Below are 1132148 nucleotides of genomic sequence, written 5' to 3'. Positions count from 1 at the left end.
CCTCGTTCCTCTTTCGACATTTCAAACTTTGTTCATAAAAAGTATTTTCCCAATATTGTTCCAATTGACTTTTATTGGAACATGAGTAGAAATAATTTTTGATCGAAACTCCAATAGAAATTAGCACCTCGAATATCTTATAAATTAAGTGAGTAAAAGAACAATTTTGTAAATGAAAATAAAAATTGTTCTTTTACTCTCGTGGTCCGAAAGATGTTCAAGGTGCCAATTTGCGGAGCTGAAAATACTTTTTACGGGCACAGCTTACTATGAAAAATATAATAGAGTTCAATTTACTCTGAAATACTTACACCCAATTTTAATTAAAATACTCCGAATGCAGGAAGAAGGAAGTAGACAGTCTAGTCATGGAGTGCTTACAAGAGAAACATGATGGAGCGAAGAAGAAGAGGAAGACTGCCAGCGAAGAGTCTGAGGATGGAGAGGAAGAGGAGGAAGGTTCCGAGGAAGAAGAGGAGGAAGAGGAAAAAAAGCCAGCCAAGAGAAGTCCCGCGAAAAAGCCATTGAGCAAGCGCAAGAAGGGATCATCAGATGACGAAGAGAGTGCCAGCGATGACGACGCGAGCGATGAGGAATACAGTCCAAAGAAACCAAAAGCTACGCCCAAGAAGGGTGTGTATGCCAAGATATTGTGAAGAAGCATAATGCTATCTATACATTTTTGTACTATGTTCTCACGATTGATTGTCTGTTACTATGCAGGTAAGCCTGGAAAGAAGGGAAAGAAGAAGGGAAGCGACAGCGACAGTGATGAGGATTGGGGCAAGAACAAAAAAGCCCAAGGTGGTGGTGGTGGTGGAAAGAAAGGTGGTGGCGGTACAGGTAAGGGTGGATACACTCGTGCCATTACACTGTCCCCAGAACTTGCCGCTGTTGTTGGCGCAGAGCAGATGGCACGACACGAGGTCGTCAAGAAGATTTGGAGCATCATCAAGGAAAGAGATCTTTATGTAAGTATCAGTGGAACGAGCCGTTCCATGTTAAATCACACGGAAATCATCATATTCTTGTTATATTGTCTTATTAAAGACCACAACATATCCAAATTTCAAAGTTTTAAAAATATTTCACGTGTAAAATTTTCCGCGACTTGAAAAAATGACTAGATAGATAATTATTGGAGCTGTGTTTGCAGGATCCCAAGAACAAGCAGTTCGCAATCTGCGACGACGAGCTGTTGACGGTAATCGGCGTAAAACGTTTCAGAACTTTCGGTATGATGAAATACCTCAAAAATCACTTTGTAGATTAAATCATCCCTGAGCCACAATCTCCGACAGGTTATAAAACATTGTATAACATATTCCAAGATGCGAATCGCGTCTCTCCATCTTTCTCACACGAAACATACATAAAGTACATATACATACGAACACACAGAACATATTTGCGACTTAAGACTTTAGCCATGTTTACACCGTTTTCCGATGCACTCTGTTTGTCCATGGTTAGTCGCTTCCTCTCACGATACGTTAGCAAACGTAGCATCTTAAGTTATGGGCATTATTTAAAACAAAAAACGAAGAAAAGTAAGAAAAATGAAATTAACGGCGCCGTGTAACACCGTTGGAGGTGACCGAGAACAATCTAATGCAAAATGATGACCCACGGAGTTTCGAGGATTTGGGTGGAATTCGGTTAGAAACGCCGGATGAGAGAGCAGATGGGGGGAAGAGACGGTACCATGGACGGTCGGATGATTTTCGAATTGTGAGGGAAACATCGAAGTGTGGCCGATAGTCAGTAAGCTGGTTTTAAGTCTATATTCAGGATTAAATATTTTATCGTTTGTTTGACGGTTCTCGTGAACCGCCCATTCCCGCCAAGGGTGAAAATACGGTGTGTGCCGATCCGTGGCAGCGAAGTCGAAGCAGTAATTATGCTCCGAATGATTTTAAGGACGGTCGTTTATCAATTTTTATCGCTTGACATTTCGTTTGTGAACGATCGGCGAGCCTACATGCTATTCCGATAAGCGAATATTTTTCCGAAGACTCTTCTATTGTTGCATTTGTGTTTCTCCTCTTCAGAGAAAAAGCTATCCGTTCCCTCGTGTACTGCTGCCGCCAATGAATCACACGATATTTTCATTCGTTTCGTTTTTAAACATTGATTATACATTTCGACAAAAGGATATGTAAACAGAGAGTAAAGAAAGAAAAAAGAAACGGGCGTGTGATTCTGTTGACCAACGAGAGAGAAAGAGAGAGGGGAATGAAATTAGAATGAGAAAAAACGTGCGGTAAAAATAAAGAGAAAACAACACGATGTGAAAAGAGAAATCAATATTCTGTACCTCTTCTGTATAATAGCTACATTATACACTGAAATTATTACTAAGCGAAATTTAATTGTATTATCGTGTAATTACTAATTATTGTCGTAATATAGGTTTCTTGGTGTAAAAAATTGACCTAACTCTTAAGATGTAATGGTAAAAAGCGATGTATTCAGTGGAAGGTACGATAATGTATGCATATTAAAAAACTGAAGATGAAACGTCACACAGTTTGCGCAGCCATTGCGCAGAAACGTTGAAGTGTAGAAAATAAGATAGGCTCATATGGCGCGAGGTACGGAATTGATCCTGGCCGCAGATAAGGAAAAGACACACACCCTGACGCCTCGACGTGTAACTCGAACAAAAAGGGAAGGAAACACCGTGAAAAATTCGTGCGTTGTTTTTGGGAATCGAAATTGACGAGTGCTGGCCTAACTTGACTCTTGAGAAAGCCAAAAAAAAAGTATAAGTCGAGAGGTAAAATCATTGTGAAAACGCTCGACGAATAGATCGAGGGAAAAACTACTACGCGGAGTATGGGTGATAAGTATAACACGCGTATTACACACGGAATGATAAATTCTAATGGCAATTTTCTTTTTTTAAGGAAAAAATGTGCGGTTTGTGCCCTGATATTCCGTGAATGTATTTGAGATCGTCATTAAAAGATATTGCTTTCATTTTTTTTAATATCGTCCTCTGTACATTTATTCCTCGGCGAGATCATCATCCTAAAACGATAGTATTTAAGGAAAATAGATATCGGAGGGTTCAGAGGTGTTCGAGATCGTCTTCGAGGAAAGAGAGAATGTGCTGATTGTCGTCCCGTCTGCCACGTAGCCCGAAGATGTATGTCAGGAGCTTCTTCGTGTTCATGTAGTTGTCTCTTCTCGTCTGCACCTCTTTGTCTCGGGCTGGTGCAGCTTGCACGTACACGCCATATCGGAAGTTCGACTTATCTGTTTGCGTGCTACGTGTGACGCATTGGCTTATGCTCGCCTGGAAGAAAGCAGAGAGATTAGCTATCGTTATTATCCGATGAAGAAAAATCGTCGCTCACCAGACACAACGCTTTCCTCCTCAGCTCCCACACGTTCGACGAATAATCTTTGTCAATGCAATACGGCAGGATGTGCAGGTCCGTTTGAACTGACTGCGATTGCTGCTGCTTCAGCTTGTCCCCTTCACCCGACAGCCTAATCGATTATACTTTTACGATTGGTACATACTCAATAGTTCTTTAAAAACATTGCACAATTTTGCTAGAGCGACAGATTTGATAAGCATGCAGTGAATGACTGTTATGGACTTTGTCAGGTGAAGCATCAGCGTTTAGATTTTATAAAATACATAGATCCTTCCAAAAGCTAGACTTTACGGAGACCTTTACTCACAGCTTCTCTGCTTTTAGAGCCTGAACATCCTCAAGCACCTGGAACAGGTAGATGTACTCGGGATGCCGTCGAACAAAATCGAGAGCGTGGTAGATGCACCTGCGAACGATGAGATTCACCTTAGATTATTTTAATCTACGATTTGATCTACGAGAGAGCTACCAGTCCGGATCTTCCCCGAAGTTTTCAGCGGCCTTCTTCGAGCTGAACACATAGTATTTTCCTTTCCACTTGGCCACTCCATTGTTTGGATTTCCCGGGATCAGTGCTCCTTCCACGAAAACTAACGTCCACGCGCAGAATCCTAGGAACTGAGACACCGAGCGAATTAATTAACCTAGGGGTACACAACTGGTTCAACCCCTTTACTCCCACCACTATCTCTCGCTTTCTTTCTCTCTTCAAACATTGATTTCGCTGTGTCGTATGTTGATCTCACCTCCAGATTTATATTCTCGAAGTCCTTGGTGGTGTCGGGGTAGTAAAGGGTGCACTCGCCGCACTCGGCTGCGAACAGAGATCACCGATGCAGCACGTGCCGGCTTCTAATAGTCACGCGAGCTTATCAGCGGTCTAACGCTGTGCATTTCATTACTTATCAATTCGCCCATTGACTGCTCTAATCTCTCAGCATCCGTTAGAACCGTTGCCTTTGCCAGCATCTCGTCCAGTAACGTGTCGTTGATTACATTCACTGTCTGCAACGCACATTCAATGTTAATATCATCGTGTTAAGCATTCAAGTTGAAGTAGAAGGAGTTTTCCAGAATTTAATTATTATGGTGAATGTCCCAATTTCCATAATGTACAATGGTTGAATTCACTGTAGTCACCAAGAAAATGTCTAGTTACCTTGGTGTTTAGGCTCTGCAATTCCCACAGGAAGCTGTTGGCGCTACTCAGGAGGATCACTTCGTCCTGAAAACCCATCCATATGTCCGCCAGGTCGATGAATTGCGGCTGAATGGGTGAAGACACGATTTCAAGTACCTTCTGTAAAGATAACTCTGAAAAAGAGTATAAAGCGCGAGCTTACGTATACTTGAGCCGTGGGGATGGCGGTCCTGTACCTTACGGTGTCGTGGATCTTGAAGAGTCGACCCTGAAGACGCTCCAGGAGCATTTGCAGCTCCTTGTCACAGCGTTCCACGTCGCTCAACACTTTTCTGCTCAAAGATAAATTTTTTTCAACGGTTATTCAACTGCAATTTAGTTGTTCGACACCACACAGTTTGTAAAATGTAAATTGATTTATAATATACAGAAGATTTCAGAGACAAATTGAGGGAAGTGTGGACATAAGGGTTGAAACTGGCAAAGTTCAGGCCTACCTGACGTAGATCTCCTGCTGCCTACAACCTGCCAAAACTTGAATCAGCCAGTGAACATTTTCCTGATTGAAAACGCCAAATGGCAACACCTCCCAGTAGCAAATTGATCTTTCTAAAGCCGCTGTGATCCTGTAGATCTTCGTCATCAGACGCTCCAGAACATCAAAGACAGAATCGTGGCTCTTCTTCGTAGCCTCTTGCAGTATACCAGGCACTGAAAACGCGTATTTCATGTCACCGATGAGTCACCGTAGATCGCGAAACATACTCACGATCGTCGATGCCCTCGCCCCCGCGCTGGCAGTCCCTGTTGAATAGCCTAATCCCCGCGACTATGCACATCAGCTCCATCAATTGTTCCTCCTTCTCTCGTTTCGACATCTTCACGTAAGCCTCCAGCTCGGAAGGCTGGAATACGCTCTGCAGGGCCACTGAAACTTCCCTAAACGCAGCGAAAACGATCAATGAAACTGCGATTCCAGGTTAAAGATTCATTTAGAAATGATTCTTGGTTTGTGATTTTTACCGTAGTACTGATGGAACTGTAGGATTCCCCAGGCCGCTGAGGACAGTGATCACGACTAGCATCTTCTGGTACAGTCTTTCAGAGTGTTGTTTGTGTGATAGTTTCTCAGTTTCGCAGATTTCAGCAACCATAGGGCCCGTTTTTTGGTGGAGACGGAGCCTGTGCCGCTTCACGGTTTCGTCTGCGAAAGGACAGAGAAACTTTGAAAGCTTATCTTTGGATTTCAATGTTTATTATGCTGCGGTAGATAATCAGTACGGTTTCTTTTTGAGGATGGACGGTTAAGGGTTGATTTCTTACCCCTGTCGCGGTAATGTTTCGCGAAGTATAGTTGGCTTTTTAGGATCGTCAAGCTGGGACATTTTTCGTCGGATATCTTGCTCGCTACTGCTTGGATGAGTTTCTCGTTGTTCTCATCGTTGGTTGTGAAGTCGTATTCGGGGTTTAATAGGAACAGAGTGAGCTGCGAATTAGACTGTGATCATTAGGGTATCAATGATTGGCTGCGTTAAATCGTGATGGAAAGTACCAAAAACGAAGTTAAATCCTTGCTCGCGTGCACTCCCATAGATTTGCACTCGGTCATTATACTTCTGATCACTTGTTTTCGCGTATTATCCATCGTGCACGCTTAAACGTTATTATTCGGACGAGTTTCAACGAGAGAAGTGCGTTTCGTCCTTGCTGTTTGATCGATACGTGGGAAGCTTCCTGGCCATCCACGCAATTATGTAAAACAGAGAGACGTTTCATTGCTGTGCCTGATCAAAGAACCTTCTCGCCAATTAATTCCTACGTGAATCTCATTGAAACCTCGATCGCGACGAACAGTAGACAGAATAATTCAAGAGTCTTATTTATACATTTTCCGTGTACACATTAAAAGAGCACAGATTAAAATAATCATTATTTTTCAACGATTCGTTCCTGTACGTATATATTCTTCCTATACGTATTGTGACCCGATTTTGTACTTTATATTAACCTAACTTGTCAACCTGAGATTCTCCGGTGGTCTTTCACCAATCGATGTCCGGATATTTATCCTGCTAATGAGCAAACATTTGCGCACGCTTTTTCCAGCGAGCGTGAATCATTTTTTCAAAAGCAAACAAATTGCGCACTTGCTGCAAAGAACTCGAATAACGATCCACGTCAAACGTTCGAAAGTTTGTGGAACTCGTATCGAACGGAGTCGATAGATAAAAGAAAATCGAAATTCTATCCTTCGATCCTCAATACACAGTACTTTTTTAATTATTCAACATTACTAACATCATTACTTTGGTAATTCGCATAAAATGATGTCTCATCAAAGGATCGTTGGAAACGGCGAATCTCTGTGCATATCGAGGCTAAGCAGCATCATCAATCCACCTATAAAAGAAACATCTTCGAATCAAAGCGCAAAGGTTTCGTTTCTGCCCCTAATTACGACTTCCTTCTTCGCAAATCAACGTGGGCGTAGTGCCGCGCGAATTCCGGTTCAAACGGCGCAGGTTTTCGCGCGGCGGGCGTTCGGGAAGGTTCGTGTACCGTCGCAAGTCTCGACGGCTCGATACGTCGCGGTAGTGGGGATGGGGGTTCGGTCGCCGAGGGTCGCGTCAGTCTGCACCGGCAAAGGAATCGGGTTGGATGATCAGTATAGTGTGGTGCGCTTCACGAAAGGGTTTAGCGAGGACCCGGGACGCGAGACAGAAAGAAAAGTTTGTGATGACGTTCGCGTGAGGCTCGTGTACACCGTTGTGAATCGCCGTCCGAGAAACATGCCGACTGGTAACCGGTGCTCGGGTCCGCGATGCACCTTCGGTGGTGTAACGGTGCAGTGGAAATTGGTGCTGGTTCTGTTGATGGTCGTTGTCCTGTCTGACGTCTATGCCGATGTCCAAGGTGAGTCTTCCACATACCTATCTCTCTTGACCAAACAAATCACACGAGAACTCGTCGGTTTTTGAGACGATCGTGAACCTTGATGTTTGTTTGTTTGCGTCGTTGGTCACGCTCGCTCTTTCTCTCCCTCTCTTTCTCTGTTTTTGCGACTGTTTCTCTCTTTCGATTGTTTGGTCGCCGCGAGCACGTTTCGCCAGACATTTTTATCGGATTCACCCGCGCAAATGATTAAACGTTTTCATTGTCAATGAGGATTAGTCAGGCTCTACGCTACTCGATCAGGCACATATGTAGTAAGCGTAACCGTGAGAGTACGTCCGTGCAGTTATGCGTAACCAAAGTCACGCTCCGCCGTGATACACATGCAGATTCTGTGGCGCGTTGTTTTTGTTCGGTTTCGAACAGGCCAGTCGGAGATCTATGTTATTGTGGTGGAGAGGTGTTTTCGTTCGGAGAAGCTCCGGTCGATGCTCGTTTAAATGAGATTGATAGGGGATGCTGCACGCGAGCGTGTGCACGTATCGCTGATCGAGCGTGACAGCCTCTCCATTAGCCGAACAATGCGAACCCGCCCGTTAACCTGTTAGCTGACTTTTCTCCACCGAAAGATTCGCAGCAAGATTAAATAGTCTACAGGGGGTGTACGTACTTGGTTTTGAATTAGTCGATACATTCGATCGGTCGACCGATTAAATTAATCACTATCGATTTACACAAGTTAATCAATATTTGCTGATTAAATGCGTCGATCACGATTAACCAGAATTTCGTTCGGTGTCTCGGGAATATCGTCTCGGAGCATTAAGTAAATAAAGGCGGGAATTTTTAAGTTGGTCGTGACTATGAGTAACGCGTAATGACTTCACGGAAGTGTCTCGCTTTTAGTCTAGCATGAATGAAAAAGGGAGAGCGGTGACTCAGAGGCTTGGCGCACGTGCTCGCAATGTAACATTAACAGAGTTCAACGATAACAAAACCCGTCGTCGTCGCTTTCTTGTCACATTTTCGATGGGGCTCCGGAGCAACTTTCTTCGACGTTTAAACTGCGCGCGCAAACTTATCCGATCGCCGAAGTCAAGTGATTCTACGGAAGTTCGAAGCAGCGATTTCTTTATTTGCAATTGTCTGGGAATTTGGATAGTCTTTTGTTTGTTGGTAACGATGTCGGCCGTGATTCCCCCGGTCATTGATTGGATAAACTAATTGTGTACATTTTCTTGAGATTGTAACGTCAATCTTGAATGGTAATTTCAAAGGAGATGATTAGATTAGATCGTTTATACCGATTCATTGGTTTATGATTGAAATTATAACTTGTGATTGAATAACTTAGCTGTGAATCATAGGCTTTGAAAAAGTGGTGAGCAATCATTGATGGTTATTGTATGAAGGTTTACAACCGTTTCAATAGTATTCAACTTTTTTTACCTTCGAACGAGGAATCACACACTCGACTATTCATTGTTTCATTATACAGATATTTTATCAGTGAAAAAATTCAGCAGAGGCAGCAGAGGGGGCAGATAACTAATCTATATGTATAAAGTTACTCGAATTAATATTCGGACGCTTTAAAAAAGACGATAACTTTTTTAATATTGTACTATACGATTTGAACTATTTTGGGAAGCTGGAGCAATTAGTTTACTACAGGATGTGAATTTTTTTTTCACAAATAGAAATTGATCGGAATTGTAGAAAAAATACTAAAAGTTGCATTTTACAACTTTTTTATGTTGGCCTATATTGAAAATTTAAAAAGTACGTTTTGTAGGTCTGCGTCAATTATATGCACTGTGAAAGTTTCATCGAAATCGGTTGATGCAGGAAAAAACGACAGGCATTGAAAGATGTAAGAATTCTTAGATATATGTAGGTCGAAAATCGTGAAAATCTGCCATTTTTACCATCTTTGAACGTTTGTAGCTCATTGCAACATCGACCGATTTTGACGAAATTTTCAGAATATGTTTAATTCACACAGGTTTACACAACGTATTTTTTAAATATTCAATATAGGCCCACATAAAAAAGTTGTACAATGCAACTTTTAGTATTTTTTCTACATTTCCGACGATTGCAATTTTTGAAAAAATTTCTTTTCACATCCTGTAGTAGGGATGCCGATTATTTTCAAAAAGATCGATTTTTTCAAATCGATTATAATCGAAGCTTCAAGAATCGATCCACTAAAAAATCGTTTCCAAAATAATCGATTTTTTAAAGGAATGTCTAAAAATGATAAAAAAAATGCAGATCAAAATTTTGTTGGACTCTTTTATTAAAGAAATAAAGTAATAATAATTATTAGACTGCGGATCTTTATGCATTTATAGCAAAATTGAGTATATGAAAATCGAAGAAGTTGAAAAATTTATTACGTACTCGTTTCGCGCATGTCATTGCGCGTCAGCCAATGGTCGCGTGATCGGCCGAGTACGAGTAGGGAATTAGCCAGTGAACGAGTTCCGTTAGAATCATTATGCGCAGTAGAATTGTCGCGTTTTAGGAACATTTATATAGTTACTTTTGATACTAGTTGGATCTCTTTATACAGTCTCCACAGTAAACACTCCACGGTCTCCACGTACAGTCGTACAATTTGCCATAAAAATCGATTATTTTTACAATTTTAGAATCGATTATTTGTAAAAATATTGAAGAATCGATTCTAAAAATAGATTTATTTTAGGAAAATAATCGATTAAAAATCAACATCCGTATCCTGTAATAAACTAATTGCTCTGCCTTCCGAAAAATGTTCAAACCGTATAGTACAATATTAAAAAAGTCATCTTTTTCAGAGCGTCCGAATATTAATTCGGATAACTGTAAATAAAAATGTAAATGTGTTTGTTCATAATCTTAAATCTGCGAAAGTTCTTCACCGATTGCTTTAAAATTTGGCACAACGTTGCATTAGAATACGCGCCTGTTTTTATATGTATGCAACATACATACCTATACATACAAGACTGAGCCCACAGCAACGCGTGGCCGGGTACAGCTATTATACATATAGAGATACTGGCTGCAAAATACGTCACAGCTGAACCCAAGCGGAGTTCACCTCTAAATAAAATAAAGGACGAACGATTATTGGGGACGGGAGAGAAGAAGGGAGAAGCAAAATAAGTAATTAAAGAATATGCAGGATATTGTATAGATGAGAATCGATGCGCAGTTCTAATAGCGAAATGTCATTGCAGTAGAATCCGCAATTCTATAAAAATAGAAGAGAAACTGGGACAGGGAAGGGGTGACAGAAAAATAATTAAAGTCAGCTGTTTATAACAATTGCGATGTTAATTCAATCGGAGAGCCCTGAAACTGCAAGGGGAGCAATGATCGAGGGGCTGGTTGTAGTCTGTGGTTTTCCGGCGAACACGACGGTCCCGTTTTTCTGCAAACGGGGTTCGTCGCACCCTCGTCATCGTCGCGGTACGGCGTCGCGACAATTTTTTCTTTGGCCGACGGTGATCTCGACGCGGCGTCGTCGGCGACGGCAGCTCGTTTTAACGGGCAGACAATGAAGAAGAATGTAAAGTGGCGGGGGCCGAGGTTCCATTGCCTTTCTAGCAGCCGCATTGTTGTCCCGTCACCAGACGGAGCTCTCCGTTAGGGGGGCCGTTTAAATCGAAAGTCGAGAACGAGAACTCGATCGGTGCGATGATCGAGACACGATATCCCGTTCGATTCGATCGAGGAGCCTTGGCTGCGTTGGAAACGAAAAATCGCACGGAGAATCGTCCGCGAAAGAAACCCGGTACGTTAACGAGCACCGGAGATAAAGAAACGCTCGCTCTCTCCGGTTCGTCGATTTATCGATTCGCGACGCGAGTCGCAATTACGACAAATTAATTGGAGAACCACCGTCGCGATCGACCGACCCGCGCAAACAAACCCGCCGCATTTGCATCCCGGCTATGCGATTCCTGTGATTTATATGTTGCGATCTAACCCTCGATCAAATTCGGCCCCGAGCGAAAATTAATCCAAGTTCCACCCAAACCTTTGTCTAAATATGTGCATTATTCATTCCTCTTGAACTGGTATCAATTTGCACCCCTCTATCATCGATATTTATTCGATGATTCGAAACATTCGTGCTCCATCGTCAGAGAGCAGCTTCAACAGCTTCCTTCAAGATAAAGTATGCAGTTGTTAGGAAAAAGGAATTCTGTCAGCTTGTAAATCGTTGGGAGACGATTACAGAAAATCGTAGTGATTATATAATTGATTGATAGAACCATTATTTGAACAATTTACTTACTGGCGATGTTTTAATGGTCTCTAAAGTCGAAGATCAATAGATGATTCAATGAATTAGAGTTACCAACGATTTCATTCGTAATTGAAGCAATTGTTATACAGCTTCTTGTATTCATTCAACAGGTTACTAGTATGCTACATACAATCGTTACGAGTCCTCTTGTTCTTCTATAAAATTACAAACGACTGGGGAGTTGGGGACTAGACATTAATCGTTGAACTGTGGATGTTTATGCAGAATAGAAATTGCATTAATTTCAAGCTACTGGACTTAAACAGATATTCACTTCCTAATAGATTGGGAGGAAGTTGAAAGTAATACAACAGCATTTTTCATATTCTTTAATCATTTGTACAATTTTGATCCACTCACGAGTCTATCTAGAAGTAAGAGTCACCGCCTGAAATCCTCGGAAAGACGCTGGAAACACTCACGATAGCGTAATCAATAATTGATGAGCTCGGTGTCATCAGGAGATTTGTCACCGGTTTTCAAATTCTTCGTGTCTTCACGTCGTATTCGCTCGTTACGTCAGATCGACGCGACGGACGAGGCGCAAAATCTAGAGAGACCGGTTCATCCCAAAACCACGTGAAAACCCAGTCCCGCGAGAAGGGGTTATCCACCAATCGCGATTTTGATTCCCAACGATCGTTGGCTCCACCATCCGCGAATTCGAGACCCCGTTCGGGTTTCGAGGTAGACCAGTTATGTACAACCAAAGTTGAGCAAAGTCTGATTACACGTTGTTAATTAATTCGATCGAGGTATCCCATTCTCGGGCGGTCGGATCGGCGTTCTACGATTGTAATCGAGGTAATTACGACGCGTTTACGATTACGGGAAACGATCGGTAATCGAATTAAATCCGCGGCGATCCTTGCTCTCTCGTACATTTTCCAGTGAAGCGTTTCGTTTCCGATCGGGGCTATAATTTCAGTTGGGCTTTGATAGATTTTCATCAAAATTTTACCAAAATTACCGTAAATATAATATATCGAGATATGACACATTTGCGAAGGTGCGTTCCAAAGGTGAAAATCGTACCTGCAATCGGTGGAACGGAAGTCGCGACGTCATCGGGTCGCCAATAGCACGGGCTCGAAACGATCGTCAGCTCGTTAAGCGGTGAGTAAGCGGAGCCGTCGTCGTTGTGGCAGAAAGGAAGCATTTAATCGCGTTTACGCAATGGAGAAAGAGCCTTCGGTTTTCGAACATTCGTTGCGACTCGATAATCCCGATCGCTGGTGATGTTGCGCGAATTTTACTCGCGATGACGTGTCCTCGCGATTAATTCTCCACTTCTCGCTTATCGATCACGAAGAGTAATTTATTTGACGAGTTCGAAGCCTTAAAAATACGAGACGGAGGAAATTACATCAGAAATGTATACAACGGTCTAACGATCAATGCTGCGAGGATCGTGCAACAAGTAACGAGAGACCGAAACAGCTCGTTTAGTGAGCAGACATCGCGAACATCTGCGACGTTACGTGACCAGGGCCGAAGTCGTCGGACGATTAAACTCGAAGGAACTCTAGGCTGGTCGAGAGAGAGAGAGAGACCGGAGTCCCCCCATAGGAACCATTGTCTCCCCCACATAATTATCCCCGAGAGCTGAGAGGTGAGATCGTGATAGGGGGACACGGCTGTTGGTCTCTGCTGTCTGCTCGCGAGCCAACGCGCCTCGATTCGTTGGCATATGGTCGACGCTGGCACGCGTCGCATAATTTCGTTCCAATGGGCGCCGGTCTCTCCGTGTACACGTGTGTGTGCACGGAAATCAAATAGAACGGAAATAGCCGGCTTCGACGGGAGTCGGAAGTACAATGAACGAGCGAAAGGGGACTTTGTTTCTGCTGGCTCATTTCGAGACCGCCGAAATTGTTTGGACAATTAGAATTGGCTTCGATTGGGGTGTTGGCGTGGTTGTCAAGCTGCGTAAACAGGATTGCAGCCTTGATATTTGGGATCTTTCGCGCGAGAATGCCTTTTGAATGTCTGAAATTTTATGTACTTTTCTCGTAAACGCACACGCTGTCGGAGAACTGTAGAATCTGGCGAGGAAAACCGTTCTGCAGGGAGAAAATTGTTGCCGGATGCATAAAGAATGGCCGTATCGTGCCAGCAGAAAGGATGGAAGCGTAGGAAGAGGATTATGGGGGTGGGTTACGTGTTTTCTTTCGTATCCGAGGAGCAGGAGGGTTTCTTTCCGCGGGCCGCTTAATTTCCACGGAGTTCTGGGCCGGAAGAAAGAAGACACGGGAGGGTAAACAGGGTAAACCGGTAACAGGAGGGATGATTTCGTAACGGAGAGCTCGCTCGTCTTCGGAGTAGGCACGCTTAAGTAACGCGGTTTATATTTCAAAGGTCTGCGACAGGATTATTCGGAGGGGAAGGTCTCGCGAGCAGGAGAACACGCCGGAGAAAGAAGGGTGAAAGGGTAAACTGATAGCAATTTAGAGCGGGATAGCGAAGCCCATATGCCGCGGCTGGATGCCATTTTTAGCCGAGAGGGTGGACGTTTTATGATTCCCTCGAGATGAACGGAGAGAAAACGAGACTCGGCCAGGGTGATTGGCTACGGGCCTGGTTTCCTTCGCGGCGAAACGAATTCCGACATTGAGGACGTACACCTACGGCGGAATGTAGGTCTGACCATTGACGGGGACTCGAAGGCCGCGTATCGAACGTTCATTACTTGCGAAACCAGGCGCGAACTGAATTTCGAACGCAGTCTCTATGAGATTGTTTGAAGGAATTGTAAAGTCACGCGCTCCATCTTCTCTTTACTTGTCATACGTTGGAATGCAGGACTGAAAAATCAACACCGCGGTGATTCATGCCAGACAATTGATATAAAATTACTTCGTCACTTCGAATCGATTTTAAAATGCTGATATTGAAGCTAAAAGACCGCATTTTATGATAGATCCACTTTAATTTCGAGTAGAATTCGGCATCGGGTCAAACAGTCCAGTCCCGCGGCGGTGATGGTGAAAAAACTTGGTGAAACCAGCGAGCTCTGTAATCGCAATAATCTGCGGATGTCGCGAGCGACGCGTCGGATGGTACGAGATCTCGCCCACAAGCGGAACGGGCACGAATCGTTTAGAAAATTCTGCCCACACGTGGCACGAGCCAGTTCGTCGGGCCGGGCCGGGCCGATTCTCATTGAGCTTAAACGCTCTTGACCCGTCGCTAAGCCCGGCTCCTCTCGGCTTTCCGACGGCGCGTTCCGAGCCGCTTTAAATCCCCGGCTCGTAATTGAGATTTCCTACGATCGTCCTGCGAGCATCCATGATTCGTCGATGATTCGCGCCGACGAGATCGCGCCACGAATTAATTACGACGACACCGACGCGCCGGTTCCGCTCGGAATGACGAATCTGCTCGTGCTACATAAAACGAAGAGCAGAATAGCGACGCGAGTGACGCAAGGATCGAGGCCGCAGACGACTACGATTTTGTGCGGCGACGGACGTCCATAAAGCTAAACGCGTTTCCTGTGTCTCGTTGCAGTTTGTTAGCTGACCGTTCGTCGCATCGCACCGCAATGTCACCTAAACTTGTACCACACTCGGGAAACTCTCCAGCGAGTTTCTTTGTTCGCGGCTTGTTGCGCGGAAACGCGCGACGTTTACTCTTAATTCGCTCGTTTCAGCGGCTCTTTGATCCTCGATTGCCGGCGATACGACGCTCTCTGTGACTCGCAAAAGACGCGACGCGGAGTTACTGGCTCGATAAATGGCTTCCATAAAGATTCGCCGTACGAAGCCATCAAAAACACTGTTCGAGTTTTTTATATTCTTGGATGATTACGACACAATGTATGAAATCGCTGAACAATCGCGTTTTGCTCACAGCTACCGTGTATCGGTGCAACGTTCGACGGCAGCCGAGGACGCTGATTTTTAAGGTGCATGGAAACCCGTTTTACTCGCGCCATCACGGCCACACTGCGCCCCGGCGCAAGCATCGGTTAATTAAATCACCGGCGTAGCGATAATACCGTTCGATACCTGGTCCCCGAGAGATCTCTAACCTCGCAGGTGACAATGCAATTTCCTGTTGGGCAGGTTTCGAACTCGATAGATACGTAATCGGCGCCGGTACACGCCCCCGTTTTCGCGAAATGCACATTGGTCCCTTGATTATAGCGGTCAAATAATTTTTGTGGTCTCGTTTCCCGAAATCCTGGAACTCGGTGAGAATATGATATGCGCCAAAATTGGAATCCTCATCTCATCCTCGATTGTTCGAGAATTGTTTTCGGGTCGCGAAACAAGCACAAGGATGCCCGTAAACCGGATTGCGACAGGTCGCAGCCGCGCGGAAAGAAAACCGTGGAAAAGCGCGGGTCGCGTGTCCGCTTGGCCCTCGTTTGGCCCCGGGAGCATCCGTAGCAGTCTACGGAGCGAGGCTATGGGCGTGTTCTCAAGGACTCGGCGACGAGTGGCTTCACGGGCCGTCGAGCGTTCCGAGAAGGACGAGAAATAACGAACGCGAAGCGAGATCGCGCGCCTCCGTGAATAATTAAGCCGTTGTTGCGGCATTTTTTCTCAGTCTCCGGGCTCTCCATTACCACCGTCACCGTTCCGTACCGTTCAAAACCTCGATTCTACGTCGCGCCGTCTAGGAGAGACCGAAACGCAGAAAACTCCCGAGTTTTCGACTCCTTTTTTCGACGCACTGCTGACCAAGCTCAAAGCTCGTGCACAGGCATCTCCTTCGCTATTACAATGCCTCGGGAAAATTCTGCGTGCACTACACAGTTGCCGCGAGCACTCTGCTGGAGGAGAAGTCTGCGCGACTTCACGTTCCCTCGGAATTATATGTATATGCGGAATAGAGGCGTTTGATGCGAAGTTAACACGTCGACGGATCCGTAATCCCAAAGGCTGCAAAATCAAAAGAATTTAATTAATGGAACCAAAATTGGAGAGACATAATTTATCACACTGGTTGCGTCTTTCACCCTTCTGCATCCTTCATAGCCTAATCCAATTGGATCTGTGAAACTCTCGGTTTACGCTTTCTCGAAATTAAAGCGATTATTCGTTCTAAACTTTCTATGAAGTTTTCGAATTTGAAAGCGTCCGAAGAAAGTTTCGAAAGTGCAGCAAATCCATATGCAACGGGGTCCGTTGTATAAATCAGCGAGGATTTCGTTTACGAGTACATATAACCAAGTAACTCTTTACTGAATAATCATCTTCCAAAAATGCAGAATGTAATTCGCATTACTCGTGGCACGAATGGTTCAGATGAAAGATGTTCTACCGAAACGCGATTCGAATAGAAAAGAACTGCATGACTCACGAAAAATAATACGGACTATGCAAAATCGCAAGAAATACAGCTCCGAAGCCGATTTCCCCAGAAGATAAATTGCACCAGTATTTTTTCGATGTACATATAGACAACAGGCGATGTTCAGCGCCCCTGCAGCGACGCACTCCATGCACCATCCAAAACATCTCAGGGGAAAAAAAGAACATCGTCTCGATGATTCACGCTTACGTTGTACCTTTAGTCACGCGTGACTACCGGAGATCGAATTCCGGGAAGTCCTGATACGTTCATCATTCTTCACCGGAAGCGTGGACAACGCACTTTCCGGAAAGACTAAAATTGTTGGAAAGAAATCTTGCTCCTCGCTGCAGGATGCTGCAGTAATATCCGATTAAGAAGACAGCTTTTTTTAACGTAATTGGTATGAAGAAAAATTCGAGAAACTGAAGAATGTATCAGCTTACCCTACTTTGGGAAAACAAGCAGGCATCGGTCGTCGGTCGGTGCTTTACGAGGGCGATAAAGCCGGAACAAAGATAGAGCCGGGGAGTTAAAAAGGTTTTCCGGGAATCTGTTTGGCTCGTAAAGTTCCCGACGATGGACGCGGAACCTCGTAAAACGCGAAGACCTCTCGCGATCACGAGAACGCCTCGATCGAAGCTCGTATATGCGCACCGTTGCGCTGCGTGGCGTCGAAGCTCGTATGCACCGTTCTAATGGACGGTCCGGGGTCGACGGGAGAGTAATGGAGGAATAAATTCGACGCCGTCCGGGAGCGTGAAAGCGGCTTTCGCGACTCCATTTTCGCGAGCCGTGGGAAGGGGACAGAACGGGGGCTGGGAAAAATCGGTGCCGGGGAACGACGCTACCGTGTTCCCCCGTAATTTTCGCGGTCCCCGTGGAAAGCGCGATCCGACGCTAATGTCGCGCTCGCCGGATGCAATTTAACGGCAACACGACCATTTGCATAATCGGCCGAGATTGGCCGCGTTCCTACTCTCTCTCTCTCTTTCTCCCCCACCCCTCTCTCTCTCTCCGGACACTCGGGATGAACGCGATTCAAAGGTGATCCGAGAGCCCACGCTCTCCGCAACGAAATTGCTGCGAATACACCCCCTCTGGAATTGCTAGTGCGCTGCTTTATGCGATTTGCCGGATTTCGGTGTTATCCCGGAAAAATTGACTGCGCAGAACTGTTCCATCTTTCGACGACGGAAACAATTTTGCAGTGACAATGCAGCTACCGAAAAATCGGAAAATATTCATGAAAATATAAATTGCGAGAAGGCGAAATTTGCATTCTTCTGCATGTTTCGAGGTTTCTGATTCATTACAACCAGGATGTTCAAGTTGAAAATCTAAAAATCGGTAACTACGTGTTCAAACTTTTTAAATTGTTCTACAACTCTAGATTTCATGTATAGAATTCTACTGTGAATGCATGAAGTCCGTAGTCTACTTATATAATAATTTAGGGTATTGTACCTCGTCTCTCATTCGCTGCGCTTCAGTGCACTTTGCTAGAGTACGAACTTCTGATACAGTAGAGAATACTGTCCCGATCTAAGAATAATTGACGAGTAAGTCAATGTACAAGAACCTATTCGAAAATGTTGGAGTAGCTCCCAAGGAGCGATGAATTGTCAGAGCCGAAGGTGTCGGGAGTTTCATTGAACGCTTCGCGTTGAAAGAGCAACCCCGAAGTAAAGGCGACGATAGTCGCGAGCAGCCCCGGGACCCCGTGGAAAAGCGTGTGCAGTGTGCGATGCACTCGCGATCCATCGACCTCCATTCTCGTTCGATGGTCTACTTACTATTCTTACGAGGGAGATCCACGCTGCTCGCCGGTGCCCGCTTATCGAAACCGGACGAAACTGGAGCGAGAGAGCGGTGAACGCGCGTGCAGTCATCGGGAATTCGTCGGGAAAACTTTCGCTGTAATTTTCCTGCGATACGATGCGGCAACGATTGCGCAATTTTCCTAACGTTCGACACGGCTCACCGTTCGTTCGACGGTCTTGCAACCGATCGAAGTTTTGCAAACCTGACGACGCTGCACCCGGGACACCGGCATCGAACATTCTTCAATATGGACGCTCTGGAAACGTTCGTTACCGGAGTCACGCATATTTTCTTGAAACGAAGCGGAACAGTGAGCGGGTTCAAGATGCAGGCGTCGATCTGGCTGGACATTTGAGGGAAATTGTGAGAGGTTCGAGGGTTGAGAGCGGTTCTGCGTGCAGCTGGGCCGAGTGTGAACCACAGCGAGCAGAGACCGCAGGTAAATCGAACGATTTGGAGAGACCAGGTGCGAGCAGCAGCCTGCGGGGATGGTTTCCCCGGAACGCTTTCGAAAACCGAGGAACAAAAATCGGCCGAGTTGGCGTCGGTCCAAGTCTCTCGTAAGTAAAAAGTAAAACGATACACACAGGAACTTCGAAGCGGGGGACGAGAGAAAGAGAGATTGAGTGAGAGAGGATCGTCTCTTCAGCGTTTCACAGGGAGGAGAGGAGGAATCGACTCTCTCGCTGGTTTAATTCGAGCACGCGCCACGGATTCCCGAGACATCTGCCACACGGGGTCCTCTCCCTCTTCTCGATCATCATGGGGGCAGAACAGCGTTTTTCGCTCCGAGGGAAACGAGTCCTGAATTAAAGCTGGATTCTATTAACAAGACCCGCGCGTCTATTCTCGGAGACTGCTCGGAACAGCGTCGAAGAAAAACGAAGAAAGAGGGAGAGAGAAAGATAGAGTACTGCACACGGTTGGCAGAGTTATCGGCCCGCATTTTTCTCTTTCACCAAAGCTGGCTGCTTCTGGCTGTTGGCGATCGTCTATCAAATTCCTCGTTGTTCGAACCACCGGGACTCTCTGGCTCTATGAATCTCGTGAGAAAAACGCTGCGGATGCTCGACGGAGATGGTCCATCCTTCCATTACGGCATCGCACATCGTTCTATGGAGGATGCTGGAATGGGTCGAGGTGGACGTATAAAGTGCTACTATTATCCCGCACCATAAGTCGCGTCCTTTCCCGGCGCTTTAAAAGGAAATTCTAACACTTCTGCTCGCTTCGAACTCTCGCGGACAAGGATTTTTTAAAATATTTTCCTCACGCTTAGTTCGCAGAACTGGAAGACAATATCGTCTGCACTTTATTGTTAGTTTCGAGGAAAGTCTCCAGAACTATAAAACAATGAAGAAAGAGGCTTTCTTCTTCGAATCGATTAAGAGACGCGTTTACCTGTTCGCGACCGACTGTTTTCCGAAAAGAACACTCGGAGAAGTTGGATTTCGCGGTTAATTTCCGAACGAATCGGTCAGCCTTTGTTACAAGTTCGCCACCCCGGCAGAAACTACCCCGGAATCGTTCAGCCGGGCAACTTTTATTCGCCAGATCCGCGGGAACAGATCGAGTTTAATCGAGAAACGGGATTAACGGTCGATCCCGAGCACCATTTTTCTCTTTTCTGGATTTGCTGGATTTTTTTTTGTTCGCGAACGAATACTCGTTTTCCTCTGGCCCGGAAACGGAATAAATTTCGACCGCTCTTCCGTTTCCGCGTTCTCGCACCGGTCGCTATTTTCTATTATTTCAGCCGGTCATGGTTGGAACAGGGATTCCGGAAAAACGAGGAGAACGAGGAAACGGACGTCGGCTTTCCAAGATAACGCGACACGGGCCACGAGAGAGATAACGCGAATCCATTGGGCTTCAACAACAATCTCATACTGAACGTGTTCTGCGCCGGTGAGCCCCTATGGCTCCGCTACGCGGCCGTTTTTAACCTAATCTTCGGTGAAAATGGGCGGTCTCGCGATGCCGGTTGACCCAGTGAATCTGGAAATGTTAGGAAGGTTCTTCTCAATTTTTGTTCCTCTTTCGAAGATTATTCTTTCGTTTCAGTTTGCAATTAACAATTTAATTCAGTTTCGTTTAAACTGCTTGGCCGTCGAAGTGTCTCTTGGGAATTGTCAATGTTCTTAAAAAGTATTGCAGCGAATAAAAATAACAGCATGAAACGTCGTCTACTTCTTCTATGTATAGATTATTCGTTCTTGTTCTTCGGCTTGTAACATGATCGTAAAATGGAGTGAACTTTCCGTTCAATATAAAACGTCTGACATCCCGTGGGAGTTGACAATATTCTGAAAAATACGGCGAACGAGAAGCTAAACGGACAGTGAAACTTCATTTGTCTTAAAAAAAGTTCATCTCCTACAACTTGCGGCTCCATCGCAAAGTGAAATGAATTTCCGATTTTACTGGCACCCTGTCTGCTGACCTATGCAGAAATTGAAAACATCCTAAGAAATACAACGAGGAACGAAACTTTGACTCTCCGCTGCTAAATGGGGCGTCTTTGAGTAATTGCTCTCGCGAATGTTTCTCTCTTCGATATTCTTCGAGGAACAGCATCGTTCGCGGGGAAACGAATCGAAACGAGTACTCGATTACTGTTGCCGTTCGGTTTGATTTGTGCTGCAATGTAAGATAACAGGCTCCGGTTAAACCGCGGCAATCGCAATCAATTCCGCGGGACGCTCGAGGTTCTTCGTTGCTTTTAGGGTCTGGGCGGATTGAAAGATAGTTCACAATTAGAAAGGCGCCGTAAGTCTCGCCGTTTTCTACTCGGAAAAATCGGGTAATTTGTACAGCTTTCGCGGGAACGTGCCGACGAGACCTGGCACGCAACTGCAACAACAATTGCCTCGAATTTCTCTCGTCGCGTGCCTCCTCGCGGAGTACATCGACAAACACGCTCGAGAGGAATCGCTGGGCATATCGGGAACGCTTCTGTAAAAATTAGGCGCCTTCTTAAATCCTACTACACTCCATAATCGTAATGTGAAAGGGGCGTTTCCACCGATTTCATCTAAAATTGTAGCTAGATAATTGTTCCATGGTCTAAAAACGTGTGCTTCACGGATCAGTTCGGATAAACAAGGTTCCACGTTATCGTGGATTACAGGAGCAAATACGATCGGAATCGTATCGCGTTGCGTATCGTTTTAATCGGAAAAGTGTCGCGAATATGTACGTAAGAGCTTGGCAACAGAATAGTTGAAAATTAAAGAGTATTATCAACAAGTAAGTATTATCTTGCCGATGTCGGTGATTTATTCACACTCGCGATTCTCGTCTACGTTCGAAGTTAATAATAGGGGATCGAAAATAATTCGGCGTCAAGATTGGCGTCGCAATACAGGATCAGGCAATGCATTCTGCGCAGCGCGCTGCAGCGTGTAAACGCGTTTTATTGTCTTCTAACGCACGTGTTTACGTTGAAGCAGCTTTTGTCGCGACTCGAACGTATTGTCGCAATCGGAAGACCTGACAGTAAGAATCGTGTGAGGCATGGAGCGCGAGGTAAAACTTGAGTGGTCTGTCGAAGCGGAGCAAAGCGGACGAGGTGCGCCCGATTTAGCGGCCGTCTCGTTAGGTGGGAGACGATGACGACGATGACTCACAGGTTCGTTGGCTTCGCCGACGTTCTATCGACTTTTCATCGTCGGCTGGGCACGCACGCAGCACCGGCCCACCGTTTGTTGTTCCGGCGAAACGACCGGCACGTGTCGCAACCGAACAACCCAAGCAGCTTTTCACATTTTCAATCGGGATTGTTCCGATAGTTTCGAAGAAACGACCACGACATTATCCGTTGCACAATGGGCAGCTGGCCGGTGCATACAGAGTGCAGCTTCCAGTGAAAACACTGTCTCATCGAACTTTACGTTTGCTCACCCCTACATAATCAGGGAACTGAACACAGTGCTGATCTGTTACTGTGTGCATAATTAATATGCGGATTTAATGCATTTGTTACAAAATCGGGTGTTTCAATTTTCCCATTAATTTTCACCTTGCATAAAGACCTTCAGTCAATCCTCGTCATTCGTACACTTCGCATGCTGCAATTTAGAGAAGCGTGCCTAGTAACTAACAAAGTGCACCAGGTAGCTAAATCTTTGCGGACGACAGGACAACAACCGCGCCAAGGTACACTATCCTCAAGGTACACAGAAGGCTGATTAAAAATTTGCGAAGTTTGCGAAGCTGTTTGGGTCAGGTTCGCAGAAAAGTTTGGCCAGCGTCTAGCCAGCCCGATCAACAATTGGTCGAATCCTCTGTACGCTATCGATCCTCCCGGCAACTACGTTTACCAAGGTAGCCGAGAGCCAGTGTGCAAGCGGTCCTGCAAAAAACCAGGATCGCAGGACCGCAGAGTAAAGCTTGCCGAACGGTTACGAGAATGGCAGACACGCTCTCTAGACTCGAACCGTTACGACTGCCGGTAACTTTCCCTAATATCAAAGCGGGATCACGAAGAAAGCGCTGAGGCGTTTTTTCGTCAGAGAATTTCACGTGTAAACCACACGTAGGAGGTTTCGCGCAAGTTTATTGGAGAGGACGGCGGAGGAGGATTCGCGGCTCTAGCCGCGCGACAGGTCGGGTGTCCAATGACCGGTGTAACCGACGTCGTAGATCCCTTTATCGGACGGTCTGACGACGTCGTAAGTCGAAGGGCTTCGTGTTCTTTGGTCGGCTTACGCCCTGCAGACCAGTTTCTCCTTTCTTCTTGACCTGTGCACCCCGAGACCTGCGAGGAGCTCGCGAAGTTGCAGAAATATTCTTCCACGCGATTTCCCAGCAATGAATGGAGCAGGTGTTGCAGTACCTCGAAAACACATTCTTGTCATACCTGTACTTTATGATAGACTAAACCAGTTTTATGATCAATACTTATTCTTGTTAAAAAAAACCATCAATGGTTCGACACGTTGACTGTAAACGATTTTACGGCCCTTTCAAACTATAAACACAGGTCTTTCGGTTTTGTTTCGTCTCTGTCGTGCTTGTGTCGTCGGTACTGGCAGAAAGTAATCTTTTCCCCTGAATTCGTCCTCTGGTAGCATCAGGGGAGCTTTACGGAACGGTCGCCAATTTTGAGTCGGTTTATTTGTAAAACTGACGGGGCCAATTTTCTTCATCTTTTAGCATTAAAGATCAAACCCCTAATTCCAGCCTAATCACCAAAGAAAGGTCGGCGGGTGTTGAGCAGGTGCAGTTCGCGGTCGCGAAGTGCTGGCGAAACGGGCCGACGAAAATTACAAAAGAGATAATCCGTCCGTCGAAGAGGTGTTCTCGCCTGTAATTAACGCGTGCCGTTGGTGGTCGTCGCGACGCGTTATTTGCATGTTAATCGACGGACCCGCGAAGCAAGCGAGAGAACGAACCCGAGGAGCAGCCCGGTTATTTACAACGGGTTTAACTGAACCGCGACGGTGTTTCCAGCGCAGCGGCCGTTAATGACGACGCACCGCGCGTAATTACAGTTCGCGCGCTTTGCTCGAGCTCGGGAAAAATTCCTAATAACGTGACATTTCCATGACAACGAGCACGTAACACTGCATGCACGTCGTACGCTGGCGCACACATTTTGTTCCAGGTCGTGAAATTGTCGAATTAGCCGAGTCCCGGCAAAGTACCGTATACTCTCTCTCTCTCTCTTTCTCCTCTCTCTGTCGGCCTCGTCGATTTCCTGCTTCTCGAAATTCGTTCGACCGTCCGCGGAGACCTAATGCATAATTTATCAGACGATTCATCCTTAAGCGCGCTTCCTGCCGACCACGTGGACGGTTTCAGACATTCAGGATGTTCGTCGAGACTCACGTAGCTGCATAGCTTGTACATACCATTGTTCGTGGCTAGACACGAGACCCGCTAGCACACTGTCAACGTCGCCCGCGAAGTCACCGCAGTCTCCTTTTTAAAAACCAGCCGATTGTCATAACAACTGCATCAATCCTACCTCGATCGAGCACGTCACGCCTGAGCTGACTGCGAAATAAACGTTTTCTGTGCTTGCTGTAACACGCACGAGCCACTTAACAACGTCAGCATGATCAAGTATTTTCATACTTGAAAAATCGAGTTGCTAACAGGTTGAAAAGTCGAAAATAATGTCGGAGTATTTTTAAGTTCGACCGCTTCGAGCGTGGATTAAAGACACGTCTTCGAAGATTTCCGATGCACATCGTGATGGAACGGCGCAGAGAAGCCTCGATGCCTCTGGTTTTTCGAATCCAGAAATAACACCGCGTCTCTCCCGTGCTCCCTCGTTCTCCTCTCTTCCACTTTCTCTCTCTCTCTCTCTCTCCCTCTCTCTCTCTCTCCCTCTCTCTCTCTGCTTTTTTGCTCGACTCTTCTTCCCCGCTTGTCTGTTCCCCCGTTGATTCTCGCTTCCCATCCGCGTCAACGGAAGCGGATTTCTTAATGGAACGAGTGGAGCAGCAACAGAAACAATAATTCAAAAGCGACTCGATCCGAATTCGGATTTCGGCGAGTTTCATTGACGCGTCCGCGATTCGATGCACTCCGAGAGGTTGGGTACAATAATTCCGGCTTACCCCCAGCGAATAGTTGGATCGCGATTAATTGTTAATTGCTCGGATTTTTGACCTCCCCGGATGAATATTCAACATAAACGCTCGGATGTTTGAGCTGCTGGAAACTTTATGCATATTTGCGAAAATAACCGGAGAGAGGTGCACTGGTGCGCTCGATGCATTGCAATCGAGAGGGATTTTGATCGGTTTTGCGATATATATAATCGTTGAAAAAAAGAATCAATTTTTGTAGCTAGAAAAATCAATTTGTACACTCTGATACGGTGATCTCAAATTCCTTCTGATTTTCGTCATAAATGCAGTCCACAGATAAAGAAAAATAATGAGTAGTAAATTAGTGATTGCGTGAAGCTTCGTCGAGATTGTATAGACCCTTTGACAGTCTCGGAGCTCTGCACCTTTCCCCGATTCCGCTCTCAATTTCACCGCGGAATCTTCGAAGACTCTTCCGCGGCAAACCGAGGTCTCCTATGGAATATTCAGTGCACCGATGCACAAAGAACGTGGAAGATCTCGAGCCATAGAATCCCGCAGAATGGTGTGCCAGGAAAAGCGTGGGCCGCCATTATCTTTGCCGCGGTTATCTGCCGCACCTCGGATAAGGTATCGCGGTATTGTTGCATCCGTTCCTGCCTAGTCGAGGTTGAGACTAGACGAGGTCGTTTAATACGATAAAAAAATGGGAATTGGAAATCGGTCGTTGTTTGGTCGGTGAACCAGGTGCGTGGTGCGTGGCGCGTCGACGAATCGCCGTGGGTGATTAATCGGGGCGGTAATTAGACGTCGTTAAGCCGCCTGGGAGACGGATCGACGACGACGACGACGAGGTCGCTCGAGGGCAGCAAAGTTTCGAGGATGCGGCCGACGACCATTAGCGGGATGAGGACCGAGGACGAAGAGAACGAGAAACGCGATCCCTCCGGCCGAGTAATGGATTTTCGATAACGAGACGAGCGCCCGCCTCCTCTGATCCTCCTCGGTTTTCTCGTTCAATTATGTTCGATTCTTGCCCGGTCCCTTGCTTCGTTCCGCTGACTCGCCTACTCGCATACACAGCCACTGTCGCTCGAAACAAACACCCGTTTGCAATACGAATTTTATGTCTCAATTTTTAATCGGAATCACTTGCTAGTAGTTTACCTGTTTCATTTATCCCACCTCGTGATAGTTTCTCAGCACAATGGTCACCATTCCGGATCCAAAACTGCCGTCTCGCATTTCCGCTGATCTCCAGGCTACAATTTGCACAGGTAGATAACCATACAATAAGGAGGATGGTTAAGGGTGGCGATAAGTGAAAATCCAAGGAAGAGAAGCAGTTCGCCGGATCTTCGGAAGGCTCCCATGCGTTCAGGACGCGTAGTAGCTCGAAGAAGCGGGGCGATGACACACGCCCAATATAAAACGCGATGGTGTATACTACACGCACTTTCACGCACAAGACCGTCCTCGTACACACACATCTACGCTTCTCCACGCAGTCGTGATCCCTCTCTCTCTTCTTTCTCTTCGTGGGTTGCCCTCGGTCAGCCCTCGGACCCTCTTTTTCTACGTGGGTGCCTCGGGGTTACCGAATATCGGGGACTGGCCCTAGACGCGGCGCCTCTCCGCCAATTTTCGAGGTATCGATCTCTCGAGGACCGCCCCGAGTTGGCCATCCCTAGAAAACCACCCCCGTCGATTCGCCCTTCGTCCCTCGTTTCGACTCTGTTCTCTTTCTCTTGTTCGTTTCTCTCGTCGTTTTTTTTCGACGTGGAAAAATCGGACGCCCGTAAGACGGCCGGAATTGAAAGCAGAGCTCTCCTCGATCGACGAAAACTGATTCCCTTCGAGTCGAGGACTATGGGAGGACTGTGGGGCACGGAAGAGCTACAGGGGGCGACGATCAACAGTCACGATCAATTACACGAGATGGAAACGATCGCATGCGGGCGCGATAAGCATCCTAAAATGGCTCCACCGTGCGAAAATGTCAATGCTTAGATCTTTGCAGTCCGATACAATAATATTGAGACGTCCTCTGTCGAATCATTGTGAAGGTTCCTGTCTTGATTTATATTCGTACAACAGTATTGCATTTAACAGTAGAAATATCGACGAAGCCAGGTCTACCAAAACCAGTCAAAATGACTGGTCTTTAAAAAATATGTGATAATAGAATATTTTTATATTTATCGATTTATTACTATCTTACAAAAGGAATATGTGACCGATATGTCCTTGAAAATACTATGTAGTGGTAATCTTCCAGCTTTAGGCCCTCCTTTTATTTTTCCCAACTGGATCTTGTATACTTTCATTTTCGTCCTCGGAACTTGAAGGCAAACAAACACGTCTTCTTTTACGTAAATTCAAAATATTTTTTCATGCACTTTCCGTGGACTCCTGAACATTTTCTTTGTCTCTATAATCTCGTTATTACTGTTTAGCCTCCCCTAAACGTAATATTTACCCTATTTATTACTATTATCACTGTAAAGTTCAATTTCATTTTCTTCTGTTTTACTTTTTTCATGCTCGTGCAATTCCCCATCCTCGATGTCAGAGCATTCCATTGGTGTATTGTTCACTTTTTGCAACAATTCAGAGATTTTCAATCGTCTTGCCATTTTTAGGGCTAGTCAAATATTGTTATATAAAAGATAATTAGGTCCTATTCCAACGGCTATCGCGTATACAAAATGACCGTGTGAAACACATTGATGACCATGTTACGTTAAATCGCAGCTGTGTTTATGTTCATGTTGCGGCGCCAAAATAAGACGTTGCGCAAAACATCAATAAATCTATCCAAATATTGAATACTTTTCCACTTAGAGAAGTACCAGTCAAAATGACCGTTATTGATATAAATAGCCATGATACAAAATTATTTTGATTCTGAATAAATTAAACAAAAATAAAATTCATTATATTACTCCTATAGTCATCGCTGTAAACATCATTGCGGGAAACAAATGTAACATGAAGTGGGAATTTTAAAATGTAAAACCAGTCATTTTGACTGGTCTGGTAGTTCTAGTGTTAATACAATTTTTATTTAACATTAAAATCCGCAACCTGGCAATTACATGATGTTGCTTTTCATTAAACATTGCGCGATATTGTCGAGGGTTTTCGAATGTGCCCAAGAACGTTCCGGTTATCTTTATCACGAGAAAGATAAAAGAATAAAATGGATTTTTGTCCGGTCGCCAAGCGAAACGGCCATTGCGCCGCCATTACCACCGTTACTATCGCCATCGGCGATCGCATAGGTGCAAAACCATAGTTGCGAATGGGAACGTACGATCCTGAACGGTCGCCGATTACCCCGGGATATCGAGGAACCGGTTACGAGAAAACGCAAAATGACCCGGCAAGAAACAACGTCGATACCCGAGGAAGTTTCCGACGGTATCGATCCGCGAGGGGTTTCCTCTCTGACTCATGGCGGCAATTCCTTCGAGAATCGCCTCGGTGTCCTCTTACGGTGCCCGTTAATTAAACGACCGGGCTCCCTTTCCGCGAGAAATCTGCGGTCGCCTCGGAAACAACGCGAGTTTGCTTCTTAAACAATTTCTGCTTCCGTTCTCCCGAGAGAGATAAGAAAGAAAGCTGTGCTTCTCTCACAGATTCTAATCAGTTAGAAACGTTTTTGGACGTGTACCTTAATTGGACGTGGAAAAATGAGTCGAGTCTGCTTTTTAGCGAATTTTAAGCAAATCCGGTAAATCCTGATTATGAGAATTGACTAATTCTGATTTCAAGGGAGCAACAATGGAAAAACATGTAGATCTCCAACGAGTACACTTTTACTGGAAATTGGACTGGTAAATTTTTACACGAATCTACTCGAACATCCGTTCGAACATTTAATTATTCTTCAAACAATGGATGCTTGAGGGACCCAGTTTTCCAGATAAATACAAGAGCAGCAGTACTTCCAACACAATTAACAAAAACTATATTAAATCCTCATTAGCTTCCATCTCACCATTCTCCAATATTTTCACTCCGTATTCACGCCCGTTATTTCAATTGTTCCTCTCGAGCACCGAAGAAGCAGTCAAGAGCCTCGACCCTACCTGAAATATAATTATCACTTTCACAACTCCCTAATTTCTTTTCCAGAGCTCATTCATCATTCTTCTCTGGTTTTCTATACTCCTCGCATTGTAGAGTCCACAATGTCGCAGCCCCGTTATCAGTCACCCATTTTTCTCTGTTCTATGAATCCTTTTCCCACAGTCCGATAAACAATAACGGCGATAATGCAAAACCAGCGGTGTCGTGTTTAATTAACACAACTGGTGGAAACGAGAACGAGACAAAAGCCGGCTGCGCAAAGGTTACGGATATCCGACGTAATTTGCTTCCAGCGTACGTGTCGGGCAAACGCGATCGACCCTCGGGATTATTCTATCTGGCCTCCTCTATAAGGGGGCGAGACCTTACGGGAAACACGGGGCCGTTCCTATACAACGCTGGAATTTCTCGCGTACAGAATTTTTTACCGGGAACGGCCGCTACGTGATCCGAAAGCTCGAGAGACCGATATCGGGAACGCAGGGGGCTTGAGAAGAAATCTCTGGCCGCGAAACGGTTCGAAATTTTGCTTGGAATAGGCTAAGAGGAATCGAGAGATTGGTATGTTTGTATGGAACAGAAAAATTGAATCACGGTCGAAAGCTGCGCTCGACATTTGCGAAAAATGGGCCCGGAAGCTGTTGACAAATCAATGTTTGTTCCGAATTATTTTTTTATCAAATTTTCACTGCAATATTCGTGAGATTTTTTCCGATAAATGGGACACGTACAATTCGAAGCATGTTCGCGCAATCCGCGATTTAGTGGAACCTCGATTATCCTACTTACTGATTTAGATAGCTCGATCCATGTGCAACGCAATTTACTGTACAATTTTTTTTTTTATTGAGCCACCGAAACCTATTATAGGTTTACTTCAGCTTTAACAGTTATACAGTAGGCTTACAGTTAGTGTACGGCGCACCCTGTAGTAAGACGTTTCGTGGACCAAGGTAATGGAGTATCAATCGCGTGGTAGAGAATTGAAAAATTGCACTCGGAGATCGCGATAATGGAGCCAGTTTACCGTAAAGGGGCGCCGAACAAAAGAATCATTGAAAAGGGAGCTGGGAGGCAAACACGGTCGTGAAACTATCATCTAGCCGCCGCCGTGCCGGTTCGAGCTGCCAATTAAAAGCAGCTTTGCGCGCAGCTTTATCGGCTCAGCGGATAACGCCGGCTATGATGCCCGAGAATAAGGTTATTGATAATAATTATCGACGTTGTTCGCCGCCGTGGCGAAGAAATAGCCACGTTTTGCGTTTCGCGTAGTCTCTGCCATTTTAGCTGAAGGTATGAGACGTCGTTGAATCACCATTTAATAGTTAATAGCATCCACTGATTCCGGAGATCTCCAGTGCAAGGATGAGGTCTGTCAGATAATTGAACGTCTACAGTTTCAATTTTCTTTCATTTATCTTGATATTCCGCGATGAATTCTTGCATTACCGGGTACAGCAACGATAGTATTATCTATGAAAAACGTAGCCTCTGTATCTTGCATTTAATGCAGTTTTAATTTTGCATGAAAATTATTTCATTTTTAAGTGATTTTTCGACATTCACCGTTCGAATATCTGTCTTACAGAAATTTGGCTATTTCAACGCAAAAATTAATGAAGTAGGGGGTAGAGTAGCTCACATTGTTCTCGAGGGTTCGATCGATTCTCGAGCGAGTCTCTCGATGACCAAGTGGACCCGTTGCTCTTTCTTCCGCGCGGGTTCTCGTCGAAGAGACAGGTCGCCCGAATAAATACCACCTTCGGCGAGAGAAGGGAAGAGTAAGAGAGAGTAGAGAGAACTTGGTCCACCCGCACAACGCGAGGAGCACCGCGGCGCATCCAATTAACTGGGGAGTTCAAGTTCGTCAACGCGGCCCGGGTTAATTGCCGTAAATAGGCGTCAAGTGGTGGTTTCGCGTCTTGGATTAGCGGCGGGCGAACCCCGCTCCCTCCTCTTTCACTCGGTTTCCTTTTCGTCTCTTTTCTTCTTTCGATCTCTCCTCCCCAACGTTGTCCTCGTCATCGTCGTCGTCGACGCAAATAGCGCGTCGTTACTTCCGCTAACGAACGAGTCCTTTCGCGTAATCGACGAATAAAAGATCCTGCGGCCCGAATGAATTCGTCGCAAACGACCGAGCTTCCTCGACTCTTCAAGCCCACCGTCGCTTAAAATTTGGGGACGCAATTATCCATGCAAAAATCCTCCAGCACTTAAAGTCATACAATTGATGGGACACGCTTCTACATCGCAATAACTCTCTCATAACTGGTCATACCATTTTTAATCGTTTGGTCCATTTATGGATAAGTCATTATGATTTAAAGAGCGCACCATTAATTGTGAAACTGTGCATCGTCGGGGAAGGTTTCTGCATATGTAGACTGCAACATCCGTAGCTTTATCTCGCCCACGGAATGACCAAACGAGCATCGACGCGCGACCATCAGAGCTTCGGATTAATCTCGAGCGGATTTACCGCTGAGCAAGCTTTGTTCGCCTAATCGAGCCGACCCTTTTGCGAGCACGCAGTCGCGCTCGAGGCAGCAATTTCGACGGAAGGGTGCCCAGAGATTGCGAGAGAGAGAGAGAGAGAGAGTCCGAAGAGGGTCGGCGAATTTTTCCCGAAATGAATTTCCGAAGGGAACGACCGGAGCCAGAGAAAAAAGAAGTTGAGGATTCTGTTGGGTCAACCCGAGAATTAATGCTTCCATCCTTCTCGCCTTTAAAACAATTTAATAGAAGACACTGATCAAACTTTCGTGATTGATACAATTTTGATTTTGTATAAAGATCCGCAGTCGATAAATCGATTACGAGATTGGCCGCGTACGAAGATCGATCAGAACCAAAGCGGCTGACGGGGCAGTCAAGTAATTTCAATACGTAAAATGGTTGAAATTACTCAAATCGGCATCGCGTGGACGCAGAAGAGAAGCATCGTCCGTCGTGCTCACGGATTTCCGGTACACGGTAAAAAGCCCACAAAGAGGATTACTCGGTTGCTGGTCCGACAAATCCTTTTCCGGATCCGGAACAAAGGGACCGGCGGATTAAAAAAAAAAAAGATAAAGAGGGAGCGTGGATGGTTCGAAACAGAGAGGCGGCTAGGGCCGTTAAAATTCCGCTGGGCGATCGGCACGCGAGCCCGGAAAAGGAAGACGAGTCTTGCACCGGCTCCGAGGGATCGATCGAGGCTAAATCGATTTCACGCTCGAGCGGGAATTAATCCGACGAATAAACGCGGGGGTCCGGGAAAACGGTCGGATCCGCGGGGAAACTCGATGCCGAAGCCGAGCAAAGCGGAGCAGAGCGAAGCAGAGCGATGCGGAGCCGAGCAGAACGAAGCCGATCGCTGATTAGCTCGCTCGGGACTTCGCCTTCGAAACCAGGTGAAAGGAAGACAGAGAGAGAGAGAGGGAGAGGCTTGCTCGAGGTCGGAAGCTTTGCTTTATTTAGAGGCAATCGCCTCAGCTATTCCTTTCTTTTCCGCGAGCCGACAGACAACCGGTGCTCGCGGATTCTTCTACCCGGTTTCGGCTAACGAGCTCCGCCTGGCATTGTGCTACAGGAACAAAGAACTTCGAATCCGCTCTGCTCTGCTCGGCACGCCTCGATAATCAATTTCAATAAATCCGGAAGCCCGCTTTCACCGCGCCGGAACACGCGACATGGATTCTCGCGGGTCTCTTCGGGACGCGCTGGCCCGAAAATCGCTAACAAGATCGAGGAAAATCGATACATTATGCTCCTCAATTGTCTCTTTAATTGGTCGACCGTCGATCTCTACACTTGTATCTCCACCAGTTAACAGTAATTACTAGACTGCGGATTTCTATGCAAAATAAAAATTGTCTGCGTCGATTGCAAGAAATAAAAAACAAATAGAATGTTATTTCCTCCCTTAATAATTTGAATAGATGAGAAATCATATATTGACATCTTCAGTTGTCAAACTTTCCTACAATTTTCAATTTCATCTACTCGATTCTCCTATAAATGCATAAAGATCCGCTGTCTACTAATAACAAATATTAAAAGTGAATTGCTTTCTGAAAACGACAAGATTCAATTTATTCCGATTCCGCGTCATTTTTGATTACCATGAGGGTATCTATATGATTTCAGTAATTGTAAACTAAAAAATCTGAAGTCGGTCATTTGACCGATGCTGCTGTTAAGTGGGCAACGATCTCAAAAACCTTACGCTGTCTATTAACTCAAGTCCTTGGCTAGAAGCTGAGAAGCTAAATTGGGTGTCTGAAGAGCTGCTGAGGAACCAGGTTGTCTCAAGCCCCTAAATTTATTTTCTAGAGTCTTTATTCTGAAGGTTCGGTTAGGGTTCGTTCTGAATGTTCGAACGAGTCGGATGAGATCAATATTCAGGAATGCGTTTAACGACGACGTAACCGCGGTACCAGGTAGCGATAAATGAAAGTAGCAAAACCGCGAGCTCGCGCCGCCACCGCTTCGTCGTTAACATCGTCCAACATCGGCGTACTAAACAGTGTCCAGCTCATCCGTAGCGCAAAGAGTTAACGCGGAAGAGTTCACCGCTCGCGTGCACGTACATTATCGAGCGGTTCGCAACATCCGTCGTGAGTCATCGGTCGTCGGACAAGTCTCTCTCTCTCTCTCTCTCTCGCTCTCTTTATGTCCCTCTCGTTCTCCTGGCTCAGGGAGCCGAACCTCCGAGAGCCAGCTATAATTACGAGGTTTAATTGACTAACGAGCGCGGACGGGGACCTGCGAACCAGTGCAGAAATGGAGCCCTGATTGGTCCATTCACTGTGAGCCCAGGCTCCTCGTTCATTCACGTTGCAATTAATCCGAAAGCGTCTAGGCGAGGGACTCTTCCACGGGCCGGTCTCGGCACATAGTTTCTTGACTCGTCTGCTCAACTTTTCCTCTCGATGGCAAAATCCTCCTCGATCCAGCTTACTCAGAAAATCCGTCGACGTAACATTAGCGCATTCACAGGTGGACGTTACCAGCCAGCCTATTTCTGTATAGTCTAGACTTCCGGATCCCCGAAAACTTTGGCTCCGAACACCTCAGTCACTCCTCAGCCCCTCTACCTTGCCCCGAGAACGTCTCTTCATCTCCCAACATTTTGGCTCTGGACATTTTTTATCAGAAGGTGAGACTGCTGTAACATCGAACTGTCCGTTCTTTCAAACGCATTACACTCGTCTAGGATGCAAATCAGAAAACTAGGAAAAGGTCCCTTGCAAGCAGGCGCGGTTTCCTTGCTCTCGAGTTCGAAGCAACAGCTCCCGGCGCCCCGGAGGGCAATTTGTACTTATTGCGGATCTTTTCGGCCCCGGAGAAAGGCCCACCAAATTTTCTCATGCCCGTCGCGCACCCAAAGGATGCAAAATCCCCGGGACACATGTGAAATCGGGATATACGCGGCCTGGGAACACGAAACGCGCGAGATCCGCCTTCGCATATGCCCGAACACTCTGTACACGGCCGAGAGCGTGTGCGCGGCGCACACCGAATTAACGACGACCTAATTGACCGTCGCTAATTCCCTCGTGCCTCTCCCCCTCCCCGTCGTTAACGCCGACAGCGTTTCTCAAACTTTCCTCGGCGAACAGACTACTCCCTGTCCAAGATCCGCGTTCGACGTCTCTCCCCGGATGATGGAAACCGTCTTCCAATTATCGTTACGTTCATAGGTTTCGGATGCATTTTTTGGAAGCCCTACAATTTTTCGCCCCCTCTAAAATGTTGCCTGCAAGCTCCAGTATGTTTCTATGGACCCTGCTCGCTTCTCGGAATCTCTACAATTTTTTCCCCGGTCGTAAAATGATTTCCATAGATCCCAGGATATTTCTGTGGACTGTTGACCTCTCTCGGAAGCCCGACAATTTTTCTGCAATGTCTACCTGCTTTCCAAAGGCACTAAAATCGTTCCTGGTGCTCCAGCCTCTTTTGTCGCTCTCCGAATGACGGAAACCGTTTCCCAAGATCGCCTCGACGCTTTACGGAATACGATTTTACGAGAAAACCGATCCATCGATCGCCCGACCAGCCCGCAAACCGTTTCTCAGATCTAAACGTGTCGAGGATCAACGTCTCGGTTCGAAGATCGCCGGAGAACATGCTGCGGGTTCGTTACAAGCACTTTCTCGCGTTGACTGTCCGCCGTTAACCCGAATTTCGCTGGGAAGTTGCGCAATACTCGCTGACTGCGGGTATTTTTACACGCCAATAACATAACGCATAATTGCGGAGCTACGAGATCGTCGCGGCCTCATTGGCGAATTGCGTGGAATCGTTCGCCGACGCTTATCTGCAGCATCTGGACCATCAGCAATTTCATAGTCGGTCATTCATTTTTGCGAATTGGATGAAATCGTTCGGGAACATTTCTCCTCGACAACTCGTCCACGGCGAGTTTATTATCTTCGACATCGAAACCAGAGCTTAATTATCAAGCATTGTTGTCGTTCCATTGATCTGAGTCGATCATCGTCTATCATCTCTTCCAAGAATCAGTGCTCAACCTCGCGTGATCTAATTGCTTTCTGCATCGCAGATCGCGTGAGTCGTCGCGATAAGACACAAAAGGTCAGCCTTGCGTGAATCGATATCAAAGACTCCGAGACAATTAATTGAACGAATCGATACGTCCGATGACTCCGAGATCATTATCCCTTTGCACTCGAAGCTGTTCCAACACGAAAACATCTTTTCAAGTAACATGCAAACCGTATATTTACTGGTCCACTCAATAAATGCTCGTAAGGGGGATGTAGAGGGAAATGGAAGGAACACAATTTTTAACTTTGAGACTTTGTTTGGACTAATTAAGAACTAGAACTAGAAGGTCCCCTTTTTCGGTTTTCGCTTATATCTCGGAAACTATGTGACCTAGCGATAAGACCATTCTATACAAAATTGATGCTGGCAAAATATGCCATAAGATTGATTGCATTCAGTTTTTCGCTATCTCGCATAGTTTCCGAGATATTTTTTTTATTAGTTTTTTGCCTTATTTGACTAGCTAACTCTTCAGCACAATTAGTGAACTTTGAGCGTGGACATCTCGCAAACTATGCGACATAGCGAAAAACTGAATCAAATCTATCTTGTGGCACATTTTATCAGCTTTAATTGTGTATCGAGTGGTCTTATCGCTGAGGACGCATAGTTTCCGAGATATAAGCGGAAAACCGAAAAAAGGGGATCCTCTACGTACCCCCCAGCACCCCGCTCACTTCCTAGGAGTGGGGACTTTTAGTATGTTTACCTCCTAACTAGTTCAAACAAAGTCCCAAAGTTAAAAATCGTGTTCCTTCCATTTCCCTGTACAACTTTTCGTTGACTGGACTAAAAGTATTCTGAATAATAATCAATTTTTGAGGGCGCCTTATAGTCGCCACTCTTGTGGTTATTAAAAGAGTCGACGCGTCAGACGGCTCTGAGATAATTAAAAGATCCGATGATGCTTCCGGATGACTCTCCTCGCGTTGCAATAAGGGCAAAAGAGTCGTCTGCAATCAGTAGCCTAGATGATTCATCCGAACGCGATTATCGGCTCGTCAAGGTCCCCGGTCGGTCGCGATTCGAGGAGCGACGTTCGAACGAGGTTTGATTTCCTCTCTGGGCTGGGCGACAGGAAATTAACGACGAATCGAACGCTGTGCCGGTTTAAATCCGTCCGAGGATCGGGAAGCAATTATCGGGGCTGAATTCGGGACCGCTCTCGCGACCCAATTAGATTCGCGGATTGGATTCGGACACGGTTGTTTTCGAGCGGATCCGCTGGCGAAAGGAGCGCGCTCGCGCCCGGTGCAAACCGGTCCGATTCAGACGTAACGAGATCAGTGTCGTTAGCGCACCTATTGAAATCGTTACTGGCCGCAACTATGCGACTTTGCTCGCCGTGTTGCCGGCCGGGACGAGGGCGAACTGTTTTGTTTACCTGTACTCGGTAAACTAGCCTGCAACAGCATTGATTCGATCACGAAACTTTGCTCTCAATTATTTCTTCATGAGACTGTGCAATATTCGTGACATCGCATCGTATCACCTATAAAAGATCGTTTCGCTGCGGAAGGCGATCGCTGAAAAGAAAAGAGCGAACGCATCTCTTGCGTCATTAATCGCATGAGGTTCCGCTCGTTTCGTGGATATACATTTGGTCCGTGGTTTTTGCGACGCCGGTTTCACGGCTTTGCTACCCTGTTGACGTCAATCTCGTTCCCATAAGCGAGGCACATGTGCCCTCGTGTTTCGTCCGATCCGCTCGTGACTCTCCGTCGTGTTCGTTCTGCCGATGATGGACCGCGTTTTAAAAGGCCAATCAAAATTCCACGGTGACCCAGTTCTTCTCGCGATCGATCGCGACCATCAGACGGTTCCAGCCACGGGACACCTCGCTCGGATCGATCGACAGATGGATCCGACCTTCGGCGACCGGCCACGATTGATCCAGAAACCGCCGAGCTGCCATTGAAATCGTGGGAGGCCTACTTGCATTGTTCCGTGAGAACGTGCATTCTGCGGTCCCAACCGGGGAACACAGTTCCGCGACCTTGCGGATCCCTAAAATGTCTTCTGTAGGATATCTGGAATGTATTCTATGACTCTGAGCCTCTTTTGGAAGCCCTACAATTTTTCTATAAATCCTGCAGTATTTTCTACGTGCCGCAGAGTATTTCCTCGAATTCCTGACCATTTTTGGGAGCCCTATAATTTTTCTGCAGACCCTAGTATGTTTCCTAACGCAACTAGAACGTGTCCTCGAAACCCTAAGCCGTTTTTTAGAGCTCTACAGCTTTCCCGCATCGCTCAGAACGTCGGAAGTAAAGCTGCATCTTCGTAGCACCATTCTGCAATTCCAAGCTCGCAGTTCGACCGTTGTCTGTTCGTCTGACGCAAATGACCCGGCTAAATCCTGGACGAACCGGATCGTTCGATAACTTCCGGCCGTCCACGGCGGGAAACTTTGTTTGAAGAAGCTCTCGGGGGCACTCGCGGCGCAAAATTCATCCTCGATCCGCGCCAAGAATAATATTTTTGTCTGCGCCAACGCGAGACCTTTGTTCCGGAGGAAGGAGGCGATGACGACGGTGCGCAGCGTATTCTTTTTATCGTTGAAAGCGTGGAGCAGCGGAGCACGCGAGGAGAGTACCGTTGCCCGACGCGAGGGAGAGACGAGAGGAGAGAGGAGAAGGCGCGAAACGGGCGAGACCGACGAGCAATAATTACAGACCATTTAATACCTACGCTCCAGCGCGGCCTACGCAGAAGCGTGCGCGCGTGTGTGTGTGTGTGTGTGTCGGACAGAGTGACGAATCGTGTGGTCGAGCCTCCTCTTCTCCCGGGTTTTCATGATGCTCCGCGAACAGAGAACGCTCCGATCCATGGAATATCGAGCGGCCAACGCCTGAGATCAAGGCCACCGTCGAACCGACTGGCTCTAATCAATGGAGAATATTTTTAGACTGTGATCCCGCGAGAGCGATTCCTGCTTTGGCCCGATCAGCAGAATCTCCGCTTTGAAGAAGCTTGGGTCAGACCACCGAGAGATACTATCTAGCAGGAAGCGTGGTAATCCTCTATTCGTGATGTACCGTTGCTGGATCCAGACTTTGAGGACCGACGAACCACGAATGCTAGCTTGAACCACCTTCTGTTGGCTTCAGAATTTTTTCCCGGGCTGCATAACGTCCTCTACAGACTCTATGCCTATTCTGGAAGCCCCATAATTTTTCTGCAGGGCCTAAAATGGTTTATACGGGCCCTACAATATTTTCTTGGACTGTGAGCCTCTTTTGGAAGCCCTACAATTTTTTCCCATCGCTCTGAGCCACTTCTGGAAGCCCTACAATTTTTCTGCAGCTCCTAGAATTTTTACCATGACTCTGAGCGTCTTCTGGAAGCCCTACAATTTTTTCGCAGGTCTGAAAGTATATTCTGCAGGTCTTAACAAGTTTCTATGGGCTTTTCAAGTCTTTTCTTCACGTCCTCCGCCTTTTCCAGCTGCTCTATTCATGGTGTAGCGTCGCAGGAGGCCTTGAAGTTTCCGAAATCATGATCGATACCACCAGCCAGAAAAAGCTACGCTAACGGGACGCCCGTGAAAATTGTCTGAGTGGCCCTCCGGGCGTCTCTCTTTCCCTCCCTCGTGTTCTCTCTCATTCTCGACGTTTCCCCCGTTGTTCAGCTCGGTGTCAAGGACTCGGCTCGATGTGATTAGCGTAGAAGGGCGCGCCGGCACTGTAAACCGTCGGACGACGGCGTTCCCGCCCGTCCGCGAATTTCGGGACAAAAGCGTTCCCGCGGGACACTTGCCAGCGACTGAAATACTCCGGGGCAGGGCGACAGTCGAACTCTTTTTCCCTTCGAACACCGTTTCTCGTCGAGTATAGACAAAGGGAGCCCGAGAGAGAACAGTCTATCTAACCGCCAACGATTTTCTGTTTCAGGACCGTCCGCGGATTTCAGCAGGCATACGCTGGTCAGGCCACGGATCTATCACGGGAGAACGAAACGGCAGATCTCGACCACCAAAGAGAACGTGAGTACCATTCTTTTTTAATTAGCGCCTTTAATTGCCTGCTAATCGGTCGGGTCTTCAAGCTCTTCAACCTCGAGCAAGCTTCAACCGCTATACAGTATTTTTTCTGTAGCGTTTGTCTATACATATCCACAAATATGCATAGCATCCGCAGTCTATCCCAGCGATATTTTTCGTCGGTACGCGGTTTTCCATCGTACCAAACCCCAGCGGAGAGGTAGGGAAGAATATATGGAAAGGAGGCGGAATAAAATATTCCTCGAACCGTGGGACGGTGCATTTAATCAAGAAGGCGCGGGGGAAGCTCGAATCTGGAGCGTCGCCGGGCTCCGTCGACGAAGCAAAGCCCGCGACTTGGAATGCGGGTCGCGAGCCGTCGACGGGTGCAACAATTTCGATGCAAATGTCGCGTCGCGCACCGCCGCGCCGCGAATACCAAATCCAAGGATCTGCTCGCTAACTGCGACCTACCTGCCGGCAGAAGTCGAGAGGTCGCCTCGCTGCTGGCGAATTTTCTGCCGAACAACGGTTCCTTCCGTCGTCGCCGTCGAGTCGGGACGTTCGCGCGTTCGGAGTCTTCCTTTACGGTCGATACCTCGAGAAACAGATGTTTCCGAGCCGCGTGTTGCGCGTACCAGCTATTTTTGAACGGGCTGCTGCGGATCCCCTTAAGAGCTGTACGCGTTTCTCAAACAAAACAAACCGAACGCTGTCGTTCAAGACGGTTCAGTAACCCTGGGAGTCGATATTGCAGGCTCCAATTTGTTCAAAGTTGTGTCATAGTTTTTGCAAGCTTCGAAAACAATTTCGCATGGGTTCCAAGCCTTCTGAGGAAGCCCTACAATTTTTTTCAGCGGCATTACCACGATTCCCAGAACTTCTAGAACATTTCTTTCGATTTTTGGCCTCTTTTGGGAGCCCATGATTTTTCCTCAGGTTATACAGTAGTCTCTAAGCATCCTAGAATAGTTCCTTAGATTCTTGACCACTTTTGGGAGATGTTTTCTGAAGGACCTAGAATGTTCAATTGTACTGCAGGCCATTTGTGGAAGCCCTACTATTGTCCCACAATCTCGTCCCTGGAACGTACCACGAATGATCGACAATGTTCCAGATACTCTAGATTCTAGATCGTAGAAACACAGATCGCAGTCCATTGCATGGTCCCATACGCAGCCTCGGTGTCGCGGCGTCGACGGAGCGAAGCAATTGGCCTCGTTTCTCGTTATCACGGGAAGAATGAGCGTTATCAGCGCGTCTGTACGCGACAATGAATCTAATTTCCGGTTACCTAGGGTGGGTCGGCGTCCAACGTAACTCCCGACCGATGGATCTCTAACGATAAAACATCGTTCACGATCTAAAACAGTTGCGAGTTCGATCTGGTATCTCTTCTATAAACAGTTTCATACGAAGCGATGCGATAAGCGGACGTCGAGGACGCGTCAAAACACACTTGTCGCATTTGCACTGTCTGCGATCGGACTTGTCCATGAAGTTTGTTTGAAGAGAGGGGCTAGAGAACATCGCTACGCTAGAAGCCGTCTCGTAATCTCTGAACACGCGACTATGTACGTCCCACGCGAGAGACACTTTATCGGACGTTGCTATCCGAAAACGCCTGCTCAGAGGAAAGCACCGTTTATCTGGTTCCCACAGCGTGGAAATACAAAAAAGAAAACTATATTTTTCAAAGGATTCGTGTTTCACTTTTCTAAACTTGATCGATAAATTCCAGCCGCGAGCTAGTGGTGTCAGATGGAAAACCATGGTCGAGTATTTTCTCAGTGCGTATCATGTGCGATTTACGCCGAGATTCGAAGCGACCGGAGCACTCGTGGGCGACGATACAGCCGCGGTCGGAGTATGTTTCGCGCAAACATCTTCGGCGGGTTTGATTACGCTGGGAGCATCGTCGTCGGGCAAAAAGCCGGGATTCACGGGCCGATGGTCTCCAAGCTTCCATCGATCGCAGCCCCCCCGAGTCCACGGCTCCCTCTCTCTCTATTCTGCTCTCGACGACGACGACGGGAGAAAAAGCTTCTTCCAGGTCATACGTTTCGAGTATTCCGGGCACGCGGCTAGGATGCAGTCGGGATCGACGATAGATGGATCCGCGGAATTCTCCCGGCGCGGATTCTATCATCGTCGTCGGACGGCGACGGTTAGCAATCCATACCTGGCCACTCGCCAACGGCCGGGAAACGTTTCTCGATATTCCAGTTACCGTTCCGCCGTGACCCGCGCTCATTCCGCGTCGATATCGGGAAACAAATGTACCCGATGGGTCAGGGTTTCTCATCGACCTCCCCCCCCCCGGCTAACGAATCGCCGGCCTCCAGCAATTTCTAATGGGCCTGGAACATTTCCTTGGATTTCTGACCCTGTCTGAAACCCCCACAATTTTTGCACACGCTCCAAAATAGATTCTGCGAGTCCTGCAATGTTTTCATGATCTCTGGGCCCGCTCTGCGAGTGTTTTCTACAAACTCTACAATGTTCCATGAGCTTTCAGCCTTTTATGGAAGCTCCACAATTTTTTCGCTAGCCTCAAAATAATTTCCAAAGAGCCTAGAATATCTCCTTGCATTTTTAGCCTTACTTGGAAGCCCTACAATTCTTCTGCACTCACCATAATATTTTCTGCAGGGTCTCGAATATTTCCATGGGTTATAGGCCCTTTCTGGAAGCCCTACAATTTTTCCACAGCTCGTCAATTGTTGTCTGTGTAGTTCGGAATTTTTTCTATGTCTGCGGTCTACAATGTTTAAGCCTGCAGGAAGGACTATTAATCTCTCGAGATCCTGACACCGTGCTGACTGTGCAGAATCATAATGCATCGCGGTGCACGGGTTAACGAGAATTTCGTTTCCTCGTCGATCAAATCGCGCTAAACAATTAGCGAACCGCTAATCCGCATTACTTTCGTTAACGTCGGCGTGCGTCGGTTCTGGCGCGACCGTGTCGACCGCAGATAGATCGTCCGCGGTGATCGCGAGCGCTACCGACCAGATGTTTATTTTGAAATTAACGCAATAAATCCGTCGGTTATGGCGTAATGCCGTATTATTGCGGTACGTCGCGGCTCCTATTACCGGTGCATTGGAATCGATGGTGTGCTAGTTTTACGCGCACGCCGATTTCGGCGTTGTGTTTCGGTAGCCGAGCCGACAACAGAAAGTCTGATAAAACCGGGCGAGATAACGGGACGCGAGATCCGTGTTTGCGTTCGATCGAGCACGGCAAATACGCTTGTCGTCCGTTCGGGACGACGATTGATCGACGGGACCTGCTGCCCGGCCAATCAAATTCGCCGCGCGACCCGGGCAATCAAACGGGTCGCGCTGCAATTAAAACCGTCAGGCTCCGCGGGTCATTAGCGTATTTAAATAAGCCGGGTGCTGACGCCGCTCGATTTCATTTCTGTCCTTCGGACGGCTTCTGTTTGGCCCCTCGATCCCGCTCCCTCCGAGCGATCCATAGCCGCGCGGTTGCTCGGGGAACGCCTATTGCCACCTGAAGCATTGCTCTAGCTCCGGCGAGAGCTGCAAAGCCACGCCCATTCTGCGCAATCTACGTATGTATATGGAGCAGTGTCGTCAGATGAGGTAGAAACCGGCTTCATTTCCTTTTCCCCTTCCACTATCCTCCAACGTCCCTCACTAAGACCGTAGACTACGGTGCCCGTGCCGTGGACTGGTCTGGTCATCAGAGAGGGGGTACATCATCTCACCGTGATTCCCCTCATCTGGCGATACTGATATGGAGGCGTAAGTTTGGGAGCATAATGCCCTCTGGGGCTGTGCTCTTACTCCCCGAAAGCAACGAAACCACGCCCATTGTGTTGGCAAACGATTTCTTGACTCATCGATGCAATAATCGAATCTATCTTTTCACAATCTTCAGTATTTTGTAGCAAGATTAACCAGTTCTCAGTAAACAAGGTTATTGCACTATCGAACAATTTCTTGATTCATCGATACCGTATCTGACCGTCTCATGGAATTGTTATGCTACTAGGTCAGTAATCGAATCTATCTTTTCACAATCTTCATTATTTTGTAGCAAGATTAACAAGTTCTCAGTAACAGTCGTCGATCACTTTGTAGATGTAGTTATCGCCGTACTATCGCTTTTTTCGAATAATCGATCCATTGTGGCGATATCGTGATTATGACGGTCCTTATTAATTGTTCAAGCTTCGTGGAAATTGGTGCTGTTAACGAGTGCGCAGCAGAGCGGAGGGCACAATGTACGGCGACGTACAGAGGAGCTCTTTGTAGGTAGCGTAGGATGAAAGGCATCTTTTAATCTCGGCTAGGCCGGCCTCCAGAACCAAGAAGGAAGGAAACGACGCTGCGCGTTTCCGCGTCCTAGGTGCCCCGATACCGCCAAAGAAACCACCGACATCGTTGAACGTCACTTTTCTGGACGATTAACGCAATCTACGGGGAAATTTCCATTGTGTCAGACCAGCCTCTTTGTTTACAACGAGGGAACGCGTCCGGTCTTTATCAGCGTTTTGAACTTCCTGCAACCTCGGCCGTGCTCTTCACGATTGTCGCCCGCGTTATCGATCCGGCGACGTCGTTGATCCAACCGAAGATGAAACTTCGTATTTTTGATTAATTTTTAATCACCGATTATAATCGATCACTGATATTAATTCATGATTGATTACATTTTTAAGGAACACTTTAACAAATACATTCCTACAGACAGATGTTACGCTAAAATCCGATAAAAGGATCTGATTGGTCGCACTTTGCTTTGATAAAACGAGATAGTCGGCGGTTCGAAGGTACGAGGAATTTGGTTGCTCGAGGAAAACCTTTCGGCCGTGTAAAGTATAGAGGATCGCGATAGAGGAGCCACTCCATTTCCCTTTGTGGCCGGAAACAGCGAGCAGGATAAAGGAATGCACTCGCGAGCAGCGAGATCCCTTTGCGCCCGTACCCCCCGGCTTCCTTTTCCTCGGTTTTCTTTCCGGCGCGTTACACCGCCGTCGCAAACTATCGCGCAGCGATTCGAGTGCAGGATAAACCGTCAAACAGCGTCGAAAGTTTATCGGGCCGCAGCTTTCGGCCCCGACTTATCCGCTTCCGGACGCGGTTTATTCTCTGGTCGGATCCTCGACTCGCGTGACTAGTTTTCCTCTCCCGAAACTCGGTTCTATTAAATCCTGAGTGGCTGCAACACTTTACAACGCTGTGCAATCAAGGTCATCGTTGCACTCTCAACGGCGGGAGACGAGCCTTATTTGTTCTTACGCTTCCTCAGCGAGAGTACCTCGAGAGGATCCCTCTCGACCAGGAGAGTCGATCTCTCGCCTCCGAAGTGCATCGACTCCGCACCCTTGCGGCATCTCCGCTCGTTATCTACGATCACTATGACACTCACTATGACGCTGCCCACTGGAGGGATCCTCCTCACAGCTTTTTCTTGGAGGAGAGCGTCGATTGAACGATTAGATTCGAGAGGACCTTCTCGAGGCAAGCTTTGCTGGATAGTAATTGTTTTGGGGGATGGAAGATTCATTTTTGAATTTAAATTTGATTACGTGAACATACGTCGACTCTGACGATCTAGATCTCTTCTAACAATTCAACCCTGCAGTTCCGTCAACGTCAAAGTCGCATAAAGACGCACACATTACCCGAACAATTTATAGTCGAGTGCATTCAACGCCAGCGATCTGTCGCTCCAAACTCCCAGCGGGACAGAACGACGCGTTAAAGAGGCGTCGCGACGGCGGCCTCGCATTCGGCCGAGATCCTCGGGAGACCCGTTGGTCCTGTTAAAGATCTTTCTCCGGCTGGCAGAGCGGCGTATACAGGTACAAGGTTCGAGGAGAACTCGCGTATGCACATTCACGATATTTCCTGTCGCGGGTGGAAGTGGGCCGTCGGGGTTTGTCCCCTATGAATTAAACATAGAAACGAGAGAGAGAGAGGGCGCAAACGAGAACCGTGAATTCATTTGGACCACGGTCCGGCACGCGCCCGCCCATCGAAAAACTCAATCCCCGAGCCCGAAAGCGTTTAAATGCTCTACTATCCGGCCGCGTGGTCAAAGCTCCCTGGAAAATTAGGACGCCAATGTCCATTGTTTCGATCTGCTCGTATCTTCGAGATGGCCGTTTATTCGGGAGTTCTTCTTTGCGTGTCTTTTCGAGAGCAAATCTGGACATTTTTAACCGACTGCGAAGAAGGAGGAGGTTACTCAATTCGATCCGTATGTGCCTCTTTTTACCACGTTTTTATTTTTGTTTTTTTTCACGCTTTTTTCGCTTTTTTCTATGTATGTTCACCGATTACGAAACCTTTTGCATCTCGTAGATGCAAAATTTGCATTTTCTTATTCCTTACGATTTTATTCGCGAAAACTGAAATATTTCATGTATGTTCACCGATTACTCCGAGATGGATGGACCAATCGGAACGAAACCTTCTGCATTTTGTAGGATATGTGTCCCGATTGGTCCCTTGAAAACTGCATTTTTCCATTCTTTGCGGTTTTTATTGCAAATAACCAATAACACCGATAAACCATCCTACGGTGTTCTACAAATTCTGATCGTTCCACCAAAAAAAAGTGTGAAATGAAAAAAAATTTTATAAAAAAAAATTAAACCAACTTCGAAAAAACGCACTAAAAAATGCACTGGGAAGTATGAAATAAAACCAAAAACGCACCAAAAAGTATGAAATACTTTTCATTTAATTTATATAAGAACACAGACCAACTGGTAATATAAAACAAAAAAATGCACAAGAAAAACAAAAATAAGTATGAAATAATTTCCTTTTGATTTGTATGAATACACACCAACTGTGTTAATAAAATTGATTAAAATAAAATATTAAATACAATACAATCTTTTCGGAGGCGGCGCAAAATTGAAAATTTTCCAAATGACATTTCATTAGAATATAATGGACTTTGAAATCAGTAGGTGGGAAGAGAAGATACATTAATATGTGAAGGCGTGTATAAGAATTTAAAGGTTCATCGTAATTTATTTTTATTCTCGGATAATGCACAGAGAACTCTGTCAGTTTGTGCACTGCCCGACAACCCTGATTAATGGACTGCGTATATTCATGCAAAATAAAAGTCGTAGGCAACAGGAGCCAAATGAGATCGCCGTTCTATCTTTAATAACTTCAACGAGGATATACTACGTTATACATAACGATTCACCGAGATCTTTAATCCTGGAAGAGAAAGCACAGTCCAAGCCGATTCACCGAGCTAATTGCTCAGCTCCAGTGATTACAGGTTGCGCGGAGAATCAATTTCCGCGACGATCGTGGCGCGTCTCTTCTTTTATCTTGCTCCTCGGCGCATCGTCGCGTCGTTGCCGCGCGCGTCGAATGCAACAGGTGCATAATGTCGAGCTCCGAAACGATTACAACGCGTTCGAACGCCGATTCGGAATTTTATCTCGTGGTTCAGCCGAGGGAAACCGGGACACCTGGGGTTCCGATAAGAACGCGTGCAACGCTCGATAAGCTCTCCGTTATCTTTGGAAAACCAGTCGTACAGTTGGAGACAAGGCGGCTAATTGCTCGACCGATTTCTGCTTCCAGGACATCGACCATGCGGATGTGCTGACCGTGGGCTTCGAATTGGACGGGGTCAAGCGGGTGCTCGACCTGAGACTCAACACCGATCTCATACCGGTCGGATACCAGCAGAGACATCAGCACCAGGGATCGTATAAGGTCCATGTCCCGTCGAAAGTCGTGAGTAGAATTTTATTTCGTGCTGTCTTCTGATAGATCTGCCTTTGAGGACGTCGACGATGAACGCAGTTGACCGTCCCCAATCCTGAATTCCATGGTCCGTTCCATTCGTGATCCATTTTGCTGGTTTCGCCCGTCGGGAGTCTTAAAGATCGGCATCCCGTCGAGAAGTGCAGGTAGAATTTTGTTTGCGAAGCCCCTCCTGCTATTCTAGCCCTCCGAAGACCCGAAATGCTACTGACCCGTCGAAAATTGCGCATAGAAATTTATTGCGAGGTCCCTTCTGCTATCGGATCACATTGAAAATGTCCCATTGAAAATTGCAAGTAAAATTCTGTTCCATGGTCCCTTCCTCTGGCTAATCCTCCAAAGATCACGAGTTTAGCAGATCACCAAAGATCTAGGTTCCGTCCACGCCTCAAAGCCCTTAGATGAATCTCGCAGGGTTGTCCCTTCAGCTACCTCGGGCTTTGAGGTTTGTAAATGTAGGCTCTTTGTCTCCGTCCGATTGCCAGTTCGAGACGGAACCATCGGACAGAGGTATACAGGTGCAAAGAACACCGGAATCGATAACGGTGACTCACGGGCCAGGCAGGGTCGGTCGTACGTTTCCAGGACAAGAATGGGTATAGAGCACGTATAGATTGTAGACGGACAGCACCAGGGACGTTTCGAGGGTATCGATCACTCTTAAATAACGTTGACGAACATCGTGTGCACGATCGACCTGGTCGGACTCGATGCTCTTCCGGTTTTTGTTCGACTATTCCATGCTTGTCGAGAGTTAAACTCGAGCATCAATTATGTATGTATGTATCTCGAAAAAAAAACAACACGTTATTGACTGCTCTGAGAGATGGACAAATAGTTGTCCCCGTTGGACAGAGACTGAAGCATCCGGCATCGATAGAAACAATTGCTTTGTTCAACTATTCCTTGTTATTTTTCCGGTTTACCGAGTGACAGGCTCATCTTTCGAGACACTTCAACTATCCCGAAAAAACAACGCTCTGTTTACTGATTTTCGACGTTGTTTAACTATTCCCTGTTAGTTTTCCGATTTACTCGCAGTCGAACCCATCTTTGGAAAAGCTTCGACTATCTCTAAAAAAAGCACCGCTTTATTGACTGTTCCGGGTGATAGAAAAATTGTTGCTCCACTTTGTTCAGAGATTAGAGCGCCAGGCGTTGATACCAACAAATATCGTCGACGTTGTTCCACTATTCCCGATTATTTTTCCAATTGATGACTTGAAATGAAATCCGGGGTAAGTGCCGAAATCATAGTTTCGAGTTATCCCTTTTTGAAAACTCCTATATAGAAAAGCATGTTAAGCGCCAAAGAATAATACGTGTAAAGTGTGTGTGCATTTCAGGTTACTGGCGATGGGACTTAGAACGGTTTTAATTGAAAAAATATCTTTTTGTATTTTTGGCACTTATCCCGGTTTCCATTTCAAGTCTTCAATTTACCTATATCTACGAAAAGCAACGCGTTATTCACTGCTCGGTGAATTATTTTCCCACGTTGTCCAGACATCGAAGCATCGACAGAAACAATTGCCATCGACATTGTTCAACTGTTCCCTGTCATTTTTTCCCGAGAGCCAGACTTTTCCGAAAAGCTCGTGCTATTTCGAAAAAAGCACCGCGATATTGACTGTCCGGAGAGATGGAAAAATAGTTCTGCCATGTTGTCCGGAGATTGAAGCACACCCGGCGTCGATGGACATTTTTGTCAACGACGTTATTCACGGTTAATGGACACGCATAAAGCATCGCGCCGCGCCGGCATGGCAGGCGGATGGTCGGCCGTGTTTCATCGAGCGAGTTCGTTGCGCTCCGTTGTCGTCGGTTCCACATTTTACGCAATTGAATAAATGAATTGGCACGTCCAGTTGCCGTCCGTCGCCCGCTCGCTCTTTCTCTCTCTCTTTCTCTCTCTCTCTCGGCTGCGAATTATTTGTGCTCGTCGTTCCAAGACAAGCGGACGAGCTAATTTCGGCCGTTTAAATGGGGGAAATTCCATGAATCCAACTCGTTATGCTGCGAGCGGTCTCGCGCCCGAAATGGACTAATCGTTGCCTTTTGTACTTCCTTTCCTCCCTCAATTTTGCCACGAAAAGAACCATGATCGTACAGGTCTGCCATTCGCAAAATCGCTAATCCGAATCCAGACGCGTACAACTATTAAATCGTCCGAAAAGTTGCAACGTTCAAGATTTTTTCTAAACAAATTGGAAACTGGCGAGATGATGGCTTAAGCCCCCCTTAATCAATTTCATCAGGTTCAGGCGAAAATTGCTAATGAAGAGTGACTGTGAACCTCCGTAGAGCTTCTCTCACCCCAGCGCACAGTGGGCCAGAAACCGATCTTTTTGGAAAAAAATCTGCCGACAACTCAGTTTTACATCGATTCAATTGGAATTTTTTTTTAAATGTTCGTGAACGACTATACTTTGATGACGTGCAATCAAGAATCCTTATCTACAAAGCCCAATCACAATAACTCCGATACTTCATCCGCTCATACCATAAATTTGCATGTCCCAGGTGAGTTGCCGACACTTCTTAACCCCAAACCCTAAACCGCAAAATTTTAAACTGTAAAAAAAAATAAAGAAATAAATTATTATTAAAATTTATCCATGATATAAACTACCTCTACGTATGAACTGGCAATTGGTGGTTTGCATTCAGAAGAGCCACAAGAGGCAAATAATAAAGTCTTCAGGATATCACGAGCTGAAAACTCCCGAATATGTTGCCGCAAAAAGACAAATATAGATATTATACGACATATGTTATTATCATCCGATCCACTTATAAGCTCTCTAAGAATAAAGGATGGCAAGCACAACACCGACATGCAAAAGTGGTATGTGCGGATGAAGTATCAGAGTTATTGGGCTTTGTAGATAAGGATTCTTGATTGTGACAGTTAACGATTTTCGCGCAGCACGTCATCAAAGTAAAGTCCTTCACGAACATTTAAAAAAAAATCCCAATTGAATCGATGAAAAACTGAGTTGTCGGCAGATTTTTATCGAAAAAAGATCGATTTCTGGCCCACTGTGCAGCGCTCGAATCTATTTCGCGCGCCGAGGAACACCCGTACCTAATCCCATGCATGTCAACTGGAGCAGCGTCTTGAACCGCTGTTCTGCGTTTCGTTTGTGTTTCGATAGCGCGACCGCCGTGCGAAGGAGCAAAAGGAGGAAAGGATGACTGGCCCGGCAGAATGTGGGCCAACTATATTTGTAGCGGACGGATGGGCGCGAAACACGAGATACTCCGGTGAATATGCAGTCTCGAGTTTCGTCGGTACCATCGCGCGCCGAGAATCCTTTACCGCATCTCCCTGTCTCTCTTTCTCTCCCTCTCTCGGTCTAATTATCCTCCGCGCGTTTGCTCTCCTTGCCGTTTCGCTCCCTCTCGGATTAACCAAAGGAATGTTTCCTTGAAATTCGCAGGAGCTTTGCCACTACCAAGGCAGCGTGCGAGACGTGCCCGAATCCTGGGTGGCGTTGTCTACTTGCAGAGGATTACGAGGAGTCATCTTCGACGGCGAGAACCTTCATCACATTCATCCGGAAACGGAATCCTTGGACTCGAGGCATTATGTCTACAGGCAGAAGGATCTCGTCGCCAATCACACCTGCGGTAAACAGAATCATTTCCCGCCCTGTGAAAATCTGCACGGTGGCGAAACACGTCGAAATCCTAGCTTGAGAATCAAGTTAATTATTTGCCGATAATGTGACTGCGGATCTTTGCGGATTTGCGGAGCGAAAATAGAAATGTCAATCTTAATGATGTAAGGTTAATCAGTGCACTGGCTCAGTTTCGTCATAAATGCAGAAGATCCGCAGTCTAAAGACGAGGTCATAAGTTCATTTTGGCCGGAGTTTCGACGATTTTGGCTACCGTCTATCGTCCTAAACCTTGAAACGATTGCCACCGATCGCGGCCAGACTCGTTCCCAACGATATCGTAGGAAAACGCCGACGGAATCGGCCGTGTTCCGGATCTATTACCCTTGCCCGGTTCGGGGCGCTTGTGCTCCTTTACAGGACTGGAAGACCTGTCCCGGACTGGTCTCTCCTTAACGGTCTTAACGAATGTGGGAGCGAGATTCTGCCGGCTACTCGGCCTCTCTTTGTCCAGTGTAACTCTACCGAGAACTCGACCGATGATCTTGGGTTTTTGTTTCGCGCAGGTTACGAGGGAACGCCGCACCATGTTCTTGGCAGCGAGCACCGCGGGATTGTCAACAGAGCCGCCAGGGTACGCAGTCGTTGCCTTCACAATGGCAGAGAAACCGACAGACCATTGTCTTTGGACACTCTAGACCCCTCGGGAACGGTTCCCATGCTTGTTTAAACAATTTACACCTTTCGGTACCTTTCGTGGTTTCACGCGTTGAATCATCAGTTGCGATTGGATGATGGAATACCAGATTATTCAAAATAATCTGCGCGTAAAAGTCTAGTGATCACAGATTAATTGAAAATTTAGAGCATGCAAATATGCGTTGAAACTATCGAGTAAGAAAAATTTGTTTATCGAGATAAGTTAAACATAAAGGTGTTTCCTTGCAGCACAAGAGATCGGCTGAGCTGATCCGAGGACCCTACAACGCGAACAGGCATTCTAGATACGTGGAGCTAGTGCTGGTGATCGACAAGAAGGAGTACACGGCGCTTGACGAGAACTTTGACAAAGTGTACCACCATTGCAAGGACATCGCCAACATCATCAACGCGGTTGGTACCACTTCGAGAGTATTTTCAGTGTAGTAATCCAGAGAACTTGAAGAGCCTGCGTTCTTTTCTAGCTATACATGCCGTTGAACATATTCATCGCCCTGGTCGGCGTAGAGGTCTGGTCGGACTCGGACGAAATAGCGCTGTCAACGAACGGGGACAACACTCTCTCGAACTTCCTCCGCTATCGAAGGGAGAAGCTGGTCCAGGACATGCCGAATGACAACGCCCAGCTGTTAACGTGAGTTCTCGCTCGAATCCGTGGAAAGGCGCCGTTGTAACGCATACATTCGGTAAACTGTGAAACTGTTTCGAAACTTGCAGGCGAATCACTTTCGAGGGAGGCGTGGTTGGAAAAGCGCTTAAGGGGCCGATATGCACGTACGAGTTCTCCGGCGGTGTCTCCATGGATCACTCCAACGTCGTCGGACTGGTGGCTGCGACGGTCGCCCACGAAATGGGCCACAATTTCGGCATGGAGCACGATTCCAGCGACTGCGAGTGTCCCGAAGAGAAGTAACTGTCTTCCCTTGAAAAATCTGTCGAGAAAAGGGTACAAAAAGAAACCTTGAACGATGGTCCTGCTTTTTCCTGCGAAAGAAAAATTGGTTCAGATACTTCGATGGTGTAGTGAAAAAAAATTCATAAAGATTTATCATTCCTCAGGATCATCAACTTTCAATAGACTCCTTAGAATATCTTAGTTGCATATTTAAGAAGCTACTTTTTGTATACTTTATTTGAAAACACTACCATCTTCCTTGTTTGTAGGTGCATAATGGCGTCGTCGAGCGGCTCGTCGGGGCCAACGCACTGGTCGACCTGCTCCCTGGAGCATCTGGCTCTGGCGTTCGAGCACGGCATGGACTACTGTCTTCGCAACAAGCCGCAGAAACTGTTCGACAGCCCGTTCTGTGGAAACGGGTTCGTCGAGCCCGGCGAACAATGCGACTGCGGATTGAAAGAGAATTGCGACAATCCTTGTTGCAACAGCACCACCTGCATGCTGTACGCCAACGCGAGCTGCGCCACCGGCGTGTGTTGCGACCTGAAGACCTGCAAGCCAAAGACAGCGGGTACAGAGTGCAGAAGCGCGGAACACGAGTGCGATTTGCCCGAGTATTGCACCGGACAAAGCGAGTACTGTCCGCCGGATATCTTCAAGATGGACGGAGAGTCCTGTAACGTGGGCAAGGCTTTCTGTTACCAAGGCTCCTGCAGGACACATAACGATCAGTGCAAGCTGCTTTGGGGACCCACTGGTATATCGTCGGACGCGCAGTGCTACGATATGAACAACAAGGGCACCAGGCATGGGAACTGCGGCTACAATCGCGTCGAGACCAGCTACGTCAAGTGCACCGATCAGTAAGACGATTTTCGCGATCCTTTCGAACCCAGACCTACCTGCGCTTTTGCGAATTATTCTTAATAAGAGACTCCGATCGCTTTCAGAGACCTTCTCTGCGGGATGTTGCATTGCAAGCACTTGAACGAGAGGCTGGAGTTCGGTATGGAGTCCGTGGCGATTCTCAGTCACTCGTTCATCAACAACGGAGGGAAGATCATTCCTTGTAGATCGGCGATTGTTGATCTAGGCTTGAACCAGGTGGACCCTGGTCTCGCTCCTGATGGCGCTAAGTGCGCACCTGGCAAGGTAACCTGAAAAGCATTCACCTTGAAACGCCCTATCAGAAAATAAATAAAGACCTACAACATTGCATTTAAGAAAAACAAGGTCAACCTTCATATCTCCTGTGCGAATGCACCGTGGCAGTGCATTCTTTTCTATAGCAATGGAGATATTCAGGTGACCTGTTTGAAATGCACTCGGTGCATGCGATTACTATAAACGTTTGGAACCGATTTAGATGTGCGTGAACCAGAAGTGCATGTCGGTAGCCGATATGCGTGCCGCGACGGTCACCCACGGGGATATGTGTCCGAACAATTGCGGTGGGAACGGCGTGTGCAACAGTTTGGGCCACTGCCACTGCAATCGGGGCTTCCGGCCGCCGGATTGCACTCAGCCTGGCGTGGGTGGATCCCAGGACAGCGGCCCGGCGCAGGATCCAAACGGTGAATCGATCTTGTTCAATTATCCCGCGACCATTACCGGTCCACAACGATCCAACATCTCTATATAATCGAGAAGCTCGACTGTTCTAATCTTGGTTTGTTTTATCCGCGGTTACAGCGAGGAACGACTTCGTGTTGGCCATGTTCATAATCTTCCTGGGCATCGTGCCGATGATCGCGCTGTCATTGATCGGGATCTGGTGCACGAAAAACAAGACCTTCAGCACGAAGTACGTATGTTGCCTGGTACCGGTGATAGAGCCGCGGAGACAGTCGAAGTTCGCGGCGAACGGTCCGAATTCGGGTCACACGATCGGTAAAAACGTGTACGAGAGGGTGGTCACGTTCTTCTCGCCTCGTACCGATAACAGACGATCAAACGGGGATCGCGTGTCCACGATCAGCGATAATCTGCCGTCGAAAGAGAAGCTGCAGATCACTAAGACCGGCCTGATCTCGACCACTAACCCGGACGCGATCAGCTGCAGCAACAGCATCGAGAGCCGGAAGTCGATGCTGCTCGCCGCTAGCCAGACTAATATCAAAAAGACCCCGAACCAAACCGACGACAGAAAATCGATCGAACCCGATCGGTCCGCCACCGTCGCTGCAACCTCTTCCTCTGTAGAGTCTCGACCACGAAAAAACTCGCTGCGAACGGAGTTGGGCGCCAAGATATCCGAGCGCATCCAACAGATGCAGAAGAAGACGGTTAAAAACGTTAAGGGGCTCACGGTCAGAACTGACATGAAGCCTGAGCACTCGAACAACCTTCCCAGCCCTTTGCCGAAGACCGGAGAGCCCTTGCTGCCCACCGCGCTTCCCTGTGTCAAAATCCAGGCTCCCTTTTACAATAAAAAACCTCCACCTCCGCCAGCACCTGACCAAAGCCTCAAGCCAAAGATCAGATCGGTCAACAAGTCCTAGTAATGTTCTTCTGTGTCCTGCTAGCAACATTAACGCGTTGTCTACCGACTCGGTTGGTTAAAACAACTCTATAGTCAATTAACTAATCAGGGTTGGAGAACCCCTTACTATTTAGCTCTGAATTAAACATTAATGTATATAAATACTCTGCTTCCTTCTATGAAATGATTAAAGGCAGAGAAGTTGGGATCATTGTACAATTATGCAGAATTGTATGGCAAGGGGTTCAGCCGATTAACTCTTAATCGATAAGGTGGTTCACGGTGCATTTTAATATCGTTCTTCACATCATAACATCTCGACATTTCAAGTAAAGCGAAAACTAAAATTGCTTGACACTAGAACTACTGGAGCTACTAGAAACACTAGAATACTTGTGCCTACTACACGATACTTCTAGTGTTAACGGTAGATAAAGCGTTAATACCCCGAATAGTTTCCTTTTAGTGCCGAGTTCATGGCGACTCATGTTCTCAATCTCGACCATGATCTTCGCGCTAGGACGAAAGCAAGGTTGACAGCAACGGTGGCGGCACTAATCGACTCATTTTGCCAAACGATAGAGTACGGCTGCACTGTGATTTTTATACTTGTAACAATGGAACTAACGACTATATATGTATATACATATATATAGCACGGGACTCTGCCTCTCTAGATAAAATCAACGACTAAAACGGAGTCCCGTTATAGAATTTTTATATCCTATCGTGACACGATCGTGTTCGACACGAGCATGCCGAACACAGGAAATGCGTAGAGTCTTTCTGTACTTACCACGTAGAAATATTAGAAGGATCGCGCGCGCGCTCACCGTATAGTTTATTTATCCTTATTTCGTCGTTGTTTCGTGCTCAAGTGACGCGACACAATCGCGCATCGTGCAATTCGAGAATATTATTATTATGTTAGATTTTTAGTGTGTGCACGTCGTGTAAAAGTAATAAGCAAGTGGGTGATAATATAATAGAACTATCGTCGCTTTGTCGCACAGTGCAATACTTAGGAATTTCGCTGCAAACAATTGTAAAATGAATTGTGCATTAATTATAAGAAAAAGTAGTTACATAATTATTGATTTCTTCTCTTAATAATTTTCATAGATAGTGAATTATGTATCAGTAGTATTCGCAGTCTAAAAATTATTAAGTAGAACGAACACTATTATTAATCTACAGTTTATTTTTTAGAATGATTCCTGCAGTTAAGAAAATCGAGTATCCTATTATTAATGGATGTAGTCAAAAGCTATCGCTTATCGCACTGTGCGCAAAGGCGACCTAATCTATAATACTCTATTTAGCTAGAAGTAGCTCGAACAAAAAGCACAGGTTTCCAACCCGTGGACTTTGAGCATGCCTAAAACTTGCGACACGAGCATGAGCATGTGTGGAGCTGTTTTTTTTTATTTTTCTCGATTACTATTGCATCTAGAGGTTCGCCGAACTCGGCTCCTCCCGAGTCGATTCGGTGTTCTGGGGCCACGTGTTAACGACCACGTAATACTTTTTTTTTGAAAATAATCTTTTTAACAAAAGAAGGTACGAAGAACGAGGAACAACAATACAGTCTGTCTCTCTCTCGAAGGGAATCTCGGAAAACTGCACAGAGTCGCTCGCACTTAAGCAGAATGGATTTGTACATGATTTTATTCTCAATAAACGTAATGATTTTACACGGACCAGTGTACCGAATTTTCTTCAGTCTGCCGATCTGACGAAAGCAGAACAGATATATATTTTTACGAACTTCCTTCTTCCAAAGAGCTTGCGACTAACACTTTAATCTCTCACTAACTACATCTTCCTGCAAGTTTCTGTGAAGCGTGTGTGTGCTGCATGCGTGTTTCCCTACGAATCGCTCCCGAAAATACTTTCAGAATGGTGCATATGAAATGTGAAATATGTGATAGATGTACAAGGTGTCCATTCAAGCTTGCTGTGGTCACTTGAATACACTTTTGACAATGGGTTTCAATCCCTGAATCACAGTTGGCGTTTCTAAAATGTGTACAGACTGGCGTGTGGTATTTTCCATCGTTTTCTGTCATCTTAAAAACAGTTTCTCCGACGTGTGGTTTCCAGTACCATTTTTATTAAATGTTCTCGTTCGAGGAGTCTCCTTTTTCATAAGAAATGTTGAATATTTTTAAAGATATGACTGTATTTTATCATTGCATACTCCTCAAACACTTCGTCCATGTCGCGGATGGTTTCTACAAGATCGTTCATATCTAAATTATTCACTTGTGAATCTGTTAACAGACTGCCAATCTATTGAATCCTTATATTTCTTGCAAAATTCTGAAACCGTTCTACGAAATAGTTGAGTGCAATGTCCTTCTGTCAACAGACATTCGGCCTCGACTAAAAACTTCGAAGAACAGATTCTAAAAACGATGTAGAAAATTTTCCGAGCACTACGGCAGCTCCGTTAACAACCATTCAACGTGCGCATTTGTTTACATAAGAGATAATAACAGGCGCGCGAGCAATCAAGCCATCTCATATGCACCAGCCGAACACCTTCTCGCACGCGTGTGCCTGTGTGTGATCGCGCGTTGCACGCGACTTATTCGATCTACATATAAAAAGTGCATGCAACCGTTCGAAGTAGAGTGTTCGAAAAAGTGCACTCGCTATTGTTCGTTGTTTGTGCTTGAAATTTTCAGGAGTGATCGGGGCCACAACGGTATCGATCGTCCGAGCCCGTTGCCCCGAACGATCGAGACGATCGATTCGAGCCTGAGCCAGGACCCGGCGTGCGCGAGCTTATTACCGAAGCCGGAAGCCGACGAGCGTTACAACAATAATCTGTTCGGCCAGTTCAAAGGGTTCTCGATCACGCCGATCAAGAGCCAGCCGAAGAGCAACGAGCCGACGAAACCAGCGCCACCTCCACCGACAATCCCCACAGTGGCGATCAAAACGAACATCAGAACGCTGCCGAAGAGTAACGCGTCGCGAAACTCCATCCTAAACTCGTCTATGAACTACAACAACGAGGCTCCATCGGCCCCAGCTTTACCACCATTGAATTCAGGTCGTCCTTCGATCAGCAGTCCAGTTTTAGCAGCGACAACTTGCACTTCAGTCGAAGTGGTAGCCACCAAGCCACCCGTTAGACCATCTCTGGACGCTCCAACTAGACCAGCACCAGCTCCGCCGGTTTGTTCAGAGCTCCAACGTCTCCAAAGACCAAACAGTACTCCGTTAACCAACGTCCTAGAACCTGAGAAGAGACATGACAAAGGCGGTACCCTAAACAGGATAGCTTCTATCCTGCGTCCCAGCTCCGGGATCATGAAGGCGGGTCTGCAGATGACCCAGAAGGAGGAGAAGAACACGAATTCGCTGCCCCGACTGCAACACCAGAAGGCCAATAAGTTAGTGAACAAGGAGATCCTGAGGAACTTGGAGATATCGAACCCGATCCCCCAGAAGGAGATAGAGATCCCAACCCCGGCGATACCTGTGGTCGCTGACGCGGAGAAGAAGAACGTGGTGCTGAGGGCTCAGTCGATGAGAGACAGCAAGGTCACGCCGAGGCCGAACATTCAGACCTTTGGCTCCATGAGGCAAACCACGCCGGCGAAGAGACCTACCAGCATCCCTGCCAGCACTAGGCCCACAGCTCCTCCACCTGGGCCTCCAACTGTCCCCAATCCTGAGAAGATGAACGAAACCGGAAAGATCCCAGGATTGCCTGGTTATCAGACACCGCAGGTGAAAAGTTCGAAAATCGTCGACGACGCGTACGACGACTGCATGAACCTGGTCCCTGAGTCCTCCCTGACGAAGATTACAGAGGAGTCGCCTACCAGTGACAATATCTACGCGGTCATTGAGGAGACGATCCCGGAAAAAGCGAGGAAGACCCTGCCAGAGCGAGTGGACAACGAGTACAAGCTACCAAAGCCGGTTGAACCGTCTGCGAACACTGCCAACGTCGAATCGATGGGTCTCCTGTCCGAGATCGTCTCGGAGATATCGAACCGCAACTTCGACTCCATCTACTCGACAGCCACTCTCTCCAGAAAGTCGAAGAACAAAGAGGAAGCGGACAAAACCCCAGAAGAGCTGGGCTCGAACAGTTCTCTGGGAGCCTACGTGAACTCCGCTCACTATAAATCGCCCGGTAGCATCTATTCCAACTCTGCATCTGGGAAGTTCAACTCTTCTAGCTCCACGACTAGCTCGGGCTACCTGAATCCTTCGGTGTTGAACGTCCCACGACAGGAGCCCGAAAAAGTCGAGTCGAAACCGGTTGATAAGACCAAGCTGATGGCCTTGAACTCGTCGAACCCTAACTTGAACGATGACATATCGAAGGAGTTGGGTATGAAGCCGAGTAGCAAAGCTGATCCCTCTAAGCCGGCGATTTCGTTGAAGACCAGGCCGCTTCAGAGAGTTGCAACGAACGCAAAGACTGGAGAGGATGTTGTGGATGGGAAGGAGCAGGTGAAGCCTGTTCTTGGCCGCACGAAGACGCCTCCTGGTATCGTGAAGGGGTCGAAGGATGCCAGACAGGGTCCCGAGAACGCGTCGAAGACTAAACAGTCTTCCGATGCGAGTTCGAAAGGATCGACGGACTCCTCTAATAGATTATCTTCGAAAACTGTGCCTTGTAGCCCTAAGGATAGCGGGGGTAAGTTCAATAGCCCAGACGTGGTGTCGAGCTGTTCGACCTCGAATCAAATCAGTACAAAGTCGCCGGACGTGCTCAGCAGCAGCGGGAAGTTCAGCTTCCAGCCGAAGAACGTGCAACAGAAGGTGCCAACGCTGCCCAGAGCGGCGAAGAGTCCTACGACGAAAGAAGGACCTGGACCGAAACCGCTCGCCATCGCCAAGACGACTTCTGCCCCTGCGGAGAGGAAGAAGTCGCCGACGACCAGCGGGAACGCGAACCTAGGCAAAGCTCTGACCCCAAAGGAGCCAGTCTCCAAGGTCTCCCAGGCCAAGATAGCCTCGAAGGCCGAGGCGAAGACCGAGACCAAGGCCAACGCGGTCCAAAGAGCTGCCACTGGGAAGTCGAACGTTGCCTCGCTTCAGCAGAAGTTCGAGGCTAATAAAAACGTGAACGCGACCAGGACGATGGTCGCCGGCGTGCACAAAAGGACACTCGCGAAGGTCGCCGATGCGAAAAAGTAGATCCCCCAGGATCGGATCTAAGCGAAATGAATCTAGTCTGTCGGCGACTCGCTTGTCGTGGACGCGAGGAGCTGAGAACTGTGTTTCTAGGACGAGATTGGTTGAGGATCTTCAGGTGCTCGTGCATACTGTGCGATGACGTGAAAGAGGACGTGTAGATTATATTATGACGGACTTCTTGTGAGGCGGGGCCCATCGGTTTTCATGAGCTGCTGATTCAGCGTTGATAGTCTGCGAGCCCCTGATGATGTACTACGATTCATTTAATTCATCAAGTTTGGAACTTGCTCCAAATGGCTACTAGATTATTAAGCGTACAAATTAATTCTTGGCTCTCGCAGTGAATCAATTGTGACCTTATTTTGTATTTAAATCTTTCAACCAGCGTATTGGAGATGAACTATTGTACTTGTAAGATAAAGTAAATGCATAGAAAGTGGAGACTATTTTGGAGTATAGAATGCATTCTAATTGTTTGTAAATAATCAATGAATTCACGAATATGGAGGCCACGAATTAATTTATGTACGTAACAATGAAACTTCGATTATTCATGTCTTCAAAGCTATCAAATAATTGCAGCTAGTATTCCATAAGCATCATTAAGGGCTTATATTTGAACATTGTACAAAGGCTCATCGAAATCGATGTATAGGTTAGGGTCCTCGCCAGTTTAGAGTAGCCGGATCGAGGTGTTCGGTCTCGTTCCGACAGCAGCTCGTAAAGGCAGCGTGCAAAATGTGGCCGGAATACTTCTCGAGAAAATCGTATTCCGGAACATTTTGTATCTACTACCGGTGTACATAGTAGCTACTTAAAAATTCTAATATTTTTTGTAGACATATCACCTGTAACCACGTGCAACACTAACGACCGATGAACACGTTTGTTCGTGAGAGAATTTTTTAAGGAACGAGATGACTAAATAAGCAACGATTTATTTTCAAAAGAAATCCCGCGAGAGAAATTCTTCAACTCTGTGATATACGTGTAACGAAGGAAAAATAGCACAGAAACATTGCACCCTGCGTGGGTGATGACTGATGACACGTTGACTGCCAAATCGTGGTCTCGAACAATTCCGTAAAGAGTCAAAGTAATTTTCAAATTGATCACGGTGATTGCTCATTTCGCCATTCCCTAGGAATGCTGATCAAAATGCTGTTCGAACATACAATAAAAATGAACCCTCGTGATCCCACAATTACCATTTCGAGCGAATACCGTGTTCTGCTAATTGTTCAGTTAATTACTAACTCAGATTCTCATTTGCATAGAAGAAATTCACGAAATTAACCCCTCGCCTTATATGGCCTTAAACGAAGTCTTTCTGAACCTGATGGGAACAGAAACGATGTGGCAGTCAACCTGTCGAAAGAAATAAAAATGAGAAGATAGCAGATTAGAGACGCTCGACCAAAATTTATCGTTTTATAAAGATAGAGTTTTCAAGAGCGGATTAGTTTCGAGACAAAAATCATATCGAAGAGAGCTCTGCACCTTTCCAAAGACTAAGCGTTAGATTCCCCAGTCTCCGAGAACAGGAAATCACTTCTTCGACAACCTGTGAGAGTTCTGAAGATTCGTTAGAGCAACCGCGAGGTCTCTTTTGCTTTTCGAGTTCCATTGAGTTTGGAGGTTCGACGAAGCAATGCATAACGACTCGGAAAGAACAGGACAGAGTGCCTAATAAAACTGCGAACACGGCGTCCCGTGTTTGTTTGTCCGGCGACGATTAATGCATTTATTTTAGGTGCCGCAAGATCCGCTGCAAGTTCCGACGAGCTCCAAAGAAAGCGCCATTGGATTCAACAAAAATGGAAAGACTCTACAAGAAACAAACGAACCTTTGAGGAGATATTTATTTGACTGAGCAACCTGTATATATGTGCATATTGTAACATAGACGTAAGTCGTATTTTATACAACGTACCTTCGTGCTCACAAAAGTTCACTTTCGCGGTAAACTCCTGTAGCGGAGCGCGTGCGAGATGCGACTTTTCTCAGCATTTAGCTTTTTAACGGTGTCAAGTTCGATTTGTTGTTAAGCGCGTGAGACTCGCCTGTACCAAAAAAAGAATATGAGAAAAGCCGAGAGGGAAGAAAAAAAAACAAAGAGGCAAGAAGAAAGAACACGCGACAGACCAAAAAAGAAAGAGAGTAAAAGGTTTTATTGAACGGTTGCAACCTGTTTTGTGCATTCGCCGGTTCGAGCAGAGCGATCTCTCGCGATCCACGATCCACCTGTATACGATTGTTCGCTTTTTCATTTATCACAGTTCCTATGTACAGTACGTCTGGATGCGTTGAAAAAATTCTTCTGAGTAGCCGCGCGACTTCGGGTTCAATAAAGCTTTTCAACAATGTTAAAAGGAAAAAACGGCGTCCGCGTGTCATTTTTGCAATCGCTTCTTGTTCCGCTGTAAAGACAATCAGACCATTTTTCGAGCAGAGCCTTGGCCTGTTTTTCTTTTTCGAAATTGATTTTTCTAATCGATTGACCTCTCGACCGGAGAATAAAATAGTTGAAACAACGATCGGGGACGAATACTATTGTTTGTGAAATTCGACCGAAATTCTAAAGGAACAGGTCAACGAGAAATAAACGAATCGGATATATATATATGTATATATATAATCGTTTGTTGCCCGTCAACTTTGCAGCCTACCACAAACAGTCAACAAACAAACAACATCATTCCATATTATATTGCAGTTATGTTCGGTACCAAAGACGAACCGCGTTTTCCGCGTGTTCGAAAGGCCAAGATGTAGACTACTTAAATCGTAAACGTTGTGTTAAAACTTGTACATTTTCCAGTCTATGGTAACGTTACAATAAATTCTTTATTCCACGCATGCGATCGTCTGACTCATTTTAGCCGGTTACGTTCGAAGGTAGGTGCACGCGCAGCTGTTGCAGGAAGCAGATGGAAATGCATTGATCAACGAGAACGTCAAAGAAAATCTTATGATCTTTGCTTATTATTTATTTAATATATTTTCTATGCATTACAAACATCACGGTGTAGTTCTCCTTGCAAACGATACCACGAAAAACAGTCTAGACGGAGTTGGGCATAAATCAGTACTAATTTTTCATTCGATAAGAAGAGGTTATCACTATATAATTGCTCAGAACAATTGTTGTATTTACTTCATTCTTATACAGGAACTATGCGAAACGGCGTAGAGGTCGCTAACAAAATCATTTCTCATTTCTCAATGAAGACAATTTCAATGGCTACGAATCAATTCACGATTCAATAACTCATTCACTCATCGATCCAGCCTATAATTGAATGCCCATTTCCATTAACTGTGATTACACGCCAGTTACATCGAGAACTAGTGAATTGCAGCTGATAATCGAATATTCGAAACCGAAATTCTATTAAAAATTACCTTCCTGTGTTCACTAAAAACAATCAAATATTCCTCACTAAATTTATTTGCCAACCCAATATATTACACTAAAATTATATCCCCATTGTCGAAATGAAAGAAAAAAGAATATATAAATATCAAAGAAGCTAATCGAAGAGAGTTGACGAAGTGGGAGAAACCTCCCCTTACCACATTTTCCCGCCAATGAGGTTCGTTCGCTAGACTGTCCGCACGTCTATAAAGAATGAATTCGCTGTTACGTTTCCGCATTATAGCACTGTAAACAGTATCTGAGAGAAGTGAAAACGCACTTCCCCCGAGTGGAAACGTACGTCCCTGTCAATCAGCAATGTTTTCCTTAAAAATGTAGAAGAGAGCCCGGATCATCGACCAAACCGTCAATGTTTCACGAAGTACCTATGCGTTGCGACGATGGATCTTGGTTCACGACGAACATAAATTTACGAGCCAGTAAGTGTCAGTCGAATTAATAGACTTATCGATTATCGTCGGTGACAATATCACGAAGGATCTGTGAGCGTTTTCGTTGACAAAATGTCCCGAATCGTCTCCGGACGTTGAACAATGTACGATTCGTACAGTACGAACGTTGGTTTGTCAGTGACCAATAACCTAACAATTCTCTCGTAAGTGGGGAATAGTTTTCAACGATGTCTCCCAAAATCGTCGGAATTTTTATCAGCTTGCACGAAGTGCTTTGCCTTGCTGTTTTCAAGGAAATTGTGCCAAAACGTCGTGTTACTTTGCGACAGTGTCGGCAAACCGTTGCACGATCGTGAAGCTTTACTTCGATGTTGCAGGGTGTAAACAGATTTCCGTTTTCGTGCTGCGAAAATGGCACAAACGACGCTGCCGAATCTTGCCTCAAAACCGTTGACTACGTCTGCCATGTGTCCCACCGATTTCTCTGCGTCGACCTCCCTGTCCGACGTGAGTTTGGCATTTGCAATATACATAAAATAGTATAAAATTGTGGAACAAGGGGTAATTGCGAAGCAATAATGGATTTGTAGCTGCTGTGATACAACATAGGGACAGAGCAATTATCAAAGATAATCGGTAACAGTGTTTGTAATCCCAGAAGTAATAATCCCACGATAGACAATCCAGGGCAGAATTCATCGTTCTACAAAGTTCACTGCGTCGCTGTGTCCATTACTGTTCCCTTAGTGCTCCATATTTTTGTCACAATTTCTTAAAAGAGCTTGGAACAAAGTCTTAGTTTATTCTAATACCACTCGTTTGCAGGTATTGAAGTCGGAGCCGGTGAAAAGACTACTGAACCAACCAAATATCATTTTTAAAGCGATCCCTCTGAACGCTACTCCAGTTAACCACAACAAGGTTACCAATAAGATGAACAACATTCATTTAGATGTAAAGGAATCAAAGACCAAATTGAACACAACAATTCTACCTGATGAAGAATGGAACGAGGAAGATAAGAATCTTCTACCTTCTAAGAAGAAGGGTAAATCAGAGATTATGCTAGTGCCTATAAAATCCGAGATGAAGCCTTGTGGACACTACGAACCATGCGAGAATATAGTATGCGACGTGGCTGTGCAACAGTATGTGGACAGAGAAGGATCGTCGCCTCTGATATCGACCAACATAGAAGAGGATGAGATAACCGCTCCAGTGGCGAAACACTGTAAGAACGAGAAATGCGATGCTTTAAGCATCGACCATGACCGCTGCCGTAGAGCAGTGGTGAGATTGTACAGGTGCAATCGGTCGAAAGCGTGCGACATTTGCGGCACGGAGTTGCAGACGCGACGATGTCGCATACACCATAAGAACTGCACGAGAAAGAACGAGTACAGGCATAACGAGTCGAATGGCGCTGAAATATTGAAAGTACGAATGCGGGAAAGAGAGATTCAGATGATGGAGGCTTCCAAACTGAGTAGGAAAGACTACTCGGACCCTGCCGCGGTGATGCAGACCTTGACGAAGAACGAGGAGCTGATTGTTATCTCGAAATCAGTTCCTGTACAGCAGTCGCAGCCACAACCGCAGCCTCAACTGCAGCCACAATCGCAGCCGCAAACGAACACTATAAATAGCATTTTTGGAAGACTTTTACCCAACCTACCTAACCTAGTGTTATCATCGGAAAATGTGGTTCTTGGTAAATCGCAGTGTTCGAACAAAAACGGCATAACTGCTCCGATACAAGTAGCCACGCCGGACGCTATAAACTCACGGTTTATCGCGGCAACCAATTCTGTTCCTTTAGCTCATAATCAATATGTTACATTCACAACGCAACACGGTACGCAACCTCTCACGTTGAACGACATACTTTTCACGCAATCTCACGTTATGAGCACACCAATCCAGCCAAAACCGATGCTCACACCCATCCGCGTCGTACCTATAACTAATTTGATAACGCAACCGTCGCTATTACATCAGACGCAGGGTGTACCCAGGTATTGCATCATGGCAGACCCGTCTATATCCATGCCATTGTCCTTAGGGAACCCGCAGGCTATGCAACTAGGATCAATGAGCTTGACCGTAACAAATCAGCAGTCGATTCAGCAAAAAACGGTACCGTTGACTCTGGCGAATGCGCTGCAGATTCAACCGTCGGTGGTACCACAACCGTCGACGGTATCACAGTCATCGACGGTACTGCAGCCGTCGACGGTACCACAGCCGTCGGTGGTACCACAGTCGTCGGCGGTACCACAGCAATCGATAACGGTACCAAAGCCAAGTCTGATTCCGCGGAAGATATCGAAGATCGAGATTCCACGCTACTATAGCCGGCGCAAGAAGCGGACCAGCAGCCCAAGGATGAAACCCAGACTTAAAAAGAAAGAGTTCAAATGCGAGTATTGCCTTAAGCGTTTCAGCACCGATTGGTATTTCAAGTTGCATGTCGCTAAGCACAATGGCGAGTCGCCGTACTTTTGCAAGATATGCAAAGAATCGTTCCCCAATTATGTCGAGCTGAGGACGCACAGGGTACTCAATCATAAGAAGGTGATGTCGCCTCAGGATCAGTCTTTCTTGAAGAGGAAACAGATAATGCAACAGTCCTTCCAGTGCTTGGATTGCCCCGCGAATTGCCCTACCATGAAGGACTTGAAGTACCACAGGCAACTGAGACACGGCAAGGTAGCGTGCACCCTGTGCCACGCTGAAGTGAGGCAGGAAGAATTGGTCAAACACTTCGCGACAGTGCATAATCGGACTGAGAAAACTGTAAATAAAATAGATACTAGCATTGAAAATGGTAACGTATCCGCCGAGACTTTCGACGTGGAGGACGTTACAGAAATTGGTACGAACAGCTCGCAAGAAAAGGTGAAGACAAAGAACAAGGGTAAAATGAATGGACACAATTCTAATTTCGATGAGATTACTATTGACAATATAAAAATGGAATTGGATTATGATGATGATGATGGTGATAATAATGATGACGATCACGATCATGATGATAATGATTATGAAGAGGAGGAGGATGGCGAGGATGATGATAAGAATGATGAGACATAAAACATTCCAATGTATCCGTTCGCTGAACAGAAAGGGAAAATAGTTATTCAGATTGAAAGTATATTTGTTATGAGCCTCGAGTAAGAGATTGTTGGCAGAATATGCATAAGTACTACGGTTAATCGATTGTTACTTTTCCATGGTTGAATTTCGTTCGAGTTTCTTCACCTAATCAAACTTATGTTACGTAGCAAACCTTGCGCATGGAAAAAGATATTTTAAAATTAATTTTTTTTAATTTTTCAAATGAATCAAACGAATTGTCTACATAGGGACAGCGAGTATATTGTTCAGATGATGATTTAACAAATCGTATTTTTAAAGAGAGCAACACACTCGAAAGAAAAGAACACTGCTAAAGATCAAACGAGAAATTATACTTAAAAGTAAGCGAAAGAATTTTCGAACTGTGATACGTGACCATCTTTCCACTGTAACAGTTTTGTCATCTCACGTAAAAATTTACCACTATTGCAACTGTGCAAGCAAAGAAAGATATAATCACACATATATCTTAACACGCACAGCCCCGGTAACTTCGATGAGAAACAATGAATCTTTTCATCTTATTCTGGTAAAAAGTATTTTTAGCATGGAAAGAGAGATTTAGACGCCATTTCTTATGCTGCATTGTGTTCCTTTTACATTTAGTTGATTAGTTATTTAAAAAGTATTCACTCATTCATTCAGTCATTCATTCATTTACATAGGCGTAAGTTTAGAGTACTCCTTCAAGGTCACATACTTTGTCGACAGGGAAAAAGGGTAACATAACACTTTAAGTATCAGGCCGAAATCTTTCAGTAGAATTGTTTGAAAATGATGTTCGTGTTATCCGCAGAAGGTGTCGGCCTTCGTTTTACTTTTCACGATGAAAATGTATTGCTGCATGTAGAATACTATGATATCTGTGAATCTATTCTTAGATACGTTCAACTTCGTGAAACAACATTGAACACACGGTACTTTCATATCGTAAAAGATATATGAGAACTGCTATCGGATATACTAAAATTTGAGGCAGTATCGTTGTTGTACACAATGTAAAATAATAAGAAAGAACGTCTTGTCAGGGTGAATCACCCTTATCTTGTTATAGAAAGTGCTTTAAACTTCGAAATCAATACCCAGATTTTACTAAACGTTAACCAGGAAAAGGGAAAGTGAACGAATAGATACATCACAGAATGCTTAGATAAAAAGGTAATTTGCGTGTCACCTGAACATGTTCCTCGATAAAGGAAATAAATAAAATATCACGTGCCTTCTAAATTTTAATGTTCCTTATATACACACCAGAATATAATATTGGTTCCGTTGGTTGTTTTTACCGATTCTCGATCGACAATAACATTTATGCGACTTTTCATTCATGAAGCTGCAATCATATTACGATCTAGTAATTTAATAGATTTTAAAGACTTAAACATCATTATTTACCGGTAGATCGCATGAGGATTTCCCCAACTATGGATGTCTAAACAAATTATTTTTTCAATTAGTGTAACGTCAGAAATACTATGCGAAATTATAATGCGTCCTAAGTGTAACTTGTGACAGATACTGTTCATTGATGTATTTATAGACAAAACTTTTTGTAATAAACAAATATTTAATATCGCAGCATTTATTTAAAATAACAAGTTTTATTTCTCGCCGTGAATCGCTACGTTATTATACATGTTTTTATTTAGGGAAGGATTCAGTGTTAACTCGATGAATTATATAAAAAATCCTTTACTTAGTCTCTTAAGAATACAAATTATATTTTTATATAATTTCCATGTTCGCCGATCTCATATTCTATCTAGAGCTTCTAACATTATAACGCTGTTCCCACGTATTACCTGGAAAAATAAAATATACATTAAATCATGATTGGAAATCGTACGATTGTTGAATTCTGTACAGTATAACTCACCACCATGCCGATATTGTTTTTTGTACCATCTCTGCATTCTTCTATGCTTTCATCAATCACCATATTCATGAATGGATCAAATCCACGTAAAATACCAACAACATGTCGTCCACCATTTAATTTAACTGCAAAAAATTATAAATAAAACCTGGAGTAAATAAAATGCCAATGTTCATAACCTATAAATACAATCATCTTCGTTGTTCGACAAACGTGCTTTACCAATTGTTGCTAAAATCCACTTTACTTACGTGATAATTTCTTATCCATGTATCTAGAATAAAACAGAGTTATTCCATAATTTTTCATTAGATTTACGAAGAGCATGGGTACGTAACATTACGAAACAAATTATTTAACAGACTTACTTTTTCAGTTCGGGAGGATGTGCTTTACTCATTTTCAAGCTTCTGTTATCTGAATTAGATAGTTATGCAATCAATCTTTTAATTACATAAAAAATTGTGTATATTTATTGTTTATCCCGGCTTTCAAATACCGCACACCGTTCAGTGTCAACCAGTGTCAACTTACACTGCGTCAATGGCAGTCAATGGTCAAACCGCATTCAAATGTAATCGGATGATATATTTGGATTGCTGGAAAAACATAAAAAAGTGCAATTGGACTGTTTGCAAAAGCGGTAAATTATTCGTGGAGTTTCCAAAAATTATCGGATTTCAGTAATTATCATTGCTACCGTGTTTTTTAAATAAATAATTAACAAGAAGTCCCTCGAGACGGCAAAGGGGGTCCTCGCTCGCAGCCAATGGTTGTAATGGGGTTACGTGGCCCCTGTAAAGTGGGCCGCAAAAATACATTGGATGATAGGTCTATCGCTATACCTAGTCGGTGCCGAAATATTGTAAGTAGATGGCGCTGAAACGATGCTTCTTCTGTCATGCGTCATCGTCGTATCTTCCCGTGCATACTTCGTGGTGAAAACTATACCGAGTGTTGCTTGTTTGTCGCTGTTTAAAGTATCGTGTGACTATTTAACATAAAAACTAAGAATTTATATTTACAAACTGTGGTAGAGCTAAACCAAAGAGAAACTTTTGAAACGCTTCATATCCTGGTAAGTTTTTATCGTACACGATTCACTTTATGTGATTATTTTCAGAAAAAACGGAATGATGCCGCCGGAACGGTGTTATGGTTAGTCTTCGTGCGGCCTCCATTATTTTATATCGTATTACCAGTTTTAGGCTATTCATTTACCTATCGCTTAGTTCAATAGTTTTTAAACAACACAAGTCTTACTTACATCTTACATCTTACATCTTCCAAATAAATTCCTTCCTTCTTTTTATCATAGGCAACATAAGATAATATCCTTTATTAGCAGAATAAATGTATAAAACGTAATTAATATAGTCTGCTATGCGCAAAAAATGACCTATAACATTGATTCGCTATGTTGTTGTTTTCGTTTAGCCATTGAAGGATCAAGTAACTTTTAAAGCTTTGTTTTCACAGATCCATACAACATGGTGCGTGGTGGGCGTGGTGGAATGATCAGGGGAGGACGAGGAGGCATGGGACGTGGAATGGGATTTCCAAGGAAACAGTTTCTGCCGCGTCTTCCATTCGACTATACCCTTTGCGAAGCTGCTTTTCCAAGGGTAAAACCTGCGCCGGATGAGAATGAGTTCGTACTAGCCCTCCTAAAGAAGAATGGAGACATGTATCCTACAGCGAAGGAGCAAACATCTATTTTAAATCTAGTGACTAAACTACAAAGTGTATTGGATAATTTAATCGTTGCTCCGGGCAGCTTTGAAGCTTGCGTAGGTGTCCTGCAATTATATTATATATATAAACATTGTTAATAAATCTCTATTTAACCATTGATTTGTTTTTACAGCAACTAGAGGAAGTAAGACAAGTAGGAAGCTTTAAGAAGGGAACGATGATCAAGGGTCACAATGTAGCCGACATTGTAGTGATTCTGAAGACGTTGCCCACCAAAACAGCGGTAGAGGCACTTGGTACAAAAGTCAACAATGATCTGAAGGTTGTTAATCCAAAGGAAATGTTCAGACTGACTACCACAGAGCGCGGTTTCGACATTGCTAATAATGAAGCGACTGTGCGAGTGTTGATCACCACGTTACATCAGAATCTACGAAAATTGGAGTCCGATCAGCACTTAGATGTTAAGATATGCCAGGGCCACCTCGCTGCAATAAGACATTCCCGTTGGTTCGAAGAAAACGCTCACCATTCCACTATCAAAGTTCTCATCAGACTGCTCAGAGACTTGAGAAGTAGATTCGAGGGTCTGGAGCCACTGTCCCCTTGGATGCTGGATTTATTGGCGCACAATGCGATCATGAATAATCCTAGCAGACAAGCGTTGCCAATAAATCAGGCGTACAAGAGAGTACTTCAGCTGCTCGCCTCTGGACTCTTTCTCCCGGGATCCGCTGGTGAGATTTCTCGATGTTTATCGTTAGAATGCAGATTTTATGCTTTTATTATAGATTTTATATTTTATACTTTTATTATGATCCACCTAAGTGTGTAGCCACCTAAATATCTCCTTTTGTTTTGATCACATAACAAATATTTTTAATGCAATGTAAATGCTATCGCAGGTGAATACTTTGCAGATGTTGTTTTTTTTAGGGTCTTTTTTCTGTATTCTAGTTGACAATAAAACGCATTTATAGGCATATTGATAACGTGACAAAGCATTCACCTTGCGATAGCATTTACACTGCATCCAAAACATTTGTTATGTGGTCAAAAATAAAGGAGATATTTAGGTGGCTACATTTAGGTGGACCATCCTGTATTCTGGGTGAGTTACTCAACTGTACCACTAATGCTCACTTTGATTTAGGCATCTCCGATCCATGCGAGGGCGGCAATATTCGCGTGCACACGGCGATGACTTTGGAGCAACAAGATCTCGTGTGTCTCACGGCTCAAACACTGTTGCGTGTGCTGGCCCATGGTGGTTACCGGCCCCTTCTCGAGGGTACCAACAAACTAGCCGTGGAAATGAGCGTGTGGGCAGGTGGCGTGGTCGCCAGTCCCCTGGACAAGGCATACGAGCCTCCCACGGAGCAAGAACAACAAGAGGACATGGACGAGAGTAACGAAGAGATGATAACAGAGAGTGCTTAACTTATAATTTCACATAGTCGTATGAATTCTCTCGAACAGCTTTGCCGCGACAAAGATAAGGACTCAAACACTACGATCAATTTTCTACAATGACGATTTATTCATTAACTCCTTATTCGATACAAAAGATAATTGTATTTCAGTATTGCGTACGAATTTTACTGATTCACGAACTTTCTATCAACAGTAAACGTAACTAGTGCAGATGCGTTGACTTCATTGTAATTGTGTGTGGTATTGTACGTGACTCTTAGAGGCCTGTGTGTGTGGGGCAGTCTTTAACCGACTTTATATCTCTGTAATAAAACCCAAATTACGTCTACGTAGTATTCTTACAGAGTATACGCCTCTCAGAGTATTTCCCGACTGTTCAAATCCATCCATGTACAGAGTGTCACAAAATGTATTAATCGATGCAATAGAAAGAAAGGGTCAAGGATCCATTTTTTAAACAGATCAACACCGATCCAGAGCTACGTGACATATCATTTTGATACACCCTGTAACAGTAACTGATTAAAGTTTCCTTTAATCTCTCAACGTCTCATCGTTGTCCAAGAGTAACAAAGTATCAAGCAGCGCGTGTACAGTGTACATGCTTGTCGGCAGTGCTGGACACGACGAATAATCGAAACGTTACATCGTTACAGCCTTTCCTCGATCCTATCGCGAGCAAGGATCGTTCTCCGGAGTTCTACTGACGCGAGCACAGCTCACGGACCTGCTGCTGCCGCCAGACCGAACTGGAACCTTGAACAGCTTCCCTTGAGGCATGCAGATGCAGACTTTGTACTGTTCGTGGCCAGGATTCTGCAAGAACAACGGCGCGACGGGAATATTGTCCACATCGATAGAAATACCATCGGTAGCGTCCAGGACGATGCTGCCGTTGATGCTCTTCAAGAAAATGTCTGTGTCCGCGCTCCAAACGATATCCTTGCTCTCCATGGTCGTTCCTTCGGCGCCTTGCATGTCAATCTGCTCGTCAGAATTCACCGTTAAGCTCTCGTTCACCGGCGACGTGATTCTATGGGTTTCCGCGATCTTCACATCGATTTTTTCAACGCCCGCCGGCAAGCTGAAGTTAGGGAAGTCAGTGGTGAAATAGATAGCGCCGGTCCTAGGGTCCTTGATCTCGAATGACTCCACCTGAGACCAGGCGGTGCCGTTCGATAGGATTGTCACTTTGGAACTAGGCTCGTCGTTGGCTCGACGACCGTGAACCTTGATTTGTACACCGCCCTCGTCGCCGGAAACCTCCATCGGCTCGTCCCCGTAGCCCTGGCAAACCTCCGACTGCAGACACACCTGCAAACCAACACAATGTTACCATATTTATTTATGGTTTATCGCTTGCTGCGACCTGTTGACCTTGTGATCATTTTTATTTATTTCATTTTAGTTAAGGGGGCAGACTCGTTTCCTCTCAATTCTCGATAATGCAAAAATGGGGGTTTTCAGTAGTCAAAAGCGCTAGATAAGAGATCAAACTAGGCCGCGATTGCCCTCAAAAGTCCTATTATAGAAGCATAAAGCTGCGCATGTAGCTATTTTATGAAATAATAATGCAAATTACGCCTCGTACACGTAAAAATAGGACTTTTGGGGGGAATTGCGGCCTAGATTGATCTTTTATCTAGCGCTTTTGACTACTGAAAACCCTATCTTTGCATTATCGAGAATTGAGAAGGCGCATCTCGCACCCTTGTAATCTTAGAAACGAGTCTACTCCCTTAGCCGCGTAAGTCGAGGACCTACTGTATCAAGATATTAGGTCAGTGCAAAAGTTCTTGCTTGATTTCGCATTAAAATTCAACAATTCACTCTGCATTCGAAAAATTGTCAACAGGTCGACGTGTAGTCTTTTTCCAACTTTTAACTGACACTGTCCAAGTCGGTCTTCCCGTAAAACTTGACGAGATTCTCGTCAGGTATCACTTCCATTGCCTCCATTCCCTGGGTGATTCGTAGCACGGCTATCACAGTGATGTTGAGGAAGAGATTACAGAGGCCGATTATCGCCAGGACGAGGGTCAACGTCCACAGGCAGTAACGTCGTCTCGTTGGCTTCTCATTGGAAGCGGACATTCCAGGGGAAGATCCGGTCATCGTCTGGTTCACGTTCTCGCAACTGAAACCCCACGATATTAACTATTGTCGTAAACTTTAGCCTGCAACGGGAAACCCTTAGAATTTCTGTAACTTTCAGCTGTATGGGATCGTCACCTCGCCCTGACACTGTTGCAATTGTTCTGCTGCATGTAGCCCTTGATCAGAGGTCCATCGCTGTTCGACAAGTTGTCCTCGGCCTTCGATATCGAGCCAGTGTCATTGCCACATGCGTCGAGGAGGGCGGACATTGAATGACCGTGCTGCGTGCACAGAGAAAATTGATACACAAGTTTTTCAGAAAATTCTACAAGACACTCTGCATAAACGATTACGTGTAGACAGCGGAGTTTATGCATTTATGACCAAAAACGGATAGCTGCAATTTGAAACAGTAGAAACATTGAACGAATTGAAGAGTATCATTGCTTTTGTCCTGTTGACCGTGTTAAAGGAAGAAACACAAATTTTTAGTTGGTTCCAGTACCTTGTAGTTGATGAAGAGAATTTTTATTTTGCATAAAGATCCGCAGTCTAATTACGTGTGCCGAGTGTTCCCACGGGCCTGTGGATATAAATGGTAAATAATCTTCTGTTAGTTTCTTTAATTTGCGAGGAGTGTAATAGTAAATGATGTTATGAATTGTGCAGGGTGTTCGAGTATCCTTGTAGCAGGCTCCGTTTCGTTAAGGAAGCTTTCTGGAACGTGCGGATGACGTTCGTTCGCGGATTCATGGCAGAAATTCTTACCCCGCTGAGAATCGCTGCCGTAATGCGGGATGAAAACGAAAATAGAGCGGCGATAGTTCGCTTTCGGGCGAACACACGAGCAGTGTGGCAGGACCAAGACTTGTCTCCCACTCTAACTCGTCCCTTCTACAACGCCATACCCCCATTCTCCGGTGGCGAGCATCCCCATGTCCTGGTCACGTGACGCGTTTCGTCTCTGTCATACATGTGCCGCGATGTCACGTGATTAGTTCGGTTATGAGAGAGAGAGGGTAACCGTATTCCCCTCAATTTCCCCGGTCTGACGACACTGCACATGAGCCATGTAACGTAACGAAAACTAGGTGAAATCCGCCGGCCGGCGCTTGCGCGTCCAAGGATCGATGCTTGGGATTTCGGGTGGGTTTATTCGAATTTTTATAGATGCTCCCTTTATACACGGATGTTTCCTCATTTTTAGTGAAAATTGCGAAACCGGAAGTGTACAAGGCGCGAATTGTGGGCGCCTGTACTTGACGCGAAACTATAAAAAGGCAGTGCAATATATATGTTAGTAATAATAATTGCAAGGCTCGCGCTTCCCTCGCGTATAATCAGCGTACTAATTGCATAATATATTTGCTCGTCATACTGTTAGATTGTCCAAAAAGTTTTTTTCGGAATGTGTTGTTTGAAACTTTAATATTGCTAAATAAATATTAGGTTGTCCCTGTTACGTCCCGGAGTCTGACTTTCGCGAAAACTATCGTTCCGCGACCCATTCCCCTTACTGGACGTTCTCAAATGCGATACAACCTTTTGTCCACGCGGCACGTTACGTCCGACGTCTGACTGGGAACCACGACTTTCGCGAACATGCGTATTCTACTTAACGCTTACAGTAGATTCGCCCCAAAGCGGCGGACGAGAACAGAGATAACTGAGACGGCGCGAATCTTCGCAGGGAAATATCTAGCAACTTATCGGACAGTTGAGTATAGCGATCGGTGAAGACAGGCAGGCTTCCTTTATGCGAACTGCTTCCGTTGCTCGCTGACGGCTGCAGTCGAATCAGGCTGGATCGTCGTAGGAAGGACGATGATCCTCACTCGTCCTGGGAAGATCACGTCGTCGGTGATCCTCGGTTGGCGGGAGATACCCCGCTGTTGTCCTCCGTCCCGCGTTCGTTGACGCGCACGAGCTTTCGTAATTGATAGCGACGAATGCGAATTGAATAGGAAAGTATCGCCAGCACGAGGATGTAGGGAGAAGAACTAAGCGAGACTCACTTATTAAATTAATAACTGGGAATATATTTGTAACGTATGAAATGAAATTATAATGAACTAGAAGCGCGTGTTATAGCAGGACCGCTCAAAGGCGGATGAGAGCGAGGACTCGTCGGAGTCTGGACCGGGACATCCAGGAGGCGGCGAGCCTCGCTGGAGTCTTGAACGAACGTGTCAGACTGGTTGTCCGAATTGAACTGAATTAACTGAACTCTTTTTAGGATCATGAGGTCGAATACATAGGTGTCTTATCTTCTACCGGATGTCTCGTTAGACATAACGCTATGGATGTTATGAGAAGCGCGCGATTAATGATTACTATATATGATTATTATACAAGGGTTAAGATAAGAATGGGTATATGGTATGAGGTGAGAATCGGATCTGATGAACGGAGCGAAGTATGACTACTTATAACTAATCAATATTCTTAATAATTACGGTTACAATATCCTACTCTTATTGGCTATGCTTATAACCTATGGCAACACGTCGGCAGACGTGACAGTCCCAGAAGTTGGATTTCGATTCACGCATATAATGCAAATTCATGTTAGAAAGTACTAAAACATTAACATAAAGATTATCGCATTGTTTGTATTTATTTAGCAACATTAAAGGTACACATTCCCGAAGAAACTTTTGGGGCAACTTGAGGGTCAAAGGTTCCATTACATTCGAATCGAAATGACACGTCGGCGCAGTAAAAATAATAAAAAATCTTTTATTGTGCCAATGCTATAGCGCGGTAGCATAGTCGAGTCAATTTTCCCACTGACTAGCCCAGTGCAAGATAAAAAGTATTTCACAGAGTATTATAAATAATCGTCGCTGGAATCTCGTTTTCATTCTTGCGTCACAGTAATTCCGGCCAAACGGTCTTTGTTATCCAGGGTATGTAGTTGGATACGCGGGAGTATACTCCAGGAATGACGCTGCCGCAATATCCGCCGAAGCTTGTTATGCCGACGATGCTGTACATGCAGTTGTAATTTTTATTCAGGATGAGCAGGGGTCCGCCACTGTCACCCTGCACACAGAAGGTCAGTGAAATTAAATGTTGTAATTTTAATCTGCCAAGGATAAAAATCATTACGTTCTGAAAAATGCATTACATTGCAAGTATCTTTTCCGGGTTGGCCGGCGCAGATCTGCCAATCGTCGATGATGCCACGCGGTGCTATCCTGTCGTCGCGGATGCTCTGGTTGCATCGTGTGTTGTCTACGAACTTGATAGTGACTTTCAACATGTCGCTGGAGCCGACATCGTCATCTGAAAGATAAGAAGGAGATAAATAGCTGCGGGAAGATGATCTTCAGATTTTTATTAATCCTCAGGAATTACCCCAGTCGACCTTGCCCCAACCGGTCGCTGTTGCTACATCCTCGTTGTCAGTATCCGGTACAGAATATGGTAAACAGATGGGTCTCACCCACGCATCGAATGTTACATCCGATTCTAATTTTAGGAGTCCTACGTCGTGGTACTGAGAGGGTCTTTGGTAGTCAGGGTGCATGATTCTCTCGATTACCCTAACTTCCTGAGGTTTCGCTCTGTCGTCGGTCCTCACGAGGTTCAGGTCGCCCACCCGCGCCCATGCAGCTGGTCCCCTGTTGTGGAGTTGTATTTATGAATAAACGATGACACGTGCTCTTACGCAAAACTGATTTGATGTAAACATCGGATCGTACCATTCTACACTGAAGAAACAATGTGCTGCGGTCAGCACAAATCTCTCTGATATCAGACTGCCTCCGCAGCTGAAAACAACACCGTTAGCACTGTTGTATCCCACAGCTGCCATATGCGGGAATTCCTTAGGATCGGCCTTTTTGCCACCGACGATAAGCTTCCTCGATTTAATTGCGCAAACCGAGATATTTACAGGTTGCTGGTTGAACGTCAACGTTTGAGGTATCACCATCTGGTACACGGCTCTCGAGTACTCTTCGCATTCTGAACAGAATCAATATGTTCATTAGACTGTGGATTTTATATACACATTGTATTATAATAGTTAGATGGTTGTTGGTAATGTTGGAATGTTGGAGATAGGTATTATTATTTGAGGTCGCTCACTTGCTCTTGCTACAGCCGCTCCGGTATTGCCACTGAGTGGTCCAGGACCTGAAGGTTTCCCTGGCGTTGTTGTTTTCTCGGTCGTCGACTTGGTAGGTTCAGTATTTGATGGACAGCACACCAATTGTTGGTAACCCACGTATCCGCATACTGCGGCCGGAGGATTTCCTTTAAGCAGTTCTTCATAGACCGATGCACATTGCAGAACGGTCAAGCAAGTTCCAGGTCCATTGTTCACGACACACCGGTCACCTAAATGAGATATTGCCAAGTGTTGTATAATGCCCAAAAAGTGTTAATATCTAATCAATCACAAACTAAATCTGTGAAAAATTTCCGGAGGCCCATCCTGTTTTCGCCGGTTGTAATCATTATAAATCAATTCGTAAAGGAAAATAATTAAACATTTATTGCACCCTTTCCCAATTCTTTCACATCATCTCGTTAATGTAATACATATACTGGATGGGGAAATAACTATGTCCACTTTGAATAGTGCCGTTATTTGTAATAATATGAAAAAATGTTATATACAAAACTTACACGGTATAGAGGAGGGCACATTGTGACACAAACATTTTCTGCGTAAGTGGAGGCATAGAGGAGATTTCAAGGTCACCTTGAATTTTTAAACACAATGTCCTTTTTTATACCGTAGATCGATAGAGCATCGAATTCTGAGTATAAAAGTGTTGACCTTCATATGTGAAAAACCTAATAGTTAACGAGATATTATCCAAAGAAGAAAGAAAATTGTTTCGATAACATACATATATCTCGTTAACTATTAGATTTAGGACATACATACAGAGGTCAATACATGTTTACTCAGAATTCGATAGTCTATCGATTCATGATATAGAAAGTAGGTCTTTCCATTGAAAAAAATCAAGGTGACCTTGAAATCTCCTCTATACCACCACCCATGCAGAAAATGTTTGTCACAATATGCCTATCTCTATGTATACCGTGTACATTTTGTATATCACATTTTTCTTCATATTATTACAAATAACGACAACATTCAAAGTGGATAATGTTAAAAGATTTATTTTAACTTTTTATGTAGATTTATAAATTTTGATTACTACGATTAAATATGATTATCTCATCAAGAAAAATTTGTTTTTTTATGAAATATAAATTAGATTGGAGAAAGAAATCCTCAGGGATTGAAGTCAATCGCATATTTATCCCGCGGGATTGAAAATGGCGCGGATTGCAAACTCTAATCTCAAGATTCCGAAGATTCTTCTTCTCTGCCCTTGCTCATCATGTTCTCCTAATATATATCAGGGAATCCGAAGTGCCGCAGAAAAGGAGGTGGCGCGACACGTCGCGTTCTCCGTCTTTGTCTTCTGTCTTACACACGAGGAAAACAAGAAATATTAGTTCGCGTACTCACCTCCGTAGACGGCGCCACTGTACCGCTCGTGTGGCGTAACATTTAAATAATAAAAACTTGAGGAAAACGAGAAGATGCTAATCTGCAAATAGTTCAGACACTTTGGTACAGATAGAGTATTCAATTTTCTACTGATCCAATTATTTAAATACTTAAAAAGTCAATTAAAAATGTTCCTAATCAGAGCAGCTGTTAATACTATCCCATACATATTTCTGTTCATAAGACACGGAACACATTTTCAAATGCGTTCTGTTGAAACAAATGTCTTACGACCGAAGCAGTAAATAAATTTATAATTTTGTTATTATCATCACGATCTACAGGATTCTTATAACGACAGAAAAATCAGGGAAATCTAAGTCTAATGAATGAAAAACTATAAAAGTACTAAAGAAAATTGATGATTAAGGAAAGCTGAAGAAAATGAAAGAATTCAAGGACAAGGTGCATTGGCCTACGCTGGAGGTAAAAGCCGAAGCCTTCCCTCAGACTACGCTATAACTCCTTATTTCACTTATTTCCTTATATCACTAAAATTCCTCAAATAATTATTAACAAACCTAACTAAACCGTCCACAAGTAGAGAAAGTCAAATTCGTTTTACCTTCGAAGTTCTGGCCTTGAGTCGGAGAAACCGTTACAAGCAATGAAAGGAGCAGAGATGAGAGTACTACCGGCAACAATGACAGCGCGAACATCATCCTCGCGTACTACGATTCGATATCCGTAATCTTCCTTCGCCGCGATGACACTGCTCCGCGTCTCCTTCGCTGCGAAGCTTTTGTATGCCCCACCATAATTTTCCTGCTGCGAATTCACGCTCAGAAGGGGAAAGAGGAAACCGTGGATGCAGGGAAGAACCCGCTGTTTCTTGTGTGATCGTACGACGAACAGGTTTTACAGGTAAACTATAAAAAAAAATACTCCTCGATATTGATTTCTCAAAATAGCAAATATTTGCCTGTTCGTCGCATTTTCCTCCAAGACTTCTGAAACACTGCGATGTAGATCCTCAAGCTCCTTTTCATCTGAAACAGTCTCTTACACTTGAAACTTTTGCAAATGGTTCTTATTTTGTATATAAATTCCTGGCTGCAGTTTTTATACTTCTTAATAATTTTTTATTTATTTTGTTTAAGTCTTTGTGTCCTATATATATAACAATGACAATATTTTACTCCAAGAACCTCTTCTGAGATTTTAACCTTCTCTCTGTGTACTGCTATTCTAATGTTAACCGTATACAGGGTGGTAGTTGGACACCATACATTTTTTAAACAAAACGAAAGAAAAAATTCTTCTGCAGAAGTATTTGTGAAATTTTTTCGTTTTTAAAAAAGCATATGGTATACAATACTTGAATAATTTAAAACATATCACAGATTGTGTGTGTGTGCATCCTCAGATCCAATTTTTGGAAACTTTCCATTCGTCAAATTTTTATTTCCGTTCTTGTTAGGTTAACCCTCATCCTTTGACACAGTTGAAAACCCAAGATGTAAATGTTGACTCAAAAATTTGAATAAAAAAACATCGAAAAGTAATTGTTCTCCTTGTTATTTCATTGATCAGTTCGTAAAATGAGGGACGGATTGAGAGTTGACCCTTAGCACTTGAATGGTGACTCTGAGAGTCTGAGAGACGCCACTATAAATTGCTGTACCATTATTCAAAACATTGTTTACATTATTCAATGTGTCTATAATCAATTACTAGACATTCAGGTATTGTATGAGGTATTATATTAATTTCATATCCATAAAATTTGAAAAATCATTGGGACTGGATTTATTCAAGGTCTGAAGAAATGTTTAATTTTCGAGTTAAAATATCTCCGAGTGCAATGGGTTAAACAAGACCGTTAAGTCCAGTTGTAACATTTATCGAAGAGGCTAACTATGAAAATTGTTCAGTAGCATTTGCTAGTTAATTATACCTTTGGATCCTCCATCCTGCATCCAAGGATCAAGGATTGTTATTGTGAAATGGATCGCAGAATCATTAATCGGAAACGATTCGCCGAAGCACGCCGCCCTCAATGATTGATTGAAATACATTTGCGACATGTGAATTAGTTAAGAAATAAGGAAAATGAACTTTCCGATGTACGATTGGACAACCGCAGGTGAGTCGTACGAATGATTCTGTTATTAGATGATTAATATCGTGAGTGGGCGTGTTTCCGTCGTATCCTTCCTTCGAGTTCAGCGTCTGGGAGATGCAACCGTTCTAACACCGCACAGTGGTCCGGATCGAAGAAGTTGGTGCCATTTAGCTAAAAAGTCAACTTTCTCATATCGATTTCTAACAAATTTGTATTGCTTCCTAAATGTCTATCAACCTTGAAAATGAAAAAATTAATTCGGTTTACCAAGAATTGTAATTAGGACGAATACTTAAAACGTAGACATTTAGAGACAGTACTTTTCACTAAGAAAATTGCTTCTCTTCTTCGAGGTGCCCTGTTCACATCACTTAATATTTCTTTTTTTTTTTTTTTGTTTACAATGAAGAGCACTCTTTTGTGATACAAAATTAACATCGACACTAAAAGTTATTGTTCACAATATGTTAAAAGTTAATACTCAATGAAATAAAAAAATTGGCCACATTTTTTACATTTGACAAGGAATATCTACAGGGTCATAAAAAGTCACGGTTTATAACAAATTGGATCATTTTCAGTATTCTTTCCCGTATATAATCGTGCAAAAATCTTGTCCTACCTCGTCCTACCTTGCAAGTTATCAACGTTCAAAGCTGTCAATGTTACTTCGCGACGCGTTTCGCTTGCGTAAAACAGGCTCGTATGACTGATCAAATGTTCCAAATATGAACGTTTCTGCAATAACACATTATAAGAGATAAATAGAGTATATATATACCTTTATATGACCTTTACGCGTCCACTCACGAAAAAACTCATAACATCAAAATATGCTCCACTCGATACCGTTCGAGCCTCTGCTGAAACATTTTTTGCTACGAGTAACAATAACGAGAAAATCAAGATGTCGAAATCGGGTGGGACACCCTGTATAAATTGACTTCGACAGTCACTTCTATTTAGATTGAAATTATTGTTAACATCTGACCCGTACATGTCACAATTAAGAATAACATGTAAAAGAAATCCTAAAATACTGAATCCTGAGGCAGTAGAATTAATTAACTAATTCAATCGATCATCATACATCATCACGAAAGACAAATTATGGTATGTTTATTTTATTAGCTTACTTTTTTATTTGTGGTAATATTGACTGAATGTAATGTTAGTACTATTTTAGTCGCAATATGTATTTAAAATATTTCTTTTTTTTACACAGGAAAGCATTCTTTTATGTGTTCAAGATTAAGACCAACACTAAAAATTATTGTTCATAACAAGTAAAAAAAGGTTGAAAAACTATATTTGAACAATTCATTTTTTAATAAAAAATATCAATGAAAAGTTATTAAAAATTATTGTTTAACAAATGCAAAAAATATTTAATTATCTCTAGGTAAGAATTACTATTTTTTAAATATTTTTGGTGAAAATTTCATTACGATATCTCTAATAGTTCAAAAGTTATAACAAAATGACACCAACTTCTTCGATCCGGACCACTGTGCGCCGCACACGTAACTCACTATCAGGGGAGTAAAATTTGGCAGTCGGATTTCGCCTTGAATTAATTTCGAAATTATCCTGATTAATTATTGATGCACCGAGGCGTAATCCGAACTTCATATGTAATAGTATCAACGAGCTCTTGGCGAAATTGATAGCGTTCGCTTTTGACCTTTCGAAAGATAAAGCCGTATATCTGGAAGATTTATGTCAGCGTGACAGCGCCGCTCAATGGTCGCATACTCGAACGTGTAATTTATTAATTTGTTTTTAATCATCTCCATTCTTGACTTCGGTCTATTTAAAGTGCCTGAAGTCGCAACCGCGCTTAAAAGATTCGACCTCGAGGAGATCGATTATGGTACAACTGCTCTGAATTCAATGATAAATTGATTATTCGAGTATCAGTGATCATGAGAGGCCGGGGTAAAGGATAAAAGAAACGGTACACGCGAGATTAACACATCCCACCTAAAAATATTTTATTGCTAATTAGTCTGTTCATAACATGTTTGTATATTTACAAATTCATTACCCGAGTATGTATACGTATATGAGCATCTTACGTTAGACTGATAGAAATGTAGACGCGCGTTCCGCTTTGTACAACAATCAATACCCGCAGTCGTAATTAATAATTCTTTTAAAAGAAAGGACATAGAGAGGGAGAGCGTGAGAGACAGAGAGAAAGAGAAAGGGAAAATAATAAAATATAATAACGTAACAGCAATTGATAATCGATCGATATCGATAAAAAAAAATATATGATATAGTAACAAATATAAACACGCGGCACTTAGGCTAATGTCGGGCATCGAGCGCTAGGAATTAAAAAGAGCATTCTCTACCTAAGAATACTACCGGATAAAATATACAAATTAAAAAACATCGTTCACGGGACCGAAGAAAACAAATAAAAACAGGAGGGGGCGGGGACACGGTCTTGCAAAGCCTAAAAACGTACTTTCACGAGTATACTCAACGCTATAGTTGCCGCGGAGGAGAAGAGAGAGAGAGAGAGAGAGAGAGTGAGTTTCGTGTAAAACCGACCGCTTAGCGATACACGATAAATAAAACTAGACGAGGAAGACGGGCCGCAGTTTCAAGACCGAAAAACAAACACGATAGTCTTAACGAAACTCTCAATCCCACAACTTATAATGATACTATATACAGTAGTCCGTGTGTACCTGCGTTAAGTTATCAGTCTTGCGGCTCTCAAGAAAAATTGTATAACCGAGGGTGAACGGTACAGCTAGCCACAGTGAATCCGAGCCCGTGAATGGACTGCTGGGTCCGCGACGATTAGGCTACTTGAGCCGGGACTCTGCGGGTCTTGAGTATTTTTCATTATTAGGCCATTCTATCAGTCGTGTCGTTTCTTATTGCGCCGAACTACAAATTTGTTCTTTTGTGTCTTTTTGTATACGTTCGTCTACGTCTTCGTCGCATTTATCGTCTATACGTAGCGTTTAAAGCAACATTTTCTACCTAAATCGAAAAACGTGTTAAAAAAATGCTTCCAGCGCAAGAAAGGAATTTTCGTTGAACCAACAATATCTGATAACTCAGGATTAAAAGCTCCGAGTATCTCGAAGTCGAAAACGATCAGTAACGCGTCAACGATACAGATTAAACGTAGCCATTGAAGTATTACATACTTGAAGCGTTAAAAAAAACGACACGATTTAAAGAACGATGCTGTAAAAAGTGGTATAATAGTTGAAGTCTGCGATTAGATCACTTCGAACACAAGTTGGCATCGTTGTCACACTCCGAACGTGTCATGACATCGTTTGTCGATCGTCGGACCCGAATCATCGGTCCTCAAGATTCACAATGATCGCTGTACCGTCGCAATGCGCGTGTCTCTGTTTTGTTAGTACACTGATCGAGGCGATAGGGAAGCTAACTCGAGGTTTTAACTAAATTACGGACACCCGGGCTTCTTCCATTCGCTGACGCACCTAATTCCGTGTCGATTAGCTCTGCGACGACCGGTGGAACGGATCTAGGAACTTTCGAGCGCGCTCGATCGAAGGATAAACGATCGACGATGTTAACCCTTCAGAGACGACGTCTATACTATACACCGTACTGACTCCGGGGAGCATGTTAACGTTATAAATAAACTGCGGATCTTTATGCGAAATAAAAATTGTCTGCAATCATTGCTAGATACATCGGTCACTTAAAAATGTCTTTCTTCCCTTAATAATTTGACGGGGTTGGAAATAGTGTATTGATACTCAATACTTTTTGATAAAAAATTATTGAGACCGGTCATTGGTCACTGGTAGGCTTAGCGTTATTGTCACAAATGCATAAAGTCCGCAGTTTAATTCTATCGAGAAGTCTAAACGATCTATGGATTACGATAAACGTTGAGCATGGTTCCTGACAGGGTTAACGTGGGTCTTATTGTACCGGTTCCACCGATCGGGTCAGCGTCGTGTTCCGTTTACAGTATAGCATAGTTGGATGATTCGGTGACGAGTCATCCGCGCGTTTTAAATGGTTAAGCCGTGTTCCCACTTCGAGACGTTTGTTCATCGGCTCTGTCGACAGCGCGCAGCGTTCGCAGAGCCCCTCCCGTATTGCTACGACACGCATCTTTCGCATACACAAGGAACATCGAGCGACGTCTCTCTCTTGCAGATTCATACAGACGCAGTTCACGAAAAAACGCAGCACACTACACATATATAATAGACACAATCGACCGCGAATAAATAACTTACAACGGAGCGCGTAAAAATACACCTGCAGCCTCCACGCCAAGCAAAAAGGCTGGCGAGGAGAGACCCTTTCAGAAAATGACTATGCCTCTCTGAACAAATCAGAATCATAAATATAAATTACACGGTTAAAAAATAGGAATATTAACAAGGCTCTGTTTGACTTCGCGCGTTCCCGGGCTTACACAACAGTTTTTTCTCTATGTACACAGTCGACGACGGTTTTTCTTACTTCTTTACAGGATTTATTGAGAGGCACTTTGGCAACGTCGCTCTCGAGTGGGAACAAAGCTTAATATTCTTGGTGTCGTAGAAACAGGGTTCTCTGCCACCTTTTCTCTCCATCCGACGGGCTTGCTCCAAACGATTTAACGAGCTTTGTTTACTGTCTGTAGAATACTAGCTAGCATTTACTAATACGTCCGCGCGAAAAGGTGGCAGCCCTGCACGAGGACCTTCTCCAGCCAGGCCGACGCTCACCTCTCGGAGGACTCGTTCTTCGCTTTGTCTGTTACTGCTTTTTTTAATATATATACATTATTCTATATGTATTATATCGCGTTCGTTCGATATTGGGTGTCCTCGAATTCAATCTCACGTTCGATATATTATTCTTTCTCAACTAGATATCACTCCGTTCGTTAGTCGGACCTCACATGCACACATACAGAGACATTCTATTGTTTTATACGTGGGAGGATCGTTTGATTAGATCGTCGAACCATTAGGATTGTTGGACGACCGGTTAGGCGATTGGACGACCGAGGATCTTTATTCTCAATTTTTTTGTGGATCATTGAAAAATCAGAGTGCATTTTATCGTTCAGATAATCCCTTGTAGTGAAATAAGAACGCGTTGACTGCTAGGAAGCTCTCACAAAATCAAAATTGTAAGATTGTACTCTTCTTGTTATAAAAATAATCTTTATCACAGCATTAGAAAGATATTCAATGTTCACTGTTCATTGAATATGGAAATTGATTGAATTAACAGGGACACTACTTTTGATTCGACCTGTATAAAAATTAACAGAGACCTCTGCCACCCACATTTCAAAAACATGGCAGTCAACGTGTTATCAAAAAGTCAAACTCGATAAAACCTAAGTCCATGGAGTACGGACAACCGTCGAAATCGTGTCGTTCGTTCCGTTTTCGCGAAGTTGAGTCGTTCGAGACGTTCTTCCGTGGTTTGAACCGATCGATCACGTGTGTGGACACGCGAATGGAATGATCGAGTGCAAGATGCGTCGCCGAGAAGAGCCGACATCTCGGGAACCCGTAGATCAAAGAAGAAATCAAATCTCATAGTCTCATCGGTCGCCGTAAATCAGCGAGGCTAAAAGATTCGAGAGAGATACCGTTTGCGTAAAAAAAGAATGAAACAAATAAAGACAGAACATTGTCGAGAATTTAAAAAGACAATTTTCATCATACTCGATATACACTGGCAGCTAGTTCGCTGGAGATCTGTTTGCAAAAAGTAGAGAGAGAGAGAGAGAGAAAAATGTACATACTACATACACATGAGTATGCGATCGTGTATATTAAGTACAAACGAGTCCGAAGGTCGGCAAAGTTCTTAACACTTTGGAAGCACTGCACGATTGCGTCACAAGAGAGTCCAAAGACGTCCATAATAAAAGAAACAACTGGAAATTCCAGAGAAAGGGTCGCCTAACTCTGGAGGAACCGTCGCTTCGGAGCTCGATATATCGGAATACCGTTTGCAAAATAAATCTGTTTCTCTGGATCAGGTGGCTTAAGTACGAGTACAAGAATACGTCGTGAAGCGATCGGCTCCCGGACAGCAAGATGACCTCGAAGTACAACGACGAGGAGGATCACAATGACATCTAGAGTCGAGGATGATCACAAAGACGAGAACGAGAATTCTGTTGAAACGAGCTTGGACAGTTTAAAAAATAATATAAAACTCCTAGACGTTGACACGCGGATTCAAGACTCTCTCTGCTCCTCTCTAGAAAGTGTCTAGGCCAAGATAGACAGCTAATCGCAGTCGACGATTCAAAGAACTGCTTGATTTGACGAACCGGGACAGGATGGAGGTTGAGAATTCCCTAGATGATCGTGGATGATTGTGGACGACGGAGTCCTGTTCGGCCAACAGTCGAGGGTCCAAGCTCGAATTCCAAGAAGGTCAGTGATCTCAGAAAGCGAACGAAACCGTTTTTCTAAGCCGCATCTTTGCGGCTAGGGCTCAACAGTTGATTCCTGTCTTTCATTCTACGTCCGGGGAAACGTCCCTGCAAAGAAAATCTCGTTCTCTGAGTATTTGTGTCCACGTTGCTGTGTACATTTCGAATTTTATGATCTTCACAGAATGTTTCCAACTATTTATACAGTCGTTTTTAATTTGCCAGCTTGAGCCCTCTTGAACATTCTTCCACTTACTGTTAATAGCTCGAGGGTGCATTACACTATTGCGAATGATATCAAAGTAATCTCCTTTCGACTCTAACGCTAGAGTATGTTTGAATGCTTGATTCTTGGTAACTTGTTCTAACTTGATAAAATTCACGTCGGAGGAAACCCGAGTAAAAAAAGGTTTCGTTTCCTATGCGCATAGTGCACCCTCGAGGAAAACGATTGAAAGACCCCAAGCTGGTAAACGAAGAACGAATCTATTTTGACCCAGAACATGAGTTGTATTAATGGTCCTCTGTTCAAGGGTTAAACAAGTTGGAAACATTCGGGACAACTTCCGAGTTTGTTTACAGTCCCAGTCCGTTCTCGTACGATCCAGTCGTACAGCGTACCCATACGTGCCGAGCATGCATTCCGTCATGCGATAATAACAGCGGTGGCTCTCGCTTGTTGCGGTTCTTCTCGGAAACAATAGCGAAGAAAGCAAAAGAGAGTAGACTGAATTTCGTTGTCGTCGTCAGGCGTCTTGTTACCGCGTACACGCACCATACACACATACTTGTTCTTACGTATATACATACATACATTCTTTACACACACACACACACATACACATATGGCGAAACAGATTCGTTCCGAATAAGCGTACAGGTTGGCTCAAATATGGTGTCCGGAAAGTGGACAGCTTTTCAGGCAGCCTGTATATTGAACGGCGCTTACTCTGGCCCGAACGAATCCTTTCTTAAATTTTTAGTGCACTTGGACCAGAAAAGAACGGTCACGCGCGATAAACGTTTACAGCCCTCTGTGACGGGCGGTCGCGTTCAATCGAGTAAAAAAATATACGTCCGTCATTCTCGCGGCATCGTGACCCTAGGACGAGCGATTCTGCTCTTCAGGTTGAATTTTATCGTGTCACCGGCACAGAACAATTGTCGGTAGACTGCGGATTTTATACAAAAACAGAGTTCTTTTGATTTTATTGTCAATGTATTCGGACCATTAAAGAAAGAAAGAAATTTTGTCTCAGACAATTTTCAATACAGATCCGCAGTCTAAACATTCGACACAGAAGCTTCACTCGACACACTCAGCATATCTCTCTCTCTCTCTCCCTCCCTCCCTCTCTCTCGTAGCGAGCTATTTGGCTCAATCGTTTGTATAATCTCATTCGTCGCATTCGTGTAAAAACGAGAACAGACCTAGCGCTGACAAAATTGCACTCTCGCAATGAAACTTCCGCGTGTTAATTGTTCTGCAGCTTATCAGCGAATGACAACCCCTTTACCCACCCTACCCAAGAGAAACCCATTTTGAGAGGAAAGAAAAATATATAAGAAATACTCAAGCAATATCCAACTTCGTACGACATTGACAATCAAGGAAAGAAGCAGACAAGTGGAGAGAGTGAAAGAGATGAATTGAAGAGGGAGAAGAAGAGAGGGGCGAGGACAGAGAGTTTGTTCAGAGAGGAACGGACGAGATCAGCGAGATTTGGTCAGCTCGAAGGTGGAGAGTTTGGCGGACGTCCTCGGCTTCGGAAGGCCAAGTTCCAGGAAAGGGGAAGAAGAGGTGGAGGAACAAGACGACGATCGAAAAAGAAGTCGCATTGCGGTCTCCGTGTCGGCAGTTAAGGGAAGCTTCGATGACGGGAACCGTCGTCCGATGATCGTTGATGATGCGCTCTGCGCGTCAAGAGGCCGCAGAATGCACTCGACGGAGTCGGATTTCTGCGCGTTGCTGTCTGAAACAAACAAAAAGCGAATCAATAACTCCTTCATCGTTTCCATTTCAATGTGACCTTTCAAAGGAAGGTTTCACCTTGACGATGAACCCTCGAAAATTGTTCTGCGATTTTTCGTCACGATTTTGTAGCACTTCAAACGAAAATTGTGCCGCTCTATAGGAATATTCATCTTTTCGAAACTTTCTTTTCATAATCGCATTATCGACCGCGCCGAGTTTATTTCTGCAACTGTTCGCGTTCTGTTCCTCAGCGATTTATTGTTTTTTTAACCGTACGAACAGCGTGAAGGTCGGCAATCGTCTCGGCGCTTAAGTCGTTTGACCTCACTCAGAATCGTTTCTCCTTGACACTTATTCTCTGCTAATTTCGTTCGTCCGAATATTATGTCAATAGAGACACGTGTTTCCTGAATAGAATCACGTCGGATGTTTCGCTTCATTCACTGCTGATACATATTACGTCTACGTGACAAAATATTCGTGCTTATCAATGACTCAATTAGACGATACTATCGTGAGCGTGAACTCGTGTTTTTTTTTTATCGCGCGACGATGTAATTCGTTCCTATCGGAGTCTCTTGATTATACATAATAGATGAGCATCGAGACAAGCACAATTTGTCGTGATTCAATTAGAAAACAACCAATTAAAATTCCACGGAGCTATGGACGAATGGAATTTCGAAGTGGCATTTCTCGGTGAGTGTTTCGAGCATAAACGAGAGAACATGCGGTTTCGTTCGCATGGGTTCCAGTTCCAGGCTGTTCCGTGGCGAGATTACTCGGTCAGCCCACACGTCTAGACGCCTTAAAGTTTTTGCAATGTTCCCGAGGCGTGGTATGTCACGACTGTAACGCGGCGAGATGCGATATATACGATCCTGCAACACCACTTTTCACAACCACGCCTCGACCGGTATGCGCGAACTGTACACCGTCGATTCTACCCTATATGCATCGCGGCACGGCCACTTCCGAGTCGGGATCCATAGATCCTTCGACGCACTTCGGTATTCAGCAAATCCGACTATGTACTCGGCTTGCGAGAAACAATTTCAATTGCCAGCTGTTTAATTCGATCAAACGAGGAGGAAAAAGTGTCTTCGAAAATATGTTGATGAGAGAATTGTTCCTACTGTGCCTGCTTTTTGAACAATAATTTTTTAATCTCTGTAATCTCTACAATCTCTTTGTAATCTCTGTAATTGCGTACGACGCAATATCGCTGCTCCGGAAGTATAATGACGCAAGTGTAAAATGTTTTCCTTACTCTTGTTACGACAGAAGTGTAGAATTTCTGATGCATTTTCAGAAGAACAATGACGTATTTACATGGTACTGGTTACTGTGAGAGGCTGGTATTTATTGTTTTATAAATTGAAATAACTTAAAAGTTGCAATAATAACCCACAATGTCTATAAACTGCTCTCACAGAAGAATTAAACCGAATCTATAGGCCATTCTATTAAGACAAATTGGAATTATTTTTCTTTTGCTCGTCCTGTAAAATTTCAATTTTTGCAGTTGTGTCAATATACTTCCGGAGCAGCGATATAATCTCGATGAAGATTGAGATCGCTCAAGTAAAATAGAAATGAATGAATCGAACGAGCAGCGAGAGCATCACGACAGCGCCGCGTCCGTGGAAGTTAATCAAAGACGACGCGACGGTGACACAACACCAATCCCCGAGTCACCTGTTGCAGCTTTTAAGCAGGTGCAAGCATTGGCGCCACCGAGTAAGCCGATTTAACAATATCTCGAAGTGGGTTAATGCGTGCGGACAGGGTCGTTTCGTAAGCTTTTTCCTTTTTATTTCCCGGACGGACATCGGAGCCAAGTGGGACCGTGGATCCGGCTCTGTTTTGTTTAGACAAAGTCCGCGATGTCGGTTCGTACACGTGGTTACGTAGCATGAATCGACGAGGTATTTTCAATGCTCGGTCCAGATCGTGCGAATACACACGCGTGCCGGGAAAAGCGTTTCGCGTTCATGTCTGTCGGGTTTTCTGGCAGTCGGCCAAGGATGGCCGCACAGTTCATTCTTTCGACCATGAATTCGCCTATGAAGCGATCTGTAAAGCGCTCAAGGCACTTGGAAATCATCGTCCCTGTCAAAACGATCGAGCGATCGTGCGAACGGGCACCGTGCCACTTCCGCCACGCGCGATCTTTAACGATTGCTCGAGGGGTCCCGATGATGACCATTTAAACATCCCATTTTGCAATTATTTATTTGCCTCCTGGTACGGTACATTCATTTTTAGATCGCCGGTGCTTTTTGTTTATTTAGATCTGAATTTTTAACCCTTAGCACTCGTGTGGTGTGGCCGAGAAAGTCACCGCTAAAAATTACTGTACCATCATTCAATTACTGCACATTTAAGTATTTTATATAAAATGAATCATTAAAACAAATTAGGAATATGACTTTAATTCGTTGAAAGAAGTCTTATTATCAATTCTTGGCATTGCCAATCATTGTACATTGAAGGGGCCAATAACTATAGGATAATAAGGTGCCAATCATTGCAATGGACATCAGAGAGTCAATCGTTGTACTATTTATTTACCTACTTGTGCAAATCACTCATATTTTTGTATGCAACGAGAATTTCGTAGTCATTACTTGAAGCTGTTAGCATTTTTAATTTGTTTTATCTGTTTGTGTATTTAGAAAAGGCTGCAGTAGAAAGAAAGAAGCCAAAGATCGTATTCGAAATTATTGTTCCACCATGTACATCATATAAAGATCTTCTCTTAAATAAACAAAAATAAATTATTTCGAATTTACACAAGAGTAAGATTCACCACAAAAGGAAGAATTGAATCGGATGACTCATGTGAACCTTAAAATATTTTGCTGTTTTTCTTTGAGCATTATCTTCGTCTCTCAAGTTATTTCTACATATTAAGCTGATGATATTAGTTCAGACGTAAATTATACGTCATGCAGAATTTAAACCTACATGCAGTACAAACTATTTCCATTATTTATCTTTTTTTAGGTAATAATTTCTATTCAGTTCTTCAGTGCCAATAACTGATACATGTTGTGCCAATAACTATACCAAGTGTGCCAATTACTGTACAAAATGTGCCAATGACTGTACCAAATGTGCCAATGACTGTACTATTTGTCTTACGATTGTTATTCAATGAATATATTTTATAATAAAAGATTTACGACTCCAAAAACTGTTTGATTTTGTAGAAAAATATATATCAGCTTATAATAATAGCAAGTTATAATAATAAGCTCGTTTAAACATTACAAAAAAAGATAAAAAGATTTTTACGGTGCCAATCATTGTACAGTTTACCCTATGTACAATGGAATTATTCTATGTCGGAAGAAATGTTTAATTTCCGCGGGACTGTGCATCTTTACGTGACGAATTTTTTAGTTGGAAAAGTTAGTGACTCGAATAGACGTAGAACAGAAATAGTGTACCCTTGCCATTACTCGAATATGCTTCGAACTCTATTAATACTGATACACGTATAAAGCGAGAATTATTTTGGCGATGCTTTCAACAATGATTGTGTAACATCGACACTACTTGAAGATCGTTAACGTGCTTCAGTAGAAGATTATTTAATGAAGTGATTCACTTACGTGCACAGCGGAACAAAAGCCAATTGGAATTCCAATGTTACTTCTAGTGTTACATCGAAGACGTGCATTGAAATGCGAAATATTTTTTATCCAACGAGTACGTGAAAAATTAGAAGAAACTGGTTCGCCGTTCTACCTCCTCGAGAAACGGTATATGAAACTGCGAGCTTAGGAAGATCGCCGAGCCTCCAGGAATTGGTAATTGAATAGCAGAAAATTGATGGCCGTTTGAAACACTGGACGGAGCAATAAATTTGTCAAACTGTTTCAAAGCGAACAGTGGAAAGTTCCTCGATAGTAATACATCTCCGATCGAGTCCACGTGACCTGAAAGAAGTTCGTTCGCACCCGTCGGAGACTGGCGTCTCGTTGGTACGAATTTATAACGTAAAGGTGATCTCACAGTTGCTTGGCCACTTCCTACTTGAACCGAAATCCCAATGATCATTATTCATCAAGGCTAGTTGATAAAATCACACAGCCAGCGTCGAGCAAGCTGTGACCTGACAACTATCGAGACGATTATTATCGAAGAACGTCGGAGCATCTAAACTATTGTTATAAAATTAGCAAAGGGTGAATCACAGTCTGCCTCGAGCAAGTTGTCACTCGAGACAAATCGAGGAATGCTAGGTATCTAAAATTCTCTATTACAAAATACCGTCGCGATTCCACTGATCCCTTAATCCGAGTATTTGCATTAAACCTATTCGGCCAACTGTCCGTATGGACGGATTTGAAAACAAACGATAACGATCCCACTTATCTGATAATCTAAGCGCTGTGTAATTAACGCTGTCGCCGCGGCCATAACCGCGCGTTTCGGATCGGCAGGAATAGGACAGGGAGTTGTTCAATCTGTTTAATTTAGACTATATAATATTCTAAATTAAATCCAGGATTAAACCAGCTCCATTTTTCAGGATCAACAAGTAGCTCAATTTTGACGACGTGGATTTATTCGTCAAAGCTGACGACCTGTATCTCGGCAACCGACTTGACATAATCAAAAAATCCAAGCACCATTCGATGCAGTGGTTTATACACAACGAATCAGCCCCAGTGGTAGAAGGCTGACTATTTTTTTTTCGAGCATTCGAGCCAGTTCTTCCAGAAACGGTACCACGTGGCGAGGGAGCAGGAACGAAAGGGGAGAGAATGAGTTTATCTTGTCACGCGTGGTAACAACCTTTAGTTAAGGCGATTAGAGTCAGACGACTCGTCGGTCGCGGCTGTTATCGTGGTGCCACGGCAGATTGTTATTTATAGAGAGAAAGTACAGGCCGCCTTGCTCCGAGACTCGCATCAAGAAAAGGTACCCGTCCGAGGCGCCGCCGTCGCCGATTCCTCCCGAGATTTCGTCGCGATTTTGGCTTTCTAGCCGTCAAGAAAGCGAACGAGAGGAAAAACCGCGACGCGACCGGAATCGCGAAATCGGATTTAGCAACCTCGAGGTTCGCCGAGGCCTCCACACGGCCTCCCTTGCTCTCTCGTCCTTCGTCCCACCATCGAGAGAACCGAGGACGTCGTCGCGAAAAGGATCGTATCTCGCATCTAAATTTCTTCGAGGCGAATTCTGCGTTGGGCAATCGCCGTGGCCGAAATTTTGCTAGCAATTCGATCAGTGCGAAAGTGTACCGACAGATCATCTTCCGAAAAATTGTATAACAACTGCAAGCACAAGCGCATAAAAAAATTTTGCGGTTTTTCTTGGCAGTCTACTCATTATTTCATAACTATTCATCTCCCGATATTTTTGACTAGCTGTCTCGAATGGCGTGATGCCAAGGATAGATTGTTATCAAAATTATGATCTGTATGGAACGGAAATAAGGTAAAGGACACACCACATGTCGATCACCTGGAATAACTAGCGAGCCTTCGGTCTCAGGATCCCTATTTGGCCAGGTGAAAGACTAGTAACGTGAGCGTTCGTTAACCCGGTAACGCAATTCTAATAAAATTGCAATACGACATTTCTGCTTCTGTAAGAATCCGAAAATAAGCCGATTTCACGAAGAAATTTTATGAATATTGAGAGACGATGGCTTTCTACAAACTGATGCAACCTCTCTGATCGAGCAGAGCAAACAAGAAGACCGCGAAGTTGAACACGCACGACGAATTAACTCGTCGCTACCAGTTGCTGTTCTAGAAAGCAGCGACAGGAAGGTACACGGCACGGGAAAATAGGTTCGACGACGATGGAGCGTTTGAAGATCGAAAAAGCGACGCAAACCGGTACGTGGAATGCGTGAAGTTTCGCTACAGCGAACAGACTAGCTGGAGAAAATTTGCATCTCCGGTTGTCGTGCGTTATAATGTTGCACGCAGAACAATTTTAGGGGGCTTTGCTACTCTATATTTATTATTCTATGGTGAGAAACTACCCTTGCAGGGGCTTTCTTATTCTAAAAAATTGAAATTTTGATGTCGTCTAACAAATATTTATGCTAGACGACAGATTGAACATCAACAATTTTTGGACAAAATCTGGAACACGTGGAATGAATAATCTTTCGGGCGCGAATGGTCTCGCAGGTATTTTCCCGAGATGGCCCATCGCGCAACAACGTAAAACATCGTTCTGGCTATAGTATGTCTGCGGTATGTCGAGCAAGATCAACTTACCATAGAAGTAACGCGACCAGTGCCTCCTCTCCGATCCGCGCCGCGCCTTCGAGCTTCGATCGCGTCTCTTTTCCATGATCCGCGTGCGCGAGAGCGTCTCTTCTTGGCTTCTTCTTGTCCGTGTGTATAAAGAACCGAACGGTATATGTACGTGTGTTCCAATGTATGTGTGTATGTGTGTGCAATAAAGTCCCTCTAATTTCAGCTCGGCAGTCTAGTCCGTATCGCTTCTTCCGTTCCCTCGTCGACACTCTCCTCTCCTCTCCTCTGTTCCCGGCGGCGGTTCCCGACGACACACGTTTCATACGACGACCACCGTGTCCCGCGTGTGCCGCAAGGCGTCGCGACGCCTCGTCCCGCGTGATCTACGCCTCGACAATTAACCAAGTAAATTGGAAGAATTCGTACGACTTCGTACATCGTTTCACGGGGACTCCTCGCGGTTCACCAGTACGGCGCGTCGTTCGCCAGGTGGTGCCACGACGCGAACTCGCTCCACGTACGAACGTTCGCCCTGGTCGCGTCCGTGATACGGGGTATGCTGTTCTCGCGCATACCGTTGCTCGGGAAACCGTCGCACTTCGTCGTTAGGATATCGTATCGCTTCGGCGGGGCTCGAGGCTGCAACAGAAACCACAATCGAACCTTAAGAACACTTCCGACAAGCGCACCAAGGCGCCGGTGCACGGTCGGCCGAACGGCCAATCTGGCTGGAAGCAAAATCCTACTCAGATACAGAGTTTTACAGGGTCATTGTGAAGGCTTCGATCTTTCAATTTCTGCGGATTTTAATCTCGCGAAAAAACCATTTTTAGATTTCTGTGTCTACGATACCCGTGTTAAAACAGTTTCATAGGCAAATGACGTTTTGTTTGGATACTTATAGGCATTTAGGAATGTAAACAAATTTTCCAGCTAGATTCGCCATTTGACCCACTGTGCGACGCCCTCGTTATTCGATACTCGAGTTACTCGAGATGTCCGGATTTTAGACATTAGGTTGTACAATAATGCTTCAATACTGAAACGTCACGAACACGTTGCTAGATGTCAGACATTGAAGTCGGACATTACTGTACACGGATAACGAGGGCGCGCGGCTGGGTGGTTTAAAGCAGCCATCGCATAGTTCCCCAACCTTTTGTACCCTTTCTGCGAGAAACATTTCCCAGAGCATTCGTGAGTACAACTTATGGGTTTCGTAGTATACAACTATCTTTTAAGACGTATTCAGGGCTGGGAAGCTACGGTGGCGAACGCTCGCAGAAGCTGGGCAACTAACTGTTTCGGAACATCGACCATCCAACTAACTTTATCGAAGTCCTCAGACGCCTAGTGAAGCTAGCCTTCTGGGCAACTGGGGACCATTGAGAACCTTTCCAAAAAGTCTGAGGGTTGGTACGTCGATAAGACGGTTCTCCTCGTTGTCGTTACACACCTCCAGTTTCTTGCGAACGATAAAGTTCTTCCCCTCGTTGTTGTCCCAGAACTCTTTGCCGTCGGTGCGGTACCTCACGCAGAACTCGACGACGTTCGATTTCAGCGGTAGCGTGAGTCGAAACCGGAAGGTGTCGTAGAGGATCAGTGCTGGCGAACCTGGTTGCTCGACGTAGGTGCAGTAGACGTCCTCGTGCGTCTTCCAGGAGTCGTTGCTCGCCCTGACAACGACCTCCTTGTCGTAGGCCAAGTTCCTCACTTTGACAGTGCCCACCAGACGCTGCTCCGACTCTCTGACGATCACGTTCTCCAGACTGACGTTCCCTTGGTCCAGTTTCCGCCGGAACGCGAGGTAGTCGCTGGCTGGTTGAGGGAATGTCACCTGCCATGGTGATGCTATCTCCGGCTGCTCCTCGCTGTCTATCTTCGAGTGCAGCAGCCTACCTGTCAGGCCGGCTAGGTACGCCGTGCTCCATAATGGCGGCACGTTACTTGGCTCCGACATCACGCGGACCTAAACCAGAGACCGGCGATTTACATACAAGGATTGGCGAGAATTGAGAAGACTACACATGATAGCGAGTTTAAAGAACCTTTATGCGAAATGAAAATTGTGTACTTTTTCTGTGTTATAACTGTTAAAGAATAAGGGAAAGGGTTACCGTTTCTTGCAGTTGACGCCAACAATTTTTATTTTGCATAAATAAGTCCAGCATTGAACTTGGATGAATTTGGAAGATCGTCAAGATGCTGTGACAATGATTGGTAGGTGATTGAATGACTGTGCGAGTTGTACCTGAGTAAGAGGACGACCACGGTCGTCAGCGAACACCACCCTCTTCTTCTGTTTGTTGTGGCCATCGTTGCTGCTGCGGAGATTGTTTATCGCTAGGGAACCAGATGATAGACAGGGTCTTATCCTAGGTGGCACCGACCTGCTGGTAATCGACGGTGCCGTTACTACTAAAGGGCTGTACAGCAGCGAACTGTACACTGGCGGACTATGCCCCAGAAGCAGCTCGGCGGGCATCGCTATGGAACACATTTAGATCTGGAACACACAAGATAATTGCCTTGGTAATTAGATTTCTTCTACATTACATCCGAAACAAAACTGTTCGCTGAAAGGTTTTTTATCAAAGTTTCAGATCATCGCCGGTTGGTGATGTACTAAAAGCACTGGCACGTTTATTATCAACTTAGGCGTAATACCCGAGACGAAAATAACACATACGACAGAGAACGGCGTTGTTCTTTCACACTTGTACAGATCGCACAGGTAATTTATTGATCATCAGGACTCGAACCACGGTTCCGAACAGACTTAAAGCACCGAGGAAACTGGAATTGGCGCCAGTCGAACGGTTCGCCGCCGCGACCACTTAATAACTATGAATACCAGGAGTCCGCGTAGTTGCCAAAAATTTCGTCGACGGAAACGTGGGAACAGGGCCGACCACGTGAGACGCACTGACTAACTCGAACGCGTCGACTGACACGTCGGCTCGCAAATATTTACGGGTCGAAGAAAGAGTATGACGTGCAAAGGTTTACGTGCGTAAAGAGAACTAAGTCCGTCTTATAGATTTCAATGAAATTTTATCTGCCGGTTGCAGAATGGGCTGACTCAGTCTGTTGACCGACTTGTTTGCTAGCGTAGATAGTCCAGGTATATTTCTCCGAGTAAATAGAACTAGATATACCTGTCTGGCCGACGCGACGCTACGGTGCAACGACATCACGTGCACACGTCGTTGCACGATTCGACAGAAGCGAAACAACCACCGAAATAAACATCAAAGTTGCCGGCTGTTCGGAGCAAATGGCACGTGTGGCATTATGAGAATGACAAGATCAAATTCTTCGATACTTTTATACGTGCTCGAATTAATCTATCAATTCGATTCGTGTCGATTCGAAATCGATGAAGTCCGGAGGTCATAGCAAACTCTGGTAACCGACGGGAAAGGCTTCAGGCTTCAAAATGAAGGTAATCACCGATAGTAAATACTAATTGACGAACAATCGTCAAAAGAAGGGTCTTCAAGAGTTAGCGTGGGGTCACTAGAGTATAGTAAACTTGTTAAGACCCTTGTCGGCTACCGGTGACCGAAGGGTTCCAGCGAAACTCGGAATTTACGGCGCAATAAAACTACACAGCCAATGAAGATGAATTGCCGGAATGAGATGCAAATTGATGTAAAACGACGCGAAGAAGGGGCTCCTAAAATCACTGTGGGGTCAAGAGACGACAATCAACTGTCCGCGAACACCGCGTCGGTCGCCGGTGACCGACGGCAACGAATTCGCAGGAGGACTCGCAATTTCCGGCGGCGTTGGAAGCGAATCGTACGAAGAAAATTGTTTTGTCGTTTAAGGTGTTAACTGCTCGACGGATAACCTACAACGGAGAAGTTGGACACGCTGTTCTATCACGGTGGCAGTCTTCTACGTGTCGGAATAGGTCCCAACTGTAGTCATGTTACGGCCGGAGTAGAATTACTGACTCTTAACTATGGCGATGGTCTCTTCTCCCGTCCCGCGAGACTCGTTCGCAAAACTAGACACGGCACATGTACCAGACCGGAACCGACTGCGAACACACCTTTAAGTACGCGGCTATCCGGTGTATGTCATGCAGTATACACTTGTATGCATACATACACGTATACGTGTACACAGTTATTGTACACAGGCATGAATCGACCGACTGGTATGTATCGCGAATTCGATGTGTTTCGGGTTTCATGCGACTTGAATGTGTTTGACCGGTCATTTCTATTCCACGGTCCCCACTACCTGGATCGATGGGACGTCAACACAAAACAGTGAAAAAGCCATCGGGTTATCGCGAAAGTGAAATAGATAGTCGCTGCATTTTCGTAAACAGGATTGTTGTCACTATTTGTCGGCGCTAGTTTTATCGGAAAATTGCTCTGTCCCCTCTGACCAATGCAATTTTAACCTCTTGCCGTGACATTTATAAATAGAATTATTTCAATCAAAACGAATGCGTAACATTTGTATTTGTCAGACTTCGTTTAAAGTCTTCATCACGAGTGTAACGAGTTAAAATACGGCAAGCGATCCCTTTTGGGGACGTATGTCGACAGCTTGACGACTTCAGAATTGTACATCCAATGTCTGAAGCTGCCAATTTATAATTTCGTCATGTACATTAGAAAAGACCAGTACACATTGCTACACTCTGCAGCGACGAAGATGAATTCGCGACATCACCGCGAATTAGGTATTCGCTACGTTCGAGGTTATCCTCGAGGTACGCCGCTCGTAAATCAGTTCTTTTCGCACGAGCCTCAGGAAAAGTTTTTATTCAGGGAATCGTGTAGTCGCCACTATAAATAACTTATCAATTGTTCGCACTGAGACACGCTTTAAGCGCCGGAAGAAAAGTGGATTTGTTTCTTCATTCGCATCGCTCGCATAAGAACCTCGCTGCGCAAACAATTTACCACATAATTAGAACCCACCGAGATTACTTCGACTTATAAAAATATATATGTTGAACAGGGTCAACGGGGCATCTTGGACAGCAAAAAAAAAAAGGAAATTGTGGACTTCAAGCTCGTGCCAAGTACGATTTTGCTGCGTGATTGGACTTTAGTGCAGAATATTTTTGTGCAGAAGAGAAAATGTCTGGTTCAATTGTAATCGAACAGGAGCCAAATAAAATTGTCTTTTTATCTTCGATCATTTTAACAAGATGAAAAAATAATATATATTTTTAAATTCTTATAATCTTTAAATGAATCAATTCTGGAATAATAAATTAAATGCATAAAGCACCCCCGCGATGGAAAAATATGGCGATCTCGAGATAGTCTGTGACTCGGCCGATGTGAAACATCGTGTAGGGTTAGAGGTCGTGCATAAAACGCTTATGCATAGTTGTTCATTACGTGAACGAGGCGCCAAGGTCGCGACGATCCGCTGAAACGATCAAAAAAGGAAAAGAATCGATTTATCGTAATTTTCTGCAATATTTTTACTCGCGATTTTTTCCCGCGCATCCCTCGGTTTATCTGCGCGACAATTTTGTCCCGTTAACCTCTGAACCTGTCGGAGCTAATAACATCAATAATACTGTTAACAACAATAACAACAACGCGCAAGCTTCGTCTCGATGAATTTTCCGTGATTCAAAACTCCTTCTCGCGGAATCTTGTGCAATAATTGTTTTTCAGCTGATAACCGACCAATTAAAGAAAAAAAAGATGGCGGTTGCATCCTCGCGGTACTGCACTCTGCACGTGAATCGGTATCACGATGTAACGGAATCGAAATTGACCTTTACACGGTGCCGCCGGTCTCGATCGAGGTTACGTGACATCGAAAATCGCTTGCTAACCCTTTCGATCTTCGTATCGAACGTACTCGTCGCGAAAATTCCGTATCTTTCCGTTTAACGACGCGATTGCTTGAGTACGATTCGGGGAAACGAAAATGCGTGTTCGCGGTTTTTCAAATGATTCACTGTAGGGAGTACGAATCAATTCGTTCACCTAATAATTTCAATTAACGATTGTACCAATTTCTTCCAATTTTTCAGTGGATCAGAGTCGTGCAGAATTACAATTGAATTACTCTAGGAATTATAATTACAAAGTAATTGAATTACATTGTACTTCAATCATATTGTAATTTATGATTCAGATCTTCATACAAGGAAATTACAATGTAATTCGTAATTGCAATGGAGTATAATTATAAAATACATTGTAATTAAATTACATTAGTTATTACGTACATTAACGTTGTACAATTACAATGTAATTCGTAATTGCAATGGAGTATAATTATAAAATACATTCTAATTAAATTACATTAGTTATTACGTACATTAACAAAACGTTAATTCGTACATTAATTACGAATTACGATGTAATTAAATTAAAATTGAAAATTGAAGAATAATAAAGTAATAGGTAAGAAGAGGTTGAGAAATCCATGTGAACGTTTCAAACAAGGAATTTATTATTTATAAATTTATAATATCTGAACAGAAATAACTTCTGCGTTACACATTTTTTAAATTTCAAACATAAACATGAAAAGCAGAATAAGGAAACATGTCTCTACTTGACCTAGGTTACCTAATCTAATGAGACTCATTAAACAAACATTTTATATGTAACATAGAAACATATAATATGTATGTGTAAGTAAAATGAAATACATTATCTAATAACAAAAAACTGTAAAAAAGGAACGATTCTAGCTTACCATTAACTAATAATAGGATCACTTTGACTGATTATAGGTGTATTTTAATTATCAGTCAGCTTTAAAATAGTTTTTATGAATACGCTATTTTCAAACATCTTGTCACTAAGGTTGCTTGATTTTGGAACTTCTTCAAAGTTCTGGGCTATAATTTAGAGAGCTGTATTTTAATGATACTGTATTTTAATTATATTGTATCTCAATTATATTGTGTTTCAATTACACATCTGATTAAAATACTTAGTATGTAATTGAATTAATTGAAAGGTTCGAATGATGTAATTCTATTACGACGTAGTTGAATTACTATACAATTGAAATACAATTTAGTTCAATTGCGTAATTGAATTACAATATAATTGAATTAGTACAACTCTGCAGTGAATGCATTCCACTTCTGACTAGTAGACTTGTGAATATTCGGATATAATTTTTAAAAATTCAATGAAATACCGAAAGGGTCAAAGGCTACGATACCAATGTTTGCTATTATGATACATTTCGAGTAATTCTGCGTGTGCCACGGTTATCAATGGTAACACCTGTTGCCATCAAGCTACGTGATACTCGTTTCGCGTGTTTCCTGAACAAGTACCGATAGTAATAAGTCGCAGAAATCCATATCCGGTGATATATCGTGTCTCATCGTATCCTCGATGCGTGTTCCAGTTTCGAAAACGAACAAATAGAAGAACGGATTCCTACGTATTTACAAGCAGACCGTACCAGCTCGTATGAACATAAATATATTCGCATAAGCATTAGTTAGCCCGTAGAAAAATGCACTGGATGCTCGACGACACGCTGCGTCGAGGAATGCGAACGCTGTTGCATATTCACGGGGTGCAATGTTCACACAAAAAGATAGTCGATAATCAATTTCATACAATTTTTGTTCCTCGTAATTATCTCGGCGTGATTAATGGACTGTGGAATTTTATGCGACTATAAATACGTCTCTATTAGGAATTTTATTATGCTTTAGATAAGCATCTTTAAATATGCTATTTTTTATTTTTTTTATTTAAAAATATGCTATTTAATTCTGAAAGTATTTGAACTTGAAATGGCTGGTATATAAATCTGTACAATTTGTGGAAAATAAAAATTGTCTGCATCGATTACAAGAAAACGTAGCTCTATAAAAATTGATTTCTTCAGGTTGTGAATAAAGTATCAGCAACACCAAATTCAATCTGATATGTTGTCATGAACGCATAATTACTTCAGATGAGATTCTAAAATCAAAAATTTCGATGGAAGACAATGAAAAATAGAAATTGTCATTGTCAATTTCAAGGAACCGCAAAGAAATGCCTTTCTTTCTGAGGTTCTTGAGCCGGGTCAGGTATCTAAAGTGCTTCACCGGTCGATATCACGATTTATCGATAGTCAAATAACAAGCCTAGACAGAGCCGTGTAGGAAAACAACGGAACAGTGTTTCGTCTGGTTTCAGGGTTTCAGAGACGGTTCAGTTGTTATCTCGTGTCCCATTCACCGTGATTCACGATTAGTTCGAACACGTATTCATCACGGGGTATAATCCGACCGCGCGCGCGGCGGGTTACGAAACGATCGAAAGATATACAGAGCATATTACCGCGAACGTGATTGCTAATTATCTGGAATACCCAGTGCCGTGGTTATTCTTTATCATCCTGTCTCCCGAATTGCGGAGGGTTTTTTCGTCATCGGTTCCGCTTTCTTTCTGCGTACTTTTCCTCTACGACACGACGTAAATAGCTGCAAAGTTATTTTACGCGGCCGTTACATCATACGACGCGTTTCTCACGCAACGATCTTTTTTTTTTTGTAGACATAATCTCGACACATGATAATTCTTGTATTGGTCAGATTCCGAATTTATATAGGAACGTGCTCCCAACGTTGTATATCTTAGACTACGTCATTTTAGACCGAAATTAGCGTCGGGCGTAACATTGGAAAAGTTTGTGTTTTCTTTAATCGATTATGCACAATGATCTGCAATTATTCGACTGCGGATTTTAAGAAAATAAATGTTCTGCAACTTACAATCAGAGTTGTGCAGAATTACAATTGAATTACCCCAGGAATTATAATTACGGAGTAATTGAATTATGTACATTGTAATTCAGTCGTATTGTAATTTATAATTCAGATCTTCATTCAATTCAATTACAATGTAATTCGCAATTGCAATTGGAGTACAATTATAAAATACTTTCTAATTAAATTGCAATGTAATTCGTAATTGCAATTCGAGTACAATTATAAAATACTTTCTAATTAAATTGCAATGTAATTCGTAATTGCAATTGGAGTATAATTATAAAATACATTGTAATTAAATTACAATGTAATTCGTAATTGCAATTGGAGTACATTTATAAAGTAGCGTTACGTACTATGAAGGAGGACGAGGAATAGAAACTACGGCGCATAGACAGCAAACAAGTATATGAATGAAAAACATAAAAATATATCGCACTTCTTCAAAGTTCTGGGCTATAATTTGGAGAGCTGTATTTTGATTATATTGTATTTCAATTAATTGAAATTAATTGAAAGGTTTGAATTATGTAATTCAATGTGATTGAATTAGCACAACTCTGTTTACAATTAATGTAGATTATTATTCAGAATTATTATTCGTTATAGTCGATAATAAAATATACCAGAAAATGAAGTGTACAATTTTCAGCGAGTTTCATTAACTATTCATATCTGTCCGAGCTATTTATAGCCAACTACAATGGAGGCAACGTCCAAATACTCGTCTCTGTCGAAAGTATGCAGAGAAACGTTGGAAAATGGCAATTCCACGGCCCGGAAAAATGAAGAAAAAAGATTAGGTGTGAACTGATGCTCTCAGATTGCAAATACCTTGTTATGGTGTTGTGCGACTTTCCCGTGGCGAGTTGACTGAATAGCGGGTGCGCGAGTCGGAAAGATTTCCATTGGTATACAAAGCGAGCAATTTGGCGCGACAAGTCGATATCAAAAGTAGATTACAAATGGTCGCGACCCTCGCTAAGTCATGGGAGAAGCATGTTCGCGTTTCGTGACTTGGACGAGAAAATTGCGCAGCCGTCATGCTATTTCGACTGTACTCGCGGTTAAAATTAGCGAGGCGCATCTCTTCTAAACGCTACATACACCGGGACACGTTACGCCCTTGGAACAGATCCAATCGTCTGCCTTCCAAGGGACACGAATGGCCCGACTTTCAAGTGGAAAATCAAAGGACTGGTCACGCGACATTTTTCAACCGGAAAAGCCACTTTGTTTCTTCGGTTGAGGGTGTATCGACCTCGACACTCCAACTTGCAATTTGGAAAATGATTGAATCGCATAAAGAACACGAAACGTCGAATTTCATTTCATCGTTCGAATTAGCCCTTTTCCACAACTAACAAAGTGATCTACCGAGCTCGTCAAAATGACGGATTTCAAATATTTATATATATTTATACACTTTATTCAAGCATCTAACTGAATAAATTCAATCCAATTATATCACTATTAAGGACTATGCATACACCAATCTCGTTTAGGGCTAGGTAGTTCTAGTATTAAGACCATTCACAGCTATTTCCATTAATTTTCTAAACATATTCTTGAACATACTTTTATTATTAAGAGTATTCTTAAAAATATTAAAATAATTCTCTGATTGACGGTGATAAACGAATCCTTCTAATTTCTCATTGAAAAAAGACTTTGATCGTTTGGTCCAGTTTCAGAAAATTGATTACGTCTTAAAAGCTTCGGGATTATTTATGGTCATCGCTAGTGATTAATTTAAAGAGCTAGTAACAAGCGTGCTCGAATGTAATGAACGATGTAGCCGAACGTTCACAGCTGCGAGCTCTAGATTAGGTTAACGACAGCACTTGTTGAACCTCGTTGGAGCATAAACACAATAACGCACTGAGCGTTTTGTGTCAGTCCATTCAGTTACCTAATACGTGATTTTTGTCGGGCTTCGTATCCGATTGTGCGTTGACTTTAATGACAGAATTTTTCAAGGTGAATTATGAATATTGTCTGATAAAAAAAAAGGCATCGTTATTATTCTGATAATTATTATCTGGGCAGGAGACACGGCTTCAACACACGCGGTACAAATCGAAGCTAGCCTGTGGCGTCTAGCTAAACGAACTGCTTAAAATAGCTGTCTGGTGGATCTACGGGAAACTCGATCCACGTTTATCTTTTTCTCCGTGTTTGTCTAGCGTCGCGTTTGGTCTTGGAAATTCGAATAATCCCCACACGGCATGTTCACCGAGAGTTTATATTTTCGGAATATAATTTTCACAGGTGGCCACCCGAACGATATTACGAGTTAGGATTGCGCGTTGATCCAAGGGTGGAGGATGCTGCGAGAGTCCTCGGTTTCATTGAAACAAATGGAAACGAACGCGAAGAACGGACACGTTCGACGAGTATATCGATGATAAAATATTATTTTTAATCCGTGCCAGCGATTACAGTGAATTTATATTGAACGGTCTCTCCCTTATCTAACGAGCGTCGCGACGAAAAACTGGCATATTTCAGCCCGAGCGTTTCAATTATAATGAAATTCTCTTCTATTGTTAATTACTGTCAATCGCGGGGCAACGATAACCAGGGGTCGAACCACGGGTTATTGCAAGTCACGTGCGGAATTAGACTACGACTAATCCGCGAGATAATGAGAAGCCGGCGAAGTGTACACCGAGAGTCCTTGACTTATCATAGACGACAGAAATTTCGTAAAATTCACTAGCCGGAAACGTTCCGTGCCGATAACGCGAGACCAATGATAAATCACCCCGCGTCGCATCGGCTAATTAATTAACAGTTAATTAACGGAATCGGCCGAGAAACAGAGAAGAATCGACAGCGAGAGAGTGAGGGAGGCTCGAAAAACACATACACACGCGTTTCGATAGTGGGCATACTTATAACGGGACGTGACACGTGAGTTCGATATTGTCGGGTGATACACACAACCGAAAATATTATTATCATTATTGTTACTTTTTTCAATCACCGGAACGAAATGCTCTCTTGCTTATAAAATAACAGATAAACACGGCGAACGCCGCCCACATCGCAAAAACGAAGAAACGTTTGTCGCATATCGAAAACAGCAATTTTTACAAAAATTCCATTCATGCTCGAGAAGATGATAATTTATTCCTATCTTCGTAGCATGATTGTAAGAAGGCCTCATTTCTCGTAGAATTGTATAAAACCATTGGGACAACAAATTTTTATTAGGACACCTGCTAAATAAACGGAAAGCAATGGAAACATTTTTTTTAATACTATTAATTATTGTACCTCTCCGTATTTGAAAAGATCGCAGCGATGTATGTCTTGCAGAGAAGGATAATAATCCTTCTATCTGTTCGTAAATGAAAACGTAGCCGACATAACAAATGCATAAAGAAGTCTATTAACGCCGACGGCGAGGTTTATAAATAAATAATGAAATGTTCGCCGTTTGCAGGCGGGTCTCATAGATACTGCCGCGAAAGCTGAGCATTTTCGTCCGAAAATATAACGTGATTGTATTTTATCGAGTGTAGTTGGTAATGCTCACGGATGAATAACATCATCGTCTTAATTCCTGCAGATTTCGATGCACTTCTCGTGACAGCGGCTAATTAAGCGGTCATGCGAGTTTATCGCGTTCTTGCGAATTATGTTCGCGCGCCGGCAGACGCATAGTGGGAGGAAAAGATGTCCAACTAATTCCCGCGTAACGTTTCCAATTAATTTCTTCTTTCTCCGTAAATTTACTAATCAAGTTCGAACAATCAAAACATATTCTACTTTCGACAATATAATCTTCAGTTTCTATTCATTCGCTTCGTCTCACAAACGATAAATAAATATGGAGAATAAATTATTCGTATTGAAAATAAAGTTACAATTAAATGACCAATTTATTTGTACACGTAATAGTACATATTTGCACAGTACCGTCGTAGATCGTTGATGGCACTCTACATTCTTCGGGTCTTTATAATATCGATACGAGTTATGTAAACCGAATTATGTAATCGATCGATAACGGGCAATACGTAAAAAGCACACGTAACGAGAGAGATACACCAGATTAGGGTGGGGGTGCGGGCAGTCACATATTATTCATTTATACATACACGCTGTTATATACATATGTATAAACTACGTGTACGTCTGTATTCGGAGACCTTTTAATGAACCGAGTATCTCGCTCGGAACCTTTGAGCATGCCTGACCTACGATAACGACGGGCTTACAACGCTCTTTTTTCGTAGGATCGATGCAATTAGAAATGATTATGATTGAATAATATATTATTAACTCGTGTAATCGCGTCGTTATCAAAATATTTTGCGAACGAGGACATCGTATCGACACGATTGAACTTTTTCGTTCATATCGAGCAACTTGTATGAGGTTATGCTGGTTTTTCAAAAAATCGATCATTCTTTGTTTTGCCTTCTCGCGTGAGTTAACATTTTTTAAATTAAAGGCCGAAAAACATTAAAAGATCGGTTACGTGACTTCAAGGTGCCGTCTCTATCAGAAAATACAATGAGAACAATGTACGCAGTTGAAATATCTATAAACGTATCTGCAAAATCCGAATGCAAGAGGTTCGGTAGTTTCTCCGAAAAAGTTCTTACAAAACCGCGCGACAGCGGCCTCGAAAAATCAGAATACAAACGATCGGCAAATTACCAGAGGACTGCTTCCTCGGAAAGGCGATGTGCCCGGCGGTAAAGCAAACTTGTGAACGGTAGGAAATATTCCACTATTGACAAAATCCCTAGAGAACCGGTTCCCGTTTACCCGAAAGAAGGATATACACACAAGTGCTGCCGCTAGACGAACCGGTTCGCGAAATTTCAATGTTTTCTCGAGCGAGCAGTTTCTATGATGACGATGACCCTGTCGTTTCGTAGGCAGCCTTGGCACCACAGTTATGTGTGTTAATCCTTCGTCCTTCGTCGATGATTTTTAAAAGACACGCACACAATCGATGCATGACCCTGTGTCGCCAATCCGGAAAGTCCGATAAACGAGGTAATCAAACGATAACCGCAATAAAAACAATAGAAGAAAAAAGTCTCTAACCTTAAGGGTAAACTCTTGTGAAAGAAACAAACAAAAGCACACGCGCGCGCGTTGACACCGGAATAAAAAGACCATATCGAGGCCAGGCCAAAGCTAAAAATACGCGCGCGTGCACGAATCCTTTGACTGGCGAAAAAACTCACCGAACCGCTAAAACACGTAGACGCTCGTAAACTTTCTCTCGGCTGACATGTGCGTCGCGTGTGCGTAGACCACGAGCCGGACGCGTGTACGCAACAGGAACATTCTGAAAAATGTTATCTGATAGACAAGACCCGCGCTATTTGCCTTGTGGAAGATTAGTCGACATCTGTTCATCCCGTTTGTTCTAGTTTTTAACTTTCCGTGCGCCAGTTTGTATAAATTCGGTCCATTTTATGCAAAAATTCGTATCCGAGTCGGGGTGCTTCTTTTCTACTTCAAGAACACTCGTGCAATTGAATTTTTCAATTGGATCTCTCTAGGGTTCCCTTGACTTGTCCTAATTCCTCATTATCTCAGCAAATATCTAATCGATTTTCCAGCAGACAGCAGAAACATTTAAAAACGTTGTTGTATTAGTTCCAACTGATTAAAATTGTCAAGAAACGAATAACTGTCTTGAAAAATACAGATTTTATTTTTCATAAAAATTGACTGCAGAGATTCGAAACTACGAAATTTTACGCGATTGTATTTTGTCTTTGTCTCTCGACAATGGTCGAAGTCTATACCCTCTCCATGTAGAAAATGGAACCGGAGTTGGTTTCCGGTGGAAAGGTGTAGGGTTATAGGGCCGCCTAGACTGGTCCAGCGAATTTGTAAATGGCGAGGCACGCGAGGAGGCGTAACACAGTTCTCAGACCGGTATTTTTCAGCGATCAAAGGCGCCACTGAGGTCGGATCCTCAGCTCTGTTATCTCGTCGCGTTTCTGGTTCGAAGCAGCCCGATAACCGACATATCCTTGCCGACAGCCGTACACCCTCCAGCGCGGAATCTTACCGGACAAAGTTTAATCGCCGAAACCATAAAGAAGACGCAACACGTCGCGTAGATCGCGCGAGATGCTTCTGTGTACCCGATAAAGGGAAAACCGTCTCGCGATAAAACTATTCCGCCACAGCGAGCGTGCCCGAGATCTCCGAGCGCTTGTCTAGGGACATAGAATCTTGCGCCGCAGCGTCTAGTTACTTTTTCTCTCTGTCTATTTCTCGATGCGAATTTCACTCGAACCGTTTCCAAGTGAATCCCACAATTTCTGATAGCGTTTTGGAAACTACGCAACAGATCATTATCGATATAATCGTAACAAGAATACTTGCGGTGCTTTATGATCGACCTGGAGTTGTTAACGATCGTGATCTATTCGATCTCCCGTGGAGATAAAGCGAATATTTGACCGCGATAAATTCCTCGCGATTCTCAGAATGTCAGGCGACGAGTGTTTTAACGTTTTATAGCCGTCTCGAGCATCTTGATCGATCGATAATGGTGAAAACACGATGGCGGAGATAGCCACGGTTAATCTCGTCGGGCATAGGAGGCTCTATAACACTATATTTACACGGTCGATAAAGATAGATTGCGTGTTTAGAATATAATTATTCCGAGATACTCTGGAATCTTTGCATGGGCACCGATAGCCTCTTGACTTTCGCTGATTTGTATGTGGAACAATAAGCTATGAGACGCGCTGATACGCAGATAGCCAATGTTAGATAAATCAGGCAACGTGACCGTGCAAGTAAATATGCATTGTGGTAAATAATTTCAACGGATCTTGACCGCGATCATTTTTATCGCGACCACTTTGCTCTCCAATCACAAAGTACCTAAACAGATGCCGTACTTTCCCTTGTGACAAATTTCGGGATACATATCTATTTTCACATTTGAATCGCGGTAAATCTTGACATTTTCTACAGAATTTCGAACGATTTCTCTGTCGGTAGATTTTCTGTATAAAGAGCAGAGCAATTCACTGAACCGGTTGCGGCCCAGTTTCTCATAAGCGGAGCCCTGAGGAGATCTAGGGAGATCCATGTTTACATTTGAATTCCTGGTGACTTTGCTTTAAGAAAGATCGTCGAATACGAGGAGCTCTGCGAAGGGAGCAGTGGGCCAGAAAAGGTTAAGTAATGATGGGCTAAAATAGATTCCGAAGGGCATCACTGATCTACCCCATTCGGACTGGCATTGCGTAATTCCCAGGCTGCTGGGACCGGCGCGGCGCGGCGCGGCGTATTCAAAAGCCGTGACATAACAGCCATTAGTGAGTCACGTGTCGGCGTGGCTGCCGAAACTAAACAGTTCACAACACACGCTTTTTCAAACGGCCCGATGTTATGTAAGCCGACGACGGGGCAACAAACTATCGTTCGGTACGTTCACCGGGACAAATCGCCCGACAATCCTCCGAGTGCACTTGTTCGATGCGGCAGAAATGCATTTCCGGAACATGGTGGATACCATTCCTTATTTGTTCGAATCGGGCAGGAAAACTGACGAACATTCCGACACCTTGCTATTACTAGACTGCGGATTTTATGCACTTATGCAATAGGTGCAGTCTATTACTTAAGCTGGAAATAATACGTTATATTTAGCATTTAGTATTGAATAATCCATTTATTCTTATTATAAATGCATATAATCCGCAGTCTCGTCGTGAATTGCAAATTAATTTCTACATTCTCCTATGTTAATTATTTTTGCGCGACGAGTGCGACAGCGTGAATGAATTTGTACGTTGGACTGTGAATGGGCAAAGACGGAATCGAGAAAAGCGGCTTTTCGCGAAGCTTTCTCCGGAAGTTGCACGCGCAGTCTGTTACGCGTGGGAATTGCACGTGCAAACAATTCGTCGAGTGTGTCGACCAGGTCGAGTAGGCGTCCGCGAAAGACGAGTGACCGGAAAACGCGTACTTGTGCGGAGGCCGGAGAACAAGCGGGCACGCGCACTTAAAAACGAGCAAAATGTATTTTAAGAGAGCAGTCAAGCCGGTTATGAGAAGAAATCTGCCAGGAACAGGCCTCGGACACGACTCATTGGAGACATTACCAGCGTTACTTTGCATGTTACCCTCTGTGCTCGAATGCGCTCCAAAATAAAAGATCGACAAAAATCCTCGACACAGGCTGTTTTCAAGTGGTCGTAACTTATAATCCCCTGCACTCTCGCCATTGTTATCTGCTGCTAGGGTCCCTACATCGATCGCGATAAACCAGCCCAGCGGAAAAAATATATTCCCAAAATCATTTTTTTCAAATTCCTGCTTTTACTGCTTCTTGCTCCATCTGTCAGTTTTTGCGAAACTTTAAAAAATTCGCAGTCTACGATCTACGACCGGTATGCAGAGAATGGATTAGCATGTCTGGTGCATGGAATAATTTACGATATTTTTAGAGTTTTTGTTGAAACGCAAAAAAAAAATACGCAGCTTACGATCTACGATCGATACGAGGTGAAGAAATAATTGATCGCTATTTCTGGAGCATTGAATAATTTATAGCAATATTTTTAGAGGCAGCGTGAAAAAGATCAAGGCGCGCCAAGTCGTCGACGACATTGTAAGTTGGCAATACGTTCGAACTATAAAGATAAACTACTACGCTAATCAACCAGTGAACCGTATACTGGATGTCAGAGCGTTAGAAGGAATCAGTTTTATTACGGTCCGCCGTTAAAAATAACTAGCATCGCCCGTTGGAAGAGCTGGGACACGATCGAGTTGCTAGCAATATTTATTTATTGTTCCCGGTGGTGTGTCGTGAGGTCAGGAGCCCGTTAATCGGTCCGCCGTTCGCATCATTCAAAAGCCACCGAGAGATTAAACAATAACGCTACTAATAACACTCTTCCCGCCCATAAGCATCTAATCGGACGACCGGGAGTCGGTGTTTTCTTTTTCTTTATTCCACGATAAAACGAGCGCTTCGCTGAAACACGTAGATAACCGTGCAAAGCATTGTTGGAATTTTCGTTTCATCCCTTCCGTTCCCCATTTGCATATTTCTTTCGTTCGCGCTGACAGCGCGCGAAAATTCCTCGACGAACTATTCATTCGATCGGAGGTACTTCTCTTCCCCCACTCCTGGCACGTGCTCAATGAAAATTATTACGAATAAATTACCCCTGTTCCGTATTTTCTAACTGGACATTCTCTTCTCTAGGAAATTATACACCAAGAAGTAAGTGCATGGGGTTCAATTGAATTTCTGCTCCGACTCTCCATTGCATTACTTACTACATTAGAATTGATTAAAAACTTTCTTTGCCTCGAAATTATGCACTACACTGTTTGGAAACTAGATGGAAATTATTATATGTAAATAGTTTAAACTTGCACGAGGAGGCGCTGCAGTACTCGAGGGTTGATATACTCATTTCGGTAAAGAAGTCGGTTACAGTTGGTGAAATGATTTCAATGACGGTTATTACTACATATATGCCAGGGCCTTTTTGTCAGGGGTAGCATACGTAGCACGGCATTCGCGACATTCTGTGTGAACGTTATCGCGCGCAGTTTGTTTGTAAACAAAGGGGTCTGCTTCGCGCAGATGATAATACCAGCGTCGGGACTATAAATGAACTTTATCGCGAGTTATAGCTGCATAGTGCTGCAACTAATTGTGTAACCCGTCTCGGTTACATAAGAAATTGTTGCAGATGCGCGACGAATGCGTTCCCTGGGTCGCGTGCACAGATTCCAATGCAGATCGATCGAGGGTTAACATGCGGACGGGGCTAGTGAGTTTTCGAGCTATTTACAAGGAGGTTGCCTGTCATGAATTGCTAGTTTTATCCATTGTTAATCTGCTCTGTAGATGACCGGCTTGCCAACAATTGATCCCGAATGAACATAACAATTAACGAATCGAATCACCAGGATTCAAACGAGGAAATGCAATCTTTCAAATTTTACCATTGGAGTGACAAGCCCGAACAAACATACGATATAAAACATGTAACAATTCTTGAATGAAGTCGGCAGGATTCAAACAAGGAAATTCATTCGATTAATTTGAATATTGGAGTGGCATGAATGAAAAATGTCTGGATTACGAACATATATCAGCAACAATACATCGAATAAAATATAACCCGAACAAAGTCGTTAGAATTCAAACAGGAACATGCGAAAGACCTTTTACATTCGAAGACTGCAATGGCATGAATGAAAAAAGTTCGGCAACAATAAAATTATTCTATTATCTGTCCGATTGCTTTTGTTCTATACTTGGCATAAAAAATCTCGAGCGCCAGCGGTAAGTGAACTTGAAATACTCGTGGACCGTTAAGGGCTAACATTGCAGTGGCATGAATGAAAAAGGTCTGCAGATGGCAAGCACGTATCGGCAACACTGAGCCCAATAAAAATACAACGATATTGCCGAACGAACTCGCCACAATACAAGTCGATATCGAGGAGATAGAAACGACTGATCATGTAGATATTGGCAGTTGTGGTGACGACGAATAAAGCTTTGGTTACTCACGTATTTGTTTGACTCCGGTGAATGGGAAGATGCAATCTCGTGTCACGTTGCTCCGAACGGCACAAACGCTGCCTTACACGGGATGAACTTTGAGATCACCAGTGATTAAGAGAGTCTTCGATCTTCGGGATTTGAGCACTAGAGAATTCCGTGTCGGGGGGTGGTATCGAGCGCGTGCGAAATCATGAAACCGGCGTGCGAGCGTAAAGGATGGACGGGTCTCCTTATTTCGCTCGCGTGGCGGATGAAACGGTTCAGTATATGTATCGCCGACGAGGTTCATCGGCTGTTCATTCTGTCGTCGGTTACGGACACTTACGGACTAGTTTACCGTCGAGTTAGACGCAAGAAGGTTTTAACGAAGTACCCTCTTGGCTAGTCGCCGGCGCGAATCGCCCGATCTGACCTCCTCGTCCGTCCGACTGCGTCTGAGACAGTCTGAGTCTGAGAACACCGGCGCAAGTGTCATCCGACCATACGTCGCCGACAAGCCGGCGCGCGTCCCTCGGCGCATGCGCCGACCGCAGCCTCGTGTGCTTCACGTGATTCCCGGCCGTCGACCAATCGGCGGTCGCCGGGGCCCACGTGGACGCATTCTTAACATGGTGCTGGCGACAAACTCGATTCGCGGGCCAGAAGTTAATAGGAATCGAGAAAAGGGAACGATCGGCCGGTTTTTACCTGAATTTTTAATTACCGATTTCTTCCGTACAACTATCGACACGCGCTGATCACAATGTATGAACGGAGCCGCGCGAAAGTGGCCGCCTTTTCAGCGGTCACTTCCCCGACGCATGCTTTCATGCGAATAATAAAATAAACACGTCATTAGGCATTGTCATCTTGATAAAAATTATATGATAATTCTGAGTTACGAGGGACAACGGGTGTTCCAGTTTTCTTCCAAACTTCGCGTCCCATAAATAGAAGCATGTTGTGTAAACATTGGATCTCGGATGCCTGAACCAACCCCTTGCTATTTTAATTCCTTCGCGGCAATTATGATTGGGTCTTCTTTATCTTTGGTAGATTTGTAATAGAAAAGAAATAGCGGAGACGAGTGACATTCGTGTCGTTGGTAAATTCCGTTTGAAATCGCGAGTCTACTCATCGTTATTGTAGTGTAATATGTTGGGGATATCTGCGGACTCTAATGCGATAGATTCTATTTTCTGTAGACGGTCAGTTCTGCATTTATAATTGCGGATAACATTTAGAATTGTATGATAAACCGACGGTCTATTCTTGCGTGGTACCGAATAAGAAAATAATCCACAATCGCTCCCTATGTTCGGCACGACTTATTTTTAATACAGTATTTGATAGTCTGTATTTGTATATTTCTCTTTATTCTTATAGTGTACGCTAAAAACTGGGACACCCTGTATGAACGGCGACAATCTTCGAAGATTTTAAGCCACGATCGGATCGATCATTTCTGTCGTTTGTAGAATTACGGGTGCGTAACAGCTTTACTCAAGGATAATGAAAGAACAGTACAAGATGTCATTCAAGTACAGTGTACTGTTTATTTGCAAGTATCCCGAGTAAATCGACTGATTCGAAGTAAAGGAAGACCTGGATTGAAAATCACAACAGGGATGCGTCAACACAAGTAATTATTAATCACATTAACGACAGGACCAAGCCCCCAGGATTTTGCTCTTTCGATAGCCCTGTACACAAGCAACCGTAAATCATGGAACGAAGTGGAACGTTAAAGAAACAGACGGGCTAATTTATAATGTTTGTCGCCGAATCCGAAAATTACGTTTATCGGTGGTTTATATATGAACCGGTTGCGCCATAAAAGTAACGTTTGGCTGATAAGAATTTGTAAACAGTACGAGTTGCTCTACGATCGTCGGTCATTCAAAGAAATTCGGTTTACTCTTTGTAGCTTATTGCTGGTGCGGAGGTGCGGGCGGGATAGAAACACAGGTACAAACGAGTACTCGCCAGGTAACACGAGACGCCGCCATGTTCCCTCAAGGCGAAGATGTCTATTATATTCTAGCGTGCTCCGTTAAGTCCATTGTCACACGAAAGATTACAAATACCTAAAACTTGATACCCTCCCATTCGTCGAGGGGGAGGAGAACGTGAAGGCATCGTCGCATGAAGGACAATGTCCACTCAATTAAATTTTTTAGCCTGTTGTGTATCGTTCGAACAAACAAACTTGTACCGGACCGTTCTGCCGCGCGTATCCGTATCGTTATCGCACAATTTATTGGAACAACGATTTTTACGAGAGAAATTAATCGCAAGGCGAGGAGACGACAAAATAAAGTTTAAAGATCGGACGTAACGATAAAAAGAATTTCTTTTTTCCTCTCTTCTTATTCTTCTTTCAATCAGTCAATTTTTTTTTCGTCTTCTTACAGTTAAATCATAATGATTGAACACGCTCGATTGACTGTCTCGGCTTTAAATGCAACCAACGCCAGGACAGATCTTTTTTGTGTTCTCGTCTGTGTTAGTTCATTTTGGTTCGCTTTTTCTTTTCTCTCTATCTTCAGTGTGTGTATGTGTGTGTGTGTGTGTGTATTTTCGTGTGTGACGGAATTGAACGAATGTCGGATTTTTGTTGCATCATCTTGAGCACTCGCTTAACGAACACATACTTGATATATACACCCATAAATAAAACCGCCACCTAAATAATTATGGGAGTGCGCCGAGATAATATTTGAAAACCATTCGTTTCCCTCGGACACTCGTACAATTATGTAGTCGCATACTCTTCTTTCTATTCGTTTCTTTTTTTTCTCTTGTTGATTGAGTTATTAGTGGCTTCATTGCCCGATGTATACGCATATAAACAATAAAACGCCGCGAATCGTTCGAAGCAATATTACTTCTGTTATATTTTTTTTCTTTTTTCGAAACATCGCGCTTCAGCTAAAGCAATAAATAAGGAGAATGATTTTCTATTCGTAGAGCATCATCGCGATGACCGTGATTGCTTCGCGTAACGGAATACTTTCGATTATGATGAAATTGCTTTGCATGATCTATACATTAAACCCACTTTCTTATCGTTAATTAGTGGTACGTTGAAAAAAAAAGAAATGACTTCGTTGTCTATTTTAAAAGATGAAAGTATGCTTGCGATTAGACTGTATGACCTGAGAGAAACCAAATCACAACTCGCATGAAAGTATATATAATTGGCTAATGATAACCAATCAGCGTGTTTCGTTGAAAAAGAAAAATATACGTACAATAAAATGTATAGTTAATATGTACAGTATTCAAAAATTACTACGAGCTTATAGGAACCCTGTTGATAATATCGTCAACATGAATGAATTATATTCTATGCCTGATCTCTATATCAACCGAATATATATAAAATACTCGCGTACGTATATACATGTTAGAGGTAAAGTCCAACAAGTCGAATTCAAATGAAAATTCGTAATCTCCGTGACGTGTGATGATAGAAGCTCCGCAAGAACGATATAAATACTAAATATAATACCATTCGTTGTGTGAATCAATTTTCATTTTGGTTCATCGGACAGTTATTTAAAAATTAAATATTTCCCCCACAGACTTTACCTGTAACGCATATGATTAGAGCAGTTACTTCTAACCAGCATAATTATTTAATTCAAAATTGACACTGACGTAGAAATATTCATGTCTTCCGTCCAAAAAGATGTCCTTCCATCGAAATACACACCATAACACACTGTGCGTAATCCGATGACAATTTAGGCATAATAACTAGCAGTTATTATAATTACTTCTGCATACATAATATGTGTGCAACGATGACAACAGTATTGTTAATCTCGGTCATAATGACCATTAATCCTATCATAAATCCTACATACGTATCATGATTCTCCGCGAATAGAGATAAACATTTATCGATTCACATAAAAAATCATGCTGGTCTTTGATATTCTAATTCATGCTGATATAATATATACACCGTAGTTAATATACATCAATAATCAGTCGTGTATGATTGCGTGGTCGAATCGGACCATTACGTTATCACAAATAAATGCTAAAAATTAAATGTCCTATCAATTGTCTTCTTTGAACTTTAAATGAACAGACCCAACAGATACAGCTAATTGCTTATCGCTGCGTAATAGATTCATTAAAGTGACCTTCATGCTTCGGTGCAAAACAATTAAAAAGAAAAGCAAATGGAAGAATCGATTGGAAAATCGAAATCAAATTAGAATCGTTTCACTCTGCGGTCACGTGTCTCGGTCAGTCCCGGCTAAAAACAGTTTCCCTAAAAAATTTCTAATCGTTACAGGAATCATTAAAGGAAGAGTACCCTATCTGAATGTTTTTTGCGACGAACGAATATTTTTGATGATCGACACCCCTGTAGTGAATGTAATACACGTGTGTCGTTGTACGATTAAGACAGTGTGTTACATGTTCGAGGTCTCTGGCAGCAGCAGAGACTTCGCAATCTTGCCGCAGGGCTGGACTCTTCCGATCACCGTTCCTCGACACTTTCGCTTCCTCCGCTCTCCGGCTGAGGCCTCGCGATCTGATAGGTGATCAGGTATTCCGGATATGCTTGTTCACCTCTGTAGACCACGTACTCCGGGAAAACCAAGCCACCTTGCGACGGCCTGCCCATCACACTGTGATGACCGGGCGGCGCGTGAGCCATCTTCATCGCGGAGAATTGCAAAAATGATTTGCCCAGCGTGACGCGACAGAGTAACAGGTGTCTACAACCGGTGAACATTGCAAAGTAGAGCATCATTCGCATATTTTAAGTTTTTGGATGCAGTACGACTCTGTAAAGCTCCTTACTGAGTCCCACTGCGCCAATGTCGTTGTGTACTCACCTGTGGCAAATGTAACAACTCCTGTCCTTATGAGCTGGACATCCAGTGCCCCCGCATATTCCGTAAACGTATTGATTACTTTTACTGCTGTGCTCGGCAAAATAAATTCCAGCGCCGAACATGCCGCCGATGTAAGCGTGTCGCTCGTCGAATCCTTTCTGAACAATGGCATTGATAAATGGACTGCCATGGAACAGCATCCTTTCGTTCGCCTGGGGCAAGGTCGAGCCAGGAGTGGTCCTGGAAGTGGTGCCAGGAGAAGAGGGTGCCGCAGCGCCGACTTCCTCCGCCACTTCCTGTCTCCTGTGCGCGTAACGCTCCCACAGTTTGCGATTTTGCACTTTTTGTATCTATTTTACAGAAAAATTTATCCTCAACCTACGTCCAACACATGTATCTCTCAATTGACCGACGCGAACATACCCTAACTATGTTGTATCTCGAAAATATGCCACCGGAGTGACCATTGTCTCTATGTTGTCTAATAGTACTTTGCATCTCTTCTTCGACCGCTAAAAATTCCTTGTCCTCCGCCAGCAAATCCACCAAAAGCGTTCCAGGTGTCAAAGTCGGCTGCCAAGGAGTGCCAGCAGTGGTGTTTAGAAGTTTCTCCATTCCCTTGATCAGCTTATGCCTGTATCCGTACGCGGAGACGCCGACTTGCTTTAGATCCTCGTGTCCCATCTCTGCCAGAATGTCCAGCGTGATCTGTTCCCGTTCGAACAATTCTAACAAGTGCTCTAAACCGAGGCTCTGAAGGAAACCAGCCACGGTGGTAATGTTCGTATTGTCTTTCGGATCTTTAGAGTCCCTGTCGGAGCACGTTTCGGATGGTGGCATCGGGCTCAAGCAAGAAGATGGTCTAGCAAGAGGTACACAGAGAGTCATTGCCGTTCCCGAAGGCATGATGACGGTTTCTTGGGTGAGCGGCGGTGGCGGCGTAACTGGAACTGAATAAAGATCAATCAGTGAAGAGATGAGCTCACCAAGCAGTGGATATTGCATTTAAAAATCTGTTTACCTGCAACGATACTAGGCGGCCTACTGTTAATAGTGTTATTACCATTACCACTCAAGTTAATGGCTACTCCCACGCCTCCGTTGCCCGATGGCACCGAAGGTACAACTTGTTGCGTAGCCATAGCATCTTGCAACAAGCATCTCACGTCATCGGCGCTAGCTAGATCCACAGGCGTCTGTCCCTCTTGGTTTTTCAAGAAAGGATCCGCGCCGTGGGCTAGTAAAAGAGCACACAGTTGCGTCCTTCCCTTCTGCGCTGCCTCGTGAAGCGGTGTGAATCCCCATTTATCAGTCGCGTTCACCACAGTGTTATACTTAATCAGTAACGCAGCGATGTCCAAGTGACCGTAACTCGAAGCATTGTGCAATGGTATCAATCCCCCCTTGTCCTGAGCGTTCACGTCGGCTCCACGTTCTAGCAAAAATTCTGCTACTTCCAAGTTATTGTATCCCGCTGCATTAAAATATGGTCAATTAGAATGCATGATTATTACAAGTGTGCGAGAGTCCGACTCGTCTCGACCATCGGGTACCCAACATTCTCGGATTCTTGCACACCTCTAATGATTATAGCGAGAGTTAAGCGCGATGCAACTCACCGGCTAAGTGTAACGGAGTACTGTTGCGACCCTGTGCGTCCCTGCAATTGATATTATCTTGGGTAACTAGTCGTTGCACTCTGGCCAGATTGCCTTTCTTCGCAGCATCTAGAAGAGCACTGTTGCCTCGCAACAAGTCCGCCACGTCTTGGTCACCGTCTCTGACTAAATCCAACGGGGTCGCGCCGTCTCTGTTCTTTTTGGTGGCGTCCGCACCGTGTCTCAATAACAATCGAACTATCTCGTACTTTCCTTTGGCAGCAGCCTCGTGGAGCGGAGTGAACTTCCACAGGTCGGCAACGTTCACCGATGCACCATGTTTTACTAACAATTCCGTTACCTCGTAATGACCGTAAGAGCAGGCATTGTGTAAGGGAACCAGTCCACTGAAAGCATAAAATGTTGGTGTTATTAAATATTGCATTGATTTAAACTAATTCTCACTAATTGATCTAAATACATAGTATAGAGAAGTGTTTTGTGAATATTTACCCTTTATCTTTGGCGTGTACGTCTGCTCCATGTGCCAATAAATATTCGACTACAGGCACTCTGTTAAATCCCGCTGCAAAGTGCAGCGGCGTGGAGTGCCTACCATCCAAGTCGCGGCAATTAACGGCATGCGGGTTTGTTTGCAAAATTCGTTCGACCGCCGCTAAATCGCCGGATTTGCTTGCCTCCAAGAGCTGGGCCTCGGCGTCGTCCGTCGAGCTCGGTGGATCTAGAAAACAAAAATGAGAACGGGAACATTCTTTGGTTACAAAAATACTTTCTGCATTGAGACAAGTTAGAAGTCGAACCTTGTAGTATTTTAAGGACATTTTCTGCAGCTACTTGTGCCGCAGTATAGCCCTGAAGCGATACTATAGATGGATCAACATTGTACGATAACAATATTCTGCAAGCTTGCACATTGTCTTCTCTAACGCACCTGTTTGTACAACAAGATTTTTTTAATATGAAAAAAAATATGTATATATATGAATCAAGCGGCTCTTTAGAGAGAGAATAAATAATGTATAACTGAACAACATTTGCGCAACGATTTTATACGGTTGAAACGGTACCTGTGTAGTGCAGTTTGCCCTAATCCATCTAAAGCATTGACTTTAGCATTATGTCTAAGTAGCACATCCATTGCATCGTAATGAGAGTGATCAGTGGCCACGTGAAGTGGCGTTAGAAAGTCTTTATTTTTCTCATTTAAGGCAGCGTTTTTCCTAATCAATGATTCTATTACTTGTTTTCTCTTGGGATAGGGAGATGCAACGGCACAGTGCAGTGGTGTGTCCCCAGTATATGGGTGTTTAAAGTTTACAACTTCTTGGGACAGGTACTTTTTTAACTTAGTAAGATCTGCCTGCCTGCAGGCATCCAAGAGGCAGTGTCCCTTGTACTCGTCTACAATTAAAGTGTATCTAACAAAGTCATGTTCCGTCTGTATACTATTTTCGTTCGTTTGTTTGTTTTAAATTCAACAAACACAAGAAAGGAAAAAAAGGTGATCAACGTACATGCTAATCGTTCTTGCAGTTCCAATGTCGGGGCCACGTCAATGGCGCTTTTACTGTGGCAGTTTAATTGAGTTGGATCCGCACCCTCGCTCAAAAGCAGCGAGCACACCTCAGCTCTGGATTTACTAGCAGCTTCGTGCAGCGGAGTGAACGCCCACAAGTCGCTCGCATTTACAGCTGCACCGTGCTTAAGAAGCGCCTCGGTCACTTCAAAGTGACCGTAAGAACAGGCATTGTGGAGTGGAACAAGACCCCTGTAACACACACAAATAGCGTTAAACATTACAACCTGTTGAATTCCACAAGATGAATGCTTTAAAAATAATTACCCTTTATCTTTAGCATGAACATCCGCACCATTCTGCAGCAGAATTTGCACCACCCTGGACCTATTATACCCAGCAGCTAAATGCAACGGCGTCGATCTCCTGCCATCGCTCGCGTGGCAGTTTACATTTAATGGATTCAGAAGCTGCAAGAGACGTTCCTCGTTCCCTGACCTTGCTGCCTCCAACAATTCATCTTTCTTATATTCTCCTGTTAATACTGGTTTAGTCGCAGGATCTGCTAACTCTAAAGCTGTCTTCCCTTCTGTGTTCCTTATATTCGCATCTGCCCCATGTTGCAGCAGAGCTATACAAACGTCTATTTTACCCTGTAAAAAGGATCGAAACATGAACTGCAAACTGTGAAGTGTATTAAAAAATTAAAGGAGACATAGTTGGTAGCAGAAATACCTTAATGGCAGCTTCGTGCAAAGGAGTGTAGTTCCAATTGTCCCTAGTATTCGGATTAGCCCCTGCTTCCAGGAGAAGTCTTACCACATCGGAGTGTCCAAAAGAACAGGCATTATGCAAGGGATGCAAACCACCATCGTCACGTGCTTGAATGGATGCTCCAGCAGAGAGCAGGAATTCTACTACGTCCCTCCTACCGTAGCCTGTGTTTTAATCATAAAAAATCAATTAATCACAAAAATATTTTTTCAGCAATAGAAATGCGATTAAAGACAAAGGATCTTTATGGAAAACAAAAATGTTTTTCATCGATTGCGAAAGACAGGAGCCAGATTCGTACTTTTTTAAATAGTTTTAATAATTCTTAAATTCTAGTGTTTTAAATTGTGTCTGCTCATTTCTGCTACGAATCCGAAGAATCTGCAGTCTGGGGATTGAAAAGTTCGAGTGCATCGGAGTAATTATTTACAACTATAGAATGACAACATTCGAAAGTCAGTGTTCGCAGTACTCGACGTTTGCGACACGGCGTTGGGACATCGTGTCTCGACCGTGAGGGACTTGCAAGGGAGAATTGCAGTTCCCGAATTCGATTCCTTTGGAGAAGTAAGATTGAAAAAAGAACTCATGGAACGACGAGCTTACCAGCTGCAAAATGCAGGGGGGTGGACTTGCGTCCGGCAGTGTCTCGAGCATTGACCGTCTTCGATGTAACCAACGCCTTTACCCTCGGGAGGTCTCCGGTTTTGCAGGCCTCGAACAGCTCTCTCAACGGGTCACCGTTCCCCGATCCCGACAGGGAATCAGCATTTGTCAACGTTGATCTACGTCCTGCCATTTTTACACCGCCATTTTCACGCCACTGTCCCGACGGATACACTTCACTGGCTCATAGTGTTGAAAGCTTTCACGACGACACCGAGATGAGTTGCTATGGCACAACCCAGTGGCGCCGCCTTCCACCCAGAAACACTCGTTTTTTAAAACTCCTACGCCCCACCGCACCGCGCTCTTGTAGACGCCAAACTACGGCGCTTTTCCAGGACCTGTTCCCACTGCGCATACGCAGCATACGTTCGCAAGTAAATCCATCATGGACCCGACCATGAAAACCGGCGCGGCGCGTATATTTGAAAAATTAAAATTGCCTCAGAACGAATTTCGAATTAGGCTTCGCAAATGACCTTAGACTTTAGACCCGGCATAGGTATAGTATGTGTATAGGAAAGCCGAAAATTCAAACTCGTTTTAAATGTATAAGAATCTCCAATTGTACATGTGACACGTTGAATCTGACAAGTTTCAAATTTGGCGCGCTCATTTTTCTCCTTTAACCTGTGGTCCAAAGAAGAAGATGGGAATGTCAACCACTGATCTGGTCAATGGTGTCCACTTATATATATAGAGAAGTATATATACATACATACATATATATATATGTATGTGGATATGTGGATCGTCAAGGTCATCCATTTTAAATATATGAAAAAATTAAAGATCCTATATATGTTTTATGGTTTTATGGTTGTATGAAGCAATACTGCGACAGGATGCGAAAGAACACCAATATATATATATAAAGAACTCTTATTATGAATGCCTTTATTTGATTTCGATTTCACATCATCTTTATATAGTATGGAACAGAACCTACATCATTTTTAGCAGGAAACAGAACTTACAGAACTGAACGCAGAACCCACTTTGCTTTGCTTCGATTGTGGACACCTTTTCTCGCGCATGCGCGGCGATTTCAGCCTCAGTAACGTAAGCTTCTCGATAAAATGGGGTTCCTTGAGCACCCCGCAGAATTTAAAAAAATTTATATGATTTGATTCTGAAAAATGAATGTATAACAAGTGTATTTGTGTATATTTTGTAACTCGTAGGACACGTCCTGGAGTCTTTTTGTCCGGTAAGATTATTTCGGTACATTCCCGCCAATATAGCAGCCTCAGGGCTCTGGCCGCTCTGCAACCCAATAGTGGATACGTTACTGTTTTCTCGCGCATGCACGAGAAAAGGTGTCCACAATCGAACTGCCACTTTATTTAGTTTAGTGCAGTTTAGTGTTATCACAGTTATCCAGTATTGTCAGAGATATACTCTCTGGTACATGAAGAAATTTAAATATGGTTTGTTCGTTTATATATTAGCCGAAGTTTTACGGTAATTTAAGATAAAATAAGAACAAAGATAAAAATGTCGATCGATGCTTCCTTTTATAAAAATGTATTTCTCCTCATGCAAGCTATACCACCATCATTTGAATGCACAAAACATTTCAAACAGGTATTTTGTGTTGATTACAATAGCAAGCTTCTAAAATATTTGATTACCAATTGCGATTAACGATTAATTTTGTGTTTAATTTAATAAAATTGTAGGGGATGTTTGATAAATCCAACCCTGCAGGTTTCATTCATATTTCACATTATTTGTTATCAATATACGATCCGAAAAAGTTTCAAAAAATTGTTCCATGGCCAATCTTGAATAAAAGGGACGAAACACAGTATCGTTTAAAGGTGAAAGAATATTTAGATGTTATAGCAGCAGAAAATGCAGATATGAATTTTCCATCAATACTTATGATCCATATAATGCGGGCAGCAGGGACGAGGTTCCTAAACATCATGTGGAAGTTATCACAAATTAGTCTCAGATCTTACATTGCAAGACACTGTAAATAATTGTACTACAAATTCTAATTTAGCATATGCAGTTTATTCATGTGTTTATGTAACGAACTTTTTTTTTATGTAGATGATAGTACATTGTTGCAAGCTCCTGATACAGGAGCTACTAGCAACATTAGCAGAAAACACATTACTAATATAAATTTGGAAAGAGACTCTACTATCTCTAAGCTCTTTGAAGAAACCAAATTAGCTATAAATAGCTTTAAACACTACAAGCAGTAAAGTTTAATTTCACTTTACACATTCCATTATTTTATAAATTGTACAAAATTCTATCTTTTTTTAGGTATTATTGTAGTATCTTAAAAAATTTACAGACTGCTGTGTTTGTAACAACAGAGATTATAAGAAAATGTATAGAGGTGGCTCCAGTTAATCGAAACATTACAAAACGATTAGCAGATTCTAAGGATACGGAAATTATAGATTGTATAGTATTGAATACAGATTGATTTGAAATGAATAATAGCTATGGATCTATAGAAATTTAAATTTTTAGTGTGGAAGGCAAATATCGATGCGAACATTGCGAGTCTTTATTACACAAATTCTTACTTACGTAATTTGAAAAATCTCAGTAGCAAGATAGTTAATACAGTTTCTAGTCTGTTCACCGATCCAGAAGTTTTAAATGCAAATAATTTTCCAGAGATAGATGCTCAGGTGATTCAACAGGTTTTTAATAATAATACAAAGGTAATTAAGTAATACAAAATATATATAATCAGCAAACTAATGAACAGTTCATTCTATATTTTATTTAAAGCATCTGGGCAGTGGATTGTATGTAAATGGCTGCCTAGGATTTTATTCTTTATTACTAGTGCTCAATGAAATACTGAAACAAACAGAATGCTGTCAACAAATAGATAGCTTATCTGATTTGTCAAACTGTGCAGCACTAATTACCGAGCAGAATAAACTAATCAAATCCATGGAAGAAAAATTTCAGAACTTTATATTAGCAGTTGCTGATGCCTCGCGTGAGCTACAAAGCAGCTTACCAGATAAGACATTTCACTTAACCATACAAAATGATGATTTCTATTCTATGTGTCAAAAAATATTGCGTGAGGCACCCAAGCTTGAATTTTGTTTTAATGAATCTATAAACGATGAAAAGCTCGCAATAAATAAATTACTTTTGTCCCCAGAGAAAGGTAATATTCAGTTCTTGACGTAATGTGTGAAATACTAATATCATAGAAAATGAATTTTCAGGAAAGTACAAACACTTGTTTGTGAGATACAAGAAAGACAAATCTTCTAGTCTTAAAAGATCGTTATCAACCTCTTTGTTTACTAATTGCACACAAAGTAAACCAACTGATTGGATGACACCCAAAAGACTTACTTTAAGTTCTAAAACGAGCTCTCCTAGCAATAATAAAACCGTCTCTCCGCGATACTCTAAATTATTTTCACCCCGAAGTTTAACTAAACATTACACAGGTTCGTAATACAGAATTTACAATAGATCATCAATCCGGAAATTCGGAAAATTTTTTATTTTAAATATACTTTTCAGGCAATCGTGGTACATCTAGTCCAATACGGCATGTGGAAAAATCGCCAAAGTCTAACAATCAAATAATAGACTCTAAAGTAGATTTAGACACGGAAATAAAAAATATTTATGTACTTTCTAGCAAAATTATGGAAATCGCAACTTCTATATCAAAGTCTTTAAAAAATTAGCTGTAAGGTCCAGAAATATACAATGTGTACACGATAAGTTAAATAAAGAGTTCATAAATATATTTTAACAAGAACACTTATGTATGCGTCTTATTTATATACATTTTTATGAAGATATATGTTTATAACTGATTGTAAATGTACGTGTCGGAATTGCGGCAAGGTTGCATCGCGTGGAGAATTTATATTGCGGTTTTCCGTTTCCGAACAAATTCGTGCAACTTTGATCCGAATTATGTTTTTGTGACATTATCGGCTGCAATATGCAAGAACAAAGAAGGATAACCAATCGACGAGACGGAGCGGCGAGAGAAAATCGCGATTGGTGAGAAATTCGCTGGTGTGCAGTGTGCAGCAGTGCAGCCACTTGCATCGGACGGCGTGATTGCGTGTTTACAGTAGTTTTTTGCCGTTGTTTGTAAATTTCAGCTGATTTCAGCGGTGAGTTATAAGAATTGCATAGAAAGGGACAAAAGTACTTGTACACTGTCGGTTCGATTACATTGTAAATAAATAAACATCACTCGTTTCAGGCAATGCAAAAATTTAATTTTTTACAGTAGCATGAACATTAGTAAATCATTCTCGACTTGTTCGATGCACCAGATTCGTCTCGTCCACTGAAAATACGAGACAACGTTGCATAAAAACGTTTTTCTTCCATTCTACCTCGTGTTCTGCACGAAAACCTCAGATTTTAGGTTATGGTTCGTCTGCCCGTTCTATTTTCCCGACATTATCGCATGCATTATCGTTGAATTTTATGAGGGAACAGGTTAATTTGAAAGGAAATTGTGGTGAATATAATGTTGATTTGTGTGGCGCGTGGTTGTCTTTCGAATCAGGATACGAGAATCGATGGAAACGATATTTCGTTGTTCCCTTTTCCCGACGACCTCGCGTGAGTATTTGTTATTCACGTAAATCATACTTAGTAGTAACATTATTTCATTTTTCAGTCAAAGAAATCAATGGTTGAAGAATTGTCAATTAAATGATATTCTAGAGAAAGACAAGCCGCTCTACCTCTGCAAGTTGCATTTTGAGAAGACAAGCTTCACGAATTCAATGCAGCTGAAACCCGATGCTGTGCCTACTATTTTTGATAAAGTAGAAGGTAAATAGCTGCGACTACATCTTATCCGAACGCTAACCCGAATAATTTTATAGAAGGACAAAGGAAACGTAAGGCAGACAACGAGCTTGAGCAAGAGCCAACCACATCCCCACCAGTGAAGCATAAAAAGCTGGATAACGATTCGCACAGTTTAGTGACACCGCCGCAAAGTCCTTGCACTCAGTTAATAAAAAATGTAAATGATTCTACTACTTTGTTGACGCATTATCTACAGGCTATTATGTAATATTAAGTGTCAATAAGTAATTAAAAAAATATTTATTATACTTATGAAATATGGTTTTACAGGCAAAGGAGATGCATGGGAAGGACAAGATGGGTATAGAGAATGAAGTTTCGATGAACGGGTCTGCTCTTTTAAATTCAGAATGCCAAACTGTAAAAAGGGGAAAGAAGCAGTACCGACTAAGTATACAGATAGACAAAATACATGGTAAACCATGTCCTAGATCGAAAAAACTCATGACACTAGCAGAATTAAAGAAGGAGAAGCAAGAGCTATCTAAGACTATGAACGATATAGACCAAAATGATCAGTTTTCGCCGAAAAGTACTAGAAAGGCAGTCTGCGCGAAGGGTGGTTGTAAATTAAAGAAGTCTATTTATGATTCGAAGCCAGCTTTCCAGTGTGAACACTGCGATAAGTACTATGTGATAAAGAAATCGGAGAATCTAGGAGAGAAGAACACCTGTACCATATGTAAAAAAGCCTTCTCATCGTCACAGTCCCTGAACAACCACACCAAGACCCATTTTATATGTGATATGTGTCAAACGGAATGTAGCTCGCAAATAGCCTACGAGAAACACATGAAGCTGCATTCTAGCTCGGATCCGGTTAATCGTTATAAATGCCACCAGTGTACAGAAACCTTCAAATTGGTGGAGGATGTAAGGAAGCACTGTTTAATAGTTCACCCGGCGATTAAACTGCAAAACACGATTTTACAAGTCACTGCGCCGCCTTTAACGCAACAAGTACCTCAACAGCAAGACTACCGTTGTGTCAGCTGCAACATAACCTTTAGAAACGAGCAAGCTTATAGGTAGTTTTCAAAAAAGAAAATAATTGAATTAATGTCTGAAAGAAAGGTGTATATTACAAATTTTCTGAAATGGACTTTTCCATACAACGAGGGCAACGTGTTGTTTCTATGTCTTCTTGTTTTACAATATGTAAAATACGCCCTTTTACTAGACATTCCATATTTGCGAATTCTTTGCGACTGATAGATATTTTTTCAGGAACCACATAAACTCTCACAAGAAGAAAGAAGACTTAAGGTGCAGCATTACCGACACCAACAAAATATTCCCAGTTCCAAATCCTTTAACTGGTAGTCAGATAGGCATCCTACGAGCCGTGAAATTCAGTTGCAGAGTCTGTTCCATGGAATTCGACAACGTAGGCGAGGTTGATAGGCACACGAGAACGCATCTAGAAGAAGACAACGAAGAAGAGAAGAAGTGCAATACGTGCCAGAAGCACTTCGTAACGAATGCACACCTCAGCGAACACTTGAAGTCTCATGAGCCGCGTACACACCCCTGTCCCATTTGCTCAAAAACATTCATCAACCGTACAACACTGAAAATACATTCAAAGACTCACGGTGAAACGTAGATCCCGGTAGCCGGTATCGGCGAGTTTTAACACTAACTCAATTTTTCTTTTAAAATTGAGCACGTCATCGTCTAAACATTTTTTTTTTATTTATCGACGATGGTGCACTGGATCGGGGCACCAACAGCTTACAACGTTGTACAACGTTCAAATCACTTTGGCGCAGCCAATGGAGAGCGAAATGAAGCTTGTGTATAGACTGCGGATTTATGCATTTACGATGAAAATAGACAAGCACAATTTGAAGCAATGGACATATAAAAAAGATTTAAATACATCAGCGTATTGGTTTAGGCGTAATCAGATAATTAAAAGAAGAAAGAAATTTTTGTTCCGCTTCTGTGTCTTGCAATCAATGCAAACATTTTTTATTTTGCATAAAGATCCGCAGTCTACTTATGTATGTTTACGGAAAATGATTAAATTCTTCAGTAATCAACTCAATTGTATTCTTTATTATTTTAAGTAAGCCGACTTATTTACTGTTCGGTGGTTGATGAAAATTAGAGACCGCTATTTATCTTTTACTAAAATAACATTTTATACAGATTGAAATAGTCCTCATCCTTATTTCAAGGCAAACGGCGGTCTCTTATTCTTCTCAGCGACTGTACGAGGTTGTTTTTGTGCGAATTTTTAGGAAAAAAAGAAAAATCGATTTTTCGGAAATGAAAAATCAGGATACCCTTATACTCGGCGTTGGCTATTTTCTCTATCCCACAGAAGTAAGCTCGAGCAACCCTTCCCAAAGTCTATCACAATCTTTTGAAAAAAAACATCCCCACATTTTTTTAGAAAGCATGTTCGACAGGCTCGCATAAAGTCGTCTTCGGCAACAAGTGTCGAAGACTATGGCATCGAGGAGTTCCGCGGCAGTCACCGCAAGGACTTGGGGCCGAAGAATGAAGATAATAGTGAGCGGGCTCCTTTGAGGTGAGCTCGTTCCTTTTGCTGATGGAACGCGCGTAGAATGATCCTGATTTTCCCGACAGGAGTCACACACCGACTATGAGAGGGGATGAAAAAGGAGAGTCGGAAACGAGGGCAAACGACCCTCTGTAAAAGGGAAGCCGCCAGCCAGCGGCGGAACAATCGCGGCCGATGTTCACGGTCCTGTCAACGGGGACCACTTCAAACGTCGCCGGCACTCAATGTGTTTATTTGGCCAACGTCAAATTTACTCGTGGCAAAAGGAGAGCTCGCAGATACCCCATCGGCAACACCTTGCCGCCTTCCTCAATCCCCCTTGGCCCCATTGCGAAGCCGCTGTTTTCCCCGGGCCGAGGAAAATCGGATCGTTTTGTCGATCATCGGCACTTGGGCGTGGCTCGTGTCGCCTATTGTCGAGATGCTGACTTTTCTCTGGTCAAGTACTTTCTGTATTTCCTAGGAACGCTGCATTACATCCCCATGTAAAGCCTTGACGCTCTCTTCTGAGATTATCTGCTGAGACCCAAGTGCTTAGGGCTGAGAAGGTCACTGAAATTGGGATTATCAATAGGCTATCAAAAATTGTGGAGATGTGGCAGGAGGACCATTCTGTATGACTTTTATTAACCACTGTGCTAGCAATGCAGTTTAATATCAATCACGATGCTGTTCATGTAAAAATTTAGATGAAATTGTTCTCCTACTGTAGCTTAATAATAATAATTTTATTTTGGGTGAAAGGGGAGGAATTTCGCAACCCCTCAGCAGTGAATATTCGTCGGCTGTCTTCGTGTGGTTAGGGCGGAGAAGATTAAATTGTACTTGATGGTGCGTTTCCCAATACAATAATCCTCAAGGGGAGGTTCACGGAAAATCGCGCGATTTGCTACGCGACAGCCCACCCGTTTCCCTTAATTTCCACGGGGCAACCTCGGATAGAGGTACCCCGACCGCTTAGCCATCGTGAAAAACCATGGCGAATTTATGGAGTGGCTCGCCTTAGCACCGTAATACCTGGCCGACTGTTGTCCCCGCATTTTCGTGCTGACACACCGTTACTAAATACGCGGGGACACGTTTTTCGTTACCTTGACGTGGATTAAAGGACGACCGACGTGTAAACTGTTATAAATAGCTTTATGACGCGTCTTCGGAGACGATGGTTGGATTTAGGGTCTCGGACGAACGGTATTACGATTTTGCGTGTCAGAATTGCCGACTTGTCGATGCGAAGAAGACAAAAAATTCATTATACAAGGTGATTCTGGGAACTGGGACAAGTTACTGCTCTTTTTTTAAGTAAAAATAGAAAAATAATAGAAAATAGAAAAAGTTAGGACATATTATGACATGATTTTTTCCTCTATCATTTTTTTATAGGAGTAACTTGTCCCAGTTCCCAGAATCACCCTATATGTATAGTAGACAATATCGTTTAGAATTATGGTTTTACAATAGGAGAAGGCAGAACATATTTGACAATGTTTTCCGCAGGTTTCCCGGTAATTTCTCGCCACTTTCGACCAAGAATTCGCGATTCCAGCGTGACGATTGATTCGCCACACGTTTGCAGAATTTTCCACGCGGCACCATTTTGCGCGTAGGCGTCCGAGCGTGACATAGGAGACGACGAAACGATTTCTGGCTGAAAAGGGACGTCCCGCAGTTGAATTTGCATGGTGCACTTGGCCGAAAGGGTTGTCAGGACATGCTAATTCACGATAGTGACCGGCATTCGCAGTCGGGAAGCTGTTTCCCGATTGTGTGGGACCGTTTATTCGGCGTCAAAGCGCCGACGACGAGATGCAGCTGCATCCTTGCATCGTTTCGGCAAAGCACTACAATGCTATTTTCGCACTATGAGCCGCTGATGGTTGCACATTGGTACTTTCTGTGATAGAATGATGGATTTTATGCATTTATGACAAAAATGACATATAGAAACCAAATCGAGAAACATGTAAAAAGACAAAGCCGATTGTGTTATGAAAAATAGCATGGGCCAGTCTCGGTGAAACTTTCGGTAAAAAGATGAATAAATCCTACTTTTGGGAAAGGAGATTTCTGTCTAAGAGCCCGTGTCCAAAGAGAGCCATTGTGAAACCGCAGACCGCGCGTGCACGCCGTAGGTTTACGCGTCGGAAAAATCGGGGAAGACGTCGCGTCGCGGTGTTCTAACACTGCGGAACGGAGAAGGGAAAAGGTAAAATTTCAGAAGAATAATGGGAAGAGAGACGGGGAGACGCGCCTCTCTTCTTGCTGTGGGCACGGGCCATCTGGCAGAGCGATCTTTTATAGGATCTATCTATCCCCGTGTCCTCTGCTCAATGAAGAAGCCACTCGCGTGGAAGTTGCTGGCCCTTTTGATTAATGGCCGGTGATATAAACCGTTTCTGATGCTCGATAGCGTCGCTGATCGACACGGAGAATCGCTAGAGATCCTCAAAGTGGCTCATTGCAGTCTCGACTGCAGTTTAGGCTGCAATTGCAACGCGGCGAATATTGGACAGTCTGGCGCAAAGATTAGGCGGTGGTAATTGTTGAAAAACATTTTGTGGTAAATGTTGGACGATTAGTTCGTTGAACACGATTCAGTAACTAAGTTATCCACCCCCGCAGAAGTCATCGAGATCGTCGAGATTCTCACCATCATCCCCCGAGGAGCAAACCGCACGCACGCAGATGAGGATCGCGCGTTTCCGTCGTCGTACGATGACAAAGACAACTTGTCCGGGTGGTAGCGGGGCAAAGGGGGTGAAAAAATAGCATAAATCATTGACGGGTACCGGACCGATGAATCCCGTTGGGTTCATTCGCGTGGAAGGGGCATAATCAAATTTTGGGCCGCCATGCGAGGGGCGGTGACTCTTGCGGTCGTGCACACTTTCCAGAGCTTTTCTGCTTACCGGAGGGTGGGATTCGGTCGAGGGCTATTATGGGGCTTGCCATGGCTTACCCCTCGACTACCACGGTGCAACCAGGGGGTTTCGACAACCGTCCAACCGTGTACCGAGGATTGCACACGACGTCGCGACGCTTGTATCCGACGCACCGTGTGAAACTCGCAGACATCGCGGAAATACAGTTGCAAATGATATAACAGTAAATATGATGGTGAAGGTTCCAGTAATTTTTCAGGAAAATAATGTTTCTGGACGTAATACTCTTCCGAAAAAGGCGCGATAGATAAATATAGTTTCTCATATTAAAAGTATATTCATAAAAGACATTTACTATTATTTACGCGGAGAATTTTTCTTAACTGGTCATCTTTTGATCCTTTCACCCAAAATTATTCCGATGTTTCTTCCGTTTTTACTTTAATAGTTTATAATACATGGCCAAACTGTAACAGCTTATAATTAGACTGCGGATCTTTATGCAAAATAAAAATGTTCCGCATTTATTGTGGGAAGCAGGAATAGAATAAAAATTGATTTCACCTCTTAATGACTTCGTTACATTAAAAATAACATTGCAGTATTCTTAAATAATTTGTCTAATCTTTTACTGTTTTATATTTCACCCACAAAACCAATTTCTTCATAAATGCATAAAGATCCGCAGTCTACTTATAATCTATTGGCTGTTGCCAAGATATTCAAAACAAGGCATGTTAACAAACAGAAATAAATGGTAATAAACAACTTTTATAAAAAGCTCTGCACTATTTAGTTTTATCATAAACGCTTGAGATCCGCAGTTTAATTATTATTAATTGTATTACTACGGGCGGGATATTAGAAGCATACAATAGCAAAATAAGAGGCGTAATACGTCATATTCATTGCTTCCTTTCACCCGTGATGGATCACGCGAGTCGCGATCAGAAATTTGTTTCCCCATTGTTCAACAAACACTCGAACGTGTGATCCTTCAATTTTAATCGTCCACGTGCTAGCCTGTCCATCGTTTTCCCAAAGAAAAATATGGTTTTTGTGGAATCGGGGCAAAATGCTAGAAAAACCGTCGATTCGTCATTCGACATTGACAGAAGCACAAGACGATCTGACGAGGCATCGTTGTTCGGTTTTTTTTAATAAGTCGATGAAGCGTTCGGTCAAGTCTAGGACATAGAAAAAAAATGCTTTTTACGTTGACATTGCTGACCACAATTACATCTTTTGTTATTTGTCCGGTATCTGAAAGTCAACGACGCGACGCGGCACGACGATTCGAAACGTCTAGAAAGTGCTAGGAAAGAAAGACTATATTATTTTACATCTATTTATTCATTTATATAACTTCCAATCTTACTACATTCCCGTCTATAAATCACCTGACACTTTCTCAAATTTGGAGATGCAGGATTTTTTGTTATAAAGCACCTACACATATTATGACATCAAAATGGTACTTACTAATGTTTTCTAATGTAGAGAACATGTAAATCAAATCTGGCTAAAATATTAAATAAAGTTATAAAAAAATTTTTCGATAATTAGTCTGTGACGATTAATCCTTCGTTATAATACGGCCATAAAGGATCACTCCGAAATAGGCGAATTCGCTCGGCCGCAGCATACATAATTGCTCCAGATTTACCTGTGGGAAACACCGAGCCTCGAAAATTTCGCGTCGAGCGAGCATTCCCGGTTTATCTGAAAGGCCATTGTTTCGCCAAGTTTGTCCCAATTCCTTCAAGACAGTATACATGTATACCTAGTCCGCATTTACAATTTCTTGATATGTATTAGTGCTACTGGCAGAGTTGGGCAAAAATTTAATCAACGATTGACGAATTTTCTACTTCAATCGTTAATCGCAGTTAACAATTAATCTCCTAGTGTAGTCGTTAATTACGGCTTAACGATGAAATACTTATTAATCGTTAATTGCGGTTAACGATTAAATATTTATTAATCGTTAAAATTGCGGTTAACGGTTAAATACTTATTAATCGTTAATTGGGAATAACGGTTAAATTTCTACTTTAGTCGTTAATTGTGATTAACGATTACATTCCATTCAATTGTAATCGTCAATCGGATAATTGATTAATGATTAATTGCTGAAATTTCGAAACGAAATACGGAATCAAAACTATGTGAATACTGAAAACAATGTAAACTTAGTTGATGTATGTTGTTGGTCTATAATACAAACTATGTTTATGTGCTTTTATGTTTTTTTCTATGATTTCTCTTTTTACTCAACGATTGACGATTAACTTTATCAATCGATTGAATCAGTCTCCGATTTTTCGATGATTTCTTTTTTAATCAACGATCAATCGTTATTTCGATTAACTTCATCAATCGATTGAAACAATCGTCGATTTTTCTATGATTACCTTTTTTAATCGTACACATTAATCAATCAATCTTGATTAAAATTTTAATCGATTAATGCCCAACTCTGACTACTGGTTATACAAGATTTCATCTTTTACAATTCGTGAAGTTATAGAAATATTTTCTTGAGAAATTATACTTCGTTATTCGATTAAAATTCTATGGAATTCGAATAAATTCAATCCCGTTTTTGTAAAGGAATATACGTGCGGACCGGTGCGTGTATATCACAGTTTTGACAACAAGACGTTCCAATGTTATCGCTTATTATGCTCGCAGGCCGACAATTCGCACGTTGCGAACAGATACGAAACGGTATTCTACAATAGTTCAAATGCAAAATTATACATATACAGCAAAGAGGAAGAACAAGCTGTTCTGTTGCTATTTATGTTTTCCTTCTTCATTCTACTTTTATTTAAGGATAATGGTTGGCTGATTGCAGATTGGATTGTTGCATAAAAAAATTAATAGAAGCATGGAATTATATTTAATTTACTTCTCCTTTAAATATCTCAAAACAAGAAATGTATGACTTGGACCACGTTCACAATGATGGGTACATTTATTAAAGTTTCCTATTGAAATTTTGCCAGTTCCGGGCTCTGGAGATTGCCGAAATTTGTTTAAAAGATTTTTTGCGGTCCTCCTTGCGTCAAACGGTTTCTAATTCTAAGAGACGAACGGAAGCGAATAGAACAAATTTCTACACAAAACCAGGCCCTCGGTGGCTAAAACTCGTTGTTATGACGTCTAAAATGAAAAGTAAGACGGATCGAGGGATCCACGACGGTAAACTTTCGGTAGATCAACCCATCCATCAAAATTTAGCGACAGAACGGTTGCGTTTTCTGCTCGCCATGTTGAAAGGATTCTTGTTTCTTCTGATCGAGCTTCCTGCGTTCTCTCTCTCTCTCTGAACGAATTTCGAGAGAAATACTGGAAACGACTAATTCTTTCTGTGGATTCCGAGGATTTGCGCGGATAGCGTTTGAAATCTATTGTACGGGGGAAATAGAAAGAATCTCTGCGATTTTTAGACTTGGTTGAACTCAGAATTTCTCTGGATCTAGTAAAAATAACAGGGATAAAAGAAATGCAAATTTAGAAGCAGAGTGGTTGATAAAAGTAGTTCTGCTATTTTGTAACTTCGAGGAAAATAATTTCGGACGATTGATAGACTGTTTTGTAAAACCTAGAATTCTTTTAGACCTAGTAAAAATGTGATTATAAATTAAATGATGCATTCGTCTGATAAACGTAAATGTATGTATTGTTATAGTTCGAAGTATATTTGCAATGCTTTATTTCTAACGACAAAGCGACGTTCAAAACGAAAGTCAAATAAGAAAAGTAAATTGTCGCAGTTCGCAAGGATACTCTCGCTTGTGCTCGTCTGTACAAATATTTACACGATCGTGGACAAGGTCTTGCTCAAATAACGCGTTCAAATATTCTATACAAATTCATAAACTGTTGTTACAGTAACCTACAGAAAGCAAATTATGTCTTTTCCGCAAAATATTTTATCTGTATAGGAAAACCTACGGAGCTGTGAACGGAAATGATTATTTAATTATTGTAACAGGATCATTCCACGCGAAATCAGACACTTCTTTTGGAGTAATGTTTTGGATTTTGTTCAAATTGACTATGTTGTAGTCTTTAATAATCTATGAACGAATCTCAAAGGATTTTTCGATAATCTAAAAATTGTTGATTTTACAGACGTGTCACCCTTTTTCTAAGACTAAAACTGACAAACCGATGAAAGTTTTCAGTGATTATCGATATAGTTTTATTTGGTTATAAAATTCTCTGTGTTTCTTAACATTCATTCTTCATATTACGAACATTTGGTGACATTTTACTATAACTCTTGAACCATAAGAGATATCGGGATGAAATTTGCACTAAAATTCATTAAAAAATTATTCCCATCTACTGATAATTATCGTAATACATATATATATTTGTCGTAATCATTTTTTAATTTACTGTTTAAATTCTATTATCCTAAAATAAAATTTAAAATTGTTTACTTGTTACTTATTTAGTACTTTTCCAGATAATATCAATCACCGATGTCTTCGGTTGTAAATTTCTTCGTATTTCTTGAAATATTCATAATATGAAGAATAAATGTCAAGACATACAGAGAATTTTATAACCAAAGACATCGGCGATTCAAATTATCTGGAAAAGTACTAAATAAGTAAGAAGTAAACAATTTTTAATTTTATACGATATTTAAGCCGTTTATTTTGAAAGTGGCCTAAGTACATTTACGAGAATAATCAAGCTAGCAATTTTAATATTTACATTTCTACGTTATCTTTTCATTCTGAATCACACTAATTTTGTAAAAAGGAAATTAGCTGGTTAATAGAATTATACAAATTTTTATATTGTAAGTGGCCTAAGTCCATTTGTCAGTTGTTTGATAGACCATAAATTCTTAGTATCAGGGCGTTCGTTTTCACCGAATGACAGAGATTTTGGCGTCGTAGAAATGTCATTAAAGAAAAATAATTTACTGTTTGTCCTCCAAAATTATAATAATGTTATCAAGAAGTGCCGGGAAGGTAATAACTTTATTTTAAATGAAATGAAACAAGAGGATTTCATATCGACAAGATTTTTGGAGGATGCAATTTTTAAAAGGGTAAAGAATTCTAACGGAGAAATAATAAATTGGTTAGAAATATGCTGGATGCGTTTCTTGAGAAATGAACCATATAAAATTGTCTGTAAGATATCAATGGATGAGGATGCAGAGTTTAAAATTCTGAATTTATTTCCACGTCGGGGTAGACCAAGAAAATTCGAAAATATTGTAATGAAACCACTTTATAAAAATATTAGACAAATTACAACAGCGAAATACAAGGATACGATGGACTTTCTACGATATGTATCACCGGAGCACCATGACTTCTTCAAATCCCTCCCGCATACACAAAACGTAAATGAAGAGTAAATTGTTATGTAATTTATATAGTTACAAGATTTCCTGAATTAAACTTGAACATTGTTTTTTCAATTTGAAGCATTTTAAATTATATCGAATGGACTTGGGCTGTTTAAAATTTTATGACAAAACTAGTTGTTAATTTTGAAAATGGCCTAAGTCCTGTCTTGGTAAGAAGACACATTAATAATTGCTATTATTTTAATACGAATTGTAAATTTAACTCTCTTAGATACACTTAAGGAGTGTGATACATTGGTATCCTATACGTATATTTTTAATTTCATTGAAACGCGCAAACTTTTAAATACCTCAATTTAAACTTAAATGGACTTAGGCCACTTTAGGAATAAACGGCTCATTTATCGTATTTATTTAACGTATGTTTTTGACGGTAATTATCAGTATATAGGAATAATTTTTTTCAATCAATTTTAGTGCAAATTTCATCCCGAATTTCTTATGGTTCAAGAGTTATAGTAAAATGTTACCTTTCTCGATCCAGCCCACTGTGTTCGGCCGTCCGAGGCTGTATATCGCTGTACAGCGTTTACTTCAAGTAATTTTAATTTCGCCAATCTTAAAATGTCCATCTTTTAAATTACAGGTTCATGAAGGAGACACTTGGGACTATATCGCCATTTTTTCAATTTTTTAAAAAGCGCTCCACTATGAAAGCACTGCATTTGTTTAAAACAATTGTAAAATAAATGGTGAGGAAAACATTCTTTTCAAACGCTACATCTTTAGTAGATACTTTCACAGATCAGTTTCACCCTTCTGCAAAATTAATTTCACCCTTTTGCAAATCAAATTCAATCTTTTACAAATAAAGAAGTTTTAAGTAAGTTTTTGTAAATAAAATCAGATCAACTGTAAATCAATTGTTAGAAATTGCAAAGATTTACATCAAATACTTGTTTAAAAGTAATTACCAATTCATTAACTTTGTAATGTGCGAAATCTGTTGTAGATAGATATGCATATTTCATTGTAGTCATTTTCTGATTAATAAATTTTAGAAATGGAAGTACACATTTATTGGAGCGTATTGAGTAATATAGAATTAATAAAAAATAATATATATATATAATTAATACATAATTTAATCGAAATAAATAAATAATTAATTTGAAATATTCTTAATGGATGAATTTGATTTGCAGAAGGGTGAAATTGATCTGCAGAAAGGTGAAATTGATTTGCAAAAGGTAGAATTTGGAATGGAAACCTATAAATTGTCATGAACAGTTAATTTTAAAGTTTTTCGGGGCGGCAAATTCCTTGTCGACGAGCCGCGTGTTTGACATGCCCGTTCTAGTCTCATGATTTAATGTGAAAAAAGGGTGGCACTTTCTTTTACACATCTGTAAAATCAACAATTTTTAAGATTCTTCAAAATTCTTTGAGATTCGATTATAGGCCATTAAAGATAACAACAAATTCAAATTTCAACAAAATTCGAAATATTACTCCAAAAATTGTCCGACTTCGCCTGGAATGACCCAACATTGTTTTTGGGTTATTATAAGTCTGTGATTCTTCGCTGCTATTTTAGAGAGCTGACCTACAAAAAGACAAACAATTTTTTCTCCGCAAGATGGAAAAACGCACGACTTTTTCTCCGCAAGATGGAAAAAACGGGCGACTACCTGATTCGCGGATTCCCTATCCCACCATAAAAATATCAAAAATCACGGATCGACGCGACGGATCGGCTTCTTCGCAGAGTTCTGTTCGCAATCGTCCTTTCTGGTGTGCGCGTGCAAGTAGATTGTGAAGTTTTGTAAACGTCGTTGAGACGGGACGATCCGTGGCAAACCGGCCGCCGAAAGTTGGCGATGATCGCGGCGAGGGCTAGCAAAGGGGCGCGCGGGAGAGAAAAAGATAGAAATAATACGAAACAGAAAGAAATAGAAATAGAAATAGAGAGGAGGCATCAATGGCCCCGAGCCGGTTTTGTATCAGGATCGTTTTGACAGAAGGGCACCGTTTTCGGGGTGCGAGAAAGAAAGGAATAGAGGCTAAGAAAGAAAAAGAGAGAAATATCTGCTACCGGGGGTTGAAACGGAATAGGTGGTGTAACGGAGGGTCGCCTCCTAACTTGAAGTGTTACAATAAATCAACGAGACGCGCTTCCACCGAACTCCACCCTCGTAACTTCTGCAGAATGTATATACCCCATAGAGAACGCGAGGACACCCGTTGCACCGGCGACGGTCCGTTTCATTGTGTTAAAAGTGCTTCCCGCTTGAATCCGTCGCGTATCAAGCGTATAAACAATTTACTATTACTTACTCTAACGCAACCGATATCATTCGCTCGTATGTTCGATAATAATTCTCTATGGGAAGGGTTTTCATTGACTATGACAATTTTCTTACTTGCCCTTTTTATTCTGCAAGTAATCATTACATGAAAGTCCGAATCGTTGTCTTAATTATGTGATTAATAACATGTGCAGAGACCATTCATTACTCGCAAGTCCGCACAATTTAGAAGATATGTGTGAAAGTGAAGAGAATATACATTCGTCACTCTTTTGAAATAATTAAAGACGATGACGCTAGTAGTGACATAGGTGTTGGTACAATAGTAAACGTGTACTTGCATAGGCGCAAATAATTATTGTAAAGGCTGAATATAATTATCATAATTATTATATATGATATTATAATATATATGTATATAATATATGTATAATATATGAAATATAACATATATATATAATATTATTATAATAATTATATAGTATATATTATATTATAATATAATAATTATAATTATTATATTCAGCCTTTATAATTTCGAGGCCAACACATTTGCGACGATGGCGGTGACATAGGTGTTGGTACAATAGTAAACGCGCTTTGGTGCTGGCGCGCAATAATATAATAATCGGCCTTTACAAGCTTGAAGTTAAAAAGTTCGCGACGAATTCCGTGACATAGATGTGAAAAGATTGCTTGCCACGGCGCAGATAATTGTTATTCAGCCTTTACAGGTTTGGGGATGTGATATATGCGGCGATGGCACAGACGCTGGTAATGGAACGATCACAAAGTACATATAAATAATTTGTGTACAGTCCTGCTTTTCACACGCATGTAACAATTTCAACAATTTCCGTCGCTATTGAACTGAAGCCGAATATTATTATACACCGACTGCCAATAAGATCGAGATAATGACATTAATTCTTCACTCTATACAAAATCAAACGATTTAAATGGTTCGGACTGTTTTTAACGCGGGCGTGACGATATCACATTTGTACAATTGTCAAGAGTGGACCACAGGTTCGTATGAGACGATCAAGAAATTAACTGTGAGGAACGGTATATATAAAAGATAGAACAACATCATATTTGGTAAAGAAAGTTACTACAGAATAAAAGTACTTTTGATGTCACCACTGTTTCCCCCAGCATCGATACAACAGAGCCTTATGTTGCTCCAATGTGTATCTGTGGTCCACTCAAAAGATTAAAATGATTAACGGAAAATTATTCCGACGTCCGCTGCAATTACCAAAGGAATATTAAAATTTGTACAAATGTGATACGAATTTGGCACTCTGGCCATTTCAAACTGTATTAAAATTATATACGGAAAATACTCCGTCGTCGCGCGATACAAATGCGTCGATTGCCGCTGATAGATATTCTGCGACAACGACAAAGTTCTACCAATAATAATGAAAATTATGTATCGAAAATATTCCGACGTCAAGCGCGGGGCGGAACTTGTGATCGGTGGTGAATACGTAACAATAAGAGAGATGGACTTTAGTACGAAAGAAACAATTGGTATCACAATTATAGATTTACCCCACAGTTTTTAATGTGCTCCCGCGACTACTTTGCATTCGCTATAAATAAATATAACGAGACGCAGACCCAGTCGTGGCGATTAATTCCACACAAAAGGGCTACGTATCGCGCGGTGAGCCCTCGATAGGCCCTTCTAAAACCCACCTTTGCCCTTCCTGAAGGGGCGACTTTACCCACTCTCCTGTGTCCCTCAATTCACCAACCGATCCAATCCCGTCCAGAGGGTGGGTCAACATCGCTGGTATATAACGTGGGGTAAATCTTTACTGGGCAGCAAAGGTATTGCAGCCTTCGCATAGGAGCAGCCCGAGTGCTCCAAGATCCTGTAGCTCCGCAGACACTGCCAAATGGAGTAGTTCATGGGATCGCGACTGTAAAGACAGTACGCAATCGCTGAACCCGAGTCGATAACACATCGCCAAGTCTGCTGTTATCATTTTCTGGTACTCCATCAATTGGTTGACAATGCCGAACATCTCGGATAACGAATTCTTCAGGCCTTGGAGTAGCAGAGGATCAGGGGAATCTGCAACAAAGAAAAATACGAGCGACGGTAATCGAAGTGGACTTCACTTGACCGGGTTAGCCGAGCGCGGTATTAACGGTGGACATCTGTCATCGGCCTCGTGTGACAAGGAGAACGGGACGAACATGAAACGGCACGCTAACACTAATTGCGTACTGTCGGTTTCGAACAATGACAAAAATCTCGCGATCACTGGGACTATTAAAAACCTTACCAGAATGCAGTCCGGAGAATGTACGTCAGCAGATGGAGCTCTGAGATCGTCCTCCATGTTACCTCCCGAAGATTGTTCGAGGACGTTACCGGAGAAGGCGACGGGCTGCGCAGCATCGGTCAAGGCTTCTTCACTGGATCTATTAGTTGGCAATGTGGAGAGTGACAGCACGTCGTGGCCAGCGGACTATCTTCACCAAACAGGACTCTACCACACGTTGTCCTATCCTTCGCTGAGCGTTAGTTCAGTTATTTGGCCAATGGAGATAGTGCCGGTTTTGCCACCGCCTGTGATCCAACAATTTCGGCAGCCGTTCTATCACGCGCATCCTGGTGATGCGACGTCGGATGCAAAATATCCGTTGAGTATTGAACACGCTGTCGGAATGATCCAGAGCCAAGAAGAAGCGGCGAAGCAATTGAAGAAGCTTAGACCGAAGCGGTTTCGATGCGAACACTGCGACGTCGCGTTCAGTAATAACGGCCAGCTCAAGGGACACATCAGAATACATACCGGTAAGTTTCACCTTCGTATCATAAAGTTTTTCAATCTGATTATGTTGAATGTTGTGATGCCAGTGATCGTTAACCCTAACTGTGATTTACGCCGACGTTCGAATTCGAACGATCAACTGCCGTCGGCGAGATTCTAGAAGCCGTTGCATTTTCGTATTTCGGTGCTCGTTGCTATGAATTCTAAAGCCGTCTCTTTCACTTTTCTGCGCGATCAGGAGGGAAATGATTGATCGTATTTCTTGAAGAATGCAATTTTTATAAATATGTATTTGGAAACAGACAACGAGACTAAGACATTTTTGTTTTCCCGATTACAGGAGAGAGACCATTCAAATGCGACGTGGAGGGTTGCGAGAAAGCATTCACCAGAAACGAGGAATTAACGAGACACAAAAGGATCCACTCAGGACTTCGTCCACACGCCTGTCCGATCTGCGGGAAATGCTTCGGCAGAAAGGACCATCTAAAGAAGCACACCAGAACACACGAAAATCGGGATCTATTCGCAACGTCCGCAGCAGCTTTGTACGCCCTAGGACACGCTGCACCTCCGTTTCCTCCATATGTGTTCCATATTTGACGATCTCAGCGATTCAGTCGCGGTTATTTTTGTAAGATAGCAATTTGCATTTATATATTTCTGTAAGATAGCAAAATTTGTATATATATACATATATGTGTATATTTTCATAAGATATATTTTCATTATATATTTTTGTAAGATAGCAATTTGTATATATATACATATGTATGTATATTTTTATCAGATCACAATTTGCATTTATATATTTTTGTAAGATAGCAATTTGTATATATATATACATATGTATGTATATTTTTATAAGATAGCAATATGCATTTATATATTTTTGTAAGATAGCAATGCAGATTTTTGTGAGATAGCAATGCAGATTTTTGTAATACAGCGACGAAGATTTTTACAAAGCGTGTACATTGACCAGAGATATTTTTATATGTATTTACCGTGCATAGCAGAGATTTATATTCTTTATATGTATTGTGGGTGAGCAAGAAAGTAATCTCTCGGTATTTTAAGGTGAAACAGAGCTCAATTTTTTAATTTCTTATTCGAAAGAATAAGAAATCATTAAATGAATCAAGATATGTTCTCTTTTGTTCGGTGATCTTTTGCCAAATAGAATAAATAAGAAAATATTTGATTGATTATAGTAGTTCATCGCGCTTGAATGAAGAAATTCGGTTTCTAATTCACCTTAAAATACCGAAATTACTTTCTTGCACAACCCAATATATACCGTTTATATTTAAGTAATTTAATGATAACGTGGTTGCCTTGATCAAATAATTTATGAAACGTTTGGAGAGACATTATATTTTTTACAGAGTTTTATCTGTACGTTCGACGATAGGCATCCATATTGATACTAGTCGGAAAACTGCGCGCACGCGATGTACATATTTTCGAATTTGACGAATGTGTACACGAGAACTTCGCGGGAAGATGATATTATAAATAACGAATAAATTGTTATCTCTTTTTACACTAATTCTTGTCTATTCTCATTCTTTGAACGTCCTCCTTCATTCTATGCATTCTATGAATTTTTGAAACACGTGTATCTACTACTATACAAATTTTCTTGAGCATTTTTCACAAAACATTGTAGACTCTAGTAGATCTCTTCAATAATATTGGGTTGGAAAGAAAGTTCGTAGCGTTCTCAAATTAAGAATCGAAGATAAAGTTAAGGTATTTATTCATATGTTTATTCAATAACACGAGAAGTTACCTCGAAAGTGGTAAAAAGTAGTAGAACAGTATGGAAAATATGTTATTGAATAAATCTATGAATAAACATCTGAATTTTAGCTTTCAATTTCAATTTACAAATTCTGCGAACTTTCGTTCCAACCCAGTACACAATATTTGATTCTTATATGTATAATTAAATCTATTGAAAATTTAAATCAATTTCGGTTATATGTGCCCATAATCATGAAAGTGGTTTAAGTCGAAATTAAAAAGAAAATGAGTTTGTCAGTTATTTCACATCACATTATTTTAAACTAAATTAACCCTTAGCACTCGTATGGCGACTCGGAGGCGCCACTAAAAATTGCTGTACCATCATGGAAAATATTGTTTACATTATTAAATGTGTAGGTATCTAATCAATTACTAAACATTTAGGTATTATACAAATTTCATGTCCATAAAATTTTAACAATCGTGGGGAATGGATATATTCTTGGTCGGAAGAAATGTTTAATTTTTGAGCTAAAATATCTCCGAGTGCAAAGGGTTAATTAATGTAATTGTTATGACATTGTCAGAAATGAACCGTTAGATAGTGCTTGTTATTTCAACTTTATATGGAATTCATTTAGTAAAACTAGAAATATGTATATGACTTAGACCACTTTCATAATTACGGGCACATATCTGGTGCTAGACAACAGTTTGCTCTGAAAAATTCATAGAGAATATTGAATATTGTTGTTTTTCGTAAGGGTCGCGTCGCAGGGCCACCATTTTCCTTCAATTAAATGCAAGATGGCGTCGCTAGAAGCATGTGCAACCCCCGTAGGATGAATGGGGAGTCCCCTCCCTATGGTACAGGACCATTGTCGCAGAAGGGCTGGTTTGGGGGAACGAGGGTTGCGCCCTTTAGCAACCCCCGGAAAGGGACGGTTACCGCGTGCAAGCCTATCTCAGCCCTTCTCCTAGTTTTTTGCGCTTTCGATCACACAATACGTTCTTGCGGTCGCATACATAAATGTTTCGGTTGATCATGGGGTGGGAAAAGCGCCCTCAGGGGCGGTGTCCAGATTGCGGCCAGGAAAAAACTCAGATTCAATTAATTCCCCCTACACGACCGTCTTGCTTCTAAATTACTTTGGTGATTAATCCCAGTACCATTCTGGCGAGCATTCTAAATTTATTTTTGCAATGTCTTCATCTATTTTAATCAACTACGAGCAGAAGACTAGCTTCTAAAATATTTTTCTAAGCGTTCGAGCTGTACGTTTGCGAAGTCTGCAGTCAAGTGATTAGTTAATCCATCAGGGGTAAGAATATTCTGTACGCAGATTAATTTTCGTGTCTGTCAAAATAACGTGAAAATTTTCCTCGCAGGTTCTTGCCGCTTGTGCATCGTGCACCTTCGGTAAAACCCGACGGACTAAGTGCGTCCGATTCTCACATTTGGACACGCAGATTTTCGGTAATGGGGAGAAGCAACCCCGCTGAGACATTCGTTCGAGCTCGTTGACACCCCCCTACCGATTCGCAGATATATGACAGCGTGGCCTCCCTTCTACCCATCCTCAGCCTCCCTTATGCCTCTTTGGCTCTTGCGCAGACTGGCGATATAACAGTACGTACGTATAAAATTAATTGATTATATGCTATTCGTAGATGTATCTTTAGACTGCTTGATTGTCCGAAGCAAGAGTTAAACAATTCTTGGAATTTGGATTTACCCGGATCCTGCAGCAAGGCTTCCAATTTCTGTTGAATCGATTTTAACGTAATTTGTTTCGCCTTTCGCAGGGGGCCCACGTCTATGTTTTCCTACCAGCTCTGGCGGACAAAGAGGGTGGCTGTGACTCCACATACCGAGGTTAAACGATCGCACAAACGCGCCCAGGATTACAGGGATCCTCAGGCCCCTTAATCTCGGATTACACAGGTAAGCTTTGACGTACTAATACCGGGATTTGAGGAGGCGCGCACTAACCCCTCCCGATATTTGCACTGGACCGCAATACAATGAGTTACCCGACACTTTACAACCCTTGCTGCGTGACTTCCCCAGATTAGAATACACCAAAATTAACTTGAAATACTTCTCAAACACAGAAACTGGCCGAGAATCCCTCGAAAATCGACGCAATTTAGAATTGTTGAAAAATGACCAATTTGAATGGTCTAGATGCTTTCGTAATGTGTTCTGAAACGATAAATCATTTTCCAGGTCGCAGAAGCGAAGCAGTTCGCGCAGCTATTACTCGACAACATCGGGAACCTTCTCCAAAGAACGTATTCTCCTTTCGACACCCCGTGGACGTTCTTATAACTTGTGACTATTAAAAGGAACGCGAGAACTCGGGGGCGCAGGAAGAACACCCGGCGGGAGGACACCGTTACTTTTATTTCGCGTGGTTCAACGCGTTGCGCGTCGGCCGACAACTTGCGAACAAAATCTTCACGTGAGGCAATTCCTCTTCTTTCATTTCTTGCTCTTGTATAAAGTACATTTCCACGAATGCCATTTATGCTAAACTTCTTTTCTCACATCTTTAAATGAAGTCCTAATCGGAATATCATTTCCAGACTCTTCGGGACTCTGCAGACTCTGAACACGTTTAATAGATTCTCGAGAATCGGGGATCAATGATGGAGGATTTCTCGATAAATAAATCAACAAATTTTTAGTTAACTGATTTCTCTAAACAAGGTTGAATCGACGCAGGCATACAAATCAGCTATGAAAAGCAAGTTTCGTAATAACGATCGCAGTCCGTCGGCATTCAGGGGGTTGCACAGGGTAGCCAGCATGGTGCCCCGTAACTCTGGTTCCTCCGTTTACAAAATGTTTAGCCCCTAATACGCCTCGTCCAGCGACGGAACGGGTCCCGATAGCCGCTATTGAATCGATCCAGGGGACAATTCGACGTTCGCGCGATCGACGGTGATCCATATATCAGGAAGTCAACGCGCCCCAGGTGTGCCAAATGTCCCGGTGAGCGCGAGGATGGTCCGTCGACGGACACCTGAATCTTCGTTTTCCTAGACGGGGACGGCTATTAGAGGCTAAACGGTTTTTAAACGAGGCAGGGATCGAGTGCCCGAGACGCAACAATGACGTGGGCAAACATTCCGATATACAGGACCACCCGGGGAGGATCCAGTCGCTCCTGGAGACGCGATACAACCATAAATGCAAGTAACGATGGGATACTGGACGGCGAACAGTCACGGGAAATCGCGGGACACAAGAAAATCCACTGAACGATCGAAAATGTGTCTTCTAAAGAGGATTGTAGTCTCTAAACTTTGTTAGACATTTTTCTTCTTGTTACGAGCCAGGGCCGCGAACAGCACGAGTGGCCGGCGAAGGGTTGTTACCCTAGGAATATGGTCTCAATTTGTTAGTTAAGGTACGCGGACGAACTTAATGCGAAATTTGGGAGCCGCTGGGAATATAGACAGCGAGAACGAACCTGACGCGAAGTCAGGGAGGAACGACGCGCAGACGAACCCGATACGAAACCGGGAGCTGCTAGGAGGTTGTAGAACAGCGCGGACGAATTCAATGCGTAATTGGGGCTAGGAGGTTCGATAAAAGCACAGATGAACTTGATGCGAAATTAGGGAGCTGTTAGGATGCGGACGAACCTGATGCGTAATCAGGGAGCCGCTAGATTGGTATAGTTTTCGTGGACGAACCCAATGTATAACTGGGGACCCACTAGGTAGGAAATATCTCTATTTGGACAATTGGAAAGTTGCGGACGAACCTGATGCGTAATCAGGGAGTCGCTAGGATAGTTAGTAGGCCTCGTAACTTATATAATCTAATTGATACAACCCGAGCAGTAAGGTTGTATCATGTGGGAACGTTCAATTACTAGATTAGGATATTGGGCGATAATTATGGGTTTAATAAATTTGCTCTAATTACCAAAGAACACATATATATCCTAACTATAAGAATCTGTGGTACAATTGTGTAATTGTCGCGAATGAAATGAATGTAGAAGGTAGAAAGAAGAATTTGACGCACTGGCAATGCGGGGGACTCGAGAACAACTTTAACACTGCTTAATAGATTTTACACAGAACTTGCGGAATCGATATGGTTAACTCTGATACGAAAGGTACTCTAGCACGATCTCGCTAAAAGTTGACTTTCCGAAATACAGCACGACGTGACGCGACACGTGTCTACCGAAGTACTAGCCCCCGAGAGTAAGAATCTAAGGGTTTATATACCCCTACAATGAATGGAATGCTCTGTTCATAATCTAATCTGACTTAGGGCTTAGGGCCAGACTCTCGTTTTTGTCACTTCTAATGAAATCGGAGCCAGAGCTCGGTCCTAAATTAAAGGGTTCAACTATGATATGAAAGGTTATCTAGGACGCTTCCTGCCAGAGACGATCTGGAAGAGATTACTGTGAGAAAACGAACGGAATATATTCTCTATCCGTAACATTCTTGTTCGTTTTACCTGTAGATGTGCTGTAAAGAAATGTTTAGACGATAGCAAAATTCGTCCTAAGACCATGTAGATTTGGCTCGGCTAGAATTGTTGCGATACGATTCCGACATTAATTCCAATCCAGAAAGCAAGAGTATCATCGCAGCAACCCGTGTCACTCAACAATGGAGACCCGACGACGATGCTCGTCCACCGAATTACAGTTTTCCCATTCTAGGATTATGATTATCGGGCCCCCCAAAACACCCCCGGAATCCGACGTCACACGCCCCGCAAGAAATATCGTTCCTTCACGATCCTTTTTTCTTCCAGCTTCGTTTTCCTCTTAATTCCCCGACACGAAAAAATGGGGCCCCGGTGGGCGGATGGCCAGTTCACCGATGGTCGATGCAACAGTGAATGGATATCCATTCAACCACGCACCTGACTCCTCGCTCCTCGGTCGTGAGAATCGCTCCAGAGACTTTTCAAGATCTCTTTCTTCGGGGTCGTTCATTCATCGCGAGGGAAAAACCAGTCACGGAAGATTCTCGACGTTTTTCACAGCGAAGTGTTGCGAGTATGGGAGAATAGTGGTCACCGGGGTTGCCTAATTGTGCCGATCCTGGGATCATTTTCGGAGGAGGAGGCCCTCGAGCTCTGGATTCTTCCACTTCAATCATATCTGGGGCTGGAGTCATCTTATATCGCGATACTTCTATCGTTTCATGCTTTTGTTGATTTGCTGGCGTAATTTTCTTTTCCTAATATAAACATTCAATGGACGCAGTGGTTTCTGATACATTTTATATTACTACCATCTTCGCTAATAACACTGTCAATACAGTAAAGTCGCGTTTACGACATTATTTTTTTATGACTGCGACTGCGTTCAAAAGAAAGCTGAACATAGAAAAGAGCAGCATGACAGTGGAGTGGGTAGGCACTGGACAGTGATCGCGTAGTCGATCGCGGACAGTAAACGCGACTTTACTGTATCTCTGCTCTTTGAAATTCGACAGTCCTGAAATGATTATCACATGAGAAAAATGGTTGGCGATATATTCCTCGCTACCTGTTTTAGTCATTTAGCTGGAACAAGTCGGGAAAACACAGGTCATAGGATTGTGGCACCGTAAAATTGGTGGCACGAGTTCCGTGGAGCGGCCCCCAATAAAACGAGTCACTTCGTTAGCGGCGGAGGTCGTAAATTGCAGGTAATTATGCAACCAGTCGAGACACTCGAGGAACGGTTGGTTTACGACCGTTACAGTGGTTCTCGAGATCTATTCACCCCCGAAAAGGATCAATAGGAGAGCATTAAGGTATTTACGCCCAGAAAGGGGCGCGTTGGGCACCTGTCGCGTCGATCAACAGGGAGTTAAATCCCATAGATCCTCGGGGTTCTACCTGGTCCGAGGCAAATTGCTTGAATGGCCCTCGGGACACCCACAGAATCTTTACGGAAGTTGGTGTTGTCAGGAATTAATAATAATTGACTCGAAAATCAGAGAAACTACCGTTTCTTCTGATTTCTTGTAACATCGAAGAAACATTTTTTTAAAAAATCAATTCAGCCGAATAAAAAATCTGAAACATAATTATATCTTAGGAAGTGAATTAAGTATGACCAGAGTACTGTTTATTATGTCCAGGATATTGTACAACAACGGAATATCAACAATTGCCCGACTTCCTCTTTTTAATCTGTCCGCAAGGCGGTTTAGCCAGGATCTCCCCGCACTCGTCCTTCTTCTTTCTGCTTCTAGACCTTCTCCTCCTCTTCTTCTTCATCTTCTTCTCTTGAATGACTTCATCTTTATCCTCCTTCGTTTCGCATTCCTGGGACTTGATCGCCTCGAGCAGAGCTTGCTCATGCTTCGCCATCATTTCCGCCGACCAAGGACGCGGAGTTCGGAACTCGAAATCAATATTTTGCCCATTCTTCGATGTCTTCTTCACTCTCAGGCGAAATATATTAGGATTCTCTTCCAAAGATCTTGTAGGAGGCCGTGGTTCCTCAACTGTTCGCTGTTTAGTTCCATTTTCCTCCCCAACTTTAGAATCTCGAGGGAACAGCGTCAAAGTTCGATTGTCGGAAATCTGTGACTGTTCCTTTCCTTCTCTGATGACCTTCGATCTAGGATCCTCAGTGCAGTCACAGGGGGGATCGAATTCCTCTGTCGGAGGCTCCTTCTGAGTCCTTAACACCAGTTTATTGTCGTTGATTATGGCCTCCAGCTCTTTGTAAGGCAATCCACGCGCTGCAATTTCAGAATGTATCTTACGGACCTGGATCTTTTCTGGTTCTGGAGGTTTTATCGGACAGCAGCTTGACTCTTGGATTTTTGGACGAGACAGAATTGATTTTAGATTCTTCGAGGAAGAACATCCAATCTCCGGTTTGCTCTTCTCTCTCTGATTAGGCACGCAACAAGGAGAACATGGCGGATCTTGTTTCTTTGGAGGACATCCACATTGGTTGGTCGCGACGATCATCTTCTCTTGGTGTTATTCGTTTCTTGAGGGGAATTGAGGGTTTGGGTACAACATTGTGGAGGGTTTTTCTTAGTTAGGTTAGTGGAATCGATGCCATGGTGGTCGGTTTCGTCTGACGTCTGAACTTGCTCGCAATCGATTCTTCAAACAACCCCTCGGCTAACCTTTCGGCACAATGGACCCAAGAATTGTCCTCTAAATTCCTGCTCTTTTAACTGTAACTGAGGACACTGCAGCGAGAAGGGTGCAGCTCCATTTTTACCAACCTCGAGTAAATGAAATAAAATTAATAAAAAGTACTTACTGAAAGACTGTTCATAAAATGATCACTCCCCGACTTGACGTTAAAATGGGAACACTGACAAAATAGATATTTTTACACAGAATAAGTAGTAGTCGAGAAGTTTTTATTTCTATTTTTGGCAAGTTCCTCAAATCCGGAGCTGCACCCGACCTGCACCAAAGTGTGCAAGGGATGGTTGCTTTTTGTCAACTGTGCAAAATAAAGAACACAATTCATTGATTTATTGTTTCTTTATTCATACAATTCGGTAGAGATATGTTGAAATCTTTTGTAGACGCCGACAAATATTTTTTGCTAGATTCATAATCATAGAAGATGTACTCCTGTCCGCCGATGCCCCCACCACCCTGTCCACCTGATTGTTCACCCCCGAAGTGCTCGGAGGATGCGGAATCAAAGTATTTTAGGGAAATCGGCACGGAAATGGTGGGCAATCAGCTGATCATTCGCATGGAGAGGGAGAAAGGTAAATCTAAGAAGCTCGGAGATTGGATTCCACCGTGCGATTGTGATATGGTGGAAATACAGAGGCCCACTAGCAAAGAGGGGCCCAAGATACTGAAGGGGCCCACCAACAATCAGATTCTCTTCCGAATCCAGTCGAAGACCCAGCTGGGAAAGAAGGAGGACCCCAATTCCAAGCCCCAGGGCATCTATTACGAAGTACAGCACTGTTGTTCTGAAAATTAAATTACGTAGACCAATACGTATTTATTCGAATTCTGGAACCTCCACCCCAATTTTCCCACAAAGAATGCTTAACTAATTGAAATTGAATTTTACAGGAAAAGTGTTTATTTGATCTTATGCATTCTGAATATTCTTCCCAAGGTTGGCCAATGCAAGGAGGGTAGGAGCAGGGACGACAAGTGCAGGACGTTCACCATATATCCTGTTTTGGATGGTCCTTGCTGCCAGGAAGTGCATACTGATCGAGTCACGGAAGGAAACGAGAATGTGTTCATGTTGAGAGTGAAGAAAAAGCCGGGACCTGTCGAGGAGCCGAAAAAACATATCGAACTAGAGCTCAGAACACCTCAACCACCTCCTCCACCTCCTCCACCTGTGGAACCGAAACCGGAAGTGCCGAGGGCTACTGAGAGACGGTGCGACGGGATGGAGAAACTGAAGAAGATTTCGAAAGACGAACCGAAGAAGAAACGGTGCAAGAAGAAAACTAGAAAATGATTCAATAAAAATGGTCTACCGTGAACAATTGCCCGAAATACAATCCTTATTATTTTTCTTAGGATTTTTCAAAATAATTGTTCCACAGACTTTCGTTAAAAGATTATGGTAAAATTTATTCGTGACTAGATCAAGTTTGTGGCAAAGTTGTGTAAATAGGCATAATTCTCGGCTCGAAGTTGGAGTTCTGTATCTTCCTCTCGGGATTATGTCTAGCATTGAAGTCTCTGATGGCCATCTTCGTGGCGTTTAGGTCAGAATTGTCGTCAAGAATCTGCACGATCTTCTGCACAGTCGAATACTCCATCACCACCGCAGATTTAGCTTCGTTACCAGTCTGCGAGGCTTCCGACATCCTCGTGGTGTCTTCCGACATCCTCGCAGTATCCTCCGACATCCTGCCATTGTCCTCAACGTCCCAGCTTCCCAACGTCTCTGATCTAAACGATGAAATCGTCAAAATCATGCTCTAGAATAATCCTAATCATCTAAATTGTTGTTCTCACAAGGAGGCCGTTGCATCACCGCTAAGGGATCTGTTCCTGAACCAGTTCTTCGAGTTCGATTTCGCCTTCATCTTCTTTTTGCTTTTACCATCACGGTGCACCGTAGTGTTCGATTTCTCGCGATTAATACCATTTTTGTTCCCGTTTCCGTTTAGAGGACCATTGTCGCTAGAATTTTCTGGCTTTGCTTTCTCCGAAAGATTCTTCTTCGAGACCTTCGCGTAGGCGGATTTCAGCTTTGATAGTGTGTGCTTGGCAGCCTGACTAGCGGGGTCTCTTCTGAAACAGCAACGGTGAGTGCGATACTGCCACCTGGAACATAGTTGCCGGATAAGTGGAATCTATTCAAAGATATCGACAACTTCGATCTTTAGACGGTTAGAGATACAGATCGTTGCGTTTACCACAGCGCACAAGTCGTCACCGTCGAGCTGAACATGAAGAAACAGTTCAAGACTGTCAGGACGATCAGAGGTTCCAACATGATCGCGAGCACACGTCTTCTCCCCCAACACGACTTCCCCTAAATGGTTAAGATGGGCTCTGGAAATTTGGATATGTCAGATGATGGAGAAGAATACTGTCCTGCGCGATCGATTGCGAAATTTGTGACAGGCGATGGTCGGCACAATTCAATATACAGGGACACCAAAAAATGTGCGACCGAAAATATACAGTGCAGAGAGGAAATCGCGTTTGTATTGACAAAATCAGCTCGATATTGATTCAGAAAACTAAACCCAACAAAAACATCCTGTAAACAGGAGCCACGTTCCTATGGCCGTAAAAAGTTGTGAGATCAAACAAAATACGGCCAAGTTCGTTAGCTTAGCAATACCTCTTGCAATACTGAAAAAAGCGTTTGTAAAAATTAGTGTAAAAGAACGCTAATTTATTTTTAAAGAGTTACATGGAGGGCTAAATTATTCAAACTTGGCCGCTACCTAACACCTTTCATGGCCATTGGTTTAAAAAGTAACGGCCAAATTTGAATAATTCAGCCCTCGTTCTTTTAAATTAATTTTTACAAACGCTTTTTTCAGTATTGCAAGAGGTATTTCTAAGCTAACGAACTCAGACGTATTTTGTTTGATCTCACAACTTTTTACGGCCGTAGGAACTTGGCTCCTGTTTACAGGATGTTTTTGTTGGGATTTCATCAATTTTTGTTGAAATTTCATGAATTATCAGTAGGTATCAGAAAAAAATATCCTTTTCTAATCTGCAAGACAAAATCCAAATTCCATGTATCGAAGATTAACGCTCTGCCGGCGACGCGACGCTCGGATCCGTTTGCCCCCCGCCGCTATAGACGATGCTCGGTGCAGTTTCTTTTGTTTACGTTAGAGCGATTGTTTTTTTCATCAGTATTTGTTGCGACTTCGAAGCTAATAAAACGTACTTATACTTATGTATGTTATGCTGCTATGTTCTATCCTACGTACCTATTTCGTAATGTTTTTTTTCAATACAACCCCTTTAAGGTGTAAAATTTCAAACTTTGATAATTATCCCTTTGAGTGTTTGTTATGGTGAACCTATGTATCAAATTTCAAGCTTGTAGGTCAATGCGATGTACCCAAAAGGTTTTGATGATCTGTCAGTCAGTCAGTGACAAAAGCGATTTTTGAGGTTCTATATCTCGGAACCTACTAATGTTGGAAGATTAATGTTTTGTCAATATTGAGACATGATAGCATTTAACAAGTGTACGAAATTACATCTCGGCATCTGCCTCCAGTGCCGAGTTATAAGCCTCTAAAAAACGGCTAAGTTGTTTCGTGTAAAAGGAGGTAGTGCGAGAAATGGCTGGTGCACTACCGAGCACCTAGATATTGTAGATATCCCCTCAGCTCACCGACTCCCCGGACGCCGACTGCCCGGACCATCAATTTGTCCCAGATTCGCACTAAGAACGTTTCCCCCGTCAATATGCGTAACTCGCAGGTAACGCATCAAGAAGGGAAACGTGAGACAGGGTGAAACGGTGCAGGAAACGTGTTCAGATCACGGTAGCTGTCGACAGGGGCCGACAAACCCCGCAGAGACGCATACCTTCCCTCGACGGGGGTCCTTCTGGCAGCTCTTTAGAGGAGAGACAACCGCAAAGTGGCACAAAGCCACCGTAACCGCAATATTATATCAGAATCTCGATATCCCTAGCGTGGCGCATCTGTATGATTATAATGATGATATTACCATGGATGGTGTCACTCGGCTGCGGTTGCACCCTGCAACAAAGCAACTGCGGCTGGACCACCCCTAGAGATCGCACCACCTGCCGAGCGACCTAACGTTTCGATTCATTTATTCTCCTGTCGGCGATTAACGTTATTAACGAGCCGCGGACGTGCAAATTCTCAGACACCGACCGTTTCAACCGGAAGTCGTTGAAAGAAGGGTCTTCGGGCTCTCAATTTGTTTGAGAGATGTTGCATGCATCGAAATTTAGAGAAGAACGATCTAAATGTGCATCATTTCTCCCGAACTTAGTATCCTATCATCAGTGCTGTAACGAGGGCATGAAGCGACTGTGGCAAGTGTCTAACTCGCGCCTCCCCGTAACCCAATAATCAAAAAGTTAACAAGTTAAATTTTACTAAAAATGCAATATATTAAATACTATTAACCTCATCAAAATGAGTTGCCTGTATATGCAATAATGTATTTGTCAAGGTATTTGTATGAAGAAAATAATCTATAACCTAAATAAGAACAAATTTTTATTCATATTCAATGACGACAAAATAAAGGAAATACAAAACATAGGTATATGTTAAAATAATATAATAAAACCATAAAGCAGTTCAGCATATTTTATAAAGTAATTTCTCTCGTTTTTTCATTTGCAAATATATCTATTATATCATCGTAATTTAATGTTTTGGCAACATCTTTTTCAATTGATATTATAGACGTGTTTGTTAATCGCTCTTGTCCAATAGTAGAACGATTTTACAATTTTTAATTTGCTAAACAAACGTTTGCAGGAAGCTGTTGTTACAGGCATTGTTATGAAAATCCTTAATCCTATGTCTAGATTTGGATACGTGTTTCGTAATGAGAGTTCGTAATTTTTTTGCAAGATTTGAAAAGTGTCCAGGCGACCCTCAACCGGATCGGTATTCTTTGTTTTGCGCCCCCGTTACGGCACTGCCATATATCACCTTGAAACATTATAATCGTGCAAGGATCGATCTAATGACGACAATAAAGTCACGACACTCCTCACGCTGAAGAATCCGAAAGGAAGAAGGATTGCCGAAGGAACCGTGCGAAAATCCCGGGTATCCGAAGCATCCTGATGAATTATCGCTGGTTCTTTCAATCTCGAAGACGGTCCACCCCGCGCGCGCGTCAAGATCCTCCCTTTCATCCCCATGAACGAGAGAGATCCCACGTATAATATCGCGGTCACTTGTCCTCCCATTCAGTCTGCGACCGCAGAACTTTTCTTTACGACCGGGCTCCGGAAAAATCGTCGTGAGATGTCCACCTACCGCCGCGATCATACGTGTCACGCTATTTCCCGTACACAGAGACTGATCATGTCCTTTCTCTGGCTACCACCGAATTTATTGGCCGCAGAACCATTGTCCGACTGGCCCGACCACACAGCTAGGAACGACACCTTTATGAACTCCCACGACAACCGCGATTATGTACCCTCTTGGTTCCACTTGCCTCCTCTCTTTTAGCTTCTGACGTCTTTACTTTGTCCCTGCGCCATTTAATCGGGGGTGAGTTATGCTCTTCGAGAGAAAAGGACTCTTGAACTCTCCAGATAATACAATAGATTATGATCGTTTAGCTATAGTTCCTAGTTTCAATGCATTCGCTTAGGCCTCGAATCAGTAAATTAATCTACGCTTACCTAAGACGGCAGATATCTATAGAAGTCTCGCTATTTATTATTTATACGAACTGGGAACAGGTACCTAAGTGTACCTACTTCGTGGACATCTTTCTGTGATCTTAGGCGTCCTCCGGAGGTGTCCTTCGGCATCATTACAAGGCGCAGTGACAATAGAAAGGGAAGGAGTTAGGGGCAATTACAAGGTAGGTTTGAGAGGCGACAATGCGGTCTCGGGAGAGCCGTCGCCGTCATCAATCCTCAGCGACGGTCACTGAAGATCAGCAGGGTCGCGGCCGATCGCCGTTCGAAAGGAACGAGGATCGAGGACCGCTCATCTGGCCGTAACGAAGCAATTTTCCACGGCTGGTCCGCCGGATGAATGAACGAGTAGCATTGCTGACTCGTGCACTTTCACGCGTTGTCGCTGAGAAACCTGCACAAGCCTTGCGAACTTCATTGAAAATTCTTCATTCAGGAGAGGTCCTCCGGAGGACTGTGAATGGGCACCGTGGACATCATTACGCTTCTGGACACCTCGCGATGACTCGAGGATGTCATCCCCATTGATAAGCTAGACGTTGTATAGCTCTTTCATTGACGCCATATTGTTTGGAAGCATTCCACCTCCGACCTTGAACGTGGTCTAACGTTCTATTCGATGGAATCTATTTTATAGAATTAATGGAGTAGTCAACACACAGGTCAGCACAGTTTTATTTGAGTACCATTTGGCGGATAGAATTAGAATTTAATATTCGGCCATCTTGTTTCGAAACCTGTCGTCTCACGTCCGTAGCGTTCAACATTCCATTAAAATATATTTAATACACTTCAATTATCCTGTCCATTATCTTAATCTTATTTCACATTGTTTCCTTCGACGGCGGTCTAGGTATAGTTATCCTCCGGCAATCAGGGTCCGTCAGGTCATCAGGATTAGAGGGAACCTTGCCATTCACCGCGTCTAACCTGTATTCCAAAAGACTGTAAATTTTGGCGTCGTTTTCCGAGACACCCGCATCTTTCCTGGAACTGCTTCCCAAAGCACCGATTATCTTCGGATAACTGTGAACGTATTTAATTAGTTAATATCTAGCGCAACGCTGATGGGATTGATCCTCACCACGTGGAGAGCAGCATGCACCAGATGCAGGTGACGCAAACGTTGTTGCACGCGGCCAGACAGTCGAACATTTCGCAAGCTGTGTGTGGCGATTCAACCAATTTTCTGTCGCTCTAACATTTCTGATAATTTTTACAATTCAACTAACCGCGAGGTCTGTCGCGTGTTAGCGAGCTGTCAGTCGAGCGTTGCCAACTTCCGTTCGCCTAGCTATCATTTTCTAATCGTTGAAGCCAACGATAATAATCGACCAGACTTCCACTGCTTGAAATTATGCTCTCTCATTTTACTGAATGCATCAAATCCGCTATTTTAATTATTACAGTCTCTACTTGTTTAGAAGAAGGTCAGTTATTTCAAAATGGCAGATCTCTGCAGAATTATTTCTGTTGGGAAAGTTTTCTACAGGTTCCCACGAGGTTCTCCGTTTCATTACGACCACCGTGGAAGTGCCAAAGCCGAAATCAGCTCACGTACACGATAATGCGACGATTAGGTACATCGAGCATGCTCCAGGACATGTTCGAAACCAGAGAAAATAACGTATTCGGTCATTTTCCTCGGCCCACCTTGTGCGCGATGTTGAATGGTGGGGAGTACGGAGTGTCTCGTGTTCTCCGGAAGAGTGGAATCGTGCTGGCAAGATTGAAATGCCGATCGAACACGCGGTGCAGTTTGGAGACGTTCGCCTTAGACTGCGCACACGATCCTCCTTTTCCAAACACTACAATTTTGTGACAATTGGGCCGAGTTAGTCCTACAATTAGTATACCGACGATTCTTCTATTTTCCGGTAAGTGAAACTCCTCAACAATCTTGAAAATGTATTTTGGAAAAAATTAAAAATTGTTCTGTGCTTAAGTAAGTTTATTTGAAAGCGTCGATGGAATTTTTATTTTTTAATTTGAGAGTATAAAATGCATCCTCGATACTCTTCGTTTAATTTTGATATTACGTCTTCGTTGTTCACGCGGTACTCCAATCAATTTCGCTCACGTACACCATCGTTTCGCCCACAACATCTGATTTCTCAATCCGGAGTCGCATACTTTCTATGGCAAAGCCGACAGGCGTCTATTTTCTCGTGAGAATGCACTCTACATTTGGCAGTGATGCACCGGGCATCGAATTCTGGTCAGGTGCGAAGTCCTTCACTTCCTTCAACCATAATTCTTGCATCGCTGTTTCACTTTCCAGCATTTACAATTTACAGAAATTTTACTAGAAACGCAGTCACAGACAAATCATACACTTCCAACCGTTCACAAATTTCCCGAAGCTCCTACAAGTCTTCAGACACCTGGAAAAATTTGCCGAGGTCCCCGAAGGCTTGTAAGAACCTACAAAATTCTCGAAAACTCCGAAAGATCGCGGATCATACCTAAAATAATTCTCTACAGCATAATCATGTTAATCACGGGAGGAAATACTGCGATCTCCATCATGTTTGCGGGCGTGCTTCACTTTGCTAGCCATTTGGTGATTAAAAGGTTGTCAAACAAACGTGTGTTGACTAATTACGATCCTCGGGATACTATGAGCGTATTAGCATAATAAGTTTCGCAACGCGAGAACGTAATCGACAATTTCTTAAAAATATCTCAAAGCTAAGCAAACGTGAAATTAAAGGAACCTCGAGGAGGTTCTCCACTCGGTTGGCAAACACGTTCGCTGATGCTGCGCGACCAATGTCAATATTGAACGGGCTGTGATAGCAATCTCTTCCGTTCGAGAATCGGTCCGTCACCTGATAGTATGCTGTGGACATTAGAACTTTCGCGGAAGACAGTGCGAGGCTGACAAACGGATACATTCATCTGAGGATCTTCAGCAGTTTTAACATTCTAATTTTTAATGGAGTTTGTCTAAAGTTGGAAATGCAAAATTTCGTCGAACCGGAATGAAGAATAAATAATCGACGAGTCAAAAGTAAACAGTAAATGCACTTTGCAGTCCGAGATGACGCTGTTGCCGCCAACCGTCGCGCAACAAAAGCGCATCGACGAAGAAGTTCAGATGGACCCGGAAATGATAAAGAAGGACATAACTGCGCTCAGAGAATGGCTGTCGAAGCAGCCCCATCTGCCTGCTCACATGGGTCTGATAGCTTATTTTACTACAAAACTATTAGCTGTTAGATCCTTCTATTACCTAATATTCGATCCAACTAATTCTAGTAACTACCTTTAACTACTTCTAATCGTAAACAGAGATAAATAATTGTGATGACACGATCGTCGCTCGTAAACTGCAATTACATAGACGATTTATAGAGTGATTTGAAACGATTGATTACAGATGATGCAAGACTCGAGAGATTTCTGTTCGGCTGCAAGAACAGCATCGAGAGGTGCAAAGTCATTTTGGAGCGATACTTTAGTGTACGCACCGCCTTACCCGAGTTCTTCTCGCTGCGGGATCCGCTGTCGAAGGACGTTCAAGGATGCTGTGATTCCATGTAATCCATTCTCAGCTTCTCTCTAATTCCCTTGGTTCCATAATCCTAATTAAATGAATAAAATATTAGGACGAAGCTTAGAAAATTTATGCTCGCGAATTTCATTATCAATTGGCGTTCTTCTACTACCAGATACTACTTCGTCCTGCCATCGCTGACAGAGGAGGGGCACCGTGTAACTGTTCTCCGACTTAGGGATACATCGATAGATAATTTCTCGATCCAGGACATCACCAAGAGGATCCTGATGGTCCTGGACATGCGATTGATGGAGGAACGCTGTCTGTCGAACGTGATGGTCATCGATCTCGAGGTACCATTTTCCTCCACACGTTCTAATCTCAGCAAAAATTAAAGTGTTACTGTAAAGTGAGCTAATGTTCTCCGAATTACTTTTAGGGGTTCAGCTTAGTGCATTTTTCAAAGTGCAGCCCAACACAAAGCATCATTCGGAAGTCGATGCTTGCGGTGCAAGACAGTATGCCATTAAGGCTTCACAGGGTCCATTTTCTTCATGCTCCTGTGTTCGTTGAGAATGTCCTCCACATATTCTACCCTCTGCTGAAAGAGAAACTCGTTCAAAAAGTGAGATTAATATTGAGAATAACTGTTTTGTTTGATTGGAAGCTTTTTTAAGGGAGACTGTCTTATCTTTTGGCAATTGTAGTTTCGTGTTCACACTGGCGGCGGAGAAGAGCTGCATCCTTATATGGACAAGGATATATTGCCTAACGCATGGGGCGGCAAAGCTGGAACTCTAGAAGAGTTAAACGGTTCGACAGATTCGTTTCAAATTAATATACTGAGAATTAAATTTCATTTTTATTGATTGTTAATTTCGCAGATTCGTGGAGGAAGAAGATAGAGAGGAACAGGGATTGGTTTCTGCGCGAGGAGAAGCTCAGTCGAACAGACGAGAGTGCTCGATTGCCAGGATCCAAGTCGAGATTGATCACAGAATTCGATGGGATACAAGGTTCCTTCAGGCAGCTGAACATCGATTAAACGAACCAATTAAATCAATTTTCTCCATAGCTCTTACATTGCCCTTTTTAATCCTTTATAACGCTATTTTAATTAATAGAGACTAAAAGAATACAGAAGAACTAAAATTGCCTAGCAAATTACATTTTTCTGTGATCTCTATTCTATTCACCCTTGTGTAGGCAACCAGTCGTACGGCGCAGACCTATCGCTAAAAGTTTGCAAAATCAGCCGCAAGATGGCGGTGGACGCTGTTTCTCGAATTTCAATCGGCGGGAAACTAAAATTCATTAATCCATCGATTCAACTATGAAATTGACACAACAGAGACTATTAATTGAACTCAACAATGTTAGGAATGATGATTAATCGGAGCTTATAACAAATGAAACAAAGCACAAGACCTCGAGAAGTCGCCATTCGTGTCAAACGCAGGTGTGACCCGCATCGAACATTGTTGCATCGTCGTTGCAAGGCTTCCCGAAGCAGATCTCAACTCTGCCGGGCGAGAGGAAGCCAATGTAATTCGCAGCAAGCGTTGTACGAGATAGGAAAACATCGCAAAGAATCTAAACGGCAATCGATAGTCCGCGCAACAAATACGAAAACGTCTGAGCGAGATTGTAGTTCGAATTAGCCATTACTTATACTACCATTTAAACATATCTAAAATTGGCAAAACAATATATTGGGCCAGTCTTTCGAATTTTCGACATTTACTGATATCAAGCCCAATTATTACGGAAATATTTGTTAAATTGAAAGAGCTAAGCCTCGATCAAGGGATTCGACAGGGAAATCTCGAAAAATTCAGAAGATGGTTAATCGCAGTAAACGGCTCAGTTAGCAATTGCAAGTCACGACCACCTCCAGACACTTAAGAGGCTCGTTCGGCGTGTCTGTCCTCTTTCGTGGCCGTTTAACCGACTTGATAAGCTAATGGTGGTCCGAGTCCGGCCACGGAACAACAGCATTGCCCGGAATCCCTTTCGACTGGCCGTGGCATACGCGATTTCGCGATTCTTGTTGCCGTTGCTTCGTGTACTAGCTGGAAACTGCCGTGCGCGTATCCGTTCCCATCTGTTCAGTCATTCAACAATATTTGATCGGCCATCACGCGTCCATACCTGTTGGAAAACAAGCGTTATCAATTATCATGCGAAGGTGCAGACGAGAAGACACGCGCCGTATTTTCCTCTTTTCATTAGTGGAACGACGTCGTGCGAGCGAGGAGACCGATTGCGCTGCCTGCTACAATCGGTAAGCCATTCTTTCTCTATTTCCTCGACTAATCATAAGTGCAGAAAACGCAGTTTTGTCATAAATGCAGAGAATTCACAGTGAAAATGTCAGTTTATGAACGACGAAGAAGTTTTAATCGTCGTAGATGTAAAGAATACGGCAGAGCAATGGGTTAATCGAGCGACTCAAATCTTCCAGTTTGATCAGCCCGAGTTGTGATCTACTTGCTCACTTTTCATTCGCTGATAGTTTAAATACCTCGTTGTTGCTCGAGATTCTATGAAAGACCGAGGAACTCGAGAAATTAGAGCAATTGCATTAATTGGTAGCCCGTATTTTCCTTCGCAGTCCGAGTCGCAGAGAGATAATCTTGGAACGTTTCAACTGAACGAACTTGAACAATTCATTGCTCGTCCCGGAGTTAATAAGAAATTGATTACCCGCGTGAACGAGTCTACCAGATGAGAAGCGAGATCAGTAACTCGATAAAATAACGCAAAAACTCGTCCATAAATCTGTGCAAATAATTTTCAGTGTTTAACTCGAGATGAGTTTCACTTTGTGATTGTAATAGAAAAGTTAGCATTCAATTAAGCGCTGAAATCCAAGCGCGCAACTTCGATAGGAAACGTCAGCGAACATTTCCGCGCTACGCAAAGAGTGCGTCGCAGTTTCGGTACAGAGGAAATCTCCCGCGATACAAACAAGGTCGATAAAATTGCAGCACGAGTTTCTCGAGCTCGCTAAGCTCGCCTAAGCTTTGGACACCGTCGCCGGGTACGTAGTACGTGCATATAAACAAACGATCGTCGCCGGGTGTTCCTCCCAGACCTCTCATTACGTAAGAATTATGCCAATTACACGGGTGTGTGCGTTCTTCACGACTCAGAGTCGAATTAATAATTGCTTAAACACTACTCGTCGAAGGGATTGCGTAACGATCGTTTCGATTCGTTCGACTCCGAATTCGACTTCTGATCGTTTCTCGTCTTTCCTTCATTTCTTCTCGACTCTTTAGGCTCTTGTCAAAGGAAAAGTTTGTCAAAGATTATGGTCTTCTAATCTATGAAATCTCTATTTGACACAGCAGCCTGCAAAATAGTTTGCGACGATCCGAAATTCTGTAAACATCCTGATCAGATAAATATGAATTCTTCCTATTCGTTTTCTATCCTCGAAGAAACAAAACGGCTGAGTTAATTTGACACAAGTTTGTGAGAATGAATAAATGTCTAACTGGCTTCCAGAAATCTATGATTCACTCATGATTCAATAAGTAATTTAAGCATTCTTTTTTTGGGACTGTTAAATAAAAGAAGATGTTGGAGCTCCTCTATTATTAATAGCTCTCCGGCAGGCAAAGAGTTAAAATGGTGGAATTTTAAACAGTTAAACGAACGATCGCGGGGCAATCAATTAGTCCGAGAGAATTCGTCGGTCTGCTAGCTACAAGACGGCCCTCCTGCCGCACTGTACAGTACGATGAGCAGGGTGGATTGATTTTTCGCCTCCTGACGTCACGCGAGACCAGCATGCGCGTGGTGGTTCGCACGTAGAGCGTCGCGAAGCGCCCCGATGCTTTTTATTTCCTATCTTGGCCCTACACATTTTCATATAATAATCAGTCTTGCATGTACCGAAGTTCTACGTCTCAGACGAACGCGCTGTTGCTCGGGGTTTGACACCATAAGTCTTCTAATCTGGCTGACAAAACTTGTCATCATTCCTAGAGCCTTCTACCATGTATCAAGCCTAGATGTTGGTAACTTGGACTTTGTAATATTTTTCATTGCTCCAACGATCTTGGAGCATTCGTCAGGGACAATAGAGTGTCTAGAGGTCGTCCCTGAAGGGTTAATTGAAACCCCCGACCACAGGCTGGTAGTAAATAAATTTCGCAGCCGGGTAAATTCAGCTCTATCGAACCCATTCAATAAAACAGTTTCATCAGAAAAAGCGGGGCAATAAATTCCGCGTTGAAGTCAGTGGGGAACGTCTTGGACAGGAGTCCTCTGCAGACCAGAGAGAGAGAGAGGAAGTCGAGTGGGTGGTGATAGACGAGTGGTTGTGGCTCCGTGCCACAGGACGCGGGGTCAGCGACGAGTTCATTCAGTGTCGCTTCTCCGATGTTCGCGAGCTCTTCGAACCGCGCCCCCTTCCCGAATAATCTGCTCCTCCAGCCACGTGACCGTCGGAGGGAGGGGTCGACGATGGTGATCGTCGATGAGCCATCCCGTGGTCATCGACTAGCTCTATACCTCTAGAACTCCCCTACCCTGGTCGTCGGGGAAACGAAGACGCTAAGCATTCCCCACCATCGTCCGCCGTGTCGCCTAGATCGCGAGCTATAGTCCAAGTTCTTGATGCCAGCTGCGTTCGTTAGCAGTCTTCTGCCACCTTTTCGTTAGCAGACGATTCTTTGTCAGTGGCGAGTGGGGGAAGTGGCCCCTCCCGTGGTCCTAGGACATCAGGCGCGTTCACGAGCGCAGCAGAGAGCCGGAGCTGGAGCAAAGTGGGGAGCAGGGGGGCCATTTTCGCTCACGAATCACCCCACCACGCTACCCAGGCTCTGGCGACCGGGCTGCTAGCTCTGTGGCCCGTACGGGCATCGACTTGGACGTGCCTGGCCGCTTAGAGCGCACACATTCGTCGTAATTGCATCAAGCTTCCTAACAACCAGCTTGTGCGGATTTCCCGATGATCTCTGACAAATGCCACGTTACTTCACTTTCGTTCCGCCACGTGAGTATTGAGAGGAAATTGTGACACGTTCATGGAAAGGGAAATATGCTGGAAATTATTGGTATAGTTCTATTCTTAATTGTGATATATCCAATTTCTATCATACTCTCCATGAAACGTGTTTTTCGACTACTCAATGCGGTCTGCTTTCATTGATGATCATCCAACGGACCTCTATCCGCGTCTTCTAACACGACGCTCCGGTTGCTAGCCTTCCAGGGGCCAGTCACTACTGTGAAGACTGCACATTCGCTCGTCGAACCGGGTGCCTGCAGCGAGGGGCTCATTGACGTCTAAAAAGAAGGTTTAGGGAAAATCGAACGGGAGGTTTCTAGAAGAGTAACAACGTCAACACTTCACCAGCTGTTACGATCGAATTCGCCAGGCAACGTGTAACAGGAAAATCGAAGAGACGTTTTCCGAGCAGCTTACACCTGGAATGAACGAAGAAGATCAAGTTTTAGACACTATCAATCCAAGATTGATGAACTGGAAACGTCTTACCAAGGCGAAATAGACTATCAGGTGTGAAAATAGCAGTCTGAAGGTAGTTGAACAGCGACAACAGGCTTGTGAGTTTATCCTGAAGAGCCTACACCTGGAATAACCGAAGAAAATTCGGTTGCAGACCGCAAGGTCCGGGACTAGGGAACTAGAAACGTCTCACCAAGGCGAAACAGAGTATCAGAGGAGAGTGTGGTGGTTCGAGTGTGGCGAGGTAGCGGCGGCAGGCTCGTCGTGCAGCGTACTGGCTCGGTGGTGCGATCTAAATCCGCGATCGAGCCCCGTGGCCCGTGGTGGCGCGCCCCCTCCCCACTTCTTCGATTCGCCAGGACGTCAGCTGGAACTTGCGTGGTGCGTCCTGGGTGTGCAGCGTGCCGCTGCAGCTTCTAGTACATTGTCGCGATCCGAGAGGCGACCTGGCTGAGCGAGAAAGAGAGTGAGCGAGCGAGTGAGAACCTCGGATACAGAGCGCAGAATAGGAACAGAGTAAGAGAGAAAGAAAGTTGACGAGGGAGAAGAAGAGTGACAGAAGCCAACGGTGAAATCTCCGATCGGACTGTGCGTCGTCGCTCGACGTCGATCCCTAAACAGGCTGTCAAATTGACAGTGTCAAATCGGTTGTGTCTCCCTCCGGACGACGACGACGACGGATCGTCGGGTGCGTGTTCCAGGAAACGTGTGATTCCGTTTCGAGCCAGTGGACGGTTCCGTTGCGGATGTTCCGCGGCGTTTCGAGGCTGACGCGTGTCCCCGCGCCGCGACACCGGCCTCAGAGTTCTCTCAGCAGAGCTGAGACCGCGACGGTCAAGTGAAACGGTTCTGATTTCGTGAGCGGAGGCGCTGCGCTGTCAAATTTCGGGGAGGACAGCCTGCGACGAGCTGACAGTTCTATCCTCGGTGAGTCTCTGAAACACGATCGTTGACTCGTCCGCTTGAGCACTCTTCGCTACTTGGTCGTTCTACGGTTACAGGCTTCGTTCTACGTTGCGATGATTAATTTGTTTTTGCGAATACGTTTCGCGCGATTGTAGACGCCGTACTGGCTAGAACGTCACACAGAGCAAACTGCTCGCGGTTAGACGCTGTCTCGGTTCCTCCGACGCAGCTCCGACTCTGTCCCTCCGATCAGACTTATGTAAGCGTCCCTGGCGCAGTACTCTGTGCTGATTCTTTGTTGCACGTGGATTCTACGGGTTCCTCGTGCTCGTTATCCTACGATCGATCGGGTCTCGGTAGATTAATCGGGATACTAGAGATTGTATGATGAACAGTTTCGAGGACGGTACCTGGTGCAGCTGACCTCGAACTTGCTGCGAACGCAGCTGTCGACCTAGAACCTGCACACCGTGTTTACAAATTCATTGTTGCGTCCAGTGCCCATTCTGCAGACTTTAAAAGTTCTATGAAATCGCAGTTATTCATTGAATAATTCATTGACAAGTTGAAGAATGACTATAAGAATACTCTGTTGCCTTTCTGAAATTTTGCTCCTCCCTCTTGCGGCTCGTCGAACTCGTCATCTTCTGATCAGTCTAAAAGGTAGATTAATCGCGGTTCTACCGGATGCGTCCTTAATTATTCAGGGAATCGTTGGTCCCTGGTGCAGGGTGACCTTAAACTCGATGCAACCACTGACGACCTAAACCCCCCACTGTTTATACATTCATCGCTTCAATCTTCTCCAGTCAAGTCTTTCGATCAATCTGAATTTAGCTGTATTAATTACGGCTTTAACGGTTCCACCCTCGGTTATTCTGGAAATCATCGGTTCTGGGTGCAAGCGTCCTTAAGCGATGTAACTGCCCTCAACCTGCCTTGGAACTTGGAACCTCTACTATTTACGAATCCATTAACATAATCCTTTTCAGTTGAATCTCTAGTTGGAACGATTCAAGTCCACTTACGTTCTTCACGATATGTACTACGAACTGCATTCTCAATCGTTCGAGAGATGGTCCTCAATCCTGCTGCAACCACAGACTCTCTACAATATACAATTTCACTGTTACAATCCCTTTGATCTGAATCTTCAGTTGAAACGATTCAAGTTTAGCTAAATTGATAATGACACTACAAGACTGCATCCTCAATCATTCGAGAAATTATGCGAGCGTCTCAAACCTGCTGCAACCACTGGATCCTTTACAATTTACAAATTCACCATTACAGATCTTCTCGTCTGAATCATCAGTTGAAACGATTCAAGTCCAGTTAGATTGATTACCATACTATACAGTGCATCCGCAATCATTCGAGAAATGGTACACAAACCTGCTGCAATCACAGTGGACCTAGACCCTGCACCATCTACGAATCCTCCGGTCTCTGAATCTCGTCTTGGAATCGAGATTTCCGTTCCCCACGAAATTATCCAGCGTTCTCCAATTCCTCCGGCTAATTGTCTCTCGGGAAGAGCTCCTGGTTCGTCTAGACCTCGTCCGGGTTTGTCACGAGATTCCCCCGGTTAGATGTTCTGGTGCAACAGCCAGCCAACCGAATCTCGATAGAGTCAGCACGTGCTGCGTCAACAGCTGATTAACGACGCCGACGTCCCCATCGATTAATCTCTAAACATTGGTAGCAAAAGTAATAAATTTCATTTTAACGTTAGCTTTACTGAGCACTAAAAGTTAGAAGAAATTAATAGCACCGTTGAGACAGATTTCTCTTTTATGGTGATGCTAGGGACAGATCTGGTAGCGAAGGGATTAATGTACATAATTAAGCGTCAAGGATGGTTCCCGATGGAAAAGCGACGTCGTAGGTTGACCGGTTATTCGACGAGAACCCGCTGGCTCGTGTTTCACGCTCGCCGAGCGACCGTAATCGCGAGATTTCGCGATTAGCTGCTGAAAGAGGTCGCCAATAGAGCCACCGTTTACTTAATTAATGCGGCCGACGAGGAACGGCTCGTTGACCCCACCGATTCTTGGACTTGGATCGCCCTTCGGATGGAATTGATTCGCTAGCGGGTACGGCCCGCTCTACCCAAAGCTCTTCTACAGACGCTAACCTCCTTCCCTATTTTTTTTATTCGCTCTGTTCTTCTCGCCTGACCTGACCGCCGCTTGTTCTGCAATGCGTCAGACGACGACAGCACGCAACGCGAAATCGTTGACAGAAAACCACGCGCGCCTGACATCCAACTTTTTTTTATCGTCGAACACGAATTGACGGGTCTGCATCTCTGGCCAATTATTGTGCATTAATTAGCCGCGATACCTTTGCTGGATGACCGTACAAGCTACTCTTGAATTCTTTTAATCTACAGTCTAAGGATAACTTGTAACTGCATCATGCGTTTTATATTATCTTTACGAAGCTTGTGGTAGCTATAAGTGCTTCTAGATCTACAGTCCGCATCCGAGTGTCGGGGGATTGGCGATTCCGGAGATTAGACTCTGCCAAATCCGTTTAAAGTCCTTCCAGAATTGAATCAGCATTCCTCGAGCGATGCCGTCGGTATTTTTCGAAATTAAAGCGACCAAAAGCTGAAATAAGAAAATTGTTAACTCGGCGAAATCCTTTTAGAATCTCTTCAGAATCGAATCAGCGTTTACCGAATAATCCCATCAGCATCTTCCAAAGTTAAGGCGACAAATGGATTAGCTGAAATCAGAGAACTATTAGCTTAGTTTCTCGATGAATATCGTGATTCAGTTTGAAGGTGGATTAGACAGCGTACTGTTCGGACTAAAGTTCGCAGCCGAATAAGTTTCAAAGTGGTCGTCAACAAGTAGGAAATAAATCGCACAACGGTATGGAATCCTTGGTGTCGTCTGTAACAACGGATCAAGGACGTTCAAATCTTGAGTTCTCTCGATCTCCGCCCGCATCTCGTGTCCCGAAAAACGACGTAATACAGAAGAAGCAGCAGCAACAACGGCAAAGATTAATTCCCGCGGCGATACAAAATATTGATCACCTCCGTGGTCTCTTTCTCGTGTCAAAGGGACACTCGAACGAGTGGCTCGTTTATTTCCCTCGTAACTGTATTCTACGCGCGTTTATTCAGCAGAACCCAATTAACGTGGGTCCATGCCCATTCAAATCGTTAATTCGATTTAATTTTCCTTTGCCGCGAGTCCTGGTGCACTCGCGCCAGTTACATTTCGCCCGACAATTATATTATTTAATAAACTGCTCCACCGGTACACGGTGGCCTTTGACAAAGACCACAGAAAAATTGTGGAACACGCGACGCGTCGACTTAATCGGAGAAAATGGAGAACGAATTGAAACGTCGAGCTGTTGTTCGCACGACCGCAATTACGTTGAAGAACGAAGCGAAGTATGGTGTTCCACTTGTATAATGCAATACACCGATCAGTCTACGATAGATTTAAAGCCCACAGAAAAATTGTAGCACCCGCAGGACACTGAATTAATAAAAGCAATGGAGAGCAAACGGAAACATCGAGTTGTTGTCGCTAGTTCAACGAACAAGTTGAAGAACGAAGGGAAATATTGGATTCCTCTTGCATAATCCAATGCACGACGGAACTCGTTCGCGTCTAAATAATAAACCGGCGACGTGCCAAACGGCCAACCACAGTTTGCGTTTTTCTGCCTTCTCCCTTATTCCTCTCTCGCTAAAAATCTAAAATGGCACATACAACAGCCAGAAATAGTGGAAAAGACTTTTTCTCTCGATTCCTGGCGGCAGCGTCCAACCAGGGTCCATTAAATGGTTACTAGCGTACTTTCCGCCCTGAGATTAGGTAGTTTTCGAGCGGCGACCCAGTTCGCGGAGTTCCATTCAAGCCGAACGCGTAATAACTCGGAGTGTACTCGCGGTGAATGAATCGCGGGTGGGAATTAATGCTTATTGTCCTAGAAACTGCGATTCAATTTGCATTTCGGATGGTAAACGCGAAAGAAACGGGACGGAACCATCGATCGGAGTCGGTTCGACCTTGGCGGAACGTGGAACTCGAGGATTTCAACGCAAAGTGGGCCGTCCTTACAAAATAGGTGGAATTAATTCCAAAATTTCCTTGTCATCAAATAGATTCAAACTAGGAATGGTCCACCTTTCTGCGATTCATGCACACGGTGCGTCGTAGATTCCCCGAACGTATTCTCGGCGGGACACGAGCCCGAATATTCTCGAGAATAGCCGTCGTTTTCAGGCGGAACGGCGGACCAAGTGTGTTTGTTTAAGTTCCTCGGCGGTTCGAAGATGTATGCTGTTTCTGTGCGACCATTTCTGGGTCACGCTCGCCATTGATGCCGGCCGCTTAACGATCGCGCGATAAGTTCAAGCGCACCGTCATCGGGCATCTATTTTCCTGAATCGTTGATCGCCAGTAATTCACCGTAACAGCCCCTTGCACCACGTAGCCGTGAAATGCACGGAATCAATAAGACCTTGCCAGAAGTTAACGACAACTTCCGAGGAGTTGCGACGTGACGCGCGACTAATGGACGACACATAAATAATTATTGCTCCGTTTTGCCGGATCGACGAACGAACGACTTGTTATTCCTCGGTACTCGTCCCGCAAATTGACGGCAGTGTCTCTTCATCATCTTCAATTCAACAATCCTCGCTAGACCTTTGAAAACATAGAAACAATAGGAATTAATTAGCACCGTGTTTGATAATTAAGACTTGGTGTCATTTAAAATAACACACAAATGAAAAGAATCTAAGGACGCTTACTAACGACAGACTATTAATAATCCAGTTTAGTAGTTGAAATAAACTCGAAGAGTGTGAGGTAAAAATCCCACGACCGGTGAAGGCTTGAATTATTTTACTCCGGCAGTTCTATGCTTCACACTCCACCCGCCGCAGTCTTATCGCTCCTAAACGAGAGATTCGATCATAAGAAACTAGTTCAGCCAACTATTTTCTCCTTCCCCAGTTCTGTGGACGTAAAACGGTAGACGTACATCTATAGTCGGAAAGGAGGTAGACCTCCTGAAACAGAAATGCAGACACTTATTGGATTCATGTAGATTTAAGTGGCGCGAATGGATGGATTGTAGAAGTCTAGATACTCCGAAGTAAAGCAATAATTTAAAATTGACTAGAGTACGGCTTCCACGAACTTACAAGGCTGCTACTGGATTGTCAAATATACCTATCATTATCATCCTGCTTATAGTTGACTAAACGTCTCTATGACGCGGATACATTCTCAAATGATACGTAAACATACGATATTCCTCTATCAGTCTTAAGTAACGAGGAAAATTATATATTTGCAACATTAGGAATTAGATGTAGTTAATACACCGGTGTTCGTACTCGAAAGGCTAAAAAATGGACTGTAAGCATTTCTGTGCCAAAAAGAGGACGAGTCTACGAAATGACGTTAAAGGCTGCCGGAAGGTGGAAGTTTGGCAAGCGAAATGGCCGAGAAATTATTTCGATGATCGCCTGGCCACCGAGCAATCGATTCCGCGAAGATGTGGCCGCGCTGATTGATAGGGGCGGGTGTTCTTGCCGTTGGAATGGTTTCATTCACAGACCAGTTCGGAGAAGGTAGGCTCTGTATCGAGCGGCTGGACTTCGATTTTCTCGTCGCGACATCCACCGACTGTTCTGCATAGACTCGTATAGACGACGACGCTGTCACCGGCACTATCGACGCGTCTCTTCGCAGCATTCACAGTAATAATACGGTACAGAGATAACGATAACGATAACGTCACGCGACCGTCTCCGACATTCCAGGCTTCCATCCACCACCGGGGGTGATAGTTAAAACCGCGGGTGTGGCTCTTATCAGCTCCTAAATGAAAAGTTCGAGTCGGTACAATTAGAGAATTGAAACTGAACAGTGCATTGCAATCGAACGGCTTCGTAGATCATCTTTTCTAGTAGGTCGCGGATTTTTATGCAAAATCAAAATTGTCCATTGATTGCCCGATACAGGAGCTACGCTATAGTCATTTGTTTCTTTTCTTGATAATCTTATAAAGCTGAGAACAATGCCTGAGGACATTTCCATCGGTGCGGTGTGGACCGAGATTTCCGTAAGGAACTCACGTCTCATCTAAAAGCGTGACTCGCCGTCCCGTTGTCCGATGTCTACGCGTTGGTTCAGGGTTAAGGTGATATCGAGGTTGAGGCTGAAGTTACGAAGGTTCGATACTAAATATAGAGGAGACGCTTACGGGGTCAAATCAATAGGCATCCTGCGTGCATGTATATGTATATGCACGGTGCCCGAACGTCTGAACGGTGCACAGGAGTTTGAAATACTCACGCCTACGCGATCACCGTGAATGATCCCGTCTGAGACCGTACCCTCCGCCCTACCATCGAACCCTGACGTACTTCGAATTCCACCTGGCTGTCTTCATTAACTCCCCGACGCCTCGACCTTCCTTTTTCCTAGAGGATCGTTCTTTTACCATCCTTAAGCTAATGCACGTCGCTCCAAGATGTACCACAGTTGTGCAGAATGCCGGGAAACCTAGAAGCAGTCTATATCTTAACGAATCGATCAGGCTCTGGTACCTCAACCCCTAAAGAATCCATCAAAGTGGCGTACCCATTATTTCGCCGCTTGTCTCCTAAACTGTAGACTACAGCAAAGTGTCCTGCAGCTTGGGGTTACAGCATTCCCGCAGCGTCACCTGTAAATCGTGGGAAGGCAAGACTGTAGAGACGATTTGGTCAGATCTCGTGTACAGATTAGCGAGAACTCACCTCGAGCGGAAGAGTATACTTGTCACCGGGCAGTTTCGGCGCGTGTGTTATACAATTTCCGTGGTAATCGCTCACGCGATTCACACCGGTGCGGTCGACTTACGCGAGTGCTCACGTGAGAACGGCAACTCCTTTCCAAAGCGTCTGTGCTGTTTCTTTTTTCCTCTGTTTTTTTTTGCTAGGCTTAGCTTAGCCGCACGATAATCCGCAACGATTAAGTCGTTCCGTGAATTCGTAGCCAAGGGCATCCACATCGCGTGCCCGCGTCTACTTTACTGGGATTTCGGTCAGTTCCAGGATCGTAGAGCAGAACGGTAGCGGGACCCGTGTCTGATCCTCGGCAAGGATCGGATGTGGTGGACGTGCTCAGCCGAGGGAAGGACAGCGGTTTCACCGACGGCGGAGGTAGCTGAACGTTTCACGGACGAGCTGGCACCTGGACGGCCGCGTTGGATGACCAGGGGTGATCGTCGGTGATGGACAATGAACAACCGCATCAGGAGCTGGTCAAGTGCGTGGTCGTCGGCGACACAGCGGTCGGAAAGACCAGACTGATCTGCGCCAGGGCCTGCAACAAGCACGTGTCCCTGTCGCAACTGTTGACGACTCACGTACCCACCGTATGGGCCATTGACCAGTACAGGATTTACAAGGACGTGAGTCTCGACACGCGCTCGCGATCCTCTGAAAATCGAAAGATTAAAGGGATCTAACCTCTCGTGTTCCTTCTTTGAGAAAAATTGAACAGGCGAACCTTGTATTATTTCGCAGGTGCTAGAGCGGTCTTGGGAGGTGGTGGACAATGTGAACGTATCGCTACGACTGTGGGACACGTTCGGCGACCACGAGAAAGACCGTCGTTTCGCATACGGCAGGTAAAACTGTAGTATCAACTGCAATCTTGATATCGAATTTGAAATATTCGTCTCGTTATACAGATCGGACGTGGTGCTGCTATGCTTCTCGATTACGAACCCAGTGTCCTTGCGGAACTGCAAGGCCATGTGGTACCCGGAGATCCGCAGGTTCTGCCCTCAGACGCCGGTGTTGCTGGTGGGGTGCAAGAACGACCTGCGATACATGTACCGAGATGAGACTTATCTGAGCTACTTCCGGGACCGCAGTCCTTTCGTCAGGTAAATATCATGCTTAACCAAGGTGTTGATACCTCGACTCTCGACATCGACGGTGTCTTATGTAAAGTCGAGTCCCGTTTAGGCGACGACGCTGGAATGAGATTAAGAGAGCCTTGACATATGTAGAATGGCTCTCCGGGGAATCTTCTCAAAGTTCACCGTGACTTTCAGTTTGTTCCCCGTCTCTTGGGAGTGTCCTAGATCTGTTCCCGATGTTAATGATGTTACTGATTTTGCGTCTTTGAAACAGGGCGACAAGGAAGAGCGACCTGGTGATGCCTGATCAGGCTAGAGCCGTCGCCAGGGAGCTGGGCGTTTGTTATTACGAGACTAGCGTGTTCACGTACTACGGCGTGAACGAGGTCTTCGAGAACTCGATACGCGCTGCGCTAATCGCGCGTAGGCAGCAGCGGTTCTGGATGACGAACCTGAAGAGGGTGCAGAGGCCTCTGCTTCAGGTGAGACAACTGCACCTATTTTACAAAATAGAACCAGGCTTCGGCATCGGAGGGTTAATACTCTTTTTGAATGATGCTTATTATGCAGGCCCCCTTTTGCCCGCCGAAACCAGCGCCCCCAGAAGTCTGTCTAGCGGCTAGCACGTACGAGGAGAACATGAAGGCACTGTGGACGAAGCCGGTCCACACGGACGTGACCTTGATCGCCGGAAACTGCACGTTCTCGGCCCACAGGTGTCTCCTGGCCGCTGCATCCCCTGCGTTCCATCGGCTGTTCACGATGGAACTCGTCCATGAACAGACTCCCAGGAGCTCTAGCGAATCCAGCATGGTACGTCTTCTAATATTTTTCTCATAGATGAGGAAGATGATTATCGTACATTCTCTATGTTCTTCTTAAGGTGAGCACGTTCGGCGAAGCAACTGTCGGCGACTTCAACGACGACACCGAGTGTTTGATTCGCATCGACCAGTCAAAATCCTCGAAGTGAGTCTAATATGTATCATGCAAATAGGTCGCTAACTTTCTACTGCATTGTTCGATGAAACAATGTGTAAGTTTTAATAGACTATCAATTCAAGTTCTGAACCCTGTGGCAGGATCTGGGAACAGCTTAAGCGGCGTTCGAGCTTCCAAGTGCTGCCCACGATGGACAACCAGAGGAAGTCTGCCGGAGCGACGAGGGAATTGAACCATCCTGCCTTCCAGAATATCCGTGTGTGCCTGGTGAGGGCCCAGTGTTATCTATAAAACAATGCAGTGGTTACCATCGCATCCTTGACTCAATAAATTGGATTGCAGACTGAAAGCACGAACGGAATCCAACAACCAACCACCGTGGTGACGCTGTCGAAGTTAATCTCGCCGCAGGCTATGCAACAGTGTTTGCAGTTCATTTACATGGGCAGCTTGGATAAACGGTATCACGATCTGCAAGTACGTTGCACCGGTAGCATTCTCTAAGGGTTGGGCCAGACCACTGTCAGCAGTTCCTGCGCCTGACATAAGCAACACTCTCTGCACCGGAGTCTGTCAATTACCTCGTATGAAAGTGGGATACCTATCAAATCTTTTTATATATTCCCAAAAGAAATAAATTTCTTTTCGCGAATCTCAATAATTAAAAATATTAGAAAATGGCATGTTGACTTTACGCCTATATCAGGTGCAGGGTATGCTTAACCGCGACTGAGGAAAGTATTACTTGGCCGGGAATATAGCAGGGGTGTACAAATATCTCACCCTCCCTAGATGTTCGTTGCTTATGATGTCTTTAAGACCAACGCCATCACGGTACATGGCAATTAACGCGGCTCTATTCTTTCAGACAGCTCCTATCGGGCTTCTACTGGTTAGTACAATGTGAAATAAGTTCGCTGAATACCGGCACACCCACGCACACGCACGTAGTAGTGTCTCGCATAGTTGTCAGGGTGTCGATTCCAGAGAATTTGTGTTAGGTCATCACCATAGTTGTCGTCATCCCGGCATGATCTACTTTTGTACCCTCGTTTCTGAGAAAGGTGATATAGACCATGTGATGATCACGGATGCATGGGAAACGCTTCCAGTCCCTTACATTTGATGGTTAACGATCCACCTGGGTGTCTCAACTTTAGAAAGGATCTCCATACCCCATACTCCTGATAGTTTCACAGTGCAATAGCGCGTTGATTCATTGCAGGGTTTTTTTATCGCAGGAGATCAGACAAGCCGCAGAGTTCCTGGAGCTGCCCCAGTTGTTAATGGTACTAGGGACATTGCAGTCAAGAGAGTTCAATAATGAACTGAATAACAGGTACAAGCAAGTTGTGAGGCAACGGCTAGAGGACATCTGTCTGGAACAAGGTAGGCTCGCTAAGTTACCAGTCGTACTGTACTTAAGGGGGTATCCTGGTTGTCCCGCTGATCTTGCAACGTGACTGTCCTAGGACTGTTCGCTGACGTGGTGTTCGACTTGGACGATGGAAGCGTGCCAGCTCACAAAGCAATTCTCACTGCCCGCTGCGACGTAATGAAAGCTATGTTCTCCGGCGATTTCCGTGAAAGTAGCGCGAAAGTAGTGAGTATCCCTTCTTGGTATATCCATCCGGTTCTACCAGGATGAAATTAAACCAATCTACGTCTTCAAAAACAGATAGTGTTTCCTGGAGTACGCGAGTACACATTCCACAAACTGCTCTGCTACCTCTATACGGACGAGGTGCCAGCAATTTCTTCCGGCAGGTGTCTGAACCTTTTAGAACTGGCCAATCGGCTGTGTCTACAGCGACTGGTCAACTTGGTCGAGAGCAGGGTGATCGAAGATCTGGAGAGGTTGTCCCAGAACGAGGGAAACGAAGCGGTGGAGAACTGCCTGAGACTGCTGGAGCCCTGCAAGGTTAGCTCTTCCATCCTGATCTGGAAAAAATTCTTCGAGCAGTCTACTGTTTCTCTAATTACAGTTGCACAACGCTGACCAGTTGGCCGACTGGTGTATGAACCACCTGTGCGTAAACTACAATAAGCTCTGCAAGATGTCCCCCAGGAGCGTCCGCCTTCTTCATCCGGAGAACCAAGAGTACCTAAACGAGCATCGATGGCCTCCAGTATGGTAGGCAAACTCGTCCGCTTGTAACCTCTGTAAAATTGAAACATTAAGATTTTCTTAATGACCTAATATGTCTCGTTTACCAGGTACCTGAAGGACTATGACTACTATCAAAAGTGTTTGGCGGAGCGGGACCGCGAGAGCAAGCCCACTCTAAAGAGAAACCGCAACCAATCCGGCTGCCTGTGCTTCTCGGGCTCCAGTAAAACGAGAAGAGAGAGCACCGGTAACGGTGGCACATCGTCCTCGGCGTCGAACGATCCTCAAGCAGAGCGTCCTCTCTTCGACTCGTCGATCGAATCCGGCGAACAGGTTGTATGACAACAGCCTAGCGGCATAAGCCGCTCCGTCAGATTCATTCTGATCCTACCCGTGCTCATGGTCTTCATATGCACCATTTTTACTATTTTGATACTGCTACAGATTTATACTTAAGGGACATTTAACGCAAAAAAAAGAAAAATAAATACCGACGAAACGATCTATGCACACGATACCCCCGATAAATCAAGAGGTCGCCCGACCCTGAGATCCGACCCGGGCCCAGCGTTGCCAGAAAAAGTCTTTGACAGTTCCCTCTCCACCACCAGATTTTTCTCATGCGACTCTCTACGCGAGGAGAATATGTGACAGTGGTTGGCTAGCAGGTACTAGCAGTTGTAGTGGGCATATTGTGATGTCATGTATCTCTTCGTGTACAGTGTCGCTAGATGAGAATCGAGCCACATTTAGTGGTAGAGGGGAAAGCATTTAGAGGGGAATACAGATCGTCTGGAAACGCTGCTCGGGGCTCTCTCCTCCTCTATGAAATATTTGTCGCACGTGACCGGATATCCTTTAGCTGGCGCGCACGGTTCTTTACCTCGGAGAAGTCGGGCGATAGATTTTCTACGAGTCAAAGACGCGACGACTTGTTCCCGGGGAACTGGTGTATTTTTTCTATTGTGAGCATTCTACGCGCTGTCTCGCTGGGATGATGATGCAAGCGGCGCTATTGTCTTTCGACGGGACTTCTCACACACGGGCGTCCATCGTTTTTCTAAAACGAACAAAAACAAGCTGGTGCCTTTTGTTGACGACAAGTCTTTGCCACTAAAACGAGATCCCATTACAAACGTGCACCGTTTGCCACCTGAAAGGAAAAGAAAATCAGGTATCACTTGTTTGATCGGTTGAGTCGTTCGGACGCGGAGTCCTCGGAGTGACTTGCATTCGTCGACTTGAATCGTACCGGAGAGAATTTTTATACTTTCGATGCTGGTCCTCCTCGAGGCTTCTTCTCTGGTCTGGTTTCTCGCGGTCGATAACGCTGGGGACTTTGAATCGTGCGCAGTCGTCCTTTCAGAGAGGCTTTTAACATTTCCAGTCCATCCTGAAATCAACCCGATGCACTACGATTTATTTCACGGTTACAGGGGTATCTATCGCATGCCTATATGTTCTCCAATAACTATATATTGACAAAAAACTAAATAGAATTTTATTTTGGTTTAAGGGAAATTAATAACATACATATCTAATAGATTCTGTTCGAAAGCCTCATCACGAGTTTGACTCGATGTTATAGTAATACAGTGCAAGGGGTTCAAATTCGAGTCGTCGTTCGTGAGATTACAGCCGCAACGTATGCAACCTGCCTTGTATGCACGCACGACCGGTTGCCTGTTGCACGAGTTGCCACCATAGGCGTGGGAACGGCAAGCTGCGGTGAATAATTGAATTGTCGCCTCACCTTTCCTGAAAGACGAAACAATTCAAATCTCAAGTGTTATTGACTTGTTCAGCGGGTATAGACGTTGCCACGATTTCGATTAATTTCACGGAGAAACGTGCGAGGAACACGGCGAAAATGAATCTCGATTCGGGGCGTCCGATTACCATCAGACGACGAACGATTCATCGTACTTTTATCGATGCGTATTAGACTGAAGAAAACGAGCAATAGTCTTAGCCGATAGTAGCGCGTAAACATTACGCCTGTAAACGATACTGGGAAAACGCAGTACCGTTTTTGTTAGTCGTGTAAGGAAAACATCAGACGTTGTAACGTTTTTATTGTCATTTGCACGGTATTCGATGTCGGGCCCTGCTTCAACCATTCTGTTCTCCCTATCACACGTGCGAGGTTACCATTCCTTCGAGTGCTAGGAGACTTCTCGTATTTGTACCATTTTGTAACGATCTACGGAATCACTATCGTCGATTACCTTTAAGTAGGGATGCCTGCAGTTCGATCGAGCGCGCAAACAAGACACAGGAACATTATAGAACTCGTATTCTTCCACATCCTTATTTTTCCATTGGATAGTTAACTCGTCCCTCAACAATTACGACAAACTATTCCTCACTTGTCTGAGAACTTACCAGAACTTACGGACCACAGTTTGAAAATTACGTATCTTCGACCACGGAAACTCGTTGTATAGATGGTAGTCCTGTATCTCGTTTGCGAATAAAATAAGGAGATTGTCTGATAACTGCAACATATCGATCACGGTAAACGGTTACTGCTAGAATTACTGATTCTGGTAATATGTAATAGTTATTTATCTAGGTTATGAGAGGAAAAGAGAGAAAGAGAGAGAGAGATTTGTCATGAGTGTACGTGCATAAGATTTAGCGCGGAGCTTTGTCTCCATGTAAAGGCGACTCCATACGTACCGTGTCGCACATTTTCCTGGCGAATTCTATTTTTTAAGTGCACAAATTGGTACCCGCACCACTGAAGAAACGTAACCTCGCGTCATAAAGGGCCAGTCGTGACGAAGTTCTCGAAGGAACAGGGAACGACCTGTTAGCGATGTTTGTTGATCATTCGATATTCGTTAGTTCATTCGTTCGACGCAGCTGTGCGCGCACTCGTGAGTTCGGTCAAGATGGCGTTCTCACTACGTATTCGAACTTGAATTCGCGTACTCGAGAAATTTGAATTTCATTCGAGTGAGTGAGTGCAGTGTATTCAAGTTCGGATCATCGATACATTCATCCTTGAGAAATGTGAGAGTGCCTGAGTGAAAGAGAGAATGAGAGAGAGCGAAGGAGAAGAGAAATGTGTATGAATCACTTTTAACGCGACACGCGGAGAATTTTAAAGACATGTGTAACTGTTATGCTGCCGTAACTAATTTTACACTGTGTAATCCGTGTATAAGCGAGCGAGTAGTGATGGGTACGATACACCCGCGAGTTGTCGAATACCCCGAAGAATTGTGACAACACCTTTCCTGTTATCTGCTCGACACTATGTCATTATTGAAAAGTACCCTGGTAAACAGTGACGGGCAGAGAATACTGAAGACGGAGAAATTGTGTCTCGCTTATTTGATCGTGTTGGATCACCTCTCGAGCCCATCGCTACATTTCCGAAAGGAACAAAACACGTACTGTCGTAAGATGCGTTACTGCCTGAAATTCTCCAACGGAGACGACGTATGCAGCATGTCCGTTTCGGCGAGGGTGAGAATAACGTCCCACTTGTACGCTACGTCAATTTCGATGTCAATGTTGTCCTTCGTCGCTCGTGAATGTATATTTTGTACTGACATTGGTAACCGTAGAATTTAAGGGTACGAAGACGATGATGTTTCAATTTCGTGTGCATTTTAGTCGCGATCGCGGGAGAGACGTTGAGGAAAGCCCGATCATCATCATTGTGCGAGTGTTGCGAGAGAGGCGTTTGCGGGCGATTGAGAGTTCCCTTTTTCATGAGATATATCGTAAGATAGAGAGAGAGAGATTATGGTCGTGTATGCCGACACAATTTGCCGCGAAAAAAATACCAAGAATCTTGCCGCCTCTTCAAAGTACTTAGGTGCGTTCTCATGATTTTCTCGTTTGAAATTCTCCAGCGTTCCCGCGCTCGCAAGCCCTCCAATCCTAGCTCGTCGCGTTCACGACATTTGTTCTCGAATCGTGCAAACTGATCGATCCGTAGAAAGTACTTGCGATGTGTTGCCAGCTCGGTCGGTAATAAGTCGTATCTAAATCTAAAATCCATTCCACTTTGATCTTTCCGCTCGCTTCAGGAAAGAAGGTACAAAGCTGGGACTGAAAGCTATTCAATAAACTAATGTTTCACTTCAATATCTACGATAACATTCGCATCGGTCTCCGGTTCCTCTTCCACAATGCTGGAAATATTTATTGCACTTTGAAATTTCCATTAATATTCATAAGATCGATAAAACAATTCGGCTCCAATTTATTTGAACCTATCGAGCCACAGTGACTCGCTTATATTTTTTGTATGAAAATTACAAGCTTGATTTATCGAAAATATTTTCACAGAAGCTCTTCTACAGCATCAACAATTCGAAAACAGGAAATTCTACTGTTGAACGAGACGGTAAGCTACACGCAATATATAATTTGTGGAGTAGACAGGTCGAACAATTTTTTCGAAACTCCTTTTTTCAAAGCCTGTCTCAAAAATTCATACCGAAAGTCCAAGCGAGCTAAATGTTTGATCATCCTCCTGTTCTGTCGCGAGATGATACAATGAAATTGTTTCTTACATTGTTCGCGCAATTTAGATTAGCCCGGTTGTTCAAATGTTTCTATATCTGAATTCGAAGAATTCAGTTTGAACCTAATTGTAAGTTCGAGTTGTACACCGGTGGCTCGTAAGTACGAAATGACATCGTTGCAACTGCCGAGTGTTTCTTACCCAGTCACTTGAAACGGCAAGCAATAAATGGCTGCATTCTTGTAACGCGCGATTCAATTTCTGAAATCAGCTTCTGGAGGAACATTTACAACAATGGACGTATCTACTTTTTAAATCTCCGGCCGCTTCTATCGTGACCCGTTTTTCGAAAGAGGAGATCCGAGGTTCAATGACGGTCATAATACCTGTCCACTCTACTTCGGGCTCATTATGTGTCGATTCTACATAGGAATTCGGTGGATATGTAGACTGATTAACGCGGGTAACATTTATATTTCGCGCGTTCGATTATTCCGTTGCTTCGATTACAACTGCGAAACACGTTGTCTTTTCGAATACCATTTCTTAAATTTGAATCCTACGCTGATTGCGATCGATAACACAATTGGTACATAATCTTTCTGATAACTCTCGATTTTACAAGTTAGAAGCCACGCTCAGAAACAAAATTCTCAATGAAACCACAAGCAATCGTTCGGAAGTCTCGACTGACAATCCAAAACGATTTTCAATCTTGATCGAGATCGAGATCAAACGACGATGTCTATTTCAAATATAATTTTACCCGCTTGAAATAAAAGCAAAGCTGTATATACGTATGTATGCATGCCGCTTCGAGAAATATGATTTTTATCATAAGCTAACTTTTAATATTCTATTTTCAAATGCACAAGTGATAAATAAAACTAATTTTTAATTAAACTTCAAAGAAGCAGGAACAGTCTCTATCTTCCCTTTTTAACTCTGTATAAAGAATGGTCGTCCTCTCGTTTTATACATTTTTTATTCTTTTACTTACATTAATCTTATGATTGTAGCGAATTGTATAAAAAATGTATCGTTTCGGGTAATCTGTGAACTGATTTTTGATAATACTTGTTGCTCACGATGCTGAGAAAATATTGGTTTACTGATGAATACATCTAATGTATTTACAGAGTGGTTCAAGACGCACGATTATAACGGAGTAGACAATGTGGTCATTGCAGCTTTGATTTCTTCGTACAAGTCTTTGTACTCCGGGTGTTCTTTAATTAGTACCATTAGACTGCCCCTTTTCACACCCATCGCATTACCAATGTCTTGTCTGGAAGGGGTGTAACAATATGGAATGCTTTTGTTCTCGCACACAACAGGTAAGTGGCACATAATTTCTATGGGAAAAACATCACCCGCAAACACGACTAACCTATCAAACAAAATATTCCTTGTCAAAGTATGGTTCTAAATGATACAATTTTTACTTTATTACAAAGAAAACAAGTTACCCGTGTTCTCCTTTACGAAGATGTTTCTGGACATCTTTCAAGCCATTTCGGAGATAGGTTTTCTGCTTTGAAGCTGAAATGTTTAAATGAAAAGTTACAAACGTTGCAGACTAATTATTAACGCTGTACACGTACGGAAATGTACTGTGGACAGGCATTTTCGTTTTACCGGTACATACCTTTCTTTATACATTTATAAATCTTTTTTGTCAGCTTTTTCGGTGCCATGGGGTTAGCTATGGCATTCACGTACTGCAATTTCTCTTCGTAACTAAGTTCCGTACCTTCCGGAGCATCAGTTTCTTTCATACTGTCGTCGACTTCCATTTTCACTTGCGAATCGTCCATTTTACAAGGAAGAAATAATTATTTTATCGGTTAGTACAGTCAGAAGTTTATTTTGCTTTCTCCACGTGCTTCCATGTATCGTACATCCCACTCCGGAAACTGACGACTGAAATGAGGCAATCTTTCATAGAAAAATCATGCATATTTAGAATAAATTATTTCTCTGTCGGCATTAGATAATTCAGAAAATTCTCCTGACTAGATATTATATGCTAGTAATTAGTAATAAAAACGTTTATAATTAATATTTTTCGATTTAACACATAACCCCATATCATGGAAACGAATCATTGCGCCATCTACAATGGAATACTCAAGCTGGTATCTCTTTTTATTGTAGATGGCGCCAGATGGTTCAAGATGATACGCGGGCGATCTGCAATATCGACAACACAGACAGAAACCACCGACAAATTGTTCGCCGGTTGAAGTTAGTGTGCCGACACTGCAGGAAGTGCATCGGTGCATCGAACTGCTTGGTCCGATTCGCAGAGATGCCGCTTGAATGCGGGCGGGTGCTACAAATTCCGTGTTTTAGAATCCACTGTGTCAGGACAGACTTATGGCGGCGTTATTATTGCTATTTGGTTGTACCATGACCTCCTTTTACGTGGCGCATATGAAGGCGTACTAACCGAATGTGAAAACATCGTCTCGAGAGCTAAATGGCAACGATTTATCCACGGATAGATCGATCGGCTTCGTTTAATCTCTGCCGATCGATCGACACTGCCGGCCACTCTCATTTTTAACTATCGTTCAACATTCTCCATGTCTCCTCATGTATTCCCGTGGGATTTTTCGAACTTCCGACATCGCCAATTGAACCAATGAGATCGTACTTTACAATGCGATCATTTTGGTCTAATTGAAAATTCGGAATCACGTCGTTAAATTAATAAGTTCCGGTCGATGCCTCGAAGAAAAATGGTAGGATTTTAAGGGGTGACTCTGGACATATTTTGGAATGTGTTCTCGTAGGAGTTTTCGCACTTTTGAGGCGAAGATCGTGGAAGATCGTACTTTTTGACGGGATAATTTAAAATCGTGTGACAAAATCGATGGAAAGTACAAGAAAATTTATATGTTGATTGTGTGAAAGAGAAATAGAGCATTATATTTTAGTCGGGCAGAAATAATTTATGTACATTGCACATGTTCGGTAGACTCTGTTTCGAAATCTTCGTGATCCGATATCGCCGAGCAATGGATGAAACAAGAGAAATTTGAAATGGGTCATTCGGGGTTTCGGTCCTGTGAAATCAGTATAGCAAGGGCACGCTCGCGGGTGTCGCTGGCCGGGATCGCGACTCTTGAGATTGTCGTTCGATTCGGTGGCGCGAACGAAATATGCGTCCCGTTGTAAGCGTGATCAGCGTGAAACGCCGATTTTCGCCGAAATGTCTCCAATTACCCTGACTCGGGCCGGTTGCGGCGTTGTTTTCTCGTGGAAACGCGTACACAACAGGAACAGAACCGAACAGAGCCGAACAGAACAGAACGCGGTGCCTCGTCGCCGGCCTCTAACACTCGATACGCGTGTCTCGAATGCTGTCGAGCGATACGAAACACGGCAGCCACCGTACACGTACACGCGAGCGTGAATTTTCGATGGCTCGGCGATTGTGTGGGTGGAGGAACACGTCTACACACCGTGGCCCGCCGGTGAATCGACAGGCATCGGAGTGATTTCTCGTGTCACGTGTGTGAGCCTCGCGTATTTGGTGTGTGTGCCACCCCCACGTGGCTCTGCACGCAAACCACACACCTGCACACACAACGGGTCTCCATGCATGTTGCAGCCTGTGTGCTACCAACACGAATATGATCGTTTAAATGTCCCCATCTGTGTTTCTCTCTCTCCCTCTGTCTTTTCCTCGCAGCACGTTTATATACGAACGTCTAGCGGCTCGTCACGTGTTCGTGTCAAAATCAATATTTGGCGTTACTAGGTTATGATAACAGTGCACCGTGTCGACGATGCTGGTGTGTCTTACGTACATAGCGACGCGGGTGGCCCATTCGTTTAGGCCCGCGCAGACGAACATGTTTCATCGGGCGTTGTCGGCGCTGCTACGCGAGAAACGATTGGCAAACGCGTGTTGCAGATACTAACGAAACATGGACTGTTTGACGGTCTTGTTAGACCTAGTCGATTCTCCCAAAGTGCTTAAAAAACTGTACTTTGACGAGGTAGAACAGAGTTTGTCTTCCTCGAGTACTTCAACCCCCTCGACTCTAACAAGATGAGCACTCCGGTTCAACATAATCATTTCTATAGAAGACTAATTTACCGTAGAAAAATACTTCTGTATCAATTTTTTAATTGTCTCCTTAAAATCGAAGATCAACGGTTCAGGATTTCCCAAAATGTTTTGGAAACAATATAATGTATCAACGTCTTCTGAAATTATACCTTCTCTTGCTCAGTCATTTCTTTTACAGTCTACGACATCTTCGAACTTCTTATTTCTACCTTCAATCTATTGGCTGAATGTTGACAGTAGAATTTTATTTCGAGTCGGAGGAAATCAATTGCATTCGTTGCGCTTCCTATCCGAACTCTCCGCCACCAGTCTGATTCGTTATTAAAAGACGAGGGATTAAAAATGTCGCGAATTTTACGTGCTTATCTGGTCACGCGGCGAGGCAGAAATCTCTAATTTAATCGCGCATTTATTGTTATCCACTGATCAATTTTCCAATCAGTGATGATTCATTAGCGTCCCGTCACACCTCTTATCAGAATTTATTAAAACGTTATCTGTTGGAGGCCTATTCATAGATTTTCCCGCGATTGCGCTGTATCGAAAAAGAGCTTAAAAAGAGCTTAGATTGCGTTATACCGGGTTAAAATTGCCGGTGGTGTCACAATCTGAACTAAGAATTGCACACTCATAGATGAATGCATTCGTAAAAATTAAATGTTTGTCGAATGTATTAATATTGCACCGACCGACGACGAGCAAAATAGAACGCCATTTTCTCAGCAAATTATGGATACTCGAAAGGTATTCTGAGCTTCGTGCAAAATGGAGCAGATCGTTCTCAAGAACGCAGACAGTCTTTGTTCGACGACGCGTCTTAAATCGGGAACACTATCGAATTTACAGGTCTTCTAGTGAGACAGTGTTTGAACCAAGTGAACGAAACTCGCTCGAGTTGCACTGTTGGACTTGAACGTTGCGAAATGTGGAGGATGAACGAACACCAGTTTAGTCTAAACGCGCGCCACCATGTTGGCGAGGTAGCACGTTGTTAGAGGGGCGTCGTCGTCGGTTGGACGCGGTTGAAGCAGCGCGGAAAAACAAACGGATCCGTGGGGAGCTCGCGTAAATTGCAGAAAACGTAGCCTGACAAGCAATGAATTTTAATACGCGTAATTATCGTCGTAATTTGATGCTACCCTGGAAGTTTCCAGCCGAATCGGTCTCGTTCTATCCCAGCTACTTGGCATTCCGCGTTTCCGCCGCGCTTTCGTTACCCCAAGAAGCGCGGCAGGAATGTTGTGCTTACTTAGCTCGTCGAGTGGATCCCCGTCCTCGGAGGAATACAGGCACAACAGGTGTACAGCGCACTACATAATGCATAGACTGGATTTTCAGGCGCGAGCCCAGAACGGTGTACGGCGAGAGTAGAGCGTCGCGACGCCGCACTTTGCCCTAGACGCCACATCTCGCCGAAAGATCTAGGCCAAAAGTCGATTTGTTTCACACCAACCCCTGCGATTGATCAAACGCCCTCTGACGCTTTGACTGGAAACTCGGCGACCACAAAGATTCGATAAAATCAAAGCGAATTATTTATTAACACAAAATCTGAGAAGTCCTGATTCATGGGCTAATTATGGTTAATTCATCTGGCGCTGAAAGTGTTAAGTCTGATGGCTGCAGCTTACTATTGCTTCTGAGAATGAAAATTGGTGGGATTATGGAGTGACTGAGGGGGTCCGTCCACCGAATATCTTGGCAGGTTTTCAAAGGTCGCGATCCGCCCCCGGGGCGTCGTCGCGACGCCGAGCGTTCCTCGAGTTTCGGTGTGCACGGTCTCTGTCGCGGGCAGAGCCGAGCCCGCGAGACGACGCGACAGAATTGTACTTTTCAGTTATTTCTCGAATAACACGCCGAAATAACGTTTGTCCAACGTCTCGTTGGGTCGTTTGTGCTCCGGCTCTACGGCTTAATTACCATTTTAGCGAAACAAAGCCAGCGTTTTTCTATCAACGGCGCAGCAGGACTTCGTACGGTTTGCGTTTAATCCCGACGGACGAGCGCTTTTAATTACCCGATGAGGGGGGAGAAAAAAAACCGAGAACGAAAACGGATTTATCGTCCTTAATATACTAGTTTTATTCGTTTATCCTTGCGTGCTTTCAGCGAGTACACGTCAGTCTGTTTGTCGTGTTCGTTGCTTGTTTCTCTTCTGCTTTCTCTCTCTCCTCTCCGCGCGCACCACCGTCCCTCTTTTCCATTCCCCTCTGACTATACGCTCTCTGCCAGGCCTCTCTGCTCTCCTACGCTCTCCCGGACGAGTTCAGAGAGAGAGAAAGAGAGAGAGAAGGAGAGAGAGAGAGAGAGACAATACCATTCGGACAATTTTCTACGCATGGGCTGCCACGGTTTTTTTCACGGCGTCCACGCCTATTTTCCGGCGAGCGATTCGGTGGAGAGAGCACGACGCGTGTCGCTCGGAAAATTAACTATCGGCACCGAACGACAACCGAATAAAATCATAGTTGAATCTAGCCTCAAACTTTCGATCCTTCAGAAGGGCCCCGGTAATGGTGAAAAACAGAGCTTATGCTATTGGCTTATATTATTAATAAGCTTTTAGATTATTTCCGTCCATCTTACGAACTGTTGGTTTCAGCCTGTTTCCCTGCATTATTTTGTTAGACACGCGAATACACACACTCTACAATACTTGTACACCTCGTAATAAACGTGCGTTTCATTTCTGCATGGCGAACGAGCAGCAATAAAAAAAATGGATTTTGTCAGCTCTCCTTCGGAGAATAGCCTCTCAGCGACGACGGTAGCAATAGTTTCCGAAGGGAAATAAACCGCGACCAATATGAAAATACGAGGGGGTGGTGTGGGGTGGTGGACGTGTATCGAAGAAATAGGATCGAGGAAAGGGGGAATGGATGAGGGAGGGGTGAAAGAAGAGTAACGTGTGACGGGGAAAACGCGTAACGCCGCGTAATCCATTTTTACGCGTCTCGAGCCCGTTAGGTATACGATTTAATTAAACGAAAAGTGTTGCGGTGCTCGCGCGCGCGCTTCGACACCGCTCGATTTTATGCGTCGCGAAAAACGACGCGAAAATAGCGAGGCACACACCCACTCCCCTCGACACAGAACACCGCCACCTCCTCCGCCCCCCCACCCCCCTTCACCGAAACCATCGTCCAGATCCACCCCCGTAAATCGTGGTCTATTTAATTAGCTCTTCCAGCGGCGAGCTCGCCGGTAAATATTTTGCTTTATCGTCGTGCCCACATGCGCCCATATACTTCGATTATAACGCGGAACGGACGTAACGAACGGTGTTTTGACAGTAACACGAATATCGTGGAAACGAACCGTGCCGGTTGGCGAGAGCCGTTTCGAGCGTAACGCCGATTCCCATTCTCTCTTTCTCTGTCGTCCTCTCTTCTCTCTCTTTCTCTCTCTCTCTCTCTTGTTCGCCGTTTTCAATCCTTGAAAAACGCACGAGAGCACGGCACACCGCGGTGTGCGAGGAAAACCACCTCCGCGGATTGTTCCAGGTGACGAGAATCCTCGTGGAAATAAATCATTAATCGTAGGTGCGACTTTATACACTTTGTAGAACCGTCAATATTTGGTTTCGCTCTACAACCACCGGAGGAACACCATTATTCCACGGCGTCGCGGGAAATAACAAATAGCCCGCGCATTAACATTTATTCTCGCTCGGCGAATCTACCCTATTCGGCCGCGCAACCTGTGCGATTTTTGCGGACTACCCTAACACGCAGCGAACTAGCCGTTCAGGCATTGTGAAAGTGGCGCGTGTCGAAACAATTAATTGGGGCAGTTAATTGGATAACGAGGAATTAGGTAAAACTTCTATGAAACACTGTCGAAGGATGTTACGCGTGCCTTATGCAAGCCACGATTATGTTACTGTTGTTTCGTTTAATGATGGTTGATCCCTGTAATGTCGAACCAAACAGACAAATATTGACCTACACCACTTTTGCATTGGACGGGTCGTATTAATTAGTAATCATAAAAGCATCGTAAATTGATAGTATTCTTCCGAATGAAAATTCCATTATTTTCAATCTCGACTGGAAATTACAGCTTGATTCGTCTGTGGTCTCCCTTTCCACATCCACCCCTTCAGTTACAACTCGCGTAATTGTCCTAAACTGTCCCAATTCCTCGGATACAAATCATTTCCAACCCTGTCCTAAATTGGCCCAATTTCTTGGAATTCAATTATTTGCAAGCTTCGCAGGAGATTACAAGTAGCTGGCGCATTTAGATTAGATCCACTCGCCAAATCTACTCCTTCGCTGTTTCAATTTGCGCAATCTTTATAAATTGCTCTGACTTGATGGAAGCACATTGTAGATCGTAGATATGGGACTTCGCGGGGCTGTTGGTACCTGTCTTATTTCGATGTTCACGGGACGGAACGTTCGAGTTGGCGAGTACAGGAGAACGAATTCCATCAGGAGGCCTGGGGTGTTCTTTCAGCGACGTTCGAAGATAAAAAACGCAGCGTCCTGGAAGAAACCCGGTCCGAGATTTGGAATATGCGTCGGATCGGTGACGTTGCCAGGTGTCTCGATGTGTTCTCGATCGCAGGGTTGCGCGCGGGGGTGTGTGGGTGTTTTGTCTCGGGGGTGGAGGCGGCGCGAGCATAAGTGGCTCGATCGACTGTGACGGGGGCGATAACGAGAAGAGAGCGTCCCGGAATCTGAAAGTAACGGTACGCGCAATCGATAAAAAGGAACGCGAAACATCCGTCTGTCTCGTCCCTGCTCTCGCAGGCACAGACCCCGTGTTTTCCACCCCTCGGCTACGCCGGCGAAGGGTCAATGTCCGATCACGTGGTAAAAAGGGCGAAAACCGTTTCCCGAAGAGAAAGGATTCGACGGAGAGAGAGAGAGAGAGAGGAGACCGACGACGTAGACGAGAGGAGAGGAAATAAGAGAGAGAAAGAGCGGGAACGAGAGGGAGAGAGAGGAGCACAGGATCTACAGGAAGGACAAGACCGAAAACGTGGCAGCATCGCCCGGGCCGCTCGCCGCGTTGCAACAGGCATCTGTTGCGATTCAGGATGCGATAGATACCGCCCGCTAACATCCACAAACGCGGATTCCCTCTCTAACACGAGCCAGAGACCCGACACCGGCACACCTACGCTCTCACCCACGCGATTACCTCCGCTATCTAGAATTTCCCTTCGCGAATTCGCCGTCGCTCTTCACTGAGACTCGCACCTCTTCTCTGTCCTCTGTATTTCTCCCTCTCTCTCTCGCTTCTTCTTCTTCCTACGATAGAAGACTTCTTCTTCCTCTTTTTATTGAAATTTTAACGCCACCTCGACATCGCGTGGGCGGTTATTAGCGACGATCCGCGCCCCGATGAAACGCACTGCCGGAGAATTAGATTTTGTTACAAAGCTTTGCTCACTCCGAGAGGAGACTCCAGGTACTGCTGTTCACCGGCCAGCCCCGAGTCGATTTTAACCCTAAAATAGCATTCTATTTCCTCAAACAATGACACCGCACGATCTTTCTGAAAACCCTGGAAAAAATTCACAAGCGACGCTGAGCCGAAAATCAGTGTTCAGGAAATCTTGCTACACCTACGAGAGACCCCAGGGCGCCATTGTTTCACTAATCAATTCGAGTAAAATGTCAGTTTCACATCCGTAAAGAAAAGAAGATCGTTTAGATAGGTCGGAAATAAAGGTTTGATCTTGGAGTTAAAATAACTCCAAGGGTTAGTACGATGTTCCTAAGGGTATGCTATGTTCTTTTACCATTTCCAACAGTGTCTCAGTACGTGAATACATATAATTGTATTAAAAATACCTTGGCAGTGTTAGCGGTCAGTCTTTCAGCTTTCACCACGCGGTGGAACGCCAGTTATTTGCTTGTCAATGGAATCGTTACTGATATTCTTGAATGCTCATGGTAAACTTTCGGAACGGTCGATTCTGCTGGTTTGCTGGCGCGTTCGCGTTCGAACGGTTATTTTCGGAGCCATTTGAAGCCCCGCAGGAAACGGATCGGGGATTGCGAGGATCGAAGACGCGTCGAATCGACGGGGAGCTGCGTAAACCGGCGATCGATCGCGTTCGGCCGGAATAATCGCGACCGACGGAAATCGCGCCTCCTTCCAACCTGTCGTTCCGTTGTCAACGAACGACCCAATTTCGAGGGAGAGACGTCGCTCCGAATTATTCCGCTTGGAGCGCGGTCGCGCTACTTACACCCTCCTTCTCCACCCCATAGCCTCGGATTTACCCTCCGAAGGAGGGCCGATGGCTGGGTGGAGGAGGGTGTCTAATAAATTCGGTGGGCTTCGAGTCGCCGCGTCGATACTGCTCGATGGCGAGCTCCAAGACGAAACTCCCTGTAGCCGCCATGGGGTTGATAGTCGATAGTTGATCGACCGTGAGTCAGTGTCGGCAATGGAGTATTGTTGAGATGGAAGGCAGTCGCGCGTTCCAAATTGTTCCAATCGTTCCCAAAAATTCAATCCTGAGGTACTCGAGCCTGCCATCGACGGTATCGATACTGGTCCACCAATAGCCAGAGCCGAGGCAGCGAGAGAAAAGAGTAACTCGTCCCTCTCGCGTAATTAAGGACCAAGAGGATCGCGTAGGGAGGAGACAGAGATGAAGAAGGACAGAGAGCAGGCCCCCTGGGATGAGGGACACGAAGATCGATCGGGTTCGTCGCGTATAAACGTACAGCCAGCGGTCGGTCGGTCGGCGTGTCCTGTGCAACGCATGTTTCACCGTGAACGTGTCGTTGTCGCAGGATGGAAGGACGCACGTGGCCGGTCTTGGCGGGATAACGAAAGAGAGAGAACACTATGGCGACACGAAGGCCACGGAGGAAACGGAGAAAACGGAGCTGGAGAGCGAGACAGTGGAGGGAGCGAGGGTTGCACGCCGAAACAGGCACGAGGGGTGAAGACTCGGCTGGGTCCCGAACCTACCCTAAATCGAAGAAGCATAGGGACACACCCTGAATACAATAGCGGATCGGCTGGCTGGCCATTTTGTTCGTTGGTTTCTTCTTTTCGTCACTTGTTTACTGAGTCACCTATGTCTGTAGAGGTTCTAGGAAGACGATAAGCTACAAATGAATAGCTACAAGTGTCCTCCGTCCCAAGAACACACTCGATACTTAGCAGCAGTATTTTAGAACAACCAACACATGAATGACGTTCGAACTCGTAAGAATATGATGTCATTGGCTCTCGATTATAACGAGGCCAGGACAGTTGCCCTACTGTGCAACTTCTAGTTCTGTTCGCCAAAAAAATTTACCCAACGATCCAGGACAGATGTGGGCTAAAGAGCTGAACTTCTTTAAATCTCGTCAAAGTCTTCAAGATTGTCTAGATGTATTCTCCGTAGGCGTTGCCCCTGAATTCTTGACAGCCAGGCCAGTGCCCCACAGGGCAGTCTGTGCGGGTGTCTAGCCTAGGCCCTGGCAGACGCGTCGACGAGGGCTGACGCTGGAAGATGAGCTACGGAGACTAGGTAGGGTGCAAGGGAAAGGGCCCTGTCCGTTGTAAGGGCGCGGGACGAGGGCGGTGAACGAGGAGACCGGTTGAATGCAAAGAGAAAGGTACGTGGCGAGGTGGAAGCTTGGAGAAAGCGGAGGAAGCGGACGATGAGGACGAGAAGAAAGGGAGAAAGACAGAAGAAAGGAGAGCGCGCGCGCGTGCGGATAAGACTGAGACGGTTTGCGAGAAGCAGAGAGTACAGAATCAGAGAGAGAAAGGAAGAGTGAAAGAGGTGTGCGGGAGGGAAAAAGAGAGAGAGAGAGAGAGCCGGTCCGACAAGGGTAGAGACCGGAGAAGGGTGGGCGCGCGAGAAGGAGAACGAACGAGACAGTGAGAGGCGGCAACGCCCATTTTTTGATAAGCTAGTTACTCGCCGGCAGGCTAGCTCTCGCGAAGGGCGAGAGAGGGTGGCTCTCGCTCGGCAGAAGGCGGCAAGAGGTGCGACGGCAGGAGGTTCAGGCCGAGGAGGTGGTGTAGGAGGAGGTGGAGAAAGAAGGGTGGGCACAGGCGGCGGGTGTCGGGTTCTACGGAGATCAATAACTGCATAAAAATAAAGTGAGGCTCTGGCCCGCTACCTTTAACCCACCGCCCCTTCCGAGTTCTCCACCTTCACCTTTTCCTCCGTCGCACCGCTCCGCACTCTGCTCCGCTCCGCACCGCTCTGCTCTGCTCTGCTCCGCTCTGCTCCGCTCCGCTCCGCGCCTAGACGCCGACACGGGGGGCTTCGTGTTCTCCTTCCTTCGCTGCCCTATCCAACCCTCCGCAGCCCCCCTCGCATTTCCTCTCTTCTCGCCCCGTTTCGTTTCCTCCCTGCCCCCCCTCTCTCTCTCTCTCTCTCTCTCTCATACACACACCCTCTGGCCCGTTCCTAGCCGTCTCCGCGCCGTCCTGCTCCCGCAACCTTCCGATCTTCTACGCAGTAACGTCTTTGCCGTGCCCGAGAACCCACCCTCTCTCCGTCCACCCCCAAACCCTGCCACCCATTTCCTTGTCCCATCCACCTTTACCTCCTCCCTCGTCCTCATCCTCATCCTCCTTCTCATCCTGTCCCTCCTCTCTCCCGCGTCCTCTCACCGAAGCCGAGCGCCACACCGATGAGGATCCGGAGGTTATTGCCTGTATTTTCTTAAGGGATGAATTTTCCGCGAGGACCGCCACGGCTACGCTCGTTGCTATAGCCGCCAACGACTGCCCCCGGACCATCTCCTCCGTCCTCTGCTTTTTTCCCTCCTCTCTTCTCTGTCTCTCTCTCTCTCCTTGCTTCTTCTTTTTTCTTTCGGCCCTCTCTCCGTCCCCCAACGTCCTTCCACCCGCGCGTGTCCTGCAGCAACCGGAGAGAGAGAGCGAGAGAGAGACAGGAAGGGATGGGGGTAAGGGCTCGCTTCCGGTATATGCGATACGCCAAGTTTCCGGGGCTGTTCCTCTGGGGATCCGCGCGGCGGGGGCAAAGGGAGCTGATCAATTTTGCGACGGGGATGCATCTAGGCGGTTGGTTGTTCGCGAGGGCGCAGATACTCCGGACGCGTCGACCGTCGCCGCGCCGTGAGGAACGACCCGGAAAAAACTAAAAAAGACAACCACGCGAGGAGAAAAGCTGGACACCGAGCCAGCGGAATCTCGGTTCCGCGGGGTGTCTTCAGGGTGCGCAAGGGCCGTGAGGTCCTTCCGTGGACTAATAATGCCACGCCTACTTAGCACGTTTCAGAAGCACCGAGAATCGTCGGATCTAGATTGAAGGACTCGATTATAAGATACGTATGTCTTGCGCGAAGGGAATTGATACAGTCCGAGGTCGGTCCGCAAATGTTAGCTCTAACGCAAGTTCCGTCGACGTGTTTGACTGGGGCGAAGTATTGAAAAAATGCAGTCGGTCGTGGGCGGATCAATCGACGAAAGAGATCGAGGATCGTGGGCGCGTGTCTGTGTGTCGGTGGAACGAGATTTCTGGAATCGAGCCGCGCGAGAGGGACGGTAGAGAGCGACGAGAGAGGGAATTACGATTCCTCGTATTTCGAGAGCAACAAGTACTTACAGACCCTTTGTGGCGCACGCCACAGCTGGAGAGACATCGAAGGGAGCGCGGAACAAAGTTGCAACGAGCAAGCGAACGAGAGAGCGCGCGCGCGCGCACACACCGCGTTCAACTCCGGCAATTCGCGATCGCGTATTATATAATTCACGAGGGACGGTCGTTTGGACTCTCTCTCCCCGGGATCCGTTTGGACGAAATCGCTCCTTTCTCTCTTCGCTGCGTGGTTGGGTATTTTTTTTTTGTTTCCCGTCGTCCGACAATTCGAAAGCAAAAACACTGTGTACAATCTACGCCCGGTGTGCTATTCGAACAAACTTATGAGCGCGACGCCGCCGTCGACGAGCGCCGTCGTCGTAGCCGGTAACCCATTCCCCGAAGCGAATTTCGCTAATGAGTTTTGTTAAGGGACTTTTAATGAGGGCCGACGTTCCTGTGACGCTCAAAAATGTATCTTGCTTCACGGGCCGCTGGAAAAATTCGCTGATCCCAAGTAATTCCGTGAAGCGCGCGCGTGCTGCGACGCGACGCGTCCGTCGCGCGACCGAACATTCGAGGATAATTAAAAGCGGCGAACGATTCCGCGTTCGACCCGCTTGCTTCTGCTGTCGTCCGCCCTCGTAACGACGCAATCATGGTTCGACGCGAACGATACCCGAATCCCACGCCAAACGGATCGGAACCTCGCTGATTGCCCCCGGGGAGTATTGACTCTGCCGAAATTAGGAGCCATTTAGCCACGCCTACGCCGCGCCGTATTCTGCACGTTTAGGGATCGGCGATCTCCAATTAGTTAAGTTATCAAGTGTTGAACTTTCTGGGAGCTCTGAGATCTAGATCGGGAAATATAGAAAATTCCGTTGCAGGGCACTGGATACACTTTCGATTAAATTAGGAGCTATTTAGCCACGCCTACTCTATATACAGACACACCCATTTGTCAGGAGTCTACCGAAATTTAAAGGGTTCTATCTACCTTCAGGTGGTTCAAGCTTCCACATAAGCACATATTGCCCTACCGAGGCCTGTCCTGGTTCCTTTAGGACAAAGAGCATCGACGCCACGCCTCCTCCAGGCCTTCTACATAAACATACACTTTTCTTCGAAATCTAAGTAGATTTAAGGATGTTCTGGAGGTACAATGGGAGACAAAAGTACAAGAAATTCTAAATCCATCAATATATTGGCAATGAAAGCCATTCATGAGTATATTTTTGTTTTTGAGTGTATTTTTTTTTGGAGTTTCTAGTTGCGTTTATTAAGGTTTAAATAGGGTTTGAAGTGGAATTTTATGAATTCTCCATAAGAAGACGTGTTAAAATGTGCAAACTTTAAGTTGCTATGATTCTTAAACGGTGCAGCGAATCGAACCCAAACTTTGGTAATTGCATTAATTTAGCAAGAATTATATCTTGTCAAATTTTCAAAAATTTTGTTGCATTTTTATATACCTCCAGAACATCCTTAAAAAACTTCACCTCCACTTGGCTTTGTCCTGTCACCACGAGGTTAAAGAGCACCCAAGATACGCCTTCTAGGTCCCACCCTACCAGAAGCTGTAGTAAGGAAGCTTCGTGTCCTGTCATCGGCTCCTCCATCTCCGGCCTCGTTTTTCAACTCGGTGCGTGAGCGAACGCGTACGTAGCAGTGCGTAGCAGCGGATAGCAGCCCGTGTGCAGACGCATGCGACCTTCCCCTTTTTCGGGCCGGTATCGACCGTAAGGGGCGGGTGGCTACGGTTTTCTTTTACGTACGAAAGCAATTTCGCAGGCCGCTGCCAGTAATTTAGGGGCGCGAGGGCGCGGGATGCTCCTCACGGTAGAAGGAGGCAGAGATATATCCGCGCGTCGCGACGTCGACGACGAAGCGCACGCATCCTCCCATCCGTAGATCAACGGGGCAAGGAACACGGTCATACCACCGCCATATCGGGACGGGCAAGGTGTGCCCGAGACCCTCCTTCTGTCCTTCGCTGTGTCCTGTAACTGATAAAACAAAAGCAGAACAACAGAACAATTGATGTTAGGCATTTTAGTTGGAGGACCTTGAGCCAGACAAAACAAAGAAATCCAGTTCGGTCTCTATCATCTGGTGTCGCTGACCTTTTCGTACATTTCGCAACAGCAACAGAGTGTTCTTGGCTCCGAGAGATCGCGATACATACACAGCTTCCTCTCTCGATCGCGGCGGGTTTTTTCAGCCGGAACGGCCGAACGTGTGTAGAGCTGTTCGCGTTCGAGGGGGATTCGATTTAGTTGATGTTGAGGAGAGAACTCCGCCGAAGGGGGCGTCATGAAGGAGAGGAGGGGGGAATTGATTACCTGGGACAATTGTGCGGCAGGATATCGCGTGCGCTGCTAGTTGAAATTTCGAGTAGATCGATCGATCCGCGAGCCACCGTGTTCGGGTGCGGGAGGGAGGAACGCTATCTACGCGGCGAAACCCCAAGAAACCGGAAGATGCTTCTCTCTCTATCCCTATCTACACAGGAAGGAGAGAAAGGTCGTCAGACGGCCGATAGATTTCGGGTCGAACGGGGAAGGCCGCTTGCGCCCAAGGACTCGTAAAAGTAATTTAAATTGGCTACTTTAAAGCGACCGCTCGCCCGCGTTCTTAATTAACTTCCGCGGAATTAAGTGGACCTAGCGGGAAAGTTAAGAGAAGGAGATTTTAGATCACCAGGGATTGCTCGGCCAGTGTCGGTAATTATACCGAAACTCTCGGGGTTGGGGGAAAAGCGGGGGTTGCGAGCGCGCGCGACGAGACTCGACTGGCAACTTTATGCGATCTCGAGACTCGAAGCGACGCGAACCGTCTCGGCGTCTCGTTTTCCCTTCCGAAATTTGCGAATTACTCCCGCGACACGTGCGTTTCTATTTCGTAAACCCAGTCGTCGTCGCACGGTGGGCTATTCGGCCCGGAAAACCTGAAGAAACTATTCTAGCATTATTTGTTGGTTCAAAGTCATTATGTGACGTTGAATTTGTCTTAACGTTAGTTGCACCGTATTCCAACGAAATCGTAATCAGCAACATTTGTCATTTGGAAAATTGATTTTGGAAATTATTTCATACTTTTTGGTGCATTTCTTTAGTGCGTTTCGAAGTCGGTTCAATTGTTTTTTATAAAATCTTTTTGCGCAAAACATTTTTTTGTTAGGGCCTGAGTTGAATTTCGTGAAACTTCTGAAAATGGACTTTCTTCTGGTTCTTCAGGTCGAATATCCCACTGTGCACGGTCGCCGCATCGTTTTCGGAAAACAGTAGAGCGGAGGAGAGAAGGGAAGGAAACACCGCGAGGAAAATTTGTGCGCCCGAAAAAAATGTGTGTCGTCGCGACGCGCGTGTAATCGCGGCAGGAATTTTTCAACCCTCTCCCCGGCGGGACAAGTGGTTCTCGAAAGGGCTAAGAAGGAAAGAGGGGTCTCGACGCCCCTGCGTCTACGTACGCCGCTCGTACATAAATCACGTAGTAGGGGTAGGTCAGTGCGGGTTATCCTCCGAGGGTTGAAAGTTCCAGGGGAGAGAGGGACGCGGCCCGCACACCGCTCGAGACACGCAAATTTAGGGTGGGTCGTCCCTACCCGAGTCGCACATGTTTCGCGTGAATTTCTCCGACCTGCACGCTCCTCCCGTCTTTCGGCTGCCCGAGCCCACCAGACTGAGGAGCATAACCTCGCAAAGTATCACGCGAAACATCCCCCTGCCCCTCCGCTCGAAAACGATACCATTCCCTGGAAAAACGCCACCCTTATCTGAAAATTGTTTTCGCCCAACAAGAAACGTGAGCTGTCGCTTCAAACATAAATATTGTAACCGCCTGCAGAGTCTAATCTCCACAGACGGTGTGAAGGAATAAATAAAAAAATTACCTAGCACACGAACATTTAAGAAGTGGCAGCAAGTAGGGTAGGTGTACCTTTAGTCAGCCATCTTAACTTAAGATTCTTAGGAGTGTTATTATGAATCTGCTATTGGCTAAAGGCTGATCATTGTCCTCATTCAAGAGTCCAAGACCCCGATTAGGATCGTCAGAAAAATTCCATCAGCTTCTTAATCCGAAGTCCGACTTCTTTTTAACTTTGTCTTGACTACGCAGCGACGTCAGGGGAACGGGTCAGGTATTTCGCTGGGCGAAATTCCTTTCGCATTTTGTTCAGTGAAATTTCTTCGGGTTGTGCGGGAGCGTCGCGACGTCCGCACACGAGGGACGGGTCAACGACCTACCACGACGCACCGTTCGAAAGACTTTTTCGCAGCCCCTTGCTCGATATCGGCGCGCGTAGTCCCAATACGCGTCGCATGATTCACCCGTATAGCCTCGCAGGCTTCGAAGGCTCGTGCTTTCGAGCTTCGGTGAAAACGCGTGATCGAAGCCGAGGACGTCCTGTGTGCGCTGCCCCGTCCGAGACGCATTACCTCGTCCCTCGGGCGATACGTACACCACGTATACGTATATCCTCGATCGCATCTGTGCACCCTCGGCCCCGCAGTTTTTCCCCGGAAAAAAGGGGAAAGTTCGATTTTCGAGATCGTAATCAATTTTTAACCACCGGTTGTACCCGTCACGCAGAAGCCTTCTGATTCATGCTGTCGATGAACATTAGCGACAACGGCGGCCACCATTGGCGCCCCGAGGAGGGTGCATTCGAAATCGAATAACTTCCTTCCGGCGAAACGAAACGAAAACGTTTCGGTGGTAGATCGCGATCGAGACCCGTGCCTGCGAGGATCGACGGAAAGTTAGGGGCGCGGAATTATTCGGGCGTGGGTGTCGGCGCACGTCGGGTGGCATACGCTAACCACCCCTTCGGCTTAGCGACAATGTATTTTCTGGGAGTTTAGAAAGAATCTGTTTGTTCGAAGTTTTCAGATTTTAACCCTACGGTGTCCAGACGTAGATCCGGATCTATTGTGATCCAGAGTATCGAAATCGTCAATTAGTTATTCACTGTGCCAAATTGAACAAATAGCTATTCTACTGGAAAAAAATATATAAAAAAATTTTTTAAAAACCACGCTTATATTAAACTGCACTAAAAAGGAGAAAATAATTTTTTTAGACATTCATGACTATAAATGAAAGCGTGCAGCGCTAAACTATATTGACGTGATCTTCGTGGGCGCTCCACGCTTTTATTTATAGTCACTAATGTCTAAAAAAATTATTTTCTCCTTTTTAGTGCATTTTAATATATTATTTTATTTTCTACTTTTTAGTCTTTTTTCAATGGAACGCAAGATATAGTAATACTGCAATGTCGTGTAATATCGAAATACGTGAGATAGTATGAGAGGATGACTCCGAGAGACGACGTCTCTTGACTGAGCTCCTTCGGTGCGAAATGGGTCAGTGAAGTGGGGATGAGTCGGAGTGGGAACGCGTAGTGGAGTAGGGAGCGCTGGCGCACGGAGTGGGGATCGCCGAACGCGATGACGTACTACCGACGGTTAATATTAAAATTTTTTTTCTCCTGAACGCACAGTTTTTTTAAAAAATTTGTTTTTAATATTGCATTGCCATCCAGTTCTGAGCTACGTTTACAGTTTCAAGTCTCTAGCTCATCAAGAAGTGGTTTAAGAGTTCGATTACAAGATTTAACGCATACAACAACAACAACAACAACTCGGCGAGCTAATATAAGCGTGGTAAAAATGCTACTAGGACGAGGCAGGCTCCGATTTAAAAAAATCTGCAGCCGGTCCGCGATCTGGAAGTGATCGGCCGACTCGCTGCGGATGAGTTCTTGATTGTCGACGAAGAAAAAGACCGACGGTACCCGCACTCTGCGCGTCGACGCCGCGGAGGAAAAAAAAAGGTGTACCTATACAGGTCGTTGAACAACACCCTGCAGAGCCCTAACCCGGAAGCAAAAGCGCCGCGTACGCATCCGCACGGTTGGATAACAAATCGGCCATGGCTCTAGACAATAAAACTTTTCCTCGACGAACTTTTCTGGTACGCCATTGATAATCCTCTCGCTCGTCGCGGATCGGAGCGGAGCGGATCGGCGCGAGTCGATCCGAGCTCTTTGTCCGCGACGCCGACGCCGACGCCTCCCACTCGTCAAAACGATCGTCGACGATCGCCGCCGGGGGTCCTCTCAGAAGCCTCCAACGAGCTGTTCCTCTTCGTGGAAGAATATCGGTTTCCAGGATCAAGCATCAACGAATCTAATACGACGAGGACCACTAGGGACGATATTGTTTCAGCGATTATTAGGCTCTTTCCTATGCCACGGCTCTGTAAGACTGAGACAAATTCAATTTCACATGAGGATCTTATTGTACAATGAATAAAATACAGGGGTTGAATGAACCGCCGTGCGAAAGTAGAGGAAGCTAACCCCAGTAGGGTTCAAGGAGCTGCCCCGAGAGACTCGGGATCCTCGGAGGGTTCAGTTTCGCCTAGTTTTCGGAGCAAGTTCCCGAAGCCGCGAATTAAAAGGTACCGAAAGAAAGAGAGTTAGAGAAAGAGAGAGATTCAGAGAGAGGAGCATCGAAAATAGAGAGGGGGGGAGGTGGTCGGGCGGGAAAGAGAGGAAGGGATAGTATAGCGTCGACGAACGTATCGGTGTAAATTTTCATTTTTCAAGGCTCCCGTCGAGTGGCAGTGGTAGTCCCCCTTTTTTTCAATACGCTTTGCCCCCGATGATGGTCATTGAATCGCCGCGTTTCACTTTATTACGCGACGTAAATGCACGCGCATCGACGAGCAACATTTTTTTCCTCCCTTTCCGGCACGACGTAACGACGCTTCGCTCGTGAATTTTCGTAACGGCACCCTTTGATATCGTTCATTCAACTTTTCCCGATCTCCCAATAAAAAATCCCGGGGGCGTGCTGCTCTCGCTTGGAAGCGGGCTGAAGCGGGCAGAAGCGTAGCGGAGAGTCGTTTGTAGCCGCCGACATAAACTGTTGCGTTAATGGAGACTAGCGGGCCTCTCTCCCGCGACAACTCCGCGGCTCGGCGCCGATAAATACCTCGGGATCCCCCGGCTTCGATCTCAAACAAAGATTCAGTTCGTAGGGGGGACTGGCGCCCGGGTCCGAGCACTTGCCTGCATTCTCTCTTCCCCTCTCCCACTATCTCTCTTTCGAGGCAGATTCCTCTATCCAACGTTAATTAAACGGAATTCGAGACACGATACACGCCACCGAAAACTTTCTCGACCGGGCTTCGCTGGATCTCTCGGTTCCTGGAGAATGAAACCCGGAGAACGAAACTCGAAGGACGCCGCAATTGCCGGTTTTGTCTTTCCGGATCGATCTGACAAGCATGTGATTGCGAGCCGCATTAAGATCCATGGATCGAAATCCTATAGGCTGCGGAATCTACTGTTATACATAGACTCATTAGGACAGGAGGTACGATCGGAAGTACGTTCGATTTGGTTGACACTGTGGTGGCATGGACGACTTTGCTCGATCAACTTAGTCGTTCGACCGAAAGTTGCCGAATGTTAACGGGGTTTAAGGAACAGAGGCTTAGTTAGCAAGCCTAGCGGAGGCACGGTTTCGAAATTCGTCGAAACGATGAAGGATGAACGGAACGGGTCTCGGGTTTGCCTAAAGTCGTTCCCCCGAGTCGACTCGTTATCCTGGGACACGAAGCCCATGTACGGGGGTGGTCCGTTGAAAAAAGCCCGAGGACGAGGAAACGATGCGCGAGAAAGAGGGCAACGGAGGTCCTGGAGGGCGAGAACGGAGAAGAGGGTTGAAGGGGGTTGGTGGGTGGTAGAAAAAGCGAGGAAGACAGAGAGACAGAGAGAGAGAGAGAGAAAGAGAGTGAGAGAAAGAGAAGAGAAGACGCTGGGGTGGAGGAGGCAAGGACAGAGGAAGAGACGAAAAGAAATAGGGAGAAGAAGGGCCGCGACGGTGACGGGGGCAGGAGGAGTTGGAGAAGGTAGAGAAGGCGGGGGTGGCAGAGAGAAGGAGGAGGTGGAGGAGGCAGAGGGTAGATGGTGGCAACGCCGGTAGAGAGAGAGAGAGAGCGAGGAGACAGAGGGACGGTTCTGAAAGGGGGTTGCAATGCGAGTGCAATACTTTTCCGTGAGACGGCACCAGTGTCGTCGGCCCTGAGGGGTGGGTTCGGGCTGGACTGGGGGTGTGCGTGGGGTCAACGACCGCAGTTGGGGTGGCTTCCCCCTACCTGCCACCCCCGTACACCAACTCCCTCCATCCTCGGGAGCGTTCCTCTTCCTCCAACCCCACCTTTTCTACGCTCTCTCTCCCCTACGCGCTCTGCCTGCCTGCCTGCCTGCCTGCCTGCCTGCCTGCCTGCCAGCATGCCTGCCTGTGCTATGCTGTGTGCTGTGCCTGTACGGCAGGCCACGTTGCGGTAGGCGGAGGTTGGGGCAGGTTAGGCTTAGCTTAGGGTTCAATATCGGGGAAAACACGGGCTTTTATTTGATCGCTGGATACGTTCTCTGCCCTCTTTGCCTTGCGTCGGACGGAAAAAGACGCTCGAGAGACGCCGGTGCCCGTGGCCTCCCGCGCGTGCGACAGAGATCGCAGCGCGGATCAAGGGAGATACGTTTATCCAAAGTGAGAGAAACAACAGCCACGGCGAGGGAAAGCGAAAGAGAGAGAAAGGGAGAGAGAGAGAGAGAGAGAGGGACTGTGCGTGGGTGCCCGCGTGCACGGGTGCATGCGTGCGTGCACGCATTGCTTTCGTACTCCTATGATCTTCTGAATACACCCTGGACAGAAGGGGCTGCTTTCGCGTCGGCTGCGCGCGGCGAGGGGAGAAGGCTACCATAAATTCATTGGAAAATTTCGAATTCGGTTTTATTGCTTACCTATCTCTCTCTCTCTCTCTCTCTCTCTCGCCCTGTGTGTGCGTACCTCTCTCATTCTCTGTTTCTTCCTCTCTGTTCGGAGCGCGTGCGTAAAGCACACCCTTTCCCTTCGTTCCTTTACCGGCAGCGCCCTGCATTTTTCTCCTTCGAGTGCCATCTCTGCCGTCTAAGGGGTAAATAAGTTGAAACGCGCGTACCGCGGCGTTCGCCGAGCGCGCTGCCGAACCGAAACTTTCGAATCGCGGCACGACACGGTGCTCGTTAGCCGACACACTTAGCCGACTACAAATCATTAGTTTAGAGAGAGAGAGAGAGAGAGGAATAGAGGATGGCATCATTTTCAATATAATATTTATCAATTCCAGTAACCAAGTTTCGTTTCGCCGGTTTCGATCACTCGAAAAATCCAAAACAGTTTCAATCGTTCTACGTGATCATTTCATACATCGGTTTCGAACTCTAGAATGAGTACCTGTGGGTCGAAAATTTACTTGAATCTCTTATTAGTACATACACTTTATTCCTCGTTCGCTAAGAAGATGGGACAAACTCCTTGGAGAGGTACTTCGAAGTACAAAGAATTCGAACCTATCTCGTCTAGAAGGCTTCAATCTACTTAAAAGTATTGCTTCTTCGAGGTTCTTACGAAACATTCGAACCTACTTGTAATGTACAGTGAGCCTTGCTACAACCCGGTTAATTCGTGTCGCGGTATAAGAAACTCGGAATTAGTTCACTGTACACATTCCGCCTCTAGCTAGAGCTCGGAGGCTGAGGAGGCCGCGGTTTTCGGTAAATGTGGAACGCGTTATCGTCCGGCCGCGACTTCTATCGGCCCCCGGCAAAGGTCAAGCCCGTCTCGTCTCGATGAGACGAGACTTTCACGGACTGCTACCCGCTGCAACGTTAATTACTTCCTCGAAGCAGCCCAGCGACGACGACGGCGGCGACGACGACGACGACGACGTTGCTCGCTCCCTCTTTCTTTCGAATTGCCGTAATGAAACGCTTAACGGACCTCGTTTCCACCGGGCAACGTCGAGTCGATCGTCGGCCCGGCCCCGTAATGAACATTGATCGACCGTCGGCTGAATTATTTATTAAATTAGCGAACTCGAGAATGTCGTCGTCGTACCGAGGACCGTAGGCCCCGAGATCTTCGGGCTGCTGTGCTCTCCGCGATGATGAGAATGGGAACCGCGGGGTGGCCGTTATCTTTAATTGACAGGCCGAGGTAATGAATGATGCCGCTCCGCACAATACGTTGTTCCGCGGAAAAATCCGTCTCCGGGAGTCGTGTGCGTATGCAAACGATCACAGAGCACAGTGGGCCGGAATAGCGGAAACCTGGAGGAAAATTCGTGTCTGTTAATTGTAACGATAATTTTTGTAATATTCTCATACTTCGCGGACACTAATAAAATTTGGTTTACTTAACACGCGGTAGTAAAAATTGTTTTTCCAGGTTAGTAAATAAATTGTGTCGGTCATATATAGGACCGACCTGTGAACACTCAAAACTGACCACTACTTCGACAAATCAGATCAGGAAGAAGTCTGCGTCCGTTGCATTCTATCTCGATCAAGTTCGCGACATGAAAATCTTTTAATGAATTCCACCTATTTTATAGAATCGGCCACCTGCGCGCAGGAGGCACAGAGGGGGGGATAGGGAGGTTGTGTTATCGGCTCCCGGGATTCGTTTGATTCGAGAGTATCGATACTGACCGGCCTCGAGTCGACTCGGGGGTTGGGACGAGCCCTCGAGCGTAAGATTTCCGCGGGGGCGCGCGCCAGGATGCGCCTGCTTGGAAACCGAGCGAATTAATCGATGTCGAATGATGGGTTCCGCCGGCTACGGCCAGAACCACGGGGCGAAAGAGATAGAGAGAGATAGAGAGAGAGAGGGGCGGAGAGAGAAAGAGAGAGAGAGAGAGAGAGAGACAGGAGGAGGAGGTCAAACGAAGAAAAAAGCCGCGAAAGCCGGAACAGAGACGAGAAGGAGAACCGAGGGCGAGAGAGGTGACGGCCAGACACGGGGTGGGGGACGCGAAATGGGGTAGACGGATTTCTGGAACCAGAGGGGGTGAGAAGCCGCCGTTGCGAGGGCTGCAAGAACGCCGAGCTGCCAATCAGTCATTAATTAGAAACTACTCGGGAATTACGCACCCCCCGGCGCGCCGGGCCTTTTCCGTAATTCAGGTGCTGCTCCGAAAATTTTTATGAAATTAGTCAAAATTCACGGGGGTAACTTTATATTCGATAAAGGTACGCTGGACAAAGCCAGGTATCCAATGTTATTTGTATCGGGATTTATTGGAATTCATCAGGGGTGAAATCAATTTCTGTTCACCCTCACTCTTTCAATCACTTTTTTCATCTTTCTGCTATTTGAAATTGCACTCACCCATTTATGATCATAAAATCCGCAGTGCAGTGATTAATAATTTACAATGAACAGCGCCATGAATTTTCACCGATTTTTATCACAACGAAACTGTGTACCGCGGAAAGAAGGGAAAGTTTGGGGATGGATCCAGGGCTGCGGAGGTCTGTTTCGCGGCGATTTTCTGAAAATTCATGGGATTGCTGTTGAAGGGTGCCGACGAGAACCCCGTTGTTTCTATGTATATCGGCTCGCTCTCCCGTTACCAGGGGATGTTTATCGTTGTCCGCGCTACTTTGCCTCGACCGAATGCAGATCGTTTTCATAACCGGGTTACGCAATTCCGCGCTGGGCGACGGGGTTGCGTAACGCCGACTCGTCGAACGTTGTCAATTGTAAAACGTTAATAAGGGAGGAAACGCGCGAACGCGTTTCGTGCCGCGTCAAACGCGGAACATGTCCACGGTGAGAAGCCTCCGATTGTGTTTCCAGGGATCATCTTTATTCGACTCTGGAATCTTTCTGCCGTCTATGTGCCACGAAAGCGAACAAGATTTCTGTGTGAAAACTCCGGCGAGGTCTAAATATGTCTAAAAAGAGTAAATACTACGTAAATCCTATACTCTATAAACCCAATTTTTTTGAAATTGTGACGTTTTTCCTTACAACCACAGAAATTGCCCTGAGGAGAACGGTGGGAAGTCCGGAGCAAGAAAACCACGCCCCTTCGAGACTCTCAGGACTAACTATAATCGAAGCCTGTTTGAAGGAGTGGACACAGTGATCGAAGAGCCCGAAAAATTGTAAACGATCTGCCGGAAGAATTTCTCGGCGATGGAAAGAGTCGCAACAGGGGGAGCTGGTAACGGAGAGGTTTTGGAGAGCATAGTTCGCGAGCGGTAGGGGAGGGGTGGCAAGGGAGGGAAACGCGACGCGAAGTGGCGCGGAGCGCATCGAACTCTGATTGGTCGGAACAGGTCTTCGAAACGGGACGGTGGTTCCTCGATCGCTTTGAAAGGCAATAAACGTCGAGCAATTAAGCGTCGTCGCTAAGGAAAGCAACGAGGGTGGAAAAAGGGGCATGAAAAAAAGTACGGGCAAACGGTTACAAGTATTCCGTTGAAGAACGTCGGTGCATCCCCTTGCGAGCGAGCAGGTATACTAATTATTGGGTCGATGGCGGAGAGGAGGGTGGAGAGAGAGAAAGAGAGAGAGAGAGAGTGAAAGAGAGAAAGAAGGGTGGAATAGGCAGTCGATGGGGCGGAATCGGCGGGGCCGAAGCTGAAATTTTAAACGGCCAGCGTCGTTGCATCGTGTGCCCTTTTTTTCGAAGACTCCGAGCCGACCGCAATCGTTACTAATGGATGCAGTTATCGATTCCACCAGAGAGGATTCGACGGCGGCTCGCCTCCTTTCCGCGCTACCGCTGGTCATTTCGAAGGAACGCTCCACCGGATGCCGATGAAAAAGCTGTTGTTGCCGACCGCGACTTCGCTCTGCGGAAAATCGGGGGGGGGGGGGGGAGAAAACGCGTCGATTGTTCGAAACTGGGGGTACTTTGGCGTGAAGCATTTGCGAGGGCTTCGACTACACTCGCCGCGGTCTACGTCAGTTCATCATCTTCATCTGGCAAGCAGGACAACTTCTATTAACCCCTTGCTCTACGATTAATTTCACTATATGTCCCCCAATGGCTACATACGAACAACAAAATAAAAATACATTCCCGTTGAAAGAATTTCATTTTTCAAGGGATTAGTTTTTCTATCTACATAATGCATCATATCTACAACTGCATTCTGTAAATTTTAGGAGAACCTCCCCTGCTCCCGGTGGTACGTTTCTCTACAACTATACAAATTAATTCTCCCGATTCCGTGCACAGTCGTAATTATTTTTTCCACGCACCAAAAGGCGCGGCTCGACGCTCTTTTCCACCCCCGCCCATTATCTTGTCGAGTCGCGCTGCAATCAGCTGATTGACCTCCCGAAAACCGTGTGTAGAAGCTGCGTAATGGACGGGGTGTTCGATTGGGCGTACGCATCGTTTTCAGGGTGGAACAACGGGCCCGCGAAAAATCCGGCGCGTTCGGGAAAAAGCCGCGTGCCCGTTCGTATCGGGGCTAGACCGAAGAAACTAGCTCGCGAGAGGCTTTTTGTCGAGTCGCTCTGCTCCGCGTGCCGCTCCGAGCTGTTCGAGCTCGCGTGGCTGGGCTCGCGCCGCTTTTGTGTCCGACTGCTATCCGAATCAGACCGAAACAGTCGGTTCGGCCAACTTGAAACTCCGCCGGAAAAACGGAAATCGCGGAAAAGAATCGACTGGTAATTTATCTCATCTTGTGGCAACCTGTGGCGCACATCGGTCAAAATCGTCAATCCACACGAGATTGACAGATCACGTAATTGAGTTTCTTGATCCGGGACGTACGGGAGCGATACTTTGCCGGAAGATTTCGGTGGCATCCCGACCGGTTAATTGCTCGGCGTAGGAGGAGACGGTAACGAGCGGGACAGGAGCATCGGTCAGATTGATCAAGGGTCGGTAGAATACGGAGGGTTGCGTTCGTAGAACCATGTCAGTTCGATTCATGGAGTTTCTCCTGAACTCTCACCCCTTCTGCAACGAGCGGCGAGGTCATCGCACCGCACCGATCCGAACCGACTCACGTTGCTCGGCACTTTTTAGCCTTTCGCTAATTACCTGAACCTTACCAACAGCTCGCGATCCCCTGTTCCGCTGCTCTGCCCGCCGCCGGAGCAAGCGAGCCAACGCGCGACGCATCGGGGGAAAAAGGAGAATGCTTTCGTCTCTCGGGCGTCTCGAAAAGACGAGGCGCGCGTGAACGAGTAGTCATCTCTCGCGGCGAAAAACGCGGTTAGGCGAGCAACCGCCGCCGCCGTCGTCGTCGTCGAGGTGCGAGGAAAAGTTCCGCACGACCCCGAATCTTTCTCCCACAGCCACCCTATCCTGAACGCTTTCTCTTTCTGGAACGAACGCCACGGTAGCCCCTTCATTTCTCCACCCTTGCCTCTCTCGCATCGTTCCTTCGATTATTAAACCGCCGGTTGGTTTTTCTCTCTCGCAATCTCTTTACTTCCGGTCGCTTTCCCGGTCGTCGAGGCAAACTGTCGGAGAGAAAAAATAGAAGAGCAACGGGAACTAGAGAGAGGGAGAAAGAGGAGATGTAGGAGGAGGAGGTGGCGGTGACGACGACGACGGGAAAGCAAGAAAGAAAAGTCTAATCGAGGCACCTTTTGAGTGTCGACACCTCGACGGAAAGCCGCGCGGCGCGGCGGTGCGGCGGGTGGCGCCGTGCGGGCGATGAGAAAACTGCCACGGGAACGGGAAACGGGAACGGGAACAGGAACGGGAACACGGGAACCGGGATTGCCACTCGAGAAACGGGGTGCCGTTGGCGGCAATTATTATCGCTGGCTGACAGGTAAGAGGCGTCGTCTTGGTGTGCCGCTCGCTCGGGAAGGCTAATTGCCGGTAGCAACGGAGAGACGGCTCTCGCACCTACGAAAAGCCGATGCCAGCCAGCGAGAGCACCAGGAGCCGAAGCCTGAAACGCGCGGAGCAGAGCAGAGCCGAACAGAGCGGAGTGCAGAGCGGAGCAGAACCAGCTCCGGATCCCGGCCGAGCTTTGACGAGTCTAATCGCTCGTGTAACGAACTGGACCGTACGATCGCAAATTGCCCGTTTGCTCTTCGAGCTTGTTTGTATTCCGAGGAGACACTCGAACGTTATTCCCGATACCGTGGCGCATAAAGAGTCCACTTCTCTGCTCGACATCGCGGAAATAAAATCTTCTACTCTGTTCCCCGGGCTGTTCGACGACGCGGGCCCTCCCTCTCTCCAGCAGCTTCCGGAAAAACCGTACACCTTCTAGAGAACGTCCGGCTCGAATCTCTGTACACGCGATTATTAAATGTTTTACATGAAGCTGCATCTAGCTGGACGCGACTTTTGTTACCAGCAATGGTCCGCGGGAGTCCTACGAAGGAAAAGTCAATCATTCTGATTAAGCATGCAGATACTTGTCGAATAAGGCGATGATGACTACAAAATCCTGTTTTTTTTTTTGGATTGTCAATGCTTAGAAACATGGTCGCGTGGGTGTATTCGAATTGGACACATCATTTACGCGTCGGTGAGCAGGTGGAGAGTATCAGGGCGGTTTTCGACGTCGAAACGACGGTTCTCGGGTCTCGCAAACGAGATACCCGGTTGCGTGGCCTCGCGGAAATCTTCCCGCAAGAAACTCCAACGTTATTCTATTTCCTGTTTCGAGTCTCTGCCTACACTCGAGGGGGATTTTCCTCCCCCGCGTCTCTTTTTCCCGGTGCCCCTCACCCCCCCCCTACGTCACCCCGTTTTTCTCACGCTCTCTCTCTCGTTCTGTCTCTCGGCGAGGTCTCTCGCGGGCGCAGCCTGCTGTGAAATTGAAAAATTTTCGCGCGTTTTGCGGGCCTCCTGCAGACGAGTCACCCGGTGTGCACGCAGACTGGCTGGATTACCGGCTAGGCTTTGAGACCCACCAAACAGACCGGAAAATATGCAGGCTGCATAATTCAGCACGCTCGTACACGTGCATGTGCGTAGACGAGATACTCGGCCTCACTCGCTCTCCCAGCGTTCCCTCTCCCTCTCATTCTGCCTCTCTCCCTCTTTCTCTCGGTCGTCGCTGCGACCACCGTAAAAATTTTACCCGATATCGCTCGAACGCGATATCCGTCTCCTTCTTTCGCTGTTTCGGCCGACTCTGCGTCACTGCTTTCGGACTGTTCCCTCTTGGAAAATTCGCGGCTTTTATTTCCGCGACGATGGAGCCGCTGGAAACCAAGTATCGAGGTCGGCTGATCAACTTTGGTTACGTTGATTTTGTATTGTCAACCAAATTGTGACCGTCATTGTTCAATCGCTACGTCAACGACCGTTCCACATGGTTCAATTTACAGTTAGGAGCAAAACTGATCACACACTAAATCAGAATAACTTTTTAATTAATGGACCAAACGACTTCAATCTCTCTGTAAGGCCAGAAGAATTAGTTTAGTAAATGACGTCTGAAAAATATGTTGAGAAAATGCGTTTGATAGGAATTGTGAAAAGCGATAGTAAAAATTGATTTTTACAACTTTTCTCAAGTCAACTAAGTCTACTCGTGTAAATTATATACATTCTGAAAATTTCATTGAAATTGGTTAATTGGTTTGCGAGTTATAAACGATCAAAAGTGGTAAAAAGGCCGAAAATTTAGAAAAACCGCAATTTTTACCACTTTTGATCGTTTATAACTCGTAAACCAATTAACCAATTTCAACGAAATTTTCGGAGCGTATATAGATTATACAAGTTGACCAATATCAACATTGCAAATGAATTTTTACTATTGTTGTTCACAATTTCGACCAAACGCATTTTCTCAACATATTTTTTTCTGAAACTAATTCTTCTGGCCTTACAGAGAAATTGAACTCGTTTAGTCCATTCATAAAAAAGTTATCCTGATTTGAAGATCAGTTTTGCGCCTAACTGTATATATATAGAGGCCCGAGTAGGCGTGGTTTTGTGGCCCTCGATTTCTACGGAGCCAAAGCAGTGTCCCTAATCCATCGTACAGCATTAACTCAATTTTTCGATGTTTCTACCAACTCGGAGCTAGCGGTATTTGTTTTCTGCGACGCTAGAGCAATTGAACGCAAAATATCGAGGTCAGTTGGCACTCCTTACATTCGGTACCATCTCTACCATGACCCCGAGTAATCTTTTCGTGAAAAATCATGTGGATCGATGCTGGAATCGTCCGCCAATTTCTACCTTACAGCAGACGCTTGTCTGTCGATTTTCGCAAAAGTTTGCGTCGGTCTAAACAGAGACGGGTATCGGTGAAACGGCGTGCGCAGCTTCGGCTCTCCCTTTTATAATTTAAAATGGACAAAGTTAGCGGCCGGTACAGCTGTCGCTGACCGCAACCAAGCGAGCCGTGGGGAAAGAGGGTAAACAAATTGCAGGCTGCCCTTCGGTAGGGACAGTCTTGTCCTTGAGGATCGCGCACGAAACGAACAGTCTCTTTCCAAAAGAGAGGAAGAGAGAGAGATGGGGAAAGATAGAGTTCGCCATTCTCCCGTTGAATCTCGTCGAATCGGTTTTCGCGGTCTCCGTGGCCCAGAGATCGATCCGGAGCAACAAGTATCTCGACGCTCCTTCCGGGCGAAAATCGAAGAAAACGCGGCCAGCAACACTGTACCGCCTCGGGAAAACTCTCGGAAACGCTTCGGTTCCCGTCGTCCTCTCGCGTTAGGTCTCGATCCGATGGCGAATCGAAACGGGTCGCGATTTCCCGGACACCCTGTAGGCGAGAGAGCGGTCATTGAAACGGGAATTGGCCTCGTTAAGACCTACGCCGAATTTCATCGGCGTCGGCTCCTCGTTGGGAAGGGTCAGGGCCCGCGTCGGGCCGCCTACTCGCCTCTCTGCTCGCGCGATATTTTCAGCGCGGGCAGTAGCCGGCACAAATGTTTGGCGTTGTCGTTCGCCGAGACGCGGTTACGGGTCACTCACCGAATATCAACGTAGAGACCGTGCCGAATAGCATGAGCCGCGTAAAATCCTAAAGTTTTCGCCGACCGATGGTTTCTAGGATGTTTAGCGTCAAGATGGAGGAACGTTTGAACCAATGGGTACCTATACAGATATTTCGAGGAATCCCGTGTGCGAAAATCGACTTGGCTATTCAACGAACGCGATCGAGCTGGGAGATATACCGATCGATTTTTTGGCAGAATCGGGAAAGAAAAGGTTTTCTAAGCCGCGGGAGCACCGGAAGCGTCACCCGCTCGATTCCGACACAGGATACGAGAACACGAGGAGTAGTAGTAGGAGAAGGAGGAGCAGAGGAGGAGGAGTAACAGAAGAGAGGAGAGAAGAGGAGAGAGAGAGAGAGAGGCGGAGGACTGAAAAAAAACGGGATCCGACCGCGTGCAAACCACTCATCGCCGACCATACTTAACGATAAAAGTGTACCGCGTCAATGACCTTGCGTACACACATGCGTGCGGGCTAAAAGTGCAGCCGGCGAATAAATCGCGTTTCCGTGGCGCGTAGAGCGTCCAATTTCAACGTGGCTACGGTTCCTCGATCGCCGTAAGCTCTGCTCGAGGCACACGAACGCGTACATGTAGAGTCGCCTCGCTCGTTCGCCGAATTCGCGATATATTCCAGCCAAGACTTTTCGCGCGGCTGGAGTAAGACAGGAGAAAGAGGGACGGCGCTCGAACGCCGCTCACTAGGCTTCCCTTCGTGTTTTTCGAGCATTCTCGTTTCGGTTCGAGCCGGTCGGCCATTAATAAGACACGAGGCTTCTCCGTTTACAGCGTCCGGGTCGGGTTAATCGGATTTGCGACGAGGCCAGCGGCGAGAGCTCGACTCTCCGTCGAAAAACAGCCTGCGAGCCGCTGGCCAATCGATCGGACGCTCGCGAATCGGCCGAAGAAGCGATGCCGATTCCGGTGAATCGTTACCGGCATCCGATTACGTCCGTCACGGTGTCCGACAACGTGTTCCTGCGATCGAACCACGGTTCCACTTCCGAAACCGCTGAATCCAGTCCCAAACTCGTAGAACATATTTTCACAGCACGCTCGAAAATGTCGATCTCGATAGACGCTTCTCCGACTCGTCAAAACAATCAGCAACTATCTAAAACCACGACGATTCGAACGACGAACGTTGGCTTCCTAAAAATATGAAGAGTCGCTACACCTGCCACGGTTCAGTGACCACTGGTTCTTTGTTTCACAAGCATTTAAATTCCAGAACTTTCAGTATTTTCATTGCGATTCTTACCAATTTCAATTGTCTCGAAAAATATTCTTTTTCATCTAACGTGGCACACCAATTGTTCTAGCTTCTGAAGAAACTTCAAGTCGTATGGTCCAATGCTAAAAACGTTATCGTCTTTATAAGAGTGTCTGAATATTAATGGGACTCGATTGTATGCATTTATAAGAAAAATGAGTAGCTGTAATTTCAAACATTGAAAACGTTAGACGAATTTAAACATTCTTTTATATTATTTTCAACCTATTGAAGATATTAAGAGAGAAAATAAATTTCTATGTCACTGCGGTTTGTTGCGATTCTGGTGCAACATTTTTATTTTGCATAAAGATGTCTACGAATGACTAATCGCGAGGGTCGGGAATCAATTTGCACAGCTAATAGGACGTCTTTTATCATTCACATTCGTCGCTTTCGTTTGGCAAGTATTGTGGAAACGCGTCTCGGTTTCGGAGCCGAAACGTGCGAAGGGTTGCGTCGAAAAACGGGGGTTCCGGCGAAAAAATACTTTCGCGATGGACTGTACGCGAAACGGCGGGACATTTGTTTCGCTGCTCGGCGAACGCAACGAGGTCCCCCGTGCGGAAGGTTAGGGCCGGATGTCGGCTGGGAAACTGTTGACCGGCTGCACCAGGCTGCAACAGCGACAGCAGCAGCAGCACCACTGCCAGTATACCAGTGGCAGGCCGCCGAAAGGCCTAACGGGCGATTTGGGGTAGGTCCTGGTCTCACCACTCCGACGCACCACGGTCCCGTCGTGCCACCAGACCCGGCAAAAAGAGGGTGGCTTAGGGATCGAAGGGAGCCGCCGCGGGACTCGCCTGGAAAGTTTTGTCGAGCCCACGAGGCCAGCCCCGTCCTCCCATCGCCCAAGAATTTACTGTTAACGAGCGCCTATATGTTCGAAATTTCTGCTCCCGACCGACGTCGATGTGTGCCAAATATGTCAGCGTTGGCGTAACCGTGCGCTAACCAATCTGCGGTAAAAGGGAGGTTCCCTGAGATCTCGAATTAGGAAACGCTTTGGTGCAATGCGATTTTTTCGAAGGAAAAAGATTTGCAAGTTATTGTGTCCTTGAGGATAAGGATCTTTGGGGGCTTAGCCAGGCTTAAGCTACGAACTTTAATTGTTTGAGCAACCTTTGTAATATTATTTTGAAGTCCTGTAGAAAATTGTAGAAGGGGACGTGGTGGAAATGTTATTACACTGTCTAGATTCTAAGCGCTGTCTTGTGAGAGGCACTTCCGCCTTCGCCACAGTACGGCCAGGGTCCTCTAACGATGTCGTTATCTCCGAGGTAATGTCGGGTCGCTCGCCATTGCCAATTTTCGCTCATCGCTCTCTCATAGATAGCTTGACGAGCCAATGAGCCACCATCTTCTCTGTTTCTGTTTAATCTTAGGCAGGGTGAGTTTCTTGGCAAATGTGGAGAACCCACAGAGGCTCCACATTGTTCTAATTAACGATTCGTCGATGAGGGAATCAACTTAATGATGCTTCACAGTATTGAGCAGAACCTTGAGAAAGTATAGGGATTGAATTCGACTGGGTTTGGTGACTCTATCAAAAGAATCACCCTGTATAAGTGGCGGCCGTCTTGATCGGTTCTCGTAATTGGGGCACGAAGCAGCTGCGCGCGGGAAAATCGACGTTGCGCGTTTCCGATGCGGAACAGGCTCGACGCGACACACGCGAGCGGAACGCGACCAACTCGTTTCGCCTCGTTCCTCTCTGCCGTTTTCCCCGAGCTCCCCTTGCTGTAACGTTCCGTCGAAAAACCCGGGAAATCTTCCGGATGCGTCTTCGTTTCGCTCCGGCCGCGTAGTTCGTTTCCGGAGGTCAGAAACGGTGTGGCGAAAACGAGGGAGTTTAGGGTGGTTCTTTGGGAAACGAGTCGAATCGGCTTGGTACGGCGCGGTGTGGCTACGGGGGCTATCGATTTTTATGGTTTGTGTAATTTACGTGAGTCATTCGCGTTCGCCAACCCACACGGCTCGATGCGCCTTCATAGTTCGAACAGGAAGAGGAACGTACGGGCCGGATCGGGCCGTCCATGGGCAAGGGGATCGGCATTCAATCCCGCCTCTAAAGGGATTAAAGTTTGCCCCGGTGTTTTAATTACGCGCTCGGGACTCTGGCTAGGACTCGGGCCAGGATTCAAATAAGAAACGTGTTCGGATTCCTTCCGAGGTCACCAGGAATTACTGAAATTGTACGAGTTAATTTGTTAAAGTGGCGCGAGGGCAGGCGTCGATCGCGCGACGCGACGCCCCGGCAGAGAGAGAGAGTAAAACACAGTGCCGAAGGGAGAGGAGAGGAGAGGAGGCGGAAAAGAGGGCCGGGCCGGCGCCGGGCAACGCCGCGATCCGTTTCCGGGTCGTCGAAAAGCGACGCGGCGCGCTGGAAAAAGAAATTTCTTTCTTCGGCCGATCGATAGCGTGTCCGAGTCGCGGCGGTCTGGCCTACCCTCTCGCTCGTTCCGCCCGTAAACGGCGAAACCTCGAGGAGAATAGTTGGCGAGTTTGTTGCCGCGAAACTTTCCCGGCGCGGCGAGCGCGCCCGCGCGCCTACTTCTCGCGCTCCGACGCTCCACGAGAAAGAATGGAAATTCTGCCAACGACTCCTCCCCGGCTAGGGCCAACAACGGGACAAGGCAAACCCGCCGACGACACCCCCAGCCTTTAACTAGAGGAATATACGTTTTCTTACCCCGGGACTGAATCAAGCAACCCCTACACGATCTTCGTCGTCGAAGGCCATCGATACCCACTATCATAACTTTGCAAGGAAAACGCATATCGAGGAATGAAAAATGCTGTTCATATCCTGAAATGTCGATAAAAATGTAGGGAAAGAGTTTCAGGCGGTTCTATCAATAATCTAATCCAGAATAAAATCAAACACCCCTACGCTGCGCGACGAACCTCGTCAACAACGCGAAGGCCATCAGTACAAATTGTAATAACTTTGTAAATGATGGGATATTAAGCAAAGAAAAATGTTTTTCATATTTTGATATGGGAACGAGAATGTAAAACAATTTCCGGTAGAATCATCGAGTCATCGTTTGGAGAAAGATTCTCACAAAATTACGTTATTTTTGCGTTGAATAGATACGATTCATACTGAAATGTGTTTCTAGGATCAAGAATGGCTTGAACAGGTTTGTGTATCGATCTATAATATGCTAAATAAACAGCTTTGCAGTTTGAATGGTCATCGAGATGATTCATCGGGAAACGTCGCGTTCGTTCTCTTGTGTTCTTCACCTTTCATATTTGCCGCGGATGAATCATCCACGATTTTTCACATTTAGAAAGAAACAGATACGTTGTAATAGAATTGATTATAAGTCGAACGTATAAGCATTCGTTCTTACTCGTACTGATTTCCGTACAGTAATCGGTGTACATTCTACTCGAATCGTCGGATTGCACGATCGTTTTGCGATTCGCGCATGTGGCGTTCACGTGACACTGTTTCGGTGCGTTCCCGTGGATCGATGCGATCGAAGTTGAGCAGGTCGACCAAGCGAATCGGTTTGGTGTGTTGGTGTCGTCCGAAGAAGCGGAGGATCGAAACACCTCTGGAATTTCGCGGGTTCGCGTTCGACGAATGCTTATCGCGCGGTGACATTCGGTCGCATGCTTACACTTGAGCCTCCGACAGGCTGAACGGGTGTGTCCATGGACACAATGGGCGCACACGTTTGCACGCGAAATACGGCCAGCGGTGGGAGGGTGGCGGGGGGAACAGGGGGAGAGAGAGAGAGAGAGAAAGAGAAAGATAGAAATAGAGGAAGAGGAAGAAAGAAAGAGTGTGCTGGGCGCACACGTAGCGGTGTGCCGGTCGTTACACACGGCCGTAATGCATACGGTATCGATCGGTGTTTTTGCGCCGTATGACAACTCGTTACGGAACGCTGATCGAAGCGCGAGCACAAAGTACACAATTACGGTATGTTCGCGGTGAGCGCGCATCGTGCTCTGAAAGGAAGAAAATTGGCGGAGAGTTTCGCCTTTTCGCCGCGCTTAATTCTCCTTTCCCGTCCTTTCTTCTTCCCTCGATCCTTCCCCCCCGGTCCTGTGATCCTCGGCCGAACCCCCTACGCTATCTTTATCTTTGCCGTTCTTCCCTCGCCTCGCACCCCGCCTCACCACGCCTTGTCGCCGAAACAAGAGCAAAAGGGAATCACCACCACGGGCAGAAGCTTCTACCTTCGACGTCCCTACGCTCCTTTCGCTCCGTTTCGCTCCCTCGCAGGCCGGAGCCACCATAGTCATCCTTCTCTTCCTCTTTTCCTATGGCGCACCGGCTCGTCGTCGTCGTCGCAAGGAAATATTAGCCCGGCGTTTTCCTGCTGATTTCACTTTAATATCGGCCACGGAGACGCGACGCATCCGTTGTTGCATCCTGCATATCCGACGGGCGCGATATTACCGCGAGGCCGAGGACCTCGATATTAACCCCTCGCCCTGCTATTCAATTTTGATTTTTCGAGCCGGAACCCACTTCGAACCTACCTCCTATATCGGTATTCTAACGCGTTACCCATTAAGTGTTAATATCCTTCATAAGTCAAAAATCGTAGGACAATACTGAATGTGTTCAAGTGTCCTTACACTTTATTATTTCATCTTTTCATTTTTTATCGACGCGTTAAGTAATCGCTCGACATACTATTATTATAGCCGTCACAAAAACGGATTCGTAGAAGCCGATTTTAGGGCAAGGGGTTAAGGGACGAAGGAGTGGTTTCAAGGGCGCGAGGTCCGTCCTCCGTTTCCGGGCAACAGAAGTAAGAGAATCAGTGGGTCGGTGACGCGTGGCACGCTTGCTATCGATTCGGTTTCCTTGAAGCAGGATGACAAGCAAGCAAGCAAGCAAGCAAGCAGACCGGGGGCAACCCTGCCACGCTTAATCGCCGCTGTATAGGGGTAGGTCCGTGGCGCGGGGCAGGTTATGGTGAATCGGAATGCGGGATTAGTCACGAGCAAGCTCGCAGGCTCTGGGTAACGACAGCTGCTACCGCCATGCACCGTCGCCGTCATCAACGGCGACTATCGACGCCCATTAACCGACGGATATACCCCCGGCACCGATGGTTAGTGTCATCCACATTCTACACCGAGATTCGCCCAAGTAACGCCACCGGCCCGCTGTGAATACAAGGGCTTCGTTCCTCTCTCTCTCTCTCTCTCTCTCATCATCTCTGTCTATCTGGCTCGATATATCACTCGCTCTAGCAGAATCTGTCTCTCTCTCTCTCTCTCTCTCTCTCTCTCTCTAGCTGAATGTATCTCTGTCTAGCTGAATGTATCTCTCGCGCGACGACGTTGCGGGGTTTCCGACCCTTTCCGATGAATCTTCGAGAACCGGGTGAATGGCGTTCGACGATATCGAGCGCTCCCACTCTCGAAATTCTTGCCGGGATTTATCGCTTGTAAAGCGGATTACGAGCGCGTGCTGTCCACTATGTCCACCGTCGTTACACCGAGCCACGATTTCCGCCGAGGAACCTCGCGAATTCGAAATTCCCGCCACACGCAGAATATTGTTTTTCTCCAACAGCCTCTTCCGACAGATACACCGCCGCCGCCGCCGGCTTCAACGCGTAAAGAGAGCTCTTTACCATTTTTTTCTCCATCCCCGGAGATCCTTCTCCGGTTTCCCTGCGAGCAGCCGCCGGCAACTCTTCTTCGGTTTCGAGACTGTAATTTAGAGCCGTTTCGACGTCGTGCCGAAGAACACGGAAAGTGGCCTCGTAACACCCTCGGCGCAGCCGGCAGGATCGCAAGGGATGCCGGCCGCTACCAAATTAGCGCCGCGGAGTTATGGTCGCTGGCCGAGGCTAATCGCCTGGTCTAGGCGGCTCCGATCCGCGAGATTCCTTATTAGAATCCAGTTATGCAGCGAGAAGAGAAGAATCTCGAACGGAGCCCGCGATCTTCGGTTCTGGTAGACTAGGTTCACTAGGTTAAAGTCCGATCTCACCTTGGAACTGTTCAATGGACGTTGGACACCTATTTCGCGGATCGAGCAGATTGAAATTCGGATGGAATGGGATGAAATCGGACTGGAGGGTCCTTGTTGCTTTTGATGTTAGATCTTTTGATTAGCTGGGCTAGTTGTGTGGGACTTCGATGGTAGCTTTTCGGGAAGTCCTTGGCGAAGATGGATATCTGACTATAAAGAGACGGGTTCAGATTTTTGGGGACATTGTGCAGATTTTTTAAGGATTCGGCCAAATCTGGCCGTCCATGTGACTAACTGGTGTCCCGAAATTCGAGTGAGGACGTCAGCTGACCTCGATCAGCATCGATCGCGGAAAGTTTGAAGAAGTTGCTGGGGCAACAGCGACGTCGTCGGCCAAGATCGTGTGGCGTTTGGCTGGATCAAAGGGACGGGGAACGTTGTTCGGATGGCCGTGGAAAGGGATAACGGAAGAGGGCGCCAGATGGATGATCTCCTCCGAAGACGGTTCGGAGGAGGTTGCCGGTCGAGAGGACCGAAGAAAGGGCAGCTCTCCAGGCCGGCCTCGGTGAGAGGGACCGGTCTGGACCGGACCGGACCCCAGCCCGGCCGCTGCTAGATGACCGAACAGGGGATCCGAAGAGGCAAAACGAGGGACGAGCGAGGAGGGACGTGAGGCAGAAGGGCAGGTTGGCCCAAAAAGTCGAGCAAGAGTCGAAGAACTCCGGGACGGACCAAGGACCGACGGCGGTTTTCTTGCCCCTCCCTAAACCACTCGTTGCCTCTTCCTACCATCCTTTTTCTACTCCGGTTGGCCCTTTCGTTCTAGCCACCCGGACTCTTTTCTCTTTCTCACTCTCCCACTCTCTCTTTCTCGCTTGCTCCTTCCTCGATTCCTCGGCCGAGCTTCTTCGTTTCTCCACAGTTTTAGTGTCTCGGTTTAACCGAAGCAGTCCGCGCAGGTGCGACGAAGAGGATCACCGGCGCTGGTCCTGGCAGGGCCTGGCGGGGGCAGACGAGGAAGACGGCACTGACCTAAAGCAACATGGTCGGCGAAGCCAGATCCCAAAGCGACAAGGAGAGAAAGAATGCGTTGGGCTGAAAAGAGAGCAGAGCGAATCGCCTCGCCTCGCCTCGCCTTGCCTCGCCGCAGCTCGACGCTCCTCGCCGAGGGGAAAATTAATGGCGACGAGACCGAGCGATTTTTTCGTAAGCCCCGATCTGGGACTTGTCGCCAGCCTCTCGAAAATATCGCTCGAAACTACTCGGATACGCATTCCACACCGATCGAAGAATATAACATGTTCATAGAACGTGTATCCGATCCCGTGATGCGATCGGAAATCATTCAATCAATCGTTGAATCATCCTCGAGTCGATTCCGTTTGTTCCTCGAGGAAAGTGAACCTGAAGATTCGTCAAGCATTGCCCGCATAGAGAAGGTAGTTGAAGTGTGGGCCTGATTGGTTATTACGTCCACATAATTGGATGCACTACACATAAACATACATTGCGCATAATTTGCGAGGGCCTTCTCCCGCCTCTGTGTTGCTCTGCATGTCTTCTTTTCAGCCACGGACAGAGCGCGATGCATTGAATAGTAATCGGCTAGCGCGTCTGGCCATGACCTGCCGATTCTACTTCTTCCATATTCCTACTAGCGCGTGAGAACCTTCGTGAGAATTTTCGAATGCGATGTCTTTGTGCAGAATCATTCCCATTCTACTTTCACTATTGATCGGAACTGTTTATACGTGGGATCACGAGTTCCGACGAAATTGTGGGGTTAATGATATTTATACAACTTACGCGATGACCTAAACGGTGGCAATTATGCGACCGGTGGCTCATGGAATTGCACTTTGACGCTTTTCTCCGGAAAGCTACTCAGGAGCGATTCCTTTGGAGCTGGTCGGCACAGTCGGAGAAGCTTGTCGAGGAGAGGCTCGCGAGAGGGTGAAGCTTCTTTTCGGAGAGAGAGACCAGTCCCCGGTGGGAACGGAAGAGAACGTATTGTTCCGGCGTGGCAGATGGCGCCACCTGCGCGGACTCGCGACGAAAAGGGCCGCGTGTATCGTCATCGGTTCGCTCCGCACCGCTCGGTGCAAATAGAATTTCAAGAGTCGCGCATTAAACGCTTTATGTCGCCGGCGCGCAACCTTTTACGACCTCGCGGACCGTCTCTATGGTAATACGGCCGAGGTCCTTTTGAAAGCCGCTGCGAGAGTAACGCTATATACCCTCGCGAAACTTCTGCCTCCGGATAAATAAAGAATGTTTACGGATTTTTCTTTTACGCCTGCCGGCCGGCGAAGAGCCATTGAACTTAATAAAAACGGCGTCGTCGCCTCGTGGCCCTGTGCGGGCGTTTCCACGATTCGAGAGGGCTCGTCGAAGAACCTTTCTCTCTCTCTCTTTTTCTCTCTATGCCGCGAGAACACCTCGTACTTTCCGCGTGAAAAACTTCCTTTAGCTTTCCAGGGGAGGGGACGCGTTTCGACCGTTTATTCGCAGGCTCCGCGGGATGTGAAGAGCAGGATACGAGAAAGAGTTCGCGGTTGACTCTTCGAGGACCACACGGGCCTTTGCGAAATGCTCCGGCCAGTGCTGCACGACTTCTCTGATCGACTATAAAAATGTTATATTATACATTTGCATCTTCAGGAATTAGAATTATAATCTGTGAGGTCGCGTCCACGTGTCAAAGCGATAACACAGCTTCCACAAAAAGTAAGAATAGCGACGATAAAATCGCTCAATGGAATCAATTCGACTCTATGGGAGTGTTAATCTTTCGCGCAACAGCCGGAGCGAAATCAATTCTTTCGGGTTTGGCGCGTGAAAAACATGGGACCGCCGTTTAGACCAGTCTCTCTGAAAGCGGTTAAACGGCGTTCGGCGCGAAATCGAATAAAAAGGAGCAAACCGCGTCCGGAGCGTATTCGGGAGGAAAAAGACGGGGGAAGCGTCGATATTTCGCGGCAGTGAAATCCAGGCGTGTCAGCAGTTTGGAACCGTGCCCGAGTACGCCGTTCCACGTCGCGTTCCGATGACCCAGTTCGCGAGGGAATCGCACGCGCGTTCAAGGGTGCCGCCACGCCAGAGCCACGCCGCGCCGGTCGAGGGAAGAGGATTCCCGCGGCTCGGTGAACCAGAAACGGGACGGTCGTCTCTCGTCCCGTCTCGACGGTCGTCCGAAACCGACGGAGCTCCACGGACCGGCTAATTACCGCGCGAGAATACGCACCGCGCGTCAGGTGGTTGCGGTTGATCCTATCGCGAAATGCGATTAACCTAAAGCGCCACGCCGCGCCGCCTCCCATCCGCCGGCCCCGGAACTCGCGAAATTTCGATTTCGACGCGAAAGTCACCGTCCGCGGAACCTGTCCCGCTTTTCTCCCTCTCTCTCTCTCTCTCTCTCTTCTCCAAATCTCTAAATCCCACGCTGTCTCTCCGGGAAAACTTTCTCTTTTCTCCGAGTGCCCCGCGAATTCATGCCAATGAAATTGCGATTGCAAGATGTGTATCTTGGATCCGAGGTCTCGAGGTCTGTTCCAAGCACATTTTGCCTAGTGCAGTTGTCGATTCAAGATGGACGAACGTGTTAAGTAACAATTTCGTACATTTGTTAGTACATTTTTTCCTTGTATTTTAATACGAAATCGAAACTTTTTCACTAACCTAATGTAGACATTACAGTCATCCATCTATATTCATCACCAACGTCGCATACCGCCGAACTTTGCATGTCCCTCGATCGTACGCGTTTCCAGGTGTGCTCGCGACAGGACGAGGTCCAGTTTTGCGTGGAATCGCCACGAAATAGAGCAAGAGGAAGAACGACGTGCAGGAAACCCAATAGCTCTCGGTCTAGCGATGGGATTGATCCTTAATCGACGAGCAATCCGATCGAAATCGATTCCTCGCTCAAGGTCGGGAGCAAACTACCGTTTCAGCTTTCTTCTGAGAAACTGCGCGAGCCTGGCCTTTTTACTCGGAGGTTCACAGACGTTCAATGGTGTAAACAGTCTGGTTCGGTACTCTTCGATTATCCGTGGATAACCAATCCTGCTGTTGGTAAGCATTCGTGCAAATGACCGCGGCAATTCAACACAGGAATGCGATTCGATTCTTGTCATCCCGAAAGAACAAGATTGTACCCAGTGAACCAGCAGAATGAATTAAAATGTTTAGCGTCAAGTGGATCGAAGGATTCAAGTATTTCCTGCTCATTATTTATACAAAAGATTAGTCGTCTAGGTTTAAAGAAAGTGGTCACGGATGATTCCTCTTGTAAAAATAGATGGGGAAGGTATAGACTACAATTTTTTGAATCATCGGTTGGCGCGTCTGTGCATGGTTGACCGATTCTACTTATTCTAAACATCCTTACTTTTTACCGAGACATTATATGTATTTCAGTAATTTGTGTGCATTGATTATACGCCGCGGAAAAAATAGTGTATAAATATGCACGCTCAGAATAGACCTTTCATTCATAATTCAAACTGTCTCGAACAACAAAGTCCACCAGTTTCTTTTGGAATTGCGGAGCAGAAGAAAATGATGACGCCGTGATTCGATAAAAACGCGGAACGGACGAGGGTTAATGATTCCGTAATCAGTTCAATTTCCATGTTTCTGTAGTCTGTCGTGAAGATAGACATTATGAGTGCACGCGAGTGATCGGAAAGCGGTGTTCCGGGGGCTAAACGGTGCGACTGCGAGTTCTCCCGGAAGATTGTTCCCATCGCTAGGCTCTCGCCCGTCGATCTATGTCCACGGGAGTCGGATAAATTACGCGCATCCTCCGCGGTGGCGAACTCGGTCCGGGAAAGAAGAAGAGCAGAGTTGTTGCACCGGCGGCGGCGGCAACGGCGATCGAAAGAAAGAAGAAGAAGGAGCCACCACCGCGAGAGAGAATCGGCACACCGCTTGGCGTGTACACGAACGAACCGGCGAACTACTTTTTGCCGATCTTCTCTCCTCTGCGTACGTCTTGGCCAGTCGCGGACCATGGTGGTGTTCGCGCTCCTCCGAACCTCCTCCCTCGTCCCCTTTCTCGCTCTTTCCTGCTCTATCATCTTTCCACGGCGCTGTTCTTCTCCTCTTCCTGCAGTCATTGCACTTCTCTGGGCTGGCGGAGCCTCTGCGCCGATCCTGCCCGCCGCGCCGCCCGGCTTTGGTCTCCACTCTTCTATTTCTCTAGATTTCAAAGCGCTCAAACAGGTTTCAAAATCCTGCCCGCGGAAAAATCGCGCTCCTCCCTGCGCGTCGTTCGCCTCTCTCCTCTCTCCTCTCTCCAATCCCTTCCTTCCTCTTCTTCTTCTTCTACTTCGTCATCGTTGTCGTGGGGCTCGAACGATTCCAGCGACTCAGCTCTCGAGCCCATAAATCCTCGATTCGCGACGTGGCATCGGCTGAATTTTCGTCACCCTCTCGCCTCACCCTTTTCCTTCACAAAGACTACCCGCGGATCCAACCAGTCGCTAGATTCGCCGGAGGAAAAACGCCTAACTTAATAGTAATTAGCCTTACGCGGTCCGTGAGTTCTCACAGGTTAGCTCTTCTCCGAGCAGCTCGTATTTCTCCAACAGGTTTGTTCTTGTATATTCACTTGTTCGAGCCAGCAGCAGCGCGAGACAGATTGCTAACTCAATACGTACAGTGTGTTGAACCACATATTGCAAACAAGAAAGGTACTCATTGATACGCGGTCAATTGTAAGCATAAAGCTGCGTCCATACTGTTGCAGCGAGCTCCATTCGAGCAACGTTCTTCTCCTTTTTCCATCGAGTAAGCGAAAGAGAAAAGTTGCTCGCTGAAATTAAATAGTCATGTGAGCGGACTGGTCTCATCGGATCTGGTACGATTATGTCTTCCTCTCGTACTAAATTATTAATCGACGAAGGACCAACATAGCTGTTTAGCAGTCCCTAGTCTCTCTCGTTTAAATAAAATTCGGGCACCGAGCTCGGCTTCCAGCTCCGTGGTCTCTTATTGCCTAAATCACCGACAACTAAAACTGCTAGCTGGACTAATCCAGCGGCTCCAATTATTTGTCAACGCTACAGGAAGCACCAGCTACAAAATCTGCGACGCGCCGACTTAATTCCCGAAGCGCGACGCTGCCAAGATTGCCAGGACGGCGTCAAAATCCGTGGAGGAGGGCGAGCGAGGCGGGAAGCGGAGGAAGGCCGCGGCGAAGTGAGGAAACAACGCCAATTTAAGCCACATGCATCGCTCTGGCTTCGTATTTAGGTGGATAATCGGCTTACCGAGGCGGTCTGCCGGCCAGCCCACTTTCAGCGCTCCGGCTCCGCGTTATTTGAACGTCCGCATGGACTTTTCGCATAGCCGACTTGCTATTTACTATTTTCCGAGCGACGAACGCGACTGCCGCCGCAATCCTGACAGTCGATTAGGCTTGCGATCCTCCGGCAAGTTTTGACATTGATAGCGTGGCTCATCTTGAGGGATTAATGGATTGGGGATGATATCAGAAGCTGTAATCCTGGGCTGCAGAAATAGAAGATGAAATGTTTGAGGGACCGCAAATCGAGCCGAATCTTGGTCTGTGTGAGGATTCTGAGGATACTTTTTATTGACGTTGCTACTTTATGAAAATAATGAAAGAGTATATCGATCGTTTTTAGCCATCCTATTCTGATAGTACATCTAGCCAAAGAAATAACTTAGTCTCAACCTCAATAAACATAAATTAAAAATATTATATCCCGTAGTGTTGACGGGTCTTAACGATATTTTCTGTTTTATGCTCAAGTCGAGCCCGAGCTTCGGAAACCAGCTGCTCGAAATGTCAAGCGAGTATCAAGACACCGAAAGCAATGCATATCAATCCGAAGTCGAACAGGAGCTTCGGTAACGACCTACTAAAAATGTGAAGCCGGTATCAGGACATCAAAAGCAATGCATATCAATCGGAAGTCGAATCTTCGAGCCTAATTTACGACCATCCTTATCACCGAGCTCGGCTCCAGCTGTCGCCGGTATCCCCAGAGTGAAAACCGTCGAGTTCGGTCGATTTCAGTGCTCGATTCTGTGCGGACTCGGCTGTAACGGTTTTCGGGGGCTGTGTTCGCGAGCACGACAATTAATTTCCTCGATAATACGGATTCGCGGTGAACGAACGACGATCGATACGATTTACTCGGTTCTATTATTTACCCGGCGTCTATTTGTTAGCGATACTATTACCATTATTATTAAACAATTAAGCGGCTTATTCGACGCATGTAACTACAAACAGGACCAGGTTACGCGATCCGCTCGAACGAGCCCGCTGCACCGTTGCGATAGCATTAGAATTTCCAACGATTAGGGGGGAGAGGGAAGCAGCGAATAATTCGAACCGATTTATATATCCCTCTCTCCCCCTTTATTTTCCGGCCGTCTGAATTTCCCTAGATACCGCACGGGGGAAAGACGTTCCGAAGCGGCACACGGTTCTGCGGAAAGTTTCGAGAGGTATCTGCGACTATTCTAGAGGACGATTGTATCCGAAGGGAGAGAGTATCGGGGACGATTCCCGAATGCAAATATCGACGTGCATTTTTATGCTCCACGCCGGCCGGTCGCGCCGGTTGCGGTTAAGCTTTTGAGCCCGACGACGTTGACTTGCAGATCGCGGTCCGAATTTGAAATGTTAAAGCGGCCATCTTGCCCCCGCGCGATTCTTTCGACGGGGAAATTAGCGGTGCGACGTCTCGCGATCGGGATCCGAGCCTCCGTCACAGACGACTGCATCTACTCTCTTCACAGAGAGAGAGAGAGAGAGAGAGAGAGAGAGAGAGAGAGAGAGGGAGAGAGGGAGAGGGAAAAGTTCACGACGGTTAATTCCGCGAGATGGGTCGAGGGCCATCGAAGGAATCGAGAGCGCTCCCAGGAGCGATGTTCCCCGCGGGGGGGGGGGGGCGGGGCTAAGGACGCGCGACCGACAACCGGCCGCGAAATAATTTCGTGTCCGCTTGTGATCGGCCCGATCGCTCCAATTAGCGCGAGAGTATTTGCGCTAAAATTACAGGCGGCCGACGCCGGGGCGAAACCTACGCCCAACCGATGGGTAATCGATACAAAAGTCCACAAGGGCTGGGCCGCCTTAGTGGCCCCGCTTTCTCTCTCTCTCTCTCTCTCTCTCTCTCTTCGCTCGTGTTCCACCCCCTGACTCTCTTTCTCTCTCTCTCTCCCTCTCTCGTTTCGCAAGCGTTTCTCCTCGTTTCTCTTCTGGTCGGCGTTACCGAAGAGAGAGGCTTGCACACAAACCGGCGCGGTCGAACGCGTTCCCCGGCAGCGGACTCGCGATCGTCGCGCGGACAAAAAAAATAACTACGAAAAGGGAAACCGTACGCGGAGAGTAGCGCGAGGCAACGCGAAGCGGCCGTGTTCTCACCGCCTCGCGTTTTTACGCCTCGCCTGGCTATCGCTAGAGAAATTGAACCCTTTATCGTGTCACGCACCGATTGCGGCGTATCGGCCGCCATCGGATTCTTCGCCGCTCCTCAAAGAGCCGCACGCCTCGAGGGCGATGTTAAATATCGACGTGGTGATTTGTTTTTTCACGCGAGACGTGTTTCTCGATTAAAGGGTTACCATCGTTGCGAGCCGAGCGGCTCGCTTTTCGCTCAGTTCCACTTCCTTCCCTATTTCAGTGGCTAAAAAGAAAACAGCCGGCGACTGAGGGATAGGGAGGGACTGCTACAGAGACGCGCACACAGAGGCGAGCAGAGAGAGCACAGGTGAAAAATATAGGAGCGACGCTGTTCTCTTGCATCCTCCCTGTTTCAGCGTCTGTTAAGATTGCAGTAGTGCTCGGTTAAATTCACGCCAGTCAGCCCCAGTCTTCCTCCCCCCAAGCATTTCTTAGCGGCTTGAACGAAAAGAAAGGATACGGGAAAGTTGTCCCGTTCGTGAGGATTTAACTGCTCTCGAACTGATGTAAAATTAACTGTCCACTGCTGCATCGTCCTTGAGGGCCTGGGCCCCGGTACCCCAGACGGAGTGGTCTGGGAACTGAACATTATTAGCCCACAACAGTTCGCACCAGTTTGCGTCACAAACCACCGAATGTTGCCAACAGGAGAAATTTCCCATTCTTTCTTTATTATAAATTTCACTGGACGAGATTCTAAAGAGTGAGAGCGTAAATAAGGATATATAAATAAATTTTTTTTAAAAACCACGCTTATATTAAAATGCACTAAAAAGAAAAAAATAATCTTTTTAGAGCGCTAAACTATATTGACGTAATCTTCGTGGGCTCTCCACGCTTTTGTTTATAGTCACTAATGTCATGATTTCATGTAAATTTATATTAAATTTTTCCATCTATTCCGACACTAATTTCATAACAGAAGAAATTTTGAACTAATTCCTTAAAATTTTTGGGAAAAATATTGTTAATCATTTAACTGGATTCGGTATTTTATGGAGAACCAGGAAAAAAATGATTTTCTCCTTTTCAGTCCTTCACTCCTTTTTAATTTTCTTTTCTCCTAGACGCACAGTTTTTTTTAAAATTTGTTTTTTAATATTGCATTGTCATCCAGTTCTGAGCTATGTTTAAAGTGTCAAGTCTCTAGCTCATCGGGAAATGGTTTAGAATTCGATTACAAGATTTGACGCATACAATAACAACAACTCGGCAAGCTAATATAATATAAGCGTGGTAATAATGTCGCATTCATGTTCCACAACATCTTCCGTCCCCACTTCAGCGTCTAAAAGGAAACCGCGGAGCAAGCGAGAGAGAGGACGCGTAAGAGATGCAAGAGGGGAGGATAGGTGAAAATATAGGAGCGAGTAGAGCCGATCCGACGCATCACCGCGCTCATTAATAATATTTTTACGCATATTACTACGTGCTTCCGGCCAAGAGGTTCTCTCGAACGGGCTCTGCAATTGGGCGCACGAGCGGCAATACGTTGTCGGTGACGTGCGTGCGTGGACTCGTGCTTTCCGGCCATCTAACGGGTGTCCGATTGCTTTCCAACGACCACCATTAATTCTAGAGCGATCGTTCGATGGTGACGCGTGTGCCACGCGTGCTCTAAATCCACCGCGGTCTCGTCATAATTGCCGAGCAACGTGCCCATTTGCATACAATAGACATATGTAATGATACCGAGCCACCGACTCTACGCTCTACTCTCCGGCGAAATTTTATTTGACTCGATGGATCGAGGAAGGGAACGTTCCTCGTGTGATAACACATTTATAATACCTTGGCAGCGTGACTTGCTCCACTCGATCGCTGCTCGAAAAATCTTGAGGAATGTAAACCGAGTTCTACGTAAAACACGAGATATACCCAGCTAATGAGTGAGTCACCGGACACCTCCGGAGAAAATATTAATTACGGGTCTAATTGTGAGGGAACCTGTCTTCCGGGCGATTGCTCTTTGATGTAACCCTCGTCGAGTGCGACAGAAAAGGTCAGGAGTTCCAGCGAATGTAGCCTATCGGAAAGTGTACGAGAAAAGTTTTAATTGAGACATAGTACGAAACTGTTGTTTTCACACTGGCGGAAGCGGAGTAAGAAATCGTTCGAGCAAACACAAAAAGACGTTTTCAGCGACGAATCGGGTATTGTATAAATAACAGACCGATCAAACGGCTCAACCAATTACGACTCTTTCGTCTTGAGACGTCTCGAACACTTTGACGGATCGACGTTCCCGGAACGACACAAAGAATATTAATTGACGAATGTAGCAATTTAGGAAACGGAAAGAGATCGTTCCGTGGACCGATCCCGACTGTTCAATGACTTACAGACTCATTCTTCATTGCTTTGGCAATTTCTTGCCGTGCTCTGCGAGGTACGCAAAGGCATCGTGGAGTTTGCAGGCAGCACAATAAGAAAAAGAGCACCGTGGGTCCGTTCGGACCCCGTTCGAGGGTGAGCTGGGAACTTTCAGCCATTGGCTCGGCGTGAAAGAGAGTAGAAAAAAATTTGTGGAAACGGGCGGAACGGTCTGGGGGGGGGGGATGGTATTCAAGGTACTCGACGCGAGACAATCGAGTCTCCTGTCCTTAATGAGCAGCCATTTAAGATTTCAGATTTAAGATCCCGCGAGCGGGAGCGAAATAGGGGAATCCGAGAAGGGAGGAACAGAATAGAGAAAGAAGAAGAAGAAGAAGAAGAAGCTCTGAGGAAAGAGAGAGAGAGAGAGGGCGAGATAGAACGGAAAGAAAACGAGAGAAAGAAAGAGAGGATAGAGGGACGTCGGGGGAGAAGAGCGAGAGAAGGGGGTTGGGAGGAGAGAGAGGAGTCGTCGATCTCGGGAAATGGAAGAGCGGCGAAATAAAGGCGTCCTTTTAATGGGCAATACTAATCAATGAAATACGAAGCCACGGGGAGCTGGAGATATGCGTGCGGAGAGAATCGGAGAAAAGAAGAGGAGAGAGAGAGAGAGAGAGAGAAAAAAGACGGAGAGTTGCGGGGGAGGCAAGCGCGGAGAGAAAGAGAAAGAGAGGAGGAGAACGGTTTGAACGTGGACGTGCAAACAAAGGGGGTATGCGGCCGCGTTCTCCGTCTCTCTTACGGCGGTTGGGTTAGGCTCTCTCGGTCTTTCCCTCTGTTTTTCTCTGTGGACGGAACCCTCGCGGCTCTCTCGGCTCTGTTCCTCCCTGTCTACCCCGACGGTGCTCGCTCTCTTTCCCTCTTTTTCCGTTGCCGGTCGCCGCGTGTACGTAGGTACGTACGGGTACGCGGTGCATATGCGTGGCGCGCACACACAGTGCGGTGTCTGTGCAGTGTGCACGGTTCTGCACGATGTGTACGGCGTCGTATACGCGTTGCACGCGTGTAGCCGGGTCTTCGTCGGTCGGTGGCCGCGCGACGCAGAGAGCAGGATATTTTTCAGGATGGGATATTTAACGCGTTGGCCAGGTCAGTAACCTCGGGGAGCCGGGGCCCCGCGATTGGCCGGCCTGCTCGCCGTTCTGCCACGAATTCCCGGCCCCTCATTGGACGAGCGGGGCCCTGGACCTACACCAACACCCTGCGTGCCACGCACGTCCTACGTACCTACGTTTCTCTCCTACGTTCCGTTGCCGTTCCCCGTGCCTATGCACGCACGCACGCACGCACGCATCCCATAGCGTCTCCCGTACACGCACCACACGCATCAAGTCTCTTCTCCGTCTTCTGCATACTTCACGGTATATGTATGTGTGCATGTCTGTATGAATGTATGCGTGTAGACTGCGCCGCACTGCCACTGCCGATCGCCGGCTACACAGAACGGGCCACCACGCGGACCAGCACAATCCGATTGCCACTTCCTTCCACCAGGAATTTAGACCGGAAGCCTGACGCGATCGCTATAGTCCAGCTCCAACTTCTTCGACGGTGGACCCATCTTCTGCAAGACACATCAAGGTTTTCGGTTAGCCCGTGGTTGTACCTCACGTGGTTGTTTCTCAGCGAATTCTTCTCCTAGTGGAACCGTATGCCGACGAATGTACACAATGTTCAAATAAAAGCGATCGAATTGCAGATGGTTTGGAATCTATTTTCTCAACACTTCCGACCTAATAGATGGACGTTGAGTAAATTAAATCGTATACGGTATAGCAGCCCTTTGACAGCGTGCAGCGCCTATACGCAAGATGCTCATTCGCTATGAACAAAGTAATTTTAAGACGTTTACTGTGAAGTAGTAATCGCCACACTTGTTCATCGACGTTCTCCAGGCGTTTCTGCACAAAGAATATTGATAGGACAGGAATAAGTGTTAGTCGCGAGAGGTCTGCAGACTATAACATATATGTAGACGCGTGTTAGAACTACCTATCCAACGTGCTTTACCTTTTTATAAGTTGCTAAAGCAACACAAGCTTGCACACCGCGAATGAAGTACGGCTCTCGTCGGAATACTTGAACGAAGTCTGAACATTTTTAAGTGGATTTCAATGTAAATGTAGTTACTCGATTCCTTATCTCTAATTACAATTGCAGATGAACGCTCTAAATGTGGTTCATTTAGTGCTGTTCTTTCACTCGGAGAACCTTTTTATGAGTCCGTTAAATTAATTGGGAAAACAAGCTGTATCTATGTCGGTTTCCACTTGCTCTTTCACCAGCTCGTTAATTTCGATTTCTACCACGAAGAGCAGCTGCAAAGCCGATCGTACAGTGATCACGTGTCCACCAAATATTGTGTGATTTGTTAGGATAGATTTTTAAACGTATTTTTCGACTGCGTTACGGGAGACGGACGTTGCTCGATTCTCGGATCGGAGATATTTCTGAGAAAACTAAATTTGAAACAGTCGAGATATTAAAACAGTCGAGGAGCTTTAATATCATTAGAAGAAGGAAATTCCTGAGTGGCTCCTGTTTCTCGCAGCGAACTTTTATTTTCCGCGAAGATGCGCAGCTTATTTTATAAAAAATCGCAACGAGCGAACATTCCTCGGGGGCGAAACCGGAGTAAAAATATAATCCCCGTTTTCTTTCGCAAAACGAACGCGGCGAACGCATAAAGATCCTGGCTGGTGCTGGTGCTCGCAGCTTCAATTTTCGCCCAGCGAGATCTCGGGACCGCATAATCCCGGGTTTCGGATCGCTATTATTTCGGCTAGTAGTAGCTTCGGTCTCAAGATCCGGGAGCCAAGGTTTCAACGAGCAATGTATTCGCCGTAGAGAACACGGGTTCACGCGGGACAGACCACGAGCGGCGGTTCGGGTCGGGTCGGGCCACGTCGCGTCGGGTCGTTTCATGACTTTCGCGGGCGGTTTCCAGTGTGCCCGTATCTGGAATTACATCGCGCTGGATTGGAATATCGTGCCGTTATGGATCCGTGCGTAATTCGCGTGCCGCTGCATTACCGAAATTACAACGGATGATAATATTACGGGCGCATTTCAATCGCGAAATCCCCGGACACTTTTGCAAGTGAAATCCCGCTGATATTAAATTCGCATCGGGCCTGCGGCCGTCTGTGTTTGCGCATCGTCGTGCCCGCATTAAATTGCAAGGAGAGACTCTCCCCATTCTCTCTCTCTCTCTCTCTTTCCACTCTACGTTCACGAGAGTACCCAAACGATTCGCCGAATTTTCGCCGAGTACGAAAGCGAAGGGATCACACACGGCCGAAGGAAAAAGAAACGGCCGCCTCGACTCTCGACGTTTACGCGTACAATTACGCGATATCGATTCAAACGAAACCAGGCAGAGAAACGAAGAGAGAGAGAGAGGGGGGGGGGAAGGGCGGAAAGAGGTACCTGCTCTGCTCGGGACTGTACTGTTTCCAGCAATGCTTTCATGAATAATTGAGCGGGAGACGCGAACGCGACGCGATATAGCCAGGTCCGCTGGAATTGGTTAATATTTATTACATCTCCTTGATTTCCTTTTTCTCCCATCGATCCGGTCAAGATTCGATTCCCTCGCCACGGTCGACCAAACGAGCCGACGACCGATCTCCGCCCTCCGAGCGACTCTAAAATGACCTACGACCTCTCCATAGTTATACGAGCGGTCCTCGAGAGATCAGGACTCTAGCCAGCCCTACAGAATCCTCAGACGTCACTGGACGTCAAGCGAAATCCCCTGTCGACAGGTATTTAAATAACTTCAAAAAAAAAAAAGAAGACATTCTCTGTTCTCTAAACGAATATTGGTGCCTTTTATGGAAACAAATCTGTGAATTCTCTCGAAGCGAGAATTCTTTTAGCAACGGAAGCGACATCTCAGCGACATGGTTTGCGGAGAAGCTACGCGGTTTCCGGCGGATTTCGGCGTGAGTTTGTCGGGGTGTACCTGCGACAGGCCGATAAGGTCGTGGAGCAGTCGGTGCCGGTCGTTTAACGAAACCCGTAGCGCCGGTTAAGGCAGGGTTAAGGCGGGCAAAGGTATGGTTAAGGGCCGTTAACGTCGGCGTAACGGGCAAACAGCAGAGAAAGAGAGATAGAGAGAGAGAAACGCAACTCGGCGCTCGCGAGTCTGCATGCACATGGAGGCCGGGGCGAGGAAAGCAAAGCTTCAGGACAGCTCGGGAGGGAACGAGATAACCGCGTTTGGATGTAGGCTACCAGAGTCACGACCTTCTTCCTCTTCCTCGCACGATCGCTGGCTCTCCTCCTCCTTCTGCTCGTCCTCCTCCTCCTCCACTACCGTTCCTTCTTCTCCGTCCGTCGCTTTCTCGTCTCTTACTTCCTTTTCTTCGTTTTCCCAGCCATTCCCTTTCCTCCGGTTTCCTCGGCAGGCTGCTTCCCCGGAAGTCGACGTCGGACGCGCGGACGTGACCGTTTACTGGATACGACTCGGTTACAGGCGCAACCGATTACGCTCGCTGACCGGTTGCCAGCCTTGCCTCGCCTCGCCTCGTATCTCCGCGCGCGAGCCTAATTATCGCCGCACGCCGTCATTCGGATTTACGATTGTCTCGCAGCTTGTCGCTACTCTCGCGGTTCCTCGATCGCTGCTCATCGCCGCCGCATCGCTCGTAAAACCTGGAATCGCACGCGTGCGTGCCAGATGCGAGTCTTGGCTTGCATCTTTAGCCAGAAAAATGTCCGATACCGGAAGGCGCTACCGCGGTAACTCTACAGTGTCGAACGATTCAAAACATTTTCGAGGATGCCGCTGACGCTGTTCGTTTGGTCGTTTCTGGTACTTGCAATGATTTCACGATTGTTACAGAAATTAGAGGGAATTTGAAGTAATTTATACCAATACCACGAACACTGGTAGGGTTTTAATTTATTCGCGAAGGAAGATCTCTATCAAATCCATAACTGTAAAACATTCGAGCGGAGGTGGTAGATTTAGCATTGAATTACGTTCGGATTTAACACGTTCGCTGCCACCGGTCACAGTTTACTTAAAGATAATCAGAGTGATTTAATACACTCCGCTGGTAAGCTCGTAGTACACAGCGTGATATTATTCAGAGATCCACGACGTTCTTCTGCTCTATTGTTTGAATGTTTCGTGAAGGCGTTGTATCTCACAAAACATTTTAACCCCTTGGAAATTATTATTAATTTCCTTTAAACTGGAATAAAATTCGATTTTGTTGTTGTCCGTGTCTTTGGAGAATGCAATGTATAAAAAAAACAGGAAAGTGTTAGCAACTCTCCAGGATCTTGAGGTCCTGGAGCCAGGATACTAGATGAACAGCTGACTTTCAGCATTGCAGGGTTCCGATACTGTTTTCAGGGTTCGATCAGTCTTCGTAATAGTTGAAAAGTCTCACGAGATCGAGCTGCCGTTGGTCGATCGTAGCGTAGACGCCGCGGTTGTAACCCGATTTCCCCCTACCGTTCCCCGTGAACGCGATATCCCACTCGGCAGCGAGTGGCTGTGGGCTCCAGCTTCATAGAGCAAGTCCAAGTGCAGCGATCGTTGTGCCCGTTGCACGGTCTAACGTACTCGGGAAACGAATCCGTTCTCGGTCAAAGGCGCCGCTCTCGCTTTACCCTTGCAGCAGCGGTACACTCGCTGCCAGCGACTCTTACTCTCGATCTCGCCTGGCAACTCGCTGCTTTTCCCGGCGAGACACGCTGGAAGAAGGGAAGGGTCCCGCGAAATTTTCACGGGACGAGTACGCGTCGTTTATCGTGGAACGCGATAACGATGGTCGAAAACGTGGCCAAAGAGCCTCGTCTTTGTTGCGAAAACCGACCAACTTTGTTCCTTCTCCCTCTCAATCCCGTTTTCTCGTTCTCTTACTCGGTTCTCGCGCGTCAGGTTGAACCAGCACAGCCTTTTGAAGGTTGGCAACGTGCTCGGCCCCGCTATCTATGGGTATACCCGTTCACGCTTTTCGTCCAGCCGTGGTCTCTCTGGCAGAGCCGCCTCTCCTCTCGAGTGGCACTCTGCCCCGAAATTCAGTTTATTCGAGCACCGCCGCTTTAAGCTCGTCAGCTTGTAATTACGCGCGGGAATCTGCCTCAAAGGGCCTTTCGCTGACTTCGCGGCCACGGAGAATGGACCCGCCGCAATTACGGGATCGAAGTTGACCTATCGATGAGGCTAATTCGCGGCCGGCACGGAGAGCACCGCGACTACGATTTTAACAATCCACCCCTTTCGACGCCCTACCCACGCTCAAAGGGATCTCTTTCGATCGCTTTTATACGCCGGCGAATATCCAATCCCGTAAAACGCCAGGCCTCCTTACCGCGAGAAAAATGCCTGCCTTCACTTACCGTTCGGAGATATTAACACGTTCGCGCTACCACCGTCGCAAACACGTGCGACGGCCACGGTCTCGTTTACGTGATACCAATCAAACGAATTTTATGCATGCTGTTATTCAACCGTTACTCAGAGTCACCATTAAATCTTGCTGTACCATTATTCACGATATTGTTTACATTATTAGATATGTTGGTATCTAATCAATTATTAAACGTTTAAGTATTGTCTGAGGTATTATATCAATTTCGTATCCACCAAATTTACAAAATCATTGCGAATGGAAACATTCTAGGTCCGAAGAAATGCTTAGTAGTATTTATGGTTGGAATTTTGTTGGGGTATTGGTTGGGCAACCGTTAAAAATGTCGCTTTTTATGCAGTTGGGCCAACGATCTTACACAAACAAGAACCAATGTTACTATAAGACAAACGGCCATAAGGACCCAGTAACATATTATTCTGATTTTCTCATTTATAGTTATTTTTATGGTATATCATAAATAATATATATATATATATATTTCCACAGTAAAAATTGGGAAAAAAGGAAAAAACTTAATACCCACGTCGGACTTGAATTTCGCGTACGTAGATGCAATGATTTGGGCTACTAGATACGTTAAGAAATTTAAATCAAAGGAAGGCCCATTTTGAAGAAACCCGAAAGGGTTTTCTTATACTACATGAACACTACCCTTTGCCATTCCCTTAGAAAATGGAAAAATTCCAAGGCTGCTTACAATAAAACTTTGGTGGATCAACCATCGCGCAAAAATTACAAATTGCAAGTATATTTAGAAATACGAAAAAAAATCAATTTGGAATATAACATATTTTTGGTTGCGGCAACATTTATGGCGTTTGTTAAACGATATATTTAAATGTTGGCAGATTTTCGTTCGGCCAATGTAGTACTATCGTCGTAAACTCGTTAGTTAACCGACTACAGTTAGGAGCAAATTGATCACACACACTTTAAATCAGAATAACTTTTTTATGAATGGATCGAACGACTTCAATTTCTCTGTAAGTCTAGAAGTCTAGAAATTAGTTTAGTAAGTGACGTCTAAAAAATATGGTTAAAAAATGCATTTGGTTAGAATTGTGAAAAACAATAGTAAAAATTGATTTTCACGGCTTTTTTAGCTGGGCCAATAACGAACATTTAGAAGGTGTGTTTGATCAACTTGTATAAATTATATACGCTCCGAAAATTTCATTGAAATTGGTTTACGAGTTGTAAACGATTAAAAGTGGCAAAAAGTCGGAAAATCTTGAAAAATTGCAATTTTTACCACTTTTGATCGTTTATAACTCGTAAACCAATTAACGAATTTCAATGAAGTTTTCGGAGCGTATATAATTTATACAAGTTCACCAAACACACCTAAATTTTCGTTATTGGCCCAGCTAAAAAAGCCGTAAACATCAATTTTAACTATTGTTTTTCACAATTCCGATCAAATGCGTTTTTTCAATATATTTTTTAAACGTCATTTGCTAAACTAATTCATCTAGCCTTACAGAGAAATTAAAGTCGTTTGGCCCATTCATGAAAAAGTGATTCCGATTTAAAGTGTGTGTGATCAGTTTAGTTCGTTGGCAAATTAACATAATTTTTCGTCGTAGACACTATGTTGGGGATTTGTAGGGGGGCAACACCATTAACCATATCCCAACTAATTCCCAACCGTTCACCATCGTTGACCAACCATAAATGCTACTAGGGTAGCCCGATTGCAAAGGGTTAATATATCATAGAGTGACTAAATCGTTTCAATGTTAAACAACAAACATTTCCACGAGATTACACATGCATTCTGCAATAATCGAAGCGACACTGTGCAGTCCTTGAAGAAATCCTGTCTGCGACAGTGAAGACAGCGAATGTTGCAGAAGCCTACGAAAAATGAGATTGACTTACTGAAGATTCTCGGAAGGTGGTTGGCATCCTCGGAGGACAGAACGGCGCGGCGTCAGTGTTGAATGGGTTAGCAGGTTGAGAGGCGTCGTCTAGAGCAAGGTGCAAAGACCGAACGCGTGGGTGGCGTTCGGTGTCGGGTATAGGAAGACGAGTCCGGAGGATCGCGGAGCGTTTCGCGACGACTGCTCTTCGATCTTAATTAGAGCGTGTGCCGCGTCAGCGCGTTTCGGCCGTCGAGATTTCATACGTGGAACAAAATTTCCCGTCTCGATCTCGTCTGGTCGAGGGAGCAGCACGACTCCACACGCCGAGTTCCCGAGATATCCCTGGGTTCCCGGCCCCGGTTCCTTCCGAAGCAGGCGGGCGTATATGCCCACGTACGGCCTGAATTCTTTCTCGTCGACGGGAGCGCGAGTGCGCACATTCTCCCGTCTCGAGAGGTCCTAGAGCCGAGCCGGCGATGGCTAGGGAAGAAGGTAGGTTGGTGGCTTGTTATCGCACCTTCCCTTACTCGGAGGGAGGATTAAGCAGCAAGGGAGACGGAGCCAACGCTCGCAGACGGGTTCAGACGAAACCCATTACGATACACCCGCGTGTACGTGCTACTTCTCTCTCTCTCTCTCTTTCACCCTCTCTCCCTCTATAACTTCGTTCTCTCTCGCTCTTTACTCTGCTATCGGGAATTACCCCGACATCGATAATGAGACAATAGCACGTTTGACCGTGCGCGTATGCTAATAACGTACCACTTGCCCGACTCCAAGAAGCTTGTCCTGACCGCATTCCGCTTGCTCTCACAACGGAAATGCGGGCCCGATCATGACCAGCTACTGCCATCCTGCGTGCATCTCCGAACAGTCGAATCACAGGGTATTTATTTTTATCGACGTTACCTGTCGACATGACTAGAGATTAACTAGAACATCATTTCAGCGAGCTAGCAGTGCAGAATGTTCAGAGACTCCACGACTTTCTTCTGTCAAATTGGCTTTCACTGTTTCATGAAGGGGGTGCATTGAATTTGATAAAATATTTAAACAGTCAAGGTGGGCAGCGTATATAATTAATCTATTTTAACAGTAGAACTAAACGCGACTGACACGTATTGCTTTATAATAATAACAAGATTGAATTTGTTGAGATGTCTTGCGATTCTTATTATGAACATGTACTCGATCAAAGAATTCAGAAGTTTATGAAAAATAGTCTCAAGAAGACATATTTAAAATTTCAACAATAGTACAAGAAAAAATGAGAAACAAGTGATTTTGGCCCATTCGAACGTTTCCAGGAAAAAATTCGGGTCACGCTAAATCAAGAATCCTGCGATCGGAGAACAGGAGGAGCGAGCACGTGTCTCCGAAGAGCTTCCTTCTTCGCAGAGTCACGGGTCGGCCCAGTGTCAGAGATAAGCGGAGTCGTTTAAAACTCGGGGATAATCGCGGGGAATTCTAATCGCGGGTAATCAGCATATTCGAGGGTAGTTAACGATCGCGGCTCTCGTAAAATCAAACGAGCTGGAACGGAACGACATCGATGAATCCGGAACCCGAGGCGGATGAGCCGGACAAAGTCGCGAACTTCGGTGGAAGCGACTCGCTTAACACTCGAACTTCCGAGTTCTAGTTCTTTTATGGTCGATTCGAGCCGACTCGCGAATAAGAGGGTGCACGGCGAGGTTGACGACGACGACGACGACGACGTTACAGAGTCCTAGTCTCTGTGGCCCTTCGCCCAATAAATTCGCGTTAGTTTCTCGTTTCGCGCAGGTCCTCTCTGCAGTTTCGACCTCGCATCTGCCACTTTTTCAGCTCGCGGAGCCCATCGAGGAGGGTCTCCTCTCGCGCGACCGCGACGACGGAAAATCGTTGTTGACGAACTCGAGTGCGCGTGGGGAACGTCGAGAGAACGGGAACGAGTGTCGCGCGAGAACGAGGCGAACAAGCGCAGGGAAACGCCGGCAGGGCTCGCGAAATTCCACCGATATTCCTCTCGTTCTTCTGTCCGGAGCTGTTCTTCCTTCGGGTCCGAGTGGGCCCGCCGAAAATCTACAGACTTTCCTTTCGATCGGAGGGCCTCTTGCTGGCGGTCAGCGGAAAATGGCCGGTTTAATATTCGCGTGCCTGTGCCCAACATTTCACGCAAAAATACGCGGTCCCTCCGACGCTTCGAGTCCATAAATAATCGCGCTATCTGACGTCGTTATCTAGAGAGGGGCTACGCGTGTACGCACGGTTCAACGTTCCTCTAAACGCCCGGCCAGCCCCGCGCCATTTAATTGATCGATTCTTTGTTCGATCGGTAGTGAAAGGAAGGAAGGAGAGCTGGTGAATCTTGTGGGATGGGTTTGATAAGCAAATTTTTATTTTGTTATTATTTAATTGCAGGAAGAAAGAGAGTGACCAAAGGATCGTTCAGCTAATCTTCTAGAATGTTCAGGTCCCAAGAGGTGTCCACAATTAGCCTGCGAGGTGAAAAGAATGCGCGATTAAGGGACCGACACCTACGCGAGAACGTCATCGTGTTTCGCGACGCCTAGAAGGCTGTTCTGCATGGCGGCGTCGCGACGCTAGAGGGGCCGAGATCAATTGCCCCTCGTCTCGAGCGGACCGGTGGCTGAATCTTCGGGAGCCCTCTTTCCGGGTGGTTTACAGCGCGGTTCCCATGGCTGCCTGCGATCCGAAAACAATTGAGAGAGCGGAACGGGGACGTAGGAAATCTCGGCAAGGGTGCGACCGAACAGGTAAAAAGGTAAGGGAACGGAACAGCCGGAGATCGAGCGAGATGGAGAGCTCGTCACCGAGAGGAGAGAGCCCACGGTTAACAGAGGAGAGCGAGGCTGTTCTGGTTTTACGACTCGAAACCCGAAGCCCGTAGCCCATAGCCCGTTTCAGTCTCCCTTTTCCCTCTCTCTCTCTCTCTCTCTCTCTCTCTTTACTCTCGCTTCGCTCCGCTGCTCGAAAACAGGCCTTGAAAACGTTCCGAAAATCACTGCTCGGAACTGGATGAAATCTCTGATTAAAACAACAATCGGCTCTGAAATGGTTTAGAGCAGAGAAGTAGAATTTTCTTTTCAGTTTATCAGAAATGTGAACGACGTATTTAGAAGATTTTATGTGAAACTCTCATCGCGACTCGATAATATAGAAAACTAGGAAGTGAAACTGCTTTTCATTGACTTTCCAACATCAACGCTGAAGCTTAGATTGTGCAAATGCGAGAAATATGCAACCGGCACGAGGATCGCTTCGTACACCATTTCGGACCCGCCGTATAAACCAATAATAAAGAAATCATGACCAATACAGACAGTACCTAATTGATAATATCGCCCATAATATGTACTCGTACAAAATGAAATAAGTTTTCACATTCATTTGCTTACATGCCCCAATCTTACTTTCCGACTGGACTGTACGGTGCTGAAAGTGTTAAGACAGTTATTCGGAATAACTTCGTGACGTTTCCGAGAGAAGCGAAATCGATACTACAGCGATTTTGAAGTCTGTCTCGAAGCCACGACCACCGTGAGCGTACAATACCCAACTGGAATACGTAGTTGATCGCGATTTTTGCGATCGGATGACGAGCGGTGCGTGAGTCGGAGCCAAAACAAACCAAGCGAAACCGAACGCTTCGACGAGGGAACGTGACGCTGCGATCGAAAGATCGTTTCCTCTTCAACAACCGGTTTCCGGCTCGCGATTTGAGGCGGGACGACGCGACACGACGGTCTTGTCCCCGATCCGAAAGAACGGGCGCCGATATAACGCGACCAAAGAGATTGCGAGGATAAAGGGTCGATTTATCGGCGATCGGGGGAGCAGCCGAGGTTTAAAAGGAGGATCCTTTTTTGACGTAACGATGAAAAAGAACCAATAACGGTCTCGGACGAGCGTCGCCGCACGCGGAGCGTCCGCGCGCGCCTACCGCCGCTCAGCCCCGGCTATTATCGGCTGTTCTATTTATTAGACCGGAAGGAGATGGGTTTAATTTCATGTAAACTAATAAAAATACTTGGCGCGCGGTGCGCGAGAAAAAGTTACGGCAAGACCGATATCCGCGCGAAGGCCTCGCTCGCCGAGAGAAAGAGAGAAAGAGAGAGAGACCGCTAAAGAGAAAGAGAGAAGCCGACCTGGCTGGTCTAATCCTGAAACACCGTGTCACGCCTCTTCTAATCGGAAGTAAATTACCGTTCGATCGACAAAAACCGGAGCGCTCCGGTTGCGCGGCGAATCGGGCGAAAAACCAGCGTCGATCCAACGAGTAAGAAGCCGGTTACACAGTTTTTCCGGGCGAGATTCGATCCCCCCCCCCCGTGAAAAATCCGAGAGAGAGTCCGAGCGATTTTTCCGGCGCGAACCTCGCGAGCTACGTGCGAAAAACGCGAACGATCAACGTTGTTTCCCCGCCGATGAGCTACCCTAATAATCGGCGAACCACCGAACCCGGTCACCATTCGTACGAAATGCACGCGACATTCGCAAATCGTGGTCGAACAACACGGTGTTCTCGCGACGAGCATTTACGAGCTCTTATAACCCGACCGGCGAGTTCTTATCGCTTCGAGATTACGCGTACGTCATGGTCGCACGCACCTCGTTGCGTCGTCTCTCTCTCTCTCTCTCTCTCTCTCTCTCTCTCTCTCTCTCTCTCTCTGTCGTTAAAGCCTGATGAATTGATAATCGGAGCGAGGTTTCACAGCTTGAGAAAATGGACATGTTATCGGAGCATCGGAACGTTTCAGCTGTAATTAGAATATCTGAGAGATTAGGAAAAGCGGAAGCTATGAATCCTCGAGTGTTAGCCAAGCACCTGCCGATGTGATGCACATTCTAAACTCTATCGTGAAAATTTTTGCAATTTTCGTGTTTACCCGAGTCCTGTCCTAATAATGTTCACAGTTTTTAGAATAATGGCAGCGTTCCTGAGGAGAAATGCAAGGAGGATGTCGGAGAATTCTTGTTCCAGGATAATGGCGGAAGTAAAGGATGCCGGGTTCCCGAAGGAAAATCTAAGGAGAACGTCAGAGCATTTTCACACTACCGGTTTTGGCAAACGAATGCCTGTCTAATGCATTTAGGACTTCGTTACAATTTTTTGCTATGCAACTTTCGACTCTCATTAAATAAGTAGCCGTCCTTATTCATGAATTCTTGTTCCAGGATAATGGCGGAAGTAAAGGATGCTGGGTTCCCGAAAGAACATGCAAGGAGAACGTCGAGGAGTATGGATTGCCGGAAAAATCGTGGTAATTGGTCGGATGGCGTTTCGTAGCGCTGCTCGCGAACCCCGGTCGCGTTCGCCTGCTCGGTTGGCCCGTTGTCGCCGAGACGCGCACGCACCCACGCCCGACGGCATACGGAATCGATCCTGAGAATCGAACTTCCGCTGGCAAGTTCTTCCGGTAGGATGCCTATTCGAGGGTAGTCGGCCGCGTCGACGAGACACACTGACTTCGTAATTCCTAGTCCGCCGTCTACTCCCGACGTTTTCCACGGTTACCTGGCCGCGCGCGACGCTGATTACAGAACGCAGCGACGCAAACTTTCCACGAACACCGCGTCTGTGTCTCGTCTCGTCTCCTCTCGTCTCGACTCGTCTCGTCGAGAGCGAGAGACCAGACCAGACACGATGCGACGCGATGTCCGACGTCGGTTCTTTGAAACGTCCCGCGCGCAAGCCATTCAGACCGAGAGACCGTCCCCGTTCCGTGGAAAACCAGCGTGATGATTCCGGCGATCGACCGATCGATTACGCGATCTTCTTTCCTGAACCCTCGTTAGGCTACCCGTTCATTAAACCTCGTTTCTCCGGGTATCAATTCGACACAAAATTCATTGCGACACAAAATTATGCTAAACACGAATAAATGTCCTTCGACATTTCTTCCGATTCCGAATATGGTACCTCCTGCAATAATATTAAATGTTTCGCAATTTCTTCGGAAAAGATTCCTAAAATGTCCATGGTACTCGAGACGGTGAGGAACCCGCCGAGTTTGAGGAAGGCTGTTCTAGACAGCGGTCCCAGCCAATAGAGCGACTTAGTGGGAGGAGTTCTATCACTGAAAAATGGTGGGCCCGAGAGATGGCCCGCTGTAAGGGGCTGGGTCCTAAAATAGTTTCGCTGTGACAGGTCTTTCAGAGGAGCGATTTAGAAAATGTTTCGTAGTGACGATGGCCCGAGGAATGGTTCGGTTGAGAAAAAGTTACTGAGGGAAGACGGACGGTGTAAATCGGATCTGAAGAGCCGCGAGGAGGGGTTTAGAAAACGGTTCGAAAATCGGCCGGTTTCCCGACGACGGTGGCCAGGTCGAGGCCAAGACTGGTTTAAGAAGAAGGTTCTAAGGGAAGACGAACGGCGCAAATCGGATCGCCTAAAGAGCCACGAGGAGCGGTTGGACGACACGGGAGACGGAAGACCGGTGCGGAGCGGAGCGGATCGGACAGGGGCCTGAACGCGAGCACGCCAAAGTGGACGACGACGAAGAAGAAGAAGAAGTAGAAGAAGAAGAGGTCGAACGCGAAGGAAGAAAGAGAAAGGAGGAGACGAAGCAAGGGGAAGAGGGCGAGGAAAGAAGAGGAGGGGGAGGACAGATCTTCCCGCGGGTTCGGTCCGTAGCTTCCTTCATCCTTCGTGCCCAAGCTTCGGCTGTTTTCATGGCCGTCATTTAGTAGGTTCGTTCACCCCTGGGCGCAGGGCCGCGCGAGAGGAGTGGCGAGGGCGGAGGAGGGAGAAATCGGCGGCGGGAAGAAGAGGAAGAGGGAGAGAACGTGGTGGAGGAGGTGGAGGTGGAGGTGGCGTTGAAGGAAGAAGGGAGAAACGCGAGCCGTAGGGAGCGAGATAGAGCCCGAAGAGCCGGAACGAGAGAGCGAGACAAAGAAAGCGGGACAAAGAGTGAGAGGGAGAGAGAACAGAATGAGAGAGTAAGCGAAGAGGGTAGCGGGGCACGGGGAAAAGGGGCCAGACGGCACGTACGGCTTGGCTCGGCGTGCAAGCAACGACTGAGTCTCTGAGCGAGCAACGAGGAGACCGCGTCGACACGACGGAGAAGGAACCCCGCGCGGAAGGGGGACGAACGGAGCGCGCGAAGGGTCGAGAAGGTGGATGAAGAGAGAGAAAGGTGGTGGCTGCGATGATGGTGGTGGCGTTACCGATGAAGGTGGCGGTGCTGGTGCTGGTGCCGGTGCCGATGGTGGTGGCGTTGGTGGTGGTGGTGGTGACGACGTCGGTGGTGACGGTGGTGGAAGCAGGCAGCCAGCCAGGGGCAGGCATGCAGGCGAGCAGGCGGTCGGGCTGCGTGGCGAGAACCGAGAGCGGTAAGGGAGGAGGGTAAAGAAGGGACCAAGGGAAAAAGAGTTCAGGCAGGTCTGGGATCGGACGAGGGTGAATGCGTGACGGTGTGTGTCGTAGGTACTCTTCAGCCCGGGGAACGCTGGCTCTCCTGCTTGCCTGCCTGCCTGCCTGCCTGCCTACCTTGTCCTACCTCTCTCTCCTCGCCTCGCCGAGTTTCGCATCGTCTTGCCTTACCTTCCTTGTAAACCTGCCAGCCGGTCGGACGGTCGGACAACCGGACAGCCGGCCACCGCGCGTACCTACGCGTCTCTTTCGTTCGTCCCTCGCCCTTCTCCTCCCTCGGGAAGAACGGAGGGAAACGAGACTGGGACGGAGAGAAGCTTCGAGGCCTAAATTTAGGCGTCCGCCGGAAGCGCGCGTTCCGAAGGAGGTTCCGTGCACCGGGCCCGATCGCGGGGAAAGATAAAGTATACGCGGGGATATCCGAGCCACCGGTGGTGGGAGCCTCTCTCTCTCCTTCTCCTTCGCCCCCTCTCTCCCTCTACGACGCTCTCTCCTCTTCTCTCCTCTCCTCTCGGCACGGCCGACTACTCTGCCGTGAATGGTAGCGCGTGTTCTTTCAACTCGGCAGTCGTGACATTGAATTCCCTTATGCGGGTAGACGTTACGTAATTCCAGCAACTTTGTGTGCCACTTTCCCCGCGACGCGACGCGACCCGCCGCTCTGCCGAAACCGTGTCGCGTCCAGGGAATCCTCGAATAGATCCCCAACGTGGGCCCTTTAGGATCCCAACAACAAAGAAATTCGAATCACTGTAATCATTAAATTAGACGAGGAAATTCGTAAATTAGAGTAGAAAAATCGGCATATTATTTACGGATGGCCATCCACAAAATGTTAATGGAGCACGACGTGTCGCGAGGAGAAGATTCCTATCTCGAGGCAGGACGTCGTATCTTTCCAACCCCCCGGATCTTCTACAGGAATCGCAGCTCCCGCAGGAAGGTGGTGGATAAACGAGCCGCAAGTTTAGCCAGCTACTTGTTGAAAGTTGGAGCAAAGCAAGAATTACTTGACCGGGCGGGAGCGAAAGAGAAAGAGAGTCGCCGAAAGGGAAAGTCCCGATTCCCAGCTGGGGCGGTCTCGCACGCTAAAATCGGGACAGTATTTTCGCGATCGATCCTCGGCCAGACACAGCCGCCGAGGTCCAGAAAACTTCGAAACGGTCGAATTATTTATACGATCCTCGGTCGGGGAGCGTTCGATTAGCTCGCACGCGTTCTACCCTTAACTCGGAACTTACGAGCCGTTGCCGCGCGCCGACCACCGATCCCATTATGCTAATAGTTCGACTCGAATCTCCTCTACTCGGAGAGAGATAGAGGGAGGGAGATAGAGAGAGTACGTTTCGCTTGGCTATTCACCGTCGCGTCAAGTAGGGGAATCGGAGAGAAAGCGATTACGCTACTGGTCGTCGGGTTTATCGCGCGGACCGGCTCGCGTCTGTTGACTTTGTTCGTTAGCGCGGCAGATTAGAGGGCAGCGTGACTCGTCGGTCGCGATAAACTCGGTCATAGACGGCTCTCTGCCGGTCGTAACCGCGAGCATTGTCGCACGCGTTGCCAGACGCAGCCTTCGAGAGGTGTCGGGATCTGGGTCGCTGCTACTGGAAACCAGAGTTTGCAGTCTAAGTGCCCCAGAACAAGGAACAAAATGAGAAACGAACCACGACTTAACATTAATTATCTTGTTAATCCTGTGTCAACCCTCTCCTCCTTGTCAGAGAAATACCTGTCCGTCTTTGAATCCTAAAAAATTGCTCACGTATTATCTACTCCCAACAAAAACATCCTGTAAACAGGAGCCAAGTTCCTATGGCCGTAAAAGGTTGTGAGATCAAACAAAATACGGCCATTTTCTTTAGCTTAGAAATACCTCTTGCGATACTGAAAAAAGCGTTTGTAAAAATTACTGTAAAAGAACGCTATTTAATTTTTAAAGAGTTACATGGAGGGCTAAATTATTCAAACTTGGCCGCTACCTAACACCTTTTATGGCCATTGGTTTAAAAAGTAATGGTGGACCTATGTACCAAATTGCAAGCTTGTAGGTCAATGGGAAGTACCCAAAAGGTTTTGATGATCTGTCAGTCAGTCGGTGACAAATTTAGCGATTTTTTGAGGTCCTATATCTCGGAACCTACTAATGTTGGAAGATTAATGTTTTGTCAATATTGAGACATGATAGCATTTAACAAGTGTACGAAATTACATCTCTCCATCTGCCTCCAGTGCCGAGTTATAAGCCTCTCAAAAACGGCCAAGTTGTTTCGCGTAAAAGGAGGTAGTGCGAGAACTTGGCTGGTGCACTACCGTACACCTAGATATTCCGTCCCACGGGACAGTGGAGCTCCAGGACCCTTCACCTAATTATATCATAATTCTTGAAGGCCTAAGAATTTTTTAATATACCTTCCAGCAGACCTCAGTGTGATAAAAAAAATTTTTCAGCTGAGAAGCCTATTGATAGACTACCGGTACTTAAAGTGTTAAAGTAGAAATTGACCGGCACTTTCACAAGGACCAGATTGCCGCGCGAAGACGCGGAAAGGCGTCTTAGGGCATCGCGGCGCAGCGCGTCCACCCCCGGGCAGCGGCGCTGTGTGCATCGGACATAAAACCGGATAGAGAAGAGCGTTTCGCGTGGCAGCTGCCACTCGAACGAACGCGCGCCGCGCCGGCTCGTCCCATTTATGGAAAAATACTCGGAGATGTAGCCGGAAAACTTCGGCCTCTCCCTCTCGAAAGAAACGCCTTCGACATTCAATTATCCGGCTCTTCTCTCTCTCGAGTGCCGGGCGCGCCAAGTGTCGCGAACGGGGTAGCACGTTTGAACCCCCGTAGCAAACTTCGCTCAACGGAAATTCTGCTTGCTCCCGGATCCGAGATAATCGTTCGCTGCCTTCGCCGTTCTACCTGTTAGAAATTTTCCGTTGGCTAAACTTCGTCCTCCTACGGTTCTGGGGCAAGTGCGATCACAGAGAAAAGACAACCCTGCCCCATACCGTGGCCTCCGGAACAAAGTCCCAATTCTTTTCAACAATGCTTCCCCTCGCTATTAACTAGTGGATCTTCATGTAGAAATTAAAAATATCTTTTCACTCTTAACCTTTTGCCTTACGATATCGTGTCTGACACGTAATGAAGATTCTGATCACATTCTGATAAAAATGTACGTTAATAATTCCCTTTAAACCGAAATAAAATTTTATTTTTGTTTTGTTAATAATACAGCTATAGGCATACAATTTATATCAGTATTTTCCTTTTTTAGTCACTGAAACCGTATAATAAATCGTGAGGCAAGGGGTTAACGATTAAGCAGAAAATAATGTATTAGTCCAGTCAATGAATGCTCATAAGGGGGATGTAGAGGGAAATGGAAGAAACACAATTTTTAACTTTGGGACTACTTTTGGACTACTCAGGAGGTAAACATACTAAAAGTTCTTACTCCTAGGAGGTGAGCGTGGTGCAGAGGGGCACGTGGGAGGTCCCCTTTTTCGGTTTTCCGCTTATATCTCGGAAACTATGTGTTCTAGCGATAAGACCATTCTATACAAAATTAAAGCTGACAAAATGTGCCATAAGATTGATTGGATTCAGTTTTTCGCTATCTCGCATAGTTTCCGAGATATCCGCGCTCAAAGTTCACTAATTGTGAGAAAGAAATTTTTGCCTTAGTTGACTGGCTAACTCTTCAGCACAATTAGTGAACTTTGAGCGCGGATATCTCGAAAACTATGCGAGATAGCGAAATAATGAATCCAATCAATCTTGTGGCACATTTTGTCAGCGTTAATGTCGTATAGAATGGTCTTATCGTTAGGGCGCATAATTTCCGAGATATAAGCGGAAAACCGAAAAAGGGGACCTTCTACTACGAGCGAGGACTTTTGGTATGTTTACCTCCTAACTAGTCCAAACAAAGACCCAAAGTTAAAAATTGTGTTCCTTCCATTTCCCTCTACAACTTTTCGTTGACTGGATTATATTCACACGTTTCATTATTTTGGAATAGTTTCATCATCAATGCGTAAAATCCGTGGTCTACTCGTCACTCCCAAGAACACTCCCGGTTGATCTGGATGACCCAGAGCGCTCATCCGCCACCGCCCGACGACAGTTCCGCTTCGTCTCGAGCATCCTTATAAGAAAACTTCCTCCTGTCACACGTCCTTCGAATCGTAAGAATCTCCTCGGCAATCAGCCCTTGATTTTACTTAGAGCACAGTGGTGTTCTTCTACCGGTGCCTCGAAGACAAGGGGTGCTGCTGTGTTTCGGGTGGAGGTTGGAGGAAGAGCAGTAAAAAAAGAAGCGCGGAATCCAGCGGAGGATCAGAAAAGAAAACGGCGGTTGTAACGCGGCCGGGCGGAGGGTGGGAACTAAAAAGGAACGAGGGGTGGGTTGGAAGGCGGAGGACGATAAGGCGGAATCAGGGATTCGTAAAACGACGTAGCCGAGCACCGGAATGGGTCGTAATGCGCGGCGAACACATAACCTTAAAAACAAGCAAGGGGCGAGCGGCGGTCGAGAGAGAGACGGGGGGCTGTGGGGGTGGAGATGGGTGGAAAGGGGCGAGAGATGGGGGTTGGGGTGGCCGAGAAGGGCGCGCGGAGAGAATGCGGAGGAGGAAACGGGGCAAGTCTCTGCCCGGTTTCTCGGTTAGCTTGCACGGGTTCGCGAGACCGCGGGGTTCGCGGGGGCCGGGCGAAACGGGGCATATATCCCGCTCGCGGAGGGGTGAGCGAGTGTGCGGCGCGCTGCCGAGGGGTGCGGCGTGCAGAGAGAGCATCAGAGGAGAAAGGAGAGGAGACAGAGAGAGAGAGACACGAGGGAGAGGCGAGGCGAGGCGTGGGTGGTGTGCTCGGGCGAAGAGAAGGTGGATGTGCCGCACCGTAAACGAAACGATGCCGTTGACGACATTTGGAACAGATAATGGCGCGAATGTGCCGCGGGGGTGAACGAACCGAGGGTCGGACTGGGTTCAGTTGGGTCGGCTCGACGCTCTGGGTTGGGTTGGCTTGGCTTGGCTTGGTATCACATCAGCTATCGATCTTATAACGCCGCGTGGCCCCCGTTGTCTCTTCGCTCGCTCTCTTTCTTCCTTCTCCGGGTCGGCTCTCCGTTTTTCCGTCTCGCTGTTCCGTTCCTTCGCTTCGTCCGCGCCCGCTCGCGACCCTTCCATCGACTTTGCCCCTTCTTCATCATCCCCTTCCCCCCTTCTCGTCTTTCGGTATCGGCTGCCGGAAAAACCAGTTCACGGTCCCGTGAAACTAATTATGCGCTCGCCTAAGAAAACCGCGCTTTCGGATGAACCGCGAGACCGCCGATCCAAACGAAAGGGAACTTTGAGGATTTTGAAGGTGTACCGCGTGAAGCGTTCAAAGTGATCTTCCCCTTTTTCCTCGGCACGATGTTCCGCGAGTCTTCTTTTCCCGGTCTTCTCTCGCTTTCTCTATCTATCTCTCTCTCTCCCTCTCCAACAGTTTCCAGTCGCCGGTGAATCTCCGGTCTCGCGCCGACTTCGCTTCGCTCTTACTTTCGATCCGCGACCCGTTCCTTCGCGCTTCCGTGCACTCATTTGCGCCATGTTAATCGTCTCCGGCGCTCCTCGCGCTTCTTCTTGCTTCGACTGTTCTCTCGTCGGTTCGGTCGCGTCGCTCGACGCAATCCACCCCCGCCTCTACTTATCTTCCGGTTGCACCGTACGCGTACCGGCCGCGGGGACGCGAGTTTACGCGCGTCGCTCGCCTCCACGGGCCCGGAGACGTTAATTTTCCGGGAAATTATTTCCCTGAGAAAACCAGCCCCAACGGCTGCCTGCGCCCACCCCTTTGCCACCGCTAAAGGGCGAGTCGCTCGTTTAAACTCGCACGTCGATCGAGCCCTTTCCACGTTTCGATACCGTAGAAATTTCAGATAACAAGTCAGAAGATAAATTACATTTACGAATGGTATTAACTTGCGAGGTCTGCAGTTCACATATCTCCGAGTACAACGGATCAATAATTTCCATTTTTATACACGGTGATTCTGCAGGCAGGAAGAAGTCGAAAAGAAAGAATAGAGTTTTTCCGTTTGAGGCTTCGTTATCGAGAGAAAAAGTTTTGAAAATCCATCGGGATCGCGTGTCTAGTATCTACAAGTAGAATCAGTGGGTCATGATCAGACATGTCAGCCCACTTTCGGCGCTCAGATAAAGATGCGTCAAATGCGAAGCGTTGTTCACGATTTTCGATTGATACTCGCACGTACCATTGATCCGTTCATGCCACGATTTCGAAGACATGCCCGTTATAGTCGGGAGAAGTTGGCTCTCCGGATACCCAGTTTTGAAGCAAGCGGACGTACAGCACGGCACGGCACGGTGGGTTGAAAAGCGAGTGCAGGCGGCGGCTGTGGCGTTCCGAAAACGAGACGCGATCCACAGGTACTCGCGAGGACTTCATTGAACGTGGAAACTCGAGTCTCGAACAAAACCGATCGGTGTCGGAGAGCGTGGGAAGGAGAAGAGGAAAAACAGAGAAAGAGGCGTTCGTCGGGGTTGGATAGAACGCGGTGGTGGCGGCGGCTCGTGGAAAAGCCGGAAGTCGGTTTCTCGGTGGACAGCTTCGACTCCGCTTGAAACGGGAGCTGAGGGAGCCGCGGCGGTCGGCGCGGGCAGACGCGGGGAATCGCGCGGCGGAGACGCGCCGATCAGAGCTGTCAGGTTATTGTCTCGGCTTTTAATGGAACATCACGCGCCGCGAAATACACCGCGGCGCTGAACTGAATTAAATGTCGGCGCGGTTTGAATCGAGGACCTCGGCAGCCACACCGTCGTCGTGATCGTCGTCGTGGTTGCCGTCGTCGGCGTCGGCCGGCATCCTCGTCGTCGCCGTCGTAGTCGAGGCCGATGCATAATGGAGGTAGGCCATTGGGTAGGTGGTACTTCAATTCTGGGAGCAGAGCAGTTGACGGAGAAAGAGAGAAACGGATGGGAACAGGCCAGACGAGGAGAGAGAGAGAAAGAGAGAGAAAGAGGCATTCGGTGGAAAACGCGAAACGGGGACAAGAAAGTCGTGGGAAGAGCGAGAAAGAGAGGTGCGCGGCGCGAGGGTGGAAGGAGAAACGGCGGTGAATAATTGAGGAGCGAGCAATTTAGGGATGGCGAGGCTCCCTATTAGCGTCAACCCTAGCCAAACGGACTATCCTCCCTCCTCCGGCGCGGCCCTGTCACCGAAAACGGGCGGGATTTCCGCGGCGACGAGGTGCCAGGAATAATTAAAACCCGTTACACCGTTAATCGCGTTAAGAGAGCCTTTGCTTAATTAACTCGTCTCTCGTCTATTCGGCCGGCGCACCAGGAAACGGGGGAAGAGTGGTTGACTGGCTCCCGCCTCGGTTCATCCAGCCTCGACTCTACGGCCGAACAAAGTGTAGTTACGCACGGATGCCAGATCTCCGGCCGAGATCTTTCATCGCGACGTTCCGTCGCGTCCTCCTCGCGTCCTCCTCGTCGCACGACGAGACGCGACGGGTTGGTTCGTTTTTTAATCTGTGCCAGGCCGGGGCGAGAGCCACCCTCCTCGTCGACCTCGTTGCGCCCAGCCGAGAGAGTCGCGAGCTCCTATCGCGCGAAACATCAAGCGGAACGGAATTGCCGCCGCTGGAAAAACGCCTAGTCCCTCCTCGAGAGAGCCAGACGAGAGAGAGAGAGAGAGAGAACGCGACGTGGAGAGTCAAAGAGAGAGAAAGAGAAAGGATCGTCGTTCCAAGATATCCATCGATACGTCGTCGTCGGTTCGAACCGCGATCGGTATCCGTGCCCCGCGACGACATGAGATGCGACGAGAAGCGAAATCACGTTACGGGCTTCCATATTCCATTGAAAGGGAAGCGCAAATTCCATTTGCCGGTTCTCCACCGCGGAATAAAGACGCGCGAGCCGGTGAATATCGGTTCTTCGCGCGCGCGCTCCTTCGAGATATTTACAAGCGAGCGAACCCGCCTCCCGGAGTCGTCTGCTTTTCCGTGTCTGCCCGCCGAAGGGACAACCGAGCGGAAAAAGGTCCAGGGACGTCGGCCGCAACGCCAAGGGTAAGGTCGGAAGGAAATTATACCGGCGCGAGCGATCGCCTCTTCTTCGTCGTCGCGCGATCTTTTCGCTGTGCTCCCTCTCGCATTTCTAGCTCGCCTCTGTAGACGAAGACGGTTTCCAGTCTAATTGACGCGATTCTTGTCACGATGTCTTTATTCCTTCCGGAATTTCTTCGGATTCGAAGTGTACATATACACATGTTAAACCACTATTGTATATCTGTCATTTCCATAGATTCTACTGGTTCAAACTCGGCTACTCTCCCTTATATTTCTTACAAGCTAATACAACACAGTAGTATCAGTTGTGCAGCGATGGTGTCCAAGATAAATTGTACAAAAATGAAGCGAGATTTTTACTCAACCCTATAAACACTCTGTGCGTCATTGATCATTTTCTAATTTTACGGACACGATCCAGGGACCTCCCTCTCGTCGCGTGCTCCATCTTCAAATGCTCCAATCCGATATACATGCCTCGTCTGCTGATTGCTGTGGAGTGTCCGAATACTTTTGGCAAAGTGGAACCAGAGGGTGAAAAAGGAAGAGAGAGGGATATTTTTTCGAGAAGCGCCACTGGAGATAGACGCATCTCGATCGTGGAAGCGTGCTGCATGCCGGCCACCGGAAGTTGTCGCGCTGTCCATCGCTTGCCACCGGAGCTACGATCGAGAGAGGAACAGAGTAGAGAGAGAGAGAGAGAGAGAGAGGGTTGCCGATGAAGACGCGCTGGATGACTGACACATGTGCGAACGGCGCTCGTTGGAAAGAAGGGGATGAACGCCGGTGTAAAAATGGAGAGGGAGAGGAGAGGAAGAGGAGAGAAAGAAGAGAGAGAGAGAGAATCATGCGGCGCTTTTAAATATAGACGCGCGCGCGGGCTCTGGAGCGGTAGCGGGAGCGCATCTCGCACACACAGTGATCGTGCGGAGTGCACGCGCGATCAACACAGAGGAACCGCGGAGCGTGTGCAGCGTGTACGCACGCAACATCGTGTTATCAAAGGATTGGAAGGCAGCCGAAGCGGCTCTGCATGAAATTTTGCGTGCATTATAAATGCTCGCAGCCTTGCCGCTGCGTGCGAGCGAGCTAGCAAGAGAAAGAGGCCCCGTCGCTCCAACGAAGACAACGGGGATCGACGGCGTGGCAAAGAGAGAGAGAGAGAATGAGAAAGATCGGGAGACAGGTGAGCGACGACGACGAGAAAGAAGGAGGAGAGAGAGAAAGAGAGACGCGCGTACGGAGCCCTGACCAAGCCGACCGGGTTAGGTTGGGCCTGAAACGTTGGTTGGACGCGACTCTAACCTACCGTAACGCTATAAAAATAACGGCTAACTGCGTCCTTGTTCCGCGCAACGCGATTCTCTCTCTCTTTCCTTCCTGCTGGATTATTCTGCTTCCTTGTCGCACGGCCGACGATCTTCTATCGGCGGCGTTACTCTCTGTTACGTACGGTGTGTGCGCGGCAGGGACGATGATCATCGAACGGGGGACACTGATGGGGGACAGCGGGGTGGGGGGGGCACGCGGACACCATGGAACGAACGAGAGACCGGCAACAAATCCTCAGGAGAAAGGAAGAGAAGAGGAAGAGAACCACGCACGGACCGAAAGAAAAAGAGGGGGCCCCGACGAGCCGAGTCGAGCCGATTCGATCGAATCCAGCCGAGGAATAAGAAAGAAGAGGAGACCGAACGAGAAGGTGATACGCGTATGACGCGCGCGTACACCGGCGACGTATGCGTGCGGCGTGCGGAGCATGTGTTACGCGAATGGCCCGCTCTCTCGATCTCTTTCTCTCTCTCTCGTTCTCTCGATCCGCGCACAGCGCGCAGCCCGTGCAAAAATTACGCCCGCCGAGAGACCCGCCGCTTGGCCGACGAGCCCGGCATTCAATTCTCTTCGTTTCGGGTTTTCGAGGCAACCGGAAGCTCCGTCGGTCCCTCTCCAGGCGCACGCTTCGCGAATTTCGACCGGGAACAGCCGCCATTAAAACAATTCCCTCAACGTTGTCGATCTGCTCCGTCGTTAGCCGCAAGATCTTTGGCGAGGGGTGAGAGACAATTTAAGGGATGATTCTTCAAGATGATGCTTCCAGAATTGTAATACTTTACCCAACGGGCATCCCCTCGGTCTTGTAGAATGCTCTTCTAAAAGTTAATCATCCGCGGCTGAATTAAGAGAAATACTCATTTAATCTAGTACAATTTTCAGTAATCGATTAAGCACGAAGATATTTAGAATTCTTTTGAATTATGGTCTAGTAATTTTCAGCGATGCCTACGAGAGACTGTGCAAACCGTTAATGCTCGACGCTGTGTTGTCTACCTGTGTGCGAGATTTGAAGACGATCGAGCAGCTGTTGCATCTAGAACTAAAGCGACGGACTATAACGTCTCACTTTGAACCCTCGTCACTCTATTAGTCAGTAGTGCTGTCAACTGTGAGCTAGTGTTCTGCTTCCACCTGTAACATCGCCGAACCATTGGCGTTTCAGTAAACGAAAACTGCGTACGTTCTAAATCTCGCAATTTACTTGAAAATAGTCGAATTAACGCTTTGCACTCGGAGCTACTTTAACTGGAAGAAATTAAACATTTCTGCCGATCTGGAATATTTCCACTCCCTATGATTTCTGAAGTTTTATGGATAGGAAATAGGTGTACTACCTCATACAATACCTAAATGTTTCGTAATTGATTAGATACCGGTATACATATTTAATAATGGAAACAATATTTTGAATAATGGTACAGCAATTTTTAGTGGTGCTTCAGAGGGGACAACCGATTGTAAAGGGTTAATCGCATACACGTACTCGTCGCTCCCAAAGCGAGTTTAATATGTTCGCTATCTGCATTTATTATATTTCGTTGCTAAATTTCATTGCTAATGTTTCAATAAATGCAACGTGTCTCCTCTGTGAAGTAATAAAAGAATTTGCTAGCCGAATTAATCTCACATACTTGTAAATGCTCTTTAACCGACTTCGAAAAAGGAGGAGGTTACTCAATTCGATCTATATGTGCCTCTTTTTTTCTTTTTTCGCTTCTGTTTCATCTTTTGCATCTTGTAGAGAATTTTACATTTTTTCATTCCTTGTGCAGTTTTTATTGCAAATAACCAATAAGACTGAAAAACCATGCCGCGGTGTTCTACAAATTCTGCTCGTACCACTAAAAAGTGTGAAATAAAAAAATTTTATAAAAAAAATTAAACCGACTCCGAAAAAACGCACTAAAAAGTATGAAACAATTTCCATTTAATTTATGTGAATACAATCTTGTCGGAGGCGATGCAAAATTGAAAATTTTCCGAATGACAGATGTTGCCGATTATGATTTCATTGGAATATGGTGAACTTGGAAATTAGTAGGTGGGAAGAGAAGATGAATTAATATGTGTGAACACATGTAGAAGAATTTAAGGATTTTCGTAATTTCCAGTGTTGAAAATTTTCAATTTTGCGCCGCCTCCAAAAAGATGGTATTGTATTTAAGTTCGCGTGTACCCACATAAATTAAATGGAAATTATTTCATACTTTTTAGTGTGTTTTTTCGAAGACAGTTTTTGATACTTCGCAGAGGAGATACGTGAAATTATTGAAACATATGAACAACGAAAATGAGCAGCGAAATATAATAAATGCAGATAGCGAACTTGTTAACCCCTTGCCATAACAGTTTCCTTACAGCGACAGTGATTAAAACGTCCATGCATATGTATTCCCAAAAATGTCGCAAAAGAAAAAAAGAGAATTTATATGTTTTGTTTACGAATGAGTCAAATTTTACATCATGTACAAAGAAAGGCGTAACATCCACACTTGTTAGACTTTGTTAAAATCTTCATCACACGAGTCTGACTCGTTAAAATACGGTAAGGGGTTCGGCACGCTTCGAGAGCGACGAGTATGGAGCAGGATGATTAACTGAAGGTCCTTGGCAAAGAGAATAGGTCTCCACCTAAATCGGGAAGGAGAATGGAGGTTCTAGTTTGCAGAGCGATCAACAGGCTATTTAGAAATTAGCGTAATTACAGAGAAACGTCCAGCCACCGGACAGCCACTTCATAATTGAATCATAGCTGTCTACAGAGCAGCTTTTTCCGTCGGAGGTTCGTCGAGAGGGTTCGAGAAACGAGAGCGTAAATCGAACAGCGTAGGAACGATTTCGTCGTGGCACGACGATCGAGGCTGCAGTATCGACGGAGCGAGAAGCTTTCTCGAACCGGTTGGCACCTGTTCCACGGTGTCTCAGTCGGCCACGGCCTTTCGTTCATAATGGAGAAGAAGAAACCGATCGAGGAGAGCGCGGATCGGCAGTTGGTCCGGGACGAGAGGAGAGAGAGAAGCAGGAGGGAGAGAGAGCTCGACCGAAGCGAGTCGTGGGCCGTGGGGAAGCAAGACGACAGGAAACGCGGCAAAGAAAACGTCCAGCAAAACGTCCTGCTCGACACTTGCGGTATCCCGTGAAGGTCGATCTCTCGAACGAGAAGAGTCGATCGGGATACTTATCGGGCCTCGATAAGCCAACGTTCGTTAACCCCTACGATCTTTTTCACAGCTGCGATCATTACATCTTCTTTATCCTTAGCCCCTGACTGTCTGGGCGAATCCTTACGAACCCGTTTCTTTTCTTCGAACAGAGAGATCTCCGCGATCTTCCAGTCTAGCATTTGACACTAAACCTACACTGAATGAAACGGCTCACCTTGAAAAAGTCTCAAAACTTATATCATTTACAGTGGCCCACGAAAGCGTTCGTACGCCCTTTAAAACAGAATAACTTTTTACCACGTTTGTATTAGCTCGCTTTCTTGTCTACCTGTTTGTCTGTCTGTTCGGTACAAATTTTGCAGTTGATTTTAAACTAACTTCCCGATGAGCTGGAGACTTGAAATTTGAAACGTAGCTCAGAACTGGATGACAATGCAATATTTTTAGCAAAAAATGTTAAAAACGACCTGATGTTTTGTAAGCAGTTAGAAGCATTGGTTTACCAGATGATGCGCAAAAGAAATTTTTCCAAAAATTATAATTTACAAGGTTACATGCAAAAATAGAAACGAAATTTTTTAAAAACTATTTTATTTGGGCCCCTTTAATGAAAATTTAAAATATATGTTTTGTAGATCTATGTTACTTATACACATACTGAAAATTTCATCGAAATCGGTTGACGCAGGAAAAAACGACACGCATCGAAAAATCTACGATTCTGTGGATTTTAAGTGGAAACTGATCAAAAGTCGTGTAAAACTACGATTTTTGTGTATCTCAGTCGATTTCGATGAAATTTTCAGTACGTGTATAACTGACATAGATCTACAAAACGAATATTTTAAATTTTCATTAAGGGCCCAAATAAAAAAAGTTTTAAAAAATGCCTCTTTCATTTTTGCATGTAACCTCGTAAATTGTAATTTTTGGAAAACTTCGTTCTGCACGTCATTTAATAAAACAATGCTTCTGATTGCTTACAAAATTGCTCGTTCGGTACAATTATAAAAAAGTTATTCTGTTTTAAAGGGCGTACGAACACTTTTGTGGGCCACTGTAGATTTCGTTCTCCGGTACAATCTCTGCTCGAATGATCAAAATCGAATCATCCCCCTCGCAAGCGTCTTTGTAGTTTCAATAATTGTGAACGAAACAACATGAGTCACGTCACGGTGGTAACGAACGTGCTAGAAAACATGTAGGCATCGATAGATATAATTATTTTCCCAGAGCAATGTGAAGGTCAGACAAGATCTGTGATAAATACTTAGGACTAACTGCGATCAGTTTCACAACAGTGACGGTTGTCGTTGAATCCAGTACTCTGGAGAAACAGTTCTTCTGTGGCTCTCTTCGTTGGCCACATGAATCTCAAATCAACAATCAATTCTCCAAGGAAGCCAGGACCTGTCGTCGATCGCGTTCCCAAATTGGTCGTCGAAGATGGATGCCAGGAAGAGGGTTGCGCGATGATCGGCGAGAGCGAGCCTGGTCCAAGAGGAGTATCCGCGAAGATGATCCTCGAAGTTGGTTCGCCGCGCCGGCGATCTCCTTCCAGGCCGGTGCACGCGGCGCGGCGGCCGATTGCATTTCCACCCTCGGCATCGAAATATTCTCTCCCCCCGGCCCCTCTCGCAACGAAACGAAACGAAACGAAACGGAAGCGCAGCCCCGACCCCCTCCAGCCGGTGTCCATGAAAACGTGCACGTGCTCGGTAGCTGGCAGCTAGGACTGGCAGACCTGCTCGCAGCCAGGCCTGCCACAGCAAGGGCACGTACACGCCCCCTACGCGTCGTCTGCATCTGGGGATGGCTGGCAGCCTAAAGGGTAGGTATACGCACTGGGAGTTACGTTGGGGTAGGCCTAGAGTTGGCTTGCGTGGGCGTGGGTGGCTCCACCCCGTCCAGGCTCATCCTTCTGGGGGATGAAAAAATAGAGAGAGAGAGAGAGAGAGAGAGAGATCGTGGAGAGAGGTGGCGAGCTCGTAGCGAGAACGAGTAACCGGGTTAGAAAACAGGGAGGCAGGCGTAGAGAACGAGAGAACACGAGAGAGAAAGAGTGAGAGAGGCGCGCGCGCGCGAGAGAAAGAGATGAGGTTCGAGAGAGCCACGAGCGAGAAAGAGGGCCGCGCAGAGAGACAGAGGGGGCTGCGGAGGGAGTTAACCAGAGAAATAACCCTACCTATACTATCGCCGATCGCGCGTACATACGCATATGCGTGCGGTTTGCTTCTCCGTTTTACCCTCGGCTCAGCCGAGGTAGCCGGCTAACGCGCTTACACACACCGGCGTGGGCCACCCTCGGCCGAACCGCCCCCTCACCTTTTCTGGAATTTTTCCTTCGCAACGACGACGCCAGTCATCAACCCTGGCACACCGGCGAGCCGCGGTCATCCACCCAGCGTTGCCTCGAAACTCGAGACCCGCAGCCGCCGGCCTCGTTCTTTTAATGATGGCCTCTGCCAAGGGGAGAGGGCGAGAGAGGCGAGAGCCAGCCGAGCCAAGCAGCCGAGGCGATCCTCGTTGTTGGCAATTAACGGCGCAAAGAGCCTGGAAGGAAGACAGCCTCGTCCCCGGAACACCGGAAGCCAATTCAACCTGGCCAGGTGTCCACGAAAAAAAAACCCTCTCGATCGAAATTCGAACCCGCTCCCAAGAAAATGAGGCGTCGCGACAACGGTGCGCCCGTTTCTGCTTCTCCTCAGATCACGTCTCGCGTCCTCTCTATTCTCTGCTTCTCTTCCTCTTCTCTTCGGGGATTTAAACGCCCGACGGGATTCTAGAATTTTTCCGGCCAGGCTCACTTCTCCTCTCTCCTCTCCTCTTCTCTCCTCTCCGGGCGTTTCGCTTCTGCGAGCCTCCGCCGGTTCCTCGAACCAACGACTGTGCAATTAAGGATAATTTGGTTCGGGTTCTTGGTCACGAGCCTCGGCATTGGCCTTGGTCGCGTCGCTGCTTTTCGGACGACGACGACGACGACGCCTCTGTGCAGCCAGACTCGAAAATTCGAGTCTCGGAAACAGCCATCCAGCTCCTGTCACCTTGGATTGCGGAAGGAGACGACGAAACGCTCCAGGGACCATAAACGGAGACCTCTTCCGTACCGCGCGAGGTGTTGGATGACTACTTGTTTGTAGTCTTGGGAATACACCGGCGACCAAGCTGAATCGTCTTCGCGCGACCTTTCGCAACTCTGTTGACCACCGGAGCTTTAATTCTACATAATGTTGTACGAACAACTATTTACTTTATGATAAATAGTGACTAAGATAGATGTTTTCTACAGTGAACCTCGACTGGTCCCTTTAAGGGACTTTTATTTAAGTTCGCGCGAAATACTGAACCAGGCTTTTTTTAGTAGAAACCTCGGCGCAGCTAAGATCTCGCTCTTTCGAATTTCTGTTTATCCCGAGTTGTTTATAGTTGAGTTTTATTAATAAACTAGTGTTTTGTTATCATAAGCCTACAACGCGTTCATTAACCCTCATCCGGAATACAACAATAATTGAACTGTGGAAATAACGAGCGCCAAATGAAAAGCACGAATATCATTGAACATCTTTTATTTAGTGGCAACGCGTCTGCGAGAAACGGTCAGCTTAGACAGCCGTTTAAAGACTTCAGCGCGACATTCTTAAGTAAAGTAATGTGGCAGCGTGAATTTATACGGGTACGTTTATATGTAGTAACTGGGATAGAAGTTATAAGAGCGGCGGCGACAAAAGCCGGTCATTAGCTGGTCATCCAGTAAGCGTGGCTGTGCTCGCTACTTCAATGTATGTAAACAGTTCCATTATGAAACAACAGAATGTGTGTATACATATCTGTGCGCTCGTCGTCACCGTGATCGTTTATCGCACAGTCCCGACATGTGTAAGCGTGCCCTAAGTCATTTCATTTCGCTATTTATGTCCTTTATTCTTACACCTGCTCGGGGAAAAAAGTAGCAGGCTGTCCGAGGGAAGAGTGGAAGGAGGAGATCCGACTGGATAAAGTAGTAGAAGAAGAAGAAAAGATGGGGAGCGAGTAAATTCACCGTGGCGTGGGCCGGGCCTCTTGGATCGGCCTTGTCGGTACCCTTGGATTTCGGTCGGTGTCCTTGGCACTGATGGCGGCCACTCGGGCTGCGGTGTATACCACTTTATTCTCTCTCCATCTCCATCTCCATCTCCACCCGTGGCGCATTCTCCTTCTCCGGTTATCCTTCTTCCGCCCAGCTCCTCTTCGCCTCCGTCCGTCTCGCTTCGACTACGAGCGCGGGCCCCTTTCTCTCCTTCCCTCTTTCACCGTGGCTCCTTTTATTTATTTATTCTTTTGGGCCGGCGGCGGCCGCTCTTTGTCCCTCGGCGCGCCGGCTGGTTGGTTGGCTGTTCGCTCGGTTGGACGTTGAACGTTGCTCCTTCGAATACTTCTGCCCAGGGTATACTGACCTACCACGAGAGACTGCTGCGGGAGAGTACCCGGCCGGGTTGGTACACACCTCACTTCGGCGGGCCCGCAAACTTCGGGTACAGTCACCGCCAGAGCACTCGACGCTCCGCTCGCTGGAATTCGAACGGACGCGCGCCGACGACCCTTCTTCCTCCAGCTAGCTCCACTGTTGTTTCAGCATTTTTTCTTCCAGCTCAATAATCTCAATCGTGACGATTTCTAAGCTCCTTTTTCACAAAAGACTGAAAGTATGATCCGTGATGCTTCGATGAAAGATACTCGCCAAATCCTGCCGTCGATTCTCCGACGAATCGTGCAGATTCTAAGCGAAGGGATGGATTGCTCCATGGGGCACTGTTCTCGCTGGAGAGCCACAAAGCGACGCCCACCGAGGGCGGTTCTTTTTCGCGCACGCCCTAATTCAGCCACGCGCAGTCGCAAAATCGTTGTCGCCGACTAAAAGTGCTTTAGTTTCGCCAGTATGAAAATGTACATTCTTCCACCATGAAATTTCTCTAGAAGCGCGAGCCCTAGATCGAATTCAAGATCACGGGACCTCGAAGAACCCGAGAAACCTACACGAGGAAGCAGGCCGCGACGGATTACAGGTTGATCAGGATCGCTGTTGCGTAACTTGTGAGGGAGACGACGGAAACGATACTCGCCCTCGGGTTAGCTCTTCGGGCAATTAAATCGTTGAGGAATCGCGAAACGGTCCGCGAATCTCGTCGGTTGCGCCGATTCGCTGCCGGTATCTGGACTATCGGCCGTTCCGAGCGGGTACTTTACGACCGAAAGCGCGAGAGAAGTGAGAGTGTGAACGCGCTCGTTCGAGAAAAGAGGCAGACGAAGAGGACTCGCCTCTCTCTCTCTCTCCGGGCGTAAGGAGCAAGGAGAAAGAAAGAGGATCGAGAAAACCGAGAGCGGAGAGAGCGACGGCTGCTGGAGAAGCGGTAGCAACACACCACACACCAGCAGCAGCAGGCGGCAGCTGCGCTCGCAGAGCCAATAACCTTGTTTCGAATCATCTTACTCGCGTAACGCGACGGCGGACCGAGTTACGCTACAGGAGGATTCAGAGACGCGTATCATCGGAATCTTCCTACAATAGGATCCGGAAGGCTTATCTCTGCTTTCGAACACGCTGTCCCGCGTTCTCTTTCGATTCCCTCTTGTCTATTTGCAGGCACAAGTCTCTCTTTGCCAAAGGGAACGGAGCTTGATGGAGAGACAACTTTGAAGTAGAACGTTAGAAGGGAAGCGAATGCGTTGATCGTGATTGCCTCTACCTTAAACGATCCCCGATACTTGCGACGCGAGTATTAGGTTGCTGCACAGGAAACGTCCGCTTCTAAATAAATTTATGCATCAGAGACAGCATAATTCTAATCGACAAATTCTGCGAATTGAATTTTTTAGATCGTTCTTTATTTTCGAGGTTGTCGACATTCTGCAGTGTTCTTCATCGATGAGGAACAGGTCGTCGATTGATCGACACATTCTGATAAAACATCGCACTATAATTTTTCCACTCATATAAAAAGAATACTCGAGAAAATATCTGGGTAAATAAAAATTGAAGATACGACCAATGTGATCAGTTTTGTACCTTAAAATTATGTGTAATAGACCTTTAAATCGACAAATTCTGTGAATTCTTTTTCAGATCGTTCTTCATTTTCGAGGTTGTCGACATTCTGCAGTGTTCTTCATCGATGAGGAACAGGTCGTCGATTGATCGACACATTCTGATAAAACATCGCACTATAATTTTTCCACTCATATAAAAAGAATACTCGAGAAAATATCTGGGTAAATAAAAATTGAAGATACGACCAATGTGATCAGTTTTGTACCTTAAAATTATGTGTAATAGACCTTTAAATCGACAAATTCTGTGAATTCTTTTTCAGATCGTTCTTCATTTTCGAGGTTGTCGACATTCTGCAGTGTTCTTCATCGATGAGGAACAGGTCGTCGATTGATCGACACATTCTGATAAAACATCGCACTATAATTTTTCCACTCATATAAAAAGAATACTCGAGAAAATATCTGGGTAAATAAAAATTGAAGATACGACCAATGTGATCAGTTTTGTACCTTAAAATTATGTGTAATAGACCTTTAAATCGACAAATTCTGTGAATTCTCTTTCAGATCGTTCTTCATTTTCGAGGTTGTCGACATTCTGCAGTGTTCTTCATCGATGAGGAACAGGGCGTCGATTGATCGACACATTCTGATAAAACATCGCATTATAATTTTTCCACTCATATCAAAAGAATACTCGACAAAATATATGGGTAAATAAAAATTGAAGATACGACCAATGTGATCAGTTTTGTACCTTAAAATGATGTGTAATAGACCTTTAAATCGACAAATTCTGTGAATTCTTTTTCAGATCGTTCTTCATTTTCGAGGTTGTCGACATTCTGCAGTCTTCTTCATCGATGAGGAACAGGGCGTCGATTGATCGACACATTCTGATAAAACATCGCATTATAATGTTTCCACTCATATCAAAAGAATACTCGACAAAATATCTGGGTAAATAAAAATTGAAGATACGACCAATGTGATCAGTTTTGTACCTTCAAATGATGTGTAATAGACCTGTAACTCGAGAAATTCTGTGAATTCTTTTACAGATCGTGCTTCATTTCCAAGATTGTCGACATTCTGCAGTGTTCTTCATCGATGAGGAACAGGGCGTCGATTAAAACATCGCAAATTTTTCCACTCATCTAAAAAGAATACTCGACAAAATATCTGGGTAAATAAAAATTGAAGATACGACCATGAGATCAGTTTTATACCTTAAAATGATGTGTAACAGACCTGTAGATTGCAGTATCATTTCTGGATGAGAACGCTTCATGACATCTGCACTCTAAAATCGGACATATGCAACAGTACACGTGTAAATCGAACTCCATTAGCATTTGCATCAGGATTTTCTGAAGTAATGTTTGAACGAACGACTTGCTACTTGAACAGGAGCCAGCTTATTAAACCTCGAATAAGTCGACTGTCGAGATTTTCCAATTTTATGAAGCTTATCGTTCGATGGCATTGTCGTAACAGCCGGCAGATCATCGACGGCTCCCGTGCTGCCAGTGACGAGAGTTTGACGACCTGCAGGATAGCGAGCGCGCGTCGAAGTTAGCCAAACGATGTAGACCAAGGGAGTTCCGCGGAGCTGTTCTCTCTCTCGAGAGAGGCCCCGAAAAAAGAGGCTGCGCCGCCGTCGAGAAAAGAGAACTCGTTTCTCGGAGGAAACCGCGTCGGAAAGCCACGCCGAAGGGCGGATAGGCGCGGCCCGTTGTGGATCATCGTGTAGCCGGCAACGTTATCCGTCGTCGGAGAAGTTCGCGGCGATCCCGACACGCGAGAGAACACGCGTACTGGTTGCGGGATGCGCGTAACGCGATCCCAAAACTGTATCCGCAAGCCCGTGGTCGGTGTCGACGCGCGAAATCCGACGGGAGAGCGAGAGAGAACGGGAGAGGGGACGAGAGAGCACAGAGAACAGAGAGCGTCTGGTTGGGGCAAACGTGTGTTGTCGCCCACCAAAGCGTCGCTCGGCGTTTGCGTTAATTTCGACGTCGGTTAACACGTCGTACTGTTACAAAGATCGCAGCGATTCTATCAACATTCGATTCCACCAAAATTTCATTTCATTCGAATAATAAAAGTTACGTTTCTGGTCGAGATGGTTGAAAGTGTTCTTTCCGATGGGGATAGTAAAGAGGGACTTGGTGCGGCGTTTGGGCTGCTTCGGGCCCACAGTTTGTTGAGTACTGGCGGCCGGTGTCTGCGTGCGTCGTCGTTCGAAATATGATTAAGCCGGAGCGGATAACAGGGCAGGTGCGGATACGAAGCTCCGGGTGTAACAACCAAAACACACGCGAAAGCTCTGGCGCGTGACGAGACATCGCGCACGGCTGTCGAACTGTGTTGAATCGAGAGGCCGCCTGAATCCAAGACAAAACACGACCACGCAGGACCTAGTTGTTCCTCTCGCGGAAGAGGAGTCCGGCGAACAGGATTTCTAGACCGGAACGCGTTCCCGAACCTGTCCTCGAAGGATAGAGGAGTCCTCGAGCACAGAGATGAACAGGAACCCGTTCAGTGCGTCTCAATCGAGTGGAAGTGTTACGAATCGACCGAAATTTTTAGTGATTTCGTGGCGCGAGGATTTTTCGTGATTATTTCCAGTAGTTTTACTGCGATGGCCCGGCAGCGAGGTTAAGGGAACCGCTTGCATAGTGGAGGCCCTCACCAGAGCTATGGCTGCGCACCAGCATTTTCGCTTGTCCCGTCGTCCCCCTGGTCTCTCGGCGGGCATGGTCCCTCGCGAATCGCGCGACGATGCAACGACCACAAGAAAACGAGAGAGAGAAGGAAAGAAGGAGACGGAGCTGGACTGGCAGTCGAGTTAGGACTCTCGGAGGGAGCGGGAGAGAGAGAAGGAGAAGAAGAAGAAAGAAAACGAGGGAATGAGAGGGAGAGAGTAGGAGGAAACAGAAAGGAAGGGCAGGAGGTGCGACGGGTCGTCGTGGAAGGATGGAGGAAACGAGGATCTGGGCGAAGGGAGAACGCGGTGGCGGCGGATGACGATGCTGGAGGTTCGGAGGACGCGAGGGGCCAGGGGAGTACAGGAGGGGTACGCAGGGTGGAGCGGGGGGCACGGGAGGGGCAACGCAAAACCGCGTGCGGCAGGTTCGGGTTCGGCAAGTCGGCTTTCGTTGGCAATCGCGCTCGTTCGGCGCGCGAAGGTCGGGATCAATGGCCGTAGGACCCTCCTGGCTACGGCCGCCGAGAGATCGGTGGGGGCCGGGGGGACCGGGGGGCCCAACGAGGGCCGGGGGGAGCAGGGAGGACTCGGCATGCTCGATCCTCGGGGCCCCGAGGCCCGTATAGTGGGGGAACCCCGCCACCCGGAGCCACAAGTTGGGTACCAAAAGAGGAGAAATTGAGTTGGCGCACCGGTGCACCCCTCCCTGCTCTCCTCTCCTTGCCTCGCCGCTCCTCTCCGCTCCTTTCGTAGCCTCATGCTGGTTCGGCCCGACCCTCCTCAACCTTCTTCCTCGGTGTCGAGGAACCGGCCCGAGAATCCGATGGAAATGCCCAACGCTCGAGACCGAGTATCTCGATTCTTTCGACGCTCTCGCCGTTGCTACGGCTGCTTCGAATTCGATCCTCGCGAACTGCACGATATCTATCTATCCATCTTCTGGTTTCGTTGCCCCCCTCCTCTGTTCCGCGCGAGGAAAATTCAAGTCGCTGCTCTCCCCCGTTCTTGGACGGTTGTGTTCTCTGTTCGCTCGCTCGCTCGCCGGTTCTCGAAGCGAAGAAGCGGAGGAGCGGGCCACCGGAAAAGGGGCCACCGTGAGAAATCCGGGGAAGAGGGAGTCCGGTGGCCGAAGGTCTTCGACCGTCGGTCTCTCCTCGGTTCCGTGGTTCGACGGAAACGTCGTTGATAACGATTATGGTGTTCGCGTCGAGCCGGTCGGCCCGCTGAAAAGGAAACGCTCCGGAGGGGCGCGTTCGCGTTCGCATTCGCGTTTTGCGGCCACGATTCTCTCCAGCCGCACTCTCTCTCTCTCCCTCTGCCGTTTCAATTTTCAGATTGAAATCGCTCCTGTCGGGGCAATTGACCGTTGTTAATTAGAGAGATACCGTTGACGATAAAATTTATTTTCCACTCGGTTACGTTCGTGTTCAATTTGGCCCCGTGCGTCTGCACCGAACAGATTTTTATAAACACGCATCCGGAAAAATAATAATAACATCGTTAAATCCCGTATTTTTTCCACCGTGTTTGTTTAGGGCTCGCAATCAATCCCCGATATTGTGTGCGCGTCATTGCGACGAATTTCCGTGAGTAAAATCATTTCCATTATTATACACAGTACGTATAATATCTCTACCGTCGCTGTCCTTTTGCCTGTCGATGCTGTGATTGGGCCCAAATGTTAGCCCTATTCCTTATAACATCAGGTAAACGCTCTTGTTGAAGATTTACGATCTTATTTTCGAATCAAATTTTATTTGGCTCCTTACAATCGTTACGCGAGCCTTTCATTTTACACAAAGATGCATAGTGTCGTGAGTTTCTAAGGACGGAGCGTTTGGGACAGCTACCTCCATATTTGTGTACCGCCTCTGTGCCAACTGCCGAGCTCCCACCGATGGGGAGTCCATTTTAGAGAGGAACCGGTATGGCGAGATTAGGTGGGCGTGAGCCACGAGTCCCAATAGAGCTTAGAGGCTGTCCCAAATTCTCCGTCGCGTCGGGCCATTCTTTCCTCCGAAAATGGGCCACACCCATGTTCTACCTGGTGGCCCCCATTGGTCCGCCGATCGTGTCTGGCCGTCGTTTCTGTTTCTACTTCCATTACTGTCATTCTTCTGCTCGTAACCGAGGCATCTATATTTCACGGCTGGTTGCCCGTGCTTCCGCGGCGTTGAAAGAGTCATCGCCGTTCAACGCGACCAGCAAAACCAGAAGCAAATCGAACAGCGCCCAACCGAAAGAGTCGTCTCTCTCTCGGTCGATCTTTCGACAACGAAAACTTCCTATTAAGAATAGTCACGTCTTGTGCTTGTAATTATTCGTAATTGATTCGATGTTGTTCTGTTTTTATACGAAGCTAACACTATCCACGACGTCCAAACAATGCCATCTCTACCGTAAGACCGTAGATCTCTGCACTATTATACATATGTATAAAGTCTGGCAGAATACAGGTTTAAACGCAGATTTAGTGGTTTTCTTTCAGCGATAAAAACGCTTGTAAAACATCGAGCTTGTAATTAATTCACGTTCCACCTAACTAGTCTTTAAGAACCAGAATCTGCATAAAGATCAGCCGCCTAATTATCATACTAGCTTGTAAGCACGGGCATTAATCTCCTTTTTGTTTACGCATTCATCATTCTGTAACGACGAGCGCAGTAAAGACAAATCGTTACTGTTATTGCCAATCTGTTCGCGATTTCGCGCGAACGGCTTCAGCCACAACAAAAATGATCTTACCTTGGACTGCCGGTGTTCATGCGCAACAATAATTGTCCGCGGTATCGAACTAGTTGAGAGCGATGAAAAACAAAACTGTTTGAAAAACTATACAGTCTTTTTAAACAATTTTTTTTTGCACGTTTGCTGTATACATTTAGCGCCGCATAAAATATAGGATCTGTCACAATGAAGGAATGAATCTTTTTAACGCTTTACGAACGCGTGCCACCTTTATGCCGGTAACAAAATGATTATTCTACTACGATATCCAACAGGTTTTTGTGGAACGCATTTTTTCCTTGTACGTCGACGTCCTCAAATCAAAAACACTTTGGAGTCGAAGCAATTTTAATTCCAAAATAAAGACATTTCTTTCAACCATTTTATTGGTTTTTACATTGTGCACAACGAATTGAACCTGTTTCCTCATACTAGTTTTCCTTCATACCTGCTTTCTTCATACAACAGTTGAGCTTCTTCCAATTTGTACATGTAGAATTTATTATGTAGAATTCAGACGAATTTAATGATATCAGATGATTGCATAAATTCGTGCCCGATTGTCATAGATGCTGCAGACTGCACTGCACGGCGGAGTGTAAACAAAATTATACAGCCATCTTTCTTTTCTAATTGTACAAAAGAATGGTGACTATACTGTATAACTGATTAATAAAGCTGTATTCCTCCAAACTTAACCATAGAATTTCATTTTCAAATCGCGCACGAACTTATGCCATCATTTAATATTAAAGCTAGGGCGAGCTAGGCTTAAATAATTATACCATTTACCCCGTTGCGACCGATCTAGACAAAAAAAGCTTATAAGCGTAACTCCTTACGCAGTAGTAGCATTATCACTATCATTTCAAATGTTGAACACTTATTTGTTGAAGTCACATCAGTCAATCCTCCCCTTATAATTGGTGTTGCATATTTACCTCCGGTAAGCAATGAGCCTTATACATAATAGTGCGCACTGCTCTGCCCTCTCCGATGTTTTGGACAAAAACTTGAACTGTAATTACATTATCTGTGGCGATTATAACCTTCCTCGTGTCACTTGGTCTGGCTAAAACAGATTTCCAGCAAATTCAAATGTATCCACAAACGAATTTGCATCTGCTGGAATTCTCTCCACAACTTATCTCCACAACTCTACATATCGATTAAACTCCAAAACATAATAAATACTCACAGCATATACTTCATACTCCTATTATAAGATCAAACATGGTGATTACAAGAGTATAATCGACTACTTAAATCATATTGAATGTATTTGTTTAGTTTCGAGCTTGTCCCTTTTCATGTAAATTTCAGGTTAAGAATTTTTTTTGTTTTTATCAGTTCTGCTAAACAACGGTAAACATTTGTACAAAAGGACCTCGGTCTGTATATAATAATAGTAATATTAATAATATAAAGAACTGTTTCAAATAATAGTATGGCAATTTTTACTGGCGGCTCGGAGTCACTATTTATTTACAGTTTATTTTTACCGTGGTCCAAAGTTTACAGTTTTCGTTATACATGCACAAAATCCGAGGTCTACTAATAATTTTAGACGAAGGTTGAACACGGTGGTAGACATTTGCGGCGAGAAATATGATAGAAACTCGGAAATATGTTCGATGGTGAAGAACGAGCAGATTCGACGGCAGAGGCGCGCCGAACCGGTGTGTCTCAGGGTCGGATGGAATTTAGGACGGCGCAGCAGGAAGGGCAACGTGGGCGAGAGACGATCGAGAGGACGTTGTGAAAGAGCGTGAGAGGAGAGGAGAGGAGAGGAGAGGAAGAGAAGCATGAGCGCGAGCAGAGAGCGATGGTTGCGGTCGAGGATCGGTGGGAGTTTGGGTGGCGCGGCGACCTACCCCAAATTCCAACCGGTTCCCGGCTCCCACTCGGTCTCCCCCCAGGATTTCGAGAGGCAACCCTTTCGACGCTCGTCTCGTAGGCCTACTTCTGCTCTCGCGACCAGAGAGTTGGTTTATTCTGCGGAGCACGCATTGTGCTCGGGCCCCTCGCCTCTCCCGTTGCCCCTGTTCTTTCGTTACGCGAAATCCCGCACTCGCCGACGGATCCGTTTCGCTCGTTTCGCCTCGTTCCCGCTCCGCCCGCCCCCTTGCACTCTTTTACTCACTCTCTCTCTCTCCCACAGCCCTCTCTCTCTCTCTCACTCTATGTGTGTATCATGGTCTCTGTCGAGCCTTTTATCCCCCTCGCGTTGCATCGTGCCAGCGCACCAGGCACCAGGTAGCTGCTGCCGTTGGCGTACGCACCGCGCGGCCAACGTACACTCTGGTTCTTTCAGCGTCGGAAAAAGTGGTTTCGATTCGATGAGTACGCGCCGGGTTCGACCAGTTTCGCGGGGCGAACGCCCGACGGAACAGCCATCGGCCGGAATAAGGACACCGGAGCGGAGCGGAGCAGAGCGAGGCATAGCTAGGCAGAGCGGAGCAGAGGAATTGCGAGAATATCTCTCCGCGATTATTCGGGAGCGAGGACCGACCGGTTTCGTAATTGCCGCGGGAAACGCGCGCGGAACGCTATGTCGCGATCACGGGTTGCTCACGCTCGCTCTTCGGGTCGTTGGTCGTTTTTATCGATGGTCGCGGGGGGGCGCGCGCGATGAAGATCCTCTGCCGCGAACCGGCTGATTACGGTATCGTATTATTTTAATGCGAACATTTTAATATCGCGTAAAATATCGCGTTACCGAGCCTGATTACAGCGCAGCGACCGGCTACGATATTAATAACGCTTCATTTGTATAACGTAATATTCCTACGGGGAAACGAGAAAATCTGACGGGGCCGGACTTTGTAAATAGGCTTTGAATAAATATCATTAAATTTCACGTTCGATCATTTTCGATGGTTAATTACGGTCTCTCTCTCTCTCTCTCTCTCTCTCTCTCTTTCTCTTCGTTCGTGTCCGCCGCGCGGAGACGAGTTCGTTCCGTGTCGAGCTGAATTTTTGTCGAGAGTTTATACCGTATTCTCGTCGCGTTTATGGGTTCTGATCGTTCACGGTCCGAGGAGCGTCGCGCGGATTTCGCGTCGAATCCGCGCCGACCGCAAGGAAACCGGCTTCGAGAATATTTATTTCTATTTCGCCGGTGGCCGAACACGGCCGGCAGGGAAATCGCGAAAAAAGGGCGAATCGATCGTCCGAGGCGCGTCCATTACGCTTTATTATTCGCTCGAGCCCTCTGCGCGATCCTCTTGGTGGTTTGCAGTCGATCGCGAACCCTTCTCTTCTACCCCCCTCTCTCTCTCCCTCTCTCTCTCTTTTTTTTCGCTCGTTTATTCGCTCGCTCGACCGCCCTCCGTGTCGTTTCTATTCCGATGACAGAAGAGAAATGGAAAGCGAGCGTGAGACAGAGAGGCCGGGAATCGGGTGATCGCGAAAAAAGCCAACGAATTATTTCTATCGATTCCGCGGCCTAACGCACGCACGTACGCGCCGTAGGTTCATCCACCTTCTTATCTTGGATTGCAACCCATCGAATTGCTGGCAAACTCGAAAAATCAACGAGCACTCGGACGACGATCTCTCATCGTAATTAGCCAGGCAATGAAACGCGTTGTCGCGCGACTCGACTCGTATTTCACCCTCGACCGGTCGGATGGGGTGTCTCTCGCACCCCATGAATCTTTTTAAACGACCACAATATGCTGTATTTATTGCGAATTAAATTCTGGTGGCTCGACTCGTTCCGGTGGTCGCGCTGAACCAGCTCCGAACGTTTCTGAAATCGAGAGAAAGAAACTGGGGTGCGTCGCGAGCCACTTAGGGGCGGTTCTGATCGATTAGGGGCAGGATCTGCGGATGCAATAAACGTCGAGAGAGAGAGAAACAGCCTGGTTTTCAAGGGGCGAGGACACCGTTGTTTAAACGAAGTCTTGATTATTGATACCTGGCTCACCGGGGGTGCGCAAAGAAGCGTTTGGGGTAATTGCGCATTCGGCCAATGAACCTATTAGCGAATCTGTCGGTAATACTGGATCTTTGCATGAATCTCCTGGCAATACCTATCTGAGAATTCCTGTCGGCCCTTCTCGTTGTCAGTGGAGGCAGCGGATAACTAATAGACATTTTCATTGACACTGGATGATTCATATGTCCCTCTCTAGATTTTCTTTTAAATTCAATCAACAAATGAATCGTTCACTTGAGATCCATAATAAAAATGGTTCTCGCTTCTCATCAACTTCTCACCACATATGTCACGATTAGACTGCAGACTTTCATGCAAAATAAAAGTTGTGGGTACTAATTCCAAGATACAGGAGCTATGTAGACATTTATGTCTTGTCTGTTTTGCATTGGATCTACTTAATTCGATCATAAATGCATAAAATCCGCAGTCTCCGGTCATGATGGATATAAAAAAAGAGAATATATTTATTTCGCTCATAACACTTCTCGTATTGGAAGGAACAAGCAGCGAGCCAACGCCAAGGAGTTAACTTTAGGAGAGGCTCATATTTGTCCAAGATCCTACGCACAGTTTGACGAACTGCCACGGTACTATAAATGTTCAGCGTGAAATCACCAGGCATTGGAATTCAAGGGAAGTATAAGCCATTCCTACGATTGGATCTGAGCTACCGATGGAGTATGACGAATCGCGGAACGTTGCGATTTTTGAGTATGGCGTGTGGTTTTCTGCGCGGAGCCACCGTGTATAAGCGCGGCGCGGCGCCGTGAACGCGTATGCGTGCACGTCTCTACTTTACGTTTCACCGCGGCACCCCTAACCGTGGCTTATGGTCGTCAAAGGGATGCACGCGTAGCCTATGTGCATAATACCGTGCATCGATATACACGGCGCGGAGTTGTGTGCGTCGCGGGAACGGTTGTATGCACGTGCAGGCGTCCGCGCGCGCGTTCCACCGAGAGCCGGGCTCCGGTGTGTCCGTGTGCCTGTGCGTGCGTACATACGTGTGTCGTACCGACTGCCTTCGACGCTGCGTCGAGGACGGTGCAACGACCCGCGTCGCGGATCGAAATTGCGAGGTCGAAGCGATGATCGAGCCTCGGTCCTCCAACACATTGTATACCGCGACCGGCGCGACCGACGCGACGGACGTTAAAATAGTTGCCTCGGCCGGACGTCGACGCCACTCGACTCGACGCCGCTCGAATAAAAATCCCTGCCGCTCACTCCTGCACGAGTCCCGACGTTTCGGTTAATCGGCCGACGCCGTCGCCGCGATCTTTTGTCGCGGCAAATAAGCAATCCGGGCCCTCAGCATCTCCTGCGGGCATCGGTTGCCCTCCGCGGCCACTGCTCCGACTCCGTTCGGAGCGGGAGCCGCCAGGCCACGCCTACTTGAGACGCTCTAGGTCAGCGTTCGAATTTACTTACTCGCGACGGCCGAGTTTCGAAGACTACGCCCCCTCGACCCGGCCGCGCGTCTCGCTCCCCGAGGCGGTCCTAGTTAGGAGCTCCTAAAGCGCGTTCCATACTCGCTATTCGTGGCGCCTAGGAAAACTATAGCCGTCACGGGGAGCGAGACTCGGCCGTCGCGAGTAAGTAAATCTGAGCGCTGCTCTAGGCAAAGAAAACGCAACCGGAGCCAGGAAGCCACGCCTACTAGAAAACGCCTACAAAAATAGATAGCATTATAATAGAGCTTCAGCTTCTCTTGGACTACTCTGAATCTGCTCAAAATTAGCTCAGAATAGATCGAGAGCCACGCAGCCACGCCTACTCAGGACTTACCACAGAGATAATCGTACTGCTTGCGAATTCTCGCGACGGTAGCTTGATTCCTGAACAACCACAGGTGAATTCGACGCCTGGTTCGGTTCGAGGGGTCTAGCTCCGCTCGATGAGACGTCGATCGTCCATAGTTTGCAAACGTCTAGAGACCGGAGAACGAGCGTACCTCGTACGATGCAATTACATTGTGCCGTAGTTTTTTTTCTTTCCCTACGCATCATTTTCTACGCAGCGAGTCTACCGGAAGCGGGGAGGCGCGGGGCCAGTATCATTTCCCTCACCAATTACCTGCTCTAATCTCATAAATAAGGAACTACCGGCGCACAACGCTGTCCGTTCGTTTCTCCAGGCTCCCTAAAATTCTACGTTTGCGATTAACGCTCCGTCTCGGGTCTGTAATCGAACGGGAATCTCTTCAATTATCTGCTTGTCCTGGCCGTTCCGTAGCAGAAACTGGAAACACGACGAAGAAGAGAGAAACGAAAGAGCAACGGGAGAAAAAGAGTTTCGAAGAAAGAATGGATGATTCGAGGGAAGAGGGTTGCTGGGGTTTGACCATGACGCCTCGCGACAGCTGTCCGGTTCCCTCGTCGGCGGTAGGGTATCGGGGAACACCTCGATCAGTGAAATACAGTCCGGAGGCCGGCTTCGGCATCGACACCGGCCGTTCTATTCCATAACACTTCGAGACCGCGATCGATAGCATCTTAAATGCAATTCGCTCGGTCTCGTAACAGCTAATTTTAAGCAGCCTATTTATGCTCCTGTTTATTCATTCATGCCGATACCACGGCCCCGAGGGCTATAGTTGCTCGTTTCGTGCAGCTTTTCCATTCGTCCTGCGGCCTGGCCTGCCGAGCTCGGCCTAGCTGCCCCCTTTTTCGAAGCCCCACCGACAGAGGGTCGCCGTTTGCCAGCCGCGCACGCACTACACGCGAGCGTGCACGCCGCACATGCTCCGCACGCCAGAAAAGTCGAAACCGTTCGCGAATTTTCGGCAACCCCCTTACCCCGCAACTACGTCGACAGAACTACCCTCCGACCATCAAGACGTCTCTCTGCTCGGAATGTTTTCCGTTTGAACAATTTAAACAGTGGGTCACGAAATTCTCAGGAGCAAATAAGATGATAAGGTTTAGTTCCACCAGAGACAATAAATTAGGAGAAACGAGACTAGCTTAGAGTCTCCCCTTTGTCCACGACCTGCAGGATTTCAGAGCAGAAGGACCATGGCTGGAGCGTCCGGGGTCCCCACACGAGGCGAACGTATCGAACAGGTGACCACGTGAGCGTTTATCGCGGGTGGACATCGTTCGATAGCCGTAACCGGCTGTAATCGAGTCGTAATCGATGATAGAGGAGCGCGATAACGGGCGAGGAATGGAAGAGGTTCGTCCTTAGCGAGCGAGCCGGCTCGTAAACTGGCCGATCGTTGCGCAACGGCTGTTACGCGCTACGCGGACGTCGCGGGTGGAACAAGACACAAAACAGAGATAGAGAAAGAGAAACAGAGAGAGAAAGAGAGAGAGCTCGACCATCCGTGGATTCAGTTATAATCGGGACTGAAAGTCACCGAATAAACTCGCCGGTCGGTTAACGGTTCCTTGGCAGGATCTCCCGCCGCACGCGCGAACACGAGAGTTACATTAGCCTGGGGCCGAGACAGCGATACCGTGTAATAGCGCCGAGCGGAATCGCGAGAGAGACGAGGTTCTCGCTTTATTCGCCGAGGCTGACCTTACGCGATACTCGCTCGCCACGCCGAGCCGGTAACAAGGCCTACGAGAGACGATCCGCTACCGTGGTTCAACACTTCTGACACGATCAACTTGATTTAGGGCTGCGCGACGATGTAGGGTTGGGATCTTACAAGTCGGTACGATCGAGATACAGGTTCATCGCGTTTGTTTCTAAGACTCTGTGGCAGCTATCTGTGGGAAGACATCGGCAGCGTTTGGAGGGTCCTCTATTTTTCTAGGACCCTAAAGTGGCAATCTGTGAACAGCTGAACTGTTGGCGTGCTTGTCGACATCTACATGAATAGAAACGGAGGACCAGGGGAAAAATGTTGAGGGTGCGTCTTTCTCTATTTTTCTAGGACCCAAAAGTAACAACCTGTGAGACGTGTGACGATTAGCCTTCCAAACAAGTCTCAATTGTACAGACGCAGGATCAAGCCTTCGAGGATCAAGCCAGTTCTCAGGTTTTCGAATCGCAGCGAATTAAAGGGAGTCCCCGTCTGACTTTCCCTAATTTCCTGGGATTCTAAAGGTCCCGATCCCGCGCAGCTCGTCGAGGGTCGAAGGCGAGAGCGTTGCCGAGGGTTGTTTCGGGAAGCTCGCTGGGCCGGGGATCAGCGATATTGGATCGGGTTCTCGCGTTCCCGTTGCCTAATCCGCGGCAAATAACGCTCCGGAGGGATTCCGGAGTTACACGGGTGCCGCGAACGACAGTTGAACCGGGCAGGAGCGGAAGAGTGTCCTCTCGAGGTGGTCGCGCAACGTTTAACGAGGATTACGTTAACTCGCGGGGCACGATAACGACGCGGGGTACGTGTGCACAGGCGGTAGAAATCCGCGCGATCGTTCGCTGGCAGGCACGCCCGCGTACGAAAGACGGGAGGAGGCGACTGCGAGCGAAACGACTATTCTATGGCGTAACTATACGGCCCACTAAAACTCGCCCGTTGCATAATTCCGAAGCGGTGGCGCGAGTCCGAGAGACCGGGTACCTACACGTTCCGAGGGACCTTCTCTCTGTTCCTCGACCGGTCCCACGAGCTTCTTCTCTCCCTTTCGCGTGTCTCCGCTTTGTCTCTTTTTCTTCTGCGTTGTTCCAGCATCGTTCCCCCCTTCCCCATCCTGTTTCTTCGCGGATCTCTCGCGGAGAGCATTTCCTCGTCGGTCGGCGCGAGCGAGAGCGAAAGCTCGATCGTAATAGAGTCCTCGCGAGCCGATTTCGAGGCGCCGAGACGCGTGGGCGTCCAGAGAGTTGCTCAATCCCCGAGCGAATTCGCGAAAAATGATCGATCCACAGCGTTTTCGAGGAGGAAAGAGATCGAAACTGTCGCGGTTCGGTTAATTAATTGGGCGCTGGCCGGTCGATGCCGCTAGACGGAGTCAATTAGCTGTTTATAAGACGATGCTCGGGCCTGGGCGCTAATTAGTTCGGCGAGAGTTGCAACGTTTCACGGTGCACCGGTCGGACGGACGAGGGCGAGGGCGAGGGCACGCTCCGCGCAAGTTTGCATAGGGTTTATCGCTCATAACCCATAAACACTTAGCACTCGTTGCTGGCGCAGCTGTAATACCGTTGCCCCGACGTCGACTCGCCCTCGAGTCGACGTTCGACGATAATTCGTGCCACTCCTGGGAACACCTGTTCCCGGCAGGCCTCGCTTGGACGCCGGAGGAGAGGATGCTCGGATCTCTACGACGACCACGACCACAAAGGTCGCCAGAATTTTCGATGGGCGCGCGATTCAGGTTCAGGGTTTTCGTGTCTCGAGGCCGTTTATTTCGACGACGCTCTGCCACGCTCTGCCACGCTCTACCGTCGCTGCTGATGTTGCCTCGTCGTTTTCCTTTTGCCTCGTCATTCGGCTCGAGCGACGCGGCTAAAGAGAGTAGGTCAGCTACCGTAACGATCCGCGGGAGAGGAAACGAGAGAGAGAGAGAGAAAGAAAGAGAAACGATGGAGGAAGACAAGGCTTGGCATTGTGCAGTGAAACGAGAGTCGCCTAAAACCGATTGGCCGGTGCGCGACCGGTATTCCGGGCCGTTTCACGGGCGATCGGTCGCGAGGGAAACGAATTCCGCGTCCCAACCAGCCGGGGAATCCGCGGCCTCGTCGTCGTCGTCGTCGGTGGCCTTAAAGTATTCGCTGGCAACTACCAGATATTTCACCGGGAGAGTATGTACCGCAAACTGCCTCCATTGACCGCTGTCTTCCGTCCGGTAAACGTACAATCGTGCGAACTAGAAATAATGACGGAAAATGAATTTCAAGAAGAAAAATCCTTTTAATGAAGGAGCACACTCATCTGATCAGACTCGGGAGCAGAGTCATCAGTACACTGCGGATCTTTATGCAAAATAAAAGTGTTTTGCATTGATTGTGGGAAGCCGGAATAACATAGAAATTTATTTCATTCCTTTAACGACTTCGTTACATGCAGAGTAACATTGCAGCATTCTTGAATTTTCTAAATCTTTTACTGTTTTATATTTCGCCAAACCAATTTCTTCATAAATGCATGAAGATCCGCAGTCTAGTCATCAGCTTACATGGATGAATGTTCAGAGACTTTCTTGACCCCTCGAGAACGATGCTTGATTGCCGATTTCTTCCAGCAGGATCAACCCAGTCGCATTTAATTACTTTGATTTGATTATGCCTCCTCGCTATCTTCGATCTTCACCGCTCCACTACATATATCTGTACCCTAAATCGAAAGCAATGTCAGACGATAGTGTACCTTGGCCAATAGTTCGATCGCGTGTAAGAAATTTTGAACACGATTTACAGTCAGCGTACGGATATCGTCGCCGAATGGTTAATAAAGTGGAAACGGAGATTGAATGTTCGAGTCGCGTTGTTTTCCAAACAGCTTTTGGCAAGACGCGGTTTTTCCCGGCGACGAACGGGTTGAACGCGATGCCCAATCCGTGTGCGGCAAAAATACACTCCTCCCGTCTCCTCCTCGGTCCCAGCGTTTCGCGCGGCGAGGAGCGGAGCGGAGTGAAGAGGCGAGCGCGAGGAGGAAAGAGGAGAGAGTACGCGGCTTTCGGCGGTTAGCGCGCGGCGTCTAAAAGCTAGCGAGAGAGGAGAGGTAGAGCGCGGTGTGTCGGAGAGAACTCGGTTGGAGTAACAGGGAGAGGAGCGAGTGGAACGCGTTGGAAGAGAGAAGCTCGCTGCCGAGTGGAGCGAGCGAGCGAGCTGGCGAGCATTTTCGCTGGCCTTGACGCAGCGACGGAGGGCGATGCACCTCTCCTGGCGAACACACTGCGAAACCGGGAGCGCGTCGCGAGCGGACGCACACACGCTCGCTCTTTACTTTCTCATGGACGACACACGCTCCGCCTCGACGGTTCTCTCGGTGGCGAGGGGGCGAGAGAGAGGAGAGCCGTGCGCCGGTCGTCGCCGCGGCTTTCTGGACGTCCCCTGTCAAATTCTTCGCATTTTGCCCCGAGAAAATGCGAAAACGATCCCCGGCCAGGCTGCCGGCCTGGGAGAAGCTTCTCGCGACAGCGTTTCGCCGAGAGAAACGAGAAGAGGCAGAGAGAGAGAGAGAGAGAGAGAGAGAGAGAGAGAGAGAGAGAAGGAGAGAGACCAGTCAGATCATGGATAAGGAGTCGCAATTAAAAATGGATTTGAGTTTGAGATTAACGAGGGGACAGTCGGAGCAGGATGAGTGCGGGATCGAAACCGATCGTGATGTCGGGGGCCGGCACACGATTTCTCGTGGAAGCGCACGGACGCGGGCGCGCACCGAACACACGGACGCACACACGCTAGCACCGGGACGTGCAGGCGTGCAGGCGACGGTGCACCGAGAGGCCCGGTCCAACTCGCGAACGCTCGACACTGACCTCACCCAACGACTGCCGCCGGTGCACCCCGGCCCCTTCACCCCTTTCCCGCCCCTCGTTCCCGGCGAACCCCTTCCTCGGCCTCCCTTGTCCTCCCTTCGTACACTGCCTGCCAAAAGACAGCCAAGAATTCGCCGCAGCCTATAGTCCGCTCGTACGTTCGTTCGCCTAACTCGCCTACTCGCTCGCTCGCGTGTACTCGCCGAGCGTAGCGTGCCGCAGGTGCGCCTCCCCTCGAAACGAACGACCGATGGACGACCGAGCGTCGTCTCCGGTTTCGATGCACTTTTTACATCGCGGTCCCAGCCGACATATTCTACCTCGAGCCCATGGCGGATCGAGGTGGATCGAATCGCACGATTTTTTGGTCCTCGACCAGTTCATTGGAGACGGCGAGTCCCCGCGAGAAGGGGAACGTGTTTAGGGGCGTGCCTAAGTCCCAAATTACCTCCGGTTGGGCACCGGTCTCTTTGTCCGGCTCCGGTCTAGCTCTATTCAAAATGGGAGCAATGAAACCACGATACGTTACGATAGTATGGAACCTACGCCTAGGACAGGAAGAAACTGTCCTGTGGGGCATTGCCCTAGCTCCGTTGGCACCTTGGGAGCTACCAAGCCACGCCTACTTCGGACTGCATAAACAGATGCAGAAAATAAGAATCTCCAGAGCTAGAGTCTTAAGGGATACACTGTTCCGACTATACTGCAGTATACAGACTGTTGTGTAAAGCATTGCCCTGGCTTTGTTGAGATGAAGAGCTACGAAGTCACGCCCACTCAAGATCTCTGCACAAGCAGACAAGATAATTATTATATACATTTTCAGAACAAATTTTTCAAAGATGTCTACGTAGAGACATCGCCAAAGATTGCCCTCTTGGGCCACCTGGCTCCTTTCAGAGCTAGAGCAACGAAGCCACGCCTACTTTATTAGGTAAAAGAGAGTTTCCGGAAGCTACTAGGCCCAATTCACCGCCACAGGAGCAATATAATTCGAAATTGAAAAAGACAAAGTAGCAGCAAATCTTTGGAATGGCTTGCCGGTGGGTTCTTTTCGCAGCATAGTCTCCGGAGCGACTGCCGAACGAGCGTGGCGTTCCGTTCGACGGCGAAAGGAGTATCGAATGGAAGACAGAAACCGCAATTCTTTTCTTTCGCCTGCTTCCAGCTTCGTGGCCACGGTGCAATGCACCGTGAACGAGGCACATGGACTGCCGGGCATGACCGCGAACGAGCCGAGCTCGGCGAAATGACGGGAACGAACAGGAGAAGTCGAGGACGGGAGAACCTCAGGAGAAAGAAGAAGAACGAATGAACGAACGAACAAGCCGAAGAAGAAGAAGAAGGTAAAGAAAAAGGGAGGGGCGCAGCTGCAGCCTCGCGGACTGGATCCATGAGACTGACTGCGAGTTTTCGGCCCGCGGGAATGCCGGCCAAGCCGACAGGACGGAGGATAGGTCGGGACTCGGGACTTGCTTTATGGAGTTTGCGAGCCTGCCCCCTCCCGCGTACTACAGCTCACCCTGTTTAGGGTGCGGTTATACTGAACGCAATTTTCGATCGCATGCGACACGGACTGGTCGCGTCGCTCTCTTCTTCCGATGCAGTTTTTGCGCGAGCCTATGAATTATTTTTATAACCACGCTTATATTAGCTTGCCGAGTGGTCGTTTTTGTAGTTGTTGTTGTATGCGTCAAATCTTGTAATCGAATTTTAAACCACTGCCCGATGAGCTAGAGACTTGAAATTTTAAACATAGCTCGGAACTGGATGACAATGCAATATTAAAAAACAAATTTAAAAAAGAAACTGTGCGTTCGGGAGAAAAAAATGTTGATATTAACCGTCACACCTTGTCGCGCGATACTCGGTAGTACGTCATCGCGTTCAGCGATCCCCACTCCGTCCGCCAGCGCTCCCTACTCCACTACGCATTCCCACTCCACTGAACCAACTTCGCAACGATGGAGCTCAGTGTGGTGTTCTGTTCATTCAGTTCCATTTCGTATCATTTCGGACTCCATGAAGAGGCGTTGTCTCTCGGAGTCACCCCCTCATTCTATCTCGCGTATTTCCATATCTTGCATTTCTATATATCTTACTATTTCATATCAGTATTACTATATCTTGCGTTTCATTAAAAGAAAATACTAAAAAGTAGAATATAGAAAAAACTTTTTAAAAACCATGCTTATTAAAGAAAATAATTTCTTTAGACATTATAGTGACTATAAATAAAAGCGTGGAGCACCCACGAAGATTACGAGATTTTGTTTAGCGCTCCACACTTTCATTTATAGTCACTATAATGCCTAAAAAAGTTATTTTCTCCTTCTCCTTCAAAAAGTTTTTTTGTATATTCTTTTTTATTTTACATAAAGATCCGCTGTCCTTCTTCAAGGATTGTCAGCTATGTAGCTGCGCAGCCTAATAAAAATGAAAAATTGTTAAAGCACGCCACTTGTACCTCGGGCGTTCCAAACGTCTCCGAGCGTCGCCGATCGGAAAAATGTGCGTGCTACTTTGTGTGGCGACGCGAAAATTTTCGCGGAGGAGTCGGCTGGCGGAGCGTGGAGGAGGATGAGAAGAGAGGGTGGGGGGGGCAGAGGGGACGAGAACCGACGGTTCGCGAGTCACTCGTTCGTGACTCGCGAAACGAAGTCGATGAATAGGAGCGTTGATAATTACCGAGCACGGCCGCTCGCGTCCGGACAAAAGCCGCTTTTGTTCGCCCCGGGACAGAATACTTTTGCAAAGCAAATACAGGCTACGTCGAGTTACCGACTCTTCTCGTTCCTCCATCGATACGCGACCGATCGTCCGACGCGTCTACGATCGGTTCCTCCCCTCCATCTCCTCTACCGCGACGATCTCTCGAATAAAAAGACGAGAAACTCTCTCGAGACTCTTCGATTTTCGGCGTAGCGACGGCGACGCTTCGATTCGACCTCGAATCACGGTTCGCGACAAAAGTTCTCTCTTTGTCCGAAGCGGTGCAGCGGTGCAGCAGCACGCGGCGGAACAGAACGACATTCTCCGAACGGAGTCATGGTCGCTGCCGTTGCCAATTTGCTTGACCTTGCGCCGAGTTGGCGACCAGTTTTCAGCCGCGGACGGACCGCTGGCCAACGTCTGTGTCGATGAACCGACCAAAAAGTCCACGCGCGCAACCTGAATGAAGCTCGGTCGCAAAAACTTGCTTAAACGTCGCCTCGATTTATCCTAACAAAAACAGCACGAGATTAAATGGTATTCGCAAACGAACGTTCGCCAATTACTGCCCGGTGCGATGTTCATTTTGAACGTCGCCGTTGTCCTTTATACCGTGCATCTTTTTCAGAATTTATTTCAGCAACAGCTCTTCATGGTGACGTCAATCTATTCATGCAGTTTATGCTCTTGTGAAATCAGAAGGAAGATAGAGTTCGCCGAGTAGCACGCTGTGCGTTACAATTTTCAATAACAATTTTAAATTTACCTAATGCAGAATTGAAAGTAACGAAGGTGTAAATGCGTGCATGATATAGTTGTATCTAGATACGAGATTGAGGAACAGAGAGAGAGAGAGAGAGAAGGAGAGAAGGAATGTCGAAGATCTAGGGGTAGAAGTGAAAGTGGAAAGGTGCAAGCCAGGCTATCAAATGTAGACGCATCGACGTGTTCGCCAGGTTTGCGTAGGTTCTTGAGAAATGTACCACCTCCTTACGAGGGTGTAAAGCGGTCCATGTGGTTGCTACACCTTGCAGTTCTGCACCTTGCACTGATCACCTGTCCTAGGAATCTTGCACATAAAATGAAATCAGAAGTCCCCGAGAAAGAGCATAGACTTTGAACAGAGGAAGTTAACACGTTCGCTGCCAACAACGAGTTATCTCGTAGCTCGAAGTTTGTGTTTAGGCTGTCATAAAACATTTTATCGAAAAAAAACCGACTACGGTATAACTCGTACAATTAATAAAGCAATTAAAAATTATCTAAATTCAATATCTTTCCCGTAAATACATGTTTTGTATTTTTATTTTACAATTAATTAAAATTTGTTGGCGTGGTGGAACCGTTTTTGAAAATGTCGCTAGGCAGCGAAAGTGTTAAGAACAAAAAGAGCAGAGATGGTTATCTCGATCGGTTTCGCTCTTCTGGAAATCTTGCAAACAAAATAGCAAGTAGAAATTCCTTTTTGTCGATCGTAGCTTACTGAATAAACTTTTCATTAATGTTTTCGGTGCATGGGATCGATGAAATTTTAACTAACAAGCAATTTTGCAAATTTTTAAATCATTCTCAACGTTTCGATCCGGATATGGATTAACTGAATAGGGTTATAGCTATTATACCAAGAGAAATTCCGTACTTGCTCATTAGCTGTAAAATGAGAATCAAAACAAACAACATCATACTCGAGATAAAAAGGAAATATAATATTTTGTTGAAAAATAATCAGAACAGCAATGGCATTAAATTTTATTGGATCCCCTCCCATAAGGGTATTCAAGGTAACGAACTTGCGGACAGTTTAACTAAATCAGCCACAGAAGCCTGCAGTGCCTCGACATTACCAATTCCATTTACTGACTTGTATGAGGAGTTCAAGAGAAATGCGCATATACAAACCAAAAAGATTATAAAAGAGCAAATGAATGAAGAGCATTGATGAAAGGGAAAATATTTTTCAACCAATATTATACTAGAAGGTCTAAGTCATGGTTTAAACACGAACGTCTCTCAGCTTCAGTTGCCCTTGAGCTTGGAAATGTTGGTTGCCCGACCCTATATTGAGGCTTGTTTTCTTATTTTTAATTTCTTGGAAAAATGTAAACTGCGAATTTGATTTGATTTAGTGTGGACTGTGTATGTGCGCACGTGTATATGTATACTGTAATTTGTTTCAGTGCAGCAGAAACAGATCTCGATTTAGATCTGAAATGCTTAATAAAAACAGAACAATTTCTTTAAATGAATTATTGAAATTTAGAAATGATCGTAACTGAACTACATGTTGGTTGGCACCAACAAAATAGCAAGTCATTGAAAGGATTGATAGGAGAGTGTCCATGCAACATTTTTTTTCACGGGACCACTCCGGGGACATACTCTACAAGATGCAAAAGGTTTCGTTCCGATTGGTCCATCCATCTCGGCGCAATCGGTGAATATAAATACATACAAGAAAAGCGAAAAAAAGGCACATACAGATCGAATTGAGTAACCTCCTCCTTTTTCGAAGTCGGTTAAAAAACAGAGATTGTCGTTCGAAAAGTTTTCGTGTTCGCCAGGGATGGCACATTGGAGGAGTCGCGTGTCTAGAGATCGAGAATCGTGATCGAAGGATTGTTTTTCCTACGGTTCCTCGTGAATCTGCGCATGAACGTCGATCTGAGAATATCGGATTGGATCGGATCGGATCGATTCGAGTGCTCCTCGAACGACTTCCCCGTGCGCGTAGGTGCCGGTTCGCGGAATGCCGGCCGTAAACTGGCGCAGTAGGTAGGCAGCGATAAATAAATAATACCGATCGAACTGGTGGCTGGGCGAGCGATAGCCCCCCGGTGCACGTAGTAGATAGGTGTACCTGAACTGGCTGGTGAACGGTTGCTCGCTCGCGTGCGTTCGTTTTCGAGACAACCGGCCGGGTAACAACATTGTTGCGACTCGCGTATGCCGCGCGAATTCGACTGTGACAGATGCGCTTTAATCGCGGCAATTACGCTGCGCCGCGCCGAGCTTCTCCGCCATCCGCCGCTGATCGTTACAGATATATATTACCCTAACCCGGCGCGGAATGAATTGCGCGCGCGCGCGAGCTCGAGCCTCGGCGCGAGTCCGATTTCTCGGATTTCAACACGCTCACCAGAAATGAATTACGAACCAGAGTAGGATGATTTTATCTGGCCAACAGCCGTGCCAGAACAAGCTTCCACGGAGCCTGGAGAGGAGGAGAAACCAGCGAGAGAGAAGAGAAGATTCTTCGGCTACAGTCACTGGTCGAGATGGTAGACCACTGTGTTTATCTTTTGCGTTTCTGTCAGAAAGATCCACGAATGAGCTGGACATTCTGAATCCTATACGATCGAAGCTCACAGGCTTCGACAAAATTAAGATTAAATTATTGCAGATTCGCGACGCTGTTTCGCAATATCCGAGCGCGTGTCGAAACAATAGATAACCTGGGACGGCGTCGAAATTCGGAGAAATTCGATCGATGCGTCGATCGATAAGCGATCGTTGCTCGCCGGGCGATTAACGATGCAGCGCGTGCACCGAGAGACGACGACGACGACGACGACGATGGGACGCGTGTTGTTTCGCGTCGAAGGCGTTTGTTTATCTGTCGCGCGTTAATAGAAATAAATCGATTCGGCTGTGTGACACGTGAAACGCGAGAACGATGGCAACGACGCGCGGGCGGGAAACGCGACAGAAAACCGCGCGCCTGGCCGTCTAGTCTGTCGCGAGGACGCGTTAGTTTAGCGCGTCCGAGCGGCTAAAAAAAGAAAAAAAACAAGATGAAAAGAACTGTTCGCGGACGTCGAGTAATCGGTTTAATTTTTTGACGTGGGACGCGCGGCGGTGCTCGACGATCAAATTGATATTGGCATTGACCCTGTCGAGATCCGCTTACGAATTCGCGAGAACGGCGACGCCGATATTGCTACGGTCTGGTTCGCGTCCCGTTGCGTCGTGGCGTGGAGCGTGAACCGCGTTAGCGCAACCTGGCGTAATCATATTTATCGCGTCGTTTCGATTAATTATTTTCACCTGGCGCCCTAATTCGCCGGCTCGCTTCCGAACGAGCAGCGCGCCGAGCGAGCGAGCGAGCTGGCGGTCATCACCGGGCGAGTAGCCGCGAGTAATTTAAACACCTATTACCTCGTATTCCCAGCCGGCCGATCCATTACCCCCGCGAAACACGGTTTATTAAATATCAGATAACCGAAAAACCGACCGCGCCGCTCCGTAGATTGAATGTCTCGGTGGATTCGAACACGCGCCGTATTCCCCGATTTCACCGAGCGCCGGCGACGAGGCAACCCGAACGCGATTACAGGAGACGATCTCTGTTCGCGGCGCGAACAGCCCAGCTAAATCGGGGGCTAATTTTTAATCCCTTTCCGGAACCGAGCAGCCGGCAACAGGAAAAATCGTGTTCGAAGAAACAAAAGGGCCGGTCCCGCTCGGCAAGAATGCGAGAGGCAAAGAACGGGGAACGGAACGAAACGGGACGGGACGGAATGGAAGAGAAATCAGGCCGGCAGCTATTGTTACTTAGTTAATTTCAAGCTGCTCCCCGAAGAGGTAAAACTGCGCTCGCTTAATGCTTGTGAAGCCCGTGTAGCCCGTGTAGCCCGAGTGCACGCATTGTTTGAACCGATGCCCACCGGGGTCCGCTTATAAATCCACGATGCACTCGCTTAATCCGCGCGCGTGCACGCGTGTGCGTGGCCTGCCTGCCTGCCTGCCTCTACCTATGCCCGCGTTCGTGTCTACGAACGCTCTGCCCGCTCGGCCCGGCCCGGCTCCGCGCCGCTCCACTCCGCTCCACGGGGCCGCTTCCCAAACAATACCAGGCGGATTTATCGACGGCACAGGGACAATGAGGTCTGTCGGCGTACGATAGTCGCAACCCACGCGAATTCCCACGAAAACGTAACTTGTGACACAGTTCCGTATGATCCCCTACTCCCACAGTATCCTTCCGAGACGCAACGGAGGGTCCGGCACGAATCCGTGCATCCTAGACTTCAACTATTTCATTTTTCAGTCGATGGTTACCAGACTGCGGATTTTTATGCCAAATTAAATTTGTTTGCATCAATGGAGGATGTTCAACCTAGATTCATTGATTCCACTGACTCCCAACCCAATCCTATCAGCTACATCTTCTTCCAATCACACCTATTACAATTGCTTCTTAATTCCTTGTTGATCAACAAGAAGTTTCGAAAAACCACTGGCAAGGATCTACTGGCGATCGAGCTACGGAGACATTCAATTTAAATGGTCAATGCGTCATGACACTTGCCATATCTCATTGTTCAGTCGATAATTACCAGACTGCGGATTTTTATGCCAAATTGAATTTGTCTGCATCAATGGAGGATGTTCAACCTAGACTTCATTGAATCCACTGACACAATCTCTATCAGCTACATCTTCTTCCAATCACACCTATTACAATTGCTTCTTAATTCCTTGTTGATCAACAAGAAGTTTCGAAAAACCACTGGCAAGGATCTACTGGCGATCGAGCTACGGAGACATTCAATTTAAATGGTCAATGCGTCATGACACTTGCCATATCTCATTGTTCAGTCGATAATTATCAGACTGCGGATTTTTATGCCAAATTGAATTTGTCTGCATCAATGGAGGATGTTCAACCTAGACTTCATTGAATCCACTGACCCAATCTCTATCAGCTACATCTTCTTCCAATCACACCTATTACAATTGCTTCTTAATTCCTTGTTGATCAACAAGAAGTTTCCAAATCCCACTGGCAAAGATCTACTTTCTGGATCAAACTGACTACTACTCCGCGAGCTGCGAAGACCTTCTTCCAATCACACCCATTACAATTGCTTCTTAATTCCTTGTTGATCAACAAGAAGTTTCCAAATCCCACTGGCAAGGATCTGCTGGCTGGATCTACTGATTACTACTCCGCGAGCTGCGGAGACATTCAATTTAGATGTTCAATGCATCATGAGACTTCACATATGTCATTGTTCAGTCGATAAACTTGTCTGCATCAATGGAGGATGTTCAACCTAGATTCATTGATTCCACTGACTCCCAACCCAATCTCTAACAGCTACACCTTCTTCCAATCACACCCCATTACAATTGCTCCGCAATTCCTTGACGATCAACGAGTTTCTAGATCCCACTGGCAAGGATCTACTGGAGCAGGCTGCATAGAGCAGCGCAGCTAGCCGTGGGCAAGCTTTCGTCGAAAACTGCCAGCCTGCTGGAGGCAGCGGGAACAAGGTAGCCACGACAGCAACGAACTGCTCTCTCCAGTCGATCGATTCTCGCTGGATAATTTCCAGTGTGACGATCAAGGAGATCCGGCCGCGTGTACCGTGCGACGCTGTTGTTTGAACGGCAACGCGTGAAGCGAGTTGAAGCGTCGCTTCGACGTAACGCGTAATTAAGGACGGTTATTGCCGCGTTACCTCTTTACTTACCGATACGCATCTTCCGCGAGCATTTTTCCCGGTTTCCCGGTTAATCGCGGCTCGGACACCGCATCGACGTACGGAACGCGTTCGCGTCAACAACGGTGAAACCCGCTAGGCGCCTATCTAGCCTGGCAAAGGACTCTAACCCCATCGGTTAATGTTCGCTTCTCCGAACTATCCTGTGAACCTTATAGAGATGCTTCTCTTCGTAGATCCGTCTCTTCCTCGAGAAATGAAGATGACTGCGTTAACGCTCGGGAACCCTTGCTTGATCCACCGTTTTTGTCCATTCTGAAACAGGTTTTGTCCTGTTAGCCGCCGCACTATAAACTGACTTAAATAACTGTTATTTTCAGTTTGTGTACAAGCCCACAGTCGATGCATATTTCTGACCTGCGGATTTTATGCAGTTATCACTGAAATGGTACAAGTTAACATTAAACCTACCGCCTACCGTTCGAATCACCGGTTTCAGATTTTTTCATTTTACAATTGTTGAAGTTGGTGACATGTTTCTTCATTCAAGCACATGTTGAACACAATAAACATCTGGTTAATTTCTTCCAGAATTTCAATTCTCAAGTCTAGAACGGACTGCACACAAACCATTAAATAAATGGATTGAATAACACGGGAACAGTTCGATTCATAGTAGCGCAACACGGTGCTCGGTCTGATCGTGACCGGCAGCAACCACTGCGCGTTTTCGGATCGATCCGGTCCGGTTCGTTCCGTCTCTCGTTCGTCGTCGGATTTCGTTGGACGCGAGAGAGCGAGAGATTGCGTCAGATGGACCGGAGATTTCGTACGGAGATTCGAGAGGATCGAGTCGAAATCGAAGGTGCAAAGAGAAAAGAGGGAACGAGCGAAGGAAGAGGTTCAAGTCGACGAAATACGTCTCGAAGGTCCCTGATTCATGGCAGAGTTCGAGGTCGAGGCTCGTCCACCTACCCACCTACTACCACCTTGCCACCTACCGAATCTCCTCGGCTTTAGGCCCGCCTCCGACCTTCGCCGCGAGGTTGCCGTCGTTTTATTTCAACATTTCGCTTCGGCAAACATTCGGGACGGGGGTCCGACCTGCCTCGAGGTTACAGGCACCTCGGGAGGGGGCTAAATGGAGTTAACGCCGGCAGGAAACGAAAATATCCTCGGCCTCGATCTCGTCGCTCGACTTTTTTCCCGAACCGACCGGAACATTCTGCAACTATGTTTCCTCGGAGATGTCCTCCAGCCGGCTAAAATCCATCTTCGAAGATCGCGATCACTTAACCCTTGTGTAGGCAACCGGGTATCCATTTACTGCATTTCTTTCAACAAATTGTTAATGTTCCTATTGGATTTAAATGGAAAGTTGAAATCAACTAAAACGCGGATTAACCTTTCAAATTTGCTTTATTTGAACGGCGACAGAAAGAACGTCTTTCCTTGAAGAGGATCTGCTGTGAACTAAGTAAAACTGACCTGAAAGATATTTGACTCTCGAAAAAAGGAAACGGGGTCCTATATAGCATATCTACGGGCCTCTGTCTTATTTTAGTTGGCCTTGGTGCGTCAAGGGTTTTTCCAGGCAAGACCCTTCTGCGATACATCTGGCAGCCTCTATACTACCCTCTTTTACTACAAGGACATTTTCGAAAGTCGAGGCAATTTTGAAATTGTCGGTATATCCAACAGTTCCTCTAAAAATAATTACAAAATTTGGTAAATATAGACAAAACGGGACCCAGCTCCGATTATCTTTATCTTCACATAGGGTGAACTTAGGGTTGCCAGATCTTCTATATTTGATATGAGTCTTCTATATGTATTTTAACTTGATCTTTACGTACCTATAGAAATTTTCAAAAATCTTTGTTTGAATAAAAAAGTTTAAAATATGCTGTGAACCTCTTTTACTTGAACTCCTATATTTTGAGCCTATCTCATGTATACATACTTGCAGTTTTCACTACTTCTTCTATATTTGGATAAAACATTTCTGGCAACCCTAGGTGAACTGTACTATTGCTGGCACTGCAGTAGTTATTGGCAGTTTTGATTTAGATAAGAAAAATATTAAGTATTCCTGGTATAGAAAATCATTTTATATTGCTTCTTATTTATATTTCAAAGCAACGTTGTAAGTTTTCATAACAGAGTTCCACATATGACTGTTAACAACGCTAGTACATAGTGTTAAATAGTGTTTTATTAAAATTTTCGTTACGAGTAAGTATACTTTATCGCTTTAGAACTTAATTTTAAACACAAATAGCCTATTTAATGTTTACTTTTTACTGTGCCAATTACTACTATTTGTCTCGCGATGGTTATTCACTGAATATATTTTATAATAAAAGATTTATGACTGATGAAACTGTTTGATTTTGCTGAAAAATCTCGACTAGCTTATAATAACAGCAAGTTAAGCTCGTTTAAACATTTCCAAAACAGATAAAAAGATTTTTACTATGATTTTGGCTTAGGATGCCAACCATTGTACAGTTTACCCTACGTATGTTGTCAAGGTTAACATTCCGATGAATTGTACTCGCAATCTCGATTTATTTAAAGTGTACGAAGTATATTACTATACAGAGTGAGTCACCCAACGATGCCACCTCAAATATCTTTGTTGTTTTTAAAGATACGTCAAATGTCTGAAGGAAAAAGTTGAATGGTTCAGTGGGGCTCACATGATACCAAAAATACTTTTGTTTCTACGTGATTTTGTTTTAAAGATATCAAGGTTACCTTCATTTTTGCAAATGGAAGCACCCTTTTTTAAGCACCTACAATGATAGTTCCTTTCATTAGGAATTCAATGACTATAATTACCCATGCACGTATAAACTTTCTAAGTAGCTCCTAGTCTATGTAACAGACACAGAACATTATCATTTTGCATTAACTATTAAAAATTCGCAGTCTAATCGTTAATCACTCACTAATTTTCGAAGCTTCTTATTTGTAGACTTTTTTTTTATTTCATTTATTTTATTTTGAAAACAACAAAGATATTTGAGGTGGTAACGTTAGGTGACTCACCCTGTATGTGTAAGGAAAAAGTTGTTCAAATTGTTGACCTTGACAACATATTTCAAGGACAACGTGATCGAAGCTGGGTACTCTTTCGTCAATATTTACCCAAAATTTCTGTGACCGTCCATTCTTTGCTCGCTAATACATTTGTTGAATTAAAACAGTTCTGGAAAGAATTCAAAATCCAAGAATTGCTGCGGTGTCGTATCTGCTGGTACAATGTAACGAATAATGTATAACAGTATGCGTCACCATTCGAAATGACGATCGAAGTTCAGTTCGACGGAAGAGAATCGGTTTAGACGGTACATACTTGGTATACTCTATGTATAGTATACTTTTTTCATTTACAATCAAGTTTACTTTAAACCTAAACAAGGACTCCACTCCAATCATATCCTTCAAAAACATTATAATTTACAGTCTCAAAATGAGAAATACTGCAAATACGTTGAATACAAAAGGTTTTACATGATCATATATACATCTTGGTTGGCTGCACAAGGCTTAAACCGTGACGCGGAGAAGCGTAAGACATGTACATTGAATTTTTCATCCATTATTGACTTACGAGAACTTGCTATCCGCGAAGTTTGTTCTCAAATATGTAACGAAGTTCTGCAACACCAACCTCGATGCCACTCGGTGTCACAAACAAATTGAAGACACATCGAACAACACCGTTCGCGTAACAGAAGTGGAATTGCTGGATTAGTGGAACGGCCGTAATCTCCAATGAGGATCCTCGGGCCTAAGACCGGAGCACGTGTACGAGTTTCCGCGGGCAGAGCCCAGATCCCTTGAAAATCGTCCTGGGAAGAAGTTTGCTCGTCGAAGCGGCTATAACGTTCGCGACAGACCGAGAAACAGTAGTAGAATCGTGTAGGGCTTACCACACGATGCGATTCGTCGTTGGATTACCGGAATCGTTAGCGGAAGCGTCGCCATTACGCAGCCGGCTTCGCACCTTTCGAGAAAACGGCAACTTTTTCGAACGACTCGTAACCGGGTTCGCACCTGCCGTCTGTTGATCGTCCTCGAAACTCGGCCACCGTGTGGTTACCCGATGCGATTAACTCTGCTCTCCTCAATTATCTCTTCTGCTTCGAATTACTGTAACGAAAGTTTCAACTTTATTCAGCTGGCGTACGCGATGGCACGATGGAAATACTATTTTCGGTGACACGGAGCGAAGGAGGACGCCAGGGTTAATCCACGTGGGCCGATGATACGTTTAACGAACGAGTGACGGCGCGGTGAGGCGAGGCGAGCGGAATCGAAACGATTTTTTTTCATGATTTCGACGCGTGGCGTGTAGTGCGTTCGACGTCACGGACGATAGAGAATTTTGTCGTCTAACAGGGCGGTGCGTCATCGGTTCAAGTCGAATCGCCGAGCGGTCATTGCACCGTCGGTAGCTCTGTCAATGAAGCGGGCCGAGTGCTCGCTCTAATTTCGATCAATTAATAAAAGACTGAGGCTGCCCCGCCAGGAAGGGCCGGGCTTCGTCTCCGTTCGCCAGGAATTAAGCATATTTGCGGCAGAAGGGAGAGACGAGAAGCGGACGATGGCAGCGAGAGAGGAGGGAGGTCGGAGCGAATTCAAAGATCCCGACACAAATCATAACATCCGCGTTTCTCAACTTTGCGGCCGGACGTCGCACAGTGGGCCAGAAACCGATCTTTCTGGACAAAAATCTGCCGACAACACAGTTTTTCATCGATTCAATTCGAATTCTTTTTTAAATGTTCGTGCAGGACTATACTTTGACGACGTGCCGCGCGGAAATCGTTAACTGTCACAATCGAGAATCCTGGTCTACAAAGCCCAATAACTCCGATACTTCGTCCGCCCATACCATAAATTTGCATGTCCCAGCTGAGTTGCCGACACCTCTTAACCCTAAACCCTAAACCGCAAAATTTTAAACTGTAAATCGGGTCCTGAGAATTACCAATTGAATAGAATTACGTTCGGCACTTACGAGACATACCATTAATTTATTGATCCAACAGCACTTTCAGCGTTTTCGCGTCTTAAGAAAGAACTTTCTTGTGCCTTTATTCTTAGAGAGCTTATAAGTGAATCGGATGATAATAACATGTGCCGTATAATATCTATATTTGTCTTTTTGCGGCAACACATTCGGGAGTTTTCAGCTCGTGATTTCCTGAAGACTTTATTATTTGCCTCTTGTGGCTCTTCTGAATACAAACCAATTGGCAGTTCAAATGTGGCAAATACTTCACTTCCATGTTGCAGTACCTTATGAATAGGTGGTAGTTTATACCGTGGATAAATTTTAATAAGAATTTATTTTTTTTTAAATTTGTTTTACAGTTTAAAGTTTTGCGGTTTAGGGTTTAGGGTTAAGAAGTGCCGGTAACTCAGCTGGGACATCGGAGTTATTGGACTTTGTAGATAAGGAGTCTTGATTGTGACAGTTAACGATTTTCGCGCAGCATGTCCTTCACGAACATTTAAAAAAAAATTCTAATTGAATCGATGAAAAACCGAGTTGTCGGCAGATTTTTGTCGAAAAAGATCGGTTTCTGGCCCACTGTGCGTCGTGCCGGTCACTTTTGATACTCGATAGATTGAAACATGATTCAATCAGCAATCCAACAAGAATGATCCTCTAAATTCTTTCGAAATTGTTGGTTAAAAGAACATTATCGAATTGCTCGTCATTGAAACGGCCAGTAATAGGCTTCCGGTGGCTGAAGTGTTAAGTCGGAGGGTCCGCAGATCGAATCTAGGGATCGACGGATCGCTGGAGGAATTTGGGAAGGCGACTTCGCGCGATTCGCGAGCGAATGAAGAAAGGGGGCGAAGGGTAGAGGAATCCACGCGCGAGAACGTGGAAAAGAAAGGGAGGAAGTCGCGGGCGATTCGTATGAAACGCCGATAACTCCCGTTATCGATCGCCGCGCCGGATGCAGGTTTATAAGCCTTTCAGATTACGCGGTCCCCTCGACGGTGCATCGAATGCACCGGCCTTCCCCCCTCGTCCCTCTACTCCTCTCTTCCACGCATTGCCTCTCTCTCTCTCTCCCTCTCCGCGCCGTTACGTTCCCTGCCACGAGACCCTTCCGCGCGATTTATCAACCTCGCCCTGCTCGCTGCCCCCCTGAAGCCCCCCAGCAGCCCCCTTGCACTCCCGCCGTGCCCCTCGACACGAGCCGCACCGGTGCAGTTTTGCAATTTCAACCTCATTTTTGCGCATCGCTATCGCGCCGGGCAAACACGATAAGCGAGCGACTTTATCAGGTACCGGCGCTTATCGGCGCGCTTTATTTTTTCAGGCCACTCAGCCATTTTCGCAAGAATCCACGCGAGCAACAGCTCTCCTCCGCCGAGCGGAGAAAAATAAAAGCTCTGTCGCAATTCTTTCCAGCCCGTGTCTCCTTATCCCAGCATGTTCTTTGTCCCCGGCGACGATTTTTCGATCGATTACACGATCCCGAGACCCGGGGGGGCTTGCGAAACAAGGCTGATTCGGGGAAATCGCTCCACGGGATCCGGAGAGAGAAGCCCGAGCTGATTCCCAAACGGAAATCGACTCCGTTCGAGTCCGGGATTTCTCGTCTTTCTCTCCCGTTGCCGGAAGAATTTTCTCGACTCGCGTGGGCGTGGATCCACGATCCTGCCCGCCTTCTTCCTCGATCCACCAGAACCTCCTCGCGTAATTTTATCCGCTCTCGGAAACGGCGCGCGAGGACGCACGGCCGAGCGTTCGCGAGAGCGAAAGTGAAGTTCGCGAGTCGGCGGAACTTCCTGACGAAGTTAGCCGCGAAATTTCGCGTCCGTTGAGTTGCGAACGGTAATTAGCCGGCGACGATGACGACGGCGACACTTGTCTCCGCGCGAGGATTCGTTTCGGGAGCAGGGGGCTCGCGAGCGGATCGGTAGCGGCGCGCTCGTTCCGTACTGTGACGTTAATTCATTCATAAATAACAGCGAGCGCCGGCAGCCGAGAATGCGATTCTCAGTTGCAGGCTAGCCACGCTTGCGAATTCTCCGATCTCACGTCGGTCGAACGTCGATCGACGATTTCGACAAAAGTTTGCACAGTTCCTGTAAACATGTACAGGGTGTCACAAAATTATATGTTGCGGACACTTAGTCGGACATTTAGTCGAAAATGACATAAGGAACCCCCCGCAAAATTGACCTTGTACAAGAAAAACAAGGTAAAAAAAAATTTTTCAAGATTAATAATCTTAAATCTTAGAAGAAAACTTCGGTATAAAAATTTAAAAAATCTTGAATCTTGAAAGAAAACTGGTATAGAAATTTAAAAAATCTTAATCTTTAAAAAGATTTTTGTTTTTTTTACCTTGTTTTCACGTTCAAGATCGATTTTGTGGGGGGTTTCTTACGTCATTTTCGACTAAATCGGGGGTGTAGAATCGCGCTATGATGTCCACGACATATAATTTTGTGACACCCTCTACATATTCGACGCTAGAATTCTTTTCCGTGGGTTCTGTGTCCGTTCCAATCGAAGCTAACTGTACAGGAAGGTCGCTGAGCTTTTTATCAGCTTTTTATCAGCATAGTTCAACACTTTGACATGCTTCCTTCTCGCAGCCAGCTAGTCACTTGTGCCCTGTTAGCAACCATGAGCGAAATGCTCTGGCTGTCGCAAAGACAACGCCGTGTGTCAAAGTTATTCTAATCGAGCGAGAGATTCCCCGGAAATGTGTCGCGGAGGCCCGTACCATCTGCTACACGGGGTGTTGGAACACAAGAAGAGAAAGAGACAGAGAGGAGTAGCAGGACCCGCTCTAGGGGCGGGCAACCCGGATATTTGTCCGGGGCGCCATTTTGGCTGTAAGTGTGAGACAAATATTGATGTTTTGAATACCTTATTACACCTATAATTTTAAATATTAAAATTTTTTTCTCCTGAACGCACAGTTTTGTTTTCATTTCTGTTTTAATATTGCATTGTTATCCAGTTCTGAGCTATGTTTAAACTTTCAAGTTTCTAGCTCATCGGGAGGTGGTTTAAAATTCGATTAAAAGATTTGACGCATACAACAACAACAACGACAACTCGGCAAGCTAATATAAGCATGGTAATAATAAGAATCAATGTCCAAAATGTGAATGAGTTCGACGATCAAGGATCCAGGACGAGCGGTTTCCTCGATCGAAGAGGAGAACGTTTAGGCCGCGTCTTCCTTCCTCTCGCGACTCGTTGCGTCCCTGCGACTAGCGGCGGTGCTCTCATGAAAACTTGGGCTTTACGTAACAAGATGGACGCGCTGGTTTCCGTGTGCCTTTCACGCGGCAAGGCCACCGAAGCACGCCGAGTCGCCGTGGGATCGTAAGGGCGCGTTTACACGCGTTCGATTCCGCGTGTACGTGCCCCTACGTGGCCGTGCCGTTACGTATGCCTGCTCTCGTCTCTGTGTGCCGGGCTCTCCGTGAGCTGGATATACACACGATGCAAAATGCTACACGTAGGTAGCCAACCGCGCGCAGCCAGTGTCTCCCAACCCATCGACCGTAGATCGATCGAAAATCCGCTTTCCTTTCGTCCTAGATCCCATCCAGGAGACCCGGTCAATCCTCCAGGTTCCGCTGCGGACTCCCTTCGCTTGGCAGAAAATGGCGAAACAAGCAAAATAGAACTTCACCAGGTTCCCCTTGATCTTTGCAGTTCTTTGACTCGCGGAGAAAAACCGTACAATTTTCTCGGCGAACGATCCCAAGCTGATCGAGGAGCAGTACAATCTTTAAAAAAAAAATCTTTCTTGGACAATTCTGACTCGTTGAAAATGATGTATCTTATTTTCTAGACATTTTTATCGTAATTGCATAAAACCCGCAGTCCAGCTACGACGGATACGAGTATAGTAATGAGAGAGAATCAGAATTATGGCTGGTTTCTCGCCCACGGGTTTGGCTCCGATTCCGATTTGAGCGTGGCTCGTAGCGAGCCGAGCCGAGTCGAGTCGTGGCGAAAATCGCGGGAAAAGGACATTGGGAAACGCTGTCGGCGCGATTGCGTCGATCCCCGCTGACTTTGCGAGCCGAGACCATGAACCGATCGTGGGAGTCTGCGGCGAAGGATTAGACGCACGCCGAACCGAAGAAATAGCTGCCGCGTTCCCTCCGCTTCGCGGTTTCTCTTTTTCATGTTGGACTGGCGAATGCGCGAAGCGTGGCCGACGAGTTCTAGATCGGCACCCGGAGGCAAACGACTGTAGAAAACGAAGAAGAGACTATCTATCTTGCTCGGCGAGTGGGTGTAAGTTGCTCTCAATTTCGATAGGACTGGAGAAACGCACGATCGCGAGGGAGGATACTTTGAACTCGTGGAATCTCTTCCGGTCGGAGGATTATAAAATTCATTCCGCTCTCGGTGTTGTTTTCTTCGACAATACGAAGTCGACTGGAATCAACCGCGCGATAACCATCGGGTCAGGAATACGCAGCTATTCCCTTAAAGGCAATTATCATTCCCCCGTAACGTATCCGCGGCCGGGTAATCTGTTATTCTAATGGAGACGTTGCGCGGAGCAGCCGCGATTTCAATAAAAAGCCGTTATAATTTCACCACGGCACGGCATTGCACGGCACGGCGCGGCTCAGCTCGATAAAAGCGCGTGTCCGTGGGTCCGAGGCGATTTCCTGCGGCGTTCTCAGGCCACCTTGAATGATCTCTCGCCATCGTCGTCGCCGAGGAACGATCCTTTGACTTTTGGCTCCGCCAAGCTCTCTGTGATTCCTGCACGAGCCGAGCGAATGAACGCGCGCGCCTCTTACTTTCGTGCCGATCGCAACGCGCGCGCGCGCGCGCGCCCCGTCTTTCCATTCACGTTTCCATTCACCGGCTGTCAGAAGTTACGAGCGGCCGACTCTTTCAGTGTCGATTACATTATACACGTTTAAAACCGCCGATTACGAATCGGCCGCCGCTCCTACTCGAACGACGCTGCGCTCCGAATCGAGTGCCGACCCGATTTGCATTCCCGCTAAAGATGCCGTTTCCTCTACGACCGATCGCACGCGACAAACCTACGTTCTCTTCGCTCATTCTCTTCTTTCGCCACCTGACAATGCACATGTTCGGGTTTCATTAACCCTTTGCTGACGGACCTATTTCAACGTACACTTCTCTTGAAATTAAACTTTTCTTCCGGCCTAGAATATCTCCATTGTATATGATTCTTTTCATTTTGTGGATATGAAATTGATATAAGTCGTACAATATTGCGGATGTTTATGCATTTTCCAATTTTTATCGGCAAATTTTAAGAAAGTGGGATTAAATAAACTCCTATTTTGATGGGAACAGCCTTTGTAGATCCGAAACCAGAGTTGGGCATTAATCGATTAAAATTTTCATCAAGATTGTTTGATTGATGTGTACGATTGAAAAAGTAATCATCGAAAAGATCGGCGATTGATGAAGCGAATCGTGAATCGTTTATTAAAAGAAATCATCGAAAAATCGGAGACTGATTCAATCGATGGATGAAGTTAATCGTCAATCGTCGATTAAATTTTTGCCCAACTCTGTCCAACTTCAATAAAAATTGTACAAAATTCTATCGAATTTTCTGTTCTAGCCCTTTTCTGAACATTTCCGTAAGCCATCAAGATCCGCAGTCTATTGATTAGGTACCAAAATTAATCATGTAAACGATATTGCGAATTTTTAGTGGCGATACAGCAATTTTTAGTGGTGACTCCGATCTGGACTGCTGAGGGTTAATTAAAACCATTACGTATTCGTGTACGACGTCCAGTTTTTACGACGAACAGTATTTTTAAACTCTTTTTTAAAGTTGCACCTATTAATGTTTGTGATGAATGCGTAAAATTCAAATAGAGCCTGGGCCAGCGTGAAATAAACGGAGCATTGTCCTCAAGGTTCAACTTTCATCAGCAGTTGAAGAAGAATTCTCGAAATCGCAAGGTTCAGCTGCATCGGTTGAAGAAACGGTTCTTCGTTCGATGGTCCCGCGGAAAATATTGTTCGCGGGTTATCCAGAAACCCTTTCGCTCGGCGCTCGCAGGCCTGACACCGCGACGAGCCGTGCCAGTTCGAGATTTAGCCTTCGACGCGGATTTTTACGGTCGATCGAGAGGAATGCCGGCTCGCCGCTCGAAAGGGTCGACCGAGAACGAACGCGGTGGCCCACGCGCACAGCCCAAGCCCACATTTCAGCTTGTCCAACTTCTCCGCGGGAAGGAAACCACGGGCTAGATTCCACGGGAGGCGGTTTCGGCAGCCAAGGTTTTTCTCAGATTCTCTCGAGCTCCATTTTCGGTATCGACGACGCGCGACGCGAAGAAGGTGCCTCTCGGCGTGCGTGCCATCTGTCGCCGCATATGCTGCGCGCTCGACACCGAGACGAGGATTCGCCGACTTTTATCTCGTCTCGTGTGTCCGCTCTCCGATCCAGCCTTGCCTAACCATGCTTGTGTCGTGAAAACTGATTATTACTCGCCTGTCCGCTCGTAAAACGAGCTGCCCGCTTTCGTAGACCTCGAGCAACCAATCTGAAAAATTCACTCTTGTCCACCCATTCTGTAGAGAGTAGCTAATTCGTGTGGTACAAATCACGTAAGTAGCAGCCGCCTCTCGAGTGCAACAGAGTCGAAGTTCTCAGACAGTTAGCGCAAGACGCTCCTGACTCGCAAACTATACGTAGATCGGTTTGTCTTCTTGGTCCCCTGGCGGTTGAAGGCAAATGGTAGCCTGAAACGGGCCACAGAGTTCCTTTGTCAATGTCAAATTTCTTAACCTGTTGACTGTCTTGCTTCTTTCTAAGAACGAGCACTCGTGTGATCATTTTTAAGCTAGATTTTTGTGCTTTTTTACCACGCTTATATTAGCTTGTCGAGTTGTTGTTGTATCTATGTCAAATCTTTTGTAATCGAATTTTAAACCACTTTCCGATGAGCTAGAGACTTGAAACTTTAACCATAGCTCAGAACTGGATGACAATGCAATATTAAAAAATAAATTTTGAAAAAAAACTGTGCGTCTAGGAGAAAAAAAAAATTTTTGCTATTAACCGTTTTAAAGATATAAACAATTAAAGTTTCACGCAACCTGCTTACACGGCTAATGGAACTTCGAAAACTATCAACAAGGTATGAAACTTTAATTGTTTATATCTTTGAAAGTATTGAGTAACTACACCTAATATTTTGCATACATAATTAGGGATCCAAAAATTATCAAAATCGAAGTGGGACACTTGGGGTCCTTCCCTTGTAAGTCCTCGAAGTTATAATTACACTTACAACTAGGATCATTGACAATATTTACTCGATACAGAAAGGCAGCAAGATTATAGTGATTGGCCCTGATACGGTTTACTTTGGGTATAAACCCCTTTTGAAGATTTTGGTGCTTGTTCTCGTACTACACCGCGCACTCTCTTAAATTTCATTCAACAACTGCAATTTTTTTCCAACATTAGTATACTCGTTATTCGACAAACAAACGCCATCTTTATCGTGGCGACATGATAGATTTCCTCGCGCTTCTGTTAGATTTTAGATTTAGATGGACTATCGAACGTAGAATCGAAATTGGTAAGGGCATCTGGTTATACAGATGGTTATTGTTACACGATTGTGCTCAAGCATTAGTACAGCGTTTCCCGCGGAATTCAGTCGAGTCTGAAGGGGTCCGGTGCCCGAATAACGAGACTCCTCGATCAGGTCGAGTGTGCGGCGTGCCCGGCGGATCTATGGTTGATCTATCTTCGCTGGGAGATGGAATCGGTCTCGGTGGAGGAAACGATCGGTGCCCGAGCTGTTTGCCGTCGCCGACGAAGATGTTATCGGCGAAGATTCGCGGTAACGGACGACCGGTTGTATTTTTAGCTGGGCATTTCGATCGCGCGGTGATTTTTTTCTTGGACACGGCGCAGATAGTGGCGTAATCGAGTCGCACGCGACGAGTCGGGTCAGCGGCCTGCAGCAGGAGCGGTGTGTTCCCGATATTTACCAGGCACAGAGAGAAAGAGAGAGAGAGAGAGAGAGAGAGAGAGAAAGAGAGATTTGCCTCTCCTCTCGTCTCATTCGCCCTGTTGGCTCCAGTCGGTCTGTCGCAAAAAAAGGTGGGTCCCCGAGTGAATTATCGTCGTCACGAATATGTGTGTCGGTGACCGTTCTGTTCGGTCCGTATAGTCTGCGGTTCCAGCCGCGACGGTGACGACGACGACGTCGCATTCCAACACGTGTCCCAAACATGTCGTTGGTTGCGGCAACCGCTCGGCGTTACATCGTTCGATGCACCCGATGCACCCCGCTCCGTATCGGTTATCGGCGCATCTCGCACCGAGATCTTCGGCCCGACTACTTCAAACAGAACGACGTTACGCGCTCTCTGCCAGATAGCCGGGCGGATTGATCTTTGGAGATACGGACGATCGACAAGCTCGATCAATTTGTAAGCCGGCCGGCCGGCGCGCAGCGATCCGCCGTTATTTGTGCAACGGTGCAGTCGCATTACACTCGCAGACCTGGGTAAAGAATCGCTCCCACTGCACACTGGCCAATGTCCCTATCGTTATCCAAAGTTTAATACCCTCGGGCCCTGATCCATCCGTAAATCATGGTCTTTCATTCCGTCTTATAACTGTTTGGCAATTTTTCAATGGATTCCGAATTTTATTAACTTTTGCCAGAGGTGGGCAACCTTTTACATACCATGCGTCAATTTTTCTTTGCATTGTTCGGATGCGCCGTACAACTCGAGCACTTTTCGTATCTTCTTACGTTCATTGTTGGGGCTAGAAAATAGGGATAGAGGTAGGATCTGCTGCGCTTAGGGCAGGAAAAGGGCTGACTCAATCACGCAGGTACAGTAAGGAGCATAACTGATTCCACACACTTTAATTAGTTTAGTAAATAACGTCTGATAAATAAGTTGAAAAAATGCATTTGGTCGGAATTGTGAAAAACAATACTAACAATTGATTTTTACGACTTTTTTAGCTGGCCCAATAACGAAAGTTTAAAAAATGTGTCTGGTCCACTCGTATAAATTATATACGCTCCGAAAATTTCATTGAAATTGGTTAATTGGTTTACGAGTTATAAACAATCAAAATTGGTAAAAAGTCAGAAAATCTTGAAAAATTGCAATTTTTACCACTTTTAATCATATTTCCAATTTCAATGAAATTTTCGGAGCGTACATAATTTATACCAGTTGACCAGACACATCTTCTGATTTTTCGTTATATTGGCACAGCTAAAAAAGTTGTAAACATCAATTTTTACTATTGTTTTCAACAGTTCCGTCCAAATGCATTTTTTCAACATATTTTTTACGCATCATTTACTAAACTAATTCTTCTAGCCTTACAGAGAAATTGAAGTCGTTTGGTCCATCCATAAAAAAGTTGTTCTGATTTAAAGTGTGCGGAATCAGTCATGCTCCTTACTGTAAATTAATTCATTTACGCCAATTCAAAAGACACACGTCGGGAAACGATCTTTTGCAATCTTTTGCAGTGTACAACTTAAAAGTGAACAGACTCTGAGTGTTTGAGAAAAAAAATTCGTCACAATTGAATAATGCATGGATAATGAAATGGACATAACAAGAAGGTTGCCACACAATGAACCTAAATCTGATATAATTCCTACCGCTACGGATATCATGGACAAAGCGAAAGAATTATTTGTTGAATGAAGAAGAGAGGGAAGAATTTTCGCTGTCATGGCCAGTTGAGAGGTTAAACGAAACTGTAGGAGATGTACGTACCTCGGACCATTTTGCTCGAACAAGTTCCGCCATCGTTTTATCTATTTGTTTCTGTAAGATCAACGTACCGAAAAGAGAAAACACGAGGATACCTCGCGGCCAGCCCAATAAAATCTTGCAACAGAAACTTATAAATCAGCAGTAAATACAACGGCACTCGGGGAACGGTGTAGTGGAGATTGCAAGTTTGAAAAAGCAGTGGCTTTTCTTGAGAGGAATCGTTCTCTTTGGAGAAATTGTGTCGCGACATCGGACCTCGTGGTCTCCGCGTGCACGGGGTGCTGGAAGCAGCTCGGTAACGAGACTCTCGGGGTCCGATTTTCATCGAGAGCAGTTTCTCTGTCCTCTGTCTTCTCTCTCGCTCGTTCCCCGTGGCAATAGAGCGACGACAGAAAGAAACAGCGAGGGAAAGAGAGAGAGAAAGAGCGACAGTGTCGCGCAAACTCGCGCAATTTTTATCTCGCCGCGGAAATGGAAACGCCATCGGGCATTTCGCGCACCCCGTATCGAGTACAAGGGAACTCTTGTATCGTTCGCGCGGGAAACAGTCGTTGCCGCCGTCGAACAGAAAGAGAAACAGAGAGAAAGAGAGAGGTAAAAAAAACGAGGATCTCCTCGAGAAACGATCCGCGAGAGCTCGAGAAAACTCGGAAATAATTGGACCGAAAATGTTCGACGAAAATCGAGAGAGTTTCGAGACTGGTTGACCCGCTGCCCTCGCGACGCGCTATTTGTCTCGTCGACTCCGACAGATCGTCGGAAAAATTGCTAACGTCCCGAGGAAAGCCCGATCGGTTCTCCGGCCGAAACGAGATAACGCGTACGCTAATTAAAGCCCAGATAAGAGCCGCGGTGGGATTGGAAGCGTCACCAAACGATCTCGCGTATTTTTCTCGTTATCGTGGATTTTTCCATCGCTCGAAGTATTTCCTTTCCCACGATAAGCAACTGCGAAATCGACACAGACAAGCAGCCGCTGGAAACTTTGGGAATTACTATTGGGTCGTTGCATATGAAATGTCCGATTTCGAACAGTAACATTAAACAACCGCAACTATTTCTTATTGATCAAAGAATCACACGTTTCTTGATTGTGTGATTGTAGACATTGAATTTTCTGGTCACACACATGCTTCGTTTACATGATTGTCATCTCTATTTTGTAGTTTTCTTTATTATCAACAAATAGTTGCTGTTACTTGCAAGTGACTGGAGCCACACAACTAGATTATTCTTACTTTAATAATTTTAATAAGCTGAGAAATATTCATAGATTAGCACTCTGAAATCGTTGTAACCTTTTTGCTGTTTTAAATTACACCCAGTCACTCATTCAATATGTTATTTCTCCACACATACAAAAAGAGCACGCGACAATCGCACTGATCGATGTTGACGTCAAATTTATTTGAAAGGGAATTTTTTTATATATGTAAATTAAAATTCAAGATAGGATCGTAAGCTTCGTACCTCAAAGTGACGTACAATGAACCTGTCAACTGTAATAGTATTTCTTGATCGAAACGCATTGGAACATTTGCGTTCTAAAATCGGACATTTCATATGCAACAACGTAGTACATACGTGGCGAATCGGTTCCATCGATGCTCACTCTTTCAGAGTCAGTGAAATTATAATTAAAAATTGAGCAATTAACAAGAAAATATTCATTACACATATTTTGAGTAGAAGGACGTCTTTGCGAGGCGGCGTGCGCTCCCTCGAGCAGGTGAGTTCGCGGTTTTAACGCGACGGATTCGCGTACGAAAACAGCGATACGCTTTATCTTGTCTTACGAAAAGCCCGGGAATTTTTTGCTAGCCGAGCGCGTGCCCGTGTTCTAGAGCGATCGCCTTCCGCGAAAAGGAAAACTAATCGGCGTGCCGACCGTGCGATAACGCGGCCCTAGCAAACAGACTCGATCAAGGCCACCGTTCGAGAGCTTCCAATATTTTTCGCGACTCGCGCAACCCTGAGCACGAGATAAAGGCTTCTACTCCTAAATCGATGATTCGCCCGACAATCGTGTAGTAACGATTCCTGTTTATTAAAAGCTCGTCGTCGCGGAACGATAAGCGTCGAAGATCGGATTTACGCGCGACGATTAGACTGCGCTAAAGCGCAAGGTTTATTAGAATTCGATGCAGTTCCATTTTATTTTTAACACTCTCGGGTCGATACGACCCTGCAAGGGATATTTAAATTTCCGACCTTTGCGCGACCTAATCTTCTAAAGAAATATTCTATAACTCGTATGGACAATTGTTAGTTACTGGATAATGATCGCCTTACACTATAATCTAGTACATTTCGGCAGTAATAGATCCTTGTTCCAAGTTATTAATTTTCTGAGGATTAGTGTTAAGCAATGGCGCCAGTGACCACGTTCGACGTGACGACAATATTTTCCGTGTTTTAGTGATTAACCTGCGGATTTTTACGTGAAATGAACATTTGCCCGTTCTACAGTATACTTCATGTCGTAAACGCATAAAATCCGTAATCCGCCAATCATATCCTAAATAATCCAATGTCATTCTTTGATCATGATTACTCCACAATATCAACCTCAATGAACCTAGAAACATTGTCTGCTCGAAGAAGAGTATCCGACCAGAGCTTTATTTTTAATTTAATTAATAATTATATTGATTGTATCTCTCTACTTGCGCAAATCAATTTCTATGTACCTGAACGTGTATTGAGAACTAGAGCAGGATTTCAAACCCTCAAAGCCAGATCTACCTATGGATTAATTAATCCAATAAATCGCATTATTGCAGACTCTAGCACTCTCTATAATCGTATTGATTTTTTATTCGAGTCTTTGCACATGTTTAAAAAACAATTACGCAGGATTATAGGATAATACCATATAGTTTGTACCATTAGTTTTTGTGCATGTTCCTTCTGTGTTATTATACGAGTAGTCTTTCATTGTTTTCTATTGTAAACGTTTGTGTAAGAGGGCTTCGGTCCGTTTATACATTAATAACTAATAAATAGACTGCGGATTTTATGTATTTATGTCAAAAATGGACACGTGCAATTTAAAGCAGTGGACGAATTACGAAGATTCAAGAACATCAGTGTATTAATTTCAGCTTGATAACACAATTAAAAGAAAAAAGAATGTTCTATTTGGCTCCTGTGTCTTGCAATCAATGCAAACATTTTTTATTTTGCATAAAGATCCGCAGTCTAATAATAATAATGAAATATGTACCTATACAGACAAATAAGAAGAAACGTTTCTCAAGAAAGACACGAGCATACCAAGTGAGTGAACGCGACGGAAGGGTTAATTTTCGAGATCGGTCCGTGAAAGCGTGTATTCGCATAAGTCGGTGGAGGCGACGATGCCAGGTGTCAACAAGAAAGAGACGGAGAGAGGAGATCGCGGATTTATTTGCCCGGCGAGAGATACTTTCTCGAGCTCGGCACGCACACACGGTGGATTTTCGCGAGCGCGCAACAGACATTTTCAGATAGCGTAATTATTTCGATAAGGCTTATCGCGAGAGAGTGTGAGAGAGAGAGGAGCGGCCCTCCCCCGTCGTCCAACAACGCTTGGCCAGATAGCGCTTGTTTTCAACAAATTAATCTTTTTCCTTTGGTCGACGCGGAGCGGCGTCGTCGTCTGCGAGAAAAATCGGTATCTCGAACTCCCGGCTTGTCCGTGTCGTGACCGCCGAGGCGAGTTTGATTTTTCGCGATGCACGCGCATGCGAGTCCTCTCCTCTCGCCTGGCGCGCGATTCCTTTCGATTGTTGACCGAGGCGAGCGATACGCGCCTCGTTTCGCGAGGAAAAGATATTCTCGGCACGGACTAATCTGCGACGATTAACATCCGCTCAAATAAAGAAGTTATTTATAGCGGCGAATAAAAACGGCGCTTACCACACGTCTCTAATGGACGCCGGGTTGTTGCTCAACGGCGGTCGACGCAATCGCGACGCAGGTGCGAAGGGAGCAGAGCTGTTTTCCCCGTTTTCGCGGATCAAGGCTCACCCGGCCAACACGTGTGCTCCCCGTGTTCTTCCCGGACGCGAAGAATGGAACGGGAGGAGGAGGAACGACGGGAATTTTTCCCGCAACAGCTCGTCCCGATTCCTGTTCCCTCGATCCGCGGTTGTTTTCACAAATTACATCGATTACAATATAATTCCTTCTTTAACGGAACCTCGCTAGAGCGGCGCAGAACAAACGGACGCGAGTCTCGGCTCGAGCAACGTCTCCGCCGCGCAGTTCAAGACTTTCTCATTGAGGGGTGCTTTTATTAGCGGGTTTCCGTCTCGTTTTCTCCAGTTTCCGCGTTCCTTGCCCTCTCCCCCCCCCCTCCGTGTTTTTCTCTCGTGGCGCCGATGCGAAAATCTTACTCTATCTCTCGGATCTACGCTGGCCGATCCGCCGAAGGGTCGAGGGGACACGCGAAACGCGCTCGACGTTCAACGTTGAACGCAAAGCGTTAATTACCGGAGCACGTTGGCTGTTAATGGCCCCTGTTACTCGCGCGCGAGCCCGCGCGAGAGCTCGCCCAGTAGCGTAAAGGAATGCGGAGCGGGCTGCTGCGGGACGAATGCGAGCGAGCGAGCGAGCGGAGCGGGTGCGCGCGTTCGCTGTGAATTTGCGTAATTTATTTCGCGTACGCCAGCGTACCGCCGAAGCGCCGCACCGACGCCGCTGGAAAAATGCTATTGGAATTAATTTAATTAACGGACGCGTCTCTGGAGATCCATCCGGGAGAAGTGGAAAACGGCGAGACGGCCGGAGACCGGAGCAATTTTCGCAAAGATTTCCCGCGGCCTGGGGAGAAACGGCTTATCTCTTTTGCCCCGGAGGGGGGTCGTCTTTGAACGAGCGTGGCAGAACCCGGAGGAGCACAACGGTGCCGCGTCGGCGGAACGCGGACGGCGGACGCGTTTAATTGAAACTTCAAAAACAATGCGACGACGAATTTCCTGTCCTCGCGGACGTCGGCGAACCACGGGATCATAGAGCCCCCAATCATTTCGTCCAGACCGGCAAATCCTGCCCGAGGATTAGCGCGGAGAAGGGAGGGGTGGTTGCGACGAGAGAAAAAGAGCGACGAGCTTTGCGTCGTTATTAAATCGGCGAAGACGATCGCGAGGCCCCGAGGATATCTGTTTCCGGGAACGGAGGACGACTCGGAAAGGGCTGTCTCGAATTAACTAAATCTGAAACCGTATCCACGTGTCTGCGAGTCTTTTCACAGGGAGCAACTTCACTGTTACGCGTAATCTCGACGAGGTGCTAACGAGGACTCAGGATTGATTCTTAATTTCATATCGCACCTGTGCTCTGTGTACCGTAATGTGCAGCGCTTCTATTTTATAATGTATATCGAAATGTTGCAACCAATGAATTAGCATTTCCGAACATTTCCAGAACCCGTAAATGCATGAAGATCCGCGGTCTAGTGATACGAAATGAATAATGTAAGCCAAGCCAGATTTCTTGACCGAGAGGTCGAGATTGAATAAATACATACATATAACTGTTCCTTTCTGCGGCGGGGGATACAGGTGTTTTCAATTGGCGCGGCGCTTCGGGGTTACCGGCACGGTTATCAAGGGTTCATTACGGCATTCGGCGTGCAGCGAGATTCCGCGGACGATCCGTGACCGAATGGCGAGAGACAAAGGCGAAGGAGAAGAGGCTGGAGGCGGCGATTCGCCCGCGGAACGCTGTCAAAAGCGTCGCAGCGCGGAAACCGCGACGGTGACGGATGTGTCGGTTCGCTGGGAGCGTCTTCGGTGGCTAGTTCAATTTGCTGGTGTGCCTCTGTTCTCGTTCGATCTCTGTCTTACGAACTGAAAGGCCTGCTGGCTCCGAAAGGCGAGGGAGGGCGAGCGCTCTCCCACCGGAGGAGTTTCAGCAGCGTAATAGGGAAGGGTGCCCAGGGGGGTTCTGTCCATCCTTTGTATCGCCGAGCAATCACGACCTACCCCACGACGAGTACGCGAGCGAGCCGGCTAGCGGAGCTGAACGGAGCGGAGCAGAGCAGAGCGGACAGAAGAGGAGAGGAGAGTGCGGTACACACATGCCAGAACGAGCGTGTCTACCTTATCCTCTCTCTCTTTCTCTCGCTCTCCCCGTGGCTGCGTCCCCTCGTGCAGAGGCCCGAACGGGGGCGAACTGGGGGCGAAAGGGGGTGAAAAAAGGGGGCGAATACACCCCCGACCGCTCGCGGTGAACCCCTCCCCCTCGACCCGCGGCCATCCGTTTCCCTCCCCCGCTATCCGCCATCCGGCATCCACGTCATTTCGCGCTCTGTGGGGTTGCAAATGCGTCCGCGATGACTGCCGCGTATACTCCCGGAATGACTGATGAACTGCAACGGGCTTCCTTCTGCCTTATAGGCGTGTACAGGACGTTTCAATTACGCGGCGGGCGACCCGACTCTGTCTCTCTGCTCTCTTCTCTTTTTGTTCTTCTCTCTCGCTCTCTCTCTCCCTCTCCCCCCACCCCCTTCTCGGCTCCCGAAGCTTTTCCTCTCCTCGAACGACAGCGCGGGAGGAGGAGAGAAGAGAGCGAAACCAGGGAATTGGAAACGGAGACAGGGGCAAGAGTGGCCCCGATGACGCGTCCAAAGGGAAGACAGAGGCCGGGAGACGGAGGAGGCGGAGGCCGCGAGCTAGCGAGCGAGGAAAAGCGAAGCCGAGGGAGGAATTTATTATGTCCTCCGGCAAACTGCCCCCTCGGTACAATATGTTACAAGTGCGGCAAATGAAAAAAGGAAGGAAGGGAGAGGAGGAACGCGAGCAAGCTCTCTGGTAATTAGATAAAGCTCGACGAGACCGCGCCCGCTCCTGCTCCTGCTTTCCCGCACCCGCGCTTCCCGTTTCCCGTTTCCTGCAACCCGCTTCAGAGCTCGAGCCTGTTTCCGCGTAAGTAGAATACGCCCGTTGAAACGAGTGACAGTCGTCTACTCGACAGCGCCGTCCGCCGACGGTCCAAGAGATTGCTTATTTCCGTAGGTTTTATTTATCAACGGATAGGGGTCCTCGCGGAAACAGAAAAAACACCACCGGCCGTCCCCAGGACTCGAATAACCGCGCTCGAAATTAAACCGCCGGGAAAGGAGCATCTACGACGACCAGAGCAATCCGCGAAGACAACGAATTAGCCGAAATTTCATCAATCTTCCAACCAGTTAACCCACTCTTTTACGCGAATCGTGATTCACGTGTCTATAAATTAGGGGATGAAACGTTTGTCTCGTACGAGTGCACGCACCTAGCGATTTTGGTACACGACGGCTAAATAGGCGATCAACTTCTCGAATCCGAAATGCCCAATTGATAGAGGGCTGGGATTCCCGAAAAATCTTTCGCACATCTCCATGGAGCATTTCAGATTGAATTTGTTCGTCCATTCAGAGCGCAAATGGGTTTACAGGCTCCGCCCATCGCGCAGGTGTCAATTAACCCCGCGCACTATGACTTGCTCGAAGCTTGCAGCGATTACAATTTCTTTGTCGTCTGTAATTTTGCAACGAGAAAAAGGAAATGTGTTGCCACGTTTTCGCCGACGGTTAAGCACCGGCACACCGAAGAAATAGAACGTAATCCGAATGGAACAGAAACGAGTGCAACCGAGTCGAATCTAACCGCAGCGGCACACAACACGGGGCAAACGGCTCCTCCCTTATCCGAAATCTAAATTATTCCTCATTAGGCCGACCCGTAGCGAAATTCACCTGAATTCCAGGCAATTCCCGAGTCGCGTCGCTCGAGTTTCCGAGCAAAAATTCTCTCCCGGCCGCAGGGGCAACGGTTTCGCAGCACCTGCCGCCGTTCGACTCGTCCTTGGACAGGGCAGAATTATTGCTGCACGCTCGCGCATTAATTCGACGATGCACGGGGCTGCGGTAACGCTCGATCCTCCTCTGCTCCTGGCTTCTGTCCCGTTTCGCAAACCAGCCACGAAAAAATCGCCGTTGTGCCTGTTCGATAATTCACCCGACTCTCGGCGACAGTATCCCTTATCAGAATCCTTGGTTGTCAACGGAAAATCGACGCGTCTTTGCTGAAAAGGGTTTAATGCAAGATATTCGAACCTGTTCAGTGTTACTCAATCTCTAGCGATTAAATTAATCCCTTGCCGTAACATTTTCTTTACAGTTACAGTGATTAGAACGTCTCTATCCCCAAAACGGTCGTAGAAGAGAAAAGAAAATTTATATTTTCTGTTTGGCTACGTTGATTGTATTGTATTTGCTTTATTTCAGCCTTAATAGCTAAGAAATGTGGCTTGGTTTACATTAAGCTAACTTTACGTATCTATCTTATTTCACTCACTCTTTCTCTTTGTCTCAATCATTCCTACCCTAATCCACTCTGCTTGTATCCCAATTACATATTACTAACCTAATTATTGCATTCCTTCCTATTCCCTAACATTTGTTTTTATAATAGTGTATGGCTACGTTTATTTGAATGCTTAAATATTTACTACAAACGAATCAAATATACATATTTCAACTAAAAAGCAAGGCGTAACATTCATGTTCGTTGGACTTTGTTTCAAATCTTTGTCACGAATTTGGCTCGTTAATGTTGGAATTTATTTAAGAAACAAATTGACAAAAATAATCTACTGTTATTTAGTAGACAAATTCAGTTTGTTTGACTCTCGAGCACCTATACAAATGAATATTGCATCTATGCTGTCTGCGTCATTGGATCCTCAACTCTCACTTGTTTTTTTAGATCGATGTCTGTTATTTTCTGGAGCGATCCATGTAAATAATCCATCGATCAATCGATCCATGTATGTATATCATGTAAAGACGTGCCTCACAACGTGCCTTCATATATATTATATAGAATAAAATTCCATTTTATATTTAATCGTGAGTGGTTCATTGTATACCCATATTCCAATAGCTCAAATACGGAAAGAGGTTAAATAAATAGACATACTTCAAAAATTGCTAATTAAATCTTCAGCATCATTGATCTACAGTTACAAAAATGGTCCGCCTTCCATGGGTTAATGTGCGCGGTACAACGACGGGAGACGATAAATTTATTAATAATTCCTTCAAGACCTGGGAATAGATTTACAACTATTTGTCACACCTTTCGCTGATCCTGTGGAAAGAGATCTTACTGTCGAGGCTTCATGAGGTGGAGGACAGACTGATACAGATTCAACTGAAATTTCTGAAGAGATCAGTCGAATCTGAAGAATCCATTTAACCAAGACTGTAGTGAGTTTTAATTAAAAGAAGATCTGTGTTCTGCAGGTTGGTACAGAAGGGTGCGACAGTTCCGTTTGCGAAAGAGCGTGTACCGTCTGGCATTCGGAATTCGGACGAGCAATAAGGCCCGCTCTCGTCGTGATCGGGATAAGGCGCAAGGAGATCTATCAAATTCTCTCGGTGCGACATCGGAAAACGACGCGAAACCAGTTTGGTCGGTTGGGAATGACCGGGTTGGTTCGAGGCGAGCTGAACAACACCGCGCCGGCATGGCAGAAGGTAGAAGGTAGAAGGTAGAAGGTAGAAGGTATAAGGTAGAAGCCAGAAGGCAGAAGCAAGCGGTCGAGGCTGCGGCAAGGGGATCACCGGAGGGAGAAAAAGAAAGGAACGGAGCGAGGGCTTCGAATAAGCAGAAGGTACTGACCTACCGTCAGCTCGATGCCACCGCTCTAATGCTCCCCTGTAATTTGTTGCACAGGAGAGCACGCGTTTCGTTCTTTTCAGATAATTATTATAAATCTGCTCCGAGAGTTCCGTCCAGGAAGCGGATCGTCGCAGGCTATCATTGCTCTAATCGGCGGCCAGCGGTAGGAGCACAGAACGAAATCCAGGACACCAGGTTCCTCGGGTACCCTCCGGACAATCAAAGCTCCGACAACTTTATATGCGAGAAAACGCTTCCCGCAGACCCTTCCAGAGGATGCTGGGTCCGGTTCAGGTTTCCGAGGGTTTCGTGCATCACCCAATCCAAGACTTTAATCTCTCGTAAATAAATTGCAAGGTATCGAGATGAAATAACAATTCGATACTGTTAGCAGGACGAAAGTAACGTATCTGTACCCTTCAATTCTCCTACTAGTAAATATTAGGCTTCTCCATAGACAGTGCGAATTTCTGTCTCGCGTTATTTTCTAAACATTACGAAAAGAAAGAGGTATCGAGATCAATGGAGGCCACTGAAGAGGACATTCGGGTGGAGAGCTGGCAGCAGCGTGCGAAATGGATCTGGTCTGGAAGAGAGAGAGGCGTCTTTTAGCGGAGCGTACGACTGGATCCATAACGAGTACGAAATTTCCGGTTGCGCGGCGACCTCCTGCGGCGGTGGAATTCCGTTAAAGAGAAGTCCGAGCGGCTCGCGGACTTTGTTTCAGGATCGAGCGATGGAAGACGGATGCTTGTACGTGCAGCGTGCGTGGAAACGGGTTTGAAATCATTGAGAACGGCAGGCTGGGCCGGTCGTCGGCCGGCAAAAAGTAGGAGCTCACGCACGGCTGTTCGCCGGCCGTGATCCGTGATGAGAAGACGAAGCCGATGGGAGCGGAGACGAGGAGAGGACCGGATCGCGGAAAGACCAGAGAGAGAGAGAGAGAGAGAGAGAGAGAGAGAACGAAAAAGAGAGACCGAGAGAAGAGGAGAGGGAGAATCGATCGCGGATCGACCACCGGAGATCGTTTCGCGACCGGCTCGAGAATTTTGTCGACTCGGGACACGCAGTATCGCATGCGGAACACCCATTTTCCACACGAACCGGCTGCTCTTCGCGACCGAGACTCCATTTTTTCCTTCGAGGATTTCCCCTCGGGTTACGAGATCCTTCCTGCGATCGCGAAGACGCTTGTACAGGAAAAATCTTTCAAAAGCGACGCGCCTCCGAAATTACAAAGCGAACTGGCTCTAGAATTCTTTTTCTCGTGACTTGATTTTTCCCGCGGATTTTCCTCCTGTGTGATCGTGAAAATGATATGTACCTTACCGCATCGTAGATTTTCCGAAAGCAGCGCGGAGCCTCCCACAGGAATTTCGAAATGATAAGCTTGTCGGCCGCGAGCTCGGCTCGGCTCGACTCGAAAGAGAATGAGGGCCGTGGAAATCGCGGAAAAGTAAACGAGCGTCGATTGGAAAACGCACTCGAGGCCGAGCTGATTCTCGGAAAGGGGAAAGAAAACAGGGGGAAGCTTCGTCGTCCCTGTCGTGAGAACACGACGTCGTCCGTTAATGGCGGCATTATAAACCGTTCCTCGCGTGCATCGGTAAAGAGGTTGAATGCGAGAAGGGGAACAAGCCGCGCCGATTCGCCGCGAGAACGAGGGGACAGGGGGCAGAGGCGGGTGCTCGATCAACGGAGATGCATGCGAAAAAAGGTGAAATTACGTAAACATCTTGCAAACGAGGATTACCACACACTGGGACTAGCTCGGCGTTCACCTCTGCTCGAAGCAGCTGAAACAGACCGCTACGCGGATAGATGTACGCCGGGCCCGCGCGCGGCCCGCTCCCTACTCGATTCATTCACTGTAGCTACCTTCGGTTACTGTGTTTGCCTTCCGAAAAAATCCTCTGTTTAACCCATTCGCGCTTTCTTCGAGAAGGCCGCCAATGGCTTGTTCCATAGTCGCATTTGCTAGAGTAGACTGAAACGGTGGAGAATTTTAGAAGATATTTTATCGTTTTTAGATTTAATTTTACCATGCTTATATTAGCTTGCCGAGTTGTCGAGGTTGTCGTTGTCATTGTTGTATGCGCCAAATCTTGTAATCGAATTTTAAATCACTTCCCGATGAGCTACAGGCTTGAAAATTTAAACATACCTCAGAAGTGGATGACAATGCAATATTAAAAAACAAATTTTAAAAAAAACTGTGCGTTCAGTAGAACAAAAATTTTAATATTAACTGTCATACCTCGTCGCGCGACACTCGGTAGTACGTCATCGCGTTCAGCGATCCCCACTCCGCGCGCCAGCGCTCCCTACTCCACTACGCGTTCCCATTCCACTGACCAATTTCGCACCGAAGGAACTCAGTGTGGTATTCCGTTCATTCAGTTCCATTTCGGACAATTTTGAACTCCATCAAGAAACGTTGTCTCTCGGAGTCATCCCCTCATTCTATCTCGCATATTTCCATGTCTTGCGTTCCATTTAAAAAAGACTAAAAGTAGAAAATAGAAAAATATATTTAAAAAACTTTTTAAAAACACAAAGATTACGTCAATATAGTTCAGCGCTCTACGCTTTTATTTATAGTCACCAATTCCTAAAAAAATTATTTTCTTCTTTTTAGTGTATTTCAATATAAGCGTGGTTTTTAAAAAGTTTTCTTTTATATGTTTTTAGGGTAAATTTTGAAACTGAAGGACCACCATCAAACTGACCGATTCCATTATTGAAATTATGAGGATAATTTCGTGGAAAATGCATATTATTGTGTTTTATAGAACTTTTATTTATAGTAATTCCACGCTATCCAATGATTAAACTTCGACCTATTTACTTTCTGAAAGTTCAATTGGGAGGAACATCTCTTTTGCTGGTTGGAAGATTCACCGTAGGAAGTTAACACTGGTATCGTACCTTAATAATACATACATATAAATGCTTTCTAGCATTTCACATGCACATGGCATAAATGCATAAAGAGCCGCGCAGTTTATCCGAGCATCATTAATGGAAGACGGAACTTCGTATTATACATATTTGGCTTCTATTCCATGCAAATGATAATTTTAAATTTACATGAAGATCCGAAAGTCCAGTCTATCGGGATTAAGCGGACTTTTACAATTATTCTATAATCATTGTTTAGTATCTAGTTCACTAAACGCGAATAAATGGCCTCGCGGAAATGGTGGAGGAATCTTCAGGAATTCTTCGGTGGTGCTTCGGAGGAGACAAAGGAAGGACGGATCGAGAAGATGGATCGGCGCGATCGCGGAAATTGGACCGATCGCCGGGGAAACGCAGGCGATACGCAGCGAGGTCGCTGGAATGGTTTGCATGCGATAAATATTAATAAGGAGCGCGAGCGCAAATATTTGCAATCGAAGAGCGCGTTCTAGCGACGGTAATTGGCCCGACGAGCTCGCGTCGGTCGATAATCTCACGATTTTTCGCGGTCCCTCGACGAAACGCGGAATTCTCGAGGATTCTCGGCGAGAAGGAGGCGAGCGAGTTGTCGGAGGTTTTTTGCGATTCGCCTAGAACCGCGGCGGCGAGATACGCATACCGAATGGGGCTCGCGGAAGTATCTCGATCTATCATCGCTGGGAAAAAGAGCGAGCGACGTCAACACGAATTTTGCGTCGTACACGTCAAGCGAAATCGAAACGATGAGAACGGGAATGGGCTGTGGTGGGTTTCGAGTGGCCATTTTGCGCCGTCCATTTTCTCGAAACCAGGCCGATAGCACGAGAGGCTCGTTGACTCGGGTTTTCGGGAGGACCGGGACGGCGCGCGCCGCGGGACCAGATGCGTTTAGAAAGGGGCCCCGTTGGTCGGAGGCCGCCCATTGGCCGCCTAAATCCGTCGGCCATGTTTAGCCGCCCGGGCCCCTCCTGTTTAGAAGGGCCTGACGTCATCCGCGACAGGTATTCGAAGGCCACGCGTCGCGACGCGCCTCGCAGATCGATTTTCGCAGCAAAAACATCAATTAATCCGCGGCTGGATACGTCGCGCGAAAAAACGACCTGTGCTCTCCGGCTCTGCTGGTTGCGCCCCGCTCTCGCTCTGCTCTGTTCTGTTCTGCTCTGCTCTGCTCCGCACTGTTCGCAAAAACCGGTCGTCGTCCAACTAGCTCCCGGTTGATCTCGCCTCGCACCACGGCGAGCCAGGCGAATTTCCGGTCTACCGATCGCGATTTTAGGAACCCGTGTTGCGAGGTGATCGCGAGCACTCTTGAGGCCTACTTTTCGAGGCGAGTTTCGAGAGCGCCGCGCGCGGATCGGTATCGAACGGCCGGCCGTAAGATTCGCTACCTAGAAACCTACTTATCCGCGCTCAGAGCCACCACCTACTCTCGTCCGGCGACCTTCGACATCGCGGAAGTCCACCTAATCGGCGTGTGTTTGCTCGGCGTTCGGCCAGGGACAGATATTAAATCCGGAGAGCGGAGGAGAGAGCGCGAGAGGCGAAATATTTTTCAGCTAATCGCGCGGCTATCTAATCGCGAGTGGCGATATCGCTGGCCACGCCATCGATTCGACTGTCGATAACGAACAGAGGCGGATAGGCGAGAGCCTATCGCTGGTTCAAACTATTGTTCGAAATCGTGGAAAGTTAGACAAGGACGGGGAACCCTGTGAAAATTCTAGGAAACGCGACCGACACGCGGATAAGCGAAGAGACTCGTTTGGCGAAGGTCCCCGGCGCACGCGGTTTCCCCGAACTTTGACCACGATACGCGTAAATCGGCGAGCGATTATTCCGCGCGCGCACTATGCGGAGCGGAGCGGCGAGTCTCGCGACAGCGCGGAGCGGCGCGCCGGTGGGGAAGAAATTGTGTGCAGCTCACTTTCAAACGTGGCCGGTGGCTTCAAGGTTCTTAAAACCATTGGTAATGCATTCCAATCGGTTGCACGAAAGATAGAGAGAGGTTCGGAGAGACGGATTTAGCATTAGAATCTACAAGGACAGCGGTCGCTCGCTCGCTAGTTCTCCCGCGGATACTTGGTCGCCGAGCTGAATCCAGAGAAACGACGTACCGCCGCGAGAGAGAAATACCTTCGCGAGACAAATAAGATTTTATAAAAAGATACCGTGTACCGCCTAGGAGCGCGCGCGCGCGCGCACACACACACACATACACACACACACGAACGGGTACGCGTGTACAAAGCGCAAACGAGCAAACCGTGTCTCGTTAGAATTCAACGCTCGCGTTCCCGTAATACGATGAATAATTCCCCACCGGCGGAAATTAATTTCGCATTTTTCTCCATCGCGAGTCGCGAATCTAATGCCGAATCGAGACGGCCAGCGGTGCAGTAATACCGATCGGATCGCGAGGGTGGTGGGAATCGTCGGCGATTTCCGGAGACGATCGAAACGGAACCGAGACGGAATTGAAACGGAATCGAAACGGAAGAGAATACTCGCTCGACAGGTGTAAAGGCCACACTCTCGTTCGTGTCCAGTTTACGCGAGCACCTAGCTGCGCAACGATCTACGACGTACCGCGTGGTGCGGTCGCATTATTCGCGGGCTCGTTATTCTCCAGGGGGAGAATATCGCGATATATCCCATATGCCAGGCACGTTAGACGAGAGAGCTCGCCTAATTCGTGCCGCAGCGCCGCGAAACAGTCGATGATCGCGATTACGATTCATTATCCTCGACGAGTATTGTCTGACTCTCGGTACGTAATAACAGACCTTTGTTCTTACCACTTATTGTGAAATTGTAACCAGCCCAGCGACGACGCACGCTCGAACAAAAAGGTGCAACGATTGTTGTTCACTCACCGAACGACGCCGCAGCCAGCAGCACCGGTAAACCGGGAACGCCGTGACTTCTTTCTTGTCCGATCCTCCTCCTCCTCCTCCTCCTCCTCCTCGAAACGCCGCGGCGTCGCGACGCATCGCGGATCTGAAACAGAGAGCTCTCGTTATTATTTCGTCGCGCACCTGGACTCTAGCGTCCGCGCGATAAAACAAAGAAACCGGTACAATAATGCATTTCCTCGGGTCCGAGGTCAGAGTTCCTGAAAATAACAATTCTCACCATGTACATTCTCCACGGGACAGTTTTAACCTTCATCCGTCCCTCGTGTCAATTTGTCACAGTTTTGACACAGTTTATAAGTAAATTTGCGCGAAGCTGCGTGCCTTTTATTTTCTTAATGCCAAACATGTAAAATCAATTCGTGAAATGAGGGACGGATGAGGGTTAAGCGAAACGTTGGAAGCACCTATATGGTTGCAGATATTTCGGTAATTGTGCAGATTTTATGCATTTATGAAAATGAGTATGTACTTGAAATACGAAATAGAAGAAACATCAGATAAGTTACATGCTATTCGAATTATTAAGACAAAAATTTTGCATTTTGCAATAAGATCATCAATCTAGTAATTACATTTGCAACATATTGTATTGTATATTATTGACATTCTAATTGTATGTACAGGGTGTATAAAAAGTAATGGTCATCCGTCGTAGGGGTGAATCTTTACTTCTTTCAAACTGTTTCTTTTCTGGATGAGTGGAAGGTGTTGATGTAAAAAATATATAAAAAGAACTTTTTAAGTACCACAACTTATATTAAAATGCACTAAAAAGGAGAAAATAATGTTTCCTGGTTCTCCATAAAATACCGAATCCAGTTGAATGATTAATAATATTTTTCCCCAAAATTTTAAGCAATTGGTTCAAAATTTCTTCTGTTATAAAATTAGTGTCGGAATAGATAGAAAAATTTCATATAAATTTAAATAAAATCGTGACATTAGTGACTATAAATAAAAACGTGGAGCGCCTACGACGATTACGTCAATATGTAGTTAAGCGCTCCACGCTTTTATTTATAGTCGCTAATGTCATGATTTTATTTAAATTTATATTAAATTTTTCTATCTATTCCAACACTAATTTTATAACGGAAGAAATATTGAACTAATTCCTTAAAATTTTGGGGAAAAATATTATTAACTACCGGATGAGTCAAAATGACTTGCTTCTGATTTCTTCTATTAGAAATATTAAAATTATAAATGTGCTTTTCTGAGAAATTTTTTTAGTCAAATTCTCTATTGAAGTATTTACATATTTAAACAAAACTGGTGCAAAATCCAAACAAATGCAATTTTGTCATTATTATAAGGTAATGTGTGTCAATTGCGTTTAATGCTCGGTAGTTCTAGTGTTAACCAATGGACTGGATTCGATATTTTATGGAGAACCAGGAAAAAAATTATTTTCTCCTTTCTAGTGCATTTTAATATAAACGTGGTTTTTAAAAAGATTTTTTTTATATATTTTGTTTTCTACTTTTATTGATCATTTTCAGCAAGATTGGACTATGGGAAGAGGTTTAAAATCCGATTACAAGATTTATATAATATAATCGTGGTAAAAAACCATTTTAACAACTTTCTTTGTTATAAACAATTTTGCGGTAAGTTTCTCTTACAAATGTCCACCGATCCAGAGATGTAGAAGCACCCCTAGAACGGATCGCCATTACTTCTTATGCACCCTGTACACGCGTCACTTATAAAAAGAATTTGTTAAATCAAAAACCAAATGAATAATTTAAACGGAAAGTGCGAGGCTTGTTTTTCCTCTGCGCCTACAAAGATGAAAATAAAATAATATAAGAGACCGCGAGATCGGTGGAAGACGAGACCGTTGCGGTTTTCGGTGATTTTTATTGGTGTGTCATGCACGGTGATCGATGAGCGCACGATCAATCTTGCCGGTTTCGTAGCCGGACTCGAATATTGGCTGCGCAGCCTCTGGCGATCGAGGCGAGAGAATTCGTCTCGATCGAGAGACAATCGATTCCTAGGCGGGTCGATCTCTCGGTGCGTACAGCCGTCTGAGAAAAAAAGAATATCGGCCAGTGGGCTAGGATATGCGACGAGCCGCTTTCGATTCGTGGAAAAAGAAACTCGTCCCGTCGAAGGAAACGGCGGGGTCTTGAAAAGCTGACGGGAGAGCACACGCCCTGTGGCCGAGAGCAGGAACGCGAGAAGAGAGACCGCCGAACTGCTCTTGGAAAATGCGTTCCGCTGCTCAACGAACCGTTAAATCCCATTACGCAACGTTTCACTTTTCTCGGGAGGTTCGCATCTAAATCTTCGTATATCGCGCGATTTATGTCGCGCGCCGGAGTCGTTCGATTAAACGGTGGGACAGCGAGAAAGGAGGAGAGCGAGAGAGAGACAGAGAGAGAGAGAGAGAGAGAGAGAAAGAGGGATTGGAACGCGTTTCGTCCGTGTATTTATGGAGCGGTGAGACTCCGCGAAAAGTTTCCCAGCCGATCGACGACGGTTCGGGTAGAACCTGTAGATGCCTCGACAACGACGACGGGGAGAAAGAACGGAGTCAAAGTCGAAAGAGAAGGAAAAGTCGGTTTGCATGGGCTCTGGATTGGTCGCGGGCATCGAGCATCGATTCTCGAGAGGCGATCGGTGATTGGTTTCTGGCAGTGGACAGCGATCGGAGCTGCAACGGCAAGCAGTGCGGGAAGCGCACAGTCGGTTTCTAAACCGGTCGTCGTAAAAACCTGGCCTGGCCTTCGGGGCGGCCATTTTAGAACGTTCTAACATTTGACGGTCGCGGAGGCCTCGCCGGGCCGCCTAATAAGCGGCCGTTAATCTATTATTCATTACGGAGCCGAGGGGAAAGAGAGCGGCCGAGAAAAGAGAGCGAGCGAGAGAGAGACACCTCGAGCGACATGCAAATCGAGCGTACACGGTAACTGCGAACTGCGACTCGCATCACGGCGAGCACGCAACGAGCCTCTTGCCTCGCCGAACCTCCGGGCAGCTTCGCGAAATCAGAATTATACCATATGAAGCAACCGGTGTCAACGGTTTCGTTCTGGGATCGGTCCGATTCAGCAGGATTCTTCGTCGAAGATCATACCACGGATTCCTCGAGGAACCATACCGACAATCTGCTTCGAACATCAACAACGGAAATGCTGATTAGCAATTGCAGAGTCCAGGAGGTACGCGGTCGCCCATGCGCGTTCTTCTCGCAGAGTAGCCGACCGTTTTTAATCAAGCGATCTGTTCACGGGGGAAACGCTCCCGTGTTTCGAGTTTCCTTCCTACCGGGAAACGCTGACGGGTAATTCACGATTAATTAGGACCGATGCGGATCGTCATTATGCTGCGTTTAGACCGCACAAACGAATGCTCGTTCGCCATGAAGTTCGCTCATCAAGTTGTCTTTTCAGGTGGCGCTACGATTTATTAATTTCCTAGTATTTTACAGCGGTTTGAAGGCACTTATTTGCATAGATATTTATTGGACTCGGTTCGAAATCTTCATAGCTATTTCCTACTAAACTAATTACAATTTTCTTGACGTCCCAAACAATGAGGTTAATGGAGGGGCCAGGTTCGGCCGAAGCGAAATAATAATGTAACGCGCGCACGAGGGAAACCGGTTTCGTTTTCGATTACGTCGCGGCGATATCAGGCGCGAGGATTCGAGCGATCGATAAGTACACGGTGGCGGAAGGAACGGATAAGGAGCGGCGACCGGACCCGCTCGAGGACTGTGTAGACACGGGGACTGGTGGACTGGAGGGAACTCGAGGGGCCGGAGACGATCCATCGTGAAAAACGATCGGCAGAGGAGAGGAAACCTTAGGGCTCGGTTTTTACTTCGGCCAACCGGTCGCGGACGGAACGGTTTTCGTGGAATCACGATAAACGGCGCCGCCACCGCCGACGCCGCCTGAAATATCCGATTTAATTGCGGTGAGATCGCGAAACCAGACAAAGATCGGCAGCGCCGGTCGCGCTTAATTGCCTCCGCAGGGTTCTTCGCAGCGCGCCCCGCGCGCGCGGCTTCGCCGCTTCTTTCTGAAGTGGCGAAAACGGGAGCGTTCGCGGCGACGCCACCCTTGAACTTCGCAGGAAGTACGGCGCGCGAAGTGCACTTCTTGCTAACTATCGCTCGACGAACCCTCGTCGCGGAAATATGTAAACGCTGTTACGTACTTCGTTCTTACCATTAACCCCTTTGTGCGGCGGAAAGCGCCGCCGACTTTCAGAAATCGTTATTATTGTTGTTGTAAACAATTACACTTCAGCGAAACTTCAAACGCGGCCTGGTTTCTCGCTGCTCTTTCAAATTACTTCACTCGCACGGCCGTATGGCGCCACTGTATAATGGGCGACACGAATTGCTCGATCGCGGAACGATTGATCTGTCCTTATTATGTAGGCGTCGATAAAAACAAACATTCGACAACAGCAAGGCCGTGCCGCGATATGATTGCAGAGAGGCGACCGCATCTGCCAGCACCGTAAGAGGACGGCATAACCAGCGAAATCAAAATACGATTTGAACCATTCGATGATTAAAAATCTTTACACAACGATTTTCTATATTTGTGCATGTTATTCCGATATTGACGTATATGATTTATTATCGTATCTTTTAAGTCATAATCACGAACGTCATTTTAACAGTGAACCTACCATTTCCGGTCAAACGACCGGTCTTACATTTTTACCACGTTTTTATTAGCTCGCTTTCTTGTCTGTCTGCCTGTTCGGTACAAATTCTGCAATTGATTTTAAACTAACTTCCCGATGAGCTAGAGACTTGAAATTTTTAACATAGCTCAGAACTGGATGAAAATGCAATATTTTAAAAAAAGTTTTTAAAAAGCCTATGCGTTTAGGAGATATAAACTATTAAATTTAACCGTTACACCTCCCCGCGCGACGCTCGATAGTACGTGATTACGTTCAGCGATCCCCACTCCGCGCGACAGCGCTCCCTACTCCAGTACGCGTTCCCACTCTGATTCATCCCCACTCCACTGATCCGCTTCGCACCGAAGGAGCTCAGTATGCGTTTGAGCTCCGTGCGGTGGTTACAAAGTTACTACGTATTATTATACTATAGTGTTTGTTTACCAAGCGAACGAAAAGTTACACCGAGATTCTCCGTCGAACCTTTATCTTTGACATTTTACCACGGCGTTTGTATTCGATATGACGCGGTCGCAATACCGTCTGAAAACTACATGTTTCTATTATAATCTCATCAAAATGTTTAAAATCGATTGGAAAATATCACACGCACAAGACTAATAACCAGAAAATAATTATTTAAATGAAAATAAAGTGTTAAAAACTACCACGTTTTTAAAACGGACCAGAATGTAGAAAATAATTGTTCCTTGCCCCATACTAGAAAATTTGTGATTGTTTAATAACTATGAAAATACTTGTAAGATTCCAAACGAAAACCGTGGGGCGCATGCAATAGATAATTGATGCATGAATAGGTCACCTAAATCACTAACAATTTTATTGCACTGCAAATGATATGAACTGTTGTTCGAGTTTTCTCAACGGCAGCTACTCTCTACACTCCTTACTTGTATTATCTTGCGCCCCACGTTTTTCGTTTTAAATCTCACAAGTATTTTCATAGCTATTAAAAATTCAAAATCACAAATTTTCGGGACTATCTGTACGCGGTTAGGAATTTGTATGTGGGGCTAGGAAAAATTATTTTATACTTTTTAGTCCGTTCTAAAAACGTGGTATTTTAAAAAATGTATTTTTATTTAAATAATTATTAATTATTGAAATTATGACGTTGCTTACATGGAAAATTATCCGATAAATTTGCAATAAAAATTGCTACGAAATCTAAATAAATAGAACCTCGTCATTTTTATCGGCTAAACCACACACATCTGAATCGCTTTCAGTGCTGATAGTTTCAGTGTGAAAGAAAAAACATGCAAGTGGCTGGATTTCGAAGACTTGCATCATACCGAGAAAACCTACCGCACGGCCCTGCACGCCAGTCTAACACTTTTCGGAAATGATTATGTGCCTCACGTCAGAAATGAAACGGACAGATAGCGACCGAGCATCCTTATCGAAGTGAAATCGACCATGCACACGTCCGCGCCGGTATCTTTGAAGAGGCTAATATCGGGAAACAAACGGTGCAGGCTCGAATCGCGTCTACTCCGGTTTATGAAATAATGATTTACGAGAGAGGGAGCGCATATTAAACGAGACAAACGTTTTACGAGGGAACGTTGGAGGCTGCCGCGGGTCCCACCGGACCCCGCGTTCGCCGCGCGCGGTCCATTCGAAGGGTTAACGTCCACGAATCCGTCCGTGGATCGAAGAGTAGAGAGGCACACGGTGAGCGACGTTTCTTTGGACCGTATCTCTGGAACATAAAGCAATCCCGACGAAAAGGGAAGATCGCCGTCTCGTCTCGGTTGGTTGCGGGAGTATGGGTACGTGCGAATCGCATGCATTGCTCCACGGATCTATAATAAACGGACGCGTGATCCCCGCCGATTCGAATGCTCGGGGTGGAATCCGAGAAGGCGGCGAGGAGGTGGAAGGACGGAGAGGAGAGGAGGAGGAAGAAGAGGGAAGGTTGTTGCAGAGAGCCCGTTAAAATTTCATGACCAGCTCGCGCCCGAGGGTCGTAAAAAAAAATTGAATCCATCGATCCCGCGTAGCCGTCGCCTGGCGCTTCTTCGCCGCTATAGGCTGCAAATGCATTTGTCGCATCGCCGGGACGCGCGCGTTTCCCCCGTCCTCGGTACTTTCGGAAAGTAGTAGCGCGATATTTACGATCATGATCGGGAGAGAGGAGCGCGATTCCGGGGACGCGGAGCTCGTTCGTCGTCGGATCCGTTGCGCGGACGGAATTTTCTAGCAGGAATCGCTAAAAGTTCGAGGAGACAGTGGGACGACGACGTGCAAAAGGTAAGCAGCGCGCCGCTCCGCACAGCTCCGACAGGAAGTCGTCGAGGTGCAGCAAGCGATCCGAGACAAAGAGCAGAGGGCTAGCAACCAGCGGTACCTATGGTTGTGCACGGAACACACGGTACACGCGGTACACGCAGCCAGCGCAGCGTCGAAGAGAAGTTGCACGCCAGCACGAGCATGAGCACGAGCATAAGCAAGAGCACGAGCACCGAGGATCGAGCACCGGCTTGCAACGCGCAACCACTACCATCGGCGCTCTCTGCCACTACCACCACCGTGCCCCCGTCGTCCTGTCCAGGTACGAACGAGCCAGTCAGTCGCAGTATTTGGGACAAGGTCAGAAGGTTCCGCGCTCCCCGGCTCCAAGACACCGAGAGCCGCTGTCGTTGCTCCGCGAGCACGGAGAGCTGCACGCTGCACACTGCACTTTCACTTCGCCTCTACTGCCGCGTGCATTCGCAAATTGTAACTTCGCGGACGATACTCCGCTCCGATCGAGCGATGCTATCCTTCTCTCTCTCTCTCTCGTTCTCGCAGCTCTAGATCCATCTCGCTCGATTTTTATGCTGTGCCGCCTTTTTTCACTGTGCTCGCTGTCAAAGAGGCCACAAAAGTTTCGCCCGCGATTTGTAAATGGGGCCGTTCGCGGTTATTCGTAAACGGCGAATAACGTAAGCGGCGGCACGCATTCGTATGGAAATTTGCACGCGATACACCGCAAAGGCCGGGCAACGACACCTCGACGAGAGACGCGCACACGTGTGTGCGGACGTAGGTGTGTGCACGTGTACGCGTACACGTGTGTTCGAACGCGGCACCGAGTTCTCCATGTAATTTTTTATTCCGAAAATTCGATACCGCTTGCACGAGCGAGCGAGCGAGCGAGCGAGCGAACAAGCGAGCAAAATCAATTAACCGCAACGGAACGGACCGGACCGGATATTCTGTCAGAAATATCACCGGATAAACCGACCGCTTTCGATTTTCCGTCAAATGTAGAAAAACGCGGCGCGCTGCGTGCCCGAAAACCGTAGACGGACAGTTTTGATTACGGCGGTGTCGTTGCGCGTGAAAAAATAACGGAAACGATGTACAGCAGGCGCGAATCGACGCGTGAATCTTGCATCGCGCGCGCTCTCCGCTCGCCCGGTTTCGTAAATATCTCCGAGCGGTTTCATCGAACTGATAACTGTTGCGTATCCGCTCTAGAATTGGCCTGGCGGAGAACACGGATTTTTGAAGCGCGACGGCTTTCGTAACAAGCTTGGCCTGATTTTTAGGGATCCGATTGGAAAATCGGAGCGAACACCTCGCCTCGCTACCAAGTTTTCCATTTCCAACGCTTTCCTCCTGTTTTATTGCCGACAGCTATTTCCTCCGCCTATGGTGTTACACTTTGGCTTTGGATTCAACTATACCGGTTATCGAGCCGTACATACAACGATTACTTATTTGATTAGTGATTTTAACTCGATTAAATTTGTTTAACCACTATTTCCGAGTCTTCTTACAGTTTACAGCCTCGGCCCCTGATAGATGCTCGACTTTTTCCACTTAAGATGGAGTTCACACGTTCGCTGACACTGTCACGGATGTCTCTGTGGTTGTCAGGAAGAACGGTGCATGTCACATAATTTCACTTTCAAGATATTGCCGTTTAGTTTTCATCACTAATGCTTTAATATAGGAGATCGGTTAAATGGCATTATTTTTGTCAGCCTTTCGAATTTATTTTCGTTTACTTTTTAAACTCTAATTTTTGGAAATTGTGACATGCGACGTTTCTCCTTGCAACCTGAATATGACGTCCACTATCATTCGGTCTACTCGAAGATAGTCGAATAATCGTACATAATATGTTCTATAAAATCAACATTGTTTCAACATAGAGCAAAAGGAGTACGTTGCATGTAATAAAACATTTGTTATTCACCTCATGACATTATTCTTTTACATATCATTCTGGAGTGTCCTAGCTCCTGTCTGCTAATGTTTGCTGAATTCTGGAAGACTTGAAATTTTGTAAACAACATTCTGTCGAATAAACGCACCGCATGCAACGTCCGAAGGGAAAAACAGGTCCGGGCAATCAGCTAGGTTCCTGTGAAAAATCCGGCACCGCAGCCGCGCGGTAACATTGTTGATTACGCGCGGGAAGGATGGTGTTGATCGAGCAGGACATTGATCGCCAGAACTGAGATTGCACGTCGGCTCTTGTAGAACCGCGGCGAGCAGCGGGGTGAGAGAAACCGCCGTAGGTTCGTCGACGTTGAGCAACACGCGGCCCTCGTTAAACCGTGTTCGCGGGTTCCGATACGATTATGGTGTATCGACGACGCAGTGGCGCGGAGGAACGAAAGCAGATCGCTTTTAGCGAGGAAAAGGTAGGCTCGGCGTGTTCGCAGGCGGCGGCGGTGTCGCGTCGCGCTCGACGAAACGGTGAGAAAAGTCCAAAGTGATTCGGGGCGAGGACGCAGGACGGTTGGCACTCGACGAAACACAGGGAGAAGCGTGCGGTTCGGCGAAAGGGAGGGACAAAGAGAAGTAGATAGAGACGCACGACGGTCGGGTAGAGCAACGGAAGAAAGGGAGAAAGAGAGAGAAAGAGAGCGAGAGAGAGAGAGAGAGAAAGGCGGCGCGACGCGGCGGTTGCTGTCCAGCAACGGCTGACACAATGGGCATTGAAAACAGAAAATAAGCGGCATTGTTCGGCGCTTTTCAGAATCGATATTTGCGTATACGGCATCGACGCGTGTCGCGAGCGTGCGGCTCGGTGATTTAAAGCAAAGATTAAAAATAAAGGGGACACGCGTGCGTCGAGTTTCCGTCGATCCACGTCGATTCACGTCGATCCTCGTCGACCACGAGAGAGTCTGCTCGGCCACTCCTCTCTCGTCTCTCCTCTCCTCTCCACTCAGTGGCAGGGAGCCTTTGTTGCCGGACGCACGCCGAACCCCTCCTCCCGTTGCTGTTGCTGTTGCAGTTGCTATTGCCGTTGCACTGCTCCGAAAGTAGCCACGGCCGCCGTTTTCCCGATAGTCGACCGCGTGAACCAAGAACAATCGCACCTCTCCGATCGTCGACGTTCGATCGAGCTCTTCTTTCGAGTGTCCCCGATTCTCCCATCCCGTTTCGGCGCGCCGTTTTAAACATTCAACGACTCGAACATCGAAATTTCGATCTCTTCACCGTCAAATACTTCCCGCGAGAGCTTCCGCCGCGTTCCCAGCGGGACACCATTCTCTTCGAGCGAATTGTAACAGGCCCCGGCAGAGCCGCGAGGGGCCTCAACGATTCCGCTGGAAAATCGATGGAAATTATATTACAATTATTTTTATCGAACAGACAAATATTTTCGCTGGAAACGGCAGAAAGAGGAGGAAGAGGGGCCCGGTGAACAGAGAGTAGAAGCGGGGGACGAGACGGGAGAGAGAAGAAGCGAAAGAGAAATACGAAGAATGAGAGAGAGAGGGAGAGAGACGGACGCTGTTCGGGCCGAGTTACCACAGCGATCCAGCGGCTTGATCGATCGGCACGATCGTCGTCCTTGAAGTGGTCGACGTCTCTCTCGGTGCACGCAGAGAGCCAGAGGGACGAATGGAAGAAACGCCGGGAAGAAAGAAGAAACGCGGGACAAGGAGGGGACCAGGGACCCCGATAGAATTGTACGAGAGATGGAAGAGGCCCCACGGTTCGCCCGTGTGTGTTACCTCTGTTGAACGTTTGCCTGTGCCCGGGCCCGGCCCGCGCCGCGCCGGCAACCTACGGCAAACCTACGGCAACCTAACCCGCGGTTAGAAGTTTCTTTGTCGCGTTAGCATGGCGGCATTCGGCAGTGAACACCGTGTGCACCGCGGTCTAGGCAAGATGGCCGTCCCTCCTGTCGAAAGGAGGGGACGAGAGACACACCGGGGACAGGGGGCGGATGGGGAAAGGGGGACGAATTCAGGCTGCTGGAGGCCGCCCGGTTCCAACTCGCATTAGAGAACACTCGAAGATTATTACTCGCTCGCGGGGCCTCGCTTGTCCGCATAATAAATCCGCCAAGCGTCCTGTCGCCGGGCCCGACCCCCGATCGATCGCCTTCCCACCCAAATTTTTGCCTCATCCCAAAGGGATGTAATCTTTCCGTAATCTCCGTAATCTTTCCACGATTTGTGGAATTTGACGGAATTTGTGTTCAACCTTTGACTCAACATTGACTTTTGCATCAATAGTTTCTTATTGATTTAGATCACAATTAAGTCTTTTTAGTTTATCACACCGAACGCCTCCATCATTTCTAGCAAATACCCGAAAAACTCCCCCACTCTAGGTGGGCGGTCACCATGGATTAGGACAGCCCCCAGACAAAAATGTTATTCGATTCGCAAATATCTCCACCGCCCATTTCGCCAATTAATATACCAGTAAGCACAACGCACCATTATTCTCGCACTGTTACGCATCTATGGCACGCACGTACAATCTTGTGCACACAATCTCAGCACATTAAACTCAGTTTCAGTAAGTCTGCGTTTAGCGCGATCTGCAAAATCGTCAATAGTGTTTCAGGACCCTTGAATCGTTAATCCAGAACAAAAGGTGAACCCTTGTCTTCCACTTTGTCTCGTGTGATCTCGGGAAGCGGAGATTTCGCAGCGAGGCATTCGCGACGTACGTTCCGCGTCGCAATTAATCGGGTCTGCTCGTTATAAATCTTGTCGCAGGGTCCGCGGGATCGTCTCGCCTCGGACGTACGCATCGAATCCCGATTTCCTCGGATCGCGACAGCGAAAGCCATCGATCTTCGCGGATCGAAGGCCGCCTCGACGCGGCCGAGGCGACGCGTCCGATAGGGAACGAGCGACTTCCGCGACTTTCTTCAGCGCGCGACAACCTCGAAAAGCTTTCGCAACTTGCTCTCGCGGAAATCAAGGAATCGCCGCGAGATACGCGCCGAAACGACCTCGCGAAATGGTTTTTGCGGCGCGCGGCCGGGAATCTCTCTCTCTCTCCCTCTCTCGCGCGAGTAAAATTTCGCGGCAAAACAAGTTACGTAAAGAGCGTGTACGCGCGCGGCCGCGCTCGCTCGCCTCGAGCGAACAGAACCGTCGTAAAAATCAGTTCCTAAAATTACCTGTTACGCAACGGAGGACTACGTCTTCGATAGGGAGAGAGACGAGGAACGCGCGCGTGATCGATTCGCGCGGAAAATTCATCGCTCCAGGCGACGCGCACCGACGACGCGACGTGACGGCGTGACGCGAGAGACCGATTCATTTGCATTTCGCGCGAATTCTGCTCGGGAAACGATCTCCGAAACTGGTTCGAACGAGGCGTGGAACGATTCTAAGCGGCGAGCGAGTCGAATTGCGTCGCGACCAGGTTCAAAGATCGTTGCGCATCCGTTTTTCGATCGGCGGCCACGCGCGACAAACGCGTTCGTCTAGATTCAGAAATTCAGTTTTACTATGTATCAGCTTAATGAAAAAGTTCCATGCCTTGTTTTAGTCTGATGCGAAGTCGGCCACGACCTTTGCCACTCACCTAATACACGGTAATAATTATTTTCTCAGACAAGCTTCCTCTTTCTCAGTATAGTAATTAGTGCCTAGTAGAAGGGCGTGTTGCATTTCATGAAACGTATAAGTACAAATAATTCGGATTTTCTCGTTCTATTATTTAAAAGAATTTTCGGGCTTCTTTTTGATAAAACACAGCGATTGAAAATCCTATTAATAAACTCCAGGAAAGTGCTAAAAGTCTGAGAAACGTTTGCTGGTGGGTTTACGGTTTAAATCGACGACTGGGTCGAGCATTGTCGCGGAGCTTCTCAAGAAATTGGACGCGCAGACGCGGTCTCGCTAGCGGCGCGCTCGGGGACCGTGAAGGGCATTTCGTAACGCTATTGCCGGCAAGATTCGCATACCTTCCGAAGATCGGAAGACGGTGGAAAAGTCTCTCTCGGAGAGGCGAGTAGTATCCAAAGGTTATTTTCTGCGGCCGCGCTTTCGCGTCCCTCGGCGGGAAAAAAAGAAACGGGGGAAAAAAAGGAAGGAGGGGTGGCGTAACTCGTTACGCGGCCGGGTCTGCCCGCCTAATGACGAGAACCCGGTGATCGGAGGCTCGCAATTATCCCGGCCGTTTGTTAATACGTATTGTTATTAATGCGATTCTTAATCAGCTGGCATTCGATTCCGCGCCGGGAAGCTGAATAATAATATCGAGAACTGCCGCGATAAATTATAGCTTCTGGTCGAACCGACAGCGCCGCGCGCACGTTTCTTATTTTAATTACGCAACGGTGCACGCATCGGGAATCGAATCGGCACCGATAGGCTGCGCGTGAGCACGCACGCACGGTAATGTGATTGTTTGCGAACCGCGGAGAGGGTTCACGAGACCGCGGTGAACTCGACTGCCGTTTCCGGGGCTCGTTCGCGTTCCCAGGGATACTCGGGGCCACCGGGTGGCCGACCGGGGCAACCGAAATCGAGGAAAAGCTCGTCAGACGATCGACTGGACTGGCAGATCTCCTGTAAGCGAACGGTCTCGAACGCGTCTAGGGTCTCGATGATCGAACGCGCGCACGCCAGCTCGGCCGGCGCACACGTCAGGAGCGGTTTGTGCCACTGACTGGCCAGTCTGTTTCTAGGACAGCCAGTTTTTCACGCGATTTTCGCGCGATACAACGCGCTCCTCGCCTAACCTACACACAGAGAGGCCTAGCCTGGCCTGGCATGGCCTAACCTTCTTTCTTGCTCGCGATGAAATTGCGATCGACGCTCGCGATAATGCGCGCGGAGCGGCGAGCTGCTAACCAGGCCTCCGCGCCACAACCACGACCGACGACGACGACGATGACGATCAACGGAGCGATTTTTCTCTCCTTCGTCCAACGAGCTCTCCATCGCCTCCCCTTCGAATCCCGCCGGCATGGCACAACGTTTACGTAATTCAAGGCTTTTCGATCGAGTGACGAACCGAGGAAAAATGCCTGAGCGCGACGTATCCGCTTCGACTTTAACGGGACGCGGGGTGGAATCTTGGGGAAAGCGTCTGAAAAAGATCTGTGACCACGGCTAATTCTCTATCTCTCTCTCTTCTACTTTTTCGTGTGTTAAATGGAGGGATTTTATGCATTAACCCCTTGCCGTATTATTTTCTTTACAGTTACAATGATTAAGACGTCTTTATCCCCAAAAATGTCGTAGAAGATAAAAAAATTTATATTTTTTGTAAGATCACGATTATTTGAATGCTTGAATCTGTGGTTGTCAGGAAAAACGCCGCATGTCACAATTTCGAAAAATTTGAGTTTATGCATTAATGGTGCTTCACAGTACAGGATTTACATCTTTACTAGAAAAAGGTCAGGAAAATAAATTCGAAAGGCTCAAAAAGATAATGCAATTTAATCGACGTCCTATGTCAAAGCATTAGTAATCCAAACTTTAAACGGCAATATCTCGAAAGTGAAAGTAGTGTGACATGCGGCGTTCGCAGAAATATTGATTACAGACGAATCAAATTTTATTTCATTTACTGTATTTCTTTCAACAATTTGTTAATATTCCTCTAAAGAATATTACAAAATTTCTCAGAATGTGCATTCTTTACTCTCTAATATATCAGAAGATTGCATAAGTTCGTGCCGAATTTGAAAATAAAATTCAATGGTTAAATTTTAAAGATTTGGTTAAAGATGGGTTAAATTAAAATGAAAGAACGGTTAAATTTTCTACAATTAGAAAAGAATGGTGACTATATGTATAATTGATTAATAAAGTTGTATACTTTAAAATTTAACCATTGAATTTGATTTTTCATTTATGGTCTTATAATGAGAATTTGTGCAAACATATTAAGTACAGAAAGGTTTTAAGTAATCTATACATTTTGGTTGACCACGTAAGCGTTAAAAAGATAGGCGTAACATTCATATTTGTTAGACTTTGTTCGAAATCTTTATCACGAGTGTGACTCGTTAAAATACGGAAAGGAGCTAAGGCGAAAATGGACTGAAGCAATTCGAAGGAGTACAAAGATGGAAAGAATTGTAACGTACCAATGTTTTCCAAGTTATCGAAAATGGAAAGAAACTTCTGGTTGCTATCAGTTCCTTGCAATTGAACTAGACAATTTTTATCTCGCACCTTTGTTCACTGGAATTTCTAGTAGATAATGTACTCACACCTCAGACATCATTCGTACAGCTAGCGATAAAGAGAACAAACAGGATGCAAAAATTCCACTTAAAATATTCTCTCTTTTTCCGTGGACTTTCCTGTAGAACACATCCACAAATACGTTGTAGATGTCCTCATTTCGAGGGCTGGTCTCGAAAGTGAGGATCAATTGGAGATCGATAGATCGGTGTGGAAAATCGGCTCGAAATATTTCGCGCACGCTCAGTCATTCCTCATATTCCCCGGCGAAGAGTTAAATAGAGCAAAACCGGTATTCGTCCACTCGAGTTTTCCGTGGGAAAGCTATTTCCAATGCATAGTTCGAGGACATTCTTCCGAGCAGCCTATCCCAAAGTCTTGCGAGCAATTTTTATTAGCCTCGAACTGGAATGAAGCTGGAATCACCTGAGAAGTACGATTGCAAGGGTGTCTGGTAATTCTGCGAGGCTAGCGGTGGCATCGCCGAAACGGAGAATAAGAAAGCTGCGTAAGAAAGGCGCGTAGCTCCGACAGGGGAACCTGTGGGTGCATGTGCAAAACAGAAAGACAGAGAGAGAGAGAGAGAATTGGCGTGGTTGCGGCCACGGCGGTGTCCGCGTGCTCTCTCGTTTGTCGATACTCGCGATCGTTCGGTCGTTGGTGTAAGTGGCTGTGGACGGGCACCAGGAGCACGGGTATGTGGCACAAGGCCGACATTAGCATCTCTACCGGTATACCCCCTACCATTTCGCGGCGTTGTCGTCGTCGTCGTCGTCGTCACCGTCGTCACGGCACAACTCTATCCGCAGAAACCTGTATTCCGGTTATCTTGGTTTTGCGGGAGCGCATAGAGAACGAGAGACCGTGCGACGGAAAGAAAGAGAGAGAGAGAGAGAGAGCGAGAGAGAGAGATCATGCGGTTCGTGAGAGGGCAAAGGACCTCCTATCCGGAGCGAATAGGCGAATAGGCGAATCGGCAAACCCACGGAAACACCACCGAATGGATACGAGCGTTCGACCGAGGATTTTTCGTCGGACCCTTTCGCGCGATAACGGGGCTATCTCGGCCGGTTATCTGCCGCGACACGAGCACCGAGGGGGGAGCAGAATGTATTCTTTGTTCCTCGCGCTTCTCGCGATTCGTTCCTCGGCCCCCGTTATCCGGCCGGCGAACGCGAAACGTCGGATTTTCGTTCTCCCCCGATGCGAGCCATTCCTTTTCACGATTCTCCGAACGCTCCGAGGAACGAGAACAGCCGGCTACGTCGTCCCTCGGTGAAATTACGCTCGCGAATTTCCAGGTCGCGAGAACTGAAAACGCCAGAGTCGAATCGGAGAGCCCTCGTCTTCGTCTCGACTCTCGAATCGGCCAGCGACGAGATGGAATCCGATAACTAATGGGGAATCGAGTGACACCTTAACCTGGATGACCGGTACGCGCCGCGCTGAAATCTCGCCGGATTACGCCGGCGGACGCGAATTCGCGAGATTCTAGCGCGCGACAGGACGCGTCCACGGTGAAACACCGTGGCAACCGGACGGCTAACGAGCTATCGTTCCTCCTCTTTGTTCGACGAACAACCTCCCCTCTCGCTCCTTCTCGCCGCCCGTGCCATTGGTTCCTTTCAAAGGCGCCGATTGGCGACATCTCGCCGGGAAATCGGGCAATAAGAAACTCGGCTGCATTCGAACTGCATCCCGGACTAAGCCTGGAATCTCGGCCCGCGATTTTCCCTAACCAGCGCCGCGGGAAAGCGTGGCGACGACCTGGCGACGGCTTTCGGACTATGCCCTCGGAAACGGTTTTTCGGATACTATTGTTTCCCTCTGGACCATTTTCACATCATTTCTTTATTAGCAGATGGAACGACGTTCTGGAAATGTTCTGTTTGTCGATGAAATCTTTAGAGAAGGAATGAATGAAATCGTGAAGATGACTTTGATCGGTATGGAGACATATTTGCATGCGCATCTTGATTACAATGATCGGTTTTATATTATTCATCTTAGAATTATTGAAATTATGAAGTTGCTTAAATGGAAATTGATTCGATAAACTTTTCTGTCCAAGCACATATTGTAATAAAAATTGCACAAAATCTAATTAAATAGAGCCTTGTCATTTCGGTAAGGTAGAACATTTTAATCGCTTTGAGCGTTCGGTAGGTTTAGTGTTAATTTTCTATTCTAGATCGGAAGAAATGTTTAATGTTCGAGTTAAAACAGGTCCGAAGAGTTGACCCACTTGGAACAATTGCGAGATACTAAAATTGATCTTACACACCCTGTAATTGTGGTATTGCATAAGAATGTACCATAAATCAGGAAATAAGTAAGAAAAAAGATTGACGAGAGTCCGAGTGCGCGTAGAATCAGGAGATGATCGCGAATTATAAATTAGATGCAGTTCCGTGGAGCATCTCAGTCAGCCAGAGAAATATGTGCATCGCTGTTGAAATAGCAGTTGGCCAGAGAGATCGCCTGCAGCGTCACCGAAAACAGTCCACGTGTGGAGTTCGTTGAAAGTCCTTGATAATGTATCGCCGGCTCGTACACGCGCGCACCAACACGCACACACGGCGACGCATCTGAGATGATACTTCCTAATGTAAACGGGCGCGTTACGGCGTGCACCTCGGTGACTCGGTCATCGATCATCGTCGTCCCTCGTCGACGCAGAAGTTTCCGATCCACGCGACGAGATACGGTTTCGTCCGATAAGTCGATAAGTACAATTCGGAGGAACGGAGGGAAAGCCCCGTTGTCCCCGTCGAGCACGAGCACGAACGGGAACGCGAGCGTTTTAAGGAATCGCGTGCGTCACCGCGCGAAACGAGCATAGTATCGGGCTGCGTTATCGTCGGATGCACTTTGGGCTCGCAATTCGGTGCCCCACTCGACGGTACGAAGAGTTCGTTTACCCCGTTTAGACGTGCGAGCGAGGCCAGCTGCTATCGGTCGATTCATGCGCGACATTCGACGGGAACCGACAGAGACGCCGTGAAACCGCTACAAGGAGAGACTACGAGAATCAAGGGAGAGAGAGAGAGAGAGAGAGAGAGAGAGAGAGGAAGAGAGACCGACGAGATAAAGCTGAATATTTTTTAAGGCGCGATCACAGGGACCCACACGAGAACAAACAGAACTGCGACGTCTAGACGATCGTCGCAGATATACAAGCGCGTTAATAAAAATCGGCGAGCCCGGATCCGATTTTCCCCGATGGAAACTCTCGGCCGCAGAGAGTCGCGTCTCGATGATCGATCAAGCCGAAACAGCAATTCCCGCGTACTGTATACATATACGCTAGGTGTTGCTCGAAAAGGAGAAACGTCTCGAGCGACGAGCTCGTTCCAACGTTTCTGTATCGTAAGCGCGGCGATAAGACAAGAGAGCGCACGTTTTCTCGTGTCATCCGAGGCTTTATCAACGGATGACGATTTATTTTCGGCACGCGGGAAGCGAACGCGAAAGCGTGTTTCCTCGTCGATGGAATAACGGAGACGAGGGAGGACGCGTCGCGTGGGAGGTCATCCAGCGGCGTGCACGATCAAACCAGTTCCTCGGTTTGATGCAAGCTCGTACGACCGCGGAAGCGCGTTCGTATTCGACCACCGCGAGAAAAAAAAAAGAAGTTCACAGCGAGCTGCTACGCTCTGTCCCATTAACAGCCGTGCGTCAGCTGATCGTCTGAGCTTTTCGGCTGCTCGCAAATCCCTGGCCCGTCGTCGTCTCGTCGGCAAACACGGAAATCCGACCAGTCGGTTTCGCAATTCCACGAGATTCGCATCGCTCGTAAGTCCGCTCGGAGAACTGGCTCTACGGTATTAATTTAGTACATTCCTGTTTCTGACTATAAAATTGTATTTCGCAAGACGATCCGCGGTCTTCTAATTAGTTATGGTTTTGTTTCTGCGATTTTGCATAGTGTTCGAAGACATGCAGGCGGCGTTTGTTCGGCGTGTCGAACATCGACTGGAATCGATCGAGGGGTTCTCCGAGGAGGACGAAAGCTGGCAGTAGCGCGAGCAATCGAGTCGACGAGTCGATTTATCGCGATGCAATGGGAATTTGTGATCCGCACCTGGACCGCTCAACGTCGAGTGACGTTATCACCGCCGAAATAGCGCAACGATAAGGTCGTCTCTCGGACGAGCGGCCAATGACGCGGCCTGCACCGTGCCTGTTCTCGATTGAATTCCATTAATCTGGCTTACGACGGCTGTTCGGCAACGCAGCGCCGACGGGGACGTCTTTATTCGCGGTTTAATTAATTCGAGCGCGAGCCCGACCGACTATAATGCAATCTTATCGAGCGACAGACACGCGAGCACCTTCTTCCTGCGGCTGGATAACGAGCGTATTTTCACCAGGCCGAGGAACGTCCAGATGTCTGATTCGGAAATTGATTTCCGTGAAGTTTCCATCGACTCGATTTTTCTATTTCGCGATAAGTGCCCGATAAGGCACCGCCGAAATATCTCTGTCGTTATCGATCGCTGATCGCAAACAAACATCGCGCGCGGTCTTATCCGCGAGACAGATAATTCGAGGAACGCGGGTGCAATCCGATGGAAATTCGCGAAACGCATCGGGTCCCCGTGTCGATCTCTGGGTCGCGTTGATACGCGGCGATTAGCGAAATCGCGTTACGACACCGGCCGATAAAACGACCGAGGAACAATGAACGGCGTGGCAAACATCGTCGAAGACAAAGTGCGCGTCGAAGGCGAGGCACGTTCGCGGGCGCAGAAAAGCGTCGCGTTCGCGAAACGACAGCGACCGGCAAAAAGCCGTTAAACGGGTTACGCGAGCGAAAAAGAAAAAAGAAAAAGAAGAACGATCACAGAAACCGTCGAGCGTAAACGTAGAGCAGTTACGTCGTCGCGCGGTGGAGCAAAAGAGCTGGCGCGCGCGATTCATTGAAAAACCAACGACGCAGCTAAACAAACTGCTCGGCCGGGCAGTCGCGGATCGATGGATCGCGCCGAGGATCGAGAAAGGTAAGTAGGTAGGTACAGGCGCACACACGCTCTCGACACACCGCGAGGCGGCTCGGAGTGGCGCTCCGATTTTGGACCAGCCTGTAGCGGAGGAGTGAGGTAGGTTAGTGAATCGACTGGTGTTATCTGGATGCACGGAACGTGCGGACGGCCAGTACGGAACAACGTGTCCGAGTCAGCGAAACAGAGGCGGTTCGAGCAAAGCTGGCGAATAATATCGGTACGCGGCGTACACGGTAAACCAGTGCGAGGAGTGCGTAGCTCGGCGCCGGTCCCGAACCGATTTCGTGGAAACCGGAGATCGCGGTCAACATAAAGTGTTCGAGAGAGCGTTCGTCGTCTAGACGCTGACTCGTGTGCTCGTCTGTTCGCGTTGCCGATTTCGAGTGCTCGCAGAGTCTCGGATTTCCGTGCGTCCCCTTTCTCTCTCGACGTTTCGGCCGCACGGCGGCGAGACGATAGAGGAAGTCTTACGTAATCGAGAGACAGCGCGCATCCTTCGCACGGTGTCGTCGTGTCGGACGCGCTGAAAATTATCGGATCCCGTTCAGATAACCCTTTTTACCAGCTAGTTCTTATCGTTTATCGGATGGTACTTAAAGTGCGATATCCATCCGAGTGCAGTTTCTGCATTGTACCGGCGACGGAAACGTACGAGCCCGCGCGGACACGCACGCGAACACGCTCACCCATACGCACGGTCGATCGGTCGGTCGGTCGGTTGCCGATTTTCTTTTACGCGCAGTCGCGAGCGAGTAACGGGCAACAACGCGCGCGCGAGTCTTGTTTTCGCGGTCGAGCGTCCCCGAGGCGGGCGGAACCGGTGCATCGAGAGCCAATTCGCCGCGCCAATGCGGCCGATAAACGTATCTAACGCATAAATCAACCTTTCTGTCCAAAACAGCGAAATTCCGTGAATCGGAGCGGCGAAAACAAGCGGCCGGCTGCACTCGCGAAGACAATGTGCGCGACGTAAACACGTTTCACGGTGTATCGATCGAACGGGAACCGCGAGCTCAGCGGCCACGGATCGATGGAGATTTATTTTTAACGTGATTCAGTGATTTTCTCGAGGAGGTGTCTTCTACCGAGCCGAACAGGAGACGTGGAATTTCGCGCATCGGACAGGGGACACGCAGCTGTGCACACAACACCGGACGTTCGGTGAGTATTATTTTCCTGGTTTTCCATTTCGAGCGCCGATCCAGAGAAGATCGAGTTTTCCTAAAGAGAGAGAAAGAGATTCGTCCTCGAGACGGAACAAAGAGACGCGCGAGAGATCGATCGGCTCGAGCCGGGTCGATGGAAAAAACGATTCGCTGACATTTCGCCGAGCGGCTCAACACGAAATACGCTCGGCGGTCGCATGTTTCGGAAATTAGATGGCACAACCGCCACGCCGGTAAGCGAGCCGATCGCTCTTCGTTAGGCGGTTCTTTACGAGCGACCACTCCTTGGTCGTTGCCGAGCCACGATAAATCGGCGATCGTTTCCACGCGCCTCGCCAAAGGGTTTCGCAAGATACAGTGTGCGACTATAAGAGCCGGATCGTAAAACCGTCGAACGTACGGGCTCGACTTTGTACCGGGGGATCGACGAAAATTATTCGGGAACGATCAAGAAAGTTCTGTGAGATCGTGTGGCCCACATATGTACTGAGAAACGTCCCCGCGAGAGAAGCGAGGTGTCAGGGATGATCGAGAGGCTCGAGCCGCGGCGGTGGGAAGGAATTCGGAGATACGACGATAAGCCGCCGCGCGGAGCGGCGAGAGATAGCCAGGCAAAACACGGGTTCGCGAGACTGCAAGTTGCAGCGGCGAATTCGGTTTTACGCGTCAAGATTCGAGAGAGCGTTGCATCGGCCGTTTATCGCCGACTCGAGGCGTATTGACTCACCTGACTGTCGCGGGTGAGTCACGCTGCCGGTACGACGGTTTCGGATCGTCGTCGGACGCGTTCCACGATCCGCGGATCGAACTCGTTTCGAACCGGTCGAAAGTCCGCTGTCCCGAACCATCTCGCGATCGCGATCTCGTCCCGCGGCCGGCATGCGCTCGAATTCGAGCCGATTACGGTCACGTTCTCCTCTCCCGCGTGCGTTTGCAACGCGTTTCCAACGCATTGGGATAGGTCGTCGCATTCGCCAGGACAGAGGGCGCTTTGTTCCAAGAGTGCCCGGAGCGCGTAATCACCGCGAGCGGCCGGACCGCTCTTCCACGTTCCTGCCATACAAGCGTTACACCGACGCGACGGTCTGTCTTTCTCTGCGACTGACGCTGCACAGCGCAACGCAACGATCTCTCCCCTCGACAGAGAATCTATCGGTACTCTAGCCGCGATCGCAATTCAACGATCCCGGGACACCGGTTGCCCTTCCTCGTTCCCTTTTCAAATCACCCGAGCCTCCGATGCGAACCTGTCGAAAAGCGGATAGCCGCCAGCGCCGGGCCACTGTACGGACTAGATTGAAATTGAGAGCGACGAAACCGCGGCTTCGACTAGGCTACCTTATGCGGGGGCGGCGAGGGTACTAGGTTTTAGGGTAGCACTCGATTCGAATCTTCCGGCGAGACGATTCCCGGCTAGTTTCACCGTAGCGCACTCGTTTTAACACGTAGTCTCGTTTTAAATATAAATAGACTCAAATGTCAGAAGGCAGAAATTGTCAATGGAGCACAGTGGCGCAACGAGGGGGGGGGCATTATGAAAAGAACAGGTGTGGAGTTGGGCCTGAAGTTCTCCTTCTCCAGGAGTTATTGCGGATGGTAGCTCCCTGGAGAAGCCATATTTCGGGTCAAGTAGATAGTAGAGGGGCAGTTCATTGGGTGTCCCGAGAATAAAATGAAAAAAGGGGGGCAGAGGGCCTTGGTCCATCCCCTCAACCCCAAGAAAAAGGAAATAGAACACTGGAAAATTGGTCAAACTGTAGAACAGCTGCTTCATCTTCGATTTCGATGATTTTCGGATATGTTATATGTAGACTGCGGATCTTTATGCGAAATACAAAATATCTGCATCAGTGGTTCTTAAACTGTGGTCCTTTACCGGAGGTTCGCGAAACAATTTCGACATCAGCAAATATTTTTGCTAAAAAAAAACAGATCATTCAAATCATTTTCATGTTTGAAATGTTTTATGTTTCAAATTAAATCTCAAAAAATACTAAAAAATGTTGTTCAAGAGGTGGGCCCCGGACTACATAAGTTTAAGAACCACTTGTCTACATCAATTGCAAAATACAGGGGCCACCTACGAAATTTTTTCTTCTTCTATTGTAATTATCTTGTACAGTTGAAACTAATACACTGGTGCCCTCCTATCTTTTTAATATGTTCACTGCTTCAAATTATACGTAGTTATTTTTGTCATAAATGCATAAAATCCGCAGTCTAGTTATACATATGTAAAACTCAACATTATGTAATACATATGTAAGTACAGATGAACATTGGCGATTCTTGCACCAGGCCACAAAATTTTATGGAGTCTTGATGAATCCGATGGAGCACTTTGTATTGGTTCCTACGAGGGAAAACAGAACCACTCACAACAAAATTCTAAGCGGATGCAAAATGTAAGCCTTGGCTGTACATTCTTCTACGTGGAACTCGATTTGTTTGAGATCCTTAATATCCTAGATCCATAGCAATATATCTCCCAAAACGAAGAGCTCAATTTAAAATGTGACTGGCACGAGACTCGAGCAGATTAGAAAGAGTTCACCGACCTCGCGGTGAAGATATTCGACGACTCTTCCTCTCGGAAGTGTACAATATGTATTTGGAGCGACGTCGTCGTTTGATCGCGCGAGTAGAACGCGGCCGGTGGATCGGGAAAAAAAACGCGTTCGGTCGATCCCACGGTCGCGAGTAATCGAGAGGGCCACGATTCGTGAATCAGCCGGTAGCGGGTACAATACGCGAGCACACAGAGGCTCGGAGCCATTGAAAGGCAGCGAGGCAAACGGGAGAAGAAGAGGGTGAAACTAAAAAGGACAAAAAGAGGAGGGGAAATTAGGGACGGAGAGGGAAGAAGAGAGAGCGAAAGAGAGGACGAGAAGAAGAGAACGAGACGGCGGAAGCCGAATGCGAGCACGAACGAGAGTGAGAGCTCTCGGTGCCGTCGTATTTTCGGGTGACCGTGGCCCTGCCCTCGGGACAGGATCGTTTGTGTGCCACTCGGTGCATTCTGGCCGGAGACGGGAGCAGGTCGGTGAGACCGTGTGCGCCAGTGTGCGATGCACCAGCGCACACCGTTGCATTTATATTTGGCTGGAGGGCGGAGTGGGTTCGGCGAGTCGGAGCGAGTCGGAGCGAGTCGGAGCGAGTTGGAGCGAACGCTCCCTCGAGTTCCTGGCGCTCGCGAGAGCTCTCACGCACACTCTCGTTTTCCGAGTGCGTGCGACGAGCAGAGGCCCCGAAGAGAGGGGATCAGCGGTTTCGTCGGTTTTATTATTCGGCACTGCACGCCGAGTTAACCCAGGTCAGTGTGGTAAAAAAGCTACACGTTCGGCGAGTTCGCCGTACGGCAGTGCATCGGGAGAGAGTGCATCGGAGCGAGAAGCGGCCCGCCGCAACGGGACAGACGAGGAGAGAGAGAGAGAGAGAGAGGTACACACCGTGTGTATCGTCGGAGACGCGTATTTGCGAGCCGGGGCACACGCACACGCTCGTGTGAACACGCACTTGCACGCACATGCATGCATGTAAGCGCCCTCGTATGCACACGCCTGCCACGAATAATCGTGCGCGACACATCCGTTGCCGAACCAGCCTCGTTCGACGAGACCGGAACGCTCACCCGACTTTTTACCCGGCGCGAGCACGGTCTGCTTTTCGAAAGAAGATTGCTGAAGTTTCGCTATAACCTGCCCGCACCCATCTCACGAGTCTGAAATAATAGGAGTGGGCAGCTATTGTGTCTTCGGTTGTCTCCTTTCAAAAAACAGGGAACACGACACAGCACCGGCGACTGTTCCTCTTTCGGTAGCTGCGAAATCGAATTTCGAGGGGTGAACGAACCCCGAGAATTTTGCTCGAGAGCTTCCGTGGTTGGGATTTATGGGAGACAGAAAATTTCGTGAATGAACGACTAGACGAACAGTGAAAGAGAGAGAGGGAGTGAGGGGGGGCGAAGTCCCAAAAGCTCGCAAAGCGAAGCGGGAGAGCCTCGGCTCGGGTGGAGCAAAATCCGAGAAAGATCGAGCGAGAGAGAAATAAAGAAGCCGGAGGCGGGCGGGTTTGGGGAGGAGAGAGAGAAAGGGAGAGAGAGAGAGAAAGACGGAAGGACCGTGGCAGAGAGGTGGGTCGGTAGCTTCGCCAGTTAGCCGGGTTTAAAACAGCTGCCAAATTTCCCTCTCGGCCGAGAGAGTGAGAGTGACCCATCGAGAGCGAGTGTGTTCCACATCGCGTTTCGCAGCGATACAAGCCGGCGCAGCCGGCTGCCTGCACATGCACATGTACATGCACATGGAGGTTGCACGTGCACACGTACTGTTCGAGCCGAAGCTCGGGCACGGACGCGAACGCGCTCCCACATTTGCGCGCATCCATGCGCGCGGCTCCTACGTGCATCCACCATCACCGACACAGCTCGAAACTCACACACGCCCACTGTCGTGTGCTCGACCGTGTTCTCGACCGTGTGACCGTACAAATGGCGCACCACGCACACCGACAAACTACCGGCAAGTTTCAAGCGCGTTTACAGACGCGACGTGTACCCGCGTGCACGTCCATGTGCATGTGCTCTCCGTGCTTCGCCGTGCCGTGTGCGCGATGCATTGCACTGGTGTGCACACCGTATCGGTGGATGCAACCCGAATACTACTGCACTGGCAACGCTTCGCAGGCGTCCCCGTGTCTGCATGCATATCGGATGCAGCCAGAGACCACACTGTGCCAAGACGAAGCTGCCGAGGATCAATGAGATCTTCGCGACCCCGTTCCGACCGCGTACCCATCGCTCCTTGATCGTACAGAATTCGGAATATTTAGGGGATCACAAAGCAGCACTGAAACCTGCATGAGACTTCATCGACTGGATCGAGTCTTCATTCATTGTGCCGACTTTCACAAGCAGACGGTGCACCTTTTGAAATAACAGTCATCCAAGTCAATTGTAGGGAACAGCAGCCAGATAAAAATGTGTTTTCTCGGATGTTCAACATTTTATTATTTTTGTCATAATATCAGCAGTCTATTCATGAGTCATTTAATTGTGGGGGGAGAAAAGAGGGGTAGATTCGAGTTAAGTTGCTCGTGCAATCGTATACTCTTATACAGCTTGATAGGACTAAAAGTTCTGTTGGTGCACGCCCACATTACTTAAAATACTTGTCTATGGCGCCCACGGACTGTGAATTGCATTCATTTGCCCGCGCGTATTTTCGTATCTGGCGTTGGACGCAAACTCGTTGTAAATTAATTCACAGCCGGTACCAATGGCTAGATTGTTTACTACGAGATAACTCATAGTGCGCATTCAACGTGTCCATAATTCCAGCGTCAAGGTGCATAGCAATGCACAAGCGTTCAGAAGTACGGTCTCTGAATCTTTGTAGATCGTATCGCAACCCTATTTTCTCACAGCCGATCATCTAATTTCAAAGAGTGCATGAAAATTGCACCTGTGCTCCTGTTTTCCGAGCTGTAATGCTCAAGGGAAGATCATGCAGGATTTAGCTGCTGGTTGACACTTTAAATAAAATTTTCGAAAATCCATGTGGTACTTCTTACATTTTCTAGGTTTTTACCAAATTTGGTGCAACGAATATATCACTAGAACTACCGAATGAGTCGAAATGATTCCTGATTTCTTCTTTTATAAATATTACAATTAGAAATATGCTTTTCTGAGAAAATTTTTTTAGTGAAGTTCTCTATCGAACTAGGATAATTTCGGAAGAGATGCACCGCATTTTGTTCTCTGGTTATAAAAATTTTATTTAAAAAGAATTGAAAGTGTAGACAGGCACAGTTGAATTTTTATATTAATATTAACTTTTATATTAGTATACAGTAAAGTCGCGTTTACTGTCCAACAGCCTGTGTTCTGCACGGACAGTGATCGCATATCGACATTATTTTTTTATGACTGCGGCTACCGCGCCGACCGCGCCGAGAGTTCCAAAGAAAACCGAACGTAGAAAAGGACAGCATGACAGTGGAGTGGATAGGCAGTGGACAGTGATCGTGTACCCGATCGCGGACAGTAAACGCGACATTACTGTACTGTTTAAAAAAGGTTGAAAAAGTGCATCTCTCCCTAGGGTCTGGGGTGAGATGCATTCCTAATTGGGGACAGACGCACTCCTTTATTTGCAGTCTCTTCTCGCTACTTTACCTCTTTGTTTCCTCTACCACACATGTTACATAAAGTAGTATACATTGTACATGTTTCATGGAGCGTGCACGAATACGGAAAATTTAATTCAGTACTAGCAATAGTTTTTTTGCGAATACCTCGCGGAAACTAAAAGTGATCCCCTCATATATGAACAGGAAAAAGTTGTTCAGAATCTCAAAATCTATAACAAATTTAAATTTCATCAAAATCTGAAAGCAGTGCCTCTTTCCAAATAATTACCATAATATTAATGTGTATGATGTGAACAAATAGTGTGTCAAACAACAAGTCTCAGTTTTAATTTATCGCTTTGTAATTAAGGATCTTCTGGAGGTACAATGTGAGACAAAAGTACTAGAAATTCGAAGTCCATCAATATATTGGCAATGAAAGCCATTCATGAGTATATTTTTGTTTTTGATAGTATTTTTTTTTTGGAGTTTCTAGTTGTGTTTTTTCAAGGTTTAAATAGGGTTTGAAGTGGAATTTTATGAATTCTCCATAAGAAGACGTGTTAAAATGTGCAAACTTTAAGTTGCTATAATTCTTAACCGGTGCAGTGAATCGAACCCAAAGATTGGTAATTGCATTAATTTAGCAAGAATTATATCTTGTCAAATTTTCAAAAATTTTGTTGCGTTTTTATATACCTCCAGAACATCCTTAATTGAAAAAGGGATGCTCCTGACGAAAACGACTGCCTAGAATACGTACCTAAATTACTGGTGCGTTTATCCTCAAATTGAGGGAGAGACGCACCTATACAAAAACAAGAACCAGTACAAGAAATTTTGTCATAACACGATGAAACATCGTAATGGAGTCTCTATTTAAGTCAATACTGATAGTTAAAATCATACAATAAGAACGTAATAACATTTGTAGTTACCACTCACAAAAATATTTCGTCAGGAGTACGGAGCGCTAAAAGTTTTTATGCTTCTGTTACACGTAAATGATGTGGTACAGGTGTCCTTCGAAACGAGGTTATTTGCACAGATTAATACAATGTAAATGACACGCGAAAAACAGTTAAAAATCGTCCAGCATTGCCACAATAAAAACTGGTGCATCTCTCCCGAAATTACCCTACATACATATTTAAACAAAGCCGGCACGAAATCTAAATAAATGCAATTTTGTCATTATTAAAAGGCGATGTATGCCAACTGCGTTTAGTGCTCGGTGCTTCTCGTGAGATTATTGGAAAAAATTTCCTCACCCATATACGAGGGCTGTAGTTATTCGAAAAATTGGTATCCTTTGGTTACGCGAGTTCGACGATCAAGGGGGTTCATCAGAGAAGAAGGGGTAGAAGAGTGTAATCTGGTGATTTTGCTGGAGGGTTGAGAGTCGCTGGGCACCGTCCGATAGAGAGGAGAGAGAGCCTCCGAAACGGAGCGGGCACTCTCAGTTTCTGGGACTAGAGCAACAAGTAGTAACCGCGTTTATATCGACGCCGTCGGCTACGTAGCGGATGCACAGTAGGTATTAGTATATATATGTGGGTGCATACATAACGTAGCCAAATATATAGGTCAGCTGCAGCGAACGGCGGCGGCGGCGGTGGTGGCTGTGGTGGTGGCGGTGGTGGTGGTGGTGGCAGCTGACGCAGCTCGTTTAAAGCGCAGTCGGTTACCCCCGAAATTTTCCAAGTCGGCCATGGGAGGGGTGGAGGGAGAGGGTAGTTGGCTGAGCAGCGCTATCCCCGAAATACGAGGAACGCCGGCATGTACCAGCCGTCTGCTGGAACCGTATGTACTCCTCTCTTATGTACCGGCTGCGAACCGTCGCGTCGATCGTTCAATGTCACAGCAACAGTTTGCCACGGTGCACGCCCGGAAAACCCGGCGAAAATGTTCGGCCTCGCGACGACGCCTTTCCGCTCCGCGATATCTCTCTTTCCGTGTTAGTTCGCGTATCGGCGTTCTGCGAGTTGTATCCGAGTATGTAGATCGCATTATCCGAAAACGTTCCGACCGATTCGACTGTCCGGTTGGCCGGCACAAAGGCGCGATTGTAACAAAGGGCCGGCACGGACAGGGAGGGGGAATCGTTGCTAAAATCGGCAGGGTAGCGGAGAGAGCACGGCTCGCTGCCGTTCCGGTCAAAGCTAAAATCGGGTTTCTGGTTACATCGAATTTCGCGAACGAATTAAGCGTACCCGAGGCCACGCCCTCGATGATTTTCGGGAAATTAGCCGTAAACAACGCGGTCCACCGAGTCTTTTCAGGAGCAACGAGCTAGCTCTCTCTCTCGATGCTCGATTAAACGTCGACGTAACACGCGAAAAACAAACGGGATCGTTGCACCCGAGCGAGTAGACGACGCGGCGCGGCACGAAGCGGAGAGCGGCAGAGGTCTTTCGAGGAAAACACAGTGAAATTATTTCGAGTTCCCGGGGTCGTTGACTTTATTTGTACCTGTGCCAAGAGCAAACCACGCCGATGTCGAGTCCATGTGCCGCCGCGGTATGTAGATGCGGCACCGCACACACGCCAGGTACATATGTACGCGTCGCTCGTTCCTCGCGCAACAAGTAGGTATCGCCAAAATATGGTCAGACGACCGGAGAGAACGAGGGAACGAGAGATAGAGAGAAAGAGAGAGAGAGAGAAAAAGAGAGCAGAGAAGAGAGACGGCTGTAGACGAGACGAGGATACGTATTCGCGCCACGATCTGGCCATCCCGAGTTTTCAAGGGCGCGGAATCGCCGCCGAAACGGTCACGATCGGAAAAAGAATCCGGCAGAGGGTTCCCGAGCGGGAAATCGAGCGAATACCCAGAGGAGCGGGAGTCGGGTCGCGCGCCAGCACCCGCCACCAACTTTCAAGAGTCACCGGTGCATGGAATCGCTGGCGCTCTGCCAGCTACCGCGATCGCAATCTCCGGATTCGAGGTTACCGATTCACGGAACGGCGTCCTTAATTTCATTGATCCGACGCCCGCTGAAAACTCGACGAATCGAGTAAACCAACATTCCCCGCTGGCGGCTACTGCCCCTAAAATCATGAAGTCACCCATCGCAAACATCGTAGCCGCGCTATGCATTTCGAAAGAACAGAGCACTCACTGCTGGCACCCGAGTGTCAACCGTGAGAAGACGTTCTTGGGACAACAATTGCTACGACTGTATCGTAGAATCTGATAAACCTTGGACATCATAAATCTACCTGGCAACTCGAATGTCTCCCGTTAGGAGGACATGGGAATTCTTGTATCATTCTTCGAAATATTCTTCAGAAATCTATGTTTATACTTATTGCCTATTTTCCAACGTTTCTCAATATTTTTGATAAACTTCTCCAAAATTCCTTCAATATTGTGTCCGCTCACATTCCTTCCGGTAAAAATAGCCTCTAGTAATCCACTAACGCAATCCTTTCGTTTCAAATTCTTCAATTTGCACCATTCTTCGAGCAACTCTAAGCGGGTGATCGTAGATACGTTTACTAAAATATTAAAATAAAATGATAATATGGGATTGCGGGATTTTCTCTTTGCCGTTTATGGAGATGAAGTAGGCTTTCAAATTAAATACTTCGCAACGCGTGCAAATGCGTGCAAATTTTGTAAAACTTACGACGTTCTACTAATTTTTCTTAAAAAGTATCAGTTCATAAAATATGTCATACAGTGTGTGCAGGAAACGTAAATCTACCATTTCCAGTTACAGCCATACGAATAATATCATATACAGGGTGTCCCAAAATTAGTGGAAATCCCGAAAGCGGGTGGTTCCTGAGATCATTTTAAGCGACATTTTCCTTTGCAAAAATGTTATCCGCGGCTTTGTTTAGGAGTTATTAACGAAAAACACGGGCCAATCAGAGCGCGACCTAGACACGAGTTGGCACAGTCGGCCCGGCGCGCCAACTGTCGATTGCCAACACAATATTACTTTCGGCCTGGTCTCCCCACCGATTGAGTTGCTGCAACAATCGTCGAAGATGTTGTTTGGTTATAAATAAGATCGGAGTGCAACAGGCGGATGCAGCTGCTTCGGAAGCATGTAAATGCATTCGGAGCGGATTCGGGAGGGTTGGCCCTGTCGGACCCGAAGCTCGCGCGATTCCACGCGCGTCGAGTTCCCGGCCGGAGAAAGCTCCGGTGATTCGTTCGTGATCGCCGGCTGGCTGTGCGAGTGCCGCGGCGTGCAAGTACTTACGTAACATCAATTACGCTGGCTAGGATACTTAGGAGTAAACAACGGTTCGTTACCGGCGTTTATGCACGCGTTATTCTGTGTCAGCGTACCTTGCACTTACGATAGCCTCGACGTACGAAGACCCTTTCGTCGTCCCAGATAACGCCGATGAATGTATTCCCGCGTCTACGGCGAACCGTGACGCCATTTACACGTACAAGCGGAGTGGTGGCTCACACCGAGACGAGAAGGATCGAGTCGACTCGCGAGACGATCGAAAAATCGCATCGTACGCGCAGCGCTATTCTCGAAACGCCAGCGGACCGTGACGAGCTTGCCTCGCGAGTACTCGTCCCGATAATGCGTATCGCCGGGGCTAATGAAACAAATTACATAATTTGCATAATCGGTATAATTATCGCGAAATTAATTCGAATAATTGCCGACGTGGAAATTTGTGCTCGGGGGAGGAAGTCGGTGGAGAGTCCGTTCCGGCGTTGAGACGCGGCTCGCGATTCGTTCTCGCGTCCCTTCTAATTTAATTAATAACGCAGAGGATGCAATGCACGCGTTACACGCTTGTCCATTCGTCGGGAATCGGCCGTAATGCCGCGGATTGCCCCGCGGAGCACCGCTCCTGGCCCGCCGAGAGCTTCGAACAGGTAGGAAAATAGATGACTAGTAGAATGAACTAGAATTACATAGGCACAGATGGCTGAGTGAAGCGCTACCCCATAGGAACCGAGCGCGATGAAACCACGCCTACTCGAAGCAATTCACAGAGAGGGAGAAGGACAGATGAGTGCGGTGCCTAAATTTTTGGAGCCTAGGAGGCGTGGCATTTCCTTAGACCGTCTAGTTATCGGGCGACCAATCGCGCGCGCCACAGGCAAAAATAGCTAGAGGTCTTGTTTATCAAACGGTCCCCGCATTCGTCGGAGTGCTTTTCCTTCTCTCGGACAATAGTCCAGGCCAGGCCCATAGAAATGGAAAGTGGAGAGCGTCTCCGTCGACGGGCAGCTCTCCGACACCGGGAACGCGTGACGACGAGCGTAAAGCGCGAACGCGGCGGCGATAAGCAGAGATACGGTCAAGGCCGGCTCGGATACCGGCCTGCTATCCGTTCTCTTTCCTGCACCGCTCGCTCGACACCGGAATGAACCAGCGACACCGCGTGTCACGCTTCGATCTCGAACGCGTTGCGCCGCGACGCGATCCGACGCGACAACACGGGACGAGAAACGACGAGACGAAACGAAGGAGAGAAGGCAGAGGAGAGAAGAAGTGAGAAAGAAACGACTCCATCGCCGTCGCCGACTCGGTAGGCCGTCCTCGAAAGATACGCTTCGTCGAGACGATCCCCTCTCGCGGCCACTTCGAATTCGGCGCGGCCTTCACCGATGCAGCCGCGCGATTGGTCCGACTGACCCACTGCCACTGACCTTGGGCCCATCCGACCGCACTGCCGAGCTCTCCGCATCCGCCGCCGCCGAGCCGAACACCGGCTGCACTTTCGGCAATGCACCGCACACCGAGGAAGCGAGCGAGACGGAAGATTGAATACGCTTCGCCGGACCTCGGGCCGCTTCTTACACTCTCTCTTTCAGTTCGGCCCTCGTCGGACGCCCGCATTTCGACGCGCCTTTGTTTTTTAACGCCTGGTCCTCTCGCATACACCGTGTCCAGAAAATCGTCGATACCGAACGGAATTGTCGAATATGAGTCACCATCACATTTTGAAAGCGATGACTATGTATTCCCGGAATGTCATTCGTGACACCATCGTCGCAGGAAGTTCAACACTTGACAAACCGAACAAATTCTTGCATTTTGTAGATGTAACCAAATAACGTCAGAATTTATTTACAAAGCTGGATACATTATCGTATCTTCGATTTCTGGGAAGTCTGGCAGTTGAAGTGTCGAGAGACACGGAGCAACGAACAAAATATTCGATTCTCGTGATTAGGCTTATCGAAACGGTATTAATTAAAGTACCATCTGGCGATGCCGCGGGCGAAAAGCACATCGACGGTTCACGGCCACCGTGTACCGGCAAGCGGCGGCCGCAATTATCCCATGCAGCTCGACAAAGCAACGATTCGGAGCAAAGATTTCGTCGGCCGCGATAACGCTCGGGCCCGATAAGATCGCGGTTGTCCCGCGCGCGCGTTCACCGTCCTCTCCTTTCATTTTATTCGCGGCCGATAAATTATTCATGCTCCTTTTCGAGGGAATAAACGCTTACACCTCGTAACCTTGTCGCGCTCGTTGATCCCGGCTCGAGCGAGACAACGCGGCTGCCGTCTCGAGCGTCGACGCGACACACGTTGCACGCCGTTCGAGGGCGCGAAATTCGTCGATTCGGTGAAGGTTTCGTGCCGGGTCCCAAGGATCGAGATTACCAACGCTGGACGAAGGGGGACGTGGGGTCTTTGCGGCCTCCGGTCTCCGATGTTCCAGCGACGGTCGTCCAGTAGCGAATTTCGGAGAAGTCCGGTAGAACAACCGCTGCCGTTTGCGTTTCAGGGTCGGGATGTTTACTGTAGGGAGCCTGGGATACTGTTGGGAGATTACATGAAAAAGTGTGGAAGGCAGAGTCCTGCGTTCAATTCAATTTTAAACATTTCACGTAAGTTTCAACTATTTCTAGAAGGGGATTTTGATCCAACCCTTCCTACCCAGTTCAGAACGAATTCCTCGCGTCGGGGTAAACAATCATTGTTATCAATAGCAATTGCCTCGTAATAAAACTCTCACCTTGCACAATAATCTTGTGCACTCAGTGGTATTAATTTTACGACAATCGTTTTTAAGTCGTATCATAACAAAGTTCAACGTGTTAACCCTCATCCGTCTCTCCTGTCGATTTGACACTGTTTTCCCAAAATATGTTATACTGTTCTGTTATTTGTAGGTTTTGTCCGAAACTTCGTGTCTTTTATTTCTTTAATGCGAGGCGCATAACCGAGAAACCTAAGACGTAAATGTTAACTCATCAATTGTTATTAGAAATCATTGAAAAATAACTGTTTATATTGTTATTTTATCGATTTTTTATTCAGTTCGTGAAATGAGGGACGGATGAGGGTTAATGTTTGGGACCACATTCCCGAGCTCCGTTTAATTTTGGTGGAATTATCCAGTCGGACTTTATACTTGACTTGGATGTCGAGTACGAGGACTAATTGATTGAAGGAATCAGACTAGGAGACACGGTTCTCGGCGGGCCAGCGTTCTGGAAAAGACGGGGGGGTATGAATGGCGCGCGCGCCTTGGGACCGAAGATCGAAGCGATCGAGACGGTGACGTCGATTGGCCGGGCTGGTGCGCGATCCAGGCGACGAAAGTTCAGACTCGACACACGGCCGAGGCGTCGTCGTCCGGCTCGTATCTAAAACGCGGCGAAGATTTGGTGTGTGTGTGGCTCCGCCCCCTACTCCTATCCGACCCATTCTAAACAAATGAATCATGCTCCAAAATGGCCGACTGAATTTAGACGTCACGTGGCATCGACGCGCGTTCACACTGACGCGAAGTACACACGCGCGCGTACACGGGCCACGCACAGAAAGAAAGAAAGAGAGAGACACGAACACGGGGCCGTCGTATCCGACCACCACGGTCGGATCGGAGTCCGGACTGCGGTTACGAGGAGGAACTCTCGCGTAAAATACCGAGAGCGCGTTATAGCTCGCGCGCCGAGAACTTTGAGTTATGCTCTCCTCCGCCGGCGCTCTTTGAATCCCGATTCGTGTGCCGCCACCTTCACCCCCGCACCTCCGGCCCGCCAACGCCACAAAGTTGGCCCGCTCGCGGTCGAAAGCAACAAGTATCTCTCTCGCCGGCGAAAATATCAAGCTCGAAACGCGCGGCCCCGACATTCGGCGGCACTAGAAACAGCGAAAGAGAGAGAAGGAAAAGTGTGTGTGGGGAAGAGAGAGAGAGGCTCTCGATGCTCGCGAATTTTTCGGTGCACCGAGCGCCGACTCGCCGAGAGAAAGGCTGCGGTGCAGCCTGGCTGGCCACGTAACGGGCTGCTTAGAAGGCCGCCGGAAAATTTAATGTCAAGTATACAGGGAATAGGTCTCACGGCATTAACCCTCGCGCAACGTTCGGGCCTATTTCACCCGAAAGTAATTACGCGCTCTCCCGATTACATTTGTTGCGATCAAAGTGCCGTCCGCTCGCGCATTACAAGTTAATCGGGCTTTACAACCACTCGAGAGACTCGCGGCGATGGAAAATAATCTTTCTACTAGACCACCGTATTCAAGAGACCCGAACGAAATTAATCCTGATTTCGATTCGACCCGAAAACGGATCTTTGCATCTGATTTGCACATTTTTCGAGCTCGAAATGTTCGAGTTACTGTGGCAGTGCACGTGATTCGACAACCTTGTCCAACACGTTCACGTTGGTCACCTATGAAATTGATTTTGATCGTGCATAATTCGTGCGAAATGAATTTCATTAACCCCTATCACTACGATTTATTTCACCATTACAATGATGAGAACTTTTTCGAACATTCATACATCAACCTAGTCTCCGATGGCTACATATTGACTACAATGCAATAGAATTTCATTCCACAATCAGTTTAAAGGGAATTAACAACACAGATTTAGCGGGTTCCAGTCGAAGTGTTCATCGCCACGCTCGATATTATTACAGAAGGTTTCGCTTCGATCAATTTCAACTTTCTAGTTTCGGTTCGAATGAAATTTCATCGTGGGGTTGTAGGAAATCTGTTGCCTTTAACTCGCAATTTTGAAGGGGCTTGCGTAACGGTCGCAGTGGTCGTCAGGAGTGTCGGAGCTGTCGTCACGACGAGTCCTATCTAATCTGCACTTTCGACTGCCATCTTGAGAGCGGCCGCGCGTCTCGGGATTATCTAACGAATTTCTAAAGCATCCGTAGGCCTCAAGGTCCGTCGTCGATCGCCTCCTCTGCCCCTCCTCCTACGCTGGTGGCAGTTGTTGCGCAAAGTTTGAAGGACCGCGCGAAAAATGATAGGCTTGTCGCCGATAAGATAGACCAATAAATAGACAGATAGAGCACCGGTTTCGACGCTCGTTTCTACGAAAGTGGCCGATAGTCGGATATTTTTATCGACGGTGAATTTTCGTTGGCTGGCGAACGGCCGATTTTTCGAAACTCTCGAGTACCGCGGCAGCGTGTTATCTATCGCGTTCGCGCGCGCGCAACAGCGAAACGGACGGGAGAACACGACGGAGAGAGAGAGAGAGGAAGATAGAAGCGAGTCGGTGTCGGTGTACGCGAGCCAGAACAATTACGCGAGCTAAGAAAGAAATAAGGGGATTAAACGCGACCAGATAAAAGTTATAATCGCGTTTATCGTGTGTACGGCCATTAATGGGAACTTCACGGTCAATTTAACAAGATTTTACGATACCGTGAGTGAACCGCGGGAAACGGTGCGCGTATTTTCAGTTAATAAATTAATGCGCGTTCCCGGCGAATATAAATTGAAAACACAGCAGCGTGAAGCGGGGCTGTGCCCTCGATCGACGCGATTCCCGAGCAGGGAGAGGTTCGCGAATCGGTATTCTTCACGGTCGGAACATCTGTTGCTCGGTCGATCTCTGGAAAAAACTGGCGTCTAAAAGCGGTTAGGCGCTGCGCCACACAGCGATTAGCTTTTAAATTTCAAATCGCAGCGACAACTGCATCAAATTGTCTCCTATTAAAAGTGTCATGGCCACGGTGCGGGCTCGCCGATGCGACGGAAAGGAGAGGAGAGGAGAGGGGAGATCACAGCCGCGGGTCACCAAACGCTCGTCTCCTCTCCTCGCGTTCTATCCTCGCGAGAAACGTGGCGACACACGCTCCTAAGTCGTTTTCAGCCACGGAAAAACACCGATCGTAGGACATGATTAGACTGTTACGAGGATCGCGGTGGGTTTCGGGAAAAACGGCGCAGCGCGCGTTCGATCGTGGCAAGTCGGGCCGGTTTCCTGGAACCGCCGAGCGCGCCTCGCCGAGGAGGCGTTCTTAAATTGGATTCTAGAAGGATCGTGTTCCGCGAAGAAAAGCCGGACCGTGGAGCAGCGGGGCAAGGAAAATCGATAAAACTCGCATGTAAGAATGCATTAAGGCGATCTATGAGCGTAAGACAAAGCAATGCGAAGACTGGAACAGGTTCCGGGGAGCCGAACCCGCGTATACCCCCGTCCGCTGCAAATGAGCAAGCGCGAGCTCTAAAGATAGAAGTTGATGTCTCCGAGCAACGCAACACGTTGTCTCTAAATCACCGATCGGTGACAAAACAAAGGCGACGCTGCAATCGTACGGTTTACCTAAACAGTGTCTGTCTACATCGTGGCGTTCCATTGCGTTTATGTTACTTGGTCATCAGCTAACTCTGCTCTTTGATTTGACCGATTTATCTGTTCTGCAATCTTTTCGTTGAACAAGACCTTTCCCATTTTGTCCACGTGGAATTGATCTACTTGTACCGTAGTTGAACATTAGGAAATTAATTTAGGAACGTCTCTGATTAGAGAACAGCCGGTGGAAATTTCGGAGGTGGATTTCAGTATGAATCGTTCGAGAGTCGATCGAGAAGGTTGACAACGATCGAGTGGATCGCGAAGCAGGGAGTTAGCGATTCCGGCGAGGCCTGCTCTCGGGGAAGAGCGGCGGCAGGTTCTCGTGTGCTCGTAACTAACTCGTGGCCGTGCGTGCACGGTGCGTCGTCGTCGGGAACGAGCGGTGGCAGTGACGGAGGTAATCGCAGTGGTCGTGGTCGTGGTCGTGGTCGGAGCACGCGGCGTCGATACGACGACGACAGCGGCGGGCGACGAAGATGACGACGACGAGGAGAAGAAAGAGGAGGAGGAGGACTACGACGACAACGACGAACGACGTGGACGAGGTTTGCGAGTAGAGGAAGGTCGCGTGTGTTGGTAGTGTGGACGATGCGAAGTCGCTAGGATGTGTTGCCGGCGTGGACGACGGTGTTAGTGTAGTGGCAGTAGTAGTAGTAGAAGTAGTAGTAGGACCTAGTAGTTGTAGTAGTGGCGCGAGTCGGTGGTGAGGAGAATGCTGGTGGTGGTGGTGGTGGTGGTGGTGGTGGTGGGACGATGATGGTGGGGTGGTTGGATGGCGGCGCTCCTAGCGCGCAAGCCGCACCGTCCGACGCGGATGCAGTTACGGGAGCGCAGCGCGACCCAATGCAACTCGACGAACGTCGCATATCCGGAGCCGGATCAAACGTCGAGGCCTGGGCAAGTGGTGCGTGTGCGTGTGTCGCCTCATCTCCCTCTCGCCTGTGCGCCCGTGGAACAAGCGAGAGAACAACGGGGGAGTGAAAGACGGAAGCGAAACAACAACGGAAGGAGCAACCAACCCCCGCGAAACAAACGAACACGAAACCCTTAAAGGGAACGTCTCGGTGTTTTTGTTCCGCAGTAACTGGCGGAAAACCAGTGCGTTACGCGGCGCGTATCGTCGCGTCGACCAACGAACCAGCCAAAGGGAAAGGGATATACGTAGAACGGTGAAGAGAGAAGAGAGTGCGAACGATCGACAAAAGGAACTCTCGAGAGAGTGCGGCTCTCGGACACGGGGGAACGAAGAAAAAAAAAAGCGGAAAATACCCCGAGACACGGGGAAAGAGGATCGTTGTTTTGGACCGGCGATCGCCGTCCGTCGCCTGTCGTCGTCGTCCCCGTCGCCCCGTTGCCGATGTTGTGTTGTGCACGCGCGCTGCGATCCGCGATCCGCGACTCACGCCCTCACCGCGTAAACTCGTCGTGCTCCGTTCCCGATCTCGCGGCACGCCGGACGGATCTCTAACCGATCGAGCTCGATCCTCCGGCCGCCGGGACCAATAATACAGTACCAACGATCGAGAGGAGGAGGAGGAGGAGGAGGAGGGTACCGATCGACGACGAGTGACACCACCGATCGTCGTCGACTCCGACCTCGTGGCCTGTCGTCGTCTCAATACGAGGAACTCTCGTCGGGTCCGTCGGTGGAAACGAGCGCGACCAAGTTTCTTTTTCCCGTGATTGGGTACCGGCGCGACGGCGAATCCAATCCGACGACTATAGCGAGCGGAAAACCGAGGATAGACGCGCGATTGGTGCGAGCGAGATAGACAGAGAGAGAGACCGAGATTGTGTGTGTGTGTGTGTGAGGGAGAGAACGAGAGAGAGAGAACGATAGAGACAGTGGAGCGGCGCCCTCGAGGATCGGAAGGATCGAACGGAGGAGAGCAACAGGCTCCTTGCGTGGAAGGAAGACGGTGGAGAGGGGAGCTGGCACGACCGGAGAGTTCGGTGCAACCGTCGATTCCATTTCGTTAGTTCGCGGCTCGACTCGATCTCCTTTTTCGTACGCGTGTCGTGGTCTACGAGCGAGCGAGCGAACCAGTGAGCCGCGTTCCTCGTCGGAGACCTTGTCGGTTCGCGGTCGCCGCCTGTGTTTCGTTCTCGTTCTTTGTCCCTGGTTCTGTATACACGGTGCGTGAAAGGAAAGGAAAAGCGAAGTAAGCCCGGAGCGGAGCAGACACCGACGCGGGACACCGAGAGAGACTCTCCCTCGCCACGAGGCCAAAGGACAACAACGTGTATCCGTCGTCGTCGTCCACCGGGAACATGATGTCGAGGAAGACTGTGCCCGTGGAGCGCGGCAACCGGCTCGGCGCGAGAGTCACGAGCCGTCTCGATCGGCTCTGAGGAAAGAGCGCATCATCCCGGTTGATCGCCGCGAGAACCACCAGGAGGAAGCGCAGCCCGCGATTACATTTCTTCCTGTCGCGAGAGTGAGTACGCTTACCGGCGATATCCTACACATTTCTTCTTTTCTCGATTCTTGTTCCCTTTGTAGAGAGTTGGAGAGAAAGAGAGCGTGTGTTACGAGAGAGAAAGAGAGAAAAAAAGAGAGTGAGAATGTCGCGGAGAACACCCGAAAACCCCCTATAGAGCACGACGGACGACCGTCGTCGTCGTCGTCGTCGTGGTCGTCGGTGTGCGAGAGCGCGCGACACTGTGCACGCGTACGTGTGAGAGTTTCCTCTCGCTCGCTCGCTTGCCCGCGCGCGCGATACACACCGAAAGGGAAGAAAGGAAGGGGCCTCGAGAAGGGGGGAGAGGAGAATGAGCGAGCGACAAAGAGGGGAAAAACGGAGAAAAAGGGAGAGAGGGAGAGAAGCGCGAGCGAGAAAGAAAGAAAGGGTAGGGGCGCAGGGAAGGAGGAAAAGAATCGGAGGGAAAGAGTGAGAAAGAGAGCGGAGAGAGAAAGACCGAGACGGAAAGAGGAGTGCCCTCGCGAGTGCGCGCGTGTGTGCATCCGACGAGCGTGTACACGTGTCATCGTATGCGACTCTAGGTGCGTGAGAGAGCGAGAAAAAGAGACAGAGCGAGAGACACAGATGAGAGGAGAACGCGGTCGGGCGCGGGGGGAACAGGCCGAAGGGAGGGAGAGATCGACAGGCCACAAGACGGACTAGAGTGCTTCTTCTAGACACCAAAATGGCCGAAAAGACTGCGCGTTCCCAGCTCGGACACATCGCGTTTCTTTTCTCTCCTTTTCTCTTTCTGCGTCTCATTCTAGTCGGCTTTTCCTCTTCGGCGTTCGATCGCATGGGCATCGTAGCTCCGCGACTTCCCACGCTGAATCCGAAAACCGGCGGCGTACGGTTTCGTCGGAGCACCGGTGTCGTTTTTTGATTTTCTCTCGGAGCCGATTCGGCACGCGGAGAAACGGAAACCACCGCGTCGCCGGTGTCTTCTTATCGGCTTCTTCGTCGTGTCTCTTCTCTCCCGGGTCTTTTCCCGTCTGTGTCTCGAGTCCGAGTCGTGTTCCCTCTCTCGTATAACGAGTGACCTCGTTAGGTTCGAGCCGGTCTTAGGTCGCGTCCGTTACGCGAGGTTTCTCCCTCCGGGGTTCTTTGGTTTCGGACGTCGGAGTCGACCGCCGACCGCCGCGCTGTGCCGGTCGTCCGACGTTCACGGACGTTCCCGGACGTTCCCGGACGTCCCCGGGGAGCGCCGAAATATCGTGCTACGTCTCGCGAAAACGAGAAACGTCTCGTTTCCGCGAAACGACCACCGGCGATGCCACTTTGCGCGACGACCGCAGCACCGGAGGATTCGCTCCCAGTGAAATAGCACTTGCCGCGCCAGACGAGCCGGCTCATCCGTTATTCCACGTAACCGAGTTCTTCTTCTTCTTCTTCTTCTCCTCGAATATCCGCGGAGATATCCCTCTTCCCAAAGACCGTTTCGGTGCCCTGGATATCGCGATCTATGCGACGAAGCAAGCGGGACACCCGATTGCGAGAGCGCCAGCTGTGTCACGTGTCTCTCGCAGGGAACCTGTCGCTCGGGAACTCGCTGCAACCGGTACCCGGTGCATTTTCAACATCCAAGGGCAACCGAAACGCGAAAGGCGTGGGTGCAGTCATGCTCGAACTACTTCAGCTGAACCGCAAACTCTTTCTTCGCCGGCGATTCTTTTTTTCTTTCGCGCGAGTCGAGAAATCGAACGATTAATTGGGAAAGTTTCCGGAGTTCTTTTTTTTTTATTCTTCTTGTTATGCAGAGAATCAGCTGAGGTTCCTCGTTACAAGAAAGAAGTACAATGTATATTTGTTGTACTAAACCTATCGAGCCGTTACATTGTTATCGGTGGCACGAGTAAGAAATCCGCAAGAAACATTGTCGCCCGGAGATTCGATCTTCTCGAAAACTACAGGAAGAAAATTGCTCGCTACACTCTTTTCGTTTATTTTTACGCGAGCACTTGTCTAGTATACGTTCGCAGTTCTGGTCGCAGCCTGCATAGTAATTATCGACCAAAGCATTGTTTGAGTTTGATTTGCTTCTGAGAGAAGACTGCCACGGAATACGATTCGACGGGACGAAATTTCGAATTCTCGCGACACCGATCGCACCGATCGGAATTGCCTGGTCGACTGTACACGTCCGACCAGCCGGGGATCGTTAATCGTTGTTTCCTGGAAAAATTAGACGCGACCGGGAATCGTGATTTTCCGCCTCGAGAAAAATCACGCGCCGAATAGGCAAAGTCATCGTCTGCGTGATTCAATTCGCGCGCGAGCGCGACGATTCATTCTTAACCTCGAAATTCGCGGCGATAAAGCTCGTCGCTCGGGTTCTCGATAAATCGACTCGACCCGACGAGACGAGACGAGACGTCTCGCTCCACTCCGCTCCGCTCCTCCGGAAATGGCGGACGTGTGCATTTATATGTCGGTCGGAGCGTTTCGCGAAACGTTTATTCCCGACATTTATTGACGCGATAACTTAGTAAAATTAACACCTGCCTGTGGGAAGGCTTCGCCGTGCGTGCTGTAAGAGCAAACAGACGCGTGTCAAGTTCAGGCGCCGCTTCGCTGCCGAGCCTGAACCGACGCGACGACGAAAGTCTTTGAGTACGCCGAAACGTAAAAATTCACGGTTAATCTCCATCGATCCTGTACACCGTTAGCTCGAATTTTGTCATTAGGTCTTTCTGTACCACGCGATCGCAACGTTTTTCTCGAACGGCTCCGGTTTTCTTGGTCACCGTCGCGTCCTTGCTTCCGCGCGATTACGCGAGAAGAGAGGGACGAATTCCAGTGGCGATTATTCGGTCTATTTCATGGCGGCTGTATTTCCAACAAAACCCGGCGATTTTCGAGCGTATGTCACGAAACGTCGGGACCCGCCGTGACGTGAACAAATTTACGAATCAAAATCGCGCAAATAAAAACGCGCGGCATACGTGCGCGGATCGAAAAGCCGCGGCGAGCGCGTGTCGCCGATGCCCAGAATTATCGAATTCACCTCGCCTCTTTCTTCTCCGTTATCCGAATCGAGATACTTCCGCAAATTCGTCGGGAATATGCGCAGGGAACACGATCGCGGAGAGGAAAAATCTGCGAAGAAGCAAGTCCGGAAACGCGGCGTCTCGATTGTCGTCGACGGCGGACGCATTGTGTCGGGATCCCGCGAGGTAAACGAATACGCCTCGATTTCGCAAACGAGATCGTTTCGCAACGAGCGACGTCGAAACGCGCCGCGCCGCGTCGCGCGTCGGGGCGAAAGACGCGGCACGGTGGACGATCGATTTCAATTGTAGAGCCCGAATAGCGTCGGTCACTCCGCCATGTCAAAAGTGTACAAAGGATCGCGAATCGGATCGGATCGGCTCGAATCGGGGGATGCCACGTCGGGGATTGTGCAAACGATTGTCGCAACTGTATCAAATAATAGCGGATTTACATATCGCGCTCGCTGTGCACGTGACAATTATTCGTGTAATCCGTTGTCATCCTAGGCCTGCTATATTCGTATGATAATAACCAATATGAAATTCTCGTCGCGTGTTGACACTAGGCGACACGGAACGGTTACGAATCGCGCGCGCCACCAGAGCATCTTTATATTTCGAAACGAACTCGTTTCCGATTCCCCAGGACCTCGGTCCCTCGATCTGCCCTCGGAAAATCGATTCGATCCGCTGGTACACAGGGTTGATGGGATCTTTCACTACAATCGAACAATCATCTCGGAAATGTCCTACATCGAACAATTTCATTGTTTCAACCCCTTGCCCTGCGATTTAGTTCACGGTTTCAGTGATTAGAACTTCTTTTCGTAATTTCCTATAAAAGGAGAAAATTTACATTCATTGTATGTCTACATGTTCTGCTATAACTATACATTAACAAAACCAAAATAGAATTTCATCTCGGTTTAACTTATTTCGTAGATTAAAAAGGACGAAACCTTTTGAACTATTGTAACTTAAGCTAAGTGAATTTAGGGCATTTAAAGCATGTTTAAGAAGTATTTAAAACGTATGTGGAGCACGCCATTGGGAGTACATCCATTAACCGCGAAGACGTACCTAGATTTAAGCCTTTAGACTTAGATTTAAGTAAAAATTGTTCTAACCAAATTGCTAGATAGTGGAAACTAGTTGCAGTGTATGCGTCAAGTGCGTAATAAAAAATATATCCCGGTTTAAAGGAAATTAATATAACATACATAATATTTATTAGACTCAGTTCTGAGTTTTCATCACGAGGTCTGACACGACATTGCAGGGCAAGGGGTTAATCAAAGCTGTAGAACCGAAGTCACAATGTCGAAGAGAGACGAAGAATTTTGTCACCCACATGTGGTTCTCTTCAGAGGTTCTGGGATAAGTGTTATCGTGGTCCTCCTGTCACATCTTTCAACACCTTTATCGTTCCTCGAGTGCGCGTCATCGGCCGGCGACATTGTAACCACTCACATAAACACAACATCGGCGATTCTAAGAATTCGTCGCACATAAAGACACGTTGTACCCAATTCTCTGAGCTACGCAACATCAAACTACCTTTTCGGAAACTTTCATTCAAAGATTAGGAGCGAATATGTTAAGAATAGTGCTTCTCTCTTGATCGATCACCGGTGTGAAATTCCAGTCTGGAAAAATTTGTATCAATTGTAACAGTGAAGACACACAGTGACGAAATTATTTTAAGGATCAGCTGTAGGGACTGGAGGGACTGTAGAGATTGGAGTACAGCACTGAAGCGGCGATCGAAGAGAAGTCGTGTGGCGTCGAAGCGGTTAAAAACGATTAGATCGGCGATCGTTGCGCGAGCAGGGCGCCGCGGACCGAAGTTGGGCAAAGATCAATATTTGATCGCATTCTGGTGCAAATAGATGCGCGGTTCACGGTTTGCACTGTCTCCGGTTGGTTTTTCGCCCGTTTGGTCGCTCGCAGGTATCCTCCGAGACGACCGGCCACTAATTTTCCGAGCGTGCAGGCCTCGACAAGCGACGCGACGTCTAGCATCTCGTTTTAGAAAGCAGAAATTTGCCTTATTTAGTAGGTTAAACTAGAAAATTCGGTTTGACCTCGATTTAGAACGACAGGCGTAGCGTGTCAAAGTCCTTAAGTAACGGCGAGAGGTTTCCATCGGGCCGGCACAGTCCGGGTCTATCGCGAAACGGAATTTTCGCGGGCCCGAGAGCCCGAGCATGAGTGCGAGTGCGAATGGCTCTCTTCGCGATGTGGAAATTGGTCGGCGTACCTCGATTGGGAAAACGAGCTCCGTTTTCGCGCCTCCGCGACGGAACAAAAAAAAGTGAAAATCGTTCGGCTAAAAGGCGAAACGTGTAATAGCAATACGTCGGTGGAATTAGTTTTACCGTAACGACGGCCAATTACAGGGCCAAACAACGATAAACCGCTGTTAAAATAATTAACGCGAAGCCCGAATGATTCACTCGGAAGCCGATCGATATCGATTCTACCCGAGGATAGTTTTGCGCCTGGCGAAAACAGGACTGGCTTATCGACGAGAGAGAAGAGAGGAGGAGAGAGATAGTGTGGAGTGTAGAGAGGAGAGGAGAGGAGAGAGAGAGAGAGCAGCATATTCAGGTGTACGTTCGGGTATTCCGCGTACGAGCACGCGGATATTAAATGCAACAGAGTTTTACGGGTCGCGGAAAATCCCGAAGTCAGCGTTTTTATGTAAAATAAACACCGGCGTGTTGCGACCCGTTTGAAAGAACGATAATTAAATACGAACGAATCGCAATGGACCTTTTTCATTTTAATGTCTCGTGAAAATAAAATGTGCGCCTGAAGTGCCCCCGTTCGAATATTTGCATCCCACGAAATTCCATGGAACAATACGCGGTCGTGAAAATGCACGTGAAAAATTAACACAACCAATTTGCCGCGCGCCACAGTTAATTCTGTTACGCTTCGTCACATAAATTCGCCAGAAAACCGCGATACTGCCGGCATTTAATTCCAACAATGGAAATCGCGATATCCTGTAAAACGTGCAAGTATAACCCGATACGATCGTAATTTCGAAAACTGGTTTATAATTTCTGTTCCCGATGAAACGAAACGAAACGAAACGGCTGAAAGGGGTGAAAAAAACCTAAAAAAGCGAGAGAGAGAGAGAGAGAGAGAGAGAGAGAGAGAGAGAGAGAGAGACAGAGACAGAGTGAATGAGAGAGAGAGAAAGAGAAACAAATCGAAAGGGCGGAAAAGCGGATTCGCGCGCCGAATAAACACGCGACCGATTCGTCCGGATCGGCGGCTACCGGCGAACCGGCACAATTTTTTTCCGCGTAAAATAGTCTCGAGGAAAAAGAGGCTTCTCGCGCATGACCGCGTGGATCGTTTGTACCTTTGCAAAAAAGTCCGGCTCTGGATGCGGTATGAAAAGTGGGCGGGCAGCGCGCGGGGGAAGGGGGGAAACGGGCAAACGAAGTTGTGTGTCCGTTACGTTTAAGCGCAAACCTTTAGTTTCTAAGCCCGGCCGGGTAGAGCAACAGGTTGCGCCATTGTGACAACTTGAAAACTCCGCTTCCACGAATATTTTCAAAAATTTCTTTCCCTCTCCGTGTTCCGCCGGGCTGGCCCGCCTCGGCGCCGAGTCGAGGCCAGGCTGCCTCTGCTCCGCTCCGCGTCGAATTATTCTCTATTGTTTCCCCACCCCTAGCCGAGTCGCGAATTCTTGCACTTCCCGCTGTACTTGAGACGCTGACGAAAGAATTCCAATTGCGCAAAAGCTTTTCAATTGGATAGAACGGCCGCTCAATCTATCTCTCTTACTTTTTCTCTCGCTCCGGCTCACGCTCACGCTCACGCTCTTGCGAACCTTTCCCAGTCCGCGCGCGCGCCGCTCAAGGACTTTAATGATTATTACCCACGGAGCCCGGGCTCTGGCGACTGCAGCCAGAAACCGAAACCCTTTGTTCCTCGCACAACGATACACGTTCGCACACACATACATAGAGAGAGAGAGAGAGAGATAGAAGCAGCGTCGAAGGACCGCGCGCACACACCGGCTCGAAGCGAGACCGTCAGGAAAAAAGGAACGATGTTGCGCGTTTACCGCAAAGTGGATCGAAACTGACCCACTTGGCAGCCGGGATCCACGAGCATCGTCCGAGCGCTCCTCGAAGCTACGGAACAATGGTCGCTATGCTCGCGGACGCCCGAGACCGCTGACTGCCGCTAAACGAGCGTAATGCAAATCCGTCCGCGTAATCACGAATCGTTGAACACGCTCGAAAGTCGTAAATACCCGGGCGGCACCGTGCCGATGCAAGAAACAGAGCAAACCGGCGTTCGCAAAACTGGGCCCGAGAGCGTTGAGAACACCTTCCGAGGAGAGAGAGAAAGGCTCCGCGAGCTGCAACCTGCTGTCCCTAAAGTGCATTCACGAAATCCTTGTCCCAAATCTTCTCCCGAGTCGCGAGCTTCTAGTCGAGTTCATTGGAACAGTTTAGCGCGAACCTTTCGCTAGCTTCCTAATAAGGCGAACTGATTTCACGTCGTTATTTCAAATCGTAATGGATAGTGCTCTGTTCACACTATAATTATCGGCGTTTGCGATAAGAGCGATGCGTAAGCAATGTCGATGACCATGAAACCGCTCGTTCCTATCTCACTGGTATAGTTGGCGAGGTTTCTATCGCTGTCTTCGTAGCTGAACTGATACTAGGAACAGTAATCAACCCTTAATTGAGCAGGTGGCTATTAATATTTTCCTTTGGGTAGCGATGTGCTAATAGTTTCTTCAAATATGTTCAAAACTCTTCGCTATATGCACTATAAATTTGTTCGTGGCAAATATAAGTGTGTCGTCTGGTGATGATTAAGAGACCTGAGAGTTTATCCCGAGATCGTCGAATCAATGAATCAGACCTGCGTCAAATCCTGCTTGTCTTCCAAGTCAGAGGTAATCAAATAGGGTGCCGAACCTTTTTCGGCTCGCAACCCCTTCGGAAGGTCCTTTTTGTTCGGCGCACCCTTCGAGCCGACTGCCTCTGTCAGTTACAAGTACAGGGTGTATGAAAAGAATCTACACCTCTGGATCGGTGGACATTTGTAAGAGAAACTTGCTGCAAAATTGTTTACAACAAAGAAAATTGTTTTTTACATCAACATCTTCGACTCATCCAGACAAGAAACAGTTTGAAAGAATCCACGTGTCGCAAACAAATAGTTATCGAGATACAAGCTGATAATTTTAAATAAAGTTTTTGCAAAATTTCATTGTGTGGAGTTATACGTATAGACAAGAGCCTACTACATAATCGTGTGCGTGCTTTTAGATAAACGAAATTTGAAGGGACATTCGTCGCTAGGCCCGTACAACGTTATCGTCTCACTGCTCATTCGGATCGTGAATTTGAAGTTGCAAAATGTGAAAGAATACCTTATATCCATTGTTACACATAAGAATATTAATCCTACATTTTAAAATACTAATTTCATCAAGTATAGGTGCTTACAAATTTTTCAGAATCCTCTGTTCCTCCGTCGGATCAAGTGGACACTGCCATTTTCGCGAATACTTCTTATTACCGACGAAGCACAAAACACCACATTTCTACACGATCACTAGACACTACACAATACACTTTTCCGATATCGTGACAGCAAACAGGAAGAAGTTACTCCGACCACGATCAAAATATGTGGTTGTCACTTGTAGACGACGTTATAGCAAGCAAAAAACGCATGCGAATCGGTTCCGAACCGGCCGATTATTTTACAACCACCGCGCTCAGACATCTTCAACCCCGACAGATGGACAACACGTGCGATGGACCCATCGAAGCGAAGAGTGAACTACCCTTATCAATCTCGTTATTGACGATGGAAGACAATACCGAAAGGAATTTCCGTGACAGCCCCACATCTCAACCTAAAGTCCTTCCGACACACCTGCGTTCAATCAAAAGGGCCCCTAGACGATCAATAATATTGTCAATGTAGGTTGACAATAATATTGAAGCTCCCGAATTAACAATGAATTAATTCATTGACAATGCGTTTGATCCGCTGCTAAACGGTCAATATGCGTTTCGTCAATATTATTGATAGGCGTATTGACAATATTATTGATCGTCTAGGGGCCCCTTAACAAACGCAACATTTCCCAACCTAAATCCACCCTTAACCATTCACGAAAAACCGAGGTGAAAACCGCAGTACTATTTTGACCGGTCGGAGCAACTTCTTCCCGTTCGCTGTCACGATTTCGGAAAGTGTGTTGTGTAGTGTTCAGTGATTGTGTGGAAGTGTGGTGTCAAAGTCAAAGTGTGCTTCATCGTTAATAAGACGTATTCGCGAAAATGGCTGTGTTCACTTGATCCGACGGAGGAACAGAAGATTCTGAAAAATTTGTAAGCACCTACAGTTACTCGAATTAATATTTGGACGCTCTAAAAAAAAGACGACAACTTTTTTAATATTGTACTATACGGTTTGAACTCTTTTGGAAGCTTCAGAAATTAGTTTACTACATGATGTGAAAAGAAATTTTTTCAGAAATTGCAATTCATCGGAATTGTAGTTTTTATTCTTGCATGCAACCTTGTACATTGTAATTGTAAATTGTAAATATTTTTTGCACATCATTCAGTAAATCAATGCTTCTGATTGCTTACAAAACAGCAGGTCGTTTGGTATAATTATAAAAAAATTATCCTGTTTTAAAGGGTGTACGTAGACTTATTTTAATGAGTGTATAATTGACATTTGTATTTTATAATGTAGGATTAATATTCTTATGTGTAAAAAGCAATGGATATAAGGTATTCTTTCACATTCTGCAACTTCAGATTTATGATCCGAATGGGCAGGGAGACGATGACGTTGGCCTAGCGACGAATGTCCCTTTAACTTTCGTTTGCTCGAGGCACTCACGCGATTATGTTGTGTCTCTTGTCTATACGTATAACTCCACACAATCAAATTTTGCAAAAACTTTAACAGCTTATACCTCAATACATAACTATTTGTTTGCGATATGTGGCTTCTTCCAAACTGTTTCTTTTCTGGATGAGTGGAAGGTGTTGACGTAAAAAACAATTTTTTAATAACAATTTTCTTTGTTGTAACTAATTTTGCGGCAAGTATCTCGTACAAATGTCCACCGATCAAGAGGTACAGATTCACCCCTAGAACGGATGACCATTACTTTTCATACACCCTGTACAACTGTGCCTGCAATTATTGAACCTAAAGAAGTCAGAATCAAACCAAAGAAAATGAAACGGGAGATCCTTCCCTAACAGAATTAGGGGATGTGGGAAGTCCAAGACGCTGAACAAGGACCATGTGTTCTTGTTTGATATGACAAAACGATATAATTCGATTCCAAGTCCTCGGACGGGGTGGTTTTTGAGCGTGCATTGGCGGATAACGAGCGCGCGCTGCGAACGTTCTCTTGCTGCACGTGGATTCGCGGTCCCGGTAGCAACGGTGCAACGTTTAACTGCGGTGACATTCAAAATACTCGGCCGGAGGCAACGTTGTCGAGCGTAGAGCAGGCAGAGGCAGAGAAGCCCGAGAAGAAGGGTGCCGGCGGCGAGCAGACGCGGAGGGGTCGAGCTTGTCCACGCTCTCTCGCGAAACTTACGCGTCCCCGCGTGCATCGAGCATGTATATGCATGTAGGCAGAGACGGGCAACGCGCGAGTTAGCAAAATGGCCGGCAGATTTAGAGTTACGTAACGACTCCATGTGCTGGCGAACGAACGCGGTCCGGCAACTGGGTCCCAGCTATTTTTCTTGAGCGACGGCTGGCCAGTGGAGGGGATCCGGTCAAAATCGACGTCGCGATTGCGCCGAGACTTCGTCTTCTTTGTTGTTGTTCGCAACAAACAATTCCACACGTCCTATGAACGCGTTCCAGCGAAAAGTTGGAACGTTTAACACTTTTCAGACTTGTCCAGATTTGTAGATTAATTCTCACGTTGACGCATCGAGCGAAACGCACGAAGGTTGGATCAGTGCTTCCGCGGAAATAAATTACTTCGGTCGTGCGGAATTTCAGAGGCTGCTGGGTGACCACTCAAAGAGTTACGAACACAACCGGTCGCCGACGAGGGTCAGCGTATTAAGGCTTACGTAATCGCTTCACGTGTCGAAGACGATACCGTTGAGCATCTTTTCTTATCATCCGTCGAAACGCAGCCGCGACGCGAATGCAAAAGACCAACGGTGGCCGCGCGCACTTTGCTCCGTTCGTCCCACGATTTTCATTTGACGCGATTCCTCGTTAATCAGGATTTTCATTAACCCGAACCCACAGATCAAGAGCATCTTCCACGACTGTCGTGCGTCGAAACGCAGCCGCGGGCGAATGCAAAAGAGCAGTCGCCGCCGCTGCACTTTGCCCCGCTTGACCCGCGATTGGTTTAATTAATGCGCTCCTGGACGAACAAACCATGAAATTCAAGGTGATTCTCACGCTCGCACGCGCACGCCCGACGAATTCAGTTCTGAGCCACGCGGCTCATAAGCCGCGCGGTGACGAACTTGCGAAACTTAAGCGGACAATGCGCGGGCTGAAACGCGCGGACTTTACGCGACCGAGTCGCGAACTTTCTACCGTGTCGTTTGCGGAATCGCGTGGCGGTTCCCAGAAACGGGACGCTGAATGTTTTATCGGGCCGCGCGATCGGTGAAAAGGGGCGAAAAACCGTGCTCGGGGGACAGTCGCGCTGGGAATTCGAGGAGCGATCGGCAGATTTAAGCTTGCGTAACTTCACGTGTTCCGCCTAAGGTGTCCTCGCATGAAAGTCTTCCCCGAGTTATTTTTACCGGTGCGGCCGTACCAGGTCCGTTCAAAAAGTAGCCGAACTTTATCTTTCTAATTTTTGTGTCTGCTTCGGACGATAACACGACCGCGCAGCGAATCAACAAGCGAGAAAAAGAAGGTTCGCCAGGTTATACTGCAGCCAGTGCTGCTAACGCGTCTCCAAGACACGGCGTGTTGCCATGTAATTAAAAAAGTTCGGTTATTTCGTGAACAGTCCTCGTACACTCGCAGCATCGGATCGTCTGTGCGAAATGTTAATTAGCCGCGATGTCGAGAGAAATGCAAAGGTGTCCCCGGGACGGCCAAAAAACTGGCCTAGAGGAAAGGAAAGTGGCGGTAGCTCCTATCGACTACACCGCGGCATTAGACACGGCAGGATGCGCATCTAGATGGGAATACAGATCGCGACGCTTTAGTCTGCGGCACGGCGCTGCATTTATTCATGGACTGTGTCCAGAACGGAGGAAACGTAAAAATAAACGTTCCGATCGTTCCCGGTGGACTCCAGCCGTCTCGCTGGATCAATTAACCCCTTGCCGTATCATTTTCTCGACGGCCACCATCATTACAACCTCTTGCATTCGCATTCGCTTCGTTGTTCAACCCTCCGATAGCGGAATCCTCGGCTATTTTGACTCGGAGAATCAAAATCGTCGTTCCGTTGGCGAATTAACTAAATGAACATGCACGATAGAGAGATTAAACTGTCTACGAGAAGTAACTTCCAGAAGATGTTTTCGGAAATTGAGAAATGAACATTTGAAACAGGACGAAGATTAGAAGAATTTCGACACACTGTTCACGAGTTAATAAAATTGTGAAGGGGAATAGTCCGAAGGTTAAAGTTAAACATTTTTATTTCAATGTTCTGTAGCTCGAGGTTAACCTAGTGGGATCGATCGTCTCTAAAAGGGAACTCCGTCGAAACTCTTCCGGCCTGTTCCCGTCGATTCTCGAATATGAATGGGACAGAAGACGAGAGGCGTGCCCGATGTCAAAGTTTCGCGAATAGCAGAAATCGACGCTCGTCGATAATGGTATCTCGACGAGGCTGAATAATCGAGTGTCGCACGGCTGCCGAGACGCTGTCGCATCTGCTCGAACGGCCACGTGGTTCCTTCTTCGATCGCAGGATGCATTCTCGAATTTTCTGCGTCGCCTTTGACCTCGGTCTTTGGACGGACTGTCGTCGACGACGGCGAAAACCAGGCCAACGAACAGCTGATAATGGTTACTGATCGCGTTCGAGGATACGGCGTCTGCGTTTGGATTAACTCGCACCACGGTGCGACGTTGGTAAACGAACGCAGAGCACAGCCAACGCCTCGCGAGACTCATCTCGTCTCTGTTCATCCGTGACTCTCGGCCGATTCTGTTTTAATTTCCAGCGACGTGTCAGCGAGTGACGCATCTCTCGATTTCGAACTGGACGGTAATATTTAGACTGAAATGTCGAAGAGAATAGATTCCGCTTGCATCGAACATGATCGTTGTGTCTCTTCGGCACACTTCTTTGAGCAATTCCGTTCGGAACAGGATTTTCAATAATTAAAATACTAAAAGGAGACTGAGAAATTGAATAAAATCACAGACTTAGAATTCTGAAATAATCGCTGGCAGATAACGTGTTGAAAAAGAAGTAGTAAGCGGAATTGGAAGTGCTGCGAGGTCGACGGGACACGGAGAGCGTCGACGGATGGTTCTACAATAACAGCGTTCGCGGCGCAGAAAAATAAAAATCGTGCCGGAGGCGCAATCATTTTCTCGTATCCCCACCCGGCTAGGTTTCCCGTTCGCGCGATCTTCGTGGTCACTTCTTATTAAGATCTTATCATCGGTGACGCAAGCGTCGCGCTGAATTGTTGCTCCGGCGACGAGCGTTTCATCAGTTTCGCGACTTTTTGCCACTGTTGCGTCACCGGGAAGCGATGCGATGCGATCCGATAACGATCTCTCGATCGCGGCGGCCCGGATCGATCGTAGCAATCCCGAATATCGCCGGACAGACCCGCTCGAATCTTGGGAGGAAGTTTCATCGAGAAATCGGTATCGACGGCGAGCCAACCAATTTGTGATCCACGAGTGGAAGCAGCTTTCCCATTACAGATTATACGGAGCATGGTAACCGTTCTGTAAGAGCCGCGAGTGCAACGGACGTTCGTCAGCCGTAAAGAGCAGCGTTTGCTAATTATCGCAGCTGCCATTGACACGCGCTTAATAATAGGACACCGAAATATCATTAAGTAACTCTCGGCACGGCACGGACGAGTAAAATTCCGTCCGTCGATTCCTCGTAGTAGCCGCGCTACGAATCTCACAGTGGAAACGGGATCTCGAAAAAAAGAGAGAGATAGAAACGAACGGTGCGCGAGCGAAACCTTGGAGGTTGTTTGGTGCTCGTCGTAAAACGGTTCGGTACAGCGTCCATTACTTTTATTGAGGATCGTGCGCCACCGTGGCTCGAGCTTGTTTCCGTGTGCGACTCCTCGCCGCTAAATTGGCAATGAACGCGTTTATGCAAATCGGTGGCGCGGCTCGTCTCGCTTCGGCTCGGCTCTGCGCGGAGACTCGCGCGAGCGAGTGGACGAACAGGCGTGCATGTGTGTGTGTGTGTGTGTGTGGGGAAAAACAGGTCGAATACGCGACGAACTCGGGCAAGCGCAATTCTTTCGTTCCGCGGTCGAACGTTAGAGCCCCGACGAGATTAATCGATAGTTTATTATTGTTCTCGAACGGTGAAAGAGTTACAGCGTTGTTTGCACTGGACGGGATGCCCGATCGGACGGCAAAAGGGGAATTTTATAACGGGACGAACCCGATTTGTCCGCAGCCTCGTGGTCGTCGCGCAAAAATTTTATTATCGAGCCTTGTAAATCATTCCGGCGACTTGTCGTCCGGCGCGGCCGCCACGGCGAAACAACGGAGAAGCCGGAGTTTCTCGCCGGCCCGGAAAAATCGAAGCCCGCCGAATTAACTTTCCCGGATTATAGATCGCGACGCCGTTGTCGACGACGCGTCGCGCCGCCCTCGTATTTTCCTTCGCACACACGATTCCCCGCGAGCACCGCCGCGTCGCAGCTGCTTTTTTATCGATTCTTCGGAGGCCTACGCTTTCCATGACACGTTCCTGCGTCGAAAAGCCCCGCGACCGGGAAACACAGCGACAAACCGCGGAAGAAAGATGGGGAAAAGGGTTCGCCTATTCGTCGGACGTTTCTCGGGCGTGAAATTCAATCCAGTCTCGCTCCAGAAAAAAGTAGGTTCGAACTTCAGATCGATTGCTTTTGACCTCGATATTCCTTACCAATCCCTGGTTCATAAATAAATTCATCTTTCGCCGGTGCCCCGAGTCCGCTGCTCTGATCTGCTCTGCTCCGTTCTGCTCGGAGCCGAGCCGAACCGAGCCGAGCTGTGCTAACGCGGTGCCGTGCCGTGCCGCTTTTATTTGGGTCAATTTCGCATACGGCTGATCCTGCACCGTGTCAGATTCGATCTATTACGCCCGGCACACAGAGTCTCCGAACCGAACTATTTCGAGTCTCGTCGACGCGGCTCTGGATGCTCAAAGAGCGAAGCCGTGAACGACAGAGTGTCAGAGGGACACAGAGAGACCGAAAGAGAGGAAGAGAGAGGGCACAGGGATACAGACAGAGATAGCTACGTGGTTATTATCAGACTCGTTATCGCAGTTATTAAATAAGCGGCGTACGCGAGAGATAGGGTCAAAGCCATCCGACTGTGGTCTAGCGGAATTCTGATTGGGCACGCCGGTGCCGGTTGCATTCTTCTTGGTCGTCGCGATCGACGTTGCCGAGATCGTCGTCGACGTCGTCGTCGTCGTTGTCTGCGTTTTCCCTTCGGAGCGATGCCGCGGCTATGATGCGTCGAACAGAGTCGCGGTGTATCGCGTCTGCAGTTGGTGCATGCATGCACCCAAACGACCGTGTGTGCCGATGTACTGAGTAGCGCGAAACATCGAGGAAAAGAGAAGGGGAGGAGAGGGAGAGAGAGAGAGAGATACCAGACCGATGTTTTTGCGTCAGGCAGTTACGCACGCAAGTGCATTTCGTCGGACGAGCCGCGACGACGAGCCGAGAACGTCCCCATTCTAGTTCGACTATCTACATTGCTACAAGTTTACGTAACCGCACGAAACCTGTCAGCTGACATTTCGGTGCTAACCAATGGCGACCATTGTCCTTCTCCTCCTGCGCCGCGTTTCTGCTCGGCTATAGCGCTCGCATTCCAGATTGCAGATCGCGAATAGGCGAATAGACGAGTTGCGATCGTCGCCGAGAACGGATCGTTGTCTATCGGACCGAAATTCATGGAGCTTTCCCCCACACACCCCCCGTGAGCCTCTTTTCTTTCACCTCCGCGCTATACCAGAGGAAGACCCTGACGACGGCTGGCTATCTTTCTTCGGAGGATGTCCGTCCCTCCTTCCGTTCATTGATACAGTGTTTACGAAACCGTCGAACGGAGATACCGGCCAGTTATTATATTTCGCCGGGAACAGTGTCTTTGTCTGCCCCCGGGCGAGCTCGGGCCGCTTCGCCTTATCGTTCGAGCGTTTCGCGAAAAGAAACGCGTGCCGGCGATCGCTACGCCGAATCGCGCGAACGTGCATTGTCTTCGATTTCGGGGAAAAAAACACAAAGGCAATGCATATCGGGGCTGCATACACGCGTGACTAGTATCACTCGGAATTATTGGTTGCGCAGAAAATCACATTCAACGTGATATCAGGTGCTGGACCTTGAACACGACGTTCCTCTTTTTCGAAAAAATTTGGCGCGCACTCTTTTCACTCGTCCGCCAGAGAGATGTCTGTAAAGAGAGGGGCCACGGGTTTCGAGTTTTTCCAGCGTACGCGTTCTTCAGAGAGATCTATTATTCGATACGCGCGCGATAAAATTCACCTTCGTCCAGCGGCGTGACGTGTACGAACAGCGCGCCGGAGTCAACAAGTTGTTCAGCCGGACCACCCCGTTCCCCCAACTAAATCCCACTTCCTATAATTAATAAACGTCATGTATCGTGGCAGCAGTGCCGAGCAATTTAGATCGGAGTCGATGCGTCGCATCAAGACCTCTCGTCCGCTCGGTTGATTTTCAAAGCGTATTTCAATTTTTGTTTCTCTCTTCGCGGACTATTGATTCGTGTCCCGCGCCTTTTATTTACCAGTCAATTACATTCGCCTCGATTTTATTGGCCGTCTTGCATCGGACGTTTCACCGTGCGTTTCGTCGATTTTGTGTCCAGATAGTCGCGTCGCATCGAGCGAGACGCAGCGTCGCGTCGTGTCGCGTCGCGTCGCTCGTCCCGTACCCGGCCCCATATCCCCGTCCCATTCCCTGTCCCACTCCCGTCCCGCTCCAGCCGGCTCTCGTTATAATACGTTCGCATACGTTTCCCTTCTGTTCCCCGTGAACGCACTACCGTGAGATCGAGGTACAAGTCTTCGAGAAATTAGGGAAATCAGAAAACATTGTGCAAGTCTACCGATGAACGGGAAAATTGAATTCAAAGCAAAATACATATTTTCCACAGTCGTTATTTCGTAATGTTCAAGCATTGGTTGCAGAACGATTGAACTGTCCTACGCTATTCGTAAAAATTGGTGACAATGGAAAATGGGGTGGGTCTAGAAACAACCGTTTCTATTATAAATTGGATACATACTTTTTCCAAATTTTGCGGCATTGATTCGAAACAATCGAATTATTCTCGGCTATAAACAATATCTCTTACCGAGAAGAAATGCGAGTAAATTTTGTTTGATGTGTGGATATTATAGGGCAGGGGGTTAATCGTTTGCGAGAACTTTTTTTTGTCGAGGGGTGGATAACCCTCACCGAAATGATCGGGACGGCTTTCCCGTGTTTCTTGGGAATCCTGCGCGGCTAGAAAACTCGGCGATCGACCGAGGGGAAAGCCTCGGGGTCGTCGAAGCGAAGCGAAGCGAAACGGAAGGGTTGTTTCGCGGGTGGACACGGCCCTCCTCTCTCCCTCGGCCGGAAGGGTGAATGCCCTTATCGCCTTTCGCCGGGGCAGCGGAGGAAATATTAATTTCAAGATTTTTTGTCGAGCATCCCCGGCCATCCTTCGCCGATATTGGCAAAACCGGGGAGCGCCGAGAAGTCCGGCGCAGACCGGGAACATTAATTTGCAAAGTCATAAACAAGACGGCTGCTGTCGATACTTTTAATAAAATGCTAGTAATTAAATTGCGAGGGGTGGGGGGGCAGGATCGGTAATGGTCGGGAGAGACCGGACCTCGAGGATCGAGAGGGACGCGGGACTTCGCGTTCGCGTTTGCGGAGAGAGCCCGTGTAGCCGGCTGAAAGGTAATATCGAACTCGTATTTTAGGTGGACGCGGTGGGCAGGTAGGTGGGCACGGAGATAGCTAGCTAGGTAGATAGGTAGAGGGTAGGTGGGTAGGTGGTGGCAACGCCGGCGGTGGCAGCGGTGGTGGTGGTCGAGAGGGAACACAGGCGAGAGCAGAGGAATCGCAGTTCCCGCAGGTGGGGTCGTAGGGGAAAGAAACAAAAAAAGACCGATGGAAACAAAAAGGAATCCCCGCGTCTTTGGGCACTACTGTGTTAGTTAACCCCCACTCCGATGGCTGGTCCGCGAGCGAGTCGCGACAACTCATCCCCGCCGCCCCACTTTGCCTCACCTTTCCGATTCCCACCCTGTGTCCCCTACCTTGTCTCTCTCTCTCTCACTCTCACACTCACTCTCTCTATCTCCAGTTCTCCTTCCATCCCTCTGGATCCTTTCGCTCCTCTCTTTTCCTCGTTTTCTCTTCTCATCTTCCGTGTCCTTTTCCTCCGCGCGTTCGGAGCTTCCTATCTCCTCGTTTCAGAAATTTTTGAATATCCGATCAATAGGTAGCTGCTCGCAGGAAAAAAACGTGCCTGGGGATGAGAAGGGAGGGTATCGGATCGGTGTGCCTGCCGCTGGAACTTCAGCCGCCACCCCTATCCTCGCGATTCGTCGCGCTCTTCCGAGACGAGACTTATCCGTTTTTTCCTCCGGGAACGTCGAGGCGATCGTTTTCCACGATTAATTGCCAGGTACGCGCGCTCCGTACTCTCTCTCTCTCTCTTTCTCCCCTGTGTTCACACACACACACACACATATCCTGGTATCCCTCCCCCCTCCCGTTATTCCATTCGATCTTTTCCGTTCGAGGAAAAGCCACCTCTCTACCCCAGCTACCTACTACCCCTAGCCGCATCCAACGACGGCCGTTCCACCGATCCAGCGGCGTTCTCTTCCGTCGCGATTCGCTCGATTCCGTTTCGTCGTCATCGTGCTCTTCTGCCAACCCCCGGTATCGATCTCGATACGAGCCGCACACCGGGTATAGCGTGTCGCGGATCGGTGGCGATCTCTTTAAAAATTTGCCACACCGGTTTCGAGGTATAAGCTTTTCCGGTGTATCTCGAACCCACTGAGAAAGCGACACACACGAGTCTTGAACGGCTCATGAAAATATTATTTTTCCAAAGTTCCCCCTCGCGACCGGAGGTGGCCAGAGGCCAACGACGTATCTCGGTAGGCACGCGAGTTACCTACCGCTATACCACATCCTACCCGTAGACACACGGCCGACCATTTGCCACGTTTCCATGCTTTAGCTAGCGGCTATTCCATAGGACGGCCGCGCGACCAGCCCGGCAATAATTCAACGGCAAGACGGCAGAATTCGTGTGGCTATAATCGCGCCAGCGAATCCTCCGCATCAGATTCCACGTAGAAAACGACCGAGGCACGCCGCGCCGCATCGGACCGTATGCCTCCCGAGAAACCGAGCCGTTACGTTTCCCGGCCTGTAAGCACAGAGCCTGATCGATACGTAATGATTTTCACCTTTCGCGGCCGTGGAACTCGTTAACACATTCGCACCGGGTCATTTCGCGCCCGGGCTCACTCGGATCCCGCTCGAATTCGACGTAATTTTCCAATTTACGTTGCACTAAGAAAATATAACCAATTTCTATAATCAACTCCTGTCGCATCCACCGCGACACATTTCAAGAAACACAGTCTCCTACTTCACTGCTTTTCGTCACATCGACGAGTCATTAGTACAGTAGACTACCGTATAATGCGATGAAAAAATTGTTTAATATTCTAGTTCAAGTAATTTCTACATTGTTAAATGGCTTTGTGTTTAATAAATTCTTATACACTTCAGTTATACATTGTTTCATATGGACGAAATGAGAAAGGTCATATACAGTGGGTCACAAAATTATTCGCTCACTCTTAAGAAGACGATAACTTCTTCAATATTACACTAGAGTAATTAGTTTGCTACAGGATGTGAAGAACAAGTTTTTTCAAATTTCAACTGAAAGTTGCATTTTACAAACTTTTTGATGCGGGCCTATATTGAAAATTTAAAAAATACATTTTGCAGATCTCTGTCAATTAAACATATGCTGAAAATTTCGTCAAAATCGGTCGACGTTGCAATCAGCTACAAACGTCTAACGATGGTGAAAATTGAAAATAAATCTAAGGATTCTTATATCTTTTAATGCCTGTCATTTCTTCCCGCATCATCCGATTTCGATGAAACTTTCACAGTGGATATAATTGACACAGATCTACGAAATATACTTTTTAAATTTTCAATATAGGTCCACATAAAAAAGTTGAAAATGCAACTTTCAGTATTTTTTCTACAATTCCGATCAATCGCAATTTTTGAAAAAATTTCTTTTCGCATCCTGTAGTAAACTGATTGCTCTTGCTTTCCAAAAACGTTCAAACCGCATGGTCCAATTTTAAAAAAGTTACCGTCTTTTGAAGAGTGTCCCAATATTTTTGTGAACGACTGTATGTAACGAAACTATTGTACATCGGAATAAATATCAAAATTCTGTAGACTAGATGGACGTACGTTCGGAAAAAAGAATATTGTTTTTCCGCTAAAGGTTTCGTTTTCGTGAAAATCGAGTTTGAAAATTCGGGGAATTGGCTGGTGCGTCTGGTTATAGCCCACCGGTTCTACTTCCTGCAGGTATGTACTACGGCTCGCAAAACCAACGGACCTTCAAACACGATTTACTTGAAAACAAAGCTCTAAACGAAAAACATCCCGTTTTCTGGACCTATTTTTAAATGTAGATTCGCCTCTTTGTGATTTGCACCATCAGATCGTCGACACCCTGTATTTTGATAAATATGTTTATTTCTTTGAGGTGTTCTTCATCCTTATTATGTGATTCAGTGGAATTAGGGTTGTATGGTTATCCGGACGTCTGATGTCCAACCTATCTGTTGCACCATTTATTGCAGAAACCGATAAGGATTTAGTTCGTCACTGTAACTGAGTAATCGCGTGTTCGACTGATTAGCACAAATCGAGGTTCTACTATACCTGGTTTCGTTCCTGTCTTCGCTCCACGACAGAAGTATGGAGGATCTAACTCGTGATGGTAACGATCCTGGTATAAAGTACGACTTTCGTAAATTTCTGAATTATTTAGAGCAAGTTTCTCATATGAACAGAATCCAGAAAGGGAACTTCTTCCGTTCTCTGTCTGCAGGATTTATTTTCACGAACGTACTAGCGATTGAAAGTGAACGCGTTAAGCCGTCGCGGGGAGAATCGTCGCGCGTCAGGCAGCGAGACATTCTCGCGGCGGTTTATAAAATTTGATCGGTCCCCAAAGTTGCTCCGCGGCGGTGGATCGAAGCGGAGAGCAATGGTATGCGGAGCGAGCACGATAACGATTTCCCGGAGCGTTGAAAAACATGTTGCAGGTTGCGTTAAGGGTTGGCTCGGTGGTCGGCGGCTCACGGGGCAGGGGGTCGGGCACTTTGAAAGTTTCGACGCCGTCGTCGCGGAAGCCGCGCATTTTCATTTACCAAAAACGCGAAGTATAATAAGGAGGGGGAAGATAAAAGTAAGCGTCAAAGCGATAGAGCGAGCGAGCGATACCGACTAGATGTGAGGCGAGGCGAGGCGAGGCAAGGGAGCGCTCTCTCGAGGGGTCTCCCCGTAAAACGAAGCCACGAAACCACGAAACACGAACAGGAGCGAGGCGAGTCGCGCGCGTTGCAACGGTGCAGCGGGGCGGGAGCAACGACTGCAGTGGCTGCAACGATGTCGAACGCGCGCTTTTCATACCACCAGCCACCCAGTCATCGTCTTTACGCTAGGATTGCGGGAGAGGGGAAAGAGAGAAAGAGAGAGAGCGAGCGAGCGAGAGAGAGAGAGAGAGAATCGGCCAGGTCATGTTTCGAAGCGTTTTATAATTGAGACCGCGCCGTAACGGAACGAAACGGAACGGAATGGAACGAGAAGGAACGGGAAGGAACGACACCGAGGGAGAGGCTCACACGGTTCTCTCTCCGGAGAAACGGGGATCGATAGCATTTTTTTCGGGGTAGGAACCCAGACGTACGTGGCGAAGGTGGCCGAGGAGAAGGGGCTCGAACCGTGTTACACATCCACCACACGCAGGGACTGATGTACCGCGCGACTCGACTCGACGCGGCGCGTCGCGACGCGAGAACATGCGAGTATGCGACCGTGCGAGGGAACACACGCCAGCCAGGAAGAACGGACAGAGAAACAGAGAGAACGAAAGAGAAAGAGAGAGAGAGGGAGTATGCGGGCGCGGACCTGGAGGGTTGCTCCGGCAGGCTTGCTTTTCGACAAAGAGGCGACGACGCTTTTTTATAATTGCGTTTTTAATTTGATGGATTCTTTGATGCGTTTCGTCGTACACTCGAGCGTGCGCGGAAGAGCGAGCCAAAGAGAGAGCGAGAGGAGAAGCCGGGGGATAGAGAAAAAGACAGGCCGGCAGAAGGAGACGAGAAGCCAGGGTGCGAAGGAACGAGAGAGAATCGACCAGAAGAGAGAGAAAGAAAGAGGGAGAGAGAGAGGACGGAGCGAGAGAACGAGGAAAAAAAGAGGAGAATGAATGTACGCGTACGGAAGTGTTGGCATATGTGTACCAGGGGAGAACCAGAGGAAACCAGAGGAAACCAGAGGGAACCAGAGGGAAAAGAAGGAAAGAAAGAGGCGAAGCGCAGAAAGACCGAGAAAGAACGACCTGGTCGCCAGGAGAGGAAACGGGAGGGAGAGGAGAGAGAAAGAGAGAGAAAGAGGGATACGTCGTCGACGACCACGAGAGTTTTTTTTTCTGGCCCAGCACGGAGCCCTCTTTTCCCTCTTTTCCCTCTAACCACGGTCTCTCGCAATCCGTGCAACGCACACACATCTTCATCTTGCTCGCACCATCTTTCCCCGAGATGGCGAGAAACCGAATTTTCCATGCATGTAGGTGCGCGCCTACCACCTACTCTTCCTTTTCCTCCCCTTTTTACTCCATTATACCCGGGCTACGGAGTTTTCTCTTTCCCCGCGGCGTTCTTCCCCGTCGGCGTCGAAGGGCCGGCCGTCTAAATTAATTTCAATTGCAAGAGAGCCCGAGGAGAACATCCGTCGGTGCCTATATCTACGCCGTGCCAGGCGATTTTTTTTTCCCTCGCTGCGCGCCGCAGAGATTATTAGCCGCGTCAAAGGGAACTAAGATCGAGCTAAAAGGATCTATGGCATGCAGGATCGGCGCCGGGCACAACCCTTCGCTACCCCAGCCAATCGTAAAAAGACGAACGCTCCTTGATCGTGGTCGCTCGAGCGCGACTAAACGCTTGATTGCAGATTCCCCTGTACATTCACATTTTTACAGACTCGATCCTGCGAAACAGACCCGGAACTCACTAATAGCTGTTTCATAATTTATAGTTTCAATGTTTATATGTAATAAAGATATTCTAGATTAGATCTCAAATTCTGGAGTCGAGACATAGCTTTGAGCCTTCAAAGGAGTCCTTGAATATCATTCAAAGCATCGTTCTGTGTACCACAAATTTAGATAGCGAAGTGTATCATATTCATTTGACTGTGAACGTCATAGGTGTGTGCCGGTGATAGCTGTAGTATTATATTAAACCGAATGAATAGGCATTCCGTTGTTAACAACGGAAAGATTGATGGGCCTGCGAGTGATTAGGGAGATGCGTTTAAGTAGCAAAGTCTACGTTTCCTCCTAAAATCGCGAGGAATGTGGCACGCGGTGAAACTTCTGCGGCGCCCGTGTCCTCGTTCGCTCGCTCGCTCGCTCGCGCTTTCGGCGCCAGCCGGGAAAATTCGCTGGAATCGTAATCGATACAGTAGAGGATGATAATGCGATCAGGATTTCCAGTAACGCGATACGGATTTAAACCTGAATCCGGTGTGTACGACAAAGCGAGGAAACAAAGCGAATCCTGCGGCAGCCTGCTCTCCGATGACGTACGAAAGCTACGGGAAATTAGATATCCCCGTTACTCGTCGAAGACTTCTCGAACCGAACCAAACCGTACCGAGCCGAACCAAGGCGTGTAGAGAAGGTCGCGTTAATCGATCGCCGATCGTTTACTCTGCACGCGGAAAATTTTCCGGCCCGCGGATTGGCTGCCGTGACAGAAACCACTGACGTTTCGAACGACGGTTTTTGTCTCTAATGACATCAGGCTGCGCGTTTCGTGTGGAAACAGCGCAGCGGCGCGCGATTCGCAACTGCGAGGTCGCTTTGAGCACGCGTATTCAACCGGGCAATATGAGCAGTCACTCGTTTTCGAGTTTTTTCGAATAGCGGTGGAGAGCACGCGGATGAAGCGAAACGATTTTTATTGCATTTCGCAGCGTGGAATCCCAGCTGGAAATTGCGTCCAGCGAAACGTTTTGTTTTACAACGTTTTCATCGTCTCTATTCCCCTCTCTGTCTCGCTCCGTTCTCTCTCCTCCCCTTCCTCCCTCACTCACTCTCTCTCTCTTTCGCTGGCGATCCCTGTGCCTTTATTCGCTAGATAGACTTTTTACGCGTTTTTCCAACGGACTCGTTTTCACAGAGAGAGCATCATCACGATCATCGAGTTCAAATCGAGTCGAAAATTGAGATTATCATATTGACGCGGGGCGAAACTTTCAATCCATTCGATCGCGTTTCACCGTTCCGACCGGGCGAAATTAATTCAATCGAGATTGCACTTTTTGGTATTTGTTCGTCCCTCGCGTTCCTGCCAATCCGGGGACACGGCCGCACCGATGAAAATATCAACCGTTACGTATCGATCCCGAATCCTCCGGCGCGGACAGCTGTTTTCCACGAGCAACAAGAACGATCTCGACACGAGTGATGAATTAATCGATAAGCCTCGAACTCTTTCAATTGCGTATGGCCTCTAAGGGTCTTGATCCGACACTGCATACGATATCCACCGCGAGTCTTATCCCGTTTGGACAGGGTCGAACGTATTTATCGAGATGATCGTGAGATACGGACTTAATCTCTCGGGCAGATTTGCGCCGTGCGAGAATACGGTGGAGCGAAGCTTTAGAGGGTCCACGAGGCTACGACGACGACGTTGTGTCCGAGCGGTTCTCGTGCGAAAGAGGGCGAGCCTAGCCGAGCCGAGAGGATAAGAAGGAAAGAGAGTCGTCGGAGGTGAGCCGAGAGAAACGGGGGCCTAAATTTAGTAGAGACATCCAAAGTATAGTCATGGAAGCGTGCAAAGAGGAGAAACACTGTGTCGGTGCAGAGGGAGGACGAGAGGGGACAGAGGGAGAGAAGGAGTGCGAGGTGAGCTCGAGGAGAAACGACGAGGATCAGAACGGCGAGGAGACGAACGGAGAGAACGGTGTGGGGAAACTCTATGCTTTGGTGGCAACGGTTTAGGGTAGCAAAAGGAGGATACCGGAGGGTGGAACAGCGGCGGAGGGTGGGCGGTGGGGGTGCAGAACGAACTGTTGCTTCCCCGAGAGCTATGTTGTGCTGGTACTTCTAACACAGGATTCTCGAGAGCCTCGAAACAGGATTTAAGCATTCTCGCCCGGCCACGAGGACTATCGTTGCCCCGAATTCCAACGACGCCTGTCAGCTGACTCGCGTATTTCTTTTCTCGTTCGATTCGCGAAACACACTTTGTTCAAAGGAGAGGCGATCGTTTCAAGGTGCGCGACGTCGACTCACGGCTACCGTAGACGAGTCTAGAGATTTTCTGAAGAGCCGCGACTGAGGGAGGGAGGGAGGAAGAGGGAAGCCAGTGGCAAACAGGTCCGGGAAGAAAAGGCATACACGACCTCCTCCGTTGCCTATTACTCCCTTTAACTCGGCGCTTCTCGTCCCGACGTTCTCTGAAAGCCGGCTCGTGTCAGTAAACCAGACAACCGGCACACGGACGGGACTAAGGTCGACTTTTCTAAATCGAGAACTCCGTGCTGGAGAGCACCGGCTACACCTCCGTTCCATTCTGAGAGGAAACTGGCTTTTCCGTGGACGAGACGCATCTCGTCCGCCGCGCGGATCACGCTTTGAGTCGTTTTCGCAATTTTCACAACCTAGTCTCTCTCTCTCTGTATATTTTTCTCTCTCTCTCTCTCTCACTCTCTCTCCGTCTGTGTGTGTGTGTGTGTGTGTGTGTGTGTGTGTATCGAAGCGTTTTACGTTTAAAGAACATCGAGGAAAACTGGGACGTCAATCGACTCGCGACCCTTGAAAAGGGACCCGACCGGTGTGCAACGTTTACCTCCTCCCCCCCTGCCTTTATCGGCGTGGAGGCCGATCGAGAATATCATCCTGTGCCGGAATTTAAAAATCTCTGCCAACCCGAACGCGATTTTGGGGGTGCAGTGAACCGTTCATCGCTCGCAAATTCGATCAAAAGAGGTCGAGCGCGACGAGGGTTTTGTGGTCAACTGTGTCACCTTCTCCGAGCCAACCGAACTGGATTCTCTCTGTCGCGCGTTAATCCGTCTCTCTCACTCTCTCGCTTCATCTTCCTCTCGAAAATGTCAACCGTTCCGTTAAAATGCAAATTTCACGCCCTCCCGCGTCACGGTCCTCCAAACTGGTCCTTTCGCCGTTCCATCATCGTCCGATGAAGAGTTTCAGAAAAATATTGCGACGGACCAAATACAGTGGCGTCTCGATATACGGCTAATAGTCGGGGCCGTTGGTGGGTTAGGGAACCTCTCGACAATTGGTGGGGATTGCCATAATATCCGGACACACCACTGTAATAAGCAGACTGGGGATTTGATGCGTTTATAAAATGAGTTTTACAGCGTCAGTACATTGGCTTAATTAAAATTATTGAAAGAAGAAAGACATTTTAATCTTGCTCCCGTCACTTGCAGTCGAGACAGAAGGGTCTCGTTGTGGCCAATTCCTTGTTTCCAATATTCGCTCGTGTTGTCCAAGAAAATGCCCGATCGGGAAAAAAGGTGTTGGAACATCATTGTTGGTCCGAAGCGTAACGCGAACGAAGGATTTCGAGAGCGAGATGTACACGGAGGAAGGAGCGAAATTGCGAGGGGGTTGGCGTCGGTAAGGAAAACAAGAAAAAGAGGCCGCATACGTGTACGCGCGTTGGGGTACGTGCGTTCCGGCCGAATACGAGGGAGAAGGAGCAAGTTGAGAGAAAGAGAGAAGAAGAGGTGGAGTGAGAGAACAAGAGAGAAAGAGAGCGATGGGGGTGGAGATATACAGAGAAGAATGAAAGAAAGGGGGAGAGAGAGGGCGGAGGTGGGCATGAAAGGAAGAGGAGGAGGCGAGGAAGGACGTAAAACAAAGTAACGACGAAATGCACTTCCCCCTTTACGTCGTCCCTGGCGCTCGCCCGGAGGGAAACGTCGAACGAAACGTTAAAAACTGGGAAGAGGAATGAGAGCGCGGGGGTGCTAGGTGGTGGCTCGTCGGTCGGTAGGGTCGGTGGGCCCCGCGGAGGCGCAAGGAGGCGGAGGGTTCAGGGTGGGTTTGCTGTGGCAGGCGGGCCACCCTGGAAGGGTGCCGGGAGGTTATGACAGCCGAGGTATTGAGCGGATCCTTCGTTAAAAAAACGAGAAGCACCGTGCTGAGGCGCGTGGAACGGAGACGGAGAGGGAGGAAGGGAGAGAGAACGAGAAGAGACGAGCCCGTCAGAAGGAGAGAACGAAAGCGGCCGAGCGAGAGAGCGAGGGGGGCCGGGAGCGAGCGGGTGAAGGAAGACGAAAAAGGAGGAGAAGAGAAAGAGCAAGAGGTGCGCGCTGCTCCCGAGAAAGAAAGAGTGAGAGGGAGTGCCACCCTCGGTGGTGAGAAAGAGAGAGAAAGCGCGCGCAACGGAGGAAGAACGAGAGAGCGAGAAAGAGAGGGAGAAAGGGAGAGAAATAGAGAGTGCACGATTGCCGCCGCCAACGTCGCCGCTGTTGCTGCTCTGCTAGAGGCGGTGGTGGAGGTGGTCCAAGGGGTGAGATCAAGTAACCGAATCCAACGCACCCTTGCCTCGCGCCCATTGCCTCCCTCCAACCGGGAAAAAACCGAGTGCACCATCTCTCCCACTTCTCCTCATCCTCCTTCCCGGCCACCCCTGACTGCTCTTCCCGAAGCAGATCGACCCCTCCTCATCCTCGTCCTTCTCCTGCTCCTTCACGTCCTCCGGCATCGCTACGCACTTCTGTCTTCGCCGACGAAAAATTCTTTGACTTTCGACAGAGCTACGCGAATCGAAAACCACGCAGAAAATCTCCGTTGGAAAGACCATCGATCGTCGGCGGTATCACAATCGCAATTATTCTTGCGATAACCGATACACGAGGGAACACACGATGCTCCGCGATCGATCGCGCACGATCCGCGAATGCCAGCTCGTGCGAGAAATCGCGATACGCGGCGCTTTAAAGCGACGTTTTCGTGACTCGCAATCGACGAAAACTCAGAGCGATCCGGGGAGACAAGGCGATGCTCGAGATACCACCGACCTATTAACAGAAAATACGAAACGAGACGGTTTGAGAATCTACAGGGTGCTCGATATAGCGGCGAGACCTTCGTTCCGCAGTGGAAAGAACAACGGGAACGGAAAAAGCCGCGTGGATGTACTTAAGAAAGGGAAAAATGGAGGAGACTGAGAGAAAGAGAGAAAAAGAGGGAGGAGGCGGGGGAGAGCAGGTGGGACAGAGGAATCGAGACCGCTTGTTCGTCGTCGGAAATGCAGGCTGGACACGGAACGACAGAAACGTCGAGGAGCAAGTGTGTGCGAAGCACTCCCCGGATTCGCGTAATGGGAAAATCGATTAGGAGCCTCGTCGGCTGAGGTAACCGTCCAAGACGTTCGTATACATCGCGCGCGGACTTATTAGCCGGCTCTATATCCAGCGAATTAAGCGTCTTGAACGGGCAAGAAAAAAGGCCGAAAAATAGAGAAGAGATAGCAGAAGAAGAAGAAACAGCAGAGGCAGCTCTGCACTCGACGAGGAAATCTCTCGCGCAGCGGAAAATCTGCGCTAATCTATTTCGAGCGATTTTACTCGTCTACAGCTTAAAATTGCATTCGTGAAAAATGCGCGAGCCTGTTTGAAAAATTCATCCGGCTCCTCGCCGGGTCGAGCCGAGCCGGCGCGGCGCGGCGCGGCGATCGGAACAGAATGATCGAGGAATACTTAATACGGTAACGCTCGGGCGTCTTGGAAACTCCGACCACTTCAGGGTACTCTAAGAGTCTAGTCACTTTTCCCTCGCCCAGCATGCCTGCGGAGGTTCAATGACATCGGTGGAAGCTCCGGCACACGTACACGGAGGCTCGTGCCGAGCCGAAAGTGGAACGCCCGCCAGAAAGAAGCATTCTCTTTTTTCCCCTCGCAACAATCGCGAACCCCGTCGATTTTCTGGCCGAGCAGCCGTCGACGAAATTTTCGTCGTCGATTATAATTCCCCCGTCGCGATCGAGAGATTCTCGTCGCGACGACACCAGATGAGACGAGTCGCGTTTCGTTTCATTTCGTTTCGATCGAATCTGGAACACGATGTTGCGTATCGAACTGCGCCCGACCGAAGACCGAAAGTCCCGTGCGTTTCATCGATACCGTTCTCGCGCGGGCTTACCGGTGAAGAGTATCCGATCGATCTTCGAGCGTCACAGTAGCGGCAGGCACGGCATCGTCGCGCTCGCTGGCTACTATTCACGGAGCAGCGACCGTTCGCCAGCAGAATATCAACACCGGGAATCAAACGCTTTTAACGAACGCTGCCACCGCGCGCCGCTCCGCTCCAATTTCGATCACCTACATCGTGCACAGCCGTATCAACGAAACGCTATCGATCATGTTTCTCTTGACGAGCGGACGAAGATCGATCCCGACCGCTAACCACCGAGCCCCGCGTTTACACCGTTGTACTATCAGCCGACGAGCCGGCGTTACTTCGCGGAAATGTCGTGCGCGGATCAATGCTGGACGCGGCCGAAGCGGTATTTATATTTAACGGCATCCGCGCCGGTGAACCGCCTTTTGCGCCGGTTCGTCGCCGGCTATATCTGGTCGAAAACCTAGCACCGACGAAACAGCGAACAACGAGGGAAAATGCCAATGATCGCAATCTCGCTCGCGGCAATAAGATCCAAACGCGGTCCCTGCACTTTTGTCTCGGGCCGCGCGTAGTCCGAGCGTCGTCGCGTCGTTCCCGAAAGTTTTGTCGAAGACGGAGGTGAGGAAAATGGGACAGGGTTGAGATATATAGCGGCAATTAGCAGGTGTTTGATTTTCGGCGACAAAGAGAAAGTTCTGCGCGCTTGCTATTAGAGCGAGCATCTCTCAGCCGAAACGAGGAAGGCGATGGAGCGGAGGAGTCTCGCGATGAACGCGAGAGAATCAAGGGGCTGGCGGCGGTAGGACACACCGGAGGTGGGGGTGGTGCGGGGGGAGGCTTGCGCGAGGATAGAGGCAACCGAGAAGGAAGGAGGTGAACGACGGACGAGAGGGGAATAGGGCAAGTAGAAAGGACGAGGGTGTCCGCGGGGGTGGATGAAAGGACGCTTACCAGCTACTACCTATTGATCGCCAATTCTTTTTCTCTTGTTGCATATTAGGCGCACTCTGCGTCCTCTCTCTTTCTCTCGGCGGCACGGTCTCTCCCACCCCCTCGGCGGTGTAGAGCGCGCGAATCCGCCCCTATAGCTACCCTCCGACCACCCTGCGCGCCTCTTCCTCTTCCTCTACCTCTACCTCTTGCTCTTGCTCCTACCCCCCGTACCACCCCCGTCCTCCTCCTCCCCTCCTACCCTTTTGCCCATATCGCGTCACCGCGCGAGAGTGCGAGCCACCCCTACCACCGCCTTCCTCTACCTACACCGTCGGCCCTGACGTTCTTCTTACCGGCAATGTTTCATTTCGAGTAGCAGTACCCTTTCTCTTTCGGGGTGGGGCCGGCACCCTTTGCCTTTTCCACGCAGGTGTCGCGATCCTCTCCTCTCGACGAAAGTATACATAGGTCGTCCGTCCGCTCCCTTCCCGCATCCCGCTTCCCGCGAAAGGGAACAGTCTGGCGAAATGGATCCTTTTCTACTTGCGATAGCCGAGCGGGAGTGCCAACGAACGAGCGCCCGCATACCTATATGTAGAATTATATTGGCATCCGATGCGAGATCGACGATCGATTTTCTCCAAATTTTCTTATCTGAAAGGTTTAATGAACGAAATGATTAACGAAGGATTTTTTTGGTGATTGTTCCAGGTGACGCTGAACCGGTGCGATCTTCGGCGGCCGAGGAGATCGAGAAGATCGGTGGGGTGAAGCGCGGAAGGCGAGATCGGTCGGTGTGAACTGAGATCTCGAGGACTGAAACTCGCGAGAACTCGGACCAGAGAACACGGAAGTAGAAGGACTCGGGAAGATTTGCTGGCGTCGGCAACAGACTGCACTCTCGCACTGGTCAGGGCGCAAGCGTGCACGTGTGTTGTGCGTTCCCGTGGCGTAAGCCTGTCTCAGCACGAGGGAGTAGTCGTTTCTCGGCGTTCGCATCCCTACCCCGCCAGCATCGTCGCCGTTGCCGCCACCGTTATCGCCCACCACCAACGCTATCGCCATCTCCGACGCTCGCGAACGCGAACAAGCGCCGTCGCAGCCGACGTAACGACGCCGGCGAGGACGACGACGACAACGACGACGACGACGACGACGGCGACCGCGACGACGAAGACAACAACAACGACGAACGCCACGAGAGTAGAACGAACGAGGAGGAGGAGGTGGGGGACGAAGACGAGGACGAGAACGAGGACGATAACGATAACGGCCAATACCACGACCACGACCGCCAAGACCAAGACCTCCGTGACAAGGAGGATCGCCGGCATCATCGGACTCTCACCGTCATCGGCTCCCGACGATTTTGCTCGTTCCTGGCGCGTGCTACGTCACGCGTGACGTCGCAACCGGCGCGCAAGTTAGAGCGGCAGTGTGCACACACGCCACTTTGCCCCCTCGCGTCCTCACCGCTGTCGCGTTCGCGTTCGCGAACGCCACGCATTCGAGGCGCTTGTTAAACGACAGAGAAACCCGGACAAAAGTACGACGAACGCAGCCGGGAGGGGGACATCGAGAAAGCCGGTCAACCGAGGGAAGAAAGAAGAGGACGAGCAAGGGGCGGGGGAGCGAGAGGACGAGAACGAGGAGGACGAGCAGCAGCAGGAGGAGGAGGAGGAGAAAGAGGAGGACGAGGACGAGGACGACAACGGCGACGACGACGACGACGACGAGGACGGAGGACGGCCGGTGGCGGAGGGGGTGGATATCCACGCGGGAACACGAGGCAGGCGCACCCGGCCGGCACGCACACACACACATTCTAAGATGTGATTTCAAAAATGGCGGATTGCCCCTATGCCCGCTGCATACAGGAACGCAAACACATCCGACGGGAGCTGCTGCGATGGACAAAGAATATGGTCTTCGTAGTCGGTGAGTTGAAACGCGCGCGCGAGACTTCGGTACATACCTTTCTAGGCCGTGCATACCGTGGTTTTGCGTACCGGAGTAACAAGGACGAGCGGCGCCGTTCGTTTAACGACCGCCGCTCGTTTTTAGACTCCGGCTTTAACTCCGGCGACGAACCCTCCGTTCGTCGCGTCTGCCAAACGGGAACAGACGAAAAGCATTTTTCAAATGCCGTCGTCGCAACGCGCGAGCACCTGAAATTATCACCCTCGAAATTGCATATAGACGAACCATATATTTATGATAGGTTCGATCCACATGCACTGTACGCGCGAACCACTCGACGTTCCACGCGTGCCGAATCGCCGAATACGTCGAGGATACACGTATAAATGCAGGAACGCGAGCACAGTGTCCGCTTGTAGGTGTGCACGGAAGATAGGCAGAGGGAGAGAGACAGAGTGCGGTGGAGATAGAAATAGAGAAAGAGAGGGAAGGTCGGCGAGAGGATGAGGGTTGGAAACGAGAGAGATATAGGGGTCAGGGAGGGGAAGAGAGAAGGAGAGAGAGATAGAGAGAGGAGCAACGCCGGTGGTGAGACCTGTTGCGAACCGAAACGCCGAATCCTGGTTGACTGTGAGCCAGGCGTGACTCCTACTCGTGTCCGTACGTTCAACAGGGTGGTTGCATGCTGTCGAGAAACATAGCGATATTTCGCGCGTGTACCTCTCTTTATGCATTGGTAAATTTTACGATCCTCGCCTCTCCCTCCGTGCACTTTCCACGGACTATTTTCGCTGTTGACGTTCCCGTTGCAGTAGCAAATCTCGTGGACTCTCTCGCCCGTACAACGTTGCTCGACGATAAAGAGACAACAGAGGCAATCTTTTTGGACGGGAAAAAATTAACGATTCTGAGAAGAAGATATCGTTTCGTTGTTCCCCGGCGTTTCCAGAAAAATCTCGAACGGGTGGAAAAATTTCGTTCATCGATCGGGTCGCGCCTCGTGGTTAGGTTCACGGGCGAAAATTGCTCGCGGAGAAAGATTAATAGTAAAATCGGGTTCGCATACCAACTTGTTACCCTTCCGCACCCTTAATACGCCGGCGCCTCTACCCCTATCGCCGTCGCCGAACCACCACCACCACCACCGCCGGCAACCACCACCACGAACGCATCGACTCGTACACACGGGAGTCAAGCGCGCAGAGAATACTGCACAAGCTGCGTGCCTTGACCACAGACAACCAAGCTATCCCGGCCGCCGCCCGAAACCTTCTTTTCTTCTTCTTACTGCCTCCCTTCGTCCTCCTCCCTCTTTCCTGTTCGCGGATCCACATCCCTCTGTTGCCCGCTCGTCGCTTACGCCCCCACCATTGTCCTCCCACTGCCTCTGCACTCTCTCTCTCTCTCTCTTTCTTCCTCGCTCTTACTCTCCCTCCTCCCTTCTTCTCCGCCTTCGGGTTAGTCCGTCAAGAGAAGAGAGTTCTCTGCTACTCGTAGAAGGCGCGTTTCCACGCGCGCTGCTGTTGCGTGCACTCGCCGTTACGTTTCTTCCTCCACTTTCGTAATCTCACCCTTCGTCCCGCCGCCTCTTCTTCATCCCCCACTCGAGCCACCCCCGTTACCTTGGTCCGCCGCCCCCATTCGTCCCCCTGTACCTCTGCCCCCTCAACTCCTCCGTCAGCCTCGCCTCGTCTCGCCTCGTCTCTCCTCATTTCGGAACGCAGCTGCCGCTGGTGGTCGAGAAATTTTCGCGAGTCCTTCCACCCTCCCCCTCCCCCGGTTTCCGCCACCTCAAGACCCTTCCCCATTTCCTCGTTGCCCGCCCCCGTCCTTCGATTTCCTCTCCCGGAATCCCCGGTGTTCCTACTACGTTTTTTCCTCGCGATCGGTTCTCCTACTTTGCTGCTGCTGGCGAAGATTCTAAAAAGGACGGTGGTAGTGGCTGCCGCTGCTCTACCCCCCCTGAGGAAAGGAGACAAGGAGAAACGGAGAGAAAGAGAAAGCGGAAACGGAACGGCCGGCGTGTACGGGAGGGAACGAGCGAGAAGAGGAGTCGGCCCCGAGTATTAGTCGCGTGTGTGCGCTAGAGACCTCCGCCACCGCCGCCGGTGGTGCGCTACTCCTCTCGAGACTTCCATGATCTTCGGAGATCGACCAGTACGCGTTCGAGAAACGGTGACGGAGGGTAGCAGCGAGAGAGCGAGCCTTGAAATCAAGCTCCGAGACTCGCAGCTCGTCTCGATTCTCGAGTGGTGGCTCGGTCTCATCGACGCCAGAAACAGATAGAAATAGATAGACGACAGAGTGAGGGAGAAAGAGAAGTGCCAGTTTCACGGTGGTGGGCGCAACAACGTGGCTTCGAAGTCCTGGTGTGCCCTTGTGTGTGACCCGATGATCAACCTCCACGGGATCTGTCTGGTGTCGCGGTCACAGTGTCCGTATGGTGTTGTTCCTTGAAGAGAGTAGCCGTAGTCTCTCGTGTCGGGATGTGATTCGTCCGCGGCGAAAACGGATCGGCGACCGCCCCGTTCTCGCGACGCATCCGGCCACTGGCATCGCGACCTGTTACGTTGCACGTGTTGCACGCGAGATGATCGATATCGGCCGCGTGGGATTTTTCCAAATTTCCGAGTGCGAGAAGCCCCCGCACGTCACGTAATCCTCTCTCGCCGGTGGATTATTTGCACGCGTAATCCTCAGCGAGATCGGTGCGTGCGTGCGTGCGTGCGTACGTGTCGCGAGCATGGAACGACCGGACCGGCCGACGAACCGATGCCACCACCGGTTCTTCCCATCACAGTCCACGCTGTCCCATGGAAGCTTCGACTCGCTGTGCGAGTGCCGGCAGTAGCGATGCCTGCGCGCATCATCATCAACGCAATAAGGGAAATTAGTGGGAGCGACAAGACGTAAACGCAGAGTACGTATACTCCCCACAGTACGTATGCTCTCTACAGTGTCTATCGAAAATTCATTGCCGATACAGTATTGTCGAGATGTCGGGTTGCCACGCTTTCGAAAATCCTGCGCGTCCACGTGCACGACCGACACCGCAACCCTCTCAGCTGACTCTGAGCGAAACAGTGCTATCGAAACAAATCTACTCTCGATGAGACTCAAACGGGGAAAATCCTCTTCGATGATCAAGAGAGGGTGAAAGAGAGAGAGAAAAAGAATGCGCATAGTTCCTAAGTTGGAAGGGAAGGAGTTCAGCTCCATCGGCGGGCGTATCTCATAAGATAAACGAACACTTTGCAAAGTACATTTTTCCGCTCTTTTCTCCATTGTGCACTCACACCCATCGTTCCGCGGAAACGCTCGCCTCTAAGACGCAAGGGAAGAGCCGGGAGCGGTGGTGAGGGGCCAAGAGGACGGGGAGGAGGAATGTTCGGGTGGGTGCAGTTACTGCTGATCGTTAAAAGGCGCATAAAAAAGGTCGTAAGAGAGAGGGAGAGCGAGAGAGCTCGCTGGAAAAAGAGGCAAAAAAGGGGAGAGAGAGTAAGAGAGAGAGAGGGCGAGGGCGAGAGGAAGCAGCGCGAGAAGTAACAATAAAAATTCGTGGGCATTCGTGTTTCGTCGTCGGGGTAGGAGCGAGGAGACGTGTGGGGTAAAACGGCGGCGGCGGTGTGGCGAGAGGAGAAGCCGAAGCCGTCGTAGCCGAAGGAGAAGGTGGAAAAGGACGGTGGCGAGGGTGTCGAGGGGCACGGAGGGGTGCGGACCGATGGATGAAGGGGCGGAAGAGTGTCGAGGGGCAGGGAAGGGAAGGAAAGGGAAAGAGAAAGAGGCGAGAGGGTGCAACGGCGGGTGACGGTGCAGGCGCATCGGGGGCGGCGGGTCGCGGGCCGAGGGGGTGGCGAACCGGAGGATGGGTATGGCGGAGCAGGGTGCGTAATGAAACGATATTGAGTAGCCGTGGTAGGGAGGCTCGCGGCGAAAGGTGGGGGCCGTCTTCAGCCCTCTCCGTCGATTGACCTCGCTTCGACGAGGCGAGGCTTGCCGAGAACCCACGGCGAGAGGGGTTGAGGGGTGCGAGCCAGCGAGACGAGGGCGAAACGAGGGTGGGGGCGAGTGGCACACAGGGGCGGACGCGACAAGAACGGTGCCTCGGTGGGGGCGAAATGCCGAGCGATCCTCTGCGTGGTCTACCGGGAGGAACGAGGAGCGAGAGAGCCACCGTGGGAGGAAGAGAGGCCAAAGTTAAATTGTCGAAAATTACGCGACACCTTCTTTTTGTCTTCGCCGCGACCCTCCGACGCCTCGGTGTGTATACGCCTCCCGAAAAAAACTTCAAAGCCTTTAAAGAGTGTACGTTGGCGGTCTCGAGTGCGTGATACAATAACGCGGGTACGAGATTTTCCGGTTACCCTTCGCGAATGACTCGATGTCATCGTTTAGAGTTTACCGGTTGACACGCAGGCGGTACGAAAATGTTGAAACATCTCGAAAATTACCCGCTCCCTAAAAAAACTCGCAAGGGAAGTCTTCCAAATGAGCAATCAGATTTTAAAAAATAATTGTCGGCAGATACGGTCACTCGTACTGCTTTGCTCGTTTCAACAGGAATTTTTTTGAAGCTAATTACTCGGTGTGACCGTTGAATCAAGGTAACGTGGGTGATTTCTGCACGTGTGTTTCGTGCACGAAGCTCGTCCATAATATTTTAGGCCAATCAGAGATAGACTGTGCCAACTCTCGAGCTCGCAACGATGGGAGAATGGAATCGGGAAAGCAGCGAGGAAACGCGAGGCGAGAATATTTTTTGGTTGACGCGCGGCCGCGAAACGATGCAAAGAGTGTGAATCGCAAACTTTGACGAGCATAAATATTCCAACGTGTATTTTTCGTTCCGCTGAATAGCGGGCCCGGTATCGCGTGTAAACAATTTGGAAAATTAATAACGAACCGCGTCCGTGCTGGTTTTTTAAAACGCGGAAAATGAGTTAACGTCCGGGTGGAAGCGCATAATAATCTATTAAACGATCGCGCGACCTGTCAGATAATTATCAGGCTTGACAGAAATTAATATCAACGAACGATATTAACGATCGGTCTTCTTGTAAAATATAACACACAGGCGTGTCGCGACGAGCAGTCGCTGGGCTGCGTTAGTTGTAAAATTCATATCGGACACCGGTAATTTTGTCCCCTTTTGTACTTGACAAATTATTTCTGCCACGAGGCAAGTCCTTTTTCGTTTTATCAGCCGCGCGCGCGCCCGCGAATTACATGTTTCACGTATTATTTAACCTTGCGCGCTTTGAACGTACCGTCAACTTTTCGCGCAAGATAGTTCTCGAGCCCTTTGACATCGAATTTCTACCCGGTATATTCGGATTAAATTTGATAATTAAAAAGAAACAGAGAATCCCGGTGAAAATGGTATTTTCAGTCGCGATAAAGTTGCCTTTTTTTCTTTGACGCGTGTGCCACCCGGAAAACAAACTGTCTCCTCTTTCAATTTGCACTTTCCACGCCATTTTGGATAACGCATCCGAGTCATAAATTTCGAGACTCTTACGAATACTACACCGCTAAACGATTCGTTTTAAATCCTATCCTGTGCTGCTCGGCCAGAGTAGATGCATCGTTGTTTACGTTACAATGATAAAAACCGATTTAACAACACTCGAGTGTTGCACTCGGTGGGGCAAAATGACCCTACATTCGTCCAGTGGAGTTCGATAAATAAACTGCGGATGTTTATGCATATCCGCGTGATAAAAATCATCCACCAAAGAGGCAATTACGCTGGAATTTAACTCCTTTATCAAAAGGTCCAACGAGTATCGAATAATGAAAAAAATCTCGATAAACTCTCCATCATATTTGAGTGATGCAATTCATTATCCTTATTCGTTAAACAATTCAAACGAGAACTTCTGTCCTAAAGGAATCAACATGGCTACCCCCCACCCCAAGATATCTTGCGACGATCCAAGTTCGCTGCATAATTATGTAAGCAAGCATTGCGTAATAATTAACGAACGCGCCAATTAATCTGAAAATCTCACACCTCCTCGCAGGGAGTGACGTCCTAGATTAAATTCGACGTGTTATCTTTCGATTTTCATGTTCCGACGAACGCTCTAGATTGTTCTAAGCTAACCAAGTAACATCCGAAGTATACTGTAGACAAACAGGGTTACGAACTAACCAAAAACAGAGTTGCGGACTTACCATTGCTGCTTAAATCGCGTCTATGGAATCAGGATGATCGAATTGGTCTTATCGAAGCTGAAGTCGGCGATAGGGATCGGCAAACAGCTTCCATCAACCGCCAGCTGAGTCCGGTGGTCCACTTTCCGAGCTACGTTAGTCCGGCAACAAAACGAGTACACGATTAGATTCGCCGTACATTTAAGTCTCAAAATTGGTACAATATCGTGATCTGTACAAGATAATTAACCTCGATTCAAGTATTTTTGTCTTCTCCTCGTGCAGCACGTCTTGACACGACATCTTCGTCTTCAGTTCTGCAGATCTTCACCTGTCTTCACCGCTTGTGTCGCTTTGAGTCCTCTTTTCAAAAAGTGCGCGAAATTCAAAGTTCCGATGATTATTTCGAAACAAATAACAGGGGTAATCTACAATCGATGTATTAAGATTGATTAAGATTCATATACGATATGAAAGAACATTTTGCGAGCTACACGATAACATGTCATACAATCGTATCAGTTAAAACACTCGAAAAATTTTCTAGGTTTCCATGTGTCTATGCAATGTACTATAATTAATGTGGTCGACTTCCATTAGGTGAACTTTGGCATTCTAATCGCCATTGATCGAGATCTGAATTTGATAGATCGTTCTCCTAGTATAGGCACGTCAATAAAAGTGAGGTTATGTGTGCTTAGGTCTCTTGTGACGACAGTTCGTGTAACTCGAAAAGTTTTTAACATATTTCAGTCGGAGTCAGCGATTATTTTCGTGTAATGTTCCGCGAATTGTCCGTGCCGGGCGTTTAAAATATGCAAGAGCCTATCGTTCGCGAATTTATCGGTAAAATTATCAGCTCGAAGGACGCGGCTCGTCGTCAAACTGTTTCGGTGTTTTTTTGCTGTGTTTTCATCGCGGAAAGAAATCTCATTCGTCTCTCTCTCTCTCTCTCTCTCTCTCTCTCTCTCTCGATTGTTAAACTATTAAATAATTATTCTGATTAATTTGTAATACCACGATTATTGTTAGTGCAATAATTATTATTTATAGCGTGCAAGTAAAAACGCATGTACATTCGAGTTCGTAGAAGGAAGTTGTTAACACTTCAGATACTGGAAGGTCTATAATTACTGTATCTGGCAGGAGTTTGTAAAATGATAATCTGTCAATAGGAGTTAGTAGGTCATTTGTTTCTCTACGAATTGAGTTTGTGAAGGCTATTGGACAATTTATTAGAAAGCTCTCAATTCTCTATTTAAGTAATTATTGCTAGATGAAGTTATAGGTAAATGGCGGGGTATTGTCACAACGACTGGCCTTGAATTTAAAGACGAAAGTTGGGATTAAAAACCATGAGTTTTTAAATACACTAGTCGATAAACAATATAGCGGTACAATCGAAGGATAAAAGTGAGCGAAGGGGACGGTGGTGTGGGTTCCAATGCGATTATCCTGCGAATTCAAAATGGCTGACTCGAAATCTCTGATTCTACTTATAAAGATTCTTTTAACCTATAATTTGAATGTATGTGTCGATGAAAATAGTCGGTAATGTTTAGCGGAACGGTAATATTCAGCTCAACTTTCGATAACTGTTGGTTTTCTTATTTATCAGCGCCGAATGGTGTCGTAAAACCAGCAGCACAGTAAACGATATTTTAATTGCGTTTACGATGAGCCACCTCGGACCGTTATCATTTCCATTTAATTATGTACGCGGCCGAGAATTCGCTCGGCTAACAGGTTAAAGTAATGAAACTTTGAGCCACGGGGTGCAGAGGCGTGCACGGATAGAAGTACCTAAAAATCCGTAAAACAAGTATTATTAAAATGGCGCGTCGAATTGGCACGTATATTAGACCGGAGAACCGTAGGGAGAGGGAGCGAGCGGTAAACGAGAGTCATGCATAATGGAATAAATATATAGTTGGCGTTTTTACGTAGTTCCGCAAATCCACTGGCGAAAAAAAAAAACGGGAAAAGAGAGCGCGAGAGAGGTTAATCCGATGATGAACGTCGACTATCTGTTGCGTTTTAATCTGTCCTTTTTGGATCGCCGTCCGAATTTCATCCGCCGAAAGCTCCACTTCACCACCACGTCGAAACGACGATATTAGTCCCCGCGAGTGTTGGTCGAAACTCGTTTCCACCATTACCGGACACGTGGCACTCCTGTTTGCATACACATGCCGCCGCGAACGTTGGTCTTTTCTGGATCACTATATGTATATCTCTTTTCCTCTTTTTATTCTACTCACCTTCAACTATTAAGATTATTAGAGCGTCTCCATTGTTCCTTGTTTCGCAAAAATTGGAGATTCTTAGTGGATTCGTTCGTAAGGCCAGCCTTTTGCTAAAAATATTTTTTATTGTGTAAATTTGCAACACATAAATTTGAAATGTATATGACACAGTATGGGGGACAGGTGATGATAGTTCATTGAATAATTAAACGCGGAGGAACGGATGTGCAGGAATATTTTTGACGACGTCCTGCACAGGGAAAAGTAACTATGGGGCGGTGATAGTCTAGTCAAATAGGGGACTGAGTTTTCCAATCGTGGGCAGTTACTCAGAATCCTCAGACGACCGCCCATTCCACTTGTGTGGGGATGAACTGCACCCTTAGCGGGTTCTGCAGGAGTGCTGGATGCAAGTAGGTCGCCTAACAGACCTGCTGATAGAGATTTACGATGCGTATAATCCAGTAGTCTAATTCCAGCGTTGATTAGACAGTGGCGGAATCTACTACTTGCTCCCAGCACTTCAGCAGTTGTCTATTTATCACTTCATGTTATCCTTGTAACCGTTGTAAAGGTTGAATTTTGAAAAGTGATACATCAGCAGGGTAGTACGGCCATTTATTTTGGACGAGCAAGTAGCAGAGCCTCGATTCCGGCTCGTCCTCGGTCTCTGTCGCTCTCTCGCCCGTATCTGGTCACATCTTTGACAGAGGCGATTCGTGTCCAACATACGTACTATCATCGCGAGGTTCCCTTCTAACCGGCTCGCTTCTTAGCTACCATGTTTCGCAGTCTCGTCGAGCGCGAAGTTAGCAGTCGGGTGTCTCGAAAGCTGAACATCTCGCTGTCGGAAGACACTGTTTGGCTCGGAAGGCGGAAACGAATCGTCGCCGACGAGTCGGAGCTCACGTTCGTCGAAATAATGCCGGAAAAAGGATGCTAAGGTCCCGATATCTGAACGCGGCTGTGTTCCGATGTCCTTCGCACTTCCGGCCGCGCGACGCGACGTCGCAGTTCTGCATTCCAATTCGTCAATGTCAGTTCTTTGTCAACGATGAATTTAACGTAGCCCGGAGAGGACGCGGCGCGGTGATCTTCCCGCGGGTAACACTAGACAACGGAGAACGATAAATGGGTCGCAAGACGACTGCGCTCTGCGCCTCGGTGTCCGATTACCGCTTACATCGCTCGGCCAGCTAAAATACGACCGAAGTACTTACTTACATACATATCCCGATGTGCGTTCCTTTGATAACGCCACCGGGGACCTCTCTCGGTTTTCTTCGTCGTTTCGGCTCTCCTCCGCGGATTCGAAAGTCCGCGGTACGTTTTGGACCGGGTTCGAGTTCGTGGGAACCTGCGTTGCTGTTCCCGATCGGCGAACAAAAACGAGGCACGCTCGCCGGATCGAACTATTTATCGTCGCTTATCTGGCCGGCGGGATCGCGATAGAATAATCCCGTTAAGCTTCGGATCGCCTTGGCGCGCCGCCGGTGGAAGTCCGCGCGCGATTCTTGAAATTTCCAGGCTCTCCGTGTTCAGCTAGCTCCGGCAAGCGCGGAGCGGCTCGGCGCGGCGCGGCCCGTGGCTGCAATTTCACATTGTTCCAGTATATTATTTCATTGCACGATATCGCTCCATTAGTTCGACCCGAGCAGTGATTCCCGAGGTCATTATACCAGTGGAGAATCGTCGGGAAAGAGTGAGCGCGGGCAAGGAGTGACGGTGGAGTGGCGAAGGAGACAAAGAGAGAGGTCGACGACGAGAGAAAGAAAAGGAGAGTGAGAGAGAAAGAGAGAGAGAGAGAACTAGACGAGGAGAGGGAAAGAACGTGAAAGAGAGACAGGGAAAGAGAAAGAGGGAGAAGGAGAGGCACGAAGAAGAATGGTCCGCGAGGTCAGCCCACGTTCGTACATATTCTCACGTAGATCTGTGTACGTACCGACGCGTGCACACCTTGACGAACATTGTTGAAGAAAAAGAAGCGGGCTCGACGGTAATACATCGACTGCCTAGCGGGTCGGTACCGCCGCGCCGGGATGACTGTTCGAACGAATGGAAAGGGCCTAAGGACAAAGACCGAGGGACCAGAAATTTCGGCAGCTGGTACTTTTCGGCCTGGCATTGCTTTCAACGAGCGCTCGCGCATTGTTTGTTCCGACGAGCGCTTTTGTGACCGCCGATCGGCTGGCTGGATTTTCCTCGCTCTCCTCCGTGGCTCTCTCGATCGATCCGGCCCACGAGAGATCGATCAAAGGATTAATCGCTCTCTCCCTCCTGTAGACGTAAAGAAACACGCGGCCGCGCGCGAAAACGGATGCACGCGAGGCCTCCGCATGCGTCTGTCTGCGCAGCGTTTCGTTAATAATATTCGCGAGGCGCGAATATTATCGGTGGAATTAACGAATAACCTTCGGGGACTCTATCTTTGGCAAGCATCGTTTCGAGATCTTAATGAGGCACGGCCTGGGTTCCATGCCTTGTTGAGAGACAAGCAACGCTCGAAGGATTTCGACATCCATCTCTCGCGCGCGCGCGCGCGCGTTCTCTGTCGTTCGTTCGTTCGCTCGACGCGAAAACGACCGGCCGATCTCCCGCCGGTGAATGGGAATCTCGCGATCGCGTAACAAAGCGACGCCGATAGTAACTGTCGACTAGGCGGCTATTTAGAGAGATTTTTTCCACGACGCCGCCAACGAGTCCTCGAACCGACGAAAATAATACACGGCTTCGCGTTAATCGCGTAAACCGGTTATCCGTGAACGGTCTTCCTTCCTCCGCGAATCCGTGTTAGCATGCTACCGGTAAACCGATAGATCGAAGCTCGTTTTATACAGCGAACTTCGATGGAGATCTTCAATAATCTTCAAAGATCTTCAATAAACACGCTCCTACAGTGTAATATCCAGTCGGACTCGTGATACAGGTTTCGAACAGAATCTTCTACATAATGTCATTGATAGACTGCGGATTATATGTAGTTATGGCAAAAATGGATGAGTGAGAAACGAACCTGCGAAGACTCCGAAAGAATATTGTCACATTATTTTTGACTTATTGAAACTACTGGAGAAAGAAATGCATTTTTCCGCAGTCTGGACTTTTCTATACAATTATGTATGTAATTATGAAACTATGGACGTCAAAGAAATTCTAATCAACCACTTCTCAATTGGTTCCAGCCAAGGCACTCTGGTCCAAGTTTCGCTATTCTTTTCTACAAGTGTTCTTAATCCGCGAATGACGCTCGTTTAGGAACGGAAGATCGAACCGTGGATTAACGAGCGTGTTAGCTGTTTAATTAGGGATTGCGAAGGAGAAATGAAAAACAGTTGTGGGTCGTGTGCAATGTCCGATGAAGACACGGCTGGCGGAGTCATCGATGGGTATCGTTGCTCCGTTTTCGTTTTGAGGGTGTACGAAAGAGTAGAATCGAAATCGCGGCGTGGCGGCGTGCCCCCGATGTGAGAAACTGAGGGGGATTTTCGAAACTCGGACGCGCTCGACGACCTCGCGTCCGAAAGCGTGGGTTTCGTCTGCGGCGAAACAGGGAACGGTTATCGCAATTATTTCGTTATTATCGTCCTGAAGGCTTAGAGCGGCGGTGCGCGCGCGGCGCAGAGGCGAATCGCAAGCGAGTTTCGGACAAAGGATAGCCTTGTGCGTCGTGAGAGCCAGCTGCGGCCCCACCATGCCCGACCACCCATTTCCTAACCTTCTACTCTCGTCTAAACCGGATTGCCATTGGTCGAAACGGGCCGACGATTAGTGACGGGACCAAGGGAATAGCACCAAGAGACGTAGGACCGTGGAAGAGGGGCGGGAGGCCAGGGGGCAGCGATCGAGGGTCTAGAGAGAGGAGGGGGGGGAGAGGACACACGGGCGACGAGGGGAAATATAGCGCGAGCGCGCACGGATCTAAAATTGCGGCTCCGCCATTGGCTGGATGGGCCCCGAGGCCATTCGATTTAGAATTGAAGAATGGTGCCGCTATATCCTCGGCTCGCGGAGGACGCCCGTGGAAAGTAGATTCTCTCCTTCGTTTCTCTCTCGAATCTTTCTCATTTTGATTCCCGATTTATCAAGAGAACGGCCAACATGACCGCCCCGGGGACTTCCGGAAAATTTTTCCGCACCGACGTCACCGCGATCCCGCTTGTTATTATTCTGGAACACGTAGATAGTTGGCCGTCGTCGTTCGATCCCGCTGGAAACTTCACTTCCAGTTAAAGGCGAGCTCTTCCTGTTCTCTCTCTCTCTCTCGCTCTTCCTCTTTCCATCTCGGTTTTTCTGGTTGGCCGAATGGCCCGGCGTTATTGGTTTTTTGGAGCAATCGTCGGTCTACGACGACGACCAAGGCGACGACGACGACGACGACGACGATGGTGTTGGTTGCGCGCGAACCAATTTAATCGCGGCGAAAATCCGAAAGGAGGAGGGATAATCGTTTTATAAGGCGGGAGGAGAGGCTCCTGGTGCCAAGTCCGCGTCATTGGCTTAATCCCGGGCGTGGTCATCCGCCCTACTTCTTCCTCTTCTTAAATGGCACGCGAGATAAGATTGGTTCGGCACCTCCTGCCTGGAATTTCATCCAAAGGTGCGCCCCGCGCTCCGTGCCGTCTAATTACTTCTGGAATCGATCAAGGACTCCGGAGAGACGAGAGGCTCGCGGCGAATATCCAACCTCCGAGAGAATCCTCTCGTCCTTTGGAAGAAGAAGCGGTCACGGAAAATGTCAAGCAGCCGCCGCCGTCGCCGTCGCCATCAGAGTCTCGAGTCTCTGGTCCGACGATCGGAGAAGGACCGAATAGAACGCGATGCGCGGTACACATTTCTCGTGGAGAGTATTTGTCTGATTGGCCAGGTTAATCGGGGGAAACGATGCTCCAGCCACTCGCCGAAAAGCGGGACAAAAAACCCATGTCTCCGTTAATTTATCAATTACGAACAGAATCTAAACGACTTTTGTAGGAGGCAAAAATCCATGAAACAGATTATTAATTTAAAAAATCAGACCAGATGTAAGTCTGTCCTCTTCAGTCGATCTCAATCAAGTTTTAATCTATTCCGTGACACGAAAATTTTGATTTCATCCCACCTATTTGGGTACATATGTAGAAATGTGCCATTGTGTGGCGGTGGTGCTCCAGCCGAATCCACTCGTCTCCGAGCCGTCTCAGTTCGATTCGATTCAACTCGATTCGAGTTTACGTCATTCGGGAACGCCTTGCAAAAGACACGCGGCCTGTCGTACCGTTGCAACGTGGTGCACGGCGGAGCAACGCGGCATCGTGTCTCGAGCGGTGTTTCTCTTTCTTCACTCGGCTGGCTGTACCGTTGCATTTTGCTGGATATACGTTCATTCATTTGGAAATCCGGATCCCGTGTTTCGCCGCCCACTCGCCGGAGAACTCGGTGAGAGGAAAAAGCGCGATTACTACCTTTCCAACCAGATTATTCTCCCGCGAGCCCATTGATTACATGCAAGGTCGACGATGCTGCAACGCCTGCAACCGGCAGATGCAGACAGCGACAGGCTCTCCGTCGCGGTTAATCAGACCTTTGCAAGAAAAAGGGGAATCTTAACTCGCGCTGCTCCCTATCAAAGGTGCATCGATCGCGCAGCCTCCTCTCGATTCATCCTCCGGTAATTGTTTCTTCTACCACCGACGTTTAGAGCGCGAATCGACCTCGTCTAATCGTCCACAACTCTTCTCCGGAGGACTTGACTAATTCGCGTCAAATGTTTCACTAGTATAATTGCAGGTCTATACATATGTTTCTCCAGATATAGTTCTTCATTTTCCTATGATATTTCAAAGCTATTCGATAATTACACCGCGGATCTGTATGTAAATACTCTGAAATGAAATGTCTTTCTTCCACCTAATAATCGAAATAAGTTGAAGAGCATATATGTATTGACAATCTTAAATTCTTTAGTCCTACGATTTCAAGAGGCAGCTGCTCATTCTTATGATAAATGCATCAAATCCGCAGTATCTAGTCTATTGATAATTAACATTTTAAGGACGACTACCAAAACGATGTTTCAGACTCTGCTTCTTTTCTTCTTCTCCGCTTAGTGTCGCTGATCGCACTTCGGACGGTGTATGAATCAGTGAGCAGGATAAAGAAATTTCATCGTTTCCGCCATCCGTTTGCTCAGTTTCGTGCAGGCCAAGGCGTCGCGTTTCCGCCGGTATCGCAATAGTCGCGGAACGGATGAGTTGGATTTGACGTCAGCGCGAAACGAAGCTAAATTTAACGCGGTCGGAGAAAAAAAGAATTTCGTGCAACGATCGCCTTATTCTGGACAGATTTTCATGACTCACTGCGCCGCGCAGCCTTGAGGCTCAAGCGCGTTCTCGCGAGATGATGATTCGTGTAATTGCCGCAGTTCTCTCTCTCTCTCTCTCTCTCTCTCTCTCTCTCTCTCTCTCTCTCTTTCTCGGTACGTGTTCGATACGATTGCGACGAGAAGTTTGAGGTTTTCTGGACACAGTCGAGCTCGGCTATTATATTTCACGATTGCGTTCGTTCGCGCAACGTCCGCTCCTCTTATCGATGAATTATTAAAATACGACGCGAGCCGAGGCGGCGCGTGCTGGGACGACGAACGTCTTGAAAACATCGATTAACGAATCGGCCGGACTTCGATGACGCTTCACGGTGGTCGAGCACGATCGGGTAAACTGCTGTAATTACCCTAAGCACGCCCACTTAGGCCACGCGTTTTGTCACGTGTGCCAGCGCGAAACTACGTCGCGTCGCTCAGCTCCTAGCCGAAAACTAGTAATTTGCTGAACGCAGTGAACCTGTTTGTACAACGTGTACACGATACAAAGACGCAGCAGGTACGAAACAGTTGGATTTAACACGTTCACTGTCACGCCAATATTATCCGTAGAAGCGATCCGTGTTGCTGATAACAATGGTCAGTTACTTGGCAACGAAGCTACACAATTAAATCGGAAGCAAACTTCACAGCCAATCAGTATCAGAGAGAAAGTTCTGTCGCGTTTGAAATAAGCAGGTAGATGTGCTTGTAAATCAAAAACACATGTTGCCAGTGAGTCATTTGAGAAACAGGAGTTGACAGGTTATCTGACAGATGGCAACAAGTTGTTACAGGTAATGGAAATTATATCATTGAATAGTATTGTATTAAACATATATTTTTATAAATTCATTCGAATGTTTTCTTTAATGTACGATAGAACTTTTTCCCTCCAGCTTAATAGATTCTAGTCCACAGAATTCGCAAACTTCGGGCCAATATTCGAGGTCGAGTTCTAATTGACTCTAGACTTGTTATGCATTTTGCTAGCAGCTGGCGGCTCGCAGGTTGTGAACCGGAGGTTTCGAGCGTGCTGGCCGCGACTCGAGCATAATGTACGTTTTTCTGACGGCGTGGTTGGCGTCGGGAGATCGAGTCCGCGTTTCCGCAAACCGGCATTATACCTGTATTTGATAAGCTGCGTGGAACTAGAGCGTTTAAATAATGGTCGTTCAGATGGCGATGGACTAGCGCGATGTGGCGGGGGTTGCGGGGGAGGCGTAGGAGGAGGAGGAGGCGGGGAAGGGTGTTCTCGCTGTTCGTTCGAAACGTTCGACAAACAATAATAATTTATTCAGATGTTTTTCATTGCGCGCGCTCCTTTCGTGGCCTAGCCTGCGTTAATTCAACGTGGCCGATCAATGTTAGTCGTGGCTGCTTGGTGTCATTTTTTTCCCGCCGTCACCTAGAAATTCGTGCCGCCGCGAGTCGAGCCGAGGCGCGGCACCGTGCGTCGTCGTTCGTCAATAATCGATCCGGTGTACCCTCTTTCCCGTAACGCGCGACGGGATCATCGTCGCGAGGCTAGACGAGACGAGTTTCGCGAAAGAAACGGGAGGCGAGCGCAGAGGGAACAAGATGACACCAGACGAGATCTTCTATTTCTCTCTCGCCTTATCGAAAGCCGGTGGGGCTTTGGCCCGAGAAAACCGGAAGAAACAATTCCAGATGAAATCCCGAGATGAAAAATTAATATTTAAAAATCGGTGACCTTGACTTTTTGACGAAGAAAATTCTTCCTCTGAGATTTATGCATACATCCAAGTTTGTAAATGTCGAGATACTGGTTCAGTTTTGATCGGAACATTGTTTCGCTAAATTATGGTGACTCGGTTTTCGAGTAGTCATATTCTTCTTGTTTTTTATATTCCGGGCATATCAAAGCGAGCTATACTACATTGTGGCCTGAATCAACTGCGTGTATAGAATTTTGTTAATTTTTGTATTGTTTTGAAACTGGACTTTTTGCCGGATTTTCGGACGAAATACATGACTGTGCGGCGGCGCAGAGGCGGAACCGGAAGGCGGGAATTCCGATCGCGCCCAGAATCGGCCGCATAGGCTATCTTTCGTGCGAATTGATTCGGACCGCGATTCAATCTGCGAATTCTTCGACGTCCAGGCTCTCGTCCCGGTTCTCGAGCAAACGACGCGACGACGGGTCGGGACGGGTAGAGGAGGACGGGTCGAACAGAGGATGGAATCGTGGCGTCGCGACGCCTCGCCTCGCCTCGCCTGGCCTAGCGTCCGCGAGAACACCGGGCTCGCTAGCTCGGCTTTAATCGGCACGATTGTCCTGCGCTGGCTGGACGACAAAATCAATCGCCGGTGAGAAACAAAGGCGGCCGCCATGAAAAATCGCCACCGCGCTCGATCTTCTCGCGCACGCGAAACCCACGCGCACATGCGAACGTATTTACGTACGTTCATCGGTTGGCATGTGCTCGCGGCACACGCGACGACCAAATGGCGTGACAGTTATGGTGCATTTGCGGGACGCGTGCCACCGTACCGGGTGTCTGCTTAGAATCAATTGCCGCGTTCCAAGTGGGACTCCGCGAGAAGCCTGCCACGGCCCAATTCCGAGTTCTCAGTCGTTACCTTTCTAACAAACCGCGTCTCCGTCGGCTGCATGCACGATCATTGAACATTCGGCGACGACGTCCATCGTCTTCTGCAAAATATTCGCGAACAAAGACTTTTTCATTGATCCTTGAATAGCGACAGCAATTTTCATTGTGAACCAACATGTCGCCCCGGGTAACGTTATCTACTAATTCCGCATTATAATGTAAAAGATTTCTGTGAAAAATCCTCGGACAGAAAGCGTTGCGACACTAAAAGTGAAAGAAAAAGATAGAGGTCGTCTTTCTATGTAGATTGAATGCAATTTCGAAAATTGCTTATAAATCAAGCACCGTTTCTCTTCGTACGAAAACAAGAAATCAATGGAGTAGAAAATAAGTAAACTGACTGACTTACTTACTTAATTTTTCGCATTTGCTCCGAACATCCATCGCCAGTGGGCGAACCAGCAGAATTGCTGAAACCTCCGTGGGTTTTCGTCGCCTCGCCTAACCGGCAGTTACGCTCGCCGCGCGTCGCCACGATAACATTCAACTATTCGGCCTTTGGATAAGGAAGCAGAAAAATTCCGTTATCGCCTCGTCTATCGCACAGCCGGCTCTGGATCCGACGTTTCGGCTCCCGAGAACGTTTCGACCGTTCGGCGGATGACGCGATTTCCACGGTGAATCGAAATTTCGCTCGAGTTCCCGGGGAAAGAAAACTGCAACGGATTGCCGATTAGCAAATGCGGTCGTAATATACCAGTGGCGATTCGGTGTGTCGCAATTTTTCCGTTGCAACACACTGTCAGATACTGGGACGTGCGTGCTACCGCCGCGCCGTGTCCTTCAAAAAAACCGCCGCGTCCGGTCGGTTTCTCGGGCATGCGATTTTGGTGATTCCAACATCGACGCGTGTTGCACGTGTTATCGTGGTCTGAGGATCTCTACAGTCGCAAGCGAGAAACTCGCTTTTCCGTGATCCCTTGGAATCGCACCTGTTCGTTTCGACGACCCTTTCGAAACGCTGTGCGACTTGGCGGGGTAGTTTAACCCTTTGCCGCTAGATTTTCTTTGCGACCGGTTAGAACTTATTTGTGGTTTATATTATTGTAACACGTTGACAGCCACGCGAATTTTATGCGTTTCACGGGAGTCCGAACTATTTCATTCATAACATCTGTCAGTTAGATGATAACTAATACGATTCTTCAACTTGTTTCACTGGGTTTTCGATACGTCTGACTTAATATTCTGACAATACGTAAGTTTTGTTGTCTTTACGATAGAGACATGTAACGAGTAAGGTGACACGGCTCGATCGTACCAAGACGGACGACGAATTGTCTATGTTCGATCGCATATGCGAGTTCATTTTGGTATTTTCGAGGGATCGTTCCGGTCGTCTGAATGCGACCGAGCCGTCTGGCAGTAGTTGACGGAAGAAAGGTTCAGACGCATTGTGAAAGAAACGAGAGAGGAGGAGCGTGGAAAGGGGTTATTGCACACATAGCACAGAGTTCTCGGTGTTCGTCATTGTTTGATGTAGTTGCGGTGGTGTCGCAGGTCTGGAACGGGTAGCGGAGGAGTTGATGGGCCGTAGGAGATGGAAGCAATATCAGGACACTCTGTACAGCGGTACTCGCAGCAGCGAATCAGTGACGGCACAGCCCCACCACCGGCTCTACCCGGCATTTTCGTCGTCCTGCGACCCGGTGCCCGGCAACTTGGAACAAATTGGGCCGCGCACGCTTCATCCCGCGTCCACCTCGCTACCCACAACGATAACGACAACAACGAGCACGGTGTCGGCGGCTACAACCACCACCACCAGCATCAACAACAACAACAACAGCAACAGCAACGCGGCGGTAACAACGGCGACGACGGCGTCGACGACAGGCTTGGTCAAGCAGGAGAGCCTGCAAAGGCACCCCCTGCAAAACCATCACCACCACCAGGACCACCACCGTCATTATCACCAGTCGGAGGACCAGCGTCGTTTGAGGCCGGACGAGGTCAAGGTAGAGCTCGGGGAGGACGAGTTCCCGAACGGAGTCGCTCGCGAGGAATCGGTAACCAAGGGAACGGAGACATCGACGCCGATTACGGTTACGACGGCAACGACGACGACGACGACGACGACAGCAACGACGACGACGGCGGCGACTACGGGAACGACCAGCATCGCCACCATCACCACAATCAGCACCGCGACCGGCACGATACCGACGATCGCGTCGACGAACGCGACGGCAACCATGACCACCGGAACCACCACGATTCCCACCAGGCGAAGAAGCAAACGCCAAAAGAACGACGGAGACGGTGCCACCGACGACAGAGAGGACGACGAAGAAAACGAGGACGAGGAGGACGCAAGGTGTCAGAACGAAGCGGAGAAGAGGCTCAAGCTCGATCAGGATGCCGACAGGCCCGTCAGTCCTCTCAGAAGGGAAAAGGATCGAGCTGCGAGGGACTATCCGACTGCCAACACCACCGACACGGAAGGGACCAAGGTGCGTACCCCCATTTCAGCATCGCCTAAACCTTTTACACCATGTCATCCTCGCCCGAACTCTGCATCCTCTTACCGGCTATCCTCCGAAGTAGTTTTACGCCTTTATCCTGGCTTCAATCCTGCATCCTCTGAGCAACTTTACGACAAATAAAGATCCGCAGTCCAAGAGGGCATCATTTGGGGGCAAGGTTGACAGGGTGCGACGCATGTTTCAGGAACGAACGGAGGAAGTCGCGTTGGTGCGGACACCGGTGACGCAGGGCTTGTTGAGAGTGAAGAAGGAGGAGGAGTTACAAGAAGCACCGAGTTCTGGAGGCGGCCCAACGATATTGACGACACCGGCTCCGGATTCGGATGGGACCAGGTCAGGGTTGTCGTGTCGGGAGGTTGACACGGCGGCTAGGAACGCGGTAGCGCCGTATCTGATCGGAGGCAGGCGCACCAGCCCACCACCCGAAGACTGGAAGCCGAACGACAAGTGTTACTTTTGCCTGGACGGCAAGCTGCCGCACGATGACCAACCGCCCCTCGTAAGTACTGTTCCGTAGACGAGTAACGTGTCCATGCTTGTATCATACGTTCATGGTGTGTATCATCTTCGGTCGACGACGCGCGCTGCTTTAATGCCCGATTCTAGCCACGCAAAAACCTAACAGATCTATTTGTGAACCTGTCTATTCTCTGCCCGAACCTTTTCAAACTATACGTATACCTTGAAGTAAATTTAGTCAGGATCGCGTAACTAGGATTTCGTTGAAGAGAAAAGATAGAAGATATTCCAAAAGAATGGCAGGCCACTTGAATATTCATCGACTCCGCACGAGATTCTTCTTCCTCGTCTGCCCGCGAGATCGAGCGAGGCATTCCCGCTAAAAAGTCTACGTAAAAGATGATCTGGGTGGGCTAGAATCGCGGCGTTAAATCAGCGCGCGCACCGGGAGAACGAGGGAGCGCATTAGCGAGACGAGAGAGCTAGCTCGCAATCGAATCGCTCGAAAAGGACAACGCCGGCCGAGCTCGGGAGCATAGCCGAGGACGGGGCTCGCAAAACGTTCAAATTTTGATTATTCCGTGAGAAGCACGGCTCCGTCCGCGACGGCTTTTGATCGCTTTGACGCTCGCGCGTCCAGCTTATAAAAGTTTCACGAAGGTCGGGGCCGGCCGAGCCGGTGCGCCTTGTGAAAAAGCGAACTCGATCGGGGATTCGATCTTTCGATCCCGACCCGACTATTCGACGCAACGGTGTTGGCCAGGTAGGACGAAGCCGTCTCCCTTTTTCATGATCGTTTCTTCCCTCCCACGCCGGTGGTAATCAGTTTCCTTTCCGTGTAATTCCGTCGACCAATGACGGCGAGAGCGACGGACGAACATAACATTCCTCGATGTCCGGTCCTGCAGAGCCCGCAGAGCGACAGCAGCAGCAGCTCGCGATCGGCCGAGTCACCGATGTCGGTCCAGGTGGACCCGATGGCGGCTTCAGTGGTCGCGGCCCTTAGCGGCACCTACCCCACCTTGCTGCCCCAATGGTGTCTACCACCTAGGGAAGCGCCTCTGGTCGGGGTGCAAGCTCACCAGGACAGCGCGACGCCAGTCGATCAGCCGCTCGACCTCTCGGCCAAACCCAAAAATTCTCAGGTACGTGTGCCTTCTGGCGTGGGTAGATGGAGCATACAATCTTTTCTTCTCCTCCCTCCTCTTCGTTCCCCTTTCTTACTCTCTCTCTCTCTCCTCTCTTCTCTGTCTCTAAAGGTGCAAATACGTTAGCAAGTAGCTTGCGACATTTTTGTTTGCAAGAACATGTCGCGTGACACGTGTAAACCCCTCTGAGATAACGGCCAGCAAGTCGAGCTTACTTGCGACAGTGATCTTAAAGACAAGCCTCAACAGTGGGAACTGTATAATATATTTATAATATACCGCAAGTTGTCTCGCAAGAAAATGTCGTACAGTTACTCGCCAGTGTATTCGCAGTTTCAGAGACCCTCTGACGAATCGCGAGCTGGGGTTCGCGCGTATGAAATACACGCTCCGGAACGAGATGTATGTCTCATACGCAGAGCTCGCGAAAGGTTTCGTACATCTACTCCTCCTTATTTGTTCTCTGTTCTTTCCCCCCCCCCCCCACCTCTGTGTCTGTGTCATTTTTCGTGTCTTGTATCGAGGATCATCAGAATCGCACATACACACACTCACACACGTAGCAGTCGTCTGTTCACATATTTCTGTACGCCCTCGAAACGTGGAACGATTACGGTCCGAGAAAGGGGAAAGCATGTTATCTGTCGCGTGGAACCGAACGGATCCGCACGGTATCGATTGAATCGTATCTTTTTCTGTCACAGGACAACAACATATCCCTTTTGGAGCAACAGAAAATACCTCTAAGGATGCCGGCAGGTATCGACCCCAAGAGTATCTTTAAGTAAGTAACCGATTCTTCGTGTAGAACTGCAGAGCTGCGTGGCGAACCGATCTGCCGCGATGCACCGACGACGAAACCACTTAAAACCGTACATCGACGTCCGGTTAACTTTTCAGTGGACTATCAGTGAAGCTTAAAACCGCGGTAACTCGATTTATTTATTTCACGGCGGTTCTTACCGAATCGATGCTGATACATGTTAGAAACGTTCTGGGATAACAGTGGGTCAAGCATAGGGATCATTAGTGTGGAGAAGAAAACGAAAATCGCCCGACTTTCAGAGACTACAACGAAGCGAAAGTTAATCCGCAGTCTGATCGCTAGACAGCGAATCTTTACGAACATTTACAACAAGCTGGAGTTGAATAGAAATTGATTTTCATTCTTAATCTGCCAATAGGTTGAAAATAATAAAACAATAGTTTGACATTCTTCTGATTTTTGTGATAAAATCCGCAGTCTACTGATTAGCATTCGTCTCGTTCCTTAGAAACGATGATTTCTATTTTTGCCTTAGTTTGAAGATGTTTATGTGCGTTATAGTGCTCGGAACGGTCAATAAAATTAGCTCGGCGCTACCGAGACGGCTGGCTGGTCGATTCGCGCCGGGTGTTATCGCGCGACTCGTTTTACACCTCCGGCACAGGTGTTTGCATTCCTGGCGGGTTGAAGCGGACAATTCGGCGGACAACGAAGCGAACCGTAGGCTGATCGCGTTCCACGGGCGGCGATGCGGCTTGTCGTTTCGACGATCGAGCGGCCCGCTGCCTCGGTTACTTTGCCATTATGTAAAAGTTGTATTAGCGAGCAGATGGAACAGTGCCGCGGGAACCCGGTAATTAAAAAGTTCTCCCCGCGCGTGCAGTCTGCCGGCAGATTTTTCCTGGCGATCGTCCCATTGTTCCGGCGAGCCACTCGTTACGAATTTACCGCGAAAGTCTGCAGGCCGCGTGTCTTCTCTTTTTGTTCCGTCGACGGTGGCCGACGTTTGGCCGAACCGTCGTGTACACCGTTGGAACGATGAAACACGGTGGAGGAGCGGGCGCGTTATCTCGGCGTTAATCGTTTCGGGGGAATTCGCGCTCCCGCGAACCTTTATCCGCCTGTTCGCCGAACGAAATCGCGCTGTATCGGCACGGGGGATCGCGCTCGTTCCAAAGGGTGACTCGAAAATTGCAAAGTGAAACTCTGATTCGCGCCGCGCGAATCGGCCGTGAAAGTCGATCGAAGATCAACGGAAGAGAAATCGGAAGTTCCTCTACGGTCGCGTGGATTTTCCCAAGTTCAACGGTTTCCGAATCGGCTTCGGAGAGCGACACTGCGAGATAAACCAGAGCGATTCGCGAAAAACAAACGCTCGAACGCGCCGCGAACAGCGAGAGAGACAGAGAGAGAGAGAGAGAGAACGACGGAAAAAGGAATAGAGAGAAGAAGAACAAGCGCGAAGTCAAAGTCGCGGAGCGTGTCCGTACGTTGCCCTCGTGTTTTCGCTGTTTTCCCCGCGGAGTGCATTTTGCGCGTCAAATTTTTATCATCGTCTATTATTAGTCCACCGTAATCTGCACCTCCTGACACATCGAAAGCACGAAGTATGTACCTCGCTGGTGTCATACGGCGTTGCGAGCGCGCGTCGAGCGAGAACGAACGCGGAGGAAAGAAGATGGCAAACGCGAGAGCCAGGGATCGCGTTCGCGCAGGCGCGCCACCGTAATTACTGATAAGATAGCCCGCCGTCGAAACCGCGCCGGCCAACTCGAAATTCGACGCTCGAACGAGAAGCCCGCGAAAATTCGCGAACAAATTTTCTGCGACCGAGCGAATTTGAATCCGACGAACGATAATGCCGCGGGGTTGAAGAAATTGTCGCCTGCAATCGCGCCTGCAGAGTCGTTAGCGCGAGCGTGTAGATTTTCGCGCGGGGTTTATTAAACTGTTGAATCGGGTATCTTTGGTTCTATCTATCTTGGTAATTTTCTTACGGTTTTATCAGCGGCGGGATAGGTCGACGAACTCGTTAGGGGAGCTGCAGTTCCTTTCCTGCGAGCCACCGATCGGGAGTGGGAGAATTCTTTGTACGACAAATTCGTTCGGTTAATCTTATCGTGGGCACAGCGGGGCGAATTGCCGCGGCTCGACAACGGGAGCGTGTCGCTGGTGGTTCGAGCGGCTCGCGCAGCTTAACGACCACGAATTCTTGAAATAAACAACTAATCCCACGGTACATATCGTTCTGGAAACCGCCTCACCTGGCCTCGTGACTCCCGTCAAGTTTTCCAGCGAGTTATAAATCGTCCGGAAAAGCTCTCTCTCTCTCTCTCTTTCTCTCTCTTGGTGTTACGTAACGCATTCGTCGATGTCCCTCCACGGCATGGCAGTGACTTGTCTAATTTCGTAGCCGGAATTCGCTGTGACGCAGCCCGCGCGCACGCCGCAGATCAAAGTGTTAACGAGAGACACTGTGTCGGATCGATTCGCTTCTCGTGCGGAACACGTGCGCGTACCGCTCCAGCCACGTGGCTCCGCTGTACCGACATTTCTACACGTGAGCCACCGCGAGCCGCACGCGAAAACTAAGCCAACCGAACTCTCTTGGCCGATGGGCTTCGCGAACAGCGACGATATTGTCCGGTGGCCGAGCAATTACCGGACCTTTGAGCAGTCTGATCGATACTCGTTGCGATAACCGTGTGCATAACGCATAATAAACATGGGAACTCTCCGCTTCTGGAGCAGTAGCCTGACGGTGAACTCGAGGGCAGTAGGGAATGAAGCAGTTAGATTTTCAGACGGGACGTTATACTTTTCTGACAACTCCTGAGATTTTTTTCGTGGGAATAAACAAGCAAGATACCGTTCTATTCGCTGACAATGCGGGCGATATTCGATTAGGATACAAGCTAAAGAGATATCTACGCATCTGAGACGCTTATAGTCCTGGGAAACCACGCCCCCTAACCTATGGGGGCGTGACTTTCTGGCTCTCTAGCTGGAACAGTGCTCCTGAGAGCAATCGGTGTCCCTGTTTATAGTCTACGTATATTCGTCGGTGCATCGGCAGAAGGTTCTAGCGACTGTCATTGATAAGAAGCTTCTGAGCGCAAGCTGGCTTCGTGAATACATCCTCGGACCCTCGAGGAAGCTATCGCTGGAGCTAGGAAGTTGGCACAGATGTGGTCCCGAACTCCTGTCGACAGAGATGGTCAACAGAGTTGGGAATTATTCAAATAACGAATGTAGTCTGTCGATTAGCAACACCGACTCCAATCGTTATTATCTTTGTATATCTTTTGCCCAACTCTTGTGGTCATTGCATGACCAATAAGGGAACTAAGGGTGCGATGATGGTCTTTGACGTATTTGGGACCAAGGATGTGCCATCTCCCGAGATCCTTGCGATCGATTACGAGGAGTTTGAGGATTGGGGATAGGATGGATAGTGAGGTGGCAAATGGGGTGTGTTCCAGTTCGTGTTACCGCGCGAAACCGCGGGTCGGGCCGGTGGCTGTGACGGCGGCAGCAGCTGCGGCAGGCGTCGGTGGTGTCCCCGTGGTGGGTGCCGGGGGTGGCCGGAGGGCCTACACTGAGGAGGAGCTGCAGGCCGCCCTCAGGGACATCCAGAGCGGAAAGCTCGGCACGAGAAGGGCGGCGGTCATCTACGGAATACCACGTAGCACCCTGCGCAACAAGGTCTACAAGCTTGCGATGGAGCGCGAAAGGGACGCGTCCCTGACTAGCACCCACTCACACCCTCACGAGCCCGGCGCCCCAGCCACCACCACCACCACCATCACCACCACCACCACAACTACTACTACTACTACTACAACAACACCACCAAATACGACCCAAAACGCCTCCGCGACCACTCCGCCCCCGCAAGTGGACGAGGTAGGTTTTGGGGACAGAACAAGAGAGAAAAAGATAACGTCTGTGAGAATGTCCAGAATGTCGAGGAACAAGTGAGTGAGAGAGGGTGAATGAGACAGCGAGAGAATGTTGAATCCGAGAAAAAGAGAGAGAGAGAGAGAGAGAGAAGCGAAGCGTGTGTGTGTGTGAGACGAGATACGAGATATTACATTTTTGCCCGATATTTTATTATGATACCCTCGATCTCGGGGCGATGTCACCAACGCGTTGCAACGCTCCCGGGGAAAATCCGGAGAGACGTGTACGTTCCCAGAGAGAATTGAGAATTGGCAAAGACGAGGATCGAAAGTAGATAAGGGAACGACCAGTACCGAACTGCGGAGAGCGTTTAGGGGTTGGGCGTAGGGTTCGTTTCGAGACCACGCTTCTTCTGGCACTAGTTTCGCCTCTTGGTTACTACGTCCCCCCTCCCAGTCGTCACGCTCGGAACGCTGTTTTACATTCGATGTCCGATAATCGTATCGCCGACATATCGGCGTACGAGGATTCGCCCGCAGCTTCGGAGTATTTCCGTTACCACCCACCCCCGCCCCTCGGTCTCTTCTTTTCCGTCCGTGCGATTCAGACGATAATCCGATAGAAGCGTCGATAAGTACCGGGTCTTCTCGATATCTGTCCGGACGGTTTCGATCGCGTTTCGTTTCGTTTCGTGAGCTGTCGCGTCTCTTGCCATTGATCGCGGTAACTACCCTTTCGAACGGAATATTCTTCTAAAAGTTAGACCAGAGGACACGCGTCTCTTTTTTCAGTTTTCTTTATAAGTTACTTTATTATTAGATATTAGAGGGAAGTGCCCTCCTTCAAAACTATGTTTTGTCTATAAGGATGGTCCGTGAGTTAAGGGGTATAGAGACAGTATCTTAAACGATGCGAGTATATCGAGTCTCGGGAGAGTAGGCAGGATAACGGGTCCCGGTGCAGTCGAGGGAGAGAGACAATCGCGCTAGTCGATAATTGGAAAGATGCCGCCCATTTGTTTCTAAGTGTGGTTTTGGTTAGGAAGAACGAATGGAGCTTCCCCAAAACATACCTCTGCCACGGTGATCGTAGAACTCGCGTGGACCGATCGCTCGCAAATCGTCGAACGTTTACCGGTTACCATTCTCGTGGTCGTCGTCGGATTAACTCGGCGGAGAATCAAGCGGATAGAGAGAGGAGGACACCCAGAAAGAAGAAGAGAAATGAGAAACAGAAACTGAGAGAGTGACGAAGGATGTACTTGGGCAAACGGAATTCAGAGTGTCGGTTCACGCGCGATTCTTCACCGATCGCCGTGATGCTCAGTAGTGTGTCGAATGTTTATCTGCATGGGCTGTTTAACTTTTTTTTATCTCACTATTTGTAGTTTAACACACGGCCGGTCGGTCTTGGCGAGGTTGCGAGACTCGAGGTAAGTTCTCGGGACGATCGCGAGCAGTCGCGATCCTCTCGAACCCGCGATGGGCCGTGGACCCTCGGATTTGTCGCTGTCACGATACATAGTTACGCTTTTTGCGACCTCGACACCGTGCATCCTCTCGATCATGTCTGTTACCGTAGCCGTAGTATTACAACAATCGATCTCTTCGGGAGCGGGGTAGAAAGAAACAGTGTGTATACAGGGCTCGACGTATAACTGTGACGTTTTGTCAAGGCATGCTCACGGGTGACGTGGCTTTTTTTGGCAACAAACGATGATGCACGTTCGAAGCCTGCCGAGGACCGATTTTCCCGAACGAGCTGTCGAACACAATTACCCACTCGGATCGATCTTTGTTCCTGGGAAATTGGTCGTCGACCGACTGTTCGATCGTTAATTTTTGTCTCTGCCTGGTGCCATTTAGGAGAAGCGCAGCAGATAGCTTAGTTTTGTTGGTAGCTCGTTTGTTTGGTTTGACTGCATGCTACTATCGAATCATTTTTCTCTTGCGAGGTAAGTGTGCATTGGTGTGTAGCCGCCTCCGCCTCCGCCGCCGCCGCAATCGCGACGCAACGGGTTCTCTCGTGTCTTGCTCGTCATTGGGAGAGCGTATAGAATACTTATACATACTCGTACACTCGAGCTGGTTCTCAATTTTCCGATCTTTTGCCTATACATCTATCTCTTTGAGATCGACGGGACACGTGTCACACCGGGCTCTGTAGGCTTCCGGGCGAACAACAGCAGCGTTTTCCGTGTTTGTCTACTATTTTCGTTTTGTTCCACGTAACGCTTCTTACTTTGCGAACTATGTTCTATCTCCGACAAATACTCCTGCATGACGCTTCTGGTCATCATTCCGCCATTACGACGACGTCAAAACTGTTTTACTTACTTCTTACATGGACAACCGACACTGTTACAAACACAGACACACGCATACTAAAATAAATAAATAAATAAATAAATAAACACTGTAGAAAACGCCTCTCGACGAAATCTTGTTGTTGCATATCGCGTCGCATAACCGCGGTTGGACACATTGTCGTCTCAACTATTATTCCGGGGGGAGAGAGGGAGAGAGAAAGAGAGTCTGATGATGATTATATGATATGATATGTTATGATATGATATGATATATGTTATGATATGATATGATGATGATGATATCGGAGAACGACTTTCCTCGAGAGGATATCGTTGGCAAAAGATTAATCCGTAACCGAAAAAGTTTCTTCCCCACCGTGACACGGTGTGCAGAAAACGCTAGAAAGGAATGTTCTTAACAGGTGGACGACAAGGAACTGTCCGGGGCGGAAGAGGAGAAAGAAGTCGAGAAGGCGCTGCTGAAGCCGTTGTTGTCTTTCGAAGATCTTGTCAGGTTCTCCGCCCTCGAAGGTGGCGGCGGTGACTCTCTGAGGAGTCTGCTGCAACGGGGACAGGAAACGGGAACGGAGTGGCCAGGCCTGGAACACGCGAACATCGGCCCGTACATTCAGAAGATGCTCGCGGCGGCTGCACCGTTCAAAGGTGAGCTAACCGAGGCTCTTCGGGGTCGCTTCTTCGTCAAGCAATTCGGGCTCCAGACCGGTGAAAGCTAAAAGAGATCGCTCTCTTGTTCAAATTAGTTTTGAATCTCGAATTCTAATTTTCCAAATATTTGAACGCAGTAAACACCCTTTAAAAACTAATAACCTTTCATAAAATTCGACCAAACGATTTGAGGTGTTTCTTGAGACTTATCGATGGTGTTTGTCGCCGCGTTTGGGACCGAAATAGCGCGCGGCGCGACGAGGAGAGAAAGTCTGCGTGTCCGTTGGAGCCAGGGGATTTGGGTTGCTCCGGATAGACGGCAGACCGTTTGGTTCGCTGACTGGGCAGCTAGCCTACGCGAAGGGCCGAGGCGAAAGTCGAAAAGTGTATTACGAGAGTCGCTAGGTCTTCGGAAATCGATAGAAGCCAGGCACCGGTCGACGGGTCGGTGACACTTTTTCCACCTTCTGAGTGGAACTTGGCTCTAAGTAGCTTAAACGGTTCTCGGGGGGCTAATCCGGGATTAAGACAAATGCTGGTAGGCGCGAACGCGAGCGTACCGAGACGAACCGGGAGAAATCGAAGGAGAAAAAAACGGTGTGCGAATCGATGTATATGCTGCAGGCATGGAGACGCAGGACTACCGTATCCCGGAGGTGATGAGGCGGCTGATGAGCGAGGACAAGAGGCTAAACAAGAGCGTAAACGGGGACCAGTCGCAGCCGTGTCACCAGCAGTTTCATCACCAGCAGCAGTCGCACACGCAGCACTCGTCGCACTCGCAGGCCTCGGGCGGCACGGCGTCGCAGACGCAACAACAACAACAGCAACGGGGCCCGATCACGAACGACGACTTCAATCCGAACATCGAGGAGGAGGCGAGCGACAGCGCCCAGGGCCGAGCGATTCTAAAGATTCCGTCCTACAAGCCCGCGAACACGTCGGGCTGCTCGAGCAAGAACGGCGAACCGACCTCCGCGGCGTTCGCGCAGGGATTCGCCACCGCTGCCTCCAGCCCGGGCCTCCTCGAGAGAGCGAGCCCGGCGTTCTCCGGCACCAGCAGCCCGACCAACTCGCTCGTGGGGAAGACGGTGGCCGTCAACTTCCGCGATGTGATCGCCAAGAGCATCAGCGTCAAGTTCCAGGAGACCCAGCAGGTGCCGGCGGCCGCCGGACTCACCGGCTGCCAGCCAAGCGGCGTCGTACAATCCCAGCAGACGATCATGACGGACCCGAGTCCGTTCAAACGGGGCCGGTACACGCCGCCGCAGCCCCCCACGCAACAGTCCCAGTCGCAACCCAAGCCCCAGCAGTCCCAGGACGCGAACAAACCGAAACCAGCCACCGGCGGCAAGGGAACCAGACCGAAGCGCGGCAAGTACCGAAACTACGACAGGGACAGCCTGGTCGAGGCCGTCAGGGCCGTGCAGCGCGGCGAAATGAGCGTGCATCGCGCGGGCAGCTACTACGGAGTGCCACACTCCACCCTCGAGTACAAAGTCAAGGAACGACACCTCATGAGGCCAAGGAAGAGGTACGACGCGATGTCTAACAATTGCATTTCTCTTGGCGTGAAATTCATAGCGGAGGGTGGCCTAATTGTACCAATACCTAGGTTGAACCACCGTATATCTCGTGTAACGGGTTACTGTGAGTCGTAGATGAGGTCCAACCTAGGAGTTGATCACAACATTTGGCTACTCTCCATGGCCCACTCTCTTACTATCCGGATACTCGGATATCGGGATAGTAAGACTCCTAGTTTAAACACGCTTGTAGCGTACTACCGAAATCGATTCCGTTTCAGGGACCAGAAGCAGACGGACGATAAGACGAAGGAGACGGCGGTGGCGACGGGAACGGCCGCGAACATGCGGCCCGGCACCGCGGACAAGAAGCCGCAACTGAAACCGCAGAAGCCGTTCACGCCGCCGGCGGGTATCGCGGGACCGAACGGGCTGAAGATGCCGCCGTTCATGGAGGGCATGCCTCACTTGCCGTTCGGGCCGTTCAACTTTTGGAACCCGACGCCGTTCATGCCGTCGCCGTTCATGGCCGGGGCGCCGAACGTGCCGACGATCCTGCCGGAGCAGTACTTCGCGACGAGCAGGATGCGTGGGCTGCAGGAACAGCAGAGGAGCGCGGCGATGGTGCAACAGCAGCAGCAACAACAACAGCAGCAGCAACAACAGCATCCACAGAGGGATAGGGACGGTATCGGCGCATCGACAGCGACCACGGAGTCGTCGCCGGGAACCTCGAACTCCCGGGGCACGCCGATGTCGAAGGCGGCTCGCGAGGCCACCGAGGGTTTGTACGACGGCTCGGCTGCGAACGGCAGTTTCCTGGACAGCCTGATCAGGTCTAGTCTGGAGACGGGAATCCCAAGGGACCAGAGGGCGATCACCGAGACGAGGGGCAGTCAGCCTGCGTCGTCCTCGCAGCAACAGCTCCCGGAGACGATGAGGAGTAAAGCGTTGATCGACCAGTTGTGCCGAAACTCTAGGAGAACGCCGGTGCCTCGGCTGGCCCAGGACAGCAGCGAGGACGAGAGCTACAGGGGACCATCGGCGGCGGGAAGACCAGTCCCGGAGAGGCCGGAACGCGTGCCCACCGTCGACCTGAGCCCGTCACCGTCGGACAGGTGTCGCGTTGACGACGCCAGCGACCGGCTCGCCTCACCGCCAACGCCTCTCTCGGTCTCGAGGGCCGGGAGTAGGGACGAGGACAGTGCTCGCGACTCGAGGGCCGATCGCAGCAGCAGGGAGCGCGAGGTCCACAACGGCGGACAGGAGGATCGCGATCGAAAGCCTCTGACGAGTGGCGGCGGCGGCCAGCAACAGCAGTCGTCGTCGTCGTCAACGTCGCAGCAATCGTCGCAACAGCAGCCGTCGTCGCAGTCGCAGCTGAATCATTACCCGGACTTGCTCTACGCCGTATCAACTGACAAAAAAAGTGCCTGTGATAGTAAGCTTATAGTAGATCATTCGAGCCAGAAGACTCAGCAACAACAGCAGCAACAACAACAGCAGCAACAACCTGCGCAACCGAAAGAGTTTGCTGCGGTGAGCGGACTGGTTGTGCAACTGCAGCGGGGCTACAACTCCGGGAGCAACAGATCCGGTGAGCAGACCAACAACCAGCAGTCGGCCGAGCAACGCGGCCCCGTCATCGGTATGGAAGACACCGTCGAGCAGTAGAGGAAAGTCGGTATCGTTGATCAGTAACAAAAAAAAAAACAAACGTATAGAGTAAAACGAGAGAAATACGAAACGGCGAACGGTCCGTCGTATATACGCGTGTGTATATACGGTTAGCCGATTCCCGGCCGATGCTGCGACGCGTTTCGCGTCGGCCTCGAGGAGCCACGAACGGCAGTTCGCGGAGGATGCTGTTTGCCCGTCACGCCACCCTCTTCTTGTGTGTTTTTCTCGCGACGACCAACTTGAACGCGACGATCGAAAAACGTACACGTACACGTAGATAGGGTACCGAGCGAGAGCGAATGAACGAAACGAACGAATGTACCGAACAAAGAACCGGAAATCGAGCGGAGCACGACACTTGGTCGGTTCGGCTATGAAAGCGAACGCGACCGTTTCAAGGTGAGGGGCGTGAATGGCAAGCCGCGTTCTCCGTGGAGCGTGCACGGAGGCCGAGGAACGCACGACACAGGAACGCGAAACGTGGCACGAAACGGTAGCAGCCCCGGATATCCTGACCCTGCCCTTTTGCATCGGAGGTATATATACACATATATGTATATATATGTGCCCCCGTTTTGAACGTCGTCGCCCGAGACAAAGTTCAAAACAGGAAACGAAAAACGAGCACGGAACAAGCGAACGAGTATAGAAACGAGAAAAAGAACGCGTAAGCGGCTACCCAAACAACCGAACCAACAAAAAAAAAACCAACCAACCAACCAAACGCCAACCACCCCGTAAACCCACTGCGATTCCATCAGTTACACGTATCCGGCAGTCGATCACCGTCCAGCTGACGGTGGGTCGCACCGGAAGGAACCCTTTCGACTATGGCTATATTTCGATTCGAAGAAAACGCGAGAAACGCGTACATGGCACGATGCGATGCTATTGTATCCAACGTTCGCTCGTAACACCTACCTACACACTGTCACACACTTCTACAGGGACACTGGTACCACGACATACACACATTTGCTACACGATTCGACACACGCGCACACCACACGAACGCTTCTGACCGCCTCGAGAGTCGGAGACGATGGACTCTGTCGAGGCGGGACACCATGGAAAAACCGGGGAAACACGTGAGATCTCGAGCAACACGTGAACTAAGTCCGCGCGTGCACGCACGTTTCCGTAGTGGAGGATATAGACAAAAATCTAGATAGGGAAAAAAAAGATACAAGAACAATGACACTCACGCAAGCGTTGGGTGGGAACGCGCGCGCGCGCGCGCGATCAAATTTCCGCGAGGGTTGCCCGGCCGACTACGCGCGCGAAAAACGTCGGCCGCCTATATTATTCTATGCTAGACTCTCTTTCTCTGCAAATTCGTGCAAGCACACGAGCAAGCAAGCAAAACTGAAGTAATGTCGAAACACGACGAGAATCTTAACTATACAAAACATTGAAACAAGCAAACATGAACCACAACAACAACAACAACAACAACAACGTATTTTTTTCCTCTATCGATGTAAAACTACCTAAACAAAAAAAAAATGCAAACTTATTACCTACACTATTAACATTACTTAACTCGTAAGGAGCAACATAATTATATAAGGAATGATATATTATATATATATATACATATATTTTTGGTCATTACGAACGTAAATGCGAAACGAGGAACGAGGCCAAGACTTTTGTTGGCGCGCGTAATAGGTGACGTTTTTTCATAAGGCGACAATATTTCTCTAATCTCGGTTATTTCGAGGCTGGCGTTCGAATAGAAACGCGTCCCACGTCTGAAACGGGTCGCGCACGTTAGACGGATTACAAAAGAGGGAAAGAAGGAAGGAGGGAAAGAAAGAAAGAAAGGAAAGATAGATGGAAGGGAGCACGATGTTGCTTGGGAAACATGATTGAGGGGTTAAGGGGGTTAAGAGAGAATCTTCGTCGATGAGAAATTTCGAAAAATTCGCGTCGCCTTTCTCTACAAACGAAACGAAACGAAATGAATCGAAACACAACGCTGAAAAGATAAGGAAAGAGACGACACAAGATAAGAAAAGAAATAACTGATGCTAGAAAAGAACAGGTCCCACTCGTCAAGCTTTGCATTTCCGATCCGTATCCTAATCATCGACGAAGATCCAGCGGGTTCCTCGGCGAGTGAAACAGTGTCGTCGGAGGAACCGAACGACGAACGACTAGGGAGGGCAAAAAGAAAAAAAAAGGAAGCAGACACATATATTTATAAGGAATTTCGGGTTGGGGGGTGGGGGGGTGGGGGATTAAACAGAGGATTATACTGTGTAGACGCGCGCTTGCTCTCGACTACTCTCGGTTATTTGTCTTTTACCGAAGTGCTGAATATTTTCTTACGCGCGACGATTAACGCCCACGTTTTGATACGAACACAAATTTTCTATCACGTAGAGGAAAAGGGAAGCGGACCGACAACGGCCGGCATTCGTAGCATACATACTTTCTTCGCGTGGAAAAAAAAGAACATACAACCCGAGACACGCTTTTTCCGTTCCCGAAAATATCCGAAACCCCGTGTCGCAGGAGTAATAAAAATGAGAAAGAAGAAGAGAAGAAAAAAAAGAACCATGAGATCAGGATCACGAACAGACACACCAGTTTTCCGTTTCCTTTTTCGACTTTTCTACGACCGACGCGACGACGACTCGAGACGACGACGGTCGCCTCTCGAATCGGTTGGCCGTGCACGTTTTCTTCTCCGGTCGATGAAATCCACGCGACCGGATCGAGGAAAGCGTGGACGATCGGATCCTCGGTCGAGTCGAAGGATAATCTGCCGCCATCGTTCCCAAGAATAATGATCAAAAACGGAGTTTAGGAGAACAGGAAACATGTTCGCTTCGCGGAGCCGCGCCATCTACATACACTATACACGAACGTTCTCGCGAAGCGATTTCCGTCGGGGAGAGGTTCGAACGAATTTCTACAGCTTTTATCGATCGTTTCGACGACGACGACGACTACGACGACGACGATGACGTTTAGCCTGTTCTACATAGGGTGTTCTCTAATTTGGAAGGATCGTACCGCATCGCATCGTATCGCATTTCATCGCATATCGAAACCAAATACGACGACGAAGGAGTGTTCTCGAACGACCACCGATATATAAAATCGCAAAAAGAAAGAAAACAAACAAAGATGAAGAAGAGAAAAAAAAAATGAGAAAAGAACGCCAGTCCCTCCTGTTTTGACTAATTTCTTTCGCAAGGTTTATCAGGTGAGCGTCGTGCGCGCGCGACTATCGAGGTATCTTCTCTCGTGGTTTTCGATTAGAGGATTCTGGATTCGTTCGTTCGACAGGAGATCCTTGACTAGACGAACACGCTCTCCGCGTTTCGCTGGACACGGCGATAAGTGGCTGAGCAGAAGCGGTTGGAACAAGACGAAATCGACGGATCCAGGCGGATTCGAAGCAGAACGCGCACGGTTCTCGTTTCCGTTCGAGGACCACGGTCGAGGGACGCGCGTCGAATCGTGGTCGTCGTCGGTCGTCGGATGCGACGAGTCGATCGACGGGACGGTCGACGTCGATTCGACGCCGCGATTCCGACGGATTCCGCGAGAGTTTTCCTCCGTCTTTCTCTCGACGCGCCGAGGAGGACACCGTTTACCGAACGGTTGGTCGTAAAGAAGCAAGGACAAAGGAAACGAAAGGATGATGATAGGATTATATCCACACAAACACACACACACGCACTTGTGTCACGACTCTCTTTAAAATAAAGTAACGACTGAAAGACTCTAGGCTGTACATAAACTATAAGGCATGTATGTTCGGTGTTTAAAAAAAAAAAATATGCAAAAATTCCTTATTAACGCCAAAAAAAAATTATACCTTACTCGACAAAAAAAGTAAAATCGTGTAAGCAAGGCTACTCTCTCGGTGTTTTTTGGAAACTAAACTTAAAAAATTTACCCCCTAAACTTAAAGCAAAAAAACCGTGAATTTAAATAAGAGGTGTGCGAATACTCTCTTCTAAAGGCGAGGAAGATAGGGTTGAAGAACGCGCGCGCGCCCACGCGAGAGAAGCGCGTCGGACGAACAGAGAAGAAGAAAAAGAGGATGCAGAAGTGGAAGATGATGATGATGATGTTAAAAAAAAACGCGTAATAAGATAAACAAAAAGTTATTGAGTGTAAACGTTAAGGTCTCCTTAGGGTTAACGAAGATGCAAGCGAGAGATGAAAGAAAGAAACGACGCAAAGAGGTAAAAACGAAGAAGATCTTTAAGAATACGAGCTGACAAACGCGGAGAACGCAAGCGAGAAAAAGAGATGAAGCAAGTAAGCAAGCAGCAGCAGCACTAATCATGATTGTGTGTAAACGTAAATTTAAACCTTCCTTCTCTACCCTGTGTCCAGCAAAGATTCACCCCCCTTTCTAATCGCTCACCGACCGACCACCCGCTTCGCGTCAAAGTGTAAATCGTGTTCGGTGTGACCTTAACTACTCGATACCTCGAATTAAACAAAACAAACAAACAAAAAAAAAAGAAAGAAAGAGAATGCAAGATGAGAAAAATAAGGAAATTACCTTTTTCTAAACGTTCACCAGGCACCAAAACACCAGTAAAAAGGTAAATGATATTTCTTACACTCGTTCCAATCACCACCCCTGCCCCCAAACTTTCCCAAAAAGAAAAACTCTCGCGCCCCTTCTAATCGATCCCAGACCCACCCCCCGCGAGAACAAATCTTCACCGACACACACAAACGCCCCAGAGATGAATCGATGGAGAGAAAAACAAAACAAGGCAGAAAAGAGTATGAAACAATGCCCGATATACCCCTCCCCCCTTTACGAAAAGATTTATCGTTAGATGTGAAAAAAAAAATGAATATTTATCGTGCGGATGATTGTAAAACGTGCGTACACACTATGATTGTCGTTAATTCAATTACGGTTACGAAGGTATACGTCGCGACGTTCGATTCACGTTATCCGATTCGGGAGTCGGTTCCCGTGTCACCGCGTCGACCCTAATATCGGTGGCTGAAGTATGAGTGCGCCGTTTGTCGCTTGCCACTCTCCTCGACGACAACAACGCAGAAGAAGGAAACGCGTCCTCCTTTCGCGCGCGCGCGGAACTGGTCGAGTCTTCTAAACGTCACGATTCGGAAAGCAGATCGGCGAGCCTCGTCGTCCAAAATTCGAAATTCATCGAAATTCGCATAGAGAAATTCTGATCCGGGTGAAACGGACTCGTCGACTCAACGCACAATGATTCTTCTTTGGAAAGAAAAAGAGAAAATAGAAAAGGGGTAAACGAGATAGGGTTGGGGGTCGCGGCGACGACAGAGGCGATCGACTCCTAGGAAATCGATTCGACGCGCGAGAAGCTACGAGTCTCGTCCGCGTTCACTTTCGAACGAGACGATTGGATCGCGACAATTTGGGACGATCGGCGCTAACGGCGTAATTAACGAGGCTGCCGTGTAACGATTTTCCGGTGACACAGTCGCGTGTCAACGTGTCTGCCGCAGCGTCTCTCGACGGTCGGGAAAGATCAAATAATTAGTTGAATTTAGTAAAGAGAGAAAGAGAGAGAGAGAAAGGTGAGGAGATTCGAGATACTATCGGCGATCGAAAGAAAACCTGTCCATTGGTTAACGTAGTTTTTTCTAGGAAAATTCTCGGGATCGAAATTAGCATTTGCTTTGAGTTCGACGGAGAAGGAGCGCAGGCTTAGGGCAGATATCGTTGCGAACGCGACTGTAGGAAAGGTGTCGATTTTCGTTTTTCCTTTTTCCGGGGGAGACGACGGGACCGGGACGCGAAACGACAGCCGAGATTAAAATTGTGCGCGGGTGTTCGCGGAATCAGGAATCTGTTTTACAAATTCTGTCGTCTGGAGATAGCTGATCGGAGACGAGACGAGACAAGACGAAACGAAAAGAAAATCTAGACCATATAGACCAGGCATGCACAACTGGACGGTTTGGGAGCTGGAGCTCTCGACTCAGCTCATGAGCCGGGTCGGAGCTGGCTGGCACACGTAGGGTGGGGAGAACTGCAACAGTTCTCCCCACCAACAGTCACAGTTAGTGGGTTCTCCTTCTATACGTCAGGGCTAGGTGTCGGCTCCGAGAGCGCACGGGAGCCGCTTGCCAGCTCATGAGCCGCTCTGAGAGCTACGAGCTGTGCATGCCTGCCATAGACGGAGAGCAGAGGATTCTCGTTCGAGGACTTCCGGTCGTCTCCCTCTATGTCGCGGGCGATACGCTGAAACGATCCGGCGAGAGACGGATCGGTCGAAAATGAAAAAAAAACACACGGGGAGGAAAAGAAATCTTTAAGAATTAAAAAGAAGATATATTATATTAAAATATCTGTGATGTAAAAAGTAACAAAATTTTGATGTATATTTTTCACAAATTATTGTAACCAGCTAGTGTATATGTATAAGATTACGGATATAAAAAGATGAAGAAAAATACTATTGTAATTACGGTGTGCGGAGACAAAATGATTGTGTAAGAGCGAGAGGGAGAGAAAGGGAGACAGAGCGAGAGAGTGGGAGAGAAAGAAAAAAGAATGAAAGGGCGAAAGTAAGGGAGAGAGAGAAAGAGCGAATTGAAAGCCAACAAGCGAACAAAGGAAACAAAATATGGGAGAATAGCGAGATCGCGAGATTACGTTTTATCCACACCGGTGGTCAGACGGGACCAAGATGGCGGGTGTCGCTCGGAAAGTCGGGCCCAATGATTCCCGTTTTTATTATTACCTTGTGCTGTTTCGTCGGTTTTCTCGAAAAGTCTATCGGTGGAAAACTAAGAATTTCTATCGCGGTCGTTACCTCGTTCTCCTCTTTCGAAAAATTGTAAATATTATATATCAAGCTTTAGACTCTCCTGGTCTCTGCGCGATTCACCCGGATCGGTTCGTTCGACCGTATTGTTCTTTTTTTCCACCCTCTCGCCGTCAGTTTGTCCGTCTGACGGCGTCGAACGACGACGAGAGCGGTTTCCGGGCGCGTGGATGGTTTCCCCGAAAAAAAAACAAAACAAAAAGGAAAAAAAACTGGAAGATTTGGTCCGATTGGCCCTGAAACGGCTCAATATCAGCTACCTCACAAAGTATCGTCACGTTTGGTACGGTTCGAAGCAAAATGGAGGGAGGGGACTGTTCGCGTGTCCCGTCCGCGAGAGGAAATTGGATGGCCGTCCAGCCGATCGAACGCTCGCCGGAAACGTTCCTATCGTTTTCGAGTTACGACGCTGCTCTCTCGCGACGCTTCCGCGAGCTCTCGGTCTCTTATTGAAAACTGACCGGTGTCCTCGATCGAATCGTTCGGTCCGTTCATTGGCGCGTAAACCACAACCCCGAAACTCTTCTTGAAAGACAAAAAAAGTAGAAAAAGAAAATTGTTCGAAGGACCCGAGTCTCCGAGTTCCAGTCGAAAATCGAAACTCTTCAACTTCCGTTCTGTAATCGCGTCCGAACGTTGAGACTCTTGCGGGACGGCCAGCCACCAATTCTCGGAGCAGCGAGCACGCAAACTGCGGGGGGTGGGTTAGGGGATCGTGTAGAAAATGGTCTAAACAGTTCCAAATTGTGCCTAAGTTTCGACGTTACGTTTTTACGACTCGCAACAGAACGAACGACGTATGCATGTAATTACGTAGCAGTAAACAGGAAGTTTAGTTCGATGCTGGGGGTTGTTCGAGAGAGAACGGGGTGGGTAGTAGAGAGTGTGCCGGGGCGAGAACAGAGAGGACAGGGACGGAAACGAGTTGGACGACCTTTTAGCGAAAATTTAAAAAAAAGTAAAAGAATGTGTATTACCTCCGTATACGTTCCAGGGCCGTCCGGCCGCCATCTTGCGTTCATTTTTACGTTCCGTTTTGTCGAATAAGTGCAATTAGGTACACCGACACTGTACACATACACGCAACGACACACACACACACACACACACTCGTACACCCTTCACTAATTACACACACAAACTAAACGATACACTGTTACACACAGAGACACACACACACGTACACGTACACGTTACCAAACGTCGATGGAAAACGGAGAAAACGAACTGTTACGCGCTAGGTTACCGTTTTTTAAATTCTATTTTCAATTCACGCATTCTCGAATGTTGGGATTTTCGTGATCAACGAAGAGCTGGCCTGTCGTTCACATAGAGATACACGCTCCACGAACATGTTCACACGAGTACACACACACACAGGCACACACAGAGACAAACACAGGAACATTGACACACAAGAAGCCGACGTCGCATCGACGATAAAATACGACACATCGTTTCGACCATACTCGAACGTTCGCGCGTTGTTTCCGAGGACTCGTCCTCGTGGAGAAATTCTTCCGAAAGTATCAGCCATCGCATTAATCAAAAGGCAACGTCGGCGTCGTGGCGCAGAAGAAATTGTTCGAACGATCGGACATCAGAAAGATTTTTTGGCCGTTGAGCGAAGGGAACGCGATCGATCGAGGGTCGAACAGTCAGGGATGAAAAAAAAAAGAGTTAAACTAAACGATAAGGGGAAAAAAACGTTGAGAAAGGAGAGAGAGAGAGGGAGAGAGAGAAAGAAAGAAAGAAAGAACGTGAATGATGTGCGCCCGGGCCGACGTTTTAGACGTTCACACCGAGACGGTCTCTCTTCCGCGATCCGTCGATCTAACTTGGTACCTAATTCTAATTGGCTTTAATAAGCTTGTAATTCGTAGGCTCTAGTCATGCAATGACTCTAAAACTGGGTGTAAGCCGCGGCCCTCGCGACGGGCTTTGGACTTTGGGCTTTAGGCTTTGGGGGCGCGTGCTTGCAGCGGGCAAATCGTATACGCGCGATGGTATACGAGGAATGCGACAAACTTACCGAATTGTGTTCAACGGGGCGCGAGGCAAAAGCGAGGCAAAAGCACCTTGTCGATTCGAGTCGATTCGACGTCCGGCTCGACACCGATATATATATATATCTACATATATATATCTATATTACTTATAAACGCGTGACCACGTGGCCGGCGGCCACCGTCTTTCGGAGAAGATCGCGCGTCCTGGCCGCCGGTCACGCGCGATAACGGAAGAATGATAGCTAGATAGGTAGATAGAGATATACGACGAAAGAAACAAACAAACAAAAAAAAAATCGAAAAGATTTGAGCGCGAGAATGGCAAGAAAAGACGGGGAAAAGCCGGTGCCCGACCACACCTCCGACACGCTCGGCCGAGTCGCGGACTCTCCTCGTATTGCGACCGACACCGATTTCTTTGCAAAGCTCTCTCGCGAGTCGCGACAGCTTAGGGGAACGAGCGAGCTCTCTCGCTGCCACTCGAAATCGATAAACGCCGTCGATTCTCTGACAGCGGCGGCGATCCGCGAACTATTTCGGCTAACGATCGGTCGGCGGATCGGTGGATCCTCTTCGGACGCTGTCGGACACCTCTTCGTTCAACTTTTATATCGAATCTTTTCTAACTTGTAGCTCATCCGACCGACTGCTCTCCAGAAAGCTAGAAATTCGCCCAAAATTTCCAATTTCGGCACCTCGGAGATACAAACGAACTCTCCAGGAAACTCGAACAGCAAAAGAAAGAAAAAAGAAAAACACTATTATTATTATCGATCGCGATCGCTGCGCGTTTTCACACGCGAACCGAGTGTCAACGGGCGAACACGCGAAGCTCGTCGTGGTAAAAGGTATACATATACACATATATATACATATATTATTCGTCCATCAAAAGGTGATGTATTCTTTAAAGTACAATTACTTCTTGTTCCATATAAATAACGCGAGTCGAAATTACTTTCATGTTCCTATCTCGAGGTTTAAGGAGCGAACACGCGTCGTCGTCGGTCTTGTTCGCGGCTAAAAGAGCGATGCGTCCTTGTCGGTCGCGGATCTCATTCACCGCGAAGTATCGCGGCCGACGCGCGATCGGAGACGGTTGCGTCCGGGCTTTCTCGCGGCACTGGCTAAGCCTAGGCGTTTCGACTAGTAGGGATTAGGTAAACAAAACGGCGCTGGTACTACGTAGTTAGCACCGGTAGTACTCGTAGTTTGGCGCTTTAGTTGTTTGTATATCGTATTGTTTCCGTTTCTCTTCGGTTTTCTACTTGCACCGTCACCGTGCTCGAGCCTGGCCTGATCGTATCGTGGCGAACCATCCAACGAACCCTCGGTCAACGACGAACGGGGCTCTTTGTATCCGGATTAATGAAAATTAATCCAGTCTAATTATTAGACTGGAAAATACAAATTTTACAAACGAAGAGAACAAATAGCGAATCTATTTCCACCCTTAACAGTCGTGATGCATGGAAAATAATAGGACAATTGTCTTTAACACCTCTTATGATTGCACCGTTTTGAATTTTCTCTGCTCATTTTTTTTATAAACGTTTCAAATCCGCAGTCTACACATAACTCGGATAATTAACTAAGATAGTAAGAGCCCTGTGGACGATCGTGTCCGTTGCGAGCCGATTCCTCGCGAAAAATTGATCACGGTCCGCGTTTCTCGTCGCGGAGTCGCCGCGAGATCGCGACGAGAACCATCGATCCTATCGCCGAATAATTATCGTAATTAGAAGCATTCCGCGGCGCGTCGAAACGATTGGTTAATTCGGCTCGTTAACGGACCCTCGAACGTCGTCGGGATGACGCGACGCGACGCGAACACGGAGCGAGGAGGTTGTCGCGGTGGTGTAGCCTCGGTGCTTCAATCAAACCTGTCTATACCAAAATCACTCCGAAACGCACGCGCCGGAAATTCAAGGTACGACCAACTAGTTACGGACCAAGTACGCTGAACTGCCGGTGAATTAATCAAAAGACACGCGTCCGAGCGACGCGGGTTACGTATGTATACGAGGAGAACTCTCTTTCTCTCTCCGCCGCCGAGCGCAGCCCGACTCCGCACGCCTCCTCGTTTCCGGTTCGCGATCTCGCGCGTTTTTTTTTCTTCACACGTATACATACATATAATAGTAGTTCGCCGAGGCCAGGCCAGGCCAGACTCCGAAACCGGTGCGGTGTTTTTTCGATACGCTGCAGAGTTTTTGAAAAGTTTAAAAGTGACCGATCGCGAGCGAAAATGGTTTAAAATTAAGGAAAACGAAGAAACTATTGCGAATCCATAAATTGAATCGGATCATCCGAGGAAAGAAAGAAACTCCCCCCGATTTGCCCCCCCCCCCCCGATTCCTCCGCACCACAACAGAATCCCGTATCGAACAGATATTATCGCCATCCATCCACAAAACACGAGCAGAACACCCCTCCGGACAAACCGTATGGCAAACGCTCTTTGGGAATTCGCCCGCATTTCCGAACCAAACACACGCACACTCAGCCGACACTCAGCCAAAATACCATGAATACCAGAAGTTCTATATATTAAAAACAAAAAAAGTAATAATAATAAACAGTACAAGCAGTCTGCTTTCTACATACAGCTCTACAACAATATTGCAGCCTCCCGATACCAGTCGTCTCCTTGCAGTTAATTGCGGATCGCGATTCGCGACGGACGCCGCTCCTATTGCTCTCACCTCCAACTGTGAACAAGAAACGCAAACGGACAACAACGGTGTTTTGTTACACCAGCCCACCCCGCTTATACGTCTCCCCAGCGAGTCGCGGGGAGCACGCTTAGCCGAGGTGGCGAGAGCGGGATCGTCGAGGGAGGGCCAATATAAGAGCATCCCTCGATATCCCAATTGGGCGGCGTCATAGAATAATCGTCCGATCGCCGATCCCGCGCGTGACCCGGGTTGCATACTCACTCGGGCCACGACCAACAAAATACAACCGGCAACAACACACAAGCAGTAACAATAGACAACTCTCTCTGTCCGAGCGGGACCGTGCGTCCCAGCCGCGACGAGAACAGCCAACTAAAAAAAAAAAAATAATCTCTACATATTTCACATAATCCAGCAGTGATCAACGCGAATGCAGATGCCACGAAGAGCAATGCAAAACACAAAAAACAAAAATATACAGGATCGCACCCGGCCAGCCCGCGCGAACTCGGTTCTCCGTCGTTCGGCTATGAAAATACATGGTCGTCTTTAGAATCTCTCCGACAAATCTGTCTGCCCGTCCGTCGTCCGTCTCCTCGGCTCCGTCGACGATCCCTCGATCGATCGGTGCACGCGGGGGACGACGGAACGGCGGTGTGACCGGCGACGGGCACCGATCGCGTGACCGGCACCGGGCCAGCGAAAGTCCCCTCAAATCAAAACCCGCAGTCAGCACAGAATATAAACGCTAAGTGCAGAGGAAACAAACTACTATATAATAAACAAAAAAGGTATATATATATTATATATATATATTATTAATTATTATTATTATTAAACATACATAAAAGAATATTATTAATAACAAGCAAAGAAGTACTATATTACTACTATTATTAATTATTATGATTCTTATTATAAATTTAATGAAACAATGATAACATTCCAACCGTCAATGTGCCACACGACTTTTTATATGCTCTTAAAAAAAAAAAAACAAAATGGAGAATGGAGAAAGGGGAACGCGAGGTTTTACGATAGAAAAAGAGCGCGTTTTTGGTGATCGTCGGGAAGCAGCGCGGGGAGCAGCGTTCGCGTTACGAATCGTGGGGAACACGCGGGAACGATCGCGATCTTGACACTCGGACGGCGGGGCCCGGGTCCGTTTTGACCCGGTACTCTCCAAGGCGTCGCCTAATTCATTCAGCTCCCGGTAAGAAGACCGACGATGGATCTAGATAAAATACGATTGAAAATATTTCGAAAAAATCGGCGAAGTGTAAATGGAATCGAAGATTGCCACGTGCATAATCGTCGGAAAAGTCCGCCTTCCGAGTGTCAAAGGGTCCGAAGAGGGAACAAGAGGGCGGGCACCTGATTTTCGATACCGAACGGAGCACGCTCTCGATCGTTAGGACGTTCGATTCGCGAATTCGTTCGCTGTTGGGTTTCGTCGACCAACGGATAGTACTTATCGTTGTCATTACCGTGATTCGTTCTCGTCATCGTCGGGACCGAGCCAAGTGCAATTCTTCGACTCGTCTGGTTTTTGCGACGTTGCACGCTCTCGTGTGCGCGCGAGCACCTCCCATTCGTCGTTAGTTTCTTCCGCGGACGCGTTAAAGGTTTCTCTCTCCTCTTTTCTCGCGAGACGTTCTTCGCTCCAAGTACTTACCACTGTCCCTCTCCCTCGCCCCTCCGTCGTCATTCTCCTCGTTCTCCTGGTGCATCTCGGTCCGTCAAATTTCCGCGAGGACACGCCTACGAAAATCGGTCGGTCCGGCGGTTTTTATACGTTTTTTTTTACGACACCGCGATCAAAATCGTCGAGCCGCGTCAGGGACATTAACGCCGTTCGACCGTCCGTTCTCTGTCAGCCGGTGCTTTGGTCATTCCAGGATCATTCCGTCGCATTTATGTCCACTCTCGTTCTCCTTCTGACTCTGCGGCTCTCGTTCGAGGCTCGGAGACGCTCGCCGGAAGATCGATCGACGGTCGAACGGTCGTTAACCGCCTCGCGACCTCGGAACACACCGTGTGTAATGAAAAGTTCGCGAAAGAAGATCGCGTGCTCCCGTTCGTCCCGGTTCCTTCCCCCGTTGTTCCCTCTCTTCGTTCTCGGATCGCGAACTCGCCAGACGAACACATCAGGTTGAACGAACAAAATAACCAGGAGCAACAGTATAGCAGTAGCAGCATCGGCAGAGCGGCGAAGACGAAAGGATATAAAATAGTTCCGTTGACATTCCGTCGTTTTTCTCGTGCGGGGGAGATAGATAACGTTTCCGCGCTGCTTACGCCGCGGCGAGAGCGCGAATACCACCGTTAATTAACCGTAAATCTAATTTTGGGCATAAATCACGCGAACACCGACCCGGTGTTTGCCGAACGTCGGGTTTAGAGATTCGACCTCTTGTACATACCGCGTAGACGTATACACATCACTTTCTGTAAACTGAGCCACACGTACACACATACAGACACGTACAACAAAAAAAAGAAGCCACTCTCGAATGCTGCGATTACGACGCGACTAACTCCAGAGTCCCCACAGACACAGGCTGTTTTCCCTTCGTCGAGCTTTCGAACGGTACACAGGACCCCCTTCCGCTTAGGCGCCGATCATAGGTTGCTTAGGTTGCTCGATCAGGGTTGAAATCGGTCGAACGCGGCCCTCGGTCCGACCCCCGTTCCGTTCCCTTCGTTTCGGAACGATCGAAACACCCGTGTGCCGAATCAAAAAAGCGACAGCCGCCGGACGTTCGATAACCGCTCGTCTTCGGGGCTCCGTTTGCCCATGCGGGCGGTTATCGAGCGTCCGCCGAGACCTTTCGCGATTCGTCGTCCCATGTTCAAAAAAAAAAAAAAAGAAATGAAAAGTAACCGACGCGAAACTCTCGTCTAATCGCAACAGAGCCAGTCTCGTGTAAAGTCTCTTGTAAAGTAAACGGAGCTAGGCGTAGCTTTCCCAGCTCGCCGGAAGCTTATTCCTTAGGTAGTCCCGCGGATAAAGACGTCAGAATACTCCCCCTTTTGTTCCCCTCGTTAGCGCCGCCGTCAAACGGTGGACACCAGTTTCCTATCGGCTGACTCGATCGCGTCCGGGGATGAGAACGCGACGCTAACGAGGGAAGAGACCGCGGCCGCCCAGTGCCGTGTACTTCCGACAAGCGGATCGGACACGACGCACACACCCCCGCCCGCCCGCCCCCCCTTGAACGTAGCCGACATTCAGTTCACAGGAAGATTTCACTCTCTATTCTTCTATCTCATCTCGTTCCCATTCTTCTCTCGTAATTGCTCGTCGAGTACAATGAAACTTGTAAACACGTAAACGTTTTCTGCACGTGTTAGAAGGGTTAAGGAACGTTCGTACCTTCGGGCCCGGGCCCCACGCATTCTCTCGCATTCTGCCGTTGTGCCCCTGTCCCCGATACTCATCGGCAGCCTGAGAGGTCCGGGTTAAGTGACCGCGATCGGTTCCCTTATCGAGGGAAACGCGTTCAGCAGCTTGGAGGCCGGAGGGTCTTCGGGACCCCAAAATTGTTTCATTCGGAAATTTCCCGGTCCCAAGGTGTTGAGCGCCGGAGGGACAAGCGAACCGAGTAGTTTGCCCCACACCCCCCGTAAGGTGCCCGTAACTCTTCAGCTCCCGATGATACCCGCCCCCCGTCCCCCGATCTTGTTTCAGCCCTGTTTCGTTAAGCGGCATATCTCTCGTAGAAGTTAAGAGACCCTTGTATACGGGCCGAGGCGCGACGAAGGTCCGGCGTTTGCCCGCGTTTCCCCCCGGTAGGGTTTCCCGACGTTTCCCTCGGGAGGAATGGTCGCGGGTTCGGTTAGCGGGTTAGAGCGCTACGGTCAGGTATACGTGTCGGAATCCGGACCCCGGGTCGCCCTCGCCCCTTAGACGTAAAAACTCTTTCTCGCAAGCTCGAGCAGAAAGATCGTGCGTAAAGCTGAGTAAAAAACGAACACACACAATCGCGACACACACGCTCGCGCACACACGATCGTACACGCGTACAGGCACACGTTTCATGAGTGAATGGAGAGATACACCGATATACGACTGATGGAACACAAGTATACCGAGCAACACCGCGAAACACGTATACACACACTCACTCGAGAACACACGTATTATAAAACACGCTACCATTGAAGAAGAAAGACAGACAGACAGACAGACACACGTACGTACGTACACAGTACATGCATACACGGACACGAACACACAGACGCGCTCGCGCATATACGTTTCGTAACGAAGTATACAGTCTTAGCGCAGTGTTTCATATAGTTAGGTAGGAAACGTCGAGAGAATATTTTTTATATTCCACATGGATTTTACAGTTATATATTATCGTTTCGTATCGAAAGGGAGGAGTTTAAGGCGCGTCCAAAGCGTTACATAGATTATATATATATATTATATATAAAGAGGAAGTAAAAAAATGTGAAAAAATGTGAAAGAATTACGAGACCTCTCGATATAATACGTGTCGCCATTTATTGTTTACACCGCGATCATTCTATATCGATTATATCGGTCGTTCTTATGGCGGTAGGCGCTGTCGTTTACGTATTGTATACAAACGCGTACGGGCGCGTAGGCGCGTGCCCGTTTGTATATACATATACAATATGAAATAATATCGTGGCGACGTGCGCGCGCGCGCTGGCGTCCTCTTTGCGCGCGCAAAGGAGCCTCGCGACGATTCGCGCCGCGTGCGCGTCGCTTATTATCTCGTTGACGATTAATTAATCTCGCGAGCCGCTCGGGGCTAATTAGCCGAGGGCGTCGCGTTCGATCGAACACTCGGTTTTTGGGGAGGGGGATGGGAATGTGGGATATGGGACAGGGGGTTAGGGGGGGAGAGGGCCCTTTCAGTTACAGTTTGTCCGAGTGCGAGTCCAGAGTATCCGGCCCTTTTCTCTCTCTCTCTGTCTCCCATTTTCTTCTATGTCTCCTATTTCTATCATGAACCCTTACCTCTCTGTCTTGTATATCGCTCTGTCCTTTTCGCGGCCGGGGGCTCGCACTTCCCTCTTTCGTTTCGAAGGCTTTTCCTTTTTCACCCGTTCCGCGAGAAGAATAAAAACAGATCGACGCGGGGGAGCACGTTCGAGGAACCAGAGCGGGATCGATCACGAGACGGAAGACACCGTATAGAGCCCGTGCATACCTCAATACGGTACAGGAATCCGTACACGTACACACATACACACACAGACACACACATACGCATACACATAGAAATTTCGCGCGTACGCGTCATCGGCGAACAACGTTCCACAAACGACGAAGTTGATTCGCGGAGGGACACGCTTTTGAAAAGCGAGACGCGGGACTCGCAGCTGTACAGAGTACCGTCGAGTTTGTCGTACGTAATCGTAGCGTGATTAGGAGTATCGTTTTATAAATCGATTGTAATTAGTAACACGTTACTTTTGTTGATCGCTTGGACCGCGGATCTGCCGATCGATCCGGATCGATCGGTGCCTCCCGAGATCCCGTGGAAGATCGCGCGACTCAAGGAAACGAACCTGTTTCGCGAGTCTGCTGATTATGTTCCATCGACGCTGTTACGAGGATCGCGGTCCTAAAAGTTGTTCCGACTCGCAGCCGGTTCGTTCGCGCCGCCGCGGATCTTCCCCGAAAAGCGAGATAGAAAAGACACACCTTGGGCATTCTTTTGAATCGCGTTCGAGCGAATCGCGAATGAGAGTGGAGGAATGACGAGTGACGAACGAGTCGCGAGTACGTGGTTCGCAGCTTTGAAACATGTGATACGTCGGCCGGCAAACTCGACTTCCGGCCACCGGGAGCAAAACGAAAACGCGACGGGAAAGAAAGAGAGAGAGAGAGAGAGAGAGAGAGAGAGAGAGAGAGAGAGACTCTAGAAAATGCGAGAGAAAGTAGCGAAGAAGCAGCGCCGGAAGTCGATTCGCTGGCTGACGCATTTTTTAAAGATTCTTTGATGTAGGACGCTCTTTTGTTGAAGGTTGATTGTTGTCAAAATGGTTGTGAGGTTATACTATTTGAAATATGTTAACGATGCGAGAGCCGACCGTCCGGACGATCGACAACGCGAAAGATCTTCGATTTTCGAACGTGTTGTCGATCGTCCACGACGGTCGCTGACACAGAGACGAAGGGGAAAGCGCGCGCTCCATGACGTTCTCTCACCGTATTTTGTAAATCGCGAACATTCCGTGCGATCGGGCCGGGATCGCGTAAAGGAAAATTTGATTCAGTCCCTTTTTGAAACCGAGACCGGCCCGAGATCGGAGCGCGCGGTTTCTCTCGAGAGTGAACGACTCGTCTCCGAGGAAGTGTACAACTGGCATTATACCCGACGTGCGGTCTGGCTCGAGCGTGTCGTTCTCTTCGTTCCCGAGAAGCTTCTCCTGGAGATTCGTTGGATCGGGGGAGTTCGAGGGTAAAAGGCCATTTAAACGCGGAGCAAAAAGATCACATCGAAGAGGATCGAAGCTGTGGGAAAAGGGAACGACTCGACCCGGGCCGAGGACCGGTAGCAGGCTGATAGAAAAACTATGCGACTGATACAGACCAGTATTCGTTGGCGAAAATTGTAAAGTTAAAATTCGCGTATCCTAGCCTTAACGAGAAAGATCAAATTAGGTTATAACGGCGAACGTGTCGAAATTCTCTCGATTGGCTGTAAGCAAATGTGTTATCGTGGAAGAGCGAGTGTTTTTTAATCTTCGCACGGTGATGTGTCTAGTGAGAGTAATGTTATTAGGTATCTTAAGCGTGCGTAATCTATAAAGAAGACAAAACCGGAACGAAATGCCAGTTGTAGAGAGATGTTCTTTTTTACTTTCTTATTCTTCTTATATTCTTCTTTCTGGGAAATTGGAAAGGAACACGCCCCGAGCGGGACCCGCTCTCTCGTTGATCGATCGCCACCACGGAGAGAGCATACACATACAGACACACACACGCATACACACACACGAAAAAGCAGAAAAACCGTTTCGGCGATCTTTGCGATCTTGCGATCTTACGATCCTTGCGAGCGATAAGGAGCGAACGTCTCGTTCGCGGACGTAGGAAAGGGAAACAATGTCGAGACTGTTCGTCGGCGCCCCGACGTACCACGTTGCTTTCCCGTCGCGATACATCGTCGGCACCCGAGACGATCGGAACGTCTTTTCTCGGTTTCCGTTCGTTTTCTCCATTTTTTCGTGTTTCTCTTCCTTTTCTTTTTTGTCTGACAACCGATCGAGAACCACGGCGAGAGAAATAGAGGGAGAGAGAACGAGCGAGGAGAGAAAACGGAAACAGAGAAAAGCGACACGGCGATTCCGAATGGGCGAAAGGAACATTGTCATGTGTATACGCGATCACAAACCTTTTTCGAGAAACGACAGCTTTACCGATAGTTAAACCAATAGTTTTTTCGCAACACGGGCACACGTAACGAATACCTACATACCTACACACACACACACACACACACGCGCAGAGAGAAACACGTAAAATACACACTTGGAACAGAGAGACACACACACATACCTACACACACGCATATACATGTAAAGCGATCCATGCGACAACAAGAAACAAACAAAAAAAAATTGTTGTATGAATATAACGTTTGCAGTTAGGTGGGACCAAAAACGACTTTATATCTCTATGTGCATATCCAAGCAACGTGTAATTTAATTAATGAATTAATTAATTATCCATTATTAATGACTAGGTAAAGAAAAAGATCCATTGATAGCGATCGAGGACGATGACGAATCATTAACCAATAATTAGATTATTAAGTTTGTTTATTGATGCATTATTCTATGATATAATTATTATTATTATTATTAACTTTATTGCCTTTATTATTATTTTATTACATTGATTAATGCCGATGATAATATTATTATTATTATTATTATTATTTAAACAACGTTTTAAGACATGATTATTTAGAGATCGTGTAGGAACAGTACGTATCATTAATTATTAATTATTTTTAATTATTATTATTATTATGAGATATTTTGTTGTATTATTTTCAATAAAATCGATTGAAAATATTTAATTTCCTCGGTTTTGTTTTTTGATTTGCGCTTCGCCGGATTCTCTAGGTTGCTGAATATGCGGTTTCTTCTTTCATTTCGCGATTTCGATTGCTTTCTTTATGGGAAGAGGGTCCCTGTCAATCGAGAGACCGGATGGAACCCGGAAGGAGAGAGAAGCGGAAAAGAATCACTCGAAATCGCGGCACTCTCCTCAATCCCACCGTCTCTTCATCTACTTCTTCCACTTCTTCTTCTTCTTCTACAACTATAATTTTCTTGTTCCAGTTTTCATTGGTTCATTGATTTTTCATATGTTTCAGTTTGGTTTTTCATTGGCTACGTCTGTATACGATTTTCTCTCCTTGATACCCCTCCGAGAGCACCCTCCTCTTACGCTCCTTTCTCTTCTCTCTCTCTGTGTCTCTCCTTACTCCCTCTCTTATTCTCACGTATTTCCGGAACGATTTTCGAGACTCGGGAAGAACGGGGGAAGACGAAACGAACGAACGAACACGAACGGACTAACGGACGAACTTACGAACGAACGAACGAGTCAAACGGACGAGAGATAGAGAGAAGTTCACGCGACCGAAAGAACCAGAGAAGGGAAACAAAAGAAAGAAGGAAAGGCACCGGAAAGTAACGCTGAAAGCGAAGAGGTCCAAGGGAAACAAAAAGATTTAGAAAACAAAGGAAGGTAAAAAAGTAAACAAATTGATCGATATAGTAACACGAGAAAAATGATCGCGCGGAGCCACGATCGTCGAACCGTAGAGGGGAAACAAAAACCAGAGAAGATTTTTAGATTACCGAGGAAGCAAAGGAGGAACGCGTGGAAGCGAGCACACAGAAAACAATGAACAAAACATGAAAACAGAAACGATCAAACAGCAACAGCAGCAGCAAACAACAATAAGCAATCAGCGAAGGAAACAGTTCAAGGGAAACGAAAAAAAAAAAAACGAAATGAAACACACGAGAACAAAAAATAAAGATACAGTCGACAGACAGAGAGATACAAGAACAAACAAATAAAACAAAAAATAAACAATGGATGAAAAGAAAATAGTTGTAAAAGCCACAAACACATACGCGTACACACATACACACACAAATGTACTAAGTAAGTTCATACTGCGTATTGCCTTTCTGACTTCGGTGTGAAAATATATAAATAAACAAAAAAAAAATGTCAGTCGCGCCGGGACTCGGGGATTTTTCAGCGACTCGTGTAATATTATAGATGTTTTAATAGAATCCCGACATTGAGGCGGGCGGCGCGCGATCATGCTAGCTCGCGTTTCCCGTTTCCCCTCATCGGTCTCCGGTTTTCCCGAAAAATAGCAAAACAGAAAAGAAAAGAAAGAGAACGACGGAAAGGAGAAAGAGCGGAAACGCTGCGAAGACCTCGAGGACCACTCGGGTCCGTGTCATCCGCGTTAAATTCTGTCGGACTTTGTCGGATTCTTCCCTATCGAGCTCGAGGCTCGGGCTTCCTTCTCACCGATCTTTTTCTCAAGATCGACCGTGGACCGCGCGATGTCGAGCGCCGATACAAATCAAACGAAATCGAATCCGAGAATCCGCAAATCGGGCAAGAGAAAAAGGGAAACGGGTGTCGCGGCGAGAAAACGCGGCCACGCCGAAACGAAACGATCATTTTTTCACTGTTCTCCGCACGAAAGATAACGTTGTCCCTCGACCCTCGAGAATAAGAGGAGTACGCGAAAATCCCCGCGTCCCCGCCGGTTGTGTCTGTTTCATGTTTTTCAATATTTGTAATTTATCGATAAAATTATTAAAACGGTATCGATACATAACAGTCTAAAGTGTGCGCTACTCTACATAATATTATTATATATAAAGTATAAAAGTATACATTATATATATATATTATATATATATACATATATATTATATATGAGAAGTATAATATATATATTATACACACATTGGGATTGGTGAGAATATACGGTTTTTTCGCTTTGGAGTGTTATTTTCTGAAAATATTGAACAAAATATGGAAAAAAAAAATTAAAAAATAAAACCAATGAATAAAAACAAAAAAAAAACAAACAAACATGAACGAGCCGTTCTTTCGTCTTCTGTGATTCTTTCATTGCTACCGCGCGCCGACTCCTCGGTTCTTCTCGAACAGACGCCGCTCGCTCGATTTCCCCGCGACGACATTTCTTCTTCTTCGACGCGTTTCCGGAAAAGATGCCGGACTCGAAGAGCATAGGGGACGAGAGCAGATCGGAAGAACGCGGGAGCGAGGTTGAGTATTCGATCGTGGAATCGTGTCGATCGAACTTTCCGGAAGAACTCGCGGGCATCCGATCCTTGTCGCGTCCAAGTCCCAGGCGCGCGCGTGGAAACTTCGCTCCGATCCCGAAACTCAAAGCAGACCCGAAATTGTAGAGAGCAGGGAATCCAGTCGATCAGCCAGAAGTTTCCGGTGGGTCGGCCAACAAGTTCTTGTACACTCTTCCCGCGAAGTTGGAGAGCCTGCGCGGCACACCGATCGAGATCGCAATCGCAATCGCGGACGAGCCACAACCCCCGGAGCTGATCGAGTTAGAATTTTCTTCGGTCGAGTCTCGCCACTCGAATCCACAACCCGTAGAACTCTCTCTCCTCTTTCTGTAGATTGCTGGGAAATGTTCTCGGGATCGACGACTACAAGACCAACATGGCGGCCTTCTGGTTCCTCGACACCTTGGCTCTTCAGGTTCTCAAACGCAAGACGATCCTCGACGAAAATTACTTGATCGTTCTGGTCAGCTGGCTTGCTGGAGAGATGATGCTCATTCGAGGTAACCTGTCACCATTTCTAACACGTTCACTTACAAAATGTCACACAACATTTCTCCTCAAATGGACGCTGCAGTAGACTCCTCAATTTAAGGGGTTGTTCTCGTTTCCAGGATTGCAAGGGTGCGGGATGCGCCTTCTTATTTCTCGATAATGAAAATATGGGGTTTTTCAGTAGTCAGAAGCGCTAGATAAAAGATCAATCTAGGCCGCAGTCGCTCTCAAAAGTCTTACTTTTGCGTTTACGAGGCGTAATTTGCATTATTCGGAAGTATAAAGCTATTTTTATAAAGCTACGACAGTTACATTCTGCCGAATAATACAAACTACGCGTCGTAAACGTAAAAGTAGGACATTTGAGGGCGACTGCGGCCTAGATTGATCTTCCATCTAGATTCTAGCGCGTTTGACTACTGAAAAACCTCATGTCTGCGCATCCCGCACCGTGCAAATCCTGGAAAGGAAAACTTAACATCGTTTCTTATTGGATTGTAAGATTCGGCAATGTTCGGAACACTGCAGGACTTCCACCATCATCCACTCCAATATAGTCAACGTGTTAATCTCGCCCAATATCTTGAACTCGTGTCGAATCGCAGAGAAGAAGCTTCCCCGCGAGGAATTTTTCAGGCTGATGAAGGAGCTGTTTCACCAGGCAGCGAATAAGATATCCGAAATGAATCGATGTCCTTACTGGGACGAAATAGTGTGGGAAAACCCAGAGGAACCCGACGTGGACGAGAGAAAGGACGACCAAGAGGCAACTTTGGAAGACTTCGAGCAAACTTCGTCGAAAAAGTAGTCTATCCACTTCCGTCTCGCGATTCGGTGCGAGTATCTCGATCGATTCGCTGCGCTTTTGTAATTCAGGACATCGGGGAGCACAGTAGACAAGAAAGAGTCATTTTCGCCTAACGGAGAAGATGAGTTTGAACCGTTCAGCAGCAGCGTAGACCCACTAGTCGTCTTGGACACCTTGATGGAGTCTACCTACGACATGTAAACTTGTTTCCTGAATTATCTCGTCGTTTCTTATGAACGAATATTGTGTATGAAGGTAATGAAAATATTTTTCGTCGGACAGGTACGCTAACGAGCTGAGGTACGAATTGGTCTACGCGGTTTTTGCAGAGCAGATAGAGGTGCAGAATTATACGCTGCCATTCTCGATCAGAAAACCGCGGCCAGCGAAATTGTCGGACCCTGAGATTTCGCCTTTCAGCGTGATACTCCGCAGGACATTCGTGACTCACGACCTATACGGATTAACGTCAGGTACTGTAAATCTACGATTAATTCTTGTATAAATATTTTACGGTTTTGGATGAAAAAAAATGTTTTATTATACAATGCTTCAGGCAAGGGGAAGAAGAAGAAGAAGATTATACCCGAAGCGCCCAGCACTCCCGCGAATTCGCTCCACGACGATGAGGCCCTTGTGGAGAAACGACGGTTCATCTTGCCGCTGGTAGAAGCGAACGAGACGATAGCTTTGTTCGATCAGGCTGAAAAGGATGCTTAATATTAAAAAGCGGAGCATGTTGCGAAACTGCTACTTTATTTCTGTGTCAAACCCGTCAGATTAAAACGTACAACGTACAAAAAAAAAAAAGAGAAGCTGTGAAGATTTGGGAAGAATTAAAATTTCAGTGCCCTGTTAATTTATATATTTTATTTGTAATAAACAACAAAGACTGTTCATAAGCGAGAGTGTGAGTAGAAAAGGTGTGGGGAATTATGAATTAAGGGATCACCGTGTCGACAGTACGGTGCCCCATTCTCTGCAGCTGAAGTCATCGATGCTTTCAATGATTTTAGGGATTTGCAATTTGATAAATTTCGTGGAACCAGAAAGGTCCTTCCGGGATTGGCCTAGCTGTCCGTACTTGTTGCATCCGCAGCCCCAAAATGTGCCATCGTCTGCTAAGAAAATCAAATTCTTCAATGTGGCTCTACCCCTTAGCGTTTCCCATAAAAGACACGTACCCGTTAGACACACGGTGAACGTGTTCCCGCATTCGACTTTCTTCACGAACGTGTCTACAACTTCGTTTCGATCGTCTGTGAAATCTACCAGAGTTGGTACTGCGACTACTTTGCTGTCCAGAGAGGGAAAACCTAATTCTCCGTTCGTGTTCCACCCCCACGTGTACAAGTCGCCCTACGATTTAAAATATATCTTTGAGAGAAACGTTCTTTCTCATCGATCGCATTCTTTTTTATCTAGTGTATTAACTTGGTTGGTGATCACAGCGCTATGCCAACCCATCGCCGATATTTGAACCACTTTCAGACCGGCCAGAGCCTCGATCAGTTTAGGGTTGTCGCAGTCCTCGAGATCGTTGTGTCCCAGCTGCCCGCGCCTGTTTCAAACAAATCTTTCTGCCATAATTCTGCGTCGATTCGAAGCATTTTAATACGTACGTTCCCATCCCCATCGAGTACACGTCGCCGTTCTCTGCTAAAAGGATCGTGTGATCAAAGCCACAAGCTACGTCTACGAATTTCACCCTCTTCGGCATCTCGACCAACGTGGGGACATTGAAAACGCGACCTGAAGCGATTTATACTGATTTTATATCTATTAATTTACTTTTAATATATTAGATCAGTTAGGTACTTTTAGATATAAGGAATTTCAGGGTTCATTGTTGTTTAATCTGTTGTATTTGGGACAAGTACCTAAGTTAGTAAGGACTACAGTGCATCCTCCTTGCAGGACTTTAACAGGATACTCTTTATCAGAATCGTTGTTGCTTGGAATATAGTTTGTCACCTTCTTCCAAGCGCCGTCAGCCTCGTAGATCTTGTATCTCCACAAGTCATTGTTCTCGGACAAGATTATTATATTGTCTTTACCAATTGCAGCTGATTTGCAACTACAAAGGAAAATGGAATTATCCTCTGCTCTCCCGGGAACATCCAGGATCATTGTACCTGTCCGACGGAGTCTCCGGTATCCGTATCAATTGAATACCGGTGTTTCCTTGTTGATCTTTCTTGCAAATATGCAATTCCCTCCCCTTCCACAAAAGAAAGTAGCCCCATCCTATTTGAAAGTCTGTGATTCCAGAGAAAGCGACTTCGGTGAATGAATCCACTGTATATACAATGTCTCCGCTATCAGAGAACAATGTATTTGCATTAAATCCAGCATAATAAAACATGTTCCCACCACTGAAATCAATTGCTTCTATGGACATACAATTTACTATGCGCTATCTAGACATAAGACCTCGCAGAGCTCGTACAGACTAGAAAATGAGAGTCGAAGACTCGGTTCTTGGCTGTCGTAGTTTCAATGCACATATCGCCTATGTTGTAAGGTAAGAGACTATACCTGGATCATCGTTTCCAAGCAGATACTATGAAACCCTATTATTGGTCAAAACGTGCAGGTGTACAGCTCTCTGGTTTCCTTAGTTACCGGAGCAACAACACCATAAACCCTGTGGACGATAACCCAGTAGTGGACGTGTCGTGGTCAACTGTTGACACGATTTGTTTCCTGATTAATAAATAACAAACGAAACATGGTAACAATTATCAGAGATCATTGATCATTCTAACGTGCACAAAACGATCGATCATGCACCCCTTCCTCACTGCGTTCTATCTTTCTTTCGAGACACGACACATGTACGACATAACCTATCGTTAAATGCACTGTCAAGATTCGATGCAATCTACTTTGTCGGGATGCACTTGGATGCACTGCTTAAGTAGAAAATGTACGGTCGAAGTATCCGTTGCTGTTATTGCTGAACATCGATTGCAAATATTCGTGATTCAACAAAATATTCTGTAAATGTTGTTAGAGCAATGCGTCGTTTCGTATACAGCAGACGGAGCTGCGATTTCTGTCTGCTACGTCGAGCAGCGCGAAATTTGAATCGTGTTCTTCCCTTCCGCTGCAATTTTGATTCATAGAATCTCTTCTTTCTTTTTTTTAATAAATGTGGATAGATCTTTTGGATAATTATACTAGGGTATTTTGTAGTATGGGAAGGCAGTGTGTCTTTGCAATTATTGGTTAACCAACGACGATTACAGGGACTGTTGGCGATCTTGAGGAAATTGCGCTCGAATCCGGACAAGGAGCTGCGTTTGCTTCTTCTGGGTCTAGACAATGCTGGAAAAACGACTATACTCAAGTCTTTGGCCAGCGAAGACATCACACAGGTATCGAGAGACGCGTCTTAATCTATTTTACACCTACTGATTTAATAAATTAGTGGTAAACTTATCGAAACGTTACCTCCTCTCGAGTAACGCGTTATAACTATTTGGAGCCTTGGGAAAAGTAGAATTTCGGGGCCCCTAACCCCAACTAAATAACTTTATGAGAAAAACGTAGAATTTCGATCTTGGATCATGGTTTGTGTTCGGGGCCCCGTTTTGCTTGGGGCCCCGGGCATTTGCCCAAGTTGCCCATACGGTAACGCGCCACTGCTTCTCTCGGATTTTGATGCAATTGAAATATTTTTGTCAAGGTCGGGATTCTAAACAACTTTTTCCTATACATGCAGGGTGGAAATTATAAAGTTAGAGACGAATATCTCCAAAAATATTGATAATACGCAAAAATGTTTGAGATGAAAGTTGTTCAGTACCGAGAGGGACATCATGTGGTGGGACTTTATAATTTTTCCCGGTGGACACTCCAAGGTGAGGTGAAGGTCAACTTTTTTTAAAATAGAAAGACCTATTTTTTATACCATAGATCGATAGAGTATCAAATTCTGAGTATAATACTGTTGACCTTCATATGTTCTAAACCTATAAATAGTTGACGAGATATTATCCAAAAAAGAATGAAAATTGTTTCGATAATATCTCGTAAACTATTACATTTGGGACATATGGAGGTCAATACATTTTTACTCAGAATTCGACAGTCTATCGATTCACGATAAAGAAAGTAGGTCTTTCCATTTTAAAAAATCAAGGTGACCTTCTCCTCACCTTGAAGTGTCCATCGGGAAAAATAAAAATACCACCACATGATATCCCCCTCGGTACTGAACAACTTTCATCTGAAACATTTTTTCGTATAATCAATATTTTTGGAGATATTCGCCTGTAACGCTTTATAATTTCCACCCTGTATAATAGGCGGTCTCTTGTAGTTTTTATAATGCAAATTAAGAAAATTTGCAATAAGCAAATTAATGCGAATAATGCAAATTACCAAATTAGTCGCTTATATAAAATATACTTATCTTTACCTCGCATTGTCTTTTAAAGGTAACGCCGACCCAGGGCTTCAACATCAAAAGCGTGCAGAGCGAGGGCTTCAAATTAAACGTGTGGGACATCGGCGGTGCTCGAAAGATTCGACCCTACTGGCGGAACTATTTCGAAAACACCGACGTTCTGGTAAATGGAATTCTGCAGACTCCAGAGAACGGTGATCATTAACAATACTTTTTTCGCGAAGATCTACGTGGTGGACAGCGCGGACGTGAAGCGACTGGAAGAAACTGGTCAGGAATTATCGGAATTACTGCTGGAAGAAAAATTGCGAGGAGTTCCATTGCTAGTGTACGCTAACAAGCAGGATCTAGGACAAGCGGTAACCGCGGCTGAAATCGCGGAAGGTCTCGGTTTGCACAACATCAAGGACCGAGACTGGCAAATTCAATCCTGTATCGCCACCGAGGGGAAAGGTGTCAAAGTACGTAAACAATCTCTGTTAAATATTGACTGTATAATTGATGGTAATCGTTCGAATCCTACAGGAAGGACTCGAGTGGGCGTGCAAGAACATCAAGAGGAAGTAACCGACAGAAGACGGAGATGAAAGTGTGAAAAAGAGGACACGGAAGCTGCACGATAGATCCTGTACAACCATCATACGTTTTATTTGGCTTTTTCTCTAATATTTACAGGAGCTGTTTGCTGACAGATTGGCCGTCGACGGATTCGATGGAGAACGCGCGAGCATGATCGCGCGCTGACCGTCCGACCTCTGTGATCCTGAGAACGCGTGTGGCTTCTCTTCTCGCGCGTTCCTCCGATCGCATAAAATAATTTTTCTAGATTCCTTTAGAGTAAATAAATATATATATATATATTATATATACTTGTATGTATAACGAGCCGGGACGAAGAGAAATAAAAAAGGTTCTCAGACATTGAACGCCTAAATCGGTTCGCCGCGCCCACGACTCCGCTGTTTATGTACACGCGAGGATGCAAAGGGCGCGCAAGCCTTCGCTTCGCCGATTTTCGTCGCGAATCGACCCGACAACAGAAACGACTCGGTAACACGTTGTCACGACACATTCCTGCCGCGGACGATAAACATCTTCGAAACGATTCGACGTCGCGTCGCTCGCGAGCTCTCTCTCTCTCTCTCTCCTCTGTCTCTCTTTGTCTTTCACAGGCGCACTCTCGTCGAGATCATCAAAGTTCACTGTGAACGCTCTCCGTGGTAACTCGGATCTCCTCCTCGTGGAAGTCTGTACAGTTGGCCGGGTACTTTTGCTGAAACATTTCCGAACGGTTCACGATCTTCTCTGTACAATATAAATAAAACGATTACGTGGACAACGAGCTCGTGGAATATATCGCTCTCTTGCATCGACAATGCTGACAATGCGACACCAATTAGCACGACAGAGGTGTGCAGCTGCTAGTCTCGCTTATGTTCAGTTCAAGTTTCAGAACCGCGTAGCAAATCGTTCACGACGCGTACAGTCAAACACGGTTGTTACTTGTAGTCGCAATGTCAGAGTGAACAGAATTAATTTACAAGGATTTCGATGAAGCTTTCGCAAGACTGGTAGTACCGAAAGACTAGCAACACGAGCATCGAGATAGTCGTCTCTTGCGAGCTTTTTTCATTGAGCTTTTTGTCCACGCCCGGTAGTTTTACTCACGACGCATTTGTCGTGTTCTGAGATGGCCCCGTAGAGAGTCCAGAAACTGGTTCCCAGCTTGTTGCTGACAGCCCAGGCCGCCGGATAGCTTGTCGCCTTCAATAAACCGCTTCGCAGAGGCGACTGTTGCTTGTCCTGCTCGTTCTTCTCGTTTATGGTGCAGAGAATCTGGCTGGCGCATTGCGGCCTTTTGATCGCCCATTTGTACGCCCGATAAGCCTGGAAAACAACATCCAATATCACCTGGATTCGAACATCTGCTTCTACGTGTGTCGCGTTCGACGAGTTACCTTCAACATCGGATCGACGATGTCGTTGTTGATCACTTCGCTGAGTCTGTTGCTGATCTCCCTGGCGTTCACTCGGGACATGATGAATCCCTTCTCAGAGGCCAGGGTTATCAGTTCCTGGACGTACGCGACCGCCGGTCGGATGTACTGCGAGCTGTCGATCTTCATGCCCAGGTGCCTCTTCGCGATCGCGTTCACCAACCTGTCCAATTCCATCAAATCAGAGATCAACAAGCTCTATATTTCGATCCCGTCACAAAACAGCGATCCTCACCTCGATAGGCTCTCCACCGGTCTGATCGCATCGAACATGGCCGACTTCGGGAATCCCTGCGACTTCAGGAAGCTGTTCCCGACAAACTGCGCTGTGTTCAGGTACCGTTGCTGAATCTGCGGGTCGGACACGTGAGAGATCCACTCACCGACGTAGTTCGTCATCGCTCGGATCCACCGTCGACGCAGAGCCGGATTCTCGAAGCTGTCCAGCATATTCTCATACTGGATACGTCCCTGTGCGTCCGTCATCTGACCCACGAAGTTCGCCAGACCGCTGTTCTTCCACAGAGTCTGGCCGAGTTCCGAATTACTGAAATGGTCCCACATCACGTGCAGATTCTCCAGGATGGGTGGCATGTACCAGGAATGTCCGGAGTGATCGTGCGACTTCTTGGGCTGGCCATCGACCTCGTTCTCGCCGCCTAAGTTCTGTATCAGCATGGGCAGGACTCCCATCAGGAAGTCCGAATTCCCCGAGTTCTGACCAAACAGCGTGCTCCCCAGGTTGAGCAGACCCTCGAAGTCTATGCTAGGTTCTTGCTTGTTATCAACGTCTCTGCTGACCCTTTTGCTACCTTTGTCCGGACTCATCATGCCCACTAAAACCGAGCCAATCACCGAGTAGTCGAACCCCTGCCGGTTGTTCTCGTTGCTCGCAAACAGGGTGCCGATGCCGGAGATGATCTGCCCGATGCCGTCCAGGTTCGTCTTGCTGCCTAGAATGTCGTTTCCCTGTTTCGTACGATTAGTATCGTCGATTAGACTCTAAACGGATGACGCAGCGATAGGTGTCTCGTTTTACCTGTTTCCCGGCGTCCGGCTGCACGAACGCGTTCGCCAGGCCCTGCAGCCCGTTCATCCCATCCTTGTTCGAGAAGAAGGACTTCGCTGCCTCCAGGAACACCGCCGAAGCATCTTCCTCTTCTTGCTTCTCGCAGCTCGCCGCGGCGACCAACAGCGTCACCAGGATGCACGTCCTCGGCAACAACATCTTTGCGGTGATTCTACGCTCCTGTACCGTGCCTGAATAAATCAACGAATCTCTGTCATCTATCTCTATCGATCGATCGGGTACACGCGATCACGGAATTCGCTGCCCACGGTCCTTAGCTTAGGTGGCGAGGAGTCGTTGACCTTCAACCGGATCCTCACTCTGGTCGAGTTATTTTAGGAAGGCGCGGCTTCTTCGAGGCCGTGAGCGACACACCGGAAACGTTTCGGCTCGTGGTCACTCGGCTATACCGTTGCTACCTCTCTCTTTCTCTCTCGCTCTACCGACACGCGACAAAACACAATTGCCGACAATACGTCGCCGCTATGCGAATATCTCCTTGCCGACGATCGACGAACCGTTCCCATAGCAGGAAATATCGCACCACTAACCGAGTATCTTCTTGATCCAACTTTTCTAGGCCATCCAACTTCTCAGTCTACGATGGCCGCGCTACTATCGTTTTTGCTGTTCTTATTTCATAAGTGTTCAACCCCTTCCGGTATTACCGACGAAGATTTCAAACAAAATCATGGAGAAACGTGTCCCTGTTATTGGAATTGTCCAATAGCTTTAAAAATGATCCACGACCATCGAAGTAGATCAGTCATCATTAGACTGCGGATTTTTATGCATTCCTGAAGAAATCGGCTGGGGGAAATATAAAACAGTGACAGATTAGAGAAATCTAAGAATATTGTGTTATGTTTTGAATGTAAACAATCGATTAAGGGATGACGGGAATTTTTATTTAACTCCTGCTGCCCACAATCTTTGCAACATAAAGATCCGCAGTCTATTCATCATGCAATCGTCAACGACGTCCGTTTTCCGAAGGTTAAGGTCAATTTCCGGATTCAGGGTTGCAAGAAAAGCTCAGGGTGAACATCCTGGCGGCCTTGCGCTATCGGCAAGCGTATCGGTGCTCGGACACGTGGTGAATGGGAAGAAACGGCGAACAATCGGAGCGCGGTGTATCCTAACGCGCAATTCCAGTACCGTAAACCGCATGAAATTGACATTCTCGAGGAGGAACGACGATTCGGGCTAACGGTACCGGCAGTTACTCATCGTTCCTCCGACGCGAGGCGCCGAACTCGCGTCAATAATCGCCGGGCCGGACCGAATCGGGCCCCGAGCGAGAATTCCATTCCGGTCGAAACCGAAACCAAGCCTCTCCTCCGAGAGAAGGGCCCCAACTGGCCCACTTTCATATTAGCACGATAATGTTATACAAATCCGGATGATGGAATGATTAGTCCTAGTAAAAGTACACGTCATTCCAAAACCCGTTTGCGAATGTCACCGACGCGAATTCGCATCATTCTTCGAGCTCAACAGTGAATATTCTCATTTCAAAGGATTCTGAAATTTTTACGCGTAGTACGTTAACCCCTTGTTGTATTTTAACGATTTTACTCCATCTTAAAATCATTTTATTCTGTCGGAAAATTGATTTTGCTCCATCTTAAAATCGTTTTATTCTGTCGGAAAATTGATTCTTGATTTTCCTTCATCTTCAAATCATTTTATTCTGTCGGAAAATTAATTTTACTCCATCTTAAAATCATTTTATTCTGTCGGAAAATTGATTTTGCTCCATCTTAAAATCGTTTTATTCTGTCGGAAAATTGATTCTTGATTTTCCTTCATCTTCAAATCATTTTATTCTGTCGGAAAATTAATTTTACTCCATCTTAAAATCATTTTATTCTGTCGGAAAATTGATTTTGCTCCATCTTAAAATCGTTTTATTCTGTCGGAACATTGATTCTTGATTTTCCTTCATCTTCAAATCATTTTATTCTGTCGGAAAATTAATTTTACTCCATCTTAAAATCATTTTATTCTGTCGGAAAATTGATTTTGCTCCATCTTAAAATCGTTTTATTCTGTCGGAAAATTGATTCTTGATTTTCCTTCATCTTCAAATCATTTTATTCTGTTGGAAAATTGATTTTGCTACATCTATGAATGATTTCATTTTGTCGGAAAATTGATTCTACTCCATCTTAAAATCATTTCATTCTGTCCGAGTCACACTCGTGATGACTAAGAAATATGAATGTTAGGCCATTCTTTTTAGACGAAATAAATTTGGAGTCGTTTGTAATCAATATGTCAGCATTGAGATAAATGCAGCCATACAAAAAATATACATTTTCTTTTCCCCCTCCACGCCATTTTTCGGGATAAAGACGTTTTAATCACGGTAACGGTAAAGAAAATGTTACGGCAAGATGTTAAGAGGAAGGTAACTGGAAAAATTTATATCTTTACAATTGTCAGGAAGCCACGGCTAATATTCCGCATACGTGATGAGTGATTCGCGTGCTGCATTTGTGCGAAAGCCCGTTGAAATCGAAGTCGGACAGCGAAGGGGTCCTCTCGCGAGCAGCGCAGCTCGGCGTGGCCCTGTTTCGGGCCGGATTCGATCCTCGAATCGGCCGCCAGCGAAATCCGCTGGTCGACCTAAAAACGCAACGAAATCGACCCTGGAACGAGGTCGACCCGGTTTCGCACGGTGCAGCGCGCTCGCGCCGGGCGCGTTTATTTATCAATTTCGCGCGTAAACACCGGAGAGTGCAAGATGCATCGACGAGAGGGAAAGCGCGGTCAGAACGTCCGGGTCGTCTCTGGTCTCCAAGGTCGGTCGGACCCGATCGATTTCCCGGTCGTCCAATTTTTCCGCTTTCCATCTAACGGATTTTTAGATAACGGAGTCCGGTATTATTAATGGTTTTGCTCAACAACGCGTACCGTTCCCGGACGGATGACGCGGCGCTAGAAGCAGAAGCAGACTTATTAGTCCGTCCCGAGATATTCACGGGTCTCCAGGTAACCGGCATCTCGCCGCGTAATTAGAAGAGCTCGTTAGACACGGTCAGCGTCACTTCGTACGCCGGCTGAGCGCAATTTTCCGTCCTTAACAGTTCCTTATTTTCGAGGAATGACTGTGTTCCTCTGCGTTCGTCCGCAAATTTCGGAATCGCGGCTTTCGGTGAAAGATAGCTCGAAAGCGTACTCATCGACCGAAATACTTCGCGTTCCACAATTACACCTATCGACGTTACGGTTTTCGTTATCGCCATAATTAGCGGGTAACCCGTTGCGAAGATAACACAATGTTGTTTGCGACGGAGTATAATTGTTGCGGCACAATTTTTGCAATGCGCGTCGATGCTACTAAAAGAAGTTGTTCCGATATCTGGAGGAGCTGGCGGGATCTGGCGAACGCGATTTTCCGAGACTCGCGGTAGCTCCATCGACTATTCGACTCGATAGACAAGTAGCAGGTTGCGGCTGTTCGGTATGCAGATAACGGGGAGCTTTGGCCGGCTCCCAAAGTGCCTCGGGAATCGGTAATCGAGCTGAAGATGACGTCAACCCTAATCAACCTACCCAATGGAACACATTTTTGTTATAGAAGAATCCATAAACTATTTAATTCACGGTATCTTTGAGGAGTGAACAGGTCCCGATTAGCTCCTCCTGGATTCAGCAAGGTCGAAACGGTAGTCGCAATCAACTAGAGCGTGCTCGATAGTACAATATTCTGGTGGATGGGATCATTGAAGCCTGACACACCGGTACTCGAACGCGCGTCACACGGTTTGCGCACATACGGGCGAGAACCGTTCGCGTAAAATCGACGGGAATCAGGTTCACCGATCCATCAAGAATGTTTGCCGACGCTTTCCGCGATGGAACCCGGCGAGGCTGTATACACTCGTTCCACATTCGCGAACATCCACGGACTTTCGTCTTGCTTCGAGAGACGGACGTTCGAGGGAGACAAGAGTTTCCAGGAAAAGACTCTGAACGAGAGAGTCTTGGCGATAACTTGGGGGACCGGTTGACCCGAAAACGTTCGGACATATCCGGGAAAAGATCGCGATTCGCTCGACGATGACCGTTTCCGGTTTACGTGGACTTACTTCGAGAGCCTGGCGATGATCGGTAATCGAGTATCGAGGCGAGAATCGGAGAACTCGCGAGCTGCCGAGGAGGAGTCCCGTTGGTCTCGAAATCCCGTGAGCACCTGACGCGACGAACGTTGTGGCGTGACTGCCGTCGAAGGTAGCCCGACGAACGGTACTTACCTACCTAAGCAGGTAGGCAGGTAGAGGCACAAGCCGAGCGCGAACGCGCTTATTGCAGCACACCGTGCACCGTTTCAAGCTCCTACGAACCCGAGCCGAGCCGAACCGAGCCGATCGAATCGAATCGGAGCCGCGCATTCGAATATTTTTGAGAGAAGCTGCGCGATCATACTCTCGTGTTCCCATTGAATGAGGCAACACCTGGACTCACTGGGAATTTCGCGCCGTTCGAATACCGTACACTCGATTTCAGAAGAATTCAGACGGGCGACGTTCCTCGTCTACGCTCTCCATCTACCGCTGCGATGACGCAATCCGTCCAAAAATTCTCTAGAATTCTCCTCAAATACCTTCAAGCGTATAAATAAATTTTATGCCCGTCCGAGACACCTGGTTGTACCGTTGCGCAATTAAAAAAGCAGCTTTGGCTTCACCAGTCTATGGAGTCTGCTTCTAATTTATACTTTTCAACTCGAAGGAGTTGACGAGACTTTGGCAACCTTAATTGTACGGAATACTTAACAAATCATCTACCAGAAATTAAGCTAAGGATTTTTTAATAGATCTTTCAACAAGTCCTTCAATTTTTATGTTTCCTTTCGGTATGAAAATCCTATTAGTTACGACAGATAAAGTGTCAACAAAGCTCCGCAGTACGATAATTCCATAGAGCAATCAAAGTCCACCCATGTCCCGATACGCATTCTTATCTTGTTACCTCCGCAAGAAACCTTGCACCTAGCCTGGCTACAAATTCCATAAGCTCACTCGATATGCTTGTCGATACCGAACACTGTCCTCGTACCGCACAGGCTACAAAGAGCTGCAACGAAAACGAAACGCACCGAGCGTGCCGAATCTCGAAAGCTGGCGAATCGTAAGGGATCGGAGTGGCGGACCAAAAAAGGGCGACTCTCTCTTTATCGCGACGGCAGGACCGTGCCCCCTAAAAACCGGCTTGTGACTCGCGTTGGATCCCGGCACTTTCGGTGGCTCTCACCATGGCAGGCCGGCTGCTTGCCAGCGCAAGTCATCGACCCCGAGAAGAGAATTGGGGAACGACGCTTCGCCGTCCCGTTTGAATCCGAAACGCCAAGGTCGCGTCGCGGCAGTACTATGCGCGAGCCATCTAACCCGGAGGACCGTTCAACCGGTTCGAAACTGTGTGGCCGGTTGCCAGGATTCGATCCCCGTTGGCCGCTTTGACCGTGTTTCGTTTTGTTCCAGTGCAATCGTTACCTTTTCAAGGGCGATCTTCGTCAATGTGGTGTTCCGTTCATTCAGTTCCATTTCGGACAATTTCGGACTCCATCAAGAGAGACGTCGTTTCTTGGAGTCATCCCCTCATTCTATCCAACGTATTTCCATATCTTGCGTTTCTATATCTTACTATTTCACACCAGTATTACTATATCTTGCGTTGCATTTAAAACAGACTATAAAAAGTAGAAAATAAAAAAATATGTGAGAAAAAACTTTTTAAAAACCACGCTTATATTAAAATGCACTAAAAAGGAGAAAATAATTTTTTTTAGACATTATAAATAAAAGACACTATAAATAAAAGGGTGGAGCGCCCACGAAGATTATGTCAATATAGTTTAGCGCTCCACGCTTTTATTTGTAGTCACTAATGTCTGAAAAAATTATTTTCTCCTTTTTAGTGCATTTTAATTTTAACCGACTTCGAAAAAGGACGAGGTTACTCAATTCGATCTGTATGTGCCTTTTTTTTGCATTTTTCTATGTATGTTCACCGATTACGCCGAGATGGATGGACCCATCGGAACGAAACCTCCTGCATTTTGTAGGGTATGTCTCCCGATTGGTCCCTTGAAAACAAGTTTTGCATTTTTTCATTGTTTGCGGTTTTTATTGCAAATAACCAATAAGACAATAAGTGTTCTACAAATTCCGCTCGTTCCACTAAAAAGTTTGAAATAAAAAAATTTTATAAAAAAAGTTAAACCGACTCCGAAAAAACGTAGTAAAAAGTACGAAATAATTTCCATTTAATTTATGCGAATTGACACGAACTTAAAAACAATACAATCGTTTCGGAGGCGGCGCAAAATTGAAAATTTTCGACACTTTGAAATTACGTGAATCCATGAATTTCACATATTAATGTATCTTCTCTTCCTTCTATGAAATCATAATCAGCCTCCGAAAAGATTGTATTGTATTTCAGTTCGTGTGTATTCACATAAAAAGTAAACGGAAATTATTTCATACTTTTTAATGCATTTTTTTAGTGCGTTTTTTCGAAGTCGGTTAAATGTTTTTTTTTCAACTTGGCGAGATTATAGAAGAAAGAAAACCACTTCTAAATGACTACCAGATCTTGGAATCGTAATTTCCATTTGCCACGAAGATCCACAATCTGTTTATTATGAAGTGTTCGAGTATCCGCGGCGCCATTCAATTTCTCGTCTATCGGATACGTTTGACCCCGCGGACCGTCAAGGAACAGGTGTGCGCCTCGTTTTTCGAGAAAAATGGCCGCAACAAGCACCGCGTCCGGCGTTCGGCTGGAACACCGTTACGAGATCGGACTTCTTATCGCGATTCGCGTTTTGCTCGATGAACTTTGATGCTTGACGCGTTGGAAGGCCGGAATTCTACTTGCGGCGCGGCGCGTCCCGCACAGGGAGGGATGTCGCGCGGCATTTCCTGCGCTCTTATCATTCGGTTCTCGTCAATAGTTGACGACCCCGAAGGACACGCGACAGCTTTCTTTTTCTCTGTACTCCGGCGCAACCCTTTATCTCGGCCGGGCGAGTCTATCATATTTTCATGCGTATGAAAACGGGTGCCATCGGCCGCGCCGCGGCTTCTACGTAGAACTGAATAAATGATCAAAGAGAACGCGGCCGGCACGAAAGTGGGCGTCAGCGTTTCGTGACTCCGGCAGTCGTGCGATAAATCGCGGCGGTCCGAGTCGAAACTGTCCTGTCGAGGAATATCTCTGAAAAATGCCTCGACGAAAGAATAGAGAGACGGAGCCGGGGTTCGTGGTGCCGGAGAAGGTGCTGCGGCTGTTAGGCATCTGGCCCTTGAACGCCGACGACATTCTGGGGTCGTCTTTGGGCCGATGGTGCTTCGCCCTGCTGACCCAAGTAAGCTGAAGTCGCTTTCTTGGTTCAAAGATCTTCCAGAGATTGTTTTCTCAGGTCAGCGCTATCTGCAGCCTGAGCACGGAGGTGTACCGCCACTGTCTCGACATAGACGACACGATGGACGCGTTCCTGATGGATCTCTCCGCTATGATCAGCCTGTCCAAGATGTTCATCCTCAGGTTCAACTGGAAGCACACCTACGCCCTGGTCAATTCGATCGTGGAGGACTGGTCGAACGTCCAGGACTTAGGACATCGTAAGATCATGGCCAAGTATCAAGAAAAAGGCCGACTCGTGTCCATGTTGCTGTTGTACATGGGCTATGCTTCGGGGCTCTCGTTCATCGTCAAGACTCTGCCTTTTCACCTATTACCATTCCAGGTTCGGTCATTTGTTCCAGCTCAGTCTTCCAAATATTCGTTCAATTGTTCTCTCGCTCAGGTGTTCCAACTTCCGTCGAACTACACGAGCGGCGTGGACCCGACCCTGAAGACCAAGTACTTCCTATCGACGTACTGCGCGTTCGGACCCCTGCCTTGGTCTCTTAGATCCTTCGTGCTCGCGGTCCAAGGTGCGACTGTGTTCGTCAACGTAGTCGGTCACTGCGGCAACGACGTCTTCTTCTTCAGCTTGACCATGCACCTGTGCGGCCAGTTCGAGGTGCTGAAGACCAAGATGTCCGAAATAGAGGTCGAGAAGTCGGACTACAGAAAGAAGATCGGCTCGCTGGTGCGGCGGCACTGTCGCCTCGTGCTATTGGCCGACGATCTCGAGCAAAGCTTCAACGTGGTCATTCTGGCCCAGCTGCTGTTGAGCATACTGCTACTCTGCATCCAAGGTAAATCGACTCGCATTTCTAACAAAACGAGCGACTTCCTCTCCGCGAGTCAGACAGCTAGCTCTCTGGCGCCTGATGATTTCAACGATAGCATCGAGATATTCTGTCGATTTGCGACGATGTATCGCGTGCACGTTCCTGCAAATCGTTTTTCCTCGCGACTAATCGCGCTAGCCCCCAATCACCGATTCTGTTCATTCCTCTTTCCACGTACCTCGGAACAGGCTCTGTAAATATTAACCGAGTTTACCGTTCGCTTAACTGCATCCAACAACCACGTTCCTTATGCGATAATACGCTTCCGTCACAAAATTCGTCAGTCACTTTGTTTACAGCCGTCCTTGGAATGATTACTTAATGGAAATGGACTTCGACCGCAGCAACGAGCCCGATAACGTTTTAATTACTGCATTTTCTAATGACCATTGTTTCGCAACTCGAGTACGGTAATGCCTTGATAACTGTCCCATTTTGCCCCGATAACTTGTCTTTAAGACGTCTAATTTCAGACGTTCAAACGACGCCCAGTTACGGACGTTTTTAAGACGTCTTGAAGACGCCCAGTTTAAACGTCCTGGTTTCTGTCTGAAGAAAAATTAATTAAACATCCCTGTATTCCTTGTCCGATCGTTGAACCACCCAATTCTGACAGTATCTTCTGTTGTTAATCTCTCTGTCAACGTTTCTCACTCTGAGACCGAATTTACATCTCTGACTTCGCCCGACCCACGCAGGCCATTCACTCACAGTGAATATAAAAGGTAGACGAGGATTAAAACATTGCTCCTCGTTGAATAGAACGAAAGTAGAGCATACACTGTTCCACTTTGGACGATCACCGTTGAGTCATCTACAGGGGACGTAAAGAGGCAAAAATGAAACTCTGACGAAAATAATGTCCAAAATACAATCATCGGCAAGAAAATGGTCCAAAATGAAACAGCCTAAATCCAGCTCAATTTTCCAACCCTGTGGAAGGCGTGAACATCCAGGACCCTGCAATTCCTGGACCCTCTTACCCGTCACAGATTCGTGTCGCTGCAAAGTTCCCAAAAACTGTGGATGGTGGCAATCTGAATGGTCGGGCTTCTTTCCCCGTTCCCGTCCTGCTAGTTTACACACCTTCTCTGGACAGTACACATCATTAAACCGCGAGTTTGCGATTGCCACCGACGCGAATCCGCATCATTCTTCGAGCTCTACTCAACAGTAAATATTTTCGTTTAAAAGAATTCGGAAATTTCTGAAATTCTTGGACCCTCTCACCAGTCACAGATTCGTGTCGCTGCAGGCTCCAAAAAAAAAACTGTGGATGATGGAACATTAGTCCTAGTAAAAGTGCACGTCATTAAAAAAACCACTTTGCGATTGCCACCGACGCGAATCCGCACAATTCTTAGAGCTCTGCTCAACAGTAAATATTTTCGTTTAAAAGAATTCGGAAATTTCTGAAATTCCTGGACCCTCTCACCAGTTCCAGATTTGTGTTGCTGCAAGCTCCCAAAAACTGTGGATGATGGAACATTAGTCCTAGTAAAAGTGCACGTCATTAAAATACCACTTTGCGATTGCCACCGACGCGAATCCGCACAATTCTTCGAGCTCTGCTCAACAGTAAATATTTTCGTTTCAAAGAATTCGGAAATTTTTTGAAATTCCTGGACCCTCTCACCAGTCACAGATTCGCGACGCTGCAATCTCCCAAAAACCGTGGAGGCCTTAGTACGCTCGCGAAAGGCGTGGAGATGGTAACCCGTCACGGATTCGTGTCGCCACTAGCCCCCGAAATCTCTGGACCCTCTCACCAGTCGCAGATTCGTGTCACTTCGAGCTCCAAAAAACCGTGACACCCTAGTCCGCTCGCAAAAGGCGTGGAGGTGGTAACCCGTCTAGGATTTGTGACGCCGCAAGCCCCCGACTCCGAAAAAGCCATTGTAGCACGGTTATTTGTTGTTGTGCTCACCGCAGCTTTTTCGAACTCCAGGGTTCATGATGCTGGTGTTCTTGAAAACGAACGACAGAGCCGGCGCGCTGAAATGTCTGCTGATCGCGGTCACGTTGCTACTCCAGCTGTACGCCTACACCTACGCCGGCGACGCCCTCGAGTCGCAATCAGCCGAGGTCTCGTTCGCAGTCTACGACTCGACGTGGTACCGTTCCCGAGGGCACCAAGCCAGGGACCTGGCGTTGATCATCCACCGCGGGAACTCGCCGTACTGTGTTACGGCCGGTAAATTCATGCCGATGAACCTGCTCACATTCAAGGAGATCCTGAAAGCCTCGGCCTCTTACATGTCCGTCCTAAGAGTGATGATGGACGCGTGATTCGCTCATTCTACTAGATTCTGACGGTAACACGCGGCGATCTTGAAGGCACACGAGACTCTTACACCGGGAACGGTATCTCCATCTTTCCCTATACTCGTACACCGGGGATCTCGAAACGAGAAGACTGCGTCACATCGATCACACACACAAACACACAATTTCTTCTTTCCCCCTTTTTCCTTCTCTCTTTCTTCTTTCTCTGTGTCTCTTGTCGAATATATCATGTGTATACCATGTTTTTACGATGCAATAAAGACAATATTACTATAATCCGACGAGATGGACGTCCACGTCCCTCGAAACCGAAAGTCCGACTGAAGACCCGCGCTAGAGGGTTGAAATTGTTTTCCGATACCGGCGGATGAATAAAGGAAAACACTTCGCAAGCGGTTCGCTTCGCGAGAGAGCAATCATTCGCAATTTAGACTCTGTTCGGCTCCGTTTCCATCGGAGGATCACTTCCGTTCGAGGAACGTTCGCGGGGTTCTCGATAAAAATTGAATACCCCTCGCAATCGTCCTTCTTACCGACTCGAGTACCAGCGGAAAGACCTGCGGAAGAAATGCTAGATACTCACACTTTGCTCCTCCTTCTCTCTCTCTCTCTCTCTCTTTCTCTTTCTGTCGCTCCTAGAGAGCGTAGACTTGTTGGCGCAGTTGACACAGAACGCTCGACAGCCGGTTAGACGATTACGGGTGAATAAATCATCAATCGAAATACATGGGGCGCTGACGCTCATGCTCGCACACAGGACGAAGATGCGTCGATTACCGAAGAACACGATTCTCCCGTCACCGTCCCTTCGTGCGAGCCTCGATCATGACCGACAAGGACTTCACCTACGCGATGAGGCCGTTGAAAATCCTCTCGTGGCCCGTCGGCACCTGGCCTCTGCAGAAATACAACTTTTCCTCCGGACTACGCTGCTTCGTCTCCGTTCTACTTCTGGTATGAAAGTGTCTCGAAGTGTCCACGGTTCATTGTCTCCTCAAGATATCAGCACGATCTCCACATAAAAATAAACATTTAACAGAAGGAAATCTCTTCTATGGTATCAATTTAAGATGCACAGCGGAGGATACGTTCGAGCAGGTGCCTGCACATTCAATGTGCCTTTGAACTCGCTATCATCTTAAGAATGTACAACAGGCCTGTATAAAATAGTGAATTTAAAATTGGAATTCTTTATTAATGTACAGTACAGGATCATCTTTGACGTTCGATATCACTGGACTGCGGATTTCTATGCAAAATAAAAATGGCCCGGGCCAAATCAGAAACTTCTTTCGTCCTTTTGATAAGTTGGCACTGACACATTGAAGCTCTTCACATCTTTCAATCCATCGCCTGCTTTAAATTACACTAATTTTTTACTAATTTGCACGAATAAAGAAACCGATTGTTACAATTATTGTGTTGCGAGCAGTGTCTCCGTTATCTTGTCTGAGCTCAGTACACATTATGCTGTAAAAAGACGAGAAGCTCAAGGATCTATTAAATTAATAGTATAAAGTGGAGTTCATCTTTGTATGTACTTGCAGTAGAGTGTTCAGGTCTGAAGAGCCGGTTTTTGCAGCTATTGATGCTGCTGATCGTGCACGTGGAGATTTATCTGGACAGCAGCGACGCCGAGAAGAACCTGGATTCCGTTGTGCTTATCGCCTGCGGCTTCCTGGCGGTGTGGAAAGTAGTATCGTTCCGCATCCGCTCGGAAGGACTCGTTGCGAACTTCCTGTCTGCCGAGAAGGATTACGCCGAGCTAGAAGAGCAGGAGAAGCGGCTGATCGTGCGACAGCACGCGTACATGGGTCGAGTCGCTTGCGGCAGCGTCATCTTCTTTTCGTATTTCGGCTCGACGTTGTTCACCACAGCACCGATGCTGGCTCGAGAAGACGAGGACGCTGTGCAGATCTTGAACGTCACTCAGGAGGACTCGTTCGACTACCCCATGCCTTCGGAGTGCACTCTGGATCTGTTAAACCTGTCGGCCAGCTTGTATCCGGTGATTTACATCGGCGAGTACGTCCTGCTGTTGGTGACCAGTACTGGGAACCTCGGTAAATCACTGTTTTTTTTAAATAAAAACAAACATTTTTTTGGTATCGTATGAGCCCCATTTTACCATTCAATTTTGTCCTGCAGACATTTCACGTATCTTTAGAAACAACAAAGATATTCAAGGTGGTCAAGTTTAGCTGGGACACCCTGTATAAAGAAAAAACTTTTTAAAAACCACGCTTATATTAAAATGCATTGAAAAGCAGAAAATAATTTTTTTAGACATTAGTGACTATAAATAAAAGCTTGGAGCGCCCACCAAGATTACGTCAATATGGTTTAGCGCTCCACGCTTTTATTTATAGTCACTAATGTCTAAAAAAATTAGTTTCTCCTACATATTTAGTGCATGTTAATATAAGCGTGGTTTTTAAAAAGTTTTTCTTATATTTCGAATTGGGTGGAGGATTGCTTAGCAGGATTGCTGAGTCGAGTGTATTTGCCAGGTAGCGACTCCTTGTTCTTCGGTATCATTTTTCACCTCTGCGGTCAAGTGGAAGTGCTGAAGCTGGACTTCAGCAAGTTCGTCGAGCTGGGTGAGAAGAAAGCCCGCTTCGATATCCTGGTAGCCAGGCACCAGCAGTTGTTGAAGCTCTGCGATCATCTGAACGACACCATCAGCTCCATCATGGTCTTGCAGTTGTTCTCCAGCTGCCTCCTGATCTGCACAACAGGTAGCGATTGTCATCAGGTTACAGATAGAGGGATCTCGATGGTCGGGACGGGAAGACATCGAGACGAGTTGGGTCGGGTTCTCGAAAATTGGGTCTAGCTGGCTAAGAATGACTTAAAATTTTATGGGATTATCTTTCAACCTAAAACCATCGTTTTTCATAGAATATCAATAAAAATTGTGGCCGGGGCCGCTTGACCATTCTTAGCCCGCTATTCTCGATCTCAAGTGATTCTCGATTATGTCGAGAGTCCCGAAAATGATTGAGATTCTCGAAGGTTTCGGGATTCTCGATATATAAAAAAAGATTCAATGAATAAATTTTATAATGTGGTTCTCGGAAACGCCTCAAATATCGGAAATCTAATACCACGATTGGTTTTAAAGCGAGACTGTAACAGTAATCGAGTACTGAAAACTTTGAAATTTTCGAGAATCCCGTTAATCTCAAGAATCTCGATAATTTCATGAATCCTGAAACCTTCGAGTATCTCGAACATTTTCAGGAGTCTCGACATAATCGAAAATTTCAAAATTTTCGAGAACTTGTTTCAATCTTGAAAAAAATCCTCGTCTCGACGCGACTCGACATTCTCCGGTTCTCGCACACCTCTGACAGATGCTAAATTGCACGAAGCAGAAGTTGAATGACAATGTTCCCATAATTAACCCTTTGAGGAATTATAAAAATGAAATTGAATGTGGGTACCCGGGTACTCGGTTAGTGAAATAAGGGCTATCATCGGTCTGATTAACACTTTGAGCCTCGAAGCTGTAACTACGTATATCGGGCGTATCGTTTCCAGGATTCCAGTTCATACGGTCTTTGAGCACCAACAATGTCGTGATGACGGTTAAAACGCTGATAGTAGTGAGCACCTTGTTGGCGCAGCTGTTCGCCTACAGTTATATCGGCGAGTACCTGAAGAACCAGTTCGAGGACGTCGGGTACTGGGCCTACTGCAGCAGTTGGTACAACCTCCCGCGAAAATTATCCTTTGACCTGGTCTTCGTCGTGATGAGGAGCGAGTACCCCGTCCAACTCAAGGCTGGTAACTTCTTCGTCGTCAACATGGAGACGTATATGAGCATCGTCAAGACCTCGATGTCCTATCTGTCGGTTCTTCGTGTGATGGTAACGTAAGCGTGATCTTGCAACGAAACGTTTTCCTGCGCAAGTCGAAGAAACCGCATGAGTAAACGTTTGCATTGCTATCCAATGATATCACGCTCTCTGTTCTAGGAATTTATCATATTAAAAAGTTATGTTTTCTGCGGTGTTGTTTTTGTTCCAGCGTTCCCATAATATTTTAGATCTAACGATCATTTCGCTTAGCACGTTGACTGTTGTCCAGGGTGCATAAGAAGTAATACACCTCTGGATATTGGTGGACATTTGTAAAAGAAACTTGCCGCAAAATTGTTTACACCAAAGAAAATTGTTGTTAAAGTTTGTTTTTACATGAACACCTTTTACTCATCGAGAGTAGAACAAGTTTGAAAGGAACCATAGGGTAAAGTGCCCAAATATGAACCACTTTCTGTTGATGCCATTTTTTTATTATTTTAGAATGCTCTTTTTCGACCAAAATATTACCAGTTGTAGATGCATTTCTTTCCTATAAAATTCTGGGGTCAAGTTTGTTCAAATACAGCTTGGGAAAAATATTTTGTTTGTGTTGTGTCATTTGCAGGTTCCAACGAAAGGGGTTCTTAATATGGTACACCTTGAGTCCCTAATATGACACCTAGTGCCATATTCGGAATCCACACCAAGAATGCCAATATATAGCTATACCCATATTAGGAAACCCTTGGTAGTGCCATATTGGGAACTCCACGTGGACTGATAATACTAGCTGCTGATTAGAGGAAATGAATTTTAGCCCAAACCAACGGTTGGCAAACATTAATATAAATAAACTAAAACTACAGATATGTTCAAACATTTCAAAATCACTTACCTTCCTCGAAAAAGGTACTATCGAAAATCCAACCACAAAAATATTCAACACGTGGAGACACAACTGGCGGAGGATCTCACTAGAGTGGGACTTCTCCTTTACAAGATATAAGGTAGTGCCATAATAGGCGACTATACCATATTTGGGTACTTTACCCTATGTCGCAAACATTGCTTATTGAGATTTAAGTTGTTAAAGTTTTTGCAAAATTTGATTGTGTGGATCTATGCATACAGGGTATCCACCTAAATGTAGCCACCTAAATATCTCTTTATTTATTTGTGATGATTAGAAAATTTTCAAACTTATATCTCGACAAGTAAGATTTGTGACATATGGTTCCTTTCAAACTCTTCTCTTTCAAACATTTTCTCTTCTCAATGAGTAGAAGGTGTTGGCGTAAAACGAACTTTAAGAACAATTTTCTTTTACAAATGTCCACCGATCCCCAGGTGTAGATTCACCCCTTGAGTACCCTGTACACACTGACAGATCCCTCGAAATTAGAGGAAATGAAACGAGACTGAAAATATAGAGTCCGGGATGTTTCAGGGTCTTTCAATCGTAATAAAGTTCAGTGTACGCAACTGTGTTCCAAAAAATTTCCCCGCGCGAGAGCAGAAAATTACGATATTCCTCGAACGTACCAGAGTCATTAGAATCAGCCATGGAAGTTCCGACGCGCTTCCCGCGGTGACGACTAAAAAATATCGTTGCAAATGCCGTTGTAACTGGTTCGGGGAGATCGAATAACATTCTATCAAAGCAGCAGTGCAACTAACCGAGCCGCCGCGCCGCCAAGTAGAAAGACACATTCTTCTCCACCGAAGTTTACGCGGAAAGAACATCTCGACGCATCCGTGTCCACTTTATCGAACAGTTACAATCGTTACCTTGGACGATAGCGAATGAATAAGGAAAACGCTTGTTTCTGCCCGTGAAATGGTCGTCCGCAATTTAGATGCGCCGGAATAGGAAATTCCGGAACGAGGAAAAAATTGCGCGCTCCCCGTTCAGACGTAGAGCGCATTAGTCCTATTTTCGATAAAAGTTGAATGCTGCTGGCGATCTATCGGGGAAAGCGTTCGCTGGGGAAAAAGGGAAGGAGGGCGTATAATGTTGCACGTGGCCGTAAAAAACAAGAGGTCCGACCCTCTCCCTCTCGAGCCGGTAACAATGTTGGCAGCGAACAGCTGACGCCGAGCGTTTACGCGATTACGACTGCATAATACATAAACGGAAACGCGTGGCACGTATCGTCGCGCAGCATGTCGAAGATGCAAACTTGCCCTATATCCCTCGAAGATGAAGCTGCCGACGGACAAGGACTTTGCTTACGGGATGACGCCGTTAAAAATCGTCTCCTGGCCACTGGGCACCTGGCCCCTGCAGGAATATAATTTCACAACCGGAGTCAGGTCCGTCGTCACCCTCATTTTACTGGTGAGCCAACCATCCCTCTCGCCCTTATCAGGGCCGTCCATCAGGCGGCACCAAATAGGCGGCAAATCAAAATACAATTTGAACTATTCAATAATTAACAATCTTTACGCATCGCTTATCTATATTGGTCTATGTTATTCCGATATTAATATACAGGGTGTCTCAGCTGAAGAAGGCCACCTAAATATCTCCTTTATTTTCAATGGCACAAAAAGGGTATTTATGGCATAATTTAAATGGTATCGAAGGAGGAATATCATAGAACAACAATTTTTTTTGTCCGGTTATTTTTTCATAGTTTTTTCAAGGTCATCGTTATTTTTTATCGGGAAAACTTATCTCTTTTTTATTCCATCTTGTTAATGACTGAAGCATATCCAAATGTATTTTTTCAACCGCTATAAGATGGCATAAAAGAAATAAGTTTTCGCAATAAAAAAATAACGATGACCTTGCAAAAACTATGAAAAAATAACCGGACAAGAAAAAATTGTTGTTCTATGATATTCCTCCTTCGATAGCATTTAGATTATGCCATAAATATTCCTGTTGTGCCATTAAAAATAAAGGAAATATTTAGGTGGCCTCCTTCAGCTGTGACACCCTGTATACTGCCTAAGTGCGTTTTGAACCCTTTGATTTCGGTTTCTGGTGCAGGTGCAGTGTTGACAAGCGCGTGCCGAAACACTTTTGATCTGACAGTGCGAAGCTATAATTCTTGTTTGTAATATACCGCGCGGCTGCTCCTAAACGCTGAGGCGGCAATTATCACAAATGACAATTTTTTTAAAATCACAATCGAAGGTTATTTTAAAGAATAAACAGTTAAGGAGCGGCATTTTGAAGACTTGCATCATACTGAGAAAATTTAACGCACGGCCCTGATCCTTGTCAATAAACTGGAGACGGAGTCAGCTGGAAAAGACAATTTTGTATCAGATTGCATAAGTTCGTGCCCGATTTTCATAGATGTGCAAACTTTCTAATTGTAGAAATGATGGTGACTATATGATTGATTATATTTATTTTCAAATCGGACACGAACTTACGCAATCATCTGATATATAAGCTAAAGAAGAGTAACATTTCCGAATCTTATCTGCGCAGCTGCTGATGATGCTGATCCTGCACATGGAGATCTACCTGGACCATGGAAACGCCGAGAAGAACCTCGACGCAGTGTTGATCATGGCCTGCGGCATGCTCGCGATCTCCAAGGTAGCTTCGTTCCGGTTTCGTCCTGCGGGCTTGATCGCGAATTTCGTCTCCGCTGTGAGGGACTACCAGGAGCTGAACGACCAAGAGACACGAGCCATTGTGAAACGGCACGCGCACATGGCGCGAGTGGCATCCGTCAACATCCTGTTCTTCTCGTACTTCAGCGCGACCCTGTTCATGTTGGTGCCCCTGTTCGCCGGCGAAGAGGACAACGTAGAAAATTTCAACCAGACTCGGAAGTTTCGCCTGAACTATCCCATGCCCAGTGATTCTACTATGGAGCTTCTGCAGGTGTCGGGGAACATGTACGTGATCGTCTACATTGGGGAGTTCTTGCTGCTGGTGCTGTTGGCTGCTGGGAATCTTGGTACCTATTTATCCTTTTTTTTTTAAGACGTGCGGAAAAATACTTTCACGTACACCCCAGACGGGGGTACAATAAATTTTCTATAGATGCAAAGGCCTCAGGGGGATCTCTTTGCATCTATCGCATATGGTACTAGTTTTTGAGCTTCAAAGGACGAGCCGAACGTAGAGAAGGACAGCGCGTGTAAAGAGAGACCACGGCACTGTCCGCGTCTCTTTCTTTCTGATGCGCTGTCCTTCCTTGCGTTCGAAACTCTCATCATCGATTAAACCGCTAAATACAGTTGAAATTATATCGTGTTTGGTATCATTTTGCATTAGAAAGATTCCAGTAGAAGTTCCACAAAAAAATAATGAAAAATAAAGAAGATTAAATATTGGTGTTACATTGTGATGACACACGGCGTTTGAACCGTGCCGACGACTGCGACTCTCCGCGTCGCGTTAGTAGTGGTTCACACCGATATACCGAGCCGAAATCAGATTACTAAGTTGGGGGGGGATATTCTTTTCGCAACTATCGTAAAAAATTTTCGCATCTATAGAAAATTTACTGTAGTGTGGGACGCGGGGGACACAGATGGGCGGTGTCCCCAATACCCACTAAAGAAACCGCACGTCTAGGACTCATTTAGCCCTTTCCTCTCCCTCCTATGCCCTTAAGAACAGTCAAGGCCCGACTTTCCGTATTTCTCTTGACCGTCTCACTTCTCGGGCTCACTCCTGTTCTTGGCTCATAATGGTAGCCATTTATCCTGTGATTAGATTAGTGTACTCCTCGAGAACATGGCACAGAGAAAGAAGCCTGACATTAAGATTGCCTTTGCGTTCCTCTTGCCCCGTCCTCCTCCTGGTAGTTTTCTCTCGAGCTCTCGACAGTAGGTATCTACCCCCACTACCTGATGACTAGACAGCAGATCTTTATGCAAAATAAAAATTTTCTACCCGGCTTGCAGCAAACTGAAGTGACACAGAAACTTATTTTCTTTGTTAATATTTTGAATTGGTTCCAATGTTTTTACTGTATTTAATTACACCTACTCAATTTTGTTATAAATGCATAAAATCCGCTGCCTACTGATGACCCTACTGAAATTTCTGCCATCTTCTCGTGGACGAAGGATACTTGTTGCAATAAAGATTTTTAGACAAGAAGTATGCCGACTAGGTAGCGACACCTTGTTCTTCGGCATCGTTTTCCACCTGTGCGGACAGGTGGAGGTGCTGAAGCTGGACTTCAGTAGATTCCTCGACGACAAAGAGAACAGTGCGAAACGTTTCAACGCACTGGTCAAGAGGCATCATCATCTCTTGACACTGGTCGATCATTTGAACGATACGATTGGGTATATTCTGGTCCTACAACTGTTCTCCAGTTGCTTGCTCATCTGCATAACCGGTGATCAATTTTATCTATATTCATTTAATTATAGACGTACACACCTTGTTAATATGCTGGATTGATAAGCGGTATACCACTGTCCTCAGGGTTCCAGTTCATCCTCTCTCTGCACGTTCACAACCTCGTGATGCTGATGAAGACGTTCATAGTGGTGAACACCCTCCTGACGCAGATGTTCGCGTACAGTTACGTGGGCGAATACTCGAAGAACCAATTCGGAGGCATCGGACACTTGATCTACTGCAGCGATTGGTACAATGCGCCCTGCAACCTGTCCAAGAACATCCTGTTCGTCCTCATGAAGACACAGACACCCGTTCATCTGAAGGCTGGCAGGTTTTTCGTCATCAATATCGAGACGTACATGAGCATTCTGAGGACGTCGATGTCCTATTTGTCCGTTCTTCGAGTGATGATCACCGAGTGATGGTAACGAACGTGATTGCTTTCTCGTTGTAACCGACGCTTTCCTAATCAAGTCGGAGAGAATGCATGAATAACCGAAACATTTACAACGGAGTTGGTCGACTATCGATACGGTGGATTACATGCTGTCTGTTTTACGAATTGGCTTCATTAAAAAGCTATGATTTCTATACGTCACAGTGTCATTTGTATTCTGGTATTCTTATTTTACGTGTCATACTATCGTGCGTTCTTCTTTAAGCCCTTGCAGTACTAATCGTTCAGAATTTCCCTATAATTTCTCATAAAGTCTTTCTAATAAAGACTACAGCAAAATAGAATTTCATTTCGGTTTATAGAAAATTAATAACGTTCGTATTTGTTAGATTCTTTTCAGAATCTTAATCGCAAGTCTGATTCGTTAAAATATCGCAAAGGATGAACACGTTGACTGCTGAATTACCACCTTCCAAAATTGCACGAAGTCACTTAATTAGTCAATGAGACCACAAATGCGCAGTTCAAATTAATCACTTTGATTGCTTTTTTAAACATATTAGATCCCACAAGCTCCAATAAAATTTGGTTTACAACGAACATTTAATACGTACTTCTGTGTCGGAGATACGCAAGTTCAAAGTTGGTAGTTTTAGCAGATCGGCATTCCCATCCATAATTGAGATTACCTTTGGAATTAATTGTCGCACTGTAACGCTAGTTTATTTATTATTCTTGCCATTATCGGGCGTATTCTGATTTGTGGAAACCAAATCATTTTTTCACTTATCCGTCCGCCATTGTTTTTTGGAATTTTAATATCAGATTCATATTCCGCGGTACAAGAAATACGGTACAATAATCCAATAGTCCTGGCATTTTCGTAATTTTGACATCAGATTCATAATCAGTGACCCGAAAACCCCAGAGTATCAATGTTGAACTAAATTGGAGTATGTTCTTCTTCCTATTTTGGCCACGTTCTGGCGATTTCCGATTCCGACCACTGTGTTTCGTTTCGAGTGACCACTGAACCGAGTGAAGTTAGATACCTACTAACAACAGCAGAGCGACTTACCGAGCCAGCACCAAATTGCAAAAGGAACATTCCTCTTCGTGAATCTCCCACTATCTACGAGCAAACACTGACTCGAGACTCTCCCGGTTGATCGAACAGTCGTAACGACAGCGAATGAGTAAGGAAAACGCTAGTTTCTGCCGTGAAATGGGTTCGTAATTTCGCTCGGACTACAAACTTCGGAAAAGAAGAGGGACGTAACAATTTCCATTTTACCGAAGGCAGGGAGCGCATTAGTCCTATTTCCGATAAAAATTGAATGTTCTTTCGCGATCGGGAATACGCTCGCTGAAAAAAGGGGGAGACTACATGAAGGTGCACGTGGCCGGTTAATAAAATTGTGCAACCGTTCCTCTCGACCATACAACAATGTTGGCAACGCGCAGCTGACGCCGAGCGTTTACGCGATTACGACTGCATAAAACATAAACGGAAACGCGCGACGCGTATCGTCGCGCACCATGTCGAAGATGCGAACTTGCCCTATATCGCTCGAGGATGAAGCTACCGACGGACAAGGACTTTGCTTACGGAATGACGCCGTTAAAAATCGTCTCATGGCCCCTGGGCACCTGGCCCCTGCAGGAATACAATTTCGCTACCGGAGTCAGGTCCGTCGCCACCCTCATTCTACTGGTGAGCCACCCATCCGTCTCGCCCTTATCAGGGCCGTGCATCAAAATACAATTTGAACTATTCAATAATTAACAATCTTTACGCATCGCTTATCTATATTGGTTTATGTTATTCCGATATTGATATACAGGGTGTCTCAGCTGAAGAAGGCCACCTAAATATCTCCTTTATTTTTAATGGCACAAAAAGGGTATTTATGGCATAATTTAAATGGTATAGAAGGAGGAATATCATAGAACAACAATTTTTTTTGTCCGGTTATTTTTTCATAGTTTTTTCAAGGTCATCGCTATTTTTTATCGGGAAAACTTATCTCTTTTTTATTCCATCTTGTTAATGACTGAAGCATATCCAAATGTATTTTTTCAGCCGCTATTAGATGGCATAAAAAAAATAAGTATTCGCGATAAAAAAGTAACGATGACCTCGCAAAAACTATGAAAAAATAACCGGACAAGAAAAAATTGTTGTTCTATGATATTCCTCCTTCGATAGCATTTAAATTATGCCATAAATATTCTTGTTGTGCCATTAAAAATAAAGGAAATATTTAGGTGGCCTCCCTCAGCTGTGACACCCTGTATACTGCCTAGGTGCGTTTTGAACCCTTTGATTTTGGTTTCTGGTGCAGGTGCAGTGTTGACAAGCGCGTGCCGAAACACTTTTGATCTGACAGTGCGAAGCTATAATTTTTGTTTGTAATATACCGCGCGGCTGCTCCTAAAAGCTGAGGCGGCAATTATCACAAATGACAATTTTTTTAAAATCACAATCGAAGGTTATTTTAAAGAATAAACATTTAAGGAGCGGCATTTTGAAGACTTGCATCATACTGAGAAAATTTAACGCACGGTCCTGATCCTTGTCAATAAACTTGAGACGGAGTCAGCTGGAAAAGACAATTTTGTATCAGATTGCATAAGTTCGTGCCTGATTTTCATAGATGTGCAAACTTTCTGATTGTAGAAATAATGGTGACTATATAATTGATTATTTATTTTCAAATCGGACACGAACTTACGCAATCATCTGATATATAAGCTAAAGAAGAGTAACATTTCCGAATCTTATCTGCGCAGCTGCTGATGTTGCTGATCCTGCACACGGAGCTCTACCTGGACCACGGGAAGGCTGACAAGAACCTGGACGCATTGGTGTTCATGGCCTGCGGCATGCTCGCGATCTGCAAGGTAGCATCTTTCCGGTTTCGTCCTGCGGGCTTGATCGCGAATTTCGTCTCCGCTGTGAGGGACTACCAGGAGCTGAACGACGAAGAGACACGAGCCATTGTGAAACGGCACGCGCACATGGCGCGAATGTTGGCGTCCGCGAACATCCTGTTCCTCTCATACTTCACCGCGATGCAGTTCTTGATGGTGTCCCTGTTCGCCAATGAAGAGGACACCGAGGAAAATTTCAATCAAACTCGAAAGTTTCGTCTGAGCTATCCCCTGCCCAGTGATTCTACTATGGAGCTTCTGCACGTGTCGGAGAACATGTACGCGATCATTTATATTGCGGAGTTCTTCCTGATGGTACTGTTGGGTGCTGGGAATCTTGGTAGTCATTTATCCTGTGATTCGATTAGTGTACTCCTCGAGAAGATGACACAGAGATACTAGTAGGCATCTACGCCCCGCTACCTGATGACTAGACAGCAAATCTTTATACAAAACAAACATTTTTTACCTGAATTGCACCAAACTAAAGTGATATAGAAATTTATTTTCTTTGTTAATATGTTGAGTAGGTTTTATGTTTTATATGTTTTTACTGTTTTAAATTGCATCTACTCATTTTCGTTATAAATACATAAAATCCGCGGTCCACTGATGACCCTACTAAAATTTCTGCCATCTTCTCGTGGACGTAGGATACTTGTTCCAATAAAGATTTTTAGACAAGATGTCTGCCGACTAGGTAGCGACACCGTGTTCTTCGGCATCGTTTTCCACCTGTGCGGACAGGTGGAGGTGCTGAAGCTGGACTTCAGTAGATTCCTCGACGACAAAGCGAACAGTGCGAAACGTTTCAACGCACTGGTCAAGAGGCATCATCATCTCTTGACACTGGTCGATCATTTGAACGATACGATCGGGTATATTCTGGTCCTACAACTGGTCTCCAGTTGCTTGCTCATCTGCATAAGCGGTGATCAATTTTATCTATAATTATTTAATTATAGACGTACATGCCTTGTTAATATGCTGGATTGAAAAGCGGTATGCCACTGTCCTCAGGGTTCCAGTTCATCCTCTCTCTGCAAGTTCACAACCTCGTGATGCTGATGAAGACGTTCACAGTGGTGAACACCCTCCTGACGCAATTGTTCGCGTACAGCTACGTGGGCGAATACTCAATGAATCAATTCGAAGACATCGGACACTTGATCTACTGCAGCGATTGGTACAATGCGCCCTGCAACCTGTCCAAGAACATCCTGTTCGTTCTCATGAAGACACAGACACCCGTTCAACTGAAGGCTGGCAAGTTTTTCGTCATCAATATCGAGACGTACATGAGCATTCTGAGGACGTCGATGTCCTATTTGTCCGTTCTTCGAGTAATGATCACCGAGTGATGGTAACGAATGTTATTGCTTTCTCGTTTGTAACCGCGGCTTTCCTGTGCAAATCGGAGAGAATGCATGAGTAACGGGAACTTTTACAACGGAGTTGGTCGACTATCGATACGGTAGATTACATGCTGTCTGTTCGACGAATTTGCTTCATTAAAACGCTATGATTTCTGTTCGTCACAGTGTCATTTGTATTCTGGTATTCGTAGTTTACGTATCATAGTATCGTGCACCTCTTCTTTAACCCCTCACGGTACTAATCGTTTAGAATTTCATGGAAAAAAGAGATAGTTCATTTTTGTTTCTATGTATTGGGTTGTAACATAAGTTCGTAGAGGTTTTAAATCGTTTTTGTTCTGAATCAATTTACCTACTTTTTTTTTAAATTGTGTACACCATTCTGAAGTGCTTTTTCCGCTCTACAAGCGTGTTCCAATCGTTATCTTGAATACCGTAGTCTTGAGGAACATAACATAACCTGAAATGAAATTTCCGGGCGGCAAAAATCACCATTTACGACATCTATTGTTTTTCGCTTTTCATCAAGGCCAGAACGCCACCGAAGCAGCTAGAAATATCTGCGCCGTGTATGGAGAGGGCGTCATAGGAAAATGTACAGCACAGAAATGGTTTCTCCATTTCAATAATGTCAATTTTTGTGCCTGGACGACACACCACGCTCCGGTCGACCTCCCAAGTGCGACTAGGACCGTCTTAAGACACTTTTGAAGGTGCACGGCCGTCAAACGTGCAGGAAGCTGGCCAAGAAGATGGGCAGTACTGCTATAACAATCTCTCGCCACCTTCAAACAATAGGATTACTTCAGATAAAAAGGATTAATAAATAGAATTTCATTTCGGTTTAAAGAAAATGAATAACGTACTGTCCGTGCAACCAGAGTTGGCACAGAGAAACTCGTAGGTACCACGTGGTATCCCTACTCCGCGCTACACGTCCTCCGCGATTGGCCGAGACAACAAACGAGCGTCTTGAGTGCGACTGCAATAGAGCGATGTGGTGACGCCGAGCTCCTATGACGACCGTTCCCGCCAGCACCTAAGCGCAAGAGTGGGGTCCGCAGCCGAGCGTCAGGAGTGGGGTCTCGCAGATCTCCCTGCAACCCACTAGCAAAGTCTGTGCCAACTCTCGTTGGACGGACAGTACGTATTTATTAGTCTTTGTTCAGAATCTTATCAGGAGTTTGATTCGTTAAAATACAGCAAGGGGTTAACACGTTGACTGATGATTACCACTTTGCAGAATTGCACAAAATCCAAGTTGCTTAAACGTGTTGGATCCCATAAGATCCAATAAAATTTGATATAGGTTAAGGGTTAAAGGTGGATTCGTGGTTCTGTTACCCACTAGTAGACGGTGAATGTGTTGCAAAAATGTGTCAACTTAGAAAATAGAGCGAAAAATAATTGAAAATGGCAACAATGTTATTCGGACCGATAAAAGTCCCGATCCCAGCTATCGCACAGTGGTGAGTTCGACCGAAATCGTGTCCAAAAGTAAAAAAATTGTTTTCCGTAGTTTAAAAATTTGTGTAGTAGTACTTTATTTATAAACTGCCAGGCGCGCCTGTGCAAGAGTGTGGTGGCACACGCACACATCACTAGATGTGAAGTTTAGGAAAGAGACAGTGGTGCTACTAGTGCAGAATTTCGAAACCTCGAGGTGCTGTATTATTTTCCAACTCATTTTTCGTCTTTAAATAATTAATTAGTCAACTAAAAATATACACCACCGCCTTTGTACATGTCCTGGCTATGTCGATGAAGAACAATTTTTTTTATTCGAACGATAAATCTCTCAATATTTACGAAAATCAGTTGCCGCCAACTAGTGATATCATGCTTGCTTCGGATGCCTCGTGACAATATGCATTTTGAGCACTGGACAGACATAGATGTGACTTTTAGGAATCACAATGGACCGCTTCTGAACTACTCATTGCAATGTTGAAGCGTCATTTTGTATTCTAGTAAACCTTGTAATTTCATATATGTATATGCGGATCTAGCGATGAGTGCGTGTGTCACCACACTCTCGCACAGGCGCGCCGGCACCCTTAAAACCAATATTTAGTACGTACTGTTGGAGATCGGATACGAGGATCAGTGGGAGTCAGTGGGTTATAAATTGCAGCTAGTACACGTTGTTTCACACACACGTTTAATGAGCGTACTCAACAAAACACAACAATGAAATACATTAAATTATATGAGAAGGCGGTGCCACGAATGAATAATTCGACTTGAGTAGCGGTTACGCGAGAGCGGTGTAACGAAGGTAGATCCGCGGTGGCCGTTAACAGTGATCTGGTGATCTCGATCAGCAGGTGGGTAACCGAAAATCACGCGTTCGGCGTATCGCGAAGTGGGGGGTCGCGCGGCTGACGTGACGTCATCCGCTCGACTACGCGACGTCGGTTGGAGCGGATCAGCCGAGTCGAGATCGGCCGGAACACGTACTCTTTCCTATTTTCGCCACGTTTTTGCGATTCCTGATTCCGACCACTGTGCATCGTTTCGAGTGACCACTGAACCGAGTGAAGTTAGATAACCTACTAACAACAGCAGAGCGACTTACCGAGCCAGCACCAGGTTGCAAAAGGAACATTCCTCTTCGTGAAGGTCCCACTATCTACGCGCAAACACTGACTCGAGACTCTTCCAGTTGATCGAACAGTCGTTACGACAGCGAATGAATAAGGAAAACGCTAACTTCTTCCGTGAAATGGGTTCGTAATTTCGCTCGGACAACAAACTTCGCAAAAGATGGGGGACGTAACAATTTCCATTTTACCGAAGGCAGGGAGCGTATTAGTCCTATTTCTGATAAAAATTGAATGTTCTTTCGCGATCGGGAATACGCTCGCTGAAAAAAGGGGGAAACTACATGAAGGTGCACGTGGCCGGTTAATAAAAGCAAGAAGTTCGCAATTGTGCTACCGTTCCTCTCGACCATACAACAATGTTGGCAACGCGCAGCTGACGCCGAGTGTTTACGCGATTACGACTGCATAAAACATAAACGGAAACGGGCGACGCGTATCGTCGCGCACCATGTAGAAAATGCGAACTTGCCCTATATCCCTCGAGGATGAAGCTCCCGACGGACAAGGACTTTGCTTACGGGATGACGCCGTTAAAAATCGTCTCATGGCCCCTGGGCACCTGGCCCCTGCAGGAATACAATTTCGCTACCGGAGTCAGGTCCGTCGTCACCCTCATTCTACTGGTGAGCCACCCATCCGTCTCGCCCTTATCAGGGCCGTGCATCAGGCGGCACCAAATAGGCGGCAAATCAAAATACAATTTGAACTATTCAATAATTAAGAATCTTTACGCATCGCTTATCTATATTGGTCTATGTTACTCCGATATTGCTATACAGGGTGTCTCTGCTGAAGAAGGCCATCTGAATATCTCCTTTATCTCCTTAATGGCATAAAAAGGCTATTTATGGTATAATTTAAAAATGGTATAGAAGGAGGAATATCATAGAACAACAATTTTTTTTGTCCGGTTATTTTTTCATAGTTTTTTCAAGGTCATCACTATTTTTTATCGGGAAAACTTATCTCTTTTTTATTCCATCTTATTAATGACTGAAGCATATCCAAATGTATTTTTTCAGCCGCTATAAGATGGCATAAAAAAATACGTTTTCGCGATAAAAAAATAACGATGACCTCGCAAAAACTATGAAAAAATAACCGGACAAGAAAAAATTGTTGTTCTATGATATTCCTACTTCGATAGCATTTAAATTATGCCATAAATATTCTTGTTGTGCCATTAAAAATAAAGGAAATATTTAGGTGGCCTTCCTCAGCTGTGACACCCTGTATACTGCCTAAGTGCGTTTTGAACTCTTTGATTTCGGTTTCTGGTGCAGGTGAAGCGTTGACAAGCGCGTGTCGAAACACTTTTGATCTGACAGTGCGAAGCTATTATTTTTGTTTGTAATATACCGCGTGGCTCCTCCTAAAAGCTGAGGCGGCAATTATCACAAATGACAATTTCTTTTAATTACAATCGATGGTTATTTTAAAGAATAAACATTTACGGAGCGGCACTTCGAAGACTTGCATCATATTGAGAAAATTTAACGCACGGCCCTGATCCTTGTCAATAAACTTGAGATGGAGTCAGCTGGAAAAGACAATTTTGTATCAGATTGCATAAGTTCGGGCCCAATTTTCATAGATGTGCATATAATTGATTAGTAAAGGTGTATTCTTTAAAATTTAACCATTGAATTTTATTCTCAAGCCGGGCACGAACTTATGCAATCATCTGGTATATGTATAAGCTAAAGAAGTGTAACATTTTCGAATCATCTGCGCAGCTGCTAATTATTTTGTTCCTGCACGCGGAGATCTACCTGGACTTTGGAAACGCTGAGAAGAACCTGGACGCAGTGGTGTTCATGGCCTGCGGCATGCTCGCTATCTCCAAGGTAGCATCTTTCCGGTTTCGTCCTGCGGGCTTGATCGCGAATTTCGTCTCCGCTGTGAGGGACTACCAAGAGCTGAAAGGCGAAGAGACACGAGCCATTGTTAAACGGCACGCGCACATGGCGCGAATGTTGGCGTCCGCCAACATCCTATTCCTCTCATACTTCAGCGCAACGCAGTTCTTGATGGTGTCCCTGTTCGCCGATGAAGAGGACAACGTAGAAAATTTCAACCAGACTCGGAAGTTTCGCCTGAACTATCCCATGCCCAGTGATTCTACTATGGAGTTTCTGCAAGTGTCGGAGAACATGTACGCGATCATTTATACTGCGGAGTTCTTGCTGATGGTGCTGTTGGCTGCTGGGAATCTTGGTAGTCATTTATCCTGTGATTCGATTAGTGTGCTCCTCGAGAAGATGACACAGAGATACTAGTAGGCATCTACGCCCCGCTACCTGATGACTAGACAGCAAATCTTTATGCAAAATAAACATTTTTTACCTGAATTTCACCAAACTGAAGTGATATAGAAATGTATTTCCTTTGTTAATATGTTGAGTAGGTTTTATGTTTTATATGTATTTAATGTTTTAAATTGCATCTACTCATTTTCGTTATAAATACATAAAATCCGCGGTCCACTGATGACCCTACTAAAATTTCTGCCATCTTCGCGTGGGCATAGGATACTTGTTCCAATAAAGATTTTTAGACAAGATGTCTGCCGACTAGGTAGCGACATCTTGTTCTTCGGCATCGTTTTCCACCTGTGCGGACAGGTGGAGGTGCTGAAGCTGGACTTCAGTAGATTCCTCGATGACAAAAAGACCAGTGCGAAACGTTTCAACGCACTGATCGAGAGGCATCATCATCTCTTGACACTGGTCGATCATTTGAACGATACGATCGGGTATATTCTGGTTCTACAACTGCTCTCCAGTTGCTTGCTCATCTGCATAAGCGGTGATCACTTTTATCTATATTCATTTAATTATAAATGTACATGCCTTATTAATATGCTGGATTGATAAGCGGTATGCCACTGTCCTCAGGGTTCCAGTTCATCCTCTCTCTGCACGTTCACAACCTCGTAATGCTGATGAAGACGTTCACAGTGGTGAACACCCTCCTGACGCAATTGTTCGCGTACAGCTATGTGGGCGAATACTCGAAGAACCAATTCGAAGACATCGGACACTTGATCTACTGCAGCGACTGGTACAATGCGCCCTGCAACCTGTCCAAGAACATCCTGTTCGTTCTCATGAAGACACAGACACCCGTTCAACTGAAGGCTGGCAAGTTTTTCGTCATCAATATCCAGACGTACATGAGCATTCTGAGGACGTCGATGTCCTATTTGTCCGTTCTTCGAGTGATGATCACCGAGTGATGGTAACGAACGTGATTGCTTTCTCGTTGTAACCGACGCTTTCCTAATCAAGTCGGAGAGAATGCATGAATAACCGAAACATTTACAACGGAGTTGGTCGACTAGCGATACGGTGGATTACATGCTGTCTGTTTTACGAATTGGCTTCATTAAAAAGCTATGATTTCTATACGTCACAGTGTCATTTCTATTCTGGTATTCGTATTTTACGTATCATAGTATCGTGCACCTCTTCTTTAACCCCTTACGGTACTAATCGTTTAGAATTTCATGGAAAAAAGAGATAGTTCATTTTTGTTTCTATGTATTGGGTTGTAACATAAGTTCGTAGAGGTTTTAAATCGCTTTTGTTCATAATCAATTTATCTACTTTTTTTTAAAAATTGTGTACACCATTCTGAAGTGCTTTTCCGCTCTACAAGCGTGTTCCAATCGTTATCTTGAATACCGTAGTATTGAGGAACATAACATAACCTAAAATGGAATTTCCGGGCGGCAAAAATCACCATTTACGACATCTATTGTTTTTCGCTTTTCATCAAGGCCAGAACGCCACCGAAGCAGCTAGAAATATCTGCGCCGTGTATGGAGAGGGCGTCATAGGAAAATGTACTGCACAGAAATGGTTTCTCAATTTCAAAAATGGCAATTTTTGTGCCTGGAAGACACACCACGCTCCGGTCGACCTCCCAAGTGCGACTAGGACCGTCTTAAGACACTTTTGAAGGTGCACGGCCGTCAAACGTGCAGGAAGCTGGCCAAGAAGATGGCCAGTACTGCTATAACAATCTCTCGCCACCTTCAAACAATAGGATTACTTCAGATAAAAAGGATTAATAAAAAAAACCCTACGAACTTATGTTACAACCCAATATATACTTTCTCAAAAGGCTATATACAGATTACAGCAAAATAGAATTTCATTTCGGTTTAAAGAAAATGAATAACGTACTGTCCGTGCAACCAGAGTTGGCACAGAGAAACTCGTAGGTACCACGTGGTATCCCTACTCCGCGCTACACGTCCTCCGCGATTGGCCGAGACAACAAACGAGCGTCTTGAGTGCGACTGCAATAGAGCGATGTGGTGACGCCGAGCTCCTGTGACGACCGTTCCCGCCAGCACCTAAGCGCAAGAGTGGGGTCCGCAGCCGAGCGTCAGGAGTGGGGTCTCGCAGATCTCCCTGCAACCCACTAGCAAAGTCTGTGCCAACTCTCGTTGGACGGACAGTACGTATTTATTAGTCTTTGTTCAGAATCTTATCAGGAGTTTGATTCGTTAAAATACAGCAAGGGGTTAACACGTTGACTGATGATTACCACTTTGCAGAATTGCACAAAATCCAAGTTGCTTAAACGTGTTGGATCCCATAAGATCCAATAAAATTTGATATAGGTTAAGGGTTAAAGGTGGATTCGTGGTTCTGTTACCCACTAGTAGACGGTGAATGTGTTGCAAAAATGTGTCAACTTAGAAAATAGAGCGAAAAATAATTGAAAATGGCAACAATGTTATTCGGACCGATAAAAGTCCTGATCCCAGCTATCGCACAGTGGTGAGTTCGACCGAAATCGTGTCCAAAAGTAAAAAAATTGTTTTCCGTAGTTTAAAAATTTGTGTAGTAGTACTTTATTTATAAACTGCCAGGCGCGCCTGTGCAAGAGTGCGGTGGCACACGCACACATCACTAGATGTGAAGTTTAGGAAAGAGACAGTGGTGCTACTAGTGCAGAATTTCGAAACTTCGAGGTACTGTATTATTTTCCAACTCATTTTTCGTCTTTAAATAATTAATTAGTCAACTAAAAATATACACCACCGCCTTTGTACATGTCCTGGCTATGTCGATGAAGAGCAATTTTTTTTATTCGAACGATAAATCTCTCAATATTTACGAAAATCAGTTGCCGCCAACTTGTGATATCATGCTTGCTTCGGATGCCTCGTGACAGGTGGTATCTGCCGAATATTACAAATTATTCCTCGATAACGTAACAATATGCATTTTGAGCGCTGGACAGACATAGATTTGACTTTTAGGAATCACAATTGACCGCTTCTGAACTTCTCATTGCAATGTTGAAGCGTCATTTTTTATTCTTGTAAACCTTGTAATTTCATATATGTATATGCGGATCTAGCGATGAGTGCGTGTATCACCACACTCTCGCGCGGGCGCGCCGGCACCCTTAAAACCAACATTTAGTACGTACTCTTCCCTATTTTGGCCACGTTTTTGCGATTCCTGATTCCGACCACTGTGTTTCGTTTCGAGTGTCCACCGAACCGACTGAAGCTAGATAACCTACTAACAACCGAGCCAACACAAGACTGCCAAAGGGACATTCCTCTTCGTCAAAGCCCCACTTCTGCTTGGTCGAACAGTCGTTACGACAGCGAATGAATAACGAAAATGCTAGTTTCTTCCGTGAAGTGGGTTTGTAATTTCGATCGCACTACAAACTTCGCAAAAGATGGGGGACGTAATAATTTCCATTTTACCGAAGGCAGGGAGCGCATTAGTCCAATTTCCGATAAAAATTGAATGTTCCTTCGCGATCGGGAATGCGCTCGCTGAAAAAAGGGAGAGACTACATGAAGGTGCACGTGGTCGGATAATAGAAGCAAGAGGTCCGCAATTGTTCAACCCTTCCTCTAGTCCACATAACAATGTTGGCAGCGCGCAGCTGACGCCGAGCGTTTACGCGATTATGACTGCATAAAACATCAATGGAGGCGCGCGGCGCGTAAGTAGCGTCGCGTTCGCGTTCGTCAAAAACGGTGTGCTATCATGTCCCCACGTCCTGCGAGGATGAACCTACCGAAGGACAAGGACTTCGCCTATGAAATGGCTCCCATGAAGATCGTCTCGTGGCCCGTGGGAACCTGGCCGCTTCAGCAGTACAATTATCTAACCGGCGCGAAGTCTGTCACCGCTCTGTTCCTCTTGGTGAGCAATCTCTATCTTAAGTCTAATTAAGTCTAATTAAGTCAGCGCAAAAGCTCCTGCCCGATTTCGTGTTAAAAAGGAACTTTTGCGCCGACCTAATATTTTCCACCACTGACTCATATTAATAAACTCTTCCTTTCTTACCGATCCTTCTGCATATCAGGTTGAAGGGAAAGTTCTGTCGTATTTGAAACAAGCAGGCAATTTTGCTTGTAAATGAAGAACACAGATATCTAAAAAACGACAACACGATGTTACAAATATTTTTATAAATTGTTTCAAATGTTTTCTTTAAAATGCGACAGAACTATCCCTCCAGCCAAATATATTGAAGTGTGCTCGTGAATATAATAAAAATTACACTATCTGGGGAAATAGGTGGTTCGAAATATTTGTTGATCACCTTCCAAAAAGAGTTAAAATCCAAAATTATTTCCCCATCTAGATTTTTTTGTATCGATAAATATGAGAACAATACTTCCCTAAACACCCAATGAACAGAACATTTCTCAGAAATGTCTGCCACTGTGTGAGAGAAGTGAATCCCTTTGTGCAGATGATAATGATGCTGATCGTGCACACGGAGGTCTACCTGGACTTCGGAAACGCGGAGAAAAATCTCGACGCGGTGGTGATCATCACGTGCGGCGTGCTCGCGATTTCGAAAGTGGCTTTTTTCCGGTTTCGTCCTGCCGGCTTGATCGCCAACTTCTTCTCCGCTGTTACCGACTATCATGAGCTGAGAGGAGAGGACAGACAAGCGATCGTGAAGCGACACGCGCACATGGGTAGAACGGCGTCCGCGAACATGCTGTTCTTCTCGTGTTTCAGCGCGACGCTGTTTTCCATGGTACCTATGTTCGCCGGAGGCGATGATACAATGGTGGGTTTCAATCAGACTCGCAAAGATCAGTTGAACTACCCTATTCCCAGCGAGTGTACTCTGGAGCTTCTGCAAGTGCCGGGAAATTTGTACGCGTTGATCTACATGGGCGAATATATGCTACTGTTGGTGACAGCGACTGGAAATCTTGGTACTGATTCGTTTTGTCAGCTTAGTAGTGTACAATAAATCCTCATTTACTGTCCGGGGTCGCCTGTGCGATCACTGTCCAGTGCCTATCCACTCCACTGCCGGTCAACACCGCGGCGCTTCGCACAGTGGGCAATTTGGACGAAAGCTGCTTCAAAATCAATAAACTTTCGATAGATATGAGGTAGAGCGATGAAATTTTTTTAAAATTAACGCTGAAACTTTGCAGAATGTGGGAAAAATTTGGAGATTACGGTACGAACGTTTTTTAACCTTGAGAAAATTCGTTAAACTTGCACAATTCCAAGATAATTGTGGTTTTTCCAATATCGCGCGAAATTTTTTTTTAACATGTTATACATCATTTCCCGTAGATTTTTTTACGCTGATTTCAAGTCTGGTCTAAAAATTTGTCTGCGACCTCAGGATTTTGCAAGATATCGATTTTTGTGAACACAACTTATGAAATTATTGTTTCATTGAAATGATTTGTAACCCACTAGTTTGAAGGTATATTGTATTTTCATATAGAAAACACAATAAAATTAAACATAATGAAGTACTTGTGAACGTTTACTTGACGTACAATATCACTTGACGCGATCACTCGACGTATCGCTGCGATTGTCGCTGGCACTCCTTGTAAGCAATATGTGACTGTAATGTAATTTAAAATAGATATCTATTTTCCATAATTATATTTTCATTTACACAGGAAGTAAGGTAAGCATTTACGTGGAAGGGGTACGAAGGGGCAGTGGAAGGGGTAGGCGAAGGGACAGTAATCGTTGAGATCCTCAGAGAGCTAGATCGCGACTTTACTGTACCTTGCTACAACAAAGACCCTTAGCAGAAGCGTCCGTTGGCTAGGTAGCGACTCCTTGTTCTTGGGCATCGTGTTTCACCTGTGCGGCCAAGTGGAAGTGCTGAAGCTGGACTTCAGCAGGTTCCTCGAGGACGAGGAGGATAGTGCGAAACGATTGGCCACCCTGGTCAACAGGCATCGTCACCTATTGGCATTGGCTGAACATCTGAACGACACCATCGGATTCATTCTGATCCTCCAACTGTTCTCCAGCTGTTTGCTCATCTGCACAACCGGTGATAATTGGCTCTCTGGAAAAGAATATTAATTCAATTAGATGTGTATATTTGGCTAAGTGTAACTAGACCGCTTTCTTTAATTTTAACCCCTTGTTCTTCATCTTTATATTTCATGTTTCTTATAAGACGAAATAAGATTCAGTTATTTTGCAATCAATATTCCAGCGTTAAAGTAAATGTGGGTATACAATAAATCAGCGTTTTCCAACCTTTACGCTACTACAACTCCCCGAAAAAAATTTTCCCGTGCTAAAAACTGTTTTATTTAACTGTAGATATTATGATATAAAGATTAATTTTTTATTGAAAAATTTTGGCGTCTTACCTGGCAGTACTCCGCGCCTCTCAAGTTAGACACCGCTGCACTAGTTACAAATTTTCTGTTCTCATCGGTGAAATTATTAAAGACAAAGAAGTTGTAATTATTGTAACTATGATGAGAATCGCAAGGGGTTAAGAATACGATTTTCGAGTGATTAAAATTATTGAAAGAAGAAATACTTTGTTATTTATAACTAGACTGCGTATCTTCATGCAAAATAAAAATTTCTTAGCTGAATTGCAACAAACTGGAGTGAAATAGAAATTTATGTTCTTCCCTATCATGTTTAGTAGGTTGAAAATAATATAATAATATGTTTAAATTTTCTCCTAATATGTTTGCTATTTTAAATTACACATCATTATTGTCATAAATGCATAAAATCCGCAGTCTATTTATAACTATTTCAGTTTGTATAAATAATCTCTACTAACGACACGTGATCGCTTCCAGGATTCCAGTTCATCCTGTCTCTGCACGTCCACAACTTCGTCATGGTGATCAAAACGTTCATAGTAATGAGCACCCTGTTGATTCAAACGTTCGCGTACAGTTACGTGGGCGAGTATTCGATGAATCAATTCGGTGGCATTGGATACTTCGCATACAGGAGCGACTGGTACAATGCACCCTGTTGTATTTCGAAGAATATCCTGTTTGTTCTGGTGAAGACGCAATGTCCCGTTCATTTGAGAGCTGGCAAGTTTTTCGTGGTCAACCTGGAGACATACATGAGTATTCTGAGGACGTCGATGTCCTATCTGTCGGTCCTTCGCGTAATGATAACGTAAGCGCTACCTTTGTTGTGGCAAGCAACGCTTTCCTGTGCGAGTCGGAGAGAAATCGCGAGTTACAGAACCACTTACAATCGGATTGATAGAGTTTCAACAGTGGATAGTAGATCTATTCAACGACACCATGCTATATGTCCTAGGAATATTCTATTAAATAATTATGTTTTTCGTACGTTACTGTGTCGTTTATATTCTACATTTCCTATGTTACACACCACAATACAGCTCTTATTTAACACGTTGACTGCTGAATAACCACGTGAAAAGATCGTTTACAGGTTTTGCATATGTATCTTCATTGTAACCTTCTCCTGATTATTAATTAAAATGAAAGTACATATATATATTTATTGAAGCGTATTGGGTCTTATGTATTAAGGTGGAGTGGGGTAATTCCGCCCTAGTTTTTGCAAAGATGGACTTTCAACCGATGTATTTTCAGTCTGGTATGTAAAAACTTAACGATCCTGGTACCAAACTCTTACCACAGTTAGTACTGATGATATAGTATTGTGTAGGATTCTAATTTTGCTTGAAAATTATCATTTTGGTAGTGTTGGATTTACCGACAGTTTCAACATCGCCTCTACTTTTACAATAGCTTAGAATAACCGAAGGCAGTATAAGGGCTGTAAGCCAGATGTGTTGTAAGAGGGTCTTGCCTGGAAAAACCCTCGACGCACCAAGGCCACTATTCATAAGACAGAGGCCCGTAGATATGCTATACATATGTATAGGACCCCGTTTCCTTTTTCGAGAGTCAAGTATCGTTCAGGTCAGTTTTAGTTAGTCTGTTGCAGATTGTTGCAGATCCTCTTCAAGGAAAGACGTTTCGTTCCGAGCCGTTCAATAAAGTCTTGTTTTTCGAACATTAACTCTGACTTTGTTTAAAATCAGCACCCCATTCCCAATAGGTAGAATATTGTACAAAGTGTCAACTAGGACGCACTTGCCCCGAAAATAGGGCAAGTCCGTCTCTGAGAGTTAAAAAAGCTTTTGAACCTTGTTTCAAGTGTTGCGGGACAAGAAAAGAATGATTAACAAGTCTGCTATAGAATGCTTTTTATTGCATTAAATATATTGTTTAGTTTTATAGTTACCCATACAGTACGGACTTACCACACCGTGATAGTACGGACTTGCCCCGTGCAGTAATATTTACGGGGCAAGATCATCTTAGTGTTTCTCTCAATAAATTTTAAAAAATACAATAAAAACGGTTTATTTAATGTGAACCTACATCTCAATATTTGTTGTACTTATCTAAAATGACAAGACAGAATATATTAATAACTTGTAAATTGTTGCACGTTCAGGGTAACCTCAAAATTGTACGTGTACCTCGCACATGACTGTTTGGCATTGGTTGATTTAAGCGAGGATAACACCTTTATTTTTGGGCTACATCTATGGAGAATAGTAATACTAACTTACATATACTACATTAATAAACACAAGCTAGAGAAATTTCGTTGATATTATAATAAAAATAACCAATTAACGGACTTGCCCCGTAAACGGACTTACCCCAGTCCACCTTATACGTATATCTCGCAGTAATGACATGATAAATAAATAATTAATTTTAAATATTTTTAATGGGTGATATTGATTTACAAAAGGTTGAATTTGACTTGCAAAACGTTGAATTTAAAGTGCGAAACCTATAAAAAGTAGTTTAATCAACGATATCAAAATATCAGAGTTCAAGTTTATCCCAGATTTGGTTGAGGTAATGTTACTACAACGAAAATTAATTATGTAGATTCCGGGTGTAGACATAATGATCAGAGGTGGACGAAAAATTCCGTCACGTACATAAGAACAGACACTGAACAGCCAACGTGTTGAAAATAGGTAACAAATAACATCCAGGAATCCAAGTGAAGAAATTGAAAATCGTATTACTTGCATTAATGAATATACCAACGTACTTCCACCTCTAGTTGGCAACTAAGAAATATTATGCGACAGAGCAACTTACCAAGTATGTAGTAAAGAACATTCTTCCTCGATGAACTGGGACGGTCTACGCGTAAGCACCATCACGACGTGTCCGTTCACTTCATCGAACAACTGCATTCGTTACCGTCTAATAGCGAATGAATAAGAAAAATGCTGATTTCCTCCGCAAAATGAGCGTTCGCAATTTAGACGTTTGAAACTAGAAACTTTACGAACGAGAGGGGATCGCGCTTTTCCTATTACGCCGAATGATGGAACGCATTAGTCCTATTTCCGATAAAAATTCAATGCTCACTGCGAGCCGTCTCGAAAGCATTCCTTGAGGAAAAGGGAGAGCTTATGACGTCGCAGATGGCCGGATAATAAAGGAATAGGTTCGCGGTATGCAACCCCTCTCTCGTCCGGTAACAATCGAGCGTTTACACGATTATGACTGCATAAAACATAAATGGAAGCGCGCGGCGCGTATCGTCGCGTTCGCGAGAACCGAAGTTGAAGATGCAACGATCATCGGAGAAAACGGTGTGCTATCATGTCCCCACGTCCTGCGAGGATGAACCTACCGAAGGACAAGGACTTCGCCTATGAAATGGCTCCCATGAAGATCGTCTCGTGGCCCGTGGGAACCTGGCCGCTTCAGCAGTACAATTATCTAACCGGCGCGAAGTCTGTCACCGCTCTGTTCCTCTTGGTGAGCAATCTTTATCTTATTGTTAGTGCGGATTTATAGTGGAGCTGCGAGCATCGATGATAGCGGCGCGGTGAAAAGAAACCAGCATTCGTGACAACATTTCGACAAATACGTATTTCCTTGGTTTTTCTTTTTTTTCACCGCACAGCTCACCTCGCTGCTCCACTATAAATCCACCCTTATACATATTAGGTCAGCGCAAAAACTCCTGCCCGATTTCGTGTTAAACAGGAACTTTTGCGCCGACCTAATATATTCCCACACTGGCTCATATTAATAGACTCTTCCTTTCTTACCGATCCTTCTGCATATCAGGTTGAAAGGAAAGTTCTGTCGTATTTGAAACAAGCAGGCAATTTTGCTTGTAAATGAAGAACACAGATATCTAAAAAACGACAACACGATGTTACAAATATTTTTATAAATTGTTTCAAATGTTTTCTTTAAAATGCGACAGAACTATCCCTCCAGCCAAATATATTGAAGTGTGCTCGTGAATATGATAAAAATTGCACTAACTGGGGATATAGGTGGTTCGAAGTATTTGTTAATCACCTTCCAAAAAGAGTTAAAACTCCAAAATTATTTCCCCATCTAGATTTTTTTCTATCAATAAATATGAGAACAATACTTCCCTAAACACCCGATGAACAGGACATTTTTCAGAAATGTCTGCCACTGTGTGAGAGACGTGAATCCCTTTGTGCAGATGATAACGATGCTGATCGTGCACACGGAGGTCTACCTGGACTTCGGGAACGCGGAGAAGAATCTCGACGCGGTGGTGATCATCACGTGCGGCGTGCTCGCGATTTCGAAAGTAGCTTTTTTCCGGTTTCGCCCTGCCGGCTTGATCGCCAACTTCTTGTCCGCTGTTACCGACTATCATGAGCTGAGAGGAGAGGACAGACGAGCGATCGTGAAGCGACACGCGCACATGGGTAGAATGGCGTCCGCGAACATGCTGTTCTACTCGTATTTCAGCGCGACGCTGTTTTCCATGGTACCTATGTTCGCCGGAGACGATGATACAATGGTGGGTTTCAATCAGACTCGCAAAGTTCAGTTGAACTACCCTATTCCCAGCGAGTGCACTCTGGAGCTTCTGCAAGTGCCGGGAAATTTGTACGCGTTGATCTACATGGGCGAGTATATTCTACTGTTGGTGATAGCGGCTGGAAACCTTGGTACTGATTCGTTTTGCCAGCTAAATAGTGTATACAGTAAGGTCGCGATCTAGCTCCCTGAGGTTCTCCAAGATCACTGTGGCTTCACCTACCCCTTCCACTGGGGGGCAACCCCGCGAGGAGCCAAGAAGCTCGAATTGCTTCGGTCGCCGCGCGGTTTGTGTTTGCACGCTGTCCTTTTCTACGTTCGGCACCCTTTGTACAATGTGTTACAGAATTATATGTCGCGGACACCACATAGCACGATTCTACACCTCCGATTTAGATTTTTAAGATCAAAGATATTTTTAAGATTTAAGATTTCTAATGAGAAAACAAATTAGGTTTTCTCTGACCTAGTTATTCACGTTCAAGGTCAATTTTGCGGGGGTTCCTTATTTCATTTTTCGCTAAATCGAGGGTGCAGAATCACGCAATGGTGTCCGCAACATATAATTCTGTGACACCCTGTAGGTATTTTCAGCGCAGTTAGCGCCGGCGGCGCTGTCATAAAAAAATAGTTTCCCTACATGATCTTTGTCCCTGCTCGGAAGTATTCGGAACAGGCGACGGGAGCTAAATCGCGAATTTACTGTACCTTGCTACAACAAAGACCCTTAGCTGAGGCCGTCCGTTGGCTAGGTAGCGACTCCATGTTCTTCGGCATCGTGTTTCACCTGTGCGGCCAAGTGGAGGTGCTGAAGCTGGACTTCAGCAGGTTCCTCGAGGACGAGGAGGACAGTGCGAAACGATTGACCACACTGATCAACAGGCATCGTCACCTATTGGCATTGGCTGAACACCTGAACGACACCATCGGATTCATTCTGATCCTCCAACTGTTCTCCAGCTGTTTGCTCATCTGCACAACCGGTGATAATTGGCTCTCTCGAAAACAATATTAATTCAATTAGATGTGTATACTTGGCTAAGTGTAACTAGACCGCTTTCTAAAAGCGTTAAAATTAATTTTAACCCCTTGTTCTTCACCTTCATCTTTCATCTTTCTTGACAAAATAAGACTCAGTTATTTTGCAAACAATATTCCGGCGTCAAAGTAAATGTGGGTATACAATAAATCAGCGTTTTCCAACCTTTACGCTACTACAACTCCCCGAAAAAAAATTTTTTTCGTTCCAAAAACTGTTTTTTTTATTTGTACATATTATGATATGGAGTTTAATTTTTTATTAAAAATTTTTGACGCCTCCCAAGTTAGAAACCGCTGCATTAGATACAAATATTCTGTTCTCATCAGTGAAATTATTAAAGAAAATCGCAAGGGATTAAGAATACTATTTTAGAGTGATTAAAATTATTGAAAGAAGAAGTACTTTGTTATTTATAACTAGACTGCGTATCTTCATGCAAAATAAAAATTTCTTAGCTGAATTGCAACAAACTGGAGTGAAATAGAAATTTATGTTCTTCCCTATCATGTTTAGTAGGTTGAAAATAATATAATAATATGTTTAAATTTTCCTAATATGTTTGCTATTTTAAATTATACCTCCTCATTATTGTCATAAATGCATAAAATCCGCAGTCTATTTATAACTATTTTAGCGTGTATAAATAATCTCTACTAACGACACGTGATCGCTTCCAGGATTCCAGTTCATCATGTCTCTGCACGTCCACAACGTCGTCATGGTGATCAAAACGGTCATAGTAGTGGGAACCCTGTTGACTCAAATGTTCGCGTACAGTTACGTGGGCGAGTACTCGAAGAATCAATTCGGTGGTATTGGATACTTCGCATACAGCAGCGACTGGTACAATGCGCCCTGTTGTATTTCGAAGAATATCCTGTTTGTTCTGATGAAGACGCAATGTCCCGTTCATCTGAGAGCTGGCAGGTTTTTCGTGGTCAACCTAGAGACGTACATGAGTATTCTGAAGACGTCGATGTCCTATCTGTCGGTCCTTCGCGTAATGATAACGTAAGCGCTACCTTTGTTGTTGCAACCAACGCTTTCCTGTGCAAGTCGGAGAGAAAGCGTGAATTACAGAAACATATGCAATCGGGTCGATCGAGTTTTAACAGTGGATAGTAGATCTATTCAACGACACCATGCTACCTGTTCTAGGAATATTCTATTAAAAAATTATGTTTTCCGTACGTTTTGTGTCGTTTATATTCTACATTCCCTATATTACACATCACAGTACAACTCTTATTTAACACATTGACGGCTGAATAACTACCTGAAAAGATCGTTTACAGGTTTTGCATATGTATACTTATTTTAACCATTGTCTGATTATTAATTTTAAAAATGAAAGTACAGTAAATCCTCATTTACTGTCCAACAGCCGTGTTCTGCATGGAGAGTGATTGTATAGAGACACTATTTTTTTATTGTTGCGTCTACCGCGCCGACCGTGCCGAGACTTCAATAGAGAGCCGAACATAGAGAAGGACAGAATGAAATACGGATCGCGTGGCCGAAGCGTGTCGCCATCGCCGGCACAGTTCAAAGGCCTGCGTTGTCGCTGTCCTTCCTTGCGCCCGAAACTTTCATCGTTGATTAAACTACTAAATGCGATTGAAATTATATCGTGTTTGGTGTTATTTTAATCAAAAAAATTCCAGAAATAAGTTAGTGAAAGTCCCATAAAAAAATTGGGCAGCGTTCACACAGGCCACCCCGGACAGTGATTGAGGATTTACTGTACATATGTATTTATTGAAGAGTATTGAGTCTTATATTTCTCTCGGAGTAATGACATGATAAATAAATAATTAGTTTTTAATATTTTTGATAGGTGATATTTTTATTTACAAAAGATTGAATTTGGCTTGCAAAACGTTGAATTTAGAGTGCAAAACCTATAAAAATTAGTTTAATCAACGATACTAAAATTTCAGAGTTTAAGTTTAAGATAATTCAATCGCTGTTTAAACACATAAATAAAAAATGAGATTTCATGACAGATTTTTAAATTTAAACTCTGCTTAATGCTAAAATAGAAAAAGAAACAAACGATACTCTATTCTGTGGAAGAAGAGTCACCTTGCAATAAAAAAATGTTTCGTCTTCTGTCACTTTTCACTAGGCTCAGCTGGTTTCACTGTCCTTGCTTGTATGATCAGTCAGTTAATAATACATCAACTTCGAATATAATTGATTATTAATTTAATTTTTCCTCCGAGATAATTATTTTAAAATCACACCAAAAATTTATGTCGTATACCAAGCAAAATTTGTCACATCCAAACAGGACGTATACCGAATTAATGGACGTACTCTATAGCAGACGTATACCGAGGTACCACTGTAGTAAAGAACATTCCTCCTCGACGAACTGGGACGGTCTACGCGTAAGCTCCATCACAACGCGTCCGTCCACTTCATCGAACAACTGCAATCGTTACCTTCTAATAGCGAATGAATAAAAAAAAATGCTGATTTCCTTCGCGAAATGATCGTTCGCAATTTAGATGTCTGAAACTGGAAACTTTACGAACGAGGGGATGGAGGTTTTCCCATTACGCCGAATGAGGAAACGCATTAGTCCTATTTCCGATAAAAATTCAATGCTCATTGCGAGTCGTCTCGTAAGCACTAGCTGAGGAAAAGGGAGAGCTCATGACGTTGCAGGTGGCCGGATAATAAAGGAATAGGTCCGCCGTACGCAACCCCTCTCTCGTCTGGTCACAAACTTGGCTGCGCGCCGCTAACGTCGAGCGTTTACGCGATTATGATTGCATAAAACATAAATGCAGAAGCCGCGACGTCTCGTCGCGAGCAAGTCGAAGAAGCGCGATCACCGTTGTCTCCACGATCCGCGAGGATGAAGCTACCAGAGGACAAGGACTTCGACTATGAGATGGCTCCGCTGAAGATCGTCTCGTGGCCCGTGGGCACCTGGCCCCTTCAGGATTACAATTTCTGGACCGGTGGCAAGTCCGTCATCGCTCTCATCCTACTGGTGAGCAGCATCACCTTTTTTTCCAGCACTGTCACCTGTTTCTCCAATTAGATCAACGCATTCGCATAATATGCGTTTCGATTCTTCAAACTGCAGACATATTAATTAGTTCAAAAGTCGTGGTAACTCAGAGTTGTGTTGAATTATTATGCAATTCGTTTTTACAATTGAAATACAATTACAAAGTACAGTGTAATTATGTATTATACAGGGTGTGGCCGGACGGGTGGTACAACCGAGCAGCGGGTGATTCTACATGTGAAAATCGGTCGAAAAAAAGGAATGACATTTTTTCGTTTGACGCTTCGTTTTCGAGAAAATCGAGTTTAAAGTTCCGCCTTCCGCCTGGTGCGCTTGCTTTAGTATGTATGTGCACAAAGTAGAATTGGTTGATCATGGTCAGACGCGTCAGACGATTCCTATACAATTAGCACGTGTATTCGCTGCATTTTCAAACTCGGTGTTCTCGACAACGAAGCGTCAAACAAGAAAATGTTATTCCTTTTTTTGACTTATTTTTATATATAGTATCACCCCCTGCAAATTAGAAGAACAGGTGGGAAAAGGAAAATATCAGTGATGTACAGTAATCGCGCGATTTTTGTCGGGGGTCGTCTACAGTCTACGCGATTGAAGTCGAATGCCTACTCACTCCATTGCCGGCCAACGCTGCGCCGCGCCGTACAGTGGTACCTTTCGTCCAAATCAGAGACAAAATCAAAGAACTTTCGATAGAAATGAGGTAGAGCGATGAAATTTTTTTTCAACTAAAGCTGAAACTTTGCAGAATATGGGAAAATAGGGAGATTACTGTACGAACGGTTTTTAACCTTGAGAAAATTCGTTAAACATGTAGAATTTCAAGAAATCGATTTTGCAATATCCTAAGGTCGTAGAAAAATTTTGAGACCAGATTTGAAATCAGCGTGAAGAAATCTACGGGAAATGAAGTACAGCATGTTCAAAAAAAATTTTTTCCGCGCGTGGTATTGGAAAAACCACAATTTTCTTGAAATTGTGCAAGTTTAATGACTTTTCTCAACGTTAAAAAACGTTCTTACCATAATCTCCCTATTTTTCCCATATTCTGCAAAGCTTCAGTTTTAATTTTTTTAAAATTTCATCGCTCTACCTTATTTCTATCGAAAGTTCTTTGATTTTGTCTCCGATTTGGACGAAAGGTACCACTGTGTGCCACGCGCCGTAAGGCGGCGATGATTGATCTCGGCTCGGGTATATCGGTGTGAACACCACACATTGACTCGAATGAATCGAATTTTCTAACTTAATTTCATCTTAATTTTCATTATTCTTTTATGGGACTTTCACTAACTTATTTCTGACATTTCTCTGATTAAAATGACACCAAACACGATATTATTTCAACTGTATTTAGTGGTTTAATCGACGATGAAAGTTTCGAATGCAACGAAGAAGAGCGACAACGCGGGCGTTTGAACTGTGCCGGCGACGGCGCTTCTTCGCGTCCCTTTCTTTCCAATACGCTGATCTTCGTTGCGTTCGAAACCTGCATCGTCGATTAAACCTCTAAATACAGTTGAAATTATATCGTGTTTGGTAACATTTTGCATTATAAAAATGTCACGAATATGTTGGTGAAAGTTCCATATCAAAATAATGAAAAATAAAGAAGATTAAATTTTTGTGTTACATTGTGATGACGCATGCGACTGGCGACGTCCTTCTCTATGTACGGCTCGTCGATTGAAGTCTCGGCGCGGTCGACGTAGTCATACAATAATAATTTCCCTGCGCAACATTTGACGGTTGCAGCACACAGGCTGTTTGACAAAAATCGCGCGATTACTGTACATGGTATTATTCATAAATTCATATCATGTGATCAAAAATAAACTTGTTCATTACGTTGGTGTCAGAAAAGAAATATAAACTGTAGAAATACATCTTAGTACATAATAAAAGGTAACACTATTTAATAGGAAAGACCTAAAAAATGAACATTCTTCATGTGGCAGTAATCACTTATGCAAGTTTTAAATTAATTTTAATGAACACTTTGTTCATTGCTGAATTTTTGATAGGTTGGTCATTGTGGCATAAGGAAACATCTTCATAAACATAAACATAAAATCGAGTTGTCTGTGAATGCGAAACGGAAGAAGGACGGATAAAAATGAAAGATATTTTTCACATTAAGCGAGTATTGTACTGTCCTTCCGACGAGAGTTGGCACAGATTTTGCTAGTGGGGTGCAGGGAGATCTGCTAGACCCCACTCCTGACGCTCGGCTGCGCACCCCACTCTTGCGCTTAGGTTCTGACGGGAACGGTCGTCATAGGAGCTCTGCGTCACCACATCACTCTATTGCAGTCGCACTCAAGACGCTCGTTTGCTGTCTTCGTCAAGCGATTCGGCCAATCGCGGAGGACATGTTACGCGGAGTAGGGATACCACGTGGTATCTACGAGTTTCTCTGTGCCAACTCTTATTGGACAGACAGTACACATTGAGTAATTTACACTATATATTGTACTTGAATTACATTTTATTTCAATTACATTGTATTTCGATTACACTCATGATTTGCGTAATTAGCAATTGAATTAAGTGGAAGGTTCGAATTATGTAATGCAATTACTGTGTGTATAAAATACAATGTAATTCAGTTAGCACCCATATCAAAAATGACCCGTCGCCAGGTCCTGACGGTGTTGATCTTGCAAACGGAGTTGTGGCTGGGCGAAGGGGATCCAGAGAAGAACCTGGACTCCATCGTGATAGGCTCGTGCGGCCTGCTCGCGATTTCGAAGGTAGCTTATTTCCGGTTTCGTCCCACGGGCTTGATCGCCAACTTCGTCTCGGCCGTGAAAGATTACCAAGATGTGCAAGATGTCGAGAGACGAGACATCGTGAAACGGCACGCGTACATGGGAAGAATGGCGTCCGCGAACATGCTGTTCTTCATATATTTTAGCTCGACAATGTGTGCCCTGACGCCTATGTTTCTCAGAAGAGGTGATATCTTGGAAAGTTTCAATAGAACGGAAGAAGCTAAGCGAAACTACCCCATGCCCAGCACTTTCACTCTGGAGCTGTTACACGTGCCAGAGAGCATGTATATTTGGATTTTCGTCGGAGAGTACATTTTATTGTTGACGATAGCGGCTGGAAACCTCGGTAACGATTCGTTCTATCATTTTATTGCTGTAGTTGTTGGCATAAAGATACTTAGACGAGACGTCCGTTGGATAGGCAGCGACACCTTGTTCTTCGGCATCGTTTTTCACCTTTGCGGACAAGTGGAGGTGCTCAAGCTGGACTTCAGCAGATTCCTCGACGAAAGAGAGAACGGTGCTAGACGTTTCAAAGAGCTGGTCAGGAGGCATCGTCACCTGTTGGTATTGGCCGATCACTTGAACGACACCATCGGATTCGTTCTCATTTTGCAATTGCTCACGAGCTGCATACTCATCTGCATAACCGGTGATTAATTACTTTCGCGAGGATTATTCGATCTACAGTAAAGTCGAAATCTAAGCGCGACGGAGGTGACCGTTCTAAGTCAGTTCGCCTACCCCTTCTACTGGGGGGCTTACGGGTTGCCGAGCAGTGTAAACAGGCCACGTAATCCGATTCCGCGTCGGGTATATCGGTGTGATCCACTACTAATCTAATTACAAAACTTCCTCAGTTTTAATTATTTCTTCATGGGACTTTCACCAACTTATTTGTGGCATTTTTCTGATTCAAATGGCCGTGTTTACATGCTGTCCTTTTCTACGTTTGGCAGGGTTGACGCGGCCACAAAAAAATAGCATTCCTGCATTATCTATGTCATAGCACAGAACCAACAATCAGCTTAGATGTCGACCTTACTCTATATAGGGTGTGGCCAGACGAGTGGTAATACTACACCACTCAAGAGGTGATACTACATGTAAAAATAAGTCGAAAATCGAGTTTAAAGTTCTCCGCCAGGTTTGCGTGCTTTAGTATGTATATGCACAAAGTAGAATTGGTTGATCATGGTCAGACGCGTCAGACGATTCCTATTGCACGTGTTACGTCCCGGAGTCTGAGTTTCGCGAAATTATCGTTCCGCGACCCATTCCCCTTACTGGACGTTCTCAAATGCGATACAACCTTTTGTCCACGCGGCACGTTACGTCCGACGTCTGACTAGGAACCACGACTTTCGCGAACATGCGTATTCTACTTAAGGCTTACAGGTAGTAGATTCGCCCAAAGCGGCGTACGAGAACAGAGATAACTGATACGGCGCGAATCTTCGCAGGAAAATATTTAGTGACTTATCGGACAGTTGAGTATGGCGATCGGTGAATACAGGCAGGCTTCCTTTATGCGAACTGCTTCCGTTGCTCGCTGACGGCTGCAGTCGAATCAGGCTGGATCGTCGTAGGAAGGACGATGATCCTCACTCGTCCTGGGATGATCACGTCGTCGGTGATCCTCGGTTGGCGGGAGATACCCCGCTGTTGTCCTCCGTCCCGCGTTCGTTGACGCGCATGAGCTTTCGTAATTGATAGCGACGAACGCGAATTGAATAGGAGAGTATCGCAAGCGCGATATATTTGTAACGTACGAAGTGGAATTACAATGAATTAGAATCACGTGATACAGTAAGACCGCTTGAAGGCGGATAAGAGCGAAGACTCGTCGGAGTCCGGACCGGGACATCCAGGAGGCGACGAGCCTCGCTGGAGTCTTGAACGAACGTGACAGACTGGTTGTCCGAATTGAACTGAATTAACTGAACTATTTTTAGGATCGTGAGGTCGAATATATAGGTGTCTTATCTTCTACGCGATGTCTCGTTAGACATAACGCTACGGATGTTATGAGATGTGCGATTAATGATTACGGGGAATGCTACGTGATACTGCTACTGGGAATACATTAAGATATGATTATTATACAAGGGTTAAGATAAGAATGGGTGTATGGTATGAGGTGAGAATTGGATGTGATGACCGGACCGAAGTATGACTACTTATAACTAATGAATATTATGAATAATTACGGTTACAATATCCTACTCTTATTAACTATGCTTATAACCTATGGCAACACGTCAGCAGACATGACACACGTCTGTTCGCTGCATTTTCAAACTCGATTTTCTCGAAAACGAAGCGTAAAACAAAAAAATGTTATTCTTTTTTTCGACTTATTTTTACATGTAGTGTCACCCCCTGCTCAGTTGTACCACCCGTCCGGTCACACCCTGTATTAATTGAATGAATGGTAGATCTCTGATAAAATGCTAGAGATTTGTGATCGAGGTACCGTTGTTCCCAGGATTACAGTTCATCCTGTCTCTGCAAGTCCACAACTTCGTCATGGTGATCAAAACGTTCATAGCAATGAGTACCCTGTTGACTCAAACATTCGCGTACAGTTACGTGGGCGAGTACTCGAAGAATCAATTCGGTGGCGTCGGATACTTGGCGTACTCCAGCGATTGGTACAACGCGCCTTGTATTCTTACAAAGAACATCATATTTGTCATCATGGAGACTCGGACTCCCGTTCAACTAAAGGCTGGCCACTTTTTTGTCGTGAACCTGGAGACCTACATGAGCATTCTAAAGACCTCGATGTCTTATCTGTCGGTTCTCCGACTAATGGTCACCGGGTAAAACAATGTTTACAAGTTTTGCACACAGTTCATGCAACAGATTAGACTGTCGAAAACACGAGATTGCAAACAGTGCGAAACGATCAGTTCGGAAACTTAACGAAACTGCAAAGTGCAGTGGATTTTTTTAACGAAGATCAAAGTAAGTTGTTTGTAACATAATGTGGAGGGTTGTGATAGTAAATTCTATGAAATATATAGAAGTTGAAAATACACTGCATTCCTGGTAATGTTAATGGTTGCACTAATTATAATTTATATTTTGCAAATTTAACACTAAACCAGAGGTGGACATTATTTGCCCACTATATTTCAGATTTGATTTTGCTTAAAGAAAATAGTATTTTAAATAGGATATTTTGACTTTTGACAATCTGAACCACAAAACATAATATTTCTATTTTAACAGTCTGAAACACGAAATGAAATATTTTACTTTTTGCATCGTTATAATACTCGGAGCAACCGCATAAACGTATAGTGTATCTTATCGTCAGGAAACTATTTATACATATATAAATGTATTGAAATATTTCATATTCTAAAAGAAAATACTATTTCCAAAATTACTGCACCAAATGAAATATTTTATTTTTACAGTTGTACTTCCACAAATGAATAGGATTATTTACCATTTACTATTTAAAATACTATTTTACCCAGCTATGCACTAAACCACCGACGAGATACTATTATCTCGTCGGTGACTAAACCCTCAGACCATATAAACCTACAGACACGGCACAGATAATTTTCCCCGAGTCAAAGATGAAGTAAAGTGTGACGTCACATTTTCAAAAGATGTATAAGCTATGCTCATCGACAGTGGTTACGCTTGACTTATGGGGTGAGAGGGGTCAGCGGTTGCGCCATGTACACAGTACACGGAAAGAATGGACAGGATAATTTCAAAAAATTTGGCATTTTATCATGAAATAAGCAATATATAAAGTATATTTGAGGTACAAATGTTTATTCTATATGTTTTATTAAGGTATTGCAGTGAAGTATGAAGTAATAATAATAGTATTATATATTAACTATTGTAGGAATCGATATTTAAGAATGTTTTTTACATATTTTATTACATTTTCACAATAATTCCTAACCGTAACAATTTTCAGTAAATTCTGCGAGAAATTAATTATTATTCATTCCCTGACACATTATATTTACATTCATTGATGAAAAATCTCAAAAGTATTGGATATTCATTACAGCAGCAAGTGATTCGTGCCGCTCTCCCCATAAGACGCAATGCTAATTCCGGCACGAATTATTTGCGCTTCCTAAATGTCCGTACAGCGCCATTTCATGCAGTGGCAAAACGCTCAAACTGTTAGCCAAATTTAGTTCCGAATATACTGCTAGATGGCGCTGTTACCGACAGGTTCTCAGTCGGTAACATTTGGCTAACAGTTTGAGCGTTTTGCCGCTGCATGAAATGGCGTTGTACGGACGTTTAGGAACAGCAAATAATTCGTGCCGGAATTAACATTGCCCCTTATGGGAAAAACGGCACGAATTATTTGCTGCTGTAATGAATATCCAATAGTTTTCATTTTGCATGAATAAATTATTTTTATTGTATAATACAGACACAAAAAATTCTCCAGTATACGCCCACCAATCTTTTTTATCCCTTGAATAACAATTTCATTGAATATTTGACCATCCACGGTCACCTGTCAATAACCCACATGAATATCTCTTTTGTGTTTGAAATGAATAAGAAAATGAAATATAAAGAAAATGAGATATAAAATATTTCTTTCATTCAGCACGATACAATGACACAAACCGCATATCATACAATAATAAACACCATGAGAAATCAGTTCTTTTGCATTCTGTCGCGTCCATTGATAACAAAGGCTATCAACGCTATCAACTGAACCACTGAACGTGTGTTTTGTATTTACAAGATGGCTATAGCATTTATGTAAAATGCGATCGAGTAGGATCAAATTAACAATAGATACTCCAATAAAATCGTTATCAAAATGTTATTTAACGATGTGACATCGATGGTATTCGTGATACTGTAATCATTATGACGTATTTATTAATCATTTGTGAAAACGATCGCACATAACCTTAGCGGTACATTTAGTTTTAAATAGATACTTCCTTGTGACTTTCTCCAAATCTGTTATATTTCACAATGGCTCGTCGACTGAGTGGCAAAGATAAGCTCAAGTCACTGTTGACAGTGACTAGCACAGCTATAACTTTGTATAGTGGTATATGTTTATACCACAGCGATGAGAAATTTTATAATAGATATGCTGTGCCGTTGATTCGACTGGTAGATCCAGAATTGGCTCACAATGCTGCCATTAAGATGCTGAAGTGGGGTCTTGTAGGCAAGCAGACCACAAAAGATCCATCTTCTCTTGAAATGAATGTATGGGGCATGCAGTTTAACAACCCCTTAGGGATGGCAGCTGGATTCGACAAGCAAGCAGAAGTTGTAGAAGGCTTGCACAGGATAGGCTTTAGCTTTGTAGAAATCGGTAAAACCTTACAACAGTCCTCTTTTCTATTCCCACTAATATCTTCGATTTTACATCTTAACTATGTTTCAGGATCGGTTACTCCGAAGCCACAGGACGGCAATCCAAAACCAAGAGTGTTCAGGCTGGTAGAAGACAATGCCGTTGTAAACAGATATGGCTTTAACAGCGAGGGACACGACACTGTATGGCACCGCTTAAAAAAGCTCAAAGACAATAAAGACTTTCATGGTATCATTGGAGTAAACCTAGGCAAGAACAAAACAATGCAAGATGCAGCTCAGGACTACATAGACGGCATTAAGAAGTTCTCAGATGTAGCTGATTACTTTGTAATTAATGTCTCCAGTCCAAACACGCCTGGTTTGAGATCCTTGCAGAGCAAGAAGGATTTGGAGAAATTGTTAACAAGGATAAATGAAGTCAGACAGTCAATAGAGAGCAAGCAGCCGTTATTGTTGAAGCTTGCTCCGGACTTGTCCGAGTCGGAGAGGCAGGACGTCGCTGATGTAATACTCAATAAGAAAACTAAAGTGGACGGTCTGATACTGTGCAATACCACGATCACGCGGAACAATCTGAAAAGCTCATTCAAAGAGGAGGATGGAGGACTCAGCGGAGCTCCTTTGACCAATATGTCGACCGCAATCATCTCGGACATGTACAACAGAACAAATGGAAGCGTTCCTATCATCGGCGTTGGTGGAATTTTTACTGGAGCCGATGCCTACGACAAAATCAAAGCCGGAGCGTCTCTGGTCCAACTGTACACGTCGTTCGCATACTTAGGGCCACCGATAGTGATGAAGATCAAGCGAGAACTAAACGAAATGCTTGCAAAAGACGGCCTAGCGTCCATAAAAGAAGCAATCGGCAAAGATAGTGTCCGCTGAATTACTCTAAACAATTTTTGAATGTTTTTTTTTTACAGTTACACGTTGGTCCATTTGCATTTCAAATCGCTTCTACTTTGTAAAGGCGACAGATGTTACTATATTTATAGAAGTTACGAGATCGTTATGTATATACGGACGATAGGAATAATAAAACAATTTCTATTGTTTCAGCAGAACATTTTTGTAACACTTATTCGAGTAACTGGGTTATATAAACGTGTCCCTCTATTCATGTGCTCTTGTACACCCGTCGTATTAGTACAACTATCCAGAAGCATCGACGTGTAATCATTAGACTGTGAATCTTTACGCGAATTATCATTTGAAAAACGTCAACAGAATAAGTAGTCGACCAACAGATTTTCCTTGAAGAGAATATATGAAAATACTGAGTATCTTTACATCGCTTGTTTTATTAGCGCATCGAGATCCGCAATCTAAACGATTATGGTACCTGTTCCGCCGGCGTAACGTAATTAACCGGGTTATACGTCAAGTAACGAGTAACGCTATGATTAATACTCGCTGGTAATGTCATCTCCGCAAGGTTACATACAATAGTTTTTAATTACAATATTCGATTGTCCATTGCAACCGACCAGATCGAATCGCGAGGGGATCTTAAAACCCGATCGCGATCACAATCGATACAACGGCGAAGATAGAGTTAAAGGAGAAGAAGCTGTTAACAAACTACGACTATTGTACCGTCGCGTCGCTTTTGGTACCGTCTCTGGCGAACGCTTCGCTCTAACAATTAACATAAATAAAATTGTCGCGTCGGCCGGTACGCTTCGCCGTCTCGCGATAGTCGCGAAACTGAAGTTACAGATCTCTACTACGCGAAGTACGGTCGCTTGTAAGCTGAAAGCAAGAAGAATAAATCGTTGTCGGTTCGCGCTGTTCGTATACGAATTAAAGATTTCAGGTACACGGGTACGATAACGTTGAGTTGCAACGCCAGGCATCAATGCAGACCCAGGTTTCCACCCAGGCCCTGCTCCTTCCTCCATTGAGCCAGACGAATCGCGTACCAGGCCTGGAACAAACGGAAAACATTAATAAGTAAAAGGATTAACGTGGATAATATGTGGATGCACCCGCCAAGTGCAATTGCACTTTATTCTTATCGTACGTATAAAAGTACTCATCCAAGGTCATCGAAATGTCAATACTTCACGAGATATTTGACATTTTGTGTCAGAGTAAACTCGGCATTAGTTCCTACAATTCATATCGAGAGTTTGGATACTTCTTATAGTAGCGTTCGTTTCTGACACAAAACGTCCAATATTCACACTTGCATATCTGCAGGTTCTCACTTGCCGCTACTAATGTCAGTGATATCGATGAATGAATATCATATCTAATTTCAATTTTAGAAGTCAGAGGCTGCTCCGAGGTCATGCAAGGGAATATGCAACGAACAAAAGTATCGACGACCATGAAAACTCCGGAAACATGACCTTGAGGAAAAGATTTGCAAAGCATTCACCTCGTGATACCATTTACATTGCATCACAAACATTTTTCATGTCATCACAAATAAAGCAGCTATTTAGATGGACCACCCTGTATGAACTGCACTGTGGATCTCAGAAAAAGAGTGAGTTGTTTGCATTTTAGTGAAACGTCGAGGTGGGATACTAAACCATTAAATGTTCACATTTTCTGCTTTTGTTTCTGAAAAAGAACTTTGGGTTCAAAATCTGAGAGAATTGGCAAAAGCATCCGTGTTCGAAGGAAAGAGGAGAAGAACAGGAACCTCAACATCGGCTTCCGAAAGTCCTGTCTCGGCTGCGAGTAGGACGACATCCGCCGTGTGCGGTGCTCTGGGCCATCGATTGAACTGCTCCTGAAGAACAGCTTCCTGATCAACCGTCAAGCGAATCACCTTGACATCCGATCCACCCCTGCTGGGGTACTGCGGCGAGGCCGATTTCAGCATTCTTCCTGCGAACAGAAAACAAGTTTCCGTTACTTCCTGATAATGACTGCTGCCAGCAAAGTCGTTGCAAATTTCTAATTCCCAACGCTTCCGGTACGGGTGACTCAATAGCGAACAGAAGGTGGAAAAGATTAGATTTAAAATAGCTGCTAAGCCCTAACACTCTCGGTACGGGTAACTCAATATTGGGAAAGAGATGCAAAGATTAGATTAGCGTGAACAGATTTCCAGGCATTGAAAAAAAAGGTGAAAGAGAAGCGTGTCGATTTGCCTGCAAACGAGGTGTCGCGAAGCCGCGGCACTTCTCGTGACAAAAGACCCGTGAATCAGCGCGACGTGCCGCGAATATGGGTCTCGGATATTCCCTTTTACGGCGGAGGAACGCGCGTCGTTCCACCATAAAGGCGCGAGTCTCAACGGCCCGGTAAACTGACATTCGTTACATAAGTGCTACTCCCATGATCAACGGCGACTTATGTTGCGGAGGCGTGCTGATCGTAATAGTTGTATAATAACGGGCGTTATTACGTAAATAAGTGGAATCCTGTTTCACACTGAACGCCATCGTTACCCACGAGATCGACGGTCGTCCGGCTAATCAGGCCGGGAGCGTCGTTAAGTAACCCCTTTGCGCTCGAATTAATTCTTCCTCCAGGATTCAGACATTTTAAATCATTTGAATCATTTCAGAGTTTTGATATGTTGTCAAGGTCATCATTCTGAGCAACATTTCTCTTTCAGGTTTTTTGGCGGTCGGCTTTAGTTTACGAAATATTCTTTACTCGTAAAAAAAGCTTTACACGTAAGTTCTACGGGGTGTTCTTAAAACATTGTATGCATGTTTAGATTTAGGATCAAATCTAACCCAGCAATTACAAGTAAAGTTTTTTTACCATATACGGTAACCCATATACCTTTTTTGTATTATTTATAGCGCAGGGTGGTAAAATGGTTTATGTACTAGCTCCCTGGGCCATTCCAACCCAGGGAAGTGAGGGACTCCCTAGTTTCAAGGAGGAAGTACAAACTCCTCGAGTGTAAGCAAGTAAAATTCCACCCTATACTTACTTAGTCCTTCATAGATTAGGGGATCAGCCCCGGAACTATCTTTCGGTTATACTTCGGGGCTGGTCTTGGGCCCTACTGGTGTTTTTGAAGATATACGGGTTTATTCTCTTTATTCGTGTAAGTAGCCAGACCTAACTCAAACGTCCAAAAGTTTTTTGCCAATATCTCTGAAAGTAAAGCCGACCGTCAACGATTTCACAGAAAAAGCTATTCCAAATGTCGAGTTTTATAACATATACTTCAAGGTCATTGTGAAATCGGTTACCCAGACATTTTATCTGACCTAAAATATTTCCGTTACATACGAGATTTTTCATTTTGTGCATTTACTCGTAGCACACTCGAACGTTCAATTATTTCTGAAACAGAAGCCCGTCGAAGTTGAACACCGTTGGCAGTCCGCGAATCGTTATTTGCAGATTCGCTCGCGTTTCAGCCACGAGAAACCGACGTCCTCGAGATCTCGTTTAATGGCGTCGCGAACCAGTGACCAGAATAGCGCGACATTGACCCGGACTCAGGGTCTCCGTGCTTTTGGATACGATTCAAATCCCCGATTCCACGGCAACGTAAATAACGAAGCTGGCAGCACCCGAGACGAGGGGTCTGCGTTTGTTTTCCCCGCGATCTTTCAAGTCGAAACGAAACGAGACGGCGTAGAATGACAACCGCCGTCGAAGAGCGCAGTATATATTTTTTTTTTCTTCGCGATCTTCGAATGCGAAATGAATGGAGAATGACCAGTGGCTGTGAGAGGATGCGATTCTGTTCCAGTTCTTCCGGGATGATTTTTGTCGCACTTACTCGGCTCGGCGAACGTGAACGTGACTCTCCGCGGTGTTCTCTTCGGCGCTGGAGGGTTCTCAGGGTAAACGGTGCGTCGTTCGCACAGGTAGCACTTTCTCTCGTAGAAGTACGAGGTGATCGGTCTCGGTGTGCTCATCGTGTCGAGCGGATGTCGTCCTAGTCGATAATCGAGGCGATAAGATTTGTTTGTCCCCACGAGGTCCACGCGCGACTGATACTGTGCGATCCCCGTGTCGCACAGGTAATAATGTAAAAATGTAAATCGATGCGTACACGTGGGAGAAGATCAGCCTTGAGGGGGGCAAGTGCGCGAATCTTTGACGCGACTTCCCGCCGAATCGCTTGCCAAAATGGTTAATTATACAGTGCCGCTTCCGCTCCTGAATCACCGGCCGATTAAGAGGAAAGATATTTGGCCGCTTTCTGGTCACCGTCGTAATGGCAATGCGACCCCTTTCTCTTTTTAGGACCGGCAGCGTACTCTACTACGAGTACAACTATGTACAGCCGTCTACTTCGCCTTTGTACCGCCCGAGGAACGCGATAAACAAGCCGCACGTTCGCGGTGCGCCACGCGTGGGCGTAAATTGCGATTGATTCGCTTCTTTGGCAAATTGAAACGGATCGTAACGCGTGCGTCAAGAGTTACGGCCGTCGTTATAATTTGCGCGAGAGCCCGTGTGGCGGGATCCCCGCGAAGGGTAGACCGTGTTTATGCGCGGCGATAAATCTCTAGATCTCGCAGAAGAAAAACAGACGAAATCACGGGGCCGAATAGAAAGCCGGCCGAACCCGTTCTCTCCTCGGGTTGAATTTACGCTCGGGCCGAGTACCGTCGGTTACTGGCGATCCATTAAGCGGAAAAGTGCCGTCGCAGGCTCTTGCTATCCAACCCTAAAAGATGAAATTTTTGTTAGGTACAAATTGAAGGTGTTAGGTTGTTGCGCATGCGATAAAACTAATTTAGAGATAGACTGGTCTAGACCGATCGTTTTCTTGCGGAGTAAGAGGCCGATCGCGATGGAGCAGCGGGTCTGATAAGCCAAAGGGGGAGTAAAGAGAATCGGTTCCGTGTTAGCCGTGACATTTCTGTGGCGCGGTGTTTGTTGTCGTTGCGCGTGCGGCCGCGTGGGCGTCCACCTTGAGTCGCCTTTGCGGGGCAGCTTCGTGGAATGTTAAACTTGACCTACAGATCGGATCGCATGCAAATAAAAGTAGCAGCGAACACGGACGAGCGCAGGCGATCGGGGACGAACTGCTTCCGATCGGCCAAGCCCCGCCGTCGAAGACAGAAGTTTGCTCGCCGAGCCGTAACAAGATCGGCGCTCGTGTTCGCGGTTTCCACGGATATGGGACGTGTATCCCCGTTTCCCACAAAGTTTCCCGCAGAACCGGAGAAAATCGCAGAAATCTCGTGGAAAAGACATCGGATCGCGTCGTCGTTTATTTCGCGTTTTCGTTGCTCGAGAAAGCGTGACACGGTCTGGATCACGGCGACGTGTACAGGGGACTGTCCTGCAGGTCGGCGTACAACTCCCGCAGCTTGCCTGGCGTACAGTAAACCGGTGCATCCTCTTCGCAGAACTCCAGAAACTGCAGCAGATTCTCTTCCAACTGTTGGTGGTACACCGAGCCCGCGTATTTTGCGACGATTCGTCGATGATCGGTATCCTCCATCTGAAGACGCGTTGCGATCGAGCGTGTAAGTACGAATTAGAGAATTCAGATGATTCCGGTAACTTACTGCTTTCCAGGACGACTTCTGGAAAGCTTGAATGCAGTCCTCGATCAACGACTGGCCGGGAACCACCTATTAAGAGAACGTTTCAACGTTTGTTCATTTCTCTACGTCTTTCTTCTCATATTGCTCTTTGTCTTTACCGTTTTCGATAAAAGGGTCGCTCGGTTTTCCATCCGGAGGCAGTCGAATCGGTCGATGAAGAGCGCCGTTGCCCACGGCTCCCGGAAGTATGCGAAGAAGTCCGAGATCAACGAATCCTGACGCATCAAAGTATCGTTAATACGTTCTCGAAGACGATACAGGGATCGATAGGGCGTTCGCTTACTTGGAACCGCGTTTTCAATTCGTTTAGCAGGCTCTCGTGCTTCCCGTACAGTCGGATCATCTGGTGGACCTCGAAGTCCTGAAAAGGTACTTTTCAATAGGTACTTTCCAATCGCTATCGGGTTGTACCTTTCTGCTGAAGCAAGTGATCGTCTCCACAGTGCCATAGTGGTTCAATCGTAGACGAAAGAAACCGATCTCGGAGTCGCAGCTTCCAGTGACCATTTCCGTACCCGTGTCGACCGGAAACGGATGTTTGCTCGTCGGGATCTTGCCAGGTGGATGGACGTGCAGGTACCGATATCCGCCGGGCAGAGTGCAGGCCACGATGAGCGGTGCACGAAACATCGAGAAAGGGAAGTATTTCTTGTGCTTGCACCGCTTAACGGCCTTCTCGCCGTATCTCTGTTGCTTCACGATTACCGATCGCAGCACCTTCGCCAGCTTTACAAGCGAATTACTTTAGTATTCGGCAAAAAGTGTGCTCCGCTATACTAACTCTCTCGCCAATCTCCACGCTGTTGAAATATCTGTGCAGCCAGAACGACGCGTGGAACTTCCGACTGTACTTGGTGGCGTTCCCCGCTGCGAATACGAATGGATCGTTGGTTCCGAACTCGGAGTCTATCACCAGCCGGCCGTCGTACATCAAGCCAGCCTTGCAGAACGCTGAAACGCATCTATGAAGAAATTCCTGCCATAAATCATACTTCGTTCAAAGACTGTTTCAGTCACCCAAAAATATCTTCGGGTCGATAGTCTTCTCGTGAAACGCAATCAGAATGTCGCATTGCACTATCTTTATACTACCCTTCGACCGCAGAACCAGTGCCTCTATCATTCCTTCTTTCCTCCAGTCCTGCAAGTACCAATCGATCAGCTCCCATTCCTGAAGAAGGCTCACGCCGCTGTCCAAGATATGAGTCATCACCATAGCGTGCACCTTGAACGATTCAAGTCAGCATCTCTTTCGAGGAAAACGATTATCCTCGTGTACTTCGATTTCGTACTTCGCAGATGTTAAAGAAGACACTTTCGTGGGAATCGCACGGGTGTATCGGCGGCACGATCAAAGAGATCCAGGAACCGTTTATGCCAGATTCGAGGAGACCCTGGAGAGCGCAGTAACAGTCGATGTTGTGTCCGTAGAGGACGATCCTCTCTAAAAGTGTTCGCAGTTACAGCTGTGTTTTACGAAGAAGATGGAATCCAGTTGTCTCACTTTCGTCTTCGAAGTTGTTGGTCAACAGGCGAATCTTCTCGAGGCAAGTCGCCGCTTGCGTGTCGTCGTTGATCGTTAAACAGTTCCAGGGCTGCTGTTGCTCTGTCCACTCTCTGTCCGCAAGAGAAGACGTGTGAGCAGTTGGCACGTCGCGCTATGGTCTGGAAACCCGTTTTTCGTGGCCGAAGGTATTCTAACATTATCTTAAAGTTAAAGGTTATACAGTCCTCGACAAAATAATAAGAGACCTAGCATATTTTTAAGGTAGAAAATGTACACTCCGTTGTATGCTGTATATTATACATATACTATTTCCAAAGTAAACATGAAAATATTAGGATTGTGTCGCATACTATAGTTAAATTAGAGAAAGATATGTAAACACGGGCTGACATTAATTCGACAAAAGTATAAGACACTAACAGAAAAATGTTTGATTAAGCAAATAAAAATACAAAATTAATACTTTGTGACGCAACACGCAAAATTGCACGTTTATCACGTTCGGAAGTAACGCTAGGTCATCCACTTCCTTTTATTTTTCCATAAGCACTTGGATTTTTTAACACACTCTATATCGCACGCCTAATTCTGTTTACTAATTTCGAAATTTTATTAATACTGTACTTTTCCGAGCACAACAGAACGATTCGATCGGCCTCACTTTTATCTAACTGCTTTCCTCGACTCATTATTTATTTTTCGTTGTAATAAATGTACTTATACTGTAAGAAACTCACAAGATTCATTGTCTGAGTACGTTCGCAGTAGAACACTTCATGGTACAAGTCACATGAGTGGAAAATGGGCTAAATGTCTTATACTTTTGTCGAAGCAATGTCAGTCCGTGTTCACATACCTTTCTCTAATTTTGCTATGATATGCGATATAATCCTAAGATTTTGCGTGTTTACTTTGGAGTGTATTCAGAATATAACGGAGTGTACACTTTCCATCTTTAAATACAAGAAATTTAAAAATATGCTAGGTGTCTTATCATTTTGTCGAGGACTGTAGTATGCCAGGTCGTTGAATTCGTTTCAACACCAACGATAATATTATGAAGTCAGAAATATATAGTAACGTTTAAAAAATCGAGGTGATCCTCACGATTTTATACAAAGAATTTTGAGTTTGCCTTCAGAACGTTATATCCCACAGAATAATCTGAAATGAATAATAATTTAGATCTTAAAGCTTTGAATGGTCCTTATTGTGTTGCAGAATACGTTTCCAATATCTTAATCCTAAAAAATTGTCTTTTGACCACAAAAAGCGGGTTTCCAAACCATAGTACGTCGATTACACTGCGGATCTTTACGCAAAATAAACATTGTCGAAGTCGGTTGAGGCTTTTTACCCTCTTTTGATCATGTTTAACTCCTCCTGGAACTGTGGCTTCTGGTACTGCAGCCCGCAGGTGACCACCAGGTAGTCGTACGCGATCTGTCCTCGATTCATCACCGTCACCTGCTTCCCTTTCCTAAAGATTCCAAGGACGAAGTTAAAGCGTGTCCGCATATCAAGAGGCAGCCTTAAGAAGCTGTCTGAACCGACACTCGAGGCAGCACGATTTGTACAACTTTGTTGCTGGTACTCGGCGTGAATAGTAATTTGTCGAGGCGGGATCTACCTGTTAATGTCAACCACAGTGCCGTAGACAACGTTGATCCAAGAACGCGCAGCAACCAAACGACGATGCTCGTGGCAATATCGGCCGCGAAAGGGAATCATGCTCGCAATCGCGGAGCTCCGTTCATTTTCGAAAGGCAGCCCGCGCGGCGATATCAGCGTGACGTTAGCGTACCGAGTCGTTTCGTGCGAGCCCCTGGAAATTTTCCGTTTTTCCAGACTCTGTTCTCAACTCTCCGAGACTTCTCGATTCTCTATCTTTACCCGAAAGCTAGATGTTCCAGAAGAGCCATGCCGCAGTCCGAGGCTCCTATCACCACTATCTTCGTATCGTGTACCAAACTGGTGTCGCTGATCATTCTCGGAGTTGTCATGAACAGCGAGAATGGTTCGCTTTCGATTTTAGGCTGATCGGTTTCCACGAGACCTCGGAATCTGTACTCGATCCTTCTTCGAGGCTGCACGTGGACCATCGAGTTCAGACAAATCGGCAGAGGCTGCGAGCGCGTCTAAAATCGGGATTTTACAGATCTTAACGGGGTAGAGTCGTTTCCAGGATTGCGAGGGTGCGGGATGCGCCTTCTCATTTCTCGATAATGAAAGATGGGGTCTTTTAGTAGTCAAAAGCGCTAGATAAAAGATCAATCTAGACCGCGATCGCCCTAAAAAGTCCTATTTTTACGTAATTTGCATTATTTGGTAGCATTTAGCTGTCACAGCTGTATGAAAATAGCTACATGCACAGCTTTATGCTTCCAAGTAATGCAAATTACGTAAAAATAGGACTTTTTCCCACACCCTTGCAATCCTGGAAAAACGAGTCTACCCCCTTAAGGAAGGTAGAAGCTTGAACGAAGTGTTTTACGGATCTATGTACAAGAGCGCTCATCATTTTTTCAGTTAGGCGATAGTAGAAAACGATCAGGCCACTCTGGCGGCTGATTTCGCAGAAGAAATGGCGCAGGTGAATGGCGAAGATCGGCATCAAGACGAAGTGCATGATGCAGCCGTACGCATCCTGAGGCACGTGCTTCGTCGCGATGTAATCCTCCACGTGGAAACGCCTTCTGATGTACGTCACGTCCTTCTCCACGCTGGTTAAGCAACGCAAATATTTGTCAGCACGAGATGAGTCCTTGATGATTGATAGACTAAGTATCGATTCGAATTACCAGAAGATCGTCACACCGACGACCCTATCATTCCACACGAACAGATAGCAGAACAAATCCGATCTCATCGTCTTAACAGCCTCGTCGAAATCATCCAGAATTGTCTCTGCTTTTGGGATCTTCTGCAACAGTGTCTGAACAGCATCCCGATCCTGATGACCAGCCCGACGCGTACTAATGTCTCCCAGAAGAGCAGCTCGATGTGTCACGTACAGAGCCATCGGAAAATCTCGGTTACACTTGGGCGGTACTCTCTACACGATTTCCGGAGGCGTTCAAACAATTGTAGACGTTCATCGGTGCATATTAAACCTCATCCGACCCTCATTTCACGAACTGAATCTGTCCCTCGGTGTCAAATCGACACAGTGGTAAAAGATCGATGGAATAGCAAGTTAACATTTATATCTTGGGTTTCTCGGTTATGTGTTTCGCATTAAAAAAGATACAAGTTACGAAGCTTCGGGCAAATTTACCTACAAATCACAGAACAGTATAACTTATTTCGAGAGAACTGTGTCAAATTGACACAAGGGACGGATGAGGGTCAGTGTTGGGCAAAATGTAATTTCAATTACAATTACAATTACTTACCAATTACTGTAATTCGAAATTGCAGAAATAAAATTACAATTACATGCAATTGCAATAACTTTGACTCAACCGGTAATTGTAATTGCGGACCACCATTACAATTACAGTAATTGTAAAAGGAGTGATTGCAATTACTTAACACGATTACAGTAATTGTAATTGAGCCTAACAATTACTTCGATGTAATTGTTCTTTTAAACCACTAATTTTTATGAATGGTAATTATTTTTCTCGGCGCTCAGGTTCGATCAATTTCTACACTAAATGAATATAGCTCGCGAAAATACCTCCTTTAACTAATTTTTATCTTTTGGACCACTTAACTGTTTTCTTATTGTAATTATAGTCCATTTTTGCACATGTAATTGAAGATGTAATTAAATACTCATGTAATTAATTACTGCCCAACTCTGATGAGGGTTAACCCTTGCGTAGTCAACCAAAATGTATAGGTTATTTAAAACCTTTCTGTATTTAACATGTTCGCAGAAATTCTCATTATAAGATCATACATGAATATATTATAATATTTTTTAGAGGAACATTAACAAATTGTTGAGAGAAATACAGTAAATGGTTACCCGGTTGACAACACAAGGATTAAATCGTACCACGAAGTTCGTGAGGAAGGCGAGCTCCGGATGAGCGGTGGGCATCAGGATCGCGCAGTAATCCCTGTCCGGGAAGCACTCGAACGCAGCTTCGAAGAAAATTGTGCTGCAGCCGCGTTTCACATGATCTTCGAACGCGAACACCTCGACGACGAATGCGTTAGGCTCGCCGTGATAGATCGGTTGCGGAGGCAGCTGGATCTCCATAACTTCCGTTTTCTCTTGTGCCGGTCTCCCGGAAATGCCCTTTCCTTTTTTATGTATAGGAATACACATAGAAAATAAAAATTTGCTGCCCCAATTACAAGAGACAGGAGCCAGATAGATATTCCATTCTTCCTTAAATCATTTCAACCAGTTGGAGATAGTATACTGATATCTTTCGACGAGAACTCACGAGGAATATCGTCCGTAGAGTCTACTATTCCGTGCACCAGTATGCTCCACCGGTAAAAGGAGTGATCATCATCGTCAACACTAGCAGACTTTGACGTTTTCGCTGTATTCACATCGTAGGCGGACGAACTGGAAGAACTAGCTTCTGTAACTTCTTCGGGGACCTCTATGCTCTTATCCGAAGAGGTCATGCTCGAAAGCTCACCTCTGCTGTGTGGAAAACATTGCAGATACAGTTGGATAAATTGAGCAGATTAAATTTTAAGGTTGAATCTTAAATTTTAAAATGTTCTCTGCGGGCTGTACAGTGTTTCCACAGGCTGATCGGTGTAAACGGAGCAGAAGGTCTTGCTGGCGGGTTCGAAGCTCTCGTCAGGGATTACGTCGTGCACGTGAGGCTTCCTCAAGCCGTTGTACAGGACTAGCTCGAAGTTCTTGTTGAGCATGTCCACGTCTATCCGATTGCTGAGGAACATCACGCCGGTGGCCAGGCCCCCCTGGTCCTCGGAAACGATCAATTGCCGGAAATCGGTCGGGTAGCGGACCATCTCACTGACGTAGTACTCCCCGTAGAGCTGCTTCAGTAAAGTAGACTCCTGGTCGATCAGCGGTATCACTATATCGTTGTCCTCCTCTCTGTTCCGAGTTTATTAAATGGATAACACTGGTGCGTAGACTTTATAGACTTTAAAATTATTTTGTGATTCTTCTGGGACTTTCCGATGAAGTTGACGGATGAACCGAAGAGCCAAGGCTACTCACACGACCCTCCGGATCTTCTGTCTCGATACCAGCGCGTGCTTGAAGGCCACGAGCAACTGCTGCGCCACGCGCGATATCGGCAAGCACCTCGGGCGAATTTTGATCAGCTGGTTCTCGAACACGTCCTCTGGAACAGGTCAGCGAGAACAGTTTTCCGCTGACTGTTCTTGATCGGAATCGATTCGACTTGTTCGAGAGGGTCACCTAGTATAATCCGTGGAGGTTGCACGAGGATCACGTGCAGCAGATGCGAGGCGGCGACGAACACCCCGGTCATGAGCTCCTCGAAGAAACGGCCGGTGTACCGGTGGTCCCACGCGAGGAAGTGCACGAACAGCGAGTTTCTTTCCGTCATGTTCTCAACCCTTTTCGCGGTGAGCGTAGGTGAGACGCCCCGAGACCTGACCTTGATCCCCCGGAGAGCTCGCGCATACGAGTATATTTGCATAAAGATCGGCCGAAGCTTTTTAAACGCGTTACACAAAGGAACCACTTATTCCAGACCCCGGCGTTTCAAATCGAAACCTACCTAGCAGTAAATGTAGCTGGCCCAAGTTGCCTTGTAGACATTAAGCGATTGAATTTATTTAGCACGTTTGCTGTAAAGATTCGCTCCGTGCTTATTCGTAATATCGCCGAATGCCAACGTATCGGATAAAGCAATTTAGTCCTTCTTCGAGCAATACTCGTATGCGGTCTCGCGGTTTACCGGTATAGCGTTTGTAGCCAGCTCGGCCAGTCCTCCGGAGTCACCGCCGGCACATTAGGATAATTGCACAGACACATGCCCGAGACGAGGTCGTGTTTCTCGTTCCACTGGACCACCGACAGACAGCTCGCCTCACTGGAAACGCAACGTTTCCTGTGATCTCGGTGGCAACCAGCCGTCCGGTTGATTATTCGATCGGATAGTTATTGGATAGGCACTAGATACGTCCTAGGTGTACGTCGCCGAATACGCTACACGTGGACGGACATACGAGCTTCTCGAGGAACATCAGGTCTTCGTGCTCCATTGTCCTGACGCCCACAATAGCCGGCAGCGGGTGCCGATCATCGCTGTGTCTGGTGTTATTTGCCTCGGGTTCGCCAAGCCACATGTCTTCTTACTCGGGAAGACCCAATGAACTGAAATGTGTCGCGGGAACTCCGATCCGCGACTCTTTTCAAGTCATCAATGATCCCAAGTGACATATACCGGTCGTCTCACTTGTTTGCGTCCGAATCGTTCTCGAGATAATGCGCGCGGCTAGACTGCTCAATCGCGTACAGACGAACGAAGCGGTAACTTCGTTAAGTTTTACACAGGGTGTACCCGTTAAGTTATGTCACCATTTTTTAGGCATTTTCGGTAGTGCAATTAAAAAATGTTTTAGACAAAAGTTTGTCAATACTTGGTGAGCTACATGTTCGCATATTCTTAAATCTGAAAAAATGCTTTTTACGTAAAAAAAAAGTAAAGGTCACCTTGACTAATGAAGAGGATCCTGAAATTTTTATGAAAATTATGTGGACAGACGAGTCTAAAACAAATAATGTTGTTTTCAATCGACGAAATCAACGGTGACATTCAAATTGTTATAACTTCGTAGAACAAAGCATCTGAAATGTCTAAATTAGCTGTTTCAAATTAAAGAAACATTCCAAATGTCTGTCCGATATTTTTTTATTCCACAATTGTTTCAATGTAACGACTGGATCAGTATAACGTCGCATGCGATCGAAAATCAATTCAGCATAACCGCAGCCTTGGTGCTCGGCCGCAACAGCTCGATAACGAGCGTCGATCCGCAATCTTCTCGAGAATATTGCGCGATCGTCTCTGTGATCCAGCTCCGAGGAAAACGGTGATCTATCCTGCTCGCTCTCTGAACAATCTGCCCAGAGTTGTCGGACATCAGCGGTGGAAACGGATGATCGATGAAGCAAGGAGCGGCGGAGTCGCCGGATGCAAAGGCTCGATCGCGAAAGATCGTTCCGAGGGAAACGCACGATCGAATTACCCGGGAGTGTTCTCGGGTATTCCGACCGTGGGAAAAATCGCGGCTCTAGGTATACGTATGAGCCCGACAAGGCGACCGACTTTAACGCCCGCAAAAAAGGTAATAACGAAACTCCTCGAACGATTTAAACCGGAGGGGCAAAGTAATTGCTTCGCGTTCTCGCTCCGCGGTGATTCCCCTCTCTTTCTCCCTCGCCTTTCTTCATCGGCGAATCGCCTTTGGGCTCGTGTTTCGCTGCGCAGATTCTCCCGAAGCGCTCTCGATGCACCCGGAGCTCCGTCGACAGAAACGTCCGGCGATTACACCTGGAGCCGTCTAAACTGCGCACGATTCTTTAACGATCATTGTTGAGGAATATGATTGGAGTGGAGTTCTTTTCTAATTAAAACACACAGCGAAATAGATAACTTTCAACTAAACTTTATAGTCAATGAAAACAGCGAATAAAAAAACTATACTATACAGTGTTAATGCGTTAATGTTAATGTATGTTAATACGTACTACTGCACGAACAACAAGAGTACAACTATTAGAGTACTCCCGGACTCGAATAACACCGGCCACTGTTTACAAAAAATATGTTTACGTTTCTCAGCCACAAACATTCTATTACGGTGCAAAACCGACTACACGGAAAAAGTTTGTATTTATCAAAACAATAATAATACCACGACCAGTAAAATTTTCTTGAAAAGCTAAACGTTTGTACTTAATGCTATGAATTTTATTTTTATTCTATTTTATATGCGAACATTAAATAAAAATACGTTTTTGTAAAACTATTGTAGGGTAACTGTGTGTTCACTTTTGCTCCTCACTGTAGAGTATACCAGGTATGTCCTGCCTAATTGTAACACCAGATACGACACCGCAACAATTCTTGGACCTTGAGTATTTTCCAGAACTGTTTCATGCCAACAATCTATGTCAATTTGATTCTCAAAAAGCAGCGAGTCTCATTTTATCGCGAATAAAATCCGCAGTCTACTTATCTCTTTCTTTAATTCTCGACGAAGCTGTTCACGATCCGATTTCATTCTTCCCGTGTCGTGTCGATGTCGAGCGGACAGTATCGTTAATATTCATTTCCTCTTTATCATAATCGACGCATGCACTTTGAACAACTGTAAAATTATCGATGCATCGATTCAAAGCGAGTAACAGCTTTATTACGCTTGACGAAACGACGCGAAACTCTCTTCGACGCATCTGTGAGACGTGCAGTTTCCAATGAAACCAACGGTAGCTTCGTTGAAAAAAAATCGAATTTCTACCAGCAACATGTGCAGTGTATTCTTCGGATGCACTATTGATATATGCGGAAACGTCGATCTCCTTCAACCGGTTACACAAGTTTAAATCTAACGCGTCCCATGCCGACGTTGTGTTTGCTCGTCTTTTCGTTCAGACGATATGACTTTTTGATTGAAGATTGACATTAATTTAATCGAAATATGCGTTTAAACTACAGAGCGCAACATCGTAGAATCTTGTAGAGAATTTTGATTATCGACATCAAGGGTTAAAAGTAAGTGTACCGGCGCACAGTGGTCTATTTGGCCAGAAAAAGTGGAAAAAACTATTTTAGCGTTATTTATAGGCTCAAGGTTATAATATTATACATCGTTGGATTCGTCTTAAGATCAGCTACAACATTATGAAATCCAAAATACATTTTAACAATTAAAAAATCAAATTCACCTCAATTTTTTGTAAAAAAAAATTTTTTTCCAACTTTCATTTATTGAAATTTGTAGACGTCTGAATACTGTTCCTCTTTTGTTCGAAACATTTTTTCCTCGGATTATCGAGAACCCATGGAAAAGCGTGGCGATAGTGGAATATTTACAGTATTATAACTTGAAAAATATTTAAGAAAAAAATATTTTATTATACAGTTTAAGAACGCAAAGCGCGCCTAAAATCTCTTGACTTTCGATGAAGTGTACTACTTCACGGGTGTACAAATAGAAAAAACAACATTGAAGTCTTATTCTTCAGACCTTTAACTACGACGGACGGAGAAATCGACTTTTTTCCACTTTGTCAGGCCAAATAGACCACTGAGCAGCATGAGCCGAGCATGGTTGAGCGGAGAGTTTAACGTGTTAATTAATGGCGCAGCCGGTCGATTATTTCTTATAGGAGTCGCCGGTTGGAAGCGGACCGATGCAGCAACATCCGGGTTCGCAACGCGCCGCGTCGGCCGACTCGGCGATTACTCTTTGGACGACTATGGCTCGCGGAAATGTCGGGGGTGCGAACGAACGGCGTGTCACGATCGTCGCAATGGTTTTTCTTTTGCGGCATGCCGCAACACATATCGCGGAAGCTATTTACGGTGGAGCATGGTGCGTATAGTACCGCGTAGTGCGTGCAACGCAGTGAACACGTGCGCGAGAACAACCGATACAATCGTCCCTCGAGCTCTGCACTTTTGCGTCGCGAGAGACCACCTTCTTCGTTTCGTTGTTATTCTAATTTTCTGCCTATGCTCGTTCTCTCCCCGGTGTATGCCCGCAGGGGCGAACAAGTATAATGTGGATCCGAGGTTCGAGGTCTGCTCGCCGCGTTTCCGAGAATCTTTAATGATCCGCGTCATGCAACGCCGCTCGCCGTCACGAGACGCGAAACGGGAACGCGAGCTGGCACGAGTGAACGTTTTGGCAATCCGGTCTGTACAACTTGTTGGGAGATAGGTACGATTAGCCCGATACCGCTCCGAACAACCTCTTTCATGCTCTGAGAGACACAGCCTACGCTGCACAGTGGTTTGAAACCGTGAAAACGCGAACTACGGTCGAATTTTCGACGCCGTTGAGATTTTTTGAAATTTTATTCTATAAATTCTTATATGTCTGAAGTAAGTTTTGACATGCATGTGGGTGGCTCTAACAAAGCAAGGACCCCAAGTGACCGACTTCGATTTTAATCACTTTTTGTGAGACGATGGTAGTATATGGATCCCTAATGATGTCTGCAAAATATTAGGTGAACAAGTTTTCGAAGTTCCATTGTTTATATCTTTAAAACTATTGAGTAACTACACCTAATATTTTACAGACATCATTAGGGATCCATAATACCATCGACTCACAAAATATTATCAAAATCGAAGTCGGACACTTAGGGTCCTCCCATTGTAAGTCACTCAGAATTTTCTCCGGAGCGTTGAAAAGAACGAAAATTGGCGAAGTTGGCCTCACTATATTTTGTGATTGATTGGAAATAGTTTAAATCTACTCGTGTAGTGTCAAAGAGCAGCCTTTTACCTACACGTATGTAAAAGATCAAAGCAACAACAATAATTTTAACCCTTTAAACAATATCCTTTCCCGAATCCCTTTTACCTCCTGCTTTCTAAGATTTATTACTAAACCTCTACCATCACCGGTCAAAATTACCGGATCCAAATTTTTTATTTTACGATTATTGATATAATAAAAATAATTTCATAAGAAATGATTGTATAGATGTGGAGCACATATTAAAGTAGGAGCTGCACAAAGTCTAAATAAAATCAATCTTATCATTTTTTATAAGGGAACATGTACCAGTTACTTTTACGGCTCGGTAGGTTTGGTTAACTGGACCTACGAAGCGGAATTTACGGAATTTATCGAAGGTGACTGAACAACAATTTTGTGCATCCGCTTGCATCTACGAAAGTTACAACAATATATAAAGTCTCAAAGAATCCCATCTTGAAATTTTTATTGCATTAAGTTCAAACTGTATAGAAGAAACTCGGGTGCGCTTTTCCGTTTCAATAGATCCGAATATTAAGAAAATTTGGAGTGCGAAATTTCTGAAGTGAGGATATCTCGATTCTACCGATGTTTTAAAAAGTTCGACTCCTTTGATTACTCGGAAATCTATTGATACGGGTGCCGCCCTAATGCACCACGCGTCCGAGCTGGCTCGTGAACTAGGACCGTCATGGGGAGCGAGACGCGCGGCCGGAAAAAGGGAGCGTAGCCCTCGAAAAACGGCCGAAAAGGGCAAAACTTGCCAACCGCTGACCTAGATTGAGCTCTGTTCAAACGTACACTGTGTCGAGAAAGTATTCGTTGTCCCAAGTTTCTCGCTACGAACTCGACAGACCTCGCTGGGCCCTTAACGTTCTTGTTTTAAAGTTCTAGGACATCCACTCTAAATGATCACCGCGGTCAGTGACCGCCAAGTGGAAATGGCCACTTGAAATAGTGGTCAGTGACCTAACGAGAACCTTCTGCCATGCTGAAATGCTATGAGCGCTTCTATGATGCTCCCTACGCTCTGCACTTGCGAAGGTCTAAACGATTCAACGCGGAAGCATCTTTCGAGCAACAGTTCGTCCATTGTTCTCATTCCTGCGAGGTGAAAATCACGATGATGAAAAGAACAGTCGAACGTTTCGCGAGCGTTACGGGCGTTGCGGTTCCTGCTTGGCAATCCCGAGCAATTAAGTGAAACTGGAGACGAAAAGCGCGCGCGAACCGATCGATTACGGTTCCCAAGGCGGAGAGGAGGGTTTCCTGCTCGAGTCGGGAACGATCCGAGCCAGAAGTTTCTAATTAACTCGCCGGAGATCCGTCGGCCGATTACGTAGGATCGTGAGATCGCCGCGAAGGGACCAGACAAGACAAGATGAGACGAGACGAGACGCGATCGGACGCGGAAGGAACGCGGGCTCGTGCGAACAACGAGCTCTTATTGATAACTCGAGCCGCAAAGTGTTTTCTCCGGTTACGCTCCCCTTCGGAGTTCTTCGAATCTGTTCGACCAGCTAAATCGACCTCGGCAAGCGACCGGAAATTCAACGGATCCCGTCGATTCGATATATGTATGCATATCGAACGAACACGACCACTCGCGGCGCGTTACGTCAGAATCGAACACCGTACGAATTTCCGACTTGCGAAACGCGGCGGCTCCTTGTTCATTTACTTTTACTTTTACCCGGGTTCCCGCAATCCCACAGTCCTCGCCGCGCGGAAATCAGAGCGCTAATCCATCGGAACACGTATTGTTTGTTTCCTCGGTCGCGCAACACACGACAGAAATTTCGCCGATTTAATTGACGTTATGTCACCGTCGTGAACGAAGTGCGACCATTTATTTCCCAGAACCACTGTGCGGCGAATCGGTTGCAACCGTGTTCGCGTATGTTTCATGACGCGCGTAAACCGCGAGCCTCTAGAGTGATTCATTGGACAGCGATTCTGAAAACAACAAACATCTGCGCGACTTAGCTTCCTGTGAAATTCCTTCGAGATTTTCTACGATGTTCGGTAACATTACACTTCACGGTTGCCACTTCAAAAATATGTATCTTGTTTCTGGACTGACTTCGTTTGTTTCTCTCTCTGTCCCTCTCTCTCTCGAACAACAGAAATAAAAGGCTCGAGACGTCCGAGCCTCGTTCAAAGAGAAAAATGTTTTCTCTTTTCTCTTGGCAACGGATTGGCTCCGCGACAATCCTTGACTATCGCTACTCGGTTGTCGTGACGCCGCTCAAAGTACACCTCCGATCTGTTCCACTTCTTTGCTGCGTCGCAAAAACCGCGAGCAATCTTGCACAACGGGTCGTGTGCTCGCGCTAATCAGCTATTGTTTGAATACCATTATCGTCCTGTTATCTGACCGGCGAAGGTATTGCGGCTCATTAACGGGATTAACGAAGTTAGCGCTGAAATGGCTTCGATCCACCTTCCACGAGGCAAACAATCGAACAACAAAAACCGAACACGATTTTCCGCGGATTTTTCGCGGAAAAATACAGTGGATTTCGGCATTGTCGCGACGCATACTGCTGCGCAGAAGAACGACGACAACAGGAAACATAAAGCTGCATCCTGCGTCAGTGCATCACTCTGTACACTGTACACGGTGGGAAACGCGTTGTTAACCCTTACAATATCATTGTGAAATGGACAAATTGTCTTTCGTGTCCAGGAAATTGTAATCTAGATTTGATGTATTTATAAAGAGAAATGTGAGCGGGTCCAATTTGAAACAGTGTAATCATTACAAGACAGCGGATTTTATGCGTTTATGACAAAAATGAATATATGTAATTTAGAACGGTACAAACATTGGAAGAATTAAAAAATATTGTTATATTATGTTCGACCTACTAAATGTATTGATAAAGAAAATAAATTTAGGTTGAACATTTCATTTCACAAAGGCTACAGAAATCTTTTATTTCGCATAAAGGTCCCTCTAATCTTCACAGATGTGAATGAAATCGTAGCGCGAGGGTGCAACTGTTTCGAACGTGTTGCAAACGCAGTAAGGAGAGATTCAGGTACATTCCCGTCGATAAATCACCAGACATTCGCTTATCTTCAACAAAATAGTAATTGAGGAATACATACAAGCCTCCAGCTTGATTTGATTGTTTTATTTTGATTAGATGTAACTATTATGGAATACTAGAAAAAAAGAGATTGAGAAATTGCGGGAAGATTATGGACACAGCTCTAGAAGTGAAATCGGAAAACAATTACCCCACTTAAATTTTGAAAATTAGAAAATACAAGAATAATAATTATAATTTACATGTTCTCTACATTCGAGGAAGTTATAATATAGGTCCTCTAATAACAGAAAATCGAAATTTGAATAAGTGTCCGGCGACTTATGGACGGGAGTATGCGCTCGATATTAAATATGCCATTCGGGTTGCCTCATCTTCGCCGCATTACGCTTCCAGAGTGTTGTAATTTTCACGGAGGTTTCGAAGTTTCGCCGTAGAATGAACAGAACAGGCTTATCGCGATCGTAGCGAGGTGGAAGCATCGATCGGTCATTCCGTTAGCGGTCAGTGGAGGAGGGTTACGAGGAGAATAGCGGAGGCTTACCTGTTGCTGTTGGAGGTTTCAATCCGATGTAGGAGGTATCTCGGTGAACGGTGCAACACCCTCGCTCGTCGACGGTGCGCGCTAGACTGGGAACCGTGATCAGTCGGCGGACTTTCGAAGATGAAGAAGCGAATCGGCGGTGGCCTGCAGCTGCAACGCGAAAGAGAGTCGTGACTGTGGGAAGGTGGGAAGTAGGGGAAAGTGTATACCTGACGTGTGAGCTACTCGCCTGCCTGTGCGGCCCATTATCGAAAAATGGGAAGCGAACGAAAATTGTCTATCGTGACGGCGCGGCGGTGTCGGGGTCGGCGTCGTCGCGTCGTCTACATCCTGCTTTCTCCTCGCGCCGCTGTTTATCAACGCCGAATTTCCAGCTGCTCGTTTTCTCGCAGCGTGTCTTGATAGCCAGCTTGCTCGCGTGCTGCCAACGTTAACTTTGATAACTGAATATCATAGTGCAAGGCATCCTGCCAATCTAAAACTTGACGATTTTTGAATACCGATGTTTGCACAGGTTGTTCGAGCTGTTGTTGCATAGTCCGTATTGTTTCTCTTGTGAACGGTAAGTGTGAAAACAAACGGGAAAGAGCGGTATTGCTTCTGGGCAAGATTCTTTGAGAAGGGAAGGCGATCTTTGGCTTTGCTGTGGAACAGAATGAGTTGTTGTCAATACACTGCAGATTTTGTGCATTTACGATGAAAACGAGTTGGTGCAATTTAACACAGGACCTCAATATATTATCTTCAATTTATTCAGATCATTAAAGAAAAGACTTCGAAAGGTTGTTCACACATCTTTCGGCACATTAATCCTGCTAGCTTCTCGAAAAGAATTCAAGCGGTATGGTCCAATTTGAAAATAGTTGTTCCCGCGTTAAAGGGTGTCCGATCAATTTCGCGAGTCACCGTTTGCATAGGGTATGGAAAGCGTGTGCCAAGATTTGCGCGTGTGTGCTTGTCGTTTACGAGAGAGAAACTGTGCCGGTGCGATGCGTCGACGGCATAATAAAAAAGTGAACTTATGTTTGAGCATCGAGTGCAGAAGAAGAGGAGAAACGCGACGCCTCCGAGCGAACCGCAGCGCGTTAATGAATCGAAAATCCAACACGTGGCCGGCTCGTCGACCACGTACGAGATAATACAACCTTCACCCAGTTACATCACCCACGTTGGAATTGCTCTAATTACGCGACGGCTTGCTATACTCGCTGCACGCGCATTCCGAGAGCAAACGGATTCGCGAGCAGGAGCGCGCGCGAGTATCGTGTTTGATTTCGACCACGTTTTAAAAATATAACATTTATTGCACATATATTATATAACGTAACAGAAAATTTGTCGGCGGATTGCTCTCGTCCATACAAATCAAACGTCTATATATGTACATACATATGCATACGGTTGCCGTTGTTCAGTTTTGTTCTCTTTTCTTTTTGTTTCGTTTTCGATCTTGGTAAATAAATATATCGTGGTACGCATTCGGCGCGATAAATTATAGCAGAAGACTCGGATAATTTCCGCGATTAACGAACTAACTATCACAATGGCTTGTGGAACCGAACTCGAAGCGACGACGCAGAGAACAGCGGAAGTCCGGCGGAGACATGATCGTCCAAGTGATGATCATCGGAGATAAGACGAATCGGGAGTAGACTGCGGATATTTATGCAGAATGGAAAGCTTCTGATCGCGAGACGTACAAGCTCGATATAAAAAATCCTTCTGACAAGTCAATAACAATTTGTTAAGTCATCCCATAAATTTCGTCGGTTCCTGACGCCAACTTTGAGCATAAAATAATAGTACACACGGTGTTTTTTTTCATTGATGTATACCCACGTCTTCCAACGATACTTTCCAATCTACCTTGTTTGTTCTCGTATCCATCCGTTTCTGCCATAAATGCATAAAGTCCGCAGTCCAGTATCAGGAAAACACCCGCTATCCCCAGACTACTAGGAATCAACGAGATTGCAGTCTTACAAAGGATTAACCTGTTAACCAGGGAAGACGAGTGATCTCGTCGTTCGTGTTCATCTACATCTTTTGTGAATCGCGTCGCTTCGAATCGTTATCGTTGAACTGCAGATCTTTATGCAAACGTAGGTTTCCGTTGCTTAATCAATAAGAATCGGAAACGAGAAATGATTCATTCCCTTTCGTCATAACTATATGTATATCACGTTTCAAAACAGATCAAAATCTCGTGAAACTTTTGTAAATATCGTTCAGACGCTGAGCTTCATAGCAGAGACGCTACAGATGCATAAAGTCCGCAGTCTACTTATCGTCTATCCTCACTTACGTCTATGTGGATTATCGTGGTAGAAAAGTCGGCCGGTTAACAGGTTAAAAGAAACTGTTACCTCGGACACGGTCGGGTTTGTATCTTACAATGAGAAGTCACAGTCGTTGGGTCATCGATTTCAATTAAAACTTTTTCTGACGAATCTCGAACAAAAATAAGCCGACCCATATATGATCGTTTTCGTCAGTGCTCATTATTTATGAAACTATTTTACATTTAATCTTCACGATCTCCACAAATACTGAATCGATAGAAACGCATTGCAATAGCTATGGTAGCTAAGATTAGAAAAAATATATGTCTTCCGGGATTTAATCCATCGGGACAGTGACTTAATAACTTACCACTTTATCACTTTCGCTACCATAGATGTTTCAATAAGTTTCTACTACTCCAGTATACAGAAAAAGTTCTACCAAAATCGATGACTCAACGACTATGTCCTCTTTTTTTGTTAGTGGAAAGAGCGGCGTAAGCTTCGCGAGCATAAACGCGAGGGGATTGTGGGAGGAAAGCCGGCATCAGAATGGAAGAGTAATCTTCCGCGATGGAAGCTTGGGTGTAAACGCTTGCAAAAATATAACGCACGGTTACGTGGACGTGAAGAAACTCTAAACCGAAGACTTTTTGGTACCGTAGGACACACACTCGGTGTCTGCTGCACGCGTGTACAAAGTTGCGGAACGGAAGAATACGCGTGGTCATATTACAGTAACACGATTCCAACACCAATTTCGGACTCCAACAGATTTGAATGTGTTCAGTACATCTCTCAAGAATCGAGATGGATGAAGGAAAAATCTATACGCAGAACCGGTGTTGGACAGTGCAATTATTGTTTGTTTGACGATTCAAGTGCTATTGGGAACTGAGAAGATGCCGCTAATTAGGCAGGACGAATTTCGTGGACAGACACACATGGAATTTAAGTACTGTATCAGTACTATGTACATACTAAGTACACTGTGCTTTGTTCAAGCGCTTAGAGAGCATCAGAGATGTCATAAAGGTGGAGCAAAGTTTTCTGTCCTGACTGCCAACTTTTCAGCTACCAATGGTACATCATCCCGAGATGCTTAGATTCTAGCGACGCCGAGAGAGAATGAGAGGAAAAACGCAGAGAGAGAAAGAGAAAGATAAAGAGAAAAAGAGGAATGAAGTATCCTTCCCGGCAAGACTATTCAAATATCGACACACCTTACGATTTAACTTTGTAAAATTCGCGATAGTTCTTCTCTGTGTGTACAGTCATATATCACAATCGGGCTTTACAGCCGGTCGTTTCACCTGGCCTCGTTCACTTGTTGGACAGCGGTGTTCTCGGTCTTGTTCTGCGTCATGTTTTCGACTTTGTACAGTATATCATGGCAGAGAGGGCACCGGTCCTGCACGTAGAGCCACTTCCGCAAGCAGTCGCCGTGGAAGTAGTGGTTGCACCGTGTGATCTTCGCGCTGTGCATCTCTTGATAGCAGATTGCGCACACATCGTTCAATCGGTGCAACTGTTCGGCATTTGCCTCGGGCAGAGAGTTTATCTTGTTGACGGCGGTGCGCCGTTTCATGAACTCGCTCCAGCCGGCCTTGGCCTCGCACCAGATGTTCAGGTAAGCGTGGATGCACATCATGATCGCGCGGATTGCTCCGCCGGACTCGAATACGAGGATCCAGAGCCCGTTGAAGAACAGTATGATGCCGAACGCGAACTCTACCGTGTTCCCGAACGAGCGTATAATGTAGACGAAATCGTCGAGCTGCTCCCAGAACGCGCTCCGATAGGCGTTCCGATAAGCGCTGCGGTACGCGTCGACGAGGAACAACGAGTAGATCGCCAACGAGACCAGCACTTTCACCACCACCTCGATGTTGAACACTGATGCCGCCAACAGCCACGTGCTCAGGGTGAAGTGGGACCACAGGTAGATCAGCAACGACACCGGGAACAGGATAAGGAACGCGCAGACGATCAGCGCTCGGACATGCCGGTGTAGCGCGGGATTGTGCGAGGCGCTCAACGACATCAGCAACGGTTTCTCGATGTTGTGCACGAAGTGCAGTATCGCGGTGACCAGCAGGCACAGGTTCCGGCACAATCTGGCCAGACGCTTGTCCTCGTCTAGCCTGGTCAGACCGCTTTGCAATGCTAGCGTGTAGAACAGAATCGCAGACACGGTGCCGATGCTATTGGCGCCCTCGTCCTCCGTGAGCAACACCCACTGGAAAAACCGGCCGATGTAGTGACAGATGAATGAGATTATGCTGGTCATCCCCAGGACCGCTGTCAACGTCTCGCAACCGTTCACTAGCAGAGTCTTCAGCATCACCAAATAGGTGAATGTCTCTTCGCTGTAGTCGTACGCGAAGAATTGGATAACTTGCCGGCCCGCGCGCAGCATCCAAAACGTGCGCAGCACGCATGGTACGTTCAGTCGGATCCATTCTCCCTCGGCCAACGAGGCGAACCCGTAATCGTTGATGTAGTTGTGCGCGTGCTGGTACCCCATGTAGATCGTACTCAGCATGTCGTAGCTGTAGAAGCAGAGCACAAGGTTGCACACTATCAACGGCAGGAGCGAGGCAACCATCGGAGCGTGATGAAGCACTTGCGTCTGGAAAGATGTTTTGTTTTTTAGATTAGCTTTCTTTTTCTGGAACTTTGGATAGTTTATTAGGATTTACTCACTGGTAAAGGATAAATTCCCAGAAAAGACGGTGCCATGAAAGACAGCACCAGAAGCTTCTGCAATATGGGGTGTTTGGGCGCCTGATGATTGTAGCAAAAAATGCTTGCCAGTAAGCATTGCAGTATGTAGTTCTGGATCATGAAGAGTCCAGGTCCTTTGTTCAGAATCTTCTCTATGTCGAGAGATAGAATATCGTCCAATATGCTGGTTCTAGTCTCGTGTGCATTCACATATGCAATGATAGCTTTCATTGTACTGGTGTTTGACCAATGAGACAGAACTATTACACCCACCGGTATTAAAAACAGGTACACTTTTATTAAGTGTTTTGTCCATAACATAAATGTACACATCGCGGCTATACATCCTGGAAAAGATGAGAAACCAATCAATCGGCAGCATATACCAGTGGTCATTTTATTTTTTTATTTAATCCATCGAGAATTTACATTGCTATTTTTTGCAAAATGCACCGACCCAAAAATGTTTTCGGTAACTCTTATATTCCTGCTTATACACATGTCTGCAATGAGTTCGAATATTGAGACTGTCAAGGAATACTTTGGTGAATATATATCCATAAATGAGTGCTTTGATCGCGTAACAACAGGTTGTGACTTCCCACTTGTATACAATGACCCCCCGAGATTAACCTTGCCACTTGGAAAGTGCTGTTCTACCGTTAAATGTTCTTCAATTATGTTCCCTACTGGGCTAATTAAAATATAGTTGTCTTACCTAAAGTGCAGCATAAAAATTTCAATATGATCATCAAATATATCTTATAGGTAGGGTTCCTAATGTCGAATGGCCCTATTTGAATCGGAGTAGGAGTGCTGGTCGCGTCGGTGTATGAAATAATAGTAGAGGGAAGCGATACCGTGCTCTCTTGTGACAATCCAAATTCAATTTTAAGCAGTTCATCTATGATGAACAACGGTGGAATTCTAATTATAATGTCCACAAAGTTAGAAAGCCTGTCGTGTATAGAGCTCTCCATTTTCCCACCGATGTTACCCTTTAGACGAACTCCAAAAATAGTCCCTCACTTTTTGGAAAGCTATAGCAGGCTTGATTTACTTGGATTTGTTTAGCACCTGAATCAAAATAGTCGGAGAAAATCCTTAATCAGACGAACCATACGAATGCAACCATGTTATTACGTTGTAACTGAGTAATGCGTAATCACGTGCAAGCTTACCTTTGATATACAAATTCTCGTTTATCACATTCTCGAGTCGCTGTTATCTCGTCCACGCAACCAAGGCGATTGTTGTCAGAGATCCGATTAATTCGAAATCGAGTATCCAGGATTCTCGGTTGCAATTTGCAATTACGATTAATGACGTTGCAACGAGTGCCGTGGCGAGAAATAAGACGGAGTTTAAAAAATTTGAAGGATCGACGCGCTCGAACACGGCCCAGCCGGACGAAAGAAAAACATTAACCTCCTGGCAAGGAGCAGTTGTCCTTTATTCGCCTAAGTAAATAGATCGCGACGGCAACCGTGTTCTTTCATAATATTGTAAATAAAAAATCTTCTGTTATCGTGCGAGAATATAGCGACAACAGGTAGTAGCTCGTTGAATTTTCGGTCCTCGAACTTCTGCCAGTAGTGTTTTGCTTTTATCGATGCTGATCGCAGTGTCGTTCTCACGGTTGTTGCGTCGTTCATGCGAATTAATCGGAAACTGCGGACACCTCGTATGCGACGAACACAAAATTTAAACGAAAATTACGTTTCCCTATTACCACATAATTTTCCCCGACGGTAAAACTGTCACGTATTTCTTTGAGGTTACGGGAAGAACATGCACGAAGAATTTAAACGATTTGAACAGATGGCTCTGTGCGCAACTCGCTCTGCGACTACGTGTACGAATGATAGACAATGATTAGATCGACGTCAGAATATTTAGAATAATTCCTTTCCGAAATTATACCGTCAATGAATGGTTAAATTTTGTTGCCAGGGATTCTCTACATTACCCAACGTCTTTCGCGACTTTTTTCGTTGGTTCAGCCTTGACAACGAATCGTATCAAAATACATACATATTACTCGTATTAATAGAAATTATAATGTCGTTCGCGTTCGTTGCATAATGCGTTAGATCGTTTTGAAATTAACTGTAATAAGGTCTAACGCCAACGGCCATCTAAAGTGCAGTAAAAAGAATGGACAAGAAGTAGGAGAAACCGACGTGAAGTTTTGCTATTTTTCAGTCTTATTATGCAAATTTTCACGCTTGCCGCTCTTTATATGGTCGCGCCAAAATACGATTACTTCAAATCACAAATCGAGTTTCTAGAAACGGATGTTTCGGGATTCATCGAGACTTGCTTAAAATAGAGGCGAATCTTTCGAAATTGACCCGTTATAGTACGGTCCATAATCACAGGATGATTTGAAAGTAACGGTTGTGAGAGAGGAAATAACACTGCCGCAGGGATTTTCGAATGAATTGAGGCTACGCAGAACACAAACGTGCGAAACGTACATGATGGAATCGATCGACGAAGAAACTATTTACCTAAATGCATTCAACCGGTATCGATTCAACCAAGAAACTTTCAGAAACTGTAACCGCGTTAAAAAACAAGTCTTGCCGTCTATATAACGTTTACCGGTGTTTCTGCAGCATTGTGCCACCGATAAATAAAATGTTGAATGATTCTCTACTTTCTTAGAGTACAAAAAAAAATGGACACATCAACGTTCCTTCTAAAAAAAGAAATAAATGAATTCGATTCTCGTGCTGCAGTGAAAAACGAGCATGCGACGGAAACGTATATACACGTAGATATATACACATATACATTCTTGTAATTACGGAGACAATATCGTTAATTTTATTATGCAAATTCATAGTTTTATTCGTTAATAGTATCACGTACTCTCCATCGTTCGCTCGCAGAAACAAGAAACGGTACAAACTGTGACAACGTTACAATCACCAGATAAATCTTGAGAGGGAACGGGAATTAGGAGATAGAAAAACAGAATTTTCAGCGATTTTTGGAAGCATACGTTCGATCTCGGAGCTAACCAGAAACGCGTTGCCTTTCGAACTGTCTTTACCCCCCAGGCGTGTGTGCGATCGTTTTCTCGCAAAAATCTCTACAAAAAGTTCATAAAGACAGAAAATTTGACGTAGGTAGTCCAACGTCCAAACGCGTGTAACAACGTTCCGTCCCAAAAACAAGACAATAAATTAAACAATCGTACTCGAAAGCAACGGTATACGCACGACGAGCCCAGCAACCTCGAACTGTTAAACTATTATAGCTTGCTTTTAGCTCTCGTAGTGTCAACTAATTGTAGCATTGATATTTCGCAAATGAAATTGGACCAACGTTGAAATTACTGGACAACGTTTAGAACTACTATAAAAGCGTTTACACGATCTCGCTGGGTTCGCTGCTTAAACTCTTCAGTGTCCTGTTAGGGTTGCAATAGTCCTGATTTATTTCGAATAATTCTGGAATGTTTCAAAATTTACGAAGCAAGGTTGATCTCCATCGATGAATTTGGTAAGAATTAACATTAAATAAATGATTCACTGAAGGGATAATATATACCGTCGACGCGAGTACACCGATTCCTCGTCCCTTTAAGGGCATGCAACGACACAAACGTGCAGAGTACAGAATAGTCATACTGCCATTTGTCCATTACTAGCTACCATAGATCTCGTTACTAGATCTCAGCGCACAGTGCTCATTCGCGTCTCCGTTAATCATCGAAATAAATCGTTAATGCGCTTATACAGGCTATCGTAACGCTACGTTGTAGTACAAATGTCTTTTTAATTTCCAGTCCGTTTGCTTTTTTTTCTCGCTTCGTCTCCATTCTATCTTGGCTCATGAACGAACTGTTCCGACGATCTACAAACGATCCACAACGGTCCGATCTTTCTCTCTCTCTCTCTTCCGTTTACCATTCGTTTCCGGTTTTCCGTTCGTCGTGCAATCTCCTTTACGAACCGATCCGAACTTCGACAGCTCTGTTTCCAGACGACACTGACAATATCTCTTGAAAAGCACATTACGTGATACAAAATTAAGTCCGAGGCGACCTCGAAGATTATGTCGGACCCGCGAACCGGAAGCGGCGAGGCTCGCGGTCCTCTTTTCTTTTTATCGATCGACATCCGACCACGATCAAAGTGTGGAACCGTGAAACTCAAAGATAAAGGGTCTGCGAAGGATTTCAAAGGCTTTCGGTGCTCGTTTTACTTCCGTCTGGTTTTTCGTTCTTTTCTTCGATGCTAAAATACAAGCATCTCATTGCGGGGTTCGTCTCGCGAGTGAAATGATCCGATCTCTCTTTTTCTCTCTCGCTCGCTCGCTCGCTCGCTGAAACGCTACAAGGTACAATGTAAAATGGAGAGTAAAAAGGGTAATGTGTCCGCCGTGACGCACTATGGCACGATTACTCTTACATCGACGTTGGGAACACCACGGTTGTGCTCTCTAGCTGAGACGAGTCGTCAAATAACCAATGAAAAGCCGACGAACAACCACGATCTCCTAGAGTTCATTCGTTTTTCTCCGATTATATTCTAATTATTATCAAATTTCTTGCGGTTCGAATTACACCGTGCAACGCTTGCTATACGTTTCGATAACCCACAGATGATATTTCGTAGTTTCCCAAATTTCTTATACCACAATCGTCAAAGCTATATACGAATGTTTCCTGCACGAAACGATTCTACAGATCCTCCCGAGTGCAACGATATACTTTTTCTAACAGTATAAACACTGAAGCACGATTAGATAATGTTCGAAGCGAGCGGTGCGCCGTTTCTGTTCGAAGACAAAGGGTTATCGGAACGGAAAAATTAGTTGGCCAGCGTTATTGTAAAATTTCCAATCAGATTAGAACCATTACTATGATTTCATCCGTTATTTGACCAGCTTGCAAGACTGTCACTCGCGGTACTGCCATGATTCCCGTTTGGATTTTCGTTTTTCGCCGACGCGAAATAGGTAAAAAGAGTCCCGTCTACGGTACTCGCTATAAAAACGCTGGTGTATGGACTAATAATACATGTGGTACACGTTAAGAAAAATAGAGCTCCGACATTCGGCTAGTAATACAATGACGTTTATTATCACAACGAGACAGGTCCTGCTTGCCAGAAGTTCTACTCCGCGGCGGCGTTTCTTCTGTTGCTTCTCTTTCTTCGTTCTCACTCTCTCACTCTCTCTCTTTTTCTCTTCTCTTTGTTAGTCTTTAATCTGTTTCGTCTCCTTTCTCGCGTCGACTCGGATTGTCCGATGCACGAATGCGGCGATGATATACGAGGTGTGTCGTAAGGCATTTTTGTTTCGTTTTCATTATCGTTTCGAACAGTCAGAGAAAATAACTTCTTCGGTCCGGAGGAATTTGTCGCGCGCCCGAATCTCTTTTACACATTACAAACGTCTCGAAAGTGCAACCGGATGCACCGTCCATCGTGCTATACCCTGAGCAGAAATTTTGTTGTTTACTTCGCGAAAAGAAAGTATCGTTATATCTGTATTTCGATTTACGAGAACCAATCGTCACCGGAACTAAATCTGCGCAGAGCAGTTAACAAAACAGACTAACGCAGATTCCCTAGATTAATATTAATAATAATAATAGCGATAATAATATTAATCGTTCGCGCTTATTCGTAAAAGTAAATCTACGCTTCTGTTCCTCGAGCATGGAACGAATTTTCGCAGTATCGTGCGCGCAGTCTACAGACTGCATCGAAAATTGCAATGCACAACGAAGAAAGACGATCCTGATTCCACGCGAGAAAACTCATCCCCTGTTTGGAGAATATTCGGTTGATCCGCGAGTCATGTCGCTTATATTTTATGTGCAATTCTATCTTGAAAATGAACTCTTTAATTTCGTTAATAGTTCGGGCAGAAATCCATGTAGTATCAAATTGAAAGGGCTTTGAGTTTAATCGAGCAGTGTGAAAGCTTAGCTTGAGAGAGATCAAAGATTAATTACGCTTAAAACACGAGCAACAGGACACGCGTGTCGATGTAATGGCACAGTTTTCGGTGCAGCCTGAGTATCCTCCCTCGGACAATGTGTGTTACGGTTTCAGCAATGTCGATTATGATTTTGCGTTATTTATTCGTGTGTCTTTTCACCTCCTTCTTTCTCCATGAGTACACAATCGCTTGAACGTTCCGTTACAAAGATAATTGGGTAATAGGTCTTGGCTTGGTACTCGACCATTACGTTTCACGCATTGTTGTGAACATTACCGGGACAGATCGGAGCGTGGCGGGTTTTTCTTCTTTTACTTGAACGTTTCCCGCCATATTTTTCTTTCGCGCGTTTACATGCTAATCGAGTTTCCGAGCGCCGCGACCAAGATTCGCGGGAATAAAGTCTCGGTCGCGTGTCTTTTCTTAATAATGGTGCACGTGAAATTCGCTAAGCTGCACTGCAAGAAACGTAACACGATGCAACTTGGTTGGGCCGACGAATCGAACGCACGGAACGTCTCGAAGATGATCGCGAATCTCCGACGCATGGAACTTAAAAACGACAGCTTATACGTTATAGAACGGTGGAAACTAATCGAAGCGCATGAACTTTCAGAAAACAGAATTTCTTTACGTCACGTTTTATTACTTTTTTTTCCTATTTTTTTTTTCGTTTTGTTTTTGGCGATATAGCAGATCTTTCAGAGTATTTATACGGAATCGACGACGGACGATCGGCGAGTCCGAGCGTGCCTTCTACAATAATCTTTGTTTAAAATAGCGGCCATATATACTTCTTTTTTCTGTTTTTTACAAAACTATATGATTGTTTATGTACCGGTAGGAAACCTCGAAAAATCGTTCGTTAACCTATGTCTTGAGAATTCTTCTTTGTACACGTGAAAATCGTTACTTCTAATTCTCAATCATGTACGATTTAAGTCACCGATATAGGGTATCTTGTATTCATGTGTGTGCATATGTATGTATGTATTCCTCTGCGTGTAGGTGTATGACCAGGTCGAAACAACTGCTATTTGCATCGATAGAAAAAGAAAAGATCTCTGAATCGTATTCACCTTGATCGCGATCGACGATCCCCGCGCGTGTAAAATGTTTCGGTTCTTCTTGTTTGTTACGAGTACGAAATTTCGTCCCTATCTGGTTCCGCGGATCTGTTTAAAATTACGATCTTGCTAATATACATGTTACTCAGCGCATACTTAATTTACATAAACTCTGCAAGCCCAGCTCACCGTCATCAAATGCACTTCTTTTCTTTTTTTATTTTTTCTTCTTTCTCATCCTTTGAAACGTTTACCTTTTACTCGTGTACGAAATCGCTGCTTATATGTGTAAGTGTATAAGTGTTAATAATTTATCGATAAGAAATATTTAGAAAATCTGTATTCCGTTTCTATAATTACCACAGCTCTCAGTAATATATATTCTCCTGGCCGAGGAAATTTCTCGTTAGAAAGCGGCGATTCGACGAACGACACGTCGCACCCGTGCTGTTTTATTGCTAATCGTATGCAATTTATATATCGACAGTAGTAGTTCTCCTCCCGCGAGCTTTTTGCTGGCAAAATCGAACGACTCGTATCGGCGAATATATTATTCATTGTTGTCAACTGACCATATATGCCATGGAAGCTGTACTTGATCAAATCCTTTTATTCAGAAAATAAAAATATGAGAGAATGTGTAGGCCTATATATCTGTTTTAACATTGGCTCTTTCGCTAAACAGTGACAATCGAAAAGACTAAATTCAGTAGTATTATCAAAAGCTCTGCTTTCTCCATAGATACTATTAACTGCCCGATGCAACAAGTATCACTGCTGATGAACATACGAGACTGTGTGGTGTACATCCTACAAACGAAGGAAGTTTCTTTTTTGCTCGAGAAGAATTCAATTCTTTAATTCCGATTCGACTATCTACCGCGCGCGAGAAAAAATCTTACGAAGAACAATACTGAATTCCGAATAAAATAGCGACAATTTACAGACAAATAAATCTCATTGGCACACGCGACCATAAAACTACCGTTTGATTGCTCCGCTTGTTTAGGCGTTCTACGTTTCAGCGAATAATTTAATTAAGTCAATTAATCGAGCGCTACGCGCACGTGTGTTTCCCGTTCTTTCGTAATAGTTGGTCCTACTGTGAACGCGCTTCTGTTTCGCAGACATTAAATGATCATCTCCGTTTGCTAAAATAGATCGCATAAGTTAGAAACATCGTGGATCGTGCGCGCATCAGCATAATCATTTTCGATGACGACACACAAGCGAACCGAATGAATCGGTCGAATTGACGACGCATTAAAAAAAAAAAACAAAAAAAACCGTGGAACAATAACCGCCAACACGAGTCTGTTGATTGGCTGAACTGTACATTCTCTTCTATCTGTGGGCAAAAATGGTTCCACCGTGCAAGCGGACTTTTTAGTAGTCTGGAGAGTTATGCATATGCATCTGCTTGCATGCATTTATATATACACATATACGCGCGACAAGGTGTTACGTGCAATTCTGTATGTTTGTGTATACATAGTGTGTATGAATATGCGAGCTGCGTGGACGGCGCTACGTACACCACTCTTCGGTCAGTCAACCATTGACGCGTTAATAGTCAACTTTCGTCAGCATTATTCAGACACTCGTTGTTCCACTGGTATTCTTCAGTTCAACGTGTCTTGCTCACGTCAATATATACCGTTGAATAATCTACAAAACAGAACAGAACATCATTCTCCATCCAGTTAACATTTTACCATGCACCATTCCTTCAAAAAGATCCCTGAATTTTTCTCAGACATACCGACAGTAGTATCTTTAATTTACCAACTGATATAGTTACTGTTTACATTCTATGTAAAGTATGGTCAAACGAAAAGATTGAATTTCATAATAACACCAAATTTCGTTTATATAGAAGTCTCAATTGTATTCTGCATTTGTCTGGGAACTTTCTGAACGCGCATGCTTCTTTCCGCGTTCTACAGAGTCTCTGATGAACGTACTTGCATACAAATGTGCTAGAGTTTGTCTTGGAATAGGAAGAGGTTGTTCGTAGCAGCCACGGCTACGACATTTTCAGATGGATGCCATGCGGTGTGCAGTATCTTCTTATTAAAATCCAGGCAGTCGACGCTAATTTCATCTTTCTTTCGTTTTCCACCGGTACATACCTTTCGAGCAATTTATATGAACATAAATGGTTGCATTACGCATTCCACAGAAAATCGAGATGCAACCAAGGGCTTCCCGGGTTGCACCACGATTTGCTACACCTTGCACATGTTCAGACGATTGATACCAACCTTGCGCGGTTTTAGAAGTGTTCTTGGTCTGGCAATGTCACGTGCTGCTTCCAACGTAAGATCACGCTTGGTTGTACGATCGAATACTCTAAAGAAATTGTTGTACGAGCCCGTCATGATGGCGGAATCGTTGCCGCTCCAACAACATTCGAACTTGTCAAAGATACAATCATTCTCGTATAGCGAACATAACTTTGATCTTAGGTATTCATGTACCTGTAACAATGCAATCTAATGAGTTATCTGGGTCTTTTTTTCCGCGGCCAGTGATTCGAATATTCGGTACTAGATAATCGACGTACAGGGTAACATTCAACAGGCTTCGTTTCCATTTGCAAGTCCCACACTTTCACACTGAGGTAGTCTCTACTGATCATATATCTTCCTGAATTACTAAGCTTTACATCACTTATACTCGAGATTATCTCCGAGAAAAAACTTCTATTTGTTGGGTCCTCCGGCTCCTCGAACAGCTTACTGTGTTGGTCGCATAGCGCAGCAGATCTCATGTCACAAAGTCTAATCGTTCCTTTGCTACTACTGTATACCAGAATATTACATTCCGCCGGATGGAACTCCGCGGCGGTTATAACTTCTGTTAATTCCTCCATATTAGTTGGCTTAATGTCTACTATATCTGTATACCGAATGGTTAGGAAAAGCACAGGCGTATTATACGTGTACGAGTCCACGCCGCCCGACGGGCGAACGCGACTAACAAAGAAACAAGAAAATCGTACCGAGAAAAAACGATTACATGAGACAGAAAAAGGATACTATAACTCTGGTCTGTGACCTCAAGATTCCAAAGATTAATTCTGAGGTCATCAGCACTGAGGTATGTCTCCTGATCACTGTTAACGCTTATACTGTTTATATGATAGGTGTGCGCATTGGCAAATATTCTTCTCGGTGATGCTTCCACCATTAGCTCCATTGGTTTTATGGTCGGTACCTGTGCGATTCAACGGATAAACATAAAATGTAAACGTGTCTCGCTCAATGGAACATTTACAAGGATTATGAATAGTTTACATTGTCGCGATGCCAGAGTCTGGTAATGTTATGTACATATTTGAACTCCACGACCATAGCTCTATTGTAAGCATTTTTGTTAGAAATATTAGGTCATCCCTCTAAGTCGTGACGTTTCTTATCACGCTTTCTGTATATAAATGTCTGTATTTCGTTTAGGCGATCTTCTTGTGTCTTTTAAGAACCGCGTGCTGTATGAACTTGGAAAGGGCAAATAAAATGGAACTTATTACACCAGAAAAAAACGGCGCGACCTAAGATGGGACGACCTAATGCAATGCCGCGCGGAGCACTCTACCATTTACATAGCGTTTCAGAACGAAGAATGCGGCTGTAAATGAACGCAGCCTTTTCTTCTGTTCAACACTCACCCTTAAGGAAGTGATACATGCCGGATCGCGAACCGTGCCGTTGTCTTCCTTCGTGTTATACCCTTCCACTCTCTTATCCCGCTCGCTCACCTTCCACAATTTGATCGTTTTATCGTTTGTGGAAAGTAGAAAGTGTGCAGGATTTTTCCTCTTTAGCCACCTAATTTTATTTATTTTTTCTTCTATCTCTAACGATTTCAGGTAATCGAACTCGGGTTCGTGACTCTGGAAGGTGCTGTATACATTGTATTCACCCCTCCGAGGTATACTGTTTTTACTCTATGGAAACGACAAACAATAATTCCTCAATTATTCCACGTTTCCGTCTCGTTATCGAGATTTTTCGTTTACATTCATCGAAGCCATTCAACTCGATTAGATTCTTTACATTGTGCTCAGCGATTATCTTTAGAACTTTTCTAAAGATAGAGAAATGCAATGTACATATGAAAGCTGGCAGTAATCCAATACCACAGTATAAACACAATTTTTATTCAAACGACATGTTTCTGTTTATTCGAACATGCAAGAATCAGCATACTCTAGGCGAGTGTACTGTGTCAATACAAAAAAATCTGTTCCATATTCATGTGTATAAGGCCAGATCGGAATTGATTTTTGCAAATGTCATTTATGTATAGAGGCAACGGTAACTTACAATGGGGTCTCTTTGAAAAATAACAACCCGCCCTCCTTTGTCCCCTGTCGCAAGGAGATCTCCATCGTGGTTAAATTCTACGCACGAGATTATATCGGCTGAAACAAGACAGAACAACACGGGTTACAATGATCTGCTGAATCGACAAGATAAAAAGCAAGCCGGAGATGTAACTCACCTTCGGTGGCATCGTCTTCCAATGTTCCTTTCACCTGCGAGAAACACCACTGTATGTCGCCATTGCCTGTAACAGAAACACTGTACCGCTGACCATCAATCCAGACAGAAACCGGACTCGGAGCTAATGTGAGCTGGGATAGAAGCGGAGTGACTAGTCCCCGACAAAACGGAATTACATCCTGCGTTAGTTTTTCTGACTTGCGACGTGCTCATACAGAATAATATCTGCGGAGGAGATCAAGAACCGATAACGCTCGTCGTCCGAGCGACACTGTTCTCGGCGAGCAGAGAACGGCCGGGTTCGTGGTGTGCATAGGCAAAAAAGCGATGCGCAAAACTCCGCTCCGAACGAGTATAATTTGGCCGGCGTTCGCGTATGTACACGATCGCCGAAAAGCGTTGCGAATCAATACAAAGGGATATTACGTTCGTCTCGAAAGTTAGGATACAAGGGAGAAAGGTGCGAGAGGCGGGTAAGGGTGCCGCGTGTGTGCACCTGCAGGCCACGGGAAACAACGTGGGACAGCAGCGGGGTTCTATCGGTGCGTGTAGCTGGCGAGTAATGGAAAAGCGTGGTCTCCGGGCTGCTTCGTACAAAGAGAAATAGAAATAGAGAGAGACAGAGAGAAAAGATCGAAAGAACGCGTAGGAGCGAGCGAGAGGAGAGAACGAGGAGGGGAAAAGTGCGAAACGGGACCTGTAGAACGGGAGAAAAGGTAAATGCAAGCCTACTTGAAGTTCCGGCGCAATCCATCGTGCTTCTAGGCCGTCGCCACCGCCGGCGCCGTTGCTGTCGCAGTCGACGTCGCCGTGGCCGGCGACGGGCGCATCTGGCCCCGCGCACGGCAAGTATCCAGAGTGTGGGTACGGGTGATTATATTTGAGGATGCGGAATTGACGAAGAAGAACCGTTGCGTGTGTACCGAGAGCGCTGCGGATATACCCGTGAACCCGTGGATATAGTGTATCTGGGTCAAGGTTCAGATTGCGGCGGCCAGCAGGAGCGACGCACCGTCCCGTACTTTATCGTGATCGTATCGTTATGTTCGTCGGTTCGGTTCGGTTCGGTTCTCGGTTCTCAGTCCGTAGCGTTTCGTTTCGCACGTTCCTATCGCGTGCGGATAGCAATGCACACGGGATGCCGAACGGTGCCAGACACACTCTCGCTCTCACCTTATCACGCTTACTTACCGGCCATCTCGCACATCAGACACTATCGCGGTCAGAGAGATATTTCGCACGCGCGAGCTTACAACTCCCGGTGCGAGGTCCAATATACACCGCGGTCTACCACTCGACCAGAGACACACGACACACACGCGCGCGGCGCCCCACGCCGGCCACCACGGACCAGGCAGAATCCTCACGATTTAACAGGACACTTCCCCCGAATCAATCCTGGTTTTAGCCTGTCACATATTCGTCCGTCTAGCCCGCCATCGAACTGAACGCGTACACCGAGGTTTCAATGGCGGAATTCACGAACGCATAACCGCACAACACTACTATGCCGTGACGTCACACCGCAGCTAGGTCTCGCTGGCTCCACGAGAACCGCCATCTTGCACGCGAAAACCGACCGCCGGCGATGCCTCACGAGCCGACGCGATCGGGGGCGAACCTGTCCACCCGCGAAATTTGAACGCCAATTTTCAATCCACACTCGACGAACTGGTTTTCTTCTACTTTTCGCACAGACCATCTTATGCGCTCATTATCAACTGATATATTATCATTAGACTGCGGATCTTTATAAAAAATAAAAATTGTCTGCACCGATTGCAAGGAATAGAAACTAATGTGAATGTTATTTCTTTCCTTAATGATTTTAATAGAGGAGAATATTTTGACATCTTTAAAAATTTTCCAACAAGTTTGAATTTTGCATAAAGATCCCCAGTCTAATTATCATAAACTATTTCATTTCGCTTGTGTATACTAGTTTCCTTTAGGGGATGAATTGTCATTGTCCTTTATATTCAACAGATTAACCCTTAGCACTCGGAATTGCTGTACCATTATTCAAAATATTGCTTGCATTATTAAATACGTTGGCATCTAATCAATTACTACATATTTAAGTACTGTATGAGGTACTATATCAATTTCAAATCCATAAAATGAAGAAATCTTTAATTTTCGAGTTCAAATAGCTCCGACTGCAAAGGGTTGAGATACAAAAGGAATCGGGCACGAACTGTTGCACTGAGTTTGTTTTCCGGTTTCTTTGTTATACCTTAACCCCTCGACCCTTGCGCAGGGAATCAAAATGTATGCATAATTCAAAGCTAAAAAATTTGATCTTGCCACGTGACGCATACTTATGCGCCAGGATCGCAGTTTCCGCAGTAAAATGAAATGAACGTTACCTAAAAGCTCCGTCAGTTTCTCGTGCAGGTCCTCCAGGGAGGAAAACAGGGGCACGTTCCTGGATCGCGCAAAACTCTGAGTCGAGCGAAAGTCGGTCGTCGACCGATCCATTTTCGACGAGGCTGAACCGGCTCCGACTCGAAATGAGCTCGTTATCCTTTTTCGATTTCTGGCCGTGACCTCCGATCGAAGTATCGCGCGATACGTCGTCGAACTGTAGAATGCGTGACTCGCCTCGAGCGCGTTCGCGAACGGCGAAAAGTCTCATTGTCTCGCTTTAAACAGATCTCGCCGATACATTCTCGATACGGACCCGACGTCCGGTGAGCATTCAACGTCAACCCTTTCGATGGTGAATGCCTTCGATAAACGAGCTGCGAGCATTCTTCTAAAATATTTCACCGCTAAACTAGTACTTTTATCGCGTCGGGTAAAACGAGTTTGAGAACTGGACGCGCGGTGCCGTTTATAAAACGCGCGATCAAATTAGTTATTAATGGCAGGGTGTGCCATTCGTCGGAATGCACGCCCACGGCTCGGAAAACCTCCGGCAACAATTACGCCCGCAGGGATACGGCAAAGACGTTATCATCGATTTTCAATTTCACCGGGAACACATGTCTCGAATCAGCTAGCGATCCTCCTACGCTCGACGATCACCCGCTCATCGATCGCCCCAGACCGTTTTTCCGAAACACGAATTTCCTGTACGATTACCGAGCTGGAAGTATCCTTTCCGGACCTGTTAACCCCTTACGATTTATTTAACAGATAATTCGAATTCTCCTGACTCTTGTCATTGCCTAGAAGGAAAGGGAAATTCCCGTTCATCCAAAATATATTTTTACTACAACCTATTAAGTGAAGCAAATGTTACAAAAATTATTGTTACGATCAACTTTGTCTTTCCTATGCTATCAAATAAGTTGTTTTGATTTCGCGCGACTTTAATGGGCATTGGCGTGGCACTCTATGTGTTAAAGAAGCGAACGGACGGTTGCGTTGTTTGTACACGGTTGCGTTGTTTGTACACGGTCGCGTTGTCTAACAACGTTAAGTGTGCACATCGCGAAAGCAGCTTTTCGGACAACATGATACACCTACGTTTACTCGAATGCTTATGTATCGATAATAGGAATGTATGTTTGGAATCTCCGTCGTGAATCTGCCTCGACTTGGTAAGGCAAATGGGTTACGTCGTAGTAAAACGACACGGAGGATTCGAGGCTGGGATTCAAGATCGAGTGGAAGAATTGAAGCCCGACGAGTCCTTGGGCCAAGAGGACTGTAGGGCGCAGTTTTGTCGAAACAGCTGATTCCGATTCCGATCACGACGAGAGAGGAAACGAGGGCCTTCGTACGTGACCCGGTCTTCCGACTGATTTTTCGAGCGGACGAAAGTCGCGAGGCGAGTCGCACCGCACGCACTCTAATTGATTAATTGATCGCCTTTCCGACTCGACCGGCTCCCCCATCCCTCCGCCAGCCCCGTCTGTCAACAAACGATCGATTTTTCTGTCGTTCCAATCGACCGGGACAATTAACGTGGACAGATCAAACAAACGAACGCGAAGAAGTGGCGCGATTGTTTGTTGCGCGGCACGGAACCGCGTACGATAGAGGACACCGTCTCGAACTGGTACGGGACTGCACGGGAACCAGTTCGAACGACGCGAAACTCTCGTTGCACGAACGCGTTAGAGGCTCCGCGTTAATCAGTTCGCTCTAACGAGTCTGCACACCAGACGTTCGCAGTGTTCACCTCGCTGAAATGTTTGCAGTCGCAAAAAGCACGCCAATGGAAACGGAGAGAGAGAGAAAAAAAGGCTGCGGAGAAGAGCGACGTTCGACTCGTTAGCAAACCAGCGTGCAACAAACGGAAACTTCCTTCGTCTCTCTTTTCTTCTCTTTCGGCTCGAAACGACGCTTAGAACCGGTCCAAGCGGAATTTCGAGGGACTTCGCGGCCACTCGAGATCGATCTTCCACTGTCAATACACAGGGCCTATTTGTTTGGCAAACTCGCCGCGATACTATCGTTAACCCCTTGCGATATGATATCGTGTCCCACGAGGAAGATTGCCATCTACGAAATATTCTCCGCCGCAAGGGAATAGAGAAGCGTTACTTTTCTTCCGGGAAGTTTAATCACCGTAGCGGAGAGCTCCGGCTCGCGCCTAATTGATCAACCACTAAATCCGGATAACTTCTTTGAAATTGGACTAAACGACCTCACGTTTCCAGTTTCTCGTCGTTTAGTGCAATCTTGACGCAGCTATCCTGATTCAAAGAGGATTTCATCAATTACCCGAGTCACTATAGATCGCCGCAAAGCTTGAATACTGCGGATCTTCGTGCAAAATAATAATTGTACAGGGCAAGAGTTGGGCAGTAATTAATTACATGAGTATTTAATTACATCTTCAATTGCATGTGCAAAAGTGGACTATAATTATAATAAGGAAACGGTTAAATGGTCCGAAACATAAAAATTAGTGGTTTAACAGAACAATTACACTGAAGTAATTGTTAGACTCGACTACAATTACTGTAATCGTGTTAAGTAATTGCAATGTGCTCCTTTCACAATTACTGGTTGAGCCAAAGTAATTGCAATTACCAATTACAATTACATGTAATTATAATTGTATTTCTGCAATTTCAAATTACAGTAATTGGTAAGTAATTGTAATTGTAATCGAAATTACATTTTGCCCATCTCTGTACGGGTTAAATGTACCTATAACTGCGGTATTTTTTCACAATGAGATTAAAATACGTAAAAATCAATATCTTGCCCTGAATTTTGTACAATTCTATGAGAAACATCGAAACTTTTTGACAAACATTGACGTCCGAGTACAACAGTCTGCTGGATGGTCCGGAAAGTTTGAATTCGTCGGAGAGCGCCGTTGATCGTCGGTAGGGAGGTTCTTTTTACGGCGGAGGCGAGTTTGCCAGGTTCCCGGATCGTTACCTCTGAATAATAGAGGTAACTCGACGTCCGAACGCGAAAAACCGTCTCGAATTCGGAACTCGCGTGCCTTGGATTCCTGGCTCGTCCGTGGTGAATCGATCGGATCGCGGGTCCGGCATCGGCGAAGCCCCTCAAGAAGTGTCTTCGACCCGTGGAAACGCAGCCGTGCGCCAGTCAAACACGGCCGATCGATAACGAACCTTTCGGGGCTTGGAACGATCCCCGAAATAACTGTTAACACATTATCTACCGATGATTATTCTACAATTTTTGAGGTTCCGTAACCCATAGCTGGAGGATTTTCTCACAGATCCTTCAACGGAAACCTCAATCGTGAACCATCAACTCACCCTCAATGACGTAATCTAATAGTTTTCGATTATTATGTAAAAGAAGATTTTTAAGCTTCCTTTTGGTTCGGCACATAACGTGTTAACAATCATTACTAGACTGCGGACTTTAATCGTGATAACAACGAGAGGACGAACACATTATTTTCAACTCACTGAAATAATTAATGGAAAAATGAGATCTGGCTTCTGTTTGTTGCAGCTAACCAAGTGAACTGAGTTGCATAACGATCTTGAAGCACCGTTGGTTTAGTTATGGTCCCTGTATCGATTATCGATCTAATTATTGATGAAGAGGCACCCGCCACCGATTTCTATGACCTTCGAATACGTTCTCAGGATTAACATTCTACGCTCATATCGCTCGATCTTGGTTTTTCGAGATATTTGCAAAAATGTATTCGATATTGCACAGAGTGCAAAAGAGAGGATGATAAAATTAGTTTTGAAATTCGCCGCGTTCACGTGGTCTAGTATTTACACGAAGTAGAATCGGTAGGTCAAAATCAGACGTACCACACACACAAACGAGCCAAATAAAAGAATATTATTCCGCTTTATTGACTTGCTTTTGCATGTAGGATCACCACACGTTACATCGAATGTTTAGCACATGTTTGTATGTATTGGTTTGGAGCTCCCAGCTGAAACCTTTACTTGGTTATACACAACTACAACGAGTCGAGCCGGTAGAGACAAACAAAACAAGTCATTTTGATCGTTTCTTTCGTTCAAGCGTAACTGTCGCTCAGTTTCGAAATACGCAGATGAATATATTTAACAGTACATTTGATAACTGTTTTATGCACTAGGTTATTACCGTGTCTATGGGAGGATCTACCATAAAATGCGGGCCCGGTCATGGAGCAATGTTCATCTACTACTCACTGCCGAGATTAGCCTGACTGCTGCTGCTTCCCTCGACTGGATCATGGTCTTCGACTACAGGCGCAGTCTCTTCTAGGATGCTGCGTCTTCGGCACCTGATACGAGCTCCCGGTTTCATCCTGATAGATCACGATACTCGGGAACCGTTTTTCTCCGATGAACGGTTACGACAACATAGTGTTGCTGGCACGTGACACCGGGTCCCCGCGAGTTTACCAACTGATCACCTAACCGCGAACGATCCGCGGCTCCCTTTGCCGATAGCGATGTCCACAAAATTTGCGAACCCGCAGCAACCGAGCAGGACAAATTTTACAAGGTGCTACAGGCGCCTATTATTCTCCCTAATTTCCCTTTAAAATTTCAACTCGACCGTGTAGTACTCGCAATAATGCAGTTCCGTGTTCCGTACATTGTTTATAACAAGTTCCCAAGGTCTCCGTAATTTTCAGCAGTCTACTGTAACGTAACCATACAGACTTAAAAGATTGTACAGTGATTGCAGTCGCGTAGCATTGCATGAAACATCCTGTAGATCTGCTCATTCACATCTCGAGGAACTTTCGACCGAGACGCTTCGAAGAAAAAAAAATTTACGACACCCGATTCGAACGCTCGAGACCTGTTATCCAACGACGGTCAATTTACAACTCGTTACGCGTATCGTAAAAGGTTTCAACTGGTGCATGTGCATGCCTAAGTGTATGTATACATAATGCGAAGAGCGCGGTCACCCCTGCAGACAGGCAACCGGTTCGACACGCGTGTACACAGCGCACGGCGCAGCGAAATCCCAGGCGCCATCAAATTTCGCCCGCCAGTCTTGAACCTCGCTGCCGTCCCTGCGAGTCAAGGATTTCTGGACGGGGGATTAGAACACCGAGAAGCCTTGAGACTTATCCGAGTCAGATAACCAATTGTTTGCGTTGGAAATAATATATTTGCCCGAGGCAGAGACTGTTGCACGATACCGGGCTCGGGCAATCTTTATTTGAAAACAACAATGAAAAGTAAATCATCTGCAAATGCTTTCTCATCTGTGATAACATTCGCGCAGGTCGGTCTTTCAATTTGTGGCTGAATGATGCAACGAGCCGGAGGAGAATGACTCCCTTTTTCAAATAAACGGAGACGCAATTCTTCTTATGTTCAAGATAACACCGAACACGTCAACAAATCGAAATGTTTATTTGACAATCGGTTACGAGTCTTCAGCACTCCCAGCGCTAACCTAGCCGCCTTAAAAATTCAATAAAATCGACGAAATTTATTGAACTGAATATACAGGGTGCGGCCGAATAACATGTACTAGCGGGCATGAGGTGGTTCCTTATGAAAAAATAAGAACAAAATATGGAATAAAATTTTTTCATTTAAAGCTTAGTTTTCGAGAAAATCGGGTTTGAAAATCCTATTCGTACGTATGCTGTTACGGCTAAAGTTACGGTTCGTCGAGCCGTAAACAATTTTATTCCATATTTTGTTCTTATTTTTTCATAAGGAACCACCTCGTGCCCGTTAGTGCATGTTATTCGGCTGCACGCTGTATATTAACGCTAAAATTCATCTATAAATTCGGACAAATAATCGATAACGTTCCTTCTGCCTCGCTCAAGAAGATTTCAGTAATAGGTAGTCATAGAAACAGTCGGATGTTATTCTAGAAACGCACGGAAGAGTATTCAAGAATGTTTTAGAACGAAACAAAAAGACGTGCGACAAGATGGATGGACGTGCACGACTCGGTATGCAGAGTACGTAGATAAAAATAAAGGACGACCAGTCAACGAATGAAAATTTGTGTTAAACGTTTCATGCAAACGATGCCAGAGCCGGCGACGATAAATAACATTCTTAACTATTCGAGGGGTGCTCTCGCGGTGGCTGTCGGTCGTTCGAGGGTTAATAAATCGTGTCAAGGGACTAGCGGTAGAAAATGGCAGGTCGTGGAAGAAGGAGAAGGGGGTGTCTGGCGGAGAGGGTGAAAGAAGAGGGTGAGAAGAAAAAAGAAAAAAAGGAAAATAGAACTCACCGACTCTCTTGTTCACGGCGGTATTGATCATGGAGCCAAGCTTGGTGAGGCTGGACTGCCTCATGATGTTGGAGGGGCTCTTCATCCGTTTGGACGGTGGTACCGGAAGCGGGGCGGTCTTGGACCTTGCCAGGATGGCACCGTTCCGGCAGCTTCCGTTTGGACTGGAGCCGGGGGGCCGCTGGGGCGGTGCCCCCCATAGACCCACCACCCCTGCGTGACGCGTGGTGGTATCTCGGGAACTTCAATTATTCTCCACCTGTTAACCTCGTGACCGTTCCCGACCGGTGCCTCCACCTTCGATTCGATGCCACTGGAACAGAGGTGGGCATTATTTGGCGAAAAAGTTATTTGAAATACTATTTAATATTTTAGATTTTATTTTGCTTAAAGAAAATAGTATTTTATTTGAACAATCTGAACCTCGAAATAAAATACTTCTATTTGAACAATCTGAACCTCAAAATAAAATATTTCTATTTTAACAATTTCATCCACAAAATAAAATATGTCTATTTTAATAATCTGAAACACAAAATAGAATATTTTATTTTTTGCGTCGTTATATACCTAATACTTTCAGAAATTGCATTACTTATTTAATATTTCTTATTTTAGCAACAATTTAAAGAAGAAATGGTACTTAACATAAGAAAATATATCATATGCCACATTTTCGTTTTATTTTTTTGTTTGACTATTCGCATACAAGGTGGAGCGTTCCAAATTGGAATCTGTTAGGGTGCTCCTTCGAGGACACAGAATCAGTCCAGCAAAGCTAAAAAGTCTCTCAACTGGAGCAGAGGATGAAATAGCTGTGTTGTATTTTAAAGATAATGTTTTCATGTATTTGTACTTTGCAATACTTTCAATTCGTGTATCACTATCGCTCAAATATTGAAATAATTCTAATTCTGCAATGTTTGTATGACTGATATCATTTGTTTCTTTTTCCATAAAGGAAAAAAAGTCATCTACTTCTTTGTTTTGTGAAAGTAATTGAGGTCATGACTCTGAATCTGGATTTGCTATCTGTTTCAAAGCATTTACATAATACGGTTTCTTTGATAAAAGTACGTTTTTATTCATTTATGTCTTTCGGAATCCATCGTAATTTCCATTTTGAATGGCTAACAGTAGCAATTATATAGTCGCTTGCGTGTTCAGAAAAATGAAGTTTCAAGGTTCGCAATATCTATTGAATGCGAACCATTATTTTGAGCAATAATATTTAAAATTGAAATTGAAAATAAAGACAAAGTCCAAATATTTTCAATATTCTTCAAATAAAATACTAGTTTCAAATACTATTTTCAAAAATTATTGCATCAAATATAATATTTTATTTTCAAAAATTACTCCATCAAACAAAATATTTTATTTTCAAAGTTGTACAGATGCTGTAAAATAAAGGGGATTATTTACTATTTACTATTTAAAATCCTATTTTCCCCAGCTCTGCACTGGAACACAATCAAACGATAGTGCGTGCTCGGTCAGATCGTGACGGTATCAACTCTTACAGGGATTACACCTCCCATCCCTCTTACAACGCTGCGTTTCGATCGCGAGGATTTCCCCCGTGATTCAAACGCTTCCACCTGTTGGACCGATCCGATGATCTCCCGTGAAAATCCTCTTTGCGAGCAGCCTCAAGAACGCGTAAAAACGTGTACAGGCTGCTCCAAAGATACTGGCGCGTTGGCAAACCCGGTTGTAAAAGTAAAAGTACTACAATAGCGTTCCGTTATATTTTTAGTCAGCCCCGCTCCTCTTCCACGATTCACGAGTCAGTGCCTTGAGCTTGACACGGATCAAGAATAAATTGTACGAGGAACAGGTGCGTTGCCGTGATCTTCGAAGCGCCCTGTACCCGAGGGCTGAAGGTCCATGGTCTCTTTTGATCTGTTTCAAGCGCGATATCGCAGCCGTGAAAGCGGTGCTCGAGCGACGCGTATGAATGCGTTCGCGTTCGCGGGTGTGGGGGGTGTGCACTCCCGGAGACTGTTGTTCGACGTGCAAATGCATAAATATCGTCGGAGGACCGGGAGAAAGACTGAAAAGGGGGCAACAGGTAGCCGACGCACGGTGGAAGGGCGACGCGGAACACGCACAGGTTCAAAGATCCCGCTGCGTCGACGCCAATCTACGATTCAGTTCCGTTGCCGCTCGAAGGGGCTGCGATTCATCGTGCGACCAATTGTTAATGTTGACATGCTCGTAATAAACACATTTCATAATAAAGATAATCGATTGAATGAAGCTTCGGTACGTCTGCTGTGTAATTTGTAAGGTTCGGCGACGGTCCCAGCCGTTTCCAGGGGATTACCGTTATCAACGAACACAGTGTCCACACGGTCATGATCGAAAGGAGGTCGAGGGGCGAGGAAGCGGAGGGACGTCCGATCGATCGGTGAGTCACGGGTCTCGTCATCCTCGAATATTTACAGTTTCATTTGCGAGCGACAAGTGTTTACGGGCATTGTGCCGGTTCGCCGCGATCGGTGCCATCGCATCCAAGGTGCGTGGTCGTCAGGTGCACGGGCGTTAAAGAGGAAGGCAAAGAATGCGCCGAATAAACAGCCGCGCGGACGATTTGAATCGCAAATCGCGACCTTGTCCGGAAGAACGTTCAAAACACAGAAAGAGAGAAAGAGAGATCAGTTCCGATATATGTACGTAAGCGGAGGCCGATCCACCTGGCCTCGGATAAGCGACAGCCTCGATGCAATCCTGGCCGGATTATCGGTGCTCCGTGCATCACGCGACCCGCGATCGACTTAATCCATCGGAATCGACTGGCGCGATCGAGCCGTCCGTCGATGGAAATTGAAATTCTGTTAATACCAGTCATCGATTTGCGACCTCATCGTAATCGACGACAGCCAGTGTCGGGCAAGAGATTGTTACCTAATGGATGCCACGATGTAACCTAGCTACCCCGCATTTGAATACCTGCTTCGAGCTTTTTAATTAGAGACGATGATTCCTGCCGATGTTCTCGCTGATCGGCGGTTGTTAGTGAAGGTACCGTGCAATTTTTAATTGGACTTGCTTCTTGAACAGTTTTTCGAGATAAATTAGGTCGGTAGACCTTCGAGAAATTCTCATTTAATACCAACGAAGATTTTTATCCGAGAACGAAGTTCCTTTTTAGTTCGAAAGTGACCTCATCGGCGTCTCCTGCTGAAAATTAGCTACTCGACGACGCAGAGTTGGTTCCCAGCTGAAAGAGGACAGCTTGATCATCGTGAATATAGGGTTCTAGAGCAACGAGAGAGTTAAACAAGGAGCAGAGAGGAACCTGCATCGCCGTTAACGCAGATTTGTAGGCAGCCGCGTTAATCGCGGTTCGTCGTGTAAAATTAGCCACCGAAGGGTGAAATTGCCATGCATCGGAGAGAGCATCGATGTTTCAGAGTGGCGCACTCGCAGCGAAGTAGCAGCCGCTTTATCTGCCGGCGTGTAAACAGCGGTTTCCGGGGCACGACGCGTGTTCGAGAGAGAGAGAGAGGATGATAATGAAAGCGTTTCGAATTCGCGTTGTTTGATCATCGAGAGACCGATGCTCGTGTCGGTGCGGTACGTGACACGCTCGCGAATAACAAAAGACCCGTGTGGCCTCTGCCTCTGCTCCTATGCCTCAGCCGTTGCTGCACGAACAGTAATCCAGAGTAGTCGCGTGTGCCGGCGGCCGACACACGTATCGTTCGCATAAATTACGTCGTAATCGGATTACGTTCCGCGAAGCTGGTGTAAGCGGCCAGGCTATTGGTCGCATCGCCTCTTACTGCGTACATATTTACCGCGTTCATGCTGGCGCGCAACTTCGGGCCAGTTTGTTCACGTGGTCGCTGTGATAAAGCTGATCGTTCGGCACGATGACGCGCGTGCACGCAGACCCCGACCGTTAATACCTTTGTTTTTCACCGGGAGGATTCCTCGTTAATGAGGCTACCAGTTGCGTCTCGCGAACCAATCATCAAAACGATCATCCATTCCGGGACCATTTGGCCTCTCGCAAATCATCCAACGCGATTCTACTCCGCTCTTCTATCGGAAAATTAACCTAGGTACCTTCTAGTTCAAGGAGATCCGAGTTCAGCTACAACATTCTTTTTCATATAAATGATAGACGAGAGCTATTTCGCACCTTGATGGATCAACACCTGTCCCGATAGGGTTCGAAGAACGATTGCGGGCCGACTCGATCAGCCCCGGAGTCCGCTCTCCGCGCGCTGAAACGAACGCAGCGGAATTAATGTGCCTTCAGGAATGGAGCAAGGTTAAATCTTTACCGCTAATCACTACTGCCGGTTAATCTCGCAATTTAAACGCGCTGGAGGTCACCGAATGCAATTTGCTGGCGGCGCAGATCAAATTCTCACGTTAAACGATCCTCCCCCCCGTCTCTCAGGAATCGCGACGCGCCACGGCGGCTGCGAACTTCTTTGTCCTGTTTCAACGAGGAGACGGTGTACCTGGATGACGGGGGATGGAAATCGTTCAATCCGGCCACTGGGGGAACGAAGCTCTTCAACAATTCTACAATTCATCCTTTTTACAAAGCACTTTCACGAATTACCGTGTCAGACTCTGATTCTGCTCGTTGACCCAGTGCTCGATCTATCGGCTATTTTTATGCATTTACAATTCCCAAATCGCCGAGTGCGCGAATCATTGAAATTGTTCAAGCGAGGAAGAAATTTCTATTTGGCTCCGCGCTTCCTTTTCCTTAATTTCCCAACTGTGAATCAACCACCACGTCCGGAGACGTTATTTGTTATCCCGAAGAATGACGGGGGGTAATTTGTTTGTAAATTGCCAGCTAGGTTCCCCTTACAGGTCGGGCAACGGCGATTAATTCTCGGGAAAGGGGTAAGTAAGATTCGCTCATGAATTATACGAGCTTGGAATTTTTGTGCGTGGTTGAGGGATGCCCGAAGAGGGTCGGACAAGGGAAAATTCGGTGGCAACGTGTTCCGAGGACAGTCTCGCGACTATGGATTCGGGAAGAGGGGTGGCTACAGACTGACGGCAGTCTGTTGAACCGGCACCGAGCTCTGCACACCGGTGGCTGGAGGTCGCTGGCGTCTGGCCAGAGGATTTTCCGAGTGCTCCTCAAGCCCGAAAATTCCTTTTGCGTGCGAGACGAGAGTACGCAGCGTCTCCTTCGAGTTCAACGTACTCAGTTCAGGGTGGTTGGGCCACGCGGACGGTAACGATCGAATCGAGACAGTCTTCGACACCCCTCGCCTTCGATACAAGTCGCTGCATTCGTGGATTCTCCCCTGGAAAATATTCTTCTAGTCCGCAGAGAGAACGAGAATCCTTTCTGCGACTCTACTATAAATACAACGAACATAGTTTCGAGCGTAGCTTTTATCACCGTACTCTAATTGCAAGGCGATCGTCAAGATGACGGACAATAGAACGAGGAAGCGCGCTGTCCGCAAGATAATCGTCGATGCTTCGCGTTCGAGTTAAATGGACAGCCCTCGAGAGCACGCGAGGAGAACTCCCCTAATTGCGTGACAATTAGCCCTTCCGGACAGACGTCGTCGAACGGCGACGCGACGCTTGGCTCGTTACGGCGATGAATGTTGCGTGAAATAGATTCTCAAACAGCAGCTAAAATTGTTTTGCATTTCACCCACTCTTTACATCTTTGCACGACCGTCCCATTTTTAGAAGTTACTTTATATATAAATTCTCATTCTTGCGAAAACCGAGTGAGTCCTCGTTTTGAAAATCCAATTCTTCTAATATTATTAGTCGCACTAATTGACAAGTTCGCAGACGTCATAGATGCGCGGAGAGCGACTCGCCAGGTAATGAAATTTTTCTTGGGGAGCGTCGCGACACGCGACAGAAGACTAGTTACAGATTAAGTAATTGCGGGATGATCACCGGAGGGAGAAGACATTTCTCGCCCGAGGTCGGGGACGCGTGTCTCCCTCTCTCCCCTTTTATATCTTGATTAAAAATCCACGCCGCGGAAGAATGGCGGGCGACGACAGCTCTGACGAGAGGGATTCTCTCACTCTCTCTCTCCGAAAAGTCTGTAAACAAAAGACACTCTAACCTCCGCGCCACGGCCTGCACAGTCGTTCGACCGTGACGCAAAACGAATACATACCCGGTTTTCTCATCGGCGGCGGTGAACCCGTCACGATCAATAATCGCGCATGCACGCGGTTTAACCTTTCGCCGTGCCACTTTAATTATTGCCCGTGACGAGAGCTTGATCCCGTCAAGAATCCGATCAACGTTTTTGCTCAGCGACTGTACTACGCTTCCTTTCTTCCTGGCTCGCTGATACACGCGGATCCCCACTGTCACAGTGCGGAACATCACCACTTTTTCTTCCTACACAAATCCCTGTTCCCCGCTGTCTCTCTCCGTGTCTCGTTTCTCATTCTGTCGAGATGCAATCGCGCACCGTAACCAACTTTCCGGTTGGTGCTTCAAGCTCGTTACCGTTCGGTATTTTCCGGAGGATTTTTCTAATCGAATCGCCAGTCAATATCTCGTCACTAGACTTGGGATTTGATGCATTCATCACCGGAAATTTACGAGCTCCGTTCGCAGTCGTCTTTCACGAAACACGCGCGAGCTCCGGACTCGAGAGCAACGTAATACGTTTACGCGTTAATAATCACCATTGAAACGTAACTGTTAACTCGATCTTGAGTCACTCCCTGCGATTGTTAATTGCGACCCGCTGTAATTACCTCGCTCACGGTCGCGCGGTCATCAATTAACCGTCGCAGAACTCTTATTTTACCTGGTCCGTGGAAGAACCGGTATTTACGCGTTTCGGAAGTGTAAACAAAGGGTAGAAGGAAGTGAATCTACATGAAAATATGTAGAGCAACTTTGTTTTTTAACTGGGTCTCCATTTTCGCAAATCAGTGTGCGGGGAAGTAGAATTGGCCAAGCATGATCAGACGCGTCGGAGGACTGCTATTTAATAGCACGTGGTCTCGGAAGTATTGGGTTGGCAAGAAAGTAATTTCGGTTTTTAAAGTGAAATAAACCACAATTTTTTTATTCAAGCAAAATGAATAACAATGAATGAAATCGCACTTGGATCAGTTTTTGTACGTTAAGGACCAGAAGTTTTATGAGCGAAAAATTGTGAAGCTACTAGAAAGATGGCAAAAGATGATCGAACAAAAAGAAAATTAAACTAACTTCGAAAACACGCACTAAAAAGTATAAAATAATTTCTATTGAATTTATGTGAATACACGCGAACTTAAATACAACACAATCTTTTCGGAGGCGGTGCAAAATTGAAAATTTTCCGAATGACAGATGTTGCTGATTATGATTTCATTGGAATATGGTGGACTTGGAAATCAGTAGGTGGGAAGAGAAGATACATTAATATGTGAAAGCATGTAGAAGAATTTAAGGGTTTTCGTAATTTCCAGTGTCGAAAATTTTCAATTTTGCGCCGCCTCCGAAAAGATTGTATTGTATTTCAGTTCGTGTGTATTCACATAAATTAAATGGAAATTATTTTATACTTTCTAGTGCGTTTTTTCGGTTTAATATTTTTTTATAAAATTTGTTCTTTTCCATCCATCTCGGCGTAATCGGTGAACATACATAGAAAAAAAAAGCGAAAAAAGGCACATACAGATCGAGTTGAGTAACCTCCTCCTTTTTCGAAGTCGGTTAAAAATTGGGTTTTATTGCACCATAAAATACCGAAATTACTTTCAGGCCAACCCAATATTTTTGTTGGAATACACGACATCTTCGGACTCATTAGACCACCAACATCGTGTAATTAACCAATGTCGATAAGACAGGAGAACACTGTTTACACATACAGGGTGTTTCGTTTATCTGATAACGGAAATATCTTGTGACTCATTGAAGTTACGAGAAACATTTGTTTAGAAAAATTGTTCGGTATGAAGGGTACAATCATATAGTCTAATTTTTTTGAGGACTATAATGGTGGGGAGGGGGGATTTCAAAGTCAAATTAAGTTTTTTAAATGGAATGTCCTATGTTTTATACCATAGATCGATAGAGTATCAAATTCTGAGTATAATAGTATTGACCTTCATATGTCCTAAACCTAATATAGTTAACGAGATATTATCGAAACAATTTTCTTTCTTCTTTGGATAATATCTCGTTAACTATTAGGTGTAGAACATATGATGTTCAACACTTTTATACTCAGAATTTGATACGCTATCGATCTATGGTATAAAAAAAGGACATTCTATTTTAAAAAATCAAGGTAACCTTGAAATGTCCTCTATGCCTCCACCCACGCAGAAAATGTTTATGTCATACTATGGCCCCCCATGTACCGTGCAAATTTTGTTCATAACATTTTTCTATATTATTACAAATAACGGATATATTCAAGGTGGACATAGTTATTGCCCTACCCTGTTTACAAAATTATCCAAGGAAGAAAGAAAATTGTTTCGATAATATCTCCTTAACTATTAGGTTGAGGACATATGAAGGTCAACACTATTATACTCGGAATTTGATACTCTATCGATCTATGGTATAAAAAATAAGACATTCCATTTAAAAAAATGAAGGTGACCTTCATATCTTTAAAAAAAATTACACGAAAACAAAACTTTTTTGGTATCGTATGAGCCCCATTTTACCATTCAACTTTGTCCTTCAGACATTTGACGTATCTTTATAAACAACAATGATATTTGAGGTGGCAACGTTAGGTGACTCACCCTGTATATCATTCTTTATTAGTTCAACAATTTTTATATATTTCTGTAAGATTTTTTGTAAGAAACAGTGCATGTATAAATATGAATATCTATGTTGTCTGAACTTCCAACGTGTAAGGAACCCGTCAGATCCGATAATAGCAACTTTCCATCGAGTCCCGTTTCGGTTTCAAAGTAACCCGAGAGTATCTCGTGCGAGACGCGTCTAACTCAGCAGGTTTTCAGGTTTTTAGCGACGAGGCGCGGCGGCGCGCATACTTGGTTGTCTTTATTACGAGTCGAGCAGGTTGCCAGACGCCGGTATCATTATTCTCGGCTCGCGCGCGTGTCACCCGCACACGTTCCCCGACCTTGGAAAAGGGTCAACCCCGAGAAGACGAAGGCTGGCACTCACGGAGGACGCAATCTTTTCCCGGAGAGTTGCGTCGCGCGTCGTGTTGGCTCGCCAGTAATTCTCATTTATTAAACCGGGAATACCGCTCCGCCACGCATACTCGTCGTGTGCCGGATTCAACCGGCGTAGATCAATCGGTGCCCGCCCTCGCAATTCCTTCGAGGAACTGCCTCGCGATCAAAATCTCCATAAAGAATCGAATCACGGAAAAATCAACCAAATCAATTCATTGTGCCACTGTTTCCTTGACGTAACGGTATATCGAATCTAATCAGAGTTGGGCAAAAATTTTATTGAAATGGAAACTTTTCTTTGGAACTAATGGACATCGTCTTGAACATTTGCTAGAACAAATTTTCTTTTCCGATTTTTCTATCAAACTTCATATTCAATAGAAGTACAGTGTTCCCGCGATTGATGTGACTTTTGGGTATGCGGATGATGTGACTTCTTTATGCCCACTACTAGGGCGTTCCCCCATGGGCAGTCAATCGCGCTACAAAGAAATTAAGGTATTAAGGTGTTTAAATTGGGGTTTTATGGTACTTGATGTATCATTCTCAGGCATGGGACAGCATTAGTACAGGGTGTAACAAAATGTAGTATCATGGTTTTGGCAGATGGTTGTACACTTTCGGATAGGTGGAGATTTGTTAAAGGAAATTGTCGCAAAATTGACTTTGAGTTATCCAAGAAATCTGTGTTCGGCACACACGTAAAAAAACGTACTACCATTTCGTTTCCTGAGACTCGACACCCCCGAGGTTCTCACAACAATCGCGGAAACACTGTATCTGTTTTCCGTTTCGTTTAGAAAATATTGAAGACCTTGAAATCTCGCAGAACGTAACCTCGAGAAGAGGTCGTCACCTGCAAAGGAAGTTGCGTCTCCGGCGAAGAGGATGATCTGACCTGTGGTTGGACGTTTCTCCGATATTCGTTATCATCTTTTTTAATAACGGAGAACGCGACGGGGGGTGGTTGGTTCCTCGCAACCAACGTGCACCGTATTAAAAAATAACGAGGATGGGGGAGGGGGATCGAGCGCCCCGAGGCCGACAGACATAAACGACCTCTTCTAGATTAGTGGGTCAACACTCAATGTTAAAGGGATCGTAAAAGCGTACCAGTAGGCCATCCCGATGAATCCGTACGACCGCTGGAAGTGCGTTTTTGTAGGTTTTCCAGTGGCAACATACACACACACACACACTCTCTCTCTCTCTCTCTCTCTCCCTCTTCTCTCGATTCCTCTCTCCGCAGATTTTTCCGGAAGCCGACGAGACCAGCTCCGAGAAACGGCGCAGAAGTTACTGTGTCCCTCCATGTACTAACATAATGATTCCTGAACCGATTAATCATAATAAAAATGAATTGGGTGAAAAATCAAGATAATAGAAGAATAAAGATACACTATTATCAACGCGTTAGTAAATCAATATCTCACAAACAAAAGTTACAAATAATGTCTTCGAAATAAATCAATCTTACAAATATGAAAACGAACGGAATCATAATGTCCGGCATCGAGGAGTCTAGCCTCATCGTTTCTACTTCGACGGCCACGAAACCACCTTCCGATTATATTAGAAAAGCTGCGATCCGAGAATCGAAATGGCGAAAGGGTTTGGAGCGGTTCCAGAGCTAATACGCGAAAAGAACTGCCAGGGAAAAGCGAGTCCATTAAGCGGGCAGACTGTACTAATCGTGTACACGTCGAATTTTAGCAGCGAGTGTATCGGTACGAGTGCATTGTTCGCAACCAGCCGTTTCCGGCGTTCAAAGCGTGACAGTAAAAGTATCTGCTTCTTTGAACGCTGCTAGTTTCCCTCGATTTTCCTGCTGCCCCGCATACCGGATTAGCTCTCATTGTTCACCGTGGAAACGGCCACGTCCGCTGATCTTCCAGCGGGATAGCAGGCGAGCCCTGCACACAATGTCGGTCTGGGAGCCTCGATCGAAGTCGAAAGTCTTCGTCTACGAAGTCCGCACGAACTTCGCAGAGCTCGGATCTGAAGCGACCCCTTTCTCACTGCTAAACCCCCGACGGATATTTTCCCCGAAACTACCGAAGACAATGAAACGGACTAACATCGGTGAGGGTACCATCTCCTCAATTTTAAAAATTTCTCACAAAGTGTTCTCGGATCTGAAGCGAACCACGAATATACCGAAGACAATGAAACGGCCTAACATCGATAAGGGGGGTGGCATCTTCTCAATTTTTTAAATTTTTCAGCTGAGCAATTATTCTTATTGACGAGCAACGGAACGGAACACGGGTTAATAGAGCGCCAGAAAATTGACGAAGCCAGTCGCAATGCTTGCGAAACGTTGGGCAATTAATTACGGGAGAATACCAGGCCGTGAAATGTTTTGCAATCTTCTTTCGGTTTCCGAGGATTTCGCTCACAAGAGCAATGGCTTGCGAAACTACCTTGAAACGAGGAAGGGTCAATTGATTTGCTCGCGGAGGCTTGTCCTGTAGCAACCACGCGACCGGATCGATCCACCGGAAGGACCATTAAACTGTTCCGAGGAAGATACACCAAGTTCCCGGCGAAGTAATTTGCGGAACGCTCATAGTATCGCGGACTCGGCTCCGTGGCAGCTATGCCGCAGCCACGCCACGCCACGCCACGCCCTTGCATCTCTTATGCGTTTTCCTTCGAACTTTCTATTCTATTCTTGTCCCCTGCTACTAGCAAGGTTCTACAGGAGAAATTATGGGGAGAGGGTAAATCATCTCTTAATTGTTCTCGAATTTCTTTAAAAAATAGAGCACCAGAATCTTATGCATAGTCCAGAATCTATGCCCGCATAGAATTTCGAAGGACTCGGATTAAACATTGGACAAAGTAACGACGAAAAAAGCTTCTATTCTTAAACAGCATCTCATTAAGTAAAATTTGTTTCTTTATTAAATACAGGGTTTTAGGCACTTGCGGTAGTGCAATTAAAAAATGTTTTAGACAAAAGTTTGTCAGTACTTGGTGACCTACATGTTCGCATATTCTTAAATCTGAAAAAATGCTTTTTACGTAAAAAAAAATCCTTGGATAGGAACGTATGGTCGAATTCGTTGGACCACCACGTTCTCCGGATCTGTCTCCGTTGGATTTTTCTCTTTGGGGATATCTGCAATCTGTTGTATACGAAACAACAATCAATAATGTTCAAGAACTTCGGAATCGCATAACAACTGCATGTAATATAAACCGAGACGTCCTAATTATGGCGGCAACGAAAAGTCTGATACAAAGAGCAGAGCTCTGTATCGTAGAAGATGGATCACAGTTCGAACATCTAATGTAACTTGCTTTGTTTTGTAAGAAATAATTTTTCATTAAAGTTACGTTTGCACAAAATGTTTGAGTGTAAGGTAATTTCAAGGTCATTGTGTAATACACTGTTAAATTTGTCTCGACGTCGGAAACGATCCTATGATGTCCAAAACATATGGTGTCATTTAAAAAAGTCAAGGTGACCTTTACATTTTTACGTAAAAAGCATTTTTTCAGATTTAAGAATATGCGAACATGTAGCTCACCAAGTACTGAGAAACTTTTGTCTAAAACATTTTTTAATCCCACTACCGGAAATGCCTAAAAAATGGTGATCTCGCGGAATTGAAATAAATCCCACATCTATGTAAACCCTATTCGGGACGGTATGATTAAAACGAACGTCGCAGCGAACTGTTTTTGGCAGCTCTTCCGAAAATCGCAGCTGCGCCCGGTCCTTTCGGAAACGCGGACGGCACTTTCCTTTTCGCTAATTTGATGCACGTATCGCGCGATACGTGTCATGTACCTGCGTACAACGCCCGTGTTATTTGGGTCAGCAGCTTGCGCGGTAATTGGCAACGGGCTAATTCCCTTACAATTAGTCGGTTGACAGCATGGAGAGCAGAACCATCCAAGCCGGGTTCAATTTCGCCAGCTTCGACGCCCTCGTCACACCGGAAATAGCTCTCGCTTCTTCCGTCGAACCTCCTCGAGGATAGCGCGTCCGTGTACATTTAATTTTAGATTGATATTAATGCTGAATCGTCGCGCGTTTACGCACCGATCATGATCTCACAATTATATTTATCCGTTCTGGACCACCGAAAAATTCCGAAACATGCGACTCACACCGGAAGTAGCGAATGAGACGCAGTCAATCGGAACCTGTTTGTCCTTAGTCATTTCCTCGGAAGAAAACGAATCAACAGAAATCCATGAATACATTCTCTTAGAAATTTTCATTGCTGGTCTGACTGATATTGTTTGACAAGTGGTAAATGTAAGAGTCGTGTCACAACGTTCAGGTTCGCATTTCACTTAGCAAGCGTGCGAGCAAAGTGCGAGTCGCTGTATCTCGCGAGCGAAGAATTCTTCCGTTGCAGGAGCCGAGAGCACGTCATAAGTGGACGTAAAAGCGGCTGTTAGCTTTTGTAGCCGGGAATAATGAAAAATAAAGGCGTCATCCGTGAGGTCGGCCGACACTTTCGGCGTGGACTGGGCGGGATATCGACTCGGGAACAATTTTCTTCCGTCGGCGTGGCAGGTGGTAATGACGCCATTATTACGAAGTCGCCTCGAGCGACGGGCGAGGTGTGCGAATCAATTGGCCGCGGCATTAACCGAATTTCAATTTCAATCGCGCGTTACGATCATCGCTCGAACGAGCCTGTCGCGTTGGGAACAGCAAAAGCTTCCGTTGGAAAGCTCGTCTCGCGCAATAAATCGCGAAATCTATGATATCCCCCTCATCGGTTTGCACTTTTATCCCTGGCAATCAAGAAATGCAGCAAACCGCGCGATCTAAATACAATAGGCAGCCGATATTAATACGCTCCGATAACGACCGGCTTCGACCTCTTCAGGTACTCTCTTTCTCTCTATCTCGTGACATTAAAAGTCGCGACCGAGCTGCCAATCTCTATGGAAATTTGAAAGTTTGAACGTTATCGCGTCAATTCGTCTGTCCGGTAAAGAGAGCGACTATTGAAAAAATTTTAATTTTGCATGGAAGTCCCTACGATAAGATAACGATAGCGCACTCTAGTTAAATTCCCGATTTTGACGGAAAGATTAAATAAACGCTGGGATAGCACAGAGGGGAAAGTAAACGCGTGTGCCACCTGTGGGGGTTGAACCCGAAGTTCACCCATCGAGTAGAATCGTGGCACTCGCAACCGACGATTTATCGCGGGCATCGGCGAGCGGGGTCGACGATCCTGCACACCGAGTGGTAGGATGAGGAATAACAGGTGGGTCGCGGTTACTATTAAAACATCGACGGTTAAAGCAGCTGGGTCGACACGGGCAACGATTAGGGTACAACTCGTCGGAGGGGAGGGTTAGTTCTCAGCAGCTGACATGCTGTGGCGCAGGTGGAAGGGAGAACACGAATCTACGACTTTTCCTCGGGAAGATCCTATTATTCCATTAATTTAACTTAACTAGTTTCGTTTGAATGCTGTTCGATGTGCAGCCCTCCTCATTCCTATAATTTTCGGGGGCGCTTAGAATTTCGCGTCCAGCCGCGCATCTTACGCCTTCCGCCAACTGGGAGATAGAAGCCGGCTCAGACTGGAGAGCAAAGGAAACAGAAGGAGATGGCTTCCGGATCGATAGGTCGCGGGTTTATCGACTCGCGAAACTGCGTGCCAAAGAAACGCAACGAACGCGAGTGTAGAGCTTCCGTTGAATCCCAGAGCCAAGTGGCTCGAGTTGAACTCGAGAAATTTACCCTTTGTTGCATTTAGCGCTCGGCTTAATTGTCGGACCGCTCGCGGGCACGCTCGGCCAACTTCTAACTCGGAAATCTTCTCGCTTCCCCCTCGAATCTCGCCGCTGGGCTCGCCTTATCCTTGATCGCTTTCGAGAAAACGATCCGATGAATATTGGCAGACAACGAGGAGAGGACAGTTGGCCAGGTGTCTTCGAAGAGGGAAACATTTGGAACGTCATCGATCGCTGGCGTGCGGATTAATATTTATATGCGCGTTTATTTATTTTTACATTCTTTTCAACTCGTCGAGGTCATCACAAGGTCAAATAATCATCGTCACATGGTGTTCATCTCTGGTGTACCGTGGAATAGTGGTCTGAAACATGTCTTTGCGGCTCCGATATATTTGACATATCGTGAACGGATGTTTCGCTGGAGCAACTCTGTCGCTTGTTCAGCTCTTGCCCAAGCCCACGTGTTTGCAGTTTCGAGCTTTGATAGTCCAAACACGGATCCCGCGTGTTCCCATTGCACGCGGGTGGCAGCCGCCGCGGCAGTTACGCAACCAGGGCGCAAATAAACGAGACTGTCCGCGGTAAATACGGGCGAAACGAGTCCTCGTTTCCGATAACGCGCTTGTATCGTTTCGTAATAAACGTCTCTCTTTCTCTCCCGCAAGACGCGTTCGTCAGAAATTTCCGAACTGGCGCGACAACACCCTTTCGAGCTTCTGGGCTAAGTGCACCCTCGCAAGACACACTTGTCTTCTCCTTCTCCAGGCTCCCAATCCTCCACGAACAATGTCCCCTCACTCTCGAGAAAACATTCGGTTGTTTGCCACTTCCACTTTCACTTTCGTCGTAAGTAGACTGCGGATTTTATGCGTTTATGACAAAAATGAAATTGAAATTAAACGTCGTCTTCTCCTTGTAATGGATGCAGACAATTCGTATTTTCCACAAAGATCCGCAATCTACTTACGAGGATAGCTGATTATTTCACTTATTTTCTGAGCTGCTCGCCATGATCCCCTCATCGCGGTTTCTCCCTAAAAACATATCAATGGAGACTCATCGTTTCCGATTCACGATAGAGGACCTTGCAAGGATCCGTCCGATAGTTCGCGCGCGGCTCGCATAACAATGTAATTACGTTACGCGTCTAAAATAGCGTCGCGTTAATTGTCCTCGAGCGTAGGACAGCCACTCGAAGGGTCTTGAACGGCGACGTCGCCGTCGGAATGTATGCCGGATCACGCGCGTCGCCTTTCACGAGCTACTCTCTTCGCCGAATGAAAGTATTATCAGCGCCCGTTATTTCCGTGCCGGGCTCATTTTCCATTTACGAACAGGAAAGACACGCGGCGCGACTGATCGTAAAACGGGAGTCGTCGAGACACGGTTCGGAACGATCGTGTCCCCTCCGCGAACACACGTGTCGATTCGCTCCTTTTCGGATATCATTTTTCCTGTTCCCGAGGCTGGCCCGCACCGCAAAACGCTCTTGCGTATGCATGTGACTCGGATGTGAGTTGAATTCGGAATGTAGCCGGCGCGGCGGTCTCCTTGACCCACTGATTAAGTCGGCGTACGCTCGGTTTCGGCGCGAGCAACCACTCGCAACTAGTTTGCCCTCGTGCGAACGCACTTCCCGAGGTGAGCTCTCTCTCTCTCTCTCTGCTCCGGAATCACCAGCTCTGCCCCGGAGAGCAAAAGAGTGAATCCGGATCCAGCGAGTACACCGTCGATGCGAAAGGAGGCTATGTATTTAACCATTGTATAGCGGACCACCCTTACAATCATTCATGATGTTCATGACTAATTTTTTATTATTGACTACTCATTTATTAATTTTTGCAAACATATTTTTGAAGGTGCCTCTTGTAGTCACGTTAGTCGTACTTACTACTACTATAGTTCCATCGGAAGAATGTACATTTTGTTCCCTCTGCGTAGAGCAGGGCCCGCTCTAGGTGGGTGGCAACCCGAACATTTGTCCGGGGCGCGAAAATTTAGGGGCACCATTTTGGCTGTAACTGTGAGAAAAATATTGATGTGTGAAATACCCAATTAATAGAAAATTTGCTTATATTAAAATAAATGCTCTCTTTTATTAAAATTTAAATAAAATGATTTGATTTTTATTGAAGATAAACAAAAAAATATATATATTATATATTCCTAAGAAACAGCAATTTGTCTTTTTGTCCAGGGCGACGTAACCGCTAGAGCAGGCGCTACATAGAGTAGGCGTGGCCTGCCCTTGGTAGGCGTGGCACCGTTGCCCTCCACGTAACCAGAGCAGAATCTCGGACTCCTCCGAACTGAATCGGTACTCGAAACAGCCCGGAACACTTCCTCGAGATTTCCTATCGTGTTTGAAGTATTGCACACAGAAGAATGGAGGCGCCCTTCTAACAAGCTTCGCCAAGCACCGGTAGCTAATAGGATAGTCCAGCTGGAGGCGCACAGTTTGTCGCCTAACGGAGCAACCGTATTCACGGGTAGCCACCGACGCAATCATCGAGAGCCACTTCCCAATGCTTATCAGGGGCGAACAGGAAGCGAAAGGTTTATGAAAATGTTCGTCGACGAATCGGGGCTCGCGCCTAATTAAATCGCACGGAGGGGAACGGAGCTCACACCGTTCCGTCGCAGTTCGCAGTTGTCTGGTCTTCGCTTCTCTCGTTTCTCTCCTTATCGATCTCGACGAGGGCCTCTTTTGTTCGAATCTCGCGTGACCGTCGTCGATCCTCGCGCGGAAATAAAAACAACCGAGCGGAGCCGGCTCGACGGGGACAGTTATTGCCGAGCCAGACGGGGCTTAATACGCCGGCCGAAAAATTGGAATATCTTCTTCCCATTTCACGCAGCCTCATTGTTACCCGCCGTATCTTCCACCGACGAACGCAGACCGCCCGTAGGAACCCATTGTCTTTCGACACGCCGCCCCCTCCCCTCCTCGTTCTGGATTTAAACTCTCCTGAAAAATCCAATTTTACTCCCCCGGTCCAAACTAGATACCAACCCTGTCTACCGTAAACGTATCAGTCATATTTTATGCGACAGTTTAATCCTTTAAAGACATGACGTTCTCAGCAATCCGTAATTTCATCAAACAATACTTTCAAATAGTATCGAATAGAAGCTTTCCTTTTCATTCTACGTGTTGCCTTGAATTCGCGAGGTCGCGCTTCCTGCGATCGCGTCTGCCAGACACGTGCTACGATTCTAGGGTTACGATTAACGACGTCTTCGAGGAACGATCGCAAGGTCGACGAGCGATTTAGAGGCGACGCGATCGAGAGAATCAATTAGAGACCAAGGACCCGGGAATCATCGATACCGAGCACCGAACTCGAGATCCGGATCATGACCGACTCCGAATGGAAACGACGATAGTCAACGATTTGCCCGGCCTTTATTGGTAGACAGCGGATTCGATGCATTTATGACAAAAATGAGTAGGTGTAATTTAAAACGGTAAAAAAATTAAAGGAATTTTAGAATACTGTTGTATTATTTTGGTAGAAATAAAACAGTTCTGGAAAAAGCTCAAAATGGAAGAATTGTTGCAGTGTCGTATCTGCTGTTGCACAATGTAATCAGTGCTGGGCAATAAATAAATGTATTTCAATAAATAATTATTTAAATAAAAATTTAAATAACAAGTTATTTGTTATTTGGATATTCAAATAAAAAGCAAAAATAATGATTTATTATTTGAGCGAGTCTAAATGAATTATTTAAAATAATAAAGTTAATTGTTATTTACAAATATAATTTCAATTATTGTTTGTATTGACAAATAAAAAAGCGCACGTGTTCATTGTATATACAAAATACAAGAAATAAGGGAAGACCAAAAACTATTTATTTGATTTCCACCTCAATCCAAATAATCTTTTATTTGCAAATAAGAGATAATAAGTAGATCACTTTTGGAATTATTTAAATTAATTTTATTTAAATAAAAAGTTTAGTTATTATTTGCAATTAAAATCACACGTTCATTTATTATTTAATTATTTATTATTCAAAATAAAATTTTCCCAACACTGAATGTAATGTATAATAGTATGCGTCACCATCGGCAGCCGAAAGGACGATCCATTCCGTTCCGATCCGTTTCCATTTACAATAACGTTTAGTTTAATTAGAGAAAAAGAACTCCACTCCAATCATATCCTTGAACAATGTTCAACTTATTAAAAATATTAAGAAAGAACATAAATGTCTATTTCACTACAGATTGGTGAAATTCAGCTAGAACATTGTTACGTTGCATAAAGATCCGCTGTCTACTTATTAGTTATTCGATTTTTTATTCCGAGCATAGTGTCGCGCGGAAATACGTGACCGATACTGAACGCGCACACCTTCCGGTTGGTTTCCACCGATCAGCTGGCTCGTGTACGACGAAGGTATCGCCGTGGTTGACCAAATTTGGCTGCGGAGAGAAGAGAAGAATACTTTCGATTCTTCGAGTATTTCCTGCGACCGAACGGAGTTGGCCACCCACTTCTCTCCTAACAAAGGCACGGGGAATCGTTCCGAGTTGCTATCCGACTCGAAGTTACTGGATCGAGTCTTTGGAATCCTCGGTTGAAAAGGATCCCGTTGCAAACGGTCCGAGAGGAACAACAACTGTGTTCTAACTTAACTCATATCCGACTAGTCGGAAGTCCCATCGAAGCCACGACAAATTCCATTATCATTGGCCTCTCGCATTAGCGATCGCATCTCCGATATTCCATTCAGGAAGGACCTCTCTCTCCTCCGCCCCTGCCTCTAGCTAACCGATAGACACGGCGCGTCGCGTCATCCCGTGGAAACGGATCGAAGATCCTTGGCGCCGACACCGGTGGGCTGGCCTTCACTATTTCAGAAAAGATGCGGAACTGTGATCGATCAACCAATGAAAGAATTATTCCAAATTTTCTCCCAAAAGGTGAATCTCGGATTCGTGAAACTACGCGCACGGAATCGGTGTAACAGATCTAAGGATAATGAATAGACTGCGGATCTTTGTGTAATTATAGCTTTTGAAAACTTTCAAAAAATGCTAGGACATAAAATATGACAGAATTTAGTACGATTTTAAATTATTTCAGATCTACAAAGGCCATTGCCACAGAAAGTGAGATTCTATTTTATTCCGGCTTCTTCAGATTCGTCTACAAAAATTGAAAATTGCATAAACATCCGCAGTCTAATAACAAAGAATTCAGAGGAATACAAACAAAGGGTTTCGAAGCACCTTCTGTTACCAATACAGTTGTTGGCTCGGGCAAAGAAATTTTCGGGGGATATGAACCGTTTCCCTACATTCGGTGTACATACAAGTGAAATTCAGTTGACTGCGCGGCTCGCCGAGCCGTGAACGGAAAATATCGTGAGAATTTCTCGCGTCTCCGGGTACCAATGACCCGTAAACTCGTTTCATCGTGGCGACCCTTATCTCGAGCGCCTCGCGCCGCCGGCATTGTTCGCCGTCGATGACGAGTTAAGTTCGAATCTCCGTAATAATTCAGAAGCAGCGGAGAAGCAGCAGATGCGCTCGAGGAAACCGAAATGCGCTATATAAATCCGTCCTCGGTGCGCGTGTTCTCGAATTATGCTTTGGGTCTGGTCGAACTGTTCAAGCCATCGACTGACGTCGCTTTTCTGTGATATCATACCTGTCAGATGAAAGATTTAAGGTCGATCCACACTATACGGCACGACAAACTATTGAAACATGCGTTTTAAATGGAACTGTTCACACTATACTGCACGGAACAATGCAGTATACTGTAGATCGAATTTTAGAGGGTCGCTAACCTTCATGTCAGGGCGATCCCCATCGTAGTCGTCGAAAAAACATACAGATCATTCTCGGTTCCCAAAGTTCCGGGGCACTTAGGGCACAGTTCGCTATCAATCCTGGAACCGAGTTCGGAGAGGTTGTAGCAATTGCCAGTGGTATTTGAGAACTGTGAAACTCGTCGGTGTCGCTTGGAAGTTTCTCGATCGGAGTCCAGGAAGAAGAAGAAGAGGAGGAGACTCTGGTCGAATAAGGCTGCGTTTATAGTTCCTGTCTCGCGTGCTTTTCGTCTCGCGTGCTTTTGGTCTCGCGAGACAAGCGGGTCATAAATTTCGAGCGGGGTCGACGGGCCCACTGTGCCCCCCGCTGTGCGTGGCACAAAAAAAGGTCTCCGAAGATATCCTACCGCCTTAAAGGAAAGCTATCGGTAGTTTACCTAAACGAACCGTGAAGCCGTAGAGACCTTTTTTCGTGCCTCGCACAGTGGGCCCGTCGACCCGCTCGAAATTTATGACCCGCTTGTCTCGCGAGACCAAAAGCACGCGAGACGAAAAGCACGCGAGTCAGGAACTATAAACGCAGCCTAAAAGAGACTCTTTCGCGGAGAACAATCGGCTGGAAACTAGACAGAAACCGCGCTAACTAGTTTCTGTATGTTGAGACAACTGCTTGGACGCGACGGTGCGGATTAACGAATGAACGTTGGAACGAGTGTGGCCGGTGCGGAGGAATCCCGGAGGATCGCGTTCGCGAGCTCGCAATTATATTCGCGGCTCGGCTCGGCTCCGTGGATTTCCGTCAATTGAATAACTACTCGGTCTAGTCCCAGGTCGCCTTTGTACACTTGTCCACTCGCGATTCAACTCTGTCCGGTATCAAGAGGACGTTGGGAATAGCCTGGCAACGAGCAGATCGAGAAACGTCGACGTTCTGCAACCGGAAAACGCAGAACTCGTCCGGAGAGAACACTGTGGATGGTATCTCTCTCTATCTTTTTCTTCGGTTTCCCTTGCGCACCTTTGAACTTTCACGAGTTTCTATCCGGCTCCTAGACGCCATTAACGGATTACGATGTTAATGGGAATTCGATCGACGTGACGTCGATAACGGAACAAAGCGTTCGGTTCCAGAGTAATCCTTCTTATTCCGCTCGTTCCTCGTTGCACGGCGGATCTTTGCTTTCGATTATCGTTTATGATTTCCAATATCCGTGCTGACGTTTACGTGAAATATAAAGTAGTTGCAGCTACAGTCACAATCTCGTAGCGTGTGACAGAAAACAGTTCGGAGAGCAAAGGGTTAATCGTGAACAACCAAATCTGTCTCTCGAATTATTCCCAGGTTTCCGGAAACCGTGACCTTTCTCGAGCTATAGAATTTATGTAACACTGGATTCTCTCGGGGAACTAAAGCATGGAATTTACTGGAGGAAAAAAAAGAGGACGAAGGATCTAACTCGGGCCTGGACACAGCCGCCTCCAGAGAGTATAAATCGACGTCGACCCGTTGGAACACTATGACGATTCCAGGGGACGAGAATTATTCAAGGGATTGGAAAAAATTGCAATTACTCTGATTGGCTCCGGAAATGTGTCCAAGCTTTCAGTCGGGAGTTGCTCCAGATTACAGTGCAGCGGTACGGCGCGAACCATGAGCAAGAGAAAGACCGGGCTCGGTGCGGCGAGAGATCTTTTCTGTTTTTCTTTGTTTGTCGATCGACAAACGAATGGGCGGAGGCGGAATGCACGTGCTCCAGGAAAGGGAGCAAGGAACAGGCCTTTCACCTTGAAACAACACACATAGCCCGAAATAGACGGGGCGCACTCTATTTTCGGGCAGCCGTGAAGCTTGGTCCTCGAGTGCGCTTTACTCCGGCGCATCGTGTCCCGGCTGACACGTGGACACGAGACTTTCCTTTTAACGGAGAACGATGGAAAGTCGTGGCGTTAGAGAGTAATGCATTTTCTCCTCTCACTTCCTCCATTCCTCTCGTTCTCACGCCCCTTGTCTGTACGGCACCGTTGCGGAATGATCGCACAATGAAATCCGGCCAATAACTATAGGGATGGGATCAATATTATACTTATGTATGAATTCAATAACAATATTTAAATCGTGATCATTTCGAGAAAACAAATAGGACAACCACAAGCCTGGACTGATTTTAAAGCCCGAAGCCTCTACATTCACGGAGTGGCAGGTGGAAAACTGGAGACCCATTTTTCCCAAAAACGCAGCAAACATTTTTTCCGTAAATGAATCTATCCAGTCAGATTCGAACCTACTTGTAATATACTTGATCCCATCTGAACCAATAACGTACCGATCGGTGGGAGGAACGTCCTCAGGAAATGGTACCGCGCGATTGGGGTTAGAGGCTGAGCAATCCTCCTTCAGAACGTGGTAGCGAGTCGATCTTCGAGTAACCCGATTTCAGGCCGGTCGCGGAACAAAGGGGCGACACGGAAGAAAAAACAGGCCACCGTGGAGAAGAACCTAACCCGTTGCTCTGAGAGACGGTCGCGAAACGACGGCCGAGCGTCCGTGTCCTGTGTCTGTGTGGGTGGCTTTTATTTTTCGGCTGACGCTCGTAAGTGCTTATAGCTGGCACTCTCTTGTGTACGTGCGTGCATACACGGAGAGGCAGAGAGGGACGAGGATCAGCGCTCTGTCAGCGAAGTAAGAGGCTCGACGTCATCGTCGTCGTCGGCTGCCAGTTACTCCGCGAGCCGGTGGCCTACATAATTCGAGTGCCGGGTCTTGTACCACTGTGCTCTCGAGTGCCGTCTGCTCGTTTCCGTAACCGCGGTATAAATATTTCGTAACCGCCCCCGTCCCCCTCCGAAATTTCGCTAACAGGCTCGCGATCATTCCCACGAAGCGGCGACGACGCACAGTGCGGTGTTTGACCGAAAAGCCGGAGAACTGTCGATTTCGAATTTTTTGCTGTCCGACGTAGTTAAAGGTCTGAAGACTTCAATATTATTTTATTTATTAATTCGTTCTCAATCACGGAAACCGATGTTGCCGCACGATTTACAAGTTTCGAAGAACACGCAGACTCCTTGTCGGATCGCTACTTAGCTCTGCTGTTAGTAGACGGTACGCTTTTGACCGAGGTAATTAGACTGCGGATTTTTTCCGAAATTTAATGCACCGGTTTCAGCCTGTCAACATTATTCGGAGAAGAAAGTAATTTTCACTTGGCTCCTGTTTTGCATAAAGATCCGTAGTCTACTCATCATCAGCGTGTCTGTGTGCAAAATAACATGGCAAGAAACTGCAGCTAAACAGACAATTTTTTATCGCTATAATGATTGTAGTAAGCTGGTCGTTAAATTTATGCAATCCGTTGGTACCGTTTTAATTTTTACCGTCTCATTCTTGTCGTAAATGCAATCCGCGTGTCTACTCATTATCTGCGAAAGATGAACGGCGAATCGGTGACGAGAGACACTGAGGTTCACGCCAAGAGGATGCAATTAATAGAGGTTTCGGGGTTGAAGTCGAGGACAACGGGCGAAATTGTTCGGTGTCGTCGCTCAACAAGATTGTTGCCAGTTGTGTGCACGTGACGCGAAAGCCGTAGTAAACGATTCGGCGACCCGATGCATCGCGCGTCGGCTCGTTTAACCGGTACGATCCACCGATAACTGCCTGCACCAATTAACCGAGAACCGTCCCCACCAACATTTTTCCGGGCAAGATCGCCGACAACGGGAGAGGATGCACACAGGGCGCGACGGACTGGACTGTTTGTTTCCCGAAAGACGCGTTGGAACGATCGACCCGCGTGCCGCCAGACTAAATATAAAACACGTCGGCCCTTCTGTCTTTTGTTTTTCTAACATTCTCGCGTGGCGTGACCTTCCACCTGAATATTCATTCGCGAAACTCTGGACTCCGGCCACTCGATCGCCAGCCACGTTGGTAGGAGGAACGCTCGCGGAACTGTTCGGGACGGTAATCGTGACAATGGATGAGCAAAATCGACCACCGGTTTTACGAGCATCGTTATTTATCCTTGCGAAGAATGAACCTAATTATATTTTATGTCTGCCACCATTTTCCATTTACTTCGAATAAGTAGACTGCGGAGTAACGGCGATTTTAAAACGCAGCGGGATTAAAAGAATGTTAAAATATCGACCTATTAGTTCCAGCTACATTTCAACGAGTCACATTCGCGATGAAGATTTTAAACAAAGTCTAACAAACACGAGTGTCGCGCGTTTCTTTTGAAATTAAATCAAATTTTATTCGTTTCTAACGAATATTTAAGCATTAAAATAAATGTAGCCGTACAAAAAATAAAAATTTTCTTTTCTCTTCTAAAGAAAATGTTAACGCAATGGGTTAAAGGAAGAAAACAATTTCTACTTGGTCCCTGCTTCCGGTAATTGTCGCGGAAATTTTGTCTTCTGCGCGCGTAAATCATTTATTACGCGATCGGAGTTGCCAGTGTCCGTCTGAAATAATCATAAACGTTTCGAAATGTTTAGTGCTCACGACAATGGATAATGATCTGTACAGAAGCTGTGGTTATTGAATCTGTTACGTAAGTTATTTAGTAAATAATCAAAACAACTTCAACAATTAGGATCTATTATCTACTGACTGACGAGCGAAGCCGGACGGTTAGGTTAGGCAGAAAAGTTACGTTTCCGAGATGAAGTAGATGCTCGTCGCTTGTTTTAGGTCAACCGCAGGAGTCGACCGCGGCCGGTTGCAGGGGAAAAATGCGAAGTAGCCCGCCGCGCGGCCCGCGACCACACGTTCATCTTGTTAACAATGTGCAATCGATGATGAACGTTCGTCGGAACGCGTGATCGCTCGTCGAAGGGAACGGTTCGACGAATCGTTTAACGGTTCATTACGCGGGGAACGATACTTTTCAATGCACAGCCGACAAGCCCTTCGTCGTTCCATTCTGTTTTCACATCGTCTCTTCCGTTGCTCGAGACTCCCGTCGATTAGGGTTAGGCGATACTTTAGCGAACCTTCAGTGTTCAGGCTTTAACACGATCGCTACCAACATTTCTTTCACTGCTTACTTTTCTCGTTAAAAAATTTCATTACACAAAACGTACATTTATGAGAGAAAGTCATGGATTCTCTGAAATTATATTTTGTTCTATGACTGGACTGCGGACCTTCATGCATTTGTGAACAAATTGGTTGGGTGAAATATAAAACAGTAAATGATTAGAAAAATGTATGAACATTGTAACATTGTTTTTAATGTAACAGTGCTTCCCAGGTTCAATGCAGAACATTTTTATTTTGCATGAAGATCCACAGTCTATCTATGACCTTAAACAATGAAGTGCATCGAATTAATTTGACTATTTTTAAGTAAACCGTGTGGCGGTCATACTTTTGATAGTGGTATCGAATGTGTAAATACATTCTCATTACCACGGTACAGCAATTAGGCTGTCGATTAGATGCGTTCGTAGAACGAACTGTAAACCTTTCACGGCGAGCTTGTCGTTTTTTTAAAATAAAATGACAGAATGAGAAAATTTCGCGTGAATCAGGATTGACAAAGTTTATCGACTTCATTCATAATGAATGCTAGAGTATATCAATTTCTGTTTCATTCGAATTTCCGGAGATCTGTCCACAAATATCGAAACTATCGAATGAGCCTCCGTAGCCCGACCATAATTTTGTCGGAAAGGTTACGGCTTACAATCCGAAAACCCCTGACAGTAAGAACTGTGCCATAGATCCCCAGGAGCCAGGAAGCTTCGGATGTATCTCTGATTCGACGTTGTCCCGTGTTGTAAACTCATTCTTTTCTTTATACGCCGACAGAGCGATAAAAACATAGGATTGAAGAGCGAAGGAAGAAGTGAAATTGTCTTCTTTACACGCGACGTCGCGGATCCGCTCGAGAAATACAGCCGGCCGTTTTTGTGGCCGGTTGTCACGGCCAGGAAAAACCGTAATACGCGTCCGAGAGGGAAACAGGGAAACGATTTTGTAAGACGTTCCCTTCAGAAGATGTCGTCAGGTGCTTCTGACAGGTTGCGAACACGGCCAAGGACGGTTAAGGGTGAAAAGTCCCTCGATTAAAGATTAAAAACAGAACGTTTCTTGACTAGACCTGTTTAGATTCAATTTTCGGACCGTTTTGTTCAATTTTTCTATTTTTAAAGTCATCTCCTCTGTATGCAGCGAGCTTGCTGATTAGTCCCAAAATGAACATCTCACAATTTAACTAAATAAAATAATTAAAAAAATAAAAAATCGAACGTTTCTTGAGTAGATCTGTTTGGATTCCCGTTTCTTTCAATGTCTACCTATTTTTATAGTCATCTCCTCTGTATGCAGTGAGAATAAACTGATTGATACGTTGGGTAAAAGTAGACCACGCTCCCGTGGTCAAGGGTCCCTTTAAATCGGCAATCTCTCTTTTTCCCAGTAATATCACACCTTCGATATGATAACGCGCAATGGCGTTTCAGGGGTACGGGTTCGTTAAATATTTATCCAACGATAAGTATCGCCATACGGTGCACAAACAAATATGTTAATTGTTGAAATCGGGAAAATCGTTTTTTCCGAGGATAAAATGGAAAAGGGTGACACGAAGTTCTAGCGAGCAATTTATTTTCGAGAACGACTCGCCACGCGCGCACTTCTGCCGGCAATAAGTAGAAACGGACCGCGATGACCAGACATGATAGGCGAGTCGCATCTGCTATCTCGCCTACGCATCTCACTGCATTTACAGAGCATGCACAGATCGGTAAAAATTCCTACATATTTCTTGAAGCTTTTTTGTAAAACTTTTTTTAAAAAAATATACACTAAACCCTCCTATAACACGGAGCCAAAATTGCGATTCAATTTCTATCGAGTTTAATTGAATTTTCTCAGATATGTGCTAATTCTGAGTTTCTTATAACGCGGTACGAATTAATCGCTATCTGCTATGTCGCCTACGCATCTCAGTGCATTTACAGGGCATGGAAATCGGTAAAAATTCCTACATATTTCTTGAAGCTTTTTTGTAAAACTTTACGAAACAAAATGTACGCTAATCCTTCTTATAACACGGAGCAAAAATTGCGATTCGATTTCTATCGAGTTTAATTGAATTTTCTCTGATATGTGCTAATTCTGAGTTTTTTATAATGCGGTGCGAATTAATCGCGTTACAAGAGACTTAACTGCATTAGGAACGACTGATGGAGGGTTGCTTTGTCAGCTGACCAACAGGTTCAGGTAGAAGATTGATTCCCTATAATCATTTTCAACAATGACTACCGTTGAAAAAGAACACGAACCTACGAAACATTCCATTCGCCCGCGAAATATAATTCGGTAAAGTCGAACCACGACGATAACCGAGTGTTTACGTGCTGTAAAGAGGGATCGATGTATCCGACGCGTCGCGATGTAACGCGATTAATACGAAGTCAGTTTCGAGGGGCACGCACAATGTACATCCCGTTAAATATCCGTAACCATTCGAAAATCTGACGCCCGTTTACATTTGCACGAAATATATGATCGAAATACTGGCATCTCGAACGACATCGCAAACACTAGATGTCCAGATCCACTCGAATCCTTGTCTATCTCCTGTGTCAAACATGTCCCATTGACGCCCATGGAACAGTTCCATAGCAACCCCTGTGCGTCGGGTTTGTAAATAACGTTCACGAGATACTAACCAACCGGAAGTGTCACTGGGCGTTAATGAAATAAATAACGCGTACCCGGGTATCCATTTACTGTATTTCTTTCAACAATTCGTTAATTCCATTCTTTTCTCGCTAATATATTAATTTATAATCATACAATGAGAATTTGTGCAAAAGGTTTTGACACTAAACCTACCAACACCGGTCAAAATGACCGGTTCCAGGTTTTTTATTTTACGATTAGGGAAATAATAAAACGGATTTCATAAGAAATGATTGTATAGATATCTTTAGTAGTACACGTATTACAATAGGAGCCGCACAAAGTCTAAATAAAATCGATCTTGTCATTTTTATAAGGGAACATATACCAGTTACGTTTAATACTAAACCTACCAAGCCTTAAAAGTAACTGGTACATGTTCCCTTATGAAAATGACAAGATTGATTTTATATAGACTTTGTGCAGCTCCTATTGTAATACGTGTACTACTAAAGATATCTATACAATCATTTCTTATGAAATCTTCATTATATCAATAATCGTAAAATAGAAAATCTGGAATCGGTCATTTTGACCGGTGATGGTAGGTTTAGTGTTAAATAATCTATACATTTTGGTTGACTACAGAAGGGTTAAAGTAGATTTGAAATAGACTTACGATGGCAGGAAGCGGAGACAGCGCGGCTCTCTTTCGATGAATGATTGCCAGGATCACGGAAGAGCAGGTGGGATGTCGAGTGGAACGAACGCGTGTGAGATCAAGAAACGGCATGCACTTTCGGATAAACTCTTGATAGTCGGGAATGTCGCAGAAGATGCCGACCAACACTCCGGAAACCACGGGAATCAACTGTCTTTCACACGCAAGTATGCACGAATATCCCGTGCAAGTTCCTCGAGGACCGATCGCCGATGCACACGCGACCGGACTGTTGTACTTGTACACAATGATGCGTGATCGTACACACGAACCACGTTCCGTGGCGGCGAGATCGTGGAACGACGACAGCCATCCGACACTACCTCACGCCAGCTGGTGTGTTTACTACTGACGGAACGGTCGGTCCGTCGTCCGTCGTCCCTCGAGCCGCGAGCCCAAGGCTCGCTCGGGACGAGGAACACGCACACCGGGAACCGCCGACAGACCCTACAAGAGAGTGCAACAGTTGCTCGTTCCCCACGCCCGCAACCGGCCAATCGCTGCACTATTACCGCTCGAATCTCTTCTCTACCGCAATCAGTAAAACAGTTTTCCAAAAATCGAGTCGCTCCCTACCTTGCCCACGGAATTAATCGATTCGAATTTTTTATTCGATCGAGCAAAATTTTATTCGTTACTTTCCTTCGAAGGTCGAAGATTTTGAATCTTCGATTTCAGAAACTTCGAAGGTGATGAGTAGACTGCGGAGGTTTATGCAATTTGCAATTTTTCGAGACGATTTTTAAGAGGAACCAAATAAAATATTATTTTCAGTGGTAGTAGCCCTTGTATCACAATTTTACTATAAATTCTGTCGAAGCATATATTCTGACATTTTTTCAACTTCATACAAGATTTTGTATGGTGCTCTCAAGCCATTTGTCATGCTACTCGGATTTTCAACGACGAAATTAAAAATATCAGTAGTCAAGTTTTTATCGAATGGAAATTGGCGCCGAGCTTGAACGAAAGAGAGGGGACATTCTGAAAGATTTTTAATGCAGTCATTTAGAAAGATGAGAATAATAATGATTTGATATATATTTTTGTACTGTACATTACAACTTATCACCATCAGCGTTACGCCGTGCAAAACGACTAACAAAAAATAGCAGCCTGTCACCACTTCTTCAAAATGAGATTTAATTGAGCTTTCGACGCTGAATCCACGCCGCTGTCTTCAGTGTTTGAACTCTTTGAAATATGCGTAAGATACGATTCTATAAAACATACTTCTTCATAAAGATCTTCCACAGACATTTCCACCGCAAGTGCGCACTCGTTCAATAGCCAACGAAAGCTCCGCGGTAAAGATTTTTCGAATACTGCGAAATTCTTTGGTTTCACGCGGCTGAAAATGCAATGGTACATCCAATAGTCTTTGAAGGGTCGAAAAAATTGGTGTCTGCTATTGACGTCGTTCACGCTCCGCTTCCTCTCTGTCTTTGGTGTTGAGACGAAATTTTTGTCTCGGAACAAGGAAATTTCGCTTAGACTGAAGGGATCGTTCAATTTTAGAAAATCGTCGTCTATGTCTATGTTATCTATGTCAATATTGTTGATATCTATACCGTTCGACAGAAATAAATTCTCATCCGTGATACTCATTTGACCAAAGCTATTAAAACTATAATTTTTTAATTCGGAGAATGAATCATCCCTTCGTTCTTCAAGTTTCATAACTGTGGCAGGTCCTTTAACGAATTGGCCCTTAGGATTTCGCTTAGACTGCCATTTTTCTTTCTTAAAACGCATCCTTGAACTAAGCTGTGGCTTCTCGATGGCTTCCTTTTCCGCTATAGTTAAGCTCAAGTTGCGTTGACTACAAATCCTGTTTTCTAATTTTATATCTTTCTTAGTAATACTGTGGGGTAGACCCGCGTCTTCATCCTCCTCTTCGTCGCCGTTGTCGTCAGGAATTGCTAGTCTACCATCTGGTAGCGTTTCCGTGAATGTAAAATCCTCTGATTTAACATGACAATTTTCTACGGTGGATCTAATACTATTGTAATACAATTCTTTAGGAACGTCAACCATCACTGTGCACGGTATCTTCCTGTACACGTAATCGTTCACGTTTTCATTTCTCTTCACGTGCTGGTTCTTCGTATCGTCTTCTACGTCGACGAGCTCTTTCATTTCTTCTATACTCGGCATTCTTGGTTGCTCAAAAGGAGGCACGATCTTGTCGATAAAGTGCAAACGCGAGTCTATAATCTCTAATTTAATGCCACACTGCATTGCTAATTGTACAAGTCTGAAAATAAACCAGATTACAGAATCTTACCGATAAATAAATCATTTGTGACTTGACCTAACGATCACCTCAGACTACTTACGATTCAGGTTTCGTCATATGGCCCACTTTTGTAAGGAAAAAATCACTTCTCAAGACAGTGGGTATATCGTGCAGGGGATTCTCCAACAAACATTGCAAATACGAATGAAGCGGAGTTAAAGACGGTGGGAAAATGTCTACCGCTTTCGGTGGGCCGTCGTTCGAACATAAATTACAAATATATTTGGTCATGGCGTGGACGAGCTCCTCCGACAAACAGTGTTTCGAATTCTTGATTTCTGGTTCCTTCTTCTCCGCCTTAGAAGTGATAAATTCCAGAAATTTTATGTACAAATCATCTATGCCGTGGGTGTTTGGACAGTACTTGATTTTTGTCGGATAATGCGAGTGCGTTAGAATCGTTTTCCTGCCCTCAATATACCCCTGCCATTCTCGAAAACTAAACAACTTTTCGTTCAGCAGGCCCCGTGGAATAGCCATACTGCAACATAAAATATAAGTATGTTCGTAAAACGTGCAAAACCTTTCTTGTTCTCCGCAATGCAAACTTAATTACAACGGGACATTCGTAGTCGCAATTTTTGATGGTATCAGCGTTGTACATTTCTCTTCTCTCTTCCTGTATTCTAGCCCCGGCCGTGATCACATCATTCTCTATCACCGCGTATGGCATTTTATCGGAAGTGAAATAAGTCGCCCAACTACCATTCGATTCGAGCACGACCGCGCCACCGATTTTATCAAATTTCTTGGACATAGAAGAGAAGTGTTTATAAAGAGCCTCCTCCCCGGTGAAACCGTGTTCAATATCCTCCACGATGGCTCGCGATAATCCCAATTTCATTACAGTCTCTCCGTGTCCTGTTACAGAACAACCTGCGTTCCTAGTTGCATAAACTCCGCAACCCAACATCGGAGTGTCTCCTACTCTTCCTACTAATTTTTTGTTCAGACCACCTGTCGTACTGCCAACAACAATGCTGCGTCCGTCGTACGCTATGCAACCGACAGTGTCAGAACTGCCTACAAATGGTAGCTAAATAAATATACTGATTCTCCCAAACCGCTTGTCCACTAGGGTAGCTCTTGTTTTCAATTTTTGAATTCCTTTTACGGCACCCCCCAGAGGTGCTCCAAATAATTCAAAAAGAATCTAGGCAAAGTTTGAGTGCCCACAGATAAAAATTTTAATGTTCAATCCATTTGGGGCACGTTTTTCCGTTAATCGATCAGGCTCTAACTTTGCACAGTTTTTTTTTTTTAATTATTTGAAACAACTCTGGGGACTGCCGTAAACGATATTTTGACAAAAATTGTTGACAAGTGTGAATAAGAGCCGCCCTATTATCCACCCTTCTTAGAATGTAGACGATTATTGGCAACTTATTTACTTGTTACCATGTCGACTCCTAGTAAACTTAGATTGTCTATGTCATTTTTTTCATCCTCTTCCGATAACTCTACTCGTGCCAGCGGTGCTACCATGTTCCCCTCGGATATCCAATTTAAACCAGCATGCTTTGCTAAATTCTTGGCCCCGTCACCCACAAAAATGGCATTCGGGAAATTGTTCAGCACGTATTTTGCAAGCGATATAGGGTGCTCTATGTCTGACACGGCTGCTACCGATCCACATTTGAATGATGAACCGTCCATCAAGCTTGCATCCATTTGCACTTCTCCTGCATCGAGTGCATTGGTATGTAAAACATACGTTTCTGATGTTGCCTTACAGCTACCGCCGAATTAATAGTTCTAGGATTATAATACCTCTTTCGTTTAATACAGACCCATAACTACAATTGTAAAACTCGTCGCATTCCAACCACCATAGAGCCGTCTCTACGGCGTCTACCGAACTCTCGCCGTGTACTAATTTCTTATATCCATTTATGGCAGCTTTCTTACAACCTGCTATTTTTTCCATGATTATATCATTGTTAAAATTCCCTGCACCCCCGTGTACGATTATGCACGGATAACTGTTCTCGTAACATCTACATTCCCTAGCTCCTAATCTTCTATTTACATTAACTCTTTCAAGCTGCATTTTTTTTACGAAATGTACAAAAGAACCGAAAATATGTTTTACAAAAGGGGCTGTGACACACTTCTGGATTTTGAGGTTCGATACATGAAAGATCATCTGACAGACAAATAGACATTCATTTTTTCTCACTCACCTATTTATTTTTTCTGATATCCTACTAATCTGATACTCGGTTACGTCGTCTAGGGCGAACAACGTTTTCAGTACAACCACGATGAATGCCATAGCACGTCCCTCGTAGTTCGGAATGTATGATTTCTCTATGGTGAATGTCATCTTCGGAGCAGTCAGAACTATCAGTCTTTCAGTGTACAGTTGTATACCTTCTAAAAATATAAAATCGTTAAAAACGAGTCATACATTAATAGCATGTAGCTAACAGAAATATTTTACATACTTGGTAATCCCAACTCTTGGCAGTATCTATGAACCAGAGGCAAAAGATCAGGGCACGTTACGTCCCAAACATGAAGAAACTTCGCTATACCCGCGGCAAGACGTCTCATTCCTTTATGAGTAATTTCCACATTTTGTGTCAAAAAATTCATTTCACTCTTCGATAAAGACACTTCCGGTGGCAGTAAATGGTCCAGTTTATAGTAAGATAAATGCCCCTCCCTACCATATCTGCAACCAGAAAAAATTTAATTAACAACGACAATAATGTGAATATTGTGTATTATATACCTGAGCATATCTCCTAACTGAATAGGTTGATTATGTATCTTAAGAGCTAGATATATGATTGCCCACAGTCTCATGGGTGTGATCACATGAGGTCCTATCTTGTACTGAGTACTTATGTGTTTTGCCTTATAACTAACTCTTTTGTTCCTAGGTACATTTTTCGAAAGCTTCTTAATTTTCCTCGTTTCCTCTTTAGCATGAGAACTGAACTGTACTCTGAAAAGATACAACATTGTATAACAGTTTTTATGAGCAATTTGAGGAACATTTACCTTCCCTCATTATCCGAAGACTTTACTGAACTGGATTGAACACTGTACGCACTCTGAGTGAACGAACTAAGACCATCACCTTCAGAAGCTGAGAGCAGATGAGAGAAATTAGATGAACTAGCTTGAGATTGAAGAAATCTATCATAATCTGCGTTTATTAAGAGCCTCTGAAAAAATTTTTACAATATATATAGTATAATGCCTGTACATCATATAGATGCATAAAATCCCAATTACTCACTTTATTTTTGTTAAGTTCTCGCAAAGAACTTCCCTCGCTTTGATTACCAGATACCATAGAAGTATTTGTACTGCTTCCAGTCTTTCTACGTTTTCTCTTTCTCTTTTGCATCTGTATTTTACCATAAATAATTTCTGCATCCCTTTTGTTGTATCTCTTAGCCAATTTCGGCGCACATTTCTTCTTCGTTGAAATGAATGCCACTTCTAACTTTCCTAAATACGTTGCCCATAATTGTAATACCGTTAGTTTCAGGTCTGCCGGAACACCAAGTTCAATAAGTTCGTTTGTTAATCCGATTAAAACGAAATTGTACAACTCCCATGAGGTCCATCCAAGCTCTTCACCTGGGAATCAAAATATATGTTAACAACCACTGGTTGGTGAGCTAAAAAATTATATTTTACCTGAGCTCTGAGTTCTCAATTGTCTGATCCTTGTTTTTCGTAATCTAGTTGAATTGTCTATTCGTAATTCGAAAACCTCCTCCCTGACATCCTGTACAAAGCAGCACAGTTATGTAGAAATGTAGCCTTTCGAGAGAGAAAATAACATTGTCATACCTCGTTCTGTGTTTGACAGGTTTGACAGAAAAAATATCCTGCTTCCTTATAAAAATCTGCACCACCACAAAGCTTGCACTGTGGCATTATTTCTGTCAAAAACTGTTAACACGTGCACGAAACCACAGATGACCACAGTCTGTGACGAAACGACGAAACCATGCTTCACGCTTCACCGTGTCTTTCCCAGTCTTTCCGCCAACAGGTTATATTTTATATTATTCATTTCAAGTAAAACGCGCGTGTTTATCGTAGGTGGCGACACTTAGAATTTTAAATATTTATACAAATTGCTAATGCAAGAATCATTAATTAAACGCGTCATGGTTTACAATTGTCATGGTTTACAATTGTCACGATTTACAATTGTTATGAACAATGTGCACTCAAGTGTATTTGATAAACAATGCAGCACTATTCAAATAAATATACACAGGGCCGGCGCGAGGCAGTTCAGCGCGTTCGCCGGAACCCGGCCTCGTGTTTTAAAAAGCCCCGCGGTCTACGAAAACTCATCAGACATTTTGCAGGACCCCCTGTATAGTATTTATATAGATTTAGATTGAATATTCGGGTGTGTGTGGAAAATGCACTCACATAATCCACTAATCGATGATAACTTGCTGTACACTGACATGAGTGCAAGATTTTCTCTCCTGTCTTTGCATTGAAATATTTCGTTGCAGCGTGTTGCAGACGTTGACATCAAACGTTGACACGTCTGCAACACAGGTGCAGAGGACATTAGGTATATAGCCGTGGCTTCAGCTGAACGTAGTTTCTCGCGGTTGAAAGTAATAAAAAATTATCTTCGATTTCAATAAGCCAAGACCGATTTACGATTTAGATAAGACCGATCTCTTGCAATTCTTTCAATAGAAAGCGAAGTAGCAAACTATCAATCAATTTTGATAACGTAATCAAAGATTTTGCGGCGAAAAAAGCGAGAAAAATTATGTAATATTTATCTTACAAAAAATATATGTAACATCCGTTGTACTTGTAACAAATAATTCCTTATATTTGAATGTGCAGTCTGGCTCCGCGCAATTTTTGAACCGGGCCCCGCAAAAGGTCACGCCGGCCCTGAATATACATACTCCATATTTTGGCGCGAAAACGAAACTCAATATTGGCACAATAGTGCACAATAGTGCGGTGTAGTTCAGTGTAGTTCTAGCAAAAGTAAAGAAAACATTTCCTTTCCAATTTTCATTATTATTCTTCCTTTTATATTTTGACATTTACGTTATGGAGTAATTTATCGCATTAATTCGATGACAGATATATATTTTCTTGCAATTCCGATCGAAAATTGAAAATCGTGTGATTTGGTGGTGATTTGACATGAATGTACCAAGAAAAATACAAAAATTGGATGAAGTCGTGGTAAACAGAATTGCAGCTGGCGAAGTAATTCAAAGGCCAGCGAATGCTCTAAAAGAATTAATTGAGAACAGGTTAGACACATTCGTCTTGTATATTCGTTCGTTATATTCATTCGTTATAAACATTTTAGTCTTGACGCAAAATCGACTAACATTCAAATCCTTGCCAAGGAAGGCGGTTTGAAATTATTACAGGTATTTGTTAGTACAATTTCCGTCGATAAAACGATTGTAGAAAATTGATCGTTTGTTGTTGTTTTCAGATACAAGACAATGGTACAGGGATCAGAAAAGATGACATGGAAATCGTTTGCGAACGATTTACAACAAGTAAACTACAAACATTCGAAGATCTTCAATCGATATCAACTTTTGGATTTCGGGGAGAAGCTCTGGCTAGTATCAGCCACATTGCACTCTTAACTATTACAACAAAAACAGCTGATGAAAAATGTGCTTATAAGTATGCAGATTTTACATATAAATGATAACGCCTATAAATTGTTCTTTCATTAAGTTTCTTATCTTGTATTAGAGCATCTTACATTGATAGTAAACTGAAAGCCTTACCGAAACCATGCGCTGGAAATCAAGGAACCACAATAACAATAGAGAACTTGTTCTATAATGTTGCAACAAGAAGGAAGGCTCTATCTAATATACCTGAGGAGTTCAACAAAATTACAGATGTAGTCACAAAGTATGCAGTACACAATCCTACAGTAGGATTTGTATTAAAGAAAGCTGGTGAAATTACACCTCAGGTATTATAAACAAAGATTAAATATAAATTTATATAAATATTATCGTATTAATATGATCCACGTTGTTAGGTCAGAACGCCCCATAATTCCACAAAGATGACCAATACAAGGATACTTTATGGTAATCCTGTCTTCAGAGACTTAATGGAAGTTGAACACGCAGATGAGACTTACAAATTCAAGATGCAGGCGTTAATTACAAATCCGAATTACACGAATAAAAGGATGGTGTTCCTCCTGTTCATTAATAATAGATTGGTCGAATCCTCTAGTAAGTTTCAGAATGTTGAATCGATCCTCTTTTGTACGATGAAATCTATAAGCCTTTGGTTTCAGCAATTCGGAAAATGTTGGAAGAGCTTTACTCTTTCTATCTTCCGAAAAGGACCCACCCTTGGTGTTATATCTCTTTGGAAATCGATCCACAGAATATTGATGTAAACGTACATCCAACCAAACACGAAGTGCGATTTCTACACGAGAATTCCATCATTGAAAAAATGAAATCTGCTCTGGAGGAGAAATTATCTGGGAACAGTGCTTCCAGAACATTTTACGTGCAAGCAAGATTACCGAAGGCCGATATTACTAAAGAAGTCTTAAAGGAAGTTTTGCCAGAATACGAAAAGGAAAGCACTGATAAAACAAAGAAAATTCGTCCCCAGGAAATGATTAGAACCGACTCGTCCGATCAGAAATTGGACAAGTTTAATTTTACTATTCATGCAGCAATGAAACATGCTAGAAACGATGAGACTTTACAGCCTGAAGATAATTCTTTGCTCAACAAAGTAAACGATTTGAATGAAGATAATAAGGATCTAGAAAAGACAGACGAAGTACAATTAACGCCAGTTAAATTGCCATCTGTAGAAGAAGTAAAAACAGCAACACCAAATACACCATGGAGTGATTTAATAAATGAATCCAGTCAGTCTACATCATCAGAATTAGTAGAGCCTGATAATATAATTTCAAACACATCTAATAGTAATGAAAATCAAAGAAATGTAAACAGTAGTCGTCTAGATAGCTTTGAAGAACTAAATAATAGAGCAAACGAGTCCATACAACAAAAAAAGTGCGTTGATGAAATTGCAGACAGGGCACGTAAACGAGTGTATCAATACTTCGGAAGTAAATCTGCAGAAAGATCTAGTCCTTCTAAAGACGAAACGGAAACAAATAAGATTGATAATCAGTCTAATGTAGACTCACTAGAATCACACGAACCAATCGAAACTGGTAGTAATAAGATTGATGACACTACAAGTAGTCACGAGTTCAAATCTTATTCGATAAATAATTTCAAAAAAGAAGTGAGATTAACGAGCGTGCTGACATTACGGAAAGAAGTAGAGAACGATTTACACGAAGGATTGAAACAAATCTTGTCGGACCTAATTTTTGTAGGTTGCATAGATGAACGTTCTGCGCTCATTCAGAGTGGAGTGAATTTGTATCTTTGCAACACAAAGAAACTAGCGTAAGAGAACTTTAAGTAATTCTAAAATTTTAAGAATTTATAAAAATTATTATATGTACTCCTATATTTTAGAGAGGAGCTGTTTTACGAAATTATGCTGTACGACTTTGCGAACCACGGTGTTATTAAATTCTCTGTAAGTGTTACGAGTTAAATTACTTGTACTCAAATTAAAAACTGTTTTGCGTATCAACTTTTACTTATTTTCAGGATCCGATCCCTGTGTACGATTTAGCTTTGTTAGGACTGGAGAGTAGCGAAGCTGGCTGGACGGAAGAAGATGGGAAAAAAGAAGACCTGGCAACAAGCGTTAAAGAAATCTTGTTCGAGAAGGCAGATATGTTAAAGGAATACTTTTCGGTTATCATAGATAAGAAGGGGAATCTGAAATCTTTGCCAGTGCTACTAGGTATAAATACATCGATAAAACTACCGTCGAAATATAATCCATCGTTTATTTTCATTTTCTTTCAGAGAAATATTTTCCGTACGAGGCTGGCCTTCCTCTGTATATACTACGTTTGGCAACCGAAGTCCAGTGGTCAAAAGAGCAAGCTTGTTTCAAAAGTTTCTGCAGAGAAACTGCGATGTACTACAGTCAAATGAATCCTATGCATAACGCTCACGACTGGAAGTACATTACAGAACATGTTTTATATTCTGCGATTAAGGAGAGTTTACTTCCCCCTAAACATTTTGCGCACGACTCAACGATATTGCAGATAGCAAACTTGCCCGATCTGTACAAAGTTTTCGAAAGATGTTAGACCATGTTCGTAAATCAAATTTGTACAGTTTATTTTACAGAATAAATTACATTTAACTATTTCTCTCGCTTGCTAGGCGAACGTGTGAGCAGTACTAAAATGTTTGCGAAAATGATTTTATCCTTGACAAGTTTTATGGTCAGCCTGCAAGATGATAATTTCAATTACTGATTAAACTCACAGATCATTTCAGTTATATTTTCGTAATGAAATGTAACAGATACAAAAGACGATACAATAAAAGGAATGATGCTTTTCAAGTATATGTATATATATATATATATAAATCTATGTGCAGTAATCAAACAGACATGAAAATTATGTTACATTTATTTTTAAACGATCAATTAATAACTAAATCTTTGTGAGAACAAATATACTTATCAGGAACTCAGTATATTATGCTCACTTTTAGTATTAATTTATAACATTCACTTTCTGTAGTTTACATTTCAATTTTAGTTATCATATTGCCATTAACATCTTAATCAAACGGATAGTGTCTGGATGCTAAAGATTGTGTCCTTCGTTCCTTTTTCTCAATTGATTTATACAAAATAATAAATTATCCTTTAGCAACACCAACTAATGCTGGTCTCACTACTCGTTCGTGCAATTTGTATCCCAGTTTAGATACAACCACAATTGTCCCTGGCTCTTTACCTTCAACTTCCTGTGTAGAAGTATTTTTCATTAGAACTATAAATATAGTATCAAAGAGTAAATTAAGATTTCAATACATGTACAAAGACTATTCTTACCTGTTGAAATAACGCTTCATGTTGATTAGGATCAAACTTTTCGTTCATTGGATTCAGCGATAGAAGACCATGCTTCTTGAACACCTACAAAGAATCATTTCATAGTAACACATATGATATTTTCTTTTTTAATGTAAATAATTGATGCCATTATACAGTTTTCTGTTTACTTTGTGTAGCTGTGCTTCGGTCATTCTTAAACCCTCGTACAATGTCTTTAAATGTGGATTCTCGTTTGTCAGTTCATTTTTTGGTACGCTCTCCGTAGCTTTGCCCAAGATATCAGCTACGTCTAAGAGATCCTTACAGAAACTTTGGATACCAAATAATTTCGCGTCATCGATTTGTTTCATTAATCTAATTCTAAGATTCTCTCCATCTGCGAGCGCCCTTTTGTATTTGTCCTCTAATTCGCATTTGTTACTTCTCAACTCTGTCAATTCCTTATTAATGAGTTCGAGATCGGCTCTTAATTTTTTCTCACTCTCCGTTGGCTCCGACAACGGGCTATTATCAGACTTCTTTTCTTCTGTAATCGTAGTGTATTCATTTGCTTGCCGTGAAATATACGATTGTTGGGATAACCTAGAAATCAACACAACGATTATTAACAAATTATGTAAAAGATATAGGAAAATTATAAACGATAAAGAAGTTCTATTTAATTACTGTATTTGTAAAATAAATGATAAATAAAGCAAGAGGTTAATAAAACATTCAAGTTGTCGATTTCCTTTTGTGACAACCCCGTAACAATATTTTGGGAGATAAAATGCAAATAAACAAAGATAGATGTTGTTACGTACATCACTGTTTTATTATACAAATCTATAATAATACGATCAGGAAGAGAATAAGTGTTACTTAATAATCCTAACCTCTACATGCAAGTTGCAAAACGTGTGCCGAATTGTACACGCGTTTTGGCATCATAACAAATTAAGGAACGCTAAGCCTTACCTAAGTAAAATATTTTTATTGATATTATGCAAACTGTCAACCGTGATACGAGTGATTCTTAGTGCAACCGGTGCCACAATCGATGCCATTCTTCGGAATTTCACGGAAAAACAGTGAGATCGATGAATGATGAAATCGCCGCGATCCTCGTGCTTTCTCAGTGGTTCTCAAACGTTTTTTCCTGCTCTCAATGAACAGCGATACAACGCTACATAACATTTCCCCTTGTTACGTAAAATGTATTTCAACAGTGATTTCAACGATCAACATTTTCATCTCTAATAATACGAATTGTAAAAATATATACTTGTTCGTTAAAAGTTTACGGAGCAAAACGAAAATCAGACTAAAGTACGTTTCGATTTCTTACGCTCAAATTCTAGAAAACTTTTTTGTTTCATTCCCCTTGCATATATATATATATATATACACATATATATATATACTATAATAATGCTATTACACTTCCTACTGTATATTTATTAACGATTGTTCATTCGACTCGTGATATTTTCAATGTTTTATTGGAATGAAGTGATACAATACAATGAAAACTGTTCGCGATCGTTAATCCTGTGGTTTCTGTATATTTATGTATATATAATTCTCTTTTCAATACCTGTGTAATTTTTATTTACAAAAATTAAAATAATCACTGAATACGTTAAAACGAGCAGAACCGCATCTCCAGTAGCAAAGAATTCATTTCACAGCGATTTTCTGATACTACTTGAATTTCTCGATACCATAGTAAGTGGACTGCGAATCTTTATGCTAAACTATATTTTTACAAGCACAAATTTATAGAACAAGGAATTGGAAAAAATTGTATTCAGTATAGTAGGTTTTATGTCATATTCCAATGAGTAAACATTTTTCTATGTTAAGTTTCAAAGGATCAAAAATGCTATAAATGCACAAAATCCGCAGTCTAATAATAAGCTGGGAAATTCAGAGTTCTATTAGGTATGCGTACGATGTTAGAAGTTGGTCATCAAAGTTAGTTTCCTGACGAATGGTTAATCATTTCTATTGTGCTAATTACCATAAATAAGAATAATTTGATTCGCTTCTTGTAAATCTATTACGTGTAGCTCTTTTTAAAATATCTGTTAACATTACGATTTCTCTTGTTCATGTTACATCGTAATTACTTCCTCTTTCCACGAGGAGTATCGTTTATTTTGTAGCAAATTTTTTCGTGTGAAATCAGAGTAACGGCGTAGCTGTATCGCTTATAAACGAAAATGAATGCATGGTGGCAAGTCGCTTAGCTCCATTACAATCACAATAAATATATACGATGCTCTCGACTGTAGGTACTTATAAAAAAAAAAGTGAAATACGTAACACGTAAAACAGCACTACCTTTGTTTGTTTTTATAAATGAAAAAACATAATTTGCATCAATAATTCTGTGTAGTCGTTGCCCTTCAATTGTCCGTGATCAGGCATTGTCTTGATTAGCGTATCATGTTCTCAACATTTAATACAAAAATTAATCTATCTTTATCTAGTATTACATTCCAAGTGTGCAAACGTCGATTCAACAAATTCTACTGGTAAAATTACTTAACCGCTACACATTTTTTTTCTTCAATGTACATAAATAAATCATTTATCAACCAACTATATATGCCTTTCGGGTGCCTCTAGCGGATTAAACGCCAATTTTTTTTCGTCTCGTTTGCATTACGTTTGGAGAATAAATCGAGGTCTACAAATACTTTAAGAAGTTTCTCGGCACACGAGCCTAAAAAACGTACAAGTCTTTGAAGCTTGTACAAAACTAGAAATGTTCATTAAGACTTGTCTTTTTATCTTTACATATTAAAGTGAAAGTTGCGGAGTAGTTAACTACCCTTTTGGATGTGCCTTAAAACGTTCGGTATTTTGGCTTTATGTTTGAAAAAAACTGTCTGTGTGTGAGTGAGTGTATGCGTGTGATGGTGTTGTACATATAATATATATATGTATATATATGTGTGTGTGTATCAGGCATAATGCCAAAAACGGAGCTGATCACACATTATCAACCGTTTGACATCATTTTTGAAAATATCTAAAATATATAAGGGTTAGAATCCTTCTTGATACTGTTTCGAGTCTAACTTCGCTTGGATCACCTCCAATTGTCTCTTTGCTTCGCATTGTGGGAAGTTTTGTAACTCATAATATTGCGGCGCTATTTTTAGCAACCAATCGGCTGTGAAGAATAAAAATATTAATATTTATTTACAGTCCTGTGTAGGAGGATACAGAGCAGCGAATTAAATACTCACGTTTGATGTCGGTGACTGTTCTAATATAATTTTTAGTTGTAAGCACGAACTCGTTATAGATCACCCACTCGGGCTTGTGATCTAAACAACTGCTCGGATGAAGCTGTACAATTTGATTATCTTTGATGGTTAAATAGTGGCCAGTCCTCTCCAAGTGAGCAACCTGCATGCAAACAAGAGAAAAGAGATAGTAGCATACAGTTTATTCCGTTAAACGCTACAACACCTGGCAGAATTCGATTAGGCAAACCATCAACCATCAGATCCACGATTTCGATAGCATATTTTCTGCCAGAGGTAGTAATTACAGCCGAAGACGGTACCTGCATGAAGAAGCCGTTCACCAGCGCTTTCCTGATATTAATATAATAATCTTTTGATGTGAAATCCGTCGAGGTACGCTTTAAAGAAAATCTATCCATGATTCGGCTCAACTGTTGCCTTACGTTGTCGCCGCTTTTCAAAGATCGGTAATTGACGAAGTTATCGTAACACCATTGTGGGTCTTCGAAGTCTGCAAGAAAGAAGGCCGTTGAAGCCAAGATTCAATACACACGTAGGCTTACATAACTCGATTATTCACTCGATACTTACTTTGCTTAAAAGCGTGATACACGTTCAACAGCGTCAAGTGATCACCGTCGATGTGCGCGAATCGCATTTTCGCATCGTCCGCAGCCTTCTTCGATTCATTTGGCCTCACAAAACACTGTGGGACTAATACAATATCAATCATCAATATAAAACCACGTTACCTTACCACGAACCTGACTTTTTCTTAATAGCTTTTTATTGTATTAACAACATTTCAATGTAAAAGAAATAAATACACAAATTGAATATGAATCTAATATTGTTTCTCGAGAGAAAAGAAAAAATATAAAATACAGAATATTCTTGCTCCTACGTTACCTGAAAGCATAGCAGTAATGCTAAGAATCTCATTACTACAGTTATGGTCGCACGATGATATTAGCATTTTCGCCAATTGTGGATCCAGTGGAAATTCTGCCATTACAGCCCCCATATCCGTTAGGTTTCCGTCGTCGTCTAATGCGGTCAAATAATTCAAAAGTTCCAGAGCTCTCATAAGAGTTTCAGGCGCGGGAGGATCCATGAAATCAAAGTGGACCTACAACATACAGTATCTCTTTGATTTAGGTGATTCCATTTAACATCTTGTAAAACATCGAAAGTTAAATTTCCATACGTACCAAATCATCGATACCAAGCTTCTTCAGTTGCAATACTACACTGCCGAGATTTGACCTCAATATCTCGGGATAAGTATTTTCCAGCATCTCGTTCTTGTATGCTTTCTCTGTGTACAGTCGGAAACATTTGCCAGGTCTTGTACGACCAGCTCTACCCGCTCTCTGCTGAGCTGAAGCTTTGCTAATAGGCGATACTAAAAGAGATTCGACACGAATTCTGGGATTGTACACCTGTTAAAGAATGCAACAATTGTTATAAGAGAAAAATATGTTTTTCGCAATGCGAGATGTATGCGAACGTTCACCTTCTGTTTCGCGAAACCAGGATCTATCACGAAGACGACACCGTCGATAGTTAACGATGTTTCCGCAATGTTGGTCGAAACTACTACTTTCCTACCGATCGCACCGTTTTGTTTTGTGGGCGGTGCCGGTTCGAATATTCTTTGCTGAAGATTCGGGGGCAGTGTGGAGTATAACGGTATGCATTTTAGCTCGCCTGCTTCTGGACCTAGATTATCCATTTCTCTTTTGATTCTCTTACATGCTTCCTCGATTTCCTCTTGACCAGTTAAAAATAGTAACAAATCTCCTGCTACATCCTCGCACATGTGTATCTGAATAACAGTCCTGATAGCCGCCTCTAAATAATCTCTTTCTGGTTCGGGTGTATAAAAAATTTCGACAGGGTGCGTTCTGCCAGGTACATTCATTAAAGGTGCATTATCAAAATACTGTTGGAACTTTCCAGCATCTAATGTTGCACTCATAATCACAAGCTTCAAGTCTGGTCTCTGTTTAATCACTTCCTTTAGCACACCCATCAACAAGTCCGTGGCTAAAGTCCTTTCGTGAGCTTCGTCCAACAGTATCACTTGGTACGCGTCTAGCATTGGATCGGACATGCCTTCGCGAAGAAGCATACCGTCGGTCATGTACTTCAATACAGTTCTCACAGAACTGCAATCCTCGAAACGGATACTGTACCCTACTTCCTGACCTGTTCAAAATAATTTGTAGTTTAGAACATTATAAAATCTTAGATAAATTCTGACAGATTTCACAGCAGTCAATTTACCTAATGCAACATCCATTTCCTCTGAAACTCTCTGCGCGACAGACATAGCTGCTACCCGTCTCGGTTGTGTACAGGCAACACCCTTGATGCCGATACACTTGGAATACTCCACGCACCATTGTGGTATTTGCGTTGTTTTACCTGATCCTGTTTCACCAACAAGTACGATACACTGATGCTGAGCCAGTAACCTCATAAAATCAGCACGGTACTCGAACACTGGTAAGGTGATCCGCTTTATATAAAATTCATGATATCTTGGTGTATAAGGCAAACCAGTGTAAGGGTTCAATTGAACCTGACTTTTTGGTGCTGTGGATGGTACGGTTGTGCTGTTAGATGTTGAGCCACCACTACGACATAATAAATATCCAGATAAATATGTAACAAGTTTCAATGGTACGGACAACTATCTACGATCATCGTCTTCGAATAATGTTTACACCACCATCACGAGTTCGAGCAACGAAGGTTGAGAACACTTGATTGGTTATGAGAACCAGATTCATGGAAAACAACGGTATTTCAGTTTTCGACTTAATGTCATCGGTATGTAATTACAATTGATTTCTCAACACGTAAACGATACGTGTAAACGTTTGTTCAAATCACTTAGGTGGTATACTTTGCGCAAGATTGTTAACTGTAACACTGAATCACACAATAGGAAATTCAGTTGAGAACCTTTACACCTGAGTTGACCAAACAAGTCAACAGCAACAGTAAAGATTCGCAGCACGATATAGAAACGTGAATTCGAGAGAAATCTCCCGTCGTGTTGCTGTTAACAATAAATATGATCGTTCGAGAGAAACTATTCCGAGGATGCGAGAGTCATTGGATGTGATTTCCGATAGCATTGAAAAAACTTGTATCAATGCACATGGCAGTATATTTTGTCGAATTTTCTCGAATGCCGCGATTGTACGTATGATAGTTCACTCACTTCTTCCGTTTAACGTACGGATCCACAACCTCGATCCTCCGTTTTGACATTATTCTTGTCCGTCAGCAGGCAAGAAAAGCAAAATCTGTTTACGAACTTCCACACACGGCGTCACAAAATGGCAAACTGGTTACAGCTTCCTGTAATCGCATTCGGTAGAATTAACGAGAGATGGCGCGTTCGACGTTACAAAGAATCGTGACGTCATAACGTACTTTACGCGCGCGCAATTCAAAAACGTGAACAGACTCCGTGTAATTGTATCGTCGTTTCCAGGATTAAAAGTAGCTGAAAGCGCTAGATAAAAGATCAATCTAGGCCGCAATTGCTCTCGAAAGTCTTATTTTTACGAAATTACTTGTCTATGGGCATGAATGTAGAAAAAAACCTTTTTTTGATATATTAAAAGTAGAGAAAACTTGTCTTATATGAAATTACTTGTCTATGGGAATGAATGTAGAATAAAGAAAATATTTATTTTTCGATATATTACAAGCAGAAGAAACTTGTCTTGTATGAAATTGCTTGTCTATGGGAACGAATGTAGAATAAAAACATATTTATTTTTCGATATATTACAAGTAGAAAAATGCCATTAAAATTGTCTAGCTATTAAAGAGGTATATTCCGAATAATGTACATAGCTTCGTTATCACATCCAAAGAGTAAAGTTGATCTGTTTATATCAATACTGTTTATTGGTTTGTGCATAGCGCTGCAAAGCGATGTTACATTCACTTTTCCGTTCGTTCCAATTGTATTCAACCAATGCGTATTTGTAGGATCTGAAACGAATGTAGAATGTTAATACGAAGCAATGGAATTTCCGATCACATAGTTCCCTGATCTTCGAAGTTTACCGAGACTCAATTTCGAGTGTTGAGTGTTATTCCAGTGCCACAATTCCCCACTATTTGAACAGGTATATATGTTTTCAGGTCTGTCAGGGTGAAAGAGAATTTCGCTAACAGCCTTGGCATGAGCATTTAGTTGAGACATCGGATACGTATTATGTCTCAAATCCCACACTGTCAAGCTACCGTCACCACCACCGGCAACAACAATGTGTTTCTGTGTCGGATGATGCGCGATGCTTGTGGCTTCCGTCTATTAATCGGTAAAAATTTCATGAAAAAATAATTAGAAGCAAGAAAATGTTTGTCATTGTATTAGCACACATACTTTTGCTTGCTCTGAAAGCATAAACGTTGTCGCAGGAAGATCCCGATTGTTTCTCAAGTCCCAGACTTTCATGTGTCCCCTAAGATTGCCTGTAAGTATCTCATTGTGTCTTAAGAAATCGACACAGTACAAAGAACAGCTATCAGCCTCTTCTAAAAACAGATTTGAATATTTCAAAACTGAGTCTTGTACTTCTAAAATATTATTCTATTTACCAATGATTCTAACTGGCTTCGTCTGTCCAGCAGTTAGAAGATTGATTCTTCCATCTTCTCCTATAGAAACTATATCTTGTTCGAAGGTAGATAATGCTGTGCACGATGCGTAATCAGATGTTTTACTGTAAATATATATATAACATATAATACGTTGTAAGATGGTATAACAGTGAATAATAAATAGTTCACAAAGAATGTATACTTGAATGTATGTATGAATTCCCAAGACATGTGTTCCTTAAATTGTAAATATGGATTCTCATGGAGCTGTAATAATCTTACATTGCCGATGGATGAGGATACCACAAAGAAGTCTCTCGAAATAAACTATAAAAAATGACTGGATGATAAATAAAAAGAGAATAAACGATTAATGTTATAAAATAAGTACTAGTTACCCTAATTTCAGTCACATTCCCAAGAATAGCATAGGAGGAGACCACTGCTGGATAAGATTCGCCGACATCGTTAACTTGGAACGTCCAGAGGGTTACTTTGTTCACCTGTATCAAATATTTGCTACTTATTGGTGATCATTAGACTGCGGACGTTCATGTAATTTTCAATTTTTGTAGGCAAATTTTAAGAAAGTGGAATTAAATAAAATTTTATTTTCAGTGGAAGTAGCCTTTGTAAATAGATCTGAAATAAGTAAAAGTGAATCAAATTCTATCGAATTTTACGTTCCAGCATTTTTGGTAAATTTTCAGATGCCATAAATGCATAAAGATCCGCAGTCTAATGATCATAATGTAAAACAAAAACCACAATGAAATTAGAAATTTATCAATTCAATCAATCAAATATTAAATGTATTAGCATTACTGTAGGAATAAAACGAGCACGAGGATACAGGTTAAGTTTGTCGATGTTAACCTCACCGTATCATCCCAACTGCCGGTTAAAAAATTGGTAGCCTCCTCGAAATCCTTGTGTTTCCATCGAATTTTAGCAACTTTCTCCGACACGAACGTTCCTTGGACATTTTCGGTCATCTTATGTCATTTAAAACTGTTTAATTTAAAATGAGAGAACGGCTAGAAGCCGGATCAGTGTTTAGAGACGCACGCGTTCCCACTTCCCACCAGGTCTGTCAAAAAGACCGCCAAACGCTGCGCGGGCGCCACTTTTAAAAATCCACGTGCTCGTCAACATCTATTTTTACCATTTTTATCGATAGTTAAGAGCACATGTTTTAAAAGCTTCTCGCCGAGATAGACTTTAAACTCTACAACCTTTTAATATTTTTAACGACTCTTCGAACGTCATCGTTTTTAAAAATACAATTTCCTTTTCATCAAAATTTGTGGTGGAATCCTGTTCAGTACTCTTACGAATAAAAGAATTAATCGTCGATGATTGTCGTTACACATTATTTATAAAAGAGGAACAGATGCAGAAATAAAGGAGTAGGGATCAAGCTATGATTTATAAATCACAGAAGATCCGGAGGACAGTTACGTGGTGACCAGGTCGTGGAACAGATGCGTGTGTAAGAAAATTTTCGCTCTCAAATATTTCTTTATTTAAAATCGCTTGCTGAAGTAATCGTTCATCCGCTACACAAACTTACAACTAGAAAGTATTTTCTGCTTGAAACAATGGTATGATTAATTAGACGACGGAAGTGATTTGTGATGATTGCAGGTCCAGCACCCTGAAGCAATGACACCGTACGTTTTATTGTTCTTATATCTCAATACGCTCTATTTAACTTGCTGTGTTGCAAGCGTTGCGAGCACACCGAAACTCGGTGAGTATTTAAAAGGGATCGTACGATCGCAAATGATCTAGATTCTAGACGAACGAGCAAGGATTTCGAAATTTCAACAAAATTAATTTCAGTGTTCACGGGTGTGAATCTAACGAGCGATGAAGAGGTCACAGAAACGCAGCATGCAACTTGCAAAATTGCCACCGAAGAATTGGTTGCGAGCGCGAAAGCCACTGTCACAAGAGTGCTTACTGGAGCGTGCAGCGCAAGTAAGCAATTCTAGTTGTGATTAGCAGCTATTGATTTCTGGATAAATGTTTTGATCGCACCGTAATTTAATATAATTTTAAATGATTTTTTCAGAGGCGATCGACGAAAGGCTGCGATCTCTCGAGAGGAACTTGACGCGGGAATTGGAGGAGATCAAGATGATGTTTCGCAGCCTGTTGGACAACAAAGCGCACAAACCCGACAGCAATAGCCTAGGGAGCTATCGAATTAACCACGATGATGATCGCAAAATCATCGCTCGATCCCCGAGGCAAGCTGAGATCGACGTGTTCAACAACACCGTGCAAAGAGTTTCATCAGCGAACGGTTTATTTGTTTTCTACGATTTAATGCTAACCCACTCCGCGATCGATTGCATTACGTATTCACTGGGAACACATGCTGCTAGATGCAGAACCGAGTTACCCCCTCGTTCCGCATAATCGATAAATTAGGTTGTTTTTTTTTTCAATAAGTTCTTCTCAAAGTGTGCTCGGGTCTATCGGCCAATCCGCGGAAATCACGTGAAACGCAATGATTGGGAGGATATCCTGACGCTTTGCAGGGTCATCGAGCGACTTTCTCTACTACTGGCAAATAAAGGACTTCGACAAGAAGCTGGCATCCTGGAAAGGTGCTCGTTCCGAGCGCAGTCCAACTTTTTACGCGGCTCGGAATGGTTACGCCATGTACATGAAAGCGACACCACGTTATTTCCCTGATGGCACCGTCTTCATAGCCGTTGGACTAACTCGCGGTGTTTATGACTCCATCTTAAAGTGGCCGTTCCCCTATAAAGTTCGTCTTGAGGTAATAAAACGCGAAAGAAACCGCTCGAGAAGTTACTCGTGATCGTACAACGCGTGGATCGCTAGGTTTTAGATCATTCCGGCGAGCAGCTGCGACAAGATCGATGCTCTCGAACCTGGGATCCAAGCACTCTCTGCTCGGAATATTTTTGGGGCCGTCCAAAATTAACTGGAGAACCGGACAATCCAGAGTGTGTCGGATTGAGTATCCCCCGTCAAGTTCTATTCACCAAACTACCGTTCGCGGACGATGGCTCGTCGAGGAACACCAGATACCTCTGGAACGACAGCGTCACCGTCAAACTGACGGTCCACCTTTAAATATCGTCTCGGAGTAAACAACTAGATTGCGGATCCTCTATGCAAAATAAAATTGTTCTGCATTTCTTGTAAGTCAAATTGCAGCGACTCATTCTTTGTCAGAAATGCATATAAAATCCGCAGTCTATAAATAACCAAACGATTAGTTTACGATAACACCGACCGTAGCGTCACATTTTATTGGGTCTCAACAAAGGTACATGCGACGTGTCTCTAAATCGTATGATCTATCTTGCGTCGTTCGGACCACGGATTATGTCGGTGCGGTGACACAAGATCAGTAGGTATATCATTTGACCGGGGGGATGGCAGAATCTCTTTTTATATTCGTCTTGACACAACGGATAACGGATATAAATGAAATCGTTACGTTCCAAAAGGGTGAAGAAAGTCCGTCGGTGTTGCTTGGTACTCGATAGAAGAGTGTCTGCTGCGTAACGCATCGTGTCGATAAATAATAAATGAAGTTGAGGGGACAAGTAATTCAAGCAAGGTTCTCTCGTCTTCACCCAGTCCGGCGCGACGAGGTTCGCCATCGCCAGCGCGTTTAGGCGATCGAATTTAGTCCGAGGAAACGAACGAGGCCTCCAGCCTTTTGCGAAGAGGTGTCCTACCAGCAAGATACACCTGTGGAATTTCCGAAAGCTGGTACTCGTTCGACTCTCGATCGATCTTCATGTTTTGCGATGCGGCCCTCAGCAACGCTTTATACACGGAAACCGGAAGTCGCACGGTCCCGCCGAGCTCGTACTCCTGCGCCGGAAGATTCTCCGGGAAGCTTCTCTTCCTTCCGCATCCTACGACCAATTCGTTCATCGGTAAACTCGTCTCGTTATGTCCCAATTATATCGGTGCAAGCTTTCAGGTTTCAGCAGTATAGAGAAAAATTTAGCCTGCGAGTAGACTTTAAGAATGGACTCAAGAAATGCAAGGATGATTTCATTGATTATCAGACTTTAAAGAATATACAGATATTTGAAAAATCATTAAAACAAGATTAAAAGACTATGTTTATTTTGCAGACAGATCCGCAGTCTAGTTATCAGCACGTAAACAGGAGCGCGTAATAAGCTCGTATATTATTAAACGTAATATTAATTAATAATGCACCGTATAAATGCTGTCAAGAATATAAATAAATTATGAGCGGATTTACCAGTGAACGCGTTGCAAAACGGTCTTTTTATCTTGATCGAGTCGTCCGTGGCCAACATGTCCAGCAGCTGTTCCTGGATCTGGAAATCGAAAGATCTTCAGAGTTTCGATTGAAAGTTCCTATTGTAAATCTCTTCAAGGTGTTTTTGCAGTCCGCAATGCGGAATCCTTGAAGAGACGCAACGCGGGTAGAGTCATCACCTTGTCCTGTGGTTGCTCCGTGCGCGTTGCATCCGCGAAGAACGCGAGCCCCAGGAAACAGGCAACACAGATGATCGTCTGAAATGATTGATCGACCGTTGATTCATCACCGCACCGGCGAGGTATAATAGACATTTTAATAAACAAATTGTCCTCGTTATTCCATAAATGTTAAACGACGCGATGACGAGATATCTCGATAATTACCGGGCCACGCGTAATTTCTAATAAACGCATGCAACGTTTACGTAATAAGTGTTGAGAAGCTTTCGAACATGTGAACCGTTTGTAATCTGCTTACGACTTTAATCAGGTTTGTACTGCGGTTAATTAATGTCCAACTATACTGCCGGTCGATCGTTCCTCCGAGCGGCACGTTCGTCATTCGAGGAAATAATTACTTTTAATGAAAACAGCGGCCAACGCGAGAGTGCTACAAATAAATAATGCGACAACAGTGGGCTCTGAAAAGCGCGTTTATTTGGACCATTTCGGGTGGGCGATTATTTGAAGCTCTTATATATTCGTCAAGATATTATATCTTTAAGATTTGGACAAAGTATTTCAAAGATCATCGCAACAGGGATTCTCGTTACAAAAACTGTCCATTGAAAAAGTAAAATGCTACGATTTATTCTAGTTGGATAAACTCAGCATCCATAGTCTTTAGTATTTTGTTAATCTCTATCAAGATAAAGAGTGCATCGATAGACGAGAAATAATTCAAAATCTGCATTCGCAACTGAATCAATGTTTCGAACCACTCGAGTTGGGATTGTATTCCAGAAAGTAACTCTACGTAAAATATACTTTTCACACTTTGCTATGAAATTCCCGCGAAACGACTCGAAAAGGAATGAAATTCGAAGAGAGAGGAGCTTACCTTCATGTTGTATCTTCGCTGATCAGATTGACGCAAACAACACCGTTCGAAATCCTTGATGGAACTGTAAAAGTCTCGATCACGTTCTCCAGCAAAGGGTTGTTGGTCGCAACGAGCAGTCAGGTCCACGTATGAGGGATGAAATCGCGCGTCGTCTCTTCAAATACAATCCCCCTCCTTTCGTCATGGTTCGAGGGCGTAAATACATGCGCCCGAGAAACGCATGACCGTTCATAATGGTCCTCGCAGCGGAACATTTTCCGTTCTTCAGCGGGGGATGCGGTTAGCCTCGTGTGTCTTCTACGACTTGCATACGCTCCGGAACCGCATACGAATGATGCACTTTGTCTCTGTCAAATGGTGAGGAGTCCTCGAGTTTACTGACGAACGACAACCGCGAACTCTTAATACATTATTTAAACAAATGACCATGTCTGACATTTCCTTGTATCGCCAGATTCCCCATTTGAAAACGCGTAACTTCGAGGATCGTGTTTTCACCCATATAATGTGGACAATGGCAAATAAAACAATACACGTGTCGAATATATTTCGAGGGAAAATTGTTAGTATTTTTTCAAACATTTTCAGTTGCTATCGAAGTCCGGGAAGAGTTTTCAGAGAGCAACGAAGGGTTCCTCTCTGAAGTCAATTAACGTTCCTTTTTCCTGCAAGGACTTGTACACGCGTTTAGGGATGTAAGTGCTTAGGGAACGCCTTGTGAAACCCCGCGATGGTTTTCAACCACCCGCCGCGTTCACACGTTTCCGTCGAACAAAGGGAGACGGATGGACGAAATCGGGAAAATATGCAAACACCCCCAAACAGAAGGTCAGATCATCGATCGGAGGATCGATCTGGTAGAATGAAACAGCCCAGAAAATGCTGACCGATAAAGGTCTCTGTGTAAATCAGAGGAAAGCAGCCGGGGTTAAGTACTTACAACGTTCGCACATCAGAACCCGCTGAGTTACGATAAGGTCGTTCAACCCTTGTCCGGTCAACCCCCCCCCTCGATCATTTTAATCATTTAAATTTTTTAATCTTGCGCTTCGACCATTCACTTACCGAACTTTTCGGTACTTTATATATATTAACGCTTTATAAATATGTTATCGCAAAATAAATCGAAGTGCAAGGGGTTAATAGGATTTCCCATGATCGTAATGAAACACGTGTATATCATTATACTATCATGCTGCATCGAAAAAAGAGGCTTAAAAATCTTCATTTACATAACAATCTTACAAGAAGTTAAATTAAAACATTATGGAAGCTAAATTGTGTGTGTGTGAAAGATTTACTAGACTTACCCTTGTTCGATGAGCACTGAATTCATTTGTAATAAATAAATCAATAATAAAGCGAGATAGGATGACCTGCTCTTATTCAAAAGAGGACATAGGTTTTAACCAGGGACTTAACACCGGTAAAATTTTATACCGATATTATGCAAAGAGGCTGTACCGAAGCCGAAAAATACCGAAATGGGTGAAAACCGAAATCGTTAATTCCGGTAGAATATCGGTTATACCGAAACTGAAATAAATAACGGTATTTTTCGGTTTTTCCAATGCAAAGAATGCCGCAAATAAAAAGGAATTGCGTGCCACTTGCCCCAGAACCGTCAAGAAACACAGTCACCTAAATTACTTAAATATACACAATACAAATACGTTCCGTCGTAAAACCCTCCGTGCGAAGGAACAAGCGCGAGTCCGAAATCAGGTAAACGATCCTCCGACCACCATGGCCGTCATAAAACTAAGCCCATCCAGATGTACCTCCCAATTAAGTGATTTTGATGATAAAGAAATAACCGAAAAATACCGGTACAAGTACGTCCCTGGTTTTAACATTTACATAATATTATATGTTTTTCCATTCACGTGTGACATCATATAATATTTTGTTCTCCTCCTTTTCGAAGCCGTTCTCGCGGCTTTCAGTAGTATAGAAAATATATGCCCAATTTTAAGTTAATCGACTTAATATTGTAAATCACAGCCGGGAAGTCACAGCGTTATGAATCAGGCATGCGTCGAAAGTAGCATTACCGTTGATATATAGGTCTCTGCGCGTATAAACTGAATGAACGTTGCTGTCAGAAAAGTGATATTCTCTTTTCCTATAAAAAAATCTCCCCGCATGAATTATTTTGTACTAAAGGAACTAAAAGTGGGAAAAGTTAATAATAGAAGGGAATAGTTTTCAGTGAAGGCTGAAGAATGAAAATAAGTTCTTGATTGAGTCTAAAACGCGCGTTGACAAATGAAATGATCATCGATAACATTTTTAAATAAAATTTATTAAACAAATGCTTTACTTATACGGCAAAAAATCTGAAGACGTCAGATGTCTGAATAGCTCGGTCGGTAGAGCATTAGACTTTTAATCTAAGGTTCCAGGGTTCGAGTCTCTGTTGTTCGGCCGTGTTATACTTTTTTATAGCCAGAATTTCATGACGAAATAACTTATTCATTCTTCGTGGAAGATTACAGAAAAAGAATTAATAATTGCACAATGCTGTCTACTTGTTGATTCAAAATAACCGAGCAGCGATAAGATAAGAAGGCAACGGGAACATATTCTGGATGTTCCACAAATTAACACATTATCTATCGGCGGTTTCTCCATAATTAGGGATTTTAGAAAAAGAACTCTTTCATATTATATAAAAATTTGATCTTTAATATCTATTCGGTTTCGTTTTACAAAATATATTCATTATATTTCTACACGAACAGAGTGTATATTAGCTTAAGCACCAATTGTAGCACACCTACAAATAATATTTGGTTGAAACGAGACGCTCGATACTAAGTGAATGCATTAAGTACGTCAAGCGTTCTGTTTAATCTTTCTCGCGAATCAATATATAAATAGGTACAACACAAGTACATTCAGAGTACATTCAGTCTGTATAACTCAATTTCCTTGTAAATTTGTTAGTAAATAGAAATGACGCGTACAAAAATATACGAGAACAACAAAAATGAATAATGAATGATTAACAAACATGAGAATGAAATTATCACTTCAGAAAGGAGTTCGGTAACCTTCTGGTCAACGATTACATATCGTTAAAATCCCGAATATTTAAAATAGTGTGACTAAAATGTGTTAAGACTGTTCTTTAACACTGCCATCGGGCATCCCAAAAAATATTTTCTTCGCCATATTTATGAAGAGACCCGTCTCAACAACTCCAGGCATCATTGAGATCTCTGTGTTGACTTGAACCCAGTTGCTCAGATCTTTGGGAAAGTGCCAGTCCAGAATGAAATTACCGTTGTCTGTTATCACAGGACCCTATTCATAGGATACGAACAATATGAGTAGATTAGTTTCAACAGTTTTAATTATTAATACTATAAATGAAGAAAGCAAAGGATTCTTACAGCTTTTGCTAAGGCCATTCTAATTTTTATATTTCCTCCATAATTTTCTTCTATCCGTCTTTGAATGGCAGTGTATGCCATAGGAATTACTTCTATAGGAATACCTTTCTTATATTGTTCCCCAAGTTTTTGAGAATTTTTCCTAAAGGAAAATAGAATTAAGATAGTAAATGAATGTATGCAATAATTAAAGTTACACTTACGTGTAATCGGCTATTATAACGAGCTGATTTGTGCAGGATGCGACAATTTTTTCTTGAAGCAAGCATCCTCCTCCACCTTTGATGAGATTCATGTCGCAGTCGACCTCGTCTGCTCCATCGATCGCACAATCCAACTGTTAATATTTAAATAATTCAGTATACATTGATTTTACATGGAATACAATGCAAGAATGTTTCCTTACTTTCGGATAGGTCTCTAAATCACCAAGCGTAAGGCAGTTATTCAATATTAGCTGACGGGCTTGAAATGAGGTTGGAATACAGATAACGTTAAGATTTTCTTCTTTAACACGTTCAGCTGTAAAATGCAATTATTCGATTATATTTTACGGATTTGATGCAAGCTTAAATAATCGATTGATATTGTGTAAAATAATCAAAATTAATAATCTTTACATCGAAATAGAGTTACTGTGTTCGCAATAATAAAAAAATGTTACGTATCTTGCGATGGGATCAAAGATCATTTCATAATAGGAATGTGGAAAACGAATGATAATAACATCATAGCAGAGCATAATTGAAATCAATAAACAATCGAATTTAGATGCGAGGTGAAGTAACATTACCTAGTCTATGAACCGCGTGTATTATGGTAGACCCGCTACCAATTCCTATAACGCTGTTATCCTGCAAAACAATTATGCGAACGATTCAAACAATGCATAGAACGCCGCGCCAGTGCATCGGTGTATGGTATAATACTACTACTATTCTACTATTTCGTGATGTGCAAATTTTACCTTTACATATTCGTCTACTGCTTTGTACGCCGCAATTTTCTTTGCATTTTCCAAAGGACCCATCTTGAAGAAATTCCTCGAAACAGAGGTAAAACACGCTTTCATTAATACACCGAACGATTCACTTGCAACCACTTGCAACTCTGACGAGCGCCATGCAGCGCCATGCCGCCATGCGTTAGGGATGCATAGACTTATAAATAGAGATATTTAGACTGCGCCAGCGCGGCCGCGCGACCTGTACGAAGCGTAGAAGCCTGCCATGGTGGCTGGTTGTATATCTATCTCACTCACACACCGATAGTTGGTGGGGGCGAGCGAGCCAGTCACACACAACTCTCACTTTCTACGCACTCCCCACTTTCATTGGGCGAATCTCTCCCCACCAACTCGTCAATTAGAAAGAGAGAGCGTTACAACCACAACAGGCTCTCTCTCTCTCACTCTTTATATCCCGGCAGGCTTCTACTTCCACCCACTATTTTCAAACTCATTCTATATATATATACGATGACGGAGAACGGCGCCAATAGCGAGCCGCATTCGAACCACGTGTCGCGGCGGGAAAATTCAAATTCAAATCATTCGATTCCGCAACAGTCACCGGAGACTACAGGAGGTTCGAAGAAACAACGAGACTCAATCGAATTTCCATTATATTCAGCATCAGAGGCGAATAACACAAAATACAACCAAACACAATTTACATTTCAATAATTATTATGTATAAGATTTCACTTTAATTTTCTATCAGTACTTTAATAGTAATATTCGTCTCAACACTTTCCGTATCAACGTGTCACGCGCGCAGTACTTTCTCTCTCTCTCTCTCTCTCTCTCTCTCTCTCTCTCTCTCTCTCTCTCTCTCTCTCTCACACACATTATTTGCGTTCGTACATCAGGCTCGTACATTTTTTTCTGTTATCGGTTACTTCTTAAAAATCAGGTAAAAATTCGCAAACCGTCATCGTCGCATCGAGTCAATTTGTTCGCGTACGTATTTCGAGCAGACTTGAGAGGGGAAAAAATCGTTAGCAAAATCCATGTTGACGACACACCATATACTATTCTGAGCGGCGACTTCATCAAGATCAAAAAGGGTTTCCGGGGTCCACTTTGTACAACGAAGCGCAAACTTTGGCCGTCGTCGACGTACAAGGCCGAATTAAGGTAATCTCGTGGGTGAATAATAATCGTGTAAAATCTATATATGATATTTGATCGATCGTACGGACACACCGGGCTACGATCGAAATCATTCATCACCGTTACCTGCTCCACGAAAAGTTCCCGCGTAAACGCTGTTTTTCGCGATCGTAAACGCAGAACGAATACCTCTCGTTCAAGCTTGCACACGTACGAAGCTAATACAGTTCCTTTTTTTCTACAATACTATTTTTTCGTTTTCTTTTTCTTTTCGTCTTCATTGAAATTGAGACGATAGACTCGTTTCCAGGATTGTAAGGGTGCAGGGTGCGCTTTCTCATTTCTCGATAATCCAAAAATGGGGTTTCTGAGTAGTAAAAAACGCTACATAAAAGATCAATCTAGGCCGCGATCGCCCTTAAAAGTCCTTATTTTTACGTAATTTGCATAAAGCTGCAACAGCCACATGTTGCCGAATAATGCAAATTACGCTTTGTAAACGTAAAAATAGGACTTTAGAGGGCTATTTCGGCCTAGATTGATTTTTTATCTAGCGCTTTTGATTACTGAAAACCCCCATCTTTCCATTATCGAGAAATAAGAAGCCGCATCCCGCATCCTTAGAACCCTAAATAGAAACGTGTCTATACCCCCTTGTCGAGGAAAGTTTACGACGATACAAATCGCGACGCGTCGCGAGTGTCAATGTTCCTATGTGCAGAATCGCAGTTATTTACCTTATTACTTCGAAGACTTCTTTCCAAGCTATAAAATTTTCGAAGCGAAAAACCGTTTGAAAAAAGAAAAGAAACGAAAAAGAAATATGTATTCCACAGTTTCTCATCTTCTCGGTCAGGCATAAGCATACATTTATAGACATATGCACATGCGCACAGTATCTCCGTTTCTCTCTCTTCCTCGGTCTCTTTCTCACACATGCACGCGTCCACACACTATTTTTCGCTGTCTTTCTGTCCGATCAACTAGAAAGAAGTTTGCGGAGAGGTTTTCGTCTTGTCGACTCTGTTTCTTTTTTTTTTGATTCTACCCTTCTATCCCGTACACCACCCACGATTAATCGAAACAACAATGAAAAAAGAAAACCTGTCTAGATGTTAGGGGGCCACAGAAGCCGCTACGTAAGTTTCTTCAACCCACTCTTCTTTACCTAGCGTTGATACATCCATCTATATGCGCTTTGCTAGCTCCTACAAATTTTATTCTTCGTGCTCTCCTCCGCACGCAACTCGCATCTTCCCTTCGATTATGTTCTTTCTTTTTTATTTGGTTAAGTAAAACTTGTCAAACTTTCGTGGACAAATTATCGATCGATTTAACGAGGAACGTACACCGATCGAGAGACGATCCGGTTCGCACACTGGATATACAATACATTGTCGGTGACACGTTTGAATTATTTAACGAAAGAAAATGTACGCCGGAAGTGCACCTAACTATCGATTGTAAACGAGCGAGTATTAGCGAGATACGACACGATTCGACTAACGAGTTCTATCACGGACGCGACAACGTTAGTCAAATGAAACGGTACTCTTTCTTTTCTTCTTTTTTTTTTTAAAACATCATCTCGTTTCGTCGATTCACTTATTATTTTCTTAGAGTCTTCTGAGCTGATCGCGTTCGACGCTGAAATATTTTCGTTTGTCTATCAAACGCGTATCTTGGAACTCCTTGGAAAAAAATGAAATCTCTGACGTGAGGAAGGCTACAGCGATAGTATGTCGATGGTGCATATTACGCGAATGCATACTTTTATGTCACAGTACAAAAATACTGTGGGAAAAATATAGTGTAATAAATATCCTTAATAAAAAAAGAAAAGGAAGTTTCCTTTCTCACGTTTACAATGTGTTTTTTTTTTACGTTTTGTGTTTTTTTGTTTGGTTATTCGTTAGCAACCGTTTTATATTTATCAGACAATTTCTTACAACGACAAAGTAGAGTAATTCGAGTGTGAGTTGAATCGCGCGCCATTAACCTGATAACCAGAGAACGATCTCTATGGATCGAAAGAAAACATTGAAAACTTATACAGGAATAGGTATACATTTGAACACCGATGACCATTCAACTTTTTGTCCACCCCGGTTAACAGGCCAAGTGACAGAGCATCGTTCTAATGTCAATGACAAATCTCCCTCGTTCGAAAATGATCGTATCGATATATTATTATACAAACTTTCGCCATGTTGGGCCTCTATCTACCTACAAGTCCTAATTTATTATTAAATACTAATGAATCGATTATAACGATAAGAAAATTGTATCGCGATAAGAGCGTAATATATGAGAAATCATTGTGTTCGATCGCATCTCGAAAGTTTCTTTTTTCTCCTCCGATTACTTTTCTCGGCGTTGCGATTTTATTCTTCATCTCTGTCTTTTTATATTTTGTTCGTTTTTCTTTTTTTTGCGATTTTTTGCCTCAATACGTGTGCATACTTGCGAGTGATCACTAGACTCGTCACCGCGATCAATTTCTGCGAAAAATCGCTCGATTGAAAAATACAATAGAGTTGCCCGAGACCGAATGGAACGTTTCGCAGTCTAGCGATCATCGTCGATCGTCGATCGTAAGAGGTAGGCAAAGTTTCCTTTTACCACAAGAATATTCTACAATCGTTCGAAACAAGACTGTTATTTGAATTTCTACAAAGCGGGAGTCTTTTTTTATTCGACGAACAGAGCGGATAAAAAATTATGTAGATAAAAGTTTTGCCAGTCTCTCTGCTGTCCGCTTCCGGTACACACACGTGCACGCGCATACACTTGTTTGAACGTATATAAATATTCCATCTATATACGCACGCGTATATATAGTAATATTTTTGTATATTTATGCGGTAGGCAATATGTAAAATATATAGTTGGAATCGGAATCGAGAGTGTCGATTTCATCGAACAGCACAATTTTTCGTCGAATAGAAAAGAAGATGGGATATGGGGGAGAAAAAAGCGCGCTTTTTCATCCTCTCCGATTTTTCTTGTTCGCATCACGAGATCGAAAACTATGGCGCCATAATCATGAAAATTCGTTGTCAAGTTCGCTCTCTTTTTTCGTGAAAATCCACTTATGTTTTCCCAAAAATTTTTCGATACAATGATCGAGAATTCTAGCTCGCTCCCTTCTTTTCTAGTGGCGGAATATTTGGGCCCCATCATGGTGAATTATACAGAAATTTTGTCTACAGTCATGATAGACCCGAACGTACCGTTCCAGGGTTACTCGTGTAAAATAGTGCGTTTATTTGTTTCCTTTCGTTATTTCAGATGATAATTTCCAAACTTCATTCTCTTTATTCTGTCCTGGGCCTCTCATATCCGCCACTGATACTGCTTCCCGAAAAGAACGGGGACATTTAGAAACGAAAAAAGAGAAGAAAAAAAGATTGAGACAGTTACGCCAATACTCTGAGACATACTTTCGGTTTTACGAATAAATATAAATATGTATGTAGATATATTTTATAATTAACGCAAAAAACCGTTCTCCTTTGAAGATTACGCTGAGGTTTGAATTATTCGACGAAGTAAATGAAAAATCGGCGACGATGGAGCGCAGCGTTCGATTGAGAGGCGGCTGTAATTACTAGGTATTGGAAAAAGCTCGTATCATCAATTCTCATAAAATTTGGTTACTGCGGAAAAGAGTGATAAACTTCTTTCACAAGTTTGTTTAAATTGAAAATCAAAGATCGTTCGTTTAGGATCTGTTAATAAATCGTTTAATAGCGACAGAAATTTCTTTGAATGTTACTAAAAAGCTATTTTAAGAAAGTTCAGATGTCTTCGAACGAACTTTTTTCGTTACCTAATAGATTGCGGGTTTATTGTATTGATTACAAAATATTTAGCTAATCGAGACACGTTGTTTTCAGCGAAAATAATTGCAGCTCGCCGGAACGACCGCAGTGTAGTATGTACTAATTTACGAGTAATCGGATTGTTACTCGAGCCTTTCGGGATTCCGGAAGTGACGTAGAAACAAGGGGGAACGCAAGTTTGCTGCGGACAGAACAGCGGCACATTGGAATCGCGAAAGAAAGAATGAAGAGGCGTAGCACGTGCTAATCGTCGACTTTATATGAAGAAAGTTGAATTCGATACATAGGAAAGTCGGAGCCACTGTCGATGTTCTCGTCGCTTTCGTTTTCTCTTGTCGATCAATGGGAATTGAGTTTCGTGTCGCATGCTCGCGCGGAGTCTTGCTTCGTTCTGATCCGCGTGACAAAGCGCTTTTTCCCTCTCCGTCGAGTGTGGGTAACTCGTTCTCCGTAATCGACACCGTCTCTTCCGGTGTAGCGAAATGATCTTGCGTTTTTTTTTAGTACCTTCTAACAGCAACGATTATATCCGTGTTTACATGTATTTATTACTGCGGTAGAAACTAAATTCTTCACCTCGCATATTTGCGTACGCGTCCCAAAACCACCCGGTTAACAAATTGTAAGATTTTTTTTTAATTATAAGATCGACACATCTCCGAAAGGTTCCCTGTGAATTTTATCAGGCAATTCGTGTTAAGGCAGTTAGTATATTATCTTTTTTTTGTTCCTCTTTGTCTAGCGGCCTTTCCTCCATTTTTCTTGTCCTCTTTTTTTCGCAATGTTAATTGTTAATTCACGAATCGCAAAGTACACGAGAATACGATTAACAGGGGATCAGACAGAAACTCAACAAAAGATCCAGGATGAGAGAGAGAGAGAGAGAGAGAGAGAGAGAGAGAAACGAAACGTCTAGTCTTTCAACACCTTTGGTTATTCGTAACGTTAATATAATTATAAATTCGATTCCGAATTTGAACGTTTAAAATAGCCGGAACACGCGAGAGCATGTAAAGACAATTAAAAAAGTAATCGTAATAATGAAAAGTCACACGCTACATACTTTATATAATTTTTTATCAGTTTATATGTATATGTATAAGTGTGTATATATATATATATATGTATAATTTTACTTTGTTGTTTTCATCATCCACGTCTGGCAGATACACCCACAAAAGAAAAAAAATAGTTAAACCAACATAAGATGAGAAATTAATACAAAGAAAAATTAATTACAAAACGAAATGTACACAAATGGATTAACGAAGAGACCTATGCGGTGAAATTAAAAAGAAAGAGCGGCAAGGAGGCGGGGGGAGGGGATCGTGATGGCATTGGGGGAAGGCGGTAGTGAAGGGAGACAAGAGGGATGACGATGATCGAAAAACATACCTAATTTACTCGTTTTATACGCGAGCTGGTTCGATTGCGGTTCTACTCTCAGTAGAATCGTCGCGTCGGAGAATGTCCGCGCGATGTATTCGCAACGTACGTCACACGCACGCGTTCGACGCACCTTCTCTTTTTCTTGCATTTTTTTTCTGTCGCGTTCGAGATTATCTCTTTACTATTTTTCCTCGTTAAAACGCAAATCGACAAACTCATTCGCCGAACAAAAGAAAACAAACAGAAATTCAGATGAAGTCTCTTACACCGAAAAAGAAAATAAAACGAAACAAAACACACGTATAAATACAGTATAAATTTAATCTCGCTTCGTACCGTAAAATGGAGCGATTAGATTTGCCATTATAGGCGAAAGCGATGGATAACAAAAGTAAATAGTTTTTTAAAAGGGACACGCGCGCATCTAATAAATATCTCGCTCGCATTGAATTAAGTATACTCGAACGTTTTCGATTAAAATACAATTTAAAGCTTGGTCTAATCCCTCCATTTTCCAACAGCGATCGCTAGAGGATCCGTAACATGCCAAGGGATGGCCCGCCTATCTAATTTTCAAAATACACGTACCACAGCAATTAATTCTGCAAGCATCGAAATTGATTTGAAATTATAATCGCGACCGTCTCGCGACTACTCTTTTTTTGTCCGATAACTGCACCGCGGGTTTTATGCATATATAGAATATATCAATGTTTAAAGTTCAGCATAGTTAAAAATACGATAAGTTCGACGAGGCTCTCGCTTTGTACGAAACCGTTTCTGTAAAATAGTCCCTAAAAATCCATATTTGCATAAACATCCGCAGACTATCGATGTATCTATGAGTTTACGTGGTTGTGTCTGTATATTTATGTGTGCCGGTGTATGGACAATTTGTATCGCTGATACAGCGAGATATTAAAAGTACTTTCATGGTCGATCACTGCCTTAATACGTTCCGTTCTAATTTAGATTTGTCAACCCGTTAACCGAGAAAGGCGAGACAAACTCATTATAATTGTAATCGCTAGACTGAGGATACATATCATACATTTATTGGAATTTCGACATTCCGGATATCTGAGATGTTTCTATTTTAGTTGGATCTTAATGAAATTTTGTAATAGAAGAATCAGATTAATATACGACTGAAATTTTCGAAAATCAAGATCCATAGTCTAGTATTTGCTTCCGAACATTTTCGAATTGAACCGTATTGTGATGTTTGAGGCAACATCGACTGTTAGCCGGTTAACAGGTTGAATCGCGAACGGACCAACCCAGGCGACAAATAAATCCTTAATTTTCTATGAAACACGTGTTCCGTATCCTAAAAGCAAACAAAACGACAGTATAGGATACGTTAGCTGCTAAACGTTTCAACAAAGTACACAATATAATCAGTATAGAGGAAAAAAAGATTAATTTCACCAGCTCTCTCGGATCCGGCGTTGTAAAAGCGTAGTGCGTATGACGGGCACGGTGCGTTTTTCTAAGTTCCTCGAATTCTCTGTATTCACAGGGCTCCCGGTGTGATTCGAGATGTACATTTTTGAGTATTCTTTCGCCTTCATCGAACACGTCCGACTCTGTCCCAAACCGTTGCCTATATGTATACGCAGTCACCGGTAAACCATGAAACTTTTAATATTTTTTTTTGTCCACGTTGCCGTGCTCTCCGATCCTTTTTACGTTATTTCTTTTGCGTTTCTCTCGGCCAGTCTCGACATATATATCCTCGATTCAACGTGTGTGTCGTGACACAGAATACAACAGAAATGTTTTTCAATATGGAAGAACGTGGCAAGACTCGCTGAGGAGCGGTGCACGAGGAGTTTGTATATGACTGCAAGAAGTGAGTTATGTACATTATTTGCATGTGTCGGCGAATCAGCCCTTGCCCTTGTTCCATGTCACAATAACGACAAAAAAGATGGCGAGATTAGAGAGTTTCAGTTTTCTTTTTTTGTTTGGAAAGTGATAAGATAGGGAGGGTGAGGAGGAGGGCATTCGAATAATTATTAATATATAATATTATAATAATAACAATAATGATGAGGTGTTCTAAACAGTGCTAGGACTAGTGCTAGAGGGTCCTGTGAGGAGTCAGGGTGGGTGGGTACGGGCTAAGGAGGGGTTAGTGTGGGGGCGGAGGTTCCGTAGACTGGTTTCTGCCATCTACAGCCCTAACCGGCTTCCTACGCGAAGAACCTGTTACTCTATGGTACGCTGGTGTCGGGGTCGCTATCGGGTCTCTGATAGTTCTAACTGGTGACACCAATGGTTGTTGCAGTACCTGTACGCAAACATTTCAAACGTTCAATTTACCAGAAAACCATCTCACCTTATTATCAGGGCAATCTGTTAGTTGAACAACATTCTGTACCAGAGTTGGGCAAAAGTTATCTCGAATAACGAGCAAATCAGTTATTAATTATTTCATTCAAAATTTACATTAAATTTTACAAAACTTTGAAAAATATTTTTCGTAGTTTGAACCATCATAGATTCAAAAATTTGAGCTTCCTCTTTACAACGACACCTTAAGAATTGATGTACGATTCTTTTTAGTATAAGTTAATATAAGTTACAGCATGAGGGCTTTACACGACTGAACTTGGTCCTCATTTTTGTTCCATAAAACAGTGAAAAAATATCGTATCAAAGAAACAGATGACCTTAGCCGGCAGCGTGGTCGCCAATCTGTGTCGCTAATCGACAGGATACAGTGTAACGAATAAAGGAATAACGAATGAACGAATAACGGATAAAAATTTATTCGAATAATGCCCAATTCTGTTCTGTACGTACAATAAGTACAGTGTAGCTTTAATATTCGGATACTACACAATTATTTGTTGTGTTTATCGTGTACGTACAAAATTGTTGATCGTGTACAACGTTACAGAGAAGAATACAGAGTAACGAAGTAAAGTGTGTAATATCCGTGTACTAAAGGAATTCGCTATAAGTAGAATCTGAAATTATCTATGAAATATTTAACGAAGACTCACCACTGGCGGTAATACACTATGCATCAGTGTTTGAACCCTAGGTGTGTTTTGTGTCGCGAGGTTATTCGAGTTCGGGGGCGGCAATCCTTGAGTCTGTACACCTGTTCCCACGCCATCAGCAGCAGCAGCCTGAACAGTATGCGATTGTTGTGTAGACGTTTGCGTTACGTTTTTACTCGTCGCTTGATCCCTTTTCGCCTCCTGAGTTAAACTTAATTTCTTCGTAGAAACGGTTGAAGAGTTGGCGTTCGGTGTTTCCGGGCTGGTAGTGGCAGTAGTTGCGCTCGACACTGGCGTTTGCGCTGCAGACTCCTGCTGTATCAACTCCGGCAATGTTTGTGACAGAGTACTGACGATTAATTCACGCGTGAACAGGCTCCTGTTCGCGCTCTCGCGTTCAATGTTCTGCAGATGTACGTCAGACAGAGTACTCGTGATGCATCTGTGGAAAATAAAAAGAAAACGTCGAATGATTAAATGCTGTTAGTATCCGAGCGAGTAAACATATGCTTGTTGCCTCATGGAAGTTAAGAATAGCTATACCGCAGCATTTACTCTCAACGGGATATCTTAAAATATAGCTTTTGGCACCTAGTACAATGACCGTGATATCCACTTTTACAGCTTTCCGACAAAGAACTCGCTTGCACGTATATCAGCGACGGAATATACGACGGTATAGATAAAAAACTTGTGTATCGGTTTCTTATTTCCGACAACCGTTATGTAAGAAAGTATACTATCCAATCGAAGCTTTTTTAATCGACATACCTCGGTAATAGAAACATATAGTTCTGTGAATTGGTAGACAATACGCCGGACGGGTTGGCCACATTGGTTGCATTATTATTACTACTCGCACTATTTGCTACCACACTGGTCAAAGTTGTAGAAGGACCTCCACTGGTACCTCCTCCACCACTCACAGAACCAATAGCCTGTGTCTGCCTCCTAGTATGGGGAGGTAACCGCTCCAATTGTTGCCTAGCAGCCTAGAACAATGTCTCTTATTATTTATACTGCATACTTCGAACAAATAAGACTCTCAGTTACCGAATAACACAGTGTACATACTCTAAATTGTTGGCGCTCCATTTGTAGCTGCATTTGCAAGTGTTGTAATTGCGAGGGTGTTGATGGGCTCTGACCAGTTCCTCCACCTCTACGAACACCGGATAATTGAGAGAGTAACTCAGTAATCGGATCTATACCATCTCGACTACTCGGACTCAATCCCCCGGACGAACTGAAATGCATGGACCTGCAGGTCCAATGACACACCAATGAACATTATCTAAGATGAGATGACAATGAACAACTGTTCCTGAAGTCTTATTTCGTGACCCTTAATATTCGGCGGCGATGTATTGCGAGGGTTTAAGAATGAGGACCTAATGAATCGATACATTAAAATCCTTACAGTACAAACGAAAAAACAATACGGCCAAATACATGCATTCGAAGGTGAAACTTCGATAGTAGACGTGTACGATGCACCGAACGCACTCAGTGTTGCTCAGTGTACTTGTTAGCAATCTCGCTTCGTATTGTTCCTCTGATCGAACGCGATCACACCAAAATTTTTGTATTTTGGTTGAACCGTAATGGCAATCATTTTTTTTCAGATTATACTGCAACATTCGCCAGACACGCTCACCGAAATACATACCTGCGAGGTCGTGGCCCACTAAGAACTCTAGATTGATGCAGTTGTACCCGTCTACCACTATGTCTACTTGAAGCTGGTTCATCTAGAAAAGAGATCAGGTCCCTTGGTCCACTACGATGCTCCATACTTAAATGTGCCGCAAAATCATCAGTCACGCTATTAGGATCTCCTCCTGGAGTGGATGCACATACAGGACAAACCTATAATGAAATTGCACGCTCAGACATTGTTTGCTACCCTAAACTATATTTTCACGGCTTCCTGTTGCACGTACCACAGTTTTAATATGACCTCCCATTTGTTTTACATTTTTAACTGACTACCAACATGTTTGTCAAATCATTTATAGTACTATTTGTATTTGGTACATTATCAACTCTGATACTTACCACTTCGAAAGAAGTGTCCGGATGATCCGCGGTAACATGCTCTTGCAAGGTAGCCTCGGTGAAACCCATTCTTGTACAATAGGGACAAGTTAAAGACTGTGGCTGCTCTATACTCACTCCCTCTCCACCATAATATAATTCTATTAGATAACATATCAGAATGTTAATTGTTACCGAAACACGAGACACAAGAACAGAAAATTTCTATATTTTCTTACCGAAATCAGATCTAGTAAGTATACATTGCATCGGATGATCGGTGAGATGACGTGTACTGCTGACACCTCCTTCATAACAGCTAGCACATAAGTCATAGTCGAAGCACACTAGGCACTTATACCTGCGACCCCGAAAATGACCCTTTAAGCAAGAGTCACAGCTTACCCCTGAAATAAATTCAGCCATATATTACTGTACACCGACTGAGAAATGGACCACAAAGACGATAGTGGAATCGTGATTTGCCGAGTCTCAAAACAGTGCAAACACTGTTGCTCCCGCAAAAGATATTTCTATATATACATATCTTATGCACAGGTATATGTGCACTAACCTTGAACCAAATCTATAAAAAGTAACTTGCTTCAGTCTACTTCTAAATTTGAATGTAAGTGCATGCTATTTTTTAACAAACATTGCTCGACATTTTTATAATAATATATGAATTTTTTTATGGCTGTTTAATGACCATGTAAATAGTAAAGATCATGATGTGCAAATACATGATTTCTGACGATTAATTATACCTATGCCGGTTAACCTTTGTTTGTTACACTAGAAGCCCTGTTTATATTTATATATAGAATAACATCTCCTATGGTACTACTCCTTTAGCTTAGACATATATTTTTTTCCACCGCTAAAGATATGAAATTGTTTTAGCGGAATAATATAAATATAAACGTTGCCTATGCAAATAATTTGTAATCTATAGGCATAGAAAAGGTGAAAAAAGCTTTGTAATCCCGATACGGATACTGATACAAGCATAATATCGGCAAAACTTTTGTGCTTCAACGTGATATTTGTAACTTTAATTATGTAACATGCAAAGATGTAACGAGATAGAAAAAATAATACATGTTTACTTTGCTCGTGCAAGTATTATGATTTTCACTCTACAATCGTACCGTTTATACTTTAAAAAAACAAATGTACAGAATTGTTTAATACTAAAATTCTGATCTTGCAGGTAAATAAACAATGTTTCGTTGTTCAAAGAACAGAAATTTGAGAATTGAAGGAGGACGGATGAAAATTCTGGCTCTGTGTAGAAGAACAACAGAAATTCGTTCCAATATGTTTTGCAAGTCTAACATTATGAGAAAGAGAAGGGGATTGAAGAAAACTAATTCCAAAGTAGTCAGCTGGTGGAGTGTTCTGACAGCCGGCCAAAACGATTTTTTCGACAGAGCTTTTTCGCCTGCAAGGACAAAGCATCGGGGAGGAATGACATCGCAAAAAAGTTTACCGAAATCATCAAAGAAGAACATTACAAATCCTCAGAAATTGGAGTAATTTTTTAATAAGTGCTGCCATCTGGCCTCTGACATTAGACCCTTTGATACAGGGCTCGCGAGAGAAATGTCTCTTGCGAAAAATCTCATGTGTCGCAGATCTCGTAACCTCGACGACGATTCTGCACGAATTATCCATGCATGAACCCGAATCACCGTCGACCCGATCATTTTATGATCAATGCGAAACAAATTAGCGAACGGGGAAATTCGAGGCTGACTTGCCTGGCCAGGGAACAGCGCACACGTACGTACCTTCATGTCGATTCATTTTCCGTTTAAAATCTCATATACGCCGATAGCGCGAGGTCTCGCGATCGAACGGTTCACGAGATACGATTGCCTGCTCGCCACTGCGTTCACTCTTCACACGTTTTGCTCAGCGCAGCGGACACGATGGGAAAAACATGAATCGTCGAACAAAAAATTTCTCGTTAGAATTTCCAGCGTAAACCTAACCCAACTAGGCTACCGTGACGTCACGCTAGACCTACGCTCCCGGAGAACGTTGCGGGCAGGGTCTCTGTCGTTGCGACGTTGCCACTCGCCGTGAGAAACGTGAGCGGGAAATCCAAACGTTATTCAGCACAATTCTTTCGTTTCAACGATATTATCGAAAATTCCTATTATTTCGATTATACCAACACTTAAACGTTGACATTAAACGTGATTAAACGTTATACTTCGTATATAAAACTTTATATAAATCATGAAACAACATTTTCTTCGCCGATTTTGAAAGAACGGACAGGCGCGGGTAATTCAAATGTTATTGGGCACAAGCCTTTTATTTCAACGGTATTATTGAAAATTGCCGTTATTTTGAATGTGTTAATGTTAATATTTGTACATCAATATAAAGCTTATAGATCATACACAGTTAATATTTCGTGCACTACTTGTAGTAAACCATAGAAAATATATTCTTTGTTCGTTTTATGGTTTTAATCAAACGGACACTCGCGGGTAATTTAAATGTTGTTAGGTACGATTGTTTGTTCTCAGCGATATTTATTGAAAATTCCCATCACTCCAAATATATTAATGCTTATGCTAATTTTAAGAGGAGATACCATGTGTTGTTTGTAAAATTCAAATGCGCTAACATCCTCTTTCGAAGAACAACGAACAAAAGCTCGCTAGTTACTAACAGAAATTGAACTGTACGTGTCACGGTACGTGTGCGATAATCATTTCCAATAGAAGTTCAAATACTTTTATTAATTCGCGTTTGATATACAATGTTATTTTGTGCAACGTGTTCGAAGTACTTTCTGGTGATGTAATGTCAACCATTCGATTGACGATCTATGATTATAGTTAGTGTTGAGATCCGGCAATCTGGCACTCCTTCCACGAACTTTTTCGAGAGTTTCTCGTATGACTTCGTATTATTCCGTATAAAATCGCGCAAACACCCGAAACCAATATATATCGCGAAGTTGTTTCTCATTTATTGAACAAATGGCGAGTACACTAGGACGCGTTCTTGTATACGGCGGTAGAGGAGCCTTAGGCTCTGTTTGTGTCTCCACATTTAAATCGCATAATTGGGTAAGTTAACTGTACAAGAGTCTTTATTAACTAAAAAGACTAGGCATCTGTTTCGCTATATTTGACGTCGGCTTCGTTGTTAGAGGAAGTCTCAGCTTTTCCTTGTAATTTCGAAGAATACTAACTCTATACATTAATGACGACCAACATTCTTCACATAAGAATGATTGTAGAACATCAATAGTCTGAATTACGACAAATACTTACTAAATTAATAACGAATAATTATTGCTTTCAGAAGCATCCGAGCAAAACAATATTGCGCAAGATTTATCTCAAATGACATTTAAACATTTTTTTCCAATAAAAAATTTTCTGATATCTTTCTTTTCTTTTTTTAAAGTTTATCTCGTAACTGTTTGAAAACTCCGTGCGATGATTAACATACGTTCGATATTTTCTGAAATATATCTGATTTCTATATTTTCGCGATATATCGTGTTTTTTTCATTCGAAAGTTAGATCAAGGCCATAACTGGTGAACTACATCCTTTCACATGATGAAACCTTGGAATTATACTGTCGCGATTATTGAATGGAATTATACTGTCAAGATTATGTAAAGAAATCTGAAACATTATTATTATATGCTTCTTTTGTAATTGCAGTGGGTTGGGTCCATTGATATGAAAAAAAATGATCAGGCAGATGCAAGCATAATTGTAAAATCTGAGAGCTCTTGGCAGGAACAGGTAATTGTATACTTTTTTATAAAAACATAAATTTATATGTACAAGTATGTATATTTTTAGGAAACTGATGTTCTCCGGGAAGTCACAGATATTTTAAAAGGGGCTAAAGTAGATGGTGTGATTTGTGTAGCTGGAGGATGGGCTGGTGGAAATGCTAGCCATCCTGATTACCTAAAGAATAGTGATCTTATGTGGAAGCAGAGTGTATGGAGCTCAGTCATTGCTAGCAGTATCGCTGCCCATCATTTGAAAGAAGGAGGTTTCCTTTTATTGACTGGGGCCAAACCTGCATTAAAGGGCACACCGGGTACACATTGTTTTAAATTTATTTAAGGGTCTTATAACTTATTTTTCAGTAGTCAAAAGCGCTAGATAAAAGATCAATCTAGGCCGCAGTTGTCCTCAAAAGTCCTATTTTTACGTTTACAAGGCATAATTTGGATTATTTGGCAGCATGTAGCTGTAGCAGCTTTATGAGACTAACTACATGCACAGCTGCGGTCTAGATTGATCTTTTATCTAGTGATTTTGACTACTGAAAAACCTCATCTCTGCATTATCGAGAAATGAGAAGGCACAGCCTACTCCTTGCAATTCTGGAAACGAGCCTGCACGCTTAAAAACGATCTTTTTATGTTTCAATATAAATTATATCGTTTCATCTAACTAGGAATGATCGGTTATGGAATGGCCAAAGCAGCTGTTCACCATCTGACAAAGTCTTTGGCATGTAAAGATAGTGGCCTGCCAAAGGATTCTTTAGTGACTGCTATTTTACCTGTAACTTTGGACACACCTATGAACAGAAAGTGGATGCCCAATGCTGACACCACTACTTGGACTCCTCTCGAATTTGTGGCAGAGTACGGACACACCTAATTCTCTTCTAATTGGTTTTATTTCTTACTAACATTATTGCTTTATTGGACAGTCTATGCTGGAAATGGTCACAGGGGCAAGAACGTCCTACTAATGGCAGTCTTCTACAACTGATTACTCAAAAGAACGAAACACAATTGGTTCCAATGTAAAAGGTGAAAATCAGATACATACAGGAACCAAAATTTCTGGGTGCTACCTTGACAATACACATACCTGATGCAAATGATCTGTATTTGGACTTCCAGCCCATTCACCTTCGTGTTATGTTTGAAACTTCTATCATTTACAATATAAGCATTTAAGAAAGTTGTTATTTTACATGTACAAAAATACTCTTATATTCATTCCAATGTAATAGATCTGCAACCATGAAAGTATGCAACCTGAGGACATCATTTTAAGAAAATGTTGTTATAAGTTACACATGAGTTTGTGTATTTATTTTTATATGAATGTAATATATTTTTTATAGTAAAGTACTTAATTCATTGAGAACGTAACATGTTACAATTTTCCGGAAACTTTTGTGTTACATGTATAAAATGGAGAAATATTAAAGATGTTATACAATATAATATACATATAAAGAATATATTGGAAAGGTATTAGTTGATGCAGTTCTCATTTGTGTATATCCATTACTATATAGTATACACGAAGTTTATAAGAATTCATACTTGTACACGATCTAGAATCAATGTACAATTCTATCTATCTTTGCAAAATATGTAATTGTGTTAATTACATTTTCAAATTAATGTCATCGTAATTCAACTATTAAAAGTACACATTTTATACACGGTACATTTGAATGCCTGAATAGCTCAGTCGGTAGAGCATTAGACTTTTAATCTAAGGGTCCAGGGTTCGAGTCCCTGTTCGGGCGAATTTTTTTTCATTTCGAAAAAATGAAAATTTTTAATAATTCATGCGACACGTCGTTAACACTATGGTAGTTCATTAACGAGTGGCAACAAAAATCTGTTAGCAAAGTATAAAAATGAATACAAAAGAATCAAAATCGTAGAATAATGCACACTGCACATTATTTTATTTCATATATAATACAATGGAAAGTTCATGAGTCATTTCTACAGCAAATTCTGAATACGAATGTACACATAATGGATCTTGTTTGATAGATTTATTAACAATAACCATTTACGCTAACGCTAAGGCAATGATAAAATTTATTATAGTCTTCCTGATTCAAGATCTTCCAACAGTTTCTTTTCAGCTGAAACAGAAAAATATACGATTATAATTTAATGAAAGAGAGGTAATATATTTTAACATTTCACTTATTGAGTTATGTGTAATATAGAAATATTATAATAGTAATTTTAATTAATCCTTGATCAAACTGTATCCTTTACCTTCTTGAGCAAGTTTCCTCTCTGCAGCAAGTTTTGCATCTCGCATAGGCTTCTCAGCCAATTCTTTCTCACGAAGTAGTGCTTCCTTTTTGCTAAACCTGCGTTGATGATAAGTTCCCCAAGCAATTCCTAGCAATAGAAAGCTCCATCGACTGAACTGTATGAAATACAATAATTACAATTGTTATATATATAATATAATAAGTACATTGTTCGTATGAAATATTAAAGATTATGTAGTAAGTTTATACAGTTGCAACTGTTCAGTGTTCAGTCAGTAGACAAGGTTAAGAAGTAAGAAGTAATAGTAAAGTTCATTGACGACTATAAATCGATTAACATGTCAGAGAAGAAGAACAAATTATTTTCGTTCATATTTAATCTCATGGATGCTGGTTAAAAGTTTTGTCAAAATCCATAAAAATTATGTAATGCGATCATCTTGAATATCCGAATCGAATGTTCGTTCGAATAACAAAAGAATGTGTGACAGGTGCATAGTCGTCATAACAACTATTTTAAACAAAGCTATATTGTGTTCAATTTACGAATTTTAATAGAAGAAACGACAACACTTACTTTAATAAGAGGAGATACCCGGACAGGTTGCGAACCAACTTCGACGGACGACATTTTGCTAGTGCATTAACTATTTAAGAAGAGATTGCACCGACTACCACCGACGGCACCGACTACTGAACGAAAATCTATTTAGTTTATCATCCATAGATTGGTGAAAACATTCGTTCATGGCCTTGACATTAATAATTAACTACTCTTTTTTAATATAATTCCTTTTAAAGTAGAAATCCTGAGTAAAATTCTTTATTATATTTATGACAATATTCAATGTCGTATAGTACATTTTTTAAAGTACATAAAAAATAATCTGTTTATCATGAAATATTTTATTTAATATTATTATGGTATTATAATGCGAGTTTGTAACATGCAAAAAGTCCAAGCTATATAGACCAATCAATATTGTGATCACGCCATCAAGTGGCAATAATATAAATTTTATATAAGCGTTTGCTGAATTTATTAGTAATCGCTGTTCATTTATTTATTTTACGGTTTTTTAGAGTTAGAATGTTTAAAAAGAATGCAAATTAATTGTCCCTTGATGATTTTTCACAGTGATTCGTGATTTTCGTGATCGCTTCTGATTGGCGGAGAGCATATAACTGTTCTTCGCAGAGACTGCCAGAGACATAAACTGTAAAATTGCGGGTTACATCGCATTTTTATAAAATTTATTAGATTTGTAAGACGTTTCTCAAACTCTCATTTGCGTTTATTATTATTGTACATTGGTATTTTGTAAAACTTTATACATAAACGTAAAAGAAATTGTCTGCATTTTTGTACTATTTACATTGATTTACATGTATACAAATCGTGTGGAAGAATTATTTTATTTCCAGAATACTGTGTGTGTGTGTGTGTGTGTGTGTGTGTGTGTGCGCGCGCGTGTGTGTGTGTGTGTGTGTGTGAGAAATAAGGTACGGAAAAGAAAATTGAATATATTTTCGTAATTTTTTAAATTTACGTTATATGCAAATATTTTTATGCAAGCTAATCGATGTATCTAAAAAAAGGACTAATTCAATCGAGATGAAAAATGAGGATGACAGTGAGCAAATTTACGATTTTACAGATTACGACCAATTACGAATTACGACATTACGATCACGGCGATGATCACCATGATCGTGATTCTGAGATCACTGTGATAATCACTATATAATTGTCACCTGATTGCCCTGATTGTCACTATTGTCACCAATTGTCACCAGAGGTTGTCTGGTCATGCTGGGTCATGCCTGGTCATGCCCGGTCATGCCTAGAGTTCAGCAGAGTTCAGAGTGGTTCAGAGTTCTTTATGGAACGAGTATTGGTAGTACTGTTCGTAAAATGATAACACGAAATTTTCACTATGTGTATATTCAGCGAGTATCAAAATGGCCAAAGGATGACAATACGTAGCTGTCAGTTGAAGGAAAAAAGAGATATTTTGAAAAGAATCGCGGGAAAATGTCTCATATCCAGTATGTAGACGAATTGGTCAAGGAATACTTACTTTTTAGAGGTTTTAGTCAAACTTTGAAAGCTTTCGATAATGACTTGAAAGCTGAAAAGGAGAAAGGCTTTCGGGTAAGTACACAGCGAAATGCTGTAGAAAAAGATGGATATACGAAAACAATACGTAAAAGACATTTCGTATAGAAATTCGTGCAAATTCATGCTCGATCATCTGTTATTAGGTAGACAAGATTGTGGATCAATTGATGCAGTATGTGTACAATTATGACTTGACATCTTTGAGGGAATTATGGGGGCACCTGGATACAAAAATGTTTTCTCGGCTGGAGAGCCATTTTACGCCAGCTGTGAGAAAGTTGGAGAACGCTGTTTTAAAAATGTATTTGGTAAACGCGGCATTAAATAACAAACAGGATCGAATTCAAGAATTTTTTATGAAAATGACACCAGAACTGCAGGGCCATTCAGAGTGGAAGGAATGGTTCGGTAGGATTTCCAACTACATACTCCTTTTATTTAGTTCGAAGTTTTGCAAGAGAATACGATTTATTCTACATTATTCATTTTCTGTCTTGCAGCATTGCCATTCGTTAAAAATCCAGAAGACAATCCAGCATACTCTGTACATTTTAGTAGACAATGGCAAGACACTATGTTACTATCCCTGCACAATTTCCTTGCTACTATTTTCCAAGTAGGTGAAAGGTATTTTGCATCTTGCCTCTCATATTATCAGTTCCATGAATCGCTAACGTACTAGATTCTGTGGAAGTTAATAATCTTTTCAATAAAGAGAATTTGTTACAAGTTCTTCTAGAACACAGAAATCGTGAGATTGTAAAATTGAAAGTATAAAGTATATTTATTTGAATTTTACAGTGTATGCCACTACCAACGCTACTCACTATAGATGAGGATACAAATAAATTAAAACGTTTACAAGAGGAGAACGAAGCCCTCAGGCAACGATTAAGTGATTCTGTTAAGATCGATAATGTAATGGATGTAAATCCAGGACCAGCTCCTCAGCATCCACCTATCATGGATGACTTTTATATAATAGCACAGTAAGTAATAAAGAAGATATGTAAATTATTTTCTTGGACACCGAAGATACTATGCCTAGCTAATACGTTTATTTTCATCCGAGCAGAGAATCTCCTTTATTAGAAAACCCCAAGACTCTAAGGAACCTGATACGAAATATAGGTGGAGGTTCTAGTCCCATTTTAAGTAGAAAATCTGCAACAAGTTCGAGAAAGACGACCGAACCCGAGCCAGTATCTACGAAACGAACGAACACCAAGGGGAAATTGAGTTCAATCAGTAAGTCTGATACCGTTACCAAAAGAAGCATTAGCTGTGATTCAAGATTAACTAGCTCTAGAAAAAGAGACTCGTCCATCGACGCGGTGGCCGAACGGAAGGCTAAAGATAAAATTGATTCCACTTACATTCTTCTTAGCCAGGTAATACAATTTGATTCGTATTGCGAACGTTTAGCAAATTGCAGGTAACAAAAACTAATTTTCAGGAGGAGTATACGGAGCACAGGACGTCAATAATCCAATGTAAAAGTAATGCGAGCGGTTCGTACGTCGCTACGGGAGATGCTGATGGTATCATTAAAGTCTGGACTCCGATACCGTCACCAAAGTAAGTCTATCTAGCTTAGTTTTATTTGCAACGCTTCTGTATCTAATATATATTGTTCTGTTTGTCGGATAGGACTGTTACTACATATATCTCTGCCACAGCAAACTCGAACAAAGCTATAACAGCGCTAGACTGGATCTCGAAGAACGAACGTTATTTTTTACACGGTGATAACAACGGTTTAATCCAGTTGCACGATACTCGCGATTGTAAAACTTTGTGGGATATTCAACATGAGAACTCGCGAATTATAACTCTGCTCTGCAATCCGACCGAATCCACGTTCGTGTGTTCCGTATCGGATTCGATCGAAGGGAGACTTCTGTTATACGATATTAAAACAAGAAAATTGGAGAGAACGTTACCATTGGAACAAAACGTAACCGCGTTATGCTCTGCGTTTAATCACAACGGCCAACTTCTTATCACAGGGTTATCCAACGGAAATATTTTGATTCACGATTTAAGACGGAACGAAATTATTGATAATATTAGTTGTCATTCAAGCCCGGTCATCGATATAGAATTAATTAACGATTATACGAACATTTGCACGCAAAGCGAAGACGGCAAACTATGTCAAAGAAGTTTGAATCACTCGGGAAAGATCCTTTGGGAGACGAAGATCAAAGTGGAGAAGAATACAGTCCATGGGAAACTGTTTACTTTTGACCAAAGCGGTAATTATATGCTACTCTGTACACAAAACGGAGGAAACATATACAAGGTACGTCATTTTTATCAAATGATGCTACTGAGATGCATTTAAAAGTACATACTAAAACAGGAATTACTTTGCAGATGCCACCAGGTGCACAAGCCAAAGTCTTAGAATTAGGTGGTCATAAAGGCACACTCTGTTGCGATTGGTCTACCGCCAATCAATCCGGAACTTGTATAACTGGTGGTGCTGAAGGAAAAGTCCGAGTATCAACGTTGCTTTCACCATGATACAAAAGCAGAATTAGTATCTGTGTGAATTCATAAAACGACTGCAAAGTTCGTCGGATTAGCTCAAATTTGTAGATAGTATTTACTTACTTAGCACATTGAATGTTAGGAAGAGGTTTTACAATTGCTATACTAAGGACGAGATCGAAAAAGCAGAGTCCTGAATGATTTCTGCTGATTTACGTGTTACTCGTCCTGAGTATCAAAGAATGGAACTCGAGAAATATTCCGAGAGACACGTTCGTAATATCATAAAACCGAAGTAAAGATCCAAGTATTTCGTGAAAAGTACAATGAACATTATACGTATCATACATTAGTTCAAAAACCGACTGTATTATAATTATATAATTACAACTCGAATCAGGGAATACTAAATGTAACATATACAAAAGTACTGTAAAAAGGAATACTATGAATCTTATGTTAAAAATAGGTCACATGACCAGAAAATTTTGTAAAAAAACATATGGGGAACTAGACTAATTCGTGTAATAACGGTCATGTGCAAAATTAGCGATCTAAGTTAAATAGTGTAGGAGGTACAGGAATATGTCAATAAACATTGGTCAATTTTAAAATATGCTATATTGTTGACATGCTGAATTCAAAGTCCAACGGAATACTTCCGGTAGAATATACTGACAACGCATTCGAATTGCGTTTCCTCGGGATAACAAAATTACGTTTACATATTCGTTGCCGATGACGCAAATTTACGTAATTTCAAATTCTATTTCTGATCGCCGTGAAAGAAATGAAAAAGTTATCGGTTCTTAAACTGTTAACAGGCGAGAAGTTTCAAATGTGGTTTTCTCATTGACCAACGATCGAACGGGCCCGTCATATCTAATTGCGGAGACCAGAACCTCCTGAGAGCTTCGATAATTTCCGCGGGTGATATTGGTTTCGTTACAGCAACCTAACAAGAAAAACATTGAACGAGGTTTTTATAATTTTTCTACAAGGTTTTACGAATGATTTTGTTTTCTTAATGGTACAAACCTTGCCGTGGTAGTATGGCTTATAAGTGTATGGATTCACATAACTGAGTCTGAGTCGATCTATGGCATCTCCATAAATTTTATTTTGGTCCTGCCTCACCAACAATGCTAAATCTACAATTTGTGCTACCGTTTCATATGCTAAATATCCCAGGATCGTGTATCCTTGTTTTGTTATTGTTATCTCACCTATAAAACAATAAAACATACTTAATACCTGAAGTTCTACCTGGCAAGCATATTTTTATTTTAATGCTCACTTTCTGGTGATAGCCAGTCGCTAAATTTATGTCTATTTTTATTGGCGAACGACGCATTCCGGGCCTTACTGAATTTTAAGTACCTAGCTTCATCCATGGATCGTGTCATTATTTCAGCACGAACGCATCTCTGTTGTTTAATCTCATCCACAGTCGATGCGTCCTCCATGAGTTCGCCGGTGTTGTCGATTTGATTTAGAAAATTATGGAATGGTCCTTTGTGTTTAGAATTTTCTGCGCTTTCACCATTTAGAATATCCTCGGGCATATCGCTATCTATCGATTTGTTCAAAGAAGATTTGTAGTCTTTTAATTCTGTAAAGAAAATATTCAGTTACGTATTTTTCTACGACTATGTTCTGGAATTAAATGATAACATTAGACATGCCTAAATATTTTATAAGTCGCTGTAATTTCACTTTATCCTTGCGTAACAAAAAGATTAGATCTTCCGCACAGATGTTGGTGCCCTTTTTTGAAATTCCTCGTCTTTCGGAAACTTCGCACGCTTTTCTTACGATCGTCTTCATTTGTTGTAAAACTACTTCTTCAACAATTCTTGCAGATTCTATTAGAGGCTCGCTACTATCTCCAAAACCATGCATCATTTGTCGAATTTCTGAAAAGCGTTATTTATGTAGCGAGCTAAATTTATTTCACAAATTTCAAGTTATAAATACCGGTAGTGTAATTCACAGGTTCGTTTCGAACAAATTGTGAATCGCTCGCCGATTTCGAGAACGTTGATTCAGCCATTGTCGCTAATTGGTTATTGATATCTATTTATTGTCTGATATCTGACAAATTTCCCGAAAAACAATAGCAGTCAAAATAAAGTAGCAATTAGGTTATGTACATCGCTACTACGTGCTACTGTATGTAAATACGTGAACTTGGTGAACTGCAGTGAACTGTCACTTTTGCTTATTCAAAATTGACGAAGCTTCCCAGGTCCCAGGCACTGATATATATCAGAATTGATCAGAATATCAGTGCCCGTCTGCTATCCTGCCAGTGCCTGCCAGTGCTTCGATTGTGCGCAACATTTTTCGTACGATGGATGGCCGCTAGAGGCGCTGCGCGGAAAAACAGTAACGTATCTACTATTGGGTAGCAGAGCGGCCAGAGCCCTGAGGCAGTCATATTGGCGGGAATGTATCGAAATAATCTTACCGGACAAAAAGACTCCAGGACGTGTCCTACGAGTTACAAAATATACACAAATACACTTGTTATACATTCATTTTTCAGAATCAAATCATATAAATTTTTTAAATTCTGCGGGGTGCTCAAGGAACCCCATTTCATCTACCCAATAGTAGATACGTTACTGTTTTTCCGCGCAGCGCCTCTAGCGGCCATCCATCGTACGAAAAATGTTGCGCACAATCGAAGCACTGGATCCTGCAGAATCCTGCTATCAGTGCCCGTCTGGCACCGTCTTGGTCACCTTGGTTCAGTAGTTCAGTCAAGTTCAGTCCAGTCTATGTCTATGCAAAAGTCTATGTAAGGCGGGAATTTTTTAACGGCTGTGTCACGCAACTCTGCTTGATAGTTTTCGACAGGTTTATAAAGACACTTTTCGAAATATTTGACAATATATGAAGATTGAAATCATATAATTCACATGTAACATAATGCATCCCGGTTAGTACTATACTTCTGTTATTATTCTTCGCGCGAAGAGGTTATGTTGGCATGTAAATATATATTTAGAGATCGAGCCTGCACAAAAGTAAACAAGATTTTCTAATATTTTAGCAACAGTTTTATCCATGGAAAAAGATATAGTCAGAATTATCAGGAGATTTAAATTCGAAGAATTGGAATTGGCGGTAATGCCTGTTTTCCCCGAAGTTTCTTGGAATAAGATCAAATCCGAGTTGATCAAATACCACAACGCTTTTACTACAACGAATGCAGCTCAATTTATCAAAATAGCTATAACCGTAAGTATTGTGTTTAAATGTATTAGAATATATATATATGCGCATTATGTACAAAGAATATTTATATATATACTTCTGTGTCTTTGTAACAGAACAGCAACATAAAGCAGAAAGATTTGAAAGATCGTTTATCAATGTTGCAGCTAATTGGTAATATGTAATTTCTTATTATTTTATCTTAATTGTTTGCTCTCTATTACCAATAGTTAAATGTTTCAGATATAAGTTGGCACAGCCATAGAAAAAAATGGTACGGTCATTTATTACAAGGTTCTGGAAAGCCTATAAATTATTTCAAACAGAAAGCGATTCAAGTTTATATGGAAGAGTATTTTGATTCGTTAAATGTAAAAGTGGATGTAAAATTATACACGCATAATAGTACGACATATATCTTTCTATCTCCAGACAAAAGCAAAAGAAAAAAGGAGAAGATTCTGCGCGATTTACCTGTTCTTTTTGCTATATTCGTGGGACAGAAATATTTTTTCACCAGCAAGAAGAATGTTTCTTCAGATATTTTGCAGGCGATAGTAACGAGTACAGGATTTCATAAAAGCAAACAAATGAATTTAATGGGTAAAAATTTGAAATCTTTGTGCAAAATGTTTAGGAAAAGGAAGGAGGGAGTATTAAATTCGGAAAACATTCATAACATTGTGGAGTATAACGATGCTGATCCTGTGAGAAAGTAATTTTTATTTATAAAAAATCCTTAAAAAGAATAGGATTTCTTTTTCATTATTCATAATAATAAATCCATAATTTTTGTATATTTTTTAGAGCTACCGGTATAGATTTTACTCAACGCAAACAACGTAAAAAATATGCGGAAGAATGTTTTGGGGATAAGCCTGCTACTATGGAATTACTTGTTGTAAATGGATCTAGCAAAATTCTTATATCCGAAGACGAGTCCACAGAATTACTTAATGAATTAATGAAAACTACGTTAGTATTACATTTTATACATTCCTAACATATTTTGATATTTAGTATTGTCGAGTAAACGTAAATTTTCTGTATTTCAGATGGGAGTACCATAGTCCTAATATTGCTGCCTTATTAACGAAATTAATAGAGCAGCGAATACTTGTTACACCTGTACCATATTATATATCGAACCTTATGGTTCTAGGCAAAAATGAATTTACGATTTCAAATAATTGACGATTTTATATTTAAATGATATATAACATTAATATATAGTCACAATTGCAGGCAGAGCTTGCAAGCTCATTTTATTATCTTCTGGAAATTTTAAAAGAATTACATGATTAACACACTAAACCTGCCGAGCCTTAAAAGTAACTGGTACACACACACACATGTTCCCTTATAAAAATGACAAGATTGATTTTATTTAGATTTGTGCAGCTCCTATTGTAATATGTGCTCCACTAAAGATATCTATACAATTATATTTTATGAAATTATTTTTATTATATCAATAAACGTAAAATAACAAATCTGGAACTGGTGATGGTAGGTTTAGTGTTAAAATATACATAATTTCGAAGATTTTTAGCGGTTTAAATAAACGCTTCGATGTTTTAAACATTTTTTTAGTATTGAAATAGCGATAGTATTGACAATTATATTTATAAGTAATATTGTTATTTTATAAAAAGAAAACAAAATGTTATTGTACATACTTTGTTTTTAGTTGCTTGTAAGTTAAGGATAACTTGCAGATAAAATAACTTTGTAAAAATTGTATACTTTTAGTAAAGGTAATATTATACGATATTAATATAACATAATTGAATGGAACTTTCTTTCGCAGTTCAACTCGACATATCATCGTCGAACTCATCTTCCGATGTTAAATCTGGATCGTCAGCTTGTGACAGACATTTATCGCAATGACAAACAAACAAGTATAAAGAGCGTAAAGCTTTTTGTCTAGAGTGTCTACTTCTTTCTTGATCGCATTCATCAAGATAACTTATACATATTTCTTCTTCGGGTTGAATGTTGCGAATTGCTTTTAAAACTAAAATATTGTTTGAAAATGGAAATTCTACGATCGCGTTTGGTATGCAGCTATGATTTATCGCTGACTGAAGAGTATATAGGCCAGAACCTTCGTTATTTAGAAAAACGCCTACAGCTAAAAACATAAAACCACAGGGAATATTAGGGAGATCAAGCACAACGTAATTTTTGAAAATTGTTACCTTCGTCCATTTCAGAGTAGATACGATCTATTAGTTTATCCACAAAAATTCTTTCCTCTCTCGGTAAATCTAACGCGGATACATTTTTCACCCATACGCTAAACGCGCTGGTACCGATCCCTTGGCCATTTGTACCTATTAAGGCTAATAAACTTCTAAAACCGTCTGGCGTAAACCACTGCAAATTAAAATTCATGCAATGTTTGTTGTAACGTAATAGATTTTAATTGTATTTATACTGTTATTGCGTACATTCGATGTAAATTTTGTATCTAGAGCTTTCTGCATGGTTTCTCTAAGTACATCGATTTGACCAATAAATTTCTCCTCTAATAGCTTGTGTGCAATTTCATGTACTTCGTTGACTGCGCAATGGCAAAACTGTGAAAATGCGGAAAGAACCTCCTCTTTATTATTTGATTGATTAACTATAGCTACCATTCTAGCTGGTAGCATTATTGTTCCTGATTCCGGTGGGTAATGCATTTGCTTCCACGTTTCATTTAATTGCACAAGCGGATGAGATTCGTCTTTTTCTCGCGTACGAGAACATAACGTACTGTGATACCTGTGATTGAGTTAATCGTTTCGATTACCTGTGGAAACTATTTACAAATCTGTATATAGTACCTTGAGTAAGCTTCGTTTTGGCATTCGACGCTACAATATTTTGTACCACAATCAGGACATTCTGTAATCAATTCTTTTTTCGTTTCACAACATTCCGGATGAGGCAGAATAATCGTTGAATTTTCAGTCAATCTATGTACATTTTCTTCAGCAGTTTCTAACGGTGTTAAGCAATTGTCGCAAGCTAAATATCCGTACTCTAAATTCCATGAGAATTGACAGCAGACTAAAGGCTTCTCCGTTAAAATTGTATCTCCGTCTTTAAACGCACGGCTGGCGAAAAGTCCTTTTCCCTGTAATGTAATTTTTTACATGAGATTCTAAATATATGAATAAACGACAGGTTGTTTTCAGCTAGACGTGACTTAAAACTCTAACGATATAATACATTAATATATTGTACCTTTTCCGCGTTAATAATTTTAACTTTAAAATTACTCGAACTCATCGTTATCCGATTATTTTAATAAAAAATAACAAGATACGCATTAATGTATTCTAACCATCAAATATGTATTTTTCGCCCATCATCATAATCGTACTACCATAGTCAAACTGAGTCAGGAAGGTTCGACAGAAGAAAAAAGGTAGTGCCCAGATCGGTACGGAAAAAATCATTCTAAAATTCTGTGGAAACAGATACGTTATTATTCACAGTTAAAAACGGTGTATATTTTAAATATTTCTTGAAACGGTTGATGTACTTGCATGTACAACGAAGTAACGTCGCAGAGTACTTGACTCAAGTACTCTGTGGTAACGTTATGTGGAAGTGCTCGCAGCACTTCCGTGAAGACAAGCTTCGGATCGCTTCGGATGTAAGTTACCTGTCGCGAATCGGTTCAGTCTCCTTTGATAAAGAACATTTCAAAAACTGTTGACTTTGTTTCATTGGACCGCAGGGAATAATGAACGGTGCGATGGCAATGGTAAGTCAGCTTCCTTCGTTGTTTTCGCGAGAAACATTGAAACTGTTAAAACTAATAAACTATGTATATATAGGGATCATGATGGCGGTTGTAAATTTCTTCTAACGTATTTAAACGATTCACAGTCGAACGATTTAATAGATCATGAAGACAGAACGACAATATTTTTTTTACCGTACTCGACGGCATACAAATAAATAATTAATACGAGACTTGTGCACATAATATTATACATATATAAGTCAATCGATAATGTTATTGGCTTTACCATACAGTTTGATACATTCTCTTGTAATGTATATGTATTTCGTGAATGAAGAGTTCAATGTTACTTGAAACTTTTACATTAGATTTTAGCATTATTTGAATATCGATTGAGAGTAACTTTTAGCTATTGATAGTTGATTGGTTAAGAACTATCGATTAACAATTGGCAAAATCTAAATAGAAAGGCTTAATAAAGCTACGATGTGTTTTTGATTATCAAATTTTGCTGACTACATTTAACATATGTTTTCACAGGCACCGACGTCCCAGAACAACGCAGAACCACCGAGCAAGAAACCTAGAGTCGAAGGTACATTGCTAATGCATCCCAATAACTGTATCCCCCTAATCGCTAACGAATCGTACGGTTAAGCATACAAGTGGAAAAAGATGGTGAACAGAGAAGCAACGACAAGCATAATATAATTTTAAGCAAAGGAAATGATGAAGAGAAACATATACTATTTACTTAGGACAATCAGATGCTAGCTTTCTATTAAACTGCTGGCAAACTCTAAGCGTTGAGAGGTCTATCGCAGTTTCAGAATATATTTTGGTAGGCTAGGGTAATAGGTGATCGTTGGCCCTCAATAAAACTAATGTATGGTTGTCCTTCTGTTCTGAGATGTTACAGCGGAGAGACAGTACAGAATCTGTGGCCTACGACTGAGCTGTGATCATGAGCGTGCGCCAAACAAAGAAAGAGAATGCTACATTCGTTGAACAGAACAAATCTGAGTTTTGCAAACTCCACTGACACAGCATCTATTGTCGAGTACCAAATACGATGCGTATTTTAGATAGGTCAGCATTTTAGGGTAGTCTTCTTCCATCCTAATTATAAGCCTTGATCTACATGGAAATTATTTTGTTTAAAAAATTTCTCCTTGTGAATTGATTTAAAAAAAAGAAATCATTCGATTTCGGAGGAGGCTTATAAATAGGATAGGCAATGGCGATGTGTATTTTTCAAGATATTCTCAAATGATATTCGTCATGTTTGCGTTTCCATTGTATAAGTACGAGGTAAGAAATATTTTTGTTAAAGAAGATCGGCCTGTTGCGATTGAACAGGAAATTATTGCAGAAGGGCGTACAACACGAGAAAAACTATACGTGGCTTTTCAACGATCGGTCGCGTTCGATTTCTTGTCAATTAGGATCGCCATTGCTGCATAGAAAGTGTTAGGGCTAATTGCGTGGTAGGTTGGAAAAGGCAAACTGTAAGAAAATGGCGCAGAAAATGCACTGAGAGTATTCTCCTTTGCTTTGTGCTTACAGATTTGTGCGTCGCCTCAATCTCGGATAGTTTGCGCACAACCATCATTGCTCAGCCCAGAACACGGTTAGCCGTTAATCAAACGATCGAACAAAGTTAACAATATATCAATTCGTGAAACTGCAAAAGTCGTAAAAGAGAAAAACCAAGCGTTTCAACGTGTTCTGATTTCTGTTTCAGAGACTAGCAGACCAAATTGGTTATGATCGTATGAAACCTAAACTAGTTATCGGTAGTCTGATTTCGTTGAGGCTAATAATAATGTAAACAGTAACGAAGTTTAAACGAAAAATGCTAACGCATTCAATTTGCAGAGATATATATGATCTCTTTTTAATTTTTCATTGAAGTTGTTTTAAACGAAATTCGAAGTCGTTATTATTCTTGTACCAAAGCATACAAAGTGCTTTTTACGATAAATGGTGTGCAGAAAAGAAGGAAATTCCCCTATTTTCCTCGATGCGTATACACGTACCATGTATAATGCACATTATACATAGTACCTAGTATTAATTATTCAAATGTAATATTATTCCTGACTATTTTAATTTCTTTGAACTTACAGTTCGGAGGACGGTTCTACCGTGGGAACTGCTGCACGACGTCGTTACTTTATTCATCTCATTTTAAGTTTCGAAATTGCTGCGGCCCTTCATAGAAAATTACGTTTCATATGATTTTTACTTTACATTTGCACAGCCACACGATCTTTTAAATAACAAACTAGCAACGCGAATACTTGATATCCTGTTCAATTTTAAAGAAAAGTTCTATTCCCAAACCAAAATTATATTCCCTACAAATTTGTCATTTCGGTATCTCTTATCTATTGTTATGAAAAGATAAATACATGGTGGAGAGATACGAAATGATACTAATTTTAATATTACAATTGTATCTAATACTAACTTTCTTCGTAGGAAATGCAACAGAGTTCTTGCCAGGCCCTATATATGATCTTAATCAAATCGGACAAGTTGTTGCTGGTGAGTAGAATTGCAATATTGTACAACGTTCTTGACAAAATTCGAAATGATGTATACCGTAATTGTGACAATCGAATTATATTCACTCCAATTTAAGTAATATTGAGAGTTGATAATGATCTCGTGGACATGTAGCTGATAAGATCTGACACGGCACCGATCGATTAATCTCCTCTAATTAACACGAGTTACGCTGTTAAACATTTTATTGATTTTATTGCAGGACCTGGAGCTAAGTATCTTACGTTACCTGGCATTCTAGGTGCAGGTCTCCCAAAAATTACATCTGAACAGCAGGATACAGTAAATAGAGCAAAGAAATATGCCATGGAACAAAGCATCAAAATGGTTTTAATGAAACAGACACTGGCGCATCAACAACAGGTAATTTTCAAAGATGAAGCTAACAAACTTTACTCGCCTAACATACATTTTACATTCCATTGTACATTCATCGATTTCTGTCTTGACAATTTTCTGTTCTACGATGTGTAACGCGATACAGTTATTAACCGTGTATTACACATCAATACATCAATGTATACATTTCATATTTACCGTTTCAGTGGGCAAAAAGCATGGAAAAAATGTTTACCGAAGTTTTAGTAGCTCGGTAATCGAATCTTAATTCTTAAGAATGCACAATGGACTCAATGTATATTTTTTCATGAAATTATACATTACAGTTTTGGGGTTCTTTTTTATCTCAAAAAGTATCATTTATGAAAAATGTATTCTATATGTTGGTTCCTCTATTTAGCTCTTTGCCAATACATAATACCAAAAAGAGAAAAAGATCGTTTCAAATACGCAAACACGGTAGTTCCAATTAACGTTTGTCCTTGCAATTTAGCTCGCCCCGCCGAGTAATTTTAAGCAATTGCATAAACATTTTAACCTGTGTTCGTTATGACGAGCGAGTAAAGTCACAAAAAATATAACAGAAATTTAAAAAAAAAAGACGAACACTGGAACCTAACTCTGATCGGTTGATTTTTTCTCCCCGCAGAAGAATAAGTTGGTCCTGCGGCAGCAAGTTTTATTGCTAATGTGCAGGTTAGTGTCAACCAAATCAAGACAGAAACAATATGAAACCGCCTTACGATCAAACACTCCTAAACGTTTCCCTGAGTTACTACTGTAAGAGAAGGTTAGATATCTTGAGATAATAGTCGGCGGGAGCAGAGCTGTACCAGCGCGATGGAGGACAAGTTTTTGTGCATGAATCTCTGGACGATTTGAGAAAAATAATCGAAATATGTACTTCTGAGCTCAACTTTTCTTTCTTCCCTTGTTGCTTAGTATACTGTACTTGCACTTGTAACCACAGTTTACAAGACCAGCTGATTTGTCTTGTATTCACGTTATTATATTTGATCATGATAGTTTGATTCGGTAAAGGGTAGAGATTTCCCTTCGGGAGTTGTCAATATTAATTCGTTATGTCAAACGAAGAAAAGTTTTGGGTTGAGCAAAGAAGGTGGAATGGTATAAGAGCTTGGGGGATTTTTGAGATGAACGAGACTGGTGTATGTAAGGGGGAGGGATATCAATAGAAGGCCTATGGTCCTTTGTGTTACAGCAAATGGCTAGTCAACGGAATCAGGTGCAGAGACAGCAGGCTCTCGCCCTCATGTGCAGGTTTGTTTGTTCTTTGTCTTAGCCCTCCAAATTTCGTCCTCGAGACTCGACATTTTGAATCGAAGATTTTTTTTAACTCTCGATTATCCATTGTGTAATTTCAATTGGGTTATCTTAGATTACAATCAATTGGAATATCGTGATCGCGTTTTCTTCATAACTTTTTTTTCTATACGCTACAATCGCGCGCCGAGCTGGAAAAATATATTCTTGTATGCAACGGAGTCTTTCATTCACACGAATAAATGTTCCGTTCGATCAGTGATTAGTAATAGGAGAGACTAGAAGATATATTTTGATAATCGTTAGAGATAAAACAACGAAAGAATTCAGTCTAATAATTGCGGGTAATCGTCGGCTGAAATCGAATTCCTGTACAACAGGGTATATGTGGGCAGCATCAGTTTCGAATTGAAAGAGGACACGATTAGGCAAGCTTTCTTGCCTTTTGGTCCTATAAAATCAATCAACATGTCTTGGGATCCTGTTACCCAGAAGCACAAAGGATTTGCATTCGTCGAATACGAGATACCTGAAGCAGCACAACTTGCTTTGGAACAGATGAATGGTGTCATGATTGGTGGACGTAACATCAAGGTAGCGGGACGTACCTATATAACGAATTTCCTGTCCCCCAGCAATCCTATCATCCCGCCGGAGGTCGGCAAATTTTTATTTAGTTTTATCCAATATTATATCGCTTTTGATTGAACTGCATCATATTATACAATAGCATGCACTTCGATCAAAATCCTTCTTGAATTTCTTCTTAAACACCATAACGATCGTATCAACGTAAATCTTCCAATTTCTACGATGCACTTTTACTTGATTTTTACGGTGCTTTTGCATAAGTGTCGAATATCTATGAAACGCATTTGTTCGTACAAAGTATAATAGTTTTTGTCTAAAACGTACACATAATTTCTTCATAGTTCCTTTCCTTCCTGCCTTCCATTCCATTCCGTTTCTCTGTCACTTAAATATTAAAATTGGAATTATATTATTGTGACGTCAAAAGTACCTTTTATAAATTGCTGTACTTTTTTTTAGGTTGTTGGACGACCGTCAAACATGCCACAAGCTCAATCGGTCATAGACGAGATTACCGAGGAGAGTAAACATTATAATCGCATTTATATCGCGTCTATACATCAAGACTTAACGGAGGACGATATTAAATCGGTATTCGAAGCTTTTGGTCCTATTACCTATTGCAAATTAGCGCAAGGTAGTTCACCTCATCGTCACAAAGGATACGGTTTCATCGAGTACGAAACGATGCAAGCTGCATTAGAGGCTATAGCATCGATGAATCTGTTCGATCTCGGTGGACAGTATTTGCGAGTAGGCAGAGCTATCACGCCACCGAATGCTCTTATGGGACCACCGAGTGGAACCAGTATGATGCCTACTGCAGCGGCAGTGGCAGCAGCCGCTGCAACTGCCAAGATTCAAGCAATGGATGCAGTGGCCAGTAACGCGGTAGCTCTAGGACTAACTAAACTCGGAGCAGCTGCTCCCCCGATTCTGAATCAAGGTATAGGAATATTACCAAGGAAAACACACAATGTTTTCTCGATAAATGTCCCAAATGTCTCGCCTATGATTGTCCCAAAACTATCCCCCCCCCACTACCACGGGGTATACCCTTTTTCTTTAGAAAAATAATGTAAAACAAAGAGGTTTTGTTATTGGATTAGTCATGTTTACACTTCTCGGCTTTTCTACGTTCGGTAGAAGTGAAAGAAAAGTATTCCTGGCCGATAATTGTCCCGCGGATTCGTGTTTTGGACAATTATCAAGAAAACACTGTATCACGCTACCTACCCTCCGATTTCGATGGTTTTTGGACATGTTATAAACCTCTTCGCGTGTCTAAATATAAGATAAATGGTCACCAATACCAACACGTGCTCTGCCACAGACGCACAAGTATAGACAGAATTCTAATGTGCAAAGGAGAAAGTTGTTCGAAATATCGATTTCTACAGCATGTCCAAAAATTATCGAAATCGGAGGGTAGGTAACTGTCCTGCAGGTTCACCAATGTTACAATTGCCGAATACCTGCATCATTTACGATTATTGATATTTCAATGTGTATGCAGCTTTGCCCGGTATAGTGAGACCCACTCTTGCTCCTGCCACGATGATGGCGCCACCAACTATAGCAACTGTAGCTCCAGTCATTCCTCCGCCCGGTATAGCTATACCACAGGCTCTAACTAGACCACCAGCAATTATTCAACCGATACCTGGCCAAGCGGTTGTCATACCGCCACCAGCGGTCGTAGCTCCAACAATAGTGGGTACTCCAGTTGTAAGTATTTAATCATTCGACTTGCAGTCGCCTAATATTCCTGTTCGAAAACAATAGAAACTATTTCGATTGTTAGATACCAGTCACGACTACCACGAATTCCGACATAATGAGGCGAGCGCAAGAACAAGCGGCTCATCAAAAACAACAAGAGGAACTACAGAAGAAGTTGTTGGAGGAAACGGAACCTCAGACGCTGCAACAACAGGAAAATATGTCGATCAAAGGACAAAGCGCGCGTCATCTCGTCATGCAGAAGCTTATGCGCAAAGTGGAATCCCGAGTTGTGATCTTGAGAAACATGGTGGCGCCGGAAGATGTCGATGAAAGTTTACAAGAAGAAATCCAGGACGAGTGTTCGAAATTCGGTGTTGTGGAAAGAGTTATCATTTATAACGAGCGACAATCTGAGGACGACGAGGACGCGGAAGTTATCGTGAAGATTTTCGTGGAATTCTCTCAAATGAGTGGTAAGCTATTATATATTTTTCTTTTTGAAATAATCTTATCTTTGAATTGTATCGGTATAATCGATGAACATTTCAGAAGCGGAACGTGCAAGGGATTCTTTGAACGGTCGCTATTTCGGTGGACGATTAGTAAAAGGAGAGCTGTATGATCAAGCTCTATTCGACAATAGCGACTTTTCAGGTTGATCGGAAAAGCTTACCTTTTCCGTGCATTGGGCTGTTTTAATTTCTTTCGATTGAAAGAATTTATATCTGCTGTTGACTGATGTTTCGTACTCCGATACACACGCGAAGTATCTTTTTACAAACTGCAGAAATCGGTATCTAATTTCTTAATTGAGGAAAAGAAAAGCATCGACTTAGATATCAATTTTTCTATCGCAGAAAATTGAGCTTGAAATTGATACGATATTCGAAATTCAGTTTTGATATTTTCTACTCCATAGTAACGAATACATTTGGATGTTATCATTTCATTACATCGAAGACAATTTTGAGAAAGAATATTAAACATGTGCTTGACTGAAGAGAAGGATATTCCATATACACGTATAGTTTCAGTACTGGTTTTTCATTGCATCGATTAATTGAAGAGAACGGTCGATGATATACAAAAGAAAATACAATAAATGTATATGTATAGAAACGTAGGATATAATAAATTGTTTTACATATAGACTATACTTCACACAAACAATAAACACATAAATTATACATCGTAACAATACAAGTATATGTTATAATAAAATTTGTACATATTTACTAGATATTTTATTGATTTTCATTATTCGATGAGTTCGTTACATCCGTGATAAAATCGTTCCTTATATTTCATTCACTACCTATTGCTTTACAGTCTTTGTATTTTTACTTATTTTTATATTCGTCGTATACGGGGAACGGTTTTTTTTCTTTCTTATCAATGTATATTTCCGATTTTTCTGAATTGGCACTTCCATATTTAGCTGCTATTTCTGCAGCTTTTTCTTTTTTACTCATTGTAATCTGATAATTTCTTTCTAGTTCTTCCGGTGTCGGTGGCTCTGTTCTACGATATCTCAACCAAGATTCCCATTCCGCAGGCATTTCTGGTTCGAAATTATCTTTATCCACAGCCTCGAAGTAACGCGTCGGCTTTTTCCGCGACGATTTACTAGCAATTGCTGTTTCATAGTATTTGGTACCATAACGGTCTTCTCCTATCAATTTAGGACGATTGAAGTTGGGTTTCATAGAATTAATGAAACAATTCCAAATCAGTTTCATCACACCTCGTTCTTTTCTAGCCATTACGCTGTTTTATTAGAACAAGTCAAACTAAAAGAATTAAAAATATAAGTAATTAGAACCATCATCGAGAAAGAACCGAGTAGCCGATTTGCGCTTAACTTTTAGGTTAGCTAACTATCAAAGTAAAAGTTTCGAGTAGTTAATAATAACCTATGTAAATACGATACTTACAAGTTCGATTTTATTCATATTATTAAGAATGCATTGCTACTTATTAATAGATTATAAATTGGTCAAACCTCCCTTAAAATAATATATTTGTATTTACAAACACGAGCTAGCGAGAACGTTGTATTACAAGCAACTGTCTCAAATCAATTTAACATCAATTGTAAGTCGTTTCTTAAATAAAATACACAAATATAGTTGTACAACGTTGCGTGCCTTGCGAAATGTTGTCAATATATACATATATGTACATATGTATGTAGTATCAGATTGTATCAGATCTTCTCTGATAGTAATAATCGACCCTGGTAAGTATAGTTGCGTCAGTCGCGGTCGCGGTCACGCGATCGCCATTGTCATTGGTTTGAAAGCTAGTGATCTATGTTTATTCGATTGGTTCCACTGACCGAGGAAAGATTACTATTTCAAGTTCACAATTATTCTTTCAATTATTACAAAAGTGCGTGCGTTTTTTAAATTCGATTCCTACCAAAAACGGAATGTTTCTTCTAAATACTTTCGCGCGTTTAGTTATCCCGCGATTGCAAAAGATAACCGCGCGTATCTATACGTAACTTCGTTATTTACACTGTGTTACCGCTACGCAAAAATATATATACCAAATCTAAGGAACATCCACCGTGTTGTAAAACGAGTGCTTAACACGATTATACGATTGTAAGGTTTCCGCAAAGGTAACAGCGTTCCGTAAAAAATCAATTCCATAACTTAATAATAAATACTCGGTTTTCTCGTATGCTCGACGGACGAGAGCGTAACGTGGATTTTTCTTTCGGTTTCAAAGTCGTTCCGTCGATATCTACGATTATAAGTATGCCAAAGGAAAATCGAATTACGGCGTTCCTTTTTAAATAATTTTTGCGAGTGCGAACTACGATTCGATCGAATGGCTCTTTCGACGAGGATAGTTGAATTGTGAACGTCGATCGATGGTCGCCGAGAATCGTGTCGCCGTCGACCTACGTATGTCGCGGAATATATCGACGGGGGCGATTTTTTTGAAAAAATGCATTTGAAATGCGTTTGTGCGTTTCTAAGCCGAGGAGCCTCTCGCAGAACACAGGCACACTTGCCGATTGGTTACGTCACTTCCAGGCGTGGTGCGGTGCAATGTGTTATGTGCGTGTACTACTGAAAATGGCCGTGTACGTACGGGTCCGTCTAGTTTACTGATTTCAACATACTTTTTTCGCGTTTCCTCGACTATTTTTGGGTGATGAACAGTGGAATTTGTTCGGCTACACATCGTTCGCGAGATCGTGCGTGACAAAGTTCCCAGTGCGTCGTCAATGGTTACAAACCGAGACAAAGTGTGCCCGTTTCGTCAACGGCGGATCATTAAAAGAGAAGGTGAGCAGAGGATCTGTCCACAGAGATTTTTTTTCTCCCGAGGATCGTATTTTTCCGATGATAGTCGTACACGATGCTCGTGTCGGTAACGATTAGCAAGGTATATTTACGTCCAGTTGTTTCGTGTCATCGAAACTGGGATATCCTTTTACGATTTATTACGTCTCGCTCGTCGAAGAGAATCACGTATCGTATCGGCTTTGGCAGATTACGAACCGCATAGATGACTTTGTGGAAATCTGGTCAACGCGTTTGAAACGCGTTCGTGCGTTCTCTCGCGTGTACAGCTCGTTCAAGATTTCTGTCAATTCGTCTGGTTCCGACGGATTTCGTTGTCGATACTTCTCCGATTCATGGAAGATGGGGAAAGTGTATTTACAAAACGATGGCGGACAAATACGGCCGAGATTACTTGTCAAAATTGTGTCAATCTCGTGACCGTCGTGTGTCGACATTTTTCAGAGAAATCTGTGCTCCTATGTATCTATCAGTAAGCTCGTGAATTTTTGCAGTGTTTCCACGTTCTCACCTTATCCTCCACATTTCCGTTTTGATATTCACGAAACGATTAAACGTTATCGAATTTCACATTTTTCGGGAATCAAACGAAAACTATCGATCGTAACTATGTGAAAAATTGTACATTAGTTACATAGCCGAATATGATTAATTATTAATTATTGTATATAATTGTAATTATTATTATAATAATTTTTTCCGAGATACAAAACAATGTTTTCGCTCGACATTATTTTTTTATTACAGACGATTTGTAGTAGAATGAATTCTACTGTGTATTTCAGATAAAATTATGCCACAGTGTATAAAACTAGAGGCCTCTTTAGTTGGAATGTTGTTCTGTTAGCTATGTCCCAGTTTTCTCTATCAATGGAATTTGTATAGTAACACAGACCCTATTCTGAAAGAAAGCAGCTAAACACTTAGCTTCTCTCTATCGGTGAAATGCAATCTTATCCGAGAGATAATAATTTTTTACTAATCCTCTTTTGTTTATTGCAGCCTTGTGCCTATGTCCGAGGAAAAATAACGGATAATTAATAATGGGTTTGATTGTTGCTGCACGTATTGCTATGGAACATATCGACGGATCTATTGTTTACTGAACATCGATTCGAAGTTATCAAGATGCGGGAGAGATTTGGTATAATCCCCTGGTATCGAATGGGGATTTGAATTCAATCTTTTTCTTCAGATATTTTCTATCAAGGTGATGAAAATAAATCGATACGATAAAAAGTATGAAAGGCTGTAGTTAAGGAAGAAAAAGGGAGATGATTTCACGGATCTTGTAACTGTTACGCGTTACAATGAATTATTCGAACACTACATAAGTTTATGTTTAAGCGCAGAATTAGAATAGATATTTCTTGTTAGCAGTAATACTATTCGATTTTATAACATAATGTAATAGAAATACAGTTTTTATATGCGTGAATGTGTTGAAAGAATATCGCAAAAATGTCATTCTTGTCGAATCTGAAGAAAGCATTCCACTTTGGTGGCAATGACGCGAAGAAAAAGAAGTTGTATAACAATATTAAAATGGATTGTAATCCAGAAGAGTTCTGGGAAATGGTGGGCGAACTTGGGGACGGAGCATTTGGCAAAGTATATAAGGTAAATCACAAAATTCTTTAATTATACTTGTAATATCTTATATATATATATATTTGTAGTGTTTACCAAACGTATTTTCTATATTTTCTAGGCACAGCATAAACAAACGCAACAGCTCGCTGCTGCAAAAATGTGTGCCCTCGAAGGAGAAGACGATCTTAGCGATTTCATGATCGAAATAGACATATTATCAGAATGTAAACATCCGAATGTTGTTGAGTTACACGAAGCATATTTTATAGAGGGCAAACTATGGGTATGTTTTGCTATTGCACAACATTTACAAGATTTATCGAGCTTTGTCCAATAACGTCTACGAATCTGCAGATGCTGATAGAATATTGCGACGGTGGTGCTGTTGATTCCATAATGGTGGAATTACAAAAAGCTTTAACGGAACCACAGATAGCCTACATATGTCAATACATGACTAAAGGACTTGCATTTTTACACAAATCTAAAGTAATTCACAGGGATCTAAAGGCAGGAAATGTTTTGTTAACAATGGCTGGAGGAGTGAAAATTGGTAGATTTTACATTTATGGTTCTTTATATATCGAAATCGTCGAACGGATGAGCTAACAATCCTCTAATTCCACAGCCGATTTTGGAGTGTCTGCGAAAAATAAGCATACGTTACAGAAACACGATACATTTATTGGTACACCGTATTGGATGGCACCGGAAGTAGTATTATGTGAAACGTTTCGGGATAATCCTTATGATTTCAAAGTAAGCTGTAATAGACTTTCTAAATCTGATCCGTTAACGATCCGGTAACGTGTATAATCGAAAATGATTCGAACGTAGGTAGATATATGGTCGCTCGGGATTACCTTAATCGAATTTGCACAAATCGAGCCACCAAACCATGAGATGTCACCGATGCGGGTACTCCTCAAAATACAAAAGAGTGACCCACCAAAACTCGAGCAACCCGGAAAGTGGAGTAAAGATTTCAATGATTTTATCGCGAAGGCTCTCATAAAGGATCCAACATCTAGACCTACAGCTGACGAACTGTTGAAGCACTCGTTTATAAATCGGAGTTTGGATTCTAAACCGATCCGGGACTTGCTGTTGGAGTACAAAGCTGATGTCGTTGAAGAGGAATTGGTCGACGAGGAAGCAGAGGTACGTTTTCTGTCTCGTCTGATTTTAACAATCGATTATGAAGAATTTCTATGAAAAATACAATAAGATACGCTAGCATTTTATAAGCAAAATTCATAATACACATGTATATATTATGTATGTATGTATATACGTTGTTACACGCTTTCGTCTTGATAGAAGGCAAAAATGGCGAAAAAACACAGAGAACTATATCAGCGGATCGGTAAGCTGCTTTTGAATGAAACTTAGACAATTGCAACAAACAAACGTATTAGTTGTTCCTACATAAGTAATTAGAAATTAGTGATCTCGAGGAAGAATTGGTAATCTGATGATTCGTTGATGCGTTTATTTCAATTTTCATAAAGTTATACTATTATACGGTTATACTATTAACATTCGTGCATGATAGGTGTAAATAAAACGCTAAGAATATTCGTGCATGCGATACTCGATGTTTAATTACGTTTTACTCTTACTTTGCCAATTCTGATATACCTAGCATATATGTATATCAGAGTTATTTTTATTTGGAAGGAATGAATGTTTTCTATTTTTTTTTAACATTCCGCACATCGAAATTTCGAAAGATAAAATATTAAAACATTTCTCACCCCTATATGTACTCTAATGAAACCCTAATAATTATGTTGTTGTAATTTGGATAATTTGGCTGTGCATGCGGCTCTCCTGGGCCTCGCCAGCCCCATCACCCCTGCGTTTGTCAGGTCAGTAGCTTATGCAATAAGTGCTGTCTAATTTGATTTCGATGCGTATATATACTGTGTTTGTACTCGTATTACGATAATCGTCTGCTATTTTCTTTTATTTTCAGACTGCAATGCATAAGCTATTTTCAATGTACCATATTCACGTTTCTATACATATATTGCGTAGAATTTTTTCTGTTTATTATATTGACTCGACGAATGCGCGAGAATAATCATTCTGTTATTGCGTTACGTTTCTTGCCAGCATCGTTTTCAGGATAGAAATGATATTTTCCATTGATATAGTCATTGTAAATACGTAACGATAAAAAGCACATGTTTCTTCGTAAGATTCAAATCGATGGTAAACGAATATTACAGGAGCAACGCACATCTCAGCTTCCTCTGGAGGTGGATCAACTCGGAGATGACTCTGCATCTATGCGCAGTGACGCTGATGTCAAGAGTAAGTTGTAATTTTGTAATAAACACGATAGGCTAGTAGGTAGACGTACAAAAAGAAATGATTTGATTAAAAATGCCGACTGTTTAGTTGCTGAAAAAGAAAATCTTGCCACATCACCCGTATCTGCGAAGAAAGAAGAGAGCCACAAACGAGAGATCAACAGGGATGGTGAAAAGGAGGACAGGAACAAGAAATTACGGAAAGCGGAATCTAAAGAGAATATACCTGTATCCGTTGAGAAGAAACAAGTACGTATTTTGTTGTGCACGAATTGCTGCTTAATTTGTTAAATTTGAATATCAATAGTTTTGGATGGTCGATAACACATGGCTATATTTAATAGGAAATATGTATTTAATAATGGAATTTATCTTAACAAGCTATTAGATGTAATATCGAACTAAATAATAATCTATTTGAGCCACGTGCACTCTCGCTTCACTCGTGGTCACCTCAATTAGTCACCGAACATTCTGACTGCTAGAGTTTTTATATTCCACGCCATAACATGGTCCTAAAACTAAGTCCGCAATAGTAACACTTGTATATCTTTTATCCAGGCACCTAAACCACCTAGTACAAGCGAAGCAAACGAACGTAGAATATCTCGGGAGAAAGGTCCTGCTCCTCCTCCACCTCCTATGCGCCAGGATAGTAAAAACGAGGATAAGGAAAGTAATTTGAAGGGCACCGACAAGCAAAACGTCGTTGAGATGTTGGACCAATGTAAGAGTACCGAGGACAGTAAGAGAGGAGAGAAACACTCGTTATCGGAGAATCAAGACACGGCCGAGAGGGAACAAACAACCGTGGATAAGTTCAACGAGAAGCAGCAAACGGTCAAAGATAGTTTAGAGAAATTAACAGCTGGCAACGAGAAAGAGAAGGACACGAGACAGAAATCGGTAGTACAGAATAAAACGAGCCAACCATCGAGAATGGAATTAACTTCGGAAGAGAAGAGGAAATCTGCTCCGGTTCGACCAGAGTCGACAGAGGATTGGTCGAAGCCAGCGTTCAACAAACAATCGTCTCTAGAAGAGAGAAGCAGGTGCTGTATAGTTATATACTGTATCGATTTTCTCGTGTTACGTTATATATTTTCGGTGCTGATTGTTTACGTTTGTTTTCAGAGTTGAGAAGAAACCAATCGACGCGCAATCGAAACGACAATCCTCAACGGAAGACAATCGGAAGAGCTTGCAAGAGAAACGAAAGTCTGTCGAGGAGAAGTTAAACGCGGTTCTAGAGAAACGATTCTCGATGGATTCCGAAATGCGGTCGAACGTCCCGTCGTTGGAGACGTTGACGCGTCGGGAAACTGCAGTTCCGAACGCAATCTTGTCCGAGAAGAACATCATGAAGGCTTGCTCCACCGAAGACATCAAGACGGATTACGGTATAGGCAAGGTGGAATCGGTCGTTAAAAGTCATAGCGAAGGATCGTCCAGATACGATTCGTTGGAGAACTTCTCGGACGAGTTCGACGGGAAACGAGAGAAGAAGAAATGGTTGAACAAGGAACAGACGCGCGAGAGTGTCGCGAACGATGCTTCTACCGGCGAGAAGAGAGGTTCTTCTATAAACGTATCGGTGATCACGTCGACGCCTATTAGGAGTAGAAGCGCGTCGTCGAGAAGAGGCAGCGGGGATAATGTGGTTGTCATTACCGGTAAGAGATGGTGCAATCTATTTTATTTTATTTTTAGTAGGGCTGTTACTTTTCCGAAGCTTCGACACTTCGAAGATTCGAAGGAACGAAGGGAACTTTTAAGTGTACGAACATTCGACTTCTTCGAATCGTGTGAAGTTGTAATTTACGAGTTTAAAATAAAAATTAAAAAAGCTTCGATTCGAAGCTTCGAAACTTCTCGTCATCTTCGAAGTTTCAGAAATCGACGCTTCGAAATTCGGAGCTTCTAATTTCTTAATCTATTATAGACTACAGGCCTTGGCGCAGAGTTCTGTTTTTCCTATCGATAGACTTGATTTAGCGCATCTGAACAAATTTGCAGGAAAACCCGACCAAGAAATACGTCCAAACACATCAACCGTCCGGATCACAGCCGACAGTCCAGACTTATCGAATAGTCTAGCGAGCAACATAAGCCAGGTAACAGTGGTGACTACTCATCCTCCGGTATTGGTCGACGCCGTGTCGCCGACGCCTCTTTCTTGCCGGCCGTCTCCGACGTCGGAGGTGGTGATCGTCGCGAACGAATTGAACAAGACGCAGGTGAACGAAAGCTCGACCGACGATGACGGATTCCCGAGCCTGGACAGTCTGGAGTACACGCCGCAGGAGCAGCCGATCGTTCTCACGGACGCTTCGAAACGGGTGGGCAAGAAGTTGGACGAGTCTGAGGTGTTGATCGTGAGCCCGATCGTGGACGAGTTGCAGGACACTAGTCACGTCTCCGTAGTGACGGTGGGCGACGACAAAGAGCAGGTGAAAGACTCTTCGCAGATGCTGAACAAACGGGGAGCGGCGCGAACCAGTTCCTCGCAGAGCGACGCGCAGAGCTTGCTAGAGAGGTCGAGTACGAAGAGCGACAGCGGGGACGAGATTACAAAGATGATGGTCGCTGGAACGATCGTCGAGCCCGTGGACATCGACGACACGAACAGGAACTCGAAGAAGGTGAACGGTCTGATCAAGAACGATAAGTCGGTCGCAGGTGGTCGGATCGACGAGAAGGTTCTGAAAACGATCCGACAGAAGGACGCGGGCAAAATATACAAAGAGAAGAGGATATCACCGGACAGCTTCGAGGGATCCAGGTCCCAGAGCGAGTCCGGCTCGACGAGATCGCATACGCCGAGCAAGAGCATCGATCGCTCGGACGCTGAGTCGATCTCGACTACGATCAGCCAGGACAGCCGTGAGTCGAACAAGGAGAACCACATCGGACAGGGACAGACGCCGGAAACGGAAGAGGAAGTAGTGCTGCGGCGGAAGCCTGATTACGCTCGCGATATACAGCGGCCGACTAGAACCAAGGAGGATATACAGATGATGAATTTGAAGAAAAAGACGAGAAAGCGAACCAGAAAGTTCGAGATAGACGGTGTTGTGGTTACGACGACCACGTCCAAGGTGATCTACGGTGACGACGAGAACGGCAAGGTCTACGACGATCAGATATTCAGGAAACAGGAGCTCAGGGAGCTGAAGATGCTGCAGAAGATGGAGCAGAAGCAGTTCCAGGATTTGTCGCAGAAGGCGCAGTTCAACAAGGACCAACAGGAGAAGCGTTTCGAGCAGGAACGACAACTGCTCGAGCGAAACGCCGAGACCGATCTGGAGACTCTCGGGCGGCAACAGCGGCAGCAGATAGAGCGTGCCGAGGCGCAGCAGGAGGCAGATCTCAGGCTCGCGTCGAAGAAGATCCGTAGCGAGCAGGAGAGGGAGTTGAAACAGTTCCGGGAGGGTCTCAAGCAGGAGCTGAGACTGTTGAAGCAAGAGGTGGATCTGATGCCGAAGGACAAGCGGAAGAGCGCGTTCAAGATCCGAAAGGAGAAGCTCGAGGCCGAGCATGAGGAGAGAGAGAAACACTTTTTGGATAAGTTGAACGAGAGTCACGAGCTCTCTCTGAGGAGGCTGTCCGACAGCCACCGGGAAAAGATCGCGCTGATGGAGAGGCAGTTCTTGCAGCAGAAGCAACAGCTGATGAGAGCTCGGGAGGCGGCGATCTGGGAACAAGAGGAGCGACACATCCACGAGAAACAGCAGCTGTTGAAGAAACAGCTGAAGGACATCTTCTTCCTGCAGAGGCATCAGATGCTGATCCGTCACGAGAAGGAGCTCGAGCAGATGAAGCGGATGAACCAAAGGAAGGAGGAGGAGCTGGTTAAGCGGCAGACGGTCGAGCGCAGGAATCTACCGAAGCGGATCCGCAACGAGATGAAGGCACGCGAGATGATGTTCCGAGAGTCGATGAGGATCTCGATATCGGCGGTGATCGCGCCGGACCCGGACGCCGAGCGAGAGAAGTTGAAAAAGTTCCAAGAGAACGAGAAGAAGAGGTATCGAGCAGAGCAACAACGGTTCGAGCTGAAACACTCGAGGCAACTCGAGGAGGTGAGAGCGCAGAGCGACGCCACCATCAAGGAATTGGAGCAACTTCAGAACGAGAAGAGGAAAATGCTTATGGAGCACGAAACCTTGAAGCTGAAGGAGCTGGAGGAAGCGTACGGTAAAGAACTACGCGAGTGGAAGGCGCAGTTGAAGCCTCGCAAACAGGTAAACAAAACGATTACCTTCTTCTACGAACGATACACAATCTTTCGCACGGTTTTGCTTTCTATCCCCCCTTTTATTTCTTTTCTCTTATTTTTCTCTTTGTATTTCACTGCGCGGATTGCCGCTACACTCTCTTTTACCGTAGAGATTAGATTTTCACGCGCTATAGTATTTTCTGGTAATTGCAAATGTCCGCAACGAAACGGATAGAGACGGAACGCTATGATCGATCGTTGGTTAAATTGTAAAGGTACCCCGGCGTACAGCAGAACCGGCCATACTGAAATAAGTGTTAATGTACTTGTTATAGAAGTTAGAGGCTGAGCTGTCGGCTGAAAAGGACGCGTTGGAAGCTCGCTACCGAGACTATTTCCCTTCGGGTCTTAGTGGGCTCTCTGTCCCACCTTTAGACTATTCTAACATCTTTCATTTCGAAGGCTGGAAGAAGTCGCCGCGTTTGCCTCGCTCTACCCCCGCGTCCCCATCCCCCTTCACGATTCCAAGGGTGTCGCTGAGAGTCAGCAGTTCGGACACCGGCTCCATAAATGGCATGCTTCCCCGAAGTCATTCGAAACCGGACCTGGTACCATCTTCCTCGCCTCGTAGATAGTGCACCTCCTGGTCCTGTACCGATCGTTCGTTCTCATCTTTGTCCCTTTTTTCTCCTGCTGCAGAAGTTTCCAAGTAAAATCGTTGTTTCATCCGTTTCTTTTTCTCGGGACGATTCATTCGAGTTCCGTCGCGATCGAACTGTAATGTTCCGATTTCCAGAAAAGTTTGAAACCCTGGTTTCTCAACTTGTTCTCACTCGCGAAGTTCGCGAAGCTTTTACTTTGAAACTTCTCCGTTTGTATCGTTCTATGTCTTAAGCGTTAGCATTAGATGATAACATGTTTGCTTTACTCACCGTTGCTTCGTTATATGCATTTAATGCGCATTACTATTATACACGCATACGTGTATATATATATATATATATATATATATATATATATATATATATATATATATATATATATATATATACATATAGGCACACATATATATGTATATACAAGAGCATATATACATATACAGACACAACACGCAGCAAACACACTGTTACTATATTTTTAATAACCAAACGTAGTTGAAGAAGGAAACTGTTGAAGACATATATATATGTTTTGGGGGTTCGCACGGAGGTCGAATAACATGTGCAATCAGTAATGGTATTATCGACGGTCCATTAATTTATAATATTGTACATTTGGCCGTATATCTTGGGCAAGAGACACTCGGCGAGTATGTGTATATGTATCTTTGAGAAACAGGAGCTTGTTCGTTGAGAATCCGCTGTTTAGCGTCGAGGGACGCTAGGCGAGCGGTGTGGTTGTTCGTATTGATTAACTCGTCGTTGAAATTGTTTGTCGCTGTTTCGTGTACTTTACGTCGTGTACCTCGTGTACTTGTCGCAGATTATTTGTATAGTTTTGCCAGCCTTGTTACGCAATTCCCTTGGATACTCATTTGTCGATTGTGATACTCATTCTCGGTAACAGTGTTGAGAGGTCCGGGTACGACTATACGATAACACAACGGGGTGAGCCGGCGGTGGTGATACTTGTGGTAATTGCTCTGTGTTGTATACTTATCGGGAAAACCGTAGTGATTTGTCCGCGGGGTTGAACGCTTACACGTCCAGGGTTTCTCGTATGCATAAGTGTTCTCCAATGTGTACGTTCGATCACGTCGCAACCACCCCTTGCGTTACACGCTCCTGATAAGAACCTAACCGACGACGAAACGTCGATGAAAAGTAGTCGGGAAAAAAGAGATTCCACGAGTGGATATCAGAGAACGGTCTACCTAGGTAAAGAGAACAAGGTCAGTTGAATAAAAGATCCGTTGATGCCATTACGCTATATAGATATATCTCGAGTGTCGAGTACACAGGGTGGAAGAAAAATAATGGCCGTCGGTTCTACCGGTGAATTCGCCTATCTGAATATAATTTAATAGCGAAGCAAATTATCGGCGGAAAACTTTTCTGTTGCGCGCGCCACGCCGTCCCGTTCTACTCGACGAGGAAAGAACAACCTCGAAGTTTCTCTTTTCATCGGTGCGAAATAGAACGCTTTAACAACGATCGTTTTAATCCGTTGGCGTGGGTATACTCCGCGAAGCGGTGGCCATTATATTTTTTACAGCTTGTAAACGAATCTCATGAAATTTGCAAATTTGATTCAGTTTCGTTGGAGAAACGGTCCGCGAGACGAAAGCGGAGAGCCGCACGGTTGTTCGCGAGCGGAGATGCCAGTTCGGTTTCTAAATTGTGCCGATTTCACGTTACAGAGATTGGAAGAGCAGTTCGCTCTACAGCTGGAGGAGCAGGAAGCGATTTACGGGCCAAGCGCGATACCGTTGTGCTTGCCAGCGGATCTTCCGGATTTGACGCATCACACGGCCGGCTCGACGCGCAGCTCGCTCTCCTCGGTGAGCGAGGGCTAACGAGCGTATCGTCGATACAGCGTTCAACCAATACACAATACGGATCTTCCAAAAATCTCGAAAACTTTCTCATAGGGAGCACGGTGCCTGTTTCGAAGTTGGCGTTGCGACACCGAGCAATCTTGACGGTCCATTCCTATCGGCGTGGCACCCTCGAGCCCTCGAGTTCACCAATAGCACGAGCTTCCATCGTCCGATGTCGGAGAACACAGAAAAATAAAGAAGGAACATTACCGCGACGATCACGATCGTCGGATGCACAGATCATCGCATCGGATCACAGAAACCGCCGATCGGTCGGAATAAGTTTGAGCTACCTTGAACAGGTGGTCCCGCGGGTTGTTATATTTTGCAGAAAAGGTTTGCACGTTTTATACGCGTCGATCGACTTGTTGGTTAAAATTGAGCGATCGAGACGTCGTCGTTTCTTCCAACTTTGCCGAACATTAATCAGTAAACGAACGAATGTGTTCGTAAAACGATGGGAACGCTAGTTTACACGATACGTCGATGAAAATGTCCGTTCGAATAGGAGTTCTGCTGTCCGATTCGATGCGAGGAGAACACGCGCGGTGGCGTCCATTGTCTAGCGTGTTCGAAAGATGCCTAGCCAATTTTCTACGTAGGTGAAAGCACACCCGGAGATAATATATTTTCGCTGGTTCGAACTGCGACTCCGATACGGTCGGAGCGCCGTTCGAGCGCAACGCTGATCCAGGGGATTTCGGAACGGTTTCGAATCGCCGTTGCGCGCGCGATCCGTGTATTTCGAATCCGTGTAGTTCGAGAGCCCGTGCACGTATTTCTTTCGAGAGAGAAACTGTCGAATTTTCCGTCGACATACTGTTCACCGAACGAGCTACACGAATATCTATTTTTTAGCGAATAATAATAAACACGTTTAAACACTACGAATCAAAGGTTTACGCCAAATATGTACACAAATGTATGGTTGCTTGTTGCGCGGCTACGTGGCTCGTCACGACGTGTTACAGAGACAAAGAGAGACTGAGAGAGAGAGAGAGAGACATATAGAAAGAGAGAGAGAGAGAGAGCAGTCTCTTTTTTCCGATGCACGTTCGAAACGAGCATGAGCGGCTGACGCGGCCCCCCGTAGATGCAGAGGTATATTTGTATAAAATATTTCTTTTCTTTTCGTTTCTTCATCATATATTTTCATATCTTTTCTCTCGTCGATTGTACATTGTCACTTGTGTTCTTGAATAGGTTTTCTTCGTTTCTCGCGTTGATCCGTCTGAGAGAGAGTGTGAGAGAGAGAATTGTGTGCATGTGTTGTCTCTCAGCAAGGAGTTTTTGTACATACTTACATATATAGAGAATCGGGACGAATCGTTCAATGTATTTTGAATATTATCTAGCGCGAACGACTTTTACGACGATCGCCGTCGCCCGCAGGAGCAGTTCGCTTTCCGGGTTACTCGCAAAACGCAGCTTTCTGTCATCGACGGGAACACGGAGATCGTTTCTCGAAGAAACTGGTACCCGTTTGCGTTTCGGAGAAACCCCACAGGGCACTCGGTACGGCGGTACTCTACTTTCGTGTTGAACGTTTTCTTCGGGTTAACGTGGAATACGAGTATGGGGGTCAAGAGTCGAACGAGCTTGCGAGAGCGAGATAGAGAGAGAGAGAAAGGATATTTGCCAAAGCATACACATATACGCACGTATATTCGTGGAGTACGAGGATTATCGAGAATGGTAACGATCGGGTTTTTCGATTACAAGTTGAGAGATTTCAGATTTTTATACTAGTTACCGGGATAGACAAAAAGAGAGTGTGTGAGAGCGCGCGAGTAGATTTTTTCGGAGTGACAGGATCGAGTCGCGGTAACGAGGATTCGCGCTTGTTCGAACTTGTATGGAATTTTCGTGCGTAGATTTAACGAATCGTGATTTATAAGTGTTGATATCGCCGAATGCTGCGAGCGACGCGAACGGAATGGACGAGATAAAAGGAAGTTAACGTTCCCGTGAAATTTCCGTGACAGCCTTACTCGCGGAGTTTAGGGAATCGATCGGGCTTGTTCGCGCACGATCGAAAGTATTTATACACTCGACGGCAATTAGAGTGCGAAGCAATGCAATATACAATAGAACCGAAAGAAGATATACGCGTCGACGGATCGGCGCGTCGAACCAACCGAACGTGTCGATTCGTTCGATTTAGTCAACGTTAGGAGATACTTCTTTCCTTTCGTCTCTTGCTATGCCGAGTATTCCCCTTCTTTTTTGTTTTGAACCTTCTTGCAAATTATTGTACGTACAGTATTTAAGCATACGAGACGGTTTTGTTATAATTTTTTCTTTCTATCCTTCTGTCTATCTATCTTTCTTCCTTTATCTTTTCTTTGTTTCATTCTTTCTTTCTGTTTTCTTTTTGTTAATACCTGTACACCCGTTGCACGAATTTCGTTTTAGGCGCGGCGCGTGTCCGCTCTCGTGCGCGCATACATATAAATAAATACGGAGGATCAATAGACTGAGAACGAATGAACGAATAGAGAGAATCGGGAGATGAGATTATTGTTGATCTGTTCGTTGCGATTAAATGTCTACAGCTGATAAAACTGTTTCGTTGAGTTTTCATACATTAGATCGATGGTGTTCGTCGACGAAGCGGCATTAGGGTCGGCCTCTCGAGCGAAACGTTTAATCGACGGCCGGAGGAGCATCGGTCGGATTGTTTATAATATTTATTTCGATGTCGATGGGAAATATTTTCATTCCTCGCTTCTCTCTGGCAGGGAGTTTACGAGCAGAGCACCGTCTTTGTCTTTGGATCGACGTTCGCTCGACGCTAACGTTTTCATATAAACGACCAATACTCGAATCGTCGAGAGACCATCCATTCTCGAGCATACATGATCATCCGACGAACGAACGAACAAACGAACGCCTGCCTCTTCTCTCCCGAGGAGAACCGGCCGATTGAATCGAATCGGTTCGTCGAGGAGAAATCGAAGTAAAAGTTGCCGGGAATAACGGTTCGTCGGCCGTGTTAGGTGTCTACGCGTGTCCGAGCGAGCGTATTGTACAGAAATTCTTGTTCACGTTGCGAGAGGATCGTTCGCTCGAACCGCAAATTATTGTTCGCGTTCCTCCGTTCCTCGAGCAACACGGAGACGCGTCGTTTCCTCGACGTTCAAGCTTGCTCGAATAGAACGGAGAGAGGATTTCGTAGCAAACGGAAAATTAGTGTCTCTTTAAAACGGAGAAAAGAAGGAGAAGATAATGAATGTTTTATGAAACTTTTTCGGCGAGGGAAGCGCGTCTTTTCTCTTCCACGGGAACTAAATCAATTACGATCGAATTCGATCACCCACATATTCGCCGTTCGCGTTTTTTATAGATTTGCTATAATGAATTGTTACGTAGGGAAGAAAGAGAGTGAGAGAAAGAAAAAGAGAGAGAGAGAGAGAGGGAGAGAAAGAGATAATTTTTTATACAGGATAACTCTGGTTTGAGTGGTATGACGCGTCGACTGAGATCTATACTTAAAGATATATGTCGCTGTAACATAGACACTTTACAATTAATTGCTCAGTACTAGGTTATAACTGGATTCAACACGATCATTAATATAGTCCATAAGACTAATGTTACGATTATTTACACGATAATGTTATTAAGAAATAACGCAATAAATATTTTACTTCTACACGTTGATCCACGATAGTTTATTCGCGCGAGAGCATACGGGAATAAACATATATGTATCGTTCCTATATCGTGGGAAGCTTATCAGACTGCTCAGTCACGCGGCGGTGTTCTAGTGTAGAAGATCGGTGGCAATTCTCCAGCGATAATATGCTTGCGGTCTTCTTATTTTTTCCGTTCTCGATGTTTACCACCTTCCTCCAAGACTCTTCCACCCTCTTATCTCTGATATAAAGCCGACCAAAAAATCGTGAAATTAGAATAGTCTAGCGACGGTAATCGCGCACGGAGGTCGAACAGGGCGTTGTCCGCGTTGTCGTTTAATTTTGGAACGTCTAATTCTAAGTAAGTGGCGAAGTAATTGGCGAGAAACGCGCGGAGTTTCGTGTTTCCGCTTCGCGAGAAAAGACCGGCTGCGGTCGAGGATGTCCAGGCTGGTCGGTTTCCCGATAATCCGCGTTTTAATGTAAATATCGTTGCAGCCGGAGATCGTAGCTAGATCGCACGATAAACGACAGCAAGTTCGCGGTTCCGCGTTGTTCGTCGCAGTACTTGCCAATCGATCGCCGGACGATCGTCGCACCGCGTCCATCTTTCGGGGATGGCTCGTTCGAACGATCGAATACGAAAGCCAAAAGTGTTTTAGTCCGTTTTTAACGAATGCCGTATGATTTTTGCTTTGCATAGGTTACGTGACGGAACACAGATGGCCGAGCCAGCGGCGAAAAGAAAAGTGTGCGTGATAGGAGCTGGCGCTGGCGGTTTGTGCGCTGCCAGGCACATTGCGCGAGATTTCGATTTCGAGGTGAACGTTTACGAGCAAACGGGCTCCGTCGGAGGCACCTGGGTTTACACCGAGGGAACCGGCCTAGATCGGAACGGGTTGCCTATACACTCGAGCATGTACCGGAATCTGAGGTTCGCTTCGACAAACCGAACGCTTGTCCCTCTAGCTTTTTCAGCCCGTCGCTAAACTTTATATTCTCCGCGATCTCCCGCAGAACCAACCTGCCCGCGAGAATCATGAACTTTCCCGATTATACGACAATGAACGCAGTGGAGCCTTGTTGCGTGACACACCAGGAAGTTCGAACTTACCTGGAGAATTACGCGAAGCATTTCGACCTGCTCAAACACATCCAGGTAAACGTCGCGCGTTCTACTCAAACGACTCGTGCAACGCGCTGAAAGTCTGCCGATCTTTAGGAATTTTTCTCGTAGGATCATATACTTCGTGATTCACCCATAATTATGAAAGTGGTCTAAGTCAAGATTAAACAAAAAATTAATTCAATGTAATTTTTAAATATCTCGGAACAAGAAATACATCGCTTAGACCAGTTTCATAATTATGAGCTCATATTGCCGTGTGTGTGAAAAAATCAATTACTCAATTTCAATCGAATGAGAAACAGTGAGCCTTTCCTCAAGGCAGTTTTATAACAATTAGAGTAAGCAAAGGTCTCCTTGCGTCTACGTTTTAGAAGTTTTAGATCGTTCGGTCTGCAACGCGAAGAATATATTTCCGCGAATCTGACACGAGACTTCTAGTTCGGCTGACGCGCGGAGATTGTCTTGCAGTTCGACACGCGGGTAAAATCCGTTCGGTTGGACGCATCTTGGCCCGGAGGCGAAGAGAAGTGGACCGTCCGAGTCGAAAGGTTGAAATCGAAGCGGGAGGAGAAGATTGTTTACGACGCTGTCATGATCTGCAACGGGTGCGTTGTGACTCGCGACGGATTAACACGGATTAAGACGGCTAAGACGGTCGCGTGATTCGCGATACGAGTCTTAACGACGATTTTTATTTCAACGATTCAGGCATTACTTTGATCCGCTCGTGCCGAGCGTGCCGGGCGTCGAAACATTTTCGGGAACGATGATGCACAGTCACTCCTACAGAAAACCGGAAGATTTCGCCGGGAAGACGGTGTTCGTGTTAGGAGCAGCCTCTTCGGGGATCGACATAGCGATCGAGCTGGCCGATCACGCCTCTCGGGTGTATCTGAGCCACAACAACGAAAGGTATTCGCGATCGAGTTACTCGAGTTATGTAGTACTCGTGACAAGTTGCTAGTTTACGAATGAAATTGCCGTAGCCATTGAAAAATTCTTCATATTCGAAATTCAGTAATCCCGCAATCTAAGCGCGACGGAGCTTAACGATCTAAGCCAGTTCGCCTACCCCTTCCATATATCGGTAAAATTTCATTAAACATAAGTAAAAAATAAAGGAGTTTCATTATTGCACCAGTATTGTCTCACCGATACGCTATCTTTTGTTGCTGTCCTTTTCTACCTTCGGCGCGGTCGAGGTGGCCACAAAAAATGGTATCCCTTTACGATTTCTGTCACAGTACAGAACCGAGAATCAGCTTAGATCGCAGGATCAAGTGTGCGTTGATGTTGGAGCTACGATAGAAAGCTGGTAAACAGCTCCATTCTAAAACAATGGTCCGGTCGTGTGTATCGCAGCTCTAACGTGAACGTAACCTTGAAACATTAACGCGTTCGTGCAGGTTGAAGAGCGCGTTTCCAGCGAACATGTCGCAGGTGGTGGGCCTGGACAGAATAGACGGGGAGCGGTTTCATTTGAAGGATCAGTCGGCCGTCACCGTGGACACGTTCATCTTCTGTACCGGTTACAAGTACACGTTTCCATTCCTGGATGAGACCTCTGGGATCCGCGTGGACGACAATCACGTGACACCGTTGTACAAGCACTTGATCAACATCGAACATCCGACGATGTGCATCGTCGGGGTGCCCACCATCGTCATACCGTTCCCCATGTTCCACGCGCAAGTAATTATGGATTGCTTGTGATACATCTTCCGCGACGTGACTTCCGAGAAGATGAAAGACTAAGAAACTGTCGTACATTTCCCCAGGTACAATACTTTCTGGCTTTACTGAAGAAAGCGACGAGTCTGCCTCCGAGATCGACGATGTTGGATGACTCGAAGCCGAAGTCCGCAAAGAAGCGGCACGCACATAGGCTGAAGGACGACCAGTGGGAGTACAACGACTCGTTGGCGGACGCCGGTGGCTTCGATCGCCTGCCATGGTACTATAAGCTCGTCTACGACAAATGGTCCGATCTCAGGCTGAAGAATCTCCTGCGGTACAGGTCGGCGAAGCTCGTAATCTCCGAGGACGAGGAGTCCGCCGAGTTGGTTATTCGCGACTGATTCGACCGGGAGAGCGAACGAGCAACGATAGGAATAAAAAGCCATTCCGCAGAAGCGATTTTTATTTTGGAAGAGCAAATACAATTATGAGGTTGGACGCGTTCGAGTCTGGCCGGCTGGATGCTAGTTCAGTTTAGTCTTATTCTTGATCCAATCCAACACGCTCAAGACGTCCGTGTAAACGCCCGGCGAATCCGGTTCGCCGCATTCGGCGCCCCACGAGGTGATACCGATCACGGTCGAATTTTTTATCAGTGGTCCGCCGGAGTCACCCTGCGGAAACATTTCACCCCTTCGTTATATTTTTTCCAGTCTGAGATAACCATGAGGCTGGATCACGATCTACCTTGCACGAATCTTTCCCTCCGTTCTCGAACCCGTAACAGAGCTGATGGTCCGTGACACTGTACCGATACTTGTAATATCTCCGGCACGTTCCCTTGGAGACTCTCGGGACGAACACGTATTGCAGGTTCTCGGACAGCACTGGGTCGTCGTCCTGTAAATCCAAGCACGGTAATTGAAACCTTTGAAACGAGAAGACGGATAATACAGTGTTTCCTCGATAAATGTCCCAAATGTCTGTTCGTTTCCAGGAGGAAGGGTGCGGATGCGCCTTCTCATTTCTCGATAATACAAAGATGGGGGGTTTCAGTAGTCTAAAGCGCTAGGTAAAAGATCAATATCGGCCGCAGTCGCCCTAGAAAGTCCTATTTTTATGTTTACGAGGCGTAATTTGCATTACTCATAAAGCTGGGATAGCTACCCAGTAAGTAAAATGCTCTATTTTGGACAGGTATCTGCACGCGCATAAGTAGCGCTTTCTGCCAGCAGAAAGTTTCGGACGCAAGGAAGAACAGTATATACGAAATCCTTTGAACTTTGCCGGTGTGACGCGACTCTCCGCGTCTCTTTCTTTCTCATACACTGTCCTTCTTCGCGTCCAAAACTTTCATCGTTCATTACACAAGTAAATATAATTGAAATTCTATCATATTTAGAATCGTTTTCATTAGCAAAATGTCACGAATATGTTGGTCAAGATCTTATAGAAAAATAATGTAAAATAAAGAAGTTCTGTGATCGGATTCGTTACGTTTACACTTCTCGTTCGACAGAAGTCAAAGAATAGTAAGTATCCCTGGCCGGACCCGTGTTTTGGACAATTATCGAGAGAACACTGTAATCGGATAATCGGTTAACGAATCGTACGATGAAGTAACCCCAACCGCAGACCAGTCCCACCGACGCGTCAATCGTTCTGGATAGATTTGGTAGTTTCGCCGGTTTCGTAACGTCGCTGTAGCGGAACGGCGGTGTCACCTTGATCACCGCGACGTCGTAGTCGTTGTCGTCGTCGTTGTATTTCTCATGGTAGGCCATGTACGTCACGTTGTGAATGGTCCCACCGTAGTCGTATTTGCTCGATCCGCTGCGGACGCTCACCTCGATGCCGGGTATGTCGACGAAGCTGTAAAAGTTTAGAAAAGGACTCTGCAGGGTACCGTTTAGGATCAGACAGCCGTCGTTGGTTCACCCTTCCCTTGCCGACAATTATCTGTCGGTGAAAGGATTGTCGACGGGGCATGGCTGGCCCAGCATCATCGTTTACTCACGGAGCGACGCAATGAGCCGCCGTCAATCCCCATTCCTCCCCGATGATGGTGGCACCGCACACGTGCTGGTCGTTCAACCTGTACGATAGCTGCGCGTGAAAAGGGAAATGAGAGAGGTCATACGTAGACAGTGGATCGTTATGCAAAATGAAAATTCTCCGCATTAAGTGCAAGAAACAGAAGTCAAATAAAAATATCTGTCAGCCTTTGTTGATTTTAACTCTTTGCGGACGAAGATTTTTTAAATATCCCAATAAGCAACCAGGCTCAATTTTGGACAGTATGCTCTGCCAGCAGAACAACATACTTCTGTGTCCGAATAAGTATCGCTTTATGCTGGCAGGGTGTGCCGTTCAAAATCGAGCAGATTCCGAGCATCCTCAACTTCGAGCGCGTTCTGACAGTATAATGTTAGCCATCGGCTGGCATCGTACGATTGCAGGCTGTGCTCGATGTCTGCTCGAGGCAGGCCTGGCTGACTGGGATTATAGAACATATTGCTTAGAGAAGTAGATCGTGTATCAAAGTCTTGAGAGCTGGGAAAAATAGAAGATACACACTAATCTTTTATCATGTACACAATTACATTATTTGTCTGCAACTTTAGGAATTGAATCGTAGGAAAATAGCATAGTCACGGTGCCGTTAATGTGACGATATAATAAGATATAATAAGCCGAGCCTCTGACACATTGATACTCTTAAATTATTGTAGTAGGCCCACTTTTAAATCGCACCTGCTCGTTTTTGTGCATAAAATCCGTGGTCTAGTCATGCGGAACAAAAATATTCTAGAGTAGATAAAACGTCCAAATTCTGGAGTGGAAATAGTTAAAGCGTGAAAGCTGAGTTTAAAGCGTTAAGGTGCGGCCTGGTAACGCATTGAAACAGGTGGGACTGCCAGCGCAGCACCCCTGAAGATCGAGCGGAAACGAAATAATGGTTACTTGCCATGAACGGGACCTCCGAGATGTCGATCGTTGCTCCGCCGACGATTCGGTCCGGGGAAGTACGATGCGATTCGTGAGCCGACGCTAATTGCAAGCATGGTCCAAATCGATCAAGGGTAAGACAGTATGGAACGGTGTTACGATCGGCCAGGCCTAACACGTGGCTTAGAAAAATGGAGGATACTTACATCCGAGAAGCAGGAGAAGCATCTCGGCGAGTCGGCGCACGATCGCGCTTAGGATTGTTCGTCTCGAACGTGCTCGCATACTCGGCGATCTCTGTCTCCTAAAAGATAGCCGAAACTGAAATGATCGCAACGTGTACACGCGAGAGTCCCGTACCAACTGTGTAATCGTATTCGTACCGTTATCGCGGTGTTACGTCGATGCAAATAGGTTGTGCAGTCCATTTTACGAAACGAACTCGTTATTCATCGGCTCCGAGACGTCGAGGTGCTTCCGTTTCCTCGATAAACGTTCACGGTGAAGATCGTTGGGAGGGGACGGCCGTTCTTATCACTTCTATCCTCGAGGCTACATTCTCCGAGGCCTCGAGCGATCCGCGACTATCAATTTTTCGTGAAAGCATAGTTCGAGTAATCTGTCGGAGAGCAGAGGGACGAAACGGTTGCAGAGATGATCGGTATTTCTTCTCGATACACTGTGCATAATGATCGAATCAAAACATTCTTCGATATAGGGGCGTTGTTGCAAACATCTTTATGTGGGTACGTATATACTTTATTAGTGTTATAAAGGTGTTGCTCTAAGTAACGACACAGTATTTAATCTATGTGTAAATAGTAAAAGTGAAAGCTGTACAATGTTGCGATCTGTTCAGGCTAGCTGCTTCTACCAGATTGTCGACGCGACGGTCTTGACTTTATGTCCCCGCCTGAGCTCTTCCGCCCTTGGGAAAAGCTGCCCCTTACGCCTAAACCCTTATACCTAAGGGTACAGATATAGTGGAGCGGTGAAGATCTAGGACAGCAGCGAGCTGAACATCGCGGCAAAATCTGTTTATAGTGGAGCGGTGACGAGAAAATAGCGGTGCACATAGAAACAAAAATCACCGCACCGCTCTCACCTCGCTGCTCCACTATATTCCCGTACTAATTGTAAGATGCTACGGTATCGTTGAATTCCAACAGGCCTAATTTCATTCTAGAGTGGCAAAGTCGCGCTTTTTACGAGGCGCCCCGCGAACGGCAACCCGGTGTATATCGGTGCGCTGCTGGGCGTCGCGCAGTGGTCCGGATCAAGAAATTCAGCGACATTTTGCCTACAATAAACCTTCTCGTATCGATATCTAATCATAGAACATTGATTCCGAAATGTCCATGGACCTCGAAAATGAAGAAATTAGTATATTTGTGGAATACAAAATTCCACAAAATTTAATACGATTTTTATTTATTTCAGAGCTGTAAAGGCTACTATCACTGAAAATAAAATTTCATTTAATTCCACTTTCTTAAAATTTGCCTAAAAATATCGAAAATTGCAGTCTAGTTATAACAAAATGTCACTGAATTTCTCGATCCGAATCACTGTGCGTCGGTACCAAGCGTACAATAACAGTCTGCAAGCGTTACAGAACCATCTCGGAGGTCATAAATACAACTGATGGTCAAAATGGTAAGGCCTCAAGGTTTTTAGCAATGAACATTCACTTGTACATAATATAAACGTAGAAAGTGAATATATGTACAATAAAATAAGGTTGTTATATAATACACTAAAAATTATGAAAAGTCGAATGTAACAACTTCATTATTCGTCGACGGGAACATTGGGAGACGTTTAAAATCGATTTGGAGGTGAGGAACCGTTTACACGGATATTTAAGTTTCAACAATAACATGTTGCTGGTCGAGAAAACATCATTGGACAGCTATTATTCGAGGGGTCAGTGTCGTCGAAGAAATTGGACTGGAGCTTATCGTTGATAGAAAAGCGGTATAAAGTTTTCTCGGTGGTGGACAGGATTGTTTCGAATTTCAGTGTTGGGATAAGCCGCGACGGAAGGGTAGGAAGGGCGCGTCGAGCCAATCGGTTTTGAAAACAATGGAGAGAAGGGAAGACCGGCGGTTAGGCTGGTCGGTAGGAGCGAGAAACGAGAAGCTCGAAGCGAGAAGCTCGAAGCGAGAAACGAGAAACGAGAAACGAGAAAGGAGAAGCCAGCCGCGCCGGATGGTCGAGGGGTGGCGGTGCGGTAGCGACGCGGCGAGTCGCGCCGAAACAACCCTCAGTGTGAAACTTGTCGCGCACGGTTACGGTTACGGTTACGGTTACGGGTACGGGTACGGGTACAGGTACAGGTACAGGTACAGGTACGAGTAAGGATACGGGTACAGGTACGGGTTACGAATATACGGGTACGGTTTCGGGTGCGGGTAACGGATTTCGTCTTTCAACTTTTTCTCTCGTGCCTCGCGACTATAAGATCGCGTTACGTGTATAGAAGAAATATTTGAATTTGTTTCGTGTCGTTTGCTCGTGTGCTTCGATCCTCATCGGTAATACCACCGTGTCTCTCCGACAGTGCGATTTTGTATCTCTGTTTGGTGGACCGAAGAAGAAGAGCGGAGAGAGAGGGTCAGTTGGTCGAGGAGGAAAACAACGGGTACCAGCGATCGACGATCCCGGACAAGACGGCAGAGTGCATCGTCTCGGTGAGTCGACTTGATTCAATGCCAGATACGCGACCATGAGTGATATAACCCCGAGTTTCGGACGGGTCCGTTGCGTCTATCTTTATCGATGGCCGAGGACCCTTTTCGCTCGAGCCTTGATCAGGGTCGAGATCCAACGAAAGCTCTCTCTCAGCCCCCCTGCTAGTAGATTCTAGATCTCGCGAGACCGAGGTTCGCCCGCGATTCTCGATATTGGTCGGTTCCTCGAGAGCCAGGTTGCCCGGACACGGTGGGAACAAGAGGAGCGAATCGAACGCGAAAACGACTACGCGAAGCAGTCGAAACGAAAATAGTTCCTCTTGTTCCCTCCCTCTCTCGCTTCCGCGGAACGTCATTGGCGCGACGCCTGACGAATCGAGTTTTCTCGTCCTCCAAAAGAAATCTCGCGGCCCTCGGCGCTGCTCCGGCGCGACCCCTCTCATTGACCAGCCATCTTGAATCGATATTTATCGAGCGGGACGATCGAACACCGCGGAGACATTTTGAACCGATGCGGGATCTTGGTCTCGTCCAATGGTCCAACGCAATACGGGACAGGATCGCCGCAAGCTCTCGAGCCGTTCCGATTGTCGCGCGACGAGCACGAGATTCGATCGCGAGCAGGAGGAACCGTTTCGATCGAACCGAACAATTTACGAGCGCGGTCGAGACGCCAACGTCTTTCCGAAATCGATTGCTTCGACCCTCAGCGTACTATTCGTTTTCGACTTTGCGGCGAAACAAATTCGCTTCGTCTTAACCCGTGCGCCGTCGTAAGAACGAACGAAATGTAATGCCTTTAACGCCCATTTTGTTTCTATCACATTTAAGTAGAATCGTTTCGCACGGCACAAGCGTACTGCCGGTAATAAAGATAGCGATATGCACCAATTGGGTTAGTAGATAATTTACAGAATATACTCCGCTGGTAGTAACCAGGCAAATAGCGTATACACGTACACGTTGATGCAAATGGGTAAATTTGCTCTCTGGAAAGCTCGTGTAACCTGAAACACTTGAATACCCCTCTGATGACTACCTAGGTATTCGTGTTTTCTTTACAAATCGTTACATTCTTATCGGAAACATCTCGACGCATTTCGAGCTGTTAACTTCGCTGTTCTCGAAATTTTCGGATTGTTCACGAAGACTTTCGGACCAGTCTTTAGATAAACAGCGAACATTTTTACATTTGAAATGCAGGAGCGAACGGCGCGGCGTGCTTTATGCATCGGCGAGTGTTTGAATTTAGGCTAACGATATTTCGGGGAGTAGTAGCCAACGCGGAAAATTCCGGGTGGAAACGAAACGCAAGGGTTAATTGCCAGAGAAAGATCGGAGTGGCCGGAGTGCAGCGTAATGCGACGATTCGTTGCTAAAAATAACGGTCGAGCCAACGGTTATTCGTGCTTTTCTGCAAAGTTCGTATTCCGACGTGTAGCTGCTCGAGCGAGGCTTCCAAAGGGGATCGGGGTAAACGGTGCGGCGTTATACTACGGTGCGAAAACGCAGCTACTTTTGTCGCCGTTGCGACCCGCGATAAGAATCCGTGCTTTCTCTTTGTAATTGCCAGCGCAATCGACTTTGCGTTGTTAGCGCTCTTTATCGGCGAGTGCAGCCGGAAACAAAGCGCAACTAGGAATAATATTGTTTGGCCTGCGACCGAGAGGAGAGAAAGAGGAGGCAGGAACAGGGGAGATTGCAATTAGACGGCATCGCGGCTGCAATCGGAAGCTTCTTGGCTGCTTCGAGTGCCGGAGAAAATGAATTGAAAGGCGATCGACCGCGCCCGCCCCGCCCGCACCGCGGCGTATCGTAAAAAATCCGATGCCGACAACGGTTTTCCTTTTTTCGCGGGCGATCTCGTGTTTCGTTCAGTCGCGGTGCCGCTCGTCCGTGATATTTAAAGGGGTACACTCGTTTCCAGCTCGTTTCTCGGTAATGCGAAAGACCAATCTGGACTGCCGTCTTCCTCAAAAGTCCTATTTTTACGTTTACTTATTCATGTAACTCCCGCAGCTTTATACTTCCGAATAATGCAAATGACGGCTGGTAAACGTAAAGATAGGACTTTCGAGGGCGACTGCGGTCGAGATTGATCTTTTATCTAGCGCTTTAGACTACTGAAAAACCCCATCTTTGCATTATCGCGAAATGAGAAGGCGCATCCCGCACCCGTGCAATCCTGGAAACGGGACTACCCCCTTAACGAGGCTCGTGGTTAAAAATGGCTCGCTTTATTTCCAGCTGGACGGAAGTCGATTCGACGGAGTCGCGATCGGGGAACGTCGGGGGGCATCGTCGAGAGCATCGCTGTTTCGTTCGGTGTTGTTGAGCACGTGTGCGCAGTTAATTAAATTTTCAAAGATGTTCCCGCCTCTATGCATATTCATTTATGCATATCCGCTGTCGTCGTCACGATTTCATCCACGCGGCGCGGCGGCACGACGTCACGGGCAGATTGCCGCCGCATTGCCGATGATACGCGAAAACGATCCGCTCCCGGGAGCCGGAAAGTCGATTAATCCGTCGGTCGACAGAAACCAGCGATCGGTCGATACCTTTCACGCGTATTCTCTATCTCTCGCCCGCGCCTGTCTCGACTGCCCCAATCCATTTCGGTTGGACGCGGCAGGCTAGCTTCACCGGGCAGGCTCTCTATACTTTTTCCGGTACCCGGATGAACCGGTCATGGGATTGCCCTATAGGGCACTGGCCTGGCCCTGGACGAAACCACGCCCATTCGGAGCAGCCTGTACGAAACAAGGGTCCGTCGAACTGTACCGTTAGGAGATACTGTAGTGTAGGCTGACCATAGACAGAGGTATATCCCTTTGGATCTGTCCGGACGAGCTACGACCGATCGGGACGCCATCCAAAAGGGCCAAGAATCCTCGAAGCTACATTTTTTGAACTGAACTGATGTTCAGTTATCCCCGCGGACGTCTTCACACTCTGCTTTAGTTAATAACAATATAAGTCAACCTAACCAATACAATTCTATCTTAACCTTTCGTTCATCCATTCGTTCATTCGCTCACTCATCGCTCTCCTTCCCATTGTTTGCTACCTTTTTCTGCTATCTAAGTATACTAAGTATCTGCATAACTCTTGTTGCACCTCTTATTCTATACTCTTCCATCCTTCTTTTTTCTTTCCGTATCCAGTTTCTTTAACCAAACCTCCACCTTCTTACCCTTTCCTTACTTAGACTTCCCTACAGTCCTTTACTAAATGTTCTAAAGTACCAAACACGTCCCCACATAGGTCACAGTTCGTTCCCACTCTGGTTTAATTCAAATGATGTCACAAGCCTCGCTGAACAGCACCGTTTTAGAGGAATAAATACTGGTCTGACCATAGGCAAAAATATTCCCCTTAGAGCTACTGTCCCGTCTGCCTCGAAGTCGAGAGAAACAAAGCCACGCCTACGGAGAGCGGTTTATGCAGAGATAGAGAAAGATGGACAGCCTGCCGCCTCTCTCTCCGACGTCATTTGCCCGAGACAATTGCTCCCGCGGGTAATTCGGAGCTCTGGCAGGGCAAAGAGCGAGTAAACATGCGAAAGATGTTGCGCGGCCGAAGGATACGGATCTTTGATTAATTTGTTCCGCGACGTGTTGTCGGCCAGCCGATTATACTAATAGGACGCGGCGTTGCGACTCACACACACACACGGGAATATGGAAAGTTACCGAAGGCTCCGCGAAGGTCTAACCAAGGCGTGAAACGGTAAGCCGTTTACGCGTGCCGAGTTGCGTGTCCCCTTTGCACGGTAACCCCAAACGCTAAACGCGATAAAGTATATTGTGAATAGAGGCCGTCTCGGCGGTGGACCGCAAGGGGTTAATGGGAATATTCCGAGGAAAGTAGTTCAATCGGGGGTTGGCACGCGTGCGTAAGCGGCGGGGTCAAAAGGTCACGCGCTCTCCCAGTGACCGCCGTTCGCTCTGCCAGCAGCTTCCGCCGCGTTTCTCTCTGTGTATATCGGTCCGCGTTTCCCTCTGTGATTCACCTCGAAACCAGAAGACCCAGCGACCGAGAAACGGCTCTCCTCCGGCTGTTTACGCGTTGCGTGGAACCACTGCACCCGTCTTGCCTCGCGCCGCGCCGCGTCTCGCCAAACCTCGAGCGAAACTCCTTCGGCGGGATCGTTTCTTCGACTCGTTAACCCTGGCATCGAACCGAACAACCTTCGGGCGCACGGACGGCTAAAACGGCTTCCGCGTGTCCCGTTCTGTTTCGTCGGTCAAAAACTCGATGCTCTCTTTCGGACGAGCAGTCCGGAAATTGCCAGCGGACAGTCGATTCGCCCGCGACCACTTCGTTCTACTCGGGATGATACACGAGAGCGGCAGAGACCCTTTTCTCTCTCCCAAGAACACGGTTTTTTTTTAAATGTCAAGCTCTCGCATCGGCTTTATAAATATCAGGTCAATCGGCTCTATAAATATCGAGAGTCTTCTATAAATATCGATTAAAAGAGCGCGCGCGCGCCTATAAATTGTTGTACACTCATCGGCGAATAGGGTTACCGCAAGAACCTGGACAAAACTCGCTCATCCCCGTTGATCGTGCATTTCGCTCGTACGGAATGAACTCGGAGGATCGGCGAATAGGCTTACTCGCTCGATGGCCGCCCGAATTCGCAAGAACCTGGACAAAATTCGCGCATCTCCATTGATCGTGCATTTCGCTCGAACGGAACGAATTCGGAGGATCGGCAAGAGGGTGCTCGCGATCGCGGCTCCTTCGAGGCCGCGGAAGGACTCGAACTACTCCGATCAAGGTAAAACGATCGTTTCCTCTTGGGGACACGGTCGTGATTGACCTCGATCGGATCGTCCCCGTTTACCCGGTTCGATCGTTAGTTCCACGCCGGCTAACCGGACGTTCTAAAAATAATTTATCGACTGGTCCTTGCCGGTACGCGTGGTTGTTCGCGTTCGTCGAACTCTGGCCGATCGATGATGGTTGGCAAGCCGCGATCCAAACGCGGATCCTCGCGGAATCGAGATTTTCATTTTCGGTGACCCGCGCGAGAGGAAACAACGGGTTCGGAGCAAAGTGGCGGCGATCCCGTGTTCGTTGGCCGAGGTCCAACGGGACCAGCGATACACCCGCGCTCGTATAGATGCTTATTCGTCATTTACCATGAAAGACGAGACAAGATCCGCAAAGGATACGGCGCGATGTTGTCTCGGCGAGCGGATAGGGTTACCCGATTCGATAAACTCTCGCCGGAGGTAGGTCGGCGCGATCCTCGAAATAATTGAATCAAAAATTGAGTAACTTTTTGCTGATTGCTGCCACTTCTTCGACGATCCTTTATGAAGGATCTTATTAACCCTTAGCACTCGAGCAGTGACTCAGAGTCGCTACTATAAATTGCTGTACCATTATTCAAAATATTAGTTTACATTATTAAATATGTTGGTGTCTAATCGATTACTAAACATTTAAGTATTGCATGAGGTATTATATCAATTTTATACTCATAAGAATATACAGTAAATCCTCTATAAACCCAAAAGTCTCGGGGAGGTTCGTCTGCATTTTTCGTAAACGGAACGTAGAGCAGAACGTAGAGAAGGACAGCGCGTGTAAAGAGAGACCGCGCGCGTCCGAAGCGACCGCGACTCTTCGCGTCTCTTTCTTTCCCATACGCTGTCCTTCTTATCGTGCTTGGTCTTTTTTTAATCAGAAAAATGCCACGAATATATTGATGAAAGTTTCATAAAAAGATAAGTAATAATAAAAAAGATTAAATATTGGTATTATTAGGGAATATTTTTTTACGTTTATCGTGTACGTGTCATAGAGGATTTACTGTAGAATGGAATTATTCTCGGTCGGAAGAAATGTTTAATTTTCGAGTTAATACAATACGAATAATGAATAAATGAATACGCGTCCAGTATAACCGTAGCCTAAGACGGGCGCACCGTGCGCCGCTTGCATGGGAGAAGGAAATCGCGTTTGGCACCGGTCCCGTTTCTCCGCGGCAAATCATCGCCATAAAGCTCGGCCGTGTGTCGCGTCTTTAACCCATATAAAAGTAGAACTCGTTTCTCGGTACGATTACGTTGGCTCTCCGAGCCTACTAGCCGAGTTTCTTCTATTCGCGGTCGAGCATCTCGAAATTGTGCTTCGCGGTTAAAAACTAATAGATCGCGAACGCCCGCCGCGTTTTCTGATTTGGCAGCGGGGCACGTCGCTTTGGCAGAGCTTTTTGACGCGGGTAATGTAAATCAACCGCTAATTGCACGGCCTCGGAGCGCATTTCGCCTCGTGCCGCGAGAAAACGTCGAGGAAACTTGGCCAACGCGACGAAATTCCTGATTCTGTTACGGATTCCCGACGACCGGCTCGCGACATGTCCAGAATTCCGTATTTCCGTATCCGTGTCCGTATCCGTGTCGCCTTCGCGATACGATGCAATCTGTTAATGAAAGGTAGCTGCACTTACCGTAGTTTCCGACTTCGGTCTCGTGCAATCGGGTCGACGCATTAGTAGAGATTGAATGGGCCGGTAGCGCGCTTCGCGAGCTGCGTTCTCCGCGAGCAGTGAATCAATTTCCGTCTTGAACGGGTACCGTTTTCAACCGCTCTAACGTTTCGAGAGTTTCCGGTTCGGTTGCTGGATCTCGAGCTCCTTCTGAACGCGAGTCGAATCCTGTCTCTGGACTTTCGTAGCGCCGAGCCGCGATCCGTCCAGGCGCGTTAATTGTGATTTGTCGTAGGTGGGTCTAATTGAAACGAATGTCGCCGGGGCAAACTCGTGAGCGCGAGATTCTTCGCGAATTATACCTTTCCTACTGGGACTCGCTTCTTATCGCGGCGGCTTATCGTATTCCCGTACGGGTGGATGGATATAAATCGCGTCGTAAAAAAGAATAAGAAGAATTACGAGTATTTAAGGTAACAGCGCCAATAGTTGACCAGTTAAGAAAAATTCTATGCGTGAATACTAGTAAATGTCTTTTATCCTTGATTAAATAGAGAGACTCTCTGCGCGAAAATGCTGTTTGAACTTCTCACATTGTGTAACAAAGCTAACTTTTTGAAGATAATCGTGTTATTCAAATTTTATAGACAGTTATGAAAATTCAATAATTGCGTCAGGAGTTGACCACCTATAGTAAAGCCCGAAACACTGAAGGTGTTGTATAGTTTATACTTTTCTAAAGGGACATCTTTGGCGACTTCTACAAGAAGCACGGAAAAATATCAAATCAGAAACATTCGAAAGACAAATTGCCAGAAAGAGTTGATAAAAAACAATATAAAATGTAAAACATACTACTCGTAAGAGTTTTGACAAGTAAATCTTCCGTGGTAGCTCTAGAGGCATTCAGCTTTTCTTACAAATATCCTGTTTCTCTGAATCTACGCCGTGATTCGAAACTCCTGGTCGTTAGTGTAAATCGCGTCGCAGAGAATAATAAGAAGAATTACGAGCATTTATACTCTAACGAAGCGAATGGGTTAAAGGATGGTAAAGGGGGTAAGAGGGTCATAGAGAAGAAGAATTGTCTTTTGATGCTGCTTTATTGTATTATGCGAGCTGCCGGAGGTAGTTCGCTAAAGACATTACAAAGAGAATAAGTATACGAATGATGTCGTCATCGTCGTTAGAGAATCCGTGCGGAGAAGAGTCACGGAAAAGCCTGGGATGATTACACTTTGATTCCGGTCTTGGAGACGATCCAGTCGCTGAAAGCGGCGACTTCCGTGTGAACTCCTGGGTATCGTGGGCGAGCGCAGCCGTATCCCCATGAGACGAGACCAGCGAGACGACCACCGATGGTGAGGGGGCCGCCGGAGTCACCTTGGCAGGCGTCCTTTCCACCGTTGGGCACGGCAGCGCAGATCTGTCCAGCAGGGAGGCCGCCGTAGGATTGGTAGGCGTCGTTGCAGGACTTCTTCGAGACGATGGGAACGTCGACCTTCTGGAGGACCTCGTGGGTGCCACCTCCCTCCCTGACGGCGCCCCATCCGGTGACGGTCGCTGCGACACCGACCTTGGACTCCTCGTTCTGCTTGAAGATCTTGATCGCTTGCCTGGTCTTGTCCAGCTTGAAGGGTGTGCTCACTCTCATCACCGCCACGTCGTTCTCCGGGATGCCGTTCCAGTTGGTGATGTAGTTCTCGTGGATGATGACCTCCTCGACCTTGTGCAAACTGCCGCCCGACGACTTAGTCGCGGTTCCGGCTCTCACCGTGATCCAATCAGGAGGGTAGACCATGCAATGGCCGGCCGTAACCACCCAATTCTCGGAGATGATGCTGCCTCCACAGAATCCGAAGCCGGAGCTCTGCAACGACACCTGGTGCGGCACCTCCTCGATCCTAGCGTCCTCGCCGCCCACGATCTGTCCAGTCGGAGTCAGAGGATTCAACAGCGGGAATTTCCCGAGCGGATTTGCTGGAAACACGAGAGCCGAATTAGTTTCCCCGGGAGATTAGCAGACTTTTCGGAGAAATGCATATCCGATATTCGTGGCTCGGCCCGACGACGGCCGAGTTCCATCTTCCGAGAATGGTATGGAATATTATAGTTACCTGCGGCGATCGCCAGCAATGAGAGAAGGCTCGTTTGGATGAACATCTTGCTTCAGTTGGAGGAACTGTTGTGCCTTTTCCCAGCCATCCGGCAAGTATTTATACGAAAATCGGATATGCACTCGACATACCGCGGACCAAGCGCAGTGCACCGATAAGAGCCGAACGATTCAGCGAAACGCGGGAGATTATAGGTATAAGCTCGTTGATCGACGTTCCATAAGGGATTAGTAAAAAAAAAATCAATCAAGGTTGTCCTCGGCAGCTTCTTTGATCTTCCTTTGTCTACTGTCTGCTGACGATCGCGGCGAGACAGATTAGACTTTGCCGATGAGTAAGCAAAGAATTCGCGAGACGGACAACAAGATAACGAATTCGCGCGGTTCCTTTCGCGAATTATTCTGGGTAGAATGCGGCGCCGCGCAATCGTGATTGGTAAACGGGTTAACGCGTTACAATCGTAATCGATAAACGGGCTGACGCGTTCACGAGCACCCCTATTGATTGGCCACCATGGACTCTTGAACGAGAGAGGTACGTCGATACCACGTACCATACTAACCTAGAAACTGTCCACCAACAATCGAAATAAAAAGAAAAAACTATCACAGCCGCGTCTATAAACGCACGTTTCTCTCGATAACGTCTTCGAGTCTGCTTTAGACAACTCTTTAATATTTCAGTCCCCGTCTGTCCTTTACGTTCCCAGCTTCGTTTGTCCCTTGGCGTCGAATCGATACAAGAAGATATACAGTCGCGAGCAAAAGTGTTGGCACAGCTGTTAAACTAGGTTCTAATTACACGGACGTGTTCAAGTGTAAAGCTATTCCCACACTGAAGCAAAGTCGAGTATCTATCTGTCGCCTCTTCTATTTTCGAACCCTTCGAAACGTTCAAAAGTAGCAAAGGAAAACTTGAAACATTCGAATTCGGATTCGCGATCGCGTCGAATCGAGCTCTCTCGACTCTCGCGTCGCACAGAGGTTCAGAATCGCTAAGACGTTTGGTCGAACGTTTGTGGAAGGGTGAAATAGTACACTCGAATCAATTATATTGGAAACAACAGAACGGGTCATCTTTATTCGCAACATCGTGTCTATTTACATGCGAGTCGCGTTACACGGGTTGCTGCGATTCTTCCATGTACCGCGTCGCTTATAAAGAATGTCGTGTTTCATACTTTATCTTAAAGCTATTGCGAGGCATCGCTAAATCGGCTTACGGTAAGTCCTGGGCGATCGGGACTTACGGTAAGTCGAGTGTTCCCTCGCGGTGTCGTGTCATCTTGTTAACGCTTGCGGGCGTTGTTTTCGAGTATAGTTTTCTAGAAAATCAAAGCATCGTTCTGAAGTGGGTAAGATGTTAGGAAACGGTAGGCAAAGGTAGGCAAGAGTAGGCAAGAGTAGGCGAGAGTATCGTCTAAACGCCGCTGTTCTCCCGGATCCATTGGCGGTAGTAGGCGACGTCGGTGTAGACTCCGGGGAATTTGGCTGTGCCGCAGCCTTTGCCCCAGGAAACGACACCGGCGAGGCGTCCGTCGACGACGAGAGGACCACCGGAATCACCCTGGCAGGAGTCTTTGCCGCCCGCGTCGAATCCGGCGCAGATTTCACCGACGGGAACGCCTCCCCAGGTGGTGTAGGCTTTGTCGCACTTGTCCTTGCTGATCATGGGCACGGAGACCTTCTGCAGGACCGACGGGGTGCCGGAATTGGTGGTTCCCCAGCCGGTGACGAGTCCGTTCTTGCCGACCAGAGCCGCCGAGTTACCCTCGTTCAGTTTCACCGCTTTTCGTTGGTTGTTGAACACGAACGCGTCCGAGGCAACTATCTTGAGCAGGGAGATGTCGTTCAGCGGAACGCCATATCTGTTGCTGCTGTAGCTCTTGTGTCTGTATACCGCTTCCACTCGGTGCACCGTGCCCTGGTTCACCTTGGTCGAGCCGGTCCGGATCTCGTACGCGCTCGGACTGTAGGTAGTACAGTGACCAGCGGTCAACACCCAGTTCTTGGCGATTATGGAACCACCGCAAAAGTGCCGGCCGTTACGCTGCAAGCTGACCTGGTACGGAGCCTGTTCGATCACTGTCGGCTCTCCGCCAACGATGCGCCCGTCCATCCTCAGATCGAGCGATCCGATCGATTCGTCTACGGGGATCCCTGGAAAGCGAAAAGAGTTGCGTGAGGGTGCGAGTACAATCGAATCTAGACTTTTATAGTGGGAGGAGCGTTCACGTTGAAGCATCGACCCCCTTTCAAAAGAATGAGTTTCTTAAAAAAAAGTACTTTATTAGTACTGTTCCCATTTTTACTCTTTGTTTTACTCAAATAAAAGTCGACGCCGGCATTCCAAATTACCGGACAATAAAAATTGTAAAACAGAAAAATTTGTCATTTTCCTCCAATAGACTTCTGGACTATAGACCCCTTTTAAACTTCCATCGACCACCAAGGGGTCCACCTGGATCACGTCGGGGAGCCCTGATCTTGAGCTACGCTTAGGATACGAATTCAACGGAGCTGCGATATACTAGCGAAATAGAACGTATGAGTAGAGCTGCGCTAAGCAGTCGATCATCAAAAGGGGCGCTCTCTTCGCCAGTATCGCAGCTTCGTTGTGCTCGTACTCTTAGCGAGATTCGTTGGAACTCGAGAGTTGCGAGAGACTCGCGTATCGGTGGAGCATTGTTCGAAGGTGCTCTCTCGGACTCGAACTATCGCGAGAACCAGTCCGCCGGTTACCGGGAGTCCACAATGGGGCGCGAGAGCACAGTTAAATTAGATAGCGAGTCCTGTAAACTCGGGACAGTGGAGCGCTAAGCGTATTATCTATCGGAGAGCTACTTTTCGAGTAATTCAACGCGCGGAAACTTTGCTCGCGGAAAAGTTTTCTCAGCAAAACCGAGGCGGCGTGGCGCGGCGAGACGTTTTTATTTTTACCGGCCAACACGAGGCTCCGAGAGGTCTCGGGCTATGATCGCAATTTCGCGGTTCCCGCACGGTGTTCGCCGAGACCACGACAATCGGAAGTTCGCGATAAGTTTACGATCGGACAACTTACCGGCCACTAGGGCCAAGAGGCCGAGGAATGCCACGATTTTCTCCATTTCGGTATCTTCCTGGGTTCACGATGACGGCAGCAAGTGTTGTGATTTGAAAACGATTCGCCGGTCGGTATTTATAGTAGAAATCAGTGGCGCTCGATCACGGTGTCGAACCGCTACTCGGAAATCTCGGATCTGAGATCTGAAATCTGAAATCTGAAATCTGATTCCCGAATCGTTCGAGGGGCTTATCTCGAGCGGTTTTTTCGACCGATATTCAACGTTGATATACAAGCGCGCTGCGGAGGAGGTCAAGAGACGCGTAATAAAACTATTATCGAGAGGTTTTAATCTAGTTTTCGAAAGAGAGAGAGAGAGAGGGAGAGAGAGGCGCCGATCGATCGCCGCGGGAGGAGGCCAATTATTCCGCACGTGCCACCGACTAGTCGTTAGTCGCTGGAGGAACGCACATCGTGCAAGCCGTCTTGCACATCTCCAATACCATCTCGACCGATTCGAATCTATCTCGGTACGCTTCGTTAAGCGAGATTCGACGCGATTTCGAGATGAACAGGTGCAAAAGTCAACACCGTCGCATTTATTTTGATTAAAATAATCTTAATTGCGATTCAGGTACCGTGAGTGCAAGCGCGCGATTAATAAGCATCCGTCGTGATTATGTTTCCATTTCCATCGAGATTAAGATCAGCTGAGGCCACGATTTGCTCGTGAAACTTTAAAGGTCGCTCCCGCGTGCCACGTTTCTCCCTTTTCATTTTTTCCGTCCCGCCGTTGTCGACCCACAACGATAACGAATTTCTACATTCATTTGACATTTTACCTTCTTCCATAGAGTCTTTATCTGAGTAGCCAGTCGAACAATGCACATATCTACAACGAAGAATTCATTTTTGAGGTTTTAGCCACGTTTTGGCGCTTTGGCGCGAGACACGAGAAAAGAAGCGCGCGAATTCGAAGGTCGAAAACGATTTAGGCTGCGTTTATAGTTCCTGACTCGCGTGCTTTTCGTCTCGCGTGCTTTTGGTCTCGCGAGACAGCGGGTCAGAAATTTCGAGCGGGGTCGACGGGCCCACTGTGCGAGGCACGAAAAAAGGTCTCTACGGCTTCACGGTTCGTTTAGGTAAACTACCGATAGCTTTCCTTTAAGGCGGTAGGATATCTTCGGAGACCTTTTTTTGTGCCACGCACAGCGGGGGGCACAGTGGGCCCGTCGACCCCGCTCGAAATTTCTGACCCGCTGTCTCGCGAGACCAAAAGCACGCGAGACGAAAAGCACGCGAGTCAGGAACTATAAACGCAGCCTTAGGGGCCACGCGACGCGCGACGGGGAGGATGGCTCCGGGCAGTCGGCTCTTCCAGTTGGCCGACACCGTTTGAACCATCGCGTTCGTCGTTCGTCGCGGGCCAAGCCGAAGGGGAATAACCCACGGGAATCGTCCTCGACTAACCCAGTTTGTCCGAGTCAACCACTTTTTCGCCTCCCTCTCCGAAGTGAAAACGTTAAACGCGTCGAGCCCTATTCACCGCCCTATTCAACGCGCGGCAGCCCGCTCGCTCCTCTCGGGGCAGGGCCAGAGGGCCGGGGTAGGGGCAAGAGCATTAACAAGTAAACGATTCACGTTTCATATTTTAACGCGAACGGTAGACCCTGCGCAATCTGGGCTCTCCGCAATTTTCACCGTCGCGTCGCGTCGTCGCGTGCAGCTGGTACGTGCTTCGGATCCGGAACACGGAGCCCACGGGTGCGAGTTTTACGCCGTGGATTCCGGCCAGAATATTCGCGCGACGATTATTTACAACCGGGTACTCCCCACCGATCTCGATCATCTTGAAATATCTTGTCGCCTCCGGGATTCCGAATATTTCCCCGTTGCGTTACCATCGTCCGGTCTCCAGGCTTCCGAGGAACTTCGCAAAAATTGATCAGATCGGTGCAGAAGTTCGTGCCGGATTTTTACACTGACCTAATATTTCATACTGCGCACGATGTTACACACCAAGGCCGAACGAGTCGTATACAGGGCGTTCCGCTCGAGGACTGCACCAGTGGTCACGAATCTCCTCTAGGTCTACGCGCTGCCATGATTTCAAGGTGACCTTTCGTTTATAGGGAATCGTATGTTTTTTTAAACTGCGAATCTTCGCGCAAAATAAAAGTTTTGCGCATCGATTGTAAGCAACAAGAGTTAAGTGAAAAAGTTTGGAAAATATACCGATTGACTTTTTTCATAGATGCATAAAATCCGCAGTCTAACCGGTGCGAATTCATTGAGCAGTATAACGTGTTGATTTTCGAAGGTCATTCAAGGGCGTTCGTCGCCATTCAAGACTTCCCTCCGGTTAAACGTTCCCGAAGTTCGAGGAATAATTGCGTGCGAAACTTCGAATGGGACATCCTGTATGCATAGAGAAAAGTTGTTCGACATCTTCGGCGTCTCTCGCAGTTGTTCGGCAGCTGTACAGCAAGTAATTAGCATTCTGGCGTTTCGACGTGAGCGGAAGCAAAACGGAAATGAAAACGATATCGAAGCTGTCCTCCGCTCGCAGCGTGTCATCGAGTGGACCATGCGGAATCGCGAGGGCTTCCTAATCCGAGAGACTTAGGCTGCCGCTTGATGGCGCGTCACCGAGGCTGCTCAAGCTCGATTTGTTCGCAACTGATTACGAGGTTTTACGGAATTGCGCGCGATCGATCGATCACTCTAGCGTGCCTTTGTTCTGGCTTTGGCTTGGTTCGTCTGAACCAAATCTAACTTCAATTTTGGTCATCCAAATTACTTTAGTGGGATAAAATAAATTCTGGAAAGGAAGAAATTCCATACATACACGAACCAGGTTGCAGCCGGAGGGTTCAAGCTGAAAACCGTGAAAAGATCATTTTGTCCGGGTAAACTTTGTATGTCATGAAATTTTTGATTTCCAACAAAGTTAAAGCTCTGTAGAATAAAGGTTGTCGCACACTAGACCGCACCGCCGCCCTTTTTTCTAGTTTAAGGACGTGTGGAGAAAATACATTTGCGTACACCCCCCGATGGGAGTTAATGTGAGACTCGAATCGGGAAAAAAACCACACGTCCAGGCGTCCAGGACTTATGCCTTTTCTTCCCACAACTTCTGGTACGCTGGAGGGCCAGACGGGGCCCCGCATTTCGCATTTCTCCTGTCTGGTTTATTATGCGAGCTAGCTCCACTCTCATGTTCTTATAGAACATGTCCAATAGACCGCACCGCTGTCGTCGTTTTGACTCTCTTCTATGTAGTTCATAGTTATATGCTCTAGATCAGGCATGGGCAATTTTTTGCTCGATCGGAGGCATTTCCAAGCGATACGGCATTACCGTCGCCACGGGGAGCGAGACGCGCGGCTGGGTGAAGTGGGGGTATCCCTTGAAAATGCCTTCGACCGAGCAAAAAATTGCCCATGCCTGATGTAGAACATAAAACCATGAACTACATAGAAGAAAGTTAAAACGGCGACAGCGCGCAGCGGTGCAGTGCGGTCTAATGTGCGACAACCTTAAGGCTTCAATATTGTTTCTTTCATTTGAAAGTTTTAAGCTTTTAAAGTCAAGTCTGTTCTTCAACAATCTCTGAAACAGCCGTCGTTCATTGGCTACTTTCAAGTGTTTCGCGTGACGTTTTCAAATGTTATTGAACAGTGTTTAAACATGTACAAACTTCAATATATAAAAATTTCGGAAAAATTGTTTCTCCACAAGAAATAAAAATCGTTTTGATATTTCAAGTGTTAAGAAGAGGTCAAGACGAGTTCAACGACCTACTTTTTAGGACCTTGAGCCGACAAATAACGTCAAAATAATTTTTTCCGGTTTTTCGGCCAAATAGCCCACGGTGGCATCGCCAAGAGTTTGTCTGTCCGGGTGGAATCGTGTTCGTCAGCACGATGGTTAAGTTGGCGGCGATCAATTCGGGTACGGAGCAGCTGCCGAATCAACTTAATCGAGCTAAATTCGAGACAACACCCGGAGGCGGTTCACCCTTTAATTTCGGAATCGATGGAGACTCGTTCGTGACCGGTTTAGGAATTGTTGGAACGGTCGACGGACAAATTAGTCCCGCGATTCCCCGATGAACGCGTGACAAGCTTGTCGAACGAAAGGAGCAGGACGGTATCGTCGATATCCGGCTCGTTCCGCGTCACAAATAATCGCGCGTCGCAAGGAACGACGTCGTTCCCGATATTCCCGACGGACTCTTTCGGCAGCTGCTCGTCGTCTGTCGAGGAAAAATGAAAATTTCGCGAACGCGTTCGAAGAGATCCGCACGGGTTCCAGGCTAATAGCCGAGGTTCGTTTCCCCGGCTACGGAGGCTCCCAGCGGATTCGACAGCCGCGAGACGCGTCGGCTGCGCCGCGATGGTCTTAAAATTCTAAATATTTAGATGGACGGGAAAGCGATCGTTACTATTCTAGGAAATGGGTCATCGCCGGTGTGCGACGGGAGCGAAACGCGAGCGTCATCGCGGAATCGCCGCGCGATCGTTCCAGCGTCGTCGCGTCGCGTCGTCAGGACGGACGAGGAGTTCCATAAAAACCGTAAGTGTTCGTGATTTGAGCGGTGAGCGTAATCGATGGTTGCCAGCTTCGGTCGACTTCGGAGCGTTCCCGTGGGAGCACGATACGCGAGTCGATCGGTAAATATTTCAATTAACCTCGGCGCCGAGGCGTTCGGTTTCCTATACGCGCGTATTCGACGTATAATTTCTCGGCGGGAAAACGAAGAGGAAATTTGATCGTTGGTGCGAAAAAAGTTCACCGGAAAACCGGAATCAAATTTGAATGCGATCTGCCGTCGAACACTCGCAGAATGCTCGTTATTGTTCCGCGAGTCAATTCGCCCGAAGATAAAACGCGTTCCACGTTTTCGGTTTGTTTTTCCATTCCGAGCTCTTCGGTTGCAACGCGAGCACTGCTTGCGAGACACCTGCACAAGCGAGCCGCGGGATAGCATTGTCGATTATTGTATTCAGCGCGATGTAACGCGCGTATATCATCGGTTTTAAAACACGCGGAACATCGGACTTCCGCCGGGCTAAGGGACGCGAGAAAAGTTTTATCGGAAGCTGTCAGAAGCTGCCGGCGGCTAGCAGTCCGCAGCTCGGCTACGCTTCCGGTCTATCAAAGGCAGAGTCCCGTCCCGTTTCTGCTTCGAGAGCGCGCCTCGCAAACGGAATTCAACGAAACGGACCGCCACCGTTCTGCTTCGAATTAGTCGACGTCTTTTGCTCAACAATCATTTTCTTGCTGTTGCAATCACTTGGGACATTGGTCTCAAAATGCATTTGTTTCGACCAATTAAATACCACTCGAGGAGCGTTTCGCGCAACTAACGTCGCTACCTATGGACTTTAACTATGGACCCACACAGTGTGGCGAGTTCGACCGAGATCGTGGCCAAAAGTAAAAGATTGTTGTCCGCAGTTTAAAAGATCGCAGCGTTTGTTACAACCAATATTTAATACGTACTTCCGTCGAAGATACGCAAGTTCGCAGTTTTGGTAGTTTTAAAAGATCGGCGATTTCAACCATAGTTGAGTGTTATTTAATTTTATTTCACTTTTTAAAGCTTCGGGAGATGAAATAGAGAAATCTACGCATCTTTCGTTAACAAAAAAGTTGTTGATCAATCGAGATCAAGCGTTCATTTCTTTTGGGAAACAAGCTGTTCTGCTTTATTTACCTGCGACCTGCTGCGACCTTATAAGTTGTCGCCATTTCTTCGCTAACCGTAATATATCTCGAAGACATTCTATTATCAAATATCAGCGGCAATTTTGTTGTTTGTAATTCATATGCTACGGCACAAGAAATATGGGAATACTGATTTTCAAGAGAGTTTCTTGTAATTTTCATATCAGATTGATAATCAGCGACCCGGAAAACCTCAGAGTATCAATTTTCCACTAAATCGGAGTACTGGTTCCCATTTTGTCCACGTTTTGGCGATTTCCGACCACTGTGCGATGCGACGCGAATTCCTCGGAAACGAACGGTCGCAATGGGTTTCGTGGACGGCGCGATTTAGCAAACGAATGACCGAAACGCAAAGTGCTCGATCGGCCTTCGACAAGGCCGTGACACAGTGGTATCTTGCCGTGCCAGTCGGACTTGGCTGCGAAAGAATTCGAAGCGCGTCGCGACGCAGAGCAGAGTCGATCCGGGCCGGGCCGGGCCAAGCCGAGCCAGCCCGCGACGATTTCTCGAGCAACTCGGAGACACTTGCGTCCCGAATCGGGTAGGTAGCCGGGTAACAATTCCATTTTTTCGCGGCCTCCTTAGCCGGCGGACGTTTAATGGAAATTACACTCGGCGAGGAAAACGACGAAAGGCCTTTCCAAACGAGGCACTCGCGCCCGACGAAAGGAAAACGCGACGAACAAAAAGGAGGATGGATAAGACCAGTGGTGCGACGCTTGGGACACGAAATCGTCGTGATACGAAGCTGCGAAACGAGCCGAATGAAGAGTTAGGAGAGAGAGAGAGAGAGGGGGGGGGGGGAGGGAGAGAGAAAACGGGGTTAATAACCCACTCGAAAAAGCCTCCTTCTCCTCGGTGGCTGCTGGTTTATCCGCGTTTCTCTAAAAACGAGCGGCCCGTTAACGGCAGACAACGTCGGCCGGAACTGGAGGAACGAGACTGTTCCATTATCCGCATAATTGTCGTGTCCTCCTTTGGTGTTCGCGCGCCGTACACACTGTAATCCGTGGACCGTGAACCGTGGAGCATAACCGTATTCCCGCGAGTTACGAAAATTCTACGGTATACGTAGTATATCGTCGTATCCTGTATCGTGTTCCGTTCCGTGGCTGGGATATTTCTCCCGACGCGACGTGACACAGGGACGCAGGGGGTAACAAATTGGCCGATGGTGCACCATGCAATTTCATCTCGCGCGCCGCGGATAAAAAAAACAACGTAAAGCGTCTGTGAAGCGTCGTGTACGCGTTCCCACCGAATTCATACCGCGACGCGATACCCATCGGTTACGAGAAATCGATATACGGGTAGCCGAGCCGAGAGAAACGAGAATTCGTACAAAGGGTCGCGAGTTGAAAGAAATATGGAAGGAACGACCGAATAGATGTATATTAAAAGCCCCCAGGAGACCGGGTTCGGAAGGAATCGAGGCTCGGAGACGCGGGACCGCTCGACGTATGAAGTTTTATTGAAATCCGAAGTGCGCCGGATATCCAATATGTCTTTAATTCCCCGAACACGGTCCCGCAGAAGAGAAATTCCGCGGTAGCCTCTCCCTCAACTTCTCGGAACCACGCGAAAAGATAACCGAATCGAATATTGTCGCGTCACGAGTCTCGAGTTTCGAGCCGCGCCACTCTCGAATTACGATAGACGATTTCGGTAATTAATGGATAGTTCGCGTTTTCACGTCGCGGCCACGTGGAACGAAGAATCGAGTAGTCTGACGGAAACGGTCGACCACTCGACGAGGCTTGATACTATTTATTTTGGTAATCGCGGCGAACGTGTGCGACACGCACGATTGCTTATCGCTCCCGGCCATCGCGATTATCAAGCCGACTCCTGATAACGCCGAACCGCTTCAGAGATAAAGTTAAAATTCCGGTCTTTTCTTCTCGGTGTTAATTTAGGAACGCAATTCAGCAGAGATCTCGAGATGCTTGAGACTGGACACGTAAAAAGGACGACAATGATTTCCTCGTAGTATTGTTCGACCAGCCAGCATCCACGCACGTGTCCGGGGCGACTTGTGGACCGCGTAGATCGCGTTGTTCGCGTTGTTCGCGCGGTCCGCGGTTGTTCCGAACGATTCGAGTGCATGTTGAATGGACGGCCTTGACCCCGACGACAGTATTTTCGTGATCTAGCCGCGCGTCCTTCGCGCGCACCCGAAATAACTCGGCCGGCACACAGGCACGCGTCGATTCCAACAACACCGTTGGCACAGATGCACACCTGCCGGCATCGGTAATTAAACGAAATAATGGAACCGACTGCTATCCTCTGCATTCTCAATCCCGCCCCCGCAGATCGTACCGATCGACGGGAAACGGATCGATTCCACGCGAGAACTCCGTCTGTTCCCCCCATAAAAGAAGGGCAAATCTTTCCATGCGGGGATTGAAAGGACAAAAAAAAACAGTTAAATGGCCGCGATTTATTTGCTCGGAAAGCTTTCGGACCTAATAGCTTCCCAGTATTCCTCTGTATCCTTTGGCGAGATACGCAGGAGCTAATACTCTTGGGTCAAAGTGGGAACTACATAAAAGCGTTGGTAAATGGGGTCGGTCGGATTTCTATACAGGGTGATTCTGGAAACTGGGACAAGTTACTGCTCTTTTTTAAGTAAACATAGACACAAATGACAGAGGAAAAAATCATATGTCGTAACACGTCCAAATTTCCTATGAACTTATTTTCTATGCGAATGGACCGATGCACTTTGTTCTTAAATGCAACCCGATTGAAATGTATCCAAACTCTCGATATGAATTGTACAAACCAGTGCCGTGTTTACTCCGACACAAAATTATCAAATATCTCGTGAAATATTAACATTTCGATGACCTTGGGTTAGTACTTTCATACTTAGGATGATAAAATGGATCGGCGGGTTTAACAAAAAAATTTGGGTTGCATATCACTGTATCCCCTTCCATATTTCAGCATAAAAGTACTTGTTTGCTTAAAAATGGATATAACTATGAAACTACCCAATATAATTTAATGCAATAAGAATCATTTTATAGCAGTAATAATACTAATTCATCAGTAAACTGCGGATTTTATGCATTCATGACAAAACTGAGTAGGTGTAACTTAAAATAGCGAAAACATTTGAAAAATTTAAACATACTAAATACTATAGTATCTTCAACCAACTGAACATAATAGGGAAGAGAATAAATTTCTATTTCACTCCAGTTTGTTGCAGTTCATGTAAGAAATTTCTATTTTGCATAAAGATCGGCAGTCTATTCATCAGTAATAACTGTGGCAAGAGTTTGATACCAAGAGCGTTAAGTTTTTACATACCAGACTGAAAATACATCAGTCTAAAGTCCAACTTTGCAAAAACTAGGGCGCACTTACCCCACTCCACCTTACCTTCACTGTTTTAAATTGTATGTACCCATTTTTGTCATAAATGCATAAAATCCGCAGTCTAGTTATGACATATGATTTTCTCCTATATAATTTATTTCTTTGTTCGATCAAGAAAGAGCAGTAACTTGTCCCAGTTCCCAGAATCACCCTGTATACCGATATACGCAGTTTCGATGCTTCTCCCTCTTTTCTCCCTCGCTCTTTTAGATCCCCTTCTCCCCCTCTCTTCCCGTATGACGTCGCCAGTAGACAGAGAATCAACTCCGATCCTGCGCCTGTTCCTTAGCGTCCGTTCTAGCTGGTTCGGTTTCGTTTCGGGTCAACGGAGGTCGCGTTTCAGGGAGTGCCTCACGCATTTCCCACGCCGCCGGGTTTCCGGGTTTCCAGGTTACCGAAAATGATACGCCCACCCCCTGCGGCCCTGCCTGGTTCTCCAGGCTTCCGACAAAAAAGGTTCGCCGACGAGAATCACCGAGGAGACTAATCGTCATGTGGACGGTCGCGCGAACGTGGTTGTATCCCGTCCATGTGAAATCCACTTTACTGGGGAACAACCTTATATGACAGAGAGTCAGACTCGCGATGAATATTTCGAACAGAATTTACTAAATATGTGTGTGATCCTTTAACCCCTTTCCGTATTTTAACGAGTTAGACTCGTGACGAAGATTTTAGACAAAGTCCAACAAATGTGAATGCTACGCCTTTCTTTCTAGATGAAATAAAATTTGATTTATTAGGCGTGCAAATAACTTCTTTCCTCTTTTTTCCAAATTTAAGATTGTATTACATAAATACAGTACAAGGTTACGTCTCAAAGTAATCACCCTCATTCTCTATAACCTTCTCCACCTGGTGGGTAAATTATCAATTCTATCCTTGAAGAATGACGGCTGCTTGCTGGTTTCGAACTTATTCTGAGCTGAAGTGTTCCCTCAACAAGTGGTGTTGCAGACTGCGAAAAAGATGATAGACTGACGGGGTCAGGTCGGGAGAGTACGCCGCATGTGACAGAACTTCCCATCCCAACACATAAATTGTGTCCCGCGTTCCTTTTGCAACGTGTGGCCGAGCGTTGTCGTGCTGCAAAATCACAAGTCTTGTTCCTTGTCCAGTAAACGGCCGTTTCTGCTGTAACTGGCCGTATAAATTCATTAATTGATTTTGATAATATTCGGCAGTTATTGTCCTTCCAGGTGGAAGCAGTTCATAATGGATGATTCCTCGGAAATCCCACCACGCAGACAGCAAAACTTTTTTGCAATGCAAGTTCGGTTTTGCCACTGAAGTCGACGGTTTCCCGGGATTAACCCATGATCTCCGTCGTTTAGGATTGTCATGTAAGACCCATTTTTATCGCCATTAACAATTTCGTGCAGGAAACTTTTCCTTTTATGCCGTTCTTATTCATTTCGTTTAATTCAAGGGAGACCCATTGCCCGAACTTCTGAATCTTGCCCAATTGTTTCAGTCGGATTGATACTGTTTGTCTGGTGACTCTCAATCGTTCTGCCAATTCTTCTTGCGTCTGGGTCGGGTTTTCGTTGAGCAATTCCTCTAACTCACCGTCATCGAACTTTCTCGGTGCATCTGAACGATCGTCGTCTTCCAAATGAAAATTTCCGACTTTAAATCTTTGGTACCACTTTTCCCACGTTCTGTAAGATACAGCGTTCTCTCCCAGTGCCGCACAAACCATTTCAGTAGCTTCAACAGCAGATTTCTCAAGCTGGAATGCAAAGTGTAAGCAGTGACGTAAATGATGCTTCTCGCACGCCATATTCTTTGAAATTGTTTCATTGGACTGGAAACTCTTAGAGCGCTCATTACGACTCTTCTTAAAGCTAAAAGAGCGCTCTTTCAGTTGGCACTACAATCGGGAAATAATTCGAATTCAGTCAGAAGTTATGATCGTAGAAAGAACAGGGGAAGGGACTTATTTGCACACCTAATATGTAGACCACATATACAATAGAAAATATAAGTTTTCTTTTCTCATCTACGACATACCTATATTTGGGGATAAAGACATTTTTAATCGCTGTAACTGTCAAGAAAATGTTACGGTATAAGGGGTTCAATTCAGATAGAACTAATAAATGCATATAGAAACTTGATTCTTCTTCTGCACGAGAAAGATGTTCTATCCACTGCGATCGTAGAATAAATCGCAGTGCAAGGGGTAGATGGTATCGATTGTCTAAGAATTGTGCTTTGGGGCTTTGGTTCTGTATCTTGGAGACGTTACCGCGAGTTTGCCTGTCCTTATAAAAATTGCCGCACGGGTTGTCAACAGGTCTTCCCGGTATCGGGAGCTCGTCGCGGTGCGGCACAGGGCGGCTTGTCGCATCGATAATTGTCGGAACGGGTGTAATGCTGGCGGATGGGGTTCGCGAGAAGGAAAGTGCGAGAACCAGAGGGTCTGGTGGTGGCTGGGACACGATAAAAAAAGAGAGAGAGAGAGAGAGAGAGAGAGAGAGAGAGAGAGAGAGAGGGTGGGCTGCGCCTCGGGAGTTGGTGCTCGAGCGACGGGAACGCCTTGGGGTCTCGATGTCTACCCGTTGCAATATCGGCTCGTGGGAATCGAGTGGGCACTCGTCGGAGATGGAGGTTCCTCTCGATAAAATATATGCGGAAGAACGAGGCTTAACTACGACACGAAGGTCCGACGAGTGCTCCGTAAATAACAAAGCGTCGCAGCTCGTTCCTCTAACAAGAAGCACCCTCCATCTTCCCCGTTAAATTCTCTTTTTAATTAAACGCGTCGTGGTCGCGCGAGTCGGAGCATCGACTCGCGAATTCGATTTTATCTTCGCGACGCTGACTTATCCGCGTGTCTCGTATCTCGCGGCGAACGTTATCGTGGCGCAACCGTTGACCGGACAAGGCGCTCCGTCACGAAAGATTTTGCGCGTCATCCTACTGGACGAGTCGCGCGTCGCCCGTATCGCGTATCGTCGGAAATCTGTCGATGTTCGCCGCGACGCAATTGATTCGAGACAAGTCGAGTATACATAGACATTCGAGTAGCGATGTTATCGGCGGAATCTCGCAGTCTCGAGGGCTTTCTCGGCGTATCCGATTCCTTCGCGATAGCTCGTGCAAACAGCCGCGACCGGGCGGAGGCCGCTCGATACGCCGCGGCTCTGTCAAAATAAATATTACGCCGTTTGTTTGCAAACGATTTCAACCCGATCACCTACGAAAACTCGATTTGACGGCGCTTCGCGAAAACTATGTCGCTGGTGGTTTGCTCGTGCATTTTTAACGTATATTACGGTGCTCTCGCTCTCTCCGTGCTTGCAGTATCGTAACCGAGTCAAGTTTTAAGCTTGTATGCGCGTTCGACGCGAGCACGTAGCCCTCTTTCTCTCTGTCTTTCTCTGCTCGCCTAACGACGCCCGGTCCGGATCGATCTCGCGATTCGAATTTTAAAGCGAACCGCGAGGAACCCTGGGAAGGGTACACGGTACGATCCCTTCGGTATCGACACGTTCGGTACAGCGGAAGAATTTTTATCGGATTCCCATCGAAGCTCGCGTCTCTATCAGCCTCCGTTGGAAATTGTGAGGAAAGCGACCGCGGCCACGCGGTATTCCGCTGTGCGACCCATTCCGCGTGTTACATTCCTCCGACTTGCCCTTTAGCGCTTAAGGAAATATACTACAATCGACGTAAGCACCGCACGACTACAGCTTTACGTGTCGTTCGATGAAAAACGTTCGAGGACTTGGAGAACATGGCTGGTCATGGCTACTTCTGAATACACTTCGGCAGAGGCAAGACACCGAGATAGACTTATCGAGGCTTTTCTCGAACAGCCTCTCAATTTCAGAAAAGATTATAGTATTAAATTAATCTAAACTATTCGAACATTACACGCTCGTTAGTCTCGACAACGCCACTACACGTTCGCCGAAAGATACTCGCGGCTCGTTATCGTTCGCTGCCTATCGAGCAATCCTCGTGACATGAAAAGATAAAGTGCGCCGCGGTACGTGTCCCGACCGGATGATCCACTTTCACTCGGACTCGAGACTAATTTCTAATCATCGATCATCCGTTATCGCCGGTCTGCCCTGAAATTACGATGTGGCGCGCGTTGTTTGTCCGCGATCGAGCCATTCGGAAATACCCCGATGCATTTTTCAGCGACTTCGATCCCGCCCGGGATCGGAGTAATCCCGGTACGGCTGGCCGGTGTCTGTCTCGGTGATCGACACGATCCGAACAAGTATATGTATATTACAAGTCGGCTCTCGAATCTAGCTGGCCAGCTTCGAATGTTTCACGAATTCTTCGGAAAAGTATAGCAATACATGCTTCCAACAAGACTCGAACCCACGCCGGATAGGTTCGAATTTTTGCCAAGTACATATTCCATGTTTGAACTCTGGCCGAGTAAATTCGAATCTTTTACGAGTACATACAATTTGTTCGAGATTCTCGTGTATGTACATTGTGCTTGAATCTAGATTTCAATTGTATAATGATTGAAAGTTGAATTTGAATTTAGATTTCAATATAATGATTTAAAGTTGAATTTCAATTTAGATTTCAATATAATGATTTAAAGTTGAATTTCAATTTAGATTTAAATATGATGATGGAAACAGTTGAATTTGGATTTAGATTTAAATATGATGATTGAAATAGTTGAATTTGGATTTAGATTTAAATATGATGATGGAAACAGTTGAATTTGGATTTAGATTTAAATATGATGATTGAAATAGTTGAATTTGGATTTAGCTTTAAATATGATGATTGAAATAGTTGAATTTGGATTTAGCTCTAAATATGATGATTGAAATAGTTGAATTTGGATTTAGATTTAAATATAATGATTGAAAGTTGAGTTTGAATTTAGATTTCAATATAATGATTGAACGTTGAGTTTGAATTTAGATTTCAATATAATTGAAATAGTTGAACTTGGATTTAGATTTCAATATACATAATGATTGAAAGTTGAATTTCGTTTTAAATTCGGTTGCTGCAAGTTGAATTTGGATTTAGGTTTAAATTGATTTCGGTTGAATATAATTTAAATATAATGATTGAAATAGTTGAATTTGAATTTAAATTGAATATAATTTAAATATAATGATTGAAATAGTTGGATTTGAATTTAGATTTAAATATGTGCCGATAATTATGAAAGTGGTCTAATTGTAAGTAAGTGATACATTTCTTAATTCGAAAAAATTGAAATGAAAATGATATTAACACTAAATGAATTCCACATATGTTGAAATAACAAGCTATCGAACGGTTCATTTTTGACAATGTCATCAAAACTACATTGAATTAATTGAGTTTAAAATAATGTGACGTAAATAATAAACTCATTTCTTTTTTTAATTTTTACTTGGACCACTTACATAATTATGGACACAAGTGCATATTGAACTTGATCCCATCCTCGATAGGCGCATATAGCCGCTGGTCGAGCCTGTTGCGAGTCGGAGCAGCTCTCTGACGCGACGGGAGATTTCGATCGACGGGACTAGAAGAAAAGGGAACGTGGTGACGAGACGCGACGCGACTCGACGCGACGCTGGATAGTAGGCTAGTAGGGTCAAACAGGTGTGATCGTTCTCACGCAAGTTACTTCTTGCGCTCGGTTTGATCAATGGCACAGTTCTCCGTTGAACCGACACGCGTACCTACTATGTATCGAGATCGGATCAATTTTCGTAGTAAATATTTAGGGTCGGAGCTCCGCGAGCGCGAGCTACTTATAGCTGGCAACTCAATTGGATTCGAGTCAGTCGACAAATTAAAGTGCATCGATCGTGTTGCTAGCTCCCGAAAAGTTAAAGTATCTCTGCTCGGTATTCTCGATGCTGAAAGGATGAAAGCGGTGACTACGTTTTCGGGTTGTCTGGTTGACAAACGCGAATGTTGGCCGATTACCATTCGGTACGATGCCAGTTGCCGATTATACGCGCTCGATCGAGCGGCATCGAAATTGCGTAGCGAGAAGAATGAAACTGTCGCTGCACCGGACAGCGTCGGGAACTCTGTCGCGTTTCTTTGTCCGGTGTGTATGTGCTCGGGGAGGAAGAAGCGTGCGAACAACGAGTCGCGGTGCGCGGGAAAGCCGGCGCGGCGTTAGCTTTCTCAAAAGCACTTGAGTCCCGCTCGGGTTTGTAGAGTTCGCGCGAGTGTGCGACGAGTTTGCGAACCGGGCGAGCGGGCGCGGCGGGTCTGTCGTCGAGACGAAACGGTGCCAAGGTACAAAACCGTCGCATCGACGAGATGCGTGTCGAGAGCGTGTATGCAAACAAGCGGCTCGCTGGTTTATTTTCTCCTGTGGCACCGAGACCACTCGTCGGCGCAACGACCGAATCTCTGCCGTCTTCGACCCGTCGAAATTACCCTAGACGAGGGAAGGTCGATCTATACTATCCGCGCAGACACGGAACGTAAAACGTAACCGATCAGACAGATATTCTTCAATGCATTTGAACCGCACAGACACGTACCGACACTTCTATTCAAATGCGTTGTAGAATATTTGTCTGGTCGGATACGTTCCGTATCTGTGCGGATAGTATAAATCCACCTAGAGACCTGACGACAGAAACCGTGGTTCCGATCGGCTCGAGAATGCGCCGCCGTCCGTTCCTCGAGAGAATTACGGAAGGAATAAGATGCGTCGGATGTCCACGTTCGGCCCGTCTTGGTTCGTCAGAGATGGACGAGCGTGATTACCGGCCAGACAATGGATGGTTTTCATAGCATTATTCTCGTTATTACGGAAAACAGGACGCCCACGCGAAAATAGCATGCTCGATCGATAACCGGCTGGCCGTCGGTCGTCGCTGGTCGACGGTTCTCCTTCCGACCGCATAATTCCAGCGATCTCGACCAGACGTATCGCTCCTGGCAACGATTCCGCGCATCCGTCGTAAATCACCGTGTACCACCTGTGCACCCGCGCACAGTGGGCTGGAGTACGTGTTTTTCACGCCCCAAAATGGAATTTTTCAAGTTTCATTTCTTCGCCAACTTTATGTATGTACATCAATATTTTTATGTACATCCATTTCTATACACATCAATATTTACGTACGTCACCCTTCACAGCATCAAAAGTATTGGCCATTTTAAATACATTACAGCCGTACTTTCACGGTTCAATTACTTCCTAAGCATTAATTCACACGTAACGTGACACATGTGCGGCAACCACGACGTAGAAGAACATGAAATCATGAGATTCGTCTCAAATAAATGCTGGAACAATCACGAGGCGCAGCGCGCAAATTTCAAGTGCAACCATGAGAGACTGATCCTTTCCATCGAGAATATTCGTCCGTGGCACGACGCGCGTCGTGTCGCGCGCTCGCGAGCTTCGCGAGGTTAATCGTTTCCAGGGAAATGAATTCCCCGTACGCGCGTTCCTATGTAAGTCAAGGGGCCGGTCTATAGATCGTTCTCGTTTCGTTGCCGGAAAACTCGCGTGGAAACATCGCAATGCTGAAAAAAGAAACACAGCCTCGAACTACTTTGCCGCCGCGTCGCTTGTCGCGGGATTCGTCGATACGGAAACGGAAAGAGAGAACGCGGAATCATCGGGACGTTCGATCGTTTCCGATCAGCCGTGAACCGTCTCCCTTCTTCAGCGTCGTATTCGTATCAACGTGAACGCATATGGTCGCGACGCACGCGACCTGTTTCCTACGCGAACACGTTAGGCCGACATTAATGCACCGCGGTGTTTCGTGACTCTGTTGTTCATCGTTTAATATTCACGTGCTCCTGACACGACGTCGGCTCGTTGCCGACGCCAACGTCGACGCCATTGCAGCCGTCGAACATCGGCTACACGGTTCCCGCTTGCTCGAGCTTTTCAACAACCGATCGCCTCTCTCTCTCTCTCCCTCTCACGCTTCATCCTGCATTGGCTCTCGGGAAAATTTGCCTCGGGTGTTTTCGAAACGAGAGGTGACGGATTTTCGTCATGAGAAACGAGCTCCGAAGGGACGTAGAGTTTCGGCGAAAGTCGGATTATCGTGCGCTCGGTGTTTTCGGATTCCCTCGGTTCGGTTCGGTCCGGTTCCCGCTGTTCCCACATCGATTGACCGACAACGGTCCGCCATCTGCGTCCGGTACAGACGAAAGTTCGTAACCAGGCCTTTCAATGGGGTTTCGGAAAAGTTTCGACGATTTCCTGTAATGAAAGAACTTTGGAGATTTTTCCGACGAGGCTTTCTCCCACCGGCGAAATTCCCGTGTATTGTTCGAGTCCCGGGAAGAACGCGGAAGCCGCGGAAGGAAGTTGCGCAGCTCCGGCAACGGTAATTGCCATTGTCGCGAGGCCGCGGGCCGGAAGCCGATGGGAAGGAAATGCGACGAGCGACGAGGACTCGTTTCGACGGTCGGGTTGATTCGGTTTCGAAGACGCGGCGAATGGACGGGCTAGCCGGCGGGGCTTAGCGCGAAACGTTCTCGAATCGGGCCACGGGGCCAAGGTTGAACGCCGTTAGGTTCCTGGCAACACCCTGACGCGACGCGACGCAACGCGCGGTCACTGGCAATTCCGAGGAACGGGCGCGACTTGGCGTCGCGATCCCTCGAAATCGAACCAAGACTACCGCAACAAGAGTTCTCGGCTACACGGAATTCCAGCTCCTCGTAACGACCGACGGTTTTACTCTCCGTGTCTCGGTAGTCCTGCTACGATCGCGAACGGGATCGTTCGCCGCGAAAAATAGGTCAAACACGTAGAATAAGATCGTTTCGTTGTTTATATAGGTACTCTAGGACAAGTAGAAACTATCAGTCACGAACAGACGTGTTAGCCGATATATCTCCTGTGGCGCATGATAACACATTTAACCCTTTGGACTCGAAGCAATTTTAATTCTGAAATCAAGACGTATCTTCCAACCTAGAAAAGATCTTTTTTACACATGATGGTACATGAATTTTTAGCAATTTATAGAGCACAGAAGAATTTAATAATTATACTAGTCACCATTCGAGTGCAAAGGGTTAAGGTGCAGGGACCAAAAATAACAGTTATTCTAAAATTTTCTACGATGAAAATCGTTAATAAGAAGTTGATTATTATTGAAATTCAAGATAGTGTACACAAAATATAAAGAAAAAAATTCGAAGAACAATATGATTAAAAAATATCGATTTTTATACTTTTTGGTTACAAATAACTGTTATTAGTGTCCAAAAAATTGGATCCTCCTCGATAACTGTTATCGATGAAGAAAATCTGTTTCGATTGCTCATAACGGTTATCAATGAGAGAAGTTCCTTTCGATCGCACATAATAATTATCGATGAGAGAAATTGATTTCGATAGCTGATAACAGTTATCAATGAGATAAATTTATTTCGATCGCGCGTACATAACAGTTATCGATGAGAGAAATTGAAATCGAATTTGTTTTCACTTGTTCATAATAATTATTGATGAGAAAATTTATTTCGGTTACTTATAATCCTTATTTGCAATCAATACGATTTTAGTCGATGAGATACTTGTTATTCCATGACTGTTTTCTTTTTCGTTATAACAGTTAGGGTCCCTGTTAAGGTGTAATGTAAAATGTCGGATCTTTCGTCCGCGCGTAGGAGATACATCGTGATGCGCGCGTGTTTCAACAACTTTCAACTGGTATTCTGTATTTTTAATCGATTTTTCATGAAAGCGTGACCTTGTTTCTGGCCGCGCCACTCACACCAGGACACTCTCCGTGTCCTGGACAGTAAAAATCGAAACATTATTACCTCGTTACGAAACATTGCGTCGTTCCCCGGCCATCAAATAGTCTAAGAACAGGAAACGCTGCGATCCGAGAGTTTTTACTGGCGAGTCGTTCCAGCCAACTACCACCGTAGTCGCGTTCAGCGTTGGTTTATCGCGCGCTCGAGGCGTAATTGCAATTCCGATCGCAATTTTCGTTGCGACGCGTGCACGATTATCGGAAGTCCCCGCGCTGAAATTGTGCGCCGGGGATTTCGCCGATAGTTGTGTATACATGTGTACATGTTATCCAAAAATCTGATCCGGGATGTATGTTTTTCAGATGGCAGTTCGGATCGGCGAACGTTGAGAGCACGGGCACGAGCGCGAGCACGAGCATGAGCCGCTGAAGGGGTGCTTTCCGGCTCGCGAAAGTGGACGAGAAGTGGCGGCAACGCGAGGAAGATGAGAGTCCCCGAAAGTTGAAGTAAAAACCTGCACAACGAACAGCAACAGCCTGCCTCGTCCATTGCGACCAGCCAAATATCTCACGTTAAGGTAGACACTCGTCTTGTTTCTTCCTCTCTCCCGGTTACGACAGAATTCAACAAAATTCAAGGAAGAAACAACCCTCGATCGGTGCCCGCGCGGTTGTCATCGCACTCCTCCGCTCCGTATTAAAGCATTCCGGCCACGGCTTTGTTTCGTTTTAAATTTAAATTTGCTCGGGCGCGCGGACGTGATCGCGAGCGTATCGGAAGGAAGAAGAAGCCGGAGGATCGGAGGGATCGGTACATCGGTGGATATCGGTGGATCGGAGGAAGGCCGGGGAACAAAAGTTGCCTCCCGACTCGGGATCCGAACCGCGCGCGAGAAACGTGACCTGAAACATTTATTCCGATATCGGCCCTCTCCCTGTATCCTCGAGATTTCTTCCTCCAGCTCCAGCGATTCTAACGAGAAACGTCGAGTAAGAGAGAGAGAGAGAGAGAGAGGAGGCGGCGCGGCCTCTTTGACGTTTCCCCTTGGCTCGCTAATCTGGCTAAAGGGCCGCGGTTCGCCGCAGAATCTCGGATCGGCCGAATCTTAAACGGGAGCATCGGCGTGTAGCCCTAAACGGCGTCGCGCCCTTCGGGTAAAAATCCCTCCGGTAAGGTATTCGCTGCCCGGGTAAATTGAAGCTTAAAGGTGCTCTTTGACAGAGGCGACCCATGAAAATCGGGTTGTTTCATGCAAAGAGAGTGCCGCGCGGCGCTTTGATGTCTGACGAACCGTGAACCCCATCCTCCGATCCATTATTAGCCGGTCGCTAAATAACTGCCCCGTCCTGTTCGCTTCTCCTCGCCTCGACGTCCTCGCTCGATTCCGTCGTCGGTTTATCTTTCACGCGTGCCGATTAATTCTTCCCCTTTTGCTATATGCCACTGGTGCATCATCGATCACGCCGCTGCCTCGGAAAATTCCCAAAAGTCTCCACCGGGGTATGCGGCGGTCTGGCCGTAGTCGAGCTACTCCACTGGGAAGGAGTCGCGCGGATCGACCTCGCTTCGATCGCAGGCGAGAAACTTGGAAAGTACGTCGGGGTGATTCGCAGCTCCGTGGAGAAACGTAAACCGCGATAACAAGGAACGTCGACGGTCGTACGATCGGGGAGGAACCGTCGAGCAGCGAAAAACTTGGAAACTCTTTATCACGGTTCGCCCGTGTTTCTTCTCCGTGGACGCGGCCGTTGCTCGGCCAATTCGCGGCACGAGTCGACGGTAACTTGGAACGCTGGTTCCGCGACGTTCGCGCGTCGATATCGTCGAGTTGCTCGAGGATTAAGCGAGTATCCTTCGGCGGGAAGTTGTCGAAACAAGTTAGAGCGGCTCGGGGTGGAAAGTCGCCTAACAGAATCGGCGAATGCGCGTCGACGGAAATTTGAAAGTTTTCCTCTCGGGAAGCCTCGCAAGGACGGAGACATCGCGGCTGGTTTCGGCGCGGCTGGGCGAGTCGCGCTCGTCTCGAGGAGGAGCGCGCGAGCAATCGAAGAAACAGAACCGATTAAGTGGTTCACGGCGAAACCGACGACGCGGTGACCCGGTTTCGCGGGGCTAAAATCTCGTCCTTAACCTAGCTAGTTAATTCAGCACCTTCACCTTTGCGTGATGTTATCGACTTCCTTGGGGCCGGGCGAAATAGGGGATTCCGTGTTGAAGCCAGATCGGCGAAAGTCCTCCGGATATAAATTCTCCGGCGAGTTACGTTCTGCCCCGCGAAACCGACGACGCCGACGACGACGCCAACGGCGATGTCGACGCCGCTACCGACGTTCTCTCGTCTCCGGTCCATCCTCTCGAGACGCGGCACAATCAAAGGACGAGATGGAGAGAGAGAGAGGAGAGAAGGATCGATAAACGAATTGGCGCAATTTTGTCGGACGACAGAGGAGAACCGGACAAAGCGTTCGATAAGGGGCCGGCGTTGTTTGCGCGCGTTCTCGCCGTAGAGGCAAAGGACCTTGTTCCGGCTCTCGATCCTTAATTACGTAGATTGAGCGAGCGTTTCCGTAGAAATCCGAAAATATTACGTGTCCGTGCCAGATCGACGAGAAGCTCGTTCCGGAAAGGAGAGAGTGGGAAGCGCGGCGTGGCGTCTCGGTGTCTGCCGTGCTAGATACCGTCTCGTCCGCCGTTCCCAAAAGGGCCGGAGTTGAAATTTTCGGTCGATCGTCGGGGGGTTCTCGGCGTCGCGTCGCGTCGCTGGATGGCAGGGCGTTCCGAGTTTCAAAGCGATGCGGCGGTAAAGTCCATCGAACGCGCGCGAAGGTACAAAGGGGGCGGCTGCTCGTCGAAGCGGCTGCGGACCGTAAGGGACACACAGGGCCATCGAGCTGCGTCGATCGGCGTTGATTTTTTTTTTAGCGTTCGCTCGGATCAAGGACGAATTCGCGAGAGAGCCCAGAAGAAGAAATACCGGACAATAAAGCGCCTTTGAAACGAAAGAAGAATGCCTGGGAGGAGGGTACTTTGGCCGTGAGAGGAGAGCATCGGACGGCGAAAAGTATCCTGCTGGAGAGAACGAAGAGAAGAGGGGAGGAGAAGAGATAAGGAAAGAGGAAAGAGGAAAGAGAGGGAGGGAGAGGACCGCGAGAAGGAGAGGGAGGCAGAGAGCGCACCGTGGAAAGGAGCCGCGGACTCAGAATGGGACAGGCTAAACCACGTGACATACTCTATAGCGTTCCGTGCCGCAACGCCCCGTATTGATCGAACGAGCATCAGCTGTACGGTTGGCGGTAACGTACTCGTTTACTCGTAGCTACCCGCCCGACGAGCGACCGTCCGTCCAGCGCAGCCCGCGACCAGCTTCGCCCAATCGTTTTCTCGCTCCCATCTTCTCTCGAGGACTGCGAGAAGATTCGCCGACGAGAATGGTCGAGGATCTCGCGCGCGCGTCGAGATCTCTTTTGGCGGAGGTCGATTCCGGAGTCGTGGTCCCAAGGTTCCGCGATGAGGACCCGTCCGACGAGGATCCGAGGAGGATTCGAGGCGAGGGGCGGAAATCCTCTTCGACGAGCAGTTCCGCCGCGCCGTGCGCCCCGGCTAGATATATATCGAGCATTTCCCGCGAGAAATAAGCCGCTCGATATCGAGAAGCGGGCCGGCCTATAGACCGTACACGTACCTGGGAAACCGATTAATAAGCGTCGGCCTATAGTTAGACGAAAGAGTATCGTTGTCGTCGGTGGCGTGGCAACCGCCCCGTTCTTAAATGGATCGCCGCGCCACCGGTAACCCGATTGTTGCCGGGCTTTTTCGACGAAGATTACCCTCTAAGCCGTCGACCATCGCTCCCGGGATTAACTTGGTTTCTCGCGATTACGAGGAAAATTGGAAACGGCCCCGCGGCACGGGATTCGGTTTCGGAGGAGCCATCAAGACGACGCGACGCGAGAACCTCTCTCCTGTACTCGTGTTTCGGAATCCGCAGATTCGATGCCGCACGGTTCGCCGCACGAAGAAATTGGAAATCGCGCAATCCGCCGCGCCGCGCCTCGTCGTCTCTCGCGCGCGCTAGAATGAAACGAGCCCCCTTCGACGCGAGGCGTCGCGTCGATCCGACTCGATCGAACAACCTGGCACGGTTTCAATGGGTCACCGTGTAACGGGGTAACGCGGAACTCCGACCGTTCCGTGCAGTTCCTTTGACGACGTCCCTTTCGCTCTCTGCCCGCGAATAAAAGAATATACACCGTGGAAACGTCCGTATCGATTCGATGCGACTCGAGAAGCGCAACTGGTTGATTTCCAATGGGTCGCCGCGTGACGCAACAAGATCCAGCCTTTCCGAGGAGAAAACACGCGTGCCACTTGTAAAACCGCCTCGAGGCCGACTTGAAAAGGCCGATAGCGCCTAAGAGTCAAAAGAGATGCGAGATGCGAGCTGCGAGTTGCGACGACGCCCACGGCTACGTCTTCCACGGAGCAACTCGATAAACTATCCGCACCTCGACGGAAACAGTTTTTCCCTCGGTCGATTCGTTTTCCGATGCTGCTTTCCCAAGGGCCTTTCTCGCGCGCCGTGCCGCGTCGAATTAACGCGTTCGGGACGATGCGTTGACAGCCCGAATACCCGAATACGTTTCCCGATACGGAAAACAAATAAAAATGGAAGACTCGGCGTCGATCGATGCCGCGGCAGCTTTGACATTTTTATTCCCGCCGCCGAATCAACCAAAGCGTTCACCAATATTGTTTTAGAATGCCGCCATTCGTGAAAACTGTTTGATTTCAACCCTTTGCAGTCGGAGCTATTTTAACTTGAAAATTACACATTCCTTCCGACCTAGAATCATTCCATTGTATATGATTTTGTTCATTTTATGAATATGAAACTGATATGCTAGGTCGTTCGGAAAGTCATTTCGTTATCCCAAGGGAACATGAAAGCCAATATTTTATCATTTAGAGTAAGTTTAATGACATTTCGTTCTTTGTGAACTATGACATTTTACTACTTCGTTTGAAATAAAAAGTGTTGAAAAACGCGAGAAAAATGGTAATCCGATGGTAAATCCTCTCCTTAAACAGCAGACAACTTCTTATGTCATCGATTTTTTCCCTTGCGCCACGATTTTACGATTTAAAATAAGCTTAATGCGACTGCTAAGGACTGAACTTGCTGTAATTCCCGTATGAAATGCAATGCGTAATTAGTCTTTGAAATATAGAACGAATTTGTTGTTTAATTCCGGTCAGGATTTCGGCGAAACTCGGAACTGTGCGACGGCAGCTGCACCGAGCGATCGTTTAATTTCTGCCTCTCGGTCCGAGCAACTCCTGTGCAGAGGCACGATCGACCGTCCGTTCTAGTGGCTAAGGTTTGCGAAACGGTTAGCGGAGCGTCCGTGCTAAGCAGAAATTAGTTTGCGCCGTTATCGTTTCGAGTTGGAACCGCGCGGGACTCGTGGGAGCCTCGTATTCGAGACGAGGGAGGCGAACGTTACGAATCGTTCTCGATCCTCCGGAGAGCCGGTTCGCAATTTAACGCAGCCGAGGCGCAAACTTTTGAAGCTCGCGCGCTGCCAACAAAACCGCGTCGCGTCGCGTCCCGGACGAGGAACGACGATCGATTAATTATCGGGGACGATTGAACGTCGCTTCTTTGCGCGGGCTCGAGACCCATATTGGATTAGAAGCCGCAGAGCTCGAAGACACACCGATTGCCAATTTGACGCGGGAAAAGGCTAGTTTCCCGTTTGCTAGACGCTTCAAATCGAGGTTACCGGATCGCGCGAGCCGAGCTGATGGGATTCGAGGCAATTAGGGACGACGCTGCGAAACGACCAAAAAGAACCTCGGAAGAAAGCGGTCCTCGACATCTTGGCGACGGTGCTCGGCAATTTTTTGCCTCTGGAATCAGCGAAAATCGGAAATCGTATTCACGATCATCGTCGCAAGAGCAGTCGAAACGGAGCGAACCGACCCACAGTGTGACCGATCACTGATCTAGCTGTTCAAAATTAAGAACGTGCTTTTAATGACCGATTTTAAGAAAAATCTTGGTGTCTATGGCGAATCGAAATAAACTTCTCCCATCGATAACTGTTATGATCGATCCAAATATATTTCTCCCATCGATAACTGTTATAAGTGATCGAAATGAATTTCTCTCAACGATAACATTTACCAACAAGAGAAAAAATTTTCGGTTACTTATAATCCTTGTTTGTAACCAATACGATTTTCGTCGATGAAATACTTGTTATTCCATGACTTTTTTCTGTTTGGTTGTAACAGTTATGTTCCCTGGTTAAAGCTTAAAAAAATTTTAACGTCGTCGAAAATTCGACTTCACTTCGTGTCGTCACGGTTTCGAATCACTATGTGACGTATCACGGCTTGGGAATACCGCGATCGGTTGTCGTCGCGACCGCTGTATCGCGGAAAACAGCGTGACGGGAAGCACGAGGCGCGAGGGATTAAGGCTTTTAAGTCACGGTGATCTCCGGAGAGATTAAGTCGGGATATTGGGTTCCCGGCTGGAATTCTTCGACGTCCTCGGGAAAAGTGCCACCCCCCCCCCCCGGGATTCTAAATGCTCGGAAACCGAAATCCGAGGAATTAGCGACGCGTCGGCATTTAGCCGGCTCCCCGAGCGCCTGCCCTAAATACGAATATAGGCAATAGACACCGGGATTCCGAGGCGGGTCGTTCCGTTCTTTGAGAATTGAGAGCCGCCCTATCGTAGCGGTGGGGAGAGCAAGTTTTCTCGCAGGTACGGCGCGCGGCTGCAAATTCAATTTGTTCGGCCGATACCCGATTAAACGGATTTACTTTAATTCGCTGAAAACGCGCGGCGCGGCGCTTCGCCCTTCGTCCGCCCGACGAGGTTACGCTGATCCCCGTAACGCGTTTAATGGGCCGTTTAGATCGGCGAATACTCGCTCGTCCATCGCCTCGGAAAAAATTCTGTCCTCGTAATAGGAGACGAAAGGTAACGAACCGTGTAATCTCGATTCGAAGCCGGTATAAACGAACATTATCCGGAATTTCGACCCTACACGTATGTAGACTACTGGTGCCGACCAAAGAAAATCAATGGAAAACTTTCAGCAAATCTTGAACTGTTTCAATCAAGATTAATCCAGATTTAATGCGATAACTAGATTACGGTCTTGTGCATTTATGATCGAAATGGCTACGTTCAATTTAAAGCAGCGAGCATATCGAAAAGATTTAAGAACGCCAGTGTGGAAGTTTCAGCTGAATTTGTCTGTATGAAACGACAAGGTAAACAGATGTTTTCTTATTCAAACTGATGAGTTAACGATTACATGTACTGCGTAAAATTAAACTTCAATTAACCTTAAGCTTAGAAATATTAGTTGCCCAACATTAAAGCTTGTTAATTTCTTAAATAACTGTAAGCTACGAATTTAATTTGATTTAATGTTGACTGTGTATGTATGACTATGTATACAATACTGTAATTTACCACAGTGCAGCAGAAATAGATCTCAGTTGAGATCTGAAATGCTTAAAATAAAAGAAAAAACATTTACATATTAGATATCTCGGTTGTGTGCTTCGCATTAAAAAAATAAAGGTCACGAAGTTTCGAGTAAATTTACTCGACAAACGGAAACTGTGTCAAATTGACACGAAGGACGGATGGGGGGTTAATAAGATAATTAAAAGACGAAATTATTTGGCATAAAGATACGCAGTTTAATGATAACATGGATCGGACCTATCGAAATCCTCCCGACCAAATTCAACAAGTCCCATCGCACGAACAAACATTCACAAAATGAAATGATTTTTGCTCTACTTCTTCGAGCACTCCGACCTCGTTTAGCCTACGTTTATCTTCGGTAGTCTGGATACTAGGTGACGATCGAATCGACATATAGTGAATCCTCAAAAGGCGCAAAAAGATCGTACACGATGGATGCAAAAAAAATATCCCCTCCACTGTAGCAATCTGATCTCGGCTCGGGTATATCGGTGTGAACCACTATTAATGCGACGTGGAGAATCACAGTCGCCGGCACGGCATGTAATACCAATATAAAAATTGTTTTATTATTACTTATTTTTTTATCAAACGTTTACCAATATATTTGTGGGGTAAAGCAACCATAACTCCTGAACCATTGATCCTACAGTATCGAAACTTCGATCTGCAGCCGCCCCAGGTGCAAATCTACTGGATTACATACCAAATACATCATAATTTATAGGAGAAAGGCACAAATTTTGAGTCCGGTAAAGAGCAGCCTATTTGTGGCATTTTTCGGATGAAAATAATACCAAACACGATACAATTTAAACTGTATTTAGTGGTTTAATCGACGATGAAAGAAAGAGACGCGAAGTGTCGGCTCTGCGCGCGGTCCCTTTACTCGCGCTGTCTTTTTCTATGTCCGGCTCGGTCTTTGAATCCCCAAAAGTTAGTGTCCATCCACGAACTTTGCAAACGAACCTCCCCGAGGCTTTTGCGACTATAGAGGATTTGCTGTACTAATCGCGAGAGCTCCGTCGAAATTATGCACGCGGATCGAGGGTTGTTGGTTTGGTCGCAGACTGCCATGGATGGCAAACGGAGCCGTTTCGACGACTGATTCGGCAGTCGCGAGACGGAGAGAAGCGCATACAACGTACAATGCTAATAACGGAAAACGTGCTTTCTGTTTCAGATGACATAGAATGGGTTGGGTGGCGCTTGGGCGGTGTGCGGGTGGTGGCGGCCGCCTCTCGTCCGTCCTCTCGCTGTCTCTCACCTCCCTCGCAAGCTCCCTCATCTTCACCATCCTCTGTATCCTCACACTTGCCCTCACTCTTGTCACCCTCGTGCGTGCCGAGGACATGTACGTATTATCGAACACGATCGTTATTCAGTTTTAACATGAGCGACTTGTCTTCTTCTTACCTTCTCGATTCGAGCTTCCTGCTCCGATTTCGCGCGTTCTCTCTCTCTCTCTCTTTCTCTCTCGAAATCGGAGGGAAAAAATATTTTTCTCTCTCTTCCCCCACACCCCTCTCTTTCTTTCTCCGATTTGTTCTCCGTCGAATCGAGAAGCTGAGATCGCGACACTAACGTAGACGAGTTTCTTGCTTGCGATAGGATATCGAGGGAGCGACATTACAGCGAGGATAGTTGTATCATTGGAAGTTCAGGGCCGTGCCGTTCTATCATGCAAAATACAATTTGAACCATTCAATAATTAAAAATCTTTACGCAACGATTTTACACAGGGTATCTCAAAATTCCTTCAACATCCGGAAATGGCAGGTTCCTGAGATCATCTGAAGCGACATTTTCCTTTGTAAAAATGGCGTCCGCGGCTTTGTTTAGGAGTTATTAACGAAAAACCACGGATCAATCAGAACCGTTCGCAGCTACAGCGAACGGAGTCCAACTCGGCGATTGGTCCCTTAGCTTAGAGTGGCGTCGCCGTTGGCCGAGCCAGAATCAATCCGCTGTAGCCGCGCTTTGATTGGTCCGTGTTTTTCGTTAATAACTCCTAAAAAAGCCGAGGACGCCATTGTTGCATAGGACAATGTCGCTTCAAATGATCTCAGGAACCTCCCATTTCCGGATGTTGAAGAAATTTTGAAACACCCTGTATATTGGTCTATGTTACTCCGAAATTGATGTATACGATTATATCATTTGTCGTAACTTTTTAAATGACAATCGAAGGTTATTTTAAAGAAAGTTTTGCATCACACCGAGAAAAGGTGAGCGCATACTAGATGGTCGCGGGAAGGCCGCGGGAAGGCCAAAGCCGCCGATGGACGCCCAAAGCCGCCGATGGACGCCCAAAGCCGCCGATGGACGTCCATGCGGCAAGGGAGCAGGGCTACCTGCTGTGCGTGGCAGAAAAAAAGGTCTCCGTGGGCTCCCCACCTCTTTTACGGAAAGGGACCTTTCTTTCAGGGAGCCCTGCTCCCTGCTGTGGAGCCGTCGGCCCGCTAGAGATTTCTTCCCGCGTGGACGTCCATCGGCGGCTTTGGGCGTCCATCGGCGGCTTTGGCCTTCCCGCGGCCTTCCCGCGACCATCTAGTATGCGCTCACCTAAAATCTACCGCACGGTCCTGTGGAAGTTGAAAAAAAGTCATTTGGGAGGCATGCCGGAAGGGCACGCTCCGAGCGACATGTATTTTCGGTTCTAGCAAAATATTGGCTGCACCGGTCACGCGTACTGTGTGCCGTGAAAGTGTAAACATTGGGACCGCGTAAACATGGCTGCTCCCCTGCCCCTGTGCCGTCGCAGGTGACTTTTTTCCAGCTGCCGAGATAACACACGATTACGAAGTATTTAGATGAGAAAACTACTCGGGACTCGGGACCCACGGGATCCGGTGGCTGCTAGTAAATTTCTATGCATGGAATAGAGCAGTGATGAGCAACTGGCGGCCCTCAGGCCATCGTCCACGCGATTTCCGATACATTGTTGTTATGTACTTCCCGGCTGTTTTTTCTAGTATTCGACAGGCTTCGCTAAACTGCGTCAAAAAGCAAATTCTTCGTATGACTATCGAGTATTTTCGTATTTTGCCATGAGCTCGGATTCTGGAAAACGCAAAATTGAAAATGAACATGGACAGTTTATCGATAGTTGGACATACGATTATTTTTATACTTGTATAAGTCAACGTGCTGTTCGTTTGATGTGCACTGAAAAAATATCTGTGTTCAAGAAACAGGATACAGGGCCGTCGTGGTAAATCCGGAAAAGTCATTACATGGAGAAAAACAATTCAAATTCAAGGAGAATATCAATATATTCTGACCCTATTTGGTACGACAGTAGTAAATGATATTTACAATTGAATTACTCGATGTAGTCTCCAGCAGCTGCTACGACCTTCTCGAGTCTGGACCTGAATCAATTGCAGGCTCTCGCTTGATCTCCTCTTTGTCTGTATTTATCATCACTTCAATATTGGACGATAAAGTGTTCAATATTGCGTTCGTTGCCTTTTCCACTTTTGGGCCACAGCAGTCCGTGGGTTGCTCATCACTGGAATAGAGAATCGCCGTTAATGTCGCTTCGATTTACCATTTGTTCCACGTGTTTGAGATCTATACGGGAGTCTTTGTCTCGATACGAATCGGGACGACGACGGTCGATCGGAGGGACTCGTTTGGATCTTCTGGGATCCGATCGAGAATGGGACGGGAGATTTCGATCGGCCCACGTCCCGCTGCATCACTTCTGTTTCACGTGTAGCTCGAGTAGACGAGTTTGAATATTCTACATCTATACATATACATATTATATTATAGCGGTTGTGGTGTAGCCACGAGATCGTGATGTAGCAACCAGACGTATTATCGCATAGAGTGTTACTTCGGACGCGATGTTGCGACGCTCGAAGGTAGAAAAAGCTGTTCGATATATAGCGCGCGTAGAGAGCTGTGTACGGACGTTCTCCGGACGTAATCCGTAGTTTGTTTGAGTTTGTTCTTCCTCTCCTTGGATATATAACTAGGACCAGTGGATCTCGCGATCGCGGCACACGGCGCGCAGTGCACGGTGAGCACTGGCAAGTGCCAGGCAACTGTGAGCACCGTGTGGACTGTGAAAGCAGGCAGGGTCGCGTCGCACTGGGTTGCGCCTCGAGGAAAATCGAGAGACGGAACGAGGGTCGAGGTGCCCCCGGCGCGACGCGGACCTCTCGCGAGAGCCGAGAGAAACCGAGGGAAAACCAAGGGAAAGCCTAGAGAATGGGAGAGCAAAAAAGAACCCGGGGAAACGGAGAGACAGGGACAAGGGGCAAGGGAAAGAAAGGTGGGGGAGGAGGACGCGGATAGAGAGAGAACGGAGGATCCGATGGCTCCGGGGCTAGCTACAGTGGGTTGTGTTGCAGCTTCGAGGAGGGCAAGTCGGACAAGGAGATCCTGGACAACCTGCTGCAGTCGACCCGCTACGACAAGCGGCTTCTGCCCCCGGTCCAAGGTACACTGAGGCCCCCGCCCCACACCCGTCAAGACGACTACACCCCCGACTACCTCGTACCCAATCACCCCGACCATCCAGAGCACCTCGAACATCACCGGCACCGCTACCACCACACAGCACCACACAACCACAGCTCACTGCTCACCCCTCGTCAAAAGGGTATCTCTCTCTCTATATAGAAAGTCGACCCCGATCACGCTAAATCAGCACGAGAACGAAAACGAGAGCGAACGGACCAGTGGGAGGGGGGATCTTGTGGCTAGGAAACGTTATCCTTCGCGCCTTAACCCTTTGCGGTCCTCCGTCCAGCCAGAATTAACTCTATGCTCCGTTCTAGCATTAGGACTACCGAGCACTAAACGCAATTTGCATATTGCATACATTGGCAAAATTATATGTCGTGACCACTATAGCGTGATTCTTCCCCTCCGCGAAATTGACTATTGAATCCCAATGTCAAAATTGTTTTTTATTTCATCGTGTAGTACTCATCGCAACGAACAAACGTCTCGCAGGAACCATGTGTCTCATGTCAACCGTTCTCTTAGAAAACGTCTCTAAAGTTTCGTTAAACGTGGAGGGGATGTTTCATTTGTCTCCTTCTTTCAGAGTTTGAGTTTGAAAATTCGGCAAACACGCGTGCTATTGAATAGGAATCGTCTGACGCGTCTGTTCGTGGCCGACTCGTACTACTTCTGAGGAACGCTAGGTACGCGAACGTGACGGAGAATTTTCTCTCGAAAACGACGCGTCAAATGAAAAAATTTATTGTATATTTTCCACGTTTATACCATTTTAAGACACCCTGTAGACATATGGTATAAAATAGTTAGCGAATCTTTAAAATCGCTTTTTACGAGAACGGTTGCATTGAGAGCTATAGCTCCTTTGAGAATTTTGTTTCCTTTAATTATCATTTTCTTGAAGATAAAAAAAGCTCTCGTTCTGGCAATGTGAAAACGAATTTCTCAGAAAAACATATTCATAATTTTAATATTTCTGAAAGAACAAATCAGGAGCAAGTGATTTCGACTCATCCGGTAGTTCTAGCGCTAGCAAAGGCGAAAGCCACGTTACAATGTACGTATATTTTTCGCGGTACGGTAATGACCTCGATATATGTGAAAACTTCTCCAGAGAAATAACTGTTGTGTCGTGTACCGACACAATTCCCTGAACTCGCGTCGAACATAGAGCAGAACTGGTTAAGAAGACTATCCCAAAACTTTCTCGTCTTGTCTGATTTTTCTTCTAAAACTTGCACCACATTTCTTGTACATATATCGAGATTTTACTGTGAATCGTATACGACCGACAAAGGGTTAAAGCTGCAACGTACCAAACTCTTTCATCTCAGTATGCGGCGATACCGATTGCGATTTTTGATCTCGCGCGACACGAACTGGTCGTGACTCCTGTCTCTTGTAATTATTGAGGATAATTTTGATTTCGCACAGAAATCCGCGGTCTACTTATGTTACGCGGCAAAGAAAATTGCTGAATATTAGACGAACTATGGCGAGAAACATAGCGGTGGGGTAAACTTTACTTTACCGGACTCAAAATTTGTGCCTTTCCCCTGTAAATTGATGCAAATGCATCATAATTTATAGGAGAAAGGCACAGTTTTTTGAGTCCGGTAAAGAAAAGAGCAGCCTAGCTGTGTGCACCGCCGGGCATAATGAGTCGAGCCGTTGTCGCGACCCGACTAGACGACTCGATTGCATTCAGACACATGCATCGATCACGCGACGACAGGCACAATTTCTCGTTTGTCAGAATGCGATCGAAAGCTGTCCGGCCGAATTGTTCGTCGCAAGAACGGTTCAGGACAAATCGCATCGAGACAAGACGGACGATCTGTACGCGTCGCGTGCGATCGAGAACTGCGTTCAGTATCGCCGCACCTTTCACGGATAGACTGGAACGAGAAACTAACGAGCGGCTTGAGGATGGTTCCTTGGTCGTCCACAAAGAGGGGATGATATAGTTTGGTGCGTGGGATTCTAAAGGCTGTCGCCCACTTAACAGCACCGCACATCGACGACACCAGACCAACGTCAACGCGTTTGCGTTATTAAATGTATACGTGCAGTTCAAATGTGGATGCGTTCACCTGTCCGTAACAGCACAGCATCGACACTCCTCTTTCTTCCTTCTCAAATCCGTTTTCAATGAACACGTTGACATTGCACTGATATTCTCCGTGTGCGGTGCTGTTAAATTGGCGACAGGCTTAAGGTGGGACGTTCCAAGCGCGTCTGAATGCAGCGTTTTGCGATCCGGGGCCTCTTGCATCTAGTCTGAACGCAGGCATCTGCGTCTAGGCGACGCACAGTGTGTCAAATGGCCATTTTAGCTGGACAAAATTCTAAATCGCCTATTTGTTTATATTTAACAATGAATATGTTTACAGTTCTATAAAATATGAATAATTATTAACTTTTGATTACAGTTAGTTGGTTTTTGTTAATTAAACAATATATTTTAAGTTATTTATAGTTAAGTATGAAACAACAAAGTTTGTAATGGACCTATGTAGTACAGAATGATTTAACGAATAGTAGATATTATCAAAGATGTCATTTTTAATTATGGACAAAGAGAATGTGAATATAATTTAATACATGGCTATTTTAGATTATATTGGCACAGTTAGTTTTTGTTCATTTGAAAGTGAATTTTGTCCAGCTAAAATGGCCATTTGACACACTGTGCGACGTGTTGAAATAAAGCTCAAATCCAAGAATGTCAAGGGGCGTCGCCTTTACTGCTACAAGTACAAACGATTTTGGGAAAAACCCAGGAACTGCGGAAGCGGTAAATTTTTGGATGTTGAGTTTTAAGGGGACTATTCACGATCAAGCATGTTGCGCAACAATTATTGTGTTCACTTGACACATAACTTGAGCAAATCATGTTGCGGAACATGGCCCCTTTAGGGAGAGTGTTGAAATAAAACAGTTCTGGAAAAAGCTCGAAGTCCAATAACTGTTGCGGTGTCGTATCTGCTGTTACAATGTAATGTATAATGCATAATACCAGGTATGTCCTGCCTAAATCAACTCTTCCGTCGAACACGTAATTTCGGCTACTGATCGTCATTTCGTGACGCATACTATTATATTATACATCACTAGACTGCGGATCTTCATGCATTTATGGCTTGAAAAAATTTTTTTAAATTGTTAGAAAATAATATTCCACAAAATTTAGTACGATTTTTATTTATTTCAGATCTTTGTAGACGACTACTACCGAAAATAACATTCTATGTACATGATTCCAATTTCTGAAAGTTTGCCTACAAAAATTGAAAATTGCATAAACATCCGCAGTCTGTACATCACATTGTAACAGCAGATTCTTGGACTTTAAGCTTTTCCCAGAACCGTTTTATTTCAACACGACGAATGGAGTATGGATCGCAAAACGCTGCGTCCAGACGCACTTAGGAGATTCCACCGTCAAACCGGAGGAGCGATCGCGTCGCGTCGATTCGAATCGATCGTCGTTCGAGATGTTTCCGAAGCGAACCAAGAAGCGAATGCTATGCGAACCGAGCGAGTGGCAGACCGAGTCCGAGTTCGCGTCCGACCAATGCCGGTTCTGCATCACTGAGTTGTTCGAAGCCCTCGTTGCCGGCAGCTGTTTACCGGAGCGGCGACGCGACGCTCGCTCGGGAATTCAATTCCAAGCGCCGGTGATAAATTTCTAGACACGCTGCGCCGCGCCGGGCCGGGCGGATTTCTTCTCGAGATTCTCGAGTCGCCCGAGGGAGGGGTACGGGAACTTTTTCTCCCCGGCATTTGCATCGGGACGCGAACAGGCGGTGCGCGATCTCAAAAATTCATCGTCGGGCCTGGAGGTTGAGCCCTCGCCAACGCCCGAAGAAGGCGGCTAGTAGCCAGGTACATCCGGCGCGGAATCGATTTCCTCTCGAATGCGGGACGGGCGAGATTTGCTCGTTACACTCGCGATTAATTTCGACTCGAGCTAACGAGCTTACCAATTATTCGCTCCGGCCGAAATGAAACCGCGCGTTTCGCACCGGGGTGGAGAACGAGGGGGGAACAGGAACGGCCGGGAAGAAAACGACCCTTGTGGACCAGCGGAGTCTAGTGGCTCGCGAACGTCGCGGGTCGCGAGAACGTGCTCGCGTCACGCTTCATAGAAATTTCCGGAACGCGAATCGATTACGCGTGGCCTGGATTTATTCGAATGCAAATACGCTTGGCAATTAGTCATCGATCTACTGAACCCAGGTCCGTTCGACTGTTCGCGAAACGAGCGTGGCGCAGCGCCGGAAATCAGGCCGGGTTCGGCTCGCACAATTCGCGGTGCGCTTCCTGTTTCGCGTTCGCCTCGTCGTCGTCGTCGTCGAAAATGGAAAAGGAAACGGTCGACCCGTGGTTTCGGCGAGCCGAGCAACAGACGGTTGCTCGCGAGGGTAGACGCCGCGCTAGGCAAGCTCGTTCGATAGGAAAATTCACGATTAGCATCGCGTTCCGCGTCCTTTGCTCCTCCGCTCGATTCATTCTTGGAACGGTAATATTTATAGATGGTCGGAAACGGGTCGAGGACAGAATTTTCTTTTTCCACTCGAGACGCGAAACGCTCGGACGGAATCGTGACGCGGAAAGCACGATAAAAGGCGGGGCACGCGCGTACCAAGCCGCTCGACGCGGAGCGGGTTAGCTTTCTCCGTTGATCCCCTCGTCCCTCGATCGTTTCACGGGACGATCGAGAGGGGCCCGATCGACTTTGCAGACCGATTCCACGACGGGGAATAAAAGCCGTTCTCGGCCACTCGCGCGCGCCTGCTCCCTCCACGAGTAGAGAGCACAGACCGGCGAGAAGAGAGAGGAGAGACTCCTCTCTCGACTTTGCGGAGAGGAAAGCTTTGAAAGCAGCCGGTAGTTTGCTACTGCGGCAGCGCGTAGAGGCGATGATATTTCGGCATTAGCAGCATCGCGGCACGCCTCGTTTCCGTTTCGAGCGCTCTTCATCCTGCTCTCGGCGTCCTTCGCCCGGAATTTCGCGAGAGATCGCGATCGCCGCTAATTGGCAACACCCACCGTTTTGCCCGGGATCAAGCGCGCCTTCGTCGAACGTTCGTATTATCCGTCCATGTTCGTTGACTCTTCGCGCTCCAAAAACGTTTGTATGATTTCTCCATTCCAATGCTATTTTCAATCTTTCTGTTTTTGTACATCTGATGATGAGCAAATCAATTTTGAAATATCGCTCAGAGTCGGTACGAGATCCTCCCCGAGGGATCAACAGATTTGATCCTGTTGTCCCCACAGTGGAGACAGTCGGGCGCGAAGAGTCGGAACGTTCGAATATCGGGTCCGCCCCCTGATACAGCCAATTTTGAACGATGAAACGCGTGGGAAGGTATCGATTCGGTGGGATGCGACGGATGTTACGATCCGATGAACGAATAATACGAGTCTATCACGGTTCGAACTCGCCCGTTGTCCGCCGAAGATCGAACTCGCTCGCGTAGAAATTCGGTGTTTGGTATGCGTCGACCCAAATATCGGTCGAGTACGGGAAGCGGCGACCAGTGCCAAACGGGAGTACTATACACTATGTATATGCTGTATCGCGTTCGCAGTGCAGGGGTCGTGAAAAAGGTGGTCGGTGCCAAATAATCGAGCGGCCGAAATACGCGTCCAAAATAATATCCGGCGACACGTGTTCGAGGCTGACACGTGGAGCACGTGCGCGACGCGACGCGCGGTGATGTTTCGATTTCGTTTTGCGGTTACGCGGTTGGTCGACGAATTAGCAATCGGTGATGTGGAATCCGTCGGACACTCGGTGGGACACAGTCAGTCCCGTTCACGCAAACTGCCTATCGGAGCGACAACGTTTTCTTTTTTTACCCGGTGAAAGAAACTCGGCGAGCACAAAAGCGCACGGTCTCCCTTTGTATCGGCGGGGAGCGGGCCGAGGTGGGGGACAGGAAAGTTGCCGCGGCGCGAAACGGAGCGGAGCGGTGCAGAGAGCGGCGCCCTCGAGCGAACACCTGGCGTCGTTTGTTCCGTCGCTACCGAACGCGAAGAAAGCCAGAGCTTTCGCGAGCTTTTGCGAGCGCGGGCACACGGTAGCGGGAACGGGACACAAAAGGAGGACGGTGGTGACGAGCCTCGAGCACCGGAGAGAACAACCGCGCGTCATATCGCTTCTCTGCGCTTTCTCGCCTAGCCTCGCCTCGCCTCGCGGAATAGCCTGCAATTCGACCGACTAAAGAGACCTTGATTGCTTGTTCCGCTTGAAATAGCACTCGCTTTCGGTCGTTTCACGCGAGAGAAATGCCGCGAGGACGATCACGCGCCATCGAGTCGAAAAGATCTTTCATGGAAAACCGGAGACGGAGTTAACCGGGAGACGATCGGAACCGAATCGAATTCGAGACCAAGTTACGACGAGACACGAACGCCTGCGGAAATTGGTTCGCACGCGTCGCGTCGCAGGAAGATGATGATCGTCTACGAGGCTTCTCGCACATTGTAATACATTTTCGCTTGTTTCGTTTTTGCTTTTCTCTTTGTTTCTTTCTGTTGTTTTTTCTTTTCGTTTTTGTTCCGTTTCTGTTCTGTTTCCGGCCAGTCTAGATGATTCTCTATGCGCATAGCTGTTCTCGCGCGAGTAGCACCGGGAACGCGAACGCAGACGCGCGAGGGTAATTGCGAAACGAAGCGAAGTGAAGCGAAGCGAAACGAGAAGAAGGATGATGAGACGTGGGCAAGAGTTGTTGGCTGTCACAGAAAATCTACACACTTGAACAACGAGACTCTAACGAAAATTTTACAATCCTCACTTTCCTCTCGCCATACTCTTTCGCTGCGTATCGATTTGTGGAATTACGAAACCATACGGCCGAGTTTAAATGCCGTCCGTCCGACGAGATCGCAAAGGAAAAGTCCCCCAACACGCAGAAAAAAAAAACGATAAGTACAACCGATCTGAAATATCACGAGTAACAGTGTCGTTGAACGGAATGATCCGTCCGTAACAAGAGTACCCACACACCGTAGTTGTCGTTGCTGTTTTATCGTAGATTATTCCGTTGTTTGCTAATTTCTTGCACTCGAGAAAAACAAAAAAAAAGAAAAAGAACGAAAAACAAAAACAATAAACGAAAGAAACACGAGAAAAGAGACAAGAGAACGAAGCGAAATAGAGAAACCGTTGTAATTGTTGTTGTTGTCGTCGTCGCTGTTCGTTGTCGTTGTTGTTGCTGTTGCTGTCGTCGATAGAACGACCAGAGCAATGTAGATCTCGCGAGAGTAGGATCGAACGGTCGTGTTGAATTCGGTAGACAAACAAAAATAAAGATCAAAAAAACGAGATACGAAACGAGAAATACAGAGAAACAGAAAACAGAAACCAAACAAAAAATCCAAAATGAACAAAAAAAAAAAAAAGGATGAGACGTGGGCAAGGGTTGTTGGGTGTTACAGATGCGGATTTCTGCTGCGGAATGCGATGGCCTGGTGACGCCACCAGCCTGTCGAACCGGTCGTCAACCTCCTCTAACGACCCCAAGAACCAGTACAAGAACCAGAACAATAACCACTACACGCCGCACCAACACCTTCGCACCCACCTTCGCGGTCCGTTCTTCTGCTTTTACATCTCTCGTAACCTCGTCTAGAAAAATTAATTAAGGCTATCACGATTCTCATGCGATCCAAGACCAAACCCGATCCGACCCGACCCGACCCCGATCCGGACCCGAATCGAGACCCGACCCATTCAGTCGTTTAATCGTCGTTTCGGTTCGTTCGTTCGTTCGTTCGTTGATTCGTTGGTTCGTTCGACGTTTTCGTTCTCTCGCTCGCTGACCCGTCTCATCGAACGTTTACCTATTCCACTGACTCGTCGCGCGCCACTCGACGCTTCGGCGCTCGGTTTTTCCAAAGTGCTTCGGAGCAGGACACAATGGATTTTCCCTTCCGAACCGAAATAGAAACGACGAATTCGGAATCGGAGGGCGGAAAGACGGGCGTCGTGTCGGGCTCCGCGATTCGAATCGAATCCTGAATGGGTTCCCCGTCGAATTTTTGCATTTCATTACGAGGGTTTGTAGGTCGATCGATTCCGAAAGCGGAAGAGAGGCTGCTGCGCTCTCCTCCGACATCCGTTTTTAACGAGCGGAACAACGGTGGAACGCGAACAAAAAGAGAGGTGTTCGCTCTCCTCGTCTCGTTCGTTCCACCATTTTTCAAAATTCTGTTCAGGCTGTTGTCGCGCGAGTCGACCCGAGCAAGCCTTCGTTCTAAGTCGCCTTTGTCGGCTTTGGTAGGACGTAAGCCGCGAACACTCACAGGCACAACACACCGCGTCGCGATTAGGGATTGCAATCCCGCGTCATTAGTCCAGTCAACGAAAAGTCGTAGAGGGAAATGGAAGGAACACAATTTTTAATTTTGGGACTTTGTTTGGACTAGTTAGGAGGTAAACATACTAAAAGTCCCCACTCCTAGGAGGTGAGCGGGGTGCAGGGGGCAGATAGTTTCCGAAATATAAGCGGAAAACCGAAAAAGGGATCTTCTACGTGCCCCCTGCACCCGCTCACCTCCTAGGAGTGGGGACTTTTAGTATGTTTACCTCCTAACTAGTCCAAACAAAGTCCCAAAGTTGAAAATTGCGTTCCTTCCATTTCCCTCTACGATTTTTCGTTGACTGGACTAATGACGCGGGATTGCAATCCCTAGTCGCGGATTGCTTTCGCGATCACCTCTCCGTATCTTCTACGGATATTGTTCGTTTCGAACCGCCGAAGTCGACGGCTGGCCTTTGCGTCTTTCTTCGATCGATCCCGCGAGGGACATCGAGGCTATCGCGTCCGCGAGCTTAGATAAAAAGGAGTTTCGTGCGGAGTGAACGTTAAAACCGTGATCCATCGACACGTGACATTCTTTCCGTGGCAACGGCTGCAGGTTCGTGCCCGATGCGTCGACCGATTAACGCTCGTGTTGCCGGCATAACGATACATCGGTCGTTATTACCGTAAGTTGGCGTCGAGCCAAGGACCAGCGTCGTTTTCGCTGCTCGATAACGCGTATCCGACGCTGTTCCCGATGGTGTGTACGTTTTCTTTTTTTGTCTTATTCTTTTACTTCTCTCTCTCTCCCGCTGCTTTTATCCGGAGAAAACGACCGCGATTTCGGACCGCGGCCCCGTCCGGTTCCGTCGCTCTCGGAACACGCGGTTTCGCGATCTCTATCGCGGTGACGAGACCGTTCACACGATCCCTAGGAACGCGGACGTGCCTCCTTTCATCCTGGTGTGTATTCCTCTGTACTCCAGTCCACTCCGTACACTCCAGCGTATTTAGACGCTGTGTCTCGATTTACTCTTGTCTCTCTGTGTAGTTGAATGCGTTGGCGATCGAGCACGGTGATTGGGACTCGTTAGTCCGGTTGCACGCGAACAGCGTAACCGCGGACCGAGAGCTAAAATTTCTGATCGCGAAGGCACCCCTTCGATGCATCCACAAATCCTTTTCTCCTCGCGTATCCTTCTCCGTTTCCGTTTCCGTTTCCACTTCCGTTTCCGTATCCGTTCTCCCAGAGTCGGATAATCGAGCCTGAGAAACTGGCGATCGGCAACCGACTCTCGAGTCTCGAGCGCCGAGCTCGACACTCGAATTACAGACACGACTGTTGTCGTCGCAGCATGTGCACAGCATGGCGCTAACGACGCTTCAGCGGTAACGGCATCGGCTTACGCAAACGTAGATGAGAGAAGGACACGTTTGATCGCCGTTCCGTCGGGCCGATCTCTCTCGCTCGTCGGAACGAGGCGGTCACGCTGATCGACGTCGATCGATGCTCCCCTCGCCCTCGGAGGGAGCTTGTACCTATACGATACTGTGTACCGTATACAGTATACAAACGCCACCTTCCTTATCCGTACCGATACCTGATACACGCGTGTATCCGCGCGTCCATGGTGCTCCGTCGAATTAGCGTGATCCGCCCAGCGAGCCTGCTCGTCGAACATTTACCGATCTCGAGGCTGAGCTTTACAATCGCGCGATTCTGTTGCAGGTACCTTGACCGTGAACGTGAGCGTGCTGTTGCTAAGTCTGGCGTCACCGGACGAGTCCAGCTTGGTAATTCAATCTTTCACCCTGTCGGCATTTTCAATACGTTCGTTCTATGAATCTTTGCAATTTCGATTTGGTCGTCGATCGAATTTGTATTCTAGTTCGCAATTCGCACTGTCTCTCTCTCTCTCTCTCTCTCTTTGCCGGTGGGGTCCTCGCGATCGAGATCACTTGATCTGGACCGTTTCCTGTCCGCAGAAATACGAGGTGGAGTTCCTGCTGCAACAACAGTGGTACGACCCGCGGCTGCGCTACAGCAACCGATCGCAGTACGAATTCTTGAACGCGATCCACCACTACAACGACATCTGGTTGCCGGACACGTACTTCATAATGCACGGAGACTTCAAGGATCCGCTCATACCCGTTCACTTCGCCCTCCGGATATACCGCAACGGCACGGTCAACTATCTTATGAGGTACCGGTTCACGCTGTCCATCTGAGAGTGAAACTAGCGAGAGTTACCTTCGAGAGTGAAATTCGTCAGTGTACACGGTAGCAGTAGTTGTATTTATTGGTTGTCGGAAAAGTCATGACGTATTTTTTGGTACTTTTCTTGCTTGATGATGAATCCCAGCTTCCTGACATGGTCGTGGACGGTTGAATGATGAAGGTTCATAGTCCAGTCAACGAAAAGTTGTAGAGGGAAATGGAAGGAACACAATTTTCAACTTTGGGTCTTTGTTTGGACTAGTTAGGAGGTAAACATACTAAAAGTCCCCACTCCTAGAAGGTGAGCGCGGTGCAGGCACATAGAAGGTCCCCCTTTTCGGTTATCCGCTTATATCTCGGAAATTATGCGCCCTAGCGATAAGACCATTCTATAAAAAATTAAAGCTGACAAAATGTGCCATAAGATTGATTCGATTCAGTTTTTCGCTATCTCGCATAGTTTCCGAGATATCCGCGCTCAAAGTTCACTAATTGTGCTGAAGAGTGAGGCAAAAATTTCTTTTTCACAATTAGTGAACTTTGAGCGCGGATATCTCGGAAACTATGCGAGATAGCGAAAAACTGAATCGAATCAATCTTATGGCACATTTTGTCAGCTTTAATTTTTTATAGAATGGTCTTATCGCTAGGACGCATAGTTTCCGAGATATAAGCGGAAAACCGAAAAAGGACATTTTGTTGAAGATAAGTAAAGCGTACATTGCAAAAACTGCAGCAAACTTTCCATTCTGTTCACAAGTATTCTGATAACTACCGAAATTCATCTGAGAGCTACACCCATGAAATTCAAATGGCCACATACCGGAGAGGACTTTCCGAGAGTTGACTCCCACATAGATCTCCGAGAGCAAAAAATTTCTGAAGAACTCTCAAATGGACACGCAAATTGATAGTACTCTCGAGAGCAACTATCGACGGAAACTCTCAGATGGACACGTATACCTTTACGAGCCGAACACACGAGCCAGAAATGCTCGAGCCCGGCTCGAGAGGCAAGTCGCCGGGGCGGAGTGTGTGCGCCACGAGCACGCGCCACACGATTTATCGAAATCCACTTTGCGTTCGGTGTTTCAGGCGTCACCTCATCCTATCCTGCCAGGGTAGACTGAACATCTTCCCCTTCGACGACCCACTGTGTTCATTCGCGATCGAGAGCAGTAAGTAAATCGTCGAGATACACCGCCGATAGATAGCTCCTAGCACTTCTCCCTCGTTAGCCACCCCATTGTTGTCCATCGCAGAGGCGACCGACCAGACGCGAGCCAAATTAACCGATCGATTCTCGACAGTATCGTACGAGCAAACGGCGATCACGTACGTGTGGAAAAACGACGAGGGTACTTTGCGGAAAAGCCCGAGCCTGACGTCGCTGAACGCGTATCTCATTAAAAACCAGACAATCACGTGTCCGATCAAAGTAAGCTGGCGAGGTGAGTGTCCCGACGATCCGACTCGATCGCGCGCGTTACGCGTTTCGGACCGTTACGAACCGTGTACTGTGCGTGACTCTCAACATGTCCCGCCAAAGGAACGCGGAGTTGATTGGTCATTCTCGGCTCCAGCAAAATATTTGTCGAAGCACTGGGACTACGGAAGCGCTTTCTTGCGAGACACGGACAGTACACGCAGACGTACATGTATCTCTGGGAAAAAATTGACAGGTGCGAGGCGGCGCCTCGAAAAGCCGGGAAAGTCGTCCGTGAAACGCAAACGATGCAGTTCCGACGCCCCGACGCGACGCCATCGGGTAAAAACACCTCGACGATGCACATTATTCTTTCGCGAAACGGACGCGAAGGTATTCGGTCGGGCGCCTCGGAACTGCACCGTGAACATTCTATCGGGGCATAGCAGGTGCTAAACAGCGAAACGTATCTAGTCGCGGCGCAGTCACGCGTTTCCCACGGAAGTGCGAACGCAAGCGGGAAAAGATTGAGAAACGTCGTCGATACTTTTCTTTGCCATTTTTCTGTTCGTTATCGATTCTATACTTATACGATATTCTTTTTCTTTTTCTTTACTGCATCCCTAAGTGATATACACGCTTCTGTATTAATCGCAATGCACCGAACACGCCAGTCTCGTTTTGGCCCACGGCAAAGATTCTTTAGTGTCGCTTGTACGCAAGCTCTACTACCTTTGCGATCCTCGGAGTCGTACGCTTGTCCGAGCAATCGTTGACCGGACCGCTGGACCGCTGGAACGCGTCGGAGTTGCCGTGAAGCTGACACACCTACCGGACCCGACCCGACTATACTTTACTCTACTCGACTAAACTAAACTGGACTCGACCGGACTGGCTTAATCGCGGGTAACCGCGCGTGTCCGGATCGGAAACCGAACAACGGAAATTCGAGGACGGGATCGAGCACGACTTTCACCTCGGTCTCGGGCAAAAGGAGCATCCTATTACCTGTTAGCGGATCGATGCACCTGAGGCGCTGCATCCCTCGACCCTTTGCTCCATTCCTGGAAAACCCCACCATCGTATCTACGGACGACGACGACGACGACGCCACCGCTGCTGCCGCTGGATCAATAAATCCAGCCAGCACCGCCGAAAAAGGATTCCCAATTTCTCTTTTCGTACCTTATCCAAGTTTTCCTCGCTCTCACTCTCTCGCTTTCGAGCCCTAATTTGAAACCGATCGTTCCGGTCAACTTTGTATCTTCGTCCAGTCATCGCCTCTCTCCCGTTCTGCCTGCCAAATCTCGAATCGATCTCTGCCTTGTTTTTCGTTGGATCATCCGCTGCCGACGCGCCTCCGCTTCACTTTTGTCGCTTTGTTGCCAACATTCTTTCGAGCTCGTCGCACCAGACCGAACCGTACACCGAACCTAAACGAAACCAGAACGCAGAGAATCCAGAACGCGTGATCTCGCGTGTATACGCGAGTCGTCAGGTAAGTGCTGCGCGACGCACGTGTCCGAAACGCAACGCATCTCTTCTTAGTGCGACACCCGTGTTTCCCCCTGAACGTATGATGCTTGACAATTATACCGCACCGCAATCAACTCTCTGGCACCACACACAGTGTTGGAATGCGTTTTTTCGCGTCCCAAGGCCCGGCCAGAAGAACAACCGTTCGAGACGAGATGAGATGAGACGAGACGAAAATCTGTATAATCGAAACTCCGCTCTCTGCGTGTACATACGCGTGTGCGTGCGACCGTCAGAATCGTTTTATTTTTCGTTTGCATACGCTGATGGAACTGTTTCGTAGCAATCGCTCGCGAGATTTTTGCAAATGGGGCGAAACGATGAAACTCTGCATGAGATCGTAGCGAATTCTATGGCGGAGAGCCTTTTTTACGCGCGTTTGTTTACAGTTTTGTTACCACTTTAGTTGGACCTAGATGCGTTTTGTACTTGTATGTACGTATGTTTTGTACCTTTGTCTCTCTTCTCTACCATCTATCAATCTATCTATCTATCTATTAACCTATTTTTCTATTTACCTATTTACCTATTTATCTGTCTATCTGTCTATATTCATCACTCTATCTGTTGCTCTCCAGATGTGTATACGAACATAACCTATACGCTGCTGTACACTTTTCGAAGTTTATATGTATATATATCCACGACGACACGCGTGTATATATATAGATATAAGGATACGTATAGATGATACATGGCTCCTCTAGAAAATGCATATTGGCAACCTTGGTTCCTGTCTCGCTTTTCTAACCGAACCCGCCGTGGTTTGCTTTTTAGGGTGAGAGGCCTCTCGAGTCTTGCTCTCGCGACTTTTTCAGACCCGTTACACTAACCGAGAACCCCATACACGACCCGAACGAACATCTTCTCCCGCTGTTCCTTCGTTCGGTTCGCGGACAATCTATTCTCGCTTCTGCTAGACACTTGTGTCGATCACTGTTCGTTCTTTACCTTTACGTTTATCGCGAGCCTTCTTAGCGCTCTTGAACCTTTCAACGCTTGCTGAGCTCTGTGAATAACCAAAAAAAAAAAAGAAACAAGAGAACATAACAAAAAAAAAAGAAAAGAACGAAAGAAACACAAAAGATATGAAACAGCTTACGCAGCCAGCGCGAGAAGCTTGTACGATTTGGCGAGTTCGTTTTCCCTAACCGCTTCAAACCCGAGACCGGAAACACACAGAACTTTCTCTTTCAGCACGGCAGAGAGTCAAAGAAAACGGTTTCGAAGCGTGCTCGCGTCGCGGATCGAAACGAAACGGAACGAAACGAAACAAACAAAACACAAAAAAGAAAAAACGAAATTTGGGTAGAAATAGAAAAAAAAACCGTGTCGGACGTCACAAGACATCTTTACCCTGAAGAGATCAACCATGGCGGAATGCGGGTAATGCTTGGTCTAGTTAGCCCAACGATTCAAATCTCCTCTATGCCCGATGACACGTACTCTAACTCCGCGATCGAGATATCATTGTATAAATTGCCATTCCCGGACGCACCGTTCGCTCGATAGGAGATCTCGGTAATCGCATGGTAATCCGGAAGGACGGATAGATCTTGCCACCGTGCCGGTTCGAACGTCGATTGTGTTTCTCTTGTGTGCGTGTGTGTGTGTGTGCGTGTGCGTGTGCGCGTGTGCGTGTGTGTGTTGGTCCTGCTTTCCGTTTTGCCGGCGGCGAGGCGAGGCAAGGCGAGGCACACCTCATCCTCGCCCTCGACCTCGTCCCCGTCTTCGCTCTTGTCGCATCAAACGCATTAAATACAGCTTTGTAACTCTTCTCTTCTATATAGTAGATATACAATATTCTTCTGTTATTTTCCTGATCCGTTTGTCCCGCGGCTTTGCGCGGCTTCGCGACACCGCCACTTCTCCGCGTTTCTCGATTCCCGATCGTCCGACACCGAGAGAGATTTATCCGTCCGACCGTCAGACAGCTAAAACAGCGAGAAAGAAACGCTCGCTAATAGCCGCGCGGTTATTCGATAAAACGGCCACGCGGAATCAGACACAAATGGGGGAAATGAGAGAGAACGAAGAGAATAGAAAGCGAAAAAAATACAGTTGGAAAGAAGAGAGGAAGGAAGATCGTGGGCTGTTCTGTTGCAGCTGACGGACAGATCATGGTCGACTACGAGGACGAGTTCGATGAATTCGGGGACTCAAAGTGCTCGCTGTGCCAGCGCAGGTTTGAGGAGCAAGGTAAAATCCTCCCCTTCGACCGCCAACGATCGAACGTGTTCCCACATCAGAGATATAATTCACGTTGCGCAACACGAATGTAGAGACAAGCCGTAGTAGAATGGTGGGAGAGACAGGACCAAGCTTACCAACTCGTGAGACAGGCCTAGAGATTCTCGCTCGATGCTTCCCAAATTCTTCTACTCTTTCTATAATATGTATATACTAATAGTTTTCACTCACTCTCTCTCTCTCTATCTATCTATTTATCTATCTGTCTCGCGTGCAATTTCTTTTGCGGTATTTCCTTAGATCGAAGAGCCACCAGTTGTCCGTCTCGTGGAACGTAACGACATTTGGGAAGCATCGTGCCGATCGACGATCGACCCTTGCCACCGACGATTCGCTTCTTCCGCGTTCGCGCCGTTGAAAATCAGGAGAACGTTGCAAATCCACGATCGCAGTTGAACGAACGGAAGAGAAAGCGGATCGTCGGAGCAGAGGGCTGTTCGAGTACCAGCGCACCGATCGCGACGTCGAGCGATTAAATCAGCCGTAGGTGCGGATTGCCCGGTGAAGCACCGGAACCACGTCCGCTTAACCCTCTAGGGATGAAAGATCCCGTAAGGATCGGTTTGAAGGGCCGCGACTCTTCGGGTTTCGTTTACGACTGTGGCGTCCCCGAGGTGTTAAATCTTTCGAGGACGCAGAACGAGCGTTCAGGTGGTAATGCACAGACACGAAAGCAAACAGGCTCGGATTGGCCTGCGGGGCCACCGGCCCGCTGCCGTTTAATCGCTGGACGGAGCGTCGCGTTACAGAACGTTACGAGAGATTAGCATTCGGACTGTATGTACATGGTAATTAGCGTTGTTGAACCCACCCACATGTTTCTCCCGTATACGAGTACATAACGTACCACGTATCGTTCATCGGACATGGTTCGAATATCTTGGCGAACGTTTGTTTGAATCATTTGGCCTACGCTTCGCTTACGCTTCATTCTATTCCCAGTTGTTGTTGTTCTTTTTTCTGTCCATGCCGCAAACGATACGATATACGATATACGATATACAATTCTATATGGCGACACACCAGCTGCTACCAGAGAGATCACGTCGCGCGCTCCAAGTTCGATCGACCAAGAGAATTTCTTTTCTCCGTTGCACGCGCGTCATCGCTTCTCCCCCCATGTCCTCTCTGCCCGTTAGCCCGTTTACCCGTTAACCCGTTAGAACCGTCGATCCGTTATAACACAATAAAACGACCACCAACGGAGAGAATCGGAGAACACGCGGGGTGACCGTCGTCGTACAGTTTTTTCGTTGGTTTTCGGCGTCATTTGTACGATCTCGCGCGGTACCTCGTCGAGAGCATCGTCGCCGAAACTGAAAAGGAAAGGCGAGAGTCAATTCCGATGCACCCGACAACCCTCGTTTCGCAAACGTAGCCCTCGTCTCCCGTCCCCACTATCGTCACGTTGCAAACAGCGTGTCTCGCAGACACGGACGAGAACCGGCTTTCTCTTCCCCTGGAGAACTTCCACCCTCTTAGACGTTCACGCGTTCTATGGTACATCTAGCTCGGCTTGAAACGCTTTCGCAAATGTGGAGCTTCATTGCGGAAAAAGTTGGCGACACGACCGCGTCCTCTCGTTCTCCATCTCTTCTTCTTTTTCTACCCCTGGTCTATTACATTTTTTTTCTATTTTTTTTCTCCCTTTGTTCTGGTCTTCTTTGTTCTCGTTCGTTGGTTTAATTTCCCCCCCGCAAGCTGATTTTCCACGGAGAAAGACCCCGCTAATCCTCGCGAGATACAATATGTATACAGTATTCTGCTCGCGATTCTCGGACAGAACTTTCTCTCTCTCTCTCTCTCTCTCTCTGTTCAGCGATTCGAAAGTCGGCCGAGGAAAAACTTTTCGACGGGAGAACCCGACGTTCTCTCGGTTTTGTCTCTCGCAAAAAGAGCAAGAGTAATCGGGGGGATGGGGCTGAGAGATGGGGGTAGGTTGGGGCTGCGAGAGGATTCGAGAAAAAGAACGAGGAGGCGATAACGACGCGCGACTACTTTCGATTCGTTTCGTCGAAGTACGGCAAGATCAATGTAACAACCACTACTAACCGCTTCTCTAATTTCTAATTCCCGGTGAATAACTAAAAACTATCTGCTCGCTCGCTCGCTCCGACGATCGAGAGAGAGAGGCGCAATCGTAATGATCGGATGCAATGCCGTGATAGGTAACTACAGCTGCCTGAAGGTGGATCTGATTTTCACGCGAGATCGTGCCTTCTACTTCACGACGGTCTTCATCCCGGGGATCATTCTGGTGACCAGCTCCTTCATCACCTTCTGGCTCGAGTGGAACGCCGTGCCGGCCCGGGTCATGATCGGTAAGCCTTTCTACAACGCAATCCCACCGTGCACCAGATCGGATAGAAAACACTTTTTTCTCCGGCATCGAAAATGCCTGTTGTGGAAAGTTGTGGTTCGACGCTCTAATGACAAGATCGAAACCCCAAAGTTGTTCGATGATTCAGGTTGCGCATTGAGCCCGAATTTACACATTCGGACAACTTCGGGCTCAATGTGCAACCCGAAGACATCATTGCTCAACTTTGGGATTTTAATACTGTTGTTAGGGCGTCGACCACAGGTTTTCCCGTGTCGGGCGTTTTCGATTTCGACAAAAATGTTTTTTCACTCCCGTCTACCGTGCACCATCGTTTGTCCGCACGTCCGACCATAACCGAATCGAACCCCTTTAAGGGTCTAGTTAGTTTGGGACAGCCGCCCTCCGGCACCAATGCTTAAGGGGCTAGTATAGGCTCGATTTGTAACTCGAAAGGAACTAGAATCTTACTAGAAAAATGTCGCTTAATGTCCTTATACGAGCAAATTTTGGGCTGAGGGCTTATTCTAAAGAGAAAGGTTAGACGCACTGCGCTCTGGTCACGAGGTTAACGAGATTATGTTTATAACTAATAATATGAGGGCCCAAAGTAGAGAAAAAATCTAGGAAAAAAACCCGCAAGTTTCAATTTATTTTCTGTCTCTAAAAGACTTTTTTGACTGCAATGATGACCAGAGCGCAGTGCGTTGAACCTTCCTCTTTAGAATGAGCCCTCACCCAGCCCACAATTTGCTTAAATAAGGTCAAACAACGTTAAGTACGGGATCCATATTTTCGACCTAAAATCTAGTAACATTCTAGTCCCTTTCTAGTTACAAATCGAGCCTATACTAGCCCCTTAAGCATTGGTGCCGGACGGAGGCTGTCCCAAACTAACTAGACCTTAAATCTGCCCACTAGAACCGCGCTAGCGGAAGATCGATCGACGAACAGAGCAAGAGAGGTTGTTCGCGCACTGACGCCGACGCCGATGACGAAGCTCGGCGTCGAGGCGCGGCAAAAATCTTCCTCTTTCGTCCGGGCTTTTTAACTTTTAACGAGTCACCGTCGTCGTCGGCGCGATGAAACAATCCGCCGCGGCGGGCTAATCCCGCCGAGAAATAACGCCGCGTTAAAGATGCATGAGACGAGGCTGAAGACGAAAAGTGCAATCTCTGGCTCCCTCCTCTCTCTCTCTCTCTCTTTCTCTCACGTGCACGTTTATTCCGTTTCCGCGTTTAAGCGCTTTCAGTGCTGCGGAATTATTTGTGAGACTTGTAAATGAATTTCTGCGGTGGTGCATCGAACGTAGCAAGTTTCATTAGCTAAATGTGCTCATGAGTATGAAAGTAGTCTTAGTTGTATATGTATTTCTTGTTTCGATATTAACACTAAATGAATTGTATATAAGGTGGAATGGGGTAACTCCGCCCTAGTTTTTGCAAAATTGGACTTTAAATTGATGTATTTTCAGTCTGGTATGTAAAAACTTAACGTTCTTGGTATCAAACTTTTGGCCATAGTTATTACTGATGAATTAGTATTATGTAGGATTCTAATTTTGCTTGAAAAGTATCATTTTGATAGGATATTGTACAAAGTGTCAACTAGGACTAGGACTAGCAAGAGCGTCTCTGAGAGTTAAAAATGCTTTCGAACCTTGTTTCAAGTGCTACGGAGCAAGAAAAGAATGATTAACAAGCCTGTTTTAAAATGCTTCTTATCGCATTCAATTATATTGTTTAGTTTTATAGTTATTCATTTTTAAACAAACAAGTACTTTTATGCTGAAATATGAAAGAGAATACAGTGATATTAAAACAAAGATAAAAGAATGCTTTCGAACCTTGTTTCAAGTGCTACGGGGCAAGAAAAGAATTATTATCAAGCCTGCTACAAAATGCTTTTTATTGCATTAAATATATTGTTTAGTTTTATAGTTACCCACACAGTACAGACTTACCCCTCCGCGATAGTACGCACTTGCCCCGTGTGGTAATATTTACGGGGCAAGAGCATCTTAGTGTTTTTCTCAATAAATTTTAAAAAATACAATAAAAACGGTTTATTTAATGGAAACCTACATCAATATTTGTTGTACTTACCAAAGATGATAACACAGAATATATTAATAGCTTAATAGTATACTATTGCACATTCAAAGTAACCTCGAAGTTGTACGTGTACCACGCACGTGACTGTTTGGTATTATAGTTGATTTAAACCATGGATATAGGAATATAGGGATGGAGCATGAGCTAGCATTTTGGGCAAGGGGGGTGATTTCTTTTCCGGAGGGGACGAGGTAGAAGCATGGAATCATGGGTAGGAATTGCATCTTTTTCATTGGCTGTGTCCGGCGCGAGCGCAGTACGTCATTATGCATGCGTTACATAATGGTTACATACAGTTACATAACCTTTTAGTGCAGCCCAGCAGTCAGAACTGAGAAATCGAGGAGAAATAATGTAACCCTCTCTGATGACCAGAGTAACGTGAGTATTGTGAGAATATGTGACGTTTTCAAAAATATTTATGACGTACTGCGCTTGCGCCGGACACAGCCAATGAAAAAGATGCAATTCCAACCCATAATTCCATGCTTCTACCTCGTCCCCCCCTGAAAATGACTTCCACCCCGCAACGACATGCTCCATCCCTATATTCCTATATCCATGATTTAAACGAGGCAAACACCGTTATTCTTGGGCGACATCTATGTAGAAAAGTTCGTACTAACTTATACTGCATTAATAAATACAAGCTAGAGAAATTTTGTTCATATTATAATAATAATAACCAATAAACGGACTTGCCCCGTAGACGGACTTCCCCGCTCCACCTTAATGTTGAAATAACAAGCACCATCTAACGGTTGATATCGTAAAAATGATAAAATTGAATTACTTTAGTCTAAAATATTATGAAATATAATGATTGTAAGTTGGAGGTGAATTTCGATTTAAATATGTATAATGATTGAAAGTCGAATTCGAATTTCGATTTAAATATGTGCCGATAATCATGAAAGTGAATCATGAAACTTCTTACTTAAGGGAGAGGTATTATGGTCACAAATGTAAAAATAAATCTTAACGATTCAATTTTCATTTCGTTCAACACGTCGAACGTGTTTCCGAGGCCGTTCGATTGCCACTAAAATTGTTATGGTCGCGACACGTCTAGCACCGCAACATCCGAACGACGTAGTTAGCTCGACCATCGATGATGGTCTCTTTCATCTTTATCGTTCGGACATTGTGTCCGACGAGGTTCGCGCGTACGACGAGCCAGGGTTCGTCGGAGCGAAGGTCGAAGCAATGAAAAAGAACAGATTGAACGAGACACGTGAACGACTGTTCGCAGGTGTGACCACGATGCTCAACTTCTTCACGACGTCGAACGGTTTCCGGTCGACGCTTCCGGTCGTGTCGAATCTGACTGCCATGAACGTGTGGGACGGCGTGTGCATGTGCTTCATCTACGCCAGCCTGCTCGAGTTCGTTTGCGTGAACTACGTCGGCCGGAAACGGCCGATGCACAACGTCGTCTATCGTCCCGGAGAGAACCCCGTGACCCAGGTACTTTTACGACACCACGCCCGCCGACAACACCTGCATATTCTATTCCTACACCTGTATCTATCTCTATCTATCTATCTATCTATCTATCTATCTATCTATCTATCTTCTATATACCCATATCTGTCTGTCTGTCTGTCTATATCTATATACGTTTCGTATTTTCTTCCTCTTTCTTACGATTCTTTCGATTGTTTCTTGTTCCGATTCGTATGCGAGTCGAGAGATCTCGAGCGACGCTTCTCATTTCTCTCTCTCTCCCTCTTCCTCTATCTATCTATCTATCTATCTCTCTATTCTATACATATACATACATACAGGGTGAGTCACCTAACGTTATCACCTCAAATATCCTTGTTGTTTTCAAGGATACATTATATGTCTTGAGGACAAAGTTGAATGGTAAAAGATTTTTGTTTATATTGTTAGGTCTTTTTTCCGGAATTTTCAAGGTTAACGACATTTTTTTCTTGCAAATGTATATTTTCTTCCTTGCATATTCTAGTTGACATTAAAACACATTCAGAGATATTAATAATCTGTCATCGATCGTTTTAGGCAGTGAATATCTGTGGAAGGATATCATTTTGAAAACTTAAGGATAACTTGAAAAGTATGTGACAGATGACTTACAAGTTTCATACTAGCGATTATGCTTTCAGACTTAAGACTAAGACTCTTCAGACTTACATATCCGCATATGTGAATGTCAAATCTAACTTCACTTTTAAAAGTCAGAGGTTATTTCAAGGTCATGTTATTAATGCTAAACCTACTGACATGAGTACTAAAAGCGATTAAAATGTTCTACCTTACAAAAATGACACGGCGCTATTTATTTAGATATTGTGCAATTTTTATCACAATATGTGCTTCGACAAAGAAGTTTATCGAATCAATTTCCATATAAGCAACTTCATAATTTCAATAAAATTCTAAGATGAAAAATATAAAACCGGTCATTTGACCGGCAATGGTAGGTTTAGTGTTAATATGTCTAAATGCGTTTTAATGTCAACTAGAATACGCAAGCAAGAAGATATACATTTAGAAGAAAAAAATGTCGATGACCTTGAAAACTTGGCAAAAAAGACATTGAAAGAAAAATAACATTTGCAAAGCATTCATCTTGCGATACCATCAACTGGCTGCATTTAGGTGGACCACCCTGTATACATATAATAGTATACACAGTATCATTTTCTTACATTTGTCCGATTTTTCATGTGTTAGCCGTCGTAAGTCGACGGGTCTGTTGTCGCTCACTTTGTTTCGATTTTTGTCTTTCTCCACCCACAGCCCCATGCTCCACACACACACGATTTGTTGCTCGGTTTCGCGATACATATTAGTTTTTTCGCTTCTTGTTTCCCTTTTCCGTCTGTGTATAATCGTGCTCGTTCACCTTTCCGTTTGGAACGCGGAAACCCTCCCCTTCACTTTCGATCCAGACCGTTCTCGTTCTTCTACTCTTCCAATCGTTCTATCGCGTCGCTCTTTCTCTCTCTCTCTCTCTCTTTCTCTGTTTCGAACGATCTCACGCTTACGTTTCTTCTTCTTCTTCTTCTTCTTCCTCTTCCACTTCACGCTGCGTTGTATACCGATACTATTTCGGATTGTCGCGGGGACATTTCTTCCCTCGCGATCGGTGGAAAAGCAGGTTTTCCGCGTCCCGCGGCTCAGCGATCCACGAATCGGCGGATCTACGGATCTGGAGTCGCGCGACGCGACGCTTCTACTCCGCGGATCCGGCAGAGGCGGCAGATACACTCGCAAAACGATTTAGCCGATCACAGTACTCTTCCTTCCTTACGACACGACCCCAAAACACCGAGTGTGCGTGTTTCTTTGAGAATGATTCATCAGCACCTGTTTGCGCGAGATACTCGACGTTATACCCATTTTGTGTTTTTCCGTATTCCGTTTTCCGTCTCCCGTTTGATGCGTGACGCAGAGGCGAGCAAACCCCGCTTTCGAAGCACAGTGGTCCGGGAACCCGCTTTTTGTAGCCGAAACTACTCGGAGGTGCCATTAATATAGTTCTTATAGGAGAAAGGCACAAATTTTCAGTCCGATTAAGTAAAGTTTACCCAAACTGTTTGATTGTAACTCCAATTTCATGGTTTTGCGCTTGAAACGCTGGGAAAGTGATCTGAAAGATCGAACATCTTGAATTTCAAGGTTGTTCGTATTTCAGAGAAAGACAAAGTTGGAATTTGAAAGTCGAAAAATGGAGCACTGTGCGAGGCCGCGCGAGAACTGGAACAAAGGTTTGTCCGCTTCCGTCGAGATCTCTCCGCTAATGCATTTCTACTTGGTCCCGGCAACCCGGGATACACGGTCGCTTCTCGAGGCTGTGTTCGCGAAGCGCGACACGATCGTGTTGTCGATCCTCCGAGCCGATCGTCGATGTTCGAGAAAAGAACGAGACAAAACCGATCGATCCCGCGCGTTCGAACAGTTCTCTTCGATCCGGTTCGCGATCTTTTTCACTGCGATCCGGAACGTACTCGGCACGCACCACGATCGAACTGGAAAACAAACGGAAACGCAAAACGACCCGACGACGGACCAACGGCAACCAATCGTTTCCTGTACTCTCGTCGGACTCGACCGAGGCTGCAATACTTGCATGTCTCTTCGATAGTTTCTCTCTATTTTTCTTTCTCTTCACTCTGTTCACTCTGTTTACTCGGTTGACTCTGTTTACTCTGTTTTATCGTTAGAACATTGCGACCCCAGCCACGGTACACTTATTCTCTCCTCTGTCCCTTTTCTCTCGGAGATGCGAGCGCGGCGCACCGTGGTCGTCTCACGGACGAGGAAGGGCTCCAGCTCTGGTTTGTCGGCCACGGAGGGCCAACATCAGCCCTTCCGGGCCACGAGCAACCTGATCGCGGAGCCCGGAACCGTTCGCTCTTTCTCACTCTCTATCTCTCTCTATCTCTCTCTGTCTGTCTCTTTGTTTGTTTATCACCCGCTTCTTTGTTCGCGGTTCAGTCGGGATTACGAGAAAATACCGGCGAAACCCGAGGATTGTCACGTCGCTGCTCTGCTGGCAGATCGTATTGTGTTTGTGTTCTTTGCATGTACAATTTGTCTGGAGAGTTGTCGTGGCGATGCGAATAAGGCCTGAAGTAAACCATCGGGGAGGAGCGGCACGCTACCGTCCCATCGGTTCTCTATCTGTCTATCTATCTCTCTATTTCTTTCTTTCTATATCTCTCTCTCTCTCTCTCTCTCTCTCTCTCTCTCTCTCTCTCTCTCTGTCTTGTCCTTTTCGAGCGAATCAAGACCGTGGAAACGAAATCCGCAAATCGTAATGGACGTCGTCGGACTCGCGTTTTTCCATCCTTTTTTCCATTCGGATTGTAATCGACGAGCCGCGCCGCTGTAAAAGGAAAAGGAATGGGGAGGATCGAGGAACGAGCCACGACGAGAAGAACACGTGCTCGGTAGATCGCGATTAGAGCCGACAAACCACGGGGAAACCAGAATCGAAAACCGCTAAAGAGATACGGAAACGAGGGTAGTAGAGTAACAGGAAAGAAACAAAAGTAAAGGAACGACAACGTGACACAATGCGGATGATGTAAGGGAAAGACGAACACGTTGTTGTACACACGAAAACACGTACGTACACGTACCATACACACACTCGAAACACACTCGAGCACGCACAAGCGCGCCCGCGACAAACACACACACACACATACACACACGAACATACTTGACACGATTAGTAAGAATTTGGTTGGTGGAAATGTTGGTGAGTAAGTCTCTTTGTTTGGTGTCTGTGATGTTGCAGCGGCTCCCAGCGGTGCTCAGCAGGATAGGGATAATATTGGCCAGCCCCTTGGTAAGACCCCCCATAGACTTAGGGCGCGGTCACGACTTGGCGCGTTCTCCACGGAAACCCATTCTATCGATTCGATCTAGATGCCCGCGCGATATCGGTTGACGTTCGCCACGGTGTGCAAACAGATTCGGATTGGTTTGGATTCGACGATGGCGTGTTTGCACGCCGCTGCGATTTTTCCCGAGAATATCGAGATGAGAGACGATGCGGGGAGAAAGGCGGAAGTTCTCGAGGAATCGCGCGCCACGAGCTCGTCCCGCGATTATCTTTTCGTTTTCTCGTCCCCATCGTTCTCTCGTTTCCTTCCATTGTTGTACAAGCCCTGGACCCGAAGTTGCTTTCGCAAACAAGGGTGTGCACGCGCGAGGTCTTAACCGCGTCCTGACGAATCACACGAACGCTCACACCTCTCCGCAAACACTCAGATACTCAGCCACACGTACATACAGCCATACACACACACACGAACAAACACACATGTGTACAGAGGAGGACACACGCCGCTAAAATACACGGGCAACACGCTCTCGTTCTCTCGCTGCCGTTCGAGAGAACGGAATATGTACCTTTATCTTTCTGGCCCTCCTTCGCCTTCGCCTTCGCCTTCGCCTTTCGCTTTCGCTTTCTCGCCTTCTCGCCGATTTGTCTATTCGCCTATTCGCCTAATCGCCTTATCACCTTCGCTCTGCATTCTGTTTGAGGAACGCGTCGAGCGGGATGTTCGAAAAGGATCGATAACAGATCGAAGACTCTTCGAGGTTGGCCTCCCGTTTGCCGCAAATATTCGAGAACACCCCCCTCGACTCCTATCGAATCCTGGTCTATTTCTCTTTTCCTTCCTCTCTCTCTCTGTCTCTCTTTCTCTCTCTCTCTCTTTCTCTCTCGTTTTGCATGAGTCCGCAATTAGAGTCGATCACGGAGATACGGTCGAGAGTTCGTATCGCGCATCTCGACGCATGCGAGGACTGCATGAGACCGCATGAGACCGCATGATGCGCACGAACACGCACGAATGTACATATACTTACGCCTGTCATCCGCGCGCGAACACGCACGACGCACGACGCATGCTGTACGTCGGGTGAGAGATACTTGGTTCGATCACACACTCTACCTTGTCGCCTCGACGAGACTACCGATCTTGATCGTTGTTCGAGGATCACGCGTTGGAGAATCGATACCGTCGTCCTGTCGTCTCCGCGATGATTCGCTTTTCGTTCGCGTCATTAATTTCTCTCTTTCTCTCTCTCTCTCTCTCTTTCTCTCTACTTACCTATCTTTCTATCTGTCTATCTATCTATCTGTCTATCTATCCATCTGTCTAACTATCTATCTATCTATTTTTCTAACTCTCTCTCTCTCTCTCTCGTCGCGTTTCGAACCCGGACTCAGAGCCGAGAAACCAAGGATGGGGGAAAGAAGAGAGCAACCGGTCGCTCGAATTGCTCGGGGATCGTGCGCGATCGAACGATCGAGCGATCGACAGCATGCGCGTAGAACCGCGGCAGCGTCCAATGTCGGCGAGCAGCCGAGACACGCGGCAGGCAATTGTTGACGCTTCGCTTTCTCAGTAAAATAGTTGATCTCGCAGTCGTTTAGAGACACCTAGCAGCAACAGAGTATGATCGGCTTGCGTCCTGTGTGATTTTGCGAGCGGCGCTTTAGCTTCTCGATCCGCGACGGACCAGAGCATCCTCTGTTCTTTTTCTACCGATGCTTCTTCTCTGTATTTCTTTTCTTTTCGTTTCTTATGGTCGCGGATAAGAATGTCTGCCTGCGGATATTCACGACCTCCGGCGAAGCGGAATTCGCACGGGCCGCGTTAACGAGAAAGATACCGTTATCGGAACGAGCGTCAAGCTCAGAAAGACAGTCATTAGTTACCGGCCGACCGAAAGCTTTCAACGATAACGCAGCCGGACGTCCTATTCGGCTGATTTATGTCGCCGCGTTTCTTTCCTCGCGGTTGTCATTAGTGCCTGTTCAATCTAGGGCTTGCAGTCCCGCAAAAGTGGGATCCCGCAATCCCGCAGGATCCCCCGTTATTCTTTGGTCCCGTATTTTTTAAATAAGTGATGCGAAAACTCGCAAATTTTGCGGGGACCATTCGAGAAATCGCGCGTCGACCGTCCCGCATCGATGATCGCTTCTGGCCATTGAACTCACCGCGATTCAGCTTGACGCGTAGCATCAGCTTGACGTAAAGTGCCTCTCTTTCGCGCGGTTTAACGTGGTAGACTCGCGTTTTTTCTTCTCATTTCTCGGTAATACAAAGATGGGATTTGCCAGTAGTCAAAAGCGCACGACAAAAGATCAATCTAGGCCGCGATCGTCCTCGAAAGTCCTATTTTCAGGTTTATGGCGTAATTTGCGTTATTCGGCAGCAGCTGTCGCAGGTATTCGTACGCATTTTAAATGTTATTCTATCGAGAATATAAGTGAAAAAGTTTATTTGAAATTTGTTCTCCTCGTGCGTGATCTTGCGTAAAGGTTTTCAATTATTCAATCCTATCATAAATTATGAAAATCGCCTCGTAAATGTAAAAATGGGGCTTTTAGGGGTTCTGTAAATTTTCGGAAAGTTATTCGTTTTTAAAAGGTGTACGAATGCTTTGTACATCCACTGTACCAGCTTTATGCTTCCAAATAATGCAAATTACGCCTCGAAACCGTGAAAATAGGAATTTTGAGAGCAATCGCGGCCTAGATTGATCTTTTATCTAGTGCGTTTGACTACTGAGAAACCCCTATCTCTGCATTATTCGGGAAATGAGAAGGCGTCCCGCACCGTTGCAATCTTAGGCCGCTATTAGACTAGGCCACTGGTGGCGCAACTCGGTTGCGCCACCAGTGGCTCAACACGTCGTGGGCCATTGAAACAAATGTAACCTATAAGGCCGTTATTAGACTAGGCCACTGGTGGCGCAACTCGGTTGCGCCACCAGTGGCTCAGCACGTCGTGGGGCATTGAAACAAATGTAACCTATTAGACTACGGTAACTGGTGAAGCCACCAAAAATAGTTGCCGATCTGGTGGACGGCATCGGCAACCGGCCGGGCAACATTTGGTGGCGCCGCCACCAGCCGGGGTATTGATTTGAATGTAGCCTATTAGACAAAGCCACCAAGTTGCGCCACCAGCATCGCGAAAACATGAACAATTGACGTTCAAATTACCACCACATTTATCGTAAAATACATAAGAACACGACACAGCGTTACATCGACAGCGGGAATGAACGCTTGGTGGTACCACCAGTTACCGATTCATAAAAGCTCTTCAATTCGGTGGCGCCACCAAGTTGCGCCACCAAGTTGCCCACCAGTGGCCTAGTCTAATAACGGCCTTAGACTACGGTAACTGGTGGAGCCACTAAAAATTGTTGCCGATCTGGTGGACGGCATCGACAACCGGCCGGGCAACATTTGGTGGCGCCGCCACCAGCCGGGGCATTGATTTGAATGTAGCCTATTAGACAAAGCCACCAAGTTGCGCCACCAGCATCGCGAAAACGTGAACAATTGACGTTCAAATTACCACCACATTTATCGTAAAATAAATAAGAGCACGTTGCATCGACAGCGGGAATGAACGCTTGGTGGTACCACCAGTTACCGATTCATAAAAGCTCTTCAATTCGGTGGCGCCACCAAGTTGTGCCACCAAGTTGCCCACCAGTGGCCTAGTCTAATATCGGCCTTAGAAATGAGTCTACCATCTGAACTCTCCTCGCTTCGAGAGGAGAAGAGAGGCGGGAAGGACTCCTCGCTTCGAGGGACGGAGGATTGTTAAACCGCGCGACGATCGCGGAAGAAATCGTTGGTCGAGGTCGAGGGACTCGAGATGTCTCGAAACATCTCGGAGCCGGAGAGCCGCAGATTCTGTACAGTTGTTAGAAGAGGGGTGTTCGCATCGAAGTCGAGCGCGTGAGCCCTCGCCGGAACCGGCAACCGAATCGTTTCGATGTCGTTGCTCGAGTTCGATGCGCGACAGCGTAATACGTAGATGTTATACGGCATGTAATTCGTAAGTTATATACGTACATGCAGAGGCACGAAAGTGTTGGTCGATATACTTTGATCGTGTACTAGTTTATTCAAAGGTACGTGTCCATCTGAGAGTTCCTGTCGATGGTTGCTCTCGAGAGTACTCTCAATTTGCGTGTCCATTTGAGAATACTTTAGAAATGTTTTGCTCTCGGAGATTGACGTGAGAGTCAACTCTCGGAATATCCTCCGAGGCATGTGGCCATTTGAAGTTTCATGCGTGTAGCTCTCTGATGAGTTTCGACAGTTCTGAGAATACTCGTGAACAGAATGAACGCGCCAAAGTTAGCTGCAATTGTTGCGATGTATTTAATAAGAAAAATGAAGTATTCAAAAAAGAGAAAATGCTGGACTAAACCATGGATAGTGCTTGCTTAACAATATATAATAATAATAATCTGGTTGGGTAAACTTTACTTTACCGAACTCAAAATTTGTGCCTTTCTCCTATAAATTATGGTGTATTTGGTATGTAATCCAGATTCGTACCCTGGGCGGCTGCGGATCGAAGTTTCGATCCTGTAGGATCAATGGTTCAGGAGTTATGCTTGCTTGATGTTGTGCATTTTTCAGTGTTTTTGACAGGTAAGGGCGCCGCCATATCGGTTTGTAGTGACGGCCACGAACCGCTTACCGAGCAGAGTGGCCCGCGACCGGCATTACAAACCAATATGGCGGCGCCCTTACCTGTCAAAAACAGTGAAAAATGCACAACTTTAAGCAAGCATAACTCCTGAACCATTGATCCTACAGGATCGAAACTTCGATCTGCAGCCGCCCCGGGTACGAATCCGAATTACATACCAAATACATCATAATTTATAGGAGAAACGCACAAATTTCGAGCCCGGTAAAGTAAAGAGCAGCCATTTGGTTAATTGATATTTTAATAAAAATTGAAAAATCGCTGTCGATATATAAATATTTTTAAATTGAGGAGTTTCTGCCTTTTGCGACAGACAATTCTTTCCCGCCCATTGTTCGATTCATGTGTATGTACAATTATATGTATATAATGGCAGATAAAACTAACTAGAAAACGTATAGAGAGAATTTCGTGCGGCTCTCCGCTAGCACTCTGTATACCGTGTACACTGGCGAATTTCATTCTTGAGATACTTGAGAACTCGCGATAGTTTTCAGATGGACACGTACCTTAAGAGAGAAACAACGATTCACTTTTCGACGAAATTCGCGGGCCAGCGCCGATCGGAACCGGTGATCCGATCTCCGGATTTCTCACGCCGCCTTACCTGTACGCGCAAGCTTGTCCGCCAAAGATCGAAGCGCCTCCATGCCACGCTTTTCATTTTGTACGCTTGTCGTATCTCGAACGGTCGCGCGCGCGCGCGCGATCACCGCCGTAGAAAACACGTCGGCAAGAACTATTGGTCGTTTCCGTCCGATTTGTTTTTCGATCGAGCCACGATATCGGACCGAAGAGAACGGAGAAAAGAGAAGGGAGCGAGAGGCGTGGTGGACAAGGAGATGTCGGTCGAAGAATGGATCGTTGTTTACACACGAATCACACCGTAACGCTATAAGATTCTTCCACGGAGACCCTGTCGCAGGGTAAAAAGAAGCGAGAAGGCGGTCCGCCACCAGGAGCTACGACAGGCCCGAACGAGATCGTGACCTGCACCAACTGTGGACCTAATCCCTGTACGCATACGGCCACCAACGGGTGCACCGCCGAGGTATGTTAATTACCTACTCTCCCATCAACCTCGAAACATCTAGCGGATCCCGATGGCCGGTGGTCGATACGCGTCGTCGCCACTAATCCGCTCCCCCATCTACCATCCCACCATCCATTCTCTATTCATCGGGGAAGCTCTTTCGGTCCCCAAAATTACCGTACAGTCTATTCAACGGGACGAGTCGGAAAAATGTCTGCTAACCGATCAACCCCCTGTCCGACAACATCGAGGCAGAGTCATAGTTATTCGTTTCTGTTAAAGCGCCACGGGTTGATCCTTCGTGGCAGCTGTGGCTAAAAACCAGCCACACTCCTCGCGCATCAATTTTTCGTTTACAAAAAATTGTAATAAAGTAATTGAACGCTAGGGCTACCAGGAAATCACCCATTCCGGATGTCTTCGGTTTTACGATTATTAGAGATATACACTCCCATCCATAAGTCACCGGACACTTACTCAAATTTGAATGCAGACGATTTTTCGTTATTAAAGAACCTATATTATGGAATAATAATGTGGTGCTTACTCATTTTTTTCTAATGTAGAGAACATGTACATCAAATCTGACCAAAATATCCTGACATTTAAGTGGGTTAATTGTTTTCCAATCTGGCTTCTAGAGCTATCCATAATCATCCCACAATTTCTATTTTTAATAATCAAAATAAAACAGTACCCAATACTCACTAAAAAACCACACAAGCCCTGTCCTCCCTCTATCTTACTGCCCACTCACAGACGGGGACCCACTGTTTGCATTACTCCCGTCTGTGTGTTTGTTACGGGCACTAGCCGCTCATGTTCTTAGCTCAAAGCTATTTTCATAGCTACATGCTGCCGAATAATGCAAATTACGCCTCGTAAATGAAAAAATAGGACTTTTGAGGGAGATAGCGCCCTAGATCGATCTTTTATCCAGCGTTTTTGACTGCTGAAAACCCCCGTGTTTGCATTATCGAGAAATAAGATGGTGAATCCCGCACCCTTGCAATCCTGGAAACGAGTCTACCGCACTTTTACGGTGAAATTTAGTCGGTTCGATCGCCTCTCGTACTCTTCTAGTACGTTATCAGCTAGATTTCTTCACCGTCGTCGACTCGATTCGCTGAAGGGACCCATGATCGAGTTGCCGTTGATCGTAACGATTGTCAGTGATGCTTCTGTGTCTGTTGCAGCTGAGAAAAAAGGAGCCGCCGCATCCGATCCGCGTGGCGAAGACGATCGACGTGATAGCGAGAATCACCTTCCCGGTCGCCTATTTCATGTTCCTCACCTTTTTCTTCATCCACTATAAGGGCACCTCGTAGAGCGGCACCAGGGGAGGCGATCGTCGAGAGGACTCCACCGGTCGATCATCGAATCGACGGGAGAGAGGACGAAACTGTCCGCGTGTTTCGCTTTCGGCTTTCGATAGCCGCTTGTATAGAAGAGGAGAGAGGAGAAGAGAGAAGTGGATCGCGGGAAATCTGTGACCGGGAGAAAACGCGGACGGGAGGAAGGACAAACTCTCGCATCGTATCGGTGGATTAGCCTTTTCCTCGTCTTTACTTACTACACGCGATTACGGTTAAGAGCACCATTTCCCGACAAGTTCGATCCAGCGACCGATCGACGACGAACCCACGCATACATGTACTCTCTAACACCTGAACACGAACAGACACCGGTACGAAACATGAAAAACAGTTGGAAGAACAGAAAGTACAACGCGATACAGACACAAACACACACATATACATTACACACGCTCGATTTCTTTACTTCTTTTCTTCTCTTGTCGGATAGTCACGCCGCTAATTCGAAGACGCTTCTCTGACAAATTAGCTGAACGAATCAAATCTTCGTATATTTAAGGGAAAACAACGTGTTACCACTTACTCTCGTATAATCTCACAGACAGTAAGAATTCTAGGGGTAAGGTCGATGCAAGTGTCGTCCATGAAATCGCTAACTCGTGATTCGCCTTTTACTTAACGATCGACCTCTTTCTTTTTTCGGTATCTTGTTATCGATTAAACGACATTCGCGGCGAGCTCGACGCGATCGCGAGAATTCTTAGCTCTGTATTCGTGTAGACGTTTAAGCGAGAAAACAACAAAACCAAAAGATCCAGACGCTGAAACGCAGAGAAACACGAGAAAATGAATCGAGAAGAAGGAGAACGAGGAGGAAGAGAGGACGAGTAAGCAACGCGAGAAAGAGAAAAGACGTTCGCTTTTGAAAAAACCGGTGGGGAGCAGGGCTGCGAAGCATACAATTCCGCTGTACAAAAAGAAATAAACTATATGTATATATACGCATACATATACGGTATCGTTTATATGTATATATATGTATACATATAACATTTTGGTTAATCAATCGTCGTTCCATCGAAGCTTTTTCGGTAGATATATCGCGTATACGTACATACATTACATGCGATGGATATACAATTAACAAACGTATAATTTATATATATACATATATACATATATATATGTATATACATATAATTTCCTTTTCTCGATCGTTCAGGGCAGCTTTCGCGCTGACGTAGCTTTTAACAAGATTTGTATCCTGCGTACGCGATCGAGGGAGAGACAATGCTCGCGTCAGAGAAAACGGGGGAAAAACGAGGGAAAAAAAATGAAGAACAAACGAATCTCGGTTTCGACCGACGTCGCCGTTTCGGCGCTGAAACGATGCGAAAAACGCAACACGACTATTCAGGGGGATATAAACGTATTACGGGTAAAGCTTGCGATTAGGTCCAACGAAGCGCCGCCGACGCTCTTCCGACGCGCGAGAAGAAGCGGACTTATCGGTAGCGCGATATAGCTAAACCAAACCAAACCGGAAACGAATATAGAAAATGCCGGACGAAGGGAGAACAGTTACGCTTCGCCCGGTTCAATCGCAACATTGAAAGTAATTACGAAACATGCCGTTACGTGTCGGGGGGGAAACACTGCGAACCCCCCGAAGGGACGCAGAGAGGAAACCAGGAGAAAAGAAGAGGATATATTGAGAACGATCAAAGAAACCTCACGACGTAACCGGAGAGGCAAAACGTTCCGCGTTTTTCCGCAGTAATCCGTGTACCTTTAGAGATCTTGTAACTGCTCGACACTGTCGACGCTGTCGTTATTATTACTACTACCACTACTACTGCTACTACTATTATTACTACTACTACTACTATTACTACTACTACCAACACCACCACCACCACCACCATCGCTACTGTTACCATTACTATTACTATTACTAAATTACTATTACCATTACCGTTATCAGTACTACTTCTACTACCATTACCGCTAAGGGGAAGTAACTATTATTACCACTGTATTACCTACTCGATACCGCTACTATCGTTATCGCTACTTTTTAAGCATAGTCGTTATTGCCGGTCGTTCGCAGGGATTAGACCGGGGAAGACGCGGCCAAGATGCGCCGGGCCAAGAAACTTCGCTTTTAATAAAAATCAGCAATACATCGATCGCAGACCAAACCGACGCGACGCGTATTCGACCATACTCCGCGAACCCGTCGACGTTCACGTTCGCGTCGACCAGCATCCAACGTTCTTAGGTATTAACATCAGTTCTAGTACTCGTAACACGCCAGAAACTGTACCTTCTCCTGCGAAATCGAATACTCTTGTAGACAAGTCATCAACTCCGAGAACATCGTTGAATTCGTTTGATTTTCTTCGCGCGAAATACGAAATAACGGCTGGTAGCGAACTCGTTCGCCAAACAGAGGAAAAAGGCTCAAGCTGCTCGAGCCTTTTCTCGCTCGCGTTCACCGAGAAACTTCTCCCAATGTTACTGTTTTATAGGGAGACGCGTGAAAAAGATCAACGTAGACCGGACAAATTACTGCGAGAATCGTGTCGGCTCGTCGCTTACACATTCCCGTCCATAAAAAAAAGTCACCGGACATTTATTCAAATTTCATTAAAGGACCTATATTGTGAAACAAAAATGGTACTTACTAATTTTTTCGAATGTAGAGGACACATATTTTCTAAATTTTAATTATTCTTATATTTTCTGATTTTTAAGATTTAAGTGGGGTAATTGTTTCTCAATTTCGCTTCTAGAGCTGTCCATAGTCATCCCACAAATTCTCAATCTCTTTGTTCCGACATTTATTCAAATAGGATATTTGCATTCAAGTATTATCGTATAATATCTTCATCTAATCTAATCAAAATGAGACAGTCAAATCGAACTGGAAGCTTGTATTCTTTAATTACCATTTTATCGAAGATAAGTAAGTGTCCGGTGATTTATCGACGGGAGTGTAATACTAGTTACGACCATATTGTTCGAAAGATTTCGTAGTTTGTTCGCGAGGAGAAGTTTTCGCGGGACCGCGAGCGAGCAGCGTAACCACAGCCCGTACTCGGTAATGTATTTATTGTATTTACGAATACGATTAAGACCGTAGCGAATTAGTCGTACGTCAGCGAATGTCGAGTACAAGCTTCTGTTGTATCGCGGCGCTGAATTGAACCGGGTATATATCGACGGTGTAGCGCGTAATCGACACAACGAATACCAAATACATGTAGAAAAAAGAAAACCGGGAATCGCCGATCAGAAAACGAGCGAACGTTACTCTAGAACCGTTGGTGACCGAGAAGAAGACGCGACGATTTCATCGAGAACAGACTACACACTTCTGTACTACTTGTACCAGATACACTTACGTTTTATACGCGTCGCGTGTCATGTCGGCCGAACACGTTGTCGTTTAGGTGATAGGAGAACGGGGAAAGGGTGATAAATTAATTAATCTTGTTAACGTTTAATACTCCACGGACCAAGACCTAAATGTTTAGTGTCGTACGATTAGCTGCACTCGCGCGATACTTTCCAAAGCGTTCGCCTTTCGTTTCGCATCGATCCCCGCCGAATCGATTAAACTGTAAAACAGAGAGAAAATATTATCAATTAGAATTCGGGAAAACTACGAAACGGACGAACGAACGAACAAGCGTTGCCGAATACTGAATACAGTCCTCCCTCGCAAAGCGTCACTTTCGTCTCTACGGATACTGTTACATTTTTTATTATATCATAGCGAGTTACGCTCTCACTTTAAATCAGTAAGTATGGTCGATATTATGCCATGTACTTAGACTCGTTTTAATTAGAAAAATCTCACAAACACGTTGGTCAAAGTCTGTAAAAAAGGAATGAAAAATAAGAAACTTTCGCAGCCTTTTGATGCCGGCTGCCTCGACCCTGAATCCCTCTTTATCATTTCGGCACTGTCGTCTATGTTCAGCAAACGTCAAAGAACGTAGTACCTCCGCGCTTTCTGAGCCTCAATACTGTCCAATCGCTTTTCACACTCGCTGTAATTGTATCAAATATAACTTAAATGCAAAATTTCGAAGTTTAAAGGTTCGAAACTCCGTTGGAAATTCGAAACTTCATACTCCCGAGGTAGTAACACTATGCGAGGGAAGACTGTACATGAATACGCTACGAGCGAGCCTTTGCGATATACATTATAGAGTACCTACGATCTTCTTTTCCGGTAGCTTGGAACCGGAAATCGGCTTCGGCGTCGACCCTTGTTCGCGAGAGCGACGCGATCCAGTTCGAATCGATTCGAAACCAAAGATCCTGTTCGAAAGAAGGAACGAGAGATCCATCCGCCGCCGCCGCCGCACACTTTTGCGTTCGCTTCGACGGGTTTGATTAAGATTACGCTTACGCTTGCGCTTTCGCTTTCTCGCCCGGCCGGGAAACGAACTGGGGAAACGAGAGACAAAAGCGCGATTCGATGTGCCATTACAAGCAACCTCGGTGGAACCGTTCGGAACCAGCGCAGATAGAGCCAGCCGATTCTCCAAGCACCGCGAGTTGTCTCGAGGAAAACAGCAAGACAGCGAGAGAAACGAAAGCGTTCGAACGGTACTCGCGTTCACGGGGTAGTAAGGTCGGTTCAGGGGTTTAGAGATTTAGAAGGTTTATATAGAGATCGATTTGCAAATCAATCGTTCGAGCTCTTTTTCTCTCTCTCGCTGCGTTAGAACGAGAGTCCGCGTGTATTACAGAGTGTTCCAAAATCCGTACGCTTTGGCGCACCCTGTATATTTTCCAGTCTATCTCCGATTTGATTCTGGTTATTTTTGTACCTTTCGACTGTGTCCAGAAACGTAAGGGTAAGAAGAAGAGCACACAGAGACTCTTACTCACAGAGAGAGATTAGAGACGAGTGTACGCGCGTGCGAATGGTGTTGCCGTTGCCGTTTCCTACACGCGCCTACGATGAAGCTTCGTTTCTAATTGCGTCTAACAATAAGAATGATAGGGGGACTAGAGAATCGGAGCGAGAGAACGGCGTTGGTGTTCACACTCGTCGTGTTTCACGGTCACCGGGAATCTCGAGAGGGATGGATGGGGCCCTAGTAGCATTTATGTCTGGCATTTTGTTGGGCCTTCATTGCAATATTGGTTGGTTAACCAGCCGGGCCCTCTTATTTTTACAGTACAGTAAATCCTCGACTTACGCGGATTCATAGATACGCAGATTCGTTGAAGCGAATCAGGAAAACCAATTCCGAACAGTGAAATTTGTTTTTTAATAACTGGACTGCGGATCTTTATGCATATTTATGGCTTCTAGAAATATAAAAATGCTAGAATATAAAATTCCACAGAATTCAATACGATTTTTACTTATTTCGGATCTATAAAGGCTACTACCCCACTGAAAATAAGATGTTATTTGTTCCCACTTTCTTGAAGTTCACCTGCAAAAATTAAAAATTCCATGAACATCCGCAGGTCAACCATAAATGCTACCAGGGGGGCGATGAAAACCCAACTTACTCTTGTTAAACTGCGAGTCGATCCAATCCGATACACCGATACACAATTCACCGTTGCCGTTTATCGACCGGTTGTTTTTGTTTATTTATCACGGGCTACACGAACATTCAGAGATTGTGGCTAGGGATTCAATCGTTTATCGTCGTCGATTCGAAATCCAAATTACCAGATACTGCTACCTATAATTACTAGACAGCGGATTTTATCCCAGATAGCACAAAGACGTCTGCTGTTGGACATTCAGACGAAGAGTAAAAATAGATTCCGACAAAAACGAGTTTGAAGTTAAACCAATAAATACAATAGCTTTATCAGAAGAACGCATGTATAAAACTAACAATTGCAATTAAAAGCATAATGAAAATAATAAAAATTAAAATCACAAAAATTAAAATTGATATTGAAATTGAAGTAGAAGCAAAAACACTAACTCGAACAAATAATACCAATGCTGATACTAGATTATGAATATAAAAACCACACTGTTTATGATCTTAAAGATGTCTTTTTAGGACCTAAGATTTTCAGAACTAAAATAGACGTAAAACGGACGTCTTGAAGACGTCGTGTGCTATCTGGGTATGCATTTATGACAAAAATGAGTAGGTGTAATTCGAAACAGTGAAAACATTAGAAGAATTTAAAAACACTGTTATATATTATTTTCGACCTATTAAACATATTAAGAAAGAAAATAAATTTCTATTTCACTCCAGTTGGTTGCAAATCCGATAGAAAATGTTTATTTTGCACAGAGATCCGCTGTCGACATATCGTCATCTTCGATCCTTTGCATTATTCGTTTGTATAATGACGATGAAACGTGTAAACGTGTATCGCATAGTGGGCACCGCGAGAAATATCTCGTCGATGAGAAAGAGGGAACGCCATAGAGAAAAAAAGAATGATAAAGCTGTGATGTTATTAACAGCCGTTGCGACACGGCTAGGAACGAACGCGCGACTATTTTTGCAATACGAGCAAATCGAGAACCTATTTGATAAATAGATACGGTTAACTTTCTCCGGTGAAGTAAAATATGAAGATGGACATGAAGATGAAGAAGATGATGAAGAAGAAGAAGAAAAAGATGCTTTACGCGAAACCCATACACGCGTATCTGTGTGTGCGCGCGCGTATATATATGTTTGTATGTATGCAACTAGAATTCTTTCCGCTGCGACGAAACGATTCGATGGCCATGAATAAAAGAAGAAAAAGATTTGTCTTGGAGCTGAAGCTGTGAACAAAGAAAAAGAAAAAAGACATCAATTTGAAGGGAAGAAACGTTATCACCGTCTGTATCAAAAGAGCAGCCAACCGTGATGTACAATGACGCTTCGAAAGGAAAGATCGTTTTCCTATGTACGTTCTCTTCTTCAATACATCGAAGACGCAAAATTCAAAATACCGATGAATATCACGTTTTTTCGGAAAGGCATTCATTTATACGCATATACAAATACATATACATATGCATATACATATACATATGTATAAGTATACATACACGTAGGTAACCACGCGTGTAAACACATTACATATAATAATACTAATAATTATAATAATGATGATAATGATAATTAATTATACCGATATGCACTGCGTATAAACGTTTCGCGATCGAAAAGCAATCGCGCTATCAAGATCAATACATTGCAATGAAATTGATTCACAAAACTGCATACGTATTAATTACATTGATAAATAATTTCTAATCGTAAGCGTAATCTTACTGATTATTATATCGTAACGACGATTGATTATCTGATTTATCCGGCTGTGTTTGTAACGTACGTGATTAAATATTAAACTATCAACTTAAACAGTAACGTGCATTCCGTCTCCATGCTTTCTGCCTTTCTGTCTCCTCTCTCTCTCTCTCTCTCTCTCTCTCTCTCTCTCTCTCTCTCTCTCTCTCTCTCTCCGTCCGTTTGTCTCAGATTACTTATTCTAGAAAAGATAAGTGGACCATGACTCGTATAAAATCGTAGAAGACCTTTATTTACAAATCATTCGTGTTTCACTCTGCTCAAGGAGATGTATGACTTTTTCGTGGCCAAATCGTGCCAGCCCACAGGACCTCTTTCACAGTCAGCGCAAGCCAAATATTTCACATTGTCCACGGTGTGGGAGACACCGATATTCTCGAAAGTGTACATGTCCTCTACCAGCCAGTGCTCCGTAACAAGCTCTTGTTGATCAGCTTCGCCTTCTCCTTTTCTTTGCACGTGTGGCAAATTAAACTAGAATCACATTTAATTACAGTAACTACAGCTTTTACATAGCGTATAACGCAAAACTGTATTTACTACCACTAGAAATTGCTGTACCATTATTCAAAATATTGTATCAGGTATTATATCAGTTTTATATCCATAAAATATAGAATGGAATTATTCCTGGTCTGGAAGAAATCTTTACGAGGCATAATTTGCATTATTCGACAGCACGTACCTGTCGCAGCTTTATGAAAATAGCTAGAATAATGCAAATTACACCTCGTAAACATAAAAATAGGACTTTTGATGGAGACAGCAGTCTAGATGGATCTTTTTTTATCTAGCGCTTTTGAGAAATGAGAAGACGCATCCTGCATCTTGCAATCCTGGAAACGAGACTACCCCCAAATCCTTAGCACTCGGAGTTATTTTCATTCTAGAACCAAGTTTTTCTTCTGACCTAGAATATTTCCATTTTATAGGATTTTTTAAATTCTATGCATATGAAACTGATGTACAATACTGAAATGTTTAGTTGATAATGTACAAAATAGTTTAAATAATGGTATAACAATTTTTAGTCACCATTCATGTGCAAAGAGTTAAAAGCTTTATTCTGTTAAATTTTTCAAATCAAGAAACGCTACAAATCCACGAATCTCTGCGGTCTAACAGTAAAGTAAACAAACTTTGAGGTTAGGTTTCACAGTGTCGCAAAGTATTTACACACGAGCAGAGCCGTGCAATGCTTGAAAATGTTTCATAGCTATACGATTGATTGGCGATTCCTTTTCTTCTCTATTTTTTTTGAATAACGTTATGTATTAAACTGAGAATCGATCACCTCTATGTTTACTAGCCGGGCTGCACCTGCATTCAACATTTTGGAGGGGCAAAATGTGCAGTAAACTTTCGTCTTGTTTCTCTTATCTTTGTCCACCAAGGAACTCTGATCCGTTTCCGTCGACATATTTCTCGAAGAATGACCCGGTTATTTAAACATATATTGTAATTACAACGCTATAAACACCAGCATTGACGTTTTAAATAAAACAACTAAGTATTTACAAAACTATCTATATCGCTCTGAATCGATCTGCGGCGCGATACATTCCGGCGATTCGATAGTCGTGCAGTGCGCTGTCGATCGTCGATTTTTCCAGACGCGCAATTTTTCAAAATTACATCTACCGTAGGCGGTAATGTAATCGTTGGTTCGTTCAATTTTTCTCTTGCTTAACAGCGTCCAACCGAATTCGTGAAATTTTTCGTCAAAAGGCATTGGATCCGTCCAACGTTGTTGATTCTCTTCAGGGCCGATGACGAAAATTAATTCTCCTTTGAAATGATCGATGTACTTGCGAAACGCCGGTCCGTTGTTAAAGTAACAAAACAGAAGGGCATGGTTCTCCGGTGCGCATATACTTGTCGCGTTACCTCCGTTAATAAATGACATGTTGCTCAGAAACAAAGGTGGAGAATACTTACTGCACCACCATGATCCATCCAATTCTATACCGGCAACCTCCAACCCTTGAAAAAGAGGTGTCGACACATTATACCAGTTTCTTACGCTCCCGTCCATAAATCACCGGACACTTACTTATCTTCAATAAAATGGTAAGCTTCCAGCTTGATTTGATTGTTTTATTTTAATTAGATGTAGCTATTATACGCGATAATATTGGAATGAAAAATTAAATATATACATATACTATTTGAATAAATGTTGAAGAAAGAGATTGAGAAATTGTGGGACAGCTCTAGAAGCGAAACTGGAAAATAATTACCCCACTTAATTAAATATTAAAAATTAGAAAATATAAGAATAATGATTAAAACTTATAGAATAGAGGATATTTTAGTCAGATTTGATTTACACGTTCTCTACGTTAGAAAAAATTAGTAATTACCATTTTTATTTGATAATGTAGGTCCTCTCGGTGACTTATGTCCGGGAGTGTACGCGTACTCGTCCTGCGTGAAAATTAATTGAATTTACCAGAATACATTTGAAACAACCACTCGAATAATCCAGTCCCGCATCCTATGCTCGTTAATCCAACCACATCATGCTTGTCAATTAATTCTTTCACCCAACGTAGATCGTTCATAGTTGGTAGAACCCAGAATAATCGACATTTCTCAAATTTATTCGAACTACAATTAACGTTAACAATATCTTCCCATTTTCCTTGATCGTAGAGCGCGAGAACCGTCTCCTCGATATTATCGTCGCCCATAACTCTGTCGGTGAACGGATAATTTTCGGACGTGATCCAGACGTTTTCGACTCTGACAAGACACTGGCTCGATTTAGAATTCGCTTAACGATTGTTTATTAATAGTACAGAAAAGTCTTAGATAAGATCCTTGAGTTACGTAATTCGTTAAATTATATATATTTGTATCGATGACAAAATCTGTCTAAAGTTGCAGACACGTTATCGTTCGAGAAAGGCACGGTATTAGAATGTTAGTTGCTTAAATACAATAAGTCGTTCTAAGGCTAAAATGAAATGTTAACGGTATAAAATTTAATGAATAAATTAATATATACTACAAAGTTCATACATTACATTAATAATTTAACGAGTTAAGGCACTGTCAAGAACACACGTGGACCAGAGTGGACACGCGGACACGTGCATCAGAGTGCCCACGCGTATCTACTAAAAATATCTCGCATAATTCACGTTATTTTAATTTCGAATCCAATTCTTGAATTGCGTAATGTATGTCGTCCGTGGAGACGTTTAATAAAATTTTCTGGTATATGTCGTTCCTCGAGTGCTCGCATATCAACAATCTGCTTGCTCCTAATCTTCCACAAATTGCAAGCATCTCCGTTACCGTAGGAATTTTGATGCCTGTAACGTAAAAATCGAATGCGTTATTTTGAGGAAATATATGCCGATATATATATGTATATATATACACCAGAAATAAACTGGCCAAATATAAACTGACCATCGAAGGAGCATAGCGCCTCGAGCTGCCTGTACGCATCTTTGAAGTATACTTCCTCGATGGATGTCCGCGTTACCTCCGCGGATATCGCTTGTAAAAACACTTGCTCCATTTTCGAGCAATGCTTTATGGCCTGAACTTTTGCGGATGCGATCATTTCGGATACAGCCACGGTGACATCTTGAAGGGATATCGTTTCAGCTTTTCGCGACTCGGCGATCTCCATTGCACGACGACATATATCTAAAGCTCGCCTGGCATCTCCAGATACGGCAGAAACTTTTCTGTAACAGTACATTTTTTCTGAGCAACAGCAATTCAAAATTTCACAATTCCATTGAATTGATTTGAATGAATACCGTGCAACAAGTTGTACAGCTTCGCTCCTGAAACCGCTGAAGTCTTTCAATCTGGACATTACTATCTCTTGTAACTGTTTGTAATTGTACGGTTGAAATGTTAATCGCGTAAGGCCCAACCGTGACGTAACACGGCCCATTAACACTCTTTCAGGCAAGTCCATAGTATTGGCAATGGTCACCACGATCAGCTGTGCTGTTGTCTTTGTTGGCCAATCTAATAAATTGTATACGACATCCTGGCGCTTTGTGCACAAAAAGTCGAGCTGCAATAACAATTAATGAATGAATCGCTTGGACATCGATTAAATTGGTGAAACCGTTCGAAATAAATCATACTTCATCTACAAGAAGCAGCGTCATTTTAGAACTGGCCCTGTGAAACCTCTGCTCGAGTACACGATAAGCTTGCTCCCAGGTAACTGTTCTACCATCCAGCTGTTTCAAAATTTGCACGTAAGACTGTCTCGGTTCTGTTAATTTCATTCCATTAATGGTAACGTAATCAAAGTTATCTAATTGGCCTTTGATTATCAGCTTCTGCAAGCATCTCACAGCCTCGTTTACAGTTGCAGTCTTTCCAGTCCCTGGTACTCCGCTTATGTATATGCACCTGTGAAGAATGTTCATATCAGTCTTATAGTTTTATAAAACTTAAACAAAACTTTAACTTTACAAACCTACCTCCACAACCCTTACATTACAAACTGCGATTTACAAGATAGAATTTTCTTAATCGATACGTACCCTCCACTCTTGTCTTCCAATTTTCCTTTGAGGAATGTGAAGATATTATTGAACTCCTCTTCTCTGCAAGGCAAAGACTTTGGCACAGCGCTAACGTGCAATCTAGATCTAGCCTCCTGCAAGGGTGTAGTTGGTTTCAGTAAGGCGCTGCATCTTTTTCCGATCGAGGGTGTTAAATTGTTAGGTTTCAGCGAACGCGATTTAGGGGTGCTCGGTAGAACTCCATCTAGTTGCGCTTCAATGTTTCTTCTTATACTATTTTTCTTTTGCGGCGTAGAAGCTTTTTTCTTTGCGGAAGAAATTTTAACGCGTTTACACATGGTGGTCAATGATTCTTCCTCCTCGTCGCTTCCGTTGTTATCAATGGAGTACACACTTTTCTGCTTACTCTCAGAATTTACTCTTTTCTGTTTGTCCCCTCTAACAGGAGTGATCGTAATTTCAGATGAGGTTTTAATAGATTTATAAAAGGTAGCTAACAATTCCTCGTTACTTTTAGTTTCATCAACATGCTGTCCATTCTTCCGAGTATCTTCGGCGATCGTGCTTCTCTGTCTGCTGGTTCTGCTGGGTGTATCAGGTAATTTCTCTTGTTTCTTAGCCTGCTCTCTGGCCACAACATTGTTTGTCTTACCATTTGCTATATCTTTCAATTTGTCAGACTTTCTCATCGTTTTGATTTTTACTATTTCAATATCTGTACTGCTATCGGTCTCATTATCGTTTATAGAAGGATAACGATTCCTTTTGTTGATCCTACTACTTTTGGTTTCTTTCGATCTTTTGATTTCATCTTTCAAGTTTGTTTTGTCATCGAGCACCGTGTCTTCGTTGTAATTAATGTTCTTTTTGCTCCTAAGGGATAAAGAATTGATTTGAGCACCTGCTGTATTATTCAAGGATTTTAACGAACTGCAATGATAAGAAGAAAGTCTCAGGGGTGGTCTTCTCGTTCTACCTCGTGTTAATATTTCATTCTCGGTTCCTAAATTTTTTAATTCCTTCGAGAGTTTCCCTTTGGTAAACCGAGAATCGCTTTTACTATCGTTACAAGAACTTTCGTTTTCTACGTCCGAACAACTTTTTCTACTCTGTTTCAACCCTCGATTACCTTGCGTTTTGCGTGTACGTTTTTCGCACTCGGAATCGGTATCAATTTGGTACAAACTCTGCTCCGTGGATCGTCTTAATTTAATTTTAAGTGACACTTCCTCGTCGCGTAAAATATGCTTTTTCTGTAGCGCGTAACGAACGCTATGAAATATAATTTCTTCATCCGAAGATACGTTTCCATTGTTCTTTTCTTTAACCTGGGATCGCGAAGATCGTTTTCTATGCAATTTATTCGTAGCCTGTTTAGTTACGCCTCTCGAATCGGAATCGGATTGTGCATCAAGGGCTGCGAGTATCTGATTGTCTGAATATTTATTTAATTTCGTAGTCATTGCAATTCTCTTCTAAATATATTTACACATTTATTTTGCACAGTACATTTCAAAATATTATTAATGCCTTTTTATAAATACACTTTCTAACATTTGTTCGTTATCTGACATCAAAAAAATGAAACGCCGGTATATAAATAGAAATATGTACTTTGCAAACGAAAGACAACAATAAACACACGTGTACTATAACTATATATCTGTATGAACCGCCAAATTTTTGTTTTCGTAACCCATAGATTGAGAGGATATAAGAACGCGCACGACCGAGATTTTTCTGCCTCCACTTTTGTCGGTATAGACAGAGATAGACCATACCCACTTTTAGCATGGAACAAAACCTATATCACCGTAGACTGCCAGCACCGACTTTCGGAAGTTTACCTAAAATTCGATGTCGGATGTCGATAAAATAAAATTCTACATTTATGACGGATGTCGATAATATATAATTCTATTTGTCAAGATGCCGTTATTGTGTTATTGTTTGGGTGTTTTGTCGCTACGAGAAATAGCGCTTTTAGATTTTATGGAGCAAATGATTCTTGCCGCTATTTACATTACACATTACGACAAAAATGGTAAGGATTGTCCGCTAGGAATAGTTCCGCGAGGAAAAGAGGATATAGTCCGGTTTCTGAAACCGGCCTGAGAGTTTTAGATCAATCAGGATTATGTTGGATCACGAAAGACCATAGCTCTCAATTATTCCTTTCTAGATGAGTCACTAATTAATTTATTATTAAAATAACAATTAAAATGATTAAAACTGATTGAAGAATTAACCGATTTTATTATCTCTTCGTTTGTTATTTGAAATAACCTTTGCCCGACGTTGTTGTTACATATTAAAAAATCGTAGAAGGCGGCTATCGGAAGATTGAATAGAACTGAGTGAGGAAAACATGCGCTATTATAATAAGCTCCTTACGGCATGAAACCATATTAAAGTTTAAACCTGAATAGAAACTACAAAGACGCCGAAATCGTGAGTATATATACCGCAGCTTTGTTTATACTTATCAACTATATTCAGACTCCAATAATGTTAAATATATAAAAGGAGACAGGATGAAAACGACTACGTTTCGCAGAGAAGAATACGTTCGAACGGATAAACGAGCGAAGACGATGATGTTCGATGATGGTTACGGACAGTCGAGTGTAAAGCAACGTGTAAAGATGTCGGAGAATCAAAGGATAGGGGTGATCTTCGTCGTGTTCGATTCTTATTTTAGCCTTGTAAGGTTTCTGTGTGCGGGACTGAGGATACGCCAAGGTATTCTTAAATCCTCGTTAACTTAATAAAGACCGTCTTAAGACTGTTTGTCGACTTAGATCACGACAACATATAGGAAAAGAGTCGCAAGGGTACATATGACAGGGTCGGGCCAACACGCCGGTGCATATTTAAACGGAAGTCGAACGGCGCTGACACGAGCCGCATCCAACAGTGGACTAACAACAACCACATCCTACTGTTCAACTCCAACGTTCGCGTGGTCCAGGCGAAATAAACCCGAGACGTGTACTTGGATTAGTTCGTTTTAGCACGTTTTTCTCCAAGTAGCTGAAAGGTGAGCCGCTCCAGCGACGATCGCTTTCACGTCCGTCCGGTTTCTTTCTCGGATCTTCCCGACAGATTGCGATTCGCGCGATAGTAAAAGAACTGTATTCTACATTAGTGTGTTCGGAATATAGGCTGACTGTAAACGCTCGGATTCTACATTAGCATTACCTGTATTAGCATTAGTAGTACATTACCTGATCTTACATTAGGGTGCTCGGAATATAGACCGATTTTAAACGCATCGTGTTCTACATTTAGGTGCTCTGAATATAAGCTGACTGTAAACGCATCAGATTCTACATTGGGGTGTTCGAAATATAGACTGACTGTAAACGCAGTAGATTCTACATTAGGGTGCTTGGAATATAGACTGACTGTAAACGCATCAGATTCTACATTAGGGTGCTCGGAATATAGATTGACTGTAACCGCAGTAGATTCTACATTAGTGTGCTTGGAATATAGACTGACTGTAACCGCAGTAGATTCTACATTAGGGTGCTTGGAATATAGACTGACTGTAAACGCATTAGATTCTACATTAGGGTGCTCGGAATATACATAGATTGACCGTAACCGCAGTAGATTCTACATTAGGGTGCTCGGAATATAGATTGACTGTAAACGCATTAGATTCTACATTAGGGTGCTCGGAATATAGATTGACTGTAACCGCAGTAGATTCTACATTAGTGTGCTTGGAATATAGACTGACTGTAAACGCAGTAGATTCTACATTAGGGTGCTCGGAATATAGATTGGCTGTAAACGCATCAGATTCTACATTAGGGTGCTTGGAATATAGACTGACTGTAAACGCAGTAGATTCTACATTAGGGTGCTCGGAATATAGACTGACTGTAAACGCATTAGATTCTACATTAGGGTGCTCGGAATATACATAGATTGACTGTAACCGCAGTAGATTCTACATTAGGGTGCTCGGAATATAGACTGACTATAACGCATTAGATTCTACATCAGGGGGCTCGGAATATAGATTGACTATAACCGCAGTAGATTCTACATTAGTGTGCTTGGAATATAGACTGACTGTAAACGCAATAGATTCTACATTAGGGTGCTCGGAATATAGATTGACTGTAAACGCATCAGATTCTACATTAGGGTGCTCGGAATATAGACTGACTGTAAACGCATCAGATTCTACATTAGGGTGCTCGGAATATAGATTGACTGTAAACGCATCAGATTCTACATTAGGGTGCTCGGAATATAGACTGACTGTAAACGCATCAGATTCTACATTAGGGTGCTCGGAATATATATAGATTGACTGTAAACGCAGTAGATTCTACATTAGGGTGCTTGGAATATAGACTGACTGTAAACGCATCAGATTCTACATTAGGGTGCTCGGAATATAGACGGACTGTAAACGTGCTGACTGTAAACGCGTCGTATTCTATTAGGTTGGAAAGAAAGTTCTGGCAGTTTTAACTATTAAATTCAAATGCACATATCTCAGCTCAAACAAAACTTTGTTAATCAAAATAAAGTCCATTGCAATCAATGCACTTTTGCCAACGGGAAACAAGTTTTGTTATTCCGGTTGAATAAAATTCTGGAGTCCTGGAGGCGACAAATTCGTTGAATGCCGTTTCAGCATCTCTCTGAGATTTGAAGGATTTCTCACGCAAGACGTTGTCTAGGTGCTTAACATAGTGGTAATCGGTGGGTGAGAGATCTGGCGTGTATGGTGGATGAGGTAGAGTTTCGTAGCCCAATTCGTTAAACTTTTGAAGGGTCCGTCGGGCGACGTGTGGCCGGGCGTTATCGTGGAGAAGGATAGGACCATTTCTGTTGACCAGTGCTGCACACACGCGTTGAAATTTTTTAACCACCTTTGTGCAGTACGTTCGTTAGTGATCCCAGGGCCAAACGCCTCGTTGATATCGCAAGCAATTTCGACAGCTTTCCGACCTAGTTTGAACTGGAATAGGAAAATTCATGTTCGAATCTGCTTCTTGTCCATGTTGTTTTCAACACCCTGAAAAATCGGGAAAACTAATTTGCAAATAAAATTAATATCACATTTTCATAGAGCGAAAAATGCACTTTAAAATTATATACAAAGTCAATGCAATGTAACAACAACTTAATCGAAAATAGACCATTTAAAATCAAAATAACAAAAACCGCAAGAACTTTCTTTCCAACCTAATACATTAGTGAAAGCGAAAACCTGCAGTAATTTTCCAGTTTCGTTGGTTTGATTTCAGATTTTAGAATGTCTATCGTTTCGGGACCCAGCTTTGAAGCCTACTCATGGGGAGGTCAGGGCGGTGGTTCCAGGTTTGGTAACATGACGGCAGCGGACAAGGTGCCGCCAGACATGATGCACCTGGTCGACGTCCACTGGTATCAGTTCCCGCCGCTGAACCCGATGTGGCATGGGATTCTCGGTTTCGTAATCGGGGTGCTTGGTTTTATCTCTATATCTGGGAACGGAATGGTCGTCTACATTTTCCTCTCAACAAAAAGTCTTCGCACTCCGAGCAACCTGTTCGTCGTCAACTTGGCCATCAGTGACTTTTGCATGATGCTCTGCATGTCTCCGCCTATGGTAAACAACCGAGTCAATTCATTCGGACGCGGAAACTGTAACGGATGCAATTAAGGGGGTAGCCTCGTTTCCAGGATTGCAGGGTGCAAATTTCAAGAAAGTGGGAGCAAATAAAATCTTATTGTCAGTGGTAGTAGCAGCCTTTATAGATCTGAAATAGATCTGAACACCTTTAGAAACCAAACATGCATAAAGATTCGCGGTCTATTTCGCGTTAAGATCGTAGTCTCGTTTCCAAGATTGTAAGGTTGCGGGATACGCCCCCTCATTTCTCGATAATGCAGAGATGGGGTGTTTCAGTAGTCAAAAGATCAATCTAGGCCGCAGTCCCACTCAATATGTAGTCCTATTTTTACGTTTACGAGGCGTAATGTGCATTATTCGGCAGCATATACCTGTCGCAGCTTTATGAAAATAGCTACATGCGTAACTTTATGCTTCCGAATAATGCAAATAACGCCTTGTAAATGTATAAATTTTGAGGGGGACTGCGGCCTAGATTGATCTTTTATCAAGCGCTTTTGACGCGAAATAGTCTGCGAATCTTTATGCATTTATGGTTTCCGAAAATGTTCAAAAAATGCGAGAATATAAAATTCCACAAAATTTAATACGATTTTTATCTATTTCAAATCTATAAAGGCTACTACGACTGACGATAATAACATTTTATTTGCTCCCACTCCCTTGAAATTTGCTTGGAAAAATTAAAAATTGCATAAACATCCGCAGTCTAACGCGAAACTAACGATGCAATTCCTCTGTGCCGATAGGTAATCAATTGCTATTACGAGACATGGGTACTCGGACCTCTGTTTTGTCAAATTTACGCGATGGTGGGCTCCTTGTTCGGATGTGGCTCCATATGGACAATGACGATGATCTCATTCGACAGATACAACGTGATCGTCAAAGGTTTAGCCGGCAAACCATTGACCATTAACGGAGCAATCCTCCGTATACTGGCTATATGGTTGTTCTCCTTGGGTTGGACTATCGCGCCTATGTTCGGCTGGAACCGGTAATTCCTTCAATTCGATCACCGAAATCGAATACACTTAAACGCGCGGTTTTCTCTCCTCAGATACGTTCCCGAAGGTAACTTCACCGCTTGCGGCACCGATTACCTTAGCAGAGACCTCTTGTCTATCTCCTATCTCGTTATGTACGCCATTTGGGTCTACTTCACCCCGCTGTTCCTCATCTGCTACAGCTACTGGTTCATCATCCAAGCGGTCTCCGCTCACGAAAAAAACATGCGTGAACAAGCGAAAAAGATGAACGTGGCCTCTCTGCGATCATCAGATAATCAGAACACTAGCGCCGAATGCAAACTGGCGAAGGTATTAATATTCGCCGTGTATGAACCAGCGTATATAGCATCAGATAGTATACAATATACAATATGTATACGGAGACACGCGATTGATTTCAGGTTGCTCTGATGACGATTTCCTTGTGGTTCATGGCCTGGACACCGTACCTGGTGATCAACTTCGGCGGCATCTTCAACCTCATCAACGTCACGCCGCTGTTCTCCATCTGGGGCGCCCTGTTCGCCAAGGCCAACGCCGTCTATAACCCGATCGTCTACGGAATCAGGTAGCTATCGTTGAGAGCTCAAAAGAGTTGACACAATCTACAATTGCTCTGAAATATTAAGGGGATAGACTCGTTTCCAGGATTTCTCGATAATGCAAAAATGTAGTTTTTCAGTAGTTAAAAGCTCTAAATGAAAGATCAATCTAGACCACAGTCGCCCTCATAAGTCCTATTTTTACGTATACGAGGCATAAGTTGCATTATTTGTCAGCATGTATTGCGGTGAGATGACAAGAAGATTCCTGGCAGCAGTATCGCTAGATGAGGGGAGAGAGCAGGAATTGTGGGGGAAAGTTACCCTCTCTTTGCAGACGAAGACGAAACGCGTCACGTGATTGGGCCACAGCATAAGCGTGGGGAATAGCGTCGTAGAAGGGGAAGGTAGAGGGGGGGCACAAGTCTTTTGCACTGGCGGCAACTCATGTCGAGCGAAGATATTTTGCTTTCTGGTTCAAAAAAAACGTTGACGATCCAAACTTGACAGGGTCGCTCCTCAAGATAAAAGTCTGCTCTATCGAGTGGTATAGTTCGATTTTCCGCTGGACCCTTATTTTTGAGATAAATTGAAAAATATCCTCAAAAATTGGTGTTTAAACATGTTTAAACAATCATAATGTATTAATAGTGGATATCACTGTATTCGGGAAAGTCTACAGAATCTTTTGCTGCAAAAGATCACAATAATTGTTTAAAGTTGAAAAATATGTTTTTTTTCAAAGTTTTTTCACGTAAACGTAAAAATAGGACTTTTGAGGGCGACTGCAGCCTAGATTGATCATTTATCTAGCGTTTTTGACTACTGTTGCAATCCTGGAAACGAGGCTCCCCCTTAATTGACTTCTCCGACTGATTTATTCAACGATTTCAGCCATCCGAAATACCGAGCCGCGCTCTTCCAGAAGTTCCCATCGCTGGCATGCGCCGGTGAACCAGCCCAAGTCGACGCGACCTCCACCGTCTCCGGCACCACCACCGTCGCCGACAGCGAAAAAGCGAACGCATAAAACCGTCTCGTTCCTGAGCAAAATATCTCGTGAGATAGCGTGCTTTAATTCGAACTGAAGCCGCGCAACGAAACATCACGATTCGGTGCAAGATTAACGAACCGCTAGGAAATTCAAGATGACGCGAAGTTTCATTGCAGACACGAAATTGTAAATATTAGCATCGGTCGTCGTGTTAAGAAATATTTTTGTACAAATTTACAGGGGACACGCTTTGACTTGAGAGATCGCGAGAACGCGGGTTCGAAGGAGAAGAAAGAGGGACAAACACCATCGACGCCGGGACAAGCGTATCCATAACTTCGCGACGCGAGTACCCAGTATACGGAATTGTTCCAGCATGCGGCAATAAATGAAACAATCTTCTAATCCTCCCATGATCGACACGCAGTACCGACGATTCCCATTTGCACCACAATGCGAATCGCGTAGCGTCGAAACATGGGCGGCGATTTCAATTTTGTACAGTTTATTCCGCAGCAATATACATGGTCACTTTGGTATAGCAGGCGCCTGCTCTATGTTTACTAGTTTAGTAAGCACGTATCACACTGGCGTGAGATACGATGAGAGCGTCGTATCTGTACCTTAATTTTATAAATACAAATGCGAATAAATTATGCAAGCAACGACCAATGTATTCTTCATTGACGAGCGTTTTTGTACACGGAAACATGTTTCTCGATTCTTTTATGATTTTCCAGCTTCCGAAGACTTGTCCCCTCCAGCGGCACCGGCACCAGATTCCTCGGCCTCACCGCATATCAAAAACGGCAGTTTCTCCTTCAACGCAGCTCTGTACTTTGGATGGCTGCACAATAAATCGTCTCTTTAGTACACGGCCGTTTGTTGCTAATGCTTGGAGTTTAAACAGTGCACGCGTACCTGATTCCGTAAACGATCGGATTGTATATCGCGTTGGTTTTCGCGAATAGAGATCCCCATATCGTGAACAGAGGAGTGATCAATGTCCGATTGAATATTCCGATATAGTTGATTACCAGATAGGGTGTCCATGCCATAAACCATAACGAGATCGTAGTCAACGCTACCTGCAAGAAATTTTCCGCTAAAATGCTTCAATTCAATAGCGGACCCTACACGGTCAATCGGAATGACAGTCACGTCGAAGATTGACATTCGGATTGATCGTGAAAGATTAATACTGACGGACTGATGAAATGGACTGACGGATTTCCAAATATTTGGAAATATTCCTTCGTGATTGAAGTAAGGATTGACAGTCTGACTGTTCAATGTTCAATCAGACTGTCATTCCTGATTGACCGTGTAGGGTCCGCTAATAAATGGAAAATTACAGCATGCAATCGTACGATGCAAGCAGAAGGCTGGCATTATGGCGTCAGAACGATGCGACGCTCGAAGCTGAGCGTGCTCTTGAACTGCTTCTAATTTGACAGCACACCGTGCCAGCAGATATCAATACTTATTCGGAAGTAGATGCGTATGGTATTCTGCTGAAAAATCTGTTGTGATTTCGAGCATTTTGCTTACTGGGTATAGAAGTGCTAGTACCTTAGCCAATTTTGCTTCGGCGCTAGGGCCCGATTGTTCTCCGGACCTCAGAGATGCAACGTTCATCTTCTTCGCTTGCTCTCTCATTCCTTTCTCGTGTGCCGCAACAGTCTGTTTTAAGCAAACACAATCTTGAAATAAAAGCCGCGATGAAACATGTGTCGATCGATAGAATTACTAAGTATATTTACCGATACGATAAAGTAGTAGCTGTATATAATAGTGAACAGCGGTGTATAGTAAACAAACACCGAGTAAACTAGTATGTACGATTTCGAGGACCAATCTAACGTGAGATAATCCGTTCCGCAGGCAGTCATATTACCCTCTGGGACGTATCTAATTAAACAATTCTCTTTGTTAAGCGTACGCGAAGATATTATAATTTCCTGAATCATGAGTTACCTATTCCATCCCACCATAGGTAAAATTGCCCATATTAGACCAAATGTCCATATAGCTAGTATTTCGGCTATCACTCTTTTTATAGTTAGAGGCGTTCCAGACATCCCCTAAAAGTAATCCATTCTTTTAGAACTTGTCTTTATTGTTAACTATCGGTATCTTGTTGATATACCTTCACTATAACATTGTATCTGTCCTGAGCAATGGCTGTCATTGTCCAAATAGAAGCGCATCCGCATAGTGAACCAACCAGTGCATAAATGTCGCACATTAAGGTTCCTGAATAGGGGAATACCGTTTTAATAACTATAACTACTTTAATGAAATAGTTTCGTGCCCATTCTGTTCTTACCCAAAACCCATGTTTCATAGAAACAACAGACCACCATTGGAGGACACATAAAACCCATCATTATGAAATCGGAGAAAGCTAAATTGACTACGAGTAGATTACTCGGTGTTCTCAAGGACGGTGTCATTAAAAATACGTAAACTACTACACCGTTACCAGACCAGCCGATGATCCCCAGTATGATCATTACGACGCCTAAAATTTTATGCCATAGCGGGTGTAACGGTGGAAATCGGTACCTATGTTAAACATAAAATAAGATGAAAATAAGATGCTCCGGTACTTCAAATGAAATTTTAACGATTACCAATATGTGTCGATTAAATGGATCATTTCTTCGGGTACTTTACTGACGACCGTTTGATTATTAAACCGCATTATCTGCCTTGCAAACTGTGGTCCGAGAGTAGTCGTTAAGGTGAAATTCGGTGAAGGTAAAACTCCGATTGATAAGGGGGTGGTCATGTTGCGAATATCCATTAAAGCAGTTATCTCCATATCTTGAAAATAAGCATGCACGTCTTTGTTAATGAAAAATACATTTATTGGGTTAGCAAGAAAGTATAATTTCGGTATTTTCAGGTGAAATAAAATATTTTTTTATTCAACCCAATAGATAATATTGTCCAGACCAAAGCACATACTTGTAAACTAATGTTATAACAGGATTTTGTGAAAAAAGATCACGAAGAACAGTATTTAAATTTACACATCGACAACTTTGTAAAGTGCATTCCTTATGCACAATTGAACTGATCGCGCACAACTGCAGCAACTCGAACTCCATGCATCTCTTATACCTGTTCCATAAGATCAGATCCAATAATGTGATCCAATAAAATATTCAAATGAAACCGTGCACAGTTCTATTAGATGCATTTATATCACTTGTGCAAGTAGTAGTACGAACCGATGCATACAAAAGTCCTGTCACCCATCATTTAAAGTAATCTGATCAGCATGAATCATTACGTATGCCTTTACAGATTAAATTTGTATAATTAACTTAAGTGAGAAATGCACGCACAATGTACTAGTATAGTATAGCATTTTGTAGAATTTATTTCTTGAAATATAATTACACGATCAACATCAATTAATTACTTGTGAAAGTCTTCGAATATGTTGACTACGTCCTTCTTGAAGAGCCTCTTCTAACACTTGAGTAATGTGTAACAAATTGTTGGGGTCTGTTTGAAGCAACACATGCTCAATACTCTCCTCTTTGTCTGGATTCTTAATGGATAAATCCAATGTAACAAGGGGTGCAACTTGTTTTAATAATGACCTTGATGCAAGCTGCAAAGGAATATATGTACTCCATTAATTGTTCGAATATTTGTTTATATATTAAAAGCAATGACAAACCTGAACTTCAAATCTCCATTCCATATCATGATATTCGGGCAGTTTAAATCCAATATTGGCGAGTACACCTAATATCTCATCTCTTTTACCATAATAAAATTCTCCCAGAATTACTTCTTGATCCTCTGAAAATCCCAAAGCAATTACAGAATCTCTAAAATCCTTGGCACTCAACTGTAACGCAATAGAATCGAGATTATTATCTGAAAACAATGTAATATTTACAATGATATCGAATGTTGCATTACTTTGTATCTACAACTTTCTAATAATAAATTAACAAGTCCTTCCACTGAATTTTTCATTACATCCACTTCGAGTTGCAATTTCTCTGAAACAGTAATACGAGTCGAGTTGAAAGAAGTTTCTATAAAAACATCAAGACAATTTATTTCTCATCTTACTAACGAGCTGCTGTATTATACAATTTCATGTTTGGCCCTTTCTGTAAATAATCCAAGGCTAATTTACAGAAGTACTGTAAAACTGTGAAAACAAATAAATCCATTCGAATTGTTCGTACGTAAACAAGATCAGCGGTAAACAATGCAACTGCACATACCTTGAGGTTCATGATCTGTAAGAAGCAAGACATGTTTCTTATGATCTGGTTTTAATGTCAGCAACATTGTCGCTCTTTTTATGAAAATATTAAAAAATATTTATATCAGAACGAATTGTATTGCATTTTTAGATTTAAAATATAATGATCCCCGTTTCTAAAGTAAGCGTAAATAGCTTGAAGATGACATGTGCCGCCATATGTAATATAACCAATAAATTGACAACTCGTTGTCACGAACTATGCACCTAAATAATAATCGTCGATAAATCTTTGTTTAAACATTAAAAATATATTTACTTTATCTACCTAGGTTTAATATTTTTATGTTTATGCGTACCATACATATACATAATAATCATATTCATAGGTTAGGTAATTATCATACGGCATTTACGATTTTATCTAATATTTATATATATATACGCACGTGCAATTGCAATTATTTACATTGGTGCTAATGTTTAATAAAGAAAATCAGTTTAATGATATGAGTATAAATTTATTTCTTGTATTTTAAATGCAGAAGACATACAAGTACACAAATAATATGTATGAAATTATAATTCTTTTAGAATGATTTATCTTGTAATCAAGCGGTTTTCCCTGATCTTTTTATCAGATTGAAAAATGAGGGCTATCTGTAATTACATGTCTTTTCTCATTACATAATAGTGACATAACCAGTAACGACACTGTAATTTTTTAACAGCTTATGCAGAATGTTTCGCCTTTGGTTGATTACGATTGATTCATTTGAGTCTGGAACACGTGCCCGTATTTCTTTAAGGCTTCCCGGTGAGTATCTTGTTTCTTATCTAAAGTTACTATCAACTCCTCCACTTGGTTCCTAAATTTTAAGTGAAAGAATTTTTACTATATCGTCAGACCTCTTATGCAATAGTGATTTTTATTAGAGCTGTTACTTTTTCGAAGCTTCGACTCTTCGAAGATTCAGTGGGACTTTCACGTTATGTCATGATTTGAAAGAATTTTCACAGGATATAAAAATAAAAAAAGCTTTCATTCAAAGCTTAGAAACTTTGATTTTCATCACCTTCAAAGTTTCAGAAATCGAAGCTCCGAAATCTTGGGGACCTTGGAAGAAAAGTAAAAGTCCTAATTTCTATCTGCTTACAGTTCAGAAGAAATATATTCCATGCGTTTGGAAACATTCTGTTTGGCTTCTTCCAAATCCTGTTTCATAAGAACAGGTCCTATCAGCTTGAAAACATCATCTTCTGTTTTCAGAAGATCTAACTCTTTCTTGACCATAATATTTTCATGTAATTGACCCTCTAGCTGCTGCCTTTGCCTCAATGTTTTTTGGTAATCTGGTAAAAACAAAATCTAATCTAAATTATTACAAACAAGGCGATTCATACATGTAAAAAGAGAATTAACTACCTCTTTGAACTTGTTTGTATTTGTCTAACTCGGTCTTGAAATGCATTTGAATTTCTTCCATCATATTCGTCTAGAAGAGAGAAAGGATTTTAAATCAAATTGAATTCGAATAGATAGGTTACTTGATGATTTTAACATTATCGCACCATGTTAAAAAATGTTTTGTAATAAACTTCTTCGGAAAACTATGCTCGAATATATTTATTGCACTAGATAGAATGGGTAAATTCTACACACGGGTGTTCTTGCAGTTCTAATTGTATTTAATACTTTCTTGAAAAGTGCTTTCTCTCAAGCACTATCAAACTTTTTCTTGATTTTACACTGCTTTACACCTGTTTACACCGCGACGTGCAAAATGTAAATTTAAACGCACAGGAGGCATAGAGATGCACAAATTAGGAGTGAGAATAAAATGAAAATGCAAAAAATGTTTCAGCGACCACCTAGTGGTTATGACTGGTAACTAAAATGTCCCCTGAATACAATGCAACCCGCAACGCTCAGAAGTGTGCACAGCAACTGACAGCAACCTACAGCAGCAGAGTACAGAGCAGTACAGAATGGTACAGAGTGACTGGGAATAGGGATAAAGAGGATAAGAAACAAATTCGATATGATTTCGTGATTCTATTTTAGCCTAAATGCATCTACCGCAAAGAGCAATCGTCCACCAAACTTAGAATGTTCTCATGGATCTTTCATCTTTGTATTTTCGTAGTGTTTTATTCTCTAACCACCGTTAGGGTTCACATAGGCCGCTAGGTGCAGCACTATACTGGAAGCACCAAAATCCTGGGCATGTGCACTCTCATTTCCTCTTTGTTAGCGTCAATTATAACCTCTATTCAAATGACAACTAAATAGCTACTAGCTTGATATCGCAGTTGGTGTTTTCATTCAGATTTAGAAGATGGAAACGATATTAGAGCAACAACGGCGCTACCATGAGGAAAGGGAGAGGTTGATGGACGCAATGGTTAAAGAAATGCTTTACAAGAAAGCAGGACACAGAGAGAGCATAAACTCGGAGCATCGGTTGAAAATGTTGCTCGATCAATACATGGACAGTACTTTGCATTTGCAAGATTTGTACGAAGACAAAGATGGGCAAAGAAAAGAGGAGGTATATAAATCTTTAGCTTTTATTTTCATTGTTAAATTGTTCTTCAAAATAAATCATTTTCTTTCCAGGTACAAGCGCTTTCAGGTCCAAACGAATTTTCGGAGTTTTATTCCCGTTTGAAATCGATCAAAGAATTTTATCGACGACATCCGAACGAAATAAGTATTCCAATGTCCGTGGAATTCGAGGAGCTAGCTAAAATGAGAGAAAACCCTACAGAAGAGCTTTCAAATCTAGTCGAATTCACAGACGAGGAGGGTTACGGAAAGTACCTTGATCTTCACGAGTGTTACGAGAAGTACATTAATTTGAAAGGGATAGAGAAAGTAGACTATATTACATATTTATCAACTTTCGATCATTTATTCGATATACCGAGGGAAAGAAAAAATGCTGAATATCAGAGATACATAGAATCATTATTAGAATATATAACAGACTATTTAAGTAGAGTTAGACCTTTGCTCGACTTGACTGCAGAGCTTCAGGAGGCAAACAGGGAATTCGAGACGCAATGGGAGAACAGTACGTTCCCAGGATGGCCAAAAGAAACTGGCAGTGCTCTGACTCATGTTGGAGCTCATTTGGAACTGTCTGCTTTCTCTTCATGGGAGGAGCTTGCGTCTCTTGGTTTGGACCGGTTGAAATCAGCTCTGATGGCTTTAGGTTTAAAATGTGGCGGTACTCTCGAGGAGAGAGCTCAGAGACTCTTTAGTACAAAAGGAGAAGCTTCCTTGGATCCGAATTTACTAGCCAAGAGCAATAGAAATAGGAAAAACGGAAAAGGAAGGAATTCCGAGAAGCAAAAGGAGATAGGCTGCTTGGAAGGACAAGTGTACAGACTCGCGGAATTGGTGTCTACTCAGCGAGTAGCCACAAAAGAGAATGTACAAAGGAAACAAGCTAGAACAGAAGGCGAGAGAGGAGATTCCGATGCGGAAGCCAGCGCTAGCGAGTCCGAGGAAGAAGATGACAACGAGGTTCCATATAATCCGAAAAATCTTCCTCTCGGATGGGATGGCAAACCTATACCATATTGGTTGTACAAATTGCATGGTTTAAATATCAGCTACAACTGTGAAATCTGTGGAAACTTCACGTACAAAGGACCAAAAGCTTTCCAAAGACATTTTGCCGAATGGAGACACGCGCACGGAATGCGCTGCCTAGGAATTCCAAATACCGCTCATTTCGCTAACGTAACGCAAATAGAAGACGCCCTGGCTCTATGGGAAAAACTGAAAGCTCAGAAACAAGCCGAACGCTGGCAGCCAGAACAGGAGGAAGAGTTCGAAGATTCTCTTGGAAACGTAGTTAATCGCAAAACGTACGAGGACTTGAAACGACAGGGTCTTTTGTAATATATTCATTACAATATCATTCTTGTAACATGTCTGTATGTTTTAAAATCGAACGTAATAAACAGATTTTTCTAATTGTTTGCTTATTAGGTATTTTGAAAATAAAAGCCAATTGCCTTCGAATATCGTTTCTATAAGTAAATTACTAGACAAAGTCACCAACCGCGCAGAAACTTCGAAGAAATACTCAAAGAAGCAAGGCACACGGTTTTATAAAGATCTACGATTCATATGAATGCCGATGCTCGACGTCGAATCGATTTGAAAATAATAAATATATAATCCTGAAATTATTTGAAATCGCGAAATCGTATCTGATCGTATCGAAGAAGTAGGGATTTCGAAGTTCTTTGAACGGTCACGTCCGACCAATAAGAGCCAGAGCGTAACAAATTCGTACCTAGGACGAGTGTGCGCAGTTGGTCGTGTGTCTATAGAGATGAATACCTCTTGGCTCTTGTATCATCTCATACTTTCTCTCCTAACAGTAATGCTACGTCTGTTGAAGAAAGAATATATTAATCTGTAACTATTTAACTCGCGAACACGTTGTCAAACGGAACACCATACGGACAGAGTTCTCGGAGAAATTCTGTTCGAAACGAAACCGAAAGTGTTCGTTTTATCGGTGGAAGCACGATGTTTTATTGGAGCTATTAAAACCACGTGCTCCGAAAGGCCGATCGTTATTATGAAAGAAAGATTTAATGTAAGCATCTGCGAGTAACAAAATTCTTCTTAATTGCCTCGTCGATTTTCTGTTTTTCATTCTTTCTAATGATTTTGCTTCTCGCAGGCGAAGTTACCATTTTAAGTAACCGGCAGACGAGCAAACCATTGATTAGGGAACAAAGATCCTTGCCACCATCGCGGAAAGGTATGCTGAGACAGGATGACGGAATTCGTGGACGGTTGGATATTTGGACACACTCTAGGGGAAGGTGCTTACGGCGAGTACGTTTACAGAATTCTTCTAAATTGTATCGCTTTAAAACGATCAACGATTACTCTGTTTTCGTTCTGAGAAATAATTTATAATTTTGGAATATATATATATATATATATATATATATATATATGAAATACGATTTTTATCGATAAAAATATTCCACGTTCGTTTCATTGATGTTTTTTTATCGTGCTCCAAGTATTGTTATATTTTAGGCATTTATTTCAACAGTTACTTTGTTACTTTTATTCAAACATTCGCTTCGATCCTTTCAGGGTAAAGTTACTCTTGAACAGATCCACCGGTGAGGCGGTTGCCATGAAAATGATAGATTTAGATAAACACACGGATGCTAGGCTAACCGTTCGCAAAGAGTCTGCTATTCACCGTATGTTATCTAATCCGAACATTGTACAATACTTTGGGAAGCGTAGCGAGCCAAACATGGAATATATTTTCTTAGAATATGCTTCTGGTGGAGAACTTTTTGATAGGATTGGTAAGAGTATTGCTTTTCTGTGATAGTTTAAGAAATGGTGGTGCTGATGCTACTCTCTTCGTTAAAACAGAGCCTGACATCGGTATGCCAGCATGGGAGGCACAGAAGTATTTCAGACAACTAATTTCAGCAGTCGAATACCTGCATAGTAAAGGAATTGCGCACAGAGATTTGAAACCAGAAAATTTACTACTAGATGGAAATAACAACTTAAAAATCTCTGATTTTGGCATGGCAACAATGTTTCGACTTCAAGGGAAAGAGCGGAGCTTGGAGAAAAGATGTGGAACACTGCCATACGTTGCTCCAGAAGTATTATCACAAAAATACAATGCAGAACCTGCGGATGTGTGGTCATGTGGTATAATTCTTGTTGCTTTATTGACTGGAGGTAATCTTAATTAAGACACATATATGTACAGTAGCAGCTTATCTTTATCAGTAATATATTAGTTAATTATATTATCAGTAATATTTCATTCGCAACTTCTTCAGACTTCAATGTCGAGTCTGAGTAAACCAGTAAATCGAAAAAGGAATGAATTAATGACAGCTTTATGCACAACACATAGATCACTGTCATTTTTAGTTTGATGATTTAGGTCGCTAATGAGTAACTTACATTTCTTAGTCTTTAACTGGTCCATATCTGAACTGTAGAACTGCCTTGGGATCAGTCCTCGGCAGAGTGTCGAGAATACAAGGCATGGAGAGAAGGGAAATACATGTCTTTCACACCATGGAGAAAGTTGGATACATCTTCCTTGTCTCTGATTAAAAATGTTCTTATGCACTCGCCGACGTCCAGATATACCATAAGAGACATTAAGCAACACAGATGGTTCATCAAAATGTTCCCGAAAGGTATGTATCTGTTCTGAGTAGTAACACATTGTTTGCCTTGTATATATGTAACAGATTTACGGCGCGTCCATGGATACGATGAGATAAGCGTTTACTCTGTCAGGTACTAAGTATCTCTGAGTGTACACTTAATTACTCAAAGCAGCTTGGTACCTAACTGAGTGGATACTAAGAACACCCAGGTGTTTTCGTGAATTTACAAGTATTCGATCTATTCATTCTTAATTTGTATTAATTAAACATATAAATTTCAATTGTAACTTCTCAAGATTATCAAAGCTTTTGCCTTTACTTTGGTAATACAGCTCTATGATTTTAATTAAGGATCATAAAGCTAGATTACCAAAGCAAAGAGCACTGGCGTGTGCATCCAATAGAAATATCAAAAGATTACATTCTCTATATATAGTGTTACACAAGTACTATCTTTATTATTAATTTTGTATTGATATTGTAGAAGGATGCATACGACCTGACGAAACGGATTCAAGGCAAATGTTAGAGGATGAAAACTTGACAAGATTCTGCTTGTCCCAACCAGAATTGCCTAGGGTACAAAATAATGTTGTAGAAATTAATTTAGAAGAACAGCCAGGATTTTCATTTTCACAACCCGCTCATATAGAAGACTTATTAGTTTGCACTCAAGTACAAAATAAGCAACTTACACAAGCCAGCCAGGTAGTGCAACTTCCTTGCAGTTTCTTTCTTTACGTAAAATGATCGATATAATTATGGACACAATGACTAAAATTTATCCATACATTTGCAGCAAAATACCTACCAACGTTTAGTGCGGAGAATGACTAGATTCTTCGTTAAAACGGCATTGGAGACAACGGTGAAAAGATTAATAAACTGCATGAACAGTGAGAATTATACTTGTCGTATCAACGATTGTCGTACGGTAAGTTTCAAAGTGAATATGTTAACTAGCAGTTGTAAGATGGTCGCGTACTATAAATTGTTGATTCATTCATTTTGTTTACAGGTTACCATATCGAGCACAGATAGAAGAAAAATGCCTCTCGTTTTCAAAGCGAATATCGTTGAAATGGATGGGAAGATACTTGTAGATTTCAGATTATCCAAAGGCTGCGGTCTAGAGTTCAAACGAAGATTTATGAAAATCAAAGCTCTATTGGATGATATAGTATTGAAAGGTCCTGTGACATGGCCGATTGCTGTTGCCACCGAATCTATACCGTGAACACGATGTACAAAATCTCATTTTAAATAAAACGTTTTATATTCTTTTACAAAAACACTTCCCTTTCTTCTGCGCATACATTATCGTAATGATTTCTTCGCAGTCAACGACAAAATTTGAAATTGCGCGTTGGTACAAATGTTTAGAAGCATGCAGGAGGATTTAATGAGAAGAGATTCATACTATAACCTCAATGTTTAGCATGATTTTAAGATGCTCTTATTGCAACACTTGGTTGTATTTGCGATAACTAGTATCGCGACTATTGCATTTTCCAATTATCTTCGGTTTACATATTTTCTCGATATATTTTCGTATAAATTTTTTAACGATATCGATGATTCGCAGGTGTACGATTACATCATCGGTAAGCTTTTACATATTGTTACCAATTTAATCAATGTGCCTTATCTTACATAGAAAATATTTTTCTAGTTGGAGCAGGCACTGCAGGAGCAACTTTGTCTGCGAGATTAACAGAATATGGATATAAGGTGTTGCTGCTCGAGGCTGGTGGAGTTCCACCACCTTTTCTTGATATTCCACTTTTGGCTCCCTTAATTCAGAATAGTCCATACGATTGGCAATACACTACTGTACCGCAACAGAATGCTTGCAAGGGTTTAGTCAATAATGTATTGCATTCGATGAATATATCTCTAGCATGCAATAATTATTTCAATGTGTAATTATGAACTTATTTTTCAGCAAAGCAAATGGCCAATGGGTAAACTTCTTGGTGGAACTAGTCGATTAAACTACATGCTTTATGTACGCGGACATCCTCTGGATTATAGAGACTGGTTTCCAGATTTTAATGGTTATTATAATAAGTATTATTTATTGTTAGCTTTTATTATTATTTAAATCGAAAAATCTGTGTAGAACCCACCACACAGAATGGTGGTCCAATGAGTACAAATATCTTGAAATGGAGTACTAATCTATCCGATATAATCTTGAAAGGATTGGAAGAGTTACATCAACCTATCGGTAATATTAACGAGGACTTGAACATTGGTAATATTACTATTATCAACAAAATGTTGTAACAACGAGTATCACCGTTTGATAATGTTATTAATTCAGGTTTCATGAAACCACAGTTGTCTATGGAAAATGGTAAACGGTGGAGTACTGATAAATTATTGCAAAAAAATGTTCAAAAGAGAATGACCATAATTGCCCATGCTCATGTCGAGAAAGTATGTTGAAAGAAAAATAATATTGATATTGTTCAATGAATTGTAATTATGCAATTAGCATCTAATTACAGGTATTGATGGAATCAAAGAAAGCGGTGGGAGTGCAATTTGTGACTCAAAATAAAGTATTTAAAGCTATCGCAAAACGAGGTGTTATTCTCAGTGCCGGAGCTATTGGTACTCCTAAAATATTAATGTTGTCCGGAATTGGACCGAAAAAACATTTAGAAGACTTGAAGGTACACTTTGAATGAGTGTATATGTATATATATTGTATTTATGATTCACTAATCCGCTCACTTTTTAGATAAATATTGTCAAAGATTTACCAGTTGGTCAACATTTAGTGGACCATGTGCTTACAGGAATTGATTTAGTTACGATCAACGAAACTATAGGTTTAAATATGGCTGATACCTTCAGTCTTACATCGGCTATAAAGTATTTTTTTTATGGAGAAGGTACACTTCTTAATTGGGAAAGATGATTACCATTGTAACAGGTTTGTAATTGTATGTTTACTTAGAGGTCTTTTTTTATGCTACTTAGGTCCTTGGACATCTGCAGGTGTTGAAGTCCTGGGAACGTTTCATAGTTCTTTTGAAAAAAATATAACAAGTGTACCAGATTTACAGATAATGGTGATGCCACTTGGATTATCAAAAGATGGTGGAATTGTTTTAAGAAAGGCCCTGGGAATATCAGATAAGGTAAATTCCAAGGAATATATTTTACAAAGATATTTATTGATATAACTTAATATTAATTTCTTATATGATCTTTATAGATTTATAATGATTACTTTGCTCCTCTTGTTTACAAGAATACTGTAACGATTGCTCCAGTTTTATTACATCCGAAAAGTATGGGAGAGGTAAAATTGAATAGTACCAATTCTTTTGATCCACCGTTAATTAATCCGAAATACTTAACAAATACAGATGATATTGCACGTCTTACCGATGGTACTATGACTGATTCAATTTTAATAGTATATGTACAATTCGTGAAACATGATCGCAACGTGTGATACTCAAATTTACAGGACTGCAATTTGTGAAGAAGCTTGTCCAAACGAATATTATGAAATCCATTGGCGCATCTATTTATGAAAAACATTTTCCTGGTTGCGAAAATGAAAATTTTGGTAGCAAAAAGTATTGGGAATGTTACATACAACATTTAACATTAACTTGTTATCACCCCGCCGGGACGTGTCGCATGGGCGACGTTGTTGATCGGAAGTTTCGGTAACTCATTACCTTTTCTTTCTTCAATCAACATGCTTTGTGATATCAATTTGACAAAACTTACTTCTTATAGAGTTTACGGTGTGACAAATCTGTATGTGATCGATGCATCTGTATTGCCTTCGTTGCCAAGCGGTAATATTAATGCTGCAGTTTTAATGCTTGCCGAAAAAGCTGCGCGTTTATTTAAACAAAATATGGAGCGTAACACAAATAATCAGAAATGTTACAAACCACATAATTATTATAAATACTTCGAATATTTTAATAGGTGAAAATAATTATTTCTTTTAGTAGATATAAATATAAAAAGTTTATACATTCCAATTTGTGTAATATCATCAATTTTACAAAGTTAAATACTTTGTAGTGAATCAAATGCCTTCAAATTGCTTAAAATCATTGTGATAATAGGAATTAATATTATACACTCTACCGGCTTTATACATTACAGCATATTAACGATAATTGCGTCTACTATTTTTGTAATCTCTTCGAGAGTGATCGCTTGATCTGTGATTGTTATGAGTGTTTCTAGATCTATGATCTTTATGATGATTACTTTTAGTTGGTTCCCTACGATAAGGATGTACTCGTTCGGATCTTCTATTATCGTACAGATGATTATCTACTTGTCTAGAATGAGGACCTGTACTTGGCAACATATTTGCTCCGAACATGACCATTTTCATATTACAAGGATTATTTCCTAACAACATCTGTTGACCTAACTGAAGTAGCTGGTTAGGATTGGGATACTGATCCTGTATGTTTGCTTTTGGTGTTGATTCTGTGTTGTTCCTTGTGCTCATACAAATAGGGCGATTGAATAGCAATGTACCATCGAATAGGTCCAAAGCATACGCTACAGAATTAATATGTTTATAAGTTATAAATCCATACGTTCTCTGTTTCCCATCACGATCTTTAGGAATGATAACTCTTTGCACAGGACCACCCTACAACATTGCAGAAAGTATTTCTATAAAGAAATCTATAGATTTAAAAATTCTACTAATGAAGGAGTTGATTCAGATGTTAGGAGCAACAATGTTCAGGTTAATAAATATAATAGAAAATTTGATTAAAATTTGGCTTCAACGAACGTTCTCGTAATAATACGACGTTAAGAAATATGTAGAAGGTTCGAAAAATAACTTTATTATGTATAAAATATTTGTGAAATTATTGGTTATCAATCTATTCGAATACACAAACCTGCAAGAATAATTCATAGAGAATTTCTTCTGTTACTCTCTCGCTCAAATTCCCACACCATAGAGTACGTAAATCTTCGTCCATGACTCTACGGAAGAGGTAACGAGAAATAAATATAAATTGGTATTAGATTTATTAAACAATCAAACGTAATGAATATTCAATGATCAAATTCCAATTATGTGCATTATCATGATAAATGACGCCAACTGCAATGAGAAGAAACACACAACGTCACAACATATAAACTTCGTTGTGAAAAATTACAGCAACAGATACAGTTTTCAAAGATATCATCAATTGATAGAGAATAAGATGATTATACAGACAAGATGTGATATATACCTTTATTCACTAACAAACAAAAATTAGGTTATGCTATGAACATGAACTATGAAGGAGAAGGACGCGGTTTCGTCTGTCGGTCTGTCGCAAGCAATGCGCAGGCATCGTCCAATCGGAGCCACTGATATATCAAATATCAGTGATTGGAGCCGCGAGGGGCGAGGAGCGCTACCGAAAGGAAGCTCGGTGAGTGAGGGAAGCAGGCGTTTGAGGGGCTCCCATAGACTTATAGAGATAGGCTGATGAGATAGACGATAGACTGCGCGGCCTGTACGAAGCGTTGAAGCCCACAATGGCGGCGGGTTGTATATCTATCTCACTCGCACACCGATAATTGGTGGGGGCGCAGCGAGCCAGTCAACTCTCACTTCACTATGCACACCCACTATCATTGGGCAAATCTCTCTCCACCAACTCGTCAATTAGAAAGAGTGCGCACTACGACCAACTATTGCTCTCTCTCTCTCTCTCACTCTTTATATCCCTCGCTGACATTGTGGCCATTGTGGGCGCTTCAACTGGCTTCAACGTGCTTCAACGCTTCGTACAGGCTGGTACAGGCCGCGCAATCGATCTCTATATCTATACTTGAGTCCAAATAAGAAGGTATAAGTCTATTTATATATACTTAGAAGTTGAATTTTGGACGTTCCAGGAATGTCCGTTTCTTAGGTTTTACAAATGTCGTTAGGATGTGAATTTTGGACGTTCTAAGAATGTCCCTTGTTTAGGTTTTACGAATGTCCTTAGGATTTATATTTAGGATGTTCCAGGAATGTCAGTTTCTTAGGTTTTACTGGGACATACGGATATTGCCGGGACGTTCTCCGAATCAGTGTTGTTACGTTACGAGTTACATGGAGTTACGTTGTTAGATTGGGCGGGTTGCTCTTGCACGTGGTTGCACGCGCATGCGCGACCAAATGCAAGAACGTATGTGCGTCCTACAGTCCTAAGCAACGGCCGATATGCGACATTATGTACCTTGGCTTTCGTGGGTAATACCGAACAACTGTAATTGCTCTTCCCCAAAAACCTTGCGCATTTGGGACCTCTCCATAAAAAAACATTTTGCGAAATTATGCAGGGTGACCAAGGTACCCCAACTTTGTCCTTCACTGACGCTAGAATCGTCGCGTATGCGCGCGCAGCCTGCTCAATCTAACAACACTGCTCCAAATGTAATGTACGGAATGTACTTTAAAAAACGGACGTATTCTGGATGTACATAGGATATCTCTGTGCTACTTGGTCATTGCTATTATTTGTTACCGTTAGTGTTCCTTGCTGATGCCCTTCCGCTACATATTTGTTTCATTACTACAACTTTAATGAATTATTGAACAATAAGTTTACTATTTGAGAGGGTAGACCCCTTTTTTCAGGATTGCAAGGGTGCGGGATTCACGTTCTCATTTCTCGATAATATACAAAAATAGGATTTTTCAGAAGTCGAAAACGCTAGATAAAAGATCGATCTAGGACACTATTTCCCTCAAAAGTCCTACTTTTTCATTTACATTTACGAGGCGTCTATGAGAAATGAGAACGTGAATCCCGTACCCTTGCAATCCTGGAAACGATGAGTCTACCGCCTTGTAGTGTGTAAAGTTGGAAACTGAAAAAATTGCCCTATTTCCATTCCGTTATTATATTCGCTATTTTTCTAAATATATTTCTTTAATTCAGTATATTTATAACATAATTATATGTTTAAATTAGTCTCTAAATTTTACCGTACTCTTCAATTCTTAGAATACACATACAATGGAGGTACTGACAACTACATGGACCGTTGTCCAATTTGTGGACGACAAAACAGTAGAAGCAGTGCCGACTAGTTGGCTAGAAGGCGACAAATGCTATTGGCCACCACTACCGCAATCAAAATTGAGTAATGCGATAAAAAAATTGGAACCGCCTCAACCTTCATGGATTCAGTTTACTGTAAAGAGCTTCAGAAACAGCATCTTTTGTAAGTTAAAGTAATTATACATACATACATACATGTACAATTAAAATAATAATTATATAATTCTTCTAGCCGACTACGTAAAGGCGCGAGCCAAAGCGAAGGAGGCAGAGGATAGCAGCGATCTACAGTCGGAGGTGGACGAATACGGATTACCAAAAAAAAGAAAGATTACTCGCCCGTCGTGGAACACCAGCAGCGAAGAACTATCATCTGATGACACAATGCAGCCCACTCCCCCAAGTTTGAGGAGGAAACCCAAAATTGGTATGTAAATACAAAAAGAAGCGCTTTACGATATAGAACATTAAATATTACATTCATATAGCTGTATATTTCATTCCCTTACTGTAATTAGTATATCTTTTTTCTTCAAAATATATTTTATTTTCAGTCACTGCCACCAGCGGACCGTATGAAAGAAGACAGCAGGTGGAAGAGGAGCCAAGAAGTTCCAGCCCGATTGGTATGTAAATACAAAAGGAAGCGTCTTACGATATAGAACATAAAATTTTACATTCATAGCTGTACATCTCATCTTCTTACTTGTAATTAGCCTATCTTTTTACTTCAGAATATATTTTATTTTTAGTTACTGCTACCAGTGAAGAATCGCCGTCCCCCCGACAGCAGGTGAAAGAGGAGCCAAGAAGTTCCAGCTCGTTTGGTATGTAAATACAAAAGGAAGCGTCTTACGATATACAACATCAAATGTTACATTCATAGTTTACATCAACTGATACCTACCAAATCTAAAATTTCAGAAAACCAAGAAACGTCTCAACTGGACAATAATAGCACCAGACTAGAAAACTACTGCAAAACCATACTAGAACAGCAGCATCTATTGCACAATCTTTTGACGGAGGTTTTAAGTAGAGTAGAAAGATTAGAGGAAAAATTCAACCACTATTCTGCGCCAGGAAGTCGATCAATTTTCGACCAAAATATAGTATTTCCGATCAATTGTGAACAGGAATTGCAGAAGTTCGAAACTTATCTGCAAGATGAGAACAATTTTAGAGACGCGGTAAGAAATATAACGAACGATACGAATAGAATTCTAATTCAGTTGTAACAAAATGATTAATTTGTAGATCAATGAATTAGCTGCACTAGGAGGCAAGAGTAATTACCATTTTGTAAAACGAGTCATGACCTGTTTAATAACCAATAAATTTGCTACCGGATACAGTTGGCTGGGAAGAAAAGGAAAAAAAGTTTTTAATACTTTAAAAGTAGCCAAAATAATAATAGGTAATCACGTTTATTTTATTATCATATTTATTTGTATACGATTGAATATTATTCAACTAAAATTCCATTGTTTAGATGCAGCAACAATATCGGGATTATCAAAAACTAAAAACGAAACTGAAATTTCTATGCAGTCATGGCTCAGGAGAGCCTTCGAGCGCAGTAAAGTTACAGCCAAAGACCGGTAGCTTGATTACAACTGTATCATTGTATTTTTAAATAAAACATATGTGAAAAGTCTATTTTACATTCTTTGTCAATTTTACGCCCTAAATACCACATAAACCTTATATATAATAAGAACAAAATTTACTTAAGATCCTGTAGCATTTAAAAAAAATAATAATAAATAATATAATTAGGGCATATACAGCGGAAACAGCGTCGCGCGACTTGAGCGAATGGATTTTTTGCGCGTGAGATCCAGTGGGATTGTGGGATCTGAATGATCTGAATGTGTACGCATCGTGTCCAATCGTCACAATCGTGTCGAATTAGTCGAATACAGTCGAATATTCAAGCCGTGTTGAATATATAAACTACATATATATGTCATATGTATACATATATATATGCAATATATGGCGGCGGCGGCAGTGGCGCACCCCGGATGGCAACACTGGCTGATACGAGATACGAGTGGATACGAGCAGATTACGAGCCAATACGAGCAAATACGAGCTCACGCGAGCTTATGCAAGCTTATGTGAGCTTATGGCTTATGGGGGTAGTCTACCCTCGATTTGTAACTAGAAAATAACTAGAATCTTACTAGATTTTGGGTCGAAAATATGGGTTTGCGCGAATCGGTTGTTTGTCCTTATTTGAGCTAATTGTGGGCTGGGTGAGGGCTCATTCGAAAGAGGAAGGTTCATCACACACGGGTCTGGTCATGATTTTAACGAGATTATGTTTATATCTAATAATATGAGTGTCCAAAGTAGAGTAAAAATCTAGGGAAAAAACCAGCAGATTTCAATGCATTTTTCTGTCCCCAAAAGACTTTTTGACTTATATTATGACCAGACCCGTGTGTGATGAACCATCCTCTTTAGAATGAGCCCTCACCCAGCCCAAAATCTGCTCAAATAAGGACAAACAACCGATTCGCGCAGACCCACTTTTTCGATCGAAAATCTAGTAAGATTCTAGTAAATAGCAAATATCTAGCAAATAACTAGAATCTTACTAGATTTTCGATCGAAAAAGTGGGTCTGCGCGAATCGGTTGTTTGTCCTTATTTGAGCAGATTTTGGGCTGGCTGAGGGCTCATTCTAGAGAGGATGGTTCATCACACACGGGTCTGGTCATAATATAAGTCAAAAAGTCTTTTGGAGACAGAAAAATGCATTGAAATCTGCTGGTTTTTTTCCTAGATTTTTACTGTACTTTGGACACTCATATTATTAGATATAAACATAATCTCGTTAAAATCATGACCAGACCCGTGTGTGATGAACCTTCCTCTTTCGAATGAGCCCTCACCCAGCCCACAATTAGCTCAAATAAGGACAAACAACCGATCCGCGCAGACCCATGTTTCGGACCCAAAATCTAGTAAGATTCTAGTAATTTTCTAGTTCCAAATCGAGGGTAGACTAGCCCCTTATACCAGCTTATACATAAATATACTTTATGGGTGTTACGAAAATACATAAAATTTTTCTAAATACATACATATTTACATTTCGTCCGTGATATGGTTTCAGTGGATTATAAAAATCATTCTTATTGTTCGTTCCTTTAAAGAACATACTCGTAGCGTTATCTAGCGATGCGAGAATGTGAAATTCTCCACGTTGTGCAGTGTTGATAATGACGGGAAATATGGTTCTGTTGATTTTGTACTACGTGGGAACAACCGGGCTCTGAACACCACTGAACACGCAACAACAAACTTGTCAAAAAGATGACGACAACGAATTATTTAGATTTGGACATTAACAAATTGTTCGAGGACTTTACCATCAAAGAAATCGAAGGGATCCAGAAGAAAATTCAAAATGAAAGTGACAGAAAGAAAATCGAGCTTAGAACTCTTGTTGGGTAACGTTCGTTCGAATAATTTCATGTCGTTTACTATATCTGTTTTTTTCTTTCATTGTTTTCACATTAACAACGTGTTTGCGTGACAATATTAAATAGCTGTTACGAATATTAATTATGTCTACACGAGATAAGTTCTGTTATATACAAGGTTATTTTTCTACTGCTAAACTAATCAATGACCAATTGAAAATTTTCATGTTTTTAGGGAAAGGTATCGTGATTTAATACTAGCTGCTGACACAATTGGGAAGATGAAGATAACTTCTGAACGTGTCATCACAAGAATCATTAGTATCGAAGATAAATTCAGGGAACTGCAGAAGAAGTACCTCATCGGTTTTAAAGTTGATCCGACTAACAATAAAAATGATAGGTATGTTCGTTACCTTCCCTACTGTTATATTATATGTGCAAGATTTTATTTCGATTATTTCTTGAAGGTTTGTTTCATTTTTAGATATCTAGAAGAAATTCAATATTCAGTTGTTATTCAAATAAAAATATTAATGGATATTCCTCAGCATATCTGGACTAATATTGAGAACAAGAATTTATTATTCGCCACACAGTTGTATTTGGTAGCGCAACATGTAAATTATAGTTTACTGTTCGAAGTAGGAAGCGATGATTTGTCAAACAAATACCCGATCATTTCCAAACAATGGGATGTTATCTGTCAGTTTAAAAATATTATAACCACCGAATGCAATAATATATTGCAGTCATTGGAAGTGCAACCAGAGGTCAGCATTCATTCGCATATATACTATAGATTGTGCCATTAAAAACATTATCTTTTTAGAGTATAGCAAATTGTTTAGCTGCACTCGTGTTACTAAATGGGACTTCGTTCTCAGACTTGCTAGACATGTTGATATCCATGCGTAGCCATGCTATCAAGTCGATTATCACGGATGAAAATGACAGCAGTGTTAAGAATAAAATTAAGCTGTGCATTAAAATACTAATTCAAACGGTTAATTTGATGTACTCGTGTTTTATAAGTAAGTAATCGTGTATTCAATTTACCGTGTCCAGAAAGTATACTATAATTAAGCGTGTTGTTCATTTCAGACACAAAGAACAAATCGGGTGGTCTTGTTCTACAGTACATAGCACAGATTCAGGATCAAGAAGCATATTCTTTGCTTTGTCGTTTGGACGTGAATCAAGAATTGCTCAAGGAATTTCTGCCTTCTGTAACGAAACAGCATAAACCATTCGTTCAGGATAATACCGGCAACCTTACTTTACCGGATCTGCAGAAGAGCGTTCAGTCCTGGCTGGAATGGGTTACCGAGTTTTGCAATCGCGAGGTTACAAAATTGTTGAACCTAATAGTATCTATAAAAGGCTTATACTACGTTCGCGAAGAGGCGGTTAGCATTAACCTGCCCGACAATTGGAATTCCATTTGGGAGGAATTGTCTTTGCCCAGGATCACGTTCTGGGTCGAATTCTTTCAACCTATCATATCTCGAAGAGCAAAAAGTAGGTCTAGCGTAGAATCACCGTTTTATTCATTAATACAAAATTCTCATTACTTTCTTAGATATTATAAGGGACAAATGGACGGAAACTACAGCTAAACTGAAAGCGGACGTAGTGGAGTTACTCAACAAAGCAATAAACGATAAATTTGAATATCCGGAACACGATTTGCGCTGGTTTGTTTGGAAGGATTCTCCCAGCGATATTCCTCAAAAGCTCTCCAAAAACGGCGGACTCGACGGCAAGAGGTCCTTATTGATGAAGACCAAGGGATACTCGCCTAACATTCTCAAATTATGCGAGAACTTTGATTCAGGCTTACAAGCTCTGCTTCATGATCTCGAACAATATTTGTACGAGACCGAAAGCGTCATGTCTATCAAAGACAATCTATTGTCCACGAATATATCGTTAATTTCGAATACATTTTCCGATCGTTCGGAAATCCAGGAACACCTACAAACCACCAGTACTACTATGATAGAGGACTTCATCGGTTTCGTGAAAACCACGTGCGTCAATGAGAAGCCCGAACACGGCCAGCGCGACACAAACGCTGTTGTGATGGCCAGATTTCTTTTGGCATTGACAACCCTCAGTTCGAACTTAAACAAATGTTTTACGCTTTCGAAAGTGTCTGGACTCACCATCACGAGCGCGAAATGGCAGTCGATCTGCGACAAACTGAAAGAAGATAGTACTTCTGTGTGGTCAGTTTGGGCTAATGCGTACAAAGCTAAGATAAGCGAGCACAGAATGAAATACATATCGAAAGAACCACTAGATGGTTACCGGATACACGCGGTAATTTCGGAATGGCAAAAGGTCACCATCGAAGAAGAGTCTGGGGAGGGGAAACGGATCAAATCCGAGATCCTAGTGCCATATCAGCCATCCATACAACTGCAAAAGTTTTTAACTGTGGTTAGCAAAGACTTGAACAAAATAATTCCACACACCGTTCCAAAGTAAGTACAAGGCATCGTTGAGCCTTGACTTTCACGAATGGAGTTTCTTCTACTCGTCTTTTTATTATATAGGAAGGTGCTTCACGATATCATAGACGATGTTGCCGTGGAATTATTGAGCTACTATGTAGCTGCGTGTTCTGGTGCGAATCTTTCCCAGAAACAAGCGTTGCAGGTGCTGTTCGATGTCAAATATTCGAGCTTGCTAATGGTGCCACGAGAAAATAAGACTTTGTCCGATTTATCCGCGGAAGCCTGCGACAGTGTATTGTCGAAAATAGATCCATTCGATTACGATGTCTTCAATCCGTTTATTCATACCAACGTGAAAAGAAGCGTTCAAAGATCTTTGGTGAGAATTCATAGACGATTGTCTACTATTTTGCTTTATCGAATTTCGATTTCAATTGATTTGGCGTTGTTTTTAGCTTATACTCGGAAATCTAGTGCCTCATTTGGAGCAGCTGCATTCAATTTTGGGAGCGCGAAATGAATACAGTAATACCGAGGGTGTGAAATCAGATTTACCCACGGTGTTAGCTCTATGCAACGGTGCGCCCTGGTTTCCATCTTTAACAGTGACCGCGCCAGCAAGGAGTTTGCCTTTGGTATCCATAACGATACCAGAAAAACTACAGGTATATAAAATTGCAAATAATTTGAAGCTCTTGGTTGCATTTTCTCAGCATCTTCTGACCATTATGTTCAACAATTATTTCACTGTGATTTTCTATAAATTCGTTTTTATGTATGTACTCTTAGATTTCCAGTGCATTCTGATAAGATAGGTCGTGCATTGAGTTGCGGTAAGAGAACGACATTGCATGGTAGTTTCCAGCTGACTAATTTCTAACAGAAACATTTCTTTTCCTGATTTTTACGAGTTACATTTACGTAACTTTCCCGATTGATCTAACGAGTCTCTGTGTTTATAGTTTCGTGGTCGAAGGAAAGAGAGAAACACGAATGCGTCGTTAACGAAATTTCTTTTTATTCTAGCGGAAAAAAGTAACGGGTAAGGAAAATGTGAAAAGCGATTCCACGGGCGCCACCATAAAGTCCGGAGCGGCAGCATTCTTCGGAGCAATGGGCAGCGACTGGTTTAGTAGTAGTTAATTTATTTGACTCGTTCGATCGAACGCTGTATATATTGTTAACTATATATATATATATATATATATACGTTAGTTATACATTATGTAAATACCACGTCGTGGAACAATGCCTTTTTCATTACTATCAGTATTGAATAAAACAATTTTATACAATCTTTATACGCATTGCGGTCTACGCTGATTCATCGATGTGCAATGTGCAACAATTTTCGGCGCGCGATCAAACTACCCTGTACAGTAGCGCCATCGGCGGCAAGCGACCGTACCAACTTTCGAAAAATTGGAACTTTCACCAGAGAACACAGACGAGGTATATCTCGTCGGTGCAGAGAATAACAAAGCAAATTCGTATGCAAATATCCGTTCGAGAAACCGCTTCGCTCGCACCGAACGGAATGAAAAATGCAAACAGCAGAGATTCGAAAGTGATCAAGGTTAAACAACAATCGAATTGATCGGAGATTTCGGTCACCTTGTAACTCGAGCTCAGGTAGCATCCTTATTGTCAACCGCGCGGCGACGTCTTTGAAAATTTTCCAAACGTTCGTAGCGCCGCCGGCGATGCACTACGGCGAACCTGCGGGAGATACGTGAGACAGTAATGGAGCATGGCGGGGTGCATTCGCCGCGACGAAGACAGCGACACAGAAAGTGTCTCAGCTCTCAGCCGGTTACGCAATTACCGTGAGAGCACCATTGACAGGGGGGCCGGGGAGGAGAAAGAGAGAGGGGCGAGCGGCAAAATACGCCAGCGCAGTATAGTACACGTTTTGATATACGGCAAGATGGCCGGATGGGCCCAGCTGTGGCAATATCGGTCGTGAGACACTCGCGTCACCGTTTGCGTAAAAAACAACGTTACGAGTCCTTGCAACTTCAGGAGTATCGCTGGGATAAGCGGAATCCTTATCTGGATCAAATGGTGAGTGAAAAGCCCCTTTATTTCTGCGTTTTCGCCAGCGAACCGCACGCGGACCGGTGCGTGAGCGTTTCGCGCGCCTATTTTCAAACTTCGCCCGACTGTTCCGGGATTCGCGGTTCGAATGTTATGGTGGTCTCGCGGGCGAACGCCGTGGAACGCGATTTACAATCGTGAAATTCGTGTTCGTGTTCCGTGAACCCTGCCGATTCGAAATCGGGAAATTTCGGCGGTTTCGAATTTCCGTGCACGCCGATCCAGCGCGTAGAATCGGTCTTATGGGGAAGTCCTTCAAACGTCAACGGCGAGTGTTCGTGAAAATTTGAATAATCCCGTGGTTCGAATTTCATCGTATCTCTCGTCGAAGAGGATCATGTGATTCGGCTAAACGTGCAGGCGAACTTCAGGGATGCGTCAGTTGTGTGTTTCTTGTGGCTTTCGAGACTTCAAGACGCGCGTGCATGGTCTACTTCTTGTGAATTCGAGCGAGATCGTACATTTCTCGGCGGATTACGACCCCTGTGAATTTATAATTTAATCCGTAATTTATTCCATCCACCGAGTGGCACAGTCGAGAAACCTTCAAGATTAGTTTGCATAATATTACTGTCGCGAGTAATGTTCCGAACGCGACTGCACGAAAAGTTCGAACGTTCTTACGTTGGCGCATGCGCGGTGCAGCGATGTCGTGCATTTCACCTTGTACATTTTATTTCCAATACAATAATGATAGTAGCCGGATTTGTAGGATGTTTAACCTTTTGCACGCGGAGCTATTCTAATTCGAAAACCGAATTTTTGCTTCCGGCCTGAAATATTTCCATTTTACATGTTTCTCTTAGTTTTATCGTTATAAAACTGATATAATACTTCGCGCAACACTTGCAGTAGTTCATTAAAATATCAAATACGTTTAGTAATTCATTGAATACAAATTTAATAATGGTACAAGAATTATTAGTGGCGCCTCCGAGTCACCGCTCGAGTGCATAGGGTTAGTGTTTCGTTAAGAGGAAATTCGCTTGGTAGGCGATCTTTTTACAAGGGAACTCGATTGTTCCTTCTTCTTTGAACCGAAAAGAAGGGAGGAACAATGTGACGCTTAATCGGGAAGCTGCTGGCGGCGATTAATCGCGAGAGGTCAATATACAGACAAGAAACGGTCGAGGTGACGGTGACGGACGATGTTTCTTGTGGCTTTGCTGTGAAATCGCTGCCATACTTGGGTCAAAACGAATGACCGTCGCGGTCGACTGGACGAAGGCCAAGTTCAAGAGACCGACGAAAAATTCTCTCGCGTTTCCGCTATCGAACGGAAAAAGTGACGATGCGGTAACGGTTCACTTCTTACTAGGGGTGTCCGGGTACCCGCTAGGGCTGTAACTTTCCTTCAAGCTTCGAAATCTTCGACCTTCGAAGGAAAGTTATAGCCCTACTGAATACGTGAGTTTTGTCAAGCGCCAAGCCTGTCCTGCCTTTCTTTTCATTTAGTCCGCGATATCCGATTTCACCGAATTTAATAAAATTCATTAAAATTTTGTTTGCAAAGTATTATTTTTTAAGTACATTCGTGATATGATCCCGAAATTTATTAATAGAATGCAATTTTTTAGATTTAATTTAATTACGAAAAGTCCAAACGGAAAGTTCAGTGTCAGTGGTGACTGAAAGTTACAACTTCATACGTTTCGAAGACTTTGAAATTTCGAGCACTTGGAAGACTTCGAAGAGCAATATATATGCGATATTAAGTATAAAATACTTACTTGTGAAAAGATATGTTTGTATCACGGTTTTGTCGTTCTTTACAATTCTTTATGCAACAAGTTTGCACCGTTTTTCTAAATGTGTACGAAATAATGCACAATACTTGTATACCTCGCTGTTATGTTACTATCTTGTGACGTCAGTTATGGGCACGAGATCCTCCGTTATCTTGGGGAACCCTATTTATTATTGCATATTCTTGTAGCTTGTTTTGAGAGCTTTCCGAAACACTACAATGAAATACTTTTTCCTTAAATATTTTTCAAGTTATAAGGCTTGAAAGTGACAGTTAAAATATTCCACTATCGCCACGCTTTTTCATGGGTTCTCGATAATCTGAGGAAAAAATGTTTCGAACAAAAGAGGAACAGTATTCAAGCGTCTACAAATTTCAATATATAAAAGTTGGAAAAAAATTTTTTCTTACAAAAAATTGAGGTGAATTTGATTTTTTAAATGCCAAAATGTATTTTGGATGGACGAATCCACACACAACGATATATATATATAATATTATAACCTTGAGCCTATAAATAACGCTAAAATAGTTTTTTCCACATTTTCTGGCTAAATAGACAACTGTGCGTTTTTCCACACCGTGACCGGAAGTCAACGGGAATCTCGTGAAGAGGTGGGAGAAGCGAATCGGAAAATCAAACTGTTGATTTTTTCATGGAGGAAAATCGAGATTATTTCAAAGGAGCCCGTTGTCCCCTCGTCACGAGTTGTTTCCTTGGAGTCTTGGCGACGTCCGTGGAAACACGCGCCAGATTAATCTTCCACCGTTCCGCGTAATCCTCTGGGATACGTTGAAAAAATTCCTACCGTTTCGTGTACGCGTTACAAGACCGGTTCACGGTGTTATCACGGCAACTATAGATCGGTAGAAATTAGTTGTTCAATTAGCAGCGGGACCTTTGCGAGAGAACACCGATAAGGAATAGATTGTTCTCATGTTAATTCGAAAATAACATGAACAATCGAAAACAAAGATGAATAGCGCGTGCATGCGTGCGTATGCATGAATATCTACTCTCACATTATAGTGTCCGATAATAATTAAATAAAAGCGAGCGGACGATTCGGCTGGATTGTTCCACTCGAGAAAAAGTTAACGAGTTTTCGTCTCGTTAGGATTCATGCGGCGGCAAGACAATGGCCCGCCAGAGGCTTAGAGAGACTCATAATGGTAGATGCAGGCATATTCTCATTGATTATCATTCGGGCCCCTAATTCTCCATCGTTAATACCGTTCGTTGGCTGAACGAGGTTTCGTCGGTATCGATGCGTAACGGGTAGTGGGGCTCTCGGTGTCAGGGACCAGAGGAAACGGATGGGAAATTCGTGGGTGGCTTTCACTGAAAGTTTACTGCGACTCGCGTCGCGTCGCATCGCGTCGCTTTATCTAATCGGTCGTGTTAGCTCTGGGTGTAACGACGTGCGCGACGTAACAGAATGAATGGAAAAGTCTTGAAATTCGTTCGAACGTCTTTCGAGGCAGCCTGATAAAGTCGGCTCCCGGTTATCGATGACTAATCTCGGGTATATCGTCTTTTATCGGCCGGCCGATCGCTGCGACCGAACGGACGAGTCGATTCTCTTCACTGCACTGTCTCGGGAACGATAACGATGATCGTACAATTCTTAGGTTCACCTGGCTCGTGTTTACATCCGCAGGTTGCTTTTCCCATGATCGGGAAGGTGCCTCGCTCAAAATCGAGGTCCTGGGAGCAGGTTATTCTTTCGATCGATTCTCTCGGCTGAGCATTATGAAGTTCGGCCGATTCTTCTGATTTGCAGAAAGCTTTCTCTCGCGCGTTACTCAGCGAACGCGTTGTCTACGTTCTTGTTTGGGTTTCCCACAACTGTGGATCTTGATGCAAAATAAAAATTGTAAGATACAGGAGTCGCTTGGGAATTAATTCTTCTCATAAATGTATAAAATCTGAAGTCCAACGATTAGAAACAAGAATTAGGCCAAGAGGTAAAGCGTAGAAGGGAGGACGGTGGTCTACAGGAGTAGGATCAAGGAGTTTCTTGTACGGAATAGGAGTCCACAGGAGTGTTCGCAAGAATTTTCGCTTTGCGGAAAGCTTGAGGGAAATGAATCTTGTACACGCCTCGAGTCGATAGCTTCTAGTTTATGGTAGCAGGACAGTTCGAAGCTGACGTTCCCTTCGGATACAGAGCTGCATTTTTCCCGTTTCGCGCAGCACCGTCCTGTTTCACGGATTAAACGAGTGTTCGTGTATCGAACCGAGGCGGCGATCGTGTTTCGTTCTTCGACGTGACCCAGATCGGATACGATCCGATCGGATCGTATCGGATCGGATTTGTGGTTATCCTGATACGGAGAAGCGTTGCGCGCCCGTGTCTCGGTCCCCAAAAAATTCGCGGGAACGCGCTCGTTTCGAATCAACGCCGAGCGAATTGTCGCGCGGCTGCTCGTACTCGCGCTCGTCCGCTGTAATCGTATCCGACCTATCGACGTCATGTTATCGAGATTAGATTTACACGTGTTTCTTTCGCTCGTTCTTCTCTTCTGGTTCTCGATTCGGTTGACGCGTTACGATATTACTTATCGCGGCTAGGGCGTGCGTACCCGATATCCTATCGAAGGGATCTACTTGGGCAAGTATTTACGTCAATGCACGCCGAAGCCGAAAGACGAGTATGTATAATGTTGTCGACGTTCGCGAAATCTCGGTTTTATCTGGAGATCATCATTAAACAAAATTCGACGTTCGCGGCACTTTCAGTCCCTTTTGTATTTTCCGAGTAATCGGACAAAAAGAAAGATAGCCGGAAAAGTTACTTTTTCTGCACCTGTCGTGAATAAATTGTGCGCAATACTTTCAAAGTACCGGGATATTAATCCCGAAGGTGCAACGGTATAAAATCGGTTACCCATAAATAACCGAGACGTCGATACGACGCGACGGTTCGCGTCGAAACGGGTAGAATCGACGATAGAGTACTTCTCCAAGTCGAATGCATTCACGAAGGAGTTGTAACGGCGACCTACATTCACCAGGTCCTGGAATAATCGATGACGGGTCGGTCGAATCGAGAATTTTAACGAAACGCGACGCGACTCCCATTTACACCTCTCTCGTGGATAAAACTCCGGTGTCCACGATATTTCTTCGAGCAGAGCACCCTGTACGGCTGTCGCATAGTGTTCAGGATTCGCTGTAGAATTAGTTGAAAAGATTCTTGAATTCGCTTCGGACGAGCTTACGAAAATGCATTGAATTCCGCGGCACGATTGTTGTTATCGATGGTATCGTGATTGACGTCAATCGAAACTCCAGATTCGGTATCTCCGGCGTAAGCCCGCGAAAGATTTCTATCGGTTTGTGTTCTTAAACACTCGACCCCTCGAATTACGCGAGCCTACTGACGTAGAACGAACGGTATCTCCGTGGACGATCGTGTTATTGTTAGTCCGAACAAAAGAACACAGTAGCACCGGTCTTTCTTGTTCGATCCTTCGGTCAGCTGCTGCTCGAGTGCGTCTCGAGAAGCTCGAAGCGAGCCAAGGGCTCGACAGCTGATTCCGAGGGACGCTGTGTCCTCTGTTCGCACTCTTCCGCCTCGATCTTCCGGCCAATCGCAGAGCGAATCTGCGCGAATCCTAAAACGACGAATGACAAGGATTTTCGGTACCTCTTCTCATTGGAAAAGGTTCCATGTGATATCAAAAACTGTGGTACCCAAGGTGGTTCGGAACCCACCTTGATAAACTGTCACTTTTGTCTAATTTTGGAGAGTGTAGAGGACACGAGGAGGAACAATGGGGACTGTCGAGGGTGAAAAGGGAACAATGCGACGCCGAACGAAATCATCGGAGAAAAGTGAATCATCAGCATCGCGACCGATAACCTGATCGAGGATCGCGCGGGAGCTTGCTCGAGAACGATAACGATAAGCGAGATCGGTCGAAAAGTTGTTTGCCAACGCCACTTTCCAAATGTCTACATTCTATTGACAAACTGCCAGGAACGTTTCCAACGTTTGCGCAAACGGTCTCTCCTGACCACATCGAAAGATGCTTCCTGGTCAGGCGTCGAAATCTTCGCGGAGATCAATTGAGAAACGTCTGAGTAAGCCGAATGGAATTTTTATTTCGCATAAAGATTCGCAGTCTTATCGATCGTCGCAACGAATCGATCGCGTTGCTCTGAAACAGCGATTCGATCAAACAATTGGGGGGAAATGTACGAGGGCTAATTAAAGTTGGCGCCTACTATTTATAGTGGATGCGGTCGACGTTATCCGCATAAATTTGAGCAGAGGATATATATCGTTGCGATGCTTCTGGCGTTCGCTTCTGGTCTGTCTACGCGTGAAATAATTAATGAGCGCCAAACACGCGTCTTGCGGACGATAATGAAATACTTATTCTAATACTATAATCCGGCCGATAAGTGCGTTCAACGGGGCGTGCAACTGTTGGCACATCCCGTTCGTAAATCGCGATTAATTGGACCGAGCCTGTTTCCACGCCATTACCGGAGGTAATACCTAAACTGCGTGCTGCTGCACTCAAGGTAAACGTTTGCCCAAAGCTTTCGGGGTAATTAACGACTCGTTTCGTTCACTCCCAACGGAGTAGGATGATTCAATGAACCGTTATTACGGTCCCTCTGGAGAATCGAATGGAAAATCATTTTTCTTTCCTGTCGTCTTCGAGATTATCGTATTCCACCACGATATTGCTCGCTATCGAGCTTGACCCCGACTAAAGACACAATCTCGGATCCAGTCTCTCAGTCACGGTTATCGGAAACACACCATCGCGTTTGTCGATAATCGATAGGGGAGAATAAATCGATGATTTCCGATCCGTGGAACAGATAGAGCTCCGCGGAGACCAAGATTTCACTCCAGAAAGACCGACGACTCTGTTCGCTCGCTTTCCACAATTTTCATCGAAAAATATCGTTCGCGGAAAACGGTTGTCGTGTATCAGAGCAATTTCGACGTTTCCCGCAATGCGACGAGTCGCAACGCGGCCGAACTTTCGTCGTAGAAATCGCGGTTCGTTTTCTAGGTTTTCTTCGGTAATGTCGGCTATTTGCGAGGCAAATAAACACTGCGATCACAGGATCGCCCGTTCCCCGTGCGATTTATATGATGTAACGTCGATGCCCGTTATTTGCGGCTGAAACGAAGGAGCGCGAAGGCGGTAATTACAGCTTTCGGAGGCCACGGCTCCGATTCTATCTTTCTCTCTCTCATTCCCTCTATGCTCTTTCTCCCACGAAAAAGATCGTGTTTATTTTTAGTGCACGAGATACCGCGATTCGGCGTTTCATCGTGTTTTTCGGACGAAACCGGCTCATTATCGAGCAATTAGTCCGTCAACGTTATCGAGACCGCGGACTCGGAAGGTCGCCGCGACACTCGATCCGATCGGGTCCAGCTGTTTTCCCTGGCAAACTCCCGTTTTATCGATCGTTAAACTTCTAAGTAGCGTAAACATGCGTGTAGAGCACAACAGAGAACGTGGACAGTGTTTCGTTGAACTGTCGCGTGTCGATAATGTTTTGCGTCAGCTTCTGATATACATATTTTCGGACGACTCCGGCTCCGGAACGTCTCGTTGATAATATCGCGCGATTAAAAGCGGCGCCGTGGACATATCTCGAACTTTGTCAACACTTCGGTCGACGGTGCTTGTTGCCAGTGTCGTTAATCCGCAAATGATATTGCCCTCTTCCTTTGCGAAAGCCACTGGTTAGCCGTAGTTTCTAGCTTCGGATCATTTCAGGGGGCTACGCGACGAGGAACAAAGAACTTCCGCGTGGAATAGGGGTCCACAGACCTTAGAACAAGGCCTGGGTCGCAGGAAACGACAGAAACTTCCCTTGTGCAAAACAGGGGTTCACAGGACGAGAATCAAGGACTCGTGTGCGGCACAGGGATCCCCAGAAATAAGAACAAAGACTTACTAAAATTATTCGAGACTTTCCTGTGTTTAAAAATAATCGGTAATCTTTCGCGAACGCGGGACTCGGCGCGCTGTCTTGTTTGTAAACGAATCAAATACTCATTAAAAAATATCTGTCTGCACAATGAGTTTGATAACGAAGCGGCGACATCTTTTTTATGTTCGGAATCCGTCACGTGTCGTGACGACTGTTGCATCACGAGCTTACAGCTAGTCTTCCTGATTTCTCAACATTTTCCATTTCCAATAAGACTATATTTCTCGATAATTCTCGAGAATTCTCTAGAATTTTTAATAAAATAAAAATATCTGCTCTGACATTTTTTCGTATAATCACAAGTAACAGAGATATTTAAATACCTACGATAAAATGTAGCATATTTTGACTGATGGTAGGACATACGTATTTGTTCATTTCCGAAAATATGTTATAAAATAAATGAGATTCATAAGAATTTTCCTAGATTTCAATTCTCGAGAGGGAACACTACTTACAGCGAACATTTCGTCAACTATCCCGTTGGTTTCGTCGGTGTACCGTCGGAAGCGATAGTTAAGATTAGGCGATATCAGAGCCGTCAGCGATTCCGTGGCGTCGCGTCGGAATGGAACGATGCTCGGTCTCCGTCTCTGTCCTAAAATTTCTGCGACGGATTCGCGACGATATCATTTCGCGTATCACTGTCTTCGTGTCGCATTTTCGGTATCGGGATCGTTAAACTCTGGCGAGGCCCGAGCGCACGATCGCCAGAAATTCTGGAGATTGGTCACGGTTATTTCTGGACCCGGTATCGGTCGAATTACGAGAGGCAGACGGCAGATAACGGAATAGAGGAAAAAATGATCAGCGGCAAACAGAAACTATCAATTTTTCGTTGCCGGGTACACGCGCCCGGTGTCGAACCCTTTGAAAATTTATCGGAGGTCTTGTCAGGTCAAAGGGAACCGCGAGAACGATCGACGTCGGCGTCGGTGGAGTGATAGGGCGCCGTTTTATCGTTGTTTAGGAGGTTAGACGGAGGTTTGGTCGAGCGACGTGTTTTATCTCGCGACGATTAGTAAATCCGAACAGTGTTTACGTTCCGTTTTTATTTCCGACGAATCAACTACGTAATATGAACTTGTGTCTGGTCGAAGGGAGAGCCTGAGAAAAGCGGCAAGAGCTGGAAGCTCTCGCAAAGAGCCCCGTCCCGTCGTTTTTCACGCTTGGCGCACGCAAAACAACTCTGAAAGTGTCGCCACGCCTAAACCTTCGAGCCTTTTATAGTTCCGCGACTTTTAAAAGCCTCGTCCCGCGACCAGAGTGCTCTGCGGCAGGTTCTTTACACCCCCGCGTTCTTCGAGAACGCCGGCGGAAAGGGGTGGAAACGACTAAATTGAAAACAACGGCAGAGTTTGCCATCTTCGTTCATTGGATCGCTATCGATTTCCGCGGAAGTGTACTTTAAGAACCGGAAGCCGTACATGTTTCTGCGTTTGCCGTGACTTATGTATTCCAGGGAGAAGCAATTGTCTCGAAGTCGTGCCGCAATGTACATACTGCGGCAGCGAAATCTGTCGCGGACATTGTCGGTGGTCCGAAAATCGGCAAAGAGGGAAGAGTGTAGCGCGAGATTAGCGCGGCTCATTCCGGAACGTTCTCGGACTGGTCAGATACTGGCAGGAAAAGGGGCCACGCGCCCGTGTCACGATCTCTTGACCGCCTGTACACGCACATCGCGTGGAACCGATCGCCCAACCTCTGGCGGCTGCACGACAAGACGAGAAACAAATCAAACGAAAGAAAAGCAAAGCAAAGCAAGGCGCCGCCGGCAGCATCTTTTTTCCGAACGGTCCCGCGACAGAGATAACGCGGCACGCCGCAAGCGCACGATAACGCACTTCGGGCTCCTCTAACCCGGGCCAATAAATGCTGGGACTTTGCGCCCGGCGCTCGCACATTCTACGCATCCGTTTCCACGAAATTCCCACGCCAGTCCGCACTATGAACTGGAATCTGAACATCGTCGAGCGTTGTTACATGCTCAGGCTCCATTGAGTCTAGTCCGGGCGTTCAGTGATCAGTGATCGGTGTCGAACATGGGACGCTAGCCTAGAACACGCTGTCTCAGCGAAGAGGACACTCGCAACGATTGCGCCAGGTCGATTGTTCGCGAAGAGTCTCGTAGATTTCATCAATTTCATCCGGTTCAACAATCTCCCGAGTCGTTTTTCCGTGAAGAGAGCGTCTACTGTGGTTGATCCCACCGGATCCGGAGACTGTATAAAAGAGGATCGGTAGTCGAAGACTATCCGGAGCTGAGAAGGGTCTTCGTTGATCACACCAGTTTTATTCAGCTGGATACCTGTCGGAGTCATCTTTCTCCCGTTACATTTAGTTGGCCGCTTGCCAGCGCCAGTGGAACCATATTTCTTTAAGAAGAGCATCCTTAGAGGATCAGCAATCTCGTCAAGGCGAGCCCGAAGAAGATCCGCATTGATTCTGTGCTCGCTATCAGACTCTACCGTTTTGAAAGGAGCAGGCTTGCTCGATTAGAGTCAAGACGAGAGCCACCGCAGGAGTATTACGAATCTCGATAGTCCAAAGACTGACTGGAGCGACACCGGAAGTATTAAGCACAGTGTAGTATTATTATAAATCCGCGAGAGTTCTCGATCGATCGCAAAAATGCTGGATCGCAACGTGGTGCTGGTTCTGCGAACGAGACAGGACCGAACCGAAAGACGCCTCAGGCACAAGAAGGAGGCGTACCCGCCGCCGATGGAACCGCCCCCGCAGCTTTTGAACAACAACCACCTTTACCTAGATCTGAACATGAACTTCAGCGAGAACAGCAAGCAGCAAGCCTGCCGGACGAGGAAGGTGGGTGCTATGGTTTTCCTTTTCGTCTTCTAATCCTCGCGAATCGTCCGACAATCTCCTTCTCCCATGGAGCCGCGAACGAATTTTTTTGTTACGTCGATCTCTGTCGCTTTTCTGTGCAATATCTCTGACGTAATGCTACGTCGGACAGGGACGCTGACGTTCGCGATTCTCAGGCTCGCGACGATGTTTGTTCCCCGACACGCAGGTCTGTCGCGCGTTTGTTTTATCTTTCCGCCGATTGACGAGGCGAATTTTTCCCTATTCTCTTCGCTAAGAATAGAAGTATCGGAAGCGGCGCGCAGTGGTCTGGATTGGAAAATCGTGTGCCATTTTGTTATAACTAGACTGCGGATCTTTATGCAATTTTTCTCACGAAAAATACTCCTCTTAAAATGTCCAACTTTCAATATGCTTATTACAACTATAATATTTATTAAATTGTACTATTTTCGTAATTTATGAGGTCTGTGAACATTTGGTAAGCAATGTTCATATATTAGATATCGATACGAGATAGTTCGTTTTTGGGCAAAAAGGCACGGTAAAAAGGTAATGCTCATTTACTTGAAATCGGATTTTCAGATATTCGCGTTCCAACCGTATAATAAATTGTGAAATGGTTAAAAATGCTTTCGCAAGATTCGCGACAGCTGGAGATCGTGTAAACGACAAATTGGAAATGGTGCAATTTTGCTGCGCGTTGACCGCGCGGATGCGAGAGGTTCTTTCGCAAGCGATCGTAATAAATCTATCCGCTGTTGGCCCCATCACTTCTAATCAAGTTATTTAGCGCTGTCTAATTGCGTCTATCGGCCTATCGTATGCCGCGAGTGCCATAATCGCCTGGGAAATTTCGAATTTGCATAAACACCGTGGTTTCATCAGTTTTCCAGAAATACGCGCGGATTTCATGGCTGTCGGGATCGATTAACGTCACTGCGCGATCATTGATCGACGATTGATGGTCCTCCCGTGGTCGATCCTGCCGTTTCTCTCGCGCACCTTCCCCGTCGCGCCGATCGTGTTTACAACGGGCTCTTTACGTAAGCAACGCGATCGGATCGTTTATGTAATGACTAAATGCAACGCGGGCCATTTTACTTTCGACTCGCGTGTCTAGATCGTTAGCCGCGAGACGGATCGACACTGTCCCGGCCGATCTAAATGATTTTACTTGTGCAATGCAGAGCGGTCTTGTCTCGACGACTACAATATTTGATTGATAGGCGGTTGTAAACGGTACATTTCGACTAATTTCTTTATCGTCATCTCTTTTTGCGGCATCCAAACGATAGCGAAAGTAACCTGATTCTGTTTGTCAGATGAATAAAAAATTTTGCAGGCGCGAATATGTGTTGAAGGAGATTCGTGTGAGACGGTTCGATCGAGTCGCCGGAGAGCAGTCGATTTCTCACGAGAAGGAAAGCGCAGTGCTCTCAGAGGGCAGGTTAGCGCACTTTCTCCAGCCGACTGGTAGCTATCGCTGTGAGAGAATCTGCTGCGTTGACGGGACCGAGACGGGTAATTAGATTTAGGAGACCGGAACTGTTTCGTAACCGGTGACGGTCTCGCGTTCTTCGCAGGAAGTACTTTCGCCTTCTACGATTCTTCCATTAGCCGAGATGCGTTCTCGATCGACGCAGCATCCTCCGACCAAACACTGAACACTGCCGAAAGCTACTCAACAATGCACATGCCAATTTTGAATCGTTATCGATGCGGAATGGAAGAAGTTAATCGAATCAGAACAATACTCTTTTATTCTCACGCGTGTTTAGCTCGAACAAATCCGACACAGATTGCCCTATTCTACTTCTCGCTCATTAGATGAATCATTTGATCCCGCAGATCACGATAATTTCTATCGATAAAATGTGTTGACGTGCGTGAGCACGCGATCAGAAATAATCGGCAATGATAAAGGAAATCTACGTTTTCATTATCGAAGGAAGATACAGCAGACCCATTTGGTCTGACCAAGACTACTGTATTCTACTTCGACTTCTCGAAGTGGAGACGAAGTCTCTTCTTCACGTGGTGCTGGTCACGCTCGCCCTAATTAAACGAACGTTCTTTGGCACAAGCTGTCGACGTTATCTCGTCAAGTATCGCTTGTCACACTTACCGTGGAGTAGAGACACTTCGAAGGTCCGTCCGTGTCGCTCAAAGCGGAAACTAGAGAGGATTACTCCCGATGAAAGAGCTCTCGGAAGGAGTCGTCAGCTCGCTGGACAGTAAGTCATATTACGCCGAGGACAGCACAGCCTGTCCGACTGGCGGATGATCTGAGGAGAATGAATATCTGAGGCTGTTGACTGACAAGACGTCCTACAAGTTCTCCCGCGTTCCGTTCCGTTCCGTGCCGTTACCACTTTGCCCAAGACACTCGTCACCGTGTAAAGGGCCAGTACGCGTCGTAGTCCGCTGATCCTAGTTTAAACAAATGCACTCGTCAAACCTTTCTTCCCCTTGCTTTCCGTTTCTCACTCGTCAAATCTCTTTTTTCCACTCACCTACCAGCCTATTTGCTTTTGTCCATCGTTTCTCTACCCGCCGCGTGTCGGGACATAGGGGAGAGTCGTGCAGTACCGATCAAAACTAGTTTTGACTTCTCCGGTCTGATGGCTGCAATTTGTTTAGAAAGACAAATGAATATAGTAATTCTGTGAAATGTTTCGCAGCCATATTGCTCGTTCTGTTGTTTTCGCTGTTCTGATACATTTAGCGTACACGTTGATATGTTACGAGTGTTAAAACTTATTTTCTAAATCTGATATTTCGTTTCTCAGGTTGTGCTTGCAACTCAGGTTAGCGTTGAACGAGCCTTCTCTGCTCTAAAGTTAATGTTAGATGATTTCCGGTGTAATTTGTCACGAGAGAATATGGAAAAACTCATGTTTGTCTCATTAAATTTTGATTGTAGCAATTAATTTTATCAATAAAAAATTTATGAAATAATTGATTGTCTACCATTTCTATTTAATAATAACTATTAGAAATTTCCTTCATCAATAACTGTTATGAGCGATCGAAATAAATTTCTCTCATCGATAACTGTTATGAGCGATCGAAATAAATTTCTCTCATCGATAATTGTTATAAGCGATCGAAATGAATTTCTCGGAACGATAACATTTACCAACAAGAGACAAAATGTTCGGTTACTTAGAATCCTTATTTGTAACCAACACGATTTTAGTCGATGAAATACTTGTTATTACATGACTTTTTTTCTTTTTGGTTATAACAGTTAGGGTCCCTGGCGGCAGGGCCCGCTCTAGCGGTTACGACGCCCCGGGCAAAGAAAACAAATTGCCGCCCCTTTTTAAGCACTAAGCACCGCGCTGAACAAAATGACCTTTTTTTTTTTAGCAAAATTGTCTGGCAAGGGTAGTCTGAAATTTTCTATTAATTGAATATTTAAAACATCAATATTTTTCTCACACTTACAGCCAAAGGCGTATGCCCGGGTTGTCCTCCCCCCCTAGAGCGGGCCCTGCTGGCGGTAATAACTATGTACCTAACTACCGTCTCATCGAAATCGAGTACTATCGCAGTTTGCGTAACAGCAGTAATCGACGGTTCATGTTGCGTCTTCGCGTCCGGGGATCGTGCGTAAGCGATTTCCAAGGGAGAAAGGAAAACACCGTCTCCTTGGGAAGGACGCACCGGGAAAATCGTAATTACATGAACACGTGCCGTCTAATTAGCCGCGTCAGGGTCGGGACGTGTCCTCTTCGGAACGTCGTCGTCGCGGAATTAATGGCACATGCCAACAATCGTCGCCATCTATCGATCGTACGTCCCGTAGGATTTCTGCTCGATGATCTTCAGGAGGCAGGGTCGTTCTTCCGTGGAGATTTTTCTGTTCATTTCACGCATGCCGACTACGAGCGTTCTCCGCGATAAATCACGCGCCGTCTCGGAGAATAAATGGACGATTATACTACTGAAACAGTTTCGACGACCGCTTGTCGTCCGTCGGGACGAGAAATACTTGTGCTCGATTTTTTCAACGGGTGCCACGGGAAAAATATAACGAGGATCAATCTGCAAAGAAATATTTCAGGTCAAAGAAGAATTATTACAGAGTTGCGAAGGTCTATTAACGTGGACGTAGACATAGCTGATGTCCTGCTGGTCCAGAAAAAGATATATAAAAAAACTTTTTAAAAACCACGCTTATATTAAGATGCACTAAAAAGGAGAAAATAATTTCTGTCCTGGTTCGACATAAAATACCGAATCCAATTAAATGATTAATAATATTTTTCTCCAAAATTTTAAGCAATTAGTTAAAAAATTTGTTCTGTTTTTATTTTAATTTCTTTTAATTTTTAATTAGTGTCGGAATAGATAGACAAATTTAATATAAATTTAAATAAAATCATTGCATTAGTGACTACAAATAAAAGCGTGGAGCACCCACGAAGATTACGTCAATGTAGTTTAGCGCTCCACGCTTTTATTTTCATGGTCACTAATGCCATGATTTTATTTAAATTTATATTCAATTTCTCTATCCATTGCGACACTAATTTTAGAACAGAAGAAATTTTGAACTAATTGCTTAAAATTTTGGGGAAAAATATAATTAATCATATAACTGGATTCGGTATTTTATGGAGAACCAGGAAAAAATTATTTTCTCCTTTCTAGTGCATTTTAATATAAAGTTTTTAAAAAGTTTTTTTTATATATTTGTTATTTTCTACTTTTTAGTCTTTACGTATCTTATAATCGATTTTAATTACCACTTCAACCAAGATCTGTTGTAAAAAGGAAAATATTGTGTCATGATTAGATAATTTATTATCCCGTTTTTATAGCCAATAAATAAATATCCTATTGAATTTCGGCATTCCTATGGGAAGAGGTTAGGTTAGGTTACTTATTTTTGATCCCACGAGTATGGCGGCAAATATTGTCATTGGAAGCAAGTGTGTGTACAAAATTTCAGCAAGATTGGACTATGGGAGAGGTTTAAAATTCGATTACAAGATTTGACGCATTCAACATACTATACAACAACACGGTGAGCTAATATAAGCGTGGTAAAAAAGATCCAAAACGCATTTGCCGTGTTTCACCGTTTATTTCATTTGACAACTTATCTGCAATAAATCTGCTCGCGGGATTTCTATTTTTACAGCCGCGCAAAGAAATAAATGCTTTGTGCTCTAATATAGAGAGAGGGTTGCGTAACAATCGAAAATTGAATCACAACGATCTTGGAGCGAATCGCGGCACGACGGACACGAATGCGCGAATACTCGGCGTATGTCCCTTCGGCATGCACGCACATAGGTTACGTGAGCCACGGATTGCGCATCGCAGTCGACCTACTGATTTAGCATTTGATTAATTAGCTTGTCCGTCTTGTCGAACGAAACCGGCGTGTTTTGTACGCGCAACCAATGTCTCCCATTTTTCTACGTGTTTACGACGTCGGACGGTGGGAAGGATTATGTGTATAATTAATAAACTGCATGCGCGCCGCGGTGATTTTCATCTTGTTGCCGGTCGGGATTTATGCCGGTCGTGTCCAACTATCAAAGTAAATCAGACGTCCACCTGGCAACCCCCGCAAACTCTAAACATAAATGGTGACGGAACAGTTGAAAATTTCGAGCCCTTGCTGATCGCCATAATTCTTCTGAACGAGTGACCGGTCGTTACGCAACCGGTCCATGGTCCGTCGATTGTCAATCGCGAAGGTGCGAGCATTTGCATAAAGCATTTGCAAACAAGGGGTCGCGATTCCTCGAAGCCAGCCTATTTTCCAGCGCTCGTCAAGGTGCACGTTCGGTTCTATCGATCTTGGATCGCTCCACGCGGAATCCTACCAATCAAATCGCGACTCTCGACCTTCGCGATCTTCCACGATCGTGCGTGGATCGTGTGGGGTGGTTTATGTAAGATACTGGTTTGCCGGCGTACCTCCGCGGTCCCGATAAATTCGCGCGACCTCTTTGCGCGCTCGATCGCTATCTAGCATGGTGCAACAAGCCGACTCTTTTCTATCTTTTCCTTTGACGCCATTTTTAATTATCAGGCGAGTTCTTGTAATCACGATCGCCTCCGTGAATTCATAACACCGCGGCGTAACAACTTGATTATTTTTCTAAACGGGTGACAAGCGATTCCGGCCTTTAAAAAAATCCTATTATCCTACTTAAGGATCTCAGGATGATGCAACGCGCGTTCCACAGCTTTTCCATTTTTTCCCCATTATCTTAATCACGGGGTAAATCGCGAAATTGTCTTCGCGGATTGATCAAATCAGCATTATATGACCGATCGGTGTTTACGTACGTGCCGTCGTGGTGCAATATGCATCTACGATCTAATTGTATGTTTTTTTCTTTTTTCCCCCGGTTTGTTGATCGTTCAATAAATTCTTCCAGTTGGAATTAATAATTTAAGCGAGCCTGTTTCTCACGCCGGACCGCGTTTTCCAGGCGTCGATCGAATCGTTTCGATATAGAGACAAATGTTTACGTTATTCGTCCGTTGATCTCTCGCTTAGGGGAACGACGCTCTCATTTAATGGTCGAGCGATCGCGGAGACGCATGTTCCGCGACATCTCGCAGACGCGTTTCACGCGCTAATTACGCGTCGACGGGTGCGCGACGCTGCCTCGTAATTCAGCTAATTAATTTGCGGCGGACGGGGTTGTCAGTCTGATAGAGTCCAAAGTTGAGCTGGAGATTTGAACGGAGGAGTTTTCTCTGCAATCTCGGCCGCTCGAAAACACTTCTGGAAGAATATTTGTCTCGTCGGATTCGTTCCGTGTCTGCGCGGATAGTATACGAGGTGTGGCAATTAAATAACGAGACTTCACTTTTATCCCCTTCAACATACTCTCCTCCCCTATCTATGCATCGCTGCATACGTGTCTTCCATTGGTCAAAACAATGCTGTAGGTCATCAGCTGTCAGCCTCTTCAACAACTCTGCCGTTTTTGTTTTTACATGTTCAACAGACTGAAAATGTGTTCCCTTCAATGGACTTTCGACGTTTGGGAACAGGTAGAAGTCACACGGTGCGAGATCTGCCGAATACGGAGGATGATCAAGCACAGGAATGCGCTTGTCCGCTAAAAACTGCTTCACACATTGTGGGCTGGTGCGTTGTCCTGGTGCCGAATCCTCGAGTCGTTCTTCCACAAATCCTGTCTTTTCATCCTTACTCTTTCCCTCAGCTTGATTAGGACTTCTTTGTAGTATCTCTGATTAACGGTTCGACCTTCAGGCACCCAGTCAGTCATGTTAACACCCTCCACACTCGTATCGAAAAAAACCGATCAGCATTGCCTTCAATTTCGACTTGCTCTTGCGCTTTTCAGTGCATCGATTGACGCTTTGTTGCTGAGTCGTACTGGAAAAACCAAGTTTCATCACATGCGATAATTTTGATGAGCATGTCTGGTTGTTCTGTGAGTCGTCACTGTAGTGATCGCGCCACTGCAACGCGACAGTGACCTCTACAATTAACGCTAGACAAGAAATAAAAGCAGACAGGTAGACAAAACTACGAATCGTTGCTCTGGAAGCATCAAAATCAACGATCCACTAATGACAACCTCGCCCGATGCCGTTACGTGGTGGAAACTGCCCAGTCTCGTTATTTAATTACCACACCTCGTAAATCCACCTTTACGCGGAAAACGCTGGAACGAATTAATCGCGTAAGTCGAGAACTTACGCAGAACTCATGCAGAAAAATGGTTTTGCTACACGGTTAACATGAGAATAATAATAATATAAGCTCTTCGAGGCGCGAATGCGTTCTCCGAGTTCCGGTGACTTGAACGGGGGTCTCGGAGGTTTGGGGGTCGTTGCAACGTATGCGAAGCGTTGCTGGCATAGTTGCGGCGTTACAGCATCGCGTTCGCGGACCGTGTCGGCCAGCAGAGGACCAAGAAGCGCGGAAAGCTTGCTTGCTTTGCACCGTGGAGGGGCACCAGAGACACGCTCCTCCCCCTCGTCGCATGTGTCCCACTGTTTCGCCGATTTTTACCTGTGCATTTAGTGCGACTCGACACACCGTTCGACCCGGTGCTAGTATCTGCAGTCTCTCTCGCGTCTTGTTGTTTTCTCACGGTCCGTTTTTCTCTTCTTGTTTATACCCCGCGTCTCTCGTTTGAGGAACGCGAATCGTTCCGAATCGCCCGCGGCGCTCACCGATGACGCTGGCGACCCAGATCGATCCTGCCGATCGAATTCTTGGCTCCAGGTGGTCTCCAGTTCTGTGTGTTTTGCTCTTCGGCAATTCGTCACTCCTTTTGCGTCTTTGATGGTTCGTTCGGTCATGATCTCTGTCTCCACTACTGAACGCAATCTTGAAGATCTTCATAAATTGTTGATGTGTCGTCTATTTCTGGTTCGTATCGGATTGAGACAGCGATCTCTCCGATTCTGTCCCAGTTTCCGTTACACGTACAGGCGTTAAAAGTGGATATCGTTGCGTATTTTTGGTCTACGGATTTTGGGTCGGGTTCGCCTAAAATCAGCTTATCGATCGAATTGAAATATCATGACCGGGATAGAAGCGAAGGTGCAGTGAACGGAGTGGTTGTGCATTGTTGCGGGTCAATCGGGCGAGCAACGAACCCGAAAGTTTCGGGGGTGTCTACGGTGGTTTCGATCGTGGGTCGTCCTCCGTCACCTGGACGGCTGTGTATTCTGCGTGACGGGTGTCCCTAGAGTCTCTCCCAGGCGTCTCCATTTCAAAAAGGCATCGTCCGCGCGTTGCGGCGCGGCGTGGCGTGTCGTGGCGTGGCTTTGCGGAACGTCTCGAAACCGCGAGGACGCGCGAGCGCGAGCATACAGTAGGAAAGGGATCGACAGCGGGAAAAAGTCGACGTAGGAAACGGAGGGGGAAACGTGTCGGATTATCCGTCGGTGGCCGATCGGACCTAGAAAGCGAGTTCTTCTAAGGTTTCCACTGGCGCTGGAAGAAGCCACGCCGTGGACTGCGGACCCGCCGCCAGAAAGAGACACGAAACGCTTTGTACGTACCGGTGCGCTTGCTTCCCGGCCCGCTTGGAAAAAGCGAGCAAAACGCAAGAGAAAGAGAGAAAGAGAAATAGAGAGAGAGAGAGAGAGAAAGCGAGAAAGAGGTAGAGTGTGTGAGAGTGCAGGAGGGGGAAAGAAGAAGAAGAAGACGAAGAAGAAAAGAGGAAAAGAAGTTGCGAGTGGCGGGCCGTGTCCTCTCCTTTCAACCCCCCGGGGGCTGGCTAGGTGGTGGTTGTCGCGCGAGGTCTCGCGAGGATGGATCGGAACGAGAGCGCAAACGAGGGTGGCAGCTCGCCGGACACGGTGATCGGCCGGTCCTCGTCCGAGGAGGAGCGGAACAGACGTGGGCCCATCACTTCCGGCGAGTACGTGACCGTCGGTGAGAGCAGCTCCAGCCTGGACACCCTGACCAGCGGCACAGGGCCTGCGAACCCCCCCGAGGACAAGAAGAGGGGCAGATTCGGTGCGCTGAAGAGCAGCTTCCGCAAAGAGGGCGGCCTTTTCAAGATCAAGAAGAAGATCAGGCCCGGCGAGGACGCCGCCACACCGACGGACCCGGATGCTGAAGAGAAAGGTTCATACCGACAGCCCGCCCTGCTGCCTCAGTGATCATTCTTGTCCGCGTTTCGCCTGTTTATTCGGCATTCCCGAACCAACCGGATTCGGTAGCTACTCGGGTTCGTTTCGAAGGGAAGTGTTCGACTGGTTCCTCCGAACCCGTTCGCGACGAGTCGGTCTCCAGAGACAGTGAACACCGTGCGAGCGGAAGCTATTTGCGACGTTTCGGCGTTCCTCCAGTCGACTCCGGATTTAATTGCCCCGTTGTTTTGAATACCGCGACACTTGACCCGTGATCGATCGATCCCTCGCGACCCAGAATCCGTGAAGAGATTCTTTGAGACTCGAGGTCGTCTTAATGGGCCCCGGCTATCTCGACAATTACCCAAGCTCGTTCATTACGATCGGATTCGTGACAGTCGACTGTACTCCGCGCACTTCATTTAATTCGAGGCTTATTGGGCTCTCTTCTATCGAGTTCTTTGTTAGATCACCGATCAAAAAGCCTGCGGAACTTTTTCCCTATTCCTTCCAGACCTTTTTGACATCTCAATGCCTTTCCGAAAGCCGGTCCATCTATTTTTATGGGCTCTCGGAAACTCTGATTTACTCTCCCGGAACCTGCAGAACAGCTACTTGCCCTCCGATTTCGATAACTTTTGGATATGTTACAAATAGGCTGCCGATTCGATGCATTGGCAAAATTTAAATGAGATTTATACAATGTATCGAAAAACCATCGAAATCGGAGGGTAGATGGCTGTTCTGCAGGTTCCACTTCATCCGAGTACCCTGAACACGGCCGAATCCGAAAATTCTCAAGCCTCTCTGACGAGAGATCGTCTGCCGACACAGAGACGGGTCGCAAGAGGAGTCCGGAGGCGGAGGAGGACGAGCAGAAGGATGTCGGCACGGCCTCGACCTTGAAGAAGAAGAAGAAGAAGTCGCACTCGCTGGTGCGCAAGCTGAGCCTGAACAAGTTCCGTCTGTCGGCCGCGGAGCAGGAGCCGCGGCACACGCCCGAAGGTGGTGACAGCAGCCGGTCCCAGAGCCAATCGTCGCAGGAGTCGCCTAGCCTCTCGGACAGCCCGTCCAGGATCGCGCGGAAGGGGCACGGGATCGAGAGACTGGGTCCGCGGGAAACGATCGAGGCTGGGCCACGTGACGACGCCGCCGGCGGCGTCGCCGTTGTTCTCAACGTGGAGAAGGGGGACGCCAGGAAACCGGAGAAGCTCACGGAGAAACCGGTGACCACCGTCACCGTAGTGCACCGCAAGTCGCCGTCGCTGACCATCAGGACCATCTCGAAGACTGCGCAGCACGGTGAGCGATCCAGGAGACGCGCGGTCTCGTCTTCCAGCCTCCAGCTTCTCGTTCTTCTATCATGATCATACCCTACGATCCCTACTGCCTTCGATCCTTCGTTCCTCCGCTTCTCGCTCGAGTAGATGGCAGTAGCTAGACCCTTCGCTTTTGGGCAGCTTCGTTTCTCGGGACACTGTACACTGTCTCGAAACATGCCTCTTCTTCCGGTTCTTACTGTCGAGGTTTTCAGGTGCAAGCACGGTGCTGCACGTTCTATTGGAATGATATTCTCTTCGCATCGGTGTTCCAGTACATTGTTCACCGATCGGCGAAATCGTTTCCAAAAGAACACAGCTCACACTCGAAAGCCTCAACAATGACAAATGGAAGGAGAATCTTCCAACCCCTAATTGAAGCGCTCGCAAACGCCTCTCTTCATCGTTAACCACTCTCTCATCCGCTGGTATCAGCTAGAGACTAGACTAATACTGTATCGAAGACTCGTCGATCCCCGAAACCCGCAACCTGCTGAACACCGGCGTGTTTCGCGCAGATTCGCAGGAGCAAGAGAAGGAGAGCAAGGAGGCGTCGCGGTGCAGCTCGACGCTGCCGTACGCGATCTCGAAATGGCCGGAGCAGCGGCCCGGTAAATCGGGGGAGCCGAGCAGAAAGTCGCGGTTGAACGTGAAATCGGAATCGGAGTCCGGGATCCACGGGAAATCGTCGCCGCACGAGGTCCGACGCAAGCTCTCGTTGCTCGAGGAGAAGCGCGCGATCTTCCAGCGAAGGCTGTTCGAGACGACTCGCGACTCCGACTCCGGGGAGACGGTGATCGCCGTCGATCTAGACGACGAGGAGAAACGGAAGCAGAAGGAGGAGGCGCGCCGCGACGACACCACTAAGAAGAAGGCCAGGCATATCAGCGTGAAGAAATTCGACACGTTCTCGACGTTCGAGGGCACGTTCGACGAGGAGACCGGCGTCGGCTACCTGGCGGGGATCGAGGAGGACTACACCGAGAGTTACGATCGTCAGAACGAGTACCCGCCCCAACCGGCAGCCATGGCACCCATGGCGGACGCACCGGAGAAGACCAAAGTGGTCAGCCAGGAGAGCACGGTGAGCCTCGTCTTGATGCCTCACCTTAGTGCTTTCTGTTCTCTCTTCCTTAACCCCCGAGCTTCTTTAACTCTTTTGTTAACCACGACCTCGGTGTATTTTCTTCCTGTAGTTCGTTTAACGATTAATCTTTTCGGTAAACCGTCGACGTCCACTGCAATCGCAGAACCTTTGACAGAAACATTTAGTCGTCCACGGTATTTCCTGACTTGTCGCAGGTATTTCCGGAGTAATCAGATCCTCTTGTCCGAGATTTTTGCACACTTTCTCTCCTCGTTTTGCTAGTTTGTTCGTCGAGTGTCTTTGTTTTCCGTTTTACACGGCCGACAAGGTGGGACTTGGTTGTTGCAGTCGGAGTCCCAGAGTGGCTTCGGAATCTCATTAAAGAAACGACCTAGATAAAACAAACATTTTCCAGTAGATCTGTTACGCGTTCCCTTCAGCATGCCGTATCCTCCCGTTTCACCTGGCCACGAGATTAAACCAAGTTCGAGGTAGAGCTTATCACGAGCTGGAGAAACACATAATGTGCATACAAATTCAGATAATGTATATTATTTTTAAACGCGGATTGCGTAACTAGCTGCGTAGCTGCTTTAGGTCTGCTAAACGGCGTTTTACTTAACAGCGAACACGTAACAGTGTTTCACCGATCACGCAATAAATTACTCTATTAAAATGGGATGCGGCGTGAAACTTTATCGATACAGATTTTACAAGCGACGTAATTGCCAGTAATCCTCGCGAAGACTCGTCCATCACTGGACTGCGGATCTTCATGAGCCAAATAGACATTTTATATGATAGTTCCATCCATTTTTGCCATAAGTCCTTGCTTTTCTTTTTGGATCGGCCCTTAAGAGGGTACATTTGTTTCCTGCCAATTTCTTTCAATTCTGGAAACGAGTCTACCCCCTTAAGATCTCGGCGAAAAAGAGGCGCGACGCAAAGAGAGAACTCGACACCCGACCGCCGATTTTTCTCCGGATCCACTTGCTACTCGATCGCGAGTCTGGTTGCGCAACCGGGCGCGGTGGAAACCGGCGGTTTGCTAGCCGTTGACCGGCAGAATTTCAAAACAGTCGCGGGACGGTTGTAATTCCATGACGCAGAATCGATGGACGCGTTCTGCGGTCCCGGTTTGCGGTCCCCCGCCCCCGCTTTCGTTCCGCGAAGATTTTTCGCGACGATCCGGCGCGGCGCGACAACGAGTTTCGGGTTACTGTTCGCACTCGCGTGCTCTCTGTCCTCTTCACTCGTTCGCCCGTGCTTCTCCCTTGTCCGCGAGAAGCTTAATTGGCCGACGTCTCGAGAGGAAGACGCGAGCCGAGCAACAACGCTCCCCCGCTCGGCACGGCTCGGCTCGGCTCGAGACGCTTATTGTTAGGGGACCGAAGAAGCGAGCTAAGTGCAACGTGCTCGGATCGTTACAGAGCCTAGGGGGCGGCGGATCTTCGTCGAGGGAGAACGCCTCGATAAAACAATAGAGCGGCCGCTCTCGCGGATAACAAACCGCTCCGAACGGAAACACGCTTTGCTTCTCGCTCGCAACTCCGTTCTAGAGACACTGATCGCTACAAGCAGAAAAATGCTTCGACGATCAATTTTTTTTCTATTTTGCGACACTCTGGTCGTACAGTTCGAAATGAGTTTCACGGAGGAATCAGCCCTCCGCACAGGCTAGAAAATTGGGATCGCAAAAATTTGTAGACGAGGATGTATTCGCGCGATCGCTTGAAAATGCTCGGTCGCTTCGAGATAATTGTAGCCTAGATCAGAAAGGCAATAAAGAACGATAGGCTGTTTACGAGCACTTAAAATCGGAGCCGTTCCATTAGAGGGAGATTACATTGTACATACCTACTGATCATTAGAAGCGGACCGTTATTCGTGCGCGTCGTTGTGACCGATTGCCGCGATTCGTCGCGCGCAAATCGTGCGTACGGTGTCCTAAAGCCAGCGATCGAGTTGTTTGCTGTGCTCGGTTTCCCGGTCGATCCCTCTCCGTGAGTCATTTCTGCGGTGTGCGTCACCGGGCTCGGATCCAGGGGTCGATTCACGTCGATCCTCTCGCATTCCGTCGGGAACCATGGAGACCGAGGGCAACTTCTGGAGGAACTTCGAGCTGAACTTCGACAAGCTGAAGGTCTACCCGAAAAAGTGGACGCGGTGCAGGGTTCGTTCGCCAGTCTCTCTTTTCTCTCGGAAGTTTCCCGCAGACTTTCCAACCCGTTGACCACGCGGACTCTGTTTTTCCATTCTCGTAGTGCGCGATTCCATCCGGAATCTCGAATCGAAGTGGTCCTCGGCGAAGTTTTCCCCGTTTTCGACAGTTTCGCGAGGATCCGGTGGTGATAAAAATTTGGGATAACGTGGACGTTTTTCGACCAGAGTGAATTCGAAACCGTGTATTTAAATTGGAAATCGCGATGACGCTCGACTTCGAAATTGAATCCGATCTCTTTCATCGTTTTCTCGCGGGAAGAGCCGCGGGATTGATTGTGCCGAACGGGATTCAATTAACGGAAAAATCGAGCTCAAGCGAGATTACATCGTCGGCGGCGCGAGAGTTCACAATTTTCCGTGATCGATTGGTTTCCCGCGACTTTTGTCAACGGTAATCGTCGTTGTTCCTCTCCGGGACGCGATAAGATAACCGTGGGACCCGTATGAAAACGTTGGGGACGGGGACTCGCCTGCACTCGTGCGGTTCAAGCTTCTCGACAAACAATCCGCGGCTGATAATTGCGGCACGGTGGTACACGTCTAGAAATTTAGAGCGCATTAATTAGATAAACCGAGTGGAAAATACATTTACGAGACGTTGCTCCTCCGATTGGCAATCCCACGGAACTGTACAGAGCTGTCTGTAGAATCAACACGAACCGGAGATGTAAAACCGGGAAATAAACATCTCACCTTTATCCGATTTTCGCTGCATCGATTAATCGCTAAAACTATCATTTTAAGCCGTCAATGGTATTGATCCGTTGACCGATGAACGTTATCGATCGCGGAAGAATCAGTAAGTAACGATCTCTGTTTTTATTGCAGTCGTCACAGAACAATGCACCGAATGCCGGATTAGGCGAGAAACGCGAGCACCTGTACAAGATCCTGGTGATCGGCGAGCTCGGCGCCGGGAAGACGTCCATCATCAAGAGATACGTGCACCAGTTCTTTTCGCAACACTATCGCGCAACGATCGGCGTCGACTTCGCGCTGAAAGTCTTGAACTGGGACCCTCACACCATAATCAGGCTACAGCTATGGGACATCGCAGGTCAGTTAAGGGGCTAGACAAAGCTGGGTTTTTTTCAGCAGTCAGAAGCGCTAGATAATCAATAGTCCTATTTAACGAGGTGTAATTTGCATTGCAGCCTAAGCAGCCCAGAGTGATCTTTTATATCTAGCACTTCTGACTACTGAAAAAGCCCATCTTTGCATTATCGAGAAATGAGAAGGCGCATCCCGTCTACGGTTCTGGGAAAATCATGGACAGAGTTTAATAGTTGTCTTTCGGTGTTCCAGGTCAGGAGAGGTTCGGGAATATGACCAGAGTGTACTACAAGGAGGCAGTAGGCGCGTTCATAGTGTTTGACGTGACGCGGAGCGCAACCCTCGACGCTGTGGTCAAATGGAAACAGGATCTAGACTCGAAAGTGCAGCTACCCGACGGTTCCCCGATACCCTGCGTCCTCTTGGCTAACAAGTGCGACCAACAGAGGGAGGGTCTGGTCAATTCGCCCCAGAAAATGGAAGAGTATTGCAAGGAGAAGAACTTTGCCGGATGGTTCGAGACCTCCGCGAAGGAGAACATCAACATCGAGGAAGCGGCGAGATTCCTCGTCAGTAAAGTGAGTAGTCCTTCAGAGAAATGTCGAAGCTATATTTGCGTCGCGATTAATACCGGTCTGTTACACGTTCCCGGGATTTGTCTGTGACGTTGTTTCACGGGACGGGGATCGTCTTAACGACGCAGGTTTCAGTTCGTGGTAGATATAATTCCTGACTCCGCCACCTGTGTGACGACAGCACGGACAGTGTCGATTACCAATTCTATTTCGGAGAACGCACTTGATTCGGATCCACTCGCACGAGACAGTGAAAGGGAAAGTTGTTGAAGCCGAGAAACTGAATTGAACGTCTCATTCCAGATACTGCAGAACGATCAGCTGATGAAGGGCAACGGATCGCAGTACCAAACCGACGGCGAGCGATTCGCGTTGAACCAGTCACCGACGAGCACGAAAAAATCGTGTTCCTGCTGACGAATCGGCAAGCCACCGATAGCACCAGGATCCACACGGTCCGTCATCGTCGTCCCTTCGTCGTCGTATTGCCGTCGGTGCCATGACACTCACGCTCCGTTCCATTTGGTCCTCGCTTCGGCTACCGGATCTCGTCCCGATCGCATCCTCGGGGCAACAAGATCGGCCGCTTTAGAAGCTACTCGTCGATTCGTTGGTCGCTGTCTTCCCTTCGGAGACGTTTCTCTCGGCCCTTTGTATATACCTGCTGCGCGAAAATCGTGCCACGAGCTTGGACTCAACCTTGCACGCTGAACCTCTACCGAGCGGAAACGACGTCTGTAGCGCGCGCGCGCGCGCGCGTTAGAGCAACCAGGGGCCAGTGGGAGGAGCCGACACCGCCTACCACTCTGGAGGGGTTGTCCTGGCTCCTCCCACAAAATTGAAATTTTCTCGGCGAATCAATAAGATCCAAGAAGGAGGGGCATACGAAGATTTTTTAAAATTTAGAGATTAACGCGCGGCTCCAACAACTCCGATCCTTGATTCCCCTCTTCCAGTGTCGGAGGAGACGACATTCCGATCGCTGCAACATTCCTCCTCTTCCAGAGCAAAACAAGACTCTTTTGTACTTCGAGTCCTCGCCAACATCGTTCCATTTCTACGTCGAGTTCAATTCCTAATCGAGATCGACCGCGCGCCGACGATTCCGTGTGCAATCCCGGAGGACTTCGACTTTTTTTCTATTGTTCGCGCAAGGAAAGTCAGATGAATAAAAGACAGAACGACGAAACGGTAGTTAACACAGATAGTCGACTATCGATCGTGTACGTTACACTAATAAATCTAGGTTACGCAACTAAGCTCGTACGAACGGAATCCGTCTTCGGCGGCAGCTGAAGAGCTGCGAGTTAGGAGGAAAACGAAGGGGAGCGTTTCGTCCTAGGCCCGCTAGAGGACTCGTCGGTAAGGCTATCTAGCGGGCCCTGCCTTAGACGCTTCCCTCCCTTAGATATCGGAAGGCGGTTGAGGACGGTATACATACATACATGTATAGGGATCGGTGATGGATCAGGGTAGTAGCGGGAAAGGTTTTGCATATTTGTCCATCTTGTGCGACAGTGCAATCACGACTCGTCGCGTCGGTGGCTGTGACTCAACGACAGAACCCTTTTGTACTCTACAATCCGGCCAGCCGATCGCTGATCGCCGACGAACCGCATTTCCGCCCCTCGAGCGTAGAACCCGGGCACACAAGCTCGGTTACGTTTACTAACTCGCAAGTTCACGAACGTTAACACTTCGCGGTGCCACGTATCCCGTGTCTTCGAAATTGTCTATAGGTATTATACATATATATATAATGTAATTATACATAAGAAACATATTATATATATATATACATATAATTTATAGTAAATTACTTGAAAGTCAATATATTATTAAACCGCAAAGCAACGGACGTTCCTTGGCCTAGCGATGATCCCGTCAGTGTCCTCGATTTTCACCGGTAACCTTGAGAAGTACCTTGGAGGCGACGTTACCAGACTGGGGTAACGGTACCAGTTACCGGATATTTAGTGACGACTTTGTAGTTTTTTATTAATTGGATGACATTTTGTAATTTATTTTGCATTATTTGCGGTAAACGATCGATTATCAACCTTTCTTCTGTATCGTCAAATGTTCCTGGACGATTTTGTTGAAAAGCAACAGAAATATTAATGAAGTTTTCATCCGAAGTTTTGGTCCTATTTACCGTACACAAGAAAGTAATAAGAACTTAATTGATTTTCGATTTTCTGTCCGGTAACCGAGTAACCGGTAACTAGTACCTTTACCCTATGTGTATTCCCCTCTAAATGCTTCTTCCTCTACCACTAAGTTGACGTCACATTATTCCCACTGCTGCTGTTAATATCTGCTAGCTAATGTCACATATTCTCCTCACGCAGAGAGTCGCTAGAGGGGAATCTGGTGGTGGAGAGCAACGAAGCTTGAGGGAGTGGTCAGAAAGCTTTCAGTGCCCATGGAATCCTGTTTCACCTTCCACGCCTGTTCACGCAATTTTTTCATCGCGTCCCCTTGAGTCGATGATTTCCCATGAATAATCTCCATCGACTAACGAGAACATTAGCGTAACGTGTCGCATAGTTTGCGAGTAGGTGGAAGAATGGGCGGTGCTAATTTTTTCCGTATTGTCGTACTTTATTTAAATATCAAGATGATAAAAAGACGTTGCGTAAATTCACTAGTACACGGAGAATCAGTACACAGCTTCCTTGCGACTTCGGTAGCGAATGATCAGGAAACCGGCGAAATGACTGACCGCGAATATCACCAGCAGACCAATCAGATCCGTGGTGTAGTGGCTCGGTAGGTAGCCGTACTTCTCGAGGACTCCGAGGCCGCTGGATATGCAGGGCTCTTCGGGGTCCGGTGAGCAATCTTCGAGAACACAGAATCAGTATGAAAGACTCTCTCCAGAATCCTTTCTCGTAAATGTTGACGATTAGAAACGTACTTATGCGATCGATCAACAACCATTGAGTCAAAGAAACCGCCTCCAGACCGTAGTAGAACTGGGACAGGTACTTCAACCACGCGATACCGGGTGCCAGGTGTCTGTCGAACAATTATTTGTTGAGTGTTTTCCGATCGACGGGTAATCGAGGAAAATTTAGAACCCCTCTTACCCAAGATGCAGATAAATCCCGCAGAACATCAGACCTAGGAAGTCGAGCGGCACGGAGAACAGAGAAGCCGTGTCCACAGATTTGAACGACGCCGATAAAAACAAACCTGTTTGAACAGTCTCGTCATTTTTATAGAAATATTAATAGCACGATAATAATAGTAAACACGCTTGGTACTCTCCATGCCTCACAAGTTCTCTCCTGGTAGAAATTCGAAAGGAATGCGGCAGCAAGCCGTCCGATTGGGTCATTTCATTCGCACTTTCGGTTCTGGCCGAAATATTGGCTAAAGTGTGTCGTTGTGAGGCAAGGGGAGTACGAGAAACTGCAAAGTAGTATTAGTATCGGCAAACAACGCCGCAAGATCGTACACGAGATCAAAAGTGTGTTCAGAGTCCTTGCGTGAGCTTCGCCGATCATTGTTAAACAGTTTGCGAAGGAAATCTACGAAGCGTGACGGTAGTTTGCCTCACCGAGAGCGGACGCGGAAATGGCAGAGATTACTACTGGCAGCGTGAAGTAGACGAGTCCTAAGAATCCCCCGTTCAGTCCAGTGACAGTGAACACTAGAATCGAGTAGAGCAGCGGCTGAAATATCGCTCCGGGTATCTAGAAACGTTAGTGCAAAATTATGTAGCGTGACGGTCGACGGTTCTCGGGTAAACTAGCCGGTAAGCTTTCTACCCGAACGAACTAACAGAAATCTGGAAGAGCAGAACTTCGATTACGCAGTTAGCTCGATAGAGTTCGAAGTTACGAACGCGCCTCCGCGGTCTGGTTGCGATTAACGGAATAATCGGAACGAGGTCAGCGATGGGATTAGCTTATTAATTGGTCGAGTCTCTCACCAGAACGACCACTTTGCTGATGTAATATGGCGCCGGGCTGTAAAGTCCGCCGGCGATATCGCGCAGCAGGAGCGGTAACTCTCGCGGGAACGTGTAGAAGACGGCGTAATTAAAGGTGAACACGGTCTCGACCACCACCAGGTACAGAAGACCCTGCATGTTCTGTATTCCGCCCTGGTCCATCGCTTTCGCTGTCACGCCCACGTACGGCGAGGCAATCAGCAAGCCTATGAACTTCAACGCGCGCGTGTGTCGGTGTTAGAGAGATGAACGGACTTTTTCCAAAAAGAAGAAGGACGAGTACGATGATTTTCAGAGGATGCTCTCACCATGTAGGTGACGAATCGTAGCACAAGCGTCGTGTAGCTTCTTTTGTACTCGACGTAGGTCCTCCAGGTGAGCCACTCGACCTGCGTGAGCAGCAGAGCCTTTTTGAAGTCGACGGGGCCCGGCGGGGCTTCCAAAAATATTAATGGCAGCTGCTCGACCTCCGACGTGGTCGTGCACGAATACTCGATCAGCTTCGACACCCTTTGACCATACTTCGACTTCTCGTATTGATCGCAGATCCAGTTCACCTGGGGATCAGTTCGTGCCCGCGTCAATCCCTTAGCTCCCTATTTTTCCCGTTGCGTTTGCTTCCCCTTTACCTTTTGGTAACTCTCGGACTCCTTTCCCCGAACGATCGACAACTGGGAGACGTAGAACTCCGCGCTGTTGAAGGTCGGTGGACATTTCAGGCTCAGGCTGGAAGGTGAAACGATGGTTGACAAGTTCAAGTTGAAAGTAAGGGGTGGCATGGCGTAAGATAGTTTCTAACCTGTCGAAAAATTCATTGGCGTCGGCGGACGAGCCCTGGAATGCGACTTTTCCGCCGGAAAGCAGAAGGACCTCGTGGAAAATGTCGAGCAACCCGGAAGCCGGTTGGTGGACCGAGCACATAACGATTTTTCCGCTGGCTGCGACCTGCCTCAACGTCCTGACGACCGCTAGAGCGCCGTAGCTGTCCAACCCTGTGGTTGGTTCGTCGCAGAAGAGGATGCTGGGCTCGGTGAGCAGCTGGAAAACGAGACAATAAAGAGGAAAGCTTTCTTCTTTTCTTTCTAGAAAAGGGACTTGATTGTTTAACGAAATCATTTTCCACGATCTCGTCGACGTTTGCTCTCACTTGAACGGCTAGAGTGACTCTTCTTCTCTCGCCGCCGGACAAAGCGGACAGCCTGCAATTCGCACACTTGGTCAAACTCAGCTCCGCCAGCATGGCCGTGATCCGATGCCTCCGGACACTCGCGCGAACCCTTCTGTCCATCTTCATGCAAGCCTTCGCGCGAGAAGTGATCGAAACGATGCACAAGCGGTCAGAAAAATTGCAAATGCTTGATCGGTTTGTCGATCGTTAATTGGAAAAACGAACCATGAACTCCATGTGCTCTTGAACGGTCAGCGACTCGACCGCCAGGTCCACTTGCGGAACGAAACCCGATATCCTTATCATCTGCTCGGTGTCTATCGGCTTCCCGTTTAACAGTACCTCGCCCGTCGCGCTGCCTGTCAACCAGAAATTTCAATCGTCCGTGATCGGAATTCCCATGGGAAGGATCTGTGCGCGTTTGTCAACGTTAGAAGACGGTTTAACGTGTCCGGGACAGATGAACGTTTAGTCGGAGAATTAGAACAAAAAGGGAGGAGAGAGAGAGAGAGAGAGAGAGAGAGAGAGAGAGAGAGAGAGAGAGAGAGAGAGAGAGAGAGAGAGAGAGAGAGAGAGAGAGAGAGAGAGAGAGAGAGAGAGAGAGAGAGAGAGAGAGAGAGAGAGAGAGAGAGAGAGAGAGAGAGAGAGAGAGAGAGAGAGAGAGAGAGAGAGAGAGAGAGAGAGAGAGAGAGAGAGAGAGAGAGAGAGAGAGAGAGAGAGAGAGAGAGAAGGAATTTGATATGTCCAGAACTAAGGTTGTTAAGGATGAGAGAGAAACATCTGCTTCGCGGGAGCGTATGTTCTTGCGTTGTTAGAGCAAACACTGTTATAAGCGTGTTACGATGTTCGAAGAGTATCGTGATGTCTGAGTGAGATGTATGAACCTTTAACTCGCCGGCTGATCGTCGCGAGCAACGTAGTTTTCCCAGCACCGCTGCAAACCGAGAAGTTCGTTCAGTCGGAGAAACAATCCGTCCTGCTGGAAACAATTAACAACCCTGCGGCATACTAAACGCCCGAAATATTTTTCCGAGCGACCGATGTTATCTCCGGAAGGGACCATCATATCGAAACGGCAAGCGCGATAATCGGAAACCGATCGGTCCCGGTGGCGTAGCTACGGTAAAATTACTCTAAAATCGTTTCTCGAGAGATCGATCGCAGCCGAAGGAATTTCGAGAGCCCCGGGGAAATTACCTTGGTCCCATGATGGCCATCAGCATCCCGGAATTAACTATACCGCCGACTAAAAGTGAAACAGATAGTCAAACGAATTTCTCAAGTTTCTCGATGGCCAGACTCTCGGGATTATCGTTCGATTGTGTACCTCCGTTCAACAGAGTGACGTATTCGGTCCGCTGCAGCCCGAACATCGCCCTCAGGCCGCCGTTACACTTTTTCTGGACCGTGTACGAAATGTCCTTCCACGTCAGGCAGAAGTCCTTCGGCAGGCTCTGCGGCAGCGACGGATACCGCACCCTCGCGTCTTGCTGCATCTGAAACAATTCCCGCGGCTTATCTCCACCGAGAACAGAACTCCTACTCGTTCGTTTGTTCACCGCTCGCTGGTCCACCGGTAAATAATGGTTCCTCACATTGTCTCGTTACGTAAACGTCCAGCACCTCCCGAGAAAGCGCGATCTCTTCGACAACGGTCGAGCGACTCCAGAAAATCATTTAACGCGAGGCTGACCGAACACTTTCCGGTTTCCCGTTCGCTTTTCAACTATAAATCTCCCCGGCGCGGCGCGGCGCGGTGAATGGAAGCGTTTAGCTGACAATCGCGATAAGAAATCCGGAGAGAAAAATGCGAAAAGCATAGCCGAAGGACGCGTTCGTCTCCCGATCGCGTAAGGAGCGCATAATTATACAAGAATTCTAGCCGTCGTTGCTCATCGGAGCCCTTCCACCGACGACGCACCGTGTTGCCGCGGCTGTAGGTCAATCGTGGTTACATAAAGTACAGGTCCGGCTTGCTGGCCGCCATATTGAGCCGGCTAGCGTAATGATTGGTTGTTTATGTAAGCCGGCTCGACGCGGCGCGGCGGATCGATCCCAGATCGGTGTGTAGTACTTTGATTGATTCGCCCCCAGAGACTCGCTCGAACGATCTCCGAGTTAGAGCCCCCTGTTTCCTGTGAACAGCCGGCCGGCCGGAGATCGATGGATCAGACGGAGAAATAGAAACGGATCACACGAGCTGGCAACCTCGAACCGCAACCTTCGAGGAGGAACAGCATGCGAGCAAAGGCTGCACGGTTCGTTTCGTTTTCCGCGCGGAGAAAATGAAATTTCGATGCTCTGTCGATCTGCCACTTACTGTAACGGTGTCGAAGAGGATCATCCCGAGGAACAAGAAGAACACAGCTAACCGGTAGCCGAGACACATCCGCCGAGACGATCCACGGAAACATTCAACCGATCGAACCACCGATCGACGTCGAACAAAGGACGCCGATTGTTCTCCGTTTAATTGCACTGTTTCCCAACGAACCTTGAGGACCTGCCATTGATTGCTACTCGTGGGTTCATTCTGTAGGCACACGCGACTCGCCGTTACGCAACCCGTCGTCGTGTCGCGTCGCAGAAAAGAATCCGAGCAACGGGTAACGATCCGACGATTTCCCGATTCCGCGAATTTACTCGCGAAGCGATTCAAGAGCCGACGAACGCTTCGCAATTTGTCGGACGCGTCGTCGTCGTCGTAGATCGGTCCGCGGCAGATCAGGTTGTTTGGTCTCGCTTCCCGGCTATGGAACGGTGACTGGGCTTATGGTAACCGGAGGCGAATGTTATTCACCACAATACGACACCATCGCGAGCGGTTTTGCGAGGGAAGAGGCGACCGTGTGTGTCTTATATGGAACGGTGGCTGCTCGTTACACAACGATACCGCGGCGCGACGAACGCGCTCGCAACTGCTAGGATTACGCCGCTGCTCCGCTCCGCGCCGAGTCCACGGTTTTACGATTTTATGCTTTTACGCATACCGACGCGGATTTTGCGCTATCCGGGGAACGCGCGAAAGCTCCCCGCAAGCTATCTTCGCGAGAACAGCTCGTTCTCCCATCGTTCTTGACACGTGTACCCTCTTCAACGCCCACCGATAATTCTGTGGTTGCAAGGATTACACATTTTATTATTTCATGGTAAATTAGGAATGATATTAAAATAAAGTATGATCGAAGCGTGATACCGCTGTAATCGGGACAGTTACTATTACTTGTGATCAAAATTTGAACCCTTTACACTCGGAGCTATATTCTAATTCGAAAACCGAATTTTTATTCCGGCCTGAAATGTTTTCATTTTATATGATTTTCTTAATTTTATCGATATAAAACCGATATAATACACTTCGTACAATACTTTCAGTACTTTATTAAAATATTAAATACGTTTAGTAATTTATTGAATACAAATTTAGTAACGCAACAAATATTTTGAATAATGGTATGTTACGTCCTACGGTGGACGTTTTAAAGAGGTATGTAATTTTATTTTAAAGATTTAGATACAGGATAAAACGCAGTTTTTGAACCTACCTGCATTCGGGTAATACTGCTTCGAATACTAGATTCGAAGCCTACCGGCTTCGGTTCGGATAATTGAGGATTCCTCAAGTTTAATTGGCTTTGGTTGTGCGATTTATATCGTAGAAATCGAAGTCACTTCAAGTATAAAATGATAGTCCCTTTCCTCGAATGTAATATTGACCGCATCGTTTTAATTCCGTAATATCAACACCGAATATTGTTGGCAGACTCACTGAAGGAAGTTTATGTGGATGAACCGTGTCGTAATTTCAATTAGCGGAAAACAATACTGATGAAACGGGTGGTATCGTAAAAAGTATCGGCTCCATGGATACGCGGTTTCGCGGTTAACGAAAACAGCCCTCGCATATTTTATTTATGTATGCACGCGGACGCGGCATCGTCACAATTTATTTATTCAGGCGGGGAGGAAGTCCGGGGGGGGGTAGTATTGAATGCACGTCTAGCGAAATGCATCCGTCAGCGAATTGTGTAACTGAAATTTGCCGTGTGCAGTTTGTTTTTGTACATCCAGTTAAAAACGGTTTCATTACGCGCGTCGAGTCGTTAACGGCCCGGCAATGTTCGAGGCACAAACCAGCCCCCGATGTTATACCACTAACAGAACGAATCCAGAAAAATCGCAAACAGATATTTCGTCGTTTTCACTCAGCAAATATTAACCGGCAAAATAATTATCGAATGAATATTTGAAACAGTTTCGATTGAATCGTTTAACCCTTATGTCAATAACCGGCCACCCGAGTATTCTTGTTGGTATAACACAATTTTTATTATGCGAATATAGAAAAAATATTATCCCGGTTATTGACGAACGTGGTGAATTTTGGTTATTTACGTAAGAGCTCAACAACGATATTAGAGGAGAGTACAGACGGTGCTGGTCTAAATTCGGCTACTCTCCCTACGATTTTTCATCTTGATCCTAAAGGAATAAAAGTGGAGTTCGAGGAGGTGCAGGACGCGTTGCAGCTCGTGGTTCAATTTTTCAGAGGAAGAAGCAGAAATAGAGTCAATCACGAGATTAAGTCGTTCGATCAATGATCGGCTGATCAAGGAACGACGACGGGGTCTAGAAGGATCGAAGAAAGAGGGCGAGGGAGTGGAAGTGGGAGGGTGAGGGTGAGGGTGAGCGGGGGCAATAAAACGATGGAAATATTGGAATCGGCGCAATATGATTCCACGACGGATCGCGAAATGAAACGAAACAATGTTTGCGTTGCGCGGAACGCTGGTCGTCTCTCTCTCTCGCTCTTTCTCTCCCCTGTATCCACCCTCTCCCTCTCCGGTTCTCGCGCCCTTTCTCCATCCCTCTTGGCATTCGCCTTCGTCTCTCTCCGTCGCTCTTCCGACGCTTCTCTCCCCTCAGCCGCCCCTCGGAATCGAGGATTTGTTAATATCGAGCGCCTAGCTAGTACCGTGCCAAAATGGCGGACGTTTAGTCGTTCCTTAGTTCAGGTTTAGCTGAACGTCGCGGAGTACAGGTCGATGGGGGCGCGTCTCGTTCGAGTTTACGACTTCACGGTTTTCCTCGAGGCGGATCGTTCAGCCACGCACTTACTCGTTATTCAAAAAATGCACGCGAAGCTTCCCCTCGGGAGCTTTTAATCCAGTACTGGCCTATTTTTCCTTGCCGCCTATATCTCTCCTCTTTCGTCCGTTTAGTTCGTTAACCATCGATTCGCGGAGCGATCCCAAACTTTGTAGCGTACAGTTTTTGCACAGACCGCGCTGTACCAATTATTGTTTGTCTACATTTCGTTTTTTCTCCCCGTTCTCCTTTTTCTTCATCAACACCCTTGTACGCCGAGAACTTTTCGACACGAGTATTAACCGCTCGAGAGAAAGTTTCCGGGAGGACCGCGGAACCGAAAGTGTTGTTCCTCCGACGAAACTTCGCGGACGCGTGCAATTCAATTTTCGTTTATCAATCGAGCCCGCGTTGCCGCTACCTTACATCGGAATGTAAACGGAACAGTGCGCGCGATACGTCGGCGACAATTATTCCGAATGAACGACGATGACGGGGAAACAGAGACGGCCGATCATTATTGTATTTATCGGGCACGCTGTACATGAGCGCGCGTCGACGTCGGTCAAACAGTTGACTGCTTTTAAACCAGCGATTAAACAAGTAAACGTTGTCTAGTCGACGATCGGGCAAACGACGCGCGTCCCGTGATCGTTGGTAATTAAGTCGGGCTAAATCGGGCTGAGGGAGCAATTTATCGGGATCCATCGATCGCGCGAATCGGGAAAACGGGAGAACTGGAGACGTGCCGCGGGAGAGGACCGTGAACGTTGCAGAATGTCGTCGAGCGGGGCCACCGTGTTGCTGAAGAAGAGGGAACGGACGCAGAACTGGATCCCGGAGGAGAAGAACGCTCTGTTCTCGTTGATCAAGGCTCACGCGAGCGCGATCGAGAACAAGAAAATCGACGCGGCCGCCTCCGCCATGAAGAACCTCGCGTGGCAGCAGATCTACACCGCTTTTCGCGGCAGATTCTCCACGGACAGAGACATCACCAGAATGAGAGAGCAATGGAGGCGGATGAAGGCCCAGGCTAGGATGGAGATGCACTCTTTTATCGAAATGGTGACTCTAACACCTGAACAAACTTCTTCGACACTCGGGAGCATCGATTTTTGCGTTTCGATAACCGAAGCCGAAAATTGTGTTGGTCAAGGAGTTCCAACTTGTCCCCTCCGTCAACCGCAAGGTCCCCACCATTACAACCTCTTCTAACTACTACGTACAGCTGTAGAGTTAGTGAGTGCGAGGGAACGGGGACGAGGTTCGACGGTTACAATGTATTCGTGTTCTACTATGCATATAACGATGAAGTCTAAGTGTGGGGGAATAGCTCGCGAGCTACAAGTTGGAACTCCCTGTTGTTGGTTATCGAGACGCACAACTGGCGTTGGAATTACAGTAAAGTCCAGATCAGGGCCGGACACTATTTCTTTGTGACCGCGTCGACCGCGCCGAACGCAGAAAAGGACAGCGTAGCTCGGTCCCTCAAGGGGTTGCCCCCAGTGGAAGGGGTAGGCGAACTGACTTAGTACGGTCATCTCCTTCGCGCTTAGATTGGGACTTTACTGTACTTACCTTAAAATTACCTGAAAAGATGAAGATCGGAGGACGCGATTTTCCTTCGTTAACGTCACAGTTTGCGTTGTTACCTTTCTGATAATCCTCCTCTTCGTCCTGGAACCAAGCGACGCTAACGAGGGAAGATTGTGCTCGTTTGCTATGGGACAAACGCAATAGGAAGGTTGTGTGTTAGGTGAAGAACGTCGGTCCCGAGGAGGCGGCGAAATGTCGTCCGTCGAACCTTTCGATCGAGGTGTGGAGGCTGATGGAGAAAACGAGGAAGAACGACGGGGACGGCGAACGCTCGGACGAGAACAGCCAGGAGGGCCCGGAGAACTCGGTGAATTCGGGGAACACTGTGAACACCACGAACACGGTGAACGTTCAGGCGATCCTGGACAAGCTGACGACGTCCACGCCGGAAACGCCGGTCAGCGAGATTAAGGTCGAAGCGGACAGCGACGAGTACAATACGGAGGAGGAGAGCCAGACCGAGCTCTTCCGGAGGAATTCGGACGTTCCGGACAGGAAACGACCCCGGGTCGCCGAGGAGGAGGAGCCGATAGACCTTGCCGAGCAAAAGGGCCGAAACCGGGACATCACGGTTCGCCAATTCGATAATGGTACCCTTAGATTTACCCGTGAAAGTTCCCGTTGCAAGATAAACGTTCCGCGACGAATCGAATCGGTTCGGGCTCTTTAGCAGGGCAAACTTCGAACATTTCTCTTCGATCGTTTGCGAAATGCGGGCCAGTGCTTCCTCTAGAAATCGTTCGAACCAGGGATTGAAATAAACAGTCTCGAGTCACCCTTTTTTTAAACAAATTAAATATATTCGATAGACTCTTTCGATCCTTGATTCGAAACTGTTCGCTATGGCCGAACTCATTTAAATCGAATTCTCGTTTCGTTGTCGGCTAGATCTGACTCTGTCCGCTTCGAAGGACAAGATCGATCGATCGGAGGAACAGGATGAATCGATTCAGAGGGCGGTGTGGATGTACGAAGCGACCCAAAGGGAACACGAGCTGAAGCTGAGGATGTTGAACATCGAACTGGAACGGGCGGAGCTGCAGAAGCAAACAGCCATCAACGAGATGAAGACCTCCGAGATCAAGAGGGAGTTGGTCGAGAATCAGGCAACCGAGTACTATAGGTTGTATCGTATTTATTTATGTTTAAAAGAAGCTCATACCTTTGTCTATAATAGTCATAATTGTTTGTTTCTCGCTCTGACGCATGTTACCTAACAAATTCATGAATATTGTACTATTTATATAATACCTGATGCAACAATGTTGCAACAAACAAGGGCAGCTACCTATTGTTGCTATTTTTAATATTATGCTTTTACTGTTTCCGGTGTACAATGTATTGATACGTTTACTTATCACACGTACTTGAAGAAATAGCGTGTTTTTTGTATTGCGTTTAAAATTTCAACGGGAATCAAAATTGAACGGGTACGCGAGAAAAATGGAATTAATATTGCCGCCAATGGAGCGCCAGCACGGTCGGAACGTGAAACTTCTACTGCAGAGGGCGACACGACGATCTCTCGCATTATAAAGTGTGTGGTTTCCATATTCACCCACAGTATTGCACAGTATCTACTCACTTCAATCTTCAATCTACTTTGCTGCTTTGAAAATTTTCAACCGAGAACAATGCAACGCGCAATTACCACCTTTTCACGGAATATGGCTTCCCTAAGGTATAGAAGAATACTTTTCGATAAATTGTTCACGATAATATGTACACGTATATACTGTTGTTTTACTGCGCCGTTCGATTGGGCCCCCGGCTTTTATCGCTGTTCACTGCACGTTATCCGGTTGAACGTTGAAAACGTTGAATTTCGTCGCCCCTCGACCGTTTTCCCATTGTAGTTTGTTTAAACAATCGAAATTCGATTCTTCAGGATTCCTTTATCAGGACTTTTTTGTCCCTGCCCGCACAATTTGTCGAACTTGGTCTATGTACAGCGAAAATTATGTAATACTCATAAATTGAATTATTAGAATAGACCGATATTTTCTTGCAATTTTTAACAATTACGCGCGACAATGTTGCTATTTTGACAATTACACGCAAAATGTAACACTAAATTGGCAACCACACCTGTCAACAATGCGCAGCGATGACATAGGTAGTCACCATGTATTTTTAACTGTAGTAGCGGTAGGTCAGGTTTCTATTGATAGCGCAATGAAATAGTACTAATTAACCTGTTCGCTTGGGTGTTACAGCCAAGTAAGAATGTCCGGAGAACCTGGTTCTGGTGCTGGCCAAGGTGGTGGTACCGGTGGTAGCATTCGTGATGCCGGTGGAGCCTTTGGAAAAATGGAAGCTGCCCACGAGAATCAATATTTCTATAATCTGGTTGGTTGCTATAATCCAATGTAGCGGTGACATTTTAAAATACTTTTTATAGACTAGGTTCGATTATAGAGATTGATATGTCAAACTTCGTTGTTCTAGCAAAAGAAACAGTTCCAGAGGCTGAAAGAAGACCTTCACGATGAAATCTCTTTCCACGAAGAACAAATCAAACGTCATCAAGAAGCCATAAACCGTCACAAAAAGAGAATCACAGATATGCCCGAGCACTGAGCTGGTTTATATATGTGTAATGACATAATTGTTAAGCATTGCAGATAGTAATGGTGGTAGATGTCATCATAACTGTACTTTTTTTTTAATTTCAGTGTTATTACAATAGAATGAACTACATATATTGATTTTATTACGTCTGAAATAAAAGGATAAAGCCGTCTATGTTGGTGTATTTGCTATAACAAAGTATACTAAATTAGTTCGTAGTGATATCGTATATCGCGCGCGAAATAGCGCTATAAATATCGATCATCTCGATTAGTTTTCGCCGGCATTCGTATTCAACTGTTCTGCTGTTTCTGACAGAAAGTAACAAAATTTCTGTCAAATTTAACTGTTTAAACTGCTACCATCCGTAAATTAATGTTTTCGCATTTGACCACACAAGATGTACCGATACATTTTACGAACATTAACGTCTAGAACCGGCAGGTACGGCACACATATCTAGTAGATCGATATCGATTGCGAATAGTAACATTTATGGTTAAGTCAATTTATCCAATGCAATTCCTACATAAATTTCCTCTCTCGAAATAGCTCGAGATTTTTAAAAAGTAAATACAGTGATTCCAGTACCGACAAAACGCCAAACGATACAGTTGCATTCGAAGCTGAGTATTATTATAAGCAGGTAATATTTTCCAAAACTAATGGCACATTAAAAACGAGAGAAAGGTATTCATTAGCTACACTCCTCAGGATAAAGAATTGCTAGAGGTACTGAAACAGAAGCTACAGGAGGAGGTAAAATGCATGCAGGACGAAGTTAGGACGATGCGGAACAAGATGGACGAATATAATCGCAACATCAACGAAAATCTTCGGTTTTTAAAAAGCCTCGAGAAGGACCTATCTGCCAGTGATAAAAAATAGAACGATGTATTTTTTATTGTGTATTTATCCGTCTATTCATTTACTTTCTGTTTTTATAGTCACTGTACCAGTCTGATAAATGCATTTAATATTATATCATTCATTCAATGCGTAGAACGAAATTTATTTTCCGCGTGGGACAAACATATATTTATATTATTGTATTTACAGTTGAATCGATAATTAGAAAGACGTATAATGTTATCTTGTGTAATGAAAAATTTCGTCGGTTTTATTTAGCTTGTTTATCTTTTATTATAGAAGATCGAGTATAGAGGGATTAGTTCAGAAATCGCGTTCAAATTTAGCGGGGCGTCGCTGGCGAATAGTTGGAGCGTTCACCGCGGAGCGGCGCGCGCATCCGTCTCAAGATGGCGGCGGCAGCGAGCGACGAAAGCGGCCGATCGACGCGCCCTCAGTGTCTCGCGGTTCATCGATCAGTGTGGTGTGTGTCGCGTTGTTGCTCCGGTGGATTTTTTTGGTGGTTTGTTCCTGCCTTGGACGTACGCGTACATTTTTCGTTTGGTTTTCTCGAGCGGTGAGCGCGGTGTTGATCGAGGCAGGGGGCTCGTGAACGGGCCCACAGAGCGGCAATTCAGAGAGGACAAAATGCAACCGAGGATATACGGGATTCTGATCAGCACGGCCGTCATTCTCGCGGGATGCAACGCCGCTACCGAGGTGAGTGCTGTTCCATTCCTTTCATCTTTCTCTGTTCTGTTACGATCTCTCCGACACCGTTTTCGTTCCCACTTATCCGGACCAAGTCCCGTGAAACGGGATCTCAGTCGCGATGCCATCGAACGCGCGCGTTCGATAAATATTTCGAACGCTTGATCGTTTGTCGTCCTCGATGCGTTTCTCCGTGCGAGACCACTCCGTATAATCGCATCGTACACACCGAGAAAAAATATTCTTGCACCCTTGCAACTTTCGACGGAGGACACGACTTTTAACAGGCGACTCGACCTACAAATTTACCTTCCTCTGCACTTTCTGTATCGAAAGCTGTGAATTATTTTCGAATAATTTTTACCTCGGCGCAGCTTCGGAACGATTGTTGACAGCTGACAACAAATGTTACCGGCCCACGAATTCGCAGTCATATCTGTTCCTTGATCACTGTAATCAGGATTTATTTCCGAATTCTAAGATGCAGCTTTCTCCCGTTGTTTACACCTCGCTGCGAATTGCCCACAGAATTTGTTTACTCGACGGTCAACGGACTGATAGGGCGACGCTTGGTCGATTGAGTAGCATGGTCCCTGTTAATTATCGGTTCTCGGAAGGTTCGATATCTCTCGAGGACTATTCTTACCTGCCTGTAATTGAAGTACGCGTTACGTCACGAATTGTGCGTCTTTTCGCGGTCCACGACTAAGACACGCCGTTTCGAGACTGGAGTTTGTAACCGTGTCTGCAAAGCTTTCGATAATTTTCTTGTGCTCGGACATTGTTTACCAGTACCTGAAAAAATTCAATTTACAACTGGTGATTTTTTCAACAAAACTTTGTACAGACCACTGGTAATTGGACTGTGCGCGTTCGTATTGAAAAATAAACATTCCCAGCATCGCTTCCACAAAATAAATGATATTATTTACATGATAAATGCCACAGTATAATGATAACAATATTTGGGCGTTAATGATGCGGGCATTGCGAAGGGAATGAATGTATAGTATTATTTGCATACATGTAATACATGGCGGTACATAGTTGCATAGATTTTTCTTCCTGAAATGCAAGCATTGTTTGTCCATCGATCGGCGGCTTTTTCCGAGGCAATTCTTCTTGTTTCTCCTCGCGACCATAAGTTCCGGATTAGTGACTCATACCCGAGGATTTGTTTGCATTCATCGACCCTCGGGTTTTGAGGGCAGCTCCATTCGAAGCACGCTCGTGAATCTCCCCCCACAACTATGGTCGTAAATAATAAGGTCAGAATTCTTGACGAGAATGCACTTACGTACACACTCCTGGGACGCAGTTGAATTTATTCGCTTCTCGTTTTTGTTCTCCGCGTCCCAACATCCCCCGTTCGGTTTCTAGAATAGCGTTTGTGTATATGGTGCAGCGGTCGATCCGCACGCGTGGCGTACCACATTTTATTCAAGACTCGAAATGGCCGCACTTATGGCACATTGAGAAATAATGAAACGGTGCTTGTAGGTCGAGTCGAACCTTATAGGAAAACTTGGACGGTGATTAGTATAACGTCCTGGTGAACGGGTCCTGTGTTTGCTACCAATAACAGTGCAGTACATACTATAGACTATAGACATAGACCAGGCTCGTATGTATACAGGGTGGCCAGCGAATAACCATTACTCTAACGGGACATTAACTGGAACAACGATATTTTTCACATACAAACACTTATCGGATATGTTGGTCGATAGATTTATTTGCGAACATGCTTAACGCGATAAATTTTATCTATACAGTTGTCGATTGCAACGAGATAAGTGAATTACATAAATGATTTTATGCAGTGATGCAACAGAACCATCCATCATTGTCGACTTACTAAAGTTAACCATTAGCACTCGAGTGGTTGCATTATTAAATATGTTCGTATCTAATCAATAGACTGCGGATGTTTATGCATTTATAGCAAATCTGAGTAGATGAAATACAAAATTGTAGGAAAACTTTGAAAATTGAAGATGTCAATATATGATTTCTCTGCTACATTGAAATTATTAAGGGAAGAAAGAATATTCTATTTGGTTTCCAGTTAATGCAATCGACACAGACAATTTTTGATTTTGCATAAAGATCCGCAGTCTGCTAATCAATCACTAAAAATTTAACTAAGGGAGGTGGTTGGGATGTGAGACGGGTTTTTCGTTTTTGAGCTGTAACTTTTTGCTTGATGAAGATATCAAAGAGTTTTATACGCAAAATGTTTCGTGATTTGATCAACAAGTAAAATTGTATGGCCAATTTTCCGATGACATGTTTTTTGGCTTCCTGAAAAAAGTGGTTGGGTTGTGAGACACTCGAAAAAATCAACTAAAAGTGGTAAAATATAAAGTAAAAACCATGTAACTTTAAGCAAAAACGAATTTTTATTTATTTTAAAGACATCAAGTGGCCAAAGAAGTTAAAAAGAATGGCAAAAAATTGATAAAAGCAAAGAATGGCGAAGGGAAGTAAAAAAAATATATAATGAATGGAAGGATTCAAAAACGAACGACTGCCCATATCGGCACACTTCAAAAGAACAGGGCGCTGGCATGTGTTGCATCTGATAGAGTTGGCAGCGGTCAATTTTTGCGGCAAAAACCTTAAACAAATGGTGCATAAATCTACATCCTCATCAAATACCATATTGTTTGGCAGCCTTTGTTATGCCTTTCTCATCCAGCAAATGATCTTCAACGGCATTAAAATTAATTTCTTTGTTTGCGGGCGATTTTCTTGGAGTTGACACGACTATAAATTCAAAAAATAAACCAAAACAAACGTTAAATGACAAATAAACACTTAATTCTAACACAAACAACGATATTTGACAGTTCTAGTTCGTTTCTAGTACAAAAAACGAGTGTCTCACAACCCAACCACTATGGTGTCTCATAACCTAACCATAATGCCATTCCGAATGTAACAGAAAAAAAACTGTGTTTGTCGTATATGCGCAAAACTCAATATTTCATCGTAAAATGTAAGGAAAACGCTAAATGAAAATGTATCACACTCACCTTTTTCAATTGATTCACTCAACAAAATGATGTTTTTAAAGAAATGAGTAAAAGTTTTGTCAACACGTCTATACACCTCGATGCTAGCACAAAAACTAGCAGACGTCAAAACAAAAATTTGACAGCTGACAGATTGGAATTATCGCGATTGCGCGATGGATAAAAACGACTGTCTCACAACCCAACCACCTCCGCTACTGTATGAGGTATTATATCAATTCTATACCCATGAAATTTAAAAAATCATTCTAGGTCGAACAGACGTTTAATTTCCCAGTTAAAGTAGCTCCGAGTGCAAAGGGTTAACATCGAAATTTTATATTATGCGAAACGGTCGATTTTTCGAACAATTTGGATTCACTTTTTCAGAAAGATAAATTTAAATATTGTACAGGCGAATTTTTTCCAACCGATCAAGTCACCGTGAATTCGGGTGGAAATGTGAAGCGTTCGATTTTATGAGATTCGCGAATACGGTTGCGGTTTACGGGTTGTTAGATTAGCGGAATTTTGTTAGATTAGTGAACGCGATTGCGGTCGGTGTTCCCAATGTTGTTGGATCAGCGATGGCGGTTGCGGTTCCGGTTCCAGTTTTGTTTCATTCCCGGCCGCGCGGTTGCGGCTTCGGGATTGTTCTATTAGCAGAATGCAGCTGCGGTTTCGATTTTGTTGCACGGGAGAGTACGTTCGCCATGTTTTCCAGTTATTAGATCCCGAGAATACGGTTGCGGCCGTGGGATTTTGTTGGATCCGCGATTGCGGATGCGGATTCAATTTCCTGCATCTGGCAACTCTTGATCGAATATCGCGAGGCATTGCGAGGCTACGATTAATTAAATCAATTAAACCAAAACTGCTGGCTTTTAACCGTTGATGTTCCTCTAAAAAAATCACAAAATTTCTCTGAATGTCCATTCTTTGCCCGCTAATATATTTATTTCTAGACGGTTTCATATTTTTTATTTTACAACTATTAAAATCATACAGCTACTTCCATGGGAAATGTGTCGATAAATTTCTTTATTCCGGCACATTGTATAATCGAAATTGTACATAATCCAAATAAATACAGTTTTGCCATTCTTGTCAAGTAAAACATTTTAGTCGATTTTAGAAGGCATTTTCTAAGGGATTTTAGACATTTTCGAAGGGATTAATCGCATGCCGTTTGTAAATTTCTCGAGATTGAGGGTTGAAACAAGAAACGATATATATAATAATCGATGTACACACAGTGGGACAAAATAAAGCAGCGATGGTAGGGGGTAATTCTTCTCGAAATATTTCACCGCGGGAGACACAGCATATTATTGCGAACCGAATCGCTCTCGTCTTTGACGCTCGAGGGGAAACAAAAAGCGCGACAGCTTTTTCGCGGCGAGTAAAAATCCAGTCGATCAATTGGCCGGCGTCAGTGGCCGAAAAGAATACCGAGCAAGGAAAACAAGAGGGCCGGCTCTCTCCTCGACGAAGTATTTATCGGTGCTCGAAAAAAAACCGCCGAAAACGGGACAAGCACCGCGCGATAGGAAGTTGTTCCAGTTTCACGGCGGTGGCAGCGGTGGCGGCTGTTGTTCTTCAAACGAAATTTATCGATCGGGGATAGGCGGAAGGCTCTTCCTCTTTTTCCCTTTTTTTTTTCTTTTTACTTTATTTTCTGGGCGACGTCAATGGAAAAATTGTTGGCGCGCCGCACCGCACCGCTGCTGCCTCGATTCGTCGAACGGGGAGAACCGCGTCGCGGAAATTAATTGAATTCATTTCAGTTAATTATTGCGCGCGGACACAATGAACAACTGGGCATCGTGCTTCTCTCCCTCCTCGCTCCCTTGCCGTCCATTCGGGCGCAATTCGCTGGAATTAATAACGATTTCTATTTACGTAAACTTGAGCGTATTGATGCTTGGAAACGCATTAACAATCTGTAAGCGAATAATATGTACCGAGCCGTGTGCCAGCCGCGATTTGTTGATTTTCCGTGATCCGACGGTTTTTCTGTGAATTGCATTTTCCACGGAGGGGAAAATACCTGCTTACCCGTTAACAGCTGCACGGTCGCGTTTACTCTTCATTTGTACCGCATTATATCCGCGTAAATCAGCATTATATCTGTAATTTATGCGGGAAAGATAAAGCTCGACGCGTTCGCCATACATATATGTGGGTCACGATGATTTCAATTGAAGAGCCGGTAAATCACCGGCGGAGGCGCGGGGTAACGAATATTGTGTGGATGATTCACCTGGATGCCTTTTCGAGCGTAGAAATCGCGTTGTCTCCATAAATCTCGCTCCGTTACTTAGAAGCACGTTCGTTTATGTCACGATCGTACTCGACTACGGAGCAGGGTGCATCGGATAATTGTCAACTCTTTAAATCCCTTCCGCACGATAAGATTTACGATAGGGCATCGTCCGTGACCCTCTTCAGCGATTCGTATTAATTTTTCCCCGGAAGATGGACGATCCAGGATCTTATCGTATTCGCAAACTTTCTTTCCGAATTATGCAGTACAGAGTTGGGCATTGATCGATATTAAAATTTTAACCCTTTGCACTCGGTTGTCCCCTCTGAGGCACCACTAAAAATTGATATATGTACCATTACTCAAAATATTGTTTACATTATTAAATATATCGGTATCTAATCAATTATTAAATATTCAGGTATTGTATAAGGTATTGTACCAATATCATATTCATAAAATTTCAAAAATCATAGGGAATGGAAGTATTCTAGATCGGAAGAAATGTTTAATTTTCCAGTTAAAATAGCTCCGAGTGCATAGGGTTAATCATGATTGATTGATGAATGCGTACGATTAAAAAAAGAAATCATCGAAAAATCGACGATTGATTCAATCGATTGATGAAGTCAATCGTCAATCGTTAATTAAAAGAAGAAATCGTCGAAAAATCGACGATTGGATCAATTGATTGATGAAGTTAATCGTCAATCGTTGATTAAAGAAAGAAATCATCGAAAAAAAAACATAAAAGCACGTAAACAGTGTTTGTATATGTGTAGACCAAATGACAATACACCTAAACTCAGTTTACATTTTTTTCAGTATTCATACAGTTTTGATTCCGTATTTCATTTCGAAATTTCAGCAGTTAATCATTAACTAATTATCCGATTGACGATTAGAATTGAAAGGAATGTAACCGATAATCACAATTAACGACTAAAATCGTTAACCGCAATTAACGCCAAAACTAGGAGATTAATTGTAAATTGCGATTAACGATTGAAGTTGTAGAAATTTAGTCGTCAATCCTGCTGTAGCAGGGTACTGCAAAACTAACCCTGAGCAGTCGAGGGGTGACTCTGAGTTACCACTAAAACTTGCTGTGCGATTATTCACAATTATGTGTACATTATAAAGTAATGTTGGTATCTAATCAATTACTACACATTGAAGTATTCTACGAGATATTAACTTTGCTCGTAAATCAGAAACACATGTTGCTGGGATAATATTAAACATATACATATTTGTATAAATTGATTCAAATTGTTTTCTTTAAAATAATAAAACTTCGCTTGTGAATCAAAAACACACGCTGCTAGTATAATACTAAACATATAGTTTTATAAGTTGATTCAAATCGTTTTCATTAAAATACGACAGAACTTTCCCTCCAATCTAATATATCAATTTCCTATCCATGAAAAAGATCATATACGATAGAATTACTCTGGATCGGCAGAAACGTTTAATTTTCGAGATAAAGTCGAACGTTTGCGCCGATCTAATATTATCGAAAAGAAGATTATCAAGGGCCTGTTGAACCTAGTGGGATCATCGAGCAGCCTGTCAAAAGGCTTCCCGTCGTTGAAACGTTAAAAAGGAGGATGAAATGAACGGTTACGCGCGAGCAGACAAGTTGCTCGGAGTCGAGGAAGAACCGAGCGAAGGGTGGTTGATCGATGATCGTCCGTAATTAGAGTATTGTGGGATTCCGTTGAGGCGAGCGTGACAGCAAGAAGCCCTAAAAGCCGTTGTTTCCACGGAGCCATTGTCCTGCGCCCGTATTGTCCTGTCGCGTCGGTATTCCACGGAGGTACACGCAGAAATCGGTCGTGCCAAAAGAGGGTGGCTGTGGACGAGGGGGACGGGGGGATCGAGGGTTGGGAGCTAGGCTCTCTCTGGCAGCGTTGTCCCTAAGAATTCGCCCAAAGCCGGGACACAATGACCCCATTCCTTTCCAGCGGCTACGATCTGCGCAAATTCGCCGCGTGACTCGCGTTTCGCCGGTGAAAAACGGGTACTGCAGGTCGGCCCGACTCAACCCGGTCCGGAGCAGATCGGTGGACTGCAATCCTGCCTCGTTAACCCTTTCTCTGCGGCTTGTCTTCCACCAATATGCTCTGCGGACTCTCGAGTCGCGAATAAGACGGTATCCACACTTCACCTTTACCGAGTTTATCAGTTATTTCGCATAATTTTTACGACATCGTGAAAATTGAACCGTTAGACAGTGCCTGTTATTTCAACATTATGTGGAATTCATTTAGTGTGTTAATATCCTTCTCCTTTAAATATCTCGACACAAGAAAAAGGACTGGTACCACTTCCATAATTATGCGCATATATAAGAGTATAAACGGAGCAATGTTTTTTTTTAGCTATGCTAAAGTTACGAATCGATGGAAAATGCCAAGTCAAATCGAAGGGGTGAAATTCCTCCGCGCGGCAACGTTTGCGCCGAGTCGTTTCTCATTTTCTGCCTTGGAAATTGTAGTCATTCGGTAACTCATTCAATTATTCGATCCCGCGTGCATGCATTCATGTAAATGCAACGGGCGTGTGCGGCTGAAAGCATTCGTAAAATTTTATGCGAAATTCCTTCCCGGAACAATGGAAACACCGCCGTGGATCCAAATGGTCCGCATTCGGGTCAATTTGACTCGTAAAAGGGTATTTAAACTCGCGGTCGTTCCCGGTATTGTGCTACTTTGCGACCGTGTTTCACGTGATTTTCGTGTTTCTCATTTTTCAAACTGATTTCAATGCTTTCTATTAACGCCCCTTGGTCGCGCGCGGTCCCGTATCGATCGGTTTCTCGATATCTGTAATAAAAATGTAGAGCCGGGAACATTGAGACGAGCGCTGCAGCATCGACGGATCCCTGAACTTTAATTTACGACTTGGTTCTATCTGCCAACGCCATTCCCTAGGCGTTAAATCATCGGTACGTCTGAAACACGATGAAAACGAACAACCCTCTCGTAGAATTATTATATTTTAATCTTAAACGAGATCATGGGGCGCGCGGTGCTCTGTTCGAGATCGCCGGGAAAAGTGGAGAAACTGTGAAATGGAGAGGAACGGTGCTCCCTCTCTCCCTGGGGGAGAGGTCGTAAATCGTTTAAGGCGCGTTTACATCGAGTCACATTTTCCAATCACGCGGCCTTTAATCCGACCGGAACAACGGAAGCGGGGGAGGGAAGTTTTAAGCCTGCGACCGCGGTTCCATGAACGGGCGGGGACGATGAAATATCTGCGGTCTAATAATCGCAGCGTTGCATTCGCGCGGGACATGCATTCCTGCCGAGGCGGATGGAGGATGGCGGTCTCGCCTTAACCGGAGAAGGGACAACTTATAAATATGCGTATCATATCGTATCGCCGCGGACACCTTACGTAACCGGCAATAAAGAAATCGCAACCGTTTCGAGCCTCCTGCGAGAGAGCAGCCATTTTGTTTGGCAATCGGCTGTGCTCGACGCGAACCACGGCTCCGAGCACCGTCGCAGTTCATTCACGAGGTATATTCTCGAATATACAAAATAACAATTCGATGATATTTGAAAATTTCCGTCGAGGTCGGGCGAAAACGTAAACCGATTACGCATTATACATCGGGCTTCAATTTAAGCTTCAACTCTGCGCGCTCTCGCGGACTATTCTCAGATCATCTGCCACCAACTCGAACGCGTTCATTTATTTTTTATGGAAATAATTACTCGACTCGAATAATAAATAAAATATTCTATCCTATATGTTTTATATGTATATTATATTATATTGGAATATAGAATATATAATATATATTGTGTCTCTTGCTCTCTCTCTCTCTCTCTCTCTCTCTCTCTCTCTCTCTCTCTCTCTCTCTCTCTCTCTCTCTATACATATATATATATACAGGGTGAGTCACCAAACGTTACCACCTCAAATATCTTTGTTGTTTCTAAAGATACGTAAAATATGGTAAGGACAAAGTTGAATGGTACAATGGGGCTGACACGATGCAAAAAAAAATTTTGTTTTTATGTCATTTTTTCAGAGATATGAAGGTGACCTTCATTTTTTTAAATGGAATGAGGTATTTTTTAATACATCAATCGATGCAGCTGGACATTCGTTATAATAAAGTACTAACCTATGTATGTCGAAAAGTTATTAGTTCAGGAGATATTTCAATTTAAATAACTCTAAAACACCATTACTGTCGTGATAAGACGTTACATAAGTAAGTAAACACTGACGTCGTAGTACGACAGTAATGGTATTTTAGAGTTATTTAAATTGAAATATCTCCTGAACTAATAACTTTTCGACATACATAGGTTAGTACTTTATTATAACGAATGTCCAGCTGCATCGATTGATGTATTAAAAAATACCTCATTCCATTTAAAAAAATGAAGGTCACCTTCATATCTCTGAAAAAATGACATAAAAACAAAATTTTTTTTTTGCATCGTGTCAGCCCCATTGTACCATTCAACTTTGTCCTTACCATATTTTACGTATCTTTAGAAACAACAAAGATATTTGAGGTGGTAACGTTTGGTGACTCACCCTGTATATATCGATAGCGTGTAGGTTAAGATAGATATAAGTTAGAAGTATAAGAAAAATTTGTAAGAAAGAATGAGTGAATGTAATAGAGGAATGATAGAAGAATTGTAACCTTAAGGGGAAGACAATAAAGATATACAAGTGAACACACAAACGATATTTTTACAAAAATGTATTTTCATTTAATGTTTGCATATAGAATGAAAAAAGAACAAAATACACAGTATTTTGATCAGGTAAAATACACAGAGTTGATCAGAGGTAAACTTTTTTAATGAGACATTAAGGTCGCGTCAATTTTTAAAATATCAACATATATTTTCTACTTCATAATATTCTAACTGGCATACCGATACGAATTCAACGACCTATAATAATATTACATTAAACCCTGAAATAACGCTTGAATAGTTTTGACCACAAAAAGCGGGTTTCCAGCCCATAGTGCATTGCAGAGACTAAATGCATGCAGAATGCAAACCACGATTTACGAGATGGTAATTGTTTCGGGTCGGTCAGGAATTGGTTTCCGAAATAGAAAAAAGTTGGCGCTTTCTCCGATCGCTCGAACGTTAAAATGGCGAATCCTCGGACAGCAGAAGTCTTCTTTGGAGCAATATAGTCGAGCGTCGGTGTAGCTCTCTTCCTTTGAACAGATTGAATGGATTATTGCTCCCGTAGCTGGAAGCTAATCAAGCCCAGAGAACGTTTCGGATTAATGGGTTCCAGCGCGAATAATAACCAACTCCTAACGTTAAATTGCCCCGGTCGTTTCGTTAATTATTTGCGCTTCCGTAATTAATTCTAGCCGGCCAGTCTTAATTCTTGAACTTTTCCGGGAATTCCAGGGCGGATGCCGCCGTTGCACCGGTGCACCGCGTCGATTATACCGTAATAATTTCGTTTCCTCTTCGGGTACGACCGTCGACGTCGTTTATCGCCGCGTTTACGTTCGTTTCGTTAATGGTTTACCGATAATAATGAAAAAAATGTCGCGGAACATGCATTCGTTGTTTCGATAATTGTATCGAACGTTCGTGTACGATGACTTATCGAAGCAATAATTACATAGCTCGGGGCGGGTTCTGTCGAAACATTTCATCCCGAAAGAACAATCCGCGCTGAAAACCATTAAAACATTTTTACCTAGCGCGGCAGAACGAATAGCACGATTAATTGTACGGCAGCAGCGGTTCTCGGCTGCGATAAAAAAAAAATTATCGAGTATCGATAACCTTTTTTTCTTTTATCATTGAAAGACCAGTTGCGAACCTCTGCCAGGGAATTTTGCATGGGAACGCGGATTTATGAACGAAGGGAAATAAATAACGAAACGTAGTGGAAAATGCGGAGAACATTCTAAATACCTATTGTGGATATACATATATGTATACCAACATTTATAGGCTCGGTAATTTGTTAGCGAACGGAGAAGCGGACGTTGAAATGATCACGATGCGGGAATATATTAACGAGGGAACGGTGAATCTTCGCAACACGGGCCGATAAATAATTCCGCGAAATTCCGACGTCGTGTTCGTGCCAAAATAAACGGCCGGCAGAATGTTCAGAATGGCTGGGAAGCCGCTCGCCCGACCCTGTTCCGTCAAAGGGAAAAGAAAACGTTATCTATCTTTATTAAATCCCGCGCCGCGGCGTGTGGTCGATCAGAATTACTAACACTTACGTTTACCGAGAAGCATCCAATTTCTACGCACTCAAAAACCGGTCGAGAGTCGACGTCGCGCCATTTGTTCGTCATTTTCAATGGAAAAATTCATGTTCTGTAAAGTTTGCAGCGTTCGCCGCGAGAAGATATTTTTTTTTTACCACGCTTATATTAGCTTGCCGAGTTGTCGTCGTTGTTGTTGTATGCGTCAAATCTTGTAATCGAATTTTAAACCACTTCCCGATGAGCTAGACACTTGATACTTTAAACATAGCTCAGAACTGGATGACAATGCAATATTAAAAAACAAATGAAAAAACTGTGTAATCAGGAGAAAAAGAAATTTTAATATTAACCATCACACACCTCGTCACGCGACGCTCGGTAGTACGTAATCGCGTTCAGCCATCCCCACTCCCTGCGTCAGCGCTCCCTACTCCAGTACGCATTCAGTATTACTATATCTTGCGTTCCATTTAAAAAAGACGAAAAAGTAGAAAATAAAAAAATATATAAAAAAAACCACGCTTATATTAAAATGCACTAAAAAAGTCTAAATGTCCTTTACTAATATCTAAAAAAATTATTTTCTCCTTTTTAGTGCATTTTAATATAAGCGTGGTTTTTAAAAATGTTTTTATATATATATATATATTTTCATTTCCTACTTATTAAGAAAAACTCCAGTTTGCACGGATGCGAAATTCGACGCGAATTCGTAGGAAAGAACCCGGTGACCGTATTGGCAGTCGAAGTCCTACAGTTGCTGCCGGTGGATGCGAAAAACCGGCGGACGAAATGTCGGAATAAAGCCCAGCCAGTGGAAATGGACGAATCATCGGGAAGAATGGAATGAAATGTTTTTACCCGAGCAACATTTTCGGGGGAATCGAGTTTGCGTTGGATCGAAGCAGCAGCGTGCAGCTGTGCGCGAGCGGGCGGGCGGGCGATTCAAAAAACGAAGACTTCGTTTCGCGTTTTCGATTCTTGTTCGGGATCGCGTGAAATCACGGTGCTTCCGTTTCGACGGCCCCGCGTGTAACGCTCTCGAATGTAATTCGACGGGGGGAAAATCGTGCGGCTGCGAGAGATCACATCCGATTCGGACTGAATCGGGCCGGGTCATTTGGTTGTCGACGATTCCCTAATTATTTTCGCATGTCCGCGCGACTCGACACGAGTATCTCGCGATTATCCCGAAATAATTGCGCGCGGGCTCGCTCATGAGAAAAAGTGGCTTACAGCGGGTCCGCGGACAGGCGACGTTCGTTCCCCGCGGATATCGCAAAAATTTTCATTTCGCGCCCGAACGTGTTTGGCTTCGGTTAATTAAAATCCGCGCGGCGGACCGGCCCTGTTCGCCGGTCCTGCCTCCGTCTTTGTGTATATCAATTTTCCGCTGGCGGACGATTGGACGCGCGCTCGCCGCGTATTTGCTCGTTTATTAATAATTAATTTGTGAACGGTGTACAAGCCGAATCCAGGGCTCTTTGTTTGGAAATTAGAATGCAAATCGGTGTCGAGCGAGAGAGGCCGGAGCCGTCGACGCTCGAGGACGTCGCTGTATAATCGATCTCCGTCTCTTTCTCTCCAACTCTCGCTCAGTCTCTCTGCGTAAACACGGGACGACGACGACTGTTCGGAATTTTGAATGACATTACGCGTCAATGGGGGGTTACTACGTGCCACCGGTTAATGTATTCCATTCTAAATTCCGACCGGGAGATCCCGACGCTGCGTCGCGTCGCCCAGCTCCGATTCCTACACCGAAATAAACCGAGCTCTCGAGCATTGACCGAGAGGAGACTGTAAACAAACGATAGGATTTGCCAGGGCATCGCGTACGATCCCCTCTGATCGCTATTGTCTATCGTTATTGCCGCACTACCATCGCCCGATGTGTACTCTGTTCGACTAGAATCAATCGGCGATGCAACTCGAGACGTTTCCAAGGAAACGCCGCACAAAACGATTCTATCTCGCATCGATGCAAACGCGTGGATGTGCGTGATGAGAATGAGAAAGAAACATAATGAGTGAGAGGCAAAATGTACGAAGCGAATTTGGTTGAACGAAATAAATATTGGTTTGGAAATATTGTCACATTGTCAGTCGCTAATTGAACATCGCTTGTGTTACGCGTAATATGTTTTGTTAAATGTATGGCTCGTTTATGAACAAGGATAATTCTATCCACTGCCTGAACAGCAAACTAGTTTTAGAAATCGAAGCGGATGATTTGTTTGGTAATATTCGGCTTGTACAAAAATGCAGCTTCAATTAAAGCTTTTATTAAAATATAACAAGGAATCGGGAACGAAATTTTCAACCGACGAGATATAAGATTAATGAAACAATATTTAAATGCCCGGTTCAATTTTCGTCGAGGACCAGAAACACGAGTTTTCGGTCGTCCGACAATCGGAACAACGGAAATAAGGCGAGCAAGGCAAGGACGGAATAGAAAATTGGGGAAGCGGGTGGACAATGGGCACGGCGCGTAATTAGAATGCAACTCGGCCGCCGAATCGATAGTTGCCCGGGATTTATCTGATTTCATTGTCGATTTAAATCAGCACCATCGGGAAGCGAAACAATCGCGGGCATTCGGCTACAAATAATCCCCGTGGCGCCGCCGCCGCCGCCGCCGCTTCGAGGAGCAAAAAAGAAAAAAAAGAAGAAAAAATAGCAGAATCGAGGAGCGGACGCAACAAGCAACAAGCGCGCCGCAGACGCGCCCGATGCATATTTATGCGACGCGAAACAGGCTGGATCACGATGAGGCTTTCGATCTTTGTCGCTCTTGCTCTATCCGAAGACTCTTCTGTCGGGATCTTTGACTTCGATACCGGGGTTAATTTACATTTGAAATTGACCGATTGAAAAAGATCCTGTCGATTTGCACGTCATCTACCACTGATTATTAATTTCGACTTGACGCCTGCTCGGCGGATCTTTTTCACAAACATTTAGTATGTATCGCTAATTGTATCAGGTGATCCTCCACATGTATACGATTTTAAGACACCCTGTAGACATATGAAATAAAATAGTTGGCGAAAATCATTAATGTCGTTTTTGAAGAGAACGGTTGAATCGAGACCTATAGTTCCTTCGAGACTTTCGTTGGTCGCGATGAGTACTATAGGATGCAATGAAAAACAATTTTCACAATCGTCCATTTTTATAACAGACTAGCTTTTGCCCGCGGCTTCGCTCGCACAGAAAACCGTTTAATGCCCTCGGAAATTGATATTATTTCTCCATATAAAACCTTTTAACCCCCCATTCACCCCTATAGAGTTTTAATTTTATGTCATGCCGCCATCTTAGATCTCAAAACCCCTTTTCACCCCCTTGGGGGTTGAATTCGAAATATCCTTCCTTATCCCTTGTATAGGTCATAAAGGAAACCTCTGTGCAAAATTTCAGCTTTCTAGGTCCAAGGGTTTAGCCTGGGCGTTGATCAGTGAGTGAGTGAATGAGTCAGGACTGCATTTTTATATACAGGGTGTCCCAAAATTCGTGAAAATCCCGAAAGGGGGTGGTTCCTGAGATCATTTCAAGCGACATTTTCCTTTGCAAAAATGTTATCCGCGGCTTTGTTTAGGAGTTATTAACGAAAAACACGGACCAATCAGAGCGCGACCTAGACACGAGTTGGGACAGTCGGCCAACAGACAGCTGGCGCGCCGGGCCGACTGTCCCAACTCGTGTCTAGGTCGCGCTCTGATTGGTCCGTGTTTTTCGTTAATAACTCCTAAACAAAGCCGCGGATAACATTTTTGCAAAGGAAAATGTCGCTTGAAATGATCTCAGGAACCACCCCCTTTCGGGATTTTCACGAATTTTGGGACACCCTGTATAGAGATGTCTACCTATCTAGAATTTACATATTTAGACTTTGAAACACCCTGTACAATAAAGAAACGTGTTCTCCGGAGTTTGACTATACACTCATTCCTCCCAATTCCGGGATCGACACGACATTACAGCCATCACAGGTTACAATTTTGATCATCCGGGTCAAAGTGGATCCAGGCGCCGCTGTCGAAGGGTTAAAAATAAATTGAGGGTCAGGTTTGAGCACGGAGGGTGCGCAACAGCAAGAAAGGAGTGTTCGCAGCGGACAAGTCCGCGGAAATCGATCCGCGTCCCCGTAAACATCGTGAAAAGGGAACCCGAAGCGAAAAGGAAAAAATATCGGGGTTCCTTTGACCAGGCAGGAAGGCCCGAGGAAAATGGCGTCGGGAGTGGAAAAGACGACGAGAAAAGTTGTCGCCCGCGGGACGAACGACGCAAGATGGATGAAACTTTTTTCGAGCCTCGGGGATTCGCCGCGAAAGCTGGAAAGCTGGAAAGTAACGAGCAGCCAATTTCCAGGGGACGTTTCCGCCATTTTTCCGGCGGCCGTTTCGAACGATTTCCGATTTTCGGACCCTCAGGCCGGAGTAGGGGCCCCGAGCCTGCTGCACCCACCCGTAATCGATTCCTCGACGAGAATTTAAGTCGAAGCTAAAATTGCTTCGGATTTCGCTCGAGAAAGCAATTCTGAGACCGTAAAATTATTGTTAAACGCTTACTCTGTAATATACATAGAATCGGATCAACATTTTCGAAGAATATTTCTAATAGATCAGTCGTCGGACATTTTATCGAGTGCTATGGATTCGTTTTTGAAAGAGGTGTTCGGTTCCCGTTCGTTACACCTCCGGTCTACTTACCAGCCAGCGGCAATCCCTTTGTTTTTGCAAGAGTAATTACTCGTTCCCCGTTTATATTCGTGTAACAAGAAATCGGAGCGACGCGCGACGGTTGTCGAACGAATTAGGTTCGCCACTCGCGGACCAGTAATTATAATCATCCGTCACGAACGGTGACTGAAGTTTTCTAGACGGGATCTTGGACCGTGTTCGTGGAGATCTTGATATGTCGCGTTGAACCCCTTTTGCATTTGTTCCCTATTTATTTCGATCGTTTACTCAACCCTAACGTAAGTCGCAAGTGTGATGTTTTGTTATCTCTCTGTTAACTTGTTTATTATAATATAAGATACAAGACCACGTGGCTGATTTGTAACGCTGCCCGACTGCCACTACTTGCACACACGTGCATACACACGTACATACACTAGGTCATTCAGAAAGTTCGTAGCCTAACAATGAAATGACATGAAGTAATGAGTCAAAATATATTTATTTTTCAGTATATTCACCCTTAATCTCAATACATTTTGTCCAGCGATTTTATAATTCATTTACCCCATCTACAGCCGCTATAACTTCTTCATTTGATGAAAAACGCCTGCCACGTAGAAATTTTTTGAGGTTTGGGAACAAATGGAAGTCAGAGGGGGCCAGGTCTGGTGAATATGGTGGATGCTGTAACAATTCATAGCGTAACTCCCTTCAATTTGGCCATTGCAAGAACATCTTTGTGACCTGGTGAAAATTGACCTTTTTCTTCGCTGAGCCAGGTCTTTTCTCCCGAATTTGTGCATCCAGTTGATCCAAAAGGTTTCAGTAATACTCTCCTGTTATCGTTTTCCTGATTTGAAGGCAATCAATTAACAAAATTCCTTTTGCATCCGAAAAAACGGATCATCATTAATGTCTGTACCACTTTTTTTACTGCACATTTTTTCCATTCTTCTAACCAAAGCAAACACGTCTACATTAATCAGCTGCCTGAAGCAAGCTATTTGACGGATCGATTTGGAATGTATGGTATGTTCACATCAAGGACGGATGTTTTCAATAACGATATGTTTTTGCTGCTACCAATATCATCTATGTGTCAGGCTACGAACTTTCTGAATGACTTGGTATGTATGCCACTATTACAGCAAGTGTACAATCGATGAAACAGAGGGAGACCAATCGAAGATCGAGATTAATTGTAGCGAGAAACGATCGCGACCGAATCCGACTAGAAAGGGAAATCGCGTGTTCAACCGCACGGATCCGCGTAATTAGCTGCGCGCAGCTTATTAACCGTGCGTTTACGAGCAAATCTAATAACGATGTATAAACAGTGAACGCTCGTTTCCGGGATTCGGCGAAACGCGAAGATTTTTATCGGCGTTTTCGCCGAGGAAAGAAAAGTTCCGAGTAATTAGAGAGCGTGCGCGTCGATCTTCGTTTTTCGATTAATTAGGGCCCGAGGAAAGGTGTGCAGCTCGCAGTTCTTCCATTTCGGCGATTAAGCGGTGGATAAAAAGCAGAATTTCGCGAGCGGACAGAATCGGCGGAATTAGGAAGGACGGGCGAGAAAATGTCTCGACCACCTCCGCCCGATAATATTCAGCTCTCGGTGGAAACGCGAAAAAAGGGAGGAGAAAAAAGAATTTCAAGATGGAGTATCGTGGACGAGCGGCGAGCAGAGAGGGAGAGAGAGAGAGAAGTAAGAAAAGGCGGGAAAATTGACGGCTAACGAGAGAGAAAAAAAGGGGAGAAAGAGAGCTGTCGCGCGACGGCCGCTTATTAGGGCCGTTTCGCGTGCAACGATTTCCTCGAAATTTCAATGTTCGTGGAAAAGCTCGAGTCGCGGGGGCGGGACTGGTTCGTCCGATGACGCATCGCTCGCGGAATACTTAAATTTCACGGGGAAAATTACGCTCTGACCTCGATCCAACCGAGGCGACTCCTCCTTCTCTCTTTCTCTATTTTCCTCGGTTCCGGGGAGCGATCGCGTGCGCCGCGATTAATCACGATACAAATCGACCCAGTTACGATCTCGAAACGCAACGCCGGGAGACTTTAATGACCGGTTTGCCCGTTCCCTCGGAACCCCAATCCCCGCGATCCCGATTTTCCCGTGATTTTTTCGGCGGATTCCCCCCATTGTTGCGCAATTGCAATCTCGTCGATGAATTGCGGCTATTTCCTTCATCAACGAATAAATGAAACGCGCGCCGCTACTTGCTAGGCTTCGGCCGTCGATCTTTTATCCGAGCTCGTCGGTAACGAACTGCTGGGTTCAACGGAGCTTTCGTTTCCAAACGTAAAGCATTACAGTCGCGTTCGTTTGAAATTGCCGTTGATGCATCGCTCGGAATTGTTTTTACTAGTTTGCAGTTGCGTGGACTCTTTGAAGAAATTACGACGATGCTTCCATTGGAAAGAGTCTATGATAAATTCAAGCTCGTTACCTTTACGTTCTCTCCCTATCTCTCTCGAGATAATCGAGTTGCTTCGAGAATCTCAACTTGGAATCGTGGGGAAATTAGCTAAAGATCCACGATGCAACTCGAAAGACTTTCGAAGCGAATCGGAGATTCTTGCATCCGTCGTTCCCTCTGAAACGATGCAGAGTCGCTGCCGAGTGGGCGTCAAGAAAGCTCGAGTCCTCGATTGCTCTCGTGACGGGGGTCGGCCGATTACTATGATAATGTATGCGGAGGGGGCAGAGAAGCGTGAGAAACGGAGGACCAACCCCCTCGAGGATCGCGGGATTCAAAGAAGTCGGCATAAAACAGAAGACCTCGTCGAGGGTCGAGGTCCCTAAGAATCGACGTCCGCAGGACGAAACGTGCTCCCGAGGTTGGTCCTTCGCGTTGAACACGGAGTTTTGAAGATTGCGTTTGGGTCGCGGGATCCTACGGTACTCGCGAGTGGCGTCTAAAAAGGTTAGCCCCACCCAAACACGCGGGCATTGATCAAAAGTGACCCAGAAAAGGCTCGTTCGTTAATCTCATTTAATTTTCATCGTCGCCGTCCGCTCAAAGTAACCCGAAAACCCGTCAAACCGTCGCGCACACCGCCCCGCACATCCCTCCGTCCTCCCGGCGACCCAGAAAACGCTTCCTTGACCCGGTTCCTTGGCTTTTCGTTTCCCCTGGTGCTCGCCGAGCATCGATAGGGAAGTGACTAACGGGGACAGTCTTAAGAAATGGATGAATCGTTCGCTGAATGCCCAGCTATTCGAACGGTGAACGGTTCACGCTCCTCCTCCTTCCCCGACGAATATTAAATTCTATTCCGTGGAATTTGTCTTCGAGTTCTCGTCGACCTTTCACCCTCGACCCTTTCCCCACCTACAGAACGGAAGCTGCTTTCCCGGAAGTACCATAGTTCCAGCTGGTTTAAAAAAGCAGCGTGATATCAATCTTCAAATAAACGAGCCACGGTAACATTTTCAGTGGGGCGCGGATTTATTCTTCTATAACTGCGCGACCAAATTCGCCAACTCAACGTTTATATCAATTATCCTTCTAAATCCCCGCCGGTTTTACGAACCTTTTGAGGAATAATAATTTCCTTCGTTAACGGAGTCGTAATTAGACCTGCGGATCATTCCGCGTTCTCGGCATTTACATGTCTGCGAAATACCGTAAAAGCTTTAACGTTAACGAGCATTAACGACGCTCCCATTTTATTCGCTCGATCTTTCGAACCGGGGAAAACAAACGTTCCCTTACTCGACTTCCCGTAAAGTCCCGGCGTATATGGTATTAATTAACCGATTTAATCGATCGATCGTGGATAGAATTTTGAGATTTCGAGTTTTCTGTTCTGCAACGGGGCCGTTAATCCGCGCGTCGATTCCCCGCAGCCGTTGTCAACCGCGATCTAAATTAATCCGACGAAGAAAGAAGGATCCTTTGATCGCGCGTGTGCGCATCGAGAACCGGCTGTGTTTCATCGTGTTCCGAGGCGGACGCGAGAAAAAAAGGAAAAAGAGGAACAAGAACGGGGGGAGGAGGAGGAGGAGGGAGATAGAAGGGTTTCGATGCACGACGTCGAACCGCAAAGGGCTGCAAAAGCAAGTTGCAACGCTATCGTCGGGGAACGAGGGCCGTTTAGCGTTGCACCCGGCGAGCGATAGCAAATCGTTCCGCGCATACAAACTCCCGTATTAATCGTCTACGCTGTAGGTCGGTGTAGATCCTACCGAGATACCACCAGGTTTAATAACGGCCCTGGTTATCCGCAGATTCTCCTCTCCGCCTTTTCCGCTTTTTTACCATTTCAATTTTATTTCGATTTTCCTTACCCGACTCTTGCATTTGATTGCAAGCTATGCACACGGTGTCCCTGGATTTAACGACCACACGTTGTTGTGGTACATCGTATAAGTCCAATTTGGGAAAAACGTGGGTCTTTCGCGATAGAAGCACCTATGCTTCGAGATAAGGGTGTGCAAATTATCGGAGCCACTTGGAACTCGATCGAACAGCAGCAACGTGAAAAGAATTAGAAACTAAAGGGTGTTTTTTTTTAGCTTAGTTAGATAGAACTTTCGATGGGGATAGCTGTCAATACAAGCTGTCTTTCTGATTGCTCTTGTTGGTATTTATGTTCAGTACAGTCTGGCAAATCATCATGAATAGACTGACGCTTGAACAACGAGTTTATCCAAATTTATCCTTTACATTTATAGACGACTTGGTTAACCGTTAAGCTTAGTTAACGGGTTTGTTAATAAGCAACACCCTTTATATGTGCATACGTTGGGTGACTCTCGAATGTACTTTTTACTACCCAGATTGATCAGCTTGTGGAATGATCTCTCATTCGAACCACTGGAACAAATGTTGGGAGGGCGTCGTGTTAACAGGCAATTGGCTCCGGACCAAACCTTCTACTTTCTACCACGAAACTGGAATTAAAAGGTTACCGATCCCTCGGCAAAAGTGTGTAAATTGTAGCAACACAAATATAGCAAAATACTCGTGTGTCCCTCTCGTAAATTCTTCTCGCATGCAGAGTAGAGAACAAGTTTGTGTTGCACGCGTAATACGGCCAATTTGCTTGCTGTTTCAGTTAGCAAATGATGCTTATCAAGACATTTTCAATAATTGATTTTAAAAAGTCGAAAAATTCTAGAATAATCACGAAAAACGGCGCGGTTTCAAAATTCCCAGATGTGCTCGCAAGGCGTACATAGCTTATCCGGGATCACGGATCGTTGCTCGCAGCCCATTAGCGCTACGAACCGCGTATCGACACGGTTCCGGAGCAGTTCAGCCTCGAACCTTCGACCCCGAGGACTTTTCGGGTTGCACACGGCGTGGCGTTCGACGCGGTTCGGCACGACGAGACGAATCTGGAGCGACGTCTCTCCGGGGGACGAGCAACTTCCGGGAACTTTGTTCCACGGCAGAGATTTACGGACGGTTCTCCGTCGCCAACTTTCCGGCCCCGTTTACAAGATTTTCCCTGCCGCCTCGGGCCTCGAGGGGTGTACGGCACAGGCACAGGCAGAGGGAGAGGCGAATCCACAGGGAATTCGACTACGCCATTCCCCGAAGTATCTCGCCTCGCAACCGTTCAATAGTTAAATCGTCCACGGTGCAGCCGAGAGGACTCGCGACGTCGAAGCATCGGCTTCTACCGACGAATGCGAATGCGGGCGCGAGACGCGAGAGAGGCTGAACAAGCGTCGGGGAGGAGTGTTTGATCGCTGCCTTCGAATCACTTTGTAAGATTGCAACCGGGGCTAAACTATTCGCGGCGAGGCCGACGCCGAGAGAAAAGTTTCCCGGGAACGCGTTTAAGGAGCCACCGGCCTCTGAAATTTCTTCTCGCGAGCCACCCGCCGCGAATAAATCAGGATCTTCTCGAGGGCGTTAACTCGCATCCCTATTTTTTTTCGTCGAAAATCTTGGTAAATTCGACAAACCAAGATACGCGATAAGACACGGAACGTAAAAGTGAAGATAACTTTGTTCCTAAAAAATGGCATGAAAACAATAAATTTTTTGGCGTCGTATGGGCCCCATTTTACCATTGAACTTTGTCCTCAAGACATTTAATGTATCTTTGAAAACAACAAAGATATTTGACGTGATAACATTAGGTGACTCACCCTGTACAGTGGCCGAAATTTCTATAAAGTCACTGTGTTTTGTGCCCGTGCGAAATCAATACGGACCGGTTTATGTACTTCTTTAAAGCCTGGTTTACGTTATATGTTTGTCCAGAAGAATTTAAAAGTTGTTGCACACGTCTTGTTGTTACTGGGAGCTCCAATTCAGCTCGAAATTCTGCTGCATTTTTCCTTTCCTTAGCTGCAGATCTCATTAATATTGAATGTTGTCTCTGACTATTTTTCATGACTACCTTTAAGATGGTTTTTTCCGTAATTTTCACGTAAATTGATATGATTATTAATCACAGTATATGACCGATTAGTTTTCTTAGCAATCCCGCGATTAGAGCAGCCCATATCTTTATAAGCATCGATTGATTCTTTTTCTTCACTTGTTAGTACTTTTCCTCTCGGCATTCTCATACACGTGAGTCAAATTATAACAAACAGGGATTTCTGTGAGTTCTAAAACTAATACTTTTAGAATATTCGCAGTTTTCCGTAGTTGTCTGCTCAGAATACAGAGAAACACTGAGTGACTTTATAGAAACTTCGTACTTGTGTTCTGCACCACACAGAAAAAATTTTTAAAAAATCCTAAATAGTAAACATAGCGATCTAGAGTACGCAGTCCCTCTATCCGAGTGTCTACCAGGCACAAGACCAGATACGACGAATCAACGAAAATTGTGATATTTTTAAAATATCTATGAAAAAGAAGATGACTTCTTATGACATTCTAAAATATTGAACAAATGTTTCTTCGTCGTCTGTTAATCTTTTGTAGAGTGTCCAATATTCTCGTGCACACCAAAACGGCGACACAATTCTTTTCTTTTCTTTACGAGTCGTCGTCTTACCTGATTGATCGGATGCAGACCATTCGACTACTACTGTCGATGTGAATCGACCTTTAATCGTATTTCAGAAATATGTATGAGAGAAGGAGATTTTTAGCACGAATAACTTAGCGAACCTCGCGAGAGAAGGACTGACCCGACCGGGCGCGAATGAGGGTCGGAAGTTCTGTTTCAGATGTTCCAGACATTTTTCATATCGTAGACGACTCAAGCTCGAACGGCATCTGAATTTTAAATATCTTGGAAACGCCGCGCGCCAAAGAATTCCGTGCCCTATTTTCGCATCGTCTTCGGCTCGTGTAGTCGCTCGTGACGGAATCTAGTCCCTCCGTACTTGCACCAAACCCCGCGCTCAAAAAATATACTTCCGCACGATGGTGCACTGAGTATGAAGTTTCTATTGTCACGACGACGCGCGGCGCGGCGTGGCTTGTGCAACGTTATCTCGTTTTCCCGTTGGCCGGTTCCTGAAAAAACATCGGTGAAATTTCACCGGAGCTCTCCGATTTCGAGATAGTTCTTCCTCCCCCCCTCTCTCTGTCTCTCGCGCGCTTTCGACGGCCGTGTTCCTTCCGAAAGCAAAACTGAAACTCGCGGGAAGTGTATCGAACGTGATAACCGGAGCCAAAATAAATAATTCGCGATGTGAAATTCCATTTTGAAGCTAGCCGGCTGCCGGAAACTTTGAACGTGTTCAAGCGACGGGAAAGTTCTTTCGCGCGAAACCCATATTATTCGTAACGTATGTATATTGATTTTATTAAAAAGACTTCGCTTCGTCCATCCGGCCTTCAGCGATATAATGAAATATTTTACGATGACCGGTCTTTAGTCGAAAAATCGAATGGTGTGAACGAAGAGTATTACATGTTAGAAATGTCTTTATGTTAGTACGTTATTCTAATAAACTACACTTTAATATTATAAAGGTGTTGCTCTAAATAACGACGCAGTGTTTCCGCGTATCCGTTATTCATTCTATGTGTAAATAGTGTAAGGAGGCTCGGAGACTCGACACGACACGTCGTAATTTGTTGCTCGCTCGCAGGGAACTGTTTATTTAACAAAATCTGTATGTAGCATACATTTGTTAACAAAAGCACGGACGCAACGCATAAATCAATAAAATTATATATAACAGCATAAATCAATAAAATTATATATAACAAATAAACATATGAAACACTCAAGTCATCGAAACGGTGGTATAAACATTCTTACAATAGTAAAAGTGAAGTGCCTGGTCCTTCTCCGTCCTTGGGAAAACCGCCCCGTACGCTGAAACCTTTGCTTTATACCTAAGCCGCTATGTTATCGTTGAATCCCAACATTAAAAAGTACAGAGAACATTTGATAAACTCATTTCCCAGTCCGACAACGAATAACATAAAATGACGCGGCATTGTAAACCACGCGGAAGTGTTACCGTTTTTGCCGAAGTAGTCAAACGTACGCCGGTTCGAGAATCGAGGGATAAAAAGCGATCGTGGAAAAATGTATCTGTACGTCGAAACGAAAGGATTCATTAATTTTAATTGCGCGAAACGTAATAACGAGACACGCGCCGACCGTGTCCCTGGATTTTTGATGCACTCTCGTCCGCCCTGCGCCCTTCGCTGTCCGGTAATTGTCGTTTCTAAAGGCGGAACGATTTAATCATTTGAATCGCGTGCACGCGAACGAGGAATTAACGGCCGCTGCGCTGCGGGCCGGGTACGGGCCGAGCTGTTCTTCATCGTTTAATTCGGTGAATTGTGCGAGAGCCGACGGGGAAGAGAACCGGCTCGGAATTTTATAAACGAAAACGTTGCTCGCGTCGCTCCGCGGTCCGACCCGACCCGACCCGGCCCGACCCGGCCCGACCCGGCCCGACCCGACTCGTTGAATAAAATAAATTTCAATTTCAACGGTGTGCACGTTCGAGCATCTTCCTGCCGCGCTCACTCCACGGGAATCCGAGTACTCCGATTCTTTCGATTGTATATTCGTACCGAGATCGGTGGAAACCGTTAAATATTTATTTCGTTTAACCGGCGCATTAATATTCTCTTAAATCGAGCATTTTCCCTAGTTTTTCCCGGTCACGGTACGCGAAAAGGCTATCGCGCGGCCGATACACGGAATTAAATAAACCGAAAATGGAATTTATATTCCGTTCCACCGACGAAATTCTGGCCGCAGTCGGCGTTAAACGAACTCCAAATCGAGTACAGTTTTGATCTCCGCTATCTTTCTCACTCGCCGACTGGAAAAATAGAAATTATTCGTCCGGGGGATGTACGAATCCCATCGAATCACCGGCCCCGCTATCAAAGCGGGGGCAGAGGGAGGCAGGCAAGTATCGCGCGTTAAATCCGAACCCGATTCGACCGTTCATAGATTAAATTGAACCGCGCCGATCGAATTTCCCGCCGCTCTCGCGCCCGTCTAATCTCGTCGAAAATTTTAAGTGGTCTCTCACCGCGGCTTCTCTGCGAAGTATGTATGTACACACGCGAGAGAAAAGTTTGACGAGACGGCCCTCCCTCTCCTCTCTCTCTCCATCGCGGGTCGCTTTCCACCCGCCGCAAACTTTTTCCCCATAATCAGCGACGGCGAACTTCGAAAGTGAAACACGCTCTCCTGGCATCGATCCACTCGATGCACAGTGCCGCTCGAAATTAACGGGTCATAGTCGAACTTTGCTCGAAATCACTCCCCATAAATCTGCACTCCATAATGTCAGAATCCACGCAATTCATATAGCCAATTATATTTTCTCGTTTGACAAAGATCCGAGTCCTTTCCTACCAATTGAAAGCGTGCATAGACGAAATTCTGATACCAAGTGTCTTTTATGTCGTGCATGAGCCACGAAGCCACGCATACTTGGCTGACAAGACACGCCCAGTCTTCTGTTAGGACTTCAATTATATTTAAAGAAGTTCAATCGGTTGTACAACCACTGTGGACAAGACGCGAACACAAATTGCCTCCTGTGGCACAGTTCTGGCACCTTCAAGAGCCGCGAAGACCCGCCTACTTGGCTACAAGACACGCCCAGTCGGCTACAAGACACGCCCAGTTGGCTACAAGACACGCCCAGTCTTCAGGCAGCATTTCAATTATATTTAAAGAAGTTCAATCAGTTGTACAACCACTGTGGACAAGACGCGAGCACAAATTGCCTCGTGGGGCACAGTCCCTGCTTCTCTAAGAGCCGTGAAGCCCCGCCCAAAGCAGTATCCGATTTTTCAACTGTTCTTTAACGTTGTCGGCCACGCGACTCGAGAGAGTAACTTGTCTTCGACATAATATTTAATCCTAAATACCGTGGCTAGTAAAAGCAAACCTGTATTGGCAGAACATTCGAACGAAACGGTGGCAAGATAAATCTGCGGAACGAGGTAGACGCCGGAAATTCTGTGCCTCTGGTTCACGTTCGTGGGCTTTCGCGGTAGATTGCTGCGGGGCAGTAGCGGGGGGTAGGAGAGGGGCATTAATAAACTTCTCATTGGCCGCGTTCGCCACCTACTCCCCGTCCCTCGTTAACTTCTGACACGGCTCGTAAGGAGCTGGATAAATCGATACACGGGGCTCGTGCGCGACAGAACGCTCCGATGAGTTTCCACGCTGGTTTCCACCGCCCTTCGATCTTCTTCTTTCCGCCTTCTTTACTCCCGTGGATCGTCTCTGCTTCCCTTCTCGCGCGTTCATTTCGTACACGTGCGTCGACCACGGCTGCGGGCTCGGAAACGCAGCCACCTGCTGGGACCACAGAGACCTCCGATATATTATTTCAAGCTCGAAGTCAGCGTCAAAAGACGACACGGGATATACTTACGGGTCGATCGGATTGAAGATTGGTCGCGCTACGAAAATTCGTTGATCCTGAACATTTCAGCGGCTTCGAGATTCGGATCTCGAAATGTTCTCGGCGAATATTCATAATTTGATCGAGCCTGTTCCCGAGGCTCAGCGACAGCGGTTCAACGAAGCGGAACGAGGAAAATGATCATCTTACAGGTTCTCCACGGCAAATCCTATTCTCCATTTCCGGTCGGGCCTAGATCAGGGGCACCGTAAATGATGACGCTCCTTCTCGAACTCCAGATTACCGTTAGCTCGGATGCTTTCTCGCTGACACAGTCTCGGATCGGCTCGATATCTTCCTCGCGGAGGAGGCTTCAAGCTGGCCATGTTTTACGTAACACCGTGGACTTTCGACGCGTGGGCGTACTCTCGAGGCGAGGCACGGCGCGCGGCGCACCGTTTCGACCAAACATGGTCGCCCGGATGGCCTGGCTTCGCTTTCGAATCGCATGCTTGCTGGCTTGAGCGATACAGGCCTACCGAACACATTTCCACGGATAAAGAGTTTAGTGGACACCGTGTGGGCACAGTGGTTGTCATGCGCTCGTGCATCCCGATCCGAACATTGAAATGGATGCTGACACACGCAACTGCTGCCCGGTGGATCTTTGTAGAGGTTTCTGAGATTAAGATTATAGACAAGTTGTAGTTGGAAAAAATTGGAGGAAAGAAGACATATTACTGCTGTCCACTAGATTGTAGATCTTTGAGGTTTTTCAGACGAGGATATTATACAGAAATTGTTGTTGGAAAGAGTTGGGGAAAAGAAGACTATACAAAGTAATTCCCAGTCATTTTAGTATCTCTAGAATTGAAGGAAGAGAATAGCACAGAAATTGTTGCGATCAAGAGGGAAAATGCAGAAAACGACCGAACAATGGCCACATCGCGAAAGGGAAAAATGTGTGAGAGAGCGAGGGGGGCGGTATAGAGCGACAATGGCGGGGCAGGAGGCTGCTTTGCATACGCATTGGCTTGTGTGTCGAGCCCACAAAACCCGCAGCCCACGCGACGCTCGCTTGTCCCGGATAGATTTCCTCGAAGCGTTCGTTTAATACCCAATTACGCGGATTCCGTTCCGCGAATGGAGCCGCGGGTAATTGATCGGTGACGAAATCACAGTTTCCATCGAGGGCGGGGGACCGGTGCTCACTCTCTCTCTCAATCATTCTCTCTCCCTGTCTCGCTGGAGGCAGAAGGAAAATCGTGGTCGGATCTCGGTCTCGTTTCGCGGCTCCTCTCGCACGCAGGCCAATTCGGAGCTGTTTGAATCTGTTCGAAGCGAGAGAAACGCGACGCAAGTCTTCCTCCGCAGCGACTCTAATCTCCCATTATGCAAATACTCGCGATACTCGGCCCTGGAAACCGTCCTGGAATTAATTCGTCCCCGCGAACGACTCCGACTTTATCTTCGACAGAAACTGCTATCGAGCTCGTTCGACTCTCTCTCCCTCTCCTCTTACTCTAGGTCTCTCGTTCGTTCTCGCGGCTCTCTTTCGGCTCCCTCTCCGAATCAAGTAATAACTCGCCGGCTGCTGGAACCGAGACCTGTTTGCAGTTTAATCTAAGCGCCATTCCCCGAGTGTCTCCCGGCCGATTTAATCCGCCTGGAAACTGTTTCTTAAACGGTTCTAATAAGAGCAGAGAAGAACGTCAAATATTGACGGATCTCGTTCCGAACGGTAATGACTCGATCTTTTTTAATGGCTCGCTCGCTTGTAGGGGATCGCGGACCTTAATCGGCGGGCACACTCGCCGCCGATCAACGGGAACGCGACGACCATTCTCTCTGTCCCCGTGCTCGCCATTTTTCTCTATCTACCGGAGCTTTGATCCGATAATTAACACGTTCCGCGCGTCGATTTCATGCGGGCCTGTTGGTAACTTGATTCTCGCAGTGGTTGTCAACCAGCGACAAAAATTTCAACCCTCGTCGCGCAGCTATTACTTGTTGCTTCGTGCTCGAGAGTTGCACCGAATTACACCGGTATCACACCGAACGCCGCACAGTTGGGTATTTGACCAAAAAAACCGTGAAAAAGTCGATTTCTAAATGTTCGCGTGTCATGAAATTTTTGCTGTCGAACAAGGAGCTTCAATATTGTTTTTCTTTATTTGCACACCCGTGAAGCAGCATACTTCATCGAAAGTCAAGAGATTTGAAAATGATCATCATAAAATCAATGCCACTGAATATGAATTTATTCATGCTGAAAGTAGCTAGAAATTCATTACCAATTAATTAATAAATGTTATTGACAACGCTGAGACGGCATCTACGAATGAAATAAATAGGCGATACTCGTTTGGAGCATCTCGAGGCTGTGAATGCGTCGAATCTCGCGTGTGCGAAATCCGATTTTGGAAGTAGTCTCGCGAATGTTTTTCGGGGTGTAACTCTGTTAAAGCGGCGCCAAGCGGAGATCCTCCCGGCAGCTGTATCCTAATCAGGCTGGCATTCACTGGGGAATGGTGATCCCGCGTTCATCTTTGCGATCTTTAAAACGGTGTAGGGGCGTTACACGGGTGGCAGGATCCGAGCGTAAAAGCGACTTTAATTGTCGAGAGAGGGGGGGGAGAGAGAGAGAGAGAGTCGAGTAGAATTTGTCGGGACGGGAAGACGGAATTAGGGTAGCCGATGTCGGCGGACACGGTCTTGTGCATCGCGAATCTGCCTTAACTCGTCTCGTCTAGGCTGTTCTCGGTAGAACGGTAGAAACGGGGAGGAACCGGGACGCTTCGCGTTTCCATCGGGTGTTTGTCTCTCTTTCTCCGTTTTCGTCTGGGCATCCTCTGTTCGGCCAGGTTCTCCCCATAGTCTAATTCCCCGTTATGCAAATGTTGCGTCAGTGCCGGGCACTCGTCGCCGGCTGAAATTAAGGATTAAAGCCGGTAATCCTGCCGGCGCGCTGACCAACAACGTTTGCGGCGCCCGCGTAATGCCGGGATCAGGCAGTGCCGGATTTAGCCGGGCACGGAATCCGCCTGAGAACGTGTATGACAGTGGCCCGCTTATTTATTCGACTGTTTGCTGCCTCCTGCCTACTACTCGGTGCTACGTCCCGTCAGCTACGTGGAAACAAGTCCCAAGCCTGCGATTTGTCCGTCCATTCTCTTTTCTCCGGCTTTATTTCCTTCTGCCACTCTCTCTCTTCGAGACTCGAGAACTGCTGTTTCAATATCGATTTTTGTTTTTGAAATTTTCGGCTATCTCGCAGATCACCGTGTACGAGGTGTATTAATAAAATAACGGGAATTTTCAGTTTTCGGGAAAGATTTTATTCATTATCCCCTTCAAAAGAGTTTCCATTAAATACTACACACTTATGCCCCAGCTCTTCTTCCAATCCCCGAAACACTTGTGGAACTCGATCTTTGGGATAGCCTTTAGCTCTTTCAGCTATGCGATTTTAATCTCATCTATGCTTGAAACAACGACGACCCTTTAAGGTTCTCTTTATTCTTGGGAACAAGAAAAAGTCCCACAGTTTCGGCCAAAAAATCACGAGCAAGCAATGAAGTGTGAGTGGGTGCATTATCGTACACTGAGAAAAAAATCCTGTCGAAACAAAAAAAATATATGTTGATTCAATAAGATGTACTATTGAATAGTGCCAATATCACATATGAACTTATTTTAATATTTAATACTATTGAATTTCAATAGCAAAACTCATTTCCGCCAATCATATAAGCGAATAGCTTGACATCAATGTTTTCAAGAAAATAAGATATGGCCTCAAACCAATTCCAGTATAAACCAATACATTTCTCAAATTTTTTTTAACAACATATCTGATTGAAGGAAAAAGAGAAATATTACGAATAATAATGTACGGCATTGAATCGAACAATATTTTCAATCATTTCATGATAGACAATTCAAATACATCACGATTTGCTTCTAAATTTCATACTATTGAAAAGAATACATTGATATTCATCGAAGTAAAAACAATTACAATAACACGCGTGTTATTGAAGTAACTACTTTTTTTTCTCAGTGTACCAAAACATATGTAACCTCCTCGAAAGCTGACAATAGACTAAACACTGAATACGACACTAATGAATAAATGAATAAATACTTTTCAGACATGTTTATACCAACACAACAAAGAAGTGGCGTGAATCAGACTAATACAACCCGCGAAATTTAAAAAATACGGGACTTTTTGAACACACCTCGTACTTACACAATATAATGTGTTTGAATGGTTGTTGATTGGAACCGATTCGAGCTCTGTCATCCGTTCCATCTCTCTTCCTCTAGCGCCCTTTCTTCTATCGATCTGTCTGGCAGTCGTTCGCGTTATTGCGATGCGTGCACTGTTGTTCGCACGTAGAACCACCGACTATTCCGCCGGCAAAGATAAAGGGAATTTGTGGAAGCTGATTCGTCCGTATATCAGCTAGTATCCTCGACGATGAGATTCGGGAGATTCTGGACACGCGTGGCTTTGAATAGTAAGGGTTGCTGCGCCAGCGAACAAGAAAGCATTAGTTACGTTCAGCCTGAGAGAACCGCAACCATGGGCTACGGGGATTCACCGTTTTAGGCCTTTCTCGTATTCCGTCTTCGGAATTTCTCACCTTCGGATCCTGAGTGCTTGCAATTAGTTTCCTCGGGGTACCTCCAGAAAATGTCTTATTCCCACGTCTGGAAAATAGGTTAGCCCCGGAAAATCTGTCTAAGCCCTTGGAAACTGCAGATTTCCGAGGTTTAAAAATCCGTCGTCCTGGAACCCGGAAAATCCGGAGCTCGTGAAAGAAATGTCCCCCCTCAATTAAAAAAAGTGTCCTAACGTCTCCACCCCCGCGAGAACCGTCTGCCATAGGAGGGGGAAGGGGGCTTTTATTCCGACGGAAGTCGACAGTCGCGCGGCAGCAGGGCGCGGCCCGACTGAAATTTCTCATTTTTTCGTGGAACGAACAAAGAAGACAGGGCCCGCGAAGGATTTTAAACTGGCGCGATTTGTTTTGACGAGAGACTAACGAGACTGTCTCTCGCACGCTGCCGCTGCCACAGTCGTTGCTACAGCCGAGTCTCTCTAGTATACTGCGAACATCCGAGGGACGACTCGCGTCTCCGCTTTTCCGTGTCGTTTCCTGCTCGTCTCCACCCCGCGCCGCGCCGCCGCCTGGAATTTCTCCCGGTTTCCCGTTTTCCTCGTCCGAGAGTTCATCCGACGTTTCCCTTCTATTTTTATTTCTCCACGGTTCCCATTTTTGCGCCCCCTCCCTTCTCAGTCGCGCGGCTTTTGTTTTCTTTCAAATTTCCTCCCCTCTTTCACCGACCGACCGGATCGCACGCTCCCGTTCCGCTTGCTCGCGCTTGTTCTCCAGCCGAGCCGCGAGCATTCTCGCGAAACGTCTGTTTCCCGACGGCCAGCGCACCGTGCCCCTGTATATTTTCCCCGGTCCTCAACCCCGCAACATTCGCGCCACCAGAACCGTACTTTGTTCCTTCCGCTCCGCACTTTCTCCCACCCCGTTGTTCCGGCCTCACCTTTACCCCCGTTCACAATTTATCCGAAACCCTAAGGGTACCCCAAGGGTAGAGGGTAGCAACGAGGTGAGCATCGCGGCAAAATCAAACCAATATAATTAAACGCGACTGTATAAAGGGTGATTCTTGGAACTGGTAAAAGTTACTGCTCTTTTTTAAGTAAAGATACACTGAGAAAAAAAAGTAGTTACTTCAATAACACGCGTGTTATTGTAATTTCTTTACTTCGATGAATATCAATGTATTCTTTTCAATATGAAATTTAGAAGCAAATCGTGATGTATTTGAATTGTCTATCATGAAATGATTGAAAATATTATTCGATTCAATACCGTACATTACATATGTTGTTAACAAAATTTGAGAAATGTATTGGTTTATACTGGAATTGGTTTGAGGCCATATCTTATTTTTTTGAAAACATCGATGTCAAGCTATTCGCTGATATGATTGGCGGAAATGAGTTTTGCTATTGAAATTCAATAGTATTAAATATTAAAATAAGTTCATATGATATTGGCACTATTCAATAGTACATCTTATTGAATCAACATATATATTTTTTTTTGTTTCGACAGGATTTTTTTCTCAGTGTAGGAAAAAATGTTACAGGAAAAAATCATAACTTCAGTCCTAACTTTCAATTACCTAAAGTGCGATCGCACTTTATTGTTTAATGCAACCCAATTTTTTTGTTAAACCAATCGATCCCTTTTATCGTCCGACGTATAAAAATACTAACCCCAGCTCATCGAAATGTCAATACTTCACGAGATGTTTGACATTTCGTGTCAGATTGAACACGGCATTAGTTCCTACAATTCATGTCAAGAGTTTGGATACTTGTATTTGTTCAAGCACTCCACATTCAACGAAAGATGTCACTGATTTTGATAGTGGGGTGCAGGATGATCTGCGAGACCCCACTCTTACGCTTAGATTTCGGGCAGGAACGCTGGACACAGGAGCTCAGCGTCACACCACATCGCTCTATTCCAGTAACACCCAATAATCTCGTTTGCTGTCTTCGTCAAACGATTCGGCTAATTGCAGAGGACGTGTATGTAGCGCGATGTAGGAATATCACGTGGTATCTACAAGTTTCTCTGTGCCATCTTTCGTTGGACGGGGAGTACGTTCCTGATCGCAATCCTATCGTGTTTGGTCTCGTTTTAATCAGAAAAATCTCACCAATCCGTTGGTAAAGGTTTCGTAAGGGAATAACTAAGAGTAATAAAGTTTCATCGTCGCATTAGGAGAGGGAAGACTGTACAATGCCATAAGAAACACATGACTAGACTGCAGATCTTTATGCAAAGATTGCAAGACACAGGAACCAAATAAAAATTTCATTCTTCTTTTGACGATCTCGTTCACGTGAAACTATTACACTGGTGGCTTCAAATCTTTTTAATACCTCCACTGTTTTAAATTGTACGTACCCATTTTTCAAATCCGCAGTTTACACATGACGTAGCCATTTTTGTGCATCAAAGGACTAGTTCTACTTCACGTCAAACATCGTGATTCTTGAATAGTTACCACACTCTCCAGATGATAAATAACGATGATATGTTACTTCCCTCGCCGTTTCACTATAATCTCGTACTTGTTCTCCTTACCGTGGCGGTGGACGCGCTGAACGGAATTAATTTTAATTATCGAGTCAGACTCGATATTGTTACAAGGTTCGTGTACAGCGGATCTAGGAATAGACAATGAGGAGGAGCACAGGGTGAATTCTTTTTGGAATTGCAGAGTACCGAGCGGATCGCAGGGGTAGCATAGTTCGCCTCGCTCGGGAAGCTAAAAGGAACGTGCTCGGAGCTATCCGAGCCGTGGAAACTTCCAGCCCAGTTGCTCCGAGTCTGCAAAAATGAAGGATCGAAAGAGAACAGGACTCCCGTGGTTCCCGAAGAGACTCGGCCGCGTTGCAGGGACACGTTCCCGGGTTTATCGCGATTAACGGTAGTCGGGGAGGACACGGACCGGCTGTGCCGCACGGACGCAGACTCCGGCGAGATCGATGGATCCCGAAGCCTACCGGGCCTCGAACGGCCTCTCCTTGCTTCCGGAGGATTTTTGTCAAAGGACAAGGGCTGGTAGAGTGCGGGAACAATGCTGCTTCTCTTGCTTCTCCGGGGCTTGTTGTGCGCCAGATACACCGAAATTAATTATATCCCCGCACGACAAAGGGAGGGCGTGCTGCAGACGAGGACGGGCAAAACGACCAAGCGGAACCCGAAGAGGACAAAGCTGCGGGAAAAAATGGAAAACGCTGGGAAAACTAGCCTCGGCTCGCGAAGGAACTTACGGTAACTCTGTACTTTCAGCACTGATACGCTGAATGGAAAAGTTTATTCAACATGAATGTGTGTGTGTGTGTCTCAATTTTTTCTTAACACGTTATCTACCCGCAATGATTAGGTATGCAAATAAGTTCTTTCCCCATTTCTCCAAATCCAAATTTTAAAATGTAATAAAATCTTGTCTGGTGACCCCCAATCTTTCTGCCAATTCTTCTTGCGTCTGGGTCGGATTTTCGTTGAGAAATTCTTCTAACTGACCTTCATCAAGCTTTCTCGGCGCACCTGAACGTTCATCGTCTTCCAAATAAGAATTTCCGGCTTTAAATCTTTGGTATAACTTTTTGCATGTTCTGTAAGATACAGCGTTCTCTCCCAGTGCCGCACAAACCATTTCAGTAACTTCAACAGCTGATTTCCTAAGCTGGAATGTAAAGAGTAAGCAGTGACGTAAATGATGCTTCTCGCACTCCACGTTGCTTGAAATTGTGGCATAGGACTGGAAACTCGTAGAGCCCTCATCCACGACTCTTCCTAAAACTAAAAGAACGCTCCTTCAGATGGTACCAAAATCAGGAGTTTCAAGAAGCAATATCAAAGAAGTTTACGGTCCATAGCTACGGACCGGTTTAAATGAATCTTGCAAGAACAATAACAATTGAGTAATCTAATAATTTCGTTCGAAAATCTTTAATCTTCTGTTCCTATTAATGGGCTGCCGGTAGATAAAGTGTTAATGTGCCGAATGAAATAAAAATTGCTCAAGATGTATAACGCAGAAACTCATAATTACGTCTCCAACTCCTTGGAGTGGAATTTCGCGTGAATCGGAACCGCGTTAATGGACAAGCCGTTGTTGAATGTGGAGGACCGGGGGTTTTGCTGCTGACTCCTTAGAAACCTCCTCGATCGAGTCTATCGGTGCTCGTTCGTGTATCGAGTGAGTCGATGAAGAAGCGGTCGCGAGCGTGAATGCCGCTCTTTGGAAGCCGGTATTTCCGGATGCGAGAATGCGCCGAGGAGGCCCTCGAAGGTCAACGACGACCCGTCAACGGGATTCTTATGTCCAGTCGACAAAGCTCGAAATCCAACGAACTAACTCGCACCGAAAGCTAATGGACGTGGCAAAATAAATATCGCGGGATTTTGAGTGGCTAAACCGAGCCAGACGCTGAAGAGAATCGGAAGACGAGACAGAAGCCGTAGAAAGAAACGGGAACAGCGAAACCACCGGCTGACCGTAATAAAATGATCGCGGCGTTACGCGATCGTAGATAACGGGCCGCTCGAACGACTTCCATTCACCAGGCCAGAAAATGATTCATTCAGCTTCGGCAGACAGGGCCGGCCATTGTTTCGACGGCTGCCGGTGCGCGGTGTATCGAATATCGGAAAGTTTCGACGACGATCGAGCGCATTTAGCCTAACAACAGTGCATTCGTTAATAAGTGACTGACTACGAGAGGAGTCGTTCGCGGACGAGTGGACCAGTGTCGCCAGATAAAGTGCGGGAGCACGAATCGAGGGGAAAAAGTTACCCCTCTCTGCCAGTACCGGGGACGTACACCCCCGCTCAAAATTATGTGGACACCTGTAAGGAATATCGAAATTGCGAATGTCGAGAACGGACAGCGTGCGGCTCGACACACAGTGCGGACAAATGGCCTAATATTCGGCACTTCTCTAAATTTGGTTATTAATGTATATATAGGTAATTTTTTTACAGAAAATGATATTTACCAATATAATTAATAAATTTATTAAGAAATTAACAATTTTTATTTAAACAAAAATATGTTTTTAAAAACTAACAAATTTAAAACGAAATTAATAATAAATGAACCATATTTAATATTAATAATAATAAACTTAGACAAATTATAATAGTATAAACAAAATTAACAAACTTAACAAAACGCTATTCGCTATCCGAGTCATCCTCGGTACTTTGAATGTGATCCAAAACGAATCATTCAATCCCGTGATCTTGCACATTTCTGATTAAATATTGATCAATTTCAGTAAAATCGCAAGATTTGCTTTGTGTTGTCGTTTCTCGCGATATTTCAATCTCTTCAGATAAATCGTCCACCCTGTATAATTATTGCAAAATTGTATTGTGCATAAAAATGATTATTATATGATTATTAATAACAATTTCCATCCTAATACGCATTTTTTGCAAAAGAAATGTATTTCATATCGTGATATACACGAATATTGAATTTTTCTGTGGCGGACAAATGTCAAAATTTTGTACAAACATCCAAATTTGTTTACGAATGTATATGTATTGGTAATTATTCGCAGAAAATGAAATTTAACGATATAACTAATAAATTTATAAAGAAATTAACGAATTTTCCACAATACAACATAAAGGCAAGGTACGGGCACTTATTAAAAAGTTTATAAAATTAAGAGTAGCAGTTAGTTGCAGGCTAAACTATGAAATTCTTAAACTACAACAAGTAATATATCCGAATATGTCAAAATCTCAGGATATTTTTTGCCTTTCTCGAGATATGTTAATTTGAAGTTTTATATGCAAGTAATAAATGAAACCACCGTTGAAAAGTTATACAAAAAATATATCTACTTTATTAAATGTAAAAAGAATGCATATACCTTGGTGAGCATTTTCCATTATACAGAATTATTATTGCAACACTGATTTACAATTAATGTAATATTATTTGATTTTTGGGACTCTGGAGAGTGCGACACATGGTAAAATTTTTTATAAAAATCTAAATTTGGTTACTAATGTAAATGCAATAGTAATTATTCACAAAAAAAAATGTAACAATAAAATTAATAAATTAAAAAAAAAAATTAACAATATTTATGCATAAAAATTATTGTTATATGATTAATAATATCAATTACCACCTAATAAAACGTTTTGCCAAAGGAATTTATCGTACATCGTGATATACACGTGTAGTGAGATATGCCCCGTTTGTCCGCACTGTGCGACAGCGCGACGCGTACCCTTCAGGTAAAAACCCAGTGCACATTTGGGGGTGCAGGTAGAAAACACGCTGGCAACAAGGTGTCCTTAAGACTAGAGTTTACCTGAGCGGTCACTCTTCCAGTGACGCTCGGAGTCAGGGGGTGTCGACTCTGGCACTTTTTTGAACCACTGTTCAGGGCGCCCTCTCAGCTAAAGATGGGCCGAACCGAACTAAAACGTATATGTGTGTTGGTGATCACACAAACGTGTACTCACACATAGTTAACCTCGCATGTACGTGTAATCGTATTCATCGCTAGCTATTTATAGTTATGAATTGGGTTTTTTAGAAAAATTAATTTACAACGGTTATGTATGTGTACATATTTATTATTTATTTATTTATATTTATTGCAATATAACATACTTATTCCCAATAAACATACTTATTCGTAATATAACATCCAATAACATCTTCATAACAACTTCATAAATAATACACACTTTTTTGCTTGTTATTCCTCCTGTTTTGTGGATTTTCCATTCGTTCCAAAAAGTAACTGCAATCCACTGCAATCATATAATTGCATATAATAAAAACCGACGCCAACCGACGCCGCCAGCAAAGAGTGGGGTGGAGTGGGGATACAGTTTCTATTCCCACCGCCAGGTGCCGCCAGGCCACTACTGTGCTGCCACCAAGCGTAAGGACCGAGGAACATCACTAAATTCTTAGCCACTTTTTAACAAAGGAGTCGACAGCCCCTGCTCGGAGTGTCGAGAACTGAAAGAATCCTTTAATAAATCGCACCTTTGCGGACGGCTTCACCGTCGATCATTGCATCATTTACCGCCCACACCTTTTAAAATAGTCTAGTTAGTAGGCTATTATCTTACACACCCTTAAAAATCGCATAACTTTTTGGAAATTGGTCCAAAGGACTTGAACTTTTTTAAGATGTTAGACCGGCTAGTTCGCTAGAGAATAGGTAAACAAAAATTGATTACGGTTGCAATTGGTAGTAATTATACCAAATTTTTTAAAATGATGTTTTGTCAACTTTTTTATCTGGGCTTGTAACGATAATGTTAAAAAATGCGTTTTATAGATTTCGGTAACTTATATGCATACCGAAAATTTCATCGAAATCGGTCAACATTGCAACGAGCTACACATGTTTAAAGATGAGAGCTTAAGGGTGAAGGTCGCAGATTTTCATCCTTTCCAGGGCATTTTGCTCTTACGCGATCATCTTTAAACGTTTGTAGCTCATTGTATGCATATAAGTGACCGAAATCTATAAAACGCATTTTTTAAATTATCGTTAGAGGCCCGGATAAAAAAGTTGACAAAACATCATTTTTAAAAATTTTGTGTAATTACTACCAATTGCAACCGTAATCAATTTTTGTTCACTTATTCTCTAGCGAACTAGCCGGTCTAACATATTAAAAAAAATTCGTCCTTTGGACCAATTTCTGAAAAGTTATGCGATTTTTAAGGGTGTCCACATACTTTTGAGCGGGGGTGTATACAGGGTGTCTCGAAATTCCTTCAACATCCGGAAATGGGAGGTTCCTTAGCGTGGCGTCGTCGTTGGCAGAGCCAGAATGAATCCGCTGTAGCCGCGCTCCGATTGGTCAGTGTTTTTCGTTAATAACTCCTAAAAAAAGCCACGGACGCCATTTTTGGCATTGGTAATGTCTAGACTGCGTATCTTTACGCGTTCACGAAGAAATTGGTTGGACGCAATATAAAAAAGCGGAAGATTTAAACAATTCAGGAATGTTGTAATGTTGCTTTCAATGTAACAAAGTCGTTAAGGGATGAAATCAATTTTTATGTTATTCCTGCTTGTGCCACGAGCAATGCAGAACATATTTATTTTGCGTAAAGACCCGGAGTCTAGTAATGTCTTTGCAGAAGATGGTTCTCGCGTACTTTGCCTGGGAACAGTAATCTTGAAAAAAATCGAATGAATGAGAGTTTTCCAGACTGCGCGACGCCGTTCACGGGTTAAGATTAGCTTGTTTGCGCAAACATCGGCGGCGCACCGGATAAGAAAGTTGAGAGGAGGGGAACGGAGGCGATTCTATTTGCGGTGGAAACGGATCCGCAATTCGGTCGCTGGGACGACGGAGGAGGATCGATGCGGAGACTAATGAAAGACGTTTAAAGTTGAACGACAGGCTCGATCGGCAATAAAAAGTTGGCCGTTCGATGAAACGTTGATCTTAATACAGCGTCGAGCCTTCGCAAACAGGAAGCGGGTACCAGGCGAGTACTCCCACGGTCTCTTTCCGAGTTATAAAATTTCATCATCGTAAAAACCTCGGGGTGCCGCGGGGCGTCCGGACTCGCTAATTCCAGCGGTTAAAAATTTAATAATCCCGCCGGGCGAACTGCGGCTCGATGGATCGATCCAGAGGCCCCGCGCAGTTTCAAAAAAAAGAAAAACCAGCGAGCGGAGGAAAACGCGGCGATTATGCATCGTTCTATCGTCGAGGGTACACCGTGGTCTCTGTGTGTGCTCGATATAATTACGAAACGACGAACGACGAGAGGGAAATAGAAGGAAACGGGGTAAAAGATTAAAAAGAGCAGAGGGAGAGAGAGAGAGAGAGAGAGAGAGGGAGTAGATAGTAGAACGGTTCGCGTGCAAGGCAATGGCGTGGTGGCGCGTAACGTCGGCGTCGGCGTCGGCGTCGAGGAGATATTGATAGAGCCGGCACAGTTATTGGGAAAACGTGCCTCTCAATATTGCAGTCTATAATTGAACGCCATTGCCACGTCAACGGGAATAGAATAGAAATTGCTATGGAAATGGCCGCGCGGGAACCGATTGCTACCGAAACTTTCGTTTTCGCGTCCTCTGCGATTTCTATTCACTCTGAAATCTCTTCGAACAGCGTCTTCAATTTCTAAAAATCCTCTTGCGTTTTATCTCGGGTAAACTTTACTTCACCGGACTCAAAATTAGTACCTTTCTCCTACGAATTATGATGTATTTGGTATGTAATCCAGTAGATTTGTAATTTGTATCCGGCGCGGATGCAGATCGAAGTTTCGATCCTCTAGGATCAATAGTCGAGGAGCTTAAAGTTGAGCATTTTTGACAGATAAAGGCGCTTCTATATTGGTTTGTAGTGACGACCGCGAAACTGGAAATATGTTCAACGTTAAACGACTTTAAAAGACCATAGCTCCTCAACTATTGATCCTAGAGGATCGAAACTTCGATCTGCATCCGGACAGGGTACAAATCTACTGGATTACATACCAAATACATCATAATTCGTAGGAGAAAGGCACAAATTTCGAGTCCGGTAAAGTAAAGAGCAGCCTTTATCTCGAATATCCTCATCAATTAAGTGACAACGAAGTGTTATATTCCTGACTGGATAAAATTTTGTAGAAGTTCCATGCAAATCTCTTTCAAGCTTGTGAATTTCTATTTCTGGAATTATTCATCGGATTCGATCGATTCTTTTTTTATTTTGATCGTGAAGGTTTAGCCTATCGTATATAATTTTTGCAGTATGCCGGAAAGTATAAATATATTCTCGGATCGCGATGCGGCGACTGGAGGATCCACGAAATTCGCATCGGAGGCCTCGATCGGCTACGAAATCTCGGGACGTTGCAAGTTTCGTCATTAAGATCGCGTCGATAGGGAGTTGAAGCGCGAGTAGGAAGCGAGTAGGAGCGCGAGCGGGCGAGGATAAAGGAGGACGATGAGGATCGGAGATTAAGCGGCGGCGAAGTCGCTGCTGGCCGAGGGAAATTAAATTGGCGGCTCGGATCCGCGCAACAATGGCCGCGCCCGCGCATCCATTATCATGTCGGTGGGAAAAAGAGGGTTCGGGCCAGAAAATGAAGTACGCTTCACGCGAACCCAGCTCTTGCACGTTTCCCTTAACCTCTCTCGGGCGAGGACAGCCTTCGCCGCCCACGCCCCTACGAGCAATCGGTGTTCTCGTCGCCGTTGATGCATCTAACGCCGATTTTCATCCGCGGAACAATCTGCGACATCCAGTATCAGCTTCACAACCCATTCTTTGAAACACGCGACAACTTTACGGATCAACGTAATATTTTTATTAACCAATTAGCTCTCGCTAGTTTATAATTAAGCGTCGTAATGTATAAATTGTGAAACAAACGTGAAATTGAAATTGAAGTCTTCGTTTTTACTTTTTGGATATTTTTCTGTATGTGCCTATAATTATGAAAGTGGTCCAAGTCAAAGATTAAAAGAAAATGAGTTTATCAGTTATTTCACATCACATTTTGCTTTAAACTAAATTTGTTCAATGTAATTTCTACTTTTCATTGCAACATTGTATGGAATTCATTTAGCGTTAATGTGCTTTTCCTTTAAATATCTCGAAACAAGAAATACACGACTAATTATTGAAATTGTCCAAACAAATATCATAATAAAAAATCACAGAAAATCTGTAGGAATTTTGTGATATACCGTCTTCATAAGGCAACGCATGCCAGCCGTTTTTAAAGCTCGATAGGTTTAGTGTAAAATAAAGAGAGATGGTAATAAGAGCATGTATTATAGAAGCTCGTGCGAAGTAATTTTTGCGGCTAATTGGTCGGAACACCGGCGATCGACGACGCGAAATGATCTCACTAAACTGAACGAGCCGAAGGAGAAAGTAAAGCATCCCGCGCGAGATAGACTGATAGACCGTAACAAAATGTTACTGCTAAATATATTGGCAGTATCGTTACCGGGAAGGGATCGGTGAAGAACCGATGTGTTGGTTCTAGCTTTTCCTTGTTTTCGTTCGCGTGTTTACAACCGGAAGCTGCTCTCGTGGAAGGAGCGGCCGTAGGTCTGGAGGATCGGCTGAGAAACACTGCCGTTTTACGACTCTCCTCTCGATTCCCACTGCATTCCCTGCCCACGCTCGTTCCAGGGACGTTTCATGGAATTAACTCGCCTTGGGCCACGGTTACATTTCAACCGTGTATACCGGTCCGACGTTCTCGCTCGGAACGTATTTGCTCGGTGCAGTAACGGGGGTGGTGTTCGTCGCGTGTTCAAGGGAGAGTTCCGCGACCTTTGGTTCTCGAGAGCTTGGCCAACCCTTTGCGGACTGCCCTTCGCTAGTCTCCAAACTTGCCGAATTTTCCCGGTAACCCAGAAGGATCGAGATTCGTTCCGAGTCGATCGCTCTCCGGCGAGGATGTTAATCGAATTCCGTTCGGAACGATGTACGACACGGTGCATACGAGATTAGAGGGATTTGAGGAATTTCTATCTCGGAGACTATTCGTCTTATCCAGCTGTACATATCTGCTTTTCTTTTAATCGAGAAGACTTCCACTGTCGTAAGGATAGTTTTCTTTACCAAGAAATCTATATCGAAAATTAACTGCAACGCTGAAAAAAAAATTAAACCGATTTCGAAAAAAACGCACTAAAGAGTATAAAATGATTTCCATTTAATTTATGTAAATATACAATAGAATCTTTTCGGAGGCGGCGCAAAATTGAAAATCTTCGGCACTGGAAATTACGAAATCAGCAACATCTGTCATTTGGAAAATTTTTAATTTTTGCGCCGCCTCTCCGAAAAGATTGTATTGTATTTAAGTGCGTGTGTATTTATGATACATAAATTAAATGGAAATTATTTTATACTTTTTTAGTGCGTTTTTTCGAAGTCGGTTTAATCTTTTTTTATAAAATTCTTTTTATTTCACACACTTTTTATCTCTGTCAGCCGTCGTCACATTCCAAATCGTAATTTATAAATATCTGAAAACCACAATCGATAACGGTAACGACGTCGCGTCGTTACTGTTCCTAATATCTAACATTCAGCGAAGTTCACAACGGTATCACCACCCTACATTTTCGCAAATAATATCGTAATTAATAAAAAAATGTAAAACTTTTTTTCACGAGACCATCACGGGAACATACTCTACAAGATGCAAAAGGTTTCGTTCCGATTGGTCCATCCATCTCGACGTAATCGGCGAACATACATAGAAAAAAAGCGGAAGAAAAAGGCACATACAGATCGAATTGAGTAACCTTCTCCTTTTTCAAAGTCGTTTAAAAATGATTAGTCCTCGGTTAAACTGTTACCCCTGTTATGGTTAAGAGGTAGCCACGAATCGGTTGTAGCAGTCGTCAGAGGCTCGTTAAAATTCAGTGAAACACTTGGTGTTCTCCGGCGGGTAATCTCCGAAGAATTTGAAGCAGCATGGTCGTTCATAGTCTCCGGAGGCTTTGGACAGCCGAAACGAGAGTCGTGAACACCTGGAGGCGAGCACACCTGGCGACGCAGCCTAGAGAGAGGCTGTCCTCGACCATTTCCTCTTTCCTTATCCATTTTACTGTTGCTCCGGCACCGTGATTCCTTCGCTCGTAAAATCGGTGCGCCGGAGTGGTCCGCATCAGTTTACCGGCCGGATCGTAAACGTTTTCTTCCTGCCGAGGGTTTTCTACGGTGGTCGTGGTGGGGGCAAAGGGGGTCGAACGTAACCGGAAGTGGATGCCAGTGTTGCAGAGTTGCGCTCGATACCTCGCGACGAGGGACCAACGAGGGCGCGATTATCGTTTCTCTCGGTTGAACGGCCACCGTCGGAGTTTCTCCTTCGTTTCGCTTCTCCGGGGGACCGGAAATGCTGGGAACCGTCGGGAAACAGGGAGCAGTTGGCCAAGGAGGGGGCTTGGTCCTCCGATACAACCTCTTCCGGAACAACGGACGGCAGCTTCTTATTCCTTTTGGGAAATCGTCTGCTCGGTTTTCACCCCGGCTCCCATCCCCCGTCGATCTGCGCACGGATGCTAATTTATTCGCGCGCAATTAGACAATCCCACTTATGGCTTAATCATGGCGCGTCCCCGCAATGTTCCTCTTGTAAAGCGAGAGCCTGGTTCGAGGTTGCTTTATTTTATTCGTGGTTCAAACTTTTAATTTATTTTGTGCTTGTGCACAATTATGAAGCAATGAATTCGTTTTCTCAGCTTTCGATAAAGAGACTGCTACCGCAGACAGTAATAATATGCAGACTTTTCTTAATCGTCCTAGTAAGTTCTCGGAATATCTTCACTGTATCGAATTTGATCTACTCGTTCTTCTCATAAATCCATGAATTCTCACGTCGCATTTGTAAAATAAAAGTAACACGGTATTTGTGTACAGCGTGGGTACATTTGAGGGAAACATGGAACAGTATCGATAGCAATTGTCGTCCGGAATTGATCGATCCCACATTTCACGCGACGCGGAATTTAATCGCAGCCGGGCGTAGTCGCTCGAACAGCTCTAACGTGATTGGATATTTCGCCGTGATATTTTGCCAGGATGGTTCCCAGAGAACACGGCGTTCGATTCGCGTTTCTCGTCGATCTTGGCGCTTGCCGAGCGCTCTCCGAGTTCGAGCCGAACTCACCGAGCGGAACCCAGAACGTCTCGAGTCACTTGAAACTGGCTCGTAACGTTTAGCGTTCCCGGTTTAATATGTGCTCATCAACCGGGATCGATTCAGCGGTTATAAATCGAGTAACACTCCTCTCCGTGCAAGTGGCTTCCGCTGTGAACCAGACGAGTGGCTCGCCGTTCGAGCATCAGAATCAAAAATAATTTCATTCGGAAATCTGTTGGGAAGCGGTCTCGCCAATGGCCGCGCACCGCCGCCGCTCCGCGCCAGGCCAATTTATCTCGATTTCACGGCGCAGAGAACGGTGAGTGCTCGAGCAAGAATCTAGCAGCCCCATCGAATCGCGCAATGAAATTCGAAAATCAACCCTTGCCGAATCGAATTATACGGACAATATTTCGCTGAATTTCCTCCCGTGAAAATCCACGAACGCAGGGTCTCATTTTAATATTAATTTCGACGAACTAAGTGCTCGTTTTGCTTCCATAAACCTTGCGCTTCAACCTCCAAGCTTGCACTTATAACTGTAATTCGATCGGTGCTATCTTTCTTTTCTTAGGATTATATTTGTGCTAGTAAGATATTTCCGTTTAAAGTTTCGATGCGTGTGCTTAAATTTCCATGACTCTTTTCTGGTAAATCATATCATGAATATCTTCACAATTGTTCTCCGAGCGACCGTTCGGAGAACGCGTGCGTTATTAATTCCGGGGCGATGGAGACGATAAGAATAATAATTTCGCGATTTAAATGTACAACGCGAGAACGCAAACGAATAAAACGAAACGGGCCGAGAATGGTATTCATCGTCGGTTCGGCGAAACGTTCGATTAATTCCATGAAATACGGTGTTGTTTCGGGCGACCCCCATTCCACTCTCTCGTTTGATAGTAACGAGTATCGCGGCACGCCGAGACCCGGTTATGAATCGGCGATTACTTCTCATTCACGGAAAGAGACCCGCCGCGCCGCGAGCGAAACACTGCTCCGTTCATTTATCGCGGCACTCGTTTAATTACGGCGAAACGTTGAACTTGAGCGTAATTAAAGAGCACTTTTCGACGTCTCCCCCGCCCCAGGCTCCCCCTCAAACTCCTGTCGCGTTCCGGCACGATTTTCTCTTTCGTTGGCGAACGCGACTTTCCGCGCTACTTCGTCTCTCGAACGCGCCCGCGCGCGCAAGCTTAAAGTACAGTGGTACCTCGGTGTACGACATTAATCCGTTCCTGATGTTTGGACTTATACCGAATGCGACGTTATATCAAACCAACCTTCCCTATAAGAAGTAATGTAAATATGGATTAATCTCATGTAAAGAAAACTATTGATATTATACCTACATTAATGGGATTGTAAAATAATTTAAACACACAAATAAAAAAAGAGATTTTATGATAGATTTTTAAATTTAAACAAAAAGAAACAAACGATATTCTATTCTGTGGAAGAAGAGTTCCCTTGCAATGTTGTCGTTGTTGTACGCGTCAAATCTTGTAATGGAATTTTAATCCACTTCCCGATGAGCTAGAGACTTGAAACTTTAAACATCTGAAATTACACAAAATTTATGTCGTACATTGAGCAAAATTTGCCATGTCCAAACAGGACGTATTCCGAATTGGACATACTCCAAAGCAGAGTAGGGCAATATAATCAACTAATATTTAAAAATGACTAATAGTCTTTTTGAATGTTAGTCATAGCAAAATAGTCATTAGTCAAAACTTTTTGATTAGTTAGCGATAACTAAATGGCAAATATTGTAGTTAGTCACAGCTCTAAGTAATCGTTAGCTATTGCTTATTAGTGAATTAGTAGTTGATGATCAGTCATCAATCTTTAGTCATCAGTCACTATTGTGTGATTGACATACATTAATATTGTTAATTAGTTATTGCTAACTAATCAAAAAGTTTTGACTATCTTGCTATGACTAACATTCAAAAAGACTATTAGTCATTTTTAAATATTAGTTGATTATTGCCCCAATCTGCTACAAAGCAGACGTATACCGAGGTACCACTGTATCTCGACTAATCAGACAGCGATAAGTGTGTCCTGCGTTTAGAAATCTCGGGAATGCCACCCTAAATTGAGAATTAGTTGTGGAGATTTTTTTTATCGGAAGAAGGTGTCGATTAGCTACAGAATTTTTCACGAAAATCTTCTTTCCGTAAATGTTCGAATTTTGACCGTCCAATTTTTTGTATACGAATGTATACTATCTAATTGTTTGGGTGTGTTGAGTGGGATACACCCAATTTAATTCGTAAAGCACCGTCTGATGCAAGCTAGGAACCGAAACGACAATAACGGCGTTTATAAAATTTACACACAAAGAGGTTGTAGAGACTGCAGGAAGCGATTCAGCCGCAATCTGTGTCTCTATTTAAGTCCGACGGTCCAGTCGTTGAGTCATCTTCAACTGGCGTCGCTATCGGAAAAGAAACTTTTCCAGCTCCGATATCGCCGGAATCTGTTGCGCCTTCGCGTCCGGGGCCCCTGCGTTCGGCAATTCGACATCCCATGGCCCGCGAAACTGAAAAATGATGCTCGGAATTGCACATATACCGTCGTGCTTGTCCGTGTTCCCAATAAAAAACTCGTTCGGCCAAATATTTCCGCGCGCAGGGTTTCCGTTTAGTAATTTTCGTTTAAATTCCCGCCTCTCGGAATAGTATTCACACACGCGCATACACACAGGACGGAGGATCATTGCTGGTCATCCATCGGGAAAAATTGTCGGACATTTTATCTCGCAAACGATTCCGTTTGAACGTTTCATCGAGAGGAATCGCGCTCTCCACACAGAGAGGCAGAGAGGAAACGAGAGAGCAGGATATCGATGGTCCGGGGAGCGAGAAAAATGCGCTCGGACTTTAAGCGCGAAAGAAATCGAGACAAATGGAGGGTGACGGTAATTGAAATGATCCGCGATATCCGTGGAATGCGGTCGTTACGGAAAATCGCGGATTAACGATAACCGTATCGGCTGACCCTGTGTCGCGGTGGACTTTCATTTGTTTAGATGTCGTCACCATCTTTCGCTTTGCTTCGCGGAACCCGGAATCGATCGCACCGCGGCAATTTATATTCCAGAAAGAATCACGCGTTCGCGTCGACCTCCCATTTTAATCACGAACGAAAATACAGGTACACTAATTGTAGACCGGAAGAAAATTGCAACGTGTTAATCATGTTTAATGTGGTGCTTGGAAAAATTTGCGTGTCAGCCTGCTTCGACGAAAAAGTGGAGCAAGCGAGAAAGATCACGCTTCCACGAACGGTTTGTTTATTCAATTTTTTTTCTTGCGAATTCCCCCGGTTAAAACTACGTGGACGATTCTCGGCTGAACGCGGTGCGCGAAAACTGGTGTATCGTGGATCTCGTGAACCGCGTCCGTGCGGGTTTCAGCGAAGGAGAATTCGCTCGACGAGCGGGTCGCGCGAATACAAGGCACAGAGCGATGGAAATCGCGCATCGTGCGGTATCCCAACGGCGAGATGTCTGCGATTCTGGGTTAGAAGGTATTCGACGCCACGTATGCGCGTGATTGCATTCGCCGGGCTCGGCTCTGCTCCACTCAATGTTCGGGCTTGGTGCGATGCGACGCGACTCGACTCGACTCGAATAGATTCAGCGGCGTAGCTGTATTAGAATGGAGATCAGCGAATAAAAGAGAACCGAGCGCGACGAAACCCGAGAGAATGGCTCTCCGTGCTGCCGTTTCCCGATTCGCGGCCGCCATCTTGTTGCGCAACCGGTTCCCCAGATTCCCCGAAGATCGCCGGAGAGATGCGAGCCTGAAAAATTGCACTCGGAAACACCGGTGTCGAATGGAATCCGTCGAAATTCGATGATAAAATCGCTCCCCAGCTTCAACTGCCACGACGCGACGGTAACTTGCGATCTATGTAGTTCCACCATCTTGTTAGCGCGATTCCCGGTTATCCACTGTCTTCCGATCCATCTAAAGCGTCCAAGATATGAAAATGTTTGTAGTGGAGAGTTTTTTTAAGGATTCCAAATAGTTTGACGGCTGTGAAACGGGAAATATAAAAAAGAAATAGGCGGGATCGTGCGATGATAAAATCGCTCCCGTTTGGACCTCCACGACGGCCATCTTGTCAGCGCGATTCCCGGTTATCCACTGCCTTCCAATTCATGAAAAGCGTCTAAAATGTAAAATTGTTTGTGGTGGAGAATTTTTCAAGGATCTCAGATAGGTTTGTGGCTGTGAGACGGGAAATATAAAAGAAGAAACGGGCGGGATCTTTGGCTGAAGGACCGCCCACGACGGTCCCACGGGCGCTTATCTAATCCCCGTTTAATTCGGAAGTTATTCGACTGCTAGGGAAACGAGAGAACAGGGCGAATAGGCGATCGACCGTGGAAAAATCGGCATCTGGATCGCGGAAACGACCGAGGAACGCATTACACGGCCATTTTAAGGGCCATTCAGACGGTCGCCTCGCGTCCCGTGGAAAACGGAGGCAGATATACATAGGACACGGTGAACTCCTCGACCAAGCAGCCTGCATTCGGATTTCCTCGATCCGCGAGATGCAGCGGCCGCGCGTGCCTGCAGCTGTCTGCTCCTTCTCTTTCTCTCTCTCTCTCTCTCCGACTCTTTCTCCGTTGAGACGGGTTTTCCGAGGCGTCGTCGTCGTCGTCTACGTTCTCTTTCCTGCATCTCCTGGCCCCCTCTGCCCTCCTCTCGCCCCCAGCAGGGAACACGAGTCCCGAGGATGCATCATCCGAGCACTTTTCGCTTAGACTTCCGGCCCGCGGCAGGAATTCCGTCGCTGGCGCTCCCTCCTCGAATTTATCTGAAACGGAAATACTACCGGGACACCGTCTCTCCCGCCTCGGCGTTAATTCCGCGGGTATCGCGCTAATGCCACCTCGCTCCGACGCTGTTTCGGGGTTCATTATCGAAACTGCTGATCGCGCGGTTAATTAACCGCACCTTTGATCCCAGATTCCCACCTCTAGTTTCAATTGCTGAATCTACGTTTCGGTTCAAACGCTCCTCTGCTTGCTGCCTATACGATATTTTTCTCTCATTCTCCGACTGTGCTCTCGCCCGATCAAATCGCTCCGTCGAAAGTAGCAAAGCGTGTGATATGATAATTTCGGGTCGACGACAACAATTTTGCCGCGACTCGTTCAATTAGCCACAGGCTGAAGGGAAACGCCCTAAGGGGGCGTGAGATATATTGCGGCTTTCCTTCCAGAACACTGCTCCACAATGTGGCGTATGTACCCTTGCTTATAGTCTACACACGATTGTTTCGTTAACGCACCGACGACAGGTTTTCACGACCTGTTGTTCATGGAAACGACACCAAATATTCCTTCTAAATAGTCTTGCAACTCGAAATCGTTCCGAAGAGAAACACTTCGATCCTCACTAATTAATAGCAAGTCTTCGTGCAAAATGTTCTGCATCATTTACGAGAGGTGTCGAGACCAAATAAAAATTTATTTCTTCGTCAATTATTAGGTTGAAGGAAGAAGTTCTGTGTAACATTTTAAATTAGCCGGTAATTTTGCTTGTAAACCAAGAATGTGATTGGGAAACGGGAAATTGACAGGTCATCTGAAATTATCTCGTTGAATAATATTGAACATATGTTCTCTTTGAAATACGAAAAAACTTTCCCTCCAACCTAATAATTTTAACACTAAACCTACCACTGCCGGTCAAATGACCGGTCTTACATTTTTAATTTTATAATTACGTATTGAAATTATGACGTTGTTTACATGGAAAATGATTCGATAAATTTCTTTATCCAAACACATATTGCAATAAAAATTGCATAAAATCTAAATATAATACATAAATATAGCCTTGTCATTTTTATCAGCTAAAACATTGTAATCGGTTTCAGTGCTCGCCAGTTTTAGTATTAATAAACCTCATTTATCTTTCTGCTATTTGAACACTTACGCACTTTTGCCATGTACGCATGTAATATTCAATCGAAACGTGGTCTCAGGCGTTTGTTTAACACTAAACCTACCATCACCGGTGAAAACGACCGATTCCAGATTTTTTCTTTCGCGATTATTGATATAATAAAAAGAATTTCATAAGAAATGATTGTATAGATATCTTTAGTGGAGCACACGTTACAATTGGAGCTGCACAAAGTCTAAATAAAATCAATCTTGTAATTTTAATAAGGAAACATGTACCAGTTACTTTTAAGGATCGGTAGGTTTAGTGTTAAAAAACTTGGCACAGTGTACAGCAGGAGAAGGTTCTCAGTCCTCCATCCGATACAGAAGCTGATTCGTAGAACCGTGTGACGACATATTATAAATATTGAGGCCTTCTCTGCGATCAACGTGCGATAAATCGTCACTGGAAAGGCACGCGCTGCCATTTTGCGGTGAGTCAAATGATCGCGAGCAGCTCGGATCGCCTTGGATGGCGCAAAGTCGATTAGAATAAAGACTGTCGCCTGTTCGTTTTTATTGAAACGTAGTGCATCGGTGTCGTCTCTTGCACGCTAATTAGCCATATAGCTTCGTTGGTCTATACTCGTTAATCGAATCACGCGAGATTGTTGTTTCGCTTCTGTTTTCCTTGTTCGTGATGCGACGCGGAATATCCTCGCCTTCTCTCCCGTTCTCGAACAGTCGCCGCCGCAGCCGTCTGCCGGAGGAAAATCAACGCAAACAGAATTACCGTTCCGCCTCTGCTAATTCCTCGCGTTTACCTTTCCCGTTATTTTCGTCTTACGACTCGCCCGCCTTCCAATGTCGTACCCGCTGTACCCGCGAGGATTCTGCAGCCGGTGCACTCGCATCCCGTGCCGTAGTCGAATCGCAATACTGATACTCGACGCAGCGAAGTCGTCCGCAAACATCCACCGGCAATATTTGCCGCTCTGTTTTTTAAATATTTTGCGACAAAACCCCGTCGCCAACTATTCCAACCTAGCCGGGGGAACGTGGACGAAAAATATTACTTTTCGGCCGCCCCGTTCACGTTACAGGGGTGAGACAACAACCCTCAAATTACGGACGCAGTCTTTCTAGAAGCTGCAGGATACTCGAAACAATTTCTGGAGTAATTTTATTAGACCGCGTCCTGGGGCTAATTATTGTACGTGCCCATTTTCAGCATAAACGCATAAAATTCGCTGTAATTACGAATTGCGTTACGCTCGAGGCAGAAAAATATTAGGTTGGTGGGGAAGTTCTCTCATATCTGAAAGAAAACATTTGAATTGATTTATAAAAATATACACGGCTTAGATACGTTCCGGAAAAGTTGGCCGTAAAGCGAAGAGCCGTATATTATTATTTACATACAAAATCATACAAATTCAATTGGAACCGTTCCGATTTTTCATTCTCTCGTCTTCAATCCACATGTCTAATAATTTTTCCAGAATGCTGCTTTTTTGGCGAGTTAATTTTGAGACATTTAAAGGTGCAGCAGATAGCGAATGTGTTTTAATTTCTTCTTTTCTATCGCGAATAGTTTGAACGGTAGACTTCGCTAGTTCCATTGCCTTGCAAAGAACAATTTTCTCACCAGCTTCAATGCGACGTAAAATTTCTGGTTTAGTCGCTAGCGTGACAGATTTTCGGCTTCTGATTTTATTTTTATCGGTATCAATCTCCAAATTCAATGAATGTTTCTGAAAGGGAGAATCTTTTGAAGGGAGAAATTTTTGGTCGTTATAACGAAACATTGTGGGCCGTAAATCGAAACAGTGGCATAATTAAAAAAGGATATAAAGGTATAAAGAGGCGCCGTATAGCGAGGTATAGGTGTACATGTTCAATTGTATTATTCAATGATATAATTTCCATGATTTGTAACAAGTTGTTGCCATCTTTCGATTAACCTGTCAAATGTTTAGTAATTGATTAGATACCGACATATCTAATGATGCGAACAATATTTGAAGAATGGCGCAGCAACTATTAGCAGCGCCTCAGAGTCGCCGATTAAAGTGCTAAGGGTTCAAATACGACAGAACTTTCCCTCCAACTTGATATATTTATTGAAACCAGGAAATGCATAAAGCATGAGGGTCGAATAAAATGACCAGCGGGCAGGAATCGGCGGGCAAGTGGACAGCTGGCACCGCACCCGCTCTTGCATAAAACAATAAACAATTCCGTGTTTGCTCCGGTTTCCGACTTCGACTGGTCCACGGCTTTGAATTCAGCGGCACCGGTTCCGGTCCCAGAGATTGGACGAGGCCTGCTCGTCTGCCGGAGAACTCTGCGCTATATGCGAGTGACAAATAAACGGCAACGCATTAATATAGATGATCCGAGACGCTGTGAAATACTGCGGTCGTATCCGCTTTCGCGAAGATCGGGCACAGTCGACCGTGGGGGTGGAGGATAGAGGCTTGTATATCGCGGAAATGTATTGTGACCGGAAAATAGGTCGAACGTGAGAGCGCGTCCCGTAAAGGGAGCCACTCTCTACGGGTCAGTAATAATTTGGTGAGGCATACGTGCACCGACGCCGACCCGCTCCTGTTCCTGTTCCGCGCGATGCAATTTTTCCCGGCGATTTCCGGCCGACGCGAGGCGTCGCGACGCTGCAACCTCTCACCCGCGGGAGATCCGCGTTGGCCTAAATGCCGTCCCGTTTCCCGGAATCTGCCACCGGGTCCGACGTTATTCCCTCCACTGCGCTGGCCTGAAAATTTAAATCTCTCCGACGCGACGCCGACGCCGGCGCGCCGGACAAAATCGAGCAAACAGCCAAGGAACCATTATTAATTCCTCCCTCCCTCTCTCTCTGCTTACTCGCCTCTTCCGGACTAGCTACTATCCAATATTGCGCGGATAATCTTATTCCGAACGAGGACCGCGCGCGAGTTTCCCAGGCTTTACCTATTCCCTTTCTACAAGGACAGCGGCCGGGGCTAGCCGCGAGCTTGTACAGAGACCAGGACACGATTCCACGGGATCTCATTGGCCAGTAGCTACTTTCCGTCCTGTTAGCTTTGGACCTTGTTGTTAACCCATTTGCATCGTTAGCTTATTGTGTACGAGTCTATCCGGATCCATGGCACGAGCAACCGAGTAGCAATTTTCTACAAGCAGAAGGATCATTCCACGCGAAATCGGTCACTTTTTGGAGTAATGGAGTGGATTTTGTTCAAATTTGAATATGTGTAGTCTTTGGCGACGTATGAATGAATCTTGAAGGATTTTTCTTAACAATTCTCGATTTTACAGACGTGTACACAGAAAGTGTCACGCCTCTTTCGTTAAATCGTAAGACTAGAATTAACAAACTATTGGATATGAAACAATTCTTTATTTCACGGCGCGGGAGGTAGCTCTTCACTAATCGAAATCGAAAAAGCTGAGAGGAAAACGGGTTAGGTTAGGCCCCACAGTCCGGCTCTTGAAAGTATCAAATGATGAAATGATACTTCGAAATCTCTGTTTATTAATACGATTCTGAAGTGGTTGATTCATTTTTGACAACGAACGATAAGTTCATTGTGCTGGTGACTTATTGACAATCCAACACAAACCGATGGAAATGAGTTTTTAGGATGTTATAGTGGAATCCTAACAGTATCTACTAAACATGTTGCCATTTGAAAAAAAAAGGTTTTTTTTCACCATTTATTTTGAAATTGTTTTAAGCAAATGCAGTGTTTCCATAGCGAGGCATTTTTTAAAAAATTGGAAAAACAATGAGGATTATACATAGGCCCGAGTATTCATAATGCGAAGAGTAAATTCAAGAAATATAGAGAAATTTATAACCAAGTTTTCTGTTCAATAATGTTATTACTAGTTGTCGACTTGTTTAACCATGCAGAATCACCGTTCCGCCCGCAGATAGAAAAGATCACGTTGTTTTAATCGGAAACAAGATTCGAGTCTCGAATGGCGCACGCGCTTCCGTTTCGCGGATGGGTGGAAAATTTCCTGTCATTCGTTTTAGCCCGGCGAGCGGCCGGAACGGGAGAAAAAAATAGATATCCACAAGCTTTTAAGGCCACTTCGGAGAGCAACTGCAACGGTAATCCAGTAACTCGATGTATCCACGGCAATCGTCGGCCCCCGGCTGCCGAGCAAATACGTTTATCGGTTTTAAAGGGCGGCGAGAAATCGGTCGAGGCTGTAACCTCTTCCGCGCCACTGTTTTCCCGGCGTCGCTTTGCCCCGGCACAAAGGATTTTCAACTCGTAAGAAAAAAGACAGGTTTATAAAAAAAAATAGTGGCCAACGAAAAAAAAGAACGTGACGCGGTAAGAGAGAGAGAGAAGGTCGATTTCCTTTTCGACGTTTGATCGACGTACAGTGGGATATTTTTGGTCGAAACTCCGGAAAAATGTCGATTTCTAAATTGGGTCTAGCAGACTAAGAATGGTCCAGCAGCCCCACCCACAATCTTTTTGATATTGTGTGGAAAACAATGGTTTTAGATTGAAAGGGACCCCCCTAAAATTTCGAGTCGCTAACCCTTCGTATAAGGATGAGGGTGAATACCCTTAACTGTATCATTTTTTTCTCGGTTGTTAATTAAGATGTTCAGATTTTAAGGAAACGAAAATACTCGAACTTACCTCGTTCATATCATATATTTTTTTTCACAATTGTGATCAAATTACTAAGGGTAGAACAAAATCATTTAATTCTTTGGGGGTGGGGATTGCAAGCAACCCTTCGAGTGACCACTACCAAAAAATTCAAGAACAATGTTCTGTTACCCATCTAATATATAAAAAAAAGTTTCAAGATGGTCGGATTGGTGGAACATAATAATAATTTTTTTTTAAATGGAATACTATATATGTTTTCTTCAGAAAATAATAGCAGGTACTGAGACAAATCCAAAAAGGTGCTATAAGATATTATTCTGAGTTGATTAAAGGTAAATCGTTAGAATTAAACGACTTAAAGTTTTAGGGGTTATCTTTCAACCTAAAACCATTGTTGTCCACATAATATCAATAAAAATTGTGGGTGGGACCGCTGGACCATTCTTAGTCTGCTAGACTCAATTTTTGCGTATAATGTCATAAAATTTTTGCTGTCCGACGTAGTTAAAGGTCTGTAGAATAAGGCTTCAATATTGTTTTTATTTATTTGTACACCCGTGAGGTAGTACAGTGTTCCCGCGATTGTGTTGCGAGAACCTCGGGGGTATCGAGTCTCAGTAAATGAAATGGTACAGTAATTTCTCGTTCGTTGCGAATAATGTACTACGCGCTCGTTGCGACGTGCCTACCCACTCCACTGCCTGTCAATGCCGAGTCGGCCGAGTCGCTCCGCACGGCGGCAACGACTATCCGCTGTCTCTTTCTTTCCTATACGCTCTTCTTCGTTGCGTTCGAAACTTTCATCGTCGATTAAACCACTAAATATTGGCCAAATTATATCGTGTTTGGTATCATTTTAATCAGAAAAATGCCAGAAATGAGTTAGTGAAAGTCCCATAGAAGCCTAATGGAAAATTAACAATTCCATCACTGCCATTACATACATTGTAAGAACTCACGGGCCTTTAAATTGTGCCGGCGACGGCGACACGCTTCGGTCACCCGATCCGTATTTCATTCTGTCCTTCTCTATGTTCGGCTCCCTATTGAAGTCTCGCTCGGCGCGGTCGGCGTGTATCTGGACGCAGTCATAAATCACAAAAGGCTTCCCTATTTGCTCGTTGCGAACTCAAACCCCCGGCAATTTCGCAACGAACGAGAAATTACTGTACTATGTTTTTTAACGTGTGTGTGCCGAACATAGATTTCTAAGCGGAAAATTGTTGTATTGTACTAATGCTATTCCATACCTGAGAATGATACATCGAGTATCATAAAACTCCACACAATTTAAACACCCTAATACCTTAATTTCTTTGTAGCGCGATCGGTCGCCCAAGGGGGAACCCCTAGTAGTGGGGATAAACAAAGTCACATCATCCGGTTACCCAAAAATCACCTCAATCGCGGAAACACTGTGAACTTCATCGAAAGTCAAGAAATGTTAAAAAATTTTGATTTTATAAACGTTACATTCCTCTTTTAGTAAATACCCCACCGTGCGACGGAAAACAGTGCTCGCGTGTCCGACGCCTTCTCGGCTCTCATTGATCGTCGAGGATTCCGCGGGAATTTCGCATGGATCGTTTAGCGTTTATGAAATACGTGCCGAGACATTTCGAATTCGTTGGGAAATTCAATTATTTAGTTAGCGAACTACGCTCGAGCGCGATTCACGATTTCCTAGACGAGAGTTTGCCACGGGATTGTTCCATCGTTCTCGGCGTTGTTCCTCGCGCGGGCGGATCCACCCTACTCGCCCATTCTCTCTTCGATTCGTGTTCGCGTTCACAAGCAAAAACCTCGGGAGAATCTTTTTCGGAAGAAGAGCACGATTTTATTGCTCTTCTCGTCTCCGAGATAATATTTCTGTTTGCTTTCCCGCCTCTCCAGGAGGAGGGTCCACCCCCCGAGAGAGTATTCCTCGGTCGGTACAATACTTCTTTTATTTCTTTCACCGTAGATTTCGCGTGTTATCGAACGAGAAGATATTTCCCCGAAAAGGAAAATTTATTTTCCTGATGGCTATTGAATTACGGATTCGTCGAAAAAAAAAAGATCGAACGACGATAAAAATATCTGTTGCAAGGAATGCGATTAAACACAGACCCGACCCCTATTCGGTACACCGGTTAATTCGACATAAATGGTTCCCAATTAACGATAAGAATGGTTCCGTTTGGATTAACAGCGGAATAAAGTAATTCCGCTCGACTTTTTCCGGCTGGACAATGTAGCGGGTTCGCTGAAAGAACTGAATAATTTCGCCGGCGAAAGAAAACCGGGCTATTCCAGGAGCGCCTTTTAATTCTTTTTCTCCGGTCGGTTTCCCTGGGAGCTTCTCTTTTTGCCGTGCCTCGATAACAGCTGGAACGCGACGCCCGAGTCGTCTCTAATTAATCCTGTCGTGCGTTGAACTTTTGGCCGCGTGCGACACGTGTGCCGGAGTGGGAAGCCGCGTGGGCCTTGCTCTCTCTCTCTCTCTCTCTCTCTCTCTCTCTCTCTCTCTCTCGATCTTTCAGTTTTCTCCGTCTTTCCGAACCGTGTAACGGTGCGAACGCGTTTAGGCGACCTCCTTATACGTTGCTGCTCGTCCAGATCATGCGAAACGAGCTCACGGAGCTCGTCCAGTAGTTCAACGATTAACCTTCATCGCTTTCGGAAGCAGCCGCGAAACTCTAGCTGGACCTAATTCACAAATCACGTAGAGTCGAGGCGTAATTTTTAATCGTTTATTGCCTCGTTTACGTCATCGCTCGAAATAGGCGACCAACTTCTTGAATCCGAGACGCTCAATTGACAGACGTATGCGCGGGTCATTCCGGGATTCATAACTTCTGCAAGTATTTATCGGGTCAGTGAAAAAGTTCGAGCCCGACATTGTTTGATCCCTTTGCACTCGGAGCTATTTTAACTCGAAAATTAAATACTCCTTCCTAGCTATAACATTTCCATTCTCAGTGTTTCCCAGTGTTATTCTCATTCTCAGTGTTAACAAATATGGGTTAAAATACAGCAAGGAATTGGGAGCGAACTTTCGCGCTGGTCTAATGTATTTCTTTCTCGAAATAGGAAGACGGAGAAGGAACGTCTCGGGATATTTGGGGACGATCGAAGGAATTTAGGGCACAGGGACTGTCTTATGCTTCTCCGTATATTTTTCCGCCGCCTCCGTCGCAATCGCCGTGCTCCCAACCAGCGGCTGAGTCTCCGAGCTCGGTCTTTCTAGGATCGACGCTTGGCCAAAGTGAATGATGGCGATCGGAAGCCATTACGCGGTACACTTTTGATGAAACGTTTAAGAGAAGACTTCGAAGCTGGACGCGTCCGGTTCTCTCTCGCGAGCCTTATCTCTCCACCACGGCCGTCGCGCAACATAGAGCAGATTCTGCGCCGTTTCGCGGCGTAAGAAGCACTTAACGCGCCTCATCCTGCCTCGCCTCCCTCGCCAGCTAGCTCGTTCATTTATTCCCTTAAACACCGCTTCCCGATGACTAGCGATCGTGATACTACCGCGCGGTACCTGGCTCGCCGACACGCATCTATGTACCATTAACCTCTTCAGGATTTCTCCAATATTTTTACGATTTCAAACTCCAGATTTATCTCCAGGCTCTCCTCTGTTCGAATGCCGACTGCAAATTGGCTTCATTTTGCAAGCTATTCTTCAACTCGACGCTGGAATTCTTAGAACTTTCATTTCACAGTCTCTTAATGTTGAATTGATCTCATGAGGTCGCTCGAGGTACGTTACACGGTGTTTCCGCGCTGTGGAGCACTGTAGTGTCCTCGGAGACGTCGAGAGCAACGAGGCCACGCCCCTCGGGCCTGGCCACGCCTTCTTCGCGCGAAGAATGCGATACAGATTATTTTAGACACTACAAAACTCGCTAAATTAAGAATATCTCTCTCCTCTGAACGCAATTTGCTCTACAGCATTGTCCCGCGAAGTGAAACAAATCATTTTGATCGCCACTCGCGGGATTCTATCAACTTCTTCAGGATTTCTCCAATATTTTTACGATTTTAAACTTCAGAACTTTTATTTCACAGTCTTTTAATGTTGAATTAATCTCATGAGATCGCCCGAGGTACACTACACGGTATTTCCGCGCTGTGGAGCCCTGTACTGTCCTCGGAGGCGTCGAGAGCAACGAGGCCACGCCCCTCTGGCCTGGCCACGCCTACTCCGCGCGAAAAACGCGAGACAAGTTATTTCAGACGCTACAGAAGTCGCAAAATTGAGAATATTTCTCTCCTCCGAGTACCCTGATTTTGCGCGATACACGAATCATGAATTCGAAAGCTAATTTTTGTCTGTTCTAATCATGGGTGGGGCATTGAACGTGCAAACAACGGCTGGAAAGTCCGTGTTCGATCCTCCGCAACGGGTCTTTAAACTCCCTCGACCACGCTATTATAGCGTGCAGACATTCGATGCACTTATCGAGGGCCGGGGTAAGCCTCTCGAAATACAATCCAGCGGGCAAGTTGCAACGCCGGGGTACGAAGTTATCGTGAATGTAAACCCTCTTCTCGCTGCTATTATCCCGTGCCCGAAACATTAAGCCGATACCGAAAGGGATCAGCCGTAACGCGCGCGTTCTTAGGCGAGCGAAAGGCGATCGACTCTTTCGCGACGAGGATCCCCCCCATTGTCTGCGCGGACGTGAAAGGGATGATTGAACGTTCTCGGATACACCGAGCCCGCCACCCACCCGCCGACCAACCGGTAAAAACTATTTCATCGAACAAACTGAACGTCCGTCCGCGAAATTACTCGCACATCCGCCGATCCGTTTTTGCCGACTGGGCTCGATGACTGCACATAGTTGTTTGTTATCCTCTTGATTACTCGCATTCTCGTAGCAATTCGCAAAGTCTATTCAATTGTCTGGATAACCAGTCTTTCATAAAAATAAGAATCGTTTCATCTCGTTTCATTCGACGTCAAACGTTTCGATTAACTCGAGCTTCGGAAGTAGCCGGTACATGTTGCCTTATAAAAGTAACAAGAACAAATTTATTCGAACTTTGAGCGGTTTGTATTGTAATATCTGCGCTATTAAATATGTTTATTTAGTCGTTTACCACGAAAGCATCTCTATCATTTCAATAATCGTGAAACGAAAAATCTGGAATTAAATCTGGTTTGGTGTTAATAACTTTCCTTTGCTTCAGCTGGCCAAAATTATTTATAATATAAATAGCTTCATCAAATAACGTATTTCAAAAACATTTTTTAATATTTTTTCAATATTTTTGGCATGTTTTTAAACAAAAAGCAATATGTTGTTGAATTGCAACGTTGAAGTGCGAATAATTACAGGAAGATGTACAATAAAAGGATACAAAATTGTTGAAAGTATAGGCCACACTTGCGTGCGAAACGTTCATGCTGGAAAGATCGTGTACCACTTACTTGAAACATACAAAAGCTGTCTCATAGAATTTTAGCAGCAACAGACGTCCTACGAAAATCTCCAACTTTTGATAAAGTATAGCACTTCATCAGTGCTTGAATGAGCTAAATCAATGAAAAGGACCACTGTGCGGCGGCACGATTCTCTGACGAATCAATCAAAAATTTTTTGACCACTATGTACTGGCCCCTCTCTTTGAGCAACTTTTTCCACGAGACGAATCGAGCACACCGATCTGACGTATGCGTTTTCTGTTACAGGTAAAAACCGCTTTTCTAATTCCCCGCCGAGAGTACGCCGGAAGGGTAAGAGTTGAAAGATTCTCGGCTTACAATTGGAAAGTTTGATTTTTTGATCGCATCGAGAGGATCTTTTTGTTAGCGGAATAATGCACAGCGGTCGGACAGGTTCGTGGTGGGTTGCAGCGGGGCTGTGGAGAGCTATGCAGGACCGGTTTTCAAGCATCGGTGACGCGTGTAGGCCTGTGCGCACGGTTTAGGATCGCGAGAGACCGGCTCGCGATGGATGGATCGTCGATCCGCCGGGAATTCGTGTCCCAGATTGTGCCAACCACTCCGTGCCTCGCCTCGTCTCGATGCTGCAAACGAGTTTGTCGGGCTTTGTTTGCCGCGAGACGCCTCTTGCAGCCGCTTTTCCGTGTCCGTTCACCTCCGAGGCTTCCGGGTCTCGATCGGGCCAACTTTGACCTCCCTTTTGCAAAAATGTCCGCACCACCGGCGCAGAATCTCGAAATTGTCCGACACCTCGACATCAACGAAAGCCACACGCTTTAATTCTAACTCGAGGTAGCACATTTTTATTTTGCCGTGGTTGAGCAAGGCAAAATAACATTCTAGCTGAAGCACAGGTACCTCTGTTCCTACAAGGGAAGGACCGCAAATGCCCGACTTCGATTTTGATAACTATTTGTGAGACGATGATATATGGATCCCTAATGACGTCTGCAAAATATTAGGTGTAGTTACCCAATAGTTTGAAAGATATAAACAATTTAGCTTTCATACCTTATTGATTGAAAAGTCAATCAAAATCGAAGTCGAACACTTGGGGTCTTCCCCTTGTTAGTGTTGTATTCCGGATACTCAATATAAATATATTTATTAAGTACAATTTTTCTAAACGAAATACAAACTACGGGCGTAATACAAATCTTAGTTGTCTAGACAAGACTCGGTAAGAGGCTGATCGGAAGCGAATGAAGACTGAGAAAAGAATGCTCGCGAGAGGAAGAAATCAGCAGGAGATATAGGTTTTGGGTTCTGTAAAGTGGGGGTTGTTTTAGGTCTAATGGTCAGTAAGGGATGAATCATGGGGATGAGGTTCGAAGATGAGTAATGGTAGATGGAATGTCGACCTGAAGATAGAGAGACGAACTGAAACGTTTAGATTACATGAGTGATTACTAATGCTAGAGAGAATCTTATCGTTGGTATACAACATTAGTGTGCGACTCAATCTCGTGTGTTTGGTTCAACTGAGAACGTCAGCTGGATTAATTGACACCGTCGTTTCTACAAATCAGGGGTTGAGGGTTTTCTAAAATTGTTTAGCTCTCATGTGATTCGTACTGAAAAATAGTCGGTGGAAAGACGATAGTGTGCAGCAGCCCGGTCAGGTGCAAAGGTGGTCCAGCACGCGGATGAAACGGTGCTCGTGGCCATCCGAATCCTTTGTGGAGCGAATTTTCCTGGGTCCACCAGATGGCTGCAACTTGCAGAGAATGGACCTTTAACTAAATTTTCCTCGACCCTGCGTGTCGCTGCGACTTCGATTACGACCGGTTGGAACGGCGCGGCGCTTTCAACGCGCACACCTACTCTCGATAATAGGCCAGTCGTTTCGTGTCGCGTTCCCTTGTTTAGCGACCGATCGAATTAGGGGATTCGGCTAATTTTGGTAACTGGCGCTTGCCGGCGCATTTACTCGTTCACTCGGCGAACGAATACGTGTCCTGCGTCGTTCAAATTAAGGGAAAGGCGCCAGTAATTGAACTCGTATCAGTGGTTGACCATTTTTCTGGACGTAAAATAATGTTTGTTTAATGTCGGACGAAAAATAATGTTTCTGGACGTAATAATCTTTCGAAAAAGACGCGATAGATAAATATAGTTTCTCGTATTAATTCAGAACAAGCAAACCGCGAAACATTTACCTATACTGTTCCTAAATAAGATTTTATATAGTATTAACTTCTTATCACTTGTATTTGCCCTTTCTAGTGGTCAACCACTAACTAACGTATGGTCAATTAGTCGTTTTCTCGTTCTCAAGGATGGTCAACTTTCGACACAATTATTGAATTTCCAAAAACATCTATAAAGTTTGCACAATACAATCAATTTTAAGAAGCTAGCTTTGTTACACATTGTAAGAAGTTCGAACAGTACTTTCACGCTTAGAGTCTCTCTATTTAATAGTAAAGGATAAAATGCATTCACCATCGTTCACGCAGAGAATTTTTCCTAACTGGTCAACTATTGGCGCTTTTGCCTTAATCGTGTTTCGCGCCGGGCAAATCCTTTCGGTTTGTGGACTATTGGAATTCCGTTTCGTTGGTCCCGGTCCTTGAGAATGATCTACCGCAGGAATGCATCGATCGGATCGGTGCCTTCCAAAATTGCAACCGCTTGCGGAATTAGATTAGCCCCTCGCCGTACAGTGCCGAGATAGACTCGCCCTGAAAATTTCAAATAGAATCTAGTCTAATACGAACGTTGTTTTGCTTCTGAATGTCATCTTTATTTTTATTGGCCCTCGCAATTCAAGAGAGAGAACTCAACCATAATCTCTAGCAGCAACTCGGGGATACGCGGCTGCCCTATCCAAAAAATTAGGAACCAATGGAAACCGACGCGACAGACTAGGAAAAACAATTAAACCCTCGTCTTCCGCGGACAGTGCGACATCAGTGACAGTTTCGTTCGCCGACATTCTCCACGGTGAATTTTGCAATAGACGAGCGAATGTTTTTACTTATCGCTGTGCTGTTCTCCGATACTGTGAACCAAGCGTCGAAAGTGTGATTAAAAGCGTATAATTTATCGAAGTTGAATCGAGAAAGCGTCCGAAAGAGAAAGGAATCGTCGGTGATTTCATTATTTCGAATAATTTCGTGATTAGCGATTCAGAGGGGACATCGGACGACCATCTCCCGGCGAATTAATAATAATTTTCCAGAACGAATTGATCGTCGCGGCCACCGACCGGCCGATATTAACTATTTGAACGACGATTGGTTGTCGCGTGACGAGAATCGATGCCGAACCGGAACACCGGCTCCCCTGTTACCAGGCTAAAGATTGCCGTTACGTGATCCACGCTCGCCACACGTTCCCTTTGAAATTCTCTTCCTTTCTCTCCCTCCCCCTTTCTCTTTGCTATTTCTCTGCCAGCAAAATTCATTCTCAAGAACCGCTCCACTAAAAATTAAAATCTGGGGTTGAAACCAGCCGTGATGAATAGCACGAATTAATTCTCTGGGGCTGCGGAGAACGGCCGCTCGAAGGTACGGACGGAAAACAGTTTTATTCGGTGTAGTGTCTCTGCACCATACGTACAGATTACCAGGCGCAATTATTCTAGTAACGTCAGACTATATTTTTCATTTAATTCCACCATTTCTTTATGCGAAATAAGTGTAGAAATCTATTCGTCTGCAAAGGTTAAAGTGAATGAAAGTAATTTGAGAACACGAAGAGGTTATAGTCGAAAGTGAGCCTGGATGAGGAGAAGAAATTAGATATTTTTTGGTAGTTTTTTCGGCGGAGAAAGAGACAAAAGGCGACTGGGTCGCGCGATTTATAGCCACGCTTAACAGGAAGCCACTTAGTTCGATCTCGTTACGACCGCCGCGAATCGAGTTGACCCTTGAACTTCGAAACTTTGTTAGGAGTTTCTTCGAATCGGCCGTAACCACCGGGACCTCGACTTCCTTTCTGAAAGCACCGGTCCCGACCGATGTATTTAATTTCCTAGCAATCGTGCGGCGATGCGTTCTCCTTTTTCCCCGGTGATCGATTTTTTCGTTTTATCCGTCTCTCTCGTTTCGAGAAAGAGAGAGAGAGAGAGAGAGACAGAGCTCGCGTCGATGGAGAAGCGATCTGCTCCCCGAATCCTGCAAAGTACATCGAAGTTGGCTAACTTTCTTTGTAGATTGGAAAGTTCGCGACTCCGTTCTTCCTTGGCTCTCCGAAAAATCGAGCGAAATTGTTTTGACAAACGGAAGGCGCGCAAAACAATTTCAGATTTCATTGCTGCCAGTCCCGGACAGAAGAGAGGCTATCGATCTCGCTTATTTGTCGGCGACCGGGTTATCGATATTATTCTTGGCTTGTCGAGGCTTCGGTCGCTCGCCGATTAGACGAACAATAAAACTATCGTGAGACGCGCGCGGTCTTCCACCAAACTTTTCCTCTGCCCATTAATTGACCTTGCCAGATAGACAAGAAAATATTATTGTAGATACCAGAGAGCTTTCTTGTCGTTCACTCTAAAAATGGAAAATTATAACATGCATACTCTGGATAGGGTAAAGGTTGTTTTATATCTTGTCAAACAATCGGTTCACATTTTCCAGCGTTTTACCAATGGTAAACACTATCGACATTTGTATAGAAAATCGAAGGAATAGAATTTTCCTATTTAGAGTTAAAGATTAAGGGAAGAGATAAACTTTAATAGTTGCGATTCACGCAAGCAATATTTATTTTGCAAATTATTTTAAATTATTGTAAATTATGTTTGACTAACGACGCAGATATTGACTAGAAGATGTTTCAGTCACAATTTTCCAGAGGAGTAGAATTTTTCTATTTACGGTTAAAGGGGTTAAAGGAAAAGATAAACTTTAATTAGATTCCATTACGTTGCAATTCAGGAGGATACTGTTCATTTTGCAAATTGTTTTACATTGTAAATTATGTTTGACTAACGATGCAAATAGACTAGCAGATGCTTCAGGCGCAATTTTCAAGAGGTGTAGAATTTTCCTATTTAGAGTTAAAGGTTAAGGGAAGAGATCAATTTTAATTAGGATCCAGTATACACACGTTGCAATTCACGCAGATAATGTTTATTTTGCAAATTGTTTTACATTACAGTAAATTATGTTTGACTAACGATGCAAATAGACTTAAGGTTTAAAGATTAAAGGAAGAGATATAAATTTTAATTAGGTTCCAGTACGTTACGACTCGAGCAGACAATGTTCATTTTTCAAATTATTTCACATTGTAAATTATGTTTGACTAACGATGCAAATAGCCTAGCAGATGTTTCAGGCGCAATTTCCAAGAGAGGGGTAGAATTTTCCCGTTTAGAGTGAAACGTTAAGGGAAGAGATAAATTTTAATTAGGTTCCAGTACACGTTGCGATTCAGGCAGACGAAAATGAATAATTTGCAAATTATTTTTGGCTAACGACGCAGATAGACGTTTCAGTCGCGATTTTCCGGAGGGTTAGTTATTTTCCATGGGAGTAAAATATAGCGGAGCCTCCGTTATCCGAACGGGTCTAGTGGAAGAGGTTAACGGAGCCGGTCGACGCATTTAGAAACGAATCGATGAGACCACGTCGACTGCGGTGTCCGGTCGTCGACCATTTCTCCCCTATTCGTTCGATCGCCGCGCCGCGCCGGACGAGAGACCCTCATCTGGAAACATTTTTTTCCCGGGATGCCCGGCGCGGCGTCCGTTTGAATAATAAACGACAGGATGGCCGGCCACGACCGTAGCCAAGAAAAGAGACGATTCGATTTTTCGTGGTATGTATGTAGTCCGACGTGTTATCATCCGCCGCGGACGTCTTATCGGCGATGTCAAAGGCGGCCGCGATGATTCAACCCCTTCTTGCATCACGATCTTTTCAACCGTGAGGCAACGGGAGATAATGTTTAAACGTCTGTGTCCAGTTGCTGTTTCGCAATCCTTATTTTTGTTTTCGGTTCTTATGCGGTGAACCAGCGGTGACGCTTTTATTTATTACATTTTATTGTTACGGTCTTCCGGAATCGATATGGCACAGTGGTTACCCTGTAGATCTTCCAATAGTTGGGCAAGATTTGATCGAAGTGCCATTATTTTCGAAATACTGTTTACGTTGTTCAATCTCTTTGTATTTAAAAAATGAAATTATATCGGTTTCGTTATAAAAGTGGGGTCTAAGTTAAATTAACATTAACATTATTTTAAACTAAATTAATTCAATGTAATTGTTACGATATTAGTTATATAGTGCTCGTTAATTTCAGCATTACATATGTGGAATTCATTTAGTGTTAATATCCTTTTCCTTTCGTCTTTCGCACTCGGAGCTATTTTAACTATAAAATGTAACATTTCTCCCGACCTAGAATAATTCCATTTCCTATGATTTTTTAAATTTTATGGATGTGAAGTTGATACAATACCTCATACAATACCTAAATATTTAGTAATTGATTAAATACCGATATATTTAATAATATAAACAATATTGTGAATAATAGTTCAGCAATTTTTAGTGGTGACTATGAATCACCATTCGAGCGTGCTAAGGGTTAAATATCTCGAACCAAGAAGTATACAGGGTGAGTCGCCTAACGTTGCCACCTCAAATATTTTCGTTGTTTTTAAAGATGTGGGTCTCACATGATACCAAAAATATTTTTGCTTTTATGTGATTTTTTTTAGAAATATCAAGGTCACCTTCATTTTTTAAAAATGGAAGCACCCTTTTTTAAACACCTACAATGATAGTCCCTTTCGTTGGGAATTCAGTGACTATAATTACCCATGCACGTATAAACTTTCTAAGTAGCTCCTAGTCCATATAACAATTAAAAATAAGCAGTCTACTCGTTAATCACTCACTAATTTTCGAAGCCCCTTACTTTGTAGACTTCATACTTAGGCTTTAAAAACAACAAACATATTCGAGGTGGCAACGTTAGGTGACTCGCCCTGTAAAACTGACACCATTTTCATAATTATGGGCACATGTAGCATCGTCACAGCGTTGCGCAGTGTGAAAAGACGAGCCTCGTGAGATTCACGGGTGCAATAATGTAAAATTGAAGTCCTCCTGCGACGGAGTTGGCGTGCCCAGCAGATGAAATAGTTGCCGAGCAGGTTTTATCGAAGGTCCGAGGAAAAATCAGTGCAGAAGAAGCTGCCGACCGTGATTATAAGCGAAGAACGCGAGAGAAGGGGAAGGTTTGCCGATAACGAAACCGCGAGGTATCGACGGGATTAAAAATGAAAGGAGCGAAGCGCGGTGCAGGGAGGAGACGAGGAAATATAAATAAGAGGGGATTGGTGGGGTTGAAAAGAATGGAGGAATAATGCATCGCGCCGTCCAACGGAATAACGCGTGGCGATAGAATTGGTCGCGGTTTCCAGGGCCGGGGCAGAAAGGGCGAAAAGAGAGGATGTGCACGCGTGCGATCCAACAAAAGTTGCTGCCATTGAACCGGTACGCCTAGTCTAGCCTAGCCGCATCGATTCGATCCCGAACCCCCGATCGCTATCAACGAACCGGCGCGGCGAATTGAATCTTCGATAGCGACGTCACGCCGCCGCCGGACTTTCCAATAAATTTTCCCCCGGCCTCTGTCACGGCCTCGACCCGACCCGCCCCGCCTCGCCTCGCCTCGCCTATGCCTCGCTATGATTTGTCAGGAGTAGAAGGTTATCGATACCGCCGATAAATTCGGTGTCGCGTGTTTAATTGTTCAGCGAGTCGCGCGCGAGAACAGTCCGAGACCACCGGCTAATAAACGAGAGTCGAAATTCGCTTTGCCAGCGGCAGACACCGGGAGTCGAGTCTGTTTGGCAGCTAGCGAGGGCTTTGAGCGGCTCGCGAGCAGCTACACTGATCGAACATATCCGATAAGTGTATACCGGCTTACCTGCAGCTTCACAATTTTGTGATTTAGTAGCGAAAGAGTTTAGAGCAATGTTGGAGAGAGAAATAGAGAGTGCAGTAAATTCAATGAAAATAGTCATTTGATTCGGCATTCGAGTGCCAGGTTCCCTTCGGCTCGTTCGCGCGTATGATTTATTTTCACTAGATGTAAAGCCGTGTTGAAACGAAATATATAAATCGAGCTGGAGATATCATCGGTTCGATCGCTGTCGAGCCTTTGAATTAGCTTCGCATTTATCACTGTATCAGATTGACGTTTTCATTCGCGTTCGTCTCTCTTGATCGTTTGTCAGACACCGTTTCAATTCGCGGCGTGCACGGAACGCGTCACGGCGCTCGCGGTCAGAAGCGACAATGGGACGAGTAATTCTGCGTACACCGAAATTTTTCATGCGACGCTTCGATAAAAAAAAAAAAACGGGCTCGAAAACTCGAAGCATCGTGCCGGCAATTTTTTTTTACCCCGTTTTCAGTTTACCTTTCGAGTTGGCGAGGATGTTGTCGAGGGACACCCTGTACATTGGTCGAGTGGAAGATTTTTCATGGATAAATTCGCAAAACGAGTTTAAATCGACTTTTTCAAGGGTGTCGTCCGATCCTTCTGAAAAAAGAGCACCAGGGTCGGGGGCGGACGAGTCCGATCAAAGAGAAGCACGGCTTCACCGGCTGGGAAGGGCTTCTTTTCGAGAAACGAACCCCCCCTCTTTCTCTCTCGCGGCCCTCGGCCCTAATTAAAACCCTTGGCGAACGAACGCGCGGGTACCGGCTTTTCCACGGAATTTCGTGGGTGTACTAATTATTCGGGAATCCGCGGGCTCGACAAACAGCCAAGTGCGATCCCGGATATCGATAACACCCCCGCGGCGATCCGGGAACAAGGGGAGTTTTTAATTTTCACGGTTCGCGTGATAAATTGTGGTATCGAGCACCGTTGTAGTCGGAAGGGGATAAATCGGGTGAAAGGGACCGAGGGGATGCTCTTTCGAGGGTTCCAGCTATTTTTTTTTTTTGCACCCCTGTTCGTTATACGGTACAATGTTTTACTGTTCAACAATTTCAACGTCGAGACGGGTCTAAACAATTTTTGAAAAAATTCCTCTCCATTCTATTCGCGTAAAATTCGATAAAATTGAAAGCAAAAATCATCGGCTGCCTTCTCGCCTGCGATTCTCCGGAAACAGAATTCGCACGAAGTCGTCGAACAGTGAAATAATTAGATGGAAACGATAAAAATTCGATCGCTTTTATATTCGGATCGTAAAGAGTAACGTAGGGGATGGGGGGGGGGGAAGGCTTGGAAATTTTTCGCGTCCAGGGACGGTAAAAGTTTTACGATTGTGCGCGCGCGGGAGGATTTTTATCCGGGGGAACTAAAAAGTAAATAGCCTCGATAAGCGAGTTATGCGGAGAATTTGTTTCGTCTGTCTCTCGGCGAGTATATCGATACACACCAGTGTGTAACTTTTCCGAGGAAAATTCAGCGGAGGGTATATTGGTGCGATCAAAAATTCCGAGCGCGGGTCTCGCGATAAATTTGAACCCGTTCCAGGAGAGCTGCTGCGGCCCTGCGACAACGAAAATCGTTCGGGATTCAATACTGGCACGGAACTCGGATTTACATTAAGCCAGTTTGTCGAATCGAATCGAGTCGTCGTCGTGCTACTGATCAGCGGCTAATGGACCGAGAAACGTCAGGAATCACCCCCGAAAATTAGCTCCTTTTTATTCCCGTCCGTTTCGTTTTTACTTTATCGCCGGGACATTTAAGTCTTCCTAGCCGCCCTCGTTATTCCGTCAGCGCAATCAACGAGCCGTGATTTCCAACGAACGGTCGGTGCACGCGCGCGATCAATTTTCACAAATTTATCTAGTCTAGTTTTGCAATTTCCGTACCAACTTAAATATGTGGATAAGGTTATTGCGAAACACTGCGCTTGCGTCATTACTAGACTGCGGATATTTGCACAAAATAAGAACTGTGGCGTTCCTTACTTCAACGCTAAGCCTACCGAGCGCTAAAACCGATTGAAGTGTCTTATGTTACAATAAAAGAATATATATAAAAAACAACTTTTTAAAAACCACGCTTATATTAAAATGCACTAAAAAGGAGAAAATAATTTTTTTAGGCATTAGTGTCTATAAATAAAAAAGCGTGGAGCGCTAAACTATATTGACGTAATCTTCGTGGGCGCTCCGCGCTTTTATTTATAGTGACCAATGTCTAAAAAAATTATTCTCTCCTTTTTAGTGCATTTTAATACAAGCGTGGTTTTTAAAAAGTTTCTTTTATATATTTTTTTATTTTCTACTTTTTAGTCTTTTTTAAATGGAACGCAAGATATAGTAATACTGGTATGAAATAGCAAGATATGGAAATACGCGAGATAGAATGAGGGGATGACTTCTTGATGAAGTCCGAAATTGTCCGAAATAGAACTGAATGAACGGGACACTGACTGAGCTCCATCGGTGCGAAGTGGGTCAGTGGAGTGGGGATGAGTTGGAGTGGGAACGCGTAGTGGAGTAGGGAGCGCTGGCGCGCGGAGTGGGGATCGCTGAACGCGATCACGTTTAATTTGTTTTTTAATATTGCATTGTCATCCAGTTCTGAGGTATGTTTAAAGTTTCAAGTCTCTAGCTCATCTGGAAGTGATATGAAATTCGATTACAAGATTTGACGCATACAACGACAACTCGGCAAGCTAATATGAGCTTGACAAAAATGACGAGGCATCAAACATAATGTATTTAGATTTCGTGCAATTCTTATTGCAATGTTTGCTTGGATATAGAAATGTCTCGAATTAATTTCCGTGTAAGCAACTTCATAATTTCAATGATCGTGAGACGAAACATATGAAACCGGTCGTTTGACCGGCAGTGGTGGGTGTAGTGTTAATCATTTTAACCAGCTGAGAAATAATAGATGCAATTACCCATTCTTCACATAAATGCATACGATAATGAATGAAATTTGTTTGTGTTGACCCCACGGCGGAAATAAAAAATTGATGTATCGATCGTGTGACTTCGTTTATTTAAATGACTAAATATCGACAGCAAACAGACAGAATTTTCTTCCGATTCGAAGTGTAATTGAATAGTAGGTTGGCTATCCAGGGTTAAATTGATTGTCGTCGAAGAAAACGGACTGGTTTCGAGTGCGGAGCTTGTTGCCGCTTCGAGTAAACTGGTCGTAATTCGACTGGCGGTAGCTATTGTCTTGAATTACGGTACGACTTTAAATAAAGTTACCATGACCCATATACGAGTCGTAAGACGGCGAATGCGTTTTAAGGGTTGAAACGGCGGAGGATGACTAATAATGGACTTGTTTGCGCTTCCGAAAGGCGTTGTCGAGGCTCTGGGAACCGGTGGCCGAGTGTCGCGTCTTTTTCAGATGCAAATTACGTCGGTTGCACAATAATAATCGCGTGACCTGTCGTCGACATCGCGGAAGCGTTCGCGCGCCGGCCACGAGCTGCATTTGAATTAATGGCGATGCACTCGACGAACAAGTCCACTCCCCTCTCCTCTTCGCCTCCATCCTCGGTCGCCGATACGAGCGTATGTGTACGCGTCGTTCGAGTAATCCCGATTCGGGCGAGAATCTTCCGGTGGAGACTTGACGTTTCCGCCAGAATCGCCAGACGAGGGGAATTTACTCGAATCGTGGAGAAACAGTCACCCCCTCTACGCCGGTACCGGGTCAGCAGATTTGGGCATTAATCGATTAAAATTTTAATCAAGATTGATTGGTTAATGTGTACGATTAAAAAAGTAATCATTGGAAAATCGGCGATTGATTCAATCGATGTTATTAACCGTTATTCCGAATTAACGATTAATAAGTATTTAATCGCTAACCGCAATTTTTTAACGACTAAACTAGGAGATGAATTGTTAATTGCGATTAACGAGTGAAGTAGAAATTTATTCGTCAATCTCTGATTAAGTTTTTGCCCAACTCTGCGGGTCAGTCGCGTGCAGTGTCGTCAGATCGAGGAAATCGAGGGGAATACAGTTTACCCCCTCTTTGATGGCCAGATTAATACGTGACTAGTCTACGGACTTAGTGGGGGGGATGTTGGAGTATGCGCACCGTGCTCATGGTGCTGGAATGGGATAGTGGAAGGGGAAGGGGGAAAGGAGGAGAGGAAAAACCAACCAGTTTCGGTTGTTTCTGGCGACACTGGGCACGTGACGTTGTGATGCTTTCGCGACAGAGACGGAACGCGTCACGTGACCGGCCTGTGGCGGAAGCGTGGGGGAATGGCGTCGTAGAATGGGAAAACTTCGTAGGAAAGTTTCGCTTTGTTGTTTTCACGAAATAGAAACGCATAGGAAACATGTTTCTCCGCGGCTTCCGTCGCGTAAAGTCCGTCTACAAAAATATGGATTCGCATGAGAGCTCGCAGTTTATTTACGACGCAAGATAACATTTGCATAATATTTACTCTGGAACCGGTTTCTCTATCAAATTGGTGCCGAGTTACATCATTAACGGATTTTTTGAAATAATATTTACACGCGCCGTTTGGAAACACAGCAACCACATTCTTTTTCGTCGTTACCGTCATTATCCGACTTCCACGTCTCTCTCGCACGGGCAAAAGCGTGCAAGTGAAGTTTCCGTCGGAATAATATAAATCACAGTCTGGCGAAAAAAGGGAAAACGTTTTTAAATGAGATACGATGTGTATTTTGCAACTCTGGTCTGTTTTCTCGATACATAATTGTCCGAAACAAAGGACAGCGAAGCTCGACAGGCCTCGGTCGCCGAGAAGTGTAAACATAACTAATCTAGTCGCAAAACTTCTTTATTTTTCATTATTTTTTTATGGGACTTTGACCAACATATTCGTGGCATTTTTCTCATGAAAATGATATCAAATCCCGCGAGATAGTGGGGATAGTTCTGGGACAATTAAAGGCCAGACATTTGGGACATTTATCAAGAAAAGATTGTAATTCAACTGTGTGTTTCTGCTATTTGTCGTGGGAGATTTTGCGGGGAACGACCAACGCGGATCAAAATCTGAAGAAAAATTCCGATTAAGCTCCGGCTGGAGAGTATTACCGATTCGCCGGGGCCGGACCATTTATTCCACATCGTCGCAGCTTAGCGAATCGCAAATATTGAATTTGCGAACGTGCTCTGCCGACAGACGAGTCGCGATACCGGAGAGTTTCCTCGGTAATCGGTCCAAGGTACGCGGAAACTTCACCATTCCGCGTGATCCTCGCTCCTGCACCCTCCATCTCGAAATCTCGCGATACCCAAGATCATTCGAATTTACGGACGCGCTGTCGTGGACGCTCCGGGAATCTGCTTTTTACGGCTTGCTCTATCGATCGCCATGTTACCGCGACTCTGGCCCTTTCCGACACCATGTTTACACGCGCCGATTTTTACCGATAAAACGCGCGAATCGACATAGTTCTTGCGCGGAATATTCTCCTGCGTGACGGATCGTTCTTTTGAGCGACGCACAGCGGAGTATTTGCCTAGGAAAGTTGACCAAAATATGATATTTCGAATTTTGCGCCTGAGCTATTGGAATATACGGTGAGCCACGAAAGTATTTGAACGCACTTTAAAACAGTGCAAAAAAGATTTCACAAAATTTACATTTTACAAGGTTGCATGCAAAAATGAAAAAAAAGCATTTCCTAAAAGTTTCTTATTTGGGTCCTTAATGAAAATTTAAAATATATGTTTTGTAGATCTTTGTTAGTTATGCACATGCTGAAAATTTCATCAATATCGATCAGCATATCCAAGAGCTACGAGTGGTTAAATGTTTCTGCTTAAAATCCACAGATTCTAACATCATTCGATGCGTGTCGTTTTTTTTCTGCGTCAACCGATTTCGATGAAATTTTCAGCATATTCACAACTAACATACATCTACAAAACGCATATTTTAAATTTTCGTTACCGGCTCTAATAAGAAAGTTATCAATGGTGCCTCTTTCACTTTCTCATGTAATTCTTAGCAATTGCAATTTTGTCAAAATCTATTTTGCGTGTCATTTGGTAAATCAATTCTCCTAATTTCTCAAAAAAAAAAGTCAGGTCGTTTGGTTCGATCATAAAAAAGTTATACTGTTTTAACGTGCGTTCAAATACTTTCGTGGTTCACTGTATGAACAACAGTGTACCAGTTGTATTTTTTAAATCTATTTACTCGTGTTGCGTTGCAGAGTTGGGCAAAAATTTTATTCAAATAAAAATTTCGAACAAAGTGTGTTTTGAACCCACTTTATTCAAAATTTGTATTCGAACAAAATTTTTGCCCAACAAACTGTTGGGTTTAAATAAAATAAAATAAAAATAATTGTGAGAACACCTCGGGGGTATCGAGTCTCAGAAAACGAAATGGTACTACGTTTTTTTTACGTGTGTGTGTGTGTAGAGCATAGATTTCTTGGATTACTAAGCGGGAAATTGTTGTATTGTAGTAATGCTATTCCATACATGAGAATAATACATCGAGTATCGTAAAACCCCAATTTAAACATCCTAATACCTTGATCGACCGCCCAAGGGGGAACCCCTTAGCAGTGAGGATAAAAAAGTCACATCAATCGCGGGAACACTGTACTAATTTTTCGCAACGTCTCCAATTTTTTCTCGAGAAACTTGAAAACTTTTGGTTATAAATCTTTTGCCATATGAAAGAGCGTAGTTTGAAGGGTCTCTCGTAATTTTTCCCCGGAGAGATATTGGTAATTGCTCGGAGGAATCGCGCGAAAAGACGCTAACTGTCCAGCTCGCGGACACGAAAGTGACCTTCGCGTCAGCCGTCTCTAACAGTCCAATCACAGTAATGCCTCCGGTCGGCTGACGTCACGCCGCCTAATTCCAGCAATTTCCCAATTGCCGATCAAAGTCGACGGAATCGCAGATTGCATCTGCTGCGGTGCACACACACACACATGCCGGCTTGTGTGCGGTTGAAAGTTAGAAGGACAGACGACTCGCGCTGAAATTCCTCCAGAACGGACGGAGGAGATGCTGGTGTCCAGAGTCCGGAATCAGCTTTGCAGACTTCCGATAGCTAAGAGCAACTCCTGCGGGACGAATTTCACCGAAGAATTTACGGGACGATCGCGAAGCCTCGGGAATAAAAGCTCTGCCGATCGCTCGATCCTTTTTTGATCCCGTCGGAGACGGGTTTGTCTTCTTTTAGAGCAGGCCTGGCCAACCTAAATGGTTTCGCGGGCCACTTTGATGACGCGTAACGTTACAGCGGGCCGCACTTTAGGTAAACATGCTTTTAAAAAATTCAAATTTTCATTATTTAATATTTTTTGTATACATACAACGAGAAACAAAAGTTTCAACAGAAATACATATAAAATGCGGCCCGGTGGGTCGCACAATTTAACGTGGCGGGCCGCGTGTTGGCCAGGCCTGTCTTGGAGGGGCTGGGATCTCTTACAATTAGCTAATTTCTCGCCGACGGGACTTTTTGGCACGATGCACCTCGGTACACAATACATTTTTTCTAATTTTAACAACTGGTACCCAGCAGAAGTGGCTTATCTTGAAAACAATACATCGACACTCTTAAATTTTTTCCATAAATGCATAAAAAATCTGTGTACTAATCACACTCCGTGCTACTTCAGTATTAGCAAGAAATGTTTCAATTCCTCCCAGCTTCCAATGCTTCGTGTCTGAATGATCCAAACGATGTGCAAGGTATGAAGCGATAAATACATTGTATAGCTGAAAGATGTTTTCCAAAAATTGATCTGACGTCGTGGAAGCGCAGGTTGCTGTTTCCTGGCAGCCGAGGAATGGAAAATGAAAATCCACTCGCGACTCCACCGTCTCGAAATTCGCCCACAACAAGAGAACTCGCATAAACATCCGCAGTCCGGTAATCAGATTACACCTTGCCCAACTCTCCGATCGATCCCTCTCGAAAGTCTGCCCGATAAATTCGAAGCCGAAGAGGTGAAGGAGGATGAGGATGAAGAGGAGGAGGCTGCCGCGATCCGTTTCCCGTCCCGTCGTCGCGTTTCTTCCCGTTTCAGCCGTCGGATTCCCCCAATAATCTCGTCAGTCTCGTCGGGACGGGGGTTGAGGACATTTCTTCCTGCTGCTGATAGGGAAGACGTCTCTTTCCACCCGGCACGGACACGTCGTTCGAACAAAATATTAAAAATAATACGATTATTCAAATGTGTCTCGAGAGAATTCGCGGTCCTCCGACGCTGAGGGTTGTCGTCGCTTCTTCATCGTCCACAGCGAAGGATACAAAAAGGATACGTGTCCGATAGCTTTTTCAGAGCTGTTCCTGTCTCTCCACCTCTTCCCTCGCGAGTCGCGAAACTTTACGATCGGAACAAGAACTCGCGTAAAATGTTTGCGAACCATTTATTCTATCGCGGGATGCAATTCTTTTTCTATCGCGGTCTTTAACCCTTTGCGCGTCGTAAATTTAACGGTCAGCTCGGATGTCCTTTCCGAGGAGGCGTGGAAAAGTTGCTCTCATGCAAAATCACAATGTCCTGCATTTGTTAAAAATTTATTTCTCGATTTAATCATTCCAGTGGATCAAAAGTAACACGCTGATACTCCGCAGTCTGAATACATGTACTACAATCTTGTGCTTTTTAACAAATTACCGATTTGAGATCAGGGAATATTTTTTAAAAATGTATGGTTAATGGCTGAACACTTTTTAGTGGATCCTTCAACAACGGCGATTTTAATTCTGACAAGTCACCCTCGATAACGTTTTCTGATTAAAATATGACCAAACACGATACAATTTCGACTGTATTTAGTGGTTTAATTGACGATGAACGTTACGGGGGCAAGAATGGACAGCGTATGGGAAAGAAAGAGGCGCGGAGAGTGGCAGATGCCGACACAGTTAAAAGGCCCGCGCGTGCGTGGTCTGTCTTTACACGCGCTGTCCTTCTCTCTACGTTCGGCTCGGCCTTCGAAGCTCAAAAAAAGCTATCCGTCTACGATAAACGCAAACGAATCCCCACGCGGCATTTGCGTTTATGGAGGATTTACTGTAATAGGCTTCCGGTTGGTGAAGTGTTGTTAAGCTATGCTAACTATAAACTATCGGCTAATAAAACCGGATAGGAGAGTGAAACAGGTGATTTGAGTACGGTTTCCGAGTGCGAAGGGTTCGAACGAGTCTAACGAAGACGCGAAAACAATTTATTGTTCGGAATTCGAACTTTCGATCGAGGCTCCACGGGAAATTTCGCCGGGGCCGGTTTTCCAGCAACGGGATCTCCCGTATCAGTCGGAAAAACGGATGGAAAGAGGGTTGGGTACGTGGTGGAAACACGAGAGACAAACGAGGGAGTGTGCTGCGCGCAGAAGGGAAGAGAGAAGAGAGAAACGAGGGTAGAGGATTATCGGAAGTAGGCGCAGGAGGAGAGACGCGCGCGTAAAGAAAGCTCTTCTCGCGGGAGGGAAAGCCATGTCACGGCTGAGCGACGTCGAAATCGATGAACGAGAAAAGAGACGACATGGTAGAAAACTCGACGAAGAGAGACTTTAGTCAGGGAAAGGTGGATGGGGTACGTGTCGAGGGAACAAGAAGAAGAAGAAGAACAGGAGGAGGAAGGGGAAGGACGAAGAGAGCAGGCGACAGGGGAGGAACACCGAGGAGCCATTCGCTTTTCTGCCGGCTGCCAAATTGAGAATCGATGTTTCCCGCTCTCGATCCGACGCGGCCTGGATCGTTCAGCCTCCGAGGGGGTGGCAAACCAACCCTCCGCGTGCCGTGCGCCTTTCTACATGCCCGGGCATTGTTCACAGACCGTTCGGAAGTGGAACATCGGGAGTGGACCGGGAGGAAGTCGACTCTGAAAGTATCGGAGATGGAGGAGATCGGTGGAGTACGATGGAGTACGATCGCTGTGTTCCCCTGCCCTGCTCTCTGCACCACTGTTGCTCCGATCGGGCGTCTTCGCCAGCCAAAGGCTCTCAGACTCTCCAGCTGCCGATAGTTGACGATTCCGCTCGCGGGAATATGGCGGAAAGTTCGAGCAGCCTGCTTCCGAGCCGCTCAACAGCTAGTTCCAGGAGTTGCTCTTACAGGGACGCCAGCACACAGCTTGCTACAGACCACTCTAGAACAAACGGGCCAGCCAAAGGTAGCTCGCAGAGTTGCCATTGTCCTTGTTCAGAGCAGACCTCTCTCTCTATACAGGGTGTCCCAAAATTCGTGAAAATCCCGAAAGGGGGTGGTTCCTGAGATCATTTCAAGCGACATTTTCCTTTGCAAAAATGTTATCCGCGGCTTTGTTTAGGAGTTATTTACGCCAGCTGTCTATTGGCCGACTGTCCCAACTCGTGTCTAGGTCGCGCTCTGATTGGTCCGTGTTTTTCGTTAATAACTCCTAAACAAAGCCGCGGATAACATTTTTGCAAAGGAAAATGTCGCTTGAAATGATCTCAGGAACCACCCCCTTTCGGGATTTTCACGAATTTTGGGACACCCTGTATTTATATTTCGCTTCCTCTTGCTAGCACAAGTACAGCAATGTAAGAGATGTTTGAATCAATAGTATGGCAACTTTTAGTGGCGCTTCAGAGTCAGGGCTTGGAATCCCGCAAATTTTGCGGGATTTATCAGTTTTCAGATGACGTTTCACCTGCTTCAGGCGAAAGGTTTCGCGTTGGCTATTTCTACACGAAATAAAGAACGAACGAGAAGTTTGATCCCGGGACGGAACAATACGTACACAGAGTGAAGGATAAGCGATTCCATCTTGGCCGAATAGCCATCGATTATTAGCAAGATCCAATTTCAACGAATATCCCTAGACGCGGTCGACGTTTCCCCCGACAGGCGACGCGAGTCGTCTCGAGTTCAATTTTTAATCAGCGAGCCGTTGTGCCCGTTCAAAATTCAATTAAACTTCCTCGTTAGGTGACGGCTGGCCTTGAACGACGCCAACGATCCGCAATTATCGAAGTCGCGCGCGCGCGGCTCTCGAACTCGATAAGCGGATCGACCCCGGCCAAGGGGAGACAGCCCAGCTATAATATATCGGCCAACTTGGCCGCAATGAATTCGCAGAGTGATCCCGGCCAACTTGCGGAGCAACTCCCGATCCCGAACCGGATTCCAACCGGTTTTTTCGTCGGAAAAATCGAGATGATCCAGCAACTTTTGTCCGCTTTTAGCCGCGCGATATCGACCGGGTCCGCTAACACGCCACGGAGAAATATTCGAAGACGTCTTTGCTAATGGAAAAGTAATTTAGTCCCATTGATCCGATCGGGAACTGTCGGCCCGTGAAAACGGGGTAAAGCCTTCGCCATTGTAACCGGATCATTCACGCGGATTCGCCTCCGAATCTGTTACCTTTTTGCTTCCCCTTTATTTCTTCGTTTCCGAACCGATCCGAATCCCTGCAAAAAAAAAATACAAGTCTTGTTCCCGGGAAATGTTAAACACCGAATTCTCGTTGGTAGATTTTCCAAGGAATACCCGAGCCCGGTAAATTGTCAACGAAACGGTCGAGCAAGTCGCGTTAAAGCGAGAATCCAGTCGCGGTTTGCAAGCGTGTTCCATCGGCGATGTCCAGAGGTCCTCGACCCGCAAACATGACTTCGTGGCACGGACTCCCGACGAATCCCAGGGATACACAGCCACGATCAATTTTCCGAACGGTTTGCTAGCAGCGAACCCCGACTCTGGCCACGCTCTCCAAATTTTCTCGAGCAATGGTAATTTAGCGTCGCAGGAAAAAGCCACGAGGAGCTTGCCAAATCGCGGCCAGTCAACCTCGGGGCCAGTTTCCGACCAGTTTTCTACTCCGGTTCGCGTCAATCACTGCGAATATTTGCGCCACAATGAACTTTCTGTTCTCGGGCGAGCGTGGCCGCCTAAAACTGTCGTTGCCGCGTTACCGAACGCCAACTATGTATGTACTACGATTCCGCCTTCTGGCTACGTTTTTAACTGCCGCGACAGGGGTAAATACCCTCTCTAGTTTCGACGGTCAACTTTCTGCCAGACTATCCTCACCCAAATCTTTCAAATTATATTTGCGTCGTTGTTTTGTACGGATCTTAAAGGTTTTGCACTCAAAATTCACCCTTTTGCAAGTCAAATACGCCATTTTTTGCAAATCAATTTTACAAATCAAGTATTATTAAGTAGGTTTTTGCGAAAGAAAGCAAATCAGATGTAAACGAATGGTTACGAAATTCAAAATCTTATTTAATGCAAATACCATATGTACATCAACTACTTATTTAAAAGTAATTACTAATTCATTAACTATGTAATGCATGAAAAACTGTGTGTAGATTACGGTGGACCCCCCCCCACCCAGTATTGTTCCATTTAATGAAAAAATGATATGTCAAAAATTTTAGATCAATCGCACGTCGGGAAAACGTGCCACATTAGGGTGGACCTTAGCTATACCTGGTGAAATCTTTTTCGCGAGATATTTTTCACGAAATTGTGCCACTGGGTAAGAAAATAATTGCTGCAAAAGATAAGGCAATAATAAACAAGAAGAACGTTTAATTATAATTAACAGTCCTTCCTTCAAATATTCCCGCTCCTATAAAATTTCATGTTTTTCGCAACTTCAACGTCAATGTGGCACGTCTTCTCCTTATCTGATCAACTTTATCATGTGCACGAATTATTTTCTTACCCAGTGGATTAATTTTAGGGGGCGGGGGTGCGTAAAAAAATCTCGCAAAAACATTTCACCGGGCATAGCTAAGGTCCACCCTAGTGTAGACATATGTATATTCAGTGTAGGCATTTTCTGATTAATAAGTTTAGAAAATGAAAACTTTCCTCGCAGTAATGACACCGTTGACTTGCGTCTAAATAAATATATAATTTAATCTAACTATAAATAATTAATTAATTTTCAATATTCTTAATGGGTTAAATTGATTTGAAAAAGGGTGAATTTGGAGTGGGAAACCTATACATATTGTGCTTCGAGTCTTTCCATATTTAGGCACGCCTGTTCTTAACCTTTTACATTGATGTTAAAGAATTGTTAAAGAATTGGCTTTTATTTTCCCTTGAGAGAACGAAATGACTTTCCGAACGACCTAATGCATACAGGTTGGAAACCGGAGCACTTCGCGAACCGAGAAGGAGGATGTTAGACACCGAGTCGCGCGAAAGATACGACTGGTTAAAATTCGGCAGCTAAACGGTCGATTCTAATGGGAAATCAAGTGGAACGTGGTGGAATTGTAACCGGTGAAACTCGGCGAGAACTGTCGGAACAGAGGGGGGGGGGGGCGGGTACGCGCGGCTGGTGAAACTTTGCGAGATCCGGAGAAATCTAGTTACATCGGGACCGAGTGTAACAAGTAGCTCGCGGAAATTTCAAGCGGACAGGTCGGGAGGGAGCTAGTCGCCGAAGAAGGCGCCGCGAAACAAGGGGGAATAAAACCGTCGATGCTAACTTTTAGCGACTGCCGGCGCAACTTTTTCCTCTCCTCCGTTGGCTACGATTCAGGATAAATCCCGAGCGGCCGGACCCGAGCGCTGTAGAGCCGAAGTTTATCGAAATTGCGATTCGCTTTCTTCTTTTATCGACGTCGATGTCGGGACGTCTCGATGAGAACTACCAAATTCGATCGAAGATTAAGTAGTGCTACTCAACGACAAGCCAGATTGCCGAAAATTTCGGAAAATTTTTCGAAAACCTCGAGAATCGAACTTTGTATGTACAAGGCAATAATAAGCCAGACGGTCGAAAATTTTTCGAAGTTTTGTATTGGGAGAACATGATATCGAAGGAGGTGTCACGAATTTCAGAAACTAAATTTCATTTAGTACAACTCAACAAGTCAGCCGACCGAGAATTTTCAAAAATCTCGTAAATTGCGTTTGACATGTTTAAAATTGAAAATAACAAACTTAAAACGTAGTGGGATTTAATAAACAAACTACCACTTACAATATGTATGTTTTTATTGTATATTAACAAAGCTTCAACGTATTGGTTGTCGATTTGTATAATAAATAACTCTATCCGTGGCGCATGATCCTCTTCTCGTCGTCTTGTATTGCAAAATACGTAGGTGTACGGGAAAGAAAGAGAAAGACGCGGAGGGTCGCAGTCGCTCTTTACACGCCCCGTCCTTCTCTACGTTCGGCTCGACCTTTGAAGCTAAAAAAAAATAGTGTTCGTCTACGAAAAATGCAAGCAAACCTCCGCGAGGCTTTTGCGTTTATAGAGGCTTTCAAATAATATTAATTATATACAAATTTTTACATAAATTTTATAAATAACATTTTTTCCTGGATTTGGTTTAATTTCACAGATTATTTTTCATGAAAGGGGAAAAAAAGAAATTTAATATAAATAAAATAATATGTTACATTATATTTTCCATAATTTTGCCCTTCAAACGCTGCACCTGCTCGGAAAATATCTGAAAGACCTAACATTTCGAATTTCGAGGTTTCAAAGGGTTCTTATTCGCGAGAAAAAAGGGACTTTGTTCAAATTCGTAAGTCGAAAAATTGAATTTTGGCGACAAAAAGCAGGCTGCTGGAGCACTGCGCGACATCCGAAAAAAATTGTCGAATACTGTTCCGTGTGTTTCGAGGATACCGTCCAATTAATTTCGGAGCGAAAAATGGAATGTCGTGGGAAAGCGAGCGAGTAAACGCGAGGGGTTTGGAGCGAGACGGGCGACGTGGAAAAAGCGAAACGATGATCTCCCGACGGCCGATGGGGATCGTGGTTGGCCAGGACAGCGTAGGCAGGCCGGGGAGGCTGGAATCTCGAGGAAAAAGCGTCAGCGGGCCACTGGTCGAGCGGTTTTCATGTATAATGGATGAGCGACAGGCGCCAGACGACCTGCGAGCGAGTCCGGAGCGTCGGACGGCGACGCGCGACGACAGCTCCGATTATTTCTCGACCGGATACTGAAACGATTGTTTTCGAGGCCGATTCCCTTCCTCGTCCTCGTTCTTCGTTCGCGTTTTTTTGCGTTCAATTCCTGCTCGTCCGCTCTGGGGCGAGGAACGCGCGTCCGAAGCGTCGTCCAAGGAGATTCGTTATAAACTGGTAATCGATGAATCGCGGCGGATCGTCGATCAGGCAGCTGGATGAAGAAGAAGAAGAAGAGGAGTCCGAAGTTCTTGTTCGAACCGGCGGCGGCGTGGCGGCTGTCCATAAGCCAGGCAATCTTCGCTCGACGGCTCATCGATTCGCGAAACGGCTCGGTCAAGCGATAGCGGCAAAACGCCGGTTATTAGGCTACCGGTCGATCAACGCCGGCGGCAAGAAGAGGATTGATAGGCTTCTCGCGGCAACCGGGCGTTAAGATGCAGTAGGAAACGGATTAGGACGACACCGAGGAAGACGCTAGCTACCCGAAGAATGGGCTAATCTCCTCGAAGTTGCCAGATTCGGATCAGCTCGAAGAACAGGCTGATTCTAAGCCGTGAGTCAAAGGGTTTAGGCGGTAGTCGAGACTATCCAGTGACCCGAACAGTCGCGACAAGAAGATGTGCTCGGGAAGCGTGGTGAAACGCAGCTAACAGGTAGCCAAGTCTGTTTATTGGAAGATCCATCGTGATAGCGTCGAGAAAGTAGCAATCTGGTAGAGTACAGTCGAGACTGTGATAAAGGCGAGTGTCGCTGGTCAAATTCGCTGAGAGAGAAACTCGCAGATGCAGGAGAAAGAGAGAGACATCGAGTGTAATTGCGTCTCGAAGTTTCGTAATTAATGAAGCACGGCCGCGGCGATAAGTCGCGCTCAGTCAGCTAGCCGCGTTAAGACATATTTTTAATTAACGAGACGGGGAGAAGCGACGCCGCTGGATAATTTTTGGAGCGTGAGAGACCGAGCCTGGCTCGTCTCGGCTCGGCTCCGCTCGGCTTCAAAGCGAAACTTGTTTTTACATCGGCAAAGCTACTCCGGCTCGCAGCGCCAGTATTTTCCTGGCCGAATTTCTGGACGGGAAATCGCGCCACTTCCTCCCGGCATAAATTACACGGGAAGTCGTACGTTAATTAAAAATTAAACGAGCATGCCTGCGCGCGGTGAGAATTACGAAATGTCTTCTCTCCTCGCCCCGGAACCGCTCTCGCCCGACGACATTTCGACGCGTTGTTCGTTTCGCTTTTCTTTCGTTCGGTTGGGGTATCAAGGTCGAGTGCAAGGGTTCCAGTTACTTGCAGTTCGTTTTATTTCTCGTTGTTCGTTTTGCAAGTTAACATTGTAGCGCGTTGCAGAGGTTGTAACACAGAGCGATAAGAAAATAGAGAGAGAGAGAGAGAGTCGTGACGGTTCTCTCCCTCCTTTCCTCTTCATTTCTTCGAGCAAGAGACGAGGACTCTACGAGTCAAGGACGCGGAAGAAGAAGACACTCTTCGGCTTCTCTCTCTCTCCTCTCTGTTTCCCCCTGACAGCCCTGGTCCCCCGTTCCCCCCCGTTCCTCTTTTATTTGCTATCCACGGCAGCGCGTCGTCCCTCATTCGCGTCGCGGATCCCGCTAACGAACCAATCAAAAGAAGAGAAGCACGGTTTCCCTTCGAACCGTCGCTGAATAAGCGAGATGAGGAAACCTGAGGAGCCACTGGAGGCTGCACGAGCAGTCGCGAAAAGCCGGTGGACTTTCAGTAATCAGACGCGGGCCGGAAGAGACGTTCATTCTCTCTGTCTCTCTCTCTCTCTCTTCACGGGAGGTCTTTGGCCCGAGACGCGCGCGTTCCCTGGCCCTGTCAGTTGTTTCCCGATAGCGGATCAAACGGGAACGAGCGAACAGAGTTGAGTAACAAACGGATATCTGCCTCGAAGTCGAAGCGGTCTTATCATTTTCGAACTCGCGGCGCCTTGTTCCGCGTTTCACGTTTACTGCCTCACTGCTCACATAGCTCGTGGCTCGTAGCTCACAGCAGAGCACAGAACAGCATCGCAGCGTTGCGATATTCATTTCAATGGCGGCTGATGGTCGACCGAATGCTTTTTATCCGATTCCACTCTTCTCGATCGCCTTTGGGACCTTTGGTAAACAGCGCGCGCACACGAAGCATAAAATGTTGGTCCCTCGATCCGGTCAGCTTTTAATTTGCCTAAAACCTTGAAGGCACAGAGAGACACTCGAGATCCCAGCCACCGATCCAGCATCCTCTGCAACCCTCCGCGACCTTTCACCGATTCGCACACTCGTCCTTTATCCTCGAAACAGCGTTGTCGTAAACGTCGACGTCGTACCGAAAGCTGCGATCTTTGAAAGCGAGGTTTGATCGAAGAGGAGCCGCCCATGGGGATATCGAAACCAGCCGATCAACGAATCCGTTTTCTCGATGGCTGCGAAGTAGGGGACGACGACGAGGAGGATGGACGTTCGATCGAGTTTCACTAGCTATAGAATCGGCCGCGATTGTCCCGGGAAAGTGAAAAAGTTGCGCCCGCGTATTTCTGGTCTGGTTCGCGAACAGTTCAAGGCTTTCCGCCGCGCGAAGCACCCGCGCTCCTCTCTCACCTCTCAGCCCCGAGGGATCCTTTGTCGCCGGCCGGTTTTTAATTAATCCATCCCGCGCCGTTTATAACCGATCGATCGATTGATTCCCGTTCCCGTTTACCAGGAACGCCACCGCCGCGCCGTTCGTCGTCGACGGATCCACTCCTCTCTCTATCTCTCTCAACCCTCGCTTTCCCTCTTACTATCCCCCCTCTCTCTCTCTCTCTCTCTCTCTCTTGAACGTGTATCCACACACTTGTGCATACACACATGCACCTAGACGAACACACACGGTTAGCATCGCCCGTTTCCGCCTGGCTGAACGACCGGCTATCTGGGGCGGATCGTTGCGGAACGGGACCTCTCGTCCAAGGATCGCGAACCCTATCCCGGAGCCTCCCCTAGAGCCATGTTACTCTCGTCACTTCGTTGCGTTACAATATTTTATCGGAAATAACAGTCGTTGTATTGCATTTTGTATATATGTATTTATTATATGTATTGTGTATACATGATGGTTCTGTATATGTTAAAAAATGCAATAAAAATGATTATTGGACGATTAAACGAGTGTTGTATTTTTTTTTGTTTTACCACATAAAACCGTCCACTTCCCTCGCTACGTCCTAATTACATTCTTGCGTCACTAATCCTAACGCAGACCGAAAGATTTATGGGTCCAAAGTATTAGTATAGAAGTATCAAAATGTAGTTTTGAGCGATATTATGAGCACGCAGATTCGGTTTTTGTACTTTTGAGCCAGTTTGGAAGCCTCAAAAGTTCGAATCCCTCATTTCTGAACAGGTAGCAACTACTCAGATTTGATTTTCGTACATCTGAGCATTTCTGATGCCTCGCAAAGCGAACTTTTGAGCGGTTTTCGCGGCATTCAAATTTGGTATTCATACTTCTGAGCCATCTTGCTAGCCTCAAAAGTTGAAGCACCTATTTCTCGGACAATTTTGACAAGCTCGAGTTCTCCTTTCGTACTTCTGAGCAGGTTGTTGCGCACCAAATTCGATTTTCGTACATCTGAGCATTTCTGATGCCTCGCAAGCGAACTTTTGAGCAGTTTTCGCGGCATTCAAATTTGGTATTCATACTTCTGAGCCATCTTGCTAGCCTCAAAAGTTGAAGCACCTATTTCTCGGACAATTTTGACAAGCTCGAGTTCTCCTTTCGTACTTCTGAGCAGGTTGTTGCGCACCAAATTTGATTTTCGTACATCTGAGCATTTCTGATGCCTCGCAAGCGAACTTTTGAGCAGTTTTCGCGGCATTCAAATTTGGTATTCATACTTCTGAGCCATCTTGCTAGCCTCAAAAGTTGAAGCACCTATTTCTCGGACAATTTTGACAAGCTCGAGTTCTCCTTTCGTACTTCTGAGCAGGTTGTTGCGCACCAAATTCGATTTTCGTACATCTGAGCATTTCTGATGCCTCGCAAGCGAACTTTTGAGCGGTTTTCGCGGCATTCAAATTTGGTATTCATACTTCTGAGCCATCTTGCTAGCCTCAAAAGTTGAAGCACCTATTTCTCGGACAATTTTGACAAGCTCGAGTTCTCCTTTCGTACTTCTGAGCAGGTTGTTGCGCACCAAATTTGATTTTCGTACATCTGAGCATTTCTGATGCCTCGCAAGCGAACTTTTGAGCAGTTTTCGCGGCATTCAAATTTGGTATTCATACTTCTGAGCCATCTTGCTAGCCTCAAAAGTTGAAGCACCTATTTCTCGGACAATTTTGACAAGCTCGAGTTCTGCTTTCGTACTTCTGAGCAGGTTGTTGCGCACCAAATTCGATTTTCGTACTTCTGAGCATTTCTGATGCCTCGCAAGCGAACTTTTGAGCGGTTTTCGCGGCATTCAAATTTGGTATTCATACTTCTGAGCCATCTTGCTAGCCTCAAAAGTTGAAGCACCTATTTCTCGGACAATTTTGACAAGCTCGAGTTCTCCTTTCGTACTTCTGAGCAGGTTGTTGCGCACCAAATTTGATTTTCGTACATCTGAGCATTTGTGATGCCTCGCAAGCGAACTTTTGAGCGGTTTTCGCGGCATTCAAATTTGGTATTCATACTTCTGAGCCATCTTGCTAGCCTCAAAAGTTGAAGCATCTATTTCTCGGACAATTTTGACAAGCTCGAGTTCTGCTTTCGTACTTCTGAGCAGGTTGTTGCGCACCAAATTCGATTTTCGTACTTCTGAGCACTTTCAAAAGCCTCGCCAATAGAAATACCAACTTTTTTGAACAGTTATCATTAAGACTTGGATTTGGCATTCGTACTTTTGAGCGACGAGGTGCTTTTAAATTCTATTCTCGTACTCCTGAGCTAATATCTCAAAAATTTTAAACGAGACGTATGTGGGAGATATGACGGAGAGCGTAAAATAAGTTTGACAGAAACCCGTGTTCCCGACGTTTTCGAGTTCTACTCGCAGAAATAGCCTTGGTCCAGGCAATTTCGTTTCAACAGTCACCTATCGATCACTATCGACAACAATGTGGCAAACAACAGGCTTGAACCGGCTGCCGGTACATCTGCGCACGTGCCGGGAGCTTTCTGTCCATGAGTGTGCCCTTTGTCTCCCGCTCTCTCTTCCGTTAAAAAACAAAAAACACAGAAACCGATGGAGTAGATACCTACCGGCAACACGTAGTACGATCGGGATCGTCAGCTGGGGACCGTGGTATGCATCAAATTCACCGGAGAACTCTCGCAGGACCGATTCACCGAGAACATTAAATAAAGGCTAGTCTTTCCTCTCAGCCAAAAATCCCGAAAAATTACTCCCTTGTCCCGTATACCTACCTGGAAGCTGGGAGGGAGCTTCTATCGCAACAGAAGTACCTCTTTCAGCGTTCTAATCCACGGATTCCGATGGCCTCGCGCCATTAGGGAATAGCGCCATGGACTAAAGCCAGAGAGAGAGCGTACCCCGAGGAAAGTGTTCGCAAAAAAAAATATAATCTCTATGCACCGCTATTATTAACTCGTCGAATACACCTAGCTGGAAGCAGCGAGCACTCCTATCGCAACGAAAGCACCTCCCGAACCTTCCCAACCCTTGTATCCGTCGAACCGACGCGCGACGACGGCTCCTCCAGGGGGTTGCAAAGTGAATAGCGCGAGGGAGGATCCCCTAAGAGAAGAGAAAAAATAATTTTCATGTAAATTCCCGTCGGCCGTCGAATCTCCGGGATCGATTCCCGGCTCGCAGCGCTCTCTCCTCCTTTCCCACCCTATTCCTACTCTCCTCCTCTTTTTCGGCAGGAAAAAGAGGAGCAAGCCGCGTTAACGATCCGCGCTGGAAATACTCGGCGCGAGAACCACTTCGGCAAAATTGCTTCGTATCGAGGGCAGATAGGGCGCGAAAACGTCTCTGCCGGGCTCCCGCCGCTCGGCCAGCCTTTTTCCAAATGGGATCAGATAGAGGAAATAATTGTTTGTTCTCGGCGGGCCCGCGCAAGCCCTACCTCCGCTAGGGAGGGGTCGAGAGAGAACCGATAGGAACACACCGCGAGGATTTATTGAACCGATTCACCTGGGTCAAACGCTCTTCTGGATCCGTTTATGAATCATATTCCGCGACAAGCCCACCGATTAGGACTGTTACGTCCTAAGGTGGACGTTTAAAAAGAGGAAAGTTTAGTTTAAAGATTCGGATAGAGAATAAAACGCAGTCTTGCACCTACCTGCGTTCACCGGCTTCGGTTCGGGTAATTGACGATTTCTTAAGACTAATTGCTGGCCTTGTTTGTGGATTTGGATAGTTGAAATCGGGAGAAGTTGGGTAACTCGTTTAAAAATCGATTACTTGTGTGAAATTTTCAAATAAAACATTTGAAAGGGTTGATCGGCTCTACGGGGGTAAAAGAATGTTTTTCTCGACTCGAATTACCGCGAATTCGTAGATCGAAGCGTCCTCTTCGTAACTAAACCGGAAACTTTGGGATAGGATCTTTTGTTACCGTTTTGTGGCACTTTGAATGAGATTCTACCGCCACTGCAAACTCCCTAGGCGTTTGTAGAAGATTCCGGGAGAAACGGAAAGTTCTGCGGAATTTCATGCAGTTTTGTGTCGTATTTCATCGAACGGAACTACTGCTGCGGGGAATGAAATTCCAGTTCGCTTCTCTTTCTGAAAATTTGTCTATAAAAATAGGGGCCCGCATAAATATTGGTCTGGTTATTTTATCGGTCGTGTTTTACTCGTCCTGGGGGAATTTTCCACGCGTCCGATCGGCTCGGCGCGGCGGAGAGTACTAAAACATGCGTTCGACGGACAAAGTGGATGGAGAAGGGAGCTTTTCGAGATCGTCTTCTCCGTTTTCGAGGGAGTAGACGGGAGAAAATTGTACGATAGTTTTCGAGTAAAATGCATCGTGTGTCCGAACTTCGTGCAATTTGAATCGCGATACTATCTTGTTGCCAACGATAATCTCGCTGCGTATCTTCTAGCGTTTTCCTTTAGCTAATTTATTATAGTTTGCAACGCGGAGGAAGCCAAGAGTAAAAATAATTGCCGGATCCGGCCCGTGCGAAAATGGCGGAGACAAGGGCCGATCCTCGCGAAAGAAGAACGTCGCGGACGTGAAACCGGCGCGCTGCGTTCGAAGTTCCGATTCGATTCTCAAAGGCGAGAGACGGTTGAGAGGCTGAAGTAATTAGGAGCCGCGGTCTTGTCCGCAATTTCGGGGACAGGAAATCCATTAGCAGGCCTCTCGAGATTTCTATGGGACGGCACGAAACTTATTCCGAGGCGCGGCGTTATCTCGACTACTCGAAATTCGCGAATAAGCTGCCCGGGGGATGATTACTGGCGAAGAGTCCTTTCAACCACCGGAAGCGTTTCCTCCCTGGCTGCAGACGCTGACCTTCCGCGAAATAAAGAGTAAAGTTTCCACCAAGTTCCCTGCGAGATCCTCCTCTTTCGAGCTTTCCTTTTCTTCCGTCGAATATAGGGGGGACTGCTAGCTGGGCTCCCCGATCTGCCTCGCGAATTAAAACCTCTGTTGACCCGCTGTTGCGTCCTGCGGCTCGCTTCGGAAAGAGGAGACTTTGATAAATCGTATTTGCGATGCATACAAATTTCATAGTACTCCGGGAAGTGGCTTAATCCCTTGTCGTAACATTTTCTTTACAGTTGCAGGGATTAAAACGTTTTTATACCCAAAAACGTCGTAGAAGAGAAAATTGAAAATCTCTATTTTTTGTATGGCTACATTTACATTAATGCTTAAATGTACTTATAATTGTGAAAGAGGTCTAAGTCCAAATTTTAAAAAGCATGAGTTTTTTCAGCTATTTAACATTAGATTATTTTAATATTTGTCATCTTCAAGTACTTTCCACCAATGATGATATGAATTGAAAATCGATTACTTGAATCAAGCCTACAAAGAAAATATCATATCGGTAATTACCGATAGGATGTACACTATAAGTTTATCTATAACTAAATATAACTAATACAAATAAAACTTATTACTAGACAGCAGATCTTTGTGCAAAATAAAAATTTTCTACCCGATTTTCAACAAACTGGAGTGAAATAGAAATTGATTTTCTTTCTTAATATGTTTAATAGGTCGAAAATAATATAACAGTATTTCTAAATTCTTCTAATCTTTTCACTGTTTGAAATTACACCTACTCATTTTTGTTGTAAATGCATAAAATCCGCTGTCAACTTATTACCGATAAGAAGATGCACGAATTCCGATTCTTTTCGAAGGTGTTACAATAAATGGAACATTGCGAGAGTCGCGCGCAACATTTAGCAATTTCATTTTGATGGTCGATGACGGAGAGAAATAATTCACGCGTTTGTGAACGCGGTCGTTGGAGCGAGGTCGGGGACATAATCTGGCTCGATCACGCCGCTTTTCATTTCCCCAATTTCCGGGCGGAGAGCGTCGCGCGTCATCGAGACGTCGCGACGCGGACAGGTTCTGACTAGGACACCGACTAGGAGTCGAGATTTAGGGGTTAGGGCATCCCTCCGCGTCGGTGAGCGTCGTCGAGCGTCGCTGCGGGCCGAACACGGGCCAGATAAGTTATCGGCGGAGCCAGGAAATGGAAAAGCGTGCTCGAGCCGCGTTTCAGCTGCAAGCGAGTCCCGACTGTTCCCGGTAACGACGTGGAAAGGACTGACGATCTCTCGAGTGGCACGAGTCAGGACGTCTCGACCCGTTCCGACCCGGCCCGGCCCGAGCCCCGCGCGTTCCGGAATTTAATTAGTTCGCCGGGACGAGAGCGCATTGTCTACGGGCCTCTCTGCATTTTCATGAAGACGCCGAGGCCCACTCGAGCCCTGCCACCGATCGAAAGGGTTTTCGAGTAATCGCTGTCCCCAACCATCTCGAGAATTCCTACTGAACCGAGCAAATTCTCCCCTCTTCCAAGAAAAAACACTTCAAATTAAAGATCGAGCTCCAAAATATCTAATACGTCGACGACCTATCAGGACGTTCGAAAAGTAATTTCGTTTTTCGTGTAGAGGTGGCATTGCTTCCATTTGTTATTAGTAGACTGCTGGTCTTGATGCATTTATGGCTTTTGAAAATTTTCAAGAACTGCTAAAATATAAAATTCGACAGAATTTAGTACGATTTTTATTTGGTTTCACTTTTTAACCGACTTCGAAAAAGGAGGAGGTTACTCAATTCGATCTGTATGTGCCTTTTTCTTTCGTTTTTTTTCTATGTATGTTTACCGATTACGCCGAGATGGATGGACCAATCGGAGCGAAACCTTTTGCATTTTGTAGAGTATGTTCCCGGGATGGTCCCGTGCAAAAAAAATTTTACATTTTTTTATTAATTACGATTTTATTTGCGAAAATGTAGGGTGGTGATACTGTTGTGAACTCCGCTGAATGTTAGATATTAGATATTTATTAACGCGACGTCGTTACCGTTATCGATTGCGGCTTTCAGATGTTTATAAATTACGATTTGGAATGTGACGGCTGACAGAGATAAAAAGTGTGTGAAATAAAAGGAATTTTATAAAATTAAACCGACTTCGAAAAAACGCACTAAAAAGTATAAAATAATTTCCATTTAATTTATGTAAATACAGACGAACTTAAATACAATACAATCTTTCCGGAGGCGGCGCAAAAATTAAAAATCTTCCAAATGACAGATGTTGCTGATTTCGTAATTTCCAGTGTCGAAAATTTTCAATTTTGCGCCGCCTCCGAAAAGATTGTATTGTATTCAGTTCGTGTGTATTCGCATAAATTAAATGGAAATTATTTTATACTTTTTAGTGCGTTTTTTTTTCATAATTCGTTTACGAAAATTGCATACTACAGAAACATACGCAGTCTGGTTACATATTACTTAACTTCATTTTAGATCGCGAAATCGTGGTTTAGTTTGTTTGAAAATTCGCAAGAGATCGTAGAACAAAATTGTCATAAAACTTCATTTTCCCTTGAGAAAACGAAATGACTTACCGAACGACCTAATATTTTATTTCGATTGTTACGTACCGAGGCTTTGCCTACGTGACTTTTTACTGCCTTCTTGGAACCACGTGTTCATGTAAGTAGGAGGTGGGGCTCACATGCCAGGAAAGTAAATACATCTGGAAAACATAGAAATGTCTTCCAGATTTTCTTATACCCCCACTGCCATTTTTCTAAACTAGTTTCGACTACAGTGTTGCCGCGATTGATGTGACTTTCGGATATGCGGATGATGTGACTTTTTTATCCCCACTACTAGGGAATTCCCCCGGTGGGGGCGGTCGATCTCGCTACAAAGAAATTAAGGTATTGGGGTTTTATGATACTCGATGTATCATTCTCACGTATGGAATAGCAGTAGTAAAATACAACAATTTCCCGCTTAGCATCGTTGTTTATCCAGGATCGTCGTTTACATTTGGAAAAGCTATCCAAGAAATCTATGTTCGACACACACACACACGTAAAAAAAAACGTAGTTCCATTCGTTTCTTGAGACTCGATACCCCCGAGGTTCTCACAACAATCGTGGGAACACTGTATACAATAAAGGGCGCGAGCTTGTCTATATCGGGCTTAGTTTTGCACCCAATATTTCATTTAGAATAAAATCGACGATGGTGCCTGCGAAAAGTGATCGATTTGGCATGGGATGATCCGATTATAATCATCGGTGGCTCTATGGATCAATGATCCTGATCGAGTCTCGAGATCAAGAGAAAGAGAACAGGATGAAGTGTATAAGTGTGTAACAAAATTTATCCTCACTTTAAAAAGACCAGCTTTCCAATAGTAATTTGATAAGCTTCGCTCATAGTCTACTTAACTTCATGGCGTTTCTCGAGTTCTTTCGCGTATACAGAATTTATGTCCCTTGGAACGACCAGTCTCGGCCCTTGAACATTTTATTTTTCGTTAACTTGGTAGCGATCCTGGCCGAACGTAAAACGCTGCCATTAGAATGAACAATAAATGGAAAGTACAGTTTTAACCGACGGTGCTGAATAATTTCATCGTGTAGATCGTTCTCGCCGGCTAAATATCGTCGAAATTCCGGGAGGAGAACGGCGGCGCACAGTGTGACGAATGGCCTTTTTAGCTGGACAAAATTAACTTTCAAATAAACAAAAACTAACTGTGCCAATATTATCTAAAATAACCGTGTATTAAAACCCTTGAATATTAAAACTTAAAATTCTTTTGTTGTATGTTTGCAGAGCGTGTAAACTTCACCTAAAAGGCGGACGCCTAACCTATAAATGAATGGGCACATTGTCATACGCGCTAGAAATATGTTAAAATGTACGAAGGAGTATTTAAATTTCCTATGTATGATGGATATAGCATCTCAAAACATGTATTTTCACTTTAGTAATTCCAAATTATCGATAACATTCCTCTATTTTTGTAAATTAAGTGTCGAAGACGGTACTTATTTTTCCACAGAAACGCCCATGTTACTCCTCTTCGTCAATGAATCAGTATATGCCCCACGTCGCCCCACGCGATGATTTTTACATTATTATAAAGTAGAGATTCTCTAGTTTATTGTAGTACCAAAATATAATTGCCATTACGTCGTTTTACGTTTACGCTCGTGACAATCACAGCCCGGGCCGGGCCCGAACGCAGCCGATGCCGTCATCACTTAGCGGTTTGTTTAGTCTACTCGTTGAAACCTATGGATTGGTTTCGTTCATTGTATATTTAAGGAATATACAATGTAATGAATATACAATCGTCAGGTTTTCCTCCGAACTTTCTTCTTATGAAAATTGGTTTCTGCAGTTTCGAGCGATCAACGTGCAGTCTACATCTCCCTTGCGTTTTTCATATATCTTTCAGTTTCGTTATTTTTTATTGTTGTCGTTGCTTTTTATTGATATTGTTATTATTACTGTGTTCGTTGTTAGTGTTTTATTTGTTACGTCATCACATCAAACGTGATACCTTTTTTCAAATTTTTAGATTAATTTACATTTGTTTATAAGTTATTGGTTTATAAGTTATTAGTTTCTAGCAACCGAACGCTCCCATTTCATACTTTCATTTTGATCTGTGTTATTTCTGTTGTTTTATTTATATTTTTATGTTATTATATTTTTAATTTTTTATTATATTAAAATGATAAACAATAATATGCAGCAGATTATTTATAGATTGAAACCGTATACTAAACCAAAGAATAATTCTTTCCCGTATGTCTGAATCTCCAAAAAGTAAATTAGTAAATTATATTAACATTCTTTTTGTCCATAATTAAAAATGACGTCTTCTTTGATAATATCTACTACTTGTTATCATTCTGTGTGTTACATAGATCCATTACTAACTTCGTTGTATATTATATTTAATTATAAATCACTTAAAATATATTGTTTAATTAACAAAAACCAACTAAATGTTGTGAAAAGTTAATAATTATTCATATTTTATACAACTGTGAACATATCAATTGATAAATATAGAAAAATAGGCGATTCTTTTTTTTTAGAATTTTGTCCAGCTAAAAAGGCCATTCGTCACACTGTGCGGCGTTGCGATCGATCGATCGTGCGCGCGCGAGCGGTCTGTTTCCGCGCGCGCTCTCGTTTGCGGACAGGCGGACGGGTTTGAATTATTCAATTTATGATTTATAAATACCCTAGGCTCGTCCAGCCAGCCAGACGACGCGGATACGCTCGGATAGAGAACGATGCTCACAAATTCCGCTTCGGAGGATCTTGTGTCGAGCCCGGGGAGGGAATGGTACGCTGACAGCCATCGGAGTCGGGAGTCGGGAGAGCATCGTAATCTGATCACGCATCGATAATGCCGATCGAAACGCGACCGTTGCGTTGATTCGATTCGGAGTTACTTTCTGGAATTGTTGATCGCGACGCGTAATTACCGCGGGATTGTCGAGCCGGCTGCGATTCACCGTTATGCTTCGTACAGACTAGAACATTCCGACGAACTGCGCCGCGAACCGCGCATTTCGACAAACATTTCGACGAACGTTTCGACGAATGGCGATCGGAACGGATTTGTGTTATTTCCAGATTTTCTTGCGAACAACTATGGGAGCTGCAGCGGTGTATACTACACAAAGAAATACAGAAAATGTTGGCACTTTACTTAGATGTAATGTTCAGGTCTCTATGAAGCATCAGATTCGAGATTAAATGACTTGAATTTTTGGATATTTTATGACATTTCGACGAACATTTCGGCGAACATTTCGGCGAACATTGCCACGAACGCCACCACGAACTTCGCCGCGCGCATTTCGGCGTGCATTTCGGCACGCATTCGCGCGAACGGTCGATCCATCAGCTATGGGAACGCCGCCGCGCGCATTTTGGCGAACATTTCGACGAACATTTCGACGAACGGTGCCACGAACGGTGCCATGAACGCCGCCGCGCGCATTTTTGCGCGCACGAACGCGAACGGGCTGGCACTTACAAATCTGTTTGCAGGACAGATAGCATATCCTAAATATTCATAATATAATTTATAAATCTCAAGAAATATACATAAATTTATAAACAAAGACATCGGTGATTTAAATTATATATTGTAGTAAATTTAATTAAATTATAATTTGTCTCAAATTATTAAAGATGCCCTTGCTATGAAAACATTGCATTTTTTTCCCTGATATTTTACGTGAATTCTGAACATTTTCGGTAATCTTGCACACCCCTGCAGAAATCCCGAAAAAATTCACGGGAAACCCGAACACCACCGGAAATCCCGAATATTCTCTGAAAGAACTCAGGATTTTTGGGATCCCGTTCCGACATGATACGAGGCTTCGCATCTCGGTCCCGGCATCGGGATTCGGGAATTCCCGGGTTTTTAGCGGGGTTGCCTCAAACTTTTTCTATAAGAACTCTATTCCTCTCGATATTGAATAAAATGTATGTCTCTTGACAGTAGCAGCATCATCGCGCAGCCCAATGTCGTTCGTCGAAATGTTCGTCGAAATGCGCGGTTCGCAGCAAGGTTCAAGGTGCTGTTCGCGGCGCGGTTCGTCGAAATGTTCTAGTCTGTACGAAGCATTACAGAAAGTAACTCGCGTAATGGATTCAACTGTTACGATTGGATCGGTGTTGGTACAACGTAATCAGATTATACTTTGCTGGATCACGGACAGCGGAATGCGGCCGGAAATCGGGGGAGCCGCTGGAAAATGTACACGCGCCACGATATTGGAATTTACAATAGAACGCGGGTTAGGAAAGCGATTGTATCGGCGAATTTGGTAGCGGGCTGCGGTCGTTTTCCTTGCTAATTCGACTACGCGTGGCGGTCTAAACTTGTTACGGATTAGAAGGGGTAGAACAAGTCACTTCACGTACACCGAGAAAAAAAAGTATGTAGTTACTTCAATAACACGCGTGTTAGTGTAATTTTTTTTACTTCGATGAATATCAATGTATTCTTTTCAATAGTATGAAATTTAGAAGCAAATCGTGATGTATTTGAATTGTCTGTCATGGAATGATTGAAAATATTATTCGATTCAATGCCGTACATTATTATTCGTAATATTTCTCTTTTTCCTTCAATCAGATATGTTGTTAAAAAAATTCGAGAAATGTATTGATTTATACTGGAATTGGTTTGAGGCCGTATCTTATTTTCTTGAAAACAATGATGGTCAAGCTATTCGCTTATATGATTGGCGGAAATGAGTTTTGCTATTGAAATTCAATAGTATTAAATATTAGAATAAGTTCATATGATATTGGCACTATTCAATAGTACATCTTATTGAATCAACATATGTTTTTTTTTTTGTTTCGACAGGATTTTTCTCGCAGTGTAGAAACAAAACTTTATTTCCCCAACTAGGGTTCGTTCAAAATTGTCACGAACTTTGTGCAAAACAAGAGATGTATCAAGCCAGAACACAAGCTTGTTTTGACGAGATTTGTTGGAATAAAGCGAGTGAGATGAGAGGAACTAGATGAGTGTTTAATGAGATAGTTAGAGATATTCACGTTTAGCGTCCGTGAATTCCGATCAAACCGACTTTTTTCCATGCGTTTATTTTCGATATATCGCGGTCGCAATACACACGATTCACGCATACACAAAATATTGAACGCACGCACTCATTCCAAAATCTCGCTCCTACATACATACATATGTGAATAGAGGGTTTCGGTTCACATTCCAGAATAGTGACACTTTCAAAAAGCTTTTCAGGAAATCTTTGAGAAACGAAACTGTGATTAGCAGAAATGTGTCCCGATGAAAATCGATTGGGAGTCGGTGGAAAGGTCAGCGAAAAACGGGCGAATCGCGAGTGGAGCGGCGCCGAAATCGTGAAAATTAGTCGTCGAATCCTCTATTGTTAAACCACGCGCAGTAATCAGCGGCTGGTTCCAACTGGCTCGAGAACCGTGCAGATTGGAGCGGGTGCGGAGCGGAGCGACGGCGGCCACGCGTTATTAGCATCGATTACATCGCCGGCGTAATTAGTCCTGTTAGTCGATTCCCAATCGGACCGGTTTAGGGGCGGATGGCTGGTTAACCGAGAAACGTGACGGCAATCTCGACGAAGCCCGCCTTTTGTCCGCCCCTTATCGCTCCTCGTGGTCCGGCGAACGCAATTAAGCGATAAATTTTACCGAAAGCGCAGCTCCGGAATCACGGTGCAGCCGTCGATCACGCGCGTCACCGAACTCGAAAGCGAAATCGAGATCTCTCGAGGAGCACCACCCCAAGGAAAACCTCGACCCTCTCCTATAGTCCCGTCGCCGATGCTTCGAGGAAAACAGATCCTTTCGTCGTGCGATCGAAAAACGTTCGCTGATAAAAGTTCTATGTTTACAATTGAGCGGGTAGTTGGTTAAAAATTGGACCGTTTATTTTGAAAGTGGTGAAACTGCATTTTTTTAAAAATGAGATATCACATAATTTTTTATTAATTTTGTGTAAACTTTTTATGTATAACCAGTTAATATTTAATATCTTAAAAAATGCCAAATCTTTGTTCAATTTAAAATTGATTGATTATGAAAGTGGTGCGAGTACAATTTCCGTAGAGATAGGTGGCGGGGTCACGTGGTTACCACACCACAGGTTTACTATGATGTTATAAAACAATGTAGACAAAATGATAAATTTATTTTACACGAAATGAAACGGGAGAATTTCGTTTCGACAAAAAATCTACAACACGCAATTCAAAAACGGGTAAGAAAAATTACCAACGAAGAAAAAGTAAACTGGCTGAAAATATGTTGGCTGAGGTTTTGCAAAAAGTGCACACCGTATACTATTTTATATAAAACATCGATGGAGGTCACAGAATTTAAGACGTTAGATTTATCACCTACATGTCGGGGAAGACCGCCAAAGTTTGAAAAAACCGCCGTCTTTGTATAGATGCCAGTCCAAAAGCCTCGGGGAGGTTCATTTGCATCGATCGTAGAGGGACACTATTTTTTGTGGTTCAAAGGCCGAGCCGAACGTAAAGAAGGATAGCGCATGTCTTTAGACTGCGACTTTCCGCGTCTCTTTCTTTCCCATACGCTGTCCTTCCTCGCGCCCGAAACGTTCATCGTCAATTAATCGCACGAGTCTTTGAACTGTGCCGTCGACTGCGACCCTCCGCGTCGCATTAGTAGTGGTTCACACCGATATACCCGAGCCGAGATCAGATTACATTAAATCCTCTATAGCCGCAACAATTTCTGTACGATAGATGCGACCAAGAATAACCCCTTCCCCCCTCAGTACGGGGTAAACAACGGTGCTAAGCGGGAAATTGTTGTACACATTGTACTAATGCTATTCCATACCTGAGAATGATACATCGAGTATCATAAAACTCCAATTTAAAGAATACATACCTTAATTTCTTTGTAGCACGATCGACCGCCTAAGGGGTGACCCCCGCGTGGTCTCTATTTACACGCGCTGTCCTTCTCTACGTTCGGCTCGGCCTTTGGAGATAAAAAATAGCTACCCTATACGAAAGATGCGACCAAATCACCTCGAGGCTGTCGCGTCTATAGAGGACTAGCTTTTGCCCGCGGAAATTGATATTGTTTCCCCATAAAACCTTTTAACCACCCATTCACCCCTATACAGTTTTAATTTTACGTCATGCCGCCATCTTAGATTACAAAACCCCTTTTCACCCCTTTAGGGGTTCAATTTTTTAAAATGTCGAAATGGGTGTTTGATTAATTATATCAACGAGCATTAAGACCAAGTTTCAAGCAAATCCGACCAGAAATAAAATATTCCTCATACAAACGTTGCAACCCCTTTTCACCCCTTAGGGTTTTAAATTTTTTAAAATGCTGAAATAGGTGTTTGATTAATTATATCAAAGAGCATTAAGACCAAGTTTCAAGCAAATCCGACCACGAACAAAATATTTCTCATACAAACGTTGCAACCCCTTTTGACCCCGTTGAGGGTTGAATTTCGAAATATCCTTTCTTATCCGTTGTATAGATCATAAACGAAACCTCTGTGCAAAATTTAAGCTTTCTAGGTCCAAGGGTTTAGCCTGGGCGTTGATCAGTGAGTGAGTGAATGAGTCAGAACTGCATTTTTATACTATATGTAGAGAGATTTGGTATGCTACAATGGAGGGGATATTTTTATTGCGTTCATCGAGTAGCACCTTTTTGCGTCGATGGAGGATTTACTATATGTACTACTAAAAAACGTCTACAAAAATTGCAAATTGCATAAACATCCGCAGTTTAGTAACCACGATTCGTTTATAATCGCAATCTACGATATTTTTGGGGATCAAGACGTTCTAATCACGGTAACTGTAAAGAAAATGGCACGGCAAGGGGGTTAATGCTCGTTCGAACGACTTGTTTTAAAACGAGAAAACTATGTGTTCCGACTCGATGAGAGACGGGCAATGGTATGGTATGGTATGGACATGATATTTGGTCCCCTCAGGGTTTCAAATTCATTTACCAATCCTCTTCCTCTTTCCACTCTCACCATCGCCTTTTCAGCGGGACCTACTGTTTATGGTGGGTTCCGAACCACCTTTTGCCAACAACACGTGAAAAACACCCCGGTTGGGTCACTTTCCGGTTTTTGACCAGACGGTCACCCATCCTAGTGCCGGTCACGTTCCACGTTGTTTAACTTCGGTGATCTAACGAGAACCGGTGCTTTCAACGGGACTACGGTTGTTGGCGAGAGACGGGCAATCAAAAAACATGATTCGAGAGGAATGGGATCCTATGCAGACGCAGACGTTCGCGCGGCAATTTAGCGAGACCGGAATCAAAGAGAAATATCTGCGTTTTTGACGGGGAGGGTTGCGCGTTTGGCGGGCCGAGATAAAATGGAAAGATCATTAAAATCGATCGAACTAATCGAAAATCTCAAGATTTTACTGACCGAGTTCCTTTTCGTGTTCCAGGTAAGCGCCAAAGCGAGTTCCTCCTCGGGGAATTCACGGGGATAACGAGCATCGACGTGGCTGCGAGTGGAAGGTATACAACTGATTACCGGGGTCGCGAGAGGAGTCGATAAGTTCCCTCGTACCCGCGGAGCGTACACGCGCGAGCAGAACGGAGCGGACCAGAGCGAAGCAAGAGCAGGGCGAGCGAAACTCGGTTTTCCTCGCGAGAAACTCTTAAGCCGCTTTTCCCCGGGTAGATTTTCTTGGCGGAGCTTACATTCGCGAAACTCGATGTACAATATTGAGTCGAGTGTATCGGGGATCGAAATTAGCTTCGGGGCCGCAGTTTCCGTCTCCTCTCCTCCTGCAACATTCCACCCCTCGTCCCTCGCCGCACCCTTCGATTCGACGTCGTGTTTCCTATCCCCCTATTTGACATGCTTTTCCTCTCTTGCCCGTTGTTTCCTGTTCCTTTTCACGAGACCGTTCACTTTCCATTACCTGTCGTCCTTCTAATTGTTTCCCTGTTGCTTCCTCTCCGCTCCGACGACTACCAAAAACGCCTCGTACTTCACGCCTCCCCTACGAAAACAACCCCCTCCGATATCGACGTCGTCGACATCGAATTCTCCGAACCACGGTTGAAAAAGGTCAGAGTACATAGACGGCTAAAATGTTTGTTAAATGTCATTCTTCGAGCTCCAAGGAATTGCTAAAACACAGTTATCTACCAGGTATACGAAGGGTAAGTTCTGAACAAAAACGAAATATCGGAAACTGATGATTTGGAAGGATAAACTGCAAATTTTATGCATGACAAAAATGAAGGGTAAACATACTATTATAGTATTTTCACCCTATAATTTAGGTAAAAATGCTTATTTTGTATAAAGGTCTAACCATAACATTGAGACCAACGAATGGAGGGTGGAAATTCGAAGCCTGTTTTGCCAGTGTGAAGGTCAATGTTTGTAGTCTATCAATTTTTATTTACTTTCGATTTCTCTGTGGAAATTATAAACTGATCTGCACTGGGTGTGCACAAAGTATTCGTACACCTTTTAAAAACATGTATATTAGTTATGTATTGTACATGTACAAAGTTTTATCGCAATCGATTAACGCTGTTACGAAGTACGATTGATTGAAAATAGCGAAAATTGTAAAAATCTGCGATGTAAACGAATCGCGAACCCTAAATTCGAAGATTTTTACAGGCGCAGATAAAATTTTCATTATTGGGCACACAGCTGAAAAATTTATAAATCGTGACCATTTGACTTTTTCTTCGTGACCAATCACAATTTTTAAAAAATCATTTACACATTAGCCTAGTAAACTAATCGTATTAACGTCTCGAAAATACTCAAGCTGTTGGGTCCAAATTAGAATGTGTACGAATACTTTGTGCATCGTGTGTATGTTTAACAGTATCTCCACAGTATTGTTATATTATCTTCATCCTACAATTCAGGTAAAAAATGCTTATTTTGCATAAAGGCCTAACCATAACATTGAGACCAACGAATGGAGGGTGGAAATTCAAAGCCTGTTTTGCCAGTGTGAAGGTCAATGTTTGTAGTCTATCAATTTTTATTTACTTTCGATTTCTCTGTGGAAATTATATAAATTGACCTGCAGTGGATGTACAAACTATTCATACACCTTTTAAAAACATGTAACAGTTATGGTCCCTGATTACAAATTGATCTACACTGCGGTGCATAACTATAGCACCGTTTAAATTTTTACCAGTTTCAGACTTTAAGTGAAAAGTGCAAAAAAATGTATTGTAGAAATTGTGAAAGTATGAAAAAAATGGACTGTAGACTAAATCATATTGAAATGGCCCTCTTATACAAGACGATATAATCGAAAATGTGATTTTCAACTGTTGCGTAACTATAGCACCGTCGTTGTTATTTGCTAATTTCACTGTGTTTAGTTTCGCTACGCATCGTTTAACCTACATAACGAAGTATCCGTGAAAATAGAAATTGAAAAAAGAATTTTCCACAGTAAATATAAAAAATTTGTATCTTGAAAATACCGCGTGGTACATATTTAACGGAAGAAGAGAGGGGTAAAACGTTAGCCCTGAAGGAAATAGATTTTAGCATGCGCGAAATTGCTCGTAGGCTAGGAAGGTCACATAAGGTTGTTATAAACTTTTTACGTGACCAAGATAACTATGGGAAGAATAAAACGGGTGGACCAAAGAAGAAATTGAGTCCACGTGCGGAACGAATAATTGTGAAAACGGCCAGCAACACATTAAAAAGTTGTAACCAAATTAAAAAAGAACTTAATCTTGATGTTTCACGGTGGACTATACATCGAGCTTTACAAGCAAATGAAAACATTGTGAGACAAAAATTAAAGTCTGCACCCAAACTTCTACCGCGCCATAAGATTGCAAGACTTCAATACGCTCGAGCAAACATGCATCGGAACTGGCATAACGTAAGTTAATTTCTGAAAATCTTCTAAACCCAGCTTATTGTAATTTCTTTTATTGACAATTAGACTATCTTTTCGGACGAAAAAAAATTCAACCTTGATGGACCTGATGGGTACAATTCCTACTGGCGAGATCTCCGCAAGGAACCACGGTATTTCACGAAAAGAAATTTCGGTGGAGGAAGTCTTATGGTTTGGGGGGCTTTTCACAGTGATGGCATGTTACAATTAGCTTTCCCATCGAAGAAAATGAATAGTGATGAATATATTGGTATCTTGGAAAACAATTTGCTACCCTTTCTACAAGAAAATAGTACTACAAATTGGACGTTTCAACCAGATAACGCGGCTATACACACAAGTCGAAAAGTGATGGCATGGTTCGAAGCAAACGATATTAACAATATTAAATGGCCAGCATGTTCACCCGACCAAAATCCCATGGAAAATATCTGGGGCATAATTGTCAGGAACGTTTACGCAGAAAATCGGCAATACGGGAACGTTTCCGTATTAAAAAGCGCCATAATCGATATTAGTAAAAACAATCAGCAGAGATATTTTTCGGAAACTTATTGATAGCGTACCAGATAGAGTTTTCGAGTTAATTTCAAAAAAAGGTGGTCCTACAAGATATTAAATTCGTTTATCATTGTTTTTATTGATGTGGTGCTATTGTTACGCAACAGTGAAATTCATACTATTGTTTGTATCGTTTTGTACAAGAGGAGAATTCAAATAAAAATTAATTTAAACTTCAATATTTTTCATACCCTTTCGATTTTTACAATTAATTTTTTCGCACTTTCAGTCTGAATTCTGAAACGGATAAAAATTTAAACGGTGCTATAGTTATGCACCGCAGTGCATGTACGGACAAGTTGATCCACGTCGAAGTTCAACGAGACTGCAATCTTACCGAACGTCGTAGACTTGTATGTTGAGTATTAATGCAGTAATCAAGAGGATCGACGCGAAAGGTGTCTCGGCGATCGTCCGAGGTGGCAAAGGTGTCCCGAGGGCCTCGTCCCGGTCGCAGACGGTTAATACGCAAAAATTCCCAACGAACACAGGCGTCGACTTCATCATGAGTCCTCTCTCCGTCTCTCTCATTCACGCCTCTCCCACTTTCTCTCTCTCTCTCTCTGGCCTCGGGTAATGAAATATCGCGGTACATTAGCGCGCTGCGCCGTGTCGTCGATTTGCATAAAACGGGAACAGGCCGGCACGGCACGGCGGCTCGGTCTCGTGGCCGGCTCGAGAATGATTTAATTTGGGTATCAAGGCTGGATACGGGGAACAAACGCTTTGTTAGCCACGCCCCCGCCTCCCAATCTCCTCGCGAATCGTATTTCTCAAGTTTTTAATTTGTCGCGTGCTTTCTTTCCGTCTCCATTCCTCCGACCAGTATCTTGAACGAGGCTGCAACAGGCTGGGGATGAAAATCGACTTCTCTGTACCCAGCTCGAGAACGTACACCTTCGAGAATGTGCCCTCGAAATTTATAAGACAATCAGTAAGAGAGTCTGTAATGGAATTGTAAAACTTGTCGAGCTTGTACTTTTCGAAATATTTTACTCAGACTCGTATCAACCCCTTGCCGTGTTTTAATTAGTCAGACTCGTGATGAAGATTCTAACCAAGCCTAACAAATATGAATGTTGCGCCTTTCTTTTTAGATGAAATGAAATTTATTTAAGATTTCAGAATTAAAATAATTGTAGCCATACAAGAAATATAAATCTTCTTTTCTCTTCTACGACGTTTTTGGGGACAAAGACGGTTTAATCACTGTCACTGTAAGGAAAGTGTTACGGCAAGGAATTTTTTCTCTTTACAGTCGAAGCTATTTTAACTTGAAAATTCCATTGTATTATAAAAATTGATATGATACTTCATACAATAATGAAATGTGTAGTGATTGATTAGATAACGACGTATTTAGTAATGTAAACAATATTGTGAGTAATGATACAGCAATTTTTAGTGGTGACTCTGAGTCACCCCCTCGACCGCTGAAGGTTAATATTAATTTTTTATTCTGGTACAAGATCAACGCTGTCGCTACGAAGGCTAACAGCGACAAGGGCTGCTTTTGACTGTGTTGCTTGGTATGTAATCCAGTAGATTAGTACCCGGGGCGGCTACAGATCGAAGTTTCGATCCTGTAGGATCAATGGTTCAGGAGTTATGCTTAAAATGATAAAAATTTGTCTGACATTTTCAAATACGAACGAAACCATTGTACAAGTTCCAGAAGATTCGATCGAATCATCATCGTTCAAGAAACATATTGCCCGTTACGTTGTGTTGACGGGTTTATTGCGAATCCGACGCGTTAATTACTCGCATCAGCGACCGTCTTGTCGAAAGAGAAAGAAAGAGGGAGGCCATCCACACCGCTGGTGTTCATTGATTCGTCCGCGACTGGATTAATGAAATACCGCGTCCCCGCCGTTCTCGGCTGTTTGGAATTCGACGCGAGGGCGGCCTTCACCCTCTTACGTCCCTTGAGCCTCGGAGCTCGTCTCCCGCGGCGAATGAAAGGGTGAAAAGGGTGGGTGGGATTCTTGATAGCGCGCGCTTTCAATTGATCGTTGAACCCGGCGTCCTCGAGCGTGTTTCGCTTTTAAGGGGACGCGTCTGGACACCCGCGAACAGAAACATCCATAGAATTCGCGGTGAAAGACCTCGGTCCCTACTTTCGCATTAATTATCTCGAGCGAGCACGTTTCCCCGGAATTATTCGGCAATCTTATTTCCTTCCGATCGCCAACAACGATTCTTTTATACGTCTTTTATTCATTTTACCAGTGCTTCTTACTTCCTATTGGTTGTCCATTACCACTTTTTATTTTACGGTTGTTACGCTTTGTTGTAGACTCGACCAATACGACGAGTTGCCCTTGAAATATGTTGTCAAGGTCAACATTCTGAACAACTTTTCGACGTACAGGTCATTCTGCAAGTTTTAATGCAGGATATTCAAGAATAAAATATCAATATCTTGAATCAATTGTTGATCGGATACATCGTGCTCATTATTTCAAAAATATTATTTAAAAAAATAAATTATGATGTATTTGGTATGTAATTCAGTAGATTTGTACAATTGTAAAATAGAAAGCCACAAATTTTGAGTCCGGTAAAGTCAAGAGCAGCCCAGAAAATACATCGCGATACGTTTGTCGAAAGTACGAAGTCTTTTGAATAAAAATTCCGCGATACAACGAGGATAATAAGTCTAACATATATGAATGTTACGCGTTTCTTTTTAGATGAAGTAAAATTTGATTGGTCTTCAATCAATAATTCAACATTAAAATGAATGTAACCATAAAATATTGTATTTTCGTTTCTCTTCTACGACATTTATAGGGATAAAGACATGTTGCAAAGAAAATGCTGCCAAACACTTTCCTGAATAAACTGTTGTCCTCCAATGTGTCGAATCATTTAGTCACGTCCTTTCGTTAAATCCTGAACTAAACGATCCGCGAAAGAATCCCTATGAAATGCTGAAAACACCACGAAATAACTTCGTTCACCGATATAATCGATCAGTCTTCGGCAGACATTTCGCTGAAAGAATTCATCTGGAAGGATTCCACCAGTTCCGGGGGTGTTCTATGGGGTTGGTCAAAGTCCGCTGGCATATTCGATTCGATCCGGTCCACCCTGTGCGTGTTTCCAGTGGCAGCGATAAACGTTGGATCGGAGCCGCGGAAACGATAGAAAGCCGGAGTCTCTTTATCGCGGACTCCTCCGAAAAGACGTAAGCGATGGGGGTGAATTAATGGAAAAGGGGACCCTTGCCGTATCTCTGGCAAGGTTCCCCCCTGCGATATCGATCGTAAATAGTTCGCATATCTGGTTCCCGGCCAACGCCTAACAATTTGTCTGTCGCTTTCGTGGGTAGAGAGAGAGAGGAGAGCGTTGGTCGCGTCGCGAGACCGAACACACCGAGGGGGGAATGAAGTTTATCGATTCCCGGACTCGCCGGAGCGTGTTGACGTCGTTGCTTGCGGTCTTCTGCTCTGTGGATCTTGCTCGAAACACCAGGGTTTCGTTTGCTACCCGTCCGGCTGACACCGGACCCAGATTTGTTGGATTATCGTTCGCGAACACTCGTCCGGCTCCTGACACCGTGGGATCGCCGAAAGATTAGCAGGAACATGGTCAACAGCGAAGCAGGATCTCTGAAACGCGTATCGATCCTCCGGGAACCGCGATAGAGCTTGCAGCGAGCGAACGATTCTCCAGTACAATAAATATCCTCGATATTATCGGGAACGGTCGGTCGCCTAATGGGATTGGACTCTGGGACTCGTCCGACCGGGATGATGTAGGTGTTCGAATGACAGGATTTCTCCATCTAATTCCTTACGGTGATAAACTTTGTAAGTCAAAGCACTCGGCGCACTACGAATCTATCCGAGCCAAGAGGTTCGAGAGATTCGAGATGTTCAAGATACTCGAGGTACATGCTTGAAATAGTCGATGTAGGTGCACCGTGTAGGCACAGAATTTTTCATTCTCATCCTGTGTGGATCTAAACTCGATTTTCGAAATCTTCGGCGCAGCGCCCAAAGTAAAAAGTTAAAAGCGCCCAAAGTTAAAAATTGCTGAAGCATTATTCAAAATATCGTTTACATCAGGCTGCTTCTCTCTCCTTCTCTTGCTCGGTAAGACAGTCTCCACCACGTCCACTCCGACAGAGGAGTAGCAGCAACATCTGTTCCGCGAGCCAGCGTCGTCCAGGCCTGGTTTACATTATTAAATATGTTGGTATCTAATTAATTACTACTCATTTTAAATATTGTGCGAAGTATTACAGTAAATCCTCTGTAAACTCGGAAGCCTCGGGGAGATCGTTTGCATTTATCGTAGGCGGGGCACTATTTTTTGGAGCTTCAAAGGTCGAGCCGAACGTAGAGAAGGACAGCGCGCGCAAAGAGAGACCGCGCGCAGCCGACTCTCCGCGTCTCTTTCTCTCTTTCCCATACGCTGTCCCTCCTTGCGCCCGAAACCTTCATCGCCAATCAAACCTCTAAACACGGTTGAAATTATATCGTGTTTGGTCTCATTTTAATCAGAAAAATGCCACAAATATATTGGTGAAAGTTTCATAAGATAATAAGTAATGATGAAAAAGATTGAATATTGGGGTTACATATTGCGACTCTCCGCGTCGCATTAGTAGTGGTTCACACCGATATACCCGAGCCGAAATCAGATTACTAAAGTGGAAGGGATATTTTTTTGCGGGTATCGTGTACGGCCGTTTTGCGTTCATAGAGAATTTGCTGTATATCAATTTCACATCCATAAAATGAGAAATATCGTATGAAATGGAATTATTTTAGGTTGGAAGAAATGCTTACGTTATTAAATATGTTGGTATCTCTGATCAGTTACTAAACATTTAAGTATTGTATGAGGTATTATATCAATTTCATATCCCATAATCTCATAAAATGAGAAAAATCATATAAAATTGGAGTTATTTTATGTTGGAAGAAATGTTTAATTGTCGAGTTAAAACAGCTGCGAAGCAAACGCGTGCCCTACTACTCACATATGTGTCACGTATGCGTAACGCGTTCACAGTCCCGCAATTTAAAAGGGGTGTCCTTATTTCCAACGATCCAAAAGTCAATTTTATTTTAGTTTTCTTCGAGTTTAAAGTTCTCAGCGAGGAGCAAAATTGAACCCGTGAATTAACCTAATATTGGTAAAATGTTTCAAGAAGAAGAAGACAGTTGCCTCTGGCCACTCGATTTGAGCGAGCCTGTACAGTCGCATAAACGTTCGCAGTCCGACGGCGCCGGCTTTCGTTTCAAGTCGGAAGAGTCAACAATTATCGTCGGCTCCCGAGGGCTCAGGCTGGAGAACAACGAAAAAGTTTCGGGAGAACAGAGTAGCGGGGAGGATCGCGCGGGCGAACGAAGAAGCCGAATCGTCGATTCGTTATTTCCGTGGTGAACGAACACTCGGACAATTAGAGAGTTTCCGAAGCGATTCAGTAAAAAAATCCCCCGACTGAGGAGTTGCAAAGAGAGAGGAAGAGAATGAGAAAGAGAGAGAGAGAGGAAAAGATCCCGTCGATTCGAACGCGGTGCTCCGAAACTTGCTAATCTCGTTCGGTTTTTCTTTCGCTGTCTCGCGTTTCTCAGAGTTTCGCGCGCGGATAACCGCCCCGGCAACTTTTCGTCGACAAAGTGGCCGCGATTTGTTCCGTAACGTCATTCGGCGTCGCATCGCCTCGAATACGATCGATTTTTCCCGGAAAATCTGGTTCGCACGATTACACGAGCGTCGAATCTTTTGAAACCCCGTTCGCATCGTGCATAACACGCGTCTCGTCGTCCATTTTGTTTGTACAGCTGTAAAGCCTGCTACACACATCCGTTTTTCTATCGTGCGAAAACCGCGTGGCAGAATAACGGACGTGTACATCGACTGATATGCGATAATATACTGACGATCGCATAAGCGGTTTTTATACGGTAACGTAACTAATTGAATCCATAGTATTTCTGATCGCACTTCCGGTGCCGCACGGTCGCCGCACGTTAGAAAAACGGATGTGTGTGGCGGGCCTAAGACCCCGTTCAGACACGGCGGAAACCGCGCGTTTTCGATCGCACGATTTTTGTTTTGGATTGTTGGTCCGCGCGAACATGTGTGAACGAATATGAAGACGCTAATGTAAATAAGCTCCGCATGGTTTGTATCCGCGAGGTTTCCGCCATGTCTGAACGGGGTCTTAGGCCGCTATTAGACTAGGCCACTGGTGGCGCCACCGAATTGAAGAGCTTTTATGAATCGGTAACTGGTGATACCACCAAGCGTTCATTCCCGCTGTTGATGCAACGCTGTGTCGTGCTCTTATTTATTTTACGATAAATGTGGTTGTAATTTGAGCGTCAATGTCGTCAATTGTTCATGTTTTCGCGATGCTGGTGGCGCAACTTGGTGGCTTTGTCTAATAGGCTACATTCAAATCAATGCCCCGGCTGGTGGCGGCGCCACCAAATGTTGCCCGGCCGGTTGTCGATGCCGTCCACCAGATCGGCAACAATTTTTGGTGGCTCCACCAGTTACCGTAGTCTAATAGGTTACATTTGTTTCAATGCCCCGCGACGTGCTGAGCCACTGGTGGGCAACTTGGTGGCGCAACTTGGTGGCGCCACCGAATTGAAGAGCTTTTATGAATCGGTAACTGGTGGTACCACCAAGCGTTCATTCCCGCTGTCGATGTAACGCTGTGTCGTGTTCTTATGTATTTTACGATAAATGTGGTGGTAATTTGAACGTCAATTGTTCATGTTTTCGCGATGCTGGTGGCGCAACTTGGTGGCTTTGTCTAATAGGCTACATTCAAATCAATACCCCGGCTGGTGGCGGCGCCACCAAATGTTGCCCGGCCGGTTGCCGATGCCGTCCACCAGATCGGCAACTATTTTTGGTGGCTCCACCAGTTACCGTAGTCTAATAGGTTACATTTGTTTCAATGCCCCACGACGTGCTGAGCCACTGGTGGCGCAACCGAGTTGCGCCACCAGTGGCCTAGTCTAATAACGGCCTTAGTAACCTATTAGACTACGGTAACTGGTGGAGCCACCAAAAATTGTTGCCGATCTGGTGGACGGCATCGACAACCGGCCGGGCAACATTTGGTGGCGCCGCCACCAGCCGGGACATTGATTTGAATGTAGCCTATTAGACAAAGCCACCAAGTTGCGCCACCAGCATCGCGAAAACGTGAACAATTGACGTTCAAATTACCACCACATTTATCGTAAAATACATAAGAACACGACACAGCGTTACATCGACAGCGGGAATGAACGCTTGGTGGTACCACCAGTTACCGATTCATAAAAGCTCTTCAATTCGGTGGCGCCACCAAGTTGCCCACCAGTGGCCTAGTCTAATAGCGGCCTTACCGTAGTCTAATAGGTTACATTTGTTTCAATGCTCCATGACGTGCTGAGCAACTTGGTTGCGCCACCAGTGGCCTAGTCTAATAGCGGCCTTAGTTGCAATGCAAAGCAAAGTGCGCGAATTCACCGCGTGAAATGAGTTGCGAATCGATCGGAATGTGGAATAGCTGGCCGAGCAGAAGTTGTTTTCGCGGAGGGTCGAAGAAATCGGTATGATCGGGCCGGCCGTGTCCCGACCACGATCCTCCAATCAAAGACCGGAAGGGCGCTCGATGTCGCGTCCGGGAGGCGTCGCAATCAACAACCGAGAGCCAGGGAAGCGTCGCAATTAACCCCGATCCGACGATGATCCCGCAAAAGACGACGCCGAGCGCGACCATTGAGCGGAAGCGGCGAACAGAGAGCACGAGAGAGAGAGAGAGAGAGAGAGAAAGGTCGGGTACCGTTCCTCCGTTTCCGGCTTCGCCTTGTCCTCTGTCCACCCCCGGCATCCCCTGATCCCCGCGGCTTTGAAAGCCGCGACGCGATCGAGGGAACGGTGCCGCGGCCACGTCCATCTCGTTATCGTCGCTGACTCTCCTCCTTGTCCTTTCATTTTCGCGCACGGCCACCGTCCCCTGCATTATTCACGAGACCGCGACCCCTCGAGACGTCCAGCCCAGATCCTCCAACGATCCTCCAACTTTCCCGAGATCCAGACGGTTTTTCGGCACCCGGACCACTCTCGTCGATCGCGTTCCTCGACCACGATCCCCCTCGGCCTTTCAGAAATAGTTCCCCGACCTCGGTCTACCGAACTGACCGAACGCTTCTCCATACGATCCTGCTAGCTCTACTCCTCGAGCACCCTGCCATTTTTTAACTCGACCCAGACCGCTTTTTTAGTACGAGATTCCCGGAACTCTTTCCGGACCACGACTTTCAATGATCATTTCTGTTCCGCTATAGACCATGGCTTTGATTTCAATTTATTACGGTGAGCGAAGGCTTCCTCGAATCTATTGATCCTTGGCTTTTAACTCGATCGAGCCGGTTTTCTCAGAGACACAAAGAGAGAGAGAGAGGTACTTGTGGACCTCGTTCTTTCGAAATGTGTCTTTGACGCCGGTTTTCCAAACATTTCTTTGAGAATAGAGCTAGTACCCCTACCCGAGTACCAATGAGACACCCGAGTAGGACAAAAATACGTATCTCATGAGGTACTACTACCCGCACCGTACAGTGGGCCAAACCGATGAACTGTGTGTTAAAACCGTAGAACTTTTGATAGAAATGAGATAGCCCGATAATAATTCGACGAGGTCAAAGCTGAAACGTTGAAGAACAAGGGAAAATTATAGAGAAAGCAACAAAAACAGTTTCTAACCTTGAAAAACTACGTTGAAGTACAGTAAATCCTTTATAGACGCGACAGCCTCGGGGGGATTTGGTCGCGTCTATCGTATAGGGTAGCTATTTTTTATCTCTAAAAGCCGAGCCGAACGTACAGAAGGACAGCGCATGTAAAGAGAGACCAGGCGACTGTGACTCTCCGCGTCTCTTTCTTTCTCATACGTTATCCTTTCTTGCGCTCAAAACCTTCATCGCCAATTAAACCACTAAATACAGTTGAAATTATATCGTGTTTGGTATCATTTTGCATTAGAAAAATGCCCCGAATACGTTGGTGAAAGTTCCATAAAAGATCATGAAAAATAAAGAAGATTAAATATTGGTGTTACATTGTGATAACGCACGGGCGTTTGAACTGTGCGTTAGTAGTGGTTCATGTACTAAGTTGGGGGGGGGGATATTCTTGGTTGTATCTATCGTATAGAAATCGTTGCGTCTATAGAGGATTTACTGTAATATTTTCTTTCGACTGTCTCACGAGATAATCGAGTACTCGGGTAATTGACTATCTCATGGCTTACCTGTGTACCCGGGTATCCCATAAGTCATAGCTCTACTCAAGAATCTTGAACGAGAGTGTACGTACGCATCCACGAAAATCGGTAATTGGCGCGTGGAGGCGTTCCCTTACAAAAGTTTTCTCTCCTCGTTAGCGACGACGGGTGAATGAACGACCAATAGGAATCGCGGGCAGATGTCGTCCGACGTTTTCGCTCTGGGAGAGACTCGAGCCGGTCGTTTCAGACGCTAATTGATTCACAAAGAGACGAAGAGTCCCCATCAGGCTTGACTGGGAACGAACGCATAACATCGTAGGCTGTGCAACATCAACAGCATCAACGTCAGCAAGCGTCGTGTCAATACGATCGAAGTAACCAGCAGGAGAGTCTCTTGCACCCGGTTTTCTCGCAATCCACTTCTCGGGTCGGGTTCTCAAAGCGACATCCATATTTACGAAACTGTGTGCTCCAGTCGAAAAACGAACGACCGATACACATTCGGCTCGTTTCGGTTCTGAACGAGCTCCGCATGGCTACGGCTCGACTCGGCTTGGCTCGGACGCCGACGAGAAAGGCGCGGGTACTCAAATATTTGCGGCGGTCGCGTTTCAACCCTTTATCGACCTGTTGACACGTCGCCGACCGGCCATTTTTATCGACGATATTGTCTCGGTATCAAAGGAAATGATCCGGGTCGGATCCGGTCGGGCCGCAGTTGACCCGACTCCCGCATAATCCGGCCACGCGCCTTTGAACGACGTCTCGCGTTCTCAGATCGAGGGATCCACCGGGCTTTTTGATCCACGGATCAGCGCGGGGAAACCTTCGCAAAGCCAGCAAGGCGCCGACGAAGACGGGGAACGTTTTGAACAGATGGAAGGAAAATTGAAGAACTAAATCTTGCATCATGATCTTAAAAGATTTTACCAGCACCATTTGTTCCGACGTTTACCGTCACTCTTAAGATGTTTTATCAAGTGCAACGCACCTCTTTTATAAAATATTAAAGCGATCTAGCAGAAGGAAGCCAGGGAGCAAATGGAAATTGAAAATCGTCCTTGGAGAACTAAATCTTGCATCCTGATCTTAAAAGATTTTACCAGCACCATTTGTTCCGCTGTTTACCGTCACTCTTAAAATGTTTTGTTAAGTGCAACGCACCTTTTACGAAATATGAAAACGATCTAGCAGAAGAAAGTCAGGAAGCAAATGGAAATTGAAAATCGTCCTTGGAGAACTAAATCTTGCATCATGATCTTAAAAGATTTTACCAGCACCATTTGTTCCGACGTTTACCGTCACTCTTAAAATGTTTTGTAAAGTGCAACGCACCTTTTACAAAATATTAAAGCGATCTAACAGAAGAAAGTCAGGGAGCAAATGTAAATTGAAAATTGTCCTTAGAGAACTAAATCTTGCATCATGATCTTAAAAGATTTTACCAGCACCATTTGTTCCGCTGTTTACCATCACTCTTAAAATGTTTTGTTAAGTGCAACGCACCTTTTACAAAATATTAAAGCGATCTAGCAGAAGAAAGTCAGGGAGCAAATGAAGATTGAAAATCGTCCTTAGAGAACTAAATCTTGCATCATGATCTTAAAAGATTTTACCAGCACCATTTGTTCCGACGTTTACCGTCACTCTTAAAATGTTTTGTTAAGTGCAACGCACCTTTTACGAAATATGAAAAAGATCTAGCAGAAGAAAGTCAGGAAGCAAATGGAAATTGAAAATCGTCCTTGGAGAACTAAATCTTGCATCTTGATCTTAAAAGATTTTACCAGCACCATTTGTTCCGCTGTTTACCGTCACTCTTAAAATGTTTTGTAAAGTGCAACGCACCTTTTACAAAATATTAAAGCGATCTAACAGAAGAAAGTCAGGGAGCAAATGTAAATTGAAAATTGTCCTTAGAGAACTAAATCTTGCATCATGATCTTAAAAGATTTTACCAGCACCATTTGTTCCGCTGTTTACCATCACTCTTAAAATGTTTTGTTAAGTGCAACGCACCTTTTACAAAATATTAAAGCGATCTAGCAGAAGAAAGTCAGGGAGCAAATGAAGATTGAAAATCGTCCTTAGAGAACTAAATCTTGCATCATGATCTTAAAATATTTTACCAGCACCATTTGTTCCGACGTTTACCGTCACTCTTAAAATGTTTTGTTAAGTGCAACACACCTTTTACGAAATATGAAAACGATCTAGCAGAAGAAAGTCAGGAAGCAAATGGAAATTGAAAATCGTCCTTGGAGAACTAAATCTTGCATCCTGATCTTAAAAGATTTTACCAGCACCATTTGTTCCGCTGTTTACCGTCACTCTTAAAATGTTTTGTTAAGTGCAACCCACCTCTTTTATAAAATATTAAAGCGATCTAGCAGAAGGAAGTCAGGGAGCAAATGGAAATTGAAAATCGTCCTTGGAGAACTAAATCTTGCATCCTGATCTTAAAAGATTTTACCAGCACCATTTGTTCCGCTGTTTACCGTCACTCTTAAAATGTTTTGTTAAGTGCAACGCACCTCTTTTATAAAATCTTAAAGCGATCTAATAGAAGAAAGTCAGGGAGCAAATGAAGATTGAAAATTGTCCTTAGAGAACTAAATCTTGCATCCTGATCTTAAAAGATTTTACCAGCACCATTTGTTCCGACGTTTACCGTCACTCTTAAAATGTTTTGTTAAGTGCAACGCACCTTTTACGAAATATGAAAACGATCTAGCAGAAGAAAGTCAGGGAGCAAATGGAAATTGAAAATCGTCCTTAGAGAACTAATTCTTGCATCATGATCTTAAAAGGTTTCAGAGCTCCATTTGCTGGTTTTCCTGCATCAAACCTTGCATCATGATCTTATATGTCTACCTTCACTGTTAAAATGTTTCATCAAGTGCATCGCGCCTCTTTCACGAAACATCAAAACGATTTAACAGGAGAAAGTCACGGAGCAAACTGTACGAAATTAATTTGGCTTTCTCTAAGTAAATTGCTAGTTCTCAAACCGTCACATATGTGTGACTGCTTAATCGTTAGTAGAAGCGAAATGGCGAGAACATTTCTTACGTCTCGGAAGAGAGAAACGTCGAGAGAATCGCGTGTTGAACGTAGCAGAAATTTCGCCGTCTTTTCGCGACTCGTACGGTTTCTCCGTTTGAACATCGTGCCGTAGGAGTAGACAGAGCCAGTTTAATTAAGCAGTAGTACAGCTCGCGGGCCGCTTCCAATTAGACGTAATGCAGTCGCGTAATGGCGAGATGTGCAAACGATAGGTCGCCGCCGCGTACGAAAATGAACTGTGAAACTTGAATGTTTGATAAGCCGATATAGACCCGGAGCATGTCTCGCACGGGCAAAGTGGCTGAGATGGAACCGTGAGACCTTAGACCGGAGTCCGTGAACCCTGCCGACCTGGCATCCGTCGAACACCCGCTCAAACTTCGTTAGGAAACCTCTAGATCCCTTGAAAATGGGATAGCACCGCTGCTGCAGTCCGTCCTCAACTTCAAAGACCTCGGAGAAGTCCAGAAATCGTGTTTGGCGGAGGTGGCTGGCCGAAAAACGCGATTCGAAAGTCTCGGTTAATCTAGGGACCATCCTCTCATCTAACAGTCCGGTCTCTTGTCAGTAAACTTCATGAAAATAGCCGTCGTAAAACTATTCGAAAAACATAAGTAGTATGTCATTCAGAAAGTTCCTAGCCTAACAATAAAATGGACATGAAATAATGAGTAAAAATACATTTATTCTTCAGTATATTCTCCCTTAAGCTCAATACATTTTTTCCCAGCGATTTTCTAATTTATTTAGCCCATCTCTCAAATGATTTTTCTCAAGACCTCTAAAATCCTCATCTACGGCTGCTATAACTTCTTCATTTGATGAAAAACGCCTGCCATCAAAACTTTCCTTTCCGTTCAATCCTTTCTTACCAAACTTCCTTCTAACCAAGGCAAACACGTCTACTTTAATCAGCTGGCTGAAGCAAACTATTTGACAGATCGATTTGGACTGTATGGTATGTTCACATCAAGGACGGATGTTTTCAACGACGATACGTTCTTACTTTTACCAATATTATCTATGCGTCAGACTACTTTCTGAACGACCTAGTATATGTATTAATTTCACCGTTTTGTTCAATCGAGGCAGGAAGGTTTTTTGATGGAATAAAACAGTTCTGGAAAAAGCACAAAATCCAAGAATTGTTGACAGCGGATTTTATGGATTTATCATAAACATGGGTAGGTGCGATTTAAAACAGCAACAACATCAGTAGAATTTAGAAATGCTGTTATATTATTTTCAGCCTGTTCAACATTGAACAATGATGATGGATAAAGGAGGTATTTTTCGCGATCGCACTATTTGAAAGAATGGTAATTATTTTTCTCGGCGCACAGGTTCGATCAATTTCTACACTAAATGAATATAGCTTGAGGGGCATGAAACGTTATAGTCCGGGTTCAAACCAAATAACGCTTCCGATTCGGGTTTGAATCAGCAAAGATGCCAAATGCTATTTTATTGGAGGAAAACAAAGGTGGAGTGTTTCGTCCCATATTCATTTAGTGTAGAAATTGATCGAACCTGTGCGCCGAGAAAAATAATTACCAATGATGATGGATGCTCAACATCCAGTTTGTTACAATTTCGGTGGAAAATTTTTATTCTGCATAAAGATCCGCTGTCTAGTAATGTATTATATCATAGTATACCTGGTAAAGTTTAGTTTGAAATTACCTATTTCACTGGGCTGTGTCTTGTAATTAGAAAAGAACTCCACTCCGATCATATCCTTCGACATTTTCGAGCGAAGATCGCGGAATGAAGTCTCGTTGAATTTTGTAAAATTTCTGGATGGAACGCAGACCGCGATTCAGTTAGGTCCGGCACGGCCGGCCGTTGAATTACGTTTCTAATCCGGTTCTCCAATTTCACGACGGTGAAATGGTTGATTTCGCGGCTTAATATCCGCGCGACACAAAGGTCCGCGGTCGGGAATAAACGTTTCTTCAAGGTATATCCTCTCGGCGGGCTCGCAAGTGCGCACAATGTGCGCCGCGGCCGGTCATTGTTATTCTTTATCATTATTATCGGCCGGTGTCGTGCGAGAACCGGCGCGGCGCGGTGGTCTAGAATCGAAACGAGAGCACGTTAAGCCGGCCATTATGCGACGCGTGACGCAGAGCCGCGGGCGTCTCGGCTCCAGAAGATATTAACCAAATAATGAACGTTGCGTTCGGGAACCTGTTCTGTAACAACAGCGCATTGTTAGAAAGTTGCTCGCCTGAAAAATTCCTACTCGCACAGAAACTTATCCAGAGAATTGTGACCGACTATTATGCAATAGGTCCAGTCGAAAAAATAGATTGATTAACGTTCAGCATCTGCCTTCAAGTCGGTCTATGAAAATTTCAATCCCAACAAAAACATTCTGTAAACAGGAGCCAAATTCTTATGGCCGTAAAAAGTTGTGAGATCGAACAACATACGGCCAAGTTAGTTAGCTTACAAATACCTCTTGCAATACTGAAAAAAGCGTTTGTAAAAATTAGTTAAAAAGAACGCTATTTAATTTTTGAAGAGTCACATGGAGGGCTGAATTATTCAAACTTGGCCGTTACTTTTTAAACCAATGGCCCTAAAACGTGTTAGGTAGCGGCCAAGTTTGAATAATTTAGACCTCCATGTGACTCTTTAAAAATTAAATAGCGTTCTTTTTAACTAATTTTTATTTTTAATTTTCTAAGCTAACGAACTTGGCCGTACTCTGTTTGATCTCACAACTTCTTACGGCCATAAGAACTTGGCTACTGTTTACAGAATGTTTTGGTTGGGATTTCATCAATTTTTGTTGAAATTTCATGAATTATCAAGTAGGTATCAAAGACTAACACTCTGCCGGCGAATTAGAACCCAACTTCACCTAGATTTTTTTTGTTATAATTTTAGTGTCATTTTCTACCTTATTGTAATCTACCAGTTTGAGCTTTTTGCCACTACCTCGAATGGCGCTATACGAACGTTTGAAGAGAGCAGATGATTCTTTCCGGAATTTACACGGTTCCTTATGGGAAAAGCGGTATATTTCATTTTCTCCATACATAACCTATTTCGTTTTTTTTTTTTTTTTAATACAACCCCTTTAAGGTGTAAAATTTCAAACTTTGATAATTATTCCTTTGAGTGTTTGTTATGGTGGACCTATGTACCAAATTTCAAGCTTGTAGGTCAATGGGAAGTACCCAAAAGGTTTTGATGATCTGTCAGTCAGTCAGTCAGTGACAAATTTAGCGATTTTTCAGGTCCTATATCTCGGAACCTACTAATGTTGGAAGATTAATGTTTTGTCGATATTGAGACATGACAGCATTTAACAAGTGTACGAAATTACATCTATCCATCTGCCTCCAGTGTCGAGTTATAAGCCTCTAAAAAACGGCTAAGTTGTTTCGTGTAAAAGGAGGTAGTGCAAGAACTTGGCTGGTGCACTACCGTGCACCTAGGTTTGCGCAGAGGTTTCGCATTTTAGACCGCACTAATCTGTGGTTGTCAAGAAGAACGACGCATGTCACATACTTTCACTTTCGAGATATTGCCGTTTGAAGTTCTGATGGCTGCTCTTCACTTTACCGGACTCAAAATTTGTGCCATTCTCCTATGAATTATGATTTTCATGACTTTTCTTCTGGCAAAGACGTGAATCCTATACTACAAAGCTCAATTAATGCATAAACTGAAATTTTTTGAAACTGTGACACGCAGCGTTTTTCCTGACAACCACAGAAATAATAGCCGGGTAAAATACTGAAAGGTTTTAAGGCGAGACGAGCGGAGCGAGTAATTCGATCAGACCGGACAAAGCGAAATGAAAGCGGCGTTAAAAAATTTCTTAAACAAAACCCAGGAGCCTTCTGGGAAAATCGAATATTCCCGGGAAGGAAAAGGGGATGGCGTCCGCTCGGACACGTTACACGCGATGTAACGCGATTACAGCTTGTCCCGCGACACCCGAATAAAATTAGTGGCCGCCGGTGAAATTAATTTCCAGCCGAAGGGCAGGAGAGAGGGCCGCGCCGCGCGCGGCGGGTTCGCGACAGAGAATCTCCGTTTCGCCCGCGCGAAATCTCAAAATTGCCAATTTGAATTAGTGGCTTGCACGGTCGCTTTTCCGCCGTAACCCAACCTTTGACGAGTCGCGCAGCCTCCGGTCCATCGCGTTGGTTTCCACTCCGTCGCCATGTTGCCCTCTCTATCGTGATCCGACAAGAATATCTGACGACCCTCGGAATCTATCGAGGGGATCGTGCCTTGGTTTTCTAACGAAATCGCTGGATTTTCTGAAACGCGAAATAAAATGGTTGTCCGGTTACGTTGGATACAAGACCGCAGTGGGCTAATGTATCGATCGAATCTTCTATTTCGGAAAGTCGTACCGGATTCAGGCTCCGGGATCGAATAAATATTTATGCTGGTCGTAAACGGTCGGAGTGGAGGCGGAGAGCGCAGTCAGTATTAACCTTGTTACAGCGGATGTTTATACGCTTAGAGACGCGATTGTTTAAAGTTCCCCGCCTCGAGAGTTCAACGAAGTTTAATAAGATTCTCATTTTAGTTGAAGCCCGTGCATCCTGCGACGAGTTTACGTTTCGCTTCTGTTTCCGAGCAAGCGAGTCGGTCCGAGTTTACGTTCCAACGATCGGCAACGATTGCATTTCCGGCTGACGGAAAGATAGACGTTGCGTTGTCGAGAACGCCGGTGGAAATCTTCGAAATGAGGTTGATACTCGAATGTGTACTGTACCTGTGTAGTCGGTCGATGGGACCGCTTTAACGGCTGTTTAGAGTTTTAATTTCATAACGTGCCGGTGGTCCCGCGGGAACGTTCTGACGGGAGAACGGTAAAATTGTTTCCCGAATAATTTGAAAACGCGCCGCGTGGAGCAGAGCGGCGGAGCCACCGCGAACCAACGATTTTACATGAAATTCCTCGGGGTCGCGTTATTTCGAGCGGGTTTCCCGTGCCCGGCCAAAGAGAGACGCAGAAAAACACGCGGCCGCCACCACCAAATTAATTATTTCGTAATCAATTACCGCGCTACGTTCGCCGATGGCCGTTGAACGGACCGAAGGCACCCGTCGTCGATTAAATACAATTTATTCATCGGTCGAAGCTCCGCGCTGCCGGCTACGGACAAGCCCCATCGTTTCCATTTGCCAACATCGCGGCGGATAGAACGGCCGCGATTACAAGCCCGACAGAAATTGCAATCCCAAACAAGAATTATTATGGCTGCCGAAACTTCGCTTCGATCGATCATTTATTTCGAGAGCCTGCGAAGACCCTGTATGTGCTAGCTTCAACGAGATGGCGCAAAATTCAAATTGTAAAATTTTTGTGGCTTCAGTTAGTTGAATAACTGAGGAACAATCTCCCATCATTCGTTTTCCCATTCATGTATCCATAAAGTACTGAAATTTGACGGAAGTTTCAAATTCTGTTAACACGCTTTCATTTCTCAACGAATTCACCTAGTTGTAATTGTTACCTTATTTACATACATTAAACAGATTTTTGTTTTATAGAAGTTTTTCTAGTTAAGTATAAGGTATACTTTTCAGAGAATTTCACTTTTGTATTATACTATATACATTTTTTGTAATTATTGATATTTGAAGATAACCGACGATTCAGTCACTTTCTTTATGATTCCAAGACTTTGGTAATGACTTTGTTATACTTTCGGGTGAGTCCCGGTGTTCATTTCTGTGCCATTGTGTTCTTTGAACACGTAGAGACATTACTGTATTGAGATTGTAGAGGTGTTTTCATGGGAATTGATTGAATAAACTTTTTGACTCCAGTATATATTATAGTAAAAATCATAATAAAGATCGCACAAAATATATAAATAAATTTATTCTTGTTATTTTTAAAATGCCATACACATTGGTCACGTTTGATGGTCGATAGGTTTAGCGTTAAAGTATAGGTACCGTTTTGTGCTTTTTAATTCGTGAGACGGGATATTCTAAACGAAATCGCGATTTATTCGACGTAATTAGGTTAATAGAATATGGAGGACAAATTCTAGATAACCAACTTTCCGTAAAAACATAATAATTGAATGTTAGGGTGCCGGGTGACGCTCCCAGACCAATTTCAGAGATGGATACAACTCTGTATTATTATCGAGACAGTGTTTATCAAGGCGCGATATTTGTCTGACGGAATAGAAAGAATTGAATTACGTAGGATCGCGATCGAGGATGGGGCGTGGAGGGTTCTCGGCCATGTTGCGCGTAATTTTTCAGCGAGTTTTTCTTTAAAGGTAACAATATTAATTAATCGATAACCGAGCTCTCCGGCGTCGGTCGGTTAAACGGATTAACGGGGACAGACGCGAGAAAGAGAGAGACGCCGATAGAGGGAGAGGGAGGGAGAGAGAGAGAACACCGATGGCCGGGCGGCGTTATCGATCCGACGTATTGCGTCTAATTAAAGTCTAATGCGCGAGGCTTCGGTTCGATTTCCGGTGGCTCGGCGTCACGCGGAATCCCGCTAATTGCGCCGCGAGAGCACCGCGTCTAATATTCCGTTCGTTCGGCTTTCCCAACCCACATCGCCAGCTTCCGTCACACCCTGTCCCGATGTTCGGAAATTCCTTTTCAATGGCGGACGTGCGAACCCCCTCCTTCCCCCCGGAAGTCCTCCGATTCTCGAATGGCGGCTGCTGCCAGACAATATGGCGCCAGTCGTCCCTACGGACCCACCAATATTTTCCTCCCGCTAACAAATTGCTTTTCTAACCCCCCCGAATCCCTCCGATTCGTTTGGCGTTTCGTTTTCGAGAAAATAGTGTTCGAAAATCCATCGAGTTCTAGTCGGGCCTGGCATTTCTAAGTATTACGAGAAATGAACTAAACTAACAATTATTCAATCAATCGTATACCAACTATTTTCGCACAACCTCGTACTCTAAATTTAATGTTTCGTTTGATACTAACATTGGACTCTATTGGAATTAATTACCGGTATTCAACAGCATATAATGGCGGAATTGAATCGCTTGCAAGATCTTAAGTACCGATCGCTACAGGCAATATCGTCTAATTTCCCCGTGCAGCCGCGGCACAATAAAGACGATGTAATAATAGTAAAACGGACAAGTTGCCTGGCAGAACGTAATAAAAATTCACGCCATTGTTCGATCTTATTTCGCAGCGAGGCCGAAGAATAAGGTCTTTGGAGCGATTGTGATTCCTTTTCTTCAGCATCCTCCAGCGAGTACCGAATCAATCGGGTCGCGGATAAAGATTAAAAGACCGATGGAAGAACGACTGTTGACTCTACCAGCGATCGCCATCTTCCCCCCGGAACTGCCTTCGAGAGATCGCATCGAGACTCGAGGCCCGTAATTTACTTCTATAAATTTTGAAAAATCTGAATCCATCGATAATTAGCGCAGTGTTTCATCAAAAATAGGCTTCTGGTATTACAATAATTTATTCAGCTAATTCAATAGCTGACGAACGAGCAGAAAATCCGAGTAGCATTCTCCTGCTAACCATTTTGAATATTTCAAAACTTTATCGGACCGCTAGACGATGCTCGCTGCATTTTCTGCATTTGATTTACGAGTCTGATCTCTTGCAGAATCGACTGTCAACCCTTGGCATTAGAGTAGCGACTCATATTGTTTAGATTATTAAATATCTTCGTGTCTGATCAATTAAGGTGGAGTGGGGTAAGTCCGCCCTAGTTTTTGCAAAGTCGGATTTTAAACTGATGCATTTTTAGTCTGCCATGTAAAAACTTAACGTTCTTGGTATCAAACTCTTGCCACAGTTATTACTGATGTATTAGTATTATGTAACATTCTAATTTTGCTCGAAAATTATCATTTTCATAGGATACTGTACAAAGTGTTAACTAGGACGCACTTGCCCCGAAAATGGGGCAAAGTTTAAAAATGCTTTCGAACCTTGTTCCAAGTACTACAGGGCAAGAAAAGAATTATTGTTAAGCCTGCTACAAAATGCTTTTTATTGCATTAAATATATTGTTTAGTTTTATGGTTACCCATACAGTACGGACTTACCCCACCGTGATAGTACGGACTTGCCCCGTGTAGTAATATTTACGGGGCAAGATCATCTTAGTGTTTTTCTCAATAAATTTGAAAAAATACAATAAAAACGGTTTATTTAATATAAACCTACATCAATATTTGTTGTACCTACCTAAAATAACAACACAGAATAACTTGTAAATTATTGCGCGTTCAGGGTAACCTCAAAGTTGTACGTGTACCTCGCACGTGACTGTTTGGCATTGGTTGATTTAAGCGAGGAAAACACCTTTATTCTTGGGCGACATCTATGTCGAATAGTTCATACTAACTTATACTATATTAATAAATACATGGCTAGAGAAATTTCGTTCATAAACATTTAAGTATTGGCGGCGGTGTTCAATCAATGTCATATCCGTAAAATGAAAAACATGATATAGAATGGAATTATTCTAGCTCAAAAGAAATGTTTAATTTTCGAGTTAAAACAGCTCCGACTGCGAAGGGTTAATTCTGTGTTACCAACATAATCCTCGAAATAGAACTGTAGAAATGTTCTGAACCCTACGGAAGGGCTCAGCAGATAAAGGAAACGGTCTATCGGATCGGAGAAAGATAATTCCAGTGATCGATCTCGTTCGGAGACGTAACGAGCGTAAAATTGCCGTCGAGTATGAAATCCTCGGCGGAGAACCGCTGCTTCCATAGGAGCAGAAGAGGATCAGGATTCTTTTATGATCCTGATCTTAGCCGATCAGCAGAGAGAGAGAGAGAGATAGATAGATAGCGAGAAAGAGAGCCAGATATGGAAACAGCGCGGCGCGCAGCGGACGGGATTAAGAGGCGCAAACGAACGAGAATAAAAGCGGCCCTGGTAGACGTGTTCTTTCGCGGAATTTCCGGAGACGACGACGGGACGATCTCGTCGGATCGAGAGCTGCGGAAGGCTTAGAGGATGACTAGAAAGGCTGGTAATTTCGGTCGTGCAAGGAAATCCTCAGGGGTCGCGTCTCGGATCAAGCCGGCTTAGTTATGCTTAACCTTCCGGAGCCGCGACTCTACCTTTGCCCAACTGCGGGCCGGAAGCTGAACGTCGGGGAAGCCGCGCGAACATCCTGCGAGCGCTGATATCGCTCAAACAATGATAGACCCTGCAGAATAGGGGATCTCTAGCCACCTGCGAGGATCGGTTCTGCGAACGTTCCGAGCGAAAATGTCTCGAAAATTAACAGTAATCCAGTAAAAATGAATGAAACCACTTGCCGTGTGTGTGTGTGTACTCTGTTACTTATTAGAAACTTATTTGCACACCTAATACATGTAGACAAAATTTGGAAATTCACTTTTCTTTACCTACTATCTTGCGAAAAGTGAACAGCGCTGTTAATCAACCAGAAATTACTGTAGACTGTGTGTTATGAAATAATTCCGGGACGAAGAGAATCTCGGAGATTCCTCGCAATCAGGGGGCCAAAGTGCTTCCGACTTGGTCTTAACGATCGCGCGGTGATTCAATCAACGTTTACGTCCGTTCATTTTGCAACTAAATTGATAAAAGCGCGCGGAGAAAGTTTAATTCGCGAAAAACGAAGGCGCCGAGGGAGCAACCCTCGAGGCCGTTCTCTTTCAGGTAAACGTTCCGCGGGTCTTGGCAGAGTCGGTACCGAATCTGTTCGGAATGTTGGACGGGAATCGCTGCCAGAAACAGCGCGCGGCCGGGGGAAAGTAATTGCACGGTAAACTTCATTTCCCTAGGGTTAATGAAGATCAAAGAACCGAGAGACGAAGAGGCAGAAATATCGCGGGAGCGTCAGGAAAATCGATAGCCGTGTAATAATAACGCGAGTGGCGCGCGAGGGCCGAGCCTATCTGGACATCTGTGGTCGGTCGTTAGAAGCGGATTAAAATTATTCGACGCGGCGAGAGCTGGGTCGCCGAAAACGTTCGACCCCACGGGTTCGTTCTTTTTTTTTTCGCGGGCCCGTAACGAGGAGGACGCAACGTCCGTCCGGTGACAGGACCGACAACGGGAACAGCGAGGAGAAAAAAGCTTCTCGTTACACGCGGATATCGTTGCGAAGTCGCTCGACCGGGGCACAGCTAGCGATTATTTAATGGAACAAAGGACCCGAGGATCTCGCGCGTCCCGTTCCGCTAAATCCCGGCAGAAAATCAAAGCGCACCAGTGAACCAACAGGAAGAGTAATCTCTATCCCAGCTTCCATTTCCCTGGAAGTTACCAGGAAGGCGGAGGATTCACCAGACGCGGATAGAAATAGAGGAAGAGAGAGAGGGAGAGAGAGAGAGAGAGAGAGAGAGAGAGTAGCTCGGAAACGGCTGTATATTTGCCGCCGCTCCGCTGCAGGCCCGTTAATGTGTTTAAGCCGAATATGGATCGTGGAAATTGGGTTTTGTCGCTCCACCTGAATCTTGAGACGGTTTTCGAGCCCCGAAACCGGATGATGTATTCGCACGTTAGCAAATACGGGTTAGTCCCCTCTTATATCGGGCAACTCCGACGACTTAGCCGACGACTTAGCCGACGACTTTTCGCCGTAAGACGCCTCCCGAAGCTTTGCATCGATTTAGGAACACGATGGAAGAGGATAAATGAGATAGAAATACGACGTTCGAGATTTTATTACGCCACGGACCATTTTCCACTCGGTTCGCGCTTGTGCCTCGCTGCAATCGCCTGTATCGGGGCACGCCGTGTGCTTGCAACGAAGCAGTGCCAGCACTCCTGTTGGGACCGAGACCGCGCTGGTAACGAAGCACCGTGAATTTAAAGAACATTCCATTGGCTGGTCGACCTTCTCAAAGGCACATCTTTCGCGAGCAGATCATTTCTGTGCCGCTGCACCAAGAGACTTCACCCTTCCAGTGAAAGAAGGAACTGAAGGGCCTCGGACCGATTCTCTTTCGCTCCCAAGATAATTGATTCGCCATTTCGATTTGCCGCTCTTGTCAGAAGAAGAGAAGGGAATCTTTTATCGCGCGGGCCTATCTTTTGGTACGCGGGTTCATTGTGGACGGAATCGAAGCCGCGTCGATCGAAGATAATGGTCGAAGAGTGGGGAGGCAAGAAGAGAGAGAGAGAGAGGAAAAAAGAGGAAGAAGACGCGAGAGCAAGAAAGCGGGAGAGGGAGTTCTCTTTTATCGCAAAGGGAAACCTCTGCGGACGACACGTCGTGGACAAAAGAAACCGAGTTCCTCTCCCGGCTCGGAAAAGGGAGAAGAAAAATGGCAGCGCTGGCTGCCGGCTCCGAGGACGCCAACCTCACCCCGAACTAGACTTCGCGGCCGATAACAATAAGGTGTTAATTAAGCGGCTGGCAAAGAGGACCGCACTCTGTTAATTCCGCGTGTTCAATGGGGAAACGCGCTCTCCCGCTCGCGCCACCCACGCGACAAGCTTTCGCTAGGACACTCGTCCTTGCCTTCCTTTTCTAACTTTTGTTCGGTCGTTCAACCTGCTCCCTTCGGGCCCTTCGTTTCGCGCAATCGTGCAGCCAATGTGGAACAACGGAATACAGTGATATCAATATTCTTTTTCTCGCGGGGAATTACGAAGAACAGAGACATTCTTATCGTTCTAGATGCAAAGAGATTCGTTGTTCTACAGATGCATTCAACTTATTGTTAATTCGACATTTTAACAAAGGGAAACGTCACGAACGAATTAGGTTGGAGGGAAAGTTCTGTCGTATTTTAAAGAAAACATTCGAATCGATTTAGAAAAATGTGTGTTTCATATTGTCCGATGATATAAATTCCATTATTTGCAACAACTCAATTCCTGTTTTTCATTTGCAAGCAAGATTACCCGCTTATTTAAAGTACGACAGAACTCTCCCTCCAACTACTTCTTCTCGTTTTACCAACAAATTGAAGCTGGACTACCCAGAATCGAGAAGAGGCGCCGTTGATAAATTAAATATTGCATGCGTGGGGGGACACGGGGTGTCTCGAGGACGTTTTATTCGGTACCGTTAATTCCTCGTAGCAGGGAAACAACCGGATTACGCGTAGTGCGCCCGTTGAAATCACCGAATCGGTCGATCGACGCGTTACACCGTCCGCCATTCATCCGGACGGTTTTGTTCCTGTTCCTGTGCCCGTTCCCGTTGCCGATGCTGGTGTTGGTGCCGGGGATAGCCGGTTGAAACCAACGAAAAGAGGATTAGTTTGGCTCGCGAGCTGCCTCGTTGCCCGCGGAATAGCGACGTTTGTCCAAGCGTTTTACCGACAGGCTTCGAGACAATTGATTAGCCGTGGACACACGCGCACCCCTATCGATCCGAAACCGATCGCCATTTCTCTCTCTCTCTCCCTCTCCCTCTCTCTCAAGCGATTTATTCCGATCGATTTCCTATTCGTTGTTTCTCGGTCGTTTCGCAGCAACTTTATCGGATCATCCCGCCCCGTAATCGATACACTGCTTTCACGATTGTTTTTCGGAGCCGGCCGGCTCCCCGCTTCCGCCGCGCCATTTTCAAGCTGGCTCGTTTTTCTCGATCCCTCAGAGACCGACTGCGCATCCGAGATTTCGCTATTCGGCTCGCAATTTATTTTATAATTAATGTTGCACGATACCTCGTTTTTATAGAATCCGCGGGAAATTAATTTCACTGCTTGAAAGTTTACGTTACCTTGTATCAATAGACTGCGGATGTTACGCATTTATGATAAAAATGAGCAGATGAAACTTAATTGTTTTAAGTGCACACATCATTTTCAACTCGCGGAAATTATGAACACTTTTATTTTGCGCACAGATCCGCACTCCACTTACCAAATATACGTAGAAGTCGGAGCGAGCGCTAGTTTTTCAGAAAATTCATGAACTCTCGGCGGATGCACAAAGAGCTTATAGACGATGCTCAAAATGCAAACGAGGGACGTCGCAGAGAATGCATCGATTCGGGGAAGAGGAAACGCGAACTTGTGAAGGGCAGAGGGCCAGGGGCGTCCCTAACTGGTTCCCTAAACAGTCGATCGTTCCTGGGAGGATCTCGAGGCCGGTTTACAAGAGCCGCTACGCTGTTCCACGATCCGGGCTGCTCAAGAGTCGTCTTGGAGCGCGTTCAACCGATCAAAAGTCGCCTGAAAGCGCGATTATTCCGCGTTAAGCCTCTCGAGGGGCTGGCAGTGCGATAAGCAATTCAGATTCGGTTCTTGCCGCGGCCGCTCGAGTTTCCATGGTGTTCCGAGGTGTTCTCTTTTTTTCCTTTTTCTTTTCGCCATTCGCCGTTCGCCCGTAAAAGGCACGTAAAAGGGAAAGAGCGAAAGATAAAGGAGCAGCCGACCGGCGATTAACGCGCGAACCGCGATCCGCTCGACGCTTCTCTCTTCCCCGCCCTCCCCCTCGGACAGGGTAAACTTTTTTAATTTCGAACATCCCCGGAAATTATCCGGTAACTTCGGGCCGGGCTTTACCGCGACCGGCGCCCGTTGTCCGCTCGCGATTTATCCGAGCCGGATACCGGGCCGCGGTATTCAAATTAACTGCGAACTTCGTGCACCGTCCATTCCCGCACCCCTAGCTGCACCGTTTCCACCTGTCCACTCAATTTTTACTTATTCACCGTTTTTTGAATTCGTTCCTCTGTTCTCGCTTTCCACCCCGTCACCCTTATGCGTTTGGTCTGACCCTCGATGAAAATCGCGCAATTTTATGATCTATGGTAAGGGTCGAATTGATTTTTTTCATTCCTCACGAAGCGCGAGCTCTTATTTTTAATTTAAGCCCTCAAACGTTAATAAGTTCCTACGGTGTGATATATTCCAAACTTGACTCAAAGAGACCCCTCAAGATTTCGGCGGTTTTTCTGGAATTTAAAGACGCTTATCATAAAGTGCAGTCTTTTGCCTTTAATTTGAGACCTCAAACGTTAAAAAATTCCTGCTCCAATATATTCCAAAACTGATCCAAAAAGACCCCTCAAAGCCGAGTCAATTTTAACCGAGCAGGCGGTCGCGGTTTCTCAATTTTTTCACTAGATTTCGGCGATCTTTCTGAAAGGTAAACACGCTTATCATAAAGTGCAGTCTTTCGCCTTTAATTTGAACCCTCAAACGTTAAAAAATTCCCACGGAAATATATTCCAAAACTAATCCAAAGAAACCCCTCAAAGCAAAGTCAATTTTAATCGGGCAGGCGGGCGAGGTTTCCCAATTTTTCCACTAAATTTCGGCGATTTTTCTGGAGGGTAAATACGCTTATCATAAAGTGCAGTCTTTCACCTTTAATTTGAGCCCTCAAACGTAAAAAAATTCCCACAGAAATGTATTTTACAGTTGACCTAAAGAGACCTCTATGCTCGCGACCCGACGTGCCTACTTCGGCAGAATCAATTACAATGAAGGTCTGTTTGCAACGCGTTTGTTTGCGCTACTCCGCTCCCGCAATAAACGGACTATTATTCTTATTATTCGATCCGAAACGAGAATAGAAAGGGTTAGGGGATGGTTGAGAGGAGAGCCGCGATGCAGTTCGCGGCTGCAAAGACGTTTAACGACTGGTTTTATGGCAGCGAGACCCGCGGCGAGGATCGCAATCTAAATTTAATGGTCGTGAATTGTTTATTGTTAACGGTACTCACTGTTCGCGGCGTGTAGCCGGGGTCGGTTATGAAACATCGGTCCTCCGTCAAGTCGAATCTCGTTGTTAACGTTGACGAGGGTGCTCCGATCTTCGAAATAGGTTCGTTCATCCGGGTAAGAGCATCTGCAATGAATAAAGACGTCGTTAGGATTGGGGTATAAATCTCTCAAGAAATCGTTTCATCGAAAGCGAGAACTCTGGGAAACGAGATCACGTTTCGGGGCAGTTTTCTGGCCAGAGAAAACTGCGAGAATTCGATCGACGCGAGAGAGGGAGAGAGAGAGAGAGAGGGTTTGCGGCCATGAAACGGAAGCGGTGGCTCGAGCACGAGAAATAATCTCGATATCGCTCCAGTTTCTTTTCAAACACCTTTCACCGCCTCCGGGAAGTAGGAAAGAGTTCCGAGGGAATTCCCGGCGCCAAAATCATTCACCGAAAACAGACCGAAGTATCGAAACCCGATAAATTCGCGAACCGTCCGATCATACGGATCCCAGAACTGAAACCGCCCCCCCCCCCCCGCAGATCCGTCGCGTATTCGTTTAAAGTGTAGTTCCAGCTTGGAAAAATGCGAAGAATGAAATATCTCCACGTTTATTCTCCAGCGAAGAATAATATCTATTTCCGATCGATCGTCAGTCAATCTATTGCAAATTCACATGCAAATAAATCAATATGGCACCGTGAAAATGTCTACAGAAGAAAACAGAAAATAATTCTTACGCCAGTTCCGAGGAGATAGTCCAATCACGGGATATCGATCGACTCCCGTTCATCCAATTCTTCCAGCTTATATCCGCGCGAACAACAAGCGCGCGGTGTAACTGTAGAAAAAAAAAGTGGTAGTAAAAATAATTTCACCGAGGTGGAACTGCAAGTTAAACCACTGTGCGCGTCCCCTGTTCCGCAGGTGGGGAGAGGGGGTTAAACGACGCGTCGATTTCCATAAATAGTTCTCGAACTGCGGGGTCGATAGGGGTTGGTTGCGGGTGCTAGGGTGGTTTCGGAGTGTGGGTGGGTTGCGAGAAGTCAAGATCCAACGGATTGCAAGCGGAAAGTCGTGGCCGGGCGGGAGAGAGAGAGAGAGAGAGAGAGAGAGTTTCCCCGTTTCTCTCCGTTCGATTCCATTCATCGGCCGTGTTCGCCGGATCCGGGGCCCTCGTAAATTTCCGAAAGTGGTTCCTCGGGAGAATAAACATCGTATTGTTTGGTTCGCGGGGATGGCTTCGACCATCCCCGATGCACCAGTTATCTTCGCGGATCGAGAAACGCCCGCGTAAATCTCGACGCAGCCTCTATCTCCTGTTCACATTCTACTGTCTCATAAAACCGTACCGATGATACCGTTGGAAATACATTGTCTATCGCAGGCATCTGACTTGTATCGTCTGGACACGTTCTACGATATGTATTAGGTTGGAGGAAAAGTTCTGCTGCAGGGTAATTTCGGAATAGATGCACCAGTTCTTATTGTGGCAACACTGGACGATTTTGGACTATTTTTCGCGTGTCATTCACATCGTTCTAACCTATGCATATAACCTCGTTTCGAAGAACACACGTATCCCATTATTTACTAGGCCATTCAGAAAGTTCCTAGCCTAACAATAAAATGGACATGAAATAATGAGTAAAAATACATGTATTCTTCAGTATATTCTCCCTTAAGCTCAATACATTTTTTCCCAGCGATTTTCTAATTTATTTAGCCCATCTCTCAAATGATTTTTCTCAAGACCTCTAAAATCCTCATCTACGGCTGCTATAACTTCTTAATTGATGAAAAACGCTTGCCACGTAGGAATTCTTTGAGGTTTGGAAACAAATGGAAGTCAGAGGGGCCACGTCTGGGGGGGGGGGGGGTACGCGTGCAACTAATTCGTTCAGCAATATCTCTCGCGATTTCGATCGAATGTATCCGTGATAAAACAACCCTCGCATGCCCGCCAGCTATTCGATCGTTGCAATCAATGTACGTACACAATTTCCTCGCGTGCTGCTTCCTATTTTCCAGGGTGGTTTCTTTCGATTCGAGACGAAACTGTTCTGAATTGGGTCAAGATTAACCCCGAAAATTGATTCGTTCAGCTTTATTCTCCCCGCTGTTCGATCAGACTATTCCCATTATGGTATCGCGCTTAGTAATCTGACCTCGTGTAATCAATTTCGAAATATTCGATACGTGCTGTGATATCGAGTCAGAGTTGCGGTGAAAATCTCAAACGGAATCGACTGGATAGAAACGTCCTTTAATCTGAAATTCTATTTGGTTGGTGAAAATTATTTCTCGCCGTTTCTGAATAATAAATTCATCGGTATCGGAGCTATAACGGCGTACTATGTTCACGAGAGGGATGAACGCAGAGCGCTGTTATCAGCCGGTGACAATGGAGCTACAAAGGGGGTCGCAAGGCGCTGCAAAGGGGGTCACGAGGAAGGATGCTCGCGTTACAGGAAGCTGCGACATTTCATAAGACAAGTTCCGTGTCTGAGCCGAAGAGCATCGCATTCCCGAGTGCACGCGAGAACCTGCATGCGCTTCCGCCGGAATTTCGAGTCGAGAGTAATGATATCAGAGCCTCCCTCCGCCCTCTTTCGCCCTCCAACTTTACGGATTTCGTCGTTTCGCCTATCTACACCCCTTGTGAACCCTCTCTCTCTCTCCCTAGAGAGAGAATCTGCTCTCGCCGTCGTCGAAGCCCTCGGGGCCGCGAAATTGACGAACAAACATATTCCTCCTCTTTGCGAAACTGAAGCTTGCGCCGCGCCGCCAACACCCAGGGAATTTTTAATTGAAAGTTCATGTACCCGACCCCCTTTGACGGCTACCCGCCGCCCTGTGTCAACGCGGAAATTTGTTTCGAGCGATCGAACCGCTGCGGAACGCCAAAAGCGGCTGCGTTTTCGCTCGTCAGTCGATAGCGTTCCAAAACACGAGTGTCAAACCTTTTTTTTTTCGATCATATTATTATTATTTTATGCTCGCGCACACAGAAAACCTTCGCTGACCAAAGAATTCTTCGCGGTAGGACCAACAATAAAATCTAACGAAAGAAAATGCATAACGGGGAAATGGAAGGCGATAATCGACGAGCGACCCGGCCGCCAGGTTAAAAACCGATCGTTCCTCGTTCGACGGATGAAAAATGAGCGATAAAGAGTAAGAAAACAGTTAGAGAAACGCGATTCCGGGTGGTTAAACGGGTCTCGCTCCCCCCCGAAAAGAAACGCCGGCGAACGTTCCGAATGGCCATTCGGACGCGGAATGGCTCCTAAACGCGACAAAATGGCGCCGGTAGATGCCTGGCAACGCATTGCCGGCGCACCGAGCCGTCGGATTCGTTTCACGATGCATAACTGTCACCGACAAACGTACGCACGGCTTTTTGGAACTGTCTTGTTTACTGCGCCCGCGAATTATGTCCCCACTGTGTTCGTTAATGGCCAACGATAAGAGACACGAACCGTGGGAGGCCGAGAGAGAACGATGGAGACGCGTTCAACGATTTTTATTGCCGGCGAGCATTTTCCTTCATACGAACCGCCACAAGGCCTGTTGTTCTCTTTCAAATTCTGCTCGCAATGGGCTGCGGATTTTATGCGTTACTCGCGGACGCGGTTCTAGACAATTCATCCTCCATCTTCCAGATTGATGCGGACTACTTTTATTTTGCATGAAAATCCAGTCCGGTTAACAGGGCCCGTGTATCGATCGGGAAAAACAGTCGGAACAATTTCTATTCGCGTGGCCCCGGCTTAATGCGAGTACCTGTCCCGACCGCCATCTTGTTTCCCTCCCCGTTGCTCAGTATGCAAAACACAACGGTCCCGACGAATTTTTTTCACCGTTCCCGCCGCGTTTCGCCGTCGGGAACTCGATTTTTTTTTTCGCCTCTTCCGTCGCGCCTTCCGCCTCACTTTGAAAACTTTTTCCGCGCTGGCCGGCCGCCGCCGCCGCCGTCATTTTCCCTCTTTTCTCTTTTCCCCTTTTCCTCCTCTTTTCCTCTTTTCCTGTGTGCGCCGCGACGCCCTTTCTCCGCTGGAAAAAATCGTTTTACTCGCGGCCGACTACCCCCTTCCCTCCGACGCTTTCAAACTGTAATTTAACCCGCTTATTAATCGCGCTCTTTGTTATTCCTCGCCGTGAAATGCACAATTGCTATCGACGGAGTACCATAAATCGTGACGGGGAACAAAAAATAGGGGACTCGATAAATCGGAAATAATACGAGGATTTTCTGGGATAGAGCGTTAGGGGTTGGAGAACGTCTGCAGTTTCTGCAGTAGGAAATATCGGCCGTGAGAAGCCCGTGGGACAACGCAATTACAATCGGACGGTCGTTGGTTGCTTTCACCGCGGCTTGCGTAATCAAATGGAAAGGTTAAGGCGTGAATCGGCGAGCAAAGAAGCCACGAGCAGCGACAAATACCAGTCGCGATGCTCTTTCGTGATTCGCTTTAGCCTCCCGATGATGCTATTACAATAACGTTCTCCCTTCAGCGTTACTTTCCTCGCGATTATTCCAACGGAAAGTTTCTAACGCTGCGGAAACTGGATATCCCATTCGATTTGAATCCTCGAACTTTAATTCCGGTGGTAGAAGTACACTGTCGTCCATAAGTCACCGGACAATTGTTCACATTTGGATGCAGTCGATTTCTGGTTATCGAAGGACCTATATTATGAAATAAAAATGATGTTTAAGTATTTACCCATCTTTTTCTAATGTAGAAAACATGTAATTGTCCATAATAATCGTCCCACAATTTCTCAATCTCTTTTCTCCAACATTTATTCAAATAGTATATGTACAAGTGGGTGTAAAAAGTATTCGTACGTCCTTTAAAACAGAATAACTTTTTTATAATTGCACCAAACGACCTGATTTTTTATAATCAATTAGAACATTTACGAAATGATATGCAAAAAAGATTTTCCAGAAATTATAATTTACAAGCAGTTACATGCAAAAGTAATAAAAGGCATTTTTTTTAACTTTTATATTTGGGCCCTCAATGAAAATTTGAAATGTATGTTTTGTGAATCTATGTTAGTTATACACATGCTAAAAATTTCATCGAAATCGATTAACAAACACACGAGCTACAACTGGTTAAAAATGGTGAAAATCGTAGTTTTACACGACTTTCGATCAATTGCAAAAACAGAATTGTAGTGTCGTTTTCTCCTGCGTCAACCGATTTCGATGAAATTTTCAGCATGCGTACAACTACCACAGACAAACAAAACATATATTTTAAATTTTCGTTAAGGATCCAAATAAAACAGTTTTAAAAAATGCCTCTCTTATTTTTGCATGTAACCTTGTAAATTCTAATTTTCGGAAAATCTTTTTTGCATATCATTTCGTAAATCAATGCTTCTAATTGATTATAAAATTTCAGTACGAGAATACGTTTTACACCCACTGTGTATATTTAATTTTCGATTCAAATATTATTGTATAATAGCTACATCTAATCGAAATAAAAGAATCAAATCAAACTGGAAGCTTGTATCCTTTAATTACCATTTTGTTGAAGATGGACAAGTGTCCGGTGATTTATGGCCGGGAGTGTATACCAAATTCCAACTGGATCGAACGAAAAAATGCACGGTTCCCTCGAAGGGTGAAATAAAACCGGATCAAGAAGAAACGGTATCGTGTAAAGGGCTGTCGGTGTCCTTGAAAAATGTAAGCACCGGTAATCAATTTATCGGTCATCAGTTTGTCGAACGTTCGCCGTCGAGCGAAATTATCGCCGGTTGATTATGCAGCTGGCACGACTCTCCGCCGTGACGCGGATAAAACGTGATTTATTTCGCGAACTCGAAAGAAAACACGTCACAATATACCGGCGCGGCTGAGCCATGGGAACGTATCCACCGCGCATCCATATCCGTCTTCCATTACGATAAGAAAAATGTATGGCCGGCACAGATATCGACAATTTATTCCGAGCGGAATAAGGCGGCACGTTTTCGGTAGGAAAAATCTCGGATGTAACTCTCCTCCGCTCTGTAAATAATAAATCGAACTAGCCGGTTGATCTTCGCTCACCGGTTTCACCTGATAGAACGCGAAAGGTGCGCTGCAACGATAAAACCAACGGGAAAGGTACGGCCGACGGTGCATCGCGCTTTATTCGATCGACCAACGATTGTCCGTCGTTTCACTGTGGGCTCTGGGTCCAGCCGATTGATATACGCTACTGCGAATATCTTCGATTCGACGTTAAACGCTCTATCGACTCCACTTTTAACAACACCGACACCTGAGAAGCTTGATTAACAGCAGGGACCAAAAATAACAGTTATTGTAAAATTTTCTACTATAAAAATCATTAATTAAAAGTTGATCGTTATTGAAATTTAAGGTAATCTACACCAAATACAAAGAAAAAAATTCGAAGAACAAAATGATTAAACAATATCGATTTTTATACTTTTTGGTTACAAGTAACAGTTATTAGTGTCCAAAAAATTGGATCCTCCTCGATAATTGTTATCCATGAAGAAAAACTGTTTGAGAGAAGTTCATTTCGATCGCTCATAACAGTTATCAATGAGAAAAATTCATTTAGATTATACTCATAACTAGGCTGCGGATGTTTATGCAAAATAAAAATGGCGGTCGGAAGCAGGAATGAAATGAAAATTGATTTCATCCCTTAATGACTTCGTTACATCAAAGACAACATTACGATGTTCTTAAATTTTTCTAATGCTTTCTATTTTATATTTCACCCAACCAATTTCTTCATAAATGCATAAAGTTCCGCAGTCTACTCGTAACAGTTATCGATGTGATCGAATTCCTTTTCACTTGTTCATAATAATTATTGACCCTGAATTATGGTCGCTGATTAACAGATTTTCCACTGAAAATTCGTGACAGAATTTAATTTATCACCAGACAGTGGATCTTCGCGCAAGATAAACATTTTTTGGTTAAATTGCAAGAAGCAAAAGACATATTGAAATTCCCTCGTTTATTTCACGATCTTAAATTGATTAATTTTAAATTGCACCAACTCGTTTTTCCCATAAATGCATAAACCGCGCAGTCTATTAATAATTCAAGAAACTCTTCAAAGTCTAGCAACTTTAGTATTCATTGAATATACGCTACTGGGAATATCTTCGATTCACTTTTACCAATACCGACACCTGAGAAGCTAGATTAACGGATTTTACACTGAAAATTCGCGACAGAATTTAATTTGTCACCAGACAGTGGATCTTCGTGCAAGATAAAAATGTTTTGGTTCATTTGCAAGAAGCAGAAAACAGATTGAAATTCCCTCGTTTCTTTAACGATCTTAATAAATTCAAAATAATATTTTAAATTTCACCGACTCGATTTTCCCATAAATGCATAAACCGCGCAGTCTATTAAATAATTCTGGAAATCCCATGGAAGTCTAGCAACTTTGGCATTCAAAGTCTCAAAGACGTGTGAACTCAAACGATTCGGGCTCTGAAAAATATGAAAACTTCAAAAGTTCGAATACTGCAATATTCTAATCCTCGGAGCTCGAAAGCCAAACTGTTTTGAACTTCGATAAATTTGGAATTGGAGGTTCGGTTAAAAATTGGCCAGCTTGAAAAACGGGTTTATCGTCACGGTGAAGGCAAGAGCGTCCAAGGATTGCAATGGTTCGATGAGAAATTCAAAAAGAGAAATGAAATATAAAAGCAGAGCAATTTTCTATTGACGACTGAATTTTCGAACGGTTCGCTAACACGATATCGTCAATGCAAGTACTATTCGCATTCAGGTCCTCGACGTTTAAACGAATTTTAATAAACGCGGCGGATAAAACGAATTGCTAGCTATCGACACGCAGTCAGTGGGATTCGAGTAATCGCTGCGGAACATACGAGCGGGGAAGTGCATTGCACGGGCGCGGATCGCAGCGACGATTGCATTTTCATTTGCCCGATCGGTGTAACGTTACGGGAACGATCTTCGAATAATTCGTTGCTACCTGGTAGCGATAGAATCGAGTCGAATCTACACATTGTACAACGCTGAACAAATATCAAGTTCCAAATCTTCATTACGGTAAACAGACAATCGTAAAATTAAACGGGAGGAGGAACAGAGTCCGGGATTAACAATATAAACTATAAACGGACAACTTTGTTCATATCTCAAGTTTAAATATTGTACTTGTCTTTGAAAATTAAACATTTCTTCCGATCTCTAGAAGATTTCCAAACCTTAATATTTAAAATATACTAAATGTTTAGTAATTGATTAGATACCGACATATTTAAAACTGTGAACAATATTTCGAATACTGCTACAGCAATTTTTAATAGCGACTCAGAGTCACCATTCGAGTGCAAAGGGTTAGTAAACAATCTACAAAATTTGGACTCGCCTGGCTTCTGGAATCAGTTCTCGAATTGATGTTAACTATTGACTGCGAGAGGGATAAATACAAGGAACGTTTAATGAGCGCTTGTTCGATACTCGCGAGCGGTTCAAAGCCGTCGCTATCGCTACCCAAGCCGGCAGATTACGAGCCTCGGGAGAATTTGAAAATTTCGCGGGGGAAAATAACCGTGCGTTAAGCGTGCCTTAATTTCCCACGGATAAATTGAATGAATTTAATAGGCGGCGCGATCAGATCGGATCGAATCGAATCGGCTCGGTTCAGGGAGAATCGTGCGATACATACCTCGGATTCGGAGCGTGTCGGCCGCGCGTTAAACCGACGAGTATCGTCGCGTTAATCGTTATCGAGCGTCTCGCGGGGATTTTTCGCGGGACGATGCCCTTCGTAACATCGGAAATGCAATGTAATCGCGCGCCGCGGTGCAGGGAGGGAGGAGCCGGAGGGAAAATTCAATTCTCCCTGGCGGGGAATTAAAATTCGAGGATGCTCCGCTGTTTTCGGTGCTGGGACAAGGAACACCGTTTTCGGCGTAGAAAATGGAAATGTGTGGGTTTACACGCGTTGCCATTAATTATCGGATTCCGTTAAAAATTCGCTCCTCGCATCGGGAAACGAACGAATTTCTATTTTAATTGCGCTCTCTGTGCGGAGTAGGCGTGGCTTGACCTGAATGGGCGTGGCTTCGTGGCCCCGACTTCAATCGAGTAATGTAGTGGATCTAGAGGACAAAATTTGTGCATCTCGTTTAAGCAGTCTAAAAAGAGTTGCTCGTCATTAAATCGACTCAAGGTCGTGATCGAAGATCAGCTCTACGTAGAGCGCTCTGAGCGGGCGTGACTGAGGGCTACCGTATTTGTAATTGCGCTAAGGCAACGCAACAAATCGTATGATTGAGAAGAAATCGCCACAAGTTTTCCGAGCGGAATCAAGCGGTTGACAAAGGAGTCTGAAGAGAGCCCGGGTAATTAGTGGGCACGGTGGCGAGCGTCTTGTCATTCGGGGGGCGGATCAATGCGGCGAGACGGTTGACGAGTAAGAATGAAGACGACGGAGAGGAATAAGAGAAGAAGAAGAAGAAGAAGAGGAGGAGGAAGGACTTGCTCGGGCCAAAAATCCGAAGCCAAGAAGAAGAGAATGGTTTATGCGCGGGCCTGGCGCGAGCCAAGAGCCTAACTCAGGGACTGGAGCATCTCGGAGCTGTTCCAACGAAGGGCATGAATGATGTATTCGTAAATATGTATAGTCGGCGAACCCCCTCCGGAAAAACGGCGGCTTTTATCGACGATCTTTATTTTCTTATGGGTTTAGCGGCGACGCTCGAGGCGTGTCCCAGGACACGTTTACGTTCGATTTAATGGCCGCCGGGGCCGAGCTTGCTCGGGATGGAAACAACCTGAAAGGGTTCGTTATTCGGGCCGATTGTTTGGACTGGCCTCGGACCGAGTCGATGAATGCTGTTTGCCTCGGAGGAACTCCCGTGTTCCTAGATATCTTGGACACAATATGGCCATTGTCAGGCTAATGGCGGGCCCGGATTAAATATTTGCCGTGCGCCCTATAGCCGAGTCGCATTCCGCAGAATCAAACAGCGATTCGTTTCGACGATTTCACAGCGCAGGAAACTAGCTTTTTCGTCATTTTCTCTACCCCCTCTCTTCGTTCATCCTACCGTTCATCCACCGCATACATTGGAAGTGAGGAATAGGCTGATCATTGTGCTCATTAAAATGTGTAATAATTTATTAGTTGTTACTTGCTTCAATTCGCGAAGATATCGATTACGAATTAATATTATTTCATGCAATTGCAGCCCGAGCTTCCTATCCTGCTGGTATCCAATTGCGAACTCAAAGGGATGGAAATGCCCGGGGAAATTGCTGTTTATTTCCCGAACAAATGAATTTTTCGCTAATCGACAGGAAGTCAGCGTTGGAGAACGCGAATCTTTGCGAAATTTCTCGAGAGGAAGCTCGCTGATTAAAAACGCGACAGAAGCGTAACGCTTTATTAAATTGGACAGTGAAATTTTCCTTTTTGCCCTGGATAAAAATGGTCCCGAGGCTTTGACGAGCGTTGGCCCAAACAGAGGGAAAACATAAATAACGCGGCTACAAAGTGAACGAAAGCAGCGCGGTGTTTTCTGGGACAGCGTAATAACCCTGCGCAGGGGTGTAGGCAAGGGTTCCGAGGCCACCCCCACGTTCTTTCAGGTCCTCGAGCCTTCCCTCCACAAATCCGGAGCACGCGATTCGCCTAACTCCCCCAGTCCTGACAAAGGATAAATTAATCAAACGACGCGCTTGATCTGCACAAGGATCTTGACTTGCGTTCGCGCAGCAGCGAGCATCGATCTGGCTGCAGGCTGTAAACAGACCTTGCGAGCATTGTCCTGTTTGACAAATAATCTTTGTTGTTCTACAAAGACTCCAAAAAATGATAAAATGATCACCGGCCGGCAACGTGTTAAAATAATTCGATGTTTTCCTCGAAGTGGAGATAAAATACGGAATTTCTAGACAGGTCGTCGGGAAATTGTGTTAGGATAATTGAAGTGGAGGAAGGAATTTTTCGGAGGAGTTACGGTTGTTCCAAGTAATTCGATTAATTTCTGGCGATGGGTGGCCGAGTTCGGTAACACACGTAATTACTGCGGCAGTCGATCTCGTATCTGTTTGCGCACACAAATTAGGCCAACAGCAGCTAAAGAACTTATCAGAGGTGTCTGATGCGCTGTAATGGGTATTAACTGCCTGATGTCCTGGTTGTACGATCATTACTTCGAGCCGTGTAACACTCGTAATTAACTCCGTGGCTGGATCTACGGCTGTGGATCTACGCCGATGGGAAACAAAGGCTTTCTCGTCGAGGGGGGTTTAATCCGTTGCCGGAGAGATGATTCATGGCTGCCGTTGTTTTTGCACGGATAAAACCCACCCTTAAACTCGGCGGCGGCTGCTCCTCTCGTCGATTAAGAGCGAAAACGTACAAAAAAGAAAAACACTCGACAAAAGGAACCACGGTAACCTCGGATAAAATCGCAGGTAAAACAACTGGTCGAACGGGGATGAAATATATGTTCAACCGTTCGGTGTAAGGCGAAGCTAAACAACAATTCGTGGACGTATTTCGCTCGATAAATTCGAGCGAACCGCCGATATGGAGATTTTCACCAAGTCGAATGGGGAATGGAGATATGCTTAACCATCGTCAAGAGAAGCCAAAAATAGAGAGTTCGTGTTATTCCACGATGAGATGGATCGGTAAATAAATCACGGCGGACTCGAGTAAACTGTGTTGCAGCGAGGACGCAAATATTTTTCGCAAATAGGTTCGTCGGGCGTAGAAATCAAGATAAAATAAACGAAGGAAGCAGAGACGAATTCGACAGGCCCACTTTATCGTTGAATCGTCCTAGCATTACAAGTAACTGTGCTACCAATTTTATGAAATATATAAAATTGATAATTTCACCAGGGGTATGGGTTTAATAGTAAACATACATCACCGAGATTGCGGTAGGAAGAGGGTGTTTCTCGAATTTTGGAGTTTTGGGGTAGTTGTTTGGAGTACGGGGTTGGAAGTTGCGAAGTTCGAGCTACACTGGAAGGATTTCGGAGCGTCTTGAACCCATCGCTGGCAGCAGAGTCGGGGGGGAGGGCTGCCCTTGTATTGATTCACAACTCCAGCCCTCCTGTCCCCCTCGGAACCCACGCAACACGAGCGAGAGGGGTAAACGAGAGAGCGACAGACAGAGAATGGTGGATGCAGTGGAAAGGGAAAACGGCAGTCAGCCCCTAAACATTGGCGTGGGATGTCGAACTATCGCATAAATTAGTCCGCATTGCCTTTTGTACGAGGCAATTGCGTTTTCCCGCGTCTCTTTACCCCCGGCACAGCGTTCCCTTCCTTCCTTTCGCAAAGAAAAACCTCGATCGACGGTGTTTGCGCCGTAATCGTATTAACCGGGCAACTGGAAAAACAGCGGAGAACTGCCGGGCGAAAATCAACAGAAATTATCGCAATTGCATATTATTTTTGAAAAGGGGTGCGCGTCCCTCTTTCAACAATTTCCTCGCCGTTCGTTTTTAATCTATAGACAGCTGCGTTATTGAAGGAAATTAAATTCGAGGCTAGATTTTCTATAGCCAGCATATAAAAATATTATGCATTTTTCAGTACTGCAAACTGATCAGCCCTTTGCGCTCGGAGCTACTTTAATATTTTCCGAATATTTCCGTTCCATATGATATTTCAAACTTTATGGATACAATACCTAAATGTTTAGTATTTGATTAGATACAGACACATTCAATAATGTAAACAATATTCTGAATAATGCTACAGCAATTTTTAGTGGCGACTCGGAGTCACCGTTCGAATGCTAAGGGTTAAAAATTGTTTTCTCTCCTTTATGTCAAAACTTCGTCGAATCTATTTAAAACCATAGAGGAGTGGGGGGGGGGGAGATAGGGCCGGCAGGGCTACGTTTTTCCACACGGCCGTGAGAAATTCGGAAATATTCGACGGGGTTCGGCGTGAAATCACGGTCCGCCGGCCCCTCTAATTGCGTCTGGTATCGGTCACAGCAAATATGAAATATCAAACATGGATCGCTAGATCCCCGGTCGGATCGACGCGAGCAAAATCGACGGGAGACCGTTCGGAATCAAAAAATAAAATGCGAACGAGGTGAAACAAAACGGGAATATGGGCTGGTAAGTATCGATCGAGGGTTTTTTTTTTTTCGTGTGCTGACGAGTTCTCGGCGGTCCCGTGAGGGCTCGCGAGATTTTCCAGGCCAGCGGGGGCTCGGAGCCCCGATTTTCATCGGGACTTATCCCCGTGGGGTGAAATCGCGGGGGTTGAATCCAGCCTGGATAAGTAGCGTCGAGAATCGGAAAAGGATTTAAAGTCGGAGGTTGTAGGGACCGTATCCCGGAATTATTGTGCAGGTTTTCGAGGACCTGCCGCCCTCTTTCAACCCCCTCTCACGTAAATACACACACACACACACACACCCCGTGGATATACCCGCGACCCTCTTTAACGAGGAACGCTCACCCCGCGCTAATGACGCTAATTATCGGTTCGAACTGTTTTGTCTGGAGATGTGCGCATTGTCTGAATACACAGCTTGGAACGCGAGGGATGCTCGGTGATCATTCGGGGGTGAAAGAGTGTCGAATCAACTCCGGCCTGTTTGTGACCGAAATTACTCAGATTCGCCCCTTTACTTTCCGCTTTGGAAGAACGAGTAATACATAATTCTGTTCAGTGAAAGTGTGAATGATAAATACATTCTTGTTATTTTTATAGGAGCCATTCACGGCCCGAAGCGATTAACCGTGCAGTGAATTTTTTAACAATCCATTACCGAGCACTGGATAGACACTGAACATTTTACGTTCGAAATATTAGATCGTTCGGAAAGTCATTTCGTTTTCTCAAGGGAAAATCAAAGCCAACTTTTTTACCTTTTCGAATAAGTTTTACGACATTCTATAAGTTCGAATAAGTTCTATGATCTATTGCGATGTTTCGGGCAACTTGAAGATCCCATGCTCGTAGAATTTCTGTTTTTTATTAACAGAAAATTGAGTTACATGGCTGTCTACGAATTTAGTTGGATCGTTCGCAAAATTGAAGGCAATCCGCACAAACCTGGTATTGCGAAGTGAACGAAGAGACGAAGCAAACGAAGTGAACGAAGAAAAAGAAAAGGGTGGATTTCTTCGGAAGAGAAGGTGGTAGAGGTTCGTGCAAATACGGTGATACGCGTGCAAATCATTTTTGCACCGGTCGGGTTAACCCGTTTCGTGGAATACCGTCTGCCAAGGGTGGCGCACACCCCTTCAACCTAAGACCCTTTTGCAAACGCTGTGTACACAAAAAAGAAGGAAAGGAGAGCAGTATCTCGGGAGCCGTGCTCAGACTTTGCTTACGCGATTAGTTTCAGCGTAATTACGGTTCGTTAGGCGGCCCGTCGATAACGAATCCGGGCCTCGACGCGATGCTCGGGAATCGACCTCGAAAACAACCAAATTCCGCTCGCGTGCACCTTTTCTCGGAGTGACTTCCATATCGATCGAAATTCGACCTCGAGGAAATTGGACCTCACTTTTTATACATTTTATATGATTATATTAGATCAGTGCAAAAGCTCGTGTCGCAGTCAAAATTAGATCGTGTTTAGTATCGTTTTAATAGGAGAAATGCCACAAATAATTTAGTGAACTAATGAAAAATGTTTCTCTGAAATGACTCTTATGAGAATTACAATGAATTCGTGCTAAATGAACTCAGAGTTGGCCGTTAATCGATTAAAATGTTAATCAAAATTGTACGATTAAAAAAGGTAATCATTGAAAAATCGACGAATGATTCAATCGATTGATGAAGTTAATCGTCAATTGTTTTTTTAAAAAAGAAATCATCGATAAATCGTTGACTGATTCAAACGATTGATTAAGTCAATCGTCAATCGTTATTCGAGGAGATTTATTGTTAATTGCGAATAACGATTGAAGTAGAAATTTATTCGTCAATCGTTGACTAAATGTTTGCCCAACTCTGAACGAACTTACATATTTCTGCAAGAAAGGGTGCGATTAAAAGCGAATCGGAGAGTTGAAGGAAAGAATTGTTGGAAAATGTACGAGGTCGTTAAATAAGGAGCAAGACAGCTTACGGCTCGAGATCCTCGAGGATTTCCCTTGCCAGATAAATAATGGACTTTCGAATGCACCTGTATCCCGAGGTCTCGGCTTCCGAACGGAGAAAGAGGGTCCCTGGATATTGCGATTTCCGGGCCAGGGAGCGACGTGTTTCCCGATGTTACAATTTCGATTATTATTCGGAGAGTCGGTTCCGAAAGAATGGGGACAGCGGTGGCGATAGAAGTCGGTCGCAGGTTTTATTGGCCGGAACACAGGGAACACACGGGTAGAAAGAACCGTGTCGAAGGAAACGGGATGGAGAGCAAGTTGTGCTGCCCCCGCAACTTGGATTCGAGACTCTCGAAGGCTTATTAAGGCCAAGCGTCATCCGGGACAAGTTCTTCCTTCCCCCCGTTTTCTCTCCGCCCACATATCCCGACCGAAACCCTCCACGAATTCGGTAATTTTCTTGGCGTGCTCCGTTGAATTTTTCATCGGCCATCTTGGTCCTCCTGTTCTCCTTTCATGCCGCCCACCGAACGCCATTGTTTCTCGTCGGGTTCCCCCGTCGATACTCTTCCTATCAATTTCCGGCCGCCACCGGAACCATAAATGTGCTTCAAATTTTACGCTCGATTTTTCGATTTGCCAGATCGGTGTACCCTGTTTGAAATATTGGCGATTCGAAAAATGTTGGCAAAGGCTAATTGCAACATGTGCCCATAATTATAAAAGTGATCTCTAAGATATTAGTAAGTGGATATTGACGCTAAATGAATTCCAGATAATGTTGAAATTAGAAGCACTATCGAAAGGTTAATTTTTGACAATACCGTAAAAATTACATTGAATTAATTTAGTTTAAAGGGAGAAAGAAGATTGAAAGTAGCAATTTATGAAATAGCAATGTTTGCCAATGAAAAATTATGAGAGGAAAGAATTACAGGAGGAAGACCGGTTGTGGGAAATACGCAGAGACAAAATGAGTAGATAATTCGCCGTTGAAAAGAAGATCAAGGATAGGATTGAGTTTGAGAGAGAGTAAAAAATTGCCAGTGTACCATTGGAAAATAATGAGAAAAACAGAATTGAAGGAGGAGGACTGGGTGTACGAAATACGAATTGGATAATGGAGGAAAAGGATTAAACAAGGTGTGCTGGGTGTACAAAATACTGGGTGGAGAAAATGAGCGAAAAAGTTGATAATTTATCGGAGAACGATATAAGAGGAGGAGAAAATGGAGGTTGCCGAGTTTGCCGTGTACACAGTGCGAAATAGAGAGTTGATAATTTGCCAGGGGGGGGAACCGGCGACGTAAAAAGAAAGAAAAATAGGAGGATCGAGTTTAGGAAACGCACGGCGGAAAAACGAAGGCCGGCCGTTGAAACACAATCGTGGTAGGTTTCTCGCGCGAAATAATCTGTAAGAATTCACCGTTCCTACGGGAAATAGAGAGAAAGAGAGGAAGGCAATAGAGCCATGACTGTTTGATTGAGCGTTAAATGGACGTTCAATCGAGCAAACCGAACACCACGCCGCGCGCCGGTTGGACCTTTTCGCGCTCGAGGCTCGTCGAGCCAGAAAACAAAAAAGAAAGCGAGCCTTTAATTCGTTCCTGGAAGCGTTCATGTGCTCGCGAGTAGCATCGTTCCTGCGAAATCGAAAGGTCGCTCCTAACAAATCCTTCGCCTCGAAACAGTACATTTTCCATGCATAGAAATTGGTCGAAGACGAAGCTTGAAAATCAATTTTCTGAAGAATTCTTATGAAGGCGCTTCTTCTATGCATACCAGTCTTTCGATTGTTCCTAATGCAGCTGTTCATCCGATTTAATCGCCAGCAATTGAATAATTAATCGACAATTTTGATACTCTCGGTCAAAATGGGATTCAGTTGAATCAATCAACTAGAGAAGAACTGATTGAATATTCACTGCCAATCGTGACCGTAATCGCGACGCTAATTATACGAACAAACGTTGCAAAAGTTACAGAAATTCATCGATCATTTCGAACTGTGTCTATACGAGAAAATTATGCAAACTATTGTACCGGGTGAGTCATTTAAGGTGAAACAGACGTTAGGGTGAAGTGCTCAAATATCAACCAGTTTTTGTTGGTCATTTTTTGATTATTTTAGAATGCTCTTTTCAATCCATCCTTGCCACATTTTATCATAACCTACGGAGACAACTTTGCAAATCGTGTTAATTTTTATCATTGGATTCATCGACAAACACGCACACAAACAGGTGTAAATCCGACCATGCAACCTTCACGCGGTACACCGTGAGTAATGCTAATGCAGGCGGCACTGTCACTTTCAAGCCTTATAACTTGAAAAATGTCCAAGGTCAAATCAATGACACCATTTTATGTCCCCCTTGAAACCGTACAACTTTTGTCTGAAACATTACTCTCCAAAATGCTTCATTTCCGAGATATACGTCTGTTTAAATGACTCACCCGGTATATTGAGGCAATTAGAATTGATAGAACATTGCATGAAATAAAAATGTTATTTGTTTCCACCGATACAGCTATTGGAAATTTAAATTAGTGGTAGACGCTAGACAGCAGAGGTAATTTTCGTAGTTGCCTGTTCGTTCGATCAATTTTTGCGGATCCTCTATCGGACGACAGTTTGTCGACTACATACTTCTATCAACGACGAGGCTCTATTGAATTTACTAACGAGCCATGTAGCACGCAACGATTCATTTAATTACTGTCCTTTGGATACCGAATATCAATATTTTGCGCAGATGCAATTACTAAATGTTCACAATATTAATGAGAGACACTATTAATAATACCGACAGTATTATTAAACTGGTTCCGTGAAACGGTTAATTACCAGCCGCGCTAAACTCCGTTGTCCGCGATTTCGATTCTAATTTCGTCCATTTTGCCCCGTTTAACCCTCGCCGCGCTTCAATTCGTGACCTGTAGCCTGCGGAAATGGCTTTCACGCGTGATGACGGATATAAAACCATTATGAACGAGCTTAATCACAATATTTCCTGCTGTGAACAGGTGGAAATAGACACCGGACGAAATTCTACCCAGTTTTGCATTTTATACGTTCCAATCATTCAAGTTGGCTATCTCCGAACCGCACATTTACATGTAATACATGTACATTTACATTTTATATTTACCGTGCATTTGAACTAAATTCTAAACGAACCTTGAGATATGGCATTTTTTGTGCATACGGATAGCGGACGCTGAAAATTAAGGGGCTACTTGGGATGTGCAGCAGAGTTGTGCAGAATTACAATTGTGAATTACTCCAGGAATTATAATTACAAAGTAATTGAATTATATTGTACTTCAGTCATATTGTAATTTATAATTCAGATCTTCATTCAATTACATTACAATGTAATTCGTAATTGCAATTGGGGTACAATTATAAAATACATTGTAATTGAATTACAAGGTAATTGGTAAATGCAATTGCAATGTAAATAAAATACATTGTAATTAAACTACAATGTAATTGGTAAACGCAATTGCAATGTAAATAAAATACATTGTAATTAAATTACAATGTATTGCGTTGGCAAATAAGTTCGTTCGGTTTTTTAGAGTGGAATAAATCACAAAAACCGAACGAACTTTTTTGCCAACCCAATAATTCGTAATTGCAATTGGAGTACCATTATAAAATACGTTGTAATTAAATTACATTAATTACGAATTACGATGTAATTAAATTAAAAATTAAAAAATAATCAAGTAACAATCAGAACCCGAAATTTTTCGGGTACTCGCGCACACCCCTAAGGGCTACATTTGCATCCTCCGAAGCTAATCTCTCTGAAAGATATTATTTCGCACAGATTTGCTGTACATTTTCTTATTTTGACAAATGTAAAATTAGGGGAGGGGGCTACATTTGCATCCTCCTTGGCGAATGGTCGCGATTGCCCCGGACTAGAAAACGGCAGATGGGTTGCGGCGATGGGTTCGGTCTCGGAGCGGCGTGTTGTTCGTGAAAGGAACAAAGCTTGTTTCCAGGTGGGCGTGAATTCTGAAGCGAGCAGGAGCGGATCATCTTGACGCGGGGCGTCGAGTGTCCGTCACGGACCGAGAATAAGGGAATAAGGGGAATAAATGAATACGAAAAAAGGGCGGCGTTGAAAGGGCGCGGCGTGCCGCCGGACAAATTGCCAGTCGGCAACGAAACGGAAAAGAGCGTCCTCGTCCTCGTCTTCGAGGAAAACGGGAAAGTCCTCTCTCGTCTGCCGATGAAAGGACAAGGAATATCGTCGAGATTCCGTTCTTTTCGTCTTTTCGCTCGACGGAACTAATCAATTCTGTCCTTGGAGTGGCCGCGAGATTCGTCAGGACGAATTTCCTCTCGCGTTTAATCCGCGAGCATCGAGAGGAGGGGACGACTAAGAAAGCCAGAATATCTCGAATAAAGGGGGAAAGGGGAAGAACGAAGAAATAGGGAAAAAGAGAGCAAAGTTAAAAGGAGAAGAGAGCGAAGTCGAGGGAGAAAAGTTCGTACCAGGCCAGAGTTTAATGAGATTCGTGGACAATTTAATTGAAAGCAATACGGGCGGGGGGCAAATAAACGACCAACCAGTTTCCTTTTCTTCTGTGCCCGGCCCCCCAACGAAGAAACGGATTGAAAGAACCGGCCCCGGCAGCATCCCATGTTTTCCGTTAATTAAAGTATATAATAACCGGGGGATGGGGGACAAAGAGGATTCCGTTTGCAGAAGATGGAACCCTCTCCGCCGTGTTAAGTCCGGAAATAATCGCTTCGGGATGATAGTATTTTTCCTGAGACGCTTCCTCTTCTCGCGACGACGCGGCAAACCTGGAGGAAACTCTACGATGATGCGAGAGATCGAAATTACCCGCAGGAATATAATCGAATACAAGAAGCGTGGTGTGAACATTCTTGTTACGTGAAGAACAAAATTTTTCGATCCCTCGATCTACATTTTTCCTCTAGCCCGACGTGAAAAAGATCGACGAGCCTTTTTCTGGTCGTTCGAACGTTGTTAATCGATGTTACAATTTCAGAAGAAGTGGAGCCACGTCGTAAAGGCGCTGCCGATTCAGCGACATCGATCACCGTTCCAATCTTGTTAGGTTTAATAACTTGATAAATTACAACCGACCCATCCGGCCCCGTTCACGCGAGAACTGATTGAAAACGTGCACACCGGTCATTAATAATTCATCAGAGGCGGAACAAAAAAAGAACCCACACACACAGAGAGAGAGAGAGAGAGACTATACTCTTTATTCTGGCTCGCCACTGAATATTTCGCGCGGCTGTTTTCGAGATAAACTCGGGTAAACAATAAACACCGGTGCCCGCGAATACGGTGCCCATGAATAATTCGTAAAAATATTTGAACGGGTGAACCTTGTTGATAAATATACATGAGTCGCCAGATCTTCGTCCTATTTCATCGAAACTGCGCCTCCGAATAATTTAAATAATGCCCTAGATATGCGTAGAAATAAATATTCTTGATCGACGGTCCCCCGGTGAGAAAAATGTTCAATTACCGCGGGGAAAAAATCTTGCGTTGCGAAAAAGTCGTAGCAAAAATTGGTTGCACGGCTCGAGAAAAATGGAAAAAATTTCTGTATCCTGCTCCTCGATGCTGGAAGCCCCGCCCAGGCTGATTCCGAAAAGAAAATGGCGACGGATGGTTATTGCGGCTGCCGTCTTCCGAGGGATTGAATTTTTATCAAAAGATTCCCATTACCCTCGCACGCATCCTCTAAGAAACCGTGAAATTTATGATATATTCCGGGAATATTTCCACCGTGAGGTGGTCGTACACCCCCTGGCTCTTCTGAATCAACCGTAGCATACGGCGTACGGTGCGCCAGGATTGCAAGAAGCTGGACAAAATTCGTATCTCTCTCTGGTAATTATACATTATTAATTACCAGGAGGACGGTTTTAGGGTCCGTGTAATCTGATTCTGGCGTTACTTATTTGCTGGAACGAGAAACTACCCTTGCTGGGGATGTTGCACCCTGAGAAATTGAAATTTTGCTGTTAACGGTGCTTCATAAACGTCCTCTCGCGTAAAAGAATACTTGAATAGCTAACATCAATAAAATCACAAATCTCCTACCGAACTTGAAACGAATATCAAGCGAATGGAGAGAATGTTAAAATTGCGAGGCACGTGATTTGGTACTAAAATTATTATTAGTTGGAATAATATCCTCCTTTTTCGACTCGTTAAGGAATACATTAATGTATTACGCATACGCTACGCGGGTTTATAAATTTCCCCAGCGCCATTGATTTATTCGTCCGTAAATTCACAATAAATTGACAGATGGTAATCCCGGAATAAATTATATTCGGAGTATCTTTGGCAGGAGATTAACATGTGTTTGCGAGTGCTTAATTTCAGTATTTCTGTCGAGGCAGAGCCGCATTTTAAAGCAATGCGCGGCCAGTCTTGAGATTTACCGCGAGATCCGGGTCGCCGCGGCGGCCGTACGTGTAATTAAGTAGCAAAAAGACGGACGTGCTGGCAAAAAGGGGGTAAAGAGGTGGCGAGGGGTGAGAAGGGATTGGGTCCGTGGGTGGAGCAGGGCCGACGACTCTTTTTCCCAAGCGAGGGTCGTCGATCCACGCCAGCGAAAGGCAAATGGATTCTTTTTTACGCGTGGCCGCGAGCTACGCGCGCGGTAATATTTGCCTAATTCGCCGCTTAGCATGCGGGGAACCAACCCTGCAACCCCCGAGGCACCTCCACACTCTTTCTTTCTTCGGACGAGCCACAACTCACTCTTTCTCTGTCCCTTTCTCTCTCTCTCGGCTCGCAAACCCTTTCGTCCTTTTTCTCGCGAGGACGCTGTTCACCCTACTCGCAGCTGAAACCGCCCCCGTAAGTCTCGCGTGGGAGGAACATGGGGCGGAGACGAATTAATTCCGTGATTTCTTTGCTGGCCCTCTAACCCCCTTTGACTTCGGGTTAAAGCGGAACGCTCTCCGCTCTTTCTACCTTTTCCCCGTGCAATTTATTCCCCCTCTGATCCTTCGCTACACGGACCCTTTTCCTAGCTCTTCGACCCTATCGTGAATTATACGTTGCGTGTATTTCATTTCGATCGTACGCCCCCGACCCTATTTTTACTGACGTCGACAGTTTTATTCTTTAGGTGTGTTCAAATGTTTCTACAAATTCGTCCAGTAAATGTGGATCTGTCCTTCTAGTCCTGGACCAGCGCGCGACAATACCGGAGACCCTAGTTTGTACATCCGGTGAGAATAAAAAGCCGGGGGTGTGCCCTGAAGTATTTAATCAGTTCAAAGTTTATAGAAGAGTCTCGCATAAGAACGACAGATTCGCCGAAGTCGTCCGTTAGAAACTGGTTTCGCGGGAGAGCTAAACGACCGGATAAAAAAAATAGGAAAATACCGGGAAAAAAAGTTCAGCGCCGTTCGAGAATCTTCCGTCGACTTTCATTGGGCCGTTCTCCCCGTCTCGGACTGCATCCGAAATCAAGGGCCTCGCGCGCCCGAACACTTCGCGGATAATGCAACAAGACGCACGGACTTTCGCCGGCTTCATTAGCATAATTCCCCTTAACGCTCGGCTTGGATATTCATTAGCGTAATTCCCCGTAATGTTTAGCGGAGCTAATGTCCCACGGCCGTCGCGGAAAGCCCACGGGTTCCCGACGTACGATTTTTAAGGGGGCTTTAGGGGATGCATCCTAATGGGCGAACTTTCGAGGAACCTCTCCGAGACGACTCACGGCCCGCCCAAGAAAATCTTCCCCGCTTTACCGGAGATTTTGCCTAACAACGCGATTACATTTTTACTCCGTTCATTGCTCCCTTAAATAACAAACGAATGGGGGCAACGAACCAACAGAGAGAGATAGAGAGAGAGAGAGAAACAGCGATCTGCGGGCAGTGCAGTTTCAGGAAGCCCGAGAAGCAAAACTAATTTCACTGTGCATTCATCGCATTTCTATTGTTTCTGCTTTTGGTTGTTGTGAATACGTCGATTATATTTATCAGCCTGTCCCGAAAGTTCGTTTCGGTTAATGCGCGCAATGGAAATTCGTGATTTCTTTGGAAAACAACTGGCACGGTTAAATAAAAGGAATCTCTCGGGACAATCACTGGATTATCGAAAGATTCAAGCGTTACAATGATATCATTCTTGCAAAAGGGTTGCAGCGAGTTGTAAACCGGGTCGATACTAGAGACCGTGGTTTTGAATGTGTATACGTGTATTTGTTACACGTGAAATAGGGATCTCTACTCGATACCGAAAGTTGCAAACGGTGGACAGCGAGAGGATAAAAGTTTCTCTTTGTAATCGCGCTTCAAGGCGCGGCGCAAGGAGCTCGCGGAAAGAAAGGGACGCTCGCGCGAGTAGCTTTCAATTACATCTGAGATTCGTTTCACGTTAACGTTTAACAAACGCGCGACCGGAGTCGTAACCGCGGCCAGTCGCGGCGTTGTGACCGCTGCATAATTATCGTCGCGATAATTGCGCGTGGTCGGTGTGCTTTATGTGCGTCGACGCATCTCTCGGGCCAGAAGGCAGCCAGCTCGTTAGCGAAATGGAACGCGATTGCGATCCTAGTCGCGCGACGCGCTCGCCGCGGTCTGTTTGTTTCTTTCGCCTTTTTCGTTCTTTTCCCTTCCCTCGTGGTTCCCTTGTGGCTCCTTCGTGTGGCGGCCGTTTACGCCCGTCCCTTTTGCCCGTCTCGTCGCCTTGTCCCTTTTGGTTTCTCCGGTTTCCCTTTCACGGCGACAACGCGTCCCTCCACCAACCACGGCCCCCCCGGAAACTCGGTCCTCTCTGCGTCGATTGTCCTCTCGTACGCCTCCAGCGTTCTTGTACACAGTTAGCACCCTAACTTCCCGCAAGTTCTGATCCTCTTCCTCCCACTCTCTCTCTCTCTCCATACTCGAAGAATCGGGAAGTTTAACCGCTAACTACACTGCAAGATCGGTTCGCCCTTTACGGTCACAATTTATTAATTTAGTTGAACCTGGTCAACAAATTTATTTCTCAAGCTGCAGCTTTTCTTGCGCCATCCTTGGGATGTTAATTAACTACCCAAGAAGTTTAGGAAACCTCCCGACAATTTCAATCTCAATTTATTACTTTTTATCAATGAATCCTGCCATTGGACTGCTCTAAATTGAACGCCCTAAGAAAAGTCATTGCTCGCTCGTCAACAAACGAGTGTTTCAAGCTGCAACTTTCTGTACACGTTCCTTGAACATCTACCTAAATGTAGGAGACGTTCAGCGAAATTGCATGCAGCCGTTCGGCTACTAAAATTGTTCGTACGTGCTGAAATACCGTCGATTTTGTTGATTTACCAAACATCCTACTCTCGGCGCGTACGTGTTCGAATTGGACGCGCGCGAACGCGGAATATCTCGTGTTACGTCCGACTCAGAGGCTAACAGGAAGTCCATGAATTCGAATTGATCGCGCGCGCGCGCACAAAAGAGAGCCATTCGCGTCCGGTTTAATCGTTGACGATAATTGCAGCGGTTTTTTTGGGATGTGATTGACGCGACACGCGCCGGAAAAGAAAAACCAGTATTCGACCGGTGAAAAATCACGTGAATCTTTTATCGCTGCGTCGAAAGTGGCAGCGAGCAGTTGGATAATCGAGAAAGTACTTCGATTTAGCTACACTTTTGTGTGCGCGTTTCGAGGAACTTCACGTTTCTCGAGCGAGTCGAGAGTCTCCGAGGGCCGAGAGGGATCAGAACTACGGTGAAGCTGACACAGAAACCGTAGCTTCGCTACGGAACGAGGGAAATCGATGGGAGGGTGGTGGAGTCGGATGTCAAGATAGATCAAAATTCTCAGGGAAGGGGCTCCGAGAAAAAAGAACCGGAAAAGACGTCACGGGACTGCGAAAAGTAACGTGACGGCGAGAGAGAAACGGAAAAAGGAAGCTGCGGAGAGATACCCGTGAAAGCAAACTGGCGCGAGGGAAGTCGGGGGGACACCGAATTCCCCCGGGTGGAACGGGAAAATCAGGGAAAAATGGAGGATGCGGGGACAGAGGGCGTTACGAAAACTTGGGGCGCTGAAGGAGACCGAGAATCGTGAAAGAGATGCTCGAAGTCGAACCAACCTGGGAGACTGTCTACAAAAATCATAAACTGGTGGACTATGATGCAATGGCGACATCGGAGGTACTGGAAAACTATTTTCCTTTTCGGTTTTCGATACAGAGATACCGTAAGCCGGTTCGACGTGTCCGTGCTACGACATAGATCGCGTAGGGCTACTATTTTTTGGTGACCTCACCGACCGCGACGAAGGACAGCGTGTTATAATTAAACCAGGCCTGGGCAACTCGTGCTGCGAGAGTCGAGGACGTAGAATCGGTTGAAACAGATCCGGACAGCTTCATCGCTTCTCGGCCGGCCAGCACAAGTCGCTATTTACCGTCTTTATGAAGTTGCCTATGTACGACTCGGCCTAATAAGGACAACTCAAGCCCTTGCCGTAACATTTTCTTTACAGTTACAGCGATTAAAACGTCTTTGTCCCGAGAAATGTCGTAGAACATTTATTTTCGTCTAAAAAGTAATATTCATGTTTGTCGGACTTTGTTAAAATCTCCGTCACGAGTCTGACTCGTGAAAATACGGCAAGGGGTAAACGTATCGATGAAATTGATAAAGACACGTTCAAAAATGTACAGAAATAATTGTCGTTGTCGTTGCATCGACGCAAATAATACAGCGAGAAAGAAATGTGGAGTTGCTACAGGGACTCGGTAATTAGGAGCAATTTAGCGTATCGACCGTCGAATATATTTCATTTATGTCGTCAACGGCTATTGCGGTTATTAACACGCTCACCCGGCGGCTCCGTTGTCATCATTATAATAAATCCATTATTAGCAGAACGTATTTGTAGAGGCGAAAGTAATTTTACCAAGTTGCACGCTGCAAACTCACCCCCTTCTGTCTTTCTCTCTGGCTCTCGCTCGGTCGCTGTTAAACGCTGTGGCTTCGGCACAAAGCGGCACGAAATTAACCGACACGAAATTGTATTTCACGCTGAACAGACTAATTCCACGGAATGGAGATGATGGCGTCTTTATCCCGGGTTACAGCCAATGGGGACGCGCGTCGCTGTTCGTTGTGCATTTGACACCTTGCTCGAACGATTATCTATGCGACCCGTTTTATTCGACCGGAAGCCGAGCGCGCACGAGAGAACCGGCAAACCAAATCCAAAAACGGCCGACAGCCATTGTACGCGAGCCACCCCGGATTTCAACGTCGAGGGAAAACGTCGGAAAACCGGGATGCAAACGTATGACCTGAACGATTCTTCCAGAGACACATTAATTCCATCGAGATTCAACCTGTTGGTCGAGCGAGACGAATTAACGCTTCGTTTTTATCGACTGATTCGCCTTCCTTGGCTCGCCGGAAAATTACACGCTGCAACTCCACAACTGCATTTTTATCCAAGCTAAAAATGGGAGACGATCTCTGCTGATATTTCTATTTCTCATATTTCACCTACGAGACCACTCTGGTTAACCCTTTGCAGTCGGAGCTATATTTTCACTCGAAAATTAAACAATTCTTCTTGGCTAGAATAATTACAGCATTGTCACCATAAACGCATAAGCTTCGGGGGATCTGTATGCGTTTATCTGAGACGGGTAGCTATTTTCTTGAGCTTCGAAGGCCGAGCCGAACTTACAATTAGAGAAGGATAGCGCGTGTAAAGAGAGACCACGTGTGCCGGCGACTGCGACTCTCCGCGTCTTTTTCTTTCCCATACGCTGTCCTTCCTTGCGCCCGAAACGTTCATCGTCAATTAAACCGCTAAATACAGTTGAAATTATACCGTGTTTGGTCTCTTTTTTTTAATCAGAAAAATGCCACGAATATGTTGATGAAAATTTCATTAAAAAATAAGCAATGATAAAAAAGATTAAATATTGGTGTTACATCGTGAGAACGCACGGGCCTTTGAACTGTGCCGACTGCGACTCTCCGCGTCGCATTAGTGGTTCACACTGGTATACCCGAGCCGAGATAAGATTACTAAAGTGGAGGGGATATTTTTTTTCTGCGTTTATCTGCTACAGCTTTTATGCGTTTATAGAGGATTTACTGTATATGATTTCCTTCACATTTTATATGTATGAAATTGATCAAATACCTCATACAATACTGAAATGTTTAGTGATTGGTCAGGTACCAACATACTTAATAATGGAAACAATATTTTGAATAATGGTACAGCAATTTCTAGCGGTGCCCCGGTTAATCAAATCAAACTACTCTCAAACAACATATACAATTTACAGGTGTAACGAACAACAACGTCACCTGCGAAGACCATTCGGTCGTCGAAATCAATTTTTCTCCGGTGTTCGCGAAACGATTCCGGGGGAAATGGATGTTCGCGAAGAACATCTAGATGAACACCGATACAATCTGAAATAAATGAAACAAAAGAAATGGTTATACCAGAGAGGTGACTTACCGGGACTGGTTCGGTTAACTGTATTTACTCCGTCGGTGATCCATGGGGCGTGAAACGAAATTCAAAAGCAAACGGCTGGTTCTCGTCCCTCTGTTATCCTTTTGTCGGTCGCGCACACGTTCGCGAACGCTCTCTCGCGCGATTGCTCATGTTCGCATGAACATATCTCCGTTCGATGCTTCGTCTGTATTATGCTCTGTTACGCGGTTAATGAACCATTTCCCTGCGGGCTCCGGAGACACACCCGGTGGTTCTACACCATGGAATCGATGGGGTCCCCTAATTCGCCAGGACGACATCTAATCGGTTGAAATTTCGTCGAGGAAGTTCGGCTCGCGGAGCACAAGCCGGACACTTGTTCGCCTGCACGAGCCTCGAGTAAACTCGTCTGATCGATTCAACCCTTCTGCACACACCCAAACTTGTCCGCGACGTTCGGTAACAATCTTCATTGTTTTAGCACACATAAACATTTCTTCCGCCGCGCACCGAGTATTGACACGAGGGTTAGTTGCTTCGTCCCGCGTCGAACAATCCGCGGTTGTCACGCAACACATCGAAACTAGAAAAATGGCCAAGTTTGGCGACACACCCGAATCAACAGGAAAGGTAGAGTAACATTTTCTTTCGTTTGCTTTGACGGCCGCGGTGATACTAATTGTAAGGCTCGGCGGTCAAATATCCTTCGTTATTGTTTGTTTACCCGCTAAGTCTATTTTCCGAGTGCCGGGCTATCGCGAACAGGTATCGGCCCCTCCCTCGACGCAGTGTCTGTTTACTACTCGACCTATTACGTGTGTTACCTACCTACTTTCGCAGTTAGAGTCCGTTCCTTGCGGTGGAATTACGTTCTTTACAAATCTACAGTACATGCGTACAAAAGAAATGACTTTTACACTCTAATAAAGAATTAATGCCCTAAGTGTCGTCTATAAAAAGGCTTCCAAAACCTCGTCCATTAAAATAAACAGATGATAAAAATCTATAGAAATGTATAGAAACGTAACTCGATACTCCCGCTGTTTCACAAAATAATTTTCAGCGAAACTAAAGCACGACTGGCTATAAGAAAAATAATAGAAGTTTGCGGCGAGATGAAAACGGCATAATAAAATAAACATAACGAGCCTCGAAGCGACGAACGTAAAAATAATATTGATATTTCCGGTGAAGCGGAGGTGAGTGGATTTCTGGTTCCGGATGGCGATGCGTTTTCTGCGAGCGTACGTTATCAGCCTTGCGATAGGAAGTGTGTGTGTGTGTGTGTGGCTGCCGGGACGTGTTCCTTTCAGTGCAAACGAACGCATAGAAAAACGTCGCGAAACGCGAGACCGCGAGGACGGGAGTAGAGTTAAGATTCTTGGATTCGGATCCAATATGAAAGATTCCGATCCTATTCAAATAGACGACGAGACGGGTCCCTCGCGGTGGGAAACGCGTCACATGCACAGACTGGATTTTCAATATCCCTTGCATCCAACGGGAGGCTGTATACTGAACGGATAGTCTGATCAGTCGACTTATCGCGTCTCAGAAACCATCTACCGCGCCCCCTCCCCGTATCGTATCGACTCTCGAAAATCTGCGAAGCAACACGTACCTGCTTCCGTATTCCCCCGTGAAAAAATATCGGATGCGCCGGAGCTTATATATAACCCTTTCGCTTATAGCACCGTTGTCAGGCTAAAGATGACGATTTCTTATAGAATCTGCATACCGAAGTCAGATAGTTGCTCGTTTCTTTGAAGACGAAATGAAATTCTATTCCCGTTAGTCGATGTGTGTGTAGATTTTCCTTTTCCTTCGATGGAAATTCTGTGAAAGAAATTGTAGAGCAAATGCGTCGGTGTCTTATGATTTTCCACTGTTAGACTGCAGATTTCCGCGGAGATTTTGATCGATGAAACGTGTTACATTACGCTCGCAAGAAGACGGAAATCTAGTTAACTGTTCGACAACACCGACTTTTTAAGTACATAAGACCAGCAATCTAATAATTATCGATTTGGCACGAAACACCGAAGTAGGGCGTTGAAACATTGATGCAATCTAGCAGCGAAAAAGGTCGGAGACCCATACATATTTAAGCGAACTTGTCCATCTTCTCTGCTGAAATAAATGAGATTTGGTATAGCGAATCGCCTCCTCGCGGGCTCTCCATCTTTCATTAGGTCTCGCTAATTCTCATACCGAAAGAGAGAGCGAGAGAGAGAGAGAGATTCAGTGATTTAGTAATTCGGTTGAATTTCTGGATAATTCGGCCAGAGAATTGGGGTAGCATCGTCGAAAGGAGGACGAATCCAAGGAACGAACGAGCATGGGGCGTTCGAGGATCCCTTGGCCTCAGAGGAGAGGAGAAGTTGCTACAAAATCGTTAAAAATTGTTGAATTGGAAAATAGACGAGCCACTAAATTATCCGCAGAACATTACAAGACATGACTTGCTAATGAACCAGCAAATTTTTAATTTCTTAGATCGAATACCCGCGGTAAGGGTAGTTTTCTAAAGACGGTTTCTCATTTCAGGAAGCAAGTAATACCAGAACTATACTCTACAACCCCCGAGAAACGTCTAAAACAATTCGATTGGTAACGAACAATGTCTAACGACCAGGGACACGGATTTTGTTCAGATTTTTATTTGCGATTCTGGCCGAGTGTGTGCGCTGGAACGAACATAGCTCGAAAAATCGCGGATCCCGGATGCTGGATGGTACAGTCCTGGCCAGATCCTCCCGTTTTATCTGTGCGGTAGCTATATATAGATGGCTGGAGCAGTGCCGTCTACAGTGCCGAGTCCGTACTACGTCAGTGCAGTCGCTACTTCGCTGAAAAGCATATCTCGCGGGCTATCTCGCGAAATTCCGTGGATTCTCGGGGTCGGTTTCGCGTCGGCCGCGCAGTTCACCGGAATTGGCCCCCGGAGCGCTCTCGTGAGTATGATCGTCGTGTGAACACATCTCTCGAACCTGTTCGATCACCAGGACGACAGTCCTCTCACAGAGTTTCGCATATCGGTGTGTGTGTGTGTGCGTATGTATGCGTGTGTCACCGCGATCGAATCATGGATGTGAAACGCGGTTGTGGAAACTGGGGAGGGGAGGGCAAGAGGATTTCGAGGACAACCTTGACCTTAGGGGTGGTAGGCCTCCGACAGAGGCAGGCTGTGTCGACAGAGAGAACGAGAGAGTGAGAAAGATTGAGCGAGAGAAAGAGAGAGAAAGAGGCAGTGTTGAAACGAGAACGGTGACACTTTGTTGAATAGGGAGCGGAACGTGTGCGGGCGCGATGGAATACGCGAAAGTGGTCGATAACATCGCGCGCGCCCGCGCAATTCTTACGTTTCTTCCGCGCGGACGAAAAACACCCGTCTCATGAACAGAGGAGGAGAACGGATTCTCTCCCGGAGGCGAGTCCGAGAGGCTCGTCGCCCGATCAGTAATCGGGAAAACGCTGGTCCAGGGTGTGCGTTGCCAGCCGTTGCTCTTCGGTGTCGTTGTTTCTCCTTTCGTGAGAGCACGCGCGCAACAGAGAGCGCGAGAGAGAGAGAGATATACTCTACGACCACCTCTCTCTCTGCCCGGGAGGACGAAATTCGTGTTATCGATCAGCTGCGAGGAACACGCTCTCGCCGCGCGATGCATTCGTACGCACGATCCTGTGGGCCCGGTGCATCCTCGGTCGTTGTACCTGCAACCTTGTGCCTTTAGTCGCGGACTCCCTGCAGGGAAGAGGTGCGTTACCAATATACCAGGCCTGTTCGAAAAGTGACCGAATTTGACTTTTCTAATTTTTTGACCTACATGTGGACTATTCGTCCTGCTATCTTCATCGTACACTTCTTCCAGTGGCGTTTCCACTGCCGCAATCAGACCTGGTAAGCAGTTTGTGGAATGTCTTTCAGAGGCTGTGCCGAGTTCGTTGTAATTTCCCGAATCGTGTCGAAACGCCAAAAAAGTTCGGTTATTCTTTGAACAGACCTCCCAGTTAGAAAAGCTGGAGAGGCGAGGACGCACGGTGACGTTAGGGGATGCAGTCAAGATGCGGCTGCTCGAAAAGTCGCCAAGAAACGATGCAGTGTTTTCGTTGTTGCGCCAGGTCTCCGATGCAACGGAGGTCGTTGATTGGTAACTCGATCAGACGCCGGTAACGAGATCCTCGGGCACCTGGTGCCGCATCCTTCAATCTGGCTGTTGCATGGAATTCCAGATTCCCCGAGCCTAACCAGTAGCTGGTTCTCCCGCATGCGTTCGAGACGTTCCTTATTGAAAAACAGCAGCCCTAAGCTGTCTCGTTCGAATATGAAATTGTTTTGAGTAACTGTAAATTGAAAAGGGGAGCAGCTCGATGCAGTCCCGGCCTAGTTCCACGGCCGAAGTGCCATTTTCCTCGTGTTACGACACCATTCGTTGAGCAAACTTCTCCTCCTTTCAAGCTAGCCCACTGGATTCGCTATACCCACTCGCTGTCTCGTGACCTCAGAGTTGCAACTGGCGCAGCAGGAAAACACGCAGTATTTTCGTAACGCGGTTTCATTGCACTGCGGACTTCTGGGTCAACTGGTGTTTACGTTGCAGCACGAAGTTGCCGCGCTGCGAAATTTTTTCGAAGTTCATCTTGCGCCAAGGTCGTGCTGCGATCCAACTCCTGTCCCGTTTTCTTTCGTTGTCGTGCCAGTATTTCTGGTGTCATCATTTTCTTCTTAGAGATTGCTTAACCCCCGTGCACCGATCAGATCAATTCAATTCCAAAGCAGACCTTTGCTATCGATTCCAATTCTTCTTGCTGGAATACACAAATTAATTGACCCTCAACAGCGTGCACGCATTGCGGTATCGACCGTCAGCTATGATGCAATTTAATTCGGAAAAATATAAACGTTCCAATTTGCCGAGCACAAGGGTCAAACAAATGAAACAAGCGATCGATCATCGTAGATTGCGGATCTTTGGATCTCTCTCGTGTAGCAGGCGGTGCGCTTCCGCGATTGGGACTCATTATGCGATCGAGTGCATATTATAGTTTGCCACAACGCAGCGATGGGCCACGGGAACGGGACGAGCGCTCTTTCCAGACCGGGCGCGTAACTGCCGTTCTGTAAACAGGAACGTGCCATATGGCGGCGCTGTAGAGGCGTGATTAGTTTCCTCTGGTTGAACGGTGAAATTTCGAGCACGGGAACATCGTCCGGCGGACAACTGGTCCCTATTTGATTGTACAGCGTATATATAAACGGCGCATCCTGTGTGTGCACTGTGCAGTCTGCAGTATACAGTGTGCACACTCTTCTGCCGTCGCGCGATTGTCCGCGCACGCTGTTTCCGAGAGATACACGACAAAGTTCAATGGGATCTCTCGACGAATTACCGAATCCCGGAAAAAAATACCGCAACTCTCCTCCGAAGCGACGGGAAACGATTGCAGTTGCATCCTGCCACTTAACCCTTGCAAAAGCCTCGAAAAAATTTCGAAAGCTTCTGTTCCAAAAAATGTTTAGACGTCTACCGAGAGAAATAACTAAACCCTCGAAGATTGGTCGACCTTTCGAATAAGAATAAATAAAATGTCAACAGGGGGGGGGGACAGAATTCGATTAAACAGCACATTTCCAAGGTTTCCGCACCAAGATCCCTCTGGTCGTTGAAGTTTAAGTTTAGTCGTCTTGGTCGGTCGATAGGGAGACAATCGCGATTGCTGGCGCCGTTTGTTATGCTGGCCTTTATCGCGTGTCACTCGGCATGCCAGTGGCGTTTGCTAACCGGAAGTCGCTGGTGGCCATTGCTCGACGTTCGCCTTGACGCAGTCCGCGGGACTCTAATGATTCCACTGCGGATTTTTATGCACGTGTTAACTCCGCTACTCTGGGAATTCAATGAAAAACTACTGAATCTTTCATTAGTCTCGCGTGTGGTCCTATAATGGCCGCTGAACAAGCCTCTTGTTTTACACCGAAGCCGTTTCCAAGTAATACAGGCCAATATATTTGCCCTCGGTTTCTTTCGCGACTACTTTTCGAAGTTTTCCACGATAGTTCGGCGTGTCGTCACTGCAAAATCCAGGAAGAGAAAGCGACGTTCTTCGTCTTCCTGGAAGCCGTTTGTCACGTCGCACAGTGTGTCGAATATATGGGCGTTCGGGAAAGAAGTCATAACTCTTAAACAAAGTAATTTTCGAGTAAAGTACCTCCATACTATGGCAGCGCAATCTATATAATAAACAGAGGAACAAATGTATCCGAAACCTTCCCAAAGCAGGATTTCAATATGTACATTCTGTCAAAAAAGTACCGGGAATTGGTCAATGAAACACAAAATATGTATTATTCATCCAAATTTATTGTATCGCCTTCAAAGTAGGCCCCTTTCGAAATAATACATTTATGCCAACGAATAACCCAATCATCAAAACATTTTTTAAACGCATTTTTTGGAATCAACTTCAGTACTCGCCGCGAATTCTCTTTTATGGCATCTATCGACTAAAAACGGGTGCCTCGAAGTGGTAATTTGAGTTTTGGAAAAAGAAAAAAGTAGGCCGGAGCCATATCAGAAGAATACGGTGGCTGCTCGATAAGATTTGTTCAGTTTTTGGCCAGAAATTCGTTCACGATGATAGTTCAGTTGAAAACGTTGATGGCCGACCAAAGCGAGGCAAATCTTCCACCGCATCTCGACCGCTTTTAAATGCACTGTACCACTAATACGCACGTGTTTTTGATAAAGTCGATTCACCGTAAGCCTTATGCAACGTTTTCAGCGCTTCGGTACACGACATTCCATTTGCAATGCAAAATTTAAGACAGATTCTTTGTTCGATATTTTTATCCATTGTAAAAATCGCAAAATGATGAACTGACAAAATGGCGCACTGTAAACAAACTAAATGAGAAGTGACGCTCAAACTCCGCGTGAGTATAGAGGACAGTTGTGCCAACTTAGCGACAAAAAGAATTTCAACAATCCTTTTAAGCGGGCTTTATAAATGGTCGATTCCCGGTACTTTCTTGACAGAATGTATATGATAGTCTTTTTAAATACTTGTAAACTACGTGTCTAAGGGTCTTCTTTTTTTTTCTTTCTCACACTGTTACTAACGTCCTCGTTATTCACTATACTCTGTAATACTCTGTAATGCACATTATGTTATAATAAGTGTCATAAGAGATTTCCTAATAAAAAAAATGCAAAGATGAATCAATTTGTAAATGAAAAAGATATTTTTCTTAAATATGCTTCTGAATTGATAGACTGCGGATTTCTTTTATTGAAAATCTTCAACTTATGAAGATGCTTACAGAAAGGGAGGAAATCCAGTATGACTGTCCAGCAATTCATGCAGACAACTTCGATTTCGCATAAAGATATCCGCAGTTTAGCAATAGAACTGTGTAGGATTATATTTCCGTCGTTTCTCGCTAGAAAGTGGACAATCCTGTTCCGATATGCGTCCCGCTGCAAGCAGTAGCCGAGCAGGGCGTCGGGAACAACTCGACACGCAAGAGAACAAGAAAAAAGGGGAGGAAGAAAAAAGAACGAAATGTTGTTTTGATGATGCCACCGTACGCCGTGCGGTAATTCGAGAGCAAACGCAAGCGCACGTCTCGGGAATGGTTTCTATTTCGAGACCAGGCCGGAGATGATGCGAGGAAGCAAAAAAGAAAGACCAAAAAGACAGACAACGCGCTCTGTCTGGGTAGCGGCTTCGTTATCCGACGTCTACAGGGTGGTCCATAATTCCGGGAACAAATTCGACGATAGATTTAGGATTAAGCGACCCAGAATCGCGGCCAGTTCCTTCCGAAATATCGAACAAAGGAGAAACAAATGTGCACGTAATTATGAAAGTGGTCTAAGACATACGTCATATTAAGTGAATTCTATACAATGTTAAAATAACAAGCACTATCTAACGGTTAATTTTTTAGAATATCGTAAAAATTACATGGAATTAACATGAATTGGAGATCACTTTCATAATTATGGGCGCAAATGTCAGATTGATGGGTACCGAATTATTTCCTTCGGATCCTCTCCTCAATTATCTCACCTTATATAATAAAAATGGAACGACACCGGGTTAAAAAAGTATCCTCAGGCGCAGCTCTCCGCGATAAGTATATAGGAGACCGTGGCGATTAGCCGTGGTCTGTTTTTTTCTATTAATTGCCATTGATTACAAGTTCGTCGAAACGTCTGTTCGCAGAAGGACCAAACCGAGAAGGAGAGGACGCCGGGCGCGAGCGCGACGTACAACTCCTTCCCAGACGATCTCTACCTAGACGACCAGGAACCTTTGGAGGGTTCTGGTCGAGGTGGCAGCGAAGGTCACGACGACCTTGAATCATCCGGTAGCGGCCTTGGCCCCGACGACGAGGACGGCGACGACGATAACGGTACGACTGTTCTCTTTTGCTATTCAACGGAACGGAAACGCGCGAAACTCACGATATTAATAGCCGAGTCTCGTTTCTTCGATTCTCGGTGTTCTCGTTCGTTTCGCTACGTGGTTTTCAGTCTCTGCAACCTCTCTCGTAGCTTCCACACCTCTTGTAACAAGAATACAAGTCGCTCTCTCGGGCGCACATCTCTCGACACTTTAATTGTTTAAATCATGAAAGATTTGTTGCAATGATTCTCTCCTGCTCCCTATGCCAGATCCTCGCGTGCCAGATTTCAACAACAACAACAACAACAGGATAGACCCTGCGGTACCCAACAACAGGCCGACAGAGCCGGAAGAGCCACACTTAGTCGATGAACACGTAGTCAAGACCAAGGAAAAGGTGACTATATCGCCACAGCTGTGGCTAATTGAATTAATTACGCAGTAATTCAACGGCATTGTACTTCAATGTCATAGTAATTCGATTTACGCTGTAATTGCGTTACGTTGTTCAAACTATGCAATTTATTCAATTGTCGATTACTGCGATCGTGATTACAATTGAATTACAATGTTATGGAATTACAATGAACCCTCCCACAACGCGGAACAGAAATTGCGATTTCACTTCTATCAAGTTTAATCGAATTCGGTCCGATGTGTAACTAATTCCGAGTTTCTTACAACGCGGTGGGAATTCTCATTCGCGGGTGAAAATTCGAGGAAGAAAGTGGTTGAAACGGGAGAAATCCGAGCGGATAACCCGGTAAAGCGCGTGTAACGTTAAGAAGGGTTATTAGATTTGTTTGAAAACGCATGCCGCCGCCCCTGCTCGTTGGCCAGCCGAATTAAACGGATTAAACTGATTAAGCCGTGTCCCGTTGCAGACCATCGTAGAGACTGTAAACCGACCCGACAACGAGGCCGATGTAATCGAGCCCTCAGGTGGCGAGGGCGACCACTCGGACAACACAGACGTCTACATGAATCCGAAACACGAGGACCGCGCCAGCTCCTTCTTTGCTCAGCCAGGCGTGCTGGCAGGTAAGCCCCCCCTGTTCGACAAATTTTCGCTTTCCATGAAACCATCACACCGATCCGAAACATTTCCAAATACATTAGAAAACGCAATTACGTTATCGTAGAACCGAATAGACCGCGGTAAAATAAACATTACGTTGGTGGGAAAGTAATTTTGCTTGTAAATCGAAAACACATGTTGCTGGTCATCCGGAAACAGGAATTGACGGGTTATCTGAAAGATGGCAACAAGTTGTTACAAATAATGGAAATTATATCGCATCATATTTTTATAAATCGATTCAAATGTTTTCATTAAATTACGACGGAACTTCCCCTCCAACCTAATAAATTAATACTCTTTCTCGTTTGCAAGAAACGGATTTCAAATGAGTTCGTTGCCAGGCGATTGATTCGGCGGTTTTCTACGGGGGTTGATCAGAACGCGAACAGGAGAGAACGATCACGAGCACGAGAGCACGGTTCGCCGGGCAAAATGTTAATCACGCCGTTTGTGCAATCAGTCGAACATTGGAAATTGACGGGAAGGGAATGTCTTTGAACAACGGGAATTGTTACGGGTCCCGGGTTTTGCGCCCGTCGAGGGATTACGTTATTTATTAACACGCTCCCTTGGCGTTATGCGGCCAAGTATAAGGGCAACGCGCGAATCAACATTCCGCGGCAGGGAGAGGGAGAGAGAAAGAGAGAGCCGGTATTTATTCACGAGGGCGCGGGGAGATACACCGAGGAAACGTTCTGGGTTAAGTTAACCGATCCGAACCGCGCATAATAAACGCGCTACGTAATTAACAACGCTGAATATTTCACGCGGTGAATTATGAATCCCTTGTTCCCGTAAAGCCACTTAAGTCGTTTCTGATTTGCCCGGCTCCGTTCTATCGGAACTCGATACAGGCGCAACAAACTGTTACCGTCGCGCTAGTCTGCGAAATTCGTGTCCACTATTATCATTGCCAGCCTGCGGATATGTTATTATCAATTAACCCTTCGCGGGCGAGGGTTTTTTAAAATATCCATGTTTTCTTCGTCTCGCGACACTTGTCCTCGAAGGGTTAACAAGTCGCAAATCATGTAAGGTGAAGTGGGATAAGTCCGCCGTAGTTTTTGCAAAGTTGGACTTCAACGTCCGTGTACCGAACGTGTTACGTCACGACATCGATACCATTCGTATAGGGTCACAAGACGAGTTATGACGCGACGCCGATACTCTTTGTACAGATCAGAGAGACGTGTTATCACTCGACGCACAATGTCGCTTGCGCGGTGCCACGGACGTGTTGTCCCGCGACGCAATACCGTTCGTGCGGTGCTACAGACGACATATCTCGCGTGCTTCATTATTACATGGGCTTTTCCGAAAAAATGTTACCCTGAAAGCAATGTTTCCGGCTGGAAATGGACAGGAAAAGAATAAAATTAAGTCGAATTGTTCAACTCATGTACACTGACCTATCTATCATTTTTCACTGATTTACGTTTCATCGACTTTTTCTTCTAGGAAAGAAAATCCTAGTGCGAGGGGTTAATCTCGTTGCAAACGCAGCACAGTCGTCAGAAGCCTGTTAGTAGGCTTCCGATAACTAATGCGTTAATGACTTAAACAATTAAGAGCGCAGAGTCAGATGAGACAGCCTGTATGTCCTCTGCACTTCGCAGTTCTTCGTATTTCACCGGTCATGTTTCTGCAATTGATGGATTCAACCCCCTGCCACGCTATCGAGTACAATGTTATCAAATATCGTAGAAAATATTGGCTCTAGGCTAATAAAAACGAAGATGTTCTAACAGTATAGAGCATTTGCCGAGTACTTTAGAGAGAAAAGGTAGCAGGGGGTTGACTCGATCGGAGAGGGTGCGAAATGGTAACTAATCGTAGTGTTTTTAAAAATTGCAGCGGTGATTGGAGGAGCGGTCGTAGGCCTGCTATGCGCGATCCTGGTGGTGATGTTCATCGTGTACAGGATGCGCAAGAAGGATGAGGGCTCGTACGCCCTGGACGAGCCGAGGAGATCGCCAGCGGCGCAGGCGTTCCCGAAATCGGGCGCGCCACATCACAATCGAGAGTTCTACGCTTGAAGCGGCGAAGCCTAAGCTCTATGGCTTTGACATCGCCGAGTTTTGCCCCACGACACTAACGCCGAGAAAGACGATGTCCTTCGACCGAATTAAAGCGCCGCCAGCCGTCAGCCGCCAGCAGCCAGCCGCCAATCGCCTACCGCCGCGAGAATCTCGCAGCGCAAGGCTCTTGTAAAACTGTTTTCTGTGTGTCCCGCGGAACACAAGCCTCGTCGCAAAAACACAACAATCGTCGTCAGCAACAAAACCACACCATGCCGGGGGTTGGCTTCCGTCGTCAACGGGGATAGCGTCAGCGCACAACCTCTATTTTCCGTCATCCTTCGATCACAACCATGATGCTATATCGAATCGAATCAAATCCTCTCTCCGCCGCTTTGCTTTTCCGTTTCGCTAACCCAAACCTCGATCGGTAAACCACCACTACCACCCCCCTCTAACCACCGTTGTCTCCGTTCGAGATTGATCACTGCAAAGGGTGGACAGCCACCCTTTGGCCATCGCAACGCTTTCGTTCGCCGCTCTAACACCCCCTAACGTCGCAGATAGGTAGCTCTCGGGGTGCAGCGTTTTCCTCCTTTCGTTCGGACGTGTTCGGTCGATAGGCTCCGCCTCCGACAGAAAAAGAGAGTGAGAGTAAGAATCAGAATGAGAATGAGAGTGAGAGTGAGTGAACGAGTGAGTGAGTGAAAGAGAGAAAGAGGACACTCGTGGTTTCAGTGTTAAGTGTAGAACACGCGGGCATATGCGGTGCGCTGATCGAAGGAGAAGGGTAGCAAACCGAAGCTCGCCCAGTCCTCGTCGGCGCTAGGTCGCGGCTATTATTCCAGATGCATTTACAGCGCGTTCGCAGAGCGTATATGTATTTAGGCGTACGTATACGCCCACACCCCCTCCCCCTGTACAGGACTGAGAGCGCGAAAATTCGTCACCGATAAACGCTGCTGGTATAATCGTTAATCATTCTGTTCCCCGCCCGCCCACCCGCTCCCATGGTGGAAGGAGGGAAGGAAGAAGGATCGTTGCGCCAACCGTGATTTCTTTTCGACGCAAATCCCCGCGACCTCGTTTGTAGAGCCACTGCGAGCACCGTTTGCCCTGGGAGCGCTGCGCATTGCCCCGGAGAGCAACGCTCCGGATCGCGGAGCTTCGATCTTGCTCCCCTCCCCAAGCAAAGTGCCCACAGTGGGCGTGGCTTCGTTGTTCACTCACTCAACGGAGCAGAGCAGCGCCCCGCGGGGCAACTCGTGCCCGCAACCGTGCCCCATCTTATTCCATCGGTTTTCATCGGTCAACGATTCACCGAGTCGTTGACTTTTTAAAACTTTGACCAGTGGAGCCTTGACCCGTCAAAGTTTCTCACTGTCTAGGAAGTTTTCGCGTTCTCGGACTGGTCATCCGGGAACGGACACGCGATTTTAATTCGGAAAGCGTCCGACGTGTTTTCGCGGGACTATTTTCTCTTAAGCTTTCTCGTGGGCTGTTGTTTTCGTAGTTCTTTCTGTTTTATCCCAATCTTAATGCGTTCTCTTTTTTTGTATCGATCGCTCGTTGACCGCTGGAAGGTATAGATATCTTAGACAAGTTTATCGATAGGTGAGATTCTAATTAAGGTTATCGCCTCGATTTTTCTTTTGAAACGCTACGGATCTCTCGCGAGCAACGCGTTTCAATTTCGATAGCAACACTGTCGACCAAAACCGAAGAAAAAATAAAGGCGGAGCGAGTCCGACAATTGAATTCGAACGCGACGAAACGGGCATTCGGAAATCGATGAGTTTTTTGGAAAATTCCGCGGGCACGATTACTTGACTTTACATATCGATGATCAGATCGTTCCGCCGTTTCCTTTTTTATCGTTTACCCCGCGGTTTTTCGACGTCGGATGGCACAAACCGTAATCGTGTTAGACTCTCTATGGTAAGATATGTCTCTATCCTAGGGAATTATTTATTCTTACGCCCGCCTCTGTGCATTTTAATCTAATTTTCGTCGTGTACTCCCCCCATTCGAATTTGTAGATAATCATCTAGCTTTTATAGATCGTTCCTGGAGGACTTAGAAATCCCTAGGACGACGCGAAATCGAGTGAATTCGTTTTCTAGACGTTTTTTGCGCGCGTTTCATTTTTAGAGGTAGAGAAAAGATAACAGCGGCAGGACAAGAATTGAACGGCACCCTCGCGACGGGAACGGTTCGTTTGAACGCGGTTGCATCGATTGCCATGCACTTAGCGGATAAAGAGGGAAACTCAACGTGCCATTTCAAGCACAGTCAGTGACTATAGCTGTACGCAACCGATCGCTCGATCCTCCGTCGAGGCACGAGAACGATGAAATAAAATGAAATGAAATGAGATGAAATGAAACGAAATGAAGTGGGAAAAAAAGAAAGTTCGCTTACGTTCCCTTCTTCCACCCCGGAATCACGGAACACCTTTTGTATTTTAAGGAGAAAGGCTTCTTCTGCTGGTCGAGAGAGATTCTATATTTGCCATGGACACTGAACGCGTCCAAATTTAACGCGCGAGCGCGCGCAGTACCGTCTCCCGAGAGGGGCGCGTGCGCAAGCGTCGAAACACACGCGCGCACACATAATATGTATACATAAATACACACGGTTCTTCGTCGTTCGACTGAAAAACACGCCTATGCCATATATCGAAAAGAAACTGACGAAGGAGGTATGAAAAACAGAGGGGGAAAAACAACAACACCCATACACGTGTACTGTCCGTTCAATTTCGGATTAAAGCACGAAAAATGGCGGGCGCGATCGAGATTCCATGTTACCTCAGTTCCTACGAATTCGAGTATAAAAAAAAAACAAATTGTCGAAAGTCGCAATCGACCGATTACAAAGTTCACGGGGCCCCTCCCGTTTCTCTAGCTACGTTCCTGGACAAATCACGTGACGTTGCTCTAAACTTCAGTTGAACGAACAGTACGTCTATATCTGTTCCAAGAATTTTCGTCCACGGTGTCTATATCCCATGGTCGAGTATCGCGAAGTACATTGTAATAATTTATTGACTTTTTCACGTAGGACCAAGCGATCTCCCTTTCTCCCGATCCTCAGATCCATGGATCCTTCCCTGTCGCTTCACTTAACCTCCGTTCACTATTCCGGTGATATCCCGCGGTGATCGTTGCCGTGACGTTCCTTGGTTTTCATGATTCGTAACATCGCGCGACGTTCGCCTCTTCCCAGGTAGAACAGACGAGATATCGAAAGATTCGACCAATCGATACTATTGACTTCCCGCCACCGACCGAGAGATGGGAATTGTTCGTATCCCCTTCAATTTTTACGCGATTTTTGCTATTTCTTCTTTTCCCTTTTCTTTCTTTTTTTTACGTTTTTAAGTGTCACGAAGTTAATGACTAATCGATATCGTAACGTTCCCTCTATTCGGAACTGTAGGGTAAACTCGTAATCGATTGTTAGTCGCGCCATCTAGGAGGCATTGTTTCCCGCCACGTATCACAGCGGTTTAACATGCGATCCTAGCCGAGTAAAATTATTTTTATTTATTTATCATCGACACCGAAGTCAATCAGTACTCTACGATTGGTTTTCCAATGTTTTCTTCTTCGGAAACTGTCCCTTATAAAACTTCTGATGTATTCCTCCATTCACGACGTGCATACCTTCTCGAAGGATGTATTATTTTCATTTCAGATGCATTTATAAATTTCCACTGCTCGATCGATCTATTTATTTGTAAACTTATAATAAACGAATTGGTAACGATTTAGATGTAATTTATTTCTTTTACTTTTGCTCGGTTGGAACCGCATCTTGAACAAGCGCGCGTCTCTTCGCATATTTCCGAAGGAAAAAAACACAAATAAACTTGAAAAAAACTTTGTCTCTTCTTCGTAGGAAACATAGCGGTATCTTTTAATACTCCATTAGGGTCGCGGTATCAATCAACAGTACGCAACTATCGACGTTTCCATCTGACGCGCGCAGTTGCGAGAACACTCTGGAGGATTACCATACTTCGTAATAAATAATCTTATATATACGATGTTATGCGGCTATAATGTCTTATATATAACGTTATGTCACTATTATGTCCTGTGCAATAATAATATGAATTTTACGTACACGAACCGTCGCATTTATTGCCGCCCGCAACGACCAATCATACGAATCGCATTCACCGCGATTCACACTAGTGCCTCGCGATATTTGAATTTTCAAAAGCGACCGATACTGGTAGCGTTCAAGCCCCCGAAGATCTGCGCATGTCTTAACCTGTTGCCCGGGAAAAATCTGTGGTTGTCAGGATGAACGCCGCATGTCACGTACATTCACTTTCGAATATTTCCGTTTGAAGTTTTGATCACTAATGCTTTGAAATAGGACATTTCGAATTTGTTTTCATGACTTCCTTTCTGGAAAATACATAAATCCTATATACTATGGAGCTTAATTCATGCATAAACTCAAATTTTTTGAAATTGTGACATATGGCGTTTTTCCTTGCAACCACAGAAATATCTATCCGGCATTTTGTTTCTTTCAATGGTTCGATTGAATCACCCGGCCCGCAGGTTATTTTATGACAATTTTACAGCTACGCTGGATGCCAATGCCAGGTTGTTTACGAGCTACGTTAAAAACTTCTCGATATGTAGGTATTTCGAAAAATAGTTTCTCTACTAAAATCGTATTCTCTCTATTCATCGCTATCGGATTTTTGAGGTGACAGTAGCATAGAATGCTCGAGTAGAATGTAAATAAATATTGGAAGTGAGAACGGTAGGTTGGAGCAAGGAAAATAGAGAAATAAAAATACTCAAGGATCTGGCATTGGTCGAGCGGAATCCGAAGCAAGAAGAATTTCAATGATACAAAGTATGTTTCTACCTGGGTCGCAGGAACACGAGCGTCATTTCTGCAGAGTCCAATTTGACGTACGGAGTAAACGAAATATCATGCCAATACTGCCATGTATTACGTAAGGAACGCCAATTTCGTACGGGAACCATCGCGAACCAATCGGCGACATTCTCTTCTCGTTTTCTTCTTTCTCGTCCCCCGTGACAATCTAACAACTCGATTTTATCTTCTTGTAGTCTAACACCGAACACGATCGTTAGATGTTACGTTACGGGCAAACAGCGTTTGAAACTTGATCGTTGTGTCGACTGTCAACATCGCGGGAGGCGATCGGCCAATCGCGTGTCACTTCTCCCCTCCCCAACCCTCCTGAAATTCCCGTCACGTGATTCGAGTGATGTTCGTTATATAGATAAAGTAATGTCAGTTTCTATAAAATCGCCTGCCGCGATGTCGATCCATATATATTTTCAGGTACGAGAAACTTCATCGATCGGCGCGTTCTCGTGAACGAACTTTTTTCACTGCTTCTAAATCGATCTTATCGATTCGTGAAATAGCTCGACGCTATTTTATAAGCTTATTTATAATGCGTCTAGACGTCTCGAGGATATATTGTAATGATATGCGTAGTAATAAAGGTACGATTAAGTGTATTGATAGGGTCGACTTGGAAGGAGAACTATTTAAACAACTATTCAATGTACAGGTTATGTTGGATGATAAGGTCGCAAATAAATATCGATACCTAAGCGAACGATCGGAACGAGTCGAATGGTTAAGGTACGGTATCGAAAGTACCTACAGAAAAAAAATCATATTGTGTTTAGGGTAAATCAGTTGCAATAAATGGAATCCAAATCATCTTTCTTCTTCTACTTTCTCCCTTAATGCCTTTAATTTCTAGTTTCAACAGCGGAAATAATTAGAAGATTAACGAAGAAACATTGTACATGTATAGTGTAACCGTTCTGCGTAGAAATGAATAATTAATTTCTATACGAAGCAAAGCACATAACTTTATTGGAAGCATCGGCGCACAGTGGGGCTGAAAAACGGGAATATAATATTGTAGCGTTATTTATGGGCTCAGAGTCATAAAAAAGTAAGTCGTTATCACTACTTTTCAAAAGTTTCTGACGACAAATTGTTTCGAATAAAAGTTGAACAGTACTTAAACATGTACAAAATTCTGTATTTAAAATTTCAAAAAAAGTTTTTTTTCTACAAAAAAGGAAAATTATTTTGGTTTTTTAAACGGTAAAATATATTTTTTATTTCATAATGTTATAGCTGGCGTCAAAACGAATCCAACGACCTACTTTTTTATGTTCCTGAGCCCATAAATAACGCTACAGTATTTTATTCTCGTTTTTCAGTCAAATATCCCACTGTGCGGCGGTTGAAGGATACAAGAACGATATGTTTTCTGTTGCGACTTCAATGCGTTATTTTATTAATAGCAAAAGTACATAGAAAATACCTGATCTTTTTTTAAATTCAAAATTCTCCCTTTAATCGAACCAACACTACCGAAAGGAATATTAACAACCTGTTAATTATTTCTCCGCAACCGTAAAACTGACCTTTCACTGTTCTATATATTTACAATAGTCTACAAAGGCAGTAGAAAAATATATTCATAGAATCTCCTACATATATAATATTCTATATTCTCCATAAATGTGTCAACGATGTAAAAAATTGTAAAGGAATAGTAAAGTTCGTTGTATAAAAAGAATACGAGACAAAAAAAAAGTCAAAGTCCAACAACATCAAGTTTCCGACTGCGATACAATCTATAAACCATAGATTGCATCGCTCGTCGGCACCTTTATAAATATACGGAATAGAATGTAACTATCAAATCGTAAAAATGATATTGCACTACAAGTTACTCTTAAGGAATGGTTTCAAATATTTCTCGAAAGACTCGTTCACGCTTTTCTGATTCAACGGGCTCTTCATGGCCTCAGCGAACAATCGCTCGTAAACGTTGCCGTCGTACGCTCCCAGAGCCGAGCAAAGGATTTCATCACGAATATCGAAACCATCAACAATACCGACAGCATTTGGACGGATAGCAGCTAGCAGCTCTTCCAGCCGAGCTTGAAGCGATGGGACATCCTTGTTTCTCAATGCCGAGAACTGAACAAACAAAATCAGTTGAGAAAGTTCCGTCAGACCAACTTACGAACACTCGAGTCTTAAAATATCTCTTCGAGACAACCATTTCACTCCGCAACTAAAGTCAACTGCTAACACCTAAATAATTAAATAAAACAAATATATGAAACGAAAGAACATTCTGTACTCGCCTGAAGGAAATCGCCGAGTCTTTGCAACACCCAGTACACAGCATACAATTCACAGAGATGCTGCAACACGGCGCGCAACTCTTTTGACACAGACGTGATTTCCCTAACAGATTCTATGAATCTCATGACTAGAAATGCTCTACAATGAGCCTCCCCGCAACGAGCTAATTCGATGCTGGTCTGATTCCAAGCATCTTCGTGCGACACTCCGCTGCGTATTCTGCGGTCCATATTTTCCGTTGCCAAACGAATCTTGCTGTTCACAAAAAGAAAACCATCAGTATAATGTTCACTACAATGAAGTATAGTACTACTACATGACAAAGGAATTACCCAGCAGCCACCGCTTGATGAGCGGTAATAATACAATCCAAAGTATTCTTCCAAGGGCGTTGTTTCACACCCTTGGCGAGCATCGTAAGATACTGTATAGTGACCGGCAACGACTGGCCGCTCACCGCTAATTTCCAAGCTTTCACCAAGTATCTCGCCGTTTGTAATAACAGAACAGTATTCTCTCCCTCGTAAGTACAGACAGCGGTAACTAAACCGTAAGTCGCTGGAAGATTGCTAGCGTCCATGTATCCGTGTCCGCCACATGCCAATCGCACCTGCTCCACTCCGGTGGCTGCGTCCGAAGACGCAACTGCCTTTAGGCAACATGACAGAGCATGTAACTGAAAAGGAACAATGTCGTTATATTGTCCTGCGCGAATTCTGTAAAATTGAGAAACGAATGGCGTATCCAGTACCTCCGGTAATCTGTCTAATTCGCCCTGGTCTAATTCAGCTGTAACATTATTGTACATATTCCATATCCAATCCGCGGCCATTCGGAAGGCAAGACACGCGGCAAGATTCGGAAAGATTTTGTGTTGTTGCGTTATGTAGTTGATGATCTGGGCTTCCGGTTCGCTATCGAAATAACAAAAATGAGATTACGTGGATTTCTGATGATCGAATGTACACATACACACACTTGGACTTTACACTTCAGGGTTATCTTAACCAATTACTTACTCAGAATTGATTTGACTCTGACGACGCACTGCACTGTATCTTGTTGCAATCGTGACAGCTTTTGATAAATAACTTGCAATGTCGTGAACCAATACTACGCGAACGAACATCATAGTACCGTACGTTAGTTTGTCGTTCAGCGCTCTCACGTACGTGCCATCTTCGAGGACCTATAATAACGTAGATGAAAAATGTACGCGCGTGCTGCATCTCGCGCGCTATTTTCCGACAGTTCTATTTATGCGATTAACATGTAATTTACCTTTTCGATTTACTGCCATAGTAAAATGACCAAGCGAAAAACAGACAAAAAATTTAAAGAATTGTTACCATCGTTGGTAGCCTGCGGATGTCTATGCAATTCCTAGGTGTCAAAAACAAATATATTCCAAAGTTATTCATTTCACGATCGAGAAACGAGCATGAACATCCGCAGTCTACGAATCATATTGGTTTTACCGAGGAGAAATAGAACTGTTTGCCTTTTCACGTATATTTCGTGAAAGTTCTGCACTTTCTCTTTTACCTGGGAGTTCTTCATGAGCATGTTCTCGCGAGGTATTCGGAAATTCTCGAATCCGAGGAATCCGTTATTTGTTGCGTTCATTCCCAGCTTGGTACCGATTTCACCGATTTTAATACCTGCACAATAAATAAATGCTTAAAATCGGTTTTGCTGTGACACGCGATCGCATCGATCATTACAAAATAAACAATGTTCTGTACCGGGTAGGGGTTCGTGCGTCTCTTCGTCTCTTAACTGCACAACAAAAGGATGGATTCCTTTACACTCTCCTTTCGTATATAATTGTGCGACGACTATCGCATAATTTGCTGTGTGGCCCACTAAAATATTCAATGTAAGATTAACATGCCATCATTTCCGGGAAAAGAATCGATCTATCGTTCCACGTTGAATACTTACAACCCCCGGGCCACCATTTATAAGACGTTAAAGTGGGGCTGTTCAGTATAAACTCTTTTGTACTAGGATCGTATGTTGCCGTTGTCTCGAGACCTCTGATGAAGGTACCATGACCAAGTTCGGTCTAAAATAAAAAAAGTAATGCAACATTTAATTTGTACTTGAGAACAAGTTATTATTATACTTCACCTGAGCATAAGTTCCAATAATGTTGCCATTCCAGGATCTAGATATCCAGTACTCCTGCTGATTTGGTGTTCCTTGTCCCATAAGAGATGGAAGGAACATGGCATAGTGAACCAAAAACGGATTTCCATCTTTCAATAAACCGCTTCCGAACATTCCTCCTAAAACATGCCTGAAAAATGCATTGAATCATTACCATGTTCCTTTCCTTTACGAAGTAACACAAAATAATAAGAAACAACATACGAGAAAACATCCATGCCAGCTTTTCCTTGATCTTGTAACTCTCGTACCTTGGTCAAAACTTTGCAGGCTTTACGAATCCCATCCTCGTATACTTTCTTGTGGCTTTTATATTTCACTGGAACATCATCTTGCAAATCTGGATCGTCCAGGAAAAATTGTTCTACAAAAAGATTGTAAAGGTTGATAAAATTGCAACTTCATGCGTTCTGCTTAGACTTGGTAATTGTTTTTCTAATGTACTTTTTGTTGAATGAGTATTACTACAGTAAACAAGTATGCTATTAGCATGCGTTAATAGATGACATTCCAACTTTACACATGAAGAAACATAAATATTAACAAACACAAAGCAATGCAGTAAATTAAAACCAGATGATATGCTGTATTACAATAATCCAATATGATTGCATCTTATCGTAATCGCAATGAAATATGCATCGGTTCTTTTTGTTAATCTAATCGAAAAGCTTATGCATGGCTTTAAAGTCCAGATATCGCGGAAGTTTTTCAGAGTGGTAAAAATAACAACGAATGTAAAAATAAAAACGTGCTATATAGCATATCAGATGTGTCTGTTGTACTGGATATTTTAATATTAATTACTAGACTGCGGATTTTATGCATTTATGACGAAAATTGGTGGATGTAATTTAAAACAGTTAAGAACGCCCATATGTTATTCTCGATAATTGTTGAAAATAGCATAAAGATACGCAGTCTATGTATAAATTACTGCCGTAAGTTGTCAAATAATCGCGATCATGATATGTAAATATTAAATCCATTCACGCGGCGTCTATTTAGCTTACAAAGACTCGATAAAAAGATGACACGCCCATGGCGGTGATAGACTTTATTATTTGTCATGAATCGTATAAAAACAAATTAATCGTGCCATCTATCACGATCATTGGAATCTAATCTGTATCAAGAACTCGTTTTATCTACAACAGCAACAGCTTGATTAACAGCTTGTGTAATTTCGTAAAATACGAAATTATTTCGAAAAATAAAACTGTTCGTGTATTAAAAATATCTACATATTTACATAAATATATTCTGTAAAGAGGCGCGCCTCTCGGAAATGTTCTAGATTATATTCCGTTTAGATAACGAAAATCACCATAAAACAAAGTTCATTAAATGCAAATGACAACGTTACAGAACACCTGGAATAAACGATTGTAACGCTGAATATTTAACCCTACCGATTATGCAAGGCTTAATCTCTGGTTAAACACGTGAACCGCTGTTAGAAGGGAAAACATATTTTATAGCGTTCTTAGGCAACTGGTACTTACGCTCTAGCAGGTGTTTGTTTTTGTGACACTTTCAAACAGGTATTTAGAAACAAATGCAATAAATCTAGTTCGTGCCCATAGTCATGACTCATGAGCACATTTAACGGATGAATCGCTTACAGAAATAATAATAGTGCATTGAAATTAATTTATTCCGTAAAGCAGTGCTATAATTACGATTCGGCATAAGTATTTACTTTGTGTACTTCCTGTATCGGTAACATCGATGCAACTTGCATTATGTATATTCAAATAAAAACTTGCATGGTGCCTGGGAACTACCATGCAAGTATCTATTTAAATAGATATTATTTAAATAGTATTAATACTTTCCGTTTCGGTGACATCGATGCAACTTATGTACATTATGTTCAAATGAAAACTTACAAACTGTCTAAGAACTTTTTAATTCTATTCGAATAGTGACCATTCACATTCCGCGTAATTAAAAATCGAGTACAAGCATGCACTAACAACGAAACTGAAAAAATATTGAATAATTGGTTAAATACCTCGCTCGCGACGAGCTTTTGTCTTTTCTATACCGCCGTCCATAAGATGAGTCAATTCCAATGGATCGAACGTACATTTCTCCCGTTCACGCTGCAAATCCTTGTTCACAGTCATTTTCTTTTGCATTCTGGTCAACGATTTATCGATCACTGTTGTATACACGGCAAAGTATCACGCAGGACTGATCGTGAGCATACGGTGCAGCAGTTCGTAGCTCCAATACAAGTATGTATTTACACTCTTACAATATTATACGTCACTCTTTACATGCGTCACTATCAGCACGCAGACCAAACGTACAGATCGATTTGACACGAACCGAAAACCTTTGTCTCATGTTCCAATTGCAGTAATTCGTTTACCATTTTCTCCTGTCACCTCCAACTTGCTCCAACTCCAACATTACCGAAGCGATAACGATACGTTACACACAGTTACACGTCATAAATTAACTATGTATGCAGTATACAGCAGTATACAGTCCCTATATCCTGCTATATCCCAATCTTGCTAAGCATTCGAGTGATTCGTTCGGCGGGAAATTCTAATTTTAAGCATACAAGGTGGAGTAGATAACGCCACCGACGAGGTACATATAAGGATAGACCTACCATTTGCATGCAAACGAAGCGATCCAGCCTGCGAAACAACGATTCAGAGCAGAAATAGACTTATTTATTTATTTGTGGCACAAAGATTTTGGCATAAACTCGCCTAAATCACGTGAAATGAAAATGGTAATGGGGTTACGTGGCTCTTGAAAAGTGGGTCGCAAAAATATACATTGGATTAGACAGCGGATCTTTATGCATTTATGGCTTCAAAAAATTTTCAAGAAATGCTAGAAAATAAAAAATTCCACAGAATTTAGTACGATTTTTCTTTATTTCAGATCTACAAAGACGACTATCACTGAAAATAATATTTCACATGATTCCACATTCTTAAACTTTGCCTAGAATCTAAAGTAATGTTTGTTATTCTACGTTGTATGTAAATAGATGTTGAAAGATATCAAAGAAAATATGTATATCTATGAAAAATTCAAAAGAATATACTTATTGATCTAACTTGTGAAAATGAAAAGCGTAAAATATAAATTGTTGTTCGAACAATTGACTGTACACATGTTGTAATTATCATTTGAAGATTCAAAATGAGCCCGCCTTTATTGTCCTCACTTCCGTTAGACAATACGAACGGAGGAAGTGTAGTTTCCGCCATTTTGTTCTTCTTTACTGAGGGACACTCATAGATCCGTCATGAGGTACAGACACTCTCGAGATTTTATAAAATATTTTGACAGTATTACGTTAAAAATAACTCCGATTACTTGTATTGTTAAGGGAAATGCTTATACTCTTTTATAAATATAACGTTTCATTGACAACACGATATGTTTTAATATCCGTGTTGATAGAGCGTTCAGAGCTGACCACATGGTTCAGCGAAACTAGTTTATGTTATTTTTATACATTGTGCAGTGTTTATGTTCTAATCTAGTTATATTTTTACGAATACATTCATTAAAATATGTGCAACTAAGGATTTGAAACGATTAAAATCACGTTTTATCGTACCGAATAATTTTCATAACATAACCTCGCTTCGTTTGTTTCAGTTCGTTGAAGTTACAGAAGAGGCTTGCAGCCTCTGTTATGCTATGTGGCCGAAAAAAGGTCTGGTTGGATCCTAACGAAATTAATGAGATTGCAAATACAAATTCCCGTAAGTTGAATAATTTCTGCGAAATTTCCTCGGCTGACATAAACGCTTTCGTTTCTCGTATCGTACGTACAAGTTTCGTGTTTTTTTCAGGACAAAGTATCAGGAAGCTGATTAAAGATGGTCTCATCATTAAGAAGCCTGTGGCCGTTCATTCCAGAGCCCGTGTCCGAAAAAATACTGAAGCCAGACGCAAAGGACGTCATTGCGGCTTTGGTAAAAGGAAGGGTACAGCGAATGCAAGAACACCACAAAAGGTGAAAATGAGTATTCTATATGTAAACCGATATTTCTCTGAATTCATGGGAGGATAGAATATGATAAACGTTCTACGTTCTTTACAGGACTTGTGGATCCAGAGAATGCGCGTTCTGCGTCGTCTACTTAAGAAATACCGTGAAACGAAGAAGATTGACAGACATCTGTACCATTCCCTATACATGAAAGCTAAGGGTAACGTGTTCAAGAACAAGAGAGTTCTCATGGAATTCATTCACAAAAAGAAGGCTGAGAAAGCGAGAGCAGAGATGCTTTCCGACCAAGCTGAGGCGCGTCGTACTAAGGTCAGAGAGGCGCGTAAACGCAGGGCAGAACGAATTGCTACCAAGAAACAGGAATTACTGCAGTCGTACCAACGCGAAGACGAAGCAGCGGCAGCGCAGAAGAAGTGATTTGTGTATCGTTCAGATTATTGTATAAATAAAACATAAAAAACTATCTTTTCTCATCTTTTTACCACAACTTCACATATTAGCTGCCTGAAGCCCAACTACTTTTAATAACTTGAACGTTTATTTTTGTTGAGAAATAGAAACCTGTCGTCTAGTAATACACAAAAAAAACCGTACAAAATGAAAATGTTTGCTCTATTACAGGCATGTCAATTCGTAGCTGGATTGGAGGCATTTTCAAGGAATACCCCCACTCCAATTGAGCTACGAATTGACCATGCCTGCTCTCTCGGTTAGACTGGTTAGAGATCCAAAGTATTTACACTTATAACCAACTTTGTATCAGTACCTATAGATGGAGGCATTGTTGCTTTTTAGGCTATAGCAGGTTATAGGTTATAGTCGCTAAAGTAAGTACATATGCAATGTGAAGATATAGCGAGAAAACTGAGTGGGTGCCAATGAATTGTATACCAGTGAACTAAAATTACTCTTCTCCTACGCATAATGTGTTAGCGAATATATATAATTCAGTCAAGATCGAAGGGGTGTATGGTTGACACGTGAAGTATTCCAATTAAATATGTAATATTTAATTACAGTTTTAATTGAGCATGAGGAACACGTGAGAGGTTAGAAAAATAATTTAAAATTTGTAGGATACGTAAGAAAGCTAATTAAAAATATTTACACGAAGAACTTGTGTTAATCAGGAGAACAACATTCTTTAATCGAATTCTTATTTAACGTTGAAACATGTGATATGTCCACATATGTATTTATTTTGCCTTAAAATGGGTCCTTGCAAGTTGCACTTTCTTCTTATCATACTCTAATAATAAGTGAATTCCTGTTATTGTCGCAAACGGTACTGTTCACATCGCAAAAATAATCATTTCTTGAACCTTAAAAAATTGTTAGCGTTGCATCATGTTTGTTCGTGATTGCATAAAAGCAAGAAAAGTCGAAATGATTTTCATTGTAGTCGATTGTCCAATTAAAACCGGTTATTATCCGATTAAATCTAATATCATAAGAATATTCTGACACGTAACAATAAGTTATGCGAATGTGTAATAAGTGGAAGGAATATTTGATACTGCAAAGTTGTATTGGAATTTCACAGCTGGACATTTCATCGCTACATACTTGGTTAGAGGTGACACAACCTTTCTATATCAATTTCGGAGCGCATGCGTGCAGAAATTTGTGTTTCTTCAATTTAGTTGAAAAACTTCACAATCGAGGGCGCATGAAAGATGTACTTACTGCATATTTAAAATATTGCCGCGTTTTCCAGTGTTTTGAAATTGTTTGTATTCAGTACCTTTTTACTGTTTCATTCAGTGGATCGTAAAAAGTGGTGGATATATCGCAAGTATTGTATAAAACGAACCGACCATACTGGTTCTAAGTCGTGTTCAAGATTTCTTGATTGAGGAACACAAATGTCAAAAATATTCGGATAAGTTTCGTCTCTGGTCCAGTGATGAGATGCGACACGGGTTTTTCGCTCATGCACGGTGGATTTAACATCAGGAAAGTATAAGTTTGAATAAAATCGGGTAACTTGTTGATACCACCTCGCATAATTTTGCAAAATTTGTGACGATATGTAAATACATGTTATACGTTCGTTTTTCACAATCAAGTCAGAAGAAATTTTGCACAATTATCAATTTTATCCGAACCACAGACGAGGTCGTCTTGTGCCCGAACTTTTCTTTACCGATGCAAAATTCGCCGTGCATTCAGGCAGTGTTGGGATATTGCACGGATTTCATGCGCATACGCGACGATTTTTAGCGCTCAGTAACGTAAAAGTGCAGCTAAAATGGGGTACCTTGGCCACCCCGCATAATTTCGCAAAAATAATTTTGTTTTGAAATATGAATATATAACATGTGTGTGTTGCATTAAAATTTAACATGTATATGTACATATAATATATAAACTTCTGAACTCTTCCGGTTCTTTCCTGCCAGTAATAGTTTCCCACTACTTTCCCCACAAACTTAGGACTTAGATTTGGGGTGGACCTTAGCTATACCTGGTGAAATTTTTTTCATGACTCCACCTAAAATTGTGCCATTGGGTAAGAAAACAATTCCTACAAAAGATGAAGTTGATTGGATAAGGGGAAGACGTGCCACATTGACGTTGAAGTTGCGAAAAACAGCAAATATTCCCATTCCTATAAAATTTCATGTTTTTCGCAACTTCAACGTCAATGTGGCACGTCTTCCCCTTATCCGATCAACTTTATCTTTTGCAGGAATCATTTTCTTACCCAATGGCACAATTTTAGGGGGGACGTGAAAAAAATCTCGTAAAAAAATTTCACCGGGTATAGCTAAGGTCCACCCTGATGTGGCACGTCTTCCCGACGTCCGATTGATCTAAAACTTTGGATATATCATTTCTTCATTTTATGCAATAGTTTGATTTTGCGAAATTAAGCGGGGTGACCAAGGTACCCACACTTACGTTACTGACGCTAAAAATCGTCGCGCATGCACACGAGTTAAATCGACCCGTCCCTCACACTGGCTATTGGTTCTACGTTGTACGCATTCTATATAAGTGTGTTCCTGAACGAATGCGAGTCCCGACACAGCGATGATGGATCAGGAAGAACATGTTCGTAAACAATGAATATCTCCTTTTAATGTCAGAATTTGTTTATTCTGATTTTTTTCCCCTTTCGACAAATTGTTTTCCCGATTATTTAATCTCTGTTGGATCCAATTATATTCGTTATAGGGTAATTTTACCAGTAGTCAGCCATTTTAAACATTGTTATTGTTAATATACGATTTTGTAAAATGTTTTACATACGGGGACATGTGTGAAGCTATACAATGGAAGGTGGGAATAGATTGATAAATAAAATAAGAATTTATTTAGAAATACTTATTTTTAAACAATTTATTTTCGGGAATACTGTCTATTGCATAGGGGTCGAAATAAGGCAAATTTACCCTATGTTAAATGTACTCGACATTTTTTAATATCGACGATTAAAAATATTAATTTTATTTCATTCTATAAATAATATTTTACAATTTAATGATATTGTTTTTTTTTTAAAGATGTAATGGCACTTTAATAATGTGAAATAATTTTATTTTAGTTAACGGAAAGCAAGTCCAAATCCCGTACACGTTCTAGAGCCAGGCGTCTTCGTCGAAAACGATTACACGATGCCCGCAGGGCTGAGAAGCAACAAGATTGTTTGTTTAATGGATTAGAAGTTGAATCTTACTGTGATAATTCAGTGTCTGTTAATGGAACAGTTGGCAATCGAGAAGTTACTGTCGAAAAGGATACAGAAAATGTACAAACGACAACTGAGTCCGAAGCAGACAGATTGAAGAAGAAGAATAATGACAAATTGGGAGAAAGCATCTATCCCTATAATAGTTATCCCAACACATTTTCGCCCAATGATTCGATTTTAAAGTGTATTAGATCAGGGTATCGCAATCCTCTGAGCATTTACGACAATTTAAAGAATTTATCCGAGTCAGATCGAAACATCTGGACGATAATAGGTAACAGCCATATTTAATGTTTACATTCAATATCTCATTGTATTCTAGATAGGAAATTAAATAAGAAACCCACTAAAGTTTTATCTCGTATTTTACAGATACCTTTGAATTTGTTAGAGCGAATTGTCTATATAATAAAATGAGTAGCACGGAGAAAACGAGAGAGGAGGTGAAGAACGATCGGGCAGCGAAGAAGGCAGCTAAGGCGCTTGCCAAATCGAAAGCGAAAGCCGATAAGGTACAAAATAATGAAAGCTCTAGCACTAAACCTGCATCCGCTGATAGTACTACCGATAAACAGACTGTTGAAACATCAAAAATTGTACCCAGCAACAATGTCCAGAACACAATACCCACAACTCATATAACTTCTAGTACAAGCACGAAAAGCACATCGATAGAAGTTACCGCGGAGGGGAAAAGCAAAGCGGAATTACGTGCTGAGAGGAGAGCAAAACAGGAGGCGCAACGAGCAGCCAAACAACAACTCGTACAGGATAAAATTCCGGTCAAGACTAAACAAACCGAAGAAACTAAGGCGCGGGTAGTGCAACAGACTACGGCTCCAATCGAATCTGCGAAGAAACCTGCAACGCCTAAGAAACCTGCGTCGCCTAAGAAAACTATTCCGAAAGAAAATACTCACGAAATCAGTCTTTTTAAGCACTTGTACCACGAAAGAGAACAAGCAGCTGTTGATGGTCTCTCGGTGAATTCGCCCATACACCCTGCAATAGTCAGATTAGGTGCGCAGTATGCACAAAAGGTGATAGTAGGCAGCAACGCAAGATGCGTCGCATTGTTGGCCGCTGTGAAACAGCTTATCCTAGATTTCGAGCGACCCTCGCAGGCTGACTTTATCAGAGGTCTCGAGGCGAGTCTGATAGAGTCGATGGCTTACCTGCATTACTGTCGACCATCCGCTGTTTCTATGCAGAATGCGCTCAGGCATCTGATGAGACAAATGACACAGCTGCCTTCTGCGTTATCCGATGCAGATGTAAGTAGAAATATTCGACACTTCACCTGAAATGTACCAACGGAGTTATCCTATAGAAGTGGTACTCTGTAGTAGAAATTTGAATATCCTTTTTCGTAAGTCTCCGGTTTTGAAAACACAATTGTATCTTCCAGGCAAAAAGTAAATTGCGTAATGTGATAGATACTTATATACGCGAACAGATACAGCTCGCCGACGATGCGATATCGTTAACTATACAGCGAAAGGTGTCCAACGGGGACGTAATCTTAACGTATGGATAGTAAGTGCCCATACATGTGCAATGAAACATTACACAGGTCACTTGAAACAAGCTACTCGGTGGCCAGTTTCACGTGCTTCATCCTGCATAACACTGTGATATTTGCAACATAATCGACATTGCTTTTAGCTCGTCCTTGATTCATAAAATCCTATTAGACGCGCACACAGCGGAGAAACAGTTCCGTGTTATAGTTGTGGATGGAAGGCCTTGGTTAGAAGGAAAGGAACAGCTCAGGCGTCTAGCAAAGCACGGCATCGAGTGCTCCTACGTCTTAATCAGTGCTCTGAGCTATGTAATGCCAGAAGTAAGTGCTCAAATACACGTTTCTTTGTCAAGAATTCTTAACGTGATTTATTTATCTACCGTTGCCACTAAACAGGTGAGCAAAGTCTTCCTGGGCGCTCATGCGATATTGGCCAACGGCGCTGTCATGTCGAGGGCTGGCTCCGCGCAAGTTGCCCTAATGGCGAGAGCCTTTAATATTCCAGTGCTGGTGGCGTGCGAAACCCACAAATCCCATGAACGTGTACAGACGGATTCTATCGTTTATAACGAACTAGGTAAACACTACAACAATTGTCAAAACAATTAGGTTGTATTATATCGGATCTTCTGGAATTCCTGAAACGATATCTAATGTTTTAGGTAACGCGGATGAACTCGCGCAAGGTTGCGGCTCCAAGAAATGCCAGCTAACCAACTGGAAGACCAAAAAGTTCTTGAATCTTTTAAATATCATGTACGATGTTACACCAGCTGATTTGGTTACGGCTGTTGTCACGGAATTAGCGATTTTACCGTGCACCAGCGTTCCTGTGATTTTACGGATCAAGCCGTCTGAGATTTAACTTTTCGCTACCATTATTATATGTAGAATGTAAAACTAAATGTTTCATAATGGAATATTTTGAAAACTATACGAGATGCGAAGCCTTCGGTTCATTTGAAGCAGTCCTACAATCTGTTCTTTTTAGATTAACTTAGCAATTCCATCCCAAACGTTCGCAACAGTTGTATCAGATTCAGAGAAAAACAGAAGAGAAGAAATTAAACGTTCGTATCCCGTTTGCTTCCGGAAGTATTTGTCTATAACACATTCACATTTTTTATTTACGTTCTCGAAGAAAAAGATACATGTACTGTTATCTATTGCGTTATGTATTTCAAAATAAACTATCAAAAAGTAATGCGTGAGAACCATTTGCACTAAATATCTTTAACTTACGTCTGCGAAATCTTGTTATAAGTACATATTTATACAGATGTTTATTGAAAAGATATGAAATAAATAATTTCAATACAAAATCTTAAAAGCTCCTTAGCGATGCACGTTTCATTGTTGCGCGATGTTCGTCAGAAGATAAAGATATAACCATTTCGGTGCGTTTCTGCTTATATCGAGTTAGGTTAGAACGAGCTATGAACATATGTACATAACATAAATAGCTCGTCGCCACATTCGTATGTGTGGCTCTTGTGCTTTACTATCTGTTACATATAAAACATTTTAGAATGTAAATACAAATGCACATTTATATATTTTCGAGGTTATAAAAAGGTTCATTTAAAATTTAAAATAAAATCGTGTTTACCAATATTGTTTATATGTATATAGATATAGGTAAAGACCGGTGCATATATATATTTATGTGTATTTATCTACTACCAAGGAAAATATAACCTTTGAATGATTCCAGTTCTCGTCTTCATGTTTTCTTCGAGTTTTCCGCGCTGATTTGGCTCATATCAGCGAATAATTGTGAAAAAAAGATGAACAAATTGTTCGCCCGTAAAGCACTCATTCAAACATGCCTCAATAGATCATCGTTTTATTCAACAAAACCAGATATTCATGAAATAATCGCTACTCAGCTGGAGTTGGATCATAACACCGTCAAAAATGTTTATCAAAGGAAACTTGACCTTAATACTCAATTGCCCGAGAAGCAAATCGTCCAAAACTGCTGGACTCTTAAGGTATAAATGATTTCTAGTACAAAATTTGGTATTACATACTTTTATCTCTTAAATAATTTTTCGTTTTCGTCTTTATCAGAAGTTGATAGTGGATATGCAGAATACTAGATCCTTGATGGAGTGTTTGAGGCTTGAGCCTAAAATTTTGACTAATAGAATCCTACTGCTCGAAGAAATGGGGGTCAAAACTGTAACTTTAGATGACATTTCTCGGTACTGTTTCCTCTCTTAAATTTTTCTAACATCCAGTGTTTATGATTGTATTGCATATTGCACGCTTGCAAGTTACCCATCCTTCATTCCAGGTTCCCAAATTCGATGCGTAAAAAAGTAAATGCATTTAAAAAACGACACAAAATCCCAATAGATCAGGACATAGTAAAAAACATGTTTAACAGCATTGGAATATCCGAACTGCCAAATATGCGGAAATTAACTGGTGGTGCGCACACGGCGGATTACTACTTGCATTCTATGACATATTACAAGACGTGCTACCTTAAATTGTACCACGAACCTCTTCTGAGGTCTCATTTGTTCAAGTATCAAAGCTTCAGGCAGCTCGCAGAGTTGATAAATATTTTTGAAACTAAATTTAAGGTTGATAAAACATTTGTGAGTACAATCTCTTCATACGAGCAAGTAATACAAAGCGATACGAGACTAATCGAATTTGTTTCACAGTTAAACAGGCACTATTTTGTGTTGGACTTGAATCCAGCTGATATAATTAATTTCTTAAACGAATTCAAGGACGTAAAAATAGGAGGGCTAGAGATCACCGAGGTGGTGAGAAGGTATCCGCGTATTTTGCAGTGCAATATACCCAATACCAAAGAACTGCTGAACCTCCTGAACGAATACAATGTACAGAATCATATGCTTCATTCCAATTTGCCAATTTTAAGAATGAAGCCAACAACGTTCTTGGAAAGATACAGAAGAGTATCAACCCATCCTGAATTTGAGGTGTGGTTGAAACACTCGAGGATGTTGTACTTGCTCATTGCATATAAGCTAACCATGGATCGGCTTGATGTCCTCCGGCTTATGAACCGCCTGGGAATGGCTTCCTTCCATGCAATTTATTGTTCAAGAAATCTCTTCCATAGGTCAGGACAACTACATTACAATGAGAGTGTGCTCGCTATCGATTCCTGGCGATTTCCTTCCGTTTAAATTAATCAAAGCTGTCTGTTTACAGGGTTCATACACCTTCGAGATACCCTCGGGTAGCTAGGAAGAAGTACTTGAAGTATTTATTCGAGGAAAATTTTAATAGGAACGGGCAGGAATTAGTCGATTACATAACAAGGCACCCACACTGGAAAAGCATACCGTTCTCTGCTATATACAAAATGATACTTTTCTTAAAGAAAAATTACTCGGAGGAAGATATAATTTCAAACCTTCATCTCACACTATATCCACTGTAAGTTCACGCGCATGCTTGAACATGTTCAAGTTACGTATGGCAAGTTGTACGAAGCTGATCAAAATACGAAGTAATTTTATTGCAATCGTTAAGTAATTCGTTCAGCCCCTTACCAAGAAGCGTTACCAATTTTGCTGTTATTGCAGGCACGCGGTCAGCAGGATGCTCGAAATAGTGAACGAACAATACAATTCGGAGAAAGGGTTCAACGATAGGCAACGCCTCGCGTTATGTTTGTACATGTTAGAAAAAACTTATCATTTCTCTGGCGACGCCGTTTGGAAAATAATGCACACCGCGGACGATTTAGGTTTTAAGTGGAGCGAACTCGAGAATATGGAGGAGATCGATTTCGAGAATTTAGACGAAACATATCCGGAACATTCAGAAAATTGTACGGATAGTGTTAATGCAATTGATAAACAGCTCGTTTCATGTTTAACCGAGTCGTGATTAGTACGATTGCGGTTAAAACTTGTGACACTCTTGTGAATAAAAGATGTTCCCTAAAAAATGTAGATGGCAGTCGTTTTGTTTGGATCGTATCAGTTTTTGTCGATTTATTCAAAATCATGTTCGTACACAAATGAAATATCGATGTACCAGATTTCTTGAGAAGGCATTTCTCGTGATTACATATTTTTATAATTTATTTTGGATAGTATTCCGACTAAGAAATAAAAATGGGACGATATGCAAACACATGATATATTTTTTTTTTAACAAACGTTGCACGCACAATACGCTTTTAATATACAATAATATCACCATAAGATACGTATAACATTAGAGACTGCCGCCGCAAGTTTCAATTTCACACGTCACGATTCGATTTTTCGTCGAGAAACGAAACGGAAATGGAAGACGCGGATACAGCCACACTCATCCGATAAGAACACATACACACGTTAATCTACGTTTGTTCAAGGCACTTGGAATGCTCCAATTCGTTTAACACGTTCTAGTCATTATAAAAACGCTACAAAAATTCTTAATCGAAACTTATATCATTCGAATCGCTTCCAGACGAAACCTGTGCCAATTTTCTCGAAGTACAAACTCTTGAATAGATCGGGAAAAGCCTCAAGAAAACGATCCCCCCCCCTAGTTCGACTCGTTAAAAATTGGAAAATAAATATACATCTAACGTAACGCGGTTTAATTTACAAATACTAAAGAGAAAAGATGAGAAGAGTTAAGTTGAAACACGAATCCTATTCCTACGATCCAAGGAGGACCTGTATCGATACGAAAACTATAATTGGTATAAAGCTGTATGTCTTTCGAGGGCCTGTGCTTGCGAGGCAGACCCGACCCCGTGCTTATATCTACGAAAATCAACTGCAAATCAGAACACTTTATACAGTATATTTACTTTATCTTTCTCAAGGTTGGAACATTTCGCGAGGTTTCTATGCCTTCGTGACGAAAAATGAGCAGCTTCAATTTTGCCATTATAAGATTATAACAAAATCTGGATAGATACATTCTCATTGTTTTTATAAAGTATTGTAAAAAAGTCACTTCTAGTGGTCTGCGAACGTCACGAGGCATTCCAACGTTGTGAGATAAAGGCAATAGCTTCTATACAAAACTCGACATTATCCACAACGGACCAGAACGACCAGCGATCGATAGACTGCGGATCTTTCTGCAAAGTTGTCTAAGTGAAAGTTGTATGAAAGAGAGGTTCAATGAAAATATATGTATCTCCTCTTCAAACAATTCGAATAAGCCGAAAAGGATAGTCCGCAGTCTAGTGACCAGATTCCGAGGTGTTGAAGAGGCTCGGCTCGGCTAGAACGAGTCTAGAGCGTAGGTTTCGAGTCAGTTCAGAAAAGGAGGCAGCTGCACATAATTTTGTTGGCTAGCTGGCTCACTCTTCACCATCACTTGGTCCTTGAGTCCTTGACGGGCTTGCGGCGAGTGCATGCCGTAGTCTTGTTTCTGGTCCTGTTGCGGCTGCTGTTGCTGTTGTTGCTGCGTGTAGTCGGGCTGCTCGTGCTGATACTTGTCCGCGGGACTCAGCCCGCTCACGTAGTCCAACTGCTTGTTCTGTTGATGGTCCTCCTCGGACATTGAGTTGGCCAGGTGCGTGGGCGGCGAGTGCGCGGTCACCATCGTTTGGTAATCGTTGCGTGTCAACGGTGGCGGAGGACTGTTCCCGGCGTTCATGTAGTCCTGGTGGACCCGCATCGCGTTCCCGGACGGCGCCGAGAACAACGAGGTGTCGTGCTGCGGCAGCATGGTCGCGTACGGGTACGCGGACCCGTTGTTACTCGGTCCACCGAACGACGTCGAGTACGGCGAGTTCGAGGGACTCAGCAGGTTCAAATGGGGCGCCAGGTCGTAAGCTGGCGTGTACGTCCAGGCGTCCGGAGGAGCCGTCGCCGTCGTCGGCGAGGCGAACGGGTTCAAGCTGTTGTTCAGCGAGGTGAACGATCCTGTAAACCAAACAGATATTTATTTGAAAAGCGTTTCAGCACAGTCCACCTCGGTAATCTCAAAACTTCCATAAAATGGAGCTTATTTAATTTCGTAATTGATACTGCGAGTGACTCTGTGACGCCATTAAACACTGTTGCACCATTATTTAAAATATTGTTTACATTATTAAATATGTACGAGGTATTATACGAATTTCATATCCACGAAATTTAAAAAAATCATAGGGAATAGAAATATTCTAGCTAGGAAGAGATGTTTAATTTTCGAGTTAAAATCGCTCCGAGTGCAAACGGTCAACACATTTCAACTGTTTCACTTTTATTTCGTCAAATAAGTTGATTTATATTTTTATATAAGCTGATCGAATATTTTTCGGTGATTTATGTGTGCATTTCGTCGAATTACCTGATAAGCCTGGACTACCCGACCCAGCAGCCATGTAGCCGGCGGTCTTGCGCGGCGGTTCCCTCTTCCGCCATTTTGCACGACGATTCTGGAACCAAACTTGAACCCTGGACTCCGAGAGCGCGAGTTTCACGGCGAGTTCCTCGCGAGCGAACACATCCGGATACGGTGCTCGTTCGAACGCCTTTTCCAGCTCGTCCAGCTGGTACGCCGTGAACGTGGTTCTAGAATGAATTGCATTGGAAATTTAAGACATACATAATAAAACCATGAAGGGACCGCGACTTTCAATCGGAGGAATTTCGATGCAAACGTACCTGGTCTTCTTCTTTTTGGTTCCACTGTTGTCGGTCTTCTTCTTCGAGTCTTTCTTAGCTGGCTGTGCCTCGCTGCTCACTGCAAAACGAATTGCAAACATGATTCATCTTCGTTTTCCGGAAGCTTGGAATTAGAAGCAATTTCTCGGACAATTGTAACAGGAGCCGAATTACAAGAAACAGGAGTCAAATGAAAACGTCTTTCCTTTTCGAATAATTTCAAAAATTTGAAATTCTTATAACTTAAAATCCACAGTCTACTTCAAAGAACCGAAAGCTTTCGTTCGCGACTGTAACTTTGCAAAGCCGACTTCCCGATCGACGATTCGTTAAACGAACGTTCACCAACCTGGTGCGAGGGCGTTCATCGGGTCCTCCGGCTTCCTCTTGAGCGGGTTGCCTAGCTGAAGGCCCTGCTGCAGCGTGGTAGATGTTGGCGTCGCAGCGCTCGACGTCGAAGTGGTGACGTCTTGTGTCTGAGGGAGCGGCGCGTACATCCCGGCGAGCTCGAGTTCCTTCAGCTCCTTCTGCTGTTGTTGCTGTTGCAGATGATGATGCGAGGCTTGATGATGCGGCGGAGGACTGTTCGAGGAGTCCAGTTTGTGAAGGTGGCCGCCGGTGGGCATGAGATCACCGCCGTGGTGGCCACCGTGCAGACCCAGCATCACCTGGATGCTATGGACACCTGTGCCACCTCTGCCACCGAAGTCGGAGAAGATCGGGTCGTCGAAGGGACCTCCGTCCATGGTGTCGAAGAACTTTGAAGGATACGGATCCAGAAGGGAGACGACAACTCGGGTCTCGTTCGCACGATCACTCGGTGGTAGCGTTCTCCGTTCGAGTTCGGACAGACACTCGAGGTCAGGAGAACTAGTCACAGAATCAGACACGAACCATCCACTTCCTCGAACCCTCGAAAAGTCACACTTTCCCGCTGTGAGATCCGTTTCCGAACGGTCGATTCCTATTGGACCGGTTGTTCGGCGCGGCGTTCTCCGGACGTCTTGCGCGGAGCTAAGATCCGCGACCGTCCCGCGGCAATTATGCAAAAAAGCACGCGTGTACTGGTGATCGCGTTAGCGGCACCGGTAATGGAATCCGGACCAATTGCGATCAATTGTTGCCCGGGTTATGATTAATTTTGATTAGTTTTAACCGGAGTTAACTAAGCGACCGGCGCGGCGTTTGCGAACATTGGCCCCGGGACGAGAAGAGACGACGGAACGAACAGAGCCGAGCGGAGCGTGGAGCGGTGCCGAGCGGGCTGGTGTTTCAGGCGTTCACAGGGAAAACACCAGGACCTTGGAGGACGGTGTGCCGCGGAATGGATCGTGTGGTCCCGGGACGCAGTTTCTATTGACCGGGCTGCGTGTTCGATCGTGAAGAGCGGCCTATCCTCGCGCCACCGACGATCTCCTCTGACTCTGGCTAATCAACCGACACTCACACACGCTTATATTTTCAACGGGTTACCGGGCAGGCCGCCCCCACACATGGAAGCCAGCCAATCCTGTGGCAACTAGCCGCCTCGACGCGATCCACGAGAGGACGGCCGTTTTATGCGGGCGCGGTGCGCGCTCTCTGCCTCGTTTTCTTCCTCTTTCTTTCTCTTTCTCGCCCTTTCCAAGCCCGTATCCTCCCTCTCGTCCTTTTTTTCCCTATTCCACTCTTTCCGAGCCCCGCTCCCTTATTCCCTTGCTCCCTTGCTCTCTCGCTTTCCTCATCTCCCCGTCTCTCTTTTCCCTGTTTTCGGCGTCCGTGCCCGCTCCCCTCAACAGAGAGAAACAGACGATCCGAGTTTTGTCACCGATGCGACCGCCCCCCGGCACACCGGAGAACGCCATGAAGATCCGCGACGCGCGTCGGGACGCCGCGCCGCGCCGCACCGTGCCGCCGTGGAGGGGCGTGTGGGAACCGGACCGATCATCCTCTGCTCTATCGAGCTCGCCTCCTTCTCATCGCTATGGGAAAATTGCCGATACACCCGAGTTGCACGATGGATCCGCGACTTTCGTCACCCTTCGACCTTTCCGCGGTTCTCGGAACCAACCTCCGAAGACTGCTCCAGCCATCTCCGACCATCAAAGAATCCTCCAACCCTTCACCGCGAACCAGAGCTTTTTCGACAAGCACGTACACGTGTGGCCAGCGTTCAAATCACCGCGTTCAAAGTACAGCCTGACTCGATTTCACGGCCTATGCATATGTATGTGTAGCATATTCTCGTGACGAATGCTATGTTTCAAGCCACGTTCTAGTCTCCGAGTGGATTCTCGGATAACGAGACGCAGTCACAGTTGCAGGCTCTTTAGGACGTTCGTACCTGAAACTCGCACACATTCTTCAGGGAAGCAAGATGGTTTGATATCATCTTTCGGAAATTCGTATAGCTGGCAGTGAAAGGGTGAAAGATACGAACATCTACTCGATCCCTCGGCACCGTCTATGCCGCTCCAGAGCACAATCATCACCAGCACACGAAAACTGTTCACCAAGACACTCTGTTCCAGTCCGAAACGTTCGAAGATCGAGTCTGGTCGAAGGAAGATCACCGATCGTCGTGAACGGTATCCAGAAGTCCTTGAACCTCCAACCTCCGAGCCACGGTCCCTCGATCCGCGAGATCGCACGGTGCACGATCGACGCCGATACTCCTCGGCACTGGACAGCGATCCTTTCGAGACCGAAAGGATTATCCTGTTCGATGGACACTGGTTATCCTTCGAGCACTCGGTCCGCGAACCACTCGGGATTTTCCCGGGGATCGATCCACCGGGATCAACCGGCGCCGCGTCGGATCACGCTCGCCGATCGATACGGATCCCCGTGGATCCGGGACGGATCGACGCGAAGGACGGCAAAGGTAAGGGTACCTACACTTTCCAAGAGATCCATGTCCGTTGACCGGCAGCGTGGCACTGAGCTCTTAAGCGCAGGCTCAATGAAACCAGCAATCGCCAGGAATTGCCTCGAATTGGCCCAATCAAACTACCCCCATTCCGTGTGTACACGCGTATATTAACTGCTAATTTCATCGGCGGTAATTAGCGCGCGCGGCTGTCACGGCGCCCTGATTTAATTGCGGCTCGCGGACTCTTTTCCTCCTCGCCCCCTCCTCGGCCGTCTTTTCCGCTGCGATCTGGCCTCCTGGGGACCGAGGACGATCGGACAACCGGTGACCACCGGTTCCCGCGGGCTTTCCGCCTCGTTCCGCCCGTTAATCGCTTTGTTTACGGCTCGTCGGAATCGAGTGACATCGACCGGCTCGCTGAAAAACGCGTCGGACAGCCTCTCTGCCGGACCAACCAGCCAGAGACTTCACCTTGGAACCCTTCGACTTCGTTGTGCCCAAGGGTAAACGATCGGAGAGATCATCGGAACAAACCGTTCAAATGTTAGGCTAGACGGAAAGTTCTGTCGTCGTTTAAATAAGCGGGTAATTTTGCTTGTAAATCAAAAACACATGTTGCCAGTGAGTCATTGGGAAACAGGAATTGACAGGTTATCCGAAAGACGGCAACAAGTTGTTACAAACAATGGAAATAATATAATATATTTTTATTTTATATTCTCCTTCCAACCTCCAACCTTATGTCCGCGCTTGTTACATCATGCAAATATTAAATTGTATTTGCTGTTAGCGCTGTTTTCATCGTTGATTCGGTAACCTCATCGACGACGGGTACATGTGAATCAATCCAAGCGAAACTTACATATGCTTCATAGGTTCAGAAAGATACATTCATTTAGGGAGGATAGAGGATGCGAATGACGATGAAAGCTTGGGAGTAGAGATCGGATCAAGTATACTACAAGCAGAACCTTCGAATTATTATTTCCTCTGTACGTAACGTGATAATAATGTTGTCTGTACCCTGAACGGGATAGCATGTATTTAGCTGTCGCAGCTTAGGCGCAGCATAGAGGGCGAGTGCAGCCTAGATTGATCTTTTATCTTGCCCTTTTGACTACTTTCGGCTACTGAGAAATGAGAAGGCGCATTCCGCACCCTTGCAATCCTCGAAACGAGGCTACCCCGTTAACAGTGTCCCGCCGATACAAGGGAACCGCGACCGGCTTCTTCGTACGTGTCCGTGCACGAGACCGTCCTCAACATTTCAGACGAAGATCGCGTCAACTCGCGAGTTGTGAACGATGGTAGGCTTCGACCTAGGTCAAGGTATCGCCTCGTCCGTGGTCTGTGGGACTGTAGCGTCCACACCACTCTGTTTCGAGGATCTTAACGATCCCTGAGCGATCGATTGGGTTGAGGGCGGGCGGATGCGGGCAAGCCGCAGGACATTCGCGGGTACAGGAGCCGGTCGACGCCGCGAGGACGCCGGCCGAGCGCAAGAGCGAGAAGTCGGCAACTTAACTGGCCTAAATGGGTTTAACTCGATGTGATTTTGCTGGCGAACCACTAAATTGAACGAATACGAACTAAACTGAACTCAACTAAGCTAATCATATCACATTACTAGCGTTATTAGCCGAGAGACGATATAAGTGAAGGCCCGGTGGTGCCGGGCTGCAGTAACGGGTCGCCTCCTGCGCTGACCCTCCGCAAGACTTTCCTTTCGACCCCGTGTTACCCTTCGACCCTTCATCGAGAAACCGACTTGCAGTCCTGCTCCGCGACGCTGCGTTCAGTATCGTTCGCGAACGTTCGATATCTCTTTCGCGGTGACAACTCTCAAAAGGGTCGGCCAGCTTTCTTCGCGGCTCCGACACGGCGGCAGTGCGTTCTTCGGGAAACGGAGGAGCGACACGTGGTTCCGGAGACGACGACGCCCGATCGCGTCCGAAGTGTCACTCCGACGACCAACAGGAAGCACGTGGCCCAGAAAGTGACTGCTCGCGCGGGAAACTTGAATCCAGACGATTTTAGTGCATCTTAGCCGAGACGCTGACGGGATTTCGTCCAGTGAACGTGTTCTCTTCTCTGTTGCCAGACCGACCATGTTGTATAAATATTTTTCAGTAACGTGTGTAGACTGTGCAACGCGGAGAACGATTGTTTAGCAACGCGTAGTCGATGCGTTGCGAGTTTTACCGCCCTTTCGCGATCGACGACGTCTATCCGTAAATTGTTAGCGGACGTCTAGTGGCCTTAGGTCTCCGTAGTGATTCTTGCGTGGCGTTCCTTTAGTGTTTGTATTTGTTCGATAAGAAATAATAAAACGACTTTACGTTGCGTCCAATTCTTCTGTTTACAGAAGCGACAATGCGACAATGCGAGTACGATCATCGCGCAGTACTTGCAGTCTGTACAAGTGTTTCAGCCCCTCGGCATCTGGCGGGTATCGTTTATCCGCGCGTCGAGTCCGCGAATCGGAGTAACTGAGAGAGAGAGAGAGAGATTTGCGTTCGACGCCGAGTTCTTCCAAATTGGTCTCCAGCACGAATTGCGCAACGTTGCACAAAGATCGTCCTTCGCGCGTCAGAGTCTATGAAACAAAGATGGCGGAAGGCGGCGAAGAAAGGGGAGGAGGAGATCGAGGGAGAAAAGAGAAGGCAGAATAATTATCCCCCACTGTTGTAGGGCCTGGTGGAGAGGGAACGGACCTGCAGGAAAGATAAGAACGTAGCGGACACGATAGAATCCGCTCCCACTACCGCGAAGAGCAGGACAGAAGAAGTTCCTGGGCTCCACCTACTCCCCTTCCGCGACCCCTGTTGTCCTTCGACGGCGAAAAACTCCGCTACCAATGCACTTACGCTTGTCTTACACGTGAACGGGGCTACCGTCAGCCTCTCCTTCCCCTCTCGCAGACACCTAAAGAACAAACCTAAGGCCATAAGTGCGCTGGCGGCAAATCTGTCGCGCTGGGCGACGCAACTATCAAATGGTCGAGGATTCGAGGCTTCCGTGTCTTCAAAGACTAGCATCTTCCATTTCGAAATATTATTTAACGCTAACAACGCTGCCGTTGCCGCCTTCTTCTCTCTCTCTTCCAGCTGTCACCTAAACAATAAATTCAGGATTCGTGGTTCTCCGTGTATTTAGACTCGCGCATTTCATTTCGAAATATTATTTAACACTAACAACGCTCTGCTATTGGCGTCTTCTAAACAATAAATTCAGGATTCATGGTCTACGTGTATTCAGACTCGTGTCTTCCATTTCGAAATATTATTTAACACTAACAACGCTGCTATTGGCGTCTCTTCTTCTCTTCTAGCTGTCACCTAAACAATCAATTCAGGATTCGTGGTCTCCGCGTCTTCAGAGACTAGCATCTTCATTTCGAAATTGAAAAAAAAACATCCTTTCACAGCTGGAAATCATAACTCCGTTTACTCCATATGTGATAGGATCAAAATTCATTTTTAAGAAAGAACAATAGTGTAATTAATAAAAATATCTGACTAGAAATGTCTGTCTCAACTGACCACGATTCATACCGACATTGTTATACAATTACTTCAAGAATCATTCCAGAGTCACTGGTGTTGCGCATCATTAGAAAAGACTTACACAGACCGTACAAAAACGTTCCGAGCAGTACTAGAATCTCGAACGACCGCTTCCCATTTTATTTTTGTCTCGCGATCCCGAACGAATTGTCGTGCGACTGTTTTCCCGGCTGACACCGGCTTCGCAGCAGCCATTATTACTGTCGCCTGAGAAACGGAATTGCTACTCGAACTGTCGCAGGCTAATCTTGATCGCGAAGCGTGAAGATCGATGGGGATGGTCATTCTAATTTACTCCGGGAAAGATTTATGCTGTTTCAAGTTTCGGAGTATTATTCTATCTCTTTTTGTATCTTGCTTTACCAACGCTCTAGTTTCTATTTCTTAACTGTAAATGTTAAATTGATATTTCTTGATCACGATGCGAAATAGTTTTCAAGTTAAAGTCCGCATCGTGCAGAACTAACTCGATCCTCTGCTGGAAGCTTCGGAAAGAACGAACGTCACCGGAGAAACAAATATAGATCGAGCAAAACGGAGTTAAGGGGTTCTCGGGTGGACGGTTCTCAAGGGTTCCATTCCTTTTGCACGCAAACGGTCTTCGTCTTTTTATCTTTTATCTCCGCTTTTTTCCGTTTCTTTCTTTTTTTTTCTACGTCGTAGGTATGCCGACCGGATAGTATAGCCGTGTGCCCGCAGTGCACGCTAGCAGGGCCGACCAATTGAGCCTGTTAACGTCAATTGAACTGAATTAGTTCAATTGGACGTAATTGCGCGAAGGCGACGGGGAACCTCCGCTACACGTCGACCATGCTCGCGTTCCTCTCGCGACTAGCAAACCCGGTACAGTCCGAGCGTCACCACCAAACGTAGGAAAATATTATTTCGGCTCGGATACGCGACGTTCAATTGCCTGATCAACAGAAAGAACAAGCTTCGTCGCTTCTAAATTAATCGAAATGCATCATCCATATCTTAGAAACGTTCCGTTATGTTCCGCTCGTCTTAACATCTCGAACTTCATTTCGTTCCCCTTCATTCAACTTCATTTTTTAATTTCACCCTCGTCTGTTGCTCGTTACTCCAATTTCATCAAATCTACTGTACTGTCCAATCGATACGGTGAAAAAGAATTCGAAAGGAAAGTTGAACGATGAGATCGGTTTCTCCCTTGAAAATGGAAGAACTTCGGTCATTGGTCTATCTGTTCTTTTCACAAGGCCGTTTCTACTAGATTTTATGCATTTACGACAAAAATCAGTGGATAAGATGCAAACATCTTTATTCAATATGAAAATATATCTTTATTTAACTTCAGTTTCTTACAATTGACTTGGACAATTTTTATTTTGCATATAATTCAATCTAAATGAATAAATTTGAAATATTCTTAATGGGTGTGAAATTGATTTGGAAAATGTTGAATTTGACTTGCAAAAGGGTGAATTTGGAGTGGGAAACCTATATCAGGGGAAGAAAAATTCCAATAAAAGGCAATAAGGGTCTGGTTTTCGCAACGAACTGGCTCGACCCCAGTGAATTGATTTTAAATATACTTAATAGGTGAAATTGATTCGCAAAATGTTGAATTTGACTTGCAAAAGGGTGAATTTGGAGTGCGAAACCGATATCAGGGGAAGAAAAATTCCAATAAAAGGCAATAAGGGTCTGGTTTTCGCAACAAACTGGCCCGGCCCCGGTGAATTAATTTTAAATAGTATTAATAGGTGAAATTGATTCGCAAAATGTTGAATTTGACTTGCAAAAGGGTGAATTTGGAGTGGGAAACCTATATCAGGGGAAGAAAAATTCCAATAATAGGCAATATGGGTCTGGTTTTGGGAACCAATTGGCCCCATCATTGAATAGAGGGTTAAAAAAGCTGATTGGGTCCCGTATCGTCCCGAGAGACGTCCACCTTTAATGGGGGCTTCGATGTTATCTTGGAGCTGTCACCCCCGGTAGCTGGTTTCGGAAGTGTAACGATCAAAAGGTGGCGCGGAGACGCAATTATGACGGCGATACCTACGAATTAGCGTACCCACATGAGAGATTCCCCGACGGAGATCACAATAAACGTCTAGTTTCTCCCTATTTCTTTCATCTGTTCCCTTCACCCCCATAGCCAAACGTCCCGCAGTCGATGCACGAGGCCTGCGTGAGACCTGGCGCGTATCGTCCGCATTAGTCACTTTATATCATGGTGGTATATTTCACGCATCAAAGCGTAGGAAGATGGGTGATGCCGAGAAGACTTATGGTTCCCGGCGAGGAAATAACTGCTGGCCGAACTGCACCCCACGAACGGCACAATGAGGCCCTCCAAACAATTCTCTGCACACGTCTATTCAACGGTCGCGTCGCGTCGATGGCCTGGCTATGGGCTGGCTGGCACAAGTGATTCCATTGTACCTCCGGGAAAGCGAATTTTCCGATCCGAACCGAGCAACAGGTTGATTCGTGAAACAGTTCATCTACTGTCGACCGAATTAGGATGGAAACTCGGAGCCGACCAGTGATTTCGTCGCGTGCGAATCTCGGCGGTAGCTTTCGGGCGCAACAGGTGGCTTTGCGAGCCCACCTGATCAGCGGATTCTTTAGAAACTGGAGTGGAATAGAAATTCATTTCCTTTCCCTACCACTGCCGGTTAAATGAACGGTTTTAGATTTTTTATTTTACCCTATTTTGTAGCATGGTTTCAAGAGAGCTTTTGGGTCCAATTTTGAAAAAAGTTATTCGTTTCTAAGAGGTGTACGAGTACTTTGCACACCCACTGTATGCCGAGTTATTACATTAATTTCATATTCATAAAATGAAAAAATCATATAATACGAAATGGAATTGTTCTAGATCGGAAGAAATGTTTAAAGCAAAGGGCTAATAGGTTGAAAATAATATAACAGTATTTTAAAGTTTCTCCAATATTTTTACTGTTTCCAATTGCACCCACACATGTTTGTTACAAACGCATCAAATCCGCTGTTTACTGATCAGTCTCTGCGTTCAATGTTTGCGATCGGAGATAAATCCACAAGATTAACATGTCGATCGACGAACGTAAAATATGATGAAGTTATTATAATGGGTGGACGCGTCGAACGAGATTTTTCAATGGTTTCCCTGGCAAAACGATTCGAAGTCGTCGCGCTTAATCGCCGCTGGCAATTAACGTTCAGCTTAATCGCGGTCCTGGATTCGGAGATCGTGATTCAAAGGAGAAAACGTAACGTTGCAGCCCGATGACGTCGCATCCTTATTAACCCGGCGCAGTCACATCCGTCGCCGCGTTCGTTCGTATTCACATATAGGGTGTTTCTCTCGATGATACCTCATTTCTGAAATCACGCCATAAAGATACCGTACCGCGACATGAACTATGATCCTATCTCTGTACGCTCTACCTTTCAACCATTTTTTCAGCCCAGTCCCACAACTTTACAAATTTATCTTTTAAGAATTTCTCTACGCAGCTCTCCAAAATTTACGGAATGGATAAATAACAAATATTGTCTCATCCTCTATCTTTCAATCATTTTTCCACCTAGGTCACAAGGTTTTCCGAAGCAAAATAAAAATGTTCTACAGGTCCCATTTATTATTTTCACATACTGTAAAATCATTGATCCCTTTATGTCTATGTTGTGAGCGATGTATTTCTTTAATATGTGATAATCTGTTGATTTCATGTGTACAGCAAACATGGGTCAATTATTATCCTAGTCTCTATTATGCAACTATTCTTGAGGAGCGTATGAGGGTTAAGTACTTAAGTTTTTGTAAAAAATTTCAAACATCAAACTGTTTTGAATAAATGGTATGGCAATTTTTACTGGCGCCTCATAGTCACCATTCGAGTGCAAAGGGGTGAAATTGATTTGCAAAAGGGTGAATTTGGAGTGCAAAACCTATACATCAATTGCAGGAGCCAGAATATGTTACTATAAATGACTAAAATCCGCAGTCTAGTAATGGGTTCCATGAAGAGTTCTACGTTTACGATTAGAATGTGCTGGTCCGTGGACCAAATTGACCCGAACACCATAGGGGTTAAGTATGGACCGCGTGTAAGCCGGTCAAAGTAGAGAACGAGGCCTCGGCACAGATTCTCACGAGAATTCGGCGCGGATTCCTCGTCCGGAGGATCGAATCCGCATTGACGACCAATTAGCCGGGAACGTATGCCCACATGTTTCGTGAGAACGAGAAATTCAGCTTCTCATGACAGACTAGAGTTGTACTGAGCAAGGGGAAACCGAAAAACGCGGTCTATCATCCCGCATACGATCGCCTACGTATACAATAATAATAAGAGGACTGCGGGTGGGAATTTACGAGGACGTCTTTAGATCTGATTACACTGGACTCCTGTATTCGGGGACACGAAACTGCGCCCATATCCAGAAATGTGGCATGAACGAATTCAACGAGCCACTAATCTCCCCCGAGATCAGCTTCGAACGGAATCCCCGAAACCGAATAAAAACGGGAACCCCGTCAAATCGAAATTCATCTGGTTTTTTCGCGATTCGATTCACTCGAAATTCGAGCAAAGATTCGCGGTCTTCAAGTCATTGGAGAACGTTGAAAAATTAACCCTCTGCACTCCTATGTCCAGAGAAAGAAAAATGTAAATAAAGTTCTTCCTTTATTTATTTAATTGCCTTATTTTTTAGTTGAAAACAAATATAAGTTCCGAAATTGTTTAAAATATTTAAATACAAAATTTTGAATAAAACACTTACTAGTAAAATAGTAGGGCAACGAAATTCTGAAAAATAATTCGGAGTGCAAAGGGTTAAATGTGTTTTCTTTAAAATAACAAGATTACAACATTACAAGATTATCAACGTTCTATTTCTCATTCTCGAAGTCCGGTTCTAAACAAGCCAATCCACAGAAATATCGAAAATCTAATTACCAAACATTAAATTTCGAGTAGATGATCGCACAGAGAATTCCACGGGTATCGTTCCTATTCGCGAATCGAATCGACAGCAATGTACTTGGAGGTGGCTGCGGGTCGCGTGTCGGCGAGAGTCATCCTAGCCAGCATGATCGCTCGTAAAAACATATGGTTTCCATGTACGATGCCGGAGGGTTCCTCGAAAGCACTCGATAAAATATTCTCATGGCAATTCTTAATATTTCTCCCCAACAAACGATTAAACTGGAGCCTACACTTAAGATAAACCTAAACGATAACAAAATATAGGTGACCTGCTAAACATCAAGGAATTTGATAATCTTGTAAGTGCTAACTGTACCGTTTGCATTTAACATATATATTTAATTTTTACAGGTAATTTGCAGTGATAACAATTTCTTTTTCTTTATTAACAGTGAGCTTTGGACCGTGTCTGGGTCCATTAGCCATGTTCATATTATTTTGTATAAAAATTACATATGAATCTTTACCTAATTATGTTACTCTTATAAGAATATAAAAATATACGATTATATATGCTGTCTTATATCTATCTAGGATTTTTTTCACTCTTAGGCCGTCCACACACGGGTCGATCGTCGATTCGGTCGACGCGATTCCAGTCGCATGCGATTCCCCCCTCCACGTGACTTCCAATGCAAATGAATGGAGAGCCACACACGGGTCGATTCGTAGTCGACTGAAATCGGCTCGACTGAAATCGCGTCCGTCGCATGAACCATCCACACACGGGTCGATCGTCGATTCGGTCGACGTTATTCCAGTTGCATGCGATTCCCCCTCCACGTGATTTCCAATGAAAATAAATGAAGAGCAGCACATTGAAATCGCCGCGATTCTAATCGCGTGCGATCGGCAGCGAAGTTGGAAAATCGCGTGGATCGTACGATTCGCGCGACTCATGGAGGTAAGTTTGTTCAGTTCATGTAATTTAAATGATTTGGCCATTATTTTTTGTAGTTTGAGTGCATTGCACTCTTCGATGTGGTCTATGTATTTAGGTTACATAGGTTATTATTTATTTATTATCTTTTTTTATAACTAATAAAATACTAATAACATTAAGGTAAGCTTTTTATTTACATAGTTGAATATAATCATGTAGGTTTATGAAAAACAAAAACAAAAGGCAAAGTCTTCTCAGGTCGATTTAATCCGGAAGTATTACCACTTGGTATATTGAGCGAAGATTGAGGGAAATCTGTTGAACTTCCACCAACCTCATCTATGAGGAGCAATGCTCATCTGAGGAGTTACAAAAGGAGAGCTTTGCTGCTCATAGATGAGGTTGGTGGAAGTTCAACAGATTTCCCTCAATCTTCGCTCAATATACCAAGTGGTAATACTTCCGGATTAAATCGACCTGAGAAGACAACTCCCTAAGAACACTCCCACTCCACAGAAAATTGTACAACAGTTTATCAATCCCTGTGACTTCAATTTTTTTTTACTTTGCCTTTTGTTTTTGTTTTTCATAAACCTACATGATTATATACAACTATGTAAATAAAAAGCTTACCTTAATGTTATTAGTATTTTATTAGTTATAAAAAAAGATAATAAATAAATAATAACCTATGTAACCTAAATACATAGACCACATCGAAGAGTGCAATGCACTCAAACTACAAAAAATAATGGCCAAATCATTTAAATTACATGAACTGAACAAACTTACCTCCATGAGTCGCGCGAATCGTACGATCCACGCGATTTTCCAACTTCGCTGCCGATCGCACGCGATTAGAATCGCGGCGATTTCAATGTGCTGCTCTTCATTTATTTTCATTGGAAATCACGTGGAGGGGGAATCGCATGCGACTGTTCATGCCACGGACGCGATTTCAGTCGAACCGATTTCAGTCGACCACGAATCGACCCGTGTGTGGCTCTGCATTCATTTGCATTGGAAGTCACGTGGAGGGGAATCGCATGCGACTGGAATTGCGTCGACCAAATCGACGATCGACCCGTGTGTGGACGAAATCGCGTCCGCCGCATGAATCGTACATGACGAGCAAGACGTACGAACTTCACGACGCGATTACAATCGACCCGTGTGTGGACGGCCTTACTCTCTCTATATATAGTACTTGTCACATTTTTAAAAGGTATCCTTATTTTATAAAAAGGCTAATTTAAGCTTACAGTGTTTAATATCGCATGTAATACAGAAGTCATTGATAATTTTGAAACCCTCATATGCTTCTCGGAAATAGTTGCATAAAAGATTCTATGATTACCCCTCTTTTGCTGTACACGTTAACCTAACAAATTATGTTCCATTCATGAAGTCACATTTTAGAGAAACACATCTCACAACACAGATAAAGAGAGTACAGTCATTTTATAGTATGCAAAAATAGTGAATGAGTGAATTTTCACCCCGAGAAACGTATTTGGGTTAAAAAAATGTATATTCCATAGGGTATGGTTTACATATCACCCTTATTTACAAGGTTAATTCTCTTATCGAGTGAGGGGAATCCGTTCCGATTTGTGTATTTCTTTGGGATTCAATGTGTATGAAAAATGGATGAAGTTCTCTGTAACATTGCTGAAAAGGGTAAAATCTTTGCTGTGATTTATGTTGACATTTTGCATTTATTAGGTTTTTATTTAGCACTAGTCTTTCGTCCCTGTATTTAGGGATGATTTATGGCTTACCCATCTGATATATGTATAAAATAGCGATAACATTTGTTAATAAGATTGGTATTGCCATCTACGGCGAAACACCCAAATTGCTAGGTAAACAGTTCAACCATCCGCCGATTAATGGCGCGATAATTTAGTTTGTTGAACCGTCGACAATTTAATAGTTCTCCATTTTACCGACAAACGGCTTCGACTAGTTTCCTCATACGTCGCTCTCTATCTGCAGAAACATGAAACAAATCCTCTATCAACTTGAGCGTGTTCCCATAGATGTCGCTAGCGTCTCTAAACCCTAGTACTATCCCTAGCATCTCGGCTGCCTAGGAACTTTCCCTTAGACTATTTTCGTCATGAAAGTTCCGTTTTCCCCCCTCCCGTGGCGAGACTCGCCTATAGCTTGAGTGTATTCGATTCTAGCGAACCAGTTGCTCTGTCACTGTGTCACACTCTGTCAGCAGTGCCGTAGTCGAGACTGTGTTCGATTGAATTTCTTAAAATGCAGCATGAGACCAATGCGAAATCCGATACTAAATCGAGGTAAGAGTGAGTGGCTTCATCAGTTCATTGAAATCATTCAGAATGTGAATGATGTGTAACGACGCCGGATCCGACTGATTCGGAGTATAGGGAATATTTCTATGAATGAATATTTCATTTCTGGAGAGCGGTAACGACATCAGCGCCGTGATACGATATTCGTTTGACATGAGCGTCGTTTTGCCGGGGATAGTACGATTTGAGTACGATCAAGTACGATCGTCGGTGGTGTGCACTGGTGTGCATACGTTTGCGAATACCAACATTCTTCGTTGAAAGCTCGCAAAAGTCTCGATCCAATTAAATAAAGGTCGCGTTTCGCGAACAACAGCGAATCTCCACAAGTTGCGTCGTTTCGATCGCGCGCGCGCGCGTTCGCTCGAGAGTGGCGGGTTTTACATGGCGTGTTACATGGCGTCCTGAGTAGTGTGCGTGCATCGAATTTCTGGTTACACCCAGACGCCGGTTCTGAGTGGCTCGTACGTGCTTTTTCTTGTCGCGTTCACGTCTTCGGAATAGCGTGGAATGTGTGCATAGCCCCGAGTCTACCGAAACAGAAATAGAGAAAGGCGAGTCAGAGTGGGAGGGTAGGAGAAAGAGAGCGAGAGAGAACGAGCTATTTACGTAGAGCGTGTGTGCGTGTGTGCGGGAAAGAGGGGAAAAGCGTCGAGTCTTGATCGAATGCGTCGATGTATTTAGTTGATCTCCCGGTAGAAATCAAGTAATTTCGACGTTTCTGTGAGAAAATCCCGCGAGTCCCGTTCACCGTACACATACATTTTCACGAGCAACGGGAACAAAGGTGTACAGAGAGAGAGAGAGATATATATAATACGTGGTTTCGAGGGCTGGGCAACACGCTAAAACACCATGGGTAAGACGCCAAAGAAGGCGGCCCCTTGGGGCGATGAGAGGAATTTGTATAGGAAGCTGCTCAAAGCGACGTCGAAAACTTCTGAAACGCACTCGCACAACCGACAACGCGAATCCGAGAATCCGAACAGGTTTGTAAGACCAATAAAAGCTCGACGAGCCAGCAGCTTTGAAACCACAGTTCTTCTCCCCGACATACATACTATCTCTCAGTCAGCCGCATATATCCGTTTACTCGCTCTCCCGGCCGGAGCGTACGCTTCTTTTTCGTGATTTTTGTTATGCGCGGCGCGCGTCACGCCGGGACACGGGGACGCGTCGCGTGCATTTTTATCGTGCTCCGTTCTTGTCACGCGAAGTGCCGCGACGATCGGGCCAAATGTCATCCAACTACAACGATAATTTCGCCGATATCGCGTATCTTGTTTGTAGATCGATTCATCGACAGTTTTCTTACCGTCTGTGGTTACCGGCACCGCCGACTTTTATCCGAACTCTGTACGACGGCGAAATGTTCTGACGATGAGCGAACGTGCAGCCACCAGACCGACGTGCTTGGACGAGAAACTCTTTGGTTTAAGCCCTTCTCCTCGAAGCTTTTTTCATTTTAAATTAGCACCTCTCATCACCTCCGGTACCTCTTGCTCGGTGGAAATTGGCTATAAATATCCGCAGGTAGTTTCCTTTCAACCACTTTCAGCGTTTGTGTATTCTTGGTTCTAGGTCTAAGTTGACTGCGCAGCTGAGAAAAGTACCGCCTGGCCAAAGGAAAGGCTTTAAGGTAAATCGGGGATACCCCTTGCCCCATAAAAGCTACTTCCCTTTTCTCTCTACCCTGTTCAAACCTCTCACGCAGAGCAACGTATTTATTTCAGAACAAAGTCAGCACGGCGGTGAAGTTTGATTCGAGCTGTCCTACTAAGCAGAATCCCTGGGTAGTGAACTCCCCCAAGAAGAAGAAGAAGTCGACTGAGAGCAAAGGCAGCGAACCCAACTCGAAAATGCAGCCGGAATCTGAGACAGTAGAGATCAAAGTGGATGAAACATTGGGGAATAAGAGCTGCGCCAAGCCAGAAACTTCCAAGGAGATTCAGAACTCTACGGAGCAGCATGTTGATCGTGCTGCTTCGGAACCTGTTCAGGCTAGTTCTAAGGAAGAAGAGCAGCGGAATGGAGAACCCGAGAAGGATCAAACGGACACAGAAAAGACTGAGGAGAAATTGAAGAAATCCGTGGAAACGAAGCAGGTGGAGGTGCACGTAGAGCGCGAGGAGGCCGAGGAAACGGATTTAAAGTTGAGCTTGGAGAACGACGAGAATTCGGAGAAGCCTCGAGAGGAGAAAATCGGCGAGGAACCGAAGAGCAAGGAGAACGAGGAGGTTCGGATAGAGACGGAGAGCCGCGCGCAGGAGAACGACGAGGCTCAAAGCGTGTCGCTGAATGATACAGAGAGCAGCACCGTGGAGCTTGCGGAGTCTCTGAAGTCGGACTTGACGGAGGTGAGCGAGAGCACGTCGCAGAACGAGGAGAGAAATGAGAGGGAGAAGGTGGAGGAGACGACGACGGAGAAGGAGGAGTCTTTTGTCTCGTATGACCCCGCGATAATGCTGAAAGACGTGCAGATCAAGCTGAATGACTGCATGAAGGAGAGCTCGAAGATGGCGGAAGCGAGCGCCGCGGATCAGCAGGCCGAACAGGACCAGGATCAAGAGTCCACGTTGCCTCCGAGGCCGTCCGACGACTTGTCCTTCGGCAAGACGCTGAGAAACATCTCCGGCAGGCGATCTCTCGGCAGAATGCGACACGTGACGATACGCGAGCAGAGGTACTCGCCGAACAATTCCATGTTCGTCAACACATCCGGCACGTCTTTGATGCCGGACGAGAACGAAGACTTTAAGATCCTGCGGTACAACACAGGCGTGTCCGAGACGATCTCCGCGAGCAACGGCAGCTCGATGGAGAAGAAACGGAAGCACGAAACTATCGAGGACCGGGCTGGCAAGAAACAAAAGACAGAAACGGAGAACAGTATGTTCAACACCTCGATCAGCCTGCTCAAAGGCTTACGCAGGCCTATACAAGCATCGACGCCCGTCGCCGAGCTCAAGTTCCAGAGCAACAAACTGGACCTCTTGGACGACGAGCGCGACAAGTCCGTCAACGACCACCAAGCCCCCAAGAAGTGGTGCGCGTTCATGTAAATTACCTCAGAGATTTTATACACACACCTGCGTACACTTCTTTTTCATTTTTTCACGCAAGAAAAACGGCCTCCGTGCCATGCCATTCGTAGTCGTAAGTCCCCTTGGTTTTTGAAGACCACGCTGTCGATTGGAAACACGGTTCAAGCTTTTGGCCCGATCCAGCGCGGAAAGACATTACTATTAACGATTGCATATTCTTTTTTAAATACTTAACATTTAAGTACACGATCGCTGTACAGTTGTTGCGGAAATTTACGTTTCTACGGGTTGATTTTATCGAATAGAGAACGAAGCTTTTACCATGTTTCGAATGCGTACAAAGACGATACTTTACTGAGTTTTATCGAGATTATTGGCTTGACCCTTGGACGCGCGGAGGTCGTTTCAACTATTCGGTATTCGGAGCAACAGAGAGGCTAACTAGTTTCGAATAAGTACCTTGAGAATTATGTTTCACGAAATTGTTAAATCATATTGTTAACGGTCCGAATCGTTGTTAACCGTGCAGTTTGTCGCGATGGTCCGCCGAGCCGAGGGTTCAAGCGCGAAATCCTTCCGAGTATGTTTTAGACGAACGACGGAACGCTGTTGCGGAAGCGTTCGAGTATTCAATCGTTCGATCATTGACCAATATTTTCTCATCCCTTCGTCGCGTGTGCACACCATTCAATCGAACCGATTGACTGATCTGCAATAAGCGTCGTTCAAGAGTTCATCAACTGCGGAAGACATTGTTTTCTTTCGATTCTGTTTCGCGTTGCTGGGATTCATTATATTTTCTCGACGTTATAAAGTATATTGATATATATTTTTTTGTAGAACTTGATAAGCACGTAATCGAACGTTGTTTTTTATCGGAAAGGAAGAGCAGGAGAGTAAGAGAGAGAAAAAGTGGTAGATTTATTGTTTCGAGGGTATTGTAAAGATTTATATTTACCCTGACCGTAGCTTGCTTCTCGTTGCGCATACACGACACTCTTTTTTCCTTTGTTCTTTTTTTACTACTTATTTATAATAGGGTAAATCGTTGCGGAATAGCTCGCGCGTTATCGAGCGACGATAGCGTTTCTTCTTCCGGTCGACTGTTCGCGGACACGATTTCTTTTCGGTGTCCGGATTCAATCACGAATACTGAACGACATGGGAGACGCAGACAGAGCGACAAAGAGAGTATCTAAACGTAGCGATTAAGCTAGATTATAATGAAAACGAGAACGCAAGACACGCTCGGTGGAATCGTATTTCCACCAAAGTCGTTCTCCCATGACGCGAGTAGTCCCACACGAAGTTGACGGTTTTCTTACCAGCACTTGTACTGAGTATCGTTTAAGCTCTCTGGGAACAGCTCTCGCTCCGAATAGAAGGAAAACGCTGAACGGTTTTCATTGATCGATCCACTAATGCGATCCGGTCGAGCCAGTAATAGCAACGGGTCCACTTGCTTATACTTGTTACGATTGAACGGAAGAGAGTTGGGAACACGATGTATGAATAATGTATATAGAAAATGAGATCTACAATAAATCTTGAAAACCCGAGAACGCTTGTTACGGTACTTGAACCTCATTCCTCCCCCTCGCCCTCTCGCGATTCCTCCGGTTGTCGTTCCCCAAGAAAGAATCGCAGTCGGATCGTTGGCAAGATGCTATCTCGAAGACAGCCGCGACGGCACCGCTAATTAACCGTCTGCGTGCCACTTGCATTCTTTATCAAATGCTCTCTCTCTAGGTCCACGCAGTCGCTCGCGTTATTATTCAGACAGATTTTATTATCCCGCCGGTTCTCCTTGGCTCGATAATTGCCACTTTTCCGACGTACACTACCGTCCATAAGTCACTGGACACTTATTCAAATTTCGATACAGACGATTGTTTGTTATTACAGAACCTATATTATTATGAAATAAAAATGGTGCTTACTAATTTTTTCTAATGTATTGAACATGTTGAAAATATTCAATCCCATCTTTGCATTATCGAGAAACGGGAAGGCGGCATCCCGCACCCTTGTAATCCTCGAAAGGAGAATACCCCCTTAATGACAACGCGTAACTCGTTATCCGCTCGTTAAGAAGGATCGCGTGCTCGTGTTAATTGCCGACTTCCGGTTCTTTCTGCCCCGGAAAACCGGTTTTCCAACGCGTAGTTAGGAAAGAGGTCATTTATTCCGGTTACGACTCGGATTTACATGGTCGAGCCTACTCAGAGACTCGACGGTTTTCCGAAAATTCGCAGCGTTGGATTCTAAACGCTGTAGCATATTAGTTAAATGAGTGGACTCCTTTTTCTAGGATTGTAAGTTGACAGTAAGTTGGTAATACAAAAATGGGGATCTCCAGTAGTCAGAAACGCTGGATAAAAGATCGATCTAGGGCGCTATCGCCCTCAAAATTCCTATTTTTTTCGTAGCTATTTTCATAGCTGCATGCTGTCGAATAATGGAAATTACGCGTTGTAAACGAACAAATAGGACTTTTGAGGGCGGTAGCGGCCTAGATCGATCTTTTATCTAGCGTTTTTGGCTACTGAAAAACCCCGCTTTGTATTATCGAGAAATAACAACGCGAATCCAGCACCATTGCAGTCAGTGGCGCGTTACCCTATGGACAACTTGGGCAAATGCCCGGGGCCCCAAGCAAAAGGGGGCCCCGAACATAAACCAAGATCCAAATTCTACGTTTTTCTCATAAAGTTATTTAGTTGGGGTTAGGGGCCCCGAAATTCCACTTTGCCCAAGGCCCCAACTAGTTATAATGCGCTACTGCATGCAATCCTGGAAACGAGTCTACCGCCTTAAACAATCCAGAAGATTTAGCACCGCACGACAGTGGTAGCTACAAAACGCGCTCGAAAAATCGATTTTAGAAAGATCGTTCCTGGAGGAAAAAATTGCTGTAGCCTCTCGAATACGTACTCTACAAGATCCAATTACATTCACAGAACCAATTCTACGCATTCTCTCCTACAGGAAATTCCTAAGTACGGGAATATAGTGGTGCACGGAGAGAGGTGAGGGTATGTAGCGTTGAGAGCGTGCGTGTTTATACATATAGTGAAACGGATAGCAACGAGGAACAAACAAGTTGCTTGTCCTTTAGAATACATACTCATTGAGTTGTACAAATTTATTCAGGGCAAAATATTTATTTTTACATATTTGAATCTTATTGGGAAAAAATACCGCAGTAAAACGTACACCTGCAGTAATAGGTATATTTACCCTATATACGTATTACCCTACATATATTTACTCTTTACTTTGTCGGACTCAAAATTTGTGCCTTTCTCCTATAAGTATGATGTATTTGGTATGTAATCCAGCAGATTTGTACCCGGGGCGGCTGTACATCGATGTTTCGATCTTGTAGGATCAATGGTTCAGGAGTTATGCTTGCTTCAAGTTGTGCATTTGTTAATGTTTTTGACAGGTAAGGGCGCCGCCATATTGGTTCGTAGTGTCGCGCGCCGCTTACCGAACAGAGCCGCTACGTGGTAGTTGGTTGGTGATTAGGTCGGGGGGTGGGGACGGCAAGTTAAGCAGTTCGCGGTTGTCACTACAAACCAATACGGCGGCGCCCTTACCTGTCCTGAAAAACACTGCAGATTGCTCAACTTTAAGCAAGTGTAACTCCTGAACCATTGATTCTAGAGGATCGAAACACAACAGTACAAATCTACTGGATTACGTACCAAATACATTATAATTTGTAGGAGAAAGGCATAAATTTTGTGTTTGTGAACAGTCGCATTTAATTACGTTGGTTCGACCTTCTGTCCTCGATCTTCACCGCTCCACTACTATAACCGTACCGTAAAGATGGTCGCGTGTTTTTGGCTCGCACGCGGGCGTAACTATCCGAGCGAAGACGACACGAGAGACGACAACGAGAGGCCAATTAGGTAAGATTGACCCTGATCGTTCGCCGTGGAGTCCAAGCAACCGTTCGAGTATATTATACAACGAATAGCTATCCGGCGAGAACGAAGCAACCGGTTTGAACCGAGGGGATATACATGTAGGCTGCGAGGTAGTTTGCCTCGTGAAGGGTTCGCGGATCGTTCAATTCAAGGAGTGCGAACGCTTCGGCCAGGCTCGTGAAAAACAATGAAGTGGATCTGGAAGGACTGCGGCGTTCGGGGAAGACTGGATTTCGCAGGTTCCAGCCCCCGCGGGATGGGGATCGGGCGAGGCACGTGCCGAGAATCCGAGACGAGTTTTATCGGATGCTCCCGATGCGACGCGAGGCAATGTATCGATATTCTCGAAGCATCTGCGGCCACACGTCGAATACAAAAGTTCCGCGATTCGTCCGCGATGTCGCGGAAAAGTTGGCTCGTGGCCGTTGGGAGGCATCTGTTGCGGAAAAAGTTGCCGCGGAAGTTTTCGGTTCGCTGGGACCGACTTGGCTTCGCGGGACCGGCGCGCGGCGAATCTGGGACAAAGTGACGCGATTCGAAGATATTACGCAAACGTTTTACAAATCATCGTCGCGGGACAGCGTCGCCTTGAACCGCAATTCAGTTTAACGATCGGTTTCGAACTGGGAATCGAAGCGAGTTGAACTGGACGAGACCTCCTTCTGCTCTGCGCGATTTCTTATTTCGTTCGCGTAGCTCTAATCTCGCTCTGTAAGGATCCTCGGCGTCCTCGAACACCTCGGATAGCTCGTCGGGACGGTTTTAAAGAATCTCATCACGCCAGCCCGACGCTAAAACCCTATCTCGCGACGGTAAAGAGTGCGACGCGTTTCTGTTACATAAGCCGGAGTATAAATGTAATTCCGGTTCCCCTTGGGAAATTCAAGACAGCGACGAGGCACGCGTGGAAATCGGACCAGCCATTGGCGTAGCCGTCGCGTGTTCTCCATACACGATCCTCCCGTACGTTATTGTTACCGTTGATCGTAAAAATCCAGAAGAGTTAGTCAAATTAACCTTATAGATTCGAACAGATCATGCTCTGCATCCCGTTGCCAACATGACTTAGACAGCATGGATCGAAACTGGATGTTTGACGCGCGTTTCGTCGACTCAGGTCTTTGCGAACTTCCGGATTGATTACAGGTATCGTTATCGTAGTGATGCGATGGAAACTTAATCGCGTTTCTGCGAACGTCACGAAGTTACTATAGCCTGTCCAACTAGACGAGGAAGTGGAGCACCAGTGTGCGTCCGTTAGTATCTGAGATGAGTAACTTTGTTTACGTTTACTTCCTTGTCTCGTTGGACGAGCAGCGAGCGGTGCTGAATTGATTCTAGGCCCCGCCTGTTAGTTGATTTCCTGGTATGTAGGGGTTCATAGGTGGTGGACAGCATCGCGGACGGCTTGGGCTCATTCTTACGCTTGTGCGTGCCGATATCTTATTGTTAGACCATATACGTATAGACATATACATGTACACTTATAGATCCGGCATAGGTATAGATATATCTCATGCCCACAACTGACGTCACAAGATAATTCAAAATTATGGATAGCGATATAAAAGCGAGGTATACTTAAAAGTATCTTTGTGCATTATTTCGTAAACATTTGGAAAAATGGTGCAAACCGTGATTCAAATATATCTTTTCACAGGTAAGTACTTTATACTTACTATTCATTTCTACTTTACTCTAATTATTAAATTTTTATGTAGATATTGATAATATGAAATCTGTATTTATATATTAAGTACTTTATACTTAATATCGCATATATATTGTTCTTACTATTCTTTTTTTATTTAAATAAAATAAGTTGTGAGCAAATAAATACAGATTTCAGTAAAGTGGAAATGAACGAGTAATAAAATAAAATATATATTACAGTTACAGTTTCCAGAGACATTTATACAGAATGAGATACGGCGACGATTCTCCTTTCTTCTGTCGACTTGTCAACAGACTATAGCACTTTGCCCACAATCGTCATCTGGTAGACGATGTAATCGTGGAACAAGGCATGTTATCTGATGCCGGGTCTACAAGTATACATATGTATATGTATATTGTCTAAGGTGCCGATGTACCGAAGCGCGCCGGTGTACAGCGGGTTGCCGTTGACAGACGCGGCGTCCAAACAACGAAACGTTTCTTGGATATTTTTCATTCGGTGAGTTTCAAGAGCATTAATGTTGTCGTCCACTTAACAGCCTCGCCCAAAAACGACTCCGGATCAACGTCGACGCGCGTTTAGTTCAAATGTGGATGCATCCACCTATCCGTAACAGGACAACATCGATACTCGTCTTTCTTCTCTCTTCCTCATTTAGATAGAAATGACTACATTGACGTTGATGTGGAGTCGTTCGTGTGCGGTGCTGTTAAGTGGGCGACAGCCTTTAGTCTTCAACGTAACGGGCCGAGGCTCGGTGTATCTGAGGTTAAGACGTGAGGACGATCGCGCGATGGAGACAAGGCCCCTGGCAGCCTTCCCGGAGTCCAGGCCACAGGACCGTTTTGATCCTGGTGCCATTAGAGTTTGGGGAGGCGTGGTGCCTGACGTGAACCTCTCGCCTAAACTCCAGAGCCTGCGCGACGTCGAGAACCAACGGTGTAGAGCGTGCTAGGCAGGCCCAGGCCAAACTGGAGCACGCCGTGGCATATCTCTTGACCTCGTCGCATCTCCGCAGACACGGAAAGTCGTACAGCGTCCTCTCCAGCTGGCTGACCACCTGTTCCGCGACCTCCCGGGAACCGGTTCTCGCGCCGGAAGTGGCCAGCTGCCGTTTCACACATTCCTCCAAGCCCGGCGTCACCGTTTGCGCCGCGGTCCCGCTGCCATTCAGAATCTTGACCGCCTCCGCGTATCTCGACGTCTGGATCATGCCCGCTAGTCGCCACGAGAGCTGACAAACAAAGAAACATTGGTATTGTAGAATTCGTTCGTTTAAGCTGGTGGACTCGTTTCTAGGATCGCAAGGTTGCGGGATGCGTCTTCTCATTTCTCGATAATCCGCAAAGATACGGGTTTCCAGTAGTCAAAAGCGCTGGATGAAAGACCAATCTAGGCCGCAATCGCCCTCGAAATTTCTATTCTTACGTTTACAACTTGCATTATTCGGCAGCATGTAGTTGTCGCAGCTATATGAAAATAGCAACATGCGCAGCTCTATGCTTCCGAATAATGCAAACTACCCCTCGTAAACCTAAAAATAGGAGTTTTCAGGGTGGTCGCTGCCTAGATTGCTCTTTTATCTAGCGCTTTTCACTACTGAAAGACTCCATCTTTGCAATCCTTGCAATCCTGGAAGAACGAGTCTACTCCCTCAATTTGGGAGGGGAGGAATATAGGTGAATATGCAGGTCCCTTTTTGTACAACGGGGTCAGCAAAAGGGAGGATCGCGCATCGCGAGCGCCGATCGATCTCAAATTCGTTCTTCGCCGTTCTCCCGCGAGACTTCGCCGCCGATCAACTTCAGATTTAGGATTTAGGCCACCGGAGACAAGCTCGTGGGACAGAGGAATATGGGGCAGGCGGGGTTATTCGAGACGCGGGATATCTTTTTCCTTTCTCTTGGCTTCGCGAACGAAAAGTTAACCCCGAAGAGAAGAGGGCGAGAGAGCGACTCGGCGCCCACGATCCGCTTTCATAATCCCATGATTTATTCACGAACGGAAAATGGATTTCGCTTTGACGCACGGTTTTTACGGTATCGCCTCGCTCGGATCTCGTACTTTGAAACGCGACACGCCGAACAGAACGAATCTCGAGGACTTGCCGACGGATCCGAGCCAGCGCGGGAGCGCGCCTAATACGATCGCGCGATTTTCTCTCGGATTAAAACAATCCCCCATGAAAATCGCCCCTCGCCAACGTTTTCGCGACAAGCTCCGCGTTCGATTAACAGGCTAATGCCAGCCCGCGGGCGGTTTTTTACGCGATGCTCCACTGGAATGCGATTATACTCGGCGCCAGGACGCGTCGCGCGTTGTTCGCACAGACACGTCCCGTTAACCGCAACACCCCCGCGTCTGTTAAATTATATTTGCGAACAAAGCGGCCGAGCCACGCTGGAAATCCAGTTTGGAAACCATCGTGCGATCCCCGCGCGTTTCCGTTAGCCGGAAAGCGAAGCTTAGAGACGTTCCAGGATGCTCGGCAAGTCGACTCGCTGCTGCCCGAATTCGACTTCCGCTCTTCAGCTCGAAACCGCGTGGGGTTTCTATGTCTTCTCCCACGTGCGATAAGACTTTCAATTTCCTGCACGCTGTACGGGATCGGTCAAGGCTTCTTGATAAGGGACTCGATAAATCTCGAACGCTATCAAAAGGCTCCCGGTAAATTAGAGAAAGAGACTTTGCGGTTTTGAGGCGAAATAGCGCGATAGAGTACCGCAATAGAATCTTGCGGTGTACCGGCACCCTTCGTCCTCCTAATTTTCCGAGTGGATTTTATGCAGTTATAATATTGTGATCTTGTATGAAGATCCGCGATATACAGTCCGAACGTGGTCCAGAGTACATCCCCTAAAAATCTAGCGTCTCACACCCTTTGTCCGTTCCTCCTAATTTTCCGAGAGGATTTTATGCATATATAATATTCTGATTTTGTATAAAGATCCGCGATATACAGTCCGGAACGTGGTCTAGAGCACATCCCCTATATATCCAGCTTTCGACAGCATCCTCGTAATTTTCCGAGTGGATTCTACGCAGTTATAATATTCTGATTTTGCGTGAAGATCCGCGATATACAGTCTGAATGTAGTCTCGAGTACATCCCCTAAAAATCCAGCGTCCGACACCCATCGTCCGTTCCTTCTAATTTCTGGGTGGAATTTATGCGTTTATAATATTTTGTTTTGCATGAAGATCCGCGATATACAGTCCGAATGTGGTTTAGGGTACATCCCCTAAAAAGCTAGTGTTCTCCACCCTTCGTCTTCCTAATTTTCCGAGAGGATTTTATGCATATATAATATTCTGATTTTGTATGAAGATCCGCGATATACAGTCCGGAACGTGGTCTAGAGCACATCCCCTATATATCCAGCTTTCGACAGCATCCTCGTAATTTTCCGAGTGGATTCTATGCCGTTATAATATTCTGATTTTGCGTGAAGATCCGCGATATACAGTCTGAATGTAGTCTCGAGTACATCCCCTAAAAATCCAGCATCCGACACCCATTGTCCGTTCCGTCTAATTTCTGGGTGGAATTTATGCGTTTATAATATTTTGTTTTGCATGAAGATCCGCGATATACAGTCCGAATGTGGTTTAGGGTACATCCCCTAAAAAGCTAGTGTTCTCCACCCTTCGTCTTCCTAATTTTCCGAGAGGATGTTACGCATATATAATATTTTGATTTTGTATGAAGACCTGCCATAGAGTACTTTAATAGAATCTTGCAATATATAATCTGAATATGGCCAAGAGTACATCCTCTAAAAATCTGGCGTCTCACACCCTTTCTCCTCCTACTTTTCCGAGTGGATTTTATGCACTTGTAATATTTTGATTTTGCATGAAGATCCGCGATAGAGGACCGTGATAGAATCTTGCGATTTAAAGACCGAATGTGGTCAACAGTACATCCCCTAAAAATCTAGCGTCTCACACCCTTTGTCCGTTCCTCCTAATTTTCCGAGAGGATTTTGTGCATATATAATATTCTGATTTTGCATGAAGATCCGCGATGGAGAACCGTAATAGAATCTTGCGATATACAGTCTGAATGTGGGCTAGAGTACATCCCCTAAAAATCCAGAGCTTCCGTCACCCTTTCCTCCGTTCTTCCTATTTTTTCAAGAGGATTTTATGCATTTATAATACTTTGATTTTGCATGTAGATCCCCGGTAGAGTACTGCAATAGAATCTTGCGATACACCTACAGTCCGGATGTCGTTTAGAACACATCCCCTAAAAGTCCAGCGTCCGACACTCATCGTCCGTTCCTTCTAATTTTCCGGGTGGATTTTATGCGTTTATAATATTTTGATATTGTATAAGGATCCATGATATCTTAATGAAGAGCGTGATCCAAATGTGATTCAGAGTACATCCCCTAAAAATCTAGTGTTCCCCACCCTTCGTCTTCCTAATTTTCCGAGTGAATTTTACGCAAATATAATATTTTGATTTTGAATATGGTCAAGAGTACATCCCCTAAAAATCTAGCTTCCGACACCCTTCACCTGTTCATGCTAATTTTCCGAGTGGTTGTAACTGGACATTGAATTTTATGCATTTATAACATTTTGCATGGAGATCCGGTGTCCAGTCGTAGCAAATCCGCCGGGGCCAGAGCAGTGCCCCGTAGGGCAATCGGTGATCGTATGTGCCAGAATTTCGTCGTCGATTCGCTGGTGGTACACGGTTGATCCCGTGGTTGGTCGTCGGTGCACGCGTACAGGCGAAGATTATTTTTGCCACCACTACCACCACACGCACCTTGTCTCCCGTCCGATCGATCGACCATTAACGTCAAAGCCGTCGCGAGAGGGGTGTCGAGGGGGCAGGCACTTTTGCGATCGAGTGTACCCGGCAAGCGGCAAGTGGCAGAGGCGCTAGTCCGTCAGCCTGAGGCTATTACTTTGCATACATACAGGCCATACTAGCTGTTGGCTTTCCACACATCGGCCTGCCCGGGAAATCGATGAACTAAAATAAATACCCACGACGACGAAAGCGACTCCGTCGTCTCTCCGTCTTTCCTCGTCCGTTCCGTTTCGTCCCGTTTATCCGCGGTCGGTTCTAACCACCGTACACTCGAATCTTTTTCACGGGCCGCTGCACAGTGGTCCAGGAGCCTACTTAATTCTTCGACTTTCAAATCGCCGCGATATTTTCTTTTCTCTGACCTCGAGTAATTATAGTCACCGAATTCGTAATGAAACGGACTATCATTGTAGACGTTCAAAATGGGTGGTTCATTTTTAAAAAATGAAGGTGACCTTGAACAACAAAAACTTTCTGGTGTCGTATGAGCCCCATTTTACCATTCAACTTTGTCCTCGATACATTCAATGTATCTTTGAAAACAACAAAGATATTTGAAGTGATAACGTTAAGTGACTCACCCTGTATTATACTAGTATTGTAATGTAACTACGATCCACCAATTCGATCATCTTGAAACTTTCAGATATATTAGACAGGTAGAAGAACCTTGTTATTGAAATTTTTTGGCTGGTGCCACTCAAAGGCTTACAACCCAACCCTTAAAAAAATAAATCTTTTTTCCTACCATTCTTAATTTGCTCACAATTATGAAAGAAATATTTGAAACGCAAGAGGTAATCTATCTATCTATATCATAAGTAACAACTAAGAATAAAAAGATAAAGTTTGCAGTGTTTACCATCGTCTTAAAATTTTGGAGGATTATCTTTCAATCTAAAAGCATTGTTTTGCACACTCGATAGTCCTGCGTCTCGCATCAGAGGGTTAGATAGAACTCGACGCGCTGTATCGGCAGGAAAAGGTATTTTCACATCCGCAACCGTAATCGCGAGAGGATAGGAGGACGATAATGGAGCGAGCAGAGCGTGAAACGAGCTGGCGGACCGGTAACGGTATAGACCGACAACAGTTAGATATATTAGCGAGTCGAGGAGTACACGGGTTCGCGAACTCGCGATTCCCTGGGCCGCCGCCTCGACTCTATTGTGCTCGGTCTCTCGCGATTAACTTGCGAATTAATTAGACGGCGAAAGACGCTACTCGATTCGGTTGGGCGTCTTTGTATCGAACGCTCGGATCGTTTTCGGTTGAACGAAGCCCCCGTCTGGTTGCGTTTCCATGCTTGCCGGTGCGGTGGGACGAGAACGGGGACCGGCGCGGCGCGCGAACAATGCCGGCGAGTTAGTTCGCCGGGTAATTTTCACTTTGCCGAATTCGTCGCTTTTGCGAGCGCCGACGGACTTCACTCGCTCAATTTCGGTCCGCGAAAATTCCCGCTGTCCGCCGGGAAATCGCCCGCTATCCCCCGTCCAAATTATATGTCCTTTTGCCTTGCTCGTCCTTGAATTCTTCTCATCGTATCGAGTTACTCGAAATGCACGGATCAGATTTCGTTGGTTGGCTTTAGCTGGATAGGCAGGGTCCAGCGACTCCCACGCCTTTTTCTATTGATATCGCGTGCAAAACAATGCTTTCGGGTTGAAAGATAATCTCCCAAAATTTCATTTAAGGGTAAGACGAGGATTAACATCCTAAACCTTATCAATTTGTTTCTTGGTTGTTAATTAAGTTATTAAGATGAAAAAAAGCGAAAATACTCCAACATACATCTTGCAGGTTTTTGTTTTTTTTTTCATCTCAATATCATAATTGACAACCGAGGAAAAGATGATAAAGCCCTTAAATGAGGAGTTAGCGATTTAAAATTTTGGGGGGATTATCTTTCAACCTGAAATATCAATAAGAAATGGCGGGGAGGGGGGCGGTGGATCATGTTTATCCTACTAGACCCTTTCTGGGACACTTTCTTCTTGCATTTCCCTTTCTCTCCAGCGTGGAAATTTATTTTCCAATTTGAGCACACGATGTCGTCTCCTATTTCTGGCAGTCAAACCGTTGAAAGGTTGGATCATTGAATTTCACTGGAAAACAAAACCGTGGCGGCCATTTTCCAAATCTCACCTCGGATTACATGAAAATGAACAATTTGGTAAAACGGAGCTCGTGGAAAAACCACTCGAATATTGTGTTCCATGATCAATCCCACGGACTGCACTAAAATCTGGAACCGTGTCAAACGTGTTCGCGTTCCATTTCGTACAGGTAATTAGATCTTGAATATTTCTGTGAATTGGCTTGTTTAGGACCGGACTTTGTGACAATGAAACATAAAACGTTGATAATCTTGCAAGTGCTACAGCCGCCGCGGGAAGTATGTTGACACGTTTCAAAAATGCGTATTTTCTATTTTAAATGAATAATTGAGGAATTAATCGAAAATATATAATAACGATAATATTATATAATATAATAATATAATATAATATATAATAATTACGAATTTTCAGTGCTGTCAACATACTTTCCGCGATCGATAAAAAAGTTCTTCAATTTGTTCTGTCATTGTTATAAACTTTATGTCATCTTTGGTGCTACACATACTAGTTTGTAGTATATTAGATAACATACATAATATATATTTTCGATTGATTCCGAAATTATTGATTTATCATAGAAAATATGCATTCTTGGGACGTGTCAACATACTTTCCGCGGCGACTGTAAGTCGAAAGTAAATAGTAAACTCGGAGGTTATTTAAAGATAAAACATTTAAGGGGCGGCATTTCAGAAGATTTGCATCATACTGAGAAAATGTACCGCACAGTCCTGTCTGCGGCGTACTCGAACGAGTAAAATTCGAAGCGTGTACCACGGGAATTTATTATGCGGGGCCGAGGTTTTTGGCACGTTCGTAGAGGGATGGCCGTCCGTTCGTTAGCTTTGGCCGGATATCACCGGGGTATTCTCTCTGTGTCATCTTTCAGCGGAATATTTGAACCGTGAACGGCTTATCTGGAAACGGGATCCTCCCCGGAAATACCGCGGATCCACGCGTAATTCGAATGGCTAAGCGAGGATTTTCTTCCGGACGGATTTTCCCGAGGAAATTTCGCCGTCGATTTTCACCGAGAGCAGGTGACAAAAACCAGAGAGCTTTCTCGGAACGAACGCGACACCGCTCCAATGTTTCGGTACACCGTCTCTCTTTTACGCAGAAATTCGTCGCGGGACAAAAGCCCGGAGTGGAACGCGTGTTTCGCTAACAATCCGCGTAAACTCGACGAATTGCCGGGAAAAATAGAGAAAGCGGGATCGACGACGACACACCTCGACGTTGTCGTCGTCGTCGCGACGAGTGACAGCGGGCTGCAACACGCGCCTGCAATCAATTCCAGTAAAATCAGTTTAATGGCCGGCTTTGGTCGAGCGTTGTCTTTTTCGCTTTCCAATTTCCACCGGGCGACTCTTCCGTGGCTGCCGGGAAAAAGAGCGCGAACGAGAGAAAAGCTTGTCGTTCGCTCCTCGATATTTTTACGAGCGAAATTCTTCTTCTCGCGCCTTCCGAAAAAAACGTCGACCATGTAAACTTGAAATGGTGGCTTCTCAAGATAAAAGTCTGCTCTATCGCGTGGTGTAGTTCGATTTTCCGCTGGACCCTTATTTTTTGAGATAAATTCAAAAATATCCGCAAAAATTGGTGCAAAAATGGTGTCTCTCCGTCTTTAATCATAATGTATTAGTATTGGGTATCACTGGATTCAGGAAAGTCTGTAGAATCTATTGCTGTAAAGAACAATTCAATATCTTTTATAATAACATCGCAATATTTGTTCAAAGTTGAAAATATGTCTTTTTTTTAAACTCCATTTTCTCAAAAACTGTACGCCTAGGAGAAAAATTAAGGACAGATTCGGAATCAGCGCGAAAAACTCTATAAGAATCGCATAGTGGGAATCGAAATACAAAAAAAAAGTTGAAATTTGTTGGACCGTGTAATTATAGTTGATAAATATATTTTATTATAATTTATGAAATTTATTAAAATTCGTAGCAACATTAATTATATTAATAAGACGCGTGAGTCGCGGAATACCTTGATTATGATCGTGAAGCAGTTAATGTATTCTACACATTGGAAAGACCAAAATTACTACCGGTAAATATATGCAAATATACCGGTAATCCGATATTTCGGTTTCTATAACGGTTAGGAAGAAATAACCGCAAAATATCGGTATCATACCGGTATTTTACGAACACCGGTATAAGTCCCTGATTACAATAGGAACCGCACAAAGTCTAAATAAAATAAATCTTGTCATTTTTATAAGGGAACATGTATTAGCAGTTACTTTTTTGAGGCTCGGTGGGCTTACCGTTAAACAGGTGATGCGAAATCGCGCGAATGCAGGAGTATGTGTGCAATCAAAATTTCGCGAATTAAATGCGTTCGTCGAAATATTCTTAGCGGATCATCTGATAACACAATGTTCGGATGTTCCTGTTATTTTTACGAGAGTTATCAAGCGTGAATTGTAGCAACGGTTAATCCACCGCGGTTAATCAATGGTCTCTTGAAAATTTAATTAATCCAATTTCGGCTCCGATAGCCTTTGAGAGTTCAACGATAATATCCACCGAATTAACCCGTCTGTATCAATAGCAATTACGATCGCTGAACACCGAATCGCCCGCAGTATCGCGCTTAAATTGATTCTATCGGGATTGCTATTTAAAAAAAATGAGCGATTAAACCTATTTTCCTCCGCCGTTGGACAGCGATCGAGATGCTCGTTAACGAGGTTTATGTTCGTCGCATTAGGTTGTAGTAAAGGTTGCAAAAGTATGTTAATAGGTTGGTTACTCGAAGTAAAGAAGTGGAACAAGTCGGAAACGATCCGGCTAAGGGTTAAGGGCGGATTATTCCAGGCTCGCGCGAAGCGACACTTACCACGACCACGGAGTAGAGGATCTTGGCTTTCAAGTCGGGCGCATCCTTGAGAGGATCCAGCGCGTCCAGCGCATCCAGAGTATGCAGATGAGCCTGACCGTAGAGGGCAGCGTACCTCTCGGCCAGTCTTTCGGCGGTCACGTCGTTACCGGAAGTTGCAACGTTGGAAAAACTCTTCTCGGCCCGGAGAATCTCGCAGCTGATCCTAACTACCGGTTCCGGAGTAGGGCTGCAGCTCTCGTCCGTGTGATAGCCAGCGCTGCTGCTGGATTCTTCCTCGTAGTCGTCCGCCAGATTCTCGTCCAGCTGGAATATCTGGGCGTGAACATTCCGGACGGTTGCAGCGATTCAATCTTTTCTGATCTCGATCAGGAAAGTTCGGTCTACTGCGAACCATTTTCTTTCCAATGAGAAATTAATTGTCTAGTATTGAAAATGATACGCAACGTCTTCCCACCCAGAGACTCTGTAAAACGGCCTACAGACAACACGATTTACGACTAAGGTGTAGGACAACTTGCACGGACCAACGCGATAGATGTTCAATAATGTTCATGGGCTAAAAAATCAAAGTCGATTAATATCACTTTAATCTTTAGATCAAATGGTCCCCAAACTCGCTGTTGGCAATTTACGAAACATTCAGGGGGTAGACTCCTTTTTCCAGGATTGAAAGGGATTCGCGTTCTCGTTTCTCGATAATACAAAAATGGGACTTTTCAGTAGTCAAAAACACTAGATAAAAGATCGATCTAGGACAGTGTTGCGGATAGATGCGGATCGCGCGTATAGAACAGGGGAGAGAGAGGCAACGGGGTTGCCAAAACCATAACCATGATTCGCTATAGAGGCTCCTCTTCACCTCTCCTCCCACCGTTCTGACTCTTCGGGCACAGCTGATTACCCGAAGAGTCAGTTGCTCTTCAAACTCCCGCTTAGCTTGAGCGGTTACCATTTTTCTATTAAAACTATAGCTTCGCTTGAGCTATATACTTTATACTCCCGCTTTGCTTGAGCGGTTAATTGTTGCATAACGCTATAGCTTTGCTTGAGCTAAAAAGGCGCTCCTGACAAATCAAAGAAAGGGTCTTGCGCTTCTCGGCCTTCTTTCTGTGCTTTCTTAATCAAAAACTTTAATTCAATCTTGTTTCCCTTGCGTTCTCTTATAGTTAAGTGGTGTCGGGTTCTTTAGTTCAATAAGTTAGATTCTTAAGTTTTTAAATAAAGTGGACGTACTGACTTGTGCTTTAAACACTAAACTAGCCGTGCTAGTGCTGTTAATTTTCACATCCTTCCACGATCCTACTATTCCTTTACAGACAGTGTTTCCCAAAGTATGGTACGCATACCCCTGAGGGTACAGGTAGAGTTTGGAGAGTGTACGCACCGATTCTAGTGCAACAACACAGTACAAAGGGTGTACACGCCTACTACATATACTTAATACCGATTGTTCTTAACGGGAAACTTTGGGAAACACTGATCTTGGGCGCTCTCTTCCCTCAAAAGTAGCTATTTTCATGGCTACGTGCTGCCGAATACTGCAAATTACGCCTCGTAAACGAAGAAATAGCACTTTTGAGGGAAATAGCGCCCTAGATCGATCCTTTATCTAGCGTTTTTGACTACGGAAAAACCCCGTGTTTGTATTACTGAGAAACGAGAACGCTAATCCCGCACCTTCGCAATCCTGGAGAAAGGAGTCTGCCCCCTGAAAAGGAGAATATTTAAAGGTAAGTAACAAGGACGTACTACTAATACTTGTAAATATCCGCCCATAAACGGTTAACCCTTTCCACTCGAATGGTGACTCTGGGGCGCCCGTCGAAATTGCCATATATTATTTGAAACAGTTCTAAAATTATTCAATTCTTCTGTATTCTAGTAATTGCTAAAAATCCAAATGTATGAGAAAACAGGTTCAATTTCATGTGAATAGTATGAAAAAGATTACATACAATAAGAATCTGCTAGATTGAAAGATATGTCTTGATTTCGGAATTCAAATTGCTACGAGTCCAACGGGGGTTAAACCTGTTGTATGTCTAACCGCGTCGATCCACAAACTGTACAGCCGCGTTGCAAACGTTGCAATTGCCTTTCAGACGGTTGAAACAATATAATTTGTACGATTTGAGGTACGACAAATTGCACCGTCTGCGGGCCGTTTAAATCGTAGAGATCATAAAAGCTTATGGGGGAGATACGATGAAATATTAGAAGACTTTACGAGGAGAGGAATGCCTGTGTTCGGCTCGATGCACGAATAATCTTTACAAGGAGCGTTCGGTGTGTTCGATTGGACGTTCCCCGTCAGAGATAGCGCCGTTTCTCTTTCGGAAACGGAGAAGGAGTGCAGTTATGGGCGATAGAGCGAACGTTTAAATCAAGTGGAAACGTGGTATCGCGTCGCGAGTACGTCGAATAGATTCGGTGGGAGCGGCTTAAATCCGTTCTCACGGCTTTCGAAATTCGTGGAATCGGGGATCGGGGAAGCGGCAGTTGTTAATGTCTTCTTCGAATCCGGCGATTTACGAGTCGAGGAAGAGAAGAGAGTGAGAGGAAGAGGAGGCTCGACATATCGATCGACGGGTTCGTTTCCACTGGTTCGAACGAGTAAAAGTGGTTCCCTCTGTAAAACCTGATTAATTACGAAGACGCGAGCCCGCGGCGCTGTCGAATCAACGCCGCGTTTAATCAACAATCGTTGGGGCCGACCTCGTTTCTTCCCCGGTTTCCTTTTTCTATTCTCGGGGAGCGGTATTAAAGCGTTTCCACGGTCGGGGAGGGAAAGTTTCGCGGCTCTCGGCCGCCGGGAACAGGAATCGAATCTTCCGCTCGTTCGGCCCGGAATCGACTGGAACAAACTTCTCGGAATTTCTCGCGACGTGCTGGTCCCTCGAGGATTTTCCGCTTCGAGAACGAAAGACGATGGAATTCGCTGCACCGCACCGCTCTGCGCCGCGCCGAATGGAAACGACAGTCGCGATTGAAAAACGTCCGGGATCCCGGTAGCGTATGAACGGGAAAGAAAACGTTCGCTCACCTCCCGACCGGACATCTGCGGGATAATTAATCGACGGGGCGAATCAGGGCGGACCACCCCGACCCCCGCCCGCGCGCAATTTCATACAGCATCGATGGCTCCGGGAACGTCCGTTCGAATTTCCGTCGGAATATTTATTAATTGGAAACGCCGCGCGTCGGGCGCAGACCAGCGATTACGCGCGTGCGGTCATTTCGATCGCCGAGCCGGACAGAACCCGGCCGCAAATTGTTCTATCAAAATTTTAAACGCGCGTACGATCCTGCGACAAAACCGCGGAGCCGAGCGCAACAATTTCGAACAATTTGCACGGGCGCGAGCGACGAGCCGACAACCAAAAGCCTTCGCTTTCGATCGATAACCCTCCGATTACCAACTGGCGATACACCGCGGACCCCATTCTAAGGTCCCCCGCTGACTGACACCGATTTAAACCGTTCGTGAACGCCGTCGCACAGTGGTCCGGGAGCCCGTTTTTGTGGCCAGAATTCAACTTTACATTATTAAGAGTAATGTTCATTAGTAATTCGTATTATTTGACAGCGTAATTTGCATTATTCGGGAGCATACAGCTGCGCATGCAGCTATTTTCATAAAGCTGCGACCGTATAATGCAAATTACACCACGTAAACGTAAAAATAGGTCTTTCGAGGGCGATAGCTAGCGCGTTTGCCTAGTGAAAACCCCCATCTTTGCATTATCGGGAATTGCAATCCTAGAAACGAGTCTTGCGATAGTTTCGGCCACAAAAAGCGAGCTCCCGGAGACCCAATGTGCATCGGTCATACACGGCTGACACGATTCTTCATTCAGCAATGCAACAGCGCGACTGCCGGAAGATTAATGGGCATATGATTAATGGACAGTGGATTCGATGCATTTACCAGAAAAATGAGTAGCTGTGAGTTAAGAAATATCGAAACAATTTAATTTAAAATAAATTCCAGTTTGTTCGTGTTCGATTTCACCCGTCCACCGGAGGTTTGAAATAATTGTTCCGCAAAATTGGCCACGCATATTGTTATTTCAATTTTACACGACCGGAATTTTTCAGAAGCGTCGCGTTAAATTAAACCCGGAATTCAACTCGAATGCTCGGTCGAATATCGTGGTTGCACGCGGCAGAGGATGCATGAGGGTCAGTGATCCAAGGGTTAACGGGCCCGACGGTTCTCGGTCGCTTAATCAATTTCACGTTACGACTGTTGTTCCAGATGCCACGGATTCTCGATTGGCACTGACTGGTTTCGACGTGAGACAACGAAGCGACGCGAGAGATCGATATTCCGTGTCGAACGTGTTACCTGCGGGTTGGTGTCCTGCGTCATCATCAGCTGCACTGCGAGCTCGCAACCCCTGGAGAACTGCAACAGCCTGGCAGCCAGCGGCGGGTTCTTGGTGTCCCCGGCGAGCGTCGAATTCCTCAAGGCCGTCCATTGTCTGAGAGCCTCCTTGTCCTGCTCGACCCTGCGCTTCAGCTCCGACAAGAGACTTTCTAAGCAGCTCGGATCGCCGACTTTCTCCAGCGTGTTCAGCAGGCTCTGATTATCGATCAGCCGTTGCTGGATCTCGCTGTACTTGAGCGAAAGTTGCCGCTGATGGGAGGCCGCCTGCACGCCGTGATCCGCTGCGAAACAAAGCAGAAGCGAAGGTTACTTCGCTTTCGTACGTGGTCACGCGCCGATCCGTAGAAATCGGCAATTTCCGCTTGTCCGATTGATTCGCGATAATTTCGTCCACCCGAACCGGAGCAGCCACTCCTCTCTCTCTCTCTCTCTCTCTCTCTCTCTCTCTCTCTCTCCTCTTTTAATACGCCGAACGTCGACAGAGCCTCGTCCAATTATCCCGCAATTCGCCGAGCAAATCAATCGAGAATCGCGACAAATCCGTAGTCGGTAATCATTCGGCAATCAACTCGAATAAACGCGAGCCTCGTTGATACTCGTTTCTACGAGCAATCGGTCGCCCACGCGCGAGCTTCTCGCTAGTCCTACGCCATTGGATAGACAGCTGTGCTCGAGGATTGCCGTTCGACAGGCGCGTCACCCAATCTATACTAACTTTTTCAACTCTCTGCTCTAGCAGGCTTTAATGGGACGTGTTAATTTATTTGCTATTTACGGAAGTAATTACTAGACTGCGGATCTTCGTGCGAAATCAATATTGCGATTGAAATTTGGACATTGTAAGTGTATAATAATACAATGTCAGGAGATCTACGAAGAGTTAACAGCACGGAAAGCTTTATTTTCGACTAGCGCGAAAATGTGTGACGCCTGTTGAACACGCGGCAGCGCACAGTGATCGATTCCTCGATTCTAGGTGGACAAAATGGTAAATTTGATCAACTTCAGATATCTTCGCTGCCGTTCTATTTTGTTCACGAACATTAATTTATTCGATATATAACGTAATATTTCCATTGTACGTGGTTATTACGACGGTAATACGGTGCTAAAGATTTGCCTGTGCGAAATACTATAAATAAGCTAATTCTTCTTCATCGTATAACTTGTTTGTTTGTTGTTTAAATTATTATCTAAAAAATGGAGCGTGTTTGCGAAGGTAAGTATTTCATTTTTACATATCGGTATAATTTCATTTTGCCGTGTAAATCATATACAACAGGTTAACTAATAATATTATTTAAGAAGAGGTCAAATAGTATAACTTAGTTTTCCCGGACTCGGCCGGACTTGGTTCTTTGATACTTTTGAAGAATACTTATTTCAAAACAATGACACTAAATATCGTTCACCCGTTTTGGCCCGTTAGTCATTTATACAATTTTTTAGAAAAGACATGGAGTATGCCACTATTTCATGTGGTATTAAAATTGACGATAGAAAGTTTACAGAATATGCACTTCAGACTGCGAGAATTACATATGACAATTATAATTTAGAATAATTTAGAATATCCACCTTTGCGTGTGTGTGTCATGCACACTCATTATTATAATTCTGTAATTTTGTATTATATTTTTGTAGAACTTCATCTAATTTTTAAATATGAGTCAAGATTAATTCTTTCCATTTTGTGTATCGTTTATTCACGTATTTAAACAAAAACTATAAAATATTTAATTTATGTTATTTTCACAAACGTTACAATCAATTGTTATATTTGTCCATTTTAAATAAATGATATAATCCGTTTAAATTCATGTAGTTTTTATACACTTGTCATGATTTCTGCGAAATAAAGCGTTATTACTACAAGAGAACACAAAAATTTGAATTTTGTCCACCTAGAATCGAGGAATCGATCACTGTGCAGCGGTTCGGAAGCAGGTCAGTCGAGCCGTGTTTTCCGCGTAAATCCGCCGCAACGCGCGCGTCGTGATTCGTCGCCAGAAACGTAACTTGTCCGCTGCAGCCGCGTTAAAATCCGATACTTCACGGTTCCGGCGACCTTAGCGCGATGTCGGCCGTCGACCGTGACGTCGGGGAACAAGCTTAACATCCTTACGGCGTTAATGGCGCGTGGTACTGCTGTCATCGTCAACAATCCACCGGGATAAACGAGCCGCGTGCGATTCGATTTCACGACGCTTTACCGGCCCGGCGCGTGTCTCGTTCGATCCGTTTGTTTTTCCGTGGCGGATCGCGTTTCTCGCGGTTCGAGAGCGGATTCCAACGATCTCGGTAAGTGGAGCTGCTTCTCGTGGACGACACGAAGAGCCGCGAAGAAGTTCGACGAGACGGGGCGAGACGCGGCGCGATCGCGTGTCATTTCAGACAGGCGGACGACGGTAATCGGATCGGGAACGGCACATCCGATCGAATATCCCGCGACTTTCTCTCGCGTGATCGTCCGCGACGTTTTCGCTTCCCATGGAAATCGGCCGGAGGAGAGACGCGAGGGAAATTCGTGGAATCCCTATTAGGCTGGACACCTTCCGTCAACTTTTCTTCGGAGAAGCAATCACCGAAGCAATCATCGGAAAGTAACTTCGTTTTTCGTGTACCATTTGTTATTACTTAACCTTATTTTACATTGCAAAACCACAGACCAGTGGCAAAATCCTTGCATAAATGGTAAAAAATTGGCTTTAATTTTCCCTTCGAGACAACCAAACGACTTTCCGAACGATCTAATAACTATTGTGGCTGACCGTTTCGACTCGACATTAATTTTTTGTGCATACAAGACAAACAACCCAATGTCATTCTTTGATCATGATTACTCAATAATATTAAACACAGTCAACCTCGAAACATTATCCGATCGTAGAACAGTTTCCGACCAGAGCTTTATCTTCAATTTAATTAATAACAATATAGATTGTCCCGCACACTCCTTAGGCAAATCAATTTCTACGTACCTGAACGTGTTTTGAGAACGAGAGCAGAATTTCAAACAATGAAATCCAAATCCTCATATGGAATAAGAAATCCATTAAATCGCATTATTGCTTGCTCTAACATAGTTTATAACAATATCGATTTTTTTTAATGGCGCGTTACAGGCATTCAAAACAAAATTGCGCAATACTATATGTTAATCATACCTGTATTTGTTTAGTTTCGCACGGTCCATTTTTATGTAAATTTTAGTTAAGACTTAGGTTAAGATTTTATGTCAAGATTTTTTTGTCATATCTTCTTTTTGTTATACCAGTTATACTGTCAAAACTGTACACATTTGTATAAAAGGACCTCGGTCCGTATATAATAATAAAAATAATAATAATAATTTTTGCTCACCTTTGTGCGTCCTGGCGTGCTTCCCGAAGCTCTCGATCTTGTGCACGGCCAGCTTGTAGGCGTCGATCCTGGTCTCGAGGACTTCCTTCAGCGCCACGGGCAGCGGAAGGAGGTTAGACGCGACACCAGTCTCAGGATTGCAAAGTTGCGCGGAGGGTACGAGTCCGTGTCTTCCGAGGCCCTCCACGGCCCTCTCCAACGCTCTTTTCCTGGCGATCAGCGTGTTCCTCGAGTTAGGCGCTAGCCTACCGACCGCTACCAGCAGCTTGCACCAGATCCTCAGACGAAAGTGATCCTGGCTGGTGGAGATCAGGTGCACGATCTTCCATAACACCTGCTCGACACGCAGGATCTTTGCGTCGCCGATATTCAGCTCGACGAGCCTCGCGTACAGTGCTTCCAGCAGGGCCAGACTATGCGGCAACGTTTCGATCAACAGGTCCACAGGAATGTCCGGCAGGGTCGCTTTCAGGGTGTAGTGCGGCAACTTCACGAGGAAACTGGCCGCCTCTCGGTATTGTCTTCCCTCGTACAATCGCAGCAGACTGTTCAAAGGAAACGCGATCACGTTAAGCCGGCTCTGTCCCTCGACAATTCCATGTCTACTCGACCCGACCTCGACACCGTCCACCTCCCATACAATAGTTATAGCTGTACAATAGCTAATCGCTTTTGAGTCGCAACCGACCAGCGATTGGTTCATCCGAGAGAGACTATGCAACGATTGCCCCGCGGGGCACTTCTCAAGCTCTGTGGGAGCAAGTAGCTTTGAGCAACACGAGACCACATCTGCTTAGGCACCGCACATGACAACGCGTGCAACGTGGCCACGCCTACTTGGAATTATCTTCTCAGAGCAGTAGCAAAATAGGGGGCTTTCGGGCCAACTCTGTATATGTAGAGGAAGATGAATCGGTTCGCCGGTCAGGCAGCGAATTAGCCGCAGTTCCTCAACCCGGCTGCCTCGGCCAGACAAATTTCGAGATTCGAACATCGTTCGGCCGGCTAGCCTCGGTTCAACGAACACTATCAGCCGTGATATCGCAAACGCGAAACAACCTGTCGACTATGCGCATACCTGAGCAGGTATTGAATAGCCGATTACGCGTCTCGTAATTCATCCGTTCGACCGGCGAACGGTTTGCGAGAAGGGGGAGTGGATCGATCAAGCGATTCGAAGCGATTCGACGCGATTGATCGTGGAGTGTTCAGAGAGAGAACAGGAGAAGAAGAAGAAGAAGAAGATAAGAGAGACGTACCTTCTGAGTGCCATCCGTGGGTTGGAGCCCTCGTCCTCCGACAAGCCGATTTGCCCGACCTGGAATTGGGAGCCAGGACCCCAAACCAACCTCTGGATAGGGTTCCTCGGTCGTTCAGGCCTGATCCTCTCGCAGGAGTTCAGCCCAGCTGGCGGCACGGTTCGTCTGCTCATCTTGGCTCTCTTCTACTTATTCCCGTATCTGTTCCTATCTCCGCCTGGGACTACGGGACCACACCGGGATACCGGAATCACCCTCGCAGGACGATATCTCTCCCTCGACTCCGGCTCCGACTATTCAATTCATCCGCGCGAGCCGATGTTCCTATAAAATAGCTGAAATTCGTGAACATGAAATTTCATTAATTGTCCTGCGACTTTAAATGTCGCGCACTCGATTGTGCGATAAATGCCAAAATCCGCAGCTCAGTAATTAATTATAATTAGACTGCGGATGTTTATGTGATTTTACATTTTTGTAGGTAGATTTGAAGGAAGTGGAATCAAATAGAATCTTGTGTTCAGTGGTAGTAGCCTTTGTAGATCTGGAATAAATAATTTCACAAGGATTTCATTCAACATTTTGTCTTACCTCCGTGGAGGTTCTATGTCTGTTCGGTTCGTTGGAGTCGCGATCCGTCTCACATGCTCGATTCGATCTGCTCCGAATGCTCCTTTTCCTCCTTATTTTCTAATCTCGCTTCCGATCGTAGCGCGAACCGCTCGCTCAACGAGGCAACCGATGAATCATCTCCGAAAAGCAGTTCTCTTTCCTCGGATGAATTCGCTTCCTGTCTCTTTCTCCTTCTCTTTCCCTCCAGCTGCGCGAGAGGTCGATCCTCTCGCGATGAAACTCGGGCTGGCCTATAGCCTCGGGCCCCGGGCCCGATCGGCCCACTTCTTCTTCTCTGCGAGATGGACCTGAGAACAGAACAATTCGGGTAAGCCCTTTCCTTCTTTCTCTCGCCTCGCACGGTGGTCCTGCGACGGACAAATTATTGCATTAACATTCTCTCTGTGTGTATGGGGTGGAAATGCACCCCAGGCTGACAAAAACGGAAATAAAATGTTAACAAATGGAAAATTCCGAAAAATTTTCTAGGAATGCTGTCTGTGATATCTCTCAAATTTTTTAAATAGGGTAAAGGTATTTACCAGTCACCGTGCCCCACCCTGTTATCGAACACAAACAAACTTTTCAGAAATTAATCAAAATAACACATAAAGTACCTAGTATTACTTTATTTTGAAACTAAAATTGATGTTTCCCCTTCGTATATAAATCAAAAGTGTTACAATAATTTTTGTTTCAGATATAGAGAACATTAGGTGAAAACCTTATTCCCCGAGACAAAGCAATCTTTCGTTTCCGATTATAGAAAATGCTAAGAAACTGTGATACACCGGAGGATAATGAAATAATGATTTTATAGTTTCGCTTTAATAAGATAATTAAGAGAAGAGTGACATTTTTACTTGGCTTCTGTATCTTCGAATCAATGCAAACATATTTTATTTTGCATGAAGATCCGCAGTCTAGTTATGAGTGATCGAAATGAACTTCGTCCATCAATAACTGTTATGAGCGATGGAAATAAATTTTTTCTCGTTGATAACTGTTATAAGTAGACCGCGGATCTTTATGCAAAATAAAAATTGCTTGCACCAATTGCAAGTGACTGGAGCCGCATAAACAGTTTATTCTTACTTTAACAATTTTAACAAGCCGAGGAAAATAGATTTGAACTCTTAAATCATTGTAATATTTCTACTGTTTTAAATTGTACCCACTCATTATTCCCATAAATGCATAAAATCCGCAGTCTAGCTAGAAGTGATCGAAATGAATTTCTCTGAACGATAACATTTACCAACAAGAGAAAAAATTTTCGCTTGCTTGTAATCCTTATTCGTAACCAATACGATTTTAGTCGATGAAATACTTCTCACTTCTACTTCTCTTATGGTTCCCGATTAGAATAGCAGTGCACAGAGAGAAGGTTAATTAAACAGGACAACGAATCTGTTCGACAGGCTTGAAAAGAGGGAAGAGGCTTCTTCGAGTACTAAAAACTTGCGACGAAAGGAACTTTCGTTGTTCGAGTAAATTCTGATGTTAATCGCAACAACGCTCGGTCCCGTCGAAACGCTTCGGCTCACAGTTCGGTGCTCGGCGGCTTTCCGACGCGAATGCGGAGGATTTTCCGCGTGGCAAGGCTCCGACGCGTCAGGATTTCGACGGGTTCAGACTCGACTCGGAGAGACGCGTAGAATAAACACCGGGTCGAGGAACTTCCATCGCTACCGGGAACTGGCAGATGCAACTAATCACGACCTGGATTCCCCGATAACGTTTCGACGCTTCCCCGGGCCGGATGCGATCGCAGCGCGACATTAAATTCAATTTATCGGCCGGAAAACGCATCGACGAGCACAATGTACCATGGAAACCCGTGTCACTCGGTTCACCTGCCTCGGAGGGTCGATCCTGTCGCGGAACGCCGATCGAGATTAAGTGCCAACTTATTGCGTCCGAACGTGCCGAAATTTATCTACGGTTGCGCACGAGATTTTATTTCGATGACGAACGAGTATGGATGTCGAGTTAATCCCTAATATTATCATTAATAGAAAGAACTTCTCCCAAAATCTATTCACACTCGAAGTTACGTTGAACTTTGGGACGAAATGATTGTTATCCGGCCGACCGATCAACGAGAAACACAAAGCACATTCGACGGTCCTGGAGTATAATGATTCCACCACTGCGGGACGTTCGAATAATCTTTAAAACGCGTTTGTTGTCCTTTCCGAAGCGGAAATTCAGATCGGAGTCCAGTGGAACGTACTGTCGACGCACCAGACGAAGATCGTGTATCGATGATGATCGAAAGTAGTAGAGGTATCGATCACCGGTGCACCAGCCACGGTCACAATTCCTGGATCGCGTTTCAGCCCTCGACTTTCGGATAAGGGGCGAAGGAAAACAGAGCACTCGAATTTTCACGAGAATATCGCGGCTAAGCTGGCCCGTGGAGACGCGCGGCGAATACCCGTGGATGTGGATACGAGAGAGATTTTTCGGCGGCCGTGAATCCCGGCTGATCCGACATGTCTGCGAGACGCGCGAACAACGAAATCCTTGCTCTCTCGGCTCTCCTGGCTCTCTCGGCCAACGGGAACACGAGACAGGCCCCTCTGAGCCACGTCCGGATGGAGGTGGAACAGAAGGAATCGCGCGGATGACTCTCACGAGAGACCGGCCCGTAAAGACGAAAAGTGCGATCGCGATTTATAAGCGCGGACATCCTGCGATTAGAAAATCCACGAGAGGCCGTATCCCTCCGGCGAATGCTAACACGATATCCATCGCACTATTCTACGAATCGATCGTTAACATTAAATATCTTGAAGTGAAACTTCTTTGCTGAGTGGGCTACAATTTTCTAGTGTAACGGAAGTGACGAAATTTCGCGAATAACCTCGAATAGTTGGACAAGTAACATTTTCATAATTAATTGACTAACTTTAAAGACTTCATTGGTGTACTTTTAAGATTGTAGAATGTAAAATGGAGCCTTGGCTACATTCCCATTTCAGTTTTATGCAGGTTTGATGCTTAAATTGTTGGTTATTAACAAATTTCGGAGAAGTGGTATGTTATGTATGTCTGTCCTTGTCGCACAGTTCGACAAGTAACATTTTCATGACTAATTGACTGACTTTAAAGACTTCATTGATGTACTTTTAAGATTGTAGAATGTAAAATGGAGCCTTGGCTACATTCCCATTTCAGTTTTATGCAGGTTCGATGCTTAAATTGTTAGTTATTAACAAATTTCGGAGAAGTGGTATGTTATGTATGTCTGTCCTTGTCGCACAGTTCGACAAGTAACATTTTTATGATTAATTGACTAACTTTAAAGACTTCATTGATGTACTTTTAAGATTGTAGAATGTAAAATGGAGCCTTGGCTACATTCCCATTTCAGTTTTATGCAGGTTTGATGCTTAAATTGTTTGTTATTAACAAATTTCGGAGAAGTGGTGTGTTATGTATGTCTGTCCTTGTCGCACAGTTCGACCCTCCTTGTCTTACGCATTATGGGAACTTCCGAAACAATCAGCCCGCGCAACAATTGTTGATAACTGATTAACCAGAGTTTATTTGTGAACATTTGCAATTGGATAACAATAGAATCAACCTCCAGCTACTTTCACATGCAGCTTCTCATCGGATTTAGTTCCGACTGAAAGATTTATAAACAATTATCCAAACGCTTGTTCTAAACTAACCTGAATAACCTGAAGAATTTTGACAGGTGTCAGGTAAGTAAGGAAGTATCAGGTAAGTACATATTCGCAGAAATTCGCATTTTAAGACAATGTATAAATTATTATATTAGCGAGCAAAGAATGGACATTCAGAGGAAGTTTGTAATATTTCTACAGGAATATTAACAAATTGTTGAAAGGAATGCAGTAGATTCGCATTGACATAATAAATTGGAGATATCAAAGTACGATCGTTCGTGTAAAAAGGTTCGTGAACCGTCAGAGCTGCTCCACTCGATCGGACGAGGCTTCGATCATTTTCTCTGTTACATCATCGAATCGGACACTCCGTGTTCGGAAGTTCGCACGGAACGCGCGAAATTATTGTCGGACGCAATCAGCTGGAAATTGAACGTTTTACAGGGCGCACGTCCGTGCAATTTCCCCCGCTGCGAACAGCGCGAAATACAAGCTATCAACGATGTATTAATAAATCTAGGTTAATTACAATCGTTAAATCCGCGACCAAAACTGGCGCAGCAACAGGAGATGTGCGGTGTGAACAGTGCGTAGCTCGTTCGAAGGTCTCGTTCGCTTTTGACGACGCGGAAAATCGTCGGAGAACGTAAACCGACTTCTACAGTTTTTATTTCGGCGCCCAGATTCGCGAACTAATTATCCCCAGTGAATTCGTTGTCGTTGCTCTGAGAAGTTTCGGAAGTGCGGGAACGAAAAGCGAAAGTCAGGAGGCGAGGTGGTCGAAAAGTTTGACGAGTTACGAGACACTGGAACGGCAGGGTTCGTGGGAGAAAATGAATTAAACGCCGGGGAGAGACGGCAAAGAATAAAAAAATGAGAAATACGCCAGTGCAGAGGGAAAAGGAGAGGGGGAGAGACCGAAGGGGAGCTTCTCGAGTCGTTGGCTCGGAAAATGAAAATAATGGACACTTAGGGAAACGAGGCTAAGAGGCAAGATCTCATCGGCGAAGAGGCGGGAACGGAGGAGAACGAGAACCGGCGCGAGTAAAACGAAGAAAGTAAACGGTTCCGGGGAGCGTGACTGTACAGCACGACAATAGCGGACGGACAAGGAATCAGCCACCTGTCGCGACTTTCCCGAGCCGGAGGAAAATTCTGCGCTACATATCGCCGCTGCTCGATCCTCCGGGTTTCTAGATCCTCCGGATTCCAAGTCGCTCTCGAGCCGCATCCTTTAATTGCCGTTGTTCCCGCGTGATCGGTCCTTAAAATATTGTACGAGCCGCGCACGGAGCATCGCGCCGACAAAAGAGAGAAGAAACGAGCGGATGTCGACCTACTGTCCTGCATACCGCGATGGGCTGACTAACCGCCACGAGGAGAACCACGCGTGCTCCGGCTCCGAACCCAGAAAAACCGCTCCGCGGAAAACGAAACCCGAACCTGGTTACCCTTCGTTCCTCTACCCCGGCAAAATGGATCTTCAACATTTTTTCCTAAGAAAACCGTAGCTACTATCGATTTCAAATTTTACACGCGAACGAGGTACATCGTTGGCTATTCGCAGTATTTTTTATATCCGCTTCTGTGAGGAAGTCCGTTCGTGATAATTCAATTATGATACATTCTGACAATTTTTTGGAACAGTTTTCACAGAGTTTCCCGTCTGTATTGCTAATTGATTTTGATGTCGGGCTCTACATGCAAAATTTTCATCAGTCACCGGAGCGAGGAAGCTTTCGAACGTGAATGTCGAAGAAATATCGAAGATGATATCGAACGTGAAGAAAGAGTGGACGGGTTAACGAGGCTGTGCAATTATCGCAGTACTGTAGACAAGGTAATCGAGCGTCGGCGACGGCGCGAATAAATAAAAGGCCGAAGAAATCGGTCCCGGTAATTGTCCCGTTAATCGTCCGGAATTACATGCACGCCGGCCGGCCTGCTAATTTGTTGATCCGGTAATCGAATCGGGCGAGGTGTAACAGGATTAACCGTGCGCCGCCGCGTTCCCGACGCTCGCCAACGAAACGTTCGTTGTTTCCGAGCGCCACGGGGGTAAGGTGTCGCGCGGGGGATAAATCGGGTGTGCGTTGATCAGATTCGAAGCCGGGAATCCGCGGTGCAATTACGCGTCGCCCTCTCCGCTGGTAGCCTAAGTACGCGGTAATTAAGATGTCGCCGCGCCGCCCTCGTCAATTCGAACACGCGACGAGCCGCGCCGACTCATCATTTAATTAATTCGCGATTACAATACAACGTCTTGGCCGTGTCTAGCGCAATAACTAGTGTCCGTTCGCTGACACGAAATTAATTTCCTCGTCAAAGGCGATTAGAATGACGGAGGGAGGAGTGGAGAAAGAGAGGTGGCTAGGCACCAGAAACAGAGAAAATAGCCAACTCGGATCGATTGGATGCGCGAGCTCGTGACTCGTCGCCGATTCCGGAGCCGAGCGGAGCGGTGCCGAGCCTAACTTCGTTCGGGAGCACTTGATTTCGCGAACGAGACGGAAATGATTTTCGGCGCGGCGCTTAATAAGCCCCGGAACGCTTAATGAGTAGCTCGGCTAACGAACGCCAGATTCGATTACACGGCAGAACAACTTTTTCGGCAAGGGGAACGAACGGCGCAACCTGGAGCTCGCGAACCATCCTCGCTAAGTTAACGCGACCGGAAAAGATACCAGGCTTTGCTACGATCCCTATTTCGTAAGATTCTTCGTCCAACCCCTTGGTGGTCATTGGTGACAGGCGCCGCACAGTGGGCTAAACCGACGAAATCTGTGTCAAAATCAAAGAACTCTCGATAGAGCGATGAAATTTTTTTAAAATGAAAACTGAAACTTTGCAGAATATGGGATAATTATGGAGATTGTGGTACGAACGTTTTTTAACTTTGAAAGAATTCGTTAAACTTGCACAACTCCAAGAAAATTGTGGTTTTTCCAATACCACGCGCGGAAGAAATTTTTTTTTAACATGCGACACATCATTTCCCGTAGATTTTTCCGCGCTGATTTCAAATCTGGTTTCAAAATTTGTCTACGATCTCAGGATTTTGCAAGAAATCAACTTTTGTGAACACAACTTATGAAATCATTTTTTTGGTGAAATGAATTGGTAACCCACTAGTTTGAAGGAGTATTGTATTCTCATATATAAAACACATTAAAAATAATCATAAAATAATAATACAGCGTGTCTGTAATGCATTACAGTCACGCATAGTCTACAAGGAGTGCCAGCGACAATCGCACCGATACGTCAAGTGATATACGTTAAGTAAACGTTCAAATACTTCATTATGATTAGTTTTAACGTATAAATGTACATATATAAGAATACAATATTCCTACAAACTAGTGGGTTACCAATTCATCTCAACGAGAAAATGATTTCATAAGTTGTGTTCACAAAAATTGATTTCTTGCAAAATCCTGAGGTCGTAGGCAAATTTTGAAACCACATTTGAAATCAGCGCGAAAAAATCTACGGGAAATGACGTGTCGCATGTTAACAAAAAACTTCTCCCGCGCGTGGTATTGGAAAAACCACAATTTTCTTGAGGTTGTGCAAGTTTAACGAATTCTGTCAAGGTTAAAAAACGTTCGTACCACAATCTCCATAATTATCCCATATTCTTCAAAGTTTCAGCTTTCATTTAAAAAAAATTTCATCGCTCTATCGAAAGTTCTTTGATTTTGACACAGATTTTGTCGGTTTGGCCCACTGTGCGCCGTTTCCAGGATTGCAAGGATGCGGCGGTTCTTTCAGTAGTCAAAGGCGCTAGATAAAAGATGAATCTAGGCCGCAATCGTCCTCAGAAATCCTATTTCTACATTTACGAAGCATAAAGCTGCGACAGCTACATGCTGCCGAATAAAGTTTATCTTAGCCAGTCCGGCCAGTCGGACAGAACCTTACTACCCTGGTTTTGTATCCAGTATCTTCCAAAAAGCTGAAATACTGGATACAAAACCAGGGTAGTAAGGTTCTGCCCGACTGGCCTGTACTGGCTGAGATAAAACGACCTTAATGTAGCTGTACGTAGAAGTATTTGAATTTATTTTCACTCTGATACGCAAGTGTAAAATACATTTTCATAAAAACATGTAACTGTTGCGCGTGACGCAACGAGGCGTGGATTGAACGTATCGCGCCTGATTATCGCGACTCGATGGACCCATCATATTCATTTAACTATTCGCTGCGCATCGATTAACGACCGTGTGCAGCGGATCGATCCGCTCTCGGATTGGGAGCTGGCAGTGTCACTTCCGTTCCCCGGTCCCGTCATCGATCTCGATCGAGAGTTTTGGAAATAAGTTGCCAACTCGGTCGGACAGGAGTTAACAAGCTTCCCGTCGCTGTCTCGGTCTCTTCGCCGTAGATGTTTTATACGGTCCCGCACACCAAAGTCGGTTAAAAGTCAGTAACGCGGCGCGGTGCGGAAGTTGTCAAACTCGAAATCCCCGGCGTACTCCTATCGATCCTCGTATCGCTCCTCGGTCACGTAGTTTCCGGTTGTTTTAATCTTTTCGATAAAGAATCACGAGCACCGCTACGCTCGGAACTGTGGACAATAGTTCGCTGAAAGGATGAGGATTTTTGGACAAAAGATAACTTCGCAACAGCGAGAGAAAGGGGGTCGGAAAACGCGGGAAATACGCGAATAGATTGAATCGATCGAGCATTTTCTGCTCGGTGTGTCACGCGCGCGAATGCATCAATCTTTCGGATTGCATTACTCGAGCGCGGTCGGCGACCCGTCTCGCATCCCCGAATCCGTTCGACAAACGGCACAGCTCTTCCTATAATCGAATCGAATCGAGTCGCTGCGAGATAGTTTTTATTACTCTATTATTTATTCAACGGGACGAATATCTTTCACGTGTCTGCCGAACGTTCCGCTTCTTCGTCTTTCCGCTCTGATGAGAGTTCGACACGGAGCATCCTCTGGCAGAAAATGTTCAAGGTCACGAATTTGGTTGCTATGGAACCATATTGGTGTACACCGAAAATGAAGAGCTGCGAAAAGCACGCCGCCGCGCCGCACAATGGGCCGGATTGGGGTAAAGTGTGACATTTACCCCTAAAACGAACTTTCTCGTATCGATATCTAATATATGAACATTGCATCCAAAATGTCCATAGACCTCGGAAATGAAGAACATAGTACAATTTAATAAGTATTATAATTGTAATATGCATTGAAAATTGGACATTTTAAGAGGCGTATTTTTCACGAGAAAAATTGCTTCTCTTTGATGCGATCCCCTGACGTTGCTATTTAATATTTTCTCTCGCTTTTTTTTTTTTTAAATTGAAGAGCAGATTTTTGCGATAAGAAATCGTGTCTTACATTATTAATTAGTCGGCATAATATATTAAAAGTCAATGCTGAAGTAAAAGTAGAAAATTTAAAAAGTTCTTTATATTCGGTAAGGGAGATCCTTAAAGTCCCAGGATGTCCCAGGCTCTAACAAATTGGAATATTTTTAGTACACCTTCCTCTAAATAACCGTGAAAGAATTAATTCCCTAGTCGAACCTATTCTATTTTTTTTTTATTTTCTTTTATATATTATATATATATATGTTATTATTATTATTATTATTATTATTATTGCCATTAGTGTTACAATTATACCATATATATATATATATATACATATATATATGTATATATATTGGATATATATATATATACATATATATATGTATATATATATGGTATAATTGTAACACTAATGGCAATAATAATAATAATAATAATAATAATAACAACATTGATGTATTTTTTTAAACTAATCATTAATGTTTCATTACTACATTGTCCAGTCCAAGTTTCGCATCCTTACCTTTTACGAATCAAAAGTTACGAGGCAATGTCACACTTTACCCCAATCCGGCCCACTGTGCGCCGGCGCGGCTGTCGTATATTATGCGTTTCACACCGGCCTCAATGGTTAGCGTTACTTCATAATGACGTTCTCACCTTACACTACAGTTAATTTCTGCATCAATTGATATTCACTGACATTCATTTTATGGCAATAATTTTTCAGTAATTGCAACAGAGAGATTATGCAGAAAATTTCGTCAAGGTTCAACGAATAACTGAATAACTGTTAGAATCAATCCGATCCCATTTCTGTATTAGTTAAATTTTCTTTGGTGCTCGACGAGAGCTTCACCATTTGTCTTTATCGCGAACGAAAACGTTTTCCACGTCGCCCGTTGGTTCTAGACGTTCGGTCCGCTTGATCGAGGACTGTTTGCAAGGGCATCGCTTTTATTAAAGTCGAACTGTATTAGCACAGCACGGCGGGCACTTCTCACGGAGCGAAAATCTCCGAACGATCGTTTATTCCTCGGTAGCACGCGCACCGTGTTGTCGCGGAGCGAAACAGGACAGAACCGTTTGCTACCCGATAAATTAATCTTACCGGGATTCCCGCCGCGGCGCTCTCCGGGAAAATAGAATTGCGAAACGTCGTAAATGGACCTGCTGCAGTTACGCTTCTCGATTGTCCTGCGAGGAAGCGTGCCGAGAGAATAAAACGAGAAACAGAAGACTCGTTACGACCTAAAGGGATCCTGGAAAGAAAACGAATCCTCTGTGACTGTCCCTGTTAAGCCTGGCCGATGAAGCAGGCGGAAAGATCGTGGAATCGTTTCTGCAAACTGCTCGTTGCAGAATGGTGCGACGATCGGATTAATGGTGCCCGAAAGGGATCGTTTCCGGCGGGACGCCGACGACGATGACGCGACGGAACCATTTTAATTTGTATTTAGCAGACAGAAAGGTCGAGGATCAAACTCTCTCGAGGAATATTCTCGTTGTAAAGAGGCCAACGATCGTGTCGCGAATAATGCTCGAGAAATTATATTTTCAGCCGCGCGCCGCGATCTCCGCTCCGACTCGATGGCGGATGGAATTGCAAAGCACGCGGCAATATTTTACAATACCGTTCCGACGCGGATACAATCGCTCGTGGGAGAGACTCTGTCGCGGAAAGAAAACGAAACGAAGCCGCGGAAAGAGCAGCGAACTCCGTGGGACTCTGCTTTAATTACACGGGCGACCGCGGCTCGTGAACTCTGCACGAGCCGCGAGAAATTCTCGCGTCAAACAAAAGGAACCAGGTTCGCTGCGTTTCGGTCTACATTCGATTGGAGAAAAAATTACTACGGGATACTAGGATCCTTCCCGATTCGAACGAAACAAGATTCGAGTCGACCCGTTCAGTGGGTCCCGAGAAACAAATTCATGGATCTATACAGTTTTTTGAAAGTAGGATATGAAAGGTTGTAAAAGAGACAAGAATACGAGTGGCTGAGGATGGACAGCTGCCTCAAGGAATACAGTGGTCGAAATTTCTATAAAGTCATCTTCTTTTTCATAGATATTTTAAAAATATCACCATTTCTGTTGACTTCTCGTAATCTGGTCTTGTGCCTTGTAGACACTCTGATAGAGCGACTGCGTACTCTAGACACCGCTATATTTACTATTTACGTTTGTTTTGACGTTTTTCTGTGTGGTGCAGAACACAAGTGCGAAGTTTCTATAAAGTCACTCAGTGTTTCTCTGTATTCTGAGCAGAGAACTACGGAAAACTGCGAATATTCTAAAAGTATTAGTTTTAGAACTCACAGAAATCCCCTGTTTGTTATAATTTGATTCACGTGTATGAGAATGCCGAGAGGAAAAGTACTAACAAGTGAAGAAAAAGCATTAATCGATGCTTCTAAAGATATGGACTGCTCTAATCGCGGGATTGCTAAGAAAACCAATCGGTCATATACTGTGATTAATAATCATATCAATTTACGTGAAAATTACGGAAAAAACCATCTTAAAGGTAGTAATAAAAAATAGTCAAAGAGACAACATTCAATATTAACGAGGTCTGCAGCTAAGGAAAGGAAAAATGCGGCACAATTTCGAGCTGAATTGGAGCTCCCAGTAACAACAAGACGTGTGCAACAACTTGTAAATTCTTCTGGACAAAAATACAACGTAAACCAGGCCTTAAAGAAGTACATAAACCGGCCCGTATCGATTTCGCACGGGCACAAAACACAGTGACTTTATAGAAATTTCGACTACTGTACACCGGAATCTAGAATCCCAGTATTTAATCTTCTTGTTAGTAATTCATATATGTACATATTACATATCTGTGGTTGTCAGGAAGAACGCCGCATGCCACGTAATTTCACTTTCGAGATATTGCCGTTTAAAGTTTTGGTTTAGCGATTTGGTCTAGCATTAGTATGCTTTACCATAGGATATCGAATCAATTGCATTATGTTTTTAAGCATTTCTAGGATGGTATAGTTTTCGTGGCCGAACCAAATCCGAAATTGGGAAGCCACTAGGTTGGATAAATCTCTGTTTAGACGATTGGAATGTCGCGAACGAACCTGATGCGTAATCAGGGACTCGCTAGGATTGTTAGTGGGTCTCGTAACTAGTATAATTTAATCGATACAATCCGAGCGGTAAGATTGTATCATGTGGGGACGTTCAACTACTTGATTAGGATTTTGCAACAATAATAATGGGTTAAGTGATTTGCACGAATTTACCAATAAACACAAATATATTCTGATTATAAGAGAACATATTACAACTGTGATTTGTCGCGACTGAATCAGATGGAAATGAAAGAAAGTATTATTACCTACGTTGACGCACTGGCAATGCGGGGTCTCGGAGCAGCTTTACAAGTGCCTAATAGATTTTATGCCGAATTCGCGGAGACTACATATATGGTTGACTTTGATACGCAGGGGAGATTTAGCCCGATCTCACTAACAAGTTGACTCTACGAGATGCAGCGCGACGTGACACGGTTCGTGACTACGCTAGTACTAGCCCCTGAGAGTAAAAATGTAATCGTTTATATACCCCTAGAATGAATGAGGTGGTTTGTACATAATCTGAGGTCACGTAGGTCCACACTCTCGTTCTTGTCACTTCCACTTACATCAGGCCAGAGCTCGGTCTTGGTTAAAAGGTTCAACTATGATACGGAAGGTTACCTAGGACGCTTATCCTTACAGAGACGCTCTTGAACAGATTCCTGTGAGAAAGTCGAACGGAATCTGCTCCCTGTCCGTAACATCGGAGAGAATCCTCCGGTGAAATCGGCGGGAAAACGCGATTGATTCGAAGCGAGCCGAGCGCGACTTCGTTTCGAAAACGATCGAGGATATTCGTGAAGGGGTTGGTCGCGAGGATAGCGATCGTATGGTTGTGCAAAAGCGACCGGTCAGAGGACACCATAGGGGTGGAAAGGGGAGGAGAGGGGCTGTAGTCTCTGCCCTCTCACCTCACAGCCGACTAGTTTTTCGTTAGCTCGTCGTCCCGTGAAATCCGTCACACCCTAGCTGCTCTAGTCAACGAGGGCTCTCTCTGCATCGGTCCGTTCTCACCTGTACTCCCTCGCACGGTCTCTCTATCTTTTCCCCCCGAGACTCTATCCGTACACAGAGATTCGCTTGTGTGCATCTATGTATACAGGGTGATCTACAAACCGGTCATCTAATTATTCAGTCAGGTAATTATTCGGCTTCCCCCTTTTCGAAACGCGAACCCCCGGTCTGTCTCTGCAGGGAATAACGCCGCTGAAAAATGCATAAACAGGGCTTTGAAATTCTCGTTTGGCCATGACAGTTCTCAAGTTTCTGGAAACTTTCGGAATCACAAATTTTTTTAGAACCTTGCTGCTTTAACCCCTTCACGCACCGAGAATTATTTTTCAATTTGCTTGCCAACAACTGCCAACTATTTCAAGTACGGCAAGTCCTCGACTTACGCGGATTCTTGTAAGCGAATCGGAAAACCAATTCCGAACTGTGAAGTTCGTTTCTTGACTGATGGAACGGGAGCTTCGCCGTCGCAGATGTGACAGAGAGTCAAAGATAATTGTTTGCTCGTGTACGCAGAGCGTAGGCATTCAGCTATTTATAAGTGATTAATTTTCCATGAATATAGTTGAATCACTTGAATTTTCCTTTCACATGAGTACCAGGACCCGCTCCAGGGGAGGGCAACCCGGACGATTGTCTGGGGCGCCATTTTAGCTGAAGTATGAGAAAAATATTGATGTGTTGTATACCCAATTATATAATAGAAAATGAGGAAGAGGCAAGAGGATGCGACCTATGTGGAGACAGGTATGGAAAACCTGGAGCATTTGACAAGGGATTGCAGGATAATGGGGGAAAAGATCAGGCTCGAGGATGTAGTGAGCGGGAAAAAAGACAGAAAGGTTGAAGAGTGGTTAGAGAAGTTGAGGAAAAAAAGAGAAAAGTAGTGCACAAATAAACCAAAGAGAATAAACCAAAAATGAAAAAGTTATGGAATAGGGAATGGGGAGAGAGGCAATAAGTAAGCAAGTAAGTTGAGTTAGTGTTAATTAGGATACTAAAAGAGTAGGACAGGGTAGGAATGTGTGCGACATAGAAATGAATGAGAGAAGGTATGGATCGAATGTGTGAAATAAGACAGTTTTGTACAGATAGGTTATTGTAAACCAAGTCGCATTTCTTAGCTGTAAGGCTGAAATAAAGCAAATTATTATATAATACTATATTCTAATAGAATATTTCACGTTACGTAGAATTAGCGGAGGAAATTTCAGCAGTATCTGCGCTTTTGGGCAAAAAAGAAAGCCCAAGCAATATACTGAGCTTAATTCCAAAGTGTGAATCGGAAGTGTAGAGTGTGTCCGAGGCTCTCCCCAACCGGAAAACAGTAGCGGAAGGTGGAGGTGGAAAAGCTCGAGCCTAAGATCGGCCTGTAGAGGAACTCCAGGTGACATACGTGTGTGACGCCGTTGGTGTATCGTGTATCGGGTGTGCGCTTTGACGAGCAGGCACACGATGCTCTCGAACCAGTCATTCACCGACCGCAAACGTTCTCGATTGGCCGTGCTCGCCGACCGAACAACTTGATTCAGAACGAGGTTAGCCACGCCGCTTCAACGACACCACCGGCTAAATCTTGAATGCATTGGCTGGCCTCGTAATCACGCATGCTCCTCGGGCTGTATCGTCTCGTTTCCCTTGCCTCTCCTCTCGCCTCTTGCGATCTCCACGTCCGTGCTCCTTCGACCAAGATAGATCGACCGCCAACAAGATGCACGTGAATGGAGCGAATCGTCAGCCGACTTTTTCCGACGATTCAATCCCGCCAGGAACGCGATTAAGCGCCGGCGATCACCGGAGAAAATTCGCTTTACGGAGATCCGTAATTGGTATACTGGCTTCTGAGGTTCATAGAATTTTTTTTGTCGGACCCCGGAGGACCTTTCCTTTACTCGTTTTGACTTTTATGTGGGCTCGAAAATGTTCCATTTTGATGAGCTATTAGACAGCGGATTTAAAAACACTGTTACATTATTTTCAGCCTATTAAACATATTGTAACTGTCTGTTACAATTCAGGTAGAAATGTTTTATCTTGCATGAGGATCTGCTGTCCATTAATTATATATTTTTAAAATGCTGAAAAACAGTGTGATTTTTAATGTATTTCTTGGGAAAATTGAGACATCTAAAAAATCGGATTTCGTCGCTGGATTCCTTACCAAAGAGTACACAATTTTTCTATGTCAACCACCCTTGTAGCTCTAATAGGTCCCGAGATGTTCGAGCAAATATGGTTTCAACCCCAAACTTCGAGGGTTCTTTCCACCCCTTGAATATCAACGGATGGTCGCTGAAAAAAATACGAGTCTGATATTTTTGCAGGAACTATGTTCTCCCAGTTTCGTTAAAATTTACAAGGTAAAGCTGAGATGAGATTTCTGCTGAGATTAAGCTGAATTTCGTCAGTCGTGATTCTCGAAAGGTCTGTCTTCGAGGAGGTCGCTAATCAGGATTCGCGGCACGTTTCTCCAGATGCGTTTCCAGGATCCGTTTCGGTCGACTGGCACCTGTTACACGCGCGAGTCGAGAGAACGCGCTCGTTTCCGCGCCGGGAAACACGCTGGGAATCGGCGGAACCGTTGTCGACACGGTGCAGCGAGAACAACGGCTAGGAATTCCAGGCGAGGCAATTTCTGCCGCGGCGCGAGGCGGTACGTTCCAGAAAAAAAGGAGCCGAGCTATTGTTGTCGCGTTAAAATAGCCGCGATTGAGCGGTGCACGCGCGACCGGCTCCGTTACGTCACGAGTCCTGTACACGGGTTGCAAGTTGCAAGAGCGTGTTGCCGTTGGTTCGAAAATCAACTTACAGAGAACGACGAAGTCGGAGACGACGAGGAAAAAGAAAAAGAAGAAAGGGAATTGGAAAGATGCGGACTCTCGCGACGAAAAGGCGAGGGACTGGATAAATGCCGGAAACGCTTCCGGTCCGCCGCCGCACAGTGTGGCCGATCGCCAATATGGCTGTTCAAAGTTCAGAAAGTGCTTTTAATGATTTCTTGTAAGAAAAATAGGGAACATAACTGTTATAACCAAAAACAGAAAGAGTCATGGAATAACACGTATTTCATCGATTAAAATCGTATTGGTTACAAATAAGGATTATACAGTTAGCTGCAATATTAAGTGGACACTCTTAAAAATCACATAACTTTTTAAAAATTGGTCCAAAGGACGTTTTTAAAGATGTTAGACCGGCTAGTTCGCTAGAGAATAAGTAAACAAACATTTATTACGATTGCAATTGAAAGGAATTATACAAAATTTAAAAAAATTATGTTTTTTAAATTATCGTTACAGGCCCAGATAAAAAAGTTGACAAAACATCATTTTTTTAAATTTTGTATAATTCCTATCAATTGCATTCGTAATAAATTTTTGTTTACTTTGTTTTTCACCCACTTCCCATAGCTTTATTTAACAACAGAAACTTAATAACGTTATTATTATAAAAGAAAATATAATTATAAAAAGAGAAAAAACCAGACATTACGGTCATTACATGTTCTTTGACATAAAAATGGAAAAATTCCTCATTGTCAAAGATGGACGTATACGGATATGAAACAAATAAAATCTAATAAGGAAATAATCCACAAAGGATGAGCAACCATGCTTTTGAGGTGATGATATGTTCCTGGCAAGTTACACATTTCTAAAGCTTTAAAAGGACTGTAATTATCAAAGAAATTACTCCAGTAAATAAAATAATGGATGGTAATATAATATAATATAATACTTACGTTTCTTTATGTACTCCATAGCTGGCGAGAAAGGATTTATTACTCAACGTTTAAGAGAAGACTGCTAAAAGTAAAGATCTAACTGATAATCTGATACTGACCCTTTATCTTCCGGGAGGATTAGCAGGTGCTTCATTGTTTACTTAACCCCTTGCCCTACAATATCGTGTCAGACTCGTGATTGAGATTCTGAACAGAGTCTGATAAATATGTATGTTACTAATTTCCTTTAAGCTGAGATGAAATTCAATTTTGGTTTTGTTAATATATAGTTAATGGAGAACATGTAGGCATAGATACAATTTGTCTCCGTTTTTAGGAAATTACGAACTACAAAAAAATTTCTAATCAATGAAACCGTAAAATAAATCATAGGGCAAGGAGTTAAAACTAGTTCAAGGTCCCTTTAGCCAATTATTTGTTATGTTTCGAGCTTTCAAACATATGTATAATTAAACGCCACACAAGCGTTGGGGGCAAAGTCCAATTTTCATTTTGGGACTTTTGAACAGCTACACTCAGTAAAATAAGTCTCCGTACACCCTTTTAAAACAGAATAACTTTTTTATAATTATACCAAATGTGACCTGATGTTTTGTAAGCAATTAGAAGCATTGGTTTACTGAATGATGTGCAAAAAATATTTTCTAAAAATTATAGTTTACAAGGTTGCATGCAAAAATAAAAAAGGCACTTTTTAAAACTTTTTTATTTGGGCCCTTCATAAAAATTTACAATATATGTTTTGTAGATCTACAGGGTGTCCCAAAACTCCTGCAGAACCTGGAAATGGGAGGTTCCTGAGGTCATTCGAAGCGACATTTTCCTCTGCGAAAATGTTGTTCGCGGTTTTGTTTAGGAGTTATTAACGAAAACTGTCGATTAATAGCTATTAAAAATTCACAATCACAAATTTTCAGGACTATCTGTACGGGGTTATGAATCCCCGTACCAACTGTATGGGGCTAGGAAAAATGATTTTATACTTTTTAACCGTTTCAAAAACGTGGTATTCTTAACAAATTTATTTTCATTTAAATAATTTTGAGCTTCAAAGGCCGAGTCAAACGTAGAGAAGGATAGAGCGTGTAAAGAGAGTCTTCCACAATGATGAAACGCAAATTTCTGCTATGTTTTCATATGCATGAGCAGGTATATTTCATTTACTTAATGGTCATGTAAGCATGCTTCAATCAATATACGAAGAATATAATGTTAAGTACAATGTGTGTGTGTGTGTGTAAACATTAAGTAGAGTTTCCTTCGAAGGTTGAAGATTTTGAAGCTCGAATTTCGAAGCTTCGACTTCAAAAACTTCGACGGCGATGAGAATCGAAGTTTTGAATCTTCGAAGAGTCGAAGCTTCGAAAAAGTAACAGTCCTATCCCAGACCACTGTGTGCGCGCCGTAAAGTAAACGCTGTCGAGCACCTTGTAGACATTCGGAGCGTGTACTGTGCAAGCGTTCGCAGGATGTCCGCGGCTTTCCTTCCCTGTTATTCCTCAATTTTTACGATCCCGTCTCGATCTCTCGAAACGAACTCCTCGCGAACCGGAAACTCTTCCGAAGTTCCCGCAGCGTTAAACTTTAACAAGACAACTGATGCCGTCCCGGTCCCGGTCCCGGTGACGAGCATCATCTCGATCATGAGCGACCGCGGTGTCCCAGAACATCGTAAACACGACCGAGCGATACTATATGAGATACTACACGATACCAAACGAACTATACTCCTCTCTCTCTATCTATCTATTTGGTTTATGGGAAATATACCAGGACACCGGTCCAGCCCTTCGACCTCCGGTAATTTATGGTAGTCTAATTAGTTTCAGCCAGGCCTGGGTTGACTCTGCAACTTCCCTGTAGCGGTTTTCTCGATGAGGAGTCTCATTTCGAATTCTCCCCTAACGCATGCAAATTTTCGCCGAATACAGCCGGGCACATGCTACCAACTTCTTCCTCGACGCGTACACTCTCCCGGAAGTACGACGCTTGAGAAAATTATGTGACATCCTGCTGAATTACCACGACGACGGTTTCACGTTTTAGGAAGCTTAATATTTTAATGAGTTGTAAGTTGGATTACATTCAATATCCTTTCCCTCGTTAAAAAGGGAATTTCCTGGCGAAAAGGCTGCTAATGGTTGACTCCCAGTGTTAATATTATTTTAACTCGACAGCTTCGTTCAATTTACTTACGGAATGGTCGTCTTCGCTGAAATCCATCGAGTTTCTGACGAGTGTCTTACGAGCTTGGAGTTCGGTGCAACGAAAGGTACGTGTCCATCGAGAGTACTCTCAATTGTGCCCATAATTATAAAAGTGAGTCTAAGTCATATGGATCGTTTATTTTGAAAGTGGTGTAAGTCCATTTTTCGATGTTTCGAGAAAATTAAAGGTTAATTCAAAACTATAAGTTAATTATGTCAGATCTGGCAATGTTTCTACGTAATTTGATGATAGAAATTTCTTTTAGGCGAATTTAACTAAAATAATATACATTTACGGGCTGTAAATGGACTTACACCATTTTCATAATTAGTCAATTGTAAAAATCATTTAGTTTCAATTAAGAAAAATTAAATGTCACTTAAAATATATCTTGTATTAAGACAAGAAATAAAATAGGAGTAGTATTTTTTATTTTGAACGTTAATTATATTCATATATTGTTAAAAACTTAACATAAGATCTTGCTATTATTTATTTATGCTCCTATGTGGCAGTGTTTTGAAATATTCACGACGCACCGGAGGTATACATATATTGACGAAATCTTCGTGGGCGCTCCACGCTTTTATTTTTATAGTCACTAATGTTATGATTTTATTCAAATTTATATTAAATTTTTCTATCTATTCCGACACTAACTTTATAATAGAAGAAATTTTGAGTTAATTGCTTCAAATTTTGGGGAAAAATATTATTAATCATTTCACTGGATTCGGTATTTTATGGAGAACCAGGAAAAAAATTATTTTCTCCTTTCTAGTGCATTTTAATATAAGCGTGGTTTTTAAAGTTTTTTTATACATTTTTTAATCAACGATTGACGGTTAACTTCATTAATCGATTGAATCAGTCTCCGATTTTTCGATGATTTCTTTTTTTAATCAACGATTGCCGATTAATTTCATCAATCGATTGAATCGACCGCCGATTTTTCAATGATCACCTTTTTTAATCGTACTTTAATTAATCAATCAATCTTGATTAAAATGTTAATCGATTAATGCCCAACTCTGCACTGTAATTAGAAGACTCTCAGCTGTACGAATGGCGTCGGTATAGTTGATAGTTGCTTGCCGAAGGAAAAATTGAACGTGTCCATTTGCGAGTTTCAACTTACTGTTCGCCTCTCGCGAGTTTTTCGTGCAGTTCTCCGCTAGCACTCTCAATACCGTATGCACCAACGAATTTGAATCTCGAGAGTAAGTCGCGCGACAGTTTTGCTCTCATTGTCAGATGGACACGTAGATAAACGATGTGATCAAGCTGGGTGTTCGCAATCGGAAATTTTTGAGTAAATCGTCGTCGCAGATGCACCAGAGATTGTTCAACGAGTCGGGTGTCGGTAAACACGAAGAAAGCTCGGCTGCATCAGCTGCGGAGGGGATGACCGAGCCTTCTCTCCACTCTTCTCCTCTCTCTCTCTCTCTCTCACCCTTGTATTTACCTGTATCGTGTTATGCGCTCGGGAAGGTGTGTTGGTAAACAGTGGAGAACGCGCGTGTACGTGCGGGTTATGGTGGCAGAATGGCGTCGGTGGTGGTACCGGGTTAGACCCTATCGATCACGAGACCTCGTCCACGACACACAAGCCCCTGCCTACGAGCCTCCTCGTCGGCGCAACCTATTTCTGCCAGCTTTAACCTGTTAACCAGGGAAGACGAGTTAACTCGTCCTTTCCGTCCGACTCTACCTTCTCGCCGTTGCTTTTTCACCGTCATTCACGACTCCAGCGAACAACGTTCCTCGCCGCGCGCCGTTACCGTTCGCGTGTATCGTCATTGCTGCTGCTTTTTAATCCTCTCACACGTCCCTCGAGCAGAATTTCACGGAAATTCAACTGCTACCCGCTGTGCAGCATGCTCTACGCGTCGCTTCATTATTTAGGGCAGACGTATACATTCCTTATCTTAACGATGAATGTACCGGGCACTAAAACCGCGCGAGTGCGGCCCTCTAAAAATAACGAGGCTCAGTTTATTATGACATATTTCGCGACACGGAAATTTATTTGATAATTCAGTCTTTTCGTGCCAGTAACAGAAATTTACGAGTTTACCGATACTATTGGCTAGAAATTCATTACTCGCGACGTGTAAGGTGACGAAACAGCTTAGTCACTCCTCCTCCAGCCTTGCCTTTTACCAATTTATTTTGACCTATCCGTTGGCTCGCCGGCTTCGAGGGACCCGTTTCAAAGGATGTCGGTTCCGAGAAGCACACTCGGGGACCCGGTATGCAATTTCTGGGGTAGAAAATGCGGAAGAAGCGCGCCGAAGGGGTGAAAAGAGCAAAGGTTCGCGGACACGTTGAACCATTTGAACGCGAGTGGAAGCCTTTTAAAACCGGCCAGAGGTTCTTAACACGGAGGGGGAACTTATCAGCGTCGGTTTCAGTGGCGACCGCGCGCTCCAACCCTTGCTCTTCAATCATCACGGAACCGTGAAACCACGAACCGCCGCGGACGTGGACATGGACGTGGAAAACCGTCGGACCGGGAAGGAGAGCATCGATCGTCGATTTTCGTTTTTCCGTCGCATTTCTGCGCCATTCACGAAAAATGCGTTACGGGAACCTTGCCAGGGAATATCGAACACCGGCAATTTTATCGCTGCTCGGGTATTTTATTGGTTCGATGGTGAAACCGGTACGGACGATTCGTTTCGAGAGCGCGATAGGCGCTCGTGTCCCCGAGACCGCGTGCCACGAGTCGCGATAGTGCTTATCAAAAGTCTTCACGACCCGATTTGCGAACGGCGAGCGAAAAGAATCTCTTAAGGTACGTGTCCATCTGAGAGCAAAACTATCGCGAGTTATTCTCGAGAGTCAAATACGACCGAAAAGAAGCGTACCGGAAAAATCGATGAGCAAATGTTCGAATAACGACCCGGCGCACAGTGGGCCGGATTGGGGTAAAGTGTGACATTGCCTCTTAATTAACTTCTGATTCGTAAAAGGTATGGATGCGAAACTTGGACTGGACAATGTAGTACTGAAACATTAATGATTAGTTAAGAAAAAATACATCAATGTTATTATTATTACTATTATTATTGCCATTAGTGTTACAATTATACCATATAATATAATATATATATATATAAATAATAATAATAATATATATAAACACTTGTAGCCATAAGTTAGGGAATAAAGGCCGAGTCCCTCCGAGAACCTTCTATTTATAATAATTCGTTACTATCCGCGAACGTGAAATAAACAACGGTCGTTAAGCGCGATTCGTCTTTACGCGCGCTACCTCACGTCGCCCGTCTACCAGAGTTGGGCAAAATGTAATTTCAATTACAGTTACAATTACTTGCCAATTACTGTAATTTGGAATTGCAGAAATACGATTACAATTACATGTAATTGTAATTGGAATTGCAATTACTTGACGAACACTGTAATTGTAATTGTGGTCCGCAATTACAATTACTGGTTGAGCGAAAGTAATTGCAATTCCAATTCCAATTACATGTAATTGTAACTGTAATTGTTAGTAGCAGTTACAAGACTTACAAGTAATTGTAGCTGGTAGCTGCAATTCCTTTCCAAACTCCAAACAGACGACGCTCGCGCGTCGCGTGTGAATGTTCACGTTCACGCGCGACGCGCGAGCGTCGTCTGTTTGGAGTTTGGAAAGGAATTGCAGCTACCAGCCACAATTACTTGTAACTGCTACTAACAATTACAGTTACAATTACATGTCATTGGAATTGGAATTGCAGAAATACAATTACAATTACATGTAATTGTAATTGGAATTGCAATTACTTTCGCTGAACCAGTAATTGTAATTGTGGTCCGAAATTACAATTACTGGTTGAGCGAAAGTAATTGCAATTACAATTACAGTTACATGTAATTGTAATTGAAGATGTAATTAATTACTCATGTAATTAATTCCTGCCCAACTCTGCCGTCTACAAACTGTGCTTCGCTCCGCTCCGACTCTGCTCGCTATTCGAACATTGATAGCTTTAAACAGTAATAATTTGAGAATAGGTTCGACTAGGGAATTAATTCTTTCACGGTTATTTAGAGGAAGGTCTACTAAAAAAATATTCCAATTTGTTAGAGCCTGGGACATCCTGGGACTTTAAAGATCTCCCTTACCGAATATAAACAATTTTTAAAATTTTCTACTTTTACTTTAGCATTGACTTTTAATATATTATGCCGACTAATCAATAATGTAAGATACGATTTCTTATCGCAAAAATCTGCTTTTCAACTTAAAAAAAAAGCGAGAGAAAATATTAAATAGCAACGTCAGGGCATCGCATCAAAGAGAAGCAATTTTTCTCGTGAAAAATACGCCTCTTAAAACGTCCAACTTTCAATGCTTATTACAACTATAATATTTATTAAATTGTACTATGTTCTTCATTTCCGAGGTCTATGGACATTTGGGATGCAGTGTTCATATATTAGATATCGATACGAGAATGTTCGTTTTAGGCCCACTGTGCGGCGCGGCGGCGAAACTTTTGCAGCCTGTTTCGCGGATGATTGATAGTCGCAGCTATTATTCTCGTCGTACCGGAAAAAAAGTGGACCGAGAGTATAGGAAAAGTTCGCGCCGGTTAACAAGGAAGACATGAATTTTCCATACTTCCGGGGCCGAGGTTTCGCCACCACCTCGCGGCTTAATTACTCGCTCTACGGGCTGATTATGCTTTATGCCGCGCGGCGTTACCACTAATTGGGAATTACTGCCGTGCGCCCGTTGTCTTCGGGACTTTTTTATCCGGTGTCCAAACCCATCGACGATCTGTCTGGAATTTTTCATGGAATCGCACCGTTGGGATGCGTCCCCGTTAAGGATTCATCGACCGAGTGTTCCGGATGCAGTTACACGCATTTTCTAGCATCCTTGGGACCACGGGAGCTGACACAGTGGTTGTAGAAAACTGTATGAGATAGTCCTGCGTTCCAAATTGTGCCAGTCGTCTCTGAAACTCGGTCCCAAGGCGTTCCTTCGGTTTTCAAGGCCAGCAAGGAACATGCAAGTGGGTTATTACTATGCATATCCACGCACGAACACTGTTCTTGGCAGTTTCCACGTTGAAAAAATTAATTTATCAGATGTATTGCATATTTGTTAATTTTCTAATAGCTATTTGGACGGCAGTAGCAATTTCAGCTGAGGAAACAGTTTCTTTTGGAATTTGAGGGTCCTTAGAACATCTATTAACAGGAGCTTCACGTAGCGGGAATGTGTTAATATTTGGCTCGAATGTTAATATTAGCTCGTGCCGACTCCCAATGATTTCGGTGCTCGCGGAGCGATAAGAAGCGCTCTCTCGCTCTCTTTCCCTCCATTGCTCTTCCAGCACGCGAAACCACGCTTCGACGACTCGCGAAGAGTCCTATCCGGTCACAGCGCAAATATTTATGCAACTTCTGGGAGGCAGGCGACTCGCCGCGTCGTGCCACCCCGTGGAAAAGTTAATTCCGAACGGTGCTGCGCGTGCGGCCAGGGAGTAAATATCATAAACACCGGATATACGTATAACGAAGCGTGGCTCGAGGCAATTTCTCGCTCGGATACGCTCAGGCAACCGTTAACCGGTTCGTCAATAATATTCCAGAGCATCGTACCTCGTCAATTAGATTTCTTCGCTGCGAACTTGACCGCTCCTCCCGCGGTTTCTGTTTGCGAACGACTCTGGCTGAACCTTCGCTTCGAGGCGGTCAGCTCGGATGCTCGGCGGCCCGTATATTCCGCGGATTCGTTCAACGAAATCAGAACGGGAGAACAGTTCCTTTCACCCGACAAAAAATCCCTCGTGGCATGAATAAATTAAAAATACCGCATACCCTTCTCGCGGATGGGAATTGTACTGCTATTTTCTCGGCGAAACGAAATTCGAAGAACCATCTGTAAGCGTTCAGTATAAAATCTGTTTGATGTTCTTCCAGAGTAACAATTTCATTTAAATTTATCCATTTTGACAATTTGGAGGAGTGGAGTAAGTCGGTCCTGGTTTTTGCAAAGTTGGACTTTAAACTGATGTACTTTCAGTCTGGTATGTAAAAACTTAACGTTCTTGGTGTCAAACTCTTGCCACCGTTATTACTGATGAATTAGTGTTATGTAGAGGATTCTAATTTTGCTTGAAAGTTATCATTTTGCCCCGAACATGGGGCAAGTCGGTCTCTTAGAGTTAAAAATGCTTTCGAACCTTGTTTCAAATGCTACGGGGCAAGAAAAGAATGATTATCAAGCCTGCTACAAAATGCTTTTTATTACATTACATATATTGTTTAGTTTTATAGTTACCCATACAGTACGGACTTACCCCACCGTGATAGTACGGACTTGCCCCGTGTAGTAATATTTACGGGGCAAGATCGTCTTAGTGTTTTTCTCAATAAATTTAAAAAATACGGTAAAGACGGTTTATTTAATGTAAACCTACATCAATATTTGTTGTACTTACCTAAAATAACAACACAGAATATATTAATAACTGGTAAACAATTGCACGTTCAGAGTAACATCAAAGTTGTACGTGTACCTCGCACGTGACTGTTTGGCATTGGTTGGTTTAAGGCGGTAGGATAGTCACGTGACAAAACTAGAAAATAACTAGTATCTTACTAGATTTTGGGTCGAAACATGGGTTGCGGGACCCGGTTTTTTGCCCTTATTTGAGCAGATTTTGGGCTGGGTGAGGGCTCATTCTAAAGAGAAATGTTCAATGCGTTGAAAATACGTTGGAATCTGCGGGTATTTCCTCGAATTTTCCTCTACTTTGGACACTCATATTATCAGATATAAACATAATCTCGTTAAATCATTTGTCGAGCGATATCCGCATTGAACCTGGGAAGTTTTTGACACTTGTTCAGATCGCTAGAATATCATTTGGTGGATACACACTTCCAAACAGTTGAAGAAGTCGAGAAATGCCTCGCAGACTTCATCGAGTCAAAACCGCCAACTTTTTTTCACCAAGGGATTCGTCGTTTGCCCGAGAAGTGGGAGAAGTGTGTATTAGCAAATGGAGACTTCTTTCCCGATTAAAACATACTTGTATTTTAAATAAGAAAATATTGAATTTGACGAATAAAGGCCGATAACTCATTTGGACGCCTAACGCATTGTAGATTTGTCTAGAAGAAATTTTCTTTTGGGATTTTTATTCGACACTTCAGAGCCTCTATCTAATGCAGTAAATAAATGTTCAGTGTAGAAACTATTGATATAAATGTTTCTTTAGATTTTAGGAATCCTGGCACGTCTACCAGTTCAATTTTCCTTTTTTCCAAAAGATTCTGCACTTTGTATTTTCACCCAGGAAAGCTTCCATCACCGTCCGGAGCCATCGTTGTCTCAGGAGGACTCAATTTCCTGCGGAAATGTTTGCTCGATGTCAGTGTTATAGGCCAGATATAGTTCCCGGACACTATCGACAGCCTAAACTCGAATCGAGACGCCGCCTCCGCGTCGAGCTCGCTGTTTCCATGCTCTCAAGCCACCACAGACTCTCGCCAGGTGTTTATCTCGGTGACCCTATCCATCGCGGATGGATCTATAATTCATCTGCTCACGCGCTTCTCCCCGGTTGCACCGAGAGCGATGCAACACAGACAGCTTCTCAGATGCGCGTAGACTGAAGACACTGATTTCGAAACGGTCTGATCTCGCTACACCGCATCGCGAGATCGCGAAATCTCGATTGTAATCGAGGCAAATAAACGCGCTCGACACAATACGCGGATCGCGAGGAATGCACCGCGGAGTTGCAGCAATGCACACGTGGGAAGTTCCCAGCGAGGAAAGACACGACGCTGTTCGTGAAGAATGTCCGTAATATCAGGCCGTCGAATCGTCTTTTCTTTAACATCCTATAAAACACGCCGGTATGCGTCTATTAAACTTTGAATTATTTTCGGGAAGAATCATGAAATTTCCCCGACACGGTTTTCACCGACAACACTTCACCGACTCCGGATTTGACCGACAATAGCTTTGGCCGACAACGCCTTTAACCGACAACGAATTTGATCCAAAACGTATGACACAGTATGATAATATTGTATGACTAGCTTTCGCCCGCGGCTTCGCTCGCATAGAAAACCGTTTAATGCCCTCGGAAATATATATTGTTTCTCCATAAAACCTTTTAACCCCCCATTCACCCCTATAGAGTTTTCATTTTATGTTACGCCGCCATCTTAGATTTCAAACCCCCTTTTCACCCCTTAGGAGATCAATTTTTTAAAATGCCGAAACAGGTGTTTCATTAATTATATCAAAGAGCATTAAGATCAAGTTCCAAGCAAATCCGACCACAAATAAAATATTCCTCAGACAAACGTTGCAACCCCTTTTCACCCACTCAGGGGTTGAAATTTTTGAAATGCCGAAACAGGTGTTTGATTAATTATATCAAAGAGCATTAAGACCACGTATGAAGTAAATCCGACCACGAACAAAATATTCCTCGTGCAAATGTTACAACCCTTTTTCACCCCCTTGGAGGTTGAATTTCGAAATATCCTTTCTTATCCCTTGTATAGATCATAAAGTGAAATTTCAGCTTTCTAGGTCCAAGGGTTTAGCCTGGGCGTTAGTCGGTGAGTGAGTGAGTCAGCACTGCATTTTTATACATATACATATAGAGATAATACATACTGTGGTCGTCTTAAGTTGTTGTGGATCAAATCCGTTGTCGGTCAAAATCGTTGCCGGTAAAGGCGTTGTCGGCCAAAGCTATTGCCGGTCAAATCTAGAGTCGGTGAAATGTTGTTGGTGAAAACCGTGTCGGCGAAAGTGTCGATGATTTCCATTGGACCTGCACCGAACACATATCGTAAATCGATCGACGCACGTGTTTGAGTTTGGGCGATGTTCTTTCGCTTTTCTTCGCAAGTGAAAAACAAGGGAAGACATACCAAATCGCGTCATAGGAACGCAAACTTGTGCGTCCAGAGGCACAGCAGAGAGCTGCGACGAATGGAGTATGGATAACAAAACGCTGCGTCCAGACGCGCAATGGGAAACACCTGAAACTAGCAGAATTTGAGTTGGCGAGGATTTTCCGAGTGTCTTTTCCAGTGACTGGAAAATCTGGTATGTGCGATTTCGAGTCGCAGCGTTGAAAAAAAAAGGGGATAAAGTGATCGTCGCGACATTCGATAAGTGTGTCCCAGCGATCGATCATCGAAGGATGCGAGAACCGAGCGACGTGGAAGCCGAGACAAGACGTTTACCCGGGCTCGGGCTAACGTAATTTCCATCGGGTTTTCAATGGAGGAGAAGAAGAAGCTCCGGGAACAACAAAGCCGGTGTTGGTGATAAAAAAGTAACGTTGCCAGAGTAAAGACCAAGAGAGAAAAAGGGAGGGAGAGCGAGAGAGGAGCGACCGACGTGTAATGTAGGACAGAGAGGCGAATGTAATTTTCGTAAATGGCCGGCGCACATTCCCGGACTATCTGCAGAATCAGGTTCTCTCCGACGAGACGCACGATCTCGCTTGATCGCTTAAATACCACGTGGATCCTCGATCGAGCGCAACGATCCCCCCGGGCGATTCCACTTCCGGTCTCCTGTCCCTTGACTTTTTATCGCGTCGCTTTCGATTTCGATCGATCGACTTTCGACGCTCTTCCTCGATCTCCGCTCCAGAAATCCAAATTTCTTGCCGCAGTTACCGACAATTCCTCGACGACACTCGTCGAATCTTGTCGCAATTATAAAACACATTTTTCGTTCGTTTGCATTTTTCGTAGACGGACACTATTCTTTTGAGCTTTAAAGGCTGAGCCGAACGTAAAGAAGGACAACGCACATAAAGAGAGACCGCGCGCGGCCGAAGCGACTGCGAACCTCCGCGTCTCTTTCTTTCCCATACGCTGTCCTTCCTCGAGCCCAAAACGTTCATCGCCAATTAAACCACTAAATACAATTGAAACTATATCGTGTTTAGTCTTATGTTAATCAGCAAAATGTCACAAATATATTGGCGAAAGTTTCATAAAAAAGTAAGTAATAATAACACAGATTTAATATTGGCGTTACATTGTGAGGACGCACGGGTCTTTGAACTGTGCCGGCGACTGCGGCTCTCCGCGTCGCGTTAGTAGTGGTTCACACCGATATACCCGAGCCGAGATCAGATTACTACAGTGGAGGGGATATTGTTTTTGCGTTTACCGTGTACGGCTTTGTTGCGTTTATAGAGGATTTAATGTAATAATATTTCATAACTCGCTAACGTGTTAATTGGCGCGGTCTATTTTCACACAGGACAGCTTGGTTATCCAGGGATGAGCGAATAGATAAACATGAGTCGGGTAGAAGACGGGTCTCAGCGAGCCGGATAATTTCGAGGCCGCGATTCGATCCGAGGACTAGGACGTCGAAGATTGTCTTTTCGTCTGGAGCGTCTTGTCGTCGAGTCGCGCGACTCGAGATCCAGACGGAGGGCTGATAATTCCAAGGTAAACGGATTAAAGGGGTGAAAAGGCGGGTGCGGGAGTGGTTGACGGTGGAAGGGCTCTGGTTTCGAGGCCGCCGCGGAGTTTTCCTCGCAGATAAGAGCCCGTCTCGCGAAACACAAACAGACCGGGGGCTTTAACGACGTCGGAAAAGTTAATGGGTCTTAAGCGGAGAGACCGTTCGCGAACTTCGTCCGGAGTTTCGACGAAAGATTAAAGACACGCCGATTGAAAGCCACCGGTGCGATGGCGAGGTGCATAGTGCGTCACCAGCCTCCGAACACTCCCACGCGAACCCTCGGACCCTTTCATACAACCTCCGAGGAGGTAAACGGGTCGAGGAGCAGCTCCGAATGCTACCTTCCGCGCAATTTAATCGAGCAAATGCACCGATCGACCCGCGAATCTAAGCTTTCGATGACCGCGAGCTTTTCGAGGAGTCGCCGACAAAGCCCCGAGAAATCATGGCCCCCGAGCACTCAAATTGCCGATTGCACGGAGCCTTTTGTAAACATGACGTATCTTAAATTAGATAGCGAACTATACATATATGTTCTGTGAAACATTTCGGAAATTGATGGTGGCAGAGAAAAATGTTCGCTCGCTCGTATCATCTATTTCGATACGGTTCCGTGAAGTTCTTGAAAGATTTCGCAGTAATGAAATATTGACACGACTACGTTGTGTGTGCAAACAATATTGCTCGAGAGCTTGCCGAGCTCTTAGGACAACCTAACGATTTACTTTTCCGGAAGTTAACAACGAGTTCAGGGGAAGGTACCTAGAAAAATTTTCAGGGGTCACGCGGATATCACTTATGTATCTCAAATGTAAATATTCTTCCAATTAACGAAAAGTGAAAAGTTTCGCGTTACAACAAAGGCCAATTGGTATTTGTCGGAGGCTTTTTCTCGGAGGAGAGCGACGAGGTGCAGGATTCAGGAAAGAATAACGGCTGAAAGGCACTGCGCAGGGTTTCTTACGGCGAATCGGCTCCGGTTGGCTTTGCCGCGGCTCCCGTTAAGTGCAACCATGTATATTAAAAGACGCCGCTCCGTGCTTGCTGCTTAATGACATCGAGTTCGGGGAGCTTTCAAGTTTACCGAACGATCAGTGTCGGCGCTAGAGCACAGAACCTTTGTGCTTCGAGCTTGCTTCCGAGGTTCCGAGACCCGCCAACGGCTCCTTATCGTCACTGCGCTTCCCTTGTCCTTTCCTCGGCTTCCCCACAATCCCCTGCGATCCCCTTCGAAACCTTGTGTTACAGCTTTGTGTCTTCGGCTTTGAATTCGACGCGATAACGGCGACAGCCAGAAGCTCCGTTCACACTCGCAGATCATCGCGGGGCTAAGATGCTTCGGCCTGTTGCACTTTTACGGTCCTCGCCGTTAGATTTTCACTTCGCCTCGTTTGAATAAAATCCCGGTGGTGCACGAGTTGGAAAATTGTTTAGAATTATCACCTTTGCAACATATTTTCATCAATGATTTGACTACTATTTTTCAATATTGTAAGTATCCTACTATTCGCAGACGATTTAAAAATCTTCTGCAGCATCTCGCCCTACGATGATGCTTCCAGATTACAAGCAGACCTAGATCGTTTTAGTGAGTGGTGTTGCAAGAATGGCATGGAACTCAATATTGAAAAATGCCATGTTATGCGGTCTTCCCGTCGCTCTGTACCATTCACATATCCTTACCGTCTCAATGATTGTATTCTCTCCTCAATAAGTGAGGTAAAGGACTTACGTATTCTTTTCTCCTCAACCTTGAACGTTTCCAAACATATTCATAACATTGTTAATTCCGCATCAAGAACACTCGGGTTTATACTACGCTTTTATACTGATTTTCACTCAATACGCACAATTAGATTGCTATATATTGCCCTTGTCCGTCCCCAGTTGGAATATGCTTCAGTTATATGGTCTCCGAATAGCTTAAATTATGAAATCATGCTAGAGAGAGTGCAGCATAAATTTCTCAGCTTTTGTTCTCATAAGATTAATAATCCTATGTCAATCTTTGATCACGATTACTCCACAATATTAACCATAGTCAACCTGGAAACATTGTCTGCTCGCAGAAGAGTATCCGACCAGAGCTTTATTTTTAATTTAATTAATAACCATATAGATTGTACCTCTCTCCTTATGCAAACCAATTTTTACGCACCTGAACGTGCTTTGAGATCTCGAGCAGGTTTTCAAACACTTAAATGCAAATCCACATATGGATTTACAAATCCTATAAATCGAATTATTGCGAATTCGAACACTCTATATAATAGTATTGATTATTTTAATGGGTCGTTACAAACTTTCAAAAAAAAATTACGCAGGATTAACTCATAATATCAGTATCTTTATACCAATAGTTTTTTTTTTTTCTTTTATGCATGTCCTTTCTTAGTAATTTATGTCAAGTCTTTATTCTATTGTAAATGGTCCTCGGTCCGTGCATAATAAATAATAATAACAATAATAATTTGTATTTCATCAAAATCCGAGAGGAGGTACAGTAAAGTCGCGTTTACTGTCCGGGGTCGGGTATGCGATCACTGTCCAGTGCCTACTAGGACTGTAACTTTTTCGAAGCTTCGAAGACTTCGAAGACTTCCAAGTGCTCGAAATTTCAGTCTTCAAAACGTATGAAGTTGTAACTTACGAGTTTCATACCATGTCACGCGATGTTTGATAAATAAAAATATTAACTTTCAGTCACCGGTGACTGACACTGAACTTTCCGTTTGGACTTTTCGTAATTAAATTAAATCTAAAAGATTGCCTTCTATTAACAAATTTCGGGATCATATCACGAATGTACTTGAAAAATAATACTTTGCAAACAAAATTTTAATGAGGTTTATTAAATTCGGTGAAATCGGATATCGCGGACTAAATGAAAAGAAAGACAAGACAGGCTTGGCGCTTGAGAAAACTCACGTATTCAGTAGGGCTGTAACTTTCCTTCGAAGCTCGAAGATTTCGAAGCTCCGAAGCTTTTGATCGCACTCATTTTTGTCATAAATGCATGAAATCCGAAGTCCATTTATACGAATAACAAGATTGAGTTTATCCAGACCGTCTGCTCTTTTAATTACAGCGTATGTTTGATTTAAGAAATTTATTCAATCACTTCCTTCAATAGGGTCTTTCTAGTTCCAACAATTGTGAAATAAATAATCTGAATTAATTGATTCCTGTACATGGAGGTTCGAGAACTGAAAAATTCAGGTCTCTGGACATCCCATCAAAGATGCATGGAGCACACGTGACCCGTGGCTGGAACTATGCGACTTATAATGCATCGCGTTCGCCTCGAGACGCTGCATATCCGCGAAACCACCGAATTCTCGGATCCCGCGGCTTCCTTGTAAATATTCACGGAGATTTTGAGGCCGACGAACGCGGGACACAAATATCGATAAGCTGCGACAAACTCATCGGCTTATAATACTGCAGAAGGGCGATCGATCGCGGAAACGAGAGAAGCTGATGCTCCCGGTGCGGTGGACGCGATGCAATTGTTCCTATATATCGTGGATGTTGTGCGGTACCACGGAATTCTGAAATTAATGAATAACAAACAAACACGTGGCGTACCTGCAGGTTTTACGAGCGCCGGGTTACGATCCTCCGAGTCCGCGTCCAGCACCTGAAACGGAAGAATAGGTGTTTGTTATTCCTCCGCTTTGTCCTCGTTTCTCCACACACGTGAACACGTCATGAAAAATGAAAATTGTGTGCATCGATTGTACGAAAACTAATATATCGACATCGTGACAATTTTGTAATCCTTTCACCGTTTCAAATTTCTGCCTACACACTTTTTCCCATAAAATCCGCAGACTCGCTGGCCCGTGCAGTTCTACATTTGCCAAATAAACGGCAAAGGCTGACTTTACGCGAAAAATTCAGCGGGAAATGTCGAATAAAATCTTTTTTCGAATATAGCTTTTAACACTGAACCCATCGCTGCCGGTCAAATGATCGGTTACATATTTTTCATTTTAGAATTATTGGAATTATGAAGTCGTTTACACGTAAATTATTCAGGCATATGTTGTAATAAAAATTACACAACGTCGAAATTAATAGAGCCTTGTCATTTCGGTAAGCTAAAACATTTTAATCGCTTTTAGTGCTCGGTAGCTTTAGGTTTGCTACGCCTGTGATATTAACGAGAAGTAGAAACGGTGAGCGACGATCAGACACTTCGGCGATACCCGTTCAATGGCTCGCGCGCTGAAGTAGAAATAGTAAATCATGGCCAGACACGTGGGAATACGTTCGCGGCTATTACAACCTTCGAACTCGTTTTTTTTTTGTTTTCGAAAACGTAGCCACGTATGGAAAAATGTTATTCTATATTCTCGACATGGTTTTTCACGCAGAATCTACCTCTGGCCGATTCTCCCGTGAAACATGGACGGCGGCTTTTCACATTACGCTCCTTCGATTTCAGTGTGACCGTTCGCGGGTGATGATTTTTTCTGACTGGATCGTATATTAGAGGTTTATGGAGGAGGAGAAATATATTTTCATCAAAACCTGTTGCACTATTATCGAGATAATACATAGACACAGAATACCGTAAGTTTTATTTCCCTTTGTAGCGCAAGGGGTTGAATTATTCGTTTGCAAGTGGACCTTAAGAAGTGGACAATCTCCACATCGCCAACATGGCGACGTCTGCCCTCAAAGAGTTAATATATCTGGCTGGGAGAGTGTGTTAGCTGAAAATATGGCTTTATCCCTCGGATTTATGAATTTATATCCATCCTTTGCAGGACTTGACCGAGTGAAAGTTGCTCGAATTACGGCTCTCACATTTCCAAGGAAGGTTTTCTCGGTGGCTCGGACAAAGTTGCGCCGTCGCTCGGTAAATAAGGGCCCGGTGTAAATTAAATGTCGCTACGGCACCGTAAAACAGTAAGATTGCTCGAGCAGCGGGGTTCCCCTTTGAAGCTTTCATCCTCGTGTCCTCGTCCGGCGACACGAAATAAAAACTGGCCGACAGAAACCGGCAGAAATGGCAGAAACACATGAAAACAGCGAGCCAAAAGAATCAGCCATCGAAAATAACAAAATTCGACCGGCGCGCTGTGATTACTGATTCGATTACGCTTGATTGCAAGCTGCGCTATCTGCGCTCTGCACCCTCTGTGCCCTCTGTGCTCTATGTGCGCTACATCTGCGCGCGATGGTCGATCGACAATCGAACAGGCGAAAAAGAAAGGTGGACCAGAAACACGGCGCGATTCGCTTTTATATTGCATTCGCTTGTTCGGACTTTTTCGGTGAGTCCACTGGCCAAAGAATTCTACGGATCCCGCTGCTCTCAATTTTCCTTGCCATTCGGGAAATTACGCTCGACAACAAGCTTATAATCACTGGGAATTAAAGAGGGAATAAAATCGCAAGATAAAAATTTCGGAGCTGGTTCTCCGATGATAGTTTCAGCAACGCTGTCTGACCTTTCGGCAGAATGCTCGTAGAACATCGATCCGAAATTCTTCGTACAACAAACTGGAAAAGTGCACATGCCGCGGTGAAAAAATTCTCGAGCGGTGGTCCAATGTACACAGATTCGAACCGGCCGACGCGAACTTTCTAACAACGTTCGCGTTCCGCGGAAATAATTCCCAAAGATACACGTTTCTCTTCGAGCGTCTTTCTCGCCGAGAGTTTTCTTCTCCGGGACTGCTTCCACTCGAGTTTCATTGGGCTGTTTGCGCGAACGGTAGCGAACGGATTGAATTATTTCGAGCGAGGGTGCCTTTGTAACAGCGTTGTTTGTGCGACGAAGAAAAAGCGCTGTGGTGCGGGTGAAAACGAAGGGACGGGGTAGTTCGGGCGAGCACGCGTCGCCGAACGGCAAAAGTCGCAATTGAAAAGTTCTCGAGCGACGAGACCAATTTGCCCTCTCTCTCTCTATCTCTTGGCTCGAAAGTTGCCGAGGCGGTCCGAATTGAATCGGCCGGGCCGAACGAAAATAAAAAAAACTCGTCTGGTCTCCACGATTCCCTCGTATCGGAATCGGAGCGAAAATGTTTGCGGTTCGTAGGCGGCGCGCGTCCTGCCGGGAACGAGCGGAAACTTTGATCGTAGAACGCGTCCCCCGAACTTCTTCAACTTCGACCAACTCCGACGACTATGCGTCTCAATTCTACGGAGACCTCGGCGGGGAAAAAATGGAAAAAAACCTGGGAAATTTTAATTGGTGGACCCTTAAACGCCTCCTTCAACCTCGCTACCTTCGAGCACACGTTTGCACCGCGTCGTCGTGTCGCCCCGTGAGAACTCCGTGGCTGCCACCGGAGACCCGGTAAATCGATGGAACGAGATTACAGGTTGAAATTAACTGTCGGACTTGATATTTCTTGAACGTTATTCCAAGCACGGGCCCGCGCAGCTTAATAACGATCCCGCGCGCCTGCGTTCGATGTTATTAAGCCCTGAATCGTAATTATCGAGGCAGCCGGCTCTCGCGACGCTCTATCGAGTTTACTTTCCCAAAGACGATTACGTCGATTCCATTGTTCCGCCAAGTTTTCGGAGTGCGACGCCGTAAACTTTCTGATCGGATGAAAGAATGGCGATTTTCGAATTAATCCCGCGGTAACAAGAGAACGTATAAGCTTCTCCTTTGCAGAGCGTTCGCTGGTACATCGTACTACACAATTTTTCGTGGGTGTGTTGGTAGAAGCTCGATGGAGGAATAAAAATTTCCTTGAAATATGTAGCTGGTGGAGCTTTCATTTTGAGCCCGTACCTCGAGAAAAAAAGGGCTGAGACGCGACATTGTTAAAACTGGAGCGAAGAGAAGCCGTACGATCTTCTTGGTCGCAGGAGAAGGATATAGAAAAATTGAGCGGGCACACATTTTTTTTCTTGATGATAAGATTGTCTGCAGACTCGAGCCAGGGTTCTGGTATTAAAGGAACCAGTCTCGAACAGGTTCTAATTTTTCTGCAAGTCCTTCGTGGAACTGCGGCAAGGAGAGAATGAAAGGAAAGGCAATGTAGCGTATAAAAGTAGCGAGGGCGAGATAGATCGTGTTTTAATCAGCGTCGTTATCAAATCAGCCGTTGAAAAACCAGCAAGTTTTCGCTCGGACACCCGGCGCGGCGCGGCGAATCAGTTTCGCAAGAGAGAGAGAGAGAGAGAGAGAGCAAGAGCTGGAAATCTCATAAGCCGGGAAATATGATTATCCATCCACCGCGAGCAGATCCGATTCGTTTCAATTAACCTCTTTCTGAAACGTAAAATCAACGGATCCCGGGCTTTCGCGGAGAAAAGTAACCATTTTCCGCGAGCGCGTAACCGGCGCGAAAGTTTCCCGTACAAAGTGAGGAGGTCTCTTCGTTTTTGCGAATTTGTTCGAGCAACGTGTTCGCCGAATAAACACGCGGAACTTTTGTCCGGCGCGAAACGAGCGGCGAATTTAACGAGACTATTCGCGAATCGCGCGTTTCATGCGAAACGGTTGCGCGACCGATCGATGGGATAATCTTTCATGCGGTTCCGTCGACAGGCGGAGCATAGTGTACCGAATGGCTATCCTAGCTGGAAAAAAATGCACAAATATAATTTTTTAATTATTAATTATTTCTGTGAAATGTTCAAGGTTCATCAGTACCTGATAGACTTACAGGATAAATAGAACGTAACAATTTTAAGGTCAGCTTAGTTCTTCGCTGGAAAACGTCGAAAAAATCGGTTTTTATCTTTTTGTTTTAACGCTGCTGGCCGTAAAATCTGAAAAATTCATGAACAATAATTATAACAATATGTATAATATGTATATCGGTACTGAATCTGCCTTTTTTCGATTTTCTTGAGGTTCTTTTTTTTACGCACATGGTTGCTTTTTTACCAGGGTGAAAATTCACCCATTTATTTATTTCACATACTGTGTAATTATTGTTATAAAATAATTTTACGGCAAGTTTCTCTTACGAATGTCCACCGATCCAAAGGTGTAGATTCACCCCTAGAACGGATGACCATTACTTTCTATACACCCTGTACGTTATACACAGCGCATCCGTTCAATTGTTCGCGGTGAACGCGACTGCAATTGTTTTTACTGCTGCTTATCCCAGGTACTGGCGCGGCGCACGCGGCGAGAATGCAACCCGCTGCACCGCTTAATAGATCCTTTCGGCGTACGTCTCTCCGTTATTTAGTATCGTAAATCATTCATTGCGCCGCGCCGCGCCGTACAGCTGGCCGAGTCCATTTCATCCAACGGTAATCACCCCGTCAATCAATCTCCCGCACCTACTCGCTCCTGTCTTTTTCAACCCGGCGATTAAACTACGGGGCATTATAAAATCAGATTATTTCTCTTCCGGACAGTCTGCGAGTCGCGACGATCGTATTTTTCTTCCCGCGGTTACAATAAGATTGCACAGACCCTGTGCAAATAAATAAGAAAATGAAACTCGAGAAATGCGATTTTACATTATTCATCTTATGTCGCTCGTTCTTCCATGTTCCACACTATTCCCTATTATAGATTGCGGATTTAATGCGGTTTTGACAAAAATGGCCACGTACAATTTAAAGCAGTGGACATGTTAAAAATATTTAAGGACATCACTATATTAGTCTCAGCTTAATACGATCATTAAAAGCAGAATACAATTTTCACTTGGCTCCTGTGTTCTGCAATCAATGCGAACATTTCTTATTTTGCATAAAGATCCGCAGTCTATTAATAATACAGCAAGTCCTCGATTTACGCGGATTCATAGAAAACCAATTCCGAACTGTGAAATTCGTTTTTACCACGCTTATATTAGCTCTAGTCCAGTCAACGAAAAGTTGTACGTAGAGGGAAATGGAAGGAACACAATTTTTAATTTTGGGACTTTGTTTGGACTAGTTAGGAGGCAAACATACTAAAAGTCCCTACTCCTGGGAGGTGAGCGGGTTGCACGCGGGGGGGCACGTAGAAGGTCCCCATTTTCGGTTTTCCGCTTATATCTCGGAAACTATGCGTCCCAGCGATAAGACCATTCTATAAAAAATTAATACTGACAAAATGACCCATAAGATTGACTGCATTCAGTTTTTCGCTATCGCGCATACTTTCCGAGATATCCGCGCTCAAAGTTCACTAATTGTGCTGAAGAGTTAGCTAGCCAAATAAGGCAAAAAACCACTGGCGGCAGAAGTGAAACTTTGTTTAGAAGTAAATTAAGATTGGAAATGGTTATTAATCTTAATGAAGCGACAACAAGATCATCAGAAACAACTCTCGATGCAGTATTTGCAAGACATTTAGACGAAATTGAATCAAGAATATTTATATCATATTTTAGCTATCACAAGCCAATTGTTTCAATGATAGAATCATAGAAAATCATAGAAAAAATAATGAACGATCAAAATTTGCGACGCAAAGAAGGAGAGCGTAGACACATACACGTACACGAGGTTGCAAGGGTCCGGCAAAAATCGACTGCTAAAATCTGATATAAATATTCTTGATTCAATTTTGTCTAAATATCTTGCAAATACTGCATCGAAAGTTATTCCTGATGATACCATATTTTTGTTTCTTTTTCAGAATTAGTGATGTTGAATTTCGAAAATTCATGAAATTGCTGTCGACGGAGAAAAATGTGGTCCGGATTTGTATCGAGCGGGTCAATGCATATAAGACTGCTGTATTGGCTATCGAAAGGGGAAATTGGCGATGGCCAGGGGTATGTGTATCGGCAACAAGAAAATGGATTTTCGTTTGAAGGGTTTCGATTACCTGGAGGACTCGTTTGAAGGGTTCAGCGATAGCTGGCCAGTCCTTGAAATTGGTCGGCAAGCTGTGTTTGGTACTGGAGTGGAGTAGGACGAGATCGTTTTATCGTGAGCGTGTATCGCTGTCGGTGATCGCGCGGTACCAAGGGATGATCGCAATTAGCAAGAACGCGGAGCAAAGCAAACACGCGCGGCGGCGTTGGTCGGCGTCGGTCGACGTTGGTTGCCGTTGGTCGACGTCGGTCGGCGTCGGTGGTGGCTCGCAACACGAGTGCATCCGTAGAATGCACAGAGGCTCGTTGTTGGGCCGATGTAACCACCAAGCCTCTCTCCTATCGGACCACGATCCGCAACCTCGGTCTTGACTAATCGACGTCAAATTAAAACGCCGCTTGTCAAGCATGCCTCTCTCTGCCCTCTCTCGGTAATCTCCGCACGAACCACGCGGTACACACACCCACCACGCGGATTGTACGTACACCCTGAAACCGCGCACACGAGTGGATACACACGCGTGGACATACACAAGCTGCTCGTCGATCGAACTATAATCGAGTCGCTCCTGGGAATTCACCGAGGATCCTATTATTCGTGGGCGAGCAACAACGGACGCGATCCATAAATACCGGCCTCCAGCAAATCGAATAAAAACGTTTCAACCGGCTAACAAGCTCGAGCTTTAATTAGCGCTTTGGTTTGCCCCGCGAGAAGCACGATTCATCGGATCGGCGTTGTTCCAGACAGCGAGCCGCGCGATTCGTCGAAATTCGCGAGCCGTCCGCCCTTTGTCACGCTAACCTGACCCCCATCTCGAAATCCTGATTGCTTCCGCGAAGCGCACCGAAAGTACACCTGCACCCGTGTACCTCGGAAGCTCTGTTTGTTCGAGCTCGATGTCCCCTCGTCTTAAATCTCTTCGTCGTAACTGTTACAAATTCGTTTCTCCGTCGCGATTAGAGCTGGAATCAATTTAGCCCGATGATCCTTTCACTAAGCCTCTGACGCAGTTGATTCTCGTATGAAAAGTAAATGAAAGAGCTGCCGGTGATGTACTACATCCTGGGTGATTTTATTAATGAAATTTGCATCTTAATCTGGGTTTCTTAGGAATATACAGGGGTCGATTAATTAATAACTGAAAGCCAGCAAGATCGTTTCCGCACACGGTGGAATTTAATTTCCTAAACTTTCGTTCCCAGACGCGTATTGCTCCTAATTGCCAGCTGCGAACGAGTCATTCGCAATCAGGTTTCCGCGAAGAATGGTTCGCGAGCTGTTTGCAATTTCTGGAGAAGACGTGCCATAAGCGAGGAGCCGAGGCGGCAGCTATAATTACGCGTTCCGATTAACCCTACGATATGGTAGGTACTCCGCTTCGAAAAATGTTCGAAAATACTTCAAAGTTCACAGGTCGAAGCCAGAAGGTCCCAATGTTAAAATTAACGAATTTCGGAGCATTCAGTAATTTTTAACAGAGCGTTCTACTTTTAAAAATTGTCTGAAATATTCCTGCATTCATCATTCAAGACTAGAAGGTCCGAACGACTAACGAACAAAGTTTGCAGGATTCAACCATTTTTTCCAAAGCTCGAGCGCGTGGTGTTCGGCTTCTAACAATTGACTAAAATATTCCCAGACCCATAATTCAACGGTGCGAGGTCCGTACGGCGGAACGAAGAAGTTTTGCAGGATTGAACAATTTTTTTCCACCGTTCGTCGAGTGCGTCAACGATCGAGGAAAAGCGGGACGAGCCGCGTGGGCAGATTTGCACGCGAAAAGGCAGGGTATGTTCGCGAAATGGAGGTTGCCGTTTCATTTCTGGCATTAACGCGCGCGACGAGTCTCTTGTTACGGTCATTAAAAACTTGTCTCGTCAGTTGCAATCGCGTGCTTTTCACGGACCAGACGCGCGCGCACTCCAATTAACACCAGAACTGCGGAACAACCGAAATTACTAGTTCATAATTCCCAGCGAAAGCGTCGCGCGCGCGACAGCACATTTTATATCATCCCCGTTTGTCAGCGAGCAAATTAATTCGGTTGGCAAACTCGTTCGAGAGCTGCGATTTCGATATAACAGCCGCGACGCACACACGCGCGCGCACACCCACACCGACGCGACGGTATCGGAATTAAATATTCGATATCGAGATCGATCAGCGACGGTACTTTATTTCGCCGCGATATGTTGTCTTTGGGAATCGGGGTACACGATATTTCCCATTTTATATTCCGACCAAAGGAAACGTATCTTTCACGAAATGTTTGGAGGGAAACCACGGTATCGGGAACAACCCCTAGTACTTTGTAAAACCGCGCGCCTTAGCATTTTATATTTGCAAGATCAAATAAAGAATTAATTGCGAAGGACCCGTCCGGTTGCCACGGAAATATTCTTGCTTCATCGGATAAAGTCGTATGAATTATTTGTCTTAATCACCGTGCAGCCCGCTAGTAATCACGCATTCCCGCACTAATGGATTGACATTGATTCGTTCGCCGAGCTAATAAAATCACGAGCATTTTCCACTTTTTGCTTCTCTCCAGCAAAATTTTCTAGAGATAGTCGTGGAAGTTGGAATTAAAACACGAAATAGTTAAACGCGCAGAGTGGCTTTTATTCATGCGGAACGGTGAACAATATTTTTGGAATGGCGGTAACGAAGTAAGCGGGAGTATAAGTACGGGAATGTAGTGGAGCGGCGATTTTTGTCTCTATGCGCACCGCCATTCTCTCGTCCCCGTCCACTGTCAAACAGTCGTATTTAATTACATTGATTTGATTTATCCGCGATGGTCACCGCTCCACTATATCTGTACCCTAATTCTTTATTCTCGTCTCGATAATTTTATATTCCGACCAAAGGAAACGTATCTTTCACGAAATGTTTGGAGGGAAACCACGGTATCGGGAACAACCCCTAGCACTTTGTAAAACCGCGCGCCTTAACATTTTATATTTGCAAGATCAAATAAAGAATTAATTGCGAAGGACCCGTCCGGTTGCCACGGAAATATTCTTGCTTCATCGGATAAAGTCGTATGAATTATTTGTCTTAATCACCGTGCAGCCCGCTAGTAATCACGCATTCCCGCACTAATGGATTGACATCGATTCGTTCGCCGAGCTAATAAAATCACGAGCATTTTCCACTTTTTGCTTCTCTCCAGCAAAATTTTCTAGAGATAGTCGTGAAAGTTGGAATTAAAACACGAAATAGTTAAACGCGCAGAGTGGCTTTTATTCATGCGGAACGGTGAACAATATTTTTGGAATGGCGGTAACGAAGTAAGCGGGAGTATAAGTACGGGAATGTAGTGGAGCGGCGATTTTTGTCTCTATGCGCACCGCCATTCTCTCGTCCCCGTCCACTGTCAAACAGTCGTATTTAATTACATTGATTTGATTTAGCCGCGATGGTCACCGCTCCACTATATCTCTACCCTCTAATTCTTTATTCTCGTCTCGATAATTGATTCGCGACGAACGAATGTAAATCGAGTCGCGCGCGTATTTGTGAAGGGGATGATCGAGTACGTTGCCAGGGAGGGCTCGCGATCGAACGGCATTTAATAATCAAAGTGCATTCGCCGGAACGCCGTCGGGATACGCTTTTAAAATTCGGCGTGAACGAATTTCCCCTTCTAGGACCGCGAGCACCGGCTGCCGCGATTACCATAGAAATGACTCTACCGAAATTCGCGGGTGTTTTTCAGAGGAGCAATTTTTTTCGTCAAACTCCCCGAGAGACAACTCTCGAAATCCGCGAAAGAAATACCATCGGAAATCAACGGGAGAACGTATCGTTATTAAACCCGATGGTTCCGGCGAGCGCGCAAACGGATCGGCGAAATTTCGCGCTCGTTTTGCGGTTGTTTTTTCGTGTCGCCGATATTAAATTCTTCGGGCTTCGCGCGAAATAAAAGTCCGGCTCGCGTGCCCGCAGGGAAAACCGGAGGAAAAGCGCGCGGAAAGTTTGTCCGTCCGATGGGGATGCACGCCGGGCTCCACGATATCGTTTCATCGAATCGATTTGTCCGGAGTCGAGTTCCCGATATATTATTTCAAACAGGAACCCTTGAGGCTATCTCCCCGCTCAATCAGAAAATGTATCGCTTCAGGAATTTGTTACTGAAAATTAATTGATGTACGATTAAAAAACTTGTCGCTATGGGTTCGTACATGATCCAATACTGTTCACAAATTTTTCCCACGGGCTGTTCGTGTCGGACAGCGTTGATGGACTGGTTGATAAGAAGAGCGAGTAGCGTGACTTCTCGTCAAATTGTCTAAAATTACAAAATGATTCTTAAACAGTTAGAAAATATAGTATTACATTAAAAAAAAATTATTATTATTATTATTATGTTCCACCAATCCGATCATTTTGAAACATTTGTATACATATATTAGACAGGTAACAGAACATTGTTCTTGAATTTTTTGGAAGTGGTCACTCGAAGGGTTGCTTGTAATCCCCACCCCCAAAAAATTAAATGATTTTTTTCTGCCCTTAATAATTTGATCACGATTGTGAAAAAAATATATGATATGAAGGAGGTAAGTTTGAGTATTTTCGTTTTTTTTTAATCTGAATATCTTAATTAACAACCGAGAAAAAAATGATATAGTATTTGCCCTGATATCATCCTTATATGAAGGGTCAGCGACTTAAAATTTAGGGGGTTGTCTTTCAACCTAAAACCATTGTTTTCCACACAATATCAATAAAAATTGTGGATGGGGCAGCTGGACCATTCTTAGTCTGCGAGACCCAAATTTAAACATTGAATTTTATCTTTTTAAATTTATTTTTGTTCGAGCACGAAAGAAGGTAATCGCTAACGGACGAAGGCGATGCCGTTTCCTTGATACGTGCCGGTTTCAGCGACTCCCGTCGATCAGTTCTATGCCCAAAGTCCTTTGAGATAACCCGATTAAGATCCTCGAGGGATTTTTTCTCCTTTCGAGTTCGGTCCTCGAACGCGATAAAACTCGTTTACCAGTTTCTTGGCCGACTTAATGGGATTCCCTGCGCTTCTGTCGCTAGCGTTACCGTGCATCGTCCGACGATCGAAAAAAGCCGCTGCATTGGATAATTCACTCGAAACAATTAATCCCTCCGTGCTCGTAACGGAGAGCCACGCTCGACTGACTCTGCTGCAACCTATACGCTACTGCCACTGGATACTTTTCTATAGTTTGCAGCCGGTAGTAAAAATCCCTTTATCAAAGGTGCTCGCGAAAAGTGGTAAGTTCATTTTTCAGTAAAATTACACACGTTCAAGTTTTACAAATTTGTATATATCGATGATTATTTGATTGTAAAAAATTGATTTTGTTGCAAATAAATTGGAAATTCATCTGTAACGAAGGCAGACCGTTCATTGATATAAAAAAAAAGTTCTCGAGCATTGTAACGAACGTCGAATACGATACCGTGTATTTAATTCACTACAGCAGTATCAAAGCACTGTTACGGTTAAATCGATAACCGACACACGTTTTGTATTCTATTTCTCTTATAGAACGATCTTCAATGGACATTCTAAAATATCTTGTTTTCATGATACTTTTATTGTAAAGATTCTGGAATACCTGCTCCATGACAGTGCTTTGTTAGCACGATCCAGCGAGCAACATCTCTTTCCATAAAAATATCACAGGAACAGATATTCCATGGGAAGCGAGATATGCAAGTTAAAAACGGCAGATAACTATACAAGGGCGAGTCACGAAGCGTGATCAGTTTAGACATTTTTCTAGCTAAGATAACATGATTAACCATGTCATCAATCGTGGCGCATTTACAAGATGCCATTTTCAAGCCGCCATTGATATTAACAATTAACATTTACAAAAGATATTTTTTGTTACATTATAACATTAATGATACCTCCAATTTTAAATCAATCTACGCATTACATTTTTCGAAAAAATTTCTTGAGAAACGGGCCATCTACACGAGGTTCCTCCCTTAAGGTAAATGATATTTTTTAAAATGTCTCTTTTTGAATTAGGCGAAGAAGAAATACTTTTGTGACTCACCCTGTATATTTCGAAAGCCGGTATAAAATACAGTGGGTGTACAAAGTGTTCGTACACTTTTTAAAAACTAATAACTTTTTTGTAATTGTACCAAACAACCTGATTTTTCGTAATCAATTAGAAGCTTTGGTTTACAAAATGATATGCAGAAAAGATTTTTCAAAAATTATAATTTACAAGGTTAAATGCAAAAATAAAAAAGGCATTTTTTAAAACTTTTTTATTTGGGCCCTTAATGAAAATTTAAAAGATATGTTTTGTAGATCTATGTTAGTTATACACATGCTGGAGGTTTCATTGAAATCGATTAACATACACACGAGCTACAAGCGGTTAAAAATGGTGAAAATCGTAGTTTCACACAACTTTTGATCAGTTTCTGCTTGAAATCCACAGAATCGTACATCTTTCGATGCCTGTTGTTTTTACCTGCGTCAGTCGATTTCGATGAAATGTTCAATATGCGTATAAAGAACATAGATCTAGAAAACATATATTTTAATTTTTCATTAAGTGCCCAAATAAAACAGTTTCAAAAAATGCCTTTTTTATTTTCATATGCAATCTTGTAAATTGTAATTTTTGGAAAATCTTTTTTGCATATCAGTTCGTAAACTAATGCTTCTAATTGATTATAAAAAATCAGGTCGTTTGGTACAATTATAAAAAAGTTATTAATTTTTAAAAAGTGTACGAATACTTTGTACACCCACTGTATATCGCCCGGGGACCTGTTGACGTCTATTGTAGGAGTTCACCGTTCCGAATCCCCGGAACAGAAACTTATTTATCCGTTTCGTGAAGGAGGGAGCGTAGGTGGCGCGAAAAAATTCGATTTGCCCGCGGAACGATTGCATGCCGGGTAACAGTCGACCGCGGTAATGTGTCTACATCGATGCTTCATGCACCCATTCATTCCCGTGTTTCAAAGTCCTCTCTCTCTCTCCTTCATTCTCCGAGGCGAATCTATTTGCCAAAAGTTTCACACGACTGCAGTTCCGAACCCGAATCGCGTTTATCTTCGTTGCGCGCCCATCCCCGAACTCTATCTATCCCGTTTAGATTCAATATTCGAGCGAGTTCACGGCACGTTGTCCAAACTAACGGAAATTATGATCGCAGAATGTACACATCGGTGTGATCGCCGGCCGGGAGTAGAGTGTTTATTAATCGAGGAATTCGTCGCTCGAATTATCGGCTGGAGATATCGCAGCTTAACATGTTTCCCTTTTGTCCTAGCTCGGGATTACCTGAAATTAATGTTGCGATCACTGGAAGCGGCGCACAGTGTGGCCGAACGCCAATCTAGCTGTTGAAAAGTCTCAAAATGAAAATTGGACTTTGCCCCCCCCCCCAACGCTTGTGTGGCGTTTAATTATATGCTTGAGAGCTTGAAACATAACAAACATCACTGTCCAACACCAAATTTGTTTCACAACTACTGTTGTGTCCTTCTTATAGAGTTTTTCGCGCTGATTCCGAATCTGTTTTCAATTTTTTTCCTATACACACAGTTTTTGAGGAACGTGGCTTTGAAAAAAAAAACATATTTTTCAACTTTAAACAAATATTGTGGTGTTATTATAAAAGAAATTGAATTGTTCTTTGCAGCAAAAGATTCTGTAGACTTTCCCGAATACAGTGATATCCAATATTAGTACATTATGATTGTTTAAACATGTTTAAACAATGATCAAAGACGGAGGGACACCACTTTTGCGCCAATTTTTGAGGATATTTTTGAATTTATTCCAAAAAATAAGGGTCCAGCGGAAAATCGAACTATACCACGCGATAGAGCAGACTTTTATCTAATGGCTATTATCGTAATGTCTAGTTTTTTCTCTTTTTATAATTATATTTTCTTGTTCTGTCGCGTAAACAGGGAGGATGGTGGAAGGGTCAGGGACTGTACGTTTTCTTGGCACGCTCCCGCGTCCCTAGATTCGCCATACACACCAAGATTTTTCTTCAAAGAAGTCATTGAAAGCACTTTTTGAATATTGAACAGCTAGATCGGCGATCGGACTGTTGTGCGGCGTCAGAATTTCTACTCGTTTTCTTTGGATTTCTCATCGAGCTTTCTCAGAATGGCAGAATAATTAACTATTTACGCAAGACTGAAACATTGACCAGCGTTGAAAAAATTCCGAGACATGGTCCACTGTATACAGATTCGAGCCCGCCAGGTGAAGGTCTCGCAGAAAATCCGTGTTCCCCGGAAATAATTCCCGAAGATGCACCTTTTCCGAGAACGTGCTTTCCGTCGCGCTATTGTTTCGAGTTGATCCGAGAAAAGTCTCCGAGTTCAAAGAGTTGAATCGAGGGGGTTAGGGGCAAGGGGATGGTTGGAAAGGGTAGGAAGAAAGTCCATTCGCTTGCCATCGAATCGGAGGAGGCGAGAGGACGGGATTAAAGCCAGATAGGTTGAGCTATCAAAGCGGCCCAGGCGGAGGGGTTGAATTAGTCGCGGAGAAATTCACCGGGTGACGGGTTTCGCAGATAAGGGGGAAACCCGACGGGCATGTAGCCTTGTGTATAGGGCCATAATATGCGAAATAGGGCAGGTATGTCCCGGATAAACTGATTATCTGGCCGCTCGGTCGCCATCTTTTGTCCGTAGCGCTCGAAAAACACGCGGCACTGCGTCCTATCATCCCCGCGCTCTCTTATCTCCGACGACGTAACTCGAGAAAGTTACAAGGCCTCGAAAAACGATTCCGCGCGAAGCTTCGGGATCCTGCTTCGGGAACTAATTAAGAACGCGGACGTATTTATCCGTTTGTAAACACCGCGGATATCTAAAGCGCGGCCCGTAATCCGCCGGGTAAATTGCTGATCGACTGCCGGATAAACTCGCCAACAGACCTTTATGCAAATATAGATTTTTAGAACGCGATAGCCGCGGGTATCGTACGGAACTTTGTAAAATATTGTAGTACGAAGCATCGGAAGTAAGTGCATGAAATCTCGCAGTCCACTTGACGATAATGATCGTTTGTAAGTTGCGACGCCTGGATCAAGAGGGATCGTGTAAACGTATTTCGACAAAAAAGTTTGATTTATGGTAGCCATCGGAACTTATCGTGGAGGATTTTTTCGAATTTTTTTCCTCGGAGAACGTTAATGGAGAATGCTGGAGAAGCTCGGAAGTGCTCGGCTTCTCCTCTCCGTTACAACGTGGATGAACAATAGCTGGAAAGATGAGAGTGATCACTCGAATCCTTTAACTACGATTTATGCATCGCGAGTTCGACAGACGTTCGAAGGCAGCTTGGAGCCCGAAGAGATTCATTTTTAATCCTCCACGGGAATTAGAAGAGTGCAATG

At 45.1% G+C, this 1132148-nt stretch overlaps 83 protein-coding genes, 7 long non-coding RNA genes and 1 other non-coding gene across 185 annotated transcripts in view; 50 read left to right on the top strand and 41 right to left on the bottom strand.

Moving 5' to 3' along the window:
- The window catches only part of Non2 (upstream activation factor subunit spp27 homolog Non2), a 4727-nt gene extending 1735 nt beyond the window's left edge, over positions 1 to 2992 (top strand). Inside the window, exons 3-5 of the mRNA XM_076439072.1 lie at positions 344 to 633; positions 724 to 971; positions 1157 to 2992. Coding sequence (XP_076295187.1) covers positions 344 to 633; positions 724 to 971; positions 1157 to 1273 — 655 coding nt within the window. The 3' untranslated portion in view covers positions 1274 to 2992. The remainder of the gene's footprint in view (positions 1 to 343; positions 634 to 723; positions 972 to 1156) is intronic.
- Positions 1270 to 6522, bottom strand: LOC143216199 (cilia- and flagella-associated protein 206). Its single transcript, XM_076439046.1, has 13 exons — positions 6083 to 6522; positions 5854 to 6016; positions 5554 to 5734; positions 5300 to 5469; positions 5028 to 5241; positions 4733 to 4862; positions 4549 to 4656; positions 4292 to 4394; positions 4136 to 4203; positions 3859 to 4007; positions 3697 to 3795; positions 3363 to 3498; positions 1270 to 3301 (listed from the first exon to the last, which is right to left on the bottom strand). The coding sequence occupies exons 1-13, from the start codon at positions 6173 to 6175 to the stop codon at positions 3074 to 3076; spliced, it is 1842 nt and encodes a 613-aa protein (XP_076295161.1). The 5' UTR covers positions 6176 to 6522; the 3' UTR covers positions 1270 to 3073.
- Positions 6523 to 6839: 317 nt separating this feature from the next.
- On the top strand, positions 6840 to 63566 carry Meltrin (disintegrin and metalloproteinase domain-containing protein meltrin). Its single transcript, XM_076439029.1, has 13 exons — positions 6840 to 7443; positions 39936 to 40027; positions 47620 to 47775; positions 51249 to 51438; positions 51995 to 52062; positions 52377 to 52541; positions 52613 to 52782; positions 52866 to 53057; positions 53313 to 53909; positions 53997 to 54198; positions 54413 to 54620; positions 54739 to 54850; positions 58219 to 63566. The coding sequence occupies exons 1-13, from the start codon at positions 6855 to 6857 to the stop codon at positions 60695 to 60697; spliced, it is 5220 nt and encodes a 1739-aa protein (XP_076295144.1). The 5' UTR covers positions 6840 to 6854; the 3' UTR covers positions 60698 to 63566.
- A 762-nt stretch (positions 63567 to 64328) lies between these two features.
- Positions 64329 to 70038, top strand: LOC143216193 (uncharacterized). The gene is made up of 3 exons (XM_076439033.1): positions 64329 to 64555; positions 64906 to 65035; positions 65354 to 70038. The coding sequence occupies exons 2-3, from the start codon at positions 64940 to 64942 to the stop codon at positions 67619 to 67621; spliced, it is 2364 nt and encodes a 787-aa protein (XP_076295148.1). The 5' UTR covers positions 64329 to 64555; positions 64906 to 64939; the 3' UTR covers positions 67622 to 70038.
- On the bottom strand, positions 69343 to 70055 carry Snrpg (small nuclear ribonucleoprotein G). The gene is made up of 4 exons (XM_076439083.1): positions 69911 to 70055; positions 69794 to 69816; positions 69543 to 69667; positions 69343 to 69468 (listed from the first exon to the last, which is right to left on the bottom strand). Exons 1-4 carry the CDS (start codon positions 69940 to 69942, stop codon positions 69418 to 69420), a joined length of 231 nt encoding a protein of 76 aa, XP_076295198.1. The 5' UTR covers positions 69943 to 70055; the 3' UTR covers positions 69343 to 69417.
- Positions 70056 to 70460: 405 nt separating this feature from the next.
- On the top strand, positions 70461 to 72999 carry LOC143216205 (interleukin enhancer-binding factor 2 homolog). The gene is made up of 4 exons (XM_076439059.1): positions 70461 to 70620; positions 71022 to 71332; positions 71410 to 71974; positions 72391 to 72999. The coding sequence occupies exons 2-4, from the start codon at positions 71033 to 71035 to the stop codon at positions 72675 to 72677; spliced, it is 1152 nt and encodes a 383-aa protein (XP_076295174.1). The 5' UTR covers positions 70461 to 70620; positions 71022 to 71032; the 3' UTR covers positions 72678 to 72999.
- A 78-nt stretch (positions 73000 to 73077) lies between these two features.
- Positions 73078 to 77223, bottom strand: Scgbeta (sarcoglycan beta). Of its 2 annotated transcripts, XM_076439067.1 has the most exons (5): positions 75537 to 77223; positions 75274 to 75351; positions 74904 to 75049; positions 74562 to 74808; positions 73078 to 73985 (listed from the first exon to the last, which is right to left on the bottom strand). In XM_076439067.1, the coding sequence occupies exons 3-5, from the start codon at positions 75035 to 75037 to the stop codon at positions 73341 to 73343; spliced, it is 1026 nt and encodes a 341-aa protein (XP_076295182.1). In that variant the 5' UTR covers positions 75038 to 75049; positions 75274 to 75351; positions 75537 to 77223; the 3' UTR covers positions 73078 to 73340. The 2 variants fall into 2 exon arrangements, with proteins under 2 accessions (XP_076295182.1, XP_076295181.1); XM_076439066.1 differs by lacking the exon at positions 75274 to 75351.
- Positions 77224 to 77487: 264 nt separating this feature from the next.
- On the bottom strand, positions 77488 to 81037 carry LOC143216204 (venom protease-like). Its single transcript, XM_076439058.1, has 6 exons — positions 80876 to 81037; positions 78864 to 79115; positions 78476 to 78740; positions 78129 to 78394; positions 77899 to 78056; positions 77488 to 77813 (listed from the first exon to the last, which is right to left on the bottom strand). Exons 1-6 carry the CDS (start codon positions 80970 to 80972, stop codon positions 77640 to 77642), a joined length of 1212 nt encoding a protein of 403 aa, XP_076295173.1. The 5' UTR covers positions 80973 to 81037; the 3' UTR covers positions 77488 to 77639.
- A 3307-nt stretch (positions 81038 to 84344) lies between these two features.
- Gbs-70e (Glycogen binding subunit 70E) lies at positions 84345 to 117614 on the bottom strand. 4 transcript variants are annotated; one of them, XM_076439068.1, is made up of 5 exons: positions 116273 to 117614; positions 99244 to 99498; positions 98449 to 98961; positions 97011 to 97631; positions 84345 to 90757 (listed from the first exon to the last, which is right to left on the bottom strand). In XM_076439068.1, the coding sequence occupies exons 2-4, from the start codon at positions 99490 to 99492 to the stop codon at positions 97455 to 97457; spliced, it is 939 nt and encodes a 312-aa protein (XP_076295183.1). In that variant the 5' UTR covers positions 99493 to 99498; positions 116273 to 117614; the 3' UTR covers positions 84345 to 90757; positions 97011 to 97454. The 4 variants fall into 4 exon arrangements, with proteins under 4 accessions (XP_076295183.1, XP_076295185.1, XP_076295184.1 ...); XM_076439070.1 differs by having other exon boundaries at positions 84345 to 90753; XM_076439069.1 differs by lacking the exon at positions 116273 to 117614 and adding an exon at positions 106558 to 110910.
- On the top strand, positions 101021 to 104680 carry LOC143216219 (uncharacterized). Its single transcript, XR_013010526.1, has 2 exons — positions 101021 to 101160; positions 101979 to 104680. It is a non-coding gene; the product is annotated as an uncharacterized LOC143216219 (long non-coding RNA).
- Positions 114746 to 116222, top strand: LOC143216222 (uncharacterized). Its single transcript, XR_013010527.1, has 2 exons — positions 114746 to 115523; positions 115601 to 116222. It is a non-coding gene; the product is annotated as an uncharacterized LOC143216222 (long non-coding RNA).
- Positions 117615 to 120308: 2694 nt separating the features above from the next.
- Positions 120309 to 125985, bottom strand: Tnks (tankyrase). Of its 2 annotated transcripts, XM_076439030.1 has the most exons (12): positions 125623 to 125985; positions 124978 to 125180; positions 124570 to 124895; positions 124241 to 124494; positions 123794 to 124127; positions 123527 to 123657; positions 123219 to 123447; positions 122727 to 123112; positions 122129 to 122581; positions 121531 to 122057; positions 121108 to 121457; positions 120309 to 120987 (listed from the first exon to the last, which is right to left on the bottom strand). In XM_076439030.1, the coding sequence occupies exons 1-12, from the start codon at positions 125813 to 125815 to the stop codon at positions 120747 to 120749; spliced, it is 3627 nt and encodes a 1208-aa protein (XP_076295145.1). In that variant the 5' UTR covers positions 125816 to 125985; the 3' UTR covers positions 120309 to 120746. The 2 variants fall into 2 exon arrangements, with proteins under 2 accessions (XP_076295145.1, XP_076295146.1); XM_076439031.1 differs by lacking the exons at positions 123527 to 123657; positions 123794 to 124127 and having other exon boundaries at positions 125623 to 125983.
- Positions 125986 to 126974: 989 nt separating this feature from the next.
- LOC143216162 (uncharacterized) lies at positions 126975 to 129457 on the top strand. 2 transcript variants are annotated; one of them, XM_076438999.1, is made up of 9 exons: positions 126975 to 127269; positions 127365 to 127662; positions 127744 to 127897; positions 127966 to 128108; positions 128179 to 128238; positions 128329 to 128375; positions 128446 to 128839; positions 128901 to 129131; positions 129208 to 129457. In XM_076438999.1, exons 1-9 carry the CDS (start codon positions 127180 to 127182, stop codon positions 129375 to 129377), a joined length of 1587 nt encoding a protein of 528 aa, XP_076295114.1. In that variant the 5' UTR covers positions 126975 to 127179; the 3' UTR covers positions 129378 to 129457. The 2 variants fall into 2 exon arrangements, with proteins under 2 accessions (XP_076295114.1, XP_076295113.1); XM_076438998.1 differs by having other exon boundaries at positions 128179 to 128375.
- Positions 129458 to 129816: 359 nt separating this feature from the next.
- Positions 129817 to 132698, top strand: LOC143216163 (uncharacterized). Of its 2 annotated transcripts, none has more exons than XM_076439001.1 (5): positions 129817 to 130278; positions 130384 to 130494; positions 130548 to 130690; positions 130804 to 131561; positions 131761 to 132698. In XM_076439001.1, the coding sequence occupies exons 1-5, from the start codon at positions 130236 to 130238 to the stop codon at positions 132137 to 132139; spliced, it is 1434 nt and encodes a 477-aa protein (XP_076295116.1). In that variant the 5' UTR covers positions 129817 to 130235; the 3' UTR covers positions 132140 to 132698. The 2 variants fall into 2 exon arrangements, with proteins under 2 accessions (XP_076295116.1, XP_076295115.1); XM_076439000.1 differs by having other exon boundaries at positions 130337 to 130494; positions 131761 to 132695.
- A 12758-nt stretch (positions 132699 to 145456) lies between these two features.
- On the top strand, positions 145457 to 147002 carry LOC143216180 (uncharacterized). Its single transcript, XM_076439021.1, has 2 exons — positions 145457 to 146422; positions 146740 to 147002. Exons 1-2 carry the CDS (start codon positions 145633 to 145635, stop codon positions 147000 to 147002), a joined length of 1053 nt encoding a protein of 350 aa, XP_076295136.1. The 5' UTR covers positions 145457 to 145632.
- Positions 147003 to 153969: 6967 nt separating this feature from the next.
- LOC143216428 (uncharacterized) lies at positions 153970 to 155309 on the bottom strand. Its single transcript, XM_076439455.1, has one exon. The coding sequence runs from the start codon at positions 155107 to 155109 to the stop codon at positions 154288 to 154290; it is 822 nt and encodes a 273-aa protein (XP_076295570.1). The 5' UTR covers positions 155110 to 155309; the 3' UTR covers positions 153970 to 154287.
- A 420-nt stretch (positions 155310 to 155729) lies between these two features.
- LOC143216156 (uncharacterized) lies at positions 155730 to 156663 on the top strand. The gene is made up of 2 exons (XM_076438992.1): positions 155730 to 156076; positions 156245 to 156663. Exons 1-2 carry the CDS (start codon positions 155747 to 155749, stop codon positions 156599 to 156601), a joined length of 687 nt encoding a protein of 228 aa, XP_076295107.1. The 5' UTR covers positions 155730 to 155746; the 3' UTR covers positions 156602 to 156663.
- LOC143216155 (uncharacterized) lies at positions 156273 to 170355 on the bottom strand. Its single transcript, XM_076438991.1, has 5 exons — positions 164674 to 170355; positions 164484 to 164589; positions 157512 to 157650; positions 157108 to 157419; positions 156273 to 157041 (listed from the first exon to the last, which is right to left on the bottom strand). The coding sequence occupies exons 3-5, from the start codon at positions 157589 to 157591 to the stop codon at positions 156732 to 156734; spliced, it is 702 nt and encodes a 233-aa protein (XP_076295106.1). The 5' UTR covers positions 157592 to 157650; positions 164484 to 164589; positions 164674 to 170355; the 3' UTR covers positions 156273 to 156731.
- On the top strand, positions 162715 to 165725 carry LOC143216154 (alpha-tocopherol transfer protein-like). Of its 2 annotated transcripts, XM_076438989.1 has the most exons (7): positions 162715 to 162879; positions 164040 to 164184; positions 164385 to 164544; positions 164677 to 164857; positions 164944 to 165129; positions 165212 to 165317; positions 165389 to 165725. In XM_076438989.1, the coding sequence occupies exons 2-7, from the start codon at positions 164046 to 164048 to the stop codon at positions 165547 to 165549; spliced, it is 933 nt and encodes a 310-aa protein (XP_076295104.1). In that variant the 5' UTR covers positions 162715 to 162879; positions 164040 to 164045; the 3' UTR covers positions 165550 to 165725. The 2 variants fall into 2 exon arrangements, with proteins under 2 accessions (XP_076295104.1, XP_076295105.1); XM_076438990.1 differs by lacking the exon at positions 162715 to 162879 and having other exon boundaries at positions 163414 to 164184.
- A 7803-nt stretch (positions 170356 to 178158) lies between the features above and the next one.
- Rhobtb (Rho-related BTB domain containing) lies at positions 178159 to 182330 on the top strand. Of its 2 annotated transcripts, XM_076438974.1 has the most exons (14): positions 178159 to 178338; positions 178454 to 178557; positions 178621 to 178818; positions 179069 to 179276; positions 179365 to 179607; positions 179678 to 179763; positions 179877 to 180003; positions 180079 to 180213; positions 180605 to 180628; positions 180978 to 181125; positions 181209 to 181339; positions 181415 to 181657; positions 181722 to 181870; positions 181954 to 182330. In XM_076438974.1, exons 1-14 carry the CDS (start codon positions 178159 to 178161, stop codon positions 182186 to 182188), a joined length of 2211 nt encoding a protein of 736 aa, XP_076295089.1. In that variant the 3' UTR covers positions 182189 to 182330. The 2 variants fall into 2 exon arrangements, with proteins under 2 accessions (XP_076295089.1, XP_076295090.1); XM_076438975.1 differs by lacking the exon at positions 180605 to 180628.
- A 4965-nt stretch (positions 182331 to 187295) lies between these two features.
- On the bottom strand, positions 187296 to 244432 carry Nhp2 (NHP2 ribonucleoprotein). The gene is made up of 4 exons (XM_076438994.1): positions 244068 to 244432; positions 187981 to 188255; positions 187802 to 187874; positions 187296 to 187722 (listed from the first exon to the last, which is right to left on the bottom strand). Exons 2-4 carry the CDS (start codon positions 188147 to 188149, stop codon positions 187491 to 187493), a joined length of 474 nt encoding a protein of 157 aa, XP_076295109.1. The 5' UTR covers positions 188150 to 188255; positions 244068 to 244432; the 3' UTR covers positions 187296 to 187490.
- A 25889-nt stretch (positions 244433 to 270321) lies between these two features.
- LOC143216159 (uncharacterized) lies at positions 270322 to 359478 on the bottom strand. 2 transcript variants are annotated; one of them, XR_013010522.1, is made up of 3 exons: positions 295986 to 301364; positions 285493 to 285650; positions 270322 to 285183 (listed from the first exon to the last, which is right to left on the bottom strand). XR_013010522.1 is itself a non-coding variant. In XM_076438995.1 (3 exons), the coding sequence occupies exons 1-3, from the start codon at positions 359476 to 359478 to the stop codon at positions 296168 to 296170; spliced, it is 417 nt and encodes a 138-aa protein (XP_076295110.1). In that variant the 3' UTR covers positions 295355 to 296167. The 2 variants fall into 2 exon arrangements, 1 of the variants encoding a protein (XP_076295110.1); XM_076438995.1 differs by lacking the exons at positions 270322 to 285183; positions 285493 to 285650 and adding exons at positions 326222 to 326345; positions 359289 to 359478 and having other exon boundaries at positions 295355 to 296270.
- A 39637-nt stretch (positions 359479 to 399115) lies between these two features.
- Eip93f (Ecdysone-induced protein 93F) lies at positions 399116 to 436308 on the top strand. 6 transcript variants are annotated; one of them, XM_076438972.1, is made up of 9 exons: positions 399116 to 399256; positions 418114 to 419066; positions 419284 to 419598; positions 420467 to 420703; positions 421411 to 421490; positions 424955 to 425177; positions 428106 to 428346; positions 428974 to 429883; positions 430157 to 436308. In XM_076438972.1, the coding sequence occupies exons 1-9, from the start codon at positions 399163 to 399165 to the stop codon at positions 431547 to 431549; spliced, it is 4446 nt and encodes a 1481-aa protein (XP_076295087.1). In that variant the 5' UTR covers positions 399116 to 399162; the 3' UTR covers positions 431550 to 436308. The 6 variants fall into 6 exon arrangements, with proteins under 6 accessions (XP_076295087.1, XP_076295083.1, XP_076295088.1 ...); XM_076438968.1 differs by having other exon boundaries at positions 424955 to 425378; XM_076438969.1 differs by having other exon boundaries at positions 399124 to 399256; positions 418097 to 419066; positions 424955 to 425378.
- A 12862-nt stretch (positions 436309 to 449170) lies between these two features.
- LOC143216152 (RCC1 domain-containing protein 1) lies at positions 449171 to 457799 on the bottom strand. Of its 7 annotated transcripts, none has more exons than XM_076438983.1 (7): positions 457258 to 457797; positions 456855 to 457171; positions 456600 to 456796; positions 456342 to 456471; positions 456154 to 456280; positions 455904 to 456078; positions 449171 to 455840 (listed from the first exon to the last, which is right to left on the bottom strand). In XM_076438983.1, the coding sequence occupies exons 2-7, from the start codon at positions 457118 to 457120 to the stop codon at positions 455668 to 455670; spliced, it is 1068 nt and encodes a 355-aa protein (XP_076295098.1). In that variant the 5' UTR covers positions 457121 to 457171; positions 457258 to 457797; the 3' UTR covers positions 449171 to 455667. The 7 variants fall into 7 exon arrangements, with proteins under 7 accessions (XP_076295098.1, XP_076295099.1, XP_076295100.1 ...); XM_076438984.1 differs by having other exon boundaries at positions 449171 to 455837; positions 457258 to 457796; XM_076438985.1 differs by having other exon boundaries at positions 449171 to 456078; positions 456600 to 457037; positions 457123 to 457171; positions 457258 to 457799.
- LOC143216179 (uncharacterized) lies at positions 452881 to 455466 on the top strand. Its single transcript, XM_076439020.1, has 5 exons — positions 452881 to 453919; positions 454517 to 454715; positions 454782 to 454916; positions 455002 to 455192; positions 455276 to 455466. The coding sequence occupies exons 1-5, from the start codon at positions 453796 to 453798 to the stop codon at positions 455437 to 455439; spliced, it is 813 nt and encodes a 270-aa protein (XP_076295135.1). The 5' UTR covers positions 452881 to 453795; the 3' UTR covers positions 455440 to 455466.
- LOC143216157 (ADP-ribosylation factor-like protein 3) lies at positions 457147 to 459797 on the top strand. Its single transcript, XM_076438993.1, has 5 exons — positions 457147 to 457453; positions 457971 to 458099; positions 459165 to 459296; positions 459358 to 459594; positions 459659 to 459797. Exons 1-5 carry the CDS (start codon positions 457451 to 457453, stop codon positions 459698 to 459700), a joined length of 543 nt encoding a protein of 180 aa, XP_076295108.1. The 5' UTR covers positions 457147 to 457450; the 3' UTR covers positions 459701 to 459797.
- LOC143216149 (uncharacterized) lies at positions 459758 to 466475 on the bottom strand. The gene is made up of 6 exons (XM_076438976.1): positions 466297 to 466475; positions 462170 to 462390; positions 461366 to 462099; positions 461092 to 461293; positions 460802 to 461020; positions 459758 to 460406 (listed from the first exon to the last, which is right to left on the bottom strand). Exons 2-6 carry the CDS (start codon positions 462356 to 462358, stop codon positions 460326 to 460328), a joined length of 1425 nt encoding a protein of 474 aa, XP_076295091.1. The 5' UTR covers positions 462359 to 462390; positions 466297 to 466475; the 3' UTR covers positions 459758 to 460325.
- On the top strand, positions 466168 to 476670 carry LOC143216160 (uncharacterized). The gene is made up of 5 exons (XM_076438996.1): positions 466168 to 470418; positions 472403 to 472725; positions 474323 to 474803; positions 475251 to 475478; positions 476284 to 476670. Exons 1-5 carry the CDS (start codon positions 469698 to 469700, stop codon positions 476619 to 476621), a joined length of 2091 nt encoding a protein of 696 aa, XP_076295111.1. The 5' UTR covers positions 466168 to 469697; the 3' UTR covers positions 476622 to 476670.
- A 2066-nt stretch (positions 476671 to 478736) lies between these two features.
- LOC143216153 (uncharacterized) lies at positions 478737 to 482306 on the top strand. The gene is made up of 3 exons (XM_076438988.1): positions 478737 to 478884; positions 479992 to 480469; positions 481957 to 482306. Exons 1-3 carry the CDS (start codon positions 478747 to 478749, stop codon positions 482295 to 482297), a joined length of 957 nt encoding a protein of 318 aa, XP_076295103.1. The 5' UTR covers positions 478737 to 478746; the 3' UTR covers positions 482298 to 482306.
- Positions 482307 to 483829: 1523 nt separating this feature from the next.
- On the top strand, positions 483830 to 487180 carry LOC143216151 (odorant receptor 4-like). The gene is made up of 4 exons (XM_076438979.1): positions 483830 to 483986; positions 485066 to 485546; positions 485907 to 486137; positions 486227 to 487180. The coding sequence occupies exons 1-4, from the start codon at positions 483849 to 483851 to the stop codon at positions 486565 to 486567; spliced, it is 1191 nt and encodes a 396-aa protein (XP_076295094.1). The 5' UTR covers positions 483830 to 483848; the 3' UTR covers positions 486568 to 487180.
- LOC143216178 (uncharacterized) lies at positions 487180 to 499561 on the top strand. Its single transcript, XM_076439019.1, has 10 exons — positions 487180 to 489811; positions 490925 to 491405; positions 491766 to 491996; positions 492086 to 492422; positions 494074 to 494175; positions 495011 to 495125; positions 495182 to 495376; positions 495933 to 496410; positions 497280 to 497510; positions 498289 to 499561. Exons 1-10 carry the CDS (start codon positions 489674 to 489676, stop codon positions 498624 to 498626), a joined length of 2646 nt encoding a protein of 881 aa, XP_076295134.1. The 5' UTR covers positions 487180 to 489673; the 3' UTR covers positions 498627 to 499561.
- A 1238-nt stretch (positions 499562 to 500799) lies between these two features.
- On the top strand, positions 500800 to 505098 carry LOC143216150 (odorant receptor 10-like). The gene is made up of 4 exons (XM_076438978.1): positions 500800 to 501285; positions 501995 to 502472; positions 503094 to 503324; positions 504061 to 505098. Exons 1-4 carry the CDS (start codon positions 501127 to 501129, stop codon positions 504396 to 504398), a joined length of 1206 nt encoding a protein of 401 aa, XP_076295093.1. The 5' UTR covers positions 500800 to 501126; the 3' UTR covers positions 504399 to 505098.
- Positions 505099 to 507613: 2515 nt separating this feature from the next.
- On the top strand, positions 507614 to 512441 carry LOC143216177 (odorant receptor 85f-like). The gene is made up of 2 exons (XM_076439018.1): positions 507614 to 509852; positions 511689 to 512441. Exons 1-2 carry the CDS (start codon positions 509054 to 509056, stop codon positions 512027 to 512029), a joined length of 1140 nt encoding a protein of 379 aa, XP_076295133.1. The 5' UTR covers positions 507614 to 509053; the 3' UTR covers positions 512030 to 512441.
- Positions 512442 to 513903: 1462 nt separating this feature from the next.
- Dhod (dihydroorotate dehydrogenase 2) lies at positions 513904 to 515616 on the top strand. Its single transcript, XM_076439601.1, has 2 exons — positions 513904 to 514544; positions 514617 to 515616. The coding sequence occupies exons 1-2, from the start codon at positions 514193 to 514195 to the stop codon at positions 515435 to 515437; spliced, it is 1173 nt and encodes a 390-aa protein (XP_076295716.1). The 5' UTR covers positions 513904 to 514192; the 3' UTR covers positions 515438 to 515616.
- LOC143216498 (homeodomain-only protein) lies at positions 515582 to 536830 on the bottom strand. 2 transcript variants are annotated; one of them, XM_076439606.1, is made up of 4 exons: positions 536779 to 536830; positions 536570 to 536719; positions 517206 to 517393; positions 515582 to 516479 (listed from the first exon to the last, which is right to left on the bottom strand). In XM_076439606.1, exons 1-4 carry the CDS (start codon positions 536813 to 536815, stop codon positions 516408 to 516410), a joined length of 447 nt encoding a protein of 148 aa, XP_076295721.1. In that variant the 5' UTR covers positions 536816 to 536830; the 3' UTR covers positions 515582 to 516407. The 2 variants fall into 2 exon arrangements, with proteins under 2 accessions (XP_076295721.1, XP_076295722.1); XM_076439607.1 differs by lacking the exons at positions 536570 to 536719; positions 536779 to 536830 and adding an exon at positions 519261 to 519996.
- LOC143216527 (cilia- and flagella-associated protein 61) lies at positions 520613 to 528817 on the bottom strand. The gene is given in 21 exon segments (XM_076439664.1): positions 520613 to 520940; positions 521008 to 521073; positions 521145 to 521261; positions 521330 to 521407; positions 521458 to 521772; positions 521828 to 522037; positions 522071 to 522271; positions 522339 to 522490; positions 522551 to 522663; positions 523911 to 524378; positions 524447 to 524691; positions 525060 to 525276; positions 525355 to 525608; positions 526560 to 526898; positions 526982 to 527165; positions 527241 to 527602; positions 527718 to 527776; positions 527838 to 528209; positions 528312 to 528316; positions 528427 to 528629; positions 528698 to 528817. Coding segments are annotated over 21 exon segments (4269 nt in total). The 3' UTR covers positions 520613 to 520751.
- Positions 536831 to 537852: 1022 nt separating the features above from the next.
- On the bottom strand, positions 537853 to 544974 carry Trc8 (TRC8 ring finger protein). The gene is made up of 4 exons (XM_076439594.1): positions 542760 to 544974; positions 542297 to 542655; positions 541558 to 541925; positions 537853 to 541483 (listed from the first exon to the last, which is right to left on the bottom strand). Exons 2-4 carry the CDS (start codon positions 542556 to 542558, stop codon positions 540161 to 540163), a joined length of 1953 nt encoding a protein of 650 aa, XP_076295709.1. The 5' UTR covers positions 542559 to 542655; positions 542760 to 544974; the 3' UTR covers positions 537853 to 540160.
- A 3193-nt stretch (positions 544975 to 548167) lies between these two features.
- On the bottom strand, positions 548168 to 590850 carry Tws (protein phosphatase 2 regulatory subunit tws). Of its 4 annotated transcripts, none has more exons than XM_076439595.1 (10): positions 590709 to 590850; positions 561734 to 562046; positions 553116 to 553181; positions 552938 to 553035; positions 552280 to 552558; positions 551651 to 551828; positions 551176 to 551510; positions 550874 to 551089; positions 550574 to 550741; positions 548168 to 550277 (listed from the first exon to the last, which is right to left on the bottom strand). In XM_076439595.1, exons 2-9 carry the CDS (start codon positions 561816 to 561818, stop codon positions 550589 to 550591), a joined length of 1410 nt encoding a protein of 469 aa, XP_076295710.1. In that variant the 5' UTR covers positions 561819 to 562046; positions 590709 to 590850; the 3' UTR covers positions 548168 to 550277; positions 550574 to 550588. The 4 variants fall into 4 exon arrangements, with proteins under 4 accessions (XP_076295710.1, XP_076295711.1, XP_076295712.1 ...); XM_076439596.1 differs by lacking the exon at positions 590709 to 590850 and adding an exon at positions 582406 to 582625; XM_076439597.1 differs by lacking the exons at positions 561734 to 562046; positions 590709 to 590850 and adding an exon at positions 553850 to 557775.
- On the top strand, positions 586101 to 603747 carry Mlh1 (DNA mismatch repair ATPase Mlh1). 8 transcript variants are annotated; one of them, XM_076439585.1, is made up of 11 exons: positions 596549 to 596682; positions 596882 to 597067; positions 598147 to 598322; positions 598382 to 598445; positions 598514 to 598713; positions 598786 to 599014; positions 599084 to 599285; positions 599351 to 600500; positions 600573 to 600636; positions 600711 to 600909; positions 600975 to 603747. In XM_076439585.1, exons 3-11 carry the CDS (start codon positions 598210 to 598212, stop codon positions 601265 to 601267), a joined length of 2514 nt encoding a protein of 837 aa, XP_076295700.1. In that variant the 5' UTR covers positions 596549 to 596682; positions 596882 to 597067; positions 598147 to 598209; the 3' UTR covers positions 601268 to 603747. The 8 variants fall into 8 exon arrangements, with proteins under 8 accessions (XP_076295707.1, XP_076295703.1, XP_076295699.1 ...); XM_076439584.1 differs by lacking the exon at positions 596882 to 597067 and having other exon boundaries at positions 596502 to 596682; XM_076439586.1 differs by lacking the exons at positions 596549 to 596682; positions 596882 to 597067 and adding an exon at positions 597095 to 598047.
- On the bottom strand, positions 593341 to 594861 carry LOC143216496 (isoaspartyl peptidase/L-asparaginase). 2 transcript variants are annotated; one of them, XM_076439604.1, is made up of 3 exons: positions 594441 to 594861; positions 593606 to 594072; positions 593341 to 593530 (listed from the first exon to the last, which is right to left on the bottom strand). In XM_076439604.1, the coding sequence occupies exons 1-3, from the start codon at positions 594718 to 594720 to the stop codon at positions 593489 to 593491; spliced, it is 789 nt and encodes a 262-aa protein (XP_076295719.1). In that variant the 5' UTR covers positions 594721 to 594861; the 3' UTR covers positions 593341 to 593488. The 2 variants fall into 2 exon arrangements, with proteins under 2 accessions (XP_076295719.1, XP_076295718.1); XM_076439603.1 differs by having other exon boundaries at positions 593341 to 594072.
- Taf1b (TATA box-binding protein-associated factor RNA polymerase I subunit B) lies at positions 594969 to 597004 on the bottom strand. The gene is made up of 7 exons (XM_076439599.1): positions 596863 to 597004; positions 596707 to 596797; positions 596300 to 596646; positions 596059 to 596225; positions 595787 to 596002; positions 595497 to 595726; positions 594969 to 595425 (listed from the first exon to the last, which is right to left on the bottom strand). Exons 1-7 carry the CDS (start codon positions 596947 to 596949, stop codon positions 595229 to 595231), a joined length of 1335 nt encoding a protein of 444 aa, XP_076295714.1. The 5' UTR covers positions 596950 to 597004; the 3' UTR covers positions 594969 to 595228.
- Positions 601582 to 603123, bottom strand: Roe1 (grpE protein homolog, mitochondrial Roe1). Its single transcript, XM_076439605.1, has 4 exons — positions 602989 to 603123; positions 602199 to 602613; positions 602029 to 602112; positions 601582 to 601940 (listed from the first exon to the last, which is right to left on the bottom strand). Exons 1-4 carry the CDS (start codon positions 603075 to 603077, stop codon positions 601833 to 601835), a joined length of 696 nt encoding a protein of 231 aa, XP_076295720.1. The 5' UTR covers positions 603078 to 603123; the 3' UTR covers positions 601582 to 601832.
- LOC143216489 (putative pre-mRNA-splicing factor ATP-dependent RNA helicase PRP1) lies at positions 603497 to 608670 on the bottom strand. The gene is made up of 9 exons (XM_076439593.1): positions 608509 to 608670; positions 607563 to 607915; positions 606790 to 607484; positions 606485 to 606715; positions 606183 to 606402; positions 605865 to 605987; positions 605594 to 605784; positions 605271 to 605433; positions 603497 to 605194 (listed from the first exon to the last, which is right to left on the bottom strand). The coding sequence occupies exons 1-9, from the start codon at positions 608556 to 608558 to the stop codon at positions 605067 to 605069; spliced, it is 2154 nt and encodes a 717-aa protein (XP_076295708.1). The 5' UTR covers positions 608559 to 608670; the 3' UTR covers positions 603497 to 605066.
- A 382-nt stretch (positions 608671 to 609052) lies between these two features.
- LOC143216495 (nucleoporin Nup43-like) lies at positions 609053 to 611005 on the bottom strand. Its single transcript, XM_076439602.1, has 7 exons — positions 610790 to 611005; positions 610307 to 610411; positions 610111 to 610235; positions 609906 to 610030; positions 609691 to 609842; positions 609369 to 609615; positions 609053 to 609293 (listed from the first exon to the last, which is right to left on the bottom strand). Exons 1-7 carry the CDS (start codon positions 610901 to 610903, stop codon positions 609121 to 609123), a joined length of 1041 nt encoding a protein of 346 aa, XP_076295717.1. The 5' UTR covers positions 610904 to 611005; the 3' UTR covers positions 609053 to 609120.
- A 272-nt stretch (positions 611006 to 611277) lies between these two features.
- On the top strand, positions 611278 to 617578 carry LOC143216057 (TNF receptor-associated factor 6-A). The gene is made up of 6 exons (XM_076438788.1): positions 611278 to 611400; positions 611556 to 611661; positions 611754 to 611891; positions 611986 to 612219; positions 612458 to 612702; positions 612768 to 617578. The coding sequence occupies exons 2-6, from the start codon at positions 611574 to 611576 to the stop codon at positions 613020 to 613022; spliced, it is 960 nt and encodes a 319-aa protein (XP_076294903.1). The 5' UTR covers positions 611278 to 611400; positions 611556 to 611573; the 3' UTR covers positions 613023 to 617578.
- On the bottom strand, positions 611422 to 615409 carry LOC143216061 (uncharacterized). The gene is made up of 4 exons (XM_076438791.1): positions 615262 to 615409; positions 614379 to 614456; positions 614179 to 614257; positions 611422 to 613819 (listed from the first exon to the last, which is right to left on the bottom strand). The coding sequence occupies exons 1-4, from the start codon at positions 615265 to 615267 to the stop codon at positions 613584 to 613586; spliced, it is 399 nt and encodes a 132-aa protein (XP_076294906.1). The 5' UTR covers positions 615268 to 615409; the 3' UTR covers positions 611422 to 613583.
- A 353-nt stretch (positions 617579 to 617931) lies between the features above and the next one.
- Positions 617932 to 619816, bottom strand: Rpi (Ribose-5-phosphate isomerase). The gene is made up of 6 exons (XM_076438789.1): positions 619630 to 619816; positions 619456 to 619516; positions 619069 to 619184; positions 618866 to 618999; positions 618663 to 618804; positions 617932 to 618573 (listed from the first exon to the last, which is right to left on the bottom strand). Exons 1-6 carry the CDS (start codon positions 619732 to 619734, stop codon positions 618385 to 618387), a joined length of 747 nt encoding a protein of 248 aa, XP_076294904.1. The 5' UTR covers positions 619735 to 619816; the 3' UTR covers positions 617932 to 618384.
- Positions 619817 to 622063: 2247 nt separating this feature from the next.
- LOC143216056 (E3 ubiquitin-protein ligase KCMF1) lies at positions 622064 to 633103 on the bottom strand. 2 transcript variants are annotated; one of them, XM_076438787.1, is made up of 8 exons: positions 632854 to 633103; positions 631300 to 631467; positions 631082 to 631221; positions 630693 to 630892; positions 630098 to 630185; positions 629795 to 630015; positions 629024 to 629465; positions 622064 to 628305 (listed from the first exon to the last, which is right to left on the bottom strand). In XM_076438787.1, the coding sequence occupies exons 1-8, from the start codon at positions 632867 to 632869 to the stop codon at positions 628147 to 628149; spliced, it is 1434 nt and encodes a 477-aa protein (XP_076294902.1). In that variant the 5' UTR covers positions 632870 to 633103; the 3' UTR covers positions 622064 to 628146. The 2 variants fall into 2 exon arrangements, with proteins under 2 accessions (XP_076294902.1, XP_076294901.1); XM_076438786.1 differs by having other exon boundaries at positions 630098 to 630284; positions 632854 to 633102.
- Positions 633104 to 633924: 821 nt separating this feature from the next.
- Dhpr (dihydropteridine reductase) lies at positions 633925 to 636334 on the top strand. Its single transcript, XM_076438790.1, has 5 exons — positions 633925 to 634152; positions 634761 to 634844; positions 634905 to 635151; positions 635515 to 635707; positions 635776 to 636334. Exons 1-5 carry the CDS (start codon positions 634063 to 634065, stop codon positions 635873 to 635875), a joined length of 714 nt encoding a protein of 237 aa, XP_076294905.1. The 5' UTR covers positions 633925 to 634062; the 3' UTR covers positions 635876 to 636334.
- A 205-nt stretch (positions 636335 to 636539) lies between these two features.
- Trnak-uuu (transfer RNA lysine (anticodon UUU)) lies at positions 636540 to 636612 on the top strand. Its single transcript has one exon. It is a non-coding gene; the product is annotated as a tRNA-Lys (tRNA).
- Positions 636613 to 636741: 129 nt separating this feature from the next.
- Atpsyne (ATP synthase, subunit E) lies at positions 636742 to 637800 on the bottom strand. Its single transcript, XM_076438793.1, has 3 exons — positions 637682 to 637800; positions 637103 to 637259; positions 636742 to 636963 (listed from the first exon to the last, which is right to left on the bottom strand). Exons 1-3 carry the CDS (start codon positions 637733 to 637735, stop codon positions 636920 to 636922), a joined length of 255 nt encoding a protein of 84 aa, XP_076294908.1. The 5' UTR covers positions 637736 to 637800; the 3' UTR covers positions 636742 to 636919.
- A 1202-nt stretch (positions 637801 to 639002) lies between these two features.
- Positions 639003 to 642981, top strand: LOC143216324 (WD repeat-containing protein 91). 2 transcript variants are annotated; one of them, XM_076439253.1, is made up of 8 exons: positions 639003 to 639259; positions 639370 to 639634; positions 639727 to 639842; positions 640028 to 640215; positions 640302 to 640617; positions 640683 to 640804; positions 640877 to 641531; positions 641606 to 642981. In XM_076439253.1, the coding sequence occupies exons 1-8, from the start codon at positions 639140 to 639142 to the stop codon at positions 641753 to 641755; spliced, it is 1932 nt and encodes a 643-aa protein (XP_076295368.1). In that variant the 5' UTR covers positions 639003 to 639139; the 3' UTR covers positions 641756 to 642981. The 2 variants fall into 2 exon arrangements, with proteins under 2 accessions (XP_076295368.1, XP_076295369.1); XM_076439254.1 differs by having other exon boundaries at positions 639118 to 639259; positions 639374 to 639634.
- Positions 642325 to 644093, bottom strand: Spt3 (Transcription initiation protein Spt3). Its single transcript, XM_076439293.1, has 5 exons — positions 643700 to 644093; positions 643408 to 643638; positions 643020 to 643334; positions 642761 to 642948; positions 642325 to 642677 (listed from the first exon to the last, which is right to left on the bottom strand). The coding sequence occupies exons 1-5, from the start codon at positions 643773 to 643775 to the stop codon at positions 642540 to 642542; spliced, it is 948 nt and encodes a 315-aa protein (XP_076295408.1). The 5' UTR covers positions 643776 to 644093; the 3' UTR covers positions 642325 to 642539.
- LOC143216338 (uncharacterized) lies at positions 642565 to 646138 on the top strand. 2 transcript variants are annotated; one of them, XM_076439292.1, is made up of 6 exons: positions 642565 to 642701; positions 644781 to 644968; positions 645061 to 645118; positions 645188 to 645659; positions 645752 to 645919; positions 646000 to 646138. In XM_076439292.1, exons 2-6 carry the CDS (start codon positions 644795 to 644797, stop codon positions 646136 to 646138), a joined length of 1011 nt encoding a protein of 336 aa, XP_076295407.1. In that variant the 5' UTR covers positions 642565 to 642701; positions 644781 to 644794. The 2 variants fall into 2 exon arrangements, with proteins under 2 accessions (XP_076295407.1, XP_076295405.1); XM_076439290.1 differs by lacking the exon at positions 642565 to 642701 and adding an exon at positions 644411 to 644666.
- A 248-nt stretch (positions 646139 to 646386) lies between these two features.
- Positions 646387 to 648647, bottom strand: Smyd5 (SET and MYND domain containing, class 5). The gene is made up of 6 exons (XM_076439280.1): positions 648487 to 648647; positions 648182 to 648405; positions 647779 to 648071; positions 647401 to 647716; positions 647149 to 647326; positions 646387 to 647081 (listed from the first exon to the last, which is right to left on the bottom strand). The coding sequence occupies exons 2-6, from the start codon at positions 648224 to 648226 to the stop codon at positions 646756 to 646758; spliced, it is 1158 nt and encodes a 385-aa protein (XP_076295395.1). The 5' UTR covers positions 648227 to 648405; positions 648487 to 648647; the 3' UTR covers positions 646387 to 646755.
- Hfp (Poly(U)-binding-splicing factor hfp) lies at positions 648374 to 656441 on the top strand. Of its 6 annotated transcripts, none has more exons than XM_076439256.1 (11): positions 648374 to 648596; positions 648681 to 648707; positions 649230 to 649284; positions 651174 to 651239; positions 651463 to 651623; positions 652249 to 652295; positions 653264 to 653477; positions 653934 to 654420; positions 654991 to 655202; positions 655279 to 655672; positions 655749 to 656441. In XM_076439256.1, exons 1-11 carry the CDS (start codon positions 648477 to 648479, stop codon positions 655856 to 655858), a joined length of 1893 nt encoding a protein of 630 aa, XP_076295371.1. In that variant the 5' UTR covers positions 648374 to 648476; the 3' UTR covers positions 655859 to 656441. The 6 variants fall into 6 exon arrangements, with proteins under 6 accessions (XP_076295371.1, XP_076295370.1, XP_076295374.1 ...); XM_076439255.1 differs by lacking the exon at positions 652249 to 652295 and adding an exon at positions 652822 to 652880 and having other exon boundaries at positions 648377 to 648596; XM_076439259.1 differs by lacking the exons at positions 648374 to 648596; positions 648681 to 648707; positions 649230 to 649284; positions 652249 to 652295 and adding exons at positions 649354 to 649778; positions 652822 to 652880.
- A 1096-nt stretch (positions 656442 to 657537) lies between these two features.
- Slik (Sterile20-like kinase) lies at positions 657538 to 672843 on the top strand. Of its 9 annotated transcripts, XM_076439247.1 has the most exons (15): positions 657851 to 658501; positions 659522 to 660139; positions 660231 to 660395; positions 660467 to 660665; positions 660741 to 660871; positions 660950 to 661273; positions 661433 to 661479; positions 661929 to 661983; positions 662347 to 662431; positions 662519 to 662679; positions 662992 to 663482; positions 663565 to 664103; positions 664447 to 666674; positions 669009 to 669149; positions 669240 to 672843. In XM_076439247.1, exons 2-15 carry the CDS (start codon positions 659981 to 659983, stop codon positions 669288 to 669290), a joined length of 4776 nt encoding a protein of 1591 aa, XP_076295362.1. In that variant the 5' UTR covers positions 657851 to 658501; positions 659522 to 659980; the 3' UTR covers positions 669291 to 672843. The 9 variants fall into 9 exon arrangements, with proteins under 9 accessions (XP_076295359.1, XP_076295362.1, XP_076295360.1 ...); XM_076439244.1 differs by lacking the exons at positions 657851 to 658501; positions 669009 to 669149; positions 669240 to 672843 and adding exons at positions 657538 to 657825; positions 666985 to 668462; XM_076439245.1 differs by lacking the exons at positions 669009 to 669149; positions 669240 to 672843 and adding an exon at positions 666985 to 668462 and having other exon boundaries at positions 661938 to 661983.
- Positions 672844 to 672994: 151 nt separating this feature from the next.
- Positions 672995 to 675564, top strand: LOC143216343 (uncharacterized). Its single transcript, XM_076439298.1, has 6 exons — positions 672995 to 673308; positions 673530 to 673760; positions 673844 to 673985; positions 674424 to 674560; positions 674664 to 674867; positions 675396 to 675564. Exons 1-6 carry the CDS (start codon positions 673268 to 673270, stop codon positions 675415 to 675417), a joined length of 777 nt encoding a protein of 258 aa, XP_076295413.1. The 5' UTR covers positions 672995 to 673267; the 3' UTR covers positions 675418 to 675564.
- A 491-nt stretch (positions 675565 to 676055) lies between these two features.
- Positions 676056 to 679280, bottom strand: LOC143216341 (trypsin-7). 2 transcript variants are annotated; one of them, XM_076439295.1, is made up of 7 exons: positions 678965 to 679098; positions 678788 to 678885; positions 678601 to 678683; positions 677650 to 677738; positions 677246 to 677504; positions 676380 to 676532; positions 676057 to 676306 (listed from the first exon to the last, which is right to left on the bottom strand). In XM_076439295.1, exons 2-7 carry the CDS (start codon positions 678864 to 678866, stop codon positions 676157 to 676159), a joined length of 813 nt encoding a protein of 270 aa, XP_076295410.1. In that variant the 5' UTR covers positions 678867 to 678885; positions 678965 to 679098; the 3' UTR covers positions 676057 to 676156. The 2 variants fall into 2 exon arrangements, with proteins under 2 accessions (XP_076295411.1, XP_076295410.1); XM_076439296.1 differs by lacking the exons at positions 677650 to 677738; positions 678601 to 678683 and having other exon boundaries at positions 676056 to 676306; positions 678965 to 679280.
- Positions 679281 to 680271: 991 nt separating this feature from the next.
- Phcl-1 (pH-sensitive chloride channel 1) lies at positions 680272 to 759854 on the top strand. Of its 11 annotated transcripts, none has more exons than XM_076439261.1 (15): positions 680273 to 681274; positions 712069 to 712283; positions 720406 to 720576; positions 723587 to 723837; positions 731154 to 731306; positions 733749 to 733813; positions 734006 to 734226; positions 735336 to 735418; positions 735551 to 735691; positions 739309 to 739401; positions 741621 to 741773; positions 745139 to 745353; positions 749162 to 749212; positions 754840 to 754956; positions 756135 to 759854. In XM_076439261.1, exons 3-15 carry the CDS (start codon positions 720416 to 720418, stop codon positions 756264 to 756266), a joined length of 1836 nt encoding a protein of 611 aa, XP_076295376.1. In that variant the 5' UTR covers positions 680273 to 681274; positions 712069 to 712283; positions 720406 to 720415; the 3' UTR covers positions 756267 to 759854. The 11 variants fall into 11 exon arrangements, with proteins under 11 accessions (XP_076295384.1, XP_076295376.1, XP_076295377.1 ...); XM_076439268.1 differs by having other exon boundaries at positions 680278 to 681274; positions 723587 to 723675; XM_076439262.1 differs by lacking the exon at positions 749162 to 749212 and having other exon boundaries at positions 754831 to 754956.
- On the bottom strand, positions 688815 to 689961 carry LOC143216342 (vitellin-degrading protease). Its single transcript, XM_076439297.1, has 2 exons — positions 689840 to 689961; positions 688815 to 689702 (listed from the first exon to the last, which is right to left on the bottom strand). Exons 1-2 carry the CDS (start codon positions 689883 to 689885, stop codon positions 688954 to 688956), a joined length of 795 nt encoding a protein of 264 aa, XP_076295412.1. The 5' UTR covers positions 689886 to 689961; the 3' UTR covers positions 688815 to 688953.
- Positions 690505 to 693159, bottom strand: LOC143216340 (trypsin-1). The gene is made up of 2 exons (XM_076439294.1): positions 692900 to 693159; positions 690505 to 691998 (listed from the first exon to the last, which is right to left on the bottom strand). The coding sequence occupies exons 1-2, from the start codon at positions 692943 to 692945 to the stop codon at positions 691259 to 691261; spliced, it is 786 nt and encodes a 261-aa protein (XP_076295409.1). The 5' UTR covers positions 692946 to 693159; the 3' UTR covers positions 690505 to 691258.
- Strat (RAB interacting factor STRAT) lies at positions 758427 to 765126 on the bottom strand. Its single transcript, XM_076439305.1, has 2 exons — positions 764865 to 765126; positions 758427 to 764044 (listed from the first exon to the last, which is right to left on the bottom strand). The coding sequence occupies exons 1-2, from the start codon at positions 764988 to 764990 to the stop codon at positions 763811 to 763813; spliced, it is 360 nt and encodes a 119-aa protein (XP_076295420.1). The 5' UTR covers positions 764991 to 765126; the 3' UTR covers positions 758427 to 763810.
- LOC143216344 (uncharacterized) lies at positions 765093 to 766280 on the bottom strand. Its single transcript, XM_076439299.1, has 2 exons — positions 766023 to 766280; positions 765093 to 765553 (listed from the first exon to the last, which is right to left on the bottom strand). The coding sequence occupies exons 1-2, from the start codon at positions 766261 to 766263 to the stop codon at positions 765093 to 765095; spliced, it is 702 nt and encodes a 233-aa protein (XP_076295414.1). The 5' UTR covers positions 766264 to 766280.
- Positions 766281 to 766335: 55 nt separating this feature from the next.
- On the bottom strand, positions 766336 to 769792 carry Orc1 (origin recognition complex subunit 1). Its single transcript, XM_076439252.1, has 5 exons — positions 768097 to 769792; positions 767689 to 767962; positions 767350 to 767615; positions 766991 to 767274; positions 766336 to 766890 (listed from the first exon to the last, which is right to left on the bottom strand). The coding sequence occupies exons 1-5, from the start codon at positions 769539 to 769541 to the stop codon at positions 766718 to 766720; spliced, it is 2442 nt and encodes an 813-aa protein (XP_076295367.1). The 5' UTR covers positions 769542 to 769792; the 3' UTR covers positions 766336 to 766717.
- Positions 769386 to 771011, top strand: LOC143216350 (uncharacterized). Its single transcript, XR_013010551.1, has 3 exons — positions 769386 to 770529; positions 770605 to 770820; positions 770880 to 771011. It is a non-coding gene; the product is annotated as an uncharacterized LOC143216350 (long non-coding RNA).
- On the top strand, positions 770963 to 776936 carry Lop1 (long wavelength sensitive opsin 1). The gene is made up of 6 exons (XM_076439289.1): positions 770963 to 771118; positions 773355 to 773698; positions 774472 to 774719; positions 774783 to 775041; positions 775134 to 775300; positions 776169 to 776936. Exons 2-6 carry the CDS (start codon positions 773363 to 773365, stop codon positions 776302 to 776304), a joined length of 1146 nt encoding a protein of 381 aa, XP_076295404.1. The 5' UTR covers positions 770963 to 771118; positions 773355 to 773362; the 3' UTR covers positions 776305 to 776936.
- A 23-nt stretch (positions 776937 to 776959) lies between these two features.
- Positions 776960 to 779844, bottom strand: Lop2 (long wavelength sensitive opsin 2). 2 transcript variants are annotated; one of them, XM_076439278.1, is made up of 9 exons: positions 779702 to 779844; positions 778905 to 779097; positions 778598 to 778836; positions 778418 to 778524; positions 778246 to 778352; positions 778032 to 778179; positions 777841 to 777951; positions 777190 to 777356; positions 776960 to 777115 (listed from the first exon to the last, which is right to left on the bottom strand). In XM_076439278.1, the coding sequence occupies exons 2-9, from the start codon at positions 779093 to 779095 to the stop codon at positions 776995 to 776997; spliced, it is 1191 nt and encodes a 396-aa protein (XP_076295393.1). In that variant the 5' UTR covers positions 779096 to 779097; positions 779702 to 779844; the 3' UTR covers positions 776960 to 776994. The 2 variants fall into 2 exon arrangements, with proteins under 2 accessions (XP_076295393.1, XP_076295394.1); XM_076439279.1 differs by lacking the exon at positions 779702 to 779844 and adding an exon at positions 779242 to 779516.
- On the bottom strand, positions 779629 to 780762 carry LOC143216346 (COMM domain-containing protein 2-like). Its single transcript, XM_076439300.1, has 5 exons — positions 780528 to 780762; positions 780374 to 780451; positions 780214 to 780296; positions 779966 to 780139; positions 779629 to 779896 (listed from the first exon to the last, which is right to left on the bottom strand). The coding sequence occupies exons 1-5, from the start codon at positions 780592 to 780594 to the stop codon at positions 779690 to 779692; spliced, it is 609 nt and encodes a 202-aa protein (XP_076295415.1). The 5' UTR covers positions 780595 to 780762; the 3' UTR covers positions 779629 to 779689.
- Positions 780763 to 781008: 246 nt separating this feature from the next.
- On the bottom strand, positions 781009 to 782223 carry Pfdn6 (prefoldin 6). Its single transcript, XM_076439304.1, has 4 exons — positions 782081 to 782223; positions 781935 to 782004; positions 781666 to 781861; positions 781009 to 781377 (listed from the first exon to the last, which is right to left on the bottom strand). Exons 1-4 carry the CDS (start codon positions 782081 to 782083, stop codon positions 781269 to 781271), a joined length of 378 nt encoding a protein of 125 aa, XP_076295419.1. The 5' UTR covers positions 782084 to 782223; the 3' UTR covers positions 781009 to 781268.
- Positions 782224 to 782271: 48 nt separating this feature from the next.
- LOC143216351 (uncharacterized) lies at positions 782272 to 782707 on the top strand. The gene is made up of 2 exons (XR_013010552.1): positions 782272 to 782500; positions 782574 to 782707. It is a non-coding gene; the product is annotated as an uncharacterized LOC143216351 (long non-coding RNA).
- Positions 782699 to 784497, top strand: Noi (splicing factor 3a subunit 3 noi). The gene is made up of 2 exons (XM_076439275.1): positions 782699 to 783060; positions 783129 to 784497. Exons 1-2 carry the CDS (start codon positions 782848 to 782850, stop codon positions 784419 to 784421), a joined length of 1506 nt encoding a protein of 501 aa, XP_076295390.1. The 5' UTR covers positions 782699 to 782847; the 3' UTR covers positions 784422 to 784497.
- Positions 784498 to 784838: 341 nt separating this feature from the next.
- Grp (serine/threonine-protein kinase grp) lies at positions 784839 to 787998 on the top strand. Its single transcript, XM_076439276.1, has 8 exons — positions 784839 to 785130; positions 785218 to 785375; positions 785646 to 785869; positions 785940 to 786260; positions 786530 to 786733; positions 787191 to 787414; positions 787506 to 787640; positions 787725 to 787998. Exons 2-8 carry the CDS (start codon positions 785314 to 785316, stop codon positions 787941 to 787943), a joined length of 1389 nt encoding a protein of 462 aa, XP_076295391.1. The 5' UTR covers positions 784839 to 785130; positions 785218 to 785313; the 3' UTR covers positions 787944 to 787998.
- Positions 787383 to 792065, bottom strand: LOC143216347 (uncharacterized). Of its 2 annotated transcripts, none has more exons than XM_076439301.1 (3): positions 791962 to 792065; positions 791617 to 791825; positions 787383 to 791357 (listed from the first exon to the last, which is right to left on the bottom strand). In XM_076439301.1, exons 2-3 carry the CDS (start codon positions 791698 to 791700, stop codon positions 790857 to 790859), a joined length of 585 nt encoding a protein of 194 aa, XP_076295416.1. In that variant the 5' UTR covers positions 791701 to 791825; positions 791962 to 792065; the 3' UTR covers positions 787383 to 790856. The 2 variants fall into 2 exon arrangements, with proteins under 2 accessions (XP_076295416.1, XP_076295417.1); XM_076439302.1 differs by having other exon boundaries at positions 791617 to 791704; positions 791962 to 792057.
- Positions 788145 to 790673, top strand: LOC143216329 (glucose dehydrogenase [FAD, quinone]). Of its 2 annotated transcripts, none has more exons than XM_076439274.1 (11): positions 788145 to 788310; positions 788379 to 788578; positions 788652 to 788763; positions 788829 to 788936; positions 789033 to 789148; positions 789220 to 789387; positions 789456 to 789609; positions 789698 to 789858; positions 789936 to 790113; positions 790194 to 790398; positions 790472 to 790673. In XM_076439274.1, the coding sequence occupies exons 1-11, from the start codon at positions 788157 to 788159 to the stop codon at positions 790671 to 790673; spliced, it is 1758 nt and encodes a 585-aa protein (XP_076295389.1). In that variant the 5' UTR covers positions 788145 to 788156. The 2 variants fall into 2 exon arrangements, with proteins under 2 accessions (XP_076295389.1, XP_076295388.1); XM_076439273.1 differs by having other exon boundaries at positions 788829 to 788963.
- Positions 792066 to 792075: 10 nt separating the features above from the next.
- On the top strand, positions 792076 to 795444 carry LOC143216335 (uncharacterized). 8 transcript variants are annotated; one of them, XM_076439287.1, is made up of 8 exons: positions 792076 to 792147; positions 793717 to 793936; positions 794006 to 794200; positions 794328 to 794399; positions 794526 to 794600; positions 794698 to 794963; positions 795031 to 795190; positions 795266 to 795444. In XM_076439287.1, exons 2-8 carry the CDS (start codon positions 793729 to 793731, stop codon positions 795376 to 795378), a joined length of 1089 nt encoding a protein of 362 aa, XP_076295402.1. In that variant the 5' UTR covers positions 792076 to 792147; positions 793717 to 793728; the 3' UTR covers positions 795379 to 795444. The 8 variants fall into 8 exon arrangements, with proteins under 8 accessions (XP_076295402.1, XP_076295398.1, XP_076295397.1 ...); XM_076439283.1 differs by lacking the exon at positions 792076 to 792147 and adding an exon at positions 792419 to 792567; XM_076439282.1 differs by lacking the exon at positions 792076 to 792147 and adding an exon at positions 792915 to 792959.
- Positions 795445 to 796801: 1357 nt separating this feature from the next.
- Cog1 (conserved oligomeric Golgi complex subunit 1) lies at positions 796802 to 800970 on the top strand. Of its 3 annotated transcripts, none has more exons than XM_076438821.1 (9): positions 796802 to 797236; positions 797445 to 797612; positions 797697 to 797982; positions 798042 to 798243; positions 798314 to 798730; positions 798792 to 799698; positions 799771 to 800050; positions 800127 to 800336; positions 800698 to 800970. In XM_076438821.1, exons 1-9 carry the CDS (start codon positions 797100 to 797102, stop codon positions 800812 to 800814), a joined length of 2724 nt encoding a protein of 907 aa, XP_076294936.1. In that variant the 5' UTR covers positions 796802 to 797099; the 3' UTR covers positions 800815 to 800970. The 3 variants fall into 3 exon arrangements, with proteins under 3 accessions (XP_076294936.1, XP_076294937.1, XP_076294939.1); XM_076438822.1 differs by having other exon boundaries at positions 800461 to 800970; XM_076438824.1 differs by lacking the exon at positions 796802 to 797236 and having other exon boundaries at positions 797484 to 797612; positions 797680 to 797982.
- A 476-nt stretch (positions 800971 to 801446) lies between these two features.
- Rab32 (RAS oncogene family member Rab32) lies at positions 801447 to 830564 on the top strand. Of its 5 annotated transcripts, XM_076438834.1 has the most exons (6): positions 820601 to 821916; positions 822756 to 823223; positions 823759 to 824324; positions 827379 to 827607; positions 827856 to 828181; positions 828482 to 830564. In XM_076438834.1, the coding sequence occupies exons 1-6, from the start codon at positions 821598 to 821600 to the stop codon at positions 828593 to 828595; spliced, it is 2022 nt and encodes a 673-aa protein (XP_076294949.1). In that variant the 5' UTR covers positions 820601 to 821597; the 3' UTR covers positions 828596 to 830564. The 5 variants fall into 5 exon arrangements, with proteins under 5 accessions (XP_076294951.1, XP_076294950.1, XP_076294949.1 ...); XM_076438836.1 differs by lacking the exons at positions 820601 to 821916; positions 822756 to 823223; positions 823759 to 824324 and adding an exon at positions 801447 to 801735 and having other exon boundaries at positions 828482 to 830541; XM_076438835.1 differs by lacking the exons at positions 820601 to 821916; positions 822756 to 823223; positions 823759 to 824324 and adding an exon at positions 809777 to 812318 and having other exon boundaries at positions 828482 to 830547.
- A 182-nt stretch (positions 830565 to 830746) lies between these two features.
- Bw (brown) lies at positions 830747 to 836746 on the bottom strand. 6 transcript variants are annotated; one of them, XM_076438829.1, is made up of 14 exons: positions 835628 to 836746; positions 834635 to 834803; positions 834505 to 834553; positions 834192 to 834241; positions 833533 to 833666; positions 833287 to 833439; positions 832939 to 833177; positions 832769 to 832865; positions 832448 to 832696; positions 832119 to 832352; positions 831744 to 831879; positions 831271 to 831376; positions 831099 to 831199; positions 830747 to 831022 (listed from the first exon to the last, which is right to left on the bottom strand). In XM_076438829.1, the coding sequence occupies exons 1-14, from the start codon at positions 835694 to 835696 to the stop codon at positions 830841 to 830843; spliced, it is 1968 nt and encodes a 655-aa protein (XP_076294944.1). In that variant the 5' UTR covers positions 835697 to 836746; the 3' UTR covers positions 830747 to 830840. The 6 variants fall into 6 exon arrangements, with proteins under 6 accessions (XP_076294944.1, XP_076294942.1, XP_076294941.1 ...); XM_076438827.1 differs by having other exon boundaries at positions 830747 to 831199; positions 834903 to 836746; XM_076438826.1 differs by having other exon boundaries at positions 830747 to 831199; positions 834635 to 835442.
- A 1580-nt stretch (positions 836747 to 838326) lies between these two features.
- Positions 838327 to 842736, top strand: LOC143216087 (uncharacterized). The gene is made up of 5 exons (XM_076438858.1): positions 838327 to 839460; positions 840152 to 840581; positions 840880 to 841117; positions 842208 to 842340; positions 842440 to 842736. The coding sequence occupies exons 1-5, from the start codon at positions 839173 to 839175 to the stop codon at positions 842569 to 842571; spliced, it is 1221 nt and encodes a 406-aa protein (XP_076294973.1). The 5' UTR covers positions 838327 to 839172; the 3' UTR covers positions 842572 to 842736.
- Positions 842737 to 843848: 1112 nt separating this feature from the next.
- Sdc (Syndecan) lies at positions 843849 to 1021377 on the top strand. Of its 5 annotated transcripts, XR_013010509.1 has the most exons (6): positions 1006772 to 1007093; positions 1012363 to 1012552; positions 1012815 to 1012942; positions 1013430 to 1013586; positions 1015481 to 1021154; positions 1021223 to 1021377. XR_013010509.1 is itself a non-coding variant. In XM_076438855.1 (5 exons), the coding sequence occupies exons 2-5, from the start codon at positions 878700 to 878702 to the stop codon at positions 1002978 to 1002980; spliced, it is 669 nt and encodes a 222-aa protein (XP_076294970.1). In that variant the 5' UTR covers positions 843849 to 844131; positions 878432 to 878699; the 3' UTR covers positions 1002981 to 1004208. The 5 variants fall into 5 exon arrangements, 4 of the variants coding, with proteins under 4 accessions (XP_076294970.1, XP_076294971.1, XP_076294969.1 ...); XM_076438855.1 differs by lacking the exons at positions 1006772 to 1007093; positions 1012363 to 1012552; positions 1012815 to 1012942; ... (1 more) ...; positions 1015481 to 1021154; positions 1021223 to 1021377 and adding exons at positions 843849 to 844131; positions 878432 to 878988; positions 905590 to 905634; positions 946610 to 946682; positions 1002719 to 1004208; XM_076438854.1 differs by lacking the exon at positions 1006772 to 1007093 and adding an exon at positions 843859 to 844131 and having other exon boundaries at positions 1015481 to 1021377.
- On the top strand, positions 844138 to 858363 carry LOC143216088 (uncharacterized). Its single transcript, XR_013010510.1, has 2 exons — positions 844138 to 850896; positions 850933 to 858363. It is a non-coding gene; the product is annotated as an uncharacterized LOC143216088 (long non-coding RNA).
- A 561-nt stretch (positions 1021378 to 1021938) lies between the features above and the next one.
- LOC143216080 (acyl-coenzyme A oxidase 1) lies at positions 1021939 to 1027464 on the bottom strand. 2 transcript variants are annotated; one of them, XM_076438839.1, is made up of 11 exons: positions 1027022 to 1027464; positions 1025209 to 1025368; positions 1024966 to 1025134; positions 1024777 to 1024900; positions 1024578 to 1024697; positions 1024378 to 1024493; positions 1023852 to 1024021; positions 1023584 to 1023746; positions 1023165 to 1023508; positions 1022832 to 1023087; positions 1021939 to 1022661 (listed from the first exon to the last, which is right to left on the bottom strand). In XM_076438839.1, exons 1-11 carry the CDS (start codon positions 1027146 to 1027148, stop codon positions 1022401 to 1022403), a joined length of 2010 nt encoding a protein of 669 aa, XP_076294954.1. In that variant the 5' UTR covers positions 1027149 to 1027464; the 3' UTR covers positions 1021939 to 1022400. The 2 variants fall into 2 exon arrangements, with proteins under 2 accessions (XP_076294954.1, XP_076294955.1); XM_076438840.1 differs by lacking the exon at positions 1027022 to 1027464 and having other exon boundaries at positions 1025256 to 1025370.
- A 772-nt stretch (positions 1027465 to 1028236) lies between these two features.
- On the top strand, positions 1028237 to 1029464 carry Rpl19 (ribosomal protein L19). Its single transcript, XM_076438857.1, has 4 exons — positions 1028237 to 1028289; positions 1028644 to 1028750; positions 1028841 to 1029004; positions 1029092 to 1029464. Exons 1-4 carry the CDS (start codon positions 1028285 to 1028287, stop codon positions 1029416 to 1029418), a joined length of 603 nt encoding a protein of 200 aa, XP_076294972.1. The 5' UTR covers positions 1028237 to 1028284; the 3' UTR covers positions 1029419 to 1029464.
- Positions 1029465 to 1029834: 370 nt separating this feature from the next.
- On the top strand, positions 1029835 to 1031592 carry LOC143216090 (uncharacterized). The gene is made up of 3 exons (XR_013010512.1): positions 1029835 to 1030050; positions 1030545 to 1030679; positions 1030766 to 1031592. It is a non-coding gene; the product is annotated as an uncharacterized LOC143216090 (long non-coding RNA).
- Positions 1031593 to 1031882: 290 nt separating this feature from the next.
- Positions 1031883 to 1035154, top strand: Eif2bdelta (eukaryotic translation initiation factor 2B subunit delta). Of its 2 annotated transcripts, none has more exons than XM_076438832.1 (7): positions 1031883 to 1032058; positions 1032552 to 1032972; positions 1033071 to 1033972; positions 1034107 to 1034234; positions 1034364 to 1034541; positions 1034617 to 1034797; positions 1034883 to 1035154. In XM_076438832.1, exons 1-7 carry the CDS (start codon positions 1032038 to 1032040, stop codon positions 1035083 to 1035085), a joined length of 2034 nt encoding a protein of 677 aa, XP_076294947.1. In that variant the 5' UTR covers positions 1031883 to 1032037; the 3' UTR covers positions 1035086 to 1035154. The 2 variants fall into 2 exon arrangements, with proteins under 2 accessions (XP_076294947.1, XP_076294946.1); XM_076438831.1 differs by lacking the exon at positions 1031883 to 1032058 and adding an exon at positions 1032102 to 1032286.
- A 322-nt stretch (positions 1035155 to 1035476) lies between these two features.
- Positions 1035477 to 1038167, top strand: Mterf5 (mitochondrial transcription termination factor 5). 3 transcript variants are annotated; one of them, XM_076438848.1, is made up of 7 exons: positions 1035477 to 1035617; positions 1035935 to 1036214; positions 1036294 to 1036427; positions 1036520 to 1036829; positions 1036899 to 1037326; positions 1037419 to 1037646; positions 1037796 to 1038167. In XM_076438848.1, exons 2-7 carry the CDS (start codon positions 1036008 to 1036010, stop codon positions 1038100 to 1038102), a joined length of 1614 nt encoding a protein of 537 aa, XP_076294963.1. In that variant the 5' UTR covers positions 1035477 to 1035617; positions 1035935 to 1036007; the 3' UTR covers positions 1038103 to 1038167. The 3 variants fall into 3 exon arrangements, 2 of the variants coding, with proteins under 2 accessions (XP_076294963.1, XP_076294962.1); XR_013010508.1 differs by lacking the exon at positions 1035477 to 1035617 and adding an exon at positions 1035679 to 1035858 and having other exon boundaries at positions 1037419 to 1037719; positions 1037796 to 1037840; XM_076438847.1 differs by lacking the exon at positions 1035477 to 1035617 and adding an exon at positions 1035680 to 1035858.
- A 176-nt stretch (positions 1038168 to 1038343) lies between these two features.
- Repo (homeobox domain-containing protein reversed polarity) lies at positions 1038344 to 1041577 on the bottom strand. The gene is made up of 4 exons (XM_076438852.1): positions 1041169 to 1041577; positions 1040820 to 1040898; positions 1040503 to 1040726; positions 1038344 to 1040093 (listed from the first exon to the last, which is right to left on the bottom strand). The coding sequence occupies exons 1-4, from the start codon at positions 1041563 to 1041565 to the stop codon at positions 1039477 to 1039479; spliced, it is 1317 nt and encodes a 438-aa protein (XP_076294967.1). The 5' UTR covers positions 1041566 to 1041577; the 3' UTR covers positions 1038344 to 1039476.
- A 13064-nt stretch (positions 1041578 to 1054641) lies between these two features.
- Positions 1054642 to 1058472, top strand: LOC143216083 (uncharacterized). Of its 2 annotated transcripts, none has more exons than XM_076438850.1 (3): positions 1054642 to 1055377; positions 1056974 to 1057031; positions 1057126 to 1058472. In XM_076438850.1, the coding sequence occupies exons 1-3, from the start codon at positions 1055337 to 1055339 to the stop codon at positions 1058452 to 1058454; spliced, it is 1428 nt and encodes a 475-aa protein (XP_076294965.1). In that variant the 5' UTR covers positions 1054642 to 1055336; the 3' UTR covers positions 1058455 to 1058472. The 2 variants fall into 2 exon arrangements, with proteins under 2 accessions (XP_076294965.1, XP_076294964.1); XM_076438849.1 differs by lacking the exon at positions 1054642 to 1055377 and adding an exon at positions 1055441 to 1056381.
- Positions 1058473 to 1059989: 1517 nt separating this feature from the next.
- On the bottom strand, positions 1059990 to 1086186 carry LOC143216081 (uncharacterized). 5 transcript variants are annotated; one of them, XM_076438843.1, is made up of 7 exons: positions 1085316 to 1086186; positions 1083466 to 1083794; positions 1082875 to 1083209; positions 1081616 to 1082160; positions 1078211 to 1078533; positions 1073860 to 1074174; positions 1059990 to 1065286 (listed from the first exon to the last, which is right to left on the bottom strand). In XM_076438843.1, exons 3-7 carry the CDS (start codon positions 1083045 to 1083047, stop codon positions 1064822 to 1064824), a joined length of 1821 nt encoding a protein of 606 aa, XP_076294958.1. In that variant the 5' UTR covers positions 1083048 to 1083209; positions 1083466 to 1083794; positions 1085316 to 1086186; the 3' UTR covers positions 1059990 to 1064821. The 5 variants fall into 5 exon arrangements, with proteins under 5 accessions (XP_076294958.1, XP_076294956.1, XP_076294960.1 ...); XM_076438841.1 differs by having other exon boundaries at positions 1085723 to 1086186; XM_076438845.1 differs by having other exon boundaries at positions 1082875 to 1083198; positions 1085723 to 1086186.
- Positions 1061984 to 1081571, top strand: LOC143216089 (uncharacterized). Its single transcript, XR_013010511.1, has 3 exons — positions 1061984 to 1064034; positions 1064268 to 1075592; positions 1078121 to 1081571. It is a non-coding gene; the product is annotated as an uncharacterized LOC143216089 (long non-coding RNA).
- Positions 1086187 to 1132148: the final 45962 nt, after the last annotated feature.

This window comes from Lasioglossum baleicum, chromosome 15 (genome assembly GCF_051020765.1).
Source record: "Lasioglossum baleicum chromosome 15, iyLasBale1, whole genome shotgun sequence".
Taxonomy (NCBI): Eukaryota; Metazoa; Arthropoda; class Insecta; order Hymenoptera; family Halictidae; genus Lasioglossum; species Lasioglossum baleicum.
Note: the sequence above shows the minus strand (reverse complement) of the source record. Positions and strands in the feature narration are given on the sequence as shown.

Coding starts and splice junctions, on each gene's coding strand:
- Hfp (XM_076439255.1), top strand. CDS start 648,477: ATGTACTTGCATGTACAACGAAGTAACGTCGCAGAGTACTTGACTCAA. Junction 648,597..648,680: donor AGCTTCGGATCGCTTCGGAT/GTAAGTTACCTG, acceptor ATTGGACCGCAG/GGAATAATGAACGGTGCGAT. Junction 655,203..655,278: donor CAATAGTGGGTACTCCAGTT/GTAAGTATTTAA, acceptor TTCGATTGTTAG/ATACCAGTCACGACTACCAC.
- Rpi (XM_076438789.1), bottom strand. CDS start 619,734: ATGAAAGCGTGTTTTACCTCTGTTTCGAGGAATTTCTTCAAGATGGGT. Junction 619,000..619,068: donor ATTTAGAGACCTATCCGAAA/GTAAGGAAACAT, acceptor AAATATTAACAG/TTGGATTGTGCGATCGATGG. Junction 618,574..618,662: donor GAATGGCCTTAGCAAAAGCT/GTAAGAATCCTT, acceptor TCCTATGAATAG/GGTCCTGTGATAACAGACAA.
- LOC143216061 (XM_076438791.1), bottom strand. Junction 614,258..614,378: donor CGGAGCAACCACAGGACAAG/GTGATGACTCTA, acceptor TTCGATTTCCAG/ATCCAGGAACAGCTGCTGGA. Junction 613,820..614,178: donor GTTTTGCAACGCGTTCACTG/GTAAATCCGCTC, acceptor AATTGGTCGTAG/GATGCGGAAGGAAGAGAAGC.
- Pfdn6 (XM_076439304.1), bottom strand. Junction 781,862..781,934: donor ATACAAACAAGTTCAAAGAG/GTAGTTAATTCT, acceptor TGTTTTTACCAG/ATTACCAAAAAACATTGAGG. Junction 781,378..781,665: donor GAATATATTTCTTCTGAACT/GTAAGCAGATAG, acceptor CTTAAAATTTAG/GAACCAAGTGGAGGAGTTGA.
- Tws (XM_076439595.1), bottom strand. CDS start 561,818: ATGAAGAGCCCCTCCAACATCATGAGGCAGTCCAGCCTCACCAAGCTT. Junction 551,511..551,650: donor GGTCACAGACCAGAGTTATA/GTATCCTTTTTC, acceptor TTCGGTATACAG/ATATAGTAGACATTAAGCCA. Junction 551,090..551,175: donor AGCCTGTTGAATGTTACCCT/GTACGTCGATTA, acceptor GCATTGTTACAG/GTACATGAATACCTAAGATC.
- Sdc (XM_076438853.1), top strand. CDS start 1,006,926: ATGGCTGGAGCAGTGCCGTCTACAGTGCCGAGTCCGTACTACGTCAGT. Junction 1,012,943..1,013,429: donor TAGTCAAGACCAAGGAAAAG/GTGACTATATCG, acceptor GTCCCGTTGCAG/ACCATCGTAGAGACTGTAAA. Junction 1,013,587..1,015,480: donor TCAGCCAGGCGTGCTGGCAG/GTAAGCCCCCCC, acceptor TAAAAATTGCAG/CGGTGATTGGAGGAGCGGTC.
- Roe1 (XM_076439605.1), bottom strand. CDS start 603,077: ATGGCATCGATTGTGGCACCGGTTGCACTAAGAATCACTCGTATCACG. Junction 602,614..602,988: donor AATAAAAATATTTTACTTAG/GTAAGGCTTAGC, acceptor GTTGATTTCTAG/GTTATCCCAACAATCGTATA. Junction 601,941..602,028: donor ATGAAGCGTTATTTCAACAG/GTAAGAATAGTC, acceptor ACTTCTACACAG/GAAGTTGAAGGTAAAGAGCC.
- LOC143216340 (XM_076439294.1), bottom strand. CDS start 692,945: ATGGAGAAAATCGTGGCATTCCTCGGCCTCTTGGCCCTAGTGGCCG. Junction 691,999..692,899: donor CCTCTTGGCCCTAGTGGCCG/GTAAGTTGTCCG, acceptor TTCGCTTTCCAG/GGATCCCCGTAGACGAATCG.
- Strat (XM_076439305.1), bottom strand. CDS start 764,990: ATGTCGACGGAAACGGATCAGAGTTCCTTGGTGGACAAAGATAAGAGA. Junction 764,045..764,864: donor CCCGGCTAGTAAACATAGAG/GTGATCGATTCT, acceptor ATGTGATTCTAG/TTTAATTTGCCACACGTGCA.
- LOC143216155 (XM_076438991.1), bottom strand. CDS start 157,591: ATGTTGGAACCTCTGATCGTCCTGACAGTCTTGAACTGTTTCTTCATG. Junction 157,420..157,511: donor GTGACGACTTGTGCGCTGTG/GTAAACGCAACG, acceptor ACTATGTTCCAG/GTGGCAGTATCGCACTCACC. Junction 157,042..157,107: donor GGTGATGCAACGGCCTCCTT/GTGAGAACAACA, acceptor TTCATCGTTTAG/ATCAGAGACGTTGGGAAGCT.
- Trc8 (XM_076439594.1), bottom strand. CDS start 542,558: ATGGAGAGCTCTATACACGACAGGCTTTCTAACTTTGTGGACATTATA. Junction 541,926..542,296: donor ATTTTTATGCTGCACTTTAG/GTAAGACAACTA, acceptor CATCTTTTCCAG/GATGTATAGCCGCGATGTGT. Junction 541,484..541,557: donor TGGGAATTTATCCTTTACCA/GTGAGTAAATCC, acceptor ACATCTTTCCAG/ACGCAAGTGCTTCATCACGC.
- Cog1 (XM_076438821.1), top strand. CDS start 797,100: ATGACGACAACGAATTATTTAGATTTGGACATTAACAAATTGTTCGAG. Junction 797,613..797,696: donor ACTAACAATAAAAATGATAG/GTATGTTCGTTA, acceptor TTTCATTTTTAG/ATATCTAGAAGAAATTCAAT. Junction 799,699..799,770: donor ATTCCACACACCGTTCCAAA/GTAAGTACAAGG, acceptor TTTATTATATAG/GAAGGTGCTTCACGATATCA.
- LOC143216324 (XM_076439253.1), top strand. CDS start 639,140: ATGTCTCATATCCAGTATGTAGACGAATTGGTCAAGGAATACTTACTT. Junction 639,260..639,369: donor AAAAGGAGAAAGGCTTTCGG/GTAAGTACACAG, acceptor ATCTGTTATTAG/GTAGACAAGATTGTGGATCA. Junction 640,216..640,301: donor GACTTTTATATAATAGCACA/GTAAGTAATAAA, acceptor TCATCCGAGCAG/AGAATCTCCTTTATTAGAAA.
- Phcl-1 (XM_076439261.1), top strand. CDS start 720,416: ATGGGTTGGGTGGCGCTTGGGCGGTGTGCGGGTGGTGGCGGCCGCCTC. Junction 734,227..735,335: donor ACGGTCAACTATCTTATGAG/GTACCGGTTCAC, acceptor TCGGTGTTTCAG/GCGTCACCTCATCCTATCCT. Junction 749,213..754,839: donor TAATATTGGCCAGCCCCTTG/GTAAGACCCCCC, acceptor CAGGGTAAAAAG/AAGCGAGAAGGCGGTCCGCC.
- LOC143216335 (XM_076439281.1), top strand. CDS start 793,184: ATGTACATAGGATATCTCTGTGCTACTTGGTCATTGCTATTATTTGTT. Junction 794,400..794,525: donor AAGAAGTTCCAGCCCGATTG/GTATGTAAATAC, acceptor TTTTATTTTTAG/TTACTGCTACCAGTGAAGAA. Junction 794,601..794,697: donor AAGAAGTTCCAGCTCGTTTG/GTATGTAAATAC, acceptor CTAAAATTTCAG/AAAACCAAGAAACGTCTCAA.
- LOC143216163 (XM_076439000.1), top strand. CDS start 130,184: ATGTTGATTTGTGTGGCGCGTGGTTGTCTTTCGAATCAGGATACGAGA. Junction 130,691..130,803: donor GCACTCAGTTAATAAAAAAT/GTAAATGATTCT, acceptor ATGGTTTTACAG/GCAAAGGAGATGCATGGGAA. Junction 131,562..131,760: donor AGAAACGAGCAAGCTTATAG/GTAGTTTTCAAA, acceptor ATATTTTTTCAG/GAACCACATAAACTCTCACA.
- Bw (XM_076438825.1), bottom strand. CDS start 835,696: ATGTGTCTCGGCTACCGGTTAGCTGTGTTCTTCTTGTTCCTCGGGATG. Junction 833,667..834,191: donor GATCAGCCGGCGAGTTAAAG/GTTCATACATCT, acceptor TCTGGTTGACAG/GCAGCGCGACGGGCGAGGTA. Junction 832,353..832,447: donor TACGATTCGTCACCTACATG/GTGAGAGCATCC, acceptor CGCGCGTTGAAG/TTCATAGGCTTGCTGATTGC.
- LOC143216205 (XM_076439059.1), top strand. CDS start 71,033: ATGGTGCGTGGTGGGCGTGGTGGAATGATCAGGGGAGGACGAGGAGGC. Junction 71,333..71,409: donor CGGGCAGCTTTGAAGCTTGC/GTAGGTGTCCTG, acceptor TTGTTTTTACAG/CAACTAGAGGAAGTAAGACA. Junction 71,975..72,390: donor CTTTCTCCCGGGATCCGCTG/GTGAGATTTCTC, acceptor ACTTTGATTTAG/GCATCTCCGATCCATGCGAG.
- LOC143216149 (XM_076438976.1), bottom strand. CDS start 462,358: ATGTTGTTGCCGAGGACGTGCATCCTGGTGACGCTGTTGGTCGCCGCG. Junction 462,100..462,169: donor AGCCGGACGCCGGGAAACAG/GTAAAACGAGAC, acceptor CGTACGAAACAG/GGAAACGACATTCTAGGCAG. Junction 461,021..461,091: donor TCGTCGATCCGATGTTGAAG/GTAACTCGTCGA, acceptor GTTGTTTTCCAG/GCTTATCGGGCGTACAAATG.
- Eip93f (XM_076438968.1), top strand. CDS start 399,163: ATGGCGGATTGCCCCTATGCCCGCTGCATACAGGAACGCAAACACATC. Junction 419,067..419,283: donor CCGACACGGAAGGGACCAAG/GTGCGTACCCCC, acceptor CGCATGTTTCAG/GAACGAACGGAGGAAGTCGC. Junction 425,379..428,105: donor CGCCCCCGCAAGTGGACGAG/GTAGGTTTTGGG, acceptor TGTTCTTAACAG/GTGGACGACAAGGAACTGTC.
- Lop1 (XM_076439289.1), top strand. CDS start 773,363: ATGTCTATCGTTTCGGGACCCAGCTTTGAAGCCTACTCATGGGGAGGT. Junction 775,042..775,133: donor CCGAATGCAAACTGGCGAAG/GTATTAATATTC, acceptor GATTGATTTCAG/GTTGCTCTGATGACGATTTC. Junction 775,301..776,168: donor CCGATCGTCTACGGAATCAG/GTAGCTATCGTT, acceptor CAACGATTTCAG/CCATCCGAAATACCGAGCCG.
- LOC143216346 (XM_076439300.1), bottom strand. CDS start 780,594: ATGTTGCTGACATTAAAACCAGATCATAAGAAACATGTCTTGCTTCTT. Junction 780,297..780,373: donor ATTGTATAATACAGCAGCTC/GTTAGTAAGATG, acceptor TTACTGTTTCAG/AGAAATTGCAACTCGAAGTG. Junction 779,897..779,965: donor AATGGAGATTTGAAGTTCAG/GTTTGTCATTGC, acceptor ATTCCTTTGCAG/CTTGCATCAAGGTCATTATT.
- LOC143216081 (XM_076438843.1), bottom strand. CDS start 1,083,047: ATGAGCAGACGAACCGTGCCGCCAGCTGGGCTGAACTCCTGCGAGAGG. Junction 1,082,161..1,082,874: donor CCACGGATGGCACTCAGAAG/GTACGTCTCTCT, acceptor TCCTTTGAACAG/TCTGCTGCGATTGTACGAGG. Junction 1,078,534..1,081,615: donor GCACGCCAGGACGCACAAAG/GTGAGCAAAAAT, acceptor TTTGTTTCGCAG/CGGATCACGGCGTGCAGGCG.
- Atpsyne (XM_076438793.1), bottom strand. CDS start 637,735: ATGTCGTCCGTCGAAGTTGGTTCGCAACCTGTCCGGGTATCTCCTCTT. Junction 637,260..637,681: donor GGGTATCTCCTCTTATTAAA/GTAAGTGTTGTC, acceptor TATTTCATACAG/TTCAGTCGATGGAGCTTTCT. Junction 636,964..637,102: donor GAGGAAACTTGCTCAAGAAG/GTAAAGGATACA, acceptor TTTCTGTTTCAG/CTGAAAAGAAACTGTTGGAA.
- Taf1b (XM_076439599.1), bottom strand. CDS start 596,949: ATGCCACAGTGCAAGCTTTGTGGTGGTGCAGATTTTTATAAGGAAGCA. Junction 596,647..596,706: donor ATTGAGAACTCAGAGCTCAG/GTAAAATATAAT, acceptor TTTGATTCCCAG/GTGAAGAGCTTGGATGGACC. Junction 595,426..595,496: donor CCAAGAGTTGGGATTACCAA/GTATGTAAAATA, acceptor TTATATTTTTAG/AAGGTATACAACTGTACACT.
- LOC143216153 (XM_076438988.1), top strand. CDS start 478,747: ATGAAGCTGCCGACGGACAAGGACTTTGCTTACGGGATGACGCCGTTA. Junction 478,885..479,991: donor TCGTCACCCTCATTTTACTG/GTGAGCCAACCA, acceptor TTATCTGCGCAG/CTGCTGATGATGCTGATCCT. Junction 480,470..481,956: donor GTTGGCTGCTGGGAATCTTG/GTACCTATTTAT, acceptor CACTGTCCTCAG/GGTTCCAGTTCATCCTCTCT.
- Dhpr (XM_076438790.1), top strand. CDS start 634,063: ATGGCGAGTACACTAGGACGCGTTCTTGTATACGGCGGTAGAGGAGCC. Junction 634,153..634,760: donor CATTTAAATCGCATAATTGG/GTAAGTTAACTG, acceptor TTGTAATTGCAG/TGGGTTGGGTCCATTGATAT. Junction 635,708..635,775: donor CCTCTCGAATTTGTGGCAGA/GTACGGACACAC, acceptor TTTATTGGACAG/TCTATGCTGGAAATGGTCAC.
- Grp (XM_076439276.1), top strand. CDS start 785,314: ATGACGGAATTCGTGGACGGTTGGATATTTGGACACACTCTAGGGGAA. Junction 786,261..786,529: donor TGTTGCTTTATTGACTGGAG/GTAATCTTAATT, acceptor TCTGAACTGTAG/AACTGCCTTGGGATCAGTCC. Junction 787,415..787,505: donor AACTTACACAAGCCAGCCAG/GTAGTGCAACTT, acceptor ATACATTTGCAG/CAAAATACCTACCAACGTTT.
- LOC143216343 (XM_076439298.1), top strand. CDS start 673,268: ATGTCCAGGCTGGTCGGTTTCCCGATAATCCGCGTTTTAAT. Junction 673,986..674,423: donor ACCTGCTCAAACACATCCAG/GTAAACGTCGCG, acceptor ATTGTCTTGCAG/TTCGACACGCGGGTAAAATC. Junction 674,561..674,663: donor GCTGTCATGATCTGCAACGG/GTGCGTTGTGAC, acceptor TCAACGATTCAG/GCATTACTTTGATCCGCTCG.
- LOC143216154 (XM_076438989.1), top strand. CDS start 164,046: ATGACGCTGTTGCCGCCAACCGTCGCGCAACAAAAGCGCATCGACGAA. Junction 164,858..164,943: donor TGATGGTCATCGATCTCGAG/GTACCATTTTCC, acceptor AATTACTTTTAG/GGGTTCAGCTTAGTGCATTT. Junction 165,130..165,211: donor AAGAGAAACTCGTTCAAAAA/GTGAGATTAATA, acceptor TGGCAATTGTAG/TTTCGTGTTCACACTGGCGG.
- Rhobtb (XM_076438974.1), top strand. CDS start 178,159: ATGGACAATGAACAACCGCATCAGGAGCTGGTCAAGTGCGTGGTCGTC. Junction 181,126..181,208: donor GGACATCTGTCTGGAACAAG/GTAGGCTCGCTA, acceptor TGACTGTCCTAG/GACTGTTCGCTGACGTGGTG. Junction 181,871..181,953: donor CATCGATGGCCTCCAGTATG/GTAGGCAAACTC, acceptor CTCGTTTACCAG/GTACCTGAAGGACTATGACT.
- LOC143216083 (XM_076438849.1), top strand. CDS start 1,056,248: ATGGGTAAGACGCCAAAGAAGGCGGCCCCTTGGGGCGATGAGAGGAAT. Junction 1,056,382..1,056,973: donor GAATCCGAGAATCCGAACAG/GTTTGTAAGACC, acceptor TCTTGGTTCTAG/GTCTAAGTTGACTGCGCAGC. Junction 1,057,032..1,057,125: donor GCCAAAGGAAAGGCTTTAAG/GTAAATCGGGGA, acceptor TATTTATTTCAG/AACAAAGTCAGCACGGCGGT.
- LOC143216056 (XM_076438786.1), bottom strand. Junction 631,222..631,299: donor ACTTACTAGATCTGATTTCG/GTAAGAAAATAT, acceptor GTTATCTAATAG/AATTATATTATGGTGGAGAG. Junction 628,306..629,023: donor ATAGTGTATTACCGCCAGTG/GTGAGTCTTCGT, acceptor GTTTGCGTACAG/GTACTGCAACAACCATTGGT.
- LOC143216428 (XM_076439455.1), bottom strand. CDS start 155,109: ATGATCGTCGCGACCAACCAATGTGGATGTCCTCCAAAGAAACAAGAT.
- LOC143216204 (XM_076439058.1), bottom strand. CDS start 80,972: ATGATGTTCGCGCTGTCATTGTTGCCGGTAGTACTCTCATCTCTGCTC. Junction 78,395..78,475: donor TGTTTCTTCAGTGTAGAATG/GTACGATCCGAT, acceptor ACTCCACAACAG/GGGACCAGCTGCATGGGCGC. Junction 77,814..77,898: donor CCGGAAAAGATACTTGCAAT/GTAATGCATTTT, acceptor TTCTGTGTGCAG/GGTGACAGTGGCGGACCCCT.
- LOC143216347 (XM_076439301.1), bottom strand. CDS start 791,700: ATGGACGAAGATTTACGTACTCTATGGTGTGGGAATTTGAGCGAGAGA. Junction 791,358..791,616: donor TCTATGAATTATTCTTGCAG/GTTTGTGTATTC, acceptor GCAATGTTGTAG/GGTGGTCCTGTGCAAAGAGT.
- Repo (XM_076438852.1), bottom strand. CDS start 1,041,565: ATGGACGGAGGTCCCTTCGACGACCCGATCTTCTCCGACTTCGGTGGC. Junction 1,040,899..1,041,168: donor GATGAACGCCCTCGCACCAG/GTTGGTGAACGT, acceptor TTCGTTTTGCAG/TGAGCAGCGAGGCACAGCCA. Junction 1,040,727..1,040,819: donor ACCAAAAAGAAGAAGACCAG/GTACGTTTGCAT, acceptor AATTCATTCTAG/AACCACGTTCACGGCGTACC.
- Rab32 (XM_076438834.1), top strand. CDS start 821,598: ATGGATCGGAACGAGAGCGCAAACGAGGGTGGCAGCTCGCCGGACACG. Junction 821,917..822,755: donor CCCGGATGCTGAAGAGAAAG/GTTCATACCGAC, acceptor CTGCCGACACAG/AGACGGGTCGCAAGAGGAGT. Junction 827,608..827,855: donor ACAGCTATGGGACATCGCAG/GTCAGTTAAGGG, acceptor TCGGTGTTCCAG/GTCAGGAGAGGTTCGGGAAT.
- LOC143216177 (XM_076439018.1), top strand. CDS start 509,054: ATGACCCGTCGCCAGGTCCTGACGGTGTTGATCTTGCAAACGGAGTTG. Junction 509,853..511,688: donor CATACTCATCTGCATAACCG/GTGATTAATTAC, acceptor CGTTGTTCCCAG/GATTACAGTTCATCCTGTCT.
- Mlh1 (XM_076439584.1), top strand. CDS start 598,210: ATGAATGTACCAAGAAAAATACAAAAATTGGATGAAGTCGTGGTAAAC. Junction 598,323..598,381: donor AAAGAATTAATTGAGAACAG/GTTAGACACATT, acceptor TAAACATTTTAG/TCTTGACGCAAAATCGACTA. Junction 599,286..599,350: donor TAGATTGGTCGAATCCTCTA/GTAAGTTTCAGA, acceptor CTTTGGTTTCAG/CAATTCGGAAAATGTTGGAA.
- LOC143216498 (XM_076439606.1), bottom strand. CDS start 536,815: ATGGGCCGCACAGGCAGGCGAGTAGCTCACACGTCAG. Junction 536,720..536,778: donor GCGAGTAGCTCACACGTCAG/GTATACACTTTC, acceptor TTCGCGTTGCAG/CTGCAGGCCACCGCCGATTC. Junction 516,480..517,205: donor TTTCGGAAGCCGATGTTGAG/GTTCCTGTTCTT, acceptor CGTTTGTTCCAG/GCCTGGTACGCGATTCGTCT.
- LOC143216057 (XM_076438788.1), top strand. CDS start 611,574: ATGACACCGTACGTTTTATTGTTCTTATATCTCAATACGCTCTATTTA. Junction 611,662..611,753: donor TGCGAGCACACCGAAACTCG/GTGAGTATTTAA, acceptor AATTAATTTCAG/TGTTCACGGGTGTGAATCTA. Junction 612,220..612,457: donor AAGAGTTTCATCAGCGAACG/GTTTATTTGTTT, acceptor GACGCTTTGCAG/GGTCATCGAGCGACTTTCTC.
- Gbs-70e (XM_076439068.1), bottom strand. CDS start 99,492: ATGTGTTCCATAGCGATGCCCGCCGAGCTGCTTCTGGGGCATAGTCCG. Junction 98,962..99,243: donor GTGGTCGTCCTCTTACTCAG/GTACAACTCGCA, acceptor TCTCTGGTTTAG/GTCCGCGTGATGTCGGAGCC. Junction 97,632..98,448: donor TCGTTCGCAAGAAACTGGAG/GTGTGTAACGAC, acceptor TTTCTGTTGCAG/CCTCGAGCCCCGCCGAAGCG.
- Slik (XM_076439244.1), top strand. CDS start 659,981: ATGTCATTCTTGTCGAATCTGAAGAAAGCATTCCACTTTGGTGGCAAT. Junction 660,140..660,230: donor CATTTGGCAAAGTATATAAG/GTAAATCACAAA, acceptor TATATTTTCTAG/GCACAGCATAAACAAACGCA. Junction 662,680..662,991: donor TATCCGTTGAGAAGAAACAA/GTACGTATTTTG, acceptor TCTTTTATCCAG/GCACCTAAACCACCTAGTAC.
- LOC143216496 (XM_076439603.1), bottom strand. CDS start 594,720: ATGGATGCAAGCTTGATGGACGGTTCATCATTCAAATGTGGATCGGTA. Junction 594,073..594,440: donor AGGAGTCGACATGGTAACAA/GTAAATAAGTTG, acceptor TACCATTTGTAG/GCAGTTCTGACACTGTCGGT.
- Nhp2 (XM_076438994.1), bottom strand. CDS start 188,149: ATGGACGATTCGCAAGTGAAAATGGAAGTCGACGACAGTATGAAAGAA. Junction 187,875..187,980: donor TTATAAATGTATAAAGAAAG/GTATGTACCGGT, acceptor TAAACATTTCAG/CTTCAAAGCAGAAAACCTAT. Junction 187,723..187,801: donor CTTCGTAAAGGAGAACACGG/GTAACTTGTTTT, acceptor TTTGTTTGATAG/GTTAGTCGTGTTTGCGGGTG.
- Tnks (XM_076439030.1), bottom strand. CDS start 125,815: ATGGCAGGACGTAGATCAACGTTGACAAATGCTGATTCCCTGTCGGGA. Junction 122,058..122,128: donor GCCGCCTAGTATCGTTGCAG/GTAAACAGATTT, acceptor ATCTTTATTCAG/TTCCAGTTACGCCGCCACCG. Junction 120,988..121,107: donor AGTTGTTACATTTGCCACAG/GTGAGTACACAA, acceptor CACCGGTTGTAG/ACACCTGTTACTCTGTCGCG.
- LOC143216162 (XM_076438998.1), top strand. CDS start 127,180: ATGTCGATCGATGCTTCCTTTTATAAAAATGTATTTCTCCTCATGCAA. Junction 128,376..128,445: donor TTTTTAATAATAATACAAAG/GTAATTAAGTAA, acceptor TTTTATTTAAAG/CATCTGGGCAGTGGATTGTA. Junction 128,840..128,900: donor ACTTTTGTCCCCAGAGAAAG/GTAATATTCAGT, acceptor ATGAATTTTCAG/GAAAGTACAAACACTTGTTT.
- Smyd5 (XM_076439280.1), bottom strand. CDS start 648,226: ATGAGTTCGAGTAATTTTAAAGTTAAAATTATTAACGCGGAAAAG. Junction 647,717..647,778: donor CAAAACGAAGCTTACTCAAG/GTACTATATACA, acceptor ACTCAATCACAG/GTATCACAGTACGTTATGTT. Junction 647,082..647,148: donor CTACTCTGAAATGGACGAAG/GTAACAATTTTC, acceptor TTATGTTTTTAG/CTGTAGGCGTTTTTCTAAAT.
- Spt3 (XM_076439293.1), bottom strand. CDS start 643,775: ATGGCTGAATCAACGTTCTCGAAATCGGCGAGCGATTCACAATTTGTT. Junction 643,335..643,407: donor GCGACTTATAAAATATTTAG/GCATGTCTAATG, acceptor TTTTCTTTACAG/AATTAAAAGACTACAAATCT. Junction 642,949..643,019: donor CGACTGGCTATCACCAGAAA/GTGAGCATTAAA, acceptor ATTGTTTTATAG/GTGAGATAACAATAACAAAA.
- LOC143216341 (XM_076439295.1), bottom strand. CDS start 678,866: ATGCGAGCACGTTCGAGACGAACAATCCTAAGCGCGATCGTGCGCCGA. Junction 678,684..678,787: donor GCTTCTCCTGCTTCTCGGAT/GTAAGTATCCTC, acceptor GCTTGCAATTAG/CGTCGGCTCACGAATCGCAT. Junction 676,307..676,379: donor GAGGGAAAGATTCGTGCAAG/GTAGATCGTGAT, acceptor ATGTTTCCGCAG/GGTGACTCCGGCGGACCACT.
- LOC143216489 (XM_076439593.1), bottom strand. CDS start 608,558: ATGTCAAAACGGAGGATCGAGGTTGTGGATCCGTACGTTAAACGGAAG. Junction 606,403..606,484: donor AGCTTGGTATCGATGATTTG/GTACGTATGGAA, acceptor TGTATGTTGTAG/GTCCACTTTGATTTCATGGA. Junction 605,988..606,182: donor CATTACTGCTATGCTTTCAG/GTAACGTAGGAG, acceptor ATATTGTATTAG/TCCCACAGTGTTTTGTGAGG.
- Scgbeta (XM_076439067.1), bottom strand. CDS start 75,037: ATGTCCGCCCTCCTCGACGCATGTGGCAATGACACTGGCTCGATATCG. Junction 74,809..74,903: donor TGCAACAGTGTCAGGGCGAG/GTGACGATCCCA, acceptor GTGGGGTTTCAG/TTGCGAGAACGTGAACCAGA. Junction 73,986..74,561: donor GGAAGACCGACTTGGACAGT/GTCAGTTAAAAG, acceptor GTTGGTTTGCAG/GTGTGTCTGCAGTCGGAGGT.
- Snrpg (XM_076439083.1), bottom strand. CDS start 69,942: ATGAGTAAAGCACATCCTCCCGAACTGAAAAA. Junction 69,817..69,910: donor CATCCTCCCGAACTGAAAAA/GTAAGTCTGTTA, acceptor GTTTTATTCTAG/ATACATGGATAAGAAATTAT. Junction 69,469..69,542: donor AAAACAATATCGGCATGGTG/GTGAGTTATACT, acceptor TTATTTTTCCAG/GTAATACGTGGGAACAGCGT.
- LOC143216193 (XM_076439033.1), top strand. CDS start 64,940: ATGGCACAAACGACGCTGCCGAATCTTGCCTCAAAACCGTTGACTACG. Junction 65,036..65,353: donor CGTCGACCTCCCTGTCCGAC/GTGAGTTTGGCA, acceptor ACTCGTTTGCAG/GTATTGAAGTCGGAGCCGGT.
- Eif2bdelta (XM_076438831.1), top strand. CDS start 1,032,263: ATGTGTGAAGCTATACAATGGAAG. Junction 1,032,973..1,033,070: donor AAACATCTGGACGATAATAG/GTAACAGCCATA, acceptor CGTATTTTACAG/ATACCTTTGAATTTGTTAGA. Junction 1,034,798..1,034,882: donor TATCGTTTATAACGAACTAG/GTAAACACTACA, acceptor CTAATGTTTTAG/GTAACGCGGATGAACTCGCG.
- LOC143216159 (XM_076438995.1), bottom strand. CDS start 359,478: ATGCGGGCGTCCGACGAGGGCCGAACTGAAAGAGAGAGTGTAAGAAGC. Junction 326,346..359,288: donor TGCGGTCGGATGGGCCCAAG/GTCAGTGGCAGT, acceptor TCTCTGTTTCAG/ATCCGCGATGCGTCGCGACG. Junction 296,271..326,221: donor GCTGGCTGCGGCGTCGTTCG/GTGAGTGAACAA, acceptor AACCTGTTTCAG/AATGGACAAAAACGGTGGAT.
- Rpl19 (XM_076438857.1), top strand. Junction 1,028,751..1,028,840: donor GATTGCAAATACAAATTCCC/GTAAGTTGAATA, acceptor TGTTTTTTTCAG/GACAAAGTATCAGGAAGCTG. Junction 1,029,005..1,029,091: donor ATGCAAGAACACCACAAAAG/GTGAAAATGAGT, acceptor CGTTCTTTACAG/GACTTGTGGATCCAGAGAAT.
- Lop2 (XM_076439278.1), bottom strand. CDS start 779,095: ATGGAGATAACTGCTTTAATGGATATTCGCAACATGACCACCCCCTTA. Junction 778,525..778,597: donor CTATGAAACATGGGTTTTGG/GTAAGAACAGAA, acceptor TCCCCTATTCAG/GAACCTTAATGTGCGACATT. Junction 778,180..778,245: donor CCTATGGTGGGATGGAATAG/GTAACTCATGAT, acceptor TTGTTTAATTAG/ATACGTCCCAGAGGGTAATA.
- LOC143216156 (XM_076438992.1), top strand. CDS start 155,747: ATGCCCCCACCACCCTGTCCACCTGATTGTTCACCCCCGAAGTGCTCG. Junction 156,077..156,244: donor CCCAGGGCATCTATTACGAA/GTACAGCACTGT, acceptor ATTCTTCCCAAG/GTTGGCCAATGCAAGGAGGG.
- LOC143216150 (XM_076438978.1), top strand. CDS start 501,127: ATGTCCCCACGTCCTGCGAGGATGAACCTACCGAAGGACAAGGACTTC. Junction 502,473..503,093: donor GATAGCGGCTGGAAACCTTG/GTACTGATTCGT, acceptor TCCGTTGGCTAG/GTAGCGACTCCATGTTCTTC. Junction 503,325..504,060: donor TTTGCTCATCTGCACAACCG/GTGATAATTGGC, acceptor GATCGCTTCCAG/GATTCCAGTTCATCATGTCT.
- LOC143216344 (XM_076439299.1), bottom strand. CDS start 766,263: ATGGGCGACGATAATATCGAGGAGACGGTTCTCGCGCTCTACGATCAA. Junction 765,554..766,022: donor GTTGTTTCAAATGTATTCTG/GTAAATTCAATT, acceptor CTCTTTTTCAAG/GGTTGGAGGTTGCCGGTATA.
- LOC143216080 (XM_076438839.1), bottom strand. CDS start 1,027,148: ATGCAAAAGAAAATGACTGTGAACAAGGATTTGCAGCGTGAACGGGAG. Junction 1,024,698..1,024,776: donor TAAATGGTGGCCCGGGGGTT/GTAAGTATTCAA, acceptor TGAATATTTTAG/TGGGCCACACAGCAAATTAT. Junction 1,023,088..1,023,164: donor CATCAAGCGGTGGCTGCTGG/GTAATTCCTTTG, acceptor TTTTGTGAACAG/CAAGATTCGTTTGGCAACGG.
- LOC143216160 (XM_076438996.1), top strand. CDS start 469,698: ATGGACGCGTTCCTGATGGATCTCTCCGCTATGATCAGCCTGTCCAAG. Junction 474,804..475,250: donor GACCAGTACTGGGAACCTCG/GTAAATCACTGT, acceptor TGTATTTGCCAG/GTAGCGACTCCTTGTTCTTC. Junction 475,479..476,283: donor CCTCCTGATCTGCACAACAG/GTAGCGATTGTC, acceptor TATCGTTTCCAG/GATTCCAGTTCATACGGTCT.
- Meltrin (XM_076439029.1), top strand. CDS start 6,855: ATGATGTCTCATCAAAGGATCGTTGGAAACGGCGAATCTCTGTGCATA. Junction 47,776..51,248: donor TCCATGTCCCGTCGAAAGTC/GTGAGTAGAATT, acceptor TGAAATTCGCAG/GAGCTTTGCCACTACCAAGG. Junction 52,783..52,865: donor GACAACGCCCAGCTGTTAAC/GTGAGTTCTCGC, acceptor CGAAACTTGCAG/GCGAATCACTTTCGAGGGAG.
- LOC143216178 (XM_076439019.1), top strand. CDS start 489,674: ATGAAGCTCCCGACGGACAAGGACTTTGCTTACGGGATGACGCCGTTA. Junction 491,997..492,085: donor CTTGCTCATCTGCATAAGCG/GTGATCACTTTT, acceptor CACTGTCCTCAG/GGTTCCAGTTCATCCTCTCT. Junction 495,126..495,181: donor GCGCGCAGCTGACGCCGAGC/GTTTACGCGATT, acceptor GCGCGTAAGTAG/CGTCGCGTTCGCGTTCGTCA.
- LOC143216199 (XM_076439046.1), bottom strand. CDS start 6,175: ATGGATAATACGCGAAAACAAGTGATCAGAAGTATAATGACCGAGTGC. Junction 6,017..6,082: donor AGGATTTAACTTCGTTTTTG/GTACTTTCCATC, acceptor TCTAATTCGCAG/CTCACTCTGTTCCTATTAAA. Junction 3,302..3,362: donor GGAGGAAAGCGTTGTGTCTG/GTGAGCGACGAT, acceptor GCTTTCTTCCAG/GCGAGCATAAGCCAATGCGT.
- LOC143216087 (XM_076438858.1), top strand. CDS start 839,173: ATGTCGTCGAGCGGGGCCACCGTGTTGCTGAAGAAGAGGGAACGGACG. Junction 841,118..842,207: donor GCAACCGAGTACTATAGGTT/GTATCGTATTTA, acceptor TGGGTGTTACAG/CCAAGTAAGAATGTCCGGAG. Junction 842,341..842,439: donor ATCAATATTTCTATAATCTG/GTTGGTTGCTAT, acceptor TCGTTGTTCTAG/CAAAAGAAACAGTTCCAGAG.
- LOC143216152 (XM_076438981.1), bottom strand. CDS start 457,120: ATGTCCATAGAAGCAATTGATTTCAGTGGTGGGAACATGTTTTATTAT. Junction 456,472..456,599: donor TGTAGTCCTTACTAACTTAG/GTACTTGTCCCA, acceptor AAATCGCTTCAG/GTCGCGTTTTCAATGTCCCC. Junction 456,079..456,153: donor GCGCTGTGATCACCAACCAA/GTTAATACACTA, acceptor TTTAAATCGTAG/GGCGACTTGTACACGTGGGG.
- Dhod (XM_076439601.1), top strand. CDS start 514,193: ATGGCTCGTCGACTGAGTGGCAAAGATAAGCTCAAGTCACTGTTGACA. Junction 514,545..514,616: donor CTTTAGCTTTGTAGAAATCG/GTAAAACCTTAC, acceptor ACTATGTTTCAG/GATCGGTTACTCCGAAGCCA.
- LOC143216180 (XM_076439021.1), top strand. CDS start 145,633: ATGCCGAACATCTCGGATAACGAATTCTTCAGGCCTTGGAGTAGCAGA. Junction 146,423..146,739: donor ACACATCAGAATACATACCG/GTAAGTTTCACC, acceptor TCCCGATTACAG/GAGAGAGACCATTCAAATGC.
- LOC143216342 (XM_076439297.1), bottom strand. CDS start 689,885: ATGTTCATCCAAACGAGCCTTCTCTCATTGCTGGCGATCGCCGCAG. Junction 689,703..689,839: donor ATTGCTGGCGATCGCCGCAG/GTAACTATAATA, acceptor TCGTGTTTCCAG/CAAATCCGCTCGGGAAATTC.
- LOC143216151 (XM_076438979.1), top strand. CDS start 483,849: ATGAAGCTACCGACGGACAAGGACTTTGCTTACGGAATGACGCCGTTA. Junction 483,987..485,065: donor TCGCCACCCTCATTCTACTG/GTGAGCCACCCA, acceptor TTATCTGCGCAG/CTGCTGATGTTGCTGATCCT. Junction 486,138..486,226: donor CTTGCTCATCTGCATAAGCG/GTGATCAATTTT, acceptor CACTGTCCTCAG/GGTTCCAGTTCATCCTCTCT.
- LOC143216179 (XM_076439020.1), top strand. CDS start 453,796: ATGGCGGCCTTCTGGTTCCTCGACACCTTGGCTCTTCAGGTTCTCAAA. Junction 453,920..454,516: donor AGAGATGATGCTCATTCGAG/GTAACCTGTCAC, acceptor GTCGAATCGCAG/AGAAGAAGCTTCCCCGCGAG. Junction 454,917..455,001: donor ATGGAGTCTACCTACGACAT/GTAAACTTGTTT, acceptor TTCGTCGGACAG/GTACGCTAACGAGCTGAGGT.
- Orc1 (XM_076439252.1), bottom strand. CDS start 769,541: ATGACTACGAAATTAAATAAATATTCAGACAATCAGATACTCGCAGCC. Junction 767,963..768,096: donor TTGGAAGACAAGAGTGGAGG/GTACGTATCGAT, acceptor CATTCTTCACAG/GTGCATATACATAAGCGGAG. Junction 767,275..767,349: donor GCTGTACAACTTGTTGCACG/GTATTCATTCAA, acceptor GTACTGTTACAG/AAAAGTTTCTGCCGTATCTG.
- LOC143216495 (XM_076439602.1), bottom strand. CDS start 610,903: ATGACCGAAAATGTCCAAGGAACGTTCGTGTCGGAGAAAGTTGCTAAA. Junction 610,412..610,789: donor CCGGCAGTTGGGATGATACG/GTGAGGTTAACA, acceptor TATTTGATACAG/GTGAACAAAGTAACCCTCTG. Junction 610,236..610,306: donor GGAATGTGACTGAAATTAGG/GTAACTAGTACT, acceptor CATTTTTTATAG/TTTATTTCGAGAGACTTCTT.
- Mterf5 (XM_076438848.1), top strand. CDS start 1,036,008: ATGAACAAATTGTTCGCCCGTAAAGCACTCATTCAAACATGCCTCAAT. Junction 1,036,215..1,036,293: donor AAAACTGCTGGACTCTTAAG/GTATAAATGATT, acceptor CGTCTTTATCAG/AAGTTGATAGTGGATATGCA. Junction 1,036,830..1,036,898: donor TTAAGGTTGATAAAACATTT/GTGAGTACAATC, acceptor TTTGTTTCACAG/TTAAACAGGCACTATTTTGT.
- LOC143216157 (XM_076438993.1), top strand. Junction 458,100..459,164: donor CCAGCGAAGACATCACACAG/GTATCGAGAGAC, acceptor TGTCTTTTAAAG/GTAACGCCGACCCAGGGCTT. Junction 459,297..459,357: donor TCGAAAACACCGACGTTCTG/GTAAATGGAATT, acceptor TTTTTCGCGAAG/ATCTACGTGGTGGACAGCGC.
- Noi (XM_076439275.1), top strand. CDS start 782,848: ATGGAAACGATATTAGAGCAACAACGGCGCTACCATGAGGAAAGGGAG. Junction 783,061..783,128: donor ATGGGCAAAGAAAAGAGGAG/GTATATAAATCT, acceptor TTTTCTTTCCAG/GTACAAGCGCTTTCAGGTCC.
- LOC143216329 (XM_076439273.1), top strand. CDS start 788,157: ATGCTCTTATTGCAACACTTGGTTGTATTTGCGATAACTAGTATCGCG. Junction 788,964..789,032: donor TAACGAGGACTTGAACATTG/GTAATATTACTA, acceptor TTATTAATTCAG/GTTTCATGAAACCACAGTTG. Junction 790,399..790,471: donor GTTGTTGATCGGAAGTTTCG/GTAACTCATTAC, acceptor TACTTCTTATAG/AGTTTACGGTGTGACAAATC.
- LOC143216338 (XM_076439290.1), top strand. Junction 645,119..645,187: donor ATCAATGTTGCAGCTAATTG/GTAATATGTAAT, acceptor TAAATGTTTCAG/ATATAAGTTGGCACAGCCAT. Junction 645,660..645,751: donor GATGCTGATCCTGTGAGAAA/GTAATTTTTATT, acceptor TATATTTTTTAG/AGCTACCGGTATAGATTTTA.